This window comes from Nomascus leucogenys, chromosome 23 (genome assembly GCF_006542625.1).
Source record: "Nomascus leucogenys isolate Asia chromosome 23, Asia_NLE_v1, whole genome shotgun sequence".
Taxonomy (NCBI): domain Eukaryota; kingdom Metazoa; phylum Chordata; class Mammalia; order Primates; family Hylobatidae; genus Nomascus; species Nomascus leucogenys.
In genome coordinates, this window is record NC_044403.1 from 9,692,639 (window position 1) to 10,846,071 (window position 1,153,433).

The 1,153,433-nt window shown below is 36.1% G+C and overlaps 1 protein-coding gene and 1 long non-coding RNA gene across 7 annotated transcripts; one reads left to right on the forward strand and one right to left on the reverse strand.

Annotated features, from left to right (window-relative positions):
* The first annotated feature begins 143,278 nt into the window (after positions 1 to 143,278).
* SOX5 (SRY-box transcription factor 5) lies at positions 143,279 to 896,541 on the forward strand. Of its 6 annotated transcripts, none has more exons than XM_030804393.1 (16): positions 143,279 to 143,376; positions 207,236 to 207,310; positions 531,125 to 531,356; positions 581,509 to 581,719; positions 669,953 to 670,039; positions 684,719 to 684,891; positions 690,966 to 691,034; positions 760,749 to 760,869; positions 785,345 to 785,430; positions 821,326 to 821,472; positions 849,905 to 850,082; positions 862,267 to 862,412; positions 879,569 to 879,677; positions 882,628 to 882,801; positions 888,999 to 889,215; positions 891,493 to 896,541. In XM_030804393.1, exons 3-16 carry the CDS (start codon positions 531,126 to 531,128, stop codon positions 891,794 to 891,796), a joined length of 2,253 nt encoding a protein of 750 aa, XP_030660253.1. In that variant the 5' UTR covers positions 143,279 to 143,376; positions 207,236 to 207,310; position 531,125; the 3' UTR covers positions 891,797 to 896,541. The 6 variants fall into 6 exon arrangements, with proteins under 6 accessions (XP_030660253.1, XP_030660255.1, XP_030660252.1 ...); XM_030804395.1 differs by having other exon boundaries at positions 531,125 to 531,251; XM_030804392.1 differs by having other exon boundaries at positions 143,311 to 143,376; positions 760,746 to 760,869.
* Positions 181,835 to 196,461, reverse strand: LOC105738894. Its single transcript, XR_001114748.1, has 5 exons — positions 196,409 to 196,461; positions 192,388 to 192,596; positions 191,957 to 192,064; positions 189,169 to 189,225; positions 181,835 to 181,978 (listed from the first exon to the last, which is right to left on the reverse strand). It is a non-coding gene; the product is annotated as an uncharacterized LOC105738894 (long non-coding RNA).
* Positions 896,542 to 1,153,433: the final 256,892 nt, after the last annotated feature.

Here is a 1,153,433-nt window from a genome sequence, read left to right on the forward strand (position 1 = left end):
CCCTTTCAAGTTGGCTTTTGAGTATTTTGACATGGCTGTAGTTATCTTTGATAGCTTTGTGTGTACTGGGTACGTTAAGATGTTCTAAGCTCATCCGTACATAGCCTGTTCCATCTATTTCTCCAAGAAGCCCTGTTTTCTGGATTCTAGGTATGTTCATGGCCAATGGTTTTGTCTTTATTTATAGGCCTAAATAGACAGAGCTATTGTATGTGTTTAAAGTTTTCAGCTCTAATATGTATTAATTTTGGACTATCAAATTTCATGTCAAAATAAAGGTATTTAAAATCATGTTAATACATGTGAGGCCTGTTAGAAGTTTTACTGGTATTTTTAGAGAACCACACCTCAAGCATGGAAAAGTATCATCTCTTAGCTATCAACCATAATGTATGCATTTATACAGTTTCTGATCTTAGCATTTCTTTGGCTTAATATCATAGCAGAGTCTTCTTTCACAGTTTATCTTTGGCTCTCTTTTGGTGAGTGGTGATCAACTTTGCTACAAGTTACTGTCTCTACAACCTCTTATCTATAGAGTTTCACTTTTTATAGCATGGTATTTCAGTTTGATATGCATTGTTTTATTTCGATCACCATTTGCCAATGTTTATCTTCTACGGTAACTCCCTCAGAAGTTGTCATATACATTCTAGATATTACCTTTATGTAAGTGTATACATTCTGTGGTTAAACATTTAAAATTATTTTTTAGAAATAAGTAAGCACTAGCACAGCATAGCTAGCAGCATTTTCCTGAGCTAATATAATCTATAGCAGAATTGACTAAAATGATTAATTGCACTCTAAGAGAGTGCACCCCAAAATGATGATTGGTGATGAAACATAGAAAGTTTTAGAGTCTGTAACATTGGCTTGTTCAGAAAACTCTTTTGAGTCTAGACTTCATCTATCAGGAACTCTTTTCACTAGTATGACTGGGGAATAAAATGCCCCTACTCGGCTGGGCATGGCAGCTCACACCTGTAATCACAGCACTTTGGGAGGCCAAGGCAGGCAGATCACTTAAGGTAAGGAGTTTGAGACCAGCCTGGCAGAACATGGTGAAACCCCGTCTGTACTAAAATACAAAAAAATTAGCCTGGCATGGTGGTGTGTAACTCTAATCTCAGCTACTTTTGAAGAGTTGCTTAACTGAGGGAGGAGAGTTGCTTAACCCAGAAGGTGGAGGTTGCAGTGAGCTGAGATGGTGCCACTGTACTTCAGTGTACTGCCTTGATGACAGAGCAAGACTCTGTCTTAAAAAAAAAAATGCCCCTTCTCTTAGGTGCCATGTAGGAGGAATGAAGACTCTAGTGGGGATGTGGGATCCAGTGTTTTGTGTTCATGAAAGAAAAAAACGCACAACATTTGTTGTGCTATAATTTTGGAGGGTCCTCTTTTGATAGAAATTTCTGGGCCAGTCTAGGTAATTCTGACAACTACTCCATCTTTTCAGAGAATGATGTTCTACTGATCTGAAATGGATCAACCTGGACTAGTGCTTTCAGATACATACCTGTTCACCTGCCCTGATTCCCACTTTTTGTAGTCTTCTTCTGGGAGCTCTAAGACAAATCAGAGAACAGTAAAATTCGATATATTATTAGATCACAAATGTACTGAGTCATTAGGGTATTTTTTAGAAGAAATTGGGGTATTTTTTGAAAAAGAGTCAAACCAGTTTAATAATAAAGGTAATATTTCACATAGCCAGACATTAAAGATGGGGCAGATTATTGGGCTGGACTTTTCTAGTGCTTTCAGCTCCTTATCTCTGCAATTCCTAATCTCTGTTCTCCTCTGTATATCAGCAATATTCTTGAATTGGATGCAGATAGCATCTGCAGTTCCAGGTCTGATGACCACAGAGTTTGGGAAAGAGACCATCTCTTCCAGTGGCTCTCTTTAACAGTAAGGGAATGTTTTCCAGAAGCAAATCTCATTCATGTTTCCTTGGCCCACATAGTGTCATATGCCCATTTCTGGATCCAAACCTCATTTCCAAGTGAATGCTATTTATAGAGTGGCTTAGGCCTGGATTTACAACCTATCACTGGCAAGGAGGATGGGATTACCATGGTTGCCTTAAAGTTAGCAGAATCTACTTCAGGGTTTGGAGTCAGTCCCTCAAACTGCATAGCTCTTACATACTGAGGAAGGAATGAAAGGGATATTGAGGAGAAAACCACAATATTATCTATTACACTATGTCTTAGGGCTCATTGGTGAATGTATTTTTATTTGCTTGGCTGCAGCATGTGAGTAAATAATGAACCATGACAGTTGGAGTAAGAAAAAGGAAAGAAAAAAAAACCCTCCAATATGATATAAAGCCTCCAAAGATGTCTGGTTTGGTTGTAAAAATCTTTGAAATCATTCCTCTGATTTTTTATTATTTTTAGAATTTCACTGAGTATGAATTACATGAGTACCTAGTGTCAACCCTTTATACCTCTAAATGAGCTCAGTGAAAACCAGCTTCTGTGAAATACGATTAAACTTGCCCTTAAAACATGTCATTTGCGTTGAACATTTTGTTCCAGCTGTTCTTCCCTGGCTTCTTCTCATATACCCTGTTTTCCAGGTCAGAGAGTGTCCTGGCTCTAGCACCACCACCATGTTTTTGTTGACCCATGGCTAAAGTATTGTCTATCCTTTTCTCCAGGCTTCCAGATTATTCCTGTTCCTAAAAACCCAACTCAATGATTACTTCTATGAGGCCCTTCAATGACCTGCTCTGCCTGAAGGTCTTTCCTCTAGTGACCTTTAAATATTATATTCTGTTCAGTTCATTTGTCAGTTAAATCATCTGTCACCTTTTGGGAATTCTACTTTATGTCTTTGAGCTGTTCTTAACATTGTCTGTTATAGATTATGGTCTTTTTTAAGGTAGAGACCCTTGAGTCTCATGAAAATTATCCACCTTTCATGGTATCATCTTGGAAAGGGAAGTAAAAAGAGTCTTTCCTTCTGGACATAAAAATAGCTCACATTTGGCCCGGCGCGGTGGCTCATGCCTATAATCTTTGGGAGGCCGAGACGGGCGGATCACGAGGCCAGGAGATGGAGACCGTCTTGGCTAACACGGTGAAACCCCGTTTCTACTAAAAATACAAAAAATTAGCCGGGCATGGTGGCGGGCGCCTGTAGTCCCAGCTACTCGGGAGGCTGAGGCAGGAAAATGGCGTGAACCCGGGAGGCGGAGCTTGCAGTGAGCTGAGATCGCGCCACTGCACTCCAGCCTGGGTGACAGAGCGAGACTCCGTCTCAAAAAAAAAAAAAGCTCACATTTATTAAGCACTTGCTATATGCCCAGTGCAGTAACAAATACGTTATAAGCATTATCTCATTTCTTCCTCACATACACATATAAAAACTCCATGTACTAGGTTAGACAAAAAACCTGCCTCAAAAAAGGAGAACCAAGAAATGGACTCTCGTGGTAACACTGGATAACAGTCTTTAAGCTCACAGAATGTCTCTAGGCATCAGTCTCTCACTCTGTCCAATCTCGTAGCTTTGCTTTCTTACCTGGCTTGATCGGCAGGAAGAATCTCTACACAAATGGGCAGTTCCAGGTTGGAATGGTCCTCAATAACCCCAATGAGAAACAGAGAAACAGAAAGTTGCAACAATGTTTGGGGTGATGGGGAGCCTCACATGGCTTGCCATAGCATGTCACCGATAGCCAAGGTCTGAGCAGTCACCCCGACGGTGCAGCAGGAGGAAACACAGGCCAACTCCACCTGAACCATGAAGTCTGAAAGTCAAGCAGCATGGTTTCTCAATGAGATGCTGAGTAGACAATTATTCTGGTTAGCATTAATTCAAATTGACAGATCAGACCTGGATTTAGAGACTAAGGAACATGCCCAAGATCACTCAGGGAGATTTTACTCTGCCTAATTTCAGAGTTTTGCTAGTAACAACTTTGCTACATTGTAATATTGTTATTCAAACTGTGTTTGAGTATCATTGCTCAAAGTACGAATAACTTCAACTGTGTGGACCTCATTGTGTGTTTTTTCAGTAGCAGCCCTCTTGAGAATACTCGATGCCTCTAGTTCCTCATATAATCTCATCTTTTCTACCAAATCAGGAATTGAAACATTAGCTCATATTTTTTACATGTTAGTTGAATGACTGGATTTGCTTTCCTAAGGCTGTATTTCAGTGACCACGTTTCCTTACCCAGGTCTTTGCTTCTGAATACATTCATAGCTCCTGTGGCTTCAACAATGACATTTCAGGTGTTAGTTTGCTGATGCTGAGATACTGGTAGAGGAAAACTGGGTTGGTCAGTCAGTGAAATCTCCCTCCATTGCCTGAGGAAGTGGCTGGATATAGCAAGTTGGAGATTCTTGGGTATGTTATATGGGCTAGTCCAAGATCTCTCAGTAGAGAGACATTTGGTCACCTTGGGGAGAATAAACCAGGACTGACTGAGCTATGGATGCTGAAGACCTGCTTCTTAGAGCTCCTGAGATGAAAATGTGTACGTCCTGTTATCTGGCTTCTTTCAAAAATCCCGGGCCTGCCCTGCTCTTGCTTGGGCCTGCCAGCAGGTCCTGTTCTTCAGGTTCTTCTTGCCCTTTCAGTACCCAGGAGAGACCACCCACTGTCTCACCGCAGCTCCAAGTCTTCCCATTTCTCTCCTTCTGATCCAAGAATTTCAATGTCCAAGATAAGTTTTCTGTAAGTTTTGATGTTACTGAATTTTTGGCGCTATGTAATTTTTCATATATTGACGCACAACCTGTGTTTTGTTGTTAAGCCCCTTTCCTGTCATTCTGGAATGCATCCTCATTTTACTTCTTTCTCTGCTAATGACTTTTCCAACTTTGATGTAGTTAGATCACAGCTTCTTTATTAGCAAGTTTTAATGACTTTGTTTTCTCCACCTCATCTAACCAAGTACGTTACAGATATTGCTCAACAATACTACGTGTGTATTTCATTTGACTTCATACTCAGAGATGGGTTGAGACTGTCTATGACAGTAATATTAGGATGTGGAATTTCATCTTATTTGTAGAGGGGGCTTGAATGTTGGCTGTTACTGTGTACTTCCAGTTTGGGCTAAGAGCTTTAGGATGAAGCAAAGTTTACCAGCCTAACTCACAAATGGGTATGTTGATCTTTCTATCTTTATCCATTCATTCTTTATCAGCTGAGGGGGCTAATTTGGGATTTAGGGGAGTATAGAATTTGATGTATTCTCAGGGTTTTTGCTTCTAATCAGGAATAATGGCTTTATGTGTATAAAAAAGCATTAAAATATTATGTGCTTTTATTCAAACTAGATGTCAATTATTTCAGAGTTTACATTCTCTCCACGGTGGTACCATGGCTGGAAAGAGGAACAAGTCTTCTTCTATACAAATGTGGCCTATTAACAACAAAAAAAGGATTAATAGACTTTCTTCCTATTTACAGATTATGGTCTATCCTGAAGGGATTTGTTGTGTTCACCTATGTTTTTTAACTGGCAGAGTAAGTAAAACTACCTTTAGTTCATGAACATCAGCAGAGGGATATATCTATTTTACTTTTTAATATTAAAAACCACAAAGTCTTTTCTAAATTAGCAGGGGGGATTTACACAGCAAACTAGTGAAAAATGTTATGAGCTTTCATCCTCTGTTTTGGTTTGAGTTGCCACTTTGGGGCTTTTACATGTCTTTCCCTTTCCCATCTCATCTCTAGGAGGCAAACAAAGAAATATAATTTGCATTGGCTATAGAAATGCCTCCGAGATCACTGCTTAAGTGTGCTGGGGATTTGGAGTAGAAATTCTGAAAAGGAGAAAAAGACAAGGGTAAAAGCTCTGTTGACAGGGGAGTTTCATAGGCATGTGTGGAGAGTACAGCATTGGACATGGGAATACAAATTCTGCAAGCTTCCTCTCTTTTCCTAAAAACAACAGTCTAAGATTGCCATAGTTCTGTCTGGTTAAAGAGTTGGACTCAGTGGCAGCTGTTGAGCTTGGTTTTTCTTTCTAATTCAGATACTTCCGTATTGGAGCATTTCGCACCTTCACTTCCTTTCTCTTTTTCTGTCCATCATCACATCTGGCACCTCTGGGTGAGAGGCAGGCAGATGGCTGTCTCTGGACATGATGCTTAACGATGCTTTATCTTTTGACCAGTACACGGGGCTGGAATGCAAGGGCATTTGAACTTGCACTTTGATGCAGAGTATTAGCACATTCACCCTCTGCTGGCAGCAGACCAAGGACCCCAAGTTAGCCTGTGAACCAACTTTTTCCCTGGAGTATAAACAATACATGAACTTGACTAGGAGGTCAGCTCTTCAAAGCTGATTTTTTTTCACCCAATGGGATCCACTATTTGTTCATATTTAGGCAGCATCTAAGTAGAGGCAATTTAGACATTTAACCAAAGCAAAATTTAGTCTAAAAAAATAGGAAGATCTCATTATAGATTCACAGATCTGTGTATTTGTGTGCTCAAGGATAATAATAATACTGGAATACGTTTCAGAGAAAAGAGATGAGTAAAAATAAGAAAAAAAATTAATGGATTTGAGCCCAAGTAAATGAAACTCTATTATTTAATTATAGTATCTGACTGTGAATATAAATGGGAGATGAACAAGAATTTTTTCCTTCAGTTTGAATCATAGAAGATTTCATGACTAAAAGGGGAAGTCTATCACTCAGAGCTACAAGCTAGAGGTTTGATCCTTCTCCTTCATAAAATGAATCAGGGAATATAGAAAATATTTTGGGAATTGAGGACAGTCTCTTTTGCACACACTCAAGTGTTTTTACATTTAAAGTGAGCAAAACTGCATAATGTAGAATATATGCCTGTGTCCTTCAAATTTGCCACTCTGGTAGCCTGGATAGATGGGAAAAAACATCGCTGATGCACAATGAAAAAGGATATGCTCAATCTTAGAATTTCATGCTTGGAATCTCTTGTGGGCTAGTGTCTGCAATATCGATGACTGGGCCATTTATTTGTTATCTATTGCTACTTTTGGCAAACGGGTAAGTTTAAACCCCAGTGTCCTGGTTAAATTCCAATGTAGATGAGTGATAATATTCCATCTGCCATGTTCTTATTTTGCCTTCCTTAAGGAAATGAAGCATAACTGCATTTCAAAGCAGACTGTTGACACACTTTAGATAAAAAGTTAATATTTTTATTTCTCATTATATAGTTCATTGTCATCAGAAGTTGTTGCTAACCCAGCCCTGTCACTGATTCACCTGTGGCCTTGTGTAACAGTGTGGGCAGATTGAAAGAAAAAAATGGAAAAATATGTGTCATGCAAACATTAATACAAAGAAAGTGGGAGTTGCTATGTTAATATCAGATATAATCTTTTGAGCAAGGAAAATTACTAGTGACAGAGAGGGATATTTTATAATTATTAAGACATTGCTCCGCCAAAAAGACATGACAATTCTAAATGTGTATGTACTAAATAACTGAGCTGCAAAATACATGAAGCAAAACTGATTAAATTGAAAAGAGAAATAGACAAATTTGCAATATTATTCAAAGATTTGAACACCCAGGTTTAATCACTTTATAAAAATACGAGACAGATAATCAGCAAAGATATAGAGGAACTCAATATTGGTAACCAAGAAAATCTAACTGAGGCCGGGCGCGATGGCTCAAGCCTGTAATCCCAGCATTTTGGGAGGCCGAGGCGGGCGGATCACGAGGTCAGGCGATGGAGACCATCCTGGCTAACACGGGGAAACCCCGTCTCTACTAAAAATACAAAAAATTAGCGGGGCGCGGTGGCGGGCGCCTGTAGTCCCAGCTACTCGGGATGCTGAGGCAGGAGAATGGTGTGAACCCGGGAGGCGGAGCTTGCAGTGCAGTGGGCTGAGATCGCGCTACTGCACTCCTTCTCAAAAAAAAAAAAAAAAAAAAAAGACCAATTGAAACCCAGCAGCAGCAGCACACACATTCTTTTCATGTGCCCATGGAACATATTCCAAGAGAGATCATATCCTGGGCCAGAAAACAAATCTCAATAAATTTAAAAGAGCTAAAATCATATGGGATATATTTTTTGACCACCATGGAATCAAATTAGAAATCAATAACAGAAAGAGAACAGGAAAATTTCTGAACCCTTGGAAACTGAGAAATATACATTGTAAATAATCCATGGGTAACAAAGGAAATCTCAAGGGACATAAAAAATATATTGAACGGAATGACAATAAAAATAGAACACGTAAAATTTTGTGCATCACAGCTAAAGCAATTTTGAGAGGGAAGTTTATGGCACACCACACACGTACATTAGAAAAGAGGAAAAGTCTCAAATCAGTAATCTAAGTTCATAGCTTAGGAACCTAAAGAAGAGCTGTAAATGTCCAAAGCAAGCAGAAGGAAGGAAATAATATTAAGAACAAAAGTCAATAAAATTGAAAACAGAAAAATAATCCATGAAAAAATTCAGGTTACTTTAAAAGATCAGTAAAATTGACAAACCTCTAGTAAGACTAACAGAATAAAAAGGGAAAAAACACAAGTTATCATTATCGGCAATGAAAAGGGATGTATCACTGCAGACTCTGCAGACACCAAAAGGATAATATGGGAGTACTACAAACAACTCTACACACATAAATTCACAACTTAAATGAGATGGATCCAATCCTCAAAAAACATCAACTGCTGCAACTCACCCATAATTAAATAGATAATTTTAATAGCCTTACAACAGTTAAAAGAATTTAATCCGTAACTTAACAAACTTTCAAAAAAAGGAATCTTCAGATGGTTTTACTAGATAATTCTACCAAACATTTAAAGAGGGATTGAAACCAGCCCTAAACAATCTCCCCCAGAAAGCCATTCATTTTATGAAAGTAGTATTACCCAGATACTAAAACAAAGTACAAAAAAAGAAATGAGACCAATATCCCCCATAAATACACATAAATACAGGTACAAAAAATATTAAAATATTAGCAAATAGAATTCAACAATATGTAAAAAGAACCATATTATACATCATGACCACAGGGGAGTTTATTTCAAGGGATTCAAGGCTGGCTTAGTATATGAAAAACCATCAGTGCAATTCAGTATGTTAACAACCTAAAGAAGAAACATCACACAATGCTATCAATTCATGCAAAAAGTGCACTGACAAAATTCCACAGCCATTTATGAGAAAAACTCTCAGAAAAATTGAGATAGAAAACGTTCTCAACTTGACATAGAGCATCTATAAAATATCTACAGCTGACATTATACTTAATGATGAAAGATGTGAGTGTTTCCTCTTAGATCAGGAACGAGGTCAAGGGATGTCTTCTCATGACCCTTCTTCAATATAGTACTAGAATTTCTGGCCAGTGCAAAAAGGCAAAAAATTGTAATTAAAAGCATATGGATTATAAAGGACAAAAATAAAACTGTCCCTATTTTTCATTTGATATCATTGTTTATGTGGAAAATCTCAAGGAACATTAAAAAAAAAAAAAGAAAAACTAACTCCCAAAACTAATTTGAGTTTAGCAAGGTAGCAAGATATATGATAAACATACAAAAGTCAGTTATATTTGTATATATTAATACTAGCGATGAATGGCTGAACATCAAAATTTAAAATGCAATACTATTTACAGTCACTCAGAAAATGAAATACCTAGGTATAAATCTAACAAAACACATTAAAGGATGTGTATGCTGCAAGCCACACAATGCTGAAGGAAGATCTAAATAAATAGCTATATCATGTTCATGGATCGGAACACTCAACGTGGCAAAGATGGCAGTTCTCCTCAAACTGACCCACAGGCTTAACACAATTACTATCAAAATCTCAACAAGGCTTTTTGTAGATACGGAGAAGAATTTTTTTTTTTTTTTGGATGGAGTCTCGCTCTGTCGCCCAGGCTGGAGCGCAATGGCACGATCTTGGCTCACTGCAAGCTCTGCCTCCTGGGTTCACACCATTCTCCTGCCTCAGCCTCCCAAGTAGTTGGGACTACAGGCACCCGCCACCACGCCCAGCTAATTTTTTTTTGTATTTTTAGTAGAGATGGGGTTTCACTGTGTTAGCCAGGATGGTCTTGATCTCCTGACCTCGTGATCCTTCTGCCTCGGCCTCCCAAAGTGCTGGGATTACAGATGTGAGCCACCGCGCCCGGCTGAGAAGAAAAATTTATATTGAAATTTCAGCTGAAAAGCAAAGGAATTAGAATAGCTAAAAGAACTTTGAAATAGAAGAATAAAGTGGGAGTAATCTACCTAATTCCAAAATTTATTATATAACTGTAGTAATCAATACTGTGATATTTGCAGAGGGATAGACACTTATATCAATGGAGGAAAAAAACAGAGAAGCCAGAAACTGACTTACAACATATCAGACCAATTTTTGACAAAAGTGCAAAAGCAATTCAACAGAAAAAACAGCCTTTTCAACAGTTCATTCTTGGAGCCATTTGGACATTCATAGGGAAAACAAACAAAACCCTTGACCTTAGTCTTATGACTTATACAAAAAGTAACTCAAAATAGACCACAGACTTCAATGTAAAACTCAAAACTTCACTACTTCTAGGGGCAAAAAGAAAACCTTCAGGGTCTAGGTCTAGGCAAAGCATTTTTAGATTTTGTACCAAAAGCTTGAGGAAAAGTTGATAAACTGAGCTTCATTAAAATGAACAATTTTGCTATTTCAGGCCAGGTACTGTGGCACACTCCTGCAATCCCAGAACTTTGGGAGGCCGAGGCAGACGGATCAATTGAACTCAGGAGTTGGAGACCAGCCTGGTCAACATGGCAAAACTCCTCCTCTACAAGAAATACAAAAAATTAGCCAGACATGGTGGCATGTGCCTGTAGTCCCAGCTATGTGGGAGGCTGAGGTGGGAGGATCACCTGAGTCTAGGAGGTTGAAGCTGCAGTGAGCCTTGATTGCACCACTGCACTCCAACCTGGGCAACAGAGTGAGACCCTGTTTAAAAAAAAAAGTTTCTATGTGAAAGATCCTATTGAAAGGAAGAAAAGCCAAGCTACAGATCGGAATAAAAGTGTTTGCAAACCATATATCTGACAAAGTACTAGTGTCAAGAATATAAACTCTCAAAACTCTATAGTAAAAAAGAGAAATCCGTTTAGAAAACAGGCAAAATACCTGAAGAAACATTTCTTGGGAGAAGATATACAGATAGCAGCTAAGCACATGAAAAGATGTTCAACATCATTAATGACAAATGCAGAAAGGCTAAAATAAAAAAATAGTGACAGTATCACATGCTGACAAGGATTTACAGAAACTTTTTTTTTTTTTTTTTTTTTTTTGGAAAAAAAACATAGTGACAATATCAAATGCTGACAAGGATGTACAGAAACTGGCTCATTCAGACGTTGGTGGGGATGTAAAATTCTGCAAAACGGGTAGATTTGGAGGAGAAATAAACAACATTCATCTGCCGTATATAACCTAGCAATGCACTCCTGGACATTTATCTCGGAGAAAATAAAACATTTTCACACAAAAACCTGTATAGAAATGTTTATGGCTTTATTCATAATAATCTCAAACTTTAAGAAAAAATTTTATTTTTTCTACAAAAAAAAAAAAAGGGATACATGTGCAGAACACATGCAGGTTTGTTACATAGGTATACATGTGCCATGGTGGTTTGCCGCACCTATTGACCTGTCCTCTAAGTTCCCTCCCCTCACTTCCCACCCCACAGCAGGCTCTGGTGGTGTGTGTTGTTCCCCTCTCTGTGTCCATGTGTTCTCAATGTTCAGCTCCCACTTATGAGTGAGAACATGTGGTGTGTGGTGTATGGTTTGCTGTTCCTGTGTTAGTTTGCTAAGGATGATGGCTTTCAGCTTCATCCATGCCCCTGCAAAGGACATTATCTCATTTCTTTTTATGGCTGCATAATATTCCATGATGTGTATGTACCATATTTTCTTTATCCAGTCTACCATTGATGGGCATTTGGGTTGGTTCCATGTCTTTGCCATTGTAAATAGTGCTGCAAGAAACATTCGTGTGCATGTGTCTTTATAGTAGAATGATTTATAATCCTTTGGGTATATACCCAGTAATGGGATTGCTGGGTCACATGGTATTTCTGGTTCTAGATTCTCGAGGAATCACCATGCTGTCTTCCACAATGGTTGAATTAATTTACATTCCCACCAACAGTGTAAAAGCATTCCTATTTCTCCACGGCCTCACCAGCATCTGTTGTTTCCTGACTTTTTAATAATTGCCCTCCCGAGTGGTGTGAATTAATCTCAAACTTGAAACAACTCAGTGTCCTTCAATAAATGATTAAGCAATCCACACCATAGAACACTATTCAGCCACAAAAATAAACTACTGATACATACAGGAACCTGGATGAATCTTTAGAAAGTTCTGTTGAGTGTATGATTTCATTTATATAATACTTTTGAAGTGAAGAAATTACAGAAACGGAAAATAGATCAGTGGTTTCCAGGGGTTAAGGAGGGGTGGGGTGGAGAGGAAACAAGTGTGGCTATAAAAAGGCAGCCTGAGAGATGTTTGTGGTGATGGAAATGTTCTGTATATTGACTCTGTCAATGTCAGTATCGTGGTTGTGACAATGTAGTATAGTTTTGCAAGCTGTTGCCAATGAGGGAAACTGGGTAAAGGCTACCCAGGATCTCTCTGTGTTGTTTTTTTGTAACTGCATGTGCATCTACAATTATTTCAAACTAAAATGCTTAATTAAAAACATTTTCTGTAAAGGCTTCTAGATTAAAATCTGAAAGCGTCTTTTGGCGCTGTCCATGGGAAGGCTTCATGTCCCCCCTTTCTGCCCTCAGATAATCATATGGCAGCCACAGAAGCTTTTTTGCTGTTGCTGGACACGCTTAGCAAGCTCTCACCACAAGGCCTTTGTACTTGCCATTTCCTCATCTGGAACATTCCTTTCTCTGGCCTGCTCATTCACTCCATCGAGATCTCTACTCAAAGGTCACCTTATCAGAAAGGTTTTTCTTTGAACAGTCTGTCTACAGTACCATTCCTGTCATGATTGATTCCCTAACCTGGGTTTATTTTTCTTCTCTCATCAGAAACAGATTGGATGCTTTAAAAAATTCCAAGTCTTGGATAGAAACTTTGAAATTCCCTACTACGTTTCCTCTTTTCTATACGTTGTTCCTGGATTTGGAGCATTTTATTTCAAAAGTAAATGAAACAGGCAAATTCACTCTATTTCCATTCCTTCTGCTGATCACTCCATATCTGTCTGGTTGGAATTTTAAGATTTTAAGTCTTCTATAATAGTATATACACTGTGTTCTGTCACACTCAGCTTATTGCAATCCAGTGATATTTCTTAAAATAGCTAAGACTTCAGACAGTCAACCCCATCTCCGTACATTATGAATCTGCCTGTAAATGACTGGGCTCTAATTCTCTTCTAGGCTTTTTAACCGGTCCAAGGTGTAGAGCCATACTTCAGGAAGATCCTCAGAAGTTTTGGACAAGCCTCCCCAAATGTGGCAGGTGGGTGTCTTGTCTGTGGGTGCAAGAAATGTAACTTTCTTTACTCTTCCATAGCTAACCTGAAATTAAATGCTGTTCGGACCCTCTACTTAACCATATCAGCAGCCTGAGGTTGCATGAAGTTCTGGATAAGGCTATGAGAGGCCAAGTTCTCGGGGGGCGGATCCCAGTTCTTTAGCTGTCATCTCTCCATTAGTCACATCTGTCTTACCATCTCTCGTCAGTACTTGTGGACCGCTGCCGAGGCACACCTTGTTCTATCTTCGAGAATCTTCTGTTCTCCTCTTAGTTTCTTCTAGATACCTCTCAGGCACATATGGGCATGCTATCACTGCTGCAGTCCCAGAGGAAACTCTTGGGATTAAAAAGCTCCCCCACCCTTTTTTTTTTTTTTTTTTTTTTGCATTGCCACTCTTGTTCAGTGGCTCCTGTGTTATGCTATGGCATGAGATCCTTTGCAAGGCTGCCTAAGTCCTGGATGTACCACCAGGCTGTTTCTGAAGTTCAGACTATACCCAAGAAAGAAACTCTTTTGCCCATCACCCCTGTCTCCCCCCCCAACATATTTGGGGTTTCTTTAATCATATTTTGAACAAGCACAACTTAGGAAATCAATCAAAACAGAATTTATTTTTCATCTCCTTCTGTTTCTTTGAAATGCGTTGGAGAAGGGTGGCAGGTATTCCCTTGCTTTGGGTGAAATTTAGGTCTCAGGCAGACTCTATACTTTATAAGTTCACTCTTAGATTTTTTTAAAAAAGTCTTCTGGACATTTTAAGTTCCAGAAATAATCTACATTTGGAAATGATTATGTCCAATATCAAATCATAATCATAGCTTCAAAGTTAATTTAATATCAGATGATCTGCTCTCCCCCATCTGGGGCCCATTTTTGAGTTGGACTACTGCAGTGGGAAAAGGTCCGTCATTTTTTTTCTATCTTCACCTATCACCTCCTATCCCACTTCCTAGTTGCTGTTGCTGAACTCTCAGGGGTTGGTGCACGGGAAAGAAGAGGGGAAAAGTAGCTCAGGGATTTTTCTCACTTGAACGGATGTTATGTTAAGCTGGCTTTGTGTTTTCTGGGTGAGGAAGCTGCTTAACACTGAATCTCAGTTGGTCACTTTTGGGAGACTTTCATGGCCCCTCCGATGGACCCACCCAGCTTCAGTTCTTCTGACTTGGGCAGGGCTTCTCCTTCAGTGCCCTACTCCCCACTCAGCGCCTGGTTGCAGATAGTCTGTTCCCTCTGGCCTCTGATTTGGTGTCTCGTGAATACCGCCGGTGGTCCTCTTGGGCTTCAGGCTGTCTCTCACACCTGGCCCACACCTGCTCTAGGAAAACATGCCTCTTATGAACCTTCATGGGCAGGAGAGGCTGTGGGCACTTCTCAGATTGCAGAGCTGCTCCTAGCCCAGCTCTCTTGTCTTCTGGATTTTCAGGGTGGGAGCCAGGCTGCAGTCCATGGGGTCTCCCAAACTCCAGGGAATACATCCAGGCCCACTAAAGTTTTCCTCTGAAGCCTCTCTAAAGACCTGTGGAAAAGGTAGCCCTTTCTGTCTCTCTCGGGGGCAGGTGGGACTTGGCATCGGCAGCAGTTCTATCCAATAGCCTCTTGAAGCCTCTTCCCCTCCTCTCCCTTCTGTTGATCCTTTAACATTTCCTGTTAGGTTATAGAGCCATCCATAGTTCTCAATTTCTTTTAAAATCTAGATTATGACCTGGTCATTTACATTGAAATTTCATACTTGTTTCAGGAAGGTACCTCAGTTGAATCTCCCAATCTGTGATTCTGCTCCCATTAGGGAGAGTCAAGGCAGTGGGGCCTGGGATCAGGGTGGTGGGGGAATAGGATGAAACCAGCCACTTCCATCTTGCTCCTGGATCCGCTGATGTACACACACGCCTTAACTACCTTACTTTTCACTCAAAGGGGTTTACATCTGCCCTTAGCTTAGTTTATATGTAGGAAGGTCTCTTCTGATCCTGTTTTCTATGGGAGGGAATCATTCCAGTTTCCTAGGGGGTATTAGGCTTTCGAACCTCACAATTTATTAACTAACACCCCACCCAGTGCCCTGTTTTCCCTTCCTTGCCAACAGTTTTCTAATGCCATGAGTGAAGAGTATAGCTACTTGGCTGACTGACTGGGGAAAGAAGCAAGATTCAAGGAAATGAGATAAAATACTTCAAATAGTATACCCCTCCATGATAAAATGTATTGCCTGCCTTCTTTCTGGTACTTACCATGTGACTTTTAATCCTTAAAATGGCACTGCATAATTTATATTAAGGATTTGACATTTGAGGAAACCAGATGTGTTAGTTTGCTAGGGCTTCCAAAGTAAAGTACCACAAACAGGGTGACAAACAACAGAAATCGATCGTCCCACAGTTCCAGAGGATAGAAGTCAGAAATCAAGGCTGACAGAGAATCTGTTCTGGGCCCTTCTTTTTTGGCTTGTAGATGGCTGTCTTCTTTCTGTAGCTCTTCATATTATTTTTCCCCTATGCACATTTGTCTCTATGTCCAAATTTCCCCTTTTTATAAGGACACCAGTTATACTGGATTAGGGCCCGTAAGAATGACCTCATCTTAACTAATTACATCCGCAAAGACCATATTTCCAAATAAGGTCACATTCTGAGATCCTGGGGTTAGGGCTTCAACATATGAATTTGGGGGGAAGGGGCAATGCAACCCATAACACCAGGGTTCAGAGGAGCTCAATTACTTCAAAGTCACACAGACCTTGAAGTGCCCATGCAGCAATTCCTCTCCATGACTGTGTGACTCTGTAGCTCGCATTCTTTCTGCTATCCTACACTTCATCTCAGCTCTTACACGCAGGATTATGCAACAAGAAGAATGCTGGCTTTCTTTTAAACAATCAAACCAGGCTAGCAGAAGCATGGCCCCATCTAGGAAAAAGCTCTTAGACATCAGGTGGTGCCATCACATGAACTCAGAACAGCAAGCCTTGCACAAAGGGGAAATGGCACCTGTCTGTAGAGAGGTCCAATCTATCACCATCATACCATTGGCTAGAAAATGAATTTCTGCCTGAATTCAAGGTATAAATTATGCTAGCGTTCAAATGTTTCTGAAGCTACTAAAATAGTGTCAAATTGAGTTTGATGGTGTTATTCATATGACTTGTGGTTTGCATTTTTGGGGTGCTTTTGACCTGTATTCCTATCTAAATATGCTGTGTGTGTGTGTGTGTGTGTGTGGTCGGCTTCACGTAGGGCATATTTAAACAACGTGTAATAAAACAACATATTTAAATCATGCAAAAGGAAAAGGGTAAACTGTTAGCTATAAAGTTCCCGCAGGCATTTACTGGATAATGATAACGATAGCTTAGCTAAAAAAGGATAAAATATGTTCAACTTCAAAGGGGATTATATTTAGGAGAATTATCGGATTGTTTTGATATTTTCCTTTTAAAAACAATTCTTTAGTGCCTCCTAGGTGGGAGATAGGAATTATTATAGTGATTTGGAAACATGGCTTTATGTATATGAACATAATTTGGGTCTTGTAGTATTTGTCACTATTTTATTCCAGATGGCAAAATTCTTTTATTATTCCTTTCAGTTAAGACCTGAAGTATATACCTACAGAAACAAATCCGTGATAAGATTTTTCTTGCCAAAATTCTAATTGGTGCTTACTTACTGAGAAATATATGTATTGAGAAATGCTTAAGAAAAATACACTTTAATGAAGCTGCACTAATGATATTTATTTAGCTAATTGTGTACAGGGATCTAACCGTGATTTTAAGTAAAGTAGACTGTTGGCCATATAAACAAGCTTGGCACAGGTGTGCAGGGTTTCAAGAGAATTGGGTAGGAGAGCTAATGAAAATTAGAGTCAGGCTCAAAGAAATATTTTATTGTAAATTGAATTTCCCATTGTAGAACAAATACAGCTGCACACAAATATTTTAAAATAAGAGTAAAAAAATGCTCACAGTGTAAGAACTGAAAGCAACAAAACTAACTTTTTCGTATATTTGCTTCTCCTCCTTTTTTGTTTATTCATTCAACTGAGCATTACTGAGAACCTACTCAGTGCAGGCGCTTAAGGAATAAAGATAGTTAAGACAAGGTTTCCGTCCTTGAGGAACTTTTGATTTATCAGCAGAAACACACAGTGAATGAGTCTTTATAATAGGGAATAAGTGCAATACTTAGGGAGAGTGGCCAAAGAGGTTGCTATCAGCTTTATTGTCAGCTCTGGGAAAGCTTCACAAGGTAAGTTGAAATAGAAACTTGCTCAGAAATGCTTTAGCGGGAAAAGAGGAGAAAATAATTTCAGTTCCAGGGAAGAAAGAACATCTGCTCAGGTATGAGAGGTTGGAAATAATATTACCAGGAACTGTAAATAATGTAGCATGTCTTGAATAACAGAGAATGGGATTGGAGTAGGTGGGAGTGATATCATGGGAAGATTTGTGCCTGTTATCCTATTGGCAAGAAAGATTTTCACGTAGGGGAAGAGTATGTTTAGAATATCATTTTAGAAAAATTAACCTTCAGCATTATGATTGGATAGATGGATTAGAAGTTACAAGCTTTAGGAAGTAAGAGATTGATAAGGAGTCAGATAAACCAAGAAACTGAAATAAAGCTTAAATAAACGAAGCTTGCATGGGTTCCTAGCAGTATTTTAGTAGGGACCCTAAAATGTGTTTCCGCAGCCATATGTTTTATAGATGTTGCAAAAGTACAAATTTCTAAGTTCAACCCGTTAAAAACTCATGCTTTCTTTTTTTCTACTGCTACCCCTCTGTTACGTTTCCATTAACATTAGGTGACATCAAAGTGCCCACGTACATTTTGCATTCACAGTTTTGCATTCTTTCTCTTTAAAAGAGCCCCCAAATTGTATAAGCTTTAGAACCTCCCAAATGCAGATCCAGTCCCAAGGTGATATCCAGAAGAGACATGACAGGTTCTTAAAATAGGAGAGTAGCTGCAGAGATGAAGAAGAAAAAGATGGAAAAGATGCAGGCAGAGGAATTAATGGCTGTGTTGGTGTGAGGAATAGGATTGTACCAATATCTCTCTTAAGACCATTAATGGGGGAAGAATGTGGTAGGGACAGGTCACTACTGTAAATAACATTTTATGGAACATCTTTATGTGTGTGTTTTCATATTTCTGGATTTACAGAGGTAGATTTACTATGTCAAAGTGTGTAAATATTTTAATGGATTTTGTTATCTATTACCAAATTGCGTTCCAGGTAAATTGTGCTATTTAACACTGCTGCAGTTAATGTAGAAATGGATTTTCTTGCCCATACTCCCACTAGCATTGGGCATTATAATTTTAATTTTTTCAAGCTAAATTACTGGGTAAAAATGGCACCTCCTTCTCATGTTACTCTGAAGTGAGATAAATACCATCCATTATTGTGAACTCTCTCTAGGCAGCTATTTTCAGGGGGTAGTTATTGTAGTCTTTTCCTGGTAGTGATTTAGGGAGCATTAGGAGGTAGGTGTAAATCCTTTATGTGAGTAGTTATACATTCTAAATACATACATACATGCATAGATCATAAAAGCTAGAAATAGGTGAGGCTAAAACAGTTTTGCAGATCAGATTTAGACCAGAGGTTGGCAAACTTTTTTTGAAAAGGGCTAGAGAGTAAATATTTTAGGCTTTGTAGGCTAGGAGGCAACACTGAGGATATTATGTAAGTACTTTAAGTGAAAGAAATATTTTGGACTTTTTTTTTTTTTTAAAGATAGGGTCTGGCTCTGTCTTCCAGGCTGGAGCGAAGTGGCACAGTTGAAGCTCACTGCAGCTTCCAGCTCCTGCGCAGAATTCACCCTCTTGCCTCAGTCTCCCAAGTAGCAGGGACTACAGGCATATGCCACCACGCAAAGTTAATTTTTTAATGTTTTGTAGAGACGAGGTCTCCCTATGTTGCCCAGGCTGATTTCAAACTCCTGGCCTCAAGTGATCCTCCTGCCTTGACCTCCCAAAGCTCTGGGATTACAGGTGCAAGCCACCAAACCTGGCCAGTACAAATTTTTAATGGACGTAGTTCAAAATATAATAGTAATAACAAAAGATAACTTTTTTTTTTTTTTTTTTCCTGAGATGGAGTCTTGCTCTGTTGCCAAGGCTGGAGTGCAGTGGCGCGATCTCGGCTCACTGCAACCTCCGCCTCCCAGGTTGAAGCAATTCTCCTGCCTCAGCCTCCTGAGTAGCTGGGACTACAGGCACACGCCACCAGGACCGGCTAATTTTTGTATTTATATTAGAGATAGGATTTCACCTTGTTGGCCAGGTTGGTCTTGAACTCCTGACCTCGTGATCCGCCCGACTCAGCCTCCCAAAGTGCTGGGATTACAAGCATGAGCCACCGTGCCTGGCCAACAAAGTATATTTTTTACACTATGAGTCAGGTTTTGGAGAGGGGACATTTTTCTTAATTGGGAGTTCAAAGTTAAAGTCTCTGTCACTAAATTGATTGTAAGTGGTCATCTGTTAAAATCTCCATTTTTATTTCACAGGAGTGAGCCAGATTTGGACCATAGGCCATACTGTGCCAACACTTATTTTAGACACTGACATTTATAAAGTCATTTGCCTATTAGACTTTGTTCACATATTTTGTTTGATAGTGTTTCAGTTCTGTCACATACTTTATTTGAACCTATTTGGTATCTATAATTTGCAAACTCAGCAAAGTGTGTGTGGAGCATGGAGGGGGTGGTTATTCTCCATTGCTAATGGAATTTGGGAGTCTACCTGAGGCAGCAGCACTATTACACTGAAGCATTTTGTCTATTTAGATAAGGAGACTTGGGAAGAGAAACAGGAAACCAGACTTAGTAGGTCTAAATTTCATCTGTTATTGCATGCATTGGAATAATTTTGAATGTTCCCTGCTGCTGACTTTGAGTCACCTGTGACTTGGTACTGGCTATTAATTTCTTTTTCTGCTAACTTTTCGGGCCTTGTGCTTTTGCTTTAACATTGCTGTTGCTCAGCAACTTTCCTAAAAGTCTAAATTCTTCCCCCGCCCTCCTCACAAACTTGTTGTCTTGAAATATTTCTTATAAATCATTTCATTTGCTAATACTTCTTGTGGCAAGGCCACTCAGTTCCTTGGGTTTCAAGAATGAAAAGAAGAAGGAAGAAAGGAAACAAAATGGAAGGTTATGAAAAAATTTAAAAACTAATTAGCTTTTTAGTTAGTTCACCCACTTCAGAGATTGGGCCATCTATCTTGAAAGTTTCAACTGAAATCTGACTTCTAAATTTAAGACCGATTTTTCCTTTAAGGTCTTAATGAATGGCTTGAGAAGTCTATTAAAACTTGAGTTACTTTAGCTATTTTCATGAATATGCTGAATTATGGACTGGATTTCCTAAGGCTAATGGTCAGATTGAAAGTTTATGTTTTATCTTTTAATGGGTATCTTTCTAAGGCATAATCGAAGATAATTAAAGTAGAATGAGCTTAATATGAAAACCTTATTGTAGATAATATAGCAAACTTTCCTTACATTACCAGTACGTAGAATATTTTGATTTGGTATTATGTTGGATGGAGAAATGTACTATACCTATATATTCAACAAATATGTTTTACATATATTTTAGAGATAATATGTCATTATATTACAATTTGTATGTTGCTGGGAGCACAAGAGAAAATCTCATCAAAATTAAATTTTATAATTGTTTCCGTATTTATTAATATTTCCATGGCTCTTTGGAAAGCAAAGTTTCCAAATGCATACTTCCATAGTCTTCCTGATACTGGCAATTCAAAACAACCAGACTTATATGTGTGTTCTTCTCAACAATTGTTTTTGTAGCTACTGAAATATGTGGCAATGTATTCATTTGTTTAATTCCACATTTTCATTATACTTTACAAATGGAAAGATCTTTGTGTTTCTAGAAAATTTGTACTCACGGTTTTATAATTCCAAGAGCAGAATTTGCTCTAAATACTCTTTCTTTTATATTTTTCATGAAATTAATTATTGTTAAGTATCTACTGGACTCCCTGTGTCTTGAAATAAAATTCCTTTAGTATATCTTTATAATGACAGTTATTGATGAATATCTGATATGTATTGGTTTTTTAAAGTTTGTTCAACCAGAGAAGAAATCAGTTGTTTTACCAGAGGCGAAACTCAGCCTCACTCCTATGGGTCCTTTCCCAGGTATGGGGACACGCTCTAGGCAGTGGGCTTAGATGCTCACTTGTTTGTTTGTTTGTTTTTCGTAAAATTTGAAAAGAAAGCTATTTTAGCTGCAATCATGTAAGATCAGTGCTTCAACTTTGACTGCCCTTTCTTTACTATCGTGTTGTGGGGTGGCACTGGAAAGACCGTGGCTATTTTTGGTGGGGGTCCAACAAAGGAAGAATCAAACTGGGGATGCTGTGGTCTAAAATTAAGTGGGTTCTATTTTGGTTGTTTGTAAACGCTTCCATGTATAGTGAAGTTGTTGATAACTGTCCACCTTGGCAACTCCCTGGAGCATTCTGACACACAGGTGTAGAGCCCGAGGCCGTGTTACCCAGTGCATGTGTCCACAGCACTGGTATCTCATGTATGCTCATGGGTGGCGGGAGTGAAACTAGGTTTGAAATACACGGAGACAGAAGCTACTCTCTGCAAAACCCTTCCTGTTATTAGATGTGCAATAATAGCAGAGATGTGGGTTTATCAATGCATGGTCAAAATAGAAGTTCTCTCCTGTCAGGAATTTAATGACTAATGCAGTTTATACTACTATTAATGCGTCGTTTTTTCTTTTTTGATTTCTTTTTCTCAACATTCTTTTGTTTTTAGGGCACAAACCTGTAGCATTAATAGAAACACAAGTACCACTGTGTGTGTGTAGTTGCATGTTTTCTGAATCTCAGTGATAAATAAAAGCAGTTTTTTTGGAGGGGGGACAGGGTCTCACTCTGTCTTTCAGGCTGGAGTGTAATGGTGCAAATCTGGCTCACTGTAGCCTCAACCTCCTGGGCTCGCGATCCTCCCACCTCAGCCTCTCGAGTAGCTGGGATCACAGGCACACACCACACCTGGTTAACTGTTTTTTAAATTTTCATAGAGATGAGGATTTTGGTATGTTGCTCAGGCTTGTCTCAAACTCAGCTCAGGTGATACTCTCGCCTTGGCCTCCCAAAGGGTTGGGATTATAGGCGTGAGCCACTGCACCTGGCCTAAAAACAAATTTTGATGAAACATTCCAGATGAAAGAATGAATGATTATTCTCTCTATAAAAAATAAAATTTGGCTGGGCATGGTGGCTCACGCCTGTAATCCCAGCACTTTGGGAGGCCGAGGTGGGCGGATCATGATGTCAGGAGATGGAGACCATCCTGGCTAACACGGTGAAACCCCGTCTCTACTAAAATTACAAAAAATTAGCTGGGTGTGGTGGTGGGCGCCTATAGTCCCAGCTACTCGGGAGGCTGAGGCAGGAGAATGGCGTGAACCCGGGAGGCGGAGCTTGCAGGGAACCAAGATCGTGCCACTGCACTCTAGCCTGGGCGACAGAGTGAGACTCTGCTCAAAATAAATAAATAAAATAATAATAATAATATTTATGAAGACACAAAGAGTATGCAGCTCATAACTGTAGGGGAAAAAGCATTAAAGATTTGTGATCAGGGAGATGATATGAATGTATTTTTTTTCTGGATTTGTGACGTTTGGGGCCCTTCTTGACATTTTAAAGTTTGTTGAGTTTTCATAGCAAATGGATATTCATTTTCATGTTAAATTTTTAATTTGTCTTCTCTTTCTAAAACTGTATAAACTTTGGCCCCTCTACAACACATATATCCACAGAATAAATACTTACTAAATATTTAGATACCATAAGGGTCACTTTTAGCCTGGCATGTACTTATTATTATGTTTGCAGCTGAGTGCATCTTCATAATAACAAATAGTTATTATTGTCCAGTGATGACTGGTACTTTATATGGACATTAAATACTATCTGTAAATTGTAAAGAAGAATTTCTACTTTCTCAGGATCTTGAGGCGATAAGATCTTATGCTACAAAGCATTTTCTGATGGCTGAAAAACTGTCAAGAGTCTTTCATTTAACCAGGGATTTGATATATGGAAATAGTATTTACTTTTTCACTTCCCTCAGTCACCTTTTCTGGTTTGACTTGTCAAAAAAGAAAAAAGAGGGAGGAAGAAAGGAAAAAAGAAAAAGAACGAAAGCAAGCCTTGGAAGTCAGAAGACTTTTTCTGATATTACTAGATGATCATGTTAGAATGATTGGAGAGTTTCTAAACACGCACCTCAAATTCTCAAAAGTGAGCAGGATGCAATGGTACTTCCAGGAAGGTGGCAAAGTACTAATACAACTCTTTATATGTAAGTCTTTACCAATAGTAAGTTTCAAACATAAATGAATGTAATTAGTGTTCTTCAGCATGTTTGTTATGGGATCATGGCCCTCAACTTGTGTTTTAACCAACTCCTTGTTATAGAGCAGTACTTAAAATATTTCAAGGAATTAAGCCAAACATCTCCCTCTGGCAGACACATTTTGCATTTTTGCAGTCACCACAAAAACGCTCTGTTGTAAGCATCTTGGTGCTCAGCAGTCTTCTAGCTGTACCTGGTGATTTAGGCCTACTCTACACACATAGTTAATGCTTTTTTTAACACATCCACTTTGGGTGCAAAAATAGGAGATTGCAAAGACACATCCAGGGGTTTAACTTGTGCTACAAGATTCACTGGGTTACTTCTATGTGTGTTGATGGACGACTTAAAAAGTGTCAGCTGGAGGAAGCCTGTGAGTGGAGGCAGGAGCTAGCGGGAGCTGTTGCCATGCGGCACCAACAGGGTTAACCAGCCGTGCCAGCATGAACAATGGGAACCGGGCAGCTCTAAATGAAATGAGCTGAATATTTCATTCGGCCACTCAGCTGCCTGCTCCAATTGCCTCCTTTACTAAAATAAGAGCTTAATCTAAAGTGACAACAACATCAGTTTCTGTGTGCTCCAGTCACACTGAACATGACTTCCTTAACATAAACACTATTTACATGGACCGTCTGGATATAGCAGGGAATCAGGAGCGTGCCCAGCTAAGACACAGGGTACAATGAAGGACGAGGAGCAGGCAGCTGAGAATTAACATCAGCAAATGAAAGCCTGACCCTCAGAGGGCATGTCCCTGATAAGTTTTAAAATGAGAGAGCATTGCACCAGTAACCTTAGTCTTTGTAAAGACTATGCCATTTAGAATAAAATAGTACCTTTTCAGTTTAGACACTTAACCAAATGCATTATGTCTGACCCATTTTCCAACTTATGTGACACGAGAGGATGGATCCCTAGCTGCAATTATTAGAATCTTTTAAACAATTGCAACCAATAACCTCCCTTGCCAGCCTCCTTCTCATAGCAGCATGCACTTCTAAGAGATAAAGAGGGCATTCCATTCTGCAAGGGCAGGCCAGACAGAGATGTCAGGGGACTGGGAGAGAAGATGTGACCCTTGAACTGATGGCTTTGATGTCACTGCTAGCAGTACCCAGGAAATCCTGGTTTGAAAGTAGTTTTCAGCTGGAGACTTCTGGAAGATTAGAAGCAGGGGTGTGACAAGGCACCAGCCTGTCAGGGTCCATGAAATAACATATGTAAGTTATTTATTTCTAACACCCTAGCATAGATATTATGGCAGATCTCAACCCTGGAAATGCTTTATTGATGGTTTCTTTCCATGAGGAGAATGATAGATTGCATATTTTCATTTTGTTTACACCCACTGGGAATTTTGAGGATCACAAAATGTAGACATATTAAACCTAGTCCTATTAGAATTATTGCCGGTTAATAGAATTCAGTGGGTTTTCCACCAGCTTCATAGATAAGGAAAGTAAGGCACAGGGAACTTGCTCATATATTTGCAGCCACACAGCAGATTTGAGAGCAATTGGAAAAGAATATATTTTTTGGCCAATTATTTCTGTCAAATCACCACTCATGCTCTCATTTCTAAAATAGCTCTTCTCTTAAAATTTCCCCTGGTTGAGCCTTCTAGAAGGCTTATACCAGACATTGATTTGTGGTTCCAAAGACTTAGGGCTACTGACAAAATTGGAGCTCTGTTTTTTTTTTTTTTTTTAATAGATCTGTGTTCTCCATCCTTATTCTCCAGGCTCTGTACCTGAGGGAAGTGATCTTGTAGTTCTCATCCCTGTGGTAGTACATTTTAGGTAAAGTTCTTATTCATGGAAGAAGAAAGGGACTGATCATTTAAAACAAGTTTGTTTTTTCTAAGAAACGTATAATAAATGATGGAAATGGGAGAATCATTACTATCTGGCTGGCTATGGTAGAATACTCATTAATCAACAGTCATTTATTGAGAATCTGTGAGATCATCAAACTTTGTGTTACGGGAAAGAAAATTGTCTCTGGCCTCTTGAAGCCCATCACGTAGTGAAAAGGCGTATCATAATTTGAAAAAAAATTAAAGAAGTTAGGCTTCTGCCGAAAGCCAATAAGAATAACACAACATGATCGGGAGCAAACTGAACTACAATTTTTATTTTTTGAAATGATGCCCTTTGGTCTTGTTTTCATCTTCATTTTAACTTAAGGGTAGTGTGAACATAAACGCCAGCTTTTACTTATTGAACACTGATCAACTCTTTCAGGCATTGTTCTAGCCATGCCCCCAAAAGAATTAAGCATACTTTATCACAATCAGATAGAGATATGGATTTTTGTACAAATATTAATTGCACAACCTGGTAAGTGCCTTAGTAAGATAGATACCCAATGCTTAAAGCAGAGAAGAGGTGGAAATCACCACATCTGTCCTGTGAGCCCTCTTCAAAGGGTAAAGACCTTGATGTCTAGCCCCCGCATCAGCCAGCTCCTCCTTCAGCTTGGTCTGGATGGTCGGGTCAGCAAATGTCAGCTGAGAATAGCAACATCACGGGCAGCGGGGCTCCCGCAGATCAGTCTTGGGAAGCAGCCTCTGCAATGATTCCTGAAATCTGTAGGATTTGCTGAAGACTTTTGGGAAACTAATATGTACCTGGCACTTCTCTGTGCTATGTCTTGGCTTCTGTCGGCTACAGTAGGGTTCTTGATGAATTTCTTTGTCCTTCTCAAGTGAGGATGAGATCGCCTTCTCATGGGATGGCCCTGCTGCTTTGTGACCTCTTAGTATGATGGGGCATGATTAGCCCAAGAGAAATGCAGGCTTCCCTTGTCTTGTGTGATAAAACCCACTCTGATGAATTTCAGAGCTCTAATGAGAAAAATGCCTGAAATAGACCCAGGCAGTCTCTTCCGATTTCTTTCAGCCACCTTTCCTCTAATTAATTAATAGTGTGGTCAGGTCTCCGTTCTGAATGCTGTTGTGTGTTATTCAGCCACTCACGGTTTTATTTTTCCCCACGCAGGATATTTTAAGAATATTTTGCCATCTTTATCTTCATGTAGGTGTGCATACAAACCATTCTATGTAAAATTAGTCTTTTCTCTTTTGCTATTCTTTTTTAAACTTTTGAAGAAAGATGTATTGTATGTGTTGTATTGCATATGTAATGTGTAGTCTTAAATTTCCCCACTTCTTTGAAGATGGGAAACAAAGTTTCTTTCATCCCCAAATGGAAGATAGTATTGTGTCATAATTTTTTAAAGAATAGAAAAGTTTTGCCAAATTTTAATAATTTCTACATTAAGCACTAGTTTCCATGACAAGGACCATATGTTAAAGCATAATCCATATATAAGATTATCTATTTCATAATTTCTTGCTTAGTTACTTAATGTTTTTATTGTAAGTTTTTCACAGTAAATTTCTAATGCAAGAATCAATTTTACAAATCTCATCATTCAGATACCTACTTATTTTGGGGTGGGTGGTAGATTCAGTCATTAGATGACCCTAAAGCTGATTATCCTCCAAGCCCTTGCAAAACCCTTTTCTGTCATACTGGATTGTTATTCTGTTATCTCCGATCATGATTGGCCTGTAATTGTGTCCCAATGGCAAGACCACAACCCCAAAAGTCAGCATCATGATTTTGCAGCAGCTGTTGCTGTAGAAGGTAAATGCCGTGCAGTTATTGATGAGCTTGCTAATTTGTTTAGTACACAGAATTTAGAATGGGGAACAGGATTTGTCTGCTAGCTGTCATCATCCATCAGCCCCAGGCTGCCCCAGGCAGTGGGTTTGTTTTTTGCCAGCTTCTAATTTTGCTGTATTTTTTCTTAGCTTCAATCTACTTTATTCATTTGTTATAATTGGGAGAGTGGTGGTTGAGATAGAAAAGAAAAAAATACTTATGCCCCCACACACTCAAGATTGAAGCTTCTCATATGCTGCCATTCTTTGATAACAGAGGGTTTGGACTGGACTGTTGGTATATTGATTGATGTAGTTAGTACATGAAGACCCTAGGCTCTCACATGGGGGCCCAAAGCCCAGTGTGATGGGAAGACTTGCCAAATCTGTCCCCAGTCCTACATGTTTCTCCCTGTGTCCACAGGGAGAAATGTATTATTATAAATTATAGTCTTAAATTTGTTCCTTTGGGGTACTCATTCAATTCATTTAAAAATTATTTTTTGAGTGTCTACTATGTGTCCATTATTAATATAAATGCCAGTAATATACTAATGAACAAAAGTCCCTGCTCTCAAAGAGTTTGGGTTCTAGGAGTAGCGATAGAAATAAATAAATATATAATAGGTGAAATTAGCGATTAATCAGATGAAAGAAATAAAACAGGGTGAGGATAGGGTTGGGGGTACTGATTTAGACAATGAGATCAGTGAAAGTTCTTGAGGAGATGACATCTGGGACCTGAATGATGAAAAACAAGTCATGTGAAGATCTGTGGGGAGACTCTGGGGAGAGAAAATGGCAGACAAAATCCCAGAAGAGATGTTGAGCTTCTTAACTTCCAGGAACAGCAAGAAAGCTAGAGTAGTTAAAAGAGCTGCTGCTGGTGGGGGCGTTAGGGTGGAAAGGAAGGCATAGTAAGATCACTTGGATTTTAATCTTAAGTGTGATGGGAAACCAGTTGTAAGTCGGAGAGTGACTTGGTCAGATGAACATTTTGCAAAGCTTACTGTGGCTACTGTGGGGAGAATAGACAGCCTGGAGGACAAGACTCAAACAGGAAGATAGGTGGAAAGACCATTGCAGTAGTGCAGTGAGAGGACTTTCAGCTTGCACCAGAGTGACAGCAGTGGAGTTGTGAGAAGTCAAGATGTGAAAAGTGATCTACTTCCATTTTGAATAGATCTGGCTGAATGCAGGAGACGAGGAAAGGAGAACTATCAAGTTCCATAGCTAGTTGCTTTGATTTTCAGTATTGAAAGTGTGAGTACCCATAATTAACTCATACTCATTGGGAGAGGAAAGAAGAGAGGGTGGGGTGGCTACTAACTTGTTTTTGAAGAGCTACTGTTGGTAACATTTGAAATAATGTATGGAAGAAAAGCATCAAGAGACTCAAGATGAGTAAATGTTACCCTGAATTTAAAATGAAGGAAACATTTATATTTTCAATATGTTACCTTGTAAGAAATTAGTGAAATCCTAGATTGTGTTATTATGCAGATCATTTCTGACCACTTAGAAAGTAGTGTTCACCAGAAGGCAGTATGTGTTCTCAAAGATCTAATAATGCAAAATTAATTTACTTCTTTTAATAGGGCCACCCTGTTATCCAATATCATGATTTGTAAAAGGTAGATTCATAATATATCATAAAATTTGATTTAGTTGATGGTATGGTAATATGGATTAATAGCTGAAGAACTGTACGTAAGGGAACTAGATTAGTATATCTCTATCAAGCTAAAGAGACGTCTGTAGTTAGGTGCCACCCTTTTTATTCGTTGGGTTATCCTCTTTATTATTTTTATTAAGAACTTCTATGAAAGAAGTTGAAGAAAGTAAAAGTTTGGTTGCCTTTCTTTGGAAAGCATGTACCTGTACATGTACTTTAACCCATTTTATCTCATTTGGTGTTCAGGAAGTTTGTGATAGGATCTATGTTGGTCAAAACATAATGAGATAAAATTTAATAGTGTTAAAATAATTCTACTTAAAAAAACCAGCAACTCCTTTTAAAAGTGGGTAAAGGACATGAAGAAACGTTTTTCAAAAGAAGACATACAAGCAGCCAACAAACATGAAAAAAATGTTCAACATCACTAATCATCAGAGAAATGCAAATTAAAACCACAGTGAGATACCATCTCACACCAGTCAAAATGGCTATTATTAAAAAGTCAGAAAACAACAGATGTTGGTGAGAATGGGAAGAAGAGAGAACACTTGTATGCTGCTGGTGGGAATGTAAATTAGTACAATCCTATGGAAAACAGTATATTTCTCAAATAACTAAAAATAGAATCACCATTTGACCCAGCAGTCCCACTACTAGATGTCTGTCCAAAGGAAAATAAATCAATATATCAAAGGTATACCTGCATTCACATGTTTATTACAGCACTATTCACAATGGCAAAGATATAGAATCAGCCTAAGTGTCCGTTAATGGATGACTAAAATGTGGTTTATAGGCACACACATATATAGACACACATATATACACATGCCACAGAATACTACTCAGCCCTAAAAAAGAATGAAATCATATCTTTTGCAGCAACACGAATTGAACTAGAGGCCGTTATCTTAATTGAAATAATTCGAAGAGAAAGTCACATGCCACATATTCCCATTTGTAAGTGGGAGGTAAATAATGTGTATACATGGACATAGGAGAATAATAGACATTAGAAACTTGGGTGCGGGGTAAGGAATGATAAATTACTTAATGGGGACAATGTACACTATTTGGGCAATGGGTACACTAAAATCCCAGACTTCATCACTATGCAGTATATCCATGTAAGAAAACTGCATGTGTACCCCCTAAATCTATAAAAAAATTATACATGTAATCTAAAAATCGATTGGTCAATTACAGGTTTAATTTTCAGCTGTCAAAATATTCTGGTTGATTTTATGTTCAATATAAGTCAACAGTAAGCCATAGCTGCTCAAGCAAGAGGTGATGTCACCTTTAACGCCATTAATAGAAGATAGTGTTCATAACCAATGAGATAATCACCCAGTGAAATGTATCCTGGTCAATTCACATAATGTCACCTGTGTAAAATAATTGGAAGGACCTTGACAATTTAATATCTAAAGCTGGTGAATTAGAGGATAAATCTAGAAACTGAGAGTTCATATAAAGAGGAGTTTAGTAGCTGGAAAACGAGAAACTTGGGGAGGATTTCAAAACAGCCTTCAAAAAAGGATCACCTTTGAGTCCATCAGAGTCAGGCAAGAAACAAATGATGGTCTTAAAGGAAATAATTTGAGGAGAATTTAATAAGGGAAATAGTTATAAGAGTATAGACAGGGCTTAAGAACCAAGACCTCAGTAAGATACCACTTCACACTAAGATAGCCACAATAAAAAAGACAGAAAATAACAAGTCTTGGTGATGATATGGAGAAATTAGAACCTGCATACACCACCATAGAGAATGTAAAATGGGCAGCTGTTTGGAAAACAGTCGGGCAGCTCCTCCGAATGTTAAACCTCATGAGTTACCATATGATCTAGCAAGTCCATTCCTAGGTATCCACCCAAGCAAAATGAAAACATGTGTTTACACAAAACTTACATACAGTGTTCATAGCAGAATTATTCATGGTAGCCAAAACATTTAAACAACCAAATATCCATCAACTGATGGATAAATAAAATGTGATATATCTGTGCAATGGAATATTGCTAAGCAATGAAAAGAAATGATGTCAGGAAGAATAGCTAATGGATGCTGGGTTAATACCTAGGCGATGGGTTGATCTGTGCAGCAAATCACCATGGCATACATTTACCTAACCTGCATATCCTGCGCATGTACTCTGGAACTTAAAAGTTGATGAAAAAAGAGGTACACATAGCATAAAATTTATCTTAAAAAAGAAATGATATATTAATACATGCTACAATGTAGATGAACCTTGAAAACTTTATGCTTAGTGGAAGAAGGCTGTCACATGAGAGAACATGTATTGTATGATTCCATCTATATGAAATGGACATCCAGACAACCAAATATATAGAGACAGAAAGTACATTCGTGGCTACCTGGGGATGCAAAGTTGGCAAGAAATAGGGAGTGACCGCTGATGGGGCATGGAGTTTCTTTATGGGGTGATGGAAGTGTTCAAAAATTGGTGGTGATGATTGAACAACTCTGTGAATATATTAAAAGTCATTGAATTGTATGCTTTGAATGGGTGAATTGCATGATATAAACATCTCAAAAAAGTTGTTTTAAAGAAAACAAACCAAGGAGAATGAGGATTGGTACCCTACTCGGGATAATGATAGCAGGCTGTTGTCACCACCCCTGGGCCTGAAGGAACCAGAAAAAGCACTTTATTGGAGAGGCCTATCTGAATGGAGAGACATCACCATGCTCTGACAGTCACCTTCAAGGCGGGGCTGCAGGAATGTATGGCCTGACCTCACTCTTCTACTGTTTAATCTCCTCTGATGCCTCCCATTTTCAAAACCCAATCAGAAGCCTGGAACAGGGGAGTCTTTTGATGTGATCCATGGCAGTCAGCATCCTAGGGCACCAAGCTGGGCGAAGGGTCGAGCTTGCATCTGGATGTGAAGATGAGTGACTTTGTGTCACTCCAAAACTGAGACCAGTAGAGGAAGGTTAGAATTAGATGTGTTACCTCCAAATGAAGTGAATTTTGATTTCTGGAAAAAGGATCTGACAAAATCTGAGATGGCGATGGTGAAATTACGTACAAGATTCCAGTTTTAAGTGAAGGATTGAATTACTTCTGAAGTTCCCTTGCAAACTCCATTTCTGCCTCTAACCACTGGCATATTGACACCAATTGTATTGTTGTTTGGCCAGCTGTGATCTTGGAAATTCAAAGTTTGGGCTTTGGCTAATAGACCATTAAGTGGGTGCATTTTGATGAGAGTGAGAAAGCAAAGGGAATATTCTGAGTATGAGCTGCTCAGTTGGGATTCAACGCCACGTGAATAAATAAATTGGACTTAACTGTAGCCAGAGACAGTCTGGGAGAGAAGTGACAGAAGAAAAAGAAAGAAGCTTGTCATCAAAGAAGATGTAGGATTTGGAGAAATAAAATTTGCCTACTTAACAATTTTACTGATTATGTATATTAGTCCTACTTTCCTTTATAGTTTAAAATGACAGTAAAAAGACCTTAATATTCCCTATAAGAAAATTATCATCATCTTTCATGAAAGATGTCAGAGAAGCTTGTGTGTCTTTTCTCCAGCATGTTTCACCAGGACTCCATCTCCTGGAGTGATTTGAAGAGGGTGACAGAATAGACCCGCAGGGAACCCACATCTGAGTCTCTGCCATGCATCACTCCTTTTGCAGAGACAGGATCTACAGCAGGGGTATCCAATCTTTTGGCTTCCTGGGTCATACTGGAAAATGAAGAATTGTGTTGGGCCGCACATAAAGTACACTAATACTAATGATAGATGATGAGCTTTAAAAAATTGCAAAAAAAATCTCAATGTTTTAAGAAAGTTTGCAAATTTGTATTGGGCCACATTCAAAGCCGTCCTGGGCCGTGGGTTGGACAATCTTGATCTACAGGGATACGATGAAAGTGATATGTAAGGAGGATGGAAAGTTACTCAAATGACCATGGTAATGGGGATGCTGTATCCAGCAACTCATGGTTTGCAGGCTACTTATGTCGAAGACGTTTGAGAAGTTATTTGATGAGTTTTATGGTTTTCTAAAATTGGTACTTCTACTTTGTGCCATGTTTTATATCTACTACATTAAATATATACCAGTATAATCATTTACATGGCCCTACGCCAAAATACAGAAACGAAGATGCTCATTTACAAATGTGGACAATGGCCAAATAAACCACTGATATGCCCTGCCAACTTAAATGGATGTGGGATTTGGAAGGAATACTCAAGCCTGTGGAAATACACTTTTCTATTTATCTTTTTTTCTGGACCTTCAGCTATATCTCAAATACTTGATTAAAGACTACTTGGATTTTTAGAAATTACATAATTCTTCTGCCTCAATATTTTTTTACATTGTTTCATTATTTACTAAAGACCAATAGTTTTAGATTCCTTGTTCTTTATTTCTACAAGTGCTATTTTAATTTTAATTAACTTGCAAGTCAGGTAAATAGACTGTTGATATATTGTATGGATCCTGGGGTAGGATATTTTAAAAAGCTATTGTTCTGACAGGTATTCCCCAAGTATATGACAAGTACCCAGGAGTACAGATTTCTCAATTCTTGCCAATTTCATATATTATGTATGTTGTTTTATTCTTCACTGTTGTTTATTTCATATAGAGAGAAAACAGTTTTTCTATTTATAAGATGTTTTCATGAAGCATCTGGCCTTAGTGTTAGAAATATTTATGAACAACATAGGATTGATAATAGTATTAATTACACTTATATTTAATACATATAATATACAGGGCCTGGTTTGAGGTATTATAAAAGTAAAATGTAAAGCCCAGAATCTAGTAGGGTTTAATAAAAGACAGCTATGATGATGATGATAGTGATGACGTGATGATAATGATTGTAAAGTACTAGGCAATTATCAAAGTTAATTTACTATAATAATTTTGGGAAAGAGGTAGAGTAAATCCTCACTTAACATTGTCAGTAGACTTGAAAACTGCAACTCTAAGTGAAGCAGCATATAATGGAACCAATTTTTTTCCTCATTAATGTTGTAATGAAATGAAGTTGAACTAGACAATATTATTTGAGGACATACCATACTTCGTTTAGCTTAAAATCACAGTTTCCAAAACCTATAAAAAATGTTAAGTGAGAGGTTACTGTAGTTAGTAAAGATTTTGAAACATTTGATCTTTTAAATTTATTTTTAAAATGCCACATAAATCTCTCTCTCTTTTTTTTTCTTTGGGACAAGGTCTTGCTCTGTTGCCCAGGCTGGAGTGGCATGATCGCAGCTGACTGCAGCCTCTACCTCCTGGGCTCAGTTGATCCTCCTGCCTCAGCCTTCTGTGTAGCTGGGACTATAGAAATGCACCACCATGCCCAGCTAATTTTTTTGGTAGAGATGAGATTTCACTATGTTGCCCCTGCTAGTCTCAAACTCCTGGGCTCAAGTGATCTTCCTACCTCAGCCTAGGCGTGAGCCACCATGCCCGGCTGCCATATAAATCTTAAAGATAAAACATCACATTTAAAATGTACTCAGCATGATGTCCCAACATACCCTCAGAACCCAAAATGTAAGTTTATTTTGCCATTCCTGGAAAGGTGTGAGACACACATGTTCAGGGATGTTGCTAACATTTATTTCTCTGGATTATCTTAACACTAGTCATATATCAGATGCTCCTGACATACAATGGGGTTATGTCTTGATAAACCCATTGTAAATTGAAAATACTGTTAAGTCAAAAATGCGTTTAGTAAACTTACCTTACTAAACATCATAGCTAGCCTAGTTGTACTCAGAAAACTTACATTAACCTACAGTTTGGCAAAACCATCTAACACAAATCCTATGTTGTGATAATGGATTAAGTATCTTATGTAATTTATTGATTACTGAAAGCGAAAAACAGAATGGTTTTGCACCATTGTAAAGTCGAAACTTCATACGTGGAATTGTAAGTTGGGGACAGTCTGTACTGTGTTTTCTCTTACATATACGTATCTTTAATAAAGTTTAATTTAGAAATTAGGCACAATAAGAGATTAACAGCAGTAACAAATAATAAAATAGAACAATTATAACAATATACCATAATAAAATTTTATGAATGTGGTCTGTCTCTCTCTCTCTCACTCTGTCAAAATATCTTAGGTACTGGATTCAGCTTTCTTCTTGTGATGATGTGAGGTGGTACAATGCCTACGTGATGAGATGAAGCGAGATAAATGCCGTAGGTATTGCGAGTTAGTCTTAGGCTACTACTGACCTTCTGTGTTGCAGAATCTGTGTAACCATCCCTTGTTTCCAGTAAATGGTTTGATATTACTCATTTTAGGAGATCCCTTGCTGAAATCTTCATTTAAGCTCAATGCTTTGAGGGGCAACGCATTCCCATGAGTTGGAACTCATTTCTGTTCGTGTCTTCCACCCACAAAGTTCATAGCCTTTTTCATCTTAACTAGGCACCTATCATGCACTGCAGCCATAACTTTTGCTGTTTGAGGTGCAATAGTAAAATGAGCATTAATTTCTTTTTCCTTCTTTGCAATTTCACAGGTATCTTACCATGGACTGTAGCAGCCTCTGCATAAGATTTTTTTTTCTTAAGTCAAGAATTTTCACCTTTTCACTTTTTAAAGGAAGCACTTTACCCTTTCTCTTTTGCATATCCAAATTGCCAGCATCACTGTGATTCTTATGCTTTGGGCACATTGTGAGGTATCATAAGGCAGGAGTCCCCAATCCCTGGGATGCAGACTGGTATCAGTCCGTGACCTATTAGAAACCAGGCCATACAACAGGAGGTGAGCAGCAGGTGAGCCAGCATTACCACCTGGGCTTTGCCTCCTATCAGAGCAGCCATGGCACTAGATTCTTGTAGGAGCGCAAACCCTATGGTGAACTGGGCATGCAAGGGATCTAGGTTGTGCACTCCTTATGAGAATCTAACTGTGTTAGTCTGTTGTCATGCTGCTATTAAAAATTTCTTAGACTGGGTAATTTATAAAGGAAGGAGGTTCAACTGACTCACAGCTCTGCATGGCTGGAGAGGCCTCAGGAAACTTACAATAATGGCGGTAGAGGAAGAGGCACATCTTACATGGCAGCAGGTGAGAGAGAAGTGCTAAGCAAAGGGGGAAAGCCCCTTATAAAACCATCAGATCTTGTGAGAACTCACTATCACGAGAACAGCGTGAGGATAACTGCCCCTATGATTCAATTACCTCCCACAGGTTCCTTTCCACAACACTTAGGGATTATGGGAGCTACAATTCAAGATGAGATTTGGGTGGGGACACAGCCAAACCATATCACTAACTAATACCTAATGATCTGAGGTGGTAGTTTCATCCTGAAACCATTCCCCAAGCCCCAGTACCCCCCAACCGGTCCGTGGAAAAATTGTCTTCTACAGAACCTGTCCCTGGTGCCAAAAAGTTTGGGGACTGCTGCCGTAAGGGTTCCTTGAACAGAAGCATGGTGATACCATGACGGTGGATCTGATAACCAGGCTGCTACTAAGTGACTAACAGGCAGGTGGCATAGACAGTAGGGATTTGCTGGACAAAGGGAGGAGTCATGTCCCGGGCAGGACAGAGTGGGACAGCAGGAAAATTTTACCATGCTACTCGCACAATTAAAAACTTATGAATTATTTCTGGAATTTTCCATTGAACATTTTTGGACTGCGGTTGACTGTAGGTAGTTGAAACCACAGAAAGCAAAATCATGGATAAGGGAGGACCAATGTAACTACATATGTGGATAGTGAATTTAGTTCCTTATGATTTATCTGTATAAAATTAAGGAATTGTCTCTATTAAAAACAAATGGTTACATAAAGGTAGTTGTGATTTTTAAAGACCATCATCAAAGACACTGTCAATTCTGCTGTATCTTTTAAATGAAGACTCATTTGGGCTGGGCGGGGTGGCTCACACCTATAATCCCAGCTCTTAGGGAGGGAGAGGTGGAAGGATAGCTTGAACCCAGGAGTTGGTGACCAGCCTTGGCAATATAGGGAGACCCCATTCTTAATCAATTACAGTCAATCAATACATACATATATACTTATTTGGAACCTGCCACTTGTAGTGGTCAGAGCTAGGGCAAATCTTATTTGGGGATATACATTTCTTTTACATTGCAACCTCTTTTCTAAACTCCAGACACACATATCCACATGACTACCTGATAGCTCTGCTTGGCACATGTAAAACTGATATCCTGATGTGTCCCTCAGACTTGCTCTCCCTGAAGTCTTCTCCTGTTTAGTTAAGGATAAATCTATTCTTCCCATTGCTCAGAACCAAAACCTCATTATCATCCTTGACTCCTCTCTTTTGCTTTCACTCTACATCTAACTCAACAAAACTACCTTCAAAATAGTTCCAGAATCTGAGCACCTCTCACCACCTCCACTACTTCCTGTCTGGTCAAGCCACCATCATTTCTCATTGTGGCTATAGGCTCCTAACTGGACTTCTCCTCTACTGGCTCCTTTTTAGGGCGGCCAGGGTGAACCTTTGAAGTGTAAATCAGATTAGTCAGATGTCATCTTGTGCTCAGTGCCCTCCAATGGCTTCCTACATCAGGGGAGTCCTTACTATGACCCTTGAGGAGCAGAGTCAGCCCTTACCCCTTTCCTCACTGACTTCTCCTTCTGCCATTTTCCTCCCTACCGCACTACCATACTGCCCGTTGCTCTTTCTCCTATGTGGTGGAAGCCACCAACTCTCCTGGGGCCTTTGCTCTCCTGCAGGTTCCTTCAGCCTGTGGTGGTCTCTGCTCTGATAACTGCGTGACTGATTCAGACACTTTCTTCCAATCTTGACTCAAATGGCAGCTTCTTACGGAGGCCCTCCCTTCTACTACCAAACACTTGCTTTTCTCCCTCACTGTAATTTTTCTCCTTAGCACTTCCCTAACTTAATGTGTGTATATACATATGTTCATTTATCTTGTTTGTGTTTGGTCTCCCTAAGTAGAATATTAGCTGCGTCAGGGCAAGGAACTGGTTCTGTTTTGTTTACTGGTCTATCTCTAGAGCCCAGGATAGTTCCTCGCAAATGGAACAATACTTGTTGCATACATGAATAATATCAGGCCGATTTTGGCTGGTGTTCTGTATTTATGGTCAGAGAAGTCATAAATAATGTACATTGTTTTCTTTTTGAATTCCGTGTAGGAAGCTTTGGGGTTAAAGTCAAATTCTTAGTTATTTTTAGTATTCATTCCTACTCTCCCTGAAGTTTTTCTCTACTATGATGCATCTATCACATCCATATTAATTAACCACTGTCTTTTGAATTTATTTATCCAACTTGATATTTGAACACAAAACTATGTGTGGGTCACTGTATGAGGCTCATAAGAGACATGATACACCTTCTTAAAGACTTCTCCAATTTCATGAGTAAGGCAAGACTAAGAAATAATCCACATAGAAGGGCAATTTCTAAATATAAGAGAGAGCTGTTTAAGGAGGCATTCATTGAATACTAATTGAGATTTCTTAGAAAAATATGCTCTCACCCCATCCACTGGCTATAAGGTGGGAATACGTGACTTGGGTATTTTAAAAACGATCTTCCACGTGATTTAATTAATCCACACAACCACCCATTAAGAACTATTGATGTAACAGACGTGTGTATGTACTATGCTTTCAGACAAACACACCTTCTGTCTTATTTATCAGGGCCTGCCTAGTACTCTCACTGTATAATTGAAAGTTTGCTAACTGAAAGAAACATTCTAAAATCCATCAACTTTAGGGTAACAGTCTAATTGATATTAAAAGTAAATATACATATTTAATTATACTTGTTTCCTCTTTATGAAGCAGGATGTTTTTATTGTTTTGTTGTTTTGGTTTTTCGTTGGTCACTGAGTAAAGCCACAACTTGATCTGCAGCCGTGTCTGGCGTTTTGGGCATTTGTCATGGCCAGCCTGCACTTTTACATACTTCCAAAGATAAGGTCTTCACACTAGTAATGCATGCCCTCCCTAGGCCACGCTGTTCTTGTGCATTCTATTTGGGAGTGCCCCTCAAGTGAGGATTACAGTAGTGCAAAGTCTGCACTTATTTTGTTGCATCTTGTCCTGTAGATGCCCCCCTTGGAAGTTTTATTTGTTTCAAATTTGGGTGGAGATTTTAGGGACTTTTTCTGATTAGCTGACCATTGCAAAATACAGTTAGAAATATGAAACTGATTTTATTTTCCTTTTTCATATGAACTATGCTGTAGATGATTTGATATCATTGTCACTTTGCAGCCAAATTCTTTGGTTTTCCTCAGTTTACTCGCTTATGCATTCTGCCCTCCTTTAAAAAAAATATACCAAGAACTCTGGGACAATTAAAATACTTGCCCTTGAAAATAAAAGCAACATGAGGCTCAGCCCAGGGATGGAGTTTATCTCTGGGTTCTATGAGTTAGATGCACACTAATTTACTAGTGCTGGAACCAAATGGGTTGAAAATCCTTGTTTTCCCACCAGATGGGTTATTTTAAAATATCACAAAACTTCTGAGGTTATTTACATTACAAATGTGCTTCTTCACACACATCAAGAATTGAGTACCATGTTTTGACAGTAACTCCTTTATGAAATTATATGTTGCGCAAGTGGAGTAAAATTCAAGTCATTCTCAAGGGAGCAGGCTTATGAATCTGGATGAGGTCACACCTCTTTAAAGATGCAGTTTGATAATCCGACATCAAAACAAAGGAATTCTGTTAATCCTCTCACAAAAGTGCAAATTGCTAATCAGATCCCTGGGCTGGGCTGGCAGCTTGGTAAACAATGAGCTTGGCAGAAGAGCAACTTTGGGCGGATAGATAGCTGAGAAGCTTGGGATACCAACTTTGCCCCTATGTTAGCCCAGTTGAGTCTGTTGTTTCGAAACAATTACGTGTGTCAATGGAGGTGGTTCTTGCAGTTATTGTGTTCTTGTGCTTTTCTCCCTCCATGTTAATGATGATGCAAATCAATCTTCCTGTCTTTCATTTCACTTCACTGGTGTATAGGCTACTATGCCCCTATATTCTTTTCATTTGGATGCATGTGTCTTTTGAATTTTCATTACACATTCCTCTACAAGCCCAGAGGGTTTTCCCTCCCTCCCATAAATAGTGTGGTGGTATTTGAAAAAGGAAGAATAAATCTAAACCCATCTGAAAAAAAAAAAAAAAAGAATCTTCTGGAAGGTGTAATAATTAGGACTCTATTTTTTTTTAAAGTGATAAAAATCCAATTTGAGGCAGTTTAAGAAATAAGCCTGGAATTTGTTGGGTAAAGGAATACAAGGAAGGCAAATAACCAAGGAGGGGAAAGGACAGGAATGTAGTTGGGCCTCAAGAACAGTTGGAACCCGGGAGTCACACTTTGTCAGGGCTTGATCCCTTTCTCTTGTCTCTGTGTCACTTTGAATGTCGGCTTCACTCTTTCTTGCTGCAATAGAGATTTCTCCATATGGGAGGAAATGTCACCATTGATGACAGCGCTGGAATTTTATAGCTCACTGCTTTATCCATTCTCCTTAAATCAAATATCTTAAGGAAGGACTCTGATTGGCTTGGATTAGATCAGGTGCCTGTTCTGGACAAATCAGCCATATTATATAATCTCATTTGCTAGAGGACAGAGGGTGCATGCTATCCATCATACTGTCTTCTTCAGAATGATTGAAATATGTAACCAGCCTGAAACTTTCTAAAACCTGATGATTGCGTTAGCACGTAGAATTATTTTGTTCATCTCAACACCACTCTTCTAACTTTCACTCTACTTGGCCTTTTTGGCATTTCCAACTTTCACTCAAACATGACTAAGAGTTAACTTGAAAGTGAGAAATACAACTTCTTCATTTTAAAAGGGGGCTCTCATTAAGAGAGTGCACTGTTTTGAATACTTTCAGCTAATTTCCTGTCTCCTAGTAAGAGATGGTGCATAAATTATTTGGGTGCAGTGTATGTTGAAAAGGAGCAAAATTTAAACTTTTGATTGTGGAGCCATATTCCAATGGGTAAGAGCTGTGTGCTTTTGCTGTAAGACAGTATGGGCTGCAGTTGGCATATTGGTTTTCAGTCAGATGAATGATGCAGAACATGACAAATCTACATCTGTAGGGGAAGAAATGCGTCAAAGGTAGAGGTTTGGGGCAGAGGATGGCTGGCCCAGAGGGGCCATGTTACCCACAGCCAAAGCTTTTTGAATAAGAGCACTGTCTTTTTAAAAGCAACAGGGGGTGCGGATTGAGGGAGTGCTCACAGCGGTAAGTATAACACAGCTGTGCTCTGTTTATGCTTCGGCTACAATAAAAAAGCTATAAAATGTGAGATGTCATAGCTCCACTTTGCTTTATTTATACTATTTCCTCTGAGCTCTGTCACACTGCACATTCATCTGCTAAGTTGCAGCAAGAATGGAGATTAAAATATCACAGCTCAAAATAGGAGTCAAGCGGAAGGAGATTCATCATAGCCCTATTAAAAATATGTAAATATGGGAATGAAGTCATTTTAAAGCTATACAGTGCTCCTCCTTTATGAGTTAAGATCCCTTGAGCAAGTGATGGGCTATGCCAAGGACAGAGCTAGGGGAACTTGTTCTCTCTTCCACAATGGAAACCCTTTTAAGATTAAAGACTGTTTGAATTGCAAATTATGTATGTTTTTCTATAATCAGAACCGAGTTAATAATGGCAGGAAATCTGATGCAAAATAGAATGAAGAAAAGTTTTGGGACTCCAGATTGTATGTTGTTCATTTGGTTAGAATTTTTAAAATTAATATTTGGAATCTCCTTTTAGACCCCAGTTATTAATCAAATTTCAGAAACTTTGAAAAGTATCCCTGGATAGGGAAGCTCTAAGAAGGAAACTGAGACACAAAGACAAAATTTGACTTTCCACAGCTCAACTGTCAGTGATGAAGCTAAGGCTGGAAGCTAGGAATTCTACCTAAAACTTTGCCAGCAAAATTACTTCTTTTAGGATTTCCACATATCTAGTCCCCACAACAATTTATTTACCTCTGTTGTTTCCATGGTGTGCTTAGGTGAGTAAGGAATGGAGTTTTTACATGAAAAGTCTGGAATACCTCATATGCGATTTACGTGCTCTTTTTATGCTCTCCTTGCCAAGCTGTTGAGTGGCTCTTGATCTTTTGACCAGATTTTCCAAATGTTCTATTGCTATTGTGGTAATAATGAAGACCAGCACTCATTAGGGGCTTCCTGGGTACCAGGGATGGTTCTAAGTGTTTGATGTGAGGATCACAATACATGCAGTAGGTATTATTGTTTCTCAGACTTTACAGATGTGGAAACTGAGGCATGAGATTATACAGCTAGTGAGTGAGAACAGGAATTCAAACCAAGCAGTCTAATTTCAGAGCCTGCATTCTTAACCCCTGTTGTCTTTCCAAAAATAAGTATTAGGAAAACAGTGGAAGGAGCACGGGGCTGGAAAAGAAGGTACTTGGGTTCCAAGCACAGTCCTGCCACTACCCTAAGTCAACTCATTTTTCTTATCTTTAGAATAAAATGAACACATGATTATGTCTTCCAATTTCAACTTTGCATCTATGCACTGATACCACATGAAAATAAATTTTCAGTAATATTTTTCTGCATTTGTACTTAGTTTTAGTTTCAGAAATGCTTATGTTAAATATTTGTAATGTACAGTGATTCTAGAATTTTGTTTGTCATGCACTTTTCATTTTGTTTTAATTGAATTCTTTTGGATGCAATGAATAGGGGGAGCAGAGATAGCTGAAGACTTGCTAGCTGTGTGAACTTGAGCACATTTCTTAATCTCTCTGTGCCAGTTTTCTCATCTATAAAATGAATATAATAAAAGTACCTCTCCCTGTCAGTGTATGTTGGAAAGGAGCAAAAATTAAACTTTTGATTGTGGAGCCATATTCCGATGGATAAGAGCAGTGGGCTTTTGCTGTAGTACACAGTATGGGCTGCAGTTGGCATATTGGTTTTCAGTCAGATGAATGATGCAAAACATGACAAATCTATATCTGTAAGAGGAGAAATGCATCAAAGGTAGAGGTTTAAGGCAGAAGATGGCTGGCCCAATGGGGCCATGTCGAGATTATGCCTGTAATCCCGACACTTTGGGAGACTGAGGTGGGAGGATCGCTTGAGGCCAGGAGTTCAAAACCAGCCTGGGCAACATGGTGAAACCCCATCTGTACAAAAAAAAATTCAAAAAATTAGCTGGGCGTGGTGGCACACACCTGTAATCCTAGCTACTCAGGAGGCTGAGGTGGGAGGATCACCTGAGCCTAGGAGATCAAGGCTGCAGTGAATCTTAATTGCACCACTACACTCCAGCCTGGGTGACAGAGTGAGACTCTGTTAAAAAAAAAAAAAAAAAAAAAAAAAAAAAAGGACCTCTCCCATAGCATTGTTCTGAGAATTAAGCCAGGTAACACGTGACAATGCTTAGCACATTACCTACTCATAGCAGCTACTATAAAATATCTAAATGTTTGCTCTTATGATTATTATTGACCGTCTGAGTCTCATTTACCATCTCTGTCTTTTCATGCTACCAGTTCTCCTACCATGATTGGCAAATTGTTTAGCTTTTTGGTGCCTATGTTCATGAATTTGCAAGGTTACAATGCCATCAGAAGTTACTATCTACTTAAGATAGAAATATTAGGGCAGGATGGAACTTTAGAGGTTGTGTAGACCAGCTCTTTCATGTGATTAATGTAATACCCTGAAAGATCAAGTGACTCATCCAAGAACCCTCAGCTAACTGGTAGACCACAGAGAATAAGGCCCATGGGTTCCACCCGCGGGTTCCAGTGCAACACTGCTACCTCCATAGGTACCTCTGTGTTAGATAAAAAATGCAGAAGTTCTTGGAATTTGTAAAAGGAGCAATGACGCACATTTTAAAAGTTTAAATTAGGCAAGTTGCCATAGTATCTCAGATTTATGACAGTTTTAGATTTTGGATTGTGCATCTTTTTGGCAGACTTCAGAAGAGGATGCTAGGAAATACGCTTTAGGCTGGCAGGGCGTAGAAGTGGTCATCCTTCTTATTGAATCTTAGGAAATTGAAGTGCTTGGTTCCTTTTGTATGTTGAGTGAGATAACATGTAATTTTCAATAGCATGGGAAGAAGTGGACCTGATATACTTAGAGAAGGTGGAAAGAAAAAAAAAAAGACTTTTTAAAAGTGGTTGGAGTAATTTAAATAGGGAAATATTTGATAAAATAGTGTAATAATTTTTGAGACACATCTAATGGGGTCAAAATTCATCCACTTTAATATACGAAGAAAAATAGAGCTGTTTCCATAATTTATTCTCACTTTTTTTTTTTTTTTGAGACAGTTTCACTCTTGTTGCCCAGGCTGGAGTGCAATGGCATGATCTTGTCTCACTGCAACCTCTGCCTCCTGGGTTCAAGCGATTGTCCTGCCCCAGCCCGCCAAGTAGCTAAGGTTACAGGTGCCCACCATGCCCAGCTAATTTTTTGTATTTTTAGTAGAGATGGGGTTTCACCATTTTGGCCAGGCTGGTCTTGAACTCCTGACCTCAGGTTAACCTGCCTTGGTCTCACAAAGTGCTGAGATTACAGGCGTGAGCCACCACACCTGGCCTTATTCTCTCGCTTCTGACCCCTCACCTTACTGGGCAGGTTGAAAGGGAATAAAAAGTGAACACTAAATAGCTGTGTCAAATCCTCTTTGTTTATTAGTTTTTCTATTTCCCCGTTCAGGCCCAGGAGCAGGATGGAGTGAAGGAGGGGCCTAGGATGCAAAATGTAAAGAGACACCACTCTCGCAGGGCACGGTGACTCACGCCTGTAATCCCAGCACTTTGGGAGGCCGAGGCAGGTGGATCATGAGGTCAGGAGATCGAGACCATCCTGGCTAACATGGTGAAACCCCATCTCTACTAAAAATACAAAAAAATTAGGCGGGCGTGGTGGCGGGTACCTGTAGTCCCAGCTACTGGGGAGGCTGAGGCAGGAGAATGGCGTCAACCCGGGAGGCGGAGCTTGTAGTGAGCCGAGATTGCACCACCGCACTCCAGCCTGGGCAACAGAGCAAGACTCTCTCAAAAAAATAAATAAATAAAAATAAGAGACACCACTCTCAGGTGCCAACCCTGCACCCACAGGGCCCTGAGAGCAATGATGCCTCTTTTAATTGTGTGTCCCCATCGTGACTGCACAAATCTCACCCTAGTGCAGGCCCTGCCTCTGTCTCAACTAAAGAAACCATCTTTTGGGGAGGCTGTATCACTGTGGCTAGCGCTGGGAGTGTAGGCTGTCACATTTATTCATGCTGGTCCTTGAGTTGATCTCTGTGTCCTTTCTGGATTCTGCACCCTAATCTGGTCTCTACCCTGAGGGGCTCTGTCCTTGTTGGATCAGCCGCTGATGCAATTGGCCCTATCTGGACTTTGAGCCAGTGAATCTGTTGCTGACCTACCATTGCCTTTGGACTTGAGGTTCCCCCTTTTCTCCCCATCCCAGGGCTTCCTCAGTCTTCCTCTGTTTTGTGCATGCATGTGCATATGTGTGTGTGTGTGGGGGGGGTGGTCTGGAGAGGGCAGAACACGGTATAGGACTTTTCAGTTTCCCTGCACATGTGCACCAACTACGAGGAATACATGACCAACTTTAACTCAGTCAATCCAGATGTTTTCCTTCCTTTAGCAGTGGCTTTTTATTTCTCTCTCACCAGGTTAGATGGATACAAGGCTAAAAACAGGGATTCCCAGACAGTCCTGTGCTCTCACTACCACCCTCAACTCCCGCCACCAAGAAATGTCCATGAAAGAGGACCATCAGCCCACAGGGCCGTGGATTCCTTTGTGCCACTGATAGGCTTCTGCACCACTGCCCTGGAAGCCAATTATTAACACCGATGTGGAGAAAGCCTGAACCCCGCCTCTGAGTTCTTCATCCCTCTTCTACCTCTTTCTTTGCCTAATATTCTCTCCTCTTCCTCCCTAGGTGTGTGAGAACCCCCACACTGGCTATTTATGATCTGCATTTTGCTTTTGTTTCGTAAAGGGACATAGTTTAGAGATCTTCACTGCTTTTTACTCTCAAATTCTGTCATTCGAGTTTGTTATCTAAGATTTCCAAAGACTAGCTCTGAAGCTCAAAGCTGATTAGTGGTCCCTCTGTTCTAGATGGTGGCCGACCTCCTCTTGAAAGGATAAAGGCCATTAATCTAGGGACAGCAAGAATAAGACTTACATGATATGGAACTGCATCTGGGAATATTTCAGAAAGTAACATATCTGTTACAAGTGGCAGTCACCTTAATTTTAAAAACTAAATAATTTCAATATTCCTTTAGTCATGGTTTAAGAATCTGTATCTACTTATATATAGATATCTATATATATCCATTTTGATATCTGTGTATGTGTGCATATCTATACACCCATATGCATATATCAAAATATAACATTCTACCTTATAAATGTAATATAATTATGATTTGTCAACCAAAAATAATATCAATTTTAAAATAAGAATACATTTATTGTGGTGATATAAATACAGCTTCAACCCAGTTGCCTGTTATACCTTGCATATGTTTAAGAAAAGGAAACTAAATTTCTTTAAAGAATGCTAACTTTAACACAGAATTTAGCATATTGTACACACTGAAATATTGTATGAATGAATGAATGACTTTATCTCGAAGGTCATTTAAGTTGGTCATTTTGAGCAGGGACATGACACAATAAGATTAGTGTTTTATAAACATATGGAAGTGTTGTAGTAAGTGAATAGAAAGAGAATGAGATAGGGAGCAACTGTAGGAACATATTCTAAACATATTCTAGAAAAACTACTGGAAGAGATTCCTTTTCAATGATCCCCACACTCCAAATACTTAGACTTTGCACTGAACATATGGTCGTTTTCCAAGTCTGTTTTTTTTTTTTCCTCTTGACACTGGGTCTCAGGTTTGTTACCGAGGTTGGAGTGCAGTGGTGTGTTCTTGGCTCACTGCAGCCTCCACTTCCCAGGCTTACGCCATCCTCTCACTTTAGCCTCCCAAGTAGCTGGGATCCCAGGCCTGCACCGCCTCACCCAGCTATTTTTTTTTTTTTCGGTAGAGATGGGGTTTTGCCATTTTTCCCAGGCTGGTCTTGAACTCCTGAGCTCAGGCGACCCACTTTGGCTTCCCAAAGTACTGGGATTACAGGCATGAGCCACTGCACCCATCCCCAAGTCTGTTTAAAGAAGCAGCAATTAAAAAGTCAGGAAACAATAGATGCTGGAGAGGATGTGGAGAAATAGGAACACCTTTACATTGTTGGTGGGAGTGTAAATTAGTTTAGCCATTGTGGAAGACAGTGTGGCAATTCCTCAAGGATCTAGAACTAGAAATACGATTTGACCCAGCCATCCCATTACTGGTATATACCCAAAGGATTATAAATCACTCTATAAAGACACATGCACATGTATCTTTTTTGTGGCACTGTTCACAATAGCAAAGACTTGGAACCAACCCATATGTCCGTCAGTGATAGACTGGATAAAGAAAATGTGGCATTAGACACCATAGAATACTATCTAGCCATAAAAAAGGATGAATTCATGTCCTTGGCAGGGACATGAATGAAGCTGGAAACAATCATTCTCAGCAAACTAACACAAGAACAGAAAGCCAACCACTGCATGTTCTCACTCATAAGTGGTAGTTGAACAATGAGAACACATGGACACAGGGGTAGGGGACATCACACACCGGGGCCTGTTGGGGGCTGGGGGGCTGGGGGGGGATAGCATTAGGAGAAATACCTAATGTAGATGATGGGTTGATGGGTGCAGAAAACCAACATGGCACGTGTATACCTATGTAACAAACCTACACGTTCAGCACATGTACCCCAGAATTTAAAGTATAATAATATGAAAAAAGAAGCAGCAGTTACCACTTACTTTCACCCTTTAAAAAGACCTAAGAAAAGTTAGAAGTAATTTACTGTGTATTTGAGTTCATTTCTCACAGGAGGTAGTTAAGTTTTCCAAATGATCTCTCTCTCTCTCTCTCTCTCTCTGTCTTTTTTTTTTTTTTAAAGACAGAGTCTCACTCTGTCACCCAAGCTAGAGTGCAGTGGCACGATCTCGGCTCACTGCAACCTCCACCTCCTGGGTTCAAGCGATTCTTCTGCCTCAGCCTCACGAGTAGCTGGGACTATAGGCGTGTGCCACCATGCCCGACTAATTTTCATATTTTTAGTAGAGACGAGGTTTCACCATGTTGGACAGGCTGGTCTGGAACTCGTGATCTCAGGTGATCCGCCCGCCTTGGCCTCCCAAAGTGTTGAGATTACAGGTGTGAGCCACCACGCCTGGCACAAATGATCTCTTTACGTACAACTTAGTACCTTGTTTTGTATTCGTTATTCAGAGTGGGTACGAGAATTGTCAGTTTCAGGAATAGCAATCTGGGGTCTATATGGTTAAGGAAACGTAGCCCATAACTGACTCCTGTTTTCAGGGTCAAAGACTACAGAGAAGTTAATATAAGACTTGCAGAAGCCTATGAACCTGTATAACAAATTATCACAAATTTAATGGCTTAAAACAATGCCCATTTATTGGCTCACAGTTCTGAAGATCAGAAATCCAACACAGTCTAGCTGAGTTTTCTGTTCAGGGTATCATGAGGCTAAAATCAAGGTTGTCCAGGCTGAGTTTTTGTCTGTAGCCCTGGGGGGGGAGAATCTGTTTCCGAACTTATACTTGTTTTTGGCAGAATTCAGCTCTTTGTGTTTTTAGGACTGAAGTCCTTGCTTCCTTGCTGGCTGTTAGCTAGGGCTTGTCCGTAGGCCCTAGAGGCTGCCTATATTCTTTGCCATGTGTACTTTCCATTCTGAAGACATCAGTGGTGTGCCAAATCCTTCTCGTGCTCCAGATCTCCATCTTCTCTTTGACTTCTAGACTAAAATGTAAAAGACATACATAATCGATTAGGTAAGGGCCATGCAGATAATCTATCTCAAAATCACCTGTGTTGTATAACCTATTCAAGGAATAAAATCCATTATATTCACATTCTTGGGCATTAAGCTGAGCATATTCAACATTTCAGCAGGATCTTTGGGGTGGTCTTAATATTCTCTCTACCAAATTGTTATTTGTTTAAAAAAAATTAACCAGGTTGTAAGCATTTTCTTGCATGGAACAACCAAAGCACTTAGGAGAAATACAAGGAATATATGATTTAACTAATATTTTGTTAAGGAACCAGTCATTTTGTTGTTGTTGTCTTTTGAGAGAATCTTGTTCTGTCATCCAGGCTGGAGTGCAATGGCACGATCTTGGCTCACTGAAACCTCTGCCTCCTGAGTTCAAACGATTCTCCTACCTCAGCCTCCCGAGTAGCTGGGACTACACACGCATTTCCCCATGCCTGGCTAATTTTCATATTTTTAGTAGAGACAGGTTTTCGCCATGTTGGCCAGGCTGGTTTCACACTCCTGGCATCAAGCAATCCACCTGCCTTGGCCTCCCCAAAGTGCCGGGATTACAGGCATGAGCCACTGTGCCTGGCCAAAACGAGTACATCTTTTTTTTTTTTTTTTTTTTTTTTTTTTGAGATGGAGTCTTGCTGTGTCGCCCAGGCTGGAGTGCAGTGGCGCGATCTCAGCTCACTGCAAGCTCCGCCTCCCAGGTTCACACCATTCTCCTGTCTCAGCCTCCTGAGCAGCTGGGACTACAGGCACCTGCCACCACGCCTGGCTAAATTTTTTTTTGTATTTTTAGTAGAGACGGGATTTCACTGTGTTAGCCAGGATGATCTCCATCTCCTGACCTCGTGATCCACCCATCTTGGCCTCCCAAAGTGCTGGGATTACAGGTGCGAGCCACCATGCATGGCCAAAAACCAGTACATCTTTTAATGAAGTTTATTTTCTAACATCTGACCTTGAAAGATCTACTACTAATAATCTTTAGAAATTTTAGTTGTGTGTGATTCATTCATTTCTAAATGTTACTACCATTCACTTTACCAAAACAAAACAAAAACCCCAAAACAATTTCTATATCCGTTATTGGGAATAGGGAAGGAATGGCTTTTACTGTTTGTGTGAGAAAAAATAAGCAATGGGATATAATTTATATGTAAATATCAAGTCAAAGTGAATTTTAACAGTGAGGTCTTTGTTAATAAGTTCACTTGAGTGGTAAAGTAAGCTAGCTTTCAAAGCTTTTAGGACTTTCTAGATTTAAAGAAGGAAAGTGGGCAAGTTTAACTAACTCTATCGTTATTATCAAGATTAGAGGAAGCCAGTTCTCTGCACAATGTAATCCCCACTTCTGCCATCAATTGCAGGTTTAGGGGGTTCCCAAAACCAACCTCAGCTTCAGCAATTTGCTTGAAAGACTCAGAATGCATTGAAAGCTGTTATACTCAAAGTTATGGTTTGTTTTAAGAAAAGGATACAGATTAAATTCAGCGAAGAGAAGAAATATGTAAGGTAGAGTCTGGGGAATTATCAGAGACAGAGCTTCCGTTGTCCTCACCATGGAGTCAGGATATGTCAGTTTCCTGGCATCGATGTGTGACAGCATGCACAGAGCATTGCCAGCCAGGGGAGCTCACTTGAGCCTTTGGTGTCCAGAGTTTTTACTGGGACTTGACTACATACTGTCCCCTACATGGCTGACCTTTAGTGTCCAACCCCTTTTGAATGTGTGTTGGGCTGATAGTTTTAGTTTCTGGCCCTTTTGAGAGGCAAAACTGATACTGCTTGGCCCAAACCACCCATTGTAAATCACATTGTTAGACTGTTCAGTGGCCAAAGCCTTCAGCCAAACAAAGACACTCCTATGACATTTTGAGTTCAGGAGATCATGTTCTCATAGCTGAAGGCAGATGCCCATCTCTTTGGCCAAGGTTAATTCTTCACTCCACCAATGAGGAGGGAAGGGGGAAGATGAAGACGGTATACTGTGTGTCAGAGAGCATGCTAGGCATCGTCTCCTTTAAACCTTTGAACAACATTATTAGAAAGACACTACAGTTATCCTTACTTTACAGACAGCTGGATTGAGCAAGATTAAGTAATTTATCCAACACTGTATATATAGTATGGTGGAACCAGGGTTTGGACCTCTGTTGGCCTAACTCCAAAGGACATCTCAAACACTTGACTGCGTTGCTTCCACCAAAACTGAAAGAGTATAATGATATGTAATAACCATTTAGAACCAATTATTCTCAAGAATTGAGTTTTTAGAATAAAGTTGTCATTTAGATTTATAAGAATGTGCAGTGCTCCTTTAATAATGTAAGACATAGAGGAAGAAGGTTGATATATGGATGGTTACTTCATTGAATTCATACCTTCCAAATGGAATCCAATCAGCACTGTACCATTTAATGAATGCAAACTCATTTATGGGGTGTGTGTTATATCCCAGGTGCTGTGCTGGCCATTGGTGACCCAAAGATGATGAAAAATATGTTCCTGCCGACAAGGAGTTAGCGACCTACTGGGGTATGTACAGTGTTTATTTTGTTGTTTTTAATATGATGTTTGTGTTAAGTAGCGTGTAGAGAGCTAATATGTAAAAAGTATTTGGAAAATAAATTTTGCAAGTATTTGGCACAATTTTTCCTTTTACTGAATGTACTAATGCTAAAAAAAAGTTGATAATTTGGAGATTGTTGCTCATATAACCAAATCGATTAAAAACACGTTCAATTTTTGTGGATTTTGTAGTAATAGGGCAGATTAAATTTTAAAAAGCCACTGAGGCATGTCTGTACTTTCTACACTTGTGTGTATTTGAAGGCAAACGAAAGTAGACTAGAAATGCCACCAAAGCACATCACACATTAGCAACAGTGTTCATTTCTTCTTCACACCTAAAATATTGACTATTCTGCTTTTTATTGGTTACTTTATTGATAATTGCTATCTTTCATCTTCTCCTACTTCATCAGTTCCTCCAATTGAGCAAAGTCTATATCGGGATAAAATGTGTCTTTCCTTCCTTAATGAATGTTGATTTTTGCCAAAATATGTATTTTATTTGAGTCATAATAAAAATTTCTTCTTACAGTAAACCATGCAGGATGCCATGAGTAGTCCTGAATAACTAAATATAGTAAATGCAGTAAATATAAACAAAAACTATTATATTCTAATGCTGCTTTCTATCTTTTATAGTTTATTGTAGGGGAATAGAATTAGAAAATAAGATAAGAAGTTTTAGTTGAACTTACTTTCCAGTAGTTCAAGAAAATGCTACGCAACTCTAACAAGGATGTATTTGGATATATTTAGTAAGTGTTAATACACTATTTAGATTGAACATCATAACTGCTGAGAGTGCAGTTCTGATCATTTTAAAATGTGAGGAAACCAGGAAAGAACATATCTCTTTTCTTGGCAATATGATTTTAATTTTTAAAAGCATTTAATTACATAAACCATATCCATCATCTTTGCATAGATAAATGTTGTGGCAATTTTTTGAATGACCCTCTTGGTTTCCTAAGAAATTATGGATACACTATAAATTTACAAATGAAAGGCCATTCATCAGAGTTATAAATATGAGTTGTTCCCATGCTGATGCCCATGTAAACTTAAAGTGGTTTAATATCTATTGGCTTTTGTGTATAGTTAGTACTGCAAAAGATTATAGATATTGTCATACTTACGTGGTGTCATAACATTGGCAAAGGGGTAGGACAACATGCAATATTTTTTGAATAGCATGGCATTTCTTTGAATTACTGCTGGCAACAGAACATAAATCAGCCTTAATGATGGATATTCCAAAGATGTTTATTAATCTATTCATTTAATTTAAAATACTCACTCTTGGCATTTATAGAGCCAGCTCACAGGAAGTGGCAAGTGCTTCTAAACCTAAGCAGTTACTTTTAGGGGCCCCATGATTATGTCAGCTAAGTCTGGTTGCAATTGAGATCAGAATGCATAAAAATTATTTCCTACTAATATCTGCTAAAGATACTTAAGCAAAATGGATTTTCTTATATGTGTCTAAACAAAATCTCAATTTGTTTCACCATTAAATGAAACTTAACTACGTGGCTGTCTATTTGAACTCTGTTTTTAAAGCCTATTTTTCGTCCTTTTTTTTTTTCTTTTCTCCTTCCTCTACCCCTTTCCTTTCTCTCTGTCTTTTTCTCCACTAGAAAATAATCCTGCATTGTGTAAATTTGATTGAAAAGGACTGGAAAACTGACAAAATTCTTCTGTACCAAATTAATGAACATCATATGGCATGTGATTTTGATAATATGTAATAAGATTAAAGACAGGTAGGATGGACAGCAGTCAAGAGTACAGAGTACAGAGGGGAATTTACACTAGATAGGAAAGGTCAAAGAAAGCCAGTAATAGTTACACTGAAGAAGGAGTCAGCTATGCAAATATTATGGAGTAGGATAGTATGAATGTGTGTGCATGTGCTTTACTAACATATGAAAAATCCAGGCACAGATCTAACTTCTGAATTAAAATAATGTAAACAGAATTCAATTTCTCTCCATCTCTCAGTTTCCACTAATACAGCTTGTCTCTGACTTCATTTGGTAGCAAGATGGTGGCAGGGGCATTACTTCAATTGCAACATCCTCTCAGGCTTCAAGCTGAAAAAGAGAAGATGCCTTTCCCAGAAGCCCTATCAAAAGTGTCTTTGTCCTAATTCGTTCTGATTAGATCACTGAATAATCCTGTGCACCTCTCTTAGAGCAGAGAGCAGAATCACTTTTGTAATTTTCATGGACTAGGCATTGGGTTTGTATGCCAGAAGGAAATAGGGTACTATTAACTGAAAGAGGCTGCATTAATGCTAGGTAGCAAAGAAAGAATGGATTGCTGCCAGAAAAATCACAATGGGCACATATACATGAAAATTTGCATGTCATTCTAGAAGCCTTTGGATTTCCTAGCAATCTGTGGGTTCTAGGATAAGAAACTCGAATAGTGACATTGAATTGATGCCTTCTAGAACAAACAAAAATGGCATTGATACCCATAGCCATCCAGGATAATGAGTTGTTACTGGGACTATTTCCTGAATAAAGAGACAAAATGAGGATAATATGTAACAAGTAGTTTAAATGATAATACCAAATTAAGAATAAAAGCAAGTTACATAATTTTTTTAACTAAAGTGGAAATGAGTGGTTCAGCCTTGGGGGTGCTTCTTTGCTAGTATTTGTATTAAAAAACTAGGCAAAATCTTTTATTTAAGGTAAGCACTTTACACTGGCAACATAAAAAGACATATTAGGAAAAGAAGTTTTCCTAATGTTGATTCAGTAGCTTTTATTGCTATAGAAGCCTAGGTCTTTGTGTATCCCAAATCTCTTCAACTTCAGTTAAAAAAGTATTAATCAAGTCTATTAAAGTAATTTGTAAAGAAAATCATTTTCAATAATTATATCAAATTTTGTGTGGATTAGCTGATTTTTTTTCTTCTTATCCATATTTTATTTTGGAACATGTTGATGAAGTCACTTATTTTCTTAATAATTATTTTTAATTGAGGAATTTAGGCAGAATTGACAGAAGGTATAGGTCAATCATAGGAAAACATGGGTACTTTTTAAATGCCTACATGGTGATCATTTATTTTTCTATGCAATTGGGAAGAAATTAACCTTTTAACAAGGTGAAGACAAGAGTAGCTCTCACTGAGATGGAAGTCATAATTATGCTTTATTGTTACATAGATTCCTTAGTTTCTTGAAAGAAGGAGTCAGCCTGGAGTTTTAAGTTGCTTCACTTGAGCATAACAGTTTTTCCTCTTGAGCAACTGAAAATATCACTCAAAAATGGGAAAGAATTCCTTGTTTACCAGATATTTTTGAAGAATAAATAGGTTAAATAAAGAGGGTACAGTGTGTCACCTTTTGTCTCTTTGCACAAATGAAAACCCTGTGAATTTAGCACTGTTCCTCATGAATGAATAAACTTTTGAACCAAAAAAATGAGTCATTACTGCTCCTCAAGTTTAATATACCAAGTTGTGGAGAAATATATCATTTTTCCCCTACCAATTAATGCCACTGAAATACAGCCATTATGGGGGATGATCAGCTTTCAAAATAGTTATACAAAGGCCATTGTGTATCTGATTATAAAGATTAACATGTTATTTAGAAAATAAACTCTTTCCCCAAACCTCTGTTTGCCACCAGTTCTTGCTTCAACTGAGACGTTCATGGATTTCTGATCATTCTGTGTGTGTATAGATTTTGTTTTGTTTTCCTTTCTAGACTACAACGTATCTTTACATAGTGTCAATTTTCTGTGAGTAGAAAACAGCAGGTAGTTCATTCTCAGAAAAGTGATTTACAGATTTTCTTGCTATGCATTCCTTCCTTTGATTTTCAGTTCCAGTTTTAATTTTAACCTAGCTAGGGAATTGCTTCTCTCCATAGTAATATCAGTCATCAATAGAGTTTGGAAGAAAAGTGAATTTCTCACTTATATAAAGAATAAAGAATATATAAAGAAGAACAAATTTATTCGTGTGTGTATATATATATATATACATGAAAAAATGTTAAGTTGTTCTTCAATTTTGGCTGACATAAATCAGTGGATATTTTTAAGGCTGTAGGTTAAGGCAAGAAGATTATGTCATTTTTGTAGTCCTTTCTAAGGACAGAAGATAGAGGATCAAAATACTGTAAGAAAAATCCAAACCATATTTTTCTTATGTGATGTCCAATTTGGCTGTGTAGGTGTGAGTTTCAGATAAGATGAAATGCATTTACAGATGTGAATTGTAAAAACATTTCCTATTATTAATTTTAAGGGCTTTTAAGAAGCAGAATGAGTTTCATCGAGAACCCCAAAGCATAGATTACTAAGGACAATTGCCCCTCTGAATAGGACATGAGCTAAGGAGTGAACAGAGGGAGAAAATTCACATACATGTTTTGAGTTTCACTTTAGGACTCTTGAAAGCTTCGGTCACTGATTGGGATTTTTCTCTAACTAGGAGTCAAAGAGACAAAGCAGCTAAGCGAAATAATCTTTCTCAGGTTTTCTAAAAATGCCTGCAGATGGAAACATGTCAGACAACTGATCCAATACGGCCTGAAGGTTTTCTGTTTGTTTGTTTTAAATCCATTCTTTCCTGAGAAGGAAAGAAAAGAAAGCCTGAGGTTGGTGACAGATTTGGGCTCTTGCCACATTCCCACCTCACTTTCATGGACATTTCTCTGCTTCAGACGAAGTTAATATTTTCCAGGGATGTTCCATAGGTATTCTAAATCATACTACAGACACCTGCTCCTATATATGGGTATGTTGTTCACCTAAGATGAATCAGACTTTTTTTTTTTTCATGTGCTTCCTTTAAAAAACCTCATTAATTGCAGTCTGTAGAATTTAGGGGGAAAGTTGGGTTAAACAGTTGACACTGTTTAATGTAAATGATTTATGATTATTCCTTATGTATACACAATAGGCACTTTATAAATTAGATTGTCCTGGGAGTAACATGATACATAAATGTTATTGCTATAAATTCTACACTTGGCTATATATTTTGTATCATGTAACCAGTGGGCTTATAAATGCTGACTATTTCAACCCACTCTTTCTATTCAATATTGTAAATGGTGACTTAGGTAAGCCTAACTGAGATGTATACAGAGGCAATCAAATTGCAAAAGAACAGGACATGCTGGCACCGCTCCAGCATGGCTTCTGGCTGTGTTCCAGAAGTGATGGCAGAAAGAAGAGACAGAGGGGAAGGCGAAACTATTAAATATATGTAGCCAAAAAATGAATCTAAATTATTACTAATTTTTTTTTGCCCAGTAAAACCAAGAGTCTGGTGAGAGAGAAAAGGGGAAAACGCAGCGCAAACAGAAAAAAAGCATGAGTAAAACCAATTTATCAAAATTTAGTTAGATGTTATTTCACAGGTGAATTTTCATTATTGAAATAACATTAAGGATAACGTTAATAGCTCTATAATTATAAATGTTTTAATATCAATAAATATTTCATATATTTTTATGTAGTGTGTAATAGAAATAATATTTGATTACATGTTTTTACATATCTGTGAATGATGAATTTGAGGAATTGGGTCTTGCAAATCACTTAATTCTACTGGTGGATCAAGACACTTTATTATATGTATAATGCTGTTATGCTAATAGCCCTCCTTTTTTTTTTTTTTTTTTTTTTTACTGTGGTTTCTTAGCTTACTGTGATTTTCTTTCTGAGATCCTATAGAATTTGAGAGAAAAATCCCTGAATAAAATATCTAACTAATTGTTAAATATCAAACTCATCTAAAGTATTGAGTTTGAGGGGAAAGGGTAGCACGCCTATAACTGACCAGCCAGGTTAATATTAGTTTCCTGGTGTCGACTGCTGACCTGATCACAGAGTCCTATCATCAGGGCTGATTTGAGTTGTACTATGCACTAATTTGTGTAAGGGAGAACTGGGCTGTGAAGAATTCTATTTTGTTTATAGTGTGTATTCTGATAGTGATTTTATAGTCCATTTTATAGGCTGAGTGTTCCAGTTGATTCCCTCTCCCCACGCCCTCTTAAGTATTAATGTCTACACAATTGATCTGGTTACCCGTGAAGTCAGTCCAAATAGGCTGTTACAGTGACTGAAAATACAAGATCAGTAATTTTAAAACCTAGAGGTTACTGCCTTGCACAAAAGGACTAAATCTTAGCAGGAAATCCCCAAGTGAAAAGATGATGGGACTGAAAGCACTCCGTATGTGTGACTTGTAATAACAAACATTATTTTTTTGGCTGTGATATTGAAGGAAATATCCAAATGTGCCCCTTATGACTTCTGTAACCTACTTTTAATTGTCATACTCTGGAGCTATCCTGGTGCATGCATGGGAAAGAATATACATATGCACATATCTCTATATTTGTAGGCACTGTAGTCAAAACACTTATTTGCCTAGCTGACTTAGCTGCATAGTTGACTTACCCACCCACCATCAAACCCTCTAGAGGAAATAGGACAGAAAGGTCACACAGAAGCGGTAAAGCCAATGATCTCTTATAAAACAGTTGTTTAGGTTCTCAGTGGCACTGTTCATCTTCTGGAAGGGAGATCACTCCATTCTCTGCCCATCCCTGTGTCATCAGCGTAGCTCTGGACTCTTGGAGTAGAAGAAGAAAGCCTATTCTATCTTGCTGCTGCTGTACCCTCAGGTAAGCCTGAACTGAAACCCCAGAGAGACTGCTGTACCAGACAGGCTAGACTATGGGAAGATTCTAGTGCTGATAGAGGTCTTTAGAGGGCTCAGTTTGTTTGTCTTGTCAATTTTAACCACCGTTTAAAATTCCACGTTTTCTTATAGGGGTTTAAATTTAAATGCAAGACCTGTAGATTTATGCACATGTGCGTGTGTGCACACGTGCATGCGTGCACACATGCGCGCACACACACACATAAAATCTGAAAAAGCATCATCACTGTTGGTTCACTGTTTGTTCAGTGCAGAATATTTAGAGTACCTGTCATTTACTGAGGACTTTCTTTGTGCCAGGAATTGTTCTTGGGCTTTGCTTGTATTATATAATTTCAGCCTCCTATAGTAGTACCCCATGAAACAGGTATTATTATTATACCCACTTTTTCAGCTGAGGAAATGGAGACAGAGAGAAATTGAATAACTGCCATGGTTCAATAGCTAGTAAGAGGCGGGGCAGGATTCACACCCAGGCAGAGTAATCTCAGGGCTCAAGCACACATTTTTCTAGGTTGATTTATAAGCAACATGCACTACTTCATGTGTGAGAAGAATGCACTGGGGCCATCATTGAGCAGGAAATGGGATCTGCTTTATTTTTGTTGTTGTAATGGTCCTGTAATTTCCTCTCTCAGGCCATGGTGTGACCAATGGCAAACTTTTTTTGAGAGAGCCAGTCAAAGCTGCATGGAATATTCTATGGCCACAGAAGAGAAAGGAATGTGCTGGTCGATATGAGGAGCTGACCTAAGACCTTGCTTTCACTGTAACCACAGTAAACAAGCGAGCTAATGAACCATAGATGTTTAGTGTGTCATCAGCGTCTTTCAATTTTGTCATCCTGGGTAGCTACCATCAAGAAGGACAGAGTGCCCTCTATGAATATGTATTTAGTACTAGATATAGCAATTTATTCTTTTGAAGAGCACTTTATCATTTTGGTTTTGATAAATGTATAAACAATAATCAGTAGTTAGGGGTTTCAGGCGAAAATGGATGCCATTATTAGTGATTTAACAAGTTTTCCTGTGAATTCCATGTGTATCACTCAGTCTGGATCTTGCGACCCGGAGACACATATATCCAATTTTTAGAACAGCTCACTTTAAAAGCCTCTTGCGCCATGAACCACTAGGATCTCAGAACTACAGTAGTTACTAATTTCCAGACTTTCAATATGTAAAATGAAGTACTCACACAAAAAACCTCGAGGCTGCATAGGTCAGAACATTTGCTTAAACTAATAATAAGATTAGCTTTTTCAGTTCTAGCTCTCCTTTTTCTATCTATTTGCCTTGCTAAGAGGCCTTACTCCTGTTCAGTTACCTAGTGCCATGATCCCTCTACTTTTTGGACTTTTTATTATAATTTGAGCTGATTTTCGTAGTTCACGTAAAGAATTTCCATGAGAATAATAAAACATAAGGACTGTTAATTAAATAAGAATGATGAAAACATGAAGTTTCACCCAAACTGGGCAAAAGTGCATCTCAAAGCACAGAATTCCATAACATTTTGAAACTTGGTCTTTACAGATGTTTTTCTCTGCCTGAAACATGTGTGCTGGTTCTATTTATATAAGGGAATAGTGACATCCTGTGTGTAGCTAGACTAATTGCCTCTGTAATTAACCTATTTGAGGAGGAAGTTACACAGAAATAAAATATCACTGACTACTGAAAGAGGCAATTTTGTTTTAAGGCAAACTTCTAAGTAACTTTACCAAAGGCTGTGGATAAAACAAAAAGATTGTCTCCTTCCCTTATTTTATTCAGCTTCTCCCTTCCCTCCGTCCCTGCCATTCTTTTTCTATTCTTCCTTTTCTTTCTCTATACAATTCCACTGATCATGTTCATTTTCTCCCTATGACCTTTATTCCCCATATTATAAGCTAAAAATCTAGTTGTCGTGAGTGAAGGTTCTATTTTTAAACTCAGAATTGGGGAATGATGTAAGTGTGGTAAAAAGAGACAGCTTTTTTGTTTTCAAGGCTATTCAAATGTCTTTGCAGGTCAAGAGTAGGTAGGATATGTGTAGAATCATTTGGATGTCTTAGAGGCTGATGACAGAAAATCCTAGCCTTCTTCCTTATCCCTTGATAAAATACGTATTAATTAAATTTAGGAAAGAGCACGAGAACATGCAACAGCAGGGTTTCTCTTGACTTCTTAAAACCAGCAGAAATTATCGGAATGCAGTATGTTGCAATAGAAAGAGTACAGATTTTGGAGTCTGAATTATTCAGATCTCATCCCAAAAGTATGGCTAACTGGGAGCAAGAAGAACAATTTCTTCCTCCATGCCCATTTTCTTTAGTGCCCCTTGCAAACATTTCAAAAGGTAATATGTTGCCAAGACATTTGAGAGAACAGTGGGAGAAAGCAAGAGCAAGATGCATGTAGATAAATTAGTCAAAATTATCCTGTGGTGTGTGTCCTAACTCACCCACCAGACAACAGCAACACCAGAGCATTAGGGCCCTCACCCAGCCTTAACCTCGTGAGTAATCCTCTGCGCCATAATCAAAATGATATTTTGAATCAGATCGCTTAAGATTTTTTTTATGGGATAATATGATACGGTTTTTAACTCAGGTAACTAAGTTTGTAGTTTGTACATTATACTGACTTGAAAAAGCTCAATTTAAAGTTGTCCCTACTACCAAGAAGAATTTCCTTTTGAAATATATGAGAATTTTAAGCCAAAGCAAACGTATTTACTGCATTATGTACTGATTAGCATGGAATAGTTGGAGTAGAAATGTTTCCGGGATTCAAAGCATGGTGGACTTGGATTCCTCAATTTCCAGGATACACTTTTGATGCCTCAGTTTCTTCATCTGTGAAGTGGGGATAGATATATACCTCCTTTATAAGGTAAACGTGAAACTTAGTGAAGAAGCATGTATGTAATACTATCCAGAGTGTCTATAAATAAATGCGTAATAAATAGTAGCAAATATTGTTTTAGATAATGTTCGACAAAGCAAAATGATTTAGATAGCAAATAGTTGATTGTAAAGGTAATTAACTTTATCTGGTTTAACTGTTCTTCAAGTGGATTTGATTAATGACCTATGCTCGCCATTTATTGCTTTGTGATCTTTACTGTAGTAACCTTCCACTTTTATTGATAATGTTTATTAGCAATAACTAAATTACCATTCTTGGAAGACAGTGAAAGGAAATTTTTTTTTTTTTTTTTTTTGGATGGAGTCTTGCTCTGTTGCCCAGGCTGGAGTGCAGTGGCGCGATCTGGGCTCACTGCAAGCTCCACCTCCCGGGTTCACGCCATTCTGCTGCCTCAGCTTCCCGAGTAGCTGGGACCATAGGCGCCGAAAGGACAATTTTTTTGACGGTTAAGTATTATTTCTTGAGAAAGATACAAAACAAAGAGGAGAAAGGAACACTTCAGAGAATTTTCCTGTGCATCACCTTTGTGATTAATACTGTAATCACTAGTGATTATTGGATTGCGAAGAAGGCTTCTTATTGGTAAAAGGAAATCCTCAATTTTATATAAAAATAGTCATTCAATCCTGGCTATGTTTTGGCAATTGTGCTAATTAAGTGTAGTATCTATAATTATTGAGGTGTCCCACATTTTTACACAAACCTCCCATCTGTTTTGTTGGTGATTTTCAATAAGATAGTAAGAAACTCAGAAACCCATCCTGTAGAGAATCAGATTTAGTTGCTTCTTATTGTCACAAAATAGTTCACTCATCCATTAGCAAATATTTATTGGATGCCCGTTACGTGCTGCACACTGTGCCAGTCTTGAAAATATGGTAACGAGCAAAGTAGACAAGGCACGGATTTTATAGGCAAACAAAGGAGGTAGGTAACCCAAAACAAGGGATGGTAATACAGTATGTAAGTCTCAAAATATAGAAAATTTGTTTGGAGTTTCGGCTAAACTGAGGCATATAATTTCAATAGGCTTTTTTTTTTTTTTCTTTTGAGATGTAGTCTCACCCTGTCACCCAGGCTGGAGCACAGTCGCACAATCTACGCTCACTGCAACCTCCGCCTCCCAGGTTCAAGCAATTCTCCCGTCACCCTCCAGAGTAGCTGGGATTACAGGCCCATGCCACCATGCCCAGCTAAGATTTTGTGTTTTAGTAGAAATGGAGTTTCACCGTGTTGCTCAGGATGGTCATGAACTCCTGAGCTCAGGCAATCCACCCGCCTTGGCCTCCCAAAGTGCTAGGATTACAGGTGTGAGCCACCGAGCCCAGCTGAGGTGTACAATTTCAGTTGTGGTTGGTGGGGTAGGTAGTCTCATCTCCTTTTAATTTCTGTAGCATTTTCCCTGTGCTTCCATTGGAACATCCTGCTTTGCATTCTAGTTCCTTGTGATGATGGCATCTTCATCACTGCAGGATTCTGAGGAGGCAGGCAGGATACACGCGTGATTCTCCTTCCCATCTTGCGCAGAACCTACACTCGTGTGCTGCATATAGTAGGCACTAAATAAATGCTGTTGAAGGCATGCAGCAAGGAAGAAGTCCTAAAGTCTTGTTTCTCTTGTCTTAAAAAAAATTTCTTAAGTATTTCACCTCGAAGTTTCTCCTCCTTCATGTTAATGGTGGTACAGGGAGATAAATAACCCAATGAAAGTCATTATTTCTCCCCACCACACCCCACTTACCTATTAGTCTCTCAAAATTTAATCCACACCAAACTTCTCTGGAAGAAATTAATTATTATTTGTAAGGCATTCAAAGTTTGCTCTACAGAAGTCTGACTTTATTTGCCATATGCAAATAAGAATGAAAGAAGCATCTATTATTCATGGTACACATTGGGGTGTCATGATCAGCCTTTTTTCTCTGCCACTGGATCTGTCAAAAGGGTTAATGTTTGGGATGGTCAGTGTCTAGTTTTTAAAAGTCAAAACTCTTCATTGGTTAATAGAAAGATACAACATGTAACCGATGGTTTAGTATTCATTCGCCATTACTTAAGTCCAAGTATTCGGAAATCCTACAAAATAAAATTAAATTTGGAGGTTTTTTAAAAATGGGAAAATAATCAGCTTTTACACCAAAAACCAATTTGTTGATGAAGAAAATTCAGTATTAAGAAAAGATTTGGGTGAAAAGAATGAAGTCCTTGCGTATTCTGCTGGTAGGAAGCGAGGTGCGCTGAGATTGAGAGGCCTGGGCATGGTGTTGCATGCGAGCTGGGGTGTAATTTAGTGAGCTGACAGGAGGAGTGAAGTATCTCCTCAATATCTGTGTTTGGCAGAAGAGATGAATGCATACATCAGGAAACAATGTTTAAGTGTTTTATTTCCTTATTTCAGCCTGTCAAACTGTCAGTGTAGTTAATGGCCACCAAGAGAGAAAGAGAGAGAGAGGAAGGAGGAGGAACAGAGAGAAACAAAGGTGCTATGGAATCTGCAAAGAAAGAAACCAGAAAAGCATTTGCATGTTTCTGTGGCATAATGGTCAGTCAGACAAAAAATAACTCACTATATTCATCTCTTTACTAAAGCCAGATGTGCTGGTTCCCTACCTACCATCCCTGCACCTCTCTCTTTCCTTCCTTTATGTCCCTAATCATTGCTTCACTTAACTTTGATCTCTGTGTTTCCTTTCACTGGAGTCTAGATTGATTATCAATACTTAAGGGATTATTTTATGCTATATCAGTAGTATCCAATTTTGCTCAGTTTTTCAAATTTGCTATCTTGTTTGTATTCTGCAGAAAATCTGATATTAATGCTGTTTAATAAAAATGTCCACTTTTATGTGAAATATCTCCCCTGTTTTATCCTTTTGAGTGTTTTTAAATCCACAAAGAATAAATTGGGCTGGATTTTGACCAATTGCATCTTTCTATTTTTTAAAAAAATGCTCAAAGTGAAATGCCTAAATCAGACATTTTATTCTTAGGAGTACTAAACTATTCTAAATTTCTAGAAAAATCTTAGCACAGCCAGGGATTTCTGTTTCGTAAAAGGGAATTATTTATATTGGATCTTTTTGTGTCTGGAAATAAGTAATTTTTCCCCAGAAATAGAAAAGCCTCTTACCATTCACCTCTGTGTCAAACCCTGAATTTAAAATCTTTGAACTCATACCAGTGATGAATACTTTTTATAATGAACAGTTTTGGTTGCTTTTAAACAGAAAACATTTAATTAGGAAAAATAAACAATTTGTTTTTAAAATATCAATGTAATAATCTTATAAAATGATCTAAGGAAAGGTATCGTGGGATATTAAACACAGTGGGCCCTGAATCTGGCCTATCATCAAATCACCTTAAAGGTATTTTAAAATGCCCTTGGGTGCCCCCTTCCAGATTGCTAGGATGTGTATCTCCAGGGAGGGGGCCCAGCATCTGTTTGTAGAAGATGCACTCTTTACCGGCTGAGGCAGGAGAATGGCGTGAACCTGGGAGGTGGAACTTACAGTGAGCCAAGATCATGCCACTGCACCCCAGCCTGGGTGACAGAGCGAAACTCCATCTCAAAAAAAAAAAAAAATGCACCCCTCACCATACCCGCTAACTCCTGAACCCCAGGTGATATTGGTGATGAGCTGGCTGGGAACCACACTATCCTGATATTGCTCAAAGCATTGCTGCCACTGCTGCAGTGATCTCTGTGAATCTGGCTGATTTCTAACATTTTCATTTACACATTTGGGGCCAGTCACAAGCTTTGCGGGGACAAAGTTTGTCAACTCTATACAATTTCTATGACCTTTTCCACCCCTAAAATCTTGTGACTTCATTACATTAACGAGGTTTTAAAATTTTAAGCTTAGTTAAAATACACACACATTGTTTTATATTAGCTTTTTTTAAGTTACTAGAAGGAAACAAATAAGAAATGCCAAAAAGTCAAAGAATCTCCCCTCTCGTCCCCGGTTTGATTTAAGCATCCTTGATTGGGCCTCTTATTTCATGATACCAATCACACAAATTTAATTATTAAAATAAAAATGTACTGCCCCGCCCTTTAGATTATCTGCTGCCAAACTGAACTCTTCTCTACCCATCCAAACTTGCTTATTACACAAATGATACGACCAGGCATCTGTTGTGTTAGAGACCAATGGTCACCTTTCCTATCATTTATCTTTGATATCCTGGGTTGATTTTGCCCCCTAAAATATTGTTCATCTGTCAGCTTCTCTTTATCTCCATCACCATTCATCCTGGGTCAGTCCAGGAAAGCCTGGATTCTGGAATATCCTCCCAATTGAGAGTCTTTCCAAGCAGCTGCTCTGCTCCAGTAAATGCTCTGTACTTGACAGAGGTTTTAAACCTGCATATCTGATCATAGGTCTTCCCTAATGGAAAACTATCAATGGCTTTTCATTGTGCTGAGGACCAAAATCTATGGCTTGGCCTGCAAGGCCCCATATGATCTCCCTTATCCTTCTCCCCAACCTTCTGCAGAGCAGACCCACTGGCCTCCTTCAGTTTCTCACACATGATGCTCTCTCTTCCCAGCTTAGGGCTACTGAGAGTTTTGTTTTGTTTTGTTTTTTGTTTGTTTGTTTGTTTTCTGCTAGATTCTTCACCTCTAGTTCATCCTTTTCAGATCAGGTGAATTGATATTCCCTTGGGAGAACATTTTCTGATATTCCAGACATGATTGGGTCCACCTGGTATATGCTCTGATACCTTGCATTTTCCTCCAGAGCATTTTTTCACAGTCTATAATTTCATATCAGTAGAATGGTTGGTTAGTTTTAATCTAATCTATAGACTATAAACTTGGTAAGGGTAGGGATCTCAGTTAATTTGTTCATCACTGATTTCCTCATTATTCAGTGTAATAGTAGTACATAGTAGGTAGTACATAGTAGGTTCTTCAAGTGTTTTTTGAGTAAAAGAATAATGAGGTGGCTGGGCATGGTGGCTCACGCCTGTACTCCCAGCACTTTGGGAGGCTGAGGCAGGCGGATCATGAGGTCAGGAGTTCAAGACCAGACTGGCCAACATGGTGAAACCCTGTCTCTACTAAAAATACAAAAATTAGCTGGGTATGGTGGCGGGCGTCTGTAATCCTAGCTATTCAGGAGGCTGAGGCAGGAGAATTGTTTGAAGCTGGGAGGTGGAGGTTGCAGTGAGTCAAGATCCCACCACTGCACTCCAGCCTGGGTGACAGAGCAAGACTCCATCTCAAAAAAATAATAATAATAATAATGAAGCAACTGCTCCCTTATGCAGGAAGACCCCTGCTCCCAACACATACTCTTCCCAGCCTTTTAGTCTATGCAAAGCATTATCATTTTTCTATAGCAAGGAATGGCGACCCCTCAATCTCCCCTCACTTTGCATTCTCTTTCCCAGAAACATCTGAACTCCTGGCTTCAAACTTTTCTGTACCCCTCTGAGGTTGAAGAGGAGTGTGAGAGCAGTTGCTCTAGGCCTGTTGCTTCACTCTTGAAAAAAGTGGTGTGTAATTCTACGGAGGAAATATGGGTAGAGAAGAGGCCCTTCCATAGTTTCTTTACAGGAAATGAAGACTCCAGATTCTGGACTCCCCCGATTGTTCTAGTAAAGGGTTGCTCCATAGAGCGTACACACCTCTCAGATCTGACCTGGTGAATCAGTGTCACATTCCTGCCTTGACACAGCACATTGACACAGGGTCCTGGCAATAAGGGCAGCTTATAGAGCTGGATAAGATTTGACATACGGGGTTCAGTTACAGCAGGGTATTTATTACTGTCTGCATCTTAAGTATATCATATTCTCCATACAATGTAATGACCTGGGAAACTGGAGCCCCTGTCACGCACCTCATGCATTACAGGGCTCTTTCTGGCTGTACCCCCATCCCCTGGGTGTGTGAGAAATTCATGAGACCCCATTCTATACATGCTCCAGGTATCTCATACCTCATAATTCTTTGTCCAAAGACCTTGTACCTGCCATACTTTCTTCCGTGCATGCTTATTCCGTAGTCTGTCTTTCAGAGGTCATACTCCGCCACTGGAGTGTGCAATTCTAGGCTGAAGCATGGCCAAGGGGCAGCTGTTTGAGAAGGACTGGCCACAGAGAGGGAAGGCACCCATTTGTTCTCTTGTCCTGGTTCTGCAAATGTTAGGGAGATACTTGATGATAGCTTTAAGGAGAAGGTATGTAATAAGAGGACAGGAGACGAAGATCTGAGGAACATAACATCAAGGCCCAGACAAGTTAATATTTGACTAGATAAACCAATCAGTGCCTGAGTAAAATAACTTATGAAAAGAGAAGTCAACTAGAAAAACCAGAATTAGCAAAGTAGAGTTTCGATTTTTACAGCATGGTTCTCGCCTCTAGCCGCCGCCAGCCCTGAATGTTGGGACATTTGTTCTGGAGAGGAAGGTCACGGGAATGATCATACATGAACCTGTGGCACCCTGCTGTTGTGACTCCACTGAAGCCCCGTATGTTATTCAACTTTATTTTGAGAGAGAGAGCCATTTGAGGATTGCTTTGTATTTGTTTCTCATTATATAATCAGTATAAAATCTATTCCCAAAATTTTCAGTAGTCAAGTAGAGAGAACTTGTTATTTCCATTACTGGGTGGAAAAATTAACACTCTCCCATGTAGCCAGTCAGTAGCATAGTTAGAATTCACTATTGTGAAAACACCAGTTAGAATTCACTATTGTGAAAACACTTGCCCATTCATTGCTATCCTAAGCTCACAAAATCTCATACTACTCAAAATAAATCTGATACTATTGGACAAAACCAAGAAGGAACACAGTGTGGGACTTCTTGGCTTTCAAGATACTTAAACCATTGCCTTCAATAGGCAGCTCTCTTCCTCTGAGCCAGCAGCTTTCTCTTTCACAGTCCCTTTAGAATCTTTCACAAAGTTGAAAGAGCTGTAATTTTAAGGTAACTATTATATTCGAGACATTAATGACCTGGATCACTGAAAATAACCATGGTAACAGGTGAGAAATCAAAGATAGTTAATTTAATTGCCACTGAAAGAAAATAAGTGCAAATAATCTATAATTCTTCATTTCCAATATGCACATGTTATTTTCTTACTGCATTAATTACCCAATAGTCAGACAGAAATTATCTAGTTGTTGCTCTGTGACTCTCCATTGTATTCATGTAATGGTTTTCCCTCCAATAACTACTCATTATAATTTCTTACCTCAGCAACTTAGGCTGCTGTGAACTGGGTAACATGTTCATTCGGTTGACATTAGCAATTTTTAATAACAATAAAAATGATACTTTAAGTATAGAGGAAAGGAATTAATCCGTTCTTTCAACCTAGGTACCTAAAGGCCACTCCAATTCACTGCCTCTCTACAAACTCCTAATGATCTGGCACTGCTTCTTAGAAAGATTTCAGAACTCCTTTCAAATTCTTAACTCTTTTTCTAGGAGTCACTGGAATATTCCCATATATAACCAGGAGGCATGTTTAGAATCACTGATAGAGATATTCGATAATTTACATGTCTATTCTGGGTCAAAATTTTTTTGCTAGGCTGGGAATACAATGGTTTACAAGACAGAGATGGGGGTACAGATGATAAAGTACAGAATCGTGACTACTGAGCAAGTTTATATAGTTTTTTTAAATTTTAATTTAATCTAGATGCTCTACAAGACAGTAGATAGTTGGTATGTAAATTCCCAGACGGCATGGAAAAATCTTGTAGTATAACAATATGAAGGATAATCAGTTGTATAATTTGAGGTAATATCTACCACTTATTGAGTTCTTTCTTTTCTCTTTTTTTTTTTTTTTTTTTTTTTTTTTTTTTTTGAGACAGAGTCTTGCTCTTGCTCTGTTGCCCAGGCTGGAGTGCAGTGGTGCGAACTCGGCTCACTGCAACATCCACCTCCTGGGCCCAAGGCAGTTCTCATGCCTCAGCCTCTCAAGTAACTAGGATTACAGGCCATGTGTGCACCATCACACCTGGCTAATTTTTATATTTTTAGTAGAGACGGGGTTTCGTCATGTTGGCCAGGCTAGTTTTGAACTCCTGCCGTGGCCTCCCGAAAAGCTAGGCCTACAGGCATGAACCACTGTGCCTAGCCTTATTTAGTGTTTTCTGTGTCCTAGATATGGTCATTTAATGCTCACACACATACACACACCACCTCCATAAGTGGATTTCCTTATCTCCATTTTTCACATAAGAAAGCTAAGGTTAAAAGCTGACCAGGCCAGGCGCAGTGGCTCATGCCTGTAGTTCCAGCACTAAGGGTGGCCAAGGCAGGAGTCTCGCTTGAGCCCAGGAGTTTGAGACCAGCCTGGCCAACACAGGAATAACCCATCTCTATAAAAAAATACAAAAATTAGCTGGGCATGGTGGCACGTGCCTGTAGGCCCACCTACTTGGAAGGCTGAGGTGGGAGGATTGCTTGAGCCTGGGAGGTTGAGGTTGCAGTGAGCTGTGATTGTGTCACTGCACTCCATCCTGGGTGACAGAGTAAGACATGCTCCATCCTGGGCGACAGAGTAATACCCTGTCTCAAAACAAAACAAAACAAAAAAATACTGACCGAGGTCACTGGAGCAAGTAAGAAAGAGGGAGCAGATCTCTGTGCTGGCTGGGCCCTACGCCCTACTAAGTTCTAAGGTTTCTACAGAAGGAACAAACAAGAGCCTTTTCAGTGTTGGCACTTTCAATAGTCAGTGCTCAATGAATAGGATATTAAATTTTCCTTGATTCTGTTGCCTGTTTTAATTACAGACTACACCAAAACCATTTCAGAAAGAATCTGTTCCATCTTTTAGATTGGTTTCTCAATCTCCTTTGGCAATTTTGTCTCCAAAACTGCCCCAGAAATAAGAAAATGAATGCAGGAGCAAAGGTAGATAGAAACATGCTAAAATGGAAATATAGAAAGAAAAAGTGTCAGCAAAGATGTGGAGAAATTGGAACTCGTATGCACTGTGGGTGGGAATGTAAAATGATATAGCTGCTATCTAAAACAGTACAGCAGTCCCTCAAAGAGTTAAACATATTATTTACCATACAATCCAGCAATCCCCCTTCTGTGTATATATCTCCAGAAGAATTGAAAGCAAGGTTTCAAAGAGATATTTGTACATTTATGTTAATGAAAGCAGAATTTACAATAGCTAAAAGTAGAGGCAGCCAAAGTGTCCATTGGTGGATAAATGGATAAACAAAAGGTGTTATGTACATACAACAGAATATTACTCAGCTTTAAAAAGGAAGGAAATTCTGACACATGCTATTATATGAGTAACCCTTGAGGAAATGATGCTAAGTCAGATAAGCTAGTCACTAAAAGACAAATACTGTCTTTGAGAGTATTCCATTTATGTGGGGTACCTACAGTAGTCAAAATCATAGAGACAGACAGAATGGTTGTTGCCAGGGGGTGGAGGAAGGAGAAAAAATTGACTTATTGTCAAAGGGCTATAGACCTTCAGTTTTGAAGGATGAAAAAGTTCTGGAGATTGGTTGCACAGCAATATGAATGTACTTAATGTGACTAAACAGTACACTTAAAAATGGTTAAGGTGGTACTTTTTGTGTTCTGCATATTTTACCACATGAAGAGTTTTTTAAAGGAAGTACAGAGGGGAACTGGGGAGAGGGGATGAGTTAGATGAATTGTTTAGCAAACACATCTCTGAGACATGAACCATGCTGAGGAGCTAGCTCCATCAAAAGCCAAGGAGTGAAATATCTCCAGACAGAGGGGTCCACAAATCTAAATCCACCAGTTGAGAAAGAGCTGGGTATGTTGGGTATGTTTAAATGAAAAGGAAGATGTATTAGTCCATTCTCACGCTGCCAATAAAGGCATACCTGAGACTGGGTAATTCATAAAGGAAAGAGGTTTAATGGACTCACAGTTCCACATGGCTGGAGAGGCCTCACAATCATGGTGGAAGGTGAAGAAGGAGCAAAGGTATGTCTTACATGGCAGCAGGCAAGAGAGCGTGTGTAGGGAAACTGCCCTTTATAAAACCATCAGATCTCATGAGACTCACTATCACCAGAACAGCATGAGAAAATCTGTCCCCATGATTCAATTACTTCCTACTGGGTCCCTCCCATGGCATGTGGGGATTATGGGAGCTACAATTCAAGATGAGATTTGAGGGGGACACAGCCAAAGCATATCAGAAGTCAACAGAGCAGGCTGGGTGTGGTGTCTCACGCCTGCAATCCCAGCACTTTGGGAGGCCAAGACAGGCAGAGTCACCTGAGGCCAGGAGTTCCAGACCAGCCTGGCTAACATGGTGAAACACCGCCTCTACTAAAAGTACAAAAATTAGCCAGGCATGGTGGCATGTGCCTGTAATCCCAGCTATTTGGGAGGCTGAGTCAGGAGAATCACTTGAACCTGGGAGGTGGGGGTTACAGTGAGCCAAGATCACACCACTGCTGTCCAGCCTGGGCAACAGAGTGAGCCTCCATCTCAATAAATACATAAATAAATAAATAAATAAAATAAGGAGTCAATACAGCTGCAACATAGAGGCATGTGATGAGCTTGGAGCAAGGTAGGCAGGGTCTGGTTATAGAAGGACCAGTAGACATAGAAGAATTCGGGACTGCATTATCATGACATTTTGGCTTTATTTCCAAAGACTCTGTGTCTTAGGAGATCACAAACTTTAGAGTATCCGTTTTATTTCAAAACTGGTAATTGGCACACTTCTTAATGCCATGATTCAAATATCTCTCATTGCACAAAGACTCATTTTAAAAATATTCAGAAGTGGTGTGTTAACTTGGTGAATTTTTTTTTTTAATTAGCTATATTATCTCTGAAGCAATTGCAACCTGAAAAAAATTCCCTTTATATCCGTCTGTCTTGGCAAAATAGCAGTGAACCACTACTTAACACACTGCATTCATTTTGTACTTGAAAGTACTTCAAAGCATCTCTGGAAGTTTTCTGGGGCCAGGTCGGTTCATCAATCCTTACTACAGTTTTTTCAGAGACTCTGGAGGCCCTAGTTTAAGTAATTAGTATTGCTAACTTTGCTAAAACCTGTCTAGCACTGCACTTAGCAGTGTGAATTCATGACAGATAGTTGAATACTGTAGTCACATCCTGCAGTTGTTAACATACAGAATTTAAAAGTTTATCAAAGTGGCAGCTGTCATCATTTAGATACATTTTCTTAAATATGTTTTTAAAAACCGAAAGTTGCTTAAATTCAAACATTTTATCATTAAATCCCCTTACACACTTATTTCCTATGATGAAAATGTCATTATTTAAAGAATTGATAACTCTTGATTTCAAGAAATCTATTGTGTATTATTGTGATTATAGTTAATGAGAATTTTTTTTTGCCTGAAAATTGCTTAGAGAGTAGATTTTAAGTGTTCTTATCACAAGAAAATAAGCATGTGAGGTAATGCACATATTAATTAGCTTGATTTAGCTGTTCCATAGTGTGTATATAGTCATCCCTGGTTATCCTTGAAGGATTGGTTCCAGCACCCCAGCAGATACCAAATTTCAAGGATGCTCAAGGTCCTTGATAGAAAATGGTATCGTATTGCACATCCTCCCTTATACTTTAAATTATATCTAGATTGATGTATACTAACAAATACAATGGCTGTACATAATTTCATTCACATGGATTCAACTTAGTACTTGGTGCATGGCGAATGCAAGTTTTGCTTTTTGGAACTTTGGAATTTTTTTCCCCAAATATTTTATATCCTAGATTGCTGAATCCATGAATGCAGAACCCACAAATATGGAGGGCTGACTGCATTTATCAAACATCAGGTTGTACACTACAAATTTTTACAAATTTTGTCAATTAAAGAAAAAGCCAGGCACAGTAGCTCATGCCTGTAATCCCAGCACTTTGGGAGGCCGAGGCGGGTGGATCACGAGGTCAGGAGTTCGAGACCAGCCCGGCCAACATAGTGAAGCCCCATCTCTACTAAAAGTACAAAAATTAGTTGGATGTGGTGGCACGCTCCTGTAGTCCCAGCTACTTGGGGAGGCTGAGGCAGGAGAATTGCTTGAACCTGGGAGGGGGAGGTTGCAATGAGCCAAGATCACGCCACTGCACTCCAGCCTAGGCAACAGAGCGAGACTCCATCTCAAAAAACAAAAAATAAATAAAATAAGTACTCCAAAAATAAAGTATTGATAACTCTGAAGAAGACCTATCCATTTGAATAGACTGTGAATACATTTATGCTATATTCTGCATAGTACTTTTTTCTATTTCATGTATGTTTGGAAATTTTATCCTCCTTTGAAATATTGTTCCCTGCTATTCAAGGTTCAGCTTGGCACAGTGGTTCTAAAAGACTTCTCATCTGACTTTTCTTACCACATCTCACCTGACATTTGTCTCAGATTATCAGTAATATGGAAGGATTCTGGGAAAATTTCCCTAAATGCATTGATGACATTCATTTTCCCACATTTCAATGTGGGAAGTTTGGAAGTTTGACTTTGAAGTAATGCAGAAATACATTCTTAACGGGATGACATGAACAGTTGAAACAACGTTGATGAAGTATAAGTGTGTTTGGATCAGATAAGCAAACATAGAGACAGGGTAGTGTGAGTGATTTATGGAACCTGGGCTTCTTTGTTTGCACTAATGTGTAGTAGTAATAGAACAGAAGGAAAGATGTACCTGGAGAGCAACAGAATAAGTGTGCAGCTGCTGTGAGCAAGCCCCAAACAAAGCTAGTAGTACCTGAATGCCATACATTCTCCTTCACGACAATTCTATTAATGCCTTCAGTGAAGTGGGGATAAACTTCACAGTTTATCCATGTGCAACTTAAGAATTTTAACTACTAAAAGAAATAACGTGGAAGAAAATAGTATTTTAGAGTATTTTAGGTTTAAGGATGAATGGTTAAGTGCAATCATCATAATTTTTCCAAAATTATCAATATTAATTTTATACTTTTCCATTTGGAGTATCAATATTCATAGTCTTATTAAAACTACCTCTGGTAATAATTAATCAATAAACAGGTAATGGTCAAAGGGATATAAAGACCCCTACCCTGTTCTCAATGAGCTTTTAAATAGTTTGGAAGATCGATCTGAAACATGAAACAATAGAGCAAGAAAGTGCTTCTTGGATAGCTAGTGGAAAACCAGTAGAGAAAAAGTGCTAGATGGACTACAAGTCCCTGGAGAGGGTTCATGGACCAAGAACTTGAGCTGGCTTGGCAGTTGGTGTAGGCAAAGAAAAACTTGAAGGTTTGGTCACCTGAAGTCTTAGAAAGTGAAATTCCTGGGAACTTTTAGTATTTATGTTAAAATACCTGTGAATTTTGCATTCTGTTCCACAGTATAGCTGAATCCATTCTAAAATAAAATGTATACATTACGGTGAATTTATTTAATTTTGTTTTCCATGTCTAATATACCAGGAAGTTATGGCCTGTTTCACCTGTGATGTTCTCTTACCCGGTACACCACCATATATCCTCAGGAGTATGACTGACCACTCCAGTTTGAGAAGCACAGCTGTGCAGGATGACAGTGCATTTAAAGGGAAGAACCTTTCCTTGGCTATTAGCATGCAATTGACCTGAGTAAATAAGAATTTCTTTAATCCTTAAAAGACTCTCATGTGTACCCAATTTTTTATATGAGTTTGATGGGCTTTATAAGCAGCCCAGGCTTCCTTTTCATAACTGGGGCTCAGATAGTTCCATGTGCTGATAAGAGTACCTTTTCAATAAGATGCTATATGATTGGGTGCAAAATCAACATCCTCCCAAGTTTTGCTTTTAAAGTACAAGCCTTTGTTTTGTATTTCCGTCTGAAGCTTTTTTGACCTTTGTCAAAAATATTTTTCAGTTATTCAGAGCACATTGGTGTGCTCTAACAAGGGACCACCCAAGCACATCCCTTTCAGTTGGCAAATTCCACTCCAAATGAGGAGCACAGAAGCTTCTCATCACTGGTGAGAATGATAGTCATTTGAATGTTTGAAAAAGCTTAAGACTCTTCTGTCAGCTCACAGAGGCTGGTCTCTGTGGCTTTGTGTTGTCATGTTTCAAGGTGTGACAGTGGCACAGCTGTGATCCGTGTTCATCACCAGTGTGGAAGCTTGGACCAGGAGTCCTTTGTCATGCCAGAGCTTCTCCCCGACATTTGTTCCCATCTGTGTCAGATACCAAATCGCAAACTGGCCAAGCAGCAATGAGAGTACACCACGGAAAGGATAAGGAACTTAAAAGGAATTTTAAGGCACCATTTGTATTTTACATGGTTTTTTTTTTTTTTTTTTTTTTTTTTTTGGAGAGAGAGTCTTGCTCTGTCGCCAGGATGGAGTGCGGTAGCACGATCTTGGCTCACTGCAACCTCCGATTCCCTGGCTCAAGTGATTGGCCTGCCTCAGCCTCCCGAGTAGCTGGGATTACAGGCATGTGCCACCATGCCCAACTAATTTTTGTATTTTTAGTAGAGACGGGGTTTCACCGTGTTGGACAGGATGGCCTCAATCTCCTGACCTTGTGATCCACCCACCTTGGCCTCCCAAAGTGCTGAAATTACAGGCGTGAGCCCCTGCACCCGGCCTAGGTGATTTTTATTTCTTTGATAAACATGAAAACTTATTCTCAAGTCCCTACATTCTTAAGTCATCCAAAGTTATAAAGTAGTACTAAGAATTTTTGCCAAAAATCCAAGTTAATAATTATCACAACTTACAGTCGGCTGTCTGGCTACCGCATTGCTTCTCCTTTCCTCACCAAATACCTTTCTTCACTTCCTATTTCTGCCTTGGTCCTTCCCCACAAATCAGCCCCTCCAACTTCTTACCTGTGATTCAATCAGAGCAGCTTATTTTTTTGGCAGGAACATTCATTCAGTTACTTGTTTAGTAAATAATTATGTGCTATGTACCTATACTGTCCTCAGGATTGGGGATATAACAATGAAAAAGCCAAAAATCTGCCAAATTTTGAAGCTGAGTGCAGATTAAAGACATAAGACTGCATGACACAGTACCGGGCTTAGTTCCACGGATGTCTTAGATGGCTTCACATATGTATTCTATCTAATATACTTATATTTATGTCCATATTAATCTATTTCTGTCTCATATATATAATATATACCTATTATATATATATATAAATAAATTTATTTTGTGTTCTCATTTTAGCTTACCTGAAATGAACTAAACTCCCAATAGAAAAGGGCATGAATTGGAGCAAGGGGACCTAGGGACCCAAGGAGCAAGCTGTTTTACTCTACTGCTCTTTGTTTCCATGACATGGATCCAGATTGTAAAGCAGAGGGGATAAATTATAGAGAGAAGAACCTGTAGAGAATTGTTTCAGGCAGACCGACCTGTCATAGGGAGTGGAGGAAGACAAAGTTGGTGAGTTGGAAGCCAACCTGGACTTCTAGGACATGTTACGAGCCACTGGGCTGGCACTCACTTCAGCAGATACTTTAGATCCGTATTCTCTTAGTGAAGGTGACTATTAAACTTGCTTTTAGGAAAATGAGGAGTTACTACTAGTTTAAAAAGGTGGGTGTGGGCATTTCATGCCATAGGCATTAGTGATGTTGAGTAAGTGTTTAGCAACATCCTTGGTGAAATGAGTTTGATATGGCTAACAGGAAGTATAGCTATTGAGAAATGATAGGGCTAGAAAATTAGGTGTGAGCCAGATAAAAAAGGCTTTCTATTTAACATTTTGCCCCTTATTCTAAATGCTCCTGGGGTCTCTTAAATAAATACAAATTTCATGAATGGCATAATCGGATTTACCACTTGATAGATCACTCTGGTTGCATTGTGGGGTTGAATGGAAAGGTAGAAAGACCAAAGTCAGTTAGGTCGGTTGGGAAGCTGTTGAAGTGGCCCAAACAAGAAGAGATGCATTTCTAAACGAAGGCAATGGCAGGAGGAACAGATAATAAGGAAGATAGGTAAGAAATCTTAAGAATCTATGATTTATACGAATTAGTGGCCGATTGGCTATAAAGGAAAAGGGGAGGTCATAGGATTATGTCAAGTTTCAGACGTTGGTTACTAGGAATATTTGAATAGCAAATAATTAAAGGATAAATTTGATAGGATGATATAATAGGTTCATTTGGGGACAGAATACATTTGTATTGCATGTAGGATATCCAGATGGAGATATCTAATAGGAAAATGAAGGTATATAGGTCTGGATCTCAGAAAAAAAGGTCTAGATTGGAGGTGTAGACTTGGTGAGAAATTGGCGATTAAACAATTTGGATGTGGTCACTAAGAGTGAATGCAATGGTGAGAAAAGAAGAGCATCAGGAGTGGGGCTCAAAGAAACATTTCATTTCAGGTGTATTATGGGCTCAGACAGAGTTTATGGGCTGATCTTAGAAGTTAACCATAATGTTGATGTTGTTTATGACTTGAGATTTCCTACAAGTTGTTGGCAGAAAGAGTTGAAAACAAACCTGAGAACCATATGTGGCAGTAAATTGGCACCTGATTTTAAACTAATTGTAGATACTCTGTGTGTCCACGAGGGTCAATCAGGAAAGCACATCTTATGTCAGATAGTTGTATGGAGGGGATTTAATACTGGGGATTAGTTAAGATGGAGACTATCAGTAGCCAGAAGCTACCACCACCCTTAGTGCCGGAGCAACCAACGGGGGAGGTGGCCTTACCAGAACCCAGGAGCCAAAGCTGCCCAGTGGGCACTGGGCACTGGACCAGAGGTGGTAGCTACCCTCACAGGGAGGCTGTGTTGCATGGGTGGATCTTGAAGGAAGCCACTATTGTTGAAGATGCTTCCTGAAGCGGACAGAGAAGCCTTCTCGCTCATCCCATTTACTGTATCCTGCCAGTTTCTCTTTTTAGAGAATTCTGATATGAAGCTAGTTAGCACTGGAACCTAGGGAAATGTTATTTGCAGGATTTAACTTCCTGTGATACAGAACAGTGCACGGTGAAGGTCAGTATCATCTGAAAGCAAACAATTTCCAGGCATATCTCTAAATATATATTTTTAAAAGTTGTGATTATAAAAGTAAAGAATCAATAAAGCCTGACAGGTGATTTATTATTAATTTTTGAGGCGGTTTCATTCTGTCACCCAGGTGGAGTGAAGTGGTCTGATCACAGCTCACTGCGGCCTCCACCTCCCAGGCTCAAGCAATCCTCCCATCTCAGCCTGCCAAGTAGCTGGGACTGCAGGCACATACCACCAAGCCTGGCTAGTTTTAAAATGTTTTTATAGAGACAGGGTCTCCCTGTGTTGCCCAGGCTGGTCTTGAACTGTTGGGCTCAAGTGATCCTCCTGCCTCAGCCTCTCAAGGGGTTAGGATTACAGATATAAGCCACCATGCTTGGCCTGAATTGTTACTATTAATCAGATGCGTTTGCTCCCACTTACCTTATCAAACTGAAAAAGTATCACAAGTAGATTAACTGTCTTATGAAATTACCTCACAACTCAAGGACTTTTATACTATGACATTTTTATAAGACTATGGCTTTTTTCTGTGTTAGTAGGCTCTAAGAACCCAAAAATGCAAGAAATTGGTATGTGGTTGCCTAGACGCCTGTTAGAGCTAGATGCACAGAGTACATTAAATGTATACATTGGATCAGTGGGCTTGTTGAGTCCTTTCCTCAGATTCTGACCACCTCGGTGGGGATGTGCACTTCGTCAAAATGAACTAACAACAACAACAAAAAAATCCTTCAGACAATTAGGCTTCCCTTGCTTGGGCTTAAAATAAGTGAGTGTGTAGCTCTGTATTAAAAGGTGTGCTCTTGATAGAGTCTTTTTTGAGGTTCTCAATCAAAGGGCTCTGCTTTTCAGTGAGACCTTTAAACAGCATCGGTCTTTCCCTCAAAAGAGAAGGGCTAAAAAGAGTGCTGGACTCAATTGAATTTAACAGAAAATTCATTGGTGACCAGTGAAGCAGAAAGGATGTGCTCAAATCACTGGGCTGAACGCTCTGTTGTAGAGATCAGACGAGCCCATTTAGTGTCTGCTGGTTCACACCGGCTTCAGAAACTTGCCCAACAGCTTTAGCTCCCAGATATTTAAATGGCAATGTTTACTAGCTTTAGTGGGAAACCAACAAATGAAAAATCTGTAGGTGGATTCGTTGTGTCAAGCCAGTCTCTCTCTCGAATTTTAGTTCCCTGGGTAGCAAGTTGGGTGCCAATGCTTTGACATAATATTGCCATGTTGAGTTATGTTTAACTAATTTGATTCAGTCTAATACTAGGTTTGGGATAATCTTAAAATATCCTTTCTGTAAATACACTACCTTTCAAAGCAGATTATTCAGTAGTTAGTGTGAAATAACTTGCATGGTTTAAAAACAAACAAACAGAAAAAAAAACCTTTGCATGTTGTTTCAGGTTGGGTTCCCCAGAAAAAGACCGTAAAAGGGAGACTGTGTGCAAGCAAGTTGTTGAAGATGCTCTTGGGAGACTCTGGAAGAGAGGAGGCTAGCAGGACTGGACATGGGCTGATGGTGGCCTGCAAGGCTCTTCTGCAAGGCCAGCACCTCAGCAGTGTCCCTAATTGAGGCAGCGGGTCAAGCCACCCTAACATGCTAGCACCCTGCCCCATGCCCTCACATTCGGATGCTGGGTATTGGCTACAGCCGGGGGCGGGGGGATAATACCCTGGGGGAGGCAGTGCCTTTCAGCTGAGGGAATTTCCCCTTTCCAGAAGTAGCTCAATTGTGAGTTCTCTGCACCAACTTTCCTTATAGCTGGGGGAATGACTGTCTGGTTCCTGAAGGGGAACTTTTGTGGCACACGCGAGAACCTCCTACATCTGATTACCATTGTCTCAAATATCCACTTCTGTCACATCCACCACTGTAATTCTAGTGTGAGTTACCAACATTTTTTGGCTGTACTGATGTAGTTGCCACATAACAGTTTTCTTTCATGCAGTCATTTCTTTGTTGTTTTCCCCGTTGTCTCCTACGATCTTTGAAAAATGCAGATTTGATTCTCTCTTCTATAGAACCCTTTGATGGCTCCCAGTGCACTGAGAATAAATCCCCCATCTCTAACAAGGCTTACAGTTTCCTACCTGGCTGCCTCTGTGACCTCATATCATGCCATTTATATTTTTTGCTTTTTCTACTGTAACCATCATGCCCCTCTCACCTGCAGGCCTTTGCACACACATGTTGTACCCTCTGCTTAGAATGTGCCACTCTTTCTGCTGCTGCTCCTCATCCCATCATACTCATGCCCATCAGCTCTGACGAAGGGCCCTGTCGTGAATCTTTTCTTGATTCTCCAGAGGAGGTCAAATTCATGCCACACATACTCCATATGTCTACTGGGCTGCGTCCTGCACTTTTTCTCAGTAACTCTGTGTGTGTCTGTGTGTGTGTGTGTGTGTGTGTGTGGCAGAGAGAGAGACAGAGAAACAGAGACAGACAGGCAGGGATTATTTGTATAATGTCTGTTTTACCATTAGACTGTAAGCTCCAAAAGAGGGAATCTGGCTTCTTTGTTCAGCCTTATACTGTGCCCCTAGAATACTACCTGGCATAAAGTAATGACAAATCAATGTTTGTGGAATAAATAAGAATGAATAATCAACCTGTGCTAGTCCATTTTCATACTACTATGAAGAAATACCTGAGACTGGGTAATTTATAAAGAAAAAGAGGTTTAATGGACTCACAGTTCCACATGGCTGGGGAGGCCTCACAATCATGGTGGAAGGCGGAGGAGGAGCAAAGGCACATCTTACATGGTGGTAGGCAAGAGACCGTGTACAGGGGAACTGCCCTTTATAAAACCATCAGATCCCATGAGATTTATTCACTATCAGGAGAACAGCACAGGGAAAAAACTGCCCTCATGATTCAATTACCTCCCACCAGGTCCCTCACACAACACATGGGGATTATGGGAGCTACAATTCAATGTAAGGCTAGGGTGGGGACACAGCCAAACCATATCCCAACCTGAATACAAAATCTAGAAATGACTCAGGCCAACCAAAAAAATACAACATGATGTACAAACACCATTACAAGTATTAAATATCAACTTTATTTCCTAATTACAGGTCCAAAAAGTATAATACATTCATTTCACTTTTCTACATTTCACGTTATTTTTCGCCCCATTCTCTTTAGAGAATGACATGGAATGAGTTTTACATGAAGAAGAGAGCACATGCTTATCTAGTCTTGTCTCATTTTACAGGTGTCTCAACCTTTTAGCATCTTTAACACATTGTAGTGTATATGTCCACTAATGATTTCAAATAACTTGTATTATAAAATGTAGGAAATAATTAAAATATCTAAGCAAATGACCAGTACAGTAATATTTATGATAGCTATAAAATAAATTTTTTATAAATGCAGGCCTTATTAATAAAAATTATTGGAAATTAGTCAATGATACTGGGGTTTATGGGATTTATATTCAACTAGATAAATAAATTTTTCCATTACTTATATTTGTGTTTCAAAAACCAGAGAAAGGGAAGATCTTTGCCATTTCTTGAATGATTTAAAATATTTTACTTTTTAAATTTTATATTTAAAAGTAACTTGGAGTACATCTCAGTCTAGATGAAAAACTCATCTTTTAATGCAAAAAAAATTTTGTGTGTCACATTGTGATTCCATGATTCTAGAAAGTTCTTGTGTCATTTCTTAATACCAAATCATTCCACATACAGTTTTCGTATTGTGTGACCTACTTATAGTTCATCTGTTAAAAATAATATTGAAAACGTTTCAGTGCCTTAAAGGTCTACGTATTAGCAAAAATTTCCTTTCCAGCATTAGCAACAGTGTCACTCTTAAAACTGATTATTTTATGGCAATGTCATTTTTAAGAACTCATGTAATAACATGTCTACCGAACTTAAAAAAGGCAAAAAAATTCAGATTCAGGCCGAGTGTGGTGACTCATGCTTGTAATCCCAGCACTTTGGGAGGCCGAGGTGGGCAGATCACCTTAAGTCAGGAGTTCAAGACCAGCCTGGCCAACATGGTGAAATCCCGTCTCTACTAAAAATACAAAATTAGCTGGGCATGTTGGCACACACCTGTAGTCCCAGCTACCTGCGAAGCTGAGGTGGGAGGATCGCTTGAACTTGGGAGGCGGAGGTTGCAGTGAACCAAGATCACGCCACTGCACTCCAGCCTGGGCAACACAGTGAAACTCTCTCTGTCTTAAAAAAAAAAAAAAATCAGATTCAGAGGTGTAATGCCAATAAACTAGATTATGATGTTAATGATACATCTGGGGATTGTGAACTAGAAATAGTGTCTGGTTTATAGAAAGTAAGATGAATATTGTTCATTTGCTCAGATGTCGAAAGCCATGTGTACAAAAAAAACCTGCTAATATTCTCTCAGGAGACACTACTCTCTGATTTTTCCAAGAATACATAGTGGGTAATTATTGCTCTGGTTAAGCTTTGGTAATTTGATGGTCTCCTTGCCACCTAAATCATTGACTGTGACAGAGAATTTTGAGATCTGATACTCTTAATTTCCTTTCAGTAAGCATCCACGTGCATCTTAAACTTATACTGCACGGATTTGGTTCCAGAAAAGAATAATGTAGTTTGGCAAATGCAGGTCCTTTTACAAAGCTTATTTGCTCAGAAAATGCCCGAAGACTTGCATTTGACTATGAAATAACTGGGTCCCACCTGCATCCCCTGCTCAATTAGGTTTTTATTTAATAAAGAGGATTGTATTTACTGTTCTATGGCGACAGCTAGGCCTACAGGTTGTCCTCTCATCTTCTCCCTCTCAGGTATTTTAGTTTTATATTTCATATGCCTTTAACAGGGAGAGGGCATTTTCTTTCTTCTTTTATTTTTTTAGCACACTATATTTAGGTAGTAAAGCAAGATGGTTTATGTAATGAGTACTTTATGAAAGTAAGGAGTTTCACTGTATGAGAATTTCTTAAATGTTTGAATACTGTATTCAGTCGCACCTGAATGATATGCTTGAGTCTTCATGTAAAAATGTCCTATTTGATTTTCTTGCCTCTCAGTTCTTTGGTGCAAGAATCGTGTCTTACTATCTTTCCCCTAATCTCAAAACATTCTTGGTACAGTGTTGAACGATTGTCTGATGTGTTATGCTGAACTTTGACATAAAAAACCGTATCCCTGGCTGGGCGCGGTGGCTCATGCCTGTAATCCCAGCACTTTGGGAGGCCAAGGCAGGCGGATCGCGAGGTCAGGAGATCAAGACCATCCTGGCTAACACGGTGAAACACCGTCTCTACTAAAAATACAAAAAATTACTGGGCGTGGTGGCGGGCGCCTGTGGTCCCAGCTACTCGGCAGGCTGAGGCAGGAGAATGGCATGAACCTGGGAGACGGAGGTTGCAGTGAGCCAAGATCGGACCACTGCACTCCAGCCTGGGTGACAGAGCGAGACTCTGTCTCAAAAAAAACAAAAACCAAAAACCGTATCCCCATATTTTATTTTCAAGTCTAAATTTAGGAAATAGTGTCAATTGCATGTTACCAACAAGAAAAATTTAATATTATGGATATGTATCTATAAAAGATAGCATTTCTAGCCTGGACCCAGGAACTATTGAAAATATACTTTATAAAAATATTCCATTTCCTAAGCCTTGAAATTATATGGAAAATTTGACTAATGACAGCAGACAGTTGTAAATAGAATCTATAAGAGAATGTGCCTAGTCTGAAAACTTTTTTTTATGTGAGCTTAACAACAGTGAGAAATTAATGAGGTTGATATTTAAGATCATAATTTAACTTTTCTATAGATTTCTAAGTGTCACTTGCTTGGTTTTCAAAATGCCAGCATTGTCTTCCCTAAGAAAGGATAAGCCTCTCACACTTTAATGTAAATTTGGGTAAATATGTTAATTCCTCCAAGGATATTTGCATTTTAAACGGGACAGCATGGTACTTAAGGTCCTGGAACCAAATTGTCTGGGTTCAAATTTCATTGTCTCACATGCTTAATAAGTGACCTCCAACAAGTAACTTAATCTCACTTACCTTCAGTTTCCTCTGCTGTACAATGAGGGTAATAATACTTGTTGGGAGGATTAAGTAAGTTGATATATGTGCTGCCCTTAGTACCTAGCATATGCTAAATGCTCAATAAAGGCTATTGTTAAAATGTGATTGTTACAATAAAATGAAAATGAAAGGCAGTGCTCTCTTACAGAGATTTTTTGAATTGTGTCATGGATGGATAATGATTTGAGAAGGAAGCAAGAGCTGTTTTTTTGGGCCCCTCTGAAATAGCTACAAGGTAGTTGTATGTGCTGCATGTTGTCAACATTCACGTTTGTTGAGAAGAAGTCAAAGAACCTAGAGGTGAAAGAGAAATTGGTCTTTCCTGATGCTAAAGAGTTCACTGGGGTTTGTAGCATTAGAATGGGTGAATTGAAGACAAAAAAGCTAAGATTTAATCATTCTTTTATTGTATCAAAATAGTTTTGATTTTTTTTAGGATGAAAGAACTATTTTCATATTTCAGACAACTGGGAAAATAAGATAATGTAAAAACAAAATTACATTATATCAGAAAATTCATTATTATTTTATACATTTTCATCCAGATCTCTATTTTTTTTTTATGTAATTGGGATTGTAACTGTAAATATGGTGTAAAATATTGCACTTATCATTTAATTGATTTTGATCAGTTTTCCATAAGATTAATTAGTTAATGAGACTTTTAATGCTTTGTTGTCATGTGGATATATTCCAGTGTATGTGATGTACTGATTTGGCCATTCTTCTATGAACACTTAGGCAATTTCTAATGTTTTGCTGTAAATTATATCTGTATGCATAAAACTTTGTTTACTTCTTTGCTTATTTTGTAAAGGCAGATCCTTAGAACTGGAACTAAATCAAAGGGCATGAGCATTGCCCCTTAGGCTTTTGGTAACTTTCCATTGGCACTATAAAATAGTGCTAGGCTCACTGTCCCTTTGCCAGGATTGAGCATTTTAACATTTGGCAAAACGACAGGCATTAAAAGGCATCCCATTATTTTAATTCTAAACTTCTTTGATTTTTAGTGAAGCTAAATTTTTTGCGTATTTTCATTTGTATTTCCTAGTCTGTGAATTTTCTGTTCACATCCTTTGTTTATTTTTTGGGGGGGATATAGAATATGATTTTAAGTCTTATTAATATATTACAGTTTTCCTCATTGATTATACATATATTCTCAGTCTTTAATCTGCCTTTTAATTTTAAATTTATGCAATGTAAATGTTTAGGTTTACACTAAAATCTATATTATTTCTTTAACTTATTCTGTTGTTTTTGTATTCAGAAAATATAACTAATCACATATACCTTTTTCTAATTTTCTAAATTTGATGATTTTATTTTTTGTTTTACAATTACTCTTTTATTTTCTCGTTATTTAATTTGGTATATAGTATAAGTATTTCCCAAATAACTATATTCCCCTATTCATTCATTAAATAAGCCATCTATTATATATATACATATGCTAGAATTTGTTTCAGGGTTATATTAAATTGATTCCACTGTTTTTTATTAAATTGATCTGATTGTTGATTCTTGTACCAGTACCATCATTAATTCAGTCGATACAGCTTCTTAATAAATCTTATTCAGGATGCGTCCTCCCCCACCCCCGCCCGCCTTTTTTTTTTTTTTAACTTGGTGAACTTTAGACACATTATGAAATATCCAAAAATCTCCATTGGGATTATTATTGGAATAGCATTAACAACAACCAAAAAAGTTAACAATATTGAAACCTGGTGACTTTGTCTTTTTACTGCTATTAGTGGTATAATGTATTTTTAGGGATTCACATGTTTTGCTAGTCTGTTGCATTAAGACAGAACGCCGTTTTCATGTTAAGGAATTACATACTTCTATTTTTTACCTCCTAAGAGTTTTTGTCGTGAAGTATTGAGTGGATTTTGGAGTATTTTAAAATGTCATTTTATCATCTAGCAAAATGATCATACTGATGTGAATTTTTAAAAATAATAAATACACCAGTCATAAGTTCTCCTTAAGATTAGTGGATAGGCCGGGCGCAGTGGCTCACGCTTGTAATCCCAGCACTTTGGGAGGCCGAGGCGGGCGGATCACGAGGTCAGGAGATCGAGACCACGGTGAAACCCCGTCTCTACTAAAAAAAATACAAAAACTAGCCGGGCGTGGTGGCGGGCGCCTGTAGTCCCAGCTACTCGGGAGGCTGAGGCAGGAGAATGGCGTGAACCCCGGGGGGCGGAGCCTGCAGTGAGCCGAGATTGCGCCACTGCACTCCAGCCTGGGCGACAGAGCGAGACTCTGTCTCAAAAAAAAAAAAAAAAAAAAAAAAAAGATTAGTGGATAAATCTCTTAAGATCCCATTAAGTTTATCTGCATTTTGTTTAGGCTTTTGCCATCTGTATTCATACATGAGCTTGTTCCACATAGTAATCTTGCCGCCTCTTTGACCAAAACTTACTGTTTTAATCTATTTTACATATTGAGCTTCCAAACATTTTTATTCTAAGAAAATATTATAGTTATACATTTACTTAAACTTCAAAATCGTCATCTATACTCTTTTTGCTGGTAAGTTTGTCCAGTTTAGTATCAGTATTAAACTAGCATAATAATATGAATATGGTAGCTTCCTTTGTTTTTTGATGTTTCATTATCTTCACGTTTAGAAACTTTACTGGGGGAAATTTTGACTGTAAAGTGTAATATCGTAACTCTTTTTTTTATAGTTTTCCATGTATTTGTTTTTTCTAATATTGTTGCATTTTGATGTTTTTATTTCCAAAAAACTTCAAGTAAATTGAACTACTGTTTCTTGGTAAACCAATCATAGATAATTTTTCTTGATTATTTACTTTGCAGGATGAACAGATTCCTGCTGCTATCTTGGCTCTGTCAACACTTCTATATTATCACAGTTTACAATGTTTATTTTCTGTATGGTTACTATACTTAAATCTTCCATGATTTGTCTATAGGTGGGCTCTAAAAGTTGAAACCAATATGTAATTGTGGTATTTCTGCTCTCTGGGTTCCAGTGTTAATGTAGATTTCAAATGATCACTACGTTCATATACTCTACTACTTGACTCTGCAACATCCTCTCAGTTACTGTTAGTAACTCGCAATAAAGTTATCATTCTACCCATTTCCTCTTCCCTGGAGACTTTCTGCCTTCCTATTCAAACCTAGATTGTCTTCATAAATAAGCCTGCTTTTTATTTTTTATTTACAGTTTTATTTTTTAATTTTTATTTTTAGCCTGTTACGTTAGGTCTCTTAATTCCTAAACTCCATATCTTTTTATGTCTTGCTTATTTTCAATTACTCTGTAAATTGTATTGGGGACCATGTCAAGTAACTTTCTCAGTTACAGGCCATTTAAACCTTCTCAGATATTGCCTATCTGAAAGTATTGTTCTTTTCCCTCACAGCTGATTTATAGCAAGACTAAGCTTAACATTCAAAATGCAAAATAATTTTCCTTCAGAGTTTTAAAGTCATGTTCTGCTGACTTCTAGCATACAGTGTTGCTGAAATTAGATCCTAGGCTAATTCATGTTCCTTTGAGGTAATGTGGTGTTTTTCCTCCTCTTTATAAGTGCTGTGGATCTTTTCTTTATCTGCAGTGTTCTGAAATTTAACCTTGACATTGTAGATATGCATCTTTTTTCATTCATAAGATTTATCTTTTTCTTGTGTTCTAAGAAGTACTATGGTATTTCTTCAGTAATATCCTTCCTTTTATGTTTTCTTGTTTTTTTGAGATGAACTGATAGGTTCTTAGACTTTTATGTTGTGATCATATTATATGCAATCTTGATCTTTTCTCTCAAATATTCTGGGTGTTTCTTTTATATTCTATAAAACATTCACACCTTTTACTTTACACACTTAATTTCACCTTTTTTCAGTGATTGTATTTTAAATTTCATTCCTTTTTTTTTTTTTTTTTTTTTTGAGACAGTCTTGCTCTGTTGCCAGGCTGGATGGAGTGCAGTGGCGTGATCTCGACTCAGTGCAACCTCTGCCTCCTGGGCTCAAGGGATTCTCGTGCCTCAGCCTCCCAAGTAGCTGGGATTACAGGCACGTGCCACCACACCCAACTAATTTTTGTATTTTTAGTAGAGGCGGGGTTTCATGATGTTGGCCAGGACGGTCTCGATCTCCTGACCTCGTGATCCGCCCACCTCGGCCTCCCAAAATGCTGGGATTACAGGTGTGAGCCACCGTGCCCAGCCTGTATTTTAAATTTCTAGGGTTCTTTTGGTTCTCCAATTATTCCTTTTTCATGAGTGTCGTATATTCTCTAGTGTAAGAATGATTAAATCCTAAATCAAATATTTTAATATCTCTTCCTTTCTACTAATAAATTCCAGAGTGCTTTCGTTGTTTATTTTTTGTGTTGTCGGTTTTTCTCAGAAATTACGTACTCTACGGCTGCCCATCCTATTCAAGAATGAGGCAATAGAAAAGCCTTTGGAAAAGTTAGTTACAAATGTGGGGCTTGACATTGAGCTAAAAATAGCAAGTGAGTTGACTGCATTACCTTGGAAGACTGCTAAAGTCAAATGAGGAAGACTTCACTCTGGGATGCTAATTTCCATACCAGCTGGCCTACTTTTTTTTAACAGCTCGGACAATTTCTTTGGCAAATTTTTTTTACATGAGGATAAATACGGGACTTGGGAAGTTGACTGTTTCTTACCCAGCACTTCCATGAGTACCCCTGTTTTCTGTCCCACTACTTACTTTCCCCTTTTTGGTACCTAGTATCTCCTGTGCTGGAGCTCCAGGGGGACTGGCTCCCCTTTTAGCCGCAGTCTTGTATGTTTATATATTAGCGTGTGGCTGCTTCATCAGTCACTGTCCCTCCGTCTGCTTTCCATCTTCCAGAAACTTGGTGAAATCTCTTGTCCATTGATGGTCTCCCTCTTTGATTGTTTAGTGTTTGGTTTGCAACATTCGGAAAATGCTTTTACCCATTTCAGTGGAATTTCAGAGGAGATAACTCCAATCAAATGATGTGTTTAGGTCTCTAGCATGCTGTGCAGACATATTCACTCATATTCTCGTTCATTCATTCAAAACAGATGCTTGTCATGTCTACCATGTGCCAAGCTGTTTCCAAAGATAGAGGTTTGAACTGAACTTGCAAAAATGCTTGCCCTCATGAAACTTTCGTTTGAGTGGGGCCTGGTAGATAGAGAATTTGGAAGTAGGCTCTCTAGTGAAGCTAATACAAGATGTCATGGCCACACTATTATTGAAGGTTGTCAAGGACACTCAGGCAGGATTTGACCCAAAAGAGATGAAGGTCCTGACTGTACTCCAGTATGGCTGCAGCATAATCAGATTTTCCTCTCTCTCTGTCACCGTCTCAGAAAGCAGCCTTCATCCTGTCCGTGGGCCCAGATCACTCCTTTGTACAAACGTGCTTTTCCCCTTTTTTTCCTTTCATCTTGAACATTTCTTTTAGGTATACCTGTTATACAAAAATTAGATTGAATTTGTTTCTTAAGCCAACCTAAGTTGTTCTTTTCCCTCAAAAGAGAATTTAACTTTACATGTATTGTCGTAATTGATGTGTTAATCTTACTTGGCAGAAACTTTTTTATGCCTACATTTTTCATTTTTAATCCCTTTTTCTCTTCTTTTTTGTTCAAGGTTTGTTTTTCTTATTTTATGTTTTCTTCTGTGGTTTGGGAATTATGTATTCTATTCGTAATTCTATTGGTGAGTATTTTAGGTTTTTAACTTCATGTATTTTTTTGTTTGTTTGTTTGTTTTGAGACAGAGTCTAACTCTGCTGCCCATGCTGGAGGGCAATGGCACGATCTCAGCTCACTGCCACCTCCGCCTCCTGGGTTCAAGCAATTCTCATGTCTCAGCCTCCTGAGCAGCTGGGATTACAGGCATGTTCTACCACACATGGCTAATTTTTGTATTTTTAGTAGAGACTGGGTTTCACCATGTTGGCCAGGCTGGTCTCAAACTCCCGACCTCAGGTGATCCACCTGCCTTGGCCTCCCAAAGTGCTGGGATTACAGGCGAGAGCCACCATGCCTGGCCTTAGTGTATATTTTAAATACCATTTTCCCTTGTATTAAAAATTAACAACACATCATCAACCATTTTATTATTGTAAATGAATAATTTTTCATGCCTTTGTATTCCCATGACCTACTTTTAAACCTTTGTCAATGTAGAACCAATATAGAACCATAATCATTTTTAATTCTTAATTGGAAACGTGCTTGATATGGTTAGGCTTTGTGTCCCCACCCAAATCTCATCTTGAATTGTAATCTCCAGATGTTGAGGGAGAGACCTGGTGGGAGGTGAATGGACTTTGGGGGCCTTTTCCGCCATGTTGTTCTCATGATAGTGAATTTTCACCAGGTCTAATGATTTTATAAGGCAGTTTTCCCTTCTCTTGCACACTCTTCTCTCTTGCCTGCCACCATGCAAGATGTACCTTCCCCTTCTGTCATGATTGTAAGTTTCCTGAGGCCTCCCAAGCCATGTAGAACTGTGAGTCGATTAAACCTCCTTTCTTTATAAATTACCCAGTCTCGGGTAGTTCTTTATAGCAGTGTGAAAACAGACTAATATATAATGCTAAACTACTGGATTGTAATAATAAGATGGGAAACCTGTTTTGTTGTAGTGAACTAAAGTAACATTGTTTACAATATAAACCTTGGTAGCATTTTAGTGGGATTACAGGCACGTGCCACCACACCCAACTAATTTTTGTATTTTTAGTAGCGGCAGGGTTTCATGATGTTGGCCAGGATGGTCTCGATCTCCTGACCTCATGATCTGCCCACCTCGGCCTCCCAAAATGCTGGGATTACAGGTGTGAGCCACCACGCCCAGCCTATATTTTAAATTTCTAGGGTTCTTTTGGTTCTCCAATTATTCCTTTTTCATGAGTGTCATATATTCTCTAGTGTAAGAATGATTAAGTCCTAAATCAAATATTTTAAATATCTCTTCCTTTCTACTAATAAATTCCAGAGTGCTTATAGGTCATTTTAGTATATGACCTATAAGCACATGGGAGTATCCAGTTTTATCTATTTCTTTGAAAGAGATGAGAGAAACCTTAAGTGTTAATACATACTTTAGTTCTTAATTCTTGGGAAATAAAATGTAATACCAATAGAAATATTTTGTGTGATTTTTAAGCATGTTTCTATAGTACTACAGAGCCAAATATTATTAGGGTTTGAAAAAGTACTCTAAAAATAATGTTAACTTGAAATTCTGGTTTAAGGTTTTAGACCAAATAAAGGGAGCTTTAAAGACAAACAGTTATATTAAAACAACAGATAAAGCATAAATAGATTTTAGGCAAAAGTAATGATGATAATAATAAAGGTAGTTTGCATCTCCCACACCTCCAAAAGTTGTTTTATCCATTTCCATTGTTACTTTAAAATTAATTTGAATTGAGCTTTTGCTGTATCCTGACAAGGGTGAAAGGGTTAAATAATTTTCCTCACTAACCACTTTTTGTGGATATCTGAGTAGCAGCTCCACTACAGGGAGATGTGTGGAGGTAGAGAAATATCAAACCAAGCTTTTGCTCTCTGTGGATAATAAAAATTACCCACTTTCTCACAGATGTCAAATCTGGCAGATTTCCATAGAAAATTTGGATTGAATGTCAACTACCCAAATTATTTTAGTGTCTACTGAAGTGTGTGCTTGGCAGGGGTTTCAGTAGGAAAATAGGAAGTGGGTTTGAAAACATTAATAATATCTGAATACAACTTCTTAAGCTGATTGTTCCATAGATGAACCAAAGCATATATTGTCCCTGCAAACTAGAGCCCTCCAAGAAGTCCAGGTGGACATATTGTTAAGGTTTCAAATATAGACGGTGAGAGGAGGGAATATTCAGGAAATAGGATTTGCTAGCATGCAGAGATCTTTGCCTTCTTGAATAGTTTAGATTGGCCAACTAACAAATAATATAGTCTAAATGGCACCAATACCATGTGGGCAATGAATCTGACCTAGGTTTTATTATAAATCACATTTGTAGAAAGATAGATGTGGTTAAAACTGTACCGAGGTTTGGTTAGAAGATCCGAGTTCTAGTTCTGACACTCACATTCAAAAGTCTCTATTGCGGCTAGGCGCGGTGTTTCATGCCTCTAATCCCAGCGCTTTGGGAGGCTGTGGCAGGTGGATCACTTGAGGTCAGGAGTTCAAGACTAGGCTGACCAACATGGTGAAACCCAACTCTACTAAAAAAAATACGAAATTATGGGAGGCCGAGGTGGGCGGATCACGAGGTCAGGAGATGGAGACCATCCTGGTTAATATGGTGAAACCCCGTCTCTACTAAAAACACACACACATAAAAAAATTAGCCGGGCATGGTGGCAGGCTCCTGTAGTCCCAGCTACTCGGGAGGCTAAGGCAGGAGAGTGGCGTGAACCTAGGAGGCAAAGTTTGCAGCGAGCAGAGATCGCGCCACTGCACTCCAGCCTGGGGGACAGAGCGAGACTCTGTCTCAAAAATAAATAAATAAATAAATAAATAAATAAACAAACAAACAAACAAACAAAAATTAGCTGAGCATGGTGGCACAGGCCTGTAATCCCAGCTACTTGGGAGGCTGAGGTAGGACATTTGCTTGAACCTGGGAGGTAGAGGTTGCAGTTAGCCGAGATCATGCCGTTGCACTCCAGGCTGGGCAACAAGAGTGAAACTCCATCTCAAAAAAAAAAAAAAAAAAAAAAAAAGTCTCCATTGCTCTAGCCCTTCATTTCTGCTTCTTTGCACCTGCGTCATCTGTATGGACACTTTTGGTGTATCTTTGATCTTTGTTAATAAGGAAAAACTGGGATAACTCAATACAAGATAAATCTTAAGTTAGTTTCCCATGAGAAGAAACGAAGCTCCTTTGTTTGAGGAAAATTAAAACTGCAGTATATCAGTAACAGAAAATGAGTTCTGAGCAGTTATAATATTAAGGGATTAGCTTAATCATCATGTAATTTTCAAATTTCTATAAATGTCCTATTGTTATTCATCAAAAGTAATCATTCTTTTTTTCCCAAATGCTATGCCATTGTGAAATTTATTCATTCATGCAACAGATATTTATTGAGCACCTACTGTGTCTGAGACGCTGTGCCAAATGTTAGATAGTAGCAAAAAAGACAAAACCTCCCACTTTTCTGAAGTTTAAACTCTAAGAGGGGGAAGACAGATGACGGAAAAACCAATGCAAGTAAAAAAGGCAGAGAGTGATAGATGGAGAAAAGGAAGACAGGTTGCACGTGTGTGTGTGTGTGTGTGTGTGTGTGTGTGTGTGTGTGTGTGTGTTTGAATAGGTGGGTGGGTAGACCTGTACAAACACAAAATTTTAAATAGAGTAGCTAGGAAAGGCTTTGCTGAGAAAGTAAGTGAAATTTAGGATACCACCTGAGAAAGGTGAGGGCGGGAGTCATACCCATATCTGAGACGAACATTCAAGGTAGAGGCCATACCAGATGCAAAACCCTGAGTGGGAATATGCTGGATATTGTAAGGAAAAGCACCGCACTGCTTCATAACCTCATGCAAAAAAATATTTACTCGCCAACTATATGCCAGACACTCATTCTTTTGACAAGCTTACAATCTAGTAGGAATAGATAAAAATATACACAAGTGAGATCAAATGAACATACATAAGAGTCATAAGGGTTTGTTAAGGGTACAGTGAGCTCTCAATTAGGATGTAGTCAGTTCTATATGCGGAGTGAGGAAGGATTTCCTACCAGATTCCTTCCTCCTCCAAATTGCATCCTAGATTGTTTGTCTTAATCTTTTTGATCTTTGCAAATGCTCAGATTAAGGAGAAATATTGTATGGCTTTAGATATATAAGGAATGGCAGGAATATGATGGAGGATTTTTCTTTAGTTTTTTTGGGAGAGAGTAAGAAAAGGGAAGCAAATGTTTTACTAGGTACCCACCCACTCTGTGCCAGATGCTGTACAGAAGTTATTTTGTTCTCACCAGCTTGCCATATGAGTTTTAAGGTCCTTGTTTTAGAGATGATGAAACTTGGGCCCTGAGAGATAAGGAGGTTGTCCTCCACAGTTACGGAATGAGTAAATACTTGAACCAGAATTGACTTAAAGTTTTTCTAACAAGTCTTACTAATAATAAATAGCAAATGCCAAGTACTGAACATCTTATCTAACACACACACACATGCATGCGCGCACACACACACACACACACACACACGCGTGCATGCAACCTCTAGTATGGATAGTATTATTACCCTTACCTAAAGTGCTCTCTTATTTAATCCTTATTACAAGGCTGTGCAAGAATCTTTATTGCCCCCAGTTGGGAAATGTTATCCATCTCATTCTGGAACTCTCATTCTTGCTAATTATGGGATTCATTTCAATTCTAACAACCCACACAGTTGAGAATGTCCTTTTTTATATCATATCTAAAACATGTCTTTTCCACTATCATGTAAATGCATGTTCCCCTTCTTCCTCTGTAGACACAGAATAAAGATATTCTTTACTGTTCTTTATGTATTAGTATATGCTTGTGGGTGGCTCGGTTCTTCATTGAGGGGAAGCTCTGAGATCTTATTGGCAGTTGTCCCGTCCTTTTCTAAATCAAGGCTCATTGTGTATCCTGCCATCTTGGTCTTCCTGCTGCTTCTCTCAACGGTTCTTCCCTCTCTATTTTCTTTATGCAACTATCTGAGATGTCTCTGAAATATCATATCTGAGATATGATAAACATTGATTTGTTTAAAAATGTGTTAGGCACTAAAATCTGTCATAAATAAACTATAAAAGATTGCACTCATAATTTTTATCTATGGATATATATCTTTTAAATTTTTCATGGTATCAGCCCAACTGAAAGCCTACTTTTTCACCCTTACAGTAAACAATTTTAGTGTGTATAACTTTCTATTATGTTCAATTAATGCTCTTTATTTTTTAGCGTTTTATTTTTTAACTTATTTTTACAAATAATTTTTTTTAACCTGAAAAGTGCTGAGATTAAGTTATTTTTCTAAGGTGACACAATTATATGACTGTGCTAGACCTGGAATTATCATGCCTTTTATTCAGGAAAGCAATATATCCAAATTAAACTATTGAGTTCACTCTTGGTGCCTCAAATGTTTAGTAATTTCCGGTTTGTAGTTTAAGGAAAAAAGAGTAAATATTTACGTTATAATATATAGGAAATATGAAGCTTAAAAAGATTTAGTAACTTTTCTAGGTCTAAAAGGTACTAACTAAAGTAATAACTAACCTTTATTGACCACCTCCCAGGAGGCAGGCATTGTGCTAAGTCCTATATGTATTAATTCGTTGAAACTTCATGATAACCGTATGAGGCAGGTATTGTTATTATTTCGTTTTTACATACAAAGAAACTGAGGTTCAGGAAAGGTAGGCAAGTTTCCTAAAGACACATAGCTACTAAATGTAGAAAAGACTATGAGCATAGATAATTTAGCTTCATCTTTTGGGCTTTTAACGACTATGCTATATATTTGTCACAAATATGAGAGGATACAGAGTTTTAAATAAGTATTTTAAAACGGGTAGAATGTCAGTACGGTTAACTTATGTGATAAAGTATTGCAAAAACTTTTATTTGTTTTTAAAAAAAGGAATAAATGTCACAACTATATATAGAGTTGCCCATGTAAAATAGTCCTTCTAAAGAAGAATTTCAAGATCGAATAAGAGACAGATAGTTTGACAGAAGTCTGATCAGAGACAGAAGATAGCTTCTCTTGGAATCAGTTTAATGTATACATCCATTTCTTTTTACCAAAGGCAATTTATGGAAATACAGAAATCTGAACCTTGATTTTTTTTTCACCCAGAAAAGTAGAACATTGTGAATATGACTGGGATTTTTCCAAACAAAACTTTTAATGAACTAATGTTATGAAAAATGCTGAATTACTAATTGCTACATCTCAAAACTAACTTCAAGCAAAATGACATTTGAAATAAAATTTGAAGAAATATAAGACCCAATTCCATAATTATTTCTTCCTTTCTACTTCTTAGCAGCGTGGAGTATGAGCAACTGACAGCAAAGGACAATCCAGTCTATTTGCTTTCACTAAGCTGCCCTTGTAATTCGTGGCAGCCATTGTTTATACATAATCATTTCCTACATTTATTTAATAACTGAGACATTCCCTGTATTTCTTAATTGAACATTTTCCCCTAGTCATTTTGGAATCTTTAGCAAAAAAATTTAGAAACTTAGCTAAGGAAGTGACACTAGCTCTCCTTGTAAATTTTTGGCCTCATCCTCCATCTGAAACATAAATAAACTTTATTGGTCTCCCCTGCCACCACCAAAAAAATTAAAACCAGCATAGTGGATACAATCCCTGCATTACACCTTCCCAATCCCAAGAACCAGCTATATCTGGGCTTGTGGGCTTTTTACCCACTATTCAATATTTCAGGAAGCTGTTTGCATTTTTCTAATATTTAAAAATGTAATAAAATACGCCAAACTTGACAGCAATTAGAAGGGCATTTTTATTTTCCTCATGAATGCTTAAAAGATAGCAGTGATTTTTAATTATTTGGAATATTGTCTGTAATATATTAATTTTTAAAACATGTTATAAAGAGATTAATATATTACAAAAAAGCTACTGCATTTTTTTATTTGTTTGACATTAAAAATGGTTCTTTGAAGTTACAGAAATGGTTTTAGAGTTTTAGAGTGTACGTGCTAGAAAACCAATATAATTTGTGTCTAGAATTTTGAATCTCATTCTGACACTAGTCTATCACTAATTCTATAACCGACTTAATATATACTTATAATGTTACATATGTGCATATATATATATACACATATATATAATCAGCTACATACCATTACCTGTTTATTTTGTTCTATCAACCTACTCTACTATTTTGAGAATGAATGAAATCATTTATTTGAATAATTTATTACATTGCCTTACCACAATGGTACATCAAGATCATTTTAAGGCTTAACTAGAACAGATTAATGACCTCCATAGGTTCTAAATCTGCAGGTTTGGTGTGGGGTCTGTGATTATGCATTTCTAACAATTTTCCAGATAATACTGATGCTGCTGGACCAGAGACCACACTTAGATAAGGGTTGTCTCATAAAATTGAATGAAATTTTTTTAAAAAAACAAAAACAAAACAAAACAAAAAAAACTTTAATAAAATAGTAGTAACACATAGTTTGTGTTTGAATTGGGAAAAAGGCTTGATTTTGAATTTGAACCTTTGGGGTTATAATGACTAGAAAGTGGGACAAAAATAATGTTTGGAGATTATTCAAAAAACAACAACAACATTATTTGACACTTTATCTGGTCCACACTCTCACCTCATCCTTTTGTGAGTATGTGTTTGATTTCTTCCTCAAGCAAAAGGTTGACTACGTAATGCAGAATTTCATTAACAGAGGTTTCTTGTTTGCAGATAGTTTTTTTTCTTCCACTTTTAACTTGTTATCAAAGGTATAACACAGGGAAAATGTGCGATAATTCAGTATAATGTTTGTGAGAAACGTCAGCTCACTGAGACACCAACATAACAGTTTCAGACTTTTTAGAAGAGGAAAGAAAATTTAGGTCAGCCTTTAAGAGCAATCTATACTAGAATGGATAAGAGGACACACTTACATGTGTGCACACACACACACATTTTCAAAGATGCCATTATTTCCATCATCTCCTGTCATAACAGTTGCTCATCAGCAATAGTAGTTAGCACAGACTTTGTTATCTTCTTTAGTTTTTATGCTTTCTAAATGCTCGTCTCCATCTAGGGGGAGGTGATTTTTTTAGCTTATCATCAAAGATAGCACCTTAGGCAAGTACTTAAGTACAGTCTGCTAATAATGATAGTGTATGCCAGCAATGAGAAACAAAATGTGTACATCTAATCTTAGATTTACCATCAGTGTAGCATGTTACTATCTTGATTTTTTTCGTGTCATGAATGAGATTCCTAAAATGCCATAATTAAGCATATAACTAATAAACAGCTTTAGAAATTGAATGATGAATTTGATCTCACTGCTGTTTAGTTGACAGATGGGAATCAAACAGACATAAACTCTGTACTTCCAATTTATTGCAGGAAGGAAAATTGTGTGCCCAAAATGCCATAAGACAGGTTGTTCTTCCAGCATTTATAGTCTGGTGGGAAGGGGAAAATAAAGGTCCTGTAGTCTTTCAGAAAAAGACAGTTTTAAGCCATTTCCAACATAATAATTGAGACTTCCAGTTTGGATGAGAACGTGAGTATATTAGGGCCAACTTCTGAACCTTTTGATGTTCATTCACATAATATAACTTCCCCCCCGCTTAATTTGTGTTTTAATACTAAGTTAAATTAAATGACTGGTTGTTGACCCAACCTACTCTAGGTACTCGATGAATATTCTGTTTATAGTAATCCCAAAAATGCAACCTTAAAATATTAACACTAAATATAATTGTATATTTCAATTTTTCTTGTACTCTAGCAAGATGGCCCAAGCAATTGTTCAGATACATTGAGTCAACACTGTAAAACTAAGATAGTCTCTAGTATGAATATGAAATGAGTATGCGATATTCATGGGCTTGAACTTTTTAAAAATATCTAGAGGTTTATTTTCCAAATTTACTGTGTATTTTCTTTGACTTTTATATAGTAAGCATTTAAACACTTACATGTGAACAAATTAGAATGTTAAATGTTTGAGAAGATACCAATATTTTATGTATCTCTTTAATTGCAGTTATTTAATGTTTAGTCTTAAAAATTTGATGCAAATATAATTAGTAAGAATTCTGTCAGTGTGATTACCTACTTGAGATTTTTCTACTCAAATATAAATTGTGGTAACAATATCTTAAGTGCATAGAATGTTATTAATTAATGAAACAATTCACAAACATTGGCTACACACCTCTCATGTATGAATATCAGAACTGAGTTCTTAGACATTTGTAATCCATAGATGAATCAGTCAGCTTTACAAGGAATAAACCTTTCTAATAATCCAGACTACGGCATTAACCCTGGCTAACATTCTCATGCAAGCAGGCCTGCTAACAAGCGGGCTGGGAAAGGAAATGTGGATGCCTTAGCATAACGCTGACAGAAGAAAAAGCTAAGCCCACAACCTACAGATGGTACTCTGTGTAGGGAATTTAGAATCTGAAGAATCTTGTATTAGGTTGGTCACAGAAGATAGTTTCATGACTTCTTAATACATCGTGTAGTTGCACAGTGTATATTATTATTATTATTATTATTTTTTTTTGAGATAGAGTCTTGCTCCGTCGCCCAGGCTGGAGTGCAGTGGCATGATCTCAGCTCACTGCAAGCTCCGCCTCCCTGGCTCACGGCATTCTCCTGCCTCAGCCTCCCAAGTAGCTGGGACTACAGGCACCCGCCACCACGCCCGGCTAATTTTTTGTATTTTTAGTAGAGACGGGGTTTCACCGTGTTAGCCAGGATGGTCTCGATCTCCTGACTTCGTGATCCACTTGCCTCGGCCTCCCAAAGTGCTGGGATTACAGGCGTGAGCCACCGCGCCCAGCCGCACAGTAGATGTTATTTAAGCACCTTCAAAACATGCTCAGATTTGTATTAAGAAAAATTAAATCTGCTGATATGTTCCAGGAAAGTAAAGTTACAACTAATAACAAAGACACTAGATAAGACTTTGCTCTAAAGAATAGATATAGGAATTGAGGAAATTTGGTGGAGGACAATCAATTTAGTGTGACATCATTAAAAAATGAATAGTGAGATGAAGTTATCAAGAGTTCAATATTGAGGAGCTAAAAATAAGACCTATAAAGGAAAACTTAGTAAAGAGAGAAAACTCATATTAAAGCTACTTATTTGGGATAACTAGGAGGGAACATTTTATAAAACAATTTCTAACTCGACTGTGTGAAAACCAAAGCAGCCTAAATGGATTCCTTGCTTACTAAAATAATACTTTTCCCTCTTTGGTACTTTTGTGCAACTTGGGTAACTTTTTCCAAATCTTTTCTGTATGCTTATGTGGCCACCTGGAGTTTTATCACTGGTGGTAGACACTGAGAATGCAAAATGAAGGAAAGCTGTACCTGTCTAGAAGAAGTTTAGCAGTCTAGTAGAAATATAAACAAACATCCACAGTCAGCCATGACATGAGTGATAACATAAGCATGTGTAACCTACCGAGTTACTACACAAATGAAGGAATTGTTAAGTTTGTCAGGAATGGGGCTGATCGTGGAAGCCATCAGAGAAGAGGTGACGTTTGACTGAGGTTTGAGGGGTAAACTTTGGTTCCAAGAAGGATGAAATTGCATGTCACATCATTAATTTGATAGTGCAAGATCATGGCCTTAGGAAATTACAGAGGGACTCTAACTAGATTCTCCATAATGAAAAGTCTTGCACACCGTACCATAGAGCTCTGTTTTGTTTTGCAAAATAGTAAGAGAATTCAAGTTATAGTTTAGAAAAAGCACTCAGAACCATGTGTGGGATGGATTCCAAGAGGAAAAAAGACTGGAAAACCACTTCGGAGATTACTTCACAAATTCAGATAGGATATGGAAGAGGGCTTGGAGAAAGAAAATAGCAGTGAGAATAGAGAAAGAAGGATGACTTTTAGGATAGTTAGGGGTTGGTGTCAATATTGGTGATTAATTGATTATGGGACATAAAGGAGAAGTAGAATCCAAGAAGACTCCCAGTTTTCTGGCTTGGAAAAATTAGGTGACTTGTGATGATGAAGTTACATAAGAACTGGATTTGGAAACAAAGAAATATTTAATGACTTCACTGATGGAGGTTGATAGTGGAGTAGTGAGTTGTCAGACGTATGGATAAACAGGGAAAGGGAGAGAATATGTCAGCTCAAGGGGGATGCCTGAATGAGCATGCTTAGTGCTGGTAGAAATTTGAGCATGTTTATTGACAAGGATGAGCTAAATCAATAGAAAGCAAAAGTTAGATACACAAGGGAGGGGTGAAAGGAATGGAAGAGCATGGCATCTAGAGCCAGGCAGAGGGATGATCCCAGCACAGAAGAAGAGCACCTCTTCCTCAGGAGTGGTAGAAGACAAAGAAGTGGCTTGAGTGAGAAGACACACAGAGGTGGAGGCAAGTCATTCTGTGTGGAAGGAAGATATGCCTTGTGGCCCCAGTTTTGCAGTGTGATGTGTCATCTGGTGAGGGTCCTGGGAAGGGGGCAATGAGTAAAGATTAGGAGAGTGTTAATCTGTAGAATAGTCACTGAAGGAATTGGATTAGATGATCAATGAAAGCAAGTAAAATGATACTATTCTCACTGAAGCCTCAATATTACCAATCCTAATGGTTTTGCAGTTTTCCCCAGCATCACTGGGTTGTATCTGGGTAATGCTAATGATAACCAACATTTTTAATGTTCACTATGTACTAGGGACTATCAAATCATTGATCTTCACCACAAGTGTGTATGTTGGGTACCATTATTATTTTCATTTTACAGAAGAGGAAACTGTAGCATTTAAATATATAATTGTAAAGAAGGCAGATGGTCAGCATAATTAGTTAGGCTTAGATTCAACTAATAATAGGATAAGCCAGAATACCAAAGACTTAAACAAGATAAAAGCATCTCTCTGTGTTCAAAAGATCCTGAGGTAGACAGTCTAGAACAAACATAGCTCTCCATGATTTCAAGAACACAGGCTCATCTGTGTCATAGATGTACCGTCTCTCAGCCTACCTCATGAGCAAATCCTCCAGCCATTTCTCTACACTTAATATATCAAGAAAAGAGAACAAGAAAGGCATGCCTCCTACACAACTGTCCCAGAAATCACACACATTGCTTTTGCCTACATCCTTGGAACTTGACTGCATGGGTACATCTAGCTCCAGAGAAGGCTGTGAAATATTTATTTTATTTTATTATTATTATTATTGAGACAGAGTCTTGCTCTGTTGCCCAGGCTGGAGCACAATGGTATGATCTCGGTTCATTGCAATCTCTGCCTCCCAGGTTCAAGCGATTCTCATGCTTCAGCCTCCTGAGTAGCTGGGATTACAGCTGGATGCCACCATGCCCAGCTAATTTTTGTATTTTTAGTAGAGATGGGGTTTCACCATGTCGACCAGGCTGGTCTTGAACTCCTGACCTCAGGTGATCCACCCACCTCAGCCTCCCAAAGTGCTGGGATTACAGGCGTGAGCCACCAACGCCTGGCCTGAAATATTTATATTCCTAACGTTTTGAATAAGGGAAGAGCGAATATTGGAGGGATCTCTTCTTTTGATTTTTCAGATTATATTGAATGAAAAGAGAAAGGAGTAAAGAATTGAGAGTGTTAACAAAGAGTGTAGGTTAAGTGATGAATTATGACAAAGAAGTGAAGCCAAGAGGTGGCTGATAGATGGAAGGGAAACAAAGGTCAAATGGCCTGAATGACTTGGTGGAGTGAAGGTGGAGCTGTTGTCAGCATTAACAAATAGAGTATCACAGATAGCTCTTTGAGATGGAGATTGTGTGAGAAGGAAACTATGAGAGTTGAGATTTTGGAAGTGGTGAAGTCCCAGCAACAGTGGAAAGAATGCCTCAGTATTTTGCTGATATTAGTTAAGTGAAGACACTTAGGGGCCAGACTATTAAGGAATAGAAATGAAAATCTTAAATGACTACTCCAAGAAATGTCTTAAGATTATTATTCAAGTTTATATATCCTGGCAGTGTTGACAAGGGTATAGAAAACTTTTCCTGTAACTAGGATAATAATTACACCATTTTATTTTAGACAAATGTACTTAGTCAAAGTTCAAGTTTGCTGTACACAGATGACATTTGTTATTTCAAAAAATTGCAAGTCTTCAAAGTAAGTAATATTTCAGATAACTGAATCTTTTCATCCAATGCAAGACATTCTGATGGAATAGTTTCTTAAATGTGTTAAAAATTGCTTTCTTAAAATAATACTTACAGCGTGTTTTATAGTCAATGCTCATTGTTAAACACAATTGTCAATTGTCTTGAACCTAAAATAAAAGATCTCAGCTCTTTCTTTATCTCCTTCGTTATCAGAGTTCCTCCATGACACATTGAGGTTGTATGATTTAAGGAACTGGCTTCATCTTGGACATTTTCAACAGTATAGTTGCTCCCTGGTTGCCTAGAATTAGAGATTATGAGATTCTGACCCCTGGGTAAAGGGTTACCATCATTTAAAAAGCTGAAACCTACAAAAAGCTTTCCAGTGTTTTCAGTCCTGCCTCAGGACCACATTATCTTGTGCTACCACCAGCTTCTTGCTCACACTAGAAGGGGTTTGTACAAATGGAAACCCTATTTTGTCTTAAGAAAAAATAAAATAAAGACTATCCTACCTAATAAGGAATGCTTTTTAAAGCAAGCCTCTATTTTTTAACTTAAAAAAATTTAATTTCTCTCTAGATACATTTTGAAACGACATGTGGAATTTAAATATAGTTGGCACAGTCCTATTTCATTATTCCTATGTACATGCTAAGAGATGGTGAAGCTTGTGAAATTCTGCACACTAGTTTGTAGCTCTGCGGATTTTCTCCCTTCCTTCCTTCCTTCCTTCCTTCCTTCCTTCCTTCCTTCCTTCCTTCCTTCCTTCCTTCCTTCCTTCACACCCAAAAGTTAGAGGCCCAGATAGAGAATTCCAATCACTTCTGATGAGTGAGTTGAAAGTACTGAAAATTTTCCCTAGTACATGGGAAATCGGCAATCTTTGAAAAAGTACTGTCATGGCAAATCATTCAGATAAACTGTGCCAATGTCAAGTCTGTTGCTAAATGTCAGAAAGAGGCAAATGATGGTATGCATTTCACTTAGGTAGGGCTTCAGATGAGTGCCAAAGGTGGTGAACTCCTTTGGTCCCTTGGTGGTAGTGTCATGATAGACCCTCCACCCTTCTACTCCCCTTCCCCTCAACCCCACCCACCTGCCTTCTCTAAAGATACAGCTAAAGATTAAAGTAGCCACTGAAAATCATCTTGAGAGACTTCTGCTTCCCAGCATGTTCCTCATGTGTTAAGACTCCAGTGATTTTTATTCTGTAATTACCAATGAAGAGAATACTACAAGTGACACAGGTGACTGTCCCTGGCATGGCTGTGCCTGCAGAGGCTGCAGAGCTTTTGAGGTAGCTTCACAGTTGTCTGATCACCAGTGGCCCCAAGTGATGTGAAAGAGAAGCCCGTGGCTGAAGGCCTTAGCTTTGAAGGAAGGTTCAAAAAAGAGTCACACGCCTCCGTTTTCTGAAGCCCGAGTTAGTTGAACAGATATTTGGCACTTTCAAGATTTCTGTGTGGGACTTAAAGTTGTAGCTTTCATTTGAGCCTAAGGCCTTCAGAATAAAGAAGACCACATGCTGGAAAGGTACAACAAGGATGGTTTTTATCTGAACTACTTTCGCCTTGTATTTGAAACTAGAGGAAATTAGTAAAGCTTTCTAAATGATTTGCTGGATGATAACTATTTAAAAAGAAACTTTCATATTTTATTTTATTTTGATTTTTTTTTCTTACTCTTGATTCTGGTAATGAGAGTCATAAGCCAGTAAGGGACTGGAAGGAATTAAGTTGGCCATAATTACACATGTATTAATTTGAACCTTTGAAGAGGAGATGTCTTTACATCTATTTTTTACATAATAATATAAATTATGATGCACAAAAAACCTTACAAATATGCTTAACTCATGTTTTCTTAAAATACTAACATTCAAGGCATTGAATGAAGTTTCTGTATTTTTTCCCTTTTTGTTTTTTAATCTCTTAATCTCTTTAACTTTTTTTCTTTTTACTAAAGTACAAGTAAGATATGTTAATTGTATAAAAGTTTTAAAGTTTAATATATGTGCATAGGAAGAAAAAATAGAAAAAACATTCTTACCCCAATTCAGCTATTTTGTAGCTATTTTTTACAGGCAGCTAGAAATTCAGTGTAACTTATCTAGACCTAGTTAGTAAGAGCACAGATGATGAGTTAAAATAAAGATTGAAAAAGTTTTTGCAGAGGTGAAGAGGGAAGAGAAATACTAGAGGTAGAGTAAATGAGCTGTCATATGATTTGATTTCAGGGAAGTTTCTTTATGTTAAAACTTTGTTCCTTGCTAAAGTATTTCATTAGCTCATTAATTAATCCACTAACTCATCCATTAATATTTGTTGAATATTTATTATATATCTGGAACTGTGCTTAACATTGAGGATGCATTAATAATCAAGGTAAACAGTTTAGAGCCATGCAGTATCCAACAACAAATAAGTGCTCTCTGCCAACTAAGTTCTAGGAACAATTCTGTGTACCAAGAATATAATGAGGAACAAAGCAAAGAGACATCCCTGCCTTGGTGGTGGATGGCAGGTAGTGGACAGAGTAAAACAAGGAATGCAAATCGCAGTTCAAGGAAGTGCAAGGAGGTCCATGTGCCTGGAGCAGAATGCATGAAGGAGTGAATCGAAGGACATATGGTCAGAAGGTAATTGGAGGCCAGATTATTTAGGCCGCATAGGGCATTGTAAGGACTTTTTCCTTGACTCTGAATGAGATGGGAAGCGTTGATAGGGTTTTCAGCAGAGAGAACTGTTACAATTTAAAAGGATCACTCTGGCTGCAGTTTGGAGAAGATACAGGTTTTGGTCAAGGAATGGAAACAGGGAGGCAAGGTGGGGGGCTATTATAATAAGCCAGACGAGACCATGGTGGATTAGATCAGCGTGGTGGCAGTACATGTGGTTAGAAGTGGTCAAAACCATGACTTAGTGCATTTAAAGATTCCAACAACTGGATTTTTTGATCAAGATGAAGCCTGAGTGTGTGAGAAGGAGAAGAATCAAAGAAGATTTGAGGATTTTGGCCTGAGTAACTGAAAAGTGAGCATTTTTATTTATAAAGATTTGGAGGAAAGGTTTGAGGGTAAAGAATAGATAAGCTTTAAAAACAGTAAGTTTGCCATTCCTATTAAATATCTAGCTAGAAATACTGAACAGAAGCATGGGCTAAAAATAAATATAAATTGGGGTTCATCAGTAAGGAAGTGAGTGTGGACAAAAATGGAAAGAAAGCATATGAATACGAATACGAGGGCTAAACCCTGAAGCACAAGTAAGTGTGATAAAGTGTTATACAGTGGAAATACACACAAAGTAGTCCAATGGGGAAACGAGCATGAGTGATTGGTTCATCATCAAGACCAAGACTTTGAACAAAGTCCTGCGAGAACACTGAGGAAGAAGCAGCAACTTTTTTTTGTATTTTTTTGGATACATTCTCACTCTGTTGCCCTGGCTGGAGTGCAGAGGTATGATCATAGCTCACTGTAACTTTGATCTGCTAGGCATAAGTGATCCTTCCACCTCAGCCTTCTGAGTAGCTGGGACTATAGGCACATGTCATCATACCCAGCTATTTATTTTTATTTTTTTATAGAGATGGGGTCTCACTGTGTCGCCCAGGTTAGTCTTGAACTCCTGACCTCAAGCTATCCTCTCGCCTTGGCCACCCAAAGTGCTGGGGTTACAGGTGTGAACCAGAAGCAGCAACCTCTGCTTTGAAGAAATCAGACACCTTCACAGAGGAGGTGATATTTGAGCTAGATCAGTTAAGTAGAGGCTTGTTAGAGGAGCTGGGACCCTTCAAGGCAGAAGGGGCAGCAAATACACAGTTCAAAGTAGTAAGAAAGCCCAGTGAGCATGTAACTTCTTGTGCTCACACCCTTTGCCTCAGGAACCTTGTATAGAGTCTGCACCATATTGTATGTATGAAGCAGAAGGTTATTTAAAAGAAAAAAGCATACAACTGGGGCTGACAAAAATAGAGAAAAATGCCAAAGTCAATTTTAGAAGAATTGAAATGATATGCCAAAAAGCAGAACCGCTGGAAGTATTTGAAGGAAAAAGTAGTACAGAACAGCACTGGAATACAATAAGCGTGCACGCAGCGACCTTTAAGAAGGTTGCAAGTCTTTAAAATGACAGGCCTGTAAGTCATGGGGATGCTTCAGGAGTTTGGAGAGTTTCTCTAAATTTAATAATAGTTTTAAAAGCAATTTATTTGATAAAATTAAAATAATATTTACTTTTAAAAAATCAGTGCCACATAAATTAAATGTCTTTCTGAATTCCAACAGATTTATGCATTTTATGACCTGCTAATGGTAGATAAAGAATATTCATTCATTCGAGGTATTTACTGAGCAATTACTACATGCCAAGCACTGTTCTAGGAATTGGGGCTGTAAACATGATCCTGACAGCAGAGGCCATGCCCTTGTTTACACTTGATTGGTGATTCAGAAGTGAGTAAACAAATGAATAAATAAATGTTATAAAGTAGAGCAGGTAAAGGTGAAGAAATGGCAGGTTACTAATTCAAAAGCTTGATGTAGGACCTCACTGCAATTGAAGGGATTGCAATGATACCAGTGGGCAAAGAATCGGATTATTTAGGACCTGCTAGGCCAAAAAAGAGTTTTGAACTTTACTGCAAATATTATGGGAAACTCTTGGAGTGTTTTTGAGAGGGAAGCTAGGTTGATCATAAAGCTTAAATACAAAAAAGTTTAGATTAAAAACTTTGCAGAAAGCTCCGAAATTTTCTGCACACATTACATTACATTGAGATTTAAATCCATTTCCCACACATTTGTTATCAGTGGGAGCAGAAAAATAAATAGCTGTGGTCTCAATGTTAGTTGAAAAGAAGTTATTTTTTATTCTCTTCATTAAGTAAACCAAAGGCCTTAATTTCTCTTCTCAAGTACCAATTTCTTTGGGTTTAATTTATATAGAGTTTTAAAAATCACTTCTTTTAAAGAGAATTTCATAAAACTCTTAAATTTGATTTTTAAATAGTTTATGACCTTCATACTCTATTAAATATTTGCCTAGGACGAAGCGTGTTTCTAAAAATATATATTTTATAAGAACCTTACAGGCATTATACTTCTGATCACAGCTTTATTTATGTTTTTTTAAAAGGAGGCAAATAGTCACTTCATGACTGAAGGAAGCCACTGATTCTGGGGATACTATGACTGGCCAGATGTCTGATGGGAACCTTTTCAGCTTTTAGACAGAACTAAATGGTGTCAAGAATTAAATAAACATGAATGTCGATCTTCAGCATTTCTACTAGTGGCTTGACCTGAAAATAATTCCCATCAATTTACATAAAATGATTAAAATTAGTCTCAGGTCATAATGACTAAATTGTATTTATTTTGCCCAGAGACATCAGGTTTTAGTTAAAACTGGAAATTAATTTGTGTAATATAATGTTCAATCCTACTCCTCATATATCCCACAATCCCCAAAATTAGTTAACAAACTTGGTACATAGTGTTTGTAGGGGACAAAAAATAATATATTTAACTCACCCATTGCAAGAGTCATACCTGGCACCCCTACAACGAAAGACAGATTAATGAAAGAAAAACATAACAAATGTATTTAATGAACCTTCAGAAATGATGGCTCAAAAGGCCCAGGAAAAACTGTGTATTTTTATGCTAAGTCTGGTGAATCACATGTATAATCATGGAAAAATATGATTGGACAATAGAAGTATGATTTCAGAGTAATGAACTGGGTGGGGCGTACTACAGCAAGTCCTTTTGTTCAGATTTTTCCTGTGTCTCTGTATGATATTCTCTGCCTCCACCTCCTGGCCCCCCATGGGGCAGGACCGTCTGGAATGAGGGTCTTATGACCTATTTTCGGGTGAGATAGGTTGGAATTTTTTTATGACCATGCTTCCTAGGAGAAAGGCGGAAGTGACCTTCTTGCTCTGTAGTTTTCTCAATTGTCAAGGTCCCATATTTTGGGTTATTGTGTTCTAAGCTTGACATGTCCAAAAAGTAGTTCCTGAAATACATTAATGGATTCTGTTATCTCAGAATCATTTTAAAATATGGAAGTATACTTTTTAGAGTTAAAAAATAAAAAAGGAAACAAAAAAATTGAAAACACTGAAAATCCTTCATAGGTCAGATATTTCAATCATTTATGCTATTAATGAGTTTTGCCTGTTTCCCTGTCATATGACTTGACAATACTGAATTATTTGCAAATAGAATTCACTCCTTTTAATGTTAAAATTGCACTCTCTATCACATCACCATTTCTCTGCACCCACTTTTTCTGCCAGTAGTAATTATTTTTTCTTGTTTTTCCATGGAAATAGATTTACAAAGTTAGATTTTGTAGGTTTCATCAAAAAGAATGTGGAATGGCAGAAAGAGGCATTATAAGATGGGCTCGTGTATAAAATGTGTATGTATTACACAAATATTCTGGGGACAGGGATAGGCTGAATTGGAAGAGTTGATTTAAATGTTAAAAAAATGTTCTTTCAAAGTGTTAATACTTTCAGGAAAGCTTTTAAATATTTATAATGTAAAGGTATATCACCAACTTAGTGCCTCTTCTTGGAATAATGACATGTTTTAGGAGAAACCGTAATACATAACACATGTAACATTCATATTTTACAAAGCACTTTACAGACATTTTAAACGTATGATCTTTGTTATTGATAGATATTGTTTATCCATGATTTTGTACTTAAGAAACCAAAGTGACACAAGTAGAGATTACCACTCTTAAATCCTTTTAGGAAAAAGGTAGGCTATAAATAAATTTAGTAAATTAAAACTATTTATGACATGTAAATCCGTTTTTTTAGCAATATAAATGGCCTTTAATCATCCTCACGCAGATATGATGGGAAGTGTCACTTGATCTTTTTAAATACCACCTCTCCAAGCTGAAAAGTTCGAGAGTTACTGTATAATATTTGACTTAGTATTTTATATTTAGCAATCAGGTAGGGAAAATGTTGCAGTAGATTAAAAATACCTGCTTTGGCAAGCATATCAAAAGATCTTATCATTCTGAATCAGCTACTGGAACTAGTACTGATAGGGCATGTTAAGAACTTGTAGTTTTCCAAGTTACTACTTGTAAACCTAGTGTAAAGGAAATCTTTATCTAATGTGTGTCTCTTTTCCTATCCCGGTTTTTACAGTTTGCATCTGCAGTTTTCCTGTTACTTTGTAAAATGGATTTTTGTTTTTACTTTTCATATTTTTATAGTATATACGTACCATAAGAAAGGAAAGGGGCCGGGCGCGGTAGCTCACGCTTGTAATCCCAGCACTTTGGGAGGCCGAGGCGGGTGGATCACGAGGTCAGGAGATCGAGACCACGGTGAAACCCCGTCTCTACTAAAAATACAAAAAATTAGCTGGGCGTGGTGGCGGGCGCCTGTAGTCCCAGCTACGAGGCTGAGGCAGGAGAATGGCGTGAACCCGGGAGGCGGAGCTTGCAGTGAGCCGAGATCGCGCCACTGCACTCCAGCCTGGGTGAAAGAGCAAGACTCCGTCTCAAAAAAAAAAAGAAAAAAAAAAAAAGAAAGGAAAGGAAGAAATATTTCCAGATAATCTACTTAAGCTAAAAATCACAGGTGTCCTTGTGAAACTTTGCCTTAATTAATTTGTATCCTTTTCATGTCTATTAAAAATGGGTACCTTAAAAAGCATTTTGTCTAAATGTTGATTTAAAAAGCAAAAGTTTTTTTTTTTCTGAAGAGAAAACATTTTAAATAAGAGCGTAACTAGTTTTGATAAAATCAACTTTAAAATGTAATGTGTAATTAAGTAGAGGGAAATGGAGAATAACAATAATAGCTTACTTCTCAGCAAACAGCATTTTTCATGAAAAGTGTTTATAATATTTATTAACATACAGAATTAGTCTTAACCTGCTAGAAAGAAGAGAAAATGCAACACCTTTCAAAGATGCAAATTGACAATTAACAAAACAATAGAATTCTAGGCCTTCCTTTGCAAGAGGTGCAAATTGATAATCAGGCTCTGCTGAAAAGCTGGTTGTTTCTATTTAAAAGTTATCTTGAGACGAAGGCTCCCCAAGGAAGAAGAAAATAAGAATATGGCCATTTTCGTGAAGTAGAACCTCCGATCTACAAGGATATCATAATTCTACTGCTCTCTGCAGTTTCTATTTGAAAAATCCCAGCCCAAAAGGAGGAGGGATGTATGAATTCAGTGTCTCTGGATATTAACAGCATTGCTTTTCACATTCATTGCTGATTCAGTTCACTGCTCTGACCTTTACTTTTAAGGTATAAAATGATATGGGATTAGGCCACCTGAAGAATCCAATAATACTTTTCTGTGTCTCTGTAGAGCCATACTGTGCTGTGTATGTGTTTGTGAGTTTCCAGGCACTGTCCATATACACTCAACGCTCGATTTTCCATAGGTAGATGTTTCAGCTTCTCAGATTTAGTTGTTGACCTGATCGTCAACTTATATTTACTTTGCCACTGGGAGTCTATGGGTGTGCTGGAAAGTTTTTTGTGTACGTTTTTTTAAATTTCAGCAGGTGACCATAGTCAGTCTGCATTTATTGAGCGCTTCTGAGTGCCGGGTAATGTGCTAGATGTTGTGAATACCAAGTTGATATGACATCAGTCTAGTACTGTTATCCAAGTCACATGGTACCAAAGTGTCTTAGTGACGGCAAGTCCAAATGGGTCTGCAGCAACCTCGATTCTTGCCTCCTCAGAAGAAAGAATTTTCCTGAGTGAGATAAGGCAGAAGGAGAGACAGGCAAGTTTTAGAGCAGCAGTGAACATTTATTAAAAAGCTTTAGAGCAGGAATGAAACAAAGTAAAGTACACTTGGAAGAGGGCCAGACGGGCAACTTGAGAGGTCAAGTGCATGTTTGACCTTTTGACTTGGGCTTTTATATGTTGGCATATACTTCCGGGGTCTTGCGTTACTTTTCCCCTGGTTCTTCCCTTGAGGTGGACTGTCCGCATGCACAGCAGCCTGTCAGCACTTGGGAGGGTAGCAGTGTGTTCACTGGAGTTCTACGCATGCTTACTTGAGGCATTCTCCCCTTACCAGCAGAATGTCCCTGGAAAGTCATACACCAGTTAAACTTCTCCATTTCGCCTCTTAATAGGCATGCTTGAGCACACTCACCCAACTGCAGAGATCTTATCGGGAAGCTGCTGATCACCAGCTTCTGTTTTTTTCCTACTGGGAGACTGCCTTTTCCTGGTACCAGCTGTGACCAAGTATTATTTTAGAGAGACAGTGTAACAATTGCGTGACCATCATATGATGGTCTCCTGACATTCCTGGTGGGGTTGGGGGAGCCCTTTCCTGCCCTGTTCATGCCTGACTAGCTACCTACTATAACAGTAGTTCTCCAAACTAGAAAGAGAATGAGGCTTGAAATACAAACAACTAACTTCCTTCCTTCCTTCCTTCCTTCCTTCCTTCCTTCCTTCCTTCCTTCCTTCCATTAGGCCACCTGAAGAATCCAATAATGCTTTTTCTGTGTCTCTGTAGAGCCATATTGTGCTGTGTATGTGTTTGTGTTTGTATGTGTTTTAGAGAAGCAGTGAATGTTTATTAAAAAGCTTTAGAGCAGGAATGAAACCAAGTAAAGTACACTTGGAAGAGGGCCAAACGGGCGACTTGAGAGGTCAAGTGCATGTTTGACTTTTGACCTGGGCTTTTATATGTTGGCATATACTTCCGGGGTGGGTGAGGGGGTGTGGGGGGGGGCGGGGAGGCCGGCCTGGCCTTCCTTCCTTCCTTCCTTCCTTCCTTCCTTCCTTCCAGCTATATGGTACTAAATGAGAAAGACACTGTCTCTGCCAGATCCCAATTCTTCCATTTGGCCCATTTATTGAGTCAGAGTCTGTGTATACAAGTATAAACATGTATGCAAGTATGTAAATGAAAAAGACAGTCTATATTTTCAAGGATTATGACATTTTGACTAAATCCCTGAATCTCTCTAAGCTTCTATTTCCTCACTAGTGAATAGGAAAAATAATACCTCTTTCAGAGGACGCTGGTGGGGATGAAATGAGACAATGTGTGTGAAAGTTCTTGCATGATTTGTACTTAATATGTTAGTTAAGTTCTCCTGTTCCAAGCTTGGACTACAGGTGCACGCCACCATGCCTAGCTAATTTTTTTTTGTATTTTTTGTAGAGATGGGGTTTTGCCATGTTGTCCTGGCTGGTCTTGAGCTCCTGAGCTCAAACGATCTTCCTGCTCAGCCACCATCTTTAATCATCCTGTAGTTTTTGGAAGGTGAGCATTGGTCCTTGGCAGAAGGTGACGGACATAATATAATTTGGTGGAGGGAACAGTCTGCCCGGTGTCTCCAACTGTGTTCTCTCCTTTCTCATAGTAGCTGCCTTGCCCTTAGTCTGGGCACTCAAGCTGGGATTTGGGCATTTGTGACATTTGTTCACATTTAGGGGTAGGAGTGGAAGGGTGGCTGTCATCCCCACCTACCTTCTTACTTGGGGTTTGTCTCCAAAAGGATATTTTTGCCCCTTTCTCTCCCCTCTCTGGGTTTTGGCTATCTTGGATGTGAGAGGAAGATGCTCCCTGTTTCGAGCCCCTTGAAGTGGCCTCAGCATTGCCTCTCCCAGCATCCTTTGTCTTTCTCCTTGCTGGATGTGGGCTTCTTTGTGGGTGCCATCTGGGCACAACAAACATTCATCTTCTCTGCAAGCAAAGCCTGAAGAAGATTGATTGCACTTCCTTATGGTTATGGGAAAGTCTAAGAAATTTTTTCTCCTATGAAAGTGGCCAGGGCACTCTCTGCCTTTTTTATGGGAATAACAATCTTTGCATGACCCCAGTCCACACTTCAGTGGCAGAATCGTAGATTGAGGGCCATTGCCCATTTGTCCTTTTGGAGTCACTTTGCTGCTGGCATTCTACAAACATTACAGCAAGCTTTGAACTGCTGTGCCAGGTCCCGTCTTCCTTATCTCCAGATCAGAGCTGGTGGTGCAGGCATCACCCAGCTTGTACCTGGCTCCCCTGGCTCCTCAGGGGTGAACAGCAAACGCCCACTTTCCCCGCCTTTCCCATTTCCTGCCAGCTCTAAATTCCTCTTTCAGGAGAATTTTCTATGGGTGTGGGACTCAGTCTGACAATCTCTTAAGCAGAGGGTGATACACAATTTGCACCTGCTGAAACCTGTTCAAAACAGGTCAGATTTACATTTTCTGATTCTCAAGTTCCTTGGGCAGAACCCATCCCTTTGCAGGAAGAGTTCTATAGGGTTGTTTTTATTTGGTTTGCTTGTTTGGTTTGTTTTGGTTTGTTTTTGTTTGGTTCGTTTTGGTTTGTTTTTTGTTTTGTTTGTTTTGCTTTTTAAAATAAGTGTGGATTCTGAGGTGGAGATCTTTAAAATATCTTTCATCGGCTGGGTGCGGTGGCTCACGCCTGTAATTTTAGCACTTTGGGAGGCCGAGGCGGGGTGGATTGCCTGAGCTCAGGAGTTCAAGACCAGCCTGGGCAACAAGGTGAAACCCCATCTCTATTAAAATACAAAAATTAGCCGGGCGTGGCGGTGGATGACTGTAATCCTAGCTACTCAGGAGGCTGAGGCAGGAGAATCGCTTGAACCCGGGAGGCAGAAGTTGCGGTGAGCCGCGATCGCGCCACTACACTCCAGCCTGGGCGACAGAGTGAGACTCTGTCTCCAAAAAACTCCACACACACAAATAAATAAAATAAAATATCTTTCATCGCCTTTCCATCTTCTAGGTATCTCTTAGAAATCTCACAAAGATTAAACTCGTTAGCCAAATCCAATGAGGCTGCCTCCCTCTCCCTCCCTTGTACCAGATACTCTTTATCTGCTTATGGAATTTAAAGGCAGAACTCATTTTCATCAAGACCCTGATATTTCAGGAATGATTCATGAACCCCCATCTCTGTAGACAAAGTGTCCAACAGAATCACCATCACTGTCACAAAGCATATTGGGTGCAGTTCTAAGGATTGACATCTCTCTTTGTTACACTTAGGCGTGTTCAAGGATTTTTAGCAATCCCTGGAGAGATCCTTGTGCATACTGTGGATAAACATCAGAACATAATCTCATGTGTTTGAGAAATATCACTTTCTTTATTTTCTACTATTTAACGTAATTATTGACATAATTATCCTATAATAGCATAATTAGTCATAATAGCATAATTATCGACTCTCAGGCCACAATTCTACCAGCCTGGTGGAAAATCTAACATCAGTCATTCTTGGGTCTTCGGAACTCTTCCCTTTGATCATCATAATTCTTCCAGCATCTTCTTCAGGACCAAGGCATTGATTGAGGGGGAGGGTACCCCCAGGTTATTCAGTTGTCTTTGTGTTGTGGTAGCAAGAATTCCTGAGGAACTGAAGTAAGTCAGAGGTATTGGAAACAGAAGGCAGGAGGTAGAATCAGCAGTGACGATGACCACGCTGATTGAAAGGTGAGGGAGAGGGAGGGTCTAGACTGTCCAGCCTCTTTCTTGGGGCACGGAATCAACAATCGTGCTGATAACAAAGAGAAGGAATATGAGAGGAGGGCAGCCTTGACAGGAGGACAGGTTTGATGATGAGTAAATTGGGGGACATGCTAAGTTTGTTGTACCTGTGAATCACTTGTGTAGAGATATATTGAAAATGGTCAGGAGAGTGATTTGAGCTAAAATACAAAGTGAGTAGAGAACATGGACCAAGAGCGAGGTTGGCAAAACACCAATGCTGTGGAGAGGCCTCTCCTTTTTATTCCAAAGCTGCAATCCTCTGTCAGACCACCTAGCTGCCAAACTGCTCAACCTTCCTCTGCTGTCTAGTTCTGAGTTCATTTTACGGCTGTCAGACTTTGATTTCTGAATTACGGCACTGAAGATATTCTTCCTTTAATCAGAAAATTTCCTCTTTTTCTAACACAGTACAGTCTCTTTGGATTGAATTCATGGTCCTTTCTGATCTAACCCAATCTTCCATTTCTAGTTCATTTTCCATTCTTCTACTCAACATATCCAATATTCTAAAACCAAGACCATTTTCCATTTCTTAGCAGAATTGTATATTTTCCTACCTCCATAATTTTCTTGGTTCATGCTATCCTTTTGACATGGAATTCTCTTTACTCTAAGATCTACCTGTCAAAACCTTCTTCCTTGACTCTTGGTGACACATGCTATTTCTTTCTTTAAGAGAGAACTCCTGCACTTTATGAAGCCTTTCTTAGGATATTTATTATGTTACGTTCTGACATATATTTTTGTGTAGTGTATGCCGTAGACTCATCGATACTCAGTCCATTAATATTGGAAAGAACCATCAGAGCTCCATTAGTGCTGTAGCCTCAACATTATGTTTTAGTGGAACATATAATCGAACAATTGTCTTTCCCCAATTTTCAAAAAAAAGAATAAGTTAATTGACAGAATTTTCTGAGTTTTCAGTTTACCTATTGTGGTTGGCAGCTTTTAAGGTGCCTCCCCTTCTCTCTCACCTTTGATCCCCACCTCTTGGCATTCACACCTTTGTGAAATCCCCTCCCTTTGAGTGTGACATGGACTTAGGGTTTGCTTTCTACAAACAGAACACAGGAGAAGGAATCGGTGACCTTCATTTACTCATGTGGTGTGTTATTGAGCGCTGCCAGAAACACAATTATTTAATGCAAATATTAAGAGACATCTTTTATACTTTCTTCAACTATAGGAATTACATCTGGAATACCTGTATTATAGTACTTATAACTCAATTAAGCTTCTTCATACAAAGTTTGCTATATTTAAAGGAAATCTAAACTTAAAAATACCTATTTTTTTTGCTTAGATACTGTGCTATATAGATGGAGCTCTTATTGCCAGTGATTAACAAGGTTTCTGCTCTCATCAAGGGCCGAATATGTTTTACTTGACATTCTTCAGTGGTCAAATAAAAGTACTTTTTGAATTCCTATGAACGTGATGTTTAACATCTTATTTTGTCCCCTACACTCTGTATGATTACTGTAATATGCTATTAACTTTTGGGTAGGAGAAATCAGACAACTTTAAGGAACATCTGAACTATATTGGATGTATATGAGTTTTACTCATTTTTAGTGCTATTTTAAAAATTTTATGTGGCTAAGAAAATTCACCTACAAATGTAGAGCCTTATACAACCTTCCTTCCTTTTGGTATATATTTGTGTTGTGCTGAATGTTTCTTGTTGGCCTTTCTCTAATGGTATAAAAATGGTCTCATTTGTAAGCCTTGTCTTACATAATGTATTCACTTTCCTTTGGCCCTTCTGGTTCATACTGATCTTGGTGTGCTTTTAAATTTGGTGCGATTTTTTGAGTGTGCATTGTTTTCAGAAAATCAGTTTTTTTGTTTTTGTTACTGTTGTTGTTTTTCTCCTATAACTAATGTGAAGTCAGCAATTTCATTTTCCCCACTCTGAGCACTGTTGTCATCAGCTGTCCCTGTATAATGGCTTTTGATATGTCCCATTGTGACGCATTGGACCCTGTCCCTAGTTAATCATTCATTTTTGGAGACTGATTCTGGGCAACAATGATAACATTCTCCCTTCATTTTTAGTGTTGAAATCCTTGGCCGTTCATTTTTCTCTATCATTTGTTGTGGGCTGCAACTTCCAGCCATATTAAAACTTTTAGCAGGGTTAGCACTGCCTCGTTTCTGACTACCCACAGAGAATTCTCTTAAATATACCCATAGCCTGGGAACTTGTAATGCTTAGGGAAAAAAAAAAATCAAAACTCATAGATCCATCCTTTTTTATACTTTTTCAGAGCCTGCTTTTCCCATGTTTTGTATGGCAAGAAGCAAGGCCTTGAAACTCTCTGAAAATATTTTTCAAGCCCTTACTTACAAAGTGTCCCTAGAACGAATTATAGTGAAAAGTACTGGTATAAAACCCTTCCCTGTGGGTTTTTGTAGATAGATTCAGTGCTCCAAGAACTCAAGATATTTGTGAATAGACCTATAACAATGCTAAATTCATATAAGCAGATACATGTTATTATTTTGTCATGTCTTCTTTTAATTGAATAATACCCCATGGAAATACATATGTAGGGGTGAGAGAAACAGAGAAAGGAGAGAATGGGAATCAGTATAGAAATATCCTTAGGAGATATTTTATGACATGTCTGAATCTTCTTGTATTTGGATAGAACCATACCCCAAAATGGGAACTTTCCACCCAGTTGTATTTTACATTTTATTTTATTTTTTGTTGAAGTAACCAAGAGAAACTTAGAGAAAAATATCTACTACATTAAAGATATTGAGATTTTATAAAGACCTTATGAACATGTATTCATATATGTGAACATAAATAATTGTATGTATATATACTTTGTAGCAAAAAAAATACTATTACTTCTTGTCTCATCAGAACTGATGTAGTTGTTGTATTTTGCCCAAAGAACAGAATTGGGGGAAAATATTCTTAGTGTGTTAAAATCAGCTTGGATCACAGTCATTTTATCCCTGATGTCTGTATGGCTTATTGACTTCCTGCAGCCAGGGGCAGGAAAATGCATTTTTCTTCATCCTCCACCCAGGACAGTACAAATTTACATGTGTGCACTCATGCTGGTTTAAAAAATAACAGAAAAAGAATAACTTCAGAAATAAACGTTTCAGTCAGAACACTACATTGTTAGAAACTGCAATAAAGGACTGAATAATTCAAAATATTCATCTTCCTTTGCTTTATACTGTTTTATTAACAAGCTAACTGTTCTAGTATTGCTGGAAACTTTCCACAAAGTTACATTTTGGCGCCTGCTCTTTTATTTGAATGTGGAGAGGTGGAAAATGCATAATTCATGGTTATCATAATATATCATAAGATATTATGAGATACATTCATGATTATATGTGGTATATCAGAAGGAATATTCATCATTGTAATAAGATATAGTCATGGTTATTGTTAGATATATCCACTGAGATATTTATGCTTTCCATAAATAATCCAGACACTTAAGATAAGGCATTTGGGGCAACTTTTTAAGACAGCTGTCATGGCATTTCAGTACAAAGTGGAATAGGTCTAAGAGAATTAGATTGTCTCTTGAATTGGAACACTTTCAATAACTACTATTGGCATTAGAGTGTCAGGATCAACAGTGACTTTATGTATGCAGTTGGAGGCAAACTAGGAAGCAGAGCTTGCGGGCTGCTTGTCCCTGGGTCTTCCGCGTGGCAGAAGGTTATGGCAGCTGTTGGCTCATGGCAGGGAGCACCGAGGCAACCTCAGGGCACTTGCTGAGAGTACAGAGACCCTCGAATTCTTGTTATTCCTAAGCTTTTATAGTGGCAGTGGTAGAAGAAGAAGGTTTTCCGTATGACACTATGCAAGGATCATTAGAAAGGCATAGGTCAACATTCTTGATAGATGCAAATTAAATTCCAGTTAAGGCACACATATTCAACATATGCACAGAGACAAAATGGTAGAGCAGAAAGCAGTTTTAAAATGAGCGTCTGGTCCCTGCAGCAGTAAAATCCTAACACTGGGTTCTCACAACTTGTGGTGACGTGTAGACTATCAGCTACCTCTGGGATTGGGGCCTATGTGAATAGGCAATACACTGTTTCTAAGACTCAAAGTATGAAAATTTAAGAAAGATTATAGTTTTGGAAAAACTATTACTGGATGGCTTCCTGGAAGAAAGAAGTTGTGGGGAGAGAGTAACAGAAGGAATAAAAAGTCTCTTGGTTCACAGACTGAAATCCATAATGCTATAGGAGCTTTACAACAATTTCAGTGGTCTGTTATACCGCTCAGTGGATATGTTGCTCAGTGAATATTGGTCTTGTTGCAAGGATAATGTCCTATTTGAGTCCAAAATAGCTCACACATCTCTCTTGTGTTTAGTAATAAATTGCCACCAACCATCAGGTAAAAGTTCATTTTACAAGATTCCAGATGGTGCATTTAACACCATTTTTAAGGCTTCCTGTAACTAGCTAACGCATATAGTTAATGCAGATATAGCTGAATTCCAGTATACTTTAATTCTTAAATGTAGGGTCTCCCTTTCCTGTATCCACAGGTTTTTCCCCTTCTGGCATGTTTTTCTATTTTTCAGAACCCAGAAGTTACCACTGGCAGAATTTCAGTCTCAGAACTTTGTCAACTCTTAAAGACATAGCATTGTGGCTTTTGAATAAGTCAAAATAAGTTTAAAATAAATTTAAATCGTTCATGAAAGCAGTGTTTTGCTTCGTTCTCAGATATTCCCTAAATTCTTGCTTTGTTTTTTTCTTGTTGAAGTTCATAAGGAAAAGCTTGTGCTTGTTTTGTTTCTTTAGGAAATGCCTCCAGAATTTTATTTACCTTTGAGATTTCTTGGTAAAATGAAGGGTTGTTATGGCCTCTTTAGTCTTAGCAAATTAAATATCACACAGAGAGCATGATAAGGGGTCATCAAATCATGGGTAGACACAGATGATAAGCATCATGTCAGCAGAGACACATTTTTTGCCACTAGAAATAAGCCTTTGTTTGATGCAGAACTTCGGATCACTTAGTTGGCGTAGTAGGAAAGAATGACATTCACTAGGGATCAATTCGTTTTATTTTTCTGAAATTAATTTATTAAATGAATTCACGTTCATGAGCCAGTTGGGAAGGCATATCAGGAAATCGAAAATGCTACCACATAAACTGTCTAGTGTTTGTTTATTTTGAATTTATATAGCCTCTTTTCTCTGGAGATTTGAAGATACTGTGCAGAAAATTTTAAATCTGTTAAACAGTAGACAATAAGTTGTAAAATGTGAATCCCTGCCTGGATAGGTTATAATCTCTAAGGCCTTTGAATATACCCAGATATAAGCACTGGCAGTTAAAAAGGAAAAAAAAAATACTGAAAATATGAGATTCTCACCTGGCTGGATATCAAGAATGAGAGATACTTTGTAAACGCCTTCATTCTTTCAGACTTGGGTCTGTTTTTTCCCATTTATTCTGACATTTAACATCAAATAGATAACCTGTCGTAAATTGCTGAATACTTTCTCACATTTTAGGGGAATCGAGAGTCAAAGCTACTCAGGGCAATCATTGAAATGAAATTTTCCCCAGGACTGGTGGTCAGTCTTGGAGATAACTTAAGAAGATCAAGACCCACCCAGAAACTCAAGAGTTAACATTGGAGCTCTTTGTATTGGTAATAAAATTTCTGAATTCAAGTGTTTCACCCTGCAAAGGAGGGAAAAGACAACTCAGTATCTATAGCTATGAATTATCTTTGAATGTTGATAACTGCAGCATTCTCATACATAGACCCAATACTTGTAAACTTTCATTGTGAAATAACAGCTCAATACCCTTTCCTGGCCATCTTTTTCTAATAATATGAAAATTCTTTGTGATATTTTACATACTGAAAACTAGGGATTTATGTGGTTAACTTTCCCACTCCTGGCTATTTATGTACTTAAAAAATTTAACCTTCCAAAAATACATTCACAATTATGTTTAAAAAATGTAGTTTTTGTTTGTTTGTTTGTTTGCCTCTGGTTAGTTATTTTCCTTTTAGTCCCCCCCCACCCTTTTTTTTTAATGAGGACTCTGGGATCAGAATTAGAATTATGGTTTTGCACCTTCCTACCTGTGTGACCTTCAGCAAGTAGATAAATGCAAGTTCCTCTCTCATAGTATTTTTCTGAGTTTTAAATGAAAAAAATACATGTAAAATACTAGAAATAATAGGTGACACATAGAAAGTGTTCTATTAGTACGTATTAACACTGTTGCTGCTGGTGCTACTACATAATATGGTATTTGAGTATAACATTTCTACATAACTAATACCTGGCCCTATTACTCATCTCCATTGAATAAAATATCATGAAACAACTTTTAAAAATATTAGGAATACATACCCGTTTTAATACACTTGGAATTGGAAGAGAAGTTTGATAATGTTTTGTAGGATCCTTTAAAATTCAGCTTCTTTAATTTAAAATTGCCGCTGTTGGCTGGGCATGGTGGCTCACGCCTGTAATCCCAGCACTTTGGGAGACTGAGGTAGGTAGATCACTCGTCTCCAGGAGTTTGAGACCAGCCTGAGCAACATGGCAAAACCTTTCTCTACAGAAAACACAAAAATTAGCTGGACATGGTGGTGGCACATGCTTGTGGTCCCAGCTACTGGGGAGGCTGAGGTGGGAGGATCGCTTGAAACCAGGAGGTTGCTATGAGCCAAGACTATGCCACTGCACTCCAGCCTGGGTGACAGAGTGAGACGCTGTCTCAAAAATAAAATAAATAAAACTGCCACTTTTTGGGAATAAGAACATAATGTAATTTTTGAAGGAGAAATTATCACTTTGAAAAAAAGGAGTAATGTTTATTCGTAGGGAGGGTGGTTAATAGCTTTTCAGTAATAGTTAACCTACCTATATATTCAATAACTGCCATCTAATATTCATATGAAAGTGCCAATTTTAAGGAAATAGGGAGTAGAAAAGGGTGAGCGCATTGATGTTGGATGCTGGCTCTCAGGATAAACATCGTTACTCCTGCCCAGCAGACAGTGCTAGTTATGAGCTGGCAGCTGGTACAGTATGCCCTTGCACAATTCTTTTCCTTCGGAGAATGTTCTGAGCAGTCCACTCACAGTTCCAGACCCATAGATGCTGCGTTTCCATAGTGCAGTAGTTCCTGAAGTTCTTGACCTGACCTGCAGCACTGGGAATGCAGTGAGAATACAAAAGACAATCTTAAAAGGCATCAGACCTTCTTGGCTTGTTGAGTCATTTGCCGGCCATGGAGGATCTGTTCATTATTTGAAGCACTACTGCTTTAGGAATATTTAAGGAAGAGAGTGGGAATTTTACCTGTTTTGGTTAATTAATTTAGCTTGTGGACCACTTGTAGTAGTTAATGAAATTCCATTTCTGTATACCCACGCTGCAGTATTGGACTGCTTTTTAGCCCGTGCTGTGTGAAGAAAGAAGAGAACAGTTTGTTTTATTGGAAAGAAAGAAAAAATCTGAGAATGGGAAGACTGTCGAAGATGAAGCTCAGCGCTGGTTATTTTGAACAGAAAGAACCAGTGATTTTAAACCCATAAGTGCTGTGCTCTGTAATGTACATTACGTTAGATAAGCCTCCTGGGTAATGAGTATTAGTCACTTTCAAAATTTTCACCGAATTACAGGTTGGAGCCACAGTTTTAATTACAAGGAAGAAATTTAAGCAGATTATTAAGAAAGAACCTAAACTCTATTTTAGTTTCCTCTAAGTTAAAACTGTAAACGACTTAGCATAACTACCTTCATGTCTCTGACTGTCAAATACAAAAAATTATTAATTCAATTAACTGTCTGGCAGTTTAGGGTAATGAGTAGATTAGGGATTAGCTACAGGACCGTGTGTGTGTGTGTGTGTGTGTGTGTGTGTGTGTGTGTCTGTCTGTTTATGTAGGGCCATGTGGGGTCTGCAAGTATCCAAGTGGCAGAAACTATACTAAGAAATAAAAGAGAACAGCATTTTTTCAAACTACTTTTTTTTTTAAGAACAACGTATCTGGCGATTACAGATTTGCTTTCTAGATAACTGTGAAGTGATAATGCCTTAGTTAGGACAAGAAATCTACAGAACATATTGGCTGCGTAGGAGAGTGATTCCATATTACTTTCACTGCCCTGACATTTGACATGATTGCTACTGTCAGAAAGTTGAATTATCAGAATTCTCAGCGAGAACGACACAACCATTGCTTTTCACTTCTTCAAAAGGTATTTTCCTCACTTATTCATGAGTTTTACAGTATAAATATCCACATATGCTTATAACTGACAACTGTGTCAAGAAGGGAGAAACAAGCTCAAGAGGCCCTGGTCTTAGGACCTGATTTTTGTGAACCACGGCTAGATCTATTCAGAGTTCTCACTTCTTCACCAAGGACATAGAGTTTTAGAGAAAGACACTGCATAAGGGGCGCCGTGGCTTCACTGTCAAATAGTCTTAAATGTGACTTCTGTCATTTATCAGCGAGGAAATCTCACAATAATGTGGAAACAGTTACCTTTTTCTATTGTGTTATTTTGCAGTGTTCCTACTGAAACATTCATGAGAAATGATGAGGCAGATGAATTTCGATGACGATATCTTAATGAAATAAAACCAGCGTATAAAGAGATACTTCTGCTGATTCAGAAACTAAGAGCCCTATGTTGGAGTCTCACATAAACCTTGGCTTGGTGTTCAAGTGAAAGATTATGAAGTTTTTCAGCACCATTTTAGGATATTTTGTTTCTCAGATTTAATTTTTTATTCTTTCTGTGAGTGCTTCAGATTTTAAGGATGAGACATATTCTAAAATAATGCACTGGGTAAAATGAGATTTTTACTTAATGTTCATTAACAAAGACCTTTATACTGCACACAGGTCCTGATTCATATAGTCTATAGACAGCATATTAGATACACCAAATAAGAGGTACCCCGTGAAAAACAGTATTCAAGGCCAGGTGCGGTGGCTCATGCCACCCAGCATTTTGGGAGGCCAAGGTGGGCAGATCATTTGAGGTCAGGAGTTCAAAACTGGCCTGGCCAACAGGGTAAAATCTCATCTCTACAAAAAAAACTACAAAAATTAGCCAGATGTGCTGATGTGTGCCTGTAATTGCAGCTGATCAGGAGGGGCTGAGGCAGGAGAATCACTTGAACCTGGGAGGCAGAAGTTGCAGTGTGCCGAGATTGTACCACTGAACTCTAGCCTGGCTGACAGAGCAAGACTCCATTCCAAACAAACAAACAAACAAAAAAACCAAGAACCTAAAAAAACAGTTTTAGTTTCACTGAACACAATATCCTTTAGTGAGCACAAATAATTCAGAGCAAGAAGTTTATTAGTCTTTATATATTTGCACTTCTGTCCACAGTGCATGCAGTTTTAAATGTCAGGATTAAAGTGTTTGGGGGTGTCTTAAATAGCCAGTACATGCATTGTTTCTTCACTTAATTTTCTATGTTGCGGCAAAGACTTTGAATAGATACATGTGCTTAAACAAGAGGGTATTGAAGGAGAAGTGTGAGTTTGTTGTACATGAGAATATGAAGATCCTCTGGCACTAGAAAGTATTAGGAAAAAATGTACTGTCAATAAAAGAAACCGTTAGTATGTTGCTCTTTCTCATATATACTTATATTTACTCATATATACTTATATATACTCATATACGTTTAGAAAAATTTCTTTTATTTGTAAGTTCATGTATATGTCTGTGCTAAACTTTTGGTGGCTATTTCTTATCGCGAATGTAAAAACTGCAAACTCGGGAAAGCTTGGCTATTTCCTATACTTCGTTGTGTCAATGGAATTCCATATTTTACCTTTTGTGGATGTTAAGACCTGACGTGTTTTCTCAAACAGGGAAGGTTTCAGAAAATGCAGCATTAGGCCAATTGCAGAACCAAGAGAGATGAGTTGTGCAGTTTTTGTAGATTAGATTTTCCTAACTTTGCCACTGTCGGCTTCATCCCTGTGGGGTCAGAGCTACTTTGTGTGCAGCAAATGAAACTGGATTTTCAGGGAAACATGTTCGCCTTCAGTAAAATGCAGCCACTGTAACAATCTAGTCCATCCAGAGATGAAGGTTGTAGTGTTGCTTCCCTCTTAGATATATTGTTAGTGGTGTCAACAATGTAGAACTGTTTAAACCTGCTGGGCGCTGTGCATTTTGGTGACTCCATTCCACGTACCACATGTGAGAGGTAGAAAGTGTGGAAGGTGCGGTGCTTCTCAGAGTGTGGGCATGTGCATGGAGGTATTCACATTTGCTTATGAAATAGCCCCCTCTGAGTTCCAGAAGTGGAAATGAGAAACTGAATTGCTTTATTGAAGTGTTTGCATGCATCCATGAAGAGTGTATTATATTTGAGATTAATATTAGTTACTGAGACCGAAATCAGGTAGAGAGAAGGGAAATAAAGGAATAGCTCTTTTCCTGGTGCCATTTCCTTGGGATGCTGTTCTGAGTGTTGAGGAAAAAAAAACCCCATGAGTTACTGATGAGGCAGCTGTAAACAGGGGAAGTGACAGATGTAATGAAAGTCTCAAGGCCTGTCCTAGAAGAGGTCCCAGCACTGGTCATGTGAGCATTATTTACATGGAGGCGAACAGATGGATACATTTGATCTAATTCTGTGGGGTCCCTACGTCAGAATTCTGTTTAGCGTTTTGAATCTGCACTTACGAACACATGTATTTCTGATGCTTTTGCAGCAGCAACTTCCAGATCTTATTTTTTTCCAGGACTTAAGGCTGTCAGAATAATGTTATAAATGGTGCTTTACTATTTAATGGAGCTGTTTCCATTCTGTTGCTATTTACTTTTGTGACAAGTTGATTTATTTCACTAGACACACCATAGAACAATCAAAAGATATAAACTAGGTTTGATACTTTATGCCATTTGAGGAGGAGAAAGGCTAAAGAACTTAACATAAACAACCGTTTTCTGAAAGTTTAGAAAAGTATAATTTTCAGAAACTGAAAATTTCTGAACCTACTTCTAATCATCCTTTAAGACTTGCCTTCATTATCCTTTTGTCTAGGAAGCTATTGGTGACTCCTGGAGAAGGCTGGGCCCTTCCCTTGCTCTAGGAACTTCCTGTGCGTACTCCGACAAAGCCCTTAGGACATTCTTTTGAAACCGTTTATTTTTATCTCTCCCTCTTTATAGCTTGAGTCCATCAGGAGCAGGGACCATGCCTTGATACCACCAGTGTGGCTGGGGGAGGGGGATGGGGAGGCAGAAAAGGAAAGTTTAGGAGGACACAAGATGAGCTTACATTCCACCTCTGAACCTAAATCCTGGTTCCAGTGCTGACCAGTTGTGTAGCCTGATATCGGTATGCCATGTCAGCAAGATGGTGAGATCGGTCCCATTGACTTAAAAAAGTGATAATAAAAATGGAAAATCAGCAAATCTTTACAATCCTGTCAATATTAATGTCTGCCTCTAAATTATATAATCTGTGAAGATTCTTCCCCACCTTTTTTTTTATAAACTGCACAACCAGTCCTTAATATGTTGATATTCTTCTATCTCTCACAGTGTTTTCAGAAGTATTTGTGTATTATGTTGAAGATTCCTTTTATAGATACAGCCATACCCACATAAATTTTAAAAGAATTGTTGTAACGGGGGACAGAATGTAATAGTTTATTTAACTGACTTAACTGGTGACCGTATAACGACCTCACGTTAAAGATGATAAAAATTAAAAAGCCTTGATGAAAACCACAGGCAGGTTTGTCTTGAAGTGAGTGAAGCTTAAGTCCATTCTCTGGTCATTGTTGAGAACTAGCAATGTGATCATGTGGGCATATGTTTTTGTTAGAATTGCAAATTGGTTATTATCACTATTTGTATTCCAACTCTCCTTCCATCACATATCACCTTATAGCTATAGTGGTGAGGTGATGTGGCCCTTGGAGGAATCAGGTAAAGGAAAATAGATCTTGTTGGATTGAGTGGGATATATTGGCATCATCTGCAGTCCCTTGTTATTATAGTATAGTGACTACAGGTGATGTCAGTGTGTCTCACTCAACCCAACGAGATCTATTGGGTCTACATTATAGTCACTATGGATATGTTATTAGTAGCCGTTCCATCATGGAAATGTCTCCTAGGAATAATCCTACAGCCGACTCGCTTGAGAGTATAACACCAGGTTTTAGGGCCAGAGGTCATCTCTCATGTCTTGAGAAACTTGAAGTACGTGGGTAGTGGAAGAGCAACTGCGTTTTAAATATATGAAGCCAGAAGCTAGTCTGTGGAAATTTCTTCGAAATGTAACAGCTCATAAGAAACTTGATTACAAGTTTTCTCAAACTTGATACAGTCTGAGAATATTACATGGCCTTACCAAAATCCAGTTGTAAAGATGGAGGAAACTTTTCTTAAGTAAGAAGAACAAAATTCTATCAACTGTGTCAGAGTATAGATTATCTTCTTTATCTCTACAAAATTCTCTTTGTGAAATTGTGGTCTATGCGAAAAGGTCAAAATTTTGTCTTTCATTAAATAGGGTATCCCAAATCATGTAAATTTCAAGTCTCACAAAACTTCTGTCTTCCCCTAATGAGTTCTCATTTTGTAGCAGGTACATAAGTGTAATGTATCTATGATCCTTACACTGGTTTATAACTATGATGAATAAACCACATCTTAGATATTCTTTAAATATTGAAAAGCATTTCAAAAATTTTATTTATGCAACTTTTAAATAGATTTTCAAATAATTAATCCTGAAGCATTAGTCTCCTTTTTGGTGAAATTCTATTAAACACTATCCAGTTTTCTTCACTGCAAAAGAATCCCTCAATTTGATGAGACTGAGTAATACTGATCATATTGATGTCAGTGATTCTGACCCTGGGCTGCCATTGATCTTGGCACCCTGCCACTATTGATCATTTCTGGTTCAGGTAAGAACTAGAAACAACTGTGTTTGAAGTGCAAGTCACTGTTAGCATTTTTTCTTCTCCTTAGTTCCCGTCCTTACTTCCCTTTCTTTCTTGGATTCCTTTGTCAAGCCTGTCATAGTGCCTTGCTCAGAGCAGGTGCTCTGTAAGAGTTTGTTGGGTGAATTACAGTAGTTATTTTATTTAACGGTGTGTTATTGTTACCTCCACCTCCACCCATCCATAAGTGCAGCCACAGAGCAGAGACCATGGCACTTTCATCTCTGGCAACCACAGCGGTTCCTTTCATATAGGCAACAATACATGTCGTGATGCTACGTAGTGATGGTGGTGGTGATAATGTCCTATAAAAACAGTCTGGTCAATCGGGAATGTTGTGGTAATTTTTTGCTCATTTAGTCAATATACTTGTCACCTCACTTTCTAATTCTGGGTATTAACTATCAAACCATACTGAGCCATACTCTATTAGAACCTATATGATCATAGTATATTAGTAACTTAGAAAGTGTTGCAACTGGACTCAAATCTTTATTGAGCATGATTTCCTTGAATTTCTTGCTTCTGTTTTCTGTTTCTATATGCACATTTTATGTGAATAAGATGAACATTGGCAGATTTATCTACATCTCTTCATTTCTATTCTACAGCAATAGCTCCTTAGAGTAATATCTGAAGTTATAATAATTTTCTTCATATCAGAGAGTTTCTAACTATGTTAATGGAAGTTAGGCTGGTTGCAGAGACATTCGTGAGAACCACCTATGCTGTACCATTTAAACAATTTATTTGATCTCTCTTTAGCTTACCTGCTCATGCCTTTGGAACATTGATGTTGACCTTGTTGGAACTTTGTCTATAATCATGATAAATCCCTCAATAAAATCTAACAGAAAATAACATTTAAATTTCCGAGTGATTTATTAACACTTCGGATACTTTGTGATGTGCTGTGTGCCCTTCTTAGCAAAGAGACTCTCTTATGACACTATATTCACATATTATTTTATTGACTGCCCAGTGCCTAATCATGGCATATTTTTAAAATAATAATAAAAGGAGAATAATGACAGTATAAACAGTAGATAATACTGAGTACTGCCTATTGCCTGATACGAAGTGAAGAATAATCTTTGTAAGCAGCAAGAAATAGTAAAAATTTATCAGCCGTCAAACTGTGACCCTGTTTTTAAAAGTAGCTATGTGAACTTAGCCCTGTGTCTGGGCTTCTGTTTCCTCATGTGTAAAATCAAGACCACTGCTTCTTTACCTGACCTACTTCTAATCGTCTTTTAAGACTTGCCTTCATTATCCTTTTGTCTAGGAAGCTATTGGTGACTCCTGGAGAAGGCTGGGCCCTTCCCTTGCTCTAGGAACTTCCTGTGCATACTCCAACAAAGCCCTTAGGACATTCTTTTGAAACTATCTATTCTTGTATCTCTCCCTCTTTATAGCTTGAGTCCGTCAGGAGCAGGGACCATGCCTTGATACCACCAGTGTGGCTGGGGGAGGGGGGATGGGGAGGCAGAAAAGGAAAGTTTAGGAGGACACAAGATGAGCTCACATTCCACCTCTGAACCTAAATCCTGGTTCCAGTGCTGACCAGTTGTGTAGCCTTTGCCAAGTTACTCAATTTACGTAGGTCTTATTTTCCCCTAGTGGAATGAGGATAATAATGGCCGCCTCATCAGTGCTATTGTCAGAATAAATTTCAACAATATTTGCTAGGCTCCTGACAAAGTGCCTGGCATATAGAAAGCACTCAATTAATGCTGACTATTATTACTATCATTAGCCAAATATATATTTGTTGGAATAAACCTAACATTGTATGATTTTTAAGGTACTTTTCAGATGTTAGAGTCTATGGTCATTCCCCTCTGTTTACTGACTAAGATATCAAAATAAATACTTTTAGCCTTCTGGATTTGGATATGGGGATAAAATGGCCATCTGTTAAAAACAGTACGCTTATGTTTTCTGGGTGCATTGTTAAGAACTGTGAAGGCTCTGAGATTTTCACCTTATTTTTAAGCGAATACAGCAGCCTGCATAGTTCTATGAATGCTGGCAGAAGACACTAGACTTTTGGATCACAGACAAAGGAAAGTTTAGTACTCACAAGGAGAGTAGTAGACAAGGTATTAGCATTTGCACCGGTTTTCTGAGCCCTGATTCCCACATGGTGATTGAAAGAGAGTCTGGTGATGTTTACACCTTCAGGTGCAGAAAACTTGAGCTTAGGGAACCCCAGGCTTTTATAATGCACAGTAAGCATGTCTGACCTTTGGCCCTAAGTGAGACATTACACTTGTGATACTGGATGGTAAACAAACCTGCCTTTTGCTCTACAGGAAGATAATATCTCTATCTTCTAAGGCTTTCGAGATGCAAATGTCCTTAAGACCGTCCTGAAGAAAGGCCTTCAGTGCCTTTACTCATAACAAGTACAGAAACACAAGAGATGCAGGAAGAATGGTCTGTCAATATGGAAATTTGTATTTTTATGGCTTAGGTTTGTAACTTTCATCAGATTCTTTTTTGTTTTTGTTTTTTTGAGACAGGTTCTCACTGTGTCACCCAGGCTGGAGTACAGTGATGCGATCACGGCTCACTGCAGCCTCCGCCTCCTGGGCTCAAGTGATTCTCCCACCTCAGACTCCCCAGTACCTGGGACCACAGATGCAAGCTGCCATGACTGGCTACTTTTTGTATTTTTGGTAGAGAGGAGGTTTCACCATGTTGCCCAGGCTAGTCTCTAATTCTTGAGCTCAAGCAACCTTGACCTCCCTCTTCAGATTCTTAAAGGGACATGTGAAAGAAAAAGTTTTAGTTTCTAAGTTCAAAGTCATTATTTAGGTGGTTATGTATCTAAGGACTAAGCAAGAAAGATACCTCACAGAAGACATCATGAGACAGAGAATGAACTGTAGCAAAGAATAAAAGGTTTCTCTGAGAAGAAGAGATTATTAATTATTATTATAATATCTATTGAAAACTTCGCACGTAAAAAGAGAACCAAATTCACTTTTAAAGACTGGTGTGCAGGTGGTGGGGAGGGGCCACACACTCCTTGCTCACCACGTTTTGTTTTTTTTTGTTTTTTTTTAAAGGTTGGGCATGCATTGTTGCAAGGTTTTTGATGTGTGCTATACACAGAAAAGTCGAAGATTACTCCTTTATTCACAATTGAATTTCCATTTCCAATTCATATTATTGAAATGTATAATTCTGACTTTCTCCATTTGCATTGCTTTATTTTTAACACTCTTATAAGCAATCTGTTATAAATACCATGACAAATTATTTTATGAACAATTTATCTCAGTAACGGTGACCTCTGTCACTTGAACCACTGTTCAATGCATCGTCAAACAGCAAAGATTAAGGCATAGGGCATTTTGTGGAATTAGTGACTGTCTAAGAGCTGATAGTCTTATGCCAAACCAGTCATTAGCACCCAGAAAATGTTATACTCTGAAAGCATTATTATGTTTATGTAACAAAAGTAAGAGACAAAAACAGATGGCTTAAATAAAAATACTGCTAATCCAGGGTTTCTCAACCTTAGCACCACTTCCATTCTGGATCAGATAATTCTTTGTTGTGGGAGCTGTCCTGGGTTCTGTAGGATGTTTAGAAGCATCCCTGGCCCCTACCCACTAGATGCCAGTAGCATCCTCCAGGTCATCACAATAAAAATATTTCCAGAAACTCCCAAATGTCCCCCAGGGATATAATCACCCTCAGTTGTGAAGCACTGTGCTAATCCCACTTTAAAAGTAAAAACAATATTCTATCAATGAATAAGAAGGCACATAGAGAATGTTGCATAATCCTGATAAACATTCATGGCCCTGGAAAGAAATTAACGCTTCCATAGTTTGAGGGATTCCAAAATTGCCTCTTTGCCAGTTCTTACTCCCGGGTGTGATCTGTTATAGAGTACGGAGGGCAGTACAGAGGACTGGACTTGGGTTCTTGCCTTTTTCCTGCTGCATTGTTGTTCTGTGATTTGGGGTCTGGTCAGAATTTTTCTGAGTTTTTCTTCGCAAGAGGGATCAGCCCTGTCATACCTACCATAAACAATTGCTGAAGCTCAAATCAGATCGCTTAAGTAAAAATGACTTGAAAAGCTCAAAGAGATCTATAATTTTTAGGACAAGAAAAAATGATTTTAAGAATTTTTCTGAAAATTTTAGAGCATTCCTTGAAATAACTAGAAGAACCCTGGGGCACTGCAAAAAAAAAAAAAAAAAAAAAAAAGGATTTGAGAATCACTGTTTTTGAAGATGCCCTTTAGCCTTGCTGAGCTCACACTTCTGTGTTCTTCTGGGTTGCCATGTGCTGAGTAGCCATGACAGAAGGCACGGTTGAAGGAGTGGTGGAAAGGCTTGGCTGACAGCGGCAAGGAAGCAGCACTCAGTGTTCAAAAAGCACAAGTACTTTGTTCATGTTTCCTCTGTATCCAAGAACTATCTGTAAATTGAGTAGAGATTTTAAAGAGGGGAAAAAGTTAATACTGTAAATTTTTCAAAAATGGATATTGCTGCTTTAAATAATCATATCTGACTTATTTTCTGATTTTACATGTGTTTTATTAACTAAAAATACCTTGTAAGTTTTATTTAGCTTTCTTCTGGGTCAAATATGAATATCTTTTCTCTATCTGATGCTGTAACTTTTTTAAAACTGCAGAATTGCAACAAACTTTTCCCGCTTTTAAATATTTAGAGCCAACCATTCCTGCCTGAAGTGAACATATCCACCTGAACTTCAAGGACTAGAATAATTTAGTCTCAGTTTAGAATGGGTCTTAAAGCTACATGACCCAATATCTAGTTTAGTTCAAAAATTCTATTCCCAGACCTCTGACAGATGGTTCTGTAGTCAGTCTCTGTTTGATCTTTTACCTTTCCTTGATATGGTGTATGTTGGAATAAATTTACCAATGAGAAAACATGAGGCATAAATGGGTTAACTGACTGTGTCCGAGATCACTTGGATAAGTAACAAAGCCAGAGTGATCCATTCTTTCTGTATCCGCAGCCCTTCTTACACCCTAAATCATTTGGCTTCCTTTAGTTTATTCCGTTGCTGGATAGCTTATTTTCAAAAGTTATTTTTCATAATGTACTGAGATCTGTGTCCCCATAATCCTGCCAGGTGCAGTGGCTCTCTGTAATCCCAGCACTTTGGGAGGCTGAGGCAGGAAGATCACTTGAGCCCAGGAGTTCGAGGTTGCAATGAGCTATGATGGTGTCACTGCACTTCAGCCTGGATGACAGAGTGAGACCTTGTCTCAAAAAAATTTTATATATTTAAAAAACTCTTGTTCATTTATCTGGAGCATGAGACAATATATCTAGTCTTACTCTTCCAAATGACAACCCTTCAAATATCCGATTGTACTTTATGACTGGCCGCCCTCCCAAGCTCTTAAATTTGATCTTTTTCACACTAAATGTATCTTCTCCTCCTAATAGTACCCGATTTAGCACAATTGTCATGCACACTGTGCTCTGGGTTGATGTTTTCTGACTGTCAAGTTCCATATAGACAGGATCGAAACTAGTTCTGGAACTCGTGTTTGAAATATTGTCTTACCATTGGTGTTAGTTTTACCTACATTTGATTGAACACTGCAATTATTAACTGTATTCCCTTTTTTCTCTTTTTTTACTGTCACGTCTCATTTTTTGCTTGCATTGTGATTGTCAAACATTACAAAGTCTTGTGAATTATCCTTAAAGCAAATGTTTTCTTCTGTATTGTTTATTTATACAGTAAAACTTTATATTAAAGTAGGTTAAAGTTTCAGCTTGTGGATTAAGTCCATCATTTCTATTTTAGATGTTTTCATATTTTAAAATTTCCTCACAGATTCTAGTTCAAATTTGATAAGTATGTCTTCATCTAGCTATATGACTACATAATTATTCAAGTGTTTTGGGTAAGACAAAATTATAAATATTATTTTTATCTTTTTCCATTAATTATTAAGCACATGTATGTTTCACAGAAATGTAATCTATATGTTTGATTCATCATCCCATAATTTTTCAAAATGTAATTTTGTAAGAGCCATTGAACATCAGTCATTTTTATGCTGTGTGTGTGTTTATTCCTAACACTGGAAGGTCATGTTTTGTTATAAATAAACAAATGACTACATGTTAAACATGTCTAAGACATAAACTTGGTTAACTAGTCGCTGCCACCTACCACTGGAAAAATGTATTTTCATGCCAGATTAAGCTGCCTCCTTGAAATAGACTAGGCAGATTTCCATGATGTTAGGCACTGATGTAGAATTTCCAGAACCAGTATAGCGCTGTTCTTCTTTCACTGGCCCATAGATTAAGGCAAATCAAGTTTGAAAAGAATATCAATAAGCAATCAACAAAAGGTACAGAATAAGAATAGATTGTTTATTGTCATGTAAAATAGATTGTACATGAAAACATGAATATTATATATGAGGAATCATACTTAAGGCATTGCAAATATTGGACCAGCATACTGGGCTTCATGCTGTTGAAAGGGTTCCATGCTTTATGAAGTCTTGACCTGTTAATACTTCAAAGGAGCTCAGAATAAGGGGGATAAATGGTAGTTCTACCAACAGATAATAAAAAATAAAATAAAATTAGCAATCTATATGCTTAGGGTCCAAGCAGGAAGTCAGAAGCCACTCTGATTATTTTTTTTCTTTTTTTTTTGAGACAGAATCTCACTTACCCTATCACCCAGGCTGGAGTGCAATGGCTTGATCTCCACTCACTGCCACCTCCACCTCCTGGGTTCAAGGGTTCAAGCGATTCCCCTGCCTCAGCATCCCAAGTAGCTGGGATTATAGGTGCCTGCCACCACGCCCAGCTAATTTTTGTATTTTTAGAAGAGATGGGGTTTCCCATGTTGGTCAGGCTGGTCTCGAACTCCTGACCTCAGGTGATCCACCCGACTGAGCCTCCCAAAGTGCTGGGATTACAGGCGCAAGCCACTGCGCTCAGCCTGATTATTTTCAAAAGGTGGTATATAATGTTGGAAAATTGTTACACATTGACAGTAAAAATTGTAAAAGAGCAACCTAGGCTTCAGGAACAGCAAAAAAATTGCTACCACCTTTATGCTGGGGAGACAAAGGGAGTAGGTGGGGTTACCAAGGTCACTGGACTGCAGCTGGAACCATGTGAGCCTGCCTGGCAGGAGGTAGACCAAGGAGAGTCTGCTGCCTGAGACACCTGGCAAAGCCAGGAAAGACAAGGGAGAAACTCAAATAGCAGAAGGTTCATAGATGTTGAAATCTAGATGTGGTTGATGAGGGTTTACTAGTATCTCTAGTTTTTAAAATATGTTCGTAATTGTCTATAATAAATGTTTAAAAAGTTAAAGACACACATACACACACACAATGTGTGCCTCCCACATTCTCCTTACACCTCCATCAGCTCTCCTCCCAGTAATGAAACTCACCCGGAAGGTGACTCCTAGAGAAGCCTGAGAAACTTGACCTCCAGGGATCGGCCTACACCAGGGATTAGCAGAGCAGGGTATGGGCAAAGAAAGAACGTGTCTAAAGCAGAGTGGCTGGCAAGACCCTCACCCAGGGCAAATGAGGCCATGGTTCGCCTCCTGCTGTTCACACAAAATCTTCACTAGAATTTCCTGTTGTTCTCTAAGACTTTCTGAATCCCCCAAAGGTACCCTTTACTTAATTCTAATTTTGTGGGATTGGGAACGAACAATGCCACTATTTGACATAGTCTCTGGCTGTGAAACCCATGATGAGCCTTTGGACATTGCAATGTCCGTTTAACCCAACCACACTTGTTATATACTTCCTGTTCACTTCCATTTACATGACTTCTACATAGTAGAGTCTATGAGTACTTAGGAATTTCAGACAAACTCTACTTTAGCTGGAATATTCATGGTTTTAGTTTGAATTACTTACCTTGCATAGAGTGAGCATTTGAGCAAGGAATGATTATAACTAAAACTTTGACTGTTATAAATTAATAGCTTTTGGCACATATTGGTTGCATTTAGTTAATAATAAGAAAAAACATACCCAAGCTTTTATATACACAGCCACAAAGATTGAAAACTGAAACAAAACAGAAGGAAATAGGAGTACCCTAGCTACACAGTTATTTGAATTAACATGTAAGATATCGCTATTGTGTTGGAATGCATCTTTATACTGATTTTGTATTAAAGAGTAGGTACTTGGTTCTTAAAAAGATGGAGTTTAATATTAGTAATAACACTTTTCCAAGTAAGGAAACTCTAAAGTCTTTTCAAGGACTACCAGGTATGGTTGTGCAAGTGGCATATTTTCTGAATGGCCTCCCCCAAGGGGTCATCTTTTTCTTACTCAGAGACACCCTATATGCAAGCAACAGTCCTGGCCTTCCAACACTGATATTACCAGGGGGAAAATACTGCTGGGAGAAGTTTTGTGACCTTCTCTAAAGAAGTTTGACTTTTAGGATCAATATCAGGATTCTAAGAGATACCTGTGAAGAGTTTCTTGGCTCTGAGCAAGACAGAACCACTTGCTGGTTTTAGATTTCCAGGTTTGCCTATTTTCATTTAGCCAAGAATACTTCATATATTTATTTTTACAACATTGTGGGTAAATCTTGTTAATCCTTAGTGGAATAGTAAAACCTTTAATTACATTAAGATCAAGATGGGATCACAAAGTGTTTTTCTGTTCTCCAGTGATTAAGACGATGGCACGTTCTCAGTGCACATGCACTAATGTACTAAGGTACATCTGTACTAACATACAAGTTAATATTTATATATTTTACGGAAGCTAAAGTGTTTTCATCACTTGGCCAAAGAAACCTCACATAAGCCCTGAATGTAGATGTTTGAAACACAGTGTGATTTATTTATGCAAAGGTAAAGCTGTCTACACAGGTCAGAAGAAATTTTTCAACTGGGTCAACATGGATGGCTTTTAAAGAATGGATGACAAGTATTAGCAGTAGTGATGCTTGCAGGTGCTGGCTTCAGATGGGGTCAAGACCCAGATCTAGCACTGCCCTAATTAACTTAACCTCCATGCGCCTCAGCACTAGGAAATGGGAGCAGCGCTAATAGTACCATCCTTCGAGGTTTTTGTGAAGATGAAGTGTAATGGATCTAAGTGTAAAGCACTTAGAATAGTGCTCCGTAAATAACACTAAAAAATCTCTTAAGACTCATTTTTGATGTAAAAGAATCAACTTTTTTGAGTTATCTATTGTTTTCCTGTTCAAATTGGGTAACCCTTTTTTTTTTCTAGTTTTTCTTATGCTTCTTGTGCCTGACATTATTCTTGCATTGTTTTGAGATTAGGGTTTTTATTTTAAACATTTTGTAGATTGCTTTTTATTTCTTTATTTCTTTTTTCTGATGAATATTGATTTTTATTTATTTTTTCATTTATTTTTATTTATTTTTTATTATACTTTAAGTTTTAGGGTACATGTACACAACGTGCAGGTTTGTTACATATGTATACATGTGCCATGTTGGTGTGCTGCACCCATTAACTCGTCATTTAACATTAGGTATATCTCCTAATGCTATCCCTCCCTTTATTTCTTATATATTCCTCATTTGTCCCTTTTCTTTGTGTTCCTAAAGATATCCCATTTATTCATCATGTATATTCCTTTTTTCTGAGGGAGGTGACATTAGGAAACAACAGCATAGCAAAGTACTACGGAATTGAGATTTGGTTATGAGTCTCTGTAGCTCCTCCTAGTTTTAATATTCTTTGAATATCTGAATATTCTTACAAATCTCTGAAATTGACGATCAGAAATTTGAGTAGGTGATGCCCCAGAAATCCCATCGAGGAACACAGTTTTCCTCTTACCCTCTTTTTGGGATGTGTGTGTTTATTCAACATGTGTATATTTTCTCCTTTCCCCATCTGGCATCTGCTTTAGTACCAGCCTAGCTAGCTGTTCTGTGTCAAGAGTACTTTAGCCTTTTCATTATCAAAGAGAAAGAAATGAAATAATATAAAAAAGAAAATCCTTCCCCATCCCCCTCCTGCTTCACTTTTGTTTTGCTGTTTCTGAGCAAGTTTCTTGCCATTTACCTTTGCATTTGCATTGCTTATTGATTGGCAATTTTAAAATTGTTTATTGTGCTCTTTTGTTTCACTGTTCAAGAGCTAAAACAAAAGCTACCAGGCCCTGCGAGGTACACATTTGCATGCGGTGAGCGTTGCCCAAGGAAAAAGTAATTGCTAATGCATATTTATGTGGCACAAATTTGCCATTTGTTTATGCATAAAATTATCAATAGTGCAGGGCGGCCCAGCCGTAGAAAATGGTGACCTTTTTAGCTTAATAAATAGAAATCAGCTGTTATTGTGAAGAGATCAGCCATTTATTCTGTGTTGAGGGACATTGCCGGGAAAATGCAGATTGGGGCTGGCAATATCATTAAATGGAAGGCCAATGACCCTTTCCGTACAGTCTATTATACTTTATCTAATAGGGGATAAATGACTCTGGTTGGCAAATGGAATAAAGAACAACAGTTTTTGTTTTTTTTTCCTTTTGGTAATTTTATAACCGTATAGATTTTAAGCCAGTAAAACTGAACAGGAAATCTCATGCTGACCTGTTGCTAGAATTCTCTCAAAAATTATCTGTTTTAAAGTTTTATTTCTTATTCATTATTCTCTATTTCTATTTGTACCCATGGAAACAAAAAGTAAGTCAGGTGATATTTTCCTAGGAGAAAAGTTCTTTCCTTAATTTTTTTTTCCTCTTTCCTCTCTCACTGTCCCTTGCCCTCATACTTTAATCTTTGCAATGAAAATGAAGGTATCTTTGCATTTGTACCGGGTTGCCCTATATTTGATATCATAAAAATACTAAATGTAGAAGAAGATAGTCTCAAAATTTAAAAAAAGTTACCAATGTATTATGCTAAAAAAAACCAAGCTTAATACTTTCTAAATGATAAGAATGGCATTTGATGAAGTATGTAGATTCTTTGGTTTGGAGAATATTCTGTAAACATAAAACCCTCTCATAAGCATACTTTCTCAATATGTGAATCACCAAGCAGTAGTCACCTTTTGTGATTGTGTCCCTGCTGTATCTGATAAATGAAATACCCTTTGTTTCCCTGGGGCTTGGCTCTGTCCCCTTTAATGTGGCTTGATTGCACACTATGTCTATTTGGCTAATAGTGCTTTCGTATGTTAGTGGGCATTTCTGCCTCTTAGGAATTTTTATCCAGTTTTTTCAATCATGATAGAATTCACTATTAAGTGAAAGTTGTGTTTGTTTTTAAAATGATATTATGTAATACTTGATCCACTTAAAATTTTATATAATGTACTTTAAGTTATGAAACAAGATGATGAAACAGAGACCCATGAAAGCACCTCAGAACATGGCTAACATCTTTGAAGCTACCTGCGTGCTCCTCTCTGACTGTGTTTCTTAACACAATTTCACGGCACCGTGTTGAAAGTTTCCACAATAGTGGTTTTGCAGCCACCAATCTTTCCCTCGTGCTGCACTTCGGTATGACAGTGCATTCTGCAGCATGTCACCAAAGTGACTGACTAACCTTTTACTGGCAGAAATGGGTCTGCCGTTCCGTTTTAAAGTAGAGGGTGTAAATAGGATTCAGACACTAGGGTACATTAGTCCATAAAATGAATATATTTTTTATGTCATTTGTAAGGTATTGATTTTAGGTCCATTAGATTCACAGTCCCTAGTGGGAGAAAAAAACAATGATTTAATGGGTAGGTTGGAAATTCCAGAAGGAAGAGCAGCATGATTAACCCCTTCTTTCTCAACTCCGTGCCTATGTTATATAGTATCTTCTAGAAGTTGAGACAAGAACCCTGGGAGAAAGTGACAGAACTCTTATCATCTATCTCCCCTGCAGTTTACAGGGGGTCAGAAAACAAATTTCAGCTCAGTTATTTCTGTGTCTGAATGTGATAGAACAGATCACTCAGGGTTAATAAGAGTTGCCAAAATTATTTTTTCAGATGGGAGTTTTTAAGTTGATGAATTCGTTTTATTTTTACAAAGTTCAGGGTGTATTTATTTATTTTGAGAGTCTTAACAACTTAAGATGTTGTTTAGGGACCTTACAGGATATGAAGGAATTGAGCTTAGTTTTTTTTTTAAGAAAATTTTTTTCTCTCAACTCTAAGAAAGGAAAGTTCATTGTGGTATTATGCCAGTTACATCGTTACTTAGGCAAGTTTTAAGTGATATTAGCGATATCTGGGATCTTAATAATTTTTAAAGTAGGTTGTTTCCTGTTCTATAAATACGTAGAAAATTATTGGTTTTTACAACCTCTTTTCTGATAAAAGAATGACTGAACTATCATTTCACTGCCATGTAATTCAATTTGGGTGCAGAGTACTTATAATAATTCTAGTCAATTTCACACACCTAATGTTACTACCACCTAAAAAGAATTTTCTCTCAGGTTGCTTTGCCAGCTACATCTTCATTCTTGTATCTAAAAAAACCTAATTATAATATAGGTGGGAAATGTTTTAAAAATTCCAATTATATTTTCAATCTTTTGCCATAGTGATATGTTATCATTGAAGAAAAATATGCCAATTGCAATCTGGTTACCTCAAAATTTGACCTGACATAAAGATGATAGTATCAACAGACATTTTTAGAACTTCATATTTTAATTCAAGTTTTTCATGTTCTATAATAAAAATATAAAAATACAAGCTCCCTCTTGTGGGTAAAATTACCACCTGTGAATTTCTGTGTCACCCAAATATATGATATGACAAAATTTCACCGTTTCACTTAGTAAATATAGTTGTGGTAGTCTCTTTACATTTGGGCACAATTCACTTAACTGAAAAAAAAAAAAGTAGAGTTTGTGGTATTTTTTCTAAGTAAATTTTTTTATGGAAATACATTTTTAAAAATCCACTGGCTATATATAGACAGCCTTTATTCTACTTCAGCAACATACTTTCCCATGTTAAAAGTTTTTTGTTGTTGTTGTTTTGGTTGGCTTTTGTTTGTTTGCTTTTTTGAGATGAGGTCTCATTTTGGTGCCCAGGCTGAAGTGCAGTGACGCAACCACAGCTTACTGCGATCCCAATCTCCTGGGCTCAAGCAATCCTCTCACCTCAGTCTCCCAAATAGCTGGGACTACAGATACATGCCACCATGCTTAGCTAATTCTTAAAGTTTTTGTAAAGCTGGAGTCTCAGTGTTGCCCATGCTAGTCTTGAACTCCTGGGTTCAAGTAATACTTTTGCTCCAGCCTCCCAGAGTGCTGGGATTACAGGCATGAGTCATCATACCCAGCCTGATGTTCAAAGTTTTTAATGATAATTTTTCTCATTGTGGAATATTCTCCAAGAAGTAATGAGTAAACTAATAAAGTAATGTGGATTCTTCTCTTTGTCAACATTGTGGCATTTGGATTTCTGTGCTTCTTAACAAAAGTACTGATTTTGGAATGGAGTAAAATGCTTCTATACCAGGCATGCTCCAGGAAGATATAGTATGGTAGTAAAACTATTCAAATATTGTAAACCTTGTGATCAAAACTGAATAATCAGTGATGACATAAAAATAAACACCTAGGGATTACTCAATTTCCCTTGAATTGGACTAACAGTGGAGCAACTGAGCCAGAATCAAGGCTGTGGCTCCTACCGTGTTCAGGTTCCTTGATTTCATAAGTCTGATTCTTGGGAATCTCAACAGATTGTCAGAGCCGATTTTTGTTCAGCCTAGGAAAATTGGTAACAAAGCTAGAATTTTATTCACTCATGATAGTGGCAAGAGCACTTTCTGAAGTTGAGCTGAGCACGGCAGTCAGAGAAACACATAGCAGGGATGGAATGAAATGAAAAATAGCTGAACATTTAACAGTTACTGTGTTGACCATTGCTGTTATAGGTTTGAATGGGCTCAAAGAAGAGACCTAAGAGGACACCTGAAGATGTCTCATGAGTCATTTCAAGCAACAAGAATCTACCTTAGTGTAGCCTGTCCTAAAGCATCTGCAGGATATTTACATTACAATTGGACCACAACAACTACTGGGTTTTTAGATTAATTGTGGTGGCTTTATAATGCCAAGATAATACCCCTTCTTCCACAAACCATAATTTTATTACATTTATATATGTAAATTTACATTTACATATATATTTATATATTTAATGGTTTATTTACATATATAAATGTAAATTTCTTTTGAAAACCTTACACATTTTCTATTTTCAAGAGTCATATGTTGATGTTTACTAAATAAAACAATGCACTGTTAATGGTCTACTTTTATTTTTCCAGCTTTCCTCTTGCTGATGACATGATTCCTGTTTGAATCTGTTGACAAGATTCTGAAAGCTGAACAGAGAATTCTGGCACTGCATTGGGTAGGAAAAAGGTATATTCATAAAACACATAATATACACTTTTGAAAAATTGATAACTATGCTATTTCACAAAAATGGAAGTTTATATGCTTTCTCTTATTTTTAATGTATAAGTAAAAATATATAAAACATGCATATAAAAGTATAGTGCATAGTCTTTTATATTCAGATGACAACTGGCTTTTTAATTATGATTTTGAGACTCATTATGATGGTAATGTCTCTAAACTGGCAGATGATAGCAACATTTCTTTTCTTTTTATTTTCTTAATGAGATACACTTTTTCTGAAGTTGTGAAAGCTTTTTCTCCACTGAAAAATGTTTTTTGAAACATTTGTTGCTTCCTTTTTGTTGTTGCTTTAAAATAAATATTTGGGATTACAATGGATAGGTCACATATTTTAGAAAAATTTCTATAGGCTATTAAGTATTCCAGGGTATGATTCTGTTAATACACACAAAAATGTAATATTGCTAAAGCCAGACAAATATTTTCTAATTTATGACAGAAGCATTCCACAGGCACCTATCTGTGTGTGCATGAAATCCCTGTTTGTCTTTTCAAAAATGTTATACTCTTGGGAACAGGCACTGAAAGTTTGACCACGGATCTAGAGTTGAAAATCCTTTTCTAATTTATTGATTGACTAGTCATCATGCAGGTAACTGCAGAAAAGGATGAAAGGAAGGAATTCTGTTGTTCAGGAGAAGGTTGTCACCAGTAAGATTGAAAGGGAAATCTCCTTTTGTTGATACCTGAAAAGAATAGTGAAACACTGTTCATCTTGCATAATGACTTAACGCTCATTTATTCAGAAATCTGCTCTTACAGTGTTATGACTTATGTTCCCACCATTTCAAGATGCAAGTATATGTGTGAAAACCCTTAGAATTAGTGGTAGTGGTTACCTCTTTTAAAAACAAAATTGTTAAAATCCCAAATAGTATTATTAAAATACTTATAACTCAGGCTTCATATATTCACAGACAAATGAAACAATATAATATAGAAGAAAATATAGCGAATAATAGATTTTTATGCTAACAGAAGTAGAATAAGTCACAACCAAATTATTCCAAACAAAAATTCTATAGGTTTACAGGCAAAAATACCAACATAAATAAAATTAAAAGGCAAGTAACAAACTGAGACTACTGCTTCTAATAAATATGGCAAACATCAAATGTAAAGAGCAGTTATAAGAAAGACAGTGACATCTTAATTTAAAAGATAATGAGATATAAGAACAAGTAGTTAATAAGGAATATAACTAATACAAAAGCTAATAAAATGAATGCAAAGTTATGCCTCACTTATCTAACTAGAGGAAAGTAATTTGGAATAATAATATTATAACAAGAATATAGAGAGATGGACATTTTTAATAATTCTGGGGAAACCTTGTATTTGTTCAACTTCCCAGGAAGGAATTGGCCACTTCTGTAAACAGCCTTAAATGTTTTCAAAGCATTCTATGCAACATTCCCATGCTATTAGTTTCGAAGATATTTAGTTGCAAGTGATCCAGATCCAACATAACAGTTTAAACAAGATAAAATTTTGTATTTCTTTTAAGTTAATTTTCATATATTTATAAGTGGAAGAATTTGAGATAGATTTAACTGTTCAGCAGTAGAGCAGTGGCTAAATAAATTTGAATACATTTATATGATGGGATATTCTGCAACCAGAATGAAATGAGTATTTCATTTGATATTTGATATTTAAAATTTGATATTTGATATTTAAAATTCTTTTCTAAAGAATTTTAAAAGACATAAAATTATGCGTAATGCAATGTTAAATTAAAAAATCGGAGTCTACACTAAAGATATAATGTGTTTCCAAGTTTGTGGGTATATATGTACACACGTATGCACATATATATCTCCACATGTACATATATATTACAAACAGAAAAATTAATAGAAAAAATAATAAACACATCAAATATAATTAACTCTGGATAAAGGACTCATGAGAAGTTTTAATTTTCTTCATAGTTTACAGGGTTTTTAAATAGTAAGTATAATTTAATATTAAAATTCGGGAAATATAAAAGGTATGGATTTTCATAAGGTATACATAAGTTGCTAAGTGCCTCTGTTTCTTAAGATACTATATATATCTCTATTCAAGGAGAGTTGAAACAGCCCAGCACCCATCCTTTTGGTTATTTGTTCCCAAAGTCGGGTTGAAATGAGGATTCCTGCTCAGTAGATCCGTACAACCACTTAGACATCTTGATCGTATTGCAGCCTGGCTGCCTCTTTTAGTTTAGGGCAGTTCAAGGCACCGTGCTGCAGTTCAGTGGCATTGGATAAACACATGAAGGCTTCTGGTATGCATGCCTATTTCAAAGGCACAAAGCAAAACTTGTGTGTAAGTAGAAGAGGTTGAGTACTGCAGTTCTGGATTAAGAGTTTTTTTTAAAGTATTATGTTACCTTAGAATATTAGAAGAGTGAGAATTTAACTCCAAGATGAGTGAAAAATCACAATTTGTTAGCAATGTGAGAAAATACTTGTGGAAATGACAGTGAAAGCTTTTTTTTTTTTTTTTTTTTTTTCCTTTCAAAACCTAAACTGACTTTACTCTTTGAACTTGTAAGAGAAGCATGATGTTTGGGAGCATAGACCTTGGAGACAGATAGTTTAGGTCTGTCTCCTGATTATACCACTTATACCTGTTTACTGTTGGGTTTGTTCCTTAACTGCTATTGCTCAGACTTCTCATGTGTCAGAGATAAATAATAATGGAAAACATTATACCATGCAAATAGTTACTATGTGGACACTGGTGTGACTAGTGTTTAAAGTTCATTAAGCAAAATAGACTTTAAAGCCCAAATCATTACTAGAGATAGTCACTTTATAAATGATTTAAGTTTCAACTCAACAGGAAGACAGAATAATTTTAAATCTCAGTGTCCCTAATAACATAATCTTGAAGTGTATTAAGGAATAATTGATAGAACAACAAGAGAAATAAACAACTGCATAATAGCAGTGATATTAATTCACTTGTCTTAGTAATTGATACTATAAAATAGAAAAATTGGTGAGATTTAGATGAATGGCAAGATTAAGAAACATGACCTTATGGATATATGTAGAACCTTGCATACAACTGTAAAATTTACATTATTTTCAAGCACATAAGAGACAATGATAAACATTGACCATATTCTAAGTCAATGAATATCTTATTAAATTAAGCCTCAACCATTTTCCAAGAATTAAAATTGTATCACAATGAAATTAAGCTGCAAACAGAAATAGAGCTAGGAATATAGTTTCACAATTAAAAAGAAATCACAATGGAAATTGGAAAGTTTTTAGACTAAACGATAATAGATATCCTACATATAACAATTATAGAATGCCTATAAGAAGTATATACTGGGTAATTTATAACCTAAATGAATATACTATAAAAGCAAAGGGCAAAAATTAATAGGCCAAGAATTCCTCTCAAGAAGTTATAAAACAACAAAATGAACTCAGTGTAGTAAAAGGAAGAAATTAATTAAAGTAAGAACAAAATTAACAAGATGGAAAACAGTCGTAAAACAAAGAGGACTAAGAAAGCCGAAAAACTGATTGTTGGAAAAGATGAATAAATGTTTCAAACCTCTGATGAGACTGAGCTAGAATGCAAGAGAAATGGGCAGATTACCATTATCAGTATTGAAAAAGGAGACACCACAACAGATGTGCAGATATTAAACAGCTAGTAAGAAAAACGTATAAGTTTTCTGGGGCAAATATAAAGAGTTGGATGAATGGGAAAATTTCTAGAAAAATATAATGCCAAAATTTGCTGAAAAGAAATAGAGAACTTGAATAGTTCTATAACTATAAAGGAAATTTAATTCAGTAATCAAAAATCATCCTATAAAGCAAAAGCAAAATCTAGACCAAGATGACTTCGCAGGCAAATTCAAGGAAGAAATAAGTCTAATCTTTTTTTTTTTTTTTTTTTTTTTTTTGAGACCGAGCCTCACTGGGTGGCCCAGGCTGGAGTGCAGTGGCCTGATCTTGGCTCAGTGCAACCTCTGCCTCGCAGGTTCAAGCGATTCTTGTGCCTGAGCCTCCCAAGTAGCTGGTATTACAGGCACATGTCACCATGCTTAACAGGCACATGTCACCATGCTTGGCTAATTTCTTTTATACTTTTAGTAGAGATGGGATATTACTATGTTGGCCAGTCTGGTCTCAAACTCCTGACCTCAAGTGATCCACCCGCCTTGGCCTCCCAAAGTGCTGGGATTACCGGCGTGAGCCACTGCACTCAGCCAAAGTCTAATGTTACATAATTTTTTTTTTTTTTCAAAAGATAGAAGAGGTAACAATCCGAATTCATTTTATAATTATCATGTAATTTTCATACCAAAGCTGATGAGAATAGTATGAAAAAGGACTTACAGGCCAATTCCTCTTGTGATTATAAGTGGAAATATCCTCAACAGAATATTAGCAATTCAAAATTGGCAGTATATAAAAATATCACTTAATCATTTAATAAAAAATTATGACCAAGTTGGTTTATTCCAGAAATACAAGGTTTGATAATATGTAAAAAAAAATAAACAATTTAATACAGATTAAAACAAACTATCATATGATTATTTCAATAAATGCAGGGAATGCATTTAATAAATTTCAACATCTGTTTCTTGTATTAAAAATTTTTTGGAAAACTAAAAGCAGGGAGGAACTTCCTTAATGTGATATAAAATACATACAGTAAAGATAAATCGTAACAGTAAAATGTTAAAGGCTTTCCGTCTGTGTTCAAGAACAAGACAAGGATATTTGCTATCACCCCTGCTATTTAGTATTTTTCTAGAAATCCTAGTCAATGCAGTAAAGAAAGATAAGGAAATAAAGTTATTAGGATTGAAAAAGAAACAACTAACTATCGTTATTGGCACACGATATGAGTTAATAAGACAATTTTGCAAGACTGATACATATAATATAGTATAACGTACAGTTTTTCTGTGTATCAACATCATTTTTTCTAGTTTCTGGTAATAAGAGATGCACAATATTTCTATGGGGAAAATTGTGAAACATTATTAAGTAATATTTTCTAAGGCTGATATGATGAGATATACCATATTCATGCATTGAAAAGATCCAATATTGTAAAGATGTCTCTTTCTCCCTTATTGATTTATAAGTACCATGCCATCACAATAAATACTCTGTTTTTGTCTTTGTTTCTTGTTATCTGTACATTGTGTGTGTGTGTTTGTGTGTGTGTGTCAAATGTCACAAGTTAATTCTAAAATGCCAAAGGCAAAAAATAGTCAAGATACTCTTTATAAAGGAGCAACGGGTAGGAAGACTTGCCCTACAGATTTTATTAAGCTCCGTTAATTCAGAAAGTATGGCATTCCTGCATGGATAGACAAGTAGGCAAATGAGAGACAATAGAGAATTCAGACTCTTGCAATTATGGATACTTTTTTTCTAATAAGGGCAGTCCTTTAAAGTAGAGAAATTTTTAATACGTGGATACTGAGAAAATTGATTTTCCATGTAAAAAATAAGATTGGATCTCTACTTCACATCGCACAGAAAAATCAATTTTAGTTGGCCCAAACCTAAGTGTAAGGGACAGAACAATATTGAGAGACTCTAAGATCATAACCTGGGAATATGACTTAGGAGTAGAGAAGGATTCTTTAAGCCGAAAAAGCGCACGACACATTTTCTTGTTGTTGTTTATCAGAAAACGCCATAAAAAGAGTGAAAAACAGGACCTAGAGTAGTAGAATAAATTTCAAAAACATCATTGACAAGGTTGGTATTCAGAATTGATTTTTAAAAAACTACAAGTCATTGTTAAAGTTCACACAGTCCGGTAGAAAAAGGCAAAAGAAGAAATCCAAATAGACAATAATTTGAAAATGTCCAAAATATGAAATAATGTCCAAGACATGAAAAAATCCTTAGTCTCAGTAGTAGCCAGGAGATACAACATAAACTCCTAATGAGATTCCATTACACATGCCTCAGAATAGAGAAAAGTAAAACGTCTAGCAGTTCAAAGCATTGACAAGGTTGGAGAGCAACAGCAACAGTCATCTAGGGCTTGTTGGGATGTAAGTTGGAACAACTACTTTTAGATACAGTACCTAGTAAAGTTGAAATTTATAGCCCTTGCTTAAGCAATAACAATTCTATTATTCCTAGAGATAAATATCCTAGAGAAATATGTGCATATATGTGTCAGAAGACATCTACAAGATAGTTTACAGGAGAAATATTTGTATTTGCCAAAAAACCCGGAAATAACTCAGCTGTAATCAGCAAGTTGGAAAATTATAGAACAATCGTACAATGACATGTGAAGTATTGAGAATGGAAGAATCTTAGTGCTGTAATTAATATTAGCTGGAAAAATGAAGACACGTCAGAATACACATAGGATGATTCCAGGCAAACTAAATTATATCATTTAGGAACGCACCGTAGATAGGAAGACTAAAGACAAACAAGAAATACTAGTGTAAAAGTCAGGGAATGCTGATATGTACAAATGACGAAAGAGGTTGAGGTCAGGGTGCAGAATTTGTGTCCAGGAACACTTCTCACTCAAGAGAGAGTGCCGGTAATGACCTGTGTGGTGCTTCCATGGGCATGTGCTTTATTACTATGTGTTAAACTGAACATATTCTGTACATATATCTCATGATAGATAAATCTTAATAGAGCAAATAGTTGATAGATTTTATTAATTTTTTGTGGTGTTTTATGCTTTAAGTGGGCGAAATACCCTGGCAAATAGTATAAATTAAATAGAGACATCTTTCAAAATTAGGTAAAATAATTGAAGGTTCTTATAAAGAATTCCCCACATTAGGCTGGGCATGGTGGCTTATACTTGTAATCCCAGCACTTTGGGAGGCTGAGGCAGGTGGATCACGAGATCAGGAGTTCAAGACCAGCCTGGCCAAGATGGTGAAACCCCATCTCTACTAAAAATACAAAAATTAGCCGGGTGTGGTGGTGGGTGCCTGTAATCCCAGCCACTCGGGAGGCTAAGGCAGAGAATTGCTTGAACCCGGGAGGTGGAGGTTGTAGTGACCCAAGATCGGGCCACTGCACTCCAGCCTGGATGACAAAGCGAGACTCCATCTCAAAAAAAGAAAAAGAGTTTCCCACATTAGAAATGAACAAAAATAGCATAGTAAAATAAGCGTTTATTAATACCAGGCTGGGCATGGTGGCTCATGCTAGTAATTCCAGTATCTTGGGAGACCGAGGCAGGAAGATGCCTTGAGGTCAGGAGTTTGAGACCAGCCTAGGTGACATAGGAAGACCTTGTCTCAAAAAAAAAAAAAAAAAAAAAAAAAAAAAAATTGCATGGTGGAACATGCCTGTATTCCCAGCTACTCAGGAGGCTGAGTCAGTAGAATACCTTAAGCCCAGGAGTTCAAGGCTGCTGTGAGCCACGTTCGTGCCAGCTGGGCCACAAAGCAAGACCCTGTCTCAAAAAAAAAAGAGAATAAAAATAAAGAAATGTGATAAAGGATAGTAGGCATAGAAGGGTATTAGACTGAATGGAATAAAAATGTTTTGAGAACTATAAAGTTATGGATGTTTACATATATTTTGAGTTCTCTGTTAAAAATCCTTTCAAACAAATCAATAATAGTCACAAAAAGGCTCAGTTGAACACCAGATTATATACTGAATTGACCAAAACCAACACAACAAAATAAGAAACTTCACATAGGTATTTAAATCCAAGATTTTATGAAGTTAAATTGAGGATAATGATTAGTTATACCACTGGTGTCAGTATATTTTTGTTTTGCTTATCTCTTTCTGTGTTAACATTCTTTTAAAATGTCACTGCATTTATAGTTATTTGCTTTAACCATTTAGCCACTTAATAATTTGTGATCCTAAGTGGTTGTCATTTGTACACGCCTTTTGGTCACCTTTCTCTTTTACTTGCAAATAAGCAAGCTCTTTGCTTTAACTATTTATCAAATCCAATCACTTTTTTCCCTCAGTCACCCTAATCTATAAAGTAAAACGCTTTATTGCTTGAAAAAGGAAAATAATCCCAATATACTGTAAATTGTCAAGTGAGTTCTATATAATTAAAGATTACCCTGCAATATACAATTTTTAAGGCATTTATCCCGACAGGGTTCACTGGCCTTTGAGAATGAGCCACTTTGTTGACAAATCTATCATCTAAATTGTGCAACATTAATGAGAACTCTGAACAGCACACTCTTACATTTTAATGGGGATGGCAACTAAAAAATATACACAAACCAAAACAAAATACTGAATATGACTGAAATTGATTTTTAAAAGGTCTGCCACCTGTAGATAAAAACGTGCATTACTCTGAACACATAATAATTAACAAGAATGAAAGACCTTGGCCAAATCCAATGACCCTCTGAAATAAAAATCCTGGTTATTACTTTAATAAAGAAAGCACAGATTTTAGGTTGCACAAATAAAGGCTCCTGATGCTACATACCTGTGCACCTAATTGTTTCTGCTCTACAATTTCATCCACATTTCTCTTGTAACATATGGTAGAATTGATTCCTGAAAGTAGTCTTTGGATGTACATCCTTTGTTTCTTAATAATTTATTATATGATCGTATATCTTCTGAAAGGTATAACATTTCTGTTATAGTCTGTTTCTATTTCTCATTGTCTTTCAGAACCTTTATAAATCATTGTAAATTGTCTCTTATTGTACACCTAAATCTCTTAAGACTCCTTTTTTTAATATACTTTCAGCTTACTCTCACCAAGATAATGAAGCATTTTCAGTAAAACACCATGCAAAGCAGACTAAAGGAATACTTAAATCTAATGTTACTATACCCTTATAATTTTTTTCTTAGCACAACATTATTTGTTTAAATGCCTGATTATACTTGATTGTCTTCGTGCTCTACATACAAATATTTTATCTGAATAGGTTAGCATAAAATTATTAGACTTGTTTTCTGGGTGTTTCAAGTGTATGTACATATAATTCACTGGGAGAGTTTTACTAGCACGCTTTTGAATTACAGAGTTAATTTCAAAAGGTACATCAACTTAAGTAACATAACGCCATCTCAGTAGAAATGCTCCATTTTCCTGATCTTGGAACTAGGTATTGCTACTTAAGTAGCCAATACTGATCCACTTGAAGCAGCCCTCAAACCCTAGCCTGGCAGAATATAATGGTCTTCTGTACAGTTTTTTTTTGCTGTGGCTTTTCAGCTTCCTCATTGATTAAAAATATGTGAGAATCTCTCAAAAGTTATGGGACAATTTGAGTTTTATTACTTTTTAAAAGTCAGATGACAAAATCTGCTCCTTAATAATATAATAACAATTGCATAAGCATCATTCTGTTGTCCAGCAATTATTTGTAATGAAGAGGATTTTTATTTCCAAATAAAATAATCCATGAACTTTTGACTAAAAGCCTTTAACGTAATATATGTGAGCAAGCAATTGCTTATTTTTGTCTTTCTTTAGAAAGACAAAGAAGTTGTCCTAACAAGAATAATTTAAGTAAAAACCATGAACCCAAACTGTTTTCATAGTACTTTCTGCAAAGTTTAGAGTACAAAAATTCTAGATTATACATCATCTCAGTGGAAGCATTGCCCACAGTCATATTCTGTAAATGCAAATATATTTTGCATACATAAGTGAGGTTGAAGTGCTGAGATTAATTTTAAAATGAATGTAAAAGTATTCCCTAATTTGTAATTATGAATTGTGTTTTTTATTTTCTTACATAATGCTCATATCTATGCATCTTTTAGATAATTTGTGAAAGTAACTTACATTTTATGAATCATGGGTGTTTTATAATATTCTATGATATAACAAAATATACACATGAGGTTTGGACTATCATTAGGGAATTTAACTCCCCACATAACATAGTAAGGTTTTTGTTGGTTTGTTTTGTTTTCTTTTTGAGATAGGGTCTTGCTCCGTTGCCCAGGCTGGAGTGCAGTGATGTCATCTTGGCTCACTGCCACCTTGACCTCCTGGTCTCAAGAGTTCCTCCCACCTCAGCCTCCTGAGTAGCACAAGTGTTATCCTAGGCATTTCAAATCTTTGTGACAGAAATGGTTTCAAGGCAGATTTATAAGTATTTAGAAAAAAGTTACAATTTTATACCATTACCAATATGAATTCTAGAAGGATTAGAGATTTAAATTCTTATCAAAAGAAACCACAAAAATACTAAGAGACAGTGTTGGTGAATAGAAGCAGGAGGAGGGTTGAAAGTCCTTTTAAAGCATTACACCAAAGGCGATAATCACCAAAGAAAAATTATGATAGGTTTGATCACATAAATGAGAAAGCTTCTTTGCATCTTCAACGATAAGACTGGCAGACAAATGGAAATCCAAGAAATATATTTGCAGTACATTAGGAGAAACAACCTAAATTGCCATTTTTGTTAAAACTGGTCAACTATTGGCATTTTCCTATGTTCAACAGATGCAATTAGGGTATCATTTAAACTGCTTACAAATTAATAGGAACAGAGATAATAGAAATATTCAATTAATGAGGAGGAAGTCAAATGAAGAATAAACATAAAATGTTTGATTTTTATGAATCATCAAGTAATTCAAATTAAATTGAGATCATAGTTCATTTAGCAAATTGATGAAGATTAAAAATGCCACAGTAACCAATGATGAAGAAATCACGGTAAGATGAAGCCTCTCGCTTTCTGTGTCCAGTTGTGTCAGTCGTGTTACTGTATCAGAACCATTTCACACAGTGCACATTAGAAGTCTGTTAATGTTGATGTTTATGCTTCTAGCAATTTGCCATATATATTATATATGTGCATGTATATAGGTATATATTTATATTTAGTTATACATATATGCATATTTATAGCTAAAAGGATATAGTGTTAATAGTAACACAAAACTGAAAACCTGTTTATTAAAAATGGGCCCTGGGCCAGGCACGGTGGCTTAGCCTTTAGTAATACTAGCACTTTGGGAGGCTGAGGCAGGTGGATCATTTGAGTCCAGGAGTTCGAGACCAGCCTGGGCAACATGGTGAAACCCCCATCTCCACCAAAATAACACACACACACACACACACACACACACACACACACACACACACACACAGACAAATAAATTAGCCAGCATGATGGCATGCATCTGTAGTCTCAGCTCCTCAGGAGGTCAAGGCTGCAGTGAGCCATGATCATGCCACTGCACTCCCTCTTGGGTGACAAAATGCAACCCGATGTCAAGAAAAATAAGACTCTGGTTAGGTAAATTGTGGTGGTCGTGTATGATGCAATATTAATTTTATTGAAAAAGAATTTTATAATGACATGAGAAACCACACCAGGGTCATAGGAAATATTCAAGAAATATTGGTTGAATGAGTACATAGATGCACATGCATGCATAGAAAAATAGTGTATAGATAACACTAAAATGCTTTACCTACACTATAGGATTATAGCTGATTTCAAAATTTATTCTTCTCAATTGTATGTTTCAGCCACCTTTCTTTAATGAACATATATTACATTCATTTTAAGAAAAATGCACATCACTTTTAAACCATAAATATCAATGTAGTAGTCTTTCTATATTATTTCTCTTTTCTTTTTTTGAGATGGAGTCTCACTCTGTTGCCCAGGCTGGAGTACAGTGGCGTGACCTCAGCTCACTATAATCTCCACTTCCTGGACTGAAGTGATTTTCCCAACTCAGCCTCACAATTAGCTAAGACTGAAGGCGCATGTCACCAGTCTCAGCTAACTTTTTTGTATTTTTTGTAGAGGCGGAGTTTTGCCGTGTTGCCTAGGCTGGTCTCGAACTCCTAGGCTCAAGGGCTCGGCTCAACTTACCAAAATGTTAAGATTATAGGCGTGAGCCACTACGCCCAGCCATATTATTTCTAATGAGAGCATTTTCTATATACATAGATTACTATTTCAACTTAGAATCTAAGTTATTTCTTCTAATTTTTTAATTAGAGAAAATCTAGAGGAACAAAATGTTTTTTGAAAATTTCAATATATTGAAACTCAAGTCTACATGGCAGAATAATATGCTGTAACAGTGATAACAAGTTTATCCAAGATTTGCTCAGAAAATCCCCATGGTAAGTTGGGGGACACACCACTTCTGGAGACAGCAGGCTTTCGGGTTGATCTGCCTCCCCTAGTTGGGTAGTTCTTCCCGTCCTATCAACTTTTGCCTTAATTTGAATTCAACTGGGTCCCCCTGTCACTGAAAACAATACTTCAGGTTTGAGATTTTTAGAATATTTTGAAAATAAATTCAGGATCCTTTATAATAGACATCATCCCTTATTGTGATATTCACCTTTTGAAAACTCAAATCCTTCTACCACTCTTGTAGTGTTTTTTAGTCACTTTGTCCTTTATTAATGAAGTGGTTATCCATGAATTTACAGATACATTTACAGAGGGATTTTTTAAGGCTCTGCATTTCCACCTTTTCCCCACACTTTTGTAACCAAATGCCTTAATTTGAAGACGTGATTATTGTAATGAAAGGATGCAGAGGATGAAGCAAATTATTAAAATAAAGATAAATACATTTGATAGCTTATTCAAATGAACTCACCTATTTGACTCTAAAGGAACTCCCTTATAAAATGAATTCTGTGTTCTCCCGTTGTTCAACACACCTCAGACGGTGAGGTTTAAATAAGTGAGTTTTAGTACATGAACATTTTTCTATTTCTAAACTTTATCTGTACTGATATCAAAATTCATATACAAATATTTATATTTTATGAAAAATATAACTTCAACAGCAATAAAAATTTTTTAAAAGAAAATGTATACATTTACTAGCTATTTTAAAAAGGAGTGACAGAAATTTAATAGAACTCAATGCATTGATTGATCCTTAAATAGCAAATACCAAGATATCTATCTAATGCCATTGGAATACAGAAGAATAGGCTAAACTGGACAGAAATTGGAAGCTCAAAGCAAAGGTTAACCTTTTAAAAACCCTTGTCATATCTTTATCCCCTCATCTCTCCCTCAATACTCTTTAAGAGTATTGTTATTTAAAAGTAAAAAGAAAAAAGTCATGTCAGTATACTTAAATTACATTAAAAATCAAGCCTGAAGACTATAAGGCAGAAATAATCCAACTATTATTTCTGGTGTAAAAAGTTTTTGGAATAACATCATTTGCCCAGAAGCTGTTTTCCAACCTAATAACTCTTGGAATTATGATCTAAATTTCTAGAAGATTAAGGCTGCATAACTACTAGAAAGTACAAGTGTGCAGGAATGCCAGCAGAGGAGAAATCTGATTTGAAATTTCTTTGAGGAACTTCTAGTTTGCAACAGTACCCCTGTGAAAGTAGAAATGCTACATAGCTAAATATTGCTCAGCAAATTTATCTTAGTTACATATATACTGAGTACTTGCATAGCAATATCCAAGATGTTCATTACCTAAGATTTTAATCAATTTTTTTATTTTAATGATGTGCTTAGGTTATCTTTGAACAAAGTACTCAAAATGTACAGAAACAAAAATTATTAATATATTCTGTATTGTTTCATCTTCCTTTTAGTAATTTCTTGTTTTTTGTTTGTTTGTTTGTTTTTGAGACGCAGTCTTGCTCTGTGGCCCAGGCTGGAGTGCAGTGGCACGATCTCCGTTCACTGCAAGCTCCGCCCCCTGGGTTCACGCCGTTCTCCTGCCTCAGCCTCCCGAGCAGCTGGGACTACAGGCCCCCGCCACCACGCCCGGCTAATTTTTTTGTGTTTTTAGTAGAGACGGGGTTTCACCGTGTTAGCCAGGATGGTCTCGATCTCCTGACCTCATGATCTGCCCGCCTCGGCCTCCCAAAGTGCTGGGATTACAGGCGTGAGCCACCACACTCGGCCTAGTAATTTCTTCTTTTTTTAAGCCGGAGTCTTGCTCTGTCAGCCAGGCTGGAGTGCAGTGGTGCAATCTTGGCTCACTGCAACCTCTGCCTCCCGGTTCAAGCAATTCTCCTGCCTCAGCCTCTTGAGTACCTCAAGTAAGTGGTTTCTAAGACCTATGCTTTAGTATGGTGTCACTGTCCTTGATTGAGGGCTGCTGTAAGAAAGAGTCCCATACAACTCATTATGCCCATCAAGAATTGCGTTGCAGAATTGTTTCATTGCAACCTACAGTTTGTAGTCTCTGAGTCTCCTTGGGAGGAATTTCTGACTCCTCTTACACGCTATGTTGCCCCTGAGCAGTAGTCTGTTTTTATCTAACGATGCCTGTGAATTGTATACCTAATCAGTACTCTTTTTTTGCCATTCACTACTAAAATGGTGCCAAATTTGAAGTCTCCGTAGCCAAAGATATAAACATTTATGGAATATATTTACCACAATACAGCCTCTCATTTTTATTTTCGCAATCTCATATGCTTTTAAAATTGATATTTTTTGGTATATTTCATATATCAGAAACAGAAGAGGTTTCACAGGCTTGGGATGGAGGAAGAAGAGGTTATGGAGTAGAAGTGGGAATCCAAAAAGGCAAAGCTAAGACGATGATATTTGAGTGGAGCCTTGAATGGTGGAAATGAGGAGAGAACTGAGACAGGATGCACAAAGGTGCAGAGACAGAAAAAACTGTGTAATTCAGTTTGGCTCAGAAATATTAAGGCAGTAGCGACACATAAGTCTGTCAATTTCAGGTCATTAAATTCAACCTGCTAATCTTGTCTAATTTGGTGAATAGTGAGATGCCATTGATTTTTTTTTTCCTATAGGGGAAGTGTCAATATTCAGCATATGCTGTGTTTACGGCCTCAAATATTTTTCTGGTGTGTGGTGTGGTGTGGCTTTGGGGTGGGTAGATGGGAGTGGATTTTGGAATTCAAGAAACCGAAAGTAAAATGTAATATAAGTTCCCAATAGAAACTGTGTAAATGCTTTTAATGAGAGTGGGTGTTGGGAGCAATGGTAAATCCAAGTAATACAAATTCAGTGGAGTGATCTTTTGCTACAAAGTCCTTAATGGCTCATATACTCCAAAACTGTCCAGGATGAGTCCATCAGCTACCTTTTCTGCTAAAAATTTTAGTCACATTGACTGGAGTACTACAAAGGGTGAATAATGAAAGTATGAAAAGAGAGTTTTAAAATGTGCTGTTGCTGTAGATACACAGTATTTTTCCTCTAAAATTTAGTATTTTCTATTCTTTTACATTCTACACGTAAAATCTCAATGACAAGGATATAGTTAGCATATATTAAACACTCATAAGTATTTTATAAATATTTTACATGTTTGTTTGAACTCATTGAGCCCTCAAAACAAACCTATAAGAATTACTATTATTATCATCATGGTTTTAATTTGGGAATCTCAGGCATGTGCAAATTAAAATGCCCTTGTCCAAGCTTACACAAGTAGAATTAAATGACCCAACCAGGATGTGAGTCTAGATAATCTTACTGCAAAGCTCACACTCTTGATAGTATAGTACTTCATCAACCCAAAGTTGAGAAATTATTACCTAAATTTCATTTTTTTCCAATGACTGAAAGTATGGATTTCTTATTAATTGGTAAGATTGACTGTTAATCACTTAGAATTTCAGCACTTTAGAATAAGAAGAGAGCTGAGAGACATGTGATCCAACTTCTCATTCCTTGCAGAAAACCTCTTCACAACATTATGATAGATGACTTCTCTTCATCATTTGTACTTTAAATAAGAAAAAGATATCACTACTTAAGGAAGTCCATTCCACTTTGCAGGAGCTCTGTTAGAAAAGTAACCACCATGAATCATCTCTCTTCCCCTGTACTATACTCATTAAACATCAATTAAGATGTATTGGTTGGCAATAGGTATACTGTAATAATAATGATGGCTAACATTTATTACATGCTCACTGTGTGCTAGGCACTTTTCTAAATGTTTTTCTATGGATTAACTCTTTTAAGTCATCGTAACAATCCTATGATATGGCTACCAAGTTAGAGGAAGGTCAAGTAATTTACCTAAGGTCCCTTTGTTGGTAGTGGAAACGAGATCTCTATTCCCATATAACTCCGTACTAAACTCCTGCTATCTCCTGATTGACAGGTCACCCATCATGCTCATCCTCAGTGAATCAGTGAAAACAATGCTTCATCATGCTCTTCTCCAGTGTGCCTCTTTTCCACAGATACAGGTTTTATTCTGTTACTTCTTCCTCACTCCCTCTCATACCATCCCCACCCACTCCTCTCATACCATTCCCATCTTACCCTTTGAGTTAGTGAGGAAGGCCTTTTAAACTTATCTTTCCAAGAAATGTTTATTTCTACATATCTGTCTTTGTGCTTGTAATTCTATTTGGATTTTTTTTCTTTACTCTTATTACCACTTCTTAATCTCCAATTCATCTTTCAAAATCAAATCCAGCATCAAACTTCTTCAAGATGACTTTTCTGTAAATAATGAAATAAAGTTCCTCTCCCTTACTAAAATGTTATTTTTTGGAATTATGGAATCTAAGATGTACACGATGAACACTAACAGTATTTAGGCTGTTTCAACGTCCCACTGACTATAGAAATTCTTTTATTTTGTTCTTTTATAGATCATCACCCAAGTTGAATGTTTTAGTAATGAATGTTCATTACTTATCAAGCCAGCCTGATGCATTGTTGGACACCTATAATACTTAGAAAGTTGTTCCTTTAAATAATTCAAAATTTTCTTCCCTGTAACTGCTTGTCATTGATCTTAGCTGTTTCATTTAATCTATTTCATTGATCATATTCCATTTAGCGTTTTGTAGTGTGTTAATTGTGTGGTTCTCAAAATTCTGTCTTCAATAAGTTTGAAAATGTCTTTTACTTAGGAATCACAGTTTATGTTTTTCTATTTCCCTCTGTACCTTACATACTTAGCACAGTCTACATATGCAATAAATACTCAGTAAACAATGCATTGAACTATGTTAATAGCTCAATATGCGTGTATATGTAAATATATACACACAAATGTATAAATATGTTTTTCTTAGTTTAGCCTAACATTTACACACAATAACAGTGCCCGAGAATAGCTAATCTACAACATTTGCAAAACTCATGTGCGTGCTCTCTCTCGCTTGCTTGCTTTCTCTCTCTCGCTCTTTTTCTGTCTCTCTCTTGTGCTCCCCAATGTTCCACATTGAATATATAGAATGCCAAGTTGCTAAGATGTTCAACATATTTTTATCATACTTTTATGACAAGCATTACTTTTGCACCAACCTAAAGGTACATTAATTAATCTATTTTGCTCCGGAGGAAACATCACCAGAAATCTAGATACATTACCTATTGAATGGAAACTTGAAAAGATAGTATCTTCCATCCTGGAGAGGTGGCCTAGAAGAGTGGTTAAAATGGAGCCTTTGGGCTCACCAGAACTTGACTGCTATTGCCTAACTGTGCGATCGTGGACAACTTCTGTAACTACTTGTTGCTTAGTTTTTCCATCTCTAAAATTGAGATAATAGTACCTATTTCACAGAGATTTGGACATTAAATGAATTAATGTATATAAAGTACATAGAGTACATATCTAGACTTCAATGTATGTTATTATTGCTAAAAAGCACTCACCTAGTGTCTGAAAAAATCTTGTAGCTAAGATAATATAGGAAATAGCTCTAATGATTCCTAGTGATCAACTTTACTTTAGTTTATTTTCCACAACTCCATAGACCTTAATTTTCTTCAAAAGAAATTCTTATGATTTTTGTTTTTTACTGGAACAGCTAGATCGAGAAGCTTTTCTACAGGAGTGATTTCTAACATATAACAGGTAACTTTCTAACAAATAACAGGTAACTTTTAAATATTATTATTAAGAGTGTTGTTATTAGAAAATGGCTAACAGAATTTAGTTTTATTAGCCAATGGTGATAAAATAATAATGATGTTTTATAATACTTAATAGTTTTCAAGTGCTTTCTTGATACATGATGTCATTTAAAATGATAACAATAATTCCTATTTTTAATTACTGCTCAAAGGTAAACCATGTAGCTCACTTGTTTGTTTGTTCTATTTTAATCGGGTGAGACTAGCTAAATTCAGGGAGTGTTTAAGGGCCATGGGCCCAAAGCCAAATATGTCTTAGTTCTCAGAATAAGTGTTTTTTTTTTTTTTTGAACAGTCTTGCTCTGTCACCAGGCTGGAGGGCAGTGGCGTGATCTCGGCTCACTGCAGCCTCCGCCTCCCGGGTTCAAGCGATTCTCCTGCCTCAGCTTCCTGAGTAGCTGGGACTACAGGCGCCCGCCACCATGCCCGGCTAATTTTTTGTATTTTAGTAGAGACAGGGTTTCACCATGTTAGCCAGGATGGTCTCGATCTCCTGACCTCGTGATCCACCTGCCTCGGCCTCCCAAAGTGCTGGGATTACAGGCGTGAGTCATGGCACCTGACCAGGATAGGGGCTTTAAAAGAAAATAAAACCATGTTGTCAGAGGCACTAGTTGTACAATTAAAAGCACCATCAACTGGATCCTTCTGTGGGAGGCTGGAAAAAGGTTTAAATAAAAACTGGAGCTTTGGTCGGTTACGGTGGCTCATCCCGGTAATCCCAGCACTTTGGGAGGCCAAGGTGGGCAGATCACGAGGTCAAGAGTTTTGAGACCACCCTGACCAATATGGTGAAACCCTATCTCTACTAAAAATACAAAAATTAGCTGGTCGTGGTGGCGCGTGCCTGTAATTCCAGCTACTTAGGAGGCTGTGGCAGGAGAATTGCTTGAACCTGGGAGGCAGAGGTTGAAGTGAGCCAAGACCGCCACTGCACTCCAGCCTGGGCGACAGAGCGAGATTCCATCTCAGAAAAAAACAAAACAAAACCAACAAAAAAAAAACCCCTAGAGCTTCAATCTTGTTCTTCTAAAATTTTTGTGACTTAGAGAAATCAGAAATCACCTAGAACAATTTTGTGCATAATATACACATATTTGTGTATGCATCTATACATTGTACATGTAAATGTATATAACAAATGTAGGAAGTTATTATTTCTGAAAAATTTGTTTCTTCCAAAATACAAAACATACGATCAAATGAGAAAATCATTAAAAATTTAGCGATGATAATTAGGAAATTATGTTTTTCCTAAGGCCTTTCTCTGACTTTTCATTCAACTTAAATACCCTTCTTTGCAGGAAAGAAACATTTAAAACATGGTTCCATTTATTAGGTGTCTGGCCATGACTTTCTGTACCCAGAAACCAAAGCAGGCCACCCAAACCTGTGAAAGTACTTTCCCTTCTATTCACACTTCCAAAGGGTTAACTCAGAAGTGCTCTATTGTATTCCTGATGGTTTTCTCTGCAGAAAGCCCAGTGGGCTCTTTCAAGGGGCTCTAAACAATGAGCTCAGTGAGGCTGTTCTGTCTAATTACTCAAAGACAGGGATGCTAAAGAGGAATTAATGACAGTTGACAAGTGCAATTAATAATTATAGCAAAGCCGGGAGTCATGCAGCAGGCAGATGACAATAACGGGGTAACTGCACATGGCAGTTTTCATCGGTTTATGCTCTGTGTGTGTGTTTAAAGTAAGAGGCTTTGTGCAGGATGGGCCATACTTCATGCTGACAGGGGAGAAACTATAATTCTGCAACTCTAATGGATAGTCAGTCATTCCCCACCCACCCTGCCCCTCTTCTCTCTCTCTCCCCCTCTCTCTCTGTTCCCCTCCCTCATTTTCAGCTCTTCCAATTTGGTGAAAGAAGGGTAGTGTAACTTAAAACAAAACTTAATAGAAAAGAGCTACAGTTAGCTTTCCCTATCAGCTGGTGAAAAAGCTGCTTAAAATTCCTGTTGGGCAACTGGAAGGAGAAGGGCCCGGGAAAAGGCGGTCGCAGAAGTGGGATTTCCATATCAAAGGGCAAGCCTTTGGCTCTGAATGGTAATTAAAGTACCCCAATTTCATCTTCGTGGTCAAGCCATGAAAGGGGAAAAAATTAGAGAAAGAATTTTTTCAGTCCCTTTAGACTACAGAACGGAAAGCCATAAATTAAATGAAAGTTGAGCTAAAAGGTGTCTAACACTTCAATCTTTGCATCTAATGGAATGTATGATATTTCTCAACCATTTATTCCGTTCACATTTTCCTTCTGCACTGATTATGAAAGATATAATGTCTGCTTACATTTATCGGCCACACATCTCGGGCTTCCCAAGTTTGCATAGCTTATCAGTTTTCATTACACTGCTTTGGCAGCTCAGTCATTGGGGAAGGTTTGCACACTTTGAGCAAACTAACCTGTTTTAAAAATTCCTTCTTTAGGTAACCAAGAAAACATTAACCAACTTGTTCAATTTTTGATATATGTTGGTATGACTTAACAACTTGTGGTTTAAAATGCCGCAGATTTCACTTTTATTTGCTATTAATGGAGCCTCTTTTATTGATTGCTGGAGCCATTTTACTGTCTTTTCTCCAACACTCCCATTTCAAAAGTCATGGCTTTATGAAATAATTATTTTAAATTGAAGTATGGAACTTATAAGCAGTTTCAAATTCGTTAAAGAAGAATGCCACTTACGTTCCGGGAAAGAAGGACTTAGAAATCTTATTTTATTTTTTGGATGAGATGTTAAACTTGGACCTACCTCTCTATTCATTAAAGATCACAGAGCATTTTTTTCCGAGTCGAGAAGCCTGGCCAAACTCCAGTGTAGATAATTACATTCCACCTACCTAATTCCCTAGCTGCTTTAATTGGAAACAATTCCACTTTACTCTGCATCCCCCTTATTTCTTGTCCTTAAACTGCTCTGTAGTTTGTCAGGCATCTTTCACAAACTGCCATATCTCTTACACCCTCAAAGTACTGTTTTGGAATTGGGGTAAGATAAATTATACAGCCATAGAGTAGTACTTAAAGGTTTGCTAAAAACGTGCAAACCATGCAAGTATAACAGTGAATTTCAGCCTACCTTCTCAATTATGTTCGACTCAATATTTCTAATAAGGAGAAAGCTGTTTTCCTAAGAATTAATCCTTATATTGTCAAAAGGCAATATTGCCATTTAAGGGGCAACAATCGCTTCTTGGGAGACAACAAAAGCTTACTCTTTTTATGTAGACAGCAAAGATACATATACATATACAGTATATCTAGTGCATTAACATTTCATATTTGGACAATTAGGAAAAACTATTTAAAATGGTTCATTGGGGAAGATGCTAGTGAAAAAACTGGAGAAATACAGATTTAGGCTATTACCTACCCTTGATTTATTGATGGTTCAGGAGAGAAAGAGGGCAGTACCGTTCTTTTTGCATTGCTTTCTTTTCTTGTTTCTCTTCATTTATTATTGAAGTCTGTGGTATATTAATAGTTGAAGAGCCACTGTCATCTCCTCTTCTGTTTCTTACCTCTTCTTTAGGAGTAAAGTGGGTGGACCAATGCAGTGCAATTATGAATGATGGAGACACTAGAAGCCGACACTAATCCAAGTTCTTAAAAGACAGAAGAATATAAAATTAAAGCCCAAATGAGAAAGATCATAAATAACATTAAAATATATTAAACACTGTCTTTGAATTATCGTTGAAAAAGTCATAGGAAATATATATATATATATTTGAGCAGCCCAAAGAAAAAAGAATATGGAGAGTCCCCAACTTATAATAGTTCAACTTAAAATTTTTCCACTTGATAACCCAAGTGATACGTATTCAATGGAAACTGTACTTCAAGTACCCATGCTACCTTCTGTTCTTCACTTTGAGTACAATTTTCAATAAATTACATGAAATATTCAGCACTTTATTATGAAAGACTTTGTATTAGATGATTTTTTTTTCCCCACTGTAAGCTAATATAGGTGTTGGGAGCATAGTTAAGGAAGGTGAGGTTAAGCTATGGTGTTTGGTAGATTAGATGTATTAGATGTATTTTTGACTATTTTTTACAACTTACAATGGGTTTGTGAGGACATAAGCCCCTCACAAATCAAGGAGCATCTATGCTAATGGATTGCAATAGAGATACATTTTCTAACTTGCCTTTCCTGTGACCACCAAGAGAGTATATTGACTCTGGGATATCACAGAACAGTTAAGAATATTTAAAAATTATGTCCTGATGAGACCCATAATCCATCTAGTTCAGTATTGTGCAGTGGTACTAAGAGTGTATTCTCTGAATGCATTGTTACCTTGTAGATCAAACAGAAAATGTTGACAACACCCAAACTGTAGCTTTCGAAGCAGTGGATGATGATGATGATGATAATGATGATGATGATGGTCATGATGATGATGATGGTCATTACTTATGTGGCACTCACTCTGAGTCAGGAACTGTTCTAAGCACTTACACTAATTCACTCAATTCTTTCTAAAACAGTGAGGTACTTACTATTACCATCATCTACATTTTTATAGATGAGGAAATTGAGACACAGATAGTTAAGAAACTTGCCCAAGAATTATTTTGGAACTGAAGGATTACAAGAGCATATTGTCTATAAAGCCTTATTAAGACTTTAGAATTCTCTCATTTTCACTTCCATTGCCTTAAGAAGAGTTAAATGCCATAGTAAATAACAGGAAACCTAACGCCATCCTTTCACAGGAAATTTGGGGTTTTCGAGGTTTTATGAGATGGTCTTTTCCATTTTGCCTTCAAAAGACAGAATGTCTTAAAATTTTCACTTTACAATGAACGCCACATTCCTTCTGCATGATAGCCCATTCAGTTATATTGAGACTTAGAAAATTAGTATCTTAAAAGATATTTATATGGGGGTTTCCCACACCTCTTACAAATAGTAACTATGCTCTTGCTTTTCTTTTGTTTTGCCCTTTCCATCTTTGCTTTAAAGACAGTGAAAAATATAAATGACTTGAGGGGACTCCCAAAGATGAATAAAGATCAATGGCATCTTTTCTACTATTTCTAGTTTTGGATTTTCTAGATTAGTCTTCATTTTCTAGATAAGATCCTATGTTGTATCTATGTTAGTATCAGTAAGTAATCAATAAAAGTTGAATCTTAGATCCCTTTCAAATTATCTGCAAACTTACAGAATAAAGAAGTAAAAAAAAAATGTGCACGTGCTTCTCTGATGATTTTTATGAGGAGCTGAGCAAGAATTCAAATATTAATCTTTCTCTCAAACAAAAGTTTATGTCTGAGCTGCTTGGCAGGAATACGCTTGCCTCCTTTCTCTTGGCTTTCCCTTTGTTCCCACTTTTTCCCTCTTCTCTTTTTTTGTCTTTCTTTTCTTATCTCAATGTCTCTGTATCTCTTGTTTCCTAGCTCAAGTGCATCATTTTCTGCTATTGTGCTTAAAAAACTTGGCTGCAGGGGCTCTGAAATGAATAAAAATGTAATCCTCACTGTGCCCATTGTGCGCTCTCATTTGTTTTTGCTGTATCGATTTATCAGCAGAGGGAAATTACTTGCTGGAAGAGAGGATGCCAGTCAGAATGACATTTATTTCATAGTACAAGGAGGCTCTCCAGCGTGTTTCCATGTAACCTAGATATTGGAGCTGTAAAAGGGCTTGTAACAAGGTTTAGTGCTATGATTAGATCGTGTGGAGCACCTTGCTTTCATAACAACAGGCACTCTGCAGGAGCTGGGGCCTCGGGTTATGGTCAACCCTCTTTTTTTTTTTTTTTTTTTTTTTTAAGCATAGACACAGAATTCAACAATTTCCTCCCCACCTAAACAGTTTCTATTCCAAAAGCCAAATCTTACAGACTTACAAGAATAAAAGGGGTATATTTTTAGATGCCTGAAGCTTTCATGACATCAAATTAAATGCAAAAATAGATGAAACACTTGCCTATTAATCCCCTTAACTTTTTTTTTGGCCTTTCCCCCTTCATTTTGGAGAAATTGTTCCATTTTAATTCACCAAAGCGAATCTTTTTATTCAGTGATTGTAAGTTACATGTGCTCAAGGCTACCAATTACCTGTGAAACCAAACACATTCTCTATGTAAAAACGAAGGCATGTGAGGCAAATTGTGACAGCAATTGGTTTTGCTTAAATACTAGAGGTAAAATTTCATAGGTCTTTGCTATGATTCTTATATGTCTGACATTTAGGAAATTAACTTGTTTTATTATGTTCCTAATTTTCCATAGAACTGATACAGTTGGGATCTATGTAAAAGACATTTTTTCCTCTAAAGAATGAGAGGAAATGAGTCTGTTTTCTAAGGAATGTGATCATTTGTGTAAGAGTATATAGGAGACGTCTTTCTTTTCCCACCATTTCTTCACTGTTGAGATTTGTTCATTTGGTAATGTTGGCAAAAGCAAAAATGATTAAGATTTGCAGAATGAGAAATATTAAACTTAAGATGGCAAATTTAACAAAAATCTGTACTTCTGTTTTTAGCAGGAATTTTTTTTTTTTAATAACTGGGTTTGTGGTGCCGAGGTGTATTGGGCTGTGATAAAATATACTGCCTTATTAATTTATTTTTAAAATATCTGGCCAGGCACAGTAGCTCATGCCTGTAATCCCAGCCTGGGAGGCTAAGGTGGGCAGATCACCTGAGGTCGGGAGTTTGAGACCAGCCTGGTCAACATGGTGAAAACTCGTCTCTACTAAAAATACAAAAATTAGCTGGGCGTGGTGGCAGGCGCCTGTAATCCCAGCTACTTGGGAGGCTGAGGCAGGAGAATTGCTTGAACCCAGGAGGCGGAGGTTGAAGTGAGTCGAGATCACGCCATTGCACTCCAGCCTGGGCGACAAAAGCGAGACTTCATCTGAAGAAAAAAAACAAAAAAAAATCCCTAACCATCTTAGTTCAATAGGACAAGGATGTCTCCTCAAAAGGGTCTGGAACTTTCGCTTGTATTTAGAGCTAGGGTATAATATAGACTGTCAGACCCTAAGAAATAAGGCAAATGGGACCTATTTTATTAAATGTAAAAATGTAAAAAGTATTTCATTTTGGGAATTCAAGAAGGTCATCAAAACATTAATGGAGGGAATGAAGAAACTTCCTGCCATGCTGAATCTTATCACTAAAATGTATTTTGAGACTATAGTTGTTCAACCTTAACATACTTTTGGCAGTTAATTAGACAAACCCTAAAATTGGATCATCTATAAATGATTAGGATAAGAATGAACCAAGTTAAATTCCTAAATACCAGGTTTATGAGAAAAATAATGAAGATCTGTATTTATGTAGAAGAAGTACAGTAATTATATAAATCTTAGTAGAAGTAAGTTTTTTTGTTAGTCTCAGCTGTCTCATTCAGCCTGTTGCTGCTACCCAAACACTTCCCATATAGAATAACATATTTGCCAACTCCACGAAATTTAGTCTTGGATGTTGGTCTTTACTATAAAACTCAGATTTTAAGTTTAACTGAAAAAGATTATAGGAATTAAAGGACAAGGGACCTGGAATCTGATTTTTCACATTCTGTATGGGAGGGAGCTTCAGTATGAGAGCCAGTATACAATACACAGAATTGTGGGCCTGCCTCTGTTAAGTGCCTTTCAATTAGAGTTGTTGGGAAGGCCCATGGGGAAGGTAGGGCATTTAATTTTAACTTATTAGACCTTGGCATCTGTCTTCTGAACTGGAAGTCTATTTGGGTACCTTCAGTGATCTTTCTTAATGAACTTACTTTGTACCTTTGATTGAGTTGACACTATAAATTACTAGGCAAAATGTTTTAAAAGTTAAATAAAAATAGAGTTTTGAAAAACTCAATTGTCCACGTTATTCTTTGTTGAGCTTTTTGATTTCCAAGATGTTTCAGAACTTCAAAGCGAAATGCTGTTGCCTTTAGATTTTTAACAAAATCCTACAATGGCTGAACCTTTCAGCAAATCTGTCAGCTTCTCTGTTCCAAGGACAACTGCAGTGTCATTTTCTCCTCCTGCTGGTATTAATGGAACACCAACCTTTTGACTTGTTTAGGCTGCGTCTCAAAAAGTGTCTATCTCTTGCTGGGGTAATAAGGTTAGAATTCACTAGCTGCAAAGGGATTTGTGTACTGACTAAAATCCCTTCCATAAGACCTGCTTGGAATAGGTTGGCATAAATACAGCAATGATATAAAATGTGCTAGGTGAATAAATTATATTGAGGATGATTATGCTTCTTGAATTTATATTCCTTTTTAAAAATTTAAACAGAACAAAAACTTTACTATCATAAACTTTTGGTTCATTGTAGTAATAGCAACTCTTTTCTACTGTATTTCAAACCAGAGGTGATATTGGGAATGCGCAGTTTAGATGGATTTCTAGAATCTTACATCTTTGTGATATAACTATTGTTTCCTCACTAGTATGATTTCTCTCATTCACTGAATGTAATGGCAGTGCTTGGTCAGGCTCAATGTGAAGATATGCCTGCTTCCCTATCTTTCAAACAGGGCTTTCTTGTGGTTTAAATATCGTGATACTATTTCCCTTCCTTCTGCAGGAAATCAACTTGAATAGGAAAGGAAAAAAAAAGCACTAATGCCAGAAGTAAGTACCAGAACAAAGGTGATCTAAAAGTATTGAGTGAAATATAAAAGACCATTTAATTTGAATGGGTTGGTACCATTTAATGGCAGCATGCTTAGGTTATATGTACTGTCTGTGGGATGATCTGTTTTATTTCAGTGAGGTGGTTTCCAGCTGCAATGGTTCATTACTGGCTGATCAATGGCATGTTGGCCTGGGATCTCACCCTCTTTGTGATGCCATGTGATTGTGAAGCAACGTATGTGAACTTGCCTGGGTGACAGCTGTCAACTGTAAATGGCCATATGTAATGATGAGTAAAGTTGTTGTCAACTGTCAATAGGCCATATGTAATGATGAGTAAAATTACAGGCTGCTGTCTGATTAGATGTAAGATGAGAAAAAAGATACACCACGAAAACCTGCCCTGAAAGGTCTAGAGCAGGTATGATTTTTTTTAAAGGGCTTGTGCTATGTATCGCTTATGCACCCATGTTTCTGTTTTGAACCCATTCCTCTCTAGATAGATAAATCCTGCATGCCAACACTGTCTCTCAATTGAATGGGAAAAGTCTTAGCAACCTTACAAATTAAAGACTAGAACCAGTGATTGCACAGGGGAACCTTCAAATGGAAAGGAGTTAGGTTAGGAGGGCAAGTGCAAGCCTATGAAAGGCCTCTTCACATTTACTTTCCCTCCCCAGTACTGGGAATACATTTGTTACAACACTGATCGTTTACACAGCACTACTCTATGCCAGGTAATGTGATGGACAAGTGTGAAATGACTGCTTCAGGATAAATATTACTGTCAGTTCAGAGAGCTGATCAGTGGTGTGGGCATGATGGATCAATATATCCGTGCAAGCCATTCTTTAGCACTTTTTATACTAAAGGACGTGCTTTTAATCAGTGACTTGACTAATGGTTACCGTTGTATGATTATTTAGCCTTTCTCTATATACCACCTTCTTTCAGTCAGTTGAACGGCAAGATCTTCTCCTGTTTATCATTCCTTTTGTGATTATTACAACATTCACCTAGGACAAAATATCCTTAAAAACATAAGCAAGTAACCTTACCAAAGTTAGAAAGAAAGGCTTATACAGAGAGAGAGAGCAACAAAGAAACTACAGTCCAAGGATGAACACGAAGGAGAGAGAGTGAGAATGTGGACCTAACAAAGCTTAAAAAAAGGAAAAGAAGGGCCAGGCGCAGTGGCTTACACCTGTAATCTCAACAGTTTGGGGGGCCAAGTTGGGCGGATCACTTGAAGTCAGGATTTAGAGACCAGCCTGGCCAACATGGTAAAACCCTGTCTCTACTAAAAATATAAAAATTAGCCAAGTGTGGTGGCACTCGCCTGTAATCCCAGCTACTTGGGAGGCTGAGGCAGGAGAATCGCTTGAACCCAGGAGCTGAGATTGTGCCACTGCACTTCAGCCTTGGGCAATAGAGCTAGTCCTGAAGAAGAAGAATAAAAGAAAGGCACGTCTTGTTTCTTTCTTCAAACGCATTAAAGTAGTGATTTCCAATTTTTGGCGGCCCAACTTCCTGAAGACCATAATCTGCTTCCTTCAGGAATATTGGCTTTCTGAGTGTGGTGGTCTTGGGAAGCCACCCTATGAATTTTCCCTCCAAAGGCAAATTACTACATGCCCCAAATCAGGCTCTCTTCTGCAAGCTTCCTGTTCGATTCCCCAACAGTGTATTTCCAGAAAATCCTGTTCTTGCTGTTTCTCTCTCCCTGAAGAGCGAGGCTCAACCCACAACCTTCTCAATCATTTATTTTCTGACAAGTTCAGTCAAACTTAATCTTGAATGGTAAGCTCCACAAAGGCTCTACCCAGACCCTAAACTTTGAGACAGTATAAGAAGTAGCTTAAAAGAAAATGTCTCTGGTGTTTTTAAAAAGTAGCCATCAAGAGACCACTGCTGGCTGGGTGCCGTGGCTCACGCCTGTAATCCCAGCACTTTGGGAGGCTGGGGCAGGCGGATCACTTGAGGTCAGGGGTTCAAGATCAGCCTGGGCAACATGGTGAAACCCCGTCTCTACTAAAAATACAAAAAAAATTAGGTGTAGTGGCGGGCACCTGTAGTCCCAGCTACTCCAGAGGCTGAGGCACGGGAATTGCTTGAACCCAGGAGGCAGAGGTTTCAGTGAGCTGAGACTGCACCCCTGCACTCCAGCCTGGGTGACAGAGCAAAACTCCATCTCAAAAAAAAAAAAAAAAAAAGTAAATAAATAAATCAGGGATCATTTCCTTGCTTTGGGGTAAAGATGTAATGCGCCCACAAGGCTCTGCTTATCCAACCCCTGTACAACTCCCCCAGCCTTACCACACCAGGCTCTGTTCTTTGCCACTTGGGCCTTTCCTTTTAGTCCTCAAAGGCCCCAAGTTCTCTCCTATTCCTGGGCCTTAGCATAAACTCCTCTCTCTCTCTAACCAATCCTACCTTGTGCTGCAAGAATTAGTCCTCGAACTGATTTCATTTTAAGCCACACTTCTTCAAGGAAACCTTCCCTCACTCTGCAGTCTAGACAGAGTTCTTTAGTATCCAACCTCCTACTGTGTTCCTTTCTTCCAGAAGTATCTCAGTCTAGAATCACATAGTCATTTTGTTTTCATTGGTCAATTAACGTTTATCTCCCTTCTAAACTAACAGCTCCCAGCAAGGATCAGGCCTTTTATTCCCCCTGTTGATGTCCCTCCCCGCAGCACAGTATTTGGCACGGTATCGGAGGCACTCAGGAAATATATTTCATGTGAATGAATGCCCCTTCTGTGACATCTCCAAAAATAAATCACTCTTGTCGTTGAGGACTGGTACATTTTTCTTCTCTTAAGAAACAGGCTTGCTTTTGTTTCTTTTTTTAAAATGTGATTTTTACATGCCATCATCTTTTTCCTTTGAAAGTGATGGGTAGAAACCTTGCATTTTTTTGTTCTCTTAGGTTTTTTGTATGACTGTTTCATAAATCCCCTCTCCCTTTATCATTCACCTCTTGTCTTTTTATTTTGTATTTCATTATAAGCTGTCTCAATGCTTTCTGGAAGTGCTAGGGTATCCAATAATAAGTAAGTGAGAGCAGTATCAACCCCAGGAAAGCCCAGTTCCCTACAATTATAGTGGTGTTGAAAATACTTTGTCTTTGTGTAAACATGGCCCAAAAAGAATGTGATGATTTTTTTTTTCTCAATTTGTGGGAAACATTTTTAAAAATTCTTTTACTTTGCACCTGTACACTACTTCTCTTCCAAGAATATTTAAGCTTTAAGCACTTTCCAGTCATTACTTGATTTGCTGCCAATGTGCCAGTGTTTATAATATGAAGGAACTAAGGCAAAAAGAGCCAAAATTTCAGAATTAAAAAAAAAAAAAGTTGATAACATGAGAATGTATTCCTGGCTCTTAGTCTCTTACAGTTTCTCTCAGGTGGTATGATGCTAGGTTGATAATCATTGGTGTTGAATTATTATTGTAATTTCCTTGAATTTTTTTTTTTTTAGTTTGAAACATTAGCTTTAATATGACGGGCAATGACTGATATAACCATCATCAAATCTTTTACTTCCAACACTCTTTAAAAAAAATTTGTGTCTATAATTTGAGAACATCAACAGGAAAAAAATTAGGCAAAAAATTGAAGCAAGCAATTTGTAAAATAGTCAATGTGATGTGACAACTAAGACATTTTATAAGAAAACATTAAAAACAAGTTCAACAAGACTAAAACCAAAATTTTAAACATATATACACCAGTGGTGTAATGTTGAAGGTCTAGATTTTATGGCCAAAGACTGAACTTTGTCCACATCTGAAATGAACACTTGATGTTAGCCAGTGATATTGGTGTTTAGCAGAACACAGAAACACTTAATAAACATACAATTCTACATGAAAGCCATTTTCTGCCTTGGATAAGTAAAAATTTTCACAAGTTAAGACACAAATTCCTGAAATGGTTATTTTCTTCTCTTTATCACTAACAAGTTTTTTTTTCTTTACTGTCTCTGTTTACTGTTTCTTTACTCCTTATTTATTAAATTTAAGTTCTGCCTTCACATAGATCATTTCCTTAGCTGCTCTGTATTCTCTATGTGATATATCTCTTTCTTTTATGTTATTACTTAGCCAAATTTTGTTATTGTTGCTGGTTGGGTTTTAAACCTTGTTAAAAATTAGCTAATTTTCACATAAACCAATTCTAGACATGGGCCATATAATATACACATATGTGTTTGTACATATTCACAGCTCTTCTCCCATACCCCCAAGCTGGCAAAGACCCGGAATCAGATTTTAATCCACCAAGTGTGTTACCCCGTCTGCCTATTTGTGTTAAGGTGCCCAGGATTTAGGACAAATTTAAGATCAAGTTATAGGCAGATCAAATTAGTTTGCCAGCTTAATTTCAGGGAAGTCACGTTGTCCAGTTTATAAGTTTTTTAAAGTGTGTTGCCTTAGTTTCTTTCTTTCTTTTTAAAAATTGTTTCCTATTTTTAGCTTATTCATTAGTTTATTAATTCATTCAGAAATATTTCTCTAAGTCCTGTTATTTGCCAGGCACTATCCTAGTTTTTGGGATTACTATAGTAAGTAGAACGCACACACACACACACACACACACACACACACACATCTCTCCAAACACAAAGGATGCTCTTAGCCATCATGAAGCTCACAGTCTAGTGATAAGAAAAATTAGTGTTAATTAACAATTACACAAAGCCATGTAAAATTGTGACTATGATGAATGCTACAAAGGAAGAGTGAACACTGTGATGAGCCCTGTAATGGGAGGATTTCACCTAATCAGGATGTTTAGGTAAGGCTTCCCTGAAGCATGAGTCAGGTATAACTAGGTGAATAATAAAAGTTATAGTACTGGCCAGGTGCAGTGACTCATGCCTGTAATCCCAGCACTTTGGGAGGTGAGGTCAAGGCGTTTGGATCACCTGAGGTCAGGAGTTTGAGACTAGCCTGACCAACAGAGTGAAACCCCGTCTCTACTAAAAATTCAAAATTAGCCAGGTGTGGTGGTGCATGCCTGTAATCCCAGCTACTTGGGAGGCTGAGGCAGGAGAATTGCTTGAACTCGGGAGATGGAGGTTGCGGTGAGCCAAGATCATGCCATTGCACTCTAAGCCTGGGCAACAAGAGCAAAAAAAAAAAAAAAAAAAAAAAAAAAAAGACATTACTGATAGTTATAGCTAACATTTATTGATCTCTTACGCTGCTCCAGGCACTGTGATGAGTGTTTTACCTGTGTTGTCAATGTATCTAATCTCCCCTAAATTTCCAGGGAGGATGGCACAATAGTGCCTCACCACAGTTGGCAGAGGGAAACCAGAAACAGAGTATTCCTACCTAGGGGCCTGTGCTAGCACCCAAGTGTTTAACCATTCACCTTTTTCCTGCCTATGTGAGGAGTGGGAAAAGAATTTTCCAGGGACTGCAGCTGGTGCATAGGCCCTGGGGGACATGTGCAGCACAGTCAGTAGGAGGGGCTGAAAGAAGCCCAGTGGGAGTACAAAGGACAGAGGAAGCCACCAGGGTACATAACTGCCTGCATTTGCGTTACATGCATCTCCGGACCCCATTGCTTCCCAAATGTCTTAGTTCAACTCAAAGGAAACCATCTATATTCAAGGTGTAGCAGATCGCCTGTGGATGTCGTTTAAGTGGATCTACTCTAAATTATATGGAAAACCAGATAGGCTCAAGGTTAGAGAAGTGCAGTACAATAAGCAAAGTGGTAAAGCTTTCTTCTTCCCCCACCTTTTCTTTCTGCCCTTGAATGTGGAAATTATGATTTGGTGTAACATGACCAACTTTTTTTTTTTTTTTAACCAATATGCCTACATTCAAAATTTAAATCTTCCTAACATGATCAGTGGTTACCTTGTTACACTTGCAAATTGATAAGTTAGACAGCTTGAATTCAGAATAACTGCAGAACTGTAATGTAAGGTTACATTAGCTCATGTCCGGGAAGAATCATTGCTATTTTTGGTTATTCGAAAATTAAGAATGTTTCTATTCAGGTGGAAGTTCCACATGTAGTTAGGTGGAGAAACTTTATTGAATTAGTATTGGGACTTGACTCATTGGGATTGGGCTAAGGGACTTTCAGTCTGTATCATTATAATAATTACAGATAAAATTTAAAAATGCATAATAACCACAGGTATACTTAATGAATGAAAATCCTGTTTTTCTTTTCATAAGTAGGTAGTTACATCATTCTATAATACTGCTATTCTATGAGGCAATGTAGGGTTTTAGAATGGCTTTATATCTAAACAATACATTAAAAGTAATACTTATATGGACTGATTATATGAAAAGAAGGACCATTTATAGAAGACTAAAAATTAGAACAAATATAGGGCAAGGTTAAAATATAGTTTATATTGGGAATAGCATCTTCAGGGTTAATTCTTTTTCTCTTTGAATTACTAAAAAGCTGTTATTGAGCTTTCTACTTTTAATGACTTGGTTGCAGTTAAGACAAATATAAGACAGAAAATACTATCATTACCCTAATTGGAATGTTATTTATACATTCATAATGTACAGAAAAACATGCTTTAAACACTATACACACCATGAAACAAAGGAAACTTTACAAATCATAAACTGGAAATAGAGAAATAGACTTTTGGTTGTTAAAATTGCTATGTCTCTGGTAAATCATGTATTTATCTAAACAATACGTGTTGTAGGATCAGGTAAATGAGCTAGGGTTCCAGGTTCATGGGGTTCTTTTTAAATTCTTGTTACCTTCTTCTGATTATAAAATGTAAATCTATTTTTTAAAATATTCAGGAGAAAGCAAAAACCTTCATAATCCCATTTTTTTTCCCAGAGATAAACACTTTAACAGTTTGTTTAATATCCTCTTGCTATGTACAAAGACACTGCTTCACTCACTTAAAATTGTTGTTATATACCCTTAATTCCCCTGATGGGCATTAGGTTTGCATTCTGTTATTTGCTTTGGAAAATGATACTTCAAATGAGTATTTTTGTACATATACACTTAAGTGTTACTTATATAAGATAAATTACTAGAAGTGGAATTGCTGGGCTAAAAATCTTGCACAGTTAAAATATTCACCCATTTTGCCAAATTGCCCTCAGAAAGTGTACAAGTTTACACTCTCGCTAACTATACACGAGGATCTGCTTCCCCCTGCACCCACCCCCACCGCCCCCTGCAGTTATTAGCAATCAGAATGATCTTCTTTTAAAATTGTATCAGTTGGGTAGTTGAAAAGTGATCTCTTATTGGAGTTTTCATTTGCATTTCTTTGATTATTAGTGAATATACGTGTTTGGAATAGGATAGGATGGTTTAAGAAGAGAAAATAAACTCAGTGGGAATAAAGATCAGGTTGATTTAGAAAGTTGAAAATGAATCTTTTATATTGGTCTATTTCTTATCTTCCAGTGTTTTCAGAATGTCCTCATTTTTTGTAAAAGTGGTTTACATGTCATGACACATACATTGAAACATTTGCGTTAGTGGGGGAATGAGCAGAACTGTAGCAAAACTTTCTTTATAATGAAATTATTTTAATACCTTTCAGGCAAGAAATTAGTTTCATCAAGAAAATTGATTTAATTTAGAAGAGATGCAGTATTTATAGCCATAACCAGGTTAAACATTTTTCTCCACTTCTATATCAAAAAATAGCTTCTAACCAGTATATAGCTGCAAATCAATTAGTTCAGTTTAACGTTTTCAAATTTTATGAACACTCCTCCCATCTTTATTGATGTTTATTATTCCGTGCAAATCTTTGAGGTTCTTCACATAACTTTACAAAACAGACAAAAATTAACTTTCGATGGCGAGCTGAAGAGCCCAAAGAAAAAGTTGCAATCTTAACAACATGAATTATTTCATTTCATAGAGCTGGATAGTGAAAAATGATTAAAACAGATCCTTCTGGTATTTTTATTTTTATTTTTTTAGTTTCTAAGTGCCTAAATTCACTTAAAAATTAAAACTGTAGGCAGTAAGAAAACTTATTTTATTCCCAATAGTTTTAATTACAGTCACAAATTTTAGTGGCTGATTAATTTTCATGAACCAACCAATACTTATTGTATTTTAGAAACATAAATGGAAGGGAAATCTAGAATATCGATATTCTACAAATGGCAACTTTACTTGTTTGCCAGAGCTGCATGCTGGGGATCTTAACTGTACCATTTTTTGAATAGCAGCCCTAATGAGCTTGAATATTCTGTTGAGGGGGAAAGTGAAGTACATTTTTCAGTGGCTTCTCCAGAGGTAGCTTTGGTCACCTGAACGCTGCAAACTGGGAATGGAGTTTTGATTTGCAGAGCATATCTTGTACAGCAATAGTAAAAGCAGAGGATGGTTTTTGTTTTTCATGGAAATTCATTTGATATATTCTCGGGGTGTGAACCTTAGTTCTGATTTAAGGAACCCTCTTGACATACTCCTGGCCAGGAAGAGAGAGAGACTGTTTTAAATTGTCTCAAATTTTGTTCTTATTTAGAGAATGTATTCTGTTTTAAATTCTCACTGAAAGATCACAGAATAGAAACAAAGAGGCTTTTGTAATGAAATCAGGCGGAGCCACTCATGTATTTAAAATCTCATTATCTGTATCAAAACTATTTTAAGTTGTGCCCAAATCTAGATTCATCTTAACTAGTAAGAAAAAATCTTGTAGTTTTGGATGTATTGGTATATCCTGGTATCACACTTTCTTTTTAATTGCAAAACAATATGACTTACTTATAAATCATGGAAATTTTGACTATGAACCTTAAATTCTTGAGAAGAATGTCCACACAAGCTTAGGCCTTCTCTACTCTTCCAGAGTTATAAAAACTGAGAGAGGGAATTCATAGTACATCAAACCAATCTTTCTATTTCATGGCACCACATATAAACCATCACACTTAAATGAAACTCTTGTCATCATAAAAAGATTTAGGAACCTGTTCTCCATGAATACTTGAGTTACACATTGTTTTAAAATGACGTTATTAAGAAAAATCTGTACACTAATAAGTATCTCAGGTTGAAATGTTACACTGCATATTAATTGGTATGGAAGAATAGAATGGCTGTATGGAAAGCAACACGTTCACCATAGATATTGTTTGATAGTAACAGCCACTTGATAGGATCATGTAATTTTGCAGTGAATTTCCTCTATTTGCCACCAAGGGTAAGTGCTCTGGAGTAAATTTCAGCTGTCAATCTTGCCAGTCTTGTGATAGTATTAGAAATTAGTTTGGGATAGAAAATGAAGTGTTTTTTATTTCTCTCTTACTGATTTAAGGAGGGAAAGGGTACCTAAATTCTCGCCGAAATAGGAATTTGTCCAATAAGACAATGTGTAAGATAAAGAATTTTAGTACTTGTACATGTTTAATAACTTAATTTTGTTTTCTGGATATCTTGATATTTGACTTCAAGATACAGCATAGCCAAATTGCCATAAATTGTATCTTTGTACAGAAGAGTAGTTGTTCTTTTGGGAAATGTAGTTTTACAGAATATATTGCAACCTGACACAGTGAATTTTCAGCATCAGTGTTGACAAATGAAGAAGAGGAAACTGAGGCAAGTGAGGCATTACAAGACAGAGTAATGAGGTCCTAATTTGGAGCCTCAGATGAGCTGCTTTGATCTGCCATTAAATAACTGTAATCTGGTACTAAAATCAGGGTTTTAATTTTGAGCATGTGATTTGGCTATATCTTACAAGTTAAAGAACTAAAGTGAATTTTGGAGATAATTTAATATTAATACAACCACTACTTGTAGTTTTTATTTCTTAAAAGGAATAGTCAGGCAGTAAATAGGACTTCAGTGTATGTCACATTTAAGGATCTCTTTATATAGTGCCATAACTGTATGTATATAAAAAGATACATACATTTTGCTAAAATTAGCATAAAGCCTTGTATCTGGAGCTGTGTATTCCCTCTGTGGCAATGCAGTTTTATTCCTTATGTCTTCTGTACCCTCATCAAACATATATACTTGGGACATCGGCTTCAAAGAGAATGGTCAGGTTAAATCTCCTTTTTAAATAAAAGTGAAAGAATGGCATAAAAATAAATTGCAGAAATGTCTTCAGACCCTATACTGGTTCTAAGATGAGACTCTTCCTGGCAGAAAACTTTTGTTTTCTTGTCTTTAACAACTGAATGCCACTTTCACTTCTGAGTGTAAACTGGCAGATTAGACATTTCCAAGGGCTTGTTCAGTGTGAAGTTTTTCAGTTGATTTCCGTTTAATGTGACCAGATAATTGTAGCTCCAGGGCTTAGTTAGGCTGTAAAGCTGCTAATCCAGACGATATTACCTGGTCACATGTTGTGCTTATAAGAGACACCTCTGCCTTTAATGTTCTCTCCCCACGCTGGTGATTTCTAGTTTCAGAAGTCCTATAAAAATGAGGCACACCAGGCCAAGATTAAGTCTGGGGAAAAAAAAAATAGCAGAATATGCAGTTTCAGACAATCATGTAAAACCTTAAATCTTTTGCCAAAGATAAAATTTGATATTTTTGTGGCATGCAGTTCTACTTTATTCCTTGTCATCTCTAAGGAAATTTAGTGAGTTTGAAGACTGGATCTTCTTTTTCTGATTCAGTGAGCTACTGCCCAAGCATCTATACTCTAAGCATTTGTAAATAGTTATATCAATTACTGCAGTTATTATTTGGTAGGAATGCTTCCTTTGAGTAGAGTGTAGTAATCCACTTCTCATATTTATTCCACTCAGAACCTCTTCTGAACAGCAATTGTAATGCAATATTGAATGATGATATGTTGGGATTCTGAAGGTTGTTACCTTTTTGTCTCACCCTGACCAAAATGTGCTATTTCTATTGGAGTTAATATATCAACAGATGCTTATAAATAAAAGGCAGATCTATTCATTTGTCAAACCTTTGTTAGCTCTTGTGGCCTACACGGTAATGAACAATTGGGAAATAAAACAACATTGGGAGAGGCAGTTTATATGTGATTAAGCCTTTCTATTGTGACATTGAATGTGAGAGATGGGCAGAAGTCCTGCTTTGGAGTACACTTTAACATGCCATGTGCAAAATGGGAATTAGGTTGCTATTGTGTTGAAAGCGAGGTGCATTTTTTGGATTATGTAAGCTGTGTAGGATCTAAGAGGACAGAAAAGAAGGTAGAAATTGAGAGCCCAGGCAGTGGGGTTCAAGCAGCATAACAAGTCAACTAATGGCAGTAAGACTAGTCTGTGGCCGGGCACTGTGGCTCACTCCTGTAATCCCAGCACTTTGGGAGGCCGAGGAGGACTGATGACTTGAGCTTAGGAGTTTAAGACCAACCTTTGCAACATGGCAAAACCCCATCTCTGAAAAAAATACAACAAAAAATAAGCTGGACATTGGTTGCATGTGCTTTTAGTCCCAGCTACTCTAGAGGTTGAGGTGGGAGGATCACCTGAGCCTGGGAGGTTGAGGCTACGGTGACCTGAGGTCATGCCACTGTATTTCAGCCTGGGCAATAAACAAACAAACAACAACAACAAAAAACTCAAAAAACTACTCTTGTGAAGTGCCTAGTGCAGAGCATGGCTCCCTATAGATAAGTCTTATTTCTGCCTCCTCTTCCTTTTTACTTCCTTCCCTCTCTCTCTCTCTGCCTCTCTGCTATCCACCATGGAGAGAAAAGATGTTCTATTTTACTCTTAAAGGGTCTTCATCTGTAATCCCTTCTTTCAGCAACTTTGTTTTCTCGGAAATTTATGTAGTTGTGTCATGGCCCTTTATTATACAAAATTCTTTCTTTGTTACCCTAGAAGGAGTCTAAAAGTAAGAAAATAAATAATTTGCACTTGCTCTTTATTCTTGGTACCTTGATTATAGACAGAGCTGTTCCTCTTCAGCTGAGGTTGCCAACATAGGGACCACTGTATCTGCTTCTCAGTTTCTCAGTTACCATGGCCCAGCAGGGGCCTGTCTGGGCTCTGAAGAGCACCAGGGATTCCTGGAGATGGAATCATTCTTTCCCTGGTCACTTTCCTGTGCGTTCTCGGAAGCTGCCACTGTCCTAGGAGATCATCATTTGTGTTTGATGCTATGGAGAATTCACTGGAAATATCAGGCAAAGTCAATCCATAATGACTTCCATAGGCTATATATGTAAACAAGATAGTACATATGAAATAAGTAATAAAATAGTATATTATTAATAGCAAACAAAATAAGTTCATTATGTATGTTTACAAAAATACAACTTGACTAGTTCAAATGTTTCATAATTGTTACCTTTTCCCTTATCAGGTTGCTTATGAAAAAAAAAAGTCTTACGACTTTCAGGCTTGGAGTTTATTCACATTTTAGGTTAGATTGAAGGAAATAACAAATTAAACTTTTGAAGAAAATTACAATTATACTTTAACTTCTGGTTTTTAGAATGGTTATTATTAGTATCCAATAATTACATACATGAATAAAGCTTACATTATTAATGACTTTCATATTGACCAATTAAAGTTCAATTAATCAACTAAGGTTCATTTGGTTCCATATGACAATGAACTAGCCAGGTATTTTTCAAAAAGTTGTAGGATATTGGAGTATCCTAGTGCCCCAAAGCTTGGAAGGGCAGGACTCAGGGCATCTCTGGGGAACTCTGTCTCAGGAAGTATTAAGGCATCCTTCTTTGGGATCCTTCTTAAGATACCAATCAAATGGTTTAGCTTCCCTGACTTCCAGTAGGGGCCTGAAATTTATGTATGCCCAATAACATTTATTCATACCCACTAACATGGTAAATTCAGAACACACATAAGCTGCTGGGAGTTGTATTCTGGGAGTTGTTACATCAAAAATTATCAATTTCTTGGCAGCTTCTCATTTTCTAGTAGACATGTATAATTTTAATGATCAAAAGACCGTGGCAAAGTTTCTTAATCTTTTCCCAACTGATGCCCTGTTTTAGGCTTCTAGAGGATTCACAGAGCGTTCCAGATCTACATTTTTTTTTTTGAGTTGTAGATACTGACCTATTTTTGAGGGGCTGGCATTGACCTTTCACCCAGTGTCCCCATGTGTTTATTACTTTCACCTGCACTCATGCACTCAAGCCTCTCTAGCGTGAATCATTGCAGAAATATAGGCTAGAGTCTCTATGGTTAAAGGCTGAACAACTCGAAACAAGCATTGAATTCAATTCAACAAAGAATTGGTGTCTTATTGCCAACCAAGTGCTTTGCAAATTTGAATTCAACTCTGCTTCTTGCTTATAATCTTTCCCTGGTTTCCACAACTGCATTTCAGAGTCTTTCATTAGAAGATAAGGAAACTGTAACCAAATAGTCCTGTGTACATCAGTCAGCCCAAGACTGGCCTTTGTGGTGGCAGTTGTAGTGAATCAGAATTTAGCTGTTTGTGCTTCCTGGCCAATTTCTTCCATGCTAGCTTGCAACAATCTGGAATTGAAAACTTTTTCCTATGGAAATTCTAAATTTCATCTTCACAGTTTCTCAAATTTACAGGTGGCAACTCTGTATCATTAAGTTAATGAATTTAATGTGTAGTCTGATGATGAATGTATTGGATTAGAACATCAAGCAACACCTTTCAGTGCTAGCTACATAGACTAACAGATATGAGAAGAACAACACAAGTTCTTTCGCCTGATTCATCACTGTTACTTCTTTATTTTATTTATTTATTTTTTGAGACAGAGTCTCACTCTGTCGCCCAGGCTGGAGTGCAGTGGTGCGATCTAGGCTCTCTGCAAGCACTGCCTCCCGGGTTCACGCCATTCTCCTGCCTCAGCCTCCCGAGTAGCTGGGACTACAGGTGCCCGCCACCACACCGGGCTAATTTTTTTGTGTTTTTTTTTTTTTTTTTTATTAGAGGCGGGGTTTCACTGTGTTAACCAGGATTGTCTTGATTTCCTGACCTTGTGATCCGCCCGCCTAGGCCTCCCAAAGTGCTGGGATTACAGGCGTGAGCCAGTACGCCCAGCCCATTACTTCTTTATTACTCCCAGAATGGATCATGCAAAGTTGTCTATTAGTTACAATTTCCCGACTTTTGACTAATTAAAAGGAAAGTCTTGAATATAAGTAGCTTTATTTTAAAAAAATTTTTAATTGTATTAGTCTCAAAAGCATAAACTAGCTAAAGTTGACTATGGAAAATTAGATATAGATGAGACTTAAGTATCATTAACATATAAAATCACTAGTTATAATGAAATTCATAAAAAAATTAAGTACATATAATAAAGGATACTTTCTTAAGAAGATAAACATTTTGCCCTTCTTCTGGGTCTTATCTATGATATGAATTTGGCTATGATAATCACTCAGAGTAGAAGGCACATTTTAGCTCAACCTTTTTCAAGATATTATTAGTCATATTAGTAGAGTACAAATTAATGTAGGGTTTCTGTTATTTTGTTTTATGAGTTTTCATTTGTTAGTTGGTTCTTTAGTTTTGAATAAACCAGAAACTTTCCTTCACATATTTGAAGTCCGGTGACCTCTAGTAATTGGAATAGATATGAACCAAAAATAAGCTTAGAAAATACTAAATTATTTTATTTGCCTCTACTAATTGAATAGATATGAACCAAAATAAGCTTAGAAAATATTAAATTATTTTATTACTCTATGCCTCTGAGCTGCTAAGCTTTACTCATAAGATAGCTCTAATGCCATCTTTCATAGGCTATATAATTGTCTGAAGCTTGAAAAAAATGTTTTCCAAGCCACAGCAGAATAATGTAGCAAATCAGAAAGATGAAGGGCCATCCTGAAGTCTTTTTAGTGTGAGACAGTACAGAGGAGATTTTAAAAAGCAAAACAAAACAAAAATCCCACGCAAATACTGCAGGCGTAATAGGCTGATCCAGTTTATTGTAGCTCAGGGTTCTGTCATCTTCAGCACTGTTGACATTTGGGTTAGATAATTGTTATGGGGAAGAAGTTGACCTGTGTGTTTCAGGATGTTTAGCAGCAATCTTGGCTTGTGCCCACCAGATGCTACTGGCACCCCACCTCACTTGCGACAAACAAAATTGTCTCCAGACTTTGCTAAAGGTCCCCTGGGCAGGGGCAAAATTGACCCCTACTGAGAACCATCACTGTAGCATTTAACAGCTCTATAAACATTAAGAGTCCTTCAAAATATAATTGTGATATTTCTTAGCATAACTGTAAGCCATCAAAAGGTGTTATTTTGGCCGGCGTGGTGGCTCACCAGCACTTTGGTAATTCCAGCACTTTGGGACGCTGAGATGGATGGATCACCAGAGGTCAGGAATTCGAGACCAGCCTGGCCAACATGGTGAAACCCTGTCTCTACTAAAAATACAAAAATTAGCCAGGCGTGGTAGTGCACACCTGTAATCCCAGCTACTCGGGAGGCTGAGGCAGGAGAATTGTTTGAATCTGAGAGGTGGAGTTTGCAGTGAGCTGAGATTGTGCCACTGCACTCCAGGCTTGGTGACAAAGATTGTTATCTTTAGCCCTCTATCTTTAACATGATAGGTAAATATGTGATGTATTTTAGGAAGCTTTACATTCTACTGATTGAAATTTTTTAAAAATTGTGTTGTTTATATGGTAAATGTCAGTAATTTCAGAAATTCTGGCACACAGAATCCTTTAGATTCTTGTGACACTGAAAAAATAAATGATCAAATATGATTTTGCAAAATATTTGCCTTCTCAATTATGCAGTGAAATATTATAGGTCCTCTGGCATGACCCTTTCAACTGATACTAAAATTATCTTTCTTTTCCCAAGCACACATTATAGAACAGTAGGCAGAAACTGCCCTAGCACAATAGGAAGTATGAGGAAGTTGGCCTCAGATTCCGTGTGTAGATTCGGACAGCCCAAATTGGATATGAACCAAGAGCTCATGAAACAAAGTTTCCCTAAAGATTGTTCTTGACAGTTTGGAAAGCAAGTTATGCCTTTCCTTTATTATTTTGAGTACATTTTCCTAGATAAAAGTCATGGTACAAGTTCCGATCTTTGATCTGTTCATCCTCGAGCATGCTGAAGACAAATGATTCTATTATCCAGCTTGTTCTTTCCTGGGATCTCTTAAAAAACCTGTCTGCTTACTTAATGCCAAATATGCACGTAGGTGTTCCTTTTGCTGGCTGCATCATATCCCAGTAGGGACAAACAGCAACGTTGACAATTCCATTCACTGCAGTCTTATTTTGAATGTCCCAAATTCAGAGAACCCGCAAACCTTACCAACTAAGTGTTGTCTTCTAGAAAACCCTCATTTAGAAAGACAACTGTGTGGGTAGATTGTCCAAAGCTAACTTGAAGTTTGCTTACACAAAGGTATGTGCAACTTTGAAGTCTGACTTGCCACTTAAATTTAACTTTTTCCCTTTTCTACATTTTCACAATTATTCTTTGATCCTCAATTCTGTAGTTGTGCCTCTGTTTCCTTAACATAACTTTAGTTCATTGTATTAAGCTATGGTTTCTGTGGCATACTTTCTGCTTATTAATTTTTCTTTATATTTGTTTTGTCTTCATAATCATCTACAATTTTGTAATTTGTATTGATTAACTTTTCTTGGTGTGCTTTTTATATTTTCATTGTTATTCATATTATTAATTGGTTATGATGTTCTCTAAAGTTTTTAACCCTTATGCTATTTTTCATGCATTTATTTAAACATTATCCATTTTCTCATTTCCTTTGTGTGATTATTATCTTGTATTTTCTATTGGTTTTCACATTTTTGTCTTTCATCATGAAGTTAGGCGTAAGAGGGAACAGCTGTGAAATCTATGCTCTGAGAACAGTTTCTGAATATTTTACTACTTCAATCCCCTAAAGCCTACTCAAAAACTTCAGGTGTCAACAACTCAACTTACACAGGAGCCAGACTGACTGGTGAGGACTGGGATGAACCCAAGGGCTATGTGTCTCTATCACATGGTGGCTTCCATTTAATACCAGTAGATTGCTGCCATATGGAAGGGTGGGCATAGCATTGACAGATTGTCCAAGGTTTTTTTTTAAGTGTCAGAAATATGGATATTGTACAGAATGGCTCAATTTCTAAATAGTGGAAAATACTTTTTAAAAAATGTGAACACTACATAGGCCGGACAGAATACCAACACAGCGAGTGGTATGCAGGTACTTCTCAAAGCTATTGCAGTGGCCATGAAAGCCAGGTTACATACGTTTTTCCCTTGCCAAGATATCTAACCAATAGAATTATTCATTTAATCAGGAGGTTTCACTCATCTGAAGTCATTCTTAGGCCAGAAATCAGCCTTATTTGGCCTGCCTTCCTGTCCTGGGGCATGTCTCTAGCAACTGTGATCTAATGATGAGGGTTATTCCCTTGAAGGATTCTTCCCTGTCTCAGGAATAGAGTTACTTTCTTATTGTTGGTTAATTGAATCCTGAAAGTATTAAGTATTAGTACGCTTCTCTTTGTGTCAAGAAATCATTCTTACATCCTTACAGCCATAAGTGTGGCTCTGTCATTGTTCTTTGTTATTTTGATTTTCCTGCTACCTATAGAACTCTTGTTAAATGTAAGGAAATTTCTGGAGTTATCCCCATGTTTCAGAAGCTCTGAAAGGTTAGCAAAGTATATTAAGAATTTTAGAGAATATTGTATGAATAGAATGTTGCATAAACAGGAAGATGAAAATTGATGAAGTAAAAAATAGGTAAGCCATTACTGTCTTTGGAGAAAATATTATAAGCCTGCTCACAAGATACCATGGTGGGTGGACCGGGAAAAAAAAGAAAAAACACAAGTGAATGAAAGGCAAGATGGAATGATCTGAAGTGGATTTTAGAAAGTGATTGTTCCTAGATTGAGTTACAAATTTGTTCAGAAAGTTTGAAGATAATTATAAAATCACAAAGAAATTGGTAACCCTGAAGTAGATTCCTAGTTTCTGAATACCTTTTGTTTTGGATCCAGCACTGTTCTAGGAACAGTTCAGGACAGTCAAACTGAAAGTAAATGGATTTTTAAAAAATACTTTGATATATATCATTCAACACTCAAAACAGCCCTATGAAGTGATCAGGAGAATTATCATCCTCAAGGAAACTGAGACCAAGTGGAGTACATAATGCTTTCGAAGACACACAGTTAGTTTTTAGGTGGAAGAAATATAACTGTGGGCCCTTTCATTCCTACTCTTTTATGCCATTCTGCCATATCAGCATTGGTAACCGGCATAGTCGTATCAATCACAAAACGTGGTGAGGAATCCCTTACTCTTTGTGAATATATGTGTAGAGACATTAGATAAGTTTCTCAGTAACCCACAGTGTATCTTTCACTTCATTTTAATTAAAGATTAAAGTTAATCTTTAATACTGGTTAGAATGTACAAGCAGTTAACGGTAAACCTCTAGCCTATACTTCCTTTTGATTGTATAGCATTTTCAGTTGGTTGAACCATGTGCTTAAGACTTTTTCCCCCTAGAGTTGAGTTTATGACTGAGCTTAGCAAAATCTAAACCCTTCATATTAGATAGGTGAGAAGTAAGAAAATCAGTCACAAAACGGTCCTGGGGGATTTGCTTGTTTCATCCATTTGCAGAGTTTCCACTGATTATTCTAAACATGTGAGTTGAAAACAGGAAAGAGAGCCTTGTTACTGAAGTTTAAAAATAAAGTAATTCTAATGTGGTCATATTAACTGAAATTTGAAGAGCAAGAGCAGCTCCTCTGAATAATGGCTCTCTTCGTCTACTGGTCCATCTCAGAGTAAGAGCTTCGACATGAAGTAACAAAGGTCAGAGCTGCCTTTCTGGGCACCTTGCTGGTTCTCTTATTTCTTCTCTTAATCCTATTGAAACCTGTGATTTAGATAACGGAAAAGCTCCCGATTTGAATTCTGCAAAAACAGGGAATGCAAAATGAGGACCAAGTTTTTTACTAGTCAGGTTTTGTTATTCAGCTGTTCTCTCAATTTTCAGTGCCATTTTTTAGATTTATCTTGTCAAGAAGCAGGGAAGAATAAGAAGTCAATATCATGACTATGTGCTTTTGCTATTGACATGATACTTATGTACATTTATGTGAAAGTTACCAGGAAACCTCTGAAAATTGCAAAATTTGAGCTTTGTGTCAGGGCATGGTTCTTGCATTTTACAGTGATCTAAAAAGGGTATGTTACTCCTGGGATGGTGTTGGCTTTGTTTTCCTTTGTTTTTATCGTCTTCTAGTTTGAAACCTGATCTTAAGTGTGAAAGTTCAGCCTGACAGTTTGTCCATTTTCTTTCATTCCAACCTCTTCTCTCTCTCCTTCCTCGGAGTCCCTCTCTTTCTCCAGCGGGTTGCACTTTTCCTGGGAGTAAACAGAAGATGTTACATAGATTAACACTGAGCTGGGGTTCGATGCGCTTGGGTGTGCTCTCTGTGCAATTCCCTGGCAGTCGTAAATTAATTAAAAGTAGACAGGAACCACAGAAAAAGAAAGTTCTCCGTTTTTCTCCCCCTCCCCCAGCTTTTTTCTTTTTCTACCGGTAAATAGCTAGTTCCTTTGTTCCTGGCTGCACTATTTCATTTCTGCCATCATTGTCCTCATTGTTCTCAGAAACAGGAGGGGTCTGGGCCAGGAGCAGCAAGGTCTCAGCTAATGACGGGAAGTCTTTAAAGTTTGCGCTGCATTTCATCTTCTCTGTGGGAGTTTTAGGACGTATCCAGTGTTTGATCCCCACCGTGCAACTTTGCTTCTAGTTAATTAACAGATCCCCCATTACACACTCTCATCTAGAAGCACATGGGAGGCCTATTGGGAGGTAATTCAAGGCCAATCTGAGTGATGGCAGGAATTAGAGAAATCAGTTGTTTTAGGGCTAATGTTCAGGAAAGAAAGATGTCCCATTTTAGGGATCTCATTTGAAATTTTTGATGATTTCTCTTTTCTATTAAAAAACAAGATAGGGGAACTGTTTTGTCCACATAACCTTATGATGACCATTGAGGGCAGTTTGAACTTAGAACTCTTTATAACTGCCGGGAATAAAAATAAAAAGGAAAAAGAAAGACAATATTATCAGATGTGGCAATATTAACAAGAATTTTGTTCTCCCTTTTATTGCTGGCGGTCTTTTTCCTGCCCAGCCTATTAGCCGGGTCACAACCATCCATAGCAACTTTTTCAGGGCACACAAGGCGGAATAGCTGGCAGGGACATGTCAGTGGCTCATTTTACAGCCAAGGCTGAATTATATACTTTGTTCTTGTGTTGTTGCTTTTGTTCCAAGGGTGTCAAAGTGATTTACAAATAATAAATGACATGATTCAATATTAGGATCCCTTCCTCTTCCAGTCTCTTTCCAGATGAACATTGCAAAACAAAGCACATTTACCCAAAGTTAGAAGTTAGCATATGAGTGCCAAGAAATCAGCCTCTGCTTTTCCCGACCATGGTTAGCCCAGGTTTTGATGGCCTTTGAAAAGGGAATGCCTTGTTTATTTTTTTTTTCTTATGCTTCTACAGTTTCCCCAGCTCTATGAGCAATGACCCCCTTTATCTCATGAATTAGGAGCTACTCCTGCCTTGCAATTCTCAGTTCGACACTTGGCAATGAGAATCAAACCGGGGCTATTTAGTGCAGCAGTAAATGGCCCGCCACATTAGCCCCCTGGCATGCTAAGCTATTAGGTTGTTTTACTGTTGTCAAAGTTACATTTGTTAGGTGGAGTTGCTGCTCTTCCACACAAACTCAGCAGTGCCTGATCCTGGTGGAGGCAGCCCGTGTACAAAACGTGTGCCGTCCACAACCCAAGCGGTCAGGCGGTGTGGCTGCACCACAGATAAGGAGCGTTCTCCTGTCTGCAAAAGTGGGGATATGGATTGTTGTAATTTTTAAAACGGGAGATTGGGGTTGGGGGAGAACCACTGGACAATCATGGGCCTTGCACTTTGTTGTGACTGAACTAATTATGTGGGCTCGATTAACCATTAATTTATCGCAGTTCTTAAGTGAACCACTAATTGTCAGAATGCCATGGAGAAGGAAGGCCAGGGGTGAGAGGCACCAAATAAGCTGGTGTGGTCTTCTGCAGCAGGCCAGCAGCCAGTGCCGCACACACACTGGAAGCTGGGCAGAATCCCGAGGAGTTGAAAGATTAGCGTGGAAATGAAGGAGAAATATTCAGGGTGCTTCAATGGTATGTATGTGGGGTGTGTGCATGCATGCATGTGTGAGAGAGACAGACACACACACGCGCACACACACAGAATATTTCTGCAAAGAAAGGAAGATGCCAGTACTATATAGCTCCATGCAGCCAGCTTGCAGGGTTGAGTTGGCATTTGGTAACTTGGTAGCGGCTGCCAGTGTGTGTGTGGTGGGAGAAGAGGGAATAGACAACAAGAAAAACACATAGAGCTTAAAAAAAGATGTAAAATGATTCACTTCATGCCATATGGACAAAAATGTTGTCACAAAAATAAGGCCAAAAAATAGTGCCAGGTTAGACTTTTAGTTCAAAAACATATGTATAATCATCCCCATGAACATGAATTTTAATTAGTATTTTGATAGAGAGAAACCAGATATTTTTTTAACCTGCTCTGTTCTTGTTTTCTGTTCCTCTCCCAGTTTTAGCCTCCATTAAACATTCATATACTGTATGTTTTGTGTCTGTATGAGGAAAATGCTTTATCCCTGGATTGGTGGGAATGCAAACATCTTGGTTTTCTGTGGCATACAAAATATCTTCCCAGTGGAGCTCGAAAGCAGAAGCTTATCACAGGGAAATCTAGAGCTCTCTCTGAGACCCGGGCACACCAGGGAGGAAGGAAGCCATATGCCTTTCTCTTTGTCAGTGGAGACATCTGCACCCATTCGGTTCCCCAGATCCACTCTTCACACCCATCCACATCTCATCTCTCTGGGATGCCTTTTAAACATGAAATAAGTTTTGTATGTATGCATATTATTATGTGACAGGGCAGTTTTGGGGAAAATGGATGATCGTGACTACAGACACTTTAAAAAATGGAACATGTAACTTATTAGTAAACTCTATGCTTTCATTTTACTTATTAGTTACACAACACCTACTTCTTAAAAATGATTTGAGATGACAGTACTCATCGAAGGATACCGTGCTGAATCATCTGCCCTTAGCAAAGCTTTTCCCACTTTAAATGAGGTGCTTCGATTAGTGCCCTGTATGTGATAATTAGATGATGAGACAGCAAAACGCTGATATTAGCAGTGATTTTGCTGCTTAGGAGGCCATTCACACCCCAGGTTCCCTCACCACCCCCCACCAAAAGAATGCAGGTGAATCAGGTATTTGTATTATAAATGTTACAAGTGAATTTTAAAACCTGGTATTAACAGTCAATCAAATCTTGGTGCAGAAGCGTTAACCTATTTCACATTCTTTAATAGAACCGCTGAGCTTTCCTCTGACCATTAGTGATATTTCAGTCCACTTCAAGGGTAAAGGGAAAATCAACAATGGTCTTAGAAAAGGTAAATTTCACTTCCCATGTAGAGTCTCTCAGAGATTTCTCAGCCTTTTGTTTTTGGCAAACATGAACACAGACGGTCTTCATTTCTCTCCTCTTCCCTTCCTGGGGAAGCTCTGGTCCCTTCAGTTAGAATAATAAGTGCCCCAGGTGCTTGTTGAGGACACCCTCTTGGTACTGGCGGGTTTTTCTGGGCTTGCTCCTCAAAGCATTAGTCATCATTCCTGTAAGGGTTACAACAACAGAATGAATGTGTTACTTGGACACACAGCAGCCTCAAGCCACAAACCAGGATGCACCCCGTCCATTACATAGGAACTGCAGGAAAGGTGGTCTTTACCTCATCTCCAGGCTGCCTCATTTTCCGAAGAGTAGGAAAAAGCTGTTGCTAAATACACCTGCCTGCCTTCAGAACTCTAAATCAGGCTTATATTTGCTGAAAGCTATCCCCAAGCTCTTGTGTCAGACTGCTGTTGGATCCAGTAGATTTATTTATTCGTTCATTCATTCAATCACTGTTTTGAAACCGCTAATATGAGTTCTAAATTTAAAGACAGTTAAGAGTTGTTTCTTGCTACAGAAGTATTTGTACAGTCCAGGTGTGGTGACTCACGCCTGTAATCCTAGCACTTTGGGAGGCCAAGGCAGGTGGATCATCTGAGGTCAGGAGTTCAAGACCAGTCTGGCCAACATGATGAAACCCCAGCTCTACCAAAAATACAAAAATTAGCTGGGTATGGTGGCGGGTGCCTGTAATCCCAGCTACTCCAGAGGTTGAGGCAGGAGAATTGCTTGAACCCGGGAGAAAGAGGTTGCAGTGAGCCGAGATCGCACCATTGCACTCCAGCCTGGGGGATAGAGACTCTGTCTCAAAATAAATAAATAAATAAACAAACGAATAAATAAATAAAATAATGAGGAAGATCTCTATGCACTAATATGGAGACATTTCCAAGAAAAATTGTTAGGTGGAAATTTTAAAGAAAACTTCAAAAGTATATATGGAATGCTGTCTTTTGCCTAACAAAGAAGGGCATGTAAGAATAAATACATACGTTTGCTTGTTTCTGCAAAAATACAGGAAGTATAAGCCTTAATCAAGAAAATAATAATGTATATTGTGTGGGTGTGAATGAATAAAAGGGATGGGGATGGAAGTGAGTTCAGAGTTATCTTACATAGTTTTTTTTTAACCATGTGAATATTATATATGTTTTAAAAGTAAATTTTGATCGAAGATGAGAACATATCTGAGATGTTAGATATTAACTTGGATGGAAAGCCAAATGGTAATCATTGTTACTGGTACTTCAGGCCAATACTCTTCTAAAGAACAAAGAGAAGTGAAGGGGGAAGCACTTAAGAGATTGATTCCTACTGACTTGTACATATTACTGGTACTATCCCACTATATTTAATACTTAATTAAACTTTACGTTTCTTTGATTCCTGCAACTGACAGGAATTCCTTCTCCCTTTCTCCTGCCACCCCTTTTGGCGAGAGAGGAGAATAAATGGAACTATTAATCATTTTTTCTACTTTTACAATTATAATTTGAGTCAGTGATGTGATTTCTTATATATTCTGGGAAGAGGGGATATAGAATCTGTGCAAATTATTTGCCAGTTTGTAAGTCATTATAATCATTAAAGATATAACACCATTATAGGAAATATTACTTGCTTCCTAATGAACCGTATTGTCTTTCCCCTTTAATTTTTATTTACAATATCAACAATGACAATGATGTACAGTTTTCTACTAATGTGTAACCAGCTCTCCTGAGTGTGTAACATGTGCTTTTGGAGTTAACTATTTTGGAGACAAGAAATTAGCCATTGTTAAAATTATTTTAAGAAAACGAAATAACTCTAAGCGGGGGAAAAAAAAACCTTTGATAATTGTTAATTTACTCAACTAAATGGCTTTTCCTACAGCCCAAAACTTTTAAAGTTTCAAAGCTTTTTCTAATTTTCTGCCCTAAATGACTTTATTTGTTGGGTTGTTATAGTGCTTTTATAAAACAAAGATGTGACTGTGTGAATAATTGAAAAATTGCTTGTATTGGACCTCCTTTAAGCACTGAGCTTTTAAAAAAAATTACTGGTAGGCAAGCTGATTTTGGTGATGGGTTAGGTATAACTAGAGATTCATGTTCTCAGATTTTGGTCCTGACATTCCCTTCCACCTGAGTGAAGGAAAGAAAGCAGGGGGTATGTTCGTGTCACAGTGAGGTTTATACTTTTTATCTGGGTAGAATTTGTGTTCGATATAACCAAAATGTATGGATACCTACTGTGTGTCTAGCACTTGAGTAATTCTTTTATCCAATGACCTTATAATTAAATAAGCAAAATTTCACCCAGGGGAGGCAGTCTGAGAATTCAACACACTGAATAGAAAAAAGCTAGAAGATGGGAGAATGCTGTGTAAGGAGAGAGTGAGCACCCTGTGTTTCTAAAGAGAATGGAAGGAATTTATTCAGCCTAAGTAGCCTCTGTGTGGATAAGGTTTTAGTTATGAGATAAATCAATGATCACAATATTAAATAAGTCATACCATTGCACCTATCAGTGCTCATGCAGTGACATAGTGAAAAAAATAATGAAGTAGAAACATCAGTTCCCTATATCAAAAGCTATGAGATATAAATGCTCCCAGCCAAAGAAGGCAAGATCTGGAATTTTTTTAAAATGTGGATATATAGAATAAATATGCAACCCTCCTGATAATGTTGGCTGATGAAGTGAAATTCACCAACTGTAATTCTGGCACAGAGAGACACACATAGTGCCTGCATACACACACACACCCACACACACACACCCACACACACACACACACACCCCCTCAGAATATTCTTAATCATTTGCTATCTTATTTACATTTCATTTGCTAGAGTAAATTCTATCATTTTGAACTTTAAAAAAATATATTTCAGTATTACTTAAGCAAAAATAAGGAATAATGTGATTGGCTTTCAAATAGCTTATTACCATTCAAATGCTCTCTAGATAATTTATATTTAAAAAGGCAAAACAAAAAAACAAAAAAACAAAAAACCTGTGTCAGCTTCCGAAACATTCTAAATGGAGACTTAGCTCTAAGTAATCAAAATTACTTTAGTTGTGCAGAGCAGCATTAAAAGCCTTGTCCACTAATTGAGTGAAGCGGCACGACTGAAGCAGCCTTGTCCCTCATTAGATGATCTTGCAGGCACTGTTTGTCATCCTGGGTTGCCGGGCTCAATCTAACAGTACTGCTGGCTCAAATTAATGGTAATTCGTTATGACACACTATGTCCTTCCAGTGAAACAACAATGTGAAGCCAGTGGGGCATCTGTCTACCACTGCTGCTTCTTGATCTCTTTCCTTTCCACTTTAGTTCAAGCGACCACCTTTGCATAACGCTTCTAAGTTCTTTAGCTAACTGGTGATTGGAGATGCCACCTGCCTGAAGACTTGCATCCAGTTCTCTTCCACTAGTGTCACAGAAAAAGCATCTCTAACAATAGGTCGAGTCAGTCTGAAACGTGATGACATTTTCTAATGGAAGCAAAACTCATTCGTGTGTCTATGTTTTTTATTTTATTTTATTTTTTTTGAGATAGGGTCTCACTCTATTGCCTGAGCTAGAGTGCAGTGGTGTGATCATAGCTCACTGCAGCCTCAACCTCCGGGGCTCAAGCAGTCCTCCCACCTCAGCCTCCAGAGTAGCTGGGACTACAGGCACATGCCAACATGCCTGGTTAATTTTAAAATTTTTCAGTATAAAGATGGCCTTGCTACATTGCTCAGGCTGGTCTCAAAATGCTGGCCTCAAGCAATCCTCCTGCCTTGGACTCACAAAGTGCTGGGATTACAGGTGTGAGCCACTGCACCAGGCCTGGGACTTCTTTTGGAATGTAAACACCTCACTTGTATCTAATCATGGAGAATATTAATAAGAAATCTTGAAATACAGTGTTCATGAATGTGATGTAAATCCAAAGATAATGCATATTTTCTGACTCTTTGATTTTGGTTATTCAATACCTTTTGGAGGAAACCTCATGTTTATATGATGAGCGTTGCTGTTCAGAATGCTGCTTTCCTATTCTTAGGAGCAGGCAGAATGCTGGAAAATGTTCTAACAGTGATGCAATCAGCCACTTCCCCGTAGCAACTCTAAATTATGTGTTTGTATCAGTTTATCGTGTTCATTCAAATAATTTCGTCTGTCTGGAAGGAGGTCTCAACTCTACACATGAAGAAACATCTAAATAATATCTGGACATGGCTTTTCATTTGAAATCCTCGAATTACCCATGAATAGAGAAAAGGTCACATATATTGACCAGTTGACTCTGCAGTGTTGAAAGTGGTGATGCTTAGTCAGTATGGGGTGCTGGACAGTTGTATCACCCACTGTTTTCCCAAGGTTCAGCCTTAGTCTCGCTGTAGGGTGTCTATTCCAAGCAATATGGGCACAGTATGATTTTAACAATGTTAAAAGCCTGCCTACCACCATACCATGTATTGTTTGAAATCCCACAATTAGATTCAATCCTTTGGGCTATATATTTTTTTAATGTTTCTTAGCATAATCTTATTGCTTTGAAGAGCTAATATATTACAATTAGTTATCAGTAATCATTTATGCACTTATTTATTTAATGTTTATTTCTATTAATCCTATCCCCTCCCAAAACATGCTCTAACAAAATCCTTCAGTTCAGAACTAGTTCTCATTCCCTCATTTCGCAAAATTATTGGATAAAACCTAGATATATCTGCTTTTACATGGTGGTTTGTAACGTGCCTTGATGAACGCCTGCTTTTTCCATGAAATCTGCTCCACCCACATTCAGTCTTCACAATTTCAGCAAATAGTAATTCCATCCTTCTATTTGCTCATTTTAAGCATGTGGGAGTCATCCTTGACTCCTAGCTTTCACTCATACCCCTGTCCGGTCCACTGGCAAAACTTCCGTGCAGAAAAAAAATTCCACATTCACCACTGCTACTTCGGCCCAAGATAATATAAACTGTTGCCTGGAATGTTAAAATAGACTCTACCCTGACCTACTTTAAGCCTATTCTTAACATAGCCCTGGAAATAAATAGGGACATTTTTTGGTGGTCGAAAGACCAGGGCAGTTCTACTGGCATTTCATGGGCCCAGTTTAGAGACACTAAATGGCCTGCCATGTGCTTGGTGGCAGGGGGGACAAAGAGGAGCTGTCCACTCAGAATGCCAATAACAACCTCATTGAGAAATATTGAACCAATTAAAACCTAAGTCACCTGATTTTCCACTTATGCTCAAACCTCCATATTGGCTTTTAATTTTTCTAAGAACAAAAGCCAGTATCCTAACTATGGCCTACAAGGCCTTACACAACCCTTGCCTTCCCCCTGGCTTATCTGACCTCACTTCCTATTACTCTTGCATTCACTCGCTCCGTTGCAGCCATTCTGAAAATACAGTATGCCATCATGCTATTTACTCTGTATGAAAAGTTCTTTCCCCAGTTTACATGTCCCTCACCTCCTTACTCATATATCTTCTTTTCTAGTCACCCTGCTTAAAATTGCAGATCCTGCTCTCAGATTCTTATCTACAAACTGTTTTTGTCTCCAAAGCTCTTATTGCTATTTAATACATTGTGTTGAATTCTTGTCTTTCTTTACTTACCAGACTGTAAGCTGCATGAGAGATTTTTGTCCGTTTTGTTCCCTGCTGTGATCACGTTGCTTAGAATAGTATCTGTCATGTAGTAGGTGCTCAGTGGGCAGTTTTTGAGTGAATAAATTTAAACTTATAACAACCTGAGGTAGTATTGCATTAAGAAATGGAGATTTAAAAGCTGAAAGAGGCTAGTAGATTTGTCAAGAGACACTTAACTAGTAAAAAGAATTTACATGTGTTCTCATGAATATATTCATCTACTAAGTATTTATTAAACTCTTATTTGAAGTCAGGCTCTGTTTTAAGTGCTGGAGGTAAACCGACGAACAAAATAGGCATGGTTATAAAACAAATTAATTTCAGAGATGGCAAGTGCTATATAGGAAAGAAAGGAAAGGAAGAAGGAGGAGTGATGGATGGAGTGGAGGAGGCCTTCATGTCTTGTATTTTTTTCACTATAATTTGACTAGCTCATTTCCATGTTAGTAACAATTACCTGATTTAATGCATTGGCAAACACTTGAAAACAAAATGGGAAATTGATACACAGGCATATTTTGAAGAGGTTATGTGATATATTGGGAAGAAAATGGATTTTGACATCAGGCCATCCTGAGTTAAAATCTCAGCTCTGTCACATGTGACCACAGACAACTAAGTCCAACCCAGTATCCTCATTTGTTAAGTGGAGTTAACCATGGGCACTTCATGGGGTAGTTGTGAAATCAAAAACCAGTGTAGATAAGGTGTCTAACACGAAACACAATAAGTCAATACATGTTTTCTTCAGACTTTTGGCTACTACATAGGAAGTGGAGTAAAATGTGATATAAATCCAAAGATAATGATAGTTTTCTGACTATGAATTTGGTTATTCAATATTGTTTGGAGGAAACTTCATGTTTATATGATGAGCACTGCTGTTCAAAATGTTGCTTTTCTATTCTTAAGAGCAGGCAGAATGCTAGAAAAAGTTCTAGCAGGGATGCAATTAGATACTTCCAGTTGAATGGGGTGCCCCAGTAGAGATCTGTGTGCTGTGGTGGAAGACTGGGTATGAAGGGACTAGGTGCCAACTTAGAACCTTTAGAAAACTTTTTTTTTGCCCCATTTAAATAATAACATATAACCTATGTATGTTTTGTTACTTTATTTAATAGCCCTTTTATTATTAGGAAAGTTATGAAATTTATTGGAGAAATATTTAGAAAATATAGTTTAGCAAAAGAAGAAAGTGAAAAATTCCTGTAATTCTGAATTAGCACTGTAACATTGCATATTTATACTTTGAATCATTTTTATATTATGTATGAATGTGCACATCATTGGTTATATAAAGTACAAATCCTCTGATTATTTCCCAAAGTTCATACTTTGGAACATTAATGTTTTGGCAGAAAGTTCATGTTATTTGATAATTATTTATCTCAGTGGTTAACTGTATAAGTGCTATATCTACTTGATGATAATGATGATACTATATTCTATATCTAGTATAAATCATCTCACTCATTTTATCACTGGAAATTTCTACCTTGTAATTTTTCATATTATTTATTTATACACATTACAATATCTGCTGTTACCTCCTAACACACAGAATTCTTGTCTGATTAATCTACTTAACTTTCAAATAGGCAGGAAAAAAAAGATATTAACATTAATTACCGAGTTTTGTAAGCACATTAGTTCAATTAATCATCACTTTAAACATGAGGAAACTAAGGCTCAGAAAGGTTTTACCACCTATAATAAGTTGAGGCCTGAACTCAAGCTTACATCTGTGTGATCCCAAACTACATGTTATTTTTATCTCTCCATTCTGCCTTATCTTATATGCAATATCTTATAATAAGTGTTCAAGAACTTTTTGTTGAGTAAATGAACAGATGAATGGTTGGATGGTTTCTGTTCAACAAATCCCCAATTTAACTCAAAGCAATGTGCATATACACTTTAGAGCAGGGATTGGAGCCTTATTTAAATTTCAGTAGCAGAAAATACACTTGAATAGTAAGATATGTTTTAACTAAACAGAGAGGTTAGACACTTAGGTGGTATAACTGGAATTGAGGCTGTTTAATCATATAACTCTTATGATCATGAAATTGGATAAATGTGATTCCCTTAGGATATGTAGCCTCTTCAGTATTTCATTAACTGCATTCATATTAAAATTAAAGGTTAAATAGATAGAAGTGGGGAACTTCAATTTTATGTCGCTGAAATTTGATGTTTTTAGAAGTTTTAATTACTATGGAGACAAAATAGTTGCATATGTTTTTAAGGCGCATGTGATTTGTTTATTTGAGCACACAATGTGTAATAATCACATCAGGGTCATTGGGATATCCATCAACTCAAGCAATTATCATTTCTTTGTGTTAGGGACATTTCAATTCCACCACTTTAGTTATCATGAAACATATAATAAATTATTGTGAGCTGCAGTCACCCTATTGTGCTACCAAACACTAGATCTTATTCTTTCTAACTGTATTTTTGAACCCTATTAATGATCCCCTTCTTATTCCCCGTCTTTCAAAATTTGATGTTTTTAAAGCAGATGTTTTCTCATGTATTTATCTATTTTGGTTTGGCAGCTAAAATTTTCTTTTATAACAGTCATTCTCAAATTGATAATTCAAAAATCTCTATGGTTTTACAAAATTCTAGAATGTCTATGATTTCCAACTATTAACAAATTGTATTCTAAATGTTGCCATACTTTGAGTTAAAAAATATTTCTACAGTCTAAGCCCTGAAAAGAGACAGTGACACTTGGATTGTATTACAATACTTGAGTACTGTTGAAAGACTAATCTCTGAAGACTAATTTAAAAGTAGAACATCTTCCTATTACACATTTTATTATTAGTTTTTAGCCATGGTATGCCATTAATGTTATGTATCAGGGAGTAATCTACATTTATTTTGTATTATCTTAACATTGTTAGATTTTTCAAGGTAGATGTGTGTACTTTTAAAAAAAATGATAATGAGACTAAGTTAATGTGTTTTTGTTTCATAGTAGGTAATTTTTAAGACTTGTTCGTTGAGTTATAATTTATGTACCATACAATTCATTCATTCAAAGTGTTCATGTCAATGTTTTTTAGTAAGTTCATGGATTATTCAGTGTCACCACTACCTAATTTTAGAATATTTCCATCTGACAGAAAGAAGCTTTGCACTCATTTTTACTCTCCATTACTCCTCAAGTGTTCTCCCATAACTCTAGGTAGCCATTGATCTGCTCTCTGTCTCTATAGATATGCCTATTTTGGACATTTCTTATACTTAGAATTATACAATATATGGTCTTTTCTTACTGACTTCTTTCAGTTGATAAAATGTTTTTAAGATTCATCTGTGTTGTAATATGTATTGTATTCCTTTTTAAGGCTGAATAATATTTCACTATAATGGATGTACCAAATTTTGTTTATTCATTTGTCAGCTAGTTAAAAAAACATTTAAATTATTGGTACCTTTTGACCATTATAAATAATGCTGCTATGAACATATGTATACACATTTTTGTGTGGACATAGGTTTTTTTTTTTTTTTTGAGACGGAGTCTCGCTCTGTCGCCCAGGCTGGAGTGCAGTGGCGCAATCTCGGCTCACTGCAAGCTCTGCCTCCCGGGTTCACGCCATTCTCCTGCCTCAGCCTCTCCGGGTAGCTGAGACTACAGGCGCCCGCCACCACGCCCGGCTAATTTTTTGTATTTTTAGTAGAGACGGGGTTTCACCGTGGTCTCGATCTCCTGACCTCGTGATCCGCCCGCCTCGGCCTCCCAAAGTGCTAGAATTACAAGCGTGAGCCACCGTGCCCGGCCGGACATAGGTTTTTATTTCTCTTGGGTATACACTTAGAATTAGAATGGCTGGGTCATTTTGGTAACTCTATTTGTAAACTTCTAGGAATTGCAAACCACTTTCTGTAGCAGCTGCAACATTTCATATTTCCACCAGCAATCTATGAGCGTTTCCACATCTCTATAGCCTCACCAGCGCTTGTAATGATCTATTTTGTTTTTATAGCCATCCTAGTGGATATATAGTGGCATGTCATTGTGGCTTTGGTTTACATTTCTTTAATGGCTAATGATATTGCGCATCTTCTTTGTACATCTTCTCTAGTGAAATGTCTATCAGATCTTTTGCTCATTTTTAAATTAGTTATTTGACTTTTCATTATAGAGTTCTAAGAGTTCTTTATACATTCTGGATATAAGTCAGTCCCTGGTCAAGTGTATCATTTGCAAATATTTTCTCCCATTCTGTAGGTTGTCTTTTCACTTTCTTGATAGTGTCCTTAGAAGCACAAATATTTTTAATTTTCACGTCCAATTTATCTGTTTATTTCTTTTGTTGCTTGACATATCTATTGGTATTGTGTCTGACAACCCATTGCCAAACCCAAGGTCATGAATGAACATTTTCTTCTAAGACTTTTATAGTTTAGTTTCTACGTGTAGGTATATGTCATCCATTTTGGGTTAATTCTTATTTATATATGAGATAAGGGTCCAGTCTAATTCTTTTGCATGTGGATATTTTGTTATCCCAGAATAATTTGTTGAAGATTGTATTACGTTCTAATGCTAATTCTCTTACATCAGCTGGGTGTCTTGTAGTTCAATTCAATCTGACGCTAACTATTCACAGTTAACATCAGCTCCTACAAACTCAAGGACAAGGTCCTCAACAAGACTGTCCTTACTTCAAAGGTCAACTGCAAGTGGGGTCCCCAAGCTACCCTTACTTCTGCTTGGCAGAATTGGCTACAAAACTGGGAGTTCCTAAGAACCCCTTTAAGGTTTGATAGTTCACTAGAACAACTTACCTATCTCACAAAAAGTGCTATACTTAACAATTGCCATTTTATTATAAAGGATTTAAATGAATAGCTGGATAAAGGGGTACACAGGATATGTCTGGAATAATCTGGAGCACAAGTTTCTGTCTTCATGGAGTTGGTTGCAACACCCTCCTGGTACATCAGTATGTTCACTATCCTGGGTGCAATTCAAGCCTCATGTTTGTAGTTTTTTTTGTTTTTTAAGATGGAATCTTGCTCTGTTGCTCAGGCCGGAGTGCAGTGGTGTGATCTCGGCTCATGCAACCTCTGCTGCCCAGCTTAAAGTGATTCTCCTGCCTCAGCCTCCCGAGTAGCTGGGATTATAGGCATGCACCACCATGCCCAGCTAATTTTTGTATTTTTGGTAGAGATGGGGTTTTGCCATGTTGGCCAGGCTGGTCTTAAACTCCTGAACCTCAAGGTATCCGCCCTCCTTCTTGGTCTCCCAAAGTGCTGGGATTACAGGCATGAGGCACCACACCCAGGCTCATGTTCAGAGTTTTTATTCAAGGTATTTATTACATAAGCTAAGCCTGTAATTGGCCATGTAACTGAACTCAATCTTCAGATCTTCTTCTTTCCCCAGAGGTAGGAGGGGACTGGAAATGTCATCACTCTAATTACATAGGATTTTTTTTTTTTTTTTTTTTTTGAGGCGGGATCACACTCTGTCACCCAGGCTGGAGTGCAGTGGCAGGACCTCGGCTCACTGCAAGCTCCGCCTCCCGGGTTCACGCCATTCTCCTGCCCCAGGCTCCCGAGTAGCTGGGACTACAGGCGCCCGCCACCACGCCCGGCTAATTTTTTGTATTTTTAGTAGACATGGGGTTTCACCGTGTTAGCCAGGATGGTCTCGATCTCCTGACCTTGTGATCCATCCGCCTCGGCCTCCCAAAGTGCTGGGATTACGGGCCTGAGCCACCGCGTCCCGCCGGGATTTTTTATTCTTTTGACAACCTCCCCCATCCTGTAGGATATCTGTGGCAACAACCCTGTGCCACCTCATTAGCATAACAAAGGCACATCTATGACTCAGGGAATTTCAAGAATTTCTGAAACTCTATGCCAGGAACCAGGGACAAAGACCAGATTTTAAAAAATATATTAATACCTGTATGACAACTATTCTTCCTTCCATTGACTTGTCTGGACAACCTTATCAAAAATCAACTAGCTGCAAATGTATCGGTTTATTTCTGTACTCTCAATTCTGTGAAATTAGATCTATATGTGTATCCTTATACCAGTACCACTGATGTCTTTTTTTTTTTTTTTGAGACAGAGTCTTGCTCTGTCGCCCAGGCTGGAGTGCAGTGGCACTATCTCGGCTCACTGCAAGCTCCGCCTCCCGGGTTCATGCCATTCTCCTGCCTCAGCCTCCCAAGTTGCTGGGACTACAGGCACCTGCCACCACGCCCGGCTAATTTTTTGTGTTTTTAGTAGAGACGGTATTTCACCGTATTAGCCAGGATGGTCTTGATCCCTGACCCTGTGATCCCCCGACCTCGGCCTCCCAAAGTGCTGGGATTACAGGCGTGAGCCACCGCACCTGGCACTAATGTCTTAATTACTGTAGCTTTGTCATAAATTTTGAAGTTGAGAAAGATACATCCCCTAACTTTTTCTTTTTCCTTTCAGGATCGTTTTAGCTATTTTGGACTTTTTGTATGTCCATATGAATTTTAGGATCAGCTTGACAGTTCCTGTAAAAAAGCCAACTGGGATTTTGATAAGAATTATGTTCAATCTGTAGATTAATTGGGGAGTATTATCATTTTAAGAATATCAAGTTTTCTCATCCATGAATGTGGGTTGTCTTTTCATTTTTTAGATATTCTTTAATTTTTTTCAAAGATGTTTATAGTTTGTGATTCACAAGCCTTACACTTCTAATGTTAAATTTATACCGAAGTATTTTATTCTTTCCATGCTATTATAAATGGAATTGTTTCCTTGATATCATTTTCAGAATGTTCATTACTAGTGTGTAGAAATACAATTGATTTTTATATACTGATCAACTATCCTGCAACCTTACTGAACTTGTTCTTTGGCTCTTATAGTTTTTTAATTACTTCCTTAAGATTTTCTAAGTAAAAATAATAACGTTATCTACAAATAGCGATAATCATACTTCTTTCTTTCCAGCCGGGATGCCTTTTCTTTCTGTTTCTTATTTAGTGAACCTGTATGAAATCTCTAATAAAATGTTGAATAAAAGTGGTATGAGCAAACATTCTTGTTCCTTATTTTAAGGAGAAAACGGTTATTGTTTTGCCATTAAGTATTATAGTTGTAGATTTTTCCAAGATGGTCTTTACTAGGTTGAGGAAGTTTCCTTCTATTGCTAGTTTGTTAAATGTTTTGATGGTTTTAAAGCAGGGTGTTGGATTTTGTCAGATGCTTTTCAGCATCTATAGAGATATTGTATGATTTTTCCCTTTATTAATATGGTATGTTATATTATTTGATATTTATATGGTAAATCAACTTTGCATTCCTGGGATAAATCCTACTTGGTTATAGAGTGTAATTCTTTTTGCCATTTTATGTACTCTAAAAGAATCTAAATATTCCAAAATTATTTAGGCTTTTTAAAATGAAAAAGAATATAAATTAATAAATAAAAGTTGCGCAAGTCACCTGGTCTTATATTACCTCTAGGTCTGCAGCTCTGGTATGTTAGACCAGTATTTCAGAAGTGGAATTCTATTTTCCTGAAAGTACAATTTGAAGTATTGTCATTAAAATACTGACCTGCATAATCTGGTTGATAATACAGGACCAACCTAAGATGAAAAATTGATAAGCTTTTTGTGTATACAATTTTAATAAGCTTGTTGCAAGATCCCACATATAATTAATAAATGCTTAAACGTCTTGAAGTCATATAATGTAGTCATTTTGGTGGCCAAACCTTAAAAAGCAGACAATAGCTGATGAACTTCCCCATATAAAAAATATTCAACAATCACAAATAAATAAGAAAATCATAATAAAGGCCGGGCGCGGTGGCTCACGCTTGTAATCCCAGCACTTTGGGAGGCCGAGGCGGGTGGATCACGAGGTCAGGAGATCGAGACCACGGTGAAACCCCATCTCTACTGAAAATACAAAAAATTAGCTGGGCGTGGTGGCGGGCGCCTGTAGTCCCAGCTACTCGGAGAGGCTGAGGCAGGAGAATGGCGTGAACCCGGGAGGCGGAGCTTGCAGTGAGCCGAGATTGCGCCACTGCACTCCAGCCTGGGAGACAGAGCGAGACTCCGTCTCAAAAAAAAAAAAAAAAAAAAAAAAAAAGAAAATCATAATAAAATAGCTGTATGTATTGAAAACTTAGATTTGGGGTTCATGACAAGCGTATGAAGCCATTTTGTAGATTGGGAAAATCAGCCTCCAAGAGGTTAGATAAATTTGCAAAAAAAATTCCCGGAAATCAATAATTAAATTCTGCTTTGGTGACCCTGCAGTCTGTCTCTGATAAAGTGACTACTTATAGAGTGTTTCTGTTTTGATTTTGTTCTTCCTATTGTTGGTATTTTTGCCTGGAAATTATTCAATGGGTTTATGAAGTATTTATTCTTCTATAACTTAGTGTCCTAGTACAGTGTAGCACTGTGCTTTGCTAAGTGCTTATGTATTCCATAAATTTTATTTCATAAATTTATACATATACATGTATTCCATAAATTCTATAAATGTATACACATATATATTCCATAAATTTCAGTGTCCATTAGAATGTTTTGCATAAAGTATTGTAGCTCTAAGTAATATTGCATTATATATATATTTTAAACTATCATGGACTATAAAAAATGGTTGTAATTGTCTCAGTAAAACTAGGCTTAGGATCACTTCACGCTATACACACACACTTGTGTGAGTGAGTTCGTGCATCACACATGCGTGCTCACATGACTGAATTAATCATATGATGACTTTTAAGTGATTTAATTGATATGGCTCCAAAATAATTAGTTCATATTTTTACATTTCAGTTGTCGCTGTATCTTGAAATGTCATTAATAAAAATTTTTTAGTTTTTCATTGATTTTTCATTCATTGGCCACTAACTGGCACAGTCATATGAGTTTGATGTTGTTTTATGGCTATGAATCTGGTCTAGAAAAAAAATTATTACAATGAAATTACTTAATATATTTTCCAACATTTTGCAATAGAAATCTCATTTAACTATTTTTATGATTTTCAATTTTTTTATTTGAGTATTTGGAATTACTTTGATTTCTCACTTAATATTTTCTTTGTGTCAGTTTTTCTTCCTTTATTTATTTATTTATTTATTTATTTATTTATTTATTTAGCATTTCAAGAAATAGATAATATCAAGGACACCAGGACACCTGGAGTGGGAGAGATTGGACTGGGAGACTCAGCAGGTCAGGACATTTACATTACCATTTGCTGGTCATTCTTTTGCCAGCAGTTTTACAATTCTCAAGTCTCTTGCCACTTGCTTATTTCTTCCATGTGCTTGAGTTGTTCTTGGTTTGCAAATTATGAATAACACTAATAATATAAGAAGCTGAGCATTTGGGTATCTTCCTTTTGTAGTTTGAAAATGAAAATAATAATTTAAAAAACTATCAAGAATAGAAAAAAAATTTTTACCTAAGTTACATAGATGCCCGAATTTATATTTTTTCTATGTTTTCCTTGTATAAACTGTTTTGAAATGAAACTTCTTAATGACTTTCCCTTAATGACTTTTAAGAATCACATTCTTAAAACATGTAGAATGTTAATAGATGTGTAATTGTAGTGGGGGGGAACCCAGGTCATGGAAGTCGAGTTTCTTCTCTTCTCTGCCATATACTCTGTGCTGGGGTCCACCTCTAAAAGCTCTTGACACTCTTCAGAGTCAATCTGTTTGCCAACACTAATGGTAACTATAGAATATTGACTATCATGTATGAAATGAAAGTTAATTAAATCAATTTCTATGTAAATAAAAGATCTCAATAGTCAAAGACTGTCCTGGGAGCATTCAGCAGTCATTGTGCAAGGTTAGTTTTAGTCACATTTCTCAGTAAGCTAGAGCCACACTGGCCTTTGAAGTCCCCATTGCCATGAATGTGGCTAGTGGCTGTGTGTTCATTCCTTGGTCCAGGGAAGTGTCTTGGTTGTTTCACCAATGCTCACAACTCTCACTATTATTGCTTAGTTATGAGTGAAGACTTGGTGGTCCCCTCCTTCCTTGTAACCCCTCCTTCCTTGTAACCCCTCCTGTGTTACCACTTCCACAGCTCCCCTGGAGCGTATCTTAGCTCCTCCACATCCAGGTCTTCTGTAGAACAACTACCAGTGGCTTTTTCAGTTTTCATTATACAGAGAGATAAATGTCTTTGTCCTTTAGTGTGATCAGATCTCTTCAATTAAAATGACTTACTCATAAAGGAACTAAGCTTAAAGTTATTCTATCTGGATGTTTCAGGGATTTTGTTACTTTTTAGCATGAACATTAGGACATTAGGGATTGGACAAATTTTTATTGGCATGTACCTTGAGAGAACACTGCTTACTAGCTTAAAGGAAGATAAATTTCAGCTATATCTTCATGCAATGCATATGCTTAACTCTCTGCTTTTAGCTAAATTAGGTAAGGGTCCTGCAAAAAGCTGTATTTAAAATGATACGCCAAAGTAAGTGTGTCTGCACTGATTCTTGCAGAGTTAAGAACCACTTTTCAATGATACTTTGATAAAGAGTATTCTGATGATAAACATTCCCAAATTTTTAGTTTGCAAATATTATGGAAATAAACATTAAAACCAAATAAGTTGAAGCTAAACGTGGTGGGTGTTCTTGTCATCCAACTATTATATAAATATTGACTTTAAATTGAATACACTTGCTGTTTAACTTTTGCATGTTTGGAAGCAAAATCAAGAAGGAAGGGACAAACATCTCATAGATCCCTATAGTCTTATGAGATAGAAAGAATCTTGGTCCAGTCAACTTACTTCACAAGCCTAAATTACTATCCTCTGTCACATGAAACATTAGTAACAGAACTAAATCTATGTTTCTTGGCATGATGCAAGTCTACTACATTACGCTACCTCACAGGTTATGGAACACAAATCATTCTGCATGCTACATTATGCACACACATCAAAATACCATCATATTTTCCATTTTGCCAATTTATCATTTGATAAAGAATGCTGTTGGTACTAACACTTCACATTGGATTATACTAATATTCAAAGAAATCAAGAACTTAAAAATGTTTTTGATAGTGTCATTTCCCTGGAGAAGTTTTCTGTTTAGCTGGATGAAATAAAAAGATGGTGATCCATTCATTAATTCATTTATTCATACAAGGAAAATTCCTACTCTCCCAGAGCTTTAATTCTTATGGAAGAAAACATAAAGTGAAGATTTTGATGTGTATGTCAGTGGGGATAAATACTAAGAAGAAAAATAAAGCAGGGATACTAGAGAACACTGAAAGACCACCTCAGATACACTGTCTAGGGAAAGGCTCTTTGATAAGGAGAGAATGGAACAGAGGACTGAATGCAGTAAGAGAATAACTTTAAAATGTGGGGGAAGAGAGGTACATTCAACAGAAAGAGGCAGTATGAAGAGTGTGCTTGGTGTGTTGAAGGAATGGCAAGGGCAGTGGCAGGAAGACAGGAGCAGACAAGTGAGAGATGACACTATAGACGGTGAGTGGTGTCCATCATTTACAGCCTGGTAGACCATAATAGGACCTTGACTATTATTCTGAGGGAGATGGAGATCATTAAAGGAATCTTAGCAGATGAGGAGCATGTTATGGTTCATATGTTTTAAGGATCAGTCTCACAAGTTGCGTATATCATTTAAAAAATGTCCCTTTATAGACAGAATCTAAATTATGAGTACAAATAGATTTAATAATGATTAGGGCAACATTGTCTAACCAGGATATTGACTGATGATTGTGTTCAAGGGGCTAATGTTAGATAATACAGCTATCTTTTTTCTTTTGTATGTCTTTAATTTGCAGAATTCTTTTGAATTTGAATTATGGTTTTTGCCTTTGTATAATAACATTGTTTTATAATAGGGACCTCAATGATAATGATATATAATATTTAAAAATCATGTGCATTCAATTAGTTGCTTGGCACAGCTGAATTTCTCATTTGTTTGCCATTTATAATTTCAACCCAAACCACATAGCTTCATATAAGTCCAGAAACAAGTCCTAAATTTTATCTCCTATTTGCAAGGGAAGATGTTTGAAAATTTTGTAACTCTTTTATTATAATTATCCCAATCCATGAGACTATTTGTGAGCAGGAAACACAGAGTAGTTGAAACAAATCAGTTTAGTATGAATTAGCAGGCATGAATTCTGGAGGCAGCTCTGAAACCTACTAGCTGGGTGACTTGGCATCTTTGACCTCTGTTTGCGTCCTCCATGACCTATGGGAGAAGTTCAGTGTTGTTATTGCTGCATTTCCTTCACATTTGTCAAGCCATTGTACACATATTAGGTAGTAAAGAGAAAATGAGTGAATAAAGAGTTACTTACATTAGAAGTAACCATTTATAATACAAATGAGAAAATAAGGGATATGGTTTCATGTAAATAACAGGATAAAATCCATATTTATTTTCAGAAAATTATTAGGTTAAAGTAGATATTATTGATACTTGGAAGGATTATTTCTAAAAGTATCATTTCTATCATGTGAAGAATCAAAATAAATATTTAAAAAGTAATTTTGGAGGTGGGGAGTGCCTTCTAGCAATCTTGTGGCAGCAGTTTTCATTTGCCAAATAAGTATTTACCAAAAAGTTTTCACATTTCTAATCAATGCATTAGAAACTATTTAAAAACTCTACCTAAGTTATCTAGGCTTAGATTTTCATGACTTGCCTATCAGAATATTCATGCAACAAAAATACATACATACATACCTGCTTATGAATATTTAATATTATTTTCCTAAAAATTATTATTCTAAATTCTTTCCTTTTCAGTCATAAGAATAAGAATCATTTTTATGATTAATCTGATAAATAACAGAATTATTCTTTGACATTATTTTTTGGAGAGGGCATGCCTACTTCAAATTCACATATTCATCTAAGATTGTTTTTGAGTCTAAGGTGATTCCTGTCACTTTCTGCCACAGACAGTGGAGGAAATTCTCCACTCCTGTAAGAGTTAGTTCCTCCACCTGTGCTTACCCATTGCCTGTTCAACAAACTTTGATTCTCTTCTCCAGTACCTTCAAATTCTTCTGCATTACTAGAAGCAAAATATTTAAACATTCTCAAATTTCTCATCTGAAAACAAATAAAAACTTTTTTAAAATTTTACTTCTTCCTTTAGCTACCACTCCCTTCGTGTACAAATTTCCCTAAAGCCTTATCTTAAATTGTAGTCATTTTCTTTTCTCCTTCTCAATCCTCTACACTCTCCCACTTCTATCATGCCAAATCTTGCTAAGATCATCAATAACCGTTATCATGCTAAATCCAGAAGGTATTTTTTAGTCATTGTCTTATTTCATCCTTAGTTTCATTCAGCTGCATGAATGACTTTCCAACCCTCACCCCATTTTTTTGGTTGTTTTTGAAGGACTATCTTCCCTCTGCTTTTCACTTGGAAGTGAACCTGTCTTGTTCTCCACTGCATCCTTAACACACTATTTAAAGTGCTTTGCTAATAGCATGTGCTGAATAGATTTGGCGTGAAGAGCTATAGCCAAATGAATACAATGTGAAATCCAATGCCATAAAGGCTGCAAAAGATCTACAAGGTGACAGTGTATAAGGCTTCATAGAAAATAGAAAGTTTCATAGACAAGACAGTATTTGAGATGGGCTTTAAAGGATGCATATAATTTTGCCCAGCAGAGATGTTGGACAGTGGGAAGATTGCCAAGGATATATTTAAAGCTCTGGTGTCTTATGTTCCTCTTGGGCTTGAGTTGGGAGGCAACACAGGGGATACGAAAGGAAAATAGTGACTATAAAGGTAAGTTGGGTTCAATAATAAGAAGACTTTGAATCTTATGTTAAGTGGTTTGTCCTAACTCCACAGGACTTGGGGAGTCATTAAAACTTTTTGTTTGTCTTGGGAAAGTAGGGTGATGATGAGGGAAGTGCTTTGGATTAATTAATTATTATGATGTCACTCTGAGGCTGATTGATTTATAAACTGTATGGCTATAAGAAGGAAGAATACTAATGCAATCATGAAGTAAGAGTTCAGGAAAGTCAGACATGAGGTGGTAACTCCAGGGTGTTGCAAGATACAAGCAGAAATCTGAAGATGGATTCCATAGGGTTTGACGTCTTCCTAGAGTGCTAAGGGATCAATTTCAACTTTGAATAATGGAAATAAAGGCCATGCAATTCACAGATACAGGAAATCACAAAAAGCAGTTTGTTTTTATTGATTGATTGTTTTTTTAAAATTTTTGTCAGAGGCCATGAGTTGTTTTGAGAGTCTTTATATTTGAGTTACCAATATTGATATGTTGAGGAAGCATTCCACGTTGGAGATTCTGGAACCTGGCACGGGAGTTGCGATGCAGCTATATGAATTTAAACTTGATGCTGAAAGTTGCCTCCTTAGTGGAAGGAGGGCGATCTAGACTGAGGGGATAGCCTGCAAGATGAGGGTGCTGAATGCCATGTAGAATTTTGAAGATCACATGAAATAGTGGAAATAAAAGAAACTCTCACGTTTGAGTTGTAGCTTTGCTGCTTTGCAAACTATATGGTCTTGAAGTAGCGTTTGGTTTGTTTATTCATTTATTTATCTTTAATACCTGCCCAGGGCCCTCCTGAGTGGTCTGCAAACAGTAAGCACTAAATGCAGGCATTATTGGCTCACTAGGATATAATCATTTCTACATTATGGATTTTTTTGAAGTATCGAAAGTTGTTTGTGTATTCATTCATTTATTCATTCATATATTCTTACTGAGTCTTACTCTGTGACAGGCACCCTTATTATATTGCCCGACTTCTCCTCCGTCTCATTTCGTGGCTAGTATTTTCATTGGTTCAACTTGATGATATTGTTCTCAGTTATAGGAAAAAGATTGATTGATTTAGATCTCATCCATCTATAGAGTCATGCTCAGACTACATTTCCTCCGCCTCAAGTTGGTTGAGATAGCTCCAAAAGGAAGTGATGGCGAATGTTGCCTTTGCTTTTACAATAACAGAAAAGAATCTTTCTGCTGATTTCATTTAGATGCTTACAGTAAAATATTTAACTCACAAATGATTTAAATCATCATCTTTAACAGTAGTTAAACACACTGATGTTACGGAGATCTGCCAAACATAACTATTATCATATGACTACTGAGAAGTTTTTGGACAGAAGTGCTCGTTAGAAGAGGGGAGCCCTATTCCCTGAATGCTGAATGAGTGCTTGCCTGGGGTGTCCCCAGAAATAGGAGCTGACACAGGTGTTCGGCACAGTTGCTTACGGCTTCCCATCAAGAAGGATGGGAGGATCGTAGCACTATGGTTTGTGGCGCTCAGCTTATTTGGCAAGCAGTCAGCTCTGGCTGTGGATTTCCCTGGGGAAAATAAAAGCCACAGGGAAGTCATCAGTGTGACCTTCTGCTGGGTAGTTGGCACACAGTTGCACCACAGGAAAGCCTTCAGTTGTCATTTTCTGAATGGAGGGAGATCAGGTGCTGATGGAGGCTCCCCATCCAAGCTGGAAGGTGGAGAAGGAAACCAATATTGAACAGAAGCTTACCAAATAATTCCCAGTCATAAAGCTTTACACCAACGGATCTGCTGATAAAAGGGATTCTTGCGGGGAGGCGGTTGATGTTTTTTGGGGGGGGTTCTTTGGTTCCGTAAGCATAATTACAAGCTTTCCTATTGAAGTCTGACCCATCATATTGAAATGCTGTCACTAGTATCATTAGCAAGTAAAGTGTTGATAACATAGTCAAATGCACAGCAGAGTTCTGGCTCTTAAGTGTCTGGACTAACTCCCAATATTAGGAATAGGAGTCAAACTGCCATCACTTTTCCTGTGCTAACAGACGCCCTGCCATTAGCAGTCTGAAGGCAATTTTAATAAAATACATAGCCCTGCTGAGTTGGTCTCAAAAGATAAATACGCAATGCAGAAAAGAAGCTTTTGTTTAAAAGTAATTATTTAAACTGTGTATTACAGGTAATTTTCTTTTACCAGTAAGGCAATTGCTATCAGAATTTCAATAATGATTTGTTGGCTCTTATCTAAATAATGTGATATTGTCATTTCTAAGAGTTAAAGCAGTGCTTATTTTTACTTATATACAACATGAGGGCAGATTGGACCCAGGTATCATGTGCATGTGTTTTACAGTTGATATTACATGTTTGGGTGAACAATGTTGTATTCTTGGACAGATTTATGGAAATGTAACAAGCTGGTGAGAGAGCTCTGGGAACTACAGACTTGACATGCAAACACAGATTAGAACAGGAGGGCAAAGAACATCTTTTTATTTTCCCTTTGCTGTCCGAAAGGAAATCAAATTTCAGTCTTTTAAAAGCTCTTTTAATAGGATGCTTGTACATAAACCACATTCACAAGGGTATAATAAATGTGTGCATGTATCCGAGGAGTCAGAGCTTTGTTCACCAAAAGGTAAAAAGCTCAGAAAGCTTTCTTAAGAGTCTATTTGGAAACCATTGAAGCCACCGCCTTTTCTTGCCTTCCTACTAGCATGAAATCCTTAAATTACTATAGAATTAGCTCTGTCCTTACTGTAGGCAGAGTGAGAACTTGCTCACCTAAGTGGGATGCAAGGGGCATGAGGAAGGTTCCTATTTTTCTCTGCTGCTCTTTGGAATGAGACAGACATCAGTTCAAATTCCACTCAACACCTTTTTATCATGATCTATCACCTTAGGTGAGTTATTTGTCATCTTTGTCAAGCCTCATCTGTAAAATTAGTATAAGAATAAAATGAGCCTTGTATGATTGTTTTGAGGATGTAATAAGATGACACATGTAAAATATTTGGGGTGGTGTCTGGCACAGAAGAAGCACTCATGAAATGCTAATTTATATTTGAATGAGCTATTAACAACATTTTATCAGGGAAAGCACAATGTTGAACATTGTGCTAGGAGCTGGGATAAATGTATTGAGTAATACATGGCTTCTACTTCAAAAGTATAAAGCCTAATGCAAGACAGGCATTTAAGCAGATAACTTAAGTACTGTATGCCACTTGTTGTAATGTGAGTATAGATCTTGGGGACGTAAAGAAGGCAGGGCTTAATCTTGGCCATGGGAAAAATTACTGCAAAATCTTCTTGATTTGTTAAGCTTTCAAAGAGAAGACGCTAAGCTGTATAGTTTCATCCTGAGCTGTTGTGATCAAAGCCAATTATTTTTTTTTTCCAAGAGTGATTTTTTCCCAGCCCCGTGTTTTTTCTGTTCTTCTTCCTTTACATTTATGTAAACCTTTTCCTTAATTGTTAGCACCATGGTTAGATGATATCTATAGGCAGTGAGAGGAGGTAAACATGAATTAACCATTCAAATGCTGCTCAGCATCTTGCTAGAATGATTTCAGGGAGAGTTAGAAACGCAGGCTTTATTCTCATACATTGCTGATGGGAATGCAAACTGGGAATGCAAACTGATACAAGCCTTTGGGAGAGAAGTTGGTGATGTCTAAACACATCTACATACACACTGAACCTTTTGACCCAGCAATGCCATTTCTAGGAATTAATCCTGAAGACACAATATCAACAATATTAAAACTAGCCTGGGTTGGGGGTGGTAGCTCACGCCTGTAATCTTAACACTTTGGGAGGCTGAGGCAGGTGGATCACTTGAGGGCGGGAGTTTGAGACCAGCCTGGCTAACATGGTAAAACCCTGTCTCTACTAAAAATACAAAAATTAGTCAGGCATGGTAGTGGCCACCCATAATCCCAGTTACTCGGGAAGCTGAGGCATGAAAATCACTTGAACCCGAGAGGTGGAGTTTGCAGCGAGCCGGAATTGTGCCACTGCACTCCAGCCTGGGCGACAGAGTGGGACTCCATCTCAAATAATAATAAATAATAAATAATAATAATAATAGGAAAATAAAACTGTATACCCAAGATTATTCATCATGGCATTGTTTATAATTGTAAGATATTAAAAACTATCTAAATGTTCATGCTGAGGAGGGTAGTTGAAGAAAACAGAGTGAAGAACATCATCTGGAATGGGAATAAAATAAGAAAATATATATGTGTCTGCTAATTGGAACCAAGAATAGGAAGAACAAACCAGAAATTAATGAAACTGATTAATTACACTGGTTGGGCCTAGGGGAAGGGGATAGAAGGAATGGGAATAGGGAGCAAGAGTGAGGAGGTGATAGGGAGTGACATTTATCTGAATGGACTTTTTTGGTGTAGTTCTGATTTTTGGAACTGTGTTAATATTTCACATACTCAAAAAGTAAATAATTGAAGTGAATTAGAGTATTCAGGGTACCCCACATGAAATATTAAAAAATAGCAAGAAAACTTAACTGTATTCTTAGGAATTACAGATGAAGGAAGTGGATAAAAAAGAGCTAATCTAAGTAACTGCGAAAGAGTAATTGGAGTTTAGACTCTAAAACTTTTTTAAATTAACAAAAAAGAACTATTGTAATCTTATCAGAATATTTGTATTTCACAAGATATGGGTGAGTGATTCAGTTTTTCACAGGGGTGAGGTTTAGCATTTCCAAAACTGCTTCAAATGTCTCCGAGGATTGTGGATGAGAACTCTTCTCTCTGTCAAAGAAGGGAAGAGGGCTAGAATGAAGCCTGGTTATTAGATTTTTATCTTAGATATCAGTAAGAAAAATATGTATCACAGATATCCAAATAATGAAATAGGAGTATATCCCTGTGTTCATTTATATATTCCCAGCTCTATCTGCTGAGAGGGCCTAGAAGCATTAACACCCCAATAGTGATGAGCACATTTAGTACCTAGTTCTTGGTTTCTAAATACCATTCTCTAGCAAAAGAAACCAAGAATCCTTGTAGAAATGGATGATTCCAGGGTCAGAACCAGAAACATACATCATAAGAGTCTGGAACATCTTGTGGTTCCACAAAGTAGGGAAGGAGTAAACAATGATGAAAACATTGAAATAATACAGGATCCACCCTGAAGTAGCTCCCTATTTCCAAATTCGGGACATTTGAGCAAGAAAATAATGAAAGTAATAGGATATTCTCAATATAGTCCATAAGGTTGTAAGAAAGTATTGAACAAATAAATAAGTGAGAGAGAAAACAAAGCTCTTTCTTAACAGTAAGAATGCCAATTAAGAGGAATGATGGAAATAGAAAGTCACCATTTGGTAAACACCACAGTCATAATAGTTTCAGGCAAGAATCATCAAATGGATGCTAAATTTGTGGGTGAGAATATAATGATAAATAGGATATTTACAGAGCGTCAACATATCTCCTCTCAAAATACTTATTAATTATAAAAGGAAAGTAGTAACTTTACAGTGGAAAAACCTGGCAGACACCACCTAAAACAAATGATCAAAGTTAACATCACCAGTAATGAGATATATCAGCATCATGTGCCTCTCATATGATTCACTGAGAAAGGCACAAAAAGTAATTTCTGTCATGTTCTTGCCAAAAATGCATAACATGAATTTAATCATGAAGAAATATCAGACAACCCAAAAGGGACATACTACAAAATAACCTGGCAGGACCCTTTAAAAGTGTGAAGGTCATTAAAAACAAAGAAAGATTGAGGAACTGTCCCAGATGGAAAGAGATGAAGAAAACATGACAACTAAATATTGGCTCATGGTCCAAGAAAAAGACATTAGTGAGTCAATTGTTGATATTTCAGTGAGGGCCATAGATCATCAAATAGTATTGTATCAATGTTAATCTTTTGGTTTTGATGATTGTATTATCGGTTCTATAAGATGTTAATTTGTGGGAACCTGGGTAAAGAATATATGGACACTCTGTACTATTTTTGCATTTTTTAAGCCTGAAATTATTTCAAAATGAAAAGTTAAATTGAAACATAAAAATTGTGTGCCTTAAATAAAATGTATGTGTGTATTATCCATTCATCTTTATTATCCATTGCTATGTAAAAGGATCACTTCAATAGACTCTAGGAAGAAAGGAAAATTGTAATAGAGTGATAGGTATGTTACACTGTGAACTGGGTCCTATTTTGTTATCTTGCTCTGTCACCCACTGTGTAAGCCCCGGGGATACTTTCTATACTTTTATATTTGCTAGTCTATTTGCCAATAAAATAGAAATAATGATCTAGCAAGACAGTTTCTAATTATTCACACCAATGGAGGAGAGCAGAGATGTCAAGTATGGAGCCCACAAACAATAATTTTAAGAAGCACTCAAGTGAAGATCAAGATTTAATGCCAATGAAGAGTCAAGTGTATTCTGGTAGATGTAAAACTCCAGATATACAAATGTTTTCATAGAGGGAAAGCAGAGCTAGTACATTAAGTTCCATCAATGCGTGTTAAGAGATCAGTAATCAAACAGAAGCTGGAAAGAAAGTAAGGGGCACAGTATTGGTGCAGCCATCCAGTCAGTCTCCAAGGGCCCAGGTTAAGTTAAAAACAATGTCTGATGACTCACACCTCCCAAAGCTTGATGGTGCCAGTGAGATGGGGGTAGTACTCACTAATACTCTGTGACAACATTAAACGACTAGGGTAAAGGATTGATAGCAACTTAAGAGTTAGCAGAGTTCTGTGCAACACCAGCTTGTTTTCACACACATTGATGTTAAAAACTTTTTGTGTTCAAAATCGTTACAAGATGTCAGCAGAGAGATTGACATCATTAACTATATTTTATAGATGAGGAAACTGAAATTCAGAGTTTCTCAAATTATACTGCTAGTAGAGAATGGACTTGCACTCTAGACCAGGGTATTCATTTGAGTCCTTGAACCTTTTAGCATCAGGAAACTCCCTAGAAGTTCATGAAATGTTTGTGCATAAGATTATGCAGGTGCATTTTTTTCCCTGAGAAAAGGATACAAATCAAGTGATTTTATCAGATTTTCCAAGGAGTCTGTGACCTAAAACATAACAAAATATAAAATTTTCTTTCCACACGAGTGCACAACATGGAGTGGAAATACTTTTGCTGGACTTGGGAGTATATAACTCTTATAGTACAAATAAGAAGCATCAGTATGAAAGTAAATGATTTAATAGAGAGATTCTAGGACTTGCCCAAAATCACAAGAGTTAGTGCCTAAGTAAATCCAGAACTCCAGCTGCTCACAATTTCAGGGAAGTGGTTTTCCTATTGACTATGTTACGAATTGTCGGCCGTATAGTTCTGTGATAGTCCCTCCCTGACCAGGGGGGCGGAGGTCTGGATCCCAGGTCTGGTACCAGTGGAGGACGTCAGATCCAAAGGAACCTTGAGCAGCAATTGAGTTCCAATGTTCTGCTGAGACATCAATTAGCATTTTGAGCATACGGGCGATTTGAATAAAATTCTGTGGATTGCTTGAGAATAGGTGGAATTAGGAAGTATGGTAGAATTATTTTACCTATGTGGAAAGAAAATGTCTTTTAAATATGGCAGAGGCCTTAGGGTGAGCATTCTGAATGTGTTGTTTCATCTGGCACCTGCAATACCTGCCAGAGTTTTAGCTTCCTAAATTACTCTGGGGCATTAGAGAAGATCATTCTGTCCAGAGATATTGTACTTCTTTGAAGAATGAATGAGATTAGAGTTTCTATGTGGATTTGACATTTGCCAAAAAGGTTACAGTATCCACAGACACCCAAATATTGTCCCTATATATGAGTGTGCGTGTTGTTACGGCAGCGTAGATCAAATTCAAAAACAAATGTAACACTTTACTATTACAATCAGAGTTCCTTATCATTCATGTATATGCACACATAGTAAGTATACGTATATTTGACTTTCAAACCCAAGATTTATAAAAGACTTAAGATGTATTATAAAGATCTTACAAAACTTAAAATTTAATGTAATCACCAATGATTGAGAGAGTAATAAGGACTCTAAGAGCTGGCTAACCTTATCTGAGTCACTGCTTTTGTGGACAGGGAACTGAAGCTCAGAGAGGTTAAATTTTGCATCATTTTACACAGTTAATAAGTGACAGAGCCAGAAAAAGTACCCAGATTTCCTGATTCCTAGCCCAGTTTTCTTTTCACTATGGCATGGTGCCTTATGACACATATGAGATTAGAGCAAAATTGTATTTGTTGAAATGCATGAGAAGTGTTGTGGGTCTTTTGATGATGTTTTGTGGAAGGAGTGGGGTCATTCAATCCTTGATTTTTTTTCCCCCAGTTTTACACTTTAAAACTAATAAATGAATAATATCCTTTATCTATTTCAAATTAGTAAGATTCTACTGATTTTTTTTCTTTTCAACAATCTGCCTATAGTTTTGGAAATTACTGACTTCTCTCAGAATAAATGTATGCATACATTTGAGTTACTAACTCTTGAGTTGTTAACCCACTAAGTGACTAATCTAAGAAATCACCTCTCTTGTTAGGTGCACTGGATTGCAAACGTCTTTTGATAATACTGCAGTGGTAGTGTAGGGATTTGCAACTGGCAGGCAGGAATTGAATTGCCATCATTTGGCTTTAGCAGGAGTTAGAGTCTTGTCTCCAACATAAGCATGAGCCAAGGTACTGTCTCCTTTTTTCTAATTTTAGTTGGAACCATTGGCACTGATCTTACCTAGACAGACTAGTGTTATTTCTACCCTGCACAATCTGCTGGGATGGGCTCTATTCCAAGCCATTCAGTTGAACTTCTCCCCCTGATTTACCAAACAGAGATATGATTGGATGTTGAGGTTAGAAGCTTTCACCCTTTTCGTTAGAAGTCATCCGTTCAGACATAGAGATTCTAAGTTTAATTGGTTCGATGTATGACTCAGAAAGAATTGGCTGTTATGACTGAAAAATGCAGCATGCTTTAATTGTGGGTCAGGAAGTAATTACTGCGACATTTTGGTGCTGGGACTTAGATATTGATACATTTAACTCTACAGGGGTGAGCAAAAAGGTGAGAAGTGATGTCTACTTTCCAGCCCTCACCTATCTTATTCTGGAACAGACGCATTGTGCAATTGTCCTGTCATGGTCTCTAATCATGGGCATCCGTCCCTGCTGGCATCTCTCATGATCTCAGACAGAGCGGCCGTGCTTTGGCTCATGTCTGCATCCTTACCACAATCCTCAGTGAGACCTCATCAGGCTGACAGTGCTCTCCCTCGACTAACTTTCACACCATTCGGATGAAAAGGGGGCATCCCATTCTCTCGGACCTTGATCATTTGTGCAGCCACGTCTGTACTCTTTTCTCCCTGCTTTAGTTTGTCATGGGATGTCTGCAAGGCTGCCGTCTCACTGGAGTGCCACACGGGGAGCAGGCCATCAGTTCTCATTTTGCCCAGAGCCCAAATATAAAAGGGGTTTTATTATTTTTCTATCCCACCCAACTCTGTATACTCTAGATTTGCCCTGCAGGAATTAAAAGTGTAGTGACCTCATACTAGCATGTAAGGTCACATTTTCCTGGTGAATCTTTCTTCTCCCTAAATCAAAAGTGCCAAAAACATTAGCAGTCTTTTGCTATTACACATAAACAGTAATTTCTCGTATGTAAAAGCATAGGAGTTTTGTTCTGTTTTCTTCTTTTTTCTGTGGTTGCTTGTGACCCAAATGAGAAAGACTGTTCGTGGAATGAAGAGGGTTAATGGATCGGGTTATTAGTTCATATATCATCATGCAGAGGTCTTAGTGGCAAGTAGACGTGACACATACCCTGCCCTCCTGGGGCTTACAGTGAGTTCACACGGAATTTATTGTTTTTTTTGTTATTCTCCAAAACTATAGATAGAAGCATACCCACAAACAGCTCAATAGAGAGATCCAGATAAACAACTTGAAATAAAATGTTTAAGTTGTATGAAAAAGAGGACTTTGAAGTGTGTATCACTTCCCAAATATCTGTTTGAAAAATAGCAAATCATTATCCAAGTGGAAAAGAATGCTATAAATTTAAACCATTATTCCCTCCCCCTCCCCAACCCCTCCCTCTCCTTCCTTTTTACAATTGTTTCTGTTCTCATTTTGGATAGCGATTGTGGTAAAAGGTCTGTGTTCCCTGCATACCGCATGCATTGCTAACTTTTGCCTAGTTTTGAACAATGGATGAGCTGCTCTCTTATGTGTGAGAGTGTGAGTAGCCCAATAAGATTAATAATAATAAATAATTATGAAACACTTAGATCTTGTTTTATGTGTTAGATGGAGTTTGTTAATTATCAGAGTTCTTGGTGCAGCCCTTTGAGATGGGTTTCACTATTATCCTCATTTTACAGATGAGCAAGTTCATGCAGAGAAAGAGAGAGTGTGTGTCTAAGAGCACACGATGATAAGTTGGCAGATCAGGATTTTATTTGACACCAAACTGTGAGTCCCTATCACTTAGCAATTGTATTCAGCTTCAAGTAACAGGAACCCGAGTGACAGTGGATACACGGATGCAGTCCAAGCCAGCTGTCTCCTCATGCTATCAGGGACCCAGACTTCTAACTCTCTCTTCCTCCGCACTGGGGGCACATCTTCATGCTATTGCTCACAAGAGGGTGGGTAGGGCTGCAGCAGGCCACTGTTAGCTCTTCTCTAGGAAGGATGTGGGAGAAGCACAAAGCACAGAGCAGCAAGGCCAAGGCAGTCAGGGCTGTCCCCTTCTAAAAGGTTTTCACTGAATCCCGCCCCCACTGCCATTTACATCTCATTGCTGTAAAGCAGGGTGCTGTTTATCAAGCAGGAGCCAGGGAAGGGGTATTGGGTAGCCAGTTAGTGTTCTCTGCTACCGCTCCTAATCCCCTGTATGACTGCCTTTTCCAGTCTTAGTATAAAAATAGGGATAGAGAATATTGTTTTTTTTTTAAATTTAAAGTCAACCATAAATTTTCCTTTGTCTAGGGTTTCCTTCACAGTTATGCTTATTAGAATACACACATATAGGCCCACATCATGTGTCTCTTGACTAGAAGGGTACTCATCTTCTGACGGAATATTTTATATAGAGTCTTCAGCAAATATTTGGCACAGACCTGCTTTTAAAAGGCTATTAAATTGATCTGGAAATGAAAACCTGAGGCATCACCCAAGATTAGAGAAAATGTCAGCCGATTGAAGCTTCTTCCCACCTTCCAAAATGCTAATTGACAAATGGTTAGTTATGAGGATAGAAATGTTTTCCTATAGGCTAAGCCATTCTGAGTTGTACATTTTTCCTCTTCAAGCCTGGTGAAGCAAAAATTATCTATCAGAATGTTATCTGCAGGAAGAAGTATGTTTTTAACTCCAGGAGGCTAAAATTCCATGAACTTTTTTGTTCTTTTGTATCCTAATGTTTGTTTTTGTTTTTGTTTTTTGTTTTCTGTTTTTTGTTTTTTGAAGACAGGGTTTAGCTCTATTACCCAGGCTGGAGTGCAGTGGTATGATCTCAACTCACTGCAACCTCCGCCTCCCCGGCTCAAGCAATCCTCCCACCTCAGCCTCCTGAGTAGTTGGGACTATAGGCTTGCACCACCACGTCTGGCTCATTTTTGTATTTTTGTAGAGATGGGGTTTTGCCGTATTGCCCAGACTGGTCTTGAACTCCTGGGCTCAAGTGAACAGCCCTCTTCGGCCTCCCAGTGTGTTGGGATTATAGGCATGAGCCACCGCGCCTGGTCCTAATGTTTGAATATAAACAAGAGAGGTACCTTTAAGCAGTGAGATGGATTGGTTAAAGACTGTACTCAAATATAAAGCATGTGGCTTCTTCATCTGGTTGACCCCCCCTTAAAAAATTAACTTTATTTTTTTTGCTACTCCAGTTTCTCCATTTAGAAAATGCTGTTGTATATACAGGACCTGTCCATAGAGTTTATTTCAGTAAAATACATTACAATAGTATGATAATTCATGGGAATTCTAACTCAGCACTAACTCAATACTGTTTTCTTTTTGTACGTTGTTACTGTTTTATCATGTCATTGTGTTATTTACATATGATTTTTTAATTACAAACCGATCTTCAACTACTTTATTTCAGAACCACATGCTTCACAGCAGATAGTACAAAGCTGGGCACAAACCAAATAAATACTTATTCACAGTTAATGGGCCAGGCGTGGTGGCTCACGCCTATAATCCCAGCACTTTGGGAGGCTGACGCAGGTGGGCCAGAAACTCAAGACCAGCCTGTCCAACATGGCAAAACCCCATCTCTACTAAAAATACAAAAATTATCTAGGCGTGGTGGCACAGGTATGTGATTCCAGCTACTCCAGCGTCTGAGGCAGGAGAATCGCTTGAACCCGGGAGGCAGAGGTTGCAGTGAGCTAAGATAACGCCACTGCACTCCAGCCTGGGCAACAGAATGAGACCCTGTTTCAAAACACACACACACACACACGTGTGCGCGCACACACGCACGGAGTTGATGTGTGGAGACTAAGCAACTAGGATGTTTCTTAAGAGTATTAAGTTGTTCTTAATTGTTAACATCGATGGATTTTTTAATTGATTCAAAATGTTGGTTGAATTTTAGGATTTATACACTTTTCAGATTCATAAAATTCTGTATATTCTTCTCAAATTTGACTTAGCTCCATAAGAGCAGGGGGAATCAGTATATGTAGACAGGAGGGACATGCAGTTTGGACCACATAGGTCCAATACTTCCTCTTTTTTTTATAACTTGTAAAATTCTAGTTAGGCAGATATATTGAGTTCTTCTCTTTCCATTCTTAATGTTAAATTTGCCAAAGGTTGTTATATGTACAACGGAAATATGTATGATAAGGATGATCAATACAAAAAAACTTTTGCCCTAATTATTTGACTACTTCATGTGAATGTATTCTTTGGGCCTAAATTAGCTGAATAATTGCCTCGGTTCTCTTGTAGTTTGTATGTTGAAATTGTGACTCTTTTGTATGTTGAAATTGTGACTCTAGAACATTACTAAGAATTTTTCCACAACAGAAAATAGACTGAATTTTAAAAAATCGATGTTTATGAAAAATTTGGTGATTTCCAGAAATATGAGTTTACTCGTTTAAAATAGATGACTCAGTGTAGAATTTCATGTGATAATGTTTTTCATTAGTATTCATGATCTGATCCTAGAAATATTTTCTCGTGTTTTTTTTTTCCAAAACAATTTATTTTAGACTGCAACTAGTAGATCGCTTTATGTTTTAGGGAAAAGAATCGCTTAATTATTGTAATCCCTCAAACACAGTATTGGAACCTTTACCATGACCATTTCTAATGCCAGCCCCACAGTATAGCTGAATCTTGCCATCAAGCTTACTATCTAAGGAATCTCAGTCTTCTTTTCTAGTTTATGAACTACAGTAATTGACAAAAGGGATTTCCAAAAGATAATTGTATTGATTAATTCAATTTCTGGGTTGAGCATAAGGTTGGAAATTGGAGATCATTCATATACATTCAATACAAAGGGAGAATAGTTTTTTAAGTCTTTTTTTTTTGACATATTAAATGATTCATGCTGAACTCCTAAAAGCTTTCCAGCCCCACAGAGCTTCAACAGACGTTTAATGGAGTCCTGAATGCCAGCTCTGTTTTTGTGTCTTATACAGTAGGTGGGAAACCTTTAACTAGTAGGACGAGTCTTTGTTTCGTTTCCATTGAAAAGCTCATGGACTAACATTTTAGGACTTCTAATGTTTTGGTAAAAAGTTTCCTGATATGACAAAATATAAATATATTTATAAAAGCTTAAATATATAGATATGTTGTTCCCAAGTGTAAGCATACATTTTTATCAATCTATTGAACCAAATCCAGTTTTTACACACACACATATCTATCTATCTATCTATCTATCTATCTATCTATCTATCTATCTATCTATTTACCTACCTACCTACCTACCTACCTACCTATCTGGGTAGATAGATACAGACACCTGCATGTTGTGTGTATGGGTTCCATATTTATTATATGTTAGCTGGTTGAGTATTTCATCAGATAATAGGTTCTCTAAATACAGAAGGTGTTTTATCCACTTTCCATCACCCCCCACAGAGTATGATACAGTGCCCTTTACACAATGGATGCTAAATTAATGGTTGTAGTCAATGGTGACCACAAGAATACACATGTAATCAGAGAAAAATCTACCATTTGACTTTGTTACAGGTACATGGGAAAGATGTCACTTAAAGTTCTTTTTATTGTCAATTAGAACTGTTTTATCCTTATCTGGTTAGATGGAAGCTAAGCTCTGCCACTTCTATATAGTTTTATTTATAATTGTGAACATGTAGAGCCACATGAGGCCATCAATCAGTAGAGGGATGAGGGCCCAACAGAATTATTTCTGTAGGTGGCCAATTTTTTTTCAATCAAGGACAGCTGAAAGGTCATGATTAAAACAGTGATTTTCCTGAAATTGTAAGCGACTGTTAGTGACTGTTTTGCACAAAGATGTCAAAACTACTTTTTTCTCTGAAAAAGAAAATTATAAGTTCTTGAAAACGTTGGCAGTGTTCCAAATTTCACTTGCACTACTGTAATGTATTTTAATTATTGCACTTGAGTCAGTTTCTTGAAAAATATAAAAAGCTAAAATAAGTTAGTGTGATAGTAGGCATACATAGATTAAACAATAACCATCTAATGCCTCACTGATACGTACAAATTCATTACTCAATATTAGCCAAACACAAGGATTGAACAGTTTGTGCTCAAAGAGAGTGCATAGCATTAATTTATATTCCTTTATAGAGATGAGGAATGAGATCGCTATATTTTCTATTAAAATGTGGTAGTGATACTTGAGATATTTCAGTAATTTGCTTCATGTAAACCAGTTTGCAAAGGCAGCCAAGGATGGCAAATGTTTCTGTCAATTTCTGTAGGTGGCCCTTTAGTCTCTGAGTCAGGATTGACTTCAGTCCCTGGGTAGTGGCAGGGAGGACTTACTGCTGGTTGTCATCATCTTTCAGATGAGGTGTGGACGTGAGGTTCTAGCCATTTGTAGTCATTAAGGATTCCTCAGAACCTTTCTAGCAAGAGGATTTTAACTGCAGTGTCCTGGTCAGTTTCCAAATCAAGTAATTACATTCAGCCTCTTAATGTCTTCCTGCAGGTTCTGTTTTTGTTTATTTGTTTGTTTGGGGTTTTTATTGTTGTCATTGCTGGGATATATGGCGCTATATAGTTTTGTGTGTGTGTGCATCTCTCTTTGGTTTTAAGCTGTTATGTGCTTTTAAACTTCCTTAGACTATACCAGAACAGAACTGAAGAATTTTATTAGATGCATATTATTTTAGCCTGCATTAATAATTCGTGTTCCATACATTTACTCACTGTTTTCGTTTAATTTTTTTCTTTAAGAGACACATATAAAGGACAAATAAAAAGAAATAATGGCAAGAGGAGCAACAGATATGGTAGCAGATACGGGCTGCTCTGTAGGCCATGGTTCAAACATACCTGCTCTCCTTTACCTGGGGGAAGAGGCTGGAGGGCAGGGAAGATGAATGACAGTTGCTGAGCGTGCAGGGGGATCATAGGAATCTATACAGTGTGAGTTCATTTAGAATGAAAAACTGATAAATTTCTATCTGAGCCCAAGAATGTCGTGGTTCATTTCCATGTTAATTGTCAGTCTTTTCTCCCATTGATAAGCACTTTAAATTTGGATTTGTAAGGCAGCAGGATGTATCTTTGATTTTGAAAAGCAATATTTTGATATGTCATAATTTGATGGCTATGTTTTGAACTTGATATTTCATTCATGATCATTTATTGTAATCTACAGAAAGATAAAGTTGTATAAAACCAACATTAATTGTATGCCAACTGTATTACAAGAACTGCATATGATGAATTACTTTCGAAGATACTTCATCTGGTTCAGAAAAACACACTGCACCAAGTAGTTATCCTATTATATTCCTACAGGGTTAAAAGAGAATTTTTAGAACATTTTATTGTTATTTTATTTATTCAACAAGAAAAATGATAAAATGAAATTCAAAATAATTTAGTTCTAACCCAAGCATAAATTTTGTCCATTAATCTGAAAACCTACCCTGCTAGTGGCAGTAGGAAAAGCCCATGAGTCGGAAGAACTGTTGTTCAATTCTGGCTCATACAAACTCTATCATTTCCCAGCGAATAAGTTGCTTAGCTTCCCTGTCTCAGTTTTCTGCATTGTGAATAGGAATGATTCTTAATATATTTGACTTACCTGCTTACAAAGTTTTAACTAAATGGTAGCAAATACTATACCTTGTAAAGTAAACTTTAAGCTAGAATATAGTACTTTTATCACTAATAATTTGCTTTCATCATATTGGTTTTACATATAATCCTTAATTAGAAATTCCCCTTCATAGCTTTCCTGGAATCTTGGTTTGAGATTAAACTTGATCTCGATTCTGTGTGATAGAGCTTTGATCTTCCCCAGAGCAGTATCACTGCCTCTGAAATGTTCTCTTCCCAATACTGGATAGTTTTGCTTTTCTCTAGTTCATCATTTTACCATATCTAGGACACATAGGCTAAGCAAACAAAATAATCCTTCCCTGCCATCTCTAGTTATCTGAAAATATCTGTTGTACCTGACAGAATCAGGGCCCAGTTGTCACTGGGACAATGGAAGGCTGGTCATTGAGAATTGGAGAAAATCACCAACAAGGAGTAGGACATTGGAGCAGATTATAGCAATATGTGGAAGCTCGTGCATACAAAGCAGCAGATGACCTCTGTAGGAACGTATCCGGTCAGACAGGTGCTGAATATCTAGCTATTGGCCTTAGCAGGTATCCGGGGAACAAGGCTGGAGCACAGGGACTGGAAGCTCCGTCAGCTGATGGTGAGCAGTGGTCACACTGCTAAACCAGCCTGGAGCAGCAGGAAGCCTTGGCACAAGCAGCAGACTCTCCCAAGACACTAGATCCTCAACCCAGATTAAAGACCCGATAACCAAATAATTCAGGAAAAAATCGTGGAAACTAAGTGCTGACTCAGGAGAAGAGCAAAACACTAAAATTAAGTTATTGACGCTGCTTAAAACCAGGATCCTGGCTGCTAGAACTATGAGGTCTGCCTGGCTTTGGGGCCAAACAATGAAGCAGCTCGAATCACCATCATCCTCTTTGACTTTCTTACTCTGAGATTTTCTCATGCATACTGCTTATCTCACCCACACAAGGCAGGAAAAGGGAGAATTTAAAGCCAGGTGCGGTGGCACGCGCCTTTAGTCCCAGCCACTCCCTCGAGTCCAGGATTGCTGCAGCCATGGTGATATAGCAAGACCCCACCTCTTAAAAAAAGAAGAAGAAATTCATATAATTTTTTAGAACATAATCCTCATTCTCTTCTTTTTTTTCACTTTTATCTTAATTAAAAGAAGGTTATTTTCTATCTTATTTGGTTCTGTTTTCTCCCAATTATAAACTTTCTCCCCTTGGAGTTGCTGTAATCCATATAAAGAGGTTATGCCATAATCCATTGATTTAAGACATGTGTAGCACATTTTTTCCTATAAGATTGGGATGCATCTTACATTGATGGTTTATCATATTTTAAGTGCCATAGTATTTTTTCCTGGTGACACATGAAATATTGGGTTGTCCTCAAATTAATGGCATCTTGGATGAAATACCAAGCTTACCTAAGAGTCTTTTGCTACCAACAATGGCTCCAAATATGATCCGAATCACAGAGACCAGAGAATGTCTATAGTGGCACATGATGTCACTGACACTGAATGTCATGAGGCTTCATAGAGCCCCAGTTGTTAGTAAAATCCCTTGAGTTCCTAAGCCACCTTTTCCACATCTTGCCACAGTTCCTTCATATAGGAAAAGAGCCATCGGACAGGGCTTTCCAAAAGAGGAGACCTCCGTATAGGTTTTTAAGAAATATTTTGTGTCTTAAATTGTAGGAATGCATCCATTGCATCTGATATCTCCTTTACCTTGATAAGATTTTATGAACAGAGTTTAGATAATCCCTCCATCTATAAACATATATATGTATGCATCCCAAAGTGACATTCTGGAGTTTGGAAATGACACAGGGTCTTCTTTCTTTAGCGGATCCATTTCCAGCATAAGAACTTTTGAGTAATATTCATGTATTTTTATAATTCTTGACATTGTGAAACTCAGGCTTAACTTTGTGTTTTCTATGCTATTTTGGTTACTATATTCTATAAAATTTTTCATCTTTGCCTAAAATAAGCACAAATTTGTGACTGGGACAGTGAATAATACATGAAACTTTTTAAAATTTTTTTCATTGTCTACATGAAACAGATACTTGCAAGGTAATGATATCATTCCTGGAATTTCCTCTTTTGAATTAACATATATTTTCATTCTGCCACACAGAAGCCCTTCTTCCCCTATTGTAAGAGCTGCAGGGTATTTGCCATAGGTAAGCTTAAAATTTGGAATGTGTCTCAATATTGGAACTTGTCTCAATATGTCCTAATATTTGGACAATGTCTTGACTTCATGATTTTATAAAGCATACATACATAAAATGACTTATATCAAATTTTCATAGGACAAAAATAGTGCATAGAGCCAATGAGAAAGAAGACACAATATGACTTTACTGAGAAAATGAAATGAGGGATCTGAGGGTAAGAACTAGAATCTATAAACTAAAAAAACAACAGCTATTTATGGAATTGTGGGCTTTGCTATATTGCCTCCCCCAGATACAAAGATCTCATTTTGCAGGCAGTATCAAACTTCCACCGAGGAATAATTGGATGTTAGTATGAGACCTCCCAGATGAGACTTCAGAATACTCATACTTACTTGGGATGCCTGCTTGGAAACTATCTACTCATTTAGTACTATTCATGATTGATGCAGTATTAGAGTTGATATTTGAAATCACCTATCAACAGTACCCCAGGAAAACCACATGTGTCCTGAATATCACTTCTTACTTGAATATGAGAAAGAGCTCTCTTATTTAAAAATGAAGAATTCCAGAGTTTCCAACTTAAGAAATTAAAGGATGAATGAGGATTTATTTAATATTGATGGATCCCTGGCTCTTAGGCCTTTCAGGTATTGGAGAACGGCCAGTATTTCACCAGTGAGGAGGCAGGAAGAGACTCTAGATGCTGAATGCCTGTACTTGAATAGAAATTCAAGTTCTAACAGCCATCACAAAGCCCTGACTACTGAGGAAGTTTCCAATAATTGCTAATGACAGACAGACACACATGGGAAAAAGTTACTGTGGCAAAAATGAGATGGGATATGGTAACTGAGATAGGGCATTCAATTTAGGATTTCAGTCCTTGTAGGTAATGTTTTCTGGTGGAATATATCTTGGACATGATCACTGAAGATAACGGGATATTATTTTGCAACAAATCATTTTTGGAAATCACTTTCCATAACTACACAACTGCTTCATTAGAGGATACGATATATAGATCATCATCTCATCTGGAGCATTTTGGTTACATTTCACCTAATTTTCCTGCCCCCAGCCTGTTCTTACTGTAATTCATTAGTACAAATGGGTTAATCTTCCTAAATCACAGCTCTGGTCTTGTTACTTCCCTGCTCAGAAATGGTTCCCTGAATGACCTACTGAATGACACCTAAACTTATTAGTCTGATGTTTAAGACTCTGTGGTTTTGGCCTCGTCCTTGATGCTGTAGTCAACTGTGTTACTCTTTATCCATACTTTGCATTTTTCTACTGTTTTTTGATTTCTACTTGATTTCCAGGTTATTTTTACGTTGACTTACTGTTTTCCATATTTCTACATACTGTTACCCTTTAAGACTCAGTTCAGATGTACTTCATTTTAAAATCTTCACTCATTGTTTTAGGAAATAATGCCTTCTTTTTTCACTTTTAAGTATTGAATAAATACTTGTTGCTTGATAAATTTTGTTCCTCTGTACAGTCTATACATAATAGAGATATCATTTGCTATTATAAAGAAGAAAAATAGATTGGATAAACAACAATACTGGGGTATAAATATTTCAGAAATTGATTATGCAGGGGGCTCTTTGTCACTTGTGGATTTTCCAAAACTTTGCTTTTCTCCTTTGTTCTCATGCTACCTAACTCTGGCTCTTTGCCTTGTTCATTTAAATTTTAGCTTAGGAAGTGCACAGGAAGAAATGAAGCAAATTACTTGAAAAGAGAAGAGAAGCATTCAGGCTTTGTTCACTCCCAGCTTTTGATCATAACTATAATTCTCTGCAAGCAATCCAATAAAACTTCCCATTGAGTTGCACTTGTGTTTCCTTTGAGCTTGAATTTACAGCCTACTATTGGTAGATTAAAAATCCATTAAAATCTATAAGAACAGCAGAAGTTACATATTCCTTTTGCTGTAGTAAAGATTTTTCTAAAAGATTTTACATTAAAACTCTGTTGCTAAGTAGTGATATTAATAGGCGATTTTACAGTCAAACTTGGCTTGTCCTTAAGCCATGGAAGGCTGCACAAGGAGTAGCTTCCCATATTCTATGAGATTGAATTTTGGACAAATGACTGAGACACAGTTGATTTTTCTTCTCATGTCAGAAAGACAATGCTAGACTCCATTAACAAACAACAGACAACCTCAAAGATAAGTGGTAATACGGAGGATAGTTGGCAAAGAGCATGTTAGGAAGGGGTGATAATAGATTCAGAGAAAGAGTGTCCAAATAATTGTCCTGTAGATAGTGAGAAAAATGAAACTAGGGAAAGGGCGAGAGGTCCGGGATAGAGACATAAATTGAAACTAATATGTAGATAAATGGTAATGAAAAGTCACAATGCCCAATTTTGTAAAAACACTCAAAGTGCAGTTATGAAGCAAATATATTTGTCTGTGCCTTTTCAAATTGATACTTTTCTTTGATGTAATACTTTGTACTTTTCTATAAGTTAACTTGCTTTCAGCATCTTAATATTTTTGCAGATATTTAACAATTAAATTTAAAATCAAAAGCAAGAGATATGATACTTGCAGCTCAGAAAGCGGCGGGACTTTGGTGGGTTGGAACGCAACTCTTCTTGCTGTTGTCCCAGGTGATTTGTCATCAACCAAGTCTTCGATCAATCAATTACACAAATATGACACTATTACATCTTTCTTCTGGATTTATCTTTGTATTGGTCTAATACTGATGCTTCTGAGCCACCCAAAGTAAAAGCCCCAGGTAGAATATCCATGAGATGGGACTGATTGTGCTTCCATGGTTTACCTATCTCAGTGGCCTGCCCTCCTTGCCCTGTGAAATCAGTTTGGAAACTTCCCCTTCTTCTTCTTCCTGGTGGTCTTATTAAACTTTTCCAAGGTTTGATGGTTCTACAAACCAGAATTTCATTGACATTTTCACCTACATTTATTTTTTTTCCAATATGTTTTATTGTGTTTTCTTTTTTACAAAAACATTTTATGTTCGTTGGAGAAATCCTAGGGGAAAAAGAGCAAAAAGAAGAAAATAATTTTTAAAATATGCTAATTCTGCCAACCAAAGAAAATAACCAGCAAGATTTTGGCATATAGTCTTTGTTTTAAAAAAGATAAATTTGTATAAGATATAATATTTATTAATAACATATTTTTAATAGAAACTCATGCTGTAATACTTTTAGAGCCTACTTTTTTGTTTAAGGGCATACACTTTTTTATATAGTTAAGTATTATTTATACTTGATTTTCATATCAAAGTATTTTATATTCTATATGTACCAGAGTTAATGTATCCAATCCCTTGTTTATGGGCAATTAGTTTTGCTTTCTATTTTCTGCTTTCTATTCCCATTGCCATTCCTGGAGTTATTATAAAGCCCTCATCTTACCTTATTTAAGTGATTTATTTCAATATTGCTTCAAATGAGTGCTTGTGTTGAGTGAACTATCAAATCCTTGTAGAATAAGTTAAACAGCAAATACAAAAACAAACACCTCTTAAGATTGTGGCTTGTGTAAAGGCTTTGATGACTTTCCATTTTCTTCAGAACAATTTCTCAGCATTCATGTAGGTTCTTCTCTAATTTACTCATGTTCTACCTTTATGACTTAACCATTTAACCTATGTTCACTCACCTCATACTACTCAGAATTCTCTAAATATTTTGCTACCTTGATGTCCTTGCCAGTGTTTTTTTTGTTGTTGTTATTGTTGGTTTTGTTTGTTTGTATGCTGATAATACCTTTTATTTTTGTTTCTCTCTAGTAATATCCTACTTATTCTTAAAGATAAGCTTAAATTCGCCTTTCTGATTAATTTGACTGGGAGAGTCAGTCAAGATAATTTCTCCCTACTCCATGCCCCAGTAACCTATGGTTGCTGTCTTTGTCATGTTATCTAGTTGAGAGCATAGTATAATAAGAAGCATATCCTGTAGTCTTTGGACTCTTATAGTCCTGAGTGTGAAACCAAAATTCATCTCCTATAATTTCTCCATGTCAGTTTCAGCCCTCATTCATTCAACAAATGTTATTAAGTACCTTCCATGTGCCAGACCCTGTGTGGAGCTTTGCAGTACAATGGCAAACAAATAATATTAATCATGGATAACATTTGTTATGGAATGTCTATGTATGACACACGTGTGGGCTCATTTAATCTTTACAACAGGTTCTATTACTAACCTTCTTTTAGGGCTGAGGAAATTACGGAACAGAAAAGTTAAGCACTTGTGACAGACACACAGGTAGTAAGTAGCAAAACAATTCAAACCCAGGTGGTCTGTTCTCACCTGCCCTCACTGTCAAGATGATTTATTGCCTCCTAGAACAAACAAAATCACACATAGTGTCTCCTTTCTGGAATGTTCAGGCTAGTTGGGGAGAAATATACTAAATAAATAGTGACACAGACAAACATAAAATTAGAATGTGGTAAGTGCTATGAAGAGGAAGTGTATAGCACTATAAGAAATAATAGATTTTAAATAGCTTGGGGGTTAGCAGTGTCTGAGAATGGTGGGGCTGAGGGAGAGGACTGGAGTGCATCTGAGGTGGAACTCAGAATCCTGTAGGCCGTGTTAAGTGATATCTATTCTAGGAGCAATGGAAAGTGATTAAATATTTTTAAAGCAGGTATTTCAAGGGTATGTTTAGTTTGTAAAGATCCCTCTGTAAGCATAGAGAAGAGTTTTCAATAAAGATGGTAATATATCTGTGTAAGGGTATAGATAGACCATATCTATATCCCATTATAATGTTAAGTGAGGAAATGTGTTTCAGAGTGTCTAGTGCAGTGTCAGGCTGGCAGTGAGCACTGTTAATGCTTATGTCTTTCTTTATTCATTATCTTATTCACTGGATCTAACACACTACTCTGCAAAGTGTAGAAAAACAATAAGTACTTGTTGATTGACTAACTGAATTAAAAAATCATTATAGAGATTTTTTTAAGATTTCCAGAACCTAGAGATTCTATGCTTCACAGAGTAGTCCATTAAGTAGCTTTATGTGTGAGAATATATTTTCTCATTTTGAGCCAAAAATCTAATTTCCTATAATTCTATTTAATTTTGCCTTCTGGACATGTAAAGAATGAGTACAAATCCTGTTGTGGGATACTCCTCAAATAATTGAAGGAGGTTATTTGAAATGTTTCTGTTTTAGATCCTTCAGCCAGGTAATGTTTCACCAAGACTGTGAAGGACCCACTCTTTTGTTAGCTGTACCACTCAGAGTCAAAACGTTACATGTATTCTGCCCAGTCCAGAAATAATGAGGTTATTAGCATCATTATTTAGGGTGTCTGTCCTAATTAACACACCTCAAAATCACATTTAGTATTTTGAAAGTAACATGATGTTTATTCATGTTGAATTCATATTCTATCAAAATCTTATCTGAACTGCTTGAAATCATTTGTCTTTTATCCTATGCTTATGCCATAGGTTGTGTGAATTTGGCAGCTTTACATTTATCAGTATTGATTTAAATGTAATCATTTTAGTTAAAATGTTTTTGAATAGTGATGCTATCATCTAGTGTAATAGTTGTTTCTTTAAGATTTTTGTTTTGTATGTACTTGGGAAAATCTTTCTACAACCTTAGTTTTGTTGTTGATCATACTATCAAATAAGGTAGAATTAAAGTTAGAGCATTTATTTTACTAAAGATTTCTTTCTGGTCATCAATGTCTGCCAGATGTTATTTGATTAGCTGTAAGGCTACCTAATTGTCCATTTATCTCTACTGTAATTTTTCATCTTATTGTTAAAAGTTCTACTGAAAACCAGAGTCAAATCTAAGGCATTTGCAGATAGGTATAATTAAAGCTTTTGAACAAAAGCAATACAGATAGCATGAAATTATATATTGTTAGTAAGGTAAATAGCAACAATAATATGTAATGAGTGGTTACTCTGTCAGACACCTTTCTGAGTGTTTACATACATCAATTCTCACAAATTAATTGAAGGTGAGTAGGTACTATCAATGTCTACATTTTATAGATAAGAAACTCAGCACAGAAGTTAAATTAGTTGCTAAGTTCATATAGTTAGAAAGAAGTGGAGTCAGGAACTAAACCCTTGCAGTTTGGCTCCAACTTTGGTGCTCAAACCATACTGACTCAAGAATCTTAATGTTTTATGTGCTACAGGAAAACAACATAAAAATTGAAACGATGTGGCACTTTCAGGAAGAAGTTTTTGAAAATTTTTTTATATTAGATTTTTTTCTAACCTTCCATATATTGAGGACTTTTAAAATATGTTGCTTTCAATCTAAAATAATTAATATACCATATATTTAAAATGACTTTTAGTGGATATCTACTGTCTATGAGAATAACATCAACTTAGTTGAGGAAACCCTCAGACAAATTACATGCCAGGACAGCTTAGTTCTATTCCTTATGGTACACTGGCAACATAATAGCAAATGAACAATAAACTTAGCTGTGGGGAAAGACAGGAAAACCTTTGCAGCCATTCATGGATGTAAAAAACACAGGCATGCTGATTATGGTGTCTTCATGCATGAATGCTGTTTTCAATAAATTTTTAAAAATTGTGGCAACATCAGAGGTTTGTAAAATGGCAGGAAAATGAGGTTTTAAAAGATAATTCCAATAGTGGAGTAGTATATGGTCTTATTGGAACTTAAAAAAATTGCCTAAATGTGACCTTAGAGGAATACATAATCTAGAAAACGCATACTAATAACAAAGGTGTATGTGGTTGTCTTGTATTTGGTACTAGAATATCGTTCTTAGCTTCTTTGTGGAGAAATCTCATGACTTGATGCAAATTATAATGCTGGTAAAAGTGACACTATTTCAGTAAGAATTAACAATTTTGGGCCAGCCGTGGTGGCTCATGCCTGTGATCCCAGCACTTTGGGAGGCTAAGGCGGATGGATCACCTGAGGTCAAGAGTTCAAGACCAGCCTGGTGAACATGATGAAACCCCATTTCTAGTAAAAATAAAAAAATTAGCTGGGCATGGTGATGGGCACCTGTAATTACAGCTATTCAGGAGGCTGAGGCAAGAGAATTGCTTGAACCTGTGAGGCGGAAGTTGCAGTGAGCTGAGGTCATGCCACTGCACTCCAGCTTGGGTGACAGCGCGAGATTCTGTCTCAAAGAAAGAATTAGCAATTTGGAAATTTGGATTTTTTTCTTTTTCTTTCTTTTTTTTTTTTTTTTTTTTTTGAGACAGAGTCTTGCTGTCGCCTAGGCTGGAGTGCAGTGGCGCGATCTCGGCTCACTGCAAGCTCCGCCTCCAAGGTTCACGCCATTCTCCTGCCTCAGCCTCTCCGAGTAGCTGGGACTACAGGCGCCCACCACATCGCCCGGCTAATTTTTTGTATTTTTTAGTAGAGACAGGGTTTCACTGTGTTAGCCAGGATGGTCTCGATCTCCTGACCTTGTGATCCGCCCACCTCAGCCTCCCAAAGTGCTGGGATTACAGGCGTGAGCCACCGCGCCCTGCCTAGATTTTTTTCTAATAATTTATATAATTAGGACTTTTCCAGTGAATTAGATTTATATGAGTAATCTATCATTAAAGTATGTTGGAGAAAGCTTTTAATTCACTGAAAGTATCTTGTAGGTGAGAAGGAAAAAAAAAAGTCCCAATAGCATGTATTTTTCTTTTTGGCTCCATCAACAACAACAACAAAATCCTAATTTGGATAACTAATATGCTTAAGTATTCTCTGAAAAGACCTATAATATATTGGAGCTGTTTGAGTGCTCCTACAAATCATTTTGCTTTACAGCTTTGATCTTGAAATATGTAGACTGATATCTGATTTATGCTGGTCCTTCTTGTAGATAGTTAAGTGTTCTTGCTTAAAGTTACTAAATCAAGCCCAAAGCTATAAATGGTCCCCCTTGACTTAAAGCATATGAAAAGACCTTTCTCCTTTAAATTCTATCTGCTTTAAATTCTATACCGTATCCTTTTAGTTATGTTTGCTGTGGCCTACTAACAATGTCTTTTTGTCCTTTTAGAAAGTATTTATTCACTATCATCCTCTCTTGTCATCCTTTAAAATATGTTTTCCTTTATTAATAACTATTATCTCTAAACATTTGGGGGCCCATATTCAAAGAAGATTACCTGAGAAACCTATGGTGTTTTATAACCTATGAACGTACTTCTAACTTAATTCTACATAGAAGTGCTTCATGGAAAACAAATCTGGTAGCATAAAAGAAATGAAGGAAAAGTTGAACTTGTTTCACATGGTATACATATGGAGATGAAAAATGGGTTAGAATCTTACCTATTTGAAAAATCTAGACCATATTCTAAGAAGGCATATATAGAGGGCCATTTTTGAATCATAGTTACTGATTTTGCTTTTCTTTCCCACTGAACTTTCAGCTATCCTTATTAGCTTATTAAAGGGAAGATCACTATCTTACCTTTTGCATCTTTGCCTCCTAGAGCTTAACATAGGATTCAATATATTTTTAAAATAGAAAAACAACAATAACAATAATACTAGCTAATTTTAAAATATTGCTTACCATGTGCCAGGCATGCTTCTGGGTTTTTCCGGTATATTAAATCATTCAATTGTCACAACAAAGCAGGGCATACTATGATCCTCATGTACACAGGAGGAAATTGAGACACAAGAAGTCCAAATTAACTTGCTCAGACTCAGATAGTAAATGGAGATAGATACATTAAAACAATATAAACAGGCAAAAGAAGAGAATCTATGGCTATTTCTGTATGTTATTGGTAAACTATAGTTTTACTATTCAGTCATTCATTTCGATGTATTTATTTTAGCCTGGTCATCCTTAGTGAATGCAAATTGAGGCAGGATTGGTTGACAGAATATTGAGCAACAGGGCAAGATGATCAAACCTATGAGAGTAGAGAATCCAACCAAAATTAAGTAGGCATTATCTAATTTGCATTTCATGGAATCAGACCCCAATGGGGAGCCAGGTCAAAAAGTCAGTGTTTAAGGTGAATATCAGAAATGATGAATTCCTGAAAATCCCCAGTAAGCCTTATAGTTGAGACCAGTATACCATTCCTCGGTAAGATGCAATAGAGCTAGTTTTTCCTCCAACAGTGGAATGTCTTGCTCTTTAGATGAGAAGCAGGGATGTAGACAGGTTGTGTTGAGAACCACGCAATAAGCAACATGAAAAATACTTCTCTTTAAACACCAGAATCATTCTAATGGTGAGATGTGTATACCATGAGACGCATAGGAGATCTGAGACAAATTCAACTACAAATTCACATCTCCTATGTGAGCCATGGGTGAGCTGAGTAGAATGGTGGTAGAATTATATGGGTTACATTAACTACTTAGACTTTGTCCTATTTTTCCTTTATGAAAACAGTTGAAATTCTCATAAAAATGCATGTACGATGTGAAACTGAAGTATAATATATGGTCAGATAATTTTGAATATATTTTATGAAATAAATGTTTATGATTTATAACATAAGCAGTATTTTAATTTCTGTGCAGCTTAAATTGATGCTTGGATAGTGGAAAAGGATGAAGAAGAAACTCAATGGTATATTAACTGAGAGAATGAAGTACAGTGGCATAGTAACGACAGTTATAAAAGGGGCAGTGCATACCCCATTGCTGTCAAGGGATTGTAAACTTCCGGATTGGGCTAAACGAATGCTGAGAAAGGTCTGTACAGCTACGACAGGTCTTTTGACTTAGGACTTAGAAGCTTATTTGCAGTAGTTCTTTTAGGAGTTACAGGATTCTGGGGACTAATTCATGTTAACTGAATTTACAAGACATATATATATTTAGTTGAGACATATAATTACCAAGATAACTAGAAATCTCATCAGTAGGAAGGTCTCCTTGGGCTGTTTGTTGCTATGTTTCTGAAGATTGTAGAAGCTGTAAAATGGTTTTAACTAATGACCAGGCATGATAGCTCATTCCTTTGGGAAGTCAAGGCGAGAGGATCCCTTGAGCCTAGGAATTTGAGACCAGCCTGGGCAACATAATGAGACCCCATCTGTACAAAACATTAAAAGTTACCTGGGCATAACTTTTCCTATAATCCTATAATTCCTATAATCCCAGCTACTTGGGAGGCTGAGGTGGGAGGATTGCTTGAGCCTGGGAGGTCGAGGATGCATTGAGCAATGATACCACCACTGCACAACCTGGGCAATGGAGTAAGGCCCCATATCTTTTCTTTTCTTTTTTAATTAAAAAAAAAGCAGATTATAAGGCCTAATATGCCTTTCTGTCCCCTAGAAGAGTTAATTCATTAACTCACAATAGACCAGAATACAGATGCTCCTCAACTTACAATGGGTGGGTTGACCTTTTGATAATCCCATCCTATCCTAAGTGGAAAATGTCAGGAATTGAAAATGCATTTAATACATCTAACCTATGAACATCATAGCTTAGCTGCACCTACCTTAAATTGTGCTCAGAACACTTAACATTAGCCTACAGCTGGGCAAAATTATCTAACACAAAGCCTTTTCAAATAAAGTGTTGAATATCTCATCTAATTTGGTGAATACTGTACCACAATCAGGAGACACAGATGGGCATTTTGTAGACATGATGGGATGCAAAAACACAAAATACAATATCCAAAAAGCTCTGGCAACACAGTGCATTGCAGAGTCTCAGTTGTTTACCCTCATGGTTGTGTGGTTGACTAGGAGCTACAGCTCACTACCACTGCCTATTATCTCAAGGGAGTATCCTACTACATATTGATAGCCTGGGAAAAGATCAGAATTCAAAGTCTGGTTTTTATTGAATGCATATCACTTTGTACCGTGGTAAAGCCAAAAAATTGTTAAGTTGAACTATTTTAAGTCAGGACCATCTGTGTGCAATGAAATGTCAAGGTAACACACCAGGACACCTTTTCCATGGAAAATGTTACAAAAATTGATTCTTCTCCTTTGGTTGTTTTGCGTTTTGGTTTTCTAGGTACTGTTCGATTATTTAAAGAGTGCTCTACAATGTTAAATGTTTATTTAGCTCACAGTTTAAAGAACTTCAGTTAGTTACGTTTCAGGTTCCTTGATAACATTTGAGATATCTAATTAGAGGTAACAAGCCCCCTGATATCATTTTTATGTGACCAACCATTTCTCTGTCATTTTTTCTGCAGATGGTAAATCCCATATACTTTACATTGATTTTGTATCAAATTCTATTTCAGACGGTTATATATACTAAAATTGTCCTCCAATTCTGTTTCTATCTATCTGGAACTTGTCAAAGATGGGTATCATGGGGGAAAACATAGGCTTTGAAGACAGGCAGACTTAGATGAATACACTAGCTGAGTGATCATAGGACTATTGCTTGATCTCTGTCTTAGTTTCTCCATCTGTGCAATAGAAATAATTCATTCTACTTTATACAGTAGCATATAGAACAATGCCTGGCCCTTAGCAGGTGCCAGACAACTTAGCTTTCTTTTCTATAAAAGGTTTTTAGGAGGAAAACAAGATTTTTTTTATCTGAAATACTTTTCACAAGGGTTTTTAACCAAAGGGCCAAATCTGGCCTACATAATGTTTGTAAAAATCATATTTGAAGTAATTGCCAACTTTAAACATCAGTAACTGTCACATAAAAATCTGTATTTCTCACTTATCTTGAAAAAGTGTATTTTCTGGCACAGAGCTTCCCCAGTTCTGCTTGGAACTCCAGACAGAAGCTGAGTATTGGCTGCTGCTTTGGACACAGCATTTGCTAAACAGCTCACTGCAGTGCTTTGAATGACTTCTCTAGGCCTCTGCACATTGGAACTTCTTCACTATATTACCCTTATCCTAATGAATCTTCATTTCATGATATTTTCACCAAAGAACAATAGAATCCGTAAAAATAAATACTTGCAGTGCTTAAATGGGAAAAAAAAAAAAAGTTGAGCTCTTGTTTTGTGAGTCTAAGGTGTTTGTACTTTCCAAACTGAAAGTTGGCCGACGGGATCTCAAGATGACACTGGGTGTTTGGAACTGAGGCTTCTGTAAAGAAACTTTGTTACTGTGGTTCCAAACCACATGGACACTCAATGCTGTTGACTGATGACTGTGAATTTTCAAGTGTTTTCAGTTTCACTGCCTTTGTCCTGGACTGCCCTGGAGTGTGGTAGCAATGACATACTGTTTGTAAAATTAAAGTGCTATGTTCATCCTTGAAACAAATGACAAAGCTATTCAGGATTGGTATTATTTTGATGTTCTGGTAAGGATACTATTGAAACACACACATTAAAACAAAGTCCTGGGTCAGTTATTGCAGTGTATCTTTTGAATGAGAAAGACTCAATGACTGGTTTGACAAGAGCCTAGTGACCCTGTGAGTCTTATTAATTTTATTCTCCCAAGAGAATAAGGAAAATAGGACCTGTTGTCCTATTTTCAGCCTAAAATTTTACACAACCTAACCTTCAGCCTAACCTTCAGCCTAAAATTTTACACAATTATGTATATAAGCACTATCTGAAGAGTTCCCCACATAATTTACTTATGGGAGAAAGAGGTTGAGTGCAGTCATAATTTTAATATAAAAACAACCCTTTAAATATGAAAATAGTAGCATGGCTCTAAGTCCAAAATGTAGAGAGACAATTATGGAGGTAGAAACCTTGAGATCTATTTCTAGATTATCCTGGCACTCAGGCTTCTATGATATTCTGTTTAGACAATACCCCATAAAGTATCACAGTGAATTTAAACATCACATTTGCATTTTCTAGGGTATTTATGATGATTTCTCTGAGTGTACTCTCTAGATGAGACATAGAAATATGGTGGTTAAAAGGGGTCTTTGGAATTAGATTGCTTGTATTTGAAGTCGGGCTCTGACATGTATAAGCCAGCTATGGGATCTTAAGCAAGTTTTCTACCCTCTACATTTCTTCAGTTTCCTCAGCTAAAAAACGCAGGTAGTAATAGCACCTCCCTAATTATGTGAGTGAGAAGAATGAATGAGATAATGTTAATAATCCCTTAGCCCATAAAAAAGGCCCAAGCAATGCTGTTATTTTGTTCTTACCTTGGTTTAAGATGTATTTCAAACGCAACCTGGATTTGAATAAAGAAGTGACCTGTGATTATTCCATTCAGTTACCAAATCTAAACTAAATTGATGACCAAAAAAAAAAAACAAAAAAAAAGAAAAACAAATCTTGACTGCTCTGAACATAGTATGAAATACTACAAATTACCACATCCTAAAACAATGCTTTTGTCTATTGGTGGACAAGTAATCATCAGAAATAAGCTGTTTGTCTATAACCTGAAGCTGCAGATCTAGGGACTAGAGTGTTAGGAGGGATAGGGAATTCAAAATATGGGAAATCTAGGACATCTAAGTTCAAGATTCTCTTGAACTTCCACTTTGCCACCACATCTTTGCCTGTAATGCAATGTATGTAAGAAAATACCAGGAACAGGAGCAGACTCCCACTGCAGTGAGGAGCTTGGAGGCAGCAGTGGACTGTCTTCATTTAAACTCAAACCCTCTTTAGTCCATGGATCATAGACGATATGATTATTTGCACCAGCCATACAATCACATTGTAGGCAATTTGCTCATTGTAGCGGGCTTCTTAAACCACAGCAGGCTGTAATGACGTTCACATGTGGCCAATGATTTAGTTTAAGACAAAGTACTATGTATTTAAATATTATTTAACATACACTGTTTTTACTGATCTTTGAAAATTTAAATGTGTGTGCTTTCTACTGTAAATGTACTCCCCCACCCTGACTTTTTTGAGTTTTGTTTTGTTTTGTTATGTTTTTTGTCTTCCCCCAAACAGGGTCTCGCCCTGTTGCCCAGGCTGGAGTGCAATGGCATGATCATGGCTCACTGCAGTCTGAACTTCCTGGGCTCAGGCGATTGTCCCACCTCAGCCTCCCAAGTGTCTGAGACTACAGTCATGCACAACCACACCCAGCTAATTTTTATATTTTTTTGTAGAGATGGGGTTTCATCATGTTGCCCGGGCTAGTCTTGAACTCTGGAGCTCAAGTAGTCTGTTCACCTCAGCCTCCCAAAGTGTTGGGATTACAGGTGTGAGTCACTGTACCCCCACTTATCGTTTAGATTTTAATCTCAATTTTTGCTGTCTCAAGAGTTTCATTTTTTTTTTTTAATGGATCTTGATGGGCCTTGCCTTTAGAAGAGAAACTAGCCCACTTCATGATAGAGGAGTCATTGCCCCGGTCAGGCTGTTTGGGTCCCTTTTGTAACAGAGGCCCCTAGATACAAAATCTGTGGCATTAGGGAAGCCCTCTCTAGTGAAAACCATTTTTATTTTTAGTACAGTCGGGAGATAATGATAACCCATTCCTTATTTTCTTGGTGTATCTTACAGTCCATACTCTGGTCTAAGGCAGTCGGCGCCTCTCGTGTTGGCTCCACAAATCTTGTGTCTTTGTGTAGTGCCCACTGGAGATGGACAGGGAGTGAATGTGAGGAATATAGATAGAGATATATAGATCTACAGATATACACACACACATACAAATGAAATATGTATGACATAGATTATATATATGTAGTCTATTTTATAGATGGTAAGTGGCATTTTATAGCCTAAGGATACAAGGGATGAGGGTGTGTCTGTGTGTATTTGTGTAAGACTGTAGACCTTTGCTTCCAGCGTGCATGCGCTGTGCTTACTGCACAGGAAACTGACAGTTTCTCCACCCCTGTGGAAACAGAGCTTCTGAGAGTAGAGTACTGCTTCCAGAGAAACACTGTCACCCCAAATGGCCGTTGTACTTTTTTGATATGTCCCAGTTTTATTTTTGTTTTGGGTTGCTTTTCTCTTTTATGAGGCTCTCTACTTAGATATTACACAATCCTTATAGTTGAACTGAAAATACTATGTGCAAAACTGCTGGAAAATTGTTCCTACTACATGAAAGACATTAGAGAACTGAACAACACGGATGCCAAAAAGATAAAATATGAGGTGAAGGGGAGGAATATTGAACTTTAATTGCCATGTACAGTATGATTCTAAATATAGCTAACAAATGTTGAAGATATTTGCATGCTCCATGTAGTTTTCGGACAACTCTGGAATACAGTTTTGAGCTTTGAAGTAGGGCCCTGTGAAGGGATGCTTCATAATCAAAACGTAGCTTTTAGTCTCTGCACATGAGCTTCCAGAAGTATGACTTGTCAAGAAGACTGGCTGCAAGGTACACCCTTCCTGTTTCTGCACTTTTCTTTTTGTGGCTCTGTAATCTTGTTCATTTGGTGCTTGGTAATTATTTTCTCCATTAAGTAGTGTCTCTTTTTTTTTTTTTTTTTTTTTTTTTTTTTTTTTTGAGATGAAATTTCACTCTTGTTGCCCAGGCTGGAGTGCAATGGCACAATCTTGGCTCACTGCAACATTTGCCTCCTGGTTCAAGCGATTCTCCTGCCTCAGCCTCCCGAGCAGCTGGGATTACAGGCACCCACCACCATGCCTGGTTAATTTTGTATTTTTAGTACAGGTGGGGTTTCACCATGTTAGTCAGGCTGATCTCAAACTCCTGACCTCAGGTGATCCGCCCATCTCAGCCTCCCAAAGTTCTCTTTTCTTAAGGCAGAAAAATTATTTCCTCCTTGTTTTTGTTTTGTATGTCCCCTCCCCGCACCCACCCCATTCTGTGTTCTTACTAATGTCTGGAACAAGAATTGGTTTGGTCTCACTGAGTTCTCCCGGATTCTTTCTATCTCCTCAAGTCATGATAACTTCTGCTAGAAATGGCATAGTAAGAAAACAAAGCAACTATTTGTAAGTCCTTTAGAGTGTTTCTCAAAAGGTGGTGAATCTAAAATTCATCTAAGAAGTTTGTCAAAACTCGGATTTCTGCCAGGTGCAGTGGCTCACACCTGTAATCCCAGCACTTTGAGAAGCCAAGGTGGGCAGATCGCTTGAGCTCAGGAGTTCAAGACCAGCCTGGGCAAACATGGCAAAACCTCGTCTCTACTAAAAATACAAAAATTAGCCAGGAATGATGGGCGCACACTAGTAATTCCAGCTTCCTGGGAGGCTGAGGCTGGAGGATCACTTGAACCCAGGAGGCGTAGGTTGCAGTGAGCCGAGATTATACCACTGTACTCCAGACTGGGCGACACAGTGAGACTGTCTCAGGAAAAAAAAAAAAAAAAAAAAAAACAAGCAACAAAACACCCTTAGATTTCTGGGTCACACTGCCAAAGATTCTGATTCAGTAGGGCTCAATGGTTCCCAGGAAATTGCATTTTTGCATGCTGCTCCCAGGGAAACATTGCTTTGTGGATCAACGTTTTCCATGGCTGGTAGTAATTGGATGAATATCTGGGATAACTTCTTATTCCTAACTATGACTGAACATCAGAATTTACAGTGAATGTTCATAAAAACGCCTGAGCCTCACACCCAGAAATTCTAATTTATTAGGTTTGGTTTAAGGCCCAAGCATCTGTATTAAAATATTAAAATATCGCCTCCCCAGCCCTGACCCCAGCAACAACTGAACTCCTCAGGCAATTTTTTCTGTGCACCCAAGATTGATAACCATGGCCTTAGCTCTTAACCTCACCATGTTGCTATATGAATACTCCTCAATGATTACCAGGTAGAAAGCTGGAAAAGGCTGCATTCCTTGTGAATAACTAATATGAGCAGAAAAGGCCAGCGTATCAGCTGCCTCTCATTTATACATTGATTAGGTCTCAAAATATGACAAGCTCAACTTAACTGTTAGGGAAAGAGTCAATGAGACCAGCAGATAGCTGGAAAACAGACCTCTTAGTTTATTTCTTAAGTGTCACATCAATCTGCCCAGTGAAGTGATTAAAGGGGAGACTCCAAACTTCAACAGGAACCAGGCCCTGATTTGTTCGGGGTCATGAGCAATGGCTCGAAACCATCTTGTTTGCAGATACTTCTTTCATGCTATTAGGCTGTCAGTTGACAGACTTTGCAAGATTTATGGCTCAAAACTCAAGTGTACACATGTGCGAGAGGGTGGGACGTTGCAATGGGTTAGATGAGGTGAAAGGAGAGGAAGATGGCACGGGAGTGTGACTGTGAATACTCTGGACCACCCTTTGGGAATTCAACTTCCTAATCTCTCTCTCTAGGTTTTACCCCTTCCTCCCAGTAAACATGATTTTTAACTTCTGGAATTCCTGCTGTAGGAAATTAAAATAAAAAGTGAGACTTCTACCAGAAGCACCTAATGTATGAAAAGGTTCCTAGGGTGCTTTTAATAATAAAGTTTCATTGAGGGGAAAATAATAAAGATTTAGCATCCTTGTCCCTGGGAATTGATGACCTTTCTCATTCTCTTGAGAAAACTCTGCTTTCATAGCCTAATCGACTCTCTTTTATTGGACCTGTTTGCGTCTTTCAAACTTATTTGAATTGAAATTTCTGATGTTTAAAATCTCACTTCCTCTTCACAGTGGGGACAGTAACTTTCTGCATCTTTCTGCTTTTCCCTCAGAGATTTTTCTCTTTCTGCCAGGAGGGAATCCCTTGCCTGTTGCTGTGAACGACACTTCTCACTGATTTCCCTCTTTCAGTTCCTCCGATCCAAACTGAAACTTTTTCTTTCTCTTATCTTTCTTTTATTTTTTTTCTTAAGACAGGGTCTCCCTCTGTCACCCAGGCTGGAGTGCAGTGACATGAACACAGCTGACTGCAGCCTCGACTTCCCTGGGCCCAGGTGATTTTCCCACCTCAGCTTCCTGGGTAGCTGGAACCACAGGCATGCACCACCATGGCCGGCTTATTTTTGTAGTTTTTTTTGGAGAGACGGGGTTTCACCATGTTGCCGAAGCTGGTCTCAAACTACTGGGCTCAAGGGATCCTCCTGCTTCAGCCTCCCAAAGTTCTGGGATTACAGGTGTGACTCACCGTGCCTGGCCCAAACTGAAACTTTCTAAAAGGAAGTGTTACCCTATGACTCCCCTGCTTGAAGTCCTGGGACTCTCCAGGGTTTATTTAAATGCAAATTTAGTTTACGGAATTTGTCACTACTTCCAATCCCCAAGCCTGCTTACAGCACACAGACACACACACACACACACAGTTCTCCAGCCATAGTACATTATCCCTCATTCCTCAGAGTGGCATGTTCTCATCTTCTCTAGCATCTATGCACATTTTCTGCCTTTTGCTTGTTTTTGTCTTTCTCTGTAGAAAACCTCATAAACTCTAACCCTAACTTCAAGACTCAACTTAAATGCCACTTTCTCTGTGAAAATGGAAACTCCCCCTCAATCAGAGTGCATCAGGGTCCTTTCTTCTTTTTTTTTTTTAAATAGAGACAGGGTCTTGCTGTGTTGCCCAGGCTGGCCTCGAACTCCTGGGCTCCAGCAATCCTCCTGCCTCAACCTCCCAATGTGCTGAGATTACAGGCATGAGCCACTGCACCTGGCCAAAGGGTTGCTTCTTTATATGCTTCTCTAGCACCTATTCATACTCCCATGCTAAACATTCAGTGTTATCACTGCATTAGGATTGCTTCCTTCAGAAACTGCATATGAAAGCTGTTTCTGTCTCGTTTTTCTCCATTGCCTCATAAAATACTGAGCAAATCATAGTCAACACTTTAAAAACTGTCTGTTGGCTGGCCAGGCATGGTGGCTCACGCCTGTAATCCTAGCACTTTGGGAGGCCGAGGAGGGTGGATCACGAGTTCAGGAGATCGAGACCATCTTGGCTAACATGGTGAAACCCCGTCTCTACTAAAAATATGAAAAATTAGCCGGGTGTGGTGGCATGTGCCTGTAGTCCCAGCTGCTCGGGAGGCTGAGGCAGGAGAATTGCTTGAGCCTGGGAGGCGGAGGTTGCAGTGAGCCGAGATTAGGCCACTGCACTCCAGCCTGGGTGACAGAGCGAGACTCTGTCTCCAAAAAAAAAACAAACAAACAAACAAAAAAAACTGTTGGCCAATGAAATAAAAGAAAAAAACCAAAATCACTATTAGAAGTTCGCCAAAAAAAAATAGGTCTTGGGAGCAGAGGGAAAGGCTTAGAGTAAAATAATTAGGGAATAAACTATCAAAGTTTCCATTTTGCCCCATTGCTACAGCACCTAGTTTAACAACGAAGCCTACCTAGGACCACGGTACTCTGCAAGCCCACTAGAGCAAGAAGAGCTAGAAATGGTGCTTCAGTGGGATAGCTATTTGCTAAGCCTCATTTCTAGGTTATGTTGGTTTGGGGAAGGGGCAATTATTCCCCAATTCCACATGAATTTATAACGATGTTATAGATGAAGTAGTGTAGGTAGGTGCAGCAGTGGCTTGGCCAAGGCATCTCATTAGTGGCACTGCAATATGCTATGTCCTCTGAAACCAGTGCTTCGCTTTGACTATACTACTGAAAGCCAAATTCCATTATTTTTGACAATTAGGGAGATAACTTTGTACCATATGTATTCATAATGCACTTGATAATTCATCTATTACAAATCTTGGAGACCTTTTGTTTAAACGCAAACCAAGTACTATAAATCTCATTGGTTTGCAAGTCTTATCACTCAAATTCAAATAGGTACATGTGTGGGCTGATGGGGTGTGCAGTGGGCTGCAAATGCCATCAGAAACACATGGAACACAAGTGACAGAGGTCCTAAGGGCACATTTTAAGTCTGCTTCTCCTGGTGCTGTGTATGTCTGAGGGTAAAATCAGGTTTTCCTTATCAAGAAGAGCAGTGACTTCTGCCCTTACTCCTGTCTTCTTCCCACCTGACTCTGGGTCTCATGAGTGTTCACAAGCATGGCGCCTGGCTTGTTCTGTGGCGTTTTCCCCATTCTCCTCCTTTGCACTGACTAACGCAGAACTGTCACCGGCCACCCTACAGTTGCCTTGCAGATGTGGCGCAAGTTCCCTGTCCTTGCACTAACGCTGCCTGCTGTTTTGCGGACAGCAGAAGAGAGCTGCCTTGTGTTTCCAAGGTTCCTCCTGAATGCTGTGAAACCACTCTTTTATTTCATTTTTGTCTTTCCCTTTCCCCAGGACACTGACATGAGCCCCTGAGAAAAACGGCGGGGTCAGGAAACAATCTTAAGCTATAAAACCTGCTGTACTTAAATGTGCCACTCTCCTCTGAAGAAAATTCATTATCCTTACACTTAGTTTATTAGCCTCTGTTATTGCTTTCTCCCAGGATGCCCTTTGTGGTTCAGGCAACAATATACCTAATGAACTCATTCTGCCCGCCCTCCAAATAGCTGAACAGGTATAAGGCTGGACAGCCTTGAGATTGGGGTGGCGAGGATGGCATAACATAGCTTAGATCAGTCAGATCCATCACTTACTATGTATCTATAGTGAAACAAAGTTTATAAACAAAGGGCTAGAAGACCCCTGATATCGTTGAGGGGAATAATTTGCTCAAGGCTACCATTATGCAGCATCGCATGTGGCATCCTAATCTAGGTCCTTCTAATTCCAGAGCCACTACACTTTTAATACTTCTCTTTTGTTGTCTAATTTTCTATCTTTAGCCCTAGTGCTGGACAAAACATTTAAAATACATGTTGGATGAATGAATGAGGACAGGAACCAAAACACATTGTGTGGGAAGATGCTAATGCCCTGTAAGCACTGTGAAGACCACGGCCAGGTAAAACAGCTGTGGATAGTGGTTTCTTTTGAAGTATCACTTATTTAAAAAACTGTCTCTGAGGAACTGATTTGCAGTGAGAATTTACTGTATAACAGCTTGAATTTTTAAAGACATAGCTCAGAGTCTTTATGACCTGCTTGAGAGTTGATAATGGATTTTGACAATAATGATTTGAAGTGAATTTCTTTTCCTGAAGACTTTAAAAATATCTCATGAAGTTTTCTATAAGATGTGTCTGTTAGGCATGTGAAATTTTAAATAATACATTTATAAATCAGTACCTTATTTTCTTCCACTGAGAATATAGCAAAAGTTGGTGACCTTTATGTCTGTCATAATAAAAATGACTTTTATTTACTGGAGAAGGACCTTCTAATCCTAAGAGGTCCTTAATTTTTATGTGGTTTTCGCTATTCACCATAAGAATCACTTCACTTTCTTCTACAATGTAGTTTCACTTTTGAAAGCGGTTGATTTGTCTACTTGGGAAATGTTGCATTACATTCAAGAGCTACACATACCCTATCTTATTATTATTATTATTATTTTGGAAAGTTGGGTTGTAGTAATGTTTATTTGTTGTTGTGATAGGGATAGCATACTAGGTTTTGCATGGAATAATCTATATGGACACATTTGCATCCACATACAGAAATACATACAAAAGAATGTATCCTTTGTACCTATAGGCACATGCACGCCTGCCCATCGTTTCATAGATATGTAAGATTTTCCTCCCACCCTGGGCGTTTGATTTATACAATGATGGGGCTTCTTTTATACTTACTAATTCTATTTTCTATTATATTCCAAAAGGCATCATATTATCTGCCTTGTCCAATTTTCTTCTGTGTCTTATTAAAGTGGCCTGCTGTGAAGCTAATTTTTCTTGCTCATTTTATTGATATTTTGGGAGAGTGAGATTTTTTCCAAGCAGTTCCTGCTTTAGTATAGGGTTGTGGTAGCTGTCAAAAGAAGGCTTTGAAATCATCCTCTAAAATAAATCAAAAATAAAAGCAGCTTATTTTAGAATCTTTTTTGAAATACAAATTACAGGTCATTGATCTTTTCCACACTTCCTTGCAATTATTTCTGTTGACGATTTTTTTAAAATAAGACAATGCAATATATTTTAGAAAGCAAATAAATAAACCTCAAGGATAAGAATTGCACCAAATGGGTTTGTAAATGGCTGTGACACACATTTAGTAGGAGAAAAGCATCATAAAACCTAGCTTTGTTGTTAATTACTACAATCCAAAATAAAGTGTATCAGTCATTAGGTTAACACAACTCTGAATCAATCTGAAATCTCACCATGGAGGGACTGTTTAACTCTACAAGTTTAGACTGACTTATTCTTGTCAGGTCAACGAGTTTTCCAAAATATGCATAAATTTTAAATAATGTATGATAATACCAGAAATACCATGTGTGATAATGTATGATAATACCAGAAATAATGTATGATAATACCAGAAAACAGAAATGCATCTCCGTTTTCCTCCCCTCAGTCCCTTGCCTTCCCTTCTTTGAAAAGAAAAAGAGAGTTGAGGTGATGCCAAAACAAGGAACATCCTTTCCTCTAAGAGATGGCAGTCTGTGCTTTGCCTTTGGGGGCCAGATGGCAGTGAGAACATTGAGGAACCAGCAAATGTCTGGGTTTGCACCCTGGCTCTTTCCCTTTCTCTCTCTCAGCCCCACCTTGCCCTTCTGCAAACTGGGGATAATTAGACTCTTAGAGGACGGTTGAGGGGATGCATATAAGTAAAGAAAATAGTGATTGACATATAGTAAGCCCTATGTCATGTTTGTTAAGAAAATAAAGATCTCAATAGCTGGACTAGATCGAAACAAAATCAATATTTAGAATAATACGTTGCTGTTTTTAGTAAAACAAAGAAAATGTGTACCTTCTGTAGGCCCATGTAAGATTTGCCATTGAGAGACAGAAATTATTTTGCTTTGTGATATATTCTCAAGTAGAAGTCTCAGAATGTGGCAGAGTCCGGGGAAAGGGTGGAAGGGGACACATTAACATCACATCACCAGGGGCAAGTCCAGAAGGGCCAGTAGAAATCACAGTGCTGCTTCCGAAGGCTTTATCAGCTCAGCAGTGAATTCCGAATTCCGCTTATCTCTTCCAACCTGCTCCACAGGCCACTAGTTCCATAAATTGTTAATAGGTGTGTTTGGAAGAGTTTCCTAGGTAAAATAAGTTTGTCAAATACTGAGTTAAGCAAACTTAAATAACAATCCTTGGCGCTTTTAATATATATATTTAGGATAAATTTCAATACTGTAGGAAATGCACATATTACACATCCCAAATTTATTTCACCATGATTTCCTTGTAAAACATCATACAACTATTGTTATCCTCCCAAAGATAGAATGTCATTTGGAAAATAAGTAACATTTTGGTCCTTGTCGTATTACACAGACAAGAACTGAATAAAATAAAGTTGGTTTAGAAAGAAAGAAAATAATGTTAATAATAGCTAGCATCCAAATAACATTTTACAGCTTAAACATATTTTCATATATAGTATTTCCTTCAAAAGCATATTTTCCTCTTTTGTATTCACTCACTAACCATCCATCTCACTCCTTTTCTCCTGAAATCATATAAACGGGCATTCTGAGCACTGAGTCATTCCAGTTCCAAGTAAATAGCTCCTCATAGAACACTTTGCTTAAGTGCTCAAAGAGGTGACAAAAAGACAACACTGTTTTTGGTAGCAAAAAAGTAGAAATCATCTAATATTTACCAAGAGAGGAATGAGTAAACAAAGAGCATGCAAACAATGCGTGTTAGTTAAAATGAATGAACTAGCTTTATGTGCAATAGCCTGCATAAGTCTTAAAAACATGATTTTGGGTGATAGTAAATGGGACAAAATTAAAATAAGCAAAAATAGGACTGAGTTTTGAAATCACTGGCAAATATCAATGAGAAAGAAGAGGTGATACAGATAATGGTGACATGGATGGAGTTAATTGCTCATCAACACTTAGGTAATCTTATCATTAGTGTAAGGCTTGGAAAATTAGGAGGGTCAAAGTTGTTTTAATGCTCGCTCTCTCTCACTGTTTCTTGTATTGCTCTATATTTCCTGAGAATCTCATTCACATTCAAGATTTCATTTATCAGTGTATAGGCTGATGACACACATATTTGTATTTCCACCTCATACTTTTCTCTTGAACGGCAGGTCTGTATATTCATTGGCTGGCTGAACATCTTCACTTGGATATCTCGCAGACAGCTCAAACATACTATGCCTCAAACAATTCATGATTCCACCCTACTGTCTCCCTCTTCTATGAAGAAACATGTAAAAGTCACTCCTCTTCTTGTATTTTCCATCTCTTACTTACAAATGGCACTCAAGCCAAAACCCATTTGTCATTCCCAACCCACCACCCTTCCCCACATCCAATGTCATCATATCCTTTCCCTTCTCCCTTCTATGTTTCTTTCCAGCCCAGCCCCTCCTCTGCGTCTCTTCTTCTACTACCCCAGTTCATTTACCTTAATGATGTTTTCCTGGGTTATTGTACTATCTCTTTAAACATATCCCTGCTTCTAGTATGGTTGTTTTCCAAAATATCCTCTACATGTTTGTCAGCCTAATCTCACATATTTCTAATACATGTCTATTTTCCATCACATCCTTTGGTGACCTCCCTTAATTTTTAGATTAAATATAAACTCCTTAGCATGGCTTCAAAAGTCTTGATTTGTTAAACCAATAACTACTACCCTTTAAAGATGATATTCTACAGCCCTTTCCTTCTCTTCTTCCTCTTCCGTTGGCTCTTCCAAACTCCAGCCGTATCAACCTACACATCTTTCCTATGTATTTCTGCATGCCTGGAATGCTCTTCTCAATCCCGTCCTTTGATGTGCCTCTATACTTCCTTTAAGACTCTAAGAAATACAGTTATCTTGTACTCCTTCATAAATCAAAAACTATGCAACAGAAGTGTCACATACATTTTGACTTATAGTCATTTTGATCCATTAGAATAAAAACAGTGAAAATGAGGGCATTAAATTTCTAAAAGCAATATTTGCATCCATTGGACTGGTAAATCTAAATAATCTAGAATGGTCTGATATGGAATATCATTTCAGAAATAAAATAGGAATTTTTATGGTTTATGAAACATTTGTGGGATTCATAAATGCAAATAAATAATCCTTCAGTTTTAAGCATCTTCAGGGCAGGAACTGTGTGTGTTTATTTTATAAGCTCCATAGCCCATAATTCCATGCTTTATACATACTAGGCACTCCGCAAATGTTTGTTATATTGAAAAACATTGTTGTCATGGGAACACATGATATCAAAACATTTAATAATAGGTATTATTTTACTTCACAGAAATAAGGCAAATGTTAACTAGGCGTACCCACAAAGTTTTTGAAATCTCACTTTGAAAATGTGAATGTTACTGTGTTTCTGTACCCGTTGTAAATAAATGATGCAAGGAAAAGGTGTTCGCAAGATATCTAGAAATATATTTAGTTTCCTGTATACTAAAAAATGCCTTTAAACATACTTTATATTGCTTTGTTACACTCTGGACCTTTTAAAAAATATATTACTTTCAAAGATACCTTCTTGTAAAATAATGAGAACAAGTTGCCATTAGTTCCATTCAATGTAACAGGAAAATATGTCATAGAGAAGAATTCTTTATTTGAAAGCATTTAAACAAATGACACATTAACCACTTTTTACCAACAATTCATAATTTAAAACAGAAAAGTAGGGGAATGAAGCAATAATATATTGAGGTAGGAAGAATTTAGATAACACAAGTGAAAAGTAACCCTTAAATATTTGCCCATCTATTTCCTCAGTTTTCACTTTCTTGTCATAAATACTTATACACAAGTAGTGACTTGATAATTAGCTCATTGGTGGTGATTTGGTATAAATTAAGTACTTGTTTCCATTCAGGGACACCAGAGTGATTAGCAACTGGGACAGGTGAATCTAATTTACAATTTTTTCCTGTAACCGAATTTCATAAGGCGTACTGTTAAATAGACAACATTACTATTTTTCTCCTTGGTAAATAAGTTAAATGATCATTTTGGTTTCAAAAGTGAATATTATATGCCTAGGAGTGAGAAATTAGATAAAATATATATGTATGTTGGAGCTTTTTTAATTAAAAAGGAAAGCATATATTATTGTAATGTTTAGACATGACAGTAATTTAAGGAAGAAAGCTTTAAGTTTATACACTCTGAAATGTGTATGTTTGAACAACAAAACATCAGCTACAATTCTACTGATGGGTATTTTACTTCTATCTCATAACAGCCAGTGTGTTCTGTGTCACAGAACACAGTATTATTGTGTATCTGCGGACTCGTTGAAGAAAATGGAGTGAAAGGTACAAACTTATGGAATATTTCCTCACTAGAGATCATTCTCTGAGACCATAAGTAGAGGATTATTTGCTCCATGGGCAAATATATAGGATTATTTTTGTAATAAAGTACTGAAGTAACCTGTATCATATACTATACCGTTTAATTTATGCCATATAATTTCTCTTCTATTGAAATAATTTTGATAAATGATTTGAATGATGTCTGCCTTTTTGTTTTTTCACAAATTACAGAACCAGGGCATTCTGCTACTTTTCTCTGCCTGGGGATATAGAGAGAAATATGGAGATAGATAAAGAAATGGGCAAATACAGAGAGAAAGAGAGAGAGAGACCCATACATATACTTTTTAAAGCAGATAAAAGAGAGTACTGAACAAGAGGCTAAAGAAAAAAATTATTTTCAACATTTGATTGGCTGCTGCTAACTTTTCAGAAGAGATTAATCATCATCAGACAAACATTTTGAAGACCCATGCCCCATGCTGTTTTCATACTCTTTAAAGCCATTTAGACTGATAGAATCCTCGTATTCTAGGAGCTTATGACCCAAGCCAGATAATGCCGCATGAATCGGTAAGGCAGAGATTGTAGAATAAAGCTCAGAATAAATACCAAAAAAAAGGAATTAAAAATTAGAAGGCCCGAAATGCAGGAGTATGATGAGTAGGCAAAAAGAACTTTGCTGAAGTTTGGTCTTCTCTAATACAGTATCTTCAAATAGGTCTGGCACCAAGATCATTATCATATGGCCCCCTTCCAGATCCTGGATCAGGCCTACTGTTTATTAAGATAAATGTAGATGTATCTGCAAAGGAGCACTTCAGAATAACAGACCTTTGTAATGCTGTGTGACTAGTTTGGGATTTTTTTTTTTTAATCATTGCTTTATCATTTGCCTTAGGTTATTTCTGAAAGCCCTATTGTGTCATTAACTGAATTATGCTATGATTTGAGTTTATTCCTTCATATTTAAAAAGCCTTCCAGGACTATCCTTCTCTGATTTGCACTTAAGTGAAATTAAAAGTCTGACTGTTAGGTAGTGCCTTTAGACCAGCTGAAATAGCTCCTCCAGCTTACATCCTTAGGGCCTCGTTAGGAAGAGGCTCACAGCATGCCTGACACCGGTTAATATTTGCAGAGCTCATTTACCTACATTGGAAACAAACCAAAAAAAGGCCAGATGAATTCTGCTGAAGTGAAGAAGGCTGAGGGCATCAGTGCCCATTATCTGGGTCACCCTTCTCTGTCGGAAGTGGATGACCCACCAGGCAGTGACTCCTTAGCTCTTTGAAACTGACAAAACCTGTTGAAAATGGGTCTTCAAGTATGTTTGTTGTTAAAGATTCCACAGGACAAAATAGGTAACCCATAACCTTGAGAGAAAAGGGGAGTAAAAAAAGGATTCCTTCCCAAAACAACGTATGTCCTTTACATGGACCAAGTTAGCCATAGTTTGTTTTCCCAGAGGATAAAGGATAATATTTACATGATCATGGCTCTGTCCTGATGGAACTGTAAGCCACGGTTTTTTCCTAATTAGAAATACAGAATATGGTGGTTTGCAGTTACTTTGAGAAGATCAGTTGTTAGTTTCCTCATTACTATTTCTCCTTACTATATGGCATTTAGACTAATGTATCCATTTGAGGAAAATCTGTGCCAATAGTTATGGGCCAAAAGTTCTCAACAACTGAACACTGTCTTCTCTATCAACCCTGATATCAGACTTACTTAGGAGTCATTACTTTTGTCTAATTATGAGGATGACTTTGGATAAAACTAGATAAGTGTACTTAAATTATATGCACTAGCATATCAATCCGGAAGCATTCTCAACCTTTATCGTTAGATTAGCTAGAGATTTTAGAGTACCTGATCTGTTTGCTAAAGAGACTCTGGTCTACTGTATCTCTTTCTATAAAAGCACAATGGAGAAAACATGTCAAAACTCTTGAACCCCAGTAGGATTTTAAAAACTTAATTGCTGTCAAAAAAATTTCAGTGACCAACCCAGGCTCAAGATGTTTCTAATGTCTCTTCTACTGATCTCTTTCCTTCTGTTTACTGCCAGTATTCTTGAGGGAATAAAATGTCTTCAGCATTGCCCAGAATTCTCCTTACCAATGATTTCAATTAAATTTTCCCATAAACCATAAATTTTTCTTCAAAGGATATTTTTGTATCCTTAGATTGCTTCTAGTGTTCTGACTTTTTTGAGAAGACTTCTTGAATTTGGAATTGTTAGGAAAGTGTATGTACACACTTTGGGGCTTTTGTTATTGGATACTATGTGACTCCAGTGGACATTCTGAAGAGCAGAGTGTGAATTTCCCTTTTCCCTGGACCCTCACTAACAACTGTGTATTAACTTTTTAAATCTTTATCAATTTTATGGATGACAATTTAAATTATGAGCATGACTTTTAAATTGTCTACTTCAACAAAATGTTGTTAGTAGTCACTCTGCTTTTCCTCTTTGCAACATTTGATTCTATTGGGTGTATCCAACCACTTGAACCTCTCATCTCCTGACTTTTTATATTACTATTTCTTAATTGACTTCTATCCAACTATTATTATTTAGTCTCTTTAGCTAATATTCATTAATAGTAAACATACTGGCCTTGGCTCTGACCTTCTCAATGCTTATACTCTCTGCTCTAATAAACAGATCCTGTGGGTATATTCAGAGTTTCAAACTCTGTATACTTCAAAGCTTATCTGTGAAACATGGCCCGTGTGACATATCTGCTTGATATAGTAGCTATCTTCAAATATCTGATGGAGAGTGGGACTTATAAGACTGCTGGACAATGCCAAAGGCACTTTTATTATTCTGTTTTATTGTCATGATGGCTGAAGTTCAGTAAGAAGTAACTTGTTTGTCCAAGGTTATATGGTCAATAAGTGGGAGATTTAAGACCCTGTGGAAAAGGCCCTTTGGAAGTCTAGAAGTCTACCACTGCCTTTCAGGCAGGACTAAAACTTGGTGTTAGGATAACAGTACCTCAGCGTAGGAACATCTGGAGTTAAGCCCACAACTTCACAGTGGAATGTCCCCAACAAATAGAATCATCTCTTTGTGTTCAGTTTGCTCAGCTGCAAAGTGAGGATAATGATATCTACTTCATCAAGGTTGTTGTGGTCATTAAATAATATATATGATAGTACTCTGTTAATTTTAAAGCTCTGTAGGTAAAGGGAGGAGTGTGTGTGCACATGCTATTGTTTGTGTTTAGAGGCAGTGTATTATGAGGTCATCCCCTGAAAAATAATTTTTACAACTTCCTTTTGAAACGTATCATATCTTTACTGTCTAGAATTTTTTGTATTAAGCTACTCTTCTCATGCAGGTTGATGTGTGGTCAATTCAGTTTGGGCCATAAAAATCTGCAGAAGAAAACACTTCAGTGGGGTTGGACCTCACTACATTACTCAAGTGTTACTTATATCCATCCTTTCTTCCCTTTCTCTCTATGAAATCATGATTTTATTTCAGGCCTTCTTTATCTTTAACCTTCCTTCGTCCAGTCCCTTCTCTTGAATCAGTCTTCTAATAACGTAATATCACTTCTAATAAAAGAAAGATCACTGCCAATTGAGTGATCTTTCTGATAACAGAAAGTTGATCCTGTCACTTCATTGATTATAAACATTTAATGGCCCAATGTTGCATATAGAATACAATGTAAATGTTGTAACATCGCTTTTAAAGCTTATCCAACCTCCCCTATCCTCCTGGTCACTAGGCCATTCTGCTTTTAGTACATCGGGCTTGGAGTTCGGCAAATATGATGACGGATAGTGATTCTTTTTCTTGTGTATATTTTTCCTACTATAGATGTTATGAACATTAAGACTTCAGGAATATTGTAAAATTTAACATGTCTACATTCAAGTAATCTCTTATGTATTCATTTATTATCACTAAAACTTAGTAACCTCTTTCTAGAAAAAAATACCTTTGACAGTTTTATCATTTCATGCTTTCCTAACAGAAAATAGTGGCATGTAAAGCTGAAAGCTAAGACGTTAATTCTTTTTTTCTCTTGATCGAGGGAGTGATCTATATGGCAATAATTAGTAGATTTTGCTTGTGCTTTTCTATATGTAATGGTTATTTGTATTGAACTTTAATTATTGGATGAGAAGCTTTGCCTAAAGGCATATCCTGGTTAAAAATATTTTTCCCGTTATCTGTTGTTGTTGAAAACACTGGGGAGAATATACTTTTCATCCAAGTACTGTATCTCTGAATAATGTTTCATCCATAAGGATTACAGATCTTTGCAGTCTGTCAGCATCATGTTTCTGCATAATTATTCACCTTGTCAATTACTCATATTTGAGTGTTGAATGAGTAGTGTTAGGCTGAATGATACTGATCCCAGAATATTATCTGGAACGTGTTCCTTAAAATGAGCCGATAGATGAATTTGTTTTATCATATGCTATCTTCTAAAATTAGGCTTAGAAAATAATATATGGTTAAGAGTTCAGTTAATGAGATGCTGGGTGATTAAGTCATTTCTATGCCTAATTGATGGATAATGAGTTCATTGGGAAAAATTTATTGAGTTTCAAAACCAAGTGACAGGTTACTCTAGTTGTTGACAGTAACAGGGAAAACACAAGATCTCAAAGTTAGTAAATTCATTGAATATTTTCTCTTAGAATAGGGTTTGTTACAAAATAAATATTTTTCTTAAGATTCAAATTATTTTCAGCAATTTTTTTATTTAAGAACAGAGAGTTGAATTTGTAATATTTATGGGAAAAGTCCAAGGAGACAGAAGAGAAGCAGGGACCTTGTTTTACTTAACTTCTGGCCTTGAATTTAGCCTGACACATTGTAATAGTTCACAGAATGTTTGATGGATAAAGGAATGAATGGTTAAGTGGACGGATGGATGGATGGATGGATGGATGGATGGATGGATAGATGAGTGAGTGAATGGAATAGAGACTTGTCAAGAAGTCGGGGAATTAGATATAATGATGGAAATAATAGATTACCAAATTCCTGTGCACACGATATACCTGAGAATCATTTCATGCCAAAACACATCATATCACTCCAAATTAATGCCATTTTTCAAAATGATTGCTTTGATCCTCATAGGCTACTATTCAAAGTAATTTTGAAAGTATTACTTTGTTTTTAATTTCAAAACAACTTTAAAGCTATATAAGAAAACAACTTCCTTGATTCATTATTTGATAAGAACGTCTCAAAAATTTAGCCAAATGTTAACCATGTGCTCTCACCTGAGTTAGTAGACAGCAAGGGGCTCAAAATGACTTTTGTTTCTCTAAAATCACATATGCCTTCAGAGGAGTTTTGCTTTTTGAGGTGTATCTCGAAGAATATGTGGCAGTTTCTGAGTGAAAATTCCACAAAGAATTTGAACAATAGATTTACTGGAATAAGTTTGTTGTTTTCAAGGAGACTATTTTGAAGGGGCAAACCCCATTTGAAAGTACATCTAAAAAGCAATCTTATTAAACTATTATCCATACCTCAAAGCTACATTTAGTGGCATAAAGATTACTGTGATTTGACCTACCAAGAAAGTTACAAATATGTATTGATGAATTTCTATAAAATTAAGACTTTTTCAAATACGTATTCATTCTGGGTAAATGTTAGTTATTTCTGTGACCTCCTGAGCAGCAATAATTCAGTCTTATTTATTTTGTAAAATATTTCCCTGGTCAGAATGAAATTCTGAAATTTTAAAATATAGTACTAATGGTTTGTCAATGCCAGGAGGATCAAGGACTTTTGTTTTATTAAATAAACATTTTTATTGCATTAGCTATTGTGGTGTAAAGCAATAAAATGATATGCCGCCTTTTCTACTGCCTTGCCCCCTTTTATGGGAATGTTAATATGACCTACATGCTAATTAATTTAGTAAAATCATTTGAAAGGTTTTGGTTTTCTAAATGTGTTGGATTTTTCTTGTGAAAAAACCGACCTTGGTAGAAATTGCCTTTACTTTAATAACTAGTTCACCTCTAACCTGAGTCTTCAAGACTCCTTTTAAAGGAACAAAAGTAAAATAAATGAGGTACTCTGAAATAGTACACACTAACACAGAATCCTATATACTATCTTATTTTGGAAGATACATGGCTATTGTGTAGAACAGAGACAAAGGAAGTGTAAAAGAAGGAGAGGCAAACTCTGACTCATGGAGGCAGAAGCCCATGTGCGGCACCATATTATTACTCTATTTCTTGTTCTTGGGTGAGATATGATTTTAATGCCATAAATACTGGTGCTTCCCTTAATAGGACAGATGGGATCAAGGGGAATGACTTAGCTGACTAATTTATTTATCTACATAATGCGAAGGCAGTGCCTATAAGGCTTCTATTAAGACAGGTTTTCTAATAGGAATTCATTGGCAAATCACTTATTGAAATTCAGAGTACATTGACCCATAGGATAACTGTAATGAGCTGGATCTTCAATCTATCCAACCAAATCCCATTTAGATATCTATTTAAAACAGTTGTGTTGCCCCAGTGAACAAGTATGCATTTAGAGATTAGTAAATTATACCTGTTGACATTGAAAGGTGAGAAAAAAGTTGTGACTATATTGGTTGTATTTGTTTTTCTGCATTTGTTTAATTATTGTTTTAATTAAGCTTATAGTTTCTACAGAGTGGAATGTTAAATGTATTTCACCTACCTTGAACTTAGTGCAGTATTTAAGTGTGTTATAATAATTGTATGTGATTTTGGGCATTAATTTAGCTCAATGAAGGATTTTAATGTTTTGGATTTATATTTACTTAATCAAATATTTATACATTTTAAGAAGTTTAAAATGCTTAACTGTGTATAGGAACGCCAAGATACCATAGAAATGCTAATGAAACAAAAATGGAGACTAAATAGATTATGAAGCCAAAATGAAACTCTACTACAATGAAAATGGAAAGAAAACACTGAAGATAAACACTTGGAAATGAGAAAGTAAAATATCATTAGACTAATCAAAGAGAAGTACTAAATGCTAAGCAGAAATAAGTTGTAATCATCATGGACAAACATAAGACAGAATATATCCTATAACTTGGAACACTGCTGAGAACTTGGATATTGTTTTCATAGCATGCACCCTTCTCACTTCATGTGATAAAACACCATTATTTACCAAAAGACATTTTCTCACAAGTTTTACCTTCTCAATTAACTATTCCATGCATAGATTTTTAATGCTATAGAAAGAATATGGTAATACCTTTAAAATTCCTATATTTCTTTTATTATGGACGACTTATGCTCTTCTTTTGAGAAGTAAGCCATTGAACTCATTAATGGTTGTATCTGAGAAAATAAGGTGTATAATTATCTTTGCAATGAAATATATGAGCACATAAATTAATTGTATTATAGTTTCTTAAGCGTTAAGTTCTGCTAGAATTATGCTGGGTACAGCTGTTTTAATATATACAGCAGACAAACATTAGGAATAATTATCTGTTGTAAGTTCTGGAAACTGATATTAGGGAGGAATGAATCCAGGAACAGAAAATGACAAGGAGGAGAAAAGTAAAATGGTAACAAGTCTTGCTTTCCAAGGTGTATTATATTATAGTTCCCCAGAAGCAGTCCTTGACCCTAGGATTCATGTGCTTGTTATTTATTAAGGAAGTGCTCCCAGGAGAAACCAGTAAAGGGGTGGGGGCTGCAGGACAGGGAAGGCCAGAGGCCAAGCAGGTTATGCTTTCAGAAGTCCTGATGTAGTCTCGAGGGGAGCTGTGGAATATAAATTACATCTCTGGGTTGTTATCATCTCAGGCAAGGGCACTGGGCTTTCACACTGTCCTACTAGGCAGTCTTTGGCTATAAGCCTACAGGTAACGGGATGAAACACCGACTCCCAGGCACTTCCAGCTCCGTGTTCCTACAGTGGAAGAGGCCTCAGTAGCCTAAGGTGTGCTCAGAGGAAAATTCACAGTGCTAAGCAGGAGAAACAAGGCCCATAACCACGGGGAGCTGGGAGCTCTGAACCACTAAAGAGAGCATCAGGTCTGAGCAGCAATAGCGTCCATAAACAGCATTCAAAATAGAAGTATTTGCATTCATTGCATTGTTACCGCTCTTTCTATATCTCCTGTCACCTCCTGCTACTGTTCCTCCTAACCTCTCAAGGACCTGATGCTCTAGAGCCGCTGTCCAGATGCCCATGTCCAGGCCTGCCGTCCTTCCTCAACTGCTCCGTGCTTAACCATGTACTTTCTCACCATAGCCAATTAAAAGTCTCATTTCGTTAGCACAGCTCAGCTAAGTATTGAAAAGAGATGGGTTTGAGCTCATTCACATTACTTTATCTTTTGTGTTTGAAAGCTGTTTGTTAACCTAAAACATCTTATCAGAGTCCTTTAGACAGTTTAAGGGAAAAGGACTTGACATGGTTCAAGGAAAGAAGTTTTCCTGCACGAAGGCCACCATGTGGGCAGAAAAGGGCCCTAGATTGCTAATTTTGCTTTCCATACTTCTGAACCCGCTGGTTTTTTTCATAGGAGCAACTTTGTGGGTTGAGTTACTTTGAGTTTTAAAATAACTCATGTCATGACAGCAAAATTATGGAAACAATGTAAAAAAAAAATAAGAAGTTTGATAATGAAGAAGTTTGGAAGCTCTTTCAAAATACTCAAAATAGTTTGATAAACACTTGATAATAAAAGAAAATATGGGAACACTTTTCATTTGTCTTAGCAATTATGAATATGTTTTTTTTCTATTCCCCCTGCCACCAGCGGGGTATGGCTGACTAAATTCTCATCTTTACATAGGTTGATATTCATGTAATTTGTTTGCAGGAAACCCCTGAAAATAATATGTATCAAGAATGTTCATTATATTCACTCTTCAAATATTTATAGAGGACTTTTACTGTGATGAGACTTGTCTGAGCTGTGCTTAGCATACAATGATGCCTGTTTTCAAGGAAGATACACCTATTTATGTTCAATTTCAAGTACTCAGCCAATACTAGAGGACCAAGTGAAAATAATGAAGGAAATAGTCTTACTGTGGTTATCCAATAATATATTGTGACTTTATTTCTGATCAAAAGGCATGATTTATTTTTATAATCATCCTCTGACAAGTTTTTTAATTTTCAAAATAAAGTTTATACCCAATTTTCCATATATAATAACAGATAATTATTATTAATTCTATCAGTGTAATTCATGAGTTGTACTATTATATTATGAAAAATCAGAGCCCAAGAAAGAAGAGAAACAAAAATGCTTCTTTACTTCACCACTTTAAATGTATTTTTTCTCATCCAAGTATTTGATTTTTTATATGTTGTTTATACACTTTTATATCCTGCCCTTTTCACTTAAAATGAAAGCATAAGCATTTTTCTGTTGTTAGAAACTCTTCATAAATTTTTTTAATGCCTCCCAAACATTCCATTGAATGAGTTATTAGGTTAACAATTCCCTGGCTGTTGGACACCTAACTTGTTTACAAATTTTTCTATTTTACCCTTTTAAAAGAGATATGAGCCAGACTTTTAGTGATTGAACCTTTCCATACAGCAATGAGGAAGGTGCAGTAACACTCTTCAGTTCTTTGTTGTTTACTGAGCCTTTGCATTACTCATGTATCTTCTTCCTGCTAACCAGAAACTTCTATTGGGAATAAAACTTCATCATAGTGATGGGCTGTAGACAGGGCTGAGAATGCCTTATACCTTTGACCACCAACTAAAGTCAAGTGAGTGGCCTAGATCTGAATAGCACTAAATAACAGATGTTTCCATTGGCTGATAACACATATAAGCAAAAGGCTACATGCGTATTTTGAGAGCTCAAGGAACCTTGAGAGTTGCTTGTGGGTGGGGTGTAGTTTACTACTGCTCTCCTAGATAACCTGGGAAATCTAGAGGAAGAAGAATCTCATAAGCTGTTTGCAGAGAGGAAAGCACATTACATTGGAGGTGGTGCTGACGCTGGTCCTGGGCATAGGGAGGGTTAGTCTGATGGGATGAAAGATGGAATGTTCCTTCTTAAGCTCCGAATTTACTTCTAGAGAGAGATTGAAGGTCTCATGGGCTGGGGAGAGGAAGGTTCTTTGAAGATAAACACGTATTTTTTTTCCATTTTTTTAAATTATTATTATACTTCAGGTTTTAGGGTACATGTGCACAATGTGCAGGTTTGTTACATATGTATCCATGTGCCATGTTGTTTTGCTACACCCATTAACTCGTCAGATAAGCACGTATTGAGTGGGGTGTGTCTGTGTGCGTGATTGTGTGTGTGTGTGTATTCAGGTGAGAACACTGTATTTGTAAAAGGCCTGACTAGCTACTTTTCACAGATCAGGATCATCTCTTTGGTAAGAATTTAGGGCAGCAATTAGTCTGGCATCGATTTCCACAGCAGAGTGTTGATGTATGTTTACTGTCCCAGAATCACTTTAGTTCTAACGTAAAGTTACCTCTTGCCATTATTTCAGTGGAGTGTGCAAGAACAGAGGTAAGGTCACAGGATGCAGGAAAGAAGATGCTGATAACCTATGAATGTGTGAGAACGGGACATAGATAGGGTAGGTCATGGCTAGGATAAGTTTACTACTTCCAATATCCTGGCCTTTTCTAGAAAGCTATTTTAGAAAGCACATATTACTTTGAAACAGCAGTAGGCAAAGTAATACCACATTGTGATATAATCATCAAGAAACCCATATTTGTAATAAGGTTAATTAAATTTGCTGCGGTCTTGAGACAAGCCTCCTGCAAGTGTGCCAGTAAATCTGGTCTTGCTTTATCAAACTGAAGGGCACCCCCTCCTTCTCCCAGAACGAGTAGCTCATTGCCAGAGGACACACGCAGGCTGGCAACAATAACTAATATGTTATGAGAGGTTAGACAAGTTTAAATAGGATTCGTCTCTGAACTGAAGGGCAAATTGTAAGAAATTTCTTTGTCTGCTTGTGATGCTGTTAAATTGAAAGCACGATGGGAGGTTTGGTGGAAGCAACAAAGGTTGAAACGATGGCCTGCTGCTTGGAGCAAGCATCATGGTTTCCCCAGTGGTCCAGACATCTGCTGACAACAGCCACTCCTGGTCAGGTTCTGCTCCACATAGGGCGTGAGAACACTTTGCACCATTTAACGCATCAGAGTCTTCGAGCTCTACACTGTGTTCCACATCAAGAATGTTTATGTAATAAAACAGAGCTAATTAAACATTTCAAAGGGAAACATTATTTTAACACTAATTAGATATGATTACAATTCTCTTTTTTTTCCTGTGCCAGTGCTGAAGTGCAGTAAAGCACCCTCATTTTGTTTTCTGTGCTCAATTTTATAACAAAGTCTTATCAAATAAAACAATACTATCCTGTCCTATGGCATTACTTCCAGTATGATGACATGTTCAAAAACCTTTATCAAATTTAAGATTTTTTTTTTTTCAAAAAAAGAACAACTACGGTAACAATAAATCGGATGTGTTCGTGTTGGTGGATAAGCGTATTAACTTTTACTCATGTATAGCTTTTTCTCTGAAACACTTTAAAGGTGATGTTCTGTTATTGTTTTATTTTAAACCTGTCAGGTCTGTACAAGCAAAAAGTATCTCCATTTCACAGGTGGGGAATCCAGGGCGCAGATAGGATAAGCAGGTCAGGAGGAAAGCAAGGTTGGCTAAGATGTATGACTCACTCAGAGCTTGCTTTCTGGGGACACCCCACTATGAGGGTCATGAAAGAACTTTTGCTCAAGATAGCTAAAACCTACCGGATAAAAACTCATAAAATGTTCATGAAAGTCATGCTGGATTGGGAATAAACAGACAAAAGACCTCTTTAATCAATGACATGTGAAATGCTGTAATATGCTTTTAACTAATTAATGAATAAAAATCTTTGAACTCTAAAAAAATTAGTTGTACCCATGACATATGTCAACTTTCATTTTTATCTAAACACAGAGGATAGTAATGAAAGCCTAAAGAATTTCAGAAAGATTTGAGATAAGATTTCTACAGAATAGAAAATGCTGGTGTGTTGGAAAACAAATCAGTTAGTCGAAAGACTTTCAGTGATGGAGGAAGCATGGGAGTTTTAAATGTTTGAATACTTTTTAATGAATTCAATGAGACATTTTCTTTGCTTCTTCAAAGCCAGAAATAAGATATAGGGGGACTATCAAACATATTATGATAGAATAAATATATTTTATATGGTCTTGAGGAATAGTAAGCTTATTTATTTATTTATTTTTACTTCTTGCCTCGTATTCTATGAACTCACTTTCAAGAAAGAGAGACATTGTCTATCCACAGGTTTTCTACAGTCCTAATTAAAAAGAACTGCAATGAGAAGTTTTTCATTTCAACTTCCAACCTAAGCTTGAGGGCATAGCAGTAACTGCAGAGTATATTGTGTTCATTTTGCTGTTTGAGTAGTTCAGGAAAAAGGAGTTGCCTTTCAAACACCAAACAACTAATACGATTCCCTGAGGACACTGCTGTCACATCAAGATTTCTTAAAAAAAAAAAAACACAAAACAAACAAAAAACCTCACACATTATCATTATCATCATCACTACTACCACCTTCAAAATAGTTAAAGTTTCAACAAATGTATCAGAGAGGACTTTTCTTCAATTTTTAATAGTTAATTGATATTTTGGCTGTGATGTTACCAATAACATCCAAATAAATTATAGATGATACACTGTCTCATTAGGTTGGCATATCAATATTTTTTAAATCCAATGACTGTGTAGAATTTTTTTCATGAAATATACATTCATTATGTACATACGCCTTTGCAGATATTTCTAAAACTTTGGAAAGGGAAATTAGAGTATAATAAAAATGCTTAGTAAGTTAAAATGTTGCTGTCTCCTCCTCTAACCAGGTCTCATTCCCAACTTTCTCATTGCTATTCTTATTATCCCGATTTTCCCTGTTCATCATGACTGTAAACATGGAACCACCCTTTAGTCCTTCATCTCTTTTGACATTTACACCAAATACATTAATAAGTTACACAATATTTTTTCTGTGATCTTGCTCAGTGTTTTTAATTTTGTTATTCCACTGACCATTTTTATACAATTCCTCTTCACCTCACTCTCATACATTGCTTTACAAGTCGTCTTCCTTCCTGATTCTGTTTTTAAATTTATCTCCTGTGCAATGATCATGTTTTCCTAAAAGAAATCCTTTTTTCATTGATCAATGAAAAAATTTTTTTTCAAAAAATTCACTTTCTTTCCACTGAGATCTTGTGTTTGCCACCAGCCCTGCAACCATTCTGTTCTAACCAAGACCCCAGATCTTTTCATTTACCATGTCCAGGAACAATGATGCAGCCCTTGTTTTATTTGGTGTCTCTGCTGAATGTGAGGTATTGACTAATTCTTCCTTTTCACAATTTTTATCTCTATTGGCTTTTAAGAAAATGTTAGGTTAGTCTTTTCTTTATCTGTCTAGCTACCCTATCTTAAGCTCCTTTATATCATCTTCTTCCTTTGCGCTTGCCTTAAATGACGATTATCTTGCAGGTCCTGTTGGGCGTTTTACCTTCTATTTTGCCAGTTTTCTTTGAGTAATTTCATTCAGGTCAATGGCTTTGACTGCTACCAAAATGCTTGTGGTCACCAAATTTTTATCTTCCATCCATAAACTCATCTATTACAACTTTTCACTCACCATTTTCACTTGAAGATACCACAAACAGCTTAATTTCAGATTTTCAAATTCATGATATTTTCTTCAGTCCATCCAAAATCTATTCTTCTGTAATCTACATCCTTGTAAGACTCCTCATTACAAAAATATTTATTTAGCACCTTCTGAGAGCCGGGCATTATTTTTTTGGCATTGAGAATGTAATAGTGCAGTAAATAGAGAAAATCCAGGTTGCAAGGAGCATACATTTAGTAAAGGAGAAAAACAAATCATATACATATTGTACAATGAGTTTCTAACAACTGTATTGAGTTATAACTGATAATGAACTGCACATATTTGAAGTATACAATTTGATAAGTATTGACATATGTATGGATCCAAAAAATAGTCACCATTAGCAAAATAGTAAACATACACTTCGCTCCTAAAAGTTTTCTCATGTCCCTATCTGTTTGCTGTCACTATAGATTAGTTTGCATTTTCTAGAATTTTATACAAATGTGATTATACACATTTATTTTTTTCAATGTTCTTTTTTGTGAGGGAGGCATCTGGTTTCACTCACAATAATTATTTAGGTTTATCCATGTCATTCTGCATATCATGTAATACATTGTTTATTATTGCAGAGCAATATCACATTTTATGTATTTGTTTGTTTATCAGTTTTATTCATCTATTGATAAATATCTGAGTTGTTTCTAGATCGGCTATTACAAATAAAGCAGATAATGAACATTTGTGTGCAAATTTTTTATGGCCATATTCTTGAATATCTTTTGAGTCAATACCTAGAATGGGAATGAGTGGATCATAGGGTAGATGCACATATAACTTTTTATGAATCTGCCAATTGTTTTCCTACCAGGAGAATACAATAGTAGTTCCAGTTCCTTCAGGCTGCCACTTGATGTGGCTGGTCTTTTTAATTTCAGTCATTCTAATGGATAGGTGTTATCTGTCATTTTAATTTACGTTTAGCTAATGACTAATGATGTTGAGAATATTTTCATATGCTTATTTGCCATCTCCATATCTTCTTTAGTGAAATGTCTGTACAAATCTCGTGCCCATTTTTAAATTGGGTTATTTCTTTTTTTATTATTGAGTTTTGAGAGTCTTTTATATATTTTGGATTATAAGTTCTTTTTTTTTGAGACGGAGTCTCGCTCTGTCGCCCAGGCTGGAGTGCAGTGGCGCGATCTCGGCTCACTGCAAGCTCCGCCTCCCGGGTTCACGCCATTCTCCTGCCTCAGCCTTTCTGAGTAGCTGGGACTACAGGCGCCCGCCAACACGCCCGGCTAATTTTTTTGTATTTTTTTTTCAGTAGAGACGGGGTTTCACCGTGGTCTCCATCTCCTGACCTCGTGATCCGCCCGCCTCGGCCTCCCAAAGTGCTGGGATTACAAGCGTGAGCCACCGCGCCAGGCCTATAAGTTCTTTATCAATATATGATTTGTATTTTCTGTAACCTGTGTCTTGACTATTTATGCTTTTTAAAATGTCTTTTGACAATTTTTGATGAAATCAACTTATTTTTTCTTTTATATTATTTTGCTGTAGTATCCAAGCAATATTTGTCTCACCCAACACCACAAAGATTTTCTTCTAGAATTTTTATAGTTTTAGGATTTATATTTAGGTCTGTGATCCATTTTGAATCAATATTAGCATATGAGGCAAAATGGGGATCGAAGTTTTTATTTTTCCTTATGAATATCCAGTTGTTCCAACACCACTTATCAAAAACACTATATCCACTGAGGTTTTTTTTTGTGCCTTCATCAAAAATCAGTTTTCAATATATCTGTGGGTTAAATTTTTTATTTTTATTTTTATTTTTAGAGACGGTCTCCCTCTGTCACCCAGGCTGTAGTGCAATGGTGTGATCATAGCTTACTATAAACTCAAACTCTTGGGCTGAAGAGATCCTCCTGCCTCAGCCTTCCAAGTAGCTAGGACTATATACATGGGCCACCGTACCCAGCTAATTCTTTTCTTTTCATTGTCTCTTTTCTTTTTTTTTTTTTTTTTTTTTGGTAGAGATGGGGGTCTCACTATGTTTTCCAGGCTGGTCTCAAACTCTTGTCCTCAAGCAATCCTTCCATCTTGGCCTCCAGAGTCGCTGGGATTAAGAGTGTGAGACACCACACCCAGCCCTTGTGGGTTTGTTTCTAAAGTCTATTCTGTTCTATTGATCTGTTTGTCTCTCTCTCTTTTTTTATTTTTTATTTTTTGAAACAGAGCCTTACTCTGTCGCCCAGGCTGGAGTGCAGTGGTACAGTCTCAGCTCACTTCAACCTCTGCCTCCTGGATTCAAGTGATTCTCCTGCCTCAGCCTCCTGAGTAGTTGGGATTACAGGTGCACGTCACCACACCCAGCTAATTTTTGTATTTTTAATAGAGACTAGGTTTAACCATGTTGGTCAGGCTGGTCTTGAACCCCTGACCTTGTGATCTGCCCACCTCAACCTCCCAAAGTGCTGGGATTACAGGCGTGAGCCGCCGCGCCCGGCCTGTTTGTCCCTCTTTATGCCACTTACATTTTCATTATTATCATAGTGTCATAACGAGTCTTGAAATCAAATCTGGTTGCACCAAACTTTGTATTTTCTTCTCAAAATCTTTATGGCTACTCCAGGGCTTTTGCATTTTATATAAATTTTAGAATGAATTTGTCAGTTTCTACCCAAAAACTCTAGGATTTTTTATTGGGAACATGTTGGAATCATTGTTCATAATCTATGGAATGATTTGGAGAGAACTGACATCTTGACAGTATCAAGCCTTCTGACCAATGAAGTAAATATCTCCATTTATGTAGGCCTTCTGTAATTTCTCTCAGTAATAATTTGTAACGTTCCATATGTAGGTCTTATACATTTTTTAGATTAATCCCTAGGTTTTTAAAAAATTGATACTATTGTAAATGTATTTTAAATTTTAATTTCTGAATTTTCCTTGTTGATAGATAGAATATAGCTAATTGTTGTTTATTGATCTTATATTCTGCAGCCCTCTAAACTCATTAGCTCTAGTAGCTTTATTGTAAATTCAGTCAGATTTTCTGGATAGACAATTATGTTGTCTGTGACTAAGGACAGTTTTACTTACTGCTTTCACGTATAGTTGCCTTTTAGTGCTTAATCTTGCTTTATTGCACTCCCATACGACCTCCAGTGCAGAAATTGTGAAAGTGGACATCTTGTCTTGTTCCTGATCTTAAGAGGTAGTGTTCATTCTTTCACATTTAAGTAGGATGCTACCTGTAAGTTTTTTGTAGGTGTTCTTCATCATGGTGAGAATGTTGCTTCGTATACCTAGTACACTGAAAATTTTTATGAAGAATGGGTATTGGACTTTGTGTTTTCTATGTTTATTGATATGCTTACATAGTTTTTCTTTGTTGTTTGATAATATAATTACATGAGCCAATTTTCAAATTTTAAAACAACCTTGCATTCCTGGTATAAATTCCACTTGAATTTGATTTCTTAACATTTTGTTAAGCATATTTGCATCTATGTTCATGAGTCATTGGTCAGCATTTTTCTTGTAAAATCTTTGTTTGGTTTGGTATCAAGGTATACTGGCCTCATAAAATGACTTGAGAAGCATTTCCTCCATTTCAACTTTGTGAAAGAATTTGTGTAGAAATTGTTATTTTTTCTTTCTTAAGTGATTAGCAGAATTTACCAGTGAAGCAATCTGTGTTTAAATTTTTCTTTGCGGAAAGGTTTTTGACTATCATCCCATTTAAAAAATAGACATAAAGCTATTTGTGTTATCTATTTATTCTTAATTGAGCATTGATTGTATCTTTTAATGAATATGTTCATTTTGTGTAAGTTGTCAAATGTATTGATATAAAGTTAATCATAATATTATTATCATTTTAGCATCTGCAGAATTCCTAGTGATGTTCCTACTTTCATTCCTCATACTGGTAATTTGTATCTTCTCTCTCACTCTTTTTTTTTCCTCCTGACCAGCCTGGCCAGCGGTTCATCAATTTTATTAATCTTCTCAAAGAATCGGATCTTAGTTTCATCAATTTTCTCTATTGATTTTTTAATTTTTTGTTTCATTGAATTTACTTTGTTTCTTCTGCTAACATTGTCTTTTGTTTGCTCTCTTTGTTTAATTTCTTACAGTGGAAACTGAGGTCATGGGTTTGAGACATTTTAAAAAAATAGTATAGACATTGAAAGTACTAGTTATTCCCTCATTATTGTTTTAGCAGAATCTCACATCTATTGACATGCTGTATTTTAATTTTCACTTAGTTCAAATACTTTCTAATTTGCCTTTTGAGTTTGTCATTGACCCTTGGGGTATTTAGAAGTATGACCTTTGGTTTCCAAATATTTGAGGATGTTCCTGATATTATATTGTCATTAATTTCTAATTTATTTTTATGATGGTTAGGGAACCTACTATGTAGGATTCGAATCATTTAAAATTTATTGAGACTTGTTTTTATGGACTAAATATGGACTCTGTAAATATTCCATGCAGACTGAGAAAAAATATATATGCTGCTACTCTTGGGTAGAACGTTCTATCAATGCCAGTTAGTTCAAAATGGTCAATAATCTTCAAATTTTTATATCCTTAGTGATTTTCTGTTTACTTATTCTATCAATTATTGAGCAATGGATATTGAAATCTGTGGCTATAATTGTGGATTTCTCTATTTGTCTTCTTGTGGTCCTATCAGTTTTTGCTTCATGTATTTTGAACCTGTTATCTCATTCATAGATGTTTAAGATTGCTATGTCCTCTTGATAAATTGACCTCTTCATTATTATGAAGCAACCTTCTTGATTCTTGGTTATATTCTTTCTTTGGAAAATTACTTTGCCTGCTATTAATATACCCACTTCAGCTTTTTAAAATTAGTGGTATTGGCCACATGTGGTGGCTTGCACCTGAAATTCCACACATTGTGAGGCTGAGCGGGGCAGATTGCTTGCACTCAGGAGGTCAAGACCAGCCTGGACAACATAGTGAAACCCTGCCTCTACAAAAGAATACAAAAAAAAAAAAATTCAGCCATGTATGGTGCACACACCTGTAGTCTCAGCTGCTTGGGAGGATCAGGCAGGGGGATTTCTTGAGCCTGGGAGGCTGAGGCTGCAGTCAGCCGAGATTGCTCTACTGCACTTCAGCCTGGGCAATAGAGTGAGATCCTGTCTCAAAGAAAAAAAGACGTTATTGTGTTATATCTTTTTAAATCCATTTTCTTTTAGCCCTTTATATCCTTATATTTAAACTAGAGTTTCTGTCAAGTGCATGTAGTTAGATCTTTTTAAAAAATTCATTCTGTTTATTAATTGGGTAATTTAGACCATTAACATTTAATGGTGTTATTGTCATGGTTGGGTTTAAATCTACCATCTTGCTATTTGTTTTCTATTTGTCCCATTTGTTTTTTGGTTATTATTTGCCTCTTAAAAATTAATTTAATTTTTTTTATAATTACATTTTATTTCTTCTTTGAGGTATAGGCTAGAACTACTTCTTTGTTGTCATAGCATTGCTTTAGGATTTATAGTTGATACATGTTCAAATTATCATATTCCTCCCTTTTGTTTCTTTATTTTTGTTAATAATTTTTTTTTTTTTGAGATAGGGTCTCACTCTGCCTCACAGGGTGCAGTGCAATGGCCGTGACTGTGGCTTACTGCAGCCTTGATCTTCCCAGGCTCAGGTGGTTCTCCCATCTCTACCTCTCAAGCAGCTTGGACTACAGGTGCACACCACCATGTCTGGCTAATTTTTGTAGTTTTTTTTTTTTTTTTAGAGATGTTATACCATTTCCCATATATTATGAGAAGCTTAGAATAGTATATTTTCATTTTTTGCCTTGTAGCCTTTGTGCTATTTTTTTCTTTTTATGAGACAGGGTCTCGTTCTTTCACCCAAGCTGGATTGCGGTGGCAGGACCATAGCTCACTGCGGCCTTGAACTCCTGGGCCTGAGCAATCATCCTGCCTCAGCCTCCCAAGTAGCTGAGACTACAGGTGTGCACCACCAAGGCTGGCTAAATTTTTAAAACAATTTTTCGTAGAGATGGGGTCTTCCTGTTGTCCCCAGGCTGATCTCAAACTCCTAGTGTCAAGCGATCCTCCTGCCTTGGCCTCCCAAAGTGCTGGGTTTAGAGGTGTGAGCTGCTGCACCTGGCTTTTCTGTGCTATTTTAATTATATAATTTGTTTATATGTATGTTGTAAATACAGCACTACACAATTTTTATTGCTTAAGCAGTAAATTATCTTTTAGGTAGGTTTAAATAAATTAGAAAAGCTTATAACATCCATGTGGTTACCATTTCTGATGTTTCTCATTCCATTTTGTAGATCCCTATTTTCATTTGGTATGTCATTATCTTCTGCTTAAAGGACTTCCTTCCAAATGTCTTGTGTGATGGATCTGCTGGTGTTAAAATCATTCAGCTTTTGTATTTGCATTTTGTATTTTATATCTAACCTTTCCAAGGTTGTCAGTTATTTTTCTTCAGAACTGTAAAGATTTTGCTCCACTCAGTGCTTGCTTGCATTGTTTCTGATGAGAAATCTGCTGTCATGCTCTGTTTGTCGCTTTGTAATGATATCTTTTTTTTTCTGGCTGCTTTTGGGATTTTTCTCTTTATCACAAGTTGTACAATTTGATTTTGATGTGACTTGCTATAATTTTCTTCATTTTATGTGCTTGGGGTCTTTTAAGAAGTTTCTTTTATCTGTGGATGTATGAAACTTGGAAAATTGTTTAGCAGTTATAGCCATTATTATTATTTCTCCTCCTCCTCCTCCTCCTCCTTCTTCTTCTTTCCTCCTCCTCCTTTCTTCTTCTTTTCTTCTCCATCCATTCTCTTATTACCTGTCGTTCTGCCTGCACACATATAAGAATGCACAGTTCCCAGAGTAGTGTGTCTCACAACTCACTGATTCTGTGTTCATTTTTTTGAGTCATTTTTCTCTTTATGTTTTACTTAAGATTGTGTCTATTTCTGTATCTACAGTTTCTCTAATCTTTTTTTTTTTCTCTACTCTCTTACCTGTTACTATGTTATTAATCCCATCCAGTGCATTTCTGAGTTTAAGTTTGCTTTTTTTGTCCCTGGGAACCTTGTGGTTTCCATATCTAGAAGTTAGATTTGGGTCTTTAAATTTTCCATGTTTTTATTTAATATTTTCCATCTTTTCCCTAAGTTTTTAAACATGTAGAATATGGTTAACCAGCTGTTAAATTCTGTTAATTCTAACATCTGTGTCATTTCTGGGTTAGTTTTGAGAGATTAATTTTTCTTCTAATTGTAGGTCTCATTTTCCTGCTTATTCACAAAGCTGGTAATATTTTTTTTATTGGATACCAGATTTGGTGAAGTTTACCTCATTGGATGCTAGATATTTTTGTACTCCTATAAATATTATTGAGCTTTGTTCCTGAACTCAGTGACGTGTCTTGGAAGCAGATCAATCCCTTTGGGTCTTACTTTTATTATTTGTTAGGTAGGACCAATGTATTAATAGCATTTATTCCAGAACTAATTATTTTCTACTACTAAAGTGAGACACTTTTGAATTCTCTAACATAGTTCTGTGAATTGTTTGTTTTTCCAGCATAGCTGGTCAGAATAGGCTTTATTCCTACCCTGTGTAAACCCCAGTTACTGTTTCCTCTAATCCTCTTGGGTGGCTGTTTTCCCTGCCTTGGGCAGTTTCCTTGCACATGTGCTTACCAGTATCCTGCTGAATACTTAAGGAGGGCCCTCTACGCATCGCCCAAGTTCTCTATGCAGGTTTGTCTTATCTAGTAGCTGGCCTTATGAACTCTAGCTGCCTCTGTCATCCGGGATCCAACTCTTTCTTCACTCCACCTGAGCTCCCTTTCCCGAAGCCGCAGTCTGGAAACGCTCTCAAGACAGTCAGCTGGGCCAATCAAAGGGCTCCTCTCATTTGTATCCTGGTTCTTGGGGATAAATATTCTCTGTCGCCTGATGTTCAATATTTGCAAATCATTGTTACATATATTTTGTCCATTGTTTAAACGTTATTTCAGGCAAAACAGTAAATCCAGTCTCTGTTACTCCATCTTGCCCCAATAGTTTGTGCTTTAAGTAAAAAGTAAAGTATCTTTATAAAATGTCCACCCCACAAATTGCCTATTATAGAGAAGAAACAGGAACTAGCCATGTTTCTATACACAACCATCAATGCAACTTTGGATGTAGTCTAGAACAGATGTACCATAATTCGAATTTTGCATCTCATTTGAGATATACACTTTCATTCATGGTGTTGAAAACAATCCCTAAGTTTCCCTCCCATGCCTTGGGTGTTCAGTGTTACACTTACCTCCAATTTAAGGCCAATCTCAAGAAATACAATGGGGAAAGTTGAGGAGAAGCGGAAGTGCTGCTTACCCCCATCCCCTTGGTTTCTTTTCTCTCTACCCCATACTAGCGAGCACCTGGTTGTGGATTTGATGCTTCTGTTTCTGGGGAAACCTACCTCTGTTGATGGTGGTAGTTCCTTTTACAATGTGAGAAAAAGCAGAAAAAGGAGAAATTTTCTGTTTTCCAAAATTCCATTTAAAAGGAACATAAAAGGGGAAATAAGAAAGTAAAAACTGGCTAATTTGATCCTGGATATTTTAGTACAGAGAAACCTCAAGCAGACTTTGTAAGGCTTACTTTACCTTACAGTTAAGGATTCCTTCCCATTCACAAAGTCCATCCTACCCAGATATAAACATGATTCAGCCAGCGATTAATTCAACACGTGGGACATTTACATTCTCCATCCCCCTTAAAAACGATGCCAACTTGCCTTTTGTCACATTTCAGGCCCTATTAACAACCTAAATTGCCATTACCACCTGTTTACCTTGTTACTAGAACCCTGGGCATAATGGCACATTGATGTAGTTGTATAAATAATAAACCAATTTATAGCATTTGAGACGGAAATCTTTTCATGTTTATTAGGATCCACTAGTTCAAGAGAGGGTACCTGTCCACTGGGACAGTGAGTGTCCGTCTTGAACTGAGCAGAACGTCATTTGGCTCCTGAAGGATTCTTCCAACCACTTACAAAACAAGAGACCCTGCTAGGCAAAAGGGGTGGATTACGCTAGTATCTTCTTCCATTCCAAATCTTTCTTCATACTACAACTAATAGTATTAATTGGCCTGTGGTCTTGTCATCAATCTATGTACATATTGAACTGTGAAAAACCTTCTAACTTCCTGTCGATGTATCCACCATCTTCCATTACCTAAATACAGTCTGTAGCCATTTTTCCCTTAAAACTTCTTACTGACAGATTTTTCCTTCATTTAATAACACTTTGCAACACTTAGGATATAAATAGGCTTCACCTGGTAAACCATTTTAATAGCAACCTGGACTAAATCATTTAGGAGAAGAAAGATGTAAAAGGATGTTTAAAAAAACATTCCATATATCCCTTGTGTTTTAGCCATGAAGAGAGGTTTGCAGAGAGGTTTCAGAGTAATTTAATGAAGTTTTGGGAAGGTGCATCTTTTTTCTGAGAATGTTCTAATGGTTTTATATTTGTTCTTCTATTTCTGACCCAGAAATACCTACTGTGTGTGCTCTGTCCTTTTCTTAGAAGTATTTGAGGATTAGTTATTTTCTAAAAACTGTCTTTTAAAATATGTGTAACTTGATAGAAATGTAGCTATGTGCTATTTGGAGTGTTAGGGTATTTCTTTAGTTCAATTTTTCTGTAAATTTAATTGAAAACCTGAAGCTAACTTCAGTTTTTATTGAGTAATTTCAGTTGTTTTTAAAAGAGTTTTTGTCGTTATATCTACGGATGCTTTGGAGAAGTAGAAAAGTTATTCTGACTTTCTATTGAATAGTAAAAATTAATTATAGACCATTTAGGAGTAAATACATACGTTGTTAGAAAGATTCTCACATCTTTTCTTGTTGAGGGAGAAGAATTATCTATCTTTGTTTTGAAAGTGATTGGGTTTAATCCTTATTCCTAAACAGAGAACATTCAAACCATTGACTTCCTTGTAAATCTGAATATGTATAAAACATCTCAGGATTCAAAACTGAGCTATAAAGCTGTAATATATTTCATTGGCATCAATTTCTTAAGAGAGATCGGAGAGATAAGCAATACCTGTATGACCGTAGTCTTTACTTATAATGGTATACATAATAAAATCCACAGGTTATTTTTCAAAAAATGAATTTCTAAAAATTTGCACCCTTAATTTGTATTCTTTCTATAAGAACACATCACTCATCATGCCTTTAGGGAGAATCCTTGGTCCATTCACTTATCCTTCCAACAGATCCCTTTTTTCTGAACATCACTTCCTCTCTAATTGTCTACTAACAGCACCACCCCTCCCTTACCCCCATAGCTTCCCATCTTTGACAGCATATGTATGATCAAGATCAGAAATGCCAACCGGTCAGCATTGACCTACACTATTAATCCATTACTTTGGACTTTTTATGTTTGAAAAACACTTAAGTAGTGTGAAATATGGTATAGGTATTTCCCTATTTTGTTTTCACAGCCAGAGTGAATTTGCTCATAGAATTTAAGAAGTAATCTGTTCATTTAGGAAAAAACAAACAAACAAACAAACAAACAAACCCTGGTCAGTGGAATCTGTACCACCACAGTAATGGTCTGAAGACTCTGTGTTTCCTTTGCAGTGTGGATTCTGATGACGGTGCATGTATTCATTTGTATATCCTAAGAAAAGCATCATCCTATCCAGGCAGAGGGCAGGCAGGTAATGCACTGGTATGTTACACAGGGCTTGCCAGTACCTAGCTTTGGAGCTAACTTCTTAACACCCCAAGCAGTTTCCTTCAGGCGAGACTCCATTGGCTAAAAAGAATCACCCGTTGAGCCGAATTTAAAATGCTCCAATTTTTAAATATGGGAATATAGAGAGCAAATGTCCTCTAAGAGATTAAAAATTGCAGTGTGTGTCTTTAAAAATAAAATTGTTCAAAACAGCAAGATTGAAGCGGTCCGTTCTTTGCAAAACCAACAAACAAAAAACTATTTTTGTGGGCTAACCACAGAAACAGGTTCTAAATACATTAAAATATTTTATCCCATCATTTGTTTTGACCAATTGACCACAATATTAAAAATTCAATCATGGAGCAGCTGACAAGTGCAGTTGCCTAATTTTATTTAAGAGTTTTTTTCCTTTTTCCATTTTTCCATCCTGTTAACGCTGCTGCCTGTGCCCAGACAGTAATGGGCTTCTTGTATGCCCACGACTGTTATGATCATGTAAATTTATTGGTGCTTAGAAGAAGCGAGCTATTAAAACATTACAACAGCCATTACAGCCGGGCTCGTGTTGGCTTTCGCTCCCAATGAACATATGCTTCCGAGTGAATGCCTAAACTCTTATTTATGGATTTAATTTAATATGCGGAAAGAATTCAAAATTAAATTTTGTGTCTGCCTCCAGAGAGTGTCAGTGTATAATAACATGGTAATTTTTACACATCTTTATGAGAAATGGGAAAATTAATTCTTTCTGACAAGTTGTAATTATTCGACTTGGAACAGTTGCAGCTGAGCAGTTTGCATGCCTGTTGTCTGGTGTTTCGCAGTGTAAGGGGAAAACTCAGGGATGGAGATATATTGTGCATCTGAGAGTTTCTAATAGCTTCTGACATTTTAGCCTTGCATATTATCAGGGTGCTTTTTAAGGAGTCGAGGTATAATCTATTATGTTGCCTGGGATACACACAGTTGCAATAGCCTGAACATCCTTCAGCAATTTTTAAAATGGGGGGTATATCTCTAGGATCATCCTGTAGATGTGCATAGTTGAAATTGATGAGAGAAATTTTTATGTCTCTGAAGTGTACCTATTATTATCTGCTCTTTCACCTGGGCACACTCAGAACAGAAGGTCATTTTGTAAAAGTAGCATTTTAGACCTGAATTTTTAAGACTAAATATGCTTAAAATGAAAACGTGTGTTTTCCTACCTGACTTGCAAACATTTTCCCCATGCCCATCCCCCACCAACCTCCTCTACACAAATGCTTCTGTAATACATGCCCACTGTCCTATTCTCTAGATCTGATGTTTAAGTGTTCATGAAAAAGTAGCATTAGCTTAATGCACAACTAAACCAAAACACCACTGGCTATGTTAGCAAAGAAATCTGGAGCATGTTGTCTGTGAAGAGATGGTATGCTGATTGGCAGGCCAGCCTGGAGGGGAGTGGTGTCATCTCTGTGTATAAGACCAATATAGCCCTTGTAAAATAAATGCAAACTACGATGTAAGAGAATATTAGCAGATGAACAGGAGAAAAATTCAATTCTCAAAAGCCAGCACGCTTCCTTTTTTGCTTTCGTACTTCTGCTAAAGAACACAGGAATGAACAGCTGATGATCAAGTGGATACGCCTCCGTTCTCCGAGTTGCTGCACTGAAACTTCCTCTGACATTGTTTTAAGTGGCAAATTTTGGCTAAAAGTTTATGTTTAAGAATGAAATACAAAGCAGACCCCGACCTATTTGTGGCCTCCAAAATAGTGTGATACCTTTTTCTTATTAAGGCTTGAGTCCTGTCCTTAATGGATAATTACATTCCACCGTACACAAGTTCCTTGCCAGCTCTGTTAGCTATCGGATTCCTTACTTTATATCCCAATATGCCCAACAGTGGGCAACTGTAGTTCAAAAGATGTAGCGTATCAGGGATTGGGGGTGGGTTTGATCATATCTAGTTAAAAGGCACAAACAGCATCACGATCCTGGCTACGGCCAATTGCTTTGAACTTTATGTGTCTTTTTACTGATTCTTGTAGGCAAGCTCTCATTTATTCTAACTCGTGATATAAGATCAAGAAATATGATATTTGTGAGTTGGGAACTTAAGTATGATCATTGTCAAGGCTAATGTTATAAAGGCCTAGAATGAAGTTTGAAGACTTACAACAGAGTTTTTTTGTTTTTTTTGAGACGGTGTCTCCCTCTGTCGCCAGGCTGGATTGCAGTGGCATGATTTATGCTCACTGCAACCTCCGCCTCCAGGGTTCAAGTGATTGTCCTGCCTCAGCCTTCTGAGTAGCTGGGATTACAGGTGCGTGCCACCACGCCCGGCTAACTTTTGTATTTTTTAGTAGAGACAGGGTTTCATCATGTTGGTCAGGCTGGTCTTGAACTTCTGACCTCGTGATCCACCCGCCTCGGTCTCCTGAAGTGCTAGGATTACAGGCGTGAGCCACCGTGCCTGGCCTAGAAAGAGTTTCACAGCTCAGCAAAGGGAGCTTGATATCAGCCCCCTCCAACCTTGTACCTCCTCATTATAAGGCACAGCAGAATATTCAGGAGAGAAGTTGCCTAGCATAGATTCATTATTTTACTTTTTTAGACCACATATGCCATCCATAATTGTCAATAATAACTGCATTTATTTTGGTGTTTATACAATACGTTGAATGTGTTCCTATGTACAACAAACCACGAAAAAGTTGGATTTTGAAAACTGGATCATGAACATTTGAAATATAAATAGTATACTTCATTTTTAAGATCTGTTCTCTAAGACCAAGACGCTTTAAAGTTCCAGACCTTTATTAGCTCTGTTCAGGAGTGAGTGATATTTTTGGAGCACAGTATGGGATTTTGGGTGAGAACAGGTCTAAAAGAATGTTTATAGTGTAGTAGACATCAAAACTCTAATTTATTTGAGCTAAAGTGTAACAAAGACCTTCAATCCGGTCTGAATACAACAGATAGCATACATATTTAGAAACAAAACCCTAACAAACTAAATTCAACTTCTGGAGTCGAAGCAGGGGCTTTTTCCAAAATGGGAATTTGATGTTCAAGCAGCCTTTTTGTTTGTTTTTGAAGGAGTGGGAAAGTCATTCTCTTTAGGCATATGCTTGGAGAGGGTCTTAAAGATGCCTTGATCAGCCAAGACTTCCCTTCCCACCTTCCCGCTCACTGCTACAAGTTCTGAACCCCCCCTTAAACAATAGCGACACATCCCTCATTAATTTAATTTAGCCATCAGAGCACCTCTGTGAGGCAGGTGCTGTTATAATCCCCTGTGCACAAAGGAAAACTCTTAGGGTTAGAGAGGTTAAATAATTGCTAAGTTTACATAGCTAGTAATGACGAAGTGGTACTTAAACCCAGCTTTCACCATAAGATATTGTCTTTCTTTGTCTGAAAACAATGCTTGCTCACTCTCCAGGATAGCTATTAAAAGTAGAACAGAAACAGAATGGGATTTTGGACTGCTGTGGATTGGGTGGTGGTGGAATGAAAACCCACGATTCTACTCCACTGTGTGTCTCCCCTTAGGATTTCTCAGCTTCCCTTGAGGACTCCCTGGGTCTCCTGGTTACCCAGATTCCAGAGCTCGGTCCTCTGACTTCTCTCTTGCTCCACGTGTCCTGTCTCTCATCATTTTCTGGAGCTTTGACTTATAGTCTCTCTTAGATTCTTTGTTCCTTTCCATTCCCATTTTCAGGATCCTACTTCAAACCCTAAACCCATCTCTTTGGGACTATTTAAAATAGACTTCTATCTTGCCAATCCTTCACATCATTACAGGATAAATTGCCCTAAAGTATAGCACTGATGAAGCCATTGCCTGGTTTAAAAAAACCTTTAATGGTTTCATACCATCTACCAAATGAAACACATCCATTTTAGTCTCAGATTTCAGGCTAACTTCCCAGTGATTTCAAGTGCATTCTTTGTGTTGCCACTCCCTGAACACATGAGGTCCTTCCCAACATCCACATCTTGATTCCTACTTCCCCCTCCACTTGGACTGCCTGCCCCCAGGCCTCATGAACTCTCATTCTCCGAAGGTCCAGACCATATGCTGCTTTTTCTCTTAAGCATCCCCAGATCCCATCCTGACAGCCATCCCTCTGTCCTCTCAACATCCAGAGTGCTTTGTTTACATCTGTCCTGTTGTAATTATTATAAGTGACATTTATTTATATTATGTACATATCTGTCTTATCTCTAAGATAGTAGGACTTTGGGAAAGCAGAGAATGCTACTTATTCTCATTTATCTTTCACAGAACGTCAGTGCATTCCACAAAGCAGATACTCAATAATTATTTACTGCATGTGTAAAAGCCTAATCAGCTAAAGATTATACAGGAACAAGACTGGAGTCCAGCACAATCAGATTTATTGACTTAGTAAGGGAGGGAATTCCAAGGAAACATGGAATTCCCATGACAAGAGTTAGGAGAGAGCAACTTGTGTGAGGTTGGCTTCTTACTGAAGGATTCAAAGGAGGGTCTAAGGGAAGGAGGGATCCGTTTTGGATTGGATGCTATTTCTGAGGCGGGATTGGAAGTGGAAATTAACTAGTGATTGGATGCTGTCATAATTTAGGCTAGGGTGGTTTAGCAGCAAATAGGTATTCCCAGGAAGAAATGAAAATAGCAGAGCAGGTCTAGGGTAGAGTGACATCAATAAAAATGAGGGAGTCCTTAATGGCATTTTGTAATTCCTGCGTTGCCTTGGGAGAAACAGTGTTTTCTGTTTTGTTAGTTTGTTTTGTTTGCATTTGGCTTTTTCTGTGTCTGTCTTTGCAGCCTGATTCGTGGCAAGGCTGTTTTCTTTCAGTCCAGGACAGATTTTAACTTTTACAAATAAATGAATGGATTTTTAAAAATACAGAGGAAAGGTACTTTTTTTTTTTATCCCTGGATTATTACTTAAAAACTAGATAGTGAAACTAATCATTATGAATGGTTGGGAGAATACTGTTCTCCTTATGTTCAGTGTTTAAAAGTGAATCTCAAATAAATTGTCAACACTTATTTTTACTTTTCCTTTGGGCAGCTATCTTTGCCTTGAGTCACTGGGTAATTCTGTGTTTTTGTTCAACTCTCCCATCTCTGGCCCATTGTTCATTCTTAATATAGATAGAGAGCTATAGAGATGTGCTGAGAACATTTTCACCATTTCTTCGTTTTCTTGTTCACCTGCCTCTCTTAAATGTCTTTGGTTTAATGGATCAAAAGCCTGGTTTTGTGTATGTGTGTTTATGTGTGTGTGTGTTATAAACACATTTATAACACACTGACACAGACACACAAAGTTGGTTTTAGACTGTTTTTATTAAAGTTTTCTCTAGAGCAGAAACAAGTATAATCAGTGCTAGAAATTGTTAAGCCACTTTCTTCTGAACCTGCAATCTTTAAAATGAAGTGAAAATTCCTGATGGCAGGCTTTTCCATGGTATCCTCACACACAGTGTTCTGTTGTAGAATTTCTCACAGCAATGGTTTTTAAAAGGTGGCAGATTCCATCCATTCCAGCGGATACTTTTCCTCATTCCTTCTGAATGAACCCACTAATACAACCCTTAAAAATTTATTATTTTTGTCTTTAAATGGATACCACAGCTGAAATTATATATTGTTTGGCTCAATTTAAACATTAATGTTTCTTCACCTGCATTTATCAACCTGTCTGCAACCAGAATGTTTAGAAGCAACAATTAAAACAAAAATTACCTCATCATTTTAGAATTCACAAGAAGATGTGTTCCATTAGCAAACTGCTCAATTTCTGATTCAGTAGAACAAGCTAATTTGTCCTAAAGTAGAAGCCTCCCTTGCTGATTTTGTCAAATGTTACCTGGGCAGCTCTGGTCACGTGGCAGAGTGAGAGTATGCCAATATTTTTGGTGTGTGCTCTATATCAGAATGTGATTCTAATCATTATATCCCTATTTGCATTTCTCTGGCTGTCTGTTTTCTTTTTAATTGGGTTATAAAACAATTAGTTAACACCATGTCTTTTTAGAACTACCCGAGAGGGCCAGGAGCTGTTTGTTCTCCCTGGACCAGACGGGGAGAGGACCCTAGGGAATCTCATTTTATTTACAGCAGGGTGAAGGTCACATAGAAACAGTTTTTGTTCTTGTGCTCTTGCTTTCTGTTGTGACCTCTCTTGCATTGTTTGGCATCCCCGCCACAGTCCCCCACACCCCACTTTGTGCTTTGAAGAGCCGCACACCAGGTGTTCCTGTTCTGAATTACACATGAAAGAACCACATCCCTGGACTAATTAACTAGTAAACTGTACCCACCTCCCCTGGGTTTAATTGATGCTGCTCTTAAAAGGGGAAGGCAGTTCCTCACCCCATCTGATTAGACACTATAGTCATCTCTTCTTTATCTTTCTTAAATGTAGAGGATGTTCCAGGTTATTTTGACAACTAGGTAAGGCGCCAGGGCCAGTAGGACAGCTTATAAAACTATTACCCTGGATGAAAGGAAACTACTCCAGACTTTCCTTCATGACTTTTTAAAGCTGTTCGCATGACTCTTTCTCCAGGGAGTGACATGTACAGAGTAATCTACCTGCTCACAGTAGCAAGACCCAGAATCTCATCAGTAGTTTTATGCATTTCTGCAATGATTTTCCTTTTTATTAAAACAGTGGGAAGCCTTTATGCCACTGAGTGCTTTATATTCCTATTGTTATTTTTTACTGCAGTGTTGGAAATATTACATAACTATTAAAATGTGTAGAATTGGATCGTTTATCATCTTACCTCCAAGGATGACAATGCTGGGTTGATTTTATTTTTTACTTACTGCGATCCTGGTCTCCTGATGTAATGACATGGTACTTTGGGCAGTCCTTTCTAGGCATGGACAGGTTGTTGTCCAGGGAAATGAGGTAATTAGATGTATGTGTAAACCCTTGCAAAAGTTTATCATTTCTGTTCTTCCTGTCCCCTCCTTTAATGTGTTTTATTCTGTTTTTTTTTTTTTAAGAATGTTAGGATTCAAAATTTAGTTTATGAGTTCTGTCATGTTTTCCATCATCATTTGTTGGTGGCGTTTTTGCTTGTTTGATTTTAAAACTAGAATTCAGATATTTAAAATCAATTTTTATGTTAGAAGGGATTTTAAAAATTCTCTTTAAGAATAGTTTCTGTATAAATTTGGTTTCCTAGAGTTGCTTCTTAAAATTCTAACCCAAGTATATGGATACTGTATTTCTAATGGTTTCCTCCTTCAGGATAACTTAACTTTAAGAGCCTCCTTTCTCTTTCCATTGTTTTCCCACTTTACATGAACACTGATGGACATTTAGTCCTGTAATAACTAATAGCACAGGATGTGAGAAGTCAAAATGAATTAAAAATATATATAGATACCACATTGTTTACCTAAAGTGTTAGTAAGAAATCTTTGGTTTTGTAAAACACATTAAACCTTAACAAAAGGTTAGTTATCCTGCTGGGAAGCTTTGCTCTGCGTTCCAAGGATTTACTTACCAGTTGCACACAGGATATACATAGCAAGATTATTCTTAACTGTTTAATTTGTTTAATTGAGAGCTACTTGATCATGGGCATTGTCTAATTATCTATCGTTTCTGTATTCCAACCCATAGCAGACTACTGGGCACATGTATGATCTACACATGTTTGTTGAATGTAACTGAAGTAAGCCTTTTATTTTTAACTTTTTACTTAGCATTAGGGATTGAAGAGAGCCTGGAATGGGAACGTAACACAACGTAGAGCAAACAGAATCTCTCTTAAATTATCAATGGAATGATAACAAGGATGTGGTCGTGCTCCTTGAGCTAAATAACTTCAGTAAGTCTGAATTAGTCCCTGACATGAGAGATAAAAAAGAAAAAATTCAGGAAATCTAGTCCACGTAGACAAAATGTATAGGTCATGGATTTGTACCCAACCATCCTGTGAAGTCTAAAAATACTTGTTTTAAACAAAGACACCGTTTTAATAAAACAGATGTGTACCACTCTTTTCTCCCTCTCTTTTTTGCACATAGCCTACACATGGCAATCACATGAATTTATTCTATGTGCCATTACTCACATAGTTCATAATTCCTAAAGTATAAATAACAGCAGCTGCAGAGCTAAAATCATCCACCTGATATTCACTTCTGTTGTACATTTTCATCTTCTGCATATCCTTACAGTGAGATTATAAATATATGTAAAGTTAATGCTGCATATTTAAAGTGTTAGTTTAGTAATGCATTCTAATTTAAAATGGATTATTCTTAAATTGTGAAATGTAATCAGGTGGTATAAATAAATAAGTTCAATGAACAATCATTGGGCTTTTATTTATATGATAGATGCTGTACTATATTCTGGGTTTTGAAAAATGCATTCAATATCTCTTGTCCGCTAGGAACTCCCAGTCTAATGTCAAATCATGTCACAGAAGTAAAACTCTGCAACATGGTGTTATGAATGCTATAATAAAGCCATTTACACAATACCGTAGGTGTACCCAGGAGAGTTAACAACTCAGAGGAGAATTAGTACAATTAGCTTGTAGATCCTAAACACATGCTATGCATATTTTACCTGTTAATCTTAACACAAAGATTAGAACATTTTATGCTTTCTGGTTTCCTGTCTTCACCTCTAATTGGGTTACTAAAATAATTTTGATGGTGCAAAAAAATAACTCAGAGGAAGTAGGTAAAAGTTTCAGATGAGCCATCATTGGAGTTGAATCTTAAATGATAAATTTTTGAAGGCAATTCAGAGATTCTAGTTTAGATAATTAGATGAATGGCAATGCTGTAGCTGGAACTCAGAAGGCAGTACAGGTTTCGGGAACGGAAAACAGTGAGTCACTTGTGGCTGTGTTAGATGTTAGATGTCCTAGGTAGGAATATGGAGCTGGCACGTAGAATAGAAATGAGGGTTGAAGATAGGCATTTTTGAGTTATCCAAGCTAGCTTAAAAAAGCCATGTGTTGGCCGCGCATGGTGGCTCACGCTTGTAATCCCAGCACTTTGGGAGGCCGAGGCGGGGGATCACAAGGTCAGGAGATCCAGACCACAGTGAAACCCTGTCTATACTAAAAATACAAAAAAAAAAAAAAAAAAAATAGCCGGGCATGGTGGCGGGCGCCTGTAGTCCCAGCTACTCGGAGAGGCTGAGGCAGGAGAATGGCGTGAACCCGGGAGGCGGAGCTTGCAGTGAGCCGAGATTGCACCACTGCACTCCAGCCTGGGCGACAGAGCGAGACTCCGTCTCAAAAAAAAAAAAAATGCCATGTGTTGCACCAATTTGCTTGTGTAGAATGCATAGAGGAAAAAGAGAAATGGCCACAGGGAAGCAGCCAGCAAAAGGTGAGAAGAGACAGCCATGGTCAGCTTTGTGAATTCCTAACATAACTGCAGCCACTGCCTCCTCTCTGTTCTCCTGAAGGTGCTGGACTCTCTCTCCTTTTCTCTTCTCTTTGTGTCCTATGTCTATAGTCATTGGTCTAGGGAAGGATGCTCTTGTTTTTCCTTTGCTGCTCCTCCCAGCAAACCCTTCTTTACTAAACTTCATTCATTGAAATGAACTATCTATACATGAATTAGTTAACAATGCAGGATTTCAAAGTTTAGCACAGATTTGCACAGGATTAGATTTATGTGAGATCCACACAGAACATGATTTTATACCACCTGCCCTCTTTCTTATACCTATAAGCAGATTGTTTTAAGCCTTTTATGTTCTCTCTCAATATATTTCTTACTCATTGGAGCTAAAGAGACTTTCCAAAGACATAGTGACCACCCACATTTTTCACCCCAGATGCGTAGCTTTCTTCAGTAACCTAATGTGGTCATTTTATTGAGGACTGGAATGTATTAGGTCCTTCATTCCTATATGTATTTTTGCATCACTGCTTTCAAATGTGCTATTTCATGTCTACCTTCCATGCTCCTTGGTTATATTTCTAGCAGATCCTATAGTTCCCTCTCACACTTGTATTCTTTTTTTTTTCTTGCTTCTCCTACAGACAAGCACTGTTAATAATTTCCGGAGTATCTTTCGAGATATACTCAACATACACTATCTTAAATATACACATACATACATGCAGACATGTATACACAAACACACATATGCATTTTTAGTTTGAGTTTTTACCATGGGCATGTTAGAACTATTTAAAATAAAATGTGTCGAAATCTCCTCTAAAAGAAAATAAAACAAATGGACAAAAACCTAAAACTCCAACGTTGGCTTTTCAATCTTTTTAATGTTCAACTTTAACCTTCAAAACTTTCTCCCAATATTTTTGAATACTCTTTATTAAATGTGTCTGCCTTTATATAAGTTAGAACTCCTAGTTGTAGTGAGATAAACTAGTTTGATTTCAGAACCTCTCTTTCACTCTGCCTCTTTTGTATTCTTCTGGTTGACTCTGCTCCGATTTATTATCTGAGGCTCAGGCTGAACTCAGGCTTTTTCGATGCTGACAGCCGCAACTCTACACTGGAATGGACGGTCACCCTCCACATGCAATTAAAAAATATCCAGAGAAGACCCCATTTGGGTATATGCCCATCCACCGCTGCACAATTTTGTTGAGGCCACTGAGCCCTTCAGGCACAGTGCCATGCGTGGACCATGTGTACCCCCAAAAGTATGGGAGAGGAACACCCCGAAGAAAAGGGGTTTTGATCAGATGAGGAATGGATAACACGCTGGGTAATAAAATTGTAGCTAATAGAATCCATAGCATTACTTTCAAAAAAGTAGTAAAGGGTACATTAGTCATGACAAAAACAATATTCCTATTGTACTGAACTTGTTTTTAACAGACATAGACTAAAGCTGTTAATATGCTGCTAATGACAATAAGGGGTTTATTCAAATGCAAAGGTGTTTAACATTCTTTCAAAAGAACCTTCATTACGGACGTATTTTCAATATTTTCCCTAAATTATTCTCTGCTTTAAATTAGTATCATCCATCCAACTGATTATGCCCATTATAATCACAATGTGAGGTTAAGTCATGACTGAATGTTTGTGTAGATTAATAGTAGCCAGAAGTTCTTGTAAATATGCATAGTTGTGTTTAAATCCATCAGCAAATCCCAATGTTTCTATTTGCAAATTATATCTTGAAGCGCTCCATTTCTCTGTGTTTTCCATTGCCACCTTCCTAGTCCACCATCGTTTTTCTCCTGGACTCCAGCAATAGTTTCCCACCTGGTCACTTTGCCTACTCTTTCATCCCAACCCCACAAATCCATTTCCTACACAACAGCCCAACGAAGATCTAAATCAGATTATATTATAATCATATCATGTTATTCCCCTGTTTAAAGCCCTCCAATAGCAGCTCATTATACATGAATTGAACCTAAAGTCTTTGTCACGACCAAAAAGGCCCTGCGGGATGTGGCTTCTGCTTACCTCTGTCACTTCCATTTTAAGAACATGCCAAAAGCTGTCCCCAAATCAGGGCCTTTGCATACACTGTTCCCACTGTGTAGCACTGCCCCCTTCTCACATCTGCTCACCATGCCTGGCTTTTCATCCTTTAGGTCTCAGCTAAAATATCAAGTTTTGAGAGGTCTTTTTTTGCTACCCTATCTAAATCGTCCCTCACTCTTTATTGCTAGCATTTCACCATGTTTGTTTTCTTTGTATGCTTACAATTACAGTATTTGGTATCATTTTGACTGTTTATTTCCTCTCTCCCCCACTAGTTGTCTGTTTCATGAGCAAGGAGTAAAGGTTAATGCCTGTTTCATTCACAGGGTCCTGTTAATAGCACAGGGACTGGCACAGAATTTTTTTTTCCTCAGAAGATGCTTATCAAATGACTAACAATGAATTTAGTAACCTCTTTAAGTAAATGTATCCATTTGATAAACTATTTTTAAATATCCTTGTATATGATAATAATACAAATAACAGCAGAACCCACAACAGCAGCGGCACACTGCTAAAAAGAGAAAGTTTATTAACGTGAGACCAAAACAAAAGATAACAAAAAACCCTCCAGTGAAGTTAACTGAGGTTGAATGCTTACAGTAGGAGGAGAATACCACCACTAAAAACTAGTTTGATTTATGGTGTAAAACGTTACTCATAAGGAAGCATTTTTCACCAAATCCTAGGAGGCTGTGCTAGGTATCTGCCGGATCAGATCTATTTCCCTAAGGGAAATGGTAGACTCTCTTGGGAACTATGGGCTCATCTGAAAACTAGAGGGTGCAACTTATATAAAAATTAGACCAAATGAGACGGTGTTACCTCTAATGCACTCACTTCTCTGTGATTGGTTTATGCCTCAGGCTTCCCTTCCCCAGGTAGGGAGAGGTGGTATTGGAGTGGAAGCGGGGGGCATGTATCATACCCCTCCCAAGGAGAGTGGCGATTTTTTATCTCACTGGGGGGGCACACTAATTAGGTTCAAAAATGTAAATGCCTTGTCAAGGCTGTAGCACAAAGATATAGTCTCCTTTTATTCCCACACTGTGGCAACAGCTGAAGTGATCGCAAAAGTATGGAGGAGCAGCTTAGGATCTTCCTCAATATCTACCTTCAAGGTGGCTTAGAGATAAATGTAGGAATATAGAAATTCAGAAGTATTGCAGTAGTGACCTGATAGCATTAATAAGATAATGAGGTAAACTAGATAACCAATTTGTATTATTATTATTGTTACTATTGTTAGTGAGATAGGGTCTAGCTCTATTACCCAGGCTGGAATGCAGTGGGTCAGTCTCAGCTCACAGCTGAACCCACCTCCCGGGCTCAAGCAATCCTCCCACCTCAGCCTCCTCAGTAGCTGCGACTACAGGCACGTGCCACCATGCCTGGCTAATTTTTGTATTTTTTGTAGAAACAGGGTTTTGCCATGTTGCCCAGGCTGGTCTCGAACTCCTGTGCTCAAACAATGATCCATCTGCCTCGGCCTCCCAAAATGCTGGGATCACAGGCATGAGCCACTGTGCCTGGCATCAACTTGTTTTACTATATCTGGTCTTCATTTGGAAGTAATATGATATTTATAATGTACAATCTTATGTTAAATGCATTTGTAGTATGTACTAATTATATAGTATTTAAGCACGTAGCCATAAAACTGTTGATTTGAGTTTCAAGGCAGACATCCCTAAGAAGCCTTTTAAGATGAGATCTGAAACAGGATGTAGTTAAGTGAAAAGTTCGAAGAAAAGGAGGAGTTCCATATAGGGAGACATTTGTGTGAAGGTGGATGTGAGATGACCCCCATCATGTTCAGTGACCCCAGAAAGGGCAGCACACTGGAGTCCCGAGGGCAGCAGAGACCAAAGACGCCCAGTGACAAGATGGAGAGCACCTGCAGCTCGATTGTGAAGCATCCTGTAAACATTTGTAGGATTTGGGCAGAAAGAACCCAAAGTAGTTATTTTAGCTAAGGAATACAATTGTCAGGTTTACATTATGAGACAATGTTTCTGTGGCTTATTTCATCATTTCAAACAAAAGGTGCTAATGGGCTGAATAGAATGGAGGTTGTGGAGATGCAGAGAAGTGGCAGATTAAAAATGTATGAAATTTTGTAGACTCTGCAGCACAGTGTTATTTATTAGTTAGGTTATTTATTAGTAAGGATAGCATGGTGTGATGAGAGGAATAAGGGTGCTATCCTGGTTTTCGCTTTGCAGGGTGCTTCATGGTGGCCTTACTGAAATAAGGAATGCTGAAAGTGGCACCCACATGAATGGGTCCAGTTTCGAGCACACGAATTTTGTATTTTCTGAAAGGCCTCTAATGGAGATGTTGAGTAGATATTTGGATTAAGTGGGCGTTGGGACATGTTATAAGGATATAGGGAGAAATATAGATTTGGAAGGCACTGGCATGGAAGGGGAATTCAAAACAAGGGAGTGGGTGTGACTATATAGGGAATTAAAAGAGGGCTTATATACAGACACAGCCCTGAGGAACTTCAGCATTCAAGGTGTGGGCTGAGGGGGAAATGGATTTATAGAGAAGGCTGCAGGAGAGAACCTTGGAACAGGTCCTACTGGAAGAGAGCCTGTAAATTGGAGTGTCCTGACATCTCAGAGGAGAGATCCTGTAGGAAAGGAAGTGCCCATGGCCGTTGAAATGCTACTGAGATGCCAAGCAAGATGCGGATCTGAAAGGCCCCCTTGGATTCACTGGTAATTAGAGGCCTAGCTCCACTCTTCCTCCTGGGAAGAATGATGGTGCAGAAATCAGAATGGTGTGGGTGGAGAAGAGAATAAAAAGTGAGAAAAATATCCCCAAAAGAAAGCTCCAGACCTATCTGCCTTTGGAGGTAAAGTGATATCCAGGGAAAGATTTTTGTTTTCTTTTACATTTTTAAGACAAAACAGACTTCAGGTAATCTGAATGCAGAAGGAAGGAAACAGAGAGGTTAAAGTGTAGGTATTAAAAATGTGTATTATTTTAACCTTAACACATCTGTTAAACCATCATAGAGACGATTTCTCAGTATTCCCTAAGTTTTCCTTTTTGTGTGTGTGACGGGGTCTTGCTCTGTCTCCCAGGCTGGAGTGCAGTGGCGTGATCTCGGCTCACTGCAAGCTCCGCCTCCCGGGTTCCCGCCATTCTCCTGCCTCAGCCTCTCCCAGTAGCTGGGACTACAGGCGCCCGCCACCACGCCCGGCTAAGTTTTGTTTGTATTTTTAGTAGAGACGGGGTTTCACCGTGGTCTCGATCTGCTGACCTCGTGATCCTTGCTACTCAGAGATCGTGTTCAAGAGAGTTGGGAAAACAGAAGGGGCAAAATGGTACCTGTAATGACTGGGAGGCAGGATGTTATTTCATGCTTGATGCAATATCTTAGCAATGTATTACCACAGATGTCATAAGGCCTCAGTAACTATTGGCTAAATGACAGAATAACTGTTTTGTATCTCATGCTATTTCTGACGAAAAGGAAAATAATAGAAAAGGAGAAGAAAGGGGTTTGGAAGTGGGAGTGATTGGGATTCAGGGAAAGAAAACTGGTGGTGAGGAGAAGAAAGGAAATGAGAAATAAGCCCGTAACTGGTGTTTTCTAATGAGATCTATGTTTTATGTCTTCGAGATCTTTATATCCTTCATGAAATTGCTCTGAGATTCCTCCTTTAGGGAAAGTTTGGCCTATGTAATAAATTCATACACAGAAGTTTTACAATGGGGAATTGTATTTGCATTAAAAATAAGGGTTTTTATGTATTTTTGACCTAGGATTAAAAGCCAGTCTAATTTTGATGTAATTCATAATTCTCTGTTTAAGAAAAAATGGCTATATTTATAATCATCAGAAAATGGCTCCATCTTACTTTCACAGAGATTCTCTTTGTGCTTAGAGTTTGAGGAAATCTATGATATCACTACATTATTCAGAATGGAATCTGGAGGAAAACAAAACCCTGTTTTACACATGAGTGTATCTGAATATGTGTCACAAATGCTACTATCATGTATTTATGGTTTTTCTTCATTTCTTATATGCTGAATGACTAAATTATAATAAAGGCCAAATAACCCCTTTTAGGTTTAGAAAGGATAGTGGCTATCTTTGAGAAATATTTTATTCCAATTAGTCCATTAGTCTCCAATGGAGACCAGTGGTGAATGTAGCTTACTGGACTCTAATTCTTCTTCTTTTCAAAGTAAAAGATTCTTGATCAACTTTGTATCATACTGTAGTCCTGGGGATCCATCCAAAATCCTTTTCTTTTTTTTTTTTTTTGTCCCATTCCTCAAGTGATTTATACAAGAACATTTGCATAACGGAAGGTAATTTTAATGTATGCTAATTTCCATGAGGCCTGCACTTTCAGATTGTTCTTTTTGCTGGAGGAATGACTGAAGTGTCCGAAGCATTTGACTTTTCACCCTCTTGTGTGAACTTCTCAGTGAATGGTTTTGTTAGGAAAAACCACGCTCTAAATGTTCTGTGGCCATTAGAAGAGACCTGTTGTATGCATTGTGTCATTCTGCTTTCCAGGTAATTTCTATGCAGATGGTACACAGCAGAGTTTTTCTGCCTTACATTAAAATCTGCATCAGCCAATAAGAATGATTCGCTGCTGAGCAGACACAAGTGAAGGATTATTGTGTGGGAGGAGAAGTACCAGTACAAAGTACATCAGGACAGCAGGTGGGACCAAAGGAGGATACAGGTCCTTTTAAAATTCTTAATTAAAAAAAGAAAAATAGCATATTGTATTTAATAGGAGCCTATTACTATTCTAGATTTCTTTCCAAAATGAAGCTCTACAGAAGTATTTTAACCAGCCATGCAATTGCATTTTAAGAATTGACTTACCTATCAACTTTTTAGCACAAGGTGAGACTCTTACATTTAGCATGCAACTTCTGGAAGAATGTAGTGACAGTGAGTGAGACTGGGATCACCTACCAAGCTGGGAGTGCCAGCTGCTCAACCCTGGTCCTCAATACAGGGAGGATGTTTGAGGAAGAACTTCGTATCCTATATTTGAGTGATGATATGCAGTTTGTTTTGGTACACACAATTGTAACTATTTCTCTGTTTTGGAATATGCCTGATGGTATTTATGCCAAAATGATTTATAGTCAACTCCTGATTGAATCTGAAAGTTGGGACAAGGAATAAGAAGAAAGGTGTATATCTTATTGTAATTTATATTGCTTTTGAGATATGCTCTATAACTTACTGCAGCATGTGCAACTTCTCTGTAATGTTCTTAGATAAATTATCCAATTATTCATATTTCAACTACATGATGGTTGGGTAATGAAAAATGGCCTGTAAGTAATCTTTAATGAAGGGGAAGGGTTTGGGGAAGGCACAAGAGGAAGTTGCTTTTCTATAAAAATATTCCTGTAAATAACTTAGAGGAGGACTTTTTATGTTGCTAGTTAGTGTGTATATTCAATGTAATTCAGGGAATTTAAAAAGGAAGAAAGTGATTTTCTAACTATATCGCTGAGATATAATGGCACATTGTGTAGTATTACCTGCTATTTTGAATTAGTTACCTCTATCCTTTTTTTATTATTAGCATTGGTGGGTAGAATCTTTTCTATCCAAGTACTTCTTTTCGACAAAGAAACAAAAGAACATCCCCTCAGATGCTAGTGAATAGGAAGAAATAGGCACTGAGGAAGTTCCTTTGAAGATCATGCATGTATCAGAGGAGCTGTCCATATACCTGGGTAAGGGCACATGAGGTGCACAGACTGTGTGGAAGACCTGCCATGACTGTTCTGCTCTCCTTCAGAAATGATTTTAACTAAAACTTGCCAGTGAAATCTGGTTTGGCTTTTGTTGGGGAGCTTTATGTTTAACCTCGACCTTGGTTGACATTGAACTTGCCTCTAATGGCTTCACAGCAGCCCAAGAGCAGTTTCTCAGCTCCTTAAGTAAACATCACATTACTTCAAGTTAACATCACATTGTGTCCTTCAAACATTTTTTCTGTAGTTATGTTCTGCTGACCTCTAATTCACTTATAGAAATTGCTTTTAAGAAACTTTCATTTTCATATTTTTCAGGAAAGAAATGGAAACAAAACAAAGACATAATAGTTTATCTCACTGAGCTATTCCAGAGGCTATTGTAACTGGTAATATAATATAAATTAAATATTCGATAGAGCTACAACTATTTTTTAGATAGGTTAATGTCTTCTTTGTCCAACTCTGGTGTATTTACAGGATATAGATTAAACATTCTGATCTTCTAGTTTACTTTTGTCTTCTTGACAAAATGTCAAAAACAAGTGTAATGCGCCACTAAATAATTACTATGCTTGGGGTGATAGCATGTTTTAATCTGTGATGGCAGTTTGTCTTGAATCCTAACCCTCCGCTTCTTAAAGGCATGCTTATAATAAGCAGATGCTATTGTCCTTTGGCTTTCTAGAAAGCCAACAAGCCAAATTCCTTGGTCGTTCCAGAAAACTTTTGTCATGATCTTTGCTCCCAACTGGTCCACTTTTGCTTTGGCTGGATCTCTTCCCCTTCTTGGCCACCATTACTTTTATTTTGCTTTGTCCTCAGGATCGTACTGATGAGGCCACATTTCATCTCCTGTTACAATTCTTCAAAGAAACGCTTCGGGATCATAATATCATCTGTTTAAAACTTCCATTGAAAGTTCTGCTCTTGTCTGCAGTTGATCTCGGTGCAAGAATTTTTGCTCCCATTGAGTGGAAAGTTTGCTCGACTTTAATTTTTCAATCAGAATTCTATAAGCTGAATCAATTGAGATGTTTGTGGTTTTGTTTCTGTTGTTAATCATCAGCCCCCTTCAGTTAGGGCATGAACAAGATGAATTTTTTCCTTGCATTGATGTGTAATGGTCTGCCACTACCAGATTTATCTTCAATACAGTATCACCTCATCCCTTCTTTTTTTTTTTTTTTTTTTTGCGATAGAGTCTGGCTCTGTCGCCCAGGCTAGAGTGCAGTGGCACGATCTCAGCTCACTGCAACATCCACCTCCCAGGTTGAAGCAATTCTCCTGCGTTGGCCCCCAAGCATCTGGGACTACAGGCGCCTACCACCGCACCCGGCGAATTTTTTATTTTTAGTAGAGATGGGGTTTCACCATCTTGGCCAGGCTGGTCTCGAACTCCTGACCTTGTGATCCACCCACCTCAGCCTCTCAAAGTGCTGGGATTACAGGCGTGAGCCACCGCGCCTGGCCCATCTCATCCCTTCTCAAAAAAAAAAAAAAAAAAATAGCCATTTGTAAACTGCTGCTTTCTTTGGGTCATTGTCCCCATAAACTTTTGTAAAGCATCAGTGATTTCACCATTGTTCCACCCATGCTTCATCATAAATTTGATATTTGTTCCTGTTCAGTTTCAGCAAAATTCATTTGCTCTCGTAGGGGCTCTTTTCAAGCTGATGTCTCATCCTTCTTAGTGGCTTGAACTAGATTCTGTTCAGACATGTTATAACAAATTAGTATGAGTTTGTTTTGGTACAAAAAATTTTAAAATCCCTGCATAGTTTTTAGTAATGCACATTTTCCATGAACCTTTGGGAGAATGCTCATATTCATGGATCTGTATGTATTATCAGTAGTCATTGTAAATATTTCTGTAACCTGGAGCCATTTTCTCTAAGTTCTTGGTAACTTGTTATAAAATAATAATGTTACAACATAGAATGTCTGTTCTGTAGGCGTTTAAACCCCAGAGTGAGAAAGGCAATGCAATGAGTGGATTGGGTTTAGTGTAGGAACTCAGTGATCCCAAAATGTGCCTAGTTGGTGCTGTTTTTCTCTGGTGCCAGACCCCATGGAAGGGATAATGAGCGAGTAAGGACCATGGGAATCTGGAGAGCACCTGCATCAACCACAAGGGTTGTAAATTTTTCTCATTTATTGAGTTTATTGTTACTCAGACTTATTTTTTTTTTCCAAGAAAAGTCAGAAGTCTGACTGTTGAATGTCTCAGTTTTTCAGTGTTTATCCAAAAAAAGTGAATAAATCAATCAAGACTAAACAAAACACAACTATGAGTCAGATCAGGTCCTTGGATCATCCATTTCAATTCTCTGCCATAAGAAAAAGTTACAGATACAGTGTGTTTTCATTGCTCTCAAACATATTATATGTTTATTTGGCCATAAGATCACAGATAGATTGGTACACATGATATTGACTGGGATATCAAAGGAATATTGAATGCTTTATTTTTGAAGTCTATATCATAGTTTGTAACAATCTTCTCCATTTCTTTCCAAATAAAATCATTTTGCATTCTGTTGTTTAGGTGATGGAGAGCTCAGTAGTTCTGAAAGAATAGTGCGAAATGTATATTCTAGATACCAAAAGCACTTTTATTCTCTGGATTTTCATCACTTACAGTATTGAACAAGATGGCCAGTGTAAAGTGGCTAACATTTAGTAAATGCTGAAGGAAAATTTACTGAATTAAAAATAATAGGCTTTTTAAACAAAATGTATACTGTAGTGAGGATATGGAGAAACTAGAACTCTAATAATACACAGCTGGTGAGAATGTGAATTGGCATAACCACTCAGGAAACCGTTTAGCAGTATCTACTAAAGTTGAACATATGAATGTATATCTGTGACTCCAATTCCACTTCTGAGTGTATATCCAACAGAAATACATACATATGCTCACCGAGAGATACGTACTAGAATGTTCAGAGTATCACTGTTCATAGTAGCCCAAAACAAGAAACTATCCAAATGCCCAACAAATACAGAATGCATAAATAGTGGTTTATTCTTAAAATGGAAAACTATACAGCAATAAAAATGTGTGATCTACAACTGCACACAACTATATATGAATTTAACAACCATAACAATGAGTGCATGAGCCAAACACAAAATAGTATATACTGTATAATTTCCCATTTACAAAGTACAGTAATTGGCAAAGCTCATCTTTGCTATTTATAAATTAAGGATAGTTGTTACCCTGGAAAGGAATAAAAGAAGAGAGGCTTTTGGGGTGCTGGTAATGCTTTATTTCTTGATCTGACTGCAGGATTTCACAGATGTATTGGTTACAGATCTTGAGCTGTGCATACATTGACCTGTATCCTTTTTTCTGTGTAAATTATTCTTTAATAATACATTAAAATGAAAAACTAATAGCTTTGTAAAATTCAGTGAAATAATTACTCATAATTAAAGGAAATTTGTTTTTAATATTCTCTAATATCTTATTACCTATTTTAGTATAAAATTAGGGTAAATTGAGTGGCATAGATTGTTAAATAGAGGTACTCCATAGATTATGGCTTTACATGATTACGTTTAAGGTATGATTCTTGCCAAGTTCAGAGATATTTTTAAGAATCTGCATTCATTTTACAAAATGTGAAAAGTAAAATGTAGCCTCAAGTGTAAATCAGCCAGTCATATGTGAGGCATGCCTAACATAATGCCTCTTATTTTTTAATGATTTCTCCCAATGTTGATGGTGAGAATAGTGCTAATGATACAAAAAGTTTTTTTATAAAATGGGAAAATTCTACCCAATGTTGTGTTCACTCTGAAGATTAGGGAATTTTAGATTCTTTATACAAAGCATTAATCATCCAGGGGAAGTTTCCCCAAACTGTACTCACTGTCCTAATAGTTCCTGAGAGAATATTCCCTTCAGACAACCTAATGCTCGTTTAGTGTCTGATGCTAATAAGAAAATACCAACTTAAATTTGAATCATAAAGTCAGAATTTTTACAATTGTATGTGACCAAATATTAAAGAAAAATTCCTCATTTTTTACATGAGGAAATAGACCCAAAATAGTTAAGGGATACTTCTAAAGATATATCATTAATACGTTTTATGACTGAGACCAAAACTCTCAAAGATTTTTCAGTGCTTGTCTTTCCAGTCTGTAGAGAATTTTCACTTGCGTAATCTCAGTTACTGCTGGTATTAATAGAAAACATTTGTGTAATTTAAAGTTGTTCTCATATTATCTGCCAAATGCCTGTTTACAGTAACTTTATTTTGGTATTGGTATATCCTCCTGTTATGTTATTCTCCTTGACACAGTAGTGGATGCCTTGATTAAAGAATAATGTAGGTCAATTAGATTCTATTTTACTTGAAGCTTTTTCAAGTTTGACCAAGACTATGATGTCTGCTTTCATCTACAGATGAATTTTCCTGCCTACAATTGAATAATTACAATTACTGATGAATAGAGATTTCCTAGGCTTTGTTTAAAAGATGTATGATCATGTCAAGTAATCTCATTTATTGTTTTGATGTTATCAAGATGTTTAATGACCTTTAGTAGTTTCTTGTCTATGACCGTGTCATTGAGGACTGTCTGTGTCAATGAATTCAAGGCAAATAAGGCCCTAAGAATTTTGCATTTCTATTTTATTCCTTTAATTAATTTATTTTTAATTGACAAATAATAATTGTATATACTTATGGGGTACAATGTGATGTTTCAATGTACGTATACATAGTAGATAGTACAAATACTTCAGCTAATTAACATATCCGTCACCTCACCAACTTATCATGTCTTTGTAGTGAGGATGTTAATGATCTATTCTTTTAGCAATTTGGAAATACACAGTGATAACTAACTGGTCACCATGCAGTGCAAAAGATCACTGAAAGTTATTCCTCCAGTATAATTAAAACCTTGTAACTTTGGGTCAACATCTCCATTTTCCTCATCCTTTCCCACCCTTCAGCCTCTAGTAACCACTTTTCTATTCTCTGTTTCTATGAGACGGATTTTTTTTTCTTTTTTTTTTTTTTTTTTGAGTGAGAGTCTCGCTCTGTTCCCCAGGTTGGAATGCGGTGGCACGATCTCGGCTTACTGCAACCTCTGCCTCTCAGGTTCAAGCAATTCTCCTGCCTTGGTCTCTGAGTATCTGGGATTACAGGTGCCCGCCATCACGCCCAGCTAATTTTTGTATTTTTAGTACAGATGGGGTTTCACTATGTTGGCCAGGCTGGTCTTGAATCCCTCGCCTCAAGTGCTCCACCCACCTCGGCCTCTCAAAGGAGATTGACTTTTTTAGGTTCCACATGTAAGTGAGATCATAGAGTATTTGTTTTTCTGTGCTTGTCTTACTTCACTTAGCATAATATCCTCCAGTTCCATTCATGTGGTCATGAATGACAGAATTTCCTTCTATTCTAACGCTAGATAGTATGCTACTGTGTATAATCCCATATTTTCTTTATCCTTTCACTTGCTGATGAACACTTAGGTTGCTTTCATATGTTGGCTTCTGCGAAGAGTGCTGAAATGCACATGGGAGGGTAGACATTCCTTTGACATAGTGATTTCAATTCCTTTACGTATATATGTATGTATGTGTATATATATATACATATACATACATATATACGTAAAGGAATTGATATATATATATCAATTCCTTTATCTGGATATATATATATCCAGAAGTGGGATTGCTAGATCATAGAGTAAATCTATTTTTAGTTTTTTGAGGAACCTCCATACTGTTCTCCAAAATTGCTGTACTAATTTATATTCCCACCAACAGTGTACAAGGGTTCCCTTTCCTCCAATTCCTCACCAACACTTATCATTTGTATTATGGATAGCAGCCCTTCTAACAGGTGTGAGGTGGTATCTCAACATGGTTTTAATTTACATTTCCCTGATGATTAGTAATGTTGAGCATTTTTAAACATGTCTATTGGCCATTCATATCTCTTCTTTTGAGAAATGTCTGTTCAGATCCTTTGATCATTTTTTAATTGGGGTATTTCTTTTCTTGTTGTTGAGTTATTTGAATTCCCCCTATATTTTGGATATTAGTCTCTTATCCGATATATGGTTTGCAAATATTTTCTCTCAACTCGTGGGCGGTCTCTCCATTCTTTTGTTTTCTTTGCTGTGCAGATTTTTTTTTGCATTTTTAGATAATTGAATAACATTTTAGAAATATAGGGCCCAACATTTCACATTATATTATTACATACATACACATAAATATGTATACACATATGTATTGCATTATAGATGGCAGTTAAAATTTTCAAGTATTTTAAATACTGTCATCAAAATAATACATGCACATGATTTGAAAAATTAAACAATACAGAGCAGCAGTACCTTACTACATCCATAAGCCCTGTGGCATTTCTCAAACACAAGCATTTACATTTCTTATAATGATTTCGTCTCCATACTTCTAAATCAGGAATTCTTAATGTGGAATGCATGAATAAAATTCAGAAGGTCTGTGTGCTTAGGGAAAAAAAGAGTTACATCTTTATTTTCATCAATCTGTAAATTGAAAGCTAGCATAGGCAACAATCCACAATAACATCAGCAGTACTGTGACTTTATCAGTGACAGAATTCTGAAAGAATTACTGAGACTACTATGGGAAGGTTATAGAAAAAACAATTTAGAAATATTTGCATATAACGTTAAGTTTTTACAAAAATCTGCCTTGAGATATTATTTTTTCTCATCTCTACTTCCAAATTAGATCTTATCATTTAATGCATTAATAAGATTATTGCTATATCAGTTGCTTCGTTTGTTTAATATTTTTGTGTTTCACTGTAATTGATTTCCTTTGTAATCTTATGTATTTTGTTTTATGCACTTAAAATATTATTTTGAGAACAAAGGCTTCACCAGACTGCCAATAGTGTTTATGCCAAATAAATGTTAACAATCTCTATTGTTAGTACTGTGTATATACCACGGTTCTTTGACTGATCAAATTTAGGTATTTAAGGCATCTTCTGCTATGAAAGAAGAGGATTGAATTCAGTTCTAACATTTTGTCACCTCTTTTCCCCCCATCTTTTGATAGTTATATTACTCTACTTTGCTTCTCAATTGATTGTCTTTTAAATTTAGAGATCTATGTATATACCTTAATGAATATTGCTATTAATTGTGTCTCCTCGTGTTCTATTTTCCTACAGGAAGATACTAGCATCCCTATCCTTTTCTTTGGCTTTTGCTTCCACCCTCCTATTTTCCAATTTCTGTCATCATTACTTTTATATTAACAATCTCAAAAACAATAACATATGCATTGTGTTCTAAAAAACATAATGATGTTCTGAAAACACAATTATTTATATGTTGATTTTCAGTGGTGAAGATCTTAAACACTATTTGCATTATGACTACGCAAGTTTTCACTGTAGTGTGTATATAACCTTTTTGAGCAGTTCTTTGTTTTTCATGATGAAGTTTGTAATTACTTTCTTTTCCTATTATTTTATTTTTTGGCAGTCTTTGCCTTTATCAAATCTTCAATTTTTCTCACACTTTCTGGCTTCTCACTTATTCTAGTAAATATACTTCTCTCCCCCAACAGGGAGGGCTGTTGTTTTCCCTCCTTGGGGTCTCCAATTTCTGGAGTCTCCTTTCGATTGCGGTATTCTGGTCGTTTTTAAGGTTGTATAGAGCTTATCACGGTACATCTTCAAGTAACTTACCAAGAAACTTTGCAAGGAACAAAAATTTCGGAACTTTTATGTGTCAGAATGATTTCATTCTGCTCTAACACTGATTTCTATAATTTAGTGGAATATACAGTTCCAAGTTGATAACCATTTCAGCTTTTCAAAATTTCACAAAGATACATCAAGACTAGTTGTTTCTCTAATCGACATTTTGTTTTGTTTTTGTTCTTGTTTATGTTTTCAACAACAGGACTCTACCTCTAATCTGTGGGTTGTTTCATTAAGAATGTTAATGTCTTATGTTTTGGGTTCTTCTACTTTACTTTCTGCCACTTGGTTTTCTCTTTTCTCTTTTTTTATATTAAACATTTTATATTGATTCTTTATAGCTTTTCTCTTATACATTCCATCTGTCTTTGTTCAATTAAATCTTCAAGTCTATCTTTGAAATTTACAAAACTTTTATCACATCTATTTTCAATTTTTAAGTATACTTTTTTGATACTTCATTTTCACAGAATATTATTTTACTTTATTTACTTAGAGACAGGGTCTCACTCTGTCACTCAGGCTGGAATGCAGTGGCCTAGTCATAGCTTACTGCAGTCTCCAACTCCTGGGCTCAAGGGATCCTCCCACCCCAGCCTCCCGAGTAGCTAGGACTATAGGCATGCACCACTATGCCCAGCCCAGTTAAATATTTTGTTTAGAGTCTGGCTGGGTTGTCCAGGCTGGTCTTGAACTGGCTTCAAAAGACCCTTGATTCTCCCACCACGGCCTGCCAAAGTTCTGGGATCACAGGCATGAACCCCCATTCCCATTCTCAGCCAGAATATTATTTTATAAATTCAATATTTTTTCAAGTCTATAAATTTTTTTTTTTTGAGATGGGGTCTTGCCGTATCACCCAGGCTGGAGTGCAGTGGTGCGACGTTAGCTCACTGCAACCTCCACCTCCCAGGCTCAAGCAATCCTCCCACCTCAGCCTTCCAACAAGTTGGGATTACAGACACACCACCACACTCATCTAATTTTTGTATTTTTTGAAGAGATGGGGTTTCGCCGTGTTGTCCAGGCTGGTCTGAAACTCCTGAGCTCAACCCATCTGCCCACTTCAGCCTCCCAAAGTGCTGAGATTTCAGACATGAACCACTGTGCTCGTCTTTTATGTCTTTGAATATTTTAATTTAAGATTTTTAAAAAAAATTTTCTTTCCTGCATTCTGCTTCTCCCAGGACTTTTTTTGAAAATTTTGTCTCTCCTTTTCATGCTGTAATCTTTCCACAAATGTTTGGTGGTTCTTGACTGCCCATATAAACTTGCAGACTCTGATGTCTACATATCTGGACAGAGCTTATCAATGGGCAGACTTCACTTAGGGAGATGGGTCAGATGCTAGCCATAATTCTAAATTCTCCTCAGTCCTTCAAAATGGAGAAGTCTTTTATTGGAGGACTGCCAATTTCATTAACAAAACTCTCACATTTTTTGTGAGGGAGTTTGCTGCATTACTGAATTCCAGGCAACATGTATGCAGTGGTAAAGTGAGTGGGAGGGGATTTGATTCTATTAACTGCCAAGCTTTCCCTCTAGGATTTCCTTTGTGGCCTCCATTAGCTAACATTTTCAAGTCTGGAACCTTCCTTAAGTATAACAGATAACAGGGCACCCAGTTGCTTTTTCTGTTTTAGCCCCTTCTTGGCTCTTCCAGGTTGCAGTTTTCTAGATTTTGCTTTGTCATTCTTTCTCTTGCACCTTTCATTGTCCAGAAATCTGTTGAAAAAATTATATCCACTGATAATTACATCCCATACTCTTCATTTTTTAAACATTTTATCTTTATTATTTATTATTGTACTTATGGTGTCTCTGAAAGATTGGAGAAGAATGTTTATAATCTTAAACCAGAAGCCTTGGGTATCACAGCATAATAATAAAGGTTTTATATTGTTTATGATTATTTGAGCCAAAGGCCTTTCTACCATTTATCAAAACAAAATATTTTTGTAAACTTCAATATACATTAATTTTTTTCAGAAATGCAACACAAACATGAAAACAAATAAATATTATACTTCATTTTTTCCTGAACTTTACCAAGGGTTGTTCACCATTTCAAAATATCATTTACCTCTTGAGTTACCAGATAACAACCTAGTTGTATCAATCTGCACTTTTAGCTCTGTTTTTTTTTTTTTTTTTAATGATTCTACATTTATTTGCAAGTGTCTGAGTTGATCATTTCTCTTCCAGGGTAGACATGCTAAGCATTTACATATTCAAATAAATATATAATTTGATTATATATTAATTCCTCTTAATTTCCTACTTTATATTACAGGTAGGACATTGTATTGATTTTGTCTAAATAAGCACCTGAACAGTTTACATAATTTTGAACTTTCAGAATAGTAAAGGGATGATAAAAATTATTATTTAAAAATGAGCACTTTGGTCTGATACGGTTGGGAACCAGTGTAAGAGGAAATATTTTATGGCTTTCAGTCTTTATAAGGAAAATAAGAATAAACTTCCACATATTGAAAAAAAATGGAACCCTAAATAAAGTTCTTTCCATTGATGCTTTCTAAAAGCAATGATTAGGAAACAAGTACCTTAGGGCAGTCATGGTGGCTCATGCCTAGAACCCCAGCACTTTGGGATGCCAAGGTGGGTAGGCAGATTGCTTGAGCCCAGGAGTTCGAGACCAGCCTGGGCAACATGGTGAAACCCCTTCTCTCAAAAAGAAAAAGAAAAAGAAAAAAAATTTAGCTGGGCAGTTGCACATGCCTGTAGTCCCAGCTACTCAGGAGGCTAAGGTGGGATGGTCGTTTGAGCTCAGAAAGTCAAGTCTGCAGTGAGCCATGATTGTGCCACTGCATTCTAGCCTGGACAACAGAGCGAGATCCTGCCTCAAAAAAAAAAAAAAAAAAGAACGTTGAAGTTATTCTGTATCCCTGCAATCACATTCCATCTACCTGTTCTCTACTTGATGCTCTCCAATAGGGGTCAGCAGACCTTTTCTGTAAAGGGCCAGAGAGTAAAAATTTTAGGTTTTGAGGGCTAGACCATTTCTGTTGGAACCACTTTAACTTTGGCATTTACAGCATGAATGTAGCTATACATAATACATAAATGAATAACCATGGCTATGTTTCCATAAAACTTTTTTGAGAGGATTAGATGACAGGCTGGATTTGGCATATGGGCTATATTTTGCCAAACCCTGATCTTTGAGATTATCAAACTTTCCAGTTTCACTGGGCGGCTCTTGATAATGATGTTTTTATCCATTCCAATAGCAAAACCATTGAAACGTCTTAAAATTTTTGCATGCACTTTGGTAGCGAAGCCATGGTATACATGACTTTAGAGGTATTAATATTTTGCTAACGGTTCCTTGTTCTTTATTTGGCTGTTTGTCATGACAGTAGATAAGCTTGGTTACTTTGTACATAGAAAACCACCACTGTTATTCTCTCACCATTCTTGGTGATGGTAAGATCCTTTACAAAAACTGAATGGAATAGAGATTCTTTCATTAAGAAGGAATGTAGAGAAGGCAGAAAATATCCATAATAAATTAACCTAAAATAATTAAAGGTAAAGGAAAAATAATTTCTGAGTAATGATTGAAGTTGTGAATAGTAAAGGAAACGGAAAGTTTTTGAGGGCCTCAATGAGTCATCACATATTTGAAGAATTGCCATGAAGAATTCCAAGGTTTAATGGTAGTATTTTTTTCAGCTTTGATAATTTGACGAAAAGTCTTTTTTTAAATAAAAGATTAGCGGTTCATACATAAGGAACATCATGGTTTTAAGAATCAGTGGAGATTGAAGTCAGCCTACAATGTGAATTAGTGGAATTTCTGACTTTAAAATGTATGGATTTGAGAAACAACGATTTTGAGCTAAACTAGATAACATATTCATTTCTTAATGATATGCACAAATTTGTTAGGTATTGAAATAACTGATACAGTATTACCTTTCATTTCAGTTTTTAATGATACTAAAGCATGACTTTTTGGTAATTGTTTTAATCAGACTTGGTAAGCACAAGATCTGACAGTTTTGACTAGTCTGATACTCATAGGATGCACTGTATAAATTCTTCATTCCTTGAAGCATAAGTACAGATGATGACTATCAACTTGCCCTTTGACAGGTGTTGGGTAATGTGTAAGATATTCCCTGAAGCCTTTTCCAGATTTTTCTTGGTGATTCAAATTTAGAAATGTGGTTTGCTTAGGGCAGTGTTTTCAACGGGGGGTGATTTTTACCTCCCGTGGGACATTTGGCAATGTCTGGAGACATTTTTGCTTTTCCCAATTGGGGGATGCTATTGGCATCTAGTGTGTAGAGAGGCCAGAGATGCTGCTATACTTCCTACAATGCATATCACAGTCTCCCACAGTAAAGACATGTTGGACCCAAAGTATTAATGCCAAGGTCGAGAAAGCCTGGCTTAGTGTAAAATTTGAGAACTAAGTCATCAGGATTCCTTAAATCCATACCTTCTTTTTTTTTTTTTTTGAAGTGGAGTCTCACGCTGTCACCCAGGCTGGAGTACAGTGGCATGATCTCAACTCACTGCAAGCTCCGCCTCCTGGGCTCATGCCATTCTTCTGCCTCAGCCTCCCGAGTAGCTGGGCCTACAGGCGCCTGCCACCATGCCCAGCTGATTTTATTTTATTTTATTTTATTTTATTTTATTATTTTATTTTATTTTTATTTTTAGTAGAGACGGGGTTTCACCATGTTAGCCAGGATGATCTCAATCTCCTGACATCGTGATCAGTCCGCCTTGGCCTCCCAAAGTGCTGGGATTACAGGCGTGAGCCACCATGCCCGGCCTAAACCCATACCTTCTTAATTAGGAAAATAATGCTCAACAATGAGGCACTTCTAATACATTCCTTATAGAGATATTTAAAAGTGCAGCATTTCCCTATATATCTGGATCATAATGAAATCAGTGGTTGTCATTGTGTCTTCCCAGATCAGTCATCCATTTGTTTATCAAATTTTTAGCAAGCCCTTGATATGGGACTTACGTTGACTATACAAAATTGAATAAGAGATGGTCATCATCTAGATTAATGAATGGAAGGTAGATGGTAAAGTTGACTGCATTGTTGTTGTTCTCTATGATTTTCTAATGTTCTCTTACATGATAGCAACTCATTAGGTTTCTTTAGAGCGAGCGTAGGTTTGTCATGAAGTTTTGAAAGCTTTATTGGCATTGGCAAGAGAATGGTGCAAGATAGTTGATTTATAGAATGTTTGGTTCTATTTTCTTGCTTAAATAATCCATAGACCAAAACTGTTGAAGGACCACTGGTAAGTGATAACCTCTTATGGGCAAAGGGATGCAGTAAAGGACTTTTGTAAGTTGTTTTTTAAAGTGTGAACATCATTACTATGATCTGAATGTGTCCTCCAAAATTCATGTTGAAACCTCATCATTATTCTAACAGTGTGTCATCAGAAAAAATTTTAATGAAATTAGCATTAAAGTAAATTTAATGGCTATAGCATATTTGAATTTGTGGACGTATGTTTTGCAAAGACTCTGCTTCTGTCTTTATTTTTTGGAAACTAGGACATGGACTGTAGGCTTAGTTTCCAAATGTGGACTTTAAAATAATAGCTTTTTAAAATAAATGAAAATATTTTCAACATCTGATAGTTTAAAAATATTTTACCACTAGTTCTGTTAAAATGATTTTCATTGTTGTTGTTTAAAACTAATTTTCTTCTTTGTGCTATTAAGTGGGAAAGTAAAACACCTATAAAGAGATCAATCTATTTTTACTGTGTAATGATCCCCCTAGTGGATATGAGATGCAGCTAGCTTCGATATTTGCATAAAGAAGCAGGTGATGGTGGGTGAAACTTTGTTACTTGTTTCTCACTTTCAGAAGTGTTGTACAAGATCAAAACTGTCTTTACTATTTTTAATAAAAGAACTCCAAGTGGTTAAATTACCTTTTTAGGAAGTCTTAATGAGGCAGAAAGTGGTAGAAGTGCATAATTCTTTAAACTTAGATAAAGATAAATATCTTAAATAAAAGTTGGTGCAACGCTTTTGTAGTTTTTCAAAACACTATTTAAAGAAAATGATTTTTACCAATTATTTTGTGTTTTTTTCACTTAAATTGGCTAACAGTTTAAAGGCAGTCAATGTAACCTGATGCTACTGTATATCTCATCTCCAGTTAGATTTGTTAAAGCAAGAATAACAAGTGAAAGAAATTGATGATATGAAAATTGATTACTCTTTAAAGACACTCTCAAAATAAGACATATAAGGTATCTATTTATAGTACCTAGATAATAAACTTTAAAGATTCGTTTGGATTTTGTAAAATGTTATTACAACATCAGGTCTGCAGGTTTCGAATATGGTACTATTTAGAACATTGAAAATAAGAGAAGCAGAATAAATACCTGTGATGTGGCAAAAACTTCAAATATTGCTAGGTACAAAGAGCTAGAAACCATCTTTAAGGAAAAATCATATTAATGATGACTATATAATGAACCCAATATCAGTAGAACATCATATTGCCTAAGCAAACAGTGTTATTACTTTTACTTCATTGTACAGTAACCTGATGTTCATGGAACTGGTTCTGTTCTGAGAAAGGTATCATTTGAATAGGAAAACAGCCTGTTTCTTCATAAAGGACTTAAACACTGGTAGAGGAGAGAACTCTGTTAATAAAATGTATTTTGCATATACAGTATGTCAGAGTCATGTCTGAGAATTTTTCTGATATTAGGAAAGGCCAGGTAAAATATAAAACAAACGTCTATTCCGCTTGTAAAAATAGGATTTCTTAATTTGTTAATAGGTAATAATTAATGTCATTTTAAACTTATTCTATGTACTTATAAAGATACTTACAGAACAAATAATCAGAGAGTTAACTTGACAGAAGTCAACAGTGTAGTGTGTGATAGACTAATCAATGAAAAATCACATCATTCAGAAAAGAGAAGTTCTGTGGGTCTTGCTTAATTTATTGAAAATAAAACTACATTTTTCAGTGATGAATATTTCTTGATGACAGTAATGATGATGCATGAATTAAATGAGGAGATAGGAAATAGGAAGAAAAAAAGGTTGGAAAAACTATAATTAACAAAAAACATCCACAAACAATAATTTATGTAAGTGAAATAGATTTCTGCAGAATAAAAATGGAATAAAGTGAACAATGGAAATTATTCAACAATTAGGGTGGATATAGCTTGGATCACTGAAATGGTGAAAGGCAAAAGATAATGTAATACAACTTACACAGAGAAACAATTGAAATCTGTTCAAAAGCTCTTTTAAAAGACTTCTTCACAAATATGTTATCCTATTCTGCCTTTTCATTAGCAAGTTCTCTTTAATATTTCCGATTTACAAGATGCCTGAAGAAAATTAACACCTGACTTGATTTTAAAACTTTATTTGAAGCTCTGCCACACATATTTTCAGCCTATACACTGTATGAATTTACTTAACCGTTCACTTGGCTTTGCTTTTGAGTGGTCTGCTGGTCAAAATTGCATGATATTTAAATGTTACCATAGTGATGAGTAGTGGACACTGTCATCTTTCTCATTTTAATTAAGGAACAGATGCAGGTAAAGCTGATCTCTCAGTGACCCTCTTTAAGCCGGCATCAACACATTGATTGTTTTCAATTCTTTTCTCTCCCCTGTAATCTTAGCTTTGTCCTTTCGTCATATCAAGGTCTTCATCCTCTTACGTTAAAGATGCAGGAACTCCTTTTAAACACTTCCTTAGGGAGCTTTAGCTTAGATGGAATAAAACACACTGCCACTAAACACCAATGAAACACTAAGGCTGTTTTTTGGGTTTTTGTTTGTTTGTTTTTTTCAAGAAGCCCTGGCTTTCTCCACTTTAAAATTAAGTAATGTATAAGTGGCAGTTTGTTAAAATTCTGTATACCCTATAAAGACCAAAGGTATTTCTACTTCCACTTTTTTGAATAAAACAAATTCCCTTTCCCATTTAGTGTATTTATAAATGAGGTATATTTAGAAGGTCTAAATAGCATTAGCAACTCAATCATTCTTCCTTGGATTATAATCTAAAACACACTAAGAACATAAAAAGTATTTATTAACTAATACATGCATGGTAAAAATAAGAAGAGTTGATGCCCCAAAGATGCTTACATTTTGGTTGTGTTTGAGGTGGATTGTAAGAGCCTGTTGTCATGAGGGATAACATACTCTGGGTAGAAGAAACAAAGTTTGGTTGGAAGGATTAGAGAAGAGGATTATTAGGTATCCAGTCGTAACAGATTTAGGCACAGTGCCAGAGGAATAGTATAAATGATGAAATGCTTGTCCTAACTACTTTTCATTTGTTCCACTTAGGATTGTTAATTTTACCTCAGTACTTCTAGGATTCTTCTTTACCTTACCTCAATTTTGTGACAATTTTGGCCCATTTGATTTTTGTATTGATTTCACTGGTGTTGGAGACCAGCTAATCAAATTTATAATCTCTTTTAGGGTATTTCTAATCCTTTGGAGTCTTAAATGAGTTCTAATATGCTTCTATTTATTATTATTATTATTATTATTATTATTATTATTATTATTAGAGACAGAGTCTCACTCTGTTGCCCAGACTGGAGTGCAGTGGCACGATCTCGGCTCACCGCAATCTCCGCCTCCTGGGCTCAAGCAATTATCCCACCTCAATCTCCCAAGTAGCGGGGATTACAGGCACTCACCACCATACTCAGGTAATTTTTGTATTTTTATTTTTTTATTTTTATTTTTATTTTATTTTATTATTATTATTTTTTGTTTTTTGAGACGGAGTCTCGCTCTGTCACCCAGGCTGGAGTGCAGTGGTGCAATCTCGGCTCACTGCAAGCTCCGGCTCCCGGGTTCACGCCATTCTCCTGCCTCAGCCTCTCCGAGTAGCTGGGACTACAGGCGCCCGCCACCACGTCCGGCTAATTTTTTTTATGTTTTTTTAGTAGAGAGGGGGTTTCACCCTGGTCTCGATCTCCTGACCTCGTGATCCGCCCGCCTCGGAATCCCAAAGTGCTGGGATTACAAGCGTGAGCCACCGCGCCCGGCCAATTTTTGTATTTTTAATAGAGATGGGGTTTCACCATGTTAGCCAGGCTGGTCTCGAACTGCTGACCTCAGGTGATCCGCCTGCCTCGACCTCCCGAAGTCCTGGGATTACAGACATGAGTCACCACGCCTGGCTTTTATTATTTTTAACCCTTTGACTTTTTTGTTTTTATAATCTTTAGAAGATACATTTTACATGAATTATTTTACATTTCACATTGCTTCATTTCTCTAGATGTCATGTATACTTTTGAATATTTCCCCAATAGAATAATGTTTTGTAAGTATCCACAGTCCCATTTATTTACATAGTTTTTGAGCAATGACTTGAGGAAGATTCTTCTTGTTTGTAATCAACCTTATTGATTAAATATTTTGCCCATTTTGATTGGGTTGTTTAATTATTGACATGTTAGGACTTGGTGTGTTGGGCTTATTTTTGTGTGTGTGTGATTACCAGTTCTTTGTGTGATACACGCATTGCAAATATAGTCTCTCATTCCTTGACTTGTCTTTTCATTTTATAACATTGCCTTTTGAAATGCAAATAATTTTGGTTTATATAAAATCCAACCTATCATTTTTTCTTTTATAGTTTCTATTTTTTATATCATGTCTGAGATATCTTTGTCTATCCCAAGGGCAAAGGTTTGCTACTGTGTTTCCTTTAACACGTTTGTAAGGAAGATACTCTAAAGTATCAGGGGAAAAGAATGAAATAATTTCCTAACTTGTGAAAAAAGTCAGGGAGGAATGATTCTTAAATTGTTTATGATGATACCAAAGCTTCTTTCTGTACTTTTTGGCTCTGAGAAAAACTTACTGTGAATGCTTTCCCTATCAGAAAATTACCATTAATTCACATACTCTGACTATGGTAACAGAAAATGATTGGGAAATTGGAATAATTACTTTAGAGTTGAGGTGATATTGCATATAGTTTATGTGCAAGTTGAAGTTTATCAAATACATGTTACGTAATTGTATTATATTTCACAATATAGTTACTGGTTTATAGATTTGGAATGGTTTCATTGAAATGTCCTGAAAAGCAAAATGGGTTTGTTTGTTTATTGATTGATTGATTGATTGATTGAGACAGAGTCTTGCTCTGTTACCCAGGCCAGAGTGCAGTGGCACGATCTCGGCTCATTGCAACCTCCACCCCCCAAGTTCAAGTGATTCTCCTGCCTCAGTCTCCTGAGTAGCTGGGATTACAGGTGTGCACTACCACACCTGGCTAGTTTTTGTAGTTTTAGTAGAGACAGGATTTCACCATGTTGGCCAGGCTTGTCTCAAACTCTTGACCTCAAGTGATCTGCCCACATTGGCATCCCAAAATGCTGGGATTACAGGTGTGAGCCACCATGCCTGGCCGAAAAATGGGTTTAAATCATTTACTTGTTTTTTATTCAATGTGAAGACTTAGATGAAAAACTGATAGTATAAACCCTAAAGAAATCTGCTTTAGGGGCAAGTTTACCTTTGGTATAGCAGATAAGGTAAGATAGAGGCACTGAAATGAAGTTTTCAGCTACGAGGGATATAAATGACATTATCAGATAGACCAAAATGATGGCTGCCTCCATTCTTCAGTAAATGATATACTGTGTCTCTTTTTCTTAATAGTATTCTTTTTATATAGAGACTTAGAGGCTGTTCCAAAGTAATGATCTGAATAATTCAAAATAATATTTCAAACCTGACAGGACTGTATGCTGCTTGGGTAAAACAAAAGCAGTCTGCAATTGTATTTACTGGTGATCAAGGTTCCAAATTGTTTGGCTGTCCTGGAATAAAACAATTGAACATAAAACCCAACTGTTATATTGGAACATAATATTGTCTTCAAGATAGGCCAGTGCTCTGAGTTAATATGAGCTTATCTGCAAAAATGCCCTTTGGCAGAGACATTTCTGAAAGGGGACTGTTTCTGTTGCTCGGGCCAGAAATGGCTTACACATTCCTCACTGGCATGTCTTGATGGGAAAGCAGAATAGTAGATAGTGCCGTCATCATGAACTTTGAGTTAATCATTGTTTGTAGTGAAACTGTATAAAAATAATGATAATGATGTCACCAAGCATTCTCTATATGCCCTAGGTACTATAAATTACTTAAATTTTTCCCTAAACATCATTATTTTATAGTAAATTTTTAGAGGTTTTTCAAATTAAATCTGTGTAATGTCAGGTTGATATGATCTCTTATAGGTGTGTATTTAGCTTCCCAGAAGTTACCTCTAGATTATAACAGTATCCTTTACAATGGGAAAATAAATTTTTGGCTTTCGGATGAATAAAACCTGTAGATAATGTTTCTTATCACTTAAAATAAATAAATAATTGAACCTAATATTAGTCATTTTGATATGGAATTTTTCAACTAATTTTATTGTGATATTTTTAAATTTCTATATATCTCAACATGTAAATTTTTCAATTCCATTATTGACGTACGTTCCATAAACTTTCTTGCATGTATGTTCACAATGAGCCAACCAATAACATAGATAAAATTCTATCTACTATTTACACGAGGATACATTTGAAATCATTAAATTTTTAAAATAAATAGATTTAAAACTTGGTTATAAAATAGACTCAAAACTTTCTTGTACCCTTCTGGCTTGTTCTGGGAAAACAATACTTGCACAGCTTTATTTCTTCCAGCTTTAAACCTCTAAGACTTCCCTTAGCAATTTTTTTTTTTTTTTTTTTTTTTTTTTTTTTTTTTTTTTTTTTTGAGACGGAGTCTCGCTCTGTCGCCCAGGCTGGAGTGCAGTGGCGCAATCTCGGCTCACTGCAAGCTCCGCCTCCCGGGTTCACGCCATTCTCCTGCCTCAGCCTCTCCGAGTAGCTGGGACTACAGGTGCCCGCCACCACGCCCAGCTAATTTTTTGTATTTTTAGTAGAGACGGGGTTTCACCGTGGTCTCGATCTCCTGACCTCGTGATCCGCCTGCCTCGGCCTCCCAAAGTGCTGGGATTACAAGCGTGAGCCACCGCGCCCGGCCAGCAATTTTTGTCTCATCAGAAGTCATCACATATGCTGGCTAGGAAGGAAAACATTGGCATTGTTTTTCAGGAGGAAGACCGTGTTAATGAGCTACACTAAACTCACATCTCCATTCCGTCTTGCATGTACTCCTTACCCCATATTTGAGAAATATCACTCAAATTATGGGTCAGAACATGATTTTGATACAAAAGATTGGTTTGTTCATAGGATATTGTTATATAAAGCTCCATGTACAATTCTTTCATAGGTTAAACAATTTTATAAAGCTTTTATACTTTATTCTTTTCAGTTCAAGTGTGAATTCAGATAATGATATTGGGAGGCCAAGGCATGAGGATCGCTTGAGGCCAGGAGTTCAAGACAAGCCTGAGAAACATAGCAAGACCCCTATCTCTGCAAGAAATAAAAGTATTAGCTGGGCATGTTGGCATATGGCTGTAGTCCTAGCTACTTGGGAGGCTGAGGTGGGAGAATCACTTGAACCCAAGAGTGTGAGGCTAAAGCGAGCTATGATTGCGTCATTGTACTTCAGACTGGGCACATAATGAGACCCCACTCTTACAGAAAAAAAAGATATTGAGAAAACAATTACTATTGAAGATGTTTGAATCCTGAAAGCTAAGAAAACTGAATAATTTTTAAAAAGTAAAGCTAGGTTTTTAGCCTTTTCTCAAACAAAAATTGGCTGCTCAGATAACATCCACAATTTACTCATAATGTTCCTTAATTTGTTCCTTGTATATGAACCTCTTGTACAACTTATAACAATTAGAGGCATACTTTAATTTGCTTTGCAATTTGAACTTTGCAGTAACAGTGTGTATCTATTATGGATTCTCAAAGAAGCCTCTCAGTGGGTTCAATCCGAAATTGTCTTCCCCTTTCACATCCTCACCCTTCCTATGTTAGCTAGGCCTATTAGTCAGGGATTTCATTTTACCACCTCAAAACTGCTAAGGCAACCTTGTCATTGTAATTTTCACGCCCTTTCTTTTTCTTTGTTCTATATGTCAGTGAAATCTTATCTCCACAGTATTCTGTCATAGGTTAATAGCTTGGAACAAAGTTCAATTAGAGTCTCTAACATAATAAAACAAAATGCACAGATGAAAAAATTAGTAGCCACTGCCCTGTACTTTATTCAAACACTGTTGGATCTTACTCATCAGTGAAACTGGATTAGTAGATAAGATAGGAAATTGTCAAATGAGATCCCACATAGATTGAGAAGACTTTAATGCAACTGTGCTATTCTAGAAGATGTTTCAATGACATGGTAGTGCCCTGGAAAGTTCTTAATATAGATTTTGTTTTCTTGATGCTGTTTTATTTAATCATATTGTTAAATCCAAAGAACTCTAGATGATGTATGGAAATCTAGCAACTGAATATACCATCTTAACATTTTTAAGGTTTTTGAAAAGAAGAATTGATTTGTTTCCCTATCCTGCATTTATCCAATTAAAAGCACCTTTGCTAATATGTTAAAGCCATGGGTCATTTCCTATACTTACTCTACTCATGCTACTGTTGGCTGAAGGTCATTGGAAATTATGTGGCAGAGACATTTTCCAGGGAAACAAATGGTGTTATTGCAAATTTACCAATTGGTTATTTGAAAAGAAATGTATTGACACCATTGAACATTATCAACAATCCCACTGCCATCACTTTTTCCTCCTCTACTCAATGAGCTGTTAAAAGACACAATTTGTTGTACTATGTAGTTAACAAGAAATAAATAACATGCAGCAGGTGCTACACAGGAAGGCACTGAGTGTTATTGTACTAACTGTGCCTGACTAATTCTAGCCAAAACAACAATTCTGTATTCAGTAAAGGGAAAAATAGATAATTTAATGGAGATTTGGATCCTTATTGTTTGTTATGTCAGGGTTATACTTGGAAAATAGAACCAAGTGAAAGACGTACTTAAAGGAAATCCTTCACTGCAGAGATTTATCCTCAACTTGTGAGAATCCCATTCAATGGAAAATAACAGTATGCAGGTGGCTTAAAATACTGAGTAATCCAATTTTCTATATATTTGTTAAAAGAATGATGAGATTTTATTGGTATGGGTCTATCTTCCACATCATGTTTCTTGTAGATTAATGTTAAAAATAGCTTGCATTCCCTGAGCAAATCTTTCCAACTTAATAAGGCAGGTGAGAAGCATAGGATAGTAGGAGGAACCAGGTTGGAAATCACATTTTTCCCTTGTGAATCTGCAGAGGAAACAGTCAATATTAATTTTGAATGACAGAGGTATTTCTCTCATTTATTCTTCTGATGAGTTTTGATGTACAGTGTCCAGTCATTCATTTATTCAACCGTTTGCTAATTGAGTATCTGCTATGTGTCTGGAACTGCAAACAGGGCAAACACAAGTCAAAAGAAATTCTGCTCTTGTGACTGTTCTACTGGGGCAAGTAGACAATAATTAAGTTAAAAAAGGTAATGATAGATTGAAATGAGTGTTAGTCATGAAGGAAATAAAGAGGAGGCAGGATAGAGCTTCTAAAGGTTTCCTTTGAACTGAAGAATACAAATGGGGCATTCACAGGAATTGTAGAGCAAGATTTTCCTGGGGAAAGAAAAACAAGGGAGATGTCTTAGAGGTGATCATAGTGTTGCCATGTTCAAGGCACAGGAAGGAAGCTAGTGTGGCTGGAGTATTGCTACTTGTGTGGAACATAATTTGTAGATAAAATTGGAGATGGAGGCAGGAACCAAATCAAGGAAAGGCTTGGTTTGAAGTTTAGTTTTCCTTCTGAGAGCAATAGACATTATTGAAGGATTTTAAGAGGGTGAGTGACTCAAGCTCATTGATTTCTTAAAGATCATTGTTCACTCTGTGGAGAAGGTGTTGGAGAAGGTCAGTAGTAAAAATGGAATGCCCTGATAGGAGGTTATTGCAATAGAATTGATAAATTGTGGACTGAGATGGTAATTGCAAAGGTGGAGAAAAATGTGGATATTAATGCTTATTATGGGGGTAAAACTGACATGACTTGCTAATGAAGCAGATGGGATGTAAGAGAGGGAAAGAGATCAATAATAACTCTGTATTTTGGGACTGGACTCTAGACATATGTAGATGACATTTAGTGAAGTTGGGAAAACTTGGGAAGTCCAGATTTGAGAAAATCAAGAGTTCTGGGAGCTCTGTTTGGATTTATTAAGTGTACAAAAACCTATTGTATGTCAAAGCCAAGATGTCAAGTAGTTTATTAAATATTAGAATCTAGAGATCAGTGGAAAAAATTTGGGTTAGAGAAATAAATTTGTTCATCAGAAGCACATAAAAGTGGCATCTGATGGCACTGGCCTTTATGGGATCACCTTAACTGAGTGTAGATTAAAAAAGGTTTCCCTGAACGATTTGAGGCAATCACCTTTAAGAGCAATGGAAGAAGACTGAGAAAGAAACAGTGATGGAGGAGGAAGTCCAGGAGATGAGAGAATGGCAGAGTCAATTGTGTTAATGCTGCCAAGATATGAATGGAGGACTGAGTTTGGTGAAATGTAGTCATATTTAACTTTGAAAAGAATAATTTCAATGCAATGGTGGGGAATAGTAGCAGATTGGAGTAAGTAAATTTAAGAATGAGTTGGGTGGTTTGGAAGTGGAGAAAGTGAGTTTAGAGGTGTTAAAAATCGTAGCTGCGAATAAGGAGCAGAAAAAATAGTGGGAGATCTGGAGATCAAAGAAAGTGTTGTTTATTTATTTTAAGATGGGAAATAATAGAACGTTTGACACTCTATTTTCCATGATCTAGTAAGAAGGGAGAGATTGTAGATGCAGGAAATGGGAGAAAGAACTGAACTAGAGAAGTATTTTAAAGGAAGAGCACTCCTCAGTATAAGATTCGAAATTTGGTAAATAGCATTTCTGCTATTTCCCAGTTTGCCTGACACAGTTTGCCTCTCATCGTAGAATAGTAGAGTTGGAAGGTAACTTCAGAGCTCATCACATCAAAATTTCTCATTTTACAGCTGACCAAACAAAGGTGCAGATAAGAGATAAGATTTACAGCTTGTCTCACAGCCAATTAATGAATTGGGGAGTATCCAGTCAGCACCATTTGTTGATGAAGGGGCAGTGTAGGGAGGAGAAAGCCTTTTCTTACTTTATGCCATAACTAACGCATTTACATCCATGAGTAAACTTAATACATCTTCAAGAAACCAATAGACAGGATAGTGGCTTAGATTTGAAATGTAGTTAACTCTAGTGCATGATATGTTATGCTACCCAGATCCCCTTCCCAAGACTGAAGCTTCCTTTCTCCCAACTGCCAGAATTTTTGGCAGCCAGTAACTCTCAGCCAAGTCACCCTCCTGGACTCAATACATCAGGAAATGACTACTTCGTTCCATGTCACACCCTTTTACTGTGAGCACTCTGCATCCAATGATTGGTTAATGAAAGGGAGAACAATGTAGCTCCTTCATCCGAATTCAAGACAGCTCTAAATGGCCACCAGAGACTCCTGTATGATTTGCTAAAGCTTTAGTTTGGATTATGTCATAGTGCAGTTCCTCTCTCTGACCAATCCTGTTTCCTCTCAGGCTGTTGATCCCAATAATAATCTTCCTGCATGCAAGTTTCTATCTCAAGATCTGTTTCCTCAAGAATCCTGGCCTAAAACACCCACAAAGGGTAGGGCCAACAATTCCAAGAGAGCAATTTTGAGGTTGATCACATGCAGCCTGGATGTTTTTAAACATCACAGCTGGAAGGTAGATTATTACAGAAAGAAAAGATTGAAGTTAGACTGCACGTCAGGGTTATGATTGTGGGAAATTAACTTTATTTGGAATAAGACCCTAGCCAGAGATTGGGGGATTATGGATATCAGGTTTTGACCTCCTAGAGAAGTGGCAAACAAAAATTTTAGAAGTTTTCAGAGCCTTAGGTAGGAAGATTGAGATCAAGAATGATTCCAGAACTAACAAATAGCCATTTTGCTAGACATACACCATGTTGAAACCCAGTGAACAAGAAAGCTGTACTTGGGTGGAGGGCACATAAGATACCCAGGGCTAGCGCGAGTCTGAGCATATGGACACATGGCTAATTTCAGAGCTTTCCTTCTGGTGGAGAATTAGCTCCTGCTTACCTCTGCGCTGGGTAATATGTGTTCAGGAGCTGCACAAGTCTGCCTTTTCTGGGAGACGGATGGAAGAGAGAGAGTCTGGAGAGGCTGAGAGTGTTCAAGGCAAAGAAACTATACACATTTCTGGAAAGAAAAGTTACTTTACTAAGGCAAATTTTGCTTTTGTTCTTATTCTAGATTTATTCTGATTTTCAAGAACAATATTTAGTTTATCAAGACAGTGATAACATTCAAATCCATATTTGTAAATGCATTGGACCTTTCTCTAAACTTGTCCTGTTAATAAGTCCTATAATTTACAGGTGGAGCCTATTGGGCAAGGGCGGGTAAATCAACTTAGTTAAAGGGTCAACTTGATACTAATTTCCAAGCAATTGAAAACTACTATGTGTGTGTGTATGTGCATGCTAAAATAAATATTTCCAAAGCACTATTGCCTCTGCAAAATTATGATAAGAGTAAAAATAGACTGCCACTGGAAACCCCAAGAGCAGGAAATTTATGATAGAGGACTCATTCTGGAAGTATTAAAGTGGTCATTTATAGACCTAAGCAGTTAATAAGGATATGTGCACTGATATTGCTTTAGTTAACTCCAACTTGTAACCAATTTTATTAGCAATAAAGGACTCATGATGACTTAGAAAACTCACTGACACCTACCTACTTCCAAGCATCGCACCTACTACCTAGGTAGGAAGCACCTACCTACTTCCAAGCATCGCACCTACTACCTAGGTAGAAAGCACCTACCTACTTCCAAGCATCACACCACTCTAGTGACTAAAATTCATAAAGTAAAAGGAAAATAATGAAATAAGTTGGTAAAGCAGGAAATTGTGGAAGATCATAAATGTGACATAGAATAGTATAGATTCTCAGAACTTCTCTGAAAAAATTGTAACAGTGAAACTAATTAAGTGAAGTACATATAAGCTTAAAAGTTTAAATAGCAATATATGGGAGATGAATTATAAAGTAGACTTTTACATTTTAATAAAGATAGTGAGATACTGTAGGCTAAAACTTCAGAGGAATATGCAACAATGGAAGTTGACACCTTGCTCGAAGATCTACATCAAATGACAGTGCGATCAATAGTGATATATATTATGAAGGTAAAACATTTATGTACCAATCATATACATGAAGGAGGGTTGTTCATAGAGAAGCTAATTAATTCATTCCTGACTTGTTTTATTGCTGATTAAATTTCTTCAAAAGTAAAAGTAATATTGGGACAAATGGATATTCACATCCAAAAGAATGAAGATGACCCTTACCTTATACCATATACAAAAACTAACTTCAAATGGAGCAAATAATTAACTGTAAGAGGTAAAAAAAAACCTGTAAAATTATTGGAAGAAAATATAGGGGTAAATGTTCATGACCTTGAATTGTGCAGTTGTTTCGTAGATATGACAAAAAGTGCACAAGTATCAAAACAATAGATAAACTAGACTTTATAAAAAATAAAATATTTATGCTTCAAAGGACACTAACAAAAGAGTATAAACATAACCCACAGAGTGGGAGAAAGTATTTGCAAATTATATATAATTTTAAATTCCTTGTTTATCCAAGGAAATAATGTACATCTTATCCTTCTGGAAATGATTGATAATTGTCTTGAACATAAAGATTGTACATGACAAATCTTCTTTTACTTTCTTATAATTTCTAGCCCCGACACACACACACACACACACACACACACACACACACACACACACACACACAGAGAGAGAGAGAGACAGAGACAGAAAGAGAGAAAGAGAGAAAGAGAGAAAGAAAGAGAAATAGAGAGATTCCTTTCCTAATTATTCCAGAGAAAAATGGAGTCTCAAAAGAGCAAGAGAAAGGAAAAAAATGTACAAATCCCCAGGTTTTATGATTAAACAAAATAGAATTTTAATTGTCCTTTTTCTTCCTTAACTCTGTTAATATTATGTGTGGCAAATAGTTGCTTGACTCCTTCCTTCCTCTTCCCATACAAATATTATTACTATTATTAAATAATACTTGCAACTCAACAACAAAAAGACAAAAGATCCAATTTAAAAATGGACAAAGGACTTGAATACACATTTCTCCAAATAAGATACGTAAATAGCCAGCATGTACATATAAAGATGCTCAATATCATTAGTCATAAAAGAAATGCAAATCAAAATCACAATGAGATACAACTTCAACTGACTAGGACAGTCAGAATTTAAAACAAACAAACAAAAAATAACTAGTATTGGTAAGGATGTGGAGAAATTGGAACCCTCAAACACTGCTGGTTGGAATGTGAAATGGTGCAGCCACTGTAGAAAACAGGTTGGCAGTGCCTCAAAACATTAAACACAAAAATTACCATATGGGACAGCAATTCTAATTCTATATATATATACTCAAGAAAAATGAACATACACAGACACACATACTTTTGTACCAGTATTTATAACAGCACTAATCATAACCAAAAAGTTATTATGAGAACACCCACACACACACTTTGGCACAACTATTTATAATAGCACTAATAATAACCAAAAAGTAGAAATGAGCCAAATTTTCTCAATGGTTGAATAGATACATAACATGTGTGTGTACATACAGTGTAACATACAATGTAATATTATTCAGCCATAGAGAGAAGGGAATTTTGGCACATTTTACAACAAGCGTGAACCTTGAAGACATTGTGCTAAGTGAAATAAACCAATCATCAAAGTACAAATATTGTGTAATTCCATTTATATAAGGTATCTAGAGTAGTCAAATTCATAGAGACAGGAAGTGGAATGGTGGTTTTTGGGCTCGGGGAAGGAAGAATGGGAAGTGACTGTTTTAATGATTACAGGGTTTCCTTCTGGGGTGGTGAAAATGTTTCGGAAGTAGAGTTTGTGGTTTCACAGCATTGTGAGTGTACTTAATGTCATAGAATTGTACATTTTAAAATAGTTAACATTGTACATTTTACGTTGTGTGTATTTTACCACAATAAGAATTAAAAGTTTGGGGGTTATGGGAGGGATAGCACTAGGAGAAATACCCAATGTCGATGATGGGTTGATGGGTGCAGCAAACCACCATGGTACGTGTATACCTATGTAACAAACCTGCATGTTCTGCACATGTACCCCAGAACTTAAAGTATGATGATAAAAAATGTTTTAAAATTTTTTCCAGGATGAATGAAAAAACAAAAAGTAAAAGTTAATAGTAAAAATGAGCACAATTCATCTTCCAGTTCAGTGCTAATCAATAAGAACGAACTGTTAGGGTAAGAGGTTTGTATTAGTCCATTTTCATATTGCTGTAAAGAACTGCCTGAGACTGGGTAATTTATAAAGGAAAGAAGTTTAATTGACTCATAGTTCAGCATGGCTGGGGAGGACTCAGGAAACTTACAATCGTGGCAGTAAGCGAAGAGGAAGCAAGACACCTTCTTCACAAGGTGGCAGGAGGGAGAAGTGCTGAGTGAAGAGGGGAGAGCCCCTTATAAAACCATCAGATCTTATGACGATTGGCTCACTATCACAAGAACAGCATGGGGGAAGCCAGCCCCATGATTCAATTACCTCCACCTGGTCTCTCCTTTGACATGCGGGGATTATGGGGATTACAATTCAAGATGAGATTTGGGTGGGGACACACTGCCTAACCATATCAGAGTTGGTTAACCATAATCTTGGAATACAATTTTAAAAAGTTATTTTAAACAATACAATCAAAGTGATTCCAAGTGATGCCAGAAGCAGAGGAAGAAGCATCAGGAATTTTCTGTCAGGAAACTAAAACCCAGACTGTGTTCAAGTTTGAGAAGAAAATTAAATAAATAAATAAATAAATAAATATTTATTTATTATTTAGGGCAAGCAGGCAATGAAACTTCCCCAAACTTTGTATGGGATGAGGAAGGAAGGAGTCAAGCAACTATTTGCCACACGTAATATTAACAGAGTTAAGGAAGAAAACAGACAATTACAATTTTGTTTAATCATAAAACCTGGGGATTTGTACTTTTTTTTTCCTTTCTCTTGCTCTTTTGAGACTCCACTTCTTTCTGGAATAATTAGGAAAGGAATCTCTCTATTTCTCTTTCTTTCTCTCTTTCTCTCTTTCTGTCTCTGTCTCTCTCTCTCTCTCTCTCTCTGCGTGTGTGTGTGTATGTGTCGGGGCTAGAAATTATAAGAAAGTAAAGGAAGACTTGTAATGTACAATCTGTATGTTCAAGACAATTATCAATCATTTCCAGAAGGATAAGATGTACTTGTACATTATTTCCTTGGATAAACAAAAGGAGAGAGTAAGTAGCCAAGAAAATTTTGAAGAGGAGGACGAATTTGGGCGTGACTTGCTCTAAAATATCATGACTTATTATAAAGCTAAAAGATTCAGACAGTGTGGAGTTGGCACTGAGTTCATCTTATGGGCCAGAGTAGGGAAGAATTGAGAGTCCAGAAATAGTTAAATTCATATATGAATGCAAGATGCGTGGCAGTGGTGGCGTTAAAAGCCAGTGGGGAAAGTATGGGTTGCTCAGTACATGGTGCTAGGACAATTGGTTATCCATATGGGAAAAAGTAAAATTAGATCCTGGTGACAGAATAAATTCCAGGTGGCTCAAAAACCTTAAACTGAAAAGCAAAACTTTAAAAATCTTACTGTCAAAAATAGGAGTATTTTTATGACCTCAGGTTAAGGAAGGATTTCATAAAGGAAGCAATGAGTAAATCTGGCATTTTTTAAATAATATTTTCTACACATCAAAAGACACCTCTAAATAAATAGAAAAAAAAAAGCCACTAATAGTGGAGAGGTATTGGAAAAGCCACCAGAAAATAAGCATTTAGAACTCTACAATTTTGCAGCAGGTAAAAGACAACATAATAGCAAAACAGACAAAGGTAATAAACAGACATTTTATAGAAGATGAAACATAAATGTTCAATAAAGTGATATGCAACTTTAGCTATGACAGAAATTCAAATTAAAATGATATACAATTTCGCCGGGCATGGTGGCAGGGGCATGGTGGCTCATGCCTGTAATCACAGCAGTTTGGGAGGCTGAGGTGGGTGGATCACCTGAGGTCAGAAGTTCAAGATCAGCCTGGTCAACATGGTGAAATCCCCTCTCTACTAAATATACAAAAATTAGCCGGGCGTGGTAGTGGGCGCCTGTAAACCCAGCTACTCAGGAGGCTGAGGCAGGAGAATGGCTTGAACCCGGGAGGCAGAGGTTGCAGTGAGCCGAGATCACACCATTGCACTCCAGCCTGGGCAACAAGAGCAAAACTTTGTTCCAAAAAAAACAAAAACAAAAAGAGATACGTAATTTCATACCCATCAGGCTGCCTAAAATGAACACCTGAAAATACTAAGTGTTGGTGAATGTGAAGAGCAGCAAGAATTCTACAATTTTAGTGGCAGTAGAAACTGGTACAACCATTTTGGAGAGCAATTTGGCAATATCTAGAAGTTAAATATGCACATACTGTAGGAACAGCATGTCAGCTCCCAGGACTTGTACAAGACCATCCATTGCAGTCTTATTCAATTAAAAAAAAAAAAAAAGGACAACCAAAATATTTTCAACAGACAAGAAATAAATTGTGGGGGAAACTAGGATGACAAGTATTAATATAGATCAATATAAAATATTATATTTATTTGATATGATGAAACTTTTTTGAACAGAATGGAGAAAGGTTGAAGGTTTATTTATTTATTTATTTTTTGAGATGGAGTCTTGCCCTGTCACCCAGGCTGGAGTGCAGTGGCGCGATCTTGGCTCACTGCAAGCTCCACCTCCCAGGTTCATGCCATTCTCCTGCCTCAGCCTCCGGAGTAGTTGGGACTACAGGGTCCTACCACCACGCCTGGCTAATTTTTTTGTATTTTTAGTACAGATGGGGTTTCACTGTATTAGCCGGGATGGTCTCCATCTCCTGACCTCGTGATCTGCCCGCCTCGGCCTCTCAAAGTGCTGGGATTACAGGTGTGAGCCACCGCGCCCAGCCGCTTTGAAGGTTTTTTATAGAACATCCAATTCAGTGACATTTTAGCTGATTGGGCAGCCGTAGTGACAAAGTATTGATTAGTACATCAGATAAGGTGTTGTATCAAGTTAGCATTTTTGATGATTAATAGACCACTCCGAAACTTTAGTTGGAAATAGCCCCCCTTTTATTTAGCTCATGATTTTTTTATTTAGCTCATGATTTTTTAAGATGAGATGGCTGAGACTGCTTGGATCCTTGGGGCCTCTCACCATGTGGTCTCACACCTTCTAGTCGATTAGCCTGGGCTTCTTCACATGTCAGTCTGTGGCTTTTAAACGCCAAGGAGAAAGGACAGGTTCCAATGCACAAGCACTTTTCTGGACTACTGCTATTATTTATTGGTCTAAAGCAAGAAACATACCCAGAACAAGATTTGGTGGTGGAAAAATAGATGCCTAGTCACATTGCAAAGGAATATTTATATAGGCATGAAAGGAATTTGTGGACATTTTTGTCCATATTACAGATATTTTTACACAGGTATCTGTACTTGGTCTATGAAACTTTTGAATCCGTTGCTTGGATGAAGCTCCTTAATTTAGGGCTGGTTGAAGATGCATCTATTAGTAAAATGGCTTTACCCTCCATTTACTACCAAACACTTAGGTCTAACCAGTTTCTTCCAGTCCAAGAGTCTGCAAGCTTCTTGGGTGTGAGCATCTATATTGAGGTGGCATTTGTTGGTGAAGCATCCACTTTGGGGACTGCCATGTAGTTCAGCCTCTGAAGATGAGGAGGCATCACTTACTGAGACTGAATAAGAAGTATAATGTTCTGCTTCCTAAATAATGCAAAACCCTGTTTGTAGGAGGAGAGTCCCCATTTGTGGGATCTTTAAAGTAGATTCAGTAAGAACTGGAAAAAAAAAAAAAAATTCGGCAGCATTGTACCCTAAGCCTGAAAAATCAAGTCAGTAAGTTTTTCTTTAGGAGTTTATTTTTCCCCAGAATAGCAGAGAGGGAAGACAATGAATCAGAGAAGTTTAGCCACACTTACTTTACTGTAATCTGAGAATTTTTCTCAGGAATAGGGGTGAGATGAAAACCGATGTTCTTGAGGTCAAATGGGCTTCAAATGTTTACTGAATACATTTTAAAAGTATAAGGAGTTCAATTTGGCTCACTGTGAGAAAGAATCTTCTAGGATGTATAACAGTTTAAAAATGCAGTGCCTTGTCAAGCAGTAAACATCATCCCTAAAAGCATCTAGGCAGAGGCTGGATAGATAAGCCATGTCTTGGAAAGAGTTAATAGTCTAATTGCAGAGATCAAGTAAGGTATCCTGGGGGAACTCTATTAAATGGAAGAGTAGAATTTTAGTAGATGTAAAAGGAGGGGTGTGTGGAAATGGAAGAGAATAGTTAGAAAAAAGAAATGGCTAGATGACCCCAAAAGCATCCACCTAACTAGGATTTTCTGATATCAAAGATTAATGATTGGTGTCCCTTAAAGAAAAAAGACTATATTTTCAATCCTAGCATGAATTTCTCATACCCTAGTAAGTCATTTCTGCCGTTTGCCTCTTTCTCATCTGATTATGGGACTATTTTATTAAAATTTGCTATAAAAGAGTATTCTCACAAAAAAACTAGCTGGGTGTGGTAGTGTGTGCCTGTGATCCCAGCTACTAGGGAGCCTGAGACAGGAGAATCACTTGAACCTGGGAGGTAGAGGTTGCAATGAGCCGAGATCGCGCCACTGCATTCCAGCCTAGGCAACAAAGTAAAACTCCATCTCAAAAAAAAAAAAAAAAAAAAAAAATAGCATTCTCTATTTACTTTATGCTTCTTTAATTCTAATGTTTATTTTCTCCATTTAGAAACTTCTCAGATTTGAAATTTAGCCACTAGCTTTAACTAGAAAAACACCAATGATACAGTATATGACAATAATACATCATAACTTGGTTATAACATATAATTATGTTTCATTCATCCTCTATTCCCTTTATTGCATATTCAGCTGAAATACAAGCCCTGTGATATTTGAAAGCATCAGTACCTACGGTGTATTCTGCTGAGAAGTCAAGAATCTCTGAAACATCGTGATTTCTTCTCAGGCAATGTCAGAAAGCAAGTTTCTTTTTTTTGAATTGGCGAACATAGACCCAAACTTAAGAAAACACTTGGGCTTCGTTCTTTAAAAGTTGCTCTGGGCCGGGCGCGGTGGCTCAAGCCTGTAATCCCAGCACTTTGGGAGGCCGAGGCGGGCAGATCACGAGGTCAGGAGATCGAGACCATCCTGGCTAACACGGTGAAACCTTGTCTCGACTAAAAATACAAAAAAAAAAAAAAAAAAATTAGCCGGGTGTGGTGGCAGGCGCCTGTAGTCCCAGCTACTCGGGAGGCTGAGGCAGGAGAATGGCGTGAACCCGGGAGGTGGAGCTTGCAGTGAGCCGAGATAGCGCCACTGCACTCCAGCCTGGGCGACAGAGCAAGACTCTGTCTCAAAAAAAAAAAAAAAAAGTTGCTCTGAATAACAATTATAAGCCAGGAAGTAAAGAAAATATAGCAGCAGAACTCTTGCTTATTGGAATGTTTTTCAAGTTTTTCCATAAGGTGTCGACAGTTCTCTGTCAACTTGAAGGCTGAAAACACAAAAAGCAGTCTTGTTTGTCAGGTGCTCTGTGACATCCCCCTCCCACCACTCCCAAGCACTCTGAGCTCCAGTTCAGATGTTTCAGTGTTATATAATTTATTCTGTCGCTAAATATCATTTCCCCACTATCTCAGGATTTGCTTTCAGGACGCCTACATTGTGTTATCATTACTCTGAAAGTACTATGGCACAGATCTTGCTCTATCTTACATTGATAGTATATGGGTAAAACGGAATTGTTAACAATAATGATGAAACTATTGGTATAGTAAAATATGTCTATATTTTGGCCATACTGTAATCTGAATATTTGAAATATTTGGAATATCCAGTACTTGGATTTTTTATTGAGAAGGCTCCTTGACTGTACAGTAATTTTCTCATTTTTAAATATTTTCTTTTCATGGAATTGTACTAACACATAATTTTGTCATCTCAGTTACTGGCATTACATATGTCTCTTTGAGCTCTTGGGATGATTTCCTCAGTGGTCTTTGACCAAACAGTAAGAAAGAGCACTTTATAATTCTATAAGTGTTCTCAGTGGTCACATAGAAATGTAAGTGAATGTGAGTTTATGCTTCCCTTTCGTTAGCCAACTATCATTCCAAAGTGAGATAAATGATAACTTTCACTGATTTTGAAGGTAAGGATTTGGAAAGGGCACTTGTAAACTACAGATTTGTTGTTTTTAAAGTCAAGATCTAAGTAAATAAAAAGAGAAGGCAAATATTTTAATAGGCTTTTAATAAAAATGCAGTTTTTAAAAATGGAGTATTCTCCATATTCTGGGGATTTCTAGACATTTTAAATCAAATGCTACAATGCTGTTAAACATCTAAAATACTTAGTCATTAAAATGTCTTATTTTAAGAATACTGGTTCATTCTTCACTTGTTTTAGCTGGTCTTACGTATTGATTCCTTGAATAAAGGAAAAAAAAACCTACATGTTACTTTCCATTTCCTATACAGCAGAGATAAGTGTAACAATTGGAAAAGTCATTAGAACCACTTTGTAGCTCCTTTATTGTACCAAACACTTGTGGAGGGCTAACGAACCATCCAGAAATGAAGAAGGGAATATAATAGCTGAGAGTTCCCATATTCAGAATGCATCTTTCATCTACTTTAACTATTCAGGTCTCATCTTAAAGAATTCCTTATAGGAATCTCTATGGCAATCTGGTGTTTAGACCAGAGAGGAAAGCACATAAGGCCTGGGCGTTTTACCAGTCTTTCTGCTCTTTGTCATATGCTGTTTGGTTATCACCTAGAGGGTACTTCTGTGCCTCAATTTCCCACATTTATCAAAGATGACAATATAGCTCTGTAGTTAATTATAAAAATAATTTAACAAATTTAATTTTTCTATTTGATTATATGTTCTGTTCCTGAATGTATAAAGACATGCATGTATAGTCATATATAAATTCCTAATATTCATGTATAAATATAAAGCCTAAAGCTTATTCTTTAGAATGGCAGGGCATTAAAATATTCATGCCAGTTTTTCCAATATATCAATTTGTGGGACTAGATTTGGCAAAGCTGTCATTTGTAATGACGACTGTAATGCAGATGGATCTTAGTGACTGTATATAGAAACTGGGGGGAAGGGAGTAGCAATCGTTCTTTGTTTTTTAGGATGAAGCAGAAAAATCTGCTCTTTCCTATATATGGAGGAATTTGTTAGAAGCAAGGACTAAAATAAGGAATTACTGATCAGCTAGAAATTATATTTCTCTTATCTTCCTACTTCATTAATATTTTTATCTTCTGAAAATGTATGAGTATTTTTACATTGAGATATTACCGACTTTGGATGAAACCAGTATTTTTCATTTGCAACCAGGAGTATATAACTGGTGTTATCTAAATTCTCTTTAACGAGTCATCAGCACTTTTATTGTAGGTGTCTCAGGCATAAACATCAATAGTGGAATATCCTGTTTCATTCTTAAATAAATTGGCAATGATTCACATCCATGTGATATAACCTTTCCATGGGATGTGATTCAGAAGGCCAGTGAAGAAGGCACTTTTAAAATCATACATTTCCTCTTTTGAAAAATACACCCCTAATTAAAATTTACTGCCATAATCCACTGTTATCAGTAGGATTGTATAATGTTCCTCAAATGTGTTGAATTGGAAAAGTTTGAGAATGATTGATTTAGAAATAAGATGATGTCTTCTCAGTAAAATCTATAGCCATATTCAGGTAGAAACAACAAATACTCAGAAATGATAGTGATTAGAGGGTGAGTAGAGAAAAGACTAAAATAAGCCCTTTCACATTTAATAAGTTACATCTTCATTAATATCAGATCTCTAGAATATTCACTTAGATTCAAGTTACCAAATTCATATGTGTGTTTTCTCTCGGTGCTTCTCTTGTTCACCAGTCAATATTTTATTATCTTTTATTGACTGAAAAGGTGCGTGTGCAAGGTTTTGGTAAGTCAGTGCCCATGCAAACCTCACTAAAGCAGCTTTTAGTAGTGAAAATGGTTGGTAGTAGACTGTTCTTATAAAAATGAAAAACTTTTGCTATACTATGCAAATGCCAACAATAGACAATTTCTAAGACAGATTACTCAGAGCTTATAATTACAGGGGTAAGGAAAAGCCTATCTTCAAAATGCATCAGTTTTCCCTAAAATCTATGTTTACTCTTAAATTGGTGCTGAAAAATATGTAGTATCAATCAATATGTTTTTGATTCAGTAGCCCTGTGTTGACATATCCTTGATTTTTTTTAAATATGGGATTAATGAAAAGGTATATCTATACTTTCTCTTAGTATTTCTAAAATATAATAGCGGAGATTATTACCCATTGCTTGTAGCTTTCCTGGGGGATGCAAGTGCTTCCTCCTGCTTTTTGGCCCATTTCTGAGATAACGTTAGAAACTCACTAGTTGGAAGAATGTTGAGGGCTAAAGAGCCTGCCTTTCCTTCATTACACCCAAGACCCTGTTAGTTCTATTAGTAAGGGGGAGAAATAAGAGATGCTTTTATTTTTGCCTGTTATTCATATAGATAGAGGATGTGAATATCTAGAGTGGTTTATTTTAAAATACTAACCCCCAACAATATTTTAAAAGGAAGATTTCCTATACAAAATAAAAATGTTTGACAATCTGCTCCTAGAAAAGAGGCATATTCTACATATTGTAAACACATATCTACAGTAGTAAATTAAATGATCTCAGAGTTTACAAGCCAGGGTTATGCCTTAATTTGAAGGTCATTGCATTCTCAATATACCACATTCACAATTCCTTTTCAAGTATTTGCTCTCAGCAAAATGAAAAGCATATTATCTGCCATTTTAATCGTTTTGTCAAAGATAAAATAAACTCATCCTCCCCATGTAGACCTTTGTACCTTGGTAACCAAGTAAATCTGCCTGACACTTGTAGGCAAAGTACCCTATTGGTTTTACTCTGTACACTTTAATAAACACTCAAGGTAAAAATAGAAGCAAGAGATGATGAGTAATAAAGATAAGAGACATAATCAATTATTGTTATTCCTTTGAATGTATGTGTAACAATGGGTGTCACAAATGAAGTATTACATCTCTATTTGAAAATTTGTCAATGTGTCCTTTTTTCTTATACATTTCACTCATAAAATTTTGGCAATTCCTGAAACAATAATTAGGATTAATTATTATTATTATTCTATAATGATAAGCAATTCTAAAATATAAAGAGAAAGAGAGAGAGACAGAGAACACACGCTTGATAATTCTTTAAGCATGTGGTTGTACTGTAACTGTCTGGGCAGTGTCCAACATGTAGAAACATATGCATGAGCCCTTAGTACTGAGTTAATTAAACATATATTTAAATAATTTAGAAAAAGGTCACGCTAAGTTTTGTGAAAACACGATATGTGTATGCCATTTTTGTTTAATGATCTTAGAACCCTCTTTTTGATTGGTACATTCCAAATTATTCCTGAAATACCACTTGTGACAAATTTAAAGATTATTCGAGTGAATGAACATAATATTCTAAACCTTGAATATTTGACTGTGTTTTTGTGTTTCACAGTTACATTTTCTTTGAGTTTGGAGATTCCTCCTAACCTTAGTGGATTTATATGTAGTGACTAATGTAAAGAAAGAAAATAAAAGAGCTTAACTGTTTTGCTGAATGTTTTGACTGTCTCCTGGGCCTTCAGGCCACTCAAACTCCATAGAAAGAATATAGTTACTAGAAGTGAACAAATAAGTAATAATATAGTATAAGCAAAAGATTGGGTTTGTAGGTAAAATATCAGTACCAGGAGAATCATTTCTGAAATGTTCTTCTTCTGACTAGCTTCATGAGTGTATTTTTAAACTAGTTTTTCTTAAAACATGACAGTTTACTCTTTCTCATTCTCTCCCTCTCCCCGTCCCCCTCATTATTTACAAAATTCTATATAGAATTTTACATTACATTACATTCAAGTCATGTAAGATGACTTTAAAAACTAGCAAATAGATTGGCTTTTCCTGTGGCAGTTTTTACAAGCACTGTAGGAATTTAGCATTGTGTCCTGAGTTGATTCTGTAATCATGTCTTAGGGGAAACAAACTCTGAGAGACTATGTAGTCTGGGGAAGTACTTATTATACTTCAGAGATTTTCAATCATTTCCAACTAGGGGTTTCTTAACTACGAGTATATTTTGACAATGAAAAAAAAATGTACTGCATTTTCCCCTCCCTTAACAGCCAAATTGTGTTTGCCAGTGCTTCCACTGGAAACAGAGGGAGTCATAGGTAGAACAGTTTAAAAAATATTTTGAATACTCTTGGCTTTCTTAACCACCCAAAAGAAAACTTCTGATTTGGCAAAAGTAGTCTGAGCCGAGAAATACTTTAAGTATTTTACTACCAAGTAAAATATTTGTAGTGTAATTTCAAATACTTTTTTTTTTTTAGCATATGCTTGCTTGTCTGTGTGGACAACTTATGATGTTTATCTTACCTGTGGGGATTATTTTACCAATTTATGTGTGCTGTGTAAGCTTTTATTTGAGGAGGGTGTCAGAGGGAGGGATATTTTCACAGTTTATTTATTTACCCAAACTTAATATTAGTTTTTCTTCTTTGTCAATGACAAGATTTTTTTTTCTTTCCAAAATGAAGAACTTTTCTTCTTTCAAATATAACAAATTTCATTTTGTTATAAGAATTACATTGGTGAGACATCTTTCTAGATATCCCTCTCTCCCATTTATTAGGAAGCAATTACATAAGGAAAAAATTTGTAGTGTATGTGGGACTTAGCCCGTAACTATTAACACACGTTTATATAATAGCCAAATAATTAACAAAATATAATTATCTAAATGTATGAAAGTCCTGGTTTAACGTAATGATACTTCCAATAATTTGTTGAAGCTAAGAATGAGGGCTCTGAGGTCACACTGCTATCTGACAACTTTGATGTTTCCCCTGACTAGCTATGACTGTGGGCAAGTTAGTTGACCTCTGTAAAGTGGGCACAAAGTTGTATCCAACTCATAGAGCCATTGTGAGAATTAACTGAGATAGCGTATCTGGGGCACATATAGCAGAGTCCCTGGCATGAGCCCACATTACATAGTGTAGTTTTCAGATGGCCCAAAGGTGTTCCATTGAGGGGATGAATTCAGCGTGAACAGGCTGAAAGGCATCTGTTGCCCCTCTTGCTGGCCATGCTCTCAGTTGCTGGGCAAGGTTGGGCAAAAGAAAGTGTCTTTTTAATTTGAACAGAGGAACCCAGTAGGATAGTGATGGCTGTATATGTCAGCTGGTTTTATTATCATACTAAGAACATGCGCCCTCTTTTTTCAGGTAGTCCTTGTGGTTTTGAAGTCAGCCTGTGTCTCACATAATCATTGTGAGAGTGTGACGTTAACAACACTTCTTCCACAAGGTAGTTAGAAAGCGAAAAAGGCAGATAGCCAAGTGATTATATAAATATAAATATAGTCACCTAAAGGTTTCTATTAGCATCATTGTTATTATATAAAGCTTATCAATTAGTAAAAAGATAACTATAGTTAAGATGTATCATTTGTAGTATTAATGTAAAACATGTAGTGATGGGTTAGGGCTATCCATAACAGAACAAGTATTAAAAGGCAATTTATGCCTTTTGAGTTTACACTGGAGTTCTAAAATAAAATGGGGGGGAGAAGATGATTAGAAACTGCATGAAGAGCACCACTTTTGAAACTAATGCTGACAGCTGATAACAAGAGCAATGTTACTGTAACTGGTAGGATGAGTGGGCATTTGAATTGTTGAAATGTGCCGTGTTCATATTTTACTTCCAATATTTTCCCCTGACATAATGGATTCTGAAATGAAATGTATAGAGGACTATTTTTAAACTAAGATTTCATTTTAAAGAATATCACACATAGGGATTTAATTAAAGGATAATGAAGGAGCAAAATAAGGAATCAGGAATCTTAGGTTTTGGAGAGATACTCAACATATGAAATCAATTTTCTTTTGAAGCTAACACTGGAGATAAAAGTCAGGAGCTCTCCCGTGTTTTTCTGTGATATTAGGGAAATTAAATCAGAATCCCATCTCTACAGTAGACTGTTTCACTTAACCATTTTACTGACTCCACTTCACCCTTCTGCTTCCTGAATCTAGACACAAACTGAATTTATCCCCTTGGACTGCTCTTCTTTCTCCACTGCCTCTGATCAAATATCACCTGGATATTTTAGATTGGCAGCTTCACATAGTTCAACCTTAAAGATACATCCAGCCTTATGTAAACCCTTTTAGATCATGTTGACTTCCTTCCTCTTTTGCCCACCATATCTGTGGTTTCCAAATCATACAGATTTTTTATCTCCTCAGTGCTTTTCCTCCTTTCCTTTTGCACTGCAGAAACACCAGACCCTCATTCCTTCTCTGGTGAAATCCTGAAGTAGCCTTGGAATTTGTTTTTCTGGTTCTCTATCTCGTCCCACACGAGTCAGCTGTACTTAAGGGTAGCACTTAAGGACCAGCAACTACCCTATGGCTCCAGCCTAGATTTCCAGACCTATTTTGCCCTAATTCCATATAAATAGCCTCATTAGAAATAAAGTGGGCCACTAATTATTCCTCATTATGATCCACACACATTACTGTTTCCTTGTGTTTTTTCATTTTATTCCTTCTTGCTTCTCCTCTACTCTTTCCCAAACCCCAGCTATAGCTATATTACAAGTTTTTCAACTTTCAATCCTAATACATTTAGCACGATGCTTTTCAGATGGCTACTCGATAACTGTGATAAGTAACACTCAGGATGCCTCCCACAGTTCTGGGGAAGTTCCCCTTTTGACTTCTAAACTGAGAAAAAAACGTTATACCTATTTCTGAACCTATAGTGATTCACAGTGAGTGAGTACAAATGTTTAATTGTATGTTTTCCCAGCCGATTATAAACTGCATTAAGGTATCTACAATGTGTATTGTACTGTAGCATGGCTCGGTACAATGCCTGGCAGATAGCATATGCTTAGAAAATACTGTAAAATAAATGTTGCCGAAAGTTGGTGCTCAGTACATGTTTTAAGTCTTGTATGTGCAATTATATATATTTGGTCTTCATAATTCACAGCATAATAACTGATGAAATAGTCACTATTACAATTTTCTCATGTGTTCAGGGAAGGAGGTCCTTTAATTTGCTTCCTAAGGCTTAATCTTATGGCGAAGAGGAGAAATAAAAATTTTATTGTATAATAAATTGAATACACTTGAAAAATTATCAGCCATTTGATTAGGGAATGCATTTTTAGTTTTCATAACACATCAAAATCTATATGCTGTCAAGGAAAGGTTATTTTAACATTTAAGGAATTACACAAATTCTGTTCTTTAACATGACAGAATAATAGAAAGAGTCCTCTTTGTAATGTTAGGGCAGCTAAGCATGACCAACAAAACTGAGAAGTTTGTCGCCATTATTATCGTTAAATGTATCATTATATCTTTGTGTAATTAAATCTTTATAAAATCAGATGAGATGAGGTATACTTCTAATAATTAGTGGTTTAGAATAAATGAAGAATTTATAAAGTATATTAATAGTAAGAGGACACCTGACTGAAATCTCAACAGCAAAGATAACTATGACCTGAATTAAAAAGGAAAAATTAAGAAAAAAAAATCAAACAGTATTAATATTTCTGCATTTCAGGTGAGGTATCTACATTTTCCTGGTATTTTTCTTATTATCTGTAGAAATCCATAGAAACAAGTCTCTGTGCAGCTCCCAATGCCCCCAATTCCATTTTATATGGTATTTCCAATAAGGGCACCGTTTCTTGCAAAGAATATTACATCTCACTAATTGTCCTACAAATCCCATTCTTAATTAAAATCAAAATCTTAATTGTAACAACTTTATAGCTTGCAAATATGTGTTCTTTCTTGTTTGTTTGGAGGATGAGGCTCTGGATACATCTTTTTTTTTTTTTTTTTTTTTTTTTTCCTTTCGAAAGGAGCAGCCCTGGTGAGAAAAATTTACAGCAATTGATTTTGTTTGTTTGTGGCTGCAGCCATAAAAACTCCCAGGCAAAACTAAATAGTGCTTGTGGGGCACAGACATGGTGGTTCACAGGGAAACAGTGAGTTTTATAATACTGATAATGCCAAACAATAAGACAAGGTATAATAGTTCCAATCCCATCATTTGTCTCTGCTTTGTCCTGAGTTGTACGCTCCGTCATGCATATGCTGGCTATAATGTGACATATTTAATTCTGCATTTAGTCTCTGCTTTGTTACACATGCTCGAAAATAGCAAGTCAGCTTCTCAAATGCCATGCACCAGCCCTCTAACAACAACAACAACAAAATTAAATACAAAATAAGTTTGAATAACAGTAATGGTGGGAAAATCTATCTCAGGGTTCATTCTTTTTACAGGGAGTTGGCAAACCAGGAAGAATAGATTTTGTCATGTGCAAATATGGTGACCATAAATGGTGCTGGAGCCTTTTTCCATTGTCCTCTGAGTTTGCCATGAGAGAAAGCGGGTGAGAGAAAGAAAGACACGTTTGATAGAGTTGTGAAGAACGTTTGAATGGCTATTGGGTGTTGAGCATTGTCTTGCGGTGACCTCAATTCGGTACAGTAGAGACCCTTGAAAGCACTGTCTGAAGTCATAATACCACTATTCTCCTCCATTTAGTAAAAGGGATTAGTTAAAAGGGTGACGTTCCGTGCAGAGAGTTCCAAGTATTCCATGAAACAAAAGGCTCTGAAATGTTTTTGAAGTTATTTTTAATTGAGTTGAACTAATTTAATAAAGGTCCTACGGAGGAAAAAAAATAAAGGAATGTGATTGTTTTATGATTCCTCACAGATGGAATGGACATTTATAGCATACTTTTCCTTTAGTGTTCCAGAGAACAGTAGCTCCATTTACAGCTACTGTTAGCAATTTAAAACTGCTCCAAAATGAAGTCTTTCAAGAAGTTGACAGCTTATAAATAAATCTGTCTGATAAAATTGAACATAAACTGCATCTGTGGTTAGTTTGCCAAAATTAATTCTACATTTAATTAGAGATAGCAGTCAAACATATTTAATAAAAAACAGTCTTGGAGAGTAAATCAAATGAAGTCAGATTTTAGCAGACGTTTTGCATTTTTTTTGCAAGGAGTGATGAAATGACCTCACCTCTCTGATTCCCAGTTATATGGCAGCGTGAGCTCTGTAGAGTTATGGGGAAGCCAATGAGTTCACACTGTTTGGAAAGGTTCCTTGCTCAGCTTAGGATAAAGAGAGAAAACGATCATTTTGTGATTTCTCTTGATATCATCATTGGATTTTACACTGATGCCATATGTATTAAATTCACAAGTTAATAAGCGTATTACTGCTAATAATTGCAGAGAGCAGGCTAAAATAATTCTAACTTACATAAGTGCAAGTACATGGAATTTGTCATTAAAGTTTGTTTTTTGTTTACTTTTTTGGCAATCTTCATTGTTGTTGTTTTTTAACTTAGCCATTCCAATGAGATGTATTAAAATCATACAGTAGCTACAATGCCATTTCTTCCCCCTAAAAGACTTTAAAAATTCAGCTTTGCTTATCAAATATTTGTACTCACTCTGCATGGTTTAAGCAATGTGCCATAGCTGTAGAATCCTGGGGAAGATGTAAAAACACACAGATCAATCAGAGTGCAGCAAACAATATTTTGGAACCAAAGTGACTTACAGTTCAGAGGGCAAAGAAGCAGATCTTCAAACATGGGAAGTTTCAACACACAGTCCATAGTCCTGAGTGAAGTAAATAGACAGACAATAGAAACCAGCATTGGCAATAAAAGTTTCAAATGTGGATAAAAATTATATTTGTCTACATAAATGCATACAAAAATTAAAGTCAACTAAGCCAAATTTCATTTTGATCTTTTTAAGAGCGTGATGTTACTTTCTTGAAATGTGGGAAAATTTAAGAAATATATCGTTGTAGGAGATAACATTGTGGCATTTAATGTCAAATTTTAATTTGATATTCAACATTTATTTATTGAGTTCCTATATGTTAGCATTGCAATCATAGAAATGGTTAATCTATACTAAATATTTTTCCAAAGTGTTCACATGTTTTTGTGTCATGCAGTTATTAATACTGCTTCTGACTAAAATACACAAAGGCATTCTTTTCAGTTCAAGATTTTTTGTCCTCTCAGAAAAGTATTTTTATTTTACATGCAGTAATTTGCTTTCCTGGTAACTTTATACAATTTTGCTAAAAATTGTAATAGGAAACAAAAGTAGTATGAACTTACTCCTGAAGTTAAAACAATATATCATTGTTCCAAGGTTTCCTCTGTGAGCCTTACATTGCTTGTACTCTGAAAATATAAAGCAGTAGTAATTGTATACAACACAGAAAGTTTATCTACTAATTACTTTTAGTTCTCCTGTGGAATAATTAAGCTGTCTTAAAACTCATAGGTAGAATTATGAGGATGTTAATGTATTATACTTGTTTAATCACTTATTAAAATAGAGATCAGCTCTCGACTGTAACTACAAAAAAAGGTGTTTAAAAATCAGGTATCTCAAAAAGAAGAGTTGACCAGCTCAATCATGCTATAACATATAAATCATCAATAACCAAAGGACTGATTGATCTCCTTAGTATATATATTGATACTATATATTGATACTTTGTGTATATATTGATGCTATATTGATGTAATGACTGATCTCCTTAGTATATATATATTGGACCCAAGAAAACAATTTTTTAATCAATGGTGTCAAATTAGTGTTTCAGTGTCATTGCAGGATTAGGATATTATTAATGCAACTTTGTGGATAAATACCAAATTACTGTTCTTTCATAATAAAAATAAATAAAACAATAAAAACATCCTCCTTAATTTAGGAAATATGCAAAAATGTAGTATTTATTTTCATGTCATACATTTTGTAGGTCCTTGGAAAACAACTTTCCTCAAAGTTGCATTTAACAACTCTGTTATAATTTATAACATGAACAACTTTAGAAATATGGGTTAACAGTTAGATGGTTCCCTGTGGTCTTGGCAGAAAAGCCCTTTCACCAGTTGATCTTATCTTGGGCGAGTCATTTAACCTGGCTGGGTCAATATTACTTTATCTTTAAAATGAAAATATTGAGTAAATTCTGAAGCTGTTTTTGTTTTTAATTTTATTATTAGGGCATTTCTATCCACCCTACTTTTTTTTCTCTTAATTTAAACAAATGCCATGTCTTTTCATCATTTTGGCTGCTTCGTGAGGTGATACGGAACAGAGCAAAACTCATGGGGGAAGGGAGACATAAATTGCACCTGGGCAGAGTTGTAATTTTTGCTGTATCATCAGGTGTAAAAAATTAATGGTAAGCAGAGAAGGAGGGCAGTTGATGGTTTCACGACATTGATGAAAGACACTAAGTCATAATAACCATATTTCCATTAAAAAATTCTACAATGACAATAAAACATTCTTTCATTGCTAAGGAAGTTGAGAGGTTTGGTTAAGAAATGCCTTAGAAAGTGCTCTGTAAAGATACATATTCTAGAAATGCTAAATGAAGTTTTAGAAAACCCTTGTAGTTCCTGGAAATTAACACATTGGATATGTAAAGTTGAGGCTTTGTGGAGAGCATAGAGATAATTGATCTCAAGTATCAGTGCCTTTACCTTGCTTGAGGTTCTTACCATGGGTCACAGTGTATCACAGAGTTCTCCCAAGCAGACTCCCTGCCTCCTGTCTCTTGTTACAGATCCATTTCTCTCACGGATGATGCCAGTTATCTTTTAAAAATGCAAATCTGGTTATGTCATCCTCCTGATTGAAAGCCTTCAGTGACTTTCAGTTGCCTACAGGCTAAAGTCTAAACACCTAAGCCAGGCAAACACGACCCTTATCTCTCTCACTCCAATAGAGCTTTCCAGCCTTCACTCTATGTAGTTGCTTACCCTTGTCCAGGTAATTCACAGATTCAATAACTATGGGTCATATTCAAAAGCCACAACAAACATCATATCTTCTGTCAAGCTTTCCTTTTTCAGGTACCTCCTCCTCCTCGTACAAACTATTATCGTGCCCACTTCACAAAGTTCTCTCTCTCTCCCCTCTTCCATAGCTAGTGTTACTTCTTAGTCACCTTTTTTTAAACCTGTTTTTAAAAATATCCACCACCAAATGCAGCATATCTATTTAAGATTTAAAAATAAGCAAATGATAGGTAACTTTGTAGGACAGTAAAATACAATTAATAGATGAAATTTATTTTGTTGTCATGTGTTTTATGGAAGTTATTTCATCTATGTACATATTATAAAGACAAAAGTTATGCTTTTTAAATATAAATTCTAATAATATGTCTGTGTACTATAATTCAATGGAAATATAGGTTGCAGTTCTCTATGGTTTTTTATATTATTTAAATATTTGCAAATTATTCTTAAGGCTTCTCAAAGCTTACGTATTTAATATAACATTCAGAATTGCTATGGGTGTGTTGTTAAGATTTTAAATTGCCATTTTGAAGCCAAAACAGATTTGTCTTCACTTAGCTACATATATATATATATGAAAATACCTTTCGAAGAGAAGTACCACCTTGTATAAATTAGGAATTTCTTTTAATTGCCTCAAATGTTTCAGTCTCATGTGGATTTTTGAAGTTGTGTGCAGCTTTGATGTTTTATTAATTATTTTCAAGGTGGCTTTCTTTCCAGAGCGAAGCATACATATTGATTTTGTGTATGATGAAGACTGAAATTTCTATCTTGGCACTGATATTCCTTGCAATCAGATCTAGTAAGGGTTTGATCGTTTTAAGCAACTCTCCAACAGTTAACTGTTGGCTGCCAAAGTTCAATTTAGATAAGTGAAGGGGAAGAGTTTAGAAATTTCACACATTAAATGTGTGATGGGAAAAACCCAATATAATGTATTAAAGATGCAGCCCTTTGGAAGGAAAACATGGAGTATCATAAGAATTGTGTGCCAGTCTCCAAAGGTTTCCAGTCAGGTTTGGTTCAGAAAAGCCCTTGAATGTGTTGGAAGCAGATCTTGGAAGGGGCTATGTGGTGTGTCGGGGAAAGCACCAGAGTCAGTCTTGGTTACACATAGACTGTAAAGTCGACTGTGGTAGCATGACAAAAATTGGTCTGTGTAGCTTGCCACTGCCAATCTTCATGATTGATACAGATTGTTGGAGCCATAGCTATCATATGGTGCTCCATATTGATTGTTAAATCTGCAAAAATGAATTATTTGGAATGTATTTTTCCATTCCATTGGCTAATTCTTCCTGTGTCAAAGAGTTTTAAAACATTTGACCTTCACTCTCAATTCTCAGTTGTTACCATGACTTGAAGGAAACGATATAACTGTTTATTCAGAGGGCTTGGGTAATGGTATTGTAATCTAATTCTTAAGGAATACTGTAAAGGAGAGCTTCACATTTGAAAAATGAGTATATAAAAGGTTCTCAGTAAGTTAGTAGTTTCTATTTTTAGGGATGGTTTGGATTTTATTTTTTTTTTTTAGAAAAAATTGCCATCTAGACTTTATGAAAGAGAATTAGAAGTCTCATGCCAAATAAACTCCTTAGAAGAGCTTTCAGTCTTACCAACCATTACAAAAAAAAAAAAAAAAAAAAAGCAGCTTTGGATCTTTTTTAGTATTTCACATTGGTCCTATTTATCTATAGAATTCAAATGCAATCAACATGAATATGAAAATACTTTAGACTTTTTCAAATGGAAAAAGATTCTGCATGTTTGCAAGGGGCAAGTGACATAGGAGAGTTTTCTTTAAATCACCTATAATGCCAGGATCATTTAAAGTAAGCAACCAGAATGCTGGATTGTGCTGTTGGAAAGAACCCACATAAGAATGAAAACAGATGGTATTATCATTCTATCCCAAGCACTGTGTGGATTTTTTTGGTCAGAGTCTGATTGAAGTTTCTGAAATTATTAAGTGGATAGATAATAGAGAGTAAGTAAATGAGAGCATGGAGGCCTTGCCAAGTCTTTAATGCTCACTTAAACAAAACTGCCTGCAGCTTCAACAAACCCATGACTGGGTTTTGTGGGTTTACAGGGTCCGTCTCCAGAAAAATTGTTTTAGGTGATGGTCACCACTTTAATTAAAGGGATATCAAACTATATGTTTAGAGAGATAATAACAAGCCACCCAAACCCAGATGCTAGATGCCACACATGTTGGAGAGGGCTGTAAGAAGGGAGAAAGAAACCAATGACAAAAAACCCTCTATCATTCTACAGGCTGGATTTTAAGTAAACCAATGGGGCGAAAGTTAACAACCATTTTCATTTTCCATCCCAGAGATCTTCCTCCCCAGTGTCCTCCTTTACTCCACATCTAATTGTTGAGTATCTCCATTTCTTCCTCTCCAATTGCTAACTCCATTTCTCTTTGGCAGGAATCAGCGTCTCGCCTTTGTGTGCAGGAATTTGTGCATTCTGAGCATTTCCTTTGCATTACATTATGTGTTAGTGTGATTTTACTTTGGCCTCCTTGGCTGCTTTGAAAAATTGTCATGAGTTAAACAGTTTAGCAAAAGCTGAAAAAACAAACAAAACAAGCCATGAGATTCAGTGATTACTCTCAGTTAGATTCCAGCTGAGGAGCATTTAAACTTTGGGTTTGCTTATTTCTATCATGTCTTTTTTTTAAAAAAAAATGGTTCAAACATGTTTTTTAAGGTGTAATTTTCTTGATTAAAACAATAAAAAGTTTCTCTAGTTCTTGTAGAGAAACTTTTGGGCAGCTTTGGATTATGGCTCTACCCCTTATATATCTGTCTGCAGTTTTACAGTGACTATCATTAGAACTAAATATTTTTTTACATTTTTCCTACAGTCCAGATAATGGAGGTCATAGCCATCTAATAAGAATAGGATTTCTTATACTTAGCCTCTCATTTCTCAAAACATATTGAGAAATATAATACTGAGTTTTCATTTAAGACTTAGGTGCTATAAAAAATTAGGAAAACCTGCAGGTCCTGTTTCTGACTGGCACTGACTTTTTTTTTTTTAATAATTTGAGACAGGGTCTTACTCTGTTGCCCCAGGCTGGAGTACAGTGGTGATATCATAGCTCACTGAAGCCTCAAACTTTTGGGCTCAAGCAATCCTCCTGCCTCAGCCTCTCAAATATCTAGAACTACAAGCAAGCGCCACCACGCTCAGCTAATTTTTATTTTTTAATTTTTTGTACAGATGGGGTCTCCCTATGTTGCCCAGGCTGGTCTTGAATTTCTGAGCTCAAGCTGTCCTCCTGCCCCTGCCTCCCAAAGTGCTGGGATTATAGGGGTGAGCCACCATGCCTGGCTGGCATTGCCTATTAATGAATAGGACTATCAGCAGGAAGCTAATCAATTTAGGTTTGGAGAGTAAAAAAAAAAAAAAAAAAAAAAAAGTAATCCCAAGAGTAGAAACCAAATTTCCCGCGTTATACAGTAGAGTCATTGTTAAGATTTGTGAGTAGGTCACAGAACTTTCAAGAGAAGTGTGATAAATGCTTCAGAGAAATGGTGAAAGTAAATTCAAGAGTGGTATGAAAAGCTTTGGAATTTTCTTTAACACATACAAATTTCGTTCATGTGAAAAAATTAAGACTTCTTAAATTGAATATTGAGCTTTTTTTTTTTTTTTTTTTTGGTAATTTACAGAAATAAACACAGAGCCTGACACCAGGTTTGTGTGGGAGTAAGGTAAATTTGGGCTAAATGACTGATGTACTGTTTGGGTATAAACATTAGATTCCATATTGCAACTGTCTGTCACTACTCTTGTCATTAATCAAATAGGTACTAAAATGTACAGCAATGTTTAACTATATTTAATGTAGTTAGTTTTTATAATCATTGCTGGTAACTATCCAGGTGCAGGTGGTAGCTTTTTTTTTTCCTGATTCAAGATTATGAAATCATTCACTGTCTTTCTATAGAATTAGAATTTGAGTGTACAGGTTTGATTTGATCTGCTGAATTTGGTGTCATTTGTGGTCTAGAGAAAATGCAGGATTTAAAAATCATGGACATTACTGAAGTGTTGGGGGAAGAGGAAATAAATGTATATGATTCTTGGGTGTGACCTGATGAGAGTTCAGGTGCATTTATATTTCCATTTGGATACATTTATGAATTTAGAAATAAAACATGAATTTGAAAGAGAAACACGAGCTGTGTGGTTCTACTGAACTTGCTCTACATCTTGTGTACATTGAGCTTTTTTTTTTTGAGGGATGTAGACATGGTCTCTGTCATCCAGGCTAGAGTGCAGTGTCAGATTTTATTGAGAATCTATCAAGAAGTAATCTGATAGAAGTCTCACCTTTTCCCTATCTCAGATTTACTCTTTTCCATATTAATTATGAAATAGCCAAAAGCTGGGAGCAAGATTAAAGAAGCAATAAATAAATGAAAATTATTGTCTATTCTTTCTGCATGGTTTTGTAAAATTTCATAAATTCATTGTGTATTATTTATTTATTTATCTTTGCTCTCAGAAGATATCAAAAGTATGTAATCAGAGCACTTGTGCTGGGCAAAAGGTTAAGTTTGAATCATTATTGAAAAATTCTAGTTTCTAATACTGATGTTTATTTGAAAAATGATAAATGGTCCTTCAGGGTCCCTGAAGTGTTTTCATAGATTCTCATGCATGCTTGGCAGTTTTATTGAAAATGGCTGTAAATCAGTGAAGAAAGTTACAAATACGTTTTATGTCACCTTTAGAGCAACAGTAAGTTACCATCCCAGAAAATGAAGAGACCATTTTTACAGAAGGTAGCATAATAAGGTGTTGAAACGAAAAGACATGTTCACAGAGGTGTCCCCAGCACTTAGTTATTAATAACAGTGTAAATGGAGGAGTATAGAGATAAAGATTAGAGTCAAGATTGTCCACGGGGTCGTAAACTTAAATTTTTAGAACCACGTGTGGGTTTTTTTGTTTGTTTTCTGTGTTTTGGTGGTTATTCTTTTGCAAGATGTTTATTGACTAGCAGATTGGATTTGAGCTCATCTGCTATAGGATCCAGGTGAACTCATGTTCTCCAAATGCATCTGTTGTTTGCTTCTTCCAGGATAAATATTACAATCCTTGATGAAAAACAGCTGGAAGGCTTGCCTGTGGTTGCGTTCCTCTTGGGTTCACAGGATGAAATCACTTGTGCACCACTGACAATTTTAAATGGAGACGAAAAGTATATTCCATATAAGATGTCAGAAAAAAAGCATCTTTGTTTTGCAAATATATTTTACGTTTTTACTTTTCTTTGAGGTATCCATTTTAGGATAGTAAATGATTTGGAGGACATATGTGTCCAAAATTCCAATGTAGATACATTCAACATTCTCTGTGACTTATCTATGTTTTCTTTAAAAAAATTTTTTATGTGTTCTTCATGTAAAGTAGGGTATAATTTAAATTATAGTAAATGTCCAAGTACAGTTTGTCGAAGCATTCAAAACAGAAACAATGCAATCATTATACCATGAAGTGATATTTTTATAGGTAACTTTTAACGCATGTGAGACACTTTATTAATGTTTTAATTTATTTTACTCTTTGAGGTGAAGAGTAGGTTTTTTTCCATTAATGTCTACTGGAGGAGTTGATAAAATGGTGCTAATGGACAGAACCATGGACTGGAAGTAAGTAGTTATGGCCACATTGCTGCTATCAAAGAGGTTTAGGGACTTGGGCAAGAGCTGTCATCCCCCAGGACGCCCTTCCTCCTGTCTAAAACTAGCAATTGCATTGGATGATTTCTCAAATCTGTGAGCTTATTATGACTTCTAAACAGGTCTCGCGTTTCTTCATATTTCCTGCCAACACTGATCTCATCCCTTTCTGACTTTCATTGCAGGTGTTATCTGTTCCATAAATTGTGGTAGTTGATTATATTTAATGATATAAATTATCATACAATCTTTTATACAGCAATGTGTTTTTGTTTCTTTTAGGAGCACACATTTTAATAATATTCACTGTCTCATAAGGTTAATTCTTATCTTGCCAATGAAATATCCAAGCATCTCAAGGAAAGAAACTTTGCTCTATATTTCTTCTTTTTTCCCCTTCTCCTTTTAACACATTACAGAATAGTTGTCACAGCTATTTGAAGTGTTGATAAACTTATCAAATTCAATTGCAAACTTATTTAGAACCCATGCAGTATGTTTGATTCAGAACCATAGAAATAGAACATAGCTAACACTTGAATGAGAATTGGGAAACCTGAATTCCAGTCCAAGTTTCAACATTATCTGGCTATGTTCCCTTGAACAGGTTACTTTGTGCTTCAGTTTACTCATCTCTAAAATGAGGAAAAGGGATCAACTAATGTCTAAGATTCCATCTAACTTTCAATTTTTATAATTTTGTTTCTACAGATGCTATCATGGAAGCGATAAACAACTTTGCCTAGCATTTTCAAAACATAATCTACCCCTCAAGCATTTTTCATCATTCTTTAATTCTGTGATTTGCCACATATTTGTTGAGCACCTGTTTTGAATTAAGTACTATGGATTAAAAAACAAGGCTTGAGTCAGGCAGTGGCTCATGCCTGTAATCCCAGCACTTTGGGAGGCAGAGGCAGGTGGATCACGAGGTCAGGAGATCGAGACCATCCTGGCTAACATGGTAAAACCCCGTCTCTACTAAAAAATATGAAAAATTAGCCGGGCGTGGTGGTGGGTGACTGTAGTCCCAGCTACTCAGCAGGCTGAGGCAGAAGAATGGCATGAACCTGGGAGGCAGAGCTTGCAGTGAGCCGAGATCATGCCACTGCACTCCAGCCTGGGCGACAGAGTGAGACTCCATCTCAAAAATAAAAAAATAAAAATAAAAAACAAGGCTTGATTCCACTTGTTTAAATGTGGGCAAATCTTTTCACCTTCTTGAGCCATCTGCCTGAATGATATAGCAATAGCTGCCTTACATGGTTAATGTGGGGATTAAATTAGGCAATGCAGTTAAGGATTTTGCTCAATGCCTGCCAGATAGAATGGGGTTAATATTGTTATTAACACTGTTATTTTGTGATGCATTTAATTTTTAAGCCATTAATTGGGGTCATATTTAATGGTCTACGTGGTATAAATATAGCATAACTAATTATTTAAGTATAATAAATGCAGAATTTTACATGCAGCTTTATGTTGAGCAAGTTACTTATCCTTTGTCTGGCAAACTTGGGACAGAAATGCTAGTCTTCTATTGTATTCAGGACTAAGTGAGTTTAAAATAAGATAATGTACAGAAAATTTCCAGCATAATGTTTGGCATATAAGGTTCAAACATATTTGTTCCAGACAAAACTAACCTTTGGTGATTAGGCAAAACTAGCCTAGTTTTGTTCTAGGCAAAATCAATCTATGGAGGTTACCTCTGGTGGGTAATTGACTGGAAGGGCATGCATAAACCATCTGGCATGACAGAAATAGGTTGTATCTCAATCTGAGGATGATTACATAAATGGATATGCAGGTAAAAATTGAGCTGTATACTTAAGATTTTTTTTATTTTACTGAATACAAATTATGTCTAAAAATGTTTGTTCTCTTCCCTAAACATAAATACCATATTACATTTTTTTAACTGGAAAAAGTCTCAACTAATGATAATACTATTTTTCTAATGGCATGGTTAAAATATCACTCCTTTACAATAGTTTTTTTTTTTAAACAATAAATAAAGATGAAAAAGGGCACCATGATTCCATGAATTTCCTGAGGTCTGAAAGTAGTTGGAGGAACATTCAGTGGTTATATGTATTTCACCACCCCCACTGTTTCAATTTGGCACACCATATTTTAGGATATTTATTGCCCACCTAGTTCTGGGACCTGCTCTTTTCCCTGGCACAGACAAAACTGTCCATTATGGAGCATTATTTTTACTAGGGTGTGATCAAAGGGCCTGATCAGTCCTGTCGCCTCTTTCTTTCTGTATTTTTCTGAGATGAAGCATCACTTATGATTTATTCCAATCAAGCTTTATTTAGAATTGGGTCTGTAGGAAGGGGGGGTGGAAATGGAGGGGGAGGGAGCGGAAGGGACAGCATAAATATATACATGTACTGTGTGAAAATAAAGAAAGGCGTCTTTTGTTACAGCTGGTCGCAGGAGAAGTTTCTGCTTGCGCTGCTGAAGATAGTATGAGAAGATTAGTGTTGCTGCGGCAAACTCAGGACAAAGACTGGCTGTGTGAGAGGGCTCAGTATGTTTGCTCAGCAGAGCGCTCTCCCCAGTTGTTGACAGATTTAACTGGTGTAATGTTAGGCCTGGCTAGCTCCTCCCCGTGATTGTCAAGAAGCAATAGGTGCAGTATTAAATGGCTATATGGAGTATACCATGAATTCCCTATTTGTGTAGTAGTTGTAGCTTGGGGTGGGGATTTAATATTGAATGGACTCCAGATTGTCTAAATTGCAATCACAGTGTTTATTTAAATAGCCTATGGGGACCATTAAAGCATTTTAACTTTTGCTCCTATGTTTCTCGTGTTATGAAATCTTGAAGCACATTGGGGAGAAAAGAAAAATCCAGCCTTGTAAAAGCATTAGGATGCTAGAAGTTCTCCCTGCTGCCAAAAATGCTTCAAGAGTTTTAGTTCTCTGAACTAATGTGTAATATGATGGATGGGATCCTGCTGTGATCTCTAACTAGGGGATTTTCCCTGTGCAGATACACTGATCTGTCACTGTGTAATCACTGCTATGTCATTTTGGGAGACTCTTTCCGATATTGGTTCTCCACTTGTAATGCTGAAGTCTGTTCTTCTCATAATAATTTTTATAATGATATATCTTTAAAATTATATAAGACTGTATTTTAATTACATAGTTGCTTTGCTATGCAATTATTACACTTCAATTTTAGATTAAGAAAAGCTATTTCTTTTACAATACTGGGCCAGCATGATGGTGAAACTTTAGTTTGATGTACATGGTGTAAAACCATGAACTTGAGGTGTGGAGAAAAGGTACATACCTGTGTCTGAGGTAGAGCTTCTAAATAGAAAGTGTGCTCTATTTGATTTCCATGCTGATTTAAAACCATAAAATTCAAAACACCTCACAAATCATTGTCACTTGAAGTGCTAACAAACATTTCTACAGTTAGTTTACTTCTCCAGGAAAACTTTGCCTATTTTTTTTTTAAGGCCCTAAGTCTGGAGTTTCATTTGACATGCAAAATATTATTTTCTGATTATGCAAGCAACCTAGTCCCTGAGATCTGTCTGAATTGCTGAGCTTAATTTTCAGCTTTTTTGTTTCTTTTCAAATTCCTGCTAAGTTTCTGGGGCTATGCTAAGTCCTTGGACTATATAAAAATAAGTTCCTGTTTTTAAGGCTCCAACTCTGGGTGACAGGACAAGGTGTTCCTCATTAGACTATTTCAGGGCACTCCTAGGGCCTTTGAAGTCCAGCCCTTCTGCATCTTTTTTGCCTTATGTATATAGTGGTGATAGTAATACCTATTTATCTTGGATATAAACTAGGAACTAATATGTGTATATATACACACACACACAAACACACACACACACACACATATGACTTTGACCTTTCTAAAAATAAAGATACCTTAAGAGTTGTTTTGCTGAGGAGATGAGTACATCAGCAATAGGAGATCTTAAAAATGAATAACTTCCATTCTGCAGCTGGGCGGTGGCATTTAACTTGAGTCAGAGCATATGCAAATGAAGCCTTCTATAACATCACAAGTTTTCTAAAATAATCTCTTTTATTTATCATCACAGTGTATACTATAGAGTTAATTACTTCCAAATATAACCTGATATAGGTGTTTCTTTCCTAAAATTCTTTTTATCCCTAAAATGCTTTACATTGCTCCTTATTCCATATTAAGACCAAAGGTTTCAGATTTCTTTTGGCTCAGCGTTCCAAATTTTTGTGAACAATGTTATCAGTATTTCCAACTATGCTGTGTATACTGGCCTCGACTCTCTAATTCTTTTTCTAGGACATATTGATGACTAAAATCCATAAATTTTACAGAAGCCTCATTTAATCTGCTAATTTCCCTTTACTTATTACCCTTTAAGTATTTTTTGTTTTGTTTTGTTTGAGATGGAGTCTCACTCTGTCGCCCAGGCTGGAGTGCAGTGGCGCCATCTCGGCTCACTGCATCCTCCACCTCAGGGTTCAAGTGATTCTCCTGCCTCAGCCTCCTGAGTTGCTGGGACTACAGGCACACACCGCCAGGCCTGGCTAATTTTTTGTATTTTAGTAGAGACGGGGTTTCACCGTGTTGTCCAGGCTGGTCTCGAACTCCTGAGGTCAGGCAATCCGCCCGCCTTGGCCTCCCATAGTGCTGGGATTACAGACATGAGCCGCCGCAGCTGGCGTCCCTTGAAGCTTTTTAAAGAACTGATCCATGTTGCTTATTTATTTTTACTCCTAGTTTCACCTTCTTGTTTGTCTACTGCCTACTCCCCTCTCTCGCTCTGTTCGTTTTTTCTTTGTTTACTGATTGCGTAAGTATTGAGAGCTATCAAAGAAAAGGCAAGCTGTAGAGAAGGAAGTGAAGAGTATGTATAATCCATAAAATAGTTGATCAATCTCAGAATAATAAGGAGGACCATGTATTGCCTACCATTTCCTAGGGAGTGATAAAGCATATATAGCTAATTAGAATAATCTGTTTGCTTTAAGAGTTTTACTATAATAATAATATCATCTTCCTATTATCTGCAATCATTCTAACTTCTAGGAATACTCTTTCTAGGACTGCTACCCACCGACAAAGGATATTTTAACTTAATATAAAGTTGAAAGGCATTGGAGTTTGGGGCTGCAAGGGAATCTGTATGGCACTTATGTTATTTATCTGGGGCAAACCCTTGGTACTAATGCTGTTCATGGTTGTTTTGACTATATTACGTTTTGCTGATCCTCGGGATTGCTTTTGGAAGGTTTAGAAGTATCCAGGGAGGCGCCTGCCACTTTGATTATTCATACCCAGCTCTTTATTTTTATTTGAGACATAAAATAAAAACACACCCTGGCTTCTGCTCAGCCTCAACTGGCATTCATTTTAAAAACAAACCCCAAACTGACCAAATGGCAGCAATGCAAGTTTCTCTGTGAGTGAGTCATCTTTCATGTCAATCAGAGTTCATTTATGGAAGCATTAAATTCTAGTGCTGGCCAGGCCACCTTTAGACAAATTAAAATGGGTTGGGATTTGGTAGGGCTTGGAACAGAGGATTGAAAGGAAAACCAGAGTGATGTTATGACTCAGAAAGTGACTCTTTTCCTTTTGAATCAGAATTGAGCCACTGGTAGAGTTAGTTCTCTCGAAAAGATGGCAACTTTTAGGTGAAAGGTAAAATAAAATCTCTGACCACCTGTGTCCATCTTGTTGGTTCAACTTTGTGCCAGTTTGGACTTTTACTTACTTTTCACCTTTTCCCCCATTGCTTAGTTATAAATAGGTATAATATTTTCCTGCTCGTGTTCCTTAAAACATTTTTAAGAATGATTGTGAACTTTTAACCACTGCTACATTTTATACCAGATGTGGCTTAATTTCAGTAAGTTGTTAATTAATTTCTGCAGAAATGTAGAACATTTTTTTTCTACTCTGCTCTTCTGATAAACTTTGAAATAACTCTTTAGTTATTTACCTTCTGAAATTTGCTGTTTATCCTACTTATATTCAAACAATATCAATTTTTCACATTTTTTAAATTCATTCTTTTATTGGTATTTCTATGTACTTCTAAAGATGATTTTTTCAAGGACTCATTATTTCTTTTTTTTTTTTTTTTTTTATACTTTAGGTTTTAGGTACATGTCACAATGTGCAGTTTTTACATATGTATCCATGTGCCATGTTGATTTCCTGCACCCATTAACTCGCCATTTAGCATTAGGTGTATCTCCTAATGCTGTCCCTCCCCCCTCCCCCCACCCCACAACAGTCCCCGGAGTGTGATGTTCCCCTTCCTGTGTCCATGAGTTCTCATTGTTCAATTCCCACCTATGAGTGAGAACATGCGGTGTTTGGTTTTTTGTCCTTGCGATAGTTTACTGAGAATGATGTTTTCCAGTTTCATCCATGTCCCTACAAAGGACACGAACTCATCATTTTTTATGGCTGCATAGTATTCCATGGTGTATATGTGCCACATTTTCTTAATCCAGTCTATCGTTGTTGGACATTTGGGTTGGTTCCAACTCTTTGCTATTGTGAATAGTGCCGCAATAAACATACGTGTGCATGTGTCTTTATAGCAGCATGATTTATAGTCCTTTGGGTATATACCCAGTAATGGGATGGCTGGGTCAAATGGTATTTCTAGTTCGAGATCCCTGAGGAATCGCCACACTGACTTCCACAATGGTTGAACTAGTTTACAGTCCCACCAACAGTGTAAAAGTGTTCCTATTTCTCCACATCCTCTCCAGCACCTGTTGTTTCCTGATTTTTGAATGATGGCCATTCTAACTGGTGTGAGATGGTATCTCACTGTGGTTTTGATTTGCATTTCTCTGATGGCCAGTGATGATGAGCATTTCTTCATGTGTTTTCTGGCTGCATAAATGTCTTCTTTTGAGAAGTGTCTGTTCATGTCCTCTGCCCACTTTTTGATGGGGTTGTTTGTTTTTTTCTTGTAAATTTGTTTGAGTTCATTATAGATTCTGGATATTAGCCCTTTGTCAGATGAGTAGGTTGCAAAAATTTTCTCCCATTCTGTAGGTTGCCTGTTAATTCTGATGATAGTTTCTTTTGCTGTGCAGAAGCTCTTTAGTTTAATGAGATCCCATTTGTCGATTTTGGCTTTTGTTGCCATTGCTTTTGGTGTTTTAGACATGAGTCCTTGCCCACGCCTATGAAGGATCATTATTTCAACAAACACTTGTTGAGCACCTATCATGTGCAGCTATTTTAACTTTTTCACTACATCTTCATTGGAAGCTATCATAGAATATTTTCATTTTCATGGTTGATTGATTTTCATTTCATACTATCTGAAAGTCCAGGATTTTATTACATCTTACAAGTACTTACATGAGTCACATTGTGATTTTTGGTGTTGATACTCATTAGTTCAACATCATAAACCAATTTTAAGACCTGTATGCATGTATCAGCCTTCTGTATCAACTGACAATTAGGAGAAGAGTTTGTATCTTTTATGTCAAATTTATATATAGTTGGTTAATTCCAGAATTATAGCCATTTTAATCCCAAGTGCATTTGATAGTTCTGTATTTATTCATTTAATGCACAATTATTGAAATCCTACTTTTTTTTTAGACTGTAAGTTCCTTAAGGCATTAAAATATTTCCCAAATGAAAGAGTACAATAGATGAACAAGCATGGGCCCTTCTGAAGAAACAAACTCCTTAGTGGTAAATTTGCTGACGTTAACTATGTCCTCACCCTACTCAGAATTAATTCAGGATTTTGGTGGTTTTGTAATTATGAGTGTTGAGCTTTTTGTCATTTGCAAAGTGAAGTGAGATAAGACACGGATATACATTTCATGGAGATTAAGGGCCTGGGCACAAAGTGAAGAAGTTCCTAGTTGACAATGGTCATTGTAAGAAATGAGCAACTAGAAGTATAGACTTTAGCATTGAACTCATTTAGTGATTATTTCTTTTTCTTTTCTTTCTTTTTTTTTTTTTTTTTGAGACGGAGTCTCGCTCTGTCACCAGGCTGGAGTGTAGTGATGTGATCTCAGCTCACTGCAACCTCCGCCTCCCGGGTTCAAGTGATTCTCTTGCCTCAGCCTCCTGAGTAGCTGGGACTACAGGCTTGTGCCACCACGCCCGGCTAATTTTCATATTTTTGGTGGAGACAGGGTTTCACCATGTTAGGATGTTCTCGATGTCTTGACCTCATGATCCGCCCGCCTTGGCCTCCCAAAATGCTGGGATTAAAGGCCTCAGCCACCACACCCGGCTCTAGTGATTATTTCATCTGGAGGTATTTGTACCCCCAACCTTTACCCTGTTCTGTATTCTGGAATCCAGCTCCATGTACCTCTAGAGAGGATTAGAGCCAAATGGCATCTCTGTGGAAACTGGACTTCTGTTCTTTGATTAGCAAAAGCATGACTGCCGAGTAACATCCATGATTCTCTTGCCTTCATCTTCTCATTGTGCCTGATGCCTGCAACCTTCCCTCATCTTTGAGGAGTAGGAGGGCACAGAGTGATTAGGTAAGAACTGGAGGCCAAGGGATGGGAGACAGCCAAGATCACACTCAGGAACTTAATGTCTCTACCAGCCCATTGTCATTCTTCTGATATCTACTGACCCTTACACATCCGCACATCCCTAAACTGTGCCCTTTCACCCCCTTAATGTGGAGCACAGTGCCATTCTTCATTAGGAAGCCTTTTTATGCAACTGAATTTTATTTTGGAAAAAAAGCATCTGGTGATTAAGGATATTGCCTTCCAGTTTACATTTTCAACCTCGGTTTAAAAATTAGTATCTAAGGGGAATATATGTATATAAACTCTCTTTGGCTGATAGCCTATATTTGTACCCTGTGTCCCTGCTTCTGATAAAGATAATCTGAGCTATAACCTCTGTCACATGAACCCATCCTTATGTATCAGCAGGAAGATTTTGGACCGACACCTCTTCTGAGACATATATATTCACTTATAGTTAATCATTATTCTGTTCAAGAAATATTTTTTGAGCATCTGCTGCATGCCAGGACCTTTCTATGATCAGGATACAGCTGGGAACACAACAAAGTTTCAGCACCATGTTGAACACAGTCTCATAAGGAGAACAGATAATAACCAAAATAACATTTTGAAAAAACAAACATAAATCGATTATGGATTCAATTTTATTTAAAAAATTATATTGTATTTTATTTCTGTACTATTTTAAAGCTTTTAAATCATTTCTGATTGTTCTGCATATTATATTTCATATATTTGAAAACAGTTTGTTAACTGTAAAAACCTTGATATATGAGTTACATATATGTAACTTGATATATGAGCACATACCTTTTCTGATGGAACTGATTGGGTGCCGTGGTTACCAGATGTTCAAAAGTCAATTTAGAACCTACTATACCAGTGTACATAAGAGTCATCTTGGGTACTTGCTGTATTGCATTACAGTGTCCTTGGATGAGTTTTGAGAGCCTGCATTTTAAATGAATCTAGCCAAATATGGCGCTAGTTAGGGAAGGGCCACTCTTTGAAGAGCACCAGTGTTGGAGAGTTTCCCACAAGGGAGCTTAGAAGGGCTGCGAAGAGAATTGAATGCATATGTCTTGTTAGTGTCTCTAATTCAAAGGCTAACATTGGTGGGTCATTTGGTATTCTTTTAGGTCCTGTGTTAAGCATAAGAACTACAAGATGGTAGTTCTGGATGCTGAGCTTAAGGATCTTACAATTTACTTACACCATAGACCTCTCCCTACCATTTTTTTTCCTGCTGTCATTCTATACTGTGTGGCATTTTCTATTTATAAAGTACTTTTGTATACATTATTTGACTTATTACCTCATTGACCTAGGATATATGAATTTTTTATTAGACATACATGTCATTACAGATGAAAACAGAGGCCCAGAGATATTAATGACTAAGTAGGGTAAATGTACAGAGCAAGTATGTGGCAGAGCTAGGTCTTCTGATTCTAAGTCCAAAGTTTTTTCCCATTTCATTATATTCGTGTGCCTTATGTGTGTTAGTTGAAAATTTAGAGTATTTCTTCACCTGTGACAGGTGTGTTATAATATTCAGAGATTCCTCAATCTGTGTAAAGGTTGTAATGTGCCATGTTCCTAAGTATTGAAATATGAAATCATTCGCCATCCTTAAGTAAAGCCAGATGCCTTCATTGAAAGTGGCAAGCATCTCTTGTAATAGGATTACTTGCACATTCCAGAAACTTATGACAAGTGACAAATGAATTAATACTAGGAAATAACATATAGACTTACTGGGAAGGAGCCAGTCTTTGGACACCTCCACTCTAAATATTTTTTGCATTAGAGACTCTGCTGAGTCTATGTAGTGCCGTTACTGAAGTGTATTTATTCTTTGATTACTGTGTCTGATTGTTGTCTATCTGTTCATTCATTCATTCAATAAACATTTGTTGAGCACTCATTATGTACCAGAACAGGGAAAGTCACTAGTTATAAAATTAAGATTAAGGCATATTCCCAACCCAAATATGAAGCAAACTATATGTAATTACCACAGAGATGTGAATAAGGGTCTATTCTATGATTTCTCAACTCTGACAGTTACCAGTGGAAATATTGGTGGGAGAAGTGAGTGTGTGGGTGAATTCTTCAGAAAGGGCTGAAATTTGTTATAGCTACACATCTGGCAGTACTTAAGAATTATGAATGATTTCATGTTTCCGTGGGCACATGGTACATTATAACACATTATGCAATATGCTGGTTGATAAAGCGCTTGGTAATAGTATAACATTGTGCCTTTCTTCCCTCATTCTTAAATCACTGTACAAACACGAATCCTCACAATATTGTTCCCAAGAGTTGTTGTTAGGATGTTTTTGTTATCAATAGTAGCAGTGTTAACCACAGTCCATAGCTGAAGAATATGAGACACAAAATAACTTGCCCAGGGCCACTCCATAGAAGATTGGCAGCATCCCATCTCATAATTCCCTGTTCAGTTTCTAAGCCTGAGAACTTCTCTGAAGGAGTTGCTAGCCTGGATACTTCGTTTACTTATTTTGTTATAACTTAGTGTGATTATATATATATATGCAGAATTTTCTGTGGGTGGCCCACTGGCAAGCTCTAACACTTCAGGGCCATGTCTTTACAAAGCTGTCAGGAGGCCCCACCCTTCTGCCTAGCTCTTTTTCCTACAGAGGAAGCATAGTTGAAGAACTCCGGTCTATAGTGATGGTCTGAGTCTCAGTTGGCTTGAACTTAAGACACTGTAATATATTCCTTCATCAGTCCCTGTCACACAGAAACATTTAGAGCTACTGATATTTGACCAGTAGTCCAGCGAATTTCTTTTTGGCAAACAACTACATTGTCCTTATATCACACAGCATTCTCTAACACAAACCATAAGCTATCAATGGTAAAGATCAACTTTGCTGAAACCAGAAAGAGAAGTTAGAAATAAAGGTAGAAATCGCTTTATTCTAGTCATGCTTATTAGCTCTGCAATGGAGCGGCCTGGCAAAAATAATAGGTTTTTGAAGTGAGAGGAGACTTTTCTTTGCTTAGGTGGGCCAGATTCTTGTGCCTTTCTTGTTATTATTGTACATCATTTTGGCAACTATCTTATTGGGCTGTCAGTCTGCCTCTTAAGCCTATGAGCCTGCAATATGTGACTCCTGTGCAAATACGATGATACCATTTGATGGCAATTAGTTGATGCAACTTTGTTAATATTGTTTTTTTAATGTATCTTCTTTTCTACATTTTTTTCTCCCTCAAATGGCTATATGAAAAAAGAACAAAACTCTCATTCAGACACAATTATTTGAAACCATTTTCCACAGAGCAAGAGAATACTTCATATAGTAATGACTAGCAAGCAGTGTTTTAATGTTCCTGTGATTGATGCAGTGGCTCACAACAGTTCCTCTGGAACCATTCTTGCTTCTTACATTATAGGGCCTGTTGAAAGGAGGAAACAGAAGAGAGAAAGGTTTCTTTTTTTTTTTTTTCCTGTCATATTAAAGCAATAGGTATATGGCCATCATGTAAACCTGAAGTGATTCAGTTATGACTAGGGACCTAATTACTGACTTTAGACTTTTGGTTAACATGGAAGAAAGTTCTCAGAACCAAATTGCTTAGCTTTTTTGCAATGCCCTATGTTTAGAGCTTTGTGCAAACGTTATCATTGGTACTTCAGCAAGGTAAGTAAAGTGGGGCCTTGGTTTTCATTAAATGTTATTTCTGCCTGGATAATCATTTGGATTATGGATATGACCGAACATTGTGACTACAAAGTGCATTCATGGCAATAACGGATGGTTTGATGTTCTGGCTCCTCTGAAGGCCCAGAGAAGCTAATTGGGAATGCTAAGATTAGCTCGGAAGAAAGGGAGGCTGACTTCTGGTGTCCCTTAATACTTATGGGATACTTATGAATCCTTAAAATTTGTCCCCTTGTTCTCTGGTTGTGCCTTGTATGGGGAAACTGTCACATGGTAATTTCTTCTCTTGGTCCTTTTTTATCCAAAGATCCCTAGTTTTGGTGTGGAAACTTGACACTAGCAATTACAAAAAAAAAAAAAAAAAAAAAGGAGGAAAGCAGCCAACATTCACTGGGTCCTTAATAATTGCAGGTATTACCTTGAGTTCTTCACCTGCATTGTTTCTGTGACTCTTTTGGTTATAAGTAACAGAAACACAATCCAAATATGTTTGATCATAAAAAGGAAGGGGGTGCTATTGTTTCAAATAAATGGCAATTTCAGAAACTTCCTAGCTTTAAGCATGACCAGATCACAGGGCTCAGTTGCTGTCATCGTCTCTCATCTTTCTTTGTCTTTCTCTGTGTTATCTTCATTTTTAAGCAACCTTTGTCCATGTGGTCTCTGCCCAAGCAGCTCCAATCCACATTCTAAAATTAAAAAGCTAGAGTTTCTTTCTTTGTAGCTTTATCGAAGGCCCACATAGGGAACCTATTAGTTTGGCTTGTGTGGGTCCATACCTGAACCCATCCTCGAGGCTGAGAAGATAACGTGCCGTTTGGCTAGGGTACGGTCCTATGCCTAGCTCTTGTTTGAGAATGGGGGACTAATTGTTTCCCATAGGAAAAGATGGGCCTTTTACCAGGAGACATGCCAGTCAGGACAAAACAACTGATCTCCCTGATAACAGAATAGTATTATTTTTCTACTTTAAAAATGTAAGAACTTCGCCTAAGCTCGCATAGCAAATATACGGAGTGTATGTAAGAATATGGACTGTTATCCCATTCTGTCTGATTCCAAAGCCCAAAGCCCATGCACCTGCAGGAGAGGTGTCATGGTTGAGAGTGTAAGAGTGCAGTACAAATGCATAGGTGCAATTCCTGGCTCCACCACTTCCTAGCTCTGTGGCCTTGGGGAAGTATGTAATCTTTTCAAGCCTCAGTTTCGTTATCCGTAAAATGGGATAATAATTGTATCTACATCATAGTGCTATTGTGAAGATTACATGACGCAAATGTATAGACTGCTGTGTATAGTTTCTGGCACATAATAGATGCTCAATAAATGCTGTCATTTATTATAATTATTTCAACTTACTATAAAAGTATGATACAAATCACCCACTGTTGAGATTTCACTTTAGTTGCTGATTTACTCTAGGCACAAAACTGGACTTATGTATCTATGCATCACCTGATTAAAATCCCTAATGTCTTTCACTGTTCAGCATAGACAATTCCATTCATGTAATTTATTCTTGTTTACATTTTCATATCATTTTTATTGTCTGATACTGCTGTTTAACTCCTTATAATAAGGAAACTATAAGTTTGTGAAGAAAGGGAACCATGTCTTTCTCCCACGGTATCCTTCACAGTACTTAGAATCTTCCATTAACGATGTATTCTGTAAATATCTTTGGGTTTCATTTGTTTTTTATACTTTTGATTGTGGATTGCACTTTAAATGACCATCCACCGGGAATTGGCGAAGGAGATGTGATTCCCTTCCCTGGAGACTTGTAGACTCTCAAACTTGGAGTGAATCCAGGTTTGAGGTTGGGGCAGGGGTTCAGATATGGGCTTCCTATGGCAGGGGGCAACATGCTACTCCCCACCACACACACCTGCTGAGAAGAGTCCTTCCTGGGCTTATTGCAGGGAGTCATTTACTGTTCCTTCCTCATCTGCCTCACTTTCAGATAAAGTTGAGGCAGCATGGTGAGAATAGAATTTTCTTTGCAAATTCATTAAAAAAACCAAACCTTGGACTAGGCAAGTAGAGTTTTCCAAATTGTTTCAATGGCTTGAAATACTCAAGTGCCAAGTGTGGGGTTTATTTATCTTAAATGAAGAAATTGGCTATTTAGCAAGTACCACTCTTCTAAGCATGAATCTAGCCTATTTCCTTTTCAGATAGTTTAAAGATTTTAGTGCGATGAGCGTGTTGTGAATATGGATTTTCTATCAAAAACACAGGAGTGCCGTTTTCAGAGTAAGGTGAAATTTAATGCCAGAATTTCAATATTTAAATCTCTTAGAGATCAGACTCTAATGATGAACATAAAATGTAATATGCATATAGTATATGTGTATCTATGTATAAAGCACTGTATATAATTATGTAGAGAGTATTTCTCTAGCAAGTGATAATTTTAAACTCCTGAAATGTTATGATAAAATGAAACAGCATAGCTAGATTAATGCTGTGTTTCCTTAGTCTTCGCTATAGACTATTCACAATTCCAGGAAGCACATATTTGAGATATCTTTTCATAGGAATCATGGAAAGGCCCCTTGACATTAATTTTCACCTTATTTGGTCCTGCCACCAGAAGAAGTGGCTGGAATGGAACCTTGTATGTAACTACATATGTACAATGGGACCTTGTGCATGAACTATAATTATTTATTTATTTATGTACTTACTAACAGGCTTATTACAGCAACCTGACAAAGGTTCAGGATCATTTACTCTTTTTACCTAGAGTAAAAAGTCTACTTCTAAACTGTAGCTTTTAGACCGTTATCCTAAAGGCTAAAAAGCGTGTATCTTTTAACCAACCTGAGACAATAACTATTTCCTCTATACTTACAGAATTTTTTTCTTTGCAAAAGTAATAACACTCAATAAACAAGAAAGTGCTGCTAGCATTTTGAAGTTCTCAGCTAATTTACCAGCAAAGAAAATTTACTGTGTCCTGTTGTATTTAGTATAAAAATAAGTGGGGCGTCCTAGAGACAGAAGTGATTTTTCTAGTTGGTTACCTACGAGGGGATGTATTGATTTCTATTGGTGGTACTGGTCTCTGCCTACAGACGTACATTGTGTCCAGGGTTTCCGAAAACAGAGCTTTTAATTCATTGTAAATAGTAGCATTGTGTGAAAGGGGATTTTTGTTTTAAACTACAACTACAAAAAATATTGTGCACATCATTTAAAATGAATTGACCTTTTGTTTCAATGAGGGCGATGTGTTACTTGTTATGGAGTGACTCCATTTGCCCATGCAAATAAGCACAAAGCCAGGATATTATCAGGCAATGGCAAAATTAAGAGGTAGGTCAGATTTAATGGAAACATCTGTCATTAACCCTTTTACAGAAACTGCCTCAGGGAATCCTTGCAGATAAAAGCTATGCTGAGCTATCTTACCTTGCTTTGCAGAGCTGCAAAAGGATGGCAGTCGTAATATACAATTCTGATTGAAGGATTTACTTTATGGCACATTTTGGAACATAGAAGAAAATACAAGGATTATTTTGTGTATTTTTCTCTTCGCAAAAAATTTAAAGACTGTGGAGAAATTAACGTTGCTGTTAATTTCAAGATTTTAGACCAGCAGACTTATTTCTGCTATTGGCTACATTATGCCATTCCAGTGAGTGTCATCTTACAGTTCCTCAAATCACAAATGAACTATTGACATGCTTTTTCCAAAAAGGTGGAAAGCATGAAATTAGGAAAAAAAGTGCATTTACAGTTACACATGGTAACATATTATTGCCTGTGTTGTGCGGTTATAATTTTTTTAAGTTAATTTTGTTGACAGTATTATTGAAGAAAATTAAAGTTTGACAGTCATTTGGATGCCACTGATTTTTGTTACTTTATATTATCAGTTACTACTAATAAAAACATACCTGAGTCAATTTGCATTTGGGATGAAATTTAAAACAAAATGATTATGTCATATAGGAATCTTAAAAGACTAAGTCATGCACCTTTCATTTAAAATAGTTTAAAATTTTTATATAACACAAAAGTGTCGATAATATTAACTTGCTAGCATGTAAAGAGGGGGAGAAATGCCTGAGTTTCTTCATAGGAAAAATATAAATCCAAAACAATGTTTGCTGTGCTTCAGTTATGTTTGTTCACAATGTAATTACCCTTAAAATTATTTTGCTCCTTCTTTTTTCTTAATAGTTTTAGTTTATATTTGCTTCGAGTATAGTTTTGTATCAATTCCTTCTTTATATGAGTCTTTGTGCCTTCTCTTCCTTAATCTTCTTTGTCTTCAGACCATCCTCATGTCCATGTAGCTGGGCTTTTTCCTTCTTTTATCTTTTTGAAACGAGGATGCGCAGATTAAAATGCACCTCTTTTTTGAGTACATCTCCATCTGGATAAGGCCTTAAGTTATCTAACTATAGAAGATTTGTGACATGAACAGAGAGGCCATTTACTTTCTTTCTTTCTTTTTTTTGTTGAATTTTTAGTATAATATCTGACCCCCTTCTGTAAAGTATAAGAGGCCCATAGAAGTTTGTGCAAGCAGCAGAATGACGAGTCATTTTAATATGCACCTCACCTCCCCAAAGCCATGGGATTGAATTGAGTTGAAGTTTCCGAATATTACTTTGGAAAGATTAAGGGGCTGGCATGATGGAGAAATAGAGCAACCGTGGATATCCATCTGTCTTTTAAAAATGCAATATTAATTTTGTAATTTTAAGCATTAATATGTTTGAAAACTATAGTCTGACTTTTTAAAAACTTCAATAACCTCAAATTTCAAACTACAGGATTAAATAGAGTTGGAATTATTTTGTGATGGGTTTATATCCATCAGGAGTTAGCATTTCATGTCAAAACATCATTCATCTCTTTGGCTTCCTGTGTGTTGTGTAAGTGTGGATCCACATGGTGGGTCTCTCAGTCTTGGACTTCTCAAAGGGGGGGAACAAGTCATTGATCGTTTAAAAGCACTTATTTCAACAGTATGCACAGTTAGGCACCTAATTGGTGTGTATTTTTTTAATGACAAGTAGTTTTGGTGATGGCTCATACACTAGTACTTGAATTCAATGTTTAACACTCCTAGGTAAAGGAGGTCATGGCACAACGATGTTTAAAAAAGGTGTAGCACATGTGACCCTAGACATGGTTAAAGATTGAGAGTGTTCAATGCTATCCCCTTTTCCCAAATCATAGTGCTGTGGGCTCTCTTTCCCAGAGGCCAGTCTGACCTGTTTGTTAATTGATAAGTAATATAGGCTTCATGGAGGTCAGCCACCGTTGAACACTAACAGGATCATGACATTTACTAAGATGGTTTTACCCTTCACTCTCTTAAATAAACCATGGTAACTCCTAGGTGTCATTGTACGTGTTTTTCTTTTCATTGTTTAAAATGTCATTGTACTTTTTTTCTTTCCATTGTTTAAAATATTCTTTGCAACTAATTGTTAGACAAGATGATGGGAAATAATGATTTGGCTGAATCACCCATTTATTTTGAAAGAATCTTATGTCTTTTCATTTTTATCAGTCTTTGATGATTCTAAGAACCCTTTTGGTGTTTAAATGTACAGAGCAAGACCTATTGGTCAACCAACATGTTGTTCCTGGTTCATAGGGGGGAAACACGATGCAGAAAAGAGGGTCTGTACCACTCAGGGTGGCAGAGATTGATGTTTGAAACTTCGTTGTGACAATGAGGGAGCTGTGAACTTTCCTTTCTGATTTTTAATTTGAGGTATGACATTGACTTCTTTTTTGCCATGTCCTGTAGACTGTTGACCTGTAGCTTATTATTACAGACTTCTATCAGTTATAAGGACTGTGAGGGACCCCTGCCATATTGTATCCCTCTTTGATAATCAGGACGTGAGTCACTGGCATGAATCAGTAGGTCCCTCTTTCTTGAAGGAGTTTTTGGAAGTAGAAGCAGCAGCATTCCTGACTGATGGGCCTGCTTGGCCTAAGTCTAAATGATCCTTGGGGTGAAACATTCTCCTGCTGATAGCTTTTTTCCCCGAACTAAAAGAGTGCATTTTTGTGTTAAGATGTCCAAAACCATTCTATTGAAAATAAAAGCTATCTTTTTGTCCTCATTTTTTTTTTGAAAATTTTGGCTTATTAAGTTGCTTTTTTGAATAGACTCACAAGGTTCAGAATTTCAAAAGTATAAAAAATGTGTACAGGAAAAAATCTCTGCCCCGTTCCCATTCTTCATTTGCTCAGTTTCCACGCTCCTCACTCCCCACAAATAACAGTTGTAACTGGTGACTTCTGTGTTCGTCTAGATTTACATTATTTGCTGATACTTTTAAACAAGGTTATACCTCTTCTCCTCCAATTTATACATGTCCGTGTTCACTTGACTTTCATAGAATGCCTTACGATGAAGTGACATTTAATAATGTGCATGTTGAATCTGGGTACTTTTTGCTTGGCTTTGCATTCATCTTTCCACTTATGTTTTGAAGAGAAATTTCATATTTTCTTTGCTCTAATTCTGGTTGCCAGGATGGCTGAGTGCCATTCCTGGAAGGGGTGTGTGTTAGAGTTGGCACAGACAGAGCAACTGGCACAGGAATAGGAAACCATGCCTGTGTCAAGGAGATTTATCTATTCATTATTTTAAAAATTATTGTTGTTACCATCATTGACCATTTGTTGTGTGTGTGACCCATGTCCTGGGTAGCATTCTAAACAAAGAAGAAAGCCATGCCCATGTGTAGTACCCAAGGAACTCCCAAGTGGGCGTGTTGAGACTCTATCTATGGTAAGATTATGATTTTTAGTAGCTAGATCTTTAGTGATAAGCAGAAAATAGTCCAGTACAATTGTTTTCAAACTGTTCTCTGAGGAAGATGTAGGTTCTTTGGCAGTAACCCTGGGGCCAGTTAGTGAAGGGGAGGGAGGAGAAGGGACATAACCCTTTTACTTTAATCGCTCTTATATATTGTGTCCTTGTTAAGATTTCCATGGAAGAAACATTTTGACATCTTTAAAGAAGTTTGATATCCGCTGCTCTAGAAGAATAAATTCCCTAGCTGGAGTCAAGAAGTCTGTGTTCTTTAATGTCTTGTTTTCAAATACAGTAAAGAGTTGCATCTTCTGATTTTTCTTGACGCACAATGACAGTGATTTTGTGGTGCCATGGAAAGAACACAGGCTTCAGAGCCATAGAGCTTGGGGGAGAATCTCTGTTTCATTACTTCACTGCTCTAAGGCTTTGCACAAGTCACTTATCCTCCCTGCATATCAGTTTCCTTATTCTTACAAAAGCAGTAATCATACCTGTTATGTTAGGTTGCTATGAAGATTGGAGATAAGATACATAAAGTACCTAATACAATGTTTGCCATCTAATAACACTCAATGAAAGCTATTAAATATGAAATACAGAATTTGTGGAAATTCTTTAAGGAAACTCAATGTCAAGTCAATAAAGAGAAAGACATGAGGTGCAACAGTTTGAAGAGAATAAGCTGCGGCCCACTTTGCAAACAATGAAACGACTTTGGGAAAATTAAGTATAAATGTATGTTATTTAATTGACTTACTCTTTTCATGCAATAGATAAAATCACTATAGGAATTTGGTAGGAAATTTGTTTGTGCAAAGTTAAGGATCAATTTTTATAGAGTAAACAGTGCCCATTGTATGTTGTCTAGGTTTGAGTTTTTGAATTTTACATTTTCTTTAAGAGAGATATGTGTATAAGAGAGAGTATGGGGCCAGGCGTGGTGGCTCACGCCTATAATCCCAGCACTTTGGGAGCCCGAGGCAGGCAGATCACCTGAAGTCAGGAGTTTGAGACCAGGCTGGCCAACGTGGTGAAACCCCGTCTCTACTAACAATGTAAAAAAATTGGCCGAGTGTGGTGGTGGGCACCTGTAATCCCAGCTACTCGGGAGGCTGAGGCAGGAGAATCCAGCCTGGGCAACAGAGCGAGACTCCATCTCAAAAAAAAAAAAAAAAAGGGTGCAGTAGCATTGGCTTCATAAGTCATTGGAAAGGTGTAACATTAAGGGATACCATATATCAAAGTAAACCAAAAAAGAAGCAAAGGGTGGAAAAAGTTTTTGTTTGCAAATAATGTGGAAAAGTCATTTCTAAGTTTTACGAAGGCAGACAAGGAGAACATAGCAGCAGAAAATGATCTAACAATAGTTGTAAGATGGGACAATGGGGAAAGATGATCTAAGTTGACTGAAGAGATTTCATTGGGAGATTGATGGCTGAACTTGTAATAAGGAATTTGAAAACAACTATGTAATTCTCTTTCTCGTATTTTTGTTTGAATGTATTATTGGTCACAAATTAGTGAAAGAATGGGATTTCAGGGTTAAAATCATGAAAACATCAGCACTTCCTTAAAATTGTTACTTGAAGCCGGTTAGCCAGTTTCATTTATGTAGCATCTGGTTGAAGTTTATGTATTAAAAGATGACCATAAAACATATTTCACCTGTCACTGGAATTCAATAAATGAGTGCTGAATTCTATTACATTAAATTCAGGTACATTATATACAGATAAATCCTAATAATTCTGACAACACTAACTTTTTCAAATTAATTAGGTTGTGAAAGGGTTAAAAATCAAATAATGCATAATTAGAAAACTCATATTTTGAGTTTAAATTGGTAATTTAACTATCAATGTCAATAACATATTTAAGAATATTGAGTAACAGCAATAGCATGAAAGACATTCATTAAGTTTAATATTAAAAACTATTATTAAAATTAAGAGAGTATTAAATATTTTAAAGGTAATATAGGCAGAGCTCATTCATGCTGCAATATTTCTTAAAAATTTATTTCACTTATACTGTGACTGAGAAGTTAGAATTCAGGTGAAAATTTTGCATTTAATGCAGTATTTCATTTACTTTGTTTTATTAATAGTGTCTTGATTCTCTCATTCCTGTTTAAGTTTGATTCCTATTCTCTGGGTAGGGCATGAAAAAAGGGGTCAAATGGTAGATTTCTGGGATCTCCTGTGTTTACGGAGCAGGTAAATGAAGAAGAGCCAGTACAGGGACTGAAAATGGCCAAGCAAAGATGCAGAAGGAACGTCAAGTAAGGCTCTGTTGAAGATAGCCTAGAGAGAAGAGCTAAGAGGATTGTATGTGACAGCTTTAAATGCTAAGGAGGGGTTAAATAGGATGAGGCCAGAGAACAGGCCACTGGACATGGAAATTAAATGGATATTGATAATCTTTGAGAAAAGAGCTTCTGTACAAAGGTAGGAGCCGAAGCGATTTGCAATGAGTTAAACAGTGTATAAGAGATCACTAAGAAGACACAGTAAACATGTCCTAGTTTGCAAGTAATGTGGTTGTTGGTAAAAGGGAGAATGAAGCTAGAAATATGGGAAGTTGGATTAACAAAAGAGAATTTGACTATTTTACTACTAACTACGTATTTTGACTGCTATTATGACAAATAATCTCCCTTAGAAGGCAGTTTTCTTATCCTCCTAACTTATACTAAACAAATCTGGAACACTTGGCACTTTTTTCAAAGACTTAACAATTTTCCTGTGGATTTTTTCTGTTAGTCTACAATCTTAAATGTAAAAAATTACTTAAATAGATATCTTTGTATTGAACTAGCTCTACATTCTTGGAATGAATTCCATATGATTATGGTGTATTATTCTTTAATTTTTACTCCTGAGGTCTATTTGCTAATATTTGACTTGCTAGGATTTTCTTTCCTTATTTTTAGGTGCATTTGATATATAACTTGTGCGTGTATGGGTGTGTGCTTATGTTTATGTGTGTGTACTAGACTATCTAGATTGTTCTTTGGTTAACAGAATTATCTTAGTCTTATTAAAAAATTGAGTCTTCCCATCATCGTAAAATTTTGGAACTCTTTAAACAAGAAAAAAAAACATTCTTTTCTAGTCAGTTTTATTAGTACCTAATATAAAACTACCTGGGTCAAAGAAAAAATCCACCTGTGCCTTGAATTTGGGTGGGGGGTGAATCTTTAATAATCTTTTCAATGTCTTCTATGCTCATTGGCCTATTCAGGCTTTCCATCTCTCTGTCAAGTTTGGTAACTTATCCTGAAGAACATTATAGTTAGGGTGGAAAAAATGAGTATATTTTCAGCTATGGAGAAGACCTAGTGGATGAGATGGAATTTATGACTAGAGGATGAGATGGAATTTATGACAAAAAAGAGAGAGGATCATGTAATTAAGGAGAAAAATTATTCTGGTAGAAAGATTGATGAAATTAAGAATACAACTGTTAAGGGTCAGAAAGAAGCAGAGATATCTATCCCTCAACTTAAGGGAAGGAGGTAAGGCTCTGCAATCACAGAGGTAAATTTAGAGATGGAGGAAAATTGGCAATTAAAGGGGAAGGAGAAGAAAGCAACCATTTATTCATTTATTGTCCGCCAGACGTTGTGCAATGTGTTATGTAGAAATAATCACATTTAATCCGTATAATAACCCTATGAAGCAGGTTTTATTTCCTGCATTCTATAGAAAAGGACACAGGTTTGGTGATTTGCACAAAGTATCACTTCTGGAAACTGTGCAACTTTATTAATATTTAATCAATATAACTACAGAGCTTGAAGTTAAAATATTTTTGTTTCCTATAGTTGGGCAGGATATATCTATCACTATGCATATATACTTCTATACTTGCATAGAAGTATACGACTGTATATAGACCTTATATGTATCTAAATTCAGTAACAAATATTTAAGATTAGATGTATATCTGAATATTCACATGAGTACATTTTACATCTAGGGATTTAACCTAGAAGGGGACCTCTCCAAATAACGACAATAATAATAATGGCTTCATTTATTGAACAACTATATACTTGCTAGACAGTTTATATTTCTTATGTTTCTTACCTCATAACAATCATAAAAGGTAGAATAGTTATCACCATATAGATGAGCTTACTGAAGCTCAGTGAATTTCTGGTATATTGCTGAGCAGGCATGCATACATAACTTTAAAGAACTGTACCTCTTTATATACTAGACATTACCTCTTTTGGGATAGTTACCTATTTTCTGTCAAAATTGTTTAAAAGGATACCCTTTTCATAGAAAATACTCTAATTATTACTACTTACTTCTCAGATTCAATTCTGTGGATCTTTTATTGTTACAGAGGTTCTGTTATGACTCTAAGTATTCTTTGTCTATCATAGGTTTTTTAAGTAATCAAAGTAAAATATAAACAGACCCTCACGTTTATTTCACTGAAATGGCTAGCCCGGTTACCATGAACAGGTATATACTCCCCCGTGTTTGCTGACGAAGCTTATGATCCTCTGAGTAATGTATGTCTAGTCAACAGGATTGAAGAAATTATACACCTGTTTATGTAAAAAAAAAAAAAAAGAAAGAAAAGCGTAGCATTTCTTTTTAAATCTTGTAACCATATGACTGGTGATTTTTCTACCTTGAGAGAAAATAATTTAATCTGGACCTTAGAAAATCCACATTTTAAGAATCCTCAAAGACATTTGTAATGATCATACACAGTCACTTATCCACTCCCCTTTTCTTTTCCCTTTCACTTTTTTTTTTTTTTTTTTTTTGCCTCTGCGCCCACAGCATGTGAAAGCATTGAAAGAAAATAAGAATCTTAAACTCATAAACATACCTGCTTACCATCTGGCAGGCGTCCCAGCAGTCTGGTGATCTCCTTAGTTATCCAGCAGATAGTAGAAAAACAAGAGTCCTGTGAAGATTTCACATGTTGCCATATCCCTGCCAGATGGTGATTTGTAAAACATGGACAAATTGCACTGGCTCCACTTCCCTCCGACAATCACAACAGAAACACTGCAGCAATGGTGTTTAATTTGAAAGCAACTTCAGCTGAGTAACTTTTAAGGTATAAACATCTAAAGATGATTGGGATAAATGTGTCATTATCTCCAGAGAGCTGGTCCTTCATAAATCTGCTATTTTGTGCTCTGGTATTTCTGGGATTCTCCCCCTACCTCCAGAAAAAAAAAAAAAAAACTATGAAGGATTGGGACATATCAACATTATGAGATATCTGATTATTACCTACTGATTCTTTGCCACAACATGATGTTTTTCTGTCATCTAATGATGAGCTGCAGGACTAAAAATCATATTGACAAATTTGCCATGTTCATTGGAACATGAAGAACTGAATGTGCGGGGAATTCTCTTAAGTGTTTTAAAATAATACTTTCTCACTGTTTCAGTTGTTCTTCGTGGCTGTCTACACAACTCTCAAATCACTGGTCAGTTTAGATAGGAAATGTCAAACAAGTGGTTTAGCATGGGTAAATAAACTGCCAGTTTGTGGTTTTAACTTTTTCATCAAGCCTTGGTCTCAACGCGTATTTGGCCAAGGAGTGATATCTTTTCAACCCTTTCAGTTATTAGAAGTCTACCTTGACCTAACAGACTAAAGCTTTACTGATGCTGAGGGAAAATGATAGAAGAAAACCAACTTCCTTTCCCTGCTGCTATAGCTAGATTTGTTCAGTAGTTTCTCATCTCCATAGGGAATGTGCTACCTATTTGTTCCTCAGGACGTGTATGCTAAGATTTTATGTAACTGCATTTTTTTTGGCAGTAACTTTATTAGGACATCATTTACATTGAGATGTAGTTGTACAAAGTATAAACTGAAGAATTCAGTCGATTTTTTTAGTATTATTCATAGAGTGGTGCAAACATCACCACAGTCAAAGCTAAAACATTTTCATCACCACAAAAATAAATCCCATGCTTATTAACGGTCACTCCTTATTTTTCCTAGAAACCCTAAAAGCCATAGACAATCACCAATCTATTTTCTGTCTTTATAAACTTGCCTATTTGGGTCATTTCAAATAAGTGGAATCATATTATATGTGATATTTTGTGACTGATTTCTTTCACTTAGCATAATGTTTTCAAGCTTCATTTGTCGTGTGGTATATATTAATAGTTCAGGTATTTTTGTTGCCAAATAATATTCCATTGAATGGATATACCACATTTTATTTATCCATTTATCAGTTAATGGATATCTGGGTTGCTTCCAGCTTTTGGAACCAATGAGTATGAATTCACACTATAAATAATGTGGTTATGAACATTTACGTACAAGTTTTTGTGTCTACATATATTTACATTTTTCTTGGGTATATGCCTAGGAATGGAATTACTGGGTCATTTAGTAGCTCCATGTTTAATCTTTAGAAGAACACAAGAACTGCTCCTGTTTATAACTCTTTATTTTGTACAGGTAAGGAACACAACTGGACTGGAGACATGCAGAATTCTGAAATTCATCTTTTAATTCCTACTCCAGAATAGTAAACACGCATGAGTTTTATAATTAAATACATCTAAATTTGAGTCCCAACTTCACCACGTATGAACTTCATGATCTTGGGCATGTTACTTAATATCTCTGAAATTTCATTCTGCCATCTATAAAATGAGGGTAATAATACTGATTTTGCCTGGAGGTTGTGTGCATGGAATGTGATGATGTATCAGAAAGCTGTTTATGCAGTGCTGATTATATAGTAACTTTCTAATGAATGTTATTTTCCTTTGTTTCTTAACTGTTTACTCCTGAGTACTTCAGGTGTAGGGACTGACAAGGAGAAGATTCTTGGGATGAGTTAGGTATTCACATGAGAACCTTCTTGGCTGATTTAGAAGCTCCTAACTGAAGAAAAGGATCATTTGTTAACATTTACTCTTCAAGACTTTGTTTAGAATTTAACAACCAGAAAACATTTAAAACAATGTTTACAAAACACTGTGTGCTGTGACTTTTAGTAACTTAATGTTAAAAAGTGAGACTTTCTTGGAATTGTTATGCAATTGTGTCAACCAAATTTTAGGATTTGAGGGTTCATTCCACATGCAGACCGTCTCATAAGAAATTGACAGGTAAAAGAAGTATGATCTTGTTGAATAATTTCTAGTTAGAGAATGTGTAAAGCTGAGGTATTTGCATAAAGAAAATAATCATTTATGATTTGCAGACACTAGGTCCTGGCTGATCCCATGTGGTAATGCCCACTAGTGCCATAAAGTTGCGTAGGGCTTCATAAAGGAGATGTCATAAGTCATAAACGCCTACAGTCTTTAAGATATCATTAGGAATTTCCTTCTGACTTCAGCATAAACTGTGCTTACAGTACACAGAATGAGTGTTGAAAGATCATTAGTAAAGGGAATTTCATCATGTTCCCCAAGAATGGAGTGTCCATATGAAATAATTTTCTGTGTGCAAAATCTGGCCTTGTGTGTAACCTCAATCCTTTTTGCTTCATTTAAAGTCCATTTCCATTAAATCTATTTTTCTGAGGCAGAAGTATTATTAAATAACATGACTATCTGTTAAAAGAACAGGAAAATATATTTCTAGATTAGCCAGTTTTCTCCCTGCCTCTCAATTCTTTAAACTATTCCAGAAAAGGTCAGCCCAGCATAAATGGTGTGGTCAGTAACACTGAAATGTTTTCTTGCACCATGTCTTTTGGTTGTCATCCTGCTGTCTCTTTGAAACTCTGGAGGTATCTGAAAAACCAAGAAAGTGTTATTCATACCTCCAAAGGGGGAAAAATAAGAAGGAAAGGAAATAATATGAATAGGTTGAAGATGTTGTATTCTTGTTTATATTTAAAAATTCGGGCCGGGCGTGGTGGCTCACGCTTGTAATCCCAGCATTTTGGGAGGCCGAGGTGGGTGGATCATGTGAGGTCAGGAGTTTGAGACCAGCCTTGCCAACATGGTGATACCCTATCTCTACTAAAAATACAAAAAAGTTAGCCGGGCATGGTGGTGGGTGACTGTAATCCCAGCTAGTCAGGAGGCTGAGGCAGGAGAATTGCTTGAACCCAGGAGGCAGCGGTTGCAGTGAGCTGAGATCGCACCATTGCGCTCCAGCCTGGGCAACAAAAGCAAGAGCAAGACTCCGTCTCAAAAAAAAAAAAAAAGACACATTTTAAAACCTTTTTTATGGCTACAAGTTCTGAGGCTAGGTAGCATGTCTTTTGTTTTACTTTTTCATAATTAAGTTGTCTTTACTGATTTATGCACTCTTATAATTCTCTTATATTTTTATGTCAAACCAAAGAAGAATATTTGAATTCTGATAATGATGTCAATGTAATATACAATTAGGATATCACAGATATTAATAAGCTTTGTAAATTCTTCTGCCAGATAACTCATGCTTTCTTTTTAAAGCTAAATTTAAATATCAAGCCTGAATTACTTCGCAGTGTCATTTTAAATTGATAACATCTGGAAAGGGAAAAAAGGCTCTCCTTTCAGCTCTTCAGAACAGATTCCATTTCGAGTTCACCAGAAAATTTAGACCTGCCCCAAGTTTCACTTTTACATCACTACCTTTTAGAAATTCTCTTCTTGCCCACACCGCTCTGGTTATAGTCTCCTCCCCTCTCTTAAATGTGTCTATTACCCTCAGGCTTTGACCTTGGGCAGACTGTGAGCACAAAGTCACGTTATTTAGAGTGAAGTAACACCAGTAGTCAGGAAGGAACAATGTAGTTCAAGCCAGATAAAATAAATCTCTCATTTCCTGTCAAGGGACTGAGCCAAAAGCAATGATGAGAGACAGAGGGGGCAAACCGCGCAACTGGCAACACAGACGCTTGGGATAGACGTGACCACAAGCCTCCGTTGAATACAGACAACAAAACCAAAAACAGCCAGAGTGACAGGAGACACATAAGAGCTATGGAATAAACCAAAACATGTGAGACAGAGGAGAACCATGCAGCTCCCTGGCCACAGAAACAACATGTTTGAATTGCGCAAGGAGGGAATCCTACACTGAAATGTGTAAAGGATTCCCCCATACGGAGGGATAATTTTATAAAGTTTGAAACACACCTGTGTAGCTGCCACCATACATACTGGTTTCTGCATAATGGATGGTCAACACATTGAAATTTACAAATAGCCACAGGAAGGAACTCCATGACAATTCAACGGAAGTACATAGCAGTTCTCATTGCCCCTGTCTTTAAGAAGGTTGTCTTCTGGCCGGCAAGATGGCTCACACTTGTAATCCCAGCAGTTTGGGAGGCTGAGGCAAGAGGACTGCTTGAGCCCAGGTGTCTGAGACCAGCCTGGGTAACATGGTAAGACCTTCATCTCTACAAAAAAATTTAAAAATTAGCTGGGTGTAGTGGCACACACCTGTAGTCCCAGCTACTCGGGAGGCTGAGTGGGAGGGTTGCTTGAGCCTGGGAGGTCTTTTAAATGACTACTGATTTATTAAACACCAATAGAGTACCTAATACGTACAGATGCTATTTAAAGTTACTTCAAATATTTAATCCCTTTGGTCCTTGAAACAATCCTATGAGGGAAGCATTATTGTGTTCTTATTTTATAAATGAATAACCTAAAGCACTGGGAGGTGAAGTAACTTACCAGAGGTCACATGGCTAGTCAGGGGTGGAGACTTGATCTGAACCCAAGCAGTGGAGTCCAGAGTCCACTCTCTTACTTACTTACTATGCTTTTGCTGGGTATTTTGAGGCTATGCATGGCCATACCCTCCCAGTGGGAGATTTGACTGACCTTAGTTGTTTGCAAACCCTGCTCAGATTTTTTTGGAACCCATTCTTTGTTTCAGAAGCATATCCAGACTTCTGAATGTTCACCTCAGATCCAAAAGAAATATTTAAAAAATAGTTAGAACATGCTACATTTATTGTAATACTGAGTATTTTGCTTTTGTCCAAGGCTCTTCTAAGATGGTAAGGGACTGAGAGTTAATTCCTTCATTCACTCATTTGTTGCTTTAACAAATACGCATTCTTGAGTGCTTACTACATGCCAGGCACTATGATGGATAATAGAATAGCCTTCTGGCTGACATGGCCAATCAGGGATGCATTTTAGGTTCAGTTTGATATGGACTATGCATTGTAGAAATCCTTATGAAGACAGTGACATTCTCAAAGACAAACACTAATTTATATTTGGAGATAGCCAGGAATTTTTTAACTCAATAGGATAAAATACGACTTAACATTTTGAATCTAATATTTAGAAGCATCATGTGGAGATGGAAACATTCTTTAAGGTTGCATACCCAAAGACTCTGCCAACATAATGCCATAATGACAATAGATAAACATACTTAGAAGAAGATCCTGCCTTATCGTGAGAATGTTTCTAAGAAGCATAAAAGTCATAATTCACTGTCTTCTCTGATAATCCTTGCCCCTCCTGGACTGGAAAAGGCAGCAATATTTTGGCGCTCAGTATACCCTGTGCATAGTTCTATTGTGGCACATAATGTATTTCACACTTACCTATTAAATGCAACAGTATTATACTTACCTGCCACACTAAGCTTCTCCGCTGAGGCATTATGCCCTTCATCTTTGTGTTGTCATACACATATAGGAGGTACTTAGTATAAAATTGTTGAATACACTGATAAATACATTTTGCATATACATATAAATCAAAAGCATGCACAGACACCTTTATCTTGTGTCGTATTATTCAAATTGTGGATGCCCCAAGGCAAATTGAGTTTTTAAAGACATTAATCATTCCTTTTATGAAACAGCAATGATGACAATTTATTTGAACGTTTACTATATATTAGGTCTTCCTCTATGTGTTTAGCATGACTTATTCTTTATAATCCTTACCCCAAATCTCTGAAGTGGGTACATGCTTTGTTGTAAGGTTAAATTGAAAATGACGATATGTGATGGAGGTTTCAGTGTTTTATAATTAAAATTGTTGTTACATTACTAATGGAAAATACCCAAGAAAGTAAAAATTATATATTATTATTCTCCTTTCTTTTTTTCTTTTTTTTGAGGCGGAGTCTCACTCTGTTGCCCAGGCTGGAGTGCAGTGGCGCAATCTCGGCTCACTGCAAGCTCCGCCTCCCGGGTTCACGCCATTCTCCTGCCTCAGCCTCCGGAGTAGCTGGGACTACAGGCGCCCGCCACCACGCCCGGCTAATTTTTTTGTATTTTTAGTAGAGACGGGGTTTCACCGTGGTGTCTCGATCTCCTGACCTTGTGGTCCGCCCGCCTCGGCCTCCCAAAGTGCTGGGATTACAAGCGTGAGCCACCGCGCCCGGCCTTATTCTTCTCCTTTCTAAGAAATAATACAGTAGTCCAAATTCAAGAGGTAACTATGTCTTATATTTACATTTTTATGAGTAATTCCATAACATTTTAAAGAAAACTCATGTAGAGCAGGAAAGGTTTTATATGTGCAACATACGATTAAGGAAACTTGTGTCTTTTTAGGATACTAAAAACGCAGAAATGCCACCATCCCATGATGAACTTGGCTGACCCTTACCTTAATTTCTGGAGAAATTCAGTAAGAAAGTTCTGTTGGACCAGTTGGACACATGCGGGTAGAACAGATGATTGTGCCAGTTCTGCCCTGCTTTAATTTGAATTAGAAAGCATTTAAACTTGAAAACATTGGCATATATATTTATTGTATGGTGGGCAATGTGTGTTTATATCATGCCTTCACAAAATACAAAATAGTTGAACAAAAAAGGGAAATTAATTCAGGAATTCAGATATTTTGTTTTTTTCTGGTGTTCTCAATACTTACACGTGCAAGGTACCAAATAAATGCCAGTTAGTCTCTTGCTTTCCGATATTTATTGACCTTTTCACCTCTCTGCTTTGTCTTCTGTTGACAGAAAATGAGACTTTTGCTTAATTTAACTCAGGATGTTTCCTTTAAACAAAAACAATTACTTCCTTTCTACAGGAAATTTATGAACCAGAAAGTCTGTGGAGACAATTCATCTCTTCTTTAGGTAGTTTGCAACACAATGTGAACCTCAAATTGGCTCAGGCTTTGATGGGAAGCATTATCAATTATTTTTATATGCCCCGACATTAGGTTATCTGTTCCAGTCTCTCCTCTGCTAATACTCATAGTCAGAATTTAACAAACTTTGATAAATATTAAGCAATACATTCTTTGAGAAATGTTTGCTGAAGGTTCTGTGTGCTTCACAAAAGCAGAAAATGAAATCATTGAGAAATAAGGAATCACAAATGCCAGCACTGTATTTTAGTCATGAGTAAAATATGAGACTCAAATGAAGGCTATTATCTGTATTGGCTGAAGATAATAATGAAAAATATATAACTATTGGTGGATTTCTTCAGCATCCTTCATATTCTAAATGCAAGTACACACCAAGTGAAATAAAATATCTTGACCAAAACAGTTAAAAGGAAGTAATTTTTTGTGCAACATACAACTAAACTGTGGAGTTCATTGCTGCTGGCTATCACTAAAGCAAATGATACACTAAATATACTTTTTAAAAAAGGCTAAATACGTATGATGGATATGGATGGCACTATAATTGCATTATCTAGAGAAACTTTAAAATATTCCAGTCAGTCACACTTCAGAAGAGCTGAAAAACTTGGTCAGGAGGAAATATTTTAAAATGTTGTTAGTGTAACACCCTTGATATATTATTGAACTCTAGATTCTACTATGAATATTGGGCATGATTTCAAGAGGGATTCCAGGCCAGGATAAATATGGTGCAACCTGTTTTATCAATTGTAACTGCTTTATTACTACTTTGTTTATATAATACTATAAAGGTACATATTGATATTATGCTAATGTTCATGCATATTTATTAGAACCAACAGTACCAAGGCTTCCTAAAACTTATATTGTTTGTTTATATGCCTTGCATATTTCTTTAGTCCTTTATTTTTATAATAAAAATGTATATGTATTCGGCTCTACATCAACTTTTTTCATAATACTTGAAGATATATACTCAAATGATTAAATTAGGTATTGATTAATCTTTAGTCTATTTATTAACTTTAAAATACAGTTAGAGTACCCAGTAGTGTGTCTTATGCATGGTAGATGTTAAACAAACAACCTTAATGATTAATTTGGGGCTTTACAGGAGGACTTAACATTATTTAATGAGCACATAATGTTTATTTTTAAAGTTCAGTTTAAAAGAAGTTACAAATTATTATTAATCAATACATCAAATAAAGCAAGTCTTACCGAATTTATTAGTTTGTCATTTGTCACAGGAACACTTTGAAATTTAGAGATGGTAGTTTTTGTAGCCAGGTACAAAAAATGTTATCTAATATTATTATCTACTTTTTATCTAGATGACTTTATGATGTTTTCTGAGTATGTACAGCAATTTTATATTTCACCTGTGTTTTAGTTTATATAAGGATCTTTCAATATTTTGTTCACCATTAGAGTTCAATCATGGGAACAGTTTGGAAAGTTATTTATTGTTTGCAGTTATCAATTCTCAAGAGGAACTAAGTTTTGAGAAAGCGATAATAAAGTGGGTGGTTTAAGGACTTAAAAAAATGTAGTTATGGTATTATATTGTAAATATGTTGCCTTTAATCATAAGAATCCAAATGCTTTTTTTTCATGAAATTCTTAATTGACAGTATTTCTTAAGCACCAAATTGATCCCTCTCTCTGTCTCCTGAACCCAATAATTTGTCATTTTTCTGGCATATGTTATTGCTAGTAAGTAATTTGAAGTTTATAATTTCAGTATCCTCATCATGACAATTTTTTGAGGGATAGAGACACTGAAAGTATATGAATATCTAAGATTAGTATCACTCAATTAAGAAGTATTCAGTGAGCCTTATGATGTGCAAAACTCAGGACTCAAAAGATAGAGAAAGCCCCATTTACCTATCCCACTGGGACAATCACAACTAATCTTTGGGATTCTTCAGCTTTGGTATCTCTTATCCATTTGCAGCTACATCAGTTTTCCTACATGTCCAAATTCTGTAGTTTAAGAAATAATAGTATTTTTGATTACTGGTAAAGAGAAAATATTTTTAAATTTAGAGTTGTACTTAACTTATTAAGTGCTTGTTATTTATAAAGTGTTTCCCCCAATCACGAAGTATTCTAAGCATTCTACCATTTCCCCAATCACTAGCATTTCCCCAATCACTAGCATTTCCCCCTATCACTAACAAGTATTCTACCATTAAATTATTTTCTTTTTTTTTTCCTTGAGACGGAGTCTCGCTCTGTCGCCCAGGCTGGAGTGCAGTGGCGCGATCTCGGCTCACTACAAGCTCCGCCTCCCAGGTTCATGCCGTTCTCCTGCCTCAGCCTCCTGAGTAGTTGGGACTACAGGTGCCCGCCACCACGCCTGACTAATTTTTTGTACTTTTTAGTAGAGACGGGGTTTCACCGTGTTAGCCAGGATGGTCTCACTCTCCTGACCTCGTGATCCACCTGCCTCAGCCTCCCAAAGTGCTGGGATTACAGGCGTGAGCCACTGCGCCTGGCCTAAATAAATTTTGAATAAGCATTGTAGGCATATAGCTTAAGTAAATATTTCATATTTGTAATGAAACATTGAAACATTTGTATTTTTCAGTTATCAGAGAAGATTCATGTAGATTTTGAACAACCGCAAGGGCATTTTGCCTTATGACAATATAATAACAACATGGTCACAATTACTTTGTTTCTACCATCTTCCAAGTGTTTACTAGAATTTAGAAGTGGTAAATTTGTGATCTTTTTACTTGGAGCAGTTTCATCACAAACCATTTAATAGTTTAGAAAGTAAAGACTCAGAGATGCTAAGTAATTTATTTAAGGTTACACAGTGACAAAGTTAGAACCATAGATATTTTCAATACTGAACTCTGTTTATTTTTCAAAGTCTAGCTGAAAAAAAAGTCTATAACCTACATTTTTTCCTATTTGCTGGTTTTTTAAATCTATATGTTCCCAGGAACATTATCTTCCTGGGAAAATAATGTTAACATAATTGAACCAGGACAATGAAAGAAACTAATCTGTTTGATCACATTGACATGAATTAAAATTTTAAGCAATTTAGAATTTTAAGTAATTTTAAGTAATTAAATTTTAAGTACTTTAGAAAAATATGTAAACCTAGTTTCCATAATAAGATTAAACTTAGCAAGGCTAGGAAACAAGTGTTCACTTCTATTGTATCTGCATAGTTTACCTTCCGACAGAACTGAGACACTTCCGGTAGGACACAATAGGCATTTGATAAAAGTTTCTTGATTAAATGAATGACTTTTCCTTGATTAGGTTTCAGTGTTTCAATTTAATATTTTAAACTATACTCCTGGTACTTTCTTCATTTAAAGAAATGTGAATGATCGCAAAAGGGCTAGGGAAAATGAATATGTGTATACTATAGGATATGGACAAAATTTTTATTGATTTGAAAATGCTGAGATTAGTTCTACCATTATTATAAGAAAAATATTTTACCATTTTGCAACCATTTGAACTTTAACTACCTCAGGTATATATGTTTCCCCTCTTATTAAATGTGAATCATGTTGGATTTGCTAATATATAGGTGAGAATGTTTTATTTTTATTTTTTTCTGGTTGCAGCAATGCTGCAGAGTTTTTTGTTTTTATGATCAATGAATTGAAGAACAGCCCTTTGCATCTTCCTCATCTCAGTATTATCTATCCATGTTGACTTTAGCAAGACCTTGGACAGTCACCACCACACAATATACTTTAAAGTTTTAAACACTGTTTGTTTTGGCTTGTTTTAGTGCAGCAATTGAGAAATTATTTAGTCATAGCCAATCTTACTTAGACACAGGAAAAACCATCAAATCATCATCCCCTTTTGAATCTGTGTTTTTTTTCGGGTGGCTACATTACTTCTGGGGATATTAAGTGACTCACATGTGTTGGGAAAACTCACAGTTTCCATGACTGTTCACATTTTTTGACTTTAGTATTTACCATTAGAAATGCTGTTTTATCCTGCCAGGGATATGGGAAAGGGGAAGAGTTTCTTAAGTCTCTTTCTTAATAAAATTATTATTAGATATCTTATACATAAAATACTCATTATTTTCTCATTTTGAAACTAAGAAGAACATGTAGTAAATCATTGGTTTTAAAAAGCAGTGATAATTGTGAGAATAATAACTTTTAGTTTTTAATTAGATGTCCAGATAAAGACCATAGGGAATTCTGTAACTTGGTTGAGCATGATGTGATACACATCTGTAAACAGGACTGAGGCATTGTAAATATTGATGGAAGTATTGAGTGCAGAAGACTCGGAAATAGTGGACAAACTGATTTCCACTCATTTTTTACCACATACTACTCAAAAATGAATAATATAAAGTTGAAAGGGCTTTTTGAGAGGGAGACTTCAAATCTAAAACATGTAATATCCCACCATAGGTAATGGGTAACAATATGTTTTAATCTTCCTTTACTTAAATTATATTGTGCTCTACCTGGACCACTTTTCACTCTTGAAAAAAAAAGTACTAAGCAAAGTAGGGGTTGAAGTTCCCACTGTGTCAACAGACCTCAAGAATGTGGCAATATTTGGTTGTGTAATTAATTTGCTTCACAAAGCGAAGATTCCACCTTAGGATTTTTGGAACTGACACGGGAACTTCCCAAGCTCCGTCACATGTCATAGAACTAGTGAAATCCTGCTCTATGGGTCACTGGGAATCACAATAGAGCAATTCCCTCTTTACTCCTGGTTTCTAGAATTGGTATTGTCACTGCTCCAGAAGGTAGCAGGAAACCCAGGAGGGATGAGTTTGCAGGGCCAGTGAATTCCACATCCCTGCCACTGACAGAGCTTCCTGGGAACCCAAGATACGTGTTTTACTCTGAAGAAACTTCCACATTCACATGGTTTCTGGCTGGAAGAAAGGTTTATTTGGGACTCTTTTATCTCTATCTTCCTGTGTTAATTTTGGTAGGATTTTGCTTTTGCGTCTAGAAACTGTATGATTTATAGAGGATAATTTTGTCATATTTTAAATCTTGGTTTCTACTCTTTTCCCCTTTTGTATGTTTTTCTGGGGAAAGAGGTAATTGAGTGGCTTCAGAAAGCAACCTAAAAATATTTACATGCATGATTCATGCATGATTTTCTAATGCATTCAACTGTCAAGTTTGGGTTACTATCTTTATCAGTGTTCTGTGTAAAAAATTGCAGTTGGCCCAGTAATAGTTCCATTAAGACTCCAGCATGTAGTGCAAGTTAAGTGGGGAAGTGGTGTTGTACATTGCTAGACAGACACCAATTAGTCTCTATTTTGAGCAAATATTTTAGTAAAAATGAATAAATAATTTTGTATTTGTAAATGTGTACGAGTGCACATTCATGACATGTAACATCTTTTCCTAAAATTTTATATTTAACTTTTGGACTAGAAATAAGTTTAGGACTGGGATATTTTGAATTTTTTAAGCTAAATATTACTTGAATGATCTATTTCACTGTATACTTCTTAGTGCATTTGATATTTGCCAGTCTCCTTACCCACTTTCCCCAACTAGTACAACCATGATCATATGTGGAAAAATTTGAAGTCACTATATGGGCAGGTGGCTTTTTTCTTATTATTTTTATCCATTTATTTTATCTATACATGGTTCACAGCAAGTCTATAGCTTGGTTCACATAATTATTGATTAAAATCATGGAATGTTTTTACTATTTTTGATGGGAGTTACTCTTGTGCTCTCAATGACAATACCAAGAAATAGGCTTCAAGGTGCTGAATGTCTACATATCAACCTATCTACTTAATAGGATTCACTCTTTTGCTGTCTGTATATCTATTCTATGTATGTGTATATATGTTATTCATTTGAATTGTCTTAAGAGCATACTTGAATAGCTTGCAAAGGCCAGGGAGAGTTCAAATGATGGAAAAATTGTTATTTTCTCCCTCCCCCTCCCCCATCACTAATGCTAACTGATGAAGAGTGCCTGTGGTGTCCTTCAATTTAAAGAGACAACCTTGTTCATTTGGAGGGTGTGAATGCCATTCTTGTGAAATACTGTAAATAGTAATTCACAGGAGAGTGACTTTTTTATTGCCTTTACATTGATAACATGCCTTGCAAAGACTTACAGTTATCTTGCTGAATTTAAGAGAGATAAGAATGGAATGTGAGTGTTAATTTAAACATCTGTACATACAATAAGAGGATTCTTTATTGTCAGGAAATCAGATCCTATTATATATGTTTACCAACATTAAATAACTTTTAAAGTTGTTATCCAATATGTGAATATTGTATTATTTAGTTTTACCTCCCACTGCCTTCCTGAAATATTGAGAGTAGGGCTATGATCATTATGTAGATCACCGAGTCCACAGTTTATAGAAATGCATTTGAATCACATCTAGAAGCAGTCTGATTTGCCAGAGCAGCATCAGGTGCAGAGCAAACCTTAGTGACACAGGGACTGAGAATTGATGTCAACTATATGAGGGGCACGGCTTACTGTGTATTGAATTTGTACACAGCTTATTACTTAGTTCAATAAAAATATAATGCCCACATATAAAACTGATTTGTGAATATAAAAATTATAGACCAATTCTGTTCTCAAGAGAAATATCAGTTACCTTGAAAATCAACCCTATATACCTTCGTGGTATCTAATTATTTCGTAAGGTACTGTAGAAACATTTGAGCATTTGAATGCCAAAAGCTGTTAAGTAAGTATAGTGTTGGAATGTTTAATGGCATTAATTATCATTTACACATGGAACTACCCCCTTCCTAAGGCCCAGGAGGCACTGGGCAATGGCTCACTGGGTTGTCATTAACTGTCATTATTGCTAGTAAAGTCAGCATCCTATTCATAAATATAAAGAAAAAATTAGTACTGAAAGTCACATCATTCTATATTACGGTATTTGTGTTGCAAACTAACTTATTGTTAGTGGTGCCAATTATATTGGGATTTTGAAATGTAGATGAATCTCAGTATTTTTATCACTTAAGTTAAAGCCTTTTATAAAAATTTTCTGCGTGTGTTGTATAATTTTCCCATTCTCTAGGGTTCTCCTGGTATAAAAAAAACACCCACACACCTTACAAAAGATCTGCAGAGGATTTTTGTTTTTATTTTAAATTTGATCATTTCTGAAAGGGACAGAGATCGACTCAGAAGGATAGTCACCCAGACATGCATGCAAACAGCTGGCCAGCTCAGGGTAAAACTTTCTCGAGCCTGAGATTTTGGTACTGTACAGTTAAATCATTCACATTTTTAATGAGAGAGGGGGACGGCAGCAGGGAAAACAGTTGTAGAAATTTTAGTTGTATGAATTTGAAATATTTTTCAGCTACATATAGTGAGGGAGATGTTTTTCTTTCTTTTATTAAGAAACTGTTTACGTTTAAGTTCCAGAGGAGCTGAAGGAGTGTGATATATTTTTTAACCTAATATGCTTATTGCATTTTCTTTATGATCACTATTCCTGGATGTTATATCATTTCATTTTGGTTTCTGTTAAAAGAAGTAACATTCCCACAGCTTTCTTCTATGTTGTTTCTTGATTGCTATATTTCTTTGTTTTGGGGATGATTTGATTTATACATTGTTATAGCTTCAAGTGACCTGTTAGGAAATCCAGTTTTTATTTCTGATTTTGAATTCTTATTTGTAAATGTTTATTTGTAACTCTTAATTATTATAGGAGTTCATGTGCCTACTGTGTGTATACAGAGAATATGCATGACAGGCTGAAATGTAAACTGTGGTTGGTATCACTAGTTAGCTTTTACCTAGTCAATCCTTATAAAAGGATCAGAGTTGGTAAAATTAAAAAGTAGATGCCATTAAAATCATAGGGCATAGATACAAGTTGTCAAAAATAACTATATCAAGTTTTCTACCCTCAATGTCACTTCAGACATGCTCACAAAGGGCGTCACTGCCATCGTATATTGTCTATTGAGCACTAAGAATTTGCTAGGTACAGAAAAAAGCATTGCAAAGAAGTAACCATGATTTCAGACAAAAATGTGAAACAGGATTTGGGAGACTTTGAGCTTACATTGTCAGGAGACTCTGGGGTTTAGCATTCTGTTTCATGTGGAGACCCGCGGTTAATATGGTCCTTGTTGAAACTTAAAACAGCTCTATTAGTAGCTTGATTGAGAAGGGGGAAGAGGCCTAGAGTAAACAAAAATGTACGTTTTCAAGACAGCCTAATTGTATACGGTACATTTGCTTCCGCAGTTCCTTCTAATCCATCAAATAGTAAAACATACAAACACACAAATTTATTCTATTAAAGTAGATAAAATTGTTAGGTAAGTATAATACGTAGGCCATGAAGGGGGAATAGCATCTATTTAACAATTCTTTATTGTTCAGAGGATCATAGAAGTACTGTTGCCTGCCTCTTGCATTCAATCAAGTTGGGTAAAATACTGATTTGGAGGAAACTATGAAAGTATTTGCTTACACCTTAAAAAAAAAAAAAAAAAATCCTCCCGAGCATTGGTGATGAGAGTCCCAGGGGCAGAAGAGAACTCAGTTTTGAGAAGTGAAATAGTTATTGGTTCTCCTTTGCCCCCATTCCCATGTTTTACTTTGGTACAGCCCAGGAAAGCTGCACGGCAGTCGGAACTAATTGTAACTCACTCAGGAAAGTCTTCATTAGCACTACCACACATGGTTACCAGATGTGCTGAGAGGAAGGAGAGAGGAGGGGCGAGGCATCCAGAGAGGGGAGAGAAACAAGTAGCTTCATTTTAAAAGTTAATAATCTGCCTTTTGTTTCCAAGTGTATTGTGTTAGAGAAATGAGAGAGAAGGGAGCTTTGGAAAACGAAATGCCTTCTCATTCACTCATTCTCTGGAAGCTGAATGGAATTCTTTGTCCTCTTCAAAAAATTAAAACTCTTGGTGACAGTCAATCTGTTGGAGATGTTTCACTTTCTCCACTGGAGAAAATTAACATTACCTGGATTATCAAAATAGTTATGTTTCTCTAAAGTCTGAGACTGATAGTCCTAAATTTGGTGTCTTTGATTATAGACTGGACTTATAAAATATAGACTGGACTTACAGACTTTGATTATAGACTGGTCTTATTATGACCTATAAAAAACGCTGTCTTCAGATGACAAACCCCAACTAAGCATCATTGAAAACAAGCAAAAAAAGGGAACTATATTGTGGTTTTGGCTATTCCTAACCCTATCTGAGTCAGGCTAGCATAAGGTAGCATTGTGCCTTCTTTTATACAACTGTGCTATTAGCAGTAATGAGTACTGATTCCAGACCCTTGTGATTAAATATTTTATTTGTTCTACCTACAAGCAGATTTTCTGGAAATTTGAATTCATTCATACTCATTGTGCTCAACAGAGATTAAATAAAATCACAAAGATTTCTACTGTTTCTGAAGGTGTTAATCACCATCTTCTTACTTACCTGTAAGTCTACATCAGTAGATGTAGATTGCTTTAGAAGGCCAGTGAGAACCATTCTGTCTGGATTAAACTTCTGGTCCTCAAAATGGAACTTTTCGATGCTGCAGAAAATTGTAACTTTAAAAAATAACGTTGTGGAACTGAATTTTCATAAAAAGCCTAGAAACTTTATTTTTTTTAAGCTGGGATTGATACTCTTTTTTTTTTTTAAATCACTTTGTAATGGTCCTGTGAGTTTCAAAGCACTTTTTAAAGTTAGACATGAAAAATCTTGAAAACTTATTTTGACACATAAATATTTCATTAAAATCTCAAATTCTATAACTGAAAATTTCAAGACTGGCTAGGTATTTAACTTATAATTTTAGGACAGCAACTTTTGGGCTGAGGTCTTATTATTTTCATTCCTCTTTCCTCAGAATTGTAAAGTCACTTGGAAAAGATGTATAACAACAAATTAAGATAAGTTACTTCAACTGGCTTTGGAGAAACATGATTTAGATTCATTTTCTACTTACCTAAATGACCTCATGGTATTTCAACCTTTTGGGGTCATGAAACCATTCTAAATTTTGATTAAATCTGTAGATCTCCTCACAAATGTGCTTATACACAAACTTTTAATGTAATTCAAGATTCAAAATCCAACTTCCAGTTTGAGAATCCCAGTTTAGAGCCTTCTAATATTAAAAGAAAGAACAAAAAGTCCAAGTGTTACAAAGTGTGAAATATATAACCTGCTATTTTTAATTCTAATAAGCAGCAGAAGAGAGTATAGTTTGAAAGTAATTTAATTGAAAATAAAATGTTATTCAATAACAGGTTTAGTTGCTACTGTTAGAATGAGATGTCCCTACATTTAATTTCCTTAGTTAAGTTTTAAATTTATTTCAGATGGTAACTATAACTTCTCTTTCACTTATATTTCCCACCGAGTTCAGTAGTTTTACCTACATGGTACTTACCTGGCATGGCCTGGCTGAATGAATGAATGAATGAGTTGATTTTAAATGTCATTTACAAGTAGCTACTGCAGTTAACAGCAAGAAATGCTAGCACACCTGATTAATTCTTCATACAAAATTTGCTATGAAAATGTTACCTATAATTATAGATTTTAATCATTGAACAAGTGAAATATATTTGATGATAAATTTTTTATTTTCTATCCAAACCCTAGTATAGCAATATATTATTAATTAATGTTGACTGATTATATTATAGGTGAAATTATAAAAGGTACTGATGTTTTCAGGAACTAAATTCAGTTAGATGGTATTTTAAAATGAAGATTTTATGAAATTTTAAGATAAGAATGGTATATGATAAAACCTAATATTTATAATGATACTTTTTTTTTTTTTTTTTTTTTTTTTACCATGGCTTATGTTATTCTTGTGCTGCCTATGGGTTTTCTGTTTAAAAATCAAAACAATGTTAAAGCATTGATGTGTGTATATTAGCTATTACTGTAATTTGCCTATAGTTTATTTCCTCCCCAACAGTTTCAGTGTTACCAAATCCAGTCCACTTACTATTTAAATGTTGATTTTTGTTTAGTTCTCCTCTTGCCCATTCTAATTAAACTTAGGTTTCATCGTTGCTTACTAATAGTAACAGCATTTTAAATAACTACCTGGCTTCCAGTTTCTATTCAGTATTTTCTGTTATAATCCTTGTAAAACATCTATTTGGCTATCTCATGGCTATACTTAAAATAATTTTTTTTCTATTTTCGTTCTCTTATGGATAAAATTACAAAATCGCATTTGAGACCATAGGACTTTATAATGTGACTCCTGCCTTAGTTCTTGCCATTCTCTGCACGTTGTTATCTCCAGCCGTACTCAATTACTGAGTTACTCTGAGTCTTTTTTTTTTTTTTTTCATGCTGCATGCCAATGATTCTCATTCTTCAGGATGTGTAAAAACAGGGCATTTTATATAATAGTTTTATGGGTTAACACAGAGTACTAAATTAAAATTTATAAATGACAAGATGACTACTAACTTGTAAGTTAGAAACTAGTGTACGTAGGATTCGAATCAGTAGAGTTTTTAAAATATATTTTTTGACCAGCAACACCCCAGCCTCCTTCATTCACCTCTGCAGCTCCTGGTAACCACCATTCTACTTTCTACTTCTGTCACATCAACTTTTTGAGATTTCACATGTAAATTAGAACATGCAGTGTTTGTCTTTCTGGGCCTAGCTCCTCCAGGTCCGTTTATGTTGTTGCAAAATGATAGGATTTTCTTTTTTTAATGGTAAAATAATATTCCATTGTGTAGATGTGTCACATTTATCCATTCGTCTACCACTGGACGCAGGTTGACTCTGTATCTTGGTTATTGTGAATAATGCTACAATAAACATGAGAGTGTAGATATCTTTTTGATATACTGATTTCCTTTGTATATATATAACTAGTAGTGGGATTGCTGGATCATATGGTAGTTCTATTTTTAATTTTTAAATTTTTTGAAAACCTCCATACTGTTTTCCATAATGGCTGTTCCAATATACATTCCCACCAACAGTATGCAAGGGTTTGCTTTTCTGCATATCCTCGCCAACACTGGTTATCTTTTGTCTTTTTCATAATAGCGTTCTAACAGGTGTGAGGTGATACCTCATTGTAGTTTTAATTTGCATTTCCCTGATGATTAGTGATGTTGAGTACTTTTTCATGTACCCATTGGCCATTTGCATGTGTTCTTTTAAGAAATGTTTATTCTGGTTCTTTGCCTATTTTTTTTTTATAAATAGTATGACTTTTTTATTTTTATTTTTTTTATTATACTTTAGGTTTTAGGGTACATGTGCACAATGTGCAGGTTTGTTACATATGTATCCATGTGCCATGTTGTTTTGCTGCACCCATTAACTCGTCATTTAGCATTAGGTGTATCTCCTAATGCTGTCCCTCCCCCCTTCCCCCCACCCCACAACAGTCCCCGGAGTGTGATGTTCCCCTTCCTGTGTCCATGAGTTCTCATTGTTCAATTCCCACCTATGAGTGAGAACATGCGGTGTTTGGTTTTTTGTCCTTGTGATAGTTTACTGAGAATGATGATTTCCAGTTTTGTCCATGTCCCTACAAAGGACATGAACTCGTCATTTTTATGGCTGCATAGTATTCCATGGTGTATATGTGCCACATTTTCTTAATCCAGTCTATCGTTGTTGGACATTTGGGTTGGTTCCAAGTCTTTGCTATTGTGAATAGTGCCGCAATAAACATACGTGTGCATGTGTCTTTATAGCAGCATGATTTATAGTCCTTTGGGTATATACCCAGTAATGGGATGGCTGGGTCACATGGTATTTCTAGTTCTAGATCCCTGAGGAATCGCCACACCGACTTCCACAATGGTTGAACTAGTTTACAGTCCCACTAACAGGGTAAAAGTGTTCCTATTTCTCCACATCCTCTCCAGCACCTGTTGTTTCCTGAATTTTTAATGATGGCCATTCTAACTGGTGTGAGATGGTATCTCAGTGTGGTTTTGATTTGCATTTCTCTGATGGCCAGTGATGATGAGCATTTTTTCATGTGTTTTTTGGCTGCATAAATGTCTTCTTTTGAGAAGTGTCTGTTCATGTCCTTCCCCCACTTTTTGATGGGGTTGTTTGTTTTTCTCTTGTAAATTTGTTTGAGTTCATTGTAGATTCTGGATATTAGCCCTTTGTCAGATGAGTAGGTTGCAAAAATTTTCTCCCATTCTGTAGGTTGCCTGTTCACTCTGATGGTAGTTTCTTTTGCTGTGCAGAAGCTCTTTAGTTTAATTAGATCCCATTTGTCAATTTTGGCTTTTGTTGCCATTGCTTTTGGTGTTTTAGACATGAAGTCCTTGCCCACGCCTATGTCCTGAATGGTATTGCCTAGGTTTTCTTGTAGGATTTTAATGGTTTTAGGTCTATCATTTAAGTCTTTAATCCATCTTGAATTAATTTTTGTATAAGGTGTAAGGAAGGGATCCAGTTTCAGCTTTTCTACATATGGCTAGCCAGTTTTCCCAGCACCATTTATTAAATAGGGAATCCTTCCCCCATTTCTTGTTTTTGTCAGGTTTGTCAAAGATCAGATAGTTGTAGATATGCGGCATCATTTCTGAGGGCTCTGTTCTGTTCCATTGATCTATGTCTCTGTTGTGGTACCAGTACCATGCTGTTTTGGTTACTGTAGCCTTGTAGTATAGTTTGAAGTCAGGTAGCGTGATGCCTCCAGCTTTGTTCTTTTGGCTTAGGATTGACTTGGCGATGTGGGCTCTTTTTTGGTTCCATATGAACTTTTGAAGTAGTTTTTTCCAATTCTGTGAAGAAAGTCATTGGTAGCTTCATGGGGATGGCATTGAATCTATAAATTACCTCGGGCAGTATGGCCATTTTCATGATATTGATTCTTCCTACCCATGAGCATGGAATGTTCTTCCATTTGTTTGTATCCTCTTTTATTTCATTGAGCAGCGGTTTGTAGTTCTCCTTGAAGAGGTCCTTCACATCCCTTGTAAGTTGGATTCCTAGGTATTTTATTCTCTTTGAAGCAATTGTGAATGGGAGTTCACTCATGATTTGGCTCTCTGTTTGTCTGTGATTGGTGTACAAGAATGCTTGTGATTTTTGTACATTGATTTTGTATCCTGAGACTTTGCTGAAGTTGCTAATCAGCTTAAGGAGATTTTGGGCTGAGACAGTGGGGTTTTCTAGATATACAATCATGTCATCTGCAAACAGGGACAATTTGACTTCCTCTTTTCCTAATTGAATACCCTTTATTTCCTTCTCCTGCCTGATTGCCCTGGCCAGAACTTCCAGCACTATGTTGAATAGGAGTGGTGAGAGAGGGCATCCCTGTCTTGTGCCAGTTTTCAAAGGGAATGCTTCCAGTTTTTGCCCATTCAGTATGATATTGGCTGTGGGTTTGTCATAGATAGCTCTTATTATTTTGAGATACATCCCATCAATACCTAATTTATTGAGAGTTTTTAGCATGAAGGGTTGTTGAATTTTGTCAAAGGCCTTTTCTGCATCTATTGAGATAATCATGTGGTTTTTGTCTTTGGTTCTGTTTATATGCTGGATTACATTTATTGATTTGCGTATGTTGAACCAGCCTTGCATCCCAGGGATGAAGCCCACTTCATCATGGTGTATAAGCTTTTTGATGTGCTGCTGGATTCGGTTTGCCAGTATTTTATTGAGGATTTTTGCATCAATGTTCATCAGAGATATTGGTCTGAAATTCTCTTTTTTGGTTATGTCTCTGCCAGGCTTTGGTATCAGGACGATGCTGGCTTTATAAAATGTGTTAAGGAGGATTCCCTCTTTTTCTATCGATTGGAATAGTTTCAGAAGGAATGGTACCAGTTCCTCCTTGTACCTCTGGTAGAATTCGGCTGTGAATCCATCAGGTCCTGGACTCTTTTTGGTTGGTAAGCTATTGATTATTGCCACAATTTCAGAGCCTGTTATTGGTCTATTCAGAGATTCAACTTCTTTCTGGTTTAGTCTTGGGAGGGTGTATGTGTCGAGGAATTTATCCATTTCTTCTAGATTTTCTAGTTTATTTGCATAGAGGTGTTTGTAGTATTCTCTGATGGTAGATTGTATTTCTGTTGGATCGGTGGTGATATCCCCTTTTTCATTTTTTATTGCATCTATTTGATTCTTCTCTCTTTTATTCTTTATTAGTCTTGCTAGGGGTCTATCAATTTTGTTGATCTTTTCAAAAAACCAGCTCCTGGATTCATTAATTTTTTGAAGGGTTGTGTCTCTATTTCCTTCAGTTCTGCTCTGATTTTAGTTATTTCTAGCCTTCTGATAGCTTTTGAATGTGTTTGCTCTTGCTTTTCTAGTTCTTTTAATTGTGATGTTAGGGTGTCAATTTGTCTTGTTGCTATGAGGTGTTTTAACTCCTGATATGTTTTAAATATTAACCACTTATCAGATACAGGGTTTACAAATAGTGTCTCCCATTCCATAGGTTGTCTCTTTACTCTGTTGATTGTTTTCTTTGCTGTGCAGAAGCTTTTTAGTTTGATATAATCCCATTTGTCTATTTTTGCTTTTGTTGCCTGTGCTTCTGGTCATATCTGAAGAAGGATTGCCCAGATCAATGTGATGGAGATTTTCCCATGTGTTTTCTTCTTGTAGGTTTGCAGTTTTGCATCTTACATTTAAGTCTTCATTCCATTTTGAGTTGATTTTCTATATGGTGTGAGATAAGGATCTAATTTCCTTCTTTTGCACATGGATATGCAATTTCCCCCAATGCTATTTATTGAAGAGACTGTCTTTTCCTCATTATGTATTCTTGGCACTTTTGTCAAAAGTCAGTTGGCTGCAAATGCCTGGATTCATTTCTGGGATTTATGATGCCCCATTGGTCTACGTGTCTGTTGTTATGCCAGTATCGTGCTATTTTGATTACTGTAACTTTGTAGTATATTTTAAAGTCAGGTAGTATGATGCTTTCAGTATGTTCTTTTTGCTGTAAATTTATTTTGCTATTTGAGGTTAGAGGAGAGTATTTTTATTAGTGAACTATCAAAAAAATGGTATTATTTGTGTTTTATAGAGTTGGCATTATATAGCCACAAAGAGCATACTTTCTAGAGCCAGACAGGCTCAGTTCAGCTGAAGCCCCTTCGTTATTTACTATGTGATTGAGCGTGTGACTTAACCCTCTGTGCTTCAATTTCTCTTTGGTAAAACGAAGGTGAAAACAACACCTACCTCATAAGGTTGCAGTGAGAATGAAAGGTATTAATACGCATGATGCAGTGAGAACAGAGCCTGGCACATATGAAGTGCTACATAGATGTGGTTAATTTACAGTATTAACATTTCTTTACTCTGCCATTACACATAACTATCCAAAGATACCATACCAAACAAAATGTTAAATGTTGGTTGTCCTACTAAAAACATAATTTCATTTTCAAACTAGTGTATTTTGAAATTTGTTAGGGCTTCTTTCCTAATTCCTTCTTCTTTCATGAACTTAAAAAAGCATAAGGACTTAAAAGTAACGTAAGAAGGCGATGATCAACATTTTTAAAAAATAAAAATAAATGCAATTAGGAGCTCAACCCAGTTAAACAAGTATTCACTTGCAGGCAAAACTGGAGCAAAACTGAGTTCTATCTAAAGATTAAAATGGGCTGGGCTCAGTGGTTTATGCCTGTAATCCTAGTGTTTTGGGAGGCTGAAGTGGGGGGATCACTTGAGTCCAGATGTTTGAAACCATCCTGGGTAACATAGGGAGGTCTCATCCGTGCAAAAACCTAAGAAAACAGCCAGGTGTGGTGTTACCTATCTGTAGTCCTAGCTGCTTGGCAGGCTGAGGTGGGAGAACAGTTTGAGCTCAGGAGTCCAGGGCTTCAGTAAACTATGATCATGCCAGTGTACTCTGGCCTTAGTGACAGAATGAGACCCTATCTCTAATAATAATAAATAAATAAAATGTTGGAGAAGTTTTGGCTCTTGGTAAATATTCTATTAACGTACATGTAATTGCAGTGTAAAAGTGATGAGGAAATACACTGATTTAAAAGGAACTACAGTCAATAGAAAATAATGTGTATTTGCTGTTAAGACTATTATTATTATTATTATTTTGAGACGGAGTCTCGCTCTGTCGCCCAGGCTGGAGTACAGTGGCGCAATCTCAGCTCACTGCAAGCTCCAGCTCCCGGGTTCACGCCATTCTCCTGCCTCAGCCTCTCCGAGTAGCTGGGACTACAGGCGCCCGCCACCACGCCCAGCTAATTTTTTGTATTTTTAGTAGAGACAGGGTTTCACCGTGGTCTCGATCTCCTGACCTCGTGATCTGCCCGCCTCGGCCTCCCAAAGTGCTGGGATTACAAGCGTGAGCCACCGCACCCGGCCGACTATTATCATTGGAAAAAATCTACATTTAAAATAATTTTGCTGTGTCAGCTGTATATGAGTATATTTAATCCTTATTAATCAGAAAAATAAAATATGGTTATTTATTTTTGAAGTATAACTGGTTTAGTTATGTATTTTTGAAATGTAATTGGTTTTGCTTCTAAGCAGCACCAACTTATTTGTTGACTTAAATCCTCAACATTCTTGTATTCTGCATAAAGTGTCCTTTCTCTTACTGTTTTCAGAAACAAAACCATATTTTAAACCCACTAAATAATATTAAATAGATGTTTGCTACTAATTAGTGTATGGTTTGAATTGTAATTATGTCATCCAAAGGGACTTATAAATATTGTCTCGTTAAAATGTGATTCAGTCTTCAATCATTCACAGAGGCATACATTCATTATTATTCATTTAAGGCTCTCTGATTTGAGCTCTACGTGTAATCCAGGAAAAGATGGAGGGATTTTACTTTTATTGTCATGATTTAATATAGCAGATCCTTTAGTTATCATCCTGTACTAATCCAGGGATTGTTATAACTTCTTAGAGTCTGTTATTTGATTTTTAAATCAGTCTGTTTATCATACCAGCCTAGTAGCATGCAAATTCAAGCAGCTAGAAGGAAGGTGCCACATCTCCTTATGGGACAATCAACATATGGTTTTCTGTTGTCCAAATTTTAGTTTAAAAGAACCTCTGTTTTAGATATTTGATATATTACTACTTTAAAACTCTGATCCATGCTCCTATTAATCCAAATTATAAAGAAACAAGCAAATTCATTCATCCAACAATATTGAGAAGGCATTGCTGTGTGACAGGCACTGTGCTATGCTGGGAGTTTTGCACCGAATGAGACAGTTATGATCTCCTGCCCTCAAGGACATTGAGACTAGAAGACAGTATGGTCACCTTATAAGTACATACTGTAATTACAACAGTGTTGGTGACTGCTACAGACATCTTGACTGCACAGAGGCATAAGAGGGAAGTGTCATAATCTAGGTGGCCAGGGAAACCCCCCTGCCTGCTCCCTGCACCCTAAACCACAGAAGTCATAGAATAGTATTTTCTAAAGCTTGGAAGTGAGAGAAAGCATCATGAAATCCAGGAATTGCAAGATGAGGAATACAGAGTAGCAGGGAGCACAATGATCAACGCAGTTAGGAGGAACCCGATTGGAGAAGGCCCTGTTAACTTGTTAAAGATGTTTGTCGTGGACTTGTGTTGTGAGGGGAAAAGTTTGATGTGAGTGGTTTTGCATTTTCAAAAGATGACTCTGGATGCGGGGTGGAGAGTGGATTGGAGAGCAACAGGACTAGAGGCAGGAGATGGATGTGTAGCCCACTTGAGTGGTCCAGAGAAGAGATTATGGCAACCTCCAGTTAAAGGCAGAGCCACACTCTAATATTTGGGAAATGGACTTGAGGGCAGGATGGTGACTTTGATTGGTGGAGGAGTGGACTCATGACGAAGGATTTTGCATATGAGGGCCTCCTGCGTAGTGTGCAAGTTTTGCTTTCCCATCCCCCTCCTTGTGACTTTTCATCTGATCTTCAAACTTACCATCTTACATGGTAAGTTGAAAGGTTATTCAGATGACAACTTGAATAAACCTTCAACGAAAGAACACAGCTTTAGGGCAGCAAGTAGAGGGGGAGTTACCATCCCACTCGTCTGCCTCTTGCTATGCCTCTGCCCCAAGTGGAGTGATGTGGGCATGGCATTGGAGTTAAGAGACATTTAGGAAGATGGATCAGTAGTACCTAGTCACTTACTGCATGTTGGGGATAATTCTTGCGTTTCTAGCTTTGGGGTTTCTGTGAATGGCAATGTCACCTGGAAACATTGAGGAAGTTGAGAGACAGAATGAATATTAGGTGCCTGCAAACCATCCAAATGAAGATGTGAAAGGCAGTAAAATATGGTAGTCTAAAGTCAGGAGAGCAGATTTGAGTGTTGTTTTTAATACAGAAGGTGCCAGAAGTCATTGGCGTAATTAACACAGAAATAAAGGAGAGGGCCTAGGGTGAGTCATGAGGAGTTCAAAATTTAAAGATCTGGCTAAGGAGCCTAGAATCTCAGAAGCTAAAGCGGAGGGTGTTTTGAAGAAGTAGGAGTATTTTGTAGTTGCAGATAGGCTGTGGAATTAAGTAAAAGAAAGAGATATGTAAATAGTGGCTATTTGTTTTATCAACATGATCAGTTTTTGTGGATTGGAATTGGCTGAGTATGAAATCAGAAATATTTTTGAGAAGAATCCATGTTAGGCAAAGGGACTATAACTACAACAACATAATACAAAGCTTTCTGGGTACTCCTGGCTTTAAAATTAACCTTTAAAGGCTCAGCTGTTTATAAATCTTTCTTAAATGCTTCATTACTGCTGTGGTCTCAGATTTTATATTCACGATCATGGCAAAGTCCTCAGAGCCTGGTGTGAGTCTTTGATGGCAGTGCACAATTCCCTCAGTTGCTTCCGCTTTTCCTGAGTGAATGAGTTTACATTAACACAGTTGCAGATGTGCTATGGAGAACTTTAAAGAACTCTATGCATACAATTTAACATTCCTTTTTTTTTTTCTTTAATAGACAGGGTCAGGTGTGTGCCACCACGCCTGGCAAATTTTTTTTTTATTTTTTGCTGTTTTTTTCCATGGAGACAGGGTTTTGCCTTGTTGCCCAGGCTGGTCTCAAACTCCAGAACTCAAGTGATCCACCTGCCTTGGCCTCCCAAAGTACTAGGATTACAGATGTGAGGCACCACACCTGGCCACAATTTAACATTCACAGCCAGGGTTAATATCTTCTCTATGGTCAAGGCCTCACCAGTTCTATCCACAGTACCAATGGGATTTTCTCAGCCACTATTAAATTACAATCAGTGAATTTTTTTAAAAAGTTCTTGGATATCTCTTTGGAGATAATAAATCTTTTATACTCAGAATATCTAATGCAGAGTTGGAGAAATATCCATGTTAGGATTTTGTCATCTTCTGTAGTCCAGGAAGCAAAGATCACTGGAGCCTTCACTCCCATGGTTACCCCGTCAAAATCATTTCCTTTAGGAAGCAAAATTTGGCAGCAAACTGCCAAATTTAGTTTTCCTGTGCTTCCTTTTTCACTGTGTTTACTTTAAGCGTCATGAGGTATTTTGTTTTCTTCTTACTATCTTTTAAGAGTGGAGCTTTGTTAAGTCTGGTCATTCAAATAGAAGTTGAGCCATATTAGGTTGTTCAGAGTCTAAGAATATTTTTTAAATCCGGTAATCTAACCTATTGTAGGGGTATGGATTAGAAAGCACATCTTGTAATCAGGAGCTATTTGTGAAGCCTACAGAGTTCCTGTGTTTATTATTCTTTTCCAACTAATCTTAATATTCACCTGAGTGAGATCCAGTTCACTCTTCTGATTCATATCAGAGGAACATTGGATGGTCACAAATGAGTATTTTTATTCTATGGAATTTTTTCAGTAATTGCAGTCATTGGTATTTTTTAGGTCTGCTATTTTATTTGTGAATTACTTTGAAAGTTTTATTGGCATTTTGACATTGCCTGCTTGTTTATCAGCTGTCAACTAATTTTGGAATCTGAGGTAAGTATTTTACTCTTCCCTGTAATAAGCATTAGGTACCACTAGATAGGGGTAGAGAGTCTTTGCAGCCTAGGAAGGATCCATTCTTCTGTGAATATTAAAAGGCCAGACAGAGAGTCACTGTCCTCTGTATCTAGAATAATATTTTCTTTGGGAAAACTGCTAGCAAATTTCTTATGTTAAAAAGTAGAAGTGGAGATGTTTAAGCAAGAGAACTGGAGTTGAGCTAGTAACTTTCAATTATTTCTCTCTAGACTGGATTCTTTTCATTGTTTATGTAACCTTCAAACCTTTTGCATGAGTTTAGAGAAATACGTTTCTTTTTCCTTAGACACACATTGTGTTTACCAGGGTCTCAGATTTCTGGTGGCCTCCGCTTTGGATTACAATCTGTGTATTTCCATCTTTCCATTTCTCACTCTCATGTTATCCTTCAATACAAAGGCCCATCCTCCCCAACTTTGGTCTCACCCCACCATTTGGGAGCTTTCTGTTTTCTGTTTTCTTTTCTCTTTTATATTTTATACATTAAAAATAGCATCGTCAGTTTTGAAGTATTTTCTACAGGTTTCTTTACATCATTATTAGTTTTTTCTCAAGTCATTGCAAATTTAAAATTTAGTAAAAGATAGGATTTTAGTAAATGTTTAGTTATAGAACTCAGGTCTTCACTTATTTTAGTAGTCACTTTGTATATGCATATAGGTTATCTTGTGCAGAGAAATCACCTCTGGAATTCCTATAGGGTAGAGAAGTTTGATGTGAATTATCAGTCTTACTCTACTTGGCTCAGTGAAAATCTAAGTGCTTATACTTAAGCTTTATTATCCTTTCATAATCAAAAATAAAATTCTGAGTACTCAGAGTTACAGATTGGGCATGTTATGGAGATTAAAGGTTGTAGTCCCTTTTAATGTATTCTGTCTAATGCTAACACAGTACAGATTCCTACTTGTTACCTTGACAGCATTTGTGAGTGCAATAATTTTGGAATTAGTGTTTGAAAATTATAACACGTATTTAGAAACGTCTGAAATATAGTCAGTTTTAGTCAGCTCAACTTGTTTTGAAGCAAAATATTCATCTTGAGCAAATGCCTGAGAATTCCCGTATTCTCTGAATTCTGGTAGTTATTTTTAAGCAATACTACTTACTTTTTATAGCTGTCACATAGCAGTTATTTGGGAGGTTAAATCTGAGTTGATTTGTATTGCTATAAAAATTGTTTTCAGTTAATGTGATACAGTGCAATGTAGATGGAAATAACAGACTGTATGCTTTCATTGTCTTAATATAAAATTCACTTGATGTTTTGATTGGGTGAATGAAATACACTTTACAAGAAATCAAAAGAAATTATTTTGTAGTTAAAACACAGCAGACCTTTACAGTGTGTAAAATAGAAGTCTGCTGTCCTGGAAAGTAAAATTAACTGCTTTTGACCATTGTATTCCATTTTTTATTATATTCCAAAATACTGAAGCAATAATTTACTTCTTTGTATTTTAATAACTTATTAAATAATCTCCTCAAAATAACCTATCTTAGCCTAAATTAGTTTCTAACATGAGACTGCCTGGCTAAATGCTTATTGCAGTTACAATATATTAAGAAAAAACTAACAGCATAGTTAAAATCTGAGACTCTGGATTTCAAAAGCAGGGGTCTAGCACTTTACATATCATAACAGAACACGTAAAGATAACTGACTTTTATTCCCATTGTTTCCCACATTTTCCTCACATGTCAAAGAGATAATGAAAGCATCGTGAGGGCAAGGATTATGTTTATTTTCTTCACTGCTATATTCACAGTGCCTGGCAATCATGCAATAAATAATTAATAAACAGATACGTGCAGCACATGGCTCAGTTTTTAAAAGATAAATAAATAAAATAGACAAATAAATGTATATGTAGCTGAGTATATGCCATTTAATTGATCAATTAATGGGGAATCACTTTTATCATTCCTCCATATCAACTCTAAAGATAAATGCATAGACGACCCCACATTTACCACTACCTGTGCCAATGTCAAAACTCAGTAAAAGGAACAATGAAATTTAGCAATTAAGTTGGTCACTTATTTTGTTGAGTGTAATTTGAAGTAATGTTTACAAACTATCTAAAAGAGTCAGCAAGTTCTGTATTGAGATAAATTTTCCTCCTCCAATCAGACACTATAAGACTTGAACTGTCTGCAAGATAATTATACATTTTATAACTGGGATTTGGACAGCTTCTCTGGGTTTCAAACTAATATGAGAAATTTAACATTCATCCAATTTCTGAGGTTTGTCTTAAATATGCAGATCAAGTATTACTGGTTTTTGGAAAGGAAATGAAGTGGCTTTAAGAAGAAAACTTGAAGAATAATCCTCAGAAAGCTCTGTTGATGCAGCTGTTCTATCATGTGTAACAAACATCTGAATGTGCTTCATGAATGTGCTCATTATTTGATAGTTGTATGTCACATAAAGAACATGGCTTGCATAAATGCTCCCTGGGAATTATGATTCACAGATAAATGTGTAACTTTTTGATAGCTATTAAATTGAAATAGCAGACTTTATGTTTCAGATATGGGACTGATTTGGAAAAAGCACTGTCATTACACCTTTGAATATCTCGGGAGGTAGAAATTATTGTTTTCCCTTGAGAAGTCACCCAACCCAAACAATAGCAATAAAATTTTAAGGAGGAATGCATGCCAGTTTTTTTACCCTTGGTCAGAAGTTTTGTTGGGGGCGCTAATGTCCTCAGTGATTGCAACTGCCATTTTCCAGTGTGGTATTAAAGCCATTTATTCGTTCATTGGTGTATTCACCATTCGAACAGTATACTTAAATGCTTTTCAGTTTAATTTAGTGGAAAATTAAATTAACGAATGGTCCTCCTCTTGCTAAGAGGACCGTCCTCTTCCACGATGCTTATGGCTTAGGCATGGGCACGTGTATGGAGCAGTCATATAAAACTGAATCGGCCCTGCCAGTCTTTGGGAGCAAGATGCCACTCTATTGTGCAAAACATTGTGCTTGGCACTGGGAAGGGAGACCGGTGAACTGTTTTTAACTACTAGAGATTTTGTAGAATGGTAGGCAAATTACAATGGTTACACAATTCTGATTGTCTCTTGACTACTTCCACTTACAGGATTTTAGATGTTTGCTCCTGTATTGGATTTTAGATGTTTCCTCCTGTATTTAGGATGACACCAGCATTCTTAACATGGTCTCCAAGGCTGCTTTTTTGTTCTAGGGTCCTACCTCTTTAGACTAATCTTGCGCTGCTCTCTGCCTTGCCACCTAAGTTCTAAACACAGGTCCCTTTCAGACTGATCCACTTGTCATGCTCTCTCAGACAAGAGGCTCTGCCTCTGTTGTCTCTCTTTCCATCAAGTTCAACTTATATTCTTACTTTATATCTGAGAAAAAAGTATCACTTCCTCAGGGAAATTTCTCACAGCCTTAATAGGTTAAAACCTCATGCTATCATGTATTGTCCTAAATAACACGTGGCATGTTATGATTCTGCATTTGTTTATGATCTGTCTCACTGAATGAACTGTAAAGACCATAGCAGCAAGAATATTGTCTGCTATTAGATAACCTTTTCTCTCCAGTGCCTAGCATAGTGCCCGACACGTAGTAGGCACTCAATAAATATTTGTTCAATGAATAAGAGATAAAGAAGTGAACGAATAACATAATATACATGAGAAAATAATATTTCGATAAGAGAAGTCCTGCCAAAGCACTAGGGGAGTTCAGAAGAATAAATGAATTCCCCAAATGACTAAATGTAGAATACATGAAGGTGACAGCTATTACTGCGTTCCTTGAAGAAGGCAGAGGCTGAAAATTTTGCCACATCACATTGGATGATACAAATTCTGACAATCCACGATGACGAGCATCTCTCTGACAAAGCGTACTTCATTAAGCACGGCGGTGAATCACCTTATAGAAGGATTAGATTCGGCATCATTATTGTAAGATACTGTGCTGATTCCATTAGGCCAAAGGGCTATCTTGGAATTCTTATATTAAAATCTCTGAAGATTACTATTTTGTCATTTGAAAGAACTATCTAGTTTGCTAGAATTTCATTTGAGGAACGCTGGGTCTTGATTATACAGGACAAGGTTGTGATGGTCCTGAGAGTTTACCATTAATAGCTCGTTGGTGTTGACAAGGTGAAAAGCGTTAATGCTGTAATGTAAATCATCACATCTTCAAACCACTTAATCCCTTCTTGCTAATAAGAGTCGGCCATTCTCAGCCTACATTAGACCTTAGTGCAGTCTCCAGGAGAAGAAAACCCCAAATATGGGTGAAACTAGAACTGCTAGGGTAGGGGTGGGTGGTTGTCATTGCCCTTCAGGTCTCCTGAGCCACTTAGACCTCTCCCCATCTCATGCAGAGCTTCCACTCAGCCATAGGAGAGAGCCCTGCCTTCTGATACCTTCTGAAATCTCCTGGACTGTACCTTCCATGCACTTCCTTTGTGTTTAATAGACAGAAGTTATTATTGTCATCTCTCAATAAATGTACTGGAGTAACAAAACCTTCCCGATGCCCTGCCAATGATGTCACTCACTCCTGTGGTGGTTGTGACTCTGTCGCTGCTGGTGAAGACCTTTCTCAGAAAAAGGAGCAAAGTCTGCAGGCTTTGTGCCAACAGTGTCCAACTTACTCTATAAACCAGCAGTTGTTGGGATGTTTTCTGCAGGGCAGATCTCTTATTTCTTTAATCACTGGTAATAATGATGTTTTTGTCATATTAAAGGGGAAAGAAGAGAAGCGATTGAGAATAGTTTGAGAGGATGACTGTGCCGTCTCTCAGGTCCAGTGACAAGAGGACTACAATGGGTAGCTTTCAGAACTACATATGGTCTTCCTTCCGAGGGAGTTGATTAAGCGACTCCGGATGAAATTGAAATCCTGTGATTTGACCTTTGTCTGGCCTGGGAGGGCTGCAATTCGCATAACAATTTCCTTTTGTTCTTTGTTTGGAGTTATTAATCCAACATGAGCCTCGAATTAATCAGGGGTAGTGCATAGCTACATTTCTGATTCACAGCTCCGCAGCTTGTGTCTTTTTTAATTAAGGCCGAATGATAGCAGGCCTTAGCCCTGATTGCCACACTTGCTAACCACACATTGAGGGATGAAGAGGCTAAACAGGCAGAATGAGATTACTTCAAGGTTTCACTTAATTGTTTTCTTCCTTTAAGTAAAGAGCACTGCCTGAACTTTGTTAATTCTGAGCTGGGAGAGTTTCTTTTGTCTGTTTTTACTTGTCTTGACTTTGGAATAGGGTGGAGAGAAACCCAGGTTTGTGTTAGTAACCTCAGGTGTAATGATCAAAGGGATTACTCGAGTCACAATTTCAGTTATTGATTTGAACTACATCATCATGGGGCATCGGGGGTTGGTTAATGTTGGGGCCCAAGTCAAAGAACTTTGACCCTTAGTTATCTACATATTGTATAGAGTTTGGTGCCTTTGATATACTTAAGGACCGCTCAACATTGATTAGTCAAAATTTTGTAGGAGTAAATCAGTTTAAAAATTACTCTAATGTGACTTAAATTTTCCAGGATTCAATATCACATGGTTCTTTTACTTTATTCAAAGGGATTTAATTACTAAAAGGGCCTAATTACAGTTTAGCTCCACCAAACTTGCTTTGGCACACAGTGTGGAACCAGGATACATCCACGTGAGGTTTTAGTAATAACTTTTTTCCCTTTGGTAAAAGTAATTAATTGCCTCCATTCCCTCAACTGCTTCTCCTAGTTTAAGAGGGAAATACAATTTACAGATCTAGATCAAATGATGTTAAGTAAAATGGAGCTTCAATTCACCAAGTTACTAAGCCTTTCCCTGGAAGAGAGTGGCTTCTTATAGTAGTAAATCAACTCTGAGACACTGGGCACATTTAATTAACCACAGTTGCAGTGAACTTGTGAGGATCTTTGTGCAACTCCACAGGTTACTTACTCCTACCTCCAAGTGTCTGACTAACCTAGGAGAAATTGACTCTTCATCAACATATATTTTAAGCTTTACACAAAGATGCAGTGTGAAATAAACATAGCTGTTTGCTTGCTCTATGACCATTTCCTTTCTGAGACTCAGGCCTTAGAATAAACAAACAACAAACAAATAACAGGAAGATGGGCCAGTGGATCCCTATGGTTCCTTTCATCTTTAAAACTTTATAATTCTATATATCTGTAATTCATTTCCAGTCCCAGATTTGGCAATGTATTTTTCTAGTTCTGTTTTGGATCTATGAAAATTAGTAGACCTCCCTTGGGTAGAGATGTCTATATGTTATCTAAAGAATTAAAGGCTAGAAAGCATTTTTATTTAAATGCATTATAGTTGGGCATGGTGGCTCATGCCTGTAACCCTAGCACTTTTGGAAGCCAAAGAAGGAGGATCACTTGAGTTCAGGAGTTCGAGCCCAGCCTGGGCAACACAGTGAGACCTCATGTGTACAACATTTTTTTTCTAAAAATTGGATGGGCATGTGGCATGCAGCTGTAGTCTCAGCTACCAGGTGGTGGAGGGGGAGAGTTGCTTGTGCCCAGAAGGTTGAGGCTGCAGTGAGCCATGATGGTGCCACTGCACTTCAGCTTGGGTGACAGAGTGAGACCCTCAAAAAAATGCATGATTATATTTTAAATTGATCAATGTTATATTGTGTTTGCTATTTTTTTAATAAGAATAATGTGTGAAGGGGAGTATTTTAGAGAATATAACTCAATTTCTAGAGGAAAGGACATTGAACTGGGAGTCAGAGAACCTCATGCCAGGTTATAGCTCTGCTTTTTTTTTTTTTTTTTCCCCAGCCAGAGTCTTACTCTGTTGCCCAGGCTGGAGTGCAATGGGTGTGATCTCAGCTCACTGCAACCTCTGCCTCCCAGGTTCAAGCGATTCTCCTGCCTCAGTCTCCTGACTAACTGGGATTACAGGCACGTGCCACCACGCCTAGCTAGTTTTTGTATTTTGTGTTTTTAGTAGGGTTTTGCCATGTTGGTCAGGGTGATCTTGAACTCCTGACCTCAGGTGATCCACCTGCCTCGGCCTCCCAAAGTACTGAGATTACAGGTATGAGCCACCGCACCCAGCCAGCTCTGCTCTTACAAACGTGACCTAAAGTGCTGAAGTCTCATTTCCAACTTATGCAAAATTTAGATTCCTTCAAAGCCTGATTTTCTGTAATTCTAATAATTTCATCACAATTAGGACTTTGAAACCAATGCATCAGATACGTTGAATATTGTGTTTTTCTCTCCTAAAATATATTCAGCTGTTTATGGATAAATACATAGAAAATTGCAGGTAAAAAAATCTAAGCAAATGATAAAACAGCAACAAACTGCAAGGGAGAAGATATTTTAGTCCATATTTTAAATTCTAATTTTCACTTTTAGAATGTTATAGAAGAAGAGGCTGTGAAATGGACATGATCAGGGAGGCTGGGCTGAAAAGAAGAATCTCTGGGAAAGCAGGTGATGTGGGGGCAGATAAAGGAAGATGGAGGTGTGAAGGAAGGATTTAATAGGATGAAACTGATTAGAGCATGTGTATATAGGTTAAGGAGAATGAGCTGGTAGAACAGAAGATATAAGAAGGTTTTGGAAAAACTGATGGAGCAAAATCCTGAGTTAACGGGAGCAGAGTGGATCCCAATCATTAGTGGGGGTTAACCTCAAACAGGGAAAGATGCCTAGTCCTCTGACAACGCATCTTTCCTGCAGAGATGTTTTAAGGAGGGTTGCAGAAAGTGATGTGTGTGTGGACGAGGCAGGTAGTCCATCTCTGTGGGATGTGGGGTCATCTGAAAGTGATGGTGATAGGGAAGTAAAGAAAATGGTAAAGGTTGGAGACAGCTATGAAAATGAGTGAAAGGAGGTGTGAAAGGACAACTGAGAAGATTCTTGAATAGGGTTAAGAGCACAGGTCTGCCTGGGGTAGTGGCCCTGGTCTACGGTATTGCATTCTTTTCTTCTTTTCTTTTCTTTTTATTTTATTTTACTTTATTTTATTTTATTTTATTTTATTTTATTTTATTTTATTTTTTGAGACAGTCTCACTCTGTCACCCACGCTGGAGTGCAGGGGTGCAATCTTGGCTCACTGCAACCTCCACCTCCTGTGTTAAAGTGATTCTCCTGCCTCAGCCTCCCAAGTAGCTGGGATTACAGGCATGCACCACCACGCTCTGCTAATTTTTTTTTGCATTTTTAGTAGAGATGGGGTTTCACCATGTTGGCCAGGCTGGTCTTGAACTGGCCTCAAGTGATCCACCTACCTCAGCCTCCCAAAGTGCTGGGATTACAGGCACGAGCCACCACACCTAACTTGTTGCGTGATTTTCTCCAGCTTAGTTCAGCTACCCCAGGTTGGACATGAAGAAGAGGCAGGTTGTTGGGTTAAGTCAGGATGGGAGCTTCTGAGAAAGAAATGCACAGGGGTAAAGAGGACCTTATATGCGTTGGTGCCTTTGCCTTAATAATTCCTCAAACAATTTAAAAAGACAAATACAATTATTGACAGTTTAAAGAGATGTTAAATGGGGCCACTAGTGGCTCAATAATGCCTCACAAACATTCTTGTCCCAACACTGTATACAGTCAGTTAATAGTCTTAACACATTCCTTTTCATTATTTCCACCAACAATATTATATTGAGTCAGTCAGTGAATTCTTTGGATGAGAACATTTCTTGTAAGGTTTACATAAAACTGAAAAGTAAAGTGGTTTTGGTGAGTAGATATCATTTTACTGTAAACATCAAATCTACGGAAAATCTAGAAGCAGAAACACAGATAACTATGGCCACTAATCCTTGGTTTTCAGCACGGTGTCACAGCCTTTTGCTCTCTTTCTCTGTTGGCTGCGATTCAATAATAATAAAAAAAAATCTTTGGAAAAGGTTGATAGTCCTATGCGAGTCAATATATTGTGGCCACATTTCCAAAAGGCGGATGCCAGACTCTTCGGGGTTGTGATATACCCAGATGGTCTCCCTTTTTTTGCGTTTCTGCAAATGTTATTACCAAATACAACAATTTTTCCTCCAAAGTCATTAGAGCCCATTTGGCACCTTCTCTAATCTGTCCTACTTGTTACCTTTTAATTACTCTGTGAGGGGATCTAGTTGTCTTGTTGTTGTTGAGGGCCAAATGACCAAGGGGTTAATGCTTTTTCTGTCCCTGGCCAATTGGTTTTTAGTCAGTAGTTATTTATGGGGAAGTCCAGGGACCATTAGTTCTCAAGTATGTGCAGCTGTACTCTTCACAATTACTCGTCCATAAGCAAATGTGGACTTACTTTTTGTGTATGGTTGTTTTTTTTCCCCTGATTGGTTAGACAATCTGTTGTCATTTATGAATGATTCTTGTTGATGCAAAACATGGCATTGGATTCTGTTTTATTATTTGGATTCCATGTTTCATAGGGTGCTGTAATCTTGATTCAGACAAGGCACAAGGGTATGTACCTCCTGTCACTAGTGACAAATTGATCCTGTGTAGCAAAATGTGAAATCGTGCCCACCGCATGTTAGCTGCACCATTCTCTCGAAATCAGCATAGGTGCTGATGGTCCTCATTGTGAAATCACTGACTGGTTGGCCTTGGCCTTTCTTCCTCATGCTCTGTTCTTTTGGACATAAGGTAGAGATTACTATTAATGGTTCTTTCAGTTCCTAGGAGCTCCTCCCTCTGTGCTGTCTTACTGTGATTTTTTTTTTTCTGCCCCCATTGAATAGTAGTCTTTGATGTCACACAAGAGAATACTGTTGGCTAACAGTCTGGAGGCTGCTTCATTTGAGCTAACCACCACATGAAAACAAATGTGATCCATCATATTTCATTAACTAGCTGTCCTCCTTTTGGGTGCCCTTTTTTGATGTCAGAGTTGCATCCTGACAGGAATCAGAAAGATACGTGTGATTAAGAACAGTAATAATGCTTATTGCATTGTATTGTAAATTACCTTCCTGGGCCCTGCTACTTTATCAGCCCCACTGGCATTGGCTCCCGTACATTTTTGACTACTCAGTATATACAGTGTATTAGCGCAATGGAGATCATTATGTGGCCTGTATTTGAGTCATTTTTATTTAAGATGCCAAACAATAAGCTGTTGATTGGGGGAACAAGAGGCGAACAATAATGTTCTGTGTCACATAATACACCACCATTTTCCAGCTTTGCTTTAGAAGGGCCCTCTTTATTGTTTTTGTATAAAAATGGTTCTTAGGAGGAGGAATATTTTGCTGAGGTATGTCATTATTTTGCAAATTTCTATTATCTCATCATGTTGTCTTCATTGTAAATTGCAGCTAATTAGGAACCTAGTTAGAGCCCCAGCTTTGAGGCTGGCTTTTTTGTGAAAAGAGCCCACCGATTACCGCACTACAAGAGAGGAAGGGAGAGAAAAAGGAGATTAATCTGGTTACCTAGGCGACACTCGCTTCCATCTGCGAGGAACAATACATTTTTGTTTCCTTGGCTCAGTTCAGATCTGTTTTGTTTAGAGGGGGAAAAAAGGGAGAGAGAGAAAGAGAGAGAGAGAGAGAGACAGAAAGAGAAAGAGAGAGAGAGGGAAAGAGAGAACCTAGCTCCACAACAATGATGAATTCTGCCTAGCCCGGGCTTATATGCTTGATTCCTCTGCAAGTTAGGGGTCTCTGGGGAGTGAGAAGATGAAAGAGATAAGCTCCAAAGTTGTCAAAGGTCATGACCTTGCCACACAAAGCCAGCAGTTTTATCTCTAAATCCCCTTCTCCCCAAAAGCACTTAATGAAATAATATACTGTGCTTCTCAACACCCTGTAGTCTATATTAGGAACAAGGCCCCCAGATTGTGAATTTCAGGAGTCATTTAAAATTTCATACTAAATAATCAGTGATTATAAGAAGCTACTTATGGGTCCAATTTTCGTCTCTGCAACTTAGACTTTTCTCCTTTTTTTTTCCAAGTGACTTTCCCAAAACCTACCATTTTATTGTAACACACAATGTTTAAGGTATGAGTTGACTTTTCAGTGGATGAAACAGACCTATTGAATCTACCCAAGATCAAGGCTTATTAGCTACTCAATTCTGGTTGCATCTATTGTACATCAAACTTTTAAGTCTTTAGGAGGCTGGCCATTTACTTCGTTCAGACATGTGTGGTGCTGCCAGGCTGTTTGCTGCCTTTTACATAGTCACCAGAGAAAGGGCTGAGGATGGAGCAGGAACTGAAAGAGGCTAAAACGCTCAGAAATCTCAGGGCTTCTTTAGGCCTGAGAGGCTAAACCCACAGCCTCTGATGAGCGTAATGCTTTCCCCATCATGTTCTCACAGGTTGGTATGCCGTCATGCATAATGAGTAGTTATCCAGGAAGGTTATATGTGATGACATATGGTTAAAGGAGGTGCTGAGAGAGGGATGTTGGCTTATCTGAGCTTTTCAGTCATAGAATGCATTGATTAATTAAGAGCAATTTGCTTATTTTAAAATGCCCTGTGGAATCCATGCTTCATCTCCTCATCAGTTCTGTTTCCGAAATCCATTGCTGATAAAAGGAAAGTAAATCTTTTCATAAAAAGTACAAGTCACAAAGGGTTCTCAGGTTCCTCTACACTAACAGACTAATAAACACTTCTCTTCAAATGGTATTACCCATCTCTCTCTTCTTATTTGCAAATGGGAAGAAGATACCAACCCAAATTGATTCTGTGTTTATCACTCATCTAGCCATCTAGAACAGCTGTGCTTTGTCTTATTTCCACTATACCCTTTGGGCAGCTCCAAATGGGGCATCTCATGTGAAATAGGATGTATAAGTGATCTTAGAAATCTATGAAAACCATTTAAACTATGGCATTCTAATTTGTTCTAATATTTACTATATTTTATGGATAAAAATAATAAGCCTTACTTTATGGCTCAAACTTCAGCCTTAAAAATGGTCTTCTATTTGTGAAGCCCTTGAAGGAAATCAGATTAGTTTTGCAATTTTCCCATGAGTCCCTCAAATAAGACCAGATACAGTTCACTATAGCAGACCCTCCGCAAGGGTCTTCTCCAAATGTCTTTTTACTGTGTAAAAGGCAAATTACCAAATTCCACATTGTTATTAAAAACTAGAGCATCTTTCTGAAGCTTGGGAAAGCAGGTTACTCTTGGCAATGGCAAAGATTAAATATGCAGATACGTTTTAGAAATTCTCTTTTTAAATAGACAAATGAAATGGTCTCTTATCTTCGAATGAACATTTTTCATTAAAATTATTAAGCTGTCTTAGGTTGTGAGGGGACATGTTCTCAATACTTCTTTTTTATTATGAAGAAAGTAAGTTTCGTAGATATACAGGGAAGTAGTTATAGCAGTGAAGTCAACACTGCCCAGACTAGCCTTCTTTACAGAAAGTATTGGAGCTCTAATGTGCAGTTATTAAGAGGGCACCATTGTATTTTTTCTCACCTGTCTGCAGAGTCAGTCCATCCAGTTCCTGCTCTAAGCTTGACTAGAGTCACATACAGAACCTCATCTCTTTATAAAGGCTTTGAATGATAATACGCTGTGAAGGTAGGGAAATAAAATGTGAAGATGATTTCGTATGTGCAGAAACTTTTTTTGTTCAGGTTGGATAAGACACAATTTTTGAACCACAAATGTATTAATCTTTCATGGGAATGAAGTGATCACCAAATGAGATGGCAATAGCTACTTATCAATATGATTTATCAATAGTTCATATTGCTTCTACTGAATAGGTTTAGGGTGCTTCTACTGAATAGATTTAGGAAGTGTTTGGTAGTTCTCCATTGCACTAGTGATGTCTCTTGTCTTCAACACTGATTTACCCCTGTTCACCCAAGACCTTAGGTATCCACCTCTTAGGATGTAACCTCTAATATTCTGCCCTAAAACAGTGGTTAGAAAGGGATGTAGAGGAAAGAGTGCCACCTGCTGATTTCTCATCCTAAAGCAATTCTGATTTCCTTAGATGTTTGTCAGACAAGATCTAGCAGTACCTGGTAGTATTTATTAAGCCATAGGTGACAATTACAAAGCCTATATTTGTAGGCTACAGTTTTGTAATCATGGAGTTATAAGGATGATTCAGAGATATTCAAGGATTGATCACAAAATGTTTTCCTTCACTTTAAAATTATCTACTGTGAATTATGGGTTTCAAAAAAATTCAGATCCATCATTTATTCAGCTTTTTACGTCTCATTGAAAATTGTAGACAGTAGGACTTCCGTGTCATATGAAATTTCCATGTCCTGAATGTCTTCTGGACTCTTTCCAGTGTGGAAAAATATGTCTGATGTAAGTTACCTTTGTGATGTTGACTTGGGAACTTCCCTCATGAACAAGACTTTTCTTCATTCTGTCTTGCCAAGGGAACATACTTCATTCTAGTTGCCTGTGTTACTATGGAAAGAAGTTGCTTAAAGTAAAAATAAACAACCACTTGTCCCCTAAATAACCCATTTGCAAGTTAAGATTCTAGAAATTTACCATTTGTTTTTTTTCTGCTGAAGTCAGCAATTTGATGAAATTTTGTAAGTTTTTGAAGAATTATTAGTATGTAATTACTCACAAAAAGTTAGCAAAAGTGATCTGTGGCTAAAGAACGCATGAACCTCTAACTGTTGAATAAAATTTGAAGTCCTGGGAAAAATGTTCGCCTGAGTGCGATTCTGACATCAGATATCTCAGTTTAACCTTTTCTTTTTTTTCTACACTTGTATCAAAGATTAATAGGAGAAAATAATATTTTGTCTTGTTAGTCAATTGGCAGAGGAAATGTTCCGTGTTAATACTCATTCGTTTAGGAAGACTCCTAATATAAGTGGCATTTTAAAAGTTGACCAAGATAATAAATAAACTGCATTAGGGGATGAATTTCACTTCAGATACATTACTTTACTGTCCTTAATTGTTACTTTAGAATGGTCACCGTTAACCTGTGCCTCCAGTGTTAAGGTGATTTTAACTCCAGTCAACTCAAGCCTGAATCAGGTTGTAGGCACAGCAAGAAGAATGAGCAACAAGAGGTTTTTACCACAAAGGAATAACTCGAGAAATGGGCCAGAACTGCCAATATCTCTTCCTACTCTACAAAATAAAAGTTGTTAACAAAAAATATGGAATCTTCTTCTTTTGGGGAAGTAAAAAGAAACAATAGATGCAAAGAAGGGAGAGAATTAGGAAAGAAAATATGTAAGGAAAATTTTAGTCACAATGGGCTCATCTACAGTTTTGGTAAAATAAAACGTATTTCCCAATCCTGAAAAAATAGCAGACCATTATCAAGTCATTGATATGAATCACCATGGTGGCCACTTGTATTTAGGTAAAGTAAATTCGAGTGTGTGTGTGTGTGATTGTGTCTGCATGTGCACATGTGAATTACATGTAAGACAAGGAACATTGTTTTCTATTTTTTTAATTTGATTAATTGTAGATAATCTGCAAATAAGCAATTCTGCCTATATGTAAGTAGCCCTGCTGTATTACAAGCAATTTTCTAAATAGGCTACTTCAGTTTATTGCTGTATCATTGTCATGATTTCCCCTTTATTACAAAATAAATATTTCCAATACATCCTTCTTAAAACAAAAATAGTGTTTAGCAATTATGTTGTCATTTGGGATTTAGTCCACTGGTCTCTTTGGCATCTAAACCCTATTAATATTTCAGAATATTATTATTCTTTTTTTTTTTTTTTCTCAAATGGAGCATGGCTCTGTCACCCAGGCTGGAGTGCAGTGGCACGATCTCGGCTCACTGCAGCATCTGCCTCCCAGGTTCAAGCAATCCTTGGGCCTCAGCCTCTTGAGCAGCTGGGACTACAGGCATGTGCTACTACACTGGGCTAATTTTTTTTGTATTTTTAGTAGAGATGGGGTTTCGCCATGTTGGCCAAGCTGGTCACGAGCCCCTGACCGCAAGTGATTCACCTGCCTTGGCCTTCCAAGGTGCTGGGATTACAGGCATGAGCCACAGCACCCGGCCTAGAATATTATTCAAATTTCTAAAGAAAGATTCTCCAAGAAATGCACAGCACTTGGTAGCAATGGCAATTTTTTAATAAGGTGTGAATTATCTTTCTTCCTTGGCCCTGGATGATGATTGTGTTGCTTTGGTTTAGCCTCTTGTATGTGCAATTTAGGCAAAGCAACTGCTACATCCTATTTCTGTTTCTACCTATATAACATTTTTCTTATGGGGATCGGATTTCTCAGGATGCAATCCAATGTGTTATTGCTAGTTACTTCCTTTTCAAATTTCCTCCATGCACACATATTCACTCATCTTACACATATTTATTATCTTTGTATGCCATACATAATCCTAGAGATGCATCTCGGGATATGTGAAGAAACAAAACCAACACAGATCCTTGCCCCTGTGGAACTATATTCTAGTAGTGAGAAAGGTCAAAAATTAATAAGCTTATCTTGACTCTGAAAACATTGACAAATCTATTGATAAATGGAAAAATTTCTGGCACATTGTAGTTATTCAGTACATTTTCTTGTTTTGAGAAATTGTTTTATTGCTAAGAAACACATAAAAATTGTTATATTTCTACTGATGGAAACTGAATCCAAAGCTTGGGCTTGATTTGGGTTATTGAATGAAGATAAGAAAATACCAGCTAATGGGAACATGCTAGGCATTGGAAGATATCTTCTTTGCAAGAGGCCAAGACTGACAATATAATTCCAGAAAGAAATCTCTACTTTGTTCATTGTCCCTCCTTAAATTTTTCAAAATTTGTATCTTAGGAGGTTTTTATAGTTACAATTTCTGGGGGAGGGTATTAGGGATGGGTGAGAACCCAATACCATTTTGACCAAGCACAGATTTAAACTTATTCTTAAATAATGTGACCTGATATCTCTGTTTATAAAATTTAATCATAAAAATATTCTGGACTAAATACCACAGGCCATCTGTAAGCTTCCATTTTCTTTTTGGCTTTCGTAAAACAATGAACGTTTCAAGCCAAAGGCATTAGAAATACTCTGATCTTTTTAATCTCTTCTTGTAATTTGATAACCCCTTGAAAATCTGCTGAAATAGAGCCTGTCACTCCAAAATTTAATATATATATACATAAGATTCTGCTCTAAATTTGAGGTAATTTGTAGAACCCATGAATCTCTTCAGTGGCAGTCAGATCTGACCTAGGTGTAGTCTACTCTGTTCATTTTACATCTGAAAATATAGGATGCAAGTAAGTTTTGATTTATATAAGACCACACAAGCAGTGAATGGCAGCCTAAGAATCAAAAAGTCTAATTCCTACCTAGTCTGAATTCTTTCCACTCAATACCCAATTCTGTTTATCTATAGCTGCATTAAAAACCAACCCAACACTCAGAGGCTTAAACAAACAATTTATTATTCTCTTCTGCTCCCGATGTTTGATTGGGTTTAACTGGATGGGTCTCACCTGGAATCTCTTATGTAGTTGTAGTCAGATCACAGCAGGGCTGAAATCATCTAAAGGCATGGCCGGGCTGGATATCCAAGATAGCTTCTTCACTTATATGGCTGACATGTCTGCTGGGATGGCTGTAATAGCTGTAAGCTTGGTATATTTCTTTTCCCTGCAGCCTCTTCACATGGTAGGCTCTTACAAAGCATGGCAGTCTCTTACAGGGCAAGTGACTTCCTCCAAAGAGAACATTTCAGAAGACCCTGGTAAAAGCTGCAAGATGTATTATGACCTAGCCTTGGAAGTCATGTAGCATCATTTCTGCTGCATTTTATGGGTCTAAAAGTAGTCACAGGGCCAACACACAATCTTAAGAGGAGGTGAGTCCACAGGGGTATAAATACTGGAAAGCATGGTTCATTAGGGAGCCATCTTCAGAGGCTAGCTACCACCTACCCTGTTAAGTGTTGGCCATATCTGTCTTTTGGGAGAGAACTTCTTTAATAACATAGGAATTTACCTGCAAGTTATTCAAAATATGAATATTTAAATTGTAATACTGAAAATGATATATTTTCCAATAGAGTCTATAAATTTTTTTACTTAATGTTAAAATAGAGGTCATAATACCTTAAAGAAATAATCTCAGGGAATTAAGAGCTTGGATTTTTTTTCTTTTATATTTTGAACTAGACCTCAAAAATATATAGGCAGATTTAATCCAAGTTCTGTACCAGGATGTCCATCTATGCCTCCTGGTAATTGAATTCCACTGACTGACATAATTAGGCCCTATCTGTGAAACCTGTTGTGTCAAAGTCTTCTTGAGTGTCTTCATTTACATATTTCCAACGTTGCAGAAACAATCATAATAGTCGGTTCTGTCAAGGCCCATTGTAGAATGCTTTTATTCTCTGATTGACAGTGATAATAATTGATACTGTGTGTCCTTTATATTAGAGTAGTTGTTTATTTGGCATAATATTCTGCAAAATGTGCACCGAAAATCCTTAAAAAGTGTTTTGGTAAAAGTAGCTTCATCCATTTTACACTCTTGTTATCTCAAATGGTTTGAATCAAACTGTCCCTAAATTAGTAGACTAGAAAAATAGCAATCTTAGTCTCTTGTTTCAGATATTCCTGGTCTCTATAGTTATTTCTCTCTATAGACATTTCTGGTTTATTGAGTGGCAGCTACACTTTAAAATACCAAAGAAGATACACTTTTTCTGTCAGCTCATTTCTTAAATTTAATTAGGAAGGCTTTGTGAGACTATTTAGGAACTAAGGAAATGGACATAGCATAAAATAATTCAGAAATAATGGAATATTAAGGACTTAAGTACCCCCTAAATCTTACTGCCTCTGTTTCTTCAGTTAAGATATATATATGTGTGTGTGTGTGTGTGTGTGTGTATAAATATATATATATATATATATATTTTTTTTCTTTGAGGTGGAGTCTCGCTCTGTCACCTAGGCTGGAGTGCAATGGCGCAAGCTCAGCTCACTGCAACCTCCGCTTTCTGGGTTCAAGTGGTTCTCCCGCCTCAGCCTCCTGAGTAGCTGGGATTACAGGCATGCATCATCATGCCCGGCTAATTTTTGTGTTTTTGTAGACATGGGGTTTCACCATGTTGGCCAGGCTGGTCTCGAATTCCTGACCTCAGGTGATCCGCCCGCCTTGGCCTCCCAAAGTGCTGGGATTATAGGCGTGAGCCACCGCACCCGCTTCAGTTAAGATGTTAATGCCAATCAGCTAAGATCTATTTGGGGCTATTTGAGGAGGATTAATCAATAGATCTTTTCTGTCTGATTTTTTTTTTAACACAGCCATTTTACAAATAGGTAAGACAAATGAGGACTAAAATATTACCTTTATTACTGATAAAGGTGATATCAGAGAATATGGACAGGGAATCTTCCTAACACTGAGTTACAGGATCAGGCAGATTTGCCCACCCAATCCTGGAAGGAGTGGAGGAGGACAGTCCTGGAAGGAGTGGCACAGGTCCAGGCACAGATCACAAGGACAACTTGTGATCTCTGTAAACATCCAGCTCTCGAGACACAAAAAGAGAAAGGGACTGAGTGACTTATGCTCAATTTCTGCTTCTAAACCCACCAGAAGAAGAAAAAAGTTCTGCACCTCCCTTAGAAAGCGGTAAATAAGGGGACCGTGATAAACAGAATTTCAGGATAATGGAACTCCACAAGTAGGAACAACAAGAAGAAATGCATTTTGCCACTAATATTCCCCAGCTTTTTGTTATTGTAACATCTTAGGATTAATCATTTAACCATTAATGAGATAGTATATTAAAAGATTATCTTTCCTTTTCTGGACAGCTTCGTATTTTAATATTCTTTCTTTTCTACTATCCTGTTGAAAAGATGGGGACCTTCTTTATGTGCATAAGAGTGACCACTGGATGCTCTAACAAAAACTTTCATATTTACTGACTGGGTCTGAGTAGCAATTTTTTCCCATTGAAGATTATTACAAAAGCGTTTGACATCAATAGCCTATTTAAATTAGCCAGTGATAAACCTAGTTGAAGGAATGAATAAGATTGGGTATCAGTGCAAAAACTATTCAACATGCAGATTGAAGGTTCAAGCACTACTTTCAGGATTTTTCTTCTCCATATTTTATTCCATAAGAAAAGCTTCTGCAATAAATATACAGTAAATATTTGGTATATTTACTGAAAATATATGGTGTAGCTAGTGAAACAAATGCACATTTTGCTATATTTAGCTTCTCTGTATTTTAATAAAAGGTTTTTTAAAATATAGTTTCAAGTTCTATCATGCATGGTTACAGCTGTATCTGTGACATCATTCATTCACTCGATGAATAGTTACATCGAGTTCCTAGTATGTGCCAAATATTCTAGAGCACTTCCTTTATTTAGTAATGGATTTTAAAGAAATATCATGAGGAAAACATATAAACTAAAGGGGATGAGACAGAATAGAAGACCTGTTTTAGGCAGAGAAGTCCTCTTCAATGAAGTTGCAAATGGTTAGCGCACTTAGTGAAGAAATAAGTCATGTAGATGTCAGACTAATTCTGGAACTGCATGCCAGACACAGAGAATTGTAGATGCAAAGGCTCCGAGGCAGAAACATGATAGCATACAACTTGCATTAGAATGTGGGCAAATGTAACAAAAGGACTGCACTTTTACCATGAATTTGGTATTTAGTAATGAGAAAAATATCAAGACTATTTTACTGAAGATTATGCTCCATATTATAGATGCTTCTTTTCTAATAATCATGTAATTAAAGATCAGTCATGTTTCTTTTCAATAATTTGAAATAGCTTTATTGAAATGTCATTTCCGTACTTCAGAATTCACCAATTTTATGTATACAATTCAGTGATTTTTTTTTACCTACCATCACCACAATACAAATTTAGAACATTTCCATCATCCTCAAAAAGATACCTCATGCCATTTGCAATTAATCTCTGTTCCAGGTTTCTGGATTTGCCTTTTTGGACATTTAATATAATTGGAATCATACAATATGTAGTCTTCTGGCTTTGCCTTCTTTCGCTTAGGGTAACATTTTTGAGTTTACTCCAAGTTTTAGCATGCATTGACTATTTTTTACTATCTATTGCTGAATAATATTTTATTAATGGATAAACATTTTGTTTATTCTTTCACCCATTGATGAAAATCTGGATTATTTTTCAATTTTTTTGTCTATTATGACTAATGCTGCTATGACATTCACATTCAAATATTTGTGTGGACATATATTTAATCTCTTTGGATATCCAAGAGTGGAATTGCTAGATTTTATGGTAAATTTATTTTTAACTGTTTATGAAACTGCTAAACTGTTCAATGTGGCTGCGTGATTTGACATACCCAGCAGCAATATATATATATATATATATATATATATATATATATATATATATATGCAGGCGCTGGTTTCCCCACATTCTAGCCAAGGTTTGTTATTGTCTGTCTTCTTAAAATATGGCCACGATTGTGAGTGTGTAGTGATATCTCATCATGGTTTTAATTTGCATTTCCCTAAAGAGTAATGTTTCTGATCATCTTTTTATATGTATATAGCTATTCCTTGTGTATCTTCTTTGATGAAATGTCTGTTCATATCTCTAGTGAATTTTTAATTGAGCTGTTTCTTTTATTGAGTTTTAAGAGTTCATCTGTTTGGGATTCAAGTACTTTCTCTTAAATATTGTTTTATAATATTTTCTTTGTCAATGGCTTACATTTTCATATGTTTGTGTTTTTTTTGAGAAACAAAAGTTTTTAATTTTGATAAAATTCAATTTATCAGTTGTTTGTGTGTGTGTGTGTGTGTGTGTGTGTGTGTGTGTGTGTCATGCTTTAAGGCCAGGAAGATTTTTTTTTTTCTGTTTTCTTCTAAACATTTATAGATTTCGTTTTTACATTCAAGTCTGTGATCAATTTTGAGTATCTTTTGTTTATGGTGAGAGGTCAGCATCTGAATTTATCTTTTGGCTCATGGATATCTAATTGTTGCAGCACAATTTGTTAAAAAGACCGTCCTTTCTCATTTAAATTGCTTTGGCGCTTTAGTAAAAAAATAAATCAATTGACTGTAAATATAAGGGTTGATGGTAGGATTCTCAGTTCTGTTCTAGCAACTTACATATCTCATCTTATGACAGTTCCAAACTGTCTTTATCACTGTAGCTTTATTATTTTTATTTTTTTATATATTTTTATTTTTTAATTTTTTTTAATATTATACTTTAGGTTTTAGGGTACATGTGCACAATGTGCAGGTTTGTTACATATGTATCCATGTGCCATGTTGTTTTGCTGTACCCATTAACTCGTCATTTAGCATTAGGTATATCTCGTAATGCTGTCCCTCCCCTCTCCCCCCACCCCACAGCAGTCCCTGGAGTGTGATGTTCCCCTTCTGTAGCTTTATATTGTTCTTTGAAATAAAAAAGTGTATGTCCTCCAATTTTGTTCTTCCTTTTCAAAGTTATTTTGCCATTCTCTCTCCTTTTCTTATTGTAAATTATAAAATCAACTTGTAAGTTTCTTCCAAAAAAAAAAACCTGCTGGCATTTTTATAGGGAGTATGTTTAATATGTAGACATATGTAGGGATAATTTCCATCTTAACATACTGAGTTTTACAGTCTATGAACATGGAATGTCATTTCCTTTATTTGGTTCTTCTCTAATTTCTCTGTGATTTGGTAGCTTTCAGCATACAAGTCTTGTACGACTTTTGTTAAACTTCTTAATGTTTTATTCTTTTTGATGCAATTGTTAATTATTTTCTTAATTTCATTTTTGTATTATTCATTGCTAGTATATAGAAGTATAATTGATTTTTGTTTATTGATCTTGTATTTGGCAATCTTGCTGAACTCATTCATCAGTTTTGCAGTTTTTGTGGGTTTCTGCAGATTTTCTGTATATAGGATCAAGCACTCCGAGAAGAAAGACAGTTTTACATCTTACTTTCCAGTAAGATGGATGACTTTTATTTATTTTTTCTTAATTCATTGTACTGGCTAAAACCTCCAGTACACTGTTAAATGGAAATCATGAGAGCAAATAGCCTTACCTTGTTCCTGATCTTAGGGGAAAAGCATTCTGTCTTTTACTGTTAAGTATGATATTAGCTATTTCATTTTACAGATGTTATTTATAGTGTTAAGACAGTTTTCTTCTGATCCTTGTTAGTTGAGAATTTCTACCATTAATAGGTGTTGGGTTTAGTCAAAAATTTTTCTGCCTCCATTATGATAGTCAATTTTCATTGATTGTTCTATTAATATGGTGTATTACAATAACTGATGAAGAGATATTAAACCAACCCTTTATTCTGGGATAAATTCCACTTATAACTCTTTCTATGTGTTGCTGGATCAGTTTGTTAATATATTGCTCAAATTTTTGTGTCTATATACATGATGAATATTTGTACATAGTTTTCTTTTCTTATGATGTTTTCGTCTGACTTTGATACCCAGGTAATACTGACTTCATAAAATAAATTGTTAATTGATCCTTAGTCTCCTATTTTTTGTAAGAGTTTATGAAGAACTGGTACTGTTTCCTCTCTAAATGATAGAACTTACCAGTGAAGCTATCTGGGGCTGGGCTTTGCTTTGTGGAAATATTAAACATATTCCCTATAAAGTATTTTTGTGAAAATATTAAACATACTCCCTATAAAAATGCCAGCAGGTTTTTTTTTGGAAGAAACTTACAAGTTGATTTTATAATGTGTAAGAAAATTACTAATTCAATTTTTAAAATAATTCTGGGTAGATTTAGATTTTTCCGTTTCTTCTTGATCCATGTTTTGATCATTTGTGTCTTTTTCAGAATTTTTCCATTTCATCTAAATTGTCTAATTTCGTTAGCATCACGTTTTTCAATGAATGCCTTTATAAATCTTTGTATTTCTATAAGGTCGGTAGTGATGTTTCTCCTTTCATCCTTGATTTGGTAATAAAGGTTTTTTCACTTTTTTTTTTTTTTGGTCAGTCTAGCCAAAGGTTTGTCAATTTTATTGATCTTTTTAAAGAACCAACTGACGTTTCATTGATTTTTTCTCTCGTTTTTCTATTCTCTATTGTGCTGATTTCCACTCTGATCTGATCTTTCTTATTTCCTGCCTTCTTCTTGCTTTGAGTTAATTTGATTTTCTTCTTTTCTTTCTAAAGATGCAAACTGAAGTCATTGATTTGAGAACTTTTTTATTTTCTACTATAGTGCTTAAAGCTATATATTTTCCCAAAGCACTACTTTAGCTGTATCCAATGAATTTTATTTTTTGGTATTTTCATTTAGCTCACACTATTTTCTTTCTTTTGATGTATTTATTTAACTTATTTAGAGACAGGGCTTCACTTTTTCTCCCAGGCTAGGGTACAATGGTGTGATCATAGCTTCCTGCAACTTTGAACTCATGGGCTCCAGTGGTCGTCCCATCTCAGCCTCCCAAGTAACTGTGACTACAGGTGTGCACCACTATACCTGCATCTTATGTCTGTTCTTCAAGTCCTCCTTTATTGCTTTCTTTGTGATAAATATTGTCTAGTCTTATTTTAATTCCTTTATTTACTTCACACAAACACACACTCAAATACAAAAATACAGTTAATTATTAGTGGTGTTGTACAGATTACAAATGCATTTTTAAAATTTTTTTGTAGAGATGGGGTCTCACTGTGTTGCCTAGGCTAGTATTGAACTCCTGGCCTTGCCTTTGCCTCTGAAAGTACTGGGATTACAAGTATGAGCCATTGCACCCAGCCTAGCTCACACTATTTTCTAATTTTCTCTGTGATTATTTTCTTTGACCTATGGGTTATTTAGAAATGTGTTTTTAATTTCCAAATATTTACTGATTTTTTAAACTTTCTTCTCTTATTTGTTGGTAATTTAAATCCATTTAGATTTAATCTAATTTAGGCTGGGTTTGGTGGCTCATGCTTGTAATCCCAGCACTTTGGGGGAGGCCAAGGTAGGAGGATCACTTGGGCTCAGAAGTTTGGGGCTCGCCTGGCCGACATAGTGAGACCTCATTTCTGTTTAAAAAAACAAAAAATTAGTTGACCTGGTGATGTGCACCTGTGGTCCCAGATACCTGGGAGGCTGAGGCAGGTGGATCACTGGAGCCCAGGAAGTTGAGGCTGTAGTGAGCCATGATTGTATTACTGCACTCCAATCTGGGTGACAGAGCAAGACACTGTCTCAATTTTTTAAAAATCTAGTTTAAATCATACTCTATGATTTCAAATCTTTTGCAATCCTTAAAACTTTTTTTATGGCTTACCATATGTTGTATCATGGAGAATGCTCCATGTATTCTTGAAAATAGTATGTATTCTGCTGGAAGAAGCATTCTATAGATTTTAGTTAGGTCAAATGTTTGATAATGTTGTTCAATTCTTGTATATCCTGGCTAATTCCTAACTCTCTTAAGATTTCTGTGTGCATGATATATCTTTTCCATCATTTCGTTTTCAACCTATTTGTGTCTTCAAAGCGTATTTCTTATAGTCAGCATATAATTAAATCTTTTTCTAAAAAAATCTTACGTTACAGTCTCTCCCTTTTGATTACAGTATTTCATGCATTTATATTTAATGCAGTTACTATAGGGTTGGATATATACCTGCCATTTTTCCATTTGTTTTCTGTGTATCTTATGCCTGCTCTTCAAGTCCTCCTTTATTGCTTTCTTTGTAAGGAATATTGTCTAGTCTTATTTTAATTCCTTTACTTACTACACACAAACACTGAAATACACACAGTTAATTATTAGTGGTGTTGTAGAGATTACAAACGTGTTTCTAATTATCACAATGTAGATCAGTTGGATACTAACCTAATTTTTTTTAAATATAGAGACTTTTCTTCAATATAGTTCAATCTTTCCCCATACTTGTGCTATTATTACAATATATATTTACATATATACTAAGAAATACAATGTTATAATTATTGCTTTGTGTACAACCTTATACCTATTAAAAAAGTTTGGAGAGAAAAGGATGAAAATATATTTAATTTTTAAAATATTATCCCACATATTTACCTTTTCTTGCACTCTTCATTTCTTTCTGTGGATCGAAGTTACCAACTTCTTATCTGTTCTAATTTTCTTGCTCCATTATAGCTCCATTCTCTCCACCTCCTTTTTGCTAGTATATGTATGATATTTATGTATTATATAATATACATATGTATTATGCTAATAGATATACAATACACAACATGCATATATAAGACATCTTCATATGCTATGAGCCCAAAAATACAGGTTTATAATTATTTTATGAAATTGTCTTTTATAAACCCATTAAGAGATATTAGAAAATAAATGTGTTTATATTATCTTTATAGTGTTCTTTATTTCTTTAAGTGGAATCAAGTTGCCAGCTGGTATCATTTTCTTTTAGACCAAAGGACTTTCTTTAGTATTTATTATAAGGAAGGTATAGCAATATAACAATACTCTCTCATTATTTGTTCACCTGGCAACATCTTTGTTTCTCTTTCATTTTTTGAAGGATAGCTTTGCTGTATGTAAAATTCTTGATTAACAGTTCAGTTTTTTTCTGTAGCACTTTGATTATTGTATAGTATTATAATTATTGCTTTATATAATTGTCATTTTACAGTAAAAGACTCTTATTTATTAATTCTTGTTAAGCTTTATTGAGGTATAACTGACAAAAATTGAATATATTCTAGGTATACAGTGTGATTTTTGATGTGTGTATACACTATGAAATGATTACCACAATCCAGCTAGTTAACATATCACCTCAGATCATTACCTTCTTGTGGTGAGAATACTTAATATCCATTCTCTTAGGAAAATTTAAGCATATTGTACATTATTATTAACTGTAGTGACCATGTTGTATACTAGGTATCCAGAACTTATTTATCTTGTAACTGCAAAGTTATACTCTTTGGCCAAAATCTCCTCAATTCCTTCACCTCCCTTCACCATTGGTAACCACAGTTTTACTCCCTGCTTCTAAGCATTCAATTTTTTAAGACAATACATATAAATGAGATCATGTAGCAGGCAGTTGTCTTTTAAATCACTTAAGAGAAGCAATGGTACACACACACACACACACACACAGAGTCTTTTTTATTTACCTATATAAATGTCCAATGTTCTATCCCGCTGCTTCTGGCCTTTTTATTTCTGTTGAGGATTCTGCTGTGAAACTTAATGTGGTTGTGTTTTATTTGAGTTATTTTCCTCTTGGTGCTTTTAAAATTATCTCTTGGTCTTTAGCTTTTAATAACTTGATGATTATGTTTCTAGATGTGGATTTCTTTTGTTTATCATACTTGTGGTTTGTTGAGCTTCTTGAATATATATTTAATGGTGTTCATTAAATTTGTGAAGTTTGTGGCCATTATTACACTTCAAATAATTTTTCTCCCTTTTTTTTTTTTTTTTTTTGAGACTGAGTCTCACCACCTTGTTACCCAGGCTGGAGTGCAATGGCATGATCTCGGCTCATTGCAACCTCCGCCCCCCAGGTTCAAGGAATTTTCTGCCTTAGCCTCTGGAGGAGCTGGGATTACAAGCCCTAGCCACCACGCCCAGCTAATTTTTGTATTTTAGTAGAGATGGGGTTTCATCATATTGGCCAGGCTGGTCTTGAACTCCTGACCTCGTGATCCACCAGCCTTGGCCTCCCAAAGTGCTGGGATTACAGGCGTGAGCCACCATTCCTGGCCATTAGCCCCTTTTTTTCCTCTTCTATTTTTTCTGAGACTCCCATTGTTCATATGTTGGTATACTTGAAGTATTCTCATAGGTCTTTGAGAAGGCTTTGTTCTCAATTCATCATTCTTTTTTCTTCTAACCTTAAGATAAGTTCAGTTGATCTATCTTCAAAATTGCTAATTATTACTACAGACCAGGCAAATCTACTGTTGAGCCCCTCCAGTAACATTTTCATTTCAGTTACTGTATTTTTTCAACTTTAGAATTTTATTTTTTTTCAGTAATTTTATCTTTGTATTGATATATGTTTGATCAATCATTGTTGTCACGTTTTCTGTCATTCTTAAAACATGGTTTAATTTCTTGTACATAATTGTCATAGCTGTTTTGAAGTTTTTGTTAGGCAAGTCTGACACCTGGGGTCCCTCATAAAGTTTCTAGTAACTTATTTTTCCCCGTGTTTGGGTCACAGTTTCCTATTTCTTTACATGTTTTGCGATTTTTCGTTGAAAACTGTACAATTTGATAATATAACAATGCTGGGTTCTGACCTCTTCACCTTGCACCCCCCCACCATAGTAGCAGTTGTTGCTGTTTCTGTTTTTAATTTGATTAATGATTTGCCTGGACTAATTTTGGAAATTCTATGTTGTCTCTAATGGGTATAACTGATGTCTCTGCCTAATGTTTCTTTTTATAGGAAAATTTTGTTTAATCTTTTCCTTTTAAAATCTGTCTTCCTAGGGTTTCCTTTAAATCGTGAAAGTGGTCAGAGATTGTGCTTAAACACGTTGAGCCAAGAAGAGTTCTATTCTTTGCTGATGGATCAGCGTTTGCATTGAGAAACACATTGAAAGTTCAGGTAGTTTATGAATCTGCCCCATCTTTTACTTGCTTCATGTATAAGGCATCACATTCAGGCAAACAGGAATAGATAGCTAGGAATCTCTCCACGATCTTATGCTGATGTTTACAGCCTTCCCAACCCCCAGGATATGTGCAAGTTTATCAAGGCCCACTATGTCTGCTGCTTTCTTCAGCTCTCCCTATAAAATTTCTGACTGTAGGCAGGTCTATTTCTTATCTCCAGTATTGTAATCTCAGGCAAGCTGTGATATTGGCCTTCTCTGATTGTTGGCCATCAGAGATTGCTATTGTTTTTGACAGCACCTCAGGACATGGGCCTTTCCAAGCTTAGCTCCAAATTATTTCTTCTCTGTTTGGTAGGAAAGCTGATGTCCCTTACAGTTTGCCATGTCTGGTAGAAATAGAGCAATAAAGAGCTTAGGGCTGGTGAATAAGGTGGGTGGAAGCTGCTCAAGGATGCAATGCCACAGACTCTGATTGTTTTTCTGAGGCTTAACAGATTTACATGAATAAATATTTCACTATTTTTTCTATGTCTTTAATCAATTTTCAGATCTGAAATGGTTATTTTTGACAGTTTATGCAGCTTTGTCTTTGCTTTGTGAGAAAATATGCTGAGTTCTTCATGTGGCCATTCAAAAAGACTCTCCAACATTTTCTTAAGGTGAAATTTGTATGACAAAAAATTAGCCATTTTAAAGTGCACAATTCAGAGGCATAATCATTCACAGTGTTGTACAATCACCACTTCTGTGTAGTTCCAAAATAGTTTCATCATCCCAAAAGAAAATTCCATACTCAGTAAGCAGCCATTCCCTATTTTCCCTCCCCAAATCTGCTTTTTGCCCTGTGCGTGCACCTGTTCTTTATATTTCATATAAATAGAATCATACAGAACAGGTAAATTCAAAGGACATCTTTGCATCACATGTTTCTTTCACTTAGCATATTGCTTTGGAGGCTCATATACATTGTAATATGTATTAGTAATTCATTTCTTTTCATGGCAAAGTAATATTCCATTGTGCATAGATACCACATTTCATTTATCCACACATCTGCTGATGGATATTGGGTTTATTTTCATCTTTTGTCTATTATGAATAGTGCTGCTTTGAACACTTAATGTCCAAGTATTTTTGAGTATCTCTTTTCAGCAGGATTGCTGAGTAACTGTATGTTTAACTTTCTGAGGACTCATCAAACTGTTGTCCATGGTAGATTTATCATTTTACATTCCCACCGCCAATGTATAAGTGTTTCAGTTTCTTCACATGCTCATCAACATGAAATTTCCATATTTTTATTATTATAGTCATCCTACCAGGTGTGAAGCAGTATCTCATTGTGGTTTTGGTTTATATTTCCCTAATGACTAATAACATTGAGCATCTTTTCTTTCTTCAAATTTTAAGCTAGAATCATGTAACAATCCAAGGATTAGATTTCAGGTCTCTGGAATTTAAGTTTAGTAGCCTTTCATCAGTACAACTGTATCTTCTACTACATGTTATATGATATCATTTGATTTCCTAAATTTTCCTTGTGTTCATCAAATATACCCGTACAGCTGATAATGCAGTCCTGTCCTTATTAAATGAGTCATTCTGACAACTAAAATGAATTGAGAAAATAATTTTGTCTATATATTATAGGCTTATATTCCACAATGTGAGCTGACATATATCCAAAGTTAAGACAGTTTAAAAGAGCTTTTATAGTTGAAAAGTTCACATTTGTCTTTATTCCATTAGAGGTTTAACCTGCTACTGAAAATGTCCACTTTGGTATCCAGCCCTGAAAATTTTTTGTAGGTAAATAATATATAACTACGATGAGCAGAGTATTAGCTTTTAATATTATCACTATCCTCATTAGTGTGAATTCTAAAATGAAATTGGATCCCTTTTAGGACTCAAAAAAATTTTTGTAATTGAGAGAGTCTTGCTCTGTTGCCCAGGCTGGGATGCAGTGGCATGATCATAGCTCACTACAACCTCCAACTCGTGGGCTCAAGCAATTCTCCCTCCTTAGCCTTTCAAGTAGCTAGGACTACACACATGTGCCACCATGCCCACTGATTTTTAAAAGTTTTTTTGTAGACACAGAGTCTCACTATGTTGCCCAGGCTGGTCTCAAGCTCCTGACCTCAAGTGATCCTTCTGCCTTGGCCTCCCAGAGTGCTGGGATTATGGTCGTGAGTGACTGTGCTCATCCCTATTACTATCTTAATAATTCATGTTAGAAAGGACATATTAATGGCTGCTTTGCAAATTATTTATGAAATGTTATCTTTTTATTAATTTGTTTACTTACAAACTATTAAACAAAAGCACTTTTTCCCATCAGTATTTACAGTCATAATCTATCTTGCTAAATGTCAAATGTATATATTCAAATATCACATCCTCCGTTTCATTTACTATGTGACTAATAAAAACTTAATAGACACTAATTGTTGTCAAATTTGCCAAGAAAAGACGCTCACAAATCTTGTTAGTTTTTTAACATTCTGTTCATTTTGGAGCATATAATGTATCCCCAGCAGGGACTGTGCTTAGAAGCACCAGGGACTTCTTGGAAGAAAATATAGTTGGCAGATCTTGGGTCAACCAGAATCATCCCTTGCAAAGATTGATTCTGGACATACTGTAGGAAATAGCCATATTTTATACTGTCATATTGTTATGTCACTTTGGGATCCAATTGTTCTAGACATTTTGTCTATCAAATTATGGCCATCTACAGAGAGGAATACAGTAACAGCTTGATTTCTCACGTTAGACCAATAGCACAAAAAAGCCCATTCCAACTTTTCCATATTTATCTATGAAGGTTTGGGAAATTTGCTAGTAAACCTCATCTAGTGACCATAACGGTGGATATGTTAGCCTATCAGGAAAAATAGTTTTATTATGTTCTTAATTTAGAGCTCTCCTCTCTCCTCTCTCCTCCTGCCCACACACCTCCCACGCCCCACTCTGGCCCCTACTCTGGCCCCCGCTATATGTTGTGTGAGTTTTCTCTCCTGGAAGAATGAATACAGACAATAAGAAGTTAGGGCAAAATTACAGAGAAAATAGTATTGGTTATATAATCCTTGAATACCATAATAATGTTGAACAAAAAGAATCCATATATTTAACCGCTATAGATAACAGGCACATATATTGATGTAGATATCTGTATCTGTATATACCTATCTATACACATTCATACACATGTTGGAGGAAATAAGATTATTCAGTCAAATTTATATAACAAAAGGGCTAATTTATTACTCTTCTTTAAAATTGAAAGTTACTTAAAATTTTTTTATATAAGTAAAATTCAAGTAATAATTCCTTTAATTTCATTTTACTCTCTGTTGTTCATTTTTGCTGTATTTCTTTCCTTTACTATCATACTTATTTTAGTATTTCTATGTGTCTTCAGTCATTCACATCAGATTTCCCTCTCATGCTATACCTTTACGGAAACATTCCTTTTTGTTGTTTTGTTTTTGTTTTATTTTGTTTTTGGAGACAAGGTCTTGCTCTGTTGCCCAGGCTGGAGTACAGTGGTGCCAGTGGGGTGATCATGGCTCATTGCAGCCTCGACCTCTGAGCTCAAATGATTCTCCCACCTCAGCCTCCAAAGTAGCTGGGACTATAGACACATGCCACCACACCCAGCTATTTATTTATACATACAAACACACATACATACATACATACATTTCATAGGGAGGGAGTTTCTTTATGTTGCCTAGGCTGGTCTCAATATTCCTGGACTCAAGCGATCCTCCTGCCTTGGCCTCCCAAAATGCTGGGAGACACCCCAGCCAGCCAGAAACATTTTTTCCTATCTATTGCTTCTCACATTTTCTGTCACTACACTTTTCTTTATGTAATATCTTAAAATAATGGTTTTTTTTTTTTTTTTTTTTTTCAAAAGATTCCTGAAAAAGCCTTTCTCATTTTGGATCCCATGTGACTTTGGCACAATGGAGGAGTGTGTTGGGGATGGTAAGGGAAAGGTTACTGAATCTGGAGCACAGAGGTATCTGGGAGAAATAGTGGCATGTTGACAGTCTGAGATGAAGTCATGATGACAGTTTTGAGTCCTGTCTCCTTTTACAGCATTGACTTGCTTTGCTGCTCCAACAGAAAAAGTAAACATTGCTTCTTGGGGCTAAATCCATTTGTGTATTCTCGAACTAGATTACAGGTATATACCAAAATGTCTATTTTTTTCTTTGCTTTTAATATTAATACTGTGATTTACCAAAGTTCTGTTCTTTAATATGGCTTATTTGTTGTATTTAAAAATAAGTAATTTGGAATATGGCTTTATGTCGCTGTGAAGTCAGCTTATTAAAGCTGAAATTCTATGTTTCATTGATTATCTATCTCATGTGTTTATTATTCTGGACAGTGTCAACTGTCTGAGATCTGTAGCCTATAGACCAGAGTGTAGGTTATAACAAATTATGAGTATGAAATGCTCAGTCACTGCTTCTGTCTATCCAGTACAAGGATGAAGTAAATTTTTGAGGAACTGTCTCAATCTTCTGAGTAGAGTTAATTGTCAGTATACCCATAGATAAGAAGGGGACAGAGAAGACCAGAAGGAGAAGTCACATACTATAATATTTTGTCATCCTTCTTTTTTCTTTCGCATATTCCGCTAGAGAGTGGTTGAGAAGAGGCAATACCAGCATAGAGTCTTGTCTTTTGTCATGCATGCTTTATGGCTATGACACAGAGCCATCTCACCAAATTTTCAGCGGAACTTAAAATTCACTTTGGCTTTAGGAAGCTCATTACTATTAAAGAGAAGTTTCCCTTTCTTTTTTGGTGTTTAAAAGTTACTGTGTTATGTAAAATGGACTTCAAAGAAGAAATCAAAATGAACCTCAAAAAAGAAAATAAATATATTTGGTCATCTATACATGCATTCTTCAGAGGGCTAGAAGCAATTATTTCTTGACAATGTGCAAAACGATTATTGAACAGAGAGTGAGAACTCATGAAAAAAGTTTTCTGAAAAGTAGATGATGCATTTATGGAATAAAAAAGATTAAACATCTGGTGATCATTATTATTTAATAATTCACATTAGAAAAGAGAGTTATTAATGGCTACTTTGCAAATTATGTATGAAACCTTATCTTTTTAATAGTTTGTTTACTTACATAATTTGACTTTGAAATAATATAAGTAAGTATGATCAAATTGATAAACTGATTAGGGAAGCAATCTTTTTTTGTGGCTCATTAGTTTCTGTGCAAATTTACTAAAGTAATTTTCTACCGAGGAAAATATGGAGAAAAATCTAGCTTTTAAAAATATATCATTGTTAACTGAAGATGCTATTAAGGGTGTTGCCAGACCAACTTCCTTTAAGGGTGTTGCCAGACCAAAGCTCCTTAAAACATATTTAGAAGCTACTGACCTGTAGATTTTTAGGAATTTTATTAGGGAAGACATTTCTTTTCTTTAATAAGCCCCAACCAGTAGTGGTCTGGGTTTCTGAGGGCTGTCAATTTCTTATTTTTGTTTTTGCTACTGATGATGATGAAAGATGTATGAGGGTACAGAAAATGCAATTTTTGGAAAGTTGCATAGTATAAGATTTCGTATTGCTTCTTTCTTTTCAGAGCTAAAGATATTCTAACAAGAGATATCTGGAAATTATCAAAAAATAGTCTTAAAACCAGATTAAAGTCGTTATCAGAATTATGGATTTGGCTAGGAAGTATTCCTTGCATGTGACAATTTGGTCTATGTAATTTGTGTTCTTTTCAGTACTTGTATTGCATAATTATGTATAAAGTGAAAAAAAAAACCCTCCTGTATTTGTCTATCTGGTTACTGTATTTGATTCACTGTGTTCTTTTAATACATTATTTTATTATCAAATGAAGGAAATCGAAGTAGTTAAAATTACTACCTCCTATGAAAATCTTGACTATAAATTTTTCGTATCTACAAAATAGCATTTAATGCAAATTTATAATTCCTTATTTGTAGTTTTGAATTTTTTTGTAATTTGTTTTATAACTGGAAAATTGGAAAAATATTTTAAAATTTTTGCTAATTCATTTTTGGGAAATCTAAACTAATTTGACGTGAGGTTATTTGTATAAATAATATATTTTACTGCAGAAATGTCAATATATTTGATTATGAAGTATTACCCCAGACCTCACTGGTAGTACTATATGAAATGTGGTATATATATATATATATATATATATATATGTATATGTGTGTGTATATATATATATATATGTATGTATATATGTGTGTGTATATATATATATATATATATTTTTTTTTTTTTTAGAGAGAGACAAGGTCTTGCAGCCTTGACCTCCTGGCTTTAGGGATCCTCCTGCCTCAGCCTCCTGAGTAGCTGGGGCTATGGTTGCATGCTACCATGCTTGCCTAATTTTTAAAGTATTATTTTGTAGAGACGGGATCTCACTATATTGCCCAGGCTGGTCTTGAACTCCTGGGCTCAAGCGATCCTCTCTCCTCAGCCTCCTAAAGTGCTGGGATTATAGACATGAGACACCATACCCAGCCTTATATTTCTATAGCACATTTTTTTTTCAGTATTATGAAGCTCATTTGGCCTCTAGGGTTTCAGATAAAGGATCTTCCAAATAGATCTTCACCTATATTAACAGTCAAATTTAAGTCTATCAGTATCATAGAAAAAAATGTCAAAAATATTCTAGTCTGGTTTTATTGTTACTTAAACTTTCTATTGTGTAGCATCTTTCACTAATTCTTAGTGAAGCTTTCTATTTTATATCAGATAACATCTGTTCAGCAAGCACTGTTAAGCACCTGTGATGTGCTAGGCATGGGTAGGTGCTTAACAGTGTTGAGCTTAAATGCCTAAAGAAATAGACAATGTCTGTTCCCTCAAGAAGCTTAGAGACTTAGCTAACAAATAATACACATGAGTACATGGAATAATAGAAACATGTAGAAGATACAGAAGTGTAGTATAGAATAGAAGTGATGAGGTGATGGTTCTTTCTTGGCATGAAACAAATAGGAGAAGGAAGAATGGGAAGGAGTAGAAAACTAGAGAAGGTTTCACAGAGAATGCGATGCAGTTTTCAAAATACGTCGTAGTTAAAAGGAATAGCCTGCGTATAACACAGATGTCAGAAGTGACCTAGTGTTTGTAGGGAAGGACAAGTAATTGTATTGCAAGGGAGTTATGGGGAATATGGTGAGAAACATGCCTGGAGGAAAAGGCAGTGATTAGATCATCAAAGTCCTTGATTGCCACACTAAGGAGTTTAGACATGATTCTGTGGATAGTGGGAAGCTGTTGAGGGGTTTCTGGAGGTGAGTCCATTATTCTGTGGTCCATTTTTCATCTTAAAAAGATCTCTTGCATAGTCTTGTGAAGATGGACCAGATGAAAATAAGACAGAGACCATATAAGAGAATAATGCAACTGAGGGGACAGATGCCATAATCTATAGCTCAGTCTTTTGGTCCTAATTTGTCAAAACCTATCTTCCTTCCTTCCTTTTTATATCTTCACTCTCTCCTTCTTTCCCTTTTTTTCCCCTCTCCTTCTTTTCTTCTTCTTATTTAGAATTATATGGTGGTTAATAATGGCACTATCTCTTTATATACTTGGAAATCTAATTAATGGTCATTTAAATAAAACATTTTCCTTTGTGTCTGAATATTTTCTCTTTCTAAAGTTGAGGCACTTCTGATTGTATTTTAATATGCTGTCTTAGTCTGTTCAAGCTACTATAACAAACTCCCAGAAACTGGGTAGTTTGAACAACAGAAATTTATTTCTTACAGTTCTGGAGCCTGGAACTCTGAGATCAGGGTGCCACCATGGTTGGGCTCTGGTGAGGGTCTTCGTAAGTGTTGCAGACTGCCTGCTTCTTGTATCCTTACACTGTTGAGAACAAGTGTAAGAAGCAAGCTCTTTAGTTATAGTTATAAGGGCACAAATCTCATTCGTGAGGGCTCCACCCTCATGACCTCATCTTATTCTAATTACCTCTCAAAAGTCACACCTCCTAATATCACATTGGAGGGTTTCAACCTGTGAATTTTGGGAGGATACAGACATTCAGTTTATAACTTTTGCCATCTAGTGTTGATACTTTCCATGTTCCTTTTTAGATGACTTTAATGTTTATAAACTGTCCATTCAATATCCTACAGTCAGTTGTACTAAAAGTCTATTAAGATATTGATTGATTGATTGACTGAGATGAGGTCTCACTCTTGTCACCCAGGTTACTTTGCAGTGGCACAGTCTCGGCTCACTGCAACCTCTGCCTCCCAGGCTTGAGAAATCTTCCCACCTCAGCCCCCCGAGTAGCTGGGACCAGAGGAACGCACCACCACGCCTAGCTAAATTTTTTTTTTTTTTTGTATTTTTGGCAGAGACAGGGTTTTGCCATGTTGCCAGGCTGGTGTCCAACTCCTGAGCTCAGATGATCTACCTGCCTTGGCCTCCCAAAGTGCTGGGATTACAGACATGAGCCATCGCACCTGGCCTAAGCCACTTATTCCCTTGACCAAACTTTGTTCCTTATCATCACTCAGAAATATTCTACATCTGAAATAACAACTTCCTACTCAAGACTCTAACTACAGTCTTCTATTCCTTTAAGGCTACCACATCGTATAACTCTAGAAAAGACTATTCATCTTGTATTCTATGTTAGCACAACACTTCAGCTTAATGTGAATGTCTCCCACTGGAGTGGTGCAAAAGAGACTCTGTATTGCTCCAACTAGACTTGTACCTCAGTGACTTAGAAAACTTCAATCCCTTAAGTCTTCTCTAGTCTGCATCAGTCCCTCTAACTTCACTTAATTGCCTTTCGAATCCAAACCCATCTGAGTATCACTTCTCCTACTCTCTCATAAGTACTTACAAGTCTCACTTTGTTCTTCTACTACGTTCACTTTGGTTTAAGCATCCTTCTTTGTTCCTATACCTAACTTATAGCACTTCTGAAGGAAATAATATAATCATATTAATTAGTGCTTGCTCATTTATGCTTTTCTTCCTTAATTGGCCCCTTCCTATTCGTGTCTCCCACATCACTCTGAAATACTTTTGCTTGACCTTAGATGCACATATCTCCTGTGATCCAAAGAAGCGAATACAAAAATACTGAAAGCATTAGACATTAATTTCCTCAAATCTGAACGCTATAATGTTCTAAACTATTGCCAGGGCCCATGGGCTCTTCAAGTCCTTGCTGACTGTTACTACTCTGCTCACTCTAAAGGTTGGGATCTCCTTGCCTATGTTTCAGGCTCTCTACTGAGTCCTAGGTGACTGAATGATGCCCCAGGTGACCCAGATGTCTGATAAGCATCTGAAGTATAACATGGCCAAAATAGAACTCTTCATTTTTTCCTACAAGCTTGCTCCTCTCTTTGTCACCTCCATTACTGTAAATAGCATGATCTCCTAAATACTTTTTCACGTTAAAAATTTGTGAGTCATTATTGATTTATCTCTTATTCTTCCATTTTGAATCACCAAATTCTTTGAACTACTCCCAAAAGATAATGCTAAGTTTTCTTTATTTCTATTACATTACTTTAGACAAACTACCATCATCTCTCACTTGGATTACTATAATACTTTAAGTTTCTCTACTTCCATTTTTCCCCTTACAATCAATTATCCCTCCACTTAGCAGCTATGATGTTTTTCATAACTTATATCAAACTGTGTCCTTTTCCTGTCTTTAACCTTTCAATGAATTCCCATCATGTATTTTACCATGTGTCTTAGAATCTTCCATGATGTTTTTGTTTTCAAGACAGGGTCTAGCTCTGTCGCCCAGGCTGGAATGTGGTGGCCTGATCGCAGCTCACTGCAACCTCTACCTCCTTGGCTCTAGAGATCCTCAAGCCTAAGCCTCCCTCGTAGCTGGGACTATAGGCACACACCACCATGCCTGACTAATTTTTGTACTTTTTGTAGAGATGGGGTTTTGCCATGTTGCCCAGGCTGGTCTCGAACTCCTGGACTAAAGCTATCCGCCCACTTTGACTTCCCAAAGTGCTAGGATTGTAGGCGTGAACCACCGCACCCAGCTCTTCATGATGGAGTTGTGGCTGCCTCTCTAAGACCACTTTGTACTCTCTACCTGCTACCCTACTATACTCCAGTTCCACAAGTCTTCTATATCTGCAACAGATCAAGTTCGCATTAATGCTTACATCCATTAGTGGCCCCACTGGGACACTGGAGTGTACTTCTACCACTCTATGTATGGCTGGCTCCTCCTTGTTAGTCAGATCCCAGCCTAAATGCCGTCATTTCAGAGAGGCCATCTCTGACCACACAATCTAGACACCCAGTCACTGTTGATCACATCATTCACGTTAATTCTCGGCGTAGCAGTTGTCACCATGTGATCATTTATTCTGGCTTATATATATAGTTTTGTCTCTCCTTGTCTGTCTTATTTTCTGTTATAGTCACATCTTCTAGAGTAGTGCCTAACATTAGTAGGCATTAAATAAATATATTAAATCAGCAGTTGAAATCAGTCTTTTAAATGTATAGCAAGTAAAACCTGTTAATGAACTGAACTCTACTACATTCTGTACTTGAGAAGAAATTAAATATTCTTTTTTTCTAACAGAGTGAAAGTGATTTTTAAAATGAGTCTTTAGCACAAAAAGAGGAGGAATTTAAAGTAGAATTTTAAGCTTTTTCTTTCCCAGAAGAGAATTAAGTATTTTAAAAAGTTGGTTAATTTGATAAAATCTATAACACAAACCTCTAAAGGATCATAAATGGGGATTATGATTCCCTAACTTATTTTTCCACCCTAGAACACTGAAAGGAAGCATCCTTAGATACTTTGAAAATCTGATACAACCCCTACTTGACATTACAATTGTCTGTCACTTCAAGGAAAACAAAATCATTCATGTCCATGATAAAAAGGATCATTCAAATCTGTTATTTAGTACCATGTGGTCAACTGGTTGATTGACTACATTTTAAAACTTCTCTATGGACTGATAAATTACCCAACTGATGAAAGAAAGACATTGTATTTTTCTTAATAGTACATTATGACTCATGTAATAAATCTAATTGTTATTATTGCTATATTATCACCTTAACTTGATATTGATAATAACAGTGATTTGTACTTAATGAGCACCTAAAGTGATAATAAGTCTTTTTCCGACAATATACCTACTTTATACATGTGTTTTGATAGTTTTTTCTTGTTTGTTTCCCTGCAAACTTCATGAGGACTGGGATTTTGTCTTATGTCTTCCTTGAGATTCCATGAAAACCTAGCATCATGTTGCAATTAAATCTTACTGGGAAAAATATACTACAGTTTACAATGCCGGTTAAAGATAGATTTATTGCTTACTCTGATAATGTCTTCGGTGGGCAGAATACCCCTCTGAAAAGATATACACATTGTAATCCCTGCAACCTTAAATGTGTTATATTATATAACAAGGGAGAAAAAAAGTTGTAGATGAAATTAAGGTTGCTAATCAGTTGACCTTAAATAAAGAGATTATCTTGGATTATCCAGATGTGCCCAGTGTAATCACAAGCCCCCTTAAATGGCAAAGAAGAAGACAGAGTTTTTATCTTGAGACAGACTGGATTTACCATTGCTGGCTTTAAACACTGAAGGGGGCTGTGAGCTGAGAATTTGGGCAGATTCTAGAAGCTAGAAAAGGCAAGAAAATGAATTCTTCCCAAGAACTTCCAGAGAAGAATACGGCCCTGCCAACATCATGATTTTAGCCCAGTGAAACCCATTTTGGACTCCTGACCACCAAGATAATACGTTTCTGTGGTTATTAGCCGTGAAGTTTGTGATAATTTGGTATAGCAGCAATAGGAAACTCATACAGTTTCCTTTTTGCTTTTCCTCTTGGAAAAAAAAAATAAAGGAAGCGTTTCAAGAAAGGGTAGTAGATATGTTTCTATGTGTATCTATGAAGGCTCTTCACTTAGCATTGTTATTTCTGTTTCAAGTTTGTTTGTTATGCAGAAACTTTTGGTCATGTATTGTGAGAAAGCTTGGACAAACTTGGCCAGTGCAATTTAATTACAAACTTGAAGTTATCTGCTTTTAGTGTGCACTGCCACTCATTATCCCTTAGAGATGGAAATGTATAATATTTAAACATACAGGCCAGGCATGGTGGCTCATTCCTGTAATCCCAGCACTTTGGAAAAATTAAGACAGGAAGATCACTTGAGGCCAGGAGTTTGAGGCTACAGTGAACCTTGATTGCACCACTGGGCTATGGACTGCCTGGGTGACAGAGTAGGACCCTGTCTTTAAATAAATAAATAAATAAAATTCAAAAAAATAAAAAAAACAATAAAAAACTAATCATCTTGATCTCCCCAATCTAGAATATATAACCATTTTTATAATGTTAGGCAGCATTTTCTCTGTTTGACTAAAAATGATGCACTTGAGGTTTGTGTTTGTCTCATAGAGGGGATCTTTAAAATATTTAAAACAACAAACTATTTTAAAGCAGTTTCAAATACTTTAACCCATTTATGCCTAATCCTCCATTATTGGAATGCTAAGCCTGCGGGAGTTATTTATATCGTACTGCTCAAGGTCATTGCCAAAGTCCGATTGTTCACACACAAAAAATTGCAACCTCTGGCATAAATGGGTTAAAATCATATATTTACAAAGAAAGAGTTAATATACTAATTACAATTATTATTAATCCATTACTTCAAATGCATACTCAATATTTAGCTTAGCAACATTTTAAAACTTTGGTTTGCTACATCTATTGCAAAGTCAAATTTAAGCATTTAGTGCTAATAAAATGACAGTAATAGCTTTACAGACTGAAAAGGTCTGTAGTTTGAAATACACTCTTATTTTGGCATTTTCAACTCTTCTCTCATTCAAATAACTTTTGAGTTTCTCAGATGTGAGATAGTGACAATAAGAACACAGATTATACACCTCTATACTGTCTCTTCACTACTTCACTATATTCAATGATCTAGTCATACTGAGACAACCCACTATCCCCCAAAATGGCCACTGAGAATGTGGCCATTCTCTTTTATAGAATTGTGAACACACTTTTGCTTTGTAGGAAATACACCAACCTCCTTCAACCAACCAGTGCTTCTACCCCTTGGTGGATTTCTGAGTCACCCAGAGCTCAGCTTCAGTTTAGAGGTTCCTGCTCTAGAAGTTTTCTGTGACTGATCTAAGACAGCTAAATGCTTCTCCAGTGTTGCTTTGTGCTTCTTGTAGGCCCTTTTAATCTAAACTTAACTACTGTTGTAGCACTTAGCACAGCAGGCTGAAATTGGGTTTTCACTTTTCTGTGTCCCTCAATTTCTCTAAGCTTCTTTATGGCAAGGATTGTGCATTGTACATTATTATATTAATATCTCTGATGCTTAGCATAGTGTTGTCATATAAGGTGTTTTCAATAGAAAGTTACTAAATAAATGAACTAGTGAATATGTAAAATACAGAGGAATGAAGTATTGAGAGAAATCAAAGGAGGAAAGGTTGGCCTTTTCTTCTTTACTCTGAACCTGTAGTCTCAGAGCTGGAAAATAATTTAGAAATCATGGTGTTTCTGGTATTGCCTCAGATCGTTCATGTGGATTTGGATTTCCCAAGCTGCACATTGAGGTTTATTTTGTTGTTTTAATTTTGCTTCATGTTTAATTTTTGTTTTAATTTGTTTTACCTTAAAATATATTTAGAGGATAATATTGTAAACTTTTATCTTGAAAATATCCTCCCTTAATAATTTGGCTAATAATTAGGACAAAATTTAAGGGAAATCTGGTTTGTAAGTTCTCGGTCCAAAAAAAAAAATAAATCTCTCCTTTCTGCAATAACATTTCATAAATTCAGCTTTTCATAAATTGGAATGTACTTATTTGTAGAATTCTGAATTAATAAGGTTTGAGTGTATTCAGTAAATGATTTTAGATTTATGCTTTCAAGATATTTAATTGCTTGCTCAAAAATCTTACAATGTCAACATAGGAAGGAAGTTTCTAGCTCATCTAGCCCAGCCACTCACTAATTTTACAGATGAGGAAAAGTGATTCCTTTTTCTGCAACTAACTGCTCATGAGACCTTCTGTGATAGCCATGAGCTTCAAAGGCCAGCCTTCCGACCCCATGATTATTCCCACTGTACAGAATGGCACAGTGTTACCATTTGAGGCTTTGCCGAAAATTCTAAATTTCTAATTAGAAAGCATGATTTGAGCTTGGCACTACCCAACAAAAGCTGGAGAATCACTCAGGAAGGTTAACATTCAGAGGGAAGCAGGTGATGCTTACAAACTCTGAAGCACCACACAGTCTGTTCAAAGGCTTCATATCACTGATATAAAGCAGTGGGTAGGATGGCACCTGCCCAATTTTAAATACAGATGCTTAAGGCTTCTCTTAGGACATGGGTATCAGGGCTTACTTAAAAAAAAAAAATGGACTCCAGATCCCAGTGACTACCAAACCTGAGAATGGCTTAGTAAGAAAATATAAATTTAAACGATATTATTATTACTATCAGTTACATATTGAATTTATTACATTTTGGATATATTGGGTTAAATAAATTATTAAAATTATTTTCATCTTTTTCGTTTTTTAAAATGTTACTACTTAGAAAACATAAAGATTATATATGTGATTTGTGTATCTATTTCTATTGGACAATTCTACTTTAAGAGGTAGTTAGGGTAGGTAACATAAAAGCTCTAGTGTCAGTGACCACTACAAGGAATCTCAGTCACGAAAGCACGATTACTGCAAATTATATACCATGCAGCATTCTGGTTTACTCAGAATGGGTGACCAGTGTATCCCAGCAGAACATTTTTTGTTATATAATGGATCTCTAGACACTCTCATACATTCTCTGAATGGAGATTTGGGAGAAGTATATACTTACACAAAAAGAAAAGCAATGATTCTTCTCCAGTTCTCTGTACCATATATTCTCATGAAGGAAGTGTAAACGTTATGCCCACTGGAATGTTACAAGCTTTCTAAGTTTTTCCTGTTTCACAGATAGACCTGGCATCTATTTGGGTGAGGGTGAAAATTCTGAAGCAGAGAAAGTCATTTTTCTGGAGGTCATGAAAATGGGCTTTTATGAAAAGCAGATAATTTATGGTTATATACATTCAAGAGACTTTCTTCCAAATACATTTCCTGACGCTTTGAATCGGAGTTCAGGTTCAAATGTTCTTTCGTGCCCAATTCCTTCTCAAGGAGGTCATTCCATGTATATATCTCCGTCAATCATACTTCACTGAATATTCTGGATGTTGATCACATATAGAAAATGATATGGTCTTTGTCTTCTAGGTTACCCACTATAAGCCTTTAAATTATTAAATCAATATTAAATATTATAATAGAGTATTGCCATAAATATTACAATGACACATGCAATATTTTCACATATCAGTGTGTAAAGAACTCTAGTTAATTTTTCTGGTGATCATTGAGGCCACTAGAAAACAAGGAATTGTGTTTATGAATTAGGAAGAATAACTTGGATATTGAGAATTTAGAAGAATTGTTAATTAATTAATTTGATAACAGTCCTTAGCCTCTTGATGAAATGTACATAAAAACTCCCATCTCCAGAAACAAGAAAAAACAAAAAATAGGCAAATATCATCCAATATTTTCAGGATTCTTTGCTCAGAAATAATATTTTAGAGGCCACATTCAATTTTTTAAATAAAAGTGAACAAAATCAACCAGAAACTAAAACCAGGCTCTTCATAAGTGCATATGTGTAATCTATAGTGAAAAAATGCAATAAATAAAACAAATCCATCTCTGCTCATTATTCCTAGCAGATCTTAAAGAGTACATGATCCATATTTTAACAAAGTTTGAATGTCAACATTGGTTTCAAATTTAATTACTATTAATTACTACATCACCACCACCATAAAAAAGTATTCTTGAATTTCAGTTGGAAAAAATGTTTCATTTTCTTATTTTTCATTTCATTGAAATTTTGAGTTTCTCAGAATGGAAAGACTAAGCAATTCTCTAAACTAGGGCTGTGGAGAGGGAGAAGGTATTAATAAAATCCCTAAATGAAGGCTACCAACTTCCATGTCCTCCACTAAGAATTTTGGCAGGCCTCTAAGGGAGGTACGTAGCTTGTGGAATTAGAATTGGAGATCTAGTAGCAGATCCTGGCTACTAATGAAAGTCCCTACCATACAGATGTAATTCAAACATGTTATGGAATCCCTTAAAATAGACTGTGCTAGCTTCAGACTCACTACTGGGGAATTTAGAGGGGCAAACACGTTATTCCTGTTTTGGCCATGACAGTCTACACAAGAAGATGTGAGGAGCCATATCACAGACATTACAGACCCAAGACCCCATTCCCAGGTCTTCTGTATTACATGTTGGGGACACAGAACCAGGAATTCTTGCCATAACAGCTTGATCTGCTGCCAGAGCTTGACCAGGTCTTTTCCTCAGCGTGCTTTCCAGTGGAAGATCTTGCTGCTGTGGGCACTCATCCTTGGGCCCAAGGGGTGATTCATGAGCCATGTGGTTCCCTGGGAGAGAGGTGGGGACAAACAGAAGATACAGCAGGGCATAAGAAGGGGGGAAAACGGAAGAGGGGGAAAGAGGCAGGGAGTCCCCTCTCTTTCTGTCTGAAATGCCAAATGGGAATATACCAGAAATGTTGTCATTTGGCATATGTTTTAGACATGTTAGAAATAAGACAACCAAAAAATAGAACATTTTGAAACATTTCCTCAAATACACATCAGGATTCTTTGTTGATGTTACCTCCCAACACCAATGGTAGTCATTTCATCAACAGGACATATTAAGGATATTTCTACATCTTACTACATTGTGTTGAGATTTTAGAACTCACCCTCTTCAAAAATTATATGTATGAAGGAATATTATATTTAAAGGAATATTACTGACATTAAAATTTCATCAATGGCAATGAGTACTCAAAGAAAATGAAGCAACGTCTTCAAAGTTAGGAAGAAAAAAGATACTTACCTGCACTTTATATTATGCAAAAGACACTTCCAGTCATTCAGAAACTTAGTTTACTTACTATTCAGTCTCCCAGTATGAAAAGAATATTCAAGGGCTTCACCAGTAAAACAAACAAAAAGAATCATAGACAAGAATATATGAAATACAAGTGCTAAAAAACTCATTATGGCCATACGAAGATAATGAACTCATGCCCATAATCTCAGTACTTTGGGAGGCCAGCTGAGGCAGGAGGTTCACTTGAGGCCAGGAGTCTGAGAACAGCCTGGGCAATGTAGCGAGATTCTGTCTCTACTTTCTATCTATCCATCTATCTATCTATCTATCTATCTATCTATCTATCTATCTAATCTATCTAATCTATCCTATCTGTCTGTCTGTCTATCTATCTATCTATCTGTCTGTCTGTCTGTCTGTCTATCTATCTATCTAATCTATCTAATCTATCCTATCTGTCTGTCTGTCTATCTATCTATCTATCTATCTATCTATCTATCTATCTAATCTAATCTAATCTAATCTAATCTAATCATCAATCTAGCCAGTTAGCCAGCCAGGCATGGTAGCATGTGCCTGTAGTCCTAGTTACTTGGAAGGCTGAGGCAGGAGGATTGCTTGAGCCTAGAGGTTTGAGGCTGCAGTTTGCTTTGATTGCACTACTGCACTCTAGCCTGAGTGACACAGTAAGACCCTGTCTTAAAAAAAATATATATATATATATATTTTATATATATATATATATATATATGGAAGAAAGAAAATGAGAAACGATTTGTGAGGCTTTCATGCTGGGAAAATTAATCATCAAAAAGAAAAAAGTTAAGATGTAAGATTACATTTTCTTTTTTTAGGAGGCCAATAAAATTACTCAGTTCTACAGTTAAATAATATTACAAGTATTGGGGCCAGGTGCGGTGACTCAATCCTGTAATCCCAGCACTTTGGGAGGCAAAGGAAGGCAGATCACCTGAGGTCAGGAGTTCAACACCAGCCTGACCAAGATGGTGAAACCTGGTCTCTACTAAAAATAGGAAAATTAGCCAGGCATGGTGGTGGGCGCCTGTAATCCCAACTACTCGGGAGGCTGAGGCAGGATAATCACTTGAACCTGGGAAGCAGAGGTTGCAGTGAGCTAAGATCGCACCATTGCACTCCAGCCTGGCCGACAGAGTACGACTCTGTCTCAAAAACAAAATAAAACAAAACAAAAAACCCACAAGTATTAATTACTATTTTAAAGTACTAGAATCAGCTTTAAGTTGTCTCAAATAAAGCAACCAAACAATATAAATAACCCTCATAATTAAAAAATAAAATTATACCTAATGGTTTTTTTGAGGTAAGTGAGGAGGAGAGGTGAAGAAAAGGTTTACTATTTATCACATTTTTCATAGCAAAGAATAAGTAGATGTTGCCTTAATTGATACATTTTAAAAATTGTCATTTAAGTATAATTAAATTCAAAAAGGCAATGACTAGAAGAACTAAGGAAAAATATATCTAAAGACATGAAGGAGGAGGGAAGAAGAGATATGATAGATAGTGCAAGATTCCTAAACACTTAATTGTCTGGATAGTGTCTAAAGGTGATGAATCATTTAATAGAGTATTTGGGAAAAATATAATTCCTTTATAAAGGTACAGAAATTAACAGGTATTAAGTAACTTTCTGTTAGTGTTGACAAGTCTTAAAGTTTCAGACGAATGACATCATTTAGAGCTGGATATGGAACACAGAACACAGAGTGAAAAAAAAAATCTGAGTTGTCATTGGCTTGGCTCTAGATTGGTTTGTGATAAACGCAATGAATTCCTTATCCTTGAGGTTTAAAGCAAATATTTCACATTATTCCTACCATGTATTGTGAAGAAGGACTGCATAATGATTATAAAGTGCATTGAACAGCTTAGAAAATGATATATAGCACAAACCAGTGATAGTATTTAGGGAAGCTTAATATCACATCTCTGGTCTCATGTTTTAGTTCTGTGTGTAATTAATATTGCTCCTGCTTCCTATTATTAACCCCAAAGTTTTATTTCCTGTATTAAAAATAAGTCAAAAGATACAGTTTTAAACTTTGATATGTTTTATTGGTTTACTTTTAATATTGGCTACATCTAGACTCATTTTTTTAATTTAAGATGAAGACATAAGTGTTGAAATGTGCAACATGATATTTTTTATGACTGAAAGACAAATTTTTGGACATTGAAAATATCCTGAGTCAATCTGTTCTTGGAAATTTACCAGGCAAATTTTGCAGTGGTTTAAATTAATTTAGCACACCTTTGGGTCCTTACTCCAGCAGAATTTATAGAAGATTAATAATAGTTATATGAATCACATGTCATGATACGTTTTTCTCCAGTAAGGTGTCATTTAACTTCTTAAATCCAAAACATACAGTGTGCAAGCTGTCCCAAACTTGTGAACAGGTTGTTTCAAGTAGTTTGTTTGGAATTTGGAATTCACAACACATTTTCTTACAGAAATAAAGTTATGAATTGTGTTTGCATAACCAGGCCAGCCAACAAAAGCCTATTTATTCCACAAATTAGTATCTGAACTACAGTTCTAACAGGTTTAGAACCAATAGATGTGGTAAAATGGGGTTATGGTTCAAGAGGAACAAGAAAGGCATTTATTTATTTGTTCTTTTCTTAGGTACAAGGGTGTCTTAGATAAAATAATGAGATAAATTTTGTTTCCAACACTTTCAATCTCCTTTTATGCATCTTCACTTTTTTTTTTTTTTTTTGGGGGGGTGGGGCGGGGAGGACAGAACGAGACTCTTGCGAGGCGGCTGGAGTGCAGTGGTGTGATCTTGGCTCACTGCAACCTCTCCTTCCTGGGTTCAAGCAATTCTTGTGCCTCAGCCTCCTAAGTAGCTGGGATAACAGGCATGCATCACCCGTCCCGGCTAATTCTTTTGTATTTTAGTAGAGATGGGGTTTCGCCATGTTGGCCAGGCTCGCCTTGAACTCCTGGCCTCAAGAGATCTGCCCACCTTGGCCTCCCAAAGTGCTGGGGTTACAGGTGTTAGCCACTGTGCTCGGCCCACCTTTATTTATTATACCATTTTTCTATTTCTTCAGACTTCAGTCCTGTTGACTCTACTTTTTTGGAGGCTGGGAGGTGGAAGGGTGATGGAGTAGAAAAGTATCATTTTATAGCATGACCCAAATTCCAAAATTATGTTTCCTTACTACCTCCTCTCTGAACCTTCTCCTGTATTGTGGCGATGGCTTCAGTGAAATGTTGAAAGAAATTAATCTTGAGTAAATTAATTTACATTAAATTATAGATGACAGCTTTTACTACAGTCTTCTTATTATTGTCTCTAGTTGCTATCCCCAAATAGTTTTTATCTAAGTATGAACTTAATGATATTTATGGATAATGAGGTTAAATATAAAGTTCAGTCACAACAAAGTAGGTATATTGGTATATTTGGGAAATGGGCCCATCTTGTAGAATCAGAATCCTCCTTCTTTTACTTTCTTTCCTCCTTTCCCTTCTTTGCTTCCTATATTTGCTTTTCACAGTTTATTCTGTTCTTCTACAAGTCAACAGGTTTTACTAGTTGTTTTATATATGCTTTTTTTAAAAAAAAAAAAAAAAAAAAAAAACAAGTCACGAGTTTCCAGTGAGTAGAATCACTGAAAGGGGAGTTATCAGTGGGACTGATGTTCTTCCTTACGCTCCATGCATACAAAAGGGACTCTACGTATTATTATAATGACGTTGCTTACTGACTTTTGTTACAGTTATAAATCCACCTTCAAGCGAATGTCTAGTGGACTTCCACATCACATCCCAAGCAATATTCATCATCTTATCCAAATCTACTTATAATAATGTGACTTCTAGTCTTAGCAAATGTCATATTCATTTAGTTTTTAATAAAATAACTAAAATTAGGCCAATCCCTGGATTTGTTTCTTGGGCTCTACTAGTCTTTACTTCCTTACCTTTCTTCCTCATCCTGTTTACCTTCCTTCTCTTCTTTTTTTTTTTTTTTTAATAGTGTTCACCTCTTAGAAATGTGTTTACCTGTATTTAAATACATCATCTCTAAGAAACTGAAGGTCTTTTATGGGACTGTACATCCATTTCTCCAAGAATTTCTCCAAGAATTAAACCAACTGTCTGGTATCTGTTTCTAAGCAATTTTGGCAAAATAAGTTTTATGTTTATTTAATTCCAGACAGAATTTTTTTCTTTAATCATCTCACAGAAAAGTATTTTATGACTATCTAAGGATTTCATTAAGTTCTACAATCTGATGGAATTTAAATTATTCAACTTTTATTTTTAAAATGGCTGTCTCAAGAGAGTCAAATACAAAATTGGTTTGTTCTTTAAATTTGTACATTTGTATTATATATAAAATATTTCTTTTTGCTCATTGTGGTGTTTAATAGCTAAAATGAATTATATTGACTGTGAAGTTGATGTCTACAGCTAGAGGAAATATACTAATTATGATTTTCACATCAGAATTTTGTCTGTAAGTTAAGAAGGATAATCTGCTAGGTTAAGTAGCAAGCCTGGTTAAATAGAAGTCACAGAGTATAAAACTATTGGCTTCCTTTCTGGTCTTAATAATAGAAAAACTTATAGTGCATATTATGTTCAAGGGACTCTTCTAAGTGCTTTATTTATATTCATTTATTCTATCCTTCACATAACCTTAACAAGCAGATACAATTATTATCAACTTCACTTTCCAGATAGGAAAACTGAGGCCCAGAAGGTGGCTAATGAGTGGCAGAGACAGGATGTAAACCCAGATAGTTTGGCTCTAGATCCCATGGCTTAATCATAACATCAAACTATCCCACTACAAGGAAACATAGAGCATTCCAGAGCTTCTGGAATGCAAACAAATGATTTGCAGCAGGACAATAATGACCATAACAAAGATAAAACAAACTGTAGTTCAGAAAAACCAACATAAATGACTGAAAAAAGAAGTTATATCTAGACATATGAAGAATACATAGGACCCTATTCAATGATTTTGTATTACTTTCATGCTTTACACTTAATTTTTTTTAAATATGTACATCATATTACATATCAAATTCATCTTCAGAGTGAAGTTCTGGTTTGGTTTATTGTTATAGTATTGAGCTATCAATAAGAAAGGAAAACAATAAAAGAAGATTTAGATGGTGCTCTTTCACTGGCTATTCAACATTTTAATATCTTTGCAAATCTTTTTTCATGTAAATAGAATATTTGGATATTTCCCATGTTAGAGTATATGACTATTTCTAGTGAACAGGAGTCTGAAATGACTATACAAGTACTAAACAGTACTGCAAATTATTTTTGCAACTAAAAAAATGAATGCAAGGCAGACATATAGTGAAAAAGAAGTGATTTATTTTACCTTAGCATCAAATAGAAGATATTTACTTTCAGATTCATATTATAGTTTCTTTTTTGTCGGGCTGCTTTAATACTTTCCCCCCAAACATATCTAGAATATTTTCTTCCTTAATATTTTGTCTTCTCTCCTTTTCTTATATTTCAGATTTTCCTTCTTTTGTTAATTTATTCTAATTCTCCCAACTTTTTTTTCTACCAGTTTTCCTTAATTTTCATATCACCAAAACATCATCACTAATTATTTGTTTTCCCTTTTCTGCATCAATTCATTCACTAAAAAATTATGATCCCACAAATGAGTTTTCGTTTATATTTTCTTGCAAGATGATTCACCACTATCTTCCTGTCATTCCTGCCAGGAAGCTTGGAGGTTTCAGAGAACTGAAGAATGCACCTAACTGTTTAAAGGAAGATACTAATCTAGATTTTGAAAAGAAAAAAGATAAGCTGATTATGAATTTATCTATGCCGATTCTTTTCCCCGTAATCCTTTCATCTTATAATACTGGTTAGATTGTATTTTGGTGATTTTTTTTCTCTTTTACATTGGAATGACAGTAGAATTTGTCTGGGTCACCTAAGGTAAACAACATTAGTGTCAATAAATGCAACAAAAACATAAAAAAATGAATATTGGTATGTCAAAGAGATATCAACACTCCCATGTTCATTTCAGCATTATTCAAAACAGCAAAGAGATGGAAGCAACCCAGTTGTCTATCAATAGATGAATGGATAAAGAAAACATAGTAACAGTAGTCCCTCTGTTCCATGGTTTTGCTTTGCATGATTTCTGTCACCCACAGTATTGTACTGGATATTTAGAGAGAGAGAGATCACATTCATATATGTTTTATTGTAGTACGTTGTTCTAATTTTTCTATTTTATTATTAGTTATTAATCTCTTACTGTGCTTAATTTATAAATTTAACATTATCATAGGTATATATGTATAGGAAAAAACAGCATATACAGCAACAGTCCCCAACCTTTTTGGCGTCAGGGACCAGTGTTGTGGAAGACAATTTTTTTTTTCATGCACAGGCAGGGAGTGGGGATGGTTTCAGGATGAAACTGTTCCACTCGGATTATCAAGCATTAGTTAGATTCTCATATGAGCGCACAACCTAGATCCCTCGCATGTGCAGTTTCCAATAGGGTTTCCACTCCTATGAGAATCTGATGCCTCCGCTGCTCTGACAGAAAGAGACAGAGCTCAGATGGTAATGCTCACTCGTTTGCCGCTTACCTCCTATGGCCCAGTTCCTAACAGGCCACAGACCAGTGCTGGTTCACAACCTGGAGACTGGGGACCCCTGGTATACAGGATTTGGTACTATCAGACGTTTCAGGCATCCACCGTGAGTATTGGAACGTGTCTCCTGCAGTTAAGGGGAATTCACTGTATATTTACAAAACAGAATACAGCCTTTAAAAACATGGAAATTCTTTGTAAAGGCTGTATAGTATTCTGTTTTGTATGTATACAGTGGCTTCCCCCTGACTGCAGCCTTTAAAAAGATGGAAATTCTGGCTGGGCACCGCAGCTCATGCCTGTAATCCCAGCACCTTGGGAGGCCAAGGTGGTTGGATCACGAGGTCAGGAGTTCGAGACCACCCTGACCAGCATGGTGAAACCCTGTCTTTATAAAAATACAAAAAATTAGCCGGGCATGGTGGTGCATGCCTGCAGTCCCAGCTACAAGGGAGGCTGAGGCAGGAGAGTCACTTGAACCCAGGAGGCAGAGATTGCAGTGAGCTGAGATCACGCCACTGCAGTCCAGCCTGGGCAATAGATCGAGACTCTGTCTTAAAAAAAAAAAAAAAAAAAAAAAAAGATGGAAATTCTGTCATTTGTGATGAAATGAATGGACCTGGAGGACATTATGATAAGTGAAACAAGCTAGGCATGGAAAGAAAAATACTATATTATCTCACTTATGTGTGAAATCTAAAAAAGTCAATCTCATATAAACAGAGTAGGAAGGTCGCTACCTGAGGCTTGGGGGGAGGGAGTGGTAAGGGATGGGAAAAGGGGACATGTGGATCAAAGGGTCCAAAATTTGTTAGACTGGAGGAATAGTTTTAGTGATCTATCGCACTGCATGGTGATTACAATAAAGTGTTGTATATTATAAAATAGCTAATAGAATAGATTTTTAACATTCTCACCAAAAAAATGATACATTGATGGGTTGATGGATATGTTAATTAGCTTTATTTAATCTGTCCACAATATACAGATAGAGCAAAACATCACACTGTATACCCCATAAATATATACATTATTTGTCAATTAAAAAATAAAAAATAAATTTATTTAAAAAAAACATAAAAAGGGCCTGGCGTGGTGGCTCACACCTGTAATCCTAGCACTTTCGGAGGCTGAGGTGGGTGGATCACCTGAGGTTAGGAGTTCGAGACCAGCCTGGCCAACATAACAAAACCCTGTCTCTACTGAAAATACAAAAAATTAGCCAGGCGTGGTCGTGGGTGCCTGAAATCCCAGCTACTCAGGAGACTGGGACAGGAGAATCACTTGAACCCAGGAGGCGGAGGTTGCAGTGAGCAGAGATTGCACCACTGCACTCCAGCCTGGGTGACAGACTGATATTCCATCTAAAAACAAAACAAAACAGACAAACAAAAAACCATAGAAGGAAAAATATTTTTAGGAATTTGACCAGGGTGTTTTTAGTGGTTTAGCATTTTAGTTTCATAATCTGATACCCTAAAATTTTTATGCTCAGCTTCTGACTCCTAAGTAAAAATGCTCAACTGATACACCTTGAAGTAACGCTATATCACTAGTCTTACTTATTTCACGTCTTACAGTCCTATGAGTGGCCTTGCAGGCAAGATTCTATTGCAGTCTACAGGTTTCCCCCATGCTTAGGCTAAGGCAATAGAATTTTAATCTCTTTTGTGTTCTGTGATGCTATATAAGACTATATTGAATACCTAACACATATTTATTGAATGCACAAGTGTATACTACAGTAAAAAATTTGAGAACCATTCATTTATTCTAATTTTACTCTTTTTATAAATGTTTCTTTTAGAGCCTCAGTGTTTTCATCAATAAAATGGAAAAAAATAAGTACCTATTATTACCTACTTGGAGGAATATATAATTTAGTGGTGTAAAGTACATGCACAGTGTTAAGCACTCAGCAGCTTTCAAACTGTGTTGCTTTTCCCCTCCCCAAATCTGTTATTTGGCAAAATAATTAACAGACTTGGGAAGTGTAAAAGAATGAACAGGGACTCTAGTTCACATTTCAGAATAAGAGAATTATTAAAAAGAATAGAGAATTATTCTCTTCAAAATAAGAGAATTATTTTTTAAATAATTATGATATCTACATTTTTCATTTTCTGTACTTGGCTGATGTAAAAAAAGTATGAAGCTATTGCCTTCTGTGAATCAATGATATAATTTACATATTTAATTTAATGTGTGTATATATATATATACGTATATAGATATGTATATATATATTTGGAAGTGGAAGTAAACCTCTCCACTGTAGGCAATGGGGTAGTGGTAACTGTGGTTAAAATCCCCCTGGATAAATTTGTGGGGGTTGAATAAAAATGAGTCAGCTGACGGCCAGGCGCCGTGGCTCACGCCTGTAATCCCAGCACTTTGGGAGGCCGAGGCGGGTGGATCATCAGACCAGGAGATCTAGAACTTCCTGGCTAACATGGTGAAACCCCGTCTCTACTAAAAATACAAAAAATTAGCCAGGCGTGGTGGCGGGCACCTGTAGTCCCAGCTACTCGGGAGGCTGAGGCAGGAGAATGGCATGAACCCGGGAGGTGGAGCTTGCAGTGGGCCGAGATCGCGCCACTGCATTCCAGCCTGGGCAACAGAGCAAAACTCTCTCTCAAAAAAAAAAAAAAAAAAAAAAAAAAAGTCAGCTGACACACCTACTCAGATGGCTGTACTCCTACTACTACTACTACTAACAAAGTGTCAGGTGTTCACAAGCATATAGTGAAATTGGAGCCCTCATACATTTCAGGTAGGAATGCTATGGAAAACAGTGTGATGGTTCTTTAATAAGCTAAATACAGTATTACCATTGTGAGCCAAGTGCTGGCATGCACCTGTAATCCCAGCTACTCAGAAGGCTGAGGTGGAAGGATTGTTTGAGCCCAGGAGTTAGAGTCAAGCCCATTTCTAAAAAAAATAAAAAAGAAAAAAGAAATAAAGTCCCATGTGACCTAGCAATTCCACTCTTAGTTATACACCCAAAAGAATTGCAAACAGGGACTCAAACACCAATGGACACGAATGTTCATTGCAGCACTGTTCACAATGGTCAAATGCTGGAAACAACCCAAGTGTTTATCAACACATGAATGGATGAACAAAATGTTGTATATTCATAAAACAGAATATCGTTCAGCCATAAGAAGCAATTATACATGTTACCACATAATCTTTGAAAACTTTATGCTAAGTAAAATAAACCAGACACCAAGAGAAAAATACTGTATGACTACACTTACATGATACATCTATAATAGGCAAATTCATAAAGACAGAAAGTAGATATGAGGTTACCAGAGACTGAAGGGAGGAGAGAATGGGGTGTTAGTGCTTAATGGTTAGAGTTTCTGTTAGGGACGATGAAAAAGTTTCGAGAACAGATAGTGGTAACGGTTGCACAACATTGTGAATGTAATTAATGCCACTGAATTGTACTTAAGTAGTAAAGTTTGTAAGATATATATATATATCTCTTAATGATCATAATTAAAATTAATATTCCAAAAGCCATTTAGTTATACACATTAAGTGGCTGAATTCTATATGTGAATTATATCTCAACAAAACTGTTAAAAAACAAAAAAAAAATAGTCAGCTGAAAGTTTTTGAGGTGCTCCTTTGTGAGGATGGAAGGAGTCATTATTTTTCCTTTTTTATGATAGACTGGGATAGGCCATACTGAATAATGTAAGAGTAAAATAGAATATTATTGTGATAAACTGTTGCACAGCAAGAATGTGTTATATGTCAATAGGGTGTACTTGTGCACACTGACATGCTTCTCCATTTTGGTAGGGTTCCCATTTAGCTGGGGCAGGGGACAGTTGGCCACAGAACTTTGAGGTCCTTCTTGTTGGAAAGTAACCATGGCTGCTTTGCTGGCACACTTGCGTCCTTGAGCCCATGTAAAGCGTTTGTACTGTTTGTTTGCTGGTTTGGTAGTAAACCAAAAGAATGCAATCCTGAATCACACCCACCCATCTTTGAACTGGTACCTGATGCTATAGTATGATCTGGCTCAATATTGTTCCAGATGTTATGACTTTTTTAATCATGTGAAGCTATCACTTTTCACCCTGAAAATAAATGGAATAATTAACAACTGTAATGCTATAACAATGAAAACTAAGTTGAGCTAGCTTAGTCTGGATGTAAAGAGAGTGATTCAGAAGAAGTAGAACTGAAATTTGAATTGTAGATAGACATTAGCCAAGTAAAAATTTGGATAAAGACAATTCCAAACAGAGAAAATAGCTGAGGACAAAAGCCTTAGTTTAGCAATAACTTCCTAAATCTAGATAACAGAGATAAAACTGCTGTAACTGGCACGTGGTAGCAATGAGGAAGGTGTTGTGTAGGCCATACTAAAGGTTTTATATTTTATTCTGTGTGAGAAGTTGAAGACTCTGAAGGATTTTAAGCATGGGAAATGGCATGATCAGATTGTTGTTTGAAGAACATTGGTCTCGGTACAGTGTGGGAAAAAAAATGGATTGAGAGGGCAAGAGTGGGTAGAATCAGACTAACTAAGAGAAAATTATATTTTAGCAGCAGATGGTGATGCTTTGGACTTTTACAGTGACAATGACAGTAGAGACAATTAAATGATTTGAGATATGCTTAGGAAATATAGAACTAGAAAGACTTGGAGAATCAATAGATTTGGGAGGGTGAGAGAGGGGAAAGTATCAAGAATAAATGACTTGTAGGTTTTTGGCCCAAACAATTAGGTGGATGTTGACTCCATTTTTCATGATAGAATGTTTGAGGTCAAAGGTAGAGAGGTGATGAGTTTAATTTGGGGACATGTTGAGTTTGATATGCCTATAAGACATCCATGAAGACATACAAAATTTAGAAGAGGTGCCTGAAATAGAAATACTCTTGACAAATAGAAAAAACTAACAGATAAAATTGTCTAGTGGGAGAGGGAAAAGTGAGAATTCTCAGACAAGCATCTCGAAGATTCAAAGGTTGAGCGTAGAAGAAACAATACTCAAAGAAATCAATGAAGGGGCAGACAGAGAGGTAGGATAAAAAGCAGGGGTCCTGCTGCAATGGAAGTAAAGAGAAGGGAATGCTGAATAAAGGAGAGTATCTTGGTGTGTTTTGTGCTGCTGTAACAGAATACCCAAGACTGGATAATGTATAATGAAAACAAATTTATCAGCTTAGGGTTCTGAAGGCTGAGAAGGCCAAGATTGAGGGGCCAGCATCTGGCGAGGGCCTTCTTCCTGTGTCATCTCAGAGTAGATGGAAGAATGGGGTGGGGAGTAGGGGCGGATTTGTCCTTTGATAAGAAACCCACTCCCGTGATAACAAACCCACTCCCATGATGATAGCATTAATCCATTCATGAGGGCTGAAACATCTCCCATTAGGCCCCACTTCCAAACCATCACATTGGAGACCAAGTTTCCAACACGTGAACTTTGGGGGACATATTCATACCGTAGCAGAGGGCTTGGCCAAGGTGTAAGACTTGAAGAGTTTCCACTGGATTTAGTAATATAGAGGTCACTGTTAATCAAATAGAGTAGTTTTAGTCACACTGTATGTGGATAAAAGCCATACTTTATTTCACTGAGAAGTGAATGCAAGGTGGTTGTGTGGTAACAACAAATGCAGACATCCCTTTGAAGTTATTTAGCTGAAAAGGGGCAAAGAAACTACTAGGGACACTAGTAGAGTCCGCATTCTGGCATCAACTATTTATTTGACTTTTGGCAAATTACTATCTCTGATTGTGTGCCCTAATCTTTATAATGAGAATGACGCAAACAGTAGTGCCTACCTCAAAGGGTTGGTAGAAGAGCTAATGCATGCAAAGTGCTTTGTAACGGGGCTTTGCTACTTAGTAAGCATTTAATAAATGTGAGCTATGATTATCCTTGGTCTGGATATTATAATATCCTTGATATGGGATCTTCTTTGCAACAAAATTAAGCTTAATATTCTTCAAAAATTTTCGATTTAGGAACACCAAAGCCAGAACAATCAGAGGATACAGACGGGAAAAACTAAGGACTGTTTATCCTAAATAATAATTTTAATCATTTATTACTAATACTTAGTTAAGAAGTCTTTCCAGTCCTTCATTCTCTCGCAACCAAAGCTATGTTATTATTTACACTTACTATCATCTCACAATGTTTTATTGCAGAGATAAAATGTAGTGTTTTTGTTGTAACCATTGGCTTAAAATTATTCTGAAATCACAAGGATATTTTAAAATTATTGTTTTTAATCAGCAAAGTCACTTCTCTGGGGAGCTATTATTCAATATAATTTATAGATTTTTATATCTGTCTTATTTCTACCATATATTGCATATTGTCTGTATAATTTTATGAAAAGAAACTTGCATATGCTGTCACCAGATTAAGAAATAATTTAAAATATTTTGCATATTTAGTTACTTTTTATATTTTCTATTTGTGTATATTTAATATACTTTTTAAAAATACCAGTTGAGCTTTTCATTTTGCTCAGTTTCAATTGGATTTTTATGCTGTAATGCATCTATTTTAAACAGAGATATTTTTCACATTATAATTTAAAGTGTTCAGTTCATTACTATGGACCCACCTAGTGTCGACTTTTCAAATTCATTTCCTTACTGTGTGTGTATGCTTATGCTATACATCTTATATATTGTGTAATAAATGAAATGCTTAAATAATCTTAACTTTTAAAAGCTCATTTCAGATGCTTAATGTTTTTGTTTCTTTTCTTATACTATGCATTGTATGCAACATAAACAATCTGAAGATAATTGACTATGGGTTAAACAGACAGCTGCTAGAAAGCATCTTATTGCTCTTTTCAGCATCATTCACTCGAGGAAAATATAATCACTGGTATGAAGAGTAGTCTTATTGAAAGAGGTCATTTTATATAGGAATTTGTGTGATTTATTTTATATGCTGGTGTTACTTTTTAAAGTTTATAAACAACACTTTATTGGCTGTAATAACTGTGAATACATATTACATTTCAGTTTACAAAGCATTTTTCTGTATCCATTGTAATATTAAATGTTCATACCATCTTTGCAAGATAAGTATTGTTATCCCCAATTTACAAAGGAGGCAACTGAAGATCATAAGAGAGGTTATAGGTCAGAACTAGAATTTGAAACTAGGTTCTTAGACATGACATAATAAATATTTGTGTTTATTCATTATATCACTTCTCAGATTTTTTAATCTAAATCAATATATATCTATACCTGGCTGGTATGTATATAAAGTGTCGATGTTCAGAAATTGGCCTATTTGCTAATTAAATTAATAAAATTTACCTGTACTGGGCAGTTCAATATACTTTTCTTCATTGTATTTCTTTAATTTCACTTCTGGCCAAATCATTTCATTTAAATCAACTTAATTTTAATGTATTCGTTTTCACCCCAGAATTAAATGTGTTACTTAGATGTTTATGATGACAATCACTGAACAAAATTTCCTGCCTTTCAGTTTCTGCCCAAATACAAGCAAACTTGTTTCTTCCCTCATTCTGGTAGGAGAAAAAGTCAGTACAGGCCCTTTACCCAAACAGCCTTTTTTTTTTTTTTTTTTTTTTTTTTGGATATTGAGTGTCTCTCTGAAGAAATCTGGGGAGGCAGGGATTCTGGAAAAAAAGATGTTAGATTCACAGTCATCTTATCCTACAATCCTGGGCCTCAATTTCAATGATTGAATATGTTCCTATGAAAGGACATTTTTGCCGCTTCTTTGAAATCTTGGATGAATAATGAAATAACCTGCATTAAGCGGTGGACAGCACAGAAACTTTTATGGTTGAAGATAATTGTGCTCTGGACAATCAGTCTCAAGGTGCTACACAGCCAATTACAAAAATGCAAAGAAATGGCTGGGCATGGTGGCTCATGCCTGTAATCCCAGCACTTTGGGAGGCCGAGGTGGAGAGATTACTTGAGGTCAGGAGTTCAAGACCAGCCTGGCCAACATGGTGAAATGTCATCTCAACTAAAAATACAAAAATTAGCCAGGCGTGGTGGTGCACGCCTGTAGTCCCAGCTACTAGGGAGGCTGGGACAGGAAAATTGCTTCAACCTGGGGGACAGAGGTTGCAGTGAGCCAAGATTGTGCCACTGCACTCTAGCCTAGGTGACAGAGCAAGACCCCATCTCAAAAACAAACAAACAACAACAATAAAAACAAAACAAAACAAAAAACATTGAAATGTTGCTTAGGTCTGAACGTTTGTGGAGTGGTTGTGGTTATCACAATCCAAGTATCACAAGAGGATAGGGAGCACTAGCACAGATGGTCTGTCCACAGTTTGTGCAGGAAGTTGTCCAGTGCTGGAGAACTTTACCTCTGGTCTTCGTGCCTGAGGTCCCCTCACCATCTAGCTATGGTGGCTGGTGTGGAGGAGGCAGGACCAGACAGTTTTGAACCTGAAGTGGTCAGTCAAACCAAAGGACAAGCCGATAGGTAAGCCTTCGCCTCAAACGTAGTGCAGGCCAGCCAGGAGTGCCTAGACACACGGCCATTCTTAGCGGCCAGGCCACCACTTACGCCCTTGACTACCTGTTCCAGACAATGAATGTGGACAGGTTTTACAGGTTCCACCAGAAGGTCAGTTGGCAGGCAGGGACACCATTGAGATAATCCATCTGTTCCACGGTAGATGGCGTCCTGCTAGGGCACATAGAGAATGTCAAGGCCGACAGGCACACCCAGCACGTTCCCTTTGTGCTGTGCTCGCCTGGGGGCTGTTGGGAGCTGACCACGCGCCCCCCGGGGGCTGCTGGGAGCTGACCACGCGCCCCTGTGCCCTGGCCCTGGTGCTCACCATTGCCCAGGTCTGCTCCCCTACTGGCTGGTTCTTCAAGTTGATTTCTTCGCTAAAGCAAGCCTAGCCCGTCAACTTTTTGATATCATGGGTCATCTGTCGAAGGCTCATTTCTCAAGGTGGGCCATAAATTAATGAAAATATGTAAATGTACTTTTAATTGTATAATCAGAGGCCCATATATATGTATTTATATGAATAAACACATTTATATTAAAATAATCTAATAAAGTCATTATTGCTCAATTTTAGATGCTTGGAAAACACTGAGGTAAATGTCCTGAATTATTAATACCTCATATATTACTTATATAAATAGAAGTAATAAAGCACAAGGCAAACAAGGAAGCATCCGTTGTTGTGCTGGACTTTACACTTGTAGATGGTTGACAGTCTTCTCTAGGACGATATTGTATTAACTCCCTTACAAAGTTGGCCTTGAAGGAGATGTGGAGATGCTGTATACTTGTAGGTATCCTATACTGGTGCCGCTATGCTAACAGGACAACTATGTACCTTTCAAGCAAGCATAAAATATTTAATGACTGGTATCTTTTTGTCCCAGGAATGGTTGCAAAGTAAATGAAGGGGATATTAAGCAGCTTTTTCTAAAGAATACGTGTGAATCATGGGAAACATGGTGAGAATTACAGTAATATAGTATATTGGGATAGTGAAAAAATAATAGATACAGGGAAAAGACAACTTGTGATAATTACAACGAGGCATTTTATGGAACATATTATAAATATTTATGACTATTTTAATTTTTTTAATTTCCCAATAGTTATCTCCCATAATATATCTTAATTTGTTCGTGGAGCCATTTAGGATTATTTTGGTGTGATGCTATCAAGCTATACTTTGAAGAGAGAGAGGTTTGGTGGAACACTGTTCCCACCTTTTCCACACAAACACGAATTCAACCCTATTTTTTAGTGTAATATTTCTATTCTTCCTAAGTTTTTTTTTTTTTGGTTTGGTTGGTTGGTTTAGTTTAGTTTCTGATAAAATGTTTCAAGGCCAAAATGTTTGAAGACTACTGTTTTAATGTTTTATTAACCAGTTATAACTAGTTTAATAACTAGTTTATTAGAAGCCTGGTTTATTTGCAGAATTCCTGTTTAAGATAGTATATACCTCTAATCCCAAAACTATCCATTGTATGGAATATATAGCCTTCCATTTTTTTTTTTTTTTTTTTTTACTTCATTCATGCATGCCTGCATGCATGTATACTAGACTCAGGACCTCTATTCTGAAAACTATCCATTGTATAGAATGTATAGTCTTCCATTTTTTTTGTACTTCATTCATGCATGCCTGCATGCATGTATGCTAGACTCAGGATTTGGTCAATTGTTGTAATTCTCTTGATAATATCCCTGAATGCTCTCTAAAGTCAGGTTGTTTAATTAACCTGCCTAGTCCTCCCTGATACTGAATTTTGCTCTTATATGGAAATGCCAGATTCAAGGATCAAGGACATTCCCCTGAATCCTGCATCTGCTTTTATAATTTAAAAAAACTGCGGATATGGGAGGGAAAAGCATGATTATATGTATTTGACTGGAATTATAGAGAAATAGAAATGAGATAAATTTACTCTTTTTGAAGTAATAGAACATAAGTGATGTCTCCTTTGAGTTTTCATGACTAGCCTAATGCTCAGGCAGCATTTCCCATATTCTCCTGTGTTTTGTCAGCATGTCAGTAGGATAGATTCCTATATGCCAACTGGATTGAGAATTAAATATGTTTTAATTTAGAGGTTATTTGGGTTTTTGGTACTTAAATGCATCCATTAAAATATTCTTTTATGAAATAGTGCAGTTTCCTTATAAAATAATTTGTTTGCTTTCTTTAAACCAGAAATGGCTGGTCATCTTTAACATATGTGGTGTTATTTATTGTTCCCCTGCCATGCCTCTAGAATATCAGAATGATAAGGGGAAATCATTAGATTCTATTCATTTAATTTAACAGTTTTAATTGGACAGGATCATTATTACATTTTCTTTTAGTGAATTGTGGGTTTTTTTTCAGTGAATCAAAATGTTCGGGTTGCTTATGAAGTTCAGCCCTTGGCATAATGTCACTAATGATTTCTACAGTACCTTGAAATAAAGCAACAGGAAAATCTATCAACAAAGAGATGTAAATGGAATATTTTTAGATCAAAAATAAGACTCAAATCGTTCATACTAGAAGAAAAGGACAACAGTGGGCAATTGCATATTTGATCACTTTAAATGCAATCAAAATAGCAGTGCCTACCTAATTGCAAAAATAGCATCTGGACACATGGAAAAATGGAATGGCAGTTGTATTTGACAAGATTATTGCCATTATAAAATTAATAAAGAGGTCCGTTATGTTATGAAAGCAGAGGCTAGTCCATTGTTTTTTCTCAAATATTTTAGACATTTTTAAATTTCAGCATTGTTTCTTTCATCAGTGTATTTTTCCTGGAGTATGCCTTCATTTGTTCCTTTTTAATATATAATTTTTAATGTGGAGACCCTATGTTTTCTTATTGAAAGGAATGAAACATTTGCAAGCGTGCGTATGTGCATCTGTGTGTTTGCGTGTGTGGTTTATATGGGGTGAGGGAGGGCTATAGAATTTATGGTTCCATTTTGTCTGAGATGAACCCTGTTCTCCTGGTCTTTTAAGAGTCTCTGTCACCACTGACTATCTAATTGTCCAAATTAATGGCTTTTCAAGTAGGTCTTTTTTTTGTTTGTTTAACTCTTTGTGGTGTTTGTTCTTTCTTATCCTTTCTAGTTTAGTGCTTTACTCACCTTCTCACACAGTCTTTTTTACTCATGAAATAAAATATCAATGAGATTTTTACACACTTCAGTGTAATATTTCCATCTCTGCGTTGGAAACCTCTACTAGATGCTCTGCCATTATGTGAAATTCAATGTAACTTATCACTTTTTCCACCAAAAGTTTCCAATTTCCAAACTTCTGTTAATAACATCGCTGTTGTCGATGGACATTGGTACTTCACTACATGTTGTTTCTTCTATTTTAACCTCTCTTCTTTGAGGAAGTAATATTTAAACTTACATGTAATGTTGAAAGTGGAAGAGCATATTCTAATCTTGAGAAACAGATTATGGAATGGCCTAGGAATACCAGGATACACAAACAGGGTCCTGAAGTCTTCTGATTTTTTCTTCAGGTAAAGAGTGCAGTGGTACTACATATAATGCTGTGAAATAGTCCTGAGGATACCATAATGAAAAAAGAAGCATTTCTTTTTATATAGCTTATAGGTGAGTGGTGGGAATTTATGTTCTACTGGGTATTACAGAAGAAGAGTGACAGGTGATGGATTAGGATAAGATTCCAATAGGGGGTGATACCTCAACAAATCTTTAAGGATGAGTAGATGTTAGCCTTATAAATTGGGAGAAGGGAAGGGGGGAAGATATTCCAAGAGTAATGCACAGTTCAGACAAAAGCTTGTTGGAAAGAAACAACAGGCCAACAGGCTGTGTGCCAGCAACTATACCAGTTTGGTGTACCTAGAACATGAAATTCATGATATATAGGGAGAGATGAGGCTGAATAAGGAGGCCAGGCCAGAGCATGAACAATCATATATGATATGTTTTAAGCAGTTTTGATTTATAATGTCAATTTTCACCTCCCAAACTTGAGTTATACAAACTTCTTTAAAAAAATTATAGACTATATTCAATAGTATATTCAATAGGGTGTTTGAATTTCAATTAAACATTTATTTCAGAAACTAAAATTCTATTTTAAGAAAATAAATTTAGGATTATCATTAGAAATTAGAATTTTGGTCATTCTAACAGGTGAAATAAAGTTTTAATAAGAAAAATGTAACTTTCAGGCATCTGAAAACAGCCATCTGAGGTCTGCAGATCTCAATTTGAAGAACATTATGTATAGTTGATAGGCAACCACTGGATAGTTTGTAGTTTAATTAGATACATATTTAACTTTTAAAAAACATAATAGGTTAGCTTTACATTCAAAATAAAGAAAAAAATATAAAATATATAAAAAGTTCAAAATATATGCAGTGAAAAGTTTTAATCTCACACCTGTCCCCTATCTGTCCAGTTCCCACTTCCACCTACTCCAACCTTTATAACCATTTTAATTTAGTTTTCTGTGTGCCTTTCTGAAGTTTTCTTACCCACACATAAGCAAAAGGAAATTTGATGTCTAATTTTTACACATGTTGTACTATATGAATTGGTGTTCAGTTACCTACCTTGTTTTTTTTGCTTAATATATATCAATTTATATATTGAATATCTTTTTATATCATTGTATAGATAAGTTCCTTGTTTTTGTTAACAGCTGTGTAGTATTCCATTGTGGTGTTGTATCCCTAATTAATGGACTTCAGGTTATTAGCAATCCCTTGCTTTTATGGTAACTGACTTTATATATATATTATATATAAAATATTATATATAAAATATATATTATATAAAAAATATTATATATAAAATATATATTATATAAAATATATCATATATGTATATACATGTATATATGCATATATGTATATACATATGTGTATATATGCATATATGTATATACATATGTGTATATATGTATATATGTATAATACATACATATATATTATATATGGTATACATACATATATTATATATAATATATAATATATAATATATATAATATATATCATATGTATCATATATAATATATCATGTATATGATATATATAATATATATCATATATATAACATGGATTCATGTGTGAAAGCCTATATCATGTGTGAAAGCATATTTCTAACAGAAATTACCAGAAGTAGAATTGCATTTGTAATTTTGGTAGGCATTTCCCAATTGCCATCCATAAAGCTTGTTTCACTATACATTTATACTAGTAATATATAAGAGTGCCACTTTACATAGGTCACAAACACACTGTGTGTGTAAGCTTTTGCTGTGTTAACAACCCCGCTCTCTCTATGGCTTACTTTTTTTCTTCTTGTGTAAACATATGTGGGCTCTGGTTTGGCTGTGGGTCAGACGCATGTTGGCTTGATTGGATGTGGCTGGGGTCCATTTGTCTCCAATTCTTTTCTTCTAGGATCCAGGTTGATGGACTAACCCCTACTTGGTATATGCTGATTTCACAGTGGAAAGCAAGAATAAGAGAAGGTGGCTGAGCCAAATCAAACATTAACATACTGCATTGACTAAAGCAAGTACTATGTCTGAGATAAAGTCAATGGGTGTAGGAAGTAAACTCTATCTGCAGGGAAGTATTGCAAGGGAGAAAACAAATTATGAAATGAATGATATAGTCTAATACAATGTTCCTGTATGGTTTTATATTTTACCAAGCTGATAGTTTATTTAAAAAATTGTTATATTGTAGTTGAAAATTGCATTTTTCATTATAATGGAAGATGGTGAGCATCTTTCATCTATTTAAGGACACTTTCTATTTCCTTTTCTTTGAACAATTTATATTGCTTGCTTATTTTACTATTGACTTGTTGATCTTTTTCCTCATTGATTTCAAAGAGCTCTTTACAGATCATGGAGGGGGTAGCCCTTTCCTTAGATATCGTCATTGTTGTCTTTTTATTTCTATAGATGCCTTTTATCACTTTCAAGTTTTTGGTGTTTATATAGCTGGATTTATAATCTTTTGTTTTATGGCTTGTGGATTTTGATCCATTGTTAGTAAGACTCTCTCTTCTTTAAGATTATATTTCAGTTCTCTCATGTTCCCTTCTAATAGTTTATGATTCTATTCTTTATGTTTAGATATTTGAGCATATAGGGCATTTGTTGAATGCCACCTATAGTATTGACTAACAGTGTGTACTAAATTCTCTCTATGTGTTTAGTTTTTTTCTCTATGTTCTTTTTATTCCGTTGTATTTTCAATTCATTCAATACTACATTGTTTTATTCATTGAGATTCTATATTGTGTTTTAATTTCTAGTAAATTAAGCCCTCATTCTTTTCCTTTTTCAAAATTTTTCTGATTATTCTTGTTTAATTTTATATAAATTTGGAATTAATTTATTTAGTGCTTTAAATATGATAGTACTTTAATTTTGAACTCATTAAATTTATACATTAAATTAGGAAGAATTGATATTTTTATGACATTGATGCTACCTATTGAGGAACTTGGTATGTCTTTTCGTATTGTATTAAAGCTTTCTTTAAATAGGTCTTGTATGTGAATGAGTTCATCATAGATATTTTGTCTATGTTACCAATGCTAATTGGGTCTTTTCCCCATTATCTCTAATGACTGGGTGTTATCATATATATGAAAGATATTGATTTCTACGTATTACTTTTGTTCCCCACAGTAATTCTAAATTCTCATAGGGCTTCTGGGGGTTTTAAATTGATTCGTTAATATATATTTTACTAAGTATAACAAATTAATTCTAAATTCTCAAAGTTTAGAAGTTAGTCATCTCTGTTTGATATCTTTTTTTTTTACTTAAAATCCCCACATAATTTTGTTTATAAAATAACACTTTTATCATTTTATTGTATATTTTAGATAGGCTTTCTTATAGAAACCTAGTGTCAATTCCTAGTGAAATAGACAGTAGGTTTGTAATCAAAAGGCTTTGGTTCAGATTGTTTTTCTGCCTCTTACAAGTTGTGAAATCAGAAGCTAGTTAATTTTTGTCCTTGTATTTTTATTTAGATTTGTTAAAAATTAAAATAATGTGTGTGAAAATTATTGATTTCTAGTTATAAGAACTTGATAATTCTTTATGAAGCAGACTAGGATGTCTGTATACTGAATTAGGTCATAATTCCGTGAAAAAAGTTTATTTTTGCATTTCTACCTTTTATGAGATTACTCTGCCTAGAAAAGATGGTCAGAAAAAAACCATTAAGTGTATTGATTCTTTCCTTTTTTCTCAGTATGCCTCATAAAATTCAGGGCACACACTCAATATAAGAACAATGCTTATTAAGTTGATTTGTTTAGTAAGATTAAGAATAATGGCCCAGTTATGAAAACTGAGTAAATCCGAAGTTGGGTTTCCATACCAGGAAGAGTATTGATGACCTTAGATATATGTTTTTATTTTTTTAAGATGTGCTTAGGATACTGGCATATTTTACAAATGCTTATAGTTTTCTAGTCTACACTTTGACTCTATGCAAGATTTAAAAATAAATATTTCTGATTACAGACCCATGATTTATTTAGGGGTATTAACAATTAGGTGCTTTTCAAATAGTAATATACCATTTGATACCCAAGCAGTTCTTCAGCATCAGGGCAAATTACAAACGTTAATTTATCTTTTTTCTTATTTATGAAAATATGCAGTTTATACATTAAGATTTTAATATATAGATGATTTAAAATATGGGTATAAATTTAAGATTCTATAAATGCTTGTTGAGTAATTGAATGAATACATTCATTTGGTAATGCCTACATTATATTTTCATCCTGTGCATAGTCCTTCTGAATTATTTTCTAAATTGTGGCAGTAAGTCATTTTATTAACAACAGCATGAAAAAAGCAAGTTGTCTTTACGGAAGCAGCTCTTCTGAGTGTCCACAAAATGCATTATAACAACTAGGTTTTCTTGAACACAGTTTGCCTGTCAGGATTTCTAACATTACAACTTTTTAGTTTGCTTTTGAACTTGTCATTTGATATTTTGAAATTTTTGATAGAGACAAAAACCCTTGTATTTATTCCCCCTTACACCAATCACAGTCCCATCACACACGTGAGGTATTTACAGTAGTAAGAGACTAAACTGCTTTTAATTATTTCACTGAATTAAGTAATGCTAATAAATATAATTGTACTTAGAGAAACTAAAATCTCAGGCACAAAATTTTTTCAGAATCACAAATAGATGAACTTAGTCATAAAATCAGTTTTGAAAACATCATTTTTTGGGGACCAATTAAGTTATCCTGGTCATTTTAATTTAAATGAACTTATATAAATTAACTTTAATTAATAAGAGTTTATTTTCCTCACTGTCTTATATTGTTGTATGAATGTAGAATTATGCCATAGTTTAAAAGGCCAAAATACACTGTCAACTACAAGTAATAGTCTTAAAACTGTAAAGAAGGACTTAACTGAGGAAGGCAAGAAATTTTGTTTTTGAAATGATAAATTGATTTATCAAAGAAGAGATTATAGAAACAGAAGTTTATAATTGAAAGGGACCTTAGAAATCACGTTCTCTGAGACATTAAAAACTTAGGCAATGGCCGGACATGGTGGCTCACGCCTGTAATTAATCCCAGCATTTCGGGAGGCTGAGCTGGGCAGATCACCTGAGGTCAGGAGTTTGAGATCAGCCTGGCCATCATAGAGACAAAAATTAGCTGAGTGTGGTGGCATGTGTCTGTAATCCAAGCTACTCAGGAGGCTGAGGCAGGAGAATCACTTGAACCCAGAAGGTGGAGGTTGCAGTGAGCTGAGATCACACCACTGCACATCCAGCCTGGGTGACAAAGTGAGACTCTGTCCCCCTCCCCTTAAAAAAAACTTAGACAAGACCATGCCATTAATAAGGAAGGAGTAGTAGAGGCTCCCTTAGAGCAGCGGTCCCCAACCATTTTAGCACCAGGGACCAGTTTCATGAAAGACAATTTTTCCATGGGGGTGGGAGGGGTTAGGTGAGGTGGGAGTATGGCATTGAGATTAAATGGTTCGACCTCAGATCATCAGGCATTAGATTCTCATAAGAAGCGTGCCATGTAGATCCCTCACATGCTCAGTTCACAATAAGGTTTGCATTCCTATGATAATCTAATGCTGCCTCTGATCTGACAGGAGGCAGAGCTCTGGTGATAATGCCCGCTGTTCAGCTCCTGCTGTGTGTCCTGGTTCATAACAGGACATGGACCAGTACTGGCCTTGGGGGTTGGGGATCCCTGCCTTAGAGCACAGGTTTCCTAACTTTCAGTTTAGCCATAATTTCTTCCACTATACTGTGCTAGATACAAGTAGATGGAACATTGTTAATAGGCAACATTTTCATTTACTATGAATAAGATTCGTCATTCACTTAGTATACAAGCAAAGGAGAATATGGAGAATAGACAAATGTAGTCAACTTAAAAATGAAGGAAATTTTTCAAACATTTTCGTACTTTCCTCAGTTTTAACTCATTTCTCCTCTGATTAGTTAATAAAATGAAATGTGTACATTCATGGTGGGAAAACCTCTCTGAATGATGTGTACTAAAATATTTTATAGACATTACCTAACAAGAATGCTACCTAACAAAACTACATTGTAGCAAAATAATGGAGCCACTTGTCACTTTGCTGCTACCTCTAGGTAAAATGTCTTGCAGGATGTTCCCTGAATTACTTTCCAGGTTGAAAAATTACAATGCAGAAAGTTTGAAGGCCAAGAGCACTTTTATTTGTATGGTCCCATTTGAATGATTTTTCTTCTTATGGATTATATGGATTTTTTTTACTCAAAAGAAACCTTCTGATTTTTACTACGAGGGTGATTGAGTTACATCATTTTCATCTTCATAAGTGAACAAACCATTAGACATCACGATGTATCACAAGGAGAGTTGATAGTGGACAGAGCAAAAAAATAAATTGAAAAGCATAAATTCAGTAGGTCTTATTTTCCTAATTGACAACCTTTGCCTGAAATAATTGATTCTTTCTATAAGACAGAAATTCCGTTGCAAAGGAGTTGCGTAGGGACCAGAACATTGGCCTCTGGGTTTTACCTGAGATTGTAAAACTTGTAAACATATTAGGCCTGGAAACCTATTTTAGAAATTATTCTTAAAAATAGAGCCAAATTACGTGAAGAGTAGTGCTAGTTCTGGTGATTGTTATCACTACAAATGAGATAATACTATTCTTCTCTGTTTTAATTGTGTGAATGAACTATCTTTTATGTTATTTGTGAAAGTGGGACAGTCATTGCTCATCCTAACTTTGTCCAAAATTTGGGCATTTGGTTACCATAGAAACATACTTATAAAGCACTTTCCTGTGTACTCTATACTTAATTGCCATTATGCTGTATTTGAGATGAACTAAAATTCATTGCCTTTAAAAACTATGCAGGAAATAGGGCATATTAATAATTTCGATGTTCTCCAGCCCTGCACTTACTAGTTTTGGGACTTCCTCGTTCGTAATTGGGATAAGTCTACATGTCGCATTTAGTTGTTTTGACTATTAAATGAGATAATGTCTTTTATTATGTATCGTATAGATAGAAATTCCTCATAAAATAAAAGCTTTTATTTAAAATTATTTCAAGTTATTCTGAATACGAAGATAAATCATAAGATCAAACAGTGAAAGCGGTTACTGGAAATGACATCATTTCTTTGAGAGAAGTATGAAACTAGAGTTTCTAAGGTGAAGGAGTTTCTGAAGAACACTATTTCTTCAAATATGCAATCTGAGAACAATTCATCTGTGTATTCTAACCAACTGACATTAGAAAGAATATGAAGTTAGAAAAGCCTTGAATTTGTAGGCTATTGTGTACCAGTTCCTTGGCATACAGGTATTATGGGGAACTGAATTTTAGGTCTTTAAAAAAGAAGATAGGCTATAGAATGCCTAAGACATTTTTTGAAGAGGTCCACTATTACAAGACACTAGTCTAAGAGTTTTAAGCTACATGTGATAGGTCAATAGTGAGCTCACCAGGCATCTGGTGAATGACTCACAGATGTACATTGGTTGGAAGTTTCTTTCTTTCTTTTCTTTTCTTTTCTTTCTTTCTTTCTTTCTTTCTTTCTTTCTTTCTTTCTTTCTTTCGAAAGAGGAAGTGTCCTCTATTTAATTTTAATTTTTTGTGACAAAGTAAATAACAGTGCAGGCAAAAGGCATTTTTTTTAATGCCCATTGTGTCATCTTAAGGCAATAAAATGTTAGTATTGTCTGACACTGATATGCTTTAAATTCATTGTGATTATAATATTAAGAGTTTTATTTCTCAAAATAAGTTTTTCAAATTCTATGAGATGTGAAAACTAGCTTGATGGTAGGAATTCATATCAAATATGAAAGTGTAATTTGCACCTATGACCACATATTTTTATTTCAGATATTAAAATAGAAGATATTTAATGATTCTAATCTAAAATAGAGGAATGAAAATATATCCTTTTAAAATGAGGACAAATAGTAGAAATGCATGCTGGAAACTATACCTGAAAAGGGGTTAAATTTGAAAATAACTTGTTTGTGATTTTAAAAGTTCCTGATAGTCTCTTTGAGAATTTTCCAGCAGTGTTCTCTAGCATATCTTATATTCCTTAGCCTGTGTCAATCCCCTTTTTATATCTGCAGTGGAAACAACATGAGCTCAAAAGCATACTTTTTCATGTTCATTCCATTTTCCATAATACTGCTGCAGCAGTGTCAAAAAGACTCATTCAATGTAAAACTTTTATTGGGTTTCTATTGTACTTTGGTCATCTCTGAAAATATATTTTATTTGTGTATCTGTGCTTGTAGATCATACTTATTTACCATTTTATGTATTATTCAGTTAAGTTATTAGCACTACTTTTTGTTCATTTGCTTTTTTATTTTCGCGTTAACTTTTCTCACTACATCTGCCTCAGAAGGCTTGAATACTAAAAAATTGATTTGAAATTTGGTTTTACATACATATATATATAATTAGAATTGTTATAACTTTTTTTAATTCTTTTGTTAAAGCCATAGCACTTAACATATTGGTCAGCATTTAATAGATGTTAAGTGAATGCAGAAGTATGTCTCAACCCAGATATATTTTGAAAGCTTAACAAACATCACATTGGGGTATTAGTTGTGATGTAAATAATATCTATAGTCAATTGAATATCTTAAGCTTTTCTGATAATTGAAAAAGAATTTGGGTTTGATATATGTGCTAGTCATGGACACATTTAATATTTAAACATTTTAACGTTTAATGCAAAATTTAAAAGATTCAATTAACAGTATTTTAATATTGTATTGGTTGGATCATTTTGATCATTCTATGAAACAACCCATGGCAAAATTTAACCAAAACATTTTGGAACAGTCTTTCCTTCTGCTGATATTCTAAAGTCTGACAGAAATGCTAATTTTCAATATAGGATTCAAATGAAAGAAAACTTTTATGGCTTAGAGAGGTACATTTTAAAATATTTATTCAATTAAACCATCATATACAGTATTAGCTTAATGACAGCTTTTATAAATTTTATTTTTTATAACAATTACCTGAAAGCCTTTCAGGTCACTTAAAGTATGAGTACCATCTTGGGATTTTCATCGAACTATAAATTCTGGAGGATCAGTTTATTCTGTATTATGGTGTCACAAGTGAAATAGATAGAAGTGTCTTCAAGTAACAAATGGGCTACTAACCAGTTGAATGACTTTGAATTCTGTTTGCCCAAGTTGAACAGTGGGAAAATTAGGGAAATACATACCTACCCCTTTCTACTCTGTGTAAGATCCATGAGCTAATTTATGTGAACAAAATTCCTTATGATCTTAGAGTTCCATTAGTTCAAATTATCATTATTAGGGTGATCATTCTTTGGCAAATTTTCTGTCTAATTCCTAGTCCATTTCAACTCCTTCAGCATAGATGATTGTGCAAGAAATAATTTGTTTTTGAATGGCTACAGTAATGTTTGCAGAATATATTGAAATCAAAAAACTAACTTTCAAACCATTTAACGTTCTCTTACATATTCTTTGTGTTTATTTGGCATATGTACATATGTACACATATATTAAGTGCCAATAAAATCAAAATCAAATATAAGGAAGATTCTAATATGAGTATCTTTTCTTTATACTATAGTTGGCCTCAAACACTTATGCTCTTTCTTACCTGCTCTGGTGACCTTCTAGATTAGAGTTTCAAAGAAACAACCAGAGGTAGTAGCTGTAGCAAGACAGCAGCTGGGACCATACGGATCTCAGCATCCTGCCTTATGGCCATTATCTTTGTTTCTATCTTTATGCTGCCACTATGTCTCCTTCTTGTGCTCTCTCTGCGTCCTCTCCTCCCGCCTCCTCCTCTTCCTGACTCCAGCTCCCATGGCTCCCTGTAACTCACCCATCCTCCTTCTTCACTTTTTTTCCTCTATTGATATAAGATAAGCAAGATTTTTCCTAGTTAGGAAAAAAATTTTAAATATTTTTGAAAGTGTATATAGCTTTGCAGCTACTATACCCTAATTCTCATAACCACCATTAACAAATGAAGAAAAATGTAATTTTTGTATACATTGTCAATTAGAGCGTATTAGATCGCAGGTCCCTTAAGGGCTGAAAAAACAGAGATTTAAAATAAATGTAACAATTTTTTCATTTTTCTATGTGGGAGTAGGTTGTTGCTGTAACGAAAAACAATTTGAGACTAACAACAAGAAAGAATAGTGAGTAATATTCTTCCCCCCTTCCCCAACTGTTGAAAGTGAAAATCATGTCAGCATCAAGTCATTTTTGCCATATCCCTTGTTAACAGCTTTTTCAGGGTGGGTCATAGTTCTATGTTTTTGTTAGTGTCTTAACTCCATAGTGACATGCTTAAATCTTATTCCACATTGATTTTGTAGTGTGTGTGTGTGTGTGTGTGTGTATATGTATTTTTAGAACACCTCCTGATGATAGAATCAAATATTAAGTTATTATCAACTTGTCCAAAAATTTATAAGCTTTGAATGAAGAATAAATTTACTAATGTAAGTTAATAATTGATTTTTTTCTCTTGGGAATATGTGTATGATGTATTTTTGTGAATGTCTAAAAAAGTAAACTTACTGTCTGCCTGTCTCCAGAAAAAAAAGTGGGACCTAATCAAACTGCCGTGGGGTCAACCCTTGTGGTTTTAAAGGCCCTTAATGTTGTCCAGCTGCAAAATAAAAGGAATTGGGAGGGGAAGTTGGAAGGAGTGGAGGGGGTTGGTGGGGAGGAATGTGTGGAAAAGAACAGGGAGTCTGGCTTTTATTTTTTTTTTTAAGTGAGTTCAGTGCCAGCCTGGACATTGGCTGTACAGACTATTGAGCCATTGTCTGCTCCATTTCCAGAATAGCCCCCAGTTAATCACTTCGGCTTTGAAGGGAATTTCCTCGTGGAATTCTCCACAGAAAATCTAATCAACTGACCTGCCCTCTCAACAATGGAAGGCTTTTTTTTCCTCTCTTTCCCTTATTGGGGCGGGCTCTGTAATGTAGCCTTTTGTGCAGAATGAACCCTCCCAGTAGGAGTGGAGAGCGTGTGTGAGTGACTGAGTGTGTGTGTGTGTGCATGCGTGTGTGAAGAATGCACACTATCTCGTGTTGGTGAGTGTGTGCCTACTCCCTGACCAGATGCTGCGGTGCACGGGGCAGCCACCATCTCTGCATGCATGTCTGTGTAAGTGTCTCTCTCTGTGTGTGTATGTGCCTCTGTCATTTCATGTCAAAGGTACATTACCTGATTACCTTTCTCGCCTGCCAGATTTTTATCTAGATAATTGGAGCTGCTATGGAGGCTGTGCCTTGCCAGCCAGCTTAGAATCTGTAAAGCCATAGTTTGTCCACCTTGTTATCTGTGGCTGCCTGGGCAGAGGAAATTAAAGAGGTCCACAGCCAGGGGAGCGCTTCCTACTCCTGACCTCCCCAGCGATCCCAAACAGGACAGTTTGTTAGTACCGTCTTTTTGTTTTTATGTTTTGATTTCGTTTTGGGTTTTTGTTCGCTCGTGTATGTTATTTTGGCATGTGGATACCTATTCCCCTCCACATCGCACGTCGTGTTTTATGGAGTTTAGAGCTGAGGAAACTTTGGTCGGGTTGCCAGGACGTTCGCACCACTTTGCGGAAAGCACGAGCTAACAGGGAGACCGGCAGAGTGAGTGACAAGTTGTTTACAGGTTTCCTTGAAGGGGCCTCTGCTATATTTCAATCTGTCAAAGTTGCTTTTCTTCCCTCAGAACAATGCCTGATTGTTGTGTGTGTGTGAGTGTGTGTGTGTGTGTGTGTGTGCGTGTATTTCCCTGTGTGAACGGAGAGAGCCTAGAAAAGGGTGAGAAGGAATAACAATTCTTTGTGTAAAAATGCTATTACTAACATTTAAATTTTTTGCTTAATTAGTTAATAAATGCAGTTTAATCGAGCTTCTGTTATTATATAGACTAGGTTTTTAATCAGTAGCAAATACGTTTTACAAAAATCATACTGTTACGCGTGTGTGTGTGTGTGAGTTTTATGATTTAGAAGACAGAGTATGGGAGACGTGTTAAATGAGTTGACTTCTCACATTCAGTGATGTCTAGAAGAGAGAATTAAAAGGAAAGGACAGGCACCCTGAGGTTGTCTAGAGCCTTGCAGCCGGAGCGTGTGGCTCCGCGGAGGGGGGAGCAGCCAGACTCCGTTGCTGGAAGTGCACTACCCCTTTAAGAGACTGGTCAAGGAGTCCTAGGAGAGAGAGAGGAGGGGAAGGAGGGGGGGAGAAAGAGAGAGAGAGAGAGAGAGAGAGACAGAGAGAGAGAGGGAGAGAGAGAGGGAGGGAGGGAGGGGGGGAAGAGAGAGAGAGAGAAAATCAATTGGTTTAGAAGGTTTGGACTCACTTGACAGGTTCAGTTGGAGACGATCATAGGTGGCTGCTGTGACAAAGGGAAATTGTGCTTTTCCAGCATGCTTACTGACCCTGATTTACCTCAGGAGTTTGAAAGGTGAGTACAGTTTTTTCCCCCTAATATATTGAAGTACAACTCTCCCATTTTACAGTAGTCTCTGAATCATTGGAAGATGCTCCCCCAAAACGTGTTTGTTAGGGAAGCTTTTAGCTAGAGCTTCTGCGATCTTGTTAGCTGATTTTTTGTTGTGATTGCCCGGACCAAACTGAACTGATTTGCAAAGTCTCCGAGATTTCTGCTAATGTTTTTAGGTTGCGTCCTATAACAGCAAATTAAATGAACCTTAAGCATCTCTCTCTCTCCCCAACTCGCTGCTTCTCTTTCTCATTCACTCTCTTACTTTCTTCCTTCATTGATTGTTTTCTCCCCACCTTTTAAAAACGCTTTTGTGCAGAATGTTACCATTTTCAGCATCTCTGTCTCATGTAATTTCTAGGGTGACAGAAGGTTTTAGTGGTGCTTTAAACGGAGGCTATAAGTTCCTATTTGATCCTTCCGTAAAACTTTGGAAGCTGCTCAGTAAAGCACATGACCTTTTGTTGATATAAGAGAGCATTTTTCCCCCCAAAGAAAATTTAACATCATCGCTATATTGGATTACTCCGTAAGTGTCAAAAATAGGGGCGAAAAGGGGGTAAATGGAGCTTTTCCCTTTCTAAGTTTTAGTGGCCACTTTTTGTGTTAGCTGTCTTAACTGAATTTTAATTTACTGTATTTTCCCCTTTTGCTATGATGGGAATAGTGTATTTGTAATTAAGTTGCTCCTATTTAGAGAAATATCTGCAACATCCTTTTATTTGATGTTGTTGCAAGTAAAGCAGGGCTTCGAAAGAATTTTAGCCCTCTTAATGTTCCTATAAGTACACATTGCAATTTTTAAATTTGAGTTCTTATCCCAGCATAAGTTCATTTTTTTGAACTATAAATAGAATTTTGTTTGCCATTAAAAAGAATTCAAACTTTGTATTCTGTATGGTGAATTAAAAAAAAAAAGCTAAAAAAAGCCAGGATGCATGATACCCAGGCTTTTTTTCATTTTCATGAAAGCTACCTTCTGTATAAACATTTGTTGTATCTGACTATGCAATGCAAGCTAGGTGCTAGACCAGCTGGTTAAAAATATGCTAAGTCAAGCTGTTCATCGCTCAAACGACTGAATTTGATATGAAAAGACGAAAAAAGAAAGGACAAAGATTAAAACATTCTAGAAGTGAAGCAATGGAAGAGAAAAAGAGTATTGAGGATAAAGTAACGCTTGAATGTGGTCACATATTAGAAAAGCCAGTATCAAATCAGGGAAGAAAGTAAAATCGCCAACACATATACTTCAGTGCTGTCATCTTTCTGTGATTTCTTCTGTGTTTTTTTATAATTAAAGTGCATCTTTACTAGATAATTCCAGCGAATGTTTGAGCTTTCTTAACAGTTTTGAATTAAAATTTTCACTTCTATATATTAACTCTTTAATTAGTGAGCTTTTATTTGCAAATATAGCCTCATTTCATAGGTAGATGTTGAAGTTATTCATAGTGGAACATGCTATACATTACCTAATGTAGCGATTTGCTAATTTAACACAGTTAAGTTTTCTAGAATGCACAGAGTAGCACTTAAATGATAATATTCTTTAATTCTATTTATGCTTTTTGCAAATACAACTCTGAGACTGATTTGTAAGCCTGTTAACAGATTGTACTTATAAAAAGGTAGTTACATATTAACAGGCTGTAGCCTATTTCTCTATATAGGCAAGCTTCCTGCTGTGAACTTTATTTGTATTTTGTTTTCACTTATCTCTTTTTAAACTAAACTTTTCCCTTTCCTATTCTGATGCTCAAATCTGTTAACATCTTTTTTCCTCCTGGTGGGAATTTCATTTTTTTTTTTTCACCCAGAGGCATGCTTTTCTAACTAGCTAATTAAATAAGCAAGTGATAATCAATAGGGTTGTTAGTATGACTATCATATTTAGAAATATTTGTAGCTAAAATAATTCTGAAAAATGTCATACAATATAACGTTCCTTAATAATTTCCCCTGTGGTTGTAATTGGTAATACATACAAAGATCTCAGCAAATCATTACTATTTGTTTACATTGAATTTGTACGGGTGAGTGTCTCTATAGGCACCCATGCATGATACAGTATATCATGTAGACACAATATTGAATATTTATATTCTCCAAAGGAGGTATTTATGATGTAACTAAACTATCAAATATAATTAGATTTTTTGCCTTTTCAACTATTTGCAACTTTCATTGAATAAATAGGTCATTTCTATTGACTGTTAATTTTTATTCGATTGGATCATTTGCTATAGATGAATTTTCCACTTAAACTTAGAAATCTAAAAGAAGACTTCTAAATTTCTTTGTGAAATAGAGAACTTTGTTCTAGAGGACATAATAAATTGCTTAGGGTTCATGTACTGTAAAAGTTTTATGTGATCATTTTTACTAATTTCATTGGTAGAGTCTTGTCCATCTTTTATTCTTCCCAGCCTGTAGACTATTTGAACTTTAAGGAATATTCAAAACTTAAATATCAGGATCAAAATTTGGATTTAGATTTGTATATGTCTGTATTCTCATCCCTAGAAATGAATGTGGTCAGTACTCTCAGACTAATAAGCAGTTGTTAAATACTTAAGAAGTAGTAACAATTTCATTGTCTGTTAAAAATATGCAGGAGGTAGTGCAAATAGAACAGTGATTCTAAAAGGTAAAGAACTTGAAATATTTTTATTTTCAAGCATACTTGTGATAAACTGATTATGATTACTGAAAAACACAATTCCCAGGTGGGAAGCAAATGGGTGTATTTATTCTAAAAAATTATTTGTAAGGAAAGTCTTCTACATTTTACCGTTTAAAGGAAACATAGCTGGCAACATGGTCTAAATGTGAATAATAGCATCATTAGAATGAACGCCCGAAGTCTCCCCAAATTTTTAAAAGAAGTCAATAAATTTATATATTTAACTGAAAGTAAATAATGAAAAATTGTGACTTAAGGTTTTCCTTTGAGAATGTCACCTACTTTTTGATATTTCAAGGATGAAAAGAAAATGTTTGCCTTAAATGTCAGTATTAGTTTGTTCATGATAAGTAAAAATGTCCATTTTTGATAGTTTCTCCATGTTCTATTTCTTTACTTTTAATTTTATCTGTCCTCTTTGGTTGTAATATAATAGTTTTGTGTCTAAGCTACTCGTTACAGTTTCTAATTGCTTTATGTTAGAAACTTAAATAGCAAGTGTAAGACGATTGCTTAAGAAGACAGTTCTGATAATGTCTAGAAAGGAGAAAAAAAGTTGGGATTGAAAGTAGTGCGATTATGCAAATTAGGTTGTTAGTATCACCTATTTGATTGCTTCTCCCAAATTGGTGCAGACAACAGACAGCAGATTTTCTACATGTTGAAAGGAACACTACAATAGTAAAACCTTCTGCAATAAAAATTAACTTATTTACTTCACATTTCCATCAAATTTATTTCTGGTCATGCTGACTAAATAATTTTTTTCTTATTAGGAAACTTTTCAGTGTTTTTCTGAAGAAAGAAATATACATCAGGTGCTGTTACAAACTAATTCATAAAATTCCCATGAAAAGCTACTGCTAGACATTTGCAAAAAACTACTCTCTGACATTAGTGGTATTTTAGTTACCTAAAGTTTGACCATAGTCATGAAATATTTATGACACAGATATATTTTGCTTAATTAAAACTTTAACAACAACAAAAAAAAATCCATTGTGCTCATGAGTGATAAGTACATTCAGGTTAGCAGGCACACTCTAGGTGTGAATCACAGAAAAGTTATCTGTCCACATTCTGTCACCTAATGGCAACTGTAAACCTGTTAAGTTTGATATTACGTTTTCAGGATGTTCTCATAGGCTTTGATAATTTTATTTATTTTTTATTTACTACTACTTTGTGGAGGAGACGATGTCTACAACTGAATATAGATTTTAATTACCATGTCAATAATTTGCAAGCTAACTGAGCTAAGACATGGGTTTGGAATGCAGCTTGCATGAGGCAGTCCATAAGCCACCTTTCTATCACTCTCATGCTGGAATACTGTCCTGAAGACTTGGCAGGAGACCTGACTGATTACCAAGAACAATTAAGGGTTAAATGTCAGGTGACATTGTGTACTGCTCAGTGTTTAGCAGGTTTGATAGACACAGAAATGTGCAAATATTATGATTACTTCACATGTTGGTGTGTTCTTATCTTATGTTTCTCAAATATAATAAGCACATGTTAAAGTATTTACCTGTTCTTAGGGAGCTTTTGACAAAAATCTTGTATACGCATCATACATGAGAGGCAAATAATAAGACCTGTTCTGATTCTTTAGCACATTAGTCCTCCACAGAGTTGGAAACTATTTCATATGGATTACACTCCTAATGCATTTAGAAAGCAAAATTACATTCATGGGTAAAGGCTGATTTTTATTGTCTGTTTTCTCTCCACTATCAATTCTTCAGCAACCTAATGAGTATATTGTATAATGCAGATGTGCATTATGTAGGCTGAATACCTCCCTTTTTATAGATTAGTGACATAAGTATAACTGATGAGTTTTGTTTTCTTTCATAATTTGTTATTCATTTATAATTTCAATGGGGTTATCCAACAGCCTGGGAAAGAAACTAATCTAAGTTTTTCTCTTGTACTACTAACTCACGTATAGTTCCAATATGCCAGGTCTGTGATTCAGATGATGGCAGTAAGATAAAAAGATTTTCAAAGGTTTAACCAAACCATGAAATATCTCCTTCCTAATGAAAAATTTTCTTGAACAACAAATGGACAAAAACATAACAAAGTCTTCCTTTCTTCACTCATTCTCTCCTTCCTTCTCTTTCATTGATTGATAGCGTCATCATTTGTATTAAATGTGAAATTTGATTGCTATGTAGATAAACAGGATCAAGTGATATTGCTAGAGTGGGAAAAAATTTAAATTTGACATGCTGTAGGAGAATGCCACATATTCCTTCATTATGATCAGGAACTGAGAGTGGTTCAGGAGAAGACCTTCTTATTCTTTCTGACCTCTGTGTTTTCTCCTGCAGTTTGGAAGCTGTTCTTTCTTTCTTTTAGTGTTGTCTATTCTTTTCTTTACTTACTAATTGAGAGTTCACACATCTTCTCTGGAGATATTGTGGCGTATGGTTTTGCTTGTCCAATAGGGGGGTGTTGCATTTCTCCACATTCAGTATCCTTTTCCCTTGGATCCTGAGAGTAAAACCTCAGCAGTACTCCCTCCCTTTGCCAGCCTGAGGAGTCAGAGACTCAAAGTTGTTCCCAGCTCTTGCGCCTTCATTGTAGAGCTGCATTCTGCTCAGTGGGCTGCCGAGAAGGACCAGACCGAAACAAGATTTAGAAGAATTCTGGTGAGAACTGCTTATAGGGATATGGTATTTTAAAAGAATGTAGTAAACAAACAGAATTGTGGCATAAACAAAGATAATTAGCATAAACAATGTCGTTTTAGGACAGGTGGTTTAAAAAAACAAACAAAACAAAAAACCCAAATATGAACCCAATTTGAATGCTGCCAGTTTGGAACCACTGAACCTTAATCTGTACTTCATGAGAATTACCCAGGTTTGTTGATAAACTTGTTAACATGCGTTTTTTGTTTCTTTTGTATCATTTTCCGGTCATTATGCCCTTTTGTCACCCAGCTTGAAAGTAATTAATCTATTACAAGATAGTTTAAGGAGTTTTTGCCCATAAAACATGACAGAAGGAAAATTTAAAACAAAAGCTTGTAGATGTTCATAGACATTTGAAATCAGTGTCAAACCTTAAATCAATTCAAACCTGAACTCGGCTTATTGTATTTCAAACCTCTCTTTTATCTAAGTAACATTTTAGTCACTTGGCTCTCTAGTGTTAATGCATTTACTTTTGTCTTGCCTTAAAATTGAGAGATTTGTTTTGCTGTGGCTAAATCAGCATTTTTGTGTTATGTGTTTCTTTCTAAGTGTTGCTTATTTCTTATTATTTTTCTCTGTAACTTAGTGAAGGTGGTACAGCAGCGTAAAAATGTATCTGATGATCATGCAATATGAGGATGCTGGTTATTATGAACCACATTATCTAAACCTACTATGCCGTCGTGATGAATTTTTATCTGGAGACATTTAGGTTTATTACTAAATGACGTTTTTTCTTAATGCCTTGTACTGAAATGTTTTGACTTAAATGAAATGTGGAGTGTGGTGAACAGAAAGCTGTTTATTTTTCTTGCATTAAGGATCAAAGTTCTTTATTGAAGTTAAAGAGATTTTTTTTTTCTCTTCACTTTCTCATGGACAATGGGGACCAGGAATTCAAAGTGGGTATCTCTGATATTCTGTGGCCCTTCTCTTTGCTGAAATGAAAGCATTTGTGAATGAGTTTTGGTTTCTTGGAGTTATAAAATGTGTGTAAACTAGTAAACCATGTCTCATTCATGTGCTATGGAGATTTCTCGTACTTCAGGGACAAAAATAATTTGGCTACTAACGAATTAGGGCTACCTGCCAGTGCCAACACATAGTGTAGGTAAGAGGAACACTATAAAGAAAAGCTGCTGGCAGCAAATCCGTTGAAACTTTCATATGTAACAGCGTTTCTATTTCTGCTCTTCACATCTTTGAAAGAAAGTGTGTTTTAGAAAAGAAAATGTTAAAAAACAGAAGATATGATCTTTCTTAAAAATGTATGTGTAGCTCCACTTTAATATTTCTCATTGTGGAGATGCATAGGGTTTCATTATGTCCTATGCACTCTTGGTTCCCCTACCTTTCCCAATCAATTCTGTCACATTGAAACCTAAGGATCAGTTGCATTGAGAGTAAGTGTAATAGAGAAGAAATGAAATTCACTGCATAGAGCCAAAAAAAAAAAAAAAGCCTCAGAGCCTTGTATGATTTTGATATTGGCAGTTTAAGGGAGTTAGATCAATTGGGACACTGAGCAGCAATTTTATAAAGGATGTGTCCTCTCATTCAGGGCTTCAGGAACATTTTCAAGGAAAGAAGGGAAAGAGTTAACCTGTGTTGCCTGTTGTTAATTTCTTAGTGTACGAGTAAAAGAAGAGGTAGATCCAAATCATGTTTTCTTGTCATATTTTGAATCAAAATTTATTTCAGAATGTTGTCAGTGTTTACATTAGTACTGAGTTTGCCTTTGTTTTTTTGTTTTTGTTTTTGTTTTTATATTAAGTACAATTGAAATGCCAGGGAGATAGGTTGTTTGAACACTGGTTGTGAAACTTTTACATAAGATCTTTCACATATCATTTTAAACTATTTTATATTTATCTAATAAAAGAACATCCTAATGAAAAAGAAATATGACACTGAAAATGAGAAATATTCCTTAACCTAAGAGAACACAAGATGAAAAAGTAATACTTTATTATACTATTAATTTTTCAGTCACAGTTAATTAGGTTGCTTGACAAAGTTCTGAAACACTTTTATTCTAATTGCAGAGTTAAAGTATTATTTGTTTGCCTACAATTCTTCCTTTGGTTATTTGCCCTGGGCCAGTGTTTGTTGGGCAATGGTTTTCAAAGTCCAAAGACTTTTTTTTCACTCCTCTCCTGAGGTCCCTTTGTCATTTTTTTTTGTTAGCTAGTGAGTTTCATAATATGTTTGAAAAGAGGTTGCAGGGGGATGTCACATATAATTAAGGTTAATATTTCCTTCCTTTTTTCTTATCTGTACTCTAAGAGGTCTATGTTGGAGATTCATTAGGATAACGTATAGTATTCCCATTATTTAGTGTAGAACGGAATGAACTGGTGCTCAAACTATTCAATTTAGTATGCATTCACTAATTCAACTTTGATCTTGAGTGATAACTGAATATAAAATATCAGATTCAGATTCTTTGTCATCTATAATACAGCATTATGTTTTATTATATTTTATGTAATATTCAAAGTACCAATAGTCAGGCAGAACACCTAGGAATGGAAAAAGAAAGATAACTCTGAATGCTATTCCTGAGAGTAGAACTTCTGTTTTCCTCCAGTCCTAAATACAACTACAATGTGGGAAATAGAGGAAAAGGTATTGTTTTTAGGACCCTAAGGATTATGATGTATAAATATTTATAGTACAATTATTTCTAAAAATGTTAGCATTACTTGAAAAATAATATGGATCTAATTTGACCTATAAACAGTTTAGGAACACTTAGTATTTTAAGAGCATTCTTCTAGAGAAATAAAAGCATATCCAAAAGATCCTGATAGCAATTTAAAGAATCAAAGTGATGGGGCAACATATTTGGACTTTTATAAGTAAATTAAAAGATAATTGGAAGTCACTAAGAGGTATGTGAAGGATTATTTTAGGGAATGTAATAGTTATACATGTGTGCACATGCAAAAGTTAGAAAGCCAGGAGAAACTTTTCCATTTATAGGACAGTTGATCTCTTGAATGAATCCTGCCAAATTCTAATAAAGCTGCAGTTCTGGCAAAAAATCTTGAAAGGAAGAAACATTTCATAGAAATACAAACAAGTTTCATTCCCGTTTTCTTGTTTGCAGCTCAGAATCCTGTGGCATGTGCTACAGGAACATATAATAGTATTCCAGCTTGAAAAAATTGAAGGTGGTATTGTGGTGCATATTTAATGGAAAATTTGAACTGAAGGCGTTGGGTGAATCAAGGTATGCTTGAGTAACATTTGGGGATATTTGAGGTTTTAGGTTGAGATAATACGAAAGTTGAGTGTTCAGGGTCTAAAGCATACCTATCAAATGAATGAGTTTATGTGTGTGTGTGTGTGTGTTTGTGTAATACGACTTATCTCCTCTGTAAATAAAATAATTTCCTCTTCTAGGTTAAGATTTATATTTGCCAGTATCTTCACTGATTCTTTTGGAAATGTCACATAGTACAAAGCGCTATTAGCTAGATGTTAAGCTCTCAAGTTCTAGTTCTTCTTTAAAAACTGAGACCTCTTTGACTCTTAGAGTATGCATCTGTAAAATTAGAAGGTAGGATGGATAATTTCTAAAATCGGTTAACTCTAAAATTTCATTACTTTGAACTACATTTGCAGTGTCCCTAGCTCCTAACTCTAGTGGTCAGAATTCTTACATTTATGGAGCTATTTGGAGATTATCTCTATAGCCAGCCTTTACATATAGAAGCAGTTCAGTTTACCTGTCAATTAGGTATCATTACACAGGAACAAGCAGCCGTAGTGTATCTTAGGAATTTTTAATCTAAATACTATGTATAATGCTTATTTAGGGTTCGGTGCCCAACTTTGCTCTGAGCTATTTGAAGTGTTTCAAAAGATAAGATTCACATTCTATGATCCTGAAACTCTCAGGCATCAGATCACCATTCTGAACAATTATAAATATTGTAAAAGATAAATTATATATGGTTAAAAGAACAAGAGACTATGGGGAAATACGAAAAGCATAGGAGTGGCACTTTAGGTCAGGGATCTAAAAGTCTGTTTATAAGGATAAAAGAAAAGAAAAAATATGAAGAATCCGCAGGAGAGCATGAATACAGCACAGGATCTATGGACAATATATGTCTTTATATGAATAATTAAAACATTGGGCTGGAAAGTAGCAAGATCACCTAAGATTACAAACACGTAGTCCAAAGAAAAATTTTGAGTGTTTCTCAAAATAAATAACTATTAGCATTACCAGGCCAGCCAATTTGATATGCATTATACTGTAGTTGCTAGTTGGCAATTTCAAGAAAAGAAATGTTAAACTCTGCAAAGCAAGGGAGTAGAGCAAAAAGCAATGAAGTATGCATTTAAAAAGCTGTATCGAGAGAGCAAGCTTCATATATTGTTAATATATTTGGCAGGTCGCATGCTGTTTTTTAATGCACTGTTGGAAAAACAGTGTAGTTATACTATCAGGAATATACATATCTAAGGTCCTTCCGCATTATCTCTACTTAGAAAATATGTCTGTGGTATCATGAAATCTTCGTATAAATTAGTTTATATTTAAAATATAGATTCACGTATTTGAGATAACAGGAATTTGCTATGTTAAAATTAATTTTTTTACAGAATAATTATGATGTAGATTTTTTTATTTGATTCCTGCCACTTTTAATTTAGGCACAAAGAATGGGTATTATTCTCTTGTTCTCCTTCTATAGATATAAATGTTGAAAAAAGAAAGAAAGAAAATAACCTCACTGAACCAGCACTACATTTAGAACTAGGACCAAAGAGAAATGTGCAAATATCCTACTGTTAAACCAGAAAGAAAATCTGGAAATCATCCAGTTGGGCAACTTACTGCTAATATATTTTATAATCCAGCATTTAGTTATATACAAAGTTGGCATATGTTCCTACAGTTTCTAAATCAAGAATTAGAACTTTGTGATGTATAAGTCACTTACATCGTTTGGGTTTCAGCCATGCATCTATGAATGGACTTAAAAATAAGTATAAAATTATTTATCCCCCAATGCAAAGGAGCCAGCTTAAGCTTATAAAAAATCGTAAAAATATTTGGATATGTCTGAATGCAAGCCACTGCATTCAGATTTTTAAAACTAGGTTTAATTTTTGGCAAATGTAAAATGATCAGCACTTTAATAAAAATGATTTTTTGTTTGATAAAATACTAGTCAGATATCTGCAAATTATTTCAGCATATAAAATAATACATGTAAAAAATTGGTTTACTTATATTTTAGTTTTGTAGTTAATATAATTGTTTTAAATGTACTTATGATTATTGATCCCAGGTAACGTGTACTTAAATAGCAGCAATGCAACTATAGTTTCCTCTAACTGCTTAGTGCTAATAATTAAATATTCCAAAAACACATCTCTTGTCATTTTATATATAGGACATCTGATGCACTAATAGTTATTTTTGCAAGTATCAGTATATTAAGTATTTGAGTAATGAATTTGCTGATTTAACATATTCCTATGCTTTAAGATGTACAAATTAAATTTCAAATATTTTTGCATAATCACGAAAATGAATCGTTTCAACTGAAAACAGTGATTTTTCTGTTAATCTAAGAAGGTCACACACATACTATTGCTTTTTAAAGTATTCTTTGTACAAACATTTTGAAAACTAGAAAACATTAAATAACTCGACACAATTATGTATACTAATCTAGCACATTATAGATTTTCATAGTAAAAGCAACATGAGAGGTTTTGCATTAGCTACATATTCTTTGGACTGTAGGTTAAGCTTGAAGAAATACATAGATTTCTTTTTATGGGGAGCTCTATAACAAGCAAACCAAATCACCTAAGAAACAGAACCCTTATTTTTGATAAAAAATTATTTTCACTGATATAATCTGTTGAAAGCCAGAAGCCATCCAAAGTGCTGATACCAATTTAAGAAGATGATCTTTTGCCTTAATTATACATCTGGGAAATATTAGCTGAACATTTTGTGGAGAACAGTGAATACCTTAGTTGCCAGTTGTCTAAAATGCTGCTAATGATCGACATAGTGCCAGTGTTTTGATGGCTAAAACCTAGGCTGAATATGAATACAAAGAGCACAGTTGGGGGAAAAAAAAAGCGCACATTTTATACAAAACAGATTTCAACCATCTGCTTGGCACTTAAGTTTGTGACTATAGGCATTATATGAAAGAGACCACTGTCCACGTTAAGAATGGTATTACTTTTATTGGTACCTTAGAAAAACCATAGGGTTTTGAATGCATGTATAACCAATGAATTTCTTCAGCTAAATGGTGCAAACAAGGGCCTCAGCCAAAATTTTGCTCCCTCCATAATCTCTTCTGTGTCAGTCTTCTTACCCTGGCAAAATAGGTTGCACTAATAAAGTAGGTCTTAGTGCTGTGCCTCAGGATATTAAATAATACCAGACAACACTAAGCAAGTGGCCCTTAGGATCAGAACCCCAGATGGTTATGAGATAAAGTACTGTTTGCCTTAGGAATAGGTTATATTCCTGAATCTGTTGACTGAATACTATGGTGCATGTCAAATTAGCATGGAAGTTAATGGTCCAGAAGCACTTCTAAATTTAATGCTTTCCCATTTGTTCTGAATTTATAGTATTAAATCAGAGCAGGACTGTTTCATCACTATTTCAGTAAAGGAAAATCATACTATGGATAGGAAATTATAGGCAAAATCTAATTGTTTGACCCATTTCATTTACCTAAAGGTGAGGGAGAAATCCCAAAATGCTCAATAGAAGAGTATTGGTAAATATCATACATTAGATGCTTTTGCATTTGTAGACCAGTTGGCAAGAGCTGTTATAGACTGTTCCTTAGCATTAGAGTAGGCAAAACATAAATTTTTGACTAAGTAATAATTTGACCTATTGTATTATCTTTAGCTGAGATATATTTTGTATTTTTAAACATTAGGAACTTCAAGCTATTAGAATGTGTTAGCTTATTGATTTGTTGAGGTTATATATGTAGGTTGTATGAATGGAAGAATACATATTGAGACCTTCTTAGCTCTTGATGAACAAGTGTGATTTAGGAAAGTTTAAAGAAATGCTCTCAGAGTCCCTCTCTATTTGCACTCCTTCCTAATACGGTAGCCACTACTCACATATCATTATTAAATATTTGAAATGTGACTAATCTGAGCCAAAATGTGCTGTAAATATAAAATACGCACTGGCTTTCAAAGATACAGGTTCAAAGAAAGAATGTAAAATATCTTACTAAGTTTTAAAATGTTGATTATATGTTGAAATGACAGTAGGATATATTGGCACAAATAAAATATATATTACAATTATTTCCACCTCTTTTAAAAACTTTTTTAATATGACTACTAGAAAATTTAAAATTACATGTGTGCCTCATATTTGTGGCTCTCGTATTTCTATTGGATGGTGCTGCTTTATACCTTCCTGTGGATGGAGGGAATTCAAAATTTCTATCTTTATCTAGATTCTAGTGGTTCATAGCTCAGTAGGGTAGCAATGAGTTAGAAAGACTTAGGGGTTTATTAACTGTCTTTATTCTTTGCTTTCTTCTACAACAAAGTGGAATTTTATTACTTTTTTAAAAGCTACAGTAGTTAACACTCACATTCACCGATGTGAATATTTACCTCATGAATACTGTCACTCTCTTCACACTTCCATGGAGTTACAATGGAAAGGAAGATGTTTGCTTAAGAATTATTTAAATTATTTTAGGGATTATATATTTGAAATGGGAAATTAGATTTACTTTTTTGAAATGCCACTATGTTTATCTTTAATTTTACTATTGAGTTTTAAAGAAGTTTGTGGAGGGGTAGGAATACCTTCAGCTTTTGTATCCCAGCTGATACTACACACAGTTTCTTAAATTGACCCACAAGATGTGATCCAAACTTTCTCTATACATATGGAGATACACTTATAGAGATAGATATAAAGATAGAGCTAACATTCAGTATGTACTTATTATGTGCCAGACTCTGTTATAAATTGCTTTACATGCATTATTTCACTCTAGCCTCACAACAATCTTATTTTTTTACCTCATTTCACAAGTGAAGAAAATGAAACAGAGAGAGTTGCCTAATTTCTAGGTAATAAGTGGAAAAGCTGGGGTACAAACTCAGACATTCAAACTCTATTTATCCCTCTTAACCATCACATTATAGTATTGATCTAGAAAATAATGTGCTACCATAACTTTATAATCTGTTATTTATTTTAGTGGCAGATATTTCTTTATTTATTCAACAACTACATTTTAAATTCCTACTATGCCAGGTATTATATTAAATGCTGAATAAATATTGAAAATGTAGATGATATAAATGACACAAAATAATTGTGATATAAACTTTTAATTTTTTTCTGAATGAATTAGCTCATTCATTGCACAAGGTGATATGCTGGGTGGTGGATATCCAGGCATATGTACACTTACGTAAAGGGTTTCTTGGTAATGGCTAACTGGAACTGTTTTTGAGAGATACTGACTTCCAGTACTCCTTACTGGGAGAAGTGTAACTATGTAGTATTTCTCAAATATCCATTTCTCAAGTCCTTTGTAGTAAGCCATCTACTGAAATAATATCTTAACAGACAGGTAGTATTTTTGCTTAAAAGTTTATCTGGTTTGTATTTGCTAGCTCAGTAGGCAGAAAGCCTCTTTACAGTATAGTAATTCTTAAATGTGTCAGTGTTCACATCTCATGTGGGGATTTTGATTTAGAAAAGTTTATGATGAATTGGTAGATAATGGTATAATTAATGTGATATTAATTATTTAATTCGTAGCCATGATGAGCTGATTTTATTTGGGTAGCAGGAAGAGTGTGGTAATTTTGAGTAGAAAACTCAATTAGATATGATAAAATAATGTGACTGATAATATGATTGCAGTTTTATGGTAACAAGGCATTGGGGAATGGAAACGAACCTCATGTTTTTCAGCCACTGATTTTTCAGTTTTACTGATGGAAGAATATGCGTTAATGTAGACTGGATCCATGGATCTCTGTTTTAAGTCTTAATCTTTTAAGTGTTCCACATGCAGATATGTCCAAGGCTTCTGTTACTTTTTTTGATTTCTTGATACCTGAGTAAGGAGAAGCCATCTAACTTTGTAGTTACAAGAGTGCTTTGGAGTCAGACTGCTTACATTTATTTTACAGCCTCACTATTGATTAGTTCTGTGATCTTTGCGATTTACATAAACTCTGCATGCCTTAATTCTTTAATCTGTGAAATGCAGATTATAATTATTCCCATATTATAGGTCATCTTACTGCTTTAATAGGAAATCATTTATAACTTAGCATGTTTAGGAAATGTATGTTATGATTATTCTTTAACAGATGTTAATCATGTAGAAAGAGTTCTAAGAATACTCCATATAATATGGTAGGTAACATTGAACTACCTATGGATGTATTAATATCAAGCAAATTATGCTGACCATTATGTGTTGTATAAACTGGTGGTTTATACAGGATTTATCAGAACTATGGCTGCTTAAGAGGATGAAAAAATATTTAAAATAAAATATTCGTGTTGTATAATTATTTGTATTTTATATATTAGACATATATATTATAAATATATAATACATATACATCATGTATGTGTATGTGTGTACATATGTACACATAATCATATGTCATATACATATACATATGTATAATATATAAAATTGATTTTTGACATGAATATTTTATATGTATGTATGTGTATATATAAAGTGAAATGGGGGAAGAGAATTTCTAAAACTGAAACCATAGCTGGGAATAATTCTGAGTTACCTGACTCATAATGAGGTGTATGTTTATCATTTTCTAATGGAAAGAAGCTCACTGTTGTATCAGTAATCACAGTTGTTTTGGGAGCCCTGATATCTGAGGGAATAATCTATTTTATGAATCCTTAAAATGTCTTCAACAGAAGTATTACAGAAAATTCAGAGGCATTGTTCACATTGCCATTTTTAGTAGAGACCAGATAAGAAAAAGAATATTGAATGATAACTAACTTAGTGGAAGAAGGCATTTCTATAAGTAGCTAAACTAATGTTTGCCAGGTATGTAGATTTCTTGGTGAAAGGATACAGGCAGAGATCTAAGAAAAGGCTAACAAGTCCTTTAAACTATCTCCTTTAAATAACAGTTGTTACATCCAGGCTGTTGCTAAGAGATGAGGAACAATCAGTTCTTGACTGAGTTGTATTCTTGCCGAGATTGAGGGCACTCCCACCTCTGTCCTTAAATTTGCTCCAGGTTTAAGAGTATATAGAGACAAAGCAAGAATTTTCCTCAGGAAGCACTTTTGGATCTGCTCAAGTACCCGAAGAGCATCCCAGTGAGACCCTAGAATTCGATATTGTAAACATAGCACAAGTTGTCTTCATTTGAAGCATGAAAACTTTATATTTATTGTTCTGATCCATTGCCATTTCTGCAAATTTTAAGCAATACTGCATCCCACTGGGCCCTCCAGGTTGACTTAATTTTGAAAGTCATCCTAAAAATTAAATTAGCAGATAAGATAACTTTACATGTTTTCTCATGATTTCTTTGCACATTTAGAATGCTGTAGACATAGAAACATTTCTATTTTGATTTAGTCATTTAAAAATATTTATTGAGCACTTACTATGTGAATACCAGTAGGTCCCCCTTATGTGCAAGGCAAGAGACATGCTCCAGAACCCCCAGTGGATGCCTGGAACCATGGATAGTACCAGATTCTGTATAGTATACGTTATGTTTTTTCCATCTGATAATCGAGGCAGGATGTATAGCATGGATAAAGCTGGACAAAGAGATGAGTCAGGTCCAGGGTTAGCTGGAGCAGGATGGCTTGAGATTTCACCTTGCTTCTCAGAACAGCACACAATTAAAAACATATGAATTGTGTATTTCTGGAATTTTCCATTCAACATTTTCAGACTTCGGTTGACTGTAGGTAAATGAAACTTCAGAAAGCAAAACTATGTAAAAGGGGGTCTAATGCAAGTTATCTGGCAGGACAAAAGTACACATCAGTGTGAATGAAAGCAGTGGAGATGGCTACTGCAGGGAAGAGTAGAGAATAAAAAGGACATTTTACAATTTATCATTTTATCAATATGAGAATATTACTTAAAAATACTGCTCTTTTCCAATTGCAAAGTAACACTTATCTTCAAAACTAATGGTTTTGTCTGTGGCATAATTATTCTAGAACTTCTGTTTATGACAACATTTAGGTACTTTTAGATCATGATGGTAAATCTAAGTGATCAACCAAGAAGATTTTTGATTTTACGTTTGCTATAACTGAAAACATTGTGGTCACCTAGAAAATGTTTGTTTAATCAGATACAGAAACCTTTTTCATTTTTCTCCTTTTTTATTTCAAAAAAAAAAAACAACCAAATGTACTGAAAAGTTGAAATAATAGCACGATGAGCACCTCTATACTTTTTATTATTAACTTTGCCCCTTTCACTTTCTATTTCTTTCTTTTCTGTTTCACTTGAAAGTAAGTTGAGGCTAACATACCTAATATAAGGTCATTTTCTTATATAATCACAATAATATTAGCAGATCCAAGAAAGTTAACATTAATACAGTGATAACATTTGACATACAGTTCATATTCACATTTTCTAACTGTCCCAGTAATGCTTTTTATGTCTTGTTTAAAAAGTTAAGGGTCCAGTCAAGCATCAGATATTGCATTTAGTTTCTAGTCCCTTTAAATTATAAATAGCACCCTGACATCTCTTTGACTTGACATTGACATTTTTGAGGAGTCCAGGCCACTTGCCTCATGTAATGTCTCACGATCTGGATTTGATTTTATCCTCATGATTAGATTCAGGTTAGATACAGGGCTTTTAAGACAGGTATTGGACCATCATTCTTTTTTATACCACTTAAGATTGTAATTAGATCTGTCAGAAGTAAGTACCTACCAAGTTCAGATTTTGGTGTACCAGGTTCATGGAAACTTTTTTTTTTTTGGCTTAGATTTTTAAGAAATCTAATCTGTTCTCAGAAAGCTATCTGAGCTGTGGTGATTTGTCTTGCATACAGCTTAACTGACCCTTGTTGAGGAAATAGGGCTTCCTTAGTTCAAGAAACCATCACCACATATTCATAATGTCTACTCTGAAGATAGCCATGAATACCATTTTTTGCAGGTAATCTAAAATTATTGATTACAAAGTCTGTGTAATAACATGACATTGTATAAGTGTATTTTGTTAGAGTTCATACTTAGAACTACAACATTTGTTCTTTATGAAACAATGCTAGATGCTACTTACCTCAGTCAAAACAGATTCAACTCATTTCCTCATCTGTCATTCGCTGTTCTCACAAATTGAAAATCAGAAATAATCTTGTTTAAAGTTTCTAAAACATTTTATAAATTTTGAAACAAATTAGAAGCAAGTACAGGCTATTCTCTTTTAACTCTACTATTCTGCTGTTTAAGAAATATATTTCAAGATCTATGCAGTGATATTTTTGTTACCAAAGTTTCCTACTTCTGTGTTCTAACTACTTTATACCATGCCTCTCTATTCAAACGGAAGATTTATCCATTTGAAAATTGCCCCTCTTTAGAGGCAATGTACAGCACAGGCTCTAGAGTCAGATGCCTGTATTCAGATCTTGGCTATACATTTCACTGCTGTGTGATGTGAAGCTAGTTACTTAACCTCTCTGAATTCCATCTTCCTCATATGTAAAATGGTTTTTTTGTTGTAAGTAATTGCATGTACGTAAACTGTTTAAAATTGGACCACGCATATAGTAAGCACTAAATAAATAGTAGCTATTAATATTGTTGATGATGAATTGTCAATATTTGCAGTAACTAATAGGGATTTCTGAATAGCACTTGGACATTAGAACAGATTTTTAAAGCAGTAGTAAAATATTTGTGCATTCTTTCATGAAATACTTACTGAATATTTTGTATGTGCTAGACACTGCTAGTTTCTAGAGATTTAAAAATGAATAAAAATATATAGCTTTTGTCCTCATGAAGCTTATAGTTTGGTGGGAGAGACATACTAAGCAAGCAATTGCAATGAAGGAAAATATGAATAAGGAAGTAAGTTCAGGTGTTATGGTAGAACACAAGGAGTCCTAATCCTGTTCTGTGTGTTGGAGGGGGTCTTTCTGAGGAGGAGGTGAGAACCGAAAGCGAAGAATGGTACTTAGACAGTCATATGGGCCAGGAGTGTGGGCTGTAGAGTAAAATCCTCCATAGTTTATGAGTATGGTGCTACCATATGCAAGATGAGTTCCCTTGGGTAAATTCTTTAACTTCCCTGGGCCTTCTCAGTTTACTCATTTGTGAAGAGGAGATAATAATAGTACCTACCTCACAGGGTTGTTTTGAGAATTAAAAGAGATGATTAAGAACAACTAAGAACTGTCCTTTTCACCTTTTGAGTACCTAATAAATGTTGACTATATTATCAGAGGATTCAGCATGTACTAAGTCCTGGTAACCCCAGTAAACCACTTGAAGGACCCAAAACACCTTAATTTATTCCTTAGATATGACTGCACCATGAGTCTATGTTGCAAATTCCTTCAGCTTTCATCCTCCTCCCTTTATAAATATATACAGAGGTTTCTTTTGCAGGTTTACTTGAGCCTGATCTTCAAAACACGAGTCTGAATATCAAACTGAGCATATATATATATTTTCTTGGTGTATTAATAAAAATGGCATTTTGTGAGAGCAAAAAATAACCTAGCCAAATTGCTACATTCAGGTAAATTTTAAATGGGTTTGAATAAATTAAAAATGAAGCATTCTACCAATGTTCTTGGAAAGTTTCTGGAACAAAGTCTGCTTTACCAATGTGAACAACTTAGCCATTTTCTCTTCATGTTGCCCTCCTCCCCGCATGACTCAGTAACGCAGTTACACGTATTGGTTGTTTACTTTTAATGCCCTTCATTCCACTAAGGTTTGTGAGGGGTGAGAAAGGGAGCTCCAGAATGCACGGTTTGAATTGAAAAAAGATGTTGTGTGGTCAGAATGAGGATGAGTAGAGAAATTGTAGGGAAGCTTTGGTTTTGAACAGCCTGTTGATTGTCCTCTTTTATTAAATGGAGATGCTAAAGAATGATTTAATTTGATTAAACTGTTGTTATTATCCTCTTCATTGATGGACTCTGATAAACTTCAATGCTGTGTTTTAACTGCAAAAGTTCTAAATATAACATTTTCTGTTGGTTCAATATAAGCTGTCATGTTATGTCTTAAAAAGTAGTAGTTCTAAAAATTGTCTTCACAGGTATTAAATATCAGGTGGAAACATTTTTTTTTAAAAAAATTAAGAATTGTAAAAGTGTAGATTATGTTGATGTATGCTATTTAATTATATCTCCTTTTGTGATCTTAATTATGACTAGTTGGATTTTGTTAGAAAGGTTGTTGGTTTTTTTTTCTCTTTCACAGTGGGATTAAATAATTTTAAGGGCTAAAAGGTTCATTTTCACTTTTCTGTATTGGCTACTTATTGTCAAATGCTCAGATAAATGCTAGCCCCATGATGTGTGAACTTTGACTCATACTTAGAAGACCCCTGAATTTAATTGGCTGTCTGATATTCAGCTCACAGCACAGAATGTTTTTATTAAGGAAAAAAATGAGGGTGGGAGATAATGAAGCAACATTATCCTTTTTAACAGTTTCTTAACTGATAGTTTTGCTTTTGCTTTTAAAACTCTCTTTCATTTATATCATTGTTCAATATATAACTTTGTTTCCACAATGTAACATACTTAAAGAGTTTATATTAGTTTGTTGGTTTTACAGACTTTAATGTGAGAATAAACCATATTTGGAAGGAAATGCATTGTTTAAGGAGTTGCTCTTTGTGAGATAATTCAAAGTCTCTTCTGATTGTTCCACTTTTAATTTATACATATGTTTGTAATACTGCTAGGGCTTTCATGTTAAGCTTTTCTGTGTTTTTCTTTCGTAGAAGGCATATTTTAAAAAAAAAAAAAAACTACCAGAAGAGTCACTTATTATAATTTTCTTTCAGATATTATTTTAGTAATTATATTTAGTTGAAATAATTTAGCAACAGCTAATTGATAATGAATTGACAGTTTAAACATAGAAGTGGATAATAAAAATTAAACATCCATACAATAAGCAATTTTCTTTTAGGTTCCTGATTTTTAATTTCCAAATTTTTACTTACTACTTATTGCCTGCTACTTTTATTAACCATAAGACCTTAAATGCTTAAAGATAATTGTCAAAATTATAACTTTTTAAAAATTAAAAGTCAGGAATTTGAAAATGGTATATTTCCTACTGTAAGAGCAAGCAACATTAATTTCCTTGTTTATAAATGGCTAGTCTATTTTGTATATGGAACGAATAATGAAAAATTAAGGAAAAGTGCTTTTATTGTTTATTGTTTTATTATTTTACTTTATTGTTTAAAAATAAATTCATAATTTTCTATAGTTTATGTATTTCAGCTTAACAATGAATAAAATGCATAAAATTGTTTTTATAGGCTTAGAAATTCATACGTCTAATGATATTGAAGGCATTAAGTTTCATACATCCTCTGAATGTCAGTTTCTTGGGCTTTAATATTAAAGAGTTCTATTTCAGTTAAAGTGTAACTTATCAATTCCCATAAAATTCCTTGACCACACCTGAGTACTGAGCAACATTAAGGATAGAGAGGAAAATCTGCATTTCTGCTTCAAAAGGGCCCTCTGCTAATGGATGTTGAATCTCTGAAATCCTGGTTTTCTTGGCTGCTTGGATTTACTGCAGGTCGTATGTTTTTCCTGGTACCTAGCCCTACTCAGACTTCTTAGCTTTTCACCTGTATTTTCTCTGGGCTAATTTGGCTTCCCTTCAGGTTTTGTTACCTTATGTCTCCAGGGAGCTGTGCTGTACTCCACTGTCCTTCCTCATTTGCCCAGTAGATTTTCACTGGGGTGCTCCATGACTGTTAGTTGCCCTGGGTCCATCCTCTCCAGTTGCTCCTTGATGCTCTTATTACTCGAGAGTACATTTCATAGCCATCTAATGGCTACTAAATCTTCTGGGTTCTGGAAAATGTAATGCTTTTCTGGAGACAAATTTCAAGGTGAGCTTATTTGTGACTTTGTGAGGGTCTCTGTTTTGCTGAACATGGTATTAGCACACTGAAAGGTATAAATAGAGTTTGGTCTTACTCGTGATCATCAAAGTGTAAGTCATTTACAGCAGAATACCAACGGTTCTTGAAGACACAGTGCAATCAAGCAGTACTATCTTACATATTTGTTAAAGATGGATTTTAACATTGTAGTTTCTTTTTTAGAAAAAAAAAAAGAAGTGATGTTATAGATGGTATAACTTGTCCTTAAACTATGATGGAGAGACTTTAGACTTTATATAGTCTGTGAGGTAAACAGGAAAATTAAAATAACTACTGGTCATGATCATCATTATTTTAACAAGATGAAGGATTTTCCACTAATTATGGAAAATATAGTGTCTCAGTTCTTAGATCCTGTAGCCCTGCCTATATGTATGTCCCTATGTATGTGTGTGTGTATATAAAGCGAGAATGAAAGAGAGGGAGATAAAAAGGAGAGAGAGAAGGAGAAAGAGGTGTCAACTTGGAGAGAAATAGAGATAGTGATGAAAAATGAGGAGTGGCTTTAGTAAAATGCTATGAACTCTTCACAGGAGTGGTATACTTCCAGTGGAAAGGATAGCCCTTCTTTCTCGCATAAGTAGAAGTTATCAGAGAATGAAGAACCTCCCCCAGAATGGTTACGCAGTTTATTTTAGGTGAATTTGAATAACTACTATAATGGTTAAAGGCAGTGAAGAAGTTTGCTAATTTATAAGAATGTTTTATAAAGTTGATTCATAAAATCCAGACTATAATCCTTTTGGAAAAACAAAGCAAGGAATGTCTAGTTTTTAAAATGAGGTTCTCTAACAGTGGTTGTTCTAATTTTTAAAATTTGTATTAGCACATCATCTTTTTCATTTTTTTAGTAGTAAAACATGACAGATAAGAATTGTGAGGTCCTTTCTGGCATACAACAAAAAGTTCTTTATCTTATTACCTGATGCAGATGGATGTTAAGTCCTCTGGAACAGGCGTCTTCTTGGTATTTCACTCTCTCGTAAAGTTGACGAACCTTGCAATCTAAGTATTTTGAGAATTGTGCTTCTCAAAGGCATTTTCACTGTAGATCATTATGACTTGACAAGCATATCTCATAGACAACCTTAGCCATATACTATTTGTTTGACACTATTAAAAAAACACTCAAATCTGTCATCAAAATTATGCTTTTTTTTGTAGGACAGAAATGTATGTGTCAGTTCTTTAAAACAAAGAAATGAAGTCCTATCAGGAAAAAAAGCATAGGATTTTGAATATACTAAACATAATCCATAAGTTCAGGTGTCCTCACAGGAACATTGATTAAAAATATACTAAACCTATGAATTAGTAATATTTTGTATCTTTATAATACTCTCTTTCCCCATGTAGATAATTTCTTGCCTGAAAAGCACAGCTTACCTATTTTCTTCCCTCCTACTACATATATTACAGAGTCTGAGAAGTCCAGTACAGAAAAAGAAAGAAAACTTGTTTCATGTAGCTTACCCCTAATTTATTTGGTGAGAGAAATTTTCTTCTTATAGTGCATCTTCTTAGGAGATGTACCACTGAATACAAAATCGAAAATACCTATTTAAAGAGATTCTAAAAATGTGAGGAATACGTCTTCCGATTCAACTAATTTCAATAAAAAGTATTACAGTAAATAAATATGAGCTAGTTAGCAATTAAAATATCAAGCCATCCCAGTGTCCTGGAACTATCAAATTGATTATGGATAACTCTAGAATGTTACTTCCCTTACTGAGTCTGTTCTCACAGCAGCCTGCAGGGCTGATACTCAGTTGCTATAACCAGTATGGTTATATTGGTTATTGATTGCCAACAGTTATTCTAATTGGTTGGTGCCACATTATATTTTTTGTGAGATATTTTATTTACCATTTTTAGTTACACTAAAGGTGATTGTAAGGGTTAAGTGAAATATTATTTATAACAGTGTCAGAGCAACATACACCGGCATAACTTTTGTTAGTTTGTTTCTAAGATCAGTTTATTTGTAGGAAAACTCGGATAAACAAATAAGATTTTTATCACTCCCCCAAAAATGTTATTGTGTCTTGAACATATTTCCTTTGCTAAAATCATTTATGGCATAGAATATTCAGCCTCAAACAATGAAATGTGGTTATAGACCTCTTCAATATAATTTTAAAACAACCCTGTAATAACTTTCCTACATACAGATTACTAGTCACCGTTTACATTTACTGTTCATCTTCGTATTTAACTTGACCTTGTGATGGAGTTTTCAAAGGAAAGTACTTTTTCTGGCACCTATCACTAAATTACCAATTATATTCTGGAATTGCCTGTGAAGTTTTTCTTGTTATATAAGACAGGAGTATTACAGAAGATGATGTCTTGGACCAGCTATGAACCACTCTCCTATAAATTGGATATTAGTGACATATTAAAAAATCACACTGATGCACCACTTGCCCTCTACTAAAAATTAACATTAACTCTATTCAGTAAATTATTCAAATATAACACACACAGAATTGTCAAGGCATACTATGCATTTTTGATTTGTGAGAGAAATTCCATTGAATTCTACCTAAAATAGACAGCCAAAGCATTGTGCTGATGTATGAGGTCATAATTGCGATTTGTGGCTACGTTATGAAAATATTATATTGCTAGGATAATTATAAAATCTCATACCTATGGTAATATATTTGTGATAATTTATTGGCATGATACATGAACAATACACAATGGCCTGGGTTTTCTATTAACTTACTTTGTGAGCAAGACTGAAAGAAGTTTAAAATTAAAACAATAGGGATTTAATCATATGAGCTTAACCAAACTTTTTTTTCAGTTAAAAATATTGACCTTGTTGAAGTGTCAATTATTTGATGACCTGAAGTCAATAGTAATTGTTTAAATACCTAGGAAAAACCAACGCAAAGTAACTTCCTGCTATATCAATTCTGTGAATTCCTGTGATCTTTTTTTTTTTTCAAAATTCCTTTCCTTTAAATTTCACATTTTAGTAAATATCCTCTAGGAATGATAACAAAAATGGAAGGCTGAGATACTGGTAGCCTGCAAGTTATAGACTTTACAAATGTAATATTTCTCCATTGCACCTGATTTAAACCTGCATCACCTTCACTTACAACTAAGGACATTCTGATAGAAAGAGAAGAAAACATTCTATTAGCATTTTTGGTGCTTTCACCAAAATTTCACTGTAATTTGTCAAATTATATAAAGTCTTTGTAAATCTCGCTTCCCATAATTTTAATCTACCATGTCACCTCATGTAATTTCTTGATGATAAAGTCTGGTCCTAGGTCTGTATAAAAGATGCAGGAAGAATTGCTACAACAGTAGCTACAGGCTGAGGAAGTAGTGACAACATACCTATCAAGTGCGAAAGAAGCAATAATATGATATTTTTCTCACAGCTTAATCTCTGATGTTAAGTTCATGTGAGATTTTTGATATTTCCATAACATTCATAATTTTTAAAGATCACTTAGCTATTCTAACATACTAAATATTTTATCTTGGTACAATTCTGTAAATATTTGTTGAATGTATACTAAGTGCAAAGCCTTTTTAGGCAACATTTGTGGAAAAGGTATGACAAAAATTCTCCCTCAGTGTTTTTCATTTGAGTGGTAGAAAGGTTTATAAGCATCACAAGACCACTTTATAGAACAACTACAGTAGATGTCCATAAAATGTCATTGAAGTCCTAAGAAGTGAAAGATAAATTCAAACTCTGAAGATTAAAGAAGGTTATATAATGGTGATGGCTTTCAAGCTAGAGGTTGTATAGACTTTTGGAGCACCCCAGAATAGGGTTGAAAGGACATTTCAGATTTAGCACCAGCATAAATAAAATCACGTAATCATGATCAGCTTTGAACATGGCAAGAATCTCGTGTGACTGAGATACAGGATATAAAACATAAAGGCTGGGAACAGGCTATGGAAGACCCTAAACCCTAAAATTGGCTGTTATTTCATAAGCACTAAAAAGTATTGTTCTTTGAGCTTGGGGCGGGGATTGCATTATGGAGTTTATGGTAAAGTATCTTTTGGTCATGGCACTTCTTAATTTAATGACATGTGATAACTCTGAGTTGCCTGCAGCATCCTCATGGCTCAGTGCAAGGTATATTTTTGACATTCAAGTGATGTTTATTAAATAATCAGACCTTAATTTCACCTTCTAGCTGTTTATCTGACTATTTATCTAGCTATTTGTTTACCGATTCCCTACCTTGCATGCTAGTCTCTAGCTATTGTATATCATTCTATATTTCTTTTAATTATTAGCTTACATTATGCTTTTACTTATTTATTCATTCATTCATTCATTCATTTATTTTTGGGTGGTTTAACCTCATCCTTTAAGAAGCTTCCCTTGGCCGGGCATGGTGGCTCACGCCTGTAATTCCTGCGCTTTGGGAGGCCGAGGCAGGCAGATCACGAGGTCAGGAGATTGAGACCATCCTGGCTAACACGGTGAAACCCCGTCTCTACTAAAAATACAAAATACTAGCTGGGCGTGGTGGTGGGCGCCTGTAGTCCCAGCTACTCGGGAGGCTGAGGCAGGAGAATGGCGTGAACCCGGGAGGCGGAGCCTGCAGTGAGCCGAGATAGCGCCACTGCACTCCAGCCCGGGAGACACAGCGAGACTCCTTCTCAAAAAAAAAAAAAAAAAAAAAAAAAAGCTTCCCTTGACTAACTGAGAGTCGTGTACTCCCTCTGGGATTCGCACAGAATCATCCTTCTACCCCTATTTCAGTATGTTTACCAGTTGTTTTTCCTCACTAGACTGCAATGTCACTAGATTGTGAGTGCGTCAGCTAAAATTCATTAATCTTTATTTCCTCATGGCAAGCACAATATCAACACTACAGAAGTACTTACTGAATTGGATTGAGTTTTCAAACTTAATATAGATTTAATAGCACTTGAACTTATTTTTAACATAGGATATATATGACACATGTTACATATAAATGTTATGGAAACCATTTATCTATCGGATCTTATTTTCTCTGTAATAGCGTCTAAAGACTGGTTTCAACTTCACCTATGCATATGAAGCAAAATATAGTAAATCAGAGAGAAATATTAGTAAGACACAAGTGACTCATGAATGCAGGTGGATTTCCTGTTCTTTGTACTCAAATAAAGATATTTTTTTTGACAGAAAACCCTTGGTTTAGTTTGTGGACTGTTAATTGTAAATTTAAAGGAGAAAAATATAAGCACTGTGTAGGGGTTGAATTTCAAATGTGATGTTTTTTGAAGTGTCATAGTGAAATTCTTATATTCTAAATGATGTATTGATAATTGACACATGACATTAGACATTTTGTTCTTTCCTATTATTTTGTTTTTCTTTCTTTCTCTCTTTCTTTTTATCAAGACTGAACAGGAAGCTGTATTGGCAACCACCACATTGGGTGGGATTCAGAAGGAGGTGTACCAGAAAGGAGTGAAAACAAAGATTGCTTTGGTCTTTTTTAAAGGAAGAACACAGTAGCTGGTTTATAGTATTATTCCTCCCTGAAAAAAGTGAGAGCCCAGGGGGGAAATTGTCTGGTGTTTCGGCTAGTCCGTCTTTTAGCCCTGCGGACTGTAATCATTTTTGTATTCTTTGCCCTTAATGAAATAATTGTTATATGCTGGAAGTTAGTGATTGCCGTTTTGGGTAGAATGAGGGAGTTTTACTTTGAAAAAAATAAATTAGTAATGGAGTGGCAGGGAAGAAAAGACAGAACAGCTTTTCTGTTTTCCGGTTTGGATTCTGCTAGTGGCTTTGCTGCCTTGCCTGCAGTGATGGGTATTGCCAGAACTTAGGGAAAAACAAAGCTAAAATGGCAACATCTCTTAGGAAAATCTGTAAGATTGTAGGAAGGCTGGGTGGTTGTGGGGAGTGTGAGTTAGAGAGCAGATGCCTTTGGTCTGAGTTTCAGTCCTCACAGTCTGTTTGCTTTCTTGCTTTGAAATATTTTTTGTTTCTACCTCCTTGGTTTACAGGGAGCTGGGGAGGCTCGTTTTTGTTGTTGTTTTGAAATGTAAGTTTGCCAACAAGTGAAACAGAAAATAACTGCTGTGACAGACATGTCCCCTAAGACCTTTGCTTCTAAGGGAAACACCTCAGCTTCGTGTTTAAAAACAGAGACCCCAACATTGGAATACCAAATTATTTTTGTCTGCTGTGCAATATGAAAATGTAAAATTGTCCCTTTGGATTTTTGACTTTTTTTTTTTAAAGGTCATATCAACTTTGAGGTCTTAGAGCAATAGTTTTACTGCTGCCATGATTTGCCTTTCATAGGGTGTACATTGTGCTAGTGCCGAACAGCTGCTTTAAATTCTACTTATGAACGGAAATTTGAGGTTTTAAAAATGCTTTTATTTAATCATGATCAGACCTCTTCTGATTGATGCACTGCTCCTGTTGATTATTTTGTACTTCTTTATTAGGCTTCCTTGGCAGCACAGAGACTATTCTAACTTGGATTCCCTTGAGAGCATATTAGGTGGATTATGTACCAGTAATTGTTTTAACCATATAGATGGAATAATTATTTTGGATATTTGGACAGTCACTCAACAAATATTTCATATATCAGACACTATGTTAGCCCAAAGAATATAGAAATGAAGAAAATATACATGATCTCTGTCTCATAAAGTTTATAGTGTAAATAGTAGCTTTATCTAGTTATCCATTAAAAATTTTATACACCCCTTTCATAATACTTGTTCTTAGCCATTATCAATATTATTAATACACCTTGTAAACAGGATACTTTTGTTTTGAATCGTGCTGTTTTGCATACATATATTCTACAAACTGCTTATTTTGGAGGACCTCAAATTAAGTAACTGTGTAAAATTTAGGACTAGGTAAGATTTTTCAGATTTTCTCCACTAACATACTTCTTTTCTCCCACTTATAGACAGTTTTGGCAAGCATATTGCATAAGGAGTAGGTCCATGGATAAAAGCAATGGTATTCTTGTTTTCTTTTAGCTCTTCATGAGAAGATTCATGGAAACAATGTCAAGAGGCTTCTACTTCCAATTCGTATGTGATCTGCCCAAAAGTTGTGATTCCTATACTCAACTTGGACCTAAATCAAAATGGGAAATAAGATAAAAGAAGCAGAAATGCCAGCAGTCCATGCTGGGAATTTTGTCTTAGAACTAGTCTATTACTAATCTAGAGAATCATCTATCTAGGCTACCACATTTTCATAAAGATTGCAGTCTTAAAGTTTGTCTCTTACTTGAAATACACCAAGGGCCATCGCTAAGTGAAATACAAACAATATCTTAGAATTAGAAAATTATACTTCAGGTAAATTAAAATTAAACAAAAGGCAAATTATTAAAAACATTCCTTTCTATCGCTTTTTGTAGAAAACATTTAGTTGTACTGGGAAATTTCTATTTCGAAGTTTATTAAAACTAACTTTTGTGGGGTTTTTTTAGCAGAGATTAGAAAAGGTTTTCAGAGAAGAGAAAATGCCGTAAGTGAACAGACTTTTAGGCAATAGTGCTGATTAAATAAATGCCGATGTTTGGCAATAAGGCTGTGGAAGATAGATGAGATATATAACAGAGTCTACTACTCCTGTTTACAGGATTTTCTGGGACAGTTTTAGTGTCAAATATAATAAAAAACCATCCAAATTATCCAAAAGTCTCTCCATTTTGGACTCTGTATTTTTCAAACTGTCTCACTCATTCATAACTGGTACAAATATATTTGCCAGAAGATATGCCATTTTTAGGGTTATTTTTGTAAAAGATAGTTTCTGTATGTAATGCACTTCAGAGAAAATCTCCAGTAGAAGCCGTGTAGTGGCTAAAAGCATAGACTCTGGGGTGAAAGGCTCAGGGTTGAATCCTGCCCTGCTCCTGAAGTTGCGGGACTTCAGGCAAATTACTTCACTTCTGATCCTTGGCATCTCCTGACCTCCATTCCTTGGCTTCCTTGGCCGTAAAATAGAGATAGGAATAGTACTCACTGGCATGGTGGTTGTAAAGATTAGATAGGTAGGCAGGTAAACAAGTAGATAGCCAGATATGGAGATACAGCTCAGTGTGATGTCTTAGTTGCTATAGAAGTATTAGCTGCATTTTATTACCACATTTAAATGAAAGAACTATGGCTGAAGTGACAACAAATACCAAGATATTCTGAGATAGTTCTAATATTGAATGTATTGTTACTGTTTAATTCACATTAAACCAAAGGTCACAAACTTATGTATTGGCTATGGGTGTTTCTGGACATTGCTCATAAAAATCCAGATTTTTGGTTTTTCCTCATGATTGTATGAGTTAGCTACATGAAACTACCAATTTCACCTGGAAACTGCGAACCTCAGTGAGGTCACAGGAGCCATTCTAGTTGGGGCACATGCTCAGGTTTCTTCAGCTTACCTGTCACTTAAACCTCCCCACCACCCCAAACACACACATGCACAGTGCAGGCATTTGCTCAGTCATCTTCATTACTCATTGATATTACCAATTAATTACCTTTCAGTCTCTGGATTTTGGTGATTTTCTGCAATGTGTCCTGATTTTTAGTGTAATTTTTTAAATACAATCTTGGCTGTTTGGGGTAAAATGGAAGAATTGGGGGCCATTTTTCTTTCTTTTTCTTTTCTTTTTTTTTTTTTGAAATGGAGTCTTCCTATGTTTTCCAGGCTGGAGTGCAGTGGCACGATCTTGGCTCACTGCAACCTCCACCTCCCGGGTTCCAGTGATTCTCCTGCCTCAGCCTCCTGAGTAGCTGGGATTACAGGCATGTGCCACCACGCCTGGCTAATTTTTGTATTTTCAGTAGAGACGGGGTTTCACCATGTTGGCCAGGCTGGCCTCAATCTCCTGACCTCAGGTGATCCCCGCACCTCGGCCTCCCGAAGTGCTGGGATTACAGGCATGAGCTAGCGTGCCTCTTATATATATCAGTCCCTGAAATATATATAGGCAGGTAAAATATTTGAAAGGCATGGTTAAGTATAGCAGAACTCTAGTATATGCCAAATCCTTACAACTAGGAAAATAATCAACAAATAAAGAACCATATTCACTACCTGAGATGAGTTATTGGGCAAAATTTTCAATTTCACTTTTAGTTAATCCTAAAATATTGATTATTGCTAGCTTCAGGTAGTTTAACTAGTAATTTAAGACTTAGTCCCTTCTTAGTAATAGAAGGATATGTGACATTTGGAGAAAAGAGAAGATGCTAAAATTGTATGCCCTTGTTATCCCGAATTAGAACTCTCTAGGAACCATGTTCTTTAAAATACTTTGACTAAATAAAAAATTGCCAGATGAAAGAGAGTAAAAATTATTTATGAAATGGAAAAACAGAGTTAAGGAAAATATTACAGTTGTTAGTAGGCATAAAACGTGCATATAATATTCTCATGTATCTGTCTATATATATAATATATAAATACATGCTGTCTTAGAGGAAGAATGAAGAAAGAGTAAACATTTCAAATCTCCCACCAGTCTTAGAATATAACTCATATAACCTACTACCAGTTTTTGTAGTCTTTATTTTATGAAGTGAAGGAAAGTATACTGTATAATTTATAACATATCACATTCGTTACCATATCATGAAGAATTACTCATAATTGGTAGATACCCAATTGATTGACTCTCTTGAAACTTATTCATACCATTATAATTTCCATTTCCCAACATGTTGTACTTTTAGCTGAGACCCATTACATTCTGTTGCTAATCACAATATATAATATAATAAAAATATTAGCCAATCATACCCACTTTTTTAAAAAGAAGAGTAAAATATCAGCAGTAAGAGGAACCAGGAAGGCCAACTAGTCCAACCTTTTGGAGGTATCCATGAATCCTCTATCTAACATTTCTGATAAATGATCTCTTTTGTATTTGGATACTTAAAGTGTTGTGGTGCCATCATTTTGACTGTTAAAAGGTTCTTTTTATTTTTATTTATTTTATTTTATTTTCTGAGGCAGCATCTTGTTCTTTCACCCAGGCTGGAGTGCAGTGGTGCAATCTTAGCTCACTGCAACCTCTGCCTCCCAGGCTCAAGCGATTCTCTTGCCTCAGCCACCAGAGTAGCTGGAATTAAAGGCATGAGCCAGCACGCCTATCCATTTTTTGTTTTTGTTTTTGTATTTTTAATAGAGACAGGGTTTTACCATATTGGTCAGGCTGGTCTTGAACTCTTGGCATCATGTGATCTGCCCGTCTCAGCCTCCCAAAGTGCTAGGATTACAGACATGAGCCACCGTGCCCGGCCAGAAGTTTCTTTTTAATACCGAGCCTAAATGTGCCTTCTCTCAATAATGCTTTTAATTCTTTTAAAAAATCTTGTATCTCTATATGTAAATCTATTGTATATTATATAGCATTATAATTATCTGTTTATATGCTAGCCTTTACAAGATAGGGCACCTGGTACATAGTAGACCTTCAATAAATATTAAATGAATTAAGGAATAGTTCAGGTTCTGTCCTCTAAAACCACACAATATAAATACAAAAATTCCTATGCCATGTCATGGTTACCTTTCAACAATTTTCTTAGATGTGTGTAGTGAGCTGTGTGTTCCATATATAACAAAAAATATTTCTGTAGAAAATTTTAATGGTTAATTTTTTTTTAGATATTAAAAAGCCCTGATAGAAATTCCATAGGCAGTAATCACCAGATGAGTTGGTAAAAATATTTAAAACCTAGACTTTATCAGTAGCTTCTGGATTGATGCCCATGTTGATACTGAATTGGGAATTCTAGTATTACATTCCTTCATAATTCCCTGTGGGTTTCTAAGAACCAGAAAGGCTACATTGATTATTTATTATAAAATACATTTTACCCAATGGTTGCAATTAAAACAATATTGGTAAACATTGAAGTATAAATTTCCCTTAGATTATAGTTCTTCATTGTTTCTTGTATTTATCCACATTATCTCCAAAATATGAATGAGGGTTTACGTTTCTTGACAGTACACCGACAGCAGTGCTTATTAAGTCTGAATAGTTTCTATATACTCCATGAGCTGAGGAGAGACAGTCCATGTGGCAAGTAATTGGTGGTGTTTAAACTATCTCGACGTCACTGCATTTTGAAGTAGCTATTATTTCATCCTGCTTTTTGGTGATAGCCTGCAGAAATCTACCTGGAACTGCACATTTTCTATTGATTTTATTTTGCCAAATGATTGATGGAACATTCAAGTTCAATTGTTTTCTCTTGGATTGTGTGCAACCAGTTACACTCCTTTGTTTTCAAACATTTTATTAGAAGTATAAAATATTTTTAGATGAACAACATGGTCATTTTGGGAATGCTGATGGCCAAAATTATTGATGATAGTGTGTAAGAAAGAGGGTGAATCAACTATTTCAGTAGCTAAATAGCTACGTAGACTGAAAAGGAAATTCTTACTAGTTTTTCTTTTTTCATTCTTATTTCTTGTGTTAGCTTGATTTTTCTGGTCAAAAATCATCCTTTTTGGGTTTAACCTCATAGTCCTCAGATGGCTCTTCAAAATGCAGGGTATCAGTCTAAGCCAAACTTAAGAGTGTGTGATTTTTCTCGCAATGCTAGTACAGCAAGCTCAGTGATACAATGCACCTGTGTCCCACATTTATTCTTTACAATAGAAACCCATTTTTTTGTCTGGAAGTCTTAGGTCCTGCACATAGAATGAGGGAACCACTGTTTATGTGAACAGCAATTTCAAATGAAACTTTCACAGTGACTGAATCTTAGAGTAACATGTCCTACTGTCCTTGATTTTAAGGAGATTCAGCATCTCCTAAAGAAGAACATGGTGGGAATTTATTTTATCTATGTTATTTGGAAATAAATGTCATGTAGCAAAAAACCATATTCTGAATTCCTAGTAATGGGATGGGGTTTTGGTATGTTGGTAGTAGGAAGACTATTAGTATAGTTCTCGGTGTCATTCGAGTGATTTGTTTTAAACTTAATTGAAACTAACGTTATTTGAAGGCCCAGGATGCTTCAGAGCCAGTAGTAAGAACTTGATTACTCACTTTTCTAGCAAGATTCAGAAATCTTAGCTTCACACCACGAATTCTAAGTCTTATTTTTTAAATTCAGAAATACAATTTTTGGCTGTATAAAAATATTAAAATAACTCTTGACTCCTTTTCAAAGGTCCAAGTATATTAAACACAGATGGCTTCTCATAGCTAATTAGATTGTGTCGTATCCTAACCTTAACTATGGTTTATAGCTAAGTGGTTTAAATGATATTCGATTCCATTTCAAATAACAGCAATAATAATAGATAGCATTTATTATGTATAGTGTTTGATTTGGTGCTACATGTTTCTATATGTAATCATTTACTTCCCTAAAAATCCAAAAATAACGTGCTACTTATGTTTCCTATAATGGGAAAACGGACTCAGAGAGGTTAAGTAACATGATCAAGGTCACAGAGGTAGGAAAGCGCACAGCTAAGACTCAGGCTAGGTCTGTCTAATCAAAGCTCATGCTCTTAGACACTGTCCTCAGGCCTCTACTTTGTTTATTATGCTTTATGTTAGGTCCTTCATTAGATTGAAAAATGAGTAATATTGGTTTTGGCTCAGAGTTTACAATCCAATAGTAAACTCACTTTTATTTTGGTTAAAGGGCTTCTTCTGGATTAAACGTCTATTAGACGGGTTTCAGTAATGGAAAGAAAGACCAGAAATGTGAGGTTTTGTATTTTCGTCTAGAATTTTCAAATACATTACTTACTATAATAAAAAAGTTAAGCTAAATTTGGAAGAAGATAAAAATGAATCAATGTAAACTACTAGTACAGAATTTAAAAACAATTACTTTAATTAATAATGAGACTAGTAATTGATTTTTTAAATATCCAGGTCCTTGGGAATCAGTAAGCTCTTTTGCTTTACTGCTTACATTTACATATTTTGTTGTTATTATTGGTATTACTCAAATGTCTGTGCCTCTTCCCTCTAATTCACTTCTTTCTCTTCTGCTGTGATAGAGATGAAATTATTTTTAAGGAAATAAAAATTGAAACACTTGCTTCTAGATATACCTCAAGGAAATCCTGATTTCTAAATTGGTTTGAAGTTGCTTGCCCTGGTAAATCAATGTCTATTTAATTAAGCCTATGTTGCATGGCCGTAAATTAATTCCAACTACTATCATAAGTGGAAAGCATCATGGAATATATCATGGTATATTAATTGAGTATAATGTTCTACTTTTATAACAGTGGAAATGTATTCGTAAAACAACTACTGTGAAAAAAACTTAGAAAACCATAGGCTTATCCATTTTACTTATCCTCTGTAATGTTTAAAAAAAATGTAAGGCTTCATTATACAGTGAGAACCAACAGTAGTTGATTTTGTAGGAAATGAATTAATTTAGGGCTCTGGAGATGGAGGAAACAGATATTAACAGCTAATAATTATTATTTTGGAGATTATTCCAGAAGTTATTTGCAAAGGTTTTAATTCCTTCAGAAGTTTCCTGTGACAAACTGAAGATTGAGTTACCTTTCCAAAGCTTTACCTGTGTTAACAAGGATGAAATGCTGGATCAGACCACTATAGACTAAGCTATTGGATAATAAAATAACCCATATTATCTTTTCTAAGCATATAAATGAAGAAATTAGTAAAAATTATATAAAAATTTATAGCCTTTCGCTGGAGTTCTATGGGGGAGCAAGATATTGTCTGTTCTTTGTAAATGTTAGTAATGAATTGTCAATCTATTCAGTGCTTTCTTTTTTTTTTTTTTTTTTTTTTTCTGAGACAGAGTTTTGCTCTTGTTGCCCAGGCCGGGGTACAGTGGCGCAATCTCGGCTCACTACAACCTCCACCTTCCGGTTTCAAGAGATTCTCCTGCCTTAGCCTCCCGAGTAGTTGGAATTATAGGTGGATGCCACCACACCTGGCTAATTTTTGTATTTTTAGTAGAGACGGGGTTTCGCCATGTTGGCTAGGCTGGTCTCGAATTCCTGACCTCGTGATCCTCCTGCCTCGGCCTCCCAAAGTGCTGGGATTACAGGCATAAGCCACTGTGCCTGGCCTATTCAGTGCTTTGTTTTAGAACAGTCATCAAATATTTGCCTATGAGGAGTGTAAAAAGTTGATGTGGTGAAGAGAGAAGGAGTTAAAAAAAAAAAAAAAGAACTTAAAAAAAAGTTAAGAAAAGAAAAAACATGTACCTAATGTAGATCTAACAACAATGTTCAATAAAAGCTTGTATTCAAATAAAAGCAATAGAAATGAGAAATATATTTTTGATTCTTTGGGGAAAAATCCAATTTAAAGCATATATTTAAGTTCTTTCATAAAAAAAATTTTATATTTGACTTTTAATTAACAATGAAAATGTGATAATGTTTGGAGCAGGTCTAGCTCCAAATTCTAGTTCAGCCACTTTCTAACTGTGGGGCTTTATCATCTTGGGTAATATCTCTGAGCTAGTTTCTATCAGTAGAATGAAGGCGGTAATGTGTGTTTTGTAGTTTTAAAACATATTGCTTTATTGAAATATAATTCAGTACTATAAAATTTACCCATTTAATGTATAATTCAGTGGATTTTAGTATTTTCAGAATTGTGCAGTCATCACCACAATCTAGTTTTAGGATATTTTCATTACTCTAAAAGACATCTTGTGACTATTAGCAGTCGTTCCCCATTTCCCCTCCCCACCCCCATATCCTGCCCTAGACAACCACCAATCTACTTTCTATACAAACTTTTCTATTCTGGACATTGCATATAAATGGAATCTTAGAATATGTAGTCCTTTGTGAATGGCTTCTTTCACTTGGCGTAATGTTTTCAAGGTTCATCAGTTTTGTAGCATGTATCAGTACTTCATTCCTTTTTATTATTGAATCATGTTCCATTGTATGGATATGCCACGTATTGTTTTTTCATTCATCATTTAACAGATCCTTGGCCTGTTTCCGCTTTTTTGCTATTATGAATAATGTTGTTGTGTACCTTTGGGTACAAGCTTTTGCATGGACATATGTTTTCAATTGTCTTGGGTATTTACCAAGGAGGGGAATTGCTAGGTCATGTGGTAACTCTTTAGAAACTGCAAACTGTTTTTGAAAGTGGCTGCGCTATTTTACATTCCTAACAGCAAACATTGATGGTTCCAATTTCTCCACATCTTCTCCAACATTTGTTATTGTCTGTCCTTTCTATTTTAGCCATTCTAGCAGATGTGCAGTGACATCTTATTGTGGTTTTCGTTTGCATTTCCTTGATGGCTAATGCTGTTGAGCATCTTCTTATGTGCTTACTGACCATTTGTATATCTTCTTGGGAGAAATGTATATTCAGATCCTTTTCTCACTTTAAAAATGGATTATCTTTTCATTGTAAGTGTTGTACAATAATTCCATGTATATAAATATATACATATATATATTTATATATAAATTATCAGGATTATTTATAAATTCTGGATGCAGTTCTTTTACCAGATATATATTTGCAAGTATTTTCTCCCATTCTTTGGGTTGTCTTTTCACTTCATTGTTAGCATCATATTCAGTGCAAAAGTTTTTAATTTTAATGAAGTCCAATTTATCTGTTTTGTTCTTTTGTCACTTGTGTGTTTGGTGTCGAATGCAGCAAATCATTGCCTAACCCAAGGCCACGAAGATGGCCTTGTGTTTCCTTCTAAGTGGTTCATGGTTTTAGCTCTTACATTTATGTCTATGGTCTAATAATGTGTTGTTTTGGTGACCAGAAATAATACATGGAAAGCACCTAGCACGGTCACTGGTACATATCAATGCGTAATTAGTGGGAGTCATTCAAACCACTTTGAAACCAAAGTTCATGAATATGTACTAGAACCTGTCTTTAGGTCTCTCTCACATATTGTTCTTACTGCTCTGCAAGGAACTGTAAGGAACAAAAGGTAGACATCATTTAAAAAAACACATTTCCAGAGAGGTTTTAATCATTATATGTTATTAAGAAGTCATTTACAGTAACAAAAATGCAAAGACATGGAAGAAAAACCGAACAACGAGTTTGAGCAGATTTAAGGTTCTGCTGTTCATTTCTGTAAGTTTGTTAACATGAAGACATGCTGTAGAATAAACAAAATTGACTGTCTGGGAAATATATTGAAATTGAAAAACTTTGGCTTATATTTCATGATCATTTAAATTAATATCTAACATCTCTTGAGATGTCACAGAATGGCGTCTTCTTTAGTGGTTTAGTTTTATTTTTCAAAGTAACATTTTGCTGGGTTTTGTAAGTATTGGATAGATTATCCACATGTATTTCCGGAAAGTTAAGTAAGTATTTTACGGAAAGGCAAGGTGAGAAGTTTATGATGGTAAGGAGGTGAGTTTAAATATTGTTCCCTTTTGCAATGGAATTTTTTTTGGTTTTCTTCTGTATTTCACTTCTGTACTGTGATTTGAATATGACATTGGCAGGTATTATTTTTATATACTTTGATATAAAATATCTGTTTCATAAGAAAAAATACTAGGAAGTAACTACTCAACTACTTCTGAAAGTGGGCTACTACATGAAGCAAGTTAGAATAAGAGTAGCTGTTGTTCTTGTGCCTAAACCAGCCATGAATGTTGTGAAGAGGTGGATCTGAAAGCAACTATAGATAATAGTTTACTCTGAGGAGACTATGTTTTCTGTGATAAATATACATTTTATGTTGAATAGAAAAATATACAGATTGGGGAAGAAATCACATTTTACCCCATCTAAAAAAGGATAATCTCTTTAGATCACTGACAGGACAGTACGAAGAAGACTTACACAGCAGCTGCAGCAGTCTTTGGATAAATAGAGGATTTAATAATGTTCAAATATTTGTCCCAACCTCAAAAGACACCCTGAAATAGAACTAACTTAACAGATGATACAGATCTCTCCATATAGGTCTGGTGGCTCTTGCCCAGGGATTTCCTTGGGCATTTATTGTGTTTTTCTTACTAACTAATACAGTTATGGTAGCTATATTTGTGGGGATTAGGCTTCAGTCCTTTATAAATAATGTCAGCATAGAATGTAAGAGTGACAAACTTGAAAATAGGAAATGTGTATTTAAACCTGCGGGAAATCTTCCACATGGTTTGATGTTCTTGGACACATGAGAGCTAGGATTTTGAAAGGATTAATTAGCTTAGCCTAACTTTCCTTCAAATTTCAGAATCATATCTCACAGTTGCTACACACTTTGAGTATGCACTTAGCCAACTCCCTTTGAAATATGTATTCTACAAGAAACATATTCTTTAAAGCATAATTTATATACCTTAGATTTCAGCACTCATTCCACCTCTATTATATGTGCTTTAATATCTTTTTAAGGCATGTATCATTTTCTAGAGTCCTTAGCATAAATAACTATCTTGAAATCAAAAGTTGTTGATAGTATTTTAGTAAAAAAGGAATCCAAAGCAAGTAAGTTTATATAGCCTTTAAAAATGTTTTCAGGGAACTGTGTGTGGATGGTGTGATGGAGAGGAAACCAGTATTTTGAGAGGTCTTTAAATGATCATGCCTCCATAAACTTGCCAGCAGCAAAAAACAAAAAACAAAAAAAGAGAGGATGGAAGTAGAGGTTGGGGTGGATTTGGTCCCCTTTGGAACACAAAGGTCTTTCAGTTGTGGGGGATTGGAATGGGGGTGTTTGGGTAGTGGAAAAAAAAATGTTCTAGCATGTGGTAATGAGGTTAAAAAAAAAAAAGAAAACAGCAATGGATGATTACTTTTCTCCATCAAGGCTCCTTTATCCTCATAAGCTCAGACAGTGGTCAGCATGTTAGACACCCCTCCCTGTTTTATCCATCCCTTAACTATGTTCTTTGACAGGACTGGTTTATACAGCTGGGCCTTTGTTAAGCTTTGGGGGAAACTGTAGAGAACAGCAGAAAAGATGGCAGACTGAGTACCTATAAATGGTAAATGGTAAATACTATACTGAAGTGCAAGATTCCAGCTTAAAGGTTTTGCTTTTATTTAAGTTTTTCTTTTACAGATTTGTAAGGTGAACACTTTTAAAATTTTCGTTTCAATTTTTGTACTGACAGATTTTGTGGTGATATGGGTAAATTGATTGTGCTAATCAGTAAAATTTCTTATCGGCTATATTCTAACAAATGATGAGAATGAATTCAGTTACATTACCATCTAAAACTAGATATTCATATTATAGTTACAGTATTTCAGAAAACACCTCCATTGTATGTGCCAAGGCATAGAACTGATTGAAAAGAGAAAGCATATAGGAGAAGCTGTTTATTTCAAAAGGCTTATCTCTATGACGTACTTTTAAAGTATGAACAAATGGGAACTTAATAGTAATATTACTGTTAGCCCTGAAATATAATGCAAATTTTGTAGTGGGGTCTTATTGTGTGTTTATACTTGTCATACCATTGCTGGAGTTTGATGATTTTCTTCTCTGCAGTATATGACATAACCTTTGAATTTTTATTTTGGGGGTTAGCATTCCTAACTTGCCCACAGTGGCAGTATGAACCATGCTTTTAAACTTTTTTTTTTCTAAAAACAACAGGGCATGTGCTAAAACTAGAAAGATTAATGGGGAAAGAAGATAAACAGTTAAGACATAAAATGAGTTTAGAGGTCAAGCTAGAAAAATAGGAAAGCTTATGGATTTAATTCATATTCATCCAAGCAAAGGAGCTTTGGCATGAAAGGAGCCAATGAAGAGGCTCAGCATTCTTATAACATCAACCATAGCTGCATCCCGCTGTTTTGGAGTTTGGGTTGATAGATGCTCATCGTCTTTGGCACTGCACCCTTACTTTTGGACTTTTCCTAATTAGGATGGCATATTCTTTATTTTTGCTGAGAAGTTCGGAAAATTTATCTTTGTCTAGTATGCCTGTCTCTCACATCAGAAGCTGTTGTTTGAGGAAAGATTTGTGCACTGTATATACGTTCCTTGCTGTCTATTTTGAATATAACATAAATATTTTCTACTTTGTACATTTCCAACAGCTGCTGTAGAAACAGGCTGTAACCAAGTCTGTATGGGGCATGCAAAGAAAGAGTGAGCCCCCTAAATTGGCCAGAATTTAGCAATATATAAACTATTCCTTGTCAGGGTTATTTGGATTCCAAAGAGGGTAGGGGGTCATAATATTTCTCTTCATTGGACTACTTAGTCAGTTTTCAACAAATCTGATGCTGATGTTCAGTACTCATTTTAGCTGTGGGCCTCCTTTCTCATTTCTGCTGGGGGGAAGCATTCTCTAGAGGTTTTCTTTAGACGGCTTAACTTGCTTGATTTCACAATGACCTTTGAAAACAAAAGAAATTAAAACTAGACTGGTTACTTAATTATTTTTGTCATCATTATTAGATCCTAAATAAATTAAACATGCCACAGATTTTATTTCAAGACGTAGGCCATGCTAGGAATAAGTCACTTTTGATTATGAAACAATTTGCTATTTATTTAGACTTAGCCAGTGATGTGAGATGGGAGGGAGAGAGCAAGAGTGGGGATGGGCACTTTAACAGGAAGAATCCCAGATAAGAAGTCAGGCAAGATGCTCTCAAAATACCTACCTAAGGATATTATTTTGGAAAATAAAATTTTGTTCCCTATTTGCAGTTCTGCGATCACAGTACTGTAAAGTCCTGAAGGGGTCAAAATGACCAAATCATTAAAACAAGTAAACTGATTTTTTTATAGAGGACACAGTATTATAAAGCCTGAATAGATATTCTTGCCTACTCGAAACATTTTTTTTTGCTTATGCACCTCACCTGACCAGTGTTATCCATGAATGAACATCCATCTTCTCCCATGATGAATATGGTGAATATGGTGAGCTGTTTTTACAGATTATTACAAACATTCCCACATATACGCATTTGTGATCTATGTAGACATTAATACATTCTCATAAGGATAACATGAAAAAATTGGCACTACTAAGAAATTAGTAATACTAACTGTAGTAGTAATATTTAGGAATTACATATCATTTGAGTTTCCTTTTCATGGGTTAAAAATTTGGAAGGAGTTTTCTACTTCTATTTTCCTTTAAAGTACACAAAACTTTCAAATAGTTTTGAATTATATATTATTGAAAGTTGTTAGCATCAGATCATGATTAAATTAAGGTGGTGTGGTCCAACCCTTAATAGACGGGTTCCATAAAAAAAAGAAAGAATATTAATGTTCATTAACATATCATTAGATAGTAAAGTTTCTCTTCCTTCTGCTTCTCCTCCTCCTTGTCCTCTTCCTCCTCTTCCTCTGATTTCTCTTTTTGTCTCTCTCTCTCTCTGCACGCACGTGTGCACACATGCACACATGCACACACGGTTGCATATATAAACAAGACACAGACACCTCCCAAACTTAGGCCTGACAGGTTTATTAAAGGATAGAACAATAGAAATGGAATTAATTCCTTTTTCACTCCCAATTGTTCTGATAGAAAGCAGAAAAGGTTGTCCCTGTAGCAGGGATTCTGCAGATAATTTTTAAAGATACCTTATTAGAAATACTGAGAATGGGTAAGCATTTCACACAGTATTTTTTTTTTTTTGCTGTCTATTCGTCTGTCTATAACCTAAAATTTATACATATGGCAACCATATGTCTCAGAAAAATCCAAAAGCCTTCTGATTTTTAATACTGTCTTTATTTCCTTAACCCGGAAGCACACTATTCCTCATTAATCAATTTGTTAATCAATCCTCTGAACTTTTGGGCCAGAAAAATTGTACTTATATTAAATATAGGGCTTTGCTTTTTAGTACTTCATATTATTAATAAAATATTTTTACAGCCTATATCGGAAGAGATGGTTTTTACTAATCTCTAGATTCTTCCCCATAATCCTGTGTCTGTCCCAGGAATTGGGTATGTGGCTACTCTGCTTAGCTTTCAGACACACAAGGAGCCGAGCATCTGGGGAAACTCAGGAGGTGAGCACTTTCACGCTGACTCAGAGACCAGCCGTATGACTCCAGTCTGGCGCTGTCACGCCTGGTTATGGAAAGGCAAGAACAATGCCTCCCTTGAGAAGGGGGAAAAAAGTCTAGTGCAGTCACAATTTTGATGTAAAATTTAAATCATCCCTCCACATCCTGTGGACTTAGAGCTGTCAGAAAGGCAAAACCCATGCTCAAATGGAAAAAGCTTTTTATTTCCTTAAAAAGTATACATTCTCTAACTATAAATAAAAAGTTCTAGAATCACAGATCTTAATGCTAGATTATTCTAAGTAATTTATAGATAAATGGAACAAAAGGACTTTGACATTTTTAACCTGTAGATGGCTGAAGGTTAAACATATTTTTCAGTTTGCGATTAATGACAAATGTGTAACAATACATGAATTAAACAATTTACAAAAAAATGCTCTTATTGGACTTGTGTTGTTTTCTCCCAAACTTAGGCATTTGGTCATTTTATCTACAACTTAAAAGAAATTTCTCTTCGATACTTAAAAGTCTTAATCATTTCTATTATTTTTCTTCAAGGTGACTTGATTGAAATTTAGTATCTTTGATGATTAGAGAGATTCTGTGATCAAATGTTTTATCTCAAATAAAGGTGTTTCTGTTTTTGAGATAAGGAAATAAAATTATTACAATTTTTAATGATTGAAGGTAAAGTTAGGCAAAATTTTAAGCAGAACATGCTTATTGCCATACTTTCTTGTAAATCATGAGAAAAGTATTGATAATTTTTTTCAAAACAATATAGAATTATGTTAAAACATTAATACCTCTTTTTAATGAAAGTGAAGTTGTACATAGGAGTCATAAAAGTTCCTGTAAGCTAGTTTTCCTTCAGTTTTGCTGTATTTATCACAATTAACTCTAACTAATCTTTTTCAAGTATTAAACATTATAAAATGATTTCAGTGGAGTTTAATTAAGTATTTTTTCTTCTGTTTTATTTATCAGGACTACTGTTGCTTTAGGCACATAGTAAGTATGGATTAATATCAAAATAATGTAATGAAACAGAAAGACATTTTAGCTGGCAGATATACTTATTTAGATAAATTTTAACCCTCTAGCCCAACTATTATGTTACTCATAATAAAACAGTCATCTTACTAGAACATTTTCTGGGTGTCTCCAGCCAATAAGACAAAGCCTAATTGTGGAGTAAAATTTTAGTGATTTACAGTTATTAGAGAATCAGTAAGAAAACAAAGTAGCAAAGGAAGAACTGAATTGTGATTTCTGAATCATTGTAGGATGGAATTTGGCTGCCATAAACTGTTTTTAAATGTTTGTCTCCCTGTTTAGAAAAGGATAGAACAGTAGAAGTGGAATTAACAAAATAAAAATGGACATTTTCTAGTTAGTTTTCCTGCTCACTTTAGATACATTATTTCAAAAACTTTTAAAATATTCTGTGTCCAACTAGTGGTAAAGAAGCACTCATTTCTTTCAGATAATGACAAGAATCAGATTCTATTTCTGAGCCTTTATTTATCTTCAACTTGCTTTTGTTTTTCTTTTTTCATTTTATGCCATTTCCTGGGAGAACCTTGTACCTTTACATTGTTTTGCGCGTCTTATCCTCCCCTCCATCTCTGACTTTGGTGGCATGGAAGAGGCTGGGAAAAGCTATTTGGTAAAAGTAGTGATGCTAGCAAAGAGAAGAGCAAAAAGGTGGTGAAGAAGTGAAAAGTGCTGCTCTTCTTATCAGAAAGAAGGAAAGGTGTAAAGAAGTACTTGATCTCAATGCAGAGAACATCTCAGAAACTAAACGTGGCAAGGAGAACATAGGGTGCAACCTTGATGAAGATCACTTCAAAAGTTGTTGACCACATTTTTGATGAACATGTTTTTAAATACAGTTTGAACTTTTGTAATGTATAATAAAATATTTTGTATAAACTCAGATTATATTTAAAAACCGAATATTAATTTATTCATAAGTAAATATAGCTCAAAAGTAGTTTTGATTTTAGATGTACATGTTATGGTAAATTTTGTTGATCTCTACTCTGGTGAAATACATAGTAAAGATTACAAGGAAGTTTATCTTTTTTATGATTCTGTGTTGTCTGTTTCTATATTTCTTTGAAATCTGTGTTTCTACTTCAATTTATATTTTATGCCAGGACCTGATGAACTTGTTCATGCCGCTAAATAACGGTATAATGAACCAGGTTTTTGTATGTGGGAAGAAATGGGTAGAAAAGTATGGAGATTGGCATGTTCTATATCAGAAACTGATGGCAAAGAGGATTTAGAGAAAAGAGAAGAAAAATGGTATAAAAGTTTGAAAGACTGCATGTTTACCATAAATAAGTTTTCTATTTAAAGGCTTCTGAATATTATATATGGCAGACTTGGTTATAAAAATTTACATGGAATGCTCGCAGAGTAAACTCTCAACTTAGAAAAATAAAGATGTTCAAAACATGTAAGAGGGAAAAGGAAAGTATGAACTATAAGATATAATAATAATTAAAATTCAGAGATAAGAGTAATGCAATTGCTATTTTTTTCTTACTAAAGTGATATGCTAAGTTTGTGTAATTCTGTTTATGCATCAAATAAAAGTGTTTGTTGTTTCATTCATTTGAATTAGAAACCTTTCTATTCAAGCTGAATGTATGTTTTGATTTGCCATATCGGATAAGTAACATTCTATTGTGAAAGAATCTTTAATACACAGTAAAGTTTAATTCCTAATATTGATTAGCCTTTTCACAACAACCTTAATTACAACAGGAACCAGACAAGTAAATGTAGATGTCCTGAACAAATAGTCTTGCTACTCGAAAAACTTAAGGCACTTAACTTCCAGGAAAGTATTATTCTCTTTGAATTTCCAATTTTTATTTTACTTTGCATATCCATATTCAGTGTTCCCTTCAGAAGATGCAACCTATTAAATATTTTTAATTAAAAGAATTCTTTTGAGACAGGGTCTCACTTTGTTGCCCAGGCTGTTGTGCAGGAGCACTGTCATAGCTCACTGCAGCCTTGCTCTCCTTGGCTCAAGCAATCCTCCCACCTCAGCCTCCTGAGTTGCTCAGACTACAGGCATAGGCCATCATGCCCGGCTACTTTTGAAATTTTTTTGTAGAGACGGAGTCTCCCAGTTTTGCAGGCTGGTGTCGAATTCCAGGGCTCAAGGAATCTTCCTGCCTTGGTCTCCTAAAGTGCTAGAATAAAGGTATGAGCAACCACACCAAGCCCTCTGTGTCTGACCCATTCTTCATTACCCTGTTGAATTATTGCATTTTCTGGGAAGCATTTTCTGATTAGTGAGATATCATCTATTATCTATCTCCTGTAGCACTCATATTTTTAAAAAAGCATGCACCTTACAATATTCTTTCTTGATTTATTAATTATGTTCCTGTCTTACGGGCACATAGTATCTTTCACTAAATATTTTTCCACTAATGAATGAATGGGTGGATAAATGGATGAGTAGGTATATATTTCCTGTTTCCGTCAGAACTCTAACTTCCTTAAAGGTAAAGCAGAAGGGTCATCATATGTAAGTTGCCTGTTTTATTTATGACACAAAGGTAACTTGCTTGGCACAAAATAGGGACTCATTCAATTTGTTAATTTATTTATAAAAGAAATACATTGCCAACTATGTGCTAGGAATTATACTGCCCTACTATTAATTGTATCTCATTTGGTGTAGAGGATTAGAATATTTGGGAAAACAAATGCAGAGCAATTTGCAAAGGCCTTTATCATACACATAAAGTCACATCCTTTGCATTAATTTTGGTGACATAAAGTGAAATGTTCAGAAACAGAACTGTACTTGAAAAAAATTCACATGAAAGACATGCTACATGATACGGGAACTGAAGAAATTAAAAATGACATTCTTGTTTTCCAGATGCTATTGTAGTTTCAGATACTGTGTATACTAATAAAAAATGTTTAATTTTTTTATGCATGCAACTGAAAAGGTTGATGGTATAGTTTGAGATTGGACAATGTTGCTTCCGCCATGGTGGTAAGAAGGGATGGCTTTGTAGAAGAACTGGAATTTGAGTTTCCTCTTTCTAGATATTTATTTTTGCAATTTTTTATATATAACTGCAAACTTTAAGATAAATAATATTATCATGCCGAAAGAACAACCAGTAGAAGGCACTGCATCCTAGGATTTTAATTTGTGTATTATCTAGTCAAAGGTTAAAATATTTAAAGAAAGAAACTTTAAAAAAAGAATCTACTATGTCAGGAAAGCAATCCCTATTCTGAGTCTTTCATTTTATAATGTTCCAAATGCAGAATATCTTTAACTCTGTACATGTTGTCATTTTCCAGAATAATTGTACCAAAGGACATTTCCTAAAAGTTTTTTTAAAGTTTTTAGCAGTAAGTAGGTGATACCTCGGTAATAGGTCTATTAGTAGTTGACTATGTAGTGTTTATTCGTAAACTTACCTAACTCTTATAATCTTTTACTTACATATGTTAAATAAAGATAACATTTTTAACTACAGCTATAATATTTTTCTCAAGTTTTTTGAAAACATTATCAGAACTTACCAATTCCTTTATGCTGAAATTATTTAAAAAAGGATACTGTTATTGAACTCTATTTTCTTATTTCTGACAATACTGAGACATATTCGAAGCATACTTGTCCTGTAAGATTAAATCTTAAAGATATACGTAGGTAGGGCATAATCAAAGGGTTGCTGGTTTTAGTTAGTAGCTATTCACGTAACATGTATATTGGAAGACTATTATTTTCAGAAAGGGTCGAAGTACTGGGCAAGTAGCTGTGAACAAAAATATAGTCTGCCTGTGTGGATCTCATAGTGGGAGAGATTGACCATAAACAAATAAGTGTAAAATATATCAAGTGATTACGAAGGCTATGAACAAAACGGCGTAAGGACTAAGAATGGAATGGAGTGCGGGTTTAGGACGAATGACCAAGGAAGGCCTTACTGAGGAAATAACGTTTGAGCAGAAAACTAAATGAAGAGAGGAAGAAGGCAAGTGTATATCTAGGATACGAGGCTTCCAGACTGACTAAAATACCAACTATGAAAAAAAAAGTGCTTAAATCAATATTTTTTTTTATTGCTGCTGTAACAAATCATCACAAACGTAGTGGCTTAAAAAATACAAATGTATTCTTTTACAGTTTGGGAGGTCAGAAGTCCTAAAATCAAGGTGTTGTCAGGTCCACATTTCTTCTGGAGGCTCTAGGAGAGGATCTGTTGCATTGCATTTTCTAGCTTGCAGAGGCCGCCTACATTCCTTGGTTCGTGGCCTCATCTTCCATCTTCGAAGCCAGTAGCATAGCATCATCCAGTCTCTTCCTCTGATTCTGACTTTTCTTCTCCCTCTTATAAGGGTGTTTATGATTTCTTTGGACCCTCCAACAATATTCAGAATAATCTCCCCATTTCAAATTTCAAAATACTTAATTTAATTACACATGCAAAAAGTCCCTTTTGACATGTAAGGTATTAAGACTTGGACATCTTGGTTTGGGGGAATTATTCTCTTTTTTATTTGAGGCAGAGTCTTGCTCTGTCACCAGGCTGGAGTGCAGTGGTGCGATCTCAGCTCCCTGCAACCTCTGCTTCCCAGATTCAAGCAACTCCCCGGCCTCAGCCTCCCAAGTAGCTGGAACTACAGGTGTGCGCCACCACACCTGGCTAAGTTTTTGTATTTTAGTAGAGACGGGGTTTCACCATGTTGGCCGGGCTGACCTCATGATCCACCCATCTCAGCCTCCCAAAGTGCTGGGATTACAGGCATGAGCCACTGTGCTTGGCCTGGGGGCAGGCATTATTCTTACTACTACAAATTATTTGCAACATTGACTGCATATTAAAATCACGGGGAGCTTTAAAAACTTCTGATACCCGGTCACCCTCCAGAACCAATAACATCAGAATTTCTAAGGGTAAAACCCAGGGATCAGTATTTTTAAAACCTCTCCAGGTAATTCCAGTGTGCAGGCAAAGGTTTAGAACCACTGCTTTATCTTTCTGTTGCAGTCTTACACCTTCTACCCTACCACTAAGTTTGCCATCCATGTCTGAACACATTGGAGATAGCCTACTTGCAGAGTGATTATAAGGCATATGGAGAGCCTTCAGCCAATAGCAAAAGACCCCAGTAGTTTTCTATTTACTGTCACATTTATCAAGAGTAGCTTAATTATGCAGAATGCTACAAGGGGAAGTAAAGGGAAGGAGACTCCTGTAAAAGCAAGTTGCTTTTTACAAGTGAGCGTGTTTCTTATTTTGTTCATGTAACTCAGCAATTCCAGGACTGTTACAGGCTACAGTTGGGATTTGATCCATATTCCTCAATCTCTTCTTTTTTTCAAGTAAGCTTGAACCCTAAATTTATATAATACCTTCTAAAAGTATCTCTGCATCTTTGCTTTTATTATTACTTCCTGTATGAAATTCCCTCTCTATTTATCCTAGGGCTTTTGTTTATCCTTTTTCCTTGAAAGTCAACTGGTTCAACAATTCTGTGAGGCATTTAAGGATACTCTGGTCCTCAAGAAACTCTCAGATACTTAGCTATAATGTCATTTGATCTTCGGACTGAACTGGCTTTCATTAGTATTTATTGTTTTTTTTAAAATATTCTCAACCAGCTCATAAACTTCTTTAACCAGAGGCCAAGAAATAGGTTTTTTTATTCCCATTAAATAAGTGTCTTGCACATGGTAGATGATCATCAAATAGTTGTTGATGATTTGGAAGATTTTGCTTGTGCCTTAAAATTAGATGTCATTTCTTTCAAGAAAGTTTTTTGACCACAAAGTGAGCTAAGACCAGTGTTATGTCATCATACTCCCCAAGGCAGTTTCACATTATAGTTGTCCGTCTTATGTCAGTTTCTTTGAAGTCTGAGTTTTGTTCATTGGTAAGCCTAGCGCCACAGAAGTGACAAAAATCATCTCTAAAGGATAAGAGCATATGCCAGCCTCGATGCTCACATTGTTACAAATTGCAACACAGATATGTAGTTAGTGTAAGTCATATAATGTAAGCTATATATCTCAGAGGAACAATATATGCACACTTGTGGTGCCCTTTTTTTTTTTTTTTTTTTTTTTTGAGACGGAGTTTTGCTTTTGTTGCCCAGGCTGGATGCAATGGCATGATCTCGGCTCACTGCAACCTCTGCCTCCCAGGTTCAAGTGATTCTCCTGTCTCAGCCTCCTAAGTAGCTGAGATTACAGGCATGAACCACCATGCCCGGCTAATTTTGTATTTTTAGTAGAGATGGGGTTACTCCATGTTGGTCAGGCTGATCTGGAACTCCTGACCTCATGGGATCTGCCCGCCTCAGCGTCCCAAAATGCTGGGATTATAGGCGTGAGCCACTGCAACCGGCCTGTGCTGCCCTCTTAATGAGACTTTTTTCTGCCCAAGATGAAACACTTTGATAGATGGACAAAAATTTAAGAATCTAATGTTATTGGTGATTTTGTTGTCAATATTTTTGAGAAGTACTATGGGTCATAGTAAACATGAATAATACAACCAACAGATTGATATATCTATATGTAATTTGTTGTATAGTTTACTTTTCTGACTTAGTAGCCTATTATTGAAATATAACCATGGTTGCTTTTATTATAATGATTTAACAAATCTTTAAGCAATCTTTTACCTGAATTAAAAATACTTTCAAGGCCAATGCATTAAGAACATTCTGTAACACTCTGAAAATGGAATTGAAATAAGCTTGAAATATGTGACATTCTAGGATCAGTTGCCTTCCGGCATCATGACTCTTTCACGTTCAGTGTTATAAACCTTAACCTTTTTTACTCTCTAGAATGCTATATATAGAGAATACTCAGTTAAATAGAAAGTTAATTTAGGTTCTGAAATAACCAGAAGTTTTGATAAAACTACCAATGTCTTGTCTGTCTACCTTAACAACTTGTGTCTACTTTTGGACTTTCAGTTTTCATAATTGATGTTAATAATGATATTAATAAAGTAGAAATCAACAGAAAGGTCATGGTTCTGAAGGTCATAGAATTGTACTAACTTAGGAAAGGCTAGCTGATCTTGCTTTCTGCTTTCATGACTCAGAAACTGGATCTCGTCAATAGACTAGAGTTTTTAGACATTGAGAGACTGTACATGAGGCTGAGGCAGACACCAGAATACCAATGTATTAATTCCAGTAAGAATGATAATGCCCACTCAGACCACAAATGCTAAGGTTTGTATAACAAAGGCATAATCTCCTTATAGTCAATCTACATGCAAAACTAAGAAACAATTAATAGTTTCTTCATTAGTTTAATAAATCACTTCACAAAGACCTTAAACATTTTAAGCCTGTTCTGTCCACAAACTCTACATGAGAATCAGAAGTTTGCCTGTAGAACATGGAATCATGCCTGTAGAACATGAGAATTAAATATCTCTAGTGTTCACGGGTTATTATGTTTAGTAATATATCAGTTTAGTGTGTGATATGGTATTGCCAATGAAACTAGAACTATTCTGGCTTTGTTAACTCTAGTTCCTCACATACTTCTCCATACTTAGAGTATACTTGGAATAGGCCTTGTTCATGGGATTGGAAATAGTTAAAATTACTTGAAATGTGGTATCCAAATCTAATTCTCCTTTAGACAATGCTGACATGGTAGCTGCCCCTATTTCCGCCTCTTTATCTGTTTCTTTGGCTGATCAACACCTGTACTATTAAGATTTTGTTTTGAGAACTTGCTATTACATCTGATCGGTTTACTGTTAAGTATTGCTGGCCAGGGAGCATTTATCTAATGGGAAACTTTGTATTTTTTGTTGATTTTATAGTGAAACCCTTTACTAGGCAATCTGTTTTCCTCATGTTTGAGTGTTTTTGTTTTTTGAGGGTGGGTGGGTCGCGCTGTAGTTTTAGTTTATTGAATAAATACAGGCTATTATTTATTGAGTGTGTATTCTGCGTTAAATAATACACCAGTTATTTGTCACTTGATACATAGTCCATTTTCAAAAAGCCTATGAGGTAGATATTTTTCACCTTAAAGATGAGTAAGTTGAGATAGAGAAATTAAGTCTGAGCTAGTAAGTGACAGAATCAGTATTTTCATCCTGACTTGTCTGATTCTAAAGCCCTTATTTTTTTTCTACTGTCCTAATATTTTTAATAGAATATTTCCTGTACTTGAATGCATTTTTTCTTTTGAAACTTCTAACACTAAAAATAACATTATTCAACAATGATTAGAGGCATTTGGGGGAACACATTTTAAATTTAAAAATCAGTGATCTATATGAAGGAAGTGTTGTGGTAGTTAGTAAATACTTCCCTGCCTCCCATCTCACTGGTCTAGAATAAGAATGAATGATTTTGTAAACACTCTTTGTTTGTTGAACAAAAAAATAACAGCTTTTTCAAGGTCAGATTAAGTTGTAAATACTACAAGAAAGTTTTTTAAATTAAATATTTTAACTTGACATTATTTCTATGGAAATAATTTAATGAAAGGAAAAGGAATTTTCTATTTAAAATATTTGCCACGTATTTTTAACCTCTGATAATATTCTGAATCAGACTCAAGTACAAAGAAAATGTTTAATTCTTGTTCAATTATCTAAGCTCATTTTCATGTAGACTTTAGCTCATCAAAACAAAATATCCTTCTTTGGATTTTTTTCTTTTACTTAAGTATCCTAAGGATAAATAAGGCAGAATTATTCACATCTAAATCATTTATAGAGTTGTGAAAATAGAATTGAAATATTTTAATATTCTCACCTTTTTTTTTTTTTTTTTACTACCTTGTAACTTTGTTATTATAACTAAATGCCCAAATTGGGTAATTTGGGGAGATGAGGGAAAGAAAATTCTCAAATGTTTTAAGATTAACAGTGATTGTAAAATTTATTCAATCCTTAATAAGCTTTAAACAAATATTAAACTTCTGTCAGTTGCTCTGAGGTTTGCTTATAACCAATATTTCTACATTTTACAATAATCTTACTTTCAATAAAATGCAAATTTGTTTTAATGGCAATCATTTATATATTGAGTCTATTTTTTGGTAAAAGAAATTTTAGTTATTTCTCTTCTTTTAAACTGCCAACAGTATTTGCTATTCATAGATGTTCTGTCTTCAATAAGGTCTATCAGAGTGTAAAACTAGATGGGTGTTTTTCTTGCCTCTAAAATGGAATGGTCTTTCATTATGCAGTGTTCTTAGGTGAATTCTCTTGTTTAAGAAGCCAGAATACAAGAGAGTGCTATATTAGTGTATTATTCTCACAACAAACAAGCACTGTTCTGTTGCTACCTGCTTGGCCATTGTTTCCGATTGTGTGTGCTTTGCAGTGGTATTTGGATGGTTTCCTGCTCTCTGCTAGCACAAAAAGGCATTTCTGTTACAATGGCCCCTAACCACACAATGACGGCATTAAGGATTTATGTGGAGGTTTCATTATTTTCTCCTCTTTTGTTCCTTCCAGGATGTCTTCCAAGCGACCAGCCTCTCCGTATGGGGAAGCAGATGGAGAGGTAGCCATGGTGACAAGCAGACAGAAAGTGGAAGAAGAGGAGAGTGACGGGCTCCCAGCCTTTCACCTTCCCTTGCATGTGAGTTTTCCCAACAAGCCTCACTCTGAGGAATTTCAGCCAGTTTCTCTGCTGACGCAAGAGACTTGTGGCCATAGGACTCCCACTTCTCAGCACAATACAATGGTAGGTTTCTCATGGTTTATTGTGCCCACACTCACTTTTGGACCAGTGTACTCCTCTAATAGTTTGGCCTCAGTCCTTTGCTTTATAATTAACATCTACTTAATAACCCATGCACAAGATTCACCCCTGGCATCTTAGAATTCCTTAAATTTGTTCCAATAAGCAGCATAAGATATGCTGTTTTCTGTTTCTTTTGTATTTTTCAAGACTTCCTGCATTTGAGACACTTACAATTTAATTAGAGGGGAAAAAACATACAAAATGTAAAAACAATGTTAAAGTAAGATATTTAAAATTCAGCATGGAAATTTGGTGTCATACTTTTTCTAATGAAAGTTTTTTTCTGATAGAATGACAGTGAACATAGTTTGAACATTTCCACCATGATAAATCAGTGTTTTTTTTGCTTTGCCAAGATTGGATTCTATCATATTCCCTAACAGTACTTAGAATTTCATAGAAGAATATATTTCATAGAGACTGTAGTTTTCTAATATGACTACACTAATTTCTAACTCAAGCCTATTCACACTGTTGTTTTGTTAATTCAGTAATTGTTTTTTTTTTTTTTTTTTTTTTTGCATCCTATTCTGGAATATGCAACTCTGGGTAAATCCTCTGACCCCTTATCATGGGGTCTGGATCACTGTAGAAGATCAGCAAACCAGGACTTTGTGGATGAGAGGAAAGAAGCCAGCATAGCATCTCTGGCTGCAGCTTAAACAGCACACATAAACACAAATAAGTCATTGTGGTCCTTCTTAGCAACTTAAATACGTAGAATCATAATGTTAAGAAGGTAGTGGGGCACTTACCACCATTAAAGGCATCCTCACCTTTTCAACGTGGCTGTTTGGGTGGATCACGTTTTTGTGACTGCTCCACCTTTTCTGCTTTAAGGATGTTAGTGTTGTTAATTTGAACCTGAATTACACCAACAAAAATATATTTTATCTTACATTCTCCGACCTTTAAAGACAGCTCTAATTCTGCTAAATCTTTTTTTTTTCCTCCAGGAAATTATTGCCTGTCATAAATATACTTAGAGCTGAAATATGTCCACTTGTTCATGTTTTTTAATTATTGCACGTGGAATTAAATCAAGAAGAAGAATCAGTTATCTTCTGATAGCTGTGTAATAGATCAATACTTTGATTTTCGTATTAGATCTCAATATTCCCATTCAACATTTCAGCCTCATAGGTCAAGATTTCTTTGGGCATTTGACAATGGCAAGATTTTTCCACCAGGAATAATGTTTTAGGTTGGGCGTGGTGGCTCACACCTGTAATCCCAGCACTTTGGGAGGCCAAGGTGGGTAGATCACTTGAGGTCAGGAGTTCAAGACTAGCTGGCCAACATAGTGAAACCCCATCTCTACTGAAAATACAAAGATTAGCTGGGCATGGTGACACATGCCTGTAATCCCAGCTACGTGGGAAGTTGAGGCAGGAGAATCGCTTGAACACAGGAGGCGGAGGTTGCAGTGAGCCGAGATCGCACCACTACACTCAAGCCTGGTGATAGAGCGAGACTCCATCTCAAAAATAATAATAATAATAATAATAGTAATGTTTTAGCTAACTCATATGTCAGACATATAGAAGTGATGTTTTTAGCACTTGTTGATGGTATAATAACTCATTTAACCTTCACTGTAATTCAGTGAGGTATTATTAATTCTGTTTTACTGATGAGAAAACTGAGGCAAAGAGAGGTTAAATAACTTGTTCAGATCAGCTAATTCGTGGAGGGACCAGGATTTAACCAAGTATTCTGTCTTTGGAGTCCATGCTTGCAAACATTATGCATGCTGCTTCTTCACTAGAGCACAGGCGTATTTTATATTCTGATTATCTATTTCTTTGCAAGTTAAATCTTACTGCGCATCATTCCTCCCTCTCCTTTTTACTGTGAGCTTACATAAGTTATGTACAATGATCAAACTTTTTATCTTCCTCTTACAAAGGTTGAACTAGGTAAAGGGGACCATGGGTAGTACACAGGTCAGTAGGGTAAGGAAGTCAGACATTCTATTTGGCATTATATCACTCCTTATGCCTTTTCCACTTTTAATACTTTCATCACTGTCCTCTTTCAGAAAGTATCTAATTAGGAATACTGTGATAGTACCATAAACACAAACATATACATTTAAAGAGATGAATTTACATAATTATAACTAGAAAAATACCAAAAAGATAAAGGGAAGACGATTTTAAGTATACTCAAGGATGGGTATGAGAAAAGTATATTAAACTGATACATAATGTAGTTTCATGAGGGGATGCTGTGATGTAGATAGTTAATACAAATGAAACCATTCCTATTTTTTTTTTTTTTTTGAGATGGAGTCTTGCCCTGTTGCCAGGCTGGAGTGCAGTGGCACGATCTCAGCTCACTGCAACGTCCACCTACCAGGTTTAAGCTGTTCTCCTTCCTCAGCCTCCCAAGTAGCTGGGATTACAGGCCCCCACCACCAAGCCCAGCTAATTTTTATATTTTTAATACAGACAGGGTTTCACCATGTTGGCCAGGATGGTCTTGATCCCCTGACCTCGTGATCCGCCTGCCTCGGCCTCCCAAAGTGCTGGGATTACAGGAGTGAGCCACTGCACCTGGCCAAAACCATTCCATTTTTAATGGCGAATTCAGTCTAACTAAAAAACGATGAACTGCCTACGCTGTACCACATTTTATGCTAGACACTATGGACATAGATTTGAGTAAGATACAAACTTCTTTCCTTGATGAACTTCATCTAAAGCAGAAGTTCTCTTTAATTTTTTATTTTTTTAGAGACAGGTTTATGCAGGCTGTAATGCAGTGGCGCAATTGTAGCTCACTGTAGCCTTGAACTCTAGGGCTCTAAAGCAGAGTTTCTTAACTGGGGTCTATAGATCTCCTAAAAACGAATTGAGAATTTTTCTATATGTGAGCATATCAGAGTAGTACTATGGTTTCTATTGGATTCTTAAGTAGATCTTGAACCCAAAAAGGTTAAGATCTGTTATTCTAGAAGTTAGTACAGTTTGGATACAAATGATTGTTTTAGTGACATCAGCACTTATACTTTTCTCTTATATTTTTACTTAGTTTCTGAATTTGTTTCTGCTGCATATGTTTCTTGATTCCAGCTGTTTTTTCTGTCTTGAGTAAATAGTTGGAAGAGTTACCTGTATGATCTCAAACATTCAACCTCTTTCCAAACTTACTGTCAACTTCCACAAGACTTGTTTTCCAGATAAATGACTTGGATTGTTTACGTCACTTTTGAAACTAATGTGTGCCCTGTTGCACATAGGATTTAGTCCAAAACACCTTTTCTTAGCAAAAGAGAAATCTCTATAGACTAGCATCAAACTGTGGCTTTAGTGTCTTCTGTTAACACATCCTACTGTGGACACAATGCCCTGGTAATGCCAAGCTTTTCACACATGTTCATGAACATACCAGATGGCCTTTGAATGGCACAGTTTTATTCTTTCTACTTGGAAAACTCTCTATTTTCACATGTTACCTTCCTGGCGAATTATATTTGTCCCACAAGGCTCGGTTCAAAAATTGCTTTTTGTTAGATGCTTTTACTGACCTCCCAAGGCAAAATGGTTACTGCATTATTATTTCATCCATGAGAATTATTTATATATTTTCTCATGATCTACATTATAATTTATTTATTTACATGTCTGCCTTTTTATATACTGTATTCCTTTTTGAAGGCGTAGTCATATATATGTATATTTATGTTTCTGGGATCTAACATATACTAGATATTCAACTTATGATTATTGACTAAGTAAGTTTACATGGATGAGTAAATGTGTTCTAGGCAGAGCAGTTAAGGACAGTAATTAATAGTGATTTCATTTTCTAGCAATTTTAGAACTAAAGTAGAATCTACTAATGTATAATACATCCAGAAAGCAGAAAGTCATGATATATTCAAATTATTAAACTGATTAAGATATATTTTACTCAGGTATCAAAATTATTGAGTATATTTGTAGTATTCTTCAATATAAATAATTTATCTTTTTATTCTGGCTACCAGGCCATTGTCATATTCACAAAATAGGTTCTTTTATTTCAGTAAGGAAATACATTCTCTCTTTTTTTCCATTCCATATCTTTGAAAACAGAGAATGATTCATAGTCTTTATATCATAGAGTTCAATTTAAGAAAAAAAAAGATGGCAGTTTTTCATTGTGTATTTGTGTGTGACATTCATACTCCATTCTTAAATAAAGAAGAGAGATGCTGGGAGGTATATATTTTGTATTACCTGAATAGGTTAGAGACAAAATATAACTGTTGAGTGATCCCTGTAATGCTGGCTTGAAGTTATGGAGAAATGCTTTCGGTATAAAACTTAAGTTGGAAAGAGTTCTTGAGATAGAAGTTCTGTACACTTAATTACTATTCCCATATAAAGACTTTGAGGAATTAGGATGCTTTGTTCAGTTTCAGGTTACGCAAATGTTAAGGTTTGAAACTGAGTCAGATAAAGATGTAATTCTTCCTTTCTGAAATTGTGTTTATTGCCTCACTATTTTGGAGAAATAAATGCCTAAGAGTGACTTCCAAACAGCTGTAAGTGGTACAAATACTTAAAGTTCATTTATTCTTGGAATATTTCACTCAGTGTTCAGAGTGCACTACAGATGAGCTTTCTTAAGCGCACTATATACATATACATACATTCATAAAATATTGTCAGATTTCTAATCAATGTAAGACTGAGACACAGATTGTTATAAGTCTATGAAAAAGACTGATTCTGTTGGTTCCTTCTCTGAAGCTTTCATAATCTTGCCAAGCAATTAACAGCAACATTTGATTCTCATATAATCTTCACAAAGTTGAAAGCAATGTGAAAGTATGATTCTGACATTAGTGAAAAGGCAGTCCTGAGCTTTATTCTTATTGGTAGTTAAATCTCCAATTGTCTCCTTTATTGTTTTTCTTTTTTTCTTTTTTTTTTTTTCAACTTGACTTTGGAGGCTGTTGCTTCAAAATTTCAGAGACAAGCAAGAATCACTGTAATTTTGGGGTCACTTTTAATAATAGTTTGGATACAGATAGATTTATTTGATGATGGAAAGGACTCTCCAGAATGCGTCCTCATGTCAATCAATATGAGTATTTGTGGGCACCAGAAGGGAATAGAGAGTAGAATAGAGATTTCTCTTCTCTTCGGAAGAGAAATCAAGTAGCAATATCAGAAGCAGCTGAGGTAACTCTATGGTGGCCGTTTTGGTGCCCGTTTTCTGTCTGGTTGTATGCTACTTCTGTTGGTTAGATTGTTGTTCCAGTGTCAAATGTGATGTGAAATGAAAGTCTTGATCACCTGTGGTTGTTGAATAATCAGTTGTCATTTTTTTAAATAAAAAGCACATTTTATCTTAGCCAAATTCTCTTTTGATTCCTTAAAATACTTGTGTGTGGAGTGAACAGTGTGAATTTTTTTTTTTTTTTTTTGAGATGGAATTCCATTCTTGTTGCCTAGGCTGGAGTGCAATGGCATAATCTCGGCTCGCTGCAACTTCCGACTCCCACATTCAAGCGATTATCTGGCCTAAGCCTTGCGAATAGCCAGGATTATAGGCACCTGCCACCATGCCCAACTAATTTTTGTATTTTTAGTAGAGATGGGGTTTTGCCATGTTGGCCAGGCTGGTCTCGAACTCCTGGCCTCGGGTAATCTGCTCGCCTTGCCCTCCCAATGTGCTGAGTTTACAGGTGTGAGCCACCATGCCTGGCCAATATTTTTGTTTTAAAAAATAATTTAGGTTTTAATAAATTAGGTTTTTCATTCTAGAGACAGCTGAATTTTATTATGAAATTAATACTGTGTGTGTGTATTTTTTAACATATAAAGATCTACTGGATTTGAAAATATGTTACTAGTATCTAATTTATTGTTCATACTGATGACATTTTCTTGGAATTGTTAAAGAACTCTGAATATATAATCTCTTAGTTTGATTTTGCCAAAAGAAAAACATGTTAATATGCTTAAACATTACACATACACTAATGATCATAAAGCAACATTCACCATGAGTCAGTTTTCTTCCTGAAGTCCATCAAAAGAAGAAAAAAAGTGTCTTTGAAAGTTGATCTTCTGTAGAGTTTGGAAATACACCTGAGATCCTAAGTATAACATTATAGCAAGGCTCCAACATATGCAATCCAACCTTAAACACCGAAAGAATTCATTCAATGCACATGATAGAGAGGCTTTTACTTGTTCAGGCTCACTGTCAGCTCCTGGGATGCTTTATTTACCCAAAATAATTTTAATTGCTGTATTATAGCTATGTCTTGAAATACCCCTTATATAAATTTTGCTTACAATCTAACAGTTAGTTATGTGTTTTCAATGTTTGACTAGGATGGAGTTATGCGTGTAATACTGTTCAGAAAATTTAACAAGGAAAAGAGAAAAATGCATGTGTTACTTAAAAATAAGTCACAGAATAGGGCCTTAATTATGGTATGGTAAAGATTTCTATTTTTATATGGTGCTTTTTATAAGCTTTAAAATTTCTGGTTACCTTTGTACGTCAAACTTAGCATAAGTTATTGTGATGCTATAATGCATATTGTTGTTAAACCAGTGTGGTTATTGTGCCAGTTCTAATAATGAGAATTTCATTGTTTAGGGAGAGCATTCTCCTATACTCCAGACAAAAGTGTAATTACTTTTGAACGATGTGGAATGTGCTCAGTTTAATAGCATGGAGAATAGATTCAGAAACATTCAGATAAAGTAAGCTTGGAAGCCATATGTGCAGTGTGGCAGTATAAAATTATGATAGTAGGCAGTATAATTCTACACACACATACCCGATTTCACACAGTTTATCTATAAACTGTTGTTTCTGTAAGAGATAGGCTTGCTTATCTGAACAAGGCTAATTCAATTGAAACAAGGTAAAAATGCTGACAAGCATGTATTTGTTTTTTATGGTAAATTGATGTTTATCATACAATGAAATTACATTGTTACAAACAGCATTCTGTAAATGTTGTCACAAAATACCGCATGAAGCTGTTTATCTACATATAATCCCAGGCTTGTGTTTAAGTGTAAGTGGTTCAATCATTATACTTGCATTGTTTTGGGAAATTACCCCCAGGGCTAGCGGGAATGGGGACGTGTGCAAAACAATCAGTTGGGGTCCATCAAAGCCACTGGGTAAGTTGTGCAATAGATCATTTTGTCCTGTTGCCATAAAATTCCATCCATTCAATCCAATGGTGGGAGAAGGAGTCAAATGTTAAATTGAGAAAACTTTGATTCATTCATATGATGTCCACAGTATTTGAAGTACTTCTGTTGAGAGTAAAGTTAACTGGACCTTGAGAAATTAATGAGTATTCTCTCACATGAAAAAAAAAAAGTGCTATGGGAGTTGTGAGATAGTTCAGGACACTTAATGAATGTCTACTATTATCCCCACACAGTGTAAGGCAGTGATAGGGGTTAGGGGAACAGGCAAGAGCTTCCAGTGCCGTGGTAATAGGGGGAAACGTATTAGCTTGAAAAGATTTGGTCTAATGGAATTTAATGACTTTCATTTAATAGGGAGTGCTGCAGAAAGATTCAACTCAAATATATACAATGAATACTTATCAGTGGAGGTATAGAAATGAATAAGAACTAGTCTCTTCCCTCATGTAGTTTGTGTGTGTGTATGTAGTATGAAGGTAAGAGAAGCACAAAATCACCGTAATGTAATATAAAATATTAGAACCCTGATACAGGAGCCTCACAGGTGAAAATTTCTCATTTGTGGCGATCAGAATAAATTAGCTTGAAATTGTTTCCACTGAAAATAATTACTTGACATCTAGATATTAAATACACACACACACATACACACACACACACACACACACACACACACACACACACTGGACCAATTACCATTAATTCAAGGTCTTTACTTTGTACTGGAATATAGTTTTGCTTTTGCCATAAAGATTTTTTTCCAACAGAAATAACTCAGGAAGAATAAAAATGGAAGTTAAAAAAAGGGAAAAAAATTGACCACAAAATGTACTACGAAGCTTTTAATATAAAATGTAGAAAAGTTAGGAAAATATGCACCTCATGTTAACAGGGATAAAGACAATTACTTTAGATGTTGAAGTTTTAAATGTTTCCTTTCTTTATCTGGGTGACCACCTTGAATGCAGTGGAGAGAATGATGAAATTCTTGGCTGGGATACTGGAAATAGCAAGGACACTAAGAAGCAATGCTGGAGACTTACGTGAATGCTGTTGTTGATTTTGTGGCATGGATAGGTGGTCATCTTTACCTCACTTGTTATTCTCAGACATGCATTAAGGAAGGATTACTTATATTTGGACGTTAAAAATAATTAAAAGTTTCTTTGCAGTCACACTTTATTATAGACATTTTGTTTTCAATTCTTCATCTTTCCTTTGATTATTTTCCGCCTTTGCTTCTCTTTTTCCTCTTTCTTTCAATTTGCCTCTATCAGAAAACATTCTTAATGGATCTTCTTGTGGATCTCAATAGAGCCATTATTAGAAAGGAAGACAGGGTAGGAGAATCAGCACCATTGTGCTCTGATATAGACTTCCTTCCTCTTATATGCTGCCTCTTGGGGCTTTGCCAGACCTTCCTGCAGTCAAAGTTTCTCTTACTGCATGTGATTAATAAAGGTCTGTTGGTTTTATGATGAAGTTTTAACTCATTTTTAGTAACAGAAACAAGGTAGTGAGTTCTTCACAAAACTATATAGTATATTTCTTTGATTTATTCTGAGATTGTATTATTTTACTTTTCTTTGATGATCCAGTGTTGATAATAAATGGTAGTTTTATTTTTCAGTGCCTGTCCTTAGCTAAACAACACTTGAAACCCTGTATTGTTTCCCAAATTACGTTTCAAAATCTTACCTAAGTAAATCCAAATATCCGTGAACTTATGCTTTAGCAGATACTGGTGTTCTTTATGTGCCCATTACTAACTTTCACTTTAAGTTATTTGACAGCATGTGTCACTATTTCCAATCAGTTTTTGATTTAACTAAAATCTTTTTGTCTTCAAATTTATTTCTTTTTTAATTTTGAGATTTTATAGAGATTGATAAGTTTAAGAAATAGGGAAGGAGATCATTTATAAAACTAGAAAGTAATCTTAACATTACTGTCACTGTATAAACTTAATATAAGTGATAATACCAGTGCATTTGTCATTATTTTTTATTATGCTTTCAAATGACAGCCACCTAACAGAATCCAAAAAAAAAAAGAAAAATCTTGCAGTGTGTCGGTGCCTGATTTCTAGAAACTAGAATGAAATCTGTAAGACGTGGTAACTCATTTGTCCATGGGACCACAAATGTATCATAATGCTTACACCGTATTTCTTCTTGGCCACATCAGTTAGATTCAACTACCTATTGTACTTAAAGGGATCTTTGTATAACAACCTATTTAAAACATACAACCATTAACACTTCATTTGGATCTTAAGAAAGTCAAGTCTTAAAAATAATATAAGGGAGTATAGTATTGGATTTTCTTTTTTTCACATATTTTGAAAATAATATTCATATGGCTTTCAATTAATAGCATATACAAGGACAAATACTTGGGCTTTGAGGTGATAAATCAGAAATATTAAAATGATTCAATATGATGAGTGGGAGCATTTTCAAGAAAAAATGATTCCTTAAGGAATACAATCAGAACTAAAAATGCTTGAGACACTATTGGTGGTACATTAGGTAAATTAAAAGCATTCAGTGTATTTAAACCCTTTCCTTTCTTTCACAAGCCTGAGATACCAATAATTTGTGCTCTCATTAAAGCAGGCATTAAAACTCAATTCATGATAGAATTTTAGTATGCTACCCATTTTGATCTTTTTCTTTTTTTTTTTTTTTTTTTGCAATTTTCTTCTTATTTCTTGTTTTGGAAAGCAAATTTCTTTTTCCTGTATTTTACTAGAGAGAATGGGGGAACATTCTTTGGTGTTTGAAATGGGAAATAACTGTAAACCTAACTTAAGGTGACAATTGTAAATGGCCCATTTGGTTATATATCTCCTTTGTGTGCAAAATGCTTTTTAAAATTTTCCCTTAGACCATTTTTAGGAATGATCCATGTGAGCAGATGAGGTGTGATATAAGGAGAGCAGCCTTGGCCACCTCTGTGACACTGACATCACGTGATAAAGGAAATGAACACAAGCGACTAGATTTTGTGTCTTATTTAGTCAAGGCTGCTTCTGTGGCAGCAGGGCAAACAATGTTATCATTATATAGAGAAGCAGAGTTTACTTCACTGTCTCTTCTTAGCTCTTAAAAATCCAGCCTGTCTTGAGATAAAAGAATTAATCTTGTTTGTAGATATCCCTAAACTACAAAGTGATACTTGAAGGGTTAATAAAAACTTTAAAATGGAGATAGGATATGAAAAAGATGATAGGGGTATAGCTCCAAATGTAGCTTTATGAATTTATGTAAAAAATAGAAACTAGGTACCACGTAAAAATTCAAAACGTATTGTTAGTGAGTATAAGAAAAATAAGTTACATTAATTTTAGCATGACACTTAGTGTGCAAAGCTTTGTAACCACCTCTTCAGCCACTACTAGACCTTTCCCTCTGTGTAAACACACATCCTGGAGTAGGAGAGATTGCTATGCTGTTATCAGTATTCATCTTCAGGCCTTGTGACAGTGGCTGGCATGCTTTGCACCACTAGGGACATGGGAGCTAGAGCACATGCTTGTGTATCTGAGATTCTGATTTCCCCAGGGTCATCAGTAGAACATAAAAAGCAATGTTGAAAGCCTTGTTGAATATATCTTATAGCCAATCTTCAGTCTGATAGGTGCAACTCAAATATGGAAGATTTCAGTCAGTGCTCCTTAGAATAAGATATCTAATAATTAATAGCAATGCATAATATTTCAATGTTTTCTGTGTACCAGCCACCCTACATTGATTATCTTAGCCAATCCTATATTAACCCAGTGAGTTCAGCAACTACGATTATCCCCAATTTACAGATGGAAAACATTCCTGGATGGTTAAAATGACTTGCCTAATAAATAAATGATACAGTTTGGGTTCGTGGTTTTAGAACCCAAGCACTTACTAACTCCGCTCAGTTTCTGCACTCATATAAATGTTAAAGTCTTTTTAAAAATATTTTATCAGAATAAATAGCTTGAACAGCCTCCGCAGTGGCTCACGCTTGTAATCCCAGCACTTTGGGAGGCCGAGGCGGGCGGATCATGAGGTCAGGAGATCGAGACCACGGTGAAACCCCGTCTCTGCTAAAAATACAAAAAAATTAGCCGGGCGTGGTGGTGGGCGCCTGTAGTCCCAGCTACTCGGAGAGGCTGAGGCAGGAGAATGGCGTGAACCCGGGAGGGGGAGCTTGCAGTGAGCCGAGATTGCGCCACTGCACTCCAGCCTGGGCGACAGAGCGAGACTCTGTCTCAAAAAAAAAAAAAAAAAAAAGAAATACCTGTGGGGGAGGCAGGTAGAACAATCTTTACTTGATTATTTATTTTACCCTAACTTCGGGTTAACTTAGTTTTTTAAAATCTTTTTAGCTGGCTTTAAATGGACCAGGAATTTGACTGTGTTTAGAATAACAGGCTATTGGGCAATATATGAGATTCTAAGAGGCTACTTGTTAAACCTTTCATGTAATAATTAGCATTAATTTATTAATTTGTGTTCTGGCTATAAGAGACTTGGCATAGGGTAGTAGTTAAGCACATGACCCTTAGTGACAAAATTACTGGGTAAATTCCAAGATCCGTTTGATATCTGTATGGCATTTGGCAAATTATGGAAATGGTTTTACCTTATTTTTGCCATCTGTAAAATGGCAGTGATAAAAATGGCATCTAACCTAGAGGGTGCGTACAGTGTTTAAAGAAGTCAAGACACATAAAACCTTCTGGTGCTGGCATATGCAGGTACTCAGTAACTGTCAGTTGTTAGTTCAACAAGCGCCTAAAGAAATGTTTAAGTTCTGTGATCTAGGAGTATGTCGTATGAAATGTCAGCTGGCTTCAATGTTTATAAATTTAAGTAACCTATAAGAAAACCTTAAGCTAAAGAAAAAAAAAACATTTGAAATGAGAATCAAATACTTTAGAAATCTCAATCTTTTGTCATTAAAAGATCATTATTCAATCTGAGATATTATCTCTCAGTCAAATATTTATAACAGATTCAGTTATTAAAAATATTATTTGCAGACATTATTTTGCTTCATGCTGTTAAGGCTAGTCAGCAATAGCAACCACCTCCACTAACACCACCACAACAATATCTACCTAAGTAAAGTCAAAAACCACGTTTTGTTAAGATAATGAGATCTATAATGAAGCAGTATAGAGCCTAAGTTCGCCCTTAAACTGCTTGGGTTCCAAATCATGGAATGTGTGTGATCTTGTCTAAGTTTTGCGGGATCCCTGTGCCTTTGTTTTCTCATATTAAAATGGTGATAGCAATAAGAACCTCTCCGTATGTAGAGGTGTTAAGATAATTAAACAATAGAATTTTCAGAAATGGCTTTGCACCATGCCTGGCACACAGCGAGCACTGCATAGATGATATATTTCTTAAATAGTTTGTCTTCTTTTTACTAATTATGATTATTTATCAGAACAAAAGACTATATTTTCTTGTAGGTTTCCAATAGTCATGTTTTCCTTTTAATAACCTAAAGGAATATTACTCACCTGACTCCGTATTTTGAGTGATTCAGTACTCTTACTGGTAAGGTCTGTCAATATCCTTGGATGTAATTCACCTTGAACATGAGATGCAAACTCATTTGAAGTAGAAAGCTCTGTGGTTCTGTTGGGATAACATGTTTGTCTGTTTATCAGTATCTTTTTTTTTTTTTTTTTTTTTTTGGGACGGAGTCTTGCACTCTCACCCAGGCTGGAGTGCAGTGGCATGATCTCAGCTCACTGCAAGCTCCGCCTCCCGGGTTCACGCCATTCTCCTGCCTCAGCCTCCTGAGTAGCTGGGACTACAGGCGCCCGCCACTACGCCTGGCTAATTTTTTGTATTTTTAGTAGAGATGGGGTTTCACTGTGTTAGCCAGGATGGTCTCGATCTCATGACCTTGTGATCTGCCCTCCTCAGCCTCCCAAAATGCTGGGATTATAGACGTGAGCCACCGCGCCCGCCCTATCATTATCTTTAGAATCTGGCACAGTGGCTGACACACAGCAAGTATTTCAAGATAGTTTAATGGATGAATTCATGAATGTCTCCAAAGCCTGTGCTCACCGAAGACACTTTAATTGTAATTTTCCTTATTTAAATCTTGAAATGATGATATGTAATTCATAAGCAGCTGATATAATCATTAAATGAGGAAATCACCTAATATAGTACTTTTTGTATAGGGAGTTTCAGTTAGTGTGAACTCTCTTTCCGTCACCCTTGTAATCCTCTCAGCCCAATTGCTCTGCAACTCACTCTGATAAATCAAATCATTCTTCTGTAGCTTCATACACTATACTTCTCCAAACCGTTTACCAGAGAAAAATAACAATATCAACACAATAACACAATACCAAACAATATTTTGGAATAGTATATATTTTTAAATTGCTTAATTTTCCTGCATGAACATCCTAAAGGCTACATGATGATATTCTTTTAGGACATGGTTCGGGGGTTTGTGTTTATTACTGTGGATTTTTTTTAGTATATCTGCTTACTTTTAAAATATTTCATTTCACTTAAAATTCCTTTTCATTCAGGGATTTTAGAGGTACTGTGAAGGATTCAGTCCTTCATTTATTATTATTGTGTTTATTGCTTTTTAGACCTTTGATCTTGCTTCTATGTTACCAGCACGAGGGGCTTAAAATGATGTTAAAAAGGATATGATATGGGAGAAAGGCACAATACATGTGGATTTTTACAATATAACAGCTCGCCTGTTAGAAATCTGACATGGTGCGTCTCAAACTGACACACCTACCGAGGATGTGTGTATCTTCAACTGCTAATTCTTGATGATTCAACATATATCTCTGCCATTTTTGGTGGGGAGGGTAAAACCTTGACTTGTCACTTTCCTGATGTACTTCATGTGATCTTTTTATTTCCTATCATATAAATTCTTCCCTCTTCACTTATGTCCTTTTCAGTGATTCTTTAATTATTTTTGTTTTACATAGATAGACACACGTTTTCCCCCCTTTTTCATATGGTGTTTTTGCTTCATGCAGAGAGAACTACACAGATGACACTTTTAAAAATCCAAATTTTATTCAGTTTTACATTCTTATGCTTATAACCCTGAATATCTCCAGAATGTCCTTACCCAAAATGCTTTATTGTTTCATTACTAGATTTATACCAGTAGGAATACACCAGCTTTCTTAGGGATAATCTTTAAGCAGAACTTACTTAGTAAGAGAAGCTTTGAAAACTCTCTTTCCTAGGAAAGTAAATCTCAAATCATGAGACATCAGTTTAATCGCTCCCCTTGACAACTTAACACGACAGATTGAAATATAAAAGCCGATGCAAGTGGGATCAATGGATTATCTAAGTCCCTGAACATCTTCTCTTAAATTGGGGGACTTGACAGTGTTTGTGAGAGGGGTGTGTATTGTATGTCCCTTGTCATATGCAGAGCATTAAGTTTTCAGAGATTAGTGCTGAGTGGATGTAGTCTACCTGTACATGATGAAGCAAAGAGAAAGAAATTGTGAGGGAATGAAAGAGAAAAAGAGGGGGCCAAAGGAAGAGAGGGATAGAGAGATTTACATGTGAGAATTCAGGGGGCTTTGTCATGGCAATTGTATAAAGTGATATACAGTGCAAATCGACTTGAGCGTGTCCCCGGATAGCAGGCGGTTTACAGCCTCCAGGAGCTGAGATTACGGCTTTATCTTGTCATACTAAATTAACATGGCAGCACACTGTTAAACAGTGGTGACCTCTTCATCTGGGGAAACTGCTGCCTAGAAGATAGGTGGTATTTAAGACACTCTGTCCCTTTCCCCACCCCTCTATAGGCTTAAAGCATTTTGGGGTTAGACAGTAGCTATTTTTAAATAATTCTAGAAACAAAATTTATATCAAGGAGACAATAGGTAGGTTTCAGTTAGATCAAATAGCCACTTTGGGTAGAAAAAACGATTTTATTCAGTGTTCTAAAAATGTTATGTTTATATATCAGAATTAAGAATATGATTGTGATCATTTCATTTTAATCTTATTGTTATTCCACAGTTAGTCTATTCATTTGCGTAAGAATTCGTTTCTTTACTTTCCATAAGATTTGCTTGGTGATGACCTCTATAGGGGAAAGCAAGATGGCATACTCGTTCCCTCCCACTAGTCAGGTAGGGGGATAGCCCAAGAGAACTAGAAAGGGGGTTGTGCCTTATATAGAGGTAACCAGGTTGTTGCTTTTCCCCCACAGTTTACCAGGTGCTACTTCATTCCCTGTATTATTTTTACTTATTAGAAGGGCAGATAGAGAGAGAGAATGAGAGAGAAAAGACAGAGAAAGTTGAGATTAATTTCTCACCCCTCTTCAGGATGCAGATATTCCCTTCTTGCGTTTTCTGAAATCTACATATAGGAAATATGGTCAGAATTTTTTTCTCCTATGTTAAAATGTTGATAAAACAATCCAAATCCGATATGTAATTTTCTTCACTCAGTAAGTGCTATTGGAATTTGAGTCAAAGGAAGGGGTAAATTAAAGCTTCATAATACCATAATATGGGTGTCCATTCACTTATGTCTTCAGCTCAAGACTGAACTGCTTCCTCACTAATCTCTAAAGTTAAGGGTTCTTAACCTAGGTGTTAAATCACTTTAAGGGTTGAAGGATGAGCTTTTTGAAACCTGTGAACCCCCCGAAACTGTGTGATGTATGCACTTACATATCGTTCTTGGGAGAGTGTCCACAGCTTTGATTATATTCTTTAAGGGGCCTGAGCAATTGAAATAGATTATTGCTCCTCTAGAGCTTAATTCTTTCTTAGGGTATTGCTGTGGTACATCCTCACACTGGGGCTATATATCTAGCAACTGGCTCGCAGTCACAGCTATCATCCTGGTTATTTTGTTATCATTAAATATATTCACCTAACTTGCCTTGGAGACTTTTTACAAGGCTGCCATGCTGGAATTAGTCCCACAGTCCACCTACTGCTCTTGACCACTTAAAACTACTCCTATGGCATCTTTTTAACCCACTTTTTGGGCCGTAGATTCACTATAATTCTACAAGAAGAGTGGGGTTCAGTTCTCCAGTGCCCTGGATTCAAGGTCCAGACTCTAGAGATACAAAAAGACTATTTAGCTTGTGAGGTACATGAAACAAGTGCAATGTATTTTTTCCATTTTTCTTGATAAGTTGCTTTCTCCTACTCACTGTCTCCTTCCCACCTTTTTCCCAAGTCAGCATGTTGTGAGACTGTGAAAAAGAAAACATACATTAATTTAAGATTGGCCTCAGTAGTTACATCTGTCCTATGATGCTCTGGTACCATGCTGCTTAACTAATACAGGATTTTTACTGTCAAGGCAGTTTGCTTGTGTTCAGTATTTGCTTATGTTCATACACATGGGGTTATTTCAAAGAAAAGAAAATTAAAAACACCTTGCCAAGTTGCCTTTCTATGCTATATATTATTTGGGAACTAATTTTAAAGAGTGATTATTGAAATTAGTATTTTCCTCCTTTTTCTTCCTGTTAATTTCTTCTTTTCTAGTTTTTTTCATCAGATTAGATACATTAGCAACTCTTTTAATTAAAATAGAGAGTCACTAAGTAGCCACTACCTCCTACATTTACTTATTTCTAGCACTGAATTAATTCTCTTAGTTAAGTTCATGACTTAGAGGTAAGTTGATATGGTGTTATCAGAAACATTAAGCTTTTCCTTATTCCTCATTTCAAATTCTTATTTATTTAATAAATATATTTGGTGAGCATTGTGAACACTCATATATTAAAACATGAAAGGATTTCTTTCAAATAAATATTGTATTTGATATTGGAAGCCGTAAAGGACAGACACAATTTTATGTACTTTATGAAGCAGCAACATGTCAAAAAATAAACAGGAGAAGATTCTGGCAAACTTCACTACTACCTCCTAACTCAGAGCTAAAAGGAGTAACTTCAGGGGCAGGCAGACACAGACACCTGAAACATGGAATGATAGAGAGTCTTATCCTAGAACTGGATTTCTGCAATAAATAGAATATTTGAATATTACAGATTATTTTTGAGGAGTTCTTTAATATTTGGAAAGTCAGTATGATGTAGTATTTTCTACCAACAAAGCAGAAAATTTGAAGAAAAGAGAATAAAAAATATAAACAGATAAAAATAGCTTAATATAATAAAAACAGTTGTCCATAATCACACAAAATGGATAAATGTCTTTTTAAAAGATTAATATTTTCTGGATTTGTTCTAGTTTCATACTTATTTAAAAAGAAAAAACAAAAAGAAAAATAACATGGAAATGTTAAAAGTAAAAGAAAGGTAAAAATGTAATAAGCATCCACAGATAGAAAGCAGAGGTAGCATTATTATTATCAGACCAAGTTGAATGAAATTCCTGGAACAGATATTTTTGTTGTTACATAGAGATAAAACATCATAAATATTTATATGCTAAATAAACTACATAAAGAAAAAGGTACTTGAGTATACTGAAGTCTAGAAAGGAAAAAATTAGAAATATGAGGTGTTACCAGAAACAAAACTATACAGAAATATTTTCAATTATCTGTTTCTCTTTGACAAATGGATGAGGCAGAACACCAAGATGTGGAGGATTTGATAAATATAGTTAATAAGGTTGATCTATTATATGTCTATATATAGATCACTTGAAAGCTTTTAAGAAACTATACTGCTAAGTAATTCTTGTGTTTAAAATAAGAATCAAAATTAATTACATGCTTGAAAAATAACAGCATGAAGAGTATATGCCCAAACTCATGTGAAATGTTCAAAGTTCTAATACTGATAACTTTAGATGCCTTCATTATTAAATAGAATAAATGGGAACAAAGAATTAAGTGTTTAACTTTAGAAGCAGAAAAAATATAGTAAAACAACCTCAGTGGAGTCATAAAACAAAACCTGAAAAGCATAAGAAAATAAATTAATGAACTGGGAGAAAACTAGATTAACATTTTTAATACTAACAAATGAAAACACAAATGCACAAAATTAGAAGTGATAAAGGGTAATGTTATTGTAGTTATGGAAATATGATAAATTATTATAGGATATACTAGCATTTTCAAAATTTTGTTACAAAGAATACACATTTCATAAAATGTCCAAGGAAAAGGTTCTGCAGTGAAATCAATTTAGAAAGCAATTCATAGTATATCCCAATTTTTTGTATTCACACTCCATATGGAATATTGAAGGTTTTGAGAAGTCACTTCTGTAGTTCAGTTTAATCTTGCATGTTTTCCACATTTAATTTTAGATCTTTGCTTTAATATATCTCTTATTAAATAAATTACCAGGAAGTAATATCGCATTGAATACACACTGGCAAATGGGGCTATATAAAGCTATTTATTAATAAGGTTGAGAATCTTGATGAATTGTATGATTTCTTAGGACAACATAGAAAGGAGGAAACATAAACAGACTGGACTCATGAACAATTTTTTTAAAATTCAAAGAATAATCTCCAAAAATGGCAACTGTAACTATGCAGGTATTTTCAACTTTTAAAGAACAGAGAATTTCCACTCTGAATAAGGCTGTTTTCCAGAGCACAAAAATAAATTTAAACTTTTCCACAATTAGCATAACTGCAATACCAAACTCTCCTCCAAAAAAAAGGAAAAGAAAAAAATAAGTCCTTTAACACTTTGAATAGAGATGCAAAAATTCTAAATAAAATTAGAGAAAGTTTTATTTCTTTTTATTATACTTTAAGTTCTGGGATACATGTGCAGAACGTGCAGGTTTGTTACATAGGTATACAGGTGCCATAGTGGTATGCTGTACCCGTCAACCCGTCATCTACATTACGTATTTCTCCTAATGCTATCCCTGCCCTTGCCTCTGACCCCCAAAAGGTCCCAGTGTGTGATGTTCCCCTCCCTGTGTCCATGTGTTCTCGTTGTTCAATTCCCACTTATGAGTGAGAACATGGGGTGTTTGGTTTTCTGTTTCTGTGTTAGTTTGCTGAGAATTATGGTATCCAGCTTCATCCATTTCCCTACAAAGGACATGAACTCATCCTTTTTTATGGCTGCATGGTATTCCATGGTGTATATATACCACATTTTCTTTATCCAGTCTATCATTTGATGGGCATCTGAGTTGGTTCCAAGTCTTTGTTGTTGTGAATAGTGCTACAATAGACATAAGTGTGCATGTGTCTTTATAGTAGAATGATTTATAATCCTTTGGGTATATACCCAGTAATGGGATTGCTGGATCAAATGGTATTTCTGGTTCTAGATCCTTGAGGAATCGCCACACTGTTTTCCACAATGGTTGAACTAATTCATACTCCTACGAACAGTGTAAAAGCATTCCTATTTCTCCACATCCTCTGCAGCATCTGTTGTTTCCTGACTTTTTTAGTGATTGCCATTCTAACTGGCATGAGTTGGTATCTCATTGTGGTTTTGATTTGCATTTCTCTAATGACCAGTAATGATGAGCTTTTATTCATATGTTTATTGCCTGCATAAATATCTTCTTTTGAGAAGTATCTGTTCATATCCTTCACCCACTTTTTGATGGGGTTGTTTTTTTCTTGTAAATTTGTTTAAGTTCCTTGTAGATTCTAGATATTAGCCCTTTGTCAGATGGATAGATTGCAAAAATTTTCTCCCATTCTGTAGGTTGCCTGTTCACTGTGATCAGAAAGTTATCAGTGCCTTTTACTATACTTTTAATAGACCATGCCTAAAAAGAGTTACTTTAGGGAATGCCAGGAAAGTTTATACAAAGAAATATATATTAGCATCGTCTATCTTAGGGGTCAACAAACTACAACTTGCTGGAAAATCTGGCCCACTGCTTGTGAATTTGTGAATAAAGTTCTATTGAACAGAGCCACACTAGTTCATTTACTTAATATCTATAGCTGTTTTTGTGCTACAGTATTTCCAATAGAGGCCTGATAGCCTGTAAAGTCTGAAATATTTTCTATATTACCTTTCACAGAAAGTCTTTGCCAACTTCTGGTTTATATTCTCACTGCCTGAAGGGGAAATCTTCTATGAAAATTCTCAAAAAGGTCTCTGATAAAATTCAGCATCCACTGCTTAAACAGTTCTTGTAGGTACTTAATAGAGTAATAGTAGTATAATCTCAACCTAGCATTGCTTCAAACTTAATGGTAAAATTCTCTGGTTCTCTTTAAAGTCAGTGGTAATTCAGACTTGCTCATTATCATTACTTTGATTTGATACTATTTTATGAGGTTTCTTCCTGCCTTCTTGCCTCTCTTCCTCCTCCTTTATTTTCCTTCTTTCCTTCCTTTGCTTCCTCTTTCTTCCCCTCCTTTCTTCCTTCCTTTCTATGAAGAAAAAATAATGAAACATTTTTACTTAAGAAAAAACAGTGAGGATTTTTTGCAGAATTATAACACATTTTAATCAGGAAAAAAACAGAGGGGTTATTTGGCCAGAATTAAGGAACTTAAAATGATCTCCTGAAGTCCTTGGGTATTCTAATGAAAACCTTTCAGCCAACTTTCCTACTGATACAAACAAATAGTTTTCTCTTTAATCTTTGATTTTTTTAACAAGTTTAATATACAGTTTCTCTTCATAATGCCTCTTTATGTGTTACTGTTTTTAAATCAAAATACTCCACTTCATGATTATTGAAGAAAAACTTCCTGCTTTGTTATATGATTAGTTTTACTTCCACAGAGGAGTAGAACTCCTCAACTATTAGTTACAGGTGTGACATTAGGTAAACCACACAGTCTTAAGATGCACAGAGAAAATCCACTGTCTTGTGGTCATAACCTTGGGCCAGCACTAGGAAACACAATGGAAGTTGAAGACCTATTCTTAAATTCCTCACTGTTCTAAAATGTCCGTGTAGGCCACATAAAGCCTGAGGTCTTTTGAGCTGTAAGTGAGTATGCAGTCAACATATTCCTATTGCCTTTCCCCCTTCTTCTATGGTACTCAGTAGTTTGAGTTGGAAAACAGTTTGGATACAGGATATCGAGGACTTTGCTTTAGGTACTGTCTGATGTAGTAGTTTTTCATGATTTATGAGACTTTCTAGTCCTTTCTCTCAGGACTTCCCCAATCTCGGTTCAGGTTTAAATATCCCTCCATGAGAGTATATTTCCACTCAGTAGATTCCATGACCTCATCCTGTGCCTCTTGGAATTCATCTTAGGATCTGCATCATCTTGGGATCATCTATTCACTCTCTCTCTCTTCTTATAACTCTAGCTTTGGGCTAAGTTCTCTTTTAAGTTGCTACCTGTACTATTTCTGATTTCTCTATTACATGACAAGTCTTTACTGGACGGAACCTATTGTGTTTTCATTAAATTTTCTCTCCCCTTTCCTTTCATTTTAGGGAAATTTTAAAAAGAGAATACTTTAAGTGGGCTTCCCTCAAAAGTCACAGAGATTTCTAAGAGCAACAAGGGTGTGGTGGTCTGCATATATTACGTCGCTAAACTTGATTGCCTCAAGTCCGCAATCAGCAGTAACTACCCAAGGACAAAATATGGCACTGGGATTTATTTCCTCTTTGAATAGCTATAGTGTCAATTTATTAGGCATAAATAAATGAGTATTAGAATTTATTTTTAATGAGAATGTTTACCTAAGAATTTAGATGAGGAAATACCATTTTAAATCTTACTGAAAATGAATTGTCTTCAGGTTTCCAGGCCAGAGATAAATGATTCCCATCTTTCCCTTTTCTGGTATGATTTGGCTTTATACATTTTCTCATGCTAATTTTTTATTCCTTGATTTACTACACAAGAGAATATACTTTTGTGAATCACCATCTTTGAAGCACCTAATGTTCAAGATCTTTTTGATTCAGAAAACCCACTGCAAAGAGTCTCACAGTTAACCGTATTCTTACCAGAAAACCTGTAACTAACTCAGTAGTAAAGTCCATCTGGTGAGTTTTTTATAATCAAAGTGTTGGAAAAATTTTTATCTAAAAAGAAGGTAAATATTTATAGCACAATGACCGGTTAACCACATGTGGCTTTTCAAACCTGCTTTGTGAATCTCTTAAACAACAATCATTCACATGATCTTTATATACCCCTTTTCACAGTGGTAGCAATTCTTTACCTGTAGTCTCCTGTATATCCTTTGTGGCAAAGGAAAGAAAATGCTATAATCTAAAGCAAAAATAATACAGACAGTTTAATTTAAGGAAGTATATAGGATGGACATTTAGTGTATATGAAAAAGAAATTACAATTGAGCTGTTGGGTGAGAATGATATACTTGGCACTGAAGACACAGAAACTGGTATTTTATAATAAAAGTTTATAAACATGTAAACAAGTGGTTTATTTTTGGTGTCAGCAATAGCGCTGTAGTTATTTCTTTTCTTTTTCTTTTTCTTTTGAGACAGGGTCTTACCCTGTCACCCAGGCTGGAGTACAGTGGCACTATCTTGGCTCACTGCATGCAGCCTTGACCTCCTGCGATCAGATGATTCTCACACCTCTGCCTCCCCAGTAGCTGGGACTGCAGGTGTGTACCACCATGACCACCATGGCTGGCTTATTTTCTGCTTTTTTTTTTTTTTTTTTTTTGGAGAGACAGAGTTTCTCCATGTTGCCTAGGCCAGTCTTCAGTCTTGAATTCCTAGGCTCAAGCAATCTGTCTGCCTCATGAGCCACTGCGCCCAGCCTACAGTCATTTCTTGGCCCTTAAATCGAGTGATCAGAGATAATGGTTTAATGAAAAACTCAAATCTTAAGCCTGAGTTATAGTGAAAAAAAGCATTTTTGCTTATTTGCTAGAAATAATGTAACTATTAAGAATGATTTCTTGGCGAAGGCTGTGTCATGTAAGGAAAGTAAGGTATTAAAGTAAACTGTGCTGTATTTTGTAGGTTTATAGAGTTTGAGAAAGATGGTCATTTTGACTATGCAATTAGAGAAAAACATTTTATTTCCCTAGACCAGCTTTAATTAGTCACTGAATGTGAAGATGATCTTTCAGGAATGTTTATCACTCTTTTAATATCCAGGGTGTATCTGGCTAACCTGGCTCCCTAAGTTGCTGCCTCCTTTTCTTGCATAGTTCCATATGCAATCTTTAAAATCCTTTCAAAGACGTCGATCTTCCCAACTATCTAAAATCAAGGTTATATTAGTCACTTTGATAAAACTCACAACCTATATATTAAATGGTTACCAAATGGTCTGGCTAAATGGTATTATGTTTGCAAAAGTGTATATTAAGTCTCTGTGATATTACAGTCCAAGAAAATCATGGGAAAACAAATATTTAAATGTGAATTAATTAACCAGTTTTTTATATTTTTACTGCCAGTGTCTACGTGGAACAAACATAGTTTTCTATTTTTTGAATGCTTTATCTCATATCAAACCATAAGAGGGACTACATTTTCAGGTCTTTTAATGACAACATAACTTCTGAGAAATGGGAAGCAGTCTGGTGACATGTGTGCTTGTATTTTTGAGTATTGACGATGAAAGCTCGTAGAATTGTGAGTCAGTAAGTTGAAGGTATGGAAGTAGATAAATGTAACATGTACAAAAGATTCAGTAAGAATAAATGGGCTGGGTGTGGTGGCCCAAGCCTGTAATCCCAGCACTTTGGGAGGCCGAGGCTGGCGGATCATGAGGTCAGGAGATTGAGACCATCCTGGCTAACACTGTGAAACCCCATCTCTGCTAAAAAAAAAAAAAAAAAAAAATACACACAAAAAATTAGCCGGATGTGGTGGCGGGCGCCTGTAGTCCCAGCTACTCAGGAGGCTGAGGCAGGAGAATGGCGTGAACCCGGGAGGCAGAGCTTGCAGTGAGCCGATATTGCGCCACTGCACTCCAGCCTGGGTGACAGAGCAAGACTCCATGTCAAAAAAAAAAAAAAAAAAAAGTAATATAATGCTTGTGTTAAATGGAGCTTTGCAAAGACGTTATACTCTCAAGTATTCTTAGAATAATTACAGGAAAAAAAGATAGCTGGGGAGAACCTCTATTGCTATAGACAGGGCCAACTTACCCATTAAGAACTGTAGGCCCAGTGCTGGAACCTATAATACTTTCAGGGTCTCATCAACCTGTTTTGATTTCTTTTAAAAATAGAAAGACAAGTGAACATTGAGGTTGAAGAAAATGTTTTGATTTGATACATAATATTAATATATTAGTTTTGATACCATAAAATGTAATTTTGAAATATTTTGTTGTATTTATTTATTTATTTATTTATTTATTTATTTATTTTTGTGGAAAAAAGAGTTTACAAGAACAAAAATCTTAGGGCCCAAGAAAGTAATGATGTAACCCTGGTAGTAGCATAAAACACAAACAATTTTGAAAAAGTGTTACAAAGTTGTCGTTTATATGTAGCTCCTACCACTTTCCTTCTTTCTCCTCTCATGTCCTCTTACCTACTCTTTTACATTTCCTGTTTAATCATTCTGGGTCTGAAATTGGCATTTCATTCATATTTACAGGTCAGTTTGTTATCATAATCCTTTAGTAGCTAGAATTGATATTGATTGACCAACTGAACTTAATGTTCATCTACTGCCTAGACCAAAACAAAGATAAAGTTATTTTTCATTTTAGACCTATGTTAATTCATTTTTTGTGTTACATAAAATGTAGCAGTTATACATATAGGTGGTGGTTTCATTCAGACAGTATGAGAGTCAAAATCTAATATCAAAATGAAAACTTGATTATTTGTAATTGAGATGCTTTTCGTTTAGTATATGAGCTATACATAGGCACTTAGCTTTTCTAAATATTTTTCTCAAAGTTATTGCTTATTATTTTTTGAGGAATAATATACACTTGCAGGTTTTATTTTATAATTTAAAAAAGATAGTAGTCCTTTCATCTAATTCTTAATAGTTAAGTATTTCTGTTACATTGAAATAGCTACCAGATTTTCATGGTGGATAACGGGATTTTTATATGATCCCTATAATTATAAAGACATTTCCTTAGTGAGTGAAGTACCTCATTTATGCACCACTACTGAAGAAGAAAAAGAAAAAAAACTACATCATAGTAAATCTTACATAAGTAGAAATAGTGAAAAAACTTGAATGATCAGTACAACCAGAAGTTTTAGTTAAGAAATATAAACACCTCAAAACCACTTGGAATGGCACAAATCCAATTTAGAATAAAATTTAGCACCAAGACTTGTTTTCATGTCCAAATACCTGGTCTACAAAGCTAAAGGGAAAACATAGGTTGAATAGTTATTATGGGATTGTGATAAGAACTGTAGACTTCGTAGCTCAGTAGACCCAGCTGCAGTGTTGGATCATACAAGTGGATCTATGTCGCTTATCTGGTATAGCCTAACATTACTCCTTACAATTTGCCTTGTCAAGTGCTTTCTTGTGTAGAAAACAGAATAGAGTTTGTATTTATTAGGGAAATGTGTTAAGAATTTGAAAGGCCTCTAGTTTTATAATGGAGAGTAAAAGTGTTTTTTTCCTTTGGTTTAGGGGAAACGTTTGGAAATTAGGTATAATCTTCACTTTTACTTATGCTTTTGCCCCATTCCTGTATCCCTATAATATTCTAGTTGAATTTCAGATGGTTTCTCAGTACTGTGTTAAATCAACGAGAAATAGATCAATTTTTCCTTTACTCATGACCCTTGACTTCTGTGCACCCTTTTCTTTATTTTATTTTCAATTATCTTCCCCAGTCTTTTTCTTTTTCTAATCACCTTCTGTATTTAGCTCTCACTTCAGTACTCTTTTTCTAATGCTATTTGGACCCTAGGGGCATTCTGAGTAACAGTATGATAGGAAAAAGTTGTGGGAAAGAATGAGGTCGTGTTTTATCTAAATCTTAAATGTTTTGTCCTTTAATGTAGTTACATGGGAGAGAACTCATTTTAATTAAACTAATATTTAATATCTCCTATGTATAAAATATATTAGATTTCAACATGAGAAAGGCGTATTTTTATCTCCTGGAAACTCAGTCTCCTGGGGAAAATGGATACACTTAAAAGTCTTAATTGTGTCTGTGATAATATTGTGGGGAGTATTACAGATGAATGGTTATAAGATATGTCATGGGAATAAGTGGGGGAAGAACAATACTTTCTGACAGAAGAAGAATAGGAAATTTCTGGCATATGATTCTAGAGCGGTACTACTCACATATGTAGTCTGAGCTACTTCTTTCATCGAGAAGTCTTAGTATGAAAAGAACATCAGCTGAACTAAGCAGGGTACTTAGTGATAGAATCGATCTGCATTCTGGGGCTGCTTCTTATCTTGTAGACTGGTGCTTTGAGGACCATCCTTCTAGAGGACCATGACACACATCCAATACACACGTACAGATTAGAACAAAACAGGGGTGTGTGAGATCAAATTTCAAAAGTAGGGCAGTATGCTGGTGGGGTTTCAGTGAAAGGGTAGAAATGAAGAAAGGCTTCCTAAAAACTAAGATATTTAAGCAAAGTCATGAAGGATAGGTATGATTTGAAAATGTGTGTGGAGGTGGAGAGAAATTGAGGGAAGATACTCCAAGTAAAGTGAAGGAAAAGAGCTTATAATAAGGAACAGCTATTCTAGGTATGCTGTGAAAATTATGTAGCATAAAACCTGCACTACTTTTTGTCTTTTCAGGGAACTTCTGGGTATGCGTGTGGAACACTAGGCAAGTTAATTTGTTTGATGGAGAGTGTACTTTCAAGGAATCTAGTAAAAAGGAAATAACATTTATCTAAATGTAAATGTAGGCTAGGAATTAGGTTAAGTATTTATATTCATCATGTCATGTAATCTTTAACAACCTTCTGCAAAGCTATCATTATTTCCATTTTATTGACGTAAATATAGAAGTGCAGAGCATAAAGTTATGCAGCCTATAAGAATGGACCTGACCTGAAAGATTACGTTTTAATGTGAAAAAGTTGAAAAGGTAGATGAAGGGCAGATTTTGGGGGGCCTTGAATGCTATCAAAAATTAGGAATTTGTAATCTACAGTTGTTGAGGAGTCATGAGAGGTTTGGAGTATACAAATTGCTTAATAAAAATCGTATCTCATGAACTCAATTTATTATTTAGTTTATACTCAAAATACGTATCTTTAGGAAACAGTGAAAAAAAGCCTAATACTGGTTTGTTTCCAGACCAAATCCATGGAAGCAAAATTGAACCATGGTTCAGGTGAGGGTAGAGTGGGAATGAAGGGATATGGGTCTTGTGTTTAAGAAAATCCCTCAAAGATGTTGGCTGGTGCTTGGCTTATTTGTATTTTAGTGAAATGCATAAATTGTGAAGTAAGTTCTGTGAATTAAGACCAGACATTTTTTTGGTCTGCTATGTGTTAGAAAAATGCTTGTACATGTAATCTAGGGTTGAATTATAGAGGTCGCCACGAGCAAAAGTGAATGGAAAGTAAGAGTGGGTTTTGTGAAGAGTATGAGAAATGAAGTGAGTACCTATATTGTTACTTTTCTTACTCAAGTATGAAAATGAATTTGCTCTTGCTTTAAAATGTTTGATATTCTTTTCTGAACCTTAAAGTTGTTTGTTCTTCCCAGGCCAGTTCGAAGGTGGAAAAATTAGATAAATAATTAAGCATGTTGGGGTAATCAGCAGAAAGAAATCTTAACGTTCTTATCTTCCCTAGAAATACAAAGTGGAGCCATAAAATAGAACAGTTCATTGCATATACAAAAAGGTCAAATAGGAAATCTTATTAAACCAGCTAACGTTAAAAGCAGGTGATGTTTTTACACATTTTTTTAGCCAAGGAAGAGGAAAAAGAGGGAAGCAGGGAAGAAGGGAGGGAAGGAAGGAGGGAGAGAGGGAGTGAGGGAGGGAGAGAAGGAGGGAAAGGGAAGGAGAAAAGAAAAAAAGGGAGGAAGGAAGAAATGAAGGAAATTAAAAGGTAGTTATGATTTTTGTCATTTCTTCACATCCTTAAAATTTCAGTTTTTTTTTCTGATTGAGGTTAAACTGCCTAGGTGGTATTTAGTTAAATCTTATCTACTCATATTATTAGCAATAAAGGTAATAATTTTTATGTTAATAGTGTTTTGTATGTAGAAGGTTTTTTTTTTTTTACTATCTTTGTTGTTTATACACAGCTCTAGCTTAATTTACAGATCACTTTTCAAAGTAAGAGGCATCACTGTTCATTTTGGTGGCATAGTGTGTAGGAAAGACCTATTCTTTTCTATGGGGATAGATCCAACCCACTTAATTCATTTCAGTGTCAGGCAATAGTACAAATTCCTTATTCATCTTATTGTAAATCTAGATTTTTTTAATTTGGGATATTTAAAGAAAGATGTTATAGTAAGAGTTTTAGAATGATTAAAGACCAATAGTAAGACAATTACCAGCTTGTGTTTTTATATATTTACCACTCACAGATCTACAGAATTTTAAACTTGGCATTAGGTCTTAGAGGTCTGTTAGTCCGTATGTCTTACTTTGAGATAGGAAAATTAAACTTCAGACAGGTTAAGAGACTTGCCTAAGATCAAAAGCATGATTTTTGCTTAAATCTTGTGTGACTGGGAAAATGTTGGTAGCACTTTAAGGAGGGGAAACATAAGCCAAAAAGAACAACAGGTTTGTGTGACAGAATCCTGAGTTAACATTATCATTGTTGGGTTTGACATAGGAGATATTTAGGTTGAAAATGGAGTAATGGAAATATGTGATTAAAAGCTCTCTTCCATGAGATGGAAATGTGAAACTTACCTGTGTATATGAGATGAGATTTGAAATTGTAAATTTCAAGAGTCATTAATTCCACAAATATTTATTGAGAATATATAATTCCCCAAGGAAGTAAACCTATGCCATGTTTTAAAGCTTGAAGTTTTTTGAGGAGAGGCATGAAGTTGAGAAAATAAGGAATGCATGGCCAGGGGAAAGCAAGGAGTTATGGTTATATCTCTAGGTGGAGTGGAGAGTGATGATAAATGAGTGTGCACATTATCCAAAGAGTTCCAAGTTTTTCCTGAAAGCTGAAGAAGCATCTTCAGCAACACAATGTCAAGATCAAATCCCCAAAAGGGAAATTAGAAAGAAATGAGGTCTTTATATGCTCAAATCGGAACTTGTTGTGGCCATTAAATTTATTTTAGAGGATTGAAGATGAAAACAGGCAATGCCTGGGAGAAGGATGAAAAACCAGTAGACGGTAGGCCATCAGAAAGCTAGGAAAAATACTGTTCAGTAGCCTCAAATGTATTGAGGAGGTTATTAAAAACTTTGGATTTGACTATTAGATTATAGGCATATCTTGGGGACGTTGTAGGCTCAGTTCCACACTACCACAATAAAGAGAATATTGCTTTGGATATGAAAAGGCAATGTACAAGAAATGAAGTGTTAACAGGCATCATTCAAGAGATTAACTAGTCAGAAGCTTTAAAGATGACCTGGATGCCTTTCCTAGTGACAGAGGCTTACTCCTAAATTTGGATTGATGGTAAAACACTCACAGAGCTGTTTTGGGTACTTTTGCATTACTAACATCTAATTGTTCACAACAAATTATACGTATATTTAAAACTCTTTAGTTACAATCTAGACTATTCCATATATTTAAAAATCCATATATTAGAATCTTTTTTCATTGCCCAAATCATAAATATATATTACTGAAATTAACTTGGTTACCTTTCTTTTGTATATGCATATGTGTGTATAGCTATTATGTTATACTTATGCCATAGTGTACATGTGTATGTAAATGTTTGTATACACAGGTATACCTCAGAGATATGGAATGTTCTCAATACTTTGTTGTTACTTCAACAGTGTTCGCAGGATCTTCATCAGGAGTAGATTCCATCTCTCTCAAGAAACCACTTTCTTTGCTCATCTATAAGAAGCAACTTCTCATTCATTCAAGTTTTATCATGAGATTGTAGCAATTCAGTCACATCTTCAGGCTCTGCTTCTGATTCCAGTTTTCTTGACATTTTTACCACATCTGTAATAATTTCCTCCACTGAAGTTTTGAGCCCCATAAAGTCATCCATGAGGCTTGAAATCAACTTCTTTCAAACTCCTCTCAATGCTGACATTTTGGCCTCCTCCCTTGCATTACGAATGTTCTTAATTGTATCTATAATGATGAATCCTTTCCAGAAGTTTTTAAATTTACTTTGCCAAGATACATCAGAGAAATCATTATATATGGCAGCAATAGCCTTACAAATTTTTTATTTTTTTTTTTTTTTTTTTTTTTTTTTTTTTTTTTTTTTTTTTGAGACGGAGTCTCACTCTGTCACCCAGGCTGTAATGCAGTGGTGTGATCTCGGCTCACTGCAACCTCCGCCTCCTGGGTTGAAGTGATTCTTCTGCCTCAGCCTCCTGAGTAGCTGAGACTACAGGCATGTGCCACCAAGCCCAGCTAATTTTTTGTATTTTTAGTAGAGATGGGGTGTCACCATGTTAGTCAAGGTGGTCTTGATCTCTGGACCTTGTGATCTGCCCACCTCGGCCTCCCAAAGTGCTGGGATTACAGGCATGAGCCACCGTGCTCGGCCCCAAAATGTATTTCTTAAATAATAAGACTTGAAAATCAAAATGACTTCCTGATCCGTGGGCTGCAGAATGGATATTGTGTTAACAGGCATGAAAACAACATTTGTTTCCCTGTACATATCCAGCAGAGCTTCTGGGTGACTTTGGTGCGTTGTCAATGAGCAGTAATATTTTTAAATGCATCTGTCTTTTTGTAAAGTAGGTCTCAACAGTGGGCTTAAAATAGTAAACCATGTTGTAAACAGATATGCTGTCATCCAAGCTTTATTGTTCCATTTATAGACAAAGACAAAGCCGATTTAGCATAATTATTTAGGGCCCTAGCATTTTCAGAATGGTAAATAAACAATGGCTTCAACTTAATGTCACCATTAACCCTAAGATATACTAACCCTTAACAGGAGAGTCAGGCTGTTCTTAGAAGGGTTGAAGCCAGGCATTGACTCCTTCATTCTCACTACGAAAGTCTTAGATGGTGTGTCTCACTCCAATAGAAGGTTGTTTTGTGTACACTGAAAATCTGTGTTTTCGTATAGCCACTTTCATCAATTATCTTAGCTAGGTCTTCTGGATGACTTGCTGCAGCCTCTATATCTGCACATTTTGCTTCACTTTGCATTATTGCACTTATCTTATGAAGATGGCTTCTTTCCTTAAATCTCATGAGCCAACCTCTGCTAGCTTTCAACTTTTCTTCTACAGCTTCCTCACCTCTCTCAGCCTTCATGGAATTGAAGAGAGTTAGGGCCTTGTTCTGGATTAGGGTTTGGCTTAAATGAATTTTGTGGCTTCTCTGATCTTCTTTCCAGACCAATACAACTTTATATTAACGATAAGGCTGTTTTGGTTTCTTACCATTTGTGTGTTGACTGGAGTATTACTTTTATTTCCTTCGGGAACCTTTTCTTTGCGTCCATAACTTGGCTAACTATTTGGTGCAAGAGGCCTAGCTTTTGGCCTCTCTCTGCTTTCCACATGCCCTTCTCACTAAATAATAATTTCTAGGTTTTTATCTAAAGTAAAAGATATGCAACTCATCCTTTTACTTGAACCCTTAGAGGCCATTGTATGGTTAATACATGGCCTAATTTCAATATTGTGTCTCAGAGAATAGGGATGCCCAAGTAGAGGGAGAGAGATGGGAAAATAGACAGTCAATGGTGTAGTCAGAACACATGCAGCATTTACTAAGTTCACCATCTTATGTGGGTGTGGTTTGTGATGCTCCAAAACAATTACAATACAAACATCAAAGATGACTGAGCACAGATCACCAAATAGATATAATTATAATGAAAAAATAGGGAATATTGCAAGAATTACCAAAATGTGACACAGAGACATGCTGTTGGGAAAATGATCCCAAGAAACTTGCTTAATGCACAGTTGCCACAAACTTTCAATTTGTTAAAAAAAAAAAAAAAAAAAAAGCTGTATTTGTGGAGCACAGTAAAGCAGAGTGCCATAAAACAAGGTGCCTATATTTTTATTCCTTTTAGGACTCAGGATCGTGCTTTTCAAAAAGTAGGGACATGATTAACATATTTTGTGACCATACTTTATTTCAGAGAGAGAGAGAGAGACTGTGTGTGTGTGTGTGTGTGTGTGTGTGTGTGTGTGTGTGTGTGTGTGTTGTGTTTAAAATGTTATTTAGGAGTTGAGAGAATTGCTTAATTTTCATTTGGAAGTACAAGTTAAGAAAAGTGAAATGTAAGCTGTAGCCAATTATAAGTAGTATAGAAAGTTGAAGATGTTAAGTACTTTAGGAAACCAAACTAGAGTACCAGAAACATCATATGGTATTGAGAGATGACATATATAGGGATAAAACAAACCTTAAAGAGAAAATTGAGTAAGGTTAGTAAAATTAAAACAATTAAGTATTTTATTCTGATGAGAAGCCATATGACACAATAGTTAAAAGCACATTCAAAGGAATCAGAGATGTGGATTGAAATTGTTTGTTATTTAACTTGAAGCCATGGCTTAAACTCATTTTCTCTGTGTGTAAAAGCATTGATCATGTTTCCCACCTCATAGGTCTGTTAGAAAGAATCAAAGAAATAGCCTTCTAAAATATGATATAGTGATTGTCACATTAATAAATTTAGTAATTTTTTTTCTAGAATATATTCTTAGGTTCTAAATGCAGTCTGAGGTTAATCATGATAAAGAGCATTGTAGCACACATGCATAGATGGAAAGAATTAGCTAACCCATGTTACAGTCAAAGTAGTATACAATATTGCCATGGAAAAAGTAAAAAGAAAGACATATACTGAGTAGAAAATGAAAAATTCACAGTATTCAAATTGTCAGGGTTTGCGATTGACCCCCAAGTGAAAGTGTTGAAAGCTTCATCATTTAGGTCATTTCAAACTCTATTCTACCACACTCAAGAAACCCTGTGGTCATATTCTTATCCTGTCTACTAGTTGCATAGTTCTTCCAACAGACCTGCTATTGACATCCCTGTTTCCTTGCACAAAGCTGTTATTCACTTCTAGGAAAATCGGTGGCTCTGTGGAATTGGATAAGAATTTGGCCTACAGTGAGTGATTTGAATGAATGAATTTGGAATTGGCAAGAAAATACAAACATATGCCACATTTACTTGGTACATTCACGCTTCAAGAGAACTCAGGTAGCACGTAAATTCAGTGTAAAAAGCCAGAGATTTTCAGTAAGAACCTATTACAAAGTCAGCCTAAATCTTCTTCATTTATTTTTGTCAGATTGAAAGAATAAGGCAAAACATAAATTATTATTCATTGGAATGTACAAGGCTAGAGTCCCTTCTGATAAAGTCATATATGGCACCTACTATTTACAATGCTGATGTCAGAGACAGAACAGTCATGTTTTAGGCAAATTTAACATAAGTGGATTTATTCGTTGCTTTCAAGATACACTGTTTTTTAAAGCCAGTCTTCATTGGCCGGATTGATCTGGACTACTTGCAGATTAAGTAGTCTTTGCTTTTTGTTGGCAAAATACAACCAAGGAGTATGGTGGCCCACTTGTGTGCTGACAGTAAGTTGGAGAGAATCTGAACCTGCTCCTATTATCAGTAGTAGACAAATTTCTTCTCACAATATTATTGCTCATGCAATTTTCAGTACCAGAGACATGGGGCCTTTAAAAAGGAAGAGACGTTACATTTTTGACAGCTTTTCCCTTCCACTGACTGAAACAATAAAAATAAACATGAAGCTGTCGGAATGGCCTCTTCATATTATGTCATTTGCATGTGATTCCCTTTGCTTCTCTAGATAATTGAGTTTATTCAGGCAATTTATTTTTTAAATGTGTAGTTTCTGTGAATGGAAACATCTTAACTAAAGACAACCCTTTCGTTTCCTCTTAATGAAATATATACATGTAAGTGTATACTTCTGTTAGAACCAAGGGAATAGAAGGGAAATAATAGAAAACCCCAAAATGTATAATTAATTAAAAAGATGAAGTGTGACTCTTGTAACCAAACATTCTGTCTTTGTGTTTACCCCCTGTCTGTGTTCAAGGTCTCTAGGAGCTCAATAGGAGCTTTTTAATTATTTTTCCCTGTTTGATGTTGCTAAGTATAATGAATAGATAGCAAAGGACTTTTGTAAAGAGCCTCTAAATGTGAATCACCTCAAAGCTGGTAAGTATAGCCATACCTGGTTGTTTCCCATCCTGAGACTCAGTCTTACTAAGTTTGAGACTTAAAGAAAATGACTCTTTCAATTGAGCTCCATTAGTCAAACAATGTAGCTTTATAACATAAATAGAGCTTGTATTCTCTTGAATCTGAGAATAGAAAGAGTAAATACTTTTATTTTGAATCGGCATTTTTAAGGGTTATTGAGCACCAAGCCAGAGCACTTTGGGATAGCAGAAATACCCAAAGATATTCAGAAAACAGGAATTCAAGTAGGATTGTAGAAGTGGAAACATCTGTCCAAAATTCAAAGTTATTTATCTTCTCTTTTTACTCCATAGGATTTAGTATAACTTAAATGCAATTTTATTTTTATATGTACATCTTCACCAAGTTTCCATGACAAAGTAATTTCTTAATGGGAGTGAAAATACTGTCACCTGTAGTCACAACTCAATAAAGCAATAAACAGCAGTAGGATTCTGAAAAATATTTTTTATATTGACAAATTTCATTTTCCCCTTTATTCTAACATTTATGTGGCAAGGATTTTAGAGGCAGAACACACAGCACCAAGAACTCAGCGTTCTGAGAGCCCATTCGTTGTCAGTAAGGGAAAGTTGCTTCAGTATGTAATTTTATCCCTTAGTTTTACAATGATATCTTTTGGTCATGCTTTAGTCTTCCTGGAGTAACTAAAGTCTTTGATTCTTACTTTGTTCTTCTAGAGCCTTCTCATTTTCCTATTTCTCTCTCTGTTTTGCGTATTCTATAGGTGCTCATTATTATTTCTATGTTGGCAGGGTTTTTTTTTTTTTTTTTTACAAAATATGCTTTGTTTTACAAAATCTAATTATAAATAATGATAAACTTTCAAAAATATGCAGGGCAGACCCAAGTCCCTGAAGGAGAAGGTGTTACTGTCTTATAACTGCCATTTTTAGGCGTAGGTGAAGAGGGCTTGGCCATTTGCTCTTCTCCCTGTGGTTACTCTCTAAGAGCTTATGACCTGAAGTGCATTTAATCATTCACTGGAAATAAATGCTTCGTAATTCATTATTTTACAGCCTTTATTTTTTCACCTGCCTTTTGTAGGCACATCTACCTTTAGATGTTCCATATACAAATTTAAAGATCTCAAACAATTGAATTTCCTGAGGGAGATTATATGGCACCTCTTAAAGTCCTGGGGTCAGAAACCAGGACTAATGCTCAAGTTATAAACTAATTTTGTTGGGCGGACTTACTGAAATTTACTAGACATACCGATTCTCCTTAAAACATTAACTCTGTTTGCTAACCATTCTGTTTTTGTCAATACCATTATCATTGTTTCAACTTCCGAAGCAAAAACCATGTTTATCTTTGACTTTTTTTTCTTATTTTCAAGTTACTTAATCTTATCATTGCTTCCTTCAAATTGTCTCTAGGATTGGGAACCTATTTTTAGCATTTTTTTTTTTTAATTTATATTAGGTTTCGGGGTACACGTGAAGGTTTGTTACACAGGTAAACACATGTCTTGGAGGTTTGTGGTACATATTATTACATAACCCAGGTGTTAAGCTCAGTTCCCAATAGTTATCTTTTCTGCTCCTCTCCCTCCTCCCACTGTTTCCCCCCAAGAAGACCTCAGTGTCTGTTGTTTCTTTCTTTGCGTTCATAAGTTCTTATCATTTAGCTTCCACTTATAAGTGAGAACATGCAGAATTTGGTTTTCTGTTTCTGCTTTAGTTTGCTAAGAGTGATAGCCTCCAGTTTCATTCATATTCCCTCAAAAGACATGATCTCATTCTTTTTTATTGCTGCATAATATTCTATGGTATATTTGTACCACCTTTTCTTTATCCAGTCTGTCATTTATGGGCATTTAGGTTAATTCCATGTCTTTTCTATTGTGAATTATCAGGGGAACCAGCCTCCAATATTTCAATGTAGGTTCTTTTCTATTTTCCCTAAGTGTCAGCTGGTCTGAGAAATAAAGAGAAAGAGTATAAAGAGAGACATTTTACAGCTGGGCCTCCGGGGGTGACATCACATATCAGCAGGTTCCGTGATGCCCACCTGAGCTGCAAAACCAGCAAGTTTTTGTTAGGGATTTCAAAAGGTGACGGGTGTGTGAATATGGAGTAGGTCACAGGGATCACATGCTTCAGAGGGCAATAAAAGATCACAAGGCGGAGGGGCAGAGCAGGATCACAAGGCAAGGGTGAAATTAGAATTACTGATGAGGGTCCATGTCCTGCTGGGCATGCATTGTCCTGATAAACATCTTAACAGGAAACAGCGTTCGAGAGCAGGTAACCAGTCTGACTAGAATTCACCAGGCTGGAATTTCCCAGTCCTAGTAAGCCTGAAGGGCACTGCAGGAGACCAGGGCATATTTCATCCCTTATCTCAACTGCATAAGACAAACACTCCCAGAGCGGTCATCTATAGGCCTACCTCTGGGAATGCATTCCTTCCCCAGGGTTATCAATTATTAATATTCCTTGCTGGAAAAAGAATTCAGTGATATTTCTCCTACTGACATGTCCATCTATAGGCTCTCTGTGAGAAGAAAAATATGGCTCTATTCTGCCTGACCCCTCAGGCAGTCAGACCTTATGGTTGTCTTTCCTTGTTCCTGAAAATCGCTGTTATTCTGTTCTTTTTCAGGGTGCCCCGATTTCATATTGTTCAAACACACATGTTTTACAATTTGTACAGTTAACACAATCATCACAGGGTCCTGAGGTGACATACATCCTCAGCTTTTGAAGACGACGGGATTAAAAGATTAAAGTAAAGACAGGCATAGGAAATTATAAGACTATTGACTGGGGAAGTGATAAATGTCCATGAAATCTTCATAAATTATGTTCAGAGATTGTAGTAAAGACAGGCGTAAGAAATTATAAAAGTATTAATTTGGGGAACTAATAAATGTCCATGAAATCTTCACAATTTATGTTCTTCTGCCACAGCTTCAGCCGGTCGATCCGTTCAGGGTCCCTGACTTCCCACAACAGTGAACAGTGCTGCAATGAGCATTCACATGCAGGTTTCTGTAGAATGCCTTATGTTCTTCTGTGTATACACCCAGTAATAGGATTGCTGAGTCAAATGGTAGTTCTGGCTTTAGCTCTTTGAGGAGTCACCATACTACTTACCACAATGGTTGAACTAATTTACACTCCCACCAACAGTGTATAAGGCTTCCCTCTTCTCTGCAACCTCACCAGCACCTGTTGTTACTTTCTGACTTTTTAGTAATAGCCATTCTGACTGGTGTGAGATGATACCTCACTGTGGTTTTTATTTGCATTTCTCTAGTCATCAATAATATTGAGCTTTTTTTCATATGCTTGTTCGGTGCATGTACATCTTCTTTTGAGAAGTGTTTGTTCATGTCCCTTGCCCACTTTTAAATAGGGCTGTTTGTTTCTCTCTTGTCACTTTTAGTTCCTTATAGATGCTGGATATTAGACCTTTGTCAGATGCATAGTTTGCAAATATTTTCTCCCATTCTGTGGGTTGTCTCTTTACTATGTTGATAGTTTATTTTGCTGTGCAGAGGCTCTTAAGTTTAATGATTTATTATTATTTTTTAGCGCTTCTCATAGGAAAGTAACGTATATTGTAAAAAAAACAACAAAGTGCACATATATGTACCTGCCTTGCACATACACACACACACAGGCATATTAAATTACAAATACAAAAAAACTCTTGGCCAGGCATGGTGGCTCATGCCTGTAATCCCAGCACTTTGGGAGGCCAAGGCAGGCAGATCACCTGAGGTCAGGAGTTCGAGACCAGCCTGGCCAATATGGCAAAACCCCATCTCTACTAAAAATACCAAAAATTAGCCAGGCGTGGTGGCAGGCACCTGTAATCCTAGCTACTCGGGAGGCTGAGGCAGGAGAATCGCTTGAACTCGGGAGGGGGAGGTTGGGGTGAGCCAAGATTGTGCCACTGCACTCCAGCCTGGGCTACAGAGCAAGACTCCACCTCAAAAAAAAAAAAAAAAAAAAAAGAAAAAACTCCCTAAGTACACTGTCATCGATTATCACACATTGTGTATGGAGTATCTAAGCATCTAAAAGTGGCTACTAGCCTTTTTCCATATACCTTACACATTCCTGTCATTGTCCCTATAGAAGTAACTATCACTAGGCTGTGGATGAAGAGGGAAGGGCAATGTACTCTGGAATGTGAACAAAAATAATTTGAATATATGCAGTTTGGAAAAGCTCCTTTCTGAGTGTAACCTATTTTCCAAAACAGTTGATAATCACAGATGACAGATAGATTTGATGGTTCTTTTCAACTCCCATTGCTACAATCTAGTGGAAGGCCTTTTATTGTCACATATGTGTCATGGTAACAGTGTCCTATTCAGTGGAGATCTTTACTTTCTCCTCTACCCAATTAATTCTACATACCACTGCTAGACTAATCTTCCTAACAAGCTACTTTAATAGAATCACTCACTGTAGATCAACAATAGTTCTCCATTGCTTGCTGGGTCAAATGTAAACTACCCTACTTGACTTTCATGACCCTTCATGAAATGACTCTCCTATGTTAGTCTTCTATTTATTATTCTTCATTGCTTTTGGTTAAGCCACTTCCTTCACTGTAGTGTGTGTGTATGTGCACTGTAAAATTTCCTGGGTGGTGCCTCTGGGAATGTTCTGTATCTTTTCCTCTTCGCTTATTTCTTCTAGGCTTAAACTAAATGACTCTCTATACATGAAGATTTAATAAATTAATAATTAACTCAATATGAATTTATGGAACATTCATAACAAGGCATAGTATGTCTGTGAATAATCAGACATGTTCCTTGCCTTCATGGTATAGAAAGAAAATTAAATGAACAATCCTAAAAGAGTGTGATTAGTACTATGATAAGAAGTTTTCCATTTTTCTTTGATTTCCAGCATTCTCTCTTCTCTAAACTTCTTTTGCATGTATAATTTGCTACTCTAAAAATTAATACTTATTATAGTTGTTATGATTACGAATCGTTTCAGGTGCATTTCAGTGCCTCTCAAATTTAGTTTTAAACTCTTTGAAGAGAGAGAAAACCAGCTTTATTTTCTTATACCTTTGGCATTTCTGGCAGCACCTGAATCAGTTGAGGAAGCTTAATGATGACTACAGCAAGGAGTTTAGAACTGAATTTTAGGTTTAATTCTCCAGTTTACCATTTCCTACTATTATTTTGGGTAAATTACTTTTAGAACTTTAATTTCATCAGCTGTTAAATAGCAATAACATTTTTCAGGGACTTTCTCTCAGAATTGTTAAAAGTCCATAGAACATTTGCAACAGTGCCTTTAAGAACTCCAAAACTGGTAGCTATATTTTGACTGAAACATTAGTGAATAAACAGATTTTGTGTATCTCATCAAGAAAATGCCTAATAATGTAAAGGTGCTTTTTATATCCTTTAAAACTCTTAGACTGCCAAAATCTGTGTATAGCATTGCTCAAGTAAACTACATGAATATAATCTTTGCAGAGAACCTAGTATTTTACATTAAGAATGATTATCTCAGTGATTGTGTGTGCTGTGGGATGGTCCTTATGGGCCTGCTAAAGTGGGTTCAGGAAATTCTGCTTTATAGTGTGAATAAGTAATTTGGCTAGTTGGGAAATTTTGTAAGAGTCTGTGGACTGTTTAATACCTTACCATTACTTTTAGACTGAGAACTGAAACTTGTGTTTCTTATTTCTCAACTCACTGCCTAGTGTCAGTTCATGTTAAAGGTTTCTTTCACGAAAAGCTTCTTTTGCCCTAAACACAGTTCTCTATTGAGAGTCTTAATTAGTATAGAAAAATAGGTCTTTAGCTCTTTTTTAAGGGAAAGACTAGTGTGGTGGCGTCACAGAGCGGACTGATTTCAGGCTATGAAATTAGTCTGATACAGTGAGAAGGCGTACGTTTTATAGACTTTTTCTTTTATAACTCTGAGAAATTCCCTGAAGAATGTGTTTCAAGATGTTGCTGGAGCATAGCAGAGAGAAGTAACAAAAATGGAGAATTTGCACTTGATAGTATCCTTCCTTATATTACTATTGTTGTTTCATATTTTTCCTGTAAGAAAATAAGGATTTATTTGCCAGACAATCTAGTGGTGCTGATGTCCTCACAAAGAAAAAAAAAAGCTTGATGTGCACATCTCAGAAAAAGAAAGAGAAAAATAGAAACATGTCATAAAAAGTAATTGGTGTCATGTATTTATGACAAACAATTCATTACTCTTCATTGTTTTCAAACTTTCACTTTTAATAGTTTTATTTCATAATGAGTAGTAACTGAACATCTTTTCTTTGATTGTTTCCCTGAGTTATCACTTTGTAGAGAACCATGAAACTGTGAAATTTGAAAATTGAGTGTGCAACAGAGGTAAAAGCCTACTAATGCTGTATGGCATTTTGTGGAATATCTTTTATTCCCTAAAAAACAAAAGAAAAGTTTGTATTAGGTTATCTTTAAAAATGGGCCACCTTAAATAAATTTTAAACTATCAAAAAAATGTTTCTGGCCGGGTGCGGTGGCTCACACTTGTAATCCCAGCACTTTGAGGGGCCGAGGTGGGTGGATCACGAGGTCAGGAGATCGAGACCACGGTGAAACCCCGTCTCTACTAAAAATACAAAAAAATTAGCCGGGCGTGGTGGCGGGCACCTGTAGTCCCAGCTACTCGAGAGGCTGAGGCAGGAGAATGGCGTGAACCCGGGAGGCGGAGCTTGCAGTGAGCAGAGATTGCGCCACTGCACTCCAGCCTGGGCGACAGAGCGAGACTCTGTCTCAAAAAAAAAAAAAAAAAAAATGTTTCCCTGGATACAGTTTGATTTTAGCAGAAATAACTAAAAACTGCTTGTATATGCATATTTGATATTTGGCAGGGTGGATGAAAGAAAGGACGTTTTTCCTCCTAATATTTTTTTTCTTTGCTTTTCTGGTAAAGGGTCTATTTTTTTCTTTATTCATTTTTGTATATTCTATGTTTTATTCATCTTTATAGGCTAATATGCCTGGAAGCACACTTATTTTAACAAACACTCATATAGCTCTTGTAATATTTATTGCCATTTTATGAATTTTATAGCTCATAACACATATTATTAACTTATGTAATACCCCAGCTCGTATAACTCATTATATTTTAACTTATAATCCTCTAGCAACCCAGTGAGGTATTAGATGCTAATATTATCCCCATTTTGCAGATGAGAAAATTGAGGCATACAAGGATTGACTTATATGTGTGTGACTTGTCCAAGGTCACACAACTGGTGAATGATGGAACCAGGATTTGAACCAAAGCTATTTGGCTTCAAATTCTCTGTGCTTAACCCATCTTTATGCTGCCCTGCAAGTTAGTGTTCAAAACATTTTATTATATAAATGAAAGAGAAAATAGAGTGAATGAAATAATATTTCCTTTTTAAAAAGTTTATTTTCATTAGTGTTAAATTTTGGAGATAAATCATATACATAAGAATTAATTTCCACTTATTCCATTTTCTAGATGAGGAAACAGGTTTAGAGAGTTTAGACAATTGCCCTAGATTATACAATTATATATAACTGTATAATATAACTGTATAATACAGATTATAAATAACAGAGCCTGTCCTTGACCCAAATATCCTGACTTCTGTCTCCAGTTTCTTAACAACTGCTTTATACTGCTTTGCTGCCATTATATTTTACTGCATGGGAGGACCACAATCTATTTTATTTATTAGTGAAGACATAGTTTCCAGTTATAAGCAGTGCTAGCAAACATTTAGCTTCTTTACTGAGTGAATGCTCTGTGTAAAAAAAACTACATTTATTGCTATGTGGGATAAAAGTAAGTCATTTCCTCAATTTTCTATACTTAAGCAACTCTATTAAAATTTTGGTACAGAATACAGATGAAAATTTGAGAAATTCCTTATATCTTATTTCTTCCTTCAGACACATAGAGTGAATAGATACTTAGTTGAGTTTACTAAAAACGACAATAAAAAGGTTCTAGAGATTTAGGAGAATGACAGAAAAATTATATCTAATCAGTGGCTAGTTACAATAAATGTTAAATTTATTACAAATGTTAAAAGGAAATGTTTTGATTTGTAGTCTAACTTTTGTTTAGACACATCTTATGGTTGGTCTTTGCTCACTCAGGGAAGAGATCATCAAATGTCTTAAAGTGTATTTGCTAGATGTTTAAACATAACTAAGACACAGAGCACATATCATCCGCAGGAAGATAATGAGGCTGTCACAGAACAAAATGTTCTTTGTTTTTACAGGTTCTATTAGTTAATGTATTAGCAATTTTCTAAATGCCACTTTTGCTTATTAAGAGGTTTTGAGAGCACATGAAAACATACATTTTATTCTTGAATGCAGCATTTCTGAGATTATTAGCAAATGTGATTCTGAAGGAATATTTTCAAATGCTCTGAAGGAGCGTTTGGGGAAAAAAAAACACGTTAGACACTTTTGCCCATGCAGCACCTACATGAAAATAAAGATGTTTTTAAAACTGCTTCTCCTATTTATAGCATCTCTTATTGATAATCAGAAAATTTGCCCTTAACTTTCAGTTTCATTCACCATAATTAAATTAGATGGTAAATCCGATAGTGATTTATAAAACAAAATATAATATTTTCATATTGTAAATGAGATCGAATTATTAATAAATTTAAACTAAATGTTGGTGCCTTTCTAAAAACAATCTATTTTCACAATTCAATTTTGACATAAATCTGAGATTTCCTAATCTATATAGTTAGTAGGACATCAAGAAACATAAGCCCATTTCAACAAATGCCAAAATGACTATTAAAAATTCAAAGTCATCCTTTTACAATATGTGTATATGTATATATATATATATGTATATATATATTTTGCATGTTTGCTGACTCTTCTCCATCCCCACTACCCTTCTTTTCCTCCCTGGAATATATTACCTTTTCTCACTCTTCTCAAATTCTTGTCCCGTTACTTTAATGATGTCTTTCATCCCCACTGCAGCTTTTAATCATTCCCTCCTTTGCTTCTCTGCCTCTTTTTCTCTCCTTAGCTCTTAACAGTTTTTTTCTATGACAGTAGTTCTCAAACTTTAGTCTCACATGGAAGGCTTGTTAACTCAGATTTGGTTGGGCTCCACCTCCTGAACATCTGATTCAGGAAGTCTGGGGTGAGGCCTGAGAAAAATGTTTAAAGTGTTCCCCGGTGATGCCAATGACATTATTTTGAGGACCACCGTTTGCGAATCATGTTTATAAAAATCACCTGTCACTATGCTATCATTCTTTATTGCTGTGTAGTACCATTTGAATGCATTTTTTAAAGAACACACTTTTAAATATTTATTTAGTTTCCTAATTAGTAATTAAATATAAGCCTAAACTAACATTTCATCTCAATGCTTGGCAAAGAAATGCAAACCAAGTTAGACTTCTGCTGAATTTCCATCCTGTTGAATAGCAATCTTTAAAAGAGTCTGTATTTTTAGGCTTTGAAAAAAACATTAAAGAGTTCTCACTTCTGTTTGCACTGTCCCAAAATACATAAGAAATGTTTGAAATACGGGCTGGATTATATTTTTGAAGTATAATGGGGCCATTTTTATAAAATGATAATCTTTTTACCTGAACTTGATGAGGCCTGTAACTGTCTAGAATATTCAGTCTGCCCCAAGAGTGTGCTGTGTCTGCATTAAAGACACAAATTAATTTGTAAGATTTCTCCAATGTTCTTTAAAAGTTAGAAAAAATTAGAACTCATTAGTTCAAGAAATTAGAGCTTTCCTTAGATCATAGAGAAAAAAGGATGCAGATGCCTATTTATTTTCTATCCATTTTTAATATTGTGATGAATAAATGTTTCTAAGGATTCAGAATACTAATTTTCAGAGAATTTCAATCATATAAAAATATTGAATATATATAATATAAGCATTCCTTAAAAACTAACTTGGCTCTTAACTTGCTTGTAAGTGGTCTAAATTAGGCCACTACATACCATCCTAGCTGCTGATCATCACACTTCCTTAGAGAGCTTTAAAAAATGCATATATGTAGCTTTCTGACCCCATCCCAAGATAGATCCAGGCCCACTCATCTAAAATATATAATCTTAAGGAGTGTACCCTATAGTTGTTTAGGCACTAAGGATCCCTGATGTTGTAAGTGCTGATCTGTCAGTTTTACAAAGGTATTATCAGTGGCTTTTTCAAATATAGAAGGATGACCAGTTGTGATAAGCTCTCTCTCGGTGAACTACTGAAATAGCCCAAACTATTTGGGCTATAATAGTACCTCTGTTATTTTTCATTTTTTGAACTACTGGACCTAAGTACAATTAGCTATTTTTCAGACTAAAGTTAAGGAAAGGCTTTAAATTGGATGACTTGATCCATAATCATTACTATAACAAACACTCTTCAGAGGTCTGTCTGTAAGTGCTGACTTTTATTCTGTGGGTATTGGGAATTGACAATATCTTGTTCCCAGAGTATTTAATTTGATAATCTTAACCAAAGAAAATTTCTTAGTGTTTTCTGTTGAGTTTTTTAAACTTGGTTTTGCCTCAATGTATCTCTTTTATATTTACATCTCATTTTTAGGAATATTAATATTGGAAAATTGAGCTGATAAAACTTGCTGTCAAAATTGCAAAATTCATTTGTAGAAGTTAGCAATTCTGTCTTGTATTTCAGATTTCTGTGCATATTATCACAAGATGATTGCTGAATAAGAAACAATGATTGCTCTATTTATTAATCTTTAAAGAATAACTAAAATATATATCTCTTTCTAAATGCTTATCTTTGGAGCAGTAAAATTTTAAGATATTAACATATATACCTTAAATAAACTTTTATATTGATAAAAGATAAATAAACTTTTATCTTGATACACTTTTATCTTGATAAGGTTTTTTTTGTTTTGCAAGCAACTGGTTTTTTAAAATCACCTAATTGTCTATATTGATGAGCTTATATTATTTTTCTAGGAAGGTATATATTTAGGTCAGTTATACGTTCCTTAACCTGGAATCCATGGTTCATAAGAGTTCATAGCGAATTTCCTGGAGGAGATTCATAACTGGAACTATGAACATATAAAATTAACTCTGTAAAACTATATGAAATTGCGTGTGCAATTGTATGAGTGTGTGTCTGTGTGTTTGTGCATGTGCATATGTGTTTAAAATAGCATTTATAGTTATCTTCAAGGGATCGGTAGTCCCAAAGGAGTAAGTGACCACACTTAGGGTTTCATGCAGACATTTTATGAAAAATTATTTTGATCAAGATAACCTGAGAAATAATTGAAAGAGCTCTTTAGGCAATAATTATATTTTTTCTATAACTAAATTCAATTTGGTACCTCCTAATTTGGCAGAAGAGATTACAAGTAGTGAAATTTAGTTTCAACATTTGTTATAAGGTATATTTTTATCCTCTTTTGATGGAATTTAAGGAATAGCCAAATATTATAGCTTTCAAGATATTTTTTGAAGTTTTGTTTTACCTTGTCCTGGTGATTTTTTTTTTTTTGTAGACAGAGTCTCGCTCTGTCACCAGGCTGGAGTGCAGTGGTGCAATCTTGGCTCTCTGCCATCTCCACCTTGAGTTCAAGCAATTCTCCTGCCTCAGCCGCCAGAGTAGCTGGGATTACAGGTGCGCACCACCACACCCAGCTAATTTTTGTATTTATAGTAGAGACGGGATTTCACCATGTTGGCCAGGACAGTCTCGATCTCTTGACCTCGTGATCTGCCCACCTTGGTCTCCCAAAGTGCTGGGATTACAGGAGTGAGCCACCATGCCCAGCCATCCTGGTGATATTTTATAAATCACAACCCATTGCTGGAAAAGGAACATGACTATGTCAAAACTTATTGAGCACCAAAGTACGTTCTCTGTGTATCTGTAGTTCATCTTATGCTACCTCTATGCAGTACCCAAATTACTGAACATGCATTCATGAGAATCTAATTGATGATAGTTCAGATCTTCTGTACTAGCTTCTTCTAAATTGAAAATTAATTTTACTGGAAAGGATGCTGGAGGTGCTCACAAATTTTATAAAGATAGTTATAAAAACAGACTACTGAGTACCATTACTCTGATTAGTCATGTAGAAATATAAATCTATATATTTGGTTTAAATAATTCTTTAAACATTAAATTTATTTTAAAAAATATGACATAAACCAGTAGATATTTGGATGGACAGAGCTTTATAAGTCTGGAATGTGGTTGATTTAATTAATTTAAACGCGTAGCTCTCATTTGTTTTCTTTAGGACTTGAACGTATTGCAGTGGAAACCTCTCATTTTCATACTTATTAAAAAGACAAATGTCTTTTTCACCCTTAACATTGGTAGACACAGACAGATGAAAGAAGTATAATAGCACTATGGTTAAGAATGAGGGCTCTGGAGCCCAATAGGTTGGGGCTGATTTTTCACTCTACTTTTTGGTAGTCATGTGACCTTGAGCATATACTGTGCTTCAGTCTCTCTGCCTCGGTTTATCCAGCTATGAAATGGAAATTATAATGAGGCTTGCCATGAGAATTGAGTTAATACAGGTAAAGCACTTTATGCAGTGCCTAACACAAATATTCAATAAATATTTGCTATCATTCTTATCAATTACTGTCTGACAGATTGAATATTAATGTAATGTTTCTAAGTATGAACTTAATTTCAGTTTATAAGGCCAAGAAGTAAGCATAATAACATGTTTCTTAAGGCCAGAAGTCAAGGATGAAATGTCATTTGAATAATAAAAGAAACACATGTATCTGGTTATTTCATATACTCTCGTCTTTTATAGAATGAGTTAATTCTTCTTAATTAGCACATTATATAAAGTTTAAATATTAAGGTTGAAATAATACTTCTTTCAACATGTTCATAGCAATATTCTGTCTTTAAAATGAATTAACAAGAATTCAGTTTGAAAAAGATATTTTAATGAGGATAGATATGTTAGGCAGACCCTTTTTCTATCAGTTGCAAAGCAAAACTTGTTCAAAAATAACAAAGAAAGATTATCAACTTTATTTTGAAGGTTTAGCAACCTCTTTTATGATTAGACAGAGGTCGTATATCACAGTTCTGGGAACTTGTTTGCAAAGTACTGGTATGCCCTTAGAATTCACAAAACTTGATTAAATAGATATTGCTGGTCTGGACCACTTATGCCTATGTTAGCTGGTTCTCTTGATTTCACCTGCCAGCAAAGTGAAGTGACACATGGAATCATTACTTCATGTATGACAAATGCAATCCCAGGGAAGGAACTCTGAAAAAGATAGGATTTCCTTGACTGAAGACTGTGCTAGCACTCCTTAACAAGCTATTCACCATGCAAATGAACAGTGGAGTCCCACACTGAAACAGCTGTTAACTACCTAAAACTGTTAAGGAGATTAACAGTGCCAGAGGCTGAAGTGTAATCAGGCAGGTGAAATAGTGATAAGATAAATATTCCTGTGTGAAATAGCAATAATGTTTAATTAATTTCTTTTTATACTGTTGCAGCAACTGAGTTTAGAATACTTGTGAAATATACTAAACTTTAAAACATATTTCTTTTTCTCTTCGAAAGGTGTAGAAAGTTAGAGATATGCAAAATGGGATACCTTATCTGGATATTTTTTGATATTTTTGATATTTTAGTAGACTTGACTTCATTGTAATTTTCAATTATGGCAATTAAATGTCAGCTGCCCAATTATTATTTTTAAAGTTTTTCATCATATAATGTGAAAGCAGAGTACAGACAGAGAAACGTTCGAGGTGTAGCTAACATTGGGATGTTTCTGCTTTTGGTCCTGGAAAGAAATGGGAAGAAAGATCTTCTGTGGAAAATCAGTACAGAGGTTTCACAATATTCTGTTTGCACATGAAACTAAGCTAATGTGTGTTATGGACCATTCATAAAAACATTCCTATTAATTTACTGAATGAATTTGTTACTGCTCTTTTTAGGGATGTGTGTGTGTGTGTGTGTGTATGTGTTTATGTGTTTGTATATTTATGTAGGTTTCAGTAATTCCAGAAGTGTACCTTCACTTAACGTGCAGAAGCTTGTAATTGTTACATTTTGTACATTGATTTCTAAATCCAAGTATGTTATAAGCTACTTTGTCCATAAAATATTCACCCAAGCCATAGTGCTAGTCAGAGGCGTATTCTGTAATGTTTGTGAGAAATGAAAGCCATTTGAGATTTAGAATTATAATTTGGAAGATTCTGTTGTGCACATTTTTTTTTTGCCTTCCCCACATGCCTCAGCCACATGCAACAAACTGATGTTTGTAACATAGCCTGTTGTCCCTGTACTCACTAATATCTGTTAACAACAGAAAAACATATTAACAGATTATGTTTGTGTTGACATCTCTATTTTTAATCTATTTTTTTAAGTTACACTGATGGTTTTTAAACCAAGTATGTTAGCATATTTTTAAGCTAGTCAAAAATATTGCATTAACCTTAAAAATATTGAGTATCAATCAGTGTGATTTGTTACTTTTTGGAAGTCAACAGATTGTATTACTGTGTCTCAAATAGGTAGAGAAGAAATATGCAAACAGATATAATCTAATATCCTGAATATTAAATAGGCACACATTCAAATATATTTTAATGCAAACTTTTAATGTTGTAGAATTAAGAACTATTTTTAGGGTGAGACTCAAAGATCTTAGGATACAGCTTTATGTTTAAGATGTCTGTTTTGTGAAAGGTAAAGGATTATGGAAGTAAGAGACTATACAAGGAAAATCGTTAAGTAGGAAAATTAATTTTTCTTTATCATTTCATTATCACTCCCCCTGATAATTTCTAAAAAATCAACTTAATATGTTTTATACAAAATAGTCCCCAAATATTATACAAATTACCAGAGTTGTGCTAGAATATGTGAGAAAATGACAATAGACTATAAAAAGATATTTACATTTTAGAACCATACAATAAATTATTTTTATTCACATACCCACATGATTATGAAGAAGCAAAAACTGCAACGAACCTTATTTTATAGGGCAAATGAGGATTAAAATACAAAATAGCAAAGAGTATTGACAAACTGTGCTTCATGTAACAAATGAAGTTGAAAATGTCTTCATCTTAGGCAAAATTGAACTTGGAATATTCTTGTCTGATGTCAAATAACCTGTGTGATGGATGCTTTCTTAAAAGAAGGAGAGGGAGGTGGAAAAACTAAAACTTTAGAGTATTATCAAGAAGAGGCAGCTACTGAAAATGAACATAAATTGTGTATAATGATATTTGTTTAAATATTACAAAGTCAGGAAGTTTAACACAAATGATCACTACATTTAATATCCATAGGAAAATCTGAGACTGTCAAACAAAAGCAGGAAAATAAGCAAATCTAATAATAAAGGCTTCGTATAAGACTATATTGTCATTTATACTCAGTTTAAAGGAGAGGCTCTCCGTATTTTGGTTTCTCCTTTGAATAGATCTTTGACTTACTCTAGTACTACCATGAAAACTTCATTTATTCTTTTTCAGAATTTCTTGGTTTCTTTGCCTCTTGCAGAGTGACATTTCACTTTTTAATCTTTCAGCTGAATAAGCCATATAACCAATTTTTGTAAGTTACTGAATTTTGAGCAATTATTTGTCCTTTTGCTTTCTCTTTCAGGTAAACAATTATTTGTCCTTTTGCTTTCTCTTTCAGGAAGTTGATGGCAATAAAGTTATGTCTTCATTTGCCCCACACAACTCATCTACCTCACCTCAGAAGGCAGAAGAAGGTGGGCGACAGAGTGGCGAGTCCTTGTCTAGTACAGCCCTGGGAACTCCTGAACGGCGCAAGGGCAGTTTAGCTGATGTTGTTGACACCTTGAAGCAGAGGAAAATGGAAGAGCTCATCAAAAACGAGCCAGAAGGTAAAGACTGGAAAAGAAAACAAACTTGGTGCTGTGTCCTGATTTTAATACTTTGATTTTAACTTCTTGATTTGTTTTTTGATTTATACTCTTAAAGTTAAATTGGACAAAATGGAAACCTATTGCTATGAAGACGGTTGGTATATTTTTTTTCAGAAGTACTTAGCCCTGTCTATCTCAATTTTTTTAATCATTAATTTATGTTGTGATGTTATTTTCACATATGAGTAAATCGGTTGAGTGAAAAGGATTCAAGAATAGAATCTGGCAGCAGAGCCGGGAATAGTCACCTACTTGTCAAATATCTGCAGTCTAGTTTGTTTCTCTTCATTTTTTTTTTCCCTTGAGGATTAATGTAGAATTTCACTACGTTTTTTAACCTTTATACATTGATTCATCTTATCCTGTTTCTTGTATAGTCAAAAATTAATATGGTTAGGACTATTATATATTTACAAATTAGTGATTCTTTAACTTTTAGATATGCTTAAGTTCCTATTTGTTCAACTTCCAGAAAGTCTTTCTTTTAAGATTTTATCCTCTAAATCTCTTTTATAGTCCCTGATAGGAGCCTTCAGGTGATACGCAAATGGACTAATCTTAAAATTAAAGCAAACAAGCCAATAAAATAACTGTTGCAAATTGTACAAACTTACGCGTAATTGACAATCGTCCTTTATGTTACACATGCTTACTAACTCCTATTTAAACCTCTGTCCATCCTAAGCATGGGTGCCATATTGCACACAAGAACATGCCTCCTGTTTCAATCAGGTGGAAATTTAAAGCAAACAAACAATGATGTGCAGACATACTTTATAACAAAAATACACTGCACGTATACTGTGTAACAATAAGTTGGGCTCATTTCTAGTCTGTTAGGACACTGGTAAATTATGAGGATATCTGACACAAAATTCTGTTATCCTGTATATGTGACAGTCATGTGACAATTAAATATCTCTGGTTCCCTACCAAGTACATAACTGGGACCTGGATTTTGGTTAAAATTTATGCAGTTCTCATGATCTGAGAATTGGAAAGAATTTTAGAGATATTCTCGTCAGCCAAAGATTTTGGATATTTTGTTACATGTCCTTCTATTCTCATGGAGATAAAAATGCAGTGTTGAGGGGGATCCAGACAACCTTATGTTTTTAAAATGGTGGATTGTTTCCTAATATTATAAATAATACAGTTTTATCATAATTATCTTAAAAATATAAAACATTATAAGGAAGAAAATAAAAATCACCTGAAGTCATAGCTATTCATGTGTGAAATAGCAATAATGTTTAATTATTTTTATACTGCTTCGGTAACTGAGTTTAGAATACTTGTGAAATATGCTAAACTTAAAAAACTTTTTTCTTCCTCTTTGAAAGGTGTAGGAAGTTACAGACAGGCAAAATGGGATATCTTATCTGAATTTTTTGATATTTTTGATATTTTAATAGATTTGATTGCATTGTAATTTCTTGCATGAAGTCATAGCTGCAGGTGATTTTTATTTTCTTCCTTACAATGTTAATATGAGGTTAATAGGATTCTTAGGATGTGTTTTTTAGTGTTTATTTTCATATATTCTGCTAATTTTTTATGATTAGCTTTATGCAGACGGTCCCCAACTTATAATGGATGCACTTAAGATTTATCAACTTTAAGATAATGCAAAAGCAACACACATTCAGTAAAACCATACTTCAGATTTTGAGTTTTGATATTTTCCTGTATGCAGTAGGATACTCTCTCTCATTGCTGGGCAGCGGCAGGGAGCCACAGCTCCCAGTCAGCCACGCAATCAAGAGGGTAAACAATGATACTCCACAGTACGTTGTGTTGCCAGATGATTTTGCCCTATGGTGGGCTAACAACATATGTGTTCTGAGCAAGTTTAAGGTAGGCAAGGCTAAGTTATGATGTTCAGTAGGTTAGCTGAATTAAATGCATTTTTTACTTAATGATATTTTCAACTTAAAAAGGGTTTAAGGACATAACCCTATCATAAGTCTAGGAGTATCTGTACTTTTAAAATATTGTGCTTCCTGTTTCATTTAGAATTATAGTATGAGTGTGTCTTCTGCCAAGTAATATACTTTGAAAAGAAATAACTGCCAAGGCTGGGCATGGTGGCTCATGCCTATAATCCCAGCACTTTGGGAGGCCGAGGCAGGTGGATCACCTGAGTTCAGGAGTTTGAGACCAGCCTGGCCAACATGTTGAAACCCCATCTCTACTAAAAATACAAAAATTAGCCAGGCGTGGTGGTGTGCACCTGTAGTCCCAGCTACTTGGGAGGCCGAGGCAGGACAATAGCTTGAATCTGGGAGGGGCAGATTGCAGTGAGCCAAGATTGGGCCATTGATCCAGCCTGGGCAACAGAGTGATGTGTCTCAAAAAAAAAAAAAAAAAGGAAAGAAATGACTGTCAAATATTCTGAAGTATGGCCATGATTTACTATTGTAATTTATACATTCACTTTATTTTTTTAAAACAGTTTTAGATTTACAGAAAAATTAAGCAGCTAGTACAGAGTTCCCATGTATTCCATCTGTATACACAGTCTCCTCTCTTATTAACATCTTACATTAGTATGGTATATTTTGTTAAAATAATGAACCAACATTGATACGTTATTATTAACTAAAGTCCAGAGTTGATTTAAACTTCTTTAGTTTTTACCAAGTGTGCTTTTTCTGTTTTAAGATACCATCAAGGGTAACACATTATATTTAGTTGTCATGTCTTCTTAGGCTTTTTTTGGCTGTGACAGCTTCTCAGAATGTCCTTGTTTTTCATGACCTTCAGAGTTTTGAGGAGTGCTGTTCAGATATATTGCAGGATGTCTCTCTACTGGCATTTGTCTGATGTTTGTCTCAATCCCATGAGATTTGGAGTTTTGGGAGGAAGACCACAGAAGTAAAATACCACCTTTGTCACCTCATATCGTTACATACTTTCTATGTAATTAAGAATGTTGGTGTTGACCTTGTTCATTGGCTGAAGTAGTGTTTTGCAAGTTTCTCCACTGTAAACTTGCTCTCTGTCCCCTTTCTACACCGTACTCTTTGGAGGGGAGGAGCTCTGTACAAGCCATACTAAGGAATAGGGAGTTATGTTACTAGAGTTGGAGTGTCTACATAATTTATTTGGATTTTTCTATATGGTACATTTATCTCTTCTTTACCATTTATTGTTTCATTCAATCATTTTTTTACATCAGTATGGATTCATGATATTTATTTCATATTTTGGGTGTCATTTTTACATACCACTATTGTGGTCATGATAATGATTGTTATTATTAGTTTAGCATTTCTTTTCTTTCTGACACTGTAAGATACTGGGGTCTCATTTTGTATATGTCTTGCTCCAGTGCTAGAATCATCCATATCTCCAAGAAGCTCTGGCTCCTTTTATTGGAGAATATTAGAATGCAAGATCTGGATGCTGGGTATACCCCTTGCTTCTGACGTATCATTCCTTTGAGGGCCTCTGAGCAGACAGAGCGATGAAAATATATGTTTGTATACTAACCTATATATGTATATATTTATAAATATTTCTATACTTGTCTATATTAAGCTGAACATGAATTCTTACTAATGTCTCTAACTTGAATCCATTTCTGCATGGATTATTGCAGCTTCATTTCTTATTGATCTGTACATTTCCACCCCAACAGTGAGAAATATGGCTCCTGCTAACCACCATTCATTTATATAATTGTTCAGTTCTAGTATACATGTAGAAGGGTATCAGAATAATTAACTGCTACTACCATAGGAAATATCTTTGTCAACTAGAGTACAGTGTATGGGTCCTTTTGCTTTTAGTCTTACAGATTCCATTCATTTCCAAAGTTACTAAGGTAACTTACTAATTTACTTTTCCCCCACCCCATTCAGTGAAATTGTTTCATATATTTTTAACACAGTTAAATTAGTTCTGTATCCTTTACTGGTGTCCCTCACACTCCTCAATGATATTTTTTAATTTGCTTATGTGAAGGTTCACTTTTTATGTTGTATTATACATTTATGTGTACAAATGCATAGAAATGTACAACGTATAATGCAGTATGCATTGACAAATGCATCTTGTCACTTATTTACCACTGACGGTATCATGTAGAATAAACTTCACCACTCCAAACTATCCTATGTTTCACCTATTCGTCCCGCTTTTTTCCCCAGAATCCCAAGTAATCACTGATCTTTTTACTATGTGTAGTTTTCCTAGAAAATCATATAATCAGAATAATACAGCATGGGGCTTTTTCAGACTGGCTCTGTCACTTAGTAATTTAAGGTTCTTCCATAGCTGTTCATAGCTTGATAGCTCATTTCTTTTTATCAGTGAATAATATTCCATTGTATGAATATACCACTATTTTATAAATTCTTTTTGCCTGTCAAAGCACATATTGGTTGCTTCTAGCTTTTGGTTATTATGTATAAAGCTTCTATTAATACTCATGTGCAGCTTTTTATGTGGACATAAGTTTTCAGCCCAATTGGGGAAATACTTAGGAATGTGAATGCTGGAATTTATGAGAAGATTATATTTTAGCCTTGGGAGAAACTGCCAGACTATCTTCCAAAGTGGCTGTAAGATTTTGCATTCCCACCAGGAATGAATGTAAGTTTCTATTGTTCCAAATTCTCATCAGAATTTGATATTGTCAGTTTATTTTATTCATTCAAATAGATGTGTAGTGGTATCTCATTGTTTTAATTTGTAGTCATCTAATTTTAAGTAATGTTCAGCATCTTTTGTGTGCTTATATGCCTTTAATGAGGTGGCTGGTTAGCTCTTTTGTTGATTTATTAACTGAATCATTTTCTTGTCAATGAGTTTTTAGAGTTCTTAGTATATTTTGTATACAAGTTCTTTGTCAGAAATGTATTTTGCAAATATTTCTAGCAGTCTGCAGCTTGTGTTTGCATTGTCTTAACATTGTCTTTTGAGGAATAAATAATTTTAATAAAATCTAATTATTGTTTTGCATGGATTATGCTTTTGATGTCTGTTAGCAATCATCACATAATCCAGGGTCACTTAGATTTTCTCCTATCTTGTCTTCTTGAAGTTAGTATAGTTTTTCATTTTGCAATTTAGGTCTGTGATCCCTTTTGATTTAAATTTTGTAAAAAGCAGCTCCGTGTCTGCATTCATTCGATTTGTTTTTGTTTTTGTTTTTGTTTTGCATATAGAAGTCCAATTATTCCAAGACCATTTGTTGAAAGGACCATTATTTCTTCGTTGACTTGCCTTTTTCCTTGCCAAAGATCAATTGAACGTATTTGTGTAGATCTATTTCTGCCCTCTGTATTTTGTTCCATTGATCAGTTGGTCTATCGTCTTGCCAATATCATCCTGTCTTGATTACCGTAGCTTGATAATAAGTCTTGAAGTTGAGTAGTGTCAGCCCTCCAACTTTCTTCTTTTTCTTCAATATTATGTTGGTGTCCTGGGTCTGTTACCTTTTCTTGTAGACTTTAGAATCAATTTGTTGATATCCACAAAATAACTTACTTGGATTGTATTGGGATTGTGTTATACCTCTAGATCCTGTTGGCAAGAATTGACACCTTAAAAATCCCGAGTTATCATATTCATGAACATAAAATGTCTATTTATGAAGATCTTTAATGATTCCTGTTGAGTTTCATAGTTTTCCACATATAGATCTTAAACACACTTTGTTACATTGATACCTACTATTTCTTTTTTGATGTAAAAATTTAAATATAAATATAAATTATATTGTCTTTTTAATTTTATATTTCAATTGTTTGTTGCTGAAATATGGGAAATTGACTGTTGCGTATTCCCCTTGCATCCTTTGGCCTTTCAGGACTCACTATTAGCTCTAGTAGTTTTCACTGATTCCTTGAAATTTTCTACGTAGACAATCATGTCATCTGCAAACAAAGACAGTTGTACTTACTCCTTTTAAAGATGTGCACTTTTTTTTTTTTTGTCTTCTTGCGTTAGCTAAGAGTTTCAGTACAATGCTGAGTAAGTAAGAGCAGTAGGAGGAGACATCCTTGGCTTGTTCTTGATTATAAGGGGGAAAGCATCTAATTCTCACCATTAAGTATGATGTTAGCTGTGGGATTTTTGTAATTTTTTTTTTTTTTTTTTTTTTACCAAAGTGAGAAGACCCCACACTATTCCTAGTTTGCTGAGAGTTTTTATTATGAGTAATTGTTAGAATTTGTCAAATATTTCTTCTGCATCTATTGATATCTGTGCTTATTTTTCATGAGACCGCTGATATGGTTTTCAAATGCTAAACGAGCCTTTGCAAACTTGGAATAAATTCTACTAGGTTATGATTTATAGTTACTTTGATAGATTGTTGGATTTGATCAGTTAATATTTTATTGAGGATTTTTACATCTATGTTTATGAAATATACCATTACATTTTATGTAATGTCTTTATCTGTTTTTGGTTGGTAATGCCGGCTTCACAGAATGAGTTAGGAAGTGTTTCCCTCTCATGTTAATTTTTAATTTTCATTTGAGATGCCTGCAGAGTTCAGGGCTAAGGTCTACCAAGAACCAGCTTTGTGATAGTATGTGTTGTATTTTAAAAGTAGCTTTTGGGGATTTAGCTTTAGATGATGTTCTCCATAGGAATTTGGTATATGGCCTTGGTATTCCCCAATGTATCATATTGACTTCTAAGTGGATACATAGACTCTTAATTTGGAAGTGTATGACATGCCAAACCCAGTGAGTAAGTCCCAGCAGGAAAGAGCACAGGAGATAGATACCTCCCCCACCTAATTTTCTTAGCAGGAGACATTAAGAAGTCCTGGGGGCCAGGCACAATGGCTCACACCTGTAATCCCAGCACTCTGAGAGGCCAAGGTGGGCGGATCACCTGAGGTCAGGAGTTTGAGACCAGCCTGGCCAACGTGGTAAAACCCCGTCTCTACTAAAAATACAAAAAAAAAAAAAAAAATAGCTGAGCATGGTACTGGGCACCTGTAATCCCAGCTGCTTGGGAGGCTGAGGTAGGAGAATCGCTGGAACCCCGGAGGTGCAGCTTGCAGTGAGCCAAGATGGTGCCACTGCACTCCAGCCTGGGTGACAAAGCGAGACTCCATCCCCCCAAAAAAAGAAAAGAACTACTGGAAATTAGAAAAGGGTAATATCTAGTAAGAACAATTTGGGTATAAAAGAAGAAATAGAGCAATAGAGCGTCCATACCAGGAAAGGTAGACACAAAGAAACGTCACTATTGTACCTGAACATGAGAATGTTTTTATTATTTTATTTCCTATGACAATGTTCCTTTTGTACTTTCCTCTCTACAAACATATTAAAAGCTGAGCTGAGGAGTGACTTGGTAAATAAAGACAAAGAGAAAATACAGAGGTAGTATTTATGAAAGATTGGAATATAAATTGCACAAAGCAAGCATCTAAAAGTGTTAGTTTCAGAAAGGTAATTTTAGCATAAACATAGAACCACTAAGACGCATTGATGTTTAGATACACAAGATTCTTTGACATGTACTTTGAATATACAAAACTATAAATAGACTCACTTTTATTGAGAATTTGCTATGACAAGAATGTTATCTAATAACTGCAATGATGGGAGAGATGCATCAAGGAGTAATTTATGTATTTGGGTAAGGCAATGATCTTAATCACCAAAAAAACAGTAACAAAGCAAAAATTGTATCATAAAAAAGAATAGTAGAATGTTGACAGAACTTTGCTTTTTTAAATTACAAAGAAAGAAAAATGGATATCTATAATATAAATATAAATATAAATTATATATATTATATAAATATATCTTATATAAATATAATATAATATAAATATAAATATATCTTATATAAATATAATATATCTTATAAAAATATAAGATATATTATAAATATAATATATCTTATATAAATATAAGATATATTATAAATATAATTTATCTTATAAAAATATAAGATATATTATAAATATAATTATATCTTATATAAATATAAGATATATTATAAATATAATTATATCTTATATAAATATAAGATATATTATATAAATATAATTATATCTTATATAAATACATATTATATAAATATAATTATATCTTATATAAATATAATATATATTATATAAATTATATTTATATTATGTATATTATATAAATATAAATTATATTTATATTATGTATATTATATAATATAATTATATTTATATTATATATTATATAATATAAATATATATACACATGTATATATGGAGATATAGACGACTGTTCCAACAACTGGTAAGCTACATTGGCTTCAATGATGTCATTAATCAAAGGGTATGATTTGACCTGAGAACAGTCACCAAAACCTTACATCATGTAAGCATCAGGACAATGACACTATGTACAGCACAAATGTTCCAAAGCTCTGTGATGCAACATAGTATCAGAAAGAATAAAATAATTAGGAGTAAATTTAACAAAATAACTAAAAAACTTATACTCTAAAAACTACAAAATATTTTCATAGCTCTGTAATGGGAACAACATCATGACTATGAGGGAAGCAGATATAGAGTGAATGTAACTAAATGTTAAGCTCACAAATATATGCCACAGAAAAATCTTTTCTTCCCTCAAGCTATTTTTGCCATTGTTTTTCAAAGGCCATTAAAATGAACAGCAGGTTGTGATGAAAATTTCATTAAGCCCCAGCTAAATCATTATGAGGGTGCCATATTCATGTCTTTGCTTCCTTTCATCGAGGGGGGGAAAGCAGATTTCAATAGAAAGTCCGTATTATTTCCGACCTTACCCCTGCCAACAGCAAACTAACACAAATTCAGAAGTTAGAAAAGAATAGTGCGCCATACAAAAGGAGGCCACTGAGGTGAAATGGTTACAAAGAAAATTAGATTTGCATATGGGTTGAAGAAAAGACAGCTCTCTTTCATTTTAGCCAGCCTATTTTTCAAGTGATTAATTAAAATATTTTGCAACTTATAAATAGGAGAATAATATATTGATATATTTGGTTTGCATCTTTTTTCTATGAGAAATTTTCCCTGTCATTACACAAAAAGCTCTGATTCTTATTTATTCTTATTTATCCAGTGTCACTTTAACTGAATGGAATGCTAAAGTGCATAGTCTATTCATGGTTTTAAGTATCTGACCTATGTAGCATAGTTACATTATATTTTGTGATAACCATGGTCTATCGGTTGGTCTTCAGCTATTAAACCTAACAGTTAAGAGTGACAATGAAATTTAATATGACATTATGTGACACATAATTTCTATAATTCCTCTATCAAGACATTGAAGAAATATGTATTAAAGGGAAATGCATTAAAATATATAAATTACTATATATAAATATTTAAATTGTTACCATGTATTAAGTGTATATTGTGTGTTAACTACAATGTTAAATAATTTATATAAAATGCTTCTTTCAATCTTGATGAAAACCTTATAACCAGGGCTCCTGTGTATAGCCATTCCAGTTTCAGGGAATACCATTCACATGATCTCAATATCCTCGTTCCTATTATCTCTATTTCCAGATGAGGCAACTGATAATTAAATATGTTTTAAAGTGACCAAGTCAGGGTCACTTTTCAGCCTAAAGTCAACCTTAGACTAGAATCTATGCCCTTAACCAATACTTATTGCTGTTCCTTCCAGTGAGAGATTTTGCCAAATAATCGTTTACTATTATCATTTCACACATGTGTATCTAAACTTTAAATATTGAATCATATATTATCTGAAATATTTAATAGTATTGAGTAATAGTAGTGATTAATAGTTTTCTACTAAAGTAAATTTCTTATGCCTCAATAGTGATCAATTTTCCAGAAAACTTTTAATGGGAGATTAACTCAGTTTTTACTGCTCAAAAATAATGCCTTGGAGGGTACCTTAATAAAAAATTTGTTTTAGAAAAATGAGAGCAAAATAATTGTGGAATAATAGGAATTAAAAATTCGAGTGGAACATAGATACATTTTAGGACTCCATTCTCATTTTAGAAAGGGAGAGACCAAGACAGAGATATATATGCCTAAGATCACACAGCAGTTGGTGTTAAATCTAAAGCAAGAATGCAGTTCATGATTTATTGGTCCAGGTTCCTTTTTTCCCTTTCAGTTACATCGTACATTCAGATATTCTTTTCTTGCTTTTGTTTTTTATATTTTAGAAATAGTGTTACCATCTTAGTTTTAAAGACCATTTCATTAAATTTAAACAAATCGAAGGCAACTGACTGCCTTAATTTTGCCAGTAAGTAAAGGTAGATAAGTATCCATCAGTGTCTTGTGTTCTCAACTTCCAGGTGTGCAGGAGTGGCCATAAATGTAGATCAGCAGTTAAATTGAGGAGTCTGATTGAAACTCGATTTTCATTCAAACTTTAGGCTAATTACAGTTGAGGTGAAAATAATTTTTACCATGTCAAGAACCTTAGAAATCTCAATTAAAATAGAATCCTTACAGATACAAGATTTTAACTCGCTTATTTTAATCTTTCTATATTCATGTTTATGTCAGCTTCAGCATGTCTTTGAAATGGCCATTGCAGCTTATTCACACAGTTAAGTTTCTTCCTCCTAGAACCACAACAAACACAACTCGCTTTTCATTGATTTCCATCCCTTCTATCTACAAGTCTATTCTTCTTGCCCCCAAGCCTAAATTTCTGTGAGTTGCATACACGTGCTATTTTCACCTTTTTACCTCTTTAAGAACCGTTATTTGCCTCCATTGTTATCCTTACTCAGATAAAATTGTCCATTTATTTGTCAGTTTTTTCTGTAGCGTTAAACCCCTTATCTTTGAGGGAAGTGAAATATTTGTGAAAAGAATGTTTCTACTGCTTCAGTGTTGCCCTCTTGCTGCCTTGGGTAAAGGAAGGGAGAGATCGTAACAAATGTCCAACTCTCCTGCCAGGTGTTATGTGGGCTGTTTCATGTAATCTTCAAAAACACTTAAATTAGTATAAGTTCTTATCTTAAAAATGAGTAAATGAGGCTTACTGATTTGCTCGTGTTATTATATGGAGGAACTCGAATTAGAACAAAAGTACTATCAGCTAAAAATTCCTTAGCATTGACTACAAAATCATATGTAATCCGACTCTACCCTATTGTTCCCCCTTAACCTTATTTTCTACCACTCTTCAAAGTACATGTCATGCAATCTTGTCAAATCACATGTAGTTCTCTCAACACTCTTTGTTTTTAATATTACTGTGCTGTTTCATATGCCGTTCCGCTGCCTTAAATGTCGTTTCCCGTCTTACCTACTTGATGAATTTTTATTCACTTCTTAAGACTCAATGATTTCCTCAAACAACTTTGTCAGAATTCAAGTCAGTCTACGCTGCTAATACTAACTCATCTCTATAGTTCTTACCACATTATTATTGTTTATTTACATTCTGTCTTCTACAATAGTGTGTGATTGTCTAAATAAAGTGTTCTTGATTTCTCTGTGCTTCACTTCCTAATAATGGGCTTGAGACTTTGGAGGTGCTTGTTTCTCTTAACTGTGGGTGACAGTCAACCTACTAACTGACATTTTGTAGCCTCGCTAACTCTCCCCTACAAACTGATCAGGTGTAATTTGTGTTTTTAAACAGTTTCTGCCTTTCTCTTTTTAAATATACCCTCACACTCTTCTTTTACCTCCTTCCCTATTTGACTCATTTATTCCATCTTCTCCAACCTTCTTCTCATATGTATACCCTTATCCTTATTGCATTGTAAGATCATTTATTTTCATTTTTTTCTGGGACTTAGAGGTCAAAATATTCTCCTAGGTCATAAAGCAAGATATTTTCATACCCAAGATATAAAACTAAAATACACACATGAAGTGATTTTTACACAAGTGCAAACTTTTTATTTACATTAATCTTTTAAATGACTTAAATATTGCATACTTCTCTAAGAAGATATGGTAACATTACCTATGGGTTAGTGGCCATAGATAATAATTCTCTTCAATTGCTGTAGGTAAAGCGAGAAGTGAATTGGCTTGATTTTTGAAAAATTTTCCAGAATTTAAAGCTATAACTTGTTCTTTAACAGTGTTTCAACATGATGGAGACAAGCACCCCTTTCTAGGTAAATAGAGCTGGTGTGGGAGACAGTTTGTATTTCTTATGATGGGCTCCAGATTGGGGCAGTTTTATTATTGGATCTTTCCCTCCACAACCTCTCCTTTCCTAGTTCTTCTTAGGGGATATGGTGAGAGAAATGTAACCTTCCTGTTAAGACCTTTCCTGTTCCTTCTAGTCTCCCAAGGTGTCTAACAGCTTCCCTCAGAGGTAGCAGAGTTTCCAGATTCAGGATTCATGAGTTTCTTCAGAGGCTTTATAAATCCTGGAAATTGTTGCAAAATGATGAAAATATATCTATTTGTACATTTTTGGGGAGATAATCCATAACTTTGGCTTTCAAATGAATCCACAATGTAAAAAGAGTAATTAGACAGTTAGTATTCAGTGTTTGAGTTTCAGTCCTGAGTCTGCCACTGATTACTAAGCGATTATAGTTTAACATCTATGTAGTTTAGTCTCTGATCAATTTTGAGGGGCTAATTTACAGATATTTAGCAACATTTGGGCATATAATTTTATCTATTTTGGTTCTTGAATTTTGCATCATTTGCAGGAAATGCAAATTTTAATTTAAAGTAAATTAAATTTGTCTAAAAGTGAGCATCTACCTTATAATTTACATTGTAAAAAATATATTTACTTGCCTTTAATTTGCTATAATAACTGTATTAATGTAATAAATATCTGCCCTCAGCTGGCAATGCTAACTACTCTGCTTTCATCATCAGAGGATTGTTGAAGGAGACAAATGAAGTGATGTGTATCAAAGTACTTTGTAAATTATAAACAACTTGGAATTGTACCAGTTATTGTCATTATTTCACCCTGGCTACCTTGAAACATTGTTACTTTAGATATACCAGAAACATTATGTATTTCAATATAATTCTCCTTTATACATTTTTTAATATTATGTAGTTAAAATATGCTCCTTTCCCAGAATGCTTTTATGTGCTGAAACACCAGAATTCAGAGCTGCAAAATCTGGAAATTTAGGATAGGTAATCAGCAACAAGAACAATAACGAACTCAACAGTCATAAAAATCACAGGGCAGGTAGTTACTTTGAAGTTTATTTATATACATTTCTCCAAATAAATACGTTGTTGGGCAGTTGCCTAAATGAACAATAACTTTCCAAAAAATTTTTTTTTCTAAATTAATAGGGATTAAATTGAAACTTGTGACCAATGTGAAACCAGGAGGGGCAGTTTTTACATTGGATTTGTGATATTTCTATTTCCACAGTAAATGCAAATATGAGCTGAAGACAAATATAAATGAAGTCCACATTTTCATAGTTTCTAAGATTTTAGCTTTTCCTTACGTGGTTTATTCCCCCTGCCCCATCACTTTACTTTTTTTCTTTTCCTTCCTTTTGTGTGCCTGAGTGTGCGCATGTGCCTCTCTCTGTGTGTGTGTGTGTGTGTGTATGTGTGTGTGTAGTTCCCCTTTCAGATCCCACATATGCTTAGTTTTATTTAGCATCTGTATCTGTCAGTGTTCTTCCTTCTGAGCATGACGCCTACACCTCCAAAATTGTTTTGCCATGATGAGTGTGCTCCTTGTGTGTGAGAAACTGCATTTATTTGTGAAATTTTTGCTTCTACTAGAACTAGACTTCATCATTATTTAAACAACTAGAACTTTTTCCTTAAACTTCTTCAGATAATCTTTGCTCACAATTTTATATTTCAAGACCCTAAAGGCACAACTTATTACCAAACTTACCTAGTGTTACTTTACATGAAGCAGTTCATTGCCTTTAGTATGGACTTTAAAAAAAAGAGTTCTCTTCTGAGAACTAATGCAAATAATGCAATGAATTTCAAAAGATATGTATGGTGGCAGACCTCAAGCCTTCACCCTCAGGATCGTCTATAGACCATAGACCATTGTTGGATAAAGGAAATACCAGGATTTTCATTCACATTGCCCCACCTGTCCCTCTTTCTCGTACTGTGCAATGCAGTACAAATTCTTGGAGGCAAATATCCTAAAACACCCACTTAATCCCACCTGTGCCATTTGTGGGATTGGATTGGACAGTTTTATGTTTATTCCTGGATGTTTATGAACAAAACAGTAACATATCCATTGTTCATTATTTATCCTTTTAAAACTTGAAAGAATCAACATTATTGTTTAATTTATCTTCTTGATATTTGCGTCTGTCACAAAAATAATTCACTTCAATTGATTGCACCTTCTATGATACTTCTATTTTTTTACAGAAATTATGTTAATGTCCTTTTAATTTTTATTACAAATGTTTTGACCTATAAGACCATTAGATCCTCTAAATAGATATAAAATTTATTTCCCTGTTTTCAGACTTATTTTATGGGTGCTAAAGAAGGTATTATTAGCAGTATATTTTCATCTGTGCTGTTCTACAGAATTACATGTAATTGTTCTGTAGAAAAGACAGGCCCCTGGGGCATGATATTTGGCCTTGTGAACATCCCTACAGGCATGGCATGTTTGATGTTTGAATTTACATTATAAATCACAATGCTTGTTCTTATAATTTAAATGTCTGTTGTTGAGCAGCCCTTTAGAAATTAAACTGAACCATATTACATCAACAGGCAAGTTAAACTAGAGCTTCAGATTTACCTCTTAATCTTACCAACTTTTTAATTACTATTTTTATGGGGAAATTATGGAGATTGGCTTTCCTAAGTTCAAAATCCCAAAGCATTCATTAATTGGGCAAAGAAGGGGGTACTTTGAAATTCACTCTTGTTTTAAAATCACATTTGATGGGGTGGGAAAAATAAAAAGTGAACGGATCAGGGGAAAAGCCTAAAGATACTTTAATTGGCAGAGGTTTGAGTTGCTTTTGTTTAGTTACTCACTGTCCTTTTGACAAAGTACATGATGAAGAGGCTTTGTAAGTGCTGTTCCACTGAAGGACAAACAAGGGTACTTTTCAATTGAGCCCTTTTAAGTTTTGTTCCTCACACTCCCGCTGCTGTTGGAGGCTACTCCTAATGCATTGTGGCTATGTGTTCATCTATGCAGTCTGTCACTGAAAAATGTCTCTCTCCTTGTAGAGCAAGCTAGAGTCTAACCTCCAGGCACCCTTTTCAAAAGCACCACTGTATGGAAATCGACACTCATAAAATGATGATAAAGAAAAGAGTTTATTTTTTAAAGGTCAGGACAAGAAGACACCCTCAAATGCTGTAGAGCCTATTTCTTCAGGAATAAGTGTTTTAACTTTAGCACTGAGTTAGCCGAGTTTGAAGCCTCGTAATTTTTCAACACTAAAGTGAAACTTGTTCACTGTCATCTCCTTTTCAAGTGGTATCCATCATAGCAGTTTATTCTGATATTGTTTATTTCATTAGTGTTATAGGAAATTAATTTATATTTTCCTGAAATACCTCTGGCTTGGATCATAAAGGCTCAGAGATTGCCCTTGGTAATCTTTTTATATAGCAGGTCCTGGGGCTGAGTACCAGTGTTGTCTTTATAAGAAAATCATTTGTCCCAGAAAGCTTCTATTTTTCTTTTTAACTCGAGCTTGTATTTTTGCTAACAAAATGTAGTGATATTTAAGATTATAGCCTTCATTTTCTTCATCTTCTCTTAAGAATCAAGCCATCGTTCTTTTCCTGTTTGGCTATTTGGCTCAATAAAAAAAAGAATCTATTTGATTCCTGCTGATACATTAGTTTGTCTACTAACAGGTCTATGCGAGTCATTCCAAACCTCTCTTTACCCAAGCATTTCTAGTACTTTCTAAGTCCCTCAGATAAATGGTGTACCTGTTTTCTTGTCCTTCACTGAAACTAGCACATCCAGACTTTCAGTTTCAATTCATAGCTCACTTAGAGAAGGCCCATTGACCCAGACTCTACATTTACAAATAAACATGAGGAGAATGTGCCAGTCCCTCTTGTTGCTTATGTGCCACAGCTTTTGGGGATATCATTTATTCAAGAGTGAAGAGCCAGCCACCTGTTTCTGAGGCCTCTTTTCCCTGCATTAAAGGTCCAGGCCCTTGCTGAATAGCAACACTCTAATCTGGGCAGCATACATAGCATTTTTCTGAAACAGATTTGTCAAGACTAGCTGGAGGATTTTGTGTGTCTGTGCGTGCATGTGTGTTTTTCACTCAGTTACCCTTGAGGCACTTGTCAGGACCGTGCATATTAAAATTAATCAGACCTCCTAGGCCTGTGTGGCTGTGTGTTTAACATGAAGAAGTGGATATCAAGCATTTGCCCTAATTAAATAGGCCTGCTTGGGTTGGTTCTAGTGGATGCTTGGTCTTTTTTTTTTTAAATAGGAGTTGCTTATGGGAAAGGCATGGACAGCACTAGAGTCAGTGGAGAGCTCACTCAGAATTTCCTTTGCCACCTGCTCCCAGAGTTATGACACCTCAAGGACTCCCAGTGTACCCGTCTGAACTACTCTTGATGTTGAGGACAAATATGGCCAGCATCGTGAAGGAGCAATGAGGCTAGGGCAGAACAGGATGAGCATATGACCTGGGCATTTTGGATGATTAAGATAGCCCATCTTACATGTTGATAATCTTTGAATACCAGATTGTGCTCCTTGCTCTCATTTTTTGGATGACCAGCTTTGGAGGCTTAGGAGAAGATCTTGTTTGAAATTAAGAATAAGTGCTTTTTTTTTTTTGATGTCCTGAATTTGAAAAGCAACTTCTATTCATCTATCTTTTACATTAATTGCTTCCAAGGTTATTTACATATTATATAGAAGTCATGTATGATATAATAATTGCATATATATGAGTTTACTTCTACTGTGATTGTTTCTGGGCTGTCACAGGACATTTGAACACAAACGTTTACGAAGTATAAGCTCAGAATACTGAAAACGGCACAGAGTGATGCAACACGATATTTTTCTTATTTCTGTATTAAATGTCATAAATAAGGTAAATTCTAAAACACTGACCTCTGAGTTTGTGCAGTTTATTCCCAATTCATGTGTATTATTTACACTCTTCTTGTATTTTAAAAAATGATATAGAAAGATATATTTAGAATTTTATAATTAGATCTGAATGTTATACACATACATGTGCGTGCGTGCACACATATACACACACAGTCATGCATCACTTAACAATGTGAATACATTCTGAGAAATGTGTCCTTAGGTGATTTTGCCCTTGTGCAAATGTAATAGAGTTCACTTACACATAACTAGATGGCGTAGCCTATTGCCCCTAGGCTCCAAGCCTGTATAGCATGTTACTGAACTGAATATGGTAGGCAATTGTAACACAAAAGTAAGTATTTGTGTATCTAAACATAAAAAAGGTACGGTAGAAATATAGTATTATAATCTATGGGACCCCTGCTGTATACGTGGTCTGTCATTGACATTCATGTTGTTATGTGGAAAGTAACTGTATATGGAATAACTCATAGAGCCAACATTAGAAACCATTTGAAAAATAATAAAAAATTTCTAAATGTTGAAGAATTTGAGGTTCTAGTTCAGCAAACTTCTGAATAACCACAGCCAGTAACCTGGTGAAATAGTGCTCTGGCAGGACATGGTACCTAAAATTGATTTGTTCCTTCCCAAATTGAAAGAGGTAGACAATTCAAAAAACAAAAAAAAAGCTATTGCTTTTCAGCTTTTTATCCCTTTCTTTCCATCACGTTTAGTATTTTAAAGGATCCGTCTATTAACCTATATCCTCTGTCTTTTATGTGAGCATGCAGCTCATATGTAGAGAACTGTATCCGCAGTGCCAGGCAACTGTCTGGTACCTGACAGCAACATCGAAACCCTCCTCTGTTCACTTAGTTGCTGCTGGTTATTTATTAACACAATGCAGACTGTTCAGTGTGGGTGTATATGAAATAGAAAGAAAAATAAGGGCCCTGAACACGTAAATACATCTTTCATCATTTCTTTTGTTTGGTGTGTTTACTGTGTGCTATTCTTGGTCAATAGAAGTTGTTTGACAGTTCTGCAAAGGGGTAAGGAACTTTTCTTGAACTTTATCCTTTTGTTTGTCTCTGTAGAAAAAGTTTTCAATTTACCATTCTCTTTTTATTGTAAATTCTCTATGTAAAATAATTTTTGAAGATTTTATTGCTATTAATATGACAAATACAGGTGATTATGAAACATGATAGACAGTTTAATTTGTTTGAAATGGACAGTTAAGAGACTAGAGTTTCAAGGTAGTTTTTATATGTAAACTTTTTAATTAGAAACAGATAACAAGATGTCTTTTTTAACTCCTTCTAAGAAATGTACCATTTGTTCTCAGGCCTTATGTAAGCTCCACTGAAATATTGAGTCTTGATTTAATTATTATTTAAGTTGTCTCCTCCCCACACATTAATATAATATCAATGTAGAGCTCATTGCATGGTATAATTACTGAAGAGATCAGTAGCTGCAGAAGCACACAATAATTGAGCACGTCTGTTTATTATAACAGGACAGTGCTCCTATTATGGTATTTACTGTGTTAATAGATAAGAATTGATTCACTGTTTCCCAGAAATTAAATCTCTGTTGCTTAGACCATTCTTTTCAGAGAAGTTATGCTTTGTCTGTAAAAATTTGCCCGAGAGGTTTACATACCACAGTGTGACATTAGCCGTGTAGAAGACTTGGGAGCAGAAAGCCATATAAATGACCAAAATGCACCCTCTCCCCTTTGGAGTTCTGTTTTCCTTCTCTACTTTTTTTTTAAGCCTTAATTTTCTTGCATCAGTCCTTGCTCCAGTACTTTAGGGTTTTTCATTAGTGTCAAGATACCATGTCTTAGTGAACACGTAAATGGGGAGGCTGCCATATTGGGAGCAGTGCAGTATAGATAAGGGAGGTCAGTTGTCAGTCCTTATATAGTATAGCTCTCCAGCTTTCAGGGAGAGAAAAACATCCACATCCAAGTAGATGGGATAGGAATTCGAAGTGTTTGCTCGTGTTTTACCTTCTCATTGCTTAAGTTTTGAAGGAGAACTATAGCCATTCTTGTTCTGGGCTGCAGTAGGACAAGCGGTTGTTGCTTTACTTATTCTTTTCTTCTTCGGTGGCATGGGAATCATTAGAAATGAAACAGTGTAACTCACACACTCATTCTCAGCAAACTACCGCAAGGACCAAAAAAACCAAACACCGCATGTTCTCACTCATATGTGGGAACTGAACAATGAGAACACATGGACACAGGAAGGGGAACATCACACTCCGGGGCCTGTTGTGGGGTAGGGGGAGGCGGGAGGGACAGCATTAGGAGATACACCTAATGTTAAATGACGAGTTAATGGGTGCATCACACCAACATGGCACATGTATACATATGTAACAAACCTGTACATTGTGCACATGTACCCTAAAACTTAAAGTATAAAAAAAAAAAAGAAATGAAACAGTGTAACTCGAGATAAGTTGAAATTGTTCATTTTCTTTAACACAGCCTTTTCACTTACAGGATTACAATTAGGAGTTAATAAAGGATATTAGTTAAGTAAAAAGGAATAGTAAATCTTAGAGTTCTTGATTTTTTGCCAGAATTTTTTCCTTTGCTTTTTAAATTAAAACTATTTGATTAAAAAAAATTTGGTCAGTTTTAAAGTATACATATTATGTAGATATATACTATACCTTTTGAAATGGTCTATCTAAATTGCAAACAATATGAAACCTTCTAAAATATTATCTGTTTGTTGTTTTGGAAACATAAAATTAAAGTAGTATTAAACCTATCTCTGTCCTATAGCTGTTTCTATATCTATGTGGATACTATCCACAGGACAAAATTTTGCCAACTCTGTTGGATCTCCAGAATTTTTCTGAATAAATACACACATACAAACACATACGTATAAAATAAAAATAATAGGGGCCCCGGGCAAGATGGCTGAATAGGAATTGCTCCCGTCTGCAGCTCCCATCAAGACCAGCGCAGAAGGTGGGTGATTTCTGCGTTTCCAATTGAGTTACCCGGTTCATCTCAGTGGGACTGGTTAGACAGTGGGTGCAGCCCACGGAGGGTGAGCAGAAGCAGGGTAGGGCATTGCCTCACCAGGGAATTGCAAGGGGTCAGGGAACTCCTTCCCCTAGCCAAGGGAAGCCGTGAGGGACTGTGCCGTGAGGGACAGTGCTATCTGGCCCAGATACTAAGCTTTTCCCATGGTCTTCGCAACCTGCAGACCAGGAGATTCCCTTGGGTGCCTATGCCACCAGGGCCCTAGGTTTCAAGCACAAAGCTGGACAGCCATTTGGGCAGACACTGAGCTAGCTGCAGGAGTTTTTTTCGTACCCCAGTGGCACCTGGAATGACAGAGAGACAGAACCGTTGACTCCCCTGGAAAGGGGGCTGAAGCTAGGGAGCCAAGTGGTCCAGCTCAGCAGATCCCACCACCATGGAGCCCAGCAAGCCGAGATTCACTGGCTTCAAATTCTCACTGTCAGCACAGCAGTCTGAAGTCAACCTGGGACACTTTAACTGGGTGAGGGGAGGGGCATCTGCTATAACTGAGGCTTGAGTAGGTGGTTTAAGCCACCTCACAGTTTAAACAAAGCTGCCGGAAAGTTCAGACTGGGCAGAGCCCACCACAGCTTGGCAAAGCTACTGTAGCCAGACTGCCTCTCTAGATTCCTCCTCTCTGGGCAGGGCATCTCTGAAATAAAGGCAGCAGGCCCAGCCAGGGGCTTATGTATAAAACTTTCTTCTCCCTGGGACTGAGAATGACTCTTCTCCTACAAAGGATCACAACTCCTCACCAGCAAGGGAACAAAACTGGATGGAGAATGAATTTGACGAATTGACAGAAGTAGGCTTCAGAAGGTGGGTAATAGCAAACTCCTCCAAACTAAAGGAGCATGTTCTAACACAATGCAAGGAAACTAAGAACCTTGAAAAAAGGTTAGACAAATTGCTAACTAGAATAACCAGTTTAGAGAAGAACATAAATGATGTGATGGAGCTGAAAAACATAGCACGAGAACTTCGTGAAGCATACGCAAGTATCAATAGCTGAATCGATCAAACGAAAGAAAGGATATCAGAGATTGAAGATCAGCTTAATGAAATAAAGCAAGAAGACAAGATTAGAGAAAAAAGAATGAAATAGAATGAACAAAGCCTCCAAGAAATATGGGACTTTGTGAAAAGACCAAACCTACGTTTGATTGGTGTACCTGAAAGTGACGGGGAGAATAGAACCTAATTGGAAAACATGCTTCAGGATATTATCCAGGAGAATGTCCCCAACCTAGCAAGGCAGACCAACATTCAAATTCAGGAAATACAGAAAACACCACAAAGATACTGCTCTAGAAGAGCAACCCCAAGTCACGTAGTAGTCAGATTCACCATGGTTGAAATGGAGGAAAAAATGTTCAGGGCAGCCAGAGAGGTAAGTCAGGTTACCCACAGAGGGAAGCCCATCAGACTAACAGCATATCTCTCTGCAGAAACCCTACAAGCCAGAAGAGAGTGGGGACCAATATTCAACATTCTTAAAGAAAAGAATTTTCAACCCAGAATTTCATATCCAGCTTCATAAGTGAAGGAGAAATAAAATCCTTTACAGACAAGCAAATGCTGAGAAATTTTGTCACCACCAGGCTGGCCTTACAAGAGCTCCTGAAGGAAGCACTAAATATGGAAAGGAAAAATGGGTACCAGCCCCTGCAAAAACAAACCAAAATGTAAAGATCTTCAACATTATGAAGAAACTGCATCAAACAATGGGCAAAATAACCAACTAGAATCATAATGACAGGATCAAATTCACACATAACAGTATTAACCTTAAATGTAAATGGGCTAAATGCCCCAATTAAAAGGCACAGACTGGCAAATTGGATAGTCAAGACCTATCAGTGTGCTGTATTCAGGAGACCCACCTCATGTGCAAAGACACACATAAGCTCAGAATAATGGGGTGGAGGAAGATTTACAAAGCAAATGGAAAGCAAAAAAAAGCAGTCCTAGTCTCTGATAAAAACAGACTTTAAACCAACAAAGATCAAAAAAGGCAAAGAAAGGCATTATATAATGGTAAAGGGATCAATGCACAAGAAGAGTTAACTATCCTAAATGTATGTGCACCCAATACAGGAGCATCCAGATTCATAAAGCAAGTTAGAGACCCACAAAGAGACTTAGACTCCAACACAATAATAGTGGCAGACTTTAGCATCCCACTGTCAATATTGGACAGATCAACGAGACAGAAAATTAACAAGGATATTCAGGAGTTGAACTTAGCTCTGGACCAAGCAGACCTAACAGACAGCTACAGAACTCTCCACCCAAATCAACAGAATATACATTCTTCTCAGCACTTCACAGCACTTATTCTAAAATTGACCACATAATTGGAAGTAAAACACTCCTCAGCAAATGCAAAAAATGGAAATCGTAACAGTCTCTCAGACCACAGTGCAATCAAATTAGAACTCAGGATTAAGAAACTCACTCAAAACCGCACAACTACATGGAAACTGAACAACCTGCTCCTGAATGACTACTGGGTAAATAAGGAAATTAAGGCAGAAATAAATAAGTTCTTTGAAACTAATGAGAACTAAGACACAATGTACCAGAATCTCTGGGACACAGCTAAAGCAGGTATTTAAAGGGAAATTTATAGCACTAAATGCCCACAGGAGAAAGTGGGAAAGATCTAGTCAACAGCCTAATATCACAATTAAAAGAACTAGAGAAGCGAGAGTAAACGAATTCAAAAGCTAGCAGAAGACAAGAAATAACTAAGATCAGAGCAGGACTGAAGGAGATAGAGACACAAAAAAAACCCTCTAAAAAAATCAATGAATCCAGGAGCTGGTTTTTTGAAAAGATTAACAAAATAGATAGACTGCTAGCCAGACTAATAAGAAAAGAGAGAAGAATCAAATAGACACAATAAAAAATGATAAAGGGGATATCACCACTGATCCCACAGAAATAAAAGCTATCATCAGAGAATACTATAAACACCTTTATGGAAATAAACTAGAAAACCTAGAAGAAATGGATAAATTCCTGGACGCATACACCCTCCCAAGACTAAACCAGGAAGAAGTTGAATCCCTGAATCGATCAGTAACAACACACGCAGCAAAAAAAGAAAATTTCAGGCCAATATCCCTGATGAACAGCAATGCAAAAATCCTCGATAAAGTACTGGCAAACTGAATCCAGCAGCACATTAAAAAGCTTATCCACCACGATCAAGCTGGCTTCATCTATCACGTAAATAGAACCAATGACAAAAACCATATGATTATCTCAAGAGATGCAGAAACGGCCTTCTCATGCTAAAACACTCAATAAACTAGGTATTGATGGAACATATCACAAAATAATAAGAGCTATTTATGACAAACCCACAGCCAATATCATACTGAATGGGCAAAAGCTGGAAACATTCCCTTCGAAAACCGTCGCAAGACAAGGATGCCCTCTCTCACCACTCCCATTCAACATAGCGTTGGAAGTTCTGGCTAGGGCAGTCAGGCAAGAGAAAGAAATAAAGCGTATTCAAATAGGAAGAGAGGAAGTCAAATTATCTCTGTTTGCAGATTGCATGATTGTATACTTAGAAAATGCCATCATCTCAGCCCCAAAACTCCTTAAGCTGATAAGCAACTTCAACAAAGTCTCAGGATGCAAAATGAATGTACAAAAATGACAAGCATTCCTATACATCAGTAATAGACAAAGAGATAGCCAAATCATGAGTAAACTCTCATTCACAATTGCTACAAAGGGAATAAAATACCTAGGAATACAACTTACAAGGGATGTGACGGACCTCTTCAAGGAGAACTACAAACCACTGCTCAAGGAAATAAGACAGGACACAAACAAATGGAAAAACATTCCATGCTCATGGATAGGAAGAATCAATATCGTGAAAATGGCCATACTGCCCAAAGTAATTTATAGATTCAATACTATTTCCATCAAGCTACCATTGACTTTCTTCACAGAATTAGAAAAAAACTAGTTCAAATTGCATATGGAACCCAAAAAAAGCCCATATAGCCAAGACAATCCTAAGCAAAAAGAGTAAAGCTGGAGGCATCACGCTACCTGACTTCAGACTATGCTACAAGGCTGTAGTAACCAAAACACCATGGTACTGGTACGAAAACAGAAATACAGACCAATGGAACAGAACAGAGGCCTCAAAAATAACACCACACATCTACAAACATCTGATCCTTGACAAACCTGACAAAAACAAGCAATGGGGAAAGGATTCCCTATTTAATAAATGGTGTTGAGAAAACTGGCTAGCCATATGCAGAAAACTGAAATTGGACCCCTTCCCTACACTTTATACAAAACTTAATTCAAGATGGATTAAAGATTTAAACCTAAGACCTAAAACCATTAAAACCCTGGAAGAAAACCTAGGCAATACTATTCAGGACATAGGCATGGGCAAAGATTTCATGACTGAAACACCAAAAGCAGTTGCAACAAAAGCCAAAATTGACAAATGGGATCTAATTAAACTAAAGAGCTTCTGCATAGCAAAGAAAACTATCATCAGAGTGAACAGGCAACCTACAGAATGGGAGAAAATTTTTGCAATCTACCCATCTGACAAAGGGCTAATATCCAGAATCTACAAGGAACTTAAACAAATTTACAACATTAAACAACTCCATCAGAAAGTGGGCAAAGAATATGAACAGACAGTTTTCAAAAGAAGACATTTATGTGGCCAACAAACATATGAAAAAAAGCTTATCATCACTGGTCATTAGAGAAATGCAAATCAAAACCACAATGAGGCACCATCTCACACCAGTTAAATGGCCATCATTAAAAAGCCAGGAAACAACAGATGCTGCAGAGGATGTGGAGAAATAGGAAAGCTTTTACACTGTTGGTGGGAGAGTAAATTAGTTCAACCATTGTGGAAGACAGTGTGGTGATTCCTCAAGGATCTAGAACCAGAAATAAATACCATTTGACCCAGTAATCCCATTACTGGGTATATACCCAAAGGATTATAAATTATTCTACTGTAAAGACACATGCACACATATGTTTATTGCAGTGCTATTCACAATAGCAAAGACTTGGAACCAACCCAAATGCCCATCAATGTTAGACTGGATTAAAAAAATGTGGCACATATACACCATGAAATAGTATGCAGCTGTAAAAAAGAGTTCATGTCCTTTGCAGGGACATGGAGGACACTGGAAACCATCATTCTCAGCAAACTAACAAAGGAACAGAAAACCAAACAGTGCATGCTCTCACTCATAAGTGGGAGTTGAACAATGAAAGCCTATGGACACAGAGAGGGGAACATCACACACCAGGGCCTGTCGGGGGGTGGGGGTCTAGGGGAGGGATAGCATTAGGAGAAATACCTAATGTAGATGACGGGTTGATGGGTGCAGCAAACCACCATGGCACGTGTATACCTATGTAACAAACCTGCACATTCTGCACATGTACCCCAGAACTTAAAGTACAATAAAAATAAATAAATTTACAGTTACATTTAGAGAGCATTTTTATCACTCTTAATCTCTAAACTAAACATATTTTCCGAGAACAAGTTTTTACACAAAGAAAGTACAGTCAAGTGCCACATCACATTTCATTCAACAACAGGCCACATGTGTGACAATGGCCCCATAAAATTGTAATAGGACTAAAAAATGCCTTTTTGCCTAGTGATATAGTAGCTGCTGTAAGGTCGTAACACAACACATTATTCACAAGTTTGTGGTGATGCTGGTGTAAGCAAACACTGCGCTGCCAGTCCTTTGGAAGTATAGCACGTACAGTTACGTACAGTACATAATACTTGATAATAAACAACTACGTTACTGATTATATATTTACTATGCCATCATTTTTATAGTTATTTTAGAGTATACGCCTACTTATTAAAACAAGGTGACTGTAAAACAACCTCAGGCATATTTTTCAGAAGTATTCCAGAAGAAGGCATTGTTACCATAGGAGATCACAGGGGGGTCTTATAGCCCCTGAAGACCTTCCAGTGAGACAAGATGCTGAGGTGGCAGATGGTGGTATTGATGATTCTGGCCCTGTGTAGTCCCTGTGTGTTCGTTTCTTAGTGTTTAACAAAAATGTATAAAAAGTTTTGAAAAATTAAAAATTTAAGAAGAGAAAAATAGCTCATAGAATAAGGATATAAGGAAATAAGATGTTTTTGTATAGCTATATGATATGTCTGTTTTACCCTGTGTTATAGCAGTCAAAACGTTAAATTTATTTAATTTAATTAATTATGAAATTAATTTAAAAGCTTATAAAGTAAAATATAGTAAGCTAAGGTTAATTCATTATTGAAGAAAAATATTTTTATAGATTTAATTTAGCCTAAGAATCGAGTGTTTATAAAGTCTACCTACTGTAGTGTACAGTACTGTCCTAGCCCTTCACATTCACCTGCCACTTACTGACTCACCCAGAGCAACTTGTAGTCCTGCAAGCTCTGTCCATAGTAAATGCCCTATATGTGTGTATCACTTTTTATCTTTCATACTCATGTCTACTGTATCTTTTCTGTATTTAGATGTGTTTGAATACACAAATACCGTCATGTTACAGTTGCATATGGTATTCAGCACAGTAACATGCTGTACAGGTTTGTACCCTAGAAACAAGAGGCCATGCCATATAGCCTATGTGTGGAGTAGGCTACATACCAGCTGGGTCTGTGAAAGGATACTCTAGGATGTTCACATAATGACAACATCACCTACCACATTTCTCAGAAGATATCCTTGTCGTTGAGCAATGTATGACTGTACACAGATCAGGATCTCAGCACAGAATAGGAACTCCCACTTCTGTCCTATGTTTTATTATTTTGTTCATGACCTTATGATTCTTGTTTTAACAACTTGTATAAAATCTCTCTAAATGTCCAAGAAGGAGTCAATACCTCCTTTCTCTTTTTTTTTTTTTTCTTTTTTTTTCTTGAGACGGAGTTTCACTCTGTCGCCCAGGCTGGAGTGCAGTGGCGCAATCTCGACTCACTGCAAGCTCCGCCTCCCGGGTTCATGCCATTCTCCTGCCTCAGCCTCTCCAAGTAGCTGGGACTACAGGCGCCCGCCACCACTCCCGGCTAATTTTTTTGTATTTTTACTAGAGACGGGGTTTCACCGTGGTCTCGATCTCCTGACCTCGTGATCCACCTGCCTCGGCCTCCCAAAGTGCTGGGATTACAAGCGTGAGCCACCGCGCCCGGCCGGAATACCTCCTTTCTTTACAACTTTAACCTTTGTTTTTTGTGTGATCACCTATTCAGTCATTCTCTCATTCTGACAGCAAACCTTTATGGAGGTCTTACTATATTCTAGTTATTTGATAGGTTAATGAAAAGACAAATCAAAGATACAGTTCCTGTTCTCAAGTTGTTTATGGTCTTTTGGGAGAGAAACTAACTATGTTATTTTTGGTGAATGGGAGTGTGAGTGAGGAGGCACAGGAGGTTCTGTAAGTAGAGGGGAGGGAACTTATACCAAAGTGAATGTATAATCAGTGCATTCTATTATTTATCTTTTAAAATGAATTAATATTTACATATTGATAGACATTTTATTATGTATGTCACTTTTTGAGGTCATATGGTTATTATGACTGCTGTAGCCAATTTGCTTTAAGTGCTTATGCAAAAACAATTCCAATATTCACTGGATCTATCTCTCCATGACACAACTTCTTTTAAAGTAGTTTCACTCATCATGCCAGCTTATCTGGATATTTTCAAACTATTCATTTCTGCTTATTGACAACTTCCAGAGGAAAGTTTACAACTGTAAAGAAAATATTTTAATTGCTTTCCTTTGGGTGCTGCGACTAATAAGGCTAGACATATAATATATGATTTTCCTCTATCCATCTTTAACCTTCACTTACTTTAGATAGTAGAGGATACTATCTTTGAACTCTGGTTTAGTACCAGCAGAAAGATGCTTGGAAAGTTGAGTCAAGATTATGATAATAATAATAATAATGGGCACCTAACCTTAATCTTACTCAGAGGGCTAAAATACACTTAGCTTTGTGAATTTTTGATTCATGTACTGATCCATAATAAAAACATATATGCTTAGCCAAAATTTATTAAAATGCTGTTTGCTCTGTAACTGTAACCCCAATTTTAACCAAAACTGCTTGAATTCTGATACACCCAAATATATAACATAAATATAGGACAAAATAATAATACATTAATAGTGACATGTTCAGATGTCATGCTGGCTCTTAAAATGTAATCTATATTTTTAAATATTTCTGCATGAGGGGAAAGACAATGGAGGAGCAGTCTCAGTGATATGAGAGTAGAACTGTTTAATATCTTCTCAAGAATGGCAAAAGAGCCTCAGTGGTGTGTGATGTGGTACCTGTGCCATCCTGTATGTTTTATTGGGTTTCCCAGAGACCTTTATTAAAGCGGGTGTAGTCAACCTGCAGCTGTAGTGAGCTCACTTCCTGTGTAACTCTCCAGTCCCACTTCTCATTTCCTACTTTTTCTTGCATCACCCTTTTATGACATTTGCTCTAACAATGCTCGGTTGCCTGCTGTTTTTCCTCGTCACCTTGCTTTTATTTGCTTAAGATATCTGGTTGCAATGCCTTTACCTTACTCTGCATTTGAATGATGGCCATTCATCCTTACTATTCAGTTCAGGTTTACCCTCTACGAGGAATTTTCTGCTAGATGTAAACCTCCATCCTCCCTTCCTTAAGAAATCTTGTCCTGGCTAGGCACAGTGGCTCACTTCCGTAATCCCAGATGAGGCAGGCAGATCATGAGGTGAGGAGTTCGAGATCAACCTGGCCAACATAGTGAAACGCCGTCTCTACTAAAAATACAAAAAAATTAGCCAGGTATGGTGGTGCACACCTGTAGTCCCAGCTACTCGGGAGGCTGAGGCAGGAGAATCGCTTGAACCCTGGAGGCAGAGGTTGTGGTGAGCCAAGATTGCGCCACTGCACTCCAGCCTGGGTGACAGAGCGAGATTCCATCTCAGAAAAAAAGAAATCTTGTCCAAGTGTCTCTCCTCCATTAGATTTTGACCACCTAGAGCAGTGGTCAGCAAATAGGGTCCACAGGCCAAATCTACCTCAGCCTGGTATTGTTATGTTCCATGAACAAAGAATGTTTTTCCATTTATTAATTGTTGAAAAAAATTAAAACAAAAATAATGTTTCATGACACATGAACATTATATGAAATTCAAATTTGTGCCTATAAATAAAGTTTTATTGGAACACAGCCATGCTTTTTCATTTACATATTAATGTAATGCTACAATGGTAGGGTTGAGTAGTACAGCCTGCAAAGCTTAAAATATTTCCTATCTAGCCCTTTATAGATAAAATTTGCCTACCCCATCCTAAAGAACAGCAATAAAGTCATAGTCATTCCATTATCCGGAGTTCCTAGCATAGAGACTCCTAACTGAACAAGTTAATTAAATGGTTGAATAAGCTATCTCTGACCTGAACGATTCACATGAGGGCTCCTGGCTCTGATCCTAGTGGACATTTAATAGAGGAAATACTGAATTATGAAGACCTAGGAGGTAGCATTTTCTCTGCCATTATCTGTATCTTGGACAAGTACTTCATTTCCCTTTATTTGAAAATAAAATAATTACTTTAAAAAGTTTTGTAGTTCTTTTCAGCCATGAAATTCTAGAGCTATCAATGTTTTCATTAAGTCAATGGACCATTTAAGACATATGGGCCGAAAGAAGAAAAGAATAATGAACTCTTATCAGGTATCAGTTTTATTATTGGTGTTGATTAGGTGTTCTGTGGTAATCCAAATTTTAAAAAAGGTTGTTGTTGGTACATCGGAATAGAAGATCTCGTGTTGTAAGATTTGTGGTCTATATAGTAATTTATCTACCTTGCTTTCAGTGATAATTTGGTCCAAATAATGAAAGACAGACACTTTCAATATTAGTTTTTGCTAGAATCTTGAATTATCCTGTGTTTATTTCTATCATTTTCTCCTCCTTTATATGGCCCCCACCCCTAGCTAGATGGAGGAAATTGCTGGTAACTGACCTGCATGCTTTATATAGATTATGAGAGTTGCAAAGTCCTTACAACTCTAAAGTGACTTCTTTGATTCTAACAGGAATGACCATTGTAGTCTTGGCCCTTCCATAAAGATTTCTTGAAGGAAAATATCACAATAATTATTTAAGGTATCTTTGGATGAAAACTCTTTTGCAGTTTATAGCTGTTCTTAACCTATTTTAAAAGGCAATAAACTATTTCAAAATATTAGACTTTTCTTTTAAAATATTCTTGCTTTCTCAAGAATATGCCTGAGTAAAGTTGATCAGCATAAAAACTTATAAAAATAAAAAAGGAAAAAGTCAAATGGATAGAATTTTTTAAATATTTTAATGGATAGTTACATTTTTTTCTACCTTTTGCTATGTATTAAAATACAGCATTGAAATTTAAAACAATATGTTTGCAGTGTTTGCTTCAGTCTCTAACATGCTTTGTGAATTGCTCATTTAATAGAAATGACTACCACAGTAATCTCTCCCAGTTTTTCTAAATGTGGGACTGTTATCTTAAAAGAAGTTGACAAATAGCGGAAACAAAAAAAGCTTCCAGCAATTTAGAATCTGTTAATTGAAGTGAAAAATTGTGTACATCCAGGAAAATTTTCAGAAAAATTCTTTTGTAGAAGATCTGTCAACTTTTATGAAATAAGCTCAAGAAATATCTTCATAAGAAGGGAACTTTTCAGTTTCCTCACTTCCAATATTTGGGTCCTGCTTCTCTGTTGTACAGTCTTTTCCACTGCTTTCTACAGGAACCTCTCATATTGAAGGCCTGGAACCCTTCAGTATGGGACATCTCATTGTGTAAGAGTATAGTTTCCTGTAGTCCAATTGCTTCAGGGTTTGTTTTGCCGTCTATCATTGAATCAGGTTAGTTACCAGCAAGTATGTGAAGGGCAATGCAAGAGAATCCATTTCAATGAGATCAGCACATGTTATGTGAAGACGTTTTTAATTCCACAGCGGATATATGTTAGGGGAAATTGGCATTATTGACACTACCTCTAGTTTTCTCATTCTTTTTATTACTGAAAATATATTTACCAAGCACTAAAATCTCTGTTTGGAATTTTGAATGACAAAATACATCTATAAATAAATATTCTTTTAATTTATAAAAATAAAAAGCATTTTAATACTCTTAAATTCTCATTTAGATTTTTCTTTCATCTGAAAATTCATTATTGCTTGTATTTCAAGAATCACATTGTGATATTAAAGAAAAAATATCGCCCTTATTTTGCTGCATATGACAGGCTGATTAAATGTCAAAGTATTGATAGCATTATTTTACTGTTAAAAATGTATGAACTTATTTCAATACGAATAATTCAGCAATTATCTCCCAAGTTATAGTTATAATATTTAAAGAGATTATTTTACTGTTTTAAAATACAGACACACTTCCCAGAACTCAGAAATTATGAACTTCCTAAATAAAAATCAAGCATGCATGCTCTTTCTTCTGTAGCAAAATGGTACATGGATGAGGAATGATAGTTTTAAAATATGTCGTTTTTATCTAAAAGAAAATAAGCACTTACTTGCTGAAGATAGGTTTCTACCTGTGATAATGATTATAGAACAACATATACTTTTATTAAAGCACACTTGAAATACCTTCTTTCTGTGTATTTACTTTTTGCTTTTTCTGAAAGTACTAAATGCTCAGAAATGTGGTCATCAGATCTTGTGATTGGTATGTAGGTGAATGAGCCGATGCATCTGCACCCTTCTTTTTCCTTATCTTTTCTGGGTGTCCCTGAGCTTTCCCCAAGCTGAGACAGATGGCTGCTGGTTTAGTTATGTGCGTGGGAGAGAGGGACTTCCACATGTGATTTTTACCATTTGGTAGTAATTAGTTTGTTGTATAAATTAACATTAACTGAACCATTCTTCAGGCATTGTTTGTAATTATCTTCTTTGAGTCTCTGAGTTGTATAAAGAAATAAAAAGCAGGAAAGAAACTGCTCCTTATTTTTTAAAAGTTGAAGAATCTATCATTAGGCAGAATAGAGCAATTATTGTTGTATGCCCGATACACTGAAAACTTTAAAATAACCATAAGGCAAAAAAGCCAAAGATTTTTCTGGAATGGAATGGTTTAGAAATACAATTAGATTTTCTGAAAATGTGTGATATTTTGCTATTGTTTAGACAGCACTGAATATAAGAGAAAAAACAAATGTAGTTGAGGAATTTTTCTTCCTATCATTTAGCAATTTTAGTTCTCACAATAACTGCCACTTGAATGTTACTGTCGGACTTGTCTTTTTACTTTTTTTTACATATGACATACTTCATATAGATACTTTCAAATAAAAGTGTATTAGTGTAAATTTTATGAGAATAATATGTTTCTGAGATACAGTACATCAGTATTCGTCTTTTTAGGCAAAGCTCTTCATCAATCAGTGGGATTTGGATATTTCAGGCTTTAAAGTCTGAAGGGTGGTTAAGTCAATATTCCCTCTGACACTCCCTGCCCCTGATCAGGTATTGGATATCAAAGAAACAAAACAAACAACCTATACTTCTTAAAATTCTCCTGGTTGGTTTGGTCTTGCTCATAGTGTTTATGTGCTCAAAATTTTATTGTGTCTTTCTCTAAAGAGATCTAATAGCTAATACCATATAACAGATTGTCCTTTAAAGTATAAATGTTTCTTTCTGAAAAAAAAAATCCCCATCTGTGTTTCCTCTTTGGAAATTACTTTAAGATATTACCAAGAAGAACAAATTATTCATAGACATATTTTGACCCAAAGTATGTAAAATGTGTCGTCACACTTTTACTGTCTATAACACAGTCATAACTTTGATGTTGGCAAGAAAATATGATGGTCATTATTTGACCATGAGTTTGTTTGTTGCAGCTTGTTTGATAGATGATTAAAAAAACAGAAATATATACCATTAGTAGCTGTTTTCTATCATACAACTTCATTTACTGGGTGCCAGACTTTAGTTGTAGAAACTACCAGAAGTGATTAATTTATTGGCTTTTTTCTCTTGAGTGTTGTTTCAGTTCATTTCATGAAATGCAATGATTTGATAGGTCTTCAAGATTTAAAAATATCCCAATATCATTGCAAATTACTTGAAAAAATAAGAACATTTTGCCTTTATTTATACTACAGTGGCTACTTACCACAGTAACTAACTATAAGTTAATGAGCAAAACTAAGGTACTTTAAAAGCTGGTTTTTATTGATTAAGCTTTTCATATATTCTGAGGTTAACAAAGAGATAAATCTTTTTTAAAAAGTGAGTGTTTCAAGAAGACTTTCTGGTTTATTACCAATTAGGCTTATTTTTAACTACTTCTAATTCAGAACTTATTTTTATGAAATAGGAAAACTGGAAGTACTGTGTGCCTAGAACTTGGCCTTTACATAAAGTACTTCATCCAGTATTTCTCATCATTCATCAAAATTTTAAATCATGCTTTTCTTTAAATATGTCACTTTTGACCGTTTAAAAAGCCCTAACTTTATTTAATATTCAAAAATTTTGCCTCTCAACATAGTTTATGCAATATATTTTCTCATAAATGAGAAAAAGGAAAGCGTTATTGTCTTATCTCTTTATTTTGGCTGTAAATCAAATAAACATAAAAACCTTATGTTTTGTGCTTTTCAACATTGAGAGCTGGCTAAGAATCTAAGAGCCTTAATCCTGAAGATACTTCCTTTCCCTGCCTTACAAGATGGAAGTATATTTTCTTTTAAATAGGGCTGGTATTGAACTTGGTAAAATTTTGAAGGGCAAACTTTATGTCTGCTGAAAAATTCATTTTATATAATATATGTTACTGGCAAACAATATGAGTGCAATCTGGGAACATATTTTAATGATATGGTTTTCAATCTGTGAATATTAGGATTATTAATATTAGGCCAAACTATTCCTCTGTGTAGGGGGGAAATAATCTTCATATTCCTCAGGTTAATTTAGAGCCTAATTCTTGGAAGTGAAGCAAAATGAACTCTTCTGCCTTCAGACTGATTTTGCTTCATTTATACACTTGTGTTCATAAGAATACAGAAATCGAGGCTTACAAACATCTTTTGAGGAAAACACAATACCTTACTCACCCCCACTCAGATTAAAATAATCAACAACTGATAAATATCTAACACAAAAACCACGTCTGAATAAGTTTTTTGGCAACCATTTGAAACGCAAACTCTTGTATGACATATTTTGGTACTAAAGATAAGAAGAGAGGGGGAAAAAAAAGCAGCTCTTCTGTGGCTGTGAAGCTCAAAAAGAATATATTAATTAACCCAAGAGAATTTCTAGGAAGCTGTAGTGAGAAACTGTAGCTTTGAAATGTAGTGATCTTTATCCACTGTTGGGCTTGGGTCAAAGACCTTGGACAAGGAAGGAAAAAAGGGAAGGAGATACATTATAGAAACCAGATGTTAAAAACTGATAAAGGCTGACCAGCCCCCTGCTGCTAAAATCTAACCCCACCTCCATCAAAAAGGTGACATTCTCCTCTGAAGCCCCTCTGTCCTTCTAGGAGAAAAAGCGACACAATTCTGGCTCTGCATTTTTCCTTTGGCCTACCTTGTCGAATGGCCCTAGAAGACTAAACAGGTGTTATCTACTTTTGATTTCAGTGCATTTAAATTAATCCTGTCAGCTCAGCTGTTAAAACAACTGTCATCTCCAGCTGTTAGTAATTTTCGACTGGGCACTTTCACAGGTTGCCAAGATCTGAGCCTGCATTGTGTGCCTCTCTGAATGCACTAGAGTAACAATTTGTGGGCTTTTTAAAGGGGACTGGTATTGTGATGCTGTACACATGAAATGATCATAATAATAATTTCAAAATACAGTCTGGTGCCATGTTTTGTAATATATAAATAAACCGTGTGCTTTATGCCACTCTTATCTATATTCTGTCGTGTGTTACATAACTTTTTGGTGTAGTTAATTCAATGAACAATAAGTCAACTTGGAAAGCATAAAAAAGCGAGATATAATAAAGAAGTTAGGAGACAGAAGAGAGTATTGCACCTGCTTTTGGTAGCTTCTGTGTTTCCAGAAACAATAGCTACTTCTAGAAGATGTATGTTTTTTCTCTTTCACAAAAATGCTCAGTAGGATGGATGTTTTGTTGCATTTTAAATTAGAGTAACTCTATACTTTCAAACCAAATATTTGATTTGAAATATTTGTCTTTGACTAGATCCTCTTTTATTGAACATTTTAGATCATAAGAGGCATTTACTATATAATTTCAGTACTTGGGATCTATTTCATTAGTGGCATTCTAAGCTAATATTGTGGAAAACGTATTGGGAAATTCAGTCTATTATCAATTGGAGTCTATTAAAAATGTGTAGTAATCTCAAAATGTGTAGTAATCTCAAATCTTTCAAAAAAAAAAAAAAAAGACTTTCGTTTGTCACTGATGTAACCATCTGGAACCAATGAGTTTTCCTCCTGGTTTAACCTTACACATTAAAAAAGGGAAAAACTATAGATTTTCTGCTTGGTTAAGCAAGATTGAATTTGAGTATTAGTTTTGTTTTTTTTTTTACTAAAAAAGTATGTTTCAAAAACTAAATAGATGACTCTTAAATTGATTTTAAGTTATTTAAGAATAATATAAACAGATCATTAATGAAAACAAGCTTTAATAAAATGTATCAGTCACATAATTTGGGGCTACTTTATCTTTTTTTTAAATTTATGTAATACTGGTGTTGAATAAATTTACACTAACTGAGTTGAAAAATGCTCTATACTAATTTCTAAGAAATTCTGGTTTTCACATTTATTTATTAAAATGGGGCTTATTTCTTGAGAGAATATTATATGCACAAGGTACTCAGTGAAAAATGTAATAGAAGGTGTAAAATGAAAAAATATTTCTCTTTTCTACTCCTATTCCTAACACTGCCTCTCCCTACCCACCAGCCCGTTCCTCTTTTAGGTTTTATGTAACATGTTTTCTTCTGGATATCTCCAGAGATGTTCTGTGCATATATAAATATATAAACACGTAGAAATATCAGTTTGTGTGTGTACGTGTGGTTTATATCAGAAGGATGTCTCCCATACACACACTAAATTTGTATTTCATTATCTCTGGATTTTCATGATGTCTCTTCTCTAAAAAAGCATATAAATACATGAGTTTGAAGGATAAGATTACAATGTATATGACGTGTATATGCAAATTACTTATTTTGTGGCTGAGGATTATAATTTAAATTGAATAAAGAATATTGAATGTTAGTATGTCAATACTTATCAATATTCAGATATTCTTCAACCTAGTAGGTCCACTACTAGAAGCTATTGGTATGAATATTCTCACACATTTGTGCTAGAATATGTAAGAACATATGACATTACTGATACAGATAAACTAAGGACATTCTAAGTGTCAGGGGACTGGCTAAGGTGATTATTATGTATTCGTAAATGGATTATGATAAGACTGTTAAACAGCAAGTATCCTAATCCATAAAACTATGGAAGGATGCCCACTAGTTATATTTAATTTTTAAAAGTAGAATGATAGTAGTGATAAAATTCTTATTTTTTATAGTATATATGCATGCTTGTATAGAAATTTATTTAAGTATGAAATATTTTTATCTTAAATTAGATATGTTACAAAGAAGTGTTTTATTTTGAATATTTACTTTGGTTATTTTAAATTAATATTTGATTAATTACTAAGGGTTAAATCTTAAAGAAATGAACCATCTTTAGTGATGCCAATAAAAGTCAATTACCAGTGGATTTTGTTTTTAGTTTCTATAAACATCAACTTATATTGGAAGAGAGTGTCATTAAAAACTAAGGGAATATACAAAACTTATATGTGAAGGCAGCAAGTGAGAGATGGTGGGGTGGGAAGGGACATTACAAAGGATTGTGGGAAAGTCATTGAAAAGGTGATAGAAATACAGAGTTAATTTTGATTCATTTCCAAAGCTATGTTTGTAGAAATATCTCCCCTTAAAATGTGTTGGAAGGAGAACTCCTGTGAACATACTTGTTCATATAAAAATATATGTATCAGAAGTCTGAAGGGCAAACAAGGATGTCTTGCTCAAACATATATTCTGGTAAAGATTGAGGTATTTGAATTAATAATATGCTCTTTATACTAGTTTCTTAGGACTACTCTAAGAAAGTTTGACAAACTAGGCAGCTTAAAACTATTGGAATTTTTGTCTAGATGCAGTGGCTTGCGCCTGTAATCCCAACACTTTGTGAGGCTGAGGTGGGCAGATCACTTGAGGTCAGGAGTTCAAGACCAGCCTGGCCAACATAGTGAAACTCCATCTCTACTAAAAATACAAAAATTAGCCAGGCATGGTGGTGGGCACCTGTAATCCCAGCTACTCAGGAGGCTGAGGCTGAGGCAGGAGAATCGCTTGAACCCAGGAGGCGGAGGCTACAGTGAGCCCAGATTGTGCGACTGCACCCCAGCCTGGGCAACAGAGCGAAACTCTGTCTCAAAAAAAAAAAAAAAAAAAAAAAAAACACAACGGAATTTCTGTTCTTTCACAGTTCTAGAGGCTAGAAGTCTGAAGTCAAGTTGCCAACAGAGCCATGCTCCTTCTGAAACCCTTGGTAGCATCCTTCCTACCTCTTCCTAGCTTCTGGTGGTAACTGTCAAGCCTTGATACTTCTTGGCTTGCAACTGTATCAGTCTAATCTCTGCCTCTGTTATCTTGTGACTTTTTTATCTTTGTGTGTCTGGGTCTTCAAATGGCCATCTTCTTCTGAGGAACTCAATCATACTGAATTAGGACTCATAGGACCCACTCTAATGACCTTATCTCAACTTGACTAAATCTACAAAGGCCTTAATGAAGTGTCCCAAGTACGGTTATATTCATAGTCACTGGGTATTAGAATTTCAGCATATCATTCGGACTCAGTTCGATCCATAACACTCTAAAAATGTAAAGACAAATGGATAGATGGACCAATTGACTATTTCTAGATTGCTATGAATTAATCTAATCACAGTATGAGTTTAAATTGGTATCACAGAAAATTAAATATTAGGGTGTAAAAGAAAAACACATGAATTTTGATTTCATGGAAACATTGATATAGGGCACTCCAACTAAGTGGACTTTTAACTGGGAAATTTGGCCATCCGAAAGCTGGCCACAAGGCCCTGGGTAGATATCTGAAGGTGGAGAAAAGGTTAGAAATCATGCTGAAAGGGAGGTGAAAAGATTGCAAAAAACAAACACACTCTTCTTCCTTGTAGCAGAAAATGCTCACCTGTCCCTGAAAGTCATTTTATCGCCCAAAGATGCTGATCCTGCCTATTGTAGGCATGAAGAAAATTATAGTACCTTGTGACTGGAAAAGTTATTTAGAGGGTTTATAGATGTTTCATTGAACCTTGTATTCTATTCTTACTGGGACTATGGCTCTATTCTCCAACACTGTTATTGTTTTAAAAATAAAGCCAAAAATGACTGCCACTTACTAAATAAATCCCTGTCTTTTTTTTTTTTTTCCACTCCACTATTCTGTGATGCTATGCTTTCTTATTTTAAGAAAAGTTTTTTTTTCTTTTTTTTTTAGTGGAAAAAGGATAAATTTTACATTGTAAAATAGCACCTCAGTTTTTGGTTTACATTTTACATTGATCTGATGCTATGAAGCAAAGAAAGATCAAAAGAAATGTTTGAGTAAAGTTGTACTCTTTGTATTTATGCCAGAGTTAAACATGTCTCTACCACCTATTAGGAGCAGAGTGTTGCTGTAGCCAAAGCTAGTCCTCCCATTTCAGTGCTCCAGATTGGAGAGGAGAAGGTGTTGATGCGTGCTGCTTGACCTTGCCTCTGTTAGGCAGGGTTGTCCTTTATATTCTTGTCCTAATGCTTTCTCATGGCATTCTTAGCAGTGCTGTTGAGAAATGTTAGGTTTCGGTGTAGAAGACTGATTTTTTTTCATTGAACTATAGAAGGCTAATGGAAATTTAAAAACAAAACTGAGAGGGGAAATGGAAGATTCTTACTTTAGCTCTATAAGGCTATTATTGTAAGTGAAAGCAGAAAGAGAATTGAGAGGAGTTGCCACTTTTAAAATATTTGTTTTGTCAGAAAAAAATGTAGTTACTCATAAATAGTCTAAATCTTAGAATATTCCTAATTTTATAAATTGAAATAATATTTAATATAACATATGTGTGTATTCTGTCTATATCTGCACTACCCCTAGAAGAGTAATGAACAAATACATTTCACAGCATACGTTGTCTAATTAGGCACATACCAAAATTTACACATACAGCAAATTATTCAGTCAAATATTAAAGCTGAGGTTTATAAAATGTGAAGGAAATGTTAACAGTATATAGAAAATTTTCTGATTGCTAAAACTTTCACTTAGATGATAATCTTGACTTTGTTCTGAATTACCGTTTGGCCATATACATTTGTATACGCCAGCCTCATTCTTGTCCTCTAGATTTCCAACACATTGTGTTTGGGTTGTATAAAATGCATAAACCATTTTCTTTTTTTCTTTTAATGGTAGGGAATAGGAATAAAAGAAGCTGAGCAGAATAATTTTGGTTGGTTTGAAAGGTTGTCCTAACCTTAGTGATGCTAATTTTTGATAACAGTAGATAACATTTATTGAGCATACGGTTTTTTTTCAGGCATCGTGCTTTACATGTTCTGTCTCTTTTAGCACTTTTAATCCTTGCAACCGCTCTATTTACCAATATATGCCTATTTATTTATTATTCATATATATCACACACACATATACATCAACGTATACCACTATAGATAGAGAAACTGATGTCTAGATGGGCTAAATAAATTGCCCGTTTACAAGGTTAGTAAAAGCAGGATTTTATCTCAGAGATATCCAGCACGAAGCTAGCTTTTAAACTATTACACTATATTATTTCTCACAACTTCAAAGCATGTGATGAGCACAGTTAATATGAATGAATTATGATGTAATGAATGAGTTAATTCATTCCTTCTTTCATTCCGCAGATATATTTTTTTAAAAAACATCTAGTCGTGCAAAGCACTCTCATAGAAAACAAGTAAGGTGCCAACCTTGTCACATAGAAAGTTACATTTTTATGTTGAAGATTTTTTTAAAGGAATACATACACACACACACACACACACACACACACACACATAAAATCCAATGATAGGTAAACAGAGAAAATGTTAAATATCAGGAAATGATAAATTCCATAAGAAAGATACAGATATCTTAATCAGAAACAAAGTGGATTATTTCATGATGGAGTGATGAAGTAGGAGTTTAAGGAGAAAATGGTATTCTTATTAGTCATTGAAGGTGGTCAGTAGTTCCATCAGGGGAGGAAACTCTAGGGCTGGATCTGGAGGGGTTGAGTTGGGATGAATAGTTCAATTAAGAGCATAGAGGTTAAAACGCATCAGGTACCATCAGAGATAATAAATAATTTTAATTATTGAGGATATAGGGCAAGTAAATTGAGAAAAGGAAACCAAATTAGAGTCCGCATGGAGAAAGGTTAGGATTGAGAAGCCCTGAATGCCAGGCTACAGAGTTGAAACTTTATGGGTTAGGACCTGAAAAGCTATTGATGATTTTCCAGCAGTGGTGTGATCTGATCAGAGTTCTGTTCCACAATCCATTTTTCTCATTGCCTATTCTTCCTTGCCACACACTTACTGGAATTTCCTTTGACTAACAACAACAATAACCAAACAAGCAGTAGCACAGTGGATATGTTGATATAGATATGGATCTATGGATTTTTTTCTATTTAAATGGGATTTCAGATTGGAGATACTGTAGTGTGATCAGTTAACCTTACGTTAATATGATGCAGCCACCCAAGATTTCTGTTACTTTATAGAATTTGTATTTTACTCTATTCCTTGTAAGATTTATTTCTTCCATGAAATTTTGAGAGTATTGAGGCTTAAGAAGCTTGTTTATTTACTAGATAGCTTGACTTCCAAATATGATCATTGCCTAATTATTGTTCATTGAATAAGGGAATTGATGAGGAATTGTTGAATACTTATTAATTATTTTAAAATGGATAAAATTTAAACAAAACCTATAAATTTTTGTTGTCCTGTATCTGAACAGATGTCTGTAACTACCTGAACAAATATCTATATCTGAGATTTTGTGGACTTTACGGTTAATCACACAGATGAGATTCTATTCATGCTGTGTCATCCTTATGAAAGCTCTTAACCCCTCACTTTCTGGAATGAGGTTCATGTGTCTTTTCAAATTCAGCTAAACAAAACCCATTCTGGGAAGGATTTTCTTATGGTTGTCAGCCTGGTTAGAAATGATATGTCTGTGCTCATTTTTTGTGCTTACGTAAGATATACTGTTTCTACCTCACAGCACTTAATCGCACTATTCCACAATCTCTTTCTTCACTAGACTATAAATTTCTTGAGGGCAGGGACTACGTCATTTCATTTCTGTGTTCCTAGGCTAATACAGTATTTGGTAGATAGCATATTAGTATTAAATATTTTATAAAAGAGTTATGGATCAAAGGTAGGGAGATTCACTAATAGGCTATCAGAGTAGGGAAAAATCAAGAGCTAAATGGCGTTTTTGGCTTTATGAATAGAGAAGAGAGCAAGAATTTCAGAAATATTGAAGGATAAAAATTAATGGGACTTGGTGACAGATGGTATGTGAAGATAAAAACAGAGAGAAGTTAAAGATGCAAAATGACTTGTGAAAGAAAGGTGCCATTAACTGTTGCAAGAGAGCAAAGAGTAGGAGCTGATTTCTTGTTGGGACAGATAATGAGTCCTCTTTTGGATATAGTGATTTTGAGGTAACAGTGGGCCCTACTGAGATGCTTAAATAAGTAGTTAATAAGAAATTAGAACTTGAAAGAGGTCAAGAAAAAGGACGTAGGAATCAGTGAACCATTCACATACTAAGGATAGTTGAAGTGCGTTAGTGGGAGAGATTGTGATAGAGAATTTAGAGGAGAGAAGGATGACTGAATCTTGTAGGGAAGCTAATTCTGGCACATTCAGAGGAAGAGTCCAAGAGACTACATAGTGAAAAAGGAAAACAAGGAAATAATAATTTCAGGAAAGTTAAGATTGAATGTAGTTTTTGGAATGTTAGAGAATGTTGGGGAAGAGGGTCGGGAGTAGCAATGCTTAACAGTTTAATATTCTGTAGTGTGGCTGAGAAGTAGGCAGTTACTAATCTGATCAGAAGCCAGACTGCAAGACTACAGACACTTAAAGGGACACAATAAGGTGGTAAATTATGTGAGTAGCAGAGTTAAGATAATTACGTATGGGGTATTTCCGCTTTTACCTAATATGACATATAAACCCATGGAGGATGTTTATATGGATTGTATTGAAATGTATTGTAGAAATATATTTTACAAACAAATTATAGCCGATATCATCTATCATATCTGGGGAGATATAAAGGTTAAGGTAGATTTTTTAGAGGGTTCCACAATTCCGTACTGAGAATAATCACACAGACAAGCTATGCTGATTTCCACAAGCAAGCTGTGTTTTAGAAATGTGTCATATTTTGGGATATAAGACTCCAAAATTGGTAAAAAAAAAAAAAAATATGAATGGGATGGCTAGTATTTTAAATTTGTTTCATTGTGCATATCCACAGACTTGCTCTCTTGTAAAACTTTAAGTTGGGTCCCATGTGTTTTAAAAATTAAAAAAAGAATTAAATATTCCATAAAGTTTGTTCTACGTATAATATTTTTAATTTTATTCTATAATTGTAGCATGCATTTCCCAGAAAAAGACTTTCATATTTTAATAGTTGATATGTAAATTCTGAAGGACGTTGTCTATAAATTCTGAATTGATGTTGTCTATCCTCTTTCTACAGGACTGTTAAGAAATAGTAGTAGTCAAGATGGTGAAATAGCTAAAATCTCTAGTTTGTTTCCCCTAACTATACAACTTATCAATGAAAGTGTAAGTGAAAGCATGAATAAAATTTACATCTGAAGTCAACCGTAGGGATGGAATCCAAATCCAAGCACCATTACATTTAATTTATGTAATAGTAGTTAACTGAAAAATTAAATAGATTTGAGTATTAATAATGTTAAAAAGTGGAGAAAATCCTAGGCACAATAATACATGCTTTGCTAAAAAGAAAATTTTTATATATAAAAGGTGAGAAATCCTATGTCCTAATATTTGATTATATTAAGCTACTTTTTAAAATTTTACTCACAAAATGTATGTAAAAGGAAAGGAAATCATTTAGATGGAAATTTGAGCTCACTTCCTTGGTCTTTAGCATGACAGATAATCTACTGGATAAGCCAGGGGTTGACTGTAGTTCAGTTATTACCATCTTTTGATTGCCACCTTTAAAAAACTGCAGTTTTAAATGGGTTTGGAAGATTGAAGGAAGGCCTTATAACTGTCACACTGTTTTCTTATTCCTTGTTCATGTTCTCTTTGGCTCCTTTTCTTTCTCTTCTTTTGGTCCTCTTTTTCCTTCACCCTGTCTTCTTACAGACCAGTGTTTCATAATTAAAACAGGTCTCCAGTTTTATCTTGGCAAATAAGTCCTATGCACTGGATTTTGCTGTTAATGCTGTCACTAGGCATGAGTGCTGTACAATTGCCCTAGGAGCCAAGGGACAGATGAGTAACGAGACTTCCTATTTGTAGTATGGCTTCTCATCTGCATTTTGTGAAAATGCATCCAAAGAGGAATGGGCGGCAACAGTATAATGTTTTCCTCGAGAAGTGTCTCTCAAGGTTTGGCCCAGTGCACTACTACTAGTTGTTTCAAAATAACAAGGAGCGGTTTTCAATATGTTTGTGTTTTAACAAGTTCTCCAGGTGACCAAATGCTTTTCATTATCTAATTTCCTATTACAATCCTATAAGGTAGGATTGTCTCAATTTGACAGATAAGCAAACAGATAAAGGCTATATATATGGTGTTGTTAATGGAATTTCTAATGAGAATACTGGTTTATTTTATGATATACCTTCTTGCGGACCTGTTGCTGTTGTAAACATGGTTTTCCATGTGAGCAGCTGCAAGGCTCTTTTTCCCCAGATGTAGTACTTTAGGGAAGCATTTAATATGACAGGTGTAAATGGAAATAGAATAAAGTTTTCTGTTCCTTATCTATATTAACAGTTTAGTGATGTAGCTGCTTAGCCCATTTCTATACCAAAGTTTTGTTTTAATTTTAAAGAGTGATACCTAAACGTTGTATCATTTATGTCCCAACTTTGAAATAGTACCATCTCTCACTAGTCATCATCATGTACGTTTTAAGCATCCTTTGCTCACTATGTTCATTCTTTTGGTTCATCTATCTGACAGTGTTTCATTCATATACTAGCAAATATTTATGGAGTTAGTGTGTTTGAGTATTGGGTTAACATAATTTTGTGCAAACCTTATCAGTGTTTCCTATCAGAATTAAGAAAGAATCATTATACCCTCCATTATTTTCACTGACATTTTGTTAATTTATTTTTGTGTGTGTTCCAACAAAACTTTATTTCTAGACACAAATCTAAATTTTATATCATTTTCACATATTGTAAAATATTCTTCTTTTTTTTCAACCATTTAAAAATGTTAAAACTGTTTTCATAGCTGGTAGGATTTGGCCCATGGGCTGTGGTTGACTGACTCCTGGACTAGCATCTCAACCACGAGCACTCAATGACATTTTAGATCTCACTCTAAGAATATTCCGGCTGTCTCTCAAGTACACCGTTATTTGAGCCAATGACATATTTTATTTAAACATTTACATTTAGCTCAATATCTTTGGAAGATTGGCATTGAACTTACATTACTGAAAATTAATTTAGGTTATTACCTGTCGTGAAATGCATTATGTCTAACTCTAAATCTTCACAGATGAAATAAATAAGTTGTGAAAATTTCATATAGTTGTTTCAAGCAGAAAAGAGCATAGGTCTGTAATATGGTAAGCTTAATCTTGTCTCTAGAACACTGTCTATAATTTTATTTTTGGATAAATTTTGTTAGTATTAATAATACTGAAAGTATTTTCTTTATTGTGTACTTTATAGAGGCAAAAAAGTATTAGTTGAGGAGGACCAAACTTATTGTGAAATAAGATGTTAGTATGGACATTAACATGAACATTTCTAGTATAAATTTCTCTTGGAGAAATCCTCCCTATGTAGAATGTTTTCACTTTGGATATCGGTTGCTTTATCATACTTTAACACTAGCTGAAATTGCTGAGGGTTTCACTGTTTACCCATTTTATAGTCACTATGGGTAGGGTGTGCCTACAATATTTTTGTTTCAAAACACATCAAGCATCTTAGAACGATTTGGCTACATTGTTAGGGAGAAAGAATATAGTGTTTACTTCAGAAACTCATTATCATTTTTAGGTAATTCACATCACATCATGTGAATTAATGGGCATTAGAAGGAAGGTGCTGACATTAATGTTCAAACAGATTTTGTTATTACGGCATCATTGTTAGTATCGGCACTACCAAATCCATGAACAAGAATAAGTTAGAATGCTTATACATTCTTAACCTTTGTTCTTTAAACCTTTATCTACTGGAAGAAAACAATATAAAATGGCTGATATCACCAAAATACTCCCTTATTTTCTGTGTATGGGGGAAGAGGATAGTGGAACCCCCAAAAAGCTCTTAAAGAGATAGGACCTTTTGTAAGTATTACTATGTTGAGGAGGAGGGAAGAAGTCTTCCAATTATAGTACGATGACAATTTTCATGAACCAGTCTTGGTTTTTTAATTAATAATGTTGATGTTTCTATTTTGGCTCATTTTATACAATAGGGTTATTATGAACATGTACATGTATATTTGCTTTTTACAGATGAAATTTTCTTTAAAAATAATTTTAGTATGTTTCTAATATGAGTCTCAATAGTTTATTTGCTTTAACAGAGTCCCATATTACTTTAGTAATCTCAAACTTATCAAGTTTTTTTTAATACAGTTTTATGTTTTCTTATGTCCTGAGAGTAGAAATAGTTATATCACTGTAGAGTGACAAGAATGACTGGTCACAGCTTTAAATTTAAACTTAAATATGTGTATGTGTGTGTTGTAAGAGAGTACTGGTTTTTTTTTGAAGGGGGGGGTCTTTTGCCATTTTAGGAATAAAAATGGGATATTGCTATTATATGTGTGTGTGTAACTGTAAATCTATATTTGCTATATGCACGAGTATATATGTGTAACTCTGTATGCATCTATAAAGTTATATGCACTGAGATTAACCAAAGAATAAAGGATACCCAAACTTAAGACTTGCCATGTAAGTCTCTGCCTCTAAAACTACTAAAAGAGTATGAGCCCTTAATTTGTAGTGTTTCAAATGGCAGTCATAGGAAAGAGAAAGATAAGAATTTTGTATTTTTTTCAGGCAGCACAAATCATTAGGTCCCTAGATATAATTCAATTCAATGAATGTTTGTTGAATGCCAAGTCAGTGTTCTAGGTACAGAAGATATAGCAGTGGACAAGATAGAAACACCTATATTTTTTGTATCTCCAGTGGGAGTAATCAGATTAAAAATATAATGAATAGGTAAAATATATAGTTTGCCATATAACAATAAGCAATATGGGAAAAATAAAGCAGGAGATGGGGAATGAGAATGATAGGAAAAGATACATGTAAAAATCCATCCTGAGAAAATGACATTTGAACAAAAGACCTGAAGGAGTTGAGGGAATGAATCATGCAGATATTTGGGGGAAGATCATTCTAGTTAAGAGAACAACAAAAAAAAAAACCAAGGACCTGACAGTTTTGAAGCACAGCAAGGAGGCCAGTATAGCTAGAATGAAATAAGCTGAAGCGAGGTTAGGAGGTAGTAAGTTGAGAGAGGTAAAGAGGGGCTAGATTGTACCGTATTGAAGGCTAGTGCATAGCTTTATCTTTTATGGAAAGAAGTGAAAGCTACTGGAAGCTTTCAAACACAGCAGAGAAATGAAATGTCTTTACAGCCCAGCATAAAATATTTCTTATAATTTCAGACTTCTGTAGAACAGTCCCAAACTTTTAGAGGCTTCAGGAATTATCCCAGAATTTTTAATCCAAAATCAGATAGGTACATGGCATTTGCTCTCACTCCTGGAGCATTTTTCCTGGGATCCATTAGGACCTACTCTAAGGATTTGGATTTTTTTCTTTTTTGTGGAAGGGCGAGAGGGGTGCAAATGCTGAAGAGTTTTCACTTTGAAGTCTCTCTTTCAGGATTATTTATAGGCAAAAACTCAAGTAGAGGGTGACTCAGTGATCTCATCATTGCTTCATAACTTAAGAAATTGTTCAACTGACCCACATAGCCTGGTGGATTCAATAAAAGCATATTATATGGCCAAGATACATCTGTCTATATCCTCACACATTTAAAGCAGGCATTTGAACCACTGCCCAAAAATTATTAAAGAGAAACCCTGCAGGGTTAAATATCTCTGTTAATCTGATTGTACCAGTACCTAGTCTGAAATAAATGATACTCTTATTTTTCAAGAGTTCAACTAGTTAAGGTACCAAAAGAAGAGGAGCGTGTCGGGAATCCATTCTAGTTATATGATTTGAATTGATAAAGTATATAGTGTTAATTAAGACTACTTTGAAGCTGTGTTTTTCTCAGATTTTACATTGGAGATGGACTCACGTTTTGATTTTTAACATATATAAAATAATTACTAATTTCCCCCTTAAATGTTTAAATAAAAATACCTACTGTGCAGTAGCATGGAGCACAGCATCAAACTTAGCTCTACCTTCTCTCAGGTATTTATAAATATATTTTGTCTTAAGGCTTTGCAATGTGAAAAAATGTTTAAATGTACACACATATATACACAACACTATATAAGAATGAGAAAATACACTACATTAGAATGGAAATCACTATATTGGTGATCTCTTTAGGTAGTTTCAGTTAGTTCTTTCATGCATTAGAATTGTAAAACCCTATAATTTTGCAATTAGGAACAATTGGTCTTCATTTAGGAGACACAGTTTAGAAGCTAAACACTGTTTGAGAATTTAATCCAGACTTAATTCCTCCTACCTAGTTCCTAGTAAGGCCCAGTAGAATATGACAATTCCACCACCAGTGATACTTATATTTGGTGCCTGCTTGTTCTACAACTTTCAGTGTCATTAAACTCCTTGATATGATTTTTAAGCATTAGCTATGCAACTCAGCTATGAATATGTGACCTTTGACTGCTGTTAACTTATGAAATTCAAAGTACTTATTCAAATATACTTTTCTTTTACCCTTTTCCTGAAATTTATCCTCCAGGGATACTTACAGGTCTTTAGAATAATGATACATTTACTTTCCCTGCGTTTCTCCATTGACCATCACCATCTTATTAGATTCTGCAGGGCTTTGTTCGATGTTGCATTGCAATGTGTACTATAAAGTAAGAAAGAATTCAGCTGCCAGGCAAGATTTTAGGCAAAAGGACTTTGAATGAAGTGGCACTGTGTAATTAGAGTCATAAACACCATGGATTCATTATAATTTAAAAGTGTTCATCATAACTGAGTTGTAGTTAAAAGGATTTGGTAAAAGATTGGGTATCGATAAGTAACAGTTAGAGGTTTTCTAGACTCCCTTTTATGTGGCTGAATGACAGCTGCACATCAGGCAGGTTTCAGACTCTTAAATTACACCCGTTTTCTTGACCTTGTCGCCTAGACTTCAGAATATTTTTTAGTTTATTAGTTAAATACTACTCAGTAATTTAAATACCAGAAAGGTTCATTCTTTGAAGATAGTTTCCAGGAAGAGAAAATGGTAATCAATAGAGATGTTACAAATAATTTTATATTTCATATACATACATATGTGTGCACACAAACACACATTCTCCTGAGGGTGGCTGTCTGTAAACTGTAGCTTCATTGTATAGCAGCAACCTTTGGAAATTCACTAACTGATACACAGCAAAGGCTCTGTTGCCTGGCTAGTCCTACCCACAAAACTCCCATTCAGCATTTTTTCTGTTTTCCCGGATTATTTGAACAGTTAATAGGCACATACACATGAGCACACACTCTCACACACTCACATACGTGCTTATCCCACATCACAAAAACCACCCTCACATTTGGCTCGATCTGATGCTCAATTTAGCCACAAGGCAAGACTTAAAGGAGCTTGTGTCAACTCTGTTAAAAGGAAATCCAAAGGTAGTCTAAAAAGGTAAAATTTGAGGAACATAGTTGAGGTACAGAAAGGAGGAAATTGTATTTAAAGTCATAATATAACTTTTCTCTGATAAATAGAATGAGTCTCTAGAGCATCTGTTGCCAGAATTTTTTATGAGCTCTGTGTTCTTTGAAAAATCTTATACAAGTCCATCCATCAAAAAAAAAAAAAGTCAATGGTAAAAGATTCCATTTTGAATCTACCGTTTTTAAAAATGCACTACTCTTATTTTCAGTGCCACCTACACTGATTCCTCCCATTTTCCAGAAAATTCAAAGGGCTACTCTGTTCTAGGAAGAGGTCAAATACTAACTATGTTAGGTGTCCTGTAACCTATCCCTTTTAAGATACTGCAACATGAATATTCATGGTCAAATCTGCCAGTAAAACTTTAAATTCAAGAGCTGTAGCCACTGGATGGTATTCCAGTTTACCGTTGAGAATTTCTTATTGTGTTTTTGTTAGAAATAAATTAATTAAATTTTTTAAAATATTAGCGGAATTGTTAAAAATATTCTAATCTAAAATAGTACATTTAAAAAATCACTGAGATGCTTAACATCTGCAGGAAAATCTAAATGTAATTTATTTGACTAAGAAATGATACTATTTTAATGCCAGTACTATAAAAATGAAATGTTCTTTTGTAGACCTAAACTAGTCCTAAGGTAATCAGCTGTTGTATCAGCAGAATATATGAACATATGTAGCTCACAGCTATACTTTATGAAAAAGATGAAATAAAAAATTATTTGTATATTTTTACAGAAATAGTTTTTAAATGTTCTTCTTACAAGGAACATGAAGTATCATCTGTAAAAATTGCATTTTTGTTTTTGTTACATTGATTAAATGACTACTCTATGATAGACATTATCATATCTGTTGGAGGGAGTGCTAAAGTAAATAAGGCTCTACCTCTAAGCCTGCTGGAGGTAAAAAATGAAGAATAGTACTATCATTTTTGGCAGTTATCTTATGTCATTTCATTTAACCCAGTAGTTTACAATCTACGGGGAGACAATGGTACATATAGTGGCTGCTAGACTACAAGATTTGTGAAAAAGTATGTTGACATCAACTCTATGATTATATTCTTGAAAACTCTTAAGAGAATTTGCCAAATAAGACTTTATGGGGAGTAGGATTTATAAGTGAACCTATATAAATGTATATTTAAGTAAATAAGTATTAGGTAAATATGCATATAAATACTTATTTTTTCTGTTCACTAAAATAAACCAGTAAACAGCACACCAATTAAAGAGAAAATCAATAAAACTCTTCATATCACATAGGAGTGTATTAAAATAGAGGATTTTTTTTTCTAGATAAAACTTTTAAAATATTTTTACTCTTTGGTTTCAATGAAATTCTTGTTAATTCATAGTACATTAAACATTTCAATGATGAATTATGAAGAAAAACTGTATACATCTTTGTAGGTTTATCTGTAACAAAACAAATATGCCATAGTCACCATACCTGTGATGGTAAGAGACCTGGAGAACCATTCTGTCTCTTGGGAAAGTTGGTGTAAAATGCTAGTACCTAGGTGACAAAATTTAAGAAGGATTGCATTCTCAGTGTCTTGAAAATACGGAAGAATTGACAGTGTGCTACCCCAAGAGTGAATGCCTTCTTAAATTTTGCACTTTGGTGCTTTTCTTCCTTCACCTTTGTCTGGTCAGCTCTGAAGACAGAGATCTGGTTTATGTTGCTTCTGGCTGTACCCTGTAGTTACGACATATGCACATTTAATTTTTGTATTAAGTTCAGAACCTTGCTTCTTTGAGCTTCCCCACTATTTTGCTTAATCTTCACACAACATTATCTTGCTTACCCTAAATTTGCATCAAGCAATTGGGCAAATTCTGCAGAAAGGCACTTTTTAGAATTCCCCACCTATACCCTGTAAAATACAGAATAGTTTTATTTGTTTTTCTTCAGTTCAGTATAGTTCTTCTTAAATATTCATGTGCTGAAAAGTTACCGTTTAGGGTTGGGTACTACAAAATACATATTGTCCCTTCTGGGTAAATAAAGCTATTTTCAAGGGTTATTTTCTTTATAAGCTACTTTTGGCTAATGTACTGATTTTAGTATCTGCCTCTCACCCTAAAGGCCTAGCAGAGTGTATGTCTCCGACTAGGCACTTAATAAATGCATGTTAAATAAATGGCTTACACTGTAACTGCTAATTTTTTTACTTTAAAATTTGTATTCATTCATGAATCACATATATTTTATCAAGAATTCTTGCAGTGATGAAAAATATACAAATGTATATCTACTTATTTTCACATGAGGAGAATTTATAGTTACAGGAAGATTACTGTAATTTCAGAGGAAGTTCGAAAATCTCTAGGTGAAAATCTTACATGAGGAAAGTTTTAGGTTTCTCCTCTATTTTCCAGGTTTTGTCCTTGAAATTTTTTGTCTTCACTATCAAGTCCAAATTTCAAAAACCTTAATTAAGGTCATAGTGGATTTCTTTATACTATTAGCCAGTTTTACCTTTAAGACTGCTTAGTGGCAGAGAACAGAAGGAAGAGGTGAGTTGTCTTCAACCAGCCACTGATTTCTTTCTGTTCATCCAGGACGGTAAAATATTTTTTGAAAAGAAAGCAAAAGTAAGAGCAAGACATCTCAGCTCGAAAGACAGATACCACAACAGATGCTGAGGTCAGAGCAGTTTAAATCGTCACATACAGACAATACAGTTGTTTTTCCAGGAATTCTTCAGCAGCATCTGAAACTGCTCCATATCACAGTACTTTGTCCAAGATTTTTTTTTTTTTTTTTTTTTTTTTTTTTTTTTTTTTGAGACAGAGCCTCACTCTATTGCCCAGGCTGGAGTGCAATGGCACGATCTCGGCTCACTGTAACCTCTGCCTCCTGGGTTCAAGCAACCCTCCTGCCTCAGCCTCCTGCATAGCTGGGATTACAGGCATGCGCTACCACACCCAGCTAATTTTTGTATTTTTGGTAGAGGTGGCGTTTCACCATGTTGGCCACGCTGGTCTCGAACTTCTGACCTCATGATCCACCCACCTCAGTCTCCCAAAGTTCTGGGATTACAGTCATGAGCCACCATGCCTGGCCTGTCCAAGATTTTTATTGCCTTAGTTATGTGTATCCCCATGTGTAAAATGATGGGTCATTACTATTTTTCCTCAGTTGACTGTGGGGTTTTCGTATCTCTATTCTATATTCCCATTCTAGACACTCTCTCAATCTCTTCCCTATACTTAACATTCTAAGCTTTCCTTCTGGTCTTTCATCAGCGCTTTACAATAAAGTTTTTCTATATAGTTGTGTACATTTTTGACACCTGCAAATAACTTTCTATATTATAATTTTCACATATAAAAATGAAAACTCAGATACTATTTAAAAATCTTTCCTGATTAATAAATTTGATTTTACAATTAAATTTAAGAATAAATCTTAGAAAGAGATAATTTAATATTTTTACTCTATATCCTCTACTAATTTTTGCTAGAGTCACTCTTGTCTATAGGTACTCTATATACAAGTAAAATTAAAAAGTGATACCTATTTCAAAAAAGTGATAACCTATTCCAAATAAAGTATTTGGAATAGGTATCACTTTTTAATTTCACTATTTGTCAAACCTTGGGAGTTTTGGTATTTCACTTACTATATACTATGTTAAAAGAACCACATCAACCACAATTTAGAAGGTACTGAGTCTCAGTAACTCATATAAACAAAGTAAGTGGGTGATCAAATGATCAAAGTTTGTAAGATCTTATCTCTTCTGATTTTTTTTATTAGTTAAAGTGGTAGTCTAATTGGTCTGAACTTTAGTCTGTGATATACATTCACAACAACGCAGGTTGTGGATAAGGAACTTGGCAATGAAATTTCCATAGTACATTATGGCCTTTATGTCTTCGGGATACCTGTCAGCCCATTGAACACAGCCGCTGAAATGCTCTGAGACACAATTATCTCATTCCACTATAAACAACTAAAGCCAGTGCAGTGGCACATGCTTACGTTTCCAGCTACTCCGGGTGCTGAGGCAGGAGGATCCCTTGAGCCTAACAATTTGAGGCTGTAGTAGTCTATGATTGCACCTGCAAATAGCCACTGCATTCCAGCCTGGGCAACATAGTGAGACTCTGTCTCTAAAAACAAAAACAACTGGAAATTCAAGCACACTTGCATAGTTCAGGAAAACAATATCTGAGACAATAGAAGCCAAATATGTAATTATGATTATTCCATAGTCAGGAGTTGGACCCAATAAAGTGTTTTGTGTAGCTTGAGTCCTGTCATCTTCTACACCTGTGGTAATAACCATTCTTAAGAAAAGCTGCCTCTGTGTAGTTAACAAGTCTTCATTACTGGTAGATAGGTTGGAAAAAATAGAAATTTCCTCTGAAATTTTGATCCTCAGCAGTTGTTAGATGGGTAACGTTATTTACTGACATGAGGGACATTGGAAGAATTAGGGTTTTGCCAAGTTGAAATGCCAATTTGCCAATTACTTGCTGCGAAAATGTAGGCAGTATTTTCTCAGTTTTAATGGAATATTAATTGTCTAACTTATAGAGCGGGTGTAAATATTAAATGAGATTGCATGCATAGAAAAATCCTATTACTGTGCTTGGCCCTTTGTCTGTAACTCCATGACTAGACACTAACTTTTATTAGTAGGGTACAGTCTGGATAGGCCGACTTGTAACTGAAAGACAATTACAGGTATTTAGGAGACAGTTGAAAACATGAGTCTGGTCATAAGTAGAATGATTCAGGATTAATTTACATAGAAGTGATAATGGAAATAGTTGAGATCAGTAGTGGAAAATGTATCAATTGAAAAGAGAAAAGTGTTCACAGAACTTTCGTGTTTGTGTGTGTGTGAGAGAGACAGAGAGAGAGAGAGTGTTGTGAGAGGTACCAGGGAGGGCAGGCACTGCAAGAAGGGCCAATGAAGTTGTGAAAGAAATAGGAGAATTAAGATTGTGACATCATAAAGTCACTATTATTTATTGAATGTATGGTATCCAGTTCTTGACAGAATTTTTATTTTCTAAAACAATGCCTTTCTTGAAAACTTTATTCATATTTAATACATGCATATGTATATTTTGCAAATCATGATACAATATGATTATAAGATAATAAAATTCACATAAACACAGAGAAAATTATGTAAATGAAGAGAAATAATAATGTCTTCTGGCAATTAAGTAGAACACATAAACTGGACAAATTAAAGCAAATGTTGTTCTATTTCATACATTTGTTTTTCAATTTTATAGTTATTATCATAGTGATTATCATATTGAGCCCAAATTGTTAGGTACATTCTATATGAACATATTTTCTGAGTTTGATGCTCTTTAGGCAGAGTGTAAGGATTTGTTACAGGTTTGCTTTACATAGTTCTCTTAATAGTGCTTATAAAAAGCATTCTGTGATATTTACCATACAAATTATTCTAAGAATGGACTTGCGAGGTTGAGCTTGAAAAAGCTGGAGTGTTACATTTTCCTGAGGCACAGATTTGTTGTTTTTCAAAAGTATGAAATGTATCAGTGTTTCTGTGTATATGGTTATTTTTCTTATTTTCTTTCTCACATATATCTGGTAATATCCAGATCAAGATTTGATTTTATTAGTTGCATTTCAACAGCAGTAAAAGTAATTTTGTGTTCTATTACCTTTCTCTGTGATCTCCTTATAAAACTTGAAATTGAGGTTGGCATATTTGTAAATATGATTTTCTTTCCTAGATATTTTGAAAGTTTATTTACTTGACAGATAAATTATCCTGAGGATTTTAATGGTAGCATTGGCTATATTAATACAATAAGAAATTAGCCTTTCAAGATCTAGGTTAATATTTTTCTGTATATTACTAAGAAGATAATTGGTTCTAACATGATAATTTAAAACTTGAGGCTCTCTTAATGCATTTCTCATTTATTGAAATGGGTTAGGCAAAAAAAGCTAAACTATGTACCACCATAAATATGAATCTTGTCTGTAGCAGTCTTAATTCTGAAAGTTAGTAAAATTTGAGGCTCACATTTTAAGAAGGTTGTTTCAATAAACAGATATATTTCCTCCAACTCCTTAAACAATAGGAAACAATAAGAAAAGCTAGAATGTTATTTGTATGCTTGTTTTGAATGCCCTCCCAGTAGTAGTGATATATTTGTACTGATTGATTCACATATTCTGGGCTTCTCCTAATCAATAGCATGTGACCAAGGAACAGTTTAAATCTGTCTGGCTCACATGAGTATTTAATCTGTGAGACCTTGCCCCCTAAACACATGATACTTCGATTGAAAGAATATCCTAAAAAGAAACGTATTCTCCTTTAAGAACAGGCCACAGGCAGGTAGAATAAAACTGGTTCACACTCTCCCTCAGATCACATTTATTAGAAAAGGATGATTTTCATTCTCTCACTTAAAAGGTTAATACTGCTAAGAATGGGAAAAAAAATGCATGTTCCTTGGATATTGTTGGCAGTCACCGTTGTTACCCTCAGAATTAAAATATATGTTAAGCACACGGCAAGATGGCCTTTGAAAATGGTAACATAATTTAATGTTTTTTTTTATTTCAAAGAAAGGATCAGAATTAAAGGAAGAAAAGGGATAATCTTTGATTGCGTTATGATCTAGTCACTCGTTCAGTTTTCTGTCTTTCTTTTCTCTGCCCTCCTTTTCTTTTCTGTGTGCTCTTGCCCATACATATTTCTTGAACATATTTCTTAATCAATTCTGGAGATTTATGATTTATACTTATGTTTTGACAACATTTTTACTTAAATGTGGCAGCTCTGCTCTCTGAAGAAAAGATTCATTGGCAGACCTTAGGAATAGGTTGCAAATATTCTCTATGGCCCTTAATAAATTTATTTTTTATCTTGTATTGGCTTTCTTCAGCTATAATAAACACAGAAACAGTATAATTTTTTGGTACTTAATCTGTTTTGTTGTTTAAATTCAATATTATTCATTTCTAGTGAATGCTGCGTGGCACACGGTATGTGCTTAATTGATATATATTGAAATATTGATTAATATGAAATTACTTATTTAATCAATTTATTCTACAATATAGAATTTCTGCTGCGTTCTTGTCAAATTGTATAAAATCTGAACTCTGTCCCATTAAATTCTTATCAAAAGCTCACTTACAAAATAGAATATTCATGTCTGATTACCCCAAGTCCAAGAATACCTAAAGATTTCTAAATTTTATCCCTGGATGAAACAGAACTTTATCATGTTTCATTCCCAGGCCATCATACAATTGCTTTTATTAAACCATGCTTTGCCATTACCTCGTAAGTCCACCCAGAAGAATTTTAAAAGAAATGTTCATAAAAAGAAACCATGCTATTACAAGCACATAGTTTACTAAATCGAATCAAGTGTTCCATTAAGGAGGACCCATGGGAAAATTTTCACTCAGGTTTGTGTATTAGGAAAGGCTTGTTTGTGTGCAACTGATTTGTTTTTATCTGATGGACATCATAAAACTGTAAACTGTTTCTCTTATAGCTCTGGACAATAGGGTGCCCTAGCAATTGTACTAAACCTTTGGTTTACATTTACTACTCTCTGACCTGAATCCCTCTACTCATTTTATTTCCAAGTCCTTCTTTTTCTGCCTTTAAAAAATTTTTTTGTTTTTGAACTTTGTCTTTCTGTAACTCCAATTTTGTTTTTTTAAATGATAAACCATAATAAAAATGAATACTACAACTTTTTAATAACACTTTCACACCTGTGTTTAGCTAGTATTTAGTCTTTTTGTTATATCTAGTGTAATATATATTCAAATTCCAATATTAAATAAATACATAAGCAGTATCTTTCTCATTGTCTTCATTTGATAAGACTCTTTTCTCAGATTCTGTTACTTCTGCTGCAGCATCTGGGGTCTAAACAGGAGCACTTTCTCACTTTCCTATGTATTATCTCTGCTAAAGTTGATCTGTGATGGTTATGAGCATTGAGCCTGTAACTACAGTGTCATGAATTCATAACCCTTGTTTTACTTTACAACTAACATCAATAATGTTTCTAATTTTTTAATCAACCTATACTAAGTGGAAGTCTCTTTGATTGATTAGACGACAACAATCACTGTGGTTGGTTTCCAGAATAGACTAGTATGTCACACTACGTTCTTAGTCTGTTTTAGTTTAGTATATTGTCTTACTAAAGACTTTAAATTTCTATGTTAGCAATGGGTGTTACTTGAAAGGAATATAATTTTGATTCTAATGAAGTTGCTATTGATATATTTCAGATGACTGTGTTCATCATGTATGCAAACTTTGGATCGAAGAAAATGTGTAATTCTCTTTTAACCAATGATATGGAAAAGAAAGGTTTCTAACTGCCCTTTAATATAAAATTAGTCAGTTTAGATCTTTTGTTTTAAGTAGTCACAAAGGATTGAAAATGGAGAAAAGTGAGACCAAAATTCTTTCGTACTGTTTTAAATAGTTTGTTCACAGAGCAGACAATTTTGGTACTTCAGAATGTCAGATCTTTTCCGATTGGTGTATTTAAAATCTTAAGTGCCTTTATCATACCAGTTACTTTCATATATCCTAAATGCTTGTTTTATCAGTTGTTTGTGCTGAGATAAACCTACAGTTAAGTTTTAATGAGTGTTTAATGCTTCTAAATTACAATTTGAAGATGTATAGAAATTATGTGTTTCTAATACATACTCCACTCCTTCCTCCACTAGCATCTGAGATCAAAAGAAGTTCTGTGAATTATCTAAAGCTGTTTATTGTTGGCAGAGTGCTTATGGGAGAAAATAATCTCCTCTGGCCTTTTTTGTTCTGGCTTACAGCAACTATGTGGGTAATATCAATAGTTCTCAAAATGTGATCACAGTAAACTTTTCATTTCACTCACTACAGAACTCGAAACAGGGACCTTAACGAATTCAGAAAAAGAAAAAAACATGTTAATAGATATTATTTGCATAATTTTAAGTTTTTGTTTTATAACTTTTCTCCAAAATCAGTGATGCTAGTCATTGCCTAGCTGATACAAGTCAAATCAAGAATGGGTCAGGGAAATATTAATAAAAATTCAGAGACAGTAAATGTTATAATACTTAGCTTTCAAATGTATCTTATTCATGGATTTGTCATACTTTGATGTTATAGTTGCATACCTACCCTATTGTTACAATTTCTTCTAGAAAAATAATACCTGATTGATACAGTAGGAACACTGGTCTCCTACAAAACCACTATGATTTTTAGGTCTTTTTTCTCCTTTTTTTTGAGATGGAGTCTCACTCTGTCCACCAATGGAAAAGTGGGTGTTTATTAAATTTTTTAGAGCAGAAATAAAATAGTCCTTTCCAGAATTGATTTTATTAGATTTACATCATTATTTTCCCAGGATTTTCTTAAAATCCTTGGTTACCAAGGAATATCTAAGCAGTAATTATCATTCCTGAAAAGAAAAATGTATGTTTAAATTAAGGACTTTTTATAATTTAAATAGCTACATACAATAGTTTGAACTTACTGCCGAAAATCTATTACCAAGGCTATAGAATTTGTTTTTTAATATTTGTAAGTGGAAGTATGTCTTTCTGGTATGATTGAAACACTAGCTGTTGTGGGATAAACCAATGATTTCTTAAGATTCATATCCTATTATAACAAAACTTCATTATCCTTAGGAAAAGAATTGGATGAGCAATGGAAAAATAATGGTTTAATGGTTCTTTTTAAAAATAAAAGCACTAAATTGATAACTAGAAAAAAAAAACTTTTCATTTTAAATTGAAAGAAGCATAGGTAACTTGTTTTCCCACTATTTAAAAAATCTTCACAGTTCTACTTTCCTGTTTGTAAATTCTGGCCCAAACAAGGAAAGAAAATGCCAACAAAAATGAGAGGAAAAAAATTTTTAATTTAACAACACCATGAAAAAATCTAAAAAAACTATAATTCTTCTATTTCTTACTTTGAGAGACTAAATAGATTTGGATGGACTTACTAAAGTTAAGGAGTCTTATGTTTTCTCCATATCAAGAAGCATCCCCAATGCATTTTACTAGTGTTTGTGTGTTTGTGTCTGTGTATATGTATATTCCAACTATAACCCCCTTTAATGCCTTAGGAACTTTTTTTAAATGCATAGCATTATTCAACATTATTATCCATATAACTGATTTATTTGTGCATTCCTAATGAGTGAATTTAGAATTGATAAAAACAAAACAATAAACTACCCACTTTATATTTTGTTCATGCATTCTTTCTTAGGAAGGCAAGTGATTACATAAAAAGTAAACTTTTGGAATAAATTATCAAAATTTACTATTTGAAATGATTTAGGCTTTTCATTAAAATGTTTTTATTTAATTTTGCAACATTCCACCGCTTGTTTTTTTTCCCCACAAATAAATCAATGTTTGGTTTAAACACAAATGACACCAATTCAGCATTTATACTAATCCTATAACAACAAACCAAAGGAAATGGAAAAATTAGGTATTTAAGGTAGTAGGTTTGGATTTACAACTTCTCAAGACTAATTTTAAAGCGATGTCTAAATTTTCAATAAAGGCTCTCAGGTTGGGGAACAGTCACCTCTTACAAAATTTACTTTGTACAATTCATGTCATTAATGGTAAATAAGTTGCATCAAAAACACTTGTCAGTTGTGATCTTTCTCAAAGAAGATGCACAAAGTGTTGATTAAATTGATGATTTTTTAATTTAATTTTTGAGACAGAATCTCCCTGTGTCACCCAGGCTAGAGTGCAGTGGCACAGTCATGGCTGACTGTATCCTAGATCTCCCAGGCTCAAGTGGTCCTCCCACCTCAGCTTATCAAGTAGCTGGAACTACATGCATGTGCCATCACACTCAGCTGATTTAATTTTGGCAGAAAAAAGATCTTGCTATGTTGCCCAGGCTGAGCTTGAACTCCCGAGCTCAAGCATTCCTCCCACCTTGCCCTCCCAAAGTGCTGGGATCACAGGTGTGAGCCATGGCACGTGGTCAATGATTTTTTTTCTAATGCCATGAAGGAAGAGTTGCAATGCTTCTTCAAAACTGAAGAATCAGTAGAGCCTCGGAGAAGTCTGTACTCACACAACACCATTTTTTTGTTGCATATTCCCATTTTATTTTGGTTTTTATGTAAATTTAATGTGTAAATAAAATACATCGGCCAGGTGCATTGGCTCACGCCTGTAATCCCAGCACTTTGGGAGGCCAAGGCAGGCGGATCACGAGGTCAAGAGATTGAGACCATCCTGGCTAGCACAGTGAAACCCCGTCTCTACTACAAATACAAAAAATTAGCCGGGCGTGGTGGCGAGCGCCTGTAGTCCCAGCTACTCGGAGGGGCTGAGGCAGAAGAATGGTGTGAACGCGGGAGGCGGAGCTTGCAGCGAGCCGAGATCGCGCCACCGCACTCCAGCCTGGGTGAGAGAGCGAGACTCCGTCTCAAAAAAAAAAAAAAAAAAAAGAGACAATGACTGTGATGAGCTAATTTAGATGCCTACAATGGTCAGAAAAAGTGTCTAAGAAAGGAGCATTTCAACTGAGAACTAACAGTGTGCTTTCTTCGGAGGAAAGGCTCTCAAAGGGCCTTACAGAATATTTATTAAACCTGATCATTAGAGAGCTTATAACCTTGTAAATCTGATTTTACCAGCACACACACACACACACACAAAAATTCATGTCTCTGTCGTAGATTTGCTTTATCCAAGTTCAGGAGACCAAACTATTTAATTGGAATACAAAACTATAGTTTTAAAAAGCATAATTATTCCTAAGTTCAGAATACTGAAACCCTTCATGACAAACATTTCTCTTCCTGTAGAAAGAGATAAATCTTTGTGGAAAGACAAATAGTTTTCTTAAAGATCATGATAAGCATGTTAGTGGAACAAACTAGTTTTAAGAATTTGTTATTTGTAGTAAATGCACCTTCAACAATAGGGATGGCCTTGCCATTGTGACAGATCTTTGATCATTTTCGTTAAATCTGCTGTTCTTCCTCTTTCCTCTGTTCATCAAACGTTCACTCTCCTTACACCTGAAAGTTTTAGATACTTGGAACTTTCTCCTTGACTTTTTGGATACGTTAACACTTTCAAACAGGGTTACATTAAATTCTTAAGGTTTCCACAGTCATTCTGCCTCTGCGTATCTCTGATTTGTCTATTATGTCTTGATCCTGAGATTTATTATCTCTTTATTAGATAATTGTATTTTTTATTACCTAGTTCTTGGAGAAAACACAGATCACACATATTCTCATTGTCCACATGTTTACCTCGTTGAAAATGACACAAGGTAAAAGCTTATCTAGAAGAATGAGATTATAAACCATTGATGAAGAAATATCAATATGACATAAATACTTTTAGCTCTATAGTTTAATTGTTTATTCTACATCTTTCCCTAGAGTTGGAAACTGAAATTATACCACTACATAATATACTAGTGGATATTAGAATGAAGTTGACATTTCACATTTGTTGCATGCTTCTAATATGCTGAGTGTAATGCTATGGAACTTTCTAGTCAATAAAAAAAAAAAAGTGTATATCCAGTCTTACCAATAAATCCTAGTCTTTTTAACTTGAGTTTCCATTCATTTCTTTTAACCTTAGAAAGTTATTATATTCTGTTAGTTTAGCAATATCATGACTCATTGTTTCTATATAACTTCACCTAAATAAAAGTAGTTTCTGAATTTGGCCTTTAATTTAGTTTCAGTTTTCCAGATTCTCCTTGATCCTGCGTTGATTTAGGAATAAAGAAAAAGCATTATTTCCAAAGAAAGACTGATTGTGTTCTAAAGAACAGGAAAAAATACACATACACATATAAACTCCCAGAAAGGGGGTAAAACGGGGGGAGAGAGAGAGAGAGAGAGAGAGAGAGAGAGAGAGAGGGACAGTACAACACATTATAATGTGCTTGTTTTACTTAAAGTGTTACATTTTCTTTGGCTAATATATTTTGTTATTTATTTTTAATAGTCTACCTGAAACCATTTCCTTTCTTTTACTTTCATCATTTTAAAGTAGTTTTTGAATTACTTTAAATGTAGGAGGATAGTAAGTAGTAAAATTAAACTGTTTTGTTTTCCTTTTTATTTTAGAAAAGGCAATCACAGCTGTTTTTAACAGTCAGACCTTGTATGCATGCATGTTTTCTTTATTTTCATGTTGTTTTCAGTTATCTATTAGTAACAGTCATCTGTTAGCAGTATCATAACACATAGATTAGAAAGGGAGGCAGCTTTTAGTCTTGTGGTTAGTTGGCCAGAGCAGAGATGGAAGATTAAAAAAAAAAAAATTCCTCCATGGTAACAGCAGAGGTTTCCATTAAAAGCATGAAAGAAAGGAAGTACAGAAAAGTTGAGCTGTTTTTGCTTCCTTAGGTAAGAAACCTTACCTTTGATAGCTTGCCCTGTTTCCAAAATACGGGGACTGTTGTCTCTATTTTCATAGAATATTTAACCGTCTGGGAAGAGACAAGGGAATTACATGGGCAATATGACTGCCAAAATCAGTAAATGTATTAAGAGTGGTTAATAATCTTTTATAAAAATGAGCTTTTCTAGTTCATAAGTGGTGCATACCTCTAGAATCTTCCCTGATTCTTCCTCCCTTTCAGAAATTTCCTTCACTTTCTGCCCAGCTCCTCATGTCTAGAGTCTGTACATTTCCCTGCCATTACTGCCACTCCTTACCAACATACTCTAACTTATAATGCCAGACTCAGATTTTTAAATACCATTCTTAGTATTTTACATCTTATTAAAATACTTTCTTGGCTCTATAGTATCTGCTTCATGAAATGCAAATTCTTAGCCCCTTTTTAAGACTTCCAAAATGTGATCAAATTAATTTCTCCATATTCATCAAATAGTCTACCTACCAGGATTGCCACACAAAACTTTTCCCTTACTCTGTGTGCTTGTTCATAGCCCATTTTTGTGCTCTTGTTCTAAATCTGCTGGTTTAAAATAAATTCTCCCTCATTCAAGAGATTTTGACTAATTTTAGCCCTGATGCGTTTCTTTCTTCTCTAATTTTTTATTACACTCAAAATCAGTATCACCCAGTTAGCACTTATTATTCATTTTTGCTTCATGCATATCAGCTAAAAAAAAAAAACTCTCACTACATTGTAAAATCTTTGAAAGTAGATGCCAATCTTTTATAATTGAAGAAAAAAATCTATAAAATACCTAACAAAGTGTTGAGCATATAACTTAGCCTTTTGACTTACTGATTCGCCTTTTTTTAAAAAATGGTATGTATAAATCTGTAGTCTTGTAATAGAAAATTTACAAAATTAAGAAAAAAATAGCACTCTTTCTGCTGACACGAGGATTAACCAGCTTTTTATTGAAGAATGTAGTTTATGAGACATTTTACCTCTAGTACATAAAATGTCCAGTATTCAGATTGCGGAGATAATCCTAAAATCACAATATCAATCTTTATTAGAATAAAAACTTAAAAATTCTTGTCAAGACAACATTGACTAGGGAAAGGTGCTTGTATCATCACAGTACTTATTAATGGTCAGTGTGGAACCTTAGACTCAAATACACACACACACATATACACACAGTCTCGCTGTGTCTCGTGCACACACACAAACACATATCTTTTTCTAACTGGAGCACACATTGTATCATTAGGTTATTAGTCATTTATGCACATATATTTATGTGTATGTATGCATGTGCATGTGTGTGTGTGTGTGTATGTGTTTGTGTGTACATTTTTTTTTTTTGATCTGTGAAATCGAAAATTCAAGAAACAGTAAAGATTTTGGGAAATTTCCCAAAGCCATATGTTTGAGATCAAAAGAAGTTACCAGAAAACCGAAATAACAAGTTCCCATGAAATTGGATTTAGGCTAATGTTTCTTCCTTATGATGCACTTTAGGTCAAACCATGAACAATTTAGTTTTGTCATATGGACTAGGAATAGTTTTTAAACAGAATATGACTGTATTATAGGTGTGCATATTAAAATCACAGATATCTTCACATTAGCTTCTGAATTTGGTAAAAAACTAGCCATGATTGGTTATTTTTGAATATATGTATTAATATTTATTAGCATTTTCTTGCTGCTTGTTCATTTATTTTGTCATTTGGATGTGCTTGATGGCACATACTAGATAGCATGTTTCAAAAGTTTGAGAAGGGCCTGAGTTAGTCTATTCAGTGGAAGTAAAATCACATGATTTTATTGGGTTCAGATGATTTTGTAATAAGTGTAATCTCCCCTTTTTTGCAATGATTGCTCTTGAGTTTGCTATTGTGGCTGAAGTGTCATAAAAAAATAAACATTTCTCAAAATGGCATTTTTAAGGCCTACATTAGGTGAGTATTGCTAAATGACAATTTATGAAAATTTCCATTTTGTATTTAGGGACATAATAGTTAAACATTAGAATCCACCATGGAAAAGTTTTTACTATGAAAGTATCTTATGCTGGAAGCAGTAAAGCCACACACATTGGTCATAAGCTTAGAATAGTTTCTCTACTACAGTGATCTGCCTTTCCAGTAAAATGACTTAACATTCTTTCATTTATTGCATTCACTGAGATTGTGCTCTCATCTAACCATTTTGATCTGAGGTGCTTTGTTCTAATTTTTCTGACTTTTCAGTTTCTGCCTTCAGTACTCTAGCTTCTGAGGCCTACTGCAGATCCTTCTTGCCTTCACAAGCCATTTAAACACTTTTTGGCCTTGAGTCTCACCACTCTCTTATGAAGAAGAAGACATGATAATTTTCCTCTCATTTTTTCTCTTCAAGTGTCCAGAGCTCTAGGTAAAAGGGCCTGCAACACAAGATCATTGGCACAGGACCATGTCATCCAGTTTGGCTCTCCTAGCCCTTCCTGTTAAAGGAAGGGAATTTACCAATCTGCTTATATACATTTCCTGATTAAATTCATTAAATTCCTTGCTGTTTCCTTATTATGCTATTCAAGATCCTTCGTGGTATGACTTCTCTCTACCTTTATAGCTTTAGCTCTCTCTACTTAAGATACCCATTTTATGCCCTACACGTATCAAACTTCCTTCAGCTTTTGAAACATGCTAGGCTTTCTCTCTCACTCCTTTTTCCTTATTTCTTCCCCTGCTTAGGATGATATTGGCCTGTTCATTCATATGGAAACTCCTTTTAGCTTATAAAACTTGGTTCACTTAACCTCGTTTTCTTCTGTAGACCTTCCACATTCATGTCTTTCCTTTGCGTTGAAATTTTTTTTATAAAATAAAAGCAACTGGAAGAAAACTTCTTGCCTAGATGTGCATATTAAAGTCATGATTCAACATTTAATCAATTTGTATTTGCAATAAATACAACGGAGTCACATTTAAACTGGGTTACAGTTGGAAAGTTAGGAAGGACAATTACATTTGGAAACACCTCAGGAAGTTTCCACAATGAAGACTATCGTGCCCTTGTCATTTGATCAGTCCATCAAACCACTGCAACCTGTTGCCATTTCTTTGGTGGAGCCTCAAATGAAGTTGCTGATTTGTGTTTCGTATTTTATGAAAAGTATGTGTCTTTAAACACAAACCCACTCTTGGCACAGTGAGATGCTCAAACCATGAGAGCCATACTAGAACTGAGATCAACTAAGGGAATAGCAATCTCGTATCTTATGTATCATGTGTCAGCTTATTCAGTGCAAGTACGTTGAAGGTAGTGGCAGACAAAATTATTTCCCCTGCTTAATTTGTTTTATTTTTCTTTCAATTCTTTTCTCGAATGAGCGTAGTTGAATTTAGATTAGTTAAATGTTTGTATAGTGCGACTCCACGGTAAAGGAATGAAAGGGATCCTTTTGCTTAATTTACCCAAATAATTGTCAGAGTTTTATGTATGCTTCAGAAAATATATGCATGCATATATAAGTTAGACTGTGCAAAAGAAAGGTATGTATTGTGTGTGTATGTGTTTACTGAAATTTGAGAACAGAGGCAGATGTTATGGTCATTGCTCGCTGACATAATCAGTGTACCCAAAAAGAGTCTGAAGTCATTAAGAATTGGAAAACTGTGAGCTCAGAATTCTTTAAGAGGACAAGGAAATTGTATCACTACTAGTTCCCTGTAACTTTTGATATTCTGATTACTGTCTGTCTTAATAAATTTAATTAGATCTAACAAGAATATCCCTGCCTGTATCCACAGTATAACTCCTTTGATGTATAGCATACATGGGAGATAATTAAGAAACTTAGATAATGCAAATTTATCATTTTTTGTACTATAATTATGAGTAATCCAAATCATGGTCTTTGCTCACATCAAGAATGATCTCCAAATCATATGTAATCTTGAGTTGCCTTAAAGCAAAGAGGATCTCGAAGAGTGTAGCAGAATATTCATATACTCATTTATTCATTCAACAAATGTTTGTTGTGTGTCTGATATATGCCAAGACAGATAACTTCCCAGTTCTCTTAGAACTTGTATTCTAGTGGGAAGGAACAGAAAATAAATAAGTGAATAATAAAATTACTTCTATTAGTGACAAGTGCTATAAAAATAAAGGAAAATGGATAGAAATTGACAATACGAAGTGACAATAAGGCTATATTGCTTTAGATCAGGGGTCCCCAACCCCTGGGCCGCTGACCAGTACTGGTCCGGCCTGTTGGGAACTGGGCTGCACAGCAGGAGGTGAGTGGCAGGCGATCATGACTGCCTGAGCTCCTCCTTCTGTCAGATCATCAGCAGCATTAGATTCTTATAGGCGCACGAATCCTCTTGTGAACTGCACATGCTAGGGATCTAGGTTGTGCCCTCTGTATGAGAATCTAATGCCTGATGATCTGAGGTGAAACCATTTAATCCCAAAATTATCCTCCCTCCCCCCATCCCCCTGTTGAAAAAAAAAAGTCTTCCACAAAACCGGTCCCTGGTGCTAAAAAGGTTGGGGACCACTGCTCTAAAGGAACCTCAGATACTCCTTTCTTGTCAGTGGCATGGTGTTGCCTAAGTCTTTAACATCTCAAGGAATGTGACTTCTAAGGTCCCTTTCAACTCTAAAGTTCTGCTTCTATAGTTTCTTCTCTGACAAATTAATTTGTTTCAAAAATAAAATTTCTTGCCTTCCTCAGTCATATCCTTCTTTAAAAGTTTGAAGACTGTTACTTGTAGTTGATAGTTTATTTTTGTCCTTTTTAACTGTGTCATAATTCTACATTCATATAGCAATATAAGACAGTGAGGAAAATAAATTGTTACTAATTAAACTAATTTTATGTAAGTTCATTTAAGTTACAATGATCAGGAGAACTTAATTGGTCAAAAAAAAGATGTTTTCAATGGAAATATCACTAAGTTCATCTATTTGTAATTCTGAAAATTTTTTGTGCTTAAATTTTCAAGTTATAAATTTCATTTTCTCCAAGTACAATTATGTTTATTAGCATTACTTAATTCAGTGAAAGAATTATAAGCAGTTTAATTCCTTACGAGAGTCTAATTAATGCCTGGTGATCTGAGGTAAAGCAGTTTCATCTCGAAACCATTGTTCCCCACTCCCCACCCCCCGCCCGCAGTCCTTGGAAAAACTGCCTTGCATGAAACTGGTCCCGCGTGCCAAAAAGGTTGGAGACCGTGGCGTTAGATGGTATGTCAAAGAAGGCCTTTCTCAAAAAGTGAAATATGAGTTAAGATATGAATAAGAGACAGAGTCAGTCACATGAGGTTTTTGTACAAGAGTACCCTAAAAGTGCAAATAGATAGTGGAAACACACGGAAGTGACAACGAACTCAGCTAACTGGCAAAGCATATAGATGGCCACCGTGACTAGTGGATGGCCAGTTGAACGGTACAAAATAACCGTGGAGAAATAAATGAAGGCCAAATCTTGTAGAACTCTGTAGACCTTGGTAAGAAGTTTGGATAACATTCTAAGTTCAAATAATAAGGATTACCCTGGAAAACTCAGAAATCGTCACCAACAGGAGCTCAGAATGGCATTGCATTATATGCACTCAGTTCTTTTTGTGTTATGCCACCTATTCTTGTTAGGGGGCTTGGTGGGTCAGTACTGCTACTGGTCAAGAGAGCAGTCTTTGAAATCCAACAGACATTTGTTTGAATCCTGGCTTATTTCCTCTCTAGGTATGTGTCCTTGAGAAATGATTCAACCTTTCTAAGTTTCAGTTTCCTCTGAGTAGATGATAATAATATTACCTACCTGTTAAGGATTTTTTGAAAATTAAATAATTATATAAACCACGGCACCATGCAAGGCGCATTTTAAACAGACAATAAGTATTAATGATTTTCATATTATTATGTACAAGATAGGGAAAAGGAAGCAATGCCTAATATGGCTCCAAAATATACAATATTCATGCTATTTAGAGCATTTGTTTAATGACTTAGTGTAACTAAGTTGTCTCTTTATTATTACAAAGTTGTCTTGTAATTTTTATCATTTGTTAAACTATGTAGGTTTGTCATAGCCGTTACAAATGCAGAGTCTGCTTTAAGGCAAATTCTATTTTGCATACACACAAAAGGAGATAAGTAGTTGAATTTTGAATATTTTAAAAGAGCATCACTGGAAAAAATCTTTCTATGAAGTCATGGATTCAGATCAAAGATGTATACCACAAAAATCTTTTTAAAACTTAAATATTTATCTGTATAAATTGTTTAATATTACTTTCTTCATATTTTCCCAGTTAGCTTGACTAATATTCCAGTACTATATTTTTTTCTTCAGAGAAAATGACTACAAGAATGAGACAGTGTAAAAATAGAGGACTTCTCAGTGCAGAATTGCTCTTTTGCTTAGGGTGATAGAATGTGAAGAATTTCTCATTTGCCTTTACTTTCTCTCTTTGCTATGCTGATGCTGTTGAAGTATAATTATAAGCATAGTCAAAAATTAACAATTTACTATGACTTTGTAATTGATCAATTATTACTATTTTATACGTCTATTTTAAGTAACTTCTTAAAATTTAGTACAAAAAAATTGACTCAGTAGAATATCATTGAAGTTAGAATTTCGGGGGCAAAGGAAGAAAAATAAAAATATTAGTTATCAATGGCAGTCTTTTATATCATTCTGAAATTTGAATGAGACTTATTAGATAAATATTCTGGCTAGTGCCACTTACAATTATAACCAAAATATGTAAAAGAATCGGGTTTATTTTTCTTAGCTTTTATTCTTTATTTCCCTGTCATTTTCTAGTAATAGGGCCCAGATAAAAACATCAGTTTGTTGTAGAAAACATATTTAAACCCATAAATAATTATTTCGGTTATTTGTTCTAGGGTAATGTTTCTATAGGTATATTTATAACGGCAGTAAAAGGTAACATGATGATATTGATGAAGATGGTAGCAGCTATCCCCTATTAAGCACTTAATGTGTAGACACCATTTTTGTCTCTGTCTCTCTTTTTGTCTTCCTTTTTCTCTCTGTAAGGTGAGTGGGCATCATAATTTTACTTTTTAGAATGAGCAAAGACAGACCCTGGCTAAATACCTTGCCTACATCTGCTTGTCAATAAAGAACAGAAGCAAAATTCAAACCTGGTTTTGACTGACTCTGAAGTTTTCCTCTCCCTCTACTATTAAACCTTTGATAAAGTAATGAAACGGATTTATTCAGCAACCTGCAAATGTCAGCCTTAGTACACTTGATTTCCATTAACATTTTAATACTTTGCATTGCATTTTAGGTTTTATGTTGATTTTTTTGATTGGCATCTTTGTATCTCCAAAACCTGCAAATATGTAAAATTCAACTTTTTTTCCTTTTTAAAAGATCAGCAACAAGTTTTAACTTAAAAAATGCCCTGGTAGGCCAGGCACAGGCTCATGCCTGTAATCCCAGTACTTTGGGAGGCTGAGGCGGGCGGATCGCTTGAGGTCAGGAGTTTGAGAGCAGCCTGGCCAACATGGTAAAACCCTGTCTCTACTAAAAATACAAAAATTAGTCAGACGTGGTGGCACGTGCCTGTAGTCCTAGCTACTCGGAAGGCTGAGGCAGGAGATTCCCTTGAGCCTGGGAGGCAGAAGTTGCAGTGAGCGAGATTGCGCCACTACACTCAAGCCTGGGTGACAGAGTGAGACTCTGTCTCAGTAAATAAATAAATAAATAAATAAATAAAGCCCTGATAACAATGAGAAGGCTGCACGTGGGTTTTATATTTACAGTTTTACAGTTTGGTTTTTCAGAATAGATTGTATTTTGCCAACTCTACCACCACTGGATTTGGTGAACAAATTATTTAGTCACAGAAAAGGGCCAAGAAATTAGAAGTATTTATTATTTTATATATTCATATCTCTATATATAAAGTAACAAAAATAGTCATGCTTAAAACTTTTAGCTAGAATTAACAATGATTTAAAAGATGATGGAATTCAGAATGTTAAGTATTTATGTCAAACTCAAGAGTCACAGAAATAAGATTTGACTCCTTTATTAGAATAATGTTTCTCCTACACTTCGGCATTGCAAATAACTAAGCATAGTAGATACTCAGTAAATGAAGACTGATATTATTAGTAAGGAAATGCTTGCAGATACCGATTTGCTTGAAAAAGCAAAAGGTTGTCATGTGCCCTGCCACTCACTGAGCTGCTTGAGATGTGATTACTTGGTCAATAAATTACTTTTTAATATGGTCATGATGCTGATGACAATGATGTTGATGGTGACAAACACCCAAACGTATTTAGTATATTGAGGTACCTCACTTAGAGAAAGTCATTTAATACCTTAAATAGCCCTATATGTTCGGTATATTAGGTATATACTAATTGTATGGATGGGTAAACCAGATGTCAGAGCTTGTAAATGAAAGAGAAAGGCTAGCTATAAAGTTCTTGTTCTTCCCAACTACAAATAGCATTTTGTAAGAATTAAAAATAAATATATGTAAAGCACTTAAAGGTTAATTATCATTTAGCTCTCAATTAGTAGCTGCTATATAAAAGGTTTTCATCACGCATTTGAGAGAACTTTTTCTTGTATTTTAATTACAGATAAACAAAAGACCTACACGTATTTCCAAATATTTACAGAAGATTTAAGTGATTTTCCATAATGTTGGTCATTCTCATTTTTAGCCAGCTTTGTTATTTAATGTTGGTGTACTTTTCATATAATCCATTGGATATCATGTTTCTAAAAGGAATCTGTATTATTGATTTTAAAGATAAACAGCGTCAGTGGAGAAGATAAGTTATGTGTAAAACACCTGTTAACACAAAGCATGGAATAAAAATAAAGGGCCGAAGATGAAGACAACAAAAAATTGCCTACGTCTTCACAGCTACCTGATACTGCTACCATTTCTCTTATGCTTTGTTGAATTGGAAGGTGCTCATTGAAGAATTTCACATTTGTAGATATTTAGGAAAAGTACTTGGAAATTTATTTTTTTAATTCCATCATAACCACTTAGTATAAAAGCAGGCATGCAAATATGCTGGGAGAAATTTCACGTCTTCTTGAACTTTGAGAGAGACGTCCATTTTGGCAGAGGAGGAAGGCACATATTTCTATGAATTTAGAAGAGCACCTCAAATCTGGGTGCTAGTCTGAACTGCCAGACTTCAGAGTTTTCACATTTTTTATATACCAAGGTGGGTTGAAGCAGCCTATTTGTATAAGGAATATTTTTGAAACTGTTGACATTTGGCTACTGGTCTTTCATGCACTGTTTTGTAGTCTTGACAGAAACTTGGTTTAACTTGCAGAGAGAAAGTGAAAGACAGAGAAAGGTGTCTATACGAATTGCCCCGAGAGAAGCAGAACTCCTGTAAGGCAACATTTAGGCATTGAGTGTGACACTGTATTAACCTTTTTAATGGATGTATGTAATAAAGTGACATGTAAATGGAGCACAAGGGGAGATATGACACTATATCTGGAAAAGGATAAAACAGTTGGTTGAATACTGGGCTATTATAGCAGTTTGCAAACCTTGGATAAACTCAGTCAGCGGTTGTATAATTGGTTATTCAATCCCGACCCTTGTTCACAGCTCAAAGCCAGGAACACTGAGACCTGTTGCCAATTTGAGTGAATATAGTGACTGTACTCGGCCGGGGCCTAACACTGGAGCCAGGCCTTTTCCTGTGGGCTGGTTTCCACCATGTCTGGGACTGGCCCAGTGACAGTAGGTCTTTTGTTGTGAAAGGCTGGCTGGTACTCCCCTCCTCTGCAAAATGTCTAACAGCTACACAAATATAAGAAAATAGGAAAAGGGACTTACTGTAGCTTTTCTCTTAGTAATTTAATGTGGAGTTATTCGTTTTTCTTTCTTTCTTTTTTTGCTCCATTTTTGGGAAAGTCTGTGTTAAGTAAACTTAAAAATTGATATAAAAGCTGCTTCTAGATAAGAATTGAACCTTGGTAGTCCCTGATTAGAATACGATATGTATGAAGAAATTTATAGTAATCTGATTCACAAAAAGGATTTCTGAGTAAGAGATTTTACTTTTTCTCCTTTCCCCTGTGAAAGTTCATGTACTGAGAAGACTGTTTCTATTGAATATCTCCACTGTGACAGAAAGATATAGCATGTTTATAAACCTGTTATGTATTTAGCTTTATAAAACAAGCACCCCACCTTCTCTGCCCAGACCAACCGAATAGAGGCCAACAAACTAACCACTTACTGTTTGTAGTCTAGTAAAATTTGAGAAATAAGTCAGTGAAGATTTTCATTTAACTACATGGGATAAAGAATGCCCATGTCTTCTTACAGTGCCCAGTTCATAAAGGAATCTTTAACAAGCTTGTAGTATTTGTCAGTTAGGTGCTGCTTACTGATAGGATGACAGTTCCCAGCTGCAATCAATTATGCTTCCATTATTTCTGTTGTTTAAACATGCCTAGGAATATCGTTCAGAGAATTTCACAAAATGTGTGTAAGTTCCATAACAAAGTAAAGAGCATGTTGAAAAAAAAATCTGAATAAAGAACTTTTTTCTGAGATTTTTAAAATAATTTTTTTTGTCGCTCTCTCCCCTCCTTATTCCACCTTACACACCCAGCATTTATGAAATCACACACACAGTGTTTGATTTAATGCAGGGTTGCAATTCAATCAAGAAATTGCTGAGGTCATATAAAATAAATGGCTACAGTCCTTTTTGGCTCAGTTATGGCCTTGACGATTCAGGGTTTTCTTTTTGTTAATTGAGTAGTAGTCGCCTGCTTTGGGTGGGTGGGGTAAGGGGGGTGCACCTAAATATCTTTGACTATACATCATTAGAAACAATTTGGGGGCTAGAAATTGGTGGTCTGGTGGGAGGGAAGAGGTGAGTTTCTGCCATGGATAGGGGAAAAAGAAAGAGGTGGTTCTGAAAACATGACAGGACAAAGGAAAATGAGACAAATTGTTTTTTGATAGAAAATTAATCATTGAAAAGTGACTGGATATTGTGAGGCAAAAAAAAAAAAAAAATAGAAGGAGCATTTAACTTGAAATATATGAAAAAAAGCACTATAGAAACTCCAACAGAGGCCTTTAATGGAAAATACACCCGGCCATCTCATTATAAGCACATCACTGGGAGCCAAGTGTTATGAGCATTAGTAAGAAGGTGGTATAATAAAAAATTGATTATAATCAAGCTTAATGTATTTAGGCTTAATAAAAGTATTGTATGGAGGTAGTGAGTATCATGGCATAATAGAGACCTCTTCGTATTGGATTGTTCATAAGTATTGTATTTCATAATGTTGATCTTCAGAGACCTTTACTTCCTGATGGGAGAATAGGAATTTGTATTGGCAAAGAGAAGATCACAGAGTTGTAGACCGGCCCCTATTAACCCCAGAAAATACAATTCAACATATATCTTATCATCTTAATCTCTCAAATATTCTTCTAGTTTATTTTATATTACAATATTGTATATAACAAACAGATGTCTTCCTTAGGTCACTGTTCGTAATTTAGTAAATTGTAGGTGTCCAACTGGAGGGCCTAGAGCTGCTGGTGAAGAATGAATGCTTGAGATGCCTCATTAATTTAATGTAGGTAAGAGCTGGTGGGCTTAAAGGATTTGGTAGTAGCCCCATAGAGAACTACCTACAGGTAATTCAAATAGTGTGAAATAAACTTTTTCCCCTCTTGTTTTTTTTTCCTTCCATGCTGTGAAACTTCATTGATCATTATTTTTTAAGTACTTTGTATGTCACATCAACAACAGAAAGGCCAAAATACATATGGAAACAAGAGATTCAATTAAGCTCAAATCAGGTACTTTTTTAAAGGTGCTAGGTTTAGTTTTTAAACACCTTCATTTGGCATAGAATTCTTCACATGTTTGGAGATTTGGCTTTGCTGCTTCATAATTTCTGAGGGTGCTACTCTATAAGCTGAACAATTTGCTAAGGAAAAAAAAAGAAAAATAAATAACCCAAGTTTTATGTCTAGAATTATGGACTAAAATAATACATTGATACCTACTGTATGATAGGAAAACTTGTTAGATTATGTATCTAATGTAATTTAAACATTTTGGAAATTTTCTTATGAAGAATTTAATACCCTCATTATACGAAGTAATTTGTCTTTTGTTCTTTGGTAGCTACCAGGGAACAATCGCGTTTTTGTTTCTTTCTTTAGAAATGAAACACTTTATTTTTAATCTCATAAATGTATGTTTTAAGTAGATAATACGGCTTTCCGTGTTGAACACTGTCAAGCAATAGATCAATTTTAATGATTACAAATTTATTGCAATGACTTACCTGTTTCACTTCCCAGATTTCTTATGTGAAAATATTTGCCTTGTAAAAAAAAAAAATTGCAACTAGATTATGAGCAGCTACTGTAGTTGGAATTTCAAGTTGGAATGCTCGTAATTTAATTGATGATCTCAACTCTTCTTATTGGAACACTTTAATTTATAAGAATGATTCAAATATATGTTCCTAATTTATCCTGATTATTAGTAAGGTTTCAGTTAAATCATCTCCTTTGAAGAATTAGGAGAATTTTTCCAATTAATTGAGGCCAGTGAAGTTTTTTTGAAACTTTCATATTCATCGTGGTGTTCAGTTTGGGTGAGAGATGTAATTGTTCTGTAAACGAGACCCTGTTGGGCTGAGACAAAACTGCCATAGCAGGTTCTTGGGTGTTTTTTTATACCTTAGAGAAGATTCCCAGCGGTATAAACACCTTTGAGTTTCTGACATGTGGAACACAGACCTTCATGGCTTTAAAAAAGACTGTTTCCAAGTTTGTAAAAGCTTGCTCTCTGACCCCTAGGTCAGAAAATTGGGTGGTCTCTTATTTTATTGGACCCATCCATCCCTTTGAGATGAAATACTGATCTATACCTTAATTTTTTAACTGCTTAGGTTTCATTGCACTTCACGAAAACACCTAGACTGTTGTAAATAAGCATTTTTCTACCTTTGAAAATGTCATTCTTTTAAATGGGTGACTCATTAGGAAAGCATGGAATCCATGGCATAGTATGGTGAGCATCCTTGGAGCCCTCCCTACCCCCACCTGCTCTTTTTCCTCAGATACATTCGTAATGAGGGGTTGAGTTCAAATTACATGTAAATATTATACATTAGCTATACTAAATACACATGTGTGTGAAAGAGAAAGATTTAAGTGATATATATCTACAGATCTGTATCTTTATCATTTATTATATATGTATGAGAGTGAAGATGTTCAACATTTACTTCTGAAAAGAACAGTGCAGGAGAAAGAATATTCAACAATACTTTTTCTCTTGCCTTCCCCATATTTCATTATCCTTTCAAATATTTATATATCATGTTTTCCTCTCAGTTACTAGATATGAGACATGATTTTATGGATATTACTCACTGATGTTTTTAACAATATAGAAAGAATAACCATGCAAAATGTTGTTGTCCTGTAGAAATCCCTGTTAGTTATATTCAAGGTATATAGTCTATTTTATTTTCTACCATACCACCCTTTCCAGGATTTGTAATTTCTGGTCCTGCCGTTCCCTTAAAGAGTTCGCATGGGGAATTTTCTGAATAAAGGGACTTTATCTCATTTGTTCTTCTCTGATTCATCAAATTACTTGTAACATGATTCTACCATTCTTCTCTGAGCCTACTTCACCTCAGTTCTCAACAATTCAGAGATGATGTTCTGGCCATTTGGCTGATACCTCAAGAGTTTCTCTTTTCTGTTTGCAACTTACATAAACGTATGTATGCCTCTTGTGTGTATAGTGCATTATGTTGATGAATATATATGTGTGTGTTTCTGTTTTTTTGAGACAAGGTCCATTCTTGCCCAGGCTGGAGTGCAGTGGCACAATCATGGCTCAATACAGCCTCTACCTCCCAGGCTCAAAAGATCCTCCCACCTCAGCCTCTCAAGTAGCAGAGACTACAGGCACTCACAACCATGCCCAGCTAGTTTTGGTTTTGATAGAGACAAGGTCTCACAATTTTGCCAAGGCTATTAACTTCTGGGCTCAAGAGAGTCTCTCGTCTTGGCTTCCCAAAGTGCTGGGATTACAAGCGTGTTTCTAATATGTGGTCACATGATTCATAATCCCTTATTTAAGAGTTATGCAAAATCTTTGATCAAAATACATCAGTAAATCATTTTCTTCATTTTCCCCTATATAATAGATAAATTATATGCAGTATTATCCCCTTAGTAGTTTTTACTGCATTTTACTTTGACTTCTTTTTTTTGCATTAAAAATGTTACATTTCATGGAGTTGTAAAACAGCAAAGTATTGGAATATATTTGGATGTTTTGTTGATAATATTTAATTATTACTCATGATAGTGTGGTGTTAGTAAAATTCTTTTAACTTTCTAAGAAGAATTCAGTAGATTTTACTCTTTCACATCTTAGTCATTTTAATTCCAAATTTTGAATATTTGTTATGATGCTTTTATCCATATTTTAATAACCCAAGTCAGTGTTTTCATCAAGGAATTACCTCAGGTCTTAGAAAAGTTCAGATTCCTGGGATTCAAACAAAATATAATGAACCATACTCTCTGATGGCCCTGGAATTTTGCATTTTAAGAAATCCTCCTATGATTTTGACCTTTAGGTAGGTAGGGTTCAATTCTATTATACTCTTGATAACACCCTTCATGCCTGGAAAAATATGTAGTATATACTGTATGTTGAACTAATTGTTTCTACTATTCTTATCCATATAGTTTAAATTTAACTTTATATTGCTTATGTGATTCAATTATTTTCCTCATTATAGACGAGATGAGAAATTGCTCCCATTTTTGGTTGCCTAGTAGAAATTTTTATAGCAGGTTTAACTGATGACCAGATGATTACTTTAGAACTTTTACTTTATGGGAATACTGCTATAGTAACATTTAGAAAAGTCTGTCTGCACATTTATTTACTATTCACTAACTTAATAATTCAAGTAAGGCAGCATTAGTTCTAATTTTGCGTCAATAAATGAAACATTTGGAAAACAACTCAGTGACACTACAGCAATTTGAATAAATGGTTTTAGTGACTGGTCACAATTGGTATATCTTCCTCAGGAGATGGTGAGTTTCCTAAGGTACAGAGGCCATGTCTTTGTTCTTATCACAGTGCCATAGTAAGGGCTTACCCAGTGACTGTTAGATAAATGAATGAATACACAAAAAAGATATGATGCCTCTTGATCCCTTGTGTCTGTGTATGTGAGCATGCGTGTTTGTGTGAACTGTGCAAAATGAAGATGGCAGTATCCATAAATAAAGTATATTTTAATTTTTGAAAGCAGTCTAATACTTCTAATGGTACTTTATGCCATTAAAAGCAAAGATAATACTTTTCATAAAGTTCAGAAATTAAATTAATATTTCAAAAGATTATACATAGCTAATTTTATACCCACTGCGTTTATCATTAAGAATGGGAAGTCTCTGGTGATACAGGAGAAGTAAAACTCCACACTCTGCTTTTCTCTTTTTCTGTGTATCCAGGCTTCCTTTAATTATTTATTGTTGCTGTTTGCTTCTTTTTTAACTTATTTCACTTATTCCCTCTAATATGAAAATACTTCCAAGGAAAACTCTTTTTTTTTTTTTTTTTTTTTTTTTTCTGTTTTACACTTTTTACTTCACAGCAACATCATAGCTAACACATGACTGCAGGTTTCCTTGTTGATTAGATTGTATCGAAGTTTGTGAACATTAAACCCCCTTTTGCAAATAAAGCTATTGTATTTTCTTACCTAAAATTGCTCTGAAAATGACAAAAATATGAAATTCATGAAAGGTTATAAGAGACCAAATAATAAACAAGTTGTTAAGGCAGATGGACTACTTTGGTTGAGAAAGATATATATGTATATACAAATTTTAATATATGATTTTAAGCAAATCAGAGTTTTTTTAATTTTAAAGTCTGATTCTATGTATTAGAACATAAAAACATAACTTGAATTATAACTAGCTTTTCAGCTCAACTAGTCAACTACCTGCATATCACAATCTTTGATTTATCATATGAATCATGTCAGCTTTTATTGTTCATATCTTTTCAGGCATCTGGCAGGCTGAGATTCTGATTTGTTTTCACATATGTTGTGATGGAGAAGATTCAGGATGTGTAGTGCTTTATCAGGCTGTATGTGCTTTAATTCTCACTTCCAGTGGTAAAACATTCTGTCATATTTTTTAAGTATCGAAATTCTTATTCTAATGTATGTTAAATGGTTTTCTATTTCTATACGTTTTGCATCTTCTTTATCTCTACCACCCACTTTCACAATTTTGAATAACAATAACAAATATTGTTATATTTGTTAATATATTAATTTTTGTTTTCAACATGACCTAGACATCCAATTACACAAAGTGATTATGTGAATTCACTTTTTATAGTAGGATAATTGCTTCATTTATAATTCAAATACATATTTAGGTAGTTTTTTTCTTAAATATATCAGTAGGCATATATAAGTTGCTCAGAACTATGCACTGTCATATTTACTAAGCTGCAATATGTTTAAGATATCTTAAGTTTTTCCTCAGTTTGCTTATAAATTTGCCTTGTGAATTTAACTATGTTTTTAAATATCTGATTCTCATATACTTTATGACATAATGTATAGCTTATAGTTCTTACAGTATTCTTTTCTGTTATTTTGTTCTCACATGTACACAGTTGAGAAAATACTATTTCAAATGGAATAGATGGAAAATAACAGAGTTATTACAATTGGTCTGTAAGAAAGTTGGTTATTTGATGGATGGACAACAAAAATAGTCATGAAAATCTTTTGTTGGAAATATTTTAATTTTTATAAGTGGACTGTTATGGATGCATCATAAATATTTTTCCTCCCAATATTTTATTAAGTTGCTTTTGCTTTTTCATTCTACTCCTCTCGCCTTGGTAACCCTCCTATTCTCCACTTTCACCCTTCTCATTGTAACTAATAGCTAGAATTTGATTCACATCTCTCCACCCACACTCTGCTGACATCATAAATTATTTGAATCCAAATGGACAATATTCATTAGCTGTGCACTTTACTGAAAGAGCCTTACACAAGAGTGCTGCACTCTCCCATTTTTATTAAAAGTTAAAATGTTTTTGCTGTCAGGAGGGTTGGGTGAGTTAGCCATGATAGAGGACAGGGCTCAGTGCTAATATATAAAAATAATAACTATTACCATTGGTTGAATGACCCTGGGAAAAGAGCACTACAAAGCTATTTGTTGTTCTCTTTCACTTGTCAACAGCACTGGCTTAAAAGCTTTAGATATTGTTGAGGACCCAATAGAACCTTTGGGAAGTTAGAAAGATAAATGTCAAAAAAAAAAAAAAAGGCAAAGATTAATTGAGCAATTTTGTATTTGTACTGTTTACGGGCATTTTATACATTAACTTAATAGAAGTGGCACCTCCCCAGTCCTTCATACTTACTACATTCCTTTATCATCTTTATTGATAAGATCAAACTGAAGAAGTCATAGGAATGGTAGATAACCAAACACATTAATAGTAGGTTGTTATTATCATAAAAATGGGTACAAGTAGACCTATTATTCTTTGATGAAACTTTTGATTTCGGGGTAGTTTTAATGACAGGCAAGGTAAAGCATATTTTACTTGATTTTTTGAAATTATTTTCCTAGATAGTTTTATAGTAAGTTGTAGTTGTAATGTTAGTCAACATTTTTGGGGGTCAGTATGTGCCTGGCACTGTTTTAACGGCGTTACATAAATTATCTCATTTACTTCTCACAACAAGCATATGAAGTAAGTGCAGTTATTAGCCTCTTTTGTAGGTAAGTGAATGGAAGCATAGAGATGTTACATTACTTGCCAAAGGGCACAAAACTTAATAAGTGATGGAGTCAGATTATATGTGACATTACATTATCATTGTAAATAGTAGTAAAACATAAAGGAGATTTTGCACATGAGGACTAGCTCTTCAATTTCTTGTTGAAATGCTGGGATTTAATATTTGAAATAAGAACAAAATAAAGAGTTGTAGTCTATATAAGAAAATGCAGTTACTTTGTGAGTGATGGAGTGGATGAAACAATCATTGTTCTATCACATGTGAATAATGCCTATCTTTTAGTGGAGATTTTTGTGTAGAAAATATGTCTTGTGAGGAGTAAACCTAAGGTTATTGATATGTAGTAATGATACCATATTGATTATGGCAGAATCATGTGGTAAAAGATATTCTTCTAAAATGTGATACAACACCAATTATAACTGAGCAGGTTCAGCTGATGCAACAAGAAAATTTAAGCCTATGACTAATGATTTAAGTATTACATTACATTTTCCTAAAAACTCCACATTAAAAATTGTAAAACGTGAGTCAGCCAAAGACATTGTTTTTTTTTGTATTAACAAGCTCTCATTAACTTTCAAATGGAAACAAAGAAGTATTTTGGCAATACTAAACGTAAAGTATTTCCAGTGTTTAATTCGCTTCAGGACAATCACATATAAAAATAAAGCTTATCTAAATCTTAATGCTATGGAATTAATTGTGTGTTTCTATTGTTTGTTGTGGTATGTGTCATATTACGAATTTGTTAGCGGGGGAGGGGGCGCATCTTGCTGTGTTGCCCAGGCGGGAGCGTGGCGGCTATTCACAGTCAAGGTCTTGGCCTGAAACAATATTCTCGCCTCAGCCTCCTGAGTAGCTGGGACTATAGGCCCCCCACTGTGTCCAGGTTATTTTTTGATATTTCCTAGAAGAACTTGGTATGTCCAGTGGCAGACTAGCTGTAATACTTGACTAAGGGGACTGTTAAGGGGCCTTCTGGTTTTGAGTGTACAAATAGCTTTCCAGATACGTAAAAGTCAATATTACTTACACTGTGCTGTTTAATATTTGCTCCCTAATACTGTGTAGGTATGCAACTATTGTCAACATGAATTGAACTCTTACTCATACATGATTTCCAGATTTAGCTCAATCTTCCCCTCAAAAATAATTTTATTATAAGTAACTTAATAAATAGCAACATATTAAATTGTAATTAGCCTTTTGAAGAAAAATAAATTCGGTTAAATAGATGCGCTAACTTGTATTTATTCTTCAGTTTCATGGGGCTACCAGATGAAAGCTTCCAAGAGTAGAACATTGAGTTAACAGTACCTAATTTAAACAGAGATTATGAAGTTAATAATACTTAGTTCTAAAACAGATTAGCCACCAGTACCACCTATCAAATAATTACTAATTTAAGCTAGACAAAGTGAATAAAATAGAACTACAATTTCATTTTTTCAAGAGTTTGGCCGTCTATTTAAAACACTTTGTGGTAGTATGTGATATACTGTCAAGAACACTGAACTGGAAATTGGACTGCAAGTTCTGCCTTTATATAGGTTTGTGATATTAGGCAAGTTATTTAGCATCTCTAATTGGTAATTTTTTAGTCTGTAAAATGAAAACTTTGGTCTAAATCAGTTATTACCCAAATTGTATTGAGCCATACACACAGTCATCTCCCAACACTAATTTCCTTGGTCAGATATTTTAAAAATACTATATAATCTGTAACTAGCTTAAAAATTGCCAATCTGTTAGTACATAAAATGATCTAAGTCTTGTAGAGAGGAAATATAAATTTGTTTAGTGTTAATTAGATTTGCATGACTATCGAATGCATATTTTTTTTAGTTTTAAGTAGCCAAACCATTTATGTTCCATTTATGTCAAATGTATGTTTTCCTCAATTGCTTTTATGAAGTGCTTATCTAAATGATGTATAAAGACCTTTTCAGCTCTATAATTCTTATTTTATGGCATGAATAGTCTACATATGCTTTTACTTTCTTACTTTGAAGGAGATACTGGTGTATTTTGAAATCTAGTTCCCTCCAGAAGACAACTTCCATTCCTCAGTGTGTACACTATCACGTGTCAAGAATAACACAGCTTAGTTTAAGCTACAAAATTAAAGTATAAACAGTGATCGGTTTGGTATAACCTAACTCCTGCGACTTTGTTTAAAAGTCAAATATCATACATAACGTACTTTTTGTTTGTTCGATTTTTCAATGAGCTCTGCCACAGCAGCTGAAGGGAGATTAAGGAAAAAAACCTACATAAACACAAAGCAAATACCTGAGCTTGTGTGTAAAGCTACTGCACTGGAGCGAATGTGGTTTAATTCTTGGCACTGGCAGCTTGTTGGAGAATTACAATATGTTGGCATGAGTCTCTAGGTCTCATTGTTCCAGATGAGGGAGTCGGTCTTAAGAGTGTTTGGCACTGAAGGGAAAAAGGAGTGAGAGTTATAGGGAATGAACAGGCCCTAAAGAGGCAGGATGCTGTTGTAACAATGGCTGGCACAGTTGGGGGGGCCATTCACTGGTGGGGATTGCCACAGGCATTGATGTGAAGAAGCATATGTGAGCAAAAGAGGCAAGGGTGAGAAGGGAAAAGCAAGCAAATGTATCAGAAGGGTCCTGTTGGCAGAAAGAAACAATAATGATCCAATTAGACTCATCTTAATATTAGTGTGTTGATGATGAAGGGTATATTTTATTTTTAATTTGTCTTATAGCCTATTTCCTAACTTTATTTTCTCTTTTAAAATATAAGCATTTACCTTTCCCCTAAAGAGACAGATCCTTAAATTAAGAGAACCTGGTTTTGTATTCCGTCTGTTCTACTTACTGATGAGCTGATGTTGGGCAAAGCATCTTTCTGAGCCTTAGTTTCCTCATCTGCAAAATGGATGTAACAATTATATATGCCACTGACAAAATTGTATCTGGCAGCATTCTGTAAATGGAAATGCTATGCAAACAGTTAATTATTAACTCACACTTATTTTTAATATAGGGAGCCCTAGTTCTTACTTTGAAGGTAATCATGATATTCCAGTACTTGGGAGGATGAACTCTCAGGAGGAGGAATTTTCGGGAGAATCTTTCGGAGTTAAGTGAAAAACATGACACATCTTAACATGAAAATAGAAGAAACTCATAGATATATACATCTACTGGATACCCACAAAAATTTAAAAAAATTAAAAGAAATGCCAGAATTTGAACATTTGCGAATAACTAGGCACCCACATACCATATTCATAGTACAAAATACGATTCTATGTTTGTGCATTTTTAAAATCTTAGTTTAGAAAATTAAATATTTAATAGATAATTACTATCTATTCACTCCATAAGCAGTGAAGCAGCACTTACACTTACATAATTGTGTCAAATTTCACTTTACTCATATTCACACGTTAAAAAACTGGTGTATTGTAAATATTGGGCTTCTGGCATTTGGTCCTTTACATTTTGAAACATGAATTTTCTACCATTATCTTTACTATTTTCAGAGAAATTTAATCACTGCTACATGTCCATTCATTGTGCTCATTATTATGAGATCATTTCTTACTGTTATTTCAAGAACTACCAATGGAAACTAGCAGTTAGTAGAGTATTGAATGTGGATTTTTTGAAGCTCTTTGCTTTACAGAAATTCAGAGAGAGAGGGGTGAAGTAGGTGAAATGATGTCTTTATGATCCCCTTCCCTCCTCACCCCCACAGGCCCATCTAGCCAGTGTCACTGTCTTGGAGAGAACCCAGGTTGTTTGAGTTATAGCCCAATATTCCTTCTACTATATAAGTAAAAATAATTTCATTGTATATCTCTGCTATATACTTATAGGTTGTCACTAAATTATCCAGAATCCTAGAGTGCGAGGCATATAATTGGACCACACCCTGAAAACAAAAACTGTAAAAAAAACCTACCTTTTAATTCCACAGTTGCTGCTCATACATATGTGTTACCCTAGAACATTTATCAAGTTTTTACTTCATCCATCCAAAGGAGTTAGTAAGAATCGTTTTTCCTACTATCCAAGACTGTTTTGTAGATTAAATGAGGGAGACTGCATGTGTGTGTATGTGTGTGTGTGTGTGTGTTAGTTTTGTGTTGCCATAACAGAATAACACAGACTGAATGATTTATAAAGAAAAGAAATTTATTTCTCACAGTTCTGGAGACTGAGAAGTCCAACCTCAAGGTGCCAGCATCTGGTGAGGGCCTTCTTGCTGCATCATCCCATGGTGGAAAGCAGAAGAATGAGAGAGTGCACACACCAGAGACAGATGGAACTTGAACCCTGAAGCCTTTCTATAATCAGCCATTCATGTGGGTGGAGCCCTTATAACCTAAATACCTTCCATTAGGCCTCACCTCCCAAAGCTTTTGGATTACAGGTTAAATTTTCAACACATGCTTTGGGGGGACCCATTCAAACCATAGCAATGTATGTGCTGCAAAGAACAAGATTTTGGGATCCAACAGGTAGAATTTAGCTCCACATTGGGCAAGTCATGATGACTTGCTAAGTTTTGGTTTCTTAAATGGTAGAACAGATGTACCAATATCTAATTCAGCAGATTACTGTGAGAAGTCTGAGATACCACATGTAAAGGACCTGGTACCTTGCTTAGCACTTAGCCCTTTAAATAGTAGCTATTATTATCATTTTGTTGTTGATAAGAGAGTTAGGAATGTGTAGAAAAAAAAAAAAACTTAGTTCAAGACCTCAATTCTGCCCGTTACATTTTGTGGAACCTCACAGCAATTCTCTTTTTTCTTTTTGCTGGTGCTGTTTCATCTCTTTAAACCTGTAACATAGATGTTACACAATCTAAGTCTTCAGTTGGTTATTATCATTAAATGAGAGCATACAGATAAAAAACCTCTAGCATAGTTCCTGGTACGTAGGCTGCTAAATAAATGTATTTGAATCTGAATTTAAAGTATATACCTCATGTAAGTTGTAAGTATGAGTGTCTTTATTCATCCACAGAAATGACAACCGTGAGTTAGATATGTTTCTGATTTTACATTTTCAAAATAACTTAGTCTTAAAGAAGTTATTTTTTTTTTTTTTTTTTTTTTTTGTAGTTTGTGCTTAGAAGTCAAGTACTTGAACAAACTGGCTCTGTTTACCAGCCTTATATCTTTATGCTAGTTAATAAAGAGGCCAGGAATGTTCTGCAGGTTTCAGAAATCTGGCTGCTGTTTCTTTAACTCTGCAACTTAGACAGAAGACTTCTGTTTCTTTACGAGCACACTACAGTGAATATTTTGTCTAGCTGCAGGGGAAAAGCTTTGTCATGGACTTTGCAGACAATAGCCTTAAAAGTAAAATGGTCTGCTTTTGGTGCCTGGAGGTTCAGGGGCCTATTGTTAGTGCACAATGGATTTCTATTGCTGCATTCCTGCTTTGCAAAGGTTTGTTAGCTTTTAATGACTGACAGTACTCTATTGCAAATACCGTATTGGCTGTGCCCTGTTTACATGCTACTCAAGAATTTTTGTAGAGTGCTGGAAAAAAGAAACAGTGGTGTTTGTTTGACCTACTCTGATAAGGTTTAAGAAATAATTTTACTCTCAAACTGTTTACTGGGAATGTAGAAATGTTGGAATTCCTTGCGGAAGTATTTCAAAGTTACTTTTAAAGCCTCAATGAAGAGAAATACTGGTTATAATGTGAAGATATTTACTCTGTTTTATGACTCGTAGAGTTGCTGTTAATATTCTGAAACAATACCATATAGAAATTGGGAAATTTTAAGAAACATTAAAAGTAAATTTTTCAGTATTAGTTCCTTAAATGTGAAAAATAGAGCTATGTATTTTGTTCCGAAGGAAAAAATCCATTTTTCATTCATTCATTTCGACTGCATTCATTCATTTCAAATTCATTCCGTAGGTGAATGTGCATATATTAAGTTGTTGTAAGTGCATATACATATTTGCATATATGTATATATGTATACATATAGACTATGTAAAAGAGTGATCATTCAGAGCTTTTCACCATTTTATTTTCCACAAGTTTCTGACATGTGAGACAGAAGTGTTCCATATTGTTATTTTTTTTTTCCAAGGAAAATTGCACCTCTGCTTTGTTGAAAACTCCACACGGGCTTTTTGACTCTGCTAGCTGATCGCTGTAAAGATGGGCCCCTGGAAAAAGTAGACCGCATTAACTAAACATGACGATGAAAACTCTCTAAAATGCATTTTACTGTGGGGAAAATTAACCAGTTTCTAATAATATGGTCTCTAGGCCAGACGGTCCCTTTGATAAGTTAACATGTACTCCCTTTATGCTCCTAGTAGGGGGTAAACAAATGCCTGAACAAACACAAATACACATAAACACCAATGTGGAGAATGGCAGTGTATGTCTTAGATCTATATAATAAGTGTGGGTGTGGTTATTTAGATGGAGCATACTGGGACACTTATCTTTTAGTACATTCCATTTTCTAAGTGAATGCTGGGCTAATCGCGGGAGTGAAAGCCATTGTAATTGTGTATCCATCTAAGTGCTGACAAGAATATACAATTATATTGTTTGAAACTGAGTTTAATGTTTGGGAGTTTTTATTGGCATTTATATTTACTTATACATTAAAGTTCGACACAAAAGGAAAGGTCAAAAACTATGTTATATGTGGAAACAAATACCAGACTAAAGCAGCACCTTGCTTTCTAAAATGTGTGTGCCCTGTCCGAATACAGGGCATTTTAAAAGAGTGTGATACAAATCTGAAATAAGCAAATAATAGGTTTCCGTTATAGGCAGCATTCCTCACTTCTCTAGGTTTTGCAATCTTTTTAAAGCTTCTTTTACATCAACTTTTTTTTTTTTTTTTTTTTTTTTTTTTTTTTTTTTTTTTTTTTTGTGTTCGCGGTACTGGCAAATCTTACCACAGTGTGTGCTCACCGCCACACGATGTTAAACACATATTATAAAGTGGATGTAATTGTAAACACACAGAGGGATATAATTACATGTAGCAGATTTAAGAGCTAATTCTTTGCCTTTTTTTACTCCGCATTTTATCAACATAATTATTTTTTGACTGCAGACTAACACCCTGAAATTGACAAGCCTCCATTATAGCAAGAATTTGTTCACCAAATTGAAAAACAATGAACTGCAAGGTTTATGTGTACCCATTGTCATAAAGAATTAGTATGGCTTTGTTCCGCAAGAGGAAAAAGCTAATGATTTTGAAACAGCAGGTGACAAAACACATTCTTTTTTTTCCACCCCTGTTATCAGTTTTTTGATGAAGCCATTATGAAGTGGGGCTGGAATACGGATGGCCTTATTTTTAGCAGATAGACTTTTAATGAGCTCCATTGTAAGGAGAGTCATGTTGATTTGCTTACTTCTTTTTTTCTTTACTTAGAAACCCCCAGTATTGAAAAACTACTCTCAAAGGACTGGAAAGACAAGCTTCTTGCAATGGGATCCGGAAACTTTGGCGAAATAAAAGGTAATATGGTGTGATTATTTTTATCCAAAACGTACCAAAATGAAGTTGATATTCAGAAATAGTAATGGTGTTAAAGTATTTCTGCCCTCATCTCTTCTGCTTCTTGCATTCTCTGTGTTTGGGGTTTCTTCTTTCTATCTTGAAGGAGGATGTAGCAGGGTTCTTATATTCTTTCTTTCTTTGTGCCTTATGGAATAAATGATATGTTGTTTTCAACAGAATCACCCCACTATACCTCTAACAGGCTCTGATTTTCTTCATTTAAAAAAAAATTTATTTATTTTATAAGTAAGAATGTACCTATAGCAAGGTTAAAAACTGTATTTTATAAGATTTTGTACATTGTACATATAAGAAATATGGGTGTGTAGAACCTAAATTTAAAACCAGAAATGATGAATGGGGAGAGCATAATAAAAGGTTGTTTTGTGCCAGTCGGGGTAACAATTTGTTTTGGTTTTATTTGAATCAGCAATTACATCCAACTAAGAAAAGTTCTGTAAAACTATTCGTATCTTAATAAACTCTTACTAATAACAAGGGAAGAAGATTTAATTTCCTCATATAAAATAAAAGCAAATTATCCTTTCAATTAATTTAAAAGTATGTTTTCTCAAAACACAGTAGGCAATCTATGGTTTTCTATTTGCTGCTAGCAGGACACTTAAGATTCTGAGTTCTACAGTAGGATTTTGAGAAAGTCAAGATACTTAGTCATCAGTATGAAATATTTAGTTATATATTACTGTGTACATTTTTGGTAGAGGCTGAATATACATTTAAGATATCACTAGATTTATATTTTTATACATGTGGAAATATGTGTATAAATAACTTTTTTTTGCATATGTGTGTCTGTGCAAGTGTTTTCCCAATGAGAGAAGCAATTTTCTCTCTTAAGGCTTTACTCCATCAGTGTATCCTGAAGAAAGGCAAAGCATCGGTCTTAAATGTTTGGCCTACATGACATTAACATCTGGATATCTAAAAACTTCTGGAAAATGTTTGACAGAATATTTCACTTTTCATGCAGATCATTTGGAATTACATGTATTTAGCCTATGATTACTTGTGAAAGGGTGATGAGAAAATGAATTGGTGCTAACCAACAAATTCAGTAGCCAAAATCTACAATGGAATCAAATTCAAATGAATGAGAATCAATATGCCTTAAAGAGCTTGAAGAGAAAGTTTAAGGAGAACTGAGAAGTTTTCATCTTCAGAGGTGGCAGGTCCTTGATATTATTTTGATGGATTTTAACCCATTTACCCCTGAGGCATAAGATGTATTCTCCAAGATTTTTTATTCTCCTCTGACCTAGGTAATAACTCAGAGTAGAGCAGCGAAGACTGCCTTTTCCAAGCCTTCTGATCTCATTCCAATGGAGGACAAACATTTTTTCCCTCCCTCGTTTTCCTTCACAAGTCAAACTTAAAAGCAGCAGCAGCAGTGATGACAAGCTTAGAGGAAAGCTCAGCTGTCCCTTTCAGGCTTGCCTTGGGGGTTAGTTTAGGAAGCTACAGTACAATCACAAAAGAAGTTTCTGTCTTTAATTTTGAATTTTTTAAGCTTCACATTCAGAGTACAAGTTAGGTTATTGTCCTCTGGTTCTGTTCAAAACACTGTTTTCTGATGCTTTTTAAAAGCAACTGTAGGTCTTTCTTCTGTTCAGGGCATGGTTATTAGGTGTTCAACTCAGGTTTGGCAGTAAACCTGGAAAACAGCACTGGATTACTTTTCCTACTGACTGCCCATGACAGTTGCAATTACTATCCATTGTTCATAGGTGGCTAGAAAGTGGAGAGGATACAATAGTGTGTTGCCCTCTGGGGGTAAGTGAATTTGACTTAAGGGTTCTTGTTGGGGTCAGGCACAAAGATTATGTAGGGCCCAGGAATGTAGTTTTCCTGCCACTTCAGAAGTTAGACAAGAACAATGGCTTAGTTGTTTTGGAAGTTATTTTTTGAGGCAAGTAAGGATGTAAGTCTTATGCTCTCCTATCCTTGTTTAGTTGAGGGAAGGAAGAATAAGTAAATTTTTTTAAAATCTGAAAATATGAATGGATTGAATTATTATTTGTGAAGGTTAATTTAAAATAATGTATTTAAATAGAACCTTTGCATATGTTAGGATGTTTCCACCCTTTACAGTATTCACAGAGCCTTGGTGTGCATGGAAACTTTTCTCCTCCATTTATATTAGCCAGTTTCCATTTAATTTTTAATTAGTTCCAGGAGATGTGTGAGTGAATAAGTGTGTGCATGTGTGTGTACCCTTTTCCCTTCTCTGAATATTTCATACTATAGCCAAGTGAGGACTGAGCTTTATTTTTCAGTGCTGTTTTAAATTGCTATCAGTGAATTAGCTTCAGAGCATTTGGAGAAATATTACAATCATAGCTTGGAAGGGTTTAGAGAAGTGTTTCTTACTATTAATATTCAAAAAGTAAAAATGATAGACTTTTTAAAATAGGAAAAATGGATAGAATTTGATTTGGAGAGTTTAGCTATCAATAAATAGTTGTCATGCCCACTTAAAGTCAATCTCATCTTTCGAGAAACAATGTGAGTTAGTAAAGGTCACCTACTTCTAAGAGCATAAAGTTATTTTTCATGTCGGATTATTTTACCTGTTAGAATTCATGCCATTTTATGCTCTGGTACTTGGAAATGTGAATTAGGTTTTAAAGTTACATTAGAAGCAATCCTCTAGCGAACACGTAAAAAGGATACTCGATCTGGTTTTGCAGAACAAAACAGTTTGACTGAAAAGTTCTGCCAACAGCAGTCAATATATGCTATAAACTGATTAGCTGCCCAAAAGAAGTATTTGTTTCTTCTTTACTTAGAAGCGACATAGTATAACTGGTCAGTTTACAGATTCTTTTGCCCATATCTATAGCAGAAGCACTGAGTAACAATAATGTGAAAGGTGAAGAAATACCTTTTAGAGTCTCACAGTTATTGAGTGCGGAGGGAGAAACGATGACTTTACCCCAGTTGGCAACCAATAGTCACACACAGTTTCAGCTAGCATGAAATTCCATTACGCTGAAGGTCATTCCACGGGTACCTCACCTGAGGATAGTATCTGGGATCCATGTCGGCTTTAACTAACCTAAGCAGATCATTTGTTTTTCAGCACAGTAATTGCAAAATTTGTATTTTGCCGACTTAATGTTTATTTGTAGAATTACAACACAAATATCTGCGTGCAAAATACTCAGTTGTTTTTATCTTGATAAAAGCGGAGCTGTGTACGGGAGGTTCTCTGGCCAAGTCACTTTAAAAAATTCTAGACCAGTTTCTCTACCTGCCTTATTTCAAGAGTTTTTTAGAGCCTGGTTTGTTTCCCCTCAGAATCTCTGACGGATTCTTCTGACCCTGGTTATGGTGCATTAGTTCAGGCCCACAAACTGTTGAATCTGTTTTTAACAAAAGTGCCAGGGGCATTTGATATAATTCAACAAATGGTTCTTTTGCAAGGCTATAATTTTGTGTATTCTAGAAGAAGGGCTATAAAGGCAAACACCAAACACCTCTAGAACTGCCAATAAGGGATTCAAGGAGATAATCCATTCAGCAATACCATAGCCTTTCAGAGCTCATGAATTAAAGACATACGCAATATAGATTCAGTGTGTGGATTAAAGTAGATAATCTTTTAGGTGGCATGTAAATGTTTGAGATAGCAGATATATAGAGTCAGTCAGTGGCTTGAAAGGGATAATTATATCTAAATAACATTAGATGATTTGAAAAAAGCAGACTTAGAATAGGAATCAGATCCCAGGTAAAAAATCTAGGAAGGGATCCTATAAGTTTTATAAATTTAAAACTAATATTCAGCATTTCAATATGTAAGGGTTTATATCACTTCAAAAGTCGTTTCAAACATGTTCTTTTAAAATCCAGTAAAGATTTAAGAATCATGTGGTTTACGAATAGTAATCTTGTGATTATTACATTTGTACATTAAACTAAAACATGTATATCTGCACATTTTTACAAAGGGGTTGGAAATGTTTGTTATTTTCTGAGAGAACTGTTGGATCTGGAATTTGTTCAATACAAGAGTCAGCCACAAGGAAGGTACACAACATGTAGTCATTTACTTCTAAATAAAGTAAATGTTTAATGTTTTTAATCTACTAAGCTTGTTTTATAGTTCCTCTGTAGTTGCTTATGAGTAATGTTTTCACTTTTTGTAAAAACTATTTCACAAGAACTAAAGAAAGACTGCTGGCGCGCAGAATATAAGTTTTCAAAATAAGTTGGGCAATGTCTATAAAAGCAAAGAGTGACTACATTTTCTATAAACCAGTGATTTGCTCTGTCTCATGACGCCAGTGTCCTCATGCCGGTGTGTAAATACAGCTAGTGATCGGAAGAAAAGGATAGGTCACTGTATCTCAATTGATCTGTATATTGATAGTCCAGTTCACAATTAGGAAATTTTATATACTTTGTATTTTTAAGGTCCTTAATAATGTTTGTTTTAAACATAAGGTTACTCAAATACTAAACTCTTACATATTTAGTAAATCTGGGCTTTATATTGGAAAAAATGCTCCCCTCAACATGTTTCTCATTTAAAAATGCATTCATTCATTTAAAAAAAAATCGCTTGTTTGAGAAGCATAAAGATTCTAAAATTAAAATAATTATAAACACATTATTTGTTTTGTTGTAGATATGAATTCCAAAGCTTGTTTAAATACTCTCCAGACTATTGGGTAATGCAGTTAACCTAAAACCTTTTCCCTGTTTTATACTAAAATTTACTAGGAAAGCATAGTGTAGCCACAGTGGTTTGATGTTACGTGGGCCGATTCTTCCAAGTACTTGTGGAAATTGGGCTACCACTTTTGGTTTATTTCCTCATCTACTCATTTTTAAAAAGTTGCTGATTATGATTTATTGCCAGCCACTTAGTGAACATCTTATACAGGCACTGTGTCAACATGTTTCTTACAAAATTACTGTGACAACATCATTTAATTCTGATTTTACATATGAAAAAATTGAGACTCAGCAATTAATTATCAAACACCACATACTCTAGTTGTGGCAGAGTCAAAATTTGAACTTAACTTCTCACTGCCTTTAAGGCCTGTGTTTTTTTATGTAATGCTTAGCAGCCTGTCTTCAACAGAGTTTGACTGGGTGATCTCTAGAATCTAGAATTAAAACTGGAGAACATTTCTAGACCTACCAAACCTGGATGAAGAACTTCTATAATTTGCATCCAAGATACTCTGTCCTTAGATCTGTCCCTAGCACACACACACTCAGTTTTGTATTTTTCCCTGTTTACATATTGACCGGCCCCTTGTAGACTACCTAATATTCTGTTGGCTCAAAGTTTGGAATGTAGTGCATATTTGAGGAAGGAATGACAAGTAAAAAATGCCATGTTTTGGGATAACTGTCATTGACTACATTCCAAATGCAGCAGATTTAACATGATATTTTAAAATAATGGTTTTTATATTTCAAGTACAATAAGTAAGTGGATGGAATAGTTTTGGAAAAAGTTCCTAAAATAACAGTCTCCATTAAAAGGTAACATTTTTTTAATTAGATGTTTTATAGAGCAATACTTTTTTAAAGAGGTAACAAGAATAACCCTTTCACTCACTATAGAAATTATAATACGTACATGTCTTTCATAATGTCCCAGAAACAAAACATCTACCATGGGGCAACAGTGGTGAAGACTATAGCTACTTGTTAATTATTTTATTCACTCTAATGATGTCACCATTAACATGGAAAGTTTTCCACATTAGATATATTTAAATCTAAGCCAAGGCCCACCTTTTAGGATACTGAAGCAAAAACAACAACATTATCATGTCAAAAGAAATCATAAACATATTTAAAAAGGTAAGAATACGTATAGTATTAGGGTACAAGAAGATGTCAATTAATTTATACTCAGTCATGTAATGAACTATAATATTCCTTACATAATTTTAATTGATTCCAACTTCTGAGGGGTATGTATATTGCAGTAAAGAATAGGTAGCTAAATTTTATCAAAGTCTGATTAAATTCTTTCTTAATGTAAAGAACCAATTAATAGACATTTGCATGTAGGATAACCTAACAACAAATACTCCTTTTATGAGCTGTAATAGTACCATTTTTATTTAGCCTTTTTGATGAGGGGAGGTCTGCCTTTTCTCTTTTTGTTGGATAAGAGCGCTGCTGAAAGAAGCTTCCATTATAAATTTAGACTCACTTAGTTTTTATTCATTTTATTTTCAGTTTATTCAACAAAGGCTGTTATCTGTCTTGCCATGGGGTAGCTCTGGAGATATAATGGTAGCAAATACCGTTAGTATTTAGTAGACAGATTCCTGCCCTCCTAGAGCTTATAGCCTAGTAGTAGTTCTTCATCAGGCGGAATATTAAAAGGCAACGCAATGAATGAGTTTTAGATGTTTCAAGTGGAATACCAGTTGAAAGTGACATTTCCATAAAAAAATTAAGCCAAGTAAAGTCTTGTTCAAATTGCAGCACTAGTAGTCTGACAAACACAAATAATAAAACAAAAAAACACCCTGGCAAAGATTTTCACTTTGAAACAAAGAATTAAATTTTTGGTAAGTTTTTTTGAGGGAAGAAACGTAATTAGTTTACTTTGAGCTCTAAACTTCTAGGACATTTTTTTCTAAAGTGAGTTTACTTTTACTTTTACTTTTTCTTTATTTGGACAATAGTTCCCACTGGTTTACTTTGATTTTCATGATTTGATTTCAAGCCATTTATCTATTTCATTTGGGTGGAGTAAAACAATATTGGGGACATAGCAATTTTCATGTATTTTTCCTTATTATTTCGATGTTTTTCAGATCATCTTTAATTCGACCTTGATGAGGGTTATTCCTGTGTATAAAATTGTACAGTATCAGCTAATCAAGGACTTTTCTTTGTTCTTAAGTTTATTTATTCTATTCACTCAACAAGTGGTCATATATCTGTATGAAGGTATCCACTATTACTGGAAATACAGAGTTGAACAAAACAAATTATAATAGTATCCTATTATCACAAAGCTTATACTCTACTGGGAGATACAATAAATAAATAACTATATCAATAAGAATATAACATACAGTGCTAACTACTATAGTATAAAAATTGGGTGATGTGATAGAAAGTGAGATGTGATTGCTTTTATAATTCCAGTGGTCAGCGAAGGCCCTCCGAGGAGCTGGACTTTAAGTACAACCTTGGATAGATTTTATTGTATTTGTTTATTTTTTTATCGCTTTCATTTAAATTTAAGCTATCTGAAGGCATGCTTTCTTTTCTGGCTTGTACTTGTAGTATCCTCAACACTTAAAAACAGTATGAGGCACACGGGAGCTGCCCTGTGAACATATGCTGAATGAATTAAAGAAAAAAGCCCATCATTTAAAGAGGAAGATTTTGCTCCACCAGGGGAAGTTTGACAATGTCTGGAGACACTTTGGGGCATTATAACTAGGAGTGAAGGTCCCACCTGCATCTAGAAGATGGAGGCAAGACCACTCCCCATGAAAATTGTCTGGCCTAAATGTCAACTGTGCTGAGGCTGAGAAACCTGGGTCTGGGCGAAGAGTTTTCTGAGGGTAAAAGTTAACATTCGAAGGTTCTATGGTGGGAGCAAGTTTGCATACTGGTATTAGAGGAACTCAAAGAAGCATATTGACAAAAGAGAAAATGGGAAGAGGTGATGCCAGGGAAGAAGACAAGGGCCATACCATTCAGGACTTTGTAAGGGTAGGAGTTTGCATTTTATTCCATGTGCAGAATAAAGCTTTGAAACAGTTTTATACAGACATACGACATGACTTGATTTACCTTTCTAAGCAGATAACTATGAACATTTGTTTGGAGAATGGATTCTAGTAAGGAAACAAGTAGAAATAGAGGCAATGACTAGAAAGCAAATTGTTGTAGTAAAGGCAAGAGATGATAGTGGCCTGGATTAAGGAGTAATAGTGGAAATGAGATACAGAGACTGATTTATAATATGTTCTAGGGTTGATCAATTTCCAATGAATTACATAGGGAAGATGAGGTAGACAAAAAATGAACACCTGGATTTTGACTAAGCAATGTATGGATGGTGTATTAGTCCGTTTTCATGCTGCTGATAAAGACATACCCGAGACTGGGCAATTTACAAAAGAAAGAGATTTAATGGACTTACAATTCCACATGGCTGTGGAGGCCTCACAGTCATGGCGGAAAGTGAAAGGCACTAAACATGGCGGCAGACAAGAGAACTAGTGCAGGGAAACTCCCCTTTATAAAATCATCAAATCTTGTGAGACTTATTCACTCTCATGAGAATAGCACGGGAAAGACCCACCCCCATGATTAAATTACCTCCTACTGGCTCTCACCCTCAACACATAGGAATTGTGGGAGCTAAATTCAGGATGAGATTTGGGTGGGGACACAGCCAAACCATATGAGATCATGATGTCTTTTGCTGAGCTGGCGATGACTGAAGCTGGTTCCCTTCCCTCATGACTTTGTCTCATTATATTAAGGAATCTGACATGTGCTGCTTCTATGGAATACAGAAGTATAAATGAGTGTTATGCCTGCAGTTTTTAGGCAGGAAGAAGACTGAAACAATATTTTTGTGTCTTACTTCAGTTATCTTTCATTCTAAGAGAACTGGAGCAGGACTAGCATAGATTAAAAACATACAAGAATGCAAATAACTGAAACATGAAAATAAATTACTATCAGTCACACACAAGTGAACTCATGGCATTAGCTATCTGGCTCAGATGGAACAAGTTCATATATACATGACTGTGTCTCCATAGGGTTATACACTATATAGACACACACATATATAAGTTATGACTCTTAAAAACCTGAATCTAGGTGAATAAAGAGTAGCTCCTTTTTGCTGGGAGGCCTCTGGAGTACTCCAAGGATCTAGTTAATATTCCTTCCACTTTTTTAAAGTCAAGGATGTCTTGTGACTCTTGCTACTGTCTCCGTTGTTCACAGACCACTTACTAAGTCCTCTCTAAGCACCTAGGGATGATCATGAAGAATGTGATAATTTAGAGATGAAGCCGTGGGATGGACTTCTTCATCTCAGTTTAGTACTTTCGTAAAAATGGGGAAGATTTCTTTTGCAAAAGCTTATTTTTTTTGGCTCAACTCTCTTAAGCCAAAACTAGAATTCCTTTGCATGTTTAAACTTGAGAATAGTTTAAAGGGAAGGGGCTTTATTCTTTATGTCATTCATTAAACGGTGTTAGATGATTTGCTATGTGCAATACATATGCTATTTGCCATTAACTATAGTAGATAATGAGGATAGAAAAGTCCATCATTTACAGTTGCTGCTATTGCAGCTACCTCTCCTGACTTTGGGAGAAAAATGTGAACATAAGATAATACAATGCAATGATTCAATACTATAATAAAGATCTACGCATATGCTGTGTAGATTCCCAAAGAAGAGAACAACTGTTATCCGTGGAAATCAGGAAAAGAGCCACAAAAAACAAGATACATGAGCTGGAGCATGAAGAATGAATGTTTAGGGAGAGGCTGGCCCAGGCAAGGCACTTGTTAAGGATGGCATTTGCAAGTGCTCAGAGTGGCGGGGGTGGTGGGGTAATGTTAGAACATTCAGTGTGGCTAGAATTTAGGATGCACAGAGGAAGTGGGACAATTAGGTGATATTTTGAAGGACCTCGTTAATTCGTAATAATGACTTGACAGTTTTTTCTGAAGCCAATGGGGAGCAATTGGAGGTCTTTAAACAGGGGAAGTGACAGGACTAGACTCTGACATGACATGACTTTGTTATCTAGGAAGGCAATTTTGGTACCAGTTTTAGAGGATAGATTTGTACAGAGATCAATTGATGACAGGAAGTTCTATTTTAAAAGTTCTATTTTAAAAAATTGTTACAAAAATTCATGAAAAAAGATGACAAAAATGGCAGTGAAGATAGAGAAGGCAGGATGGAAAAGTGCTGTCTCTAAGTCAGTACAACAGTATTTATGTTATGTTATCATTTGCGTAAAAGGCATTCTTATGGGTTGAACTATGCACTTTCCTCTACCCACCAACCCTAATTCATATGTTGAAGTCCTAATGCCTAGAACCTCAGAATATGAACGTATTGGGAGATAGGATCTTTACAAAGGCAATTGAATTAAAATGAGTTTATTATGGTGGGTCCTCATCCAAGATGACTGGTATCCTTATAAGAAGAGGAAATTTGGACATGGGTATGTACAGACCGAGACGATGTGAACACATATAGAGAAGACAGACATCTACAAGCCAAGGAAAGAGGCCTGGAACAGATCAACCCTGCTGACAACTTAATCTTAGACTTCTAGCATCCAGAACTGTAAGGCAATTTCTGTCTGTTAAACCACCCAGTCTGTGGTACTTTGTTATGGCAGCCCTGGCAAACTAATACAGAACTATTATTGTATATGCTTAAATAGGTGTAATCAAGGATAAGACACACAAAAAATAATAATAGTGGTTACCTTTGAAGGGACAGTGTTGGGAGGAGGTCTTTTATTATACACTTTTATCAGTATTTACTAATATGAACATAAAAATATTGAAAAATATAATTTTCATTAAAATTAAAGGAAAAACAAACGTATTTTGAGGAAAAATTACTGTGATTGATTAATATCAAATGCAGGGATGGGTAGTTGAGAAGGAAATTGAAGATGTTAATATTTTAGAATGCTGATTGGTGATAATGCTTTAAAATTACTTTATGCATGTTGAATTTTATGACTGAGATACACCCTCAGAGATACCCCATTCTGCATCTAAAAATAGGTCAATAGGGCTGGGGGACAATCTTAGGGTTGGCACATACTTTATTATTTCATTGACTGTGAAACTATGTATTTTAGAACTCAGGTGGTTAAAATCTATAAAGCATTGTTGAAATATAGTTCTTACAGTTTGAAGCATGTTAGTTCAAGGCCAGAAAAGGTAAAGAATGGGACTGGGGAGAATATAGGCATTTATGGGTGGCAGAAGAGGAGTCAGTGAAAAAGATTGAGAAGAAAAGGTTAGCTAAGTAGGAGTTGAAATAGAATGAAAACATGTCTAGGAAGTCATGTGAGAATGCTTAAGATGTAGCAAGATGGGCTGAAGGTTCAAAAAGTTTGAAATGAATATGGACTATAAAATTAGAAATTTTGTTTTAAATTTGAAATCTTACTTATGTCTTTATGACTAAGTGAAAACAAATAATTTTGTTAATCTTTCATATACTTAATGATAAAATGATATTTGTTAATTCTCATCACCAGATATATACAGTTGACCCTTGAACAGCACAGGCTAGAATGCCACAGGTCCACTTATATGCGGAAATTTTTCCCAGCCACACAGAGGTCCAAAATACAGTATTCACGGAATGTGAAACCCACCTATGTGGAGGGCTAACTTAAGTGGGTTTTGTAGGACCAACTGTAGGTGTTGAGTATGTGCTGATTTGCTTAAGCTTTTAAATTATACTTCTGCATGTTGAGGTGAAATAAGTTTTTTCTGAGTATGGAAGTAATGTAATAATAACCATTGTGGAAAAATTTTCTAAATACAAAAATATGAATCCTAGCACTTTGAGAGGGTGAGGCGGGCGGATCACGAGGTCAGGAGTTCGAGACCAGCCTGGCCAGCATGGTGAAATCCCCTCTCCACTAAAAATATAAAAAAATTAGCCAGGCATGGTGGCATGAGCCTGTAATCCCAGCTACTCGGGAGGCTGAGGTAGGAGAATCGCTTGACCCCAGGAGGCGGAGTTTGCAGTGAGCTGAGATCGCACCACTGTACTCCAGCCTGGGTGACAGAACAAGACTCTATCTCAAAAAAAAAAAAAAAAAAAAAAAAAAAAAAAAGAAAAAAATTAAAATGACCTATAATTCCACCACTTAGAAATAGCTACTATTAATATGTAGCTAAATTTGCTCTCAGTCTTTATTCCTATAAACATAGACATGTGCATGCATTGAGGTGAGTATACAAATGTTTCATTTCTCTCCAACTGCTTTTAAACCTAGCTTTATATCATAAACTAGATCCCATGTCATTAAATTTTCTTCAAAAATAATTTTTTATGGTTACAAAATACTCTACCATGGATGACCCATAATTATTTGATTATTCTCATTTGACATTTAGGTTGTTTCTAGAATTTCATTTAAAACAATTAGTAATTAGCCCACATTTCTTATGATATTTTTGGACTAGATTTTTTTTTAGGCAGTGTATCTCACTGCAACCTCAAATTCCTGGATTCAAGTGATCCTCCCACATCAGCCTCCCAAGTAGCTAGGATTACAGGTGCATACCACCATGCTCAGCTAATTTTTAAAAAATTTTTGTAGAAATGGAGTCTTGCTATGTTGTCCAGGCTGGTCTTGAACTCTTGGCCTCAAGTGATCCTCCTGCCTGGGCCTCCCAAAACATTGGAATTACAGGCGTGAGCCCCTGCACCCAGCCTTGGGCTAGATTTCTAAAAGCAGAATTATCCTTTGTAGGTTATGTGCATTGTAAGACATGATGTGTATTGCTGTTCCTAGTGTGTATTCCTTGAAATATGGTAGAAATTTACTTCTCTATTAACAATGTAGGAAGATGTTTATTTTGCTAGCATATGAATATTTTCATTAAGAAAATCTTCCCAAGATATATTTATATTATTTAATATTAGGATGTAATAGTCATGCGGCTATTATTCATAGAGTTAATATTCATTCATTCTGATGGAATCCAAATATCTGAGATATAATAAATTGTTAGCAACACATTATTGACCGCCTGCCTTGAATAAGGATAGGCATTGATAATAAGAAAGAGCGTAAGAAATGGTTACTGCCTTATTCACTCATTTTCTTTTCTGAATATTTTTTCTCTAGGCTATATGTAAAATATGTTAGAACTCTTCTTTCTATTCCAAATGGGCATATAAAAATTATAAGCTACTAACTATAGCTGCTACTTCCTAAAATAGAACAAACTGTTTCAGCCTAAATTGGTAGGAGAAATGCACTGGGGTTCAGAAGGGTGACTGAGTTATAACAGATCCTTCTATCTAATTATGTATACAGGTGGCAAATGCAGTAGTAAAACAGTGCTTAGTGTCTTATGTTTGAAGTGAAAATTGTGATTAAAGAGGGTGTTCTCTCCTACTGGTAGTACTTTATCATAGGGGCCTTGTCTATCTTGTGAGTTCTAAAAGAACAATTAAAAGTGATACCGTTTCTGTTTCAGTGAACAGCACATATTTCCCTTACATTAAATATAAATTTTAACTTGATAAGATTCATTGGCATGTTTTGAATATCTTGAGTGTAATATGTATTTTAAATGATTACCACGACTTTTCCAAATCTTGGGTTTATGTATTAGCTTACGTGACCATAATGTGACGCTAATTTGCCAACCACATTTTCTCAAAATTGCTATATTTGTGTTCTCAAACTTGAATATTTGCTCAGTTAACTGTATTTTATTTTTGAAGATAGACTTTGAATTGGCATATGGGGAATACAGTCTAAAACTTGATTTGCTAAATAGATGTTTGCTCTCTTTTAACATAGAATTTCTTTTTTTTTTTTATTTTTTATTTTTTTGAGACGGAGTCTCGCTCTGTCACCCAGGCTGGAGTGCAGTGGCGCGATCTCGGCTCACTGCAAGCTCCGCCTCCCAGGTTCACGCCATTCTCCTGCCTCAGCCTCTCCGAGTAGCTGGGACTACAGGCGCCCACCACCACGCCCGGCTAATTTTTTTGTATTTTTAGTAGACACGGAGTTTCACCATGGTCTCGATCTCCTGACCTCGTGATCCGCCCGCCTCGGCCTCCCAAAGTGCTGGGATTACAAGCGTGAGCCACCGCGCCTGGCCAACATAGAATTTCTTAGTTCTGAATCTTTCACTTTTTTTTTTTAAGAAAGGGAGAATCATATCACTAATACTAATGCCTTGACCTCTTAATAATTCTGGCTATTAGTTTTTTGTGTCTTTGTCTTGCCTCTTTAATTAGATGAAAAACTATAGTACTTAAGGCCAAGAACTGTACTTTGGACATCTTTTTATTGCCAGCAGGCCCTAGCATAGACTATTAAAAACAGTAGATGCTCAGCCAACATTTTTTAAAAAATTTACTTATAAAGTAAAAGTTAAAAAAATCTATAGATTATTACTGGTCATAAATGTAAAAACATTCAAAATGTTTGGTCATCATGGTATTTTGTTAGAAGTCCAATGTGCTATCTATTGTGCCAGAGAGCCAGGTTCATTGTGGTATTTTGTAATGGGTAAATTGCAATCACTTTTTACTGTTGCGTGAAAACGTAAAAGAAGGTAGGTAATTTTTTTTTTAATTTGATTATTATTATACTTTAAGTTTTAGGGTACATGTGCACAATGTGCAGGCTTATTACATATGTATACATGTGCCATGTTGGTGTGCTGCACCCATTAACTCGTCATTTAGCATTAGGTATATCTCCTAATGCTATCCCTCCCCCCTCCCCCTAATGTTTTTGTGTTTATTGAACTTTATATTTGGACTAGCTCTGTATACAACAGAGCCATTTTCATTGAAATAATTACTTTTTTTCATTTATTTTGTCTGTTTTATTGCTATATGATTTGTAGGGACTCCCGAGAGCTTAGCTGAGAAAGAAAGGCAACTCATGGGTATGATCAACCAGCTGACCAGCCTACGAGAGCAGCTGTTGGCTGCCCACGATGAGCAGAAGAAGCTAGCTGCCTCTCAGATTGAGAAACAGCGTCAGCAAATGGAGCTGGCCAAGCAGCAACAAGAACAGGTGAGTAAGAACTAGCGATGCAATAAATTCCTCAGACATTGCTTTGCCTGCTACTTAGAGGTCACTGTCCTAGGCACACAACAATGAATAAGAGTCCCTTCCACCTCCCCAGTTAAATAAATTAAAAGTCCAAAAAAGCAAAACAGAACAAAACAAAACAAAACAAAAACCCACCCACAGACAAAACCCAGATTTTAAGATGCTTATTAACTACTTTGGCGGTAAGTAGCGTAGAAGTAATTATAATCAAGGTAAATTCTGATAAATCATGAGAAAAATACCAAAAAAGAGCCATGGAGAGTCCAGAGAACATTTTCAACAAGAAACATTTTGAAAGAATTCATTAGAGAGCTGACATTTTGAGATATGCTTTCAAGAACTTGTGGGCTTCAACAAGTAAAGTGAGTTTCCAGCTGGGGGCAGGAAGTTCAGTTACAAGGCCATTATAATACTTTAAATTAAAAAGAGTGACAATCTAAATTAGTCAGGGTAATGACCATGGACAAAGAAATGAAAGGAATAAACAGGTGGAAGAGTTATGGTTAGTAGAATTCTTTGAGTAGGCAAAAGGGAAAGGAAAAGCGTTGAGCCTAGTAATACGGAGATTGAGAATGCCATCACCAGAAACAGAAAGTCAAGAGAAGAGCAAGTTTGGAAAAGAAAGTAGTTTTATGATGTTGAATTACAGCTCCTGTCAGGTTGTCCAGTTGGAGGTATGTGAGAGACAGCTAGAAACACCAGTCAGCATTTTGGAAGGGAGCTCAGGTGTTTCTTGGGTTATTTACAGAGAAATGGTAGTTTAAACTCTACTGGAGGAGATAACATTCATTCATTTATTTGACTAATAGTAATCTAGTGCTGCTTATGTGCCAGGCACTGTACTAACTAATTATTGAGGCTATCTCAATTAACCAGAGAGACAAAGCCCCTAAGTTTTAGTGGAAAGAGACAGAAAAAGGAGCAGATAAATTAACACAATGATATTATATAGTGATAGATACTTTGAAAAAATATAAACAGAGTAATAAGATAAATGTTGATTGCTATGACAAGGCAATGCTCCTTAGATTGGGCAGCTAGATCTTTCTAAAGCTTTGGCAGTTGAGCTGAGATCTAAATGACATACAAAAGGCAGCCATGTTAATATCGGGGACAGGACTGTTTTATGCAGAGATGTGGGGGGCTTATAGGCCTTAATTTACAGTGGTAATATTCCAAGAAAGCAGAAAGGAACTAAGGGTAGATACTTGGGAGATACTGGCTTATATAGCTGGCAGAGAAAGGAAAATGAACATATGCAGAAAGAATCAGATATGGAAGTGGGGCCAGGAGTGCACTGTCATAGGAAACAAAATGGAGATTTTAAGAGGTCATAGGGAACAGTGTTAAATGCTACAGAAAAGTAATCATTCTAATATCAAATTGAAACTACTAGATTTTTCATTTAGATTCTCATTGTCGGCCTTGAAGAGTAAGGCTTCTATGGTATTTTAGTAGCCGAAATCAGACAATAAAAACTGAATATATGTAGTAGGAAAATGGAGGCAATGCCTATGAACTATTAGTTAAAAAAAATTGGTAGTAAATAGAACGTAAGATGGCGGGGGTGACATAGTTTCAGCTTACAGATTAGTATGGCCCTCTTTTATGTGGCTAAGTCCTTTTCCTCTTCCATGTTCTGGGCGTAGTCCATTCACCATCCCAGGTGGAGGATGGCCACTATTTAATATTTGTGTGCCTACACATCCCTGTAAAACCTTCTAAACATCTTTCAAAGTGTAAGCTAGCAGGGTTGAATGGTACGAAGAAATACTCAGTTTATGTTTGAGGAGCTCCTTTTTTCCACCCCCTTATTTCCATTGTACTCTTCTCTACTTGGTGGTTTATGTCTGCTTAAAAGATGTTAGTTTTATTTTTAATGAAATGCCTCATCACTTTCATTAAAGATATATTTGGCTTGTTTTTGGGTATGGCCCATATGCTTCTTGCTTTATCCCTATGATAAAAGAGTTCAGAATGCTTGCCTGTAACAGTATAAAACAACACCACTCTTTTCCTGTCCTTAACTCTCAATCTTGCAGTCAACTGAATTCTGGAGAATCCTAGGAGCCTCAGAAATGTAGCTTGGCTAGGGATATTTTTTGTAGATAATCCCTATTTGCTTTGGTGGGTCTGAGGGCACACATGTCCTGAAAGATCTAAGCAATGACTGATGGAGAGGAAGCTTCTTTCTTATCTCTTTCGCATTCTAGCCCATCCCTGAATATTATAAAAGGATTCTAGAATCCTTTGATTCTAATACTTTCCCAGGACCTCTGACATTCTCCCTGGAACTTTACAAACCCCTAGGTTCTTCAAGAATTTCTCTCCTGTGTTGGAGAGATGTCCTGCCGTGCTGCCTCCACAGCCTGAGAAGATCCCTGGTGATAGCTACAGGTCATGTTTCTAGAGTCCATTCAGCTCTCCCAGCGCTTCTCTAGCATACATAGCAGGCATGCACAGTTACCACTCTGTGGTGGCAGATCTTTTCATGAAGGACATTTAATACTTACTCTTTAAGGGTCAGGGAAGGTTCATCTTCTCCTACAGTCTTTTTCTGACACTCCTCCCAGCACTCCCTACTGAGTGTAGAATGTCCCCATTCTATGTATTCTATTACTCCTGGTATAGCTGTTACAAAAGCTAAAGGACCCGTTTACTGAAGAGCCTTTCCCCCAGATTCTGAACTCCATTCCACACTCATCTATTAGAGAAATATTCATTGACCACCAATTTGATGCCAGGTTTTGTTCTAGTTAGTGGGAGTAGAATGGGCAAATAAAACAGACAAAAATCCCTTGTGTACTGAAATCTGGTTGGGAAGGGTAGACAATAAATAAACCAGTAAACTATATGTTGCTAAGTATTATGTTGAAAAAATAAGCAGGGCATTGGGGATGAGGGTAGTATCTATGGGAATATGTTCTTTTAAAAGGGGTGCTCGGGGAAGACATTATTGACGGAGAATATTTGAGCAGAAACCTGTAGAAGGTGTGGGAGAGAGCCATGGGGCTGTCTAGGCAGAGTATTCCCGAAAGAGGGACAAGTAAGTGCAAAGGCCCAGAAGCAGGAGTATCCTTGGGAGGCAGGAGCATCCTTGGTGTGTACAAGAGGCAGTTAGGAATGTAATGTGGCAGGCATGAGGTGATAGGGGGTGGGATGAAATCAGAGAGATAGCAGGAGGCCAAATCATATAGGGCCTTGCAGGCATTATATGTACACCGGCTTTTTGCTGAGTGAGAGAGAAGTGTTTTGAAAAGATGAATAGCATGACAAGATATATATATCTGAGACGGAGTCTCGCATTGTCACCTGGGCTGGAATGCAATGGCATGATCTTGGCTCACTGCAACCTCCGCCTCCCAGGTTCAAGAGATTCTCCTGCCTCAGCCTCCCGAGTAGCTGGGATTACAGGCGCCCACCACCATGCCTGGCTAATTTTTTGTATTTTTAGTAGAGACAGGGTTTCACTATGTTGGCCAGGCTAGTCTCGAACTCCTGACCTCGCGATTTGCCCACCTCAGTCTCCGAAAGTGGACTCATATTTTAAAAGTACTCTCAGGGTGCTGGTCTGTGATCGACTATAGGGCGCAGGAGCAGAAACACAAAGAGCAAATGGAGGCCATTACAACAATCCAGATGAGAGACACGGTGAACAGAAGAAAGTACGTAGGAGGTTGAAGTGGTCATGTTCTGAAGTATTCTTAAAGTTCTGTTAAAAGGATTTAAATAGCATTTGAAATATTGCTATGTGGGAGGAAGGAACTAGACTTAATGAAAAAGGTAATCTTCCTTCTACTGTCTCTTTTACCACTTTCTTCGGAAAAAAAAAAATTGTAGGTCGGGCATGGTGGCTCACGCCTGTAATCCCAGCAATTCAGGAGGCCGAGGCAAGTGGATCACCGAGGTCAGGAGTTCAAGACCAGCCTGGCCAACATGGTGAAACCGTGTCTCTAGTAAAAATATAAAAAAATTAACCAGGCATGGTGGTGCATGCCTGTAATCTCAGCTACTCGGGAGGCTGAGGCAGATGAATCGTTTGAAGTCAGGAGGCGGAGGTTGCAGTGAGCCGAGATTGCGCCATTGCACTCCAGCCTGGGCAACAAGAGCAAAACTCTGTCTCAAAAAAAAAAGAAAGAAAAAAATGTATTTTTTTTTACCATATTCCAAAGACAAAATTAAAGCATTAAAATAATTATAATTAAACCATCATCCATAGGGAAATAAATTTTTTTGTGCAGCCAGGTAGATCCATCCTCATCACATGGGTTCTTTTATTCATGGTGATGTGTGAATTTTTTCCTGAATTTTTGACTTTCAGGTATAGAGGTTAAGAGATTTTTTTTTTTTTTTTTTGAGACAGAGTCTCACTCTGTCTCCCAGATTGCAGTGGAGCAATCTCGGCTCACTGCAAGCTCCACCTCTCAGGTTCACCCCATTCTCCTGCCTCAGCCTCCCGAGTAGCTGGGACTACAGGTGCCCGCCACCACGCCCGGCTAATTTTTTTGTATTTTTAGTAGAGATGGGGTTTCACCCTATTAGCCAGGATAGTTTCGATCTCCTGACCTCGTGATCCACCCGCCTCAGCCTCACAAAGTGCTGAGATTACAGGCGTGAGCCACACACCCAGCCAAGAGATTTTTTTTTTTAAATAAAAATGTTAGTGACTATTACTTGATGAGAATGAGATCTAGAGCTTATTTATAAGAGAGTGATAAGTTTCAAGATGTTAGAAGTGATATCCTATCCCATGCAATGGAATGTTTACAGTTTTCATCTCATCTACTCATGCATTCTTATCAGATATCCATTCAGCATTGCTTTTGTAATGGACTTCCTGAGAACAGTGAGTAAAATATACATGGCCTCTACCCTCACTGAATTTATGGACTTCTCCCTAGGAGACAGAAAGATGTTAATAACAAATAAACAGACAAATATAGAGTCACAGCATGGGCATAATATTAAGTAAATGTAGAGGATGTTATAAATGCAAATAACAGTGAGAGTGGTAAGTGATCGTGCTGTTCCCTAAGTTAGGAAATACTTAAGATGACTATATGGAAGGCTAAATCTCAAATTTAGTTTGGGGCCTGTTGAACTTGAGGTTCCTTTGAATAAGTTTCTCAATAAATGGACCTGATGCTTAAGACAAAGGTCTAGGCTAGAGAAGCACATTTAGAAGCACTTGGCTTACATATGGAAGTAAGTATGAAGGAAAAGAACAGAGTCTAAAATTGAGCCTCAGAGAGTTATAACATTTAATGGCTGGAAAGAGCCATTAAAGGTGACTAAGAAGGAGAAGAACATGAGAGGCAGAAATGAAACCAGGGAAGTATGATGATGTCACAGAAGTCAACAGAAAAAGTTCATGATCAAGGGAAAGCATTTGAGTGTTGAATTCTGATGGGAGGTCAAAAGACGACGACTGAAAAACGCTTCAGAATTTTAAAATAATGCATGTGATTGGCAACCTTCTTAAGAATCATTTTGGTAAAAAAATGGAAACAGAAACCACAATAGCATGCACTGAGTTGGTGGTAAGGGGTTTGTGAGAGGCAGTAATGAGAAAATTACTTACCTAAAAACAAAAAAATACCAAAAACTTTGCTAATAAATACAGTGTCTTGCAATACTTTGTGCTACTCTGAACTCCTCAGTCTTAAACCTCCCCTTCCCCATTTGTGAAACACTCTGTTATAGAAAAGGGCTGAAAATGTCAGAAGCAGCGCCTTCTTAATATATCACTAGGCAGAGAGATGTTTGAAAAACAGACATTTCTTTCTGGGACTGATCACTGCCGTAGTGTCTTAGGCTTCATTTGTTTTAGGCCAAAAGAAACATAACTGTTCCTAAAGACTAAATATCGTCCTTGATCTTACTTAGGATGAATTGCTGATGATTTAGGAGCACAGACACATCTATTTTCATCATCTTAATCAGTGTCAGATCAAACTTTGAGAAACAGAACATTAGTAACTTCCCTCCGGGACTACAATATACTTGTAAATTTCTCATGTGCAATTTCTTCACAGATTGCGAGACAACAGCAGCAGCTTCTGCAGCAACAACACAAAATCAACTTGCTCCAGCAACAGATCCAGGTCAGAAATCAGAATTTCAATATACTTACAATTTTAAAAAATATATATTCTGTTTCTTATCCTTAAATACCTAACTGAAATGACCTCCAAAATAAAAATGACTTTCAGGCTAATTCATGACATAGCACCTCCTCTGCCATGCAGATCGGGCAAATGGTGTCTGTCTGTCAGTCTACGGGCCCTACTGTGTCAGGGAGCTTCAATCTAAACAAGCTAACAGCTATTTTCATCTTATGCTGAGAAGAAATTAGTGTAGATAAAGGTTTCATTTTATCTATATTTTAATGGTAAAATGTGTCTATAAGTGTTCTTAACTGGGTGGGTGCAGGGAACCAAAGCAGAAAGGTACCTGGGTTTTCAGTTAGAGAAGTAGCATCAGATAGATCGTTCTTATTGCATGCCTGAGAGCCATGTGTGATAAAGATGGAACATAGGGATGGTAGTAATTTGGTGTTCAAGTCGATTTACTTGTGGTTTTGCCTGGAGAAAACAAGTCTGAAGGCTGTAGGACCTCCATGTTTTTGTTATTTGGAAATTTGCAATGATAGGGAGCATCAGTACAGGAGGAAGCAGCTGTATTGGTAACAAAAAGAGAAAACGTTTCCAGTGATGTCTTGTTTCCACAACTTGCTAGTGTCATAAACTTTGACAAAAGTTCAGCTTTGTTTCCCTTCTGACAATTTACTTTCTGAACAGCACTTACTTCATATAGAGATTTTTGAGGGTTAAAGGAAATCATGGATAAAGAGCCTTAGCATAGTGTCAGGGCATATCGTAAGTGCTCAGTACTCACTTGCTATGACTATCAAGGAACCTAATTCATGGAGCTATGAATCCAACCCCATGTAACATCATCCCTCTGGAGGCAACTGTTAGCTTTGCAGTATGCTAATCTGGAGAGAAATTCGTGATTCTCTTGGAGTTATATCTTGAGATCCAACATATTTTATTAAGTGTAAATATCATAAATGACAGGAAGCAAATGTGTCAAAATTATTTCACTCTTGTATTAATCATGTTTTAACTTCTTTGCCATCCAGATTTCTCCCATTGTATCTAATTGAGTCAGGCACACCTAGTTTTGATGGATTTAACAGACCTATCACTGTTGCTTCTTTCTTATTCTACCTGGGATTTTAATGACCTATTGATAGCTTCAGTGAGACAGTGGAAGTTCAGTGAGATGTTCCAGCCAAGGACCTTTCCCCTCCTTAACTGCAATTTTGATCAGCACATTTCCAACATGTTATAATCCACTCATATCTGAAGTGTGGTTATTCATTTCAGTGGTTTAAAACTGTTCATTGAATTTCATGTTGTTCAAAGTACACTGACTTTTTAGTGGATGGTACCTGGTTATACGCATTTAAAATGTTATTAATCATCAAAGCATAGGTATTAATATTGTTATGGCACTTTCTTATTCTAAGTAAGGTAATTCCATCATCAATAATGTGGTAGTCACTTGATTTTACTGCAATTTGACAAGTGTACCAATAGTTTTAGATTTTTATAATTTTTGTAATACTGAAATAAGTCCTTTGTTAAACAGAATGGCAAAAATAGATTTCAACTCATATTGTAAATGTATGTAAGGCTCAATAAACTGTTCTGACCAATTAGATTAGCCAACACCTTCAGTGCTTTCTTAGGAATTATTCCACGATTGTGACCACTACATTCACAATGTAGATTTTAAGCCCTGTCATAATGACAAAAAGTTGAAATGGATGGATTCTTGCTTCAGAGCATGAAGCACTATAATTTATAAGTCAGAACATTTTTTAATGAAAAGCACTTAAAAATTATATGTTCTAGAAATTCTATGACTATAGGAACTATATTCCAGAGAGCAAAGGCCAAGTTTAACAACATGCCCAAGACCACACAATTAGAAACTGGTAGAACTAGGATGAGAAGCAAAGTTTTCTGACTATAATAGAACTTTTGTGGAGTATGAGAATTTTAAAAGCTTAGAATTTCTATTTGATCAAAGTGTTAAGCAGGCAGCCTCTACTATTTCAGAGTGGGAAAAGAAAAAGTCCCTAAAGGAAATAAAGTCACACTGAAAGTAATTTGAGGGAAACATTGAGATATTGAGATATATATGTGTGTTGGTCCTCTTTCTAGGGTTAGTGCAGATAAATGAAACTGACAGAGTCAAAACCCTTTCAGGCAACAAATAAGTACTGAGCCAGACTGATAACCTGAAGGAAATTCATTTTCACAGCTTCCAGTATATTCATTAACTAGAAGCATAGTTCTGAAATATATTTTGTCAATTGTTAATTTGGAGAAGTCTTATAAACACTTAATAGTTATGAAAGTAACAATATATTTGAATTATTTCGTCTACTGCGAGATTGTTCAAACAATTATGGGAAGCTCCGATGTGGTGGCATATGTAGAAATAGGACATTAAAAATGTAGAATAGACTAATTTTCCCGCCACATAAATCACTGCCATATTTCATTTTACAATGTTTTTTCTTCCCTTTTCTCCTTCTTCCTACTGCCTCCTTTTTCTTGGAAGCATAGGGCAAGGATGAAGACTAGTAAATACAGAATTGCTATCATGAAAGGCGATTGGAATGTATAACAAATATTATAAAATTTATTTTAATTACAAATGGATATATAATTGAATGCTCACAAAATAATTTACCATAGATTATCTTATTTGATATTTGAAAATACTCATCTAGAATTTCCACCTACTTTTTTCTTTTTTAAATACAGTGCCTTGATACCTTCTAGAAGTAAACATTCTAACTTAAATTATTCATCCTGATTATACTTTCTTAGATGTTTTATACCATTGTTGTTGTTCCAGACCTTAGAAAACAATGCATATATCAATGGAGTAGTAGACCGTAGCGTTTTATAGTCCACAATTAAGTATGCCTTTAAAATGTTTGTTTCATATATGAATACAAAAGGCATTATCTTGGTCCAGTTTTAGCAAAGGAATCCAGTACATCAAATGGGGTAAACAGATCTGCTGTGTGAATTCGATTGATAAGAGTTAGAGCTGGGCAATTTTTTTCATTTGATGGATGTGTTAAATGACAGGAAAGATAATATATATTTCCCTACATTTTGCTCATTGTTCTTGTGAGATCTCGCTAAAGGAGAAGTCAATTTAGATATCTTTGTTCAATTTGAAATATATATCATTTGATTAAAAATGCATGAACAAGTTTGTTTATGTATATGCACAAACATTTACATACTCTAATACCCCATTATATTACTCAGGGTTCCCCAAAGTCACAGAGTCAGTAGGAGATATAGATGATATAGATGTAAATATAGATATAGATATAGATAGATATGTGAGAGGGGACTTACTGGGTGATTGGCTCACACAGTGATGGAGGCTAAGTCCTGCAACAGGCCTTCTGCAAGTTGGAGACCCTGGGAGGCTGGCGGCATGGATCTCAGTCCAAGTCCAAAGGCCTCAGAACCAGGGAAGCTGTTGGTATAACTTTCACTCCAAGGCCAATGGCCTCAGAAGCCAGGAAGCTGCAAGTGTGAGTCCTGGAGTACAAAGATGAGGGGCCTGAAGTTGATGTCTAAGGACAGAGGAAGAGTGTATCCCAGTCCCACCAGATAGATTCACGCATTCACCTTTTCTCTGTTTTTGTTCTCTCTGGATCCTCAGCAGATTAGATGGTGCCTGCCCACATTGAGAGGGTGAATGTCCCCCACCTAGGCCGCTTAGACTCACGTGCTAATCTGCTCAGAAAGCAACCTCACAACACACCCCAGCATAATGTTTTACCAGGTATCTAGGTAATCCTTAATCCAGACAACTTGACACCTAAAATTAATCATCACATCCAGGTTATTTCAAGTTTCTCTTGGCCTTTTTAATTCTTTCTCAACCTCTGATGAAAACAGTGGTGGTAGGTTTAGCTGTATGGTAAACCTACGCTAGAGAAAATGCCATAAGAATCTGCAAGTGAACCAGTTTTATTTAATTGCCTAGGATCAGTTCTTTATGAACTATTTTTATTTCTTTAAAAAGCAACCTTAACTCTAAAACTGCATAATTCTAACTGGATTAAAAACTCAATCTACATTTCTTCCTTAGAAAGACTTTGTAGGGTTACAGTCTTCTGCCAGGTTGACCCACCTAATTCATTAAGGATTAAGAATGTTTTCTATTATTGTTTGCAATATCATAAATCAGTTTACTCTACAAATACCAGAAACATCCCTCTTCCCTCAAGAACATGTCCACTTTTCTATGAGACTCTTAATTTTAGAAGCACTAAGAAGTTTGTCTTACTTTTCTACTATTCAGGAATATTTCCCTCTAATATTTGTGTTTATTGACTTAAAAGATAATTTTTAAATTTCAATTTACTATATCAAGCTAACTTTAATGCACATTAATACATGAGATGAAATTTGTAAATATTTTAGAATAAGATATCTTTCTAGAATTTTTGGAAGGGAAGCTCTTTTTTTTCCCCTTACTCTGTTGCCTGTTCTACAGTCCCCATCTTTTAGCAATTTTATTTCCTATTTTCTTTTTTACATAAAATCAACCTGTTTCTAATATTGATAGTTAGTTGCTTTATGTTTCCAGTAAAGATCCTGGACCAGTGGTTCATCTTGACCTGATTCACTGTTTTACAGGAAGTGACTGGGTGACCTCCACTCAGCTTTCATTATGACAACAAATTGAGTGATCCTGGAGACCTAAGTTTCCTGTCATCTTGAAGCTTCTGGTGGGACAGGGTTTCTATAGTGTCGGGCACGTGTGTGAGAAGCATGTCCTAGTTATAAGTTTCTTACTCCTTTTCAATAATACTTAATGGAATTTAAGATTCTTTACAGCAACTAATAAGGCTAATCCGACAATGTGTTCTAGCCTGAAATCTACTTAAGGTACTTTTTAATTGCAAGTTTAAAGATACTGTACTTCTTTTCAGCTGCATATTTTATGATTCTCATACCAGGGCATCAGTGTTTGAACTTTTATAAGAGATTCCAAAAATTTACCCCATTTCCCCATCTGATTAACTTTTCCAACTATTGTTCATTGTGTTCTCTTGCAAGCAAAGAATTAGTATTTAATAATCTCCTGTCATTGTTTCTGATTCATAAGTTACGCATGTGCAGGACTAGTCATAGCTTTGGGTCACTGATTCTGTCTGGACCTAAGGGTAGAGCAAATAAAATATTTCCATTCTCTTGTATTCTTAGTCTGACAGTGTGCATTGCATAGTATATAGGAAGGACCTTGGTTGTTTTAGGTGATACAGGATTATATTTACCTGTATGAAATGCAATTTTAATTATGTTGAATAGTTTTTTAAAAAAATGATTGAGAACAGTGATCTGGAATAAGATACACCTGAACTCAGTCTATGCATCTTCATATCTGATATCTGCCGTGTGATCTTGAGAAAATGGTTTACTCCCTCTGAGTTTCATTATTGCAATCTATAAAAAAGGAAATATAATACCTAACACCTGGTTCTCTGAAGATTAAATGGGATTGTGACTGGTATTTAGCAAGTACACGGGCTAAACATTTTTGCCAAAGTCATTAGAGATAAAAATGTGTGCTTTCTGTATTTCCAATGATGGGCAATTCATGAATGTTTTCAGCAAGAGGAGAATTTCTAGGAAAAAAAAAAAAGAATATACTTTACATGGCAGTAGTCACTAAAAACTGTGAGTTCAGTGTTCCATATTCATATGATTTTAGAACTACAAGAGGTTTTTAGAAAGGCTTTATTTAGACCTATCTCTCATTTTGACATTTGTAAACTAAAACTAAGTAAGGTTAGAAATTTTTCCCAGTGTCACATAAATTGTTTCTTGTGGAACGATGGCTCAATTCCAAGTTACCCGAGTTTTGGCCCGGTTCATTTTTATTTTACCAATATTCTACCATTTAAGGCTTAATGGCCCTAAATTTTAAAATGAGTTTTCTTTCCCTGGGAACTTATTCCTACACCGTCAAAATACAACTTGACTTATATACAATTGAATGATTAAGTTGCAGTCATGGGCTCAACCAATTTGTGATAAAGGTTTCATTTTATTGGCACCAAAGTTCTCTGAGCTCATTAAAGTTTTGGTAATTCTTGAAAAATTATTACGCAGAAGGAAATCCATTGAAATATCGTATTGAAACATAATAATGTTACAGGTGAAATAATAGTATGTACCTGACTGACCTGCTGATTTATGATTTCTTTCCCTGAGTGTGGTAAGCATTTTACCCCTCTCAACAAGACCCTGCACACATACAAGAGCACAAAGAGATTACAAAGTAACCTTGTCTCTTTTGGAGACTGCAAATGCCAAGAAGAAACACTGTAGTTAAGGTAGCATTTCAACCTGAGAAAGACATGCATTAACTCCTTGAGCTCCAACTAATGTTTTGCTATGTGAAATAAAATACATCATAACTGGACCGGATACAATTTCTTGGCATTCAGATAGATTACTAGAGGAGGAAATATGGAGATATAAAGAAGTAGCTTTAAGGATGACTTTCTTCTTTGTATTTCTGGGTGCATAACTTCCATTTGAGAAGACAAGTGGCCTGCCTAAAGGGTTTGTAAGGATAACTGCCTGCAGCCCTGTCCTTTCACTCACAGGGGGCCACTTCAAAATTCCTTAAGTATTCTTTTTTTTTCAATATGTCTCCTGGCAATTACCTAATGGTAGAAATCCAGTCATTCTTCTTATTTCTCTGTCTAGGTAAACCTGTCTCTGTAGACAGACATACAGATTGATAGGTGTATATATTTTCATCTTCATTGATACAACACATGCTACATGGCTAAGAAAGTACCAAAAAGAAATGAAAGCAACCATCTCAAGCCCAGTTCTCTATACTTTACTCTTCTTTTACTCAGAAGGAGCCACTTTAAAATCTTCAAGTTTTATTTTTTTTATAGACCTCCTAGTATTTACTTCTCTATCAAAAACTTTAATTATAGTGCTATTTCTGATTTATCAACTTTAAATACCATGATCCTGGAAACATGAAGATTTCCTAGCTCCCTATTGCCACTCTCCTTTCCCCTTCCTCAAGATGCAGTTATATATTATTTAAATGTATTGAGTAGGTACTATTAAACTTCATTTTACTTACAGCCCCTTTTCTTGTTCAATCAAGTATAAAGTGTTCCTTGACACTTGCCGTTTCAGATGAGGATGGTGTATCTCCTCTTCTGTTACTCCCAACTGCCAATTTCTGTTATTTTTTCTCCTTATGTTATTGGTCTTATTATCTCCATAAATTGCTCCAAACTCTTAGGATTAAATAAAACCTCCAGAATCCTCTTTTCTTGGATATGTGCTTTCTAGCCCTCTGACCTCCTGTTTTGGATGAACTTATCAAACATGAGAGGTTATATTTATATAGGATTTTTAACTACTCTATGTCCTTGATATTTTGAACTTTTTAATATTTTTATTGAGATGCTATTTGAAATAACAAAGTCTGTATTGCTTTTAAGCTGATTACTATATTGAAGTGATGTTGATAACAATGTTTAGAAGTTGTAATCCTGGTTTTATAACTTATCCTGACTTGAGCTGCTCACAAAAAACACTAAAAAAGTGCATTTAATGGAAGAACATTTTTTCTTTTGCTTTTTTATCTGGAATCTCAAATTTCTTTATTATTTTTATTTTCCTGTTTTCCCATTTCTGTGTTTCTTTCTTCTCCAATCTTTGCAGTATGATTTCTGAAGTGAATCCTGGGTTCATTTAATCTATTTAGATAATCGTTTAAACTTTGGTTAGGGTTGCTGTGGTCTAAAGAAGAGAGATCTGCGTGAAACTGAAATATCAGAGCCACAGAACCAGCGGGCTTCAGCACTGGGAACATTTTATCCAAATCTGCCATGTGTCTGGAGCAGCTGCTTTTTCACAAGTTGTAAATATGGCCATTCTGGAATCATTGAGATTGGCCCAGAAGGCAGACTGACAGTCATTTTTCCCATGACTTATCAACCTCTTCCCAAACAAAATTACCTGTGGACAAACTTGAACTGTTTCTCACTGAGGCTCTGTAGTCCATATTCTCTTAACAAAATAGGGGCTATCATTCCTTACATATGCCCCTGGGAATGTAATTTTCAAGTAGTAGAAACAAAACAAAGCAAGTCAACAGCAACAGAAAGATTTGGGAATGTTGGCCGAAGTCAGTATGTTGGTCCACAATGAACCACTTTTTATTTTACTTTAATTTACACAATAGTGCGGTAAAATAAATGCTATAGCTGGGAGTACTCGCAAAGTCTTTAGAATGAATTTCTACCTCCTGTCTTTGAAAAGAGTTAACAAATAGAAAAATAAATGCCATTGAAATTAACAGAATGTTAACAAAATGAGTTACTCTATGAAGAGCACAGTTATGTCATGATTCAAGACATACATTCCAGACATCTCTAACATATGGCAAATTTGCTTCAGCTCCCTAGACAGAGTACTAACTTCTACTCTTTTGAGCTTTTGCTAGTAAATTTTCATGTAACTTACAAACAATGAGAAACTGACTTCTCTCTTTCTCTCTCTCTTTCTCTCTCTCTCTCGGGGATGTATGTATTTAACACCATTATTCTTCAGTAAAGAGAGCCAAACAGGTGAATAAATTGGGAAAGAAAAGATGAGTAGGGAATTAAGGACACCTGTCTGCCACTAGGCTTACCCCTAGTTTTCCCTTGAAGGAGAAGCAGAAGGGAAAACTGGGATAGCTTCTTCTACAAAGAGAGTATTCTAGAAGTGGAAAATTCTCAGTCTTTATCATACTTGAGCTTACAGCAGCATTTGAAAATTTTGATCACTCCCGTATTTTTGTAATACTTTTCAGTCCAGCACAATTTGCTTTTCTCTTTAAGTTTCTGTTTCTTATTCCCAGTCTTATTTGGTAGATTCTCTGCCCATCTTTAAAAGGCTGAATTGTGATAATGCTCCATCATCTGACTTCCATATCTACACTTACTTTCTAAATGGTCTCAATTGGTCAGTGGTTTCATGTCACCCTGAAAGTAATATTCCAAAATTTGTCTCTCCAGCCTAAATTTCTCTCCTGATCTTCAGAGTCAGATACCCCAGTTCCATTTAAATGGTGATAGGATTTGTCTATGTCCCCACCCAAATCTCATCTTGAATTGTAGCTCCCATAATTCTCACATGTCATGGGAGGGACCCAGTGGGAGGTAATTGAATCATGGGGGTGGATCTTTCCCATGCTGTTCTCCTGATAGTGAATAAGTCTCATGAGATCTGATGGTTTTATAAAGGGGAGTTCCCCTGCACAAGCTCTCTGTTGCCTGCTGCCGTGTAAGACGTCCCATTGCTCTTCCTTCATCTCCGCCGTGATTGTGTGGCCTCCCTAGCCATGTGGAACTGTGAGTTTATTAAACTTCTTTCCTTTATAAATTACTCAGTCTTGGATATGTCTTTATTAGCAGTGTGAGAACAGATTAATACAAATGGATACCTAACAGGCACTTCACTTCAAAGTTCACATTTTAAAAACATATCCTTTAATTATCTTCCCCAAACTCATTCTTTCCCAGTTTCTCCTCCTCTGAATATGATACCATTTGCCTGTTTTCTGTGGCAAATACCTAGGAGACATCCTGGAATCCTCATTCTTTCACATCTCACAACTAATCCATCTACATTGGTTTTCTGTCCAACATCTGTCAAATTGACCATCGTCATTCTGGTCTAATTCACCATCATTTCTCAGACTACTGCAGTAAGCTCCTAACCATGCTGGTCACCCTACTTCCTTCATTTACCCCCCCAGGTAGATTTTTCACATAGCTGCTAGAGTGATCTCTTAAATGTGATTGTGCTGTCCTTCTTGGTTTCTGGGAACATGCTGAGAGTGTTCTACCATCAGGGCATTTGCATTGGTTATTCTCATGGCCTGGAATACTCTTTTAATCATATAATTTAGACCTTTACTTCATTCAAATCTCTTCAAATGCCATGCTTGTCAGGGAGGCCACCTCTGACAGCCCAATCCAAAATAATCCCAAAACTCCCTAGAGATACCTAGGATTTGTAACCCTATCAAACAGTTTAAGGTACATAAATCTCCTATCCTAAAGATTAGTAGTTCCAGTAGCAAATAAGGTTAAATTAGTAATCTTAGGATTTGTAAGCCATGAACTATTTAGTATGCTACCTTTGAAATGTCATTCTATTTCAATAAATTTTTGACTTGATATTATAAACAGGGAAAAAATATGATCTCTTTGTATTGTACTGGTAAGAAGAAGGAGCAGCCTATTGCTTCTTAAGTATTTGGCATTTTACAGAGGTCATCTTACATTATCAGCACAAGAATTCAGACAGTTTGTGTTATTATATCCATTTTATAGATGATATAACTGAGGCCTGTATGTGTGTGTATGTGTGTGTTATTCTGAAACCCTGACAGTTGAGTACTTTGTAAACTGAAAGGGTGCCTTCTTCCTCCCTCTTCTTACTAGAATAGTAATGAGTGATTTAATTCAGATTATCTCCAGAAAATAAGACTAACTGGTCTTTTCAAACTGAGTTAAATCTATCAGGTTGGCAAATGTGGCAGGATTTTTTTTTTATAAAGTAATTTATTTTAGCTTTTTGTAGTAAAACAAGATAAGAGATTGTCCTTTTATAAGTAGTGAAAATAAATATTTATAAATCAGGAAAAGACATTTTCCACATATGCAAATATTGTATACAACTAAACTTTCACCAATAAATGCTAAGAAAATAGGATGCTATGCTTATAATAGATAAATATCATCTCTTTAAAAAGAATTATCTTATGTTGAGACTTATATCTACATAGTAAATTAGAAAAGGTGAACTAACTTTTATAATGTACATGAATATTTAACTAAAATAACTAATGAGAAAGTTTTAATGTCATACATATATTTAATTACAGATTTATGTTAATTTATGTGTATACATTGTATATGAATTGTATGTGTGTTCACACATACATACTCAGGATTCTATATATCTTTTTTTGATAGTTTACTTTTCCTTTATCTTCTCTATTTATTGCGTATATATGTGTGTATGTGTGTTTGTGTGTGTGTGTGCGTGTGTGTGTGTATATATATATATAATTTTTCTCCTCTAATTACCACCATTTAGTTCTGAATACATTTTTAATTCTCTTTCTACTTCTTTATTCCTTTTCATGGCTTTGCCAATACCTACATCCATACCTGCTGCTGGATCGTCTGACATAGCCACTCGTCATTTCTTTTACTCTTTTTATTTTTCCCTTCCATACATAGTTCCTTTCTCTGGCTAACTTTTTTCTTTTTCTTTTCATTATCCAATTGGATTTTATGTTTTCGCTGAATAAAAACTTTATCAGTAATAAACAGAGTAAGTTGGAAAGACTGAGTTTGTTTTCATTTTAAAAGTCAATTATTTGATTTTCTGTGGGGCAATTTGAGAGGTGGGGGGGAGAAAGAGAGAGAGAGAGAGCAAGCAAACATAAACAAGCCCAAAGAAAGGTTTCCCAGATTGCTAGTATAATATATTATGGCAATCTTTTCATGATAGAGGGTATGTTGTCATGAGCACCCGTGTCATGCAGCCAGAAAAAGAGGAGGGATAGGGCTGCCGTAAGGTAAATCGAGAGATAACAATAAAATTTTTCTGTTGCCTGCTGGAGGTATTTAGGATGTGTTTTCTTTATATCTTCATCCGCCCCTAATTGAGGATGCTTTAAAATTGAATGACTAGCAGTCAAAACGTGTTTGCTTCAAGCTGAGAAGAAAAATGCTGGTGTCTCCGCTTCCAAACTGATTGCGCTTTGTACACAACTGACAGCTACAGTCACTTTGAGTGACTGATAAGTGGGAAGCTTTGCCACTTATCAAGGAATGCAGGCTGAAAAGAAAAGACTGGAGCCATTTAGATGCTTTGGCATGTTCAAAATAACATCTTACATCAGTCAGACTCAGGAGCACTAAAAGACGTTTAAAATGAAGTGATGTATGTAGAATTGTGGTATATGAGTATGTATACATAGGATAGACAAAAATCATTTCACAAGCAAACAGCTTCAAAGGGTGAAAGAAATAGAATCGTTGTTAAGGTCACAATTTGTGAAATGAATCCAAGGTTAATCACTTATATACATTTGTGATGAAATTTCCAAATTAAAAAAATATGTAACTATAGACTTCCACCATTATTTATATGGGCAGCTAGCTTTGACCAAATGGATGCCTCAGAGCACCTGAATAATAAGAATGTCATCCACTAACATAGATAGTAATTTTTACCCTGAGGGAGAATCTCAATTCACCTCCCCCCTTCCCTTCTTGTGTAAATATTTAATATTTAACATGTACGTTTAAAATATTCCATGATCTCTAACTGAAATATCATAGTTATATAATAAAATCAGGTAAGGGTATATTTCTTCTTTTTATTTTAAACATAGTTTTGAGACTGTTCTAATGAAAGTATATTCGGCTTTACTGAGCTGTAAGTTCCACAAATAGAAACTTCTGAAAATAACAATTTTTTATGCTCAGTGATTAGGCTTATGTGTATAGCACGTGCATCATCCTTTACATTTTCTAGGACGTTAATGTTTCAAAATATTTTGTCTGTGTATTCACACAATTTTGTATTTTTTGGACCCCTAACAGGGTAGACGCAGTATTCCTCAATGATATTTACCCTCCTGTGAACACCATGCTCTCTATTTAAATAACTGGTTTCAGTTTGATAACCCATAAATAAACCTGTTTCTGTTCATTCATGTATCCTCATTTCACATTTGGAGATATGGTAATAATAACCATATTCATGGATAATTTTTCAGGCTTCCTTGGCTTGTTTCTGTGCACCTGGTAGGCTAAACTTTATGTATAATCTCTTAACTATTTAATGAACAGCCAACTGCATGCTTGGTGGGTGCAATTCTTGATCTTGCAAATTATTTCACTCCTCTCATGCCATATAATTGACTACTAATGTTTATACTGCTGTACAAACTGGGGTATACTCAAAGATAGTCATTTGAGTGATCAGGAAGAATGTGTTAGGACAGTGTGGAACTCAGGCCATTCTGCGAACTGCTACAGGTCCTCAATAAGATAAGGAGCTTGCTATATGCACTTTAATTTAGCTGACATTCTTTTTTATTGTAAGATCTTTTTTTGATGAGGGTGACAGTTTGGTAGTCTATGCTCTCGGATAAGCTACTGACCTCATCCCAGACCAACACTATGAGTAGTACTGAATTATAACTTTTTGATCAATAAAATAATTAATATAGGCCAGGCACGGTGGCTCATGCCTGTAATCCCAGCAATTTGGGAGGCTGAGGCGGGTGGATCACCTAAGGTCGGGAGTTTGAGACCAGCCTGACCAATATGGAGAAACCCTGTCTCTACTAAAAATACAAAATTAGCTGGGCGTGGTGGCGCATGCCTGTAATCCCAGCTACGCGGGAGGCTGAGGCAGGAGAATCGCTTGAACCTGGGAGGTGGAGGTTGCGGTGAGCCGAGATCGTGCCATTGCACTCCAGCCTGGGCAACAAGAGCGAAACTCCGTCTCAAAAATAAATAAATAAATAAACAAATAAAATAATTAATATAGAAAAATAGACTTTAGAGATAATTCGGTCCAGCTTTTTCTTATTTTGTAGATGAAGATATGGTCCAGAAATGAAAAGGGCCATGCCCAAGTCCTATAACTAATTAGGCACAGACCCTGTTCTTCTGGGTCTTACCTTAGTTCTGGTTAATCATATTAAATAGATCAAGATCATAGGTACTGATGAACACAAAATAAGAGCAATTGTGCAGAGCCCATCATATTGACTTTATCTGGAATTTAAAACAAATATAAAGCCTAATGCTGAAGACATTTGGAACAATATTTGAATGTTTTTATAAAAATTGTAAGTGACACGTTACTTAGAGAACAATTAGGAAATCTTAAATTTTGATTCACTAAAATTAGTAATTTATTTTGGAAGGTACATATAAAAAACTTTAACAACGTGTATTTCATTGGTTCATAATAGTCCCTGTATTTTTTTTTTAAAGATCATTTTTACAGTGAGTTAGTATCTCTGTTTGACCCATTTTGGATCAAAATGTTTAACAGCATATCATTGGGATCTGTGAACTAACCAAATAAAGGAAAAAATGATGTTCTAGTATAAAAATATAGATAAATGTATTTCTCCAAGAAAAGTGCTCTTTTGACAAACAGTAGTTGAGGCTCTTTGAAAGTAAAACTCAAATATTTTAGAGGGCCTCTTTGATATCTTGTTACGTTTTAAAAACCTAAATTAGGAAATGAATATTCTGGCTAAGAAAAATATTTTCCCATTATGCAATTGATTTTACTTTTTCTCCCACCATAAAATACTGCTCATTCACAGTTCTCCACATGTAGGGTATTTATTAGGCTTCTTTCTATTCTACCATTTATTGAAGGCTTTTTCCTTAGTTTCCTATTGTTTTAAAAAATTCTTTCTGTTTTGTGCTATAACAGGTGCTTCATTCACATAAGAGAACAGGAAAGCAAGACTTTCTCTGTATCTTGATCCCTTGAAACATGAAATGAGTCTTTTTTGTGATTAACAAAGGCTACTGCTCTTAAATGCATTGCAAGCATGATCTTGAGGTGTATAAATACTTCCATCAACACATCGTTACTTAAACCTGTCTTCTACTGGCTAGTATCATTTTTGTTCCTCTCTTTTACGCTGTCTCTTACCTGATTGCTTTGTACCCAGTCATTCCCATGCTTGTGATACAAGATCACTCTTGAACAGCAGATTGTCTCTCTGAGAATTTAGGAGAAATGAACATAATGCAGAAATAACTATCACATTTTTTTTTTTGGTAAATAGCTGGGTTTTTTTTTTGAAAGCAGGGTCTCACTCTGTTGCCCAGGCTCATGCAGTGGCACAGTCATAACTCATTGCAGCCTCAAACTGGGTAGGGGCTCAGGGCTCAAGCAATCGTCCCACCTCAGCCTCCTGAGTGGCTAGGACCACAGGTGCATGCCACCATCCGTGCCCACCTAATTAAAAATATATATTTTGTAGAGATGGGGGGACCCTCCCTATGTTACCCGGGCTGGTCTCAAACTTCTGGCCTTACGGTATCCTCATGCCTCGGCTTCCCAAAGTGCTGGGATTACAGGTGTGAGTCACCATGCTCGGCAAATAGTTGCTTTTTATAAAGAAACATTAGTATCCCGATGGCATGAAAATGCTAATAATCTTTATAGTTATGAGGAGAGCTTAGAAACCTTGTGAATCTCACTTCTCACAGTACTATCATCATTAAGTGGTATTTATGTGTCTCTCATGTGGCCAACATAAGATAAAATGTTAATACATGTAAACAAAACCTGCTTTGAGTAATAAGTAATTAGATTCTGATTCATCCAATAAATCTGTGCTCATCCATGTCATGACGCATGGTATCCGATAATTTTATTTTTGCATACAATCATAATCACAGAAATAACATAAGAGAAGTCAATAGCAGAAAAAATTAAAAAATATTGAAGCCGGCCGGGCGCGGTGGCTCACGCCTGTAATCCCAGCACTTTGGGAGGCCGAGTCGGGCGGATCACGAGGTCAGGAAATCGAGACCACGGTGAAACCCCGTCTCTACTAAAAATACAAAAAAAAAATTAGCCAGGCGTGGTGGCGGGCGCCTGTAGTCCCAGCTACTCGGAGAGGCTGAGGCAGGAGAATGGTGTGAACCCGGGAGGCGGAGCTTGCAGTGAGCCCAGATTGCGCCACTGCACTCCAGCCTGGACGACAGAGCGAGACTCCGTCTCAATAAAAAAAAAAAAAAAAAAAAAAAATTGAAGCCAATCCACGGACATTCTTGAGTTACTTGCATACTAAAGAGTATCAAATAACAACATTCATGCAACTAACAAAAACTCTCAAAACCATGTATGCTATAACTTTACCCACTCTGAGATTTTTAATGGCTTCTGATGCTTAGGTATAATGTTTTCCCCCATTTCTCCTTCTCTCTCTGATCAAATCCCTAGAATTTTATATTTTATCTAAAATTGCAAAGAGGTAGCTTTTTGCTAAGCTTTTTAGTGCCCTATTGAGAACCGTTTGGAATTGATTGTCTCCTATTGCCCGTCTCCTCCATGCAGCTGCATTAGCAGCCATTTGTTTTCAGTCTTTTCCTTTTCCTTTCTCTCACTTTGGTTGAAAACAGAAGGGAAATATGAAATAACAAAACTTTTCAAATTAAAACTCAATTTGTTGTTTTATAAGGTTTTTGACGCAGGATAATAAACAATGAAATAATAACAGGAAAACACACACAAAGGGGCTTTAGAAAAATCAAAATCATCTGCATTTTTAGAGGAAAAGATGAGAGATTAAACATAGTTTGTAAAAACATTGTATTTTGGCCGGGTGCGGTGGCTCAAGCCTGTAATCCCAGCACTTTGGGAGGCCGAGGCGGGCGGATCACGAGGTCAGGAGATGGAGACCATCCTGGCTAACACGGTGAAACCCCGTCTCTACTAAAAATACAAAAAATTAGCCGGGCGTGGTGGCGGGCGCCTGTAGTCCCAGCTACTTGGGAGGCTGAGGCAGGAGAATGGCGTGAACCCGGGAGGCGGAGCTTGCAGTGAGCCGAAATCGCGCCACTGCACTCCAGCCTGGGGGACAGGGCAAGACTCCGTCTCAAAAACAAACAAACAAACAAAAAAAACATTATATTTTGCGATCATCCTAGTTCAACTTAGATTAACCTACTGTGGTCTAATTCTGCCAAGTCCCTGAAATTATGAACCTTAAGATGTTGATTCCATTTTTCCAATCTCTCTTTCTGGATGCAAAGATTAAGATAGGAAGTGTAGTCCTTATCTTTAAGAGTTTTACAGCCTCAAAATGAAATGGAAATGTCTTCATGAAGGAATAATTCTTGGATATTTAAATTTATTTTCACTGAGAATATTTTAGAAAGCACAAGCAATGTGTATATACCAGAATAATTACACCATTTTATTTATTTTTTTCATTTCATCTAACTGATGTCTTCCTGTAGCATTAAGAAGTGCTAATATACTAAACTTTGATGTTCTTTTCTATTTGAAATATCTACCACATACACACATATTTATGGCTTGATTTTTTAAAAAATATATTCCTTTGCAGAAAGGTTTTTAAAAATTATCATGAACTTGGAGTATGTCTTTAATTTTAAAATATTTTAAGGATGCTAATAACCTGTTTAAGAATTTTTTTACTTTAATAACTATCATCTACGCAATAAGGCAAACATTATAGTTTTTCTCTATTAAAATCAAAAAGGAAGAATCTCATCAAGAAAATACATGAAAAGTTTGGTAGACATTTTCCCCCAGTGCCAATAACTGTTCAGATAACTGGAATATAGTTATAAAACTTTTCTCTTTGCAGTACAGTGTTAACTTAAAGGAGAAGCAGAAAATAACCTCAGGATGTGCTGTGTTTACTTTATTAGTACTCATCCCTTCTCTCCACCTTGACCACTATTAAGTTTTATTCCGTTCTGGCTGTGTTAAGCCGTACTAAATATCAGCGGGATGTCTGCCCACATCATCTGTTATAATGATCTGCTCCTACTCATAGGGACTCTTTCACTGAGGCTCTCTTTTTACAGTCTTACATACCCACCTGCTTACATAGGAAATATAATTCTCCCCTTATGTGATCCTGAGCTGCTCTTAATAAACATGATGGTGAGAAATGCTCCAGGCCTGTTCTCTGCTCACTATTTAATAGCTTCCCAAAAGTGAAAGAGCAGTAATTAAGAAAGAATACATTTTTTTGTCATTGATGGGTAAAAGAAAAAAAATCATGGTTGAGGGCTGACAGAAAGTTGTGAAATAGAGACTATATTTGCTACATGTCTTAATGAATAAAGTCACAATTCATTGCAATGTGTGTAACCAACACAACTGGAATATTTTTGGCCTTTTAAAGTTCAGTAACGGTGTTAATATTTATGCAAGATATATGAAGGACCCCAAAATTGATATCAAGAAGGTAGAGATCAAACATCCAAATATTTTTTCTACTATCAGGAAAACATTTTTTGAAACAGTGCTTACACATGACTCCAATTGTCAGAATCCTGTGGGAAAAAGTCAATGATATAACTTCGTTCATTACAAAAGTAAACTGAGTCTGTAATGGTAGCCTCGTCAAATCTTGAAGGGCCAAAGTAAGCAAGGGATAAGGAGCATCAGCTCAAAGGCCACAAAAAGGGTGTAGGACTTGGAAGGGCCAAGCCCAGGAGCACAGAGGCATTCCTTTGTGTGTGGATGGTGGCTGTATCTTCAAGGGTACCTTGAGAGAGGGCACATGGGAAGAATGATGGTATTTTCCTTTAAAAGCTTTTTGGGTTGTACATAGATTGTGGGATTTAGAAACAGGAGACTTTACTATTTTTTAATTATGTAACTTTGTACAAGTCACTTAATGTCATTGATTCTCAGCCTCTTCAGAAATAGACTAGACATTTTAGTATCTCTCACATAACTGTTAAGATAAAAAATGAAATACAGTGATATAAGAGGGCCTTATAAGAGAACCAGAACATACGAATGATGTTTTTGCAAATCTATTTTTTCCTCTTGTGCTTCCTCTTAACACTCTGAACTTGAAATTTTAGTGATCAACATCCCAGAAAGGCTTTTTTTTACATTTCTTGTTGGTGTTTCTTTTTCCTCAAGAAGAAAGAGCCAGAGAGAAAATAGCTAAAGAATTATGAATTTACTTCATAGCTTTAATTAGTGGCATACATATTAGTGTAGTGTCTAAAAGAGTTTGCTTGATCGTAATCCACTGTCCCAGTATTATGCCTTACAACACGTTTCATTATCATACATATGAAATAAGACATGTGTTTATAAGAACAATGGATAAGCCTGTTTTCTGACAAAATCATTAACTATGCCAAAGTTCTCTTTTCTTCTTTTCCTCTGTTAATGATGAATGCTAGCTTTCAGTATCTTTACCGACTTCCATCTCCGAATTAATTTTGACCTTAGTCAAATTGAATTTTGGTATTAGCCTACTTGATAAACCTTTACGTTAATTAAGTTGCATATAAGCAGACTAAGTTACACGATTTACCAACATTTTCTTTTCATCATAAGTCACAACACTTTCCATGTGTTGCATAACTTAAGGTGCCTCCATACCTTTGGAATCAAATTTTCGGTAAGCTTCAAGAAAATCCTAGATTCATCTACACAACAAACTTAAGTCAGTTTTTACTTATGGAAATTTTAGCTAGAGACCAGAAAATATTTAATATGAGCCCAAATTTAATAAGATTTATTACTAATGATAGTCATGTTTGGATGAGAGTGAGATTAAAGTTATTTAATTGTTAACTGACTTGTTAGCTATCCTTTGAGGCCAAGTTTTTTTGGGGGGGAAAATTACTACTCTTTCCTTAGAACATCATTTATTGACCTCTCTGCTAAGTTGCTGCATGTGTTACCAGTCATATTTCTGTATGGAATTCATGCTTTAAAGGAGCATATGGGAGCCATTGATTGCTTCGCCACAACTGGCGTCTTGCCTCCAGCTGCATCCAATAATCTGGCATAGCTGTATTTAGTGGATAACTACTAATGTTGTTATTGGTCATAAAAGTTGTTAAGGTACTTAGAGTAATAATGGGCTCTCTGAGGAGTAGAACTAAGTATATAATTTCTGTATGAACTTTTAAATGTTACTGATCTATCATACAAATTAAAATCTGTGCAAGTTTTAACTATTTTATTTCCTTTTGAACATTAAGTTTCTGTATTTGTTAGCATTTACTGCATACTGAGTCATTAATGAGGTAGTGTGAAATGATGAAACTCATACTTAGTTATAATAACAAAGAGAGTCTACCAGTACCATCGTAGAATGCATTTATTTTATTTTATTTTTGTTTGTTTGTTTGAGATGGAGTCTGGCTCTTTCCCCCAGGCTGGAGTGCCGTGGCACTGTCTCGGCTCACTGCAAGCTTCGCCTCCCGGGTTCACGCCATTCTCCTGCCTCAGCCTCCCGAGTAGCTGGGACTACAGGCGCCCGCCATCGCGCCCGGCTAATTTTTTGTATTTTTAGTAGAGGCGGGGTTTCACAGTGTTAGCCAGGATGGTCTTGATCTCCTGACCTCGTGATCTGCCCGCCTCAGCCTCCCAAAAGGATGCATTTTTTTTTAACCATAGGAAATTCTGTGCTTCTCAAAGATAGTTATTAATTGTAACTAATACCATGAAATTTCACTGTATATTAATTACTTATGTAAAATTAATATAGATTTCTTCTTACTGGTGTACCGTACTATATGCATAGAAATTTGATCAAACTTTATAAATAAATAATTTTTACAAAGTATGACTAAAATTTAAACAGCACATTTTTAAGAATCTTGCATTGATTTATTCATTTGAAAAGCAAATATTTCTTTTCATGTATAGACAATATTACTTTTTTTTTACATTTGGCTTTTTATGTATATTAAATCAAGTTATCTCAAAGCATGGCATACTTAACATAGAAAATGATTACAAGTGTAGACATACTGTTGTGGGTTTTTTTTGTTGTTTGCTTGTTTTTTGAGACACACTTCCACTCTGTCACCCAGATTGGAGTACAGTGGCGCGATCTCGGCTCACTGCAACCTCTGCCTCCCGGGTTCAAGCGATTCTGTTCCTCAGCTTCCCTAATAGGTGGGATTACAGGCTCACACCACCACGCCCGGAGAAGTTTTGTGTTTTTAATAGAGACAGGGTTTCGCCATGTTGGCCACGCTGGTCTTAAACTCCTGACCTCAAGTTATCCACCTGCCTCGGCCTCCCAAAGTGCCAGAATTATAGGCCTAGACACTGTGCCCAGCCTACAAGCATAGACATACTGTTAAAAATGACTTTAAATATTTATAACTGTAGTTATAAAGTTAGTCTATTGCCATTGCCTTTATATCATTTACATTAGTATTTAGAAGATAAATTTTAGATAACTATTTAGAAGAAAAATTCTTCTGTACATTTATACCATGGAATATCATACAGATACCGAACAGTTAAGAAAGAGCAAATGTACCAACAAGGAAACATGACCAATAATCTTTTCTTTTTTTTTTTTTTTTTTTTGAGGCGGAGTCTTGCTTTGTCACCTAGGTTGGGGTGCAGTTTTGTGATGTCAGCTCACTGCAACCTCTGCCCCCTAGGTTCAGGCAATCATCCTGCCTCAGCCTTGCGAGTAGCTGGGATTGCAGGTGTGCACCACCACACCCAACTAATTTTTGAGTTTTTAGTAGAGAAAGGATTTCGCTATGTTGGCCAGGCTGGTCTTGAACTCCTGACTTCAAGTCATCCACCCGCTTCGGCCTCTCAAACTGCTGGGATTACAGGGTGAGCCACCACGCCCAGCCAGTAATAATCTATATATATATTATTAAATAAAGAATGCTAGTGATAGATTATATATATATATATATATATATTCCAAATAATTTAAATACACACATTCTCACACACACACACATACACACACACACACACACAGACACTGGAGAATATACATTTCCCTTATATTAATAGTGGAACATGAAAGAACTAAATAATGCCACAGTATTAATGATTCAGATAATTCTAACAGAACCAACATCCCACAAATTCCCTAGGGCTGAATTAATGATGTAGATTATCTATGTCATCCAGAACTGCAGGAAATTCTACAGACTTCACTACCATATATTGGGAGAGTAAAGTTTTCATGTACTAGTTTTAGAACTGTTATGATATTAGTGCTGTAGGCCTGCTGTAATAAATTACCCACAAACTTGGTGGCTTACAACAAGTGAAATTTATTCCCTCACAATTATGGAGGTCAGAGTCTGCAATCAAGGTGTTGGTAGGGTTTATCCATTCTGGAGGCTCTGAGGAAGCATCTGTAGCATGCCTCTCCCTAGCTTCTGGTGGCCAGCCAGCCGCCAGGTCATCCTTGGGATGCTTGGCTTGGAGATGCGTGACTCTAGTCTCTGCCTCTGTCCCTACGTTGTTTTCTCCCCTCTGTCTGTGTGTCTTAAATATGCTTCTCCATTCTCTTATAAGGAAACTACTCTTTGATTTATGGCCCCATCTAAATCCAAGATTATCTCATTCTTTAATGCATCTGCAAAGACTCTTTTCAAATAAGATCATGTTCACAAGTACCAAGCGTTGGGACTTGGACATATCTTTTGGGGGAACACAGTTCAACCTACTACAGCTATTAAAATTGTCTATACCTTATACTGCAGTTATTTAGACTATTGGGTATCTTGTGTCTGTGAGAAAGTATTGCTACTAAAAAAGAATGAGTAGAGAGAAGGATGAGTGTACGGCTTTCAGGAACACTGTGAATATGCAAAGTTGCTTTATTATTTTAGATATAATTTCACTTTAACTTTTAGTCGTATTTCATAGCTGTTTTTCAGTGTGGCTGTGGTTTATAAAGACACGGTATTATTATTGAATGATGTAGTCTATAGCACTCTGAACTTAATGTCAAAGGACTTTGTTTAAATCTTGGCCCATCACTTAGTTGCATACACTTAGATGTTACTTCGTCTTTCTGAGGTCTGATTTCTTCATTTGTAAATTCTAGCTAATAATACTAACATGTGAAAAGTTCATTATGATGATGACTATAACCATATGTTTTCTCCAGATAGACCTGGCTGCTGGGTTTGTCCCGAAGTTACAATCAATAGAAGTCTCTTAACAGCTCTGTTGCTGAGTGTGTGGATCTAGCCTAAGACTCATTTGTACCTAATCCATATCAGTTCAGTGGAGGAAATCTGTACAAATTGCCTTCATCACTAAGAAATTTTAATACACCAGTTTTACATGTTTTCCATTACTCTTACTACCACCATACTCTAGACTCCTGACCATGTGAACAGGAAATTATGTATCCCTCTTGGGCAGTGTCTAATACGATACCGAAATATTTGATGAATTCAGTCAAATTTTTAAACAAGTGATCATGATCGACTGGTTTTTATTGACTTAAGAGTTGTGGCTGATGTATTGGCATTGTTCTCACCTGGTTCTCATCTGAGACGTGCAGTTAAAATAGCACGATTCTCACCAGTCAGATAAAACAAAGTTTAAATGGCTGCTCAGCTACTCACTACCTGTATGACCTGAGCAGTTTACTCATTCTCCTCATTTCTAAGATACGGATAATATATCTTTGATTCAAGTTTGCTGTAGTCATTAGAAATAAATTAGAGCACCAAGCTGGTGCCCAGCTAAAAGACAGTACTTGGTAAATGGTGGTGAAAAAGAAAATATTAATAGCATCTTTGTGGTGATGATGATGAATCAGAAATAGAATTTACAATGAAATGATTTGTTTCATTTCTTTTTGAGGTAAGTGCCAGGACTTGTTATATTGTGTTAGGATAATTACTTTATCAGTATAATATTTTTAAGCTTTCTAGTTCCATTTTCCAATTGTAATTACTTCAGATTCTTTCTGTTAACATTTTCTGTTTAGTTTTGCTTACATATAACAAATATTTCATCTTGTGTTTTATAAGCTATATCAAGTTCATCAGCGTATCTTTTCATAAGATGCATTGAAATACAGAAAAAAATAATGTATTAGAAGATACTAGAAACAGGCTATTAACCTCAAATGTTATAAATAAAATAATACCTTTTTGCTTCAAAGATATACAGCATATGTGTAGCAACATTGTTGATTTGGCATAAATGTATATTTAAATGCACAATTATTTCCTATGCATATAGACACATACACTGCTTTGCCTGTATTTTATAGCTTGGACAAAAATTATGCCAAAAATAAAACCACAGGGTATATTTGATAAATGTTAATTGATGGTGCTAAGTTTAAAAATTAAGAAGTGAAGACTATCCAACCCTATGGTGTAATGTGAATTATTTTCTTAGTTTTATTTCTATATGGGAGATCATAAGGCTTCATCAAGTAACAGAGCTTTCTTAAAGTGACACACTAATATGCCACATTGCCGACGTAAACACAGAAAAAAAGGCAACATAGAAATAGACTCTTTTTGAAAATTAGGTACCTCTTTTGTTTTTATTATGAGATGAGTATATTTGTAATTAAGGGTAAATAGAACAATATATTTTTTTCATGTCTAATTTCAAGGCACTCCTGGAACTGATGGATCTATATTGAAGGTTATGTTTTTAAAATCATATATAGCACTAAATCAAAACCACAATAAGGTACCATCTCACACCAGTTAGAATGGTGATCATTAAAAAGTCAGGAAACAACAGGTGCTGGAGAGGATGTGGAGAAATAGGAACACTTTTACACTGTTGGTGGGACTGTAGACTAGTTCAACCATTGTGGAAGTCAGTGTGGCGATTCCTCAAGGATCTAGAACTAGAAATACCATTTTACCCAGCAATCCCATTACTGAGTATGTACCCAAAGGATTATAAATCATGCTGCTATAAAGGCACATGCACACGTATGTTTATTGTGGCACTATTCACAATAGCAAAGACTTGGAACCAACCCAAATGTCCAACAACGATAGACTGGATTAAGAAAATGTGGCACATATACACCATGGAATACTATGCAACCATAGAACTGGAAACCATCATTCTCAGCAAACTATCACAAGAACAAAAAACCAAACACCACATGTTCTCACTCACAGGTGGGAAGTGAACAACGAGAATACTTGGACACAGGAAGGGGAACATCACACACCAGGGCCTGTTGTGGGGTAGGGGGACGGGGGAGGGATAGCATCAGGAGATATACCTAATGTAAATGATGAGTTAATGGGTGCAGCACACCAACATGGCACATGTATACATATGTAACAAACCTGCACATTGTGCACATGTACCCTAAAACTTAAAGTATAATAAAAAAATATATATCATATATTGCACTGAAAATATACCAGGCCAAATTATGTGCCACATATAACAAGCTGTCTGTTTAATCCAACAAAGAACTTTCTCTTTCTTACCATGTGTGTGTCTTTGAGTGTGTGCGTGTGGTGTGTGTCTGTATGTAACCTATTATCCCATAATAAAGCCATGTGTTTTTCTAATATGTGACTTTGTCTGTTGGAATACCATACAAATAATACTTTTCAGTAAAAATAGGTCTTGATGTGATAAGAAGAAAATGCCAAAACAGTCCGTTCCTTCTCAGTTCAAGCTGCTGAAATATTGGACTGGGCAGAAGTTCCATTTAAAATTATTTAGTACTAATAACACTAGAATTAATATTATGCTGTAATTAAATGTTCAAAATTAATCCAATTTCATGTGTCAACCTTAAAGCTAAAATATTACTACAAAGCTATGTTGATACTAGTATGATTTAACATTTCCTATCCTGATGTAGTATTTTCAGTATGTAGGTCACACAGACGTGCACAGAAACACAAACACATACCATACACAACCTCCTAACCAGTAGGAGAACTGTCATTACATTAGAAATCTTGTTTAAATTGGTGACATAACAATTATTACTATAATAAACCCTTATTATTTAATCCCTATGCTTTCTGTATTTACTCCTATTGGAGTAGAATTAGAACGGCTCTCTTAGGATTTTTGTTTCTCTGAGGGTACTTGTTAATACATCTGAATTGTGAGATTATGGCCCTTTGAGTACATTTTTTCATTTCCTTTTTGATAAAATCCCAAGGGTCTGGGTATACTAGAGGATGCTTCTGTCATTAGGCTTTCTAAAGGAGCCCTTGTCTGGGCATTGTAGCTCAAGCCTGTAATCCCAACACACTGGGAGGGCGAGGTTGGAGGATTGCTTGAGCCCAGGAGTGTGAGACCAGTCTGGGCAGCACAGTGAGACCCCTGTCTCCACAAAAAAATTAAAAAAATTAGCTGGGGCATGATGGCACTCACCCATAGTCCCAACTACTCTGGAGGCTGAGGTGGGAGGTTCCCTTGAGCTGAGGAGTTAGAGGCTGCAGTGAGCTCTGATCATGTCACTGCACTCCAGCCTGGGCACCAGAGCAAGACCCTATCTCAAAATAAGTAAATAAATAAAATTTAAAAATAAAAGATTCCCTGAACCATTTTGTTTGTCCCTAACCTTCTACTCTGTGGCAAATAGTTCTGAGCAGTGAGGAAATGATTCTTAGTCAATACGTCAATTTTCCAGCTCTATGAAATGGTTTTCATGATGATCTTGTATGTTTAAATGTAATGTGAAGTGTATTATAGAGACACCTTGTATTAACATTCAGTCGCTGACATACCAGTCATGTATTCTATGAAGAAGTCCTAATCTTGTGAATTTGTGGGCTACAAATGACTAATGATATTATCACCAGTCTCCCGATCATCTAACTTCAAAACTTTGAATTCATTTTTGATGCCTTCTACTGCACATTTTGTTTTCTATAACGTTGTGTGTGTATTGATTTTGCCTTTATGATATCCCTTATGTCTTTTTCTGTTTCCACTTTCCTGCCACATGTTCAAGTTCTCATTATCACTCATCTCTGCAACAGCTACATAACTGTTCTGATGCCAGTAGCTTCGCTCTCCTGTCAGCTCTGTGCTTTGCTGTCAGATCAATGTTCTGAAAGAAAAACTCTCCTAATGTTTATCCTTGACTCAAAAATCTTTGACAGCTACTGACTCTCTACAAAATTAAATGTTTGGTTTTTTCCTATCATTGAAGACCCTCTTCAATTTGGTGCTAGTTTACTTTTCTGAATTTATTTTCTATTATTTCCTTTTACAAATTGATGATTCAGCCAAACTTAATCGTTCTTCTATTCTCCACACTTTGCAGACTTTCTAGCCTCCGTGTTTTTTATTCATGTGGATTCCTTTTCCTGGAATAGTATTCCCTACTACTTCTCTCCATGTCAAATGTAGTCACATTCAGTAAGGCCAAACTGGCCTGATTTCTTATCTATAAATCGTTCCCACATTTTCCTAGAACAACAACAACAAAAATAGTTCCCAAATTTTCCTAGAACAAAAAAAAAAATAGTTCCCAAATTTTCCTAGAACAAAAAAAAAATAGTTCCCAAATTTTCCTAGAACAAAAAAATAGTTGCCAAATTTTCCTAGAACAAAAAAAAATTTCTTCTGAACCTCTATAGTATTTACCATTCTATGCTTCTTTTATGGTTCTACCGCTTTGTACCTTGTATTACACTTATTTAAGCAATTTTCTATCTTCTGTCATTGAGAGGAGAATCTAGATAGTATTTATTTTTTCATTTTCACACCATATATTTGAGTCTCTTACGAGAAGTGTATTAATTGCTCAATAAAGGCATCAGTTGAAAAGAATTAAAAATCCTCAGCTTTCTGATCTAGAAAAGGTTAATATAGAGAACAAAACTACTCTCTGAAAATAATGTTTTAATCAAATCAGGAGTCATTACAATCAGCAACATTTTCAGATTGTTTTAATGAAAATGTGTGGAAGTGCAAATTAACTTCTTAGTTCTTTATGAAAGAGGTGCCTATTGTGAAACCCTAGTCACATTATGTTAAAAAATAAAAAGTTCCTGAAAGGAAAATGTAACCTTAAAATGAATGAATAAATGCTTTATTACTTTAATTTTAGGGTTATAAAAGAAGTCCAAAACTAAAATTGAGACCATGAAAGTGAAATGATCCTATAAATTATGATATTTTGAAATACATAGTTAAATTGTAGCACATAATCATTGCTCTCTGTATATTCTACCCTTATCTCTAATGTAGAATGCCCTGGCCTATGTCAGAATGCAGAGTTTCCTGGGACTGTATCCTTTTTGAAGCCAAGTGAATGCCATACACATTCAGTCTGACTCATGTTCCCTGAAACTCAGACTAATTCACTCAAGATGGCCAAGACGAAGGGGCTCAACAGATAGGAATTTCTGTAGTTTGCTTTGATTTAGAAGTACTCTTAAAAATCCAATCCTATGCCAGGCCTCTCTTGATGTTACTACCTGCTAATGATTGGATGACCTAAAGAACCAGCCTAAAAACGAAAGAAATCTCTCAGTCAGCCGTGAATGGCAATACAATGAATAGGCTTTTCATTAGGATGGAGCAGAAGGCACATGCAAGGTGACTACAGCCATACCTTCAATAGAATACAACTTAAACCTGGTCCTGTAACTCTATGTAAGTTAATTATTTAATACTTTATTTCATAAATGCACTAATAGGAAATCTAGTTTATTATTATTGATCATTTGGACATCATAGAGAATTTTCTTAAGCCATGAGTTAAAGTGTCTTAAAATATATGTATTTTGAGAATGTATATATAGTCTGAAGTGTGGTTTATAAACATATTAGTTGTAGACTGCCTAGATATACATATAGGTATATCCTCTATCTCATTCTGCAACAATTTCAAATTTGTTTATAATAACGTTGGATTAGCACTAAAATATAACATCCACAGAGAAATAAATAGTTTATAGTGACATGAAAGTGCCACTGTAACACTTTATGTAAAAGTGCTCCATGGTTAATATTTTAAGGCTTTAAAATAGAGAATTTTTAACAAGCAGGATACATTAAAATACTATTTATCTGAATCTCTTTATATTGACTTATGTGTTTTAACTTAAAATTTTAGCCCTATTTTGAATAAATGTACTTTTTTGTACTAAAAATATTCACCATAATTTTTCATTCCATATTTTAATGTTTTTTTACCTAGCTGGAGTTATTATAAAATGTGGTATATTTTGTCCCTCTGTAGTTCTAGACTTTCCAACGTTTAATTACAGCTAGGAGTTTTGTTGTAAACTTCATGAGACCATGTATTTGACATGCTTTCATTTAGGTTAGTTTATGGTACCCAATCCTGTAAGAATTTATCTGCATAACTAGATAGAATTTATCCAGCAATTGACTAAATATCTTATTTGTTGGATTTATGTGCATTCTAATGACATTTGGTCCTTAGTTCCAATAGTGTGTATGCATACTAAATATAATATTTCATACCAGGACCAGTTATTAGAGAAGATCATCAGATAACTATCATTTGTAAACTTTTATCTACTTTTATAGCTGACTCATATTGTTTTCTCCCCCCCTTTGCCATTTGTTTACTATATTCCAAACTGTTTTTAAACAGTTACACAAGGGATTATGTCCCTTGGGAATGGTCCATTACATTTTGAATATCAGTGCCATTCCAAGTTATTTCAACCATGTCATTAATCTCACTTAAAGCAATAAAAAGCAAATAGTGGTAAGAAGCAAGATGCATAAAGCATTACTTTAAACAGTTAAAAAAAAAAAAGATGTTAAATGTTCCCTCTCTAGGAGCTCCTGCAGCTCTCAATACATTTGTGTGCAACTGAGCAAGAGAAAAGTAGCAGTGGGATTATTAGTGGAGAGAGAAGCTTACAAGGAACATGAAAAGGGGACCGCTTCACATTCTGGCTCCTTTCTTCCCGCATGCAGTTAAAAAGAGAGAATCATTTAAACGAGCTCCTGTAGAACCCCCTTTTACTGGTTTCTTTTCTTACGTAAAGTTACCAACAGGTTCATTCATAAGGTGATCTTGAAGGTTGTTTCACTGTCACTGAGCCACAGTTAAGGTGGTTTGTAAAGGGTACCACCCAAGTATAAAGATGCCTGGTAGGAAAATAAGGCCTTTATACAAAAAGAGCAGCAGCCCATCAGATCTTTCCTTTTCAAACCAGGCAGGTCCCTCCTCAGAAAGATTAATTACAGTCAGGTTGAGAAGACAGCCTTGCTGTGTATGTGTGTGTGTGTATGTGTGTGTTTTCCCCCTCAACATTGGAAAGATAAAGGGTGTGATTAGTGTGCACAAAGCCTCTGATCAAACCAGCTCAGAGGTTTGTGACAGGAGGTTCAAACACTTTATGGATCACTAGTGCTGACAGGTAGATCACACAGGCCTTAAACAGATGTTTAGTGAGAAGATGAATGTGTGAGATCTCAAACATGCAGCGCTCTTTTACTCGGCCACTTTAGTCTGTGAAGTATTAAACGTTGCTAAAGAAACCTACTCCTTTAAAAGGGGTGAAAAAGTTACTAACAAGCTTCCATTAAATCTCAGCCTTTCTTTTATTATCAAGATTTGACACAGCTGAGATTTGAAAGTTACCAAACTTTCTGCAGGAATTGATGAACATGACTATACTTTATCTTATAGTGTATGAAATGCTTATTAACTAGTTTATGAGTGTTTCTGCCTCATATTTGAAAAGTTTAGTTAAAGTAGATAGAACATTCAAGGTAAATTAAAACCCAGAAATATTCAAGTAACATCTGTCTTTTATATTTGTAATATACAATTTTAGAATAATATTGGATGAAATAATTCACGATTATGAAAATACAAAAAAAATTTAACAGATTTTCCATAGTGAATTGTGTTATCACTATTAATTCTTTACAAGTGTGTATAACAAATAAATGCTATGAATGTCTTCTATTACTTTCTCTGACAAGAAATAAAATGTATACAGTAGATATCTGTGTGCATGTATGTGTGTATATGTGTGTGTATATATATATATACGTATATATGTGTATATATATATACGTATATATATATGTGTGTGTATATATATATACGTATATATATATGTGTGTGTATATATATATACGTATATATATATGTGTGTGTATATATATATACACACATATATATATATATGCATATATATGCCCAGAGCTAAATACTTGGTGTCATCAGTTATGTTTTTGTTTCATTATATCACAGGCAAATGCAGACGTGAGATTTCTGTCGGTTGGATTAATATGTCTTACTGGTGGTAACAACTTTCCTAGGTGTCGTTATACATCACCCTCACCTTATTGTTTGTAGAGTCATACAAGCTAGCAGAAAGAAATATTCTACACGGTCTGGCATTTTAATGCCATAACGCTATAGCTTTATGATAATTTCCTTGTAAATTCTTAGAAAAATATTTATACATAATTGACAAAATAAGGGAGAAGAATTGATTTTGCATATTTTGCACTTTATAATGGTGATTTTTCAATTTTAGTTTTAAATTCGGGTTAAACAAGATATGGCTGTCAGTCTTATCACCACTAATAGAAAGATGATCATTAAGGAACTTGTGTGCATAGATAATAATTATGAAATAATGTAAATGAAAGCATCTTTAAGATAATAAAAACTTTACACACACACACACAAACATTAGAAGATGGGGAGGAGTCATTGGAGGAAGTAGAAGAGCAAAACAGGAATCAGAAAAGGAAGGGTAATGATAATTAATTATGTTATGGAAAAAGCCATGTAGTTCTGTCTACTGCTGTTATAGTATTATCTAAGACTGACTTTTAGAAATCATATTATATTAATCATCTCCCCCATGTGCCCAATCTATTTCTAACTGTGTTGCCAAAGTCACTGAGAATACAGGTGTGTCTATACATTAAACTAATACTTACTGAACATAGTATGTGCAGTTTGCTCTTAACATTCACAGACAATAAAAAGATGAATAAGATGGAGTCATCGTTCCTGAGAAGCTTAGATTTATGGGCAATAGGTGCTTAAGAGTATTGGAACTTAAACTTTTTGGATGTATTTCTCAAACTATATCATGGTGTGTGTGTGTGTGTGTGTGTGTGTCCGCTGAGAAATGAAGAGGAAGCTTTTGATATGTAGCTTGAAAATTTCATACAAGAAATATCTTGCCTATCCCTAATTTAGTCTGTCCAAATATGTACTGAATTTCAGTCACCTTGAAGGATCCATTCCACTGCAGTTGACTTCTTAGTGTCTGGGATGTCAGATGGGAAACAATTTTACCTCATTTCATTCTCTGTCCTTCAGCTTTTTCACTCGCTGATTTTTTTCCTTTAAAAAAAGATGTAAGAGTTGTTTGTAAGCAACTTTCACAATTATTTCTTACCCAGAGTGTGGGACTGCCTGTTTGAATGTTTCCAAGAAAGTATTGTTCTTATGTGACAACAGGTCAGAAAGACTCTGCATTAATTACACTAACATATGGTTATTAACAGATTCTAGCTCAGGGAGCAATACTTTACAATGTTATCTTCCACATAGTCAGATGTTAGCCATATTGTCAGTGCTGGCAGCTATTGTTTCACTCATTTACTTCACAGAGCTAATTACTCCCTAATAATAACTTTACCTTGGAGTTTTTCACTTGCTTGTGCCAGCAAACCTGTTCACACTACATATGCTAATTATTGGCACTTATTCATTATGTTAAGATAGCTTTAAGTTCAAGCTGTGCAGCCTGGCTTTCGGTATGGAGCCAGCTGGCTGCAAAGTTCCACCTTTTTTTACTAAAGTCATTAAAAGTTTTAATATGGGCCCATCTTGTTCTCTTTACAAGATTCAGTCTTTCAGGAATTCAAATGAATGTGCAGTTACCCATGGACAATTGCCGATTATAATAAGAAGGTTTTGGTTTCTGTGAGAAATTCTACAAGCTTGCACTCATTGTGGCCTTTTCTGTTAGATAAGAAAAGATGAGTGAATCCTTTTACATCTAAACTATATGGCCACTTTATCTATTTGATTATTCTATACACAAATATACATGCATGTGTATGTGCACACGCACACTCTCTGTTTCTCCTTTTGGTTCATTTCTCTTCGGCATAAGATTAGCTCACTGGTGGTATTTAATTTATTCATACCAAAGTGATACAGAATCTGGAATTTTACTGTTGGTGTAACATCCTTTCTAAAGTTTTTTCTTTTTCTTCTCATTTCAAGAAACAGAATCAATGCCAGGGCCAGAGACTGTGCTTGAACTCTATTCAGGATTCCCATTGATATCAGCAGGAGTTAATATTTAAGTGTTGTTTTCAGTCAAAGTAAAATATGGTTTCTCTAGTTTTAATGAACAAATAGCTTCATTTGGTTCACATCCAAATATAATTAGTAACTACTACCACTCAGTTAAATACCCAACTTTGATGAGTATGAATCAAAATGGATTTGACCTTTAAGCTGATAAATTTTGGGGGAAATTTGGAGACCTAGAAATGAATATATACTTAGGCATAAACTGTTTAAAATTAGTTTTTATCTTAAACAGATAACTTCTGCAAGAGTCAACCTTCTCATCTTCACCTTAGTTGTAATTAGTTCTTTAAATTATTTAATATTGCAGTGTAGATATTAAACATGGGAATCTTGAGATATACAGATATTTAATAAAAATGGTTAGAGACATATATTATTACACTTAAAACAGCGTATAAGAGATATGAATCTGTTTCAACCACAGGCAAAATAAGAGGCTTCAGTTAGACTTTCAGCTGCGTATTCTATGAGGTAAATCTTTCTTCATTTTTTGGCCCTGGCATCGATATTTTGCTACTAGAATACTCATGGGTAGTATTCGTTTTAGCCTATGGAATGCCAAATAACAACTTCCAGCGTTTATAAGGATTGCTATAATTTGGTATATTTTTGGAGGTAAAGAAGGGGTATGTGATAACAAAGAGAAATGGAAGAGAAATGGAGGAGAATGTAAAAATCTTTTGGTTTCTACCTACCAGGAGCTCCCCTTGATCTGTGGCAATGTTCCGTGGGATCTGGCACAAATTACCAGGATGTTGAGGAAGGGGTTTTAAGTCACTACAAATCTATTCTTGTTAGGGGACCAAAAAATGTTTCCATTGAAAAATCACCTCTATTAATGATCCTGGTTACATTTTAAGTAACTATACAATAATATGACTGATTGATGAGAAACAGATAGCAAATGTTGAGGGAATTCATAATTAATTGTAGTTCTAAATACCTACCCAAGTTGGGAAATAAAGACCGTATTTGACCTTAATGATATGTTTATAAAGATTCATGTGTTAAAGTTTTTGATATGTGAGCTATCCATTACTATGTTTATGATGAAGAGAGAAAAGGATTTTGCAGAGAGGGATAAACAATTTCTAAAAATAACAAAATCTAGCTGCAACTTAAGAAAAGGATACTTTTTATTTAAAAAAATTTCAAGAAACCTCAGAATTCCAATTTCTCTTAATACAAGCTTGTGTGTGATTTCTTGATAAACTAGTTCTGTTGGAGATAACAAAATGTGTTTGCTGTGCCATAGATATTGGCACACACTGAGCACTACCACAGTTTTCTTCAGAGTGGTTGGAAAGTTAAACCAAAATAAAATAAAATTAATAATTGCAGTAATTAAGGCTTATAACTAAGAAGTCTACATAGGCCAACTCAAATTTCCTGAGGTAATTCAAAAATCTATTGGTTCAGGATGAAATTACAGATTAAAACAAGTGAAAACAGTACAGAGAAAATAGTAAATTTTAATTTTTAAGCTTTTAAATACTCCATATGGAATTAAGACTGAGATATATGTGTGTATATACACACACACACACACATATATATATATATGTATATTTCTATTTGAGGCTTTTAGAACTTTTATTAGCTATCAATATAATAAAAATATTTAATGACACCAAAATACTGTACACTAAGGAAGAACTCATTTGGGCTATTCTCTGTCTTCTGGGTAATCTAGTTTCATACTTTTTTATTTGACTTCAATAATTTCTGTCACCTTAATTCTTCTCTACATATTTATGAAAACTATTAACCCATTCTCTACTTCATAAAGGGAAAGTTTTCATTATTCTTACCCTCTCTCCCATACTTTGACATTTAAAATTGTAGTGGCCACCATTCAAGGGAAGGAGTTTTTGAGAGTCACGACCAGGAGAGTATGGGCAGCTTTTGCTCCCCATACCCCAAACTGTGAGGCCTTTACTTGTGGCATTGTGAAGAAACAAGTGCTCAAAGGCACTTTGAGCTTGTTGAAACAACTAGTTTCTGGATAAAAGTGCTTTATAATACATTTCTGCTCTTACGAGAATTAAATGAAAAGTCTCAAGAGAGAAAAATGAGAAGTTTAAGATGAGTCTAGAACACAGACTACTACACTGTAAGCTAACACAAAAGCTAGGCTTACCCCGCGGTCAAATTCTTACAGCAACATTAGGATCAGAGAATAAGCTTTGGATAATCCAAAAGATGGTGGAGCTTAACCTGAGACTCTGTCATTAAGCTTAGACTAAGTTAAAAAACAGAAAAAAAAGTTAGAGATATAAATTCCACCCCTATTAAGTTTGTTGTGTGTCAGCAGCTGCTTTGCTCTACATTCTTTTCAATCCAAGATCAAGGCTTACAGAGCAGTTCTGGTCTGGGACATGATAATTTGACAGCAGAGAGAGAAAAGGTATAGCAGAAATATGCAATGACTCTTAAAATTTTTTCTCAGAAATTGCTGCCATCATTTCTTCCCATTTTTTTGTATAAAACAGAACAAGTCACGTGGCCAGGTCTGTCATCAGTAGTGTGGGAAGAAAAATCCTTCTAGAGGGACCCTGTAAAGTAGGGCATCAACTATTTTGAAAGTAAACTCTCTTAACTACTAGGCTACACTGCTTCCCCTTATTTTAAAAGTAAACTCTGTCACAGTAGGTGTTCAAGTTCAGTAGTGCCCCTGAAAACCTGATAGCATCCAAACCAACTCTCTCTGAAAGAAAGTATCTCTAATTTCATTCCGCAAGATTTCCACTTAAGGAAAGATATACTCAAAATTAAAAATTGCAAAATGCACAAAGGAGCAGTACATAAAAAATAAGAGTACACATAAATACTGCAGTATTTAGCACTACCACTCTAAGATCTTCAACTATTAGAAATATCATATAGACAATGTAAAATAAATATGCATAGAATGCTAAGGAAACAATGAAACCACACAAAAAATAAACATAAAAAACTTTCAAAAATAAACAGAAATATTTGAAAGATAACTAAATGGAAAGAAACACTATAGTAGCTGTAATAACAAATTCAATCAATGGATGTTTTCTGTCTTCTTCTTCCAACTAGGATAGAGATAGAGGAACCAGATTAACCATACCTCATAAACAACTAGAAAGCCAGAGAAAAAAGGTGTTCAAACATTGGACAAATGAGGAGAGCCCACAGTGACTGTCCACAGCTCACTATCTGGTGAGACAAAGAACTCAGGTAGAACTTGGCAGTCTCTGTGAGTTGAAGAAAGAAACATCAGGGTTCAGGGATGCCAAGGCAGGTAAATATATTTGCAGCACTGGAAAGAATAGCTTTTCAGAGAGAGAGACAGACAGAGAGAGAGAAAAAAAAAAAACTGACTCCTATTCACTAGAAATCTGTCAAATGTGTTCATCAGGTCTTTTCTGAAGACTAATCAGTGCATATGTATGTAAACTACCAAAGTCAGGTAAGGAACCTTTGGAAAAGAGCTAACAGGAACAATAATCCTCAGTTCTCACCTGGGCTAGAAATACTTTGTGTTTTCACAAGGCAGAATGGATGAACTCCTGACATGTAGAGGGTAGGTTGTATCTTCGAGAAGAGTATTGCTTCAGTTGTGGAGCCAAGTTAATTTTAGTCTAATAGCTATTCCAGACCAGACCTTAAAGACAGGTATAAAGTAAGACTTGAAAGGGTGAAATTGTTTCCAGATAAATTCAGTGAACCCCAGAACAAACCCCCAGATAAAGAGATTACAAAAAGTAAGATGATATTCAAAATGTTTTGTCACTCGATCGAAAAATAGCATGCATATAAAGAAGCAAGAAATCACACAATCAGAAGAAAAAATAATCAAAAGTGGCATAGATGTTAGAATAAGTAGACAAAGATGTTGAAACAGCTATTAAAAATATATTCACTATGTTCAAGAGCATGATAAGGAGATGATTGGAAGCTATAACAGTGTCCTAGATTGAGCTTTCAGAGGTAAAAGGTACAATATCGGAGATTTGAAAATACTGGATGGGATCAGAAATTGCAAAAGATAAGATGATTGCATTTGAAGACACAGCAATTAAAACTATTCAGAAATAAAAACAGAAAAAAGACCAATGAAACCAGAATGTCAGTGAAGTGGGGTGAAGGAAGAAGGAGACAGACAAAATTAGTTAAGGAAATTATGTCCCATAATTTTCAAAATATTTCATTAACTATAAATTCATATATCTAAGAACCTCGAAGAACCCTAAGCGGAAGAAACACGGTCAGATTGTGAAAAGAAGCAGTGAACGAAAGCTTAAAAGCGGCCAGAGATTAAAAAAACACATCTATACAGAGAAAGTAAATTGTTGTAAGGTTCTTCTTAGACTATACATGAAAAGTTATAACATCATTTGCAGTAGACTGTGATAAGTTTAATAGTTGTACTGTAAGTTATGGAGTATCCAGTAAAATAAAACAAAAATAAATACCTAAGAAGTCAATAACGGAAATAAAACGTTACTATAAAATACTTAATACAAAAAAGGAATTAAGAGATTAAAAGAGAACAAATAACAAAAGAGATAAATAGAAAACAAATAGCAAGATTGTAGATTGATTCCTGATCATGTCATTAATTTTATTAAATGTAAATTATCAGGTGGATACAGTGACTCACCCCTGTAATCCCAGCACTTTGGGAGGCCAAGGCAGGCAGGTCAGTTGAGGTCAGGAGTTCAAGGCCAGCCTGGCCAATGTGATGAGACCCCCCTTTCTACTAAAACTATAAAAATTAGCCAAACATGGTGGCGAATGCCGGTAATCTCAGCTACTCGTGAGGCTGAGGCATGAGAATCTCTTGAATCTGGGAGGTAGAGGTTGCTCTGAGCTGCAATAGCACCACAGCACTCCAGCCTGGGTGGCATAATGAGACTCTGCCTTTAAAAAAATAAATAATCATGATAAATAAATGTAAATTATCTAAACAAACTAATTAAAATCAGAGATTGTCAAATTAAGTTAACAAAAAAGAAGGAAGGCACACCTATATGTTGTCTGCAGGAAACTACTTTCAGTATAAAGAAACAGGTTAATGCAAAAAGATATACCAAGTTAACACTAATCAAAAGAAAACTGGAATGGCTATACAAGTGTCAAGTAGATTTCAGAGCCAGGAATATTATCAAGGATACCAAGAGTCATTTTATAATTTTAACTTGGGCAGTTCATCAAGAGACCATAAAAATGCTGAATGCTTATGTAACTAATAGTAGAGCTTCAAATTACAGAAAATAAAAATTAATAAAATTGACAGGAGAAGTCTACAATTATAGTTGGATATTTCAGTAATCCTCTCTCAATTATTGATTGAACAAGAAGTTAGAAAATTACTAAGAATTGAATGACACTTTTCATTACTCTGACCTTATTTACATTTATAGAACCCAACAACAGAAGAATAATTCTTTTAAAGTGCACACAGAATATTTAGCAAGCAGATTACACTCTGGGCCATTAAAGGTCTTAATACATTTTAAAGGACTGAAATAATTTAAACCATGTTTTGTGATCAAAATGGAATTAAATTAAAAATTAGTAAGCAAACAATATCTGGAAAATTTCAGTTTATTTGGAAACTAAATAAAATACCTCTAAAATAACTCATGGGTCAAAGAAGAAGCCATAAGGAAAATGAGAAAATATTTTGAACTGAATGAAAATGACAACATAACATATTCCAAATTTCTGATACGGAGCTAAAGCAGTATTTAGAAGGGAATGTATAGCATTAAGTATATATATTAGAAAAGTGTAAAGCTTTAAAATTAATTACCTAAGCTTTCACCTTAAAAAATTAGAAAGAGACCAGCCTAGAAGGTTAAACCCAAAGGTAAAAATTAAGAGTAGTAAAAATAGAAATGTAAAATAAGAGAAAAAAGTGTATTGAAAAGTTTTTTCTTTGGTGTTAAGGAAATCGATAAAATTCTAGCTAGACAATTCAGGAAATAAAACAGAGTAGACACAAATTTGCAATTGCAGGAATGAGAAAAAGGACATCACTGAAGATTTTACAGACCATAAAACAAGGGGCTGTTATGAAAAACTTTATACCCATAAATTTGGCAACTTATATGTAACAGATAATCCTCTGAAAGGCAGACTACCAAAGCTCACTCAAGAAGAAATGCATGCCCTGCATACCTCTACACTACTAAAGAAATACAATTTTCAGTTAAAAATCATACCACAATGAGATTCCAGGCCCAGATGGTTTCATTGGTGAATTGAAAAAATATTTAAGAAAAAAAATAATGCCAATTTTGTACAAACTTTCGGAATGTAGAAGAAGAATGAATACTTCCCAAAACCACATGAAGATATGTCAAGGAAGGAAATTTATAGGCCAGTATTCTTCACAAAGATAGGTGCAAAATTTTTTACAATGTTAGCAAACTAAGTCCGGCAATATATAAGAAGGATAATATATTATGAATATGTCATATTTTTACTGTGTATGCATGGTTGCTGTATCATCCAAAAATAAGTATAGCTAATTGACTACATTAATAAAATAATTTTCTACTACAAATATATTATCAATAGAATAATCCTAATAGAAGCAGAAAAAGCATTTGACAAAACTCAATACTTATTTAAGATAAAATCATCTCAGCAAACTAGGACTAGAAACTTTTCTCAACTTAATAAAGGATTTCTACACAGAACTTAGAACTATCCTCCTGTTTAATATTGAATTGAACATATTCCTCATGAGATTGCTCATACTCTTAAAATTTTTATTCATCATTGTACTTTGTAGTTGACAAGCCAATTCCAAAATTTTTATGGAATTTCAAAGCATTTTTGAAAATGATTAGCAAGTTGGAGAATTTACACTTTCTGATTTTGGCTTATTTCAAGCTATGCTAATCAGTACAGTGTGGTTTTGGCATAATGACAAATGTACAGATCAGTGGAACAGAGCAGAGTTCAGAAATATACACACACAAATGTATGTTCAATTGATTTTTTTTTTTGAGACAAGGTTTCCCTTGTCACCCAAGCTGGAGTAGAGTGACACAGTCATGGCTCACTGCAGCCTCGACTTCCCAGGCTCTGGTGATTCTCCCACCTCAGCCTTGCAAGTAGCTAGGACTACAGGTATGCACCACCATGCCCAGCTAATTTTTAAAATTTTTTGTAGTGACAGGGTTTCACCATGTTGCCCAGCCTGGTTTGAAACTCCTGAGCTCAGGTGATCTTTCTGCCTTGGCCTCCCAAAGTGCTGGGATTACAGGCATGAGCCACTGTGCCTGGTATGAGTGCATCTCAAAAGCATTATACAAAGTGAAATAAGCCAGAGAAAAAATATTACATATGATATTTTTCCATTTGCCTTTATAAAATGCAAAACTATAGTGATAAAAAGCTTATTCATTGTTGTTGTGGAATAAGTAGAAGGGAATTACTTCAGAAGGAGTACAGGGTGCTTGTGGTGATAGAATTATTCTATGTTGTGATTGTGGTTTTGGTGGTTTTCTGCATTTTTCACATAAATTACAATGTTATTGTATTTATTATATGTAAATTATACCTCTGTAAAGCTGACTCCAAAAAATTTTATTTTGATTAATGGGTTAAGCCCCTGATTAGACACAGGTAAAGAGAGAATTCATCAACTAGATGAGAAATGTGAAGAAATTCACTAGATTGCAGAGAGACACAGATGAGAAATATGAAAATGAGGTTAAAAGAAGCAGAAGATAGATAGACAAGTTCTAACATATATATAATTGGAGCCCTAGAATGCAAGAATAGAGACAATAAATGAGTTACTATTTAAAGAGGAAGTAGCTGAGACTGTTCCGTAATTGATAAAAGACATGAGTCTAGATATGTGAAGCAAAGTATTATCAAGGAGTATACATAAAAAGAAATGCATTCATAGACACGTTGTTTGAAGATGCAGAATACCAAAGGACATGATCTTAAAAACAGTCATGAAAAGGCAAATCATTTATAAAATCTCACAGGTAGACTAAAAATAGACATCTCAAACATAATCATGGGAGCAAAACTCTGTAAAATAAGAAAAAGTAACTATTAGCCTAAAATTGCATACCACAGTGAATTTATCTTTCAGAGCAAAGCAGTATATTTTTGTAAAGGCTAAAATAACTAGTTTACTGCCAAAATAACAAGTTTAGAGATATCTTTACTCAAATAATTATCTAAAAGATATACTTCAGAAGAAGGAAAAGGAACGTAGAGGTTGAAGTTTGAATGGAAAGCAAAGAAATTGAAAACATTTTAATAATTCTAAGTCTGTGAAAAAAATCGTAGTTTATAATTTTATGATTGAAAATAAAAGAGAATAAAAACTATATAAGGCAAGAATAAATGATTAGAACAGAAGTAACATGTTCTTTTATTTGGTGGGGAGTAATATAAGCTATTCAGATTTTTTAAGCTAACTTTATGTTAAATCATCAAGGGTAACTGCTAAAACAAAACCTCTAAAGCACTGGCAGGAGAGAAAACAAAACACAGCAACTCCAAAACTTCATAATAATGATAATAAATATGAAGACAGAGTAAGAAAAAAGCATTTTAAATATCTGGGAAAATGAATAACACAAAGTAAGTGGGTAGAAACAAGTTCAAAATATGTAAGTACTTGACGTAACTATTTATAGCTTGAAACAGTTTTATCAAATTTAATCAAAAATAAAACCAGGGCTGGGCACAGTGGCTCACCCCTGTAATCGCAGCACTTTGGGAGGCTGAGGCAGGTGGATCACTTGAGGTAAGGAGTTCAAGACCAGCCTGACCAACATGGTGAAACCCCATCTCTACTACAGATCCGTAAATTAGCCAGGTATGGTAGCACACACTTGTAATCCCAGCTACTTGAGAGGCTGAGGCACGAAAATTGCTTGAACTCAGGAGGTAGAGACTGCAGTGAGCTGAGATCATGCCACTGCACTCCAGCCTGGGCAACACAGTGAGACTCTGTCTCAATAATAATAATAATAATAATAAAATACAACTGTATGCTATTGTTGAGGGAAATATAAAATATAAGGAAGCACAAGGAAATAGAAAGCTCGAAGATCAAAAAATGGCAAAAAGATATAATCGTCAAATACCAATCTAAACAAAACCAAGGAGTTATATTGATATCTGAAAAAAATAGACTTTAAGCCAAAATGCATTACTAGGGATAAATAGGGCTTCTGCGTAATGATAAACTATTTAATTTACCAGGAAGATATTACCGTTCTAAACTAGAATACAATAAAATATCCTCAGATGATACGATGTCAGCTTGAGAGAACCTCAGAGAGAAAGTGACAGAACTACAGGGAGAAATTGTGAAACTGCCACTGTTGTGGAAACATTTACCATGTCCCTCTCAATTGTAAGGTCAAGTAGATACAAGGTTATTAAAAATACAGAATATTTGAAAAGAATGGTGAAAAGTTCTACCTAACCCTGCATTGAGTATTTAGAAGATAAGTATTTCAAAGCTAAATATTCTTTTCACACACACATACACAATATAATTTTAAAATACTGGTTATATTTTAGGTCATCAACCATGTCTCAGGAACTGTTGTAGAACGTGGTACTATACAGTGCTTACTGCAAATAATGTAATTAACTTAGTAGTTAATCAAAATATTCATATTTATATTTGGAAAATATAAATCTTTTTTTTTTTTTTTTTTTTTTTCTGAGGTGTAGTCTTACTCTGCCGCCCAGGCTGAAGTGCAGTGGTGCAATCTCAGCTCAATGCAACCTCCACCTCCTGGGTTCAAGTGATTCTCCTGCTTCAGCCTCCCGAGTAGCTGGGATTACAAGCGCCCGCTGCCATGCCAGGCTAATTTTTTTTTTAATTTTTAGTAGAGATGGGGTCTCACTATGTTACCATGCTGGTCTCGAACTCCTGACCTCAGGTGATCCGCCTGTCTCAGCCTCCCAAGGTGCTGAGATTACAGGCGTAAGCCACCACGCCCAGCCGTAAATCATTTTTAAATGATCAGTAGACAAAGCAAGAGTTTTGGGAGGCAGGAAATTTACAAAAGGAAATTTGAGAGTTCTTAGAACTTCTTATTAAGAACTAATGTGTAAAATTTTGGTATATTGCTGAAATAGTACTTTCTATTAATATCAAATTCTTATATCTCAGTAAATAAAGCAAATTAAAGAGTCACTGTCCACTCAAGAAATTGAGGAAATAATAATAGATGAGATGAATGACAACAACAACAAAAAACTAGGAAGAAGGTATAATAAGCACTAGAGGAATTAATGAACTAAGAAGCAAATACATAGTACACAGGCTTATTGGAGCCAAAGGATATTTTTTTTATTTGAACAGACTCATGTAAAATAGATCTTTTGTGAGATTTACCACTAATAAAGACACACATAATACAAAGAAAAAGAAGACATAAATTCAGCTATAGCAAAACATTTAAAATATGATAGAACTGAAAATACCTTTTGCTACTAATTTAAAAAAATAAGTAGACAAATTAGGAAAAAATTAAATTCATAGAAACTGTTCAATTAGAAAAGGGGAAGCCTTAATACTCTTATAATCATTAAATAAATTGACTTAGTGGTTTAAAATCTTCCCACAAAGAAGCACTAGGTCCAGGAAATTTTAGTTTCTAAAGATCAGTTGTACTAGATACTCGAAGAATAGATTGTTCTGATCACATACTCTTCCAGATAGTAGGAAAAGAGAGACTAACTTCTAATTTATTCTATGAATTAACATAGTCTTAACTAAAGCTAGTTGAGATTTCAAGAAAAATACATATATTCTGCATATCAATTTAAAGACTAGAATTGTGATAATCTAAACAAGACAGAAAATAATAGTGTGACATAAGAAATAATTTAGGAATCTTGTGGCACTCATTGCTGCTGCCTTGTTTCATGCCCATATTCTCCCTCACATAGTCATTTCAGTACCCTTCTATCTGGCCTCCTTGCCTTTGGCCTGGCTGCCTCTCCAAATTTCCCTTCTCACTGCTTCCAATTTTGGTCTTTCTAGAAGGAAGAGCCTCTACCATGCTTAAAACCTTTCACCAACTCTCTATTGTGACAGCTCTGCCCTCAAGATAGTCCAGCTTGAAGACTGAGAAAATGAGTAATTGTAATTCAGGGTGAAGGTGTGCTCCCTTCCCAGTCTGGAAAGTCAGGGAGGAAGACAAGAATCAGGATTCAGGAGCTAAGGAGGGCTTACTGGAACAAGTCAACCAGAGCTGAATGTTAAAAGATGAGTGGAGTGAGCTAGTTAAGTGGGAAAAAGTAAATTGCAGGTACAGTGACTAAAATGAGAAAGCCATTGAGATCCTGGCAAGCTGGTGTGTGTAAGGAAATGTGAATCTTCAGTTGTTAGAAAGGCACTAAAGTGGCCAGGCAGGAAATAAGGTCGGAGGGAGTTAGGTCAAGGCCATTCAACAGGTTGAGAAATCAGTGCTACATACTCTGGGTAGGATGTTGCTGAGAAGTTTTAAGATAGATTTCCATTTTAGATACACCTGGTGGCTGAGTGAAAAACAGTTACAAATTTTATGAATAGTGAGAGGAAAAGATAAAGAGGATACTCGTTTCCCTTTACAGCATTGGAAATAATTAGGCATGAAGAGTAGAGGATTTATTCAATAAATATTTATCAACTTGTTAATTGATTAGACCAAGTCTTTGCAATCTGTGTCTAACAGTGTCTGGCATGTAAGAGTCCACAAAATAAGTCACTGGTTGTACTACTGTGTGAATAAATGAATGTGTCATTGTATGTGTTACATGGAAAAGTGAGGGAATAGAATTTCACTGCCACTTATGGCCAATTCTGGCATATAGCCAAAGATGAGCTTATTCTATATTCTGTGATATGACCTGTCTTGTAACCAGATCTTTTAATTGTAATTTAATGTGATGAATGAAATAATGCCAATATACTTCCCCCTCCCGATTGGGAAGAGACAAGGGGCATAAATAAGGACTCAGGGACCACTTGCTGGAGAAAGTGAGGCCTGAGCTGAATGTTGAATAGGAGTTAGTGAAATTACTCTATTGATGAAGTGACTGACCCAACTTGAGATAGTGATTATATGCATTAGAAGCAGATTCCATATGGAAAAGGGCTCAGTTTTATTCATGTTGAGTGTGAAGTCATTGTGAAATAAACAATATCAACAAGAAATTGGATGTATATATGCGAATCTGAAAAAGTATTTCCTCCAGGTAGCCTCAGTGCCAGCAATGCATCTTAAATGTATTTTTTCTGAATTAAACATATCTCTCACTATGAGAATTTATTTATTTACCGGACTCTAGGACATACTTCCAAATGCTTCGTTCCTTATTCTCTTCTCTCATGTTTCTTTCTCCTTGTATCTTTCCTTAACAATGTCTTTTTATTTTTCTACATTTTCCTCATCTTCTTATCATGACAAAGCTCAAACAGCAGATGAGGTGATGTATATGGCATGTATTATTGGGAGTTAGGAAAAAGACTTACAGCTGGAATGACAAGACAGCAAATGCACTAATTAAGTTTTATCTGACAATAAAAGCATAAAAATAGATGAGAAGATGTGATCAGAACTCCAGAGATTAATTAGAATTAACAATGACTTAAGTAAATTGAAGAAGTATAGTCGATAATAAAAGTAGTATATGGCAGTGCATGTACAGGGGAAAAAGTAAATAAGCAGTATTTGAATATTGGGCTATGAATGAGGACAGAAGCAGCAGCCCTGAGTCACAGAAGATTAAAAGCTCGGCAGCAGGCAGCTATCGCGTTTGCCAAGCTTTTAAAAAGTTGGTTTTGACAGCATATGCAACAACAACAACAAAAAAATGTAATTAAGAATATACAATTTGGATATCAGAAAGTAACTCCTCTGTAAGAATTTAACTGTACCCGTAGGATAATGCTGTAGCCAAATGGTTGGGGAGGGGAAAGCAAAGACGACTTAAGCATTAAGAAGGGCTAAACAGATTAGCTCTAAATGGCCTAAAAAAATTGATATTGACTTAGTAGTGACCATTAGATATATGAAAGAGCTATTTCAGTATACATGGAAGGTAAAACAAAAAAAAATGAGCCTACACTAGCTTGGGGATTTATGTCAGATAATAATTTTCTGAAAGAGATGCTTGTGAAATAATTGGAATTGATGGGAAAAATTGTACAAAAATTCCTGATCTTTTTTTAGGAAGGATATACTCTCATCTATTTGGTGGTTCATTCAGCAGACATTGATTGAACACGCCTACACTTTCAGATACTTTTTGAAATGGAAAAGGTAATACTGCACACAAGAAAGAATTCCTGACCTCTTAAATCTCGAGGTCTACTACATATATGTGATCTTTACATTACTGCGGGCATATTAAGATCCATTTTTCTAGTTAATGATAGAATGATTCTTACAAAAATGGCAAAATTGAGGCCCAATTCATAGCAATTACTTGGGCAGTATTTAGCAAAGGACCTCTGATAATTTGCTAAACTATTGGAAAATAAATAAGGGATAGAGAGAGGTATAGAATGTAAGTGAGGCATAGGAAACCACTAGTTACAGATACTGGTTAGACCACTCATGTAACTTTACAACCATTCCTATTTTGCCATTAATTGTTATTATTGCTATGTAGTCAGGTGAATCTAATGAAATTATTTTACACTGGAAGAACAAGTTACTATTCTCACTGCTCACTGTAATTGCTTGAGTAAAACGTAAAATTTCAGTGTTTCCAATACTGAGAGTGTATCAGAACCATTTGATTAACTGAAGATGTTACTTCCTGATTATTTAATAATACAGTGTAGTTGGAAACTTGTCATTAATGTTGTCATATGTCTAAAAACTAATTTTCTAAGTGCAGCTCGGTATTAGAGGTGACTAAATATCACATTATAATTGAGATGAGAACTATATCATTGTATTGTTGAATTGGTGATGTCAGGCCATACTATTTCACAGCCCCGAGGGACCATATAAAAGGCATTTGCAAGCAAGATGTAAGTACAGCATCAGCATAATTGTAGCCAAATAGATCTACCGAAAGAGTTTGTGTTTGGGACCCAAAGGTCCAGCTGTTTCTTAAAGGATTATCAGGATTTAATGGGAAGCACAGATGGAACCAATACTATCGTCTTGAGTGTTCTAGGGGAGAGGCTAATATGTGAAAGGTGATCAGTGGCAGGCTGATTGAAACACCAAACAAAACCTTTTTGTTAAAATGAAAAAAAAAAAAAAGTGAACTGGCACTACCCAATAACACACTGATTCAGAGAAAACAGTCCCCAGTGCTTCGTTGTAGCCATTGTAGAGATGGTCATATGTTATGCAGCTGTAAATGGTTCTTTTTCAATTATTATAGATTGAGCTCATTATTCAGTGTGCTTAGGTAGTTTTACTGGATATGGACCATTGCAATCATATAAGCTCTCTATTGTGTAGCTACTAATTTAGAGTGCTACCATCAGCCAACCATAGGACCCATGATTTCTGAATGAATGACTCATGTTGAAAACCAGATACTGAAAATACAGGTTCAGATTTATTATTTAAAGGTTTAGATATATTTAAAATTCTATGAGTCCCCTGCTTATTGAAAGTGCTGTAGGGTTTATTAAGTCATTGAGAACATTGTTTTCTTTTAGGATCAGCTTATCCGAAAAGTGCTTTTTAAAAAACGCAGTGCTGTCGTTTCTTTATTTAGTATAATATTGTGTGTATCATACTATATGATACCATATACACATATATTTATATATATGCTTTCATGCCTGTATATATACACAAACTTCCAAAGATTGGACATCAGCATGCATTTCAGGAGCTCCAGTAATTTTAATCATAAATTATTTTGCTTTATGTTCACAAAATTCTGCCTTGAAAATACAAGTTTTGCTCCTTAGTGACGACACATGTAGGCCCATACAATTTTTTTGATGTTAAGTGGTATTATTGTGACTAGCGCATATTTATCATATGTAGGAAACCATTTAGATGGCATAATGCTGTATCATTGAATCTCAGTACAAAATATACAGAATCTCTTAGCATAAACCCTATGCCAAATAGTAAAATAAATCTTTAGTAGCAAACTGAGTTTACAATAATCCATGTATAACTTGACACTACACCACACCAGAGGCTGTTTTTCTTAAATAAAGACTGCCTGTCGATAGAAACCTTTTTTAAATTATCCCTGGAATTTGTTCTAATGGAAAAGTACCTGGACACAGTGAAGCATGTGTTATTTACTGTCGTTGTCTCCTCCAGTTTTCAATGGTAAATATGTCTATTTTCACACATTTTACATCCTATATCAATAATAACTTTCAAGAGGCATAGTCTTGATGATTGCTAATGAGAATTTCCTTTTTTGCTATGGCCCTGTTCAGAAACAACTGAACAGGTAATTACTGCAATGTAGTAGGATATAGAAAGGATATGTCATATGCTTTTCTTAAAAGAGAATTTGTATTTCTGTGAAAGCAATTGATATTTGAACCATTTCCTAGTTTTCTTTTGAATAATTAAAATCAGTTTGAGAGCCCAGTATTTGTGAAGTTTGAATGGCATTAGAGAGTCGCCAATTGGCATTGCTTGGTAGTTCTACTATTTGTTTCAGTTTTTAGTTGGGGAATATTTTTGTATTCTGGGAGAAGCTGTTCTAAAATATGTCATCCATTTCACATTTCCCTTCTTAAGCTGATATTTTTATGCAATACAAAAATAAATAAATAAAACACTTACTGGGGCTACAGGATGGTCATAACATTGGAAAATTGGCCCTCAGCCAAATTAACCAGGAAGTGGCAAGGATATACACAATTTTTTTTTCATTCTGAATTTAATATCTGGCTCATTCTTTAGCATAAATTTTGCAGTAAGTTGAGTTATATTCATTCAAAAGAACCTGATACTATTTCAGCATTCTCTTTTTATAGACTGCTCTGTCCTACAAATGTTTGCTCTCTAATTATAGCTCACTTCATTACCTGGATTAAAGAATTAGAAATTATACCAGGGACTTATACAATATGGTAAATGAATTTCATGCTTAAAGGGAAATGAATTCTCTGCCTGTTGTGTGGAAGATTGTTGTGTTTTATTAAATTTTTATTTAGAAGACATGAAGACTCTAAGTTGGAATAGGCTCGTGCATTACTGCAACTGATAGTCTATGTAACACCATAATAAGTGAATACTTGATTGTGTTAATTAGACACAATATCTCCTATTTTATCAACTATATCAGATGTTGGTATTGAATGATGGTAAATCAGTAGTTTCAAATTATTTCGATAATACCTCATGGGGTCCATGGAGTTCCTCCAGGGGGCTGCTGGGATGGGATCATGGTATTGAGAGGGAGAACCAGGTCATTGTGGATGATCTGAGCTTCCCATGCTAAGCTTTCATAATTAGGGTTCTGTATTAGATTTTTGGGGGGGACAAAAGGGATTTTTAGAGCTAGAAAAAATATGAGAAAACAATCCATGTAAGCTTCTTACTAGACTAACATACTTTAAGAAGTGAATAATCTAGGCATTTAGAACCTTTGGATAATGTATTTCACTACATTATTTTTACTTGCTTATTCAAATGTATAGAGACACACAATTAAAATTTTAAGTTGCCAGAATTCTCAGGTCCTATTTTGTCTTCACCTGTTGATTTAAGGGGTTATCTTTATGTTGAGCTCTTTTCTGGTTTTCAGAGAGTATCTTTACGTGGAAAAACCAGAACTTTACTGTTTACTATACTTAGGATTTCTCTAACCATGAGATTATAATTTCTCTACCCTTTTCTCTGTCCTCTAAAGTTAAAGCAGGAGAATAGAAAGAAGAAACAGAGAGAAGAAAACAAAGAAAGGGAGTAGAATAAAAAACAGCAGGAGAGAAAAGAAGGCCTTCTTTTAGGGTTGCCTATTTTCTGTCACTACAACCTTTGACTACTCACTGGTTCAGTTCACTATAGACCACTTTGTTTGAGTAGCTTCAAGACCTATGAAGTGTGACATGGTGCTAAGTTAATGGTTGTCTTTAGTATGAGAAATAGTCAAGGAAAGTGATAATTTCAATATACACTTTACACAAGTACATAAATTATTTGATACTGCATCTCTAAGTATTTTTATAGCAATATGCACAGCCCATACTTTTCCATTCTGATAAATTAATATTAAAATAACAATGCAAAAAGAACATTTAGCAGCCATGCTTATGTTAAATGCTTTCATTTCTTTTTTCAAAATTAAAAATACAGAATGAAGGTTGACATTAAGCCAGTTGCACAGTTAGGAAGTCATGTAATTTAAATGACAGATGAGATCACCCGCAGTTGGGAAGCCTTTACCATCACTTTAAGCACTACAGGATAGCTGTAAGGAAGAGTTTTGAACTTACACTTTTGAATTTGCAGTTCTTTGTATCAGGATCATTTATTAAATGTTTTTAAAGTACATTTTTCTATAGGCCTATATTTCCAGACACACCAAAACCTCACGTTCTTTAAAAAGTATGCGAATGTGTGATTAAAAGAACTGAACAAATAGCAAGTCCTTAAAGGAAAACCTGCAGTTTGTCATTTTTTTGTAGGACAGATATGTGAGAGATCCTAAAGAGAAGTGAGCAAAGCAATCTAGGAAGTTCCAGCACATCTAGTAGCTGCCTTTATGTAAGACAATAGATCTTGTGAATATTTCTCTTTCTCTCCAGGCAGCTAGCTAGTCTGGTTAACCAAAATTGTTGAGAAATTGTTCTGTGGTTGAGAACAAAATGCTGAATTAAACTGTTCCCAGCACAATAATTGTGTGATTATAGCATTTATGTTGCTGGCCAAAGGAACCGTCATTAGGTTTGGAAGACTTACCAAAACCACAAGTACAAAAAAATATGCAAATCACATGTAAATTGCTGTTTAATACCTATAGTGGCTTAGAAATGGAACTAAGAGTAGAGCACATTTCTAGTTAAAAGAGATAAACCTGGAAATCTTTATTGTATATTTAATGTGATACTGAAATTAGGAAGATGCTAAAATGCATTATCTTTAGGTTTTTCCCTTCTCTACCCTACTTATGGTCTCAATCGTGTATTTGTGTCTCTCGACATCTCTCTTTCCCCTTTCTCCCATCCCCAGTCTCATCCTTTTTAAGTTCCTTTGTTAACTTCAATATTTTTAACTCTATGGGCTTGTCTGAAAACTTTTTCTTTCTTTATTTTTTCCATTCTACTCAAAATTATGTGGTGAGAAGATTTTATCAACCAATGGGGTGTTAGGGTTAGTACAGAGGATGATTTAATAAGAAAACTGTCAGCAGATGCATACAAAATGTCAAGTAAACACTATTTGCTAATAAAATAAAAATAATATTATTTCCTCACATTTTGAAATATGCTTTCTATTGCTGTTCAATGCGTAAATTGAAACGTTGAGTTTTTTCTCTGGTTAAATCTTTCCAGGTGAACCGTTTATAGACTAAAGTTTCCTGTGATGAGGATCAGGTCTTGCTAAATTCGTGTGTGGTATTGAGAACCACATGTGACCTTAGGAGTAGTATCTATGTATGCAATATTAATCATGTTTTAGATTAATAAATGAAAAACAGTAGTTTTAAAAGATGAATGATCCAGTAAGAATGAGTGATACACTGACATTTTTCCAGATCAGTTATGAACTATGAGATAGCATTAATTCAAGGACATGAACCGAAGTTTTCACCAAAGTTTTCTTTTTGAAATTCTGATGCATTCTGTTTCATTTTTTAAAAAATATAAAATGGAATGTACTGAAGAATAATCCCACTGGTAGTGTGGACAATCAGACACAAGCAGAATAACTAAAAAGCTAAGAAATCTCTATTATGTATCTCCTTCTTCTGGATTTAGAAATATGTTTAACACTCAGATTTACACTATCATTAGGGCTTAGTTACTTGCTTATCACATTAATTACTTGCATATTACATTGGAGATCTTACTCCCTTTATAAATTTGTGTAAATGCTATCACAATAATTGTAAAAAGGCTAGTCATTATGAACTATTTTGTGTTGATATAAATGTGGTTTTAATATACATTAAAATATGCAATAATTTTTGCCTTTATTATACATATTTGCATTCCTTTCAAAAGTGCTCAAGAAGTCAGGTAACAAATGGGAACTGAAAACATTAGAGATGTTGGTTTTATCAAAATTATATTCAACTACTTAAGTAGCTTTTTCTTTATTTTACAAGGTGGAGTCAGCTTTCATCTTATTTCCTGCTAATATCAATTTCATTGCTATGTTTTAGTTTCAATTTTTGAAAAACATTTTATACATGTATGTATTTTTTCAAACGTAATGTTTTTAATTCTTTTGTTTGTTATTTCAATGAAGAAGATATTATACAAAGAGCTTAAGATGTATGTTGAGAATTTAAAAGCTTTGTGTGTGATGTTAATTTTTTTTTAAAAAGCATAGTGGCTTTAAATTTATTCTTGATTGTTTTTCCCAATAGTGCAATCTTCAAACTGTACAGGTTTTGAATTGCTAACCACTACATGATATTAAATAACCTCTAATTCCTGCCAACCACCCACACATTAATTAGAACAAACAGCAATTTTAATGATCCCACTTGTCAATGGTAAAGCATATTTAGAAACAAAGGATCATATTTCAATAATCAAATTGTATTTTTAATGGAAACTTAGACTCAATTCACAAGTAAATGTTTCAGCCTCTTCTAAAATATACCTCATAAACCTAAAGTTAAAGGCAAAACTACTTATTCAGAAAATGAAATTGTTCATTTTGGTTCATTTTAAAATATGAAGATTTCCCTTTTAATCTAAAACTAAATACTATCATATTTTTGTACAGCACTAAATCTCTGAAATCTGTTCAATCTTGCTTTGTGGCTTAGTGTGTGAACAATTTTTATAAATGTTCTGTGGGTTTTGAAACGAATTTGTATTCTGTAATTATTGGATGCAGAATTCTACATATATCCATTTGAGTAAGCTTGCTGATTATGTTGTAGAAATTGCCTGTATCACCTAAAATTTTTTTTTCTTGAGCTATCAGTAATTAAGAAAGTTGTGCTAAAATGTTCCACTATCATGGAGGATTGCTAATTTCTCGTTGTAGTTCTCTAAGTTTTTCATCATAAATTGTGAGGCTATTTTATTGGATGGATATAACAAGAATTATTATGTCTTCCTATTAATTGAAACTTTAGTGTTAGTTCATTATAAACTATTTCATGTTCATATAAATGTTTTAAAATACATTAAAATATACAATTATAATTTTTGCCTTTGTTATGCATATTTGGATTCTTTTGAAAAGTGCTGAAGCAGTAATAACTTTATATTATTTCTATAACACTAAAGTTTGAATTAACAGAAAGATATAATAATTCTTAAGTTATAACTTATAATAGAAGCTCTGTATCCACAATTATGTTTTGTGTATTAAAGTCTATTTTGTCTAATTCTAATATACATACTTTAGACTTGTTTACTTTTTTGGTTATTATTTGCCCGATAAATGTTTTTTCATCTTTTTCAACCATTTTTGTTATTATGATTTAAGTATATCTCTTGTAAACTATAGCTGGATTTTTAAAAATATTCAATCTCTTGGTCTCTGTTTTTTAACTGATGAGCTTACTCCACTTATATTTATTGTAATTAAACTTAGGTCTGTCATTTAATTCATACTTTCTGTGTGTATCACCTTTTGTGTCTATTTTCTTTTATTTTTATGTATTAATTTTTAGCATTCTTTATATTTTCTATTTATCAATTTGGATATTATCTACTATCTGTCTATTTTTTATGGGTTATCTTTGAAAATTTAACATTTCTACTTATGCTCAGAGAGTCTAAAATTAATGAATACTGTATTATCCCTCCTGAGTTTTAAAATAACCAGAGCACTCCATAGCTATGGATACTCCTCTCTTGTTTTACAGCTAATATTGTTGAATTTAGCTCATTTTTTCTTCAAATATTAGACACTAGCTAATACAAAGTATATTTGTATTTAATCACATGTTCACCAGTTTTTTCACTCACTATTCTATTTGCATCTTACCTATTTCTTCTAGGTTCCCTTTTCTTGATTCTGAAACACATCCTTTAGAAATTTCTTTAGTGAAGGAATTTGTGATAGACTATTTTTTATGGAAAATAAACGGCCTTTCTTTTGGACTTATTCTTCAAAGTGTTTACTGGAAACATATTTTTGTCAGTTTATTTTATTTTATTTTTTCCATTGATGTCTAATACTACTGTTGAGATATTTATTGTTAAACTAATTATCATACCTAGGCTGATGACTTCTAGCTGACTGCTGTTAAGGTTTATCTTTGCCTTTCATTGTCTTTAGTTTTATAACAGAGTATTAAGTGACCTTTTCCTTTCATTTGTTCTGCTTGTGTAAATTTTACCCATTGCATTTATGGGCCTATATCTTTCAAATTCAGAAAAGTTGTCAGTCATTAATTTTCAGAATATTGCCTTTCTCCATTTAAAAAAAATGTTTTTCTCCTAAAATTTTTGACCAAGCATTTGTTAAACCATCTCATTTTAGACTCCATGACACTTAACCTCTCTTTCATATTTTCCATCTTTCTGTCTCTGTGGACTAAAACCTAGTTCATTTCTTTGGATTTCTTTTATGGTTAGTGACATTTCTCATCACTTACATCTAATTTGCTGTCTATTTGATGAGTTTTAAATTTCTGTTATTATATTTTTCTTTTTTCTTTTCTTTTTTTTTCTTTTTTTTTTTTGAGACAAGGCCTCGCTCTGTCATCCAGGCTGAAGTGCAGTGGCATGATCTCGGCTCACTGCAGCCTCCACCTCCTGGGTTCAAGGTATTCTCATGCCTCAGCCTCCCAAGTAGCTGGGATTACAGACATATGCCACCACACCTGACTAATTTTTGTATTTTTAGTAGAGACAGGTTGTCGCTGTGTTGCCCAGGCTGCTCTTGAACTCCTGAGCTCAAGCGATCTGCCCGCCTCAGCCTCCCAAAGTGATGGGATTACAGGCGTGAGCCACCATGCCCGGCCTGTTATTATATTTTTCATTTCTCAAAGTTCTTTTCAATTATTTTTGAAATCTTCCTGAACTTCTTTCATAGTTTTTTTATTACTAATTTTTATTGCAACTTTTTTGTAAACACATATTTTAAGCATATTATTTTATTTTTTATCTGATTATCCGCTACCTCGATATCTTTGTGTATCTAAATCTGCTGTTTCCCTTATTTTGCTTTATACATGCTGAATCATTCCTCATGTATTAAATATTTGTTAAATTTAAATTATGTATTAATGTTTGGCTCAACTTCATCTTTGGGAATTGGAGTATCTAAATTGATGCTGCTTAAATACTGAAGTGGGTTATTCTACAAGTTTCTAGTAGGCAGTACAAACTAGGAAACACTTATTTCTAATTTTGGAGATTGAGTTTTTACTGACCATTTAGGAAGTTTTGGTTTGAACTCCAGACCTAAGTTAGATAAAGTCTGTGTGATTGAATTATAGTAGTTCATTATTTTCCTTAGCATTTTATTGCAATGGAAGGTAGCCTTCATGAATCAAAGCTTTTATTGTTTTATTCACTATAGTATTTCAAGTACTTAGAAATATATCTGATACATCATAGGCAATTAATAAATATTTGTCAAAGAATCATCATCAGCAGCAGCAGCAGCGGCAGCATCAGTGGTATTCCACCAAAGGCACTGTAGAAACGTCCTGGTATCCTCACCTTAATTGCGAGGTTTTCTTTTTAAACTAATCTTTCACCAAGGGAATATCCCCTGTGATTGTCCTGGGTTAGTGCGAGAGACTGAGGTTTGGAGGGACCCAAGGCATCATCTTAGGTTCTAGGTGCTATCTGCATTTACCTCATTCTTCCAAACTACTTTCGATTTACTAGATTTCTCTTTCTCCTACCTCCAACTTTCTTGGATGCTCTGCATAAAAAAAGTTTATTGGTTATTATGCATCCAGGATCTACTTGTATTACAGCAGAAAAGATTCCTAGGATATCTAATGTTTAATAGTTTTGTTGTAATCATTAGCCATGCTTTAGAAGAATTTACATGCTGAAATAATTATTTTCATGCTGTGTCAGTTTTTGTCATTTAAATTTTTTTATACAAGTTATATTTTGATATTTAAGGTTAATGTATAATTATAATTGATTTTGAAATATAAGATTTATTTATAAGTATTTTATCCTTTGCTTGAGTCAAAGTATAGTGATTAAAAGCCTAGTTTGTAGGTAGGCTGGCCTGGATTTGAATTCCAGCTCTTTTATTTGCTATCTGTTTGACTTTAGGCTTGCCTGTTTCTTTATCTGTAAAATAGGGGTGATGAAAATATTTATCTTATAGGGTTTTTGTGAGTTTCAAAGAGTAAAGATAGAATTGTGCAAAGGTCAACATAGAAAAAATGCATTATAAAAGAAGCTGAGGGAAACAGAATAGGTATTAACATTAACAACTGCCCATCAAAGTGCTTTCGGTAGAGGGCAAGTGGATGGAAAGAATTCATGTTGTCCGTCTATGTTCTCTTTTCATCCCATAAAATGTCTATGTAAAATTAGAATTGCCACAATTTTGATGACAAAGAAAAATTATTTCTAATCAAGAAAGCAGTCTATAGATTTAGTAAGGTACCCATGGTATTACATAATTCATCTTTATTTAAATATTGTCATTATGTGTAGGCAGGTTACAGTGCTTTGTGCTGGAAAGTATAAAGTAAATTTAGCAAAGTAGTAAAATTAGCCATACTTTGCTCAGATTTTTGCAAGTAATGTGCTATTCTTTATTATTGGGTATATTTACAATGGTAGATTGTATAATATTTCTTCTTGACTAGAAGATTTAAAAACTCATGATTACATAAATGACACTATGTTCAATGGGTTGTCCAATTACAAAAATATTTCACATTTTCAGCTCAAGAAACATCTACCATGGCCTTTTTGGTAATTTCACACATGTTTTATTTTCAGTGACAAGTGTTCTAGTGAGTGGCAAACTGCTAGTGTGTCCTTAGCTATGATATAGTTAGACAAGCATCTCAGTGCTGTGTTCCATCAGATACTGTGAGACAGCATCCATTATTACTCAAAGAGCATGATTTTTCACACCCTGAGGAATGGAACTAGACATTAACTTGGCCCTAATATAGTTGAATTTGGGGTGCTATATTGAAATGTTATCTTTGTTTTTGTTTGTGGGAGCGCTACACTAAGGGCTTCTTACCACTAATGTAACATTTTTCATTACTGACTCAGTATACTCTGCATGCTACAAACAAATAAATACCCAATCACTAGCCATTCACACCAATCTAGCACCTGCTAGCTAAAAAATAGAAATTACTCACTGGGAAATTTGAACAAAAGAAATATAAGCAGGATAATCACATTTACCTTCTGCAACAAAATAAGAATAATGCACAGAGTTTAAGGCTGCAGCTATTGATTTGAATTTCTAATAAAAAGGTTTTGTTTTGCTTTAGTTTTGTGGGGTTGTTTCCACATATACGGATCATGTCTGCAGCTAAAGCTCTATATTTCATGTATTGCTAGATGTTCCAGTTCTGTTACTTTATATTGTCCTGGTAACTGAGGTAGCAAAAAGTTTAAATGTGTTTAATGGCACACAGTCTCTCACATTTGAACTTATTTTCTAATTATCTCTGATTTTCTATTAAGCTTACATTCATTTCATATGAGTAATCAACATTTGTTTTTTATCTCAAAGAACATGTAAACGCAGTTCTTGGGTTATTTCATTAAGGACACATAAGTTTTTATTTCTCTGCATCTAGTGAAACACACAAAACCTAACTGTGGGCATCATCAAGGCTGAAACTAGGATCTGAGGAGCGGAATGGAAAGGGTGGGGGGAAATTGAATCAATTATTTTCCATAGTTCAAGGCATTACTTTGAGGAAAAGTCATGAATCCTGAATGAAAATGGAATAAAGCCTAAGATCCATTGTATAATATGAATGTTTTAGTAAGCTAGTTACTACTATAAGAAGAAATTAAAGCTAAAACATAAGACTTTTATAATAGTGAATATCTTTTTAAATAATCACTTCAGTGAAGAAATAATGAGCATTTATTATGTTTGAGGCATTAAGCTACGTATTGTGGATACCAATATGAGTTAGCTAATGCCCTTACTCTTCAGGCAGCTTAGCCATGGAGACAGACACAAATAATGTCAACCTAATGGGATAGTTGTATGGAGGACATACAGGAGAGGGAGACATTGTTGAACATAGTAAGAACAGTGTTAACTTCGGTTTTTCCGCGTCTCCTCTCCCAGATAACGGAGAGAGAAGTGCCATAATTCAAGGCATTACTTTATATAGTTCATTACACTACATAGTTCAGAGGTTTATTGTCTGACTTCCTCCATGTCTTCAAATGTCACTGTGTCGTGGATTCCACATTGAAACTTGCAGCCTCTGACCCAGCGTTCCTTTTCCTCTGTCCTAGCTTCACTTGTTTCACAGCACTTGCCTTATTCGTTGCAACATCCCTAGAGACTATAACAATACCTGGCACCAAGTGAGCACTCAATGAATGAATGTATTTTGCTTGAAGAGTTTGGATAGTCTTCATAAAGACAGCGACACTTAAGCTGGGTTTTGAGGAAGAGGTTGTTCTTGAGTGTCAAGTGTAGCTTTTTTAGGAGTTCATGGATAAAAAATATTCAGTTATTCATTTGCTTGTTTTTATTTGTGTATGTTTAGGGTACACAACATGATATTTTGATGTACATATACATAGTGAAATGATTATTGCAGTCAAGTAAATTAACAAGTCCATCACCTCACATAATTACTTTTTTTTTGCATTAAGAGCACCTAGAATCTACTCTTTAAGCAAATTTTCAGTATATAATTTTATTAATTATGGCTCTCATGCTGTACATTAGATCTCTAGATTTGTTCATCCTATATAACTGCAATTTAGTCCCCTTTGACCTACATCTACCCATTTTCACCATCCCTGCATTAATGGCTATGCTAATTTACATTCCTGCCAATAGCATACAGGGTTCCCTTTTCTCTATACTCTTGCCAACATTTATCTCCTGTCTTTTTGATAATAGCCGTCCTAATAGATATGAAGTGGTATTTCATTGTGGCTTTGATTTGCATTTCCCAGATGATTGATAGGTATTACCATACCTATTGGCCATTTTTATGTTTTCTCTGGGAAGATGTCTGTTCAGGTCCTTTGTTGATTTTTGTAGTTGGGTTCCTTATGTGGTTTGGACATTAACCCCATAGTTCACAAATATTTTCTCCCAATACATAGGCTATCTTTTCATTTTGTTGATTATTTCCTTTGCTATGCAGAACTTTTTAGTTTGAAGTAGTCCACTTGTTTATTTTTGCTTTTGCTGCCTGAGCTTTTGGTGTGATATTTAAAAAATCATCGCCAAGGCCAGTCTCAAGAAGCTTTTTTCTAGATTTTTCCTCTAGGATTTGTATTGTTTCAGGTCTTACATTTAAGTATTTAATCCATTTTCAGTTGACTTTCTCCGTGTGTGGTGTATGGCTTAGGGTCACGTTGCAATCTTTTTCATGTAGTTATCCAGTTTTCCCAGCACCATTTATTGGAGAGACTATCCTTTCCACATTGTGTGATCTTGGTGCCTTTGTTGAAAATTAGTTGACCTTGTAGGCTTGGGGTTATTTCTGGGCTAAGTCAGGTGAAGTTTTCAGCTACACTGTGCAGTCTGCACTCTAAGGACGGATAGAAGAATAAAAGGTCTCTTGGCCAGAAAAAATTGTAAGTCTTTTGAGGAAGAGTAAACCAACATAGGCAAGATATTAAAAATGTTAAAGATATTATAATCAAAAGCTCATTGCACAGAATACATAGTAGTGGTGTGGGAAATATCAGCAAGAAACAAGTCAACGTCAAGATAATTGGGAATGATTTCAAGAGACTTTGAAGTAAATGTGAATATAACATACTTTTTATGAAAATTAGCCTGTTAGAGTGAAACATTTACATTTTATGATCAATCTTTCTTCAGTCAGATATCAAAAAAAATTTTCTGTTTTCTACCAAAATAGGCAAAGCCAACTAACAATTTAAGATCTTCAGGATAGGGTGTATTAAGAAATTAACACCAAATGGCAATTACTATATTAAATATCCTTTTATTTCATGCCAAGTACTATGACGTTCTAGTGCATCTCTATTTTTCTGCTCAATTTTCAGATTGTTAAAGTAATATATAGTAGTATATATATATTATATAGTAGTATATAGAGAGAAATTTTGAAAAATACTTTGTGCAGAAAACAAAAAGCGAAATAAGACACAATATAAAGATGACAATTAAAATCAGCCAAAATGCCACCCTTGGTATAAAAATCTCTTAAGATGTAATAGAATTTTAGCTTTTAAAAATTACTCCTTTTTGGCCGGGTGCAGTGGCTCATGCCTGTAATCCCAGCATTTTGGGAGGCCGAGGCGGGTGGATCATCTGAGGTAAAGAGTTCAAGATCAGCCTGGCCAACATGGTGAAACCCCATCTCTACTAAAAATACAAAACTTAGCCAAAGTGGCGGCGTGCCCCTGTAATCCCAGCTACTCTGGAGGCCGAGGAAGGAGAATTGCTTGAACCCAGGAGGCAGAGGTTGCAGAGAGCCAAGATCGTGCCAATGCACTCCAGCCTGGGTGACAACAGTGCAACTCTGTCTCAAAAAAAAAAAAAAATTATTCCTTTTTATGGTAATAAAATATTTAGGAATTAATTTCGTTAGTGTTTCTGTACTCTTTATCTGAATCAGCATTTTTATATCAGGAAATTACTGTATTTTGATTTATACTTTGCTAGGAATAATCAAAGAATTTGTGGCTGTGTGATCATGTGTAAGTCCCCAAAACTATTTGTTTTCCTGTCAGTTTTCCTCATTCATAAAATTGGAAATAACACCTGACCTACTGATTTCTAGGAGGCTGGATAAAGTGTATGTGACGGCACTTTATAAAAATGCAAAACATTATTCCAAAACATGCCTAGTTCAAAGTACACTCAATCCTGCTTCAGGTATTAGTGAAGTTATATATTTTTGTGAGTTGTTTTTTACTTGCTTTGGTTGTTTTTTTAAATTGAGATATAATTCAGATGCCATAAAACTTACCCTTTTAAAGTATATAATTCAGTGCTTTTTGGTATAGTCACAGTGGTTTGCAACCATCACCACTAATTCCAAAACATTTTCATCACTCCCAAAAGAAACCTTGTACCCATTACCTGTGTCCCCAGCTCATCCCTCCCCACATTTGGTAATTTTTGAGATTTTTTTTGAAGGACTTACGTTGAACTGAAATTCAACGTAAGAATACTGACATTTTCATTAATTTTATATTACATAGGGAAAAATCACTGATAATCTAATAGAAACCATTGGGCAAAACATCACAAATTAGAAATTAATAGTGCATTTTATTGTTTTCTAATCATGGACACCTAAGAAATACAATTGAAAACTATATTATATTTCATGTCGGTCACTATATTTTATGTTCTCATTCATTTTCTTGTAAATGACAATTAATGTACTAATGCATGATATAAAGTAAGATTGTACTAGCAGCATTTGCAAATCTTGATTCTGTTCGCATTAACAGACAAGCATACTCAAACGACCATGCTGTATTGTGGTCAAGAATCACGATAAGTAATACAAATAGTCACACACGCTTTAGGAAACAAGTAGAATTGTATAATAAAGATTTTGATTTGATCAAGCAACAGCTGTGTAAAATAACACTTTAAGAAATAGCTATATATTAGAATAATAACCCAATTTTAAATAATGAATTATCTAAGATATTTTAATAATTACCCTTTAAATTCATTTATTCAGCTCAAAACAATTTTTGGCAAATGAAATAGCTGTGTTTCTCCCATATCTTTTCACCATTTTCTTATTTTACACCATGTTTTTGCAACCCTTAAGTTTCTATGATTGGCAACTTTTAATATGGAGATCATACCTGAAGTCAACAAACATATTTTGTTTCAGCATGTGTTATATTTATAATACGTCATCATTTTTTGAAATTTGATATGAATTTAATGTATATTAATAAGAACTAATGCTTTGTAAGAATATGATGCCTCAGATTTGAAAATAAAGTTTGCTATAAAACAACAAGAATTTTTAAGATAAACCTGCATAGCATTAAGAATGAAATTTTATTGTGTTAAAGCAACAGAGGTCTTAATTCTATGTCCTTCGAAAGTGGTTGTATCCTAGTAACACTGCCAACAATAAACACATCATGCAAAAGTAAAAATGCAGTAGTGAAATGAGCCATTGAAAGAAAGAGTCAGTGACCATATAATATTTCAGTTTCTATTATATCTAGTAGCAATCTGGTTAAAAAGAAATGACAGTTGCCCTGAAGGAAATAAAGTGGAGGTATTATTGTAGTAGTAGTTTGGAGAGAAAATTGCACTGTGTTTTTTGACTGGATTATTTCTCTATCCTTGCAAACTATCTTCACCTCTCTGTGGTGCTGCTTCTTGCCTTCTTTATACAAATTGAGTTTGTATCATATAAACTCATAGGGCCCAGGGGCCCTTTGGTGACAGGGAGGAGGAGGAAGAGGGGAATTAGAAAAAGAAAATGTGACAGGCAGTTTTGAAAAGAAAAGCAGTTTTCCTTGTGGGTCTGTTCCTAAATAGGGGTTCTTCAATGCAATATTTTGCTTCTGCAGAGCAGTCAGTCAGAATCAAGTGCATGCTTGTGCTGTTTTCTGGGGCTTGGCACTGACAGGTTTCATTTAGGAGGGGTAGGAATACAGGGAATTGGATGTGGGGAAGTTAGTATTTTGGCTATATCAGCCCTGGAGGCAGAGTTAGCACTTGCAATGGGACAAAAGTATTTGTAGTCATCAGATAACTTTGCAGTCAGCTTCAATAGCATCACTCCTTTTTTTTTGTTGTTTTTTACTTTTTTTTTCCACTTTGGCAGCCAAGCTCTTAGTAGAACCATCTGTCTTTCTATTAGTATTTTTGAGGCCTGTTTTGAAGCCACTTTGCTTGGCAAAGTCACTTTCATCCTTGGAAACGATTTTTAAAAAAAGTTCTGTGGCTTTTTGCCGAAGAAGAGTACTATGTAAAAAATCCACATGGCTGTTCATTTTTGTTCTAAAAGAATATGGCTACTTTGTTTTTGTCTTGAATCAAATGAAATTAGAGGTGATACAACTTCAATGTGACTGTTGGGAAGTGAGAGGCAGGAATAGCAATTTTAGCAATGTTTTTATGTGCCCATATTCCTCAATGAGATGTTCTTTAGTCTTCCTAGTAGATTAATTGGAAGATAAATTGACTCCTTTATTTTTAATTTTTCCTAAAGACCATTGCATTGAGTAGGAAAAACTGACAAATTGACTTTCTTTTATTTGAAATGAAAAATCAGACTATTAGCGGTCATTGAAGATCCCGTGTCTCTTCTTGCTAATGGTGGAAAGTTACTTTGTTATCCTGGTTACTCCAGTTTGGGTAATTATATTCTGCCTACCTAAACCCCTCTTGTAATCTCATTTGGATATTATATTCTTCATTTGCTCAGAAACTGCTGTGTATTGTTGCTGTGTGCTTCTAAACAGCTGCTGTGCTCCCCACTGAAGGTGACTGAATTTCAGTTGTAGGTGAACTGATCCCTAAGGAGGATGTGTACTTGAACACTACAGCACTCATCGGACTAAACTCTTGAGGAACATTTGAAAAAGTTTTAGATATTACAGTTTATTTGTAATTGTGCCGATATAAACCATAGAGCTGCCTTTCATTTTAACATTTGCGTATGTAATTTAAACAAATATCCTACCGTAAGTTTGTGCTGTTTGAGATTTCATACAAACTCACTCTCATAAGACCTGTTCCTTGAGATCATGGAGTTCTTCCAGTTCTTTGATTCCTGTATTTTTCCCAGTCTGGTGATGCCTTCCAGGCCTCTCACCCAGTTTTTAAACCCAAAGCCTATTGTTGATCAAAAGCAATTTTTATTTCCTCATAACCTGTCTTTGCTGAAGTCCTCCAGTCTGCTTCTCTTCCCTTGAATGCTGGAGTTCATCTTCTCCGATCCTCAGTCACAGTGACTACGCACGTTTTGAGAAAAATCACAGAAAAGGGAGATCTGATAATACTACAATTCATGTGGTCTCACCTAAGGTCTTGGCATCTTCTATCACTGTTTTTAATTTCTGTGGTTTTGCTTGCTCTTTCATTTCTCACAATGACCATCGAGAACTTCCTGGAAACTTCTTCCAGTTTTCTTCCTCAATTCCAATCTCTCTAATTTTCTGGATATGAGCTTGCCTTATCATTGAGAAAATTTCTTCTGTCAGGCCTGATTTTCCTTACCTTCCCGTTTCCCTACCCATAAAGCACATCTGCCTTCATCCATTTATATAGCTCCATTCCTCAGGGCCCAGAGAATGAGATGCCACTCTCATTCTAAACTAATCGCTCCACCTCTGCCTTGTCTTCTAGCCTCCTCCGGAATTTTGGTTAGTTTCTCTCTTTCCTACATTTAAAACTCTCCATTTCCATTTGCCCCTTCCAGCCAATAAATGTGCTCAGAGCCTTGCTACCTGAAAAACACTCTTTGCTTCACTTTACATCTTTCTATAGCTGCTGTTAATGTCTCTCCTCACCTCTCATCAACTTTCTCTGAAGGATAGTCTACATTTGCTTTCTCCTTTTTGTTGCCTGTCATTCAGTCCTTACCCTTTTGCAATATGATATCTACCCTCTGTTCTAATGGAAGTGGTGTTATTATAAACTCAGCTTCTCATCATTCCCAGAGATGTTATTTTTCTCTCTAGAATGCTTTCTGCCTTTTGTTTTGTTTTGTTTTTCACAATTAGTTTACTCCCTCAATCTTGAAATTCCCTTGGCTTTTGTTATACCATACTCTTCATGATTTTCTTAATTTTTGTCTAACTTTAATTTTATCTGCCAGTAGGCTCCTTTCCTCCACCTTTTGTTGAACTGTTGTTGGAACCCAGATGGTGTTAAGCTGTTCCCCTTTTTCCTTCAGACCTTTTCTAGATTGTCTATTCTCATTAACTTACGACTCCCCAAACCATGGCCTCTGAAGATCTCCTCCCTCAGCTTCAGACTGGAGTGTCCATCTGCTGGAAAAATAACTGCAATGCAACATCATTCAGCCACCTCAGCCACATCATATCCAAAACCGTAGCCATCATTTTTGCATGAAAATTATCACTGCTACTCTGAATTTTTAGTTGTTTGATGCCACTATAAGTAGAGTGACATCAAGTAAACATTATCTTTGATTTTGTCATTTTTTCATCTCTGAGTACTGCAATTTTTTTCTTAAATATTTCTTTTTTTTTTTTCTCGTCATCCATTACTCTTCTGCTGATCAAGCCCTTGTAATCTGTTCCCTTATATTAACTTCCCACTTGGTCTCTACGCTGGGCCTCTCCAATCTGTTTTCCATATCCACCAGAGTATTCCACTGACCCTAATTTAATCCCTCCGTAATTCCCCAGAGCCCACAGGGGAAATCTCTAGTTTCTTACCCTGATGCATAGACTGATTCAGGCAGACCTGTCACCACTGCTTTCTTCATATTTTTTTTGCCATTCCTAGCTGCTGGTAGTGTCTCCCTCACATGATGTTTTTTTCTTGCCCCTGTTCTTTTTCTTATGTCTCTGTCTCTGCTGTTTACCTATTCAGGCCCTATATCTGCCACTCCTGCTTTCACAGGGCCTTTGGTGACTTCTCCTGGCTGTGTTAGGAGCCTGTCTTCTGTACTTCCATAGTATCCTATACACGTCTGTATTATTGAATTAACAGCAGTGCATCATAATTATCTGTCTATTTGCCCCACCGGATTCGGAGCTCCTGAAGGGCATCCATGTATGTGAATTCATCTTTTAATCCCTAGTTACCACAAACTGCATATTCTACTTAGCAAATGTTGATTGAATAAATAAATAGGGACATGTAATGAAATTCAGATTAAATAATCTTAAGAATCTACTTAATACATTAATTTCTTAAAGCAATTGAGTGTTTCAACAATAGAACATTTACATAAAATATAAAATATTTAACTATGAGTAATTGATAGGTATTTACTTGTTCTTCATAAATGGGATAATTGATTTGTATTGGATTCATAACATCTTAGAGACTATGTAGTATCTTGAGGTGGACACATAAAAGGCATTAAGACAGGGTTTCTTAAAAGTTTTTAGGCCGGGCCCGGTGGCTCACGCTTGTAATCCCAGCACTTTGGGAGGCCGAGGTGGGCAGATCACGAGGTCAGGAGATCGAGACCATGGTGAAACCCCGTCTCTACTAAAAAATACAAAAAATTAGCCGGGCGTGGTGGCGGACGCCTGTAGTCCCAGCTACTCGGAGAGGCTGAGGCAGGAGAATGGTGTGAACCCGGGAGGCGGAGCTTGCAGTGAGCTGAGATTGCGCCACTGGACTCCAGCCTGGGCAACAGAGCGAGACTCCGTCTCAAAAAAAAAAAAAAAAAAAAGTTTTTAAAATATAGGAAGTGGCCTCTTACGTGTATTATGAATTATTTAACCTGCAAATAACATGCCCCTTAGCTTTTCAAAATTTATGACGAAAGTATTTTGTTGAAACTTAATAAATGTCACACGTTTTCAACTTTAATGAGTGGTTTAAAGGAAGTCTCATACATTCGGTGAAAAAAGAAGAAATTAATAGTGATCAGGGTTTGGAAATATTCAAAACTAGAAAATATATAGAATGAATTACTAACCCTACACCAAGTTAGTTTTAGAATCTGCCCAGAAAATATATTGTTTTGATATTGTGTGTCCTTTCCTCCCAAACGTTGGCTAAATTTCAGCAGCAGTGCAATGAAAATCCATCAAGATATAGGAAGAATACAGTCACTGCTCATTATTTATATGTGTTATGGTCTATAAAGTTGCTATGAACACTGAATTAGTGAATGCTGAACAATCGCTCCTAAAGGAAGTATGATTAGGTTCTTGCGAGCTTCTGGTCACAAATTTTCATCAGCTAATCAATACATAACTTTGTTTTGTGTGTGTTTTTGTTTAAAAATGCTTTGTTTAATATTTATTATTGATTCATTAACATTGAATTCACAGCCAACAGCAGGATAACTCATGCCTGAGCAAAGCTTAGCTAACACGTAGTCTTCTCCGTCAGTCACACCACAGCCTTCTCGCCTCGTAAACACTAGACAGCACTTAAGCATTATGCTTGGGAGCTTTTTAAAGAAAAAATTACCAACAAAATTGTTACCTGCTTCGTGCACGTCTGCAGATGACCAGGAAAGTGGCATTATTAAAATTGGGTATGAGTAAATTTCAGCCAATAGGCAAATTTGCAAATACAGAATCCACAAATAATCAGGATCAACAATATTTTGAGATGTGTTTTTAGTCGCTCACATAGATTAACCACACATTTTGGATTACATTCATTTTACTGTTTACTATATTCTTATTACTAATAGTACAGTACTCTAGTCTGTTCTATGATGGTCTAATGAAAACCAATCACTGGGACTGTGAAATTAGGTTTAACGATCATTTAGCTCCCTTTTTTCCACCTTGTAGTTCCTCTTTCAGTTCCTTTATCTCCTATTTCCCCTCACTAGATTGAGACAGGAGATGCAGTTCCAGTGTAAGTTCGGTTTTAGCTAAATATGGGATCTTGAACAATTTATTTGGCCAAGCTAGGTCTTATTTCCTCATTAGCATGATGGTTATGTTGTTGCTGATAATCTCTAGAGTCTTTCTCAGCTTTGAATTTCGATGTCACTCTTTACAAGTGGATCTTGAAAAATTTAGACACTAAAACAAATTATAATACTAAAACAAAATGCATTTTAATAAACTAATCTATAAAAGACCAAAGTTTAGAATGCACAGATTTAATAAAAGCTCCAGAATTCATTGCAATTTATTCCTTAAAATACTAAAAATTTTATCTGAAAGAATATTATAAACTATTAAAGTATAAATTATCTAGATAAAAACCACCATAACAAGAATGCTTTATATACAAATAATAACCAATTAACAATATAGCCAATAAAACTTTCTCCATATAATGCTTTGTAATTTGGTGTCATTGCTGAAAACAGATCTACCATTCACATATTGCTTTTCTCTCTCTCTCTCTCTCTGCCACCCCCACCACCACACACACATTGCCTTCTCTTTCACCCTCCCTCTCCTCCCCTTCTTTCTCTCTCAGTCCTCGCTGCCCCCCACACTCACCAATCAAAATCTCAGAAATAGCTCAGAGGTTTACTGTGGAAGATTAAATAAAGGAGAAATTGAAGGTGGGCTTTTAAAGTGAGAAATGATGAGAACTGTAAGAATAGTAAGAACCCTAGGAATGTGTAATGCGACTGGGAAAACAAGAAAACAGATCTGAAAGACAATTCAGAGGTGCTGTTAGGATTTGTGACTGAATAAATATGTAATTATCTTTGTGTATTTGTTTCTTTTACTTTTTTCACCGCCATCATCCCTACTATAATCAAGGCTTCATAGATGTGGGATTTTGGTTTTCTTGTTCACTCTTGCATCTCTACTGCTTAGCTCAGTTTCTTGCACATAGTTGATATTTATTAAATATTTTACAAATAAGTGTTCAATGTATGGGAAGACTAGTGGAGGAGAATAAACTGTCAGAAAGGTACTTTTAAACATGATCCCAAATTACCACCCATATATCCATCCATCAATAAACACTAACCAATAATCATTTTCACCAGGGAGATCTTGCTTAAATATTTGTTCAAAGAAAGTATTTTAGTTAATGACAAATCTCTAGTTAATAATGTGACAAGGCTGCAGAAATGGCCACATTAGGTTATATTTCTAAAAATTCCTTTTCAGCTCAAACAAGATAGTGATTCTATCGTGCTGGATTATTTATTAACTAATGTGAACCCTATACTCTGAGAGTGGGACCAGCAAATTAGAGTGTATTCCAAAGATGACAACCAAAACGGAGACCCTGTGGTCTGAGGGGTCCTTCAATTGCTTCAAAAGGGATAGATACAGGCAAAAATATGGTACAGAGAATCTGTAGCAGAATTCAAGAGACTGAATTCTCGACCCAGTTCTAACTAATTCTGTGGCTAGTCAGTTATCTTTTGGCATTACTTACCTCTTCTATTAAAAAAAAAAAAAGAGTAAAGCTTTATCTATTCTGTAATCTTTCTTCCAGGTCGATTACTGTATTCCATAATTTAAAAATTCAATATTATGTGTGAACATGAGAATTTGTCCTCAAATAATGAAGAGCTATTTATATATAAAATGCTACAGGTTTAGTTAGTTTTATTTTAGACGGTAGAATTAGTCCCAACAAGTAGGATTTGCAGAGGGTGATTTCAGTTCCTTCTATGGGATAATTTTTTAGCCATTTCATTAGTGCAATAAGAAAAAGGCTTATCATGCAAAGCAGTGATATTTTCATCACTGCCAAGGATATCATGTAGGGAAATTATTCGTCGTGTTAGAGAGTCGACCTAATAATACCTTTCAGTTCTAGGATTTTCTAGTTCTGCTGTTTAAGGTAGTCCGAAAGCATATCCTCAAGCCCAGTATCCCAGCAAGCTTCTATGCCAGTCTTTTGAATTGAATAAATGATTTTCTTTTATCATGAAATAAGGAGGGTGGGAAGAAGCATGGAGCATCGAAACTTCTTCTCTTTGATTCGCTCTATCACGTTCAGCAGGTTCAAGGTCAGCTGCCGCCATTAATGATTCCCGTATTCCCTCCTGATCAACGGACGCTGGCTGCAGCTGCCCAGCAAGGATTCCTCCTCCCTCCAGGCTTCAGCTATAAGGCTGGATGTAGTAAGTACTGTTGATTTTTCATCTGGGAGTGGGTGGAGGGCCAAGCTTTAAATTAGGCAATTTAATATTACTGCCACACCAAGAAATGAGATCACCCGTATAGCATTTTTATTTTAAAGAGGAAGCACACAGAATGTGTGGAGAAGTGTGTTAGTATTTATAAGGGCTTAGATTAAATTTGTGCTTCTGAAGCCAATATTCTTTATAATTCAATTTCATGACTTCTATTTACAGTGTATTGTTAACGTATGAATGTAATTTGTGGGTTCATTTTATTTTTTGCGTAGATGACATAGGAATATGCTTTTTACCACCTTTTTAACAGTGAGGTAAACCCAGATTTCCTAACGTGAATGAGTTGGCCTTCTGTTATTTGTCTCTTCCAAATATTTACAGCCTAAATTCTCACCAGTCTTTTTAGTTCTTAGACTGAACCATTCTTTTTCTTGACTCTGGACTCGCATCATCAGTATTCACTCTCCTTCATATTGTGAAGTGCTTCTAGCTCAGATTAGGGAGCGAAGTTACGTACCTTTCTCCTGCTTCCTTTGGATTCTGTATATTTTCTTTTTCACTTTATTTGTAAACTTTCTGAAGGCAGTTGCTGATTCTGTCATACTCATTGTTGTATCTCAACTTTTAATACACCATTCAACGTTTTTGAATGAATGAATGAATGAATGAATGAATACGTAAGCAATATAGAAGACATTTTTGAGCTACGTGATATACTAGGATAACTGTTTATATTGCTTATTAACTTTAGATGCCTGTGATTTCATGCCTTTTCCTCTTTCTTCCCCAAATATAAATTGCACATTGTTAGTCTTAGGAAAAAATACATGATTTGAAAAAATTATAGTCAAAATGCCAACTGTATTCTGTAAGATAAAAATAATAACACATTCTAAAGAGGGGCTAGATTGCTGAGCTAGATATCTTCCAGAACATCTTTACCATGGCCAGAAGGAAAACAGTAAAAGCCAGTTGAGTGAAATATTTTCATTGATAAAACTGAACACTACTGAAAAAAATCAGTGAAATATTATTTTAGATAATTACACAGAATATTGTTTTTAAATTCCAGTGCATTTTGGCTTATATATATATATATATATGTTAATAAATTGTGCCATTAACATCTTGTTATGCTTTAGTATTTAATTAATTTGAGAAACTCTAACATTCTAACATTACTACAAATCAGTTCTACATTTTCTTTTAGATGATGTTTTAAATTCTCACATTGGGGATTTCAACATTTATTTCTCATCTTTAAATCTTTCTCTATATCATATTGAAGAAATGGGTTGTAATTTCTTAATTATGCAAAGCCATTTGAGATTAGAAGATTGCAACTCTGGAGTTCAGGTAAAAGTGGTTTGCATTCAAGACTATAAAAATTCACATTATGTGTGGTGCTTTGCTCTTTGAGATTTTCATACTGCTTTTGCAAATCTTTCCCTTTACTTTGGTGTCCTGTGTTTTAAATGGAATTCTCACTCTGTACTCTTAATTTATTCATCTGATATTACTTTCCACATCATCCTACCTTTGTAGGTTATCAACTCATCCAGACACACCAACTTTTTTTATAATTAAATACTATATTCATTCTAAATATTTTACATTCTAATAATAAATTCTATGAATAGAATTTTAATTTTTATTGCTACACTGAATTCTGATTTTTTAAATTCTGATTTTTAAATCATGAAAGGTTTTTTGTTTTGTTTCTACTTTCTCAAGGAATTACTGTTCACATTAAATACATGCCATAGATGTGTTTTTAGTAAAAAAAAAAAAAAAAAAAAAGACACTTTCTAAAATCATTAGTTGCCTTTGACTGCATCTGTAATATATACGTATAGACTAGTTATATTTTCAATAAAACAAAAAAGTTTTTTAAAGCAACTGCAGAAGTAAGTCCCATTAGCAAATATTGTGTGCTGAAGAGAAAACCACATTTAGTATGAACAATAGCATAACCGTAGGCCTGGAAAAGGTCAAGAACACCTCCACCTCACTCTCATTTGACGGAGTTGGCATACTAAATTTGTTGAGTGTTAATGTAATGTGGCATGGAGAATTTTTTCCATTTCCAAAATAGTATATTAACCATTTGATATTCATACTTTTAGTGCTTAAAGTTATAAATGATACCACTTCTTTTGTAACCTTGGAAATAAAACAGAAAAAAAGCCTTTACAGCTGCTGGCAAGCTTGAAACTGGCATCACACCAAACTCTAGAACTAAGCAGAAGCCAGTAGCAAAAGGAAGTGCCACCCTTGTTGACCCTTGGCGTTTTGAGTCAGTTTGAATGAAGAACTGGGTGGAAGTGAAAAGTAGTCCAGACGACGTCCTTCCTAGTCACATTTCAGGAAAGGAATAGAGGTAGAAGAAGAAATTGTGCCATTTCCGCTCTTCAGTGGGATTTCCTGATTTATTCCCCTCATGGTTGTCAACCATTTGTGACTTTTCCCGTTGCCAGTTATTTCAGTTTATTACATAGTCTTCAATAAAAGAGACTGACCAACCCATCTTGATTTCAATTTTAAGCAAATATGAAAGATACACTATTTGTTGTTATAAAAAATCCAGATACTTTTCATCAATCCATTTATCGAACATTCTGATGATAAACGTTTCTGTTTAGACTAGATGTCTTCATAAAATACATGAAATAAATTTTAAAATCTCTGGGACTAAACTAGAAACTTTAAATGTACTCAACAGGAAAAAAAATAGAAACACTGTTTAAGGAACCTAATCATTGTAAATTGAGTTAACAGCTCCTGTTTCTGAAATGGAAGCTTTTAGTTGGACATAAAGGTATTTTTTTCTTTAAGAAATATATAATAGCTGAAATATGGTATGGAATGGAAACCCACAAGATGCGGCTGCTGAGCCTCTCTTGAGTACTAGAATGTATATCATTTAAACAGTGTAAGAGTAAATCAGCAGCAGCACAGCCAGGCACATCAGAGAAAATCGACTAGACACATAGAAAAGATACTCTGAAGAATACTGCTGTCCATTCTTTTCCATGAGTATATGGATCAGTTCACAGATGTTGATGTAGTATTAGCAGCATCTCAGATTCTCTTTGGCGTTTGGTATTAATGAAATTAAGCATGAAACCATTTCATGGATCCATATCTAGTTATTGCTTTCCTTACTTATTAAAATCCTAAAAATACTTGAAAACTTCTGAGGAGGTGAAAATGATGTGTATCCTTGAATCAAATCCTTTCTCTCTCTCTCTCTCTCTCTCACTATATATATATGTGTGTGTGTGTGTATAAGATGTGTGTGTATAAAATAAATATAGAACTTGAAAATAATTACATGAAAACACTGGTTTAGTCATTCAGCTTCATTCAGAGACAAGTTCATTCAAGGAAAGAAAAAAATTAGTTGAATAATCTGTATTTTGAACTTCTCAGTTCTATTAAAACTGTCAACTTAGTTGTTATACATAAACACACCCCAGGCTCTCTAAGAGATCACTTAAAATCTCAATTCTAGATTATATTTGTGGATAATAGCTCATTTTAATCAGAAAATAATTATTGCAGCCCTTTAAGTTTGAACAACTAAGTACTAAAGTTTCAAGTCTAAATTAGTAAAATAACTGGGTGTACAAATGAATTGGTTCAAGTACACAGCGGATGATTGAAGAGTCCAAGAACACAGTCCATTTGCTCCTGCTGGAAAGTCTGAGTAGTATCCTAAACTATTTATCAAAGGCTTCAACATGTCAGCTGTGAAGCTTGTGTCAGATACATATTTTTGAAATAAAATATAAATGCCTTTGACACCTGTAGAACAGTTTAATGTTTTTGGAAAGATACTGCTTTTGCTCATCCTAGAGCAAATCATACTTTACAAAAAAATTGACTTTAAAGGAAGATGATTTTGAATGTTCATGTTGGTGTCAGCCTAAAATTTTATACTTGAGAGAGACTTTTGAGATAAGGTGGTTGAGGGATATAAGGTTAGTCAAAAACACTTTCTCTCACTCACACTCCAGGCCTCTTCCTGCAGCACATGGCTTCTTTGCACCGCATGTTCAGCATCACTGCTATTTCTTTAGAGTACGCATTTTAGAGGTAGAAATTAGAGATGATTATCTTATTACTAGAGACTGCAGTCCTCTGCCCTTCTCCTTTCTGTTTGGGTATAAAATTCCCAGTCATATAATTGTAACCATTAGATGGTTTACAGATTTTAACAGGAAGATATTTTATGTGGAAATTTTTAAAATCTGCATGAATGGCAATATCCAATAAAATAAACCCATTTACTATATGCAATATAAAACAATTATAAAAGAGCTGGCTTGATAGTAAAAGAGTGGCTCAAAGTATCAAACTGAATATGAACTATAGCTACAGATAGAGAATATTTACCAGGAACATTTGGACATGTGCATAGTGCCATGATTCTCAAAGTGTGTGCCAAGGTTCCCAGGGTGCTGTAGCTAATTCATAGGGGCACAGGATATTTTAAAATTTTAGAGAAAATACAGAGGCATCTATTGGACACTATGTGAACTATCACAGATAAGTTCTTTGGACTTTACTAAATAAAACTGAGCAGTTGGATATTTCCTTTGTTTTTAAGAGTCCCATGAAACAATTATTGAACCATCAAAGGTGCCTTAATCAAAGAAAATTTGGAAACTTTTGTCCTAGAGTATATTTGTTTTAAAAATTACTGTGATTTTTTTTAACCTGGAAGTTATTGTAATTCACCTATTATACTGCCAACCACAGAACGGAATATTATAACAAAATTTATTTTCCACTTAACAGTGCTATGTACAATATTATGAAGATAATCAATTACTTGTCTATACCAATTGACTCCTTTGTCAATATGATTTCAAGCATTCAATATTTATTTATTTGGTTTGATTTAATTAATGCAATCTCAAATAGGCAACTACAAATAGAGAGGTACTTTGAAGGAGAGAGCCTGGACTTGGGATCAGATTTTGCCTCATTCTGATGCTTTGATTGTCCTAATGTAAACTACTAAGCTTCAGTTTCCTCATCTACACAATGGTGTAATAAGATCCATTTTACTGAATTGTTACAAAGATCAAATGAGATTATCTAAGAATTGGTGCCTAACATTGTGCCTGTCTTATTATGTTATTTACAAATGATAAAGACTGAGATAATATAGTACAAGCAAAATATAGATCCTGTTTTGAAAAGAAAAAATGATTTTAAAATCACACCTGGCATTGGGTGACATTTCATCACTCACTCTTTTTGAGTTAGGATCAAACTCACTCTGCCATACATGAATGAGGTTTCCTCTGACTGAGGAAAATAACTGTTTACAGAAAAGTAGCAGAGTGCTGATGAAAACATTTGTTTGGCTTAATACAACCTTAGCCTTGCCTGTTTTTATTATAATCACCAAGTTTTAAACTTTTTCTTTTCTTTCTTTTTTTTTTTTTTTTTTTTTTTTTTTTTCATTTTTTGAGACAGTGTCACTCTGTCACCCAGGCTACAGGGCAGTGGTGTGGTCTCAGCTCACTGCAACCTCCACCTCCCAGGTTCCAGAGATTCTCCTGCCTCAGCCTCCCGAGTAGCTGGTACTACAGGCATGCACCACCTCGCCCAGCTAATTTTTGTATTTTTAGGAGGGATGGTATTTTGCCATGTTGCCTAGGCTGGTCTCGAACTCCTGCCCTCACCCACCTCCCAAAGTGCTGGGATTACAGGCGTGAGCCACTGCGCCTGGCCAGTTTTAAACTTTTTCTGTTGTTGTTTTTTACTTGTCCTTTTATTAGAGCTCATGTTGAAAAAGATCAAATGAGTTTTAGAAAACGTAGTCAGTCACTGTTTTGGCTGTATAAAACTAGAAATATATTCACATACTCATTCTGCATTTTAAAACATTGATTAATTTTTCAGAAATGTGCTAAATAGCCATATAAAGTTACTGATTGAAATATTTAATGAAATATTTAATTGCCTTATGAGATTAGCTTAAATAAATAGAAGTCGATGAGCCAAGCTTAATAAACTTAAAATATGCTGTATTTACTCTTCATCAGTTTTCTGAACAGTATTTCCGTTTCCAATAAAAAGGGAAACTCTCAGTTAATTAGTTCCTCATACGCCACAGTAAAATTAATGTTTAGGAGTTAAATACCATAAACTTCCTCAGGCATATTTGCTGATGTGTTCCTGTTTTCAGTTAATGTCACATGTTTCATTGTTAATGGGAGTATCACGTGGGTTCCATTATATCTCTTATGCAAAGAGTTCGTGTGTCTGGCATTTTAGGAGACTGCATGCTAATTTCTGATTTAACTGTGTCAGCTATGTCAGCTGACATACAGGTTATTGGTGATGAGTGCTGAAACAATCAGCAAATCACAAGCTAAAAACCATCAACATGCTACGCTTTTATCAAACTGACAAAATAGGAAATGTGTTGTCAAGATCCCATACTGTATGTTCTTTGTAAATAAGCAGAGAGAAGAGGATATAATCATGTCTTTAGGCTTCTGTTTTTTGTTTGTTTGTTTGTTTGTTTTTATTTATTTTTTATTTTTTTGAGACGGAGTCTCGCTCTGTTGCCCAGGCTGGAGTGCAGTCGCGTGATCTTGGCTCACTGCAAGCTCCGCCTCCTGAGTTCAAGCGATTCTCCTGCCCCAGCCTACTGAGTAGCTGGGATTACAGGCGTCTGCCACCACGCCTTGCTAATTTTTTTGTATTTTTAGTAGACATGGGGTTTCACCATGTTGGCCAGGCTGGTTTCGAACTCCTGACCTCAAGTGATCCGCCCATCTTGGCCTCTCAAAGTGTTAGGATTACGGGAGTGAGCCACCATGCCCAGATGGCTTCTGTGTTTTCTGTGTTAGAATTATTGTGACTAGCTCTTCCCCTCTCCTCTGCCTTCCCAGAAGTTTATAAACCAATGACTTTGGGAGATCCTGATTTAGTTGTAAAGCTTTGTAAATATTTATATTTGTAAAGAATTGAATTATTTTGGTACCTGAATGGCCAGTCATTGAAGTTCCCTTTTGAGGTAGTTATATTAGTGGTTTAAAAATATGAAATGATTGAAAAATAAAGAGAACTGGGTTCAAAAATGTATACAACATTCCATAATCATGTGGTGACAGTCATCATCCACTTCTCATGAGAAAAGTGTTTCTAGGACATTAAAATATATCTTTTGATTAAAAATGGAGTTGACATTATTGTCTTAAGATTGTATTACTGAAAAAGGGATATGTCTTTGCTGTGGCAATCACAGTATTATAACTTGACATAAAAATAATAGCTTATAGTGTACTTTATTATTTATTAAATATTGTCACATAATTGATTTTAATCATTATAACTGTGAGATGATAACTGATCTATATTAGTAACCAGCATTTAATCCAACTTGCACACTGCCACCGCCAAAATATGTACACACAAGCAAACAAAAAAAGCAAAGACTCTTTCCTTGATAAATTTCTCCGATTTTATTAGGCCATAACTAGCTTTTCTTTTAATCCATGTCATTTGCTTTTTAACCATTAAGAACATAAGAATGTCATTCACTTAAAACCTAAAGCACATTCAGCTTAGTATTCTCTTTTTGATGTGAGTCTCCTCCTTGACAATGTATAAACGTAAGACGGAAAGAGTGGTTAATGGCACTCTGCGCTGTCAGCCAAAAGGCTTCAAAATATGATATTACCATATGAATTTGTCATAGCTGAGCCTAACCCTTAGACTTCTAAGTTTTTATTTTTGTTGCCACAGCAAGAATGGAATTTCATCTCAGTAACAGACTAAGTTCATCAACCTGAAGGGTAAGCCCAGAAGAACAATATATTATTTTATCTGAATAAATGTAACTGTTCATGATACTATACAATGGTCATCTCCAGTAAGCATGTTCTAAGACTCCACTAGAAGGCAAACTTATGTCATAAGATTGATTGGAAAGTATGGAAGAAGAAAAATATTTAGTGAAACAAGCTAAGATAAAACATTTTGCTTCAAACTCTACAATAGATACATATTTTCCATAAGGACTTAAAAAGTCCTGACTTTGAAATGTCATGTGGAATAGGTTGCTGCATTAATTTGGATACAGGTTTAGCTGCTGTAAAAGGCCAAAATAATACTAGCTTAAACATGATAAAAGAATATTTTTCGCTTGCGTAATAATCTAAGCATTGCTTATATGCTAACTCCATGACATCCAGTCTCAGGCTTGCTCTCTTATTGATTATACTGCTTTCCACAAATTGTAGCTTACATCTTATGGTCTTAGATATTTTACCCTGCTGCCATTTCCACATTCCAGCAATGAAAAGAGAAAAGTCAGGTGAGAAAGAACTACAGCAACTTTTTAAACAGTATTATTTCCCTAATAATTGATTTTGGTTCTATTTTCAAAGAGTATACTTAAACATTTCTTAAACCTGTTTATATAGTCAGCTCATAATACCCTTCACATTTTTTCTAATATATTAAAGGTAGCATTTGCGTTTTGCAAAAACCTCAAACAATGGAGAATTATAGAAAACAAACTAAAAGTTATCTGCCTTCACCCACTCACACACTCCTATAATCCCAATACCCAGATGTAACTACCATTAATTTTAAACATGTTTTTCCAGAGCTAGGTATACCTGTAAATATGAATCCATTATATATATTTGTATAAAAATATTTAGATATAGATATGTAATATGTAGCAAAATAGCCTGTGTATTATAATATGCATAACATGATACATTTACTATGTACATTTATGATATATACTGTATATCATATAATATATGTGAGACTATATGCTACATAGACTACAAACTGCTTCCGTGTATGAAAAATACATCATGGATATCTTCTTCCTCCATACTTTCAGACGTAAATTATTCTATATTTCCTTATGATGGATACATCGTGTTTTATTTGGTTTCCCCACTAATGGACATTTAAGTATTTCTACAGCATTTACAGTTTCAAACCATGCTACGATGAATATTTTTGTATTCGCATATTGCCCCAAATGAATTTTTCATGTAGCCAGTTCCATTTCTAGTATGTGATATTTTACTTTAGTTTCGTTCTGAACATTTTGCACCTGAGAGTTTGCATCTAAATTCTAATGCTCTCTGAGTTTGTTAATGGAGAATTTAAAACTTTCAAAATAGAGTGGCCCAAGTTATCTATGAATTAGCATTCATAAGACTTGAAATCAGAAACTAATTGTCTGGCTTTGATGAATTCTATCAGAAAAAAAAAAAACAAAAAAAAACAATGAAACAAGGGGTCAGAAGACCTTAGTAGTCACAGTCCCATTTCATATTATTCTGTGCCCTTGGGCAAGTCATCTTCCTCTCCGTGTTTTATCTTTCTCATCTTTCAGGCAGCCACAGTAATGTCTGCTCTACATACTTCATAAGGAGATTGTAAAATGTAAATGGGATGAGTATATGCATTTCTAAAGAAGTCAAATTATTTTATAAATGTAAAATATCATTATTATTCATTAAACATACACTCCTGTTTTGAAACTATTAAATATGTCATAATGAAAAGGATGTCAGGAGTTTTTCTATTCTAGGTCACTATGCCTCTGACCATTCAAGACATTTATATTATGTGTTTTTTTCATTTTCATTCATGTTAATGACAACATTTATTAACTTCTAGAGGTTTAACATTTATTATTTTAGTAGGAATCTCTAGGCCAGCAATCATTCTAAATGTGTATCTCATAGGCTTACCATTATAGTGATTTACGAAGCTTCCTGTTCTCACCTGTGAACTTCAGACCCTGGATACGCTCAGGAGGTATATGATGTCTGCCAAAAGCCCTGATAAGAGAGAAAGGTGCGATGGCTATAAAGGGAGTCAACAAATTAAATGGTTGCTAAGCCTTAATATTAAAAGTGGGAAACAGAAGAGAAATTGCATTTAATTTGGTCTTAAGTGGCTTATGCAAATGCCCCTCTTCCAAATTCTTACTTTCTAATACTTGAAACATTTTGGATGAATTTTCTCTGGACCATTCATTTCTTCATAAGACACAGAGGCAAAATGTAGACATAGTATTCTAAGATAGAGCTGGATATAGAAGCAGTTCCATAATTCATGATTCTTGCTAAGAAGCTTAAAATGAGTTATTGTGCAATACCTTAAATGATGCCTTAGCAGTCAGGCGGGAATACAGAAGGAAAAGGAGACATATTTGATTCATTGTCACTTTTCAGGGATACTCAGATTTCTTAGATAATTAATCCAAGAAGTTTTATTGATAATCACGTTCTCCAATTTATGGACAAGGGGATGAAGAACAATGTATTTTTTGTATGCAGAAAGGTCTTCCCATTCTGAGAGGTGTTTCTTAAAGAGTTCATAAATTAATCTCTTTCTAAACTAGCCAACTAGGTAACTATTAAATTAAATAGGATAAAGTTTTCATTTGCTATGCTACGTTAAGAAGTCATAAAAATATATTTTATTTAAAAAAATCTCTTATTGAAAATAGCTGTGACAAAGCAGTTAAGAACTAACAATTACCTTATAATATCTTATTTTAAAATATCTATATAGTCAAACAAGAGCTAATTTATTTTACTCTCGAATAAAATGTATATGAAATATTCCTATTCACTACTTACCATTCTATGAAATTTAATACAAAATATTAGCATTTCTCATAAAAAGTTTCAAATGTTAAAGTCATATTATACTATTCTAGCAAATCTAAAAAGACTGTACAGAGCTTCCGCATTTAGAAACTCCTTCACCTTTACTTGTGTATAGCAAATCACTTGTTCTTGGTTGCTCAAGATTCTGTAGGAGAGTTGTTATAAATGTAACTACTTACAATGAGGAAAAAGTATAGCTGAACTTATTGCCATAAGGAAACAAATTTCATCTTGGTTGGATTTAAGAAAGTATAAAATGATATGAAACAATCACAATGAAGAATGATTTTGTTTTCATTATATATTTATATGTAACATCTTATTTTCTAGTGGATACAATGACCAAGTGCAGGTGCTTTAATGAAATTATAATAAAAGATTCTTCTTGATGAACAGAAATCATTTTAAGACTTTAGAATTGCATATTACTTAATTTTCATACCTAAGAGGATAAGAATTGTTTATAAATTCAAAATTTACAAGAGATAAATTATGGAATATTATAAAAGAGTTATTGCTATATGAAAATATGTTAAAAGAGATTATTTTATTCTTTAACTACCTTCTCTGGGTCCTGATTTCCTCCTACCCCTAAATTCTAGGCCTCTCTGTCCCACTTCATTATCTATTCTTCCTTTTAACATTTGCAACTCAACATAGTATTTGTTTGAATTAAACCGTGCACAAAAAACTAATTTGATACTTATTTGTGTTATTGTCTTATAATATGTTTTTTCTACTAAACCTTAAGCTTTTGATATGCCAAGAGTTGTCTCTTGTATTTGATATTTGTTAACTTCTTAAATGAATTCTTCCTTCATTTATTCTGTCAATAAAGATTTTAATAGGCTTAAGTGTGTCAGGCATTGTGCTAGGGACTAGGGATTTATAGATGAGTAAGACGTAATTCCTCCCTTTAGGATGCTGTTAGTCTAGTTGGGGAGAATGGGATTGCTATGGTCTGAATGTTTATTTTCCCCCAAAATTCATATGCTGAAATCCTCACCTTCAAGTTAATAGGAAGTGATTAGGTCATGAGAGCAAAGTCCTTATAAGAGTGGCCCCAGAGAGCTGCCTTGCTCCTTCTACAGTGTGAGGACACAGAAAGAACGCACCATTTTATTCATCAAAAAATGGGCCTTCATCAGGCACAGAATTTGCTGGTGCCCTCATTTTGGGCTTCCCAGCCTCCAGAACTGTGAGAAACAAATGTTTGTTTTTTATAAGCTACCCAGTTTGTGGTATTTTGTTGTATCAGCCCGAACAGACAAAATAAGAATATAAGCAGTGGTAATATACAGATATGCATCACATTTTAAGAGAAGTCTGTGGAAAAGGAATTACTTTAAATCTAAGAGTGTTGAAGTATCAGGAAAGGATTCTTAGTGTGAGGGGTCTCAAGTCAACCTAAAGGATAAAGGCAGGTATACAATCGAAGAAGTGATTGGGCTGAAGGGATACAGACAGACTATTCCAAGCAGAAAAAAAGCCTAAAGACCAGAAGGCAAGAGATAAAATAGGGTGGACATGGACCTATAAACAGTTAAGTGTTAAGAATAATGTATATGGTAGAAAGTGACAAGTGAGTAATACTTTGAGGACATGAGACCAATTCAGGGAAGTATGTGTAGACATGTGCTACAGGAGCCAGAAAACCACTAAAGGGCTGAAGCCCAGGATTGAGATCATACTGGCATCCATCCATCCATCCATCCATCCATCCATCCATCTGTACATTCATACATCCATCCATCTATATTCATTCATCCATCCATATATCCATATCAAGGCATGCTTCTCTTGTTCACTGTTATATTTTCAGCGCCTAACGCATAGTATATAATTAATAAATACTATACTTTAAATACAAGGAACGAATACTACAGATTGCCTGTAATAAATGCTACTGGAAACTAGATAGAGAATGAATTTCTTTAACAGAGGACTAGAGCCTGGGAGACTGATTGAGAAGCTCTTATAATAGAAAGAAATGTAGACCTAGAGTTTAAAGGAAACGATCTTCATGATTTATTGGCCATGGAGGGTGAAAGGGATGGAGAAATCAAGGTTACTTTCACATTTGTAGTCTGGGTGACTGAGTGTCACTAAGTGATATAAGAACACCAGGAGTAGAAGCAGCTTTTGGAAGAAAGAAGATAAATTACATTTTGTACATGCGAAGATGGAGCTTATTGTGAGACAGCTAGGGAGAATTGCTAAAAAAAAAACAAAAAAACAAAAAAAGAAACAGTAGAAGAGGTCTAGGCTACAGTCACTGATTTGGAATATGTTAGTTTGTGTATGGTTGCTGAACCATGAGATTGGATAAGATCATTCAGATGAAGTGAATAGAAGGAGAAGAACCAAGTGCCAAGGATTAGACCCCAAGGAATACTGATATTTAAGGAAGGGATGGATGAAGGAAGGTGGAACAGCCTATTGCAGAAACAGATAATAAAGTTGGCATGAACAAGGTATAAGGAGAACCAGGACAGCTGTTTTAAGAAAAGCCAAGAGAATGTATACATATAATTAGAGAAGAAGAAAATCATTAACAGAGGCAGCTGTTGCAGATATCTGTTCATTAAAATTTGGCAATTCAGAGGTCATTAGTAAATTTATAAAGCATTTCCCCAAAAATATATGGATTGAGAATTAAAGTGTAGGAGAAGGATTTAAGATTATCACTAGTTTTTAACAGTTTAGATGAGAGAAAATAGATTATGGTTTTAGAAGGTGTTTTATATTCTAGATAGTTCATTTTTTTTAGGATAGGAGGTAATTGTGCATATATTTAAAGACATAGTTATGTACAAATTTCTTACTTTGGTATTTGAGGTCATCAATAGATTGTAATCAGACTTCTAAATACTTTTTGCTCCTAGATGAAATGGGTTTAACTACGGGCTAGTTCTTGAATTTTGCTTGTTCATTTCTTTGATCCTGTTGTACCACTTACTTTGAGGCTCAATTTTTTTCTTGAGCATCTACTCTATGCCAGGCATTTCAGCTCATAGGCTTCTCTCATCTTTTCTACTTCGTATTTTATGTTCAAGGCCTAACTCAAACTCAGCCCTTCCACTGATTCTTTCCCCAGTGATCCAACTTGGATAAATTCCTTTCTCTGGTAATTACTGCCTATATTCATTTGACTCCAACTGTATAGTTTTGATTCATTTCACTTTCCATATTTATATGTCTTATTTTCATAACTGAAAGTGTTTTGAAGGCAAGGATTGTACCTTTTAATGCTTTGTGTTCTCCACATAGTAAGAGTTTGATACACGTTAATTGAATGGAAATTAGGTGAATATGTTATGAAAATTGAAGTGTACATTTGCATAATGCTTTAAAAGTAGTCTGTGTGTTCTATAATAATGTTTTCCTTATTAAAATAGTAAGGACTCTAGTCATGATTAACCTTGGGATAATCCTGGACAGTTTAAAAAATTTTATAGAATTGGAATAATAATTTCCACCCTAATGAGTTGTTGTGAAGATTAAAAGCAATTTTATACATTTACATATATGTATATATGTGTATATGTATATGTAAGATATTTTCAACAGAGTGCCAAAAGTGAACAAATAATAGCTTCCCACATTTCAAATCAGTGGGAGAACAAGCAATTATTCAAAAAGGATGTGGGAATAATTAAATATTTGGGGAAACAATATTTCTTAAATCGTATACCAAAGTAAAACTTCAAACATTAAAAAAAAACTCACATATTTTCTTTTCTCTTTTACTTCATCAAATCAGTTATCAAATCTGCCTCCCAAAGCTATTCTCTGCTCTCCTTCATTGATTTACTGCAATAGTTTTTAACATACCTATCTCCAGTCTCTCCTTCCAATCGTTCTATGCCTTGCCACAAATATATATATCTGGAACACAAATAGTAACAAAAAATATTACTTTCCTGCCTAAAACCTTTCAGTGACTTAACATTGTCTTCAAAGGAAAACATAAGGCTCTTCAAAATATGAGCTTTACTTGCTTCTTTAGCCGAATAGTTCCCCATTCCCTTTCTGCATCAGAAACACTGGGAGTAATGAAAATATCCCTGGATGTAGGCGTAAATATAGTTGTTCTTGTTAGCCCTATGAATGGCAGGGGGCTCCCCCAAGCAGAAGGCAGCCACCAATTTCTCTATCAGCCCATGACATAAAGAGAGCAACATGAGATGAAAGAAAGCAGTTTTCTTCCAAAGTTCCATCTACAGTGTCCTTACTAACTTCATTTTGTCTTAGACTTCTACAAGGCCTCCTCCACCTGGAAATGAGAGTGGTAAGAACAGGGTACTTTCAGTACCAATCTGAGAAGGTTTTTATTTATTTTTATTTTTATTTTTTTATTTTATTTTATTTTATTTTGAGACGGAGTCTCGCTCTGTCGCCCAGGCTGGAGTGCAGTGGCGCAATCTCAGCTCACTGCAAGCTCCGCCTCCCGGGTTCACGCCATTCTCCTGCCTCAGCCTCTCCGAGTAGCTGGGACTACAGGTGCCCGCCACCACGCCCGGCTAATTTTTTGTATTTTTAGTAGAGACGGGGTTTCACCGTGGTCTCGATCTCCTGACCTCGTTTTTAATAGAAGCAATGCTCGTTGCACTGAAAGGTTCATGCTTACTGTTGAGTCTCTAACATTTATAATACATGGAAAGGAGGTGGTAAAATGGTTCCGAAGTATAATTTGGTAGTGATAGTGGCAATCTCTCAAGAGACACCTCAGTAAATATAATTCCCTGACTGTCGAATCTCTTTCAGGTTGAGTTCTTTCTTTCAGGTTTCCAGAATAACTTTTACACTCTTCTACTTTGCTTATTGTATATTTGGATTAGTTTGCATGGTGAATCCTCCTCACTTGATTAAGACTGGGACAGGGATTGTGTGTGTGTATGTCAGAGAGGGGTTAATTTTCATATTTCCCAGCACCTACAGAAGGCAATCTGGTATTTGTCAAGGAGGCAAAACAAAAACAAACAAAAAACATGTAAGGCTAATAAAGGAATGAGTCTCCACATTTCAGTGAAGATAATGCCATAAAGCTGTCCAAAGCTTTTGTATTAGTTCAGTAGATGAAAGAGTGTGTGTTGTTGACTCCTGTTAAAACCACATCTGCATTTCACATTTTTCTTCATCCTAAATAATCTTGTGGGAAAAATTGTTTTTCTTAGGCTGTGTTATATAGTATAGAGACAAATTCTTCATAGTATGACTGGAGATAATTAATATCTAAATATGCACAACTGTAATAATGATGCAGTTGAATGCTTTTAAAGAGCTAATATGAGCCGTATCATTTGTGTCAGTAGACACTGTAAGCTGTGTTGTATTCTGAAAACAATAGAATAACATGCCTCAGTATACTTTTTAGCTTTTTGAAAAATTTTAGTTTTGAGCTAGAATTTCCATGCTTGATCTTGAAATAAGAAGCAAATTAATTTTGGAAAGGCTTAGGGAAAAATTTTTCAAATGGTTAAAACCTAGGGAAGAGTAGAAGAAATTACTTTTAACTAGTTGAAAGTCAATTTGAATAACTTACACATGGTTGAACTTTAAAAGTCAAAGTTTTCCATTATCTGATTTTTTTTACTAAGTATGAACCTCATGAAGTATTTACAAAATAAATCTGTTGTAATATTTTTTTAGTACAGTTAATTGAGGAATGGCGCAAATAGATGACAGTATTTACTTCAATAAAAACTCTTTTTTTTTTTACAGCAGCTTCTGTATTTTTCCTTTGCCATTAAAAATGACCCCTGACCTTGTTTGTGAAGTTTTGTAGATTCTGTGTCCCCTGTAGAACACTGACACATCCATGTAATATAGTCTGAATTTTTTAAATTGAGAGTTAAATGGCTGTATTGGAAATTTTCACAGGTATTTTATTTGTATTTACTTTGTTGTAACTAGGAGCATACTTCAACCAAAGTAATCTTGGCTTGAAAAAATGGTAACAAGGTAGAGACATGCTTTAAGTTAATTGTGTTTATGTGATGGGTGAACATCATTGAAATAGTATAGTGCTATTAGACACAATCCTTTTGAAATTAGTCAACATATTGGTTATATTTGTATATTTGAAACTATATATGATTAAAGATATATAATAACTGTAGTGGTCTTTTAAATTCCTGCTGCCAGTCTTTTGTTTTCCCCAATTCACTTAGACACCAAATATATTGACATGTGGCTGTATATGGCAAACACATTACATGAGTTAGTTATGGCTGCTATAACAAAATACCACAGACTGAATGGCTTGAACAACAGAAACTTATTTTTTCACAGCTCTGTATGCTATATAGCTGAGATCAGAGTGTCAGCAGGTTGTTTCTTCTGATACCTCTCTTTGCAGCCTGTAGATGACCACCTTCTCTCTATGTTCACACCTGGTCATACCACACTCCATTTTGGATGACCACCTTCTCTCTATGTTCACACCTGGTCATACCAGACTCCATTTTGGATGACCACCTTCTCTGTATGTTCACACCTGGTCATACCAGACTCTATTTTGTTTGTGTCCTAATCTGTTCTGCTTATAAGAACACCAGACATATTTGGTTAAGTCACCATGCATATGACTTAATTTTATCTTAAATTGCCTCTTTAAAGGCTCTATTTTTAAATATAGTCACATTCTGGAGTATTAGTAGTAACAACTTGAACATATCAATTTGTAGGCAGACATAATTCAATCCATAACACATATAAAAATTATTTAGCTTATATAAACTTTCACATACAGGAATACCTCATTTTATTGTGCTTTGCTTTAGTGTGTTTCACGCAGATTGCATTTTTTACAAATTGAAGGTTTATAGCAATTCTGCATAGAGCAAGTCTGTCAGCACCATTTTTCCAACAGCATGTGCTCACTTCATGTCTGTCATATTTTGATAATTTTTTCAATATTTCAAACTTGATTATTATTATATGTTATGGTGATCTGTGATCAGTGATCTTTGATATTATAGATGTAACTGTTTTGGGATGCCATAAACTTCACCCACGTAAGATGGGAAACTTAAAAAATGTGTGTGTTCTGACTGCTTCACCAACGGGTCATTCTCGTCTCTTCCTTCCTCTCCTCGGGCCTCCCTATTTCCTGAAACACAACCATATTGAAATTAGTCCAATTAATAACCCAATAATGGCTTCTGAGTGTTCAAGTGAAAAGAAGAGTCCCACATCCGTCACTTTAAATAAGAAGCTAGAAATGATTGAGCTTGGTGAAGAAGATGTGTCAAAAGTTGGGGTAGGCTGAAAGCTAGGCCTCTTGCACCAGACAGACAAGTTGCAAATGCAAAGGAAAATTTCTGGAAGGAAATTAAAAGTGCTATGCCAGTGAACACACAAATAATAAGAAAGCGAAACAGCCTTATTGTTGATTTGCAGGAAGTTTGAGTAGTTGAGATAGAAGATCAAACCAGCCACAACATTCCCTTAAGCCAAAGCCTAATCCAGAGGAAGGACCTATAACTGCTTTCAATTCAATGAAGGCTGAGAGAGATGAGAAAGCTGCAGAAGAGAAGGTTGGTGTTGGGGAGGTTGGTTCAGGAAGCCATCTACCTACATAAAAGTGCAAGATGAAACAGCAAGTGCTGATGTAGAAGCTGCAGCAAGTTATCTAGAAGATTTGTCTAAGGTCATTGATGCAAAATGACCTTAATGGCTACATTAACCAACAGATTTTCAATGTACATAAAATAGCTTTTTACTGGAAGAAGATGCCATCGAGAATTTTCATAGCTAGAGAGGACAAGTCAATGTCTGGCTTCAAAGAACAAGCTGACTCTTAGGAGCTACTGCAGCTGGTGAATTAAGTTGAAGCCAAAGCTCATTTACTATTTTGAAAATCTTAGTTTTTTAAAGAATTAAGCTAAATCTACCTTGCCTGTGCTCTATAAATGAAACAGCAAAAGCCTGGATGACAGCACATCTATTTACAGTGTGATTTACTGAATATTTTAAGCCCACTAGTGAGACCCACAGCTCAGAAAAAAGATTTCTTTCAAAACATTACTGCTCATTGACAGTTGCACCCAGTCACCCAAGAACTCTGATGGTGGTGTACAAGGAGATGGATGTTGTTTTCATGCCTGCTAACACAACATTTGTTCTACAGCCAACGAGTCAAGGAGTAATTTTGACTTTCAAGCCCTATTATTTCAGAAATACATTTCATAAGCCTGTCACTGCCACAGTGATTCCTTTGATGGATCTGGAAAAAAAGTAATTATTGAAAACCTTCTAGAAAAGATTTACAATTATAAATGCTATTAAGAACATTAATGATTGATGGGAGGGAGGAGCTCAAAATACCAACGTCAACAGGATTTTGAAAGAATTTGATTTTACCCCTCTTGGATGACTTTGAGGGGTTCAAGACATCAGTAGAGGAAATAATTGCAGATGTGGTGGAAATAGCAGTAGAACTAGAATTAGAAATGGAGCTTGAAGATGTGACTAAATTGCTGCCATCTCATGATAAAACTTGAATGGATGAGGAGTTTCTTCTTATGAATGAGCAAAGAAAATGGTTTCTTGAAATGAATTCTACTTCTGGTGAAGATTATGTGAGCATTATTGAAATGACAACAAAGGATTGAGAACATTAAATAAACTTAGTTGATGAAGCAGTGGCAGGGTTTGATGGAACTTCAAAGCTGAAAGAAGTTCTGCTGTAGATAAGTGCTATCAATTAGCATCACATGCTACAGAGAGATCTTTTGTGAAAGGAAGAGTCAATCAATGCTGCAAACTTCATAATAAATAAATAAATAAGAGAAAAAAAAAAAAAAAAAAAAAGAAAAACGAAAGGAAAGGTTAGTAACCCATAACCTACAAAAAAAAAAAAAAAAAAAAAAAAAAAAAAAAAAAAAAAAAAGCTACCCTAACCTTCAACAGCCACCATCCTGATCCGTCAGCAGCCATCAACATCAAGGCAAGACATTTAACCAGCAAAAAGATTACAACTCACTGAAGGCTCAGATGATAGCCCTTTTTAGCAATAAAGTATTTTTTTATTAAGGTATGTATATTTTTTAGACATAATGCTATTGCACACTTAATAGTCTATAGTTTTGTGTAAAGATGACTTTTATATGTACTGTGAAACAAAAAAGTGTGCATAACTTGCTTTATTGTGATACTTGCTTTCTTGTGGTAGTTGGATTCAAACTTACAATATCTCCAAGGTATTCACATACAATGTGGCATTAGTAAAACATAATAGGTATTTACATATATATGCATATCCAAAGGAAAGATAATGTTAATTTCATTAATACACATTCATTAATTTAGGAAATAAATAAAAAGATTATAACATATGCATATTTTTAAATTTTATGGAATAATCTGAGCTTGAAATGTACATATAATTTGATATTAATAATTAGATGCTAGTAATGCAAAAGTGTCCCAAACATCTGCAGGTGTTTTGCTAAATTTAGGAGTTAAACAAATTTAGGAATATGTCTTTGTCTCTAGGATAGAGAACCAGGTGATCTTTAATACGTCCTACTACTTAAGCTCTTTAATGAGGCTTCTTAAAACTTCATTTCTTGTCCATTGCCTTTTCATATCCAGATCTCAAGATTGGTGTATTAAAAGTTGCCCAACTCCTTGTCTTCAGTCTCTTTTCCCCCTACTTTATTCTATCACCTGTTATTTAAACTGTTTTTTCTCTACATTCCTTTAGCATGTCCTACTCCTGCTTTGATGCATTTCACCCTATCCGAAAGGTCTTTCCTCCCCTCCACCTGCACATTTTCAAGGCCAAGCTCACTCTTATTTTCATCTGTAACTATTCCTTTAAGATTGAAGCCTGGATTAGTTCTCCCTTACCTCCTATAGTACCTACTGATGATGGTCACCATTATTCAAATAAGCACTTATTAGAAAAGGTAGAAATGCAGTAAATACAGACCAAGTTTTGTTTTGTCTCACAGAGCAGCTAGCTGAATTCTGTTGATGATAAATGTTAAAATGCTTATGAATTGGTTAATTTACAACAGGGAAAATAAATAATATAAAATGAATTTTCACTGCGAAGAGTACCACAGCCTCTACAGTTTTGCTTTTGTTAATTTTAAGATTATGTATCCTAAGTTAAGAGTACAAATGAATTAAGTAGTTTTAAGCATTTAAATTGTCAATTCTAATAATCATACTATAATAGTATTTACTATTTTAACTAGTTTGCATGAATTTAGCTTTTAAATATCTAAATGTCCTATTATAAAATTGGATAGTGTTTTGAAGATTAAATACTAAAAATATGAAATGATAAAGCACCATCATGTAATATTGGTTGTCCCGTCTCTCTCCTGTATCACAGGTTTTTGCTCTATTTACTGAATCTTTCTCATTAGCATACGAGCATGGTATGATTTTTCTGCATATGTACCTTCTTATAAAGTTTGCTTGATCACACAACTTTCACTAGCTACTGTAAAACACCTCAGTGTAATTGTTCTAGCACTTCTCAAACTCTAATATGCATACAAATAATCTAGGGCTCTTGTTAAAATTTAAATTCTGATTCAGATGCCACATGTTTCCTACTTCAATAAATTAGCTTAAAACTGTTGTGCCTTAAAACAACAAACATTTATTTGGACACAGCCTTGCTGGGTACCTCTGGCTCCGGATCTTTCCCACTGTAGTCCAGGTATTGGCCTGGATTGCAGTCATCTCTAGGCTTGAACTGGGGACAGTCTGTTCCAAGCTCCATTCATTAACTGTTGGCATGCCTCATTTCTTTGCTTGCTATTGGCCAAAAACATCTGTCCTTTGCTATGTGAGTCTTTCCATAGAGCAGCTCACAACCTAGCTGCTTGCTCCAATGAGAGGGTAAGGGCAACCAAGACAGCCAAAATACTTTTGTAACTTAATCTCAAAAGTAAAATAGCATTACTTTAGCCATATTCTGTGCATTAGAAGGCAATTACCAGATCCAGGCCACACTGAAAGGGAGGTGATTACCTGGGACATAAATACCAGGCAGTGGGAGTCATTGGAGGTTCTATCTTAGGGGCTGCCTGCACAGTAGCTTTAGGGTGGGTTCTAAAAATGTGCATTTCCAAGAGACTCCTAGGTCATGCTAATGTTCCTCATCTGAATCTTGCATTGAAAAGCGGGGGTCTACGCTTCCTGCCTCCAGTTCCTTTCTTTCGATCATCCTTTGTTGATCACACTCTTTCTGATTAGGCCTTCTCAACCTCCACTCCACTGAAACCGCCATTGTTGCGGTTGCCAGTGACCTCCACGTTATTAAATCCAGCACTTAAAAAAATTATCACTGTCTGGAAGTCTTTCTTTACTTGGCTTCTGGAACACCAAATTTACATTTCTTCTCAGTCTCTTCTGCTAGTTACCTATCTCCCTGACTATAAATGTTAGTACACCCCACGGTCCAAATTTTTGGAACTCTTTTTTATCTGCAGTTCACTCCTAAGTGGTCTTATCAACGCTTACAGCTTAAATTCCAGATACATGCTAACCACTCTCAAGTATATGCCTCCTATGACGGCTTTTCCCCTAAAATTTTAACCTGTTTATCAAGTGTCTAATAAATACCTCAACTTGGATATCTAATCATAATTTCAAACTTAAAATATCTAAAACAGAACTCTTTGTTCTTTCCCCCCAACAACACCCTTTAGGCCCCACCTGGCAGTCTTGCTTCCAATCTGTGTTTACAAACCCAGTATATACTACCACATGTCAATCAGTTGTTTTAGTGAAAAACCTGGAAGTCATCCTTGAGTCTTCTCTTACTCTCATATGTAACAGTCATTAGGTTTTACCAGTTATACCATTTCAATATCTCTGGAGTCCCTGCCTCACTCTCCATCCCCATGTCACCATCCTAGTCTGGCCATTATTACCTTTTATACAGATTTCTGCATCTGTTCACTGGTTGATTACAGCTCTCAACCTCCCACCCAAGTGATTTTACTCAACGCATCTGTTTTCCACGTTCGTGATTTCCTTTACCTCATAGGATAAAGTTTAGATCATTTAATATTTACAGAAATCATACATAATCTGGCATCTTACTCCCTCCCCAATCCCATTGATCTCACTTCCCTACCTGCTCTCTGTACTTCAGCAATACAGGGACTGGGCTATAACTAACACTTCCATTTGATTCTTCATGAAAATTGTTTCCCTGCCTGGAACATTCTTTCTTCCCTTCTTTGTCTAGCTAACGATAATTTAATTCAAGTTTCACCTTAAACATCACCTTTTCCTGGAGGCTGTCTTTGATATATTAGACTAGGTTTGGGACAACCACAGTGCAGTCCATAGCATTATCTACTTCGCTGTCTTAACTGCCATTATATGTTATACTAATCATGTAATTATCTTTTTCTCCCATTAAATTGTAAGCTTTTGGAAGGCCAGATCCAGAGAGGTAGATCCAGGTATTTTGAAGCCTAAAAAATAACCTGGGAGACTCTCTTTAGAATAAAAATGCAAACATTTTATATGCTCAGACACACACACAAACACACACACTTAGGTACAAAAGCGAATATTCATTTATAACAAGAAATCACAACAAATTGCAACAACTGATAAATATAAAAATATATGACAAATGTAAACATATACAGTGAACGTACTGCAAGAGGCCAGTTTCAAAAGCCCAAAGTTTAAGCTTCGTTAAATTCCCAGTAAATTCACATCTGCATCTTAATCTTTTCCAAAGCTTTATGTCTAGCACCAAGAGGAGTGCTTAACGCGTAGCAGGTACTCAATAAATGTTTTTGAATGGCTATATTAACTGAGTTATTTTAAGTTATATTTTTCATGAGTGCAATATTCAACACATTTTTTATAAATTAGATTTCTACAAAATGTTTTATGCATTACAAAATTGTTCTTTTATTTTTGGTTATTTGCTACGGTCATGTGTCAGATGACAAATAATGTACATTACTTATATTTCTTAGCAATTCATTGGGCCCTATGCAACAGGTCTATTGTACCTCTTTACTAATTAAGAACTCCCTTGATTTGCCTGAAAAATAAGCAGAATAACCTTCTCTGTGTGCTTCTCTGTATGTTTGTGTGTGTGTGCCTATATTTTTACAGGTCATATAACAATAAAACTTCAGGATTAATTTTGAATAGATAAAAAACTTCGGGGGGAAGGGATCTATTTTCCATTTTCATTACCATATAGTTTTGTAAACATTTATCCCTGGATAATAAAGATGTTAATATTTCATATAACTTGAAAAACACATAAAATGTTTTCTTCATTGTTAATTTGTCCATATTATTTAAGAGATTATTTGAATCAAGACCGTAACATAGCATTTCAAAGATAAGCTACTTTGTTTAAATCTTTGGAGTTTAATTCATTAAAATAAAAGCAAGTTAAGTTCCTTTTATAATAGTACTGTAAATTTGCTGAGGAGTTACTGTGCTCATATTAAAATTGTGTGTGTGTGCACGCGCGTGTGTGTTATAAAGTGCAGCCCTCTGATCAATGCTCACTTTCCCTCCCATTTTCCTAAATACATCATGAAAAAAGGATGAGGTTTCCGCCTTAATTGCTTGTGCCTTTTATTCACATTCCTCTCTCAGCCAGAATTGTGAAAAGAGTGTTAGTAAAAGGCTGCACAATAGAGCTTTTCATTAGGACTCAGCAAGGCACACAAAAGAAGGCTTTTGGAAAGAGTGAATGCATGAGTTTAATTTGCAGGTGGAGAGTAGATAAAAGGTGCTGACGCCTCTATTATTCTCTTACTTAGGTGACCCTTACCCTGTTCAGCTGATCCCAACTACCATGGCAGCTGCTGCTGCAGCAACACCAGGCTTAGGCCCACTCCAACTGCAGGTAAGTCAGGAAACAATACAGAGGAGACAGAGGTTAAGTAAATATCGAAAACAGCTATTATGGTGTTAAAGCAAAATAAAACTGACTCGTGATATTTGTCTCACACTTTCTGTTTTTAAATTTATTTGTACTGATCCTCAACCAAAAGTTGAAATGTTGATTCTCTTAATTTTTAGCCCTGTTTTCTGCACTAAACATAGCTTATTGTATTTCTTTTCTTGCCAGTATTATTAAGAAAGTGAGCTGTAGTTTTGCTTTGATTACTGTGTGCCATAATTTTATCACAAAATGGTCCTTATCAAGGTAAAAAGAACAAAAAAACCTGCAAAAGATATTCAGACACTTGAGGAGCAAGGAGACTTAACAAAAATGCATTTAAAATTGCTCAGGATGCCCAGTATCATTGAAATGGTCTGTAGGTCTCTTTGTTCTCCTGCTAATACCAGCTCAGTTGGGCAAGCAAGGAAAAGTAGACCAAATAAGCTGGAGACTAAATAAGCACAACTTTATCCCAGTCATCCCCATTAAGACTTTTCTAGCCGTGCAGAATACATATTCCTATAATCCGAGAATGTCAACAATAACTTTACCAGATGTCCAAGTGATTTGAGAAGCTTTGTCTCTGAGGTTGAAAAGAAAATCAATACAATTATAGTAACAGGTAGCTTTGATTAACTGTTGACATTTTTGAATCAGCATCCCACAAAACATTCCTTAGTTTCTACCATTATGGACCTGTGATTATGCAAGTATTGGGAATAGAAAATCATCTAATAATAGGATTACTCTCCTCTTGTGAGAAGTTTTATATGTTCGTTACCCTGAAAGATGCAGTATGCCTATGAAGCCAGAGATAAAGCAATTATACTTAATAATTAATTTTTCTTCATGAAAAGGTATTGTCATGATAGGTGATCTTAGTCTATAAGGAAAATATAGCTTTATATTATAGCATCAAGAGACAGATACATCTGGCCTGCACATGGGTTTGCCAGAAGACCTGGTGGTTTTCTGAAAGGCCAGTTGAGTTTCACAGGAGGAACTACCAGTGTGAAAGCTGAGACATACTGTGTTCTACAGAGGTTAATAACGTTCATTTCTATTCTACCTTTTCTGCGAAGAACTACACTGTGAGTATCTGTTTTCTTTGAGCTGGAAATGTCTTGGGAAGTGTTGGAGCCATGGGGACAATAAAAGTAACATAACATTTGTTACCCTTTGAAATGGCATCTGGGGAATAACTATAACATGAAAAAGTGATTGTAATAGGTAAAACTAAAAAGAGCAGTGGAATCAGCAAGAGGGAATAATATCCAGCAATAGATTTAAATATAGGAACAGGGGTTTTAGAGGTTTCGGATGTTGGTTTGCAAAGCAAGTTAGACATTCTCCTTTGACCACTAGATTAGCGATAAGAGGAAGTGAGAGCAAGTTAGAGGCAACTCCTATGTTCACTGCACGACTCTCTTCCAAAGTAACTATATTAAGCAACAATCTAATCAACTTTTCCTGTACAGACAGTAGGAGAATATCTGATGCTAATTTTTATTTTTATAATTTGTGAGATTTTTATTTTTATAATATATGAGATTATCTCAAGATATTAAATATCTTGAGACATTAAGATATTAAAATATAAACAATTTTGTCACCGAACAAGGGAAACTTTAGACACCAAACATATATGCTCTTACTTTAACTATGATTTGAGATGTAAATGGGATAAAGTTCCTTTCATAGAAGTGGTATTGTACCCATTAAAATGCATGAGTTTTAGAGCCTCAAATAATCAATCCTGTAGTATAACAAGAAAATTAATAATCCAAAAGTTTTTCATGGAAAGCCATCAGCTACTATTAAAACACATTTACATAAACATAAAAAAGTTTTGTTTTTTTTTTTTGCAGTGAGAAAATAACTGTTATTCAGAATCATGCCCAAAGCATGTCGTATCAGAGAACCTGGCTTTTCTTTGATGTGGACTGACTCTCACTTTTGCTAGGGTGCTTACACCAACTCACTTTTCTACTTGTTCCTAACACAATATTCATAGACCCCTTGACCTTGACTTCAGCCTTCCCCAGAGCTACAAAGGATATCTGCTACTCTCCCTCCCCTTGCCTTAAAATAGCATCAAAATTCTTTTTTCTCCACAAACCTGCCGAGATGGGTGAGAGAAAAGCTAACTACAATGCCTAGTCAGATGTTTTATTATAAGCCTTACCTAAAATTCACCCCAATCTTTGAAACCTATTTTTGGGATGTTTCATCTCAGTGGAGTATAATATATGGGCTACTTTTAATTTTCTCCAAACTCTGCTTTTAATTATGCTCTGTTAAATCTCTATTTTCCGTCTCTTAATATCTTGAGTAGACTGCATCACTTTCCAGTCCTTTCAGTTATTGAAAGTCAGTCCTGCTGGAAACTTTAATCTCATATCCATTTCATATCTCACTGCTCCCCCTTCCATCGTTAGTCAAGAATCCCACATCTAGAGACCAGAAGTAAGAAGGGTGCAGCTTATTCTTTTGCTTCTTCAGCTCCAATTTTGTTCCTGTGCAGATGTGGGTGGGTTTAGGAAGGTATGTCTGCCCTGAGATACTGTGGAGACAGTGTGTGTGCTATTTTCTTGTGTATTGAACAGCTTTTCTTGGTCTGTTAGGAGAGGGGCAGCCAGGTCTGTTGATCTATGCTTCTTACCCTTTTTTTTTTATTTGGGGTGTCACCACTATTGGCCAGGAGCTACCTGGGTAGCATGACACCTGCCTTTGTTCACCCTCTGTTCTGCTCCATGGAGAAACCTGTAGACTTCTACTGAGGTCCTCTTCTGTGCCCTGTTAGAGCTGTGGTGGTAGTACATCTCAGTCCTCATCTCAGCCTGCAGCAAACACTGCACTGTTTTCTAGCAACCCACCTCCAGCTTTAGAAAACTTCAGAAGAGAAAACAGGCATTACTGTGTCTTTAGTTACGTAAAATACACCACCAAGCTGGACACTGTCCAGTTATCCTAAGACCTTTCTCACCACACTACAGATGGATGAGTCTTTAGGTTTTTAGCTCAACCAAAAGCCAGTTGAGGAACAACATTCAAGATTTGCTTTATTCTGGCTTCTCCAGTTTCTATGAATTCTGCTTTTTGGGTAAGCAGGGAAGACCATTAAGAACCAAGCCACCCTGTAAAGCTGTTAACCCAATCTTCTCTCTCCTCAACTCCCTCACCAGACATCAGCTCATATATATTGTGGGAAGGGAAAGATAGGGTGGGAAGAATGAGAGAGAGATGAGAGACAGTCATGAACATTGACTGAAGTAGGGCCAGGTCAGCAAGGTTTTAATAAGGCGAGTATGGTTGGTGGTATAGGTGCTGTCTGGTACCAACTGCTGGTGTCTTTCTTTAGAACCATTGAAGAGTTTGTCGTTGTTGGCTTGTTCTCACTCGTTTTCTGTTTTTGTTTAATCTGTTCGTGTATGTTTTAAGTAGGTAGTGATCAACTCACAGCTATACCCGATAAGGCAGCAGTAAGATGGGTTGAGGTAACAGTAGGAAGACCAGTTGGAGGAACAACCGAAATAGCCTTGCCAAAGAACTAGTGGTTTTCTGAATTAATCTTTATTCAATGGTAATGAGAATAATGTGGAGGGGATATATATTTTAAACACAAAAGGATTCTGTTTTCTTTTCCTTGGGTGCAAACATAATGATTTTAACTCATGTAAAGTGCCGTAACAACTGATGTCACTAGTTAATATCACCCATGGTTATGGAATATTTTCTTAAGCTAGTTTCTCTGGTAAAGATTTTCCAAGGATTATCTTATTTAATTCGTATTACAACATTTTGTGTTATGTATTAATATCTCCATTTGACAAAGAAGAAAGCTGGGTCACAGAGTCCAAAATCCATGGCCTTTGAACAATTATATTTGCTTCTTCAAGTACAGGAGACTTTATGTTAAACTTTGGAGGCATTGCCCTTCTTCAGACATTTGTTAACTCATAACCAGCAAATGAAATTATAACTAATGCTGACTAATTGACATTAATACAAATATTCTGTGTGCTTTGCAATAATGAAAGAAGTAGCAGGATTCATAATGACAGCTGTCTACTTCAGACTCTGAATTTTCTATTTCATGCCTCTTTACATGGATATATGTTAATTCAGGTACTTCTTTTTGAACACCTAGATTAAATAAAGGACATTATAAATCTATTGCTACTTATGGTTGACTTTGTTTACCTACCATATGTGTTTTCATTTGAAATAACCTTTTGCATATAATTGTTCACACTTGGATAATATTATGATAAGTAAATCCAGAATTTTTATTAAAGAGTGCAGACAAGTACAATTATTTTAAAAGACAAGCAAAATGATATGCTTTAAAGAAAACTACTGTTTATTACTTAACTATTATTTTATGTCCCTGGAGATCCTTATATAATAAAAAATTGTTCATGTAGAAAAATCACCTTACTGTGTACTTTCAGAAGCAGTTAAAATATTCTAAAAATCATCATATATATTTGCTATTTTATGGAGAAAATCAGCTTAATCTAGATCATGTGTATAAATAATACAAATTAGCATGTGCCATAGACACCATTTATTATTTTAATATTAAATCTGTCTTTTTCTTTATGCATTTTAAATCTTCCTTGGGCTTCAATTCACATTGGCCAACTGCCTGTTGACTGTGAAGAGGAAATATACAGAAATTTACAAACACTGTCAACTGAGTCCAAAACGGAACTCATCAGTAGTTGTATGCCTTGTCCCTAGACTTCCTTATTCTTTGGTCTTAGTGAATGACTCCATTTCATCTATTTCTCAACCCAGAAACATGAGAGCTGTTCTTAGCTTCTCTTCCTCCCTCTTCCCCATACATTTATTCATTCACTAGCTTTTCATTCCACCTACTAATACACCAAGAATCTATCCGACTTCCATCATAATTGTCACTCATTTGGGTCGAGCTATCCTTATTACTTTCCTAATTCACCACAGCAGCCCCTAAACTGGTCTTTCTATCTTGATCTTGCCCTTTTCAATGCACTCTCCACTACGCATTAGTCAGAATAATCTTCCTTTTTTTAAGTTTTTTTTTAAAATTATTATTATACTTTAAGTTCTAGGGTACGTGTGCACAACGTGCAGATTTGTTACATATGTATACATGTGCGATACTGGTGTGCTGCACCCATTAACTCGTCATTTACATTAGGTATATCTCCTAATGCTCTCCCTCCCCCCTCCCCCCACCCCACGACAGGCCCCGGTGTGTGATGTTCCCCGTCCTGTGTCCAAGTGTTCTCATTGTTCAGTTCCCACCTATGAGTGAGAACATATGGTGTTTGGTTTTCTGTCCTTGCGATAGTTTGCTCAGAATGATGGTTTCCAGCTTCATCCATGTCCTTTTCTAATTTTAGAAAATTTTGTCATGTCCTCTTCCTGCTCAAGGACCTTAAATGACTCTCTGGTGTTTTGAAGTTCTTTCTCCACCCTGGATCTTTACAAGTGGTGTTTCCTCTTCCTGGAATAACCCCAGGAAATAACCCCATTATCACCATCTTTACTAATCAAATCCCACTTACCCCTCAGGTTTCAGATTAAAACATCACTTTTTTCAGGGAAGACTTCATTGGTCTTAAGTCTGGCTTAAAGTAGCTCCCGTGTGTTCTGAGAGCACGCTGTATTTCCCTTCTCACATTGCTGGTAGAATGTTTTAAATCGTACTTTCTGGCATCTACCAGATGGTAAAGTCTGTAGCGTCAATGGTTTACCATCATTTGCACTTAACCAAGTGCTTGAAATATTTTATGGACTCAATAAATATGTGTTAAATAAAGAATGAGGAATGAATCTTAACAATGTACTTTCAATAAATTATTCATCTATTTTGCTCAAATAGCTATCTTGCTTTATAATATTGAAATTAAGCTGAATACTAATAATTAGTTTTCTATATTAATTAATCACCTTTTAAAACGAGACAATAGCAGAATTCAAATATCAAAGGCATGGTTGGCTGATAGAAGAAAAAAATAGTTTGAATTTGGTTAATTAAGATAATGTCGAAATTTTATAATAAACTATTCTCACTTAATGAAATAAAAGAAACGTATGAAAACACTCTCTGTGCCTAGTAGCATGTTTGGCACTACAATGTTTACAAACATCAGTTTTATAACTGTTTTGCTCCACAACACCTACTCAGTCTATTCCGGATACATTAGGCTCTTTTCTGGCCCTTATCTTAACAAGGCATACTCCCTTCCTAGAGTTTTGTGCTAGCTGTTCTCCCTAGCTCTTCCCTCTGCATGGAAGGCTAATTCTTTTACCTCATTCATGTATTTACTCTAATACCATCTCTCTGAGGCCTACCTTAACCAACCTACTTAAAATCATAAGATGGATCCTAAGAGATAGCACACGTCCTAGCTCTTTTATTCTACATTTTTCTCTATAGCACTAGTCATCTTCAAATATACTATAAGATGTATTATGTTGCTTATTTATTGTCTTTCTTTTCCAAATGTACCACCCCACAAGGACAGGAATTGTTGCTGTTGTTCAGTAATGTATCTCAGGTATCCAGAAGAATGCCTAGCAAATAGCAGGTATTCAGTGCATACTTGCAAAAGGAAGAAACTGTCATAGCTAATGGTCATAAGAATTTTTAATAAAACAAAGCAGCATATATTGATTTCTGCATTAAATGATATTAATTTAATGGCCAGGGAACTTGATGTTTTTTCTTGCCCCCATTGGAAGATTCTAAGAGTATGAAAAATCCACAGCTCTCTCTCTCTCCTGCTCTTTCCTCCCTTTGTCTTATCATAACAGTGGGTTGCTGCATAAAGAATGTGTTTTAGCACTTATTACAGTTTATCTAATTCTTTTAAAATCATTGTAATTCACAATAAAAGACCAAATGTTACAATACTTGAGAATTCCTATATTATGCGATAGTGTGTGTATAGACATGCATAAAAATATGAACTACTGGAGGTACTTTTATTTGACTCATGGCTTATTCTGCCAATACAATACTGAAGTGAATTATTTCTAAATAATGGAAGGATGTGTTTATCAAAATAATTACTAGCCAATTAGCCGTCCCATACACTGAGTTTACCCTCTTCTCTCTTCCTCTCCTTCCTTCTTTTTTTCGTTCTTCTTCATCCTCAAGTACTCTTTTTTACCTCCAAGAGCCAGTGATGATTTAGATATTTACTTATTTATTATACTGATGCTGACTCCTTTTAAAGGTGAGGGATTCATTTATATAGCTTACTTATCTATGTTCATTTTAATATTAAAAATGAATATCACTATTTACACAAAACGAAGTTACACTTTGAATTTTTGGACATTTGTGACAAGATAAGAATCAGCTAAGTGAATCATCTGTTTCTAATTAATAAGATCAAATGATGGCAACAATCCATCTAGCATTTATTTCTCATATTCATTTTTGTTATAATTTGCATTTTACTTAATGGGCATCATGAATATTTTTAATAGTAATAATTCTTCTGTAATGTACTGTTTCTGTTTTTTGCTACACTTCTAAGATTTGAAATTAGAAGGAAATATTTATCCACTTACTTCTCACTTTATAAATACTGTATTTGTCTTGGCCAAAAGATGGTTGCCACCTGTTCTACCTATAGGAAGCCAAAAATGTTGACTCCAACCAATGATTGATAATGATAAGCAGAAGGAGAAAAAGATTGAAATTCTTTTTGGACGATCTTATTTAATTCAAAATCAGCAAGTAGCATTCAATCGTGATTTTTATTGACTTAATTAAATTTTTAAAATTATTTTAGTAGGACTGTTTTAAAAATTCATAATAATATTTTTGGAATAAAGGCTCAAAATTCCAAGTTGTCATAAATGAAACCTCATGGGCTTACAGCTTCAGTAACCAGTAATATTAGTAGCATGCATTCTCTGGAATAGAGAAAATGATAGATGATGTGTGATCATGTTAGAGAATGAATCATACAAAATATCAACTGAAATCAATCTTTTTTCATAGCAATCATAGGTATACGAAATAATATTGGAAATGGCTTAAGCTCCTGTCTGATGGAGAGTAACATCAAGGTAGAGATAGATGAAATACTGAAGCTCATCTTTTTATCAAACTCCTGCCAGTCTCTGAAGAAGGTCAATAGTTATGACAGGACACAGATAAATGAATGCTCCATATTTCCCAGCACTGTGAGTGACTGAGCATGGCTTTATATGCTTGGCCAAGAGAAACTTCCAGAAAATCAATAAGGAAGTAATAACCATATAGAAGGATCTAGATGTGAGGATTTTTATCTTGTTATTGAAGGAATTACTTACAAGGATGTATGCTTGTTAAGTATTCATCTTTACCTACCAAAATACTGTACTACTCAGTTAAACTTTTAGGTCGTATCATTTTCATACAGAGTGAGTAATGATCAACTGCTCTTCATTTCAGTCGCAACCCTGGTGTGCTGTTTGCTGTTGGACTTCTGTCTGCATGAGTGAGTTTTCTTGCAGGTTAAAAGACTGAATTCCTTCTTTTCCTCTCCCTTCGACCCTGAGCCTGGAGGGCAGACAGACAGAAGCACACATATGATTAATACAGCACAGCTGCAAGAGTGAGTCATTTGCATATGTATTAATAGAGGCAAAAAAAAAAAAAACCCAACAACAATTAAATTATATACAGAGACATTTTGCATACTAAAGAACATATGCAAATAGGCCTGAAAAAGTGCAGCCAACATTTTCTCTGACTTTTCCAAGCCCATATGGGCTAGAGTCAGAGCCCAGCAGTTTTTCGAGAATCCCCTTTAAGGAAGAACCTATTAGGAACTGCTTCCATAGTTATTACCACCCCTAGAGTTCCCAGGAGGTGTTGACATTTGGACAATGGAGTCAGTACACACAGTGTCTTTTTCATACTATTTCTGTGTTTTCTTGCTTTCAGCAGCTTCATGGTGTCTCATTACATGCTAACAGAAACATCAGTACACGTGTGTTTTTCCAAAGTATTCATTTTTATTGTAATGATCAATTAAATAAATGGTAAACTTTAAAATTATATTTGAAATTTTGTTATTACCTATACTAAAGCTATATAACTTTAGTCAGTGCCAGGTTTTCTGGTCACAAGTCCATGCCCATTCCTTGATAGTATCCTGTGTTATCTTAATCAAAACATGTTTTAGGTGACTTTAAAATGTTTCTGGGCTAATTAATGTACGTAAAAGAATTGCTGTCCCAAGACCAGCAGTAGATGTAATTCTATGAACAATACCAATTTATTGAAATTTTTAAAGTATATGTTTTTTTAATTTTATCAAGACAAACAGAAATATTCAGTTTTCTAGTTTTGGCTATGGATAAGAAGAGAGGGCAACTAATGTGTTTCAAGCTCACAGATTATGTTTATCTTAGAAATTTGTTCTTCAGCCTAATTGTTGGCTTAGTTTATTTTACTAGTGTTCTTTAATTTATTTAAGGAATAGTTTATGAAGACAAATTCAATCTTGGGAGTAAAATTTCACCTAAATAAAAGTTACCACTTTAATAGGACCAATAACCCACGTGAAGACAGATGCTCCTTAAGAGGAACAAATGCTGGGATTTTTGTTGTTGTTGTTGTTGATACTAGAAAACTATTTAATATTATCCATGAATTTTTATCCATTATTTGTATGGTTTAGTCAAAGCATGCAACTGGGACATATGAATTGCATTACATACAATTTGTAACATAGGGTGGAGTCTTAATTAAATATACACAGAAAAATTTACTTAATTATATATAGATACACACACAAAAATCTAATGTCTTAGGGGATAATTAGAGGAAAGATAAAATGATGAAAGCAATTTTATCTTTTTAAGCTATTGTCTTTAGATTAATATTTTAAGAAGCACTTTATTTAGTGAGAGGCAGTATAACAATGCTTATAAGTGTGGTTCTTGCAGCCATCTCTTCCTTAAATTATCATACTGTTACTTTCTAGCTCTGTGACTCTGGGCAAGTTACCTAACCTCTCCATGCCTCAATTTTCTTGTCTGCAAACTGGGTATAAATGAACTCTTATTGTTAAGGATTAAATGAAGTAATGCATGCAAAGTCTTGGAACAGTAAATATATTATTTCTCAAATACCATGTGCTGGATTTGAGTTAATATTTAATAGTATTAGCTGATTAATAATTGTTATTAGTAGATTTGGGAACTATTTTTTATTGCTTAAAGGAAGTCTTGGAAATTAGGGCATGACAAACTTTCCTTATGTTTCAGAGCAGCATCTAAAGTATGTTAGTAAAACTGAGACAAAATGTCTTATTTTTGAAGAAATAATTTCATTTGCCTCTGTGGTATAAAATAAAGGCCCATTGCAACAATCTATGGGAGACAATGAGTTTACTTATCCAGAAGACAATCTGGGTAGTTACGTGAAGGGTAGTTTTTCATATTTGCTATGGTTCGTTCTTGTTACAATATTTATATCTGTAAAATGAGAATAACATCTCCAGTCAATTCCCATTTTTCCATGGAGGTAATGCAAATGAATTCTTTCTATGTGCTGCCTCTAACTAAATAAATTTCTTACAAAGTCTGAAATAAATTATTTTTACACAGATGCTTTTAATGTAATATGCAACTTTTTTATAAATAATATAAAAATATTTTCTTGTATAGCCATTCAAAGCTTATTTATTTCCTAGGTAATAGATACATGTCCTTGATACACTAGGATACATGTCCCTTATTCCACCTATATGTTGTCTATAGCAAAATTATTTCTTGAATTGAGAAAATTTTTATTTGACCAGTTTTATTTCAAACTTGAATGTGAAAGTGAATTATTTTTATAGACCCATAGTATCCTGGAAACTTTATTTATTCAACAAATATTTATTCTTTATAAGCTATTGAGCTAAGCATTATAAGAAATGCAAAGACGAGTCAGTCAAGGATCCTTGGTGGATGATAGAGGAGGTTGAAATGAAAGAGAATGAATGAAATATGAAAGTGGAATAGAGTTTGAAGAAAGGCAAACAACCTATCATTCTAACAAGTGTATTTGAAATGAAAAAGACCTCACAGATGGTTGAAAACGTTGTTTCAAACTATTCACCGGACTCCAAGTATGTTCAAGCACCCTCCAAATAGTACCATTGACTTTTATTTGTTTTATATATTAAGTTCCACTGGTTAAAATTGTTTGAGTTAAAGATTTCTGCAGCTAAGCAAAACTTAAAAACCATTCTTCTATTCCAGCTCCTTAATTTTATGGATGAGGCAATTTAGACTCTAAATAGTGACCTGGCTAAAACAGATATTAACAAAAGGGTGCCCGGAATCCTAGCAACTGAAAATTAAATCTACCTTCTTCCCATTTTGCCATGATATTCTTAAAAATAAATGCATGTATTTGTATATGTTATTTTTAAGTTGTTTTGTTTAAAAGGATAGGAAGAGAAATTGTTAATTTTGCACTTAGGCCATTAAATTAAGAAAGAATGAATAAAACAATGGTTAGGATTTGCATATTGGTAACAATGGCAACCTTCTGAATTGCTTTCATTTTGCTGAGTTCAGTGATTGTGTTCTGTGAATTAATTCTTTTGTGGAAAGCTATTGAAAGATCAAGGAATTTAGAAAACAAAACAACAGAGAAGCATGCTGTTTCATATCTATTTGTACATAGAAGGTTCAAAGTGAGATTGTTTACATCACAAGTCTTGATGACATTTTATTTGCTTCTTAGAAGAAAGATAGTATTCAAAAATGATTATATAATCATGCAGATAAGATGTTGCAGTCATGAATAAACTGTTCTGAGAGAAGGACCAAGAAGAAAAACCACATTACAATTTCGAGCTGGGTTTGGTTGGCAAGTGTCTTCACAGAACTTGAAAATAGAGCCCTATTTGATTCCTACAGGAAAAAAAAAAAAAAAAAAAAAAAAAGCTTAAGCCAGCCCTGCAGATTTCAAACTTGCTGTTTCCTGTGGAAGTTTCAGTATTTTCCTGCCAAATTGAGGATATGAAAACAAGAGGAAAGGGAGGGATGAACTCTAGTTTTTCCATTTTTCTTAATCTTGACCTTTCTCTTAATGCCGTATTCCATTTTCTTATCCAACCGGTCCTTGAATGAAGAAAGTGAACAGGAAGAAATGCAGGAACAGACTCAAAGTATGCTCACAAATTATTTGCTACAGTGAGCTTTGGGGCACTGTAATTAATGCCTCTAACATGAAAATTACAACACTATTATGTCTTGCTTTCTCTACTACTAGAACTTCTTCAACATATCATTTTAAAAGTAACAGTGTTAGTGAAAGTTACAATTACTTCCTTTATGGAGTGAAGCAGAACTATAGAAAATGTTGTCCTTTCATCTGTAATAGTTGCTTAAGGTAACAGACAATTCCATCTGAAATTTCACTATACTGTAGCATATGACTCCTACTATTTTAAATATGTGCTCTAAGTATTTTTCATATGGCTAGTTCCCCACCCCCACCCCTGATTTTCGTTCTTTGGTTTAAAAGAAATTTTAAATTATTAGGAATAGTATAACTAAAATATTTGATTAACAGAGAGGAGAAAAGCAAAGACAACCAAACAACAACAAAAAAAGTTAAACCAAACAATAAAAAAAAAAGTAAAGGCCCTTACACATTCTTTATTTTTATTCTTGTTTTGGTTTGATTTATGCTGCTGCTGGTTTTCTTCCAGAGAAATTTTAAATTTCGATATTTTTGTGTGACCTGAGATACAAACCTAGCATTAAATACAATATAAAACCATAAAATATCAAGTTTTTATACATAGAATATTTGCATTGTAACCAGATAGTAGTATACTGGTATACTGAGAGAGAGTAACCAGTTAGATGACTTTCACGACTTGAGGTGTTTTTTTTTTTTTTTTTCCTTTAAAACATGCTCCACTCAATTTTATTTAAACATTTACAAATGTTAAGACTTACAAGTAATAATATTTAAATGGTAGGTATAATGTAATGGGTTATGAGCTTGAGCTCTAGGATAACACAGGCCTTATTTGCATGTATCTTTGATCAAGATATTGAATATCTCGTAGTCTCAGTGTCTTCACCTATGAAATGAGATACTGTTATTCCTACATGATAAAGGTGTTGTGAGGATTAAATGACATGGCACACATGAAATACTCAGCGTAGCGTAAGCATTCAGCCTCATTAGCTGTTATATTCATCATTATCTCCTAGATTCAAGGGTATAAAACTGGCAAAGAGCCTATCCATATTTCAAGTGAGCAAGTAACTTTCTTGGATGCAGAAATTATATTCTGCAGTATAAAGGTTTAAGGCAAATAGAGAAATTCATCTTAATTCAAGTTGGGGTTGAACACCTTTGGGAGCCAAGTCCTCATATTTAATACAAACAGAACGTCTTTACGAAAACAAAATATCCCTTAAGTATAGAAATCTTTTCTTCTGAATGTCAGATTACAAAAATGTATGTTTCAATTCTTACTAAAAATATAAGTAATCTATGTCTCTCTTTCTTTCCATTCCATAAAAGTTACTAGAGCTTTGCTTTAACAGCTTTGACAGTTATTTGTGAAAGGCACAAACATTCCTCTTTGAAGGGCAAGCCATTGTGTTACTGGAAATTTGTAGTATTTGTCATAATAAAGAGAGTTTTACAGCAACAATGAATAGTTACGGCATTATAAAGGCAACCAAAATAGTTGGCCTACCTATGATGATCCATTCTAACCTCGCATATTGCTCTACAAACACAGCAGTGAATTAACCCATTTATGCCCGGTGTTCCGTTATTGGAACGCTAAGCTTGTGGGAGTTATTTCTATGCTACTGCTTGAGGTCATTGCCAATGTCTTATTTTTCACACACAAAAAACTGCAACCTCTGGCATAAATGGATTAAGGGTTCTAGTCTCAACCTGCCTCGGAAGTGATGTATGAATCTGGTCTCATGTCTTTTAACCTACCTAGCACCCAAGTTTCCTTATTTTTAAATACCTAAAAGTATAGCTATCTATCTCATGGAGAAAGGGATAAGATTTAAAAAAAAAACCAAACAAAAAAAACCGCTAATGAAAGTAACCAGCAGCCCAGAAATCCCCAGAAGGAAACTCTGCACCTTGTGAGTGGACTTTCCTGATTCATGGATACATTTATTCATGTGCTATCAAGGAAAAAATGGGAGAAGAATAATGAGGCAAGCGTTGATTTGAGGCATTCGAAAGAAATGCTTTGGAACCTGGAAAATTGTCCAGCCAGCTCTGAAGATCCAATTAAGCAGGAAGGTTTTAATTACTCTCATACCTGTAATCCCAACACTTTGGGAGGCCGAGGCAGGCGGATCATGAGGTCAGGAGTTCGAGACCAGCCTGACCAACATGGTGAAACCCCATCTCTATTAAAAATACAAAAATTAGCCGGGCATGGTGGCAGGCGCCTGTAAATCCCAGCTACTCAGGAGGCCGAGGCAGGAGAATCACTTGAACCTGGGAGGCAGAGGTTGCAGTGAGCCAAGATCATGCCACCGCACACCAGCCTGGGCAACAAAGCGAGACTTAGCCTCAAAAAACTAAAACAAATATTTGCCTCTTGGCTGAACAATTCTATTAGTAATCCATATATGAGCACATGAGTCAAGAGTTGGAATTGGGAATTTCAAGTGGCAAGGATGGTGGGTATCAAAGAAAAAGATATCTGGGATTGTTTTGTCTAAATATAATTGATATCATATGTATTAGAAGATAACAAGCCTTCAAATGTTTTCATCCATATTTCATCTCTTTGTATTAATAAAGCCAAATAACTTTAAAGAGAGAGGATTCCATTTAGACCATAACACCAGTAACAGCCCCCACTTTCACCCACTCTCCCATTAGAATGAGATGTTTTCAAACTGTGTTTCAGAGATTGGGAAGGAAGTGTGAGTTCTCTTGGCAAGGAAAAACGTAGAGGTGGAAGCACAGCTCATTATTTTTGTACTCAGTACTGCACAATTGGTTTCTTAGCATCAGTTGAAATGGAAAGAATTGCTTTTCACTTTGTTTATTTAAGTCTACTATCATTACGTTATATTCTTGTTATCTTAAATGGTGCATGGTGAACCCTGACTACCTGCTGTCCTGCACCCTGAAAACATTTGCTATTCATTCTTTATACGCATATGGTATATTATACATATATAGGGATCAATTTAAGTTAGCTAGTGTTTTAGAAAACCTTTATAATCTCAAATGGTAGCAAATTCCCACTTTCTAACTCTTTCTTAGGAAGAAAGGCCAAAATGTTTAAGAAGTATAAGTCAAAGTTGTTGAGTGAGATCCTTTTTATCTTGTTGCATTTGTATCTTTTGTTTTGTAATTTCTAAAATTATTATACAGTAAAATTGGCTACATTTTGGATGTACAATTCTGAATTTTCACCACCTCTGTAGTCAGGATATGGGACAGTTCCATCAACCCCAAAATTCTCTGGATCTCCTTGACAACCTCAGAAAGCAATTCTCCAATCTCCTTCTCAGAAAGTCTAAGCGTGGTTGATAAGACAGTGGAGTTTGAGCGTGGGCTGGAACCAGGTGTCTTACATTGTAATAGGTGTTCTTTTGCTCCTTGCATTTTAAAACTGCTTTCAGTTCTGTCTAGTGTCCTTCAATCCAGCATTTGCTCTAGAAAGTAAACACTTGGTTTTCTCTTTATATTTACTCCTCACCTTATTTTGCTGAGGTAAATTTCTACTTTTAATTTTTTTCTTTTTTTTTTTTTTTTTTTTTTGAGACGGAGTCTCGCTCTGTCACCCAGGCTGGAGTGCAGTGGCGCGATCTTGGCTCACTGCAAGCTCCGCCTCCCGGGTTCACACCATTCTCCTGCCTCAGCCTCTCCGAGTAGCTGGGACTACAGGCGCCCGCCACCATGCCCAGCTAATTTTTTTGTATTTTTAGTAGAAACGGGGTTTCAACGTGGTCTCGGATCTCCTGACCTCGTGATCCGCCCGCCTCGGCCTCCCAAAGTGCTGGGATTACAAGCGTGAGCCACCGCACCTGGCCTGTTCTTAAAATTTTTAATTGTGACCTAAAACTTTACTAATTTGTGTGAATCCTCTGTAGGTTTCTTTTTATCATGGTAAAATATGTTTAACGTAAAATTTACCATATTAACCATTTTTACGTACACAGTTCAATAGCATTACATACATTTACACTGTTGTACAACCATCACCACTACCTGTCTCCAGGACAGTTCATCATCCCAAACTGAAACTACATACCCATTTTTCAACAACTCCTCATTCTCCCATCTCCTCATCTCCGGTAACCAGCATTCTACCTTTGCTCTCTATGAATTTAACTGTTCTAGGCATCTCATATCACTTAATCATACAGTATTTGGCCTTCCATATCTGATTTTATTCATTTCACATAATGTCTTCAATGTTTATCCATGTTGTAGCATGTGTTAGAATTCCATGCCTTTTTAAGACTGAATAATATTCCACAGTATCTATGTACCACATTTTGTTTATTGATTCATCCATCTATGGGTGTTTGAGTTATTTCTACCTTTGGGCTATTATGACAAATGCTGCTATGAACATTGGATATACACATATCTCTTCTAGATCCTGCTTTCAATCCATTTTCGGTATATACCCAAAAGTGGAATTGCTGGATCATGTGGTAATTCTATGTTTCTTTTTTTATAATTGTTATCCTAATGGATGTGAGGTGATAATCTAATTGTGATTTGGGTTTTCATTTCATTAATTATTAGTGGTTGGGTATATTTTTGTACGTTTATTGGCCAATTTTATACCTTTTTTTGTAGAAATGTGAATAAGACTATTTTTGATAAAACTTCTGAGAATTGATTCCTAGATAATATTTGCTTTGTAGTATTTCTCACTTTAGGTAGGTCTTTTATGTTTCTTGAATGAAAGAGGGATAAATGAACAAGTAAATGAATAACACTGTTTCTAAGTACCATCTAGAGCATTTGAGTCTTAGTAACCACTAGATTTGCTACTTGGGGCAGTTTCCTTACCTGCTGGGCTACATCTTATAATCTAGAAATAAGAATAGTAATATTTCCTGCCCCATGGTATTGGTATGCAGGTTAAACAATGTGCAAAACACTCTTAACACAGTAGCATATCAAGATCAAATTAAAATTTGCTAATAAAAATATATCAGTGTTTATAATTGTCTAATACATTTGTCTTATAATAATACTTAAATGCTTTATGCTTCTGTTTCTGCTGTTCGTATGTTAGTACTCTTTTATAATTAAAATATTGTTTAAAAGTATAAACTTCACAGGATCTAACTCAGTACCTTTCAAAAAATGTTTTTGCTGACTGCATAAAAGAATGGATGAATGGCATATGCATGTGTGTGCCAGGCTCCTGCACACACAGAAACACGACTTTGTTGCATTTGACCTGTATGGGTTAAAAGTTTCACCATGTTGTTTTTCTCATTACTATCCTTGAATCCAAAGTATGCATTGCCTCAAACTCTATTGGATTGATCTTTAAAGAACGTTTAAGTCTTCTGGAAAGGTATCGAGTTAAAAAAGAGGTGGCAAAAGTTTGTTTTTGTTTTTTTTTTTTAATGGCTAAAATAATAGACTATAGATGAGTTTATCTGAATTTTGTTTCTGATTTTCTGACTTATTCTGTGGCGTTAAGAATACCTTATCTCTGATTTTCTGTCAATAAAATAATAGTAATAATATTTACCAATTAAATTAATGATGGTATAGCATAGTATTTAAGTAGGATTTTGTGAATCTTTTATTAAAGTTTATGGAAGTGTGATATATAGGATCAATGGTAAGTTGGCGCAGTGTTGATATATTTTAATGGGTAAATTTTCCCAATTATGTGAGATAAAATGCTACTGCAAAAATATTCGTTTCTTGTACTAAGATATTTTCACTTCAAATCTGATGGATTTTTCTTCCTTTAAAAAAAATCACCCTTTTTATTTTCAAATTCGCTGAGATCTGAGGTTGGAGTTCACCTACTGATATCAACCAACCGTTGAAGTGTAGGATCAGAAAAGGAATAAGGGATGATACAAATAAAAAAGAGAAATATTAGATTTTTTTTAAAAAGCTAATTTGTCACTTCACTCATTGAATATGAACGGAATAGACTTCTAGCCCTTAAAATACTTTTTGTCTCTTTTTATTGCCTGGAATCTTAAGAGCTTTATCATTTGCAGTCATAAAATGAAAATATACACCAAACCCTCAAAGGGCAAGTATGAAATTAAATTATATTTGGGCAGCTGTAACCTTTTAAAACGATCAGATTCCAGTTAATGTATTTCTTCCTGTTCCAAGTGCTGCCATGGTGTTTGATGGTGGGAAGCAGTCCAAAGGGCATTGGGAGATAATAAATTCACTGTAAATTTCACCCCAAGGCATGTCTCGATACACCAAGGCCTCCATTTAGCAAGGCTGACCTAAAACTCTTGTCACATCCAAAGGTCATTTAGGTTGGGGTTGGTGTGTCCCATCTATCTTTCCTTGATGTAAAGAGTGACAGTTGAAACAGGATTGAGCTCATAAACAGTCATCTGAATATGAAAAGGAAGCTAGCTTTGGAGCAGGAAGGGAAAGTGAAGAGAGAACTACCTTTTACGGTGTGACTAGTAAATGCCGTGGTTTTTGCAGAGTCAGTGAAGGGTGGGCCGATCTCATAGCTCGTTTCAGAGCATTCTTTAACTTGGAAGGCATTACTGGATTTGGTTGATTTAGGATCTGGTACCCTTTCCTCTTCTATTTATGTTTGTTTCCAAAGCTGGGAATATGTTAAGTATTTTTTAAAGAGTCTAATATTTCCAACCTTCTTTTACTTTAAAATCACAATATTCCTTCCCCCCTTTGCACCTGTTCTCTTTAGTTCATATACCAACACATGGGAATAAAATAGGAGGAAATGGTTGTAGAGAGATAAAGCCTAATGTGGTCCTGGAAAATAGTGATTTTTTTCTAACGCCCTCTTAATCGTACACTTTTTAAATTGTAAAATATGAACAACATAAAACTTACATCTTAACCACTTTTAAGTGTACGGTTCTGTGTAGCATTATATACGATATTATATAACCATCACCACTGTCTGTGTCCAGTACATTTTCATCATGCAAAAATTAAATAATTAATATTTATTAATTATTTCCTATTTCTTATTTCCTCTTCCCCTGTCCCCTGATAAGCTCTATTCTACTTTCTGTCTCTGTGAATTTGCATATGAGGAAGTACCTTGTCCTTTTGTGTCTGGTTTATGTCATTTAGCATAATATTTTCAAGGTTCATCCATGTTGTCACACGTATCCCTCAAACATACACTTTAAGAATGACTTTAGTTCTCTCAAAAACAACATTTACTTATAAATGTTAAGAATTGTGGATATATAAGTTCTCAATTATAATAATCATAGCTAATATGTAGTGTCAAATAGAGAAATATTAAACAACTATGTGACAAATAAAGATTAAATTCTTACAAGTCTTCTTGGGAAAAAGTTTAAAAATCCTTTCATGAAAGCAGAGATAGTTTTTACTGATATTTTCTAATTATTTAGAGTAGTGCTTGGCACATAATAGGTCCCCAATAAATATTTATTAAATGAATGCATCAATTTAAGGCAGGAGAGCAGAAGTTAAGAATTGTTTCTCTGTACTGCTTCGTTGGTACATGAGAAATAAGTCCTGTGCAATTGAAAATGAAGCCTATTGTGATCAAAAAAGCCAATGAAAGTAAAAATGAATTGTAAATGCAAAGTGCTATTGGAGTGTGTTATTGTTATTTTAATTGACTTATGAGTTATATGTGTTGGGGTAGTGAAAAGGACTCATTTTTCTATACCTTTTTCTTTTTCAAATGGTCTAGAAAAATTGAGGTTGGCCACCATGAATTTACTCAAAGCATAGTTTTATTCGATTAATTCTTCGTATAAATTATACAACAAAGAGCAAATATTTAAATAAAGATGAGGCTCAGAATGTTGAAAATTATATATACAGATTTATTCTATAATCAATTTTAAATCAATTTTAAATCTGTAAAAATGTGATTAGGCAGACATTACTTCAATTAAAAATGGGTTGTAGGTGAAGCAAACCCTCCAAGTCTATTCTCCATATTATGTCTAGACTAATTTTGTAGGAATATAAATCTAATTCTGTCGTTCCTCTTATTAAATTACGATATATTCCCATCTACCTTTGTAGACACCTCTCCCACTGCACTACATCTCACTGGCTTCTTTCTGATACTATGAACTTGTCATGTTTCCTCCCAGCATGTAGTTTTTCTGCCAGTCTTTTTTCCTCCTGTATGTGTGTAATTATATCAGCTCATCCTTCTGACCTCCAAGTATTCATAGTTACAGGAAAGTCTTCCCTGATTTGCCTGCCTGTAGTGTAGCTCTCGCTTGCATGCTCTTAGAGCACCAAATTTTGCACATTTGGGATTTTACTTTTCATTTGTGTAATTATTTCATTGATGGCTTTCTTGTTCTATGTAAGATCTAGGGAGCTAAAGACCTAGCATGAAATCGGTACTTTATAATTTTTTTCAATGAATAAAAGCATGAATGATAAAAGATAATAAGAAGTATTAACAGCTTTCTCCATATTTCATTACCTTGTTTCCTACAATTATTTAAATGGTTAAAGTAAGTATCAAATTGAGAAGAAAACTAAACTGAAGCGCTTTTTACTGGCAGTAGCCAAAAGGACGTAAACGGATGAAAGATACCAGGAAAAATTTCCCGTTGGACACTTCACATTTCTTTCTTGTTCTGCGTCCCCAATACTATCGCTTTTATCAGAAGATCCAGCCTCCATAAGAGGTGTTTTCTGAATTACCCTTCCCAGGTTTGTCTAACTCTTTGTTTCAGAGCACACAAACCCTTCTACTGTATTAAAATGACCAGAAAATAGATTCCTAAGACATAGGCTAAGAGTTAAGAGCTCTGTAAAAAGTCAAAAAGATTTGGATTCCAACTTCAGCTTGATGTCTTACCTATGCAACTTTGGACAGATGACTTTTACTCTCTCTTGGCCTCAATGTCCTGCTCCATAAAATAAAAAGAATACTATTTCCTAAGGTTGTTGAGAAGGTTCCAAGAGATATGACATGGACATGTCTCACAGTAAGCACTCTGTAAACTTCAGCTATTATGATTATTATTGCTGCTGTTATTCTCTGTCCAGATTTCCCCTGAAATGTAGTTTTATTTAGCATAATTTATATACTCAAAGAACCAAAACTAATATTTGTACCTGATACTTTCTTAATCTTAAAGGTTTACGAGGGAAGGAGGAAGAAAAAAGTAAGAGAGGAATCCATGGGAAGCAGTCCTTTTTTAAAACCTCTCATATGTGTTGTTTGTTAGTAATAACAGCAAAACAAAACAGCAACCAAAACAACAACAATAATAGTAAACTTAAGTGACTTTGTGGTTTCTTCAGGAAGCGTTGAGTTCTGTTACTACTGACTCAAGAAGTCTTTCACTCTTGAAGCCTTTAACCCTTGGCCTTGGAAACTATTATTTTTGACTCAGATTTTCACTGGCCAGCAGGTGGGGGATTCCACCTCTATCCCACTGCAAAAGAGATGAATTTAATCATATAACATTTTACCTGGAAAGTATTTTCCCATAGAAGCATTACATCACAGAAGAATTTCAGGGTTACTTGGACTTCTGATACTACAAGTTGTTTAACCTTTGGCAAGTTATTGAACCACTGTTCAATTCATTTTTCCTCTTACCAAACTCACAAAGTTGTTGTGATCCCTGAAATAGTATGCAAGCTTCTAGCAAAATGATTAACATATCATAGTCATGGAGAAAATCGTGGTTCTTGTACTTCTTCCCCGTATGTGTTTCAAGTATTTGCAAGCCTCCAGCAAGTGTGTACTCTGGAAGTATGTTTTTATGACATACAAAATAATATATAGCCTAATTTAATATGAAATGACTCAAATTGTCTTTATACTGAGTTAGAATGCTATTTAAAAATGGCTTGATTACTACCCCCCAATCTATTGGGATACATTGAAAAATGATTTCACAAATATGAACTTAGCCAAAGACAAGTGTTTGCTTTAGAACTCTTTCTGATAATACTGTAATTCTCATAATACCCAAATTAAATAATGAAATTTAGTAGCAACAGATATTTTTCTCCTGATGAACAAGGATTTCTCTTCTTACTGTTGCTTTGAAGGGAATTTCAGCAATATTTTTCCCTAAATTAAACTAATTAAAGATATAATTATAATCACTGATACATAAAGAGATCTGAAGAGCCTTCCAGCCAGTGTCCTTCTTACCTTGCCAAATGGAGATGTATTTGCTGGTTGGTGACCTCAGGAATAGATGCAGAGTGTTCATCCTCCCACAGTAATGAACAGCAAGTCTGGAGCGGCATAAAAAGGGTCAATCGAATAGGTCATACATCATATGGGGAGGCAGATGTTGGAACATATTGTAATGGATTACTGTGCAGTACACGAAGATGGCTTATGGAGTAGAAATACAGGGAGGGAGGGAGCGAAAGAGGAACTATCAGTTGGGGTGTTCTTACATGACTCTCACAAAATATATCTGGTTCTTTAAGGAACTGCTTCAATTATAAAAGTCAAAATGTTTTTTTTCTAGCTGTTTAAGTTTATTGGTATGTAATGAAGAAAGCCTTTTAAAACCCCGTACATTTGAAGTGTTTCTTATTTATAGGCTTTAGTATCTGCAGTGTAACAGAGACAGCATGAGAGCATCATACCTGTGAAAAAGGTCTTAAGATTTAAGTAAGTTCAAATGTATCTTTAATTTTTAACAGGATGCTATCTTCACACCCTCCTAACACTCCACCCCTCACTGATAGCTTCGTATTCCATCCAACGATCACACAGAGTAAGACTGAATTTGGAATAGAAAAATCAAGATTGTCTATGTATTATTAATATTTGGTGATAGCAGCTTTAAATAAATTACATTATATCTTCTGTACATGTCTTCACTATAGCTTTTTAACAGTAAAACCCAAACTATAGCCAGATGTAATTATTTACTTTTGTATCCGTGCTTTTCCAAGTTATATCAGGCAAGAGTGATATTTTCAAAGAAGTGTGGGTCATAATAATAATTTATGCCTTGGAGCCCACACCTCCAAGTCCCCTATTTCACCAAGCATGCTTCCCAGTGGCTCACCTGTTTTCTCTGAAGGCAGAAAATTTCATTTCTGAAGTTGGTAACATTTTTCCCCTGATGGCTTATCCTCCTGCCATCAATCTTCTTTTTTTTTTTTTTTTTCTTGAAACAGAGTCTTGTTCTATTGCCCAGGCCTGGAGTGCAGTGCCACAATCACAGCTCACTGCAGCCTTGAACTGCTGGGCTCAAGCAATCCCCCTGTCTCAGCATCCTAAGTAACTAGGATTGCACATGCCATTATACCCAGCTAATTTTATTTTATTTTTAAGTTTTTGTTGAAATGGGGTTTCACTATGTTGCCCAGGCTCTTCTCAAACTCCTGCCCTCAAGTGATCCTCCCACCTTGGCCTCTCAGAGTTCTGGGATTACAGGCTTGAGCCTCAGCAGCCAGTCACTAACCTCTGGTGATACCAACTAACTCTTCAGCCTTTTGAGGCCTTTGTCCACTCAAGTCATTTTCTTGCTTGACCTGATAATTCAGACCCTTATACACCCAACAACTGCAACTTCATTTTTTAAATTATGCTCCACTGACATAACAGCTATTAGCTCTCCTTCATATGGACAAATCTGTAGCAAGTCTGAGTTTGTTCATTCTTGCACTGTAATACATTTTTGCTTGCCATCAAGTTTCATTAGAATTTGTGTACAAATACAAAAGATTTTAAATCTCTCAGATGATGTGTATGTGAAGTTGCTCCTCCCAGTGAGTATAGTCCTTAGTATACCCTTCCTTACTCCCTTCAGGATGAATTCTTCCCCAACTGGGACTCTAGACTGGAAATTAAGTGACAACCCTTCCCGCCTTCCTCTAGGCACCTTTCCCCAATCACTTTTCCCCTATGGTCTGTGATAGAACTGGGGAAGCAACAGGGGAAATGTTTCACAGTCCCAGCCTCCACCCACTTCTGTGGGTTAACCACTTAGGAGGTTAGCCGAGAACTCTTTCCATCTATTCCCTACCCCTGACCCTTTCCACTCAGGTTTGACCAAGAGTCTCAGTCCTGAGAGCTGGCTGTCAGCCCTGTCTACTCTTCATTTTTTCCAGGAGTCACCTTAGTGGTTAATGAAAGTCATCAATGTTCAGAGTCCTACCTAGGCATGCCCAGTATTCTTTAACGGATACAAAGAACACACATCCCTTTAGAACCCTCGTTGTACTTCTTCTCTGTTAGGATTTTTGAAAATTAAAGAATAAAAAATTACTTTTTGTGTAAGTGTATAAAAAATTCATTTGAGAGGAAACTATCTATTTGTATTACCTTTTTCCCCCATTATATTGTTTATTATTATGAATATTTTGATAATAGCTATATAGTACTATTAAACTGGACTCTTGCACAGTCTCTCTGATAGGTTTTACCCTTTAAAGTCAAATTCAAATATATAAAGAAGTTTTACCACTCAATAATAAGACAGCTCAATTCGTAAAACACATTACAGGATATAAATACAATCCCATTACTGGGCATATACCTAAAGAAATACAAATTGGATAAATGTGGTACGTACACACCATGGAATACTATACAGCCATAAAAAAGAATGGGATCGTGTCTTTTGCAGGAACATAAATGCAACTGCTGGAGGCCATTATCATTAGCAAACTAGCACAGGAAGAGAAAACTAAATACTGCATGTTCTCACCTATAAGTGAGAGCTAAATGATAAGAACTTACGAACACACAGAGGGGAACAACAGTCACTGGGGCCTATTTGAAGGTAGAGAATGGGAAGAGGGAGAAGAGCAGAAAAAGTAACAATTGGGTACTAGGCTTAATATCTGGGTGACAAAATAATCTACGCAACAATTCCCCCAACACAAGTTTACCTGTATAACAAGCCTGCACATGTACCCCTGGACCTAAAATTAAAAAATTTAATATTCAAGTATATAAGTAATTCTTACAACTCAATAATAAGACAGCTTAATTTTTTTAAAAAAAGCAAAAGATATGAATGCATATTTTACCAAAAAAGACAGGAATGGCTAATAAGTACATGAAAAGATGCTCAACATCATTAGAGAAATGAAAATTAAAACTACAACGAGATACCACTTCACACCTGCTAAAATAGTTATAATTAAAAAGACAATACCAAGTATTGATGAAAATATAAGGCCGGGTGCGGTGGCTCACGCCTGTAATCCCAGCACTTTGGGAGGCCAAAGCGGGTGGATCACGAGGTCAGGAGTTAGAGAACATCGTGACCAACATGGTGAAACCCCATCTATACTAAAAATACAAAAAAATTAGCTGGGTGCGGTGGTGCACACTTGTAATCCCAGCTACTCAGGAGGCTGAGACAGGAGAATTGCTTTAACCCGGGAGACGGAGGTTGCAGTGAGCCAAGATCGTGCCACTGCACTCCAGCCTGGGCGACAGAGTGAGACTCTGTTTCAAAAAAAAAAAAAGAAAATATAGAGAAACTGGAATCCTCATATGTAGCTAAGGAAATGAAAGATGGTTCAGCCACTTCAGAAAAGTCTGACAATTTCCTTAGAAGATAAACATGAAGATACCACATTACTCAACAAATCCAATCCTAGGACATGGATAAGCAGGAGAAATGAAAACACACAAAAACTTGTGCAGGAATGTTCATAGCAGGATTATTCACTGGAAAATTGGAAAAAAATCATCCAACTATCCATCAACTAGACAAATGGATAAACAAATATTATACACCCACGCAAATAAGTACTTCTCAACAATACAATAACAGGCTACCGATACATGCCACACCTTGGAGGGAGTTCAAAAATGTTACGCTAAGTGAAAGAAACCAGGTATCTTTTTCTACAGTCTCTTCCAGCATTGCCCCAGTAGTGGGGACAACAAAATAGCTTTACCTCACATCTGGCCAAAGAGAAGTAAAAGGAATGTGTTATTTCAAAAAGGGAGAGGAAGGTCTTCTGTTGTGTACAGAAAAGTCTTAAATGCTAATAAACATATTTTGTTGGTTGATTTGAAGGTTAACTTTATGGCTTTGCATGTTATGTTCCTTCTGCCTGGAATATTCTTGCATTTTAACTTCATCCTGCATTTCCTTGAGGACATATGTAGCAGGACTGCAGCCATGTCAGATCCTGGCCCCCGCTTCAGAAGCTCTTTACAAGTCAGTTGAAGTCAAGACGATGAGCCTATTTAGGACAGAAGCCATTCCTTGTCTCTTGAATGGAGCTAGGGGTGGGAAGAGGAGGGACATAGGCGCAGGCCCAAACCTGCTGTCCTTGGGCCACCAGGTTTTAACATGGAGCTGCAAGGAGACCAAGAATTCTGAATTCAAACCTGTCCTCCAGATTTCCAAACTGAAGGTCCATAGTCATTAAGCACTAACTTCCTAATTCCTGCCTCCCCCGAGCCCCTGACAACCACCATTCTGCTTTCCGTCTCTATGAATTTAATTTCTCTAGGTAATTCATATAAGTGGAATCATACTATATTTGTTATTTGGTAAGTGGCTTATTTGCTTAGCATTGCATAATTCCTTTAAGGTTTATCCATGTTGTACCATGTGTCAGAATTTCATTTCTTTCTAAGCCTGAATAATAATTCATTGTGTGTATATAGCACATTTTGTTTATCCATTCATCTGTCAATAGACATTTGAATTGTTTCTACCTTTGGGCTATGGTGAATAATTCTGCTGTGAACATGGGTGTACAGATATCTTTTTGAGATCTTGCTTTCAATTCTTTTTTGTGTATGACCAAAAGTAAAATTGCCAGGTTATATAGTAATTCTATCTTTAATTTTTTGAGGAACCACCATATTATTTTTCACAGTGGCAGGAGCATTGCACAGTCCCATCAGCGATGTACAAGTTTCCAATTCCTCCACATCCTTGCCAGCATTTGTTATTTTCTGGTGCCTTTTTTTTTTCTTTTTTCGATAGTAGTCGTTCTAATGGGTGTGAAGCAGTAGCTCTTCTGCTTTTGATTTGCATCCAGGTCATTTTGAAAATAGGTTTGTCAAGACGGGAGAATGAAACATATTTAATTAGACAGTTCATTGACTTACGAATTATAAATTTTTATACCTTCGACATGTGAGTTCCTATCTGTACTTTTGTCCCGGTATTCAGCACATTTAAGGCCTATCCTGGTTTTCATGCATTACACTTGAAGAACATGCAAAAGAAATGCTGACAGTGTTAGGGAAAGTCCATGTTTAAACTCAAGTTGCTATGATAATTTTCTGTGAAAAAACATTATGAAAAATAATGGGCAAAGCAAATTTATTCACACTGAAACATGCTGCTGTGTTTTGAAAGATTTTCTCCAGTACATTAGTTTCTCTTTAAACTCCACATTTAAGTTACATTAAGAAGCTGAAATTAAGCTATAAAGATAACACTTACGGAGCCTTGAAATTGCTTTCTGAATTTTTCCTCACAAATGATATTCCCTGTTCCTCCTCTTAAAAACAGAAAAAGAAAGAAGAAATAAACAAATACTTTTCCATCAAATATATATAGTATATATCTTTTTAGGTTTTATTTAAACTTTAACAATTCATATTCAACTATTTTTTTAAATCATAATAGATGAGATATATTTTAAAATCTCTATTCCAAATATTTAACACATTGCATATATGTTAATTGTTCTTGCCACATTTCAAACCCTGGACTGAAAAGAAATCTTCCATTTTTATATGTGTATTTGACCTGGGAGGTGCTATTAATCAGCAAGAGTTTAGCTCTATAATGTTCTTTTAGAAAATGTTAAGTCTATATATTTGCTTATGTGCAATTTTAGAAGTGACAGCTGTTTATTTTTGAGTGAGGACTTTATCACTGAGGATGAAAAAGGATTACAGCTTTTTCCTTATGCCTACTCAAACTCTTGGGGTGAACTAAACAATCTCATTGGTCATGTTTTAATAAAATACTTAAAAATCTCAGTTACCTGACTTGGATTATATGAATGTATCAAATTATCACATGTACCCTCAAAATATATACATCTAATGTATATCAATAAAATATATTAAAAATAAGTAAAATTTATTTATCTTCATTTATGGCATATCTCTCCTTTCTCTGTTTTATATACTGGTGTTTGATATGAGATTACACTTGGAAAAAAGGATAATACTTATAAAAATAATTTTAAACAGTTTCACAAAAACAGTATTAAATGGTATGCATGCTCTTATCACTCTCCATTCAGATAATGACAGTGTAAAAAGTTCACAAATTATCTTTAGGAATCAGTATGTTTTATCATACAGTATTTAAGAAAGATATTTCAGTTGTAATCTTAATGTTTTGTTTTTTTTTTTAATTTAAAATGCCTTTCGCGCCCAGCTTTCCTATGAAGTTTAATGAAGTTGGTGATTTGGGGAGAATAAATGTAGGGAGGATGAACAGGGGGAGAGTAAGGGTAGAGAGAGGATGGTGGACATAACTTATTTTGCACTGTCTTCACAATAAGGTCAAAATATCTCCATCTCCTAATCCATGCCTGAAGTAAAGGAAAATAGTTGGATCAAACCATACACTGTCATATGCTGCTGGCTCCTGGGTAAGTGACTGTATATGGCATCATCTCTCTCTCCTGTGCCTTTATCCAGATTGCCTGGGCACACAAAAGGGAGACCTGTAGCAAGATCCCAGTTAAAATAAAAATGAAAGATCCAGCAATCCCGCTTCTGGGCATGTATCCAAAGGAAATGAAATCAGCATGTTGAAGAGATATCTGTACTCCAATGTTGATTGCAGCATTATTTACGATAACCAAGACATGGAATCAACCTTATTGTCCATCAGTAGATGAATGCATACAGAAAATCTGAGATATATATATATACACACACACACATGCACACACACACGCAATGGAATACTTTTCAGACTTGAAAAAAAAATCCTGTTATTTGTGAAAACATGGATAAACCTGAAGGATATTCTGTTAAGTGAAATAAGCAAGGCACAGAAAGACAAATACCATGTGATCTCATTTACCTGTGGAATCTAAGACAGTCAAACTCATGGAAGTAGAGAGTAGAATCCAGGGTAGAAGGCAAGGGGGAAAGAGGAGATATTGGTCAAATAATAATATTTAAAAATAGAAAATTAAACTTTGAGCAAACTAAAAGGATCCCGAAGAAACAGCTTATACCTACCAGCAACCATAACTCCTACTAAATATCTTTTACTCTCTAAATAACAAATATTTAAGATTCAGCAAGTAAATCGTGTATATTTATTTATCAAAAAGAAGGCATTTGTCATCTGTCTTTTCCAAAATATTTCAGAATATCCATATGCTTCAACTCTTGGTTCTGTAGTCTTTTGAAAAGATACTTTTAACTTTTTTCAAATAATCTTCACCCATTTTTGGTATTTATTTTGCAAATAGACATTCAGTTACTGTTATGATTATGACCACAATGAGGGTATTCATTTATTTTGTTTTTATGCTGATAAGATTTAAATTCCTATTTTTTTCCTCTCAAGCAAATGAAATGAGTGAATGAATGTGAATTTTGTCTATATTACTAATGAGCCTTTCTTTCTAATTCTTTGGATTGTACAAGCATGCCAAATTCATTTTGGATTTTAAAAATTTGTTTTATGTATAGTCACTATTATTATGAAATATATTAAATATGTACAAGAGATCTATATTAATAGTATTTTACATGTCATTTTCTGCATTTGTTCAATTTTACTGTTCCTTGTTTTTAAGATTTTCTGATAAAGCATTGATTAGCAGGGACATAATCTCTGCCTTCAAGGAGTTTACTGGTCAGTAAATGGTTTGGGGCAATAAATCTTGATAGATATTTTTGTCAGTGCCTAATGCACTGAATCCAGATACTCCAGATGGCAGTTAGACAGTGGACTAGTAGTCAATGACAGAAGTTGTGTTTTTAGCAATTTGGGGAAAGTAACCTATTACTGAAAAGTTGCAAGAATTTACCACCTCTAGGAATTAATGAAATAGACTAGCTTAGAATTTAAATAAACTGTTTATAGAATTTCTGTACTCCTCACACTGAAAAGTACTTGTTCAAGGTATTTTTATGGGTATCTTCATATAAAAGCTTGATTGATTTAACACTATTGATTCTAACCATAGTATAAAAGCTATGTCATCCAAATACAATTATACTATTTTTTTCCCCAAAATAGCAATAATTAATTAGTATAAGTTAAAATATCTGTTATCCTACCAGACCTTTTCTGGCCCCATAGTGGGCCATTAGAGATGAGCAGAAAGAATGCCCGTTAATGAACTGCCAGCCCACTGCCCAGTAGTGATTTGGTGCACATAATAATAAATTATAAGAAAAACTACTGATTAGACTTGAATAAATTAGATACAATTCAAGCTTATATTGTCGGTGGTGGAGAACATCACACTTTTCATAATTTTTTAAAAGTGTTTTAATGAGCCACACTTTAGGGGAAGTTCATGATTGAATGGATCTAGTCATTCAGGGAAATCCTCTCTGTGTGAATTAATACTTCCTTTGTCAAGAAGGAAATAAAGAAATAAAAGAAAAATATAGTATATGTGTTTTGGCTTTCTTAAAAGGATAAATGATGAATATACACAAATGAGAATAGATGATAGGTGAGATTACTTACATACTTATGAAGATTTCATATAAATTGTATTATCATCCTGTTCCTCTGTTTGTCTTGTCTTTTCCCCAGTTAATTGGCAATTTTTATGTGCCCACTATGCTATGAACTTGAAATTATTTTTTCCATCTTCATTTCACAACTGTTACTGCAATTCAAGTTCTTACGATCAGAATTATCACTGTTAAATGTTGATAATTTCATAGCTGATATTTCTGTCTTATCAATATTCTAGCTAAAAAACATCATATAAATTGCTCTCAGTCAGTGGCTTTCTCTACTACATATTCAATTAGAACTCTTTTGCTTATGTTTCAAAAGCTTCCATAAGGTGAATGTAGCTTACAAAACTAACGTTATTTTCCTCTAACATGGCTATGTATGCATTGTCCTTTCTACCACTCACTGTTCCACACCAATCTCTGTATTTCTCTTGCAGCAACTAGCTCATTCCTGCTCTCAGCCTTTCTTTTAATTGTACTCCCTTCCTAGAATGCCATCTCCTTTTTCTACGTCCACCTTAACTCCGTCTGTTCTACGAAAACATACCTGAACGCACTGATGCATTTCTTCTCTCTTAAGACCTTCAACAGTGACATACAGTTACAGTATACTTATAGTCTGATTGTTTTCTGTTTATCAGTCTTGACTTAAGGCAGAAACTATGTTTGTACACTTTCACTCTCCTCTGCTATACCAAAACAGTCCAGAGTCAGCACATATATGTTGCCTAGTTTCTTACTTTGTGTATTTAATCCATTAATAATTATAACTATTTTTTATTGATCAGGCATTCTCTACCATGTGCTATCCTAAGTGTTTTGTACACATCATGTGATTCATTTCTCACAGTACCCTTATAAGGTCAATTTCATTTATCCCTGAATTTACAGATTAAGGAATGTGGCTCAGAGAAGTTCCCCAAGGTCACATGGCTTAGAGCTGCAATTAGAATTCAGTTCTGCCTTGTCCAAAGCTCTTGCTTTTTAAGTTTTCCATTAGAAGTAGAAATCATGATCTTTCAAGGAGCTTAAAATGTTGAAGAGACAAAAATCTAGGTTATGGAGCAATTTGAGACAAAAATGAGAGTTGCTTATATTTATATACATGTATGTAAAAACATATCTATGAACTTTGAGTACCAGGAAGACACGAAGTAATCAATGATAGATTCTAACCTAATCATTTGTAATTGTTTCCTTAAAAACTCATTGTCTAAAGGAGGTATAGGTATGAGGGTAGTGAAAGAGAATGATAATGCAATGTTTTAAGCAATAGAAAGACTGGAAAGCTCTGAGGAGTTGTGAAGTTTTAGAGATCACATCCAATCCCTAACACATTAGTTTCAAGGTAAGAGTCAAGTTATTCTGTTATTCTGCGAGGCTAAGATACTGTGAGTCTGGTTAAACTAATGAAATGAGTGTTCTCTTTCAGCTCAGCCTTTTTTTTTTTTTTTTTTTTTTTTTTTGAGACGAGGTCTCACTATGTTGCCCAGGCTGGTCTCAAACTCCTGGGCTCAAGCAGTCCTCCTGTCTCTGCCTCCCAAAGTGCTGAGATTACAGCTGTGAGCCACCACACCTGGCTTAGCTCAGCCTTTTATGTTTAGTGTCATCAGTTTGTTTAGTGTCATCTGTTTGTTTTCAATGTTTTAGACAACTTCACCATCATAAAAATACATTCATCATAATATACCTTATGTTTAACTTTGGGTTTTATCTGTTATTATTTAAAGAAAGATGTTAACCAGATTTTCACTTTAAAACATACAGGCCTACATACGTACAAACATAAGTGGATTATATAGTTCTCCAGATGCTTGTTACTTCAGGTGGCCGTCCAGTAGTCACTAGATTTCATGCCCCTTTCCCCTCTACAAGGTCAACCAATGGTCCTGTGACTGTAGACGTCACTCAGGACAGACACCTGTTATTAGGCTTGATTTTGCTTCAAGAACGTTTAATAAAAGAAGGAAACTGTTCATCATTTCTTGGCTTATTTGTTTTAAAGTCATTCACTACACATATTTTAATGGATAGAAAAAGCATAATTTTTTTAAAGTGTGAATTAAAATAAGTCACAGTAGCATTTTAAAAAAATTATCCACTCTTACATATGTAGCCAGATAGAAGAATTATTGTCAGCTTCTTTAATTTTACTGATATTTCCTATTAACTTGTAAATGGCCAAGTTAGAATGCAAGAGTATTAAAATTCCTGATTGATCTTATCTGAGCAGACTCAAAGTATGTTAAAATTCTCTAAGACGGGGTTCATTTTTGCTTTTGTGTTAGAATATAACTTTTAGGAAAACATATCTATGACACAAAATGTGTTGAAATAGATATTTCCTGGCCCTACTTCAAAACCTTGATGAACCAGGAAAATCTGATATGCTTGGTGGAAAATGCAGTGATGTGGGAATAGTGGAAAACTGATCACAGTTGGAGAAGAGTAATTCTAAAATTTGTCCTCTTACACAGAAGCCAAATATGAGAAAGGGTTTATGGGCAATTTGGGGGAGAGAAGAGCAACCTCATGTTAGCCATCCTCGAACTGAATAGCAGGCTTATGAAATTCTCATCATAAATTACATTAAGTCTCTGTATTCTGTAGAAATACCAGCAAGGCAAATGATATTATACTGTTATTATAGAAATATTAGCATATTCAGCTGGGTCTATCTCTTTTACAAATGTTTCTTCCCTTTCAACTCAAAAGCATTTCTTTTAGGACAGTTTAACTCAGATACACCTTAATTCTATATTTAAAAGGGTAAAAGTATATTTATTTGGATGATGAAAGAATATGTATAACTTTTATTTCCAAATATGTGTCTTCTCCATCCTTTAAATCCTTCAATTCAATAAACTATTTTAGAGTTTTTATACTTGTATTTTTAATAGTAGTTCTTATATTTCTTTGGAAATTATGACTGTCTCTGGTCCCTAACATTTAAATATTGGATCACATTTAATGGCTACTTGGTTAAGCTATTTAAATATCTAAATAACACAAATAACCAATAATTTTGTCAGTAATATGAAGAATCAAAATTAAATTTTGAATAACTGTTTTGTTCACATTTTCTTTACTCACAGATATTGTAATGTTCCATGTCATTAGTAATTATAAAATAATTTCATTTTTAGTGTATAACAAATCAGTAACAGGAATTTTTATTCTCTAGTAATAATATCCAGTGAAATCATTTTTAAAGACAAGAATACAATATGAAGTTCATAAAATGTAATATAGTTATCTAGTTAATTTGTGAAAATACATATAGTTTTTAAATTCAATATTAGTACACGCATTCTACTGGTCAGAGTTTTAATCTGTAAAGTGATATCCTAGGATAATTGGTTATTTTCTTAAAGACTTTATAAGTAGTTTAGAATGATGCCAGAAAGAAGTGCCTTTTAAATTGCAGGATATAATGCATAGATTTTTAAGACAGATGGGAGAAATGGATCAATTCTGATCATTTTTCTTTAAATAGTAAACTCTCAAGTCTTCCTTTTTGAAGTGAATTATCCTTTTAATGTTTATGTAATTGAAGACAATCATTTTTATTCTTTCCAGTTGGCTGGGGTAAGAAAAGATGTAATTATTCCAACACATAAAACCCTTGTGAGACAATTATTAATATAAAAATATTTTTCTGGTTTTTTAGTTTTCTCTGGGATATATTTTACGTTACTTTGCATAAAAATAAGCCATAATTTTTATCGATAACTTTAATGTATTTTTATTTAGGTTATAGTATCTGGAGACTTATGTATGTGTATTTTCACGTAAATGTGTGCTGTCTTCAGTTTTCATTATTTTATTTAGAGAGAGACACTGCTAATCAGGATCTGTGGCTTATCGTGAGCAATTTTGTCGTTTGGAATTTCTCTTTCAGAAAAAAAATCAAGATAATCCAGATAACTATTTCACAGTACTTCTCCTTGAGAGCTTTTTTTCTTGCTTCATTGTAGAAATTCTAGCTCGCATTGTAAACGCTATCCATGGAATCTCAAGACAAATGAGAAATAAGAAACTGGGATATGTGTGTGTGTGTAAAATTTATTTAATATTAAATATACAATTAAATATTTAGTAATTTAAATATATGATATATTTATTTAATAATTATTTTCTCACGTAGTTATTTAAAATTTTAACAAAGTGTGAAAGGAAGATGAAAAGAGTAATTAAATATTTGATGTAATATTTGAATTTAAGGCAACTTCCTTGTTTTAGGATAATACATCATACAGCTATCATTATCAAAGTAAAATGTTTCTTTTATTAATTACTTGGACAATTTTTATTGCTTATTTAATAAGAATAAATAATGGCTTAGTGGAAGAATATGTGTTTTAGGCAGTATTCTTTAAAACCTTAATCCTCAAGATAATTGGAGATTTGTCTGTGTTTATATATCATGAAGTAAAGTGAACTTCTGGCAACTATCCAGTTAATTTTTATCAATGTAGGTAGACTGACCAGACAGTGTTTTTCAAGTACTTTTTTTCCATTGCCTTTCAGTGCCTTTTCTGTACTTCTACCCACCTAACACTCAGAAAAATTGTTTCAGGTGCCCATTTCAAGAAATCAAAGAAAGAGGCTTACAGGGCTTGAACCAATATGGATAGTAGAAAATTACTGTGTATATGAAGCATTCTTTTGGAACACACTGTGTAAATTTAAAGTAGAATATAAAGAGCTCTTAACTAGATAATATGTTATACTTGCCTTCAATAGACATTGGAATCAAGTAAATATGGATGGCTCTTATTTGCTTTGAGTCCTTGGACATACTGAAGGTGAGATCACTTATATGTAGTATCTGTCATTTCTCCCCTAAAAAGTAATGAAATCTGAGGTGACAGCTTCTTTCTTTAAATATTCCAGTGCACTAAACAAAATACTCATAGGAAAAATACCACATCTGAATATATGTACTTTCCGAAAGGTACGTTTATTTTATTATTCATAGTATTCTTTCTCCCTCTCTCTCTCTCTTTTTCTTCTGTAGCAGTTATATGCTGCCCAGCTAGCTGCAATGCAGGTATCTCCAGGAGGGAAGCTGCCAGGCATACCCCAAGGCAACCTTGGTGCTGCTGTATCTCCTACCAGCATTCACACAGACAAGAGCACAAACAGCCCACCACCCAAAAGCAAGGTACCCTTTTGAAGAAGCCACTGTCTTGCCACTTAGCTTCATTTTTCATTCAATGGTATTTATTAAATGTCTATTATATGCCAGCAGCTAGCTTAAACTCTGGGTGTACAAGGAGGTAAGAATCAAGTAAGGGCAACAGGTGTGCATGTAAACTTATCTGCATACATTTAATCATTCATTTATTCATTTATTCAATATTCATATATCGATAACTATAGTAGAAAATGTGAGTGATAAAAAAGATTATCAGATGGGTATCTTGTACCCAAGGAGCTTACAGTCTGATTATGTAGATATTTATAAAATAGCCAAATAGCCATACTCTATGATACAAAATAAATTTTATAAAAAGTTATAGATAAAGCACATTGGAAGTTATATTGGGAGGCAGAGATCATCTTCAGTGAGAGATCCCAGCAGCAGTTTGCCAGAGAAGGGACAAATGAAATAGATCTTAAAATACAAGTAGAATTAGGACCTACAGAAGGTGTTTTAAAAATATCAGTGACTGTTATATTGTGGTACAGTGTAGATATAATTTTAGATAAATCACCCACCCAATGAGATTATCATGTAAGGAAATGAAGATAATAGTAGTGTTAGAAGTAAGGCAATTTAGAAGTAGTTTTGGTTTTTAAGCTAAGAAAACATTAGAACACATGGAAAAGGATAAGGGAAAAGTCAAATAATGTATGTTTCTTGGCCTAAAAGGAGAGAAAAATTGATTTTAAACTTGTATTTGTATTAAGATCTTGCTTAAATGATATTGTATAAATATATTAAGCTTTCCAGGAAAGAAGAAAGAAGAGTGATCATAAAGCAATATTCCTTGAGATTACTCAGGGAAACAACCACAAATAATTTGATTCTATTAGAAAATGTTAAATAGAAAGCTGACACAGTTAGTTTACCAGCAATATATATATACATATTTATATATATTTATTTTGCTGAACTATGTGGAAAATTGCTTCTGTTCTCCATCCCATGAATGCCATGTTGACACGTCCAAAGCAAAACAGGGTAAGAATAGTCACAATCGTTGAAATACACAAAGAAAAGGATTAGAAAATATTAAAAGAGAAAAATCCAAGAATCCTCAAAAAATCTTTCTCTAGTACCCTGGTGGCTCTGTCAGGATGTCTTTCAGAGTTATTGTATACTCCAGAGAGTAAATCAGTAAGGAGAAGGGATCAATCAATCATTTGGAAAAGGGCGCTCCAGCCTCCATCTTCCTAGAATTCCCCAGTCCTTTTCCATATTATTAAAAGGCAAATATTTTGGGGAATATAACTTAACCTGGACAAGGACCTTAGACCATGCTTTTTCAACAATATGTAGAAATATTTAATGAAAATTATTGCACACACTACATTGATAGTAGGAGTATACATATGCCACTTTTAAGATCTATTTCAGTTGTTTAATGGACCATGCATCTTCTGTGCTTAATGTATATCTAAGGCCTGGTCTGCTTTTCTTTATAATCACAACAGCATGTAAGTTTTTAAAACTTGATAATAATTTTAACATTTATTAAACACACTTAATTTTAAAGTAGTGATAATTTCAGTGTTTCTGTGGACCAGCAGTTTTCATGTATTACCTGTAAAGAAAAATGTACTTTGGATAAAATAAATAGCTGTAGCAGCATAGTCATTGTCACACACAGATACATCTGTGAGGTATTATTCTCTGTTTTTCCCTTGATTTATTGATGTGATTTCACATCATGTTTCATAATGAGGCTTTACATCAGGACATTTTGCTTTGTGATTTTAGGATATGTAGCTCACTTTTAAATGGCTGATGGATTTTTTTCTTACACCTACAATCACTTTTTATCATTGATACCTTCTCATCAGATTACTTATACAAATCATCATGAAGCTTTTGATGTCAGTCAGCCTCATCCATTTATGCATCTACTCATTTGTCCATTCACTCATTTATCCATTCAAATGATTATTGAGCAGTTGCTACAATGATTTTTTTTAGGTAACCATGGAAAATGCTAAAGTAACTAAAGGTTTGCTTTGCTAAGATTAAGAAATTGCTTTATGAACTATATAGTTCTATACTTTCATAGAACCTTATAGACTTTGTGCAAAAGAGAATGATTATTTCAGTAGTGTCAGAAATCTGCCACATCCTGCGGTGTTATATACCTCTGTTTATAATACAAGTGAAAAAGTAGATTGTGTTTCTATAGCCATGATTATACATTATTTAAAAATATAGTTCTTCTTTGAAATTCAATGACTTTTTGAAAGTGAGCCTTTATGAATTTTCTATCATATAAAGTTTAAGAAAACTTTATATGGTTTATAGTGGGTGTTGTACTTCTTTCCATCCACAATTATTGTAAAATACACGAAGGTTTAACTAAGAATAAAGTGCCTCTTTTCAAGTAACAACAATTTAATAAAAATATCCCCTTTCTTTGCTCAGTGCCCTCTGGCATACTGTCCACAACCACTCTTATTGTCAGAAAAGATTTCTTCAGTGTGTTTATGTTTTAGCTCAGCAGTAAAATGTAGTGGGTTAAAAATAGCCACACCAGTAAGTAATACTGGTGTCACTTTAATGAAGAACATGGCCAAAAAAATACAACCTATAGTAAATAACGAGGACCCATTACAATACATGAATTTACTTTCTTGTAGCCTGGAATTGACATTTATACATAGCATAATAAACATTTTGACTTCACAAAGCTATTTTATTCCTGTATAATAGCCATCATTTATTATCATATTTATGTTTTTAGGCAATCAATTATGAATGTCTTGGGGGTATTTTCTGTGTGTTTTATTGGCAAATGTTCATGTCTATGTTACCATAAAATAGAGTTATTTTATTAAAGGGTTTTGTGTTGTCTACATACCTACCTGGCATAAACCAAATTGATGGTTTAAGTTAAAAGTACATTTGCTGTTTGGAACAATGGAATCATAAGTCACATCCAGGTGATGATGTGAGGATAATGATCTTATTGATAGCTGTCAAAAATTAACCATGTTCTCTGAGTTGTATTCCCTGCCTTTCTTCCTGGGTGTGCCTTTGCCTTTGACTCAGAACTCTAGAGAAGGACACAAACAAAACTTATTTGCAATTTGCAAAAAATGGAAGGGGGGAATCGAAAGGAGGGGGCTCCAAAAGACTGTAAAATTGTACAGCATGAGTCCTCTGATGCATGCTGTTTTCAATCTGCTGCGTGCCAGTTGGAGGCTTGGGGAGTGTGTGCGCGAGAGAGAAAGGATAATGCTGAGAAATGATAGAGTGGCTGTGACCTCCAAGCTCAGCCTGGAAATCCAAGACATTGATTTCACTTAGCATTCCTGCTGAGAAATCTGGCGGAGTTCAGTTGTAATAAAAGAACAAGATTCTGTTCTAATGGTAATGGCGTATGACAGACATATCACTTTGTCTGTCCTCAGCACCAGAGAGAGGAGAATTGGAGAAAGGTCACCTGACCTGCCTGTGGTGTTATACGAGTGCTGTACTGAGCTTTGAACTGCCGCCCAGGAGCATAATTATTTATAATATTAAATGATAAAGAAACCTTTAGAGGACTCACAGTGAACCTCTGAAAACGGCACACTGGAATTGTGTTCTGTAAATGTGAAAACACAAAAAGAAATCTGGTCTGTTCAAAATCTGCGTTCAAGAACATGCGTATTGTTGCTTGTTGAGTTACAGGTCCTTGAACTTACTGTTTGTGGACTATTTGCATTAATGCCTGACATATTGTCATGAGTTACTTTTTCTTTTCTCAATGCCTTGGTTTTATTAGTCCCAAGCCAAATATATATATATAATATATATATAAAATATATATATATAATATATATATATAATATATATATAAAATATATATATATAATATATATATAATATATATATAATATATATATTATATATAAAACATATATATTATATATATATTATATATATATATTTTCCCCACCATGGTCTATCTTGCCAAAGACTGGATGATACAGAATTAAGAGCATTGACAGATTTTAAAAATTTCTCAGCTGTTACAATAAAATATTTCTAAATACTTGTACACTTGTCTCTTTAGCAATTATTTAATTTGTTCCCTTTTGGATCTTACTCCAGGACTATTTTTTTCATTGACCCACAAAAGCGAGTATGTTTAGCTCCTCACAGATATTATTCTAGCTCTTGTGTGTCCTAACAGCTAAGTTTATGGCTAAATGTTGGCAAATAAGTCTGAGTGAAAGTATAAAACCTTGAACTTTTATGACAAGAGATCCTGTTTAATGAAAATTATAAAAATAATTCTACCTTCTCACATTAAAGAAAATTATTTAATTGAGGTATTGTTAAGCAGTATTGACGTTTGAATCACATATACAATAACATTGCTTTGAATCTGCTTATAGCCTTAACGAATGTTTTAATTATTTGCTTGTAGTTTAACTTTCTGCTACAGAATGAACCAATATGCAATGTATTCAGCAACTTTCATTTTTGCACCACATATTTATTTAAATGAATTTCCACATACTTTCGTGTAGTCTTTTAAGAGACTAGATGACCTTTGCTTTGTTATAGTAATTGATCTTTCGATACATTTGTTTTCTAAGAATAAATTATGTCTTTTAAATTTAATGGAATCAGTATCAGGCTTAAAACAGTTACTTTAGGAGGAAGAGTATTTAGACTCAGTTTCACACACAGCTCATGTAATTGTTAGTTATGAATAGGCTTATAGTTCTATGTTATCAAGAAGTCCTCAAATGTTATAGGTGTGCTAAACATCCAAACTTCACGTTGTAAGTGTTCTGCCATTGTAAAAGTAGCTACCTCTTGGGAAAATCCTAAGAGCAACTTGTAAATACTATTAAACCTCCCTTGGTGTTTGACGGAAACTTACATATTGCCTGCAGCAGCCAAGAACGGTCAGTTTAAAAAGCTGATGACAAGAGAGAATTCCTGGGTGCTTTTCTTTTAACCTTGCCATGACCCTAGTCACATCCCAAGTCACAGTTGTGTTTCTATCAATGACAAGAGCACACAGATTGTCCGAATCAATTTTTTGTTCTTTTCGAATACTTCTGACAGCAGTGTTCCCATTTGCTCAGCAGTAGCACCTGGGAGTATGACAAGGAAAAGAAATGTTTCTCCGACAAGCCAGAAATGGCCATAACCAGCTGACCAGACACAATCAGAATTTTTGAGCTGCACTATCCTTATAATACTGCTTCAAATTCAGAAGCAAAAACTGGAACTTTATTGTTATCTGATCCTCTTTCAAAGGCATACTAAAGATTTTGCCCGATGTGGTACCGTGTGTTTCTGTTAGTAATATCAGCAGTGCCGATGACTCCTATAAGGGAACCTATTTTTTTGCTGAAATGGTACCAATCACATAGTTTCATGCTATCAAGTAAACATTATATCAATACACGCTGATCTGCAGGGTAGAATTTTGTAGTTTAATACTATGAGTCACAATTTGTGGTACACATACACACCAGATTACTTAGCAATATGCTAGCAGTACGAGAAATCAGAGGATAATCAAGATTCATCTTGACTGCGGATTAGTTCTCACAGGAGATTTGGGAGATGAAAGCATTTTTGGTAATTTGAGACAATGTTTTATAATGCCAAGTGGGGGGAGAGGCAGAATACAAACCGCACATACAGCATAATCACAACCAAGTCTACCTACCACTAACCCAAAGTATAAAACATTATTTTTAATATTGTGACAAAAAACATCTGTTAAAGCACAAGAGTGGCCAGGTGCGGTGGCTCACGTCTGTAATCCCAGCACTCTGGGAGGCCGAGGTGGGCAGATCACGAGGTCAGGAGATCGACACCTTCCTGGCTAACACGTTGAAACCCCATCTCTACTAAAAAATACAAAAAATTAGCCAGGCGCGGTGGCGGTCGCCTGTAGTCCCAGCTACTCTGGAGGCTGAGGCAGGAGAATGGCATGAACCCGGGAGGCGGAGCTTGCAGTGAGCCGAGATTGCGCCACTGCACTCCAGCCTGGGCGACAGAGCGAGACTCTCTCTCAAAAAAAAGATAAAGCACAAGACAGCAAAGAGACTTCATGAGTTTGAAATGGACTAGGAAATGCTAAGGCCCCCACAGGAATATTTCCATGGTGAAAAGTTCAGAAAGCACTGCTCAGTATAACTATAACCTCATTCAATAGTTTTCACATTTCATCTGACCATGAGAAATTTTGAGTGATAGTTTCTAGAGGTGTTATTTCCAATATGTAAAAGTTTTAGAATACTACTATTTGACTTACTCTGAGAGCTTTTCAGATCAAAATCTCAAATCATGACTTGCTACACAGGGCTAAAACTGACCTGTGAATGTAGTATTTCTAAGTAATTCACAGTGCTGAAATAGTATTAATAAAAGAGGAGCTGCCAATTATCTCTATATATTAGCATCAAATCACTGATCCATTCTGAAACTGTTGGGCCTGGTACTTTTGTAGATTCCATTTATCCCACAAGTTCAGGACAGAAAGGGGTATTAGCCTCAGCTAATTATAACCGCATTTAAGTTGACCATTTTCTAGTCTTAACAGTATCTGGCATATCACTTAAATGCTAGAATCTCCTTAATAAATTGCTCTGTATTCTTTGTTAAATAGCTGTTGAAAACCTCTTTCTCTCCTTTATTTCAGTGTCTGCGAAATAACTATTTTGTTAGCCTTTGAGATGTAATATGGATGTGTCATATATTCAAGAGGTGAATTCATCTAAGAGGAATCACCCCATAGAGTTAAACTGCAAATGCAGCCCATTATCATTATCATCACTTCCTGGGTGGGACATATTTACAGTGGATATAACATAGTCGCCCTGTCATTTTAAATAAAATAGTTTTCTTTTTGTGGTTCTGTGTTGCTACATGGAAATAAGTTAAATGAAATGTTATCAACAGAACCCCTGTGATGAGCCTCCTCCTCTCCTTTTCATCTTTATTCAGTTGATGGAAATCTCAAACAGCTAGGTACTTAAACAGAGGCTTTTCTGAGCTCTGTGGTATTAAATGTCCAAATAGATCATTAGGTGAAATATTCTTATGATGCAGAAAGTTGCGGGTTGGTCACATTTTTACCATAAAAACAATAAAAATTATAACAGAGGCTAGTTGTAATCTCAGCGTTAAATGAAAAAAGCAAAATATGCAGAATGATTTAGGTCCTTAGAATTTTACCAGCCTGGGCCGTGTATCCCAGTATACTGATTTTGTTTTGACAGAAACATGTCTCATGCACACAGCATGGTGAGCCATGTCAAAGCTTTTTAATAATGCAAACCATGGGGAAAGAAGAGGGTGTGGAGCATGTGCAGACTCAGGAGGATCCACAGAATCAGACTTTTTAAGGGAAACTTGCACTGTAAAGTAGGTGCAACCCAAAGTAGATTCACCATCTAAAAATCTGTGTGTTCGAAACATTGTAATCAAAAACAGCAGGTAGTTAAAACCTAAGTCGTTTAGGGAAATAAAAACAGAACAATAAAAAAGGGTGTCTGGATATAGGAGTATCTGATAAAACCTCAATGAATGTCATAGCTGAAAATGCCAAGTCATTATTGTGTCAGACTGAGAAAGCAAAAGTACGTTTCTGTAGTTACTCTTTTTTGGGGGGAATCATTTATAATTTTGACTAAAGCATACTTTAAAACAGTTGAAATCTTTTATTTTTTGTGCTAAATTATTGATCATTGCCTCCTTGGGAGCTGTCAATAATCAACTCCTTTTTATCACTTTAGCCGTCACCTGTACTGGAACTGTTTGATTTGAGACTTGATACGTGAAACTAAGGAGGACTATTCTTAATGTCAGAGCTGGTTCCCCCTCTGTATTAAATATATGTTGCTTACACATTCTTACTTATTCATAAAAGAAGAAGAATTGTGGCGGTCTCTCTTACAGAGATGCCCCAAAGTATAAATTTGTTTGTAAAATGACAACAGTTACTGATGTCTTATTTAGGTTGATGGAAAATAGTATATATGCAAAATTATTCAATAGATTTTATCTAGATTTTCCACTAGAGAAAATAAAGAATAATAATAGTATTTTTAAACATTACGAAATGGAGAGCAGAAAGAAAACAATATACTGACTAAACAGAGGTAGACATGAGGGTTGGAAAATAGACATGTAATATGCTAAACTGAAGATAACTTAAAAACCCGAAGTACTCAAAAGTTGTATTTGTTTGATAAAATGTATAAGACATTTTATTTATAGAGGTATGGAAGCTTGAGTTGGAAGCCCAGAAGGTATTCAGTCCAAGACACAATAACCCAGTCTCAAGGTCACTTTGCTTCTGCCCAGAGTCTCACAATGTCAAGGAGTCCACCGGTTAATGAGATAGCATTGTCTTATTCAGAATAAGCCTTTTTTGTTATTTTCTTCATTTTTATGGATTTAGGAGTACAAGTACAGTTGTGTCACAAGGATATATTGCTTAGTGGTGAGGCCTACGCTTTTAGTTTGCTCATTACTGGAATAGTGAACATTGTACCCAACAGGTAGTATTTCAGAATAAGCCTTAATATCACAGTGTTCTTATTTAAAGAGAACTGAAAGCATCTTTCCAGGTCTTTTTTCTTGTGGTTTCACTGAATAACAATTACATTAGTCAGTTCTCTTTCAGTTGCAAGTGATAGAAAATGGAAGTACATTCGGTCACAATTTTTTTTTTTTTTTTTTTTGAGAAAGAGTCTCACTCTGCTGCCCAGGCTGGAGTGCAGTGGCACAATCTGGGCTCACTGCAAGCTCTGCCTCCCAGGTTCACGCCATTCTCCTGCCTCAGCCTCTCAAGCAGCTGGGACAACAGGCGCCACCACGCCCAGCTAATTTTTTTGTGCTTTTAGTAGAGACGGGGTTTCACCGTGTTAGCCAGGATGGTCTCGATCTTCTGACCTCATGATCCGCCCACCTTGGCCTCCCAAAGTGCTGGGATTACAGGCGTGAGCCACCGTGTCCGGCCCACAACTTTTTTTTTAAAGAAGTTCTTCTGATTTCATGTGTGGTTTAATCAGGATCCCAAACAATATCTTACAGAGTTGATTTGTATTTCCTAGCTCTGCTCTCTTTTCATTCTTAAAAGGTTGGTCCCTTTTCAGTGTTCTATAGCACCCTATGTTTACATCTACCATTCACTGATTCAACAAATATTATTTCTATCATGTATCAAGTTTAGTTCAAGCCAGTAGAACTACAGCTGTAAACAAAACAGTAGTACTTTTAGAATTTCACAGTGTAATGGGGAGAAGCAAACTATGAGCAATTAAACAAATGGATAATTTTGTGCATGGTAAGTGATATGAAGAAAATAAAACGTGGTCGAAGATAGTGTGCTGGGGACAAGAAAGGGAATCTTCTTGGGAGAGAGCTTTAAGGGAAGCCCTCTCTGAAATCGTGAAAAGGAGGACACCTGTAAAGGTCTAAGGAAAGGTTATTCTAAACAGGAGGGGAAGTAATTGCAAAGACTCTAATATGTGAATGAGATTAGTGAATTCAAGGTTCAGAGAAAAGGCTGGGGTAGGTGAAGTGCAGTGAACGTGAAGGAGAATGATAAGGAGTCAGGTTGGGAAATGAGAAAGACCAGCTCCTACAGGATTTTTTCATGTTCAGGACTCTGAATTATATTCTAAATATATTCATTTTTAAAGATAAGTGGTATATTTTCTATCTGTCACACTGCTTATCAAGCTATTGTTATTATGTACTCATTGTCTTCCTCTCTTAGGTACTATGTCTTTGTACCAAAGGAATTTTTTTATCTCCTTTGCCAATTAATTAATTAATTAATATTTTAAGTGCTTCTACAGCACTTCCTTAGAAACATACTGGAATTTGAGCCCTAATGACATATCCTGGATGTTGCTGTTGGAGAGACATAATTCCACAAATATTTGTTAATTGCCTGTGGTGTGTTGGAGTCCTGGGACCTGAGGATAGTGGTCAACAGTGTAGACAGATATGTGTGCTCATGTAGCACAGTGTATAAAGCGAGGGATATGAAGAAGAATGTAGATAGAGACAATCAGATATAGTTTAAGAAGGGCAGCAAGTATGGACCAGGAGTGTATATTCAACCCAGATTATTTCCTGTTTTTTTTTTTCCAGATTCATTTCATCAGCATGTTTTCACTGGCAATATAGGAAAACATATACAATTGATAGTACCTGTCACCACCTATGTGAAGCAAGTTACAAAGTCAACTTTTTAGATGATATTTTGGCACTAACACTATTACATGAGTATTGATTTTAAAATAGTCACCTTAAAATACTATAATTGCTATATAATTGCTCATAAGAGTTTTGGAGCTCCTGTTTTACTTACTGTCTTTTAAGTAGGTAAACAAGTCACGTAAGAAAAAACACCCAAATTTCTGATTAGTATGGCTTTTGCTTTCATATATTTTTAAATCCCACTTCACTTCTCTCTCTCTCTCTCTCTCCTTTTTTCTCTTCCTTCTTCTCTACCTCTTTCCTAACTAAACTTAAAAAGTTAGTATATGCTTTTTAAAAGTCACACCTCCTGTCATACAAACATGCAATGCCACCTGCTTAACAAAGAAAAACACCAAAAACTTCTACAGAGGTTTTATAAAATGTATTTAAATAATGTTATTTTCTTGGTAAAAAAAATCATTATATCATTTATTTAAACATGTACTTTCTTAAAGCACTTAATATTCAGTTTATATTAGTGAGATTGATTATATGCAAAGATCTAATACATCAGTTTTATTGCATTATATTTCATAAAATGAGATTCCTTTTAGTTTTACCTGTTTTCACATTCACTAATGTACATACAATATGGTAGTGGCATTAATTGCACAAAGTTAATGTAAGGAGCAATAGAGATTATTTTAATCCAGAGCCTGTCCAAAATATTATAAGAAAATGAGGTTCTCCATCATTATTCATGTGGTTTCTCATCACTGCTAATAATCAGCTGAAGAACCCAGTCATTGTTAATTATGGTTTTTAAAACAAAGACCAGAAATTGTATGACTTTTTAGTATTAAATGTGGGAGAAAAAGTCTTCAACAGATGCAGTGGTATAATTTACGTTAACTGAATTGTTTAGAGTCTGTGTAATACAATCAGGGGAATTTGTAGGCACATATTCCTTGTCTTATGTATTGTAAAGTTGGAGAACCAGTAAGAAACATGGACTACCTATTTGAAATTTAGAAAAACTATTTTTTTACAGAAACAGGGTAATTTTTTTTTTTTTTTGAGACGGAGTCTAACTCCATTGCCCAGGCTGGAGTGCAGTGGCACAATCTCAGCTCACTGCAACCTCTGCCTCCCAGGTTCAAGCAATTCTCCTGTCTCAGCCTCCCGAGTAGCTGAGACTACAGGCGCCTGCCACCACACCCAGCTAATTTTTATATTTTTAGTAGAGATGGGGTTTCACCATGTTGGTCAGGCTGATCTCCAACTCCTGACCTCAGGTGATCCACACACCTCGGCTTCCCAATGTGCTGGGATTACAGGCATGAGCCACCGCGCCCAGCCCAGAGTAATTTTATATCTCTTATTTAAATTGAATATATATTTGAAATTTTATCTATACTGAAATAAGAATTTTGCTCATTGAAATCTTCAGCTTATCCATATTAAATTTGAAACATGCACTCTCAGTGGTTCAGAATTATTGAATATTGCTAAGAAACTGATTATCAGACCGCTGCTTGAAAAATAAAAGTTTCTAAATATCAAGAATAGGTAGGAATTTCTCTAAACCCAAGTCATATACCAGGTTGTAATGGGAAGAACGTGCTCCTTTTCTAGTCCTGAATCTCCTTGTAGATAGTATCTTTTGATGCTTCTTAGAATTACACACTTCGCCTTGTGAGCTGCAGGACTTAAAATGCAATGTCCCACAGCTTTTAGCAGTTGCATTTTCAAATGTGAACTAGCCGATTCCATTGGGTGACGTTTTCAGAACACAACAGTTTAAGAAATATGTTTTATCAGTTTGGTTTTTTAAAAGATGAGGATCAGACATCTAAATTTATAGAAAATTAAGAGAATTTTCCTTTTTCGGGTCTTATCAGAATAATATGAAAGAAAAAATGTATACTCAAATAGATAAAAATGTATTTTCTCTCAAATTTTTTGCCAATACCAAAAAAGTCTAATAACCTCACATTTTCACGAAACCACAAATTATATTTTCTTAAAGCTCTGTTGTAGTGCTTTGCAAGGCCAATTGCCAGCATTGGTATTCTGTGGGAGACTTTCATTTAAATTGAACCTTTAAAGAACCAAGGAATCTTATTTCTTTGTACTTTATTATATAATTTGAGCTGTTATGATTTGCTTTACAATTTTGATGACTTTTGGCTGTGTAGATATTTCATAAATAGGAGAAAAATAAATTGAGACCAGAAATAGAAAGGATGAAATACTACAAAAATTCTTCTCTTGTGGTATTTCCAGTAGCACTTAAAATAACATAAGAAAAAAAAAATACTGTTGTGAAGCATGTTTTAAGAAGCATTATGACAGCAACAGGAATGTCTTTAAATAGGTACAGATTTGTGTTTTCTATACTCCTCTATGCAACTCTTCTGAGGATCAAAGTTTCATTTTAAGTCAGTGGGAGCTCAATATTCAGGTCAACCCTACATGAATACAGGGCAAGACAAGAATTTTGGGTCAAATGATGGAATTTTTAGTGCCAGTTTTCATGCAAATAGCGCTGTCATTTATCTAAAAAATGATGATTCTGGTCTCATTTTAAGAGAACCTCTGGGTAATTTGTGTTTGTTTTGATTTTGCTTATCTTTTTCTATTAGCATGCATTAAGTAGCACTGAACTAGAATTCTGATCTGTTCTATCTAGGACTATAATTTATGGAGTTACAACAAAATAAGTGAAGGAGATATCAATTCTATAGGATGGACCACGTTAGAAACATGTCTTCTGTCTATTGAATTTTAAATAGCTGGCCCCTAATAGGCGCTTAACAAATGTACAACTGATTAATGTTTGCATTATAATAACTAAATCTTAATATGAATTGAACCCTAGTTATCGTAGTTTGTAATATCATTTTCACTGTTTCAATCTTTGCAAAATTATACTTACTAATACAACACAATCTAAGAGAATGTGTCTGTATGAGGATTTTTTTTTAAACTGCAGTAATATGCTTTCTAGCTATTGTTAAGGTGAACTTTTGAAACTTTGTATAAGTATTTTTTTTTTTTAGAATTTGGGCACATAAAATAAGACAGTGAGAATTTAATAAGACAAAAAGAAAGATTTTTAAAAAAATATTTTTTCAAAATATATTTGAGTCCTGCTTTAAAAAACAAGATCCACTTAGAATAGATAGTTAATAAAATATAACTTGTCATAAATGAGTTATCTTCTACTGGGTAAGGAGAGATGAGAATGTTTTCCTTGGGAAAGAGACATGTTGTTGATCTGTTCCAAGGAAGAGACTTTACATTTTGCTTGAAACAAAACAATATGTTGTTTATATAAATTTTTAAAAATCATGTAATGACTCTTTTTCACAGATGAGATTTCTAGAATTACTTTTAGAAGATGTCAAAACAACTTCTATAGAAGATTCTTCAGTAAACCTTTTGAGCACCTCTAATATGCTGGACACTTTGGTAGAATAAAAAAAGAACAGCAATTAACACACAGCACAATATAATGGGGAAAACAAACAAGTAAGCCAACAATTAAAATACTGTAGGCTAAGTGCTATTCAAAGAATAATATGGAGGTAAGGAAGAAAGTTTGTAACATAACCTGGGGAGAAATAGGAGAATAAGGAAAAGGGTTCCAGAAGATGTGACATTTAGAAGGTTTTTGAAGGAAAATGGAAACAGTCTGTGCAAGGACACATAGGTATGAATGAATAAAAGGTTGGATTTTATCTGAATTTTGGAGAAGGAAACAAGGTTGAGTGTAATACATCTGTAGAATTTTGTGAGTGAATTTAAGAAGAATGAAAATACAAAGATACAAGTGTGTAACAAATGAAGTCTAACTTCCTTACCATGGCATTCTGCAATCTAGCCCCACCTACCTCACTAGCCTAATTAATACTTCTGCCTTTCTCCCAGTTCCAGAAATGGAACTTCAAGTGAAATCACTTTCTCAGGTATCATGCTATTTCAATTCTTTTTGCCTATGTTTGTGACGCTGGACCTCTCTGGGTTGCTTCTGCCCTGTTCATTTCACTTTTCTCTCTTTTTTAGCACCACTAGTAATATAATATCCATCTAAACCGTCATTTCTATATAGAATTCTAAATGGAATTTGCTATTACATCGTATGTCACCCCACTGCACAAACACATACTCCTTGAATAGTATCAAAGCACCCTTATAATACTTCATTGTACTTGTCTTCCTTTGTATGATCCTGAGTCCCATGAGGGTAGGGATTATAGCTTAATCATCCTTAGCACTAAGCACAATACTTGGCTTGTAATTAATGCTCTACTTCTTTTAGAAGAATAAATACATTATTAAAGGTCAACGGTTTGGATCATTGGAAGATAATGCAGTATGAGGAGAATAAGATTGTACCTAAGAAAAATGAAACAATGTTATTTATACAAAACGATTATGAAATTTAAAAGTAAGATTTGTTCATATTTAACCTGCCAGTCTAGGTGAAATATACTGAATTTAGGAAATATGGGCCTTTGATCACTGGAGAGATATTATCTATAGTGAACCATGCGTTACTTCCCAGCCCTTACTGTGCTTTGAATAAAGTATTCACCATTTACCTCTTTTTGCCCTGGTTCTGATTGTGAAGTGGGGTTTTTTAGATATCTTGAAATTAGGAAAGATGTACTGTAGAAAACTCAGTGATATTTAGGTCAGGTATAAATGAATTAATTGGCAGTCTGTTTTATGCATTACCTCCATGAGTTTGTTTTCTGTGAATACAACTTTAAGTGAGTGACCTCCCTTACATAAGCTGCTGAAGAATCAAGTCGATCCTGAAATGAAAGGCACAGCCTATACAAATATTGTCCAGTTTTGTTATATTGTTTAATTGATAGTTCAAATAAAGTTTTAGGATGGAAAAAATTGTATTTCATTTTGTAAGGTTATTTTTCTCTGCTTCTCTTTTATGCAAAAAAAAATTATCTCAAAAATGGCAGAGAAACTTCCCACCCATACAAAGACATATTCGTTTATATGTATGGATATATTTATATGTATGTATAGTCACCCATCACTTAATGATGGGGATATGTCCTATCATTGGGTGATTTCATTGTTGCATAAACATCATAGCATGTACTTATACAAACCTAGATAGTATAGGCTACTACACACTTAGGTCACATGATACAGCCTATTACTTCTAGGCTGCAAACCTGTACAGTATGTTACTCTACTGAATAGTGTAGGCAGGTGTAACAAAATGGTATTTGTGTATCTAAACATAGAAAAGGTACAGTAAAAATATAGTATTATAATCTTATGGGACCACTGTCATATAGGCAGTCTATAGTTCACCAAAATGTTGGTGTTCCTATACAGTACATGGCCATATATTTATATATGTACATATGTGTGTGTGTGTGTGTGTGCTATTCCATACTACGATAATCAAGAATACAGATCAGTTTTATCTGGCAATGTAATGGACCAATGAAACATACAAAATAAGCTAAAATCTAAGGCAAATATACTCATTCTGTCTCTTTAAATCATTCTAAAAAGTATGATCAAAACTCTTCTGTAATGATGTCATTGGAGTTGCTATGTAAAGTCTTTTATGGAATTCAGACTGTTAAATGTATTATTCTTTTAACGTTATGGGCTGGGAAAAATTAAATAAGGAGCATTGCAGCTGAGTTTCACTACACATTAATTATTTTAATCGACTATTTCTTAAATGAATATCTGATAAATCAATCTTGCAATTCCTCATGCTTCATGACATGCTTAACTCAGTATGGACACTTAAGAATCATTATTCTGTGAGAGCTTTAATACAAATCCAAAATTGTTCTAATTAAGATCAAACTCTTACCTGATGCTCAGTTCTAAGCCTTCTCATCTTTATTTGAATTTTCTTTGACCCATACCTTGAATTTAATATTATAGTATCAATAGGCAGAATATATCATCAAGCTAAGCATCTTTAATATGTTGAGAAAAAATATTTTGTCTCCAGAGCACAACATAAAAACTGGCCTTAACTGACGTTCTGTGTAAATAGTCATCACCCCTTGGAATTCTTTAAAGACATCAGTTCTCTCCTGGTCACTGCCATGAAGACAAAGAATGCCTTAATGACTCTATTGAGGTTATCATTAAAATAAAGGAGATTTGCAGACATCAGCTATAAATCACTATAAAATGGCTGGTGGGTAACCTTTGACACAACTCATTTGAAATAAACCTGGGATGGATTCCTAGCCTTTGGCGGAGCCAGTAAGTGGGCTAAAGGTCTTTTCCATCCTCTCCTTCATTTCTTGCAATATCAATTCCTCTCCAAGTGACTGGAAAGGAATTGGATGCATATAAATTGACATGTGTATTAAGTTGAAGGCAAATAGGTCTATGCAAATAATAGTGTTAAGGATGTTTATGGTGTTTATTGGAAATATGTATTCTTTTGATATAAATTTTAGGATTATGAATACATTTTGAATTTATCGTAGCTACTTTGTTAAAATACTTTATGATTTAGTGTCATAAAAATTGTGTGAGGGTCTCGACCAGTATTACTCAAATTGAGCATTACAAGGTCCCTATGTATGGGATATAAAAAAATTCTTCAGAATTAAAAAGAAATTACATGATTGCAGTCTAATTTTTCAAAGAAATTATTACTTAATGATTATTTTTCCTATTGGCATTTAAATAATAGAGAAGCAGCTTTGAAAAGTTGCCTAAGCTCACACGTCTATGACTTGGGTTCAAGTCTGAGGCTTCTTTAAGGTATGACTGTTAGCAAATTTTTGAATATCTTCAACCTCCTTCTCTTTATCTGTGAAGTGGGGCTGATGATATCTCGTATTCTTGCTGTATGAATAAAATAAAATATATGGAGATGTTTTGTTACTTGTAAAATTTAGATGTCAAGGAGTAAATAGTATTAGAAAATCAGCCCTGAAAAGTGAACAGCTATATAATAATTTAAATTATTTTTAGAAGTTAGAAGTTTTTAGGTTATGAAACCCACTAAACATACTTTCATAGTTTCGTAATGTTTAACTTACTCTTCAAAATGTGTAACAAATAGTGTATTGGGCTTTAAGTATTTATTTCTTCTTTAAAAACTAGCTCTCTCCATGACAAAATTACATTATAAAATCAGCATTTCTTTTGGTGTAGGGAGAAGTTCTCAGGTAAAAATACATAAAAAATATATAATGTGTAATTCTTGTATTTAAATAGACCTATACTGTGCCTTTTATTTATTCACTAAAGGTTAATTATGAGAGAAGAAAAAAGGAAAAAACACTTTAAGTCAATCATAATTGACAAATAATTGCTTTGATGAATATGTTGAGGAGGGGAAAATAATCTTTAGGTCATTTCTAGTAAAAATTCATCTAATCAAAAACACAAATTTTTGAGACTTAATCTTCCAACAACTCATGCCCTTGATATTTTTGTAAGTTTTCAGACTCTTCAAGAGAAAAAAAAAAAAAAAAAGTGGTCTAAGGATTCACAGCATAAGGAAATGATAACTTTATGAAAAGTTATAAAATTTAAACATCTAATATCCAAAATTCAAATCCAAGAATCAATCACTTTAGTGACAAAGAATTCAATCTAAATAATCCAAACGAAATGAAATGCAGGAGTTTTTTTTCCCCGTAAAACTCTTCGTTCATGACATTGTTTTAGATTAATCATAATGATATTTATTTTACTATCAAAGTTTCCTAGTCACTTACATTGCCTTAAAATGTTTTCTCTTCTAGTGTATAGATTTCTTCTCTCTCATGACCTACCACTGTCTTGGGAATAGTGTTTGTGGAACAAATTAAAGAATTAGCCTACCACTTGGGGGAAAAACTAGAGACAGGGGTAGATGGCTCAACTGTTCTAATTTTGTGTTCATAAAGGAAAATTGCTAATTAAGTGGCCTTGTTGTCTGGGGAAATACTCGAGGTTCATGATCTTGTGCTAAGGGGAACAAAAATGCAGACACATACCCACGGAGTGGGTTTAAGAGTGTAAAGTTTAATAGGCAAAAGAAAGGACGGAGAGAGAGAGAGAGCGAGCGAGAGAGAGCGCTTCCTCATGCAGAGGAAGGGGAGGCTCAAGCGGGTTTCTGGGTTTGGGGAGAGATGTGGTCCATTTTATAGAGGGGCTTAAGGAGACCATATTTGACTTACGTAGGGCCCAGGAGATTGGTTTGACCAGGTGTCAGGTGTGCATTTACATAGCCTGTGAATCTTTTATTATGCAAATGGGGTTTACCTGGCCGTCACAGTGACACCCACACACGGGCAACAAAGAGAAGAGAGGAGATATCCTCCATGTTGAATGTACCTGGCTTCTGACATAGCTGCCGGCATTTACCTGTGCAAGCTTCTAGCTTGCTTATCTATCTTGCAGCTTGATTTCTCAGGCTGCTTTTTGTTAGAAATGTTTTAGGGGCTGCTTTTTATTAAAGGAAAATTCCACTGAGAACTCCTTTATCCTCACTAACTGCCTAAATAATTTCTTAGTAACTCCTATCTCACTGTTACTGCACTGCTCTTAACTTGAACAGTGGAACTCAGTCTAGGTTAAAGCAAGTGGGGTACGAGAAGTGAGTTTTGCATTTAAATTTTATTTTTACTTATTTTTGGACTTTTTACCTTTGTCTTCAATGACTGCCCCCTTTTCTCTATCTGTAATGAATGGAATGAAAAGAGTTGTAGTTTGGATGTACTAACCTAGTCAAGTCTCAAGTTACGTTAATAGGAGCAAGCCTGTGGCTAAATAGTTCCTGACAACGGCTTTGTTAGCAGACATCTCTGAGTAGAAAGCAGTGAGTCCCAGGGACATCAGACTTTCAACTCTTAAGAGGAAAGCAAGGGAGCAAAGTTCTGAAGACTAAGAAGAACTGAAATTCAAGTGGTGAGGAGAATTCATTACAAGAGATTTAAATATGGAAGGATACATTTTGGTAGTGCATATATTCCTATTCTGTTATTCACAAGTCAAAGTAACATTTGCTCGATGTGTATATGCATTGTACATAAACATAAATAACTTTTGAAATGCTATAATAAAAACAATAGGAAAAACTTAGAATTTATTGAGTTATTGATTAATCTCCACTATCCATTTAACATTTAGTAGTTAATAGTATCTAGTAAATTTTTTTCTATTCAAGGTATATGTGGGTGTAAAGAGGTACTCAGATCACTTTAAAAATGAAAGTTTTCTTAAACTGTTTGAAATTTGATTATTTAGCCACCAGCTATTCAAGAAAACAACACAATAAAATGAAATACAGTGATATGAATGCTACAGTCAGTAACACTAGGGTGCTGCCTTAGGCTTCCCTAGCCTTTTCTTGCTTAGTGTCTCATTCTAATGTTTAATCCATTAAACACACACACACACACACACACACACACACACACACACACACACACACACCTGTCCTTCTCCAAGGTTCTGTGCCTTAGACAATTTGGCCTTCACTCATCTCCCAAATATAAACCAATGCATGGTTTATATCAGTTAACTGTCATAACTGTCATTACTCATTAAACAGTCAGTTATAGTGGGTTCACCAGACTGTTGGGGATTTGTGCCATAGGAACTGTGCATGCATGTATGTGAGCACTGGGAATGACTCTTTGATGTAATTAATTGGAGCTCGTAGTAAATGACTTATGCATAATGATGCTTTCTATTATTTCTCCCATTCTGCCAGGTTGCTATCTAAAGATGGTCTATCTACGTATAACCAGACCAAACTTTTCGAAGATCTGAGAAAACATAAATCTCTCAGACAGCCATAGATATATTTTTAAAAAGGAATTTTGGAGCCCTCTGGGAGTCCTTCAAAGTATTTCATTTTGTTTTGTTTCAAGTTCATCAGTGTTTCATTAATATTTTCATCGGTGTTTTTTTCCCCTCCTCAATGGGCTATCCACGCCTTCATGTGGTATTTTTACTTCTTTTTTATATGACTCCAGTGGATCAAACCTTCTACCACTGATTTGCTTTGATGATGTTGTATTGTTCTGGTTTGCTTTTGATAGTAATTCCTTTTGTAGATTCCAGTAGAGATGCGGATGTGCTCATTTTGTACATTTAGGCTCAGGTGGAAATACCATTTCCAACATAGAGATGATAGTAGAATTTGATCAGCATGACTTCTATTTCTTTGTTTTATAAAGTTGTATTGCTCTGTGAGCTCCTGTTTTACTTTTTTTTGTCACTCTATTCCATCATTTAACAGTTGTGTAGTTCTTGGCTTATGTTTGTATACAGATCTTCAAGTGGAACTAACAGGAAAGCAACAATAACAAATGCTTTGTAATTATAAATTTAAGGACTTATCAGGTGGTGTCAAAAACACATTACATTTTCTTGTTCAAGGAGTGACCAACTCTTTAATTTCTCTAAAGCATTTTTAAAAGCTTTTGGAGATTTACATTTAGAGGTTAAAAAGAGGAACTGGTGTGATTATTAACATCAATTCTTACTGCTCTATGCTTCCTTTTAGCCTCTTGGTAGAAGAACTGTTAATCATTTTAAAAGATAACAGCAATCATCCAGCTGTAATGAACACTATAGGACAAAATAACCATTATTATTAGGAATTTGAAGTTGTCTGGAGACCAGAGGTTAAACAAAGTTGAATTGGAAACACCACACATTTCCTACTGGCTCATGTTATAACTGTTCTCATCACACATTATTGTTGACACGTGTATTCCTCCCATTCTTCCTCTTTTCAAGTATCGTTAGAAAAGCTTACTCTGTGGAATTTCTATGAGTGGGTTTTCATCTGATATTGTGGGTTAAAGGTCTTCCAATATGACATTCTTCTTGGTAAATATATGGAAACTGTATTTATACAGTATATTTATAGGACATTTTGGAAATAAAAAGTAAGGTTAGAGAGCTAATCTAAAATGAAAAATTCAAAAGCTAAATTAGAGATCTTAAAGGGAAAGGAGAATAAATATTAGAAGGAAGGAAAATGTAAAAAGGAATGGTATGGCACTATTTGGATTAATTCAAGGCAATTTTTGAAATTAAAAAGTGAATGTGAAGTATAGTTGATATTTCAGAAGCCAAACTATTCTTTATTTGTTTTTAAATATATGTGTGTGCTTGCGTGTATAATTTACAGCATTGAGGCATTAATTCAACAAAGTCGGAAAACAAGGAAAATATTAAGATACTAAGGGAAAATGAGCAGGGGGCATTTTAAACAGCAAATAAAATGATGAGTACTCTTTGAATACCTTTATATTAATTAAGGGCCAGCAAATTAAATGTAAACAAACATGTAATTACCACATTGAAGCACATGTCCCCAACCACACTACTAGCATCTACTTTTAAAAGAAGCAGGTATACATTAAGCAAAAGTGTAAAATGGCAAATAAGGAAGCCAAATGAGATGCTAGAACATATTACCCTCAGCTAAATAAGACTTACATGTAAATGGCCATCAAGTCTAATGGTAGCATTAACACAGCAAAAGCATACCTATCAAAGAATTCCTGGAGCTCTTTCTGCCTGGTGAACAAGGCATTTTGCAATTTGTAAGTCTAAAAATAAGCATCTGTTCATGAAAAGGGGTTTCAAGACTATGTGCTATGTAAGATGATAGACTTGATTTTTAGGAACCTACTAATTAAATAAGGAGTTGGGATGGCCACGCGAGTAGGATTATTAATTCCTTGAAGACTAAGAAAATAATTTTAAGATTGTTACAGTTATTTTTATCTTAGGTTACTTTGACTCTTGCACATAAATATAAACCTTTTCCCCTTTAAGTTCTGCTCAGCAGGTACACGTCCATCTCTTTGTAGATCCTCATGATATTTGTTTTGTTTCTTCTAGTAAACCTCTATGGAGCTATAGTGAAGAAATGCCTTATTTGGGTAGGAGAGGTGAAAGAGGGCTCCCACAGTGCATAGAAGTAGAAGATGAAAGAGAAAGGATGAGTGTTGCACACAAGCTAGGGAAGAGAGGTGCAGCAACAGCGCACATTATGCAATTCAGGCTGTCACGTAACTTCCCTACTTAGGTTAATACGATTATTTCATCAGAGAGGATAATAGTGGCAGCATGATTAATTTTGCGACATGTTTCATGAATGCCTTTACTCATCCCCATATGTTATTACTGCTACTTATTTCACATGAGTATTTATGATAAACATGGGGACAATCACAGTTTTCAAATCATGCAGCGGAAGAAGCCTGAAATTTTATTTATACATATATATATATATATTTTTTTTCAATCATTGTGTGTTTATTGAAGAATCAAAGTGTCGTTATAAATGAAACATTATATTGAGTATAAAGACAAACTGTTCTCAAAGAAGTTTAAAAACACACACACACTTCCACTTAAATCTATACCTAGGTTTTAAATAAAAAGTAAATGGACTTCTTTTCTTTATTACTGACCACATAAAACCAAAGCCTCAAAGCTACATGCCTAAATGTCCTTTGGTTTATGTTTTTCTAATGCCTGGCATATAATAGCCATTAATAAATAGCTGAAATACCATTGGATAAATAATATATGGATGAATGTATGGATGATTGAATAAATGCATCTGTTCTTATCTGTTGCCTTTAGACTGGTATAAATGTGTTAACTGCCAAATTTTGATTTTCAATAATTAATTTAGGTAAATATTTGAGGAAGTGGAATTTTGAGACACCTGTGATATGGAATGAACCAAATCATCAATTAGATAATGAGAATGAATAAAGATGTGAATAAAGATGTAAATAAAGATGAAATTTATATTCTGAAGGGTTTAATCATTTGCACGTCCTCAGTAGTGCATTTTGTGGTCTAGCAACCTACATGTGGGTATATTTCCATGTTGTGAGGATAAGAATAGAGAAACAGAAACAAATAGAATTCTCTAGGATGTTTGGATCTCTGTTGTCTAGTTCCCTATTAAAACTCCTTAACAAAGACTTGAAAAGCTAAGGAGTGGGGAGAGAGAAATAACACCCCAGGATTGCTAAGAATGCTTTTTGTTTGTTAAATTATGTTTGATTTCTCTAAATCATTTGGTATTTGTACATTATAAAATTATGACTATTATACAATTATGTTACAGTAACATTTTCTTCTAGAGTAAATTATTTGAAAACCAACTAAATGAAATATATTGTAACTTTATATATTTATTATATAGTGTTTGTTAAGTTTATGTGGAATAAGTTTATGGTGACAATTGGTATTCCCTCAGTGCATCTAAGGCTACATATTTGCTTCACATTCTTTATGTAATTTTTTTTTTTAATCTGTGTGGGAAATTGTCATTGGCTGGGATTAACTGATTAAGGCCTCTATAGTATTTCTACTACTGTGACCACAAACTGGTATTGAGATGTTAGCTTTCAGACAAGTTATCGTAGCTATAATTATGTAAATAGAACATCCCGGACCTATATGTTTATTTGGATTTTACTTACTTTGCATTCCATCCCAGAAAACTAAGATTAGCCCAGTGATTGATCAGAAGAAGTTATATCATGAGTGAGCTTCTAAAACTTGTATTTGGTTATATGAAATATTATTTTCTTGTACCATGTGTACATGAACTCTTGGGATTTTTCTAAAAGAATAGTCCAAACCACTTTTTAGTATTAAAGGAGATTTTCAATACTATATAGTGTAGAGCACAGAGAAGCACAAAAATGTCACGAAAATAAGTGAATCTGTGCCTTAACTTTTTTATGTATAAAATAGCAAATGTTTGTATTACATCATTTTATTGCACATATATTATCTTTCATGTGGTTATTGTGTAACAGAATTATATAGTTAGGACTGAATTTCGGAAGTTATATTCCATCAATGCCTTTTTAAATTTGAGACTAAATTTGTCACGGAAATTAAAAGAGTATTGTATGTTGAGTCCAAAAACCTGGGTTTCATTAGAACTTTCTAAGCCTTACTTTCCTCCACAAGATTAGTGATTACTTCATAGTCGTGAAGATTAAATAAACTCTTTGGAATATTTATAATGAACCCAATAAATGCAAATTATAGCCTTCTACTAGTTAAAATTTGTTTAGCTTACACATTTACTTAAACATAAATGCTTACTTTATGATATACAAGTTTGGAGCTACTAGGCAGATAACTAAATTCTTAACTCTTACTTTGTGTATAAATGAAATAATTATGAAATATGTTATTTTCAAAAGTTCCAATTGGCAACCTCATTTAACAATTAGGCAAGTAATTAACAGGAAATTGCTTTGCTCACTGCTTGATGGTGTAGTTGATAGAAATAGTATCTTTTTCAATTATTTTTGACCTTGAAAGTTACTCATATCCTTTTATTTGTAAGTAATTTATTTAACATGTTTAAATGTGTGTTTTATTTGTAAGAATAGGGGTTAATCATGTTAAGCTTTTGAACTTCTCCTACATAAAATTACAAGTAAAAAACAAAGTAAGAGAAGTCTTACCTTCAGCTTTTATTGCACGTATTCATATTATAAGAATGCATGCCAGAAATAAATTGTCCATGTCCATTTTATAATTAAGATTTTTAAATTTTCATCTAGTCAAATGAAAAATAATTAATAGAAAATGGGAGACTAGTGTAATTTTTGTATTCTTCATAAATAATAGGCATTCGGTATAGCAGCTCGGCAGTAAATTATTAAAACAACAAAATTGTGAAATAATATCATATAATGGGTCAAAATTATTTATACAGTTACCAGTATAAAGATCAAGAATGTGAGTTCTTATTAATATACCATTAGCCTGGTCACACAATGGAAGAGAAGGAAAGGGCAGTTTTGAATGACATTTATATCAACTTTGGAACTGTCAACCTCTATTATGTCCTTGGGGCCTTTCACTTTTTGGCTTTCAGACATCTGTGCTGCCTTGAATGGAGGTGCATACTAAGAGTTTCAGTGGGTCTCTTGCTCTAATAAATGCTTTTAATAGTTATCTTTCAGCATGGGCATGTAATAGTTATTAGTGCTTAAAGCTAAGACGTATGACACTTCATCCCATCAGCACCCACATCCACATTGTCTTCGTCAATACCACCATTCCCCCCTCACTATACACTCACACTGTGTTTCCTCTGTGCTCATAAAAATCTTCCCTGTTCCAACTCTGGGAATACAGTCCTTCTCTTTGCTTTCATTTTCTTTCCTTTTCTTTGCTTTCTTTGTTTTGTTTCTTTTTCTTCTCTTCACATTCAAGTAAAACAGCCGTCTTTGATCCAAGCATCTCCCAAAACTTTTGCAAGAGTTATGATGATGTCAAAAAGAAGTTCTAAAGGCGTCATGACAGAAGTCAGTTTCACACAGAAGGTAGTAAACAGGTACTACATTGCTAGGGGAAAACAGTGCCTGGAATATTTACAGCTGGCTAGTAAATAGTAAAGTCTCTGACAGTCAGGACATTTATGCATAATTGACCAAGAGTAGATCTGGATTCTAATCTTTATTGTCCCATGGAATCTCAGAAACATTCAATTTATTATGCATATGAATGTTTCCATTATTAGGATGTGATATGTCCCAATTATATTTTAAACACTGAGGTAATATTACATATTTTTAAATGTTATCTTCTTATACAGAAGAAGCTTTTTAAAGGCTTTTGGAAGTCTAATAAAACTTTTTCAATAGTCCCCCTTTATATTAATATGTGAAGCAGTGGCTTTTACACTTGAGTGTGCATCAGAATCGCCTGGGAATGAAGGCTTGTTAAAAACAGGTTGCTGGGACCCATCCCCATAGTTTCTGTGATAGAGAATTTGCCTTTCTAACAAGTTCCCAGGTGTGCTTATGGTGCTAGTCTGTGAGCCACATTTTGAGAAGTATTCATTCAAACTAGATTAAAATGTGAGGACACGATATTTCCATATTGCTGCCAATTATGACGTCATATATATAGATTATGGTTGAACAGGTCATGTTTCAGATTGAACAATTTAGGGATAATATTGCCCCTATAGGTTTTTTTTTTTTTTTTTTTTTTTTGACACAGTCTCACTCTGTTGCTCAGGCTGGAGTGCAGTGGCACGATCTAACTCACTGCAGCCTCCGCCTCCCAGGTTCAAGTGATTCTCCTGCCTCAGCCTCCTGAGTAGCTGGGACTACAGGTGCGTGCCACCATGCTCAGCTAATTTTTTGTATTTTTAGTAGAGACGAGGTTTCACCATGCTGGCCAGGATAGTCTCAATCTCCTGACCTCATGATCTGCCTGCCTTGGCCTCCCAAAGTGCTGGGATTACAGGTGTGAGCCACTGCACCCAGCCATTGCCCCTATAGTTTTTAAAATGCTAAAGTAAACTGCTCCAAATTAAATGTTGTGTCAATGATGGAATTATTTCACTTCCTGTCAAGTTCTTATGAATCAATATAGATTTGGTATAATAGTCTTTAATTTCTTACTTACCTGAAATCATAGAAGATTGCTAATTTGAATTGTCTCATGAATTTTCAATTTTTTTTTTCTGAAACAAACAATATAAACTGAAATAAGATGTATTACAAAGGTAACTTTTTCCTAGTCTGTTCATGGGATTCTTAAGTGCACATAACCACAGAATCAAATAATAATCTAATAATATTAAACCACTTAAAAATATAGATTTGAGGCCAGGCGCCATGGCTCATGCCTGTAATCCCAGCACTTTGGGAGGCCAACGCAGGCAGATCACTTGAGGTCAGGAGTTCAAGACTAGCCTGGCCAACATGGTGAAACCCCGTCTCTACTAAAAATACAAAAATTAGCCGAACGTGGTGGTGTGCACCTGTAGTCCCAGCTACTCAGGAGGCTGAGGCAGGAGAATCACTTGAACTGGGAAGCAGAGATCACAATGAACTGAGATTGCACCACTGCACTCCAGCCTGGGCAACAGAGCAAGACTCCATCTCAAAGAAATAATAATAATATATATTAAAAAACTCGATATTGATGTCATATTTTACCATTTAACCATTTCATAAAATGATTTATTTCAGTGGTTCTTTTGGTAAAACTGTGCATTAAATTTTTGTATACAGTAATTAACATATACTTTAATGTCACCTGACTACCCCATTTGATTAAAAATTTTTCTACTTTCAACAAATCCTGTTATTGGTAAATATTTTATGTTCTTAACTCATGAAATAGCTAAGTGGAAATTAAGTTTTTATTCTACAATAATATTAATGTAAAATTGGATATATTGTAAACATTGATAAATAAACAAGTGGTATGATATTCCAATTTTAGAGCACAGGAAAGGAACAAAATAACGTTTTCAATTTCCAATTTAAAAAGTGATAGAATGTTACTATTATCTCATTCTTATATTCTTATATGATGTAATATAAATTTTAATGATACTGTAAGTCTCATGTATGAAATTACCTAAGAGAACGATTTAAAATTGAGTATAAACTGTGTTTTGACCTGTCAAACAGCTGGAAATCATCACCATGCTGAACTGATCACATGATCTTCGTGACACATATAGTATACTAAAAGGGAAACCTGGAAAACACATCTGGATTTTGAAAACATGGTGTTTGTTTAGTGTTTAGAACAGTATGACATATAAATAAGTTGCACATAGTAGGGTTATGTTAATTATGTTTATTTTCATTTTTAGATCAAATTCAAAGGTGTTTCTGTGAAACTAGGGAGAAAGGATTATTTTCTCAGAAAGTTAGAAATTTTCTTTTGTGTATGTTGAATTTGGAGAGCAGTTGTGATCAGAGGCACTCAACTATCTGTGGTCCTCCACCATGGGTGTTCCAGGTGCTCTGCCTAGGTACCAGGGTACAAAGATGCATCAGATCCAACCCTTTTTCTTTGGAGATTAAAAAAAAAAAAACCTACCTACATCATATTTCAAATTTAATGTATAATATCTCTCAATACAAATGCATATAGCACAAAGAGTAGCTTTTTAAGAATATTTCTTACAGGTTACAAAAATTATCTGCTTTCTGTGGGTAGTTGAGTACACATGTACTTTCTCTTATACAAAAGGTATTTTGAATGTATAGTTGAAGGAGACATTATGTTGACAGCTAACCAAATGCTGTAATGTTCAGAATGAATGTTAAGATCACTGATTGGTAGAGTAATTTGATGGGAAATGACAGGCTGCATACCTGTGTTTTTCTAGGCATTTTTGATCAGCCTTTCCTTATCACAGCTCATGTTCTAATGATCATTGCAGGATGAAGTGGCACAGCCACTGAACCTATCAGCTAAACCCAAGACCTCTGATGGCAAATCACCCACATCACCCACCTCTCCCCATATGCCAGCTCTGAGAATAAACAGTGGGGCAGGCCCCCTCAAAGCCTCTGTCCCAGCAGCGTTAGCTAGTCCTTCAGCCAGAGTTAGCACAATAGGTAAGTTCTGTTTCTTTTGTTCTTGCTGATTTTCTGTTTATGGCTATTAAATGGAATCATCTTTAAATGGCACATCACACACACTCTATACACGACTTGAATTCTATAGGACAGTTTCAATTTGAGGAACCACCTAGGTCTGTTTTAAACGTGCAAATGAAATTTCTCACTAAAGTCTAAGTTATAATACCCTCTGAAAATCTAATTGTGTAGGTTATATCTATATTTCTAACTATGTCCATACAATATAAAAAGAGGACTAAGTGACTAATCACAGTGAGCAATGATGGTTCCAGAATGTTATTGTTAGGTGACTTACCTTTTGCATCACTGAAATTTCCTTTTTTTTTTGTGAATTGCACAAAGTATACATTATGATGAAATGCATTTTGCCTCTATCATCAATCATCCATAAGGATGTGAAGTTTGTTCAGTTTCATTCTGTTTGAGGATTACTTGCAAATGCCAAAGTATTATAAAGAGTGGACAGCTTCAGTTCTATATAACTGTAAATTCAGCAGCGTAAACAAAATAGTAGAAAACACTTCTATAAGCTGACTTTGAAAAATTCAATGATTTTAATTTCAGCGTACATAAATCAGACTGTAGATACTGATTTCAACACAGATTTACTGATATTTGTATTATTTTTATTCAATTTTTAAGGAGGCCAGCCCTCAAGGAGCTCATGGTTTAGTTAAGGGAAAATCATTCATTCTATGGTATAAGTCAACTATAATAAGTGCTATTGCAGAGCACAGATAAAATTCTACAAAGAGAGGAGAGTGTTGGATTCTGTCTGGGAAGGACTACAGAAGAGTATGAGTTAGATATATCATAATTCAAACTGAGCCTTGAAGAAGAAACAGATTCCTAGGCATTCTAGGCAGTAAGGAAAAAATCACAAAGTGAAATAGCATATTTTTGAGAAATGCACTGATTTGTCTAGATTGTAGAAAAAAAATGTGTGGTGGAAAGTGATCAGAGCTAACACTGAAAGGATCAGATGGCAGAATGATGTTGGAATTCAGGAAACCATTGTTTACGTGTAGGGCAAGAATAAGTTACATGAGATAGAAATAAGCAATGATAAAGGAGAGAATGGATTAAAAAGATATTAATTAAGGAAGAATTGACACAATTGAGTCACAATAGAATGTATCTGGTACAGGTCAAGTTGTAGACAGGAAACTAGAATTTTGAATTTATGAAATAACAAGGATTATTATGCCTCCATTAACAATGAAAGGGGAGCCCAGAATTGGAGCAGATTTGGGAGAAGAAATAAAAGTGTAATATGTGTTGAATTTGAAGCACAAGGGACTATTTAGGTAGAGGTGTTCAGGAAGAAGCTGGAAATATAAGCCTCATAGGTAAAAGATGTGCTAGAATTTTAGATATGGAAATTATTCCATGATGAGGTGGTTGAGCTCAGGAGAGCAAATAAGTCCACCAAAAAAGGCTGTGTGTGGTAAGAAAAGAAGTGGAGTGAAGAATCATAGGTATTACATTAGATACTAATAGATAGATAACTAATATTAATATTATAATATAACTAATATATTATTTATTGCTGTGTAACAGATTAACCTAAAACTTAGCAGCTGGTATTGCATTAGATACTAATAGATAGATAACTGATATTAATATTATAATATAGATAACTAATATATTATTTATTGCTATGTAGCAAATTAACCTAAAACTTAGCAGTAGAAAACAACCACCATTTATTGTCTCATTTATTATTATTTATTGTTTAACATTCATTATTATCTGTTTTCTGGAGGTCTCGGTTCTTTGCCACATAGGCCTGTCCCTAGGACTGCTCGTAGCATGACAGTGAACCATCCTGAATGAGTGATCCAAGGGAAGAACAAAGAAAAAGGCACAGTTTATATCACCAAATAACCTGTTCTCCAAGTTCATCCAGAGGCAATTCTGCTTTATTCTGTTTCTTATAAGAGAATCATTAAGTCCAGCCCAACTCAAGGCAAGGAGAATCAGGCTCCAACTGAAGTAGAGAGTATAAAAGTATCTTTGAACATATTTTAGAACAACTACACTTTTTTTAGATGCAAAACTGATGAAGAGTAAGTTGAGTGTCTTAGAATAAGAATGAAGAGCAAGTGGGTATTTTAGAATAAGAGTGAAGATGGGGTAATGTCATGCTAGCCTAGGAAAACGAAGTTTCAAAAAAGAGAGATTGTTTAATGGTGCACCTTCTGCAGGACAATTAAAGAACATGAAGAATACGAGCCTTAGGATTTGGTTGGAGTTCACGGACAGGTAGACTGACAGAGTAGTTTTAATGAATGGTTTGAATAGATTTCCAGTTATACAGAGCGGAAGAATATGAGGAAAGAAAGTTAATTTGGTGATATAAACTCATCTTTTTCTAAGTTTGGTGTTGGGAAGTGATAATAGTTTGAGAAGGCTAAGTAGAGACAGGTTTTAAAATAGGAATATGTAGATTACTCTTCAAGGGGGGAGAGGAAGAGTTAGAGACATGTATAGATATGAAAAAGTGCAAAAGACGTGTATAGATATGAAAAGTGATGGGAAGGGATTAACCCTTGTAAAGGAGAAAACTTCTCTTCTTCCTGAGACTGAAGGAAAGGAAGAGATAAATGGTAACATTTCAGAGAAATTTTGGAATGATCAGAATGAAGTCTGAAGGAGTGTATATCAAATGCTTTAATCTCCACAAAGTAGAATTCCAGATTATGTGTCAAGAGGAATTCAGTCTGGGCAATGGGGCCACAGTGAAAAGAGGAACAGTGAAAACTGAAGTTTTGGAAAGTTTGAAAAAGGTTTCAGACACATGTGTGCTTTTTCATCTTATAGTCTAACTCTAGTTACTCTGCTCAGCATCCTAAATGAGCTCCAAGATTAGATTTACTTTCATGTAAAAGAAAAAATATTTTATTTGGCCAGAATCATTCACTATCATAATATACATGTAGGCTTATAAATGTCATAGTGTTAGTACATGAGCAACTTTCGTGGTGTTGTTAGAACTAGAATATGTGACTAGTAGAATAACTAATATGTTTTTATTTGTATCATGTATGAATATTTTTTCTTTAGCATTCCCAAGGATTAAGTATGGCAAAGTGTTTTTCAAAGGCAAGAACATACTTAGTGTCATTTATCATGACTTTCCCCACTACTAAAACATCTTTTTTTTTTCTGAAAAGTTCCTTCACCACATACACATCCCTCATAATTTCCAAGGATTTAAGTCCACTACAATTTACTTTTCTCTTTTCAACAAATGCAGATGTTGAAAGCTGAAACTTTAATGAGTAATAATGTAGTTGGATAAAAGCTGTGGGATTAATGGTGTTGTAAAGGTCACTCCTGAAAGAAGAATTAATGTGTGATGCCATTATTAAACCACAGAAAACTGTGGACTGAAAGATGACTTAAGTTATCGTGAATGACATGGGGCTCTTTGCTATATATTAGCTACAAATATAGAAAGTGACTTTTTGAGGTTGGTGACCAATATTACAGTGTATTCTATAAGAATGTTTTTGATACGGTACGCAAATGATAGGCAGCTCCAAAGAAAGGAGATCCTTAAAAGGCATGAATAGTTCAGAATGATGGATAATTTTAGAATCTTTTGACCAGATGTTATCTTTCCCTTATTGGCTTTTCCCACCTATATCGAACATATGTATAATACTTTTAACTTTTTTTCAAAGCATTTTTTTCATCTATTTTCTCACTGCAGCTGTTCTACAATTATAGACCCTTAACTAGATAGAGTAGATATCCATATAATCTAGTCAAAGCTTGTCATTTAGCAGATAGGGAACACAGACCTAAAGAGCCTGTGTGTCTATCTAGGGATTTGAAGTAATTTTTTGTCAGAGCGTAGACAGTTCTATGATTCTATATTTATTACCTCAGCTTTAATTTTAAGGAAATAAATGTACATAAAAATCTAGTAACTTATACAGACTTAGAGCCAATGGATTTTGGAGCCTTATAACCATAATCTATTGGTTGGCATTCATTCTTTTTAGTTGTTGCCTTTTGGTAGCCACTCTGCATTAGATGCTTTTCTTGGCCATGTATCATTTCACTCATCCATACAACAAATGAGATATAAATACTCTTCCTTTGCCATACGTTTTGCTTAGTCTGGAGGATAAGCAGACAACAGCCTTGGACTGAGATTTTAGGTGCCTACAGTCTTTTTCCTAGCATATCTTTGGGACATATTGGAATGTACTGTTCTTAGCCTTCATTCCTCAGAGGCATTAATGCATGAAAACTAAAACTATACCTGAGCAAATGTAGTAAATGCACACTGACCCAGTAAAACAAAAGGCAACATTTCCAAGTCCATTAATTGGCTACTTGACTTGTACAACATGCCAGGTTAAGATATGATGACTTAAAGGAGGATATTATTTTGAAAGTTTGTTAGTTCACATTTTTATTTTATTTATTATTATTATTAATATTATTATTATTATTATTATTATTATTATTTGAGACAGGAACTTACTCTGTCTGTTGCCCAGGCTGGAGTGTGGTGGTGCGATCTTGGCTCACTGCAACCTCCAACTCCTGGAGTCAAATGATCCTCCCACCTGAGTCTCCCAAGTAGCTAGGACTACAGGCATGTACCACCAAAAATACAAAAATATGAAAAAAAAATATATATATATATATATATATTTTGAGACGGAGTCTTGCTCTGTAGCCCAGGCTGGAGTGCAGTGGTGCAATCTTGGCTCACTGCAAGCTCCGCCTCCTGGGTTCACGCCATTCTCCTGTCTCAGCCTCCAGAGTAGCTGGGACTATAGGCACCTGCCACCACGCCTGGCTAATTTTTTGAAATTTTAGTAGGGACAGGACTTCACCGTGTTAGCCAGGATGGTCTCGATCTCCTGACCTTGTGATCCGCCCGCCTCGGCCTCCCAAAGTGCTGGGAATACAGGTGTGAGCCACCGCGCCCAACCAAGTTTTGTATTTTTTTAGAGATAGGTTTCCCCATGTTGTCCAGTCTGGCCTCGTACTCCTGGACTCAAGGGATTCGCCCACGTCAGCCTCCCAAAGTGCTGGGATTACAGGTATGAGTCCCCATGCCAAGGCTTTTAATAAGCAAAATTTATACAAGGGTTTTAATGAGAAAAACCTTGTTTGCAGGAAGGTGATTGAAGGAATAAACAAGAATATTGTGATTCATGGAAAGCCATTGGATTATCAGGAAGTTGGAGATATCATTCAAAGACACCTGGCAATTAATATTTGCATAACACTTTACAGTTTGCAAACTGCTTTCACATGTATTATCTAATTCCGGTGAGCTTTCACAGATAAAAAAATTGTCTACCTATCAGGGTGTCAAAAATGTAATGCTGATCAATGACCACAAAAATAGAAAAAAAATATTTGTTGAAAATCACTGGAAACAAATATGCCATTACTTTTACTTACAACTCCTATATAAAATAAATATGTAGTAAATAAGAATTTGTTTTGCACTAATATCATCTGTTAAATCCATGAATTTTAATAAACCTGTACCATATGGTCCAGGCTGCTATTGATAAGAAGACAGAAATTATCAACAGACTTTGAATTATCAAGGCAGATACTTTCAACTTGGAATATGCATTTATTTCTTCAACAGATCCTGCCCTGGGCCAAAGGAATAATAGATTGAACTAAAAAATGCTAAGTAGTCCATAGACCACTATGAAAGACAAATGCAAGACAATATGACAATAAAAACATTCACAAGGTTTTGAAGGAACATGTGTAGGAAGTACTAATCTTGTCAAAGAACATGTCTGGGTATCTAAGAGAAGTTCTCACAGAAGGAGTGATGTTTGAATAAATTCACAAACACACCAGAAAGAAAGAGCCTTTCAGCAAAAGAGAAACACTTGGGATACAGGAGTGTGGAGTGAAAGGATGAAGGCCTGTCCTTGGAAAAGGGGGAATGTCGTGTACAGCTTAAACGCAGGACGCGTGAGAGACTGGCAAGAAGGGACACAGGAAAGATAAGCAGAGTTGATATCATGAGGAGACTCTTAGGCCTTGTGAAAGAGTTTGAGACTTATCTCAGAATGATGATTTTCCAGGAACATTAAAGAGCTTCAAAAGTTCCAGTAAAAGCTGCATACTGTGATCTCTTGAAGATTCACAATGCACATTAACATATTCAGGATTTTAAAAATTCATGCAATTAAACCTTTTTAACTTTAATTTTGTATTTCTTACACTTATACATGGAATTATTTTTTCATGGGCTATGACAGATCATTATTTTATGAAATGTTTCTTGAAGCACTAGGGTACCAGAGGAGGGTTTGTAATCAGGGATTTTGACATCAATTTTTTTTAAATATATATAGATAGATATTTTTATGTTTATCTTTAGACAGAGTCTGGCTTTATCACCCAAGCTGAAGTGCAGTGGCAGGTGAACATGGCTCACTGAAGCCTCTACCTCCCAGGCTCAAGCAGTTCTCTGCCTCAGCCCCCCAAGTAGCTGGGACTACAGGCAAGCACCACCACGCTCCACTAGTTTTTTGTATTTTTTTGTAGAGATGGGATTTCACCATGTTGCCCAGGCTGATTTTGAACTCCTGAGATCAAGTGATCTACTCATCTCAGCCTCCCAAAGTGCTGGGATTACAGGCATGTGCCACCATGCCTGGCATTTTTTTGGAAATATTTTCAAATGCTTTATCTGGAAAGAGAATAGACATGAATTCAAAGAGTGTAAGCCTAAAGATAGGAAAACCAGTTAGGAGGCTAGGGCACAGTGAGATATCAGGTGGCTTTCATGAAAGCAGAGGATGGAGAAGCAAATTTGAGAGCTAAGGAAGAAGCGCAACTGTCAGGGCTTGCTTGCCTTGTATCTTTAGAGGGTAGAGGAGAGACCTTAAATTACTCCCCAGGATTGGAAGGCCAACTGACAAGGTCTATGGAATATAGAAAGAGGGGATTGAGGCCATGGAAAGATGATGAATTCTGTGCCAGACATGCTGCATTTCAGGTACTCATGGGACATTCAGGTAGAGAAGCTTAGTCAATAAACAGATAAGTGTATCTGGCAATCTGGAAGGGTTTGAGGCAAGCAGTAGTTATTTTACAGTTCTTGGGATCATTTCTCAATTCTTAGAGATGTGGTAAAGACCAAGGGTGGCATATTGGTTTCCTAGAGCTGCCATTACAAATTACTGTAAACTGGGTGGGGTGAAACAGAAATTTATTCTCTTGCTATTCCGGGGGCTAGAAATCTGAAGTCAAGGTGTCAGCAGGGTTGGTTCCTTCTGGAAGCTCTGAATGAGAACCTGTTCCATGCCTCCATACTGCTGACAGTCCTGGCTCATAGGTCCATAACTCCAATCTCTGCCTGCCTATTCACTTGGCTTTCTCCCCTATTTCTATGGGTCCAATCTCTCTCCTTTTATAAGGAAACCGGTTATTGGATTTAGGGCCCAGCCTAATTTCAGGGTGATCTCACCTTGAGATCCTTAATTACATCTTCAAAGACCTTGTTTTCAAGAGAGGCCAGAGTCACAGATAATTAAGTTTAGAACTTGGATATATCTTTTGGGCAGACACAATTCAACCCATTACAAGTGGTTTTGTATTTTATTTTCTTTCCTTGTATAGCAGCCATTACTACTTTCCTTTTAGAGTTTATCTCCTCCAAAATTAGACTTTCTAGTTTGTCGCTTCTTTTCTGCCTCTGAAAAAATATATAAGGGGCCTTTTTGTTAAGAAAAACAAAAATTTTGAGAATATTTTTGGTAATGGTTAAGAAGAAACACTGAAGCATAAAACATCAAATTGTAGGCCAGGCATGGTGGCACACGCCTGTAATCCTAGCACTTTGGAAGGCCAAGGCGGGAGAATTGTGTGAATCCAGGAGTTCTAGACCAGCCTGGGCAACATAGCAAGACTCCATCTCTACAAAAACTTAAAAAGTAACTGGGGTTAGTAGTGCCCATAGTCCCAGCTACTCGGGAGGCTGAGGCAGAATGATTGCTTGAGCCCAGAAGTTCAAGGTTGCAGTGAGCTATGATCATGCCACTGCACTCCAGCCTGGGTGACACCTTGTTTCAAAAAAAAAAAAAAAATCAAATTATAGTGAATTTAACGAAGTTACAAGAATCTCACAAATTTCTTACATCAATGATTTCTAACCCACATTTTCCAAATCTCATTTGAGATGTTACCTGGAAGTTATATTGACCTTTGCCATCTCATTTTCCTCTTAAGACTGAGGTTCACCAAACCTCTCCTATACTCATGCCCTCCCATCTGATCCTGACTTTGGATGCAATTGTTGCTTGAATCTATAATGAAGGCAGAATAAAATGTATTTATCAGATAACCATTATATGTCTCTTTGGCCTTTATGGTCTGACGCCCATTTAATTGAACCTCTGTGCCAGCCAAGGAATGACATCCCCTCACAGATTTCATCATAATAGTCAAAGCCATGGTAACAAGAGTGCTAAGAGCGAACATATAGGGAAAATGAAAGTGTAAAGAGTAGAGAAAAGAGTCTAACATCTTTTCCTGCTTCTGCAGATACCAAGTGCTATCTCTTCCTTCACATGTGTTATTTCGTCTAATTCTTCCATCAACTTTACCTTCATTTTGTAGTTAAGGGAACTGAAAACTTAGATTGAGCATTAAAATTTGTCAAATATCACACTTACCAAGAACTGGAAATCCCAGATGCAGTTGAATCCAATTTCCAAATTCTACTTATTTTACTATGCCATTTTATAAAGTGACAGTTACTGAGTAGCTTTCATTGACCATTTATTATGATAAAAGACGATATTAACTCACTTAATCTTGACATTTCTGTTATCTGGTGTTATCCCTATTTAACTTATGAGACAATTGCAACTTAGAAAAGTAAAACAACTTGTATAATTTATATACCTAGTAAATGTCAAAGCTAGGATTTTAATTCGGGCTTGCCCAGCTCCAAAACACACGCTTTTTCTAATAATTGGAATCTTGAATCAAAATCTAAGGATTAGGTGAAGTAAGGATCGAAAGATCCCAGGCAGGGATACAAACACAGAGGAGGCAGTGAGGAAAAAGGAACAATGCTAAAATGAGATTCAGTAATGAGAGGATGGTCAATGCTGTCATCCCTCTCAAGAAATGGAAAATGTCCTTTGGATTTATTTAACAACTAAAGACCAATAGCAACAGAAACAAGATTGCATTGAGAACTGGAGAGTAAGGAGGGAATGGGAGATTATGAGATAATGCGTCTTTGAGAAGCTTTACTTCGAAGATAAAAAGAGAAACAATGTTGGAAAGAGGACAAAACAAAGTTAAAGAAGACACTTTATTTGCTTGTTTTTGGAGAAAAGAGAACCTTAAGTATCTACAAGTTGAGGTGGTAGAGATGGTAGACACAATTAGATAGATGATATAAGTGAGAAATAGAATAATAAATGAAGAAGTATAAAAATCTAGAACTCTTATTAGGAGATTTGCCTTGATTGAAAGCAAAGGGACCATTTTTATTGAAACAGGAGGAGCAAAATAGGCATAAATGGAAATAAATTTGAAGCCAGCAGAAGGTAAGCGTGAGGGTAGGGTCAGGAAGGTGAGAGTTCAGTCTTACTGCTCTTTGCAAAATCAGAGGTAAGGCCATTTGCTGAGGGAGATGGAGTCAGCAGGGTTAAGGATTTGGTGACTATGAGGAGAAGAAACTGTAAAGAACCAGCAAACAATCCTATTAAGATTGAATGTTGTCATATATAAATGGTTTTATGATTTAACATAGCAGATACAAATGTTAACATTTCATATAGCATTATAACTAAAACTCAAGAGTCTTTAAAAGCAAGAATGTTTATTTTAAAGTGAACAGTTATTTCTACCTGCACAGAAACACACATCTCAAATTGGAAATAACCATTACAGAACATAGGTCTGTCAGTTACTCCCCCTCATAATAATTTACATTCCTCTTGCATCTATATTAATCATTTTTCCTACACAATGTTATCTTGGCAGTCCCTAAAAAGCATAAAGAATTCATGCTTTTATTCAGTGCCATGTGCCAAGCCATTTCAAATATATTTGTGTTCTGGAGAAGCTAATTAGACTACATAGAAGCTAAATAGACTACAAAAATGTATGATGCCAGGTTGCGTATAAACAGGGGTTAGAGTATAGGAAAATCAGACTGATCCTCTTAAGATATTACTAAATGAACATACACCAAGACCATCACGGTCATGTAAGAGTTGTATTTCTATCTAGAGTAATATTGTTCATGAACAAGTTCAGGAATTATACATTAAGAATGATGTACAGGAGATCCAAATTAGGATGTTGAGGATAATAAAATACAACCATCTTTTACAGTAAATATTAACTCTGAAGATCTGTTCTAGGTTTAGAGTTGTTTTCAATTCACGATTGTGTTTATAATGAGCAGAGATGTTTTGTTCTTTGAATAAGTTCCAATGAATTTAGCTCTGAAAGGCAAAATATATAATCACTCTCAAGCTTCCCTTTCCTATCGCCTACACTGGAACTTTTCTTTCTGCCTCAAGGAGATCAGAGGACCAGGTCTACTCTGCGCATACTAACAGGGGAAAAGGCGTGGATCATTTAGAAACCTGCCAGCACTGAAGTACTACATCAGTTTCTGACATCAGTTTCTTCAATTGAAATGTTTAAGCAGCAAGAAAATATTCTCTGTTTTTTGGCAATCAGCAGATCAGATAGAAGAGTCTAGCACTACAACAAGGATGTGTAATCTGACATGATTAGACAAGGCTCTTAGTACCAGAACATTCATAATTGAGACAAAGAGTATTAATAACACTTTCCTAACACGGCAGTTAGCCATTTTATATTTCCTTTCTTTAATCTTAGTGTTTTTCAACAAATCATGGGATTTAATAGCGTGTTTTGGCAGATTAGAGGATTTATGGCCCAGATGTTTTTTGTTCTAAAAATGGATTAGGGTGTAAAGTTTGCTGGAATCCATGGAACATGTTGAGGCAAGCCGGTCATTTTATGTGTGATTAGTGCCTGCCTTCTGTCTCACAGTCCCTCCATCTGTCACAATTCACCAATGGATCTGGTTAGATTTAGCCTCGTGTCACAAACAAGTCCCTTTTCTGGGCAATTTCATATTACAGATTCATTTTATGCCATTTTATGCCCTAGTTAAAAGATAGGGAGAGAGAAAGATGAGATATTAGCTTTTCTTCAAATATTTGCAAAACAATCTTTTCCCATCAGTATTCTATTCTAATATCATGCAGATCGTCGTACTAATATGCATCAAATAAATAAATGACCAGTGTTAAAAATAAAATTAAGTAAAAATTAGTTTTGGTTGTTACACCTGTTATTTTGAAAAAGCAATATTTTGGTAGTGTGTATTACTAACCATGGACTGTGGAGTTGCATACATAAGCTGATCATTTGGCCATCTTATTAAGAGTGTGAATTAAGTGTGACTATAGTTAAGAGTAGCCACAATTTCTTATCAAACAATTACAGGTGCTTGTTACATTCTGTGCTTGAAATTTAGCCTAACTATTACAAGTTTGCATCAATAGCAAACCACTGCCACCTGTGGTTTATTTCACCATAAATGGATTTTTAGGAAGAAAATACTCTTCCATCAGTTAATAATGATTTATTTATTCTGTATATAACAAACCTAATAGTGCTATACTGACCCTCTTTAGTGGCCTTTCTAATACTAGGAGAGACTCAATAATCATAGTCATAATTATGAATACCTAAATCCTGTGTGAAAATTCAAATGTTCCTTGCAGGAAAAAAAATTAAAAATGGGTTTTATATTTGCACTACAAAATAATATTCGAATAATAACTAAAGAATTTACTTAAAAATTAGATTTTCAACTTCTTTCAAAATAGTTGGAAACAACCATATTTCACTTAGGTATTATATTTTTATTATAGATATTTGAACATATTGGAAACATGTTTATGTATGACTATATGGATCAGTCATTGTCAATTATTCACTCATTCGTTTTAGATAAATTCCATGGAGAAACCATTATAGGCCAGACACTAGCTATTACCAAGAAAAGCGATTTTTATGGTTAAACAAACACTAGCCTAGACATGCTTTTATACAAAAGATATCCTTTGATCTGTCTCATGTTCAGGTTACTTAAATGACCATGATGCTGTCACCAAGGCAATCCAAGAAGCTCGGCAAATGAAGGAGCAACTTCGACGGGAACAACAGGTGCTTGATGGGAAGGTGGCTGTTGTGAATAGTCTGGGTCTCAATAACTGCCGAACAGAAAAGGTCAGTTCATAAAATAACTTTCTAGAAATACTTAAATTGCCTAATGCTTTTTTTAAAAAAAAATTTATTTCCATCTTCTTATCATCCTCAAAATGGTTCTCTGTCCCTTTTCTCCCTCCATTAATATAGAAGGCCTCATCGCCATCCTAATCAAAGCCATCTGGAAATAGAGTTATAATTCTCCTGATCCATCTCCAAACCTTATTGACAATGAATATCCCCTTTGACACCACCAGCTTGTATTAAAACAAAATGGCATTTGAAATATCTGAGTCTGACTAAAAGTTTTGCTTTTCAGAGATGCTTAACTTGTATTTGGGGATGAGCTGGATTTGAAATGCTGAATCTTCTTTAATCAGCATAAGCTTGGATGATATCCATGCTCATATTCTAAGTATTTAGGATCCTGAGCTTGTCATAATATGTTTCCAGTGCAAAACACTGTCAAGTGTTAGATGAGTTCACAACTGTAAATTTTTACTTTATCATAAAACAAAATGTACTTATTAAAATCTTTGACGTTTGTATTATAACTAAGGCCAGTGAAACTTCTGAATTTGAGAGACAATGATTTCAAGCCCTTTTGTCTAAGCCTACATGGTATTTTATTTAGAAAAATATTATAAGTTGTAAAATCCTCAGAATTATGTACTTTTGGAATATTTGATATGTTTTGAACTGAAATTTTAAAATGTTACCCAGTCCTCTTTACAGAATCCTCTAGATAAACAGATCCAGTAGATAAGAGAAAAAATGATCAGCTACTTAGCAATAACTGGAAAGTTAATCAAAATGGGAAGCTTGTGAGTCAAACAGAATTGTCCAGAATGAGCAGATTGCTAATTTGGATAGCTTTCTAGTTTCCCAGGTTTTATGTGGAGTTTGATGTATAATCACTAAGAAGCTGGCAATCTGCATAGTGAAGGTGAAATGTATGGGTGATCCTGCCACAACTGCTCTTTCCCTGGTCCTAATATGGTAAAAATTAAGGATGGAGAAACGATTTCAATTCTATTGTGTGTCCAGGGGAGAGAGCAAAGGATAGATCAGTATATATCCCTTGCAGTGTTACAACATAAGACATATGACATTGGTGTCCTGAGAAGGGCACATTTTTATAGCTAAGCACCAAAAGGAAGGGGGAAAGCAAAGTGACAGTTCTAAAAAGGAATGATAGCAAGCATAAAGGGATTTATATTCAAATATTTAAACATTCTTGAAAGGATGCTTGAACAGAAATTCCTTTTCTCTGCTCCCCACGTAGAAATGAGTTTAACACTCAGCCAGATGCTAATGCAAAGTGACTCAAGCTATTCCTCGCAAGCATAGCTAAATTGCCGTTATTTGTTAAGCGCATTGAATTCAGCTGTGGATACAGCAGTTGGTTGCATTCAGCAAGCATCTGTACCCTTTTTTTTGTTTGTTTTTAATCCTCCAAAGCAGAGACAACTCTACCTATCTCCCCCTTCTCTTCCCCAGTGCTGGCTGGGAATTGTCAAGTGACAACCGACCAAATCCTTTTGGACAGGAAGCCTTCATCCTGAGTTCTGTATACTTGCAAAGCAGGCCTTGTGATTGGATCAGGGAGCCCATTAAAAGTACTTTGATGGTATGGAAATTCATCTTCATGAAGCTCCTAGGCCCCTAAGCAGCGTGCTGTTTAGCTGTGGTTACAGATCAGTCATTCACATTGGAGGGCAATAATTGCGCTGACGGCTTGTAAGGCAGTGGAAGTACATAAAATAATCCTAGGCCTTCCACCATGGCACTGTGAGTTAATCTTCTCTAATACAGATCAGCTGTTGTTCTAACACATGACTTTATGCTGGCTTCAGTGACTCTGCACAGCCTTTTGATTAAGTAACAGGAATGGAACCATCTGCATTCACTTTATTCCATACTTGTCCATTGTTAGGGGACCTTATTGCCACTTCTCGTTCCATCTCCACAGTCATACTTTATTTCTCTGATTAGCACCTCCTACTTGGGTTGCAGGAGTGAGTTGCCTCTGTTCATAGCTACTCCTTCAATTTTCGTTTCTCTTTTGTACAGTTATAACAACTTTAAAAAAATCTATTTTTGAAATAATACCTGCCAAAACCTGTTGGACAGTTAAGATGTCTCTGTTCTCAAGAAGATCATCATTCCTGAATCTCTTCATCATGTACTTTCAACGCAGTTGAGTTACATCGTGAACCACAGTCTTATAATTTAGCAGTTTTTAGGTGAAAAACTTAAATTATGAAAATGAAGTAGTTTCATTATTGTAGTAGTATGACAAACTCTTGCAATGTAAAAGGAAACCTCAATCAATGGATCTGAATTATCTCATCCCTTATGTTACCCTGACACCTGAAAATGAAATTGAGATTATTGAAACTCTTTGAAGCAGGTATTACTCTAGTTTTTGGTTGACTTTTCCTGCTGAAATAACTTGGGTGTCATTTCCAGAATATTAATGATCAATCTGTGTCTGCGTACATCATGAAAATGAGACAAGAATGTCACACTTACATCTTTTAATTAGCAATTATTCAACATCAGCACATGCTATGTATTAGAGACTGTGGTATGTACTGGAGATATTATATTAAACCAGAAAATATGAGTTCTGCCTTTATAGAGCTTACAGTTTGGATCAAATTATTATTTGACTGCTACTCATTACATATTTGTGTGTGTGAGCCCACCTATAGGAATTGAATAAAGACCCCATATTGCTTAGCATGTCAAATCAGTTATATACTTGAGTTGACAAAAGTAGATATGTTTTCTCTCACATAAACCACATATCTATGCATATTGTGTTATTTTTCTAATACTTATCTTTTTATTAGAGTTTTGTAATCACTCAATATTATCTATGGCCAATAAATATGTGGATTAGTAATTGGTTTGAAATTTTGCCATAGAGTTTAGTGAAAGACATAAAAAATATATGATAAATTCCTCTTACATTTTGCACTATCATCTCACATCACTTGAATCCCAAAAGAAGGGCATTTTTTTCTGTCCAAAGCAATACTCCCGGCCAGGCACAGTGACTCAAACGCCTGTAATCCCAGCACTTTGGGAGGCTGAGGCGGGTGGATCGTGAGGTCAGGAGCTCGAGACCAGCCTGGCCAACATGGTGAAACCTCGTCTCTACTAAAGATACAAAAAGTTACCCTGGTGTGGTGGTGCACGCCTGTAATCCCAGCTACTCAGGAGGCCGAGGCAGGAGAATAGCTTGAACCTGGAGGCGAAGGTTGCAGTGAGCCGAGATCGCGCCATTGCACTCCAGCCTGGGCGACGGGGTGAGACTCCATCTCAAATAATAATAATAATAATAATAATAATAATAATAATAATCCTAACTCCCTAAACCCAGAAAATATGTGTAAGGTAAGGAGTGAGAGAGATAAAGCAGAAAGAAAGAAGGAAAGGAACTGGGAGAAAGGAAAAAAAGAAAAGAAGTTCAGCCTGGTGCTTTACATCAACAGAAAAGATATCATGACCTGAGCTCCAGATGATTGAAATCTTGTGGTGGAGATCTGCTTTCTTGGGTACACAGCCTTATACACATTAACTTTTCTTCATATCTCAAATAGCCAGCCACGTGGTTATCCCAGCTAGAAGGTCTTCTTTCTGAAGAGCTGTAATTGGACAGTGAAAACGATTAGAGGTGTGAAGATAGGGACTGGTGATTTCTCAGTGATATGTACCAAAACACATCGTGAAGGGCATTTTTACCGAAACACATTTGAATGGAAGACTTCTAAGGGATTTTTTTTTAACTTCTTTACTTTTCCTGGAAGTGTTTCATCATACCCGAGAACTGTGTGTGTCAGGCTTCTTGGAAACCCTGGAACACAGTGTTATTTATAATTGTCATCTCTCGTTAATTGTAGACTGATTGTATATTCAAATAATGTTATCTTTTGCCACACAGCTTTGTAACAGATTAGTGTTGTGGTTGAAAAAGTGAGCTTCTCAGGTATGAAGGAACAGAAAGAAGCCTCTCATATTTTGTTTTGTAAAAAACACACTTTGCTTCATTATCACCCAGATGGCACAACTTTGTTCATAGAGTCAAGTACAGATTCCTGAGCTTGTGTTTGAAAGTATCCATATTAATAAGAGATTATAAAAAAGCTCAGTTTTTGTTGTCCTGATCCCACCAGACAGTGTTAATACAATAGAGACCCAGTGCACTCAGCCGAAATGAGAAATAGACCAGAAGCTTTTCCGTTTGTGTCACTCACTCCATATGTAGTTATCCTGGGAAGACTGTGCCTATACTGTCATAGCTGTTAGGAATGAGTTTCACTACATGTATCAGGAAACCTGAATATGGTAGCTTAGATAGTGATTCACGGCCGGGCACGGTGGCTCACGCCTGTCATCCCAACACTTTGGGAGGCCGAGGCAGGCGGATCACCTGAGGTCGGGAGTTTGAGACCAGCCTGACCAACATGGAGAAACCCCGTCTGTACTAAAAAATACAAAATTAGCCAGGCATGGTGGCGCATGCCTGTAATCCCAGCTACTCAAGAGGCTGAGGCAGGAGAATCACTTGAACCTGGGAGGCGGAGGTTGCGGTGAGCCAAGATCACGCCGTTGCACTCCAGCCTGGGCGACAAAAGCAGAACTCTGTCTCAAAAAAATAAAAAAAAGTGATTCATTTTTATCACGTAATGAAGTTCAGGAGTAGGAGGTGGAGGGCATGAGTTCATCAACTTGATATCGGAGTTGAAATCTGTGATTCTCTTGTCTTTTCCCTTTGGGTCACAAAATGGTTGCTGCACCTACAGCTATCCCATCCCCACGAAGGCAGGCAGATTGAGGAAGGAGAAGTCATTTTCTCTTTGCTAACTTCAGTCTTCATTCATACGGGGGTATTTCATTCCTCTTCTCAAGCTGACTTCCACAAACATCTCATTGACTAGAACTGGGTTATAGGAACATCTTTAAGACCATTACTGGCCAAAGGAAAAGAGACTGCTTTAAATTGATCATGAATTATTTTTTACCACTACATTAGAGAGCTAATCCTGTCTTCTCTGAGATCAGGGGATATCTTCAGATCAAAGATAATGTTAGCTGGGAAGAAAAGGTCAATGGCTACTGGGTAGGAAAAGGCGATTGTCAGCCACAGGCATATTATAAAAATGATATCAAAGCTCTCAAATATTTCCTTCATGAAACTGGTTTGTTTTGTTTGTTTTATAATTGTTACCATCTATCTATCTTTTGCCCTTCCACTATTACATGTCCGGGGTCTTTCTTTTTTTTTTTTTTTTTTGAGGCGGAGTCTTGCTCTGTCACCCAGGCTGGTGTGCAATGGCGCGATCCTGGTCACTGCAAGCTCCGCCTCCAGGGTTCAAGCGATTCCTCTGCCTCAGCCTCGCTAGTAGCTGGGACTACAGGCGTGTGCCACCCACCACGCCTGGCTAATTTTTTGTATTTTCAGTAGAGGCAAGGTTTCACCATGGTCGCCAGGATGGTCTCAATCTCCTGACCTCATGATCCGCCCGCCTTGGCCTTCCAAAGCGCTGGGATGACAGGCGTGAGCCAATGTGCCTGGCCCATGTCCAGGGTTCTTATACCTTGTCTGGGGTTCACAAAGAATTAAATGACACACAAGCATGTGCACAAGAAGATGTTGCTTGATAACAGGTTACATCTGTAAAAGTATATTCACATACACACCGTATACATGTGAAGACCAACTTCTGTATTGCTTTTCTTATGTAAAACAGATGTCACTTACAAAAATAAGCATGCATATATGTGCATATACCTCTTAAGGTAGAGAATTTATTCACTGAACATTAATTGCCTACAGTGTACCTGGAATATAAACATATAATGCATGCTATGAATTCATCTGTCATTATAAATCATAGCTGGAAAAATGTCTTTTTCGGCTGAGCTTTAGTGAAAATTCTTTGTAATTTTCTGTCAAATAAGATGGAAATTTGATAAATAACATGTATATTTTAATTAAGAATTTACTCAATAATGACATAGTTTCATTTTTGAGCCTTTCTGAGTCATATTCATAAGAAGCCTTGCCACAGACTATATAGGCTGATTGTAAACAAAGGTTAATTTTATTTGTCTGGCACTTGGAAACTCGTCCATTACAACCACCTCTTTCCTGCCATTTTCAACCCTTTTCTTTCCCTTCAACAGAGTGCCAAACATGAAATGACAGTGACCAATGTTGACTTAATGTGGATGTTTAATAATGAAAAAAAGTGTTGTCATTCCCAGCATTAGTTACAAATGGCAGTAAGTGTATCGGATGGCAGCCCTGTAATAATTTTACATCCATCATTCTTTCCTGATGCTTCGCTGGCCATCTGATGGATGGGGCCAGCAGTGTTAACTCTTCAGAAACTGACACAGTGTATGCAGTTCAGCATTACGTAACACATGCTCCTTCCCTTAGATAAGGAGAAGGCCTGTGAGGAATTGTGAATTACAGGTTTTGCTTTTAAAAAGTGAATATGAAGGAACTCATGCCTCTCCAGTCAGTGGAAGTTGCTTCAAATAATGATTTATGGATGGGTTTTATAAATGTTGCCTTTAGCTAAAATGAATTATAAAAGTCAAATTAGAAATAGATATTTCAATAGCTAGAGAAAAATTATATAAAGGAAGTAGGCATGTTAGGTAAATCCTTCTGGAGGAAAATAAGATAGACCTTTGCAACAGTGTGGTAAAGCAGATTTTACTAGGGGTGCGTGTGTTTTTAAAAAAATGTTCCCAATGTTTTAAATCCTCTGGTTAGAATGTGCCTAAGAACAAATTAAAATAACGCAAGTGATTGATATTTTCTCTTTTTAAAGTGAGCATATATTATTTTTTAATCTCTACGTTTACATGTAATTATTTATTTGGTGACTTTAATTAAAAGATACACAAAACCCGAAGTTGAATATTTGCCTTCTTATTATCAGAGTCTCTCTACTCTGCAAATTTATATGAAATGAAAGGGAAACGGCTTTCTAGGCAACTGATTATTAGAAAATCTAGACCAGCTTTTTATGTGCAAGTTGGCATTTGATCCTTAGGTTTTCTTTTCTTTTGTTTTTCATTCATAAAACCTTCTTAATTCTGAGTATCTTAGCTAGGGAACACTTCTTATGGGACAGGAGGGGAGAGGAAAACCCCTTAGCGAATATTATCAGCACAGAGCAGCCAGTTTTCAAAGACCATGACAAAAAGGCAAATAGGTATTATGTCATCACCATCCATCACTCTATATGTCAGCCTTTCAATAATTCCAATCGACATTCTCGACAGGCTGATGCAAGTTAAAGGGGCTGTTTGTTTTTAGAAATTGAGTATAGGCTGTCTATAGCCTTTTGTTCTAGACGGTTTTCTTCTGTGTCTTTTCATTTCTTTCTCTTTATTTCTTTTCTTTTTGGGGGTATTTAATTGAAATACATGCCGAGTTTGCAGACTGCAAAGATCAGAGCTGTTTTCGTCCAGCAGTGGTAACTATGCATTAAACATTTTGATTTGTTTGAGCTTGAAGTTTAGTCCTTTTTTGCCATTTGCTTCATGGAGTTTGTGTATATTTACAGCCTCTGCATTTAATGGCCACATGCCTTATTTTCACAGATGGCCAGTGGAAGACTTTTTCTTTCTCTTAGTATAGCCTGCTTTCAGTTTTGCTACATTTGTCACAGTGCCACTACTTGCAGCTAGCAAGTGCCCACGCTTGGTGGGGAGCAATTATGGTGTGAGTTTTTAAGGAGCTTTTTAAAGGTTTTTTTTTTTTCCAGTAAACTTTTTATGGTTTAATTTTCTAGCCTAGAAAAGCTGTGCATGTTTTCAAACAGAGAGTCTTGTGTTCTTTACATCATTCTGGTAGAGGGGTTAGTGTAGGATGGTCCAATAAAATGAGACTCATAGGGCATGCCAAATTGGGCTTTCAGAGAGACACCCACAGGCCTCTCTGATGATTGAAATTGTCTATTTGTTTAGGGATTCGAGGATCTGCTCACAATAGTACTTCTGAAAAAATAAGTTTGAAAACACCATGTATAGAATCATGTTGATATTTTTTAAAGTATATTTCCATAATGCATAGATAAAAGACTAAAAGAATACACAACAAAATGGCAACAATGGTTATGCCAAGGTTATGGGGTTGTAAATTTTCAAATGTATTTCCGCATTTCTGAATTTTCTGATTTTCAATAAGTAAAGTAAGGCTCACTTTTGTTGTTGGGCCAGAACTGCTCTTTATAAAAGCCTAGCCTATCAAAGAGAGGTCTTTCTTTTCCCCCTTGATTCTTTCCTTCTCCTCAAGATCAAACAGCTGCCCTCAAGACACTTACAATGAAGACACTGAAATAATTAAGGAGAAGTTTGTTTTGCAGTTACCCTCTATGTTTAGTAGATAGATTCTTTATTATGTTTATGGCAAGCTATTTTACCAATATGGATTTAAAACTATTATGAAAATAGGAGGAATATCGCATTTATTTAACGGGTCTCATTTAATCTTTCCAATCACATCTCTTCTTCTCCTCTTTTACAAATAAAAAATACTTGCTTATGCCTGTCATAGGAGTATAACAGCTATTGATATTTATTTTGTACCTTAACATTTTCTCATGGCTTTCCCTTCATATCTTGTTCTCACTCTGTAATGTAAATAGAACAGTATTCTTTGTTTAAAAAAAAAATTTTAACTCGAGATTTGAGAAGAATAGAGGAATTCAAGTGGCAGATGAGTCTTTAAATTGAAGTCTTACAGCTCAAAGCCCAGTCTCTTTTCTAATGGAATATGGAAAGGGAATTCCAGAAAGTAACCCAGTTCCTGTTCAATTCGCTTATGCCCCAGCATTGGTCATGTGTAGTCCTCAGCACATTTTTGAGACTTGATCAAAAAAATTTTCTTTAAGCAATTGCCATCTCCACAATCTGCACATCTGTTTTCCAATTCTTAATTTTTCCTGTTTTTGCTCCTTCCTTCGTTCTTCCTGTCTTCACTGTGCACCAAACCCCATCACTGGAGAAAGAGCCAAGAAAGCAAAAACAATATACTCAATCCTAGTTACTTTGTTTCTCCTAGCAGCTCTGATAAAACAAGTGATGAAGTTTCAGCTATTCATTAAAAGGAGATTTAAAATATCTATTCTAATATATATATTTTTCTCTTTCTGTATTTAAAACTACCATGGATAGTTGAAAAGAGAACTATAACCCTGATGTGCCTGTTTCTATTGTCAGACCCAGCATTTCTGAACCAAGCGATGACTCTTTAAAATGGTCAGATTATATTTATTTAACTGAAGTAACTACTGGCTACTGATGCTACATTTGTAAGAATCCTGACAGTTTTATGGCTTTTATTCCATGAAAAGGAAAATTTGAAGAAAGTAATCCTATATGTTTCTGTAGCTCAGTAACCGAGTTACCCATTGTTTATAGAATAATTATCATCAGACAACATTCCACTTTTGTGTTTACATTTGTGTAGCCCTCCCACGGACTGGACATCCTGTGTAGGTTGCAAATTGTATTATTTTTCTTAGTTGGCCTCCTGATTTTCTCACATTAACCCCTCTGATTTGACTCAGTATGTATAACACGTCTGTCTGCCACGGTTTGGAAGAAACACAACCTTTTCTTTAGATATTGGCTGAAGCCTGACCATATATAAAGACATTTAAAATCCTAGGTTTTGTTTTTTTCCCCTCCTGCCTCCCTTCTTCCACATGTACACACCATAAGCACCATGATAACAAAGAAGCAAGGGCCCATATTTTACTGTGATAGTATTCCTGCGTAAAGTTCTTGGTGAATTATTTGTTTTCTATACATTCTTTTGAGTAGCTGTTCTGTACATTACACATCCGGGCCATAGGGATTTTTTCCTCCCTGTGGCAGTGGTTTTCTATTTTAAGGACTAAATTCGTAATGTTGAATGGGGATGTGTAAGTGTGTCTTTAACAAAGTACCTGAATTTGTAAGTGTAATTACTGCTGGACAGTCTCTTCACAAAATATGTCTGAAAAGCAATCAGATTTTTGTTTTTTTCATAATTTGAAATGTCTTCCTTGAATCTGAGAAAAGAATTATGGAATTATTGATTACAAAACCATAGCTTTAAGTGTTGAAACTTATTAATGACTTTTGAGAAAATTATCTTTTATGAATAGAGAAAGTACAAAAATATGACAAATTACACAAGAACCTGAAAAAGAGACTTCAGTGGAGTGGAAAGAAAATATCAGCAATAGTTGTCTTTAAATATCTTGCACATCTCCATGTTTAAAAAGAATCAAAGCCTGTTTTCTGTGAGATATGTGTCAAAATAGTTTTGTTATATTGAGTTCAGTCAAGTAGGACATAAAATCATAGAATTGAAGGTTTGAAAGAAAATGAAAAGGGCCTATCATTCAACCTTGAATTGCCTCTTCAGTATCTGTAATATGCTAGGCAGGTAGTCATATGTCCACCACTTGAAAATCTCTGGGAAGGTGGAAATTTCTTCCATCCTGAGACAGCCCATTCAACGGATAGGCAGCTCTGACTATTAGATCACTCTTCCTTCACTGGTTCATTATCTTTCACCTGATAACTTACAATCTTTGATCAGTGTTCTGTCTCCTAACTACATATGGCCAAACTCTATCTCTGTTTCACAAACAACAGCTGTTTATTCTTTTTAAACGTGGAGGTTCTTAAGATATTTTATTTAAAGACAATGATTGTTGATTTTTTCTTCCTACTCTACTCAAACCTTTTTTTTCAGGATCCTGTGTGATTTCTTCATTATGACAACAAGGTTTAATAGATAGGAGGATGCTCAAAAACTGAGTTACACTGAGTTAAGTCCAAATAATTATTATCATTGAGTTTCCCTGGTCTGCATTCCAACACCTATTAAAAAAGAAAATGAGGCCATTATAACATTATTTTATTGAATCCATACCAGCTTCCTGTCATTATCACAGCCTCTATCAAGTGCTATGAACTAATCTTTATAGGTAGTCCCATCTTTTCTGGAGTAGACATTAAGTGCTAAAGTCATATTTCCTCAAATTTCTCTCTTTCTTCATAAAAATCAAAATTAGATATTTGTCATCAGTTTTGAAATATTATTCCCATCTTAAAATCACTTCTTTGAAAATCGTTAATAAGGATTCATCAGTATTATCATTTTAATCTCTTGAAAAGTTATTCACCTGGACCAAAACTCTCAAATTTCTACACAGTGTGTTTCTTCTGAACCATCTTCGACTTTGTAGTACTTCTTAAGAAAAACTTGATCTCTTAATACATTTCACTTGATCAAATTGCCTGATGAAACTAACCTGCTAAGAAGTTGAGTCAGAATTATACAAGCAACTTTTCATGAAGCTAGCTACCAAATTTTACAAAAGGAAATTCGATTCTGGAACCAAATTATGGGTTTTAATTCATGAGGGAATTCAGAAAGGGAAAAAAAAAATCAGTATTAGATAAGGCAGATTTTGTGGATGCCTAGACCAGAGGATGTGTATGGACCTTGCCATCCCCTTAGTTCATATATCACTATAATTCTCAATGGAGAAAATGAATAGAAAAATTTTCTTCAAGGATTATTAAATTCCAGAGTACCAAAGGGTCTATGGATATTCTAATGGATAAATTCATACTTGATGGATGTAACATTAGTGACAGATCTCTTCAACATGTAATTTTGTTAGAGTTAGAGGAAAGTGTGTATTTGTGTGTGTATGTGTGTGCACACATATATAGTTTATATATCATTTATACATAACTTACAAGAAAGCGTTTTCTCCCATTTTCGGTGTTATATTATGTGGGTAGATGGTTATTTTCTAAAAAAAATTGAGATATTAATAAGCAAGAATGAAACGAGAGGTTAAAGAGTGGACATGTGCCTTATTTCTTTATACTTAAGCTGATGAAAAAAATCTCCAACTGATAAATCGTTATGACATTATAAATAATCTTTCATCTTCTTTGGTGGCCTGTGAGGTTCACATAATTGGAAGGTTTTTTGTTTCTTCTTTCTTCTCATGTCATTAATATAGTAGGAGACCATAAAGAAGTGCAACCAGAAGGGGTTTAACTGTTACCGAGTCAACATTTGACAGTCACACTCTATTCTGTCATTTCATGCATGTGCTTTTTATGACTTTTATAGCTTTGTGAGCTTTATTTCAGGGATGTCCATTATGATAGCTGATCCACAGCCCATCTCTTTGTATATGTGTGTCTGGTAGAGAGCAAAGCTCATCACTTAGCTGAATCCCAGTTTCAGGGAGTAATAGATGACTTATCTACTCATGCACTGGTTAATTTAGGATTAGGTAACTAAGGAAATATCTACCTCTAAAGTACAGTTTTTGTGTTCTTTTGTTTTGACTGCTCTGTAAAATATCAACATAGGATGCCTATTAGAACCTTTGCAAAAATAGTGAATTTTCAGGGTTTTTTTTTAAGTCAAAATAATGGAGCAGGGAAAATTTTTCAGTTTAAATATGTACTAGACTTACAGTCTGGAACTGTAACTCATCATGCCTGAGTATGAAATTGAAATAAAAAACAATGATTGAATATATTGTGGTAAATGATAGACAAAAGAGGAGAAAATTTTGACAATATTTAGAGTCGTTACCAAAATTCCCTGTTTTAATGCATATTTGGTTATACAGAATAGAGTTTATAATCATAACAGGCTACTTAATACTGAAATTTAACTATTTCTGTAATTCTTACTTGTTAGATTCCCTGTCTTTTCAATTTTCCCCACTGACATTTTAAAAATAATATTAAAAGTATATCTATATTAAAATTTTCAAACTAATGAGAATCTAACACATGTTTAACTATCATTTTACAAATTAGGATTCTGGGACTCAAGGAAGATAAATAATTTGTCTAAAGCAATATGGCTAATATATATGGCAGAGAGTTTGGTTAAAATGTGATATTCCTGATGCCAAAACTCATTGTTTTCTAACCTCAAAAATGTCCTCTTCCCATGAATCCCTGTGGCCTTTCGCCATTCAGAATGGTTTTTGGCTTAGAAGTATGAATTGATACTGACCACTTCCAATCAACAAAGTGTCCATATCTCTTTAGCTATTTCTTGGCTCCCCTTTTTTATTCCCACCATAGCCTGGGATTATGTGCAAACAGTACACATGCTGTTTTCCATTATGCAAGTCTGTGGATAAGTCACAGAGCACAAGACCAGCTACCAAGTTCCCCAAGTGAATAATACATTAATAATAGTTTTCTGTATGTCAGATTTTGGAGTTATTCATTTGCACCGAGGAAACCATGTGGTCTACGACTTTCTTCTGTCGATGAGATACAATTCACTTGGATCTTTTTTCCTTTTTTTCTGAGACGGAGTCTCGCTGTGTCGCCCAGGCTTGAGTGCGGTGGCGCGATCTCGGCTCACTGCAAGCTCCGCCTCCGGGTTCATGGTATTCTCCTGCCTCAGCCTCCAGAGTAGCTGGGACTAGAGGCGCCCGCCACCACGCCCGGCCAATTTTTTGTACTTTTAGTAGAGACAGGGTTTCACCACGTTAGCCAGGATGGTCTCGATCTCCTGACCTCGTGATCCGCCTGCTTCGGCCTCCCAAAGTGCTAGGATTACAGGCATGAGCCACCGCTCCCGGCCAGTCTTTTTTCAAGTCAACATAAAATCAGAAGATTTTTTCAAGTCTGTTTTTAAACAGACTTAACCTAATGTTTCTCCTTGATCTCAGCAAACCTGCAGAGTTGTAAAGACGTGATTAGGCAGATAAGACTCATCTTTGCAAAGGAATCTAGTTGTTATCCCATTGCTAGTTTTTATTCAAGAGAGAAAGCATACAGGTCATCTTGTTTGGCCCGTACCCCAGGACTTTTACATGTTGACTACTTTGTTGTAATTAATCTCTTTTTGCCCTCTATTCTGACATCATTCAGCGCATTTCGAATTTTGGCGAGTATTCCTTTAAATGTGTTTACTTTTCTCCTTTTTTTGCTTTCTTTCTAATAAAAAGAAGGTAAAGGAGAGAAGACTAATCAATCTTGTCATTTTCATATCAGCATTCCTAAGTGCTGTGCTGGATTTATGTTCCAGAATACTGATCTTTAAATGGGGGAATAGGATGCTATTTTTCTGCACACACTCTTGACTGACATGATTTTTATCAGAGCCGTGATTTTTATCAGATTATAAGATCTATATCACTAATATGATTTTTATCAGATTATAAGATCGGTAAAAATTTGTCACTTGTGCCCATCAACATTTATTTGTTTTCCCAAAATCAGTTTCTTTGGTGTTTCCCATTTTCAACATCTTCCCACTTAACCCTCTGCTTACCTGAAATCTACTGTCCTTCTTTTGTTCCAGCTGCCTGTATTTAGAAAAGATTAATTTATTTATAAGAAATTTGAGAATCAAAATATTACCTTTTCCAGTAGTATTTGCTCTTATGAAAAAACACTTTTAAAAAAAGAAATATTTAACCCACAGAACAGAATCTCAAATGGTTGAGCGTTATACATGATAGTGCATAGGTGAACTCTTTCAGAGAGGGGTTGGCGGGAGACGGGTGGGATTAAAAGGATAGAGTAGGAGAGATTTTTCTAGTGTGTCAGCACTTCTGCTTTATAACATTTGGCTGATTCTTTCCCCTCCTACATGTCATTCAATTGAATTTAATCTTTTGAGAACTATTCTTAAATCCAATTCATTCTTTTGGTGGTTCAATATATTACCTAGACATCTAACCACATATAAATTTATATCTACTTTTATACATAAGTACTATGTATCAGCTTTATAGGATCTGTTGTCATATGGAATTTTAGGATAATTATTTTTTACTTAAGTTATTATCATCTCACATCAGTTACTTTGTCTTCTGAATTTATTGTCCACACTTTCTTTAAAAAATGTGGCAACGTTATCCTTTTGATTTGCATGCTGTTATAATCTGTTTTAATTAAAGGCATACCTCACATTCTCCAATTCCTGCAGTCACCTTTCCTTTTGCCTGTTCACGTCCGTTAGCTTAAATTACTATACAAAGGGTTACGAGAAAGTACAGCTTACTGTCTTGACTTCCACTATGTCCCACTGCCGTCCTCTGGAGAAGCATAGTAAGTTTTACTGTTGGGTAGCTAACTGGATCATTTTATTAATATTGGGTGCATTAGCGGTGGATAATTATAGGTTACTTCTCGCAAAAACTGAGTGTGACTTTCCTGCTCATATTTGTTAATTTTAGTCTCTTGGTAAGACAGCACAGCATCTGTAGAGCTGAACTCAGAACCTTGGAAGTCGCTTAACGTGTCATTCTTTTCCTACTTTGATTGAGTTCATTTTGCTTTTTCTTCTTGAAAGACTTTGCCTCAGAATGGAAAACTCTCTAGAAAATGTGTAGTATTATTGCCCTATACTGTTAAATCAAAAGCTAAGAGGTGATCCAAGCCCAGTACATTCCTCAAAGAGAGTACAGTAAAGTCTTCATTGACCCAAGGACTATCAGATCATGTTGATGGAATGTGTGTGTGTGTGTGTGTGTGTGTGTGTGTGTGTGTGTGTGTGTTTTCAAATGTAACTGTCTTTTGTTTTAACAGCTACATTTACTGTAAAGAAAGTCTGTTAAGCTGGTGTCCTTGATGCTCCTGAACTCAGCTGAATATATACAGCCGACTCTCTCAGCAAAAGACATCCAAAACATATAAAGCAGCTGAAAACAACAACTTCACACACAAAACAAATCGAGTCAGATTCTACAGTTTTAAATGCGTAACTTATTTCAACTTTAATACTATTTAATTCTATAGAACTAAAGTTAAGATAAACTATTTTGCTTCCAGTTTCTCTACTGTATTTTATACTGATTGACAATTTAAAAATAGTTTTCTATTAACTAATGTACATACTTTGATGAATAAAGTGCAGGAGTTCCAAGGCCACTGACTTAAGAGATTTTTTAATTTAGTATGTACAGTTGTCACATTGTCAAGGACTTCATTGAGATAAAGCATGTACTGTGTTAAGAATTTCAATATCGTATTAGTTCTTGGTGGGAACATTAGTTGGGCCCTTTACCTGTAATACAGTGATCTTAAATCATTGATTACTTTCTGTGAAGATTTTATTGTGTCAATAGCAGTTCTGCAGTGTATGTTGTTCAGTAGTATGATTCATGACCATGTTCCTCAGGAAATGAGGTGAATAATTATAAAGAAACTTGAGACAATGTTATGAGATCCAATGGGTGCATTTCTGAAAACTGTTGTGGTACTACGTCATCCTCAGAGCAGTGCTGGAGAGTTCAAGAGAAAGTTATCAACCTTTCATTATAAGCTTTTTCTGTTCCTAAAGTCACCCAGTTTCTTAATTTGACAGTAATGTCGCATATGGTTTAGATTAAGCATTATCTTTTTCTTAAAAATAATTTATTTTGAAATGCTATGTTCTCCATGAATGTGAATCGTGCACTGCATGCTTAAACAACTTGATGTCTCTGTAGATCTAATTTTGGTATATTTGTATCTCAAATAATTCGCCAACTCAATATTTTGGCTTAGCAATCCAAATCAAATTGTGGTCCAAGTAGCAGGCACTCACATTGGATGTACAGAGACTTGACAAGCAATTAGCAATGAATATTTAAACGTCTTCATTACCCTTGCATGAGGAATGCAGATGGCATTTGGGAAGATGGCAACCAGAGGGCACTACTGTGAATTATGTTTCTATTATTTGGTCACCTGACTATTGGAAGACTTTCTCTGGGCGTCATGCCACTCCTATACTTCTACTGTCTGGCCAAAAATAAAGCAGACATTCCAAATGTAAAACAGGTTGCTTCCATGAAATTTCTGTGCACATTTTGTAATTTGGGAAGGTTGTCTCCAAGGATCCCAGCATACATCCCTTAGGCACACCAAACCCAAACGCCAAGACTTTACGGGGGTCTGTGAGAATCAGAGTTCCTTCAAAAATCCTGCTGGTCATCCCCTCAATGACTTCAGGTGAATGTGCTGAACGTAAAAAGGTGAATATATCAACATTGCATCCTTTCCAGGAGCTAATGTATTATATTATGTGGCCCAAGAAAAAGAAAGTCTTCAAATAATTTTAATTCCTAGACTGATCTCTCATAATTTTTTTAAAGGAAAAAACAACACTGGAGAGTCTGACTCAGCAACTGGCAGTTAAACAGAATGAAGAAGGGAAATTCAGCCATGCAATGATGGATTTCAATCTCAGTGGAGATTCTGACGGTTTGTGAAAATTGTTCATATACTAATAATGCAAGAAAGTGTCACGTAGTGCTAATTAAAACTGCTAAAAAATAGACTAGACAGCCCCCTCATACCTGATCATTACAGTAAGAGGTCACATATACTGAGCAGTTCCCATGTGCCAAGCACTCTGCTGAGTGCTTTGCATAAATCATCTCATTTAATTCCTAGTCAACCTAGGATAAATCCCATTGCAGAGAAAGAGTCTGAGCCTCAGGAGTTTTGAAGCATTTTCCCCCAGGTCACAGGTCTCTAAGTGCCAGAGGCAGGAATTGAATTCGAGATGGCATGATTCTAAAGCGAATGCTCGCAAATGCTTAGCTTCCCAGGCTCAAGTGATCCTCCCACTTTAGCCTCCCAAGTAGCTGGGACTATAGGTGCATGCCAACATGCCCAGTAATTTTTGTTTGTTTGTTTGTTTGTTTGTTTTTTAAGAGATGAGGACTTACTATGTTGTCCAGGCCGGTCTCAAACTCCTGGGCTCAAGTGATCCTCCCACCTCAGCCTCCCAAAGTGCTAGTTTTATAGGCGTGAGCTACTGCATGTGGCCTCACTTCCCTATTTCTTGTACCCAAAACAAACTTTTTCAGAAATTTGTTTCTATTGGCTCATTTTTAAGTTTCCATTTGTCAAGCCCTGACCAGAATACATGGCTCAGAGGACATTTCCACGATAGTTTCTTACATTTTGGAACCCTTCTCCCCAGTGCTATGTACTACATAGTCAAGTGTCCTGCCCACTCTCTATAACCTAACTAACTAGAATCCAGCTGCACAGCTTTATGCTCCCTTCTCATAGGCCTTCAGACTTCTGTTTTCTGTATCATCTCTGAACATTCTAAACATCCACAGTGACAACAAATTAAATTGATACTGTGATTTTTAATAGCATAGCAAAGAGGGAAAAAGAAGAAAGTGCTGTTCTTCTTATACAATACCCTGACCGGGAACATCTCTCTACTGGCAGGTGGCATCCATGCATTTTAAGCATTCCTTTGGTGGTACCGCCCTCAACTTTGTTACTACTACAGGGAAGTTCCCTGCATATAGAGAAGAATGCACAAGGGCAAACCAGTGAGATGCATACTTTGAGAGGGGGTCCCCTTGAAGACTCCAGTATACACAGCTGTTTACTCTGTGCCTTGGGCCAATTCTACTTTTAAGACCAGGTCTATACTAATCAAGGGACTAAACAAACCTGAACGTTGAAACACGTAATTCTATCAAAACTGAATTTTATTCAGTTAGATTCAATTTGCATTTTTCTGGGTCTAATGTTGCAAACATTTTCTTCTATTTTCTACTTCACTTAGCTCAGATAAACCTAGCCTATGTACGTTTAAAGAGCTTGTTTAGATTTGATGAAGACACATAATGTTCATTTTATTGCTTATGTTGCTGTAAGGTGTAAGAACAAGAAAAGGCAGATGTGCAAATGATCATTTGCTAGTTACAAACCCATTTTAGGAAGATGTTGCCATATATTTGCATTTATTTTGTCAATAAAAGACAATTACTGGTAATAACACATTTCATAAATTTTAAGTTGTATTAGCATGATAAAATATACGCACAGTAATCAGCATTAAAACATCAAAGTTTTCGTTGCTGTCATTACCTAAATTCAATCATGCTTGTATGTGAAATATTTTCCCCTTTTCATTAAACCAAAGAGCATGTTATTAATGAAAAATTTTGAGAAACTTCACCAACAGGTGTGCTATGTTTTGAATGTGCTGCTATAGAGGCCTTCAAGTTTGGGCAATTTTGTTTGATTCCTGTATCTTCAAATTTAAAAAAAAAAGAAAAGATGTGGAATGAATACAAAGCAAGAAAAGAAAAGCAGTGGTTTTGTTGATAATACAGTCTCTACAAGTCCCCAAAGTATTTTTAACTTTTTGTATACTATCAAAATACATCTACTTATTTTGTGATAATACCAGTGAAAACCTACTGTCAGAGTTCTACTGGTTCTCATTTTCTCTTTGCCTAAACTCAAGTACCTTGGAAGCAATTTAATCTGCTGAAGCCATTCTAAGGAGTCACATAAGGCTGGAGGAGTGAATGCAGCTTCCAAAGCTATCGTTGTTAACTCTTGAATTGTGTTTTATCATCGGTGAATCTTACTGATTGAAATGTAACTGTCCATGGGACTCTTTGGATAACTCTAAATATTAGGGGGAAAATTCAAAGGAAATTATTATTTTTCTCATCTTAAACATGTGACTGTAGACTCCTTAAGAAACTAGAGGAATGTAGCTGTTCATTTGTTCTTTTCCATACCATTTTTACGTATATTTTGAGGGGCAGACCTGTCATTGCTGTATCAGCACATGTCATGCATTTGTCAGCATATAATTTCAAAGAAAAGCCAATTATATTACAGGGAAATACCTATATTGTTTTTAACCTCAAAATTTGGTTGGTGTTTTTATTTTTGTAACCTCGGAGAGAGAAAGAGAACATAAGGTACTATATGTATGTTCAGACAGTCTTTAAGTAGCAAAGATATATCGTCCCCTATAATCATCCATTCTGCCAAATTGATTTGATTTGTGCTTCTTTACCTATTTAATGTTTCTACACTACTGGTATGCCTATTGATTTAATCTGACTATCCTCTTTCCGAATTGCATCAAAAATCACATATCGGAGTTTATTTTGAGCTGTTGAAAGTAAATGGTGAAACAGTCCATTGAAAGAAAGAGAAAACAGATTAGAAATGGGTTAAAAATACAAATACAACATTTGCCACCACAAGGCTTATCACAAAAACTTCATAAACAAGCATCTGTCTTAAGAACTTGAAGTACCATTATCAGAAGTACTTTTTCTTTTCAGATATCTTAATAGACTGAAAAATAGGAATGCAAGGAAAAGAGTTGCCAGAAGTTTTAACACTAACACGAAGTGATGTTTCCTGTTTTCAGGAAGTGCTGGAGTCTCAGAGTCAAGAATTTATAGGGAATCCAGAGGGCGTGGTAGCAATGAACCCCACATAAAGCGTCCAATGAATGCCTTCATGGTGTGGGCTAAAGATGAGCGGAGAAAGATCCTTCAAGCCTTTCCTGACATGCACAACTCCAACATCAGCAAGATATTGGGTAAGAAAACCATTAAGAATTATGTGGTTATTATATTATATATATTATTATTCCATATGGAATAAAGGTACTGTTCTGTTTTCTGCCTCTGTGGAAGGGTCCTGGATTTGGAGGCCATGCAGGTCGTGTTATCCGCTTATCCAGAAAATAAACATCATCCGTGAGGCTTCTCCTGGTGATGAAGCATTCTATGTCCATTGAGAAATATACGTATTTCTATAGCTCATTTAGCTGTTTGTCTTCATACTAATTATTTTAATGCTTTAAAATCTTCTTCAAAAATCTAGAAATATTTTTACTAAAGCTGAGGAAAAAAGTTGCTTTCACATGAGCCACTAGATATTGCTACTGATCATTTGTATTCATTCCCTTGCATACTATAGACAACTTATTGTTAATCTTAAGGCCTCCTTCCTCTCTCATCATCCTTTGTAACAGAAGGAGTTTTATTTGCAGAATTCATCATGTTGTGGGGGTGAGGGTGGAGGTGGGGAAGATGTTTGTTCCAGTGCTATAATTGAAAATCAGTTTTAGATTTTCAGAACACAAGAAGATGTGGAGTGTACATTTTTACATTTATACTTTTAGTAACCTTAAGTACTAAAGGTACTTTTAGTAATACTAAATACTTTTCTGCCATTGCAACATTCAATTTAACAGAAAACAAAGTACACATTTACTCTACCCACACAGACACTGAAGCACACAGAAAAAAAATGGTTGGGGAGAAAGGGTGCTAATTATAAAGATACCTATTATAGACCAATTCAGGTCCCAGGGGGAAAAAGAAAAAAAGAAGATTCCATTGCTTTTGTGCCTTATCTGACATCATTATCACTGTCATTGTCATTCATCACTGTCTGATGGCCAGATACTGGACAACCTAAGAAAATTTTGATTATTCACTCTGTGACTTCTAAGAGTTAAGTGACAAAAATAGAACAGAAACATTTTATCAGAAAATGTTGGCTTTAACAAATAAGTAACAAAATTTGCCAAAATTATTAAAGTTTTATTAAAATTCATAAGGCACTTGGAATTACACGGAGTTTATAAAGGTAGATAGTATCACTTTTGGTTCATTACTGATCATCTGTAAATGGCAAACACACGCATGAGGTTTTGTTTTGTTTTGGAGATGGAGTCTCGCTTTACTGCCCAGGCTGGAGTACAGTGGTGTGATCTCGGCTCACTGCAACCTCCATCTCCCGGGTTCAAGCAATTCTTCTGCCTCAGCCTCCTGAGTAGCTCGGATGACAGGAGCAGGCCACCATGCCCGACTAACTTTTGTATTTTCGCAGAGAGAGGGTTTCACCATTTTGGCCAGGCTGGTCTCGAACTTCTGACCTCAGGTGATCTGCCCACCTTGGCCTCCCAAGGTGCTGGGATTACAGGTGTGAGCCACCACGCCCGGCCGCATGTTTTTGTGATCCCATATTCTCAACAAAGGTAATAGATGCCACCTGGTCCACAAGGTGCATTTGTAATGGGATCAAAACAAACCATTAGCCACTTAAAATTGTGTCTCATTTTTCACCTAAATATTATCTAAAAAGACATGAACATGCAAAGCTTTCAGTAGTATACACAGAAAATATGAAAATCTGTGTGTAAAAATATATATCATGCATAATTAAAAACTTGAACTGATCAAGAGGAAATACACATTTTTTCACATCTCTACCAGCTCTGATCTATTTTTCCCTTTTGTGACTATATTCTACCTTCCGTGTGAAATTTCCCGTCTTTAAAAAACAACATACCAGTTTCATTCGGAAAAACTCTAGAAAAGAATACTTTATGTAAGCATATTTCATGTTTTAATATATCAGTTATTCCCAAATTAGAAATCCAAAATTGTCAGAATAAAAACCAAGTTAAATACTAAGATTTCAAAACTGTCTTTATATTATTCAATTCATGTGTCTGAATACCAAAAAGGTGATAATCATTAATTAAAACTGTCTTAACTATAAGAGAAATACCAGTTTTGATGATAAGAAATGATATTTGAGGAAATGTAGCAAAAGTGTCCATGGAAAAGAGATGACTGGCTATGAGAATTCCCTTCTGATTTGAGGGAAAGAACATTAGAATGACCATATGATTATATTATAATAGACAACATGAAAGAGAATCCTGCCTAATTTCAGTCTTGCTGATGAAAATGTATTCTTTAAAGACACAGCATTTATATTTAGGAACAAATAAAACATTGAGGTGTTTTGGGCCTCAATATTTAGTCACAGCTTTAAATAAATAAGTGATCTTCAAATATCCACAAGATCATTCTAAATGACCCATTCCATACAAAAGTACAAAGAAAGCTTGATGTTTTCCTCTTTGCTGATTGTTTTGGATAACAGCCTCCGACAGCATGCCGCTAATTCATTCTGCTTAAAACAGGCGCTTGAGCTGGGTTGACATTTTACGTAGTCTCTGGGGATCCTAGTTGACATTTTAAAGGGCTTCTAAGCATTTTATAATACCCTAAAATCTGGTTTTAATAAGCCATTCTGCTGAAATTGTTAACATAAGGAATCACCTTTTACTGCTTGGCGCTAGATCAGGGGAAGAGGGACATCTTTTTCTGATTAGATATACAGTAGTTGGAGCAAAATGTGCAAATTCACTACAGACCCCATGGAGATGACAGTGTTGCTCAGCTCAAACTTCACTTTCAGTGTATTGCCAGATTTAGAAAGGAAAGCAATAATCGTTGGACCTTATTTTTTCCCCTATTTTGAGCATCAAATACTTTTGATCGAAACTTCCTCTTTTGTCATCAGGAGGAAAACCCAATTGTCCTTCTCTGCTTTTTTATTCTAAAACGACAACCTTTTGAAAGCAGCAGGGAATAAACTCCCCGTACATCAGTCCAGAGTAAGCAGCCAGCAACGCCCAAATCAAGTAGATATTTTTTCTCTTTTTTTTTAGTGTTTATCCAAAATACTTTCCTACCATTCTCATCAAGTGTGTTTCAGGGGTGAGTTAACACCTCAGCTGCATACAATGGTTATAGTACCTGCAAAGCCATTGAAATCAAAACCAAACTTGTCAGTTGGTTAACCTAATTCAAGGTTACTATTTCGAAAATGAAAACTGGATTTACCACCAAATGGAAACAAACACCGCCCTGTACTGTCATAAAATATAGTAGTCAGCCATTTGACCCAGTTAGTACTTAGGCTATCTTAATTCTTAGTTTTGAAAAGACTTGGAATTATTATACGGCCATATTTTAAAGTGTAATTTAGGATTCAGTGATACTCTCAAAGAAATTATACTATCAAGAGTTAAACTATTTTATAATTCCTGTTCATGCCAGATTTGGAAGCCAATTTATCTGAGAATTTATACATCTTTTATTATCCCATTTCTTTACATACACACATCTTATTTTCTCTTTTTTTTTTTTTTAAGCCAGACCAGCTTTCCTTAAGTTAGTCTAATTCCTCTTTCCACCGAAAGACCTCCACTGTTCTATTCTTCCTCAATAGGATGCTTTTCTCTTTGTGAGCCCCATGGGAGTCATTTCTACAGCAAAGCCTTCCTGACCTGCAGAGGACTGATCTTGCCTCCTTATCATCTGTTCTCTTACCTTCCTGTACTTTCCACAACTATGAAGAAAATAATAAATTTTGTAATTACATATTTAATGTATATTCCCTGGCTAAATATAAGCTCCAAAGAGACAGGAACTATAACTTTCTTTATTCACTCACTACTATATATTTAGTAATGAATGCAACATTATGTACATAGTAGGAAATATACAAACAGCTTTTGCATTCCAAGGCAGATTACTTCAAAGCATAAACATTTTCTTTCCTTTGAGAGGCCAAAGCCTTTTGGCGTATAGATCATTTAAACTTAGGGAAGAATCTTTGGCACTTCCCCTTCTAATTGAAAATGCTTGGCTGGGAGTGGTGGCTCACACCTGTAATCCCAGCACTTTGGGAGGCCGAGATGGGCGGATCACGAGGTCAGGAGATTGAAACCATCCTGGCTAACACGGTGAAACCCCGTCTTCACTAAAAATACAAAAAAAAACTAGCCGGGAGTGGTGGCAGGTGCCCGTAGTCCCAGCTACTCAGGAGGCTGCAGCAGGAGAATGGCGTGAACCAGAGAGGTGGAGCTTGCAGTGAGCCGAGATCGTGCCACTGCACTCCAGCCTGGGCGACAGAGTGAGACTCTGTCTCAAAAAAAAAAAAAAAAAAAGAAAATGCTGGTTTCGTTTTTGAATTTTGGGATAAAGCTAGCTAATAAATTTTATATTAGATCAACCATCCTTGATCCATTTTTCAGTGTATTCCTATTTGTGAGTTATTTATGGTAAGCTCACTTTCCACTCCCTGATCTGAAGTTCAAAAAACTGGTATCAATGCTTGGAAGAAACTCCGTGAAAACGGTTGTTGTAGCTCAGTAGGATCATAGCCGTATCTGTGTTTATATAGGCCCTGAGAATAACATAATGGTATTCAAGTATCTTCAGAGAATAATGCCGGGCCAACAAGGAGTTTGAGGTTGTACCTACAAATGATATGGCTTGACCAGCCAACTTAATGTTGGATGATGCTATTTAAACAGAAGTTTACGAAAGGAATAGAAAAAGAAACCCTATTATTTGAACTCTAACCTGAGTTTATATTGTAAATAGAATAAATTCACATTGGCTTTCTAGATTTGGAAAAATCTATATTTACACCCATGCAATACAATATCTCTTCCAGTGGAAACATTTCTAAGGGAAGAGATATTGCCTCTTTCACTGCATGCTTTAATAAATGTAACAGCCCATATTGAAGAACTCTCTACATGTGTAAGGAAGAAATATTCAACAGTGAGCTATTTGCATTTAAGGTATTGAGTTACGGGTGAGTAATGAACTCATTTGAAAGCTTCTAAGATCTTACTTACATGACATTTGAAGGCAGGTATAAGGCCATTTGGTAGGGATATCCCAGTTCCAGTTTTTCGGTCTTGGTGCATTCGCGTTGAGTTGAGATGACTATTTGCAAATAAACACACTTCATCTGCAAATAGATTTTTAAATCTCTATTAAAAAAAAAAAAACACTATTACTACTACTTCTATTACACATAGCCATACTGACAGAATCCAAGTTTTAAACCATATTTAAAATGTGAATTAGCATAAACTATTTTTATTTAAGCTTCAAACTTGTCTTTTTTAATCCCAACTAAATTCACACCAAAATTAATAGTGAAAAGAAAGGGGTAAAACAGTTTGGGTTATTATTACTAATGCGGACTGTATCATGGGAAGTGGCATCTTTGTATGTTATTGAAATCGATTTATTAAGAGAAAATCATAATACACATTTACAGTAATTGTGACCTCTGCTGTATTTTATATAGTAGGTGGCCATATGTAGGAAAGGACATACATTACAGCACAATTTAAGTTATATCAAATCTGAGTTTGAGTCACAGATCTGCACTTCAATAATTATGACCCTGGCTAAGTTAGTTCATCTATTTGAATCTCAATTTTCTCATCTATGAAAATAGATAGAAATGCTGTCTATTTTATAAGATTGAGGTGAAAGGTAAGAAGAAGATAACATATGTCAAGGTTTTAACACAGTATCTGGCACATAGTAAGTTACCCACTCCATGTTTATTAACATTATAATTTTAATTATAATTAAATTTTTAATAAAATGAATTTTTAATTGCTACCATTCCTGTAAGCGTAAAATACTTAAACATTTTGGGGAGGATGGGACTACATGATATATGTTGGGAACTTTTGTAGTAAAAAACATCTCCCACATAAAAATATTCAATAACTAGATAATTAGTCTCAGATTCAAAACGCGTGATAACATACCATGTAACTTTTCTGTTCACATGTGAATTATATCATGATCTAATGTAGAAATGAGAAATATATCCATCAAATTGTCTATGAGCTTTAAGGGACATAATACAAAAGTTTGGCTAGAATGCAAACCAGAAAAAAAAAAAAAAATACTGCCCGGTGTTTATATCTTTAGGTACAAAACCACCACCACCTCTGTTCTCGTGGGATCTCACTCATCAAAAACAGGTTTATGTATTTCTGGGTTTTGGCTAACATCTCTACTCTAGATTTTCTTGTTCTCAGCCGTATCTCTTTCTGGAATGCTTAGAAGCTGCGCAAATTGGAATCCTAACCTCCTTTCTTCATAGGGTCTCGCTGGAAAGCTATGACAAACCTAGAGAAACAGCCATATTATGAGGAGCAAGCCCGTCTCAGCAAGCAGCACCTGGAGAAGTACCCTGACTATAAGTACAAGCCGAGGCCAAAGCGCACCTGCCTGGTGGATGGCAAAAAGCTGCGCATTGGTGAATACAAGGCAATCATGCGCAACAGGCGGCAGGAAATGCGGCAGTACTTCAATGTTGGGTATGGACCTTTTAGTCATTTTTCTCATGGGGCAAACTTCCCGTTACACTTAATGGGATGTGAAACCTATTTGTTCAGTTGCAAAGAGGCATTTTGAAAAAGAATCTGAGCTCACAGTGTTTTCAGAGACAAATAGTCTCCCACATGATCGTGAAAAATATGTCCATATGAATCCACTGCAAGTTCCTAGCTCTACCATGAGATTTGTTAACAACTGGTTTAAAAACAAGATATCTACAAGTAAATGATTTTGAAGTTTTCTATTAAAAACTTAGAAGTATAACTGGTTCTTTTCTTCATTGGTTTGCATTACTTCCTAAGCTTCACCATGATAAATTCTAAAACAACTTTGTTGAGACAATACAAAATAAAAATCAATTCAAAAGAAAAAATACTTATTTCTAAATATAGAGAGGTTAGTGAGCTATCAAGGTACATGTGTGGCCTTTGTGGATCACACAAGCTAGGGATTATATTAGGGCATAACAAGGTTGTGAACAGGAGGTTTCATTCTGAATTGAGAACGCAGCTCTGAGATGTTTTACTATGCTCCCGTGGCAAGGTTGTTGACAGTGTTGTAGATGTGCTACAGAAATGCATTGCTTCGGCCGGGCGCGGTGGCTCACGCTTGTAATCCCAGCACTTTGGGAGGCCGAGGCGGGTGGATCACGAGGTCAGGAGATCGAGACCACGGTGAAACCCCGTCTCTACTAACAATACAAAAAAAAAAAAAACTAGCCGGGCGTGGTGGCGGGCACCTGTAGTCCCAGCTACTCGGAGAGGCTGAGGCAGGAGAATGGCGTGAACCCGGGAGGCGGAGCTTGCAGTGAGCCGAGATCGCGCCACTGCACTCCAGCCTGGGCGACAGAGCGAGACTCCGTCTCAAAAAAAAAAAAAAAAAAAAAAAGAAATGCATTGCTTCTATAGAATTCTCTCAAAAACCCAAATAAAGTTGTTCATATTTGAAACAGAATATAGAATTCTCTCAAAAACCCAAATAAAGTTGTTCATAGTTGAAACAGAAGTTAGTTTCTAAGAGCTTCTTAGAATAATAAATATTATTCTAAATATGGGCAGAGAAGAACTCATAAAACCTTTTCAAATCTGCTCTGTCCCCTCCAGTTCCTTGGAAAAGGCTGCGTGCTCTGTCCGGGGGTATGTGATTCATATGCAAGCACGTGACTGCTCACAAAGCTAAACACACAGCCCAACAGTTCTTGGGCAAATAGTAAACATATGAATGAATAAAAACAAGCATAAATGCACATCATCTATTCATCCCTTCCAATAGGACCACCTACATTATTTATAGGACCAGGTGCAAAAATGAGGAGACAGGGTCTCTTGTTAAAAAGTTATTAAGAATTTCAAGTCTGTGGCAGCACAACTTTAAACCAAGTTTGGGACCTTAGTGCAGTTGCACAGTTTGTACATCCATGAAGCTGCTCCTGCTTCCTACCACTACGAGGCCAAAACTGTTTCAGAGACTCAGTGGACAGTGTGAATTTGTTCAGCTCTGGTGTGTTCTGGGCAGTAAAGTTTTATTTTGAGAACTCTAATGCTTTAGGATTTTCCCATTAAAATTTAATTATCTTTAGATTTAATTCTAGGGAAAAATACTATTTCTGCATGTTATAGTGAAGGAAAAATGAACTTGGAATTAAGGACCTGGGTTCTTCTGCTTCATCTTTCTGCACCTCAGTTTTTTAATAAAACAGTAGTAACAAAACAGGATTAAGAATAAGATGGACAACACATGTAAATGTCTTGTACTCTATAAAGCACTACATAAAAGTAAGGTATTAGGCCTGGCGCGGTGGCTCACGCCTGTAATCCCAACACTTTGGGAGGCCGAGGCAGGTGGATCACCTGAGGTCAGGAGTTCGAGACCAGCCTGGCTAACATGGTGAAACCCCCTCTGTACTAAAAATACAAAAACTAGCCAGGTGTGGCGGCAGGCACCTGTAATCCCAGCTACTTGGGAGGCTGAGGCAGGAGAATCTCTTGAACCCTGGAGGGGGAGGTTGCAGTGAGCCAAGATCATGCCATTGCACTCCAGCCTGGGCAACAGGAGCAAAACTCCATCTCAAAAAAAAAAAAGAAAAGAAAAACAAGGTATTAAAGTCAAAGTAGGATACAGTTTGAAAAATGTTAGGCAATTAGATAAAATTAGTACCTTAAAATTGGACATTGCTGAGCAAATTAATTATGTAGTAAAGTCCACATCTAACTATTCACTTACCCACGATGTCCTTTTGGAAATTCCTTTCTTGACAGGCAACAAGCACAGATCCCCATCGCCACTGCCGGTGTTGTGTACCCTGGAGCCATCGCCATGGCTGGAATGCCCTCCCCTCACCTGCCCTCGGAGCACTCAAGCGTGTCTAGCAGCCCAGAGCCTGGGATGCCTGTTATCCAGAGCACTTACGGTGTGAAAGGAGAGGAGCCACATATCAAAGAAGAGATACAGGCCGAGGACATCAATGGAGAAATTTATGATGAGTACGACGAGGAAGAGGATGATCCAGATGTAGATTATGGGAGTGACAGTGAAAACCATATTGCAGGACAAGCCAACTGATAAGGGTCAAAAGATTGTTGTGACCTTAGGACTTAAAGAAGCCCTAACTGGTTCATCCTTACCAGTGGCCAAGCACATTAACTTTCTCATACACTGACTGTTACTTTAACTGTTAGTCTTAAATAGTTGGGACATCAGCTGACTAATAGACCTCAGCCTCAAAAGGCTTGGAAAGAAAAAAAAAAAAAAATACAACAAGCAAACAACAATATCAACAACAAGAGATTGAAATAAGCTATGGGTAAAATAATGCCAGTAATTCAGCTGCTACATCCAAGCACTGAAGTCTTACCCGTCAACTTTTTTTTTTTTTTAAATAAACTTTATGGCTGTTTGTTCTACAATGTTCTAGAAATTCTCACTCAGGTACACAGTGCCAACAAGTGGCTTGTGAATGTGTTTTGTTGTTTTGTGCTACAATTTTTAAAAAGAAATAAGTTTTGTTTTGTTTTTTGGGGTTTCTGGGTTTTTTCCTTTTCTTTTTCTTTCCTTTCATTTTTTTTTTCTTTGTAATGCACCTGACAGAAAAAAAAGAAAAATGAATTTCTCTTTACTTCTCTCCACCTTCTCCATCTCTACACTTTAAAGATGGAAGTCTGTGCATGAGGGGGAAGAGGGAAAAAGAGCCTGTTTTTAACTTCCTTGCTATCCACCACGAAATAAGCAATTATTTTCTTTAGAGGACTTTATCTATTGCACACCACACTACATCTTTGAGCAAGTGCCAAATTTGTACTGAAGTGTTGACCAAGTTCATTTTTACCCTTTACTTTTTCCTTTTCCTTCTTAAGTTAGGACAGTGTTAAATCTTAGACAATCCCTTGAAAAACCTGAAATACCAGCAGCTGGTGAGATTTGACTTTTTTTTTTAATGGAAACTGTAGGTGCTGTTCTCAGGTGAAAAGAGAGAGAGAGAGACATAAGAAACTTAGAGAAAAATATTTTCTGATCTTGGATTTTTGTGTGTATGTATGTGTGTGATTATGGTACTAATAGGAATAACGTTGGACCATTGTGAGTTAAACCCACATCTGGGGATGAAATCCCACATCCTCCCAAGTGACTGGTCTAGACATAATCTTGACCTTGACTTTGCACTTCAAATGACAACTTAACCAAGTATAGGGCTCAGAAATTATATTTTTAAATGTCTAATACGATGATTATTGGATGGATCAGGTGGCCCTGTGTAATAGAGGTGTGCATGTATAACATGGAAGCTACTAGCAAACTGCTCCCAGATGTTCTTTCTCCCTGGTCAGTTGGTTCCATTAACGTTTGTTACTTAGTGATTTTTGTTTTTCCTGTTGATATTTCGAGCAAAACAATCATTGTTTTCATTGGATATATTTGGCCATTTTTCAGACAAATAGAATTAGCTTATTTCTTCCACATTCCATCCTTTCCCGATCAGGAAATGAAACTGATGATTTTATAAGGTATTTTTCACCCCTCCATGAAATGAGGTGGAGGCCTTTAGCATTTCAGAAGTGTGGGCCATGTGTAGTTCATGCCATAAAAAGTAGGATTTAATTTAAAAAGTCATTGCAGCCCAACAAAATGGAGCCTGGCTGCACCCAGGGATCCTTGCCACTGCTCTTCCCTTGCTATCAGATGAATCCACTGAAGTCCAACTTTGGTTCAAGCAGAGTATTTGTGAAGAGCAACAACTGAATGTGATGGGACTGCTTATGTAGATTTTGCCAGCCAAATGCCAAGGCAGTTGTAGGGCCTGTACAAATAAATGCAAAATCATTTCAAGTCAATTGCCATTATTTGTATTGAAGTATCAGATAGTAAATACTGCAACTAGTAGCTTGATGTGCTATAGTTTTCACTCCAGTCATCATTTTCCTATCTCACGCCCCGAAACACCACCCTAAAGTTGGATTTTTACATATAAATAAAAGAATCCCTTTTATTTTTCTCTCTCTCAGAAGACTTGCTCTGGGGTTTTGCTTGGAGGAGCTGATCATATCCTGCATGTCAGATATTTCATTTTGTTTGTTTTTCTGTTTGTTTTTGATGACTTTATTTTCATTTGAACTGCCTCTTTTTGCTAGTGTTGTAATGATGATGATGATAAAATAATAATAATAATAGTAATAATAATAATAATGGTCAGCTGTTCCCAGATTAGTAAGTTATGTATAATTTATTTTATTTCTCCCTTTCTATTTTATTCTGCTCTGATTTGGAAGTGCAGCCAATAAGCTGTTAGATATTTAAAACAAATTTCCATCTCCAACTCATATATGTATGTATATGTGTATATATATGTATATATATATATATACATATATATACACACATACACACACACACACACACACACACATTTACCCACAATTTTACTTCTCCTTCCATAAGTTTTCTCTTTTTTAAGAATTTTGGCCCCGAAAATATCAGTTCTGATGTTTAAAACAAAGGAGTGAATTAATAGGAGGGTCATGTTCAATCTTAATTAACTTATGCTCTCATCACTCATTTTAGTTATTTAATTGCCACAGTCATCTAGAGCCAATTTTTTTTTGTTTTTGTTTGTTTTGTTTTTAAGCACTCTGGATAAGGAAAAAATAGACACTTGTTTTTATATCATTTTTATGTACAATGTGAAAACAGATTTTTAAAAAATTTGTTCTCTGTCTTTGTTAACAAATTCCTTCCGATTTATGTGGGTTCACCTCTCACGTTTGCTGGATACTTACTTTACACCATGTTATAAAAGATGCTTTGTTTTCATTTCATGAGTTTGGGCTACAAGAATACTTTGTTTTAGCTCCAGGTAGATGCCATTGAAGAAATTCGTGGCTGAAACCAATTCTAACACACTTACTGGTGAATTGACAACACTTTGGTGTTTGGTCTTTTTTTTTGTTATATTTTGTTTTATTTGAAGGGGAAAACAAAATTGTTAATGGTGACTTTTAACTGCTGAAATTCAAAATTTGATTTTAGTTAGGTTTATGTCCGAGACTAAACTGTGCATGAACCGAAACAGAAAGCAAGTTCATAGCCCTGCATTCCGTTCCCTTGTTCTGACAGTTAATTCACTGGATATCAAATTTTCTTTGCCCTAGTTTTCCCCAAAAGAAAACAAAAGCAAAAATAGTTATATTAATGTGGAAAGTGCTTTGAAGTCACTTGATAAAAGGTGCTATGAATAGCAACTTACTGTGTTACTACATTGCCTTTTTGGCATTGGTTGATTTATAATTTTGGTAAAGGATCCTAAAACCCTGTATTCTTTTTCTGTGCCCTGTAATGACCAAAAAAGATAAAGAAAATGAGAGTAAGATCAAAAGATCAAACTAAAACATAAACAGTCTCCTTCCTCTCTGCTTTCTTACCTATCTGTTCACACTTTATCTCTTTCCCTTTCTCTCTCTCACATGCACGCGCGTGTGCGCGCGCACACACACACACACACACACACACACACACACACACACTTGCCCCAACACTGAGAAATAATCTTGCCAGAATTCTGGTTTTTATAGTTGTTGTAGTCAGTTTCTTTAAAAATAGTCCTGTTTTCATATCAATCTAAGAGAACGTTACTGGAGAAAATAGTTACTCATTTACAGTTACTAATAATAACTTAGTGATTAAGTTACTACAATTGGATAAAATATAAAACTATTCTTCAGTACATTTATACCTAAATTAGTGAAGTCCATTTGTAAAGTTCATTTGGCATCTGCAGTTAAGAGTTAACCATGTATAAAATCCCTCCCAAAGAACATAATCATCATTGTTAAAACCAAATCCTCTTATAAAGAACAAATATAAAAAAGTTTTCTTTGGTGAAACTATTTTATAGATTTGATTTCTGGAGTAGAATTTTACCTTAATTCATTTAAAGAAAATTAACCATTTTTTGGTCCAACTTCAGATATTTTCTTAATCCAGAAGCTGTGACTGTTCCCAGAAGAAACCTCTTATATCACATTTAAAACATAAAAAATAATTACACTTTCATTCATTCTAATGGGTAAATTATTGAATTGTAATAAACAACTGTATATTTACAAACAGGTTTATAAGATATTTGTCTATCAAATTAATAGTAAAATAAAACTTACGGGGTCTGCAAGGAAAACTATGAAGGCCACTTAAAGTGGTTCAGGTATCTGTTTGTCTTGTAGGGCATAGCTGTTGGTTTAGCCAGGCTTTTACAGTATTTAATTTTAAAGTTTCCTATAACTATCAACTTCCCAGGTTGAAGACGACGTGTTGAGTTTCCTACTGATTGATTCCTGTCCTCCCCAGTGTTTCCATCACTGGTTCACTAAAACAGTATTTATATAGCTCCACTGGCTCTAAAGCTCTTAGTCCTTCTAATATTTTGGATTTTACAAGTAAAAATGGAAAAAAAAAATAGAAAAGAGACAATCAAATGCCTGGAGCTTAAAACAAAGTATGTGCAACCTACCATCTCACTTGAAATTTAATAAAATAATAAATAATTATGTAAATATAACATAGAGTTATAGATTTATATTTTGTTCATAACACATAGTGTAATATAAGTTGTATATTTTCATGTTTTTGGTTTATGTTATCATTCATGCCACAATAAAAATAAAACAGGAGTTTATGTGCTCTTAAAAAAAAGATGTGGGTTGCCACCAACCTGTTTTTCGTTTTTGTTTTTTGTTTATTTTATTTGATTTTTTTGCATTCTCCTTTTTCAGTATTACTGCCATGCAAGGCACCAATAAAAACAGCAAATGTGTTCTTTACCTATTATACTGTGTTTCTTTTCACAATTACTGTTATGAGGGTGTAATTATTAGTTTTATTATGAAAAGAACAGAAGTATGGAACTTTAATCTTGTTTTTAATATAAACAATCCCTCTTATTGAAGTTGACTTTAAGAACTAAAGGTTTAATTTTTAGCTGTGGACATTCCCAGAAAGACAGTCAGGACTTGATATAATACGTTTCACTCAGACAGATCTAGCTTCACCATACTGTCAAAAGATACTGTTCTTACATGTAATTGATTCAACACAATTGAAAACCCGACAGTCTAAAGCACCTTTAATATTGTTGTTTTCCCTGGCTGGACACTATCCTTGGGTGGGGGATGGGGGGTTTCTATGCTTTAGAATTGTGCTTTATCCTTTCGTTTGTATAGAAGATTTATAAATTTCAGATCATGAAATTACTAAGAACTATGAATAATTTTCACCTCGCTGGTATCTCATTTTGAATAATGGATATTTCTGAATTGTTTAACATTAGCCTCTGAGTTCTACCTTAAACTTTTTTAGTGAATGTTAAAAACAAGAAGTCTCCTTTCCTTTCAATGGCCATTTTTGCTTGTCTCTTCCACCATAATATGTTTTTCTACCTTGATAGTTCTATATGTAATAGTTTCATATAAGGGTGTTTGGCTGGTTGGTTGGTTGGTTGGTTGGGTGGGTGGGTAGGTTTTTTAAATAGGCATCAAGACAATGGGTCAGGTAATATTTGGTTCAAATGAATACAAGTATATAAAAGGGTTTATTCTAGAAACACTGCCCACTGTATCCCTTAACAGAAGTATTTTACAAAATCTGGTCCACGGACCACCTACTTCAGAATTAGCAGTGAAAAATGTAGATTCCTGGGCCCAACCCCAGGTGTAGTGAATCAGAATCTCTGGGGATAGAACAAAGCTTTTGCTATTTAACAACTCTAAGTAATTCTGCATACTCTGATGTTCCAAAACTACCAGGAAGTGGGGATATTTTTCTCTTCCTCTGCCTACCTTTTCTTTGCATGTCAAATTCTGCAGCTCCTATTACCTACCATACTTTCTCTTTAGGCCTCTGAGAAAACCTTGAAACAGGTCAGTAAGTAGGCAAAGGTTTGAGGTTTTAAGGAGCTCCCAATCCCTCTATTGTTCGGAGGGCATTTGGTCCATCAGAACCACGTTGCCACTCCTTGTTTCCCTGTCTTAAACGTTGCCCATCGTGGCAAAGCAGTAGACTTCAGAGACTCCAGGCAAGTGGAACACTAAAAATATAACAAACATAGAAAACTACAACCCACTTAATATTTGCAAAACAAATTGAGGTTCTTTGAAAGGAAAATATCCATTGTAGGAGTTGAGAAGTAAACCTTCTGTACAGCGTTTATAATAGACCACCTATGGCTACACTGGTCATGATCTCACCCTACGTTTCTTCAGGAAATAACATTACCAGGATATGCTAAGTATTATGTGGATGGGGAAAATCTTGCTTGTTTAGGAAACTTGGCTCACCGAGGTGGAAAGCCCCAACCACCACCCTCTTTCTTCTACCAAATAAAGTTTACTTGGAAACATTCTTTTCTTGGTTTTTTAGTTTCTTATGTAATATTTACAACTAGCATATAATAATAGATTATTTTCCTATTGCCAATGCCTTGAACAACAAAAACAATACTGGCAATAGTGAAAAGAAAACACCTTTTTTTTTAAATCTCAATTTTGCTAATTTTAGTTGCTGGCGTTTGAAGTTCACGTATGTGTTTTTAAAATCAGTATACTGTCATTCTTACCAAATTTAAAAGTTCTGAAGTCATCTCTATAACTTCACATCATCATTGAAACCTCAGTTATAACAATGGAGGTGAAGGTAAGCATGAATTAGTTCAATGTCTGATTTAAAGAATGTTTATGAAAAAAATCCAATCTATTTTCTTGAGTTTCTAAAGCAATCTAATAGCTAGCTGAGAAGACCTGTTTTATAAGTAAGCATTGTAATTAGTATGTAAAGTGTATGCAATAGTATTGCTAAAAGTTCTCTAAAATAGTATGTTTTCTTAAGGAGGCTAAACATCTGTCCTACAATTTTAGTTATTCTACCAATTTGCTTAGCAAACTATTTTTACCACAAAGAATGAATTGGTTCAGCTCTGTTAACAATATATTATTTTTCAATTAGGTCCAGATACATGAGCTTTTACTCCCCTTATTGCCAGTTTCTAAAGATGCAAACAAATATGGAATGGAATGGTACTTTGTGGCTATTCAAAATATAACCAAGAGGATAAAATTTATGTTATCATTGATGTCTCCACTGATACAATTTAAAAAGAAAAAAAAAAGCTACAAGAACAATTGTAGGAATTCAGTAGGCCTAAGTAAACACCACTATTTTGTACATTGCTTGTTCAATTTATTCTTAAATTTCACAATCTGGAAAGCAATCCTAATTACACACAAACTGTAAAATATATTTGAAATAAAGTCTTTTGTTTATAAAAATTACTGCTGTGATAACTTTTTTTTAAATTCACGTGATCCTGCAAGAAGGTAGGGGGACCCATAGAACATATTTAGACAATTATTTACACCAAAGGCTGACTGTATTCAACTTACTCCAGCATTGGCCCTCAGTAAGGATTCTTTTTGCCTTGTATTTCAAACCTACAATTGTGTAGAGTACAAATTTAAAATTGTGGTTGTATGAACCTAAGTTTCTTTAGTCTTAAATTTCTTTTGGGGACTATAATCAGTCACTAGTAGACCCCAAATAATTACACAAATTGTCATTTTTATTTGGAAATGATCCTTCTAGCAACATTGTCTTCCACTGGGTAGGCATACATGAGCAGAATTAACAACCTGGTTTTCTATGGGAAGATTTTTGGGGTTTTTTGTTTTGTTTTGTTTTTTGAGACAAGAGTCTCACTCTGTTGCCTAGGCTGGAGTGCAGTGGTGTGATTTAGGCTCACTGCGGTCTCCACCTCCCGGGTTCAAGCAATTCTTGTGCCTCAGCCTCCCAGGTAGCTGGGATGGACCAGCCAGGCTGGTCTTGAACTCCTGGACAGATATTTTTTAACATCTGGAAAACAGATTGAAATTTCTGGTGGTATACAATTTGGGAACAATAGCGTTTAACTATAGATTTCAAAGAGAAAATTTTAGATTGTACTCATTAAAGAGTTATCAATTTCCTCCTAACCCACTAATCCCACAGATCTACAAGTTTCGATATTATAGCCTATTATGTCACTTATGTCTTAACCTCTTGCTTATCAAATCCTCTGCTGGAGATACACCTTTGTCTTTTATTGTCATAGTAAAAACTTTAAAAGATCACTTAATTTTTTCAAATACTTCAAGATTCCCAAAGTTCATGTCAACAAAGTAAGAAAGCTTTCTAAATTTTATACTTTTCACACAAATTTTAAGCATATAAAGGCTGACTTTGAATCATGGAAAGATATGTAGACATTTTTATAAATAAAAAATGCAAGTCAGGGCAAATGAATGGTATGAAAAAAGAACCTTAAGAGATTTTGTGGTTTGTCTTTCTCTTGTCTTAATGATTCAATATTTGGCAAATATTACATGAATGCTGTTAACCTGGTCCATCTGACAATCAAAAGCCTAATTCTTGCCAAAGTTGATGAGTCACTGGTACCTTAGGTCATTGTATTAGCTTATGTCAATTCCTAGGTTCATTTATCCATTTTCAAAATTTGGTGTGACTTACAATAAATACACAGTTAACACAGCACAAATAAAAAGGAAAAAGATAAACAGTAAGAAATAAGGAATCATACAACAATCCACACACTAGACAAACATACACATGTGTGTATGTATATGTGTGTGTATATACATACATGCACACGTGTGTTTACACAAATATCTGCACATAGTGTACATATACACTGACTGAAGAGAACAACTCCAATCAAGCTCCTATTTTCAAAGCAGTTAGAGTAAATAAGAAACTTCATGAATTAGACAATTTGTATTGCTTATTGAAAGAAGCATGCAACTTTGTAATGAGAAATAAGCCTTTCATTGCCATAAATTCTCAGATGGATTTCACATTTAAAGGATAAGAAAACAATTCAAATACCCATCTATTTTTGGTAAATAGATATACAAAAGCTGTAGGTTTGTTTTATGTATGTTTATCAGTCCTTGATGGAGAGTTTAATAAAGACAATTTGCAAGGGGTCAGAGAGAGATAGTATACATATGGATAGATAACTGGATATATGATTAAACAAGAATTTACAAGGATAAAGCTGGAAGAATTGTGATTATGATGAATAGCATGTCACCAGTCTAGATTTTTAAACTACCAAGTGTTTCAAATTGAGTTTTAATTATGCTATGTGTAGTATAATGATAGGTCTATACAAGATACAAAACAATAATCCTTCCCTCAAAGTTCATAATATGCAAGGAAATAAGACCAACACACATTAAGCAACACAACAATATAAGATACGATTAATGAACCAGAAACTAAGTGATACAGGATTTCAAATGAAAACAAGAATCATTTTAATATTTACTGAGACTTCTGCTTCCAAATAGTATGTAGTAGGTGGCAAATGGCCAACCTCCTACTAGGAACTAGAAAAAGCTGGAAAATTACAAAAACTGTGTTTTAAAAGCATTAAAAAGCTTTGGAAGAAATGAGAGCTAGATGAACCATAGTTCCAGATAAGCAAGAATCCATCCAAAGTGAAACTGATGATTGCTAGCCATTTGTATTTAGTGAAGGCATAAGCAAATTCTGGGTGTTGCTATAAAAGCCTTGGCAACTGCTGGTAGAAAGCAAACCAGCAAAGCAGTTGTGTAGCTCTAAAGTGACAAATTGGAATCTTGAGGACCTGAAATGCAAGACTAATTTGACTGATGACATATTTGATGAGTTGTAGGGCTTTGTGGAATGCTGCTGGTAGTGTATGACAAAGCTTCTAAAAGACTGACTGAAATCATTTACTGCTTCAAAAACAAAGACAAAACAAAAATAGAGGACCCACCTCAAGCATATAGCTAGTTTGTCTCTTGATATTTGCCAGATTTCAACTTGAAGGAGTAAGGATACTAGACAGTTGGGCTGGGAATATTGGAAGAGCAGATCTGAATTCCCTGTAGTCTTTCATGGTTAAGGAGACAAATACCATGTTCACAAGCAAATCTTGGGAAAATCATGTCCTGAGACAAAATAAAGGAAGCCTGAGTACTACCAAACTGCCAATCAGCCTCAACACAGCTAAATCCCTGATAAGATTAAAGTGATCAGCTCTTTGCCCTAGTCTTATTAGATAAGAATGTGCAGTTAGAAACTCCACTCTGATGAAGGATTAAATCTAGGGGTCCTTTGTAGTTAAGTTTACATAAAATGCTTAGGAATCAATTTTTTAAAAAAATACATAAAAATGCCTGAAAAGGTATTTTATTTTATATAAAATGTATTTTTAAAAAATAAATTATGTATTTATATTTTAAAAAATCAAGGGAGAAGCAAACATTGCAAGCAGATATACAAATGATACTGATATTGATGTTAGCAAATAAAGACTTTAACACAACTATACCTAATATATACAAGAAAATTGATGAAAATCATAAAAATAGATAAAAAGATGAAATTATAAATAATCAGATTGAAATGGAAAAGCACAAGATTAGTGAAAAGTAAAACAGTTTAATTTTTAAATATACATATTTATCACAAGAAGTACTTTAACTGGTGATTGTTGAGAATTTTTCAAAACTGATCAAAGATATTCTACAGATTCAAGAAGCTCAAGTAATCCAAGCAGTATAAACAAACAAAAACCCCACATATAACATTATAGTGAAACCACTGGAAACCAAAGATAAAGATAAATTTTTTAAAGTAACCAGGGGAAAGAACATGTTATCTTCAGAAAAGTGACCATAAGATCAACAGCTGATTTCTCAATAGAAACAATTGAATCAAGAAACAATGAAATCACAATTTTATAGTGCTACAAGAAAATGTGTCTGACTAGTATTCTAAACACAACAAAAACTTTTCTATCACAATGAAGTTGAAATAAAGATATTTTCAGACAAATAAGCTTGGAGGATTCATCACTAGCATGTCTGACTAAAAGAAATACCAAAGAAATTTCTTCAAGCTGAAGGGAATGATTCTACATAAAAAATGGAACTGAAGCTATAAGTAAAGAGAATTGAAAATGGTAACATACATGTTAATATAAATGAGGTGAACCTGTATACAATGCCTTCTCAATTTTTAAATAAATGTAGAAGTAAATACATGATAATAATAATGGAAAGAGAAAAAGGTTAAATGGATTTAAAAGATTCTAAATTTCTAGCAATATCAGGAAGTCAGTGATGCATGCTGTGATCTCTAATCAAAAACAGAATGGTGAAAAAGAATGTACAACTCACTTATTCACAGAAGTGAAAAAAATAAGTAAATAATTTTGATCTAAAGGAAGTCTAACTTGTCAGAGTGAATACAATTAAAAAAAAACAAAAAACAACAACAAAAAAACCTATATGCTACCACAAGAACTGTAACCCAGAACCCAGGGGCCAGGTGTGGTTGCTTATGCTTGTAATCTCAACATTTTGGGAGGCCAAGGTGAGAGGATCACTTGAGCCCAGCAGTTCAAGACAAGTCTGGGCAACATAGTGAGACTCTGCCTTTACAAAAAATTAGGGAAAAAAAAAAAAAAAATAAAAAAAATATATATATATATATATATATATACGTATATATATATATACGTATATATATAAACCAAAATAATTGGAAGAAAAGCATGGAAGAAGCTATATTATGCAAACATTAATGAAGAAAAGTTACTGTAGCTATAGTAATATCAGACTATAGGAGATAGAATTATTACCAAAGATAAATAAATGTATTTCACAATGATAAAATATTCAATCCAATAGGAAGATATGAGAATTTTAAAAGTCTACATATACTAAATATTAAAACTGCAAATGGTATAAAACAAATAAAATCAACAGAAGTGAATAAAAAAATACACAACTCCACCAGCATAACAGAAGGCTTTAACACAGTTCATTCAACTGCTGCTAGAACAAGCTGAAAGATAATTAGTGACAATATAGAAGATCTGAACAATGCAATTAACAAACATGAGCTGCTTGACATATATGGAATGCAGATTGCAACAATGATAGAATTAAAATTCTTTTCAAGTGCTGGCCAGGTGTGGTGGCTCACCCCTGTAATCCCAGCACTTTGGGAGGCCAAGGCAGGTAGATCACCTGAGGTCAGGAGATCGAGACAAGCCTGGCTAACATGGTGAAACCCCATCTTTACTAAAAAATATGAAAAATTAGCTGAGTGTCATGGTGAGTGCCCAGCTAGCTACTCAGGAGGCTGAGGCAGAAGAATCGCTTGAACCCAAGAGGCAGAGGTTGCAGTGAGCTGAGATCACACCATTGCACTCCAGCCTGGGCAAAAAGAGCAAGACTCACTCTCAAAACAAAACAAAACAAAATTCTTTTCAAGTGCCTGTGGAACATATGCCAAAATTGACAAGAGTCTGCACCATAAAGAAATTGTTCATAGTATATTCTCTGACCACAATGGAATTGAATGAAAAATATACAATTAATATATATAACTTTAAAAATTGCAACTACATGGATATTAAATAATATCATAAATAAAAAATCAGAATGATTAGAAAATTTTCACTAAACTAGAATGAAGATAAGACCTATCAAAACATACAATGTATCTAAATCAGTGCTTAAGGGAAGTGCATGGTCTTAAAGAAGTAAATTATAAAAGAGGAAATGAGAAAAATGACTTGTTTCCATTTCAAGAAGCTAGAGGAAATAATAAAACCTAAGGAAATTAGAAAAAAAAAGCAATAATAAATATAAGGACATAAATCACTGAAAGACAAAATGAATGATGGAGCATAGGAACAAGTCTATAAAAATGATTCTTTGAAAAGATTAATAGAATTAATATTTATTGAACAATTACTTATTTATTTATTATTGAGCAATTATTTAGCATGGAAGCCATAGTCACTTAGAGTACTTTAGGAAGATTTCACTCATAAGATGATAGTAGTTAAGTTTCTAGGAATAGATAAGGTTATGGAAAAATTATCACCGATTTTTTTTAATTATAGCCTTTTTATTGAAATTTAAAATGATGCTACCTAAGGCATTGTTTAGGTAATTGCTTTTGTAAATTTTGTAAAATTTTAGCAATCAACCAGATTACTTTCTTTTACAACTGAGTCTTCTTGAATGAGGTTAAGAATACAACAAAATTACTCTGATATGCGAACAATCTAATTTATACTCCACAACCATAGATTTGAGAGTATAGTATCAAAGCTTAAGAACATCAGGGAATCTTCACAAGGAAAAACAAAAAATATCTACTATAAGTTATATATGTAAATGATACATGAACTAACCATAATTTAAGAGTTGAAAGGAAAAAGATGAAAGCACAAAAAGAAGGAATGCCTGAAGGAAATGATTAAAAATAAAAATGCCAAATTTCTTTTTGTATCTTCTCTAAAAGGTATAAAGCTAGGATATCCTATTCTATAAATTACTATCAGATTATATTAAAGAATTGCATACAGTGATGATCATGATTTCTCTAAAATTTATATAGTAATTTTTAGTGTACTAAAATCCATTTTTAAATTGTTTATATAAGGACATCATAACAATATTCTGGGGGAAACTTCCATTTGCAGTCTCATACTTGAAAGGGAAAACAAAACAAGGAACATATATAGGAAGAACAGTGAGGGTTCTAGAAATATGTCAACTGAGAAGCAGCAGAATAAATCATCCTTCCTGTGGGGAGGATGATCAGTGGAGGCTTTTATTTGGCCATCTTGCTTCCCCACCCCCAGCCACTGAGCTCTTAACCGGTACTTTAATTTCCTTCTCTTAGAAGAACATCATCAAAAATCTGTATTTTATCCAGAAAATATTAAGAGATAGGAAATAATAACTTTTTAAGACTAAATGTATAACAGCTTTATCGAGACATAATTCACATACCATGAAATTCACCCATTTAAAGTTTTCATCAAATAGTTTTTATCATATTCACAGAGTTGTGCTTTCATCTCCACAGTCAATTTTGTAGCATTTTTATCATACCCAGAAGACATCTGCACCCACTAGCAACCAATCTTCATTTCTCTCAACCCCCAGCTCTAGTCTACCATTAGGGCATGATTGTTTTTTGAGCTGCAGAATTATATGGCCCTATCTTTGGTTTCACTGAAGAGAGATGAGCAAGGAGGTTGAAGAAGTAATCCAGGTGAGCAAGGAAATGAGCAAAACCATGGTATGCATGAAGCTTATGGAACATGAGATGTTGGAGGAGAATTATGTGGCTTATTAAATGAGGGCTCCCTTTCCTTTTTCACAGGCAAAATCTGTAATTCACAGGTAAAGATTTGACTGAAAGGCACATTCGGGAAGAAGTAGCAACACATACATCTTCATCAACTCTAAGACTCCAGCCATCCTCTATACAGCATACTACTAATCCATAGACATTTAGAAAGTTAAAAATGTCACCAGTTTAACTAAAATATGATAATTTCTTGTCACATTGATTGCAAGATGCACCTTGATTCCAAGGATGTTAAAAATCTAAAAAAAATGTGCATCTTAGAATTAATCATAAATAGTATTGAATGTCAGGTCTCTGAGCCCAAGCTAAGCCATCGCATCCCCTGTGACCTGCAGGTATACATCCAGATGGCCTGAAGTAACTGAAGAATCACAAAAGAAGTGATATTTAAATGGCCTGTTCCTGCCTTAACTGATGACATTCCACCACAAAAGAAGTGAAAATGGCCAGTCCTTGCCTTAACTGATGACATTACCTTGTGAAATTCCTTCTCCTGGCTCATACTCGCTCAAAAGGCTCCCCCACTGAGCACCTTGTGATCCCCACTCCTGCCCACCAGAGAACAACCCCCCTTTGGCTGTAACTTTCCTTTACCTACGCGAATCTTTTAAAATGGCCCTACCCCATCTCCCTTCCTAACTCTCTTTTCAGACTCAGCCTGCCTGCACCCAGGTGATTAAAAAGCAGCTTTATTGCTCACACAAAGCCTGTTTGGTGGTCTCTTCACATGGACACGAGTGAAATTTGGTGCCCTGGGATTGGGGGACCTCCCTTGGGAGATCAATCCCCTGTCCTGCTCTTTGTTCCATGAGAAAGATCCACCTACGACCTCGGGTCCTCAGACCGACCAGCCCAAGGAACATCTCACCAATTTTAAATCGGGTAAGCAGCCTTTTTTTTACTCTCTTCTCCAACCTCTCTCACTATCCCTCAACCTCTTTCTCCTTTCAATCTTGGTGCCACACTTCAATCTCTCCCTTAATTTTAGTCCCTTTCCTTTTCTGGTAGAGACAAAGGAGACGCATTTTATACGTGAACTCAAAACTCCGGCGCGCGTCACAGACTTGGGAAGACAGTCTTCCCTTGGTGTTTAATCACCTGGGGACGCCTGCCTGGTTATTCACGCACATTTCAGAGGTGTCTGACTACACAGGGATGCCTGCCTTTGTCCTTCACCCTTAGCGGCAAGTACTGCTTTTCTGGGGGGCGTATGACCCTCCTCACACCCCGTCCGGCTTACAGTTTCGTTCCACGACTAGCCCTCCCCCACCTGCCCAGCCATTTCCTCTTAAAAAGGTGGCTGGAGCTAAAGGCATAATCAAGGTTAATGCTTCTTTTTCTTTATCTAAATCAGTTAGCGTTTAGGCTCTTTTTCATCAAATAAAAAACCCAGCCCAGTTCATAGCTCATTTGGCAGCAACCCTGAGACACTTTGTAGCCCTAGACCCTAAAAGGTCAAAAGGCCGTCTTATTCTCAATATACATTTTATTACCCAATCCACTCCGGACATTAAATAAAACTCCAAAAATTAAATTCCAGCCCTCAAACCCCACAACAGGACTTAATTAACCTCGCCTTCAAGGTGTACAATTAATAAAGTAGAGGCAGCCAAGTAGCAATGTATTTCTCAGTTGCAATTCCCTGCCTCCACTGTGAGACAAACCCCAGCCATATCTCCAGCACACAAGAACTCCAAACGCCTGAACCGCAGCTGCCAGGGGTTCCTCCAGAACCTCCTCCCCCAGGAGCTTGCTACAAGTGCCAGAAATCTGGCCACTGGGCCTAGGAATTCCCACAGCCCAGGATTCCTTCTAAACTGTGTCCCATCTGTGCAGGACCCCACTGAAAATCGGACTGTACAACTCACCTGGCAGCCACTCCCAGGGCCCCTGGAACTCTGGCCCAAGGCTCTCTGACTGACTCCTTCCTAGATCTTCTCAGCTTAGCAGCTGAAGACTGACACTGCCCGATTGCCTCGGAAGCCTACAGGACCATCACAGACGCTCTGGGTAACTCACAGTGGAGGGTAAGTCTGTCCCCTTCTTAATCAATATGGAGGCTACCCACTCCACATTACCTTCTTTTCTAGGGCCTGTTTCCCTTGCCTCCATAACTGTTGTGGGTATTGACGACCAGGCTTCTAAACCTCTTAAAACTCCCCAACTCTGGTGCTAACTTAGACAATACTCTTTTAAGCACTCCTTTTTAGTTATCCCCACCTGCCCAGTTCCCTTATTAGGCTGAGACACTTAAACTAAATTATCTGCTTCCCTGACTATTCCTGGGCTACAGCCACACCTCATTGCCGCCTTTTCCCCCAGTTCAAAGCCTCCTTCACATCCTCCCCTTGTATCTCCCCACCTTAACCCACAAGTATAGGACACCTCTACTCCCTCCTTAGTGACCAATCATGCACCCCTTACCATCCCATTGAAACCTAATGACTGTTACCCCGCTCAATGCCAATATCCCATCCCACAGCACACTTTAAAAGGATTAAAGTCTGTTATCACTCGCCTGCTACGGCAGTTTAAAGCCTATAAACTCCCCTTACAATTCCCCCATTTTACCTGTTCTAAAACCAGACAAGGCTTACAGGTTAGTTCAGGATCTGCGCTTTATCAACCAAATTGTTTTGCCTATCCACCCCATGGTGCCAAACCTGTATACTCTCCTATCCTCAATACCCCCCTCCACAACCCATTATTCTGTTCTGGATCTCAAACATGCTTTCTTTACTATTCCTTTGCACCCTTCATCCCAGCCTCTCTTCACTTTCACTTGGACTGACCCTGACACCCATCAGGCTCAGCAAATTACCTGGGCTGTACTGCCACAAAGCTTCACAGACAGCCCCCATTACTTCAGTCAAGCCCAAATTTCTTCCTCATCTGTTACCTATCTCGGCATAATTCTCATAAAAACACACGTGCTCTCCCTGCCAATCGTGTCCGTCTGATCTCTCAAACCCCAGCACCTTCTAAAAAAACAACTCCTTTTCTTCCTAGGCATGGTTAGATACTTTCAACTTTAGATACCTGGTTTTGCCATCCTAACAAAACCATTATATAAACTCACAAAAGGGAACCTAGCTGACCCCGTAGATCCTAAATCCTTTCCCCGCTCCTCTTTCCATTCCTTGAAGATAGCTTTAGAGACTGCCCCCACTCTAGCTCTCCCTGACTCATCCCAACCCTTTTCATTACCCACAGCAGAAGTGCAGGGCTGTGCAGTTGGAATTCTTACACAAGAACCGGGACCGCGCCCTGTAGCCTTTTTATGCAAACAACTTGACCTTACTGTTTTGCCTAGCCCTCAAGTCTGCGTGCGGCAGCTGCCACCGCCCTAATACTTTTAGAGGCCCTTAAAATCACAAACTACGCTCAACTCACTCTCTACAGTTCTCATAACTTCCAAAATCTATTTTCTTCCTCACACCTGACACATATACTTTCTGCTCCCTGGCTCCTTCAGCTGTACTGACTTTGTTGAGTCTCCCACAATTACCGTTGTTCCTGGCCTGGACTTCAGTCTGGCCTTCCACATTATTCCCGATACCACACCTGACCCCCATGACTGCATCTCTCTGATCCACCTGACATTCACCCCATTTCCCCATATTTCCTTCTTTCCTGTTCCTCACCCTGATCACACTTGGTTTATTGATGGCAGTTCCACCAGGCCTAATCGCCACACATCAGCAAAGGCAGGCCATGCTATAGTACAAGCCACTAGCCTGCCTCTTAGAACTTCTCATTTCCTTTCCATCATGAAAATCTATCCTCAAGGAAATAACTTCTCAGTGTTCTGTCTGCTATTCTACTACTACTCAGGGATTATTCAGGCCCCCTCCCTTCCCTACACTTCAAGCTCGAGGATTTGCCCCTGCCCAGGACTGGCAAAATGGCTTTACTCACCATGCCCCCAGTCAGGAAACTAAAATACCTCTTGGTCTGGGTAGACACGTTCACTGGATAGGTAGAGGCCTTTCCCACGGCATCTAAGAAGGCCACCACGGACATTTCTTCCCTTCTGTCAGATATAATTCCTCGATTTGGCCTTCCCACCTCTATACAGTCCTATAGCGGGCCAGCCTTTATTAGTGAAATCACCCAAGCAGTTTCTCAGGCTCTTTGTACTCAGTGAACTAATGGTCTTTTAAAAACACACCTCACCAAACTCGGCCACCAACTTAAAAAGGACTGGACAATACTTTTACCACTTGCCCTTCTCAGAATTCAGGCCTGTCGTCAGAATGCTACCAGGTACAGCCCATTTAAGCTCTGTATAGACACTCCTTTTTATTAGGCCCCAGTCTCATTCCAGACACCAGGCCAACTTGGACTGTGCCCCAAAAAACTTGTCATCCCTACTATCTTCTGTCTAGTCATACTCCTACTCACCGTTCTCAACTACTCATACATGCCCTGCTCTTGTTTACATGGCCGGTTTACACTGTCTCTCCAAGCCGTCACAGCTGATATCTCCTGGTGCTATCCCCAAACCGCCAGTCTTAAATAAATAAATTTACTCTTAAAGTAAATAAATAATCTTTGTTGGCAAGGCTATGCTGAACCTCCTTAGGCACTCTCTAATTAGATGTCCTGGGTCCTCCCTATTCTTAGTCCTTTAATACCTGTTTTTCTCCTTCTCTTATTCCGTTTAGTTTTTCCATTCATACAAAACCATATCCAGGCCATCACCAATAATTCTACATGACAAATGTTTCTTCTAACAACCCCACAGTATCACCCCTTACCACAAAAATCTTCCTTCAGCTTAATCTCTCCCACTCTAGGTTCCCACACTACCCCAATCCCGCTCGAAGCAGCCCTGAGAAACATCGCCCATTATCTCTCCATGCCACCCCCCAAAAAATTTTTTTCACTGCCCCAACACTTCAATACTATTTTATGTTCTTTTTCTTATTAATATAAGAAGGCAGGAATGTCAGGCCTCCGAGCCCAAGCTAAGCCATCACATCCCCTGTGACCTGCACGTATACATCCAGATGGCCTGAAGTAACTGAAGAATCACAAAAGAAGGGATATTTAAATGGCCTGTTCCTGCCTTAACTGATGACATTCCACCACAAAAGAAGTGAAAATGGCCAGTCATTGCCTTAACTGATGACATTACCTTGTGAAATTGCTTCTCCTGGCTCATCCTGGCTCAAAAACTCCCCCACTGAGCACCTTGTGACCCCCACTCCTGCCCACCAGAGAACAACCCCCCTTTGACTGTAATTTTCCTTTACCTATCCAAATCTTATAAAATGGCCTCACCCCTATCTCCCTTCGTTGACTCTCTTTTCGGACTCAGCCTGCCTGCACCCAGGTGATTAAAAAGCTTTATTGCTCACACAAAGCCTGTTTGGTGGTCTCTTCACATGGACACGAGTGAAATTGAATAATACTAGTGATAGTATTTCTAACAGAGAATTATAAGTTGTATTCTGACATAGTTCTTCTTAAAACACATCATTTATTTTATAAGGTTGATATCATGAAGTGTTTTAAATAAGTTCCAAACACAAATCACATATTCCATTTACTTAATCTAAAAGTATATTTGTAAGAAAAGAAAAAAAAAACTTCTCAAATATTTACTTTTGAGCAATTTATAACTGACCATTGTGATTGAAAATGCTCAAGTTTTCTATTGTAAAGTAAAAAGTATCTGAGACAGGTCTCAATCAATTTAGAAGTTTATTTTGCCAAGGTTAAGGATCATGACCCATGACACAGCCTCAGGGAGTTCTGAGAACAGGAGACCAAGGTGGTTGGGTTACAACTTGATTTTATGCATTTTAGGGAGATAGAAGTTACAGGCAAAGACATAAATCAATACATGTAAGGTGTACATTGGTTCAGCCTGGAAAGATGGGACATCTGGAAGCGGGAGCTTCCAGGTCGTAGACGGATGTAAAGATTTCCTTATTGGAAGTTGATTGAAAGGGTTATGCTCTCCCTGAAGAGTTGAAGTCAGTTTTAGTTAAGGTAAGGGGCAGGGTTATGGAAGTCATGGGTCTTGTCATGTAGATGAAGCCTTCAGGTAGCAGGCTTCAAAGAGAATAGATGTGAATGTGTCTTATCAAACGTGTCAGACCCCAGAAAGACCTAATAAGGAATGGGGATTCTCTACAGAATGCAAATTTCCCCAGTAAGAGACAGCTTTGCAGAACCATTTCAAAGTATGTCAAAGAAATATATTTTGGAGTAAAATACTTTGATTTCCTTTTAGGGTCTATTTTCTGTCATGTGATGTTACATCAGAGTCAGGTTGGAGTTAGTATCTTACTATTACTATCAGTCTGTTCTGCCACTCTTAGGATCTCTATATTATGTTAATACTGGTCAGTTGTGCCTGAACTCCAAAGGGAGGAGAGTATAATGAAGCATGTCCCACCCCACATTCCCATCATGGCCTGAACTAGTTTTTCAGGTTTCTTTGGGTCCCTGGGGCCAAGAAGAGGTTTCCTTCAGTCCGTTGGTAAGGCCTGACTCTGATGTAACATCACATCACAGAAAACAGACCCTAGAATTTTATTTTTGCTTTACACTATATTTGTGCTGTTACAGCTTCCAACAGATATCTGAGGCACCAACAAAAGCATAAGCACAAGACAAAATATCTTTTGAAATTAAGAATAATATCAGGACTCCTAGTTCCCCAAAGCCATAGTAACACTTTAAAAACTACCAGTTAGCAATATAGCTACGCAATGGGGAATAAATGGTTTGTTCCCTGGTTGGTACACTTGTCTCTGACCCTTTTTTTTGACATATTTCTATTTGTTGGAATCTACCTAATTTCCATTGCTTCATTTCCACTTTGCTCATTTTTCCTGTATCCCCATCTATTTCTAGATATAGGCAACAGAATTTACCATGACCACATGTCCTTGAGTTCTACTTGCTCTTCCAGTACTACCATAGGAACACCTGTGGGCTGGTACCTCAGGGCTTTCCCTTCCTTCCAGAGCAGACTGTCTGCAGGGAGATGGATCCACTACTGCCTCCTTCTGGTGCATGCTATCTCCCTGCACTCTTGTGTGGGTCTAGTCTTTTCTCAAACAGATTTCATAAGCCCCCTCCAGGCTAGTTCCAGTCTCTATTCTTGTCCCTTTTCAAGGTCTTCATATTATGAACTAAGTAATGGAGAATTTTTTGTCCCCATAACAAGCTTCAGGAAAAAGAAATTGCCCAAGTGGCTACTGGCATTTTTGTTCTCCCCTTCTTTCTATTCCTGTACTTCCTCTACCTTCTGTTCTGCTCCTGGTTTTTCTGAATGCATGAATTCTTCCCTTGCTTTTATTTATTTTTTTGTACCTTATATATAGCCTTTGCTGCTTTATCACATTTTCTTTGTAGGCTTTCCTCTCAAATTAGAATATCCCTTTGTGCTTCTTCTCTCCTCCTCTAAAGCTCTCCTCCTGCAAACAGTAGGGAATAAGAAAGACAAGTCAGGGCTTTAGGGGCCTCCAGCTGTGCCTTGACTTAGATAATGGCAACAGGAGGTTTGAATTCACATTAGTGTTAGCTTCTAAAAGACTAACTAGAGCTTACTGAACACTGCAAAGCATACCCCAATCATAATACAGTCCCCTTGTGAGAACATACTCACACTTATGTCTGGGTAATAATGCTGTGAAGCACTTTTTATCATGTCTTTTCAACAAATCTCCACCAAGTGGGTAAATGTGTGTTTAAGACCAGGTGGCCAGGCTATATCTAATGGTGGACACCAGCCCGTGTAAATCTGATTGAGTTGATGCAAGCAACGGTGGAGATCCTCAAACACCTGGATGTCGACCACTTAGCTTGTTGTTTGTTAATGATTGACAGCATGTCACTAACAATTATTTTACTCAGTACTTTGGAAGGAAAGAATTAACTGACTAAAATCCCAGCAACAATATGAGTGAGTCATCAGCAGTCCTACTAACAACAAGCTTAAAAAACATAAGCCATGCCTATCCATTGTTAGTAAATGCATTGTGTCCTACTACGGGGTCCCTGACTTTTACGTCTCAATTTATTCATGGCTTATTCACACCAGGTGCTTTTGCAATTCCTCTCCTTTTCTCCACTGCTGACTCCTGTTAGTTCTCAGCTCTTCCTGCTTCCGCCGCAGTAGAGGCAGTCAGTGCCCGCCCGTCCTCTACATGCATTATCCGGTGCTGGGCTTGTCGTCTCGGGTGCTCCTTCCCATGGCTGTATTATGCATCCACAGAGTGAGTTCAGCTTTACTTTGGTTAAGAAAAACCTGTGTGCTTTCCCTATAATAATGACATGTATTAAGGGACAGGGCAGTAGAAACACAAGTTTGGTTTTTGGTACTTGTTTGATGTCGGGTGCAATGGATACAGAGAGAGAAGGCAAACTATCTGTCCTCTAGGAGCTTAGCCTAGTGTTCACATGGAGGCAGACACATGTTAATTATTATAATGGAAGAGGACCAGCCATGATTGTTTAATCCACAAAGCTTGCATAAGATTTCTATGCATTTCTGGAGGCTTCAGGTATCATCTTGGTGACTTTCAATTCTTACTTCCACACATCTCTTTTCTGACTCCCATGTCACTTCTCACAGCTATTTCCTTCTTGCTCCAAGTTGACAGTGTTGAATCTTGCCTGATCTGTATGTTCCTGGAGAAGAGTAGTTTCTGCAACCCTTTGTGTTTCAGAAAATGGCTTACTGCAAAGACCTACCCTTCCCCAAATGACTTAGATAAGACTTAAGGATGTCTGCCCTGTTTTCTTATGGTAAGGCCAGATGCAGTCTTTCAAATTTCCATTCTTCGCCTCCTAAATAGTTAGCTGAACTGCTTGTCTCAATCAGAACAAAATGCTGGTTTATCAAATTTTGGTTAAGCTTCTCTCCTTCCCTCAGGCCCTGAACATTGACTCACCCTCAGTTTGAGCCAGCATGTAGCCCCTTCTAAGAGCGGCCTGGCCTGATGGTCAAACATGCCTGGATCTACTAGTTCATCAGGCTACCCTTCCATACCACTTCCCCACACCTGGTTTTTCTAGCCTTGTTTCTTTCTCACTATAAAAGAAACCTCTTTGGTGGGGTGTGGTGGCTCATGCCTGTAATCCTAGCATTTTGGGAGGCCGAGGCAGGAGAATCATCTGAGGTAAGGAGTTCGACCAACTGGCAAACATGGCAAAACCCCGTCTCTACTAAAAATACAAAAATTAGCCCAGTGTGGCGGCACACTCCTGTAGTCCCAGCTACTCGAGAGGCTGAGGCAGGAGAATCACTGGAACTCAGGAGGTGGAGGTAGCAGTGAGCCAAGGTCATGCCATTGCACTCCAGCCTGAGTGAAAGAGTAAAACTCTGTCTCAGAAAAAAATAAAATAAGAAACATCTTTTTGCCTAATCCCAGAGATTCTTGCAGATTCGGTGGTCAGAGAGTTCTCTCTATTGTAATTGTCCCCCTTGAAACCCCAAACTCCCTCCTTGCCGTCTCCTTTACAATATAGTCTCTCCCTGCTAAATCTGAATTTGTTTTTTATTTGACAAAATAAACTCAGAAATGAAATGTAATTTTTTTCCTTTTCATTTCCATTCTACAAGACATTGATGGATACATGGTAGGTTTTTCTGAAAGTTTAAGAAGACAGAGTATACAACTTGCAGCCACACAACTAAATTAAAATGCCAATTATGCTTCTGAGAATGCCTTCTGGCCTTGACAATTTGGGGCTCCAGCTTGAATGCTCTGATTTCTTGATTCTCCTCTCATTCTTTCATACTCAGAACCCTTTGCATTTCTTAAGTCTAAATAGAGTTCTTTATTTTGTTGTTGCCTTTCATCTCCTGCCCTCTAAGCTACCTATCTCCACATACTTAGCACTTTTTTTTTTTGAAGCAAAAGAAGAAGAAAGCCAGTTCTTTCCCTAAAAATAAACTATCCACTGGAGATAGGCACCAGACATTATGATACTCAGAGAAGGGACAGCTCAGCTGTAAGTGGACATGGCTGGACTAGGTGGATCTGGAGCTACTCTGCAACTGACTAGCTTTAGGATCTTGCTCAAGTCATGTCTCTGTTGTCTTCTTTGTTTCTTTTCTGTTGGGTGTTAAATTGTTAGATGGCTTCAAATATCTCTTCCAACTCTAAGGTTCTATAGCTTATTGAACGTTAATACAATGAGTGTCCAAAACAGGAAGAAATGTCTTGAATAACAATGATGTAAAAACAAGTTAGTAGAGGACAGGAGAAAAATCTCCATGGCAGACTCGCGGACAAGGAGGCATGCTACAAATGGTATTACATGGAAGAGCATGGGGTGAAAAGGGAACACTTTTACACTGTTGGTGGGAATGTAAACTAGTACGACCACTATATAAAACAGTATGGCAGTTCCTTAAGGAACTAAAAGTAGAACTACAATTCAATCCAGCAATCCCACTACTGGGTATCTACCCAAAGGAAAAGAAGTCATTATATGAAAAAGACATGCATATGTATGTTCATAGCAGCACAATTAAAAATTGTAAAAATATGGAACCAACCTAAATGCCCATCAACCAATGAGTGGATAAAGAAAATGTGATGTGATATATATATATACGTATATATATATACGTATATATATACATGCCATGGAATACTACTCAGCCATAAAATTGAATGAAATAATGGCCTTTGCAGCAACTTGGATGGAGCCAGAGGCCATTATTCTAAGGGAAGTAACTCGGGAATGGAAAACTAAATATTGTATGTCCTCATCACTTACACATGGGAGCTAAGCTATGAGGCTGCAAAGGCATAACAATGTTATAATGGAGGCCAGGTGCAGTGGCTTATGCCTGTAATCCTAGCATTTTGGGGGGCTGAGGTGGGCAGATCACGAGATCAGGAGTTCGAGACCAGCCTGGCCAATAGCTTGAACCTGGGAGGCTGAGGTTGTGGTGAGCCAAGATCGTGCCACTGCATTCTAGCCTGGGTGACAGAGAGAGACTCCGTCTCAAAAAAAAAAAAAAAAATATATATATATATATATATATATATATTTATAATGGAGTTTGGGGATGGCAGGAGAAGGTTGGCAGGGAAGTGAAGGTGAGACGACATATTGTGTACAGTTGTACACTGCTGGGGTGATGGGTGCACCAGAATCTCAGAAATAACCACTAGAGAGCTTATCCGTGCAATCAAAAGCTACCTATACCTATACCTATTAAAATAAACTAAAAAAAAATTTAAAAAGAGCATGGGATTTGGGGACAGAACAGTTTGGATTCAAAATCTGATACTACTTCTAGTCACTAAGCGACTTCAGGCAAGTTAATGAGTCTCTTTAAGCTGAAGTTCTAACAGGTAATGGTAATACTCAGTTTTTTGGTAAAGATTCAAGGTAAGAGTAATGACACCATTTTCGATAATTTTACTATAGTTCTCTGCTTAAATGTTTTTCATACAGTCTCTTCTGCCTTTGCTTCTTTGTAGTAGAAGTTATTCATTTGTGTCACTTTGCAGGCTGTGCATACTTTAAAAATATTATTTAAAACACAATATTGTATTTATTATTTTGCAAATGTTTTGCTAATTGGACTGTGATCTTTTTTTGAGATGGAGTCTCACTCCACCACCCAGGCTGGAGTGCAGTGGTGTGATCTCAACTCACTGCAACCTCCACCTCCCAGGCTGAAGTGGTCCTCCAACCTCAGCCTCCCAAGTAGCTGGGACTACAGAGGCATGGCATGCCACCACACCCAGCTAATTTATTGTATTTTGTGTAGAGACAGGATTTCACCATGTTGCCCAGGCTGATCTTGAACCCCTGAGCTCAAGAGATCCACCCGCCTCAACCTCCCCTTGTGCTGAGATTACAGGCATGAGCCACGATGCCTGGCCTGAACTGTAAATTTCTTTGACGGAAGGGAGTGTATCTTTTTTGGTGACATATTCTTGGTGGCTAAGATAGTACATGACACTCGCCAATAACTTTGGAGAATAAATAAAATAATAAAGGATAGATGGATGATGGACATGGAGATTTCACTAATGATTCTTGCTCATACTTTCATACAAATGAGCCTTCTATTCTCATCTGCAAGAGCAATTGCTTGAAAAGCTAACTTAAGGTCAGGCTTGGTGGCTCATGGGAGCTTGAGATCAGCCTGGGTAACACAAAGAGACCCTGCCTCTACAAAAAATAAATTAGCAGCGTGGTGGTACATGCCTTGTAGTCTAAGCTACTCAGGAGGCTGGGGTGGGAGGATTACTTGAGCCTGGGAAGTTGAGGCTGCAGTGAGCCATGATCTGCACTCCAGGCTGGATGACAAAGTGAGACTTTCCCTCAAAAAAAAAAAAAAAAAAAAAAAAAAGTTAAAATACTAAGGATTTCCATAATGTAACCACATGACAGTTTCATCTTGCTCGCTGCCCAGATCTGATTTGTCAGGACAGTGGAATTGCAATAGAGAAGGAGTTTATTACATGTAAAGGAGGCTAAATGAGAGACTGGAGTTTTATTATTACTAAAACCAGCCTCCTAAAAAATTCAGAGGCTAGGGTGTTTTAAAGATAGTTTGGCAGGCAGGGAGGGGTTAGGGAATGGGAAATGCTGATTGACTGGGTTGAGGATGAAATTGTATGGGGTCAAAGTTGGTTTTGCTTGCCGTCTTCTGTTCCCGGGTGAGATTGCAGAGCTAGTTACGCCAGATTACCAGTCTGGGTGGTTCTAGCTAGTCCATCAGATTACAAGGTCTGAAAAACATCTCAAACATCAATCTTAGGTTTTATAACAGTGATGTTATGTATAGGAGCATTTGGGGAGCTTAGGAATCTTGAGGTCTCTGGCAGTTATAGCTCCTAAACAATAATTTCTAATCTTGTGGCCAATTGTTAGCTTTATAGAGGTGGTCTGGCCCTTAGGCCAGGAGGGTTTTGCTTTGAGGAGGGGCTGTTATTATCTCTCTCTCAAAGGTAAACTTTAAACTGACTTCTTCCCAGAGTTAGCTTGGCCTACACCCAGGAATGAACAAGGACAGCTTGGAGATTAGAAGCCAGATGGAATCTGTTAGGTTAGATTTCTTTCACTGTCACAAATTTCCTATGTCAGATTTTTCTTACGATCATAATTTTTGCACAGGTGGTCTCAATGACATCAGTGAGATTGTTACTAAATTTTAAAGAGTGATACTCTTACTGTATTGACACTCTGTAAACTTGTCCCCAGAGCTGGGCTAACTACATCTCAGCCTTGAGGCCTTGATTCTATTGATGTTTTAGAGGTCATTCTTATTAAATTCATTAATCTATCTGAGTAAACAATTTGTTATACATCCTTTGATCTTTGCTCCTAGATTTGAGAGTAAGCTCTAACTCTTAATTTTCTGAAAAACTAAATTGAACAATTAAGACAAAAGTTTATCAGTTTAACAAAGATACAAAAAACCCAAAAACCTGCTCCCAGAAACTGTGCCTTTATAGCATTCATAATATATGTATTTTCTTACTTAAAGAAGAATCGAAGAGGAGGCGTATTGGAACTGCCACTTTTCCTGGGCATCTCTTAAGAATGTGTTGTGTTTCTGAAATTTCAGAAAATACTTTCTGGCTTTCTCTCTTTTATGAGTGAAGAGGACAACTTATGAATGGGTTGGTTTTGAGAGGAAGTTTGCAAATTTTTAGACCTTAGTTATTGTTCAACCTCAGTTTCCAAATTCCACCTGAAAGGAACACTGGGGAAATGAAGTAGAAGTGATTTTAATTCTCAAAGGTTCTTTTGTCTCTTTCCTGATAGAAAGTGAAGTTCTATGTAGGAGGTGGGTAGTACCATCATAACCTACTTTATTCTGCCTGAATAAGGAAGGTCAATATATTATCCTATCAGGGAGGGGGAAATTGCATAGACAACTCCTCGAATGACAATAAAGATGTCCTTGACAGCATGTTGAAAACAGTGGTAAAACTTTCTTTTTTTCCCCGAAAAAAAAAAAATCAGTGTTTAAATGACAGATGAAGGTAAATGATGGACAAAATGAATTATTCTTAAAGCATCTCCCAGTTTTCTGAAAGAACTGTTATATTTGAATACTGAATGCAAATGGTTTTAATAATAATATATCAGTTTATCAATAAGATAACAGAGCTGTTCTTTGAAGCAATGTTTTCAAAATTTCTTGTGGTGCTAGCTTTGTTGCCCAGTATCTAGTGCCTTAAAAACAACTGAGAAAAAAGAAAGCTCTTGCTTTATTTTAATATAGAATTTTAAGTTTATTTTATTGTATTACAGTTTGCAGTTTATAGTGTTTAACTTCAGGAATAACAAATGATGGAGGTTTTCAAAATGTTAATGACTGTCCTCTTAAAGAGTTTATCTAAATGGAAACTGCATTCATTTGAGCCAATAATCTATTGGCAGCTTAGGAATTCTTATCATTTGCAGTAGCTCTACAAATTACCAAAATGACAGCGCAACTGGGCCTGACTTGATTTAGACTAGCATGGTTCCACCTGCTAAGTCATCATTCTACTTCTCTTATATCAGAATGGACTTAACCCAACAAAGAGATTTGGGAAATAAAGAAATACCATTTAAGATGTCGTAATCTTCTAATTTAATCCAAAAATGACTATGGATGAACACCAATTAAAAAACACACCTAGGCTGGACACGGTGGCTCACGCCTGTAATCCCACCACTTTGGGAGGCCTAGGTAGGTTGATCACAAGGTCAGGAGTTCATGGCCAAGATGGTGAAACCCTGACTCTACTAAGAACACAAAAATTAGCCAGGCATGGTGGCACGTGCCTGTAATCCCAGTTACTTGGGAGGCTGAGGCAGAGAATTGCCTAAACTAGGGAGGCGGAGGTTGCAGTGAGCTGAGATCGTGCCACTGCACTCCAGCCTGGGTCACAGAATGAGACTCTCTCAAAACAAAACAAAAAAAAACAAAAAAAACGAAAGCAAAATGAACACCTATATATTTATTTCTGCTTTTAAAAGTAATATGCTAAGAATGTTGTCAGTATAAAATAGGAATAATATTAAGAAATGGTCATGGTGGAATTTTTAACCCCTGGAGACTTAGTTCTACACATGACATTTTATGAAATTGAGAATATAATAAATGTAATACTTCCCTTTTTGTTTAAAATCTTAACATTTTATTTAGACATGTAGATAATTTTCAATTTTTGCTTTATAAATAATATTGTGAACATTTATGTATATAAGCCTTTGATATTTTTTCTTATAGTTATTAGTAAAACAACATGTTTAAAAAATTTCAGGCTACATTTCTTTCCATAAAATGCACAAATTTACATCTCTGTTGCTTGTAATCGATTTTGTATTATCCCCACATTTAGGCAATTGAAATCCTACCCTAAGCCTCCACTCAGTTTGCCTCAGAAAAGATTTTTCTTGTTTTGAAAGTAAGGAGTTTAGAATCTCCATTGAAAGAATGGGTGACCTCCATTTATGACAAAGGACTCTTCTCTGCAACCCAATTCATAAGTCTGACTCAAGCAAAGCTCCCATTTCTGCTTGGGAAATCCTTGAAGACAGAAATAGCAAAATGAAATGGAAAGAGTAGAGACAGATTAGGGTTGAATGTCCAGTTTTATTACCAGCTGTACATATGACTCAGGGTATGTTTGTCGGTCTTCACATCTATAAAATGATGTCATTTTATAACTATAAGTTATACACTTAAAACTACTTTCAAAAAGTTTTTATGAATCACCTTTTTGAAGCCCTCTGGTGACCACCTTAGCCAGCATTAAATTCTCCCTCTTCTCATCTCCAGTGGTAACTTATTGCCCAAGAGCCTTGATCAACACAGGCACTAGAGAGAACAATTCTTATATTACTATAACTAATATAATTCTTATATTACTAATGGGGTTTTAAAATTATTTAATAATATCACCTTACCCATGAAATAACTGATAATTTGGCTTGGAAACAATAAATCTGTTCCTTTTGAAAATAACAAATATAATCCAAATCCTTTCTGTAAAAAGGAAAAAAGATAAGAAGTAATATGTAGTAACTCATCAATTTTATAAAAACTACTTAGCTGTTTTAAATACAGCTTTAGGTAATCTCTTACGTGCTTAAGAGTTGTTAGAACTATTAATTTTTTACTCCATATTCTGAGAAATTCAGAATTATTATCATTATTTTAATTAAAAATACATTAAAACATTGAGTGATGTTTAGAACTTTAACCCAAGACACCCAACAAGTTTAAACTCTACCAATTCTTTATGAACAAAGAGTTTTGAATAAGTAACACCTACTTGGATAAGGTTTGCACTTTCTAGAGGAAAGCATGATTGGAGCTGCTGTTTATTGGTTTGTTCAATTTAAAATATCTTTTTGCAAGATCCTTATAATTCTCAGCAGAAAAGAAAGTGCAACCTCCTTCACTCTAAAGACCCTGCTGGGAATAATTCCAGCCCTTGTCCCCCAACATTCACTTAATTCCCATCATAAGTTAAAGGAATTTTCAACCTTGTATTATGAAGAGTCTTCTTCAGTTATAGCTGGAAGGACGAGCATCATCTTGGTAATAAACAGGTCAGAGGCAGCTAGTGGACAAGGGTTACACAGCCTCAGCTGGCCCTGTTACTGCACCTCAGTCCTCAGTTGACTTTCATGGAATGCTCAAGAACATAGACATCTTTATGGAAATGAAATTTGTGAAGTTCAATTGAGAACACTTTCCTACAAGGAAACTCCCAACTATTTCCTTTTTTCATTTCTTTTGCTGTGAGCTGTTTATGTAGTCTGATATGTTTACATGTCTAACGAAGGTGCAGATCAAAATTTAAACATATAAACTTTTAGGAGCAGTTAATGGGTCCCTTGTGAGAAAATAGCAGTATTTTAAAAGTTCAAATGTTTCACAGTAACAATGCTGACAATTTGTTGGCATTACTGTCTTCCATGTCCTAAGGTAACAGAAAGTATAGCAAAAGAAAAATCTTAAAAAGGAATGAAACTTTGGATGTAATGACTTCAACAACAACAACAAAACAACAAAAAACAAACAAAACCCTATAATCAAAACCATATGAGACAATAGCTTACTTTTGTTACTGAACGATAAATGGGCTTGCTGTCCAATATGCCTAAAAGCCAATACCAAGGCTCTGACTTTTGAGAAAAGAAAAGCTTTATTGTAAGTCCACTGGCAAGGAGTCAGGAGGAAACAATCAAATCTGTCTCCCCAAGCTGGGAGCTAGGGCAGGTTTTATAGGCAGAGGAGGGTAATGAGGCATGATGTGATTGGATCTTACAATGAGGTGATGCCAGGAGGCATAATCTGACTGGATCCTGCCATAGGGTAATGCCACAGTTCAATCTGATTGGATCATGGATCCTGTCATGCGAGGTCCGCTTCTTAATTCAGTCCCCACTCCTTGGTCTGACACTTAGGTTCCACCTGTGGTTGTACACTTGGTTAAACTGGGCATGCTCAGTGTACATGATCTTCAGCCTGGTGGTCTAGGACAATTGAAAAACAACTCACAACTTTGTTATGTAAAAGTTGAGCCAGATTGGTCTGCTGTATCTACACTCTGAAATACAAAAAGAAATAAAATGGATTGAGGGATGTATAGCTGCATAGATATGTGAGAAATCCAGTATAATATTAAAGGTAGAACCTAGATGGTAGGGATAGAGATTTTCATGTAATGTTCTTTCAGCATTGTTATATGTTGCAAATATTAATGATAAAACATTGGTGAAAATAAACTATGAAAGACAAAGGAAATAAAGTTATAAATATAAAAAATGAGATTTTATTGAAAATGTAAAGATAAGTCTGGCTGTGGTGGCTCACACCTGTAATCCCAGTTCTTTGTGAGGCCAAGGTAGGTGGATCACCTGAGGTTAGAGTTTGAGACTAGTCTGGCCAACATGTTGAAACCCTGTCTCTGCTAAAAATACAAAAATTAGCCTGGTCTGGTTGTGGGCACCTGTAATCCCAGCTACTCGAGAGGCTGAGGCAGCAGAATTGCTTGAACCCAAAAGGTGGAGGTTGCAGTGAGCCGAGATAATGCCACTGCACTCCAGCTTGGGTGACAGAGCAAGACCTTATCTCAGAAAAAAAAAGAAAAAGAAAGAAAACGTAAAGATAAAAGAAAAAAATGCAAAGAAAATAATCAAATATAATAATGAAGGATTGGCACTGGAAGTAACATATCATAAAGGTTAAGAATATGCTCCGGAATCAGGCTGTCTTGGTTTGAGTATTATTCCTGCCACAGACATGCAGTGCCATTTAGTCAAATTACTTAATCTCTATGTCTCAGCTTCCTCATCTGGAAATGAGGCTCATGACCAATACCTACTCCACAGCTTGCTGTAAGTATTAAATGAGTCTATATGTAAAGGGCTTAGAACAGTTATGGCATCTAGCATGCAAACTTTAAAGGGTAATTATTATGAGACACGTGTTTTTTTAAAAAGAGGCATAAAAGGCCGGGCGTGGTGGCTCACGCCTGTAATCCCAGCACTTCGGGAGGCCGAGTCAGGCGAATCACGAGGTCAGGAGATTGAGACCATCCTGGCTAACAAGGTGAAACCCTGTCTCTACTAAAAATACAAAAAATTAGCCGGGTGTGGTGGCGGGCACCTGTAGTCCCAGCTACTTGGGAGGCTGAGGCGGGAGAATGGCATGAACCCGGGAGGTGGAGCTTGCAGTGAGCCAAGATTGTGCCACTGCACTCCAGCCTGGGCGGTAGAGCGAGACTCCATCTCAAAAAAAAAAAAAAAAAAGAGGCATAAAATAGAAGACGTTAACATGAAATAGATTAAGAACAAGTGATTAAAGGCAGAATTCATTAATGTATTCATGCTATAAACATTTATAAATCCTTCTAAGTTTCAGACATTGTAAATATAAAAAGAAATGGTCATTTCTGACCTAAAAGAATATGCTATCCAAAAAGGAGAGGACAAACATGGCAATGTAAATATGGAATATGATTATTAGGACCACAATAAAAGTATGTTCAGATTATGAACAGGGCCCCAAGGAGGCAATGGTCATTTCTACTATCTGGGATGAAGAAAGGATTCATGAAAGAGGATATATTTTAAAATATTTAAAGGCAGAGATCTAAAAGAATAAAACAACAAAATACCATAAATAATATAAAATATTATTAGCAATCAAAGAGACAATGAGATTGAGAAATAAAACCAAATATATTTAAAAATAAATTTGAAGAAGCCACTATTCAAATTTAAACCATTAACAGGTTTTAAGACTAGGTTTAGCATTAGGCAAAAGTAATCAAAAGTCTTCAGATGAACTTGCCTTTTGTCCAGCAGACTTTATTTACAGGTGTGCTTCCAGATTTTATGGCTCCATTCTTACATATCAGAAGAGCAGTATCAGACCAGGCTCAGTGGCTCACACCTGTAATTCCAGCACTTTGGGAGGCTAAGGTGGGCAGGTCGCTTGAGCTCAGGAGTTCGAAACAAGCCTGGACAACATGGAGAAACCACATCTCTAATAAAAATCCAAAAAAAAAAAAAACATAAAGTAGCCAATCATGGTGGTATGCAACGGTGGTCCCAGCTACTGGAGGGTGAGGTGAGAGGATAATCTGAGCCCATGAGGTTGAGGCTATAGTGAGCCAAGATAATGCCACTGCACTCCAGCCTGGGTGACAGGAATGAGACCCTCTCTCAAAAAAAAAAAAAAAAAAGAAGAGCGCTATCAGATCTCTTTTGTGATGCCTCCCACCATTGGCTTTCCCCATAGACAGGAGCTTCTCCTGTTTGTACCTATGCAGCAAAATTTTCAATCAGTATAAACTCCTCCAGCCCCTTCTCAGCTGACACAACCTACAGACAGGCAAAGTATGGGGTATGTATTAGTCTATTCTCATGCTGCTAATAAAGACATACCCGAGAATGGGTAATTTATAAAGGAAAGTGGTTTAATGGACTCACAGCTCCACATGGCTGGGGAGGCCCCACAATCATGGTGGAAGGCAAAGGAGAAACAAAGGCACATTTTACATGGCAGCAGGCACGAGAGCATGTGCAGGGGAACTTCCCTATGTAAAACCATCAGGCCTCATGGGGCTTATTCACTATCAGGAAGACAACATGGGAAAGACCCACCCCCATGATTCAATTACCTCCCACCAGATCCCTCCCACGACATGTGGGAATTATGGGAGCTATAATTCAAGATGAGATTTGGGTGGGGACACAGCCAAACCACATCAGGGTCCTTCCCATGAAAACAAATGGCACCTTCAGAATCTCTTATTATACACAATCTCTTTTTTATCTTTTTTACAACTTCATAAGGAAGATAATGCAGGTGTTTTTATGCCCAATTTTTTTTTTATTTCATTATACTTTATGTTTTAGGGTACATGTGCACAATGTGCAGGTTTGTTACATATGTATCCATGTGCCGTGTTGGTTTGCTGCACCCTTTAACTTGTCATTTAGCATTGGGTATATCTCCTAATGCTGTCCCTCTCCCCTCCCCTCAACCCACAACAGTCCCTGGAGTGTGATGTTCCCCTTCCTGTGTCCATGAGTTCTCATTGTTCAATTCCCACCTATGAGTGAGAACATGCGGTGTTTGTTTTTTTTGTCCTGCCCAGTTTTTTTTTAAAGTGAGTGTGACAGACATATTCTAGCACAGCTCTCCTGATCCCACCTCCTGGCGTTCATGCCCATGTGTGATTCTCCTCCTCTGGAGTGTAGGAGGAATTTGTGACTTGCTTCTAATCAGTAAAATGCTGCAAAGGTGACAGCAAGTATGTTTAATGAGTACATTATTATGTTACTTAAGATTGTAAACTGGTCTTGCTAGAAGACTCTCTCTCCCTTGCTGGCTGTACTGAAGCCAGCTGTAATGTCTTGAGTTGACCCTGTAAAGCAGTGGTCCCCAATCTTTTTGGCACCAGGGATAGGTTTCATGGAAGACAATTTATCCATGGACCAGGGATGCAGAGATGATTTTAGGATGATTCAAGTATATTACATTTATTGTGCACTTTATTTACATTATTATTACATTGTAATGTATAATGAAATAATTATACAACTCACCATATGTAGATTCAGTGGGAGCCCTGAGCTTGTTTTCCTGCAATTAGACAGTCCCATGTGGGGATGATGGGAGACAGTGACAGATCATCTGGCATTAGATTCTCATAAGGAATACACAACCTAGATCTCTTGCATGTGCAGTTCACAATAGGGTTTGCACTTCTATGTGAATCTAATGCCACAATTGATATGACAGGAGGTGGAGCTCAGGTAGTAATGTGAGTGATGGGGAACGGCTTTAAATACAGATGAAGCCTTGCTTGCTAGCGTGCCACTCACCTCCTGCTGTGCAGCCTGGTTCCTAACAGGCCATGGACCAGTACCAGCCTGTGGCCTGAGGGTTGGGGACCCCTAATGTAGAAAGCCAAGTGGCAAGGCATGATGGGCAGCCTCTGACCAACAGCTGGCAAGGCACTGAGAACTTCAAGGCCCTGCAAAGAACTGAACTCTGCCAACACCACACAATTTGGAAGTGGATTCTTCCCTAGTCAAGCTTCAGATGAGACCACATGCCCAGCCAACACCTTTCTTGGCTGCAGCTTTGTGAGACTCTGAAATAGAGAACCTTACTAAGCTCAGCCTGAATACTTACATGTAGAAACTGTGAGAAAATAAATACATGCAGGTGTTTTTTGTTTGTTTGTTTGTTTTGAGATAGAGTCTTGCTCTATCACCCAGGCTGGAGTGCATTGGCATATTTTTGGCTCACTGCAACCTCCGCCTCCTGGGTTCAAGCAATTTTCCTACCTCAGCCTCCTGAGTAGCTGGGATTACAGGCGCCCACCACCATGTCCGACTAATTTTGATATTTTTAATAGAGAAGGGGTTTTGCCACATTGGCCAGTCTGGTCTCGAACTCCTGACCTCAGGTGATCCACCTGCCTCTACCTCCCAAAGTGCTGGAATTACAGGTGTGAGCCACCATGTCTGGCCAATATGTGTAGTTTTAAGTGCTAAGCTTGTGACAATATTGTTATACAGGAATAGATTACCTCAAAGAGGAAATTAATATTTAGAGTGTCTAAATTAATGGACTTCATGAAGTCGAAGAAACGCCTCACCAACCTGCCAATGTTTGTTCTTACAATCATTCTTCATGAAAGAAAGAACTTACTTTTTCTCAGCTTCTCAGAATTTTCTAGAACCCAAGTGGATAAGTGACACTGTTAGAGATAATCAAGTGATTACATTTCTCATGATATCTGGATGCAATAATGTTTGATCGCTATCAGAGAAGCTACTGAGTCAAGCCACTCTCTAAACATAAAGCATTACAAAAAGAGGAATGAGAAACCAGGTAATTCACAAAGGTTCTCTTCATGAGGCAGTCACTTACCATAGACTAGAAAATGCTTTTGAGAAGATGGACAGAGTAATTCCAGAAAAGGTTCCTGACAAATTGTTTGTTTGAGTGGTCTCAAATTTTACAACGAATAAATCACCACTCAACCACACACACTATTTTATTTCTTCTCCAGACATATTTTAGCCTGATACATGAATATGAGTTAAATTATTCGGAAAATCTTTGAGTGTGCAGCTCTAGGTATTTGAAAATATTCAAAAGAAGGTTTCACAACTTTTAAAGGGCATTATGGTCATTTTTGCTAAATAAAAATGAGCCCTCAAGAAAATACTATTTTCGGGTGACAAAGTGATAATGAAAGAAATGTGCTTAAAATGGACAACAAATATGCCTTTCAAACTGGAATGATTAAATAAAGATATGCCTGTGGAAGTGATTGAAACTAGAGAAGTGCTGAAATTCAGGGCTGTGCTCAGAACATCTAAATAGCTTTAGCAATGTCTGCCAGGAAAATCAAACTTCATTTAAAAATTTTTCTTAGAATTTCTTCATGTCAGTGACATTCTGTGTGTGAGGGCTCCGTTAGCATACAATCTAACAGAAGCTGTGTACAGCTGATTGGGGAAAGAATACCATGGTTTACTCTGGTATTTTAAAATGTGCTATCCTCTCCTTGTGTTCTGAATATTTCTGTTCATGGAAATGTGATTTTTTTTTAACAAGAGCATTTCTTTATGACATTTTAGATCTTAGACATTCAATTTGCCCTACTAAGCCCAAGCAAAGGGCTTTTAAAAGAGGAAAGTGAAAATAGACTGTAACTCCAGAATCACGTGACTGGAAGTGGTTTCTCACCTTGACATTTTTCTTTAACAATGAAAGAAAAGAATGAGTGGGTCACAATTACTTCCTGAACATAAAGGCAAAAAGAATGATGGGGAAAAAATATGTTCATGTGTGAGACGTTCACATTTGTAGTCTCTTTAATGGTGTAGATGTGTAGTATTGCTTTTATCATTCAGAGTTTCGGTTTGATCAAGGGCTGATAGCATATATGACAGTGGTCCCAGAAGATTTTAATACCAGATTTTTACTGTACCTTTTCTATGTTTAGCTGTGTTTAGATACACACCATTGTGTCCCAGTTGCCTACAGTATTCAGTGCAGTAACACGCTGTACAGGTTTGTAGCCCAGGAACAATGGACTCTAGGTTTGTGCCCATCTTACACCACCTAGGTTTGCGTAAGCCCACTCTAGGATGTTCCCACAATGACAAAACACCTGACTATGCACTTCTCAGTTCATGTCCCCATCGATAAGTGACACATGACTGTAGCTAATTTTTATAGTTCTATTTTTCCCTGTGACATCAAATGATGAATTAAACAGAGTTTGATCAGTTCCTGGATTTGCCTGGATAAGGCATGCCTTCTTTACAATGCAATAGGAGATGTTCACTTCCTCAGAAATTCTCAAAGGACTTTTATAGTGATCTCCTGGACTTGTTTTGTCACACTCCAAGAGAAGGGCAATGGGAAAAAAATGACAAGAAAAATTTTAATATTGGTTTAAATATTTTTGAAAAAATAAAAACCTAGAGTTTGGACCCCTGTACATTTGGAAGAAAATAAAATTGGATCGTCTTACACTGTATGGGCCAATGTTCTGCCAACCTTTTTTTTTTGGATTAACTCAATTTTGCTACTCATATCCACAGTTTTATCACTTCCACTAACATGAATAATATCCTGGTAGATTAAAGATTTAAACTTTATCAGTACAATAAAGTTAAATATAAAAATGTGAGAGATTATATGCACAATCTCTTGGGTGACGGGTGTAGAATTTTTTAACCAAGATGGCATATACCAAAAACAGTAAGAGAAAAGGTAGATGTTTTAATATGTAAACTACTATTTTTACAGGAAAAAGTACTGCAAACACAATAAAGAGAAAATTATAGATTTGAAAAAGATATTTGCAATTTAGAAATTAACAACTGTCACAAAACTTTTACAAACTGATAAGAAGGCAAAAACTATTCACTTAAAAAGTGGGCAAAGAATATGAAGTAACAATTGATAGAGAAGCAAACCCAAGTGGCCAGCAAACATCTGAAAAGATGTTCAAATTTACTTGTTGGAAAGACGAATGTGAATTATAGTTAAAAAATGAGATATCACTGTAAAACTATTACAGTACCTGAAGTTAAAAACCTATGTTCATCCAACAAAGAAATGAGGAATTGCAGACTTTTTAGAAAGCAAGTGGGCATTATCTAGTAAAATAAACACATACACACACACACACACACACACACACACACACACACACGTATTGATAAAGAATGTCTGCTGCTCTCCAAAAATGTATGTTTCCTCTTCTTATTGGGCATGTGGTTAGATGGCAATTTCTGGTCTCACTTTACAGATATATACAATGACTGTCAGCAGGATTGTTGTGGCAGGATTGGTGTGTGCGTCTTCCAGGCCCAGCCCATCTAAACCTCCCATACTTGGTATATGCTCCTCTGTTCTCTTTTCTCCTTCCAGCTGCCTAGGCTGGTGAGTGAGGGAGCCCCTGAAGTTATCCTGAGTTATCCTGCCCAGCCTACTCTAACGGTCACACACTTTGACCTGGTAATTCGTCTCTTGGGCATCTATCTTAAGGAATGAAAAGTACCAGTGTGTATGGAAATATGTACAAGGATAATTATTCCAGCATTATTCATAGTTGTTAGCATTTAAAAAAACTGGAAACAAATGGAATGACTGTGAATAGGGATAGACTGAATAAATTATGGTAAATCCACACTTTAGAATATTTTGTAGTCATTAAAAAGAGTAAGTTAGGATCACACCATTTGACTTGAATGGATTTTCAAGAACTTTTGTTGAAAGGGAAGAATGAGATGTAAGAAGGGTATTTATTGTGTGTATTAGGCTACTCAGGCTGCCATAACAAAATACCACAGACTAGATGGCTTAAACCATAGAAATTTATTTTCTCACAGTTCCGGAGGTTGGAAGTCTGTGATTAGGCTCCCATTATGGCTGGTTTCTGGGGAAGGCTCTCCTCCTGTCTAATAGATAATATGCTTTGGATTTGTGTCCCTGCCCAAATCTCATGTCAAATTGTAATCCCCAGTGTTGAAGGAGGGTCCTAGTGGGAGGTGACTGGATCATGGAGGAGGATTTTCCTCTTGCTGTTTTTGTGATAGTGAGTGACTTCTCATGAGATCCAGTTGTTTAAAAGTGGGTAGCACCTCCATATTCTCTCTCTTCCTTATGCTCCAGCCGTGTAAGACATGACTCCTTCCTCTTCACCTTCTGCCATGATTGTAAGTTTCCTGAGACCTCCCCAGCCCTGCTTCCTGCACAGCCTGTGGAATCGTGAGCCAATTAAACCTCTTTTCTTTATAAATTACCCAGTCTCGGGTAGTTCTTTATAGCAATGGGAGAATGAACTAATACCGATGGCTACCCTCTCATTGTGTCCTCACATGGCAGGTAGTGAGAAAAAGATCTTTCTTTCCCCCATTTTTTTTTTTTTTTTTTGAGACAGAGTCTCGCTGTGTCATCCAGGCTAGAATGCAGTGGCACAATCTTGCCTCAGTGCAACCTCCACCTCCCTGGTTAGTTCAAGCAATTCCTCTGCCTCAGGCTCCCGAGTAGCTGGGATTACAGGTGCATGCCACCACGCCCGGCTAATATTTTTTGTATTTTTAGTAGAGACAGGATTTCACCGCTGAGGAGGGTGGATTGCCTGGGCTCAGGAGTTCTTTCCCTTCTTATAAGGAGATAGTCCTATCAAATTAGAGTGCCACCCTTATGACCTCATTTAACATTAAGTATCTCCTAAAAACTCCATCTCCAGCTATCATCACTTTGGTAGTTAGGGCTTCAACATATGAGCTGTGGGTAGGTAGGAGGGGATGCCAGTCAGTTGGTAGCAATATCAAAGACCAAAACACCTTAGATATGTGCATATGTTCATATATACATATCATGTAATATAATTACAAATGAATGGAAAAATATATCTATATACTCAGTTTTAAATTGGTTTCCTTGTGTTAGTGTTGGGGGGATGGAGGTAAAGTGGCAATATTAGAATAAGAGAGAAGGATGTTTTACTTAACACCCATTAAGTAAAAATGTAAATAAAAATTAAAGAGAACATACAAAAAAAGATAAGGTAAATTTATAATTGAGGGATTTTTATATGTAAAATAAATCAGTAACAAAGTTAGATCATACATGTGTACACTTATAAAATAGTTCTCTCTCTGCTGCCTGAGAACCCCTTCCTCTCTTCCTCACTATTCCTCTATTTAATTGTCTTAAGATCTGTACAGGGAGCTACTTCTTGGCATTACTATTTTATTTGCTTAATCACTGACTTGCAGAAATTGCCCTTATACATAAATAAATGAAAAGAACCAGTAGAATAAACACAAGTATATAAGATTGAAAATTCTATACGCTTCCCATGTTCTCACCCGAAGGAATGAAGTAAGAATGTTAAGTTTCAGTTTTGTGGAGGATATTCTTCATCTCAAAAGACACCTGAGTACATAAGTAAGCAAGCATTTGGCAAGAAGAGATATAATTCTACCACATACAAATTATTCACCAAGACAAAGAGCTTAGGGCAAGAAGTAGTAATTGGATTGAGGTTTTTTTATTTTATTTGTTTCATTTGGGCATATGCCCAGACAGTATAGGTCAAAGGTTTAATGACTCTGGATGCAACTTTGAGCAGCTTACTTGAGACACTGGAGTGTCGTTCATAAGAAATTTTGTCCACTGCTGCTCCGCAATTAAACAAAATTTCTCTAGCACAGAGAGGGAAGATAATCTTACTGAGCTCAGACTTTAGTAGCAATACAAAAGCCTCAAAGATCTACAGAAGCTGAGGATGGTAGCCAATTTATCACCAATGGCATACCTAATGTTTTCTTTTCTATTACATTTTTAGGGACAGTGCAAGCTAGAAACAAAATCATGTGCTTGTCTTCACATTTTTTATCTTCCACCTTGGTCCACCTTTCCAAAAATTATAGGGCCATGTTTATCTGGTTCTAGAAGTATTGTTTGTTGCAGGGTTAATTGGGAACTATGTTAGGAGGAAAATTCCTGCTCCTTCTTCCTTTTCACAAGTTAACTCTAGTGGTCAAATTAATTTGATTATTGTTCCTGTTAAGGTAATGATGTGGTTATTAAGCACTTTTCTATGCCAGTTGGACATTTGAGACCTAATCATTAATAGAAAGTGTAAATTATATGATACTTAGCTCTCAGATGTGCTGTAAGTTTGTAATTTTTATAGTAATGTGCGTGGAACATTATATGGAGTCAATAAGTTAGTCAAATGGCATCTAGTAGCTGTGCAATCTTGGTCAAATTACATATTTTCCTAAGTCTCAATGTCCTCATACATAAAAGAAATATTGAAAAATTCTCCGTCGTTAGGTCATTGGGAAGAGCGTATTAATATATGTGAAAATACAAGTAATTATGCATTACAATAATAATAAAAACATTTTGGAAGTGCATTACTTTATATTTTTAACTCTAGGTATCAGAATCCTGAGTGAAATTTATTGTCCACTAGTAAAAAAAAGTGCTATTCTTTTTTTTTTTCGTTTTTATTTTTGATACAGGGGGTACATCTGCAGGTTTTGTTACCTGGGTATACTGAGTGATGCTGAGATTTGGGTTAAGAATCAACCCATCACTCAGGTACTGAGCATAATACCCAACAGTTCATTTTTCTACCCTTTCCCCCCAATTTCCTCCCCTTCTAGTAGTGCCCAGTTTCTATTGTTGCCATCTTTATATTCAGACATATCCAATGCTTAGCTCCCACTTATAAGTGAGAACATGTGCTATTTGGTTTTCTGTTCCTGGGTTCAGTCACTTAGAATTATGGCCTCCAGCCGCATCTATGTTACTGCAAAGGACATAACTTCATTCTTTTTGTGGCTGTATAGTATTCCATGGTGCACATTTTCTTTGTCTAATCCTCTGTTGATAGGCATCTAGGTTGATTCCATGTCTTTGCTGTTGTGAACACTGCAGCGATGAACTTATGAGTGCATGTGTGGTTTTGGTAGAACAATTTGTTTTCTTTTGGATATATACCCAATAATGGAATTGCTAGGCCAAACGGCCATTCCCTTTTAGGTTCTTTGAGAAATCTCCAAACTGCTTTCCTCAGTGGCTGAACTAATTTACATTCTAACCAACAATGTTTAAGCATTCCCGTTCCTCCATAGCCATGCCAGCATCTGTTATTTTGACCTTTTCATAGCAGCCATGCTGACTGGTGTGAGATGGTATCTCATTATGACTTTGAATTGCTTTTCTCTGATGATTAGTAATGTCAAGCATTTTTTTCATATGTTTGTTTGGCTGCTTGTGTGATTTCTTTTGAGAAGTGTCTGTTCATGTATTTGCCCATTTTTTGATGGGGTTATTTATTTTTCTTGTTGATTTAAGTTCCTTTTAGATGACTCTGGATATTAGATCTTTGTCAGACACATAGTTTATGAATACTTCATCCCATTGCCTGGGCTATCTGTTTACTCTGCTGATAATTTCTTTTGCTGTGCAGAAGTTCTTTAGATTAATTAGGTCCCACTTGTCAACTTTTGTTTTAGTTGCAATTGCTTTTGAGGGCTTAATCATAAATTGTTTTCCAAGGCTGATGTCCAGAATGGTGTTTCCTAGGCTTTCTTCTAGGATTCGTATAGCTTGAGGTCTTACATTTAAATCTTTAATCCATCTTGAGTGAATTTTTTTATACGGTGAAAGGTAGGGGTCCAGTTTCATTCTTCTGCATATGGCTAGCCAGTTATCCCAGCACCATTTATTGAACAGGGAGTTCTTTCCCCATTTCTTATTGTTGTTGACTTTCTTAAAGATCAGATGGCTGTAGAAATGTAGCTTTATTTCTGGGTTCCCTAACCTATTCCATTGGTCTATGTGCCTGTTTTGGTACCAGTAGTACCATGCAGTTTTGGTTACTGTAGTCTGATAGTATAATTTGAAGTCAAGTAATGTGATGCCTCTGACTTTTTTTCTTTTTGCTTAAGCTATTGGGATTTTTTCTGGTTCCACATGAATTTTAGAATAGTTTTTTACAATTGTGTGAAAAAATGACATTGGTAGTTTGGAAGGAATAGCATTGAATTTATTGTTTTAGGTAGTATGGTCATTTTAATGATATTGATTCTTCCAATTCATAAGCATGAATGTTTTTCCATTTGTTTGTGTCATCCATGATTTATTTTAGCAGTGTTTTGTAGTTTCCTTTGTAGAGATCATTCACCTTCTTGATTAGCTATATTCCTAGGTATTTTATGATTATTTTTTGGCTATTATAAATGAGATTGCATTCTTAATTTCATCCTCACCTTGAAGATTATTGGAATGTAGAAATGCTTGTGATTTTTGTACACTGATTTTGGATCCTGAAACTTTACTAACATTGTTTATCAGTTCCAGGGGCTTTTTGGCAGTCTTTAAGGTTTCTAGGTGTAGGATCATATATCTGTGAAGAAAGATAGTTTAACTTCTTTTCCTATTTGGATGCCTTTTAATTTTTTTTTCTCTTGCCTGATTGCTCTGGCTAACACTTCCAGTACTAAGGTGAATAGGAGTGGTCAGAGTGGGCATCCTTGTCTTGTTCCAGTTCTCAAGGGGAACGCTTCCAATTTTTCCTTGTTTAGTATGATTTTGGCTGTAGATTTGCCATAGATGCCTCTTATTCTGAGCTATGTTCCTTTGATGTCTAGTTTATTGAGGATTTTTATCATGAAAGGACTTTGAATTTTATGAAAAGCTTTTCCTGAATCTTTTGAGATGATCATATGGTTTTTGTTTCTAATTCTATTTTTATGGTGAATCACATTGATTGATTTGTGTATGTTGAACCGACCTTGCGTCCTAGGAATGAAGCCTATGTAATTGTGGTGAATTAACATATTTATGTGCTGTTGAATTCAGTTTGCTAGAATTCTGTTGAGGATTTTTGAATCTATGTTCATCAGGGATACTGGCCTGAAGTTTTCCTTTTTCAATGTGTTTTTGCCAGGTTTGGGTATGGCAGTGATGCTGGTTCATAGAATGAGTAAAGAAGGAGTCTCTCTTCCTTGGTTTTATCAAATAGTTTCAGTTATATTGGTACCAGCTCTTCTTTGCGTGTCTGGTAAAACTTGGTTGTAAATCCATCCGCTCCAGGGCATTTTTGGTTGATAGGATTTTTATTACTGATTCTATTTCAGAACTTGTTATTGGTCTGTTCAGGGTTTCAATTCCTTCCTGATTCAATCTTGGGAGATTGTGTTTTTTGAGGAATTTATCCATTTCCTCTTGAATTTCCAGTTGATGTGAGTAGAGGTGTGTGTTTATAATAGTCTCTGAGGATCTTTTGTATTTCTGTGGATTGGTTGTAATGTCACTTTTGTAATTTCTGATTGGGCTTATTTGGATCTTCATATATTTTTTCTTTGTTAATCTAGCTAGTGGCTTATTGATCTTGTTTATCCTTTCAAAACATCAACTTTTGGTTTTCATTGATACTTAGTATGGATTTTTGAGTCTGCATTTCATTCAGTTCTGTTCTGATTTTAGTCATTTCTTTTCTTCTGCTAGCTTCATAGTTGGTTCTTGTTTTGCTAGTTGATTTAGGTATGATGTTAGATCATTAATTTGAGATCTTTCTAACTTTTTGAAGTAGCATCTAATACTATAAACTTTTCTCTTAACACTGATTTGCTACATCCGAGAGATTTCAAGAGGTTGTGTCTCTGTTTTCATTTACTTTAAGGATATTTTTATTTCTGCCTTAATTTCATTGTTTACCCAAAAGTTATTCAGGAGCAAGTTGTTTAACTTTCATATAACTGTGTGATTTTGAGAGATCTTCTTGGTATTGATTTCCATTTCTTTTCAACTATGTTCTGAAAGTATGGTTGGTGTGATTTCAAGTTTTAAAAAAATTATTGAGACTTACTTAATGGCCAAGAATATGCTCAATCTTGAAGTATGTTCTGTATGAATGTATATTCTGTGGTTGATGAGTGGAGTATTCTGCAGATGTCTATTAGGGTGAAGTGGTCAAGCCATCTAGTTTAAATGCAGAAACTCTTTGTTAGTTTCTGCCTTGATGACATGCCTAATGCTGACAGTGGGATGTTGAAATCCCCCACTACTTATTACATTTTTATTTTTGTGGGTACATAGGAGGTGTATATATTTATGGGGTACATGAGATATTTTGATATAGGCCTGCAATGTGTAATAATCACGTCATGTAAAAGGAGGTATCAGTTCCCTCAAGCATTTATCTTTTGTGTTACAAACAACCCAATTATAATTTTTTAGTTGTTTAAAATGTACAGTTAAATTATTATTGACTAGAGTCACCCTGTTGTGTTATCAAATACTAGGTCTTATTCATTCTTTCACATTATTTTTTGTACCAGTTAACCATTCCTATTTCCCCCGCCATTGCCCCACTACCCTACCCAGCCTCCAATAATCATCCTTCCCCCTCTGTCTCCCATTAGTTCAATTGTTTCGATTTTTAGATCTCACAAGTAAGAACATCCAATGTTCATCTTTCTGTGCCTGAGTTATTTCAATTAACATAATGGATCCAGTTCCATCAGTGTTGTTGTAAATGACACGATCTCAATTTTTATGGCTGCATAGTACTCCATTGTATATAGGTATCACATTTTATTTATTCATTCATTAATTAACAGGTAACTTCCAAATTTTGGCTATTGTGAATAGTATTGCATGAAACATGAAAGTGTAGGTATGTCTTTGATATATCAACTTCCTTTCTTTTGGGTATGTACTCAGCAGTGAGACTGCTGGATCTTATGGTAGGTCAGTTTTTAGTCCTTTGAGAAACCTCCAGATTGTTCTCCATAGTGGTTGTACTAATTTACATTCCCAAAAACAGTGTGTGAGAATTTCCTTTTCTCCACATCCTCATCAGCATTTGTTATTACCTGTCTTTTGGATAAAAGCCATTTTAACTGGGGTGAGATGATAACTCATTGTAGTTTTGATTTTCATTTCTCTGACAATCAATGATGTTGAACACCTTTCATGTGCATGTTTATCATTTCTATGTCTTCAAATCTCTTGCCCATTTCTTAATCAGGTTACTAGATTTTTTTTTTCCTGTAGAGTTGTTTGAACTCCTGATGTATTCTGGTTATTAATCTCTTCTCAGTTTGGTAGGTTGTAAATATTTTCTCTCATTCTGTGGGTTGTCTCTTCACTTTATTGTTTCTTTTGCAGGGCAGAAGTTTTTTTAACTTGATGTGATCTCATTTGTCCATCTTTGCTTCAGTTCCCTGTGCTTGTGGGATAGTACTCAGAAAATTTTTCTCATCCCATATCCTGAAGATCTTGCCCAGTGGTTTCTATAGTAGTTTCATAGTTTGAGGTCTTTGAATTAACTCATTAATGCATTTTGATTTAATTTTTGTATATGGTGAGAGGGGATCTATTTTTACGCTTCTGTTTATGGACATTCAGTTTTCCTAGCATCATTTATTGAAGAGACTTTCTTTTCCCTAGTACTTGGCAACTTTGTAAAAAATGAGTTTGCCATAGGTGTGTGGATTTGTTTCTGGGTTCTCTATTCTGTTCCATTGGTTTATGTTCTGTTTTTATCCCAGGACCATGCTGTTTTGGTTACTATAGCTCTGTGGTATAATTTGAAGTCAAGTAATGCAGGTAATGTGATTCCTTCAGTTTTATTCTTTTTGCTTAGGATAGATGTGGCTATTCTAAGTCTTTTGTGGCTCCAGATAAATTTTAGGGTTATTTTTTCTATTTCTGTGAAGAATACCATTGATATTTTGATAGAGATTGCATTGAATTGGTAGATTGCTCATGGTAGTATAGACATTTTTTAACAATATTGATTCCTCCAATCCATGGACATGGAATATCTTTCCATTTTTGATGCCCTCTTTAATATATTTCTTCAATGTTTTATAGTTTTCATTGTAGAGATCTTTCACTTCTTTAATTCCTCGGTATTTAATTTTATCTGCAGCTATTGTAAATGGAATTGCTTTTTTAACTTCTTTTTCATTTTGCTCACTGTTGGCATATAGAAATGCTACTGATTTTTGTATGTTGATTTTATATCCTGTCACTTTAGTCAATTTGTTTATCAATTCTAATAGTTTTCTGATGGAGTCTTTAGGATTTCCAAATATAAGATCGTATCATCTGCAAATAAGGAAAATAGACTTCTTTCTTTCCAATTTGTATGCCCTTTATTTTTTTCTCTTGTCTGATTGCTCTAGCTAGGACTTCAGGTACTATTTTGAATAACACTGGTGAAAGTAGACATGCTTGTCATGTTTCAGATCTTAGAGGAAAGACCTTCAGTTTTTCCTAATTCAGTATGATCCTAGTTGTGGGTCTGTTCTATATGGCTTCTATTGTGTTGAGGCATGTTCCTTCTATATCCAGTTTTTTGAGGTTTTTTATTTTTTAATCATGAAATGATGTTAAATTTTGTCAAACGCTTTTCCAGCATCAGTTAAAATAGTCATATAATTTTTGTCCTTCATTCTGTTCCTATGATGTATCCCGTTGACTGATACATGTATGTTGAACCATCCTGGCATCCCAGGGATAAATTCCACTTGGTCATGATGATGAATAATACTTCTAATGTGTTTTTAAATTCAGTTTGCTAGTATTTTGTTGAGGATATTTGCATCAATTTCATCAGGGATATTGGCATGTAGTTTTATTTTTTTGATGTGTCTTTGTCTGGTTTTGGTATCAGGGTAATACTGGCCTTCTAGAATGAGTTTGAAATTATTCTTGTTCCTCTGTTTTTTGGAGTAGTTTGAGTAGGATTGGTGTTAGTTCTTGTTTAAGTGTTTGGTAGAATTCAGCAGAGAAGCCATCAGGTCCAAGGCTTTTCCTTACTGGGAGACTTTTTATTACTGTTTCAATCTCATTACCTGGTCTGTTCAGGTTTTGGATTTCTTCTTGCTTCAATTTTGGTAGATTGTATGTATCTAGAAATTTGTCCATTTAGTCTACATTTTCCATTTTATTGACATATAGTTGCTATAGTAGCCACTAATGATCCTTTGAGTATCAGTTGTAATGTCTACTACTTTATCTCTGATTTTATTTATTTGGTCCTCTCTTTTTTTCTCAGTCTCGTTAAAGAATTGTCAATTTTGTTTAATGTCCAAAAACCAACGTTTTGTTTCATTTATCATTTGGATTGTTTTATTCATTTCAATTAATTTCTGCTCTGATCTTTATTATTTATTTTCATCTTCTGAATTCCTCCACTACTATTGTGTAGCTGCCTAAGTCTTTTTGTAGGTCTTGAAGCACTTGTTTTAAGATTATGTGTGGTCCAATGTTGGGTGTGTATATATTTAGGATAGTTAAGTCTTCTTGTTAAATTAAACCCTTTATCATTATGTAATGCCTTTCTTTGTCTTTTTTGATCACTGTTGATTTAAAGTCTGTTTTGTCTGAAATTAAAATAGCAATTCCTTATCTTTTTTGTTTTCCATTTGCTTGGTAGATTTTTCTCCATCTCTTTATTTTGAGTTTATGGGTATCATTGCATGTCAGATAGGTCTCTTGAACATAGCATAAAGTTGAATCTTCTTTATCAAACTTGCCACTCTGTGCCTTTTAAATGGGGATATTTAGCCCATTTATGTTCAAGGCAAATATTCATATGTACTAATATTGATATGTACTACAAATATTGATATTTACGTCCAAGGCTAATATTGATATGTACTGCCATTGTGTTGTTTGCTGGGTGTTACTCAGACTTGATTGTGTAATTGCTTTATAGTGTCAACTGTCTATGTTTTTAAGTGTGGTTTTGTGTTGACCACTAACAGTCTTTCATTTCCATGCTTAGCACTCCTTTAAGGACCTGTTGTAAGGCAGGTCTGGTGCTTACAAATTCCCTTAGCATTTACTTGTCTGAGAAGGATCTTCCTTCTGCTTTACTTATGAAGCTTAAAGCTTAGTTTGACTAGATATAAAGTTTTTGTTTGAATTTTTTTTTTTTAAGAATGCTGAATATAGGCCTGTAATCTCTTCTGGCTTGCAGGGTTTCTGCTGAAAGGTCTGCTGTTAGCCTGATGGGGTTCCCTTTGTAGGTGACCCACCCATTTTCTCTAGCTGCTTTTAATATTTTTTCTTTCTCTGTGGCCTTGGAGAATCTGATGGCTATGTGTCTTGGGGATGGCCTTCTTATGCAGTATCTCATAGGGGTTCTTCGCATTTCCTGAATTTGAATGTCAACCTCTCTAGCAAGCTTGGGGACATTTTCATGGACAGTATCCTCAAATGTTTTTCATGTTGCTCTCTCCTCTTTCTCTCTCTTTCAGGGCCACCAATGAGTCATAAGCTTTAGTGTCCTTAGATAATCCCATAATTCTTGGAGGTTTTGTTCTTTCTTTTTTATTCCGTTTTCTTTATTTTTATGTGACTGTGTTAATTTGAAGAACTGGCCTTTAAGCTCTGAAATTTTTTTCCTAAGCTTGGTCTATTCTGCTGTTAATACTTGCAATTGTATTGTGAAGTTCTTGTAGTCAGTTTTTGAGCTCTATGAGATCAGTTAGGTTCTTTCTTAAAATGGCTGTTTCATCTTTAAGCTCCTGTATTGGTTTGTTGGATTTCTTAGATTCTTTTGGATTGGCTTTAGACTTTCTCCTGAATCTCAGTGATCTTTATTCCAATCTGGATCCTGAATTCTATGTCTATCATTTCGGCCATTTCAGCCTGTTTAAGAATACTTGCTGGGGAAATAGGGCAGTTGTTTGGAGGTAAAAAGATACTCTGGAATTTTGAGTTGCCAGGGTTTTTTGCTTTTATATTCTTTTATGCCCTTGGGGGTTTAACTGTGGTAAAAGTTGGGTTTACCGGCTTCATTTCTGGAAGACTTTATAGGCCCAAGGCTCAGCTCAGCACTTTTGGGCTGCATGCTCTAACCCTGGGGAGCTGACACCAGGCCCAAGGCTTTGTTTTCTGGCCCTTCATGGTTAAGCACCTGCTGTGCTGGAGGGGCTGAGGTGCTCCTGGTCTGCTGGCAACAACACTCTGCTGGAGGGTGTGGGCCAAGAGCTTTGTCAGGGTGCTGGCTGTGGGGTCTGTGCTTGCACTCACTGGCCAACTGTGGTGGTGTGCAGTGGGGTGCATGCATGTTGATGACGGTGGGGCATAAGCAGGGGTGAGGCGGGGGTGTCCACACACATGTGCATACATCAGCAGAGTGGCAGTGATGTAGGTTGCATGAGTGTACCAGTGGGGGCACGGCTGTGGCATCTGTATGTGTGGCTATGCCATTAGCAGTTGCTGCATGGTGGAGTGGGCATGCATCACCAGGGTCAGGATGCTGGTGGGGCTGAGGTGGCACCCTCCACATGAGCATGGGTGGCAGTGTCTGTGTGCATAGGTGTGCCAGCAGTGACAGTGTGGCAAGGTGCACATGTGCTGGTGGTTCCAGGACAGCATGTCCACACAAGTAAGTGCTGGCAGTGGCAGCATTTGTGCATGTCAGTGGGGGGTAGAGTGCAGGGTGCAGGTGCATGCTGGTGGGGGCAGGATAGCCACGTCCACAAGCTTGCACTGGCAGAAATTTTCTTGAATTTTTTCTCAAATATATTTTCTAGTTTGTTTGTTTTTCTCCTCTCTCATAAATGCCAATAATTCATAGGTTTCATCACTTTACATAATCCCATATTTCTCAAAGTCTTTGTTCATTAAAAAAATTTGTTTTTCTTTATTTTTGTCTGGCTCAGTTCAAAAGACTGTTTTTCAAGCTCTGATTTTTTTTTTTTTTTTTTTTTTTTTTTTGAGAGACAGAGCCTCACTTTGTTGCCCAGGCTGGAGTACAGTGACACTATCTTGGCTCTGGCTCACTGCAAGCTTTGCCTTCTGGGTTCACACAATTCTTGTGCCTCAGTCTTCTGAGTAGCTGGTCCAGTGTATTGATAAAGCTTTCGAGTGTATTTTGAAATTCCTTGAGGGTTTTTTTTTTTTTAAATTTCAGAAACTCTGATTGATTTAAGTTGTTTATCTCTTCGATCATTTCCTGGATTGCTTTAGATGTTTTTGTGTGTCGATTTTCAACCTTCTCTTGGATTTCATTGAACTTTCTTGCACTCTATGAGTTGAAATCTTTATCTGTCATTTCTGAATTTCCATTTTAGTTAGGAATGAATGCTAGAGAGCTAGCGCAATCATTTGTTGGTTTCATTATGTTTATATTTTTCATGGTGCCTAAATTTTTGCACTGGTTTCTTATCATCTGAAGATGTTGGCACTTCTAATTTTTGTAATTATTTTTGTGCAGGTAGGACTTTTTTGTTTTCATTCTCTCTCTATAACATTGTGGGGTTTTTTTTCCCCCATTTTCCCCCCCATTTTTTCTTTCCTACCTTCATAGGGGGTACAACTGAAGGAATGCTGGGTAGGGTCTTTTGGCTTTGCTCTTATAGCCATATGCACTTTTTTTCAGTAGGTTTCATATCAGGCTGTGAAGTTTGACATACAAATCTGTAGTTGATAGCCAGCACTAGGTAAGAGCCAGCACTAGGGCTGTAGCCAGTGTGGCTGTGTATATACTTAATCCTCGTTTACCTGGCAATAGCTCTCTGTTGCCTCAGGCAATGGACCAAATTCTGGAATGTGCAGTGGTCTGAGCTCCCTTTTGACCCCTGGGGAGCCAGGAACCATGAAGGGCAGGGCTAGACTAGGCAGGTCGACCTACAGGTCCACTGATGGCAGGCATATGCACCAGCAATGAGGGAGTATCCCGTGGTGACAACCAAGTGCCCAGAGGTTTGCCTAGGCATGCAACTGGGAAACCTCCTCATCCGCAAGTTCTCTGTACAGGGGCTGCTCTCTGTTCTCTATCCTAAACTCCTAATCCAGGCCAGTGGGTGCTCCAGATAGCTGGAGATCTGCCTGGGCATGGAGCAGAGAGGGCTGCCCTACACCAGTAGCTCTGCATAAGAGGGTGGGGTGACTCAGCAGGCTGTTGATCCAGGTGAGCTGGTGCTCCGAATGCCTGGAGATCTGCCTGGGTGTGGAGGAAAATGGGCTCCCCTACACCACAATCTATGTCCAGGAGTGGTGGAGTGACTCAGGCCCCTGAAGCAGATGAGTAGGTGCTCTGAATGCCTGGAGATTTGCCTTGGCGTGAAGCAGAAAAGGCCTCCCTGCACCAGGATCTCTGCACAGGAAGGGTGAGGTGAATCAGGTTGCTGATCCAGGTGAGCAAGTGCTCTAATTACCTGGAGATCTTCCTGGGTGTGGAGTGGAGGCACCTCTAATCCCCCTTCATCATGATCTGTGTCCAGGAAGGGTGGGGCAGCTGAGGCTGCTGTCCAGGCAAGCAGGTAATTCAAATACCTGGATTTCTGCCTAGGGCTGGAGTGAAGTGGGCCTAGCTGTACCACAATATCAGGGCGGGGCAGGGGAGGGCACCTAGCTGTGGCACATGCAGATTAGTTCCATGTTGTTCAGCTGGCCCTGGCTGCAAGTCTCTCCACCCAGCAGAAACTTCAGCTGTAGCAGCTGTACTGCCGCCCCAGGCTTGTGACAAGAAAGAGCACAATTCCAGCAGTGACTGTTGAGGTGCTTTTTACAGTTCTGGCTGTGAAGGTTCCTACCCTACCCCAGAACAGGTGCTCCAGTGTCTGGCCCAACGCTAAAATACCTGCACAGCCACGCTGCCAAGTTGTCAAAGAATGGCTGACTTTGCATGCATCTGGATTAAAAATGGTATCTTGCTCTTGGTTCTGGGTCTGGGAAAATGTCTGCAACTTTCTTGATATCTTTCTCTCACAGCATCTCCAAGCCTCTCCCCATGTTAGTTCCAGTGCTTGGGAGTAACAAAGGTCTGGGTTGTTTGGGTCCCCAGTGGAAAGGAGAGTGACAGAGGGAGGTTCTTTGCCTCTTTCACTTACTGGGGCTTCACTCACTTTTATCAGCTGTATCCCATCACAAGGGCTGTTTGCCGGCGTTCTCCTCTCTGGTGTCCTTCACAATCCCAGTGGACTCTCATTTTCCTTCTTGAAATAAAACACACAGAGTTGATCTTTGTGTACTATCTTGCTATTTCCAAGTGGCTGAGGCACACTAAAAGCCTCTAGTCTGCCATCTTGGGGGAAAAAACTCTTATTGATTTTAGCATGTACTTTTAGCGTGTCTCATTTCTGGCTTAAAACATTCTTACCTCCCCTTTTCCCCTTCAGTCGCTTCACTTTGAGTTTGCACTATAATGTTAAATTTTATATATATATATATATATATCTTTGTAAATCATTTTAAATTAAATAAAGATTGGATACCTAAACATATATACAAACATCCTCAATTACCATGTTAGGTCATAGGCAGATTTATGTGTTCCAGATATTATCAATCTTCTAATAACATTTCCCAAAATATGTTGGGCAGAGTATTAAATGGGTCTTCTAAATATAGAGTTCTGAGATTTTAAAACTTGGGAAAGTATCTGATTAAACAAAGTCAAACAATTTCTTCACTATAGTTTTTTTCAGAGCCTTTACATGCTATGATGAGTTATCATATACAGTCAGGGACACAGAGCACAGCGTTACTCAAACTTAGTTGTTGCTTTCTGAGAATTTTATTGAAAAACATGGATTGTTTGAGAATAACTGAATGCATACTTCTTCTCATTTCCTTTCCAAGAGTGATATGAGAGTGAGCACCTGAGTCACTGTTGGTCAGGGATTTCACACAATGTAAAAACCAGGCTCACTGTGCTTAGGAAAGTCCTGCCATGGGGAAAGGGCCTACATCAAACCATGCCCATTTTCTCCTCAAAATATTTTACCAGATTTTGAGGTTGCAGAGTGCAATACTAAAGAGTTGGGTAGGAAATTGACAGAACTACATTTCCTCAAATACTTTATAATGAATGAGATAAACATCCATCATCCTCTAAATTAAAAGCCCAAGAAAGCCATGCCCTAAAAACAGGGGGACACCTGAGATAGATTCAGTTTTACCAAAATGGCAATGATGCCAGGTCCAGCTGAATCCTTGATTGAGATAATCAGCCTCTCTATTTGTTTAAAAGAAAAAAAGGGTAATATCTCTGGACAAAATGACATTTCTATGTTTATTTTATAGATAATGACAAAATTGAATAAAAATTCACTAAACAGGCCAGGCACAGTGGCTCACACCTGTGATCCCAGCACTTTGGGAGGCTGAGGCAGGTGGATCACCCGAGGTCAGGAGTTTGAGACCAGCCAGGCTAACATGGTGAAACCCATCTCTACTAAAAATAGAAAAATTAGCCAGGCATGATTGCAGGTGCCTATAGTCCTAGCTACTTGGGTGGCTGAGACAGGAGAATTGCTTGCACCTGAGAGGCGGAGGTTGCAGTGAGCCGAGATTGAGCCACTGCACTCCAGCCTGGGTGACAGAGTGAGACTCTGTCTCAAAAAACAAAGAAAAGTTACTAAACATTAAAAGAGAAAACAATAATAAAAACAACAACACGATGAGTAAGAGAAAATACAGACAACAAATGATTAAATTATTAAAATCTGCACTTTAAAAAAATTTTTTACTTAAAGTGCCAGGATACATGTGCAGAACTTGCAGATTTGTTACATAGGTATACATGTGCCATGGTGGTTTGCTGCACCTATTGACCCATCCTCTAAGTTCCCTCCCCTCACCCCCCATCCTCCCAACAGGCCCTTGTGTGTGTTGTTCCCCTCCCCGTGTCTGTGTGTCTGTGTGTTCTCATTGTTCAGCTCCCACTTATGAGTGAAAACATGTGGGGTTTGGTTTTCTGTTCCTATGTTAGTTTGCTGAGGATGATGGCTTCCAGCTTAATCCATATCCCTGCAAAGGACATGATCTCATTCTTTTTTATGGCTGCATACATAGTATTCCATTGTGTAGAGGTACCATATTTTCTTTATCCAGTCTATCATTGATGGGCATATGGGTTGGTTCCATGTCTTTGCTATTGTAAATAGTGCTGCAATAAACACATGTGTGCATGTGTTTTTATAGTGGAATGATTTAACTTAGTTTGGGTATATACCCAGTAATGGAATTGCTGGGTCAAATGGTATTTCTAGATCTAGAACTATCTAGATCCTTGAATAATCGTCATACTGTCTTCCACAGTTGTTGAACTAATTTACATTCCTACCAACAGTGTGGAAGTGTTCCTATTTCTCCACAGCCTTGCCAGCATCTATTGTTTCCTGACTTTTCAATAATTGCCATTCTGACTGGCATAAAATGGTATCTCATTGTGGTTTTGATTTGCATTTCTTTGATGATCAGTGATGTTGAGCTTTTTTTCATATGTTTGTTGGCTGCGTAAATGTCTTCTTTTGAGAAGTGCCTGTTCATATCCTTTGCCTAATTATTGATGGGGTTGTTTGCTTTTTTCTTGTAAATTTTTAAAGTTCCTTGTAAATTCTGGATATTAGACCTTTGTTAGATGGGCAGATTGCAAAAACTTTCTCCCCTTCTGTAGGTTGCTTGTTCACTCTGATGATAGTTTCTTTTGCTGTGCAGAAGCTCTTTAGTTTAATTAGATCTCATTTGTCAATTCTGGCTTTTGTTGCAATTGCTTTTGGCATTTTTGTCTTGAAGTCTTTGACCATGCCTATGTCTTGAATGGTATTGCCTAGGTTTTCTTCTAGGGTTTTTTTTTTATGGTTTTAGGTTATATATTTAAGTTTTTAATCCATCTTGGTTAATTTTTGTATAAGGTGTAAGGAAGGGGTCCAGTTTCAGTTTTCTTTATATGGCTAGCCAGTTTTTCCAGCATCATTTACTGAATAGGTGCTCCTTTCCCCATTGCTTGTTTTGTCTGGTTTATCAAAGATCAGATGGTTGTAGATGTGTGGTGTTATTTCTGAGGCCTCTGTTCTGCTCCATTGGTCCATATGTCTTTTTTGGTAGCAGTACCATGCTGTTTCGGTTACTGTAGCCTTGAAGGTCCTCCTTGAAGAGGACCTTCACATCCCTTGTTAGCTGTATTATTAGGTGTTTTATTCTCTTTGTAGTGATGGTGAGTGGGAATTCATTCATGATTTGGCTCTATGTTCACCTATTATTTGTGTAAAGGAATGCTTGTGATTTTTGCACATTGATTTTGTATCCTGAGACTCATCTGAAGTCATTTATCAGTTCAAGAAATTTCTCAGCTGAGATGATGGGGTTTTGTAAGTATAAAATTATGTTCTCTGCGAAGAGAGACAACTTGACTTCCTCTCTTCCTATTTGAATAATCTTTATTTCTTTCTTTTGTCTGATTCCCCTGGCCAGAACTTCCAGTTCTATATTGAATAGGAATGGTAAGAGAGGGCATCCTTGTCTTGTACTGGTTTTCAAAGGGAATGCTTCCTGCTTTAGCCCATTGAGTATGATTGGCTGTGGGTTTGTCATAAATAGCTCGTATTATTTTGAGATGTGTTCCATCAATACCTAGTTTATTGAGAGTTTTTAACATGAAGAGATGTTGAATTTTATCAAAGGACTTTTCTGTATCTATTGAGATAATCATGTGGTTTTTGTCTTTGGTTCTGTTTATGTGATCGATTATGCTTATTGATTTATGAATGTTGAATGAGCCTTGCATCCCATGGATGAAGCTGACTTGATTGTGGTGTATACATTTTTTGATGTGCTGCTTAGTTTGGTTTGCCAGTGTTTTATTGAGGATTTCCATGTTGATGTTCAGAGATATTGGCTGGAAGGTTTTTTTGTTGTTGTGTCTCATTCTGGTTTTGGTATCAGGATGATGCTCACCTCATAAAATGAGTTAGAGATGAGTCCCTCCTTTTCAGTGTTTGCAATATTTTCAGAAGGAATGGTACCAGCTCCTCTTTGTATTTCTGATAAAATTCAGCTGCGAATCCCTCTGATTTTGGTTGGTAGGCTATTAATTACTGCCTTAATTTCAGAGCTTGTTATTGGTTTATTCAGGGATTCAACTTTTTTCTGGTTTAGTCTTGGTAGGGTGTTTGAGTCCAGGAATTTATCCATTTCTTCTAGATTTTCTGGTTTATTTGCATAGAGGTGTTGATAGTACTTTCTAATGGTAGTTTGTATTTCTGTGAGGTCAGTGGTGATATCTCCTTTATCATTTTTTATTGTGTCTATTTGATTCTTCTCTCTTTTATTCTGTATTAGTCTGGCTAGCAGTCTATTGTGTTATTTTTTGAAAAAAAGAACAGCTGGATTCATTGATTTTTTTGGAGGGTTTTTCTGTCTCTCCTTCAATTCTTCTCTGATCTTAGTTATTTCTTGTCTTCTGTTAGTTTTTAGATTAGTTTGCTCTTGCCTCACTAACTCTTATAATTGTGGTGTTAGGGTGTTGATTTGAGATCTTTCTAACTTTCTGATGTGGGCATTTAGTGCTATAAATTTCCCTCTTAACGTTGCTTTAGCTGTGTCCCAGAGATTCTGGTATGTTGTCTCTTTGTTCTCATTGGTTTCAAAGAACTTCTTGGTATCTGTCTTAATTTCATTATTTACCCAGGAGTCACTCAGGAGCAGGTTGTTCAATTTCCATGAAATTGTGTGGTTTTGGTGAGTCAAGTGAGTTTTTTAATCCTTAGTTCTAATTTCATTGCACTGTGGTCTGAGAGATTATTTGTCATGATTTCAGTTATTTTGCATTTGCTGAGGAGTGTTTTACTTCCAATTACGTGGTTGATTTTAAAATAAGTGCCATGTGGCACTGAGAAGAATGTATATTCTGTTGATTTGGGGTAGAGAGTTCTGTAGACCTCTACTAAGTCCACTTGATCCAGACCTGAGTTCAAGTCCTGAATATTCTTGTTAATTTTCTGTCTCATTGATCTGTCTAATACTGACAGTGGGGTGTTAAAGTCTCCCACTATTATTGTGTGGTAGTCCTAAGTCTCTTTGTAGGGCTCTAAAAACTAGTTTTATGAATCTGGGTGCTCCCGTACTGGGTGCATATATATACAGAATAGTTAGCTCTTCTTGTTAAATTGTTCCCTTTATCATTATGTTGTGCCCTTCTTTGTCTTTTTTGATCTTTGTTGGTTTAAAGTCTGTTTCGTCAGAGACTAGGATGGCAACCCCTGCTGTTTTTTGCTTTCCATTTGCTTGGTAAATTGTCCTCCATCCCCTTATTTTGGGCCTGTGTGTGTCTTTGCATGTAAGATGGGTCTCCTGAATACAGCACACTGACTCCTTATTCAATTTGCCAGTCTGTGTCTTTTAATTGGGGCATTTAGCCCATTTACATTTAAGGTTAGTATTGTTATGTGGAAATTTGATCCTGTCATCATGATGCTATTTGGTTATTTTGCACAATAGTTGATGCAGTTTCTTCATAGTGACACTATGGTCTTTATATTTCGCTGTGTTTTTGCAGTGGCTGATACTGGTTTTTCCTTTCCATATTTAGTACTTCTTTCAGGAGCTCTTACAGGACAGGCCTAGTGGTAACAAAATCCATCAGCATTTGCTTGTCTGGAAAGGATTTTGTTTCTCCTTTGCTTATGAAGCTTAGTTTTTGGCTGGATATGAAATTCTGGGTTGGAAATTATTTTCTTTAAGAATGTTGAATACTGGCCCCCAATCCCTTCTGGCTTGTAGAGTTTCTGCTGAGAGGTCTGCTGTTACTCTGATGAGCTTCCCTTTGTATGTGACCTGGCCTTTCTCTCTGGCTGCCCTTAACAGTTTTTCCTTGATTTCACCCTTGGAGAATCTGATTATTATATGTCTTGGGGTTCATATTCTCATTGCATATCTTAATGGTATTGTCTGTATTTCCTGAATTTGCATGTTGGCCTGTCTTGCTAGGTTGGGGAAGTTCTCCTGGATAATACCCTAAAGTGTGTTTTCCAGCTTGTTTCCATTCCCCTGTCTCCTTCTGGTACTCCAATCAATCGTAGGTTGAGTCTTTTTATAAAATCCCATATTTCATGGAGGTTTTGTTCATTCCTTTTTATTCTTTTTTCTCTATTCTTGTCTGCATGTCTTATTTCAGTAAGGTGGTCTTCAAACTCTGATATCCTGTCTTCTGCTTGGTCAATTTGACTGTTGATATTTGTGTATGCTTCATGAAGTTCTTGTGCTGTGTTTTTCACCTCCATCAGGTCATTTATATTCCTCTCTAAACTGATTATTCTAGTTAGAACTTTCTTCTAACCTTTTATCAAGGTTCTTTGCTTCTTTGCATGGGGTTAGAACATGCTCCTTTAGCTCGTCATAGGTAGTTTTTTCTTACCATCTTCTGAAGCCTACTTCTGTCGATTTGTCCATCTGATCCTGTGGTTCTTCACCCTTGATGGAGAGATGTTGTGATAATTTGGAGGAGAAGAAGCACTCTGGCCTTTTGGGTTTTCACCATTTTTCCATTGATTCATTCTCATCTTTGTGAATTTGTCTAGTTTCTGTCTTTGAGGTTACTGACCCTTGGATGGGGTTTTTGTGGGGACCTTTTTGTTGTTGTTGTTGATGATGCTGTTGTTGTCACTTTCTGCTTGTTTGTTTTTCTTTTGATAGTCAGGTCCATCTTCTGTAGGGCTGCTGTAGTTTGCTGGGGGTTCACTTCAGGCCCTATTCATCTAATTTGCTCCTGAGCCTGGAGACATCACTCAGGGAGGCTGGAGAGCAGCAAAGATGGATGCCTGCTTCTTCTTGTGGGACCTCTGACCTTGAGGGACACCAACCTGATCCCAGTAGGATTGCTCCTATATAGGGTGTCTGAGAACCTCTGTTGCAGGGCCTCACCCAGTTGGATGGCACAGGGAACAGGACCCATTTAATGAAGTGCTTTGTCCCTTGGTGGAGAGGGTGTGTTTTGCTGGAGGAAAACCCACTATCTGGGCTGCCCAGATTCCTCAGAACTACCAGGAGGAGAGGCTAGGGCTGCTGGTCCACAGAGACTGTGGCCACCCCTCCCACTAGGGACTCAGGCTCAGGGAGATCTGAATTCTGTCCTGGCTGGAGTTACTGGAGATCCTGTAGGGAAGCCCTGCCCAATGAGGAAGGATGGGTCAGGTTTAGACCTGAAGAGCCACCCTGGCCGCAGACTGCCAAAGCCGGTGTGTTGGGCTGTGGGGACAAGTCTTGGGACCAAGCCATCCAGCCTCCCTGCCTCCAGCAGGGGAAAAGCGCAGCCTGGAGCTATAGAAATGGGTGCTGCCCTTCCTCCCATTTAGGGAGCTTAGTGTATTAGGCAGTTGCCAGTCCCATTGCTGACTGCTGCCCCTCCCACAAGGAGTTCAAAGGGCTTAGACAGCAGGCAGTCCAGGCAGTGCTGGTCACCCCTCCCCCCAGGAGTTCATTAGGCTTAAGCAGATTCCAGCTGAGAGACTGCAAGAATCTCCAGGTTCCCAGGTTGGGATGTTAGGCCCCAGTGGCTTGGGTTCGCAAGTGGGATCTTCTGATCCATGGGCCGCACAGTTCCACGGAAAAAGCACAGTTTCCCTGGCTGGATAGTGCGCTCACTCACTGCCTCCCTTGGCTAGGGGGAGGGGGTTCCCCTTTCCCACGTGACTCTCAGGTGGGACACCACACCACACTGCTCTTCCTTGTGTCCATGGGTCACACCAGCCTTCTAATCAATTTTGATGACAGAACCTGGATACCTTGGTTGCTGGTGAAGGATTCACATGCTTATGTTATTTATTTATTTATTTTTTGCTGGGAGTCTCCGAAGGATGGTGCTTCTAGTTAGCCATCTTGGCCCCACTCTCATTTTAGCCATTTTAAATTGTGCAGTTCAGTGGTGTTAAGTACATTCACATTGTTACACAACCATCATCACCATTCATCTCCAAAACATTTTTCATCTGGCAAAACCGAAACTCTGCACCTATTAAGCAATAACTCCCCATTTCCAGCTCTCCTCAAATTCGGTCAGCTACCACTCTACTTTCTGTCTCTATGAATTCAACCCCTCTAAGTCCTCATATAAGGGAAATCATACAATATTTGTCCTTTCATGACAGGCTTATTTCACTTACAATGTTTTAAAGGGTGAATGTTATGGCACATTGATTATATCTCAATAAAGAAAAACAAATGAGCATAAGAGATATGTTGGACATCTTTAATAGTTCTAATGTACATATAATTGAAGATTCAGGAGAAGGAGAGTAGTGCAGAAACAATTCATGGGGATAAAGAACACATCAACTGACAGATTTCAGAATCTCAGAGAGCCTCAGTTCAGAATAAACACAAAGAAAACCCTATGCGCAGTGGAGTAAAACTTCTGTAAAGCAAAGATTAGGAGAAACTCTACACAGCCACTGGCAAAAAAAATCACATTAACTTCAAAGTAGCAATAAGACTGACAGCTGACTTTTCAGCAGAAATAATAAAAATCAGAGGACAATAGGGTGATATTTTTAAGAGCTATGAAGGCTGTTTAATAACTCTTTTTAAAATGAAAGTGAAATAAATACATTTTCAAACAAACACAGAAAATGGTCAACAGCAGACTTAAAATGTAAAAACTAAAAACAAAATGAAACAAACAAAAACTAGAACCCTTCAGGAGGAATAAAATTGATCCCAGATAGATACATTGAAATGTGGGAGGGACTGGATGAAAACTAGATGAGATAAGTATGTGGATAATTAGAAATGGACATTGGCTCTTCCAAACAACAATAATAACATCTCATAATATTTAAAATGCATGCACTGCTAAAATGCAAGGGAATAAAAATACAAAAAATAGGAGGGGATCAATAGACAAAAAAAAAGTCAGAAGGTTCTACATGTTTAGTAAAGTGGTAAAAGTAGCAATTTTAATTATTTCCATTTAAACCATGAATGTGTGTTGTAATCTCTGTGATAATCAGGAAACGTATAGCTAACAATAAGTAGTCTAAATTACAAATTAGAATGTATAACTTACAAGTTAATAGATGCGAATAATGAATACACATTTTTTGTCAAGTAATCAAAAAAGAAGAAGGAATGAAGAATAAATATAGGTGGAGTATCCCTTACCTAAAATGCTTGGAATCAGAAATACTTTGATTTTTTTCAGGTTCTAGAACATTTGCATTATACTTACTGGTGCAGTATCCCAAATCCGAAATCTTAAATGCTCCAGTGAACATTTCCTTTGCATATTTTAATGTTAGCCCTCAAAAAGTTTCAGATTTTGGGACATTTTGATTTTCAGATTTTTGGGTTAGGGAAACTCAATCTATAATATAAAAGAGATGTAGGAAATTATATTAAATGTAAGTATATACACCAAGTAAAATAGGAAACATCTAAACTGACTGATATTAGAGAGGATTGTACTCAGAATTTCAGAATACTGAGGAAAATAGAGACTCAAAGGAAAATGGAGATATTGGGAAAGTCTGAGAGGTACTTTAGCGAATGACATGGGTCAGTACTCATGCATAGTTACTCTCTCAGTAGTACATATAGATGAGTAAGCTTATACTCATCCAAAAATATCAAGCCTCAACTAAACATAAAAAAATAGTACGTTTGGCAGGGGAGTTTAATACTTAAATACTTGCAGTCTTATCTATCAATTATTTAAATTATGTTTATTTCACATTAATTTTAGTGATAATGATAATGATAGTTTTTTGTTTTATCAAATATCAATATTAGGTAAATATAATGTTCATATGTTCTTATATGGGTGCATATGTATATATATGTATATATAATTACATATAATATATACAATTTACAATAAATATTTTTATAAATGTAGTTATATATAACAAGTTTAGTTTTATATTAACCAATATATTATCATAAGATTATATATATTTATATATAGTGTACATATTAGAATATATAATATAGTATATATTATATAATAAACATATGTGTGCTATATATTTACTATGTTATATATTCTAATATATACTATATAGAAATGTATAGTATCACATATTGGTTAATAGTAATATATACTATATCACATATATGATATAGTAAATATTATACTATATTATATATAAAACATATATTGGTTCATAATAATTATAAACTATGCTTTTATTATTATTCTTTTTAGAGCACCTTTAATGAGATATAATTCACATACCATACAATTCACTGTGTCAAAGCATACAATTCAGTGGTTTTAAGTATAATGACAGGGTTGTATAAGTAACATTACTACCTAATTTTTTAACATGATTAGCACAGTCAAAAGAAGCCTTGTACCCATCAAAAGAATCTTTTTTTTTCTCTTTAAGGAAAACTTCTCAAACTTTTAGTAGAACCCTATAACAGAAAAAGGATTTACTTTTTATTGCTATGGTTACTTTTATTTTAAATAATATATATGTAGAGTGCAATGAAGCATCCTGATTAACCTATGATTTGGGAAATTCTCAAGAATTATCAGGAATTCAGACTTCTCTTTCTCCAATGTTGAAGATTGCTGCCTGTTGGGAATATGGAAATCCTATCTAGAGTGAAGCAGCATGGAGCAGAGCATCCAGTACACCTGAGATGCACATAGAGCAGGAGTCAGGGAAAAGGCTTTGTTGAGCCATTAAGATCTAAGTTTGCTTGTAACCCAGATTAACTAAGCATTACAGTTAGATTGCATGAAAATATAAAACAATAGCTCAACTAACAAAACTGCAGTGGAGAAAGTGGGAGACAGCTTTTATTAGCTGAGAAAGGGAGAACTATAATATTGAAACATAAACTTTTTCATTATTATTTTTAAATAACTGTATTAGCTAATGATTTTTTCCACTGTAAACATCAGATGCCAACCAAATTAAGAAAAAAAAATGAATGGGTAAATGGAAAGATAATAGAGTTGGTCACAAAATCAAAGGAAAAAATAAAGAAGAAGAACCAGAAGGACAGGAATTGAAAGAGCTTTGAGAAACTAGATAGTCAGAATTAATGAATAGTTTCTTAGGAGTGCCACACTCATATTGAACCAGCTTTAACTACTTTCTGTCTTAGTGGAAGATTCAAATATCTAGGAGAATGCATTGATTTGCCCTGACACCCTTACCCAGAGTGCATTCAATAGGGCTAGATTGTTCTCTAACTTCAACCACCAGCAGAAGGGAAAACTGAAAGAGTAGAGTCCTACTACTCTAAAAGAAAACTCTTAAAAGGCAAATATGTCATATGTATTAAAACATTCTCTTTTCAGTAACTCTTGCAGATTCATTTCAATTAATTTTCTTGAAAAATTTAATTTTCAGGAAAATTGTACGTGTAGTACAAACTCATTATTAAAAACATAAAACCTTATTTACAGTGGAGAAACCTGACAAACACTATCTCAGGCAGGTGATCAAGGTCAATATCCACAGTGATAAATCATGTTGAGAGCATGCAACATTGGTACGATGTGATGAAAGTGACACTTTACCTCAGTATTCTTCTCCCTGAAAACCCATAACCCCAGTCGAATCATAAGAAAAATATCAGACAAATCCCAGTACAGGATATTCTATAGAATACCTGATAAGTATTTCTCAAAACTGTCAAGGTCATGAAAAAGAAAAAAGTCTGAGAAACTGTCAAAACCAAGAGAAGCCAAAGAGACACAACATTAAATGTAATGTGGTATCCTGAATGAGATCCTAAAACAGAAAAGGATGTTAAGAAAACACTAAGTATATATGAATAAAGTATGGGCTTTGGTTAATAATAATGTAATGTATCAACATTGGTATTGTGATAAGTGTACCACACTAATGCGAGATGTTAATAACAGAGGAAACTGGGTACAGGGTACATGGAAACTCTCTGCTCTGTCTTTACACTTTTTTTGTAAATCTAAAAATATTCAAACAATGAAAGCTTATTTTTAAAAATCTTATTTCAGTCACTTTATCATCCTATCTGTATCTCTCCATTGAGGATGTCTAAAAATCCCCAAGTCATTATTTTTAGTTCTGGTTCTTCCCTGATACACACACACACACACACACACACACACACACACACACACACACACACATTATATAAGCATGCATTTGTGTATGTATATATTGCTAAACAAACATCTTGATCTGGTCATCTTTTAGGCATATAAAACTCAATATATCTCTTGGTAAGAAATACTTACTGATGATGTTGTGATAATGTGCTGTAGGAGCATGCTTTTAATGTCTTATAATACTTTGTTTGATGAATGCCTACAGGGCAACTATTACATGGCAGGCATTGCAGTACATACCACAGACTTGTAGGTGAAGAATGTATACACGTGTCCTGTTGTTAAGGAGTTTAGGATATGCTGAGAGAGGCACATGTTAACAAATAATAACACTATGAGCTCTGCAATAAAGCTAAATTTGTTTATGTGCTGTACCTTGCACTTACCTTTATTGTAGCAGCTGTCACACTTTATCTCACTTATGAAGTCACATATTTATCATTCCAACTACACATACTTATTAAGGATAGCAGATCCTCAATAAAAGTTTGTGGAAACATCTGGTCCTCTGGTTCACTTCTCATTCGTTGAATGATGAAATGAATGAGAAGACTGGACTCATTTACTGATTCATGTTTATGACACCAAGGGATATATGGACAAGTAAAAAGCATACAGTCAGTTTTGATTCTATTCCAGGCTGCCACTAACTTGTGGCATGATTCTGACTCTACTAGGTCTTAGTTTCTCCTTAGCAAAGGCTATGGTGACCAACCATTCCAGTTTGCCAAGGACTCTCCTTGTTTTAGCATTGAATGTTCACATTCTCAAAATAATAATAATAATAATAATAATAATAATAATAGCCAAGTCTTGAACAAACCTGGATGGTTGATTGCTCTAGAAAAGCCCTGCAAAAATTCTGGAGCCTATTTCCCTTCTCTCTTATTCACGAAGGTATAAAAAGAAATTTTGATTTCGTAGATGTTGATAAAAACCACTCACTCAGTATTTACCATGTTGATCTCTTTGTGGGCTTCACCTTGTTTAACCCTCACAACAACCCTATGAGGTCAGAATCATTATCATTGCCACTTCACAGATGATGAAAAAAGCATAGGATATTAAATCACGGAACTGAATTTCAAACCCAGGGTTGTCCAAAGCTTGTATGAAGCTCTTAGCCTTCATGTTTACATACAGCAAAATGGCAAGTCGTGTTCTTACTGAGTTTTTTTTCCAACACTCTGAAACTTCCAAGTCTACCCCAAGTCAACTACATTTTAAAAAAGTACCACCTCCCCCCTAAAAAAGTTGGTCCATGTAAACCCTGTATATCTGCCACGAGAAGTTAGTTTTCTCAAAAATAAATACATATAAGGCCTTTTCAGTCTGGTTGTACTGAATCAATCAATTTGGAGAAAAACTGAACATTGCACTTCTATGGAGAATTTTTTGATTTGCTTTGTGTGGCTTACAATTAGCTTACTTCTGTGAGATGTTTCTGATTAGAGTTTCTCTCTCCAAGAATCTGACTTAAACATTTATAGTCCATCAGGTTCCACGGGTTTTGGTGAGCTTTTTCAGACAGGTTAGTAATGTCAAGTTTGGCAAGTACTTTGGCTTTTCAGTCTGTTTTGTTTGAAAATCAATTTTCACTCTTTGCAAACTTGTGACAGCGTAAATCAGGCAACTGAGTTCACTATTAAAATAAAATGGGGACTTGTTTCATTTTGCTGAGGAGATGGGCAGAACAGTTTCTACTAGTTTCAAACATACTCCCGTCATACCATGGCAATTTGACGAATCTGTTCCACTGTTCTTAATTCACTAGATGAACAAAAACAGAAACAGAGGCAAGAGAGGTTAGATTATCTGTCCAGGGCAGCACAGAGGAAGGCAGGAATAGAAGCAAATAAAGAACTCAGGTCTTAAATACACCAGCCATTCCGGGCCGCTGAACGTCTCTCCCTTAGCACCCCTGATAGCTGATGTTCAGAACTGGTGGCATCCATTATCCTAACTAACTTCTTCAGAAAGTCTTCTAATTCAGGTATCTTCTCATTGAAGATGGTGTGGAGACAGTGGAGCCTTCAATCAAACCTCCAAAACAGTTCGGTGCCATAAAACTAATTTAAAATGGAATAGACTGGGTGCGGTGGCTCACGCCTATAATCCCAGCACTTTGGGAGGCTGAGGCAGGCGGATCACGAGATCAGGGGTTCGAAACCAGCCTGACCAACGTGGTGAAACCCCGTGTCTACTAAATCAATACAAAAAAATTAGCTGGGCATGGTGGCGTGTGCCCGTAATCCCAGCCGCTCAGGAGGCTGAGGCAAAGAGAATTGCTTTAACCTGGGAGGCGGAGGTTGCAGTGAGCTGAGATCGTGCCACTGCACTCCAGCCTGGGCGACAGACCATCTCAAAACAAACAAACAAACAATAAGATGGAATAAAGTGGAAAATAAAAGAGCTGGTTACAATTACACCATTTAGGCCTTAGCGATTGAGAAACTACTGATGCAATGTGGCTTAAACAGAAAACAGGGCAAAATGGAGTTAAAGTGCAGCATTTTCCATATCTGTACTGGAAACGCTGGTAGTAGACTTAAGAAAATAGTTCACTATAGGAAACTAACAATCGCAAAAAATATTTGTTGTACTCTCCAGTTTTACATGCAAATTTTAACTTCGTGTCATCGCTGCTAAATATATACATTCTGAAACATTCAGCCATTTGCTTCTCAGTACTCTGATAAAAATGATTATTCTGACTTTTATTCCTCAGCTGCTTAGCTGGACTTTACCAAAGTAGGCCTTGTGTTTTTCAACATAGTAGACTAAATTTCTGATAGTTTTAATAATTTACCGCATTCCCAAATATCTGGAAAATCTCATAAATTTTGTATGTACTACTTTTTCTATTTTGTTTGTGTTTCAACCTATCTGCATCCTCATCCTGCAGGATTGTAAGGTAAACTTGTCTGTTGGGAAAACTACGTAACTTTGAGCTAAAGTAGAGGGCAACTTGGTCCAAATACAGGATCAGCTGAGTGTGGACACTTACTTACTTACAGCACGATCCTAAATCACTGTGACTCTCTTCTCCAAAATGAAAACCACTGGCTTAAAAGAAGGTTAATCTAACATTCAGGGCTACCCCAGTGACTGGCTGGTGCTGACTCTCCTGCCTGTCCAAATCGTTGTGAGAAACTGTAACTGAACTCATGTTATCTATAGGTCAATTTGGTGGCAGATATATGGTAGTGACCCCAATAAATTAGTAGAAATCAAAAACATTCTAAATTAAAACAGATGAAATGTAATAAATTGCAATGACATTTAGTTTTCAGAACAATGCTTTCCCATTCTTGTAACCATTCAGAAAAGGGTTAATTTGTGTTTTCCTCTTCAGACCACAACCTCATTCTAAGAGGCAGAGTGACTGAGACAGTGAGAGAAACTCAAAGGCAAGAAAATGTCTTTGTAATTTAACAAAAAGGTAAACCTGGAGTGGCATTGTTTGGGAACAGTTTAAGATATTACCACGTTTTCTAAACTTGAAGTCCCATAGAATATTCCCTAGATGTAGGGAATGTGTACAGATGGCCCCCAACTTACCAGTGGTGTAATTTGATTTTTCAACTTTATGGAAGTTTATGTTTATACATATGTTTATGTTTAACTTTTTATTTATTTTATTTTATTTTTTCGAAACAAAGTGTCACTTTATCACCCAGGCTGGAGCGCAGTGGCACGATCTTGGCTCACTGCAACCTCCGCCTCCTGGTTCAAGGGATTCTCCTGCCTCAAGTGATTCTCCTGCCTCAGCCTTCCCAGTAGCTGGGACTACAGGCATGCACCAGCATGCCCAGCTAAATTTTTGTATTTTTAGTAGAGATGGGGTTTCACCATGTTGGCCAGGCTGGTCTTAAACTCCTCACCTCAGGTGATCCACCTGCCTCGGCCTCCCAAAATGCTAGGATTACAAGCGTGAGCCACTGCACCCAGACTGTTGATGTTTAACTTTAAACAAAAGTTTAAGTTTATGAAAGGTTATGTTTGGAGGATAATTCTATCATTAGTCAAAGAGCATCTTGACTTACAACGGTTTGACTGAATCATATTTTAACTCTAGGTTTTATTGGGATATTACATGCATTTCAACTAGCGATATTTTTATTTTTTACTTACAGTGGGCTTATCAGGACATAACAAAATGGTAAATTGAGAAGCATCTGTATAAAGTTTCTGTTAGCCCCCACATTTTTGAAAATAATTTTCTAAGATAATTTTCCACATTGTCATTTCTTCTTCAATTTTGAGGCCAAGACCTCATCTTTCTACCTCTTGTGTAGGTGAGGCGTAGTCACATGACCCAGATTTCAACAAGTGGATGAAACAAAGCAATGAGTTCCCTGCAGCAAAGAGCAATGTGAGGAATGAGGCATGTTCAGCAACCATCCTGTTGATGACATCTGTAGAAGAACATGGGAGAGGGACGTTCAGCTCTCAGATATAGCGGGGACAGAGATCCTAGCAGTAACTTTTCAAGGCTGTGTGATCGTCTTCCCAGGGAAGGGCTAAGCTTTCCCTGTGAGAGTGATGTGCCTGCAAGCAGTCTCGTGGCATCATTTGGAATTTTTTTCCTGATAGTGTAGTTTCTGAGCCTAATTTGCTGGCCCTCATGGTGATTATGTAAACTTCAGAGTAACTTGTCTCCTGCTTTAACTAGCTGCAGTCAATTCTGTTGTTTGCAATTAAGTTACAAATTCAGAAGTTGCCATCAGAAGTGCCTGCTGCATTCTAAAAACCTTCCAAGAAATAGGAATCCGTGGTTGACTCTTGGGTCTTATTGGTTTTGCAAACAAAACACAAGCTTAATCCACTTGCTATATAGTGATAGGAGCCTGGGCAGTTCACGGGAAAAAGTGGCAAAACACTTCACAACATCATAGCTGTATTCATCCGGAATTCAGTATCCATGGAGGAAAAATTACCATGCCCTAAAACATTATCAAGGACAGGAGGATATGAAGGCTGTGGAATGGGAAGCATCTTTCAAAATGCACGGGAGAGTAAGAAAGAATGACTAATTGAAACTACGAAATTCTAGGCTCAAGGTATAATCAGATTAAGTGAACGCTCAAAAAAAAAAAAAAATCCTTTCACTAATACATTAGGAAAAGGCTATCATTTTCTGTCACTGAATTTCCCTTGTATACAAGGAGAGACTGATCAGTAATAGTACCATAAATAAACTGATTGATGCCCGTAATACCTCTCAGCCTGAGCTACAACTTTGCAGTAGAAATTATTTTTACAGTACTTGTCTGCCTCAGTCTAACCAGAACTAAATTGTTCACACAATTAAGCTTTGTTTCAGGCTTGAGATCTTCTACTTTATTTTTTTCTTAAAACCTATTTCACATTATTCAAATAGGCAGCATGAAGACATGCAAAGTTATTTCTTCATGAACTTAAAACTTAACAATCTGATGAGAGAAGAAGTATTTCAATTAAATAGGCCAAGCTGATTCCTTTTTTTTTTTTTTTTTTTTTTTGAGACGGAGTCTCGCTCTGTCGCCCAGGCTGGAGTGCAGTGGCGCAATCTCGGCTCACTGCAAGCTCCGCCTCCCGGGTTCACGCCATTCTCCTGCCTCAGCCTCTCCAATAGCTGGGACTACAGGCGCCCGCCACTACGCCCGGCTAATTTTTGTATTTTTAGTAGAGACGGGGTTTCACCGTGTTAGCCATGATGGTCTCGATCTCCTGACCTCGTGATCCGCCCGCCTTGGCCTCCCAAAGTGCTGGGATTACAGGCGTGAGCCACCGCGCCCTGCCGCTGATTCCTTTTTAAGAAAATGAAAGTGACCTGATAGTCTGAACTGACAATATGGACCAAACGTTGGCTTATTTCCCAAACATATAGTTATTTTCGACTCTTCAAATGAACATTTTTTTCAAGGACTAAATATGTGTTCTCATTTTGTGTTTCTGCTTTGTGTCTATGTCTAAGCTTTTAAAAGGAAAATGCTTTTACCCCAACAAAATAGCATAGTCATTTATTAGGGTTCAAAGAGAAAAGTGCCAAAAAGTGGCAATGATCTATTTATCTGAACCTGAGGCCTTGTGGTGCTCTCAAGTTTCCATACTATTTGTAAAAGAAATTAATCTACATGATGTAATTTTACATTCTATTTATATCATTATTCTTTATACAACATAAACATAGAACTCAGTGATGTTATTACATGTCATAAATGTCATCATAATTTGTCTTTACACATCATAAATATCTTAGTTTGTGACATTATTACACCTTCGGGTGTCTCTTTCCATATTTATGGTAATTACATCAAAGTATTTACTATAATTATGTCATTTGATGAAATTACAGTAATTACTTCAAAAAATGATAGCCCATGACTAATGAATTAAAATAGCATGGAAATTCACATTAAAAATGACATTAAAATAATGCTAAGGATCTGAGATAACTCACAAGAGCAAGAACATTCATTACTGAGTTTTTAACCTTCAAACTTGGTTCTACAGGTTTTTCCCTTATTGAAAAATGGATCTTTGTTGAAGATGGGGAAATGCTTTGTAATGGCACAGAAAACCATAGAGACATTTGAAAAAAATGGAAAACCCAGTCGCCAGCCTTATTTTTGGCAATGTGGCAAAACAAAAATATAACCTAAGAAACAACTCATAGAAGATAATTCAAATCCTCCTCAATCCTTATTCCCATTCATTCTCTTTCTCTTATTTGGAGTCTGTCAAAAACAGGCTTATCTAAACTATATTATATGTATTAGGTACCAGACTGGGCCCATATCGGACTATTGAGGGACTTGTTTTTCAAGTTGAAATTCATATTCATATATCACAAGACATGGAACTGCAAAGGACCAAGGAATCATTTTATTCAGCCTCTGCCTCTAGATAGATTACTCTAAACAATGGCTTACAAATGGCTCTCTCTATTTTTAGCAGTCTCCATGGAACAAGACTTCACAGCATCCCTGGAAAGCCTATTTCAAGGTTTACCTTTCATTATTGTGAAGTACATGTATCAGTGAATAAACCAAAAATCTATATTCTTATGGAGCTTATGTAGAAAGAAAATGAATAAAATTGGAACTCAAGAGAAAAGCAAATCCAAAATAAATAGTTATACAACCTTTTAGCATGTACTACATACTATAGTATGCTAAGATAGATACTAAGTAGGATAGAGAATGCCAGGAAAGGGTGAGGAGCATAGAGTTGAAAAATTTAATAAGCATGCAGCTTCTAAATTGATCTGACTGCAAAAGTGACATCAGAGCAAAGATTCAATAGGGAAGGGGCGGGGGCATATTTGCAGGAAGATCACTGTAGGAGAGAAGAGCTATGGAAGGGTCTTGAGCAAGAGGCTGTGAGGTGTGTTGGAAGGCCAAGGAATCCTGTGTATTGAAACAGGAAAGGAGCTAGGAATAAGAGATGGAGTCAGTAAGGTGGAGGTAGAGGTTGCTTTTAGACATGTTAGTATTGTTATTGGACATCCAGGTAGGTATGTAAAATAGGCAGCTAGTTATTCATGTTTAGGGATGCAAATTTGGGGTTCATCAGCACAGAGATGCTATTTCAGGCCATGAGATCCATGAGATGGGCAAAATTGCTTACAGAGAGAGGGCAGATGGATTGGAGAAGGGCAAGGCCAGTGGCCTGGGGATCCCCAACAGTAACTGCTCCAGGAGAAGAGCAAGAGCCAGCAGAGACAGCTGAAATAGAGTCCCCAGGTAGAAACATAGGAGAGCAGTGTTCTAACTGATAGCCCAATAAAGGCAGCATTTAAAGGGGGAAAGACTGATCAACAGGGTCAAATATTTGGGTAAGGCAAGTACAATGAGGACTAAAGCGGATCATTGGACATACACTGAAATAGAACATTCTCTTCTCCCTGATCTAGACACCTATATGCTGATTATTCATCCTTTGAATCCTAATTCACCATCCTACTAAACAAAAGTAATGGCAGGTTTAAAAAGCTTTGTATTTCACAAAGCCTTTTTATATATATTAGCTCATTACATTCTTACAGCAACCTTGGTAAGTGCAGACAATGAAATTGAAATGCAGAAATGTTTAAATGACTCATGAAGTCTCAATTCTACGTCTTTAGACTTGAATTATTTCCAGCGTAGACACTTCAGAAAACGTCCCATGAAAGTTTCTCCTGCTCTTCCAGACTCATCACTCTCTCTCCTGTCTCTGACTCCCTATGTCTGTCCTGACTTTCTATATCAGGGATTCCCAAGGTGTGAAACTGTCACCCTAGAGCCACCACATCCTCTCAGGAGATCAGCAACATCAAAACCATTTTTATAATCATAATAAAACCTTGTTTGCCCTTTTCTCTCTCATTCTTTCATGAAAATAGTGTGGAGATTTCCAGAGGCTACATGACATATGGTATTGCAACAGAATCAATGCAGAAGCAAATGTGAAAATTCAGCTCACTTCTGTTAAGTTGGACATTACAGAGATTTGAAATAATGTCTATGTGACTCTTACTTTTTTTGGTTTTGACAAATATAGCTATTTTGTCCTCAAAACATTACTATTAGCCTGTAATGATTTTTAATTATTTTGAGTGAATTAATTAGTTCTTTAAAATTTTTATTTGAGCTGAATATGGCAAATATCAATAGATATACCTACCAAAAAGAAAGTCCTAAGGGATCATCAATAACTGTGATAACCACTGTCTATATTACTTGGGTCCATACCACTCCTCTTTATATTATCTTGCATAATAATTGGTGTTTTTTTTAGTTTCCTTTTATATATTCCTTATTTGTCCTCCTAGATTATTAGCTCTTTAAATTGTAGGGACTATCATTTTTATGTTTATATTTTGGCTTCCCCTAGGAATATTCCTACTTGTAGGTAGTTAAGCAATTTTCAATTAACATGTAATGATATTTTATAGACTGGTTGATTTCGTAACTTTCTTTACTGGTTAGTTAAAAGACAATAGCAACAACTTTCTGGTTGTAACTTTATTGCCCCTGGAGATACTTATCTTAGGGATTCATTTATTTAACCCATATTTATTGAGCACATGTTGCATAGAAGGCTCTATGGAAATACCAGCGAGATAGATGAGACCACAGTTCCCAACTTCCAGGCATTTGTGACTCACTAGGAAAGATAAGATGGGGCATCTTATTATAAGAGCTGGTATGTCCTTGATTCCAAGAATGCACGTCTCCTTGCCCCACATATTCTAACGTCACTATAATCAAAATCAGTCTTACAACTGATGTTGGCATAGTTTAAGTGGCAAAATCTCTCTTCTTCCTTAGAAGTACATAACATAGGGTATATTGTACAATCACTTGAGTCTTTGATGTAATGAAATATGATAAAAACCAATCAAATACGGAAAGTATAATATGACAGGTACCCAAAGAAAACAAAACAAGTGTGTAGAAGAATTTTGGGAAAGGAAATCTACACACCCAGGTAATTGTGCAACTATTTTCCTCTTGGCTATTTCTTCACAGACTGCATTTATTTTAAATTTAATGTCATTTTATTTTACTTCTCCACATTACTCTTAAAATTGGAGCCTCTAAACCAACATTTCATACTGAACTTGTATCAAAACTTCTTTTTTTTTATTATACTTTAAGTTTTAGGGTACATGTGCACAACGTGCAGGTTAGTTACATATGTAGACATGTGCCATGTTGGTGTGCTGCACCCATTAACTCGTCGTTTAACATTAGGTATATCTCCCAATGCTATCCCTCCCCCCTTCCCCCTCCCCCCACCCCACAACAGGCCCCGGAGTGTGATGTTCCCCTTCCTGTGTCCATGTGTTCTCATTGTTCAATTCCCGCCTATGAATGAGAACATGTGGTGTTTGGCTTTTTGTCCTTGTGATAGTTTGCTGAGAATGATGGTTTCCAGTTTCATCCATGTCCCTACAAAGGACATGAACTCATCCTTTTTGATGGCTGCATAGTATTCCATGGTGTATATGTGCCACATTTTCTTAATCCATTCTATCATTGTTGGACCTTCGGCTAGGTTCCAAGTCTTTGCTTTTGTGAATAGTGCCGCAATAAACATACGTGTGCATGTGTCTTTATAGCAGCATGTTTTATAATCCTTTGGGTATATACCCAGTAATGGGATGGCTGGGTCAAATGGTATTTCTAGTTCTAGATCCCTGAGGAATCGCCACACTGACTTCCACAATGGTTGAACTAGTTTACAGTCCCACTAACAGTGTAAAGTGTTCCTATTTCTCCACGTCCTCTCCAGCACCTGTTGTTTCCTGACTGTTTAATGATCTCCATTCTAACTGGTGTCAGATGGTATCTCATTGTGGTTTTGATTTGCATTTCTCTGATGGCCAGAGATGATGAGCATTTTTTCATGTGTCTTTTGGCTGCATAAATGTCTTCTTTTGAGAATTGTCTGTTCATATCCTTTGCCCACTTTTTGATGGGGTTGTTTGTTTTTTTCTTGTAAATTTGTTTGAGTTCATTGTAGATTCTGGATATTAGCCCTTTGTCAGATGTGTAGATTGTAAAAATTTTCTCCCATTCTGTAGGTTGCCTGTTCACTCTGATGGTAGTTTCTTTTGCTGTGCAGAAGCTCTTTAGTTTAATTAGATCCCATGTGTCAATTTTGGCTTTTGTTGCCATTGTTTTTGGTGTTTTAGACATGAAGTCCTTGCCCACACCTATGTCCTGAATGGTATTGCCTAGATTTTCTTGTAGGGTTTTTATGGTTTTAGGTCTAACATGTAAGTCTTTAATCCATCTTGAATTAATTTTTGTATAAGGTGTAAGGAAGGGATTCAGTTTCAGCTTTCTACATATGGCTAGCCAGTTTTCCCAGCACCATTTATTAAATAGGGAATCCTTTCCCCATTTCTTGTTTTTGTCAGGTTTGTCAAAGATCAGATAGCTGTAGATATGTGGCGTTATTTCTGAGGACTCTATTCTGTTCCATTGGTCTATATCTCTGTTTTGGTACCAGTACCATGCTGTTTTGATTAATGTAGCCTTGTAGTATAGTTTGAAGTCAGGTAGCATGATGCCTCCAGCTTTGTTCTTTTGGCTTAGGATTGACTTGGCAATGCAGGCTCTTTTTTGGTTCCATATGAACTTTCAAGTAGTTTTTTCCAATTCTGCGAAGTAAGTCATTGGTAGCTTGATGGGGATGGCATTGAATTAGGAAAAGAGGAAGTCAAATTGTCCCTGTTTGCAGATGACATGATTGTATATCTAGAAAACCCCATCGTCTCAGTCCAAAATCTCCTTAAGCTGATAGGCAACTTCAGCAAAGTCTCAGGATACAAAATCAATGTGCAAAAATCACAAGCATTCTTATACACCAATAACAGACAAACAGAGAGCCAAATCATGAGTGAACTCCCATTCACAATTGCTTCAAAGAGAATAAAATACCTAGGAATCTACCTTACAAGGGACATGAAGGACCTCTTCAAGGAAAACTACAAACCACTGCTCAATGAAATAAAAGAGCATACAAACAAATGGAAGAACATTCCATGCTCATGGATAGGAAGAATCAATATCGTGAAAATGGCCATATTGCCCAAGGTAATTTATAGATTCAGTGCCATCCCCATCAAAACTTCTGATAGCTGAACAATAAGAAAGAATCACCTGCCACAGGCCCTTGAGAATCTGTCTGAAAAAAGTTTCCTTTATAGCCCAACTTGGTGTATGGAAGAAAGGACCTGAAGTCCTCATATTTGGACAGTATATTAAAATAAACATGACTGAAAATTGGATCTTTCTTACTTTTTCTACCATATTCTTTCTGCACAGTTCCTACTAAGATCCCACCTAATTTACCATGTGAATTTATGTCTAGAAAGTGAACTTAGGGATATAAAGTTACTATTTTTAGCTCTCAATTCACTAATTAGTTGGAGCTAATTCGCTTGAACACCAACTATTTATGACCATAAATGAGGTTGGATTCTTTCTCTACTCATTTCTGGGAGAGAGAGAAAAAATACAGGAATTCAATCTCACATTAGTAAGATCTCATATTTGTGAACATAACAAGGTCATGGTAAGTATAAATCCAGTCTACTGTCTCCTGCCATCCAAACTAAGATTCATTAGTAGGCCCTGCAGAAAATTAAATAGTCATTTCCACTTACTATATTGTTGAATTAAATACCTAAACATTTGGGTAAGTTGGTAAGACTTGAAACCAAAACAAAAATGAAAAGAAAAATGCAACAAAACATTTTGTTTTTTAGAAAATTACATTTGTCAGAACAAAATAACCTGTCCTTTGGCTATAAGCCTGGTTTTAAAATGTGTCATCTTTCAGATATATTATTCTGTAAATGTTGTGAGTGAGATAATCATTGCAATGAACTTTTCTATTCTGGGGTTAACAAAACAAAAACAAACATGGCAAATCTTCATTATTTCTGTTTCTGGCTTTTTGAGATGAGGTAAGGGAATACAAAGGTTTACAAAAAACTTGATATTTTTTGGTTCAATATCTGCCTAAACGTGTTTTATATTTGCTGTGTTGTCCAAATTATGCACCTTAATGCTGCTCCCTGGCTTCATGTTTGTTTCTACATGATTGTTGCATTTGTAATCATATCTTGGAAGGAGTGGTTAGCTTGAAAGTATTAGAAGTGAGATACGGAATCTGGTCCCCTTAGGTCATTTGTTTGTATCCAGCTGAAGTCAGCAGTGGCTAAAATTCATTACCATCTGGCAGTTTTTCCATGGCCTCTGTGACAGAACTTGTGGTCCTAGTCTAGTACATACTAGACAGATGTCCAGGTCATAAAAATCACAACGATACTTGGCATTGTGTCACCCCCTTGTTGACAGTACCATCAGACAGGCCAGAGATCGAAGTGGAATAAAGAATGAGCTGTCTTCATCCCATCCAGTGGTCCGTTGGCAAACAGATACTCAGTCCTTATGTATTCTGTGTGAGGAAAAAAAGCTTTTGGCTATACTCAAAGGAAATGAAAAGAATTCTAATCAATACAGCATCTCCCAGCACAACATGGTTAGGTGTTCTGACTTATCTCCCTGCACAAACACAAAATTAGATGAAATGGCTAAACTTTTCAAATCTTTCCTTTTGATGGAAAACGAGAGTTCATGTATTTATGTTGTCTTAAGGTTTTCAAACTACTGTATGATCGTAAACACAGTTTGTAAACTTGAGCTAGCCATGCACACTGTACTTTTTAAATAGCTCTGTATGTGCCATTCTGACCACATCTTCTACCTTCCCCAAGATGCCAAACATTTCCCTATTACAGACATATGTTCTGGCATAGATATTTATAAAAATCTCTTATATTTTCAGCCTCTTCTCTGAATAATCCTTTTACTGTCTTGCCCTAATCACAATCTGCTGGTTCTAACAAAAATGCTCCCTTTTAATTTTCTCTAATAGTGGCTGACTTTCCTTCCACTGGCCATTTTGCAATCATTATTCTTCTTGTCTTTGTGATTTCAATATCTCCATGGACAATCCATTTTAAACAAGTTCTACCCCCTCAGCTATTGGCATCCTCACCTTCACTGATCTTGTTCTCCATTAACCTCAGCCACCCACTCCCAAGGTCTCACCCTCATCCAAGTCATCACCAGTAATTGCAGGATTTCCAGCTGCTCGGTTTAAATTATTATACTCTCTAACTCTTATCTACTATAATTCTCTTTCACATTGTCTTATTTCCTTAATTCTTTACCAAACCAGAACCTCCAATCCATTGACCCTACTGCCTTTGCAATGTCTTATCACTTCATTTTTATCAACATATTTCTTCCAACTACGCTCAGATTGTGTGGTCCATCCTTATCCATTATTATCACATTCCCTTGCATGAATCTCTACTTTCTTTTCTTTCCCCCTCTGTATGATACACCTGGTAAAAAATCAACTTGTTCAACTCCAATTCCCCTCCTGCTATGTGTTTACATTCAAGGGGTGGAATGTGGAAATCACAGTCAAACATCTATAATGTCTGGCCTCAAATTGAATTTGTGACCACAAATGGCAAATGGGCCCTCGATAGTGCCTGCCAATGTCATCATGTTTTCTTAGTTATTTTTCTGTTCACTTCACTCCCTCACTGTCCAGATGACTATTGTATACCTAAAAATTTTATTATTCCATCCTCCTCTGCACTCTCAACTCAGAAGCATGTTTCATATTCCATTGATAAAAACAGAAGCAACCAGGAGAGAACTTCCACATTTTCCCATTACCGGATAGATAAAATTATCTGCCTCTCTCTTGCAGATTTGTTTCTATATGAGTGTTGCCTTTGTAATAATATCTTCGAAGGAGTGGTTGGCTTGAAAGGATTAGAAGTGATATATGGAATCTGGTGACCTTAGGTTATTTACACCATCAACTTCTCCAGCTTCACTAGATTATTCCATTAGTGTTCTATACACCATAATATATCTGATCTTTTAAAAATTACAAAAACACAGCCTTAACCACATATTTTCTGCAGTTTCTGCAGCATTTCTCTGCTTCTCTGTGTGATAAAAGTCCTTACAGGATTGGGCAATGTTTGTTTTCTTAGTTTTCTCTGCCCTCTCTTTTTCTCTCCTGAACTCAGTCCAACCATTTCACTCAAAGAACTCTGTTAAGGTTAATTTATCAACATATTCTGGGGGAATTTTCAATCCTAATTTTATTCAAACTCTCAGTGTCTTTTAATGGAGTTGGTAATTTCTTTATCTTCAAAATGCTTTTGAAACATTAAAAGAGAGAGAGCTGCCAGTGCTCTAGTCTCTTTTTGTCAGCCTCTTATCTGACTGGCTGCTCTCTCTAGATCTTCATTTATTGTAATATTGTTCATCTATCACAAGAAATAAGGTATTAATATATGCTATAACATAGATGAACACTGAAAACATACTGAGTGAAATAAGTAATCAATCAGTTAATGCACATTTGGATTGTTTCCGATATTTGGCAAATATAAATGTTACTATGAACATTCACCTACAAGCTCTTGTGTAGATACATGTTTTCATTTGTCTTGAGTACCTACATGGAGTGAAATTGATAGATCATATGGTAACTCTATGTTAAATCTTTTGAGGAACTGCTGTTTTGTTTTTTAAAACGGCTGCACCATTTTATATTATCACCAGTGTATATGAGAGTCCAGTTTCTCCACATCCTCACCAACATCTATTATTATGTCTTTTTTATTATAGCCATCCTATTGGGAATCAAGCGATGTCTCATTGTGGTTTTTACTTGCGTTTCTCTAATGGCTAATGATGTACATCTTTTCAGGTGTTTATTGGCCATTGGTATATTTTCATTGGAAAACTGTTTCTATTCAGATCCTTGGCCCATTTTAAAAATTGGGTTATTTATCTTTTCATTATTAAATTGTAAAGTTTCCTTTTATATTCTAGAGACAAGACTCTCATCATATATATGATTTGCAAATATTCTCTCACATTCTGTAGATCATCTCTTTACTTTTATGATAAAGTCCTTTGACACAAAGAAGTTTTCAATTTTGAAGGTGTTCAGTTTATATGTGTTTTCTTAGTTGCTTGTGTATTTGGGAACCTATCTAAGGAATTATTGCCTAATCCAAGGTCATGAAGATTTACTTTAATGTTTCTTCTAAGAGTTTTACAGTTTTAGGTCGTTGATCCATTCTAAGTTAATTTTTGTGTACCATGTGAAGTAGAGGGTCCAATATTACTCTTTTACATGTGGTATTCAATTGTCCTATCATCTTTTGTTGATAAGACTGTTATTATCCATTTAATTGTCTTAGAATCCTAGTTAAAAAAAATCAATAGTAAATGCAGGGTTTATATCTGAACTGTCAATTCTATTCTATTGATTTACATGTTTGTCCTCATGCAGGTACCACAGTGTCTTGATTCCTGTAGCTTTGTAGTAAATTTGAAAATTGTGAATTCTGAGTATTCCAGCTGTTTACTTTTTATTTCAAGATTATTGTGGCTACGTTTGGTCCCTTGAATATCAACATGAAGTTTAGAACCAGCTGTTTTTTTTTTTTGCAAATAATAGAGATTGAAAAATAAGGACAATAACTGTCTGAGAGGAGAGGAGAAAAATATGGGACAAATAATAGGATCTGCCTAATTCATTATTCACACTACCTGGAAAGCAATACAGACATAATCTGTATGTAGAAACAAAAGAAGAAACAATATGTTACCTTTCTGTTGATGCTTTTCAATAAAATAAGAACATCCCAATTGAAGTCTAAATGCATCAAATTGTTTAAGTCTCAAGATTATCAGTTTTATCACAGGAGATACCTTGTATAAAGTATGCAAAAGCAAAGATCATACAAGAAATAAAATATTTAAAATGAGAATACTCGTGGCAGGAAAACAGATATCTCATGGATTTTAGCAAGATTTCTATGATGAGTAATAAGGAAGACATAAAAATCAGACCTGCCTACCACATTTAACATCAATCATTTAAAAAGATCTTTATGTAATCTTGCATTTCATTACCTTTCATAAGAATAACATTATTTAGAAGGCAAACAATTTGCTTGATGAGTTTTTAAAAATCATAAGTAGGTGCATTTTGGAGCTAGAAGTTTTGACAACTATTGCTGCAGTTTGCCCATGATCTCTCTCTTCCGTCTCTAATTTGTTATATAATCTCTATTCTTGATTATGGTGCTTTGTAGATAGGAAATCTGTCTTTCATCTTAGATCTATAGTGTCTGACCCATTGCCAGGTGAGTAGCAGGTGATCAATAAATGCTTATTGAATAAGTGAATGAAACATAATATTCTCTTACAAGTAAGACAGATGAAAATATAACTAGTTGTGCTCCATCAATTTTATTTTGAACTAGGCAAGGTGAAATGAACATGTATATATAATCTGAGTAGCTGAGGGGAGAGGTCATAGCTTCATTTCCTTCTCAGCCATCTTGCTATACATTTCAGAGTCAGAGGTTAAAATGGCAAGGGATGAGTGGCAAGGTGACATAGAACAGTTACACTGCATGTAGTCAAATGTTTTCTATTGCAGGTCTTAGCAGTTGTCACTGCTTTCACATTTCAATTTCCTAACTATAATAAGGCTACAAATGTGCAATCTTCCAATTCAGATGAGGCTGAGTTTTTATTCATGTAATCGCAACCCAAGTTATCATGAATTAAGTTATGTGCCATTCAGGAATGTGATGTTCACATTTACGAAAGAATTAATATGTGCAGCTACATTGCCTTTAACAAATTATTATTAGGCAGGGATATGAAATGCATTGGTAAGAAATACTTAACAGATGATAGTATGACAATGTGCTATTAAGCATATTACTGTAATGTCAATATTATTAAACCTATGTGCCCAGCTAATCTATGAATATAAATTACTTTTGTATCAGTCACACTTTATTATTTATTAGGATTACTGTAATAGCTGTAACTATTCCATTGAGACAACCTCAGGGCATGTCTCCCTCAAAGCTGCAGCTTAGAGAACCATTGAATTCAGATCTTATCTAACAGTGAGTCCCTTAAGTAACGTTTCTCCAAATCATTTTGTTGAATCAGATGTGACTAAAAGATGTGATTGTTTTCCACTGAAAATTAAGATAGACTCCATAGCTATTACTAAAATTTGTTGAGGCCGCCAAGCTACCTGGCACTTAACCAAGTGCTTTTCATATATTGTTAAAAGTTACTTCCCAAATTCTGTAATATATTATCCTCAAATACAGAAGGAAAAATCTATGGTTAAGAAAGATTAGAAAGTAAACATCTAAAGTGTCAATGCTTTAGTGCAAATTCTTGGGTCCAAACTCAGTTGTCTTTGTTACCAATCAGAGATTTTTAAATGGAACTGAATTATGTAAATAAACCATTAAAATTTGGAACAATTGCAATTCTCTTGAGTCCACTGCCAGCAGATGATATATATTTTTGTTCCTCCCTTTGCAAATAGAGATGGCACCTTATTAAAAAAATTGGGGTAGGCCGGGCGCGGTGGCTCACGCTTGTAATCCCAGCACTTTGGGAGGCCGAGGCGGGTGGATCACGAGGTCAGGAGATCGAGACCACGGTGAAACCCCATCTCTACTAAAAATACAAAAAATTAGCCGGGCGTGGTGGCGGGTGCCTGTAGTCCCAGCTACTCTGAGAGGCTGAGGCGGGAGAATGGTGTGAACCCGGGAGGCAGAGCTTGCAGTGAGCCGAGATTGCGCCACTGCACTCCAGCCTGGGCGACAGAGCGAGACTCCATCTCAAAAAAAAAAAAAAAAAAAATTGGGGTAGTAAGTGTACAATAATTTATAAAGGTTTCTTACAAAATCACTGCTTTTTCTAAAGTACACTTGGATATTTGGTTTTATTATCCCCATTAGAAGGAATCCACTGAAATGCACAAGATTATTTACTTCAACTTTCAGCCCTTCTTACACCCAGTCTAATGTTTAGTTTATGTTTTGAGATTTGAGGTAAAGGTAATATTGGAAAATATTACCTTTACAATAATTTTTGCCCACTGTTATATATTTTAGCTAATTATATAAATACGTATATGTGTGTACGTATAAAACTTTACACTTAGTTGTACCACTCTCAAATACTGAGGGAAGGTGAAAACAGCATAGGATGTAGCAGTGCATAGGGTTAAGGAAAAGAGCGTTTCCTGAGACAAGAAGTGACTCCAGGGTCTGTATGTCTGTTGATCTTCCATATTCTGCTAAATGAAGCAATAGGCATTGCAGCTGAAACTCTGACTACTTCTTCACAAATTTGCCATCTTCTTAAAAACAAACACTGTATCTAAGCCTCCTTAGCAGTCACGCATATCCCAAATACCACCACAATCCTTTAGTATTTAGATTTGTTTATATCCTGAACAAGATACAAGCTGCAGGTTTCCTGGAAAGGATGTTAAATCAACAGGTGGCCATTTCTGTCTTCCTGTTCCTATTTCTTTCTCATGGAAATCTGCATGTTGTTGCATTATTCTGTTCTAAAGATGAAATCCAGGGATGAACTCAGGACACTAATCCAGAAATGACTAAAATCTGTTGGACGTTATTGTCCTATCCTCATTCATATTAATATTTTTTGCTTTATTTTTTTTAACCCAGCTCTTTACTGATTTAATGGTTTAAACTAAGTTCTACAGGAGCACAGAGGGTGGAGAGACTACGTTGGTCTGTGAAGTTCAGTGAAGGTTCCACGGAGGATGTGGCAATTGGAGCTGAATTTGGAGTTAGAGAACTGTGGGTTTGTTTCATCTATGCAACAGACAGAATGCCAAATATGTCATGTTATGCTTTGGGAATTGTGCAGAACACCCTCTATTACAACTACCTAAGAACTGTTGCTAGAAATCACTGTTTCAGTTTCACAGTTTTCATCCATTTAGATCAGGTCCTTACCGTCAGGGTGCCTTATGTTTTCTGGTTAAAAAAATATTGTTGAATGTTAATATCTCTCTCACAGGATTAAAATTTCAATCAGATTTTAATAGATCCCAAATTAACCTCAATTAGGGCATCACGATTGTCAAGATTTTAATATTCTTAATTGCTGAGCTGAATGTTTATCACATTAAGCAGCAAATAAGTAGTGCTAAAATCAGTGAGATGAAATAGTTACATATGAGTTTTTTATTTAATTATTTTACTTTAAGTTCCGGGATACAAGTGCAGAATGTGTAAGTTTGTTACATAGGTATACATGTGTGGTGGTTTGCTGCACCTATCAATCCATCATCTAGGTTTTAAGCCCCCCATGCATCAGCCATTTGTCCCAATGCTCTCCTTCCCCTTGCCACCTACCACCCGACTGGCCCTGGTGCATGTTGTTCCTCTCCCTGTGTCCATGTGTTGCCATCATTCAGCTCCTACTTATGAGTGAGAACATGTTATGTTTGGTTTTCTGTTCCTGTGTTAGTTTGATGAGGACAATGGCTTCCAGCTTGATCAATGTCCCTACAAAGGACGTAATTTCATTCCTTTTTATGGCTACATAGTATTCCATGGTATATATGTACCACTTTTTCTTTATCTAGTCTATCACTGATGGGCATTTGGGTTGGTTCTATGTCTTTGCTATTGTAAAGAGTGCTGCAACAAACATACATGTGCTTGTGTCTTTATAGTAGAATGATTTACTTTCCTTTGGGCATATACCAGGTGATGGGATGGCTGGGTCAAATGTTATTTCTGGTTCTATATCCTTGAAGAATCACCAAACTGTCTTCTGCTATGGTTGAACTAATTTATACTCCCACCAACAGTGTAAAAGCATTCCTATTTCTTCACAGCCTCACCAGCATCTATTGTTGCTTGACTTTTTAATAATTGCCATTCTGACTGGTATGAGATAGTATCTCATTCTGTTTTGATTTGCATATATCTAATGATCAGTAATGTTGAGCTTTTTTCATATTTGTTGGTAGCATAAATGTCTTCCTTTGAGAACTGTCTGTTCATTTACTTTGCCCACTTTTTCATGGGTTTTTATTTTCTTGTAGATTTGTTTAAGTTCCTTGTAGATTCTGGACATCAGACCTTTGTCAGACGGGTAGATTGCAAAAATTTTCTCCCATTCTGTAGGTTGCCTTTTCACACTGATGATAGTTTCTTTTGCTGTGCAGAAGCTCTGTAGTTTAATTAGATCCCATTTGTTAATTTTGGCTTTTGTTGCAATTGCTTTTGGTATTTTTGCCATGATGTCTTTGACCATGCCTATGTCCTGAATGGTATTGCCTAGGTTTTCTTCTAGGGTTTTTATGGTTTGGGGTTATACATTTAAGTCTTTAATCCATCTTGAGTTAATTTTTGTATAAGGTGTAAGGAACAGGTCCAGTTTCAGTTTTCTTCATATGGCTAGCCAGTTTTCCCAGCACCATTTACTGAATAGGGAATCCTTTCCTCATTGTGTTTTTGTCCAGTTTGTTGAAGACCAGATGGTTGTAGATGTGTGGTGTTATTTCTGGGGTCTCTGTTTTGTTGCATTGGTCTGTATGTCTGTTTTGGTACCAGTACCATGCTGTTTTGATTACTGTAGCCTGGTAGTATAGTTGGAAGTCAGGTAACATGGTGCCTCCAGCTTTGTTCTTTTTGCTTAGGATTGTCTTGGCTATATGGGCTGTTTTTTTGGTTCCATATGAAATTTAAAATAGTTTTTTTCTAATTCTGTGAAGAATGTCAATGTTAGTTTGCTGGGAATAGCACTGAATCTATAAATTACTTTGGGCAGTATGGCCATTTTCATGATATTAATTCTTCCTATCCATGAGGATGGAATGTTTTTCCATTTGTTTGTGTCTTCTCTTATTTCTTTGAGCAGTGGTTTCTAGTTCTCCTTGAAGAGGTCCTTCACATCCCTTGTTAGCTGTATTCTTAGGTATTTTATTCTCTTTGTAGCAATTGTGAATGGGAGTTCATTCATGATTTGGCTCTTTGCTTGTCTATTGGTATATAGGAGTGGTTGTGATTTCTGCACATTGATTTTGTATCCTGAGCCATTGCTGAAGTTGCTTATCAGCTTAAGTTTTTGGGCTGAGATGATGGGGTTTTCTAAATATAGAATCATGTCGTCCTGCAAACAGAGACAATTTGACTTCTTCTCTTCCTATTTGAATACCCTTTATTTCTTTCTCTTGCTTAATTGCCCTGGCCAGAATTTCCAATACTATGTTGAATAGGAGTGGTGAGAGAGGGCATCCTTATCTTGCGCCGGTTTTCGAAGGGAATACTTCCAGCTTTTGCCCATTCAGTATGATATTGGCTGTGGGTTTGTCATAAATAGCTCTTATTATTTTTAGATATGTTACATGAATACCTAGTATATTGAGAGTTTTTAGCATGAAGTGGTGTTGAATTTTATCAAAGGCCTTTTCTGCATCTATTGAGATAATCATGTGGTTTTTATCATTGGTTCTGTTTATGTGATGGATTACGTTTATTGATCTGCATATGTTGAGCCAGCCTTGCATCTCAGGGATGAAGCTGACTTGATTGTGGTGGATAAGCTTTTTGATAAGCTGCTGAATTTGGTTTACCAGTATTTTATTGAGGATTTTCGCATTGATTTTCATCAGGGATATTGGCCTGAAGTTTTCTTGTTTTGTTGTGTCTCTGCCAGGTTTTGGTATCAGGATAGTGCTGGCCTTATAAAATGAGTTAGGGATGAGTCCCTTCTTTTCAGTTGTTTGGAATAGTTTCAGAAGGAATGGTACCAGCTCCTCTTTTTATCTCTGGTAGAATTCAGCTGTGAATCCGTCTGGTCCTGGGCTTTTTTTGGTTGGTAGGCTATTAATTACTGCCTCAATTTCAGAACTTGTTATTGGTCTATTCAGGGATTCGACTTCTTTCTGGTTTAGTCTTGGGAGAAATTTATCCATTTCTTCTAGATTTTCTAGTTTATTTATGTAGAGATGTTTATAATATTCTCTGATGGTAGTTTGCATTTAGGTGGGATCAGTGGTGGGAGGCTCTTTGTCATTTTTGTCACATACTAATTTATATTTACTTGAGATAGGCATTTTTTCAAGGATTTAAATTTTATTTTATATTATTTAACCTCTGTTACAAAGTATAGAAATTCAGTCTTTTAGATATTCATTCAACATTTTTCATTGTTAATTCATTTAACAAATACCTGTTGAATGGTCTACCCTAAATTGGTTATGTTATGGCCTTTATTAAGTGCTAGGAAAAGAAAAATTCACAAATCATAGTCTCAACGAAATCTGCTTTCGCTATAAACTAACAGCCTTTTACAATTGAGAACTGCTTTTTTTTTTTTTTTAAATCTTACTCAGGTCTGACTTTTAAGAACATATGCACTTATCTGGAAATTGAAACAATATTATCTAGTATATCCTAGGAATCTTGAAATTTTAAAATATTTCACATATGAAGCATGTAGTAGATTCATAAGTGTCTAGCACTTTAAAATTTATTATTATTGCACTACTTCTATTATTACTATATCACTATTATTTGTACTATATCTACGTTGCCTGTCTGATGCTTGAATTTCCTAGATCCTGGATCCAGAAAAATTAAAATCATACGAGAGGGTTGATATACAAGAAAATTCAAAAGTAGAGTTAGCAAAAGTAGTTTTTAAAAAATTGCTGCAAATTTTGCTGCAAGTTGGAATATAGTCTTGGAATTCTTTGGGTAATATGGCAAAAAATTATCTCAGCTAAATGAAATAAAATATCCATTTTGTATATGATTTTTACCAACAGGTTAGTAGGAACTGGTCAATTTAATTAATGTAGTTATATCTATTGCCTGAGCAAACATGGTATTACTCAAGCCGAAATGTAAATTTGAGATCTTTCTGCTGTCACACTTGATGTGGTTTGGCTGTGTACCCACCCACATCTCACCTTTAATTATAATAATCCCCATAGGCCAAAGGCGGGTCCAGGTGGAAATAATTGAATCATGGGGGCGATTTCCCCCATACTGTTCTCGTGGTTGTGAATAAGTCTCACAAGATCTGATGGTTTTATAAATGGAAGTTCCCCTACACAAGCTCCCTTGCCTGCCACCATGTAAGTCGTGTCTTGCTTCCCCTTCAGCCATTATTGTGAGGCCTCCCCAGCCATGTGGAACTGTGAGTCAACTAAACCCCTTTCCTTCATAAATTACTCAGTCTTGGGTACGTATTTATTAGCAATGTGAGAACAGACTAATACAACACTTATTCTTCCTTTGGTTACAGTATTAATGAGGTTATTGAGTAAACTGGATTAGATAGAGGCCAACCAAAAAGTAACTTCATTTTTTCATACCACTGCATTTCTTTCATGGTCTTCTAAGTCTTTTCTCAATCCTGTGATACTCTGAGTTTATCCCAAATCCTTTATCTTCATTTTCAAATAAATTATCTAATTTTCTATTAAATCTTCAACCTCTCATCAAATTCAAACTTATTTCCTCTCACAGCTCAGCCTGAGAAATCTTATTTTCCCCACCTTGACTTCTTACTTATCACCTCCATTCACTGTGTAGTCTCAGGGTTCTTCTGGGAATGGAATGGTATCTTAGTCTATTTAGGTGCTATAGCAAAATATCATAAACTGAGTGGCTTATAAAAACAGACATTTATTTCTCACAATTCTGGAGGCTGGGAAGTCCAAGATCAAGGCAGACTGGGTATCTGATGGGGCTCAACTTTCTGGCATATAGATGGCACTTTTTTGCTCTGTCCTTCCGTGGTGAAAGGGACTCGCTAGCTTCTAACTCTCTGGGGTCTCTTTTATAAAGACACTAATCTCAATCATGAGGGCAGAGCTCTTCCAAAGGCCTCACTTCCTAATACCATCACCTTGGGGATTAAGATTTCAACAAACAAATTTTGGGAAAACATAAGCTTTCAGTCCACTGCAAAGGGGGGAGAAGAAAAGAGGTGAGGGTAGATACAAAGATACTGCTTGACTGGTAAATGTGCAGTCTGGCATAGGAACACTTGTCTAAATGCTGATCCTTCCTGTAATGAGTTCCTCAGAGATTCCTCCGCTAAGAACTTTGGCTTCAATCCACTAGTTCCTTATGCCTCTTACCCAAACCCTGGAGTCCTTAAGTCTACTTTTCCCTGTTTAAGGTTTTGCACAGTTTCTTCCAAGACAATTCAGAATCATATCCCTTCATCAGAGTTCTCATTTGGCCTCAGGGAAGCACAACTTTCCTCCACCACAGATGAGATTGAGCTGCATTCTTCTGAATATTCTATAATAAAAAAGACCCAGCTAGCTTTTTACATTTAGACTGTTTTTCAGACATAAGTCAGATGCTAGTTCCCAAATCTCTCATATTTATAAAGACGTTGTAGTAGGTACCAATAAGATTCTCTTGACATCTTCTTTCTCCCCTATCCTTACGTACTCTGAAAATGAGTGATGGCTAAATGTGGCCTGATATTTTGGGGGTCATCTCTTACAAAGTTCTATAAGGAGGTTCTGACACATTTTTTATTGTGAAAAAGTACTAATATCCTTTGTTCTCAGATTTGGGGATCTCAGCCAATATAGAGACAAAAAGAACCATCCCTTTTGACATCAGAATAAACAGAACAATTTATGTTACTTTCCCCTTTGTTTAACTATTCCCTTGAGAACAGAAGTCATGTTTTCTGCAGCATTGTAGCTATTATAGCGAAGAGCACAGTGCATTGCATATCTTACATGCTCATTATGTACTGAATGAAGGTATAGTTAGGAGTAGCTTTACTATTTCCCTCTTCTACCAAAACACAGCCAGGGAACTTTTCATTATTAGATGCAGTCAGGTTCCTTGCTGGCAAGAAAGAGATGGCATATTCAAAGAGTTTAACTGAAGAGTGGTAAATGAAAGAATTATTTGTGTGGGCCAAGACTAAGGAAGCCAAGGAGATAAAACACCTTAGAGATTAGCAACAGTGAGAAGTCATTGCCACCCTTAGGTCTGAGAGAGTAAGGGGAAGGAATGATGTTCCTAAATCATGAAGGATGCTGGAGCTGTGGAAGACAAAGGGTCTGATGGGATCCAAGGTCAAAGCAGAAGGTTGTCACTGTCAGGACAGTGGCAAGGCAGGAAGGGCGTATGGGCATGAACCCAGGGTGATAAATACTCAACTTCTGTCTCCTCCCATCCTCCATTTTCCTGTCAGTTCCTGCCATTGGCTGAATCCAACTGGAAGCCAGATGGCAAGGGGACTTGAGCAATGTAGCTCTGGAGGTCAGCCCTGTGGGATGGAGAGGAAGGCAGAGAAATGCACATAATGAATCATAGAAAAGGGTAGGTGGCAGGGAACAACAGCAGGCTACTACAGTTGGAAAAATCAAACTAGTATATTTAAGCCATTAGGAGAAATACTACATAGCGCGTAGTTCTCATTTATAGTCAAAACACTCCTTCTATGGTCTACTTCATTTTCATGACAGAGTAAACACCTTTTGAATAAAAATCTCAGATTTTAACTTTGATTTTTGTTTGCTTATTTATATGCTTTCCTCAAAACATGTTTATAACAATTTACAAAGATATTTAGATATAACGACAATCTACAAAGTATGTAACATGGTGAGATGAACCAAGATTAGTGCTGAAGGAAAATATGGGTAGAAATGCTGGATTAATTGAAGTTAATTCACAGAATGTGGGCCATATTGTAAACCATAAATTTGGTTCTATGATTTCTTGAGTCAGTTCTAAAAATATTTCTCTCACATAATATTTATTGAATCTCTATGATGTTTTTTAGATGCTAGAAATATGGCAGTGATCAAGAAACAAGGTCATGCGAAATTTATATTTTCATGAGAAATAAAGAAAACAAACATACAACTTCAGAATGAGATAAATGTTATGGAGAAAATATACCAGGATAATGAGACAGAGTGACTAGAGCAACTCCAGGTAGTGTGCATGAGATAAAAACCTCTTTGAGAAATAGTATTTATGCTGAAACTTCAATGATAAGAATTAATAATCATGGTGAAGGGGAGTGGGAGCAAAGAATGGACTATGAAAAAATCTGAACCGGCTAAATCTCACTAGTAACTATCACATTATTCCTAAAGGAATATATCTTCAAGGTTTCAAACAATAAATACTTGCAGAATATTTGGAGGTCAAAATTTCCTGTTTACACAGACAGAACCTCCTATTTTATTCATTGTTGGATATGCTGCTTTTTTTATAACCATCCTAGATACTCTATTTTAATTTTCACCTCTGATCAGTTCAACAAAACTCTATTTAACAATTGCCATGTGTCCAAATATATAAAGTGTATTTAGTTACAAGAGCTGCCATCACAGAATATCACAAACTAGGTGGCTTAAACAACAGAAATTTATGTGCTCACAGTTCTGGAGGCTAGAAGACCAAGATCAAGGTGTTGTCAGGGTTGGTTTCTGGTGAAGCCTTTCTTTCTGGCTTGCAGATTGCCACCTTCTCATTGTGTCTTCATATGGCCTTTTCTCTGTACTTGCTTGGACAGAGGGAGAGCTCCCTGGTTTCTTTTTGTAATGACATCAATTCTATCAGATTAGGGGTCTACCCTTATGACCTCATTTAACCTTGCCTCATTAAAGGCCCTATCTCCAAACCCTGTCATATTGGGGGTTAGGGCTTCAACATAAATTTGAGGGTGGGAGATAAAATTCAGTTCATAACAATCACAAAGAACTGGTGTGTGAGGACTTAAAATAGTATAAAAGAAAACATAAGAAAAAAAATCAGGTTTCAGATGGATTGCTACAAACCAAACATTCTAAAGGAAAGATTAATGAAGGTGTGAGTTTTTTTTCAAAAGACTTTTATAGAGAAAAGGCAACATAATCTGAAAGTCTTCAAATGTCCTGTTTGGGGGATTTTGAATCTGTTTACTGAATGAAAATAAGTGTCAAAATTGTTTCCTTCATTGGGCTGCCATTTTTTATTATGATGGAACAAATACATTGGAAAATCACAAAGAAAGCATGCATGTGATCCACCTACCTGATAAAATGTTTAACTCACTAGTAAATGAATGCAAATTAAAAGAAGAAATTCTGTGGCTTTAACATCAAATTATAGCCCAAATCCAATCATTTGTCACCACTTGCATTGCTCCCAGCTGGGCGAAGCTATCATCGTCTCTTGCATAGCTTATTACAGTAGGTCACCTAACTGGTCATCCTGCTTTGCCCTTGTTCCACTTCAGTCAGAATGATTTCTGTACAACATAAGTTAAGCCATTTCACTCTTTTGTTCAAACTCTCTAATGGCATCCCATTTCCCTACAAGTATCTTCAAGTTCCTCTACCATCCCTCATCACGTGCCTGAACTCATCTTGAAGAAAAGTGTCCCAACTCTATTGTGTATGACACCCAAGCTGGAACCTCAGCTTTACATTTAATAGGCTATCAGGCTCTGGTGATGTGGTTTTTTTTTTTTTTTTTTTTTTTTGAGGCGGAGTCTCGCTCTGTCGCCCAGACTGGAGTGCAGTGGCGCGATCTCGGCTCACTGCAAGCTCCGTCTCCCGGGTTCACGCCATTCTCCTTCCTCAGCCTCTCCGAGTAGCTGGGACTACAGGCACCCGCCACCACGCCCGGCTAATTTTTTTGTATTTTTAGTAGAGACGGGGTTTCACCGTGGTCTCGATCTCCTGACCTCGTGATCCGCCCGCCTCGGCCTCCCAAAGTGCTGGGATTACAAGCGTGAGCCACCGCGCCCGGTCGGTGATGTGGTTTTTTGTAGGACAAATATACCCCATAGTTGTGTATACATTGTTATACTTCTTTCAATATAAAAATGAGTCTTTTGGTCAAAGGACATGTTATAAAGGAACCCATGATGATACATGAGTTATAGGATAACAGTACAGGTGGTAGTGGTGCTAGTGGTGGGCAGGAAAAACAAACCCACAAACAGACTCATATCAATTTCAGCAAGGTCATATCACTCTCTCTCATAGGATGGAAGGTCTGATATAACCGACTTGGCAGTAAGTGCCTGGTTGATATACTCAAAAGATATCAATCTGAATATCTGAGTCAGATATTCAGAAGCAGCAGTAGCTAGATAAGCCTTAATGAATGAGAGTTCATGCTATGGCATCCATGCATAACCTCCATTCTTGCCGTCATGGCATTTGGATCATTGGACAATTGCAGAAGGTACTGGGCTGGCCAAGGACAGACTGTAAATGAATCATCCCATCTAACTGGTTGTGCGATAGCTACTGTGCAATGTATGCTTTCTGGGAGGTCTTGATGTGAGACACATTCAATCCACTCCTATAAGTCTACCATCATGCTTTTTCACCAGATTTCTTTTTCCTGGTCCTCCAAAATTGTCTTCTAGACCATGAACAACCAACTGAACCATTTGCGAGGGTCGATTTATTTTCTTACCTTAGGCTGTTTCCACTTCCACACCAAGTTGGAGACCAGGGGTATTGCTTGAATCTCTACCAATGAGAGGATTTCACTTCATCACTGTTTTTGAGGGCCACCCCTCATGGAGGCCTTTATGGGCTAGCATTTTAATTTTGTCTTGCAGCATATTGAGCTGTGTTATCGATGAACCAAACCTAGGTTTCTTTCATCTTCTGGCAACTGATCACAGGAAATTCCCCATCAGGCAATAAATGTGAGCAGAGGAAGAGGAATAAGTATAATGTAGACAGATGACATAAGGTTTGGGTCATGTAATTTACCTGTGTCCAATCTTAATATATACCTTTGCTCCTGTGTCTCATGCAGATGTATGACTTGTATGTTTGACAATGCCTAGCTCATGATGAGTGTATCTAGTTGCACGATCGTTCAATGTTTCATGGTTATGTTCATATTCTCTACTGTGGCCCAGTGCCATCCAAGAGATGCTTTTTGAATGGTTAATCGTTCTTTGTTACAGACACATGGCCTTGCTAGACAAGAGGTTCAGGAATCCACTGGGCCTGCCGTAGGATGGAACTGAGCCAAAAGTCCATTTTTCACTTAACTGCCATAATTCCGCACTCTGATGGGCCGGTGGAACACAGTGAGATTTGGAGTCCCAAGGGTTTAACATCATTTCATATATAGGGTAGTAATCCTTGAAAAGTTTAGGTATTTTCTGCCTTTTTTCCCATGCATGTCTGCCCTAGAAAATGAACACAGGTCCCTTTGGTTAGGCTAGGAGGAATGTTTCCATGTAAATTTTTGGCAGTGTAACAGGATGCTTCCTCAAAGAGAACCTCAAAGAGAACTACTTCATTCAGTCTGTGGATTGATTCTAGCTGGCAAGAGCATTGTGGGCTGTGACTCACTTTGCTTTTAGAAATCAAGTAAGACTTTAGTAGAATGTCCATTTATACCAGTTGCAGGGTCACCATGATCATTTAATCATTAACAAAGGTTTCTGTAGGTCAAGCCATTCAGATTATTGCTGCAGCCTGGCTGTACATCTCAGTAATTATCCACACCTTATCACTGGCAATTAAGTATTCCACTTGACCTCTATTATTCTAGGATTCCATCTGTCTTGTTAGAATCAGGGAGCTCTTTTCAGTAGTAATGTTTCCCAGCAGCATTCCTGACTTGCAGAGTTTATCAGACATCTTGGTGCTCCCTTTACCTGTGCATTTCTCTGGGTTTTGGTGAAAAAAGAGTTCTCTAGATTCACTAGAAAAAATAGATAGGGGGAAGGTAAGTAGATCACACATAGTAAGTTTCACTCCAGCCCCTCCGTTGCCTTTTGGATTTTGGCAGGGGTCAGCAAACACTTTCATTAAAGGGCCACACAAGAGAAATTAGGCATTGTGGGTAATATGATCTGTGTCATAACTACCCACCTCTGTGGTTTTGGTATGGAAGTTGCCAAAGACAATACATAAAATAACAAGTATAGCTGTGTGGCAATAAAACTCTATTTACTAAAAGAGTTTGCAGGCTGGATTTGGTCCATGAATTACATTTTGTTGACCTGTGTCCATTCTACAGTATACCAAGGAAGTTCGGGCATTTATACTTCATTTATTGTTGGGTACTGTGGGTTCAGGTTTATGTTAGTCATTCAAGTAAATTGATAAAATTACTATCATCCCCCTTTGAGTTACCAACCTCTGGTTAATATACCAATAACAATAAAGTCAACCAGATCAAATATCACATTATTTGTCATTCTGTTGTATCATTTTTAGAACCTACACACACACACACAGACAGACACACACACACATGTATTCCTCAGGAATAATTGGCAAAATCTTGAAATTCTCTTGGTGTCTGTGGTATCACCTCCTGTTCACACTTTGTACTTCTGATCTAATTAGATCTGAGTCTAGAGACATTGAGAAGCAGTAGATATGGGTCATAGGAAAGACCAGCAGTTCTTTTCAAAGCCACGCCTTCATAAGAAGTCATTACAGGTCTTTAGGCAAGGGGAGGTTAGATTCAGATAGTGGAACAGGGGCTGCTTCTGCCAGGAAGGGAAGCTCAGAGGAATTTATGAGTTCAACTCTTTAAACTTCACTGAAAACTGTTCAGATGTCACCATCCCAATTTTTAGGGCCTCTTCATCTAGCGAAATGGTAGCTGAGTTTGGCTGTCTCCGTTAAAAACCCCAAAGGGAAGTACATAATATACAGAGCAGAGTTAACACACATTTTCTTCCCTGGCTTCTTATGGTACCACCTGAGCCTCACCGTGACACCCAGCACCTTCCAACTGTAGTGATTATATCAATATAATATTCAATGGTAGACCATCATCTAACTGCATTTTTAAATTGAGATATTGACACATTCATATGTGTTGTGTGTATATATATATATATAAAACATATATGCATGAAATATTTATATGTGCATATATATATAACATGAAAGAATAAAACATATTTTCAATATTGCATTGTTTTCCCTTCTTATTTGAGAAAGAGAAAGAACAGAAAAAACCTGGATTTTAAAATTTGCTGTAGAATAGATCGTTTTCCAAATTCAATTTTTAACATTCTTGCTTTTTAAATATTGAGCTTTCTAGTAGATATTAACTGTATCATTCTTCAGTTATTTGAGTTGAGACTTTACCTTACTTTTTTCCTCACTGACATACCACAGTAAATTTCTCTAACTAGGTCTTCTTCCAGTCAGACAACTTCCATTCAGATATCTGTTTGGAAGTGTTCATAGATTTATAATTATCCTTTGTGGTCCTTCCTGTGATTAACAATGATATTGTTTTATATGAAGATGGTTGTGGTGTTGGGCTGCATAACAGGCTGTAATTAAAGGCCCTTCCTATAACCATGCTCTTTGCCATGTGATTTTGCAGATCTTCCCACAATTTTTCTGCTATGGCCAATTGAATGGGGGTAGCAGTGAGGGTATGCCAGTTGCATGACCAGACCTTCAGATACCTTGACTATTTCTACTTGTCCTCTTGTGCTGTCTGCCATTGACATGAGAGGAGTTTCCTCTCATTAGCTGCTGCCTTGCCAACCTGAGTTCAAGCATAAACACACACGAAGCAAATCTAAGCAGAAACCCCAGCAGGTAACCATGCCCAACTTGAATGAGAGGCACCCAGCCGAGCCCAGCCTAGGTCAATAAACTTCCTCCCTACCCACAGATATATTACCTTCAAAAATGTCTATAATAGTGTGCCACTGAGATTTTTGTTTGTTTGTTATGTAGCTTTGTTCTGGCAGTAGCCAGCTGATACAACGGTAATACATAGAGATTTTGCAGCAGCTCATGATCCAGCTCCTTTGCATTAGTTTTTTATCATACAAAAAATGATTTCATATACATTTATTAATACAAATACAGCAGAACATTATCTGGCATACAACATGTTTTAATTTTTTCTTGAGGTAAGTTTTTCAGAGTAAAAATCTTGGCTATAGTTGTTTACAATAATTTCATTTTTGGCTTTGTTTACAATAATTTTACTTTTGGATTACATTGCACCAATAATATCCATTTAGTACTCCAATAATTCAAATAAAAATTGCGTTCTTGCTTTAAAAGTTTGTTCTTCTTTATTTAGCCTAAAAGTTTTTAGACCATTGACATTTAAAACAAAGTTGCCTCAACGTAACTATTCAATTGTATTGATAGAGTTCTCACAGTTTTTACTGTTTAAATTAATGTGAAGTAATAACAGTTCTTTTAAATTAAGACCCTAGTAACCATGTCCATCATCTTTCAAATATCCTTTTCTGGGTTCTAAAGGAGTTTGCTTTATTCAATTAGTAGAAGGGTGATTATCTCACACAATAAAGACATCTTCCATGCAATGCAGTTGGTGGTGAGTAGTTTGCCTGATTTTTCAAGGAAGTTGTTTTGTCAACATTGTACTAGAATCTAGGAGTGTGAAATTGTGGTTTCTATAGAGTATAAACAAGTCTCATAGCTTGAAAGTCAAGTAAATTAATTTTAGTTCTTCACTTAAACTACTGCTGAGAAGTACTTCATTTCCCAATTCTTCCTTCTCTAAATAGATTAAGGGTTACATGAAAGTCAAGTTGTGCTCATTTGTTCTTTCTCTAGAGAGATTTCACCTGACTGCTTATTTATCAGTTTCTTCTTAACACAATTGGTTTCTCTCCTTCTCTACTGTCCCTCTCTCCCAGCCTCCCTGACTTCTGTTGTTGCTATTCTCCCTTTATTTATTTCTTCCTGTCTTTGTTCTTTTGATTGACCAAAATTGAAGACAAACAATTTTAATATTCCTGATCTTTTAAAAAAGAAAACCAGGCAAAGAAACAATTCTTCAGAATAAAACAACATAATAACTCAATCTTAGGGGATTATTATAAAATTAGGACATGAATCTTCCTTGTACTCCCTCTGATTCAACTCATGGTGCCTATGTTGTGCTAAACACTCAATTGATTTGGCATTCAAGAAGTCCTTATTGGTCCCTAAATTATGTGTTTTTGAGTGAAGCTCTGATTTATGGAGAAGAAGCTTCATAAAAGGGGAGAGGAATGATGATACTGAATGACATTTATGGAAGAACTTGATTATCATAAACTTCAGGTTGACTTTCATAAAGATGAAAATAATTCTTTTCAAGAATAGCTCAGATTTATTGATCACTTGTGCCAGACACTGGACAAATATACAAAAATTATTAGTTATTCTAATTTAGTTAATGAGGAACCTAAGGAACAAAAAGTTTAGGTATCTTGTTAAGTCACAGAGTCAAGAAGTAGTGGAGATGGGATTAAAACTTAGGTCTTCGTGAATGTGAAGTCTGCGTCTTTATGTTCTCTTCTGTTTAGACCTATAAAGTTGAAATTACCAAAAAGACTCCATTCAAATCAGAAGAATCTCTTTTAAAATTATCCAACCACCAGCACAGACACATACATGAAGCAAGTTAAAATTTTTAGCAGAGGCAGAAAACGTAAAAAACGTTTATCAGAAGAATGTGTGATGCACAAGTGACACTCAGAATATTTGAAAATATATATATGACTTTTAGCCTCAAATCTTTTACATGCAGCCTTAAAGATTTTGACAGTGCTAATAGATATTTGGAAGGAATGTATTCATATTGCCCTCCCTTCTAATGGAAATAAACATGTGCATCTCTGTCTCAAATTGGATTAGAAAAATAAATGTAGTAAGCCAGATATCCCAGGAATTGTGCAAAGAAAGAGGATCTCATATCCCAACTTTTGTGGGCTCACCTTAGAAAGAAGAAAGTATGGATGAGTAATGGCTTCTCCAACTCCAAATGATCAAACACATTAATTGAGCACTTAAACACACAGAGCATTAGCTTAGGAAAAGGGGTTGATACAGAAGGCTGATGAGACAGGAGAACGTGCAATCTATATGGAGAGAAAGACATTAACACAGTACGAAAGTTCTCAAAAGACGATACATGGTCATTTGGCAAAAGTATTAGAGAAAATATGTTCTATAATAATTGAGAAACTAGAGAAAGACCTCTTCAGTAGATGTGGTAAGGAAAATGAAGGATCAGCAAAAATAAAATGACTCAGCCTGGGACAACTAAGGCAGGCCAGTAGAAGAAAAAGGTAACTCTTGAAGATAGTATCTGCAACATAATGTATGTAGTATGTGACAGCCAGATAGGATGAGATATAGTAAGCCACAGTTCTACAGTGGATGTTGTGAAATAATAATACTGTACATAGCACTTATTTAACTTTTATTATGTGCCAGGCACTTTTATGACGCCTTGCTACTCTAAGTGTGATTGACAGATGAACACCTTCAGCATTATCTAGAGCTTGTTAAAAAATGCAGAATTTCAGTCCTCACCCTACACTTACTGAAAAAGAATCTGCATTTCAACATGATTCCCAAGTGATTTTTAAAGAACATTAAAATTTGAGAAGCACTGTATCCGAATTCTTTACTTGGTTAATTCTTACAACAGTATGGGAAGGTACTATTGTTAGCCTCATTTTATAGATGAGAGAACTGAGGCACAAAGGACACAAAGAAGTTGGATTAATTAAATGCCTGCAGTTAGTCAGTGGCAGAGTAGGATTCAAACCCATGCACCCAGAGCACCTGCCTTTACTGACTACATTATTCAGTTCCCTTGATCAGCGCACTGGGCACAGAAACTCAAGAGCAATTGCCAGTTGGATACAACCAAATATTATCCTTCAGTAGCAATTACATTTCTTCTTTTAATTCAGGACGATGGGAAAATTTCAGGGTCTCCACTCAGAGTAGAGGTAGCCAGAGTTTGAAATGAGAACTAAATTCTGTCACTTATTCAGAACATCTAAAAGGAAATAAATACATAGCTGATTGTAAATAATAAATGGTGTAGTTCTGTTTAATTTCTCCTCAGGAAGTGGTGGATGTGGCATAGAGGTGAGTGTAGCTAAGGCAAGTGTCTCCTCTCGGGGTGTAAGTTTGAAATGTCCCCTGGGCCTCCTCTTTGTTTCCTTGTCTGTGGAGCGATTATTGCATTTTGTTACTGGAGTTAGAATTCCAACCACAGAGAACTCTTAGTCTTCCCATCTGCAATTGTTTATAATTCAAATTCTGAATTCAGATTCTAGATTTTTAATTATACTTACATTTAAGTGACAGGCTTCCATTTTAAATACAGTTGATCCTTGAACACTGTGGGGATTAGGGGTGCCAACCCCCCCATGCCATCAAAAATCCACATGTAACTTTTCACTCCCCCCAAATCTAACTATTAGTAGCCTACTGTTGACAGGAAGCCTCTCAGATAACATAAACAGTTGGTTAACACATGTTTTGTATGCTATATGTATTATATGATGTATTCTTACAATAAGGGATGTATATGTATTATATGATGTACTCTTACAACAAGAGGAAACAAAATGTTATTAAGAAAATCATAAGGAAGAGAAAATACATTCACAGTACTGTACTGTATATATGATACCTTAAGTTTACATCATCGGTTTACAAGATGAATTGTCCTTCTCAATGGCGGGCAACTGCAGCTGCAGACCTCAATCTATGGTACATATCAAGCAATTCAACTTTTTCTTGTAATGTCATGACTTTTCTCTGCTTCTTGGGAACACTTCCAGCATCATTAGTGGCACTTCGTATAGGTCCCATGGTGTTATTCAAGGTTTACTGTTTTGCACCGAACACAATGAAAAATACTCGAAAACCACGAGAGATCACTTTTCACTGTGACACGCAATTTACTGCAGAGATGAACTGCTCACTCAGAGATGATTAGCGTCACAGCATGGCTTAAGTGGACACTAGCAACACTTGAGCTCACCACCATAGCAACAAGAGGTGGCCACAAAGTTATTCCAGTAGTACAGTATGTGTACTACCATTCATTTAATGCAGTTACAGTTTCATAATATATCTTTATATTTGTTTACATTTCTCTCAGATTGCAAATGGCACCATTATGGGGTGTGTTTATGTATGTACGTTTTGATACATTTTAACTTTTTATAATAGATTTGTGTATGTTTTATGGTAGCAAATGAGGAGACTGGAAGCTACATATATTTTATATATTCATGACATACTCGACATTTTCTCATTTTTAAAAAATATTTCTAGGCTATGCAGTTCATCTGTGAGTTTTTTCAAATTGTCTCAAATCTCCAAATTTTTTTCCAACATATTTATTGAAAAACTCTGTTTATAAGTGGATCCATGTAATTCAAACCTATGTTGTTCAAGGGTCAACTGTACATTCTGCAAATTCCTGTTGCCTTTTTTTTTTTTATTTTTTTTTTTTGGTGTGAGGGAGGACTGCTCACACTGTCAGTGTGGTGCCACAGCTTTCTTTACTATCTCTTTTAAAAACTTTCAGTAATTTGCTTGGTCTGTTCATGATGTTATTGATCTTAACTCTGGATCTTCGGGCTGAGGAAAAATTTCCATGTTGAAATGTAACTGAAAAGCTTCCCCAAGAGGGTAGAGAATCTTGGAGTAAATGATAATTTCTGGGCATCTCAATTTATTGTCCATCTTGCCTTCTTGTAACCCCCTATGGAGCTTTAAAATTAACCATTCTGCCAGCTGTCATGTAGCCTGCATATGTTCAAAGTGACTTTAGCAAACAGCAAGACAGGTTATCTTTTGAGTAATGTATGTAGATACTACTATGGTTGTCAAACTATCAATGACTGTTTTACTATCTATCCTGAAAATAATCTTGTGAAACTAGGTTTAAGAGGAATAAAAATCTACCATCTTAATACTCAAATAAAATTAGGGTGGTCCTCATGTGTATCCCATATTAAGGTTTAAATAAATAACATGGAAAATCAGCTAAAATTTTTGTAAACACGTTCTTTTCAGCACTGTGCAATAAGTCATTGGCAAATTAACAGGATTACCTTCACTTTTCTGTGGATACGGACATCACTGTTTCGTTTTTTACAGAAAGATAATATTGAGTGCTGTAGAGTGAAGCTAGAAATTTCAAGAGCTATATTTTTGAGCCTGAGAAATATCACATTTGTAAAATGTGAGAAGAAAAGATAAGAGGCAAGCTCTACTTACACTGTTGTACAGTGAAAGTGCATGGCAGTTGGAGGAGACAGGCCAAGATTCTAATCATGACAATGTTACTATGACTTGATCCTTTTTGCGTGCTCTGAGATAAATTTCCTGCTGTGCTTTGTACTTCAAGAAGCTGTTATCTGCAAACTAAAATTCAGCTAAGATCCACCACTGTGGTGGGAGATTGGGAGGCAGGAAGCAGGATGACAGGGTACCTCTTCCCCTTTCTGCTGGATCACCAAAGGGACTGTATCTCTTCCGGGATCCCAGGACTCTCTGGACATACCTTTCCAGTGAGATTCCTGGTGGACAGCTTTTGGGCTCTGTGAATGCCACTGCCTCCTATTGGATGGTAGCAACTTCCTTCTGTTGCTAACTTTGGGGTTGTCTTACTGTACCCTCTTTGGTACTTAGCACTTCTAACATCCTTTTAACTAGTGCTTTGTATCAAATGCCCTCTACCGAATTACTGGTGGTCAGTTCTGTTTTCCCAGTTAGATCTGATGTATACGAAATCTCTTTGAATCCCAGTTTCCTCATCTACAGAATTAAATCATGCCTTTCTTTGATGTTTGTCATAGCGACTATAGAAAACATACATATCATTTGCCAGGCCCCAGCCAAATGCAGGTTTTTATACTGAAAATGTTATTAAAATAAAACCATTCTCGCTTGTTTACGTTTTTCAAAACTTGCTTCAATGTCATAATGGCAGGGTTGAGTAGTTTCTAAAGAGACCATATAGCTTGTAATGCCTAAAATAGTTGCTATTTGGCCCTTTTCAAAAAAAGTATGCTGACTCCTGGCATAGTTTTGTCTAATAATAAGTGTTCCCTAATTGGTAGCTTCCATTTTTCTCTTACATTGTATATTTCTAGTTATAAGTCTTCATTATGATGCTGCATAGGGAATTATCCTAGAGGTGGCATTAAAGAGTTCCTGCCTGTTAGAAATGGGAGGGGAAGTTAGAGATGATCTATTTCTTTCCCCCATTTTCAATTGATTGCTGTGGTTTATTTCCACACTCAGAGTCTTTGACAGTAAATCAAACTCAATAAACAGAAGAGTAGCTTAACATGGGCGATCCATGTAATAGGTAAAGAAAGCTTACATTATTGAAATGAATATCTCAACTGTGTATGAAGTGATGAAGTGTCACAAAAAAAGTACATTTTAAGTTCTCACTTGTGTGTGTGCTGCAGTACTCCCCTGGGCTATATGACTCTGCAGCCAATACAGCCAATAAAAACTCAGTGGAAGAAAAAGTGCTTAACCTACTCTCACAGATAAAGCCAAAGTGAGCTTTAGTTTGGAGATAATTGGCAGGTTAATTAAGAAGTCTGTTGATAATTATGTTAAGAGCACTGACTGATATATAATTCATCTTGATGTTACTTGACATATAGATGTAACTGATGTTTGTGTGAGAAGTTTAAAATTAGGTATGTGGAAAATGTGCTGTACACCTTGTTGCAAGATCAATGGGTTCATATGCCCACTGTGCAATAACAGACCAGTACAGCAAGACCTCGGGGTTTGCAGAGGAGAAATAGGTTAAGGATCACAGGGCGGCCAAACGAGGAGATGGGACGGACCCTTGAAATCGATCTCTCCTAGGAGATCTGGGCTAGGATGGCTAAGGGGATCCTGGAAGGCAAGGGGCTGGAAAACTGGGGTCGTTGCTTGGTTGGGGTAAGAAGGATGAAATCATTAGGATGTAGAAACTGCATTCTTTGGTGAGTCAGCTCCTCTTTGGGTCCTTCAGGTCAATTGATGTTAGTGGTATGCAGGACCTGAAAGAATACCTCTAAGGGAAAACAACATTTCACAATGCTTAAGCTATTATCTATAGGGTGGTTAGGGGAACTCTGATCTTATGACAGGGTCTACATGATTCTGAGGCGCTAGGCAGCAAACCACTCTAGGAAGCAGCTCAGAGAGCCGGCTGACCTCATGATGAATGATGAATGTGCTCAGGCTGGGTACATTTTCATCTCTCCCCTCTCTTCTTCCCTGTTAATCTTATAAAATTCATAGGGATGAGTTTAGCGTCTGCTGGTGACTTCTGCCCAAAAGTTGAGTGTGACCTCTCATAATTGGAAGATGTATATATAAATTCAACTCTAAGACATTTTATAAGGATGTAGTTGATAAAGCATGAGAAGATTACCTTAACCCTCCAAAGTTTATTTTTTAAATTATAAAATTGGAATTGTATAATGTTGCATGCCATTGATGAGGAGTAAACAAGTAAAAAGAGTAAAATGTTTAGCTTAGATCCTAGAACACAGCCAATTAAAAAACTGTGTTGTAGTTTCATTCCCCGTTTCTTCAGGACACAAATAACAGCCAGTTGATTCTCATATAAAACATATTATCTTGTTCTAATTGATTAATATCAAACATTGTGTTCTAAATAGGAGAGAATCATGCTTCATATTTCTTTGAATATCTGATTGATGGAAGTCCAAGCATAAAGGCATGGGACAATGGGTTGGTATTAGGACAAAATGGCAATCTAATGACAGCTTTTGCATACTTACAAGTCATAATATGTTTTGAATGAATAAATAGTAACATTATAAAAGATGTGGTTGGGCACATTTGCTCACGCCTGTAATTCCAGCATTTTAGGAGGCCGAGCCACGTGGGTCACCTGAGGTCAGGAGTTCAAGACTAACCTGACCAACATGGTGAAACCCTGTCTCCACTTAAAATAGAAAAATTAGCCAGACATATTGGCACACGCCTGTAATCCCAGCTACTCAGTAGGCTGAGACAGGAGAATCGCTTGAACTCAGGAGGCGGAGGTTGCAGTGAGCCGAGATTGTGCCACTGCAATCCAGCTTGGGTGACAGAGCGAGACTCCTTCTCAAAAACAAAAAAAAAGATATGACCTCAGTAGACTGTACTGATAAGTTTTTAGAAGGAATAGAGTGAAGAGTAAATATTTTGAATTCATGTCATCATAATGCTCATTAGAAAAAAAAGTTGTTTTAATATGTAAAGGAAACCGCTAACTAGCCTTAACTCATTTCTGTTATGACTATTATGTTTATAATTATATATATTATAAATATACGTATAATACATGTTATAATGTTTCCTATAAAGAAACTTAGTGCCTATAGACAAGGCTCAGGCATTCACACACACACACACACACACACACACACACACACACACAGACACAAACGAATCTAAAATTGTTGAAATATTTTGTTAAGACTCGACAATATCACTTTAAAATGATGGCAATGAAATGATATGGTTTTATTATCAGCCCAGTGAATGATGTCAGATCATTCAAAATATTGCATACTGAATTTAGTGGTTTTAAAGGTACTTTTGTGTTTGAAAAAAGTCCTTACTATACAGACAAGTTAAAAAATCAATATCATGAACATCTAAAACTCAGAAAAAAAAATGCATGAAGGATTTACTCCATTTGCCAGAAAATGCTGATGCCAATGGGTAACCCCACAGACTTATTATAAATACATTCACACAGTGCTACTTACAGCATATCTTGATCAAAGGACACCCACGTTAGGTCAAAATGAAGGACTGGCCAGATGAAGAACAACTAAAAAAATATTTTTCATTTTAGTGAGTGAAGAGCCAGTGTGATGACTAAGACAACGAGATTAAACCTACATTAATTTGGTATCATATTTTAGGCTATTTGGAAAACAGGTTGCTTAAAAACCAAATATTCTGAGTACTGTGGATCTAGACTTAATTTCAGGAAATTAATTGGAAGCTGCCTGAATTTTTAAAATCTGATCACCTGTAACCAGAACTTTTCAGCTGGAATATCACATTTCAGAATTTCTCAGTTCTCATCACAACAAGTATCAAATGAATACAGTGAAGAGAAAGGCAGCAGAAAGTATATTCAAAAGTCTCGATGGTGCAAATTAAAAAATCAAGCATTGGTACAATGGCTTATGCCTGTAATCCCAGCACTTTGGGAGGCTGAGGTAGGTGGATCACTTGAGCTCAGGAGTTGAAGACCAGCCTGGGCAACATGGTGAAACCCTGTCTCTACTAAAAATACAAAAAATTAGCTGAGCGTGGTGGTGGGCACCTGTAACCCCAACTACTTGGGAGGCTGAGGCAGGAAAATCGCTGGAACCTGGTGGGTGGAGGCCACAGTGAGCTGAGATTGTGCCACTGCACTCCAGCCTGAGCAAGAGAGAGAGACTCCATCTCAAAATAAATAAATAAATAAATAAATAAATAAATAAAAATAAAAATAAATAAAAATCAAGCATTACATGTTACTTAGCATAAACATTTAACATTGTATACTCAAAAGCTGTGCAAATTTTTTATCAATGCTTCTGAGTTCATCTGATCAAACTTCTGCCCTCCAATGTCTTAATATCTTATTTTTCTCTTACAAACAGTAGTAAAAGATGCTTTACTACTTTAGTTATCTTAAAATTGAGAGAGTCACTGGGTGCAGTGGCTCACGCCTTTAATCCCAGCACTTCGGGAGGCCGAGGCGGGCAGATCATGAGGTCAGGAGATCGAGACCATGGTGAAACCCCGTCTCTACTAAAAATACAAAAAATTAGCCAAGCGTGGTGGTGGGCGCCTGTAGTCCCAGTTACTCGGGAGGCTGAGGCAGGAGAATGGCGTGAACCTGTGAGGCGGAGCTTGCAGTGAGCCAAGATCTCGCCACTGCACTCCAGCCTGGGCGACAGAGTGAGACTCCATCTCAAAAAAAAAAAAAAGTGACAGTCATTGAAAAGTAATGCCCTGGAATTTTCATCCAATAAGCTTGAAAAATTAGCACAACAATAAGTTAATTTTGTATTTCTGCTTCATGAAAAAAAGGAATTCCACTTCCCAGAGGAAGATATAGAAATGCTGTTCATCATAATTATGACTGTGTAACTAGAAATTGAAGCATAAACACATTTAGTGCAAAATGTAAATATTGCAACTAAGTGAGTTGGGCACCTGGGTCTCATCTGGATTTCCCCAAAACCAGCTATAGTACTCAGGTAAACACAGGTGTAGGTCTTTTCAAACTTGCAGTATGCTATTCTAAAATTATATGCTAACTCATCTTGTAATGGCCACTTTAATTAACAGCTGCGCAAGCTTCAAAAATTAACTAAAATGCGGTAACTTTTGGCAGTAAATGAGGAAGTTTGTATATGCACACACATGCACACATATATGTAAAATAAAAATATATACCTGAAAATAAAACCTTTCTTAAAAAATATGGTCATAGACATATAGAAGCAGATAAACCTAAATGAAATGGAGAGGTAGCAGGGTATTTTTGGAAGGAAAATATATTCTAGATAACGGTAAAAAGAAGTGGTAAAATATAGAAATGCAAAGTGCCTTCTTTGTTTACTTATTCAGAAAGGATGACTTTAAAATCAAGATGCCTATTAGCTAAGAGGAGAGTGAGCAATTTATGCTATCAAGAACCTTCTTCCTTTATGGCCCACTGAGTTCCGAGGTTCTTATCACACATGTACTCTCCACAATTAGCTTTTCCTGGGGCCCATTGCATATAAAAATGTGTAAGGATTTGAAAAGCCACCATGAGATAGGAATGGGGTTTCTCATCTGACGCTTCTAACTGGCCTCATGAGACACAATTTACCACTCAGGACATGATCTAGAAAAATCAAGGGTAGGCCAACATTTTAATACTGATCACTGCAGATAATGGCGATACAAATTTGGGGATGGTTGATGTTGAAATTTCATAAGAAACAATGAGAAATTAAAACAGAATTTAGTGTAACTTTTTGTATGGTAGATGCCATTTAAAGAAATAACTACTTCAAATTTAAACAGTGGGAGGGGCTCAGAAGAAAGAGCTTGAACAGAAATGCAGATGATAGTTTCAAAAGTATGCTTGCAGTGAGTCAGCATTCCTCCATATCACTACATCTTCCCTGGTCAGGTCAGCCTTCTCTACAGTGTGTACATATCTTTTATTGTTAGTAACAAAAGTTGGCAATTTTAATGGGCTGGGGCTCCTGTGACACTTGGTAGGGAGCAAGGTGTTAGAGAGATCACTACTCTAAGAATACTGCACATTAAAAACAAGTTTCCCAAGATATTTCAGCCTGTGAGTTTTTTTGTTGTTTGTTGTTGTTGTTGTTGTTTTCTGAGATGAAGTCTTGCATTGTCACCCGGGCTGGAGTGCAGTGATGCAATCTCGGCTCACTGCAACTTCTGCCTCCTGGGTTCAAGCGATTCTCCTGCCTTAGCCTCCCGAGTAGCTGGGATTACAGGCGCCAGCCACCACGCTGGGCATTTTTTTTTTTTTTTTTGTATTTTTAATAGAGATGGGGGTTTCACTATGTTGGCCAGGATGGTCTCAAACTCTTGACCTTGTGATCCATCCAGCTCGGCCTCCCAAAGTGCTGGGATTACAGGCATGAGCCACCATGTTTAGCCGCCTACGAATTTTATAGTAAATGTAAAACATAAACTGCTGTTGTGAGTGAAAGTTAATGAACAAGTTCTTCATCTACCTCCAAAATTCTCATTCATTCAGTTATATCTGACAGAACTTCAAGGTGTCTCAGATGTACTCAGAAATAATCCTTGAATCTTCCCAGAATCTGGACCCCGTTCTAATATCTGCTACTTACAATGCTATTTGAGAATGATACCGAGTCACTTCATACTTCTCCCTGTGGCAAAGGTATGAGCTAATACAATCAGCATTTATGGTACCAAATAACCCAGAATTTCCTATGCCATCATTGAACTGAAGCCATTCTGTCTTTCACCCAGAAGTGGGAAGAACTTTGTCCGGCACACACCAGAGAAGTACTGCTTATGACGCCAAGATAAACAAATGTTCGTTATGAGAATAGCTCCTTTGGCTTCAATCTGCAGCCTATTTCTCATGGGGCCCAACTACAGTGCTAGGGGAGGACCAGAGATTTGACATCTTGCAGCCTTCTCTGGATATCTATCTATCTATCTATCTATCTATCTATCTATCTATCTATCTAGATCTCTATATCTAGATCTCTATATCTAGATCTCTATATCTAGATCTCTCTCTATATATAGAGATCTAGATATAGAGAGATCTAGATATAGAGATCTAGATATATATATAGAGATCTAGATATATATATATCTCAAAGGTCCACTATCCCATCACTTCATCAAACACACCAGCTATGATAGAATTCTCTTAGCTCACTGGGACCCTGGCTGCCAGTATTTGACTGAAGTAAACTGATGATTTGTGGCAAGTCCTTCTGGAATTTTACTCATACTGCAGTCAGATGCCTCTCCTTGCCTTTATGACTTTTTCCAGTATCAATTTTTATTTCTAGGTAACTTGCTAAAATGAGTTATTCTTATGCTTTAATGTCCTTCTCTCCCAACCCCATTCCAAAGCTAAGTGTAATGGTCCTACATTCACACCTCTTACCACGCTTCTTAACAGGAAAGGTGGTCTGTTGCCTGTTGAAACAACATGGTAGCATTTTTTTATTCGATAAAATTGGCAGTATCTCATAAAATACACTCATGTAAGAAATAAAGATTTGTATTCTAGTCATTCCTCCATCAGCGAGGAGTCCTGTGACCTTTGGAAAGTTCCTTAATTATCCCCTGATTTGATTCTATAAAATGTAAATTGTGATAGGAATTACTTAATGATGTCACAGGAAATAGAGTGATACTCCAAGAAAACTTTGCAAAATATCTATTTAAGAGATAGATCTATAGAGCAATATATACATGTCAAATCTGTGATATTTTAAATAATTTTTAGATTTGATATTTTAAATTAAACGATTACCTTTCAAATTGCAGGCTTCCCATTCACAAAGACTTCATCTTTAACAGAATGCCCTTATCTTATTCGAAAATATAGATTTTATCTTTCTTAAATATGTCAAAGTTTGTTTATGAACAGATAAGTCTTGCATGCCCCATAGACTATAATCAAAAAACAAAACACTTGCAGTAGGTTGATATTGAAACCTGCTGTTCTCTTTCCTGGTTTTTCCTATTTAGTTCAAATGTTCAACTGTTTAGCAGGCTGAGATAACTTAATCAATGAAGCTCTTATTTTTGGCATTCTCAGATTCCAAATTAAAATTACATTATATTTTTTTGGGAAAACCCCCCACCAGTACCATCTGTGAATTGAATGGTGTCATTACATCAAAGTACTGCAATTAGAACAATAGGGTAAAATTAATGCCAATGTTAAGTACAGATGTGCCAAATATGATGGGTAGTTGATACACAATTCAAATTGACAACCACGTGCAATGTGGAAAGTATCCAGGCATAACCCCAGATCCAGTTGGCCAATGGATGTCATGATTGCCTCACAGAGAACATATTTAAAAGAGATTTATTTGGCAGTAAGAAAAAGTTAGTTTCAAAAGACCATCGTCTATCCTTGGTTACTCATGCAAAGCTTTCATTATCTTAGGATAAAAATGGGCCCAAAGAAGATAATCCAAAGAGTATACAACATTCCATAACCATGAAGCAAAATTCCCATTTTTTTCTGTTTAGGAATAGAATATTCGGTATTTGCATTACATGGTAGATCAGATGGCATTATTAGTCGAATAGTGCTGCTTTTCCACTTTTGTAGCTGAGACAAGCTATTAGCTTTATCATGCGATAGGGGTTTCTTAGTATATGTTTATAGCATAGTACATTTTATTATTTAGGTTCACCATCTGTAAAACCAGATTTTAAAAATGAATGATCGTGGACTAGAATTCCTTTCAGTTTGGTATCTTCTGATGTTTGGGAAGAATGTTAATGCTGAAAGAGTGGTTTTATGCAGATAATCATAAGCTGTTTAATTGCCATCATTTCATGTTGGTGTATTTGACAAAATGTGGTATTAAAAGAAGAGATATGAGTGGTTTAAGGTGTAAAAGTATCGATGAGTCATTGGCAGCTATCTCTATTAGCACTTCAACTACAATTTTTTATGTGAACACAATTTTGCTACTCAACCTAGAAATTTTTAGCAACAAATTTAAAATAAACATTTTTTTGGGTGAATAGGCATAATTAACCTCTAAGCCTCATAGCAGCAGCTTTTATTTAAGCAAATACATTTCAAAAATGAGACAATATTTATAAAGCTAGAATAGCAGTTGCTAGGTCAACAATTATGTGGAGATATGAACTGATGTGTTTCTGTTCACGAAGGCTATCTTGAACTGAGGTCACGGTGATATTTTTCTATAGAACAAAAAAATTGCAGTTCAAGAATGATGGCACATCCATGTTCTTTTCTGAAATGCTACATTTCCACATTCTTCTCCTTCATTATTGCTCAATTTTCTGTATCTTAAGATTTAAAGTGGAGAAGGGAACATGCCAAGAGGCATAAATTCTTATATCTTTTCACCACTTGTCATTATGAATCCAGAAATTTACCAAAAGTCACTTTATAAGTAGTAGTAGCATTTATCATTATGTTTCCCCCAGTCAAATACTCTTATCTAAATGACAAAAAGACTAGGTTAATTTATAGTAACTTAGAACAATATGTACTTACTGAGAATGTAATATATACAAGGGGCTACAGATGAAACATTATTGACTATACAGCCCTTAGTGTGATTATCATCTTAAAAGAGATCCAAATAATGGAAGGCAAAGCAAAAATGAAACAAATGATATGAGAAGTGTAAGAATTTTTAATAAGGGGAAGTCACTTAGATTATAGGGATCAGAATCCCCTGCAGAGCAGGGGGTAGTTTTGGGCTGAGCTGATGGAGACTCCAGGTGGAGCAAACACCATGAACAAATGTAGGAAAAAATCTAGGGAGTAAGAATCATTTGTTTACTCTACAAGGTGAGAAATGAGAGTGACTTGGACTAGGATGGCAGAGGTGATGGTGAGATGGGGTATGACTCCAGAAATAGTTGGATTGTAGAGGTTCAAGAATTGGCTATTAGAATGTGAGGGATGAGAAAATGTTGACTACAATTTTAAGTAGAGTGTGGATGAAACATCAGGAGCAAATGTCAAGAAGCATAATTTGTATCAGCTCTGTAGGTCCCGGAGAATCTTGAATACCCACCCTGTTTTGGCTTAAGCTAAAAAAAAAAAAAAATTATTTACGGTTCAGGTTAGTTGGAAGGATTCTGCAGAAATGACCTTGAGGGCAACAAGAACCGTAGACATGGACAACGTCAAGAATACATTCTTCTCCATCTCCTCTGAGTCTTTACTGGCTTCATTCTCTAGGACAGCTTATCCATATATCAATGAGTTTCAAGCTTACAACCTTGCAGTGCTATGATTAAGGAGGAAAAAAGTCCTTAATTAAAGGTTAAAGTTAATCCTTAACCTTTCCTCAAATTCTATTTGAAAATTTCAGGAAAAGACACTGTGTGGTCCAGCTGAATCACATGACCATATCTGGACCACTTACTGTAAACCACCATGAATCATGTCTTTATTCCTTTGGCCAATGGGCAGCCTACCTCCCTCTGCAGAAGCACCCATTTGGTATGAAGGAGTATTTTCCAGAATAATAGAATGAGGGTGGGAAGGGAGAACAAGTAAAACAATAACTATTCATTAAGCCAGACTTAAGACTGACATATTTTATATATAGATAAATATATGATACATACATAAATGTAAACATATTAAAATATGTGTATATATACACATTAGATAAATGTATATATCTCTGTTATTATCTTTGCCCTTCCTACTTAAAGATAATCTCTCTAGTAGATCACATTTTTATTCATAGACTTGAAGACATTGATCCAGCAATCCCCTTTCTCTCTCCTATGCCAACAGTTTTTCCCTTTCTATGGGATCTTTCCCATTAGCACACATACACGCTATTGTTCTTCCATCATAAAAATAAACTTTGTCTGAACTCCATCTTCCCCATTAGCTATTGCTTTTTGTCTGCTACTCTCTTGAAACCAGCATCTTTACTCTGACTTCAATTTCTTTTCTTTTTTTTTTTTTTTTTTGTTGTTGTTGTTTTTTGTGATGGAGTCTGTCTTTGTTGCCCGGGCTGGAGTGCAGTGGCGCGATCTCGGCTCACTGCAACCTCTGCCTCCCGGGTTCACGCCATTCTCCTGCCTCAGCCTCCCAATTAGCTGTGACTACAGGCACCCGCCACCACGCCCAGCTAATTTTTTGTGTTTTTAGTAGAGAATGGGTTTCACCATGTTAGCCAGGATGGTCTGGATCTCCTGACCTCGTGATTTGCCTGCCTCAGCCTCCCAATGTACTGGGATTACAGGTGTGAGCCACCGGGCCCAGCCCAATTTCTTTCATTTTATTCTCTCTTAAGCCCACTCCACCAGGCTTCTGTCCTCACCACTTTACCAATAGAACAGACTTACAGATTTTATCAATTACATTCATGTTGACTAATTCTTGAACCCCATTTTATCTGACCTGTCAGCAACATTTACTACGTACAATCAGTCTCTCCTTGCTACTTTTTTTTTTTGTCTTGCTAATTGAATTTTCTTCTCCTATTGGTCTCTCCTTAGTTTTCCTTGAGCTTCTTGCTGATCATTGATGACTTACTGTTGGAGGCACGATGGCTCCAACCTTGGCCCTTTCTTTTTCACATTGCCTACTCAAAATCCCTATGCAGACATCCAAGATACCTCAATTTAACATGCATGAAACTTAACTTTTTAATATTCATCCCAAAACCTACTCATACACTGTGATGGGCTGAATTGTATCTCTCCTGCCCACCTAACTTCATATGTTTAAGTCCTAACCCCCAGCATCTCAGAGTGTGACTGCATTTGGAGATAGGGCACTTTAATGAAGTAATTATGGTAAAATGAGATCATACAGATGAGCCCTGATAAATTTTTTTTTTTTTTTTTTTGTGAGGCGGAGTCTTGCTCTGTCACTCAGGCTGGAGTGCAGTGGCATGATCGCGGCTCACTGAAAGCTCCGCCTCCTGGGTTCACACCATTCTCCTGCCTCAGCCTCCCGAGTAGCTGGGACTACAGGTGCCCACCACCACGCCTGGCTAATTTTTTTGTATTTTTAGTAGAAATGGGGTTTCGCTGTGTTAGCCAGGATGGTCTCGATCTCCTGACCTTGTGATCTGCCTGTCTCAGCCTCCCAAAGTGCTGGGATTACAGGCTTGAGCCACCACGCCCGGTCAGCCCTGATTCAATCTGACTGGTGTCCTCATAAGGCCAGGTGTGGCGGCTCACACTTCTAATCCCAGCACTTTGGAAGGATGAGGCAGGCAGATCACTTGCGGCCAGGAATTCAAAACCAGCCTGGCCAACATGGGAAAACCCCTCTCTACTAAAAATACAAAAAAAAAAAAAAAATTAGCCAGGTGTGGTTATATGCGCCTGTTGTCCCAGCTACTTGGGAGGCTGAGGCACGAGAATTGCTTGAACCTGGGAGGCAGAGATTGCAGTGTCAAGACTCCATCTCAAAAAAAAAAAAAGGTAGACAAGTGCTAGACATCAGTGGACACAGAGGAATGTCCATATGAGAACACAGTAAGAAGGCTGCTGTCTGCAAGCCAAGGGGAGAGGCCTCAAAAGAAACTAAACCTGCCAACACCTTGATCTTGATCTCGGACTTCTAGACTCCAGAACTGTGAGAAAATAATTTATATTGTTAAAGCCACCCAGTCTGTGGTATTTTGTTATGGCAACTCTAGCAGATTAATATACACACAGTCTTCCCCAAGTCAGTTCATTACAATTTCATCCTTCTTTTCCCCATGCTCAAATCTATAGAGTTATCCTGGGCTTTTCTTTTTCTTATATCCTGTGTTCATCCATTCAGAAATTCTGTGGTCTCTAAGTTCAGAATAGAATCTACTTTTCACCACCTCTTGTACTACCCCCCTTGCTCCAGATCATCATCATCTCTGCCTTGATTACTGCAGCAGCTCTTTAACTGCTTATCCTGATTTCATCTTTGCCCCTTTCCCCACCCCTATCTTCCCACAGTCTATTCTTCATACCTCAGCTGGACTGATACTTTAAAAAGTAAGCAAAAAATGTCAACTCTCTGCTCAACAGCTCCCCATTTCACTCAGAGTAAAAGCCAAAATTCTTACACTTGCCTTCAGGGCGTTAGAATACCTCTGATCACCTCTCATGCCATTTCTGACTTCATTTTCTCCAACTTTCTCTTTCACTCACTTGGCTCTATCTATATTGAAGGCTTTCAGCCTTAGGGTTTTGCACAAAGTGTTGCACCTGCTAAAATCCTTATCCTCTAAAATGTTTTATACTTGCTCATTTCCTTTAAGTCCTTGCTCAAATGCCACCTCAAAAGTCCTCCCTGCTTGTGTTATTTAAAATGAATATCCCCTCTAATGCCTGTACTGCTGACCCTCTTTACCACCATCTGACATGCTATGTAATTTTGTAACATAATATTTTAAAATCTGTTCTGTTGTATTCCTCCTCTAGAACGTAAAATCCACAAAGGTAATGATTTTTCATCTGTTTTGTTCATTCATGTGCCAATTGCCTTGAATGCCTGCTACATAGTAGGTAATCACCAAATCTTTGTGGAATAAATAAATGAATGGAATATAAGGTATAAACAAATGTTAATAAAACAACGCCCAGCTTGAGAAATAAAATATTACTAAAACTTTGAAGCCCTCCATGGACTTCCCACATTCACCTTTCCTCAAACAGAAGCAGTATTTCTTACCATTTCTTTGAATATCTTCATAGTTATACTATATACAAAGGTATCCCTATGCTAAGATACAGTTTTTAGTTTTGTGTGCATTTTAAATTGAAAACATGTAACTGTACTTGCTCTTTTCCCCAATATTATGTTTCAGGATTCAGGATTTTTGCAAAATGAGCAGATGATAGCTGCTCTTGCCAAAGGGGAAAAATGGGTATAACTATGTGAAATAATTAATATATTTATCTGTCTCACTATAGTAACCATTTTACTATATATGTATCTTAAAAAATCATGTTGCATACCTTAAATATACACCATAAAATTCATTAAAAAAATAAAAAGACTAGCCTCTCATTTGCGACATACGTTGCAAATGTTTTCTTCCAGTGTGTCATTTGCCTTTTGAATTTGCTAATGGTGATATTTATCATTCATAAGAATTCTATTTTTAGACATTTAAATTTACCAATATTATAGTACAAATAGATTTTGAGTCACAGTTTGAAAGACTTCTCTCTCTCATCAGGTTCTAAAGCAATTCATCCACTTTTTCTACTTGTATGGTTTTACTTTGTATATTCAGACCTCTCATGAGAGATTTAGACTTAGAGTTTATTTTTCTGTGTAGTGTGAGGCAGGAATCCAATTTCATCTTTATGCAAGAGGCTGTCCAGTTGTAGACTATTAAAACTTCTATCCTTGTCCCAGATGATCTGATAATTTTTAATATGGTACTAGATATATAAAAGAAGTCACCTTTTATTATCTATAGCTCCTTGATGCCTGTTGCTATGTCCATATTAGTATTCCAAAACACAGTATTACATATTTAACCTTTTGTTTTTTTAGAGTCCACATATAAATGAGATTATGCAATATTTTTCTTTCTGTGTCTGGTGTTTTTCACTCAGCATAATGTACTCTATTCATGATCTATCTGTGGTGTGGCAAGTGGTAGGATCTCCTTTTTAAGGCTGAATAATATACCCTTGAATATATACCACCATTTCTTTATCCATTCATCACTGATAAATCCTTAAGTTGTTTCCATATCTTAGCTATTGGGAATAATACTTCAATGAACATGGGAGTGCAGATATCTTTATGGGGTGATGATTTCTTGGGTATATACCCAGAAGAGGGATTACGGGTCATATAGTAGTTCTGTTTTTAGTTTCTCTAGGAACCTCCACAGTGTTTTCCATAATGGCTGTACAAATCGACATTCCCAACAGCGTACAAGGGTTTCCTTTTCCTCACACACTCGCCAACATTTACAATAGCCACCCTAACAAATGTGAGGTGATATCTCGTGTGGTTTTGACTTGCATTTTCCTAATTATTAGTGATGTTGGACATCTTTTAATATACCTGCTGGCCATTTTTATATCATCTTCAGATAAATGTCTATTCAGATCTTCTACATGTTATTTAACTAGGTTGTATATTTTCTTGCTATTAAGTTGTATAAGTTCTTTATAAATCTTGGGTATTAACCCCCTACTAGATACATGGTTTGCAAATATTTTTTCCCAAGCTTTAGGTTACCTTTTTATTTTGCTGTTTCTTTCCCTTGCTGTCCCAAAGCTTTTTAGTTTGATGTAGTCTCATTTATTTACTTCTGTTTTTTCAGCCTGAGCTTTTGGTGTGATACCAAGAAATTATTGCCAAGGCCAATATCAAGGAGCCTTCCCCTGTGTTTCCTTCTATGAGTTTTATAGTTGAAAGTCTGACGTTTAGGTCTTCAATTCATCTTGAGTCAATTTTTGTGTGTGGTGTAAAAATAACAGTCCAGTTTCATTCTTTTGCATATGGAAGTCTAATTTTACCAGTACCACTTATTGAAGAGATCATCCTCTCCTCATTGTGTCTTCATGTTAACCTTGCTAAAAATTAGTTAACTATATGTGTTTAGATTTATTTCCGGGCTCTCTATTTTGTTCCAGTAGCCTATATGTCTGTTTTTATGCTAGTACCATGCTGTTATGATTACTATAGATTTGTAATAGAATTTTAAATAGGGAAGTGTGATGCCTCTAATTCCTTTTATTTCAGAATTGCTGTGGCTATTTGGGGTATTTTGTGGTTCCACATGAATTTTTGGATTGTTTGTTTTATTTCTGTGAAGAATGCCACTGGGATTTTGATAGGATTTGGTTTGAATCTATATACTGCTTTGGGTAGCATGGATATTTTAATGATATTAATTCTTCTGATCCATGAGTATAGTATATCTTTCTGTTTATTTGTGCTATCTTCAATTTCTTTCATTAATAATTTATACTTTTTAGTGTACAGATTTTTTACCTCCTTGGTTAAATTTATTCTTAAGTATTTTTTAATGCTATCCTTAATAGGATTGTTTTCTTGATTTATTTTTTTTTTTGGCTAGGTCATTATTTGTGTATAGAAATGCCATAAATTTTTGTATTTTGAATTGATGTCTTGCAACTTTACTGAATCATTTATTAGGTCTAACAGGTTTTTTTGTTTGTTTGTTTTTGGTGAAATCTTTCATGTTTTCTACATAAGAGATTATGTCATCTGCAAATAGAAATATTTTCCAATTTGGATATCTTTTATTTCTGTGTTGACTGGAAGTGATGAGAGTGGACATACTTGCCCTATACTAGATCTTAGAGGAAAAGCTTTGAGTTTCCCCTCATTGATTATAACGTTAGCTGTGTATTTTTCATAAATGGACTTTATTAGGTTGAGAAACTTTCTTTCTGTATCTAAACTATTAAGAGTTTTCAGGAAGAACAGATGAACTTTAAATTTTGTCAAATGCTTTTCTGCCTTGATATGATAATGTGGCTTTTGTTTTTCAGTCTGTTAATATGATGTATGATATTGATTTGCATGTATTAAACTAGACTTGCATGCGAGGGATAAATCCCCTTTATCATGGTGTATAATATTTTTGATGTGATGTTAAATTTGATTTTCTATTATTTTATTGAGGATTTTTGCATCAATATTTATCAGAAATACTGGCCTATAGTTTCTTTTCTTGTGGTGTTGATGTCTGACTTGTAACACATTGACAAGACCAGTACCATCTTGATACCTGTTAGGAAGTACTCCTTCCAGCTCTAGTTTTTGGAAGAGTTTAAGAAGTATTGGTATTAATTCTTTGAAAATTTGGTAGAATTCAGCTGTCAAGCCACCTAGTCTGGGCCTTTTGTTTTTGGGAGGTTTCTATTTACTATTTTAATTTCTTTGTTACGGATCTGTTCAGACTTTCTGTTTCTTCTTGATTCAAGGTTGGTATGCTAGATTTCTTTAGAAATTTATCCATTTCCTTTTTTATGAAATTTGTTGTCATATACTTGTTCATAATAGTTCCGTGTGATCCTTTTTATTTCTAAGGCATCTGTTGTAATGTCTCTACTTTCATTTCTAATTTTATATGTATGAGTCTTCCTTCTTTGTTTTTCAGTCTAGCAAAGGGTTTGTTGATTTTGTTTATTTTTTTTAAATCAACTCTTATTTTTACTAATCTTTTATATGGTTTTTATAGTTTCTATTTCTGTTTTAAACTTTATCATTTCCTTCCTTCTGCTAACTTTGGGTTTAGTTTATTCTTTTTCTAGTTCCTTGTGACATAATGTTAGGCTATTTATTTGGGGTTTTTCTTCTTTTTTAAGGTAGGCGTTTATTGCTATAAACCTCCCTCTTAAAACTGCTATTGCCATGTCCCACAGATTTTGGTATGCTGTGTTTCCATTGCTGTTTCTCTCAAAATATTTCTAAATTTTTATTATTTCTTTGACTCATTGATTGTTTAGGAGGCTGTTGTTTAATTTTCACATACTTGTGAATTTTTCAATATTTCTCCAAAATTCTAGATCTATATCATTGTAATTGAAAACAATACTTAATATGATTTTGATCTTCTTAAATTTGTTAAGACTTGTTTTGTAGCCTACTATATGGTCTATCCTGGAAAATATTACACATGCACTAGAGAAGAATGTGTATTCTGCTGGTGTTGAGTGAAAAGTTCTGTAGGTATCTGTTAGGTCCATTTTGCCTAAAGTGCATTTCAATTCCAGCATTTCCTTATTAACTTTCTGTCTTATGGATCGTTGTGGGAAGTGGAGTATTGATGTTTCCTACTATTATTCTGTTATTGTATTGCTATCTATGTTTCCCTTCATGTCCATTAAACTTTGCCATACACACACACAAACACACACACACACACACACACACACACACATATATATGCTCTGATGTTAGGTGCATATATATTTACAACTGTTATGTCCCTTTTGATGAATTGAGCACTTTATCGTTAAGTAGTGACCCTTTTTTGTCTCTTGTGACAGTTTTTGACTTGAAGTCTATTTTATCTCATATAAGTCTAGCTACCTCTGCTCATTTTGATTACTATTTGCATGGAATAGTTTCCTCGATCCCTTCACTTTAGGCTTATGCATGTCGTTAAATCTAAAATGAGTCTGTTGTTGGCAGCATATAGTTGGATCTTATTTTCTATTTATTCAGCCACTCTATGTCTTTTTCTTGGATAATTTAATCTATTTACAATCAAAGTATTATTGATGGGTAAGGATTTACTACTGCCATTTTGTTAATTATTTTAATACTATTTTTACCTATCAGTTTGGCAAACATTTAAGATTGGCCACACACTCTGTTATTGAGGTTGTGGACAGACAGGAACTTTTATGCAATACCTAAGGAAATGCAATGAAATATGATACCTATAAAATAGAATTTGGTAATATCTAAAAAAACTCCATTCCTACCTACACTTTGTTCACTAAACTCTGAATATTTACCTTGAAGGTATCAGGTTAATACGAAAAAATGTACAAGGTATTCACTGAACTACTGCAGAATTATGTGTAATTGCAAAATTGTGGAAACAATTGAAGGTATATCTATAGGAGATTGCTTGAATAAACTATGGTATATCTACACAATGGCATATATCTACCCAATAATAATCAGTAATATCTCTAGAAACTGATATACAGCAATTTCCAGGATATATTTTTAAGTTAGAAAAGCAGCATACAAAAGAATATGTATAGTATAGCATACTATATACATACGTAATATATACTTTATATATTTAGAATATATAAAAAAGTGGTAATAAAATTATATGTGTGTATATGTTTGTGTGCATTTGTGCTTATTTTCTCTACTTCCTTCTACACCTGTTATAGGAAGGAAGGCAAATAAGCTTATGCATGCACAAAAAGAAACAGAAAACAAGAACGATAATCCAAAAAAGAAAAAGAAACGGATTATCTACAAGGGCTAGACAGGGATGAGATAGAAGGAATATGAGAGGGAGCAACACTTGAAGTATACTCTTTTTTATACTTTTCACATTGAAACCATATTAACCTTCTGCAGATCCAAGAAGTTTAAACCAACAAGGATAAACAACTTCCTAAAAATGAATACAAACAGAAAAAACCTAACTATACATAACATAGATTAACGTTACCTAGTAAAATTTGTTGTTTTTAGTAGTGTTGGTATAGTAATCCTGAAATGATTTTTAATTATTGTAGGAATCAGGAATTTTATAAATATTTTGATATTGTCAGAAACCAGGGTTCTTACTGTTAGTAAAGAGAGATACCAAGTAGGAATTAGGGAGTGCAAGAAAGAATTTTGTGATGTAGAATTGTAATTATGGTTAGTAGTATGAATCCATGATACATCAGTGATATACATATTTATGCTTTATGATCTATGCATAACTCAAATGTGTATATATGCATGCAACTCTCTCTCTGTGTGTGTGTGTGTGTGTGTGTGTGTGTGTGTGTGTGTGTGTATTATATTAGTTTTGTCCATTGAAAGGCTTGGAAATAATAACACCTCAGTAGCAATGCACTTATTTAACATTCAAATCTTGGTTTCTAAAGGAACAAGGGAATGTTACACAAATGATTCATTACAGGGCTAAGAAAGAACAAGAACAAGCTGAGCTTGAAACACCTTATTTTACCAGAAATCAAGAAGATGCTCAGAAACTAAGGAGGAACATGTTAAAAGGACACAGCGGCCAGCTTCGTGGGACCCTAACTGGACAAACCTGGGTCAGTTTGAGCAGCAAAATGATTAAAGTCAGTAATTGATTATGACACATTGAATTTTTTAAAATTTTAATTAAAAAAACTAATAGACACAGGAAGGGGGAAAAGATGAGTGGGAAAGATTGGTTTTATGATAGAATGTCAATCAATAAATGTTGAAGGAATATAGTTAGGAAATCACTATTTACAATAGAATAATCAACTCAGGGAGGAATCACCAATGCATGATGAAACAATGGGAGGATGTTTTTTGGAGAACAGGATGTTTTTAGACAGTTTCAAGTATTTCCCAACTATCATATATTAACAACAAAGTGAAATACACATATCTTTATGATGGAAAAATTTGATGGATACCACCTTAAACCAAGTGATGAAATGTAACAACAGTAATAGGACAAACTTACACCCTGAGACTCTTGTGGTGACATCATGAGAAGGAACAACATTGCTCAGGTAGAATTTATTCCCAAAATGCATAACCTAAAGCTAATCATGAGCAAACAGTCAGATGAACCCAAATTATATGAAACTTTACAAAATGCCACCATCATATCATAAAAGAAAAGAAGAAGAATTAATGTTTGTGGAAGAGTTACTGTTGAATATAGAAATTCGGACATCTCAGGGCCTCAAATAAACTTCATTTTAAATGGGCTCACAACTTCGGAGATTGTAACTAAGAAAACTAATGCATGGTTATAGCATCCAGAGCAGGGAGTTGACCCAGGAATTCTTTGTTCTTTTTTCTCTCCTCCTTTCGTCACTACTCTTTTCCTTATTTTGCTATCTTTGAGCAGTTACAGTGCTAAAGTCACCCAAATAAATACATGGTTAAAAAATAAATTTCTAGGAGTTCATGGCAAAGTTTGCTTTCAAATCCCCTAGCTACTTCATTTCTACATGCCGTATTTTGTTTTAATCTGTAAAACGGGGATAATGATAATATTTACCTTTCAAGGGTTATAAGGATTAAGGGAGTTAATAAGCATTTAAGAAAAACAGGAGGGGCATATTATAAGTATTCAATAAGTCATAGCTATCATTAAAGAACCCAAAGAATTTATTGTTCAAGATAATTTTGACAGTGAAAGAGCAACATGAATAATTTTGCTGGAATAATAAGTGTGAACAAGACTGCTTCAGGCAAAGCGGGATGTAAGACCATCCCAACTATGACTTTTAAAATTTAATTAATTAATTAATTATTTGAGATAGGATGTTGCCCTGTTCCCCGGGCTGAAGTGCAATGGTGCAATCATGGCTCACCGCAGCTGCCTTAAACTCCTGGACTCAAGTGATCTTCCCATCTCAGCCTCCCAAATAGCCAGAACTATAGGTGTGTGCCATCACAGCTAGCTGTTTTTTTATTTTCTATTTTTTGTAGAGATGAGGTCTTGCTATATTGCTCAGGCTGGTTTCAAGCTCCTGGCCTCAAGTGATCTTTCTGCCTCAGTCTCTCAAAGTGCCAGAATTACAAGTGTGAGTCACCGTGCATAGCCCCACCTATTATTATGCATTTCAAAATAATTATTATGTCTGTTTAGTGAGAATTTATATTTGTGGTACTGAATAAAAATATTACTGTTATAATATTATTTAATTCCATTAAAATATATTTAAGGAAATGTTTGTTATCCATATACTTTAGATAGAGAAACCAAGTAATAGAAATTTTAATTGTCATTCCGTGGTCACGCATCTAGAAAAGGCAAAACTGAGAAAGAAAAGAGGCTGTCTCTGATTTCAAAATCCATGCTCTTAAGGAATGTTCTGTATACTTGCCCCACTCACAGGAATCCACAATCTCTCATCATATTGATGCATGAAGTAGATAAAGGTCTCTTCACTCTGGATCATCTTGTCTAGCCTTAATATTTATGTATTAATATTAATATTAAATATCAATTTAATATTGATGTACAGGAACATAGGGTGTTTTTCTTAAATGTTTGATCCCTGCTTCCAACCACTCATAGTACCCCCTAATGAGTAATGGTATCTGATTGGGCACAAAATTATATGTAATGGTATTTTTTAAACACTATGATAAGAAGGCAGTTTAACATAGTAGCCTGGGGTCAGAATAGCCTCAGTGAATGTCTGCATTCCACCATTTATTATCTGTGGAATTTGGGGCTGGACTTCATCTCAGTATATAAGTTTGTGTGTTTAGGTTTGAGAAGATGAAGGGAAGATGGCAAACTTTATGATGGTAGAGTTTAGGGTATAGAATTCTCATCATTCAAAACACCGTTAACACTGAATTTATATTAATGGAGCAAACTGTAAGTCACCAGGGCAATCCAAGAAGCTGTATTTTGCCTCCTTCCTCATAAGGTTTAGAGCTTCCATAAACGAATGCCACGTTTGCATTATTGCTCCCTCTTTCTTTCCTTCCCTTAACATCAACCTATTTTTAAAAGGCCATCTTTTCTTCTGCACCCTACTTTTCCCCTCAGATCTCTGATACTATGGTGTGTATGCTTCTACTATGAATAACACACCAAATACTGAAATAATGGGTGGTTTAACTAATATCCTATAATGCAGTATCCATTAGTGCAATACAAAATAATATTATGAGATTTTATTAGCTCATATTAGTAAACACAGATTGCATTAAAGCTGTTCCTGTTTTATTTTTGAAATGCTTGGATATGATAGACTAATATAAAATATCCAAATTATGCTGTTCTGAAACTGTAAAGTTGAGTTTCCTGCTGAGCAGGTTATGTTAAATCTTTTCCTTTTCCTTTATTCTCATGAAGGATAAGGAAATGGTGGCTACAGGGTTTCTCTTTGTTCACCTTCCCTGCTGCATAGGAAACAGTTTAAGAGCACTTCCCAGGAAACTGTTTCCGACCTCCTGTCCCTTGCTTTCCACCAGATACTAGTAACAACATCAAATGCCACTTCTTAGCATTAAAAATTAGATATTATCTAACATTAGACTCTACATAGCACAAAGTAAAGGGACTTTTTGGCAGACAGCCAGGTAATTAGCTCAATGCAGACCAAATAAGGCCATTCAAAGCCTCATTGGAGAGTCCTGTCTCTAAGTCTCCCTCTCATCCTTGCTATAGGAAAACCTGTCAAAAGATGAATTTAATATTTCCACTTTAAGTATTCCTCTTTTGAATTTTTACAACCCCCTACAAGTATGCCAGCTCTTTCATTTAACAAAGCCATTATCACACCAAGGTGAAGTCTACCTAGGGAAAAAAAACCCACTAAAAATAATAATCACATATCTATGTTTTCCTGTGTTAATAATTTTGAGGATAAGAATAGAGTGACACCAAATGACCATTTCTGAAATCTAGTAGTCAATATGCTTTTCTTCTATTAAGCAAGGGAAGGGATCAGGTGTTGGCAATAGAATCAAATTTGGTAAGTCTAGAATATTACAATTTTTACTTTGTGAGTAATGGATTTTTAATGTCTGTAAATAGGGTATGAAGTGTTTTAAAGGTTTGTTTGTTAAAATGATCATGAACATTTCAGTGACACTTGTCGATTATAGATCATAGAAAAACATTTTAAATCAACGGCAGGCTACTTCTTGAGCATAAACAGGATTCTTTTATCAGAAACATTATGCAATAACGTAAAAAGGGATCATCCACCAACAACACACATAGACAAAATTCTCTAGCAACCATCTCCAGTTAGCATGTCTTCTTGCCATGCTAATGATTTAAATCCTTTGAATTGCTGCACTCTCTCTCTTTAGCAATAAATTTCTCAGGGAAACTCTTACAGTTATTGCCTCTGTTTACTCACCATAGAATTTCTCCTCAGTCCAATGAAATACAAACTTTGTCCACAGCCTTTTGTAAAACTCTTCCCTTTAGGTTTATTTATGACCACCTAATATAGGTTAAATATTTGGGGGTTCTGATGGAGGTAAGAAGAGGGAGAATTGCAGTGTTTTCCTGGTCAATGGTTCATCCTCTCAGACTTGCTAGATGCTATGGCTTGGGGGTTCCGCATCTAACCTCTTCTGGGAACTCCTAACTGGGTGGGCAAAATGCTGGAAGACGGATTCAACCAGGTGAGAGAAATGAAGAAGGCATGGCAAACAGAAAGCAGCTGCCGGAGATACATTCCCCACATCAAGATCTTCAGGGGGAAAAAAATTTTTTATATGGTTTTCAGTAGTCACAATTACCAAGGAAGAAACTGTAACTGATTTATGGCTGCTTTCTGGTGCGTTTTTTTTTTTTTCATATAATTCTATCATTTTCCCAATTGTTTTTCTTCTAAAAATTTGGAGACATGATCTCCCCTCACCATAATTATGTCTTTTAATGTCTAAATATAATAATTTTCCTTGACCTCCTCTTTAGAAGTTACTCCGCATCTTTTAACTTTATTGGCTAACACTATTTCCCCTTTGAAATATTCTTATAAGATATTTATATTTACAGGATCTCTCAGTTGTTCTGCTCCTTTTCTGGTATAGCAAACTTGTTTCTTCTCTTCCCCCCTCTTTGCATATATTCCTCTCTTCATGGTGTAATTTTATAGTTTCTTTTCTGACTCTTTCATTGGAAAATAATAACTTTCAGTCTGAGTGCAACATTGAAACAAATCCTCATCAAATCTTGGACACATATTACGTGATTGAATATCTCTCTGGCTATAACAGCCAATAATGCCTTTTACTTTTAACATTTCATGTCCATATTGTTTGTGCTATACAATGTAAAAGCAATACAAGAGATTATAAGGCTATTAAACAAGTCAGGCTGCAAGCCTGTTATATTCAAATAGAACAAATTAGCTCATATTTCCCAATAAGCTTGGGGATATATTAGCAAGCCCAAATTTTCCTTAAGAGTTTGCAGTAGACAGTAAGAGAACTGCATATTTGTAAAGAGATAAAGAGGTGTATAACTAAATAACCATTGATGTACACATGATTAATTGATTTATTTGTATAAAATTAAAGTCTTTAATTTTAAGGATGACATCACTGATAGCAATCATTAGGTAGATGTTGTTGAGACAATACATAGAATCTTGGGCTTGTTAGAGCATGGGTTTGATCCAATGTGGTTTTTATTTTTATTTTTTTGTATTCTTATAAGCTTTAATTTCCCATTGAAAGGAAGTTGTAACTCTTTTTCTCTGAACTTCTATTTGTGCATGAATAATTGAGGGAGGAATTTTTAGATTTTATAACAATTTTCATTTATCTACATATTTTGCAATTATTTTAAATTATTAAAACAATTCTTGTACATGTTTTGCATTAAAAGGGAAAAAAAGCTAAAATGAGGATATGTATAACAATTGACCTGAGGACTTACATGATCCTAAAAACAAAAAAAAAATCTCAGTTGAAATAGACTGATCTTACTGCTCAGTAATCATGTCTTCCCATAGAACCATATTTCAGTAGCTAATAACTGGATCCTTTTGGCATATTCATTTTACAGTGGTGTAAATGACAAGCTTTCATTTTGCTGCAGTTGATCACACTGCCTCAGACTGTGTTTCATTTTATAGGAACATAGCAGTATGAGTGGAATGCTTTTGATTCTACAGCCTGTGGAATGGGACAGCCAGCACCTCGTCGTGCTATTTGTTGAAACATGGCCATTCCTAATCCCGAAATCTTAAATTTATAGGATCTTAACAACATACAATGTAATTTCTTTTCTTTGCTGGAACTTTGCCCACAAATCGACATTTTTTAAAGGCAGTTAGAGCATGGCGCTTGATAAAGTCCCTTGAATCTTTAATAGCAAAAGAGGAAGCCAAAAGTTCTGTCTCCATGGAAAAAAGCTGCAGAGTTCAACAGTGAAGCATAGACAATGGTATTAGGCATCCCTTTTAATTTTTCCGTAATATTTTCCTTGAACTGTTCACTCATTATTTTAATTGAAGGCATTCTTTCTCAGAGCTGAGGTTGTTGCAAATGAATCAGAGCAGCTTAACTTGTCAAAACATTTAGGGATCTGGATGAAATAATTAAAAATTATATGGAAACCTACTATATGGGCAAATGCCAAACAATGTCACATAGAGATAATATAATCAAAGAGTCGGCAAAATAAAGACCTAACATGTCAACAAAATTCTGTATCTGATGTCTTGATTACAGAAGAGGAAAATGCTAGACAGACACAAAAAGATAACCTAAGTAGTATGGGAATTTATAAGTAAGAAAAAAATTGTTAATGTAATCCATTGAAAGTTTAGGCAAAATATTATTTGACTAAAGAGAAGGCTAATCCAGGAGTTTAACAAGGCAGGGATTTCATGACCGAACTGCCCATAATCTTTTCCCTAATGTGTGTGACTCATCTCTTTCTTCTACCCCAAGCTCTGCCATTTAAGGTGCAAAATAAAGGGTGAAAACATTTGGCATGTATGTTAACCCTTCATGCAGGCCATGACATAACATTTCCACCTTCATTGTTCTTGAAAGAATCAAATGTCAATCCCTCAAGGTATCTAGGGCATCAACAAATGGAATTAACTCAAGTTGCTTTATTTAAAATAGTTTCTGTACATTCTTTCTCAGCTGATAACTTGCTCTTCAGATTGGCCGTCATCTGATGTCGTTCTGCATTCTGCTTAATCATAGATATAGTCAAAATGTGTCCCTATTTAACATTTTAAAAACCTTTACTCAGATTTTTTTAAAAGACTACAATCACATGAAGAAAATTCTACATAACCATGCATCCCTGTGTCTCATCTTAAGCAGATAACCCAGATTCAAATAGTTCAAAGTGAGTCAGCAAACATGAATCTTCAATCTCAAAAAAAGCAAACAGATGCATCATTTTGACCCTGAGGTTGTTTTTAGTTATATTTTTCAGTGACTACCATAGTTTCAGAGTTGAGAATCAGTGCTAAGATCCTGATCTTTTAACCTTCCTGGATTGTCTTAATCTTACCTATCTTTAAGAGATTAATAAATATTAATTATCCCTTATTCTAGATTCAGACATTTTCATTGCTGCCACCTGGAAAGTATACTTTTGAAGTAGAAACATAAGCTAACAGGTCTGCTTTCGGTTAAAAATAGAATGTCAACCTCTGAACTCTCTCTAAATCACAGAACATAATTCCTAGAAATTATGATCCAACTTTCTCATAAAACTAACTTTCATACTTTGAAATGCTTATCCTCCACCCTGTCTTGGCGTAATGGCCTCATATATACAGAGAACTGTAAATTTTTCAGGCCGTCAACATCTGACATAAAATTTCAAAGATATTTATGGACTACTTCAGACAAAATAAAGAAATAATAATATATTGAACAACTTTCTAGACACCAGGCTTGACACCCAGCCTAGACTTGTCATCCTGGAAGTGTCCACCCACTAGTGTCATTCAGTAGCACAACCCAAGAAAACCACAATCATGATTTTTAAAATCAACCTCATGGATTTTTTTAAATGATCTTTTTATATGTAGTGGTTTTTTTTAACTATAAGTTCTAGAGTACATGTGCACAACATGCAGCCTTATTACATATGTATACATGTGCCATGTTGGTGTGCTGCACCCATTAACTCATCATTTACATTAGGTATATCTCCTAATGCTATCCCTCCCCCTTCCCCCCACCCTATGACAGGCCTCAGTGTGTGATGTTCCCTACCCTGTGTCCAAGTGTTCTCATTGTTCAGCTCCCACCTATGAGTGAGAACATGCAGTGTTTGGTTTTTTGTCCTCGTGATAGTTTGCTGAGAATGATGGTTTCCAGCTTCATCCATGTCCCTACAAAGGACATGAACTCATCCTTTTTATGGCTGCATAGTATTCCATGGTGTATACATGCCACATTTTCTTAATCCAGTCTATCACTGATGGAAATTTGGGTTGGTTCCAAGTCTTTGCTATTGTGAATAGTGCCACAATAAACATACGTGTGCATGTGTCTTTATAGCAGCATGATTTATACTCCTTGGGATACATACCCAGTAATGGGATGGCTGCGTCAAATGGTATTTCTAGTTCTAGATCCTTGAGGAATTGCCACACTGACTTCCACAATGGTTGAACTAGTTTACCGTCCAACCAACCGTGTAAAAGTGTTCCTATTTCTCCTATCCTCTCCAGCACCTGCTGTTTCCTGACTTTTTAATGATCTCCATTCTAACTGGTGTGAGATGGTATCTCATTGTGGTTTTGATTTGCATTTCTCTGATGGCCAGTGATGATGAGCATATTTTTATGTGTTTTTTGGCTGCATAGATGTCTTCTTTTGAGAAGTGTCTGTTCATATCCTTTGCCCACTTTTTGATAGGGTTGATTTTTTCTTGTAAATTTGTTTAAGTTCTTTGTAGATTCTGTATATTAGCCCTTTGTCAGATGTGTAGATTGTAAAAATTTTCTCCCATTCTGTAGGTTGCCTGTTCACTCTGATGGTAGTTTCTTTTGCTGTGCAGAAGCTCTTTAGTTTAGTTAGATCCCATGTGTCAATTTTGGTTTTTGTTCCCATTGCTTTTGGTGTTTTAGTCATGAAGTCCTTGCCTATGCCTATGTCCTCAATGGTATTGCCTAGGTTTCCTTCTAGGGTTTTTATGCTTTTAGGTCTAACATTGAAATCTTTAATCCATCTTGAATTAATTTTTGTCTAACGTGTAAGGAAGGGATCCAGTTTCAGCTTTCTACATATGGCTAGCCAGTTTTCCCAGCACTATTTATTAAATAGGGAATCCTTTCTCTATTTCTTGTTTTTTGTCAGGTTTGTCAAAGATCAGATGGCTGTAGAATGTGTGGTGTTATTTCCGAGGGCTCTGTTCTGTTCCATTGGTCTATATCTCTGTTTTGGTACCAGTACCATGCTGTTTTGGTTACTATAGCCTTGTAGTATAGTTTGAAGTCAGGTAGCATGATGCCTCCAGATTTGTTCTTTTGGCTTAGGATTGTCTTGGCAATGTGGGCTCTTTTTTTGTTCCACATGAACTTTAAAGTAGTTTTTTCCAATTCTGTGAAGAAAGTCATTGATAGCTTGATGGGGATGGCATTGAATCTATAAATTACCTTGGGCAGTATGGCCATTTTCACGATATTGATTCTTCCTATTCATGAGCATGGAATTTTCTTCCATTTGTTTGTGTACTCTTTTATTTAGTTGAACAGTGGTTTGTAGTTCTCCTTGAAGAGGTCCTTCACGTCCATTGTAAGTTGGATTCCTAGGTATTTTATTCTCTTTGAAGCAATTGTGAATGGGAGTTTACTCATGATGTGGCTCTCTGTTTGTCTGTTATTGGTATATAGGAATGCTTGTGATTTTTGCCCTTGATTTTTTTTTATCCTGAGACTTTGCTGAGGTTGTTTATCAGCTTAAGGAGATTTTGGGCTGAGACAAAGGGGTTTTCTAAATATACAATCATGTCATCTGCAAACAGGGACAATTTGACTTCCTCCTTTCCTAATTGAATACCCTTTATTTCTTTCTCCTGCCTGATTGCCCTGGCCAGAACTTCCAACACTATGTTGAATAGGAGTGGTGAGAGAGGGCATCCCTACCTTGTGCCAGTTTTCAAAGGGAATGCTTCCAGTTTTTGCCCATTCAGTATGATATTGGCTGTGGGTTTGTCATAAATAGCTCTTATTATTTTGAGATACGTCCCATCAATACCTAATTTATTGAGAGTTTTTAGCATGAAGCGCTGTTGAATTTTGTTGAAGGCCTTTTCTGCATCTATTGAGATAATCATGTGGTTTTTGTCTTTGGTTCTATTTGTGTGATGGATTATGTTTATTGATTTGAGTATGTTGAACCAGCCTTGCATCCCAGGGATGAAGCCAACTTGATCTTGGTGGATAAGCTTTTTGATGTGCTGCTGGATTTGGTTTGCTAGTATTTTACTGAGGATATTTGCATCAATGTCCATCAGGGATATCGGTCTAAAATTCTCCTTTTTTGTTGTATCTCTGCCTGGCTTTAGTATCAGGATGATGCTGGCCTCATAAAGTGAGTTCGGGAGGATTCCCTCTTTTTCTATCGATTGGAATAGTTTCAGAAGGAATGATACCAGCTCCTCTTTGTACCTCTGGTAGAATTCAGCTGTGAATCTGTCTGGTCCTGGACTTTTTTGCTTGGTAGGCTATGAATTATTGCCTCAATTTCAGGGACTGTTATTGGTCTAATCAGGAATTCAACTTCTTCCTGGTTTAGTCTTGGGAGGGTGTATATGTCCAGGATTTTATCCATTTCTTCTAGATTTTCTAGTTTATTTGCATAAAGGTGTTTATAATATTCTCTGATAGTAGGTTGTATTTCTGTGGGATCGGTGGTGATATCCCCTTTATCATTTTTATTGCATCTATTTGATTCTTCTCTCTTTTCTTCTATATTAGTCTTGCTAGCAGTCTATCAATTTTGTTGATCTTTTCAAAAAAAACTACCTCCTGGATTCATTGATTTTTGAAGGATTTTTGTATCTCTATCTCCTTCAGTTCTGCTCTGATCTTAGTTATTTCTTGCCTTCTGCTAGGTTTTGAATGTGTTTGCTCTTGCTTCTCTAGTTCTTTTAATTGTGATGTTAGGGTGCCCATTTTAGATCTTTCCTGCTTTCTCTTGTGGGCATTTAGTGCCATAAATTTCCCTCTACACACTTCTTTGAATGTGTCCCAGAGATTCTGGTATGTTGTGTCTTTGTTCTCATTGGTTTCAAAGAACATCTTTATTTCTGCCTTCATTTTGTTATGTACTCAGTAGTCATTCAGGAGCAGGTTGTTCAGTTTCCATGTAGTTGAGTGGTTTTGAGTGAGTTTCTTAATCCTGGGTGCTAGTTTGGTTGCACTGTGGTCTGAGAGACAGTTTGGTAGAATTTCTGTTCTTTTACATTTGCTAAGGAGTGCTTTACTTCCAACTATGTGGTCAATTTTGGAATAAATGTGATATGGTGCTGAGAAGAATGTATATTCTGTTGATTTGGGATGGAGAGTTCTGTAGATGTCTATTAAGTCTGCTTGGTGCAGAACTGAGTTCAATTCCTGGATATCCTTGTTGACTTTCTGTCTCATTGATCTGTCTAATGTTGACAGTGGGGTGTGAAAGTCTCCCATTATTGTTGTGTGGGAGTCTAAGTCTCTTTGTAGGTCTCTAAGGACTTGCTTTATGAATCTGGGTGTTCCTGTATTGGGCACATATATATTTAGGATAGTTAGCTCTTCTTGTTGAATTGATCCCTTTACCATTATGTAATGCCCTTCTTTGTCTCTTTTGATCTTTGTTGGTTTAAAGTCTGTTTTATCAGAGACTAGGATTGCATCCCCTGCTTCTTCTTTTTTTTTTTTTTTTTCCATTTGCTTGGTAGATCTTCTTCCATCCCTTTATTTTGAGCCTATGTTTGCCCCTGCATGTGAGATGGGTCTCCTGAATACAGCACACTGATGAGTCTTGACTCTCTATCCAATTTGCCAGTCTGTTTCTTTTAATTGGAGCATTTAGCCCATTTACATTTAAGGTTAATATTGTTATATGTGAACTTGATCCTGTCATTATGTTAGCTGGTTATTTTGCTCGTTAGTTGATACAGTTTCTTCCTAGCCTCAATGGTCTTTACAATTTGCTATGTTTTTGCAGTGGCTGGTATCAGTTGTTCCTTTTCATGTTTGGTCCTTCCTTCAGGAGCTCTTGTAAGGCATACCTGGGGTGTCAAAATCTCTCAGCATTTGCTTGTCTGTAAAGGATTTTATTTCTCCTTCATTTATGAAGCCTATTTTGGCTGGATATGAAATTCTGGCTTGAAAATTCTTTTCTTTAAGAATGTTGAATATTGGCCCCCACTCTCTTCTGGCTTGTAGAGTTTCTTCTGAGAGATCTGCTGTTAGTCTGATGGGCTTCCCTTTGTGGGTAACCCAACCTTTCTCTCTGGCTGCCCTTAACAGTTTTTCCTTCATTTCAACTTTGGTGAATCTGACAATTATGTGTCTTGGAGTTGCTCTTCTTGAGGAGTATGTTTGTGGCATTCTCTGTATTTCCTGAATTTGAATGTTGGCCTGCCTTGCTAGATTGGGGAAATTCTCCTGGATAATATCCTGAAGAGTGTTTTCCAACTTGGTTCCATTCTCCCAGTCACTTTCAGGTACACCAATCAGATGTAGATTTGGTCTTTTCACATAGTCCCATATTTCTTGGAGGCTTTGTTCGTTTCTTTTTATTCTTTTTTTCTCTAAACTTCTCTTCTCACTTCATTTCATTCATTTGATCTTCAATCACCGAAACGCTTTCTTCTACTTCATTGAATCGGCTACTGAAGCTTATGCACGTGTCATGTAGTTCTCATGCCATGGTTTTCAGCTCCATCAGGTCACTTAAGGTCTTCTCTATGCTGTTTATTCTAGTTAGCCATTCTTCTAATCTTTTTTCAAGGTTTTTAGCTTCTTTGTGATGGGTTCGAACATCCTCCTTTAGCTTGGAGAAGTTTGTTATTATCAATCATCTGAAGCCTTCTTCTCTCAACTCGTCAATGTCATTCTCCATCCAGCTTTGTTCCGTTGTTGGTGAGGAGCTGCGTTCCTTTGGAGGAGAAGAGGTGCTCTGATTTTTAGAATTTTCAGCTTTTCTGCTCTGGTTTCTCCCCATCTTTGTGGTTTTATCTACCTTTGATCTTTGATGATGGTGATGTACAGATGAGATTTTTGTGTGGGTGTCCTTTCTGTTTGTCATTTTTCCTTCTAACAGTCAAGACCCTCAGCTGCAGGTCTGTTGGGTTTTGCTGGAGGTCCACTCCATACCCTGTTTGCCTGGGTATCACTAGCAGAGGCTGCAGAACAGCAAATATTGCAGAACAGCAAATGTTGCTGCCTGATCCTTTCTCTGGAAGCTTTGTCTCAGAGGGGCACCTGGCTATATGAGGTGTCGGTCGGCCCATACTGGGAGGTGTCTCCCAGTTAGGCTACTCGAGGGTCAGGGACCCACTTGAGGAGTCAGTCTGTCCATTCTCACATCTCAAACTCTGTGCTGGGAGAACAACTACTCTCTTCAAAGCTGTCAGACACGGATGTTTAAGTCTGCTGCCTTTTGTTCAGCTATGCCCTGCCCCCAGAGGTGGACTCTACAGAGGCAGGCAGGCCTCCTTGAGCTGTGGTGGGCTCCACCGAGTTTGAGCTTCCTGGCCACTTTATTTACCTACTCAAGCCTCAGCAATGGTGGATGCCCCTCCCCAAGGCTTGCTGCCGCCTTGCAGTTCAATCTCAGACTGCTGCACTAGCAGTGAGCTAGGCTCCATGGGTGTGGGACCTTCCAAGCCAAATGCAGGATATAATCTTCTGGTGTGCCATTTGCTAAGACCATTGGAAAAGTGCAGTTTTAGGGTGAGAGTGTCCCGATTTTTCAGGTACCATCTGTCACGGCTTCCCTTGGCTAGGAAAGGGAATTCCCTGACCCCTTGAGTTTCCTGGGTGAGGCGATGGCCTGCCTTACTTTGGCTCACACTCCAGGGACTGCACCCACTGTCCAACAAGACCCAGTTAGATGAACCTGGTACCTCAGTTGGAAATGCAGATATCACCTGTCTTCTGCGTCGCTCACGCTGGGAGCTGTAGACTGGAGCTGTTCCTATTTGGCCATCGTGGAACTGGTTAAATGACTTTTTAAAATTTCTTTTTCTCTTTCTTCTTTTAACTTTTAAGTTCAGAAGTACATGTGTAAATTTGTTACATAGGTAAACTTGTGTCATGGGGGTTTGTTGTACAGATTATTTTATTACCCAGGTATTAAGCGTAGTACTCATTAATTATTTTACCTGATCCTCTCCCTCCTCCCATCCTCCGCCCTCTGATAAGCCCTAGCGTGTGTTGTTCCCTTCTATGTGTCCATGTGTTCTCATCATTTTGCTCCTGCTTACAAGTAGGAACATGAGGTATATGGTTTTCTCTTCTTATGTTTGTTTGCTAAGGATAATGTCCTCCAGCTCCATCCATGTCCCTGCAAAGGACATGATCTCATTCTTTTTTATGGCTATTTAGTATTCCTTGGTATATATGTACTACATTTTCTTCATCCAGTCTATCATTGATGGGCATTTAGGTTGATTTCTTGTCTTTGCTATTGCAAATAGTGCTGCAATGAACACACACATCATGTGTGTTTACAATATATCTATTACTATATAAAGCATAGCATTGTTTTGTATGATTTAAAATTATATATAAATGGTCTCATACTGCCTATAGACTATTGTGAATCTAGTTGCTTGATTTTTCCACTGATGTATATTTTACATTGTTGGTTTCCACAATATATTTAGCCATTTTACTATTGGTAAATTAGAGTTATTTCTAGAATCTTGCTATTTCACACAGTGCTACAACATTCTTTTACATGACTCTCGTGCCCAATTGTAGGAATTTCTTTAGGGTGTAAAACCAGCAGAGGAATTGCTGTGCCATCCGTAGCTTATTAACAGTGAATTGTTTTCCAAAATTGTGCTAATTTGTATTCCTACCAGTAGTACATAGATGTTCCATTTGCTTCATATCTTTGCCAAAACTTTATTTTATTGGAATTTTTATTTCTTGGCTGATTTGGTAGTGAGAAATGTTTTGATTGTGATTTTAAATTGTATTTCCAAGATTACTCATAAGGGTCATATTTTTCACATTTTTATTTTGGTTTGTTTATTGTGGTATAATTTGCATACAGTAAAATTCACCCTTTTTAGGTTTCTTAAGATTTTAGTGGCAATTTGGGCTTTCTTTTTCATGATGTGCCTGCCCATAACTTTTGTTCATTTTTCTATTGAGTTGTCTGTCTTTTTCTTAAGGTTTTGCAGAAGTTCTTAATGCATTGGGAGAATTCTTAGTAGACTGTTGTAATGCAGGTCTCCTATAATGTATCTTAAAAGTTTATAATTTTATCATTCATAGATAAGTCTTTATTCCACCTGGAAATGCTGGTTGTATATGGTGTGAGGTATAGTTCCACTTTCTTTTCCATCACTGATAGCAAATATCTCCACAACATTTATTGAAAATGCCATTCTTTCTCAACCAGTCTGTAATGTGATTTAGAGCATACTGAAATTTTTCATATTTGTGTGACTCAGCTTCCAAGCTCCTCCTTGTTTTGGTGAATTTGTTATGTCTACTCCAGTACCACACTGACCTATTATAACTTCAAAATAATTCTTGATATATGAAAAGAAAAGACCCCACTTTGTTCTTAAGGAGCACCACCAAAAAAGATTGTCGAGATTTTGGTGCAGTTGTATTGAATCTATGTTGTCAGCAAAATTTTAAAATTTCTCCATAGAGATATCTCTAGTTATCTATTGTTGTGGTAACAAATCATCCCAAAACTTACTGACTTAAAAACAATAAAAATTATCTTATTGCCCCTTATGGTTTCTGTGGTTGGGGTTCACCTGGCAGTTCTGGCTCAAGATCTTTCAAATGGTTGCAGTGAGATGGTGGCTGAAGCAGGATGGGGTAAGGATGATGGGGAAGGGAGAATGTCTAGCAGCTGAAGGATAGCCAGACATCTCACTTCATGCAGTTACAGGGCCTCTCCCTGTGGTCTCTCCACACAGGTTGGGTAGGGATTTCCTTGCAGCAAGGTGTACTGAGTTCTAACAGCCAGCATCCTAAGAGACTGGAAATAGAAGTGCCAGTTTCTTTGAGACCTGCATTTGGAAACTGGCATAGTGTCACTTTCATCAGATTCTGATGGTCAAGCAGTTGCAGAGCCCAGATTCAAGGAAGGGGGCATAGATCCCACCTCAGGATGGGAAGATTGTCAATTTTGCAATCATATTTTAAAACTGTGCAACTTCTATTAGATGGATTCTGAGAAAGATTTTTTTAATGTTCTTTCCAAGTGCTGTCTGTTGCATTTTCTAATGTTTGGTTGCTGATATATAGAAATAGTATTAAGTTATATGTCTCACCATATTGCTAACCTCTCATTAATTCTTATAATGTCTTTTGATTATTTTTTATTTCTATGTACAAAACCATGTCATCTCTACATAATGACTTTCTATTTTTTCCGTGTCTCGTTTCTTTTATTTATTGTTTTTGCCTTACTGTACTGCTTATGCCTCTAATTCAATGTTAATAAAACTGAGGAAAGCAAGAACTCTTGGCCCTAAGTTTGAAAGTAATGATTTCACCCCTTTGCAGTGTAATGTGAGGATTGCTTTGTTATTTGTAGTTATTCTCTTTCATGTTAAGAAATTATTTTGTATTTCTAATTTGCTTTTTAACTAACAATAATACTTAATAGGTGTTGAATTTTGTCTAATTTTTAAAAATAGATTGAGGTGATTATATGGCTTTTCTTTTTTAATCTGGTGAATTTTTAATATTAAATCAACGTTGCATTCCCAAACTATGACTTGTTAGGTCATGAGTTATTATGATTTTTGAACATTGCCATATTTGGTTTGCTAATAGTTTCTTTAGCACATTTTTCATCTGTAATTATTTGTTAGTCTCATAATTTTCCTCTCTTATAATGTCTTTGTCAAAATTTATTATTAAGGTTATGCTGAGTTCCTGAAATGAGATGGGAATTATGCTACTTTTCTATAGTATAGTTTATAGTATAGGTTAGAATTACTTGTTCCTTAACTGTTCAGTAGAACTCAATTTTTACAAAAAATCTGAGCCTGATATTTTTCTGTTTTTTTTGTGTGTGAAAATATTTTATTTTTTTATTTGACTTAACATTTATACAGCTATTCAGGTTTTCTAACTTTTCTTAAAATAGTTTTGGTAAATTATTTCCTTTTTTCCCCTCCTTTCCCCTCTTTCCCCCAATGTTAAATAAGCAAATGAAAAAACTTAAATTTCTTAATTTCCCTTAAATAATTGTTAGTTTTTAAGAATCATTTAAATAACATTAAGCTTTCTTTTGAATAATGTTTTACTTCTAAAAAGAAAGTGATTTTAGGAAAGGTCTTCCATTCATTATCACTATTAGTTCTTTTTAAATCTTATCCAAAGTGAAAAAACAAGGAACCATACAGAAGGTTGAAGCTCCCCTCCCTCCAAAAATCAAGTGTTTCAGTTCATTTTAAAAGGATAATCATTAGATATTTTTGAAAGGATAGCCTTGATTTAGGCCAATGAATGAATGCAGAGACATGTCCAGCTCAATGAGCACAGCAGAACCATCATTTTTTTTTCCCCTAAACTACACACTATACATGACTCCACTCACATCTTAGGAGATTCTGATGTACTCCCCATTCTGTTGAAAACCATTCTCTAGTGACCCATCATTTTGATAGGAGTTTATTTATTCCTCTGTTTTATTGAAACAAAAAAAGCTGATAGATAAACTATTATAAACTATCAATGCTATCTCAGAATTGGTGTCCTAATCTACTGTTCAAATCAGAGCAGAAACATTTATTGGCCTGATTAATTCTGTCCCAATTTAAATAGAAACAACTCTAGATGCCTTTCAAACTTGTTACATAATGTGGGAATCTTTCCTATAATATTCCTGATGAGTATTGAGCCAGTCTAGTCCTGTCGATCTTTCCACTCATGAAATATGTTATGGATACAGTCAGTTCTAGTGTTCTAATGTAGATAACATTCTCTTTTCTTTCTTTTTAAAAATTTGTACAAATTGAAGGGATACAAGTGCAGTTTTATTACATGGATATATTGCTTAGTGGTAAAATCTGGACTTTTGTTGTATCCATCACCTGAATAATGTACTTCTACCCATTAAGTAATTTCTCATCCTTCACTCCCCTCCCACCTTCCTACCCTTCGGAGTCTCCAATGTCTATCATTCCACACTCTATGCTCATGTGTGTGCGTTATTTAGCTCCCACTTATAAGTAAGAATATGTGGTACTGGACTCTGTGTCAGAGTTGTTTAACTTAAGATAATGGCCTCCGGTTTCATCCATGTTGCTACAAAAGGCATGATTTCATTATTTTTATAGCTAAATAGTATTCCATTGTGTATATACACCACATTTTCTTTATCTGAACATCCATTGATAGACACTTAGATTGACTCCATATCTTTGGTATTGTGAGTAGTGCTACTTTAAACATATAAGTGCAGGTGTCTTTTTGATAGAATGATTCCTTTTCCTTTGGGTAGATACCCAGTAGTGTGATTGCTGGATTGAATGGTAGTTCCATTTTTAGTTATTTGAGAAATCTCCATACTGTTTTCCATAGAGGGTGTACTAATATACATGCAGTGTTAACTTTTAGAATTTCTTTAAAACTTCTTAAAAAAATTTTTAATTGATAATAATAATTGTATATATCTATGGAGTATGATGTAATGTTTTGATATATGTATACATTGTGGAATGATCAAACTAATTAACATATCCATCAGCTCATCTACTTATTTTTTTGTAGTGAGAACATTGGAAAACTATACTTTTAGCAATTTTGAAATATACAATGTTATTATTAACTATGGTCATCATGCAGTGCAACAGATCACTAAAACTTATTCCTCCAGTCTAACTGAAATTTTGTACCCTTTGACCAACATGTCCCCTTTCCTCATCCCCTTGACCCCAGCCTCTGGTAACCACCATTCTACTCCCCATTTCTATGATAGAATATGCTTTTAAAAAAGTTTTAATCATTGATCCATTTCATTGTAATCTATTTCCCACACTTAGACGAAGAATTGTCTTCTCTAAATTAGAGATATCTAGCTCCTACAATCACATTTTGCACATTAGTGTACTACTCCCTTCACTATCATTGTTGCTTTCCTCTGACTATACTTAATTAACCTGCCCTTATAATGACAGTAATAAGAACAGGACACATCCTCCTTGCCCTAGAGTACTATCCATTTTCCACCTGGAAAAATTTAAGACTCGATTCTTCCTCCCCTGTCCCTCCCTTCCACCCTCTCTTCCTCTCTTTGCTCCCTCTCTGAAGTGATCATTGGTAACTATGTCCCAATCATTGTTCTAGAATGGGTTACTGCATAAAATGTTCTTGTCATTATGGTGTTTACACTCTAGCAGCATGTGATTTAAAACCACAAACAAAAGCAATTGCATATTATGGAAGATAAAAAATTCTATGGAATAAAAACAAAGCAAGGTAAAGAGGCTAGGTGTTTGATATGTATAGTAGTTTCTATTATTGCTTTAAGAAATCACACAAGCTTGGTATCTTAAAAGAACAGAAGTTTATTCTTATACATTGCAGGAGGCCAGAAGTCTGAAATCAAGTTTTCAGTAGGACCAAACTCACTCCCGAAGCTCTAGGGCTAGAAACTGTTCCTTAGGTCTTCCAGCTTCTGGTAGTTGTTGGCATTCTTTGGCTTGAGGCCACATTAGTTCAATCTTTGTCTTAATCTTCATATCACCATGTTCTCTGTTGTGTGTCTAATTTCTCTCTGCCTCTCTTTTATAAAAACACTTGTGATGGCATTTAAGGACCACTGGTATAATCCAGGATAATCCAAAATGAAGATCCTTGAGTTAATCACACTTTCAAAGACCCTTTTTCTAAATAAGGTAATATTCACAGGTTCCAGGGATTAAGATACGGCCATATCCTGGGAGGCCATTATCAGCCAACCACAGTATGTATGTTTTATCCAAGCAATGAGTATTAGCATTACTGGTAAAGGTGGTGTTTTCCCAAAAACTAGAATAAAGAGAGGAATTGAGCCATAAAAATGGTTTTAGGAAGAGGAGACTTGGCAGAAAAAAAAATAGTCAATGCAAAGGCTCTGAGGTGAGGACCAATTCGTTGGCTTGAGAGACCACAAAAAGCCTAGAAAGCCTGGAGTAGAAGTAGAGGGAAGGAAAGTATTAGGTGATGAATAAAAATAGGTAGTAGGAGAGTCTGCTTATGTATGTTCTCCCTGGTTGTTTTATGGATCTTGGCTGTTACTCTGAATGACATGGAAGACATTGGAGGATTCTGACCAGCAGAGTGAAAATGTATGGCTATGTTTGTTTGTTGTAATGATGATATAGTGTGGATATTTGTCTTGCGAAATTTCATGTTGAACTGTAATCCCCAATCCTGGAGGTGCGACCTGGTGGGAGGTGATGGGATCATGGGGGTGGATTTATCATTAATAGTTTAGCACCATCCCTTTGGTGGTGTCCTCGTGATAGAGAGTGAGTTCTCCCTAGGTCTTGTTGTTTAAAAAATGTGTGGCACTCCCTCTCACTCTCTCTTGCTCCCTGCTCTTGCCATGTGACGTGCCTGCTCCCACTTGCCTTCTGCCATGATTGTAAGCAGACCAAGGCCTCACCAGAAGATGAGCAATGCCAATGCCGTGCTCTGTGTGCATACTGCAGAATTGTGAGTTAATTAAACCTATTTTCTTCATAAATTACCCAGCCTTAGGTATTTCTTTATAGCAACACAAGAACCAGCCTAACACACATGGTTTGTTTATTTATTTTATTTTAGATTCAAGGGGTACATATGGAGATTTGTTACATGGGTAATGCTGAGGTTTTGGCTTCAGGTGAACCCATCACTCAAATAGTGAACATAGTACCCAATAGGTAGTATTTCAACCCTTGCCTCCCTCCCAATTCTCCCCTTTTGGAGTTCCCAGTGTTTATTATTTTTTATCTTTATATCTATATGTACCCATTGTCTAGTTCCCACTTATAAGTGAAAATATGCAGTGTTTGACTTTCTATGAGTTATTTCACTTATGATAATTACCTCTGGTTGCATACAAATTGCTGCAAAGGACATGATTTCATTATTGTTTATGGCTGTATAGTATTTAATGCTGCATATAAACCACATTTTCTTTATGCATTCAACCATTGATGGACGCTTAGGTTAATTCCATGATTTTGCTATTGTGAATAGTGCTGTAATAAACATACAAGTATATTTTTGGTATAATTATTTCCTTTCCTTTGGGTAGATACCCAGTAGAAGGATTGCTGGGTTGAATGGTAGTTCTATTTATAGTTCTTGGAAACATCTCCGTACTGTTTTCCATAGAGGCTGAACTAATTTACATTCCCACCAACAGGGTATCAATGTATCAATGTTCCCTTTTCTTGGTATCCCCATCAACATCTCTTATTTTTTAAAATTTTGATAATAGCCATTTTTGACTCATGTGACTGGTATCTCATTGCATTCTCTGATGACTGGTGATATTGAGCATTCATTCTTTTTTTGTTTGTTGCCCACTTGTATGTCTTGTTTTAAGAAGTGTCTGTTCATGTTCTTTGCCCACTTTTAAATGAGGTTTTTTTTTTTCTTGTTGATTTGCTGAAGCACATTATTGATTCTGGATATTAGTCCTTAGTTGGATGCATAGTTGGAAAATATTTTATCTCATTCTGTAGGTTGTTTACTCATTGATTTTTTTTTTTTCTGTGCAGAAGCTCTTTAGTTTAATGAAGTCCCATTTGTCTATTTTCTTTTTTGTTGTGTTTGCTTTTGAGGAGTTGGTCATGGGCTTTGCCTAGGCCAATAATCCAGAAGAGTTTTTCCTCTAGTATTTTTATAGTTTCTTGCCTTACATTTAGATCTTTAACTCATCTTGAATTAATTTTTATATATGGTGAGAAATAAGAGTCCAGTTTCATTCTTTTGCACATAGCTGTCTAATTTTCCCAGCACCATTTATTGAATAGGGTGTCCTTTCTTCAGTGTATATTTGTGTTGACTTTGCCAAAGATCAGTTAATTGTAGGTGTGTGGCTTTATTTCTGGGTTACCTATTCTGTTCCATTGATCTGTGTGTTTATTTTTGTACCACTAGCATGCTGTTGTGGCTACTGTAGACTTGAGAGGTATAGTTTGAAGTCAGGTAATGTGATGCCTCTGGCTTTGTTCTTTTTGCTTAGGGTTGCTTTGGCTATTTGGGCTATTTTTTGGTTTTAAATTAATTTTAGAATTGTCTTTCTAATTCGGTAAAAAATGATGTTGGCAACTTGATAGGAATTCTGTTGAATCTGCAGATTGCTTTTGGCAGTATAGTCTTTTAACAATATTGATTCTTCCTATCCATGAGCATGAGATGCTTATCTATTTGTTCATGTTATCTACAATTTGTTTCATCAGTGTTTTCTAGTTGTCTTTCACCTCCTTAGTTAAATATATTCCTAGGTATTTTAATATTTTAGGCTATTGTAAATGGGAATGAGTGCTTGATTTGGTTCTCAGCTTGAACATTGTTGGTGTATAGAAATGCAACTAATTTTCATGCATTACATTTGTTTCCTGAAACTTTACTGTTTCAGGATTTATCAGATTTAGGAATTTTTTGGAGTAATCTTTAGAGTTTTCTAAGTATTAGATCATATGTCTGCAAACAGAGATAATTTAACATTACTCTTCTCTAATAGAGGTCTTTTATTTCTAATTTGGATGCCTTTTGTTCAACTCTCTTGCCTGATTACTCTGTTTTTTTTTTGTTTTGTTTTGTTTTTTATTTTTTTTTCTGGAGACAGAGTCTCACTCTGTCCCCCAGGCTGGAATGCAGTGGTGCAATCTTGGCTCACTGCAACCTCTTCCTCCTGGGTTCAAACAATTCTCGTGACTCAGCCTCCCAAGTAGCTAGGATTACAGGTGACCGTCACCATGCCTGGCTTTTTTTTTTTTTTTTTTAGTAGAGACAGAGTTTCACCACGTTGGCCAGGCTGGTCTCAAACTCCTGACCTCAGGTGTTCTACCTGCCTTGGCCTTCCAAAGTGCTGGGATTATAGGTGTGAGCCACTGTGCCTGGCCTTAATTCTTAGGGGAAATGCTTCTAACTTGTGCTGTTCAGCATGATGTTGGCTGTGGGTTTGTTGTAGATAGCTCTTATTATTTTGAGGTATGTTCCTTCAATGCCTACATTTTTGAGGGTCTTGAACATGAAGGAATGTTGGATTTTATCGAATGATTTTTCTGCATCTGTTGAGATGATTGTATCATTTTCATTTTTAATTCTCTTTACTTGTTGAATCATATTTATTGATTTGCATATGTTGAACCAAACTTGCATTCTTGGTATAAAATCCATGTAATTGTGATGAATTACGTTTTTCATGTTCTTCTGTGTTTGATTTTCTAGTAGTTTTTGAGGATTTTTGTGTCTATGTTTGTCAGGGATATTGGCCTATTGATATTCTTTTTGTGTGTGTGTGTGTGTCCTTGACAGATTTTGGTATCAGAATGAACTAGTTTTGTAGAATAAGTTAGGGAGGAATCCCTCTTTCTCATTTTTTTTTGCAATAGATTCAATAAGATTGGTAACAGCTCTTCTTTGTCTGTCTGGTAGAATTCAGCTGTGAATCTGTCTGCTCCTGGACTTTCTTTGGTTGATAGATTTTTTTATTAGTGATTGAATTTTATAACTAATTATTGGTCTGTTCAAGATTTCAATTTCTTCCTGGTTTAATCTTGAGAGGTTGTATGTTTCCAGACATTTATCCATTTCCTCTAGGCTTTATAGATTGTGCACAGAGGTGTTCATAATAAGTCTCTGTGGAACTTTTGTATTCTATGGTATCAGTTGTTATGTCATCTTTATTATTTCTAATTTTGCTTATTTGAATCTTCTCTTTTTTTCTTGACTAATCTAGCTAACAGTCTACTTTGTCTATCTTTTCAAATAACTAACCTTTTGTTTCATTCAACTATTGTATGACTTTTTAAAATCTCAATTTCATTTAATTCTGCTCTGATCCTTGTTATTTCTTTTCTTCTGCTAGCTTTGGGTTTGATTTATTCTTGTTTTTCTAGTTTCTTCAAGTGTGACATTAGGTTGTTAACTTGAAATCTTTCTACATTGTAAGATGTAGGCATTTGATGCTATAAACATTCCTCTTAATACTGCTTTTACTGTATCCTAGAGATTTTGGTATGCTGTCTCTATTTTCATTTGTTACAAATTTATTTTGATTTCTGCCTTAATTTCATTATTTACCCAAAGTCATTCAGAAGCAAGTTGTTTTGTTTCTATGTACTTGTGTGCTTTGAGAGTTCCTCTTGGTATTGATTTCTAATTTTATTCCACTGTTGTCTCAGAAAATACTTGATACGACTTCAAGTTTTTTTAATTTATTGAGATTTGCTTTGTGACCAAACATATGGTCAATTCTGAACAATATTCTATGCACAGATGAGAAAAAGTGTTTATTCTGTGATTGTTGGGTGGAATGTTCTGTAGATGTCTATTAGGTTCATTTGTTCAAGAGTCTAATTTAAGTCCAGAGTTTCTTTGTTAGTTTTCTGTCTCAATAATCTGTTTAGTACAGTCAGTTGGATGTTGACGTTTCCCACTATTATTGTATGGCTGTTTATTTTCTTATGTCTAATAGTATTAGTTTTATAAACCTGTGTGATCTGGTGTTGGGTGCATAGGTGGGTTTCTTGAAGGCAGCAGATGGTTGGGTCTTGCTTTTTTAAAATCCCATTTTCCAGCCAATATCCTGTAAGTGGAGGATTTAGACTGTTTATGTTCAAATTAATATTGATGTGTGAGGTTTTGTTCCTGTCATGTTGTTAGCTAGTTGTTTTGTTGTCTAAATTGTGTAATTGCTTCATAGGATCTGTGAACTTTAAACTTAAGTATGCTTTTATGGTAGCAAGTATTGTCCTTTCAATTCCATCTTTAGAATGCCACTGAACATTTCTTATAGGTCTGGTCTAGTGGTGACAGATTCTCTTAGCATTTGCTTATCTGGGAAAGACTTTATTGCCCCTTTGTTTATGAAACTTATTCTGGCAGTATACAAAATTCTTGCCTGGCATTTTTTTTTCTTTAAGAAGGCTAAAATTGGGCCCCTAATCTTTTTCTGGCTTATAAGGTTTCTGCTGAAAAGTCTGCTGTTGGCCTGGTGGGTTTATTAGGCCCCTAATCTTTTCTGGCTTATAAGGTTTCTGCTGAAAAATCTGCTGTTAGTCCAGTGGGTTTATCTCTATAGGCGATTTAATCCTTTTCTTTAGCTGCCTTTAAGATTTTTTTTACCATTTACCTTGGATAGTCTGATGACTATATTGCTTTGGTGATGTTTGTCTTGTAAAGTATCTCACAGGTGTTCTCTCAATTTCTTGTATTTGGATGTCTACTTCTAGGAAGATTAGACACATTTTCCTGAATCATTCCCTCAAATATGTTTTTCAAGTTGATTACTTTTTCTTCTCTCTCAGGAATGCTTAGTAGTCACAGGTTTGGTTGCTGTACATAATCCCGTATTTCTTGAAGACTTTGTTCATTTTGTAAAACTATTTTTTCTTAATTTTTGTCTGACTATGTTAATTCAAAAGACCAGCATTCAAGCTCTAAAATTCTTTCTTCTGCTTGGTCATGTCTATTATTAAAGACTTTAATGTCATTTTTACATTCATTTAGTTAATTTTTTAACTTCCAAAGTTCTAGTTTTTTTTTTTAAATATAGCTATCTCATTTTCATATCCTGAATCATTTTTCTGTGTTTCTTTTTATGTGTGGTGGTTTTCATCTTTCTTTTGAATTTAATTGAGCTTCATTGCAATTCATACTTTGAATTATTTATGTGCCATTTCAGAATTTTCATTTTGGTTAGGTTTCATTGGTAGAGAGGGAATGCAGTCTCTGTTGGTGTCAAAACACTTTGTCTTTATTGCCAGAGTTCTTGAACTTATTCTATGTCATCTGAAGGAGCTGTTGCTTCTTATATTTGCATATGCTATAATTTGAATAGGCCTTTTAAATTTTTTTAATTATTTGTTTCCTTGAGTGTATATGCTGTAATTTGACTTCATTTCTGGGTTCTTTCAAAGGGCTGAGGCTCTGTGTGGGTTTTTTGGTTGTCGAGGTAGCTTTTGTGTGGTTGCCTTCTCAATGCTGCTTTTTAAAAAGTGATATGTTGGTTATATGTGCTGACACACAATCTTCTGCAGTGCTAAGAATGTGGAGGTCTCAGGAAGCTTATCTCATATACTAGCGCTATGTCCTGACAGCAGGTTTACTATTTGGTGGTGCAAATCAATCTCCTATCCAGTAGGTGGTGCTTAAGAATAAGAGCCCGCTCACCTTCAGGTGCCCATTAATGAGTGGAGCTGCCTGCTGTGATGTTCGGTAGGGGTGGGAATGAGGAATCATGTTAGGGTGGCTGAGGTCTCAGGGGTAGGGGCATGGTGGTGGCTGCACCAGTTCCTCATCCTAGGCAGGCAGGACTGGAATCCACTTCCCTATTGCCCCTGATGCAGGGTCATGATCTTCAATTCATGTAGATGTCCCTTGACTCCCAGTCAAGGCTGAGGACTGTGGAAACACTCCTCTAGCTGGACCACCAAAATGGGTTTGGGGCAGAGCCTCTCCCCTTAGTCCAGAGCAGACAGCTCTGCAGCTTGTCTGCCCTATGTTGCTGGGACACTGCTGTTGTGTGTGAGGAGAGGGAGATGAGCCCATTCTTTGTGGAAGCCCATGTGGCATGGGCTCACTTTCAACAGGGTGCAGCTGCAGAATAAAATGATGAAAAGGCTGTCTCTAAGTGCTCATGCACTGGCTTCCAGTCAGGGGAGCCTCTTCTCCATCCACAACAGGGTTAGGTGGAGGGGAAAATAATCCTCTCCTCGCATGTGTTCCTGGCCACTGGTGCTGCCTGCTTCAGTGATTGGTGCCACATCCACATTTCCGTTGTCTCAGGGTGGGCTTTGGTGGACTGTGCTCCTCCCTCCCCTAGGGGAAGTTCATGTCAAGGGCTAGATTTCGGGGAATGCTGCAGCTGCAGGGACCTGGCAGGGCCCTACTAGTCCCCTGTTGTTGCCAAAGTCAGAGTGAGTTGTGGGGAAGTTTGTGGGCAAGCTGGTGATGCAGTGGCCTAAGGGCTGAGGTTCCCTGGGCAGGGCAGTGGTTCAGAAAGGATGCATGTCCAGTATGGTGTCTTCTATTTTAGTTCAGGCCTGATAGGAGTATGAGCATACCTGTGTGAGCTGTCCACCTGGTTTCCTGTTTCCAGGAAGTTTTCAAATTGCCACCAGCAGTGATGCTCAGGATCACAAGGACAGAGTGGCATGCTGACACTTTGGATGTCAGTAAATTGTCATAGGGGGAGTGGAGCAAAGAAGCACCCCACCTACCATTTCCATATGGTTCTGGGTTCCTCGAGGGTCAATCTCTGCCAAACTTGCTACTTGCCTTTTCTGTAACCCAGCTTCTTCCCATGGGTTCTGACAGGTCCTGGCTCTCTTTTCAAATCATTGCCATTCACCTGTAACTTGATCTTTCTGAAGAGATTTGGCATCTGAAGTCCCTGGTCAACCATCTTGAAAAAAAGGGTAATTTTATTTTGTAAATTGACAAATAAAAGAAATATATATATTTATTATTTATATATTTATTTTTTTATATTTATATTTATTAATAAATATTTATAAATATAAATATATGTATCATGTAAAACATGATGTTTTGACATATGGATACATTGTGAAATGGCCCAATTGAACTAATTAACATATATTTTCTTATATACTCCATTTTTGTGGTGAGAACACTTAAAATCTCTCTTAGTGATTTGCAAAATAAAATACCTTATTATTAACTATAGTCATCATGTTGTACAATAAATCTCTTGAATTTATTACTTCTGTCTAATTGAAATTTTGAATCCTTGACCAACATCTCCCCAACCACCACCCCTCCCTGGTAGCCACCATTCTACTCTCTAAAGAGACATTTCTCAAAAGAAGACATAAAAATGGCCAACCAGGTTATGAAAAGTGCTCACCATCACTAATCATCAGGGGAGTGCAGATTAAAACCACAATGAGAGATCACTTCACATTTGTTAGACTAAAGATAAGATAAAGAAAAAGACTAAAGATAATACATGTTGGCAATAATGTGGAGAAAAGGGAATACCTGCACACTGTTAGTGGGACTGTAAATTGGCATAGCTATAATCGAAAACAGTATGGAGGTTCCTCAAAAAATTGAAAATAGAACTATCATATGATCCAACGATCCTACTACTAGGTATAGATCTAGATGAAATGAAATCAGCATGTTGAGAGATATCTACACTCCCATGTTTATTGCAGTATTATTTATAATAGCTAATATATAGAATCAACGTATGTGTCCATCAGTGGACAAATGGAGAAAGAAATGTGGTATGCATACAAAAGGGAATACTATTCAGCCTTTAAAAAGAAGGAAACCTGTCATTTGCAACTACATGGAAGAACCTGGAGGACATGATGGTTTGACTGTTTTAAATGATCACTCTGGTTGTTGTTTTGGGAATAGACTGAATGGGGGCAATAGTGGAAGTGGTGAGGCAGGTTAGGAGACTATTGTAATAGTACATGTGAGAGAGGGTGATGACTTGGATCATCTATGAAAAGCCTTTTACCTCAAAAGGCAAATGTTTCTCTTCCCTTATTACATCCCCACCAAACAATATTATAAAAATATTTACTTATTTTTCCTCCACTGAGCAGGCACTATGGCTAACTTATATTTTCTTATTCCCTTCAGTATAAAATCTAGTCATTTCACATCACTGAAATAATATTTCTAAAACATTAGTCTGTTAACATAACCCCAAGTTGGTTCCCACATTAAAAAAAAAAATTGCCCAGAATGCTCATTCCTAGGTCTTCATTTCCTATCTTATCATTCATTCTCAACTTAAAAGTCATCTTCTTAGAGAGTCTTTTCTTGACCATATTACATAGCTTCCCAGTTATTACATCATATCCCCCAGCTTTATTCTCAGCTTTTATGACCACATTAAGGTTTCTGGTTTAATTATTTATTTATTGCTTATCTCTCGTCTCACCCTCACCCACCAGAATGCAAACTCCATCAATGAAGGAACTATTGAATTTTGTTAAATGCCAATCCCTCATATTTAGAAAAATTCCTGAAACCTATGATCTATCAATACATGTTCGCTAAGTGAAAGAATAAATTAATGATTAAAGATCAAATGCTTAATACATGCCAGATATTTTGTTAACTACTTTATGTAAATTGTTTTAGTTATTTCTCAAGACTCTCCTGGGCCTAGACTCTAGACTCTGCTCATTTCTTTAGTTGTAACTCTTGCAACTCTTCCCTCCTTCACGCAACTCCTACCTTTCCCTTGGCCCCTGACATTCCTTCCCGAACTGCCATTTTCAGTAAGACTATATTTACCTTAGTTTGTAAATACGCTATGATATTTTTTCAGTTTTGTGCCTTTGGACCACCTATTAAAATGAATTTCTTGTTTTTTTTACTGAACACACATCTAGCTATCCTTGGAGTTCAAACGTGAAATTATTTATTTCACACAATCAGCTATTAAACACAAGCTAGGTTCCAAGTAATGGGGAAACAATGGCATACAAAATAGGTGTGACCTTGTTCTTTTAGAGCCTGAAATTGAATGGAGGAGACTGAACAGAAAAACCTCTCAAATAGACATAGAATTTCAAACTTTAAAACTTGGCCTCAAGAAAAGACAAAGGGTGCCAGAATCTAACATACACCAGGCAGTCTCGAAAAGTTTCTTAGAAGAAGGAGTCTTTTCAGCAGAAATCCCTTCTTAAAAGCTAGTTGGGTTCTCTTCTCTATGTTCTTGTAGCACAAAGTGGTTAACACCATCACAGTCTTACTGAGGTTTTAAAATTGTCTACTTATTTGAGCAATCAGAAACAATGTCTTATTCATTGTTTATTGTAAGAATTATCACAGGTCCCATTCCAAATTATGTGGGTATCTAATAAATATTTGTTGAGAAACGTATTGAATAAATAAAAGCCCATTGTATAATAGGAAAGCAATATTTCTTGAATGAATGATTGAACACAATTCTCCACATATGAGTTTGAGGATCATGTAGAGTGAGATTAATTCACATTAACTGGACCCTCTACTACTAATGCAACCTGAAAACATATCAGCCCTTTATAGTGGCCATATCACATTACAGTAATAAAGTTTTAAACAGGTAAAGAATCATGTTATTCTGCAATACTTATATGGGAATTGATATTAAGTGACATATATCTATGAATAATCTTGTATTCTAGTTTCAAAACATAATTTGGATTATAAAACAGGCTGAACTTCACTTAAAATTTCATAGATTTTTGTATTTCTCATGTCAATTTTTATATTGTTTAAAATATTTTTCATGCTTAATTTGCCTCTTCATTTGTATAATGCTAATGGGCTGTTATTGACTAGTGTCTCCAGTTCAGTTCATCGCATACTGGGCAGTATTCATAAAACGCTCCTTATATGCCAGCTGAAATTGGTAGTGGTTTGAAGGCAGAGAGCCAAATTCATCAAAAGGATAATGGCTAAATATATTTTGTTTTGTTTTCTGAATTTTAATGACTGAATGGAAGACTTATTCATTATTTATCTATTTTTGAATTTTATCAAATAGTTCTAGTGGTAATTACCCTATCTCTGTATTTATAGAAAAGTGGCACATTATCAAGATAATAGCCTGATTCCATATTTATGAAGTATCTGTTAAAATTATAAATATAGATACATGGAACGATGTGATTAACGCCAGGGAAAGCCACTTATAGGTTAAAAATGGGGGAAAAAAAACTACAACTAGCTAGCACCTTCGATGAAATTAGTATTCTGTATTTGAGTTCCATTTGGGAAAAAAAATCTATTATTCTCCTTTAAAAACACAATGTATTTTAAAGGGAAATATGCATTTTTTCTTATTAATGAACAATATGAAGGTAAAAAATACAGTAAGTATTTCATTATATTCTACATTGCAGATTAAATTACATTGGAACCATGATTTATTCCCCCTTTGGTATAAAAAAGGCTAAAGTAAACTGTGGGTACAGATGTCAGTGATTTCACATATCTACATTTTTAGTTATCATAGTTCTGAAAATTTGTATTATATTTACCATTTTGTAGAGACACACCAAACAAACCCTATTTTTATAGAGAAGGAATTTGACAAATGAAAAAGAAATAAAGGCAAATCAACTTTTAAAAGACAATAATTTAGAAATATGGAATGTAGAATAATAAATTTATAAGATTTTTTCTGCATTAGATATAAAAGTATATAAATTATGACTACATTAGTAAATATTTACAAAGTAGAAATTGAGAAATTTGCAAAAAAGTCCATATTTTTTTATTTATGTTCAATAGATTTGGGTAACTTGGGAGTCTCTCAACTCTTATTTTTTTAATAACATACATAGCATGTATATATATTTAGTGTGTGTATATATATTGTGTGTGTGAGTGTATATATTATGTGTATTGTGTTTTTTCTACTGATTAGAAGTAGAGTGAGTTGGAAGTGAGTTTCCTTTTTCCAAAAAAATGAATAGAATTGTACTTCACTTAAACTCCTAGCTAGGGTTTGCCATACAGGCTTTTTGAATAAGGCAGACTGGGCTTCCATCAAATTCAATGGGTTGAACTCCTGATAATTTTTTCTACTCAGTGATCATTTGTGAAGGCATGCTACTTGTTCACCAGAAGAGCAAGAACCACTGAATCCCTGCAAGTTGACATCTTCTACATACAGAACTTCAAAAATTCAGCAAAAGGAAGTTGAGATGAACTGAACCTTTACCATTAAATAAATTTTGAACAGTTACTCAAATATAATTTTACAGGACAAATACCAGTAACTATCAATCCCTAACTACTAGAGTATTAACAGAACATCTCTTAGTTCGGCACATTCTGGGTAGTGTCTGTGGGGATTCTGGTTTGAACTCTTCTCATTTCTTTGCTTTGTTTAGTTTCATATACTGATCTACTTCTGTGTCCTATGATATGCACGTCCTAAGCTAATGATAACTCTGTGTCACAGCTGATATACTCATTGAAGAGTGCTTATGATAAAAAAACTTTTTAGATTAAATTTTAAAAGGCTCACAAGCTTACAAAAAGTTGCAAATATAGTGCAAAGATAATTGTTTTTCCTTGAATCAAGAATAAATTTTTGAGCTATGCCCCATTGCCCTTGAAACATTAGTGTGTATTTCCTACGAATAAGGACATTCTCTTACATAACCATAATACAACCATCAAAATCAGGAAATTAACACGGATTCATTACTGCCATTTAATCCTCAGACCTCGTTCAAAATTTTCTAGTTGTCCTCATAATGTCTTTTATAACAAAATAATTCAATTTAGAATCTTGAGTTGGATTTCTTTTTCATACCTCTTTAATTCCCTTCATTTTGGAATAGTTTGTCAGTTTTAACTTTCATGGCCTTGATACTTTCAAAGATGACAGGCTGGGTATCTTGTGGAATATCTCTCGAATTGGGTTAGTCTGGTGTTTTCTCATGATTAGGAATGGATTATGCATCTTTGACAAAAAGAATCACAAAATGATGCTATTCTGTTTTTATTGCATCTTATCTAAAGGTGCAGGATTTTGATAGGCCCACTCTTCATATTTATCTAGATCACTTGTTTCAAGCACTGCCTGCCAGCTTTCCCTACTTTACTCTTCTCCTTTTTAGACAATAAGCATTTTTATGGGAACTCTGAAGTGATGTAAAATAGCTTGTTTCTCATCAAATATTAAATTTATTATTTTCTTTTATTTCATTCATTCATATATAATTGAACTCGTGGTTTCCAAATTTGTTCAATGAGTTATAATTTGTTAGAAGTGTTATTTATTTTAGTGTTAAATTATCCCAGATTTGATCAATGGCAGTCCCTTCAAGCTGCCTTCCACATCCTTTTTGACATGTTTTTAATCATTTTATGAACAGTTCCTTGATTTCCAGCACAAAAAGATATTCCAGACTAATCTTATACTTCCTTTGCCACAGCCCTGGACTCAACCCTTTCTCCAAAGATCCTTGGTCCTCATAGTGCAGAATGCTATTTAGAAGCCCAGGTCTGGGAGCTAAGTATGTTTACTGCTACTGAGATGTGCTGCTCCCAAGTCTTCTCAGTGGACAAAGTTAGAGATATATGTATGTATATGTATTTATGGCTATACGTACATACTTAGACATAAACTTATGTGTCTCTTTCTCTCTGTCTCTATTTCTATCCTATACATTCATAAAGATACTTCTCATTCTAATAAAAAACCACTTATTCTAGCATCTTGCTTTCAATACTTACAATCTGTTTTCCAAACATGAGAAATCTGATCCCATTATCATTCATATATTTACTTTCTCTGGGATATGTAATAGGTCATTTATTATTAACACAACACGCATTAATAATAAATAACCTATTGGTTGATACTATAAATATAAAACCAAAATATACCAGTATAATATTTATACTATAATTTAATAATAAATAACATATTGGTTATATATTTATATTATTATATATTATGTTCACATTATTATATATTATATATTTATATTACATGATATAAATAATATTACATAAATATTATGTAAATATATGTTATAAATAATACAAAATAAATATAGTAATTGTCACAACACAAGTATCAATTACTCTGTTTTCATGCTCTAACTAATCTGGAACAAAAATATCAAAATGACTGCTCTTTTTTGAACAAAGCTTGATTTATCTCAATGAGTAACTTCCTCTGCTCATTCTGTCTATCACTGAAGTGGAGCCTCTCATGGGGTTTTAAGGGGATGGTTACTTGATGTTCACTACATACACACATTCAGAAATAGTCATTAAAAACATTGCTCACAGTTTCAATAGAAATTCAGAAAAACATTTATATATATTCTGTATTAAAGACTCACATTGACCTAAGCCTAAGAGATTTCAGCTAGATGTAACCACACAGATATCCAGGGGTAATATCAGCTTACTTCAGCCCATATCTGTGCTGCTTCACTATTTCTTGGGATGGAGTTCATATGAGGCAGGACAGATATTCAGCCCTTAGGTAAATTAGCTGATACAAGGAAGGCCATTCACATGTGGAAGCATCAGTCGTGGCATACTTCATTTCACATAGGCAAAAGCAACTTAGTAAATGCTCACATTGGCACTACTTTCTCTAGAAACATACTCATGTGATGGGAGAACTGTAGCAGAATCTCCAGAGTCTGAAGCTCCATCCTCAGATCTGCTCCAGGTTTCTGCTAGGGGTGCTTTGTCTGGGAGGCATTTTGCTCCCTCTGACCACAGTGCAAACCATGTTCGGGTCCCTATCTTCTTTTGGAAAGAACGTGTACCTCTCTAATTATCTTTAGCAACCCTGACTTTAGTAGGAAAACCCTCAGAAATCTGTTTCTTTTATTTATTAATTTATTTAACAAATCTATATTAAGCATCTACTATGTGCTACACACTGAGAATGGTGCTAAGGATACAAATGTGGGCTGCCTGATACAGTCTCCATCTTCACAGTCTACTGAAGAATATAAACAATGAATGGGCTGAACCTAAATTATCCCAGGTAGCTTTACCCTGTGAATACAAATGTAAACCACATTAGCATTAAATGATCAGATTTCCCACTGCCCCTGCAGACCCATCTTCCATTCCTGTCCACCCTGCTCTGTTCCCTGCAGGTTGACCCATATAGAATAAGTTGACAGTTTCCATTCCCTCTCATTTCTGCTTCTCTTACACCCACACCTTTGTAAATACCACCTTTATAAATAACCCTCTGTGCACTACCATATTTGAGTGTGCCATCTGTTTCCTGTCGGGACCTTGACAATCACACAAGATAGCCCTTTCCTATGGGTCTCATAAGAAACCATCTCACACATCTTCAAGAACATATTCATGCCCCTGGGGCTAATATCCTCCTCCCAGCCTCCCTTTGGCATTTCTAGTGTCTGTTGTGTATTTGGAGCATCTGCTTTCTCCCACTAGTGTCCTACCACTTCAGTAACCATCACTCCACCGAGACCATTCAAGACCTGCGAAACACTCCAGGTGCGAAGCCAGCATGCATGACCTTCAGTGAGGACTGACTCACCCAGGAGGCATGGCACCTAGGGGCCCATCATACCATTAGGGGCCCAGGAACATCCTTTCTCTTTTTTAAATCTGAAGAAAAAAGTGAACTATTAGGTTAAAGGAAATGCTTTATTATGTAATACTGATATATTTGTGTTTATGTCAACACAGTCATATATATATTTCCTGATCTCTCTGTGTGTGGGGGGGGGCCCATGAAAACAAAAGTGCCTAGAGCCCACAAAAGTCATAAAGCTCCCTACTATGCCTTCAGTTCTCAAAACCTGTGTGTGAATCATGTAAAGGAACTGGATGTTAATACCAACTTCTCATAGTATCCTACTCAAACGTTCATGCACCCTTATTTTCTCATTCTTTAGCAGAAAAACACTGTGTTCAACTCATACATAAAGATATCTTACAGGGCTACCAATCATTGTTCATCCAATTTACCCAGCCAAGTCTGAATGACTTTAGGCTCAGGCCCAAACCACGTCTACTACATAGCACCTGAAATATTGTATGAAAGGAGCTGGAAGATTGAAGCTCACAAGTGTTCTGGGATCACCTTATCCAAAGTCTGGGAGAATGGGAAGGGCTGGCAGATGTAGCATCCAAGTTGAGACCTGTGATATGGGTAGACTGTGGATTAGAGAGGAGAGCGGAGGCAGAGGGAAGCAGGTGTTTAAAGGCCCTACAATGAGTGAGAGCAGGTGATTTGAGAGTGTGGAGTAGGAGGTACGGGGAGTGGTGGGGTTGAATAGGTAGGGCCAACTCATAAAAGGCCTTAGAAAGAGTTTGTACATTAACCTGAGTGAAATTTGTGGAGCTAGGTAATTTTTCATTTTAGAAAGTCATCTCTGCATGCATTCTAGGGAAGCTAGAGAACCAAGAAAAATGGGGCAAGAGTGGGCATGGAGAGGGTCAACTCTGCATTGCTGTAAGAGAATATAAGTTGATTGTCTAAACTCAGCAGTGGTAGAAGAATTACCTGATATTTATTATAGGAAATCAGCAGACATATGTTAATGAATTTTAAAAAATCGAGTGAGAGGGGAGTTTTATTTCCTCCCAGACTTATTAAGAGGTCTCTTAGAGACCCCAGAGAAGAAACAGGTTTAGAGGCTGGTAAAGCACAGAGTGGGGAGGAGGAGCACTTCATTTCACCCAGGCAATGATTTTCTACTGGTAAGTACTAACTTCTTCAATAAATAGATATTTTTGTGTACCTACCACATTCTAGGCAATCAGGATGTAATAAAGAATCAAGGCAGACAAGATTTATGCTATTTAGAACTTATGGTATAGTGAGAGAGATACACCTTAATTAAATCTAAAACATCAACTACAGGTTATGCTAGATGGGTATATAGAGCTCTATGACAAAGTACTACAGGTGTGAAAATAAGTAATTCAGAATTAAAGCTGTTGTATCTTTAAATTATTTTGAGCCTTAAAGAAATATAATTATAAAACTTGAGTCATGTGATGGGCAGCTATAACCTAGAGAGCCGTGACCTTAGTTCCTCTGATTATAGACTAGTGTTTTCTTTACCTACATTGTTTTGTAAGATGTTGTGAAAGACTAATCAATGCCAGAGAAGATTTCTCTCTTAACTGTTGATTTTCATTGTAGATTAATTTCTCTCTTACTTCCCTTATACAAAGGCCCCACAACTAATCACATTGTCTAAGATGGAGTGTTAAATATACTCTATTAAATTGTAAAAAAAGAGAAAACAAACTGTAACTAATCAAGTTGCTGTAATTCATGAAGCAGCCTTTTTTTTTTTTTTTTTTTTTTTTTTTTTTTTTTTTTTTTTTTTTTTTTTTGAGACAGTCTCGCTCTGTTGCCCAGGCTGGAGCTCAGTGGCGCAATCTCGGCTCACTGCAAGCTCTGCCTCCCAGGTTCACGCCATTCTCCTGCCTCAGCCTCTCTGAGTAGCTGGGACTACAGGCGCCCACCACCACGCCCAGCTAATTTTTTATATTTTTAGTAGAGACGGGGTTTCACCATGGTCTCGATCTCCTGACCTTGTGATTCGCCCGCCTCAGCCTCCCAAAGGAACCAGCCTTATTTGGAAATGTGGTAATTCTATTAAATGTCTTTGTTTTCTGCCTACATAAGCAAGACCTCAACTTTTCACCTTCTGAGCACTGACCACATTCCTTTGGAGTCTGTGTTACCCAGATGTGTATATCAGCTTTGTGCTTCAGTAAATTATTTTAAATTGGGTTCTAATTCTTCTGATGATTTCAGATTGACCCAGGGGACTTGCAATAGTTAAAGATGCAATGGAAGATTTACTTAGTTCAGTAGTGGTTGAACTGACCTATGAAGATCATACATGTGTTAGCAAGGCAAAGAGTGGGTAGATCTTTCCAAACAGATGGAACATTTTGTATAAAGGTTTGGTGGAAAGATAGAATACAGTGTCTTCATGAAACTGTGTGACAGCCAATGTGGCAGGCTCACAAAGGCTTGGAGAAAACATAAGACAGGATGAAGCTAGAAAGCTATGCAGAAGCAAGAGCACACAGAACCTAGACAAGTTAGTGTATCCAAAGTCACAGTACACGGTAAACTTTGTTCTGCAAGTTTGCCTTAAGCACTGGCAAGGGGGACGATGAGCCAACTTGCATTTTTTGTTTGTTTGTTTGTTTTTTGAGGTGGAGTCTCCGTTGCCCAGGCTGGAGTGCAGTGGCATGATCTCGACTCACTGCAAGCTCTGCCTCCTGGGTTCACGCCATTCTTCTGCCTCAGCCTCCCAAGTAGCTGGGACTACAGGCATTCACCACCATGCCCGGCTAATTTTTTTGTATTTTTAGTAGAGACGGGGTTTCACCATGTTAGCCAGCATGGTCTCGATCTCCTGACCTCGTGATCCACCTGCCTTGGCCTCCCAAAGTGCTAAGATTATAGGCATGAGCCACTGCGCCTGGCCACCAGCTTGCATTTTTAGAGCTTCCTCTGACTTTGGGATAAAGAATAAATAAATGAGGGTTGAAGAGTTGAGAGTGGAGATCCATTAGTAGGCTATTGCAGAGGTCCAGGCAATGTATTTATCTGATGGGTTCTTCCTGCCCACCGCACAGGCAAAGTCAATTCACTGAGACCCTGGCATTGCAGTAGAGAAAGTTTTATTGACACGAAGCTGACCCACAGAGAAGAACTGGAGTTATCACTGAAATCACTCTCCCTGGACGGTCAAAGGTTAAGGTTTTTAAGGACAATTTGGTGGGGGCTAGGGAATAAGTGCTACTGATTGGTTGGAGATGAAATCAGAGGGATGTAGAAAATTGTCCTCATGCACCGAGTCAGCCTCTGGGTGGTGACACAGGACCAGTTGAGCCATGAGTCATGGGTCCACGTGTGGTCAGTCCAAAAAATATCTCAAAAAGCCAATCTTAGGTTCTACAATAGCAATGTTATCTGTAGAAGCAGTTGGGGAAGTCATAAATCTTGTGACCTCTGGCCACATGACTCCTGAGTAGTAAATGATAACAGAAACTACGCCTACATCTTTGTAGAGCTCAGGCCCCTCCCATAATCCTATTCTTGAGAACTTTGATTAGTCTTACAAAAGTGGCTTTCCGTCCCTGAGCAAAGATGGGGTGAGTTTTAAGGAGGAACTCTTACCACCCTTCCTTTCACGTTAAACTATCAACTAAATTCCCCCCAAAGTTAACTTGGTTTACGCCCAGGAATGACCAAGGACAGCTTGGAGGTCAGAAGCAAGATAGGGTCAGATTTCTCTTCCTGTCATCATTTTATAAAGGTGGTTTCAGCAAGAGGTGGTAACAGCTTTAACTGTGATGGTGGTGGAGGTGGAGGAATGTTGACAGATTTGAGAGATCTTTAGGAAGTGAAATAAGCAGGACTTAGTGATGAATTGTTTCTGGGTGATGAGGGCCAGGAAAGTGTCAGTGCTGATACCTGGAATTTATGGGACTGACATGCACTGAGACATGGAATGCTGGGAGGAGGCTTGATGGACATAGGTAGCAATGGGAGGGTGGGAGACTGAGGAGGGTATGTTCCATCTTAGGCAGATTGAGTTGGAAGTGACTTTTTGAATTAGAGTAAAGATCTCTATCTATTGTGCTGCTTATTATGTGCTAGTTACACAACACTTGTGACCTAGTACTTCATCAGAATATTGTTCCTTTGAGGACATATTCCATGCTTTTCTCAGTCATAAGGGGGTGATTCATAACTTTTCAGATACTTGAAACTGTAGCTCTTGGTGACAAATAAAGTCACCAAGCCCCGGGGTACTTGCAATAATTTCACTCTATAAGAATAAGTGATAACCTCTTCCCTGCTGAGGGCCTGTATCCTAGCATTAGCTCAATTCATCTCTCATCCAGGATCTCTGAGGAACAAAGTCTTTTGTTACTCCAAAGGTAATGTGCCCTCTGTTCATGGAACTTACATTCAACATTTATTAACACTTGGAGGGCTTCCCAAGGCACTTCTGACAAATTCCCCACCCTTTGTGATTTGGCCCTGCCTGTCCCTCCAGCCTCTCCCCTATCTACTCCCCTCGCTCAATCGGTTTTAGCTGCTTGGACCTATTTCCAATTCCTTTCACAAGCTCATTCCTGCCTCGAGACCTTCACACAGGCTTTTTCTCACTCTTTTCTTGGCTACCCTCTCCTCATCCTTCAGATTCCAGCTTATATGCCACATTCTCAGAGATATCTTTCCTGCCACCCACACCCCCCATCTAAATTAGCTATTCTATCCATTCCTTATTCTCTTTCTTGTGCTCTGCTCTTTTCTATAAAAGTACATATCACAGACAGTAATTGTATATTCATTTGTGTTTGTCTAGTGTCTGTCTCCCCAACTTAATTATAATCTATATGACAGCAGAAGCCATGTCTGATATGTTCTTCAGTACTAACACTGTGTATATCAGTCATGTTTATTCAGAAGGTGAATGAATGAATGAAAACTATAGTGCTGGCTGGGCGCAGTGGCTCATGCCTGTAATTTCAGCACTTTTGGAGGCCGAGGTGGGCAGATCACAGGGTCAGGAGATCGAGACCATTCTGGCTAAGACGCCAAAACCCCGTCTCTACTAAAAATACAAAAAATTAGCTGGGCATGGTGGCAGGCGCCTTTAGTCCCAGCTACTCGGGAGGCTGAGCCAGGAGAATTGCTTAAACCCGGGAGGCGGAGGTTGCAGTGAGCCGAGATTGTGTCACTGAAATCCAGCCTGGGCAACAGAGCGAGACTCTTTTTTTTTATATTAAAATTTTTAATATAAAAAAAAAGAGAATGGTATAGTGCCTCTTCTGTGCAAGCACTAATCAAGACAGAAAGATGTGAGACAGAAAGATACAACCCCTATGCTGGATGTCCAGTAGGGGGAGGTAAATTCAGTCCTGATATAGCATGGCAGGTGCTCTTGTGGACATATATGTACAAAGTGGTAGTGAAGCACAGAATCACTATGCACCAACTTGCCCTGTGAGTAATGGGAAAGGCTCCATAAAAAGACAGAGTTTGATTTGGGTCTTTAAAGATAAAGAGTTTACTGGGAGGAGCAGGAGAGGAAGGGCAGGTAGACAGAGATTACAGTCTGTGCAAAGGTGAGAAGTTGTGAAGGGCCGTGATGCTTTTGGGGCAACAGTGAAATGTCTGGCCTGTCGGAACGTAGGGTAGAAGGAAGGGGATAGAGATAAGCTTTGTAAGGGATGTTGGAACAGTTTGGAAAGCCCATGCTGTTTTGTTTAGGTTTCATCCAACAGGGAACGGCAAATGATTGGAGATTTGTAAGCCAGGGAATAAGGTGAGGCTTCTGTCTCAGTAAAGGGACTCTGCCAGCGAGCGTGTGTGTGGTGGTGGAAGGCGGGGGGGTGGGGGCGGTGGTTGGGGGGAGAGGGGGTGATGCCTGACGTCAGGAAAGTGGGAGAGGAATCAGTACCCCACATGGGAGATGACACCACTGACATGGAGGCAGTGACAGTGGAGAAAGACAACAGAGGTTGGATTTCTGATGGATCTTTAGGACTTGGACTGTAACACTCTCTGAAGTCACTTTCAGCCCTAAAATTTGATGATCCCTTTATTCACTCTTTTTTGTCTTTAGAGTTTGGACCAAATACATTAGTAAAATGTTTCTGTTTTTCTAAATATAAACTCAGATAACTTATCTCTATTAGATGAAAACACAACTGAACTACGCATTATACAGAAGATTTTATGGTTTCCCTGGGATGAGGCCAGAAATGTCATGAGAAAGCGCTCTGACTGGGTCACTTGGGGTAGGGTTGCGAAGTGGACAATTTACGCTGAGCCTCAGATCAAAGCATCCTCATAAACCTCTTCTGCTGTCTCCTCATGACTTGGCTTTAGATGAATATGTGGCAGGAAAAAAAAATGTTCCACACTTAATTTGGGGCAGTATATTCTTCTTTTTTCATTGTAACGAATGTGGATTTTTGACATATACATTTAATGGAGTTTAATAGCAAGCAATGGATGAATTTAGATGTAGTAGACTTATGGACTGCCAGAAGGCTAGGATGGAGGAGAAGGTAATATAAACTAAATGGTAGCTTACATTAAGCCTGGATGAAATTGGGAACCACAAACAGAGGGCAGCTCTGAGGAATGTTTAAGGAAGTTAAGCAATCTTTGAGTGAAACGAAAGTGCGTGAACTTGGGGAAACTATATAGATAAGTGATTATTAAGTCTTTGTGAAGTTCTTTCCTGATTGTCTTTGATATATATCGTCAGGAGACCCCAAAGATGGAAGAAATTCTTTCCTTGTCCTAAGGGACGGTCCTACTGTCAAACGGCAGCCAGAAGACAAGAAGAGGGAGAGTGTGACTAGCCACACTGTAACCGTTCAGTGGCTGCAAGGAAAATTTCCTTATCCTTGCCAATGTGGTATTTTTCTTTTGGCAGTGAAAAATTGTGGAAAAAAATATGCAAAGCCATAACAAGCAATTTGAAAAAGTTGGGGGAAGGGGATTATTCGCATGCTTTAAATAGTAATTTGTTGATTTATTTCACTCTCAGGAGAAGAAATATTTCCAAGAATAGTTTCCCTTATTTCCAGAAAAGCCTTTATATATACTTCAAGTGTCTCAGGGACCTTATCTTGCACCCCCAACACAAACATTGTATTAAAAATAGTTTCAAAACTATTTCTTAGTTCAAGTTTGTAGCATATGATCCTGGCTTAACATTCTTCAGTTTTCTGCAATGGTTTTAACTAAAATAGATACAAAGTAACAGATTAATTTTGTTACTGAGAGTCTGACCTCAGCATCATGGCCTTCTGAATAATTTTAACCTAGGCCATATGTCTAGTTCCTTCAGCTAATTAATTATTAGCTACTCATTGCTAGCAGTTTCTACACTTGGTTCTAGTGCCAGGTCCCCTGGGCTGAGTCATTTAACATGAACATCTTAGTCTTCCTCATCCATGAAACAGAATTTATATTATAGCCTTCCATATAATTAGTAAGTTAACTAAAACAAAATGCGATTTCCTTTTTTCTTTTTCTTTTTTTTTTTTTTTTTTTTTTTGACAGAGTCTCTCTGTAACCAGGCTAGAGTGCAATGGCATGATCTCGGCTCACTGCAACCTCTGTCTCCTAGGTTCAAGCGATTCTCCTGCCTCAGCCTCTCAAGTAGCTGGGACTACAGGTGTGCACCACCTTGCCCAGCTAATTTTTCTATTTTTAGTGAAGATGGGGTTTCCCCATGTTGGCCAGGATGGGTCGATCTCTTGACCTCATGACCCACCCACCTTGGCCTCCCAAAGTGCTGGGATGTGTGTGTGTGTGTGTGTGTGTGTGTGTGTGTGTGTGTGTGCATGAATGTGCGTCTGTGTGATGATTGGCTACAAAGTATTTTTAAGATGGCCAGTGGATTCTTTTCCTAAAGTCATGCTCCTAGAGCTACACTATTAACTGAAAATTTTATGAATTATCTATTACACAAACCATCTAAGTGTGTCTATTATACTTTCCAAAAAAATTTATGTCTTTGCAATAATGAAGCTGAAATTCAAATCTTCTCATCCTTTTGGGAGCTGTTGAGGTCACGGTTCCTAGCACAACATCATAATTAAGAACAAGGCTTCTCTGCTTAGTTCTGTGACATTAGGCAGTTTATAACCTCTCTGTGTCTTATTTTCTTCATTTAAAAACTGGGGGTAATCATAGTACCTTCTTCGTTGTATGGTTATTACTTACTGATTAGTGAATGTTTTTGGGAAGAGGAGTCAAGAATGATTTCCAGTTTCCGGACAAGGATGACTAGGAGTATGAGGTGCCATCAGTTGAAATAGGGGCTATAGGGGTAAGAGCAGATATAAAAGTAAGATCGCAGTTAAAAATGTGCTCATTTGAGATGCCTGCCAATTCCATCAGACATCAAAGATGTTCAATGTGGATTTGAAAATAAGCTTAAGACTTTATGGGTTTTGGAGATCATTTTCATGAAATAATGTGTTGAACAGCTCAGGGAACTTTGAACTATTAAAGGTAGACTTTAATGTAGTCCAATGTCTTAGTTTGACAGTTGAGGAAACAATTATTTAGGTTACACTATTTGTGATAAAGTAGTGTGGTCTCTTCTTGAATCTGCTACTCACAGTAATGAATAGTATTTGGCAAAAGTGACACTGTGCTACTTCCAGGCCTAAGCTTTAAGATGACCTGGAAACTTCTGCTTTTGTGCTCTTGGAATCCTTTAACCCCATTTAGAAGTCTGGCTATGCTGTAAAAGAGACCAAATGAAGATGCCACAAAGAGAGGGAGTTGTTATGACACATCACAGAGAGAGACAGCATCCAGCTGACCCAGTGTCCCAACCCCAGGTGACCCCCCTGATATATGCAGCACATAGGTTATCACCCTCCAGACTGGGCTCAGCTAAGTGTTGCCAACCCACAGAACCATAAGAAATTTAATTTTTTAAAGCCCTTAAGATTAAGGGTAATTTGTTACATAGCACTAGTTAATCAAAACAGTGGATGAATCAGGACAAAAATCCATGTCTTCTGAGCTCTAGAACATAGGTCATCTAGGGCAAGGAACTCATACTGTTTGTTATTTTATATATATATATATTTATTATACTTTAAGTTCTAGGGTACATGCGCACAATGTGCAGGTTTGTTACATATGTATCCATGTGCCATGTTGGTGTGCTGCACCCATTAACTCGTCATAGTATTCCATGGTGTATATGTGCCACATCATTTTCTTATTCTTTAATAAAGACTTAATAAAGAATGCAGAGTGAATAACTGGGATTATTTGACCTCAGTTTTCTCAACTGCACAATTTGCATAATAATTAACTTATTGACTAAAATGTACTGTATATCCTGGATTTAATGACTGCTGTCATTTAGCCATGAGACAGATCCAGCCATCCATCCATCCGTCCATCTGTCCATCCATCCATCCATATCCATTTCACCTATATATTATCTACCCATTTCTATTTTTTTGGCCAATGAACTAGACTGCAATTCTCTATCAAACGTCTGTTTTACTCTGTGACTTTCTGGCCCATGAGTAAGTATAGGAGAGTTGAGATGGAAAAAGCAAAGTTTTGCCATTATTACCTTAATTTTAAGTCTTTACAATTTTCATAAGGGGAATATCAATGACACCAATGTTACTTTCACCGCTGAGTGTCTAAAAGTTTTATTAAATTTTAACTGTTCAAGAAACATGATTGCTTGAGAAAAATCACCACAATTTCAAGACAATAGTCAAAATCTTCTGAAAATAAACTACTATTCAAGTAAGTGGAGTTCAGATAATGACAACATGTTATCTCCCAAGGAGGTGATGTTTATGTGGCATGCATCTTGGAGGTAAATCATTTTTCTCTTTTTATTTTTTTTTCTTCAATATACAGTCCTATATGTTTGGGGTTTCAGCATTAGATATTACGGTAAAGCGGCAGGGATCTTATTCATTTCTATATTAGAATTATATTTGTTTGGGAACTGCTCAGGAGTCGGTCTCATGGCATCTGACAGCTTGACGAGGCTTGTTGCCATGGAAAACGTTGGTGATGTTATATAAATATATTCCTAGGTCATGAGTTGCCATGTATTTTTTGGACATTGAGGCTAAGGGGGAAATGACTAAACATATTTTTTAGGAAGGAAGAATAACATAGTAAACAAACAATAATAACAAATAATAAATATATGTGTATTCAGTAAACTGGTGCTCTGTTTTCTTAAGCATTAGACTTGTGTTCTAACAAGCCTTTTAGCTATAAAAGCTCATTTATTGCAAAGGCTTTTTCCCCCCTAAAATATTCTTATTACCAGTCATTTTGCAATATTAATGGTTCCACTATTAATAGACTGAGAGACAAGGGAGCTATTATTCTTGCTCTCTATCTGTTATTCCATTAAGTAAGACTGCCAACCTCTGACTGTTAGCAGCTCTATAATGAACCATGTGCTGGAGCCACGGGGTATATCCTAAGTAAAAGTTTTCCTCACATGTTGTTTTTGGTGCATACTATGACTAGACAGGAAAAAGGTACAACAACAAGATGCAAGGGGAGACACTCCATTCAGGTTAGGATCTAAAATGGTCATTTTCTTTGGACTTGACGAGAGGTGAAGAAGTGTTGGGGAAATGATGTGGAAAGTCATGGGTGAATTTCTCTGTAATTTGTCCCCCTCTTATGACTGATGCCCTTTGTGAGAGCTCCAATGGTACCTACAATCTGACATACACAAGCCCGTTATCCATTCTTGCTTTCTCTAACACACTATCATTTATTCAACCTGTAAGGAGACCTGCCAGATTCTTATGCTTGGGCAAGCACTGACTGTCTTAGGAGTCAGTGTTAGCTTCCTGTGTTGGGATGCTGCCTTCACTGTTACCACTGTGGCGTCTGCTGTTGTTCACCGTCTGAGTCAATAACGGATGTTACACACCTCTTCATGCCAAAACAGAGAGTGTGCATGACCCTGATTTGTAAGAAAGCCATCTTTCTCTAAGTGAATGAGAAGTGGCTTTTTACCACAGACTCTAGATCTGTTGAGTTATAATCTATTGTGAGATAAGCCACAAAGGGTTTTCACTAAACCGAAGTACACACATCTGCAAATTATGTACTTTTACAAATGAATTTACAGAAATGCAGTTTAGTCTTTAATAATACCACTTGTATTCACTTGAATTATGCTGGGTTTTCTTGAATGGGAAGAAATATCCAGCTATCAATTACTCTGGATATTGTGCCACACACTAAGATTGTGCTGCACTAGGCAATGTCATCTCATGTATAGAAAGAAAAATAAACAAGCATAGAGGGCATACTGATAGAGAAACATGATCTTATTTTATTTTTTGTTTGATTTTTATCATTGCAGGTTACTTTTACAAACTTCATCTCCTTTGTTTCTCTCCCAGATCCTGCAAGGTGTGTAGATAAGTAACATTTTACCCATTTTACGGAGAGGAAAATGGAGATTTAGTAATTTGCTCAAGTCACACATCTTTAAGTGACAGAGGTATTCTTCCCACTAAATAGTGGAATCTTGCTAGCAATGTGTATAGGTCTTAATATAGACAGAATTTGTTTTGACATGCTTTCTCTATGCTCAGCTAGGACTCATTTTCATTAAGAAATTGTCAAGCAAGGATGGAGCCGGGAGAGGAATAACTGGGTGGAAACTAACTTCTCCATGGCTTCTTTGGCTCCATCGCCTACTGTGGAAATTGATCCAGGTAGAAGGTTGCCTATTTTGGCAACCTTTGCCCACTGCGGAGGTTGATCTCTTTGGGTGAGATGTCCTGTTGTTTTTCTCTCTACATGCTTGAAGCTTTCATTGCACTGGAAACTAAAGAGACAGAAATAGGAGGGATTTGATGACTTTCAAACTAAGGAAAGCAACTCATTTTCTTTTTAAACACAGCCCTCTGACTAATTTTTGCTGTAATTTATCCTAGTAATTTTGTCTGCAAGAAAATGAAGCAGAAGTAAATTTTGCTTGAATTACCTCTGTTCTCTAATTTACTTCACAGATAAATGTAAACCATGAGGAAGTAAAAAAGTAAGTCCACATATACAAGTAAATTTGAATTTTTCTTCAAAATTTTTACCTCATTTAACATTAATGTTCTTACTTTTTCATTTTTAAAAGTAAAAGACGTACTTTAATTTTAAAAATAGAGCTCCAGTTTGTTTTTAGAGAACCTCAAGTATATCTTAACTTTTGTGCCTAAGAATGGTGATAAATTATAATAAAATCTGAACTTCAAATGTGATTAAACATGTTCAGTCATTCTATTTTGTATATTACAATTCTTCTGATATTTAGTTTCCCTTTTCTTTAAAAATACAAACAAAATGCAGTCATTGATTAAGCATATTTCAAGCATTTTCAAATAAGTATTTTCATTTATTCTAGAGAGCTAACTATTAGGTAGTGAATAGGACTAAGTATAAATAATCTAGCTTTTCTCCCTTCAGGCATATGGTAGGTTTGTGTTTCCCCACCCCTTGGACGTTAGATACAGCCATGTGACTTGCTTTAACTAATGAAATCAGAGTGGAAGGACATATATCACGTCCAGACAGGAACACTTAATCACCAGAGCAACTTTTCTTCTGCAGCAATCATGAAAGCATGGGACTTATACCATCCATAAGTCTGGCTCCTTGAGTGACTACCATAAAGAATCATTATGTTTTAGTAATTATTTGTTACTGCAACATAGTCTACCCTATCTTGACTGATACAGCTCTTTAAAGATGAGGAAACAAAGACTAAGAGAAATGAAGTGACTCATTCAAAATGACATAACAAAGTTGTAAACCAAGTTTTCTGATTCTTCTATCCTGAATTTGCAAACTCAATCCAGGATAATTTGGTTCCCCAAGAACCTCAAAATTAAGCACAACCTGATTTAATGTACATGTGTTATATATGTTCACATACAAAATAATTGGTTCTTTTGATTGAATTGAAAGAGTGTATTAAAAGAGTAGTCAGGTTGGGTATTAAAATGAGCAAAGACTTAATCTACTAATAGAAGTCATTTCATATATAAACAAAATTGCAGTGTTGAAGCTTTCTAAATATCGGGAACAGTGAGCTCTCTGGGTTACTTAACCTGCTAAATTTCTTATTCAGTCACTAGATGACTCCAAATAGGTACCTCTACCTAAATACTTACTATGAGAGATTGGGAAGGGAAAAGCAGCCAAGACAGTTCTTAGCATATTCTGTGACTACATGAGACTTCTAACATAATTGTAAGAAGCTTAGAAAATTCACTTGCCATTTACACTAATACCCATAGATCCCTGTCATCTGGACATACTGATCTATGTTTGAGTGAAAATGTACTTCGCAAACAGGCTTTCAGTTGAAATATATTTTTGCAAGGTTTCATGACTTGGCAGCCCAATTTCTTTTTTTATGCTAAAGAGATTTTTTTTTTTTATAAATGAGTTTAATATCCTGGCCACTTTAAAGTCACACAAATTTCACACTCAGTTTTCACTTTGTGCTCGCCGTTACTGGTGGTATTTGAATATCCCTTGTTTAACTATTTTTTATGTCATTTGCTTTTTGTTTTTTTTGGCAGTCTGTGTCCCATTTCCTTTAAGCTTTAACCAATGCCAATTACTTCATTTCTTTACCTGATGTTTTGCTCACTTCCTCTATAAGCTAATCTTTCAGGATTTATGGGATATATATATTTTCTTGTTCAAAATAATCTTAGGAGCAACAGAACTCAAATTCCACAGGAAACAGGAAACATTTTTTATAATATCCATTATATGTTTAAGTAGCAGAGTGGTCATAACTCACTTAAATCTTCAATTCCTCAGTTTCTCCACCTGCTAAATATGGATTACTGCCATCTTCTTCATTTAAACTCAAGGACTATTTTGGAAGAAAATGAAATTGTGTTTCTAAATCTCTTCTAGTCTTGTAAAAAGAACCATATATACTTAAGACATATGAATCAGACCTGTACACATTTGGGACAATGACATTTTAAACAACGATGCTGTCACATTTGGAATGAGCTATCATGTTCAAAGTTCAATGGAGCTTTCAAATATTAAGGTAAATCACAAGTTGATTTCACATACGACATATATCATTTTAGACATTATGTCTAAAAAACCAGATATTCTAATTTTAAAAAATCAGAGCCAAAAAAGAAACTTGATTATCTGATTTAAGTATCAGATTATTTGCCATTTCTGGAAATATTCTTGACATTAATAAAATAGCTCACAGCTCTTCCTATTCTTATTGTATTTCAGTTTCCATTCAGGTGTTTATTTATTTCATTTATTGTGCTCGTTCTCACAACAACCATATGAACCTGGCACTGTACTTATCATCTTCATTTTATGCATTAAGAAACAAAGCCATAAGAAGTTAATCAACTGGTTCAAGGTTACAGAGCTAGTAATTGGCAGAGCTCAGATATGAATCCAGGAAGTCTAATTCCAGACCCACATCTATAACTGCTGCTACACACATTTGTCATTATTGGTGAAATCATTATGGGAAACTTACGGAAAGATTCTAGATTACCGGACAAAATCTAAGGCACCGTGGAAGGTTTTTGACTTCAGAAGTTTCATCAATAGTATCCCTCCAGAGTAGAGAAATGAGGAAGTACCTAAATTGGATCAGAGAGAAAGGGATTACCATAATGTTGGGAAATCCCTGAACGACATCAAATGATGTAGTTGAAACTGGATGCATTTGGTCTCCTGACAAGATTAGAAAAAATATTACAGTTGGGTTAAAACATTTTAAAAGCTATCCTGTGATAAAGAAGGGAGGCTGACTCTGGATTGATCCAAAGACACAAATAAGGGCTTTCAGTAAAAGCTACAGTGTGGAGACAGATTTGGAATTAGTCTGTTGATCAACCATTTATATGAACACTTTATCATGGGTAGCTTCTCTGGAGTGCTGCTCACAAACAGGGTACTAGATAAAAACCTATTATCAGAAGTCTTGTCTGTAATCCCAGCACTTTGGCAGGCCAAGGCGGGAGGATTTCTTGAGCTCAGGAGTTAGAGACCAGCCTGGGCAACATAGGGGTCTCCCATGTCTACTAAAAATTAAAAAGAAAAATAGCCAGGTGTGGTAGTGTACCCTTGTAAAATCCCAGCTACTCAGGGGGCTGAGAAGGGATGATCACTTGAGCCCAGGAGATCCAGGCTGCAGTGAACTAAGACCACACCACTGCACTCCAGCCTGGGCAACAGAACAAGATCCTGTCTCTTCAAAAAGTACAATAAATAAATAAAAAATAAGTCTCTCTGATTTATTTTAGAAGGAAAATAGTGTCTGTACTGGTTGTTGGAGGCAACTTTAAAAGGAATCAGTATAACACTGGCAATGGGAAGAAGACAGAGCTCCTGGAGTTTATCAGGGAGATTTCCATAGAACTCAGCCCATCAAGCACCCTTAGCATGTGCACTAGGAAGAGTGCTCAATGAACTGTCACTCCCTCTAATTCAAGTAACATTGTTGGAGGTGTTCTCAATTACAATGCATGAGGAACTCTGACTAATGGCTTAAAGTAAGAGAGCACGTGTCAGCCCATGTCTATTTCACTGAAGCAAACAGGCATAACCTACTTGGGACTTCTATATCTATATCTGTGCTCTTCTCCCCAATCCCCCAATTGTCTAATCATCTGAAAACGTAAAGTGCTTAGGCTGGGAAACCTATTCAGCCAAGGATTCTGTGTTCACAGTTGAATTCCCAGCACTAGCACAGAATCCCACATCTAATAGGTCCTCAATAAATAAATGCGGAATGGATCACAGTAAATGCAATAGGTAGTCATTGCTAGGAATTATGTAAAAATGTTCAGCCAGAATAAATTGAGTTTATTAAAGTTTCAGGACCTCTGGAAGTGTTTTAAATCTTTCCTGTCATTTTATGTTTTGACTCCAAAGTCTTGAGTTCCAAACTTAAGGAAATTGAAGATAAGTGGTCTAGAGAGTGCCAGTTTAAACAGCAGAGCTACCCGTCTATTCTAAAGAGTTTCTCTTTTACAGTTAGACCTGAACTTAGCTGTTTTTCCAGAAAGCCCTAATTTCATAAAAGGAGGTTTGCACGGCAACTTAAACAGATTATGGCAATGCTAGTGAACAGACTTCTGGATTTAACAGCTTTCTAAAAAATTAAGAACACAGAACCAGACAGCCTGCAGGATACCGCTGCAAAAACTTTCATTATATCTAAACAATTGAATGTCAATGCCAATAACAGATTCCTTCTGGATTCCATTCTTTCCCAACCAAAAGGAAACCATTTATTCACACTGTAATGTGTCCTTTATGTGAAACATTCTAAGTTATATAATGTCTTGCAGATGATGTTGTCAAGAAAGGTTTCTGACCCTGAACAACTCCTGACCGACTTGGGTTATTCTGCATTTATTCTGTTGCTTTCTCACAACACTTGATGTGTTCCTAGCCTCCAAATGAAGGATGTATACAATAGAATCAAGCCAAGTGCAGTAGAGGGAAGTGAAAGGCTACAACTGGTAGCAAAACTCCTAATGGTATGACTGGCTTGTTTTCAGGATGTTCTCTTATTTTCTTGCCTCCATGATTTTGAACATGATAAGTTTTAGAAAATGAATTATATGTCTTATTCATATGAAAGCAGGGTAACTATAAACAAAAGTAGAATATACTTTAACTCATATTATTTCTGCCTTGAATGTTACAAATAAGAAAATGCTAAAAAATGACCCCAGTGCTTTAAATACTACCAGGTATATAGTTACATCAATTGCAAACTGACCACCAAATGGTGATGTCCTTGCTGTGGGAATATTCAGGGCTGGGGAGCAGTCATTCTAGCAATGCTGCATACATATGCCACTACATTAAAAAACCAACAGAAAAATTCAAGTGAAGGAACTAGGTCAGTTTAGACCTCCTATGATCTACCTCACATACTGTGAAAGGGACAGAATGTCCCCATTAAGCACAGAGACTCTTCATTTCCTTGAAGATAAACAGATTAATCAGTCAACAACTAATTATCAAACTGTCAGATGCATAAATGTGTAGCACTATACTAAATCTAGGCAAGCCATGCAAAGATAAATGCCTTCATTTGCCTTAAAATTAACCCCATGGCTCTAATAATGTAATTTTACAGAATACATAAACCCAAATCAGTGATTGATTTTCAGGCACGTGAATCTGAAAGCTTTGACTGAAAATGTTCTAAACATTTTTAATCCCTTTTCCTTTCTACCCATAACAGTAAAACTGAGAATAAGCACTTATACAACCTGGCCAAATATTTAGATAAAGAATGAGTTCGTAACCAGCAATATCTTAAAATGTGTTTGAGTTATTCTATATGCTATTTAAATAGTTAAACTGTCAGCCTGGGATTTTGTATATATTCCTCATTAGGTTGCCTCAAAGACCCCAGGGTAGGTATATCTGCATTTTAAAATTTTGTATTTTTCCATGGTTTATATATCCCATAAAATGCCTTGAGAACTTTATGAGGGATGTTACATTAATATGTGTTATTATAAATATGATTTAAATATCTAAAGCATTGCAGAGTGATTACTGTTCAATAAGGCAGTGTGCATAAAAGGCGTATCTCCACACTGTGCTTACGTTTCTACAATATAATATAATGAATTGTTCAATATAGCTTGCATGCTATTTGTCTCTGTTTCTTCCTAGGCTCTAGGGAAACTGATGTGCAACCCTCTAACAAGGCGATCATAAATTGCAGAACAATAAACAGCCCTGGAGATTTTTAGATAGTATGTGGTTAGCATGTAATCCATCTTGGGAAACTTGATTTAATACCTCAAAGGAGCATCTCTGACAATGCTCGACATTGTTTTAAACTGCTGCTAAATCAATTAGTGCATTGGAGAATCCTAATGTCTCTGCCTCTCTCATCGCCCATCCCAAGAATTCTGGCTGGGTATTTTGTAGAGAAAAAGATTTAGGGAGCCACTGCATGGATGCACTTGGGTTCCCTGGAAAACATTAGAGATAATCCTGCATGAAAGGAGGGGTAAGCCAGCCTCCTAACCTCCTTAAATCATCAAGATCGATGTGGGCGTCATCTTCAAAATTCATTTCAATTTTTCTGAATTACCACAACTGTAGCCAAGAAGGATAAGTTACATAAAAGGTAACTATTCTTCTAAAATCAGGACTATGAGGTTAAGTACCAAAAAAAAAATAGTCTTGAGACAAGTTTGTTTGCTTTATTTATGCATTTCCTTTCCTATTCAAAACATTTATAGATATTATCTGATCCTCCTACATTTATTAACATGTAACTTAAAAACAAAAGTTAAATACCAGCAGTAGACAAACCTCTCCTAATAGAAAGAGGTATCAACAATTTCTTAGCTTGTGGTAGATTATTCAATCCTTTTCTAACTGCACTGAATGCAATCATTAACACAATTGTTATGTGAGGAGAAAGAGCAAGACTTCTCTCCAAATTTCACAATATGCCCTCCTTTCCTTGTATTTTTCCTCGTTAATTTATTGAAAACAGTTCTCAGGCAATCCCCTGTCTTTCTTTTCATTTCTTGTTACAGTGCAATAGTCTTGCTTTTTCAAGACTCACAGAGCCAGGTAGCTCCTGCTTCCTGCAGGGTTAAATCACAGACTGTGCAGAAGCGAAGCCTCCTGCCGCATCCTTCTACCACACTAAAGTTCTTTCCTTTTAGGACAAGTTCACTCAACTTATGTAACCAGGACTAGTTGACTGAATTAAGAAACAAAGCGAAATGAAAATGAAGCTAAATGAAACAGAGGAGCTAATTAGTCAAACTAAGTGAGTTTGTTTTTGTTTTGTTTTGTTTTAAACAATGCTGAGTAATTTTTTTTCCTGGTTTTTAAAAAATTGGTAGCCTTTTCTGGCGATATATAAACACAACCAATGTTTTCCTCAGCCCAAGGTTAGTTTCCATTGGTAAACAAACAAATTCACGATTTTAAGCCTCAATTATTTCTTTCAAAGATGCATAGGGTATGATATTTTTGGAAGTAACCTAAATTTCATATTAACTCCCATATGAAATAAGAAGCCCTACCGTATTAGCTTCTATATGTTATGGAAGCCAAAGAGTAAAGTTTTCACACCTGCCCTCTAAATAATTGAATGAATATTTAAATAGCCTGATTCATAATTTTGAACCAGGATGAAGCTCATTTTTCTAATCCATAAGTGCTCTGGACAATTTCAGTTTCTTTATAATGTTATTTCCAAACAAAGTGAGACATGATTGAATAATTTCTCAATTACTTACATTTCTTGCTTCATTCTATTTCTCCTTTTTGGGGTCATTAGTATGGTTGAATAATAAATTACGGTATAAATGAGTGTAATTGTTCCTGTGTTTTGAAAAATTATTTCTCTCATATGCATATTTATCTCATTTGCATATTTGTTTGGTTCCCACTACAATGCTAATGATGAGGTTCAGGACATAGTACCCCAATATATGGCACCTTGGCATTTGGGAAAGTAGCAGAAGTAATAAGATCACTCTTACTTTCCCTTCACACCTGTTCCCTAAGGCAAGGTTGTAAACCCTAACTCAGAGGTGCCCTTCCTATGGAGGAAAAGAACATCCTTATCTCAGAAGACACAAGGACACAGGAAAGAATCTGAACAAATAAGGTTTTCTAAGTTACCCAGAGTTAACTACTGTTAGATTATACTTTCAAAAGTCCATTCATACTTCTCAATGCCTATCCACTTCATCAAACTCAGTATAAACGAATCCAGGTTTACCTGTTTCTTTGGGTCTTCACTTCTGAATGCTCTTGTGTCACATAAAACATATTAAATAAATGTGTGTGCTTTTCTCTTGTTATAGGGGCATCAGGTATGAACCTAGTGAAGGGTGAGAAAAAGAAGTCTTTTCCTCCCCTATACCATAATGAAATTTGGCAGATATTATTCTCATTTTATGTAACTAATAATGAAGGCACTAAGTGGAAACACATCCAAAAAATGGGGGAAAAGCCAATGCCAAAATCAGGCAATTTAAATATTTTAATAACTTTTGTAGTGTTTTGATTGGAAAAGAGACCTATGGTAAAAATTAAATGAATGTTTTGATATTAGGTGTCATTTAAAAATTGTTCAAGAGTTCTTTCCCACACTTTCTCCCTTTGTCTTCTTAGGTATCAATGAAACTTTGCCTAAGTCCATAGTGGTGCTAGCCAAATGCAGCTGTATTTAGTTTAGCAGTCCTTAATATGAGAAGAGATTTTGTTCACAGAATTGGTGTCCATAAATCCTATTCACATGGTTTTTTTTGTTATTATTATTATACTTTAAGTTTTAGGGTACATGTGCACAATGTGCAGGTTTGTTACATATGTATCCATGTGCCATGTTGGTGTGCTGCACACATTAACTCGTCATTTAGCATTAGGTATATCTCCTAATGCTGTCCCTCCCCCCTCCCCCCACCCCACAACAGTCCCCGGAGTGTGATGTTCCCCTTCCTGTGTCCATGTGTTCTCATTGTTCAATTCCCACCTATGAGTGAGAACATGCAGTGTTTGGTTTTTTGTCCTTGTGATAGTTTACTGAGAAAGATGTTTTCCAGTTTCATCCATGTCCCTACAAAGGACATGAACTCATCATTTTTTATGGCTGCATAGTATTCCATGGTGTATATGTACCACATTTTCTTAATCCAGTCTATTGTTGTTGGACATTTGGGTTAGTTCCAACTCTTTGCTATTGTGAATAGTGCCGCAATAAACATACGTGTGCATGTGTCTTTATAGCAGCATAACTTATAGTCCTTTGGGTATATACCCAGTAATGGGATGGCTGGGTCAAATGGTATTTCTAGTTCTAGATCCCTGAGGAATCGCCACACTGACTTCCACAATGGTTGAACTAGTTTACAGTCCCACCAACAGTGTAAAAGTGTTCCTATTTCTCCTATATCCTCTCCAGCACCTGTTGTTTCCTGACTTTTTAATGATGGCCATTCTAACTGGTGTGAGATGGTATCTCACTGTGGTTTTGATTTGCATTTCTCTGATGACCAGTGATGATGAGCATTTTTTCATGTGTTTTTTGGCTGCATAAATGTCATCTTTTGAGAAGTGTCTGTTCATGTCCTTTGCCCACTTTTTGATGGGGTTGTTTGTTTTTTTCTTGTAAATTTGTTTGAGTTCATTGTAGATTCTGGATATTAGCCCTTTGTCAGATGAGTAGGTTGCGAAAATTTTCTCCCATTTTGTAGGTTGCCTGCTCACTCTGCTGGTAGTTTCTTTTGCTGTGCAGAAGCTCTTTAGTTAAATTAGATCCCATTTGTCAATTTTGGCTTTTGTTGCCATTGCTTTTGGTGTTTTAGACATGAAGTCCTTGCCCATGCCTATGTCCTGAATGGTATTGCCTAGGTTTTCTTCTAGGGTTTTTATGGTTTTAGGTGTAACATGTAAGTCTTTAATCCATCTTGAATTAATTTTTGTATAAGGTGTAAGGAAGGGATCCAGTTTCAGCTTTCTACATATGGCTAGCCAGTTTTCCCAGCACCATTTATTAAATAGGGAATCCTTTCCTCATTTCTTGTTTTTGTCAGGTTTATCAAAGATCAGATAGTTGTAGCTATGCGGCATCATTTCTGAGGGCTCTGTTCTGTTCCATTGATCTATGTCTCTGTTGTGGTACCAGTACCATGCTGTTTTGGTTACTGTAGCCTTGTAGTACAGTTTGAAGTCAGGTAGCATGATGCTTCCAGCTTTGTTCTTTTGGCTTAGGATTGACTTGGCGATGCACGCTCTTTTTTGGTTCCAAATGAACTTTAAAGTAGTTTTTTCCAATTCTGTGAAGAAAGTCATTGGTAGCTTGATGGGGATGGCATTGAATCTATAAATTACCTTGGACAGTATAGCCATTTTCATGATATTGACTCTTCCTACCCATGAGCATGGAATGTTCTTCCATTTGTTTGTATCCTCTTTTATTTCATTGAGCAGTGGTTTGTAGTTCTCCTTGAAGAGGTCCTTCACATCCCTTGTAAGTTGGATTCCTAGGTATTTTATTCTCTTTGAAGCAATTGTGAATGGGAGTTCACTCATGATTTGGCTTTCTGTTTGTCTGTGATTGGTGTACAAGAATGCTTGTGATTTTTGTACATTGATTTTGTATCCTGAGACTTTGCTGAAGTTGCTTATCAGCTTAAGGAGATTTTGGGCTGAGACAATGGGGTTTTCCAGATATACAATCATATCATCTGCAAACAGGGACAATTTGACTTCCTCTTTTCCTAATTGAATACCGTTTATTTCCTTCTCCTGCCTGAGTGCCCTGGCCAGAACTTCCAGCACTATGTTGAATAGGAGTGGTGAGAGAGGGCATCCCTGTCTTGTGCCAGTTTTCAAAGGGAATGCTTCTGGTTTTTGCCCATTCAGTATGATATTGGCTGTGGGTTTGTCATAGGTAGCTTTTATTATTTTGAGATACGTCCCATCAATACCTAATTTATTGAGAGTTTTTAGCATGAAGGTTTGTTGAATTTTGTCAAAGGCCTTTTCTGCATCTATTGAGATAATCATGTGGTTTTTGTCTTTGGTTCTGTTTATATGCTGGATTACATTTATTGATTTGCATATGTTGAACCAGCCTTGCATCCCAGGGATGAAGCCCACTTGATCATGGTGTATAAGCTTTCTGATGTGCTGCTGGATTTGGTTTGCCAGTATTTTGTCGAAGATTTTTGCATCTATGTTCATCAAGTATATTGGTCTGAAATTCCCTTTTTTGTCGTGTCTCTGCCAGGCTTTGGTATCAGGGTGATGCTGGCCTCATAAAATGTGTTAGGGAGGATTCTCTCTTTTTCTATCGATTGGAATAGTTTCAGAAGGAATGGTACCAGTTCCTCCTTGTACCCCTGGTAGAATTCGGCTGTGAATCTATCAGGTCCTGGACTCTTTTTGGTTGGTAAGCTATTGATTATTGCCTCAACTTCAGAGCCTGTTATTGGTCTATTCAGAGATTCAACTTCTTCCTGGTTTAGTCTTGGGAGGGTGTATTTGTCAAGGAATTTATCTATTTCTTCTAGATTTTCTAGTTTATTTGCATAGAGGAGTTTGTAGTATTCTCTGATGGTAGATTGTATTTCTGTGGGATCGGTGGTGATATCCCCTTTATCATTTTTTATTGTGTCTATTTAATTATTCGATTAGTCTTGCTAGTGGTCTATGAATTTTGTTGATCTTTTCAAAAAACCAGCTCCTGGATTCATTAATTTTTTGAAGGGTTTTTTGTGTCTCTATTTCCTTCAGTTCTGCTCTGATTTTAGTTATTTCTAGCCTTCTGCTAGCTTTTGAATGTGTTTGCTCTTGCTTTTCTAGTTCTTTTTATCGTGATGTTAGGGTGTCAATTTTGGATCTTTCCTGCTTTCTCTTGTGGGCATTTAGTGCTATAAATTTCCCTGTACACACTGCTTTGAATGTGTCCCAGAGATTCTGGTATGTTGTGTCTTTGTTCTCGTTGGTTTCAAAGAACATCTTTATTTCTGCCTTCATTTCGTTATGTACCCAATAGTCATTCAGGAGCAGGTTGTTCAGTGCCCATGTAGTTGAGCGGTTTTGAGTGAGTTTCTTAATCCTGAGTTGTAGTTTGATTGCACTGTGGTCTGAGAGACAGTTTGTTATAATTTCTGTTCTTTTACATTTGCTGAGGAGAGCTTTACTTCCAACTATGTGGTCAATTTTGGAATAGGTGTGGTGTGGTGCTGAAAAAAATGTATATTCTGTTGATTTGGGGTGGAGAGTTCTGTAGATGTCTATTAGGTCCACTTTGTACAGAGCTGAGTTCAATTCCCGGATATCCTTGTTAACTTTCTGTCTCTTTGATCTGTCTAATGTTGACAGTGGGGTGTTAAAATCTCCCATTATTATTGTGTGGGAGTTTAAGTCTCTTTGTAGGTCAGTCAGGACTTGCTTTATGAATCTGGGTGCTCCTGTATTGGGTGCATATATATTTAGGATAGTTAGCTCTTCTTGCTGAATTGATCTCTTTACCATTATGTAATGGCCTTCTTTGTCTCTTTTGATCTTTGTTGGTTTAAAGTCTATTTTATCAGAGACTAGGATTGTAACCCTTGCCTTTTTTTGTTTTCCATTTGCTTGGTAGCTCTTCCTCCATCCCTTTATTTTGAGCCTATGTGTGTCTCTGCACGTGAGATGGGTTTCCTGAATACCGCACACTGATGGGTCTTGACTCCTTATCCAATTTGCCAGTCTGTGTCTTTCAATTGGAGCATTTAGCCCATTTACATTTAACGTTAATATTGTTATGTGTGAATTTGATCCTGTCATTGTGATGTTAGTTGGTTATTTTGCTCGTTAGTTGATGCAGTTTCTTCCTAGCCTGGATGGTCTTTACAATTTGGCATGTTTTTGCAGTGGCTGGTACTGGTTGTTCCTTTCCATGTTTAGTGCTTCCTTCAGGAGCTCTTTTAGGGCAGGCCTGGTGGTGACAAAATCTCTCAGCATTTGCTTGTCTGTAAAATATTTTATTTCTCCTTCACTTATGAAGCTTAGTTTGGCTGGATATGAAATTCTGGGTTGAAAATTCTTTTCTTTAAGAATGTTGAATATCGGACCCCATTCTCTTCTGGCTTGTAGAGTTTCTGCTGAGAGATCAGCTGTTAGTCTGATTGGCTTCCCTTTGTGGGTATCCCGACCTTTCTCTCTGGCCGCCCTTAACTTTTTTTCTTTCATTTCAACTTTGGTGATTCTGACAATTATGTGTCTTGGAGTTGCTCTTCTCGAAGAGTATCTTTGTGGCATTCTCTGTATTTCCTGAATTTGAATGTCGGCCTGCCTTGCTAGATTGGGAAAGTTCTCCTGGGTAATATCCTGCAGAGTGTTTTCCAACTTGGTTCCATTCTCCCCGTCCCTTTTGGGTACACCAATCAGAGGTAGGTTTGGTCTTTTCACATAGTCCAAAATGTCTTGGAGGATTCCTTCATTTCCTTTTATTCTTTTTTCTCTAAACTTCCCTTCTCGCTTCATTTCATTCATTTCATCTTCCATCACTGATACCCTTTCTTCCAGTTGATCGCATCGGCTGGCGAGGCTTCTGCAATCTTCATGTAGTTCTCGAAACTTGGCTTTCAGCTCCATCAGCTCCTTTAAGCCCTTCTCTGCATTGGTTATCTTAGTTATACATTCATCTATTTTTTTTTTTCAAAGTTTTTAACTTCTTTGACATTGGTTTGAATTTCCTCCCATAGCTCGGAGTAGTTTGATCGTCTGAAGCCTTCTTCTCTCAACTCGTCAAAGTCATTTTCCGTCCAGCTTTGTTCCGTTGCTGGTGAGGAACTGCTCCTTTGGAGGAGGAGAGGTGCTCTGCTTTTTAGAGTTCCCAGTTTTTCTGCTCTGTTTTCTCCCCATCTTTGTAGGTTTTTCTACTTTTGGTCTTTGATGATGGTGATGTACAGGTGGGTTTTTGGTGTGGGTGTCCTTTCTGTTTGTTAGTTTTCCTTCTAACAGACAGGACCCTCAGCTGCAGGTCTGTTGGAGTTTGCTAGAGGTCCATTCCAGACCCTGTTTTGCTGAGTGTCAGCAGCAGTGGCTGCAGAACAGTGGATTTTCATGAGACCGCAAATTCAGCTGTCTGATCGTTCCTCTGGAAGTTTTGTCTCAGAGGAGTACCTGGCCGAGTGAGGTGTCAATCTGTCCCTACTGAGGGGTGCCTCCCAGTTAGGCTGGTCGGTGGTCAGGGACCCACTTTAGGAGGCAGTCTGCCCGTTCTCAGATCTCCAGCTGCGTGCTGGGAGAACTACTACTCTCTTCAAAACTGTCAGACAGGGACATTTAAGTCTGCAGAGGTTACTGCTGTCTTTTTGTTTGTCTGTGCCCTGTCCCCAGAGGTGGAGCCTACAGAGGCAGGCAGGCCTCCTTGAGCTGTGGTGCGCTCCACCCAGTTCGAGCTTCCTGGTTGCTTTGTTTACCTAAGCAAGCCTGGGCAATGGCGGGTGCCCCTCCCCCAGCCTCACTGCCACCTTGCAGTTTGATCTCAGCCTGCTGTGGTAGCCATCAGCGAGACTCCGTGGGCATAGGACCCTCTGAGCCCGGTGCAGGACACAATCTCCTGGTGTGCCATTTTCCAAGCCTGTTGGAAAAGTGCAGTATTAGGATGGGAGTGACCCGATTTCCCAGGTGCCATCTGTTACCCCTTTCTTTGACTAGGAAAGGGAACTCCCTGACCCCTTGCACTTGCCAAGTGAGGCAATGCCTCGCCCTGCTTCAGCTTGTGCACGGTGTGCTGCACCGACTGTCCTGCACCCACCGTTTGGCACTCCCTAGTGAGATGAACCCGGTACCTCAGATGGAAATGCAGAAATCACCCGTCTTCTGTGTCGCTCACCCTGGGAGCTGTAGACCGGAGCTGTTCCTATTCGGCCATCTTGGCTCCACCCACTCACATGTTATCTTTGACGGAACCTGAGTAACATTTTCCTTGTGGTCAAACCTTTCAGTGATTTCAAAATCTAACAGAACTTGTCGCATAGCAGGGGCCCAATGGTTAGTAACTGTTTCATTGGTTATTATAGAAACCACTTTTGCTCAAAACATGAACTCCCAAGATATACAGGGGGAAATGGCATGGCAGAGCTTCCTTCCTGTCATTTCCTTTTTTCAATGATCCTATCCAGTTGTCATTTCTACAGTTTTCTCCTTTCACATCATTCAGATGTTTCTGTATCACAGTCTGCTTGTGTCTTTAGGTAATCAGAGGCATACGGTTCAGTGTGAAGGTTATTCTGGTTTGCCATTATTATTATTTCCTAAAGCTGTTGGCTACCATATGACGGTTTCTTTTCTTGTTATTATCTTTATCAGAAAGTAAAAACAAAAAAACGTTGAACTGAAATCGGTGCAGTTTGTGAATTTCTAAAGAGCTCTCCCCAAAAGAGTGGTTGAAACATGTATTCTATTCATTGGAATAATCCACACTTAATATAGAAATAACACAATGCTCTAATACAAAGTAGAGTATTATTTTAAATATTGTAAAAGGTATATTACTTCAGTGTAAGTAGCTGTGCCAAGGAGAGGAGAGAAAATTAATTCTCTGGGAGAATCTAGGAAGGCTTTAAAAGACAGGCAGCTTTTGAGTTTGGTGTTGAATGATGGTTTTAGGTTGAGGCAGAACTTGAATACAAAGCAAAGACATTTGATTTTCTTCCAAAGAGTCATCATTTTTAAAGGCAGAGAATGACAAGATCCAAAACCTTGATTCATAATTTTTAAGTTATTCTTTAATTACTTTTTTTTTCTTTTTTTTTTTTTTGAGATAGAGTTTTGCTGTTGTTGCTCAGGCTGGAGTGCAGTGGCACAATCTTGGCTCACTGCAACCTCCACCTCCTGGGTTCAAATGATTCTCCTACCTCAGCCTCCTGAGTAGCTAGAGTTACAGGCATCTGCCATCATGCCCCACTAATTTTTTGTATTTTTAGTAGAGATGGGGTTTCACCATGTTGCCCAGGCTGGTCTCGAACTCCTGACCTCAGTTGATCCACCCACCTCGGCCTTCTAAAATGCTGGGATTACAGGCATGAGCCACTGTGCCAGGGCAATTACTTTCTATTTTAAAACTTCCTCCAACAATTTGATATTTAGATTATGATCTCTTGTAATCTCATAACAGAAAATTTTGGATTCCTTGACTTATCTTTCAAGTAAAAACTAGAACTTAACAGTCAAAGTAACCTAAAAATGCTTTCAAAAAGCAATGTCATCAAAACACATTTGATATTAATCATATTTACTTTAAATAAATAATATTTTTAGGCAGGGCATGGTGGCTCAAGCCTGTAATCCCAGCACTTGGGGAGGCCTAGGTGGGTGGATTATGAGGTCAGGAGATCGAGGCCATCCTGGCTAACACGGTGAAACCCCGTCTCTACTAAAAATACAAAAAATCAGCGGGGTGTGGTGGCGGGCACCTGTAGTCCCAGCTACTTGGGAGGCTGAGGCTGGAGAATTGCTTGAATCCAGGAGGAGGAGGTTGCAGTGAGCCGAGATTGAGCCACTGCACTCCAGCCTAGGTGACAGAGCAAGACTCCATCTCTAAATAAATAAATAAAATGATATTTTAAATTAAGTTATCTTCATCTACCCTCACACAGAGACCCTTCAACAATTTAAATGCCCTTTGCAGGTACTTAACGCTCTCCTCAAGATGAATTCTGCTAATTATTTTATTCTTACCTGAAATATTTTCTTACTATATATTAGGTTCCACATACTGTGCTGGTAGTGGAGGATCAAATATAGAAGATGCATGACTTCTGCCTTCAATGATTATAATTCTCAAATGAGATTGTTCCCAAAATGAAAATTCTCAAAGGCAAGAAACATGTCTCATGTATCTGTATACCCCAAATAATTATGAGTACTGGCAAGTTACATAACTTCTCTCAGTCTCATGTTGATTTCATGGGGTTATTTTGAGGATTAAATGAGTTAGTGTATCTAAACTCATCATAAACATTATTGTACAAAGTAGGTGTTTTATTGATATTTAGTGAATGTATGACTGATCGATTAGAAGACTTTCTGCTTTGCACTTTTCAGATTGACACTTAACTTTTTATTGAATTTCTTTTATAGTAAAAGCAATTTTGTAATCTCACATTTTATTGACACTGAAATGTGAATTTGTTACAGTCATTGCCTGTTCACTCGGCTTGAAAGTAGTAATGTTGACTTCATAAAATAGTACTTTGTGGCTTTATCTCTACATGCCACTTTTATACTCCAGCAAGAAAATAACGATAAGTTACATTACAGTAAAGGTGACTGTCTCTTCTATTTTTTGTTTGCTTGAATTCTGCTTGCAGCAGGAATTTGATGCCATATGGAGGTATGCTTCCTTGCTGTCAGTATGGACCTGTGGTGTTGTACAATACTCTCTTTTCCTCATTAAGGGCATACAAAAGTCTAAAAGTAAATCTTATGCTATTTCATCCTTCACTTTTTAGCAAACCTCTGGGGACAATCAGCAGCCAGCCAGTTTCTTATGGTTAGGTGAAGAAAGTGAAGCTAAGGTGCTCAGAGAAGAAAGCAGGATGTCAGAAATTCATGCCTACAAGGTTGGAATCAAAGCCGGAGGAAGGTGAAAAACTTGTTACTACGGTTTTAAGCCTCAAGTATTACATTATGGGTTAGTTCTGGAGGAATGTTTACCTCTAAACTCCAGGAGCAGTAAGATAGCTAGACATAGTCAACTGGGCTAAGAAATTGGACTAGCAGCAAAAGCAATACACAAGAAGTGGTGAGGAATGGCAAGTCTTCACCTTCCTCAAGACCCAACACCCATGTAGAAAGTGTGACTTCTTGAAAGAGTAGCCCTCTTTATGTTTTTGATTTCATGGGCACTGATACTCTTGCCCCAAGTATCTCCTCACTTGTCTTGCATCATGCCTAAAGTCTCCATGGTACATATTCTTCTATTATTATGATGGTCAGGTCATCTGAGAGGAAGAACATCTGATAAAACTGTTATGAACCACTCAAATGTTAAAGTCAGTTAACTGATCAGTTTACTTTACTTTTCCTATTGGAAACAAGGGATTTAGACATGAAACTGCCAAGTTTTGATAGCGGGAGATTTCATTGAGAAAGATGAGAACAAAATCTGGATCACTGGGCTGCCCACGAAGAATACTATAATAGTGAGCACTTAAAGGGAAGTGTGTGCACAGAAAGAGCAATGGAGGATGCTGAAGATCAACTTCACCACTTCACCAAATTGCCCAGAGGCTTCCTCTATGCTCTGTTTCAAATGATCAATTTCAAGTGATCATGAAACTATATTATCTCAGGACTGTAGTTTGAAACACTTAATGGTCAATGTCTTCGTCTATTTGGTCTATAACAAAATACCTTACATGGTAGTTCATAAATAATAGGAATTTATTTCTCATAGTTCTGGTGGCTGGGATGTCCAAGATCAAGGTGCAAGTAGATTCGTTGCCCAGTGAAAGCTCGCTGTTTCATAGATGGCACTTCTTGCCACTTCCTCACATGGAAGGAGGAGCTAAACTTGCTCCCAGAAGCCCTTTTATAAGGGCACTAATCCCATCCATGACTGTAGAGCACTTATTACCAAATCATTTCCCAAAAACCTATCTCTTAATATTATTACCTTGGGGGTTAAGCTCTAACATAGGAATTTTGGAGGGACAGTAACATTCAGGCTATAGCAGTCAGCAAATTAATTACAGAATTCTTAACTCTGTGGGATAGCTCATGTCCTTATTGTCATCCAGGTAAAAAGACTATATTCCAAAACAGAAATATTGAGCATCTATCTCTTAAAATGATACTCAAGTAATATAATCATTTGCTTTCTTCCCAGCCGAGTCCTGAGAAGTCTTGTTTACTTTTTCATTAGAAAATATGAGAAAAATCTGTAAGTAATGACACTTTATTAAGGAGAATTCTGTCTCAATTTACATTAGGCTCTGGTAGAGTTGATAAAAGTCAATGTTTTTATTGTAGAAGAAATACATTGTTTAACCTTAGAAGATACAAAACTTACCATCCTTTTGGACTAAGTTTTATCAAGTGAGCTGAGCTGTAGGCTGTCTTGAAAATATTTATTTCTGAGCCTTTTTTTAAGACAAGAGTCTACAGATATTGTGAATTAAATCAAATAATATATCTGCATACAGCCTTTGACTATCCTAGACACAAGAATTCCAGATATCTTTTCCTGTATTCTCAATTTCCATTTAAAAATCCGTATGATCATAATCTCAAGAAATATGGATGGATAGGTGGATATAGATACAGATTTTTTTCCTACATATATATATTTTTTCTCTAAAATGCATATTCCTTGATCTGATTCAACTGGTACCACAGAGGGCTGAGATCCCTAGACATATGTGGAATATTTTTAATGTTTTGTTAAATTTGAAATATGTCTGTGTTTCTACTCTTTCTTTCAGACTGTTTGATCTTTCAACTATATGAGACATCTTGTTAGAGTTAAGATTTTAGAAAATGCTTTTTCCCCATTCCAATTTTAAACTAACACAAATCCATTTATTCAAAGAAGTTTTATTGAACACAGAAATTGAAAAGAATACTTATCAAACAGCATTATGAAATAAGAGAAGGAACATTAAACTGTTAACTTTATTGATTGACTATATAAAGCATTCTAAGCTCACTGAGAGAGAAGTGCTGAGGGGCGAAGTTCATTGCAGGGCAATTAAACAGAAATTTCATGCAATGTGAACTCAGCTTTCAACACAGTATTAAAGGGCTTCAGGAATCATACATTGCACCTTGTACTCAATATATGAAAGATGTAAATATATACATTTGCAAAGATAAAAAAGCAATACTTTTAAATGAAGTCTAATGTTTTGTTGTTGTTGTTGTCGTTGTTGTTGAGACAGGGTTTCACTCTTGTTGCTCAGGCTGGAGTGCAATGGTGCAATCTCGGCTCATACCAACCTCTGCCTCCTGGGTTCAAGCAATTCTCCTGCTTCAGCCTCCTGACTAACTGGGATTACAGGCATGTGCCACCACGCCTGGCTAATTTTGTATTTTTAGTAGAAACAGAGTTTCTCCATGTTGGTCAGGCTGGTCTTGAACTCCTGACCTCAGGTGATCTGCCTGCCTTGGCCTCCCAAAGTGCTGGGATTATAGGCGTGAGCCACCGCACCTGGCTGAAGTCTAATATTTTCTTTAGAATTTCCTGTTACAGGTCTCAAGAAAGAGTCATAACGTTCACAAATATAAAATACAGGTATATATCATGAACACTTTATAGATTCGTGATTAAAGGCATATTAAAATCTCTTATTAATTGTCACAATTATAACTAAATTTTCTTGTTTGTAAGAAATAAGTTGATAATGGATTTACTAAAAAAAAGACCTATAGAAAACAATGAACATGCCAAGTTCTTACACAGTAACATGTAATTATAGGCACAGAAGGCAACATAGGATATAGGATATAAATATAATAAGACTCTCTGGTTTGGTAGGAAACTTGAAATATTGTTGCAAAGACAAGATAAATACATGAAACATTCAGATAATTTATTCAAGGTTTAAGACTAAGTTTACACATGGAATGGAAACTGTGTTCCAACAAAAAGCATCCTATTATAGATCATTCTTTTCCTCTTTTATTTTGACTTTATTTAATGGCATATATTTAGTTGTTGCATATTTTCTTGCATTTTTTTCTCTCCCTGTAGCCTTTCTCACTTACATATTCAGGGGTTTACAGTCTCCCTCCCCTTTCTCCCCTTTAGTTACATGTGGTATCTGCAGATGCAGCCACACTGTTCTCTCTATGAACATCCACTGATAGACAGGTGCAGAGATTGATCACGGCTCCATAACAGTGCTGGAAATGGCCGCCAGTTGTGAAGAAGAATAACAACTGGCAGCCATTCTGATTGGTGCTGGCACTGAATCTTTCTTATGAGATCCAAATGCCTTGAGAACCAAATGTTCCTGGGATTCAGGCTTTCTGCAGCCAACAAAGCTTAGGTCAAAAAGCTAATTGGCTACTTGAAACTTTACTTAGATATCTTTAAGAGAAACAAAAAGGGTTGTTTCTGTTAACTCACAGAACCTATATATGCACATACCAGGAGTGATGGCTAAACAGATAGATGATGAAAAGCCAAACACTTCTTTGAAAGAGCTTTTCTTTCAAGGTAAGGTGAAGGTATGTGAAATAACAATGCAAAATACATTTTCTATAGAAACTTGTACCAAACTGTTATTTCTTACATTCACCATGTTATTATGTCTTTGGTGATATAAAATCTTCTCCATTGTAATTGTTCAAAGCTGAATGGATCAAGGGAAAGAAAGTGAGGAAGGAAGAAAAGAAGGAAAGAAGGAAGCAACCAAGCTCCTTTGCCGAGGAGCATTTTGTATAATTCAAATGGAATTGTAATTCCCCACCAATAAAACACCATGTTCTAAACCTTCTATATCATAGCCTAACGTGAAACATTGGCCTTCTTTCTCCTTTGCCCCTCACTCAGATGCCAGAGCCACTGTAGGGCATGGCACAAAGAGGGAAACAGTGCTGTGGCATTCTGATTAGACTCTAACAAAAAAAATTTTCCTAAACACTCTTTCACTGGTGGACAGTTCAATAAAAGAGGGAACTGGGAAGACAGAACCTCCTGCACACTGTCATTAATGAACATCCAGTCGACATTGACCTCTGTGTAGTGCGGTGCTGGATACCATACAGAGCAGTTCACAGACACGCTCCCTGCTGCTCTTTAAAGTTTGCAATTGAAAACAGATGACAATAGGCTGAGGAAACTGATAACAAGCCACTGTTAGATTATATGCTGAATTGAAGCATACAGCAAACAGAAAGGAAAAAATTAAGGGTTATCATGTACAATAGGTTAGGATATAAAGAGTTGCTCTATGCCATTAATTGAGAAGAAGCTTTATTTTTATTTAATGAGAAAAAAAGTCATACCATGGAGGTAGAGCCTGAAGAGGTCTTTATGTAAAAGTATCAGATGAGTGATGTTGGCAAACTAGGGGAAGGAGAGTGCACCAGTTGTGGGGATCATAGACTTACCAGGTCAAGCATTGTGTGAAGGGGTAGTGGACAAACTGACACTGGCCAAGTGAAGGGCATGGCCTGAAGCCCAGGGGGAGAAAAGAGACTATAGCTATATGCCACTTTATTGAAAATGAAAGCCCAGTCTGTGTTTGTTTGCTTCAGCATTTTATTATACTGGAACATGAATGAATATATCTATAGTGTAGGTTTATTTCCTACCTTGAAGCTAGGTGGCTGTCTGGTGCTGATTCGCCATTTCGCCTCTGGGTAGCATAGGTAAGGGAGAAAGCAGGTCCTTGGCAGGTGCTGTGAACCAAATTTGACCACTTTTTTCTGACTCTGCTTCAGTGCTTAGCTATGGAGTCTGAAGACAGGAATATCTGGAGTGATAAAGAATTTTAAAACTACAGGAGGAAGGAAAAGAACATTTCTAAATTTTATTTCCCACTTTGATTATTGTTAACAAATAATAATTTGTAGTTAATTTGTAATTTTAATGCTTTGTTTCTGTGTATGAATATAAATAAGTGTTTCTTATGAATTAATTCCCATTTATTTTCAATGTTACATGATTTGAGAGAGTGTGAATTTTTGTTTTTACAAAGAACACCTCTTCTCCAGGTAACCTGACCTATTAGCCAACCACTATGAATAATATCCTGCTATTTTAAGATAGCTCAATTTGACCCTTAATATGGCACCCTTAAATAAATAAAACCCAAATGCATAATAGCGGGAAGCTGTTTGCCTTATTTGTCTTGCCCTGAACCCTTTGGTAGTACAGTGTAATAGTTTTGTAAAAGTCTCTTTCCTTAAAAACCATGACGTCCTGTGAGTGTTGATGTGGCCCAGACAAGAACAACAAAAGAAAGGTTAAAGGAATTGTTACTATTTGACCTGGCAAAGAGAATATTAAAGACCAACAACAAAGACCAGCCTGTATCTAATCAAGAAAAGATTTGTATATGTAAACACCAGTTAGATCAAAGGGAGGACTCTTCAAATTCTCTTCAAAATCTCCTATTGAGGAGATTTTGGAGCTGTAACAATGGATATCTTTAAAACTGAATGAACAAACAGCTAATGCAGAAATCTACCTGTCTACGGAGGCCAGAGCTTGATTCAGACCATTGCAAGCCTGTTACTTGATGCTCCTTCCTTGCCTAATGCTATGAGTAAAATACGTAAAATAAGCAAAATGTAAAAATGAGGTGCTGTAAGTCTTTATTAGTGAACTTTCATTCATTGCTTTAAAGAATGAGGGGAGTAAAAAGGTCATCCTCTTTTGACTCAAATCTGATATTATCTCTTCTATGACAAACTCAGATTCACTTTCTTTTTATCAGAATTTTCTTGGGAAACTTCAGAGATAATAAAGAACTGTTTATTTGGATCACTACTCATATATTTTCTCATTATTGTGTTTCTTTCACTTGGTTAGTAGAGGTTTTTTCTTATCAATATAAACAGGACCTTTTTTTTAAGATTTCCATTTTCACAGTGTCATTACTGACACTGACAGCTGCCTAGCAGTCATGTGAAATATATAATTGCCTAAGGAAGAACATTCCATGACCAATTCTTTCTCTTTTATATTAAAAAGAAGTTTGACAGGCTTGCTAAGCCCCAGGCTTCTGAACTTTATGGCAGTTCAGAAATTCTTTTTATTTTCTAGATATTGTATTCGTATCTTTTTCTACATATATCAAATGATTTTCTCTGGGATAAGTTTAGTAATATATTTCTTTCTGCTTTGTCTCAGACATTGCCTTTTGTTTTTGTTCTAGATCTTTCTCTATAGCACCTCTCACAGGTCCAAAGACAAATAATAATTCATATTACTTAACATGTTCCTAGTAACAGAATACCTCTCTCTCCAAGTTTCAAATACTATCTAATCTTCTTTCTAAATTTTGAGGTTGAATTTAATGTACAGTTTTAATGTATATTTTTTAAAGATGAATTGTTGCACACACACTTTTTGTTGTGTTTGTTATTGATGCTTCATTTTTTTTCCACTGTTTGCTAGAAAGAGTTGCCCTTCAGTGTATACCTCCACTGACATTCCTCTACATCTCCTGTCTGTATCCCCTCTATCTAATCAAAAACTTTTATTCAGGTCTGAAAAGGAAATTCCTGAACTTCTTATGAAGCCATGCTTATTTTTCTTTTCTCAAGGACGCGTCACTCTGATTCCTTTAACATTTTCTAATTGCTCATTTTAACAGCCCTGCTCAGTTTTGTTGTGATCTTTTGGACCTTCTCCAAGTTATCTGTTAAGCATGACATTCCTTTTTCTTTGCAAACTGGTAGGGTAAAGACAATATTATATCATGACAGAGAATGATGCCCTAAGGAATAAAACCTTAAGGAGAGTTAGAGAATTGAGGGCTGAGATATTATTATAGGATGTTCAACTTATATCAGACTTCATCTCAGTTGTGGACTTCAGGCTACTGTCATTTTTACTTACCTTCTTTATGCCTTTGTACATTTTCCCTAGCCACAGCAAACTTGGAGTAAAAATGGAATAGAGAGGAATATTTTGATGGCTCTTTGTTTTACAACCCTCCAATTATTACAGGTCTTCAAGGCCCTGCCATGTACCCTCCCCCCACTCATTCCTTGGGGTCCTAAGGAGATGTCTGACATATATTCATGAACAAATCCATGCAGCTGTTCTTCACTTTCTCCACTAAAGTATCAATAGGTAAATATGCATATTGTCACTCTCCCTATTACTGGTTCCTATGATCAGGAGAAATGAGGTTGTTTCAGAGTGTCAAAGCTGCCACTCTCTGGCTAGCCTCTGAAATGACATCTCTGTGCTTAGGGCCTCCCTGAGGAGGTCCCACTGCTGCCACCATGGGTGGTGCCTTCCAGGGCCTCCTAGAAATCGTCTAGTGGAGCTTATGGTGGCTACAGAATATCCCCATAGGAGCTATGTGGGCACAGCTATTGAGGAGAAGTGGCAACTTGGGAATTTGCTCTGAGGCTTTGCATGTATTTATTTACATCTAGATAGCATGTTTCCTTGCATGCCTTTGGGGGAGAAAGGGTTGATGGATACAAGTGGGTGGGGGAACCTGAGACTCTGCAGCCTCCATCCCAGTGTGCTTAGGGAGGTGGTGGAGCTGCAGGACTAATTCAGGGCTGCAGTCAATCCCAGGGCATTGTATTTAGGTTTTGAAATAATCTCTAGACACTAACCCATTCCTCGGGGCTCTTTGGCAAACATTGGTTCCTCCAAACTCACTCCATTCCTAGAAACTCAGGAGTCAGGACTGGCATTCTCAGTGGCAGATTCCTCTTGGCAATGGCACGTAGTTTGTCTCCCAAGGGTCACCTTAGTAAGAATTTGTCTGTCCTGCTCTCACCTTTTTTGTGTTCATATAGAATCTGAAGGTTGGTGGGAAGTGGAGGGAAATGACAGGGAGTAATGGCAGTCTGGGGAGTTCAGTCTGAGCAGAAATTATGTTCCCCCAGACATGACTGTGAAAACCAAAGCATCAGTATGGCAAACCCACTGTGCACCTGGGCCTGGTGAGATTCTTGGAAAGAATGGACAGCCCATGCAATGGTGAGAGCACAATGGTCTTTTTTCCTCTGAAGACATTGCCAGCCATATTATGGCTAACAAGATAGAGAACAGGAGAATTATGTAAAGAGGCTTTGAGTTGGGGGGCTGGAAAAAAAGTTTTGCTTTTTTAAGATATCTTATTACTTAAATTATTTCTTGTTCTTAATCTCTGAGTTTGTAATTTAGTTTTATCTTTTACTAGTTTTATCCATTTTAAACCAGCTTTAGCATAATTTAGTCGTAAGATATTCCATACTGCCAATTGTTCATAATTTATATAATCATCCTCTTCATGTTTGATGTTTAGCTTGCTTTTAATTTTTTCTTGTTCAAGTTAATGCTTTAATAACTTCAAGCACAATGCTTTTTCTTTTCCTTCTGGAGAAAATGGAGCTCGATATTGATAAGAGAAACCTGAAAATCTGGGGCTTCACTAGGGAAAAGATTTAGTATAGTATCCTAACGTAGAATTAAATGTGGGGAAGGAATGCTGTCAGTACCACTAAAGGGATAATTTTCTCTTTCAAATAAGACGAAATTCAGGGAATTAAGTACAGATGAACATCATTAAATTTAGAAAGCCATAATGATACATAAGCCATGAAGACAAATCAAGATATATTTTAAATACAACACAGCATATTATATAATACAGTATTCATAGTAGTCATGCCCAAGAAAATTGCTTTCTGTGTCTCTTGGATTTTGAACAGATCCTTGAATACCCAATTGTTTTTATCTGGGCTATAGCATTTAGGTCTATTTTCCCAAGCATTCCACATCTCATTCATAATTTCAAAAGCACATGAGGCATGGATGTACAAAAACTGCAGGACATGACAGACAAGGATCTTGCCACCAGAGAAGACCTTTTCCACCCTTGCCATTTTCAGGGACTTGCAGAGAGAGCCCTTTCCTCTTCCTCAGGACATTTCCATTTCCTCCAACTCCCCTGCTTGGACGTTTCTTTTTCTAAGTTTAATTGGGTTTTATTTATTTACTTGTTTATTTTAATATTCAGATCTTTACAACAAAACAATGTTGTGCTCTTCTTTTTGATGGGAAGATGCTTTATTCTTTCTAAATAGCAGCCAAAAAACCAAAATGCATGTTACCTTTTCTTGACCCTTAGTAACTCCTTGTGACATACTCATCAAGAAGCCACCACAATGTCACCTTTCTGAGTGTTTTAATGAAAATGTAAAGACAACCTGAGTCCTGGTTAAAAATCAAACTAGGTATATTTTGTTGATGTTTTTTTGCCTGAAAGGGATCTCTTACTTGCCTCCCTGTGCTTTATGTAACTTTGCCCAGCTCCGACCTGGAGGTTTGCACAATGTCTACAATCAAACATGGCAGAGACTGTGGATTTTAAATAACATTTCCCTTCATAAAGGAGCTGAGAAAACAATGCCATTTCAGCAGTTCAAATGTGCTGTTAGAGCAGGTAATATTTGCATTATCCTGGGAGGAAATCTGAAACTTGGTGGTCTCTTGAGTCACTCAAGTTAAAATTTTAGTGGATTCAACATTAAAAGGGATTTGGAAACCATTAAGGGACTACAGTAGTGCTGCTGTTCTCAGAGTCTCCCTGCTTTTGATGACTTTTCTCTTTGTCTCCATGACCATGTCTCCTTCCTGGCTTCTTATAAAACCAACATAAAAATAATTTTAAAAGAGAAGATACATACCTAAACAAAAAAGAATAAACTAGGTAAAAAATAAAGATGATTAAAACAAAGTTGACAACCATAAAAGAAAGGCGAGGTAAAGAAATAAAATGTTAAGAAGAATACTTAACATTTGTAAGTTAAGGAATAAAATAAACTAAATGAAAATAATGTAATGGGTAAAATCACAATTTTATTCTAGATCAAAATCAAACAAACTATAAAATCTTGGGGAAAAAGTTTAAAAGGATACGCATTAACAATGGTTTAAAATGGATAAAACTAGTAAAAGATAAAAACTAAATTACCAACTCAGAGATTGAGAACAAGAAATAATTTGAGTAATAAGGTATCTTAAAAAAGCAAAATTTTGTACTTAATTATTAACAGATTTGGGGGCGTCAAAACTCACGTTGAAGTATAGAATTTTCCCTGAAACAAATGAAAATGTTCCACAGTTGTCCTGGAGCAAGATCTGAAATAAATCTCCATTTTTCTGTAGGCCAAAAGAGATTGGGCCCGCATGTTACAATTTGGAGATAACTGGAGAACCTGGTGGTCAGAGAGCAGCTGATTACTGCTGTGTAAAGACTGTCATTGTGACACAAGGGCTCTGATTTTTGCTTTCAATATGGGAGTCCTAAGAAGAGACAAAACTTAAAGCAGTTTAAAGATACTTGGTGTATTATCCTTTTTCACAAGCCTACAGCAAGCCTTGTTTACATTCTCCCTTTGGTCTGAGTTATATTCTGGGAAACTATAAGATCACTGCTTCTTCTCCATGGTCAGAGTGGGACCATCGCCACGGAGCAGAGAAGGGCTTAGTAGGGCACCCATCAACCCATGAAGGTCAGTGTCAGTGTCCACAGCTTGACATTGAGACAAAAAGCCTAGAGTGAAATAAACTGAGGGAGACCATTTGAGAGTGATGATTATAGCAAATAGATCAGTGGGGAAATAAAACAATAAATTATATATAAAAAGAATGGGTAATCTCATTCTTCATCACGATCTGAAAACTCTAGAAGATGTGAATTGCTCATTTCCTCCAAAGCTCTAATATATCCAGAGGTTTTTTTTATTTTCTAGAATTTCACTTTTGTTTCTCGTGTACTTTGTATTTTTGTCAGTTTCATTTATTAGAATTATAATCTGATATTTTTAGACACAATAAACACTATTCATTATTGCATTTAATTCTCTCACTGTACTTAGGGCTTTTTTTTTTCTATTATACATATTAGAGCTGAGGACACTGAAATTTGGATAAAGGGACTTTCCAAGGTAACTAGGAGAGCCGTGATTTGAAACTTTGCTTATCTGGATCTGAAACTATGTCCTTAATCAGTAAGCTATATTACCTGTTCCCTATCTTTTTGATGTTAAGAATTATAATTGATAGCTTTCTCATTGACTACTACTTCCTGCTCTCCTCAGCAATGCTTGATTAGTATCAGAAATGAAAATTTTTGTCTATAGGAAGGCTGTGAAATGGGCATAATTTTAATTTGCATTAATCTGTTGTATCAATCAATGTTCAGTGCAGAAAAAAAGACGACTTTCTAGGTATACTGATTAGGAAGAGATTTCAGACAGAAATCGAGAACTTAGAAAATTATTGTAAGGGTTGAGGGGCAGCCTTCAGGCTAGCTCTTCAGGAGTAATTTCAGAGCAAAGAACTGCCCTTCTGGAAGAATTACCAATTCTGAGGCTATTGCTGGAGATCATGAGTTGAAATCACATACTTCATAGCTGCCAACCAGTGACCAGAAAGCCATAGTCAAAAAATTCCTCCTACTGCTGCATCAGCTGCAAATACTTCTCAAAGCACAGGTAGCTGCAGAATGGACATTTGAACCCTGCTGCAGGCAAGATCATGTTTCTTTCTGCCTGGCTTGCCTGGGACAGCAGCTGAAATGGACTGGGAAAATGGCTTCCTTTTCACTTTGCCTTGTGAATTTCTCGAGTCCACCTAATAGACAGGACCTAATCTGTATCTAGAATCCTCACAGCTAGAAGGTCTAGAAATGTGTTTTTATTTTTCTCTCCCTCTCCAATTAAGAAGGAAAGAATGGATATAGAGTGAGTCAATCCACACCACCCATGTCACCTGCTGAACACTGAAGCTGCGGGCCTTCCAAATGTTTGTTGGGCTCGTGATTTTTTTCCTCCTGTGAATTAAATAGTCATATCCTTTGCCAATTTTCCTCTTTGGCAGATTACTTTTTTCCTTATGTTTTGTAGTCATTTATTTATTTGTTCTGAACACCAATTTTTGTTGGTTGTATGGACTGTATTTATCTTCTTTCAGTCTGTGGGTTTTATGTGTCTCTGTGTATGTGTGTCATAAAGTAACTTTTATTGTAACATCATTACAATTTGCTTTTTAATGCCTTTTTCAAAAGTTATTCTCTATGCTGCAGTCATAAACAAACTCTTTGCATTTTCTTCTGAATGTTTTAAAGTTTTACTTTTCCCATTTATACTTTCATCTATCTAGAATATATTTCTGAGGCTTGGAAGAGAAAAATATAATTTTAATTTTCTACAATGACAATTAATTGCACAATTTCACCATCTATTGGGTATTCTATCCTTTTCCTCTTATTGTGAACCATATTCCCTTGTATACTTGGGGCTCTTCCACAGCCCTTTAATATAGTCTAATTATCTTTTATCTAATATCTACCACAATGCCACATAGTTTTAATTACTAGAGTTTTATACTATATTTTTGTGACTCTTAATGCCAACTTCTTATTCTTTTTCTTTTAAATTACTGGCTCTTCTTGAGCCTTTATTAGTCCATAAGAATTTTCCAATCAATAAACTCCCATTCAAAACATTGGGGATTGTATTAACTGTACAGATCAATTTAGAGACAATTTACACTGTTAAAATATTGAGTATTCACATCCTCATCCATGAGCCACCTTATTTAGGTGAATCTTCTTTTATGTTTTTAAATAGATACTCTAAATTTCTAATGAAGGTCTTGTATATATTTTGTTAAACTTATTCCTGAGTGCATTACAGCTTTTGTGTGATTTTTGAATCTAAATATTTTATGTGATTAATTTTTATACTTGTTTGTTAATGAGGTATAGGAACACCATTAATCCTACAAGCTTGCTAAACTTTGCATTTGTTCTTATAGATTCACTTGGCCTTTTTTTCTTTAGAAACTCATAGCATCTGAGAACACTGAGAATTTAGTTTATCCCTTTCCTATCCTTACACCTCTTATTTCTTGTCTAGTGTGCTAAGAAGTCCAGCACAATGTTGGATAGCAAGTGCTCTCTGAGTGAGGGACAAGCTGGATTCAGGGCCAGCTGGTTCTCACCAGGGGCGCTAATCTGTAAGGGCGCTAAAACTTCAGAGGAATAAATCAAACATGCGGTGCCAAAAAAACTCAGGTTTCCACAAGCAATTCCTTATATTATTGGCAAAATGAATATTGGTCCTGCTCCCGCCAAAGTGGTGCTGCCCTGAATGAAAATTAAAAACAAAAAAGAAACCCCAACACTCAAGTCTTTGCCAGCCAGCTTTGAAACTAGCTAGTAGACAATCACCCGAACTTGGCAGTAACTAGCAGCTAAAATTCTGAAACACAATTGTGGTTGCACGGTGCTATTTACTGAGAACAAGTGATTTTTCTTATTATTTAAATTTTGAACACTTTACTATGCTGCTTCCCAAAAATACCTGATTTAGAAAAGAAATTGGGAGGTGAAATGTAAACCTCAAAAATTAGAAAACATTTTGCCTTTTTACTTCAGTCATTGTAATATATTAGTAAGCAAACGTATATGTGAATTCAATATTTATTAATAGAAAATTGGTACCTCTCCATCTTCACTGAATACATTTGAATGAATATTGCTTAAAGATTATTTTGAAGGGGCCACAAATTATTAGTTTGCTTCATTTGGGTCCTGAGTGAGGATCTGATAATTACTGCATGAAAAAAATATCTGCGCATGACACTTCTTTGGGAATGTCTTGATTTCCTAAATTCACTCTTTTTGAGAAAGTAAAAATTATCGGAAAATTAGGCATAATTGTGTACACACATACATACATACAGACAAACTCAAATACATTATAAAGGCTTAGAGCAGAGGTTATGGACATGAGACCATCTGCCTGTTGAAAAGAAAAGGTATTTTTATGTATTTTGACACGTCCTTGATTTTCCTTCCTCCTTTAATTCACAGCCAAACCTTTATATTATTTTGGTCTTTATTTTTGAAGTTTTTGAATCTATTACACTATCTCATAATTTAGCCCTGCCGCTCACTCACTCATACTTCATTTTTGCTTAAAGTTCTCCTTTTCGCTTTTTTGCATTTCCATGTCACACCATACTTTCTTTTGGTCTTTGTTAGTTTTTTCCCCCCTTTTTTCTGTCACTCACTCTGTGGCAGCTGAGAAGTACTATAAGAGAGGGAGGAGAGAGAGACTGAACGAGGCTGTGTATACGTGTGGAGGGAGATAGAGAGGAATTGGAAGACTAATGAAACTTTCCTGAGGATAAGGAAAGCTTGTGTTTATCAGTTACCAACTAGGTCTGAGATATATCTAATAGGTCAGAGTTTTAGAGTTTGCTTCCATGTAGGTTGCTAAGTAATAAGTATATATTGTTCAATTATAGACCCAAGAAGAGTTTTAAAACACTGTGTTTATTAAAGATGAAAGTAAAGTATTAACAATCAGAATAAGTACGAAAAACGATGAAAAGTAAACAAATAGTAGATGAAATTCTCAGTTGAGCGTAATATACACATGGAATCATTTTATTCCAAAGAGAGCAAATATTTATCATCTGACTCCACTCCAACATTTATTTGAATAACTGACACAGCCCCCTACCTCCCATGATGTTTGCAGATACATATTTGTTCAGAAGACCTTATTGGAACACTCACAGCTGTTTTCGAATATTCACGCCAAAAGTAATCACTTCCCAACTGCCCTACATTTCTCCGTTGATATAACCTCAAGGGTGGAAACAGAAGCAGAAACAGAAGTGCTACCCACTGTACTGCTTTCTACAGGAGCTTGTGTTCTAATAGAGAGATTCAGACATCAAGCCACTGCAGTGCAGTCACAGTGCTACGAGATAAAAAAAAGAGCACAGTGTAGTAAGTACGCAAGAGGGAGTGGACAGTTCCATCTGGAGGAGGACGATGATCAGGAAGAGCTTCTAGTGGAGGGGTCACACAGCACAGCACAGGAGGGCTGGGAGTCCGGCGAGATTTTGAAATCCCAGGAGACCTTAGAACAATTCTGCAATCTGGGGTATGGGGATGAAGGGCTACACGATAGGAAGTGAACCTGGACAGGTAGATAGGCAGAGCTCACTTAAGAGCCTTATGACTTGTTAAGGAATCTGGAAATTTTCCTGTGTGAAATTAGAAGCCCTTGGAGGCTGGTGAAGGAGAGAGTCAGGACACCTAGATTCTCGTGCTGTCATCAATATGCTGGATGACTTTAGAAGAGTTGCCTGACTGTGGTTTTCACTTCCTACTTATGAAAAGAGAGGAAACAGAATCTATGAACTCTTTACCAATTTTCATCCATGCTATGATAAGAGATATCATTTGTTGAATGTTTATGATATATCAGACACTTATTTGCTTTGTCTTATTTAAACCTTACAGTAACCCTATCAGATAGATATGACTACACCCATTTATAAACAAGAGATTGAGTAAGAAAAAAAAAAAAATATATATATATATATATACATACAGCCCAGGCTTGACTTGAACTCCTGTGCTGAAGCGATGCTCCTGCCTCAGCCTCCTGAGTAGCTGGGACTACAGGCATGTACCTACACAACCAGCTAGGATTGAATAATATTAATTTACACATCCAATAAGTGAGGAACCTTGTTTTGAAGCCCTATCTGGTGTTTTCCCAAAGCCAATGAGGTTTTAATAGTTTTTTTGTTGTTGTTGTTATACTTTAGGTTTTAGGGTACATGTGCACAATGTGCAGGTTTGTTACATATGTATCCATGTGTCATGTGCCATGTTGGTGTGCTGCACCCATTAACCCGTCATTTAGCATTAGGTATATCTCCTAATGCTGTCCCTCCCCCTTCCCCCCACCCCACAAGAGTCCCCCAAGTGTGATGTTCCCCTTCCTGTGTCCATGAGTTCTCATTGTTCAATTCCCACCTATGAGTGAGAACATGCGGTGTTTGGTTTTTTGTCCTTGCGATAGTTTACTGAGAATGATGTTTTCCAGTTTCATCCATGTCCCTACAAAGGACACGAACTCATCATTTTTTATGGCTGCATAGTATTCCATGGTGTATATGTGCCACATTTTCTTAATCCAGTCTATCATTGTTGGACATTTGGGTTGGTTCCAAGTCTTTGCGATTGTGAATAGTGCCGCAATAAACATACGTGTGCATGTGTCTTTATAGCAGCATGATTTATAGTCCTTTGGGTATATACCCAGTAATGGGATGGCTGGGTCAAATGGTATTTCTAGTTCTAGATCCCTGAGGAATCGCCACACTGACTTCCACAATGGTTGAACTAGTTTACAGTCCCACCAACAGTGTAAAAGTGTTCCTATTTCTCCACATCCTCTCCAGCACCTGTTGTTTCCTGACTTTTTAATGATGGCCATTCTAACTGGTGTGAGATGGTATCTCACTGTGGTTTTGATTTGCATTTCTCTGATGGCCAGTGATGATGAGCATTTTTTCATGTGTTTTTTGGCTGCATAAATGTCTTCTTTTGAGGAGTGTCTGTTCATGTCCTTCACCCACTTTTTGTTGGGGTTGTTTTTTTCTTGTAAATTTGTTTGAGTTCATTGTAGATTCTGGATATTAACCCTTTGTCAGATGAGTAGGTTGCAAAAATTTTCTCCCATTCTGTAGGTTGCCTGTTCACTCTGATGGTAGTTTCTTTTGCTGTGCAGAAGCTCTTTAGTTAAATTAGATCCCATTTGTCAATTTTGGCTTTTGTTGTCATTGCTTTTGGTGTTTTAGACACGAAGTCCTTGCCCATGCCTATGTCCTGAATGGTATTGCCTAGGTTTTCTTGTACGATTTTAATGGTTTTAGGTCTAACATGTAAGTCTTTAATCCATCTTGAATTAATTTTTGTATAAGGTGTAAGGAAGGGATCCAGTTTCAGCTTTCTACATATGGCTAGCCAGTTTTCCCAGCACCATTTATTAAATAGGGAATCCTTTCCCCATTTCTTGTTTTTGTCAGGTTTGTCAAAGATCAGATAGTTGTAGATATGCGGCATCATTTCTGAGGGCTCTGTTCTGTTCCATTGATCTCTGTCTCTGTTGTGGTACCAGTACCATGCTGTTTTGGTTATTGTAGCTTTGTAGTATAGTTTGAAGTCAGGTAGCGTGATGCCTCCAGCTTTGTTCTTTTGGCTTAGGATTGACTTGGCGATGCGGGCTCTTTTTTGGTTCCATATGAACTTTAAAGTAGTTTTTTCCAATTCTGTGAAGAAAGTCATTGGTAGCTTGATGGGGATGGCATTGAATCTATAAATTACCTTGGGCAGTATGGCCATTTTCATGATATTGATTCTTCCAACCCATGAGCATGGAATGTTCTTCCATTTGTTTGTATCCTCTTTTATTTCATTGAGCAGTGGTTTGTAGTTCTCCTTGAAGAGGTCATTCACATCCCTTGTAAGTTGGATTCCTAGGTATTTTATTCTCTTTGAAGCAATTGTGAATGGGAGTTCACTCATGATTTGGCTCTCTGTTTGTCTGTGATTGGTGTAAGAATGCTTGTGATTTTTGTACATTGATTTTGTATCCTGAGACTTTGCAGAAGTTGCTAATCAGCTTAAGGAGATTTTGGGCTGAGACGATGGGATTTTCTAGATATACGATCATGTCATCTGCAAACAGGGACAATTTTACTTCCTCTTTTCCTAATTGAATACCCTTTATTTCCTTCTCCTGCCTGATTGCTCTGGCCAGAACTTCCAGCACTATGTTGAATAGGAGTGGTGACAGAGGGCATCCCTGTCTTGTGCCAGTTTTCAAAGGGAATGCTTCCAGTTTTTGCCCATTCAGTATGATATTGGCTGTGGGTTTGTCATAGGTAGCTCTTATTATTTTGAGATACGTCCCATCAATACCTAATTTATTGAGAGTTTTTAGCATGAAGGGTTGTTGAATTTTGTCAAAGGCCTTTTCTGCATCTATTGAGAAAATCATGTGGTTTTTGTCTTTGGTTCTGTTTATATGCTGGATTACATTTATTGATTTTCGTATGTTGAACCAGCCTTGCATCCCAGGGATGAAACCCACTTGATCATGGTGTATAAGCTTTTTGATGTGCTGCTGGATTTGGTTTGCCAGTATTTTATTGAGGATTTTTGCTTCAATGTTCATCAAGGATATTGGTCTGAAATTCTCTTTTTTGGTTATGTCTCTGCCAGGCTTTGGTATCAGGATGATGCTGGCTTCATAAAATGAGCCACCACCCCCGGCGCATCTCTTTAATTCTAAAAATTTTAATAAAATGTGAGAAGAAATAAAAATGGTATTTGAAGGCTGGTGTCAATAAATAATTGTCTGCCTTCTAGAAAAGAGAAAAAATTTGTTGTAAATGCAGTATATCAGCAATGATTCCTTTTAAGTATAAGGAGACATTTTAGACAGGAGAGCTATTAGCCATGGTTAAGGTCTGTATTAGTCTGTTTTCATGCTGCTGATAAAGACATACCTGAGACTGGGAAGAAAGTAGGTTTAACTGGAGTTAGAGTTGCACATGGCTGGGGAGATTTCAGAATCATGGCAGGAGGTGAAAGGCACTTCTTACATGGTGGTGGCAAGAGGAGAGAGGAAGATGCAGAAGTGGAAACCCCTGATAAAACCATCAGATCTTGTGAGACTTATTCATGACCATGAGAACAGCATGGGGGAAATTATTCAAATTATCTCCCACTGGGTCCCTCCCACAACACATGGGAATTATAGGAGTACAATTCAAGATGAGATTTGGGTGGGGACACATAGCCAAAACCATATCAAGGTCATAGGCATATTTTCCCTAGATTTCTTCCTTAAGCAGAGTCTCACCTGTTTGATTATTTCAGGTGTTGTTCTGACCAGATGTACGCAGTTCAATTTGGACAGTGACTCAAATTTCTTTTTGATTCATGATCTAATCTGGAAACATGTCCTTAAAACCCGATATGCTGCCTAAAAGGAAGGAATAGAAAGGGTTTTGTCTAACATATTCTTAAATAATCATAATACTATAACATACACCGTAGGAAATATTTTACATTAACAACACAGAAGTTGCGGGGCGCATTGGCTCCCGCCTGTAATCCCAGCACTTTGGGAGGCTGAGGTGGGTGAATCACCTGAGGTTGGGAGTTCGAGACCAGACTGACCAACATAGAGAAACCCTGTCTCTACTAAAAATACAAAATTAGCCAGGTATGGTGGCTCATGCCTGTAATTCCAGCTACTCAGGAGGCTGAGGCAGGAGAATCACTTGAACCTGGGAGGTGATGCTTGCAGTGAGCTGAGATCACGCCATTGAACTCCAGCCTGGGCAACAAGAGTGAAACTCTGTCTCAAAAAACAAACAAGCAAAAACCCACACACAAAAAAACCCACAGAAGTCAGTTGTTTTGAATTGGTTTATGAAACTATCACTTAAATTATGTATATGGTGGAAATATGTGTCTATGGGTACATATATATCTTATGCATATATGTGCTTGAAGAAAGAGACCTCTGAAAATTCAAACTTACAATATTGATAAATTAAGAATTTATTTAAAGCAATGTTTCTGAACCTTTAAAAAGATTTTCACCTTTAGATAAAACTGTACTTTCCATACACACACCTCCCAATACTCTGATCTAAGAGTGGTTTCTTTGTAAAAGAGTCCAAATGTGCTTTCTGATTAGTAAGATATTGATAAGTTTTATTTATTTTTTTTTTGAGACAGAGTCTCGCTCTGTTGTCCAGGCTGGAGTGCAGTGGCCTGATCTTGGCTCACTGTAACTTCTGCCTCCCAGATTCAAGCAATTCCCCTTGCCTCAGCCTCTTAAGTAGCTGGGATCACAGGTGCGCACCACCACACCTGGCCAATTTTTGTATTTTTAGCAGAGATGGCGTTTCACCACGTTGGCCAGGCTGGTCTTGAACTGCTGACCTTGAGTGATCCACTAGCCTTGGCCTCCCAAAGTGCTGGGATTACAGGTGTGAGCCACTACACCCAGCTGATAACTTTTATTCTATATAGTTTTCTTGTTTTACAGGAACAATAGTTTTTTTCCAATATAAAATTATAAAATACAATGTGTTCTTAAAATTATCCTTTGTCAACCTCTTATATAAATTCTGATATGCTATTACTGTGTAATCTCTTACTGAATATCAGACTTAAGTATTAATATATGCTAGGGTGCTTCCACACAATCTCTACCCACTTTGTAGGGAAGCTAGTTGAGGATACGAAAGAAAAACATAAAGCTAGAATGTGAAGAGTACCTCCGCAGTAACTAGACATGCATATTTCTTTGAAATTGTGATATGCTCCACAACGGTGAAGTTAGTAGTTAACTTTTTAAGCTGTCTCACCTGTCCCCAGTCTTGTGGGTTTCCTGTTTTTAATTATGAGCTGTTTTTTTGAACACATACCTAAACAACTTTGCTAGATTTTATTTGAATTCTACTTGTACTCTCCAGCCAAGTTAATTAAAACATAATTGAAATTCTATGAGAAATGTCTTCATCATTTCCACTCAGAGGGAAGCATGACTGTGAGAATCTTCTACAGTGTTGCTCAGCTGGCATTTCAGATGCATCCATTGCTCTTGAAAAGTGTTTTTGAGAAAACAATATTCCATAAATGAAAGTGAAATACTAGCTTCTCCATTATTACAAAAATCAAATTATTTAATGTCTAATTACCCTCTTAAATACAGTTACACATTTGTAAATTGCCATAAATGAAAAAATGAATGGTAACACTTGAAATTTGGTCACCAAAGTTACTAGGGATTTAGTTGATTTCATTTTCCCTGTGCCCCAGCACCAGCTACCAAATATCTCACTCATCGGGTGGCTGCCAAAGCATAGAACATCCTAATAAAGAATGTTAGTGGAGTTATTATTACTATTCCTATTGCTCCCCGTCTTCTCTCTTCTGCTTTTCTTTCCTCTACTTCTCAAACAGGCACATTGTCTGCAAATGGGCTAATAACCCTGCCCAGCTTTATAACACCATTAAGACACTTTCAAAGCCAACTGAAATAGCAAAACCCACAGAAAAGTGAGCTATTCACAGTGCACATGCAGTAGCAACTGTGATTATTATAAATATAATAAAAATGTACTCATTAAATGGTATTGAGTTCTTACTTTGAGTTTTTTCAAGGTTTGAAAGAAAATTCCCTTTGATGAATTAGTAAAGTGAAGAAAGTCAGCTGAGCCCTTATTTTGACCTCCTTGCCTCCCTCTGTGAGTTCATATCTCTTTCCCTGTGTGCAAATGCCTATCGGATTAGTATTTCCAGCTAGGAACTTTGTGTCTTCCCTTGGATGTCAAAGGAATCACTACTCTTTCAATATTTTTAATAGCTTTATTGAGATATAATTCACATATTATGCAATTCATCCACCAAAAGACACAACTCATTGCTTTTTAGTAAGTTCACAGCATTATGCAACCATCACCACAGTCTAATTTTACACTTTCTTCTTCCTCGAAAGAAATCAATTAGCAGTCACTTCCTACCCCTAGCCCCCCAGCCTCAGGAAACCACTAATCTACTTTCTGTCTCCATATAGATTTGTCTATTCTGGTCATTTTATATAAGTGGAATCATACAATATTTGATCTTTTGTGATAGGCTTCTTTCACTTAGGACAATTTTTTTTTTTTTAAGATCCATCCATGTTGTAATACATATCAGTACTTCATTTACTTTTGTGGTTGAATAATATTTCTTTATATGGACATGGCACATTTTGTTTATCTGTTCACTAGTTGGTGAAAATTTGGGTTGTCTCTACCTTTTGGCTATTATGAATAATGCTGCTGCAAACATTCATGTACAATTTTTTGTGTGTGTGGATATATGTTTTCATTTCTCTTGGGTAAATATAGGGAAATTGATTCATTAGATAGGATTGAGTAGGACATTCGAGGCATGGTCATATGGTAACTCTATGTTTAATATGTTAAGGAATCGCCAAACTCTTTTGCACAGTGGCAGAATCATTTTACATTCCTACCAGTAATGTGTGAGGGTTCCAAGCCCTTCACATCTTTTCCAACACTTGTTATGAAAATACCTGTTTGTATTTTTTATTATAGCTGTCCCAGTTGTTATGAGGTAGAATCTCACTGTGGTTTTGATTTGCATTTTCTTAATAACTAACGTTGAATATCCTTTTATTGCTTATTTGTCATTTGGATATTTGCTTTGGAAATATAGCTATTCAAATTTTTGGCCCTTTATTTGTTTTAAAATATTTGTATTAATAAAAAATTAGAGCCAGGTACAGTGGCATGTCTGTAATCCCAGCTACTCTGGAGACTGAGGTGGGAGGCTCCCTTGAGATAAGGAATTTGAGACCAGCCTGGGTAACATAGCGGGATACTGCCTCTAAAAAATGTCAAAAATAAAAAATTAGCTGGGCATGGTGGTGTGCACCTGTAGTTCCAGCTGTGAGGGAGGATCACTTGAGCCCAGTAGTTCAAGCCATAATTGTGACACTGCATTTCAGCCTCCATCCTGGATATCAAAGAAATACCTCATGAATGGATGGATGGAAGGAAGGAAGGAAGGAAGGAAGCAAAGAAGGAAGGAAGGGAGGGAGGCAGGAGAGAGAGAGAGGGAGAAGGAGAAGGAGAAGAAGAGAAGAGAAAAGGAAGGGAGGGAGGGAGGAAGAAAGGAAAGGAAGGAAGGAAAGAAGGGAGGGAGGGAGGGGGAAAGGAGAGAGAGAGAGGGAGAAGGAGGAGGGGAAGAAAAGAGAAGAGAAAAGGAGGGAGGGAGGGAGGAAGGAAGGAGTGTAGCAAGGCCTACAGATCAGGAGATGACTGCCATTGAAAAGACAGCTTATTACAGTTGAAAGAGAGGAGGCATGTGACACCACATGGGGCCAGATGAAGAAGCACCAGGGTCAGTGATGAGGAAGAGAGGAGAAAGGAGGGAACTGAGGGCAAGGCCTTTAATGTGGTTTCTGCAGGAAGTTAACTGGTGAGGCAGGGCAAGCAGGCTAGTTGGGCTAATCTGAATAATTTCAGTGAGCTATGGGGTATAGAGGCTATCCCTAGTTGTCTGTTACCTGGCCCTGGGCCACTATACATCAAGGCAGGTGTATAGTGGCCCAGAAGGTGAGAATTTTATAAAGGAGGTGGTTGGGTTGTGGACTCCTGATTGATTGGTTTACATCTGAAAAGCATATCCCTGGGAGGAGGAGCCAACCTGGCGGGAGATGGGGGAGATGAGGAAGGCAGGTGACTCAGGCATATTATCAAGTTGTCCAGAACAGGGTGTGTCCAGCATACACATGTAGGGCAGATGTTAAAGCATCAAACTTAAGGAAGCTAGAAACATAGTTGACACATTTCTAAATTGGATTTTCTTTTTATTGTTGAGTTTTGTGCTCTTTGCATGCTCTGGATATATGTGTTATCGTAGATCTAATTTATAAATATTTTTTCTTACTCTGTAAGCAGCATTTTCCTCTTTGTTGATAGATAGTATAGTTTTCAGTGAAAGGGTTTTAATTTTATGTAGTACAATATCTCTTATTCTTCATTTTGTCACTTGTGTTTTTGGTATCATATCTAAGAGACCATTGCCTAACCCAAAGTCACAACAATGTTTAAAAAATTATAAGTTTTTAAAATTATTGTGGGTATATAGTAGATATATATATATGAGGTACATGGGATGTTTTGATAGAGAAATGCAATGTGAAATGAGCACATCATGAAGAATACGGTATCCATTCTCTCAAGCATTTATCCTTCGAGTTACAAACAATCCAATTATACTCTTTAAAGTTGTTTTAAAATATACAATTAAGTATTATTGACTATAGTTACCCTACTGTGCTATCAAACAGTAGGTCTTGGCTGGTCTCAGTGGCCCTTGTCTATACTGCCAGCACTTTGGGAGGCCAAAGCGGGTGGATCACTTGAGGCGAGGAGTTTGAAACCAGTTTGGCCAACATGGTGAAATCCTGTCCCTACTAAAAATATAAAGATTAACCCCGTGTGGTGGTGCATGCCTCCCACCTACTCAGGAGGCTGAGGCATGACAATTGCTTGAACCTGGGAGGTGGAGGTTGCAGTGAGCAGAGACTGCACCACTGCACTTCGGCCTGGATGACAGAGTGAGACTCTGTCTCAACAAAAATAAAAATGAAAAAAAAAAAAGGCCGGGCCCGGTGGCTCACGCCTATAATCCCAGCACTTTGGGAAGCCGAGACGGGTGGATCACAAGGTCAGGAGATGGAGACCATCCTGGCTAACACGGTGAAAACCCTTCTCTACTAAAAAAAAAAAAATACAAAAAAAATTAGCCAGGCGTGGTGGTGGGCGCCTGTAGTCTCAGCTACGCAGGAGGCTGAGGCAGGAGAATGGCGTGAACCCGGGAGGCGGAGCTTGCAGTGAGCCGAGATCGCGCCACTGCACTCCAGCCTGGGCGACAGAGCGAGACTCTGTCTCAAAAAAAAAAAAGTAGGTCTTATTCATTCTTTCTGTTTTATTCTTTTTGTACCCATTAACTACCCTCACCTCCCCACAACGTACCACTACTCTTTCCAGCCTTTGGTAACCATCCTTCTACTCTCTATGACCATGAGTTGAATTGTTTTAATTTTTAGATCCCATAAATAAGTGAGAATATGAAATCTTTGTCTTTTCGTGCCTGGCTTATTTCACTTAACTTAGTGATCTTCAGTTCCATCCATGTTGTTCAAAATGGCTGGATCTCATTCTTTTTTTATGGTTGAATAGTACTCCATTGTGTATTTTCCATTCATTTGTTAATGGGCATACTTAGCTCTTTTGTTTGAGTTTTGCAGTTTCAGCTCTTACATTTGGGTCTATGATTCATTTTGAGTTTGGGATAGTGTATGGTATGAGGTAGGAGTTGAAATTAATTCTTTGGCATGTGGATATCCAGTTTTTTCAGCAACATTTGTTGAAAAGTCTGTCCTTTTTGCATTGATGATGTTGACACTCATGTCAAAAATCAATTAACTGTATATGCAAAGGCTAATTTCTAGGCTCTATATTCTATTCCATTGGTTGATATGTCTGTCATTATGCCAGTAGCATACTGTTTTGATTAGCTTGTAGCAAGTTTTGAAATCACGAAGTGTGAGTTATCAAATTTTGTGCTTCATTTTTAAGTCTGCTTTGGCAATTCTGGGTTCTTTGTAAGTTTATATGAATTCTGGGATCATGCTGTTAATTACTGCAAAAAAATGAGCTGGGATTATGATAGGGATTACACTGAATCTGTAGATAGACTTAGAGATGTCTAAGATGTCTATCTGTAAATAGACTTAAAGATGTCTTTCCATTTATTATATTTTCTTTAATTTCTTTCAAAAATATTTTTAAGAATAAACCAGGCACAGAAGGACAAACATTGCATGTTCTCACTTATTTGTGGGATCTGAAAATCCAAACAATAGTATTAATGGTAATAGAGAGTAGAAAGATGGTTACCAGAGGCTGGGAAGGGTAGTGGAGGGCTCAGGGACAGATGGGGATGGTTCATGGGTACAAAAAAAAAATAGAAAGAATGAATAAGATCTACTATTTGATAGCACAACAGGGTGACTAGTCAATAATAATTGTACATTTTAAAATAACTTTAAAGAGTGTAATTGGATTGTTTGTAACTCAAAGGATAAATGCTTGAGGGGACAGATACCCCATTCTCCATGACGTGCTTATTTCACATTGCATTCCTTTGTCAAAATATTTCACGTACCCCATAAATATATACACCCACTATGTATCCATAAAAATGAAAAATAAAAAATTGTTTAAATTATACAAGTCTTATACATTTAAAAAATTTATACTTAAGTATTTTATTCTTTTTGATGCTATTGTAAATGGAATTTTTAAAAATTTTTGTTTGAAATGTGAATTTCTGGAGTATAAGATAAGCAACTGATTTTTGTATGTTGATCTTGTAAATTTGTTTATTATTCCTAATAGTCTTCTACTAAATTCCTCAGGATTTTCTATGGATAAGATTATGTCACCTGTAAAGAGACATTGTTTTACTTCCTTTCTGATCTGGTTCCTTTTACTTCTTTTTCTTACCTATTTGCCCTGCAAGGAGCCTACAGCACAATATTGAAAAGAAGTATTAAGAGCAGACATTCTTGTCTTGTTCCAGATTTTAGGAGAAAGCTTCAGTTTTTCATCATTAAGTATGATGTTAGCTGTGTTTTATTTTTATATGCCCTTTATCATGTTAAGGAAGATTTCTATTCCTAGTTTCTTGAGGGTTTTAATTGTAGAAGAGTGTTGAATTTTGTCAAATGCTTTTTCAGCATCTACTGAGGTGACTAGTTGTTATTGTTCCTTATTCTATTGTTATGGTGTATTACATCAACTGATTTTTATATATTAAACCAACCATGAATTCCTAGAAAAAAAATCCCACTTAGTCATAGAATATAATTCTTCTTATATATTGTTGAATTTGGTTTGCTAGTATTTTTTAAAGGATTTTTGTGTTTATATTCGTAAAAATACTCGTTTATAGTTTTCTCGTGATGTTTTTGTCTGGTTTTGGTATCACGTTAATGCAGGTTTTATTTAGAGTCAAGAAGTGTTCCCTGCTCTCTGTTTTCTGGAAGAGTTTGTAAAGAACTGGCATTAATCATTCTTTAAATGTTTGATAGAATTCACCAGCAAAACCATTTGGTTCTGGGCTTTTCTTTGTGGGAAAAGTTTTTGCTAATTTAATCTGTTCACTTGTCATAGGTGTATTTAGGTTCTCCTTTTCTTCTTGATTTAATTTCAGCATCTGTATCTTCTCAGGACTTTGTCTATTTCATCTCAGTTATCTAGTTTGTTGGCATACAATTGTTCATAATATTCTCTTATAATCCTGTTTATTTTTGTAGTGATTGTACTGATGTCCCTTTTGTCATTCTTAATTTTACTGATTTGAGTATTTTCTCTTTTTTTTTCTTGGTCAACATAGCTAAAGATTTTCAGATGTTTTCTGATTGTCCTAAAATACAAAGTTGTGGTGGGTTTTGATATCCACTATTAGTTTTCTATTCTGTACTTCATTTGTTTTCACTCTGTCCTTTATTTTATTTCCTTCTCTTTAGGTGTGTCTGCTTTGTTTTTTTTTTTTGTTGTTTCTGAAAGTAGAATATTGCAATATCATTTAAGATCTTTCTTCTTGATTATTATGGGCATTTGAAGTTTTAAATTTCCCTCTAAGCACCAGTGGTAGCTGCATTCCATAGACTTTGATACACTGTGTTTTTATTTTTATTCATATCAATGTATTTTCTAATTTCTCTTTTGTCTTTGACTAATGTATGATTTAGGATGGTGTTGTTTAATTTCCACATATCTGTAAATTCCCCAAATTTCCTTCTGTTATTGCCTTATAATTTTATTCTATTCTGGTTGGAAAAAAAATTGTTTATGTTTTCAATAATTTTAAATTTATCGGCTTTTAAAAATGACCTACCATATGGTCTATCCTGGAAAATATTTTATGTGCAATTCAGAAGACTGTATGTTCTGCTGTTGTTAGGTGGAGTATTCTATAAAACTGGTAGATCTAGTTGCTTTATAGTTGTTCACATCTTCTATTTTCTTGTTGATCTTCTGCTAGTTATTCTAACTTTTATTAAAAGTTGAGTATTGAAGTCCTCAACTGTTTTTGTTTAATTTTTTTTTTTCTTTTTTTGAGATGAAGTCTCACTCTGTCACCTGGAGTTCAGTGGCACGATCTCCACTCACTGCAACCTCTGCCTCCTGGGTTCAAGTAATTCTCCCACCTCAGTCCCCCGAGTAGCTGGGATTACAGGCATGTGCCATCATGTGTCATGAATGGGCATGAATAGGCCCTGGGGTGGTAGCCTGCTTCTAGTTTTCCTGGTTTGCCCCTTGTGGCGTGAAACCTCAGCAAGCTAGGTAGGGGCAGATGTGAATCCAGTATTCTCAGCCTGTCACATCTGGAAAAGTCCTACAAGTGGAGACTGAGTGGGGAAAATGGAGACCTAGTCCTCTGCTATACTTACCTGGAACAGACCTTTTGTAACACAGAGCTGAGGGTCTGAAGCGTGAGAAATACTGTTGGCCTGACACTCCTACCACCAGCTAATTTTTGTATTTTTAATAGAGACAGGATTTTACCACGTTGGCCAGGCTGGTCTCAAACTCCTGACCTCAGGTGATCCGCCCACCTTGGCCTCCCAAAGTGCTGGGATTACAGGTGTGAGCCACTGGCCCCGGCCTGTTTAGTTCTTTGTCCCTCCAATTGTTTTTGCTTCGTGTGTTTTGGAGCTTTGTGGTTAAATGCATGTACGTTTATATAATTGTTGTTTCTTCTTGAAAAAATAATATTTTATCATTATAAAGTGACTATATTTATCCTTAGTAAAATGTTTAGTTTCACATCTAGGGTTCCACTGGTGTCAACATAAGTCACTTACATGCTAAAGGTTGTGATTAAGTCCCCTTCGCCAGTCAGAATTGAAACTTTTACTCTGAATATGTGTATGGCTTGGAGGCTGCTAACACAGCTCAGTGAGTTTACCTTATTATTATTTTTTTAACCCATGTTCAGTTAGAGGCTAGCAGTTTACAGATTTTTACTCTGTCCTTTCTGAAAGGGTGCAGTCTGGGGCATACACATAATTTCTTGGACTGACAGAAATGAGTGTGATTTTATTTTTTAACCCTGGCTTCCTAGGAGTCACCCGTTGGCTAGACTAACTTATTTTTCAGTCAGTGTTTGATCAGAGATTGTGCTTAAGCCACTTTCGCCAGTGAGGTTTCCACTGTGTGTTGTTGGGGTTGTGTTTGCCTTGGGGAAAACTTTCACGTCTACTCCATGTTCTGCTCCGATTGATTCGGAGTGGATGCAACTTTGCGCATGTGCACAATCTTCCTAACATCCAGGATTGACTGTGTTTCCCAAAGGGCTCTTCCTGGTTGTCTCTTTCCCTGATTTTGTCTATTAAACTTCTGGCTGTTCTGTTGTCTTGCAGGTATCATGAAACTACCAAGATGTTTATTGTTTGGCAGTGCCTTCATGTATGGATTCTCCTTGCTCTGTTCTAAGTAAAGTTGGTTCCCTCAGGCAGAGCACCAGAACTCTAAATCATCCTTCAAAAGTAGCCTGCTTTTTCCCACTGGGGCAGAGCCCTTGAGCCATTACATTGGAACTTGGGGGAGAAGGTATGCACTCCCACGGTATGAATGGGCATGAATAGGCCCTGGGGTGGTAGCTTGCTTCTAGTTTTCCTGGTTTGCCCTTGGGGCATGAAACCTAAGCAAGCTAGGTAGGGGCAGATGTGAATCCAGTATTCTCAGCCTGTCACATCTGGAAAAGGATTTCCACCCTACAAGTGGAGACTGGGTGGAGAAAAGGAGACCTAGTCCTCTACTATACTTACCTGGAACAGACATTTTGTAACACAGAGCTGAGGGTGTGAAGCATGAGAAATACTGTTGGCCTGACGCTCCCAGGGTAAAACCGTAGCTCCAGAATGACAGACGAAAGGGCGGGGAGTCCTATCTTCATGATTACAACCTGCTGAGGTAGAATGCCTGGGGTAGAGCTTTCCTAGCACAGAACTGGAAGAGGAGTGTCAAAACAGCAACCACGGCTCAGATGCCAAGATTTTTGCTTTTCTCATTGAGAAGTAGTTAGATTTTCTTGAATAGCTTTTTCTCTATTCATTTTATGTTCTTATGACAATCTCCAGGGGTTCTTATACATTTTTTTTTGTGATTTTCAGCAGTTAAATGGTCATTCTGGATAGAGGCTCTGAGGAGCTTTGTATTCTGCATCCTAGATATGCTGCCTTCTCCAGTATTTCCTATCTCTTTAAGTAGATATTGCAGGTTAAAACCACAATGAGATATTAACTCACACTAGTTAGAATGGCTTTTATCAAAAAGACTAACAATAACAAGTGTTGGCAAGAGTGTGGAGAAAAGGGAACCCTTGGACGTTGTTGGTGGGAATGTTAACTAATACATCCATTATGAAAAACACGGAGGTTTCTCAAAAAATTAAAAATAATATGACTATATGATTCAGAAATCCTACTATTAGGTATATATCCAAAGGAAATTAAATTAGTATGTTAAAAATATACCTGCATTTCCATGCTTATTGCAACACTACTCACAATAGCCAAGATATGGACTCAAACTTAGTGTCCATCAACAGATGAATGGATGAAGAAAATGTGGTACATATACACAATGAAGTACTGTATACCCTTAAAAAAAGAAGAAAATCCTTTCACTTGCAACAACATGAATGAAACAAAAGGACATTAGGTTAAGTGAAATAATCCTGGCACAGAAAGACAAATACATCATGATCTCACTTATATATTAATCTAAATAAGTTGAACCTGTAGAAGCAGAGAGTAGAATGGTGATTACCAAAGGCTGGATTGAGGGGTGGAATTGGGGAGATGTTGATCAAAGGATATAAAATTTCTGTTAGGAGGAATAAGATCAAGAGATCTTTTGTATACAGTGGTGACTATAGCTAATAATAGTGTACTACATACTTATAAACTGCTAAAAGAATCAATTTTAAATATTCTTACCACAAAATAATGATAAGTATGTGAGGTAATGGATATGATAATTAGCTTGATTTCGCCATTCCACAATGTATACATATATTCACGTATTAAAACATCATGTTGTACAACATAAATATATACAGTTTTTATTTATAAATTGGAGAAAAATGTGTTTATATGTCTATTCCATCAAGTAAAACATTTATTTAGCACCTGCTATATGCCATGCACTATACTTGGGACTAGTGGGTAAGAAAAATATTAATAAAATAATTAATGCTATTGAGAGTAAATTCTATGAACAAGAGAATGGAAAATACAAAACTTGTAATAGAGGAAGATGAGAGAAATCTTCTCTGAAAAAACAATAATTCCACAGGAATCTGAAGGAAGAATAGGAAACAACTAAGATAATAGCATGCAAGCTAGATGGAGGAAGAGATTTCGATACAGTGTAAAGCATATCTCAGAATCTCCAAATAAGAGAGAGCATGGTGTATTCAAAGAGTGAAAGAAGGATGTATTAAGGGCTTTGAGAGTAGGGGTACCCTGATATACAATTAGGATGGAGATGTAAGGAGGAATCAGACCATATAGAGCCATTGAAATAATGTTAAAGATTTTTTGTTCTTGTAAAAATAGGAGGAAGCTATAAAAATATTTCAAGACATTTTAAATTTACGTAGAGTAGAATGCACTCTGTGGTGTACAATTCCATGAGTTTTGAGCAATGCAGTTATGTATCCACCACCACACTCCAGAAACAAAACATTAACATTTTTATCACATCCCAAATTTCTTTTTTTTTCCCCCTTTTGTGTTAAATACACCCTCCACTCCCAAAGTCTGGCAACCACTAGCTTGCTCTTTGTCTTTATAGTTTTGTCTTTTTCCAAATGTCATATAAATTATCTGATGCAGCATGTAACTTTTAGGATCTGGCTTCTTTCACTCAGCGTCATGCCCTTGAGATCTATTCAAGTTGTAGCATGTTTCAACAGTCTGTTCATTTTTATTGCTGAGGTGTATTTCATTGTATAAATATACCAAAGTTTATCCATTCAGTTGTTGAAGGATATTTTAGATTGCTTCTAGTTTTCTATTATTATTAATAAAGCTGCTATACACATCCACATACAGGTTTTTATGTGAAAAATGTCTTTATTTCTCTTGGATAAATACCTACTGGTAGTAGCATTTGGGTTGTAAGTGTATGTTTAACCTTAAAACAAATTACTTTTCAAATTTCCATGCCATTGTGCATGCCCACCAGCAATAAGAGTTCCAATTAAATTCCAGGTGTTCGTTTCTAGTATGTAGGAATATGATTGACTTTTGTATATTGACCTTGTAGGCAGTGACCTTACTAAATTCACTTATTTGTTCTAAAACATTTATTGGAATTGGAATTTTTCTATGAGACAATTATGCCTCTGCTATAAGAAATGGTTTTATTTATTCTTCCAATAAATATGCCTTTTATTTCTTTTTCTTGCCTTATTGCACTAGTTAGGGCTTCAAATACAATGGTGAAGAGAAGTAGTGACAGAGGTATCATTGCTATCTTCCAGATTTGGAGTGGAGGGGAGTATTTCATTTCATTACATTTCACCATTAAATACTATGCTGGCTGTAGGAATTTTGTAGAGGCTCCTAATCATAGTAAGGATATTCTTTTCTATTGTAGATTTTAAAAGATATTTTATAATAGATGCCAAATTCTGTCAAATACCATTACAATTGAGATGCCAGTATTGTTTTCATTATTCAGTCTTTTAATAAAGCAAATTGTGTTGGTTTATTTTTGAAAACCAAGCTGACCATGAAGTTCCTGAATACAGTCATTTGGTAATGCACATATGTATAACATATTATCTTTTTAATATATTGCTGGTCTCGGTTTGCTAACATTTTGTTAAAGATTTTTGCATTGATGTTCATGAAATTTATTGTTCTACACTTTTGTTTTTTTGCAATATTTTTGCCCTATTTGGTCTCCAGGGATGCTGGTCTCTTAAAATGATGTATGAACTGTTCCTACCTCCTAGTTTCTGGAAGTGGCTGTGTATATTTGGTATAATTTCTTTTTGAAATATTGGTAGTTTTACCAGAAAAACCATCAGGACCAGGAGTTTTACTTTTTGGAAGGTACTTGACTAAGAACTTAATTGCTTTAATATACATAGGTTTGCTTTAAATACACAGATTCCAAACATAATTGTAGATATGTCTGTATTTTTTTCAGCTTTATCCATTTTTGCTTCATATATTTTGAAACTATGTTTTTATGTGATTACACTTTCGAATTGTTACACCTTCCTAGAGAATCAAATCTTTATTATTATCAACTTAGTCTATGTATTTCTTTTCCACTAGGTTTTTGTAGTTTGTGTATTTAAGAAATGGATCCATTTTGTCTATGTTGTCAAACTTATGGGTATACAATTATTCATAGTATTCTTTTATTATTTTCTGATGTTGGTTGGGTCTGCAGTGATCTCTTTTTTAATTTCTCGTAGTGGTAGTTTGTGTCTTCTCTATTTTTGCTTAGTTAAGCTGGTGAGTGGTTTATTAATTTAGTAGGGTTTTTTTTTTCAAAGAACTTGCTCTTGGTTTTATTGATTTTTTCTTGTGATTCTATTTTCAATTTCACTGATTTCTCTTCTCAGTGATTTAATTAATTCTTTCTGATTGTTTTGGCTTAATTTGCTCTTCATTGTCTAATTTCTTAAGGTAAATCTTAGATTACTGTTTTGAGACTTATTTTCTTTTCTAATATAAGAATTTAAGATTTAATTTAAGATTGTGCTTTTCTCTAAGCATTGCTTTTGCTGCATCACACAAAGTTGGTATGTTCTATTTTCATTTTCTTTCAGTTGATAATGGTTTTTTATTTGACTTGAGAGTTCCTCCTTGACCTATTGATTAGTTAGAAGTATGTTGTTCAATTTTCTTTTACTTTGAATTTTCTAGATATCTTTCTTTAATTGATTTCTATTAATATCTTTTATTGATATCTGTCTTTTATTTCAATTTCTGTTACTATCAGAGAATATACTCTGTTTAAATTTGTTTTATGACCTAGAGTCTATTCTGTCTTTGAACACATGTGCTGCTATTGTTGGGTAGAGTGTTCTACAAATGTCAAATAGTTAATAATGGTTGATAGTGCATTTCAGGTTTCTGTATCCTTATTCACTCATTGTCTTCTTTTTCCATCAATCACTGAGAAAGAAATGTTGAAGATTCCAAACATAGTTGTGGGTTTGTCTATAGTTTTTTCAGCTTAATCCATTTTTGCTCCATATATTTTGAAACTATGTTTTTGTATGATTACACATTTGGATTGTTATACCTTCCTAGAGAATTGACTCCTTTATTATTATCAACTGGCACTATTAATTCCAGGTAATATTTATTATTCTAAAGTTCATTTTGTGTAATATTATCACAGCTATGTAGAGTTTGCATGGTATATCTTTTTCATTCTTTTATTTTTAATATATCTATGCCTTTAAAGTGGGTTGAACTTTTTTTCATCAAACCTGATCTATCTCTGTTATTTACTTAGTGCGTTTACACCATTTATATTTGTTATAATCATTATATGGTTGAATTAAAATCTGCCGTATAGCAAGCTTTCTTGTTCCATCTGTTTTTTGCTTTGTCCCTTATTTGCCTTCTTTTAGATTACTTGGGTATTTTTTGTGATTCCATTTCTCTCTACTATTGGCTTATTATTTATACTCCTCAAACTACTTTTTTAGTCATTTCTTTAGATTTTATAATCTACATCTTTATCATTCTACCTTAAAATAATATTATACTGATTCATAAGTAGATTAAGGACCTTACAACTTTATATTACCAATTTATCCCCTCCATTCTTTGTGCTATTTTTGTCATGCATTTTACCTCTACATATGCAATAAACACATAATACACTTCCATTATTTTTGCTTTAGATGGTCTATGATATTTTAGGGGAATTAAAACAATAAAAATTAAATTTTATATTTACCTATATTTATTCTACTTCCAACACTCTTTATTTCTTTGCGTAGAAAAAAATTATTATATGTATCTTGCCTAGAGAACTTCATTAAGAGGTCTGATGGCAAATAATTCTCCCAGTTTTTGTTTTTTAGTTAATGATGTCTTAATTGTTCATTTTTTTTGAAAATATTTTCATTGGCTATAGAATTTTTAGTTGGCATGATATTTCATTCAGTACTTTAAAGCTGTCATTCTGTTATCTACCAGTTTGTATAATTTCTGATGGGAAGTCTTCTATTTTCTTATTTTTGTTTCTCTGTACATAACGTATCTTCCCCATCCCAATCCTTGCTGCTTTCAAGATTTTATTCTGTCTTTAGTTTTCAACAGTTTAAATACAATATGCCTAGATTTTTTTGTTTGTGTTGTTCCCTGGGGTTTTTGTGTCTGTAGTTTGGTGTCTGTCACTGATTTTGAGAAATTCTCAGGCATTATTTCCTCAAGGAATTCTGTTGTTTTAATCTCTGTAGTTTTTCTGTGATTCCAATTTGATATTGTGCTAAAGTTATGGAATGTTTTGTTCTTTTTCGCTTCACTCCTCTCTATTTGCAAATGACAAGATTCTCTATACCTGAGTGATTTTATTCTCAGATAATTCGACTTCCTTGTGTTTAACTTCGGATAAATTCAATTGATTCATCTTCAGACCTCTGATCTTTCTTTGTCTGTATTGAATCTACCCAGGGACTCATTGGGAGCATTCTTCATCTCTCTTACTGTATAAAAACAGAATTATAACATTTCATTGGATCCTTTCTTGTAGTTTATACCTCTGTGCTAAAATAATTTATCTCATCTTCTTTGTTTTCCACCTTTTTCATTAGGGCATGTCAAATATTAACTATAGTTATTTCAAGTTACCTGTCATGATAGTTCCAACATTTGTCATACCTGAGTATGATTCAAATCAGATATTGCTTTGTCTGTTGTTGTTGTGTTGCCTTTCCTTGATTTTTTGTATGCCTCTCAGTGTTTAGTTGAAACATGTACGTACATTATATTTAGGACAGCAGAGGCTGAGGTTTTATGGCTGGAACTAGGTATGCATTTCCTTGTTCTAGGTCTTCAGTGTGAGATTTTGAGTCTACTTTTTGAGTTGAGCCAGATGTAGATGCATTGCTACTACAGTTATTATAAGTGCACCACAGACTTCAAATACCTCCAACATCACTTTGTATTTAAGTGGGAGCTGATTTGCTAGAGAGTTTTTCTGAGTCTCTGTTCCAACCTAAGTGGTAGCTCTCTACTTTGTTCTGTTACTCCGAGAGGATCTCTCTTTGTGTTCTTGCCCCTCTTAAACCACTACACTGTGGTTACTTCTTACTCTAAACCCATTAATCTGGTGGTAAGAGACAATGTTTTTCTCAGTAAGCCTCATGGCAAGTGCTCTCTGTCCCTAGGCTTAAGGTTTGTGGCCTTCTCAGTGCTCCTGCCCTTTTGCAGCCTCACTTCTTGGCACAGTATATATTCCTGCCCCTATCCCAGGGGTAGAGTGTTTGCTTTTGTTACTCTCTCCCAGCTGCATAATTTACATTACCACCAGCAGCGCATAAACCTTTCCTTTTCTCTGCAACTTCACCAGCATCTGTTAATTTTTGACTTTCTAATAATAGCTATTCTGACTGTCATAAAGAGATGGTATCTCATTGTGGTTTTGATCTGCATTTCTCTAATGATTAGTGATGCTGAGCATTTTTTTATATGCTTGTTGGCCACTAGTTATCCCAGCACTTTTACTGAATAGGCAGTCCTTTTCCTGTTGCTTGTTTTTGTCAACTTTGTCAGAGATCAGATAGTTTAGGTGTGTGGCTTTCTGGGCTTTCTATTCTGTTCCATTGGTCTATGTGTCTGTTTTTGTATGAGTGCCATGTTGTTTTAGTTACTGTAGCTTTCTAGTCTGGTTTGAACTCAGGTAGCGTGATGCCTCCAGCTTTGTTCTTTTGCTTAGGATTGCTTTGGCTATTTGTGCTCTTTTTGGTTTCATATGTATTTTATAATAGTTTTTTCTATTTCTGTCAAGAATGTCTTTGGTAGTTTAATAGGAATAGCTTTGAATCTATAAATTTTGGGAGGCCATTTGGTCACATAACAAAACCAATTCTTCCTACCCATGAGCATGGAATGTTTTTCCATTTGTTTGTGTCATCTCTGATTTCTTTCATAGACAGTTTATAATTCTCATCATAGAGATTTTTTACCTCCCTGAGTAGCTGTGTGCCTAGATATTTTATTCTTTTTTGACTGTTGTGAATGAAATTGCATCCTTGATTTGGCTCTCAGCTTGGACATTATTGGTATACAGAAATGCCACTGATTTTGTGCAGTAATTTTGCATTCTGAAACTTTGCTGAAGTAGTTTATCAGATCTAGGAGCAGTTGCACAGAGACTATGGGGTTTTCTAGGTATAGAATCATGTCATTTGCAAACAGAGATAGTTTGATTTCCTCTCTTCTTATTTGTCTTTTATGTCTTTCTCTTGCTTGATTGCTCTGGCCAGGACTTCCAGTACTATGTTAAATAGGAGTGGTGAGAGTAGGCATCATTGTCTTGTTCTGGTTCTGAAGGGGAATGCTTTCAGCTTTTGCCCATTCAGTATGATGGTGGCTGAGCTTTCTCCTATGTCTTAAAATTTTTAGCTGAATTATTCTTACCATTGCTCTGTGTTAACACATGCTCTCTTTGCAAGCACCTGTGTTCCTTAGATTCAGGCTAGTGGTTTACTCTGTGATCTTTGCTCAATATGTGGTTCAAAAAAATCATATGATTTTGCAGATTATCCTGTTTTTTAAGATTAGAAGATATTTTCTTTCTAGCATTTTCCATCCTAAACAGAAGCAGAAAATGCATATTGTAGCACATATTTTTTTTTTTTTGAGATAGAGTGTTGCGGTCACCCAGGTTGGAGTGCAGTGGCACGACCTTGGCTTACTGCAACCTCTGTCGCCCGGGTTCAAGCGACTCTTGTGCCTCAGCCTCCAGAGTAGTTGGGACTACAGGTGTGCTTCACCATGCCCAGCTAATTTTTGTATGTTTAGTAGGGATGGAGTTTCACCATGTTGGCCAAGCTGGTCTTGAACTCTTAATCTCAAGTGATCCACCCGCCTTGGCCTCCCAAAGAACTGGGACCACCGGTGTGGGCCACTGTGCCGGCCTGTAGTGAATTACTTTAATGTTGCGGTGTGGAGAATAAATATTGCATAGCTAGAATGAATGGAGAGAAACTAGGCAGTATGTCTCTAATAGTCCAGCTTACCATAGTCCTGTAAAGGATAGGACTGTTGAGGCTAGGAGGATGGACTACCAACTGGTAAGTTGATAATTATGTACGCTAAGGTGGTCATGATTAAGATAAAGATGTTTGATTACAGATCAGATGTGTAATGGAGTATCTTTGCTCATCTTGCTATAACAAAACCATAGACTGGGTGGTTTAAACAACAAATACTTATTTCACACAGTTCCAGAGGTTGGGTGAGTGTGGAAAGTTCAAGATTAAGGTGCCAACATATTTGAATCTGGTAAGGGCCTGTTTTCTCGTTTATGAAAGTTAATTATTGCTTTCTTGCTGTATCCTTATACGGCAGAGCCAAGAGAGATGGATCCCCTGTCCTTTTTCTCTTTGTATACGGGCCTTAATCCCATCATGAGGGCCCTGCCCTCATGACCTAATCTAAGTCTAATTACTTCCCAAAAGTCCCTGCTCCAAATACCACCATAATGAGGAGAGATTAGGGTTTCAACATAAGAATTGGGGGTGGGGATCACAAACATGCAGTCCATCAATTGTCCAAAATTACGCCTGTTTCTTTTCTATAAGCCAGAATAATGGAAAGACAGGGGCCAATGAAAGAGAACTGATTTTCAAACGAGGAGGATGAGTCTGATTTTATACACATGGGATTTGGGGTGCCTTTGAAGAAGTCAATTGGAAACCTTGAGTAGACTGTAGCATATAATAATCTAGGGTTCAAAGGAAATGTGAGATATTCAGAAATAAAATTATAAAAGTATGACCTTATAGGTCATAATAAAAGCAATGGTCCATTGAAGCCATAAAAAAGAGTATAAAATGAGAAGAAAAGCCGGCTTAGGACAGAGATTTAAGGAAATCCTTTAAGGATAGTCCCACGTGTTCTCAACACTCCTGTCATATTAACTCTCTTTCAGTTCATGGACTGTGGCATACAGTTTCCCTTTTCTAGGCTTTTGCAAAGGTTTTCTCTTCCTGAATTGTTTTTAATTTTCATCAGCTTCCTTTTCCCATTTTCAAACATTTTCCCTAACTTCGCAGGGCTTCAGTGATTAATTTAAAGTTGTATTTCCTACCAGGATGCCTTTCCTCACTTTCTCCAAGTCAATTTGTCCCACCCCAGAATAGTTTAGTTCCCATTACATGCTTCTGCCCTATACTTCTCCTTCATGACATTTGCACCTTAATTTCTTATTCAGCATTTATCTCTTCTTGACCATAAGCTTCATGAGTGCATGGATTATGTCTGTCTTTCTCACCAATTAATTTGTAGTACTTGACCAGGGCCTGGTTTATAATGAGCATTCAATAAGTATTTGAATGAGTGAGTTGCTATCTGAGCAGGTTTTGTCCTCTTATTGATTACTGAAATAGTGCGCCAGGGCTCATCTGAGACTGACATAATAATACTGAATAATTCCTGAACAATTATAGCAGAGGTTGAGATGATATCCTTTAGCTGTTGGTCTTAAACTCAATGAGTTAAGGAAGAGAAAAATAACTAAAAATTGGGAGATAGAGAGGGAAACAAGGAATAGTATAGGCTAATTCTATGATCTTCTGCTTAAATGACAACCAGAGTTTAGACAGTGAGGAAGTTAGACATGGAATAATGAATGAAGTCCTTCCTCTTCATTTCCCACTGCTTAACACTAATCTTCTCAACTCTTTCTTATTAACAGTGTCTATATTCTGGAGAAGAAGAGGAAAGAAATCTGAAAGTAATTGGATATATTAGCTATATTTTTTATTCATTTAATCTAATTATGTTCATCATAATTGGTGCTTCTGATTGGAGCCAGGAATTATTAAGGGCTTATTTTTGTCCATACAGCTGTTAGTCCTATGTCACACTCCTTCCTTTTTACTAATAAGGTAACAGGGAAGAGTGTAAAATACTAAAGTAATAAGATATAACAAGGTGTGTAATTATTGTACAGTAACCTTTTCTCAGGCAGCAAAGAAAAATACTGAGCAAAGAGCAAGATACTTGGAAATCTTAGCTGTGCGGTCATTATAACCTAACTGTGCAGCAGGTATATCATTTTTGTCAAGATTTGAAAAATTATAACATAAATGGTTAGGAAAGAAAAACATTGGGAAGAATTATAAAGAAAATGCCAACTTTTGAAATAAGTTTTACTATTTTTAACTTCATTCTAGTTAATGTTGCAATCGATGATAATTCCCTTACCTGTTAGAGACTAGTTTTTTTTTTAAGTCTTCCAAAATTAGGTGAAATGTTGTAACAGAACGACTAATAGTTGAAATGATGGTTTATGAAAAGTGCTTATTAAACAAAATAGAAATACAAAGTTAAAAATTTTAAGACACCACCATTCAAACTTCTTAGAGCAGAAATTGAACAGCTTATAAGGTTGTCAGTAAGAAACATAAAGAACTCCGAATTAATCTAAAGATGACTTTCTGGCTTTGTATCTATATTTTACAGAATGTAGGTGGTTTAGTGGGGGAGGCAGTCTATGAGCATTAGTTGATCTTTAGGCTAATATTGTCTTTTTGTACCCTAGAGAATGTTATTCCAGCTATGAGTCTTTTAGCATTTTCTTTAGATTCAAACATTTTAGAATTTTAAGAGAATCTTTTACTGAGTGAATGGTGAAACTTTCTATAATTGCTAATGTTCTAAGGATAGGATTCTGTCTCCTGCATCTTCCCATTCCCTAAACCCTAAGACAATATTGTATAAATTGTAAGACCACAAAAACTACTTGGTGAAACAATTAAATAGGCTGAGATATAATTATTTGAAGTAGTTTTTAGTGTATTATGACATGTCAGAATAGAAACGAAAAGTTTGGTAAGTTTTCTAGATAAAATTAGGATAAGCCAGACAAAATGAGATTAGATCTTGAAAGTTAGTGAGAATTTAGGGCTGTTGATAGCTTCTATAAAATATATGGACCACTGGCACCTATGAATAGCTATTTTTACCACAAATTTGCTATAAAAATGACTGACTAGTGAAATGTAGATTCTTAGCCAGGTGCAGTGGCCAGTCTGGGCAACATAGTGATCCTGTCTATAAAGAAGAAAGAAAAAAAGGAAGGAAGGGAGGGAGGGAGGGAGGGAAAGAGAAAGAAAGAAATGCAGATTCTTGAATGCAGCAAAGTTCAGATATATAAAGAAAAAATTATGATAAATTACATGCAGATGGCATAATTTTGGGAAACATTTTTGTTGAGTAATCATCTGAGATGTGAATATTCTCATGTTCTGGTCCTATTTTTAGAGTATTTCTACATATAAACTGAAGACCCAGCCAGATTATTAGTCAGTAGCCAGAAATCACTATAGACCTACTGAGAAGATTCTAGGGTCATACTGAAGGGGGCTGTAATACCACAGCAGTCCACTTCAGCTTGTGCTAACTTATCAAGAAAAGCCAATATACTAGGCTTGAGATTTTCTTCATGCCCAGTCAACTGATCATAGGAAATTCTCCATAAAGCCATAGGAATTAAGAAAGGGGGAAGCAACGTAGCACTAGAAAAGCCGAAGGCTCATGTAACTAACTTTGGCCTTCTGGCCAGCCAGCTTATAACTGTTTCTGTAGATGCTATTTCCATTTGACTGCTACTGTGTGTGTCCAACTTTATAGTCGAAAGTAGTGATAACACCCAGTTCATGATGGCAGCTTGTCAATACCTATGAAGGATCTAAGACTTTATCGTGACTGCAAGCTAAGAGGTTAGACTGCCAGTTTCATAGGAGGGAGGCACGAGACTCCTGGATCAGAGGCAAAGGACTTTGTGACTCATGGCAAGCAGGGAGCCTAAACTTCATGTTCGTATCAATTTCTTTTGCCCCAAAGTCCTAGGGGGTCAATATGGAAGTAGACCCAAATGGGTCCTGCATGCACAGTGGATTTGTGTTTTAAGGAGGTAAACAAATTAATGCCTGGATTCCACAAAAGAAGTACAATCCTAAGGGTACTCACAGTGTTTCTGGAAGGAAAGTGCTTACAGGTGTTGGGACACTCAGAGAGATATCAGTCGGTGACACAGGCTCACAGTGTGTTGTATGTGGCCTCTTTTCTGGCTGGTGAGCCTTATGATTCTTAGTTCAGTGTGAATAATTGGGTCTAGTACTTGTTGGAGGAGCTGCCTGAGGAGGAATCCTATTCCTCCATGCCATCAGCTAGGTGTCATTTACCTACCACAGTAAATAAGGAGTGGAGAAGACATCTAGAGCTGTTGACTCATGCTTTGTGTGGGAGGTGCTGGAACCCAGGCCATCCCCTGCTGCCTCTGATCAACTTCATGGTCAGGGTACAGGCAGTGGCATTCAAGTCATGGTTAAAGCCATCTGGCTGGGAATGGCAGGCCAGCATGCAGTTCATTTTAAGGCACTGGTGTTGTCCCTTTGGAGGAAGATGCCGAAAGCATTAATATCCCTCCCTTTCTCACACTTTCCAGTGTGTAAGGAGGCCCATCTTCAGGTGCCAGCATGTTGTTGTCCCTCCCTTACCACAAAATCAGTGTGTCCCATTTCAGTAGCTATAAGTTCTCCTTTTCCCCAGTCATGCTTTACCCAGACTCCTCATCTGGAAGGGTCAAGTCCCAGACATACCAGGGCATTTTTTTAAATCAGATTACCCAGAATTAAGCTTGATTTCCATAGGCTGTCTTCTGGATAAATTTCTACCTGGAGGATGGGCCCACCGGGCTCACCTGGATTTCTTGTTGGGAAATATAAAGAATGCATCATTCGCAGTCATGCTCAAGATGGAATTCTGAATTTTCAAAATACATCTGTAAGACCTCCAGCCTCTCTCATTCTGGTAATCACCCTGCAAGCAGCTGAAAAGAGATTAGCTCTTTCTGGGAATAGCTGCATCCAATGACCAAACTGCATTGCTAAGGTGCATGGATTAGGGGAACCAGAACTAAGGGAGGTAGCTTTTGGGATAAAAAGCTGCATTATTGTTTGATGGCAAATGGTTTGGAAAGCCAAAGATATGTCACAGATTTATTTCGGGGCCTACAGTGGTGCATCTAGAGTCAGCTAATCAGTAGCCTGAAAAAAATGTCAACATTGGTAAACCAGACCCAGGAATTTAGGAGAATCTTTGAAAATCAGGGCCTTATTGAACCAGTAGCTTAGTTTCACATTGAGGAACAGGAGATAAAGTTCCCAGAAGGATAGCTGTCACGTTTTCATGTAAAACTGAGTTGCTGCTACAGCCAGGCAGGGTACATTCTTAAATATACCATTCCCATTTGACAAGTTCTTCTGAGCCCTGTCTATCTCATTAGTTACTGACTCCAAATTAACCCACTCAAAATGGAATGTCAAGCCAGAGAATCACAAGGCTTTCATGGCCAGGAATAAAGTTTTAACACAAGCTCAGTAGCAAGCTAGTAGCTGCTTTTCAAAATGTATGCACCTTGTAGACTTATCCGAAATTTAAAGCCACAAATTTAAAGCACCTGGTTGGTCCAGTACCTAGTTGGTCCAACAAGGTGTTGCACCTCCTTTTGGGTGGTGAGACACCAAAGAAACAACAGTTGTTCCTTGACTAATGATTGAATTGAGCTTTATGAATCCATCCTCATAGCTCCAAAAAGTTTTACTTGGCAAAGCCAAGTTTTCTCAGAGTTTAACAGCCATCACTTTTGGTAGAGGTGTGGTGCACATCTTAGTCAGGGTTACTGAGACTGGGACTTCTGATTTGCCAAACGAAAGGTCTCCATCTCTATAGTGAACGTTTTGGATATCAGAAGAAAGAGATAATACTCATATTCAATCCTGAAGCCTTCCGGTGACAAATGGCAATGGAATTTGTCCCCACTACCAGTTCTCTATCTGCAGCTTTTCCCAGACTGGGATAATCGCCTTGGCGCTAATGTGACAAGGAAGTACAGCATATAACACATCAATTAGTGGAAACAAAAACAAAACCAATACTTTGAATCGTCTGAAGGGCCCAACTCAGCAGGTCTTGTTAGCTTCTCTCCCTCATCAGGATCCCTGCTCAAACCCTATCAGTGGGGTCCAGGCTCCATTACTCTGTTCTCACACTGCTATAAAGAACTACCAGAGACTGGGTAATTTATAAAGAAAAGAGGTTTAATTAACTCACAGTTCCACAGGCTGTACAGGAAGCATGGCTGGGGAGGCCTCAAGAAACTTTCAATCATGGCAGAAGCTGGAGAGGAGGCAAGGACATCTTACATGGCTGGAGCAGGAGGAAAAGAATGAAGAGGGAGGAGCTACACGCTTTTTTTAACCAAACAGATCTCATGAAAACTCACTATCATGAGAAAAGCATGGGGGACTCTGGCCACATAATCCAATCACCTCCCTCCAAGTCCCTCCTCCAACATTGGGGATTACAATTCAACATGAGATTTGGGCAGGGACGCAAATCCAAACCATATCACAGGTAATCTTTCTCCCCTGGGTCTGTGTAGGATGTTCCCCAGCACATTCAGGAAGTAGCTATAGTTGGGGTCAAGTGAGAGTGAAGGAATGGGATCACAGAAAGAGAGAGAGCGAGAGTGAGAGAGAGAGAGAGAGACAGAGAAAGAGAGATCCTCCAAAAGAGTAAACAAGCAAAGCACTCTGGTTTTGAGTGACTGTATCATGGCTCAACCCAGTGAAATGCTAATGCTTCTGTTCCACCTAAAACTTTGAGCTTTAAGCTTTAGAAACCCTTTACTCTTTCTCTTGACACCTGGAGGAGAATGAACAGCAAACACAGCATTCAGGCAGCTTGTTACTATCCTACATCCTGGCCCTCAGTCTCCCTGAATGGTAAGGCAGCAGTGGATCCTCTGTGTCCCATCTAACCCACCACTTGAGTGAAAGCATTCACTATTGGATGCTGGGAAGGCATCCCATACTCCCTAACCCAGCTCACAAAAGCCCCTTGTCCTTTCCTCTTGTAGAAAGCCACGTCTCTGTCAGCATCCCATCCTTGTCACCAAAACTTTCAAGAACTTTCAAGGGTCTGAGATTTTACCCTCCTGACAAGCTAACAAAGTAGCCTGCCATCATTTTCATAGATGTTGGCAGAAGACACAAAATTCCTGTGTTAGAGACAAAGAACTCTATTACTCAGGGCAGAGTAGGTACACAAAACTGCATGTCTGTATTGGTTCTCTTTTCCTTCAAAGTCCCAGAGGGCCCAGGTGGATCACACACAATGGGTTTGTATAATAGCCAAGGAAACCTACACTTAGGAAACACCAATTTTTTTTTTTTTTCCTCAGAGAGAGGTTCTTGCTCTGTCACCCAGGCTGGAGTACAGTGGCATGATTTATCATAGCTCACTGTAATCTCCAATTTCTGGGCTCAAGAGATACTCCTGCCTCAGCCTCCCAAGCAGCTAGGACTACAGGTGCACACCACCTGCCAGCTAATTTACTTCTTATAGAGGCAGAGTCTTGCTATGTTGCTCAGGCTGGTCTTGAACTCCTGGCCTCAAGCAATCTTCCCACCTGTGCCCCACAAAGTGCTGGGATTACAGATGTGAGCTACCACACCCAGCTGAAACCCCAATCTTTAAAAGGGGCCACTAGCAAACTTGCACAACCTTTGCATCAGAGGGCCACCTAATCTCTATCTTCCAAGACTGTTTCCCCTTAAAACATCCTTGGAGAGAGTTCAAAACATAGACCTGAAAATGAGATGTGCAGAAACATGAGAGACCCATGGAGAATTGTCTTCCAAAACATTTTCACCTGATGTTCCGTAGTTATGGATTCAGTCTCTATGAGAGTTCAGTAGCAAGCCAAACTATTAGCTGTTTCCCAAAAGGAGAATAAAGATGAAGACTTTGTTCCAAAACCTTAAAGAATTCTGCTGTAATTCGACATGGGTTTGTTATAAGCCCCATATATCTTGCCTTAGACCTGTGGGAGGCAGAATAGTGCCCTGCCCCCCAAACAAACATGCCCATGTCATAATCCCTGGAGCCTTCAAATATATAACCTTACATGGCACAGGGAAATTAAGGTTGCGGATAGAATTAAGGTTGTTCATCAGCTGACTTCTACACTTCCATTTCCTTCCTTTTCGATGTTTGACCTTTGAAAGGCACTGTAGTATTATTGGAGAAATATGGACTTTGGATAGAACAAACAAGGGTTTGAATTCTGATTTGAACAAGATATTTAATCTGAGTCTCAATTTAGAGCAAGGATGAGAAGACTTACATCACGGAAGTGTAATACTTAAATGAGATACTATTACCAGGGTGGAAGCTCAAGAGATGCTAATTTCCAACTTCCTGCCCTTGAACTAGATAATCTTTAATGTATATTTGAACTTGAATAACTTAGTATTTGCATTAATTTGCAAGGCTGACAATAAAGTAACGCAAACTGAGTGGCTTAACAAAAGAAATTTATTATCTCACACAGTTCTAGAGGCTAGAAGTCTGAGATCAAGAGGGCAGCAAGGTTAGTTTCTTTTGAATACTGTGAGGGAGAAATTTGTCCCATACTTCTTGCTTATCTTATACTGGTTTGCAGACAGTCTTGGGTGTTTCTTGATTTATGAAAGCATCACTCTGATCTCTGCTTTCATCTTCACGTGGCATTCTTTCTGTGTGCATGTCTGTGTCTAAATTTCCCTTTTTTATAAGAAGGCCAATCATACTGGATTAGGGTCCAGCCTATTTTAGTAGGACTTCATATAACTAATTCCATCTGCAACAACCGCATTTCCAAATAAAGTCACATTCTGATGTACTCACATTCCAGGGTTAGTACTCGAAGGTATGAATTTTGAGAGAACACGATTCAACCCGTAAAGTATTTTAAGCCATCTCTGCTAGTGACAGCTTTTTGTAAAACTAGGAATTTAATGCTAATATTGGTTAATCTAATATCATTTTCTTCCACCAAAGAGTGCAAGTTTGTCAGTTTGTCAGGTAGTAATATCTTGTATAACAATCTACATGAGATATTTAATGAAAGCAATTATTGAAATATTTCTTTAGTTAAACATCATATAATTGTCTTCCCACAACATAGCAGTATAACCAGAAGAGTTCAAATAGTTACCAATGACAGAATCTCTGTAATACAGGGAGCTTCAGTACTTATTATTATCAGACTGAGTCAAATTACATTGTTTGATTTTCACATTATTATAGCATATTTTTGTGGTCTCTGATTAATAGTGATAAATAATACGTGTGCTAGGTATTGATTTCCATTTGTTATGTGGCTTTGTAGGCACCCTTGCTTTAAAGTTAGTATTAGAAAGCATTCAACCTTGTGTTGGAAGAGAAGAGAGTACTGGCAATAACAGTCTTCTGGAGACGCCTATACAAGATGTAGAATCCATTTAATTTTCTGACTCTCTCTTCTTCACTTTTCTGTTACTACAGTCATTTGTTTAAAAAAGTTGTTGAGAAACTACTGTGTGTGAAACACAATACAGTGCCAGGCACTAGGCATACAAAGCCCTGCTATTAAAGATAACAGGGTTTAGTAACACAGTTTGCCTTAGTCAGCTTGGGCTGCTATAACAAAAATACCATAGGCTGGGTGGCTTACAGTAAATTTATTTCTCACAGCTATGGAGGCTGGGAAGTATAAGATCAAGGTGCTGGCAAAATTCATTGGTGAGGGCCTCCTTTCTTGTTCACAGATGTCTTTCTTGTTGCTGTGTTCTAACATGGCAGAAGGGAATAAGGAGCTTTCTTTTATAAGGTCACTGATCTCATTCATGAGGGCTTCACCAGTATGAGCTAATCACTCCCCCAAAGGTCCCTCCTTCTAATACCATCACCTTGGAGGTTACAATTTCAACATATGTATTTTGAGAAGATACACACATTCAGACCATAGTATAATCAAAATTCAATAATTATAAGACACTTTCACCTCTGATCAAGGCAAAGTAACAGGAATTTTACCCTTCTGCTGAAACATCTTTTAAAAAAGGTCAAAATGTATAAAAGATGTTTTTTAAAAAGACATTTAACATCAGATGACAAAAGTCTCTGAGACATGAGATGATTTCTAAGACATAAGGAATATGTAAGACAAGCCATATGTGACGGCCCCGGCTTACTGCCTGGAGGAAGTTTCCAGGCCATGGTGCAGGGAGGAGGAACCCAGTCAGAACCCAGTGGATCCCTTGAGTTTAGGTCGGTGCTGAGAGTTCAGGGAGACAAAACAGCTGGAGTTCTCATGGTAGACTATAAGAAAGAAAATTACTGCACAGAGAAAGGGCCCTGGAGATTTAAGAGAGTTCTCTTCCAGTCTTCAACCCAGTACTGATTAGCACATGTATCTGAGGGAACCATTCAAGGTCAAGAAAAGAACCACTTGAAAGTATTAGAAGAAATAATACTTGGAATTCACATAGGATTGAGAATGATTTGTTTTCCCACCAGCCAGAGTGAAGAACTTCATCATTCACAGAACATTAGGTAGACTACTCAGTAGTGGCTCAAAATTAGCCCAAAAGGCTGCTCTAATCCAGGTTAACAAAACTTAAAACCAAGACCCAAATAGATCAAACTCTTTCTAAGTAACTTAGGGGTGCCTCAGAACAAAGCTCAAACTATTTATAAGAATACTGAAATACCCATATCCAACAAGATTAAATTCACAATGTCTAGCATCCAATCAGGTATCATCAGGCATACAAAGAAGCTAAAAAGTAGGACCCATAGTGAGAAAAATCCTATAATGTGAATTACTGTAATGTTAGATATTGCTGTGGTCTGAATGTCTGTGTTCCTCTACCCCCATCCACGTGTTGAAACCTAACCCCCAAAGTGATGGTATTAGGTAGTGGTGCCTTTGAGAATTGATTAGATCATGAGGGTGGGGCCCTCATGAATTGGATTAGTGACCTTATAAAAGAGGCTCAAGGAATCCTGTTTGCTCCTTCTGGCATGTGAGGACATAGCTAGAAGTTACCATCTATGAGGGTCAGGCCCTCACTAGACATCAAATCTGCTAGCACCTTGATCTTGGACTTCCTAGCCTCCAGAACTGTGAGCAATAAATTTCTGTTGCTTATATACTACCCAGTCAATGGGACATTTGTTATAGCAGCCTAAAGGGACCAAAATAGGAATATTCATAAGAAATTATGGGAATGCAGCAGCAAAGACAATTAACTCTGCTTGGTGAATATGGGTGAGGCAGATACTCAAAGGCTTCCTGGAGGAGATGAGAGCTAAGGTAAAAATTGCAGAATGAGTAGGTGTTAGTCAGGTGAAGGTAAGAGAAAAGGCATTTGTGACAGAGACCACAGAATGTACCATGGCATAGAGGCAGGGAATTACAGATTCTATTTGACTAAACAACATATCAGTGGTTCAGTCTGGCTGAAAGTAAGGAAGAGAATGAGAAAGATTAGGAGAGCTGTGTGGGCATCAAGACTTAAAGCGTGCCATGTTGGCAAATTTTTTTCTATAAAGGTCCGGATAGTAAATATTTTAGGCATTATGAACCACATGTAATCTTGTTGGATGCTCTTTTCTGTGGCCTTTGGGCTGTAGATTGCAGGTTCTTTCTGTAAGTGATGGGGCATGACTGAATTATTTTTAAAGGAAGAGACCATTTAGGTTTGCATTTCAGATAGATCACTTTGCCTAATGTGTGGAGGATGCATCTGAGGCGATAATGGCAGGGAGACCATTTAGGGAACTGTTGTGATAGCCCAGTTGAGAGATAAAAGGGTGCCTGGCTGTGTGAATCTGAAACTCTGGAGAGAAGGCAAGGTTGGAATTAGAGATTTGGGAGTTATTGTTATACATTTTAGTTTAAATCTCAAGCTTGGATAAAATCATGCAAGGAGGGTATGCTGAGAGAGAATACCCTCCTTGCATGATTTTATTCTCTTCAATAAAGAGAATTCTTTATTGAAAGAATAGTATGTGCTTGATACATTCACTTGTTAGCTCATTTATCCTTAATATAACTCTGTATAGATTGATTTGATGATTAGTCCCATTTTACAGATGAGGAACCTAAAGGTCTGAGAAGTTAAGCAGCTTACCCAGAACTACCAAAGAGAAAGTCTGAATTGGAATGGAAAGCCAGTTCATGTGGTTGTAAGGGTCCTATTCTACTGTTCATCGCTGTCTTTAAGACATAGAGTGGGTGGTCTTCAGCTACCCCTGTGGTGTGCTCTTCTCACTGCATGTGTCTCACAGTACTTTGCCTTCACGCCTTTTCTGGTGGTCCAGGGAATTGTTGAAGTTGCTCACAAAAAGGAGAGGCAGTGCGTTGCTGCAGAAAGCCTATTGTGTTGCCATTTCCGAAGAATACACCTTGCTTCTTTGCAACCAATTTTGTCTCCAAGTCCTTGCATTTAAACCAACACAACTGCCCTGCCACAAATCCTTCCAAACTTAAAATTTCGTATAGTTCATACACACAGAATTCAAATGATCCTTGAGACACTATCCTGTAGTGAGGAATTTCTAAAAGTCAGTCCTAGCACTGCAACTGTTCGCAAAGAAAAACTGGCCAATATTCATAATTCTTCAAACATATGGTAAGGCAGAGCATATTTTAAATATCAAGAACATTTACTTGAGACCTTCCCACATGGTTTCAAAATTTTATTTGGGGTTTGGACACGCATCAAAACATGTATTTACCTGACAGATCGTGGCCTGCCTAAGCCTTTGTGATGCATACGTTTTTCGTGCCATGATATTGAATATACATATTAATTAAATTTTGCATCTATTTCTGCACCAAAACTGAGAATGGCTTTGATAGATATGCAGTACTTCACTAAAGTAACTCTAGCATACTTCTCTTAACACAAGTTTCCCCTTTTTATTTGTTTAGTATAAAAAACAAACACTGAGCATATGGAAGGAAAACAGGGACTGCTGAAAACTTTGAAAAATATTTTGTGTAGGTTTCATTTTGGTTACACAGGACTTAATGTTTTGAAGGATTTAGTGCAAATTTTTATCCATTCCTAGGAAATTTGCTGATATGAGAAAAGGAGAATTGTGCGAGTCCTTGAACAAACACAAGCTTTGAGGAGAAAGGCACATTGTGGACGGGAGCTCCATTTGACTCATAGGCTGCTGGGGGCAGAGAGGAGGGCACATTTCACAGAATTAGACCAGTCTTCTAGAAAAGCTTGGGAAGACCCTAAATCTTCTATTTTCCCAATATTTTACCCTGATTCCAGCAGATCTGATCTTCTAAAATTAGGAAGTTGAATAAAAATACTTAAGAGAAATGTTTTTCGAGTTGATTAGGATCAAATCTCTATACCGGAAATCTTTAGTAACATGAATCATGAAACAGTAAAATGATATAAATATGATAGGAACGTGATATCAGTTTAAAAACAAAACTTTTGTAGTGCCACAGATTGCTTTAGAAGGATGTAGCTGCAATTTTCTGAATTCCTGGCTTTTCCTCATCCCTATTTCTTCCACATGTCCTGTGTGCTTTCTTTCATATTGTCCCTTTGTTTCCACAAAGCCATCTTTCTCTGTTCAAAGTAGCTAAAATTCCACTTTTCACAAAAAAATCTGCTTTGATTACAGGGAAGGAGGGGTATACAGAGATGGGAAAATGAAAATATTCTCTTTTCCTAGCAAAGTCACAAACATCTGACCTTTCTTTGGCTTTAATTTCATATAAAATGAAACGTAAAGCATCCCCAGACAAACATCTTGTTATACCTGGCTACACCCTCTTCAGACTTCTCTAGGAATGTGACTTATTGATAAATATTCCTGTAATATTAAATCCATAAACAAATGCATTCCTTTCCATTAATGTATCTAAAAGAAAGTGATCTTTTCTTCTATGTAAAATTAAACATATTTGTTACATGTGGAGACATACACACACTCACATACACACACATATTATTTTGCTATTTTAAAATGTTGAATTAAAAAATTCCTGTTTTCAATGGCAAACATAATAACATATTTTGTCTTTAGAACTGTGTTGTTTCTGTGAAACATGAGATCTCTTGAGGATTTATAAGCTTTGAGAAATATGAATATAATAAGAGGCCAGTGTCCCTGACATCTCATGAACACCCACCGCTTGTTTTTAAAATAGTAAATGCAAAAACACATTCTAATTAATAGCTATAATCCTCTTACTTGAAAGATTTATCATGTTGACTCTGTTGCAAGTGTACCACCTTATAGATCAGATATTTCGAGTGAAGTAAAGATTTGCTCTACAAATAAAAGAAGATATGGCTGCATATAAATCTGGGTGTGTGCATAATTGAAAGAGCTATAGAACCGAAAATGGGGAGGGAACAAACGATTCTGGGAATTGATGCCCATTGAATCTCTGCCCATTTCTAAAAAAGAACCTTGAAAAAAAACATATCCTGGCAAAATATTGGTTTCCATTACTTTTCATTTTCTCTTGCCAGGATCAGAACCAGATGTTCTGTAATGTAGCAAAGTCTGTTCTATTGGCATTTTTGGTTGTATTAACTTCAGGAACTACTGGAAATTTTATGTGAGAAGATTCACAGGTGATTATCATCCAAATTTTCTGAGACTTCAGGGGTTTTGATGGGGTTGGAGAAGAGATGGCATACAGCATAAGTGTCCAAATATCTTGTGTTCTCTTCTTGATATGCTCATATTCATAATGAAACACATATGCTCATATAACTTATCTTACAACATATGGTACAATATAATTGAAGAAAGTCTATGCAATTATTTCACCCCTCCTAAAAAAGAAAACAGTTCTGCATTATTAATAAAGACGAGTCGGGGCTTAGGGTGTGTGCTAGAGATACAGATTTTAAATATAGCCTACCAAAATATCCTCTAAGTTTAAGTGGAAATAAGAGTGAAACATTGTCCAACTAGGTTGCAGTTAGGGTAGCTGTTGTTTCCTCTTTATCCCCCTTTACCTCTAACCTGACCACAAAGTAAGCAATTTCAAAACTGGCAACTAAAGCATGTAGAACTTGAACTTATGTGGGTGATCATATTTAAAATTAGATCCATGACTTTCACCCTTTACAAATTTTGTTGTATCAGTTAATGCTGGGAATGTCCCTTCAAATGCAGTATTTTATTAAAACCTCTTTTCCCCTCCCTTCACACTACATTTGATGAGTTGATCAAAGTACTTGCATTTAATACTGTGTGTAGGATTGTATTCTGGCAATAACTACCAGAATCTGGCTATGGAAAGAGGCTTACTACCTGCCCATGAGGCTCTTGTCACGATGGTCTAGCTATTGACATGGTGTTGACTGTGTGAGTGGGTTGCAATTAAATATGCTTATGTTTTTAATTTTAGAATGGTTAGTAGGCAAAGCAGCAAAAGGCAAGTGCATTGGTAAAGAAAAACAGGAAAATGTAGGTAATAATATTTTGCTTTATAGTGAAATAACCTTTCTGAAGGGGCTCCCAATTCTTCATTTTATTCACTACCTCAGTGGCTGTAATATAGCAATACCTCAATACCTCAGTAGAAACACACAGAGCAAGTCTCTCAATAAAGGTAGGAATTGAAGGTGGCTACTAGAGTGTCAAACTTCCCATACACATACACCATACACACACACACACACACACACACACACACACACACACACACACACGAGGCCTTATGAGTGGGTTTTCAGCATAGCGTTTCATATAATGTAGGAAGAATGAGGATCAGAAAAGGTTTTCAGTGAAGCCAAACAGGCTATGTCCAGATGTTCAGAGAGTCCCTAGCCACAAGGCTGGGAGGCTGAGCTGGAGTCCTGACATTTTTCAAAAGCCTTCTCAGTAGAAGTGCACCCAGGTCAACTTGAAATATTAGGCCAATGTTCCCCTCAAACATATTAAACCTGTCAGCTATCAAAAGACTCAGCAATGCAAATTCTCTTTATACTATCTTTTTTCCTTAATATCTAACAGTGAACAATACCATAGTTATTACCTCAAGTCTTAGCAGGAATTAGTTGGTAACATACTGACAGAAAGAGAGAAACATACATGTGTGAAGTCCTGGGTGCCTGAGCGTTGGAATTTTAGGGAACAGAATGATAGAATAGAAAAGGGAGATGCTGAGCGAGGGCAAAGTGTTTAGGGTAGGGATCTATCTGTTTCATAATTTTCCCTGAAACTGGCTTTGACAATGAGACTCCAAATTAAATTTAGACATGTTACAGCTTGCCAATTCCATGGACAATGTTTTGTTTTTCTTTATTTTCATTGCCCAGAGATGAATAACAATTGTGTGTTATTGTTCTAATTCCTAAAATGGGAAATCACCTTTGGAAAGACGCTGCCTTCCTTCCAAAAGGTGGGTTTTGGAATCTCTAGAAGCACCTAGAGATATTTTTCTTAGAAGGTTGGCAAAGTGTCCCACTGCCAGGGGAAAGAGTTTGTTATCATATCTGCCAGAGTATAAAATACAATTACCCCGTCTGTACCAATATGATTCAAGCTGCTCCCAGGCAGCTGGTCACAGTTGATTTCAGTTACTATTCTGCCCCTCTCCTTCTCAGATAAAAGAGACTATCAGGCCTTGATGAAGCCATGGGGCTTTTAGGAAGGGGCTTCTTGGCTTTCTGACATTCCCCTGGGGTGGTGAAAGAGTGTGTAAAAAGAGCCAGCCTGGATGACAGCAGGAGGGCAGTCCTTAAATATGTTAAAATTTAAATTGAAATATGTCAAATCAGGTGTGTCTTATATTAAACAGATAGGATGACCAGACAACCTATGCTCTGTGGGTTTAAAGAAAATCAACCCACTCTCTGTAGGTGTGAACACTGCAAAGGGAAGAGGGTGATAATTCTGCTTCAGAAAGATGTCAAATACTGGAACAAATCATGTCCCCATGCTAGCTCTGCACTCTGGAAGCCAGTTGGGTTTAGGATTCGAAGAGTTGAACACTAATTTTTGCAGCCTAAGAGCTACCCAGGCTGACTCAGATAATTACAATTATTCTCCCTCCTTTAGAGCCATGGCAGGAGGGCCAGATATGTGGACCAAAGGAGCATCATCGCTGGGTGGCTTGGTGCCATCTGTGAAATGTGACAGATACCACGTGGCAGCGCAAAGCAGGAGCACACAGGTGAGACTCTATGTTCCCTCTCTCTCTTTGTATTGCATAAGCGCTAAGGTCGACAGAAGATTCAGGGGAAGAGAAAAAACAGATATTCTGGCTAACATGATACATGTGATATTAGAGCAATTTATTGGAAAAAAATACCTATGGCTATGGCTATATTTGCTTACTTGGGTTTGTGGAGAAGTTTATACTAATTATATTCATTAAACACTCTCTCAGCACTTATATTACAGAAAGGAAACCTTAGGCTGCGAGAAACTCAATAGTTTGGGATAAAGTTGTTGATCAAATATTACACAGCAGTTTAGCCCCATGGCCCCATGCCACAAATAAGAATCCAGTTCTGATGTCTCTTCCAGTGCTCTATTCATTACAAAAGACATTTCCTAATATTTAACAATCTTGATACTTCCCTTTGATGATTCCTGACTGCCTTCATCTCTTATTTACCCACTTATCTAATCAACAGATATTTGCTGAGGAACTACTATGTTTCAAACACTCTCCTAAATGCCGGGAATACAGTCGGGAAAAATATAAATTCCCTGTCCCTATAGAGCTTTGTTTTTAATGAGCTTTTTATTTTATTATTTTTGTTTGTTTGAGATGGAGTCTTGCTCTGTCGCCCAGGCTGGAGTGCGGTGGCGCGATCTCGGCTAACTGCAAGCTCCGCCTTCTGGGTTCACGCCATTCTCCTGCCTCAGCCTCCCGAGTAGCTGGGACTACGGGCGCCTGCCACCGCACCCGGCTAATTTTTTGTATTTTTAGTAGAGACGGGGTTTCACCGTGTTAGCCAGGATGGTCTCAATCTCCTGACCTCGTGATCCACCCGCCTCGGCCTCCCAAAGTGCTGGGATTACAGGCGTGAGCTACCGCGCCCGGCGGCTTTAAAGAAAAAAAAAAAAAAAAAAAATGTTCTTCACATGCAGATTCAGGTTAAGAGAAATTTTAAAAAGTTAAGAATGCTTAAGCCATGTTAAAAGCTGTGGCAAGTAGAACATCTCAAAACTTCAACAATTTGGGCATGGCCAGTGAAGTCTACCTCCTGAATATTATTTGATCAAATACTCCACCCCCACATAGGACATTATCTGTGGAATCACATCCTGATTTGTAGTGGATAAGAAATTATTTGTAGACTAACGTGGAGTCAGGTTAGTGTTAGCTCGAAGCAAAACTAATGTGGGCAAAGACTGCTTTTCGTGTTTATCCTTTGTCTTCTGTGTTCTCTGATTTTTTCCTCAAATAGTAGAAGCATCTCTTTACCCTGGGAATGCAGCTTCACTCCTCAATCTTTCCCTCTCTTCTATGTCTCAAGCCTACATTCTCTTCAGAGGGAGATATAAATATATGATGAGAGTTTTAAGTGCTCTAACCCAAGTGATTTACCAGAAACCAGAGCATTAAGATGAATAAATCCCTAGCAGAATTTAAAACCGACTACTTCTAAATTTGGAATGTCAAGCGTGGTTTGGCAGGAGGTAGAGCATAGGGAAGCATTGGAATGGTATTTGATCTTCTAGGCATCTCTGAGTGCTTTAGTTTGGGAGAGAATCGTTGATGCCATTTTGGACATTATTATAGTACTTCTGATGACATTGATACTAAGTTATGAAATATAAATTTTGATTAATAAATTGAAAATCTTTTAAGGTATAAATTATTATCATTTTGGCTATTGCCTATTACCAAACCATTAGGTGATACTTGTAAATAGATTTAGAAATTGTCAACAATACAGTCATGTAATTTTTTATTAGTCATGTAATTTTACATAGCTTAAGTGCATAATTCATAAGCGCTACATTTTTCTAAAAACCTGAAAACATGGACATATAAAAATTGACCCCGGCCGGGCGCGGTGGCTCACGCTTGTAATCCCAGCAGTTTGGGAGGCCGAGGCGGGCGGATCACGAGGTCAGGAGATCGAGACCACAGTGAAACCCCGTCTCTACTAAAAATACAAAAAAATTAGCCGGGCGTGGTGGCGGGCGCCTGTAGTCCCAGCTACTCGGAGAGGCTGAGGCAGGAGAATGGCGTGAACCCGGGAGGCAGAGCTTGCAGTGGGCCAAGATTGCGCCACTGCACTCTAGCCTGGGTGACAGAGCGAGACTCCGTCTCAAAAAAAAAAAAAAAAAATTGACCCCAGCCTTAGATCTAAACGCAGATCCTCACAAATTCCAATTTAAGAAAACCTACAGAGACCGTTAAAAAAAATAAAAACTCACAAACCAACAGTGATATAGAAAAAAGACAATATATGCCAGAATCCCACCAGTGGAAGGCAGACGAGTTTGATTCGGAAAAATATCTTACCCAAGCTTTGCTTTTCAATGGATCCTGCCTACAAAAAAACTAATAAAGTATGCTGTATTTCACATTATCTGAGAGAGACCCACAGCCTATGCCAAATCAACTCTGCTCATAAGGTGCTACTTTTGAGAGAAGCCTGAAGACTGTTCCTGTCCATATTATTCAAGCCTAGCTATTCACATCCACTCAGGTTTAGCAAATTACAAAAGCCAAAAAGGCAGTAAGTTGAAAATAAGCTTGCCTTGCAGCTTAAGAGGTATAGTTCCTAGAAGTAAAGTGCATTAGGTCAAACAGAGATAAAATGGAGCCTGGAGCACTGCCAGCTTAGTAGTGTAGCATTTTATATGCTCCACTGGTTATTAAACAGTATGTTAATGCCAACCAAAAGCAGAAAATTGTATAGGTTCTGTGCAAGTCAACTTGAATCTGGCTAAGAAAAATCATAGGAGAAAATTGATCATCTACCAACTTCAAGTAGTAGTCCAGATTGATATTCGTTAGTGCATATTAAGTCTGAAGATATCTCACCTAATTTGAATAAGATCGCAGTAAAAAAAAATTAGCTTTAGAAAATGGTGTTTATAAACAATGGAGTAAGAAACCCTAAAAAGAAATCTCTAAAAATGGATCTACTTTGGAAATCAGAAAAGATATTTCAGAAGACAAATTGCAACATTCAATAAAATTTAAAGATAAGGCCACTATAATGCTTTTAAACCATTAAGAGAAAAAAATCTAAAATAAGAAGTCAATAGAATAGACTATAAACAGATATAAATAAGAAATACCTCTAAGAAACAAATATGCAACTACTCGAGGTAGTAAAATACAAAACTGACAAAGCAGAAAATTTAATTAGTCATTTAGTGTGCAGACTTGCAAATTACCCTACAGCTTAGGAGCTTCAAACTCATCTTTTATACTTATGGCTTTATTTTTATATTTATTATCTTTTATACTTATGTTTTATTTTATTTATGGTTTAATTTTAATTTTATTTTAATTTATAATTACATATAATAAAATCCAACAGAGATTTGGACAACAGATAACAAAATAAAAATGTAAGTTTAAGAGAAGAGCAAGAAGGAGTAAGAAGTGTTTGAAGAAGGAGTAAGAAGTGTTGGTCAAAACCAATGACATAACTTGAGAAAATATTCTGGACTAAATACTCATGTTAGCAAATGTATAGGTTTCCCACTTTCTATGCTAAATAACTAGAAGAAGAAGAAGAAATATTTGAAATATGAAGATTATGAAAATCTCAAGCCCTGTGAATATATCACAGGGCGTGTGACTTTCCCTTCACAGTACTAATCAAGGGTAATAAAGACATCTGAGTAGATACTTTTATAGTATAAGAGGACAGAAAGTTTCTCTTTCACATATGAAGAAAATATATTCTTAGATATGTAACAACATTGAAAATATACTGCCTTTCATATACTTGAAATTGAAGACCTAAAAATCCAGAAATAAGGTTAAATAAAAAAATTCAAGGACATGCAATAAGTAAAGAAACACATTAAACATAGACTCAATTTAAATGATTATTTCACATATAGCTTTAAAATTAAATGTTATAATGTCAAAATCATTCTGAAAGCAACGAGTGTAATATGTACATTTTAATAAATGATAATCTTATTCTAATATTGGTGTACATGAACAAAGAGAAATGCATGACTCTAAGCTTAGATGACAGCAGAATTATGTTTATGTATTTTAAATAAAGAGAAAGAAAAAGTTATGAATTCAGTTTATGTCCAGCTGAATGGAGAATTCTAGTTAATGTTTTTTTGAGAAACAAGATAACCTGCAATGACGTATAATTTATAACTCTTAAAATAACAGACTTTTAAAAAGATACAGAGAAAATAATGCATTTAATGACGATAGAAGTAGCAAACAAAAATAAAAACATGTAAGATGACAAAGCAAAATAGATGTCAATAATAACAATAAATACACATAAACCATATTTCTTTATGAAGGTAAAATAGATTCTTAAACTCATTGACTAAGATGATAGGTGTTGTGTTTATAAGCAATTCACCAATATCTAGTGAAGTAACAAAGATTAAAAGTGAAAAGATTGAAAGACTTATATAAATGTAAAGTAAAAGGAGGTCATAAAGAATAATTTTTAAAATGTATTGAATCAAAGATTAGTTCATATTGATTAAAGTGCACAGTGAAGACAAAACTGTGACATATATGACTAAACTCAGCAAGAAACTTTTAATTATATGAAGATAATATAAAATTACTAAAGGTCATGAAACAAGACTTTATTAGACAGTTCTACCACATTCCCGATAAAAAGACTCACTAATGTATAAGATATAAAATCTCTCAAATTAATTTATGTATTTTATAAAAATAACCACTTAAATTCGTAATATTTATTTATGAAACAATGTCTTACACTGTCACCCAGGCTGGAGTGCAGTGGCACAATCACAACTCAATCAGTCTCAACCTCCCATGCCCAAGTGATCCTCCCACCTCAGCCTCCTGAGTAGCTGGGACCACAGGCATGCACCACCACACCTGGCTAATTATTTTTTATTTTTTGTACAGACGGAGTCTGCCTATGTTGTCCAAACTTGCCTTGAACTCCTGGACTCAAATTCTCCCATCTCGGTCTCCCAAAGTGCTGGCATGAGCCACCATGCCTGGCCAAATCCTTAATTTTCAAAACTTAAAATGCTCCATCATTCCTCAATAGGCAGATGAATGTAAAAACATTTTTCAGAAAAGATGACTAATGGAACAAGATTTACTCTGCCAAATACTAAAATATACTATATACTGCAAGCAATGACAATGAAAATAGAATGAAGATAAAACACCTGAATATTAGACTAGCTTTATTCTAATTCTGTGAAGAATGGTGTTGGTAGCTTGATAGGAATAGTGTCAAATCTGTAAATTGCTTTGGACAGTATGGTTATTTTAACAATATTGATTCTTCCTATCCATGAGCATGGAATGTTTTCCCATTTATCTGAGTCATCTCTGATTTATTTCAGGAGTGTTTTGTAGTTCTCCTTGTAGAGACCTTCCACCTATTTGGTTAGCTATATTCCTAGGCATTTCATTTTATTTGTGGCTATTGTAAATGGGATTGTGTTCTTGATTTGACTCTCAGCCTGGATGTTACTGGTGTATAGAAATGCTACTGATTTTTGTACACAGATTTTGTATTCTGAAATCTTGCTAAAATTGTTTGTCAGCTCTAGTAGCCTTTTGGTGGAATCGTTAGGGTTTCCTAAGTATAGAATGATCATCAGCGAAGAGAGATAGTTTGACTTCTTTTCCTATTTCAATGCCTATTATTCGATTGCTCTGGCTAGGATGACTCATACTATGTTGAATAGGAGTGGTAAGAGTGAGCATCCTTGCCTTGTTCCAGTTCTCAAAGGGAATGCTTTTGGCCTTTGCCTGTTTAATGTGATGTTGGCTATGGGTTTGTCAGAGACGGCTCTTATTATTTTGAGGTATGTTCCTTTGATTCCTACTCTGTTGAGAATTTGTATCATGAAGGGATGTTGGAATTTATCAAAAGCTGTTTCTGCATCTCTTGAGGTGATCATATGGTTTTTGCTTTTATTTCTGTTTTTGTGGTGAATCACACTTATTGATTTGCACGTGTTGAACTAAACTTGCATCCCAGGAATAAAATCTACTTGATTGTGGGGTGAATTAAGTTTTTGATATGCTGCTGGATTTGGTTTGCTAGTATTTTGTTGAGAATTTTTGCCTCTATGTTCATCATGGATGTTGACCTGAAGGTTTCTTATTTGTTGTGTCTCCACCAGATTTTGGTAGTAGGCTGATGCTGGTTTATAGGAGGAGAAGTAGCTCTTCCTCGATTTTTTGAAATAGCTTCAGTAGGATTGATACCAGTTCTTCTTTGCATGTCTGATAGAATTTGGCTGTGAATCAGTCTGGTCCGGCCTACATAGCCAAAGCAATCCTAACCAAAAAGAACAAAGCTAGAGGCATCACACTACCTGGCTTCAAACTATATTATAAGGCAAAAGCAATCAGAACAGCGTGGTACTGATACAAAAACAGACACATAGACCAATGGGCCAGAATAGAAAACTCAGAAATAAAGTCTCACATCTACAACCATCTGATCTTCAACAAGGCCAAAAGAAACAAACAATGACAAAAGGACTCTCCATTCAATAAATGGTGCTGGGATAACTGACTAGCCATATGCAGAATGAAGCAAGACCCTTACCTTTCATGACATATAAAAATTAACTCAAGATGGATTGAAAATTTAAACATAAGACCTCAAACTATAAAAACACTAGAAAAAACCAAGAAAATCACTCTTTGACATTGGCCTTGGCAAAGAATTTTTGACTAAGCCTGTAATAACAATTGCAACAAAAACAGAAATTGACAAATAGGACCTACTTTAGTTTAAATTAAAGAGCTTCTGCCATCAAAAGAAGCCATCAACAGAGTAAGCAGATAAGACAGAGAATGGGAGAAAATATTCACAACCTATGCATCCAACAAAGGTCTAATAACAACAATCTATGAAGAACTTAAACAAATCAACATGCAAAAGCAAGTAACGCCATTAAAAAATGGGCAAAGAACATAAAGAGACATTTCTCAAAAGAAGACATATAAGTGGCCAGTAAACATATAAAAAATGCTTGTCACAAATCATCAGAGAAATGTAAACCAAAACCATAATGAGATAGCATCACATACCAGTCAAATGACTATTACTAAAAAGTCAAAAACAAACAAACAAAACAGAAGCTGGTGAGGATACAGAGAGAAAGGAACACTTATATACTGTTGGTGGGGATGCACATTAATTCAGCCACTGTGGAAAGCAGTTGGGGATTTCTCATAGAACTTAAAGCAGAGCTATCATTCAACCCAGCAATCTCACTACTGTGTATATACCCAAAGGAAAATTGATCATTATACCAAAAAGACACCTGCAGTTGTGCATTCATTGCCATGCTATTCACAATAGCAAAGACATGGAATCAATCTAGGTGCTTAACAGTGGTGGATTGGATGGAGAAAATGTGGTACATACACACCATGGAATACTATACAGCCATAAAAAAGAATGAAGTCATGTCATTTGCAGCAGAAACATGGATGCAGCTGGAGGCCATTATCCTATGTGAATTAACATAGGAACAGAAAAATCAATACCACATGTTCTCACTTATAAGTGGGAGTTAAACTCTGAGCACACATGGACAAAAACATGGGAAAAACAGGTACTGCAAACTACTAAAGTGGGGAGGAAGGGTGGCATGGGTTGAAAAACTACCTGTTGGGTACTATGCTCACTACCTGGGTGCAATATACCCATGTAACAATCCTGTACATGTACCCTTGTATCTATAATAAAAGGTGAAAAAAGGAATAAAACAATATGCAGATCAGTGGAAATGAATAGAAATCCCATCAAAAATTCCATAAATATATATGTCATAATATATATGAAACAAAATAACATTTTAAGCCAGCAGATAATAAATGAATTATTTGACAGATTTCTCTAAAATAATTAGGTGTTTGGGGAAAAAACATATTTTGGATTCATCACTTACCACAAACAAAAATAAATCCCAGATTAATTATTGTTAAATAATAAAGTCAAAAAACATATTAGATGAAAATGGATCTAATTATAGCAAAGGAAATATCTTATTAAGCATAAAAACAAGGAAATAAACAGAGAAAATGTTGCTAGGGAATGAAAATATTGCATGTATTGTTATATCAAATATGAATATATGTTTATTTTAAAATCATAAATTTTAAAAGTCAAATTAAAAGATGGAATGCAATGTCTATCATGTATGAGAACCAAGAGTGAATATTGGTAATACTGAAAGAGTTCTCAAAATTAATAAAGAAAAGGAAAACAACTGCCCATAAATGAGTAACGAATATGAAGAAATTACTCACAAGTAGCTAACACAAATAATAAAAATGTTCAAATTCACAAGCAAGGTAAATATTTTTAACTTATAAGACAGACATTTATTTTGTCTATTCAATTAATAATTTTTTAAAATTAAAAGCCCTCAGGATTAGACAGTATAAATTATATTAGACTACTGATATCAATTGATATAACCATTAAGACTGCTGTAAAATATATATCAAGATATATAAAACTGTTCATACCCACTGACTAACGTTCTACTTCTAAGGATATATCCCAATTAAACAATGAGGAATTTTCCTAAAATACGTATACAAGGAAGTTAGACTAGGAGTAATGTATTGATTAAATAAATCATCATGTACTCAAAGGATGAATTTAATGCAACCATTAAAAATATTTATTAGTAGATGACAGAATATTATATGAAAAAATAATATAGGTCATCCTTATGTAATGTTAAATTGCATATATCATAGATGCTTTATTTTTATTGTGTAGTTATGTTAGTATTAGCTAATTCAGCAAATATTTATTGAGTACCTACAATGAAGTAGACAGTGATTTAGGTACTGAAGATACAACAATAAGCAAAACTCAACAAGACAAAAATTCCTGGCCTTGCAGAGCAATTACATGTCCAGTTTGATACAATGCATAATACTAGAAGGCAGTATAGGCAAATATTAAGTCATTTCTGGATGGTGAGATTATGGATAGTTTTCAAAAATATTTTTACATTTTAGTTCTCTCTCATAAACATGTATTACTATCATACTAAAAACATTAAAATATTTCTAAATCAGATTTCTTATTAAAGATGTATTTCAATAGAACTTTTTAATGTTAATATACTATTAAGTTGTTTTTATGATGTTGAAAATGTACCTTGTGTTCATGATCCAAAATTAAAACCAGAAGCATCATTTTAACTGTGGTTATCTAATTAAAATTCTAAAAAGGGGCATTTCTGTAGTCCACTATTTCTAGAAATATCCTCCTTATGTGCGCCAGTGAAATTTACCAGCATGCCAGGTATTTTGGAGGCACTTCTGATACCTTAATTCCAATTATCTTTTTAAAATAATATTATTTTGTTTATAATGCATCTCTTTCCTCTTGCATTGAGGTTCTGTCTGACACTAGCAGAAACAAATTGCAAAACAACACAACAAAGGTTTTCCTCACAGCTGCTTCAACCAGATGGTAGATTTGAGCTTCTGGAAACATATTAGAAAAGCCTATTTCCATATAAAATCTATCTCAAGTTTAGACATCTCTAAGTCCCTTGCAAGAAAGACATAGAAGACTAAAGTACTTTTCTATACAGTGATTTCCATCTTCTTACTATCAACTGTTATGACCTCATAGGTTATCTCTGGCTCCCTTATCATCATATATGTATTATATAACACCATAAACTAAAGACATTTACTAGGTAATTCTGTTTTTACCTTTTGGACTCCTTACATTTTATGATGCCTTTTCAGATAATCCTTATAATTTATGATAACTCTTTCCTCAATGAGATGAGAGATGCCCTCTCTTCTGGACACTAATCTCTAGATTTTCTTCCATATGGACAACCAGAAAATGGAATGACAAAATCACTTACTTATAAAATGACATTTATTACCACAATGTAGCAGTGGCTATTACAAGCTTTTAAAATTTTTTAAATGTAAAATACTTATGATTTGTGTCCCAAATGAGTTGGCAATTTACTATACCTAAACCAGTGAGCGAAGCATTGCCGTCTCTGTGTTGGATATCTAGATAGCAAGCCCAGAACCTGATTTCCTCCCAATTAGGGAATAATTTCAGTTGGGTTACTGCCTAAACCGTCACCCTAAAGACCAGCTCCAATCATGTAATTTTATTGCACAAAAATTTTAATGGATCTCTACTGTCTACAGAATGAGGCACAAACTCTTTGGTCCAGCATTTAAGAAGCTACCCAATAAGGTCGAGCTGTTTTCTAGTTTTATATTCTTTTGGCCCATAAACCCCAGGGTTTCGTAAAATATTCATGGTTCACATTTTGAGAATGACTCTGTCAAAATAAAACTTAGTAGACAACTTTATTATCATTTAAATTCTCTGTTTCACCTCCAAACTTTACTTAGTTCACATTATTCTATTTTCTTTCTTCAAGACTCGGCCTTAATTTTGATTATGTATTGAAGTCTTTCTTCCCAAAGCTGAGAAGGATTATTTTTAACCTTTGATTCCACATGGATAATACACTGGAAAGGTAACTGATTTTGGAAACTGGGAACTATTTGTATAATTTGGGAAGCCTCCTAACTTTCCAGAAAACTCCATTTTCTCATCTGTAAAATGGGCCATTCATTCATTCAGAAAGGTTTTATTGACTATTTTTATATATTAAGCACTTTTTAAAGAACAAAGTTCTGTAAATGACTATTTTCAACCTCCACCATACTGTGTGCTGTCAGGGAGCACCAGAGAGTCTGAAGCTCCCTGGCTTTGAACAATTGAAGCAGCGTTTCTCAAAGTGTGGACAGGAAGAGCAGTAGTAACATCACCTGGGAATTCATCAGAAATGAAAATCCTCAGACCTCACACCAGACTGACTGATTCAGACATTCTGGAAGTGAGAACTAGCAATCTAGGCATTAAGAAACCTTCTAGTTGATTCTGATGCAGGAAAAATTTGAGAAATACTACATTGGAGAAAAGCTATAATGAAGTCTCGCTCACTTAAAACACTATCAGGAGCTATTCCCCTAATTCACCTGTCTCTGTCTCCTCTGGTAGCTCGAGGTATTAATTATCATAACCCTGGCACTCTCAGTCCTGTGCGGTTCTCTCCGTCTCATCTGAGCCTTAGCTTTATCCTGCCCTTTAAATATTTTCAATATACCCTAATCCATTGAGCTCACTGCTTTTTGTCTGGGTGTTGGCTGCTTCCTGTGTTGTACTCTATACAGAACTAGAGTATGAAATCAATCATATTAATCATATTTTTGGTTTCTTATCATCATTGTTCTGCAAAAGTTTCCTCTTTTGCTTCATTTAATTTCATTTATGTTAGTTCCACTTCCATTTTCTCATCTCCTCCTAGGCAATTTCTGTAATGAATTTCCTATTTATCTTTGACTATATACACAGTCACACGTTGTAGTAACAACTGGAATACATCCTAAAAATGTGTCATTAGGTGATTTTGTCATTGTGTGAACATCATAGCTTGTACTTACACAAACTGAGAAAGTATAGCTTACCACACACCTAGGCTAAATGGTATAGCCTATTGCTTCTAAGCTATATACCTGTACAGCATATTATAGTACCGAATACTATAAGCAATTGTAACTATTTGTATATCTAAACATATCTAAAAATAGAAAAGGTACAGCAAAAATGCAGTATAAAACAGGGGTCCGCAACCCCTGGACCCTGGACCAGTACCAGTCTGTGACTTGTTAGGAGGGACCTGGCCACACAACAGGAGGTGAGTGGCAGGCAAGGAGGGAAGCTGAGCTCTGCCACCTGTCACGTTAGCAGTGGCATTAAATTTTTCATAGGAGCAGGAACTCTATTGTGAACTGCTCATGCAAGGGATCTAGGTTGCATGCTCCTTATGAGAATCTAAGGCCTGATGATCTGTCAGTGTCTCCCATCACCCCCAGATGGGACCGTCTAGTTGCAGGAAAATAAGCTCAGGGGTCCCACTGATTCTACATTATGGTGAGTATGTAATAATAACAGAAATAAAGCACACAATAAATATAATGAGCTTGAATCATCCTGAAACCACGCTCCCCATGGGCCTCCCACCCAATCCATGGAAAAATGGTTGTATTCATCTGTTTTCACGCTGCTGATAAAGTCATACCTAAGACTGGGTAATTTATTTAAAAAAAAAAAAGAGGTTTAATGGACTCATAGTTAGTTCCATGTGGCTGGGGAGACCTCACAATCATGACGGAAGGGGAAAGGCATGACTTACAAGGCATGTCTGATTCTCAAGTGAGAATGAAAACCAAGTCAAAGGGGAAACTTCTTATAAAACCATCAGATCTCATGAGATTTATTCACTATTCACTACTGTGAGAACAGTATGGGGGAAACCATTCCAATGATTCAATTTTCTCCCACTGGATCCCTCCCACAACACATGGAAGTTATGGAGGCTACAATTCAAGATGATATTTGGGTGGAGACACAGCCAAACCATATCAGTGGTCTTCCACAAGATGGTTCCCTGGGGCCAAAAAGGTATAGAAGATAAACAATGGTACACCTATATAGGGCACTTGTCATGAATGGAGCCTGCAGGACTGGAAGCTGCTCTGGGTGACTCAGTGAGTGAGTGTTGAGTGAATGAATATGAAGGCCTAGGACACACCTACTGTAGACTTTATAAACACTGTACATTTAGGGTACACTAAATTTATAAAAAATATTTTTATTTTCTTAGCAATAAATAAACCTTCACTTACTGTAACTTTTTAACTTTATAACCTTTTTAGTTTTTTTAAAACTTTGACTCTTTTGTAGTAACACTTAGTTTAAAACATAAACACATTGTACAGCCATACATAGTTTCTTTATGTTCATATTCTATAAGCATTCTTCTATTTTAAAATTTTGTTTTTACTTTTTAAACTTTTTTGTTAAAAACAAAGACATAATCACACACATTAGCCTAAGAGGCCTACACAGGGTCAGGATCATCAATATCACTGTCTTCCAACTCCACATCTGGTCTCACTGGATGATCTTCAGAAGCAGTAACACGCATGGAGCTCTCATCCCCTATGATAACAACACCTGCTTCTGGAACCCACCTCCTGAAGAACCTGCTTGAGACTGTTTTACAGTTAACTTTTTCTTTGTAAGTAGAAGGAGTACACTCCAAAATAGTGATCAAAAGTGTAGTATAGCAAATATACAAACTAGTAACGAAGTATGTTATTACCATTATCAAGTATTATGTACTGTACATAAATACATGTGCTATTCTTTTATCTGACTGGCAGTGCAGTAGGTTTGTTTACACCAGCATCACCGCAAACATGTGAGTAATGTGCGGTGCTGCAATGTTATGATGGCTATGACATCACTAGGCAATAGGATTTTTTCAATTCCACTATAATCTCAAGGGACCACCATGATATATATATATATATATATATATATAGTCCGTAGTTGACTGAGAAGTTGTTATGTGGTGCATCACTGTATTTTAGTTTATATGCCTAGAACTGTATTTTATACAGTGTTCCATTTATTATTGTTCTCATTCAGCTTATGTGTATGTGTTTTTCTGTGTTGGTCTGTTCTTGTTAACTGCTTCTAACTGATTGATGACATTTGATTGTGTGCATCCACTCCATTTTAGCTGTATCTTCTACCAATGGTGAACTACTAATGTGCCTCCAGTTCTCTGCTAATGAAAACAGATCTTTGGTGAATAGATTTGAACAAGCCTTTATATAGACCTATGAGGGAGGATTGCTAGGTCAGGAGTTTACACATTCTTAGTTTGACTAAGGACTGCTAGATTGCCCTCTGTGATGACTGCACCATCTACATTCTTCCTAAGAAATGCTGAGTGTGGCTATTTTCCCACATCTTCGCCAACACACGGAATTATGAAACTTATTAGGCTTGAAATTAATGATGGTTGGTGGTTATAAATTGTTACTTTGATTTACTTTACCTTTCTCTGATTGCTAATGGTATTTAATAGCTCATGTGTGTTAGCTATTTATCTTTTCATAAATCAACCGTTCATCAACTTGTCAATTTTGACATTAGATTTTCTTTTTTCCTATTGAATTTTAAGAGTTCCTTATATATCCTAGATATCACTAACTTTTCCTTTTATAAAATAAAAATATCTCTCCTAGTATTTGACTTGCCCGTAAGCTTTATCTATACTACTTTTCAATACATAAAAGATTTTAATTGTGGTATAAGAAACTCAGTTTCTAAACTTTTTTCTTTTGTCCTTGTATGTTTCTCATTTACTTTTAATTTTATCTGGAATTCATTATTTTTTAACGTAGTATGGGATAGGCATGTGTATATCGTGAGCTAGTTTCTCAACACCACCTGCTAAATAGTCTTTCTCTACTGATTTTTAGTGCCAGTTGTATGTGCCTGTAAATATATGTGTATCTGTTGTATTGTCTACATATAAATTGTTCTTTCTCTATGTTTTCTTCCATTATATATTTAATACAAGTATATTTCTCATTATTATAGCCTATAGCATACTCTAACATCTGGAGAGACAGGTATCCCCTCTTTGATCCCATTGTTAACATTTGAAATGGTTAGGATGTTTGTCCCTGAGCAAATGTCATGTTGAATTGTAAACCCCAATGCTGGAGGCGGGGCCTGATGGGAAGTGTTTTGGTCATGGGGGTGGATCCCTCATGGCTTGGGTGCTATCTTCGCCATAGTAAGTTCTCGTGTGAGATCTGGTCATTTAAAAATGTGTGGCACCTCCCCCCCGCCCCCAACTCCACCTCCAACTCTCTCTCTCCTGCTCGTGCTTTCACCATGTGATGTGTCTACCTCACCTTTGCCTTCTGCCATGATTGGAAGCTTCCTGAGGTCTCCCCAGAAGCAGATGCCACTATGCTTCCAAAACAGCCTGTAGAACCATGAGTCAATTAAACTTTTCTTATAAATTGCCCAACCTCAGGTATTTCTTTATAGCAATGCAAGAATGGCATAATACAACTTTGATAAGCTTATGTGGCCCTTAATATTTCTTATGAGTTAAAAATACATTGATCACATTTTTTTAAAATGCCAGCTGGGATTGTGATTGACATTATATTCAGTTGATTAATCAATTTGGAGAAAATTGAGGTTTTCATAATATTAAAGCTTTCCATACAAAAGAATAGAGTCTCATTTTGTTCAGTCTTCCTTAATAGAGTTTTAAATCCCAAACATAGAGATCTAATTTATTCTTTCTGATGTTAAATTCCTAAGATTGTAGTTTTTTGCCATTTTGAATATTGTTTTTAGTTTATCACATATTTGGATGATCCTTGCTGGTGTGGAAAGATATTTATATAATAATAGTTGGTGTCCAAATTTTCTTTTTCTTATGTAGATAATCACATAATAAAAATGAAATGTTTAACCTCTTCTTTTCAAATTCTTATACTTCTTACTACATTTTTATGTCTTATATTATTGGCCAGCCCTCTTGGATCATATTAAATACTAGGGGTAATGTTAGCATCCTATCTATTTCCTGTCCTAAAGAAAATATGCTTAAAATTTTCAATTAACATTATTCACTCAAGGTTTTTGTACATGAACTTTATCAAGGTAAGGATGTTATTTTCTATCCTTAGTTTGATATTTTCAAATCATAAATAGGTAATGTAACTTATTCAATGTCTTTTTAATAATTATTGAAATAAATATGTGGTGGTTATGCTGTATTATGTTGATACATTATGTGATATTGAAGCATCCTCATGCACTTGGGATAACCAAGAAATATATAAAAGCCAACTTAGTAATGTGTTTCTTTTATAGTTGGTGTATTTTAAAAATTAAATTTCATAATTCTTTGCCAAATTCAAGTTTGCTGAGATATTCTCCTACGTTTTCTTCCAGGATTTATATAGTCTTAGCACTTATAATTAGATTTAATGTATTTTAAAATTGATTTATAATTCACATACCATAAGATCTATCCTTTTAAAGTGTACAATTCCATGGATTTTAGTATATTCACAATGTTGTGCACAATCGTCAATATGTAATTCCATAACATTTTTATCACCCCAAAAAGAAACCCAACACCAATTAGCATTCATGCTTATTCTTATTTCCCCTAAGCCTCTGGCAACCTCTAATGTACTTTCTGTCTATGGATTTCCCGATTCTGGACATTTAATATAAATGAATAATTATTTGGCATTTTGTGGTTGGTTTTTTTGGTTTAGTATAACATTTTCAAGTTTCATTAATTTGTAGGGTGTATCTATATCATTCCTTTCTATGGTAAATAATATTCTGCTGTACGGATATATCATGTTATGGGTTTACTCATTCATCAATTGATGAACACTTGGTTTGTTTCCACTTTTTGGCTGTGATGAATCAGGTTGCTATGAACATTTACGTATAAGTTTTGTGTGAATATATGTTTTCAATTCTCTTGGGTATATACTTAGGAGTAGAATTGCTGTATCACAATTAACTCTGTGTTTAGTTTTTCTGAAGAACTGCCAAATTGTTTTACAAAGAAGCTGCACCATTTTACACTCCCATCAGTAATGTATGAGGCTCACAAGTTTTTTCCCTTAACACTTGTTACTATCTGTCTTCATTATAGCTATTAAGTGGGTATGAAGTGATATCTTTCTGTGGTTTCAATTTATATTTTTCTAAAGACTGATGATGTCAAGCATCTTGTCATGTTCTTGTTGGTCATTTGTATTTCTTCTTTGGAGAAATATTATTCAAGGTCTAAAATCAAGGAATAGTCTTCCAACTTTATTATTCTTTTCAAAATTGTTTTGGCCATTCCAGGTACTTTTTATTTCCATATACATTTTAGAAACAGTTTGTCAATTCCTACAAATAAAATACCTGCTGGGACTTTGTTTGATATTATGCTGAATTATTAATCAATTTTGTAAGATTTGACATCTTAGCAATCTTGAGTGTTCCATTCCATGAATATGGTATATCTCTGCATTTATTTAGATTTTATTTAATTTCTCTTAGTAACATTTTGTAGTTTTTAACACATAGATCAGGTACATTTTTGTCAAACTTACCCCTGAGAATTTCAGATGTTTTATGCTATTGTAAATTGTACGTTTTTATTTCAATTTATGATTGCTTGAATTTAGAGCTACAATCAATTTTAATAAATTAATATCTTATTCTGCAACTCTGCTAAATTCACTTGTTAGTTTTAGTAGCTTTTCTGTAGATTTTGTACCATCATGTTCTTTTTTGGTAAAAAGTTTTTTCCTATGTAATGTGCCTTTTTTTCCCTATCTCTGGCTGCTTACTAATATCTTTTTATTATTATTTTAAGCAATTTGATTAAAATATGACTTTGTGTGTGCATGTGTGCATGCCAAGTTTGTGTATTTTAATGTTTATTTTATTTATGGTTCATTGAACTTCTTGGATCTGTTGTTTATAACTCAAATTTAGAATTTTTTAGCATTATGTTTCAATTATTTTTTTCTCTTTTCTTCTGCATCGTTTCTTTCTGGGATCTCAACTGCAAGTGTATTAATTTTCTTGTGTTTGCTTGATTTTCTCCTGCAGGTCACTGGTTATATTTTTAGGCTCCTTTCACTGCGTGCTTTATTTTGGATAGTTTCTATTGCTACATCTTCAAGTTCACTGACATCTTTTTCTTCTTTCTCTGCTCCGCTGTCAATCTCATTCTATTATACAGTTTTTACATTACAGATCTTTCATCTTTATCCTTTCATATTTATGCTTTCTTAAGCATATGGAACATACTAATGATAGTTGTCTCAGTGACTTTATACACTACTCCATTATCAGAGTCGGTTTCTATTCATGGAGATTTTTTCCCCTGCCTGTCAGTCATATATTTCTGCTTCTTTGCCTACCTAACAATTTGTATTGTAAAATTTACATTTGTAGATACTATATATAGTTATTATTTTAAAGAGTGAGTGGTGGACAGTATTCTGGTGCATGAGTTATATCTACATTGGATGGCAGGAGAATCAATTATTCCAACCATATCCCACCCTAGGTGTTATTTTGTCTACTGACTTACAGTAGTTCATTCTTGAGTTTTGTGAAGTTCCTTCCCTTACACACTCGGGTCATTATTAAGCACAAAAATAAAAGAGACATCTGTCTGGATCTCCAGCTCTAAATTTGTACAGCTTTCTTTTCTCTGATCTGTTTCACTCATTCAAACCACATCAACCTCCCTGAACTTTGATCTCTGTCTTTCTAATTGTCAGAGACTACAAAACTCTTGATTGGGTTTTCTCCCTCCTCTGCAGCCTGGAAACTACCTTCAGGAAGTGAGTTGGAACGATTGTTCACCTCATTTATTTCCTTTTTCCTCAGTAATCATAGTCTCTGACTGCTCTTCAATGTTTGAAAAGAATTGAATCAGATATTCTTCTGTTTCGTAATTTTTATGGGAGGGATGTTAAATCCCATGCACTTTATGCTATGTGGCTAGAAGTTAGAAATCTCTTCTTTCTGTGTTTACTTTCCTTCCTATTCAACTCAGACTTCATGGACCATGGTACATCATTATAGTCACTTCTTGTAAAATCTCTCTTTATCTCCTATAATCATCTGGTACAGCCTCAGCTTCTGTCTCAGCTCTACCTACTCACCATCTCTTTTATGTCTTCACCTAATTAGATGAATGTTTCTGAAGAATGTTATACAACTTGGTAAACTAATATTATATTAAATTTATAATTATAAATCTTAAGTGGCCATCTAACTCCACCCAGAAATTTTACTGCTATCCTCTATTTTGTCCTGCTTATTCAATCAGATGACCATTTCATATATTCTCCTCTATCTTTAAAAACTCCTATGCTCTCCAATATCCCTTCCAAATCAATTTTAGTTGATCTCCTCATCTTATAGTTTTCCTACACATTAATAAATTAGAAACAGTCTGACAGACAGCCCCTCAGTTTTTCATCACTAAATCTAAAATTCAACCTACATTCTTACTCATTTTTCACCCCCGTAACAAGTGATGATAGGTTCCTTATCTTTAAAAGGCTGGCCTTTTCAGCAAATCTCATCCCCTCTTGCCTTTACAAAAACTTTGACTATATTTTCACTCTTTCCAATATTACTAGTGTCTCCACCTTATTGGTTCATACATGTGAAAAGAAGACAAAGCTACCTCTACTTCCCATCTTTTAAAAATTTCCCTTGACCCCACAAACCCCATAAATCTATATATTACTGCAGCTATTTCTCCATTTTTGTCTACTCTTCTATACAGCAAAATGTCTTCAAAATCTGGTCTATACAAGTTGGTTACACTTTACCCCCTGTGATTTCCACTTTAGCTTATTCAAGTCAGGCTCCCGTCTCCACAATTCCTCCAACTGTATGTTTCAAGTCATTATCTACTTCTTTACTCAAACCCAAATCCAGAGTTTTCCTTATTTTCTTCATCTTTTTTTCATTCTTCATATCCAGTTTTTCAGAAAGTGCTATTGATTTTACATATGAAAACCACCTCAAATCCATACAGTTTCAATCTGTCATCAGTACTGCCATCCCAGGCCCTAGTATTATTGCATGCCTTTCTTGCTGCGACAGATAAGCTCTGAACTGATGTCATTTCTTCTATCATTGTTTCTCCAAATCCATTCTTAACATAGTACTTATGGTGGTTTATACAACACAAAATTATACAACTGTATCATGCAGTTTCCTTAGATCGACCCTCTTAACATGGCTTGTAGCATCCTATATAAGCTGACCTAATGTCTTCTTTCTACTCCATCTTCTACCATGGTCTTCCACAATCACTGTTCTTCAGATACTGGACTTTCTTTACTTGGAAGAGCTCTTTTCTGCCTTAGCAACTGTATACAATTAGTGATCCCTCTGCACATTTTCCTCTTCCCCAGAACTTCACATAGCTGCCTCCTTGCCAGGACTCTAATCTGTGGGTCCTCAGGATGGGCTCCCCTCCGTCATTCATCTTTGTGAATCTCCACCTCCGTCGTTATTTTCTATCA

Bases quoted from the DNA above. Each gene is read 5' to 3' on its own strand.
- SOX5 (XM_030804391.1), top strand. From the start codon at position 477,948: ATGCTTACTGACCCTGATTTACCTCAGGAGTTTGAAAG. The intron at 581,720-669,952 runs GTAAAGACTGGA...TTCTTTACTTAG, and splicing joins CATCAAAAACGAGCCAGAAG to AAACCCCCAGTATTGAAAAA. The intron at 862,413-879,568 runs GTCAGTTCATAA...ATTTTTTTAAAG, and splicing joins ATAACTGCCGAACAGAAAAG to GAAAAAACAACACTGGAGAG.